This window comes from Stenella coeruleoalba, assembly GCF_951394435.1.
Source record: "Stenella coeruleoalba genome assembly, chromosome: 9".
In the NCBI taxonomy this organism is placed as follows: domain Eukaryota; kingdom Metazoa; phylum Chordata; class Mammalia; order Artiodactyla; family Delphinidae; genus Stenella; species Stenella coeruleoalba.
In genome coordinates, this window is record NC_137155.1 from 50,312,110 (window position 1) to 51,411,819 (window position 1,099,710).

The 1,099,710-nt window shown below is 39.1% G+C and overlaps 3 protein-coding genes and 1 pseudogene across 14 annotated transcripts; all 4 read right to left on the minus strand.

Moving 5' to 3' along the window:
• Positions 1-284,872: 284,872 nt before the first annotated feature.
• LOC307191548 (cytochrome b5-like) lies at positions 284,873-285,196 on the minus strand (annotated as a pseudogene). The gene has a single exon. The product of its transcript is annotated as a cytochrome b5-like (transcript).
• Positions 285,197-320,993: 35,797 nt separating this feature from the next.
• On the minus strand, positions 320,994-326,038 carry FZD1 (frizzled class receptor 1). The gene has a single exon (XM_079932303.1). It carries the CDS (start codon positions 325,640-325,642, stop codon positions 323,708-323,710), a length of 1,935 nt encoding a protein of 644 aa, XP_079788429.1. The 5' UTR covers positions 325,643-326,038; the 3' UTR covers positions 320,994-323,707.
• A 42,314-nt stretch (positions 326,039-368,352) lies between these two features.
• CDK14 (cyclin dependent kinase 14) lies at positions 368,353-960,019 on the minus strand. 10 transcript variants are annotated; one of them, XM_079931294.1, is made up of 16 exons: positions 959,845-960,019; positions 953,066-953,097; positions 816,484-816,729; positions 792,088-792,182; positions 759,011-759,090; positions 695,781-695,875; positions 666,998-667,060; positions 651,439-651,562; positions 598,171-598,260; positions 597,656-597,776; positions 564,109-564,202; positions 501,423-501,486; positions 483,083-483,131; positions 454,720-454,859; positions 449,152-449,295; positions 368,353-371,769 (listed from the first exon to the last, which is right to left on the minus strand). In XM_079931294.1, the coding sequence occupies exons 1-15, from the start codon at positions 959,933-959,935 to the stop codon at positions 449,180-449,182; spliced, it is 1,500 nt and encodes a 499-aa protein (XP_079787420.1). In that variant the 5' UTR covers positions 959,936-960,019; the 3' UTR covers positions 368,353-371,769; positions 449,152-449,179. The 10 variants fall into 10 exon arrangements, 9 of the variants coding, with proteins under 9 accessions (XP_079787420.1, XP_079787422.1, XP_079787416.1 ...); XM_079931296.1 differs by lacking the exon at positions 598,171-598,260; XM_079931290.1 differs by lacking the exons at positions 953,066-953,097; positions 959,845-960,019 and adding an exon at positions 930,815-934,018.
• Positions 960,020-985,731: 25,712 nt separating this feature from the next.
• On the minus strand, positions 985,732-1,091,888 carry CLDN12 (claudin 12). Of its 2 annotated transcripts, XR_013829690.1 has the most exons (6): positions 1,091,800-1,091,888; positions 1,090,030-1,090,116; positions 1,042,846-1,042,907; positions 1,040,980-1,041,045; positions 987,318-987,426; positions 985,732-985,846 (listed from the first exon to the last, which is right to left on the minus strand). XR_013829690.1 is itself a non-coding variant. In XM_079931299.1 (3 exons), exon 3 carries the CDS (start codon positions 1,084,532-1,084,534, stop codon positions 1,083,800-1,083,802), a length of 735 nt encoding a protein of 244 aa, XP_079787425.1. In that variant the 5' UTR covers positions 1,084,535-1,084,567; positions 1,090,030-1,090,116; positions 1,091,800-1,091,888; the 3' UTR covers positions 1,081,301-1,083,799. The 2 variants fall into 2 exon arrangements, 1 of the variants encoding a protein (XP_079787425.1); XM_079931299.1 differs by lacking the exons at positions 985,732-985,846; positions 987,318-987,426; positions 1,040,980-1,041,045; positions 1,042,846-1,042,907 and adding an exon at positions 1,081,301-1,084,567.
• Positions 1,091,889-1,099,710: the final 7,822 nt, after the last annotated feature.

Sequence of the window (1,099,710 nt, forward strand, 5' to 3'; positions counted from 1 at the left end):
GCTTGATCACCCAAAGGACACACCACAGGGATTAGTGTTTGAAAATGAACAACAGATGTTGGATGTCAACAGACAATATCCCAGTGGGTGAAGAGCATTTAGGGTGAGTGAAAGTAAAACACATTGTCAGGTGGTCTCTGGTACTTTGGGTAAATCTTTGATAAGGAATAAGTTTCTTGTGAAACTGTCAGCGATTCACTGGGGCAACCCAATGGTTTTTCTAATTAACAGGCTCCTAAATTAACATCAGAGGAAAATTAATTAGGCAGTGGTCATTTACAGAACATCTTCTGTATATGTCACTGTACTTTGACATAAACCCTTCCCTGAAGGGGAATATAACTGAGAATGATTCTATGATTAACAAATGTCTTTGAGCAAGTTGGCTGGGGTGGGGAGGAATCATTGCTCTTTTCAGCACTGGGACTGCCTCAAAAACATCTTCCCTGGCCATCATATTTATAAGGTGACTGTACCCTACCTTCTCAGTTATTCTTTATTCCATTACTGTGCTGTACTGTCTTCATAGTGTTTATCTGAAATTCTATGCATGAATTTGTTTCCTTGCTCATTGTCTGTCTCCCCCACCAGAATATAAACTCCATGAAATTAGGGATACCCAGTGCCTAAAATAGTGCCTGGCATGTGGTTGGAGCTTCAAAATGTACCCAGTGGTATTTCAGACAGAGTATTTAATTCTAGAACTTGAATAAAGAATAAATATAAGTCACTATGATAAACAGAGAAGATAGAAACCAGGGAGAAGAGAAGATGGAAGAGAGATGAATCACAAGTTGCATATCCTGCATGTTTCTTGACTTATGCATTGAGAAAGTACTAATTCTGGGTAGCTGAGTGCAGACAGCCTTTGGTCAATGTGGATGTCTTTGAGAAACTTGCATGAATAGACAGCACAGGGTGAAAGTGCTGTCTTTAATTCAGGTGAGACCACTGAGCATCAGTTATACCCATCAGTTCATCCTCTTCTCATTTTCTTCCCTCTCCTGCCCACCACTTCCGAACAAAAATACTGAAGATTATTTTTCTACTCTCAGAAACTCGAACACTCACAGTCCTTCCACAAGACTCGATCTATCCATTATCTAGTAAATACTCTTTGATTACATACTAAGTAGTGAGGCCTCCCAAAGTGAACAAGACATAATTTTAATTCCACATGGACTTATCATTAGTGACTAGCAGATCTCTAGCTGCCATTGTGATTGGTGAGAGCCCATGCTTACTGTTCTTCTTAGAGGATGGTGACCCCATTAGAATCCTCTGGTCTCTAGCTTTGTTCCTTTGCTATGGGGCATCAGTGGGAAAGGGGTAGATCTAGGAATTGAATGTTTACCTACTGTTTACTGAAAATAAGACAACAATTTAATAACTGTGTATCAAAAATGATTGCCATCTTAAGTTATTAACAAAATTATTATACAAAGCACTTCATTGAACTCTTTGTTTCTCTAATTTATTTAGTGAGCTGGTTTCTCTACTGCGAGGGATCAGTCTGGTCACCAGTCAGATTGAAGGTCTACTGTATGCTAGGCACTGTGGAAGCACAATGAGGTGACAGCACCCTTGTCCTCAAGGAGCTCACAGTCCAGTGGAGGAGTCAAACCAACCGTGACCACAAAATAATGTAAAAGGAACACAATTATGCATAAGGCCCAGAAGTAGCTCAGAAAAGGAGCAGTTAACTCTGAAGAATAAATAGAATAAAGAGCATGGGGAGGTGATCCAAGCCAAGGATGTCTACCTTTTTGAGAAGAGAAGCTACTCTAAATTTCTCCTGAGTCTTGAGTACACTGAGACATGAGTGGTGGAGGCATCACTCTGGCAGGATGGGTAGCAGGGCTAGTTGGCACAGGAGAGCTTGTGAGTTGGTTTTAAGTTTATTCTAAGTCCAAGTGTTGAGGCTGTGGAGGCCACCTTGCTTTAGCATTGAGACTTTGTTGGAAGATGAATCTAGCCTATATATGTATATATTTTTATTGGAGTATAATTGCTTTACAATGTTGTGTTAGTTTCTGCTGTACAACGAAGTGAATCAGCTATATGTATACATATATCCCCTCCCTCTTGGACCTCCCTCCCAGCCCTCACCCCATCCCACCCATCTAGGTCATCACAGATCACTGAGCTGAGCTCCCTGTGCTATACCTGCTAGCAGGTTCCCACTAGCTAGCTATTTTACACATGGTAGTGTATGTATGTCAATCCTAATCTCCCAATTCATCCCACCCTCCCCTTCCCCTCTGTGTCCATATGTCCATTCTCTACGTCTGAGTCTCTATTCCTGCCCTGCAAGTAGGTTAACCTGTACCATTTTTCTAGATTCCACATATATGCATTAATATATGATATTTAGCCTATATATTGTTTTTATAAAGGTAAATCTATTCCATTTGAAGAAATATTCCTTAATCTGAGACCGCCTAGTTTGGTGTTAAAAATGCTGTTTCTTTTGCAAAATGATAATAATGGAAGGTTGTCATTGTTGTTTTAATGCCTTTATTTGGCAGAGATGTACCCGGGATCAGGAAAGAAAGATGCAAAAAAGGGTCAGCAGAAAGGGCATAGAAGTCAGGAGCTCCTGGCAAAGTGAAAAGGTAGAAATGCAGAGGAAAGAGAGCAGCAACCATAATGATAGTTCTTTCAGTGTATGTTCCAGCAGGGAGATAGGTGGTAAGAAGATAAGAGGGGCTGGAGGGCCTGTAATCAGGTTGGGGAGGGGAGGTACAGCTTCTCACATTTGCCCTTTATAAGCCCTACCAAGGAGCTGCTTCTTTATCCTGTAATCAGATAGGTGTGGGTTTGAGTTCGAGTTCTTTTTCACTTACTAGCTTTCATAGGAGTGCTATTAGAGCTTAATAGTGATAACCCATATGAAGATTGCTTAGCAGAGTGTCTGAAACATAGCAGATGTTCAAAAAGTACTACTACTACTATAACGATGGCGACGATGACAACTGTTATTAGTAGGTAGTCTCATTAGTACTAAACACCATCACTACCAACCCCAAAGCAAGACCCACCATCAGTCAGCTTTGGGGCAAGATCAGAAGTAGCACCTGTGTGTTGGAGGATGGAGGAGTCCCAGGAAGTTACGGGGTTTGTAGGAGAGAAGAAAGGGTAATCCCAAGCATAAAAACAGAGAGGAAAAGGGAATCCTGCAGCTCCTCAGCCAGGGCTGTGGGTAGATTGGGCTTAAGTTAGAGAGGAAGAGAAACAAACAAAAAGCAGATGTCATAGGAAAATCACTGGAAAGATAAAGTAACTAGAATGACTAAGATATATCTTAAAAATCAATGTGTAAATTTATATTGCCAGATTCTAAACAGAATCTGTATGTCAAACAATTTTATGTTATAATTGTGACCTTCCCTTTGCTATGAAGATGTCATTGCCAGTTCTCAAGGGTTTGGCACACCATGGATTTAAATAAAATGTATAAATCTCTTTCTTCAATCTGGATTAACCAGTTTTTAAACATTTTAAACTAGCTTCTCTGTCTTGCAGTTTTGAAAATGATAACACAAAGATATTAGTAATGATAGTAATATGTAATTATCTTGCTATCATAATTTGATTTAAGAAGAGAGAAAGTGGAGAAAGTAATGAGCCTTCCATTAAAGAAGAGGGTGGTTAAGATAGGCTGCAGCTGGGTGTGTGTCCATGATCCCAGAATTCTAGAACCCAATAAATCATTCACTCACTTACCAAACATAGGGTGAGTACCGAGAAATACAGGTAAGAGTGAGTTGCAAAGCCTCTAAAGAGCTTACAGTCTGGTCAGTGAAGCATGTAAAAACAATTACAATATGATGTGGGAAATAGAGCCTCAAATAACATTCTATGGGAACCTAGACAAAATGCATAACCTGCATTAGGTGGTCTTTGAAGACTTCCAGAGGAAGAATGCAGGCTTAATCACTTGAACAGGAATTTTCAGAGGTTGAGGGTTGGAGGGGTGGGTGGGGAAGAATTTTTAGGGTAGAGAGCTGTCTGTAGAGAACCTTATACCTTCGGAGAACAAGCAGTTCAGTGCAGCTGGAACATAGGCTACCTATGGGGAAATGGCAGAAGATGTGGCTAGGTAGGAGCTAGATCATAAGTGGGTTTTTATGCCTCTGTAACAAATTTGGATTAATCCTATGAGTGGGGAAGCACTTTGACCAGATAACATTTTAGAAAATACTCTGGCACTGATGTGGAGAATAGATTGAAGCGTTTTGGGACTGAAGACAGAGACTCGAGGTGGGAGACTACTTCATGGCGCAGGTGGGGAGTCACAGGGCTTAAGCTGAGGCAGTGGTAGTGGGAGTGGAGAGGAAAGAGAGAAAGGATTTGAAATGTGTGTGGGTGGTGATAGTGGGTGATGGAGTGGAGAAGGGAATCAGATTATATTCTGGATTCTCTTAGGCACTAGGTAAATGGGGATGCCAATCACCAGTTTAGAGGCTACAGGCAGGTAAGTGTGAGGGGCCTTCTTTGAAACATACTCCATTCTCTGAATAAAGATCGATAAAGGGATTTATTGATCTTTATTCAGAGAATAAAAAATGCTCTCCTCATTTCTGCAAATTCAAGAGATATCCATTCTTCTAGGTCCAACACAAATTCCAACTTTTCCAGAAAGCCTTCTCAGATTCTCCACCAGCCAAAAGTAAACTGTTCAGTGGTTCACTCCTATAGCTCATTTATTCTGAGATGGAGTACAGGATTGTTTTTAAGAATGTGGGTTTTGGAGCTAGGTTGTGTGGGTTTAACTTTGCCTCTACCACATCTGAGTTGTGTGATCTAACCATTTCATTTTCTCACCTGTAAAAAGGAGTTAATGTTAGTACCTACCTTGCAAGCTTATTTGAGTATTAAATGAGTTCATACAGATAAAGCAATTCGAAGAGTGCCAGGCACACAGGAAGTGTTCAATAAATGCTGGCTGTTACTATCGTCCCTCTTCTGGTACTAAACCCTTCCTTCATTGTATTTTAATTACTTACGTGATTATTCCTGATGAGACTGTCACCTCTTTGGGGGTAGGAATCATCTTTTGAATTTCTTTCAGCACCAGTCAAAACGCCTTACACAAGAAATATTTATTGACCCATCAGTCTGTTCTGTACTGTTGCTTTTGACTACAGAGTTTTCTTGTTTAGGACAAGCAATACATTTCAACCAGTTTTTTTTTCTGGGGCTTGAAGCATCAGCCTAGTGTTTTAAATAATTTGAGAGTTTATCATTGATGGCTGAGACATGTTGTCATTCATATTTATGGTTTCCTTGCTGCTGAATATTTGGTCAGGAATGCAACCACCAATTATTTCATTTTTCTAGTGGGAAACATGATCTTCTTTATGACTCAGTTTCCAGGAATGCCGAAAACTGAGGACTATTTGTACTTTTCCAAAGAACATTAATGTACATTATCTCGGATCTCATAATTTCTTAGTTTTTCTCCCTACCTCACTGACACTAAGCTAAGAGAAGGACTTGCTATACAGTGGTCCACTCACACACAATAATTGTGTGGTCTAATAATTCTAGACCATATTTTCCCAATTTAATGGTGAGTATATATATATATCTGAGTCTGTATATCTGACCTGTAATTTTCTTTTTTTGTAGTGTCCTTGTCTGGTCTTAGTATCCGAGTAAGTAATACTGGTCTCATAAAATGAGTTTGGAAGTGTTCCTTCCTTTTCAGTTTTTTTGGAAGAGTTTGAGAAGGATTGGAAATAATTCTTTCAGTGTTTGATAAAATTCACCAGGGAAGCCATATGGTCCACAGCTTTTATTTGTTGGGAAAATTTTCATTACTGATTCAAAATCTCCTTGCTCATTATTTGTCTGTTCAGATTTTCTATTACTTCATGATTCAGTCTTCATAAGTTGTATGTTTCTAGGAATTTATCCATTTTTCTAGGTTATCTAATTTGTTGGTATATAATTGTTCATAGTAGTCTCTTATGATCCTTTGTATTTTTGAGGTATCAGTTGTAATGTCTCCTGTTTCATTTGTGATTTTTTTGTTTCTTTTAAAAAAAAATTTTTATGAGGGTATAGTTGATTTACAATGGTTTTAATTTTATGGAATATCTTTTTCTATCCATTTACTTTCAGCCTGTGAGTGTCAATAAAGAAAGCTTAAATGAATTTCTTGTAGGCAGCATATAGTTGGGTTTTTTTTTTTTTTTCTGTTCAGCCACTCTGTCTTTTAATTGGAGAATTTAACCATTTACATTTAGAATTATTACTGATAGGTAAGGATTTACTATTGAGATTTTGCTAATTACTTTCTGAATGTTTTGCAGTTCCTTTCTTCCTCTCTGTTGTCTTTCTTTGTGAATTCATGACTTTTGGTAGTGTTATGCTTTAATTCTTTTCTCTTTATCATTTGTGTTTCTATTATGTTTGTTTACTTTATGATTGCCATGAGGCTTTCATAATGCATTTTATATTTATAACAGCCTAGTTTAACCTGATAACTATTTAACTTCAATTGCATAAGAAAGTTCTACATATTTACTTGCCTGTCTCCTATTTCTTGTTGTTGCTCTCATAATTTATATCTTTTTATATTGTACATAAACTAACAAAATATTGCAACTATAGTTATTTTATCACTCTTACCTTTTAACCTGTGTACTACAGTTCAGAGTGATTTTCACACTACCACTGAAGTTGATCAAGGGCCACAACAGCAATGGGAAGAAGATAGTTACAAGGTGGGAGGTCAGAGCAGAGTTTCAGGTGGGTGCAGATAAGCTCAGAAGCAAGAATATCTTTATATCTTTAGGCGTTCCTACCATTTCTTTCCTCTGTATTCATTGTCAATTTTGTTTCTTTCCTGCTGTTCCTTCTTTCATTTTATTATTCCCTTATCTTATTTTCCACATATTTTTCCCTGTCTTCTTTCCTCTCAGTCATGCTCTGCCCAATACGAAAGCCCTTTCTCTCCCCTGTCTTCATCTTCCCTTTGACCAGTTCTGTCCTTGGTACTTTTCTTTCTTTTCCTCAGGCCCCTGGAGTGGGGAGGGATTTTCCACTTTTCAGTAGACATATGCCTGCAATTCTGGGGACCATTCTGAACTACCTTCATATCTCCCCCCAAATCCTGATCTAAAATTTCTGTTGACAGCCTCAGCCTCATTCTTGACTTTAGTGGCTGCTGTTAGCTTTCAGGTTTGGTTCATATCCGCCTTGTACAAATCTTAGAGTGTTCCCACTTGTTTCTATAGCTTTCACTAGCTAAATTGCTCTTGCTGTTCTCCACTTATAATAAATGCAACCAGTGACAATACCAGTTTGATTAACTCCAAAGAAGTGGTTCTCTACTTGATGATTTAGCCCACCAGGGGACATTTGGCATTATCTGGGGACGTTTGGCATTAGCTGGAGACATTTTTGGTTGTTATAATTGGGTAGCAGGGAGGGATACTGGCATCTAATGGGTAGAGGTCAAGGAGTCTGAAATATCCTAAGATGCACAGGATAGTCCACCTCAAAAAAGATTATCCAGTCTAATATGTCAAGAATACTGAGAATGAGAAAACTTGATCCAAAGGTATTTAACTTGGAACTTGCAGGTACAGTGAATATATAATCAATTAGGAAGAACAATGCAGCTGTCTTGAGGTGGCAAATGATAAATTTGCTTGCATTAATAACAACAGAAATAATTCTTTGTACACTACCTGGCTACTGATTTTTACTTATAATAATAATTATGTTCATTAGCTTTCCCATCCATCCCAACTACCCTATGAACATTGTATAGGAGATATTTTGAATATAAAGAAACTGAGGGATAGAGAATATCATGACTCTCCTTAGGACCCTGGCCAAACACAGCTTTATGGATTTTTATCCAAGACAAAAAACACAGGGCTGTTCATACCGCTTAACTAGATCTGTAATGGCAGAAAATAAGGGCAGAAACCAAAGCTTCTGTCACAAAGAAATGACTCTCCCAGTTCTCTATTTGGTATTTAAAAATAGGAGTGAAACGGCATAGCTTGAATCTGAGCTAATGCTTGCCGCTTTGTGAATACGCTTACAGTGCACTGCCTTCGAAACAAATTGGCCCTCGTCTACAAAGGTTTCATTTTTGCACTCTCACAAACTCATTTTTAATGGCTGGTGTGGCATCGGTTGTGCCCCTGAGCTGTAATGAAGCACTCTGCAAGTCACCACACATGTGTCAGAAATGAATCTCATGGAGAGGAAAATGCTGGAACGTTAATAGGTTTTCTTTTTTTTTCTTTTATATGCTGGTATCTTCATTTTTAAAACATCTTTATTGGAGTATTATTGCTTTACAATGGGGTGTTAGTTTCTGCTGCATAACAAAGTGAATCAGCTATACATATACATATATCTCAAATCTCCTCTCTCTTGCGTCTCCCTCCCACCCTCCCTATTCCACCCTTCTAGGTAGTCACAAAGCACTGAGCTGATCTCCCTGTGCTATGCGGCTGCTTCCCACTAGCTATCTACCTTACATTTGGTAGTGTATATAAGTCCATGCCACTCTCTCACTTCGTCCCAGCTTACCCTTCACCCTCCCTGTGTCCTCAAGCCTATTCTCTATGTCTGCATCTTTATTCCTGTCCTGCCCCTAGGTTCTTCAGAATCTTTTTTTTTTAGATTCCATATATATATGTGTTAGCATACGGTATTTGTTTTTCTCTCTCTGACTTACTTCACTCTATGTGACAGTCTCTAGGTCCACCCACCTCACTACAAATAACTCATTTTGTTTCTTTTATGGCTGAGTAATATTCCATTGTGTATATGTGCAACATCTTCTTTATCCATTCATCTGTTGATAGACACTTAGGTTGCTTCCTTGTCCTGGCTATTGTAAATAGAGCTGCAATGAACATTGTGGTACATGACTCTTTTTGAATTATGGTTTTCTCAGGGTATATGCCCAGTAGTGGGATTGCTGGGTTGTATGGTAGTTGTATTTTTAGTTTTTTGAGGAACCTCCATATAGTTCTCCATAGTGGCTGTATCAATTTATATTCCCACAAACAGTGCAAGAGGGTTCCCTTTTCTCCACTCTCTCTCCAGCATTTATTGTTTGTAGATTTTTTGATGATGGCCATTCTGACCACGGTGAGGTGAGACCTCATTGTAGTTTTGATTTGCATTGCTCTAATGATTAGTGATGTTGAACATCCTTTCATGTGTTTGGTGGCAATCTGTATATCTTCTTTGGAGAAATGTCTGTTCAGGTCTTCTGCCTATTTTTGGATTGGGTTGTTTGGTTTTTTTGGATATTGAGCTTCATAAGCTGCTTGTATATTTTCGAGATTAATCCTTTGTCAGTTGCTTCATTTGCAAATACTTTCTCCCATTCTGAGGATTGTCTTTTCGTCTTGTTTATGGTTTCCTTTGCTATGCAGAAGCTTTTAAGTTTCATTAGGTCCCATTTGTTTATTTTTGTTTTTATTTCCATTTTTCTAGGAGGTGGGTCAAAAAGGATCTTGCTGTGATTGATGTCATAGAGTGTTCTGCCTATGTTTTCCTATAAGAGTTTTATAGTGTCTGGCCTTACATTTCGGTCTCTAATCCATTTTGAGTTTATTTTTGTATATGGTGTTAGGGAGTGTTCTAATTTCATTCTTTTACATGTAGCTGTCCAGTTTTCCCAGCACTACTTATTGAAGAGGCTCTCTTTTCTCCATTGTATATTCTTGCCTCCTTTATCAAAGATAAGGTGACCATATGTGCATGGGTTTATCTCTGGGCTTTCTACGCTGTTCCATTGATCTATATTTCTGTTTTTGTGCCAGTACCATACTGTCTTGATTACTGTAGCTTTGAAGTATAGTCTGAAGTCAGGGAGCCTAATTCCTCCAACTCCATTTTTCTTTCTAAAGATTGCTTTGGCTTTTCGGAGTCTTTTGTGTTTCCATGCAAATTGTGAATTTTTTGGTTCCAGTTCTGTGAAAAATGCCAGTGGTAGTTTGATAGGGATTGCATTGAATCTGTAGATTGCTTTGGGTAGTACAGTCATTTTCACAATGTTGATTCTTCCAATCCAAGAACATGGTATGTCTCTCCATCTGTTTGTATCATCTTTAATTTCTTTCATCAGTGTTTTATAGTTTTCTGCATACAGGTCTTTTGTCTCCTTGTGTAGGCTTATTCCTAGGTATTTTATCCTTTTTGTTGCAATGGTCAATGGGAGTGTTTCCTTAATTTCTCTTTCATATTTTTCATCAATAGTGTATAGGAATGCAAGAGATTTCTGTGCATTAATTTTGTATCCTGCTACTTTACCAAATTCATTGATCAGCTCTAGTAGTTTTCTGGTGGCATCTTTAGGATTCTCTATGTATAGTATCATGTCATCTGCCAAACAGTGACAGCTTTATTTCTTCTTTTCTGATTTGGATTCCTTTTATTTCTTTTTTTTCTCTATTTGCTGTGGCTAAAACTTCCAAAACTATGTTGAATAATAGTGGTGAGAGTGGGAAACCTTGTTTTGTTCCTGATCTTAGTGGAAATGGTTTCAGTTTTTCCCCATTGAGAATGATGTTGGCTGTGGGTTTGTCATATATGGCCTTTATTATGTTGAGGAAAGTTCCCTCTATGCCTACTTTCTGGAGGTATTTTATCATAAACAGTGTTGAATTTTGTCGACAGCTTTTTCTGCATCTATTGAGATGATCATATGGTTTTTCTCCTTCAATTTGTTAATATGGTGTATCACATTGATTGGTTTGCATATATTGAAGAATCCTTGCATTTCTGGGATAAACCCCACTTGATGATGCTGTATGACCCTTTTAATGTGCTGTTGGATTCTGTTTGCTAGTATTTTGTTGAGGATTTTTGCATCTAAGTTTGTCAGTGATATTGGCCTGTAGTTTTCTTTTGTTTTTGGCATCTTTGTCTGGTTTTGGTATCAGGGTGATGGTGGTCCCATAGAATGAGTTTGGGAGTGTCCCTCCCTCTGCTATATTTTGGAAGACTTTGAGAAGGATAGGTGTTAGCTCTTCTCTAAATGTTTGATAGAATTCACCTGTGAAGCCATCTGGTCCTGGGCTTTTGTTTGTTGGATGATTTTTAATCACAATTTCAATTTCATTGCTTTTGATTGGTCTGTTTATATTTTCTATTTCTTCCTGGTTCAGTCTCAGAAGGTTGTGCTTTTCTAAGAATTTGTCCATTTCTTCCAGGTTGTCCATTTTATTGGCATATAGTCACTTGTAATAATCTCATGATCCTTTGTATTTCTGCAGTGTCAGTTGTTACTTCTCCTTTTTCATTTCTCATTCTATTGATTTGAGTCTTCTTGCTTTCTTTCTTGATGAGTCTGGCTAATGGTTTATCACTTTTGTTTATCTTCTCAAAGAACCAGCTTTTAGTTTTATTGATCTTTGCTGTTGATTCCTTTATTTCTTTTTCATTTATTTCTGATCTGATCTTTATGATTTCTTTCCTTCTGCTAACTTTTGGGTTTTTTTCCTTCTTTCTCTAATTGCTTTAGGTGTAAGTTTAGGTTGTTTTTTTTGAGATGCTTCTGGTTTCTCTAGGTAGGATTGTATTGCTATAATCCTCCCTCTTAGAACTGCTTTTGTTGCATCTCATAGGTTTTGGGTCATCATGGGTTGGGTTTTCATTGACATCTGTTTCTAGATATTTTTTGATTTCCTCTTCGATTTCTTCAGTAATCTCTAGGTTATTTAGTAGTATATTGTTTAGCCTCCATGTGTTTGTATTTTTTACAGATTTTTTTCCTACTACATAATTGATATGTAGTCTCATAACATTGTGGTCAGAAACGATACTTGATATGATTTAGTTTTCTTAAATTTACCAAGGCTTGATTTGTGACCCAAGATATGGTCTATCCTGGAGAATGTTCCATGAGCACTTAAGAAAAAAGTGTATTCTGTTGTTTTTTGATGGAATGTCATATAAGTATCAATTAAGTCCATCTTGTTTAATGTACCATTTAAAGCTTGTGTTTCCTTATTTTCATTGTGGTTGATCTGTCCATTGGTGAAAGTGGGGTGTTTAAGTCCCCTACTATGGTTGTGTTACTGTCTATTTCCCCTTTTATGGCTTTTAGCATTTGCCTTATATATTGAGGTGCTCCTATGTTGGGTGCATAAATATTTACAATTGTTATATCTTCTTCTTGGATTGATCCCTTGATCATTATGTAGTGTCTTTCTTTGTCTCTTGTAATAGTCTTTATTTTAAGTCTATTTTGTCTGATATGACAATTGCTACTCCAGCTTTCTTTTGATTTCCGTTGGCATGGAATATCTTTCTCCATCCCCTCACTTTCAGTCTGTATGTGTCCCTAGGTCTGAAGTAGGTCTCTTGTAGACGGCATATATACAGGTTTTGTTTTTGTATCCATTCAGCCAGTCTATGTCTTTTGGTGGGAGCATTTAATCCATTTATATAAGGTAGTTATTGATATGTATGTTCCTATTACCATTTTCTTAATTGTTTTGGGTTTGTTATTGCAGGTCTTTTCCTTCTCTTGTGTTTCCTGCCTAGAGAAGTTCCTTTAGCATTTGTTGTAATGCTGGTTTGGTGGTGCTGAATTCTGTTAGCTTTTGCTTGTCTGTAAAGGTTTTAATTTCTCTGTCGAATGTGAATGAGATCCTTGATGGGTAAAGTAATGTTGGTTGTAGGTTTTTCCCTTTCATCACTCTAAATATGTCCTGCTACTGCCTTCTAGCTTGCAGAGTTTCTGCTGAAAGATCAACTGTTAACCTTATGGGGATTCCCTTGTACGTTATTTGTTGTTTTTCCCTTGCTCCATTTAATATTTTTTCTTTGTATTTAATTTTTGATAGTTTGATTAATATGTGTCTTGGCGTGTTTCTCCTTGGATTTATCCTGTATGGGACTCTCTGCACTTCCTGGACTTGACTATTTCTTTTCCCATATTAGGGAAGTTTTCAACTGTAATTTCCTCATATATTTTCTCAGTCCCTTTCTTTTTCTCTTCTTCTTGTGGGACCCCTGTAATTTGAATGTTGGTGTGTTTAATGTTTTCCAAGAGGTCTCTGAGACGGTCCTCAATTCTTTTCATTCTTTTTTCTTTATTTTGCTCTGTGGTAGTTATTTCCACTATTTTATCTTGCATGTCACTTATCCATTCTTCTGCCTCAGTTATTATTCTGCTATTGAGTGCTTCTAGAGAATTTTTCATTTCATTTATTGTGTTGTTCATCATTGTTTTTTTGCTCTTTATTTCTTCTAGGTCCTTGTTAAACGTTTCTTGTATTTTCTCCATTCTATTTCCAAGATTTTGGATCATCTTTACTATCATTACTCTGAAGTCTTTTTCATGTATACTGCGTATTTCCTTTTCATTTGTTTCTTCTGGTGGGTCTTTTCCTTGCTCCTTCATCTGCTGTGTGTTTCTCTGTCTTCTCATTTTGCTTAACTTACTATGTTTGGGGTCTCCTTTTCGCAGGCTGCAGGTTCATAGTTCCCATTGTTTTTGGTGTCTGTTCCCTGTCGCTAAGGTTGGTTCAGTGTGTTGTGTAGGCTTCCTGGTCGAGCGAACTGGTGCCTGTGTTTTGGTGGATGAGGCTGGATCTTGTCTTTCTGGTGGGCAGGACCATGTCCGTTGGTTGGTTTGGGGGTGTCTGTGACCTTATTATGATTTTAGGCAGCCCCCTTGGTAATGGGTGGGGTTGTGTTCCTGTGTTGCTAGTTGTTTGGCATGGGGTGTCCAGCACTGTAGCTTGCTGGTCGTTGAGTGGAGCCGGGTCTTAGCGTTGAGACGGAGATTTCTGGGAGAGCCTTCGCTGTTTGATATTACGTGGAGCCAGGAAGTCTGGTGAACCAATGTCCTGAACTTGGCTCTCCCACCTTAGAGGCACAGGCCTGACACCCAGCTGGAGCACAGTGACCCTTTCAGACACATGACTCAGAAGAAAACAGAGAAAAGAAAGAAAGAAAGGAAGGAAGGAAGGAAAGGAGGAAGGGAGGGATGAAGAAGGGAAGGAAGGAAGAATCGTTATTAAAATAAAAAATAAATAGTAAAAATTTAAAAAATTTAAAAGTAATAAAAAAAAAGAAAAACAAAAGAAAGAAAGAAAGAAGAGAGCATCCAAACCAAAAAACAAATCCACCAATGATAACAAGCACTGAAAACTATACTAAAAAAACCAAAAAAACAAAAATGGAAAGACAGAACCCTAGGACAAATGGTAAAAGCAAAGCTATACAGAGAAAATCAGCCAAAGAAGCATACACATACGCATTCACAAAAAGAGAAAAAGGAAAAATAAAAAAAATCTATATATTAAAAAAAGGAAGAGAGCAACCAAATCAATAAACAAATCTACCAATGATAATACACTCTAAATACTAAACTAAGATAAACATAATTCTAGATACAAATTAGATGCAGAAAGCAACCCCCAAGTCTACAGTTGCTCCCAAAGTCCACCACCTCAATTTTGGGATGATTCACTGTCTATTCAGGTATTCCACAGATGCAGGGTACATCAAGTTGACTGTGGAGATTTAATCCCCTGCTCCTGAGGCTGCTGGGAGAGATTTCCCTTTCTCTTCTTTGTTCGCACAGCTCCTGGGGTTCAGCTTTGGATTTGGCCCTGCCTCTGCATATAAGTCGCCTGAGGGAGTCTGTTCTTTGCTTAGACAGGACGGGGTTAAAGGAGTGGCTAATTAGAGGGCTGTGGCTCACTCAGGCCGGGGGGAGGGAGGGGTACGGAATGAGGGGCGAGCCTGTGGCGGCAGAGGCCAGCATGACGTTGCAATAACCTGAGGCGTGCCATGTGTTCTCCCGGGGAAGTTGTCCCTGGATCACGGAACCCAGGCAGTGGTGGGCTGAACAGGCTCCCGGGAGGGGAGGTGTGGAGAGTGACCTGTGCTCGCACACAGGCTTCTTGGTGGCTGCAGCAGCAGCCTTAGCGTTTCATGCCCGTCTCTGGTGTCTGCGCTGATAGCCGCAGCTGGCACCCATCTCTGGAGCTCGTTTAAGTGGTGCTCTGAATACCCTCTCCTCGCGCACCGCGAAACAACGGTCTCTTGCCTCTTAGGTAGCTCCAGAGTTTTTCCCGGACTCCCTCCTGGCTAGCTGTGGTGCACTAACTCCTTCAGGCTGTGTTTACGCAGCCAACCCCAGTTCTCTCCCTGGGATCCGACCTCCGAAGCGAGCCTGAGCTCCCAGCCCCAACCCGTCCCGGCGGCTGAGCAGACAAGCCTCTCAGGTTGGTGAGTGCTGGTTGGCACCGATCCTCTGTGCGGGAATCTCTCCGCTTTGCCCTCCACACCCCTGTTGCTGCGCTCTCCTCCGTGGCTCCGAAGCTCCCCCCCCCCCACCCCCCACCCCTGTCTCCACCAGTGAAGGGGCTTCCTAGTGTGTGGAAGCTTTTCCTCCTTCACAGCTCCCTCCCAGAGGTGCAGGTCCCGTCCCTATTCTTTTGTGTTTTTCCTTTTTTTTGCCCTACCCACGTATGTGGGGAATTTCTTGCCTTTTAGGAAGTCTGAGGTCTTCTGCCAGCGTTCAATAGGTGTTTTGTAGGAGTTGTTCCACATGTAGATGTATTTCTGATGTATTTGTGGGGAGGAAAGTGATCTCTACGTCTTACTCGCCCACCATCTTGAAGGTCTCTCACGTTAATAGGTTTTAATCCTAGGTAAGGAAACCCAGTTTAGCCACTACCATGTGCTTTTAAAGTCTAAATGTCATGAAATTTTCAGCAGTTTCTCTTGCCTGCAAATCAGTTTTGGTCCAGAGACAGCCAAGTCGGGGTCAGAAGGGAAAAAATCTCAAATGCACATACTGCCCAGGAGTACACCTTGAGGAGTGTACAAGCATCATCTAGGCAAAACAAAGAAATACTTGATGGAACACAAGGGAAACTGGCTTCATAGGGCAGGAATCTGAAAAGCCTGTGAGTGCAGCAGACGTATTGCAATATATTTGATCCTGTCTTCAATATCTTGGGCAGAGAAGGGGTGCTGAAATCCTCTGTCATGTGGGTTTTCCCCTTAGGTTTTTATTTAAGCAGAAAAGCAGTGTTTTCATATTGCACTTTATTGTATTGAGACTAGCCAATTTACTGAGTGAGATTTAATTGCTAATCATCCAGTTTTAAACTTCATTTTGCGCAGTACCTTGACAGCTTTTGATAAGTGCTTAACCATTCAGAAAACAACAATCTGTGACTATTAAAGTAAAACAAATTGGTTTTACACTGGTGAGACTTTTTGTGTGTTTGGGAGTCTGGAGGCATATTTTGAATTTTCTTCCCGTAGCTGGTGTCTGACTATGAAATACAGAGATAGCCTCAAGGCCTTACCTTCATGCCCTTTGGGGACCATGGCTGCTGACCCCACTTTCATCATGCTTCTCAATGCTTAATGTGTTAATTGTTGTAAACAGAACCATGGGTGTGTTCCTCTTCTCTCTAATGGAGGGGAAAGTTTATACCTAGTCATAGCACAACAGGTTCAATTAAGCTAAATTATAGAAATGTGGAGGCCCTACAAAGAAATGTTAAAAATTAGCCACATTTTCAAGTTTGCATTTAGATGTCTTTGCAAAGCTTACTATGCACAAGGCATGGTTCCAAGGGCTTTATTACTTTATTTAATCCTTCTAAAACTTTACATAGGTACTGTTATCATACCTGTTTTAAATGAGGTAACTGAGGCACAGAGAGGTTAAGTAATTTGCCCAAGGTGTCACAACTCATAGGAGGCATATGTAGAATTTGAATCCAGACTGTCTCTGAGCCTTTTGGTGTGCCTAACCATTCTACTACACTTCTGAGAGAAAGTAGTATGAATATTTAATAGTGAATTGCATTAATTTTAGAGCTCCTCTGTGGTTCTTATTATCTAAGGCTATGAATAATTTGCAGCTACTCACAAAGCCTAATGGGTCAGAAAAATTTTGGTCCCACTCAAGTGCACTCCATGACACCCTAAAGATGCCCCCTTCTCCAGATTTAGCAGCCTGTATATAATGGTCCTACCAACATTTTAAACCAATATTTAAACCAAAGCTACAAATGATTCTCAGACCATAAGCAGAAATTCTGGAATATACTTGGGAGAGTCAGGAGAGAGAATAAAACAAAGCTCAATGTGTCCTTCCTAAGACCTACTATATTATAAACTTGGAACAGTTATCAGTAGTCCCAATGACTCTTTCTGATCTTGTGGCTTTGGAAAGCAGAAGAAATAGAGGAAGATATAATCCAGAAGGTCAAGGATAATGCTTTTCACACTTTAATGTGCTTATGAATCTCCCAGAGATCTTGTTAAAATGAAGATTCTTTTTTGTAGCTATGGGATATGTCCAGAAATTCTGAATTTCTGTTAAACGTCTAGGTATTGCTACTGGTCCGAGGGTCATATTTTGATGCAAGGATCTATAATCAACCAGCAGCATCACTGTCACCTGGAAGCTTGTTAGAAATGCAGATTCTTATGTTCTACTCCAAGCCCACTGAATCAGAATCTACATTTCAACAAAATCTCCAGGTGATTTATTTGCACTTTAATTGTTTGAGAAACATCAATCTAGAGTATTCTTCACATGATGAAGATGGACATAAATCATTAAACACACTTGCAAATGAATTGCTATGGTGGGAAGGAAAACTGATAATATAAAGTTCTCATTAGAAATTCCATTTAAGACTTAAATACCTCTTTTCTTTGTGACCACTTCAATAGCTGAAAAAGCACCTGGAATATACCACTCAAAGCTAATTTGCAAAAGTTTGTAGCATCTTTCATTTAAGAGGTGATATTCAACTCAAGTTGTTTCCTCTTTAGGATTAGGCTATAATCCAAACACTTGAACATTCAGAATTTAGAAGAATGACTGGAATTTCTTTAACTCTGGATGGCAGAGTCTCACATTCTGAGTCACCTGCAGAATGCTCTATGGGGCTGTCAGCCTGGATTGGGGATGGCCACCACCGTGCCTTATCCAGAGTTAGAGGCCAGTGAGCTTGCACTAGATACTGATCCTTCTCATACCTTCTCATTCCTCTGTGGAAGCAGAGGAGTGCAGGTCTGACCTCCTCCCTCAACATGAATGGTAGCTGCCCCAGGTGGCAGCTGTGGTGGGGCAGGTATTAGGAGGGGAAACCTAAGTTGGCTGGGGTGCCAGTGGCCAGGGAAGAGGGGGGACTGAGGACCCATCCTAGAGAGGTAGAGAGGTGGAGAGGTGGTGGGAGGTGGGACCAGGCCAAGGCTTCAAGCCCCCGCTAAGCATACTCCATTCCCGTCTCTCCCACTAACCAACTGGTGAGACCTCAGAAGAACTATTTATTGATACTTTCTCTGAGCCCTGGTATCTTCAGCCATAAAAAGGAGATAATAATAGTGAATCCTACTTCCTGGGGTTCTTGTGAGGATTGACTGAGCTACTGAGTGGAAGTCCTTATCACAGTGCCTGGCACGTAGTTATCACTCAACAGATGGCAGCTATTATTCAGGGAATAAAATTATTGTGTACTCATCTAATTATATGATCCAGTTATGTATTTATTAATTTGATTGGTAGCAATGATTATTTGATATAAATTGAAACATCCTATTTCCATAAAGGTCAATGGAATATATATACATATGTGATCCATAACAATTCTGTCATCAGACCCTCTTCTCCTTCTTAGAGGGTTTCCTGGATTCCACCTGGCCCACTGGAGGATTAAGTTTTCTTTCTTCCTGAAGGACTAGCAGCTCAGTTCTTCCCTGACATCAGCTTACTTTTGTGCTGAGCATATGTAGGCTTTCTTCCTCTTAGCACCCATATATTTTCTGAATCAATGATTTGCAAAGTAAAAAGGATCCCCTTAGGTAAACATTTGCTAGGTGGGGCCATCTTGCCCTGCTTTCTGAGCAGGGGCAAAGGCTCCCTTTAAGCCTAGTGTTGAGGAGAATGGTGGTCTCTCTATTTGATGCCTGCTACTTGCCCCTTCATCACATCAGTTATAGGGAGAGCGGAATTATCCCTGCTCAGATTTATGTGGGCCTTTCTTTGTGCTTGGGTCTGAAAACCAGCTCCAGGCTAATTGTATTCTTCTTATTGAATAGTTAATGAAGATCAGGGTCTGCTTGGCTCTGAATATAAGCCAACTTGAGTGTGAGTTGAATATCAAGGCCAATAGGCATTTTCTTCAAATAAACAGTGCTTTCAGATTAGTTAAAAACCAAACAAAAAAGCAACAACAACAAAAATAACCCGAACCACAAATGATTCAACTGTAAAAGAACACTCTCTTTAGGGACTTTGGGTCCCTGGTGGCATGCATCTGGATGTCTTTAGTGTTGGAGGACTTTTAATGCTAAGGGCTGAAAATCGTACACCCCAGCTCTCCCTGGTATCAATTTCCCTCATACTGATTTAGTGCCGGGCATCTTGGCATCTTTCTACCACTTCTAGCAGCTGAGCTTTGATCCCAGAAGGCTTTATTTAATGAAAACTTGGGGTTTATGCTATGAGAAAGCTGCCCCAGGAATTGAGGTTGTAGATATCCCGGTGCAGAAAACATGAAGACAACAGTCATGTGCTTGGTCCATCCAAGGGATGGGATGATGATATTAAGCCTCCACTAAAGTATTTGTTTTAAAGAGAAGAGGGAGCAGAAGCCCTCAAACGACTGTTGAAAGTTAAAAGAAGTTCTTGTTACTGAAAGATAAAGTGCTTACATGAAATATGTACAAAAGATGCCCTGGGAGAGGAAATCAGAGGGGAGGGAAGCCACATATTAGAATTTTGGTGAAGATTGGCTGTGTATTAGAGCCTGGTTACAGACAGTGATGGCCTTTGGGATGAGTTAAACTGGAGCATGTTTTTAAAATAAACTTTTTATTTTGGAACAACTTTGGATTTACAGAAAACTTGTAAAGATAGTACAGAGAGTTCCCATAGGCCCCACATTAGTTACCCCTATTAGTAACATCTTACATTACTTACACTACTATAGTACATTTGTTACAACTAATAAATGAATATTGAAGAATTATTATTAAGTAAAGTCCATACTTTATTCAGATTTCCTTTGTTTTTATCTAATGTCCTTTTTTTTTGTTGTTGTTCCAAGATCTCGTCCATATTACATTAGTCATCTTGTCTCCTAAGGCTCCTCTGGGTTGTGATAGTTCCCAAACTTTCCTGGCTTTTGATGACCTTGACAGTTTTGAGGAGTACTGGTCAGGTATTTAATCAAATTCCCCTCAGCTGGGAACATGAGATCTGTCTCATGCTTTCTCATGATTTGACTGGGATCATGTGTTTTTGGGAAGAAAACCACAGAGGTGAAGTGCCATTTTCATCATATCATTTCAAGGGTATATGCAATCCACATGACTTATCAGTTAATGTAACAAGACCATTTTCAATGGAAGACTGATTGAATTGGAGCCGGTATTGAGTGTCGGGAATTGACTATTTTACCCTGCAAAGGTGGTATATTTCAGTGGAAATTAAAAGGGACACATTAAAGAACCATCAATATTAATGAACCACACAAATACCCATCTAAAGATGATTTTTATAAGGAAAAAAATGTTAGTTTTGCTTCTCACAAAAAAGAAATTGTAAAAACAAGTGAACAAGGGGAAGAATGAAACATACTTGACCCCAGTTCCAGTTGCAAACTGAAAGCGTTCCAATTTCTCAAGCTAATTTTCCTTGAGATAGCCTTGCAAGGGAGCGGATGTCAAAACTGTAAGTCTGAAACTGAGACACTCTACCCATTCAGAAATGAATCATTAAAAAGAAAGATTTAGGAGTTTCTCAAGTAAGTTCTGATTGTTACAGGGTAAAGATCTTCAGGAACTAGCTGGATGGTGGTCTGATCCTCTGTGGATCACCTGTCCAGCAAGGTATTAATTTTTAAAAATAGAAATTATAAAAATATCACCACAAAATAAGCGCAATCATACATTTTTGTACTTTCAGTGTATAAATTGTTCATCTTATCTGTGTCAAGGACTTTGTGCAGTTTGTTACACTTTCAGGACCTCATGCCTTAGAAATTATGTCTTTGGTTACTTTAGTGAGACTAGACAATGTTTATCATGGTTGAGGCTCCAAAGTCATCCACTTGAGTAATTGATAGTAAGCATGAGGGACTAAAATGCATTCCTGCTAATGGCAGTAGACAACCTTTTGGGTTTTGAATGTCCCAGATAGGCATCCTCTGTTGGAGTGTTTGGGGGAAGAATCTGAAAGGAAGTATATTGATTTGCTAGGGCTGCCAGAACAAAGGTCCACAAACTGAGTGGCTTAAGCAACAGAAATTTATTTTCTCACATTCCTGGAGGTAAGAAGCCTGAGATTAAGGTGTAGGCGGGGTTGATTTCCTTCTGAGGCCTCTCTCCTTGGCTTGCAGATGGCCGTCTTCTCCCTCTGTCTTCACATGGTCTTCCTTCTGAGTATGTCTGTTTTCCAACATCCTCTTCTTAAAAGGAGACCAGTCATATTGGATTAGGGCCCACCCTAATGACCTCATTTAGCTTTAATTACCAATCTAAAGGCTGTATTTCCAAATACAGCCACATTCTGAGGTGCTGGGGGTTATGGTTTCAACCTATAAATTTTGGAGGGACACAGTTCAGCCCAAAACAGGAAAGGTAAAGGATTTGGTAAAGAAGGCACAACCTACCCTGCAGGGCTGGGTTTCCAGGAGTCTGGGTTGACTGACATTTGATGCTTACTTTTGGCTGGGCTGTTTGAGGGGATTATAACAATGGAGAAAAATGTGAAAGGGAACACTTCATGTGGGGGAGAAAACGTGCTGTGTAATACACTTTGTCAGGAGCCCATTTCCGGAAGTTACCTGTGGTGTTTGCACAGCCGTTCTGTCATTGTCCACACTGGCAGCCTGAAGGCTGATTTCCTGGTGAATTTTCACCTAATTCCCTTTGCGTTTGCCTTATAAGTGATAGTTTCATTCCTGTACTTTGAAAAATGCATCAGCCTTTATGCTGACTTATTAATTTACAATGAGAAATATAATCATCTAGTGGACTGGATACTCCAGCTCCCTGACCAGCATGTGCTTTCCCTACAGGCAGATCTAAGTGGGAAGCCAAATTATCGTCAGAGGGCGGCTTGGTGAGCATGGAATCAGGCCAGGGGAGTTAGTTATGAGATTTGGCATTCCTGTGCTTTTTATTCCTTAAGCCAAGCAGCACTGAGCAGCACAGACTCGCTGCCTGGGGCTGGCTACCTCTGCCCTTGCTGCTCCCTCTGACTTTGCATTGTCCCTGTGAGTGAACTCCTTGTAAAGCAGGACCCAGCTCAACCACCTCCTACTCTGAAAAGCTTTGATTTTCCCCAGGCAGAGATGGTTCCTCTTCTTCCTTATCCCCATAGCACTTTATGCTAAGTGTGTATTTTGCATCTTGTATTGTGGTTATTTACCCACCTCCCTCCTTACTGAGCTCCAAGACGTTGGGTCTTCGTTGTGGTGCACAGGCTTCTCATTGTGGTGGCTTCTCTTGTTGCAGAGCACAGGCTTTAGGCGTGCGGGCTTCGGTAGTTGTGGCGCGTGGGCTTAGCTGCTTTGCAGCATGTGGGATCTTCCCAGACCAGGGATCGAACCCGTGTCCCCTGCATTGGCAGGCGGATTCTTATCCACTACGCTACCAGGGAGGTCCTTAGGGCTTTATATATACTTTTGTTTTGCTCTATAGTTTTAAAACACTCTCCACTAAGCTGTTCATAAAGGCATGATCTTATGTTACACTAATAGCTGTGAGGTGAGATAGGCAAATGAAAAGATGCTTAGAGGTTAAATGACTTATCTACCTCTCAATTCATGCATTTTCTACCAAGCCTGTTTGTCTTTGGGACTGAATCTTGTCTCCCTTCTGCCCTCCCCATCTTTGCCCTATGGGCAAGGATGCCCATGCTTGTTGGGTCTTCCTTGTACAATTAAAAAAAAAAATGTTTATTTATTTATTTATTTATCTTTATCGGAGTATAATTGCTTTACAATGGTGTGTTAGTTTCTGCTGTATAACAAAGTGAGTCAGCTATACATATACATATATCCCCATATCTTCTCCCTCTTGCGTCTCCCTCCCACCGCCCCCATCCCACCCCTCTAGGTGGTCACAAAGCACCAAGCTGATCTCCTTGTGCTATGTGGCTGCTTATCACTAGCTATCTGTTTTACATTTGGTAGTCTATATATGTCCATGCTACTCTCTCAGGCCTTGTACGTTCTTAGTTTGCCTTTTTCTCTTCTCTTAGGATCCTGCAGCCTTCTCTCTCTTTTTTCTTGATCTAAAATCTTTACAATTAGAGAATTTAACAACTTTGGTAGATACACAATCAATACAAAAATCTGTGTGTTTCTATCTGTAACAACAAAGTTAGAAAACATAATTTTGAAAGGTTTCCATTTTCCATAGCAACTCTTTTTCTCTCTCAATCTCAATTTGACTGAGTCTCTCAACTCAATCAGTTTCTCTCTCTCCATATGTGTTTATGTATGTATGTGTGTGGTGTGTGTGTGTATGTATGTGTGTGTATGTATCATAGGCATATCTCTAATAAAAAATGATCATGATGCTTATGGAACAGATTACAAAATTTTATCAAATTATTGTACACACATAGAAATATGTATCTAAATCTCATAATGATATATAGGAAATTTTAATATCTTAAGATACTCTAAAATTTGTGACGCTGTTTTTAGTGAAAGTATTGTACAAGTATAGTATTAGAATAGATATAAACACAGAAATGTGAATAAGGAATTTTAATATATGATGATAATGGCATTTCAGATCAAAAAAGGATGGAATATTCTAAAAAATTGCACTGTGAGAATTATCAGTGGTGGAGTTGGGAATAACTCCATATATGACAGTTCCACATCTGTGCATTAAGCACAGATATGTAAAAAGAAACTTCTTGGCAGATGGACCTTTTGTTTTTATATTTCCAAAATTGTGATCAACGTTTTTTTTTTTTTTTTTAAATTGGAGTATAGTTGCTTTACAATGTTGTGTTAATTTCTGCTGTACAGCAAAGTGAATCAGCTATATGCATACATATATCCCGTCTCTTTTGGATTTCCTTCCCATTTAGGTCACCACAGAGCCCTGAGTAGAGTTCCCTGTGCTATACAGCAGGTTCTCATTAGTTATCTGTTTTGTGCATATTAGTGTATATATGTCAATCCCAATCTCCCAGTTCATCCCACTCCCCCGCTTCTCCCGCCTCGGTGTGCATACGTTTGTTCTCTATGTCTGTGTCTCTATTTCTGCCTTGCAAACAGGTTCATCTGTACCATTTTTCTAGATTCCACATATGTGTTAATATACAGTATTTTTTTTTCTCTTTCTGACTTACTTCACTCTGTATGACAGTCTCTAGGTCCATCCACATCTCTACAAATGATCCAATTTCGTTCCTTTTTATGGCTGAGTAATATTCCATTGTATACATGTACCACATCTTCTTTATCCATTCATCTGTCGGTGGACATTTAGGTTGTTTCCATGACCTGGCTATTGTAAATAGTGCTGCAATGAACACTGTGGTACATTACTCTTTTTGAATTATGGTTTTCTCAGGGTATATGCCCAGTAGTGGGATTGCTGGGTCATATGGTATTTCTATTTTTAGTTTTTTAAGGAACCTCCATACTGTTCTCCATAGTGGCTGTGTCAATTTACATTCCCACCAACAGTGCAAGAGGGTTCCCTTTTCTCCACACCCTCTCCAGCATATATTGTTTGTAGATGTTTTGATGATGGCCATTCTGACAGGTGTGAGGTGATACCTCATTGTAGTTTTGATTTGCATTTCTCTAATGATTAGTGATGTTGAGCATCTTTTCATATGCCTCTTGTCCATCTGTTTATCTTCTTTGGAGAAATGTCTGTTTAGGTCTTCTGCCCATTTTTTGATTGGGTTGTTTATTTTTTTGGTATTGAGCTGCATGAGCTGTTTGTATATTTTGGAGATTAATCCCTTGTCTGTTGCTTCATTTGCAAATATTTTCTCCCACTCTGAGGGTTGTCTTTTTGTCTTGTTTATGGTTTCCTTTGCTGTGCAAAAGCTTTGAAGTTTCATTAGGTCCCATTTTTTAATTTTTGTTTTTATTTTCATTACTCTAGGAGGTGGATCAAAAAACATCTTGCTGTGATATATGTCAAAGAGTGTTATTCCTTTGTTTTCCTCTAAGAGTTTCATAGTGTCCGGTCTTACATTTAGGTCTTTAATCCATTTTGAATTTATTTTTGTGTATGGTGTTAAGGAGTTTTCTAATTTCATTCTACATGTAGCTGTCCAGTTTCCCCATCACCATTTACTGAGGAGACTGTCTTTTCTCCATTGTATATTCTTGCCACCTTTGTCATAGATTAGTTGACCATAGGTGTGTGGGTTTATCTCTGGGCTTTCTATCCTGTTCCGTTGATCTATATTTCTGTTTTTGTGCCAGTACCATACTGTTTTGATTACTGTAGCTTTGTAGTATAGTCTGAAGTCAGGGAACCTGATTCCTCCAGCTCTCTTTTTCTTTCTCAAGATTGCTTTGGTGGGGCTTCCCTCGTGGCGCAGTGATTGAGAGTCCACCTGCCGATGCAGCGGACACAGGTTCGTGCCCCGGTCTGGGAAGTTCCCACATGCCGCAGAGTGGCTGGGCCTGTGAGCCATGGCTGCTGAGTCTGCGCGTCCGGAGCCTGTGCTCCACAATGGGAGAGGCCACAACAGCGAGAGGCCCACGTACCACACACAAAAAAAAGATTGCTTTGGCTATTCAGGGTCTTTTGTGTCTCCACACAACTTTTAAGACTTTTTATTCTAGTTCTGTGAAAAATTCCATTGGTAATTTGATAGAGATTACACTGAATCTGTAGATTGCTTTGGGTAGTATAGTCATTTTCACAATATTGAATGCATGGTGTTCTCCTTCCGAAGGAACCTTTTCATCCCTGTCTTACTGGGGAGAGTTCTGCTCTCCAAAACCCTTTTCTCCCCTCTTTTTAACAACCATAGCTTCCTCAAGCATCTCCCTTCCAATTTCCAGGTCAAACTCCCATTCCCTCAGAAACCTAGTCTTAAGGAAAGCAATGTGATTACGTTTAATTTACACTAAGATGTTAATAACTTCTGAGAGGTATTCCCATTTTAAGATTTTTGAGAGTGAATTCCTTATAGCATTCATGTGTCTGTATATATTCATATATATTCACACCAGTGTGTGTTTGTGTGTATGTCTGTTTGTGAGTGTTTGTGTTAAATATATGTTTGGTAAAATTTCCTGGGTCTTTAGAAGCTATTTCTTTCTTTACTTTTAAAAGAAATTTCTATAGCTTGCAGTCCAGATGCTACCATGAATGAGTCCTTCAAATGATCAGGAATTAGTCATTATAACCTTTGGGGAGACACAGCACTTCATGGATGAGTCATTAGTTCCAGGCCCAGAGAACAAGTCTGAAGGACCTTTTCATATCTTATAATTAAATACATTCTGCAGCTTGGAGATAAACATGCTGATCTGACAGTGAGTTAAGGAGGTTTATCAGCGTTTGTGCACCTGCAGCGTTACAGTAAAAGATATGACTTCATTAAAACTCACTGTGCTTGTGAGAACAATGAGGAATGGTTGTAGGTGTAAAAAAGAAGGACACTACTAGATGGCAGCTTTAAGCTCATCTTTGAAGGGGTGAACTCATTTTATCCAACATGTCCAACTGTGCAAACAGCAGCACCGAGTGAGCTGCAGTTAGCTGTACCAATACATAGGATTAGAACAGAGGCTGGGCCACATATAAATGATGCAAATGCTTAATATACTTGAATGCTATGAATACTGCACAGAGGGAAAATGAGAGCCCCAGAAGTGACAGAAGATATTTTGCTAACTGTCATGAAAGGAGATTGTATTTTCAGGGCCTTCTAGGAACATTTCTCTTGCCAGAGACTTTTTGCCTTTTGAGGCCAGTGTTTCCTAGGATGAAAAAACAATACAAAACATCAGTCTTTTAAAAAATCCATAGAGAGATAACAGGGGTTGCCACACTTACCATTGTTCTCTCATAGAATCTCAGAATGAGGAAACTGTATGTGCGTGTGTGTGTGTGTGTGTGTGTGTGTGTGTGTTGGAACTTCACCTGCAATAACATCTCAGGCTACAGAACAGGTAGGTGGGTTGAGACTGCAACAGGGACCCAGAGCCTAGGCTAGAAGACCCAGTTATGAAGGTACTAGAAAGTAGGTTGAAGGGAGCAGAAATAAGGTTCTAGAAGCCTTGGCAATAAATAGAAGGGTCCAAGAGCAAGACAGACCTTGACACTGTGCTGCCCTTGTCTGAGGATATGTTGGTGGGAATGGATTCTTTATGTGAGTAGTCTGAGCTGAGCATGGGGCAGATGGAAGGGAGAGTATAGTGGAGGGAACCCAGCAAATCCCAAACATCTGCAGACTCATCCTCAACCCTGCTGACACTGCCATAGAATCCAAAGAATGGAGGATTCCATAACACCTCCTTTCTTATTTCCCTAAGACCTCAAATTGCTAGTTATCTTTGAAACATCTCTGAGTAGTGCAGAATATATATAGGTTGATTTCTTTATTAGTATTAGTATTTCTTTATTAGTATTAGGAGCTGATTGTTGTGGATTTCTGCTCATGTACCAGGACCTTAACTGGTTGCATCTCTTTGAGAGGTGGTCTGAAAACATCACTCTTCCACATTTGATTTACACAGTCAGAAAAGCCTTTAATGCAATATATATAAGTGATCCTAGAAGACCAGGAGTGCTTCTGAAAATTTCACTGAAGTCTATAATTACACTTTTCCTTATTTCAGTCATGTTTCACAAAACATATATCATCTCATTGTCCTCTCGGTTGAACGTATGACAAGAACTGAAACAATCTTTTTAAAAATAAATTTATTTATTTTATTTATATTTATGTTTGGCTGCGTTGGGTCTTCATTGCTGCACGCGGGCTTTCTCTAGTTGTGGCGAGCGGGGGCTACTCTTCGTTGCGGTGCACGGGCTTCCCATTGCAGTGCCTTCTCTTGTTGTGGAGCACAGGCTCTACGTGCGCAGGCTTCAGTAGTTGTGGTACGTGGGCTCAATAGTTGTGGCTCGTGTGCTCTAGAGCACAGGCTCAGTAGTTGTGGCGCACAGGCTTAGTTGCTCCACGGCCTGTAGGATCTTCTGGGACCAGGGCTCGAACCCATGTCCCGTGCATTGGCAGGAGGATTCTTAACCACTGTGCCGCCAGGGAAGCCGTTTTTTCTTTTTTTTTTAAAACAATCTGCTTTTAAGGAAAGTTGACTAATTAAAACGTTAGCATGAGATAGAGTCAGAGATGAGGTAAAAGGTACAATTCCATGTTACCAACGACTACAGTGGTCTTTTTAGAAATATGGTTAAATTCTCTTGAGTAACATCATATATGCATAGTTGATGTCTCTAGATAACCTATAAACTCCTTTAAGAATGTTATTTGCTTCTTTTTACATCCCTTATCAACCTGACACAATACTCAGCATGGTATACAAATGTGAAACATACATAACTAACACAATACCAGCTCATGAATTTCTTAAATCATATCACACTTAGCTCCCTTGGCAATATATCCAAACTTGTCCATTTCATGCATCGCAGGCAATAGAGCTCAGGATTTATTGGCAGTTTGGTCAATAAGTTACTGCAGTTAATCTTCATTTAATGAATCATCAGCAAGGGAGATACACAGATGACAAATGTTCAATTTTCAGAAATCTCTTGCCCAATCTGTCTCTCTTCCTTCTGTCTTCCTAATTGTTGATTTAACGTATGAGCCCCTCCTCCCAGTTCTTCAGCCAGCACCCCTGGGAGTTCAGCCTTTTGAGGATGTTCTCATTAGAGTCAGTAATTCACCATGGCATATTATATAGTGCCCTGAATATCTATAAAGCTGTTCTTTCATGTTGTACATCCTGGGGTGCTCAAATAATTAATTTGACTAGCTATAAAGAACAATACCTTCTATTGTGAGTGGTATTAATGTATTATCCACAGAGGCACATGTATAGACGTGGCTGGGAGACAAGCTCTGCGGGAGAATTTCTCAAGAGGATTCTAAAGTTGGAGTCAGATAATTCTGTTCTTTGACCTATATGGGGACATAACATAAAGTGTAATTATGATTTGGAATAGTCAATTACCAATCTATCCAAATTCTTTCTTTGGGCATTTCTTTTTCTAATTTTTAAAAGTAAAAGAACTAGTTTGTTTGGTGTTATTAAAAACACTTGCTTGAAATAAAGCATTCCAAAGACATAATACCTAGGAGAAAATTCCAGTGTTCTGTCTTTCACATTGATTCAGAATTGTTCCAGTTTTAAAATAGCTATTTGTATGAAAGTTAAAGACTTTTAATTAATTCATATGAAGACTACTCATATCCCAATTTGGCTACTTAAAAAATGTAATAACAAAATGCACACTAACATTTTAATTATTGCCAAGTGAAAATACAGACTGGTTTAGTTTGTAGCAAATCAGTAATAATTTAGGTAAATTTAAGAGGTACCTTTTAAACTCCTGTGGAATAATTAAGAGTCAGGGATCCCAGATTCAAATTCCATCTCTGCCAATAACTAACTAGGTGGCTTTGAGTAAGTCACTTCAGTTAGCCTAGCCTCAGTTTCCTAAGGCCTATAAAATAGAGATTATTTCCTTCCAGCACTTGTGTTCTATATTTCTATTTATGACCATCACTTAGACCTCCAATGAATGAATCACTCACTCGATTGGAATAGAAAAATTCAATAGCTATCCTTTTTTTTCCTGGATAAATCCTTCTGGTAGGAGATACATGGAGCCAAGAGATGAATGAGTTATTGTCCAAATATATATATTTCCTTGCATGAGACAGTTCCCACGCTGAAATTTTTGCTTTAGAGGAAACTGGTTTAGGAAACCCAAGCCAGAAAGTAGATCTAATTTATTTCTAGGTCACAGTATGGAAACTTCTATTGGAAAGATGGGAACAGTTCTTTTATATTTTTCCAGCTTTATGGAGATATAATGGACATATAACATTGTTTAAGTTTAAGGTGTATGACCTGTTGATTTGATATACTTACATATTGCAAAATGATGACCACCATAGTGTTAGCTAACACCTCCATCACCTCACGTAATTACCACTTCTTTTTTGTGGAGAACATTTAAGATCTACTTTCTTAGCAACTTTCAAGTGTATAATACAGTATTATTAACTATAATCACCGTGCTCTTCATTAGATCCCCAGAGCATATTCATCTTATAACTGGAAGTTTGTACCCTTTGACCAGCATCTGCCCGTTTCCCCCCTACCCCAACCCTTGGCAACCACTTTTCTACTTCTATGAGTTTGACTTTTTTAGATTCCATGTATAAGTGAGATCATACAGTATTTATCTTTCTCTGCAGACTTATTTCACTTAGCAAAATGCCCTCAAGGCCCATCTATGTTGTTGCAAATGACAGGATTTCCTTCTTTCTCATGACTGAATAGTATTCCATTGTGTATATATATACCACATCTTTATTCATTTGTCCATTGATGGAGACATAGGTTGTTTACATACCTTGGCTATAGTGAATAAGTACGAATGCAGATGTCTTTCTGAGATCCTGTTTTCATTTCCTTTGGATATATACCCAGAAGAAAGATTGATCAATGGAAGTTCTATTTTTCACTTTTTGAGGAATCTCCATACTGCTTTTCATTGGCTATGCCAATTTACATTCTCACCAACAGTGCCCAAGAGTTCCTGGGAGCAATTCTTTTTTTTCTTTTTTTTAACATCTTTATTGGAGTATAATTGCTTTACAATGTTGTGTTAGTTTCTGCTGTATAACAAAATGAATCAGCTATATGTATACATATATCCCCATATCCCCTCCCTCTAGCGTCCCTCCCACCCTCCCTATCCCACCCCTCTAGGTTGTCACAAAGCACTGAGCTGATCTCCCTGTGCTATGCAGCTGTTTCCCACTAGCTATCTGTTTTACATTTGGTAGTGTACATATGTCAATGCTACTCCCTCACTTTGTCCCAGCTTACCCTTCCCTCTCCCCCTCCCCATGTCCTCAAGTCCATTCTCTACGTCTGGATCTTTATTCCTGTCCTGCCCATAGGTTCTTCAGAACCATTTTTTTTACATTCCATATATATGTGTTAGCTTACAGTATTTGTTTTTCTCTCTCTAACTTACTTCACTCTGTATGACAGACTCTAGGTCCATCCACCTCACTACAAGTAACTCAATTTCGTTTTTTTTTATGGCTGAGTAATATTCCATCGTATATATGTGCCACATCTTCTTTATCCATTCATCTGTCGATGGACACTTAGGTTGCTTCCATGTCCTGGCTTTTGTAAACAGTGCTGCAATGAACATTGTGATACATGACTATTTGAATTATGGTTTTCTCAGGGTATATGCCTAGTAGTGGGATTGCTGGGTCACATGGTATTTCTATTTTTAGTTTTTTAAGGAACCTCCATACTGTTCTCCACAGTGGCTGTATCAATTTACATTCCCACCAACAGTGCAAGAGGGTTCCCTTTTCTCCACACCCTCTCCAGCACTTATTGTTTGTAGATTTTTTGTTGATGGCCATTATAACCAGTGGGAGGTGATACCTCATTGTAGTTGTTTCTTTTTTTTTTTAAACATCTTTATTGGATTATAATTGCTTTACAATGTAGTTTTTTTTTTTTGCATTATGCGGGCCTCTCACTGTTGTAGCCTCTCCCATTGCAGAGCACAGGCTCCAGACGCGCAGGTTGTGGGCGCGCAGGCTCAGCGGCCCAGCTACTCCACATGTGGGATCCTCCCGGACCGGGGCACGAACCCGTGTCCCCTGCATCGGCAGGCGGACTCTCAACCACTGCGCCACCAGGGAAGCCACTACAATGTAGTTTTGATTTGCATTTCTCTAATGATTAGCAATGTTGAGCATCCTTTCATGTGTTTGTTGGCAATCTGTATATCTTCTTTGGAAAATGTCTATTTAGGTCTTCTGCCCATTTTTGGATTGGGTTGTTGTTTTGATATTGAGCTGCATGAGCTGCTTGTATATTTTGGAGATTGATCCTTTTTCAGTTGCTTCGTTTGCAAATGTTTTCTCCCATTCTGAGGATTGTCTTTTCGTCTTGTTTATGGTTTCCTTTGCTGTGCAGAAGCTTTTAAGTTTCATTAGGTCCCATTTGTTTATTTTTGTTTTTATTTCCATTTCTCTAGGAGGTGGGTCAAAAAGGATCTTGCTGTGATTTATGTCATAGAGTGTTCTGTCTATGTTTTCCTCAAAGGATTTTATAGTGTCTGGCCTTACATTTAGGTCTTTAGTCCATTTTGAGTTTATTTTTGTGTATGGTGTTAGGAAGTGTTCTAATTTCATTCTTTTACATGTAGCTGTCCAGTTTTCCCAGCACCACTTGTTGAAGAGGCTGTCTTTTCTCCATTTTATATTCTTGCCTCCTTTGTCAAAGATAAGGTGACCATATGTACATGGGTTTATCTCTGGGTTTTCTATCCTGTTCTTTTTATCTATATTTCTGTTTTTGTGCCAGTACCATACTGTCTTGATTATTGTAGCTTTGTAGTATAGTCTGAAGTCAGGGAGCCTGATTCTTCCAACTTCATTTTTCTTTCTCAAGACTGCTTTGCCTATTCGGGGTCTTTTATGTTTCCATACAAATTGTGAAATTTTGTGTTCTAGTTCTGTGAAAAATGCCATTGGTAGGTTGATAGGGATTGCATTGAATCTGTAGATTGCTTTAGGTAGTACAGTCATTTTCACAATGTTGATTCTTCCAATCCAAGAACATGGTATATCTCTCCATCTGTTGGTATCATCTTTAATTTCTTTCATCAGTGTCTTATACTTTTCTGCATGCAGGTCTTTTGTCTCCTTAGGCAGGTTTATTCCTAGGTATTTTATTCTTTTTGTTGCAATGGTCAATGGGAGTGTTTCCTTAATTTCTCTTTCAGACTTTTCCTGGGAGCAGTTCTTAAGTCAAAAGAACAGACCTGATATCACAGTAGCCACAGGCTTTAGCCACACATACTAGCAAGGCAGGCAGTAAACTGTTGGACAATAGATGTTGCTCCCGAGACCAAAGGCCTCAAAATACACTACACCTAATCACCTGAGGACACTTCCACCTGGTAACTCAAGCCACAGCCCTTTACCCCATCCTTGGATGCCATCTTGAATGAAAGCAAAGGACTGTAGGAATGAAAAACCTGGGACTCAGCTTTCTTTCCTGGAGAAACCAAGCACAACTTCAACCAGATTGGTCATTTATTTTTCTTTCCTGTCACCCAGCAGGTGACAAAGACCTATTTAGTTATAGACAAAATAAAAGAGATTGCATTTCTAAATTTTTTTGTACATCCAAGTGCATTAAATTTGTGTCCCTGCTGTGGCACAATAGATTATATAATGACTATATTTTATAGACTAAAACTTTCCTCCGGATTTAATATTGGAATCTTAAGTGAGGAAAGACAGTGCTTCTCACATATTTTATCAGATTTGTCACTAAAAGTCCTTTGTCTACAGTCATATCAGTCTGGGAACTATTCCTAAGAACCCAATTGGTACAACTTTTTGGAGTTAATAAAATTGTGTTCCCACTGGTTTCCATTGCTGTTTCGTGCACAATTCCCCACTGAGTATTTGATGAATTTCTACTCCTTGGGGGCCCCAGTTTTTTTGTGAGTATGCTTTGGATCCATACATCTTGTCACAGGGAGGAAGATGATTTCCTCTGATAATGTTCCCCTGGCACCTGAGGAGCTTATCACAGCCCTTTATTTGGCTGTTTCTGTTATGTTGGCATGGGTCCAGAACACTGGAAAAAGAAAAGGTTGTGCTTTTACAAGGAACATTTTATTCCCTCTTGGGAAAAGTGAACATGACTCAATGTCAGGAAAGGAAATTTTTCATACAGATAAAGAGAATGAACATCTGCCCACTTCTTTTAATAGTTAAAACACATTTAATGGTCCTTTTGTATTTTGTTTTCTTGAGGAGCTCAAATTATTTTAGAAAACCTGATTTCTTGAAACCAGACCTGCGCCAGTCTTTTTGTAAAGAGGGACTATTTTTCCCCCGGAAGAACTAGCTGGTGTGGAGGGCCAAGATGGTGAGGTCCAGTTGAGTGTTGATTGGTGGGAGGAAGGTTTGTGAAATAAAGATCCTGAGTTGGGATGCATGCTGAACTTTCTCCCTGTTGGGAAGCTGAAAGGGGGATGACAGTTATGAAAGGTTGATCAGGTAGGGCATCTGAACTTATTAATAGGTCTCAACCTACTGGATGGAAACCTTGTTAGAAAATAGTCACAAAAACCACATCCTGATCTGGAAGGTGATGGTATGGTACTGGAAGGGGTTGGGGAAAATCCAGTGTTCAGTTTACCTTTGTTTTTTGTTTTCATTCCTCATCTGAAAATCTTTATTCCTTAATAGAAATGTTAAGTCTAGAGTGTAAGGAATGTGTTTTACTTAAAAAAAATTTTTTTATATATATTTTTTAAACTCCTCAGAGTACCTAGCTTAGCTCCAAGTATGTGCTCAATAACAGTGTAGATGCTCTACAAATATTTTTTGAATTGATTGGTGTGTTGTCTAAAGATAGAGACTCATTGACTCCAATTCAGCAGTTCATATGGATTCCAAGGATACCTCTACCCACCAGATTAGGGGCAGTAGCATATTTTGCCATAACTTCTCCTCTATAATGAAAACACATGTTTGCCAGTGATCAAGGTAGAGAAAATTTTTTTGTCACTGTTTTCTCCAGACTCTAGTTTATTCTTAAGTCCATAATGAATGATGCTTCATGTTGCAGAGACTTGTCCTCCAAGATTCTTCTCCACATCTACCCTTCTTAGTGATTGAACTCCCAGTGTTTTTTACAGGATCCATACCATCCTGGAATACATACTATAATCCCCAGCCTCCCTTATGGTTAGATGTGGCCACATGATTCAGTCCTGGCCAATGCAATGTAAGTGGAAGTGCAACTTTTGAATATTGTCTTTAATGGGAGAGGGAAAACATTTCTGCCCTTCTTTCTTCCTTCTTGCTGCCTGGAATGTGTATGTAATGGCTGGAGCTCTGCAGCTGTCTTAGATCATGATCTTGGGAATGGAAGCCATGCATGCAGAACAACAAGGTAGAAGAGGCTGGACATCCTGACACCACAGGGCTTCTATATCATCTGTGGACCACCCACCTATGGACTCCTATATGACAGAGAAATACACAGCCACATTGTTTAACAGTTTTTTTTTTGTTTTTTTTTTTTTGGGTTCGCGGGCCTCTCACTATTGTGCCCTCTCCCGTTGTGGAGCACAGGCTCTGGACGCGCAGGCTCAGTGGCCATGGCTCACGGGCCTAGCTGCTCCGCGGCATGTGCGATCTTCCCGGACCGGGGCACGAACCTGCGTCCCCTGCATCGGCAGGTGGACTCTCAACCACTGCGCCACCAGGGAAGCCCAATAGTTTTTTTTTTTTTTCCAATAGTTTTATTTTTAATTTTAATTCTAGTTATAACTTAATTTTAACTAATATGATCCCCCAAGCCAGCTGCGTTTATTCAGTTATCAACCACAATTCTATTGTATAAAACAAGATGAACTTGCTTTATACAACAGATAACTTTCTAAACCTTTTTTTTTTTGGGTAAATTTGAAGATATTTAAAATATAATAATAAGGGTTATAGCTTAAAGAAACCATATAGGATATTATTTTATAAAGGATTTACATGTTTTTGTTGTTGCTGTTGTTACAAAAAGGTTCTATGTTCTAAATTCTGGAACAGAAAAAAGGAACATTAGTGGAACTACTAATGTTTGTAGTTTGGTTAATAGTATTGTACCAATGTTCTTTTCTTAGTTTTGATAATTGTGCTATGATTATGTTGAATGTTAACACCAGTGGAATCTAGTTAAAGGGTATATGGAAACTCAGTACTATCCTTTTTGTGTGAGAAAATATACATAACATACAATTTACCATTTAAATCATTTTTAAGTGTACAGTTCTGTGGTATTAAGTACATTCATAGTATTCTGCAGCCATCACCATTTTCCATCCCCAGAACTTTTTCATCTTCCCAGCTGCAGCTCTGCACCTATTAAGCACTAACTCTCCATTTCCCCCCAACCCCTCCGCCCCTGGGAACCACCATTTTACTTTCTGTGTCTATGAATTTGACTCCTCTAGATACCTCATAAAAGTAGAATCATACTGTATTTTTGACTGGCTTATTTCATTAGCATAATGTCTTTAACTTTCATCCATGTTGTAGCATGTATTAGAATTTCCTTTCTTTCTAAAGCAGAATATTAACCCAAGTTTTTGTGTTTTTGAGAAAGTTATGATTGCATTGTATTTAATTACATATAACTGCATTCTGTTTTTTCCACATGGTAGAATCTTTTCCCAGATTATTAATAATTTATCCTAAACTGATTTTAAATGGCTTTATAATATTCCATTGTATGTCAGCCATTTCTCACATTTTAATTTTTTATTTAACTCATTTCCCATTTCTCACTTTTATAACCAACACTCTGGAGAGATATTTTTCACATAATAATTTTGGGTCCATTCTGGATTATTTGTGAATTGCTTGTTCCATGTTCTTTATCCATTTATCTCTTAGGGTTCTAGTGTCTTTCTTAGTAATTTATATAATAAAGATATAAATCTTTTAAGTTAACAAAACAGATTTTCATCATTTGTGCATACATAATTATAGATATACTTATATTCTGAACCCAAAAGACAATTGTATTATAGTAAATCCAGTCCCTGGTCAGCTCAATGGAAAATTAATTTTGGCTTTATGTGTGTAGGATAAACCCTGTTAGTAAATAGACGGATTTTTTTTTACTTGGAAAAAAACTCCACACCAAATAGTTCATAATTTGAGAATCACAATTTTAGTGCTTTGGAAAATTTGTAATATATTACCGATTAGAATCACCCTTCTTAACCAAGACCAATTTTGTTTTTCAAGATGAAAATTTAGGGAAAATTAGAAATGGAAATTTTCTACTCTGGAGGCAATTATTCTGAAATCTTAAATATTATTGCAATTCAAGATGTTTCTATTTTCAGTTGAAAAGAGGAGTCTAAAGGAAAAGAAAAAAAAGCATAAAATTCTTTGTTCTTGAGCCTTTGAAACAATTTGTATTGAAAAAAAGTTTTTTAAAGATGTGTGCGCCACAAACAAACAAAATAAGGGATTTTTGAGTGGAATTGGATTTTTCAAAGGCAATGAAATATTCAAGAGTTAAAGCAACTGTTGACATTTCTCCAAATAGAGGCCAAGGAGAGTAATTGTGGAACTAATAATCTACATGTGAGGGTAAAAGGAAGAGGGACTAATTGGATGCTCCTTTGGAAAGCAGATTGCAACCACAGCTCCAGACTAGTGTATCCAGAGGGAACTCTAATTCCAGCGGCTGTAAGACACTTAACTCGATGAAGATTCTTTAGTCATCGTGGTGATCTTTTATTATGTTTGTATATTCAGGTTTCAATTGTGTGTACTGCTTTAATAATTTCTTATTGATATAGTATGTATAATTTTCCTTTCTTTTTCAAAGTAAAAAGCTCTAGGGAGAATTTTTCCCCCAATGTTAAAATTTTAACACCAGATCTGCTCAAGATGTAGTATCTGGATTTAAGTATGCCATCTTGGAGCTTCAAAAAGATGTTATAAACAATTTTAAAATATAGTAATAAAGTTGAAAAATGTACAATGAACAATTTTGTCAGCTTATGACACTAGTAGTAGTTCAGAAGAGACACAAGGAGAAAAATTTCTTTAATACAATAGACTTTTCAGCAGAAGACTTTTAGGACACCAGAGGTGGCTAGTCACCTAAAATAATATTAATAAAGCCCTTTAGAAGCAGATGCATAGATTAGATGCTTCAGCAAATCCTTTATATAAAATAATTAGAAATTTGAGATTTCCAAAATATATTCAATGACTTCCCCAGAAATATGTGTGTCTTCATGTCTCTTAAAAGTATGAATAAAACTTATTTTAGACTAATTTCAGAAATATGGAATGAAGTCACCTGAAATGATAAAAATTATATTATTTTTAAAACTTAGAATTTCTTGAGTAAACATAAGCCACAATAAATCAGTTCTTAGTCAATGCATTTGTTGGTCATTTAGTCAGTAAAATTTATGGAACATCTCTATATGAATGCTGTGCATAAGGAAAACCAACTAGTGGGGGAAGAGATAATTAAAAAATATATGGTCAATTAATTAATTAATTCATCCATTTATTATGTATTCCCTGTGATGGGTGCCAGGTATACAGAGGTTAGAAACAAAATAAAACAAAACCCACACCTGATTATGCTCCTCACAGAGCTTAAGGTATGATAAAGAGAGACATTAAACAAGTAAATAAACATATAATTTTGTGAATGAAAACAGCTGCTACTATGAGTGAGATTAGAAGGAGCTAAGTGAGACTGGGGACATGAAAAGCCTCTCTGAGAAAATGATATCTCAGCTGAAGCTTCAAAAATGTTAGGAGTAAGACATACAAAGTCAAGGGATGAATGATCTGAGCAAAGGGAGTAGCTTGTACTGAAGGCCCCGGGGAAAGAATGAATTTATCTGGTTTGAGAATCCTATGGCTGGTGCTTGGTGAGGAGGTGAGAATAATTGGAGCTGAGGCTGGAGATGGTGGGGTGGGCAGGGCCTTGGGAGGCCACATTATTGTCAGTGTAGGAAAGTCAGTGAAGAAGTTTCTAAAGAGGACTTTCATGACCTATACGTATGATTTTGAAAAGATCCTTCTGGCTGCTACTTAGCAGAAGAGGGGCCAGTGGAACTGGGAAGATCAGTAGGGAGGCTACCACAGAAAGTAAAGTGGGAGACGCTTAAATTAGGTATGAGCAGTGGGGAGAGAAAGACATGGATGGATCAGAGATGTGTTTTGGAGATAGACTTGACAGCACTAGGTATTGGGGTGGAAATCAGGGCAAGGGGTGTCAGAGATGACACAGTGACAGATGCATGCACAGGGCATTCTAGGATCACAGAGGAGGTACACCCAACCCAAATGGAAGTGGAGCACAGGGAGGTTCAGGAAAACGTTGCCTGAGCTGAGTCTTAGAGAACCAATCAGAGTTAGCCAGGTAAGGAGAGAAGGTGTGAGTGAGGTGGTAAATGTTCCAGGAAGAGGGGGCAGCTGGACAAGGGGAGGGAGGAGAGTTTCTGTGCATGGTGGCTCAGTGTGTGTACATAAGTGGTGTGGCTTTGTTGAATTATAAACTGTGACACAATTATAAACTGTGAGACTCATTTTAAGGTGTGAAGTGAGTCTGGAGAGGAGGCCAAAGAGATCTCAGAGGGCTTTGGAGGACACTTTAGAGTTTACATGCCACAGGAAGGCATTGAATGACTTTAAGCAGGAGAGAATTGAAGCCATTTTTGAGGAGATTGCAGTAAACCAGACTTGAATTGGGGGTAATGATGGCAAATGTGGACTGGAGCAGATATGCTCAAGAAATGTAAAGGTGAAGGTAAAATTGGCAAACCTTGGTGGCCCATCAGATGTGGCAGGTGGGGGAGAAAAAGGATTCAAGGTTGAAGCTGAGGTTTCTAGGTTGAGTGGCTGGATAGAGAACACAGGTCTGGAAACAGATTTTGGGTATATGCATGGGCGTGGGGAGGATGATGAATTCAGCATGTATGTGGTCAGCATAGTACTAGAAACCATATTGAATGCAAAGGTCAGGGAAAACTGGACAGCTACATGTAAAAGAATGAAATTAGAACACTCCCTAACAATAAGAGCTAACCATAAGAGCCAACATCATAAAACTCTTAGAGGAAAACATAGGAAGAACACTCTTTGACATAAATCACAGCAAGATCTTTTTTGACCCACCTCCTAGAGTAATGGAAATAAAAACAAAAATAACAAATGGGACCTAATGAAACTTAAAACCTTTTGCACAGCAAAGGAAACTATAAACAAGATGAAAAGACAACCCTCAGAATGGGAGAAAATATTTGCAAATGAGTCAACAAAGGATTCATCTCCAAAATATATAAAAAGCTCATGCAGCTCAATATTAAAAAAACAAACAACACAATCAAAAAATAGGCAGAAGTCCTAAATAGACATTTCTCCAAAGAAGACATACAGATGGCCAAGAGGCACATGAAAAGCTGCTCAACATCACTAATTATTAGAGAAATGCAAATCAATAATACAGTGAGGTATCACCTCACACTGGTCAGAATGGGCATTGTCAGAAAATCTACAAACAAAAAATGCTGGAGAGGCCATGGAGAAAAGGGAACCCCCTTGTGCTGTTGGTATGAATGTAAATTGATACAGCCACTATGGAGAACAGTATGGAGGTTCCTTAAAAAACTAAAAATAGAGCTACCATATGACCCAGCAATCCCACTACTGGGCATATACCCTGAGAAAACCATAATTCAAAAAGACACGTGCACCCCAATGTTCATTGCAGTATTATTTACAATAGCCAGGTCATGGAAACAACCTAAATGCCCATCGACAGACGAATGGATAAAGAAGATGTGATACATATATACAATGGAATATTACTCAGCCATAAAAAGGAACAAAATTGGGTCATTTGTAGAGACGTGGATGGACCTAGAGACTGTCGTACAGAGTGAAGTAAGTCAGAAAGAGAAAAGCAAATATTGTATATTAATGCATATATATGGAATCTAGAAAAATGGAACAGATGAACCAGTTTGCAGGGCAGAAATAGAGACACAGATGTAGAGAACAAACGTATGAACACCAAGGAGGGAAAGCGGCGGGGGGTGAGGTGGTGGTGCTGTGATGAATTGGGAGATTGAGATTGACATGTATACACTAATATGTATAAAATAGATCACTAATAAGAACCTGCTGTATAAAAAAATAAATAAAATTTAAAAATAAAGATTATAAGTTAAAAAAAAAAAGAGCTGAATAAGAAGAAAAAAAAGAAAGCAACCAAACGGTTTTTAAGTGTCTAATTTGTGCAACGTACTGTGAGTGCAGTGAGCAATAGGAATTTCCAATCTCATTTACAGATGAAGCACTGAGGTGCATAAAGACTTATATTCTCTAGGCCGAACGTCACTGTACACATACAGGTGTCACTGAGGTTATGAAGGAACTTGTGGTGATGGAGACGTTAAGATGCATACACAAACACATCACCTAGTAGGATTAAATGCTAAGTTATATGGTGATAACAGTGGGTGGTGAAGATACCCCAAAGTGTAAGAACAGACCATATGGGAGTATTTGGGAATTTGTATGGGAAATATGGTCCCACTGCTGAGAACCTTAGGGCCATTGCAAATGGCAAAGGTGGAGTTTCTGGCTTACATGTCAAGGCCATGTAGGGTTTTTAACCCCCTTCAGATGTGTTCTATCCATCAAGATGGGTAAACAAAATCAAGGAGTTTATTCTCAGTCCTTTTTACTTGTGTATGTTCCAGGCAAATAGTTAATTATGCATTTTCATTTGAGAGAAAACCCCATTCCTTTAGTATGCCCAGTCTGATTCTTTTAACAGTTTCCATCATTCTGTTCTCAATAATCTAACAGGTTTTTTTGGGGGGATGGAAACTGATCAGAGGATGACTGCATAGGAGAAATTATAACAGAGTTGCACAACACAATTCCCTGGGCTGGAAAAGTTCATAAAATACTGTCAAAGCTTAGTGATGATTTATACACAATGACTCCAAGCCACTGGCCGTGGGAAGAGATACTGCATAACTACTCTTTTTTTGGAGGGGGTTAACATCTTTATTGGAGTATAATTGCTTTACAAAGGTGTTAGTTTCTGCTGTATAACAAAGTGAATCCACTATACATATACATATATCCCCACATCTCCTCCCTCTTGCGTCTCCCTCCCACCCTCCCTATCCCACCCCTCTAGGTGGACACAAAGCACTGAGCTGATCTCCCTGTGCTATGCTGCTGCTTCCCACTAGCTATCTATTTTACATTTGGTAGTGTATATATGTCAGTGCCACTCTCTTACTTCGTCCCAGCTTACCCTTCCCCCTCCCCGTGTCCTCAAGCCCATTCTCTACATCTGCATCTTTATTCCTGTCCTGCCCCTAGGTTCATGAGAACCATTTTTTTTTAAGATTCCGTATATATGTGTTAGCATACGGTATTTGTTTTTCTCTTTCTGACTTACTTCACTCTGTATTACAGTCTCTAGGTCCATCCACCTGACTACAGATAACTCAATTTTCTTTCTTTTTATGGCCGAGTAATATTCCATTGTATATTATGTGCCACATCTTCTTTTTTTTTGTGGTACGCGGACCTCTCACTGTTGAGGCCTCTTCCGTTGTGGAGCACAGGCTCCGCACGCGCAGGCTCGGCGGCCATGGCTCACGGGCCTAGCTGCTCCGTGGCATGTGGGATCTTCCCAGACCGGGGCACGAACCCATGTCCCCTGCATCGGCAGGCGGACTCTCAACCACTGCGCCACCAGGGAAGCCCACACATCTTCTTTATCCATTCATCTGTCGATGGACACTTAGGTTGCCTCCATGTCCTGGCTATTGTAAATAGAGCTGCAATGAACATTGTGGTACATGACTCTTCTTGAATTATGGTTTTCTCAGGGTATATGTCCAGTAGTGGGATTGCTGGGTCGTATGTTAGTTCTATTTTTAGTTTTCTAAGGAACCTCCATACTGTTCTCCACAGTGGCTGTATCAATTTACATTCCCACCAACAGTGCAAGAGGGTTCCCTTTTCTCCACACCGTCTCCAGCATTTATTGTTTATAGATATTTTGATGATGGCCATTCTGACCGGTATGAGGTGATACCTCATTGTAGGTTTGATTTTCATTTCTCTAATGATTAGTGATGTGCACAACTACTCTTGATGGCATCTGACCCCAAAATGAAGGCGAGAGCTAATCTACTAGCATTTATACCAAATCTCATGAACAGAATCATTGCAGCTGACACTGGCTTGAAGTCCTCCACTGCCAATGATCTCATTTAGATGGAATACCTTGGCATCATAAGGACACTCAGCATCCAAATCATGGATCTTAGCATTTCATTTTAAACATAGCTTATAGTTTATCACTTCTGGAATGATTGATTGTACAAATAAGAATATTGGTAGTTCTGGCTTTTAAACACTAAGAGCTTAAATTAGAAGAGAATCTTTTGTAAGCTTTAAATTTTGACCTTCTTAAGTAAGTGTATTTCCAGTCTACACATTCTATAGAGATTGAGTAAAATTAAAGGCTGAAATGAAAACAGAACGTCCTCTAGAGTGAAGCCTACCTACTTACTTCCATGTATAATATTATGTTGATCTAGATGAATTTGCTGTTTCTATAGGTAAGAACAGTTTGATTAGCAGCAGTTTTATCTGGCTCAACCTAACAGTACTGAAATCATTGCAGATAAATGGCGGTCTACACTTTTCTTACCAGCTTTACAAAAAGCTCTTCCTCAACTTCCTTTGGCAGCCCCTTCTATTGTCTGGGAATTCTTTCATTCAGGAAGTTCTTACTATTGACCTAAATCCTTCTTGAATTAATTAGAGCCATTTTACTTCTCCTATCCAGAAAGCACATTGAAAAGGACAGCTTGTCATTGCTTATTTGAACCCCCTTCATCATTTTGAAGACTGTAATGAAATGTCCAGTCAGTCTCCTTTCTCCAACTTAAATAAAGTTCCACTAGCATTCCCTCAAGTACCTATTTCCTTTCAATTTTTAGGTACTGTTAGCAAGAAGAGACCAGGTACGTGAACTCTTAATGTTTTTAGGACTCAGCTTCTTTGTTTGCAAAATGAGGATATGAAAAAAAATCCAGTGTTTTTCCAACTGCTCTGAAGATCTTTCTTAGGGGATCCTGGGAAGGAGTATGGTTTAGTGTGTGTGTGTGTGTTGTGTAAGAGACAGAGGGAGAGAGAGAGAGAAGGCTCAGCTCTGCTTTACTCTCTCTGTACTTAAAAATTGTTTTAAAGTTACACATGCTAAGGTGTCCCCTTCTTCTCATCCCTCCCCCTTTCCACTCACCTTCACTTGAGTGTGTGTGCACACACACACACACACACACACTCTCTCTCTCTCTCTCTCTCTCACAAAAGAAAAATACAGACCAATCTGTTATAAATAGCATTTTAAAATCCTAAATAAATTATCAGGCAAAATCCAGGAGCATATTTAAAGAATAATATACTATGATCAATTTAAATATAAAAAATTCACCTGATTATAATTCATTAATATAGTATAATGTTTATTGATGAAAGGGGAAACTCTTATAATAATCTCCAAAGATGCTGAAAGTGAATTTCATAATTTTAACATTCATTCTAGGTCTTTTAAAGCTCTTAATTAAATAGGACTAGATGGACATCTCCTTAACCTGATATATATTTATATATCTCAACCAAGAAGCTTGCCATGTGACTAATGAGGAATCACTGGAAGCAGTCCCAGTAAAGTGAAGAACAAGACAAAAAGCCCAATTTTACTGTACTGTTATCTAACATAGGTCTGGAGGTACTAGTCAACAATTCTGTAAAAGAATATGTTTGGGAGGCTTGAGAAGATATAGATATTGCAACAGAGTAGAGAATATGGAAGCATCCACAGATATGGAAATCTGAAAAATGACAGGATGATATTGCGTATCAGCTGATAAAGAATGGATTATTCAATAAATGGTACCAGGTGAGGTTGCCAGATAAGATACAAGATACTTAGTTAAATTTGATTTTCAGATAAACAACAAATACTTTTCCAGTATGTGTGTCTAAAATATTGCAAAAGACATAATTCTACTCACGTGTTATTCATTTTTATCTGAAGTTCAAATAAAACTAGGTGTCCTATATTTTTATTTGCTAAACTCTGGCAACTCTAGTGCCAGGCTAATATGTTATTCATACAGACAAAAGTAAAAATGGTTTCCTGCCTCATTTTCTGCACAAAAATCAATTCTAAACAGATCAAGTTCTTAAATGTAAAAGGCAAAAACTTAAAATATAAGGGAAAAATTTCATGACCTCAGAATATGGAAGAATTTTCTAAATAGGACTCAAAATTATAAGCCCTTTTTTGGAGGAAAAGATTTATAAATAAATAAAAGTAAATATTACTACCTGAAAATGAAATACTCCTTTTTCTCAAAAAAAATTATTAAAAGATTCAAAAGACAAGCTATAAACTGAGAAGATTTTTTTGGTAATACTTATAACCAAAAAGAATTAATATTCAGAATATATGAAGAATTTCTACAAGTCAGAAAGATTTCAATGATAAAAAGACAACAAAAGGAAAAAAAGGCAGAAGACATGAAGAGTTGTTATTAAAAAGAGGAAGCACAAAAAGCCAATAACTGTGAAGATATGCTCAACATTATTAGTAATCAGGACAAGGTTAATCAGAGACACCATTCACACCATCAGATGGCAAACATTAAAAAAACAAACAATACAATGTTTTGACAAGGATGTAGAGTGATGGGAACATAAATACATGTCTGGTGGCGGTGTAAATTAGCACGATCACTTCAGAAAACATTAACAATACCTGGATTGTTGAATATGCACAAGACTCTACTTACAACAATTCCATCCCCACGTGCGTATATTCCAAAGAAACTCTTAAACATGTTCATCAATATATATATGCAAAAATGCTCAAGGCAGCCTTATTTGTAATAGGAAAAAAACAAAAACAAGAAGAAAATAAATCCAAATATCTATGAACAGTAGAAAGCATAAAGAAAGAATACTGTATAGCAGGGAAAAGGATCAACAGAAACTTTTCCTATTCTCTACGTCATGGATAAAAAGCAAGTCACCGAAGAATATATACAATACAACTCCATTTATATAAAATTCAAACTCAGGCAAAACAAAATTACATGCACAGTTACATATACACTAAACTGCAAGGGAATTGTTACTACTACAAAATTCAAGGCGGTGGTTACTTCTGGGAAGGACACACAGGAAACATCAAAGGAATTGGTATTTTATTCATTTGGGGAATAAGTATTTATTTTATTTTAAAATTATTACTATTCTTTAAACTCTGCCATGTATGTTATAATATTCTTTTGTGTGTGTAATACATTTTTAAATAAATTAATAGAAAGGGGTCAAATCACTATTTTATTTTCTAGAGAATATAACAGTATGCTTAGAAGATTCCACAGAATTTAAAAAAACAAAGAGTTCAATGAGGTTGGTAAAAATAAACATGCAGAAGATCAATTATTTTTACCTGTCACCCATTTAGAAAATATAACTTTAAACATATTCTATTCCCCATAGCCATAAAATCCTTAATTTTCCTAGCAATAAACTTGACAAGGAAAGTATAACACTTACACGAAGAAAACTGTAAGGGTTGGCTGAAGGATATAAATTTCTGAATGTATATAAAGAAATACTTTTGACTTTTAATAGAAGTCCTCTCTGAACGCTTTACTCACGTCTGTACTTCAAGCCTAATGGAGAGGATTGCCAATCCAGTTAGTTAGTGGGAATCAAATGTTTGGGCACTTTTAGCGGTAATTAAATGATTAGGTCACTTCCTGCCATGGAGCTTTGAAAGACCTGGAAAGTTGATTTTTGTCCATATTTGCAGTGAGAACATGAAGTGGCCCCAGTTCTTTCTTTTTTTTTTTTCATCAAGCTTGCCATTCTCTTTCTTTCATTGGACTCTTTCTCTCCCTCCTTAGCTGTCTTTATTTTACATACTACTTTTAGCAATGGGGCAAATGTGTTTTCCCTGGATCCTCTCTCTTTAGTGCTGATGGGTTTAGCATTGCATCCCACTGCAGTGCCGAGTTTGGTTCATGGAGTTTGTTATTCGTTGGTGGTGGGGGTGGAGAGTGGTGGGACAAGGATGAAGGGGACTGGTGCCGTGGCATAAGCAGAACAGATTCTTTGGTGGTGCTAGACCATTAACACTGATGTAGCTTAAAAAAGGACATCCTTATTTGGTCCAGATGAGCTATCAGAGATCTGAATATGGTGTAGGGCCAAAGTTTCAGCTAATAATAAAGTATTCTTTTTCCTTACTTTGTCTTCTTTGGGACCTTAAAGAGAAAAGGGTTGACTCTGCCAAGGTAGAATTTAATTCTGTTCCACCAGTATATCACATCATTTTCTAATAATATGATGCTTCTGAATAGGAAGATGCAGAACTATAAAGATGCTCCCCAAACTATAAATTTAATAAAATTTCAATAAGTACACCAACCAGTTATTCCTTTTAATCTTGAAAATTTGATCAAACTTTTTATACTGAAAAAAATGCAAAAGAATGTCCAGAAAACTGTAGAGGAAACAATAATAATAGTAAAATAATTACATTACAAGTTATCAGCACATACTCTACATCTATAGTAATTAAAACTGTGGTAATGGCCCAGCACATGTGTGTGGACATTTAAAATTAATTAGACATTTAAATGACAAATATCACTTATAATTAGATAAAAATTTGGGAGATATATAGGTAGATAACAAACACTATCATTGAAAATAAATAAATTTCAAGTAGTTTAAGGTTTTATTCATATAAACTGTATAAATTGCAGGACTGAAAGAGAGAATATTTTAATCTTGAAGCAGACATGATTTTCCTTAGCGTGTTGCCAAGATTTGAATATGTAAAGGGAAGGATGAATAGATTGGACTTAACACAAATTAAAAGCATATGAATGGGAAAAAAGGCCGTAAATAAAGGAGAGAGTCAAGAAATAAACTGGGAAATATATTTGTAAAAGGGAGGTTAATGCCCATAATATATTAAAGAGATTAAAGAAAAAAACAATAGAAAAGTGGATAAAGGTACTTTTACACAGGCAATTCACAGAAAAATAAGTTTTATACAGTTACACAGGCAATTCACAGAAAAAAAATTCAGATGGTCAATAAATATATTAAGAAATGCTCATCTACACTAATAATAAAATACGTACAAAATAAACTATTGAGATTCTATCATCTATCTATGTTATCTATGATCTATCTATTCATATCTATCTAACTTTGCATTTGATTGTTTTCTGCCTATCAGATTGGCAAACATTTAGAAAAATTTAGAAGACCAGGGCTGTTGAATATGGGCAAATCAGCCATTTCATACATGTTACTGGAACTTTCATTTGATACAATATTTTTGGAAGGTAATTCAGCAATCTGTGTCACAGATTTAAAATGTAGTGCCATATACCCTTTGGCTCAGCAATTCTCCTTCATAATTTATCTTTGTTGAAGATATTGTTCACTGCCTTCTTAGTAGCCACTTTCCACTCCCCTTTTCTTTCCCAAGAGTCTTCTCTTAAGACTCCGAATTTTCCAACAGGTTAAATCCTTCAATGAGTTCAGAGATGATGGGCTCTAGTCCCAAGACCCAGGAAATGAATCATGGTGGGTTTCAGCCAGTCGTGGTGACTCCGTTCGCTTTACCTGTGGTTGGTCTGGGGATGGGCATGCAGCACAGTTCTGAGCAAAGGGTCATTAGGGAGAGTCTGCTGGGGGACTTCCCTTCCAGGAGAAGGTTTTGGTCCTTGCTATTTCCTTCTTGCTGGGATGCTGGGATGCAGATGTGGTACCTGGAGAACATAAACAATAGCCGAGCACGGTGGAGTAGAAGGGTTGAAAGAACAATGCTAGCAATTGCTTACCTTTCAGTATTTTATTATGTGAGAAAATTCATTTTAACAATCATTCTTGGTATGGTTTTTTTTTGTTACTGCCAGCCAAATGCATTCATAATTTATGTAATCCTACAGAAATACCCAAGTGTCTAAAGATATATGTACAGAGATTCACAGATAAGGGTTATTTATAATAATGAAAAATTTGAAATATTTAAGTGTGCCTCAATAGGAGACCAATTAAATAAATGTTAGTATATTAAAAAGATTGAGTTACAGCTATATGTACTAACTTGGAAATGTGTCCACAATTTATTATTACAAATGAAAACTAAGCTGTAGAGAAGAACATTTAACATGGTCCCATTTGGGTTATATATATATATGCACACACACACAAACATGAAGGATATGAATGAAGAATATAAAATGTAACAAGCTGCTTTTTGTCATTTCTATCAAAGAAGACATTGAGCAGGATTAATGTATACTATGACAGATTTGGGTTGTCAGATATTCCCAAGTTTTAAAAATCATCAGAGACCCCTTGTATTATTTTTTCCCTATGGACTCTATATTTTGAAAAAAATTTCATATCAAAGAACTTACTTATTTCAATATTGATCTAAATTATTTTTTTTTCAGTTATATATATATTTCAGATTATTTTCCATTATAGGTTATTACAAGATATTGAATATAGTTCCCTGTGCCATATAGTAAATTCTTGTTGCTTATCTATTTCATTTTATTTTATTATTTTTTAAAAAATAAATTTATTTATTTATTTGGCTGCGTTGGGTCTTTGTTGCTGCGTGCGGGCTTTCTCTAGTTGCCGCGAGCTGGGGCTACTCATCGTTATGGTGCTCGGGCTTCTCATTGAGGCGACTTCTCTTGTTGCAGAGCATTGGCTCTAGGCGCACAGGCTTCAGTAGCTGTGGCATGTGAGCTCAGTAGTTGTGGCTCACAGGCTCTAGAGCTCAGGCTCAGTAGTTGTGGCGCACGGGCTTAGTTGCTCCATGGCATGTGGGATCTTCCCGGACCAGAGCTCCAACCTGTGTCCCCTGCTTTGGCGGGTGGATTCTTAACCACTGTGCCACCAGGGAGGTCCCTGCTTATCTATTTTATTCATAGTAGTTTGTATCTACTAATCCTATACTCCTAATTTATCCCTCCCCCCTTCCTTTCTCCTTTGATAACCATAAGTTTGTTTTCTATGTCTGTGAGTCTGTTTCTGTTTTGTATACAGATTCATTTATATTATTTTTTAAATTCCACATATAAGTGATATCATAAATATTTGTCTTTCTCTTTCTGACTTAGTATGATATTCTCTAGGTCCATCCATGTTGCTGCAAATGGCAATATTTCATTCTTTTTTTCTGGCTGAGTAATATTTCATTGTGTGTATGTGTGTGTGTGTGTGTGTGTGTGTGTGTGTGTGTGTGTGTGTCTGTGTGAGATACTATCACATCTTCTTAAACCATTCTTCTGTTGATGGGCACTTGAGTTGTTTCTATGTCTTGACTATTGTAATAGGGCTTCTTTGAACACTGGGGTGCATGTATCATTTTCAAATTAGAGTCTTTGTCTTTCCTGGATATATGGCCAGGAGTGGGAGTGCTGGATAATATGGTAGCTCCTATTTTTAGTTTTTTAAGGAACCTCCATACTGTTTTCCATAGTGGCTGTACCACTTTACATTCCTGCCAACAGTGTAGTAGGGTTCCCTTTTCTCCACACCCTCTACAGAATTTATTATTTGTAGACTGTTTGATAATGGCCATTCTGACTGGTGTGAGGTGATACCTCACCTAGTTTGGTTTGCATTTCTCCAATAATTAATTATGTTGAACATTTTTTCATGTGCCTGTTGGCCATCTATATGTCTTCTTTGGAGAAATGTCTGTTTAGGTCTTCTGACCATTTTTTGATTGAGATTTTTGTTTTTTTGATACTGAGTTGTATGAGTTTGTATATTTTGGATATTAACCCCTTGTTGGTTGCATCGTTTGCAAATATTTTCTCACATTCTGTAGGTTATCTTTTCGTTTTGTTTATGGTTTCCTTTGCTGTGCAAAAGCTAGTAAGTTTGATTAGGTCCCATTTGCTTACTTTTGTTTTTATTTCTTTTGCCTTGAGAGACTGAATCATTGATCCAAATTATAATCAATGATCTATATTCATCAAGATTTACAATGATATACTGTATAAATGTTTATCATGATTGAGTTGCTAAGAAGCACTAAAGAAAAGAAGCAATAACAACAGTTGTTGAACTTCTACTATGTGCCAAGCTTTGTGCTATTTGCTAAACATTAGGCTACCACATTTTCTCTTTTAATTTCCCAGCACCCCTTTAGCATTATCCCCACATGACAGATGAAAAAGCTGACGTTTATAAGTTCCCTTTGTACAGATAGGACAGCACAGGTTCTCTGATTCTAATACTCTTGATTTTTCTACTATACTGACTGCTAGTAACAAAATTAAGAATTGTCTAGGGTGGCTTCCCTGGTGGTGCAGTGGTTAAGAATCCGCCTGCCAATGCAGGGGACACGGGTTCTAGCCCTGGTCCAGGAAGATCGCACATGCTGTAGAGCAACTAAGCCCGTGCACCACAACTACTGAGCCTGTGCTCTAGAGCCCACAAACCACAACTACTGAGCTCACGTGCCAGAACTACTGAAGCCTGTGCACCCAGAGCCCGTGCTCCGCAACAACAGAAGCCACCACAATGAGAAGCCCGCGTACTGCAATGAGCAGCCCGTGCACTGCAATGAAGAGCAGCCCTGTTCGCCGCAACTAGCGCGCAGCAACTAAGACCCAGGACAGCCAAAAAAAAAAAAAAAGTGTCTAGAGATACTCAAGTGTGATTCACTTTAATTTGGCTGTCACTTTGTATTAGGTACAAGATCAATTACAAAATCAATATGGGTACTGATGTAGGTAGTTTCTATTGTGTCATTAACTGTCCAACTTTCTACTAATATATGATAATAATAATACAAATAATATGCTAATAATAGATATATTGATATAATTTCTGTCCAGTCAAAGACACTTGACATCTTAGTTAGCCTGTAGCTTTATCCTTGCTAAAGACATAATTTCTAAATTTCTCTTGGGCATCTAGAAATAATTTACAGATCCTCAATTGTATCACAGTGAAACTTCAAGTTTCTCATTGCCCCAGTGAGAGGCCAGGTGAGATATTAAAAGAACTTCCTGTGCATAAGTCACTGATTATTGAAATTCATTGGTAGGGGATGCTTTTAATACAAAAGAAGATGACTTATGTTATCAGCTCTCTGTGGTACAGTTCTGTGCCATGACACCGTCTTGTTAGAGAAATGCTTGTGCTATAATGGAGGACTTCTGGAAGACTTGGTTATATTGAACCTCTAACAGATCTGGTCCATATGGAATTCTGTATAAGAGATTAATGTTTTTTTAAGTTCTACTCTCTTGGAACTTAGAAAAATGTGCATGACTGGATTTTCTTACTGGAGATTCTGATTTAAGTCTGGGTTGAAGGGGGAAGGTGAGGCTGTGGATGTATTTGTAAATTTCCCCAAATGTTTCTCATGAGCTCCCTACTCTCTGTCAAGTGAGACTCACAAGGGAAGAGACGAATTATTCCCCTCATGCATTTGACAAATGCTTCTTATTTACATTCAGAGTCTTCAAAGACAGTCAACACATTGTCATTACTTCCTTTATAACCTTGATGCTAACCCCTTCCCTAGGCTCCAGGTCTATTATTACCAAATATCTTGTGCACATTCTGGTTTGAATATCTTGTGATCACTTAAAATGTCCAAAATTCATTGTAGATAGGATAGATTACATGAGTTTTCTATAAGAAAATTAGCGTGCCACGCTGTATTAGTTATCTCTTGCTGCATAACAAATTACTCCAAAACTTAGCAGTTTAAAACACAGAATTTCTGTAGGTTAGGAATCTGGATGCAACTTAGCTAGGTGTCTCTGCCTCAAGGTATCTCACAAGGCTGCAATCAAAGTTTTGACCAGAACACAAGTCTCACCTGAAGGCTTGACTGGAGGTGGTTCTACTTCCAGGTTCACTCCTGTAGTGGTTGGCAGAATTTTGATCCTCATGGATTGTTGGACTGAGACTTCCCCAGATCTTTGCCATGTGGGCCTCTCCACAGGGCAGCCTTGCAACATTGCAGTTGGCTTTCTTCAGAATAAGTGAGTGAGAGAGTAAGAAAGAGAGTCCAAGATGGAAGCCACAGTATTTTTGTAACCTAATATCAGAAGTTATAGCCCATCACTTTTGCTGTCTTCTGTTGGTTCGAAGTGAGCCACTAGGTCCAGCTGACACTCAGGGGGAGGGGATTACACAGGGCATGGATACTGGGAAGTGAGGATCACTAGGGTTCATCTGAGAGGCTGCCTACCACAGATGCTGAGGTATCCAGGTGAACTGGTGACACAGGCATGACTTGGAGTCCAAGTAGGTAAATAATTTGTAAGTGTTAGTTAAAAATCACATTCTCTGTTCATTTGTTAATGCTGGGATCCATATTTAGTTTTATAAGCTTTTTCCTGTTTTTAGTTTTGTTTTCAGATTTTGGTTCATGAATTTTATTTCTGTTTGTCAATAAGAAATGTAAGAGTGGAATGTTAATAAATTTCAGTTTTGTTTTGTCATGTCAAGAATTAAAAAATTTTTTAAATGAATTTGTTAAAATGGATGGATCGGGGACTTCTCTGGCAGTCCAGTGTTTAAGACTCCGCGCTTCCACTGCAGGGGGCGGGGGTTCGATCCCTGGTGTGGGAAATAAGATCCCGTATGCAGTGCAGCATGGGCAAAAAAAAAAAAAAAAAAAAAAGGATAGATTGAGCTGGACATTACAAGGTTCATGGGCATAGACTGGAACAAAGTCAGAAGCAGAAGGTTGTGGTCAAGGGTGGCAGGAGGGCATTAGGAAGATCAGAATAGTCAGAAGTTGAAATTTAGGGTTCAAAGCAGCTATGAGTAAACAGGTAGGTGTTAACATTCAGACCAACATCCTGAAAATCATGGATCAGACAAGCAGAACCACAGCACAGTAGAGCTGGAGTTTGACTTTGATTCCAGAACAGATAGGACAGAATTATGGGCAGCCATTGGATAGTGTGGACCAAGAAATACGAGCAGTTGTGATGGCAAATTATGTTGGTGCTACTGATTGTCACTGGAAGCTTTGTTCCTCACAGTGGGGAACTTTTAGAGCTCCAATATTCATTTTGTTCCCTCTTGAACCAAGTCCTCCTTCTCAGTGTCCCCGATTCTGCCAATGGCTCCCTAATTCTCCTTATGGCTTCCTCCCAAACTCTTTGGCTCCTCTCTTTCCTCTCATATCCAATTAGTCTCAGATAATTGTTCAGTGCAAAAATATGAAAGTAGCAGCTAGTAATCCGTGGAGCTCGGACAGGTTATTCAATCGTTCGTTCAATATACATCAATTTTGCCCCAATTTTGTGCTAAATGTCAGCTTCGATATGTGCTATATAACAGGGTAGCCACTAGCCCCATGTGGCTATTGAGCCACTGCAATGAGAAGCCCTCAGCAACTAGAGAAAGCCTGTGCACAGCCATGGAATGCAGCCAATAAATAAATAAATAAAATCTATTAAAAAAAAATCGTGTGCCTGAAATTTGAGCAAATTACCAGTAGATGGTGGCCTTGCAACTTTGTATCAGCTAGGACTTTTAGACCACTTTTTAAGACCATAAACTTTATGCTACCAAATACTGAATAACTATATGTTGAGTGGTTACAAAATCAAACTCACACTGTTCTCAGATGTGCATAATGTGTGTCCTTCTGGTGTCCACCATGAAATCTGTGGCTCATGAACACATACATGCTCCTTTCTTCTTATTTCCCATCTTGGGAGGACAAAGTGGTCCCTCTCTGCTTCCTTGGCCCCATCCAGATTCTTCATGAAGACCTTGCTGACCATGTGTCATATCCACCATCTAATCCCCAGGCTTGGGTAGTTCACTCTGCAAGTTCTGTGCAGGGTTCCTTACCTCTTACCATGGTGGGCCCCATGGCAGACTTTTTGGATCTCAACTCATGCATTTACCATCCTCTGTGGGAGCATATGGAATCTTCTGTGTTGTCCACCTGAGAGTTAGGGAGGTGACACTTTCCTTTGGTCAGACTCCTCCACTCTCTTTATACTGCTGGGCCTACTCCATGTTGGCCTAGAACACCCTGCTCAGTGGATTCCTACCAGGCAACCAAATGGGAAGCAGGGCAGGTGCACCTCTACTTTCAGCATTCCCCCAACACTCCAATTTAGGTAATGTCTGTTCTCCACAAGTCTCTGGGTCAAACAGTGGAGAAGTGACACCAGACTCCTATGTTCTACCTCCTGTTGCCTCTCCTGACTTTCTCCCTCTATCCCTTCCCACCTCTCCACCCCAAATCACTGTTCTTGCTCTATTCTTCTGCTGGATGGAAGGAGCCTTTGTGTCATTCCTCTGTTCCCTCTGAATTTTATTTCCTTTATGTCATGTGATCCTCCTTTACAACCCCAACGTCATATTTGAAACTTAAGACAGGTAGAGATGAGAAGATCAATTTACATCTGAGAGTAGCTAGTTCAGTAAAGATTTTAAAAAATAGTGTACATGAACCAAATGTATTTTCACATAACTTTCTAATGTGTGCTAGAAGCAGAAATGTCACTTTGAGTATTTTTTGGGGGGAGGGAAAGATAAGGATTTATGTCCAAAATAAGATTAAGTAGACTTTAAAATATCTTTTTAATATTCTCAGATGTGCGATAGCTTATATAAAAATCCCTTCTCTTGGTCAGTAGTATTTTGTAGCCTCTCCACTGCATGAGGTCACAGCTTGCCCAGAGAATCAAAAGTGTTCTTTTCGGTTTAGAAAAGTAGATATTCAGCTTATCTAAATTGGCTGTCTCTATCCGCTACAGATATAATTATAATAAGATCTCATTTTCTGCTTTTCCTAAGTTAAACCTAAAACCACAGGTCAAATATATGTCTACTTCTCCCTTATTCTTTGTTCCCAGAACTTTTCTTTTTCTACGAAAAGAATTCTGGAGCAGATATGAGATGTATTTGATGGTTCATGATCTCTTCTGTCAGACTCTGTTCTCTCTGATTCTGTTCTAGCTTATGAACACACAAAAACACGTCTGTCTGAATTTGGCTGACACCTTCCATGAAAAAAGAAGTCAGTTTTATCTCTCAGCATCTACTAAAGATATCAGGCAAATTTGGGGGGAAATCTTTCTTGTTTCTTATAACATTCAGATATATTTTAAATGAACAATTGTTTTCTATAGTTTAAATCAGTCTAGCACCAGTATCACAGACTGAAATGAGGCAATAGCTAATATTCAGACAGTATCTAGAATCTGGTGTGGTAAAAAGTGCTCTAGATTGAGAATCAGAAAAAAAAAAGTGCAGGTCTGCTATCATTGCATATATATTTTGGGGCAGCTTATTTAATTTTGCTGGGTACAAATTCCTCCTGCTGTAAAAGATGGAGTTACACTAACTTTTCTTCTAAGGTCTTCACTCTGATAAAAATCTGTGATTCTAATATCTAGAGGAGGAAAGTGACCACATAGACTGAAACAACAGGCAAGGAGACATTTCCATCAACTACCCCCACTTCTAACTATGCCCTTATATGTTTCCTGCCAAACCAACAAGGAATATGGACTGTCTGGCAGAGTCACCAGGACAAAGGATTAAAGGAAGAAAAAAGGATCCAGATGTTTCCACTTGGGGTAATTGAATTTTCAGACACATCTAATTCAGATGAGCTCTATCCGTGGGTGGACAACCGAGCCAAAGACATAAAAGTGAATCTTATAATTCAGCTGGGTTTTTGTGATACCACTTCCCATTCAGCACTCTAATCAATACTATCCCCTCACATGTCCGTGATGACATGGTAGGAGTCAAGGGGAAGGACAACCTTAATCAAAAAGCAGATTAAAATCTCCAGGCCCCCAGTGGTTTCACAGCAGTATTTATTGCATGCCCACTGAGTACAGAGTACTCTTTTAAGTGCTATGATGAAGGGGTACAAAAAGTAAGAATAATGGTACTCCAAAAAGTTCTCAATTTAGTTGAAGAAAACATGAGCACAATAAAAAAAAAAACCCACTTTACGACCTTTTAAAAACCTCATATAAATAGCAAGTGTTTTTATTTGCACATTAAATGTTTCCTTTAATCTTTCAAGGTTAGGCTCATATATATTTAATTAATTAAACCAAGATGAATGGGCCAACATTTGTATCCTGCTTGGAAATTTTGATCTTCGTCTACCAAGTCTTTTAAATTGTGTGGTAGATTTTTAGCTTAGGAAATAAATAAGATAAGAACCAGCAATAGATTGGGTAAACATGTAATTTATCATCCAAAACTTTGGGGATGAAAGGAACTTTTAAGAAATACACAAGTAGAGCAAACTGGGAATGTTTCGGGTAAACTAGGAAATATGGGTGCCCTTGCAGGAAAGAAAATAGCTATGTCTCAGGAGTTGACATGATTGGAATGAGCTTTACCTTGGGTCAGAATGTTGAGGCAAGAAGTGCAATGGAACTGCATAAACTGTCAGGCTGAATGCTTCAGCCAAGCCCTTTCTCAAGCCTGGAAAATTTGAGGTGCCTTCTGTCATCTATTTTTCCCCCAATTCATTGCTTTACATAAGTCCTTGCTTTATTATTTATTGAGCACCAGCTTTGAGGGCATGGAATGAATACTTAACTCCTGCTGGCTTGTAAAAATAAGACTTGAGTGTGACTGACAGTACTTAGATGTGTCACCAGGCATTGTGGGATAAATTGCCAAATAATTGTACAGACAATGAGTTACAGAGGGAGAGATCATGTTACGATGGGGAAGGAGGTAAGGCTTTAGGAAAAGATGTGGGATTCAAGTTGGGTCTTGAGGGATAAGGGGGAAATTGTAATTTATAGAGTGAGTGGCATATTGCGTTTATCATTTTCTTTTCCAACAAGCAAATGACAAACTATTAAATACAGAAACCAACAATAACAAAAAATCTGGAAACTTGTCTGGCAAACGTTACAAGCTCTGATATATATAAGGCATTTTATAAATCATTAAGAGAAGAATAAACACTTCTGTTGAAAAATGGACTAAAGACATGAAAGAACAATTAATAAAGGAAGAAATATGAATGACCAGTATACATTTGAAAATTTGTTCATTTATTGGTATGAAAAAATCTTGACAAAATGGTGGGAGTAGGTGGAGGGAATGGTCAGTCTTAGGACTGGTGGTAGGAAAGTATATGTTTGGACAATATTTTTAGAAAGTCAACTTAGCCATATTAATGAATAGGTATATATTCTTTATAACTGCCTTAGAATATTCTAAGCCAAAAAACCATTTTGACGATGCTACATAGGTGAAACAATAGGACCTTGACTGTACCCTGAAGGGGATTCCATCTTCCACCTTCCTCGTCAATACTCTTCCCTCTTCCTGAAATCAGAAAGTGTGATTTCAGAAATACCACTTTTCGAAATCTGTCCTAAGGAGATAATCATATAATTGCGCAAAGACATAAGTACATGCAAGGATGTTCAATATGGTGCCATTTATATTAATGTGAAAAATTAGAATCAATTAGTAATACATCAATAAGGTATTTAATCAATGAATTTGGTACATTCGTACAATAGAAAAATGTATAGTCACTGAGAAGGTTGATGTGCATTGATATTCATTAAGATATTTAAATGAGAAAAAATAGTTTGAAAATAATATGCTACAGTTGTCCCTCAGTATCCGCAGGAGATTGGTTCCAGGAGCCCCTGTGTGTAACCAAAATCCATAGATGCTCAAGTCCCTTATATAAAATGGCATAGTACAATGAATACAGTCAGTTTCCATATCCAGTGCGTTTTCCGTTCTCAGATTCAACCAACTATGGATGGAAATTTTGATCCACTGTTGGCTGAATCTGCGGATGGGAAATCCGTGGAGGGCCAACTGTGTAATAAGACCCCATTTATGTGTAGTATATCCATCTATATATGTTAGATATATTATCTATATATATTATATGTATAAATACATATAAAAGTATTGATATATGTATATATATCTCTATATATGTCTTAGATATATCTCTAAAGGATAATTATAGTGGTAGGGTTGGTTAGGTTTGTTTTCTTTTTTATAATTTCTATTATATCGTTTGAATTTTACTCAGTGAGAATGTGTTATCTTTATAAATTATATTAAAACAAAAGTACTTTGAGAAAAAAATCTTTTGTCAATTTGATAAGCAATGTCCATAAAAATAGGTACAGAAATACATTTATAAGGTTGTTTCTTGTAGAGATTCTCAATATAAGCTACTGGTGTTCCTCTAAGGCATATTTAGTGCAAAAAATTCTGAAAAAGGTCCATGTCTCTGCATGTCTGTCTTGATCCAAGGATCTTTTTTATAATACCTAAACATGACATTTAAGCCATTTCATCCAAATATTGTTTCTCTAACTGAACTTTTGAAAAGAAATATTGCATTGCAGTGAACTTGAGATTTTATTTTATGACAACTCCTTGGAGTGCATCTAGTCTATATAGTTTGTTACCCATGAAACCTTGTGTCTTAACCATTAATTCTAAGGATAGGATTAACATCCTTTTGTTGAAGCTAAGGAACTTATTAATGTTAGAAGAACATACGTAGATAGAAGACCATCCCACCTCCTCCCTTAACAGTCCTGAGCTTTTCTGCAGGAAATAGTTTTGAATTTTCTTCAGGGTACAGTCAGGGTCCTACTGTTTCACTTATGTAGTATCATCAAAATAGCTTTGGCTTAGAATTTTATGAGGCAGTTATAAACATATCTTCATTTTGGTCAAACCACCATAAACTCTCTGTGAAGTATACATGTAAAATAAATGCCTCTAAATTAGCAATGCTAATTCTGTATTTATCCTCGCTAATATACTGTATGGCAAGGTAGCTAAATGACAAAGTGTGTTGTATGGTATAGTTATTCACAAAGCAGAAGAAAAATCTTCCCAAAATAATAACATATTTTAGAATAATCAATTTGTCTGTAGCCCTATTTTCTGATGCTAAATATCTACAGGAAAAAGTTATCTCCTAAACCCATTCTTAAGATAGTAAAATATGTTGTTTGCATAAAAAAAGAAGTCTTGTCACAAATGGCAATGAATTTTAGAAAAATCTCTCTCACACCCACACCCACACCCACACCCCCCCCCCCCACACACGCACAAGATTCACAAGCTCTATCTACTTCAAATCTACAGAAAAAGGATCTCCAAGTGGTGAAGGCTGAGCGGACGTATTTTTAAAGCACTGCAGGCAGTTCTGATGGGCAGCCAGGTTGAGAATCATTCCTCTAACGGGCAAGGCATCTGGCCCCACTTTGTGTCCCTGGCAAATAAAAGGGGGGCCTTCCATTGCAGGACTTACAAACTGATAAGCAGTTGAAAGCATTGGGTTTGGAACCAACGACCTCTTGGAGCAAACTGTCCAAAAGACCTCCAGGGTTGAGGCTAATCATTTTGGGGTTTTGGTGAAAACTTTTGTCCAGGAAAATTTCTTGCTATTTTTTTTTTTTTTTTTATTATAAAAGTAACATGTTGGGCTTCCCTGGTGGTGCAGTGGTTAAGAATCTACCTGCCAATGCAGGGGACATGGGTTCAAGCCCTGGTCTGGGAAGATCCCACATGCCGCAGAGCAACTAAGCCCACGCACCACAACTACAGAGCCTGCGCTCTAGAGCCCGCGAGCCACAACTGCTGAGTCCGTGTGCTGCAACTACTGAAGCCCGTGCACGTAGAGCCCCTGCTCCGCAACAAGAGAAGCCACCGCAATGAGAAACCCGCGCACCGCAACAGAATCTAGACCCCGCTTGCCGCAACTAGAGAAAAGCAGGTGCGGCAACGAAGACCCAACACAGCCAAAAATAAAAAAAGTAAAATAGATAAATTAAAAGAAAGTAACACGTTTACTATAGAAATTTTGAAAATAAACTATAAAAGAACACGAAGGAGATAATAAAATCAGCTGTAATTCCATCAACCAGATATAACCACACATTGTCTATATCCTTTCAGATTCTTTGTATATGTAACTGGAAGAATGTTATACATACAATTTGTTAACTTGCTTTTTAAAATTAACAATATAGTAGAAGCATTTTCTCATGTTAATATTCTTGTATGAAATGATGTTCATTGGCTACAAAAATTTTTTCTCATAAGTATTGCTTTTGTATTTTTGGAAAAATTATTGCTTTTCTAATTTGGAAATTTTAGCTTTTCAATTTATGAGTCATAAAAAAATCTTGAAATGATCCTCCTTGAACATAAATCTTTATTCACATTTTGAGTACTTCCTTAGGAATCCAGAGGTGGGATTAGTGGGTTAAAAAAGAATATTCATAAGGCATTTTATACATATTGCTTGACTATCCTTAGGAAAGGATATACTAATTTTACATTTTGATCATAATTTACAATCCTTGAATCTTTACCAGTATTGAATATTTTATTATTTTTGCCTGGTCACGTCTTATATTTATTTTTCAATTAGGAGGTTTGCCTTTTCCTATTGATGTAAACTCTTTGTGTTTCACGTGTGTAGTGTAGAGCATATTTTTTTTCTACTTTATTTACTTAAAATTTTTCCTTATGGTGATTTTGGATGTACAAAAGTTTATAACTACTTTTTGAGAACAATTCACAATTCAAATATGTACTTACACAATAGGGTCAACATTAGAAAATCATCAATATGCCAAGAACGAGGCACTCCCATACCACATTACACCACCCCAAGCTACAAACCCAGTGATCTCTCTTGCCTAACAATATTTAGTTTAGCAAAAAGTCATTTACTTCTTGTTATGCATTTAAGTCAGTGTTTTATATCTCAAGGGATACTCAGATTTTTAAGCCCTGTGTCTAGTTAAGCACTTGTCTTGTTAAAGAAATTTTAGGCATCAAGTAATAGGGTAGAAGAGGTAAAATCAATCCTGCAACTATTTATTGAACGCCTAAAATATAAAAGTAACTAAGTTAACCAAGCATCAATCACCTACATGTGAAGACTGCTGTGTGAACATGCCACGCTACAAAAAAATATTTTAAAAAAATTATTGCTGAAAATGTACTTCTTATTTTATTTAGTTAATAATAAGAGTATAAAATAAGATGGTGTTAATGTAGAGCTGAGACTTGGAGATCAAATTACAGGCTCAGATTCTTCAGTGGGAGTTTAGTGTGACTGAGATTAAAATGCAGAATGACCCACTACAAATTCAATGCTTACCAAAAGAACTGGTATTTTTAAAAAGTTTCTGAACATTAAAAAAGACATAGGAGCCAAAATAAAATCAAAAGAAGTAAGCCAGAGAATTTTCCAAAATCTAAGTGAAGCATGGGTGTGGTTGAGTATGAATATAATTGCAGATTTAATGGAATTTTTGGTTTTATTTTCTATATTTCAGAGACTACATATTTGTTTGCAATATTTTATTACAGCATGAGGGTTTTATTTCATGTGGTTAATGGGGCTGTTTTTATTTTTTCAAAATTTCTATGTAGAAACATCTTTCCATGTAATCAAAGGTGCATACACATACACACGTATGTATATATAATTTATTTTTGAGTTAGATTCTTTAGTCAATATAGCTTGATTTATACTTGGGTTCTATAGTTAATATTCCCTGCATGTTAAGTCATTTCCTAAACACAGAATCTGAAGTTACAGATTTGCTTCCTTCCACCACAGGACATCATGGATTGTATATATTCATGACATTTCTTGTCTCTTTCTCCAAACTATTGGTTTTTATTTAAAGTCACTTGCATTTGATGGAGGACTCAAAGATGTGATCTAGAAGTTGGAAACTGAAATTGATGGAAACTGAAATGGGAATTTGGAGAGAAAGAAAAAATAAACAAGATAAATTTAGATACTGTGGAAAACCCATTTTGTCCTAGGAAAACAATGGAGAAAGAGGGCCCCTGTAATGCTGAGGAGAAATCAGGAGGTGAGAAGGTCAAGCACAATATTCACTTACCCACCAGGTGTCCAGAGTATGGCTTCCAAAGAGTGTGACTTTGACATATAAACACAGAGACTGAGATCGCTTTTTGGAGGGGACAATAAGACTTGGATAGGACTCATGTCTGACGTATGGCAGTGAAAGTGTACACTGTTAAAAAGAACCACATCTGATAGCAGCATTGGGCAAAGCACTCTGTGATTAGAAGATGTTATATATATAAAATTCCTACCTGAGAGTGGAACAAGGTAAAGAATGAAAGGTGAGAGAGACAGAAGGATTATTGTTGGAGATGCCATTATATCCAGCCTGGATTAATGAGTGATATGGATGATTATTTTTCTAATATCGACCTCCAAAAAAGCATAGGGACAAGATTTAGTAGATAAAGGAAAGTCAAATATTTACCTGTGAACTATTTGCTAATCATGTTCATCGTTCTATTTTTTTGTTTGTTTTTATCTCAACTACCTTTAACACTCCCTTATACAAACACCCTTTACTTCCTCACCCTTCTTGCCTGGATGTGTTTGTGTAAACACGCAGCCACTTTGACTGGAATCACTTAAAATCCATGACCACAAGTGTAGAAGGGGTATTCCATGCCCACTGTCAATACTCTTCCCTCTTCCCCAAATCAGAAAGTGTGAGTTTTTTTTGTAGCTTTGGTCTTAATTTCCAAGATTGTTTGGGCTATTCTGGGACTCTTGCATTTCAATATCAATTTTAGGGTCAGACATCAGTTGGGATTTTGATAGGCATTACATTAAATTTGCAGATCAGTTTGGGGAATATTGCAATCTCAACAATATTAAGTCTTCTGATCCATGACATGGGTTGTCTTTCCATTTATTTAGGTGTTCTTTCATTTCTTTCAACAGAATTTTGGAGTTTTCGGACTGTAAGTTTTGAATTCTACTGTTCAATTTATTCCTAAGTATTTTATTCTTTTTGATATTATTGTAAATTGAATTGTTTTCTTAATTTATTTTTGGATCGTTCACTGCAAGTAAATAAAAATACAATTGCTTTTGTATATTGATCTTGTATTCTACAAACTTGCTGAACTCGTTTATTAGTTCTAATAGTTTTTTTTAATGGTTTCCTTAGGATTTTCTATATACAACATTGTGTCATCTGCAAATAGAGATAGTTTAACTTCCTGCTTTTTAATCTGGATATGCTTTATTCCATTTTCTTGCCTAATTTCCCTGGCTAGAATTTCCAGTACAGTGTTGAATAGAAGTGGTTACAGCAGACATTCCCATTTTGTTCTGGATCTAAGCTGTTCTTTAAACATTTTGATGAAGTCGCAGCTCTCTGTGCTTTCAGGTGATTCAACTGCACTTTCATGAAATGCTCATTTAAGTCAGATGCAACAATATTCTAGATAAAGGATCTTTACCCTTATAGTTGGCATTGACATCCAAAATCCTCAGAACCAATGGTTGAACACAGCACCATTAAGAGATCAAGACTCAGGCTCTATTCACAAGAAGCTACAATAGACTCTAGACTATCATATCCTGTTCATGAAAGTCTAGATAGTGTCTCTAGAACATTTGAACCAATGAGTATATATTTATTTTCACTGATTTCATCAATTTCCACCAATTTCACCAATAAAACCCCATTAATAACATTCATTATGCTAATTAGCCAAAGATTTGGGGTTGGTTAGAAATAATGATAGCTGAAGCATTCATAGTGGTGACATCTGGAGAGTAGGTATTTTTAATATAATGTTATTCAAACATCCTGGAAGGTCAAATTCTCAATTAGGACAACTAACCTAGAGTGTAGTGTAAATTAATGCATGTTATAGCATACTCTGCATACATACAAATTCACACATGTTGTAGCATACTGTTGATGTGGAAATATTTAAAAACAGGTCACAGACACCATGACAATGTCAAATGGCATTTCTTACCTAGTGTGGCTGAAACAGAACTCATGATTCCTTATTAAAGATGCTTGTCCATGGAATTTTTCATCAAATTATGCCATCAACATCACCATCCATACACATGCTTAGGCCAAAAATCTAGGTATTAGCTTTGATATCTTGATTTCTCATCTTTTATAATTTATCCATTAGCAAGTCATTTTGATTCTGCCTCCAGCTCTTTTATACCCTAAAGCCATCTTCTTCTCTTCTCCACTGTCACTACCTTAGTCTAAACCACTATACTTACATTTATTTTAAAAAAATGAAGTGATGCAGCAAGGAGTCTAACGCAGGTTCCTAGTGATCGCTGCTCTTCTTTTCTGGATGTCTTTGAGCTAGCCTCCTAACAGGTGTTCTGGCTTTTTCTCTATTATCCCTTCTTCCCACTCCATCTGATACCACTCTTTAAAAAGCAGCCAGAGAGATCTTTTAAAAATGTAAATTAGATTATGTCATTTCCCTTATTGAAGCCATCCAGTGACTTCCAAACACACTTGGAATGAATCCCAGGCTCCTTACTCTGGATAGAAGTCTCCATGGTCTGGCTCCTGATTAGTTCTTTGACTTCATTTCAAACAATCTCCACCATATCCACTATGCTTCAGCCACACTAGCCAACTTTTTGGTTCCTGAAAATGACAAACATTCTTGCCTTGGGGCCTCTGCACTGGCTGTCTGGCTATGTCTCTGTCCAGACGACTCTTCCCCCGATCTTAGCAAGGCTGCCCATTTTTCGTCATTCAGATCTCAGCCCAAATATCAACTTCTCAGAGTAGCCTCCCTGACCATGCATTATAACTTGGATCCACCCTGTCATGCTGTATTACATCTGCCTGTTTTAAGTGTCTTTATTACACATGTTTAGGTACATGTGTCATCTCCTCCTAGCTAAGCCTCATTGACAGCTGAAATCTTGTTTATGTTGTGCACTTTTGAATCTCTATCATGGAGAACAGTTCTTGATGCCTAGAAGTGCTCAATAAATGTTTGTTGAATGAATGGATAAGTGAAAATTTAGAGTAGAGCCTGATATTTGGATAAAAGAACCATCAAAATTATTCTGCTTGGCTGGAATTTTTGGTATCAAATGTTATCTAAATAAATGAGTTATAATCTGGGGGCTCAACACTTCTTTGGGGAAAAAAATTAATTGTATGATATTTGTTGTAATAGGATATAATCAGGATCCACTTTAAAAACATTCTGTGATGGGACTTCCCTGGTGGCGCAGTAGTTAAGAGTCCGCCTGCCAATGCAGGGGACACGGGTTCAAGACCTGGTCTGGGAGGATCCCACATGCCGCAGAGCAACTAGGCCCGTTCACCACAACCACTGAGCCTGTGAGCCACAACTGCTGAGCCCGTGTGCCACAGCTACTGAGGCCCACATGCCTTGAGCCTGTGCTCTGCAGCAAGAGAAGCCACCGCAATGAGAAGCCCGTGCGCTGCAACGAAGAGTGGCCCCCGCTTGCTGCAACTAGAGAAAGCCCAAATGCAGCAGTGAAGACTCAACTCAGCCAAAAATGAAATAATTAATTTTTTAAAATTCCCTTAAAGAATTAAAAAGAAATTCTGTGAGTTATTTAATTTGTGCATCACTAAATGATTTATAAGCACTGAGTGGGAGTAAAAAGATGATGATCCTGGGGGTTAGTATGAGGAGGCTTCAGAGGGCACAGCTGTATAGATCTAGAAGTTTTTACAGAATTGCTGACATATCTCTCTATTTCTCTCTCTCTCTCTCTCTCTCTCTTTCTCTCTCTCTCTCTCTCTCTCACACACACACACACACACACACACACACACACACACACACACAAAGAGCAAAGAAGACAGAACCAGAGGCACCCAGGAACCATGGGTGAATTCTACCTGGAACAGGAGGCCTGCAGAAGATTGAGACCACAAAGGCTAAAATCAGCCCCAAAGGCTTATCATGGTAGTTGCCCACACCCCTGGGGGTTTAGAAAGTCCCAGGAAGGAGGAGAGTGAAAGAACTTTGGGAAAATGAAAACTCCTGAAAGGACTGTTTTAAGCTTGTAACTGTAAATAAAATTTCCCAGTGGATTGAGGAAATCCCAGATTCAAATTTCTGCTTTCAATTGGGAATGAGAGCTCTGAATTTAAAATCAAAAAGGTTAAACTGAGTTGAGATAGGGTGACCCACTGTTCCAGTTTGTCCTTGGATGTGGAACTTTCACTGCTAAAACCTGAAAAGTCTTCGGCAAACCAAGATGATTGGTCACTCTAGTTGTAGATATAAGAAAAGCGATGTTTTTGCATGCCCAAGTTTGTGACTATGAAATTCATACCCAGTGACATTAAAAAGGCCAATCCTGAACTCTTCAATCTCAGAGGATTCCCAAGTAAACACGGGAATGGACACTGATGCAGCCACCTACTTATCTTTTTTTTTTCTGAAAAATGTTGGAGAAGAACCAATTTTGAGAGTTGTCCTCCTTTTTTTTTTTTTATACTGCAGGTTCTTATTAGTCATCAATTTTATACACATCAGTGTATACATGTCAATCCCAATCGCCCAATTCAGCACACTACCGTCCCCACCCCACCGCGAATTTCCCCCCTTGATGTCCATACATTTGTTCTCTACATCTGTGTCTCAACTTCTGCCCTGCAGACTGGTTCATCTGTACCATTTTTCTAGGTTCCACATATATGTGTTAATATACGATATTTGTTTTTCTCTTTCTGACTTACTTCACTCTGTATGACAGTCTCTAGATCCATCCACGTCTCTGCAAATGAACCAATTTCGTTCCTTTTTATGGCTGAGTAATATTCCATTGTATATATGTGCCACATCTTCTTTTACCATTTGTCTGTCGATGGGCATTTAGGTTGCTTCCATGACCTGGCTATTGTAAATAGTGCTGCAATGAATATTGGGGTGCATGTGTCTTTTTGAATTATGGTTTTTTCTGGGTATATGCCCAGTCGTGGGATTGTTGGATCATATGGTAATTCTACTTTTAGTTTTTTAAGGAACCTCCATACTGTTCTCCATAGTGGCTGTATCAATTTACATTCCCACCAACAGTGCAAGAGGGTTCCCTTTTCTCCACACCCTCTCCAGCATTTGTCGTTTGTAGATTTTCTGATGATGCCCATTCTAACTGGTGTGAGGTGACACCTCATTGTAGTTTTAACTTGCATTTCTCTAATAATTAGTGATGTTGAGCAGCTTTTCCTGTGCTTCTTGGCCCTCTGTATGTCTTCTTTGGAGAAATGTCTATTTAGGTCTTCTGCCCAATTTTGGATTGGGTTGTTTGTTTCTTTAATATTGAGCTGTTTATATTTTTTGGAGGTTAATCCTTTGTCCGTTGATTTGTTTGCAAATATTTTCTCCCATTCTGAGGGTTGTCTTTTCGTCTTGTTTATGGTTTTCTTTGCTGTGCAAAAGCTTTGAAGTTTCATTAGGTCTCATTTGTTTATTTTTGTTTTTATTTCCATTACTCTAGGAGGTGGATCAAAAAAGATCTTGCTGTGATTTATGTCAAAGAGTGTTCTTCCTATGTTTTCCTCTAAGAGTTTTATGGTGTCTTGTCTTCATTTAGGTCTCGAATCCGTTTTGAGTTGATTTTTGTGTATGGTGTTAGGGAGTGTTCTAATTTCATTCTTTTACATGTAGCTGTCCAGTTTTCCCAGCACCACTTGTTGAAGAGACTGTCTTTTCTCCATTTTATATCTTTGCCTCCTATGTCATAGATTAGTTGACCATATGTGCCTGGGTTTATCTCTGGGCTTTCTATCTTGTTCCATTGATCTATGTTTCTGTTTTTGTGCCAGTACTATACTGTCTTGATTACTGTAGCTTTGTAGTGTAGTCTGAAGTCAGGGAGTCTGATTCCTCCAGCTCCGTTTTTTTCCCTCAAGACTGCTTTGGCTATTCGGGGTCTTTTGCGTCTCCATACAAATTTTAAGATGATTTGTTCTAGTTCCGTAAAAAATGCCATTGGTAATTTGCTAGGGATTGCATTGAATCTATAGATTGCTTTTGGTAGTATAGTCATTTTCACAATATTGTTTCTTTCAATCCAAGAACATGGTATATCTCTCCATCTGTTGTTATCATCTTTAATTTCTTTCATCAGTTTCTTATAATTTTCTGCATACAGGTCTTTTGTCTCCTTAGGTAGGTTTATTCCTAGATTTTTTATTCTTTTTGTTGCAATGGTAAATGGTAGTGTTTTCATAATTTCTCTTTCAGATTTTTCATCATTAATGTATAGGAATGCAAAAGATTTCTGTGCATTAATTTTGTATCCTGCAACTTTACCAAATTCATTGATTGGCTCTAGTAGTTTTCTGGTGGCAACTTTAGGATTCTCTATGTATAGTATCATGTCATTTGCAAACAGTGACAGTTTTACTTCTTCTTTTCCAATTTGTATTCCTTTATTTCTATTTCTTCTCTGATTGCCGTGGCTAGAACTTCCAAAACTATGTTGAATAATAGTGCTGAGGGTGGACATCCTTGTCTCGTTCCTGATCTTAGAAGAAATGCTTTCAGTTTTTCACCACTGAGAATGATGTTTGCTGTGGATTTGTCATATATGGCCTTTATTATGTTGAGGTAGGTGCCCTTTTTGCCCACTTTCTGGAGAGTTTTTATCATAAATGGGTGTTGAATTTTGTCAAAAGCTTTTTCTGCATCTAGTGAGATGATCATATGGTTTTTATTCTTCAATTTGTTAATATGGTGTATCACATTGATTGATTTGCATATATTGAAGAATCCTTGCATCCCAGGGATAAATCCCACTTGATCATGGTGTATGATCCTTTTAATGTGTTGCTGGATTCTGTTTGCTAGTATTTTGTTGAGGTTGTTTGCATCTATGTTCATCCGTGATATTGACCTGTAGTTTTCTTTTTTTATAGTATCTGTGTCTGGTTTTGGTATCTGGGTGATGGTGGCCTCATAGAATGAGTTTGGGAGTGTTCCTTTCTCTGCAATTTTTTGGAAGAGTTTGAGAAGGATGGATGTTAGCTTTTCTCTAAATGTTTGATAAAATTCACCAGTGAAGCCATCTGGTCATGGACTTTTGTTTGTTGGAAGATTTTTAATCACTGTTTCAATTTCATTACTTGTGATTGGTCTGTTCATATTTTCTGTTTCTTCTTGGTTCAGTCTTTGAAGCTTATACCTTTCTAAGAATTTGTCCATTTCTTCCGGGTTGTCCATTTTATTGGCATAGAGTTGCTTGTAGTAGTCTCAGGATGCGTTGTATTTCTGCGGTGTCTTTTGTAACTTCTCCTTTTTCATTTCTAATTTTATTGATTTGAGTTCTCTCCCTCTTTTTCTTGATGAGTCTGGCTAATGGTTTATCAATTTTGTTTATCTTCTCAAAGAACCAGCTTTTAGTTTTATTAATCTTTGCTATTCTTTTCTTTGTTTCTAGTTCATTAATTTCTGCTCTGATCTTTATGATTTCTTTCCTTCTGCAAACTTTGGGGTTTTTTTTGTTCTTCTTTCTCTAGTTCCTTTAGGTGTAAGGTTAGATTGTGTATTTGAGATTTTTCTTGTTTCTTGAGGTAGGCTAGTATAGCTATAAGCTTCCCTCTTAGAACTGCTTTTGCTGCATCCCATAGGTTTTGGATCGTCGTTTTTTCATTGTCATTTGTCTCCAGGTATTTTTTGATTTCCCCTTTGATTTCTTCAGTGATCTCTTGGTTATTTAGTAACGTATTGTTTTGCCTCCATGTGTTTGTGTTTTTTATGGTTTTTTTCCCTGTAATTCATTTCTAATCTCATAGCGTTGTGGTCAGAAAAGATGCTTGATATGATTTCAATTTTCTTAAATTTACTGAGGCTTGATTTGTGACCCAGGATGTGATCTATCTTGGAGAATGTTCCGTGTGCACTTGAGAAGAAAGTGTACTCTGCAGTTTTTGGATGCAATGTCCTATAAATATCAATTAAATCTATCTGGTCTATTGTGTCATTTAAAGCTTCTGTTTCCTCATTTATTTTCATTTTGGATGATCTGTCCATTGGTGTAAGTGAGGTGTTACAGTCCCTCACTATTATTGTGTTACTGTTGATTTCCTATTTTATAGCTGTTAGCAGTTGCCTTATGTATTGAGGTGCTCATATGTTGGGTGCATTTATATTTATAATTGTTATATCTTCTTCCTGGATTGATCCCTTGATCATTATGTAGTGTCCTTCCTTGTCTCTTGTAACATTTTTTATTTTAAAATCTAATTTATCTGATATGAGTATAGCTACTCCACCTTTCTTTTGATTTCCATTTGCATGGAATATCTTTTTCCATCCCCTAACTTTCAGTCTGTATGTGTCCCTAGGTCTGAAGTGGGTCTCTTGTAGATAGCATATACATGGGTCTTGTTTTTATATCCATTCAGCAAGCCTGTGTCTTTTGGTTGGAGCATTTAATCCATTCACATTTAAGGTATTTGTTGATATGTATGTTCCTATGACCATTTTCTTAATTGTTTTGGGTTTGTTTTTGTAGGTCCTTTTCTACTCTTGTGTTTCCCACTTACAGAAGTTCCTTTAGCATTTGTTGTAGAGTTGGTTTGGTGGTGCTGAATTCTCTTATGTTTTGCTTGTCTGTAATGCTTTTGATTTCTCCATCGAATGTGAATGAGATCCTTGCCGGCTAGAGTAATCTTGGTTGTAGGTTCTTCCCTTTCATAACTTTAAGTATATCATGCCACGCCCTTCTGGCTTGTAGAGTTTGGGCTGAGAAATCAGTTGTTAACCTTATAGGAGTTCCATTGTATGTTATTTGTCATTTTTCCCTTGATGCTTTCAATAATTTTTCTTTGTCTTTAATTTTTGCCAATTTGGTTACTATGTGTCTTGGCATGTTTCTCCTTGGGTTTATCCTGTATGGGGCTCGCTGCGCTTCCTGGACTTGGGTGGCTATTTCCTTTTCCATGTTAGGAAAGTTTTCGACTATAATCTCTTCAAATATTTTCTCAGGTCCTTTCTCTCTCTCTTCTCCTCTGCGAATGTTGGTGCATTTAATATTGTTCCAGAGGTCTCTTAGGCTGTCTTCATTTCGTTTCATTCTTTTTTCTTTAGTCCGTTCTGCATCAGTGAATTCCACCATTCTGTCTTCCAGGTCACTTCTCTGTTCTTCTGCCTCAGTTTTCTGCTATTGATTCCTTCTAGTGGAGTTTCCATTTCACTTATTGTATTTTTCATCTCTGTTTGTTTGGTCTTTAATTCTTCTAGGTCTTTATGAAACATTTCTTGCATCTTCTTGATCTTTGCCTGCATTCTTTTTCCAAGGTCCTGGATCATCTTCACTATCATTATTCTGAATTCGTTTTCTGGAAGGTTGCCTATCTCCACTTCATTTAGTTGTTTTTCTGGGGTTTTATCTTGTTCCTTCATCTGGTATATAGCCCTCTGCCTTTTCATCTTGTCTATCTTTCTGTGAATGTGGTTTTTGTTCCACAGGCTGCAGGATTGTAGTTCTTCTTGCTTCTGTTGTCTGCCCTCCAGTCTGTCCTCCACATTGGTGCTCAGGTGGGAAGCGCAGTACTCCTGACTGGCCTGTCAACAGCCACTAACCCCCACCTAACTTATCTTTAAGAAAGGCCTTCTTGCCCCAGCAGCTGGGAGTGATGTTGGTGGACAGCCTCAACTGTCACAGCCCCTACCTCTCCACCATAGGGTTTGCCTCAGCTGTGAAGACACCTTGACCAAGGTCAGGTCCCTTTCTATGGCTGCCCCATCTAGCTGCCCCCGATCCATGGAGGAGTATAAAGGCTGGCCATCTCAGGACAATGTCCCAGCTCAGGACAATACTGAAGGGCCATTCTAGCTCTAGAACTTCCCCAGGAAGTAGACTGCGGCTGTTGTTCAGTCTGTGTTGCAGCCCAACTTCTCCTTCTGCCCAGTCCCGCTTTCCTCCCCTCCTTTCCACAGATGTAAATGCCAAGGGCACTCCCTAATAAATATCCTGCATACTAATCTCTATCTCAGGAAGTTTGCTTCCTGGAGAACCCAACCTCAACTGAAACCGGTGCCCTTCTTCTGATTTGCTTTCAGTCTGTTGCCTGAGACCACCTGACAAGGATGTGTAGGTCATGGGAGACTCACTGGTTGGACTTGAGGAAAACTGGAGAACTTGTTTGCCCTAGGGTCTGTCCAAGGAACTTTCCTCTTTTATTCTGCAAGATTTTCAGGACGAGAAAATGTAACTCATAGTAGGCACATGATAAATTTATTAGATAAGTGAATGACCAGGTCAGGGTCAGCTTCATGGATGTATAACCTGTACAGTTGCACAGAGCCCCATCTTTCTCAGAAGTGCACCACAGTTGATTTAATGCTCTGCTATCAAGGTCTTGAAAGTCTTATAATTTTTTAACAAGAGACCCCCCATTTTCATTTTGCACTGGGCCCTACAAATTAGGTAGCTGGTCCTGGACCTGGGTCCCCCAAGAACTAGCTTATCCTCATTTCTGCTAGGATTCTCTCTCACTATAAGGGAGTGGCAGGAAAGCAGAGAGCAAACCAGCAGTCTTGTTAGAAGAGCTCTCAGGGTGGGCCTAGAACCACATTCCCAAATCTCATTCCTTGCAATCATGGCTCTTCAAGTTGTTTACACATGCTTGGAGGGCAAAGTGATCAATGGTCACATAAACTCAGGAAACAGCAACCTAAAACCCCGTCTGGAGATTTACAATGTTCATCAACACAGTAGAGGTTCTGGGAAGTCTCCCCAGTAAATAAGATACCTACTTAAGTTTGTTTAGTGCTTGAATAAACAACTGCATTTGTTCAGGGGAAGATTTTTTTCCTGAACCACCTCTTAACATTCTGGAACAATTTTCCTTTCACAATTATTTGGAAAGTGCTACCCCAGAAACTTGGGCTGAATTGGCCACACCTCCATTGTCCTGAATGTAAGGATCTAATAGCCTACCACAGACTTCTTCCCTGCACCTCTTTTGGAAGTGATGATCAGGAAGTCATTAGTTTGCTGTGGTATTTAGGAACTATAAGGGAGCTTGTACCACATACTTCAGATGTAGATAAGAAAAGAGATGTCCTAAAAGGTTAAATCGTTGTAGATACCTATGATAGTTAAGATTAAGTGCCAACTTGCCTAGGCTATGGTACCCAGTGGTTTGGTCAAATACCAGTCTAGATGTTGCTGTGAAGGTATTTTTTAGATGAGATTAACATTTAAATCTATAGACTTTGAGTAAAGTAGATCACCCTCCATAATGTGTATGGGCCATATCCAGTCAGTTGAAAGCCTGAAGAGTCAGAACTGAGTTTTCCTGAAGAAGAAGGAATTGTCCTCACGGTTGCAGCATGGAAACCCTGCCTGAATTTCCAGCCTGCTGTTCTGTAGAATTTGCACTCAAGACTGCAACCTCAACTCTTGCCAAAATTTCCAGCCTGCTGGCCTGCCGTACAAATTTTACACTTGACGGCCCTGATGATCACGAGACAATTCCTTACAAATCCCTCTCTCTCTCTCTCTCTCTCTCTCTCTCTCCTCTGTCTCCCCCCACCCCTTGTTGGTTCTGTTTCTCTGGAGAACCCTAACTAATACAATACCAATTCTGGGTATGTAGTATAAGATAGCCAGGCTAGGTATTCCCTTTACCCCTCCAGATTCACTCTCCACTTTCCTCCACCCTGTCTGTGACCATTCATGTGCATCAGTTGACTTCCTTGTCCTGTAGTTTCCAGTTGGGTTGGGTCAATGATGAGAGGTAGTGGCAGGAGGACAGAGTGCAGGAGGAGAGTGAAGTTAGGGTGTCTATTCTCTTGCCTTCCTCCCTGCCAGGCTACAGGTTAGCAGTGGTTGCGTTCCTTTACTGTCGATCTGTGGCCTCTCCAACAGCTCTAGCTCCAGCAATAGCTCCAGCCTCAGCTCTCACTGAGTTCCTGCCCACTCTCTCCTCTGGGTCTTTAGGTCTAGGTTGGTTAAGTCCATTGCTAGCACTTTCCCACCCCCCAGTCATGTGCCCCATCATCCCTTGTACTTTTCCCTTAATCCTGCCCATGGCTCTGTATACCATCCTCACTTTCCCTGTTTGAGTGTGCCATTTGTTTCCTGCCAGGACACTGGGTAATTCAAAACCCTTTTAATTCTTTTTACACATGAGGAAACTGAGGCCTAAGAGGCTTGGTAACTTCTCCAGGGCTGGAATTTAAGCCAAGGTGTCTGACTCCAGTGGTAATCCTCACAGCCTGTACACATCAATTCAATTACTGTTCACATTAATTACTCTCTGAATCACAGTTTCCCCATTTGCAAAACGAGGTCGGTAACAATAACTTCTTATAGGGTTCTAGCTAACACTCAATAAATATTAGCTATTGTTATTATTTGCAACCAAAAAGGACCTTGATGAGGATAGAAGTTCCCAATTTACAGGGTCTTGGTAAGGATGAATTGGCTAGCAGGTGTGTTGCACCAGCACAGGGCCTGGCACACACTAGCTACTTAATACATGCCATTAAACATTAGTCACATCTATTGTTCTTTTCCTATGCCACACTCTTTAGGAACATGATCTTGAATTCTATGTGAGCAAAATTTGAGTTGAGAGGCACTTTACATATATCGTCTCATGTAAATGTCATAACGAACTAAGAGATAAGTTATTCCAGTTTTACCAATGTGGAAGCTGAGGTCCAAGGAGTTAAATAACTTACCTAAGCTCACTACTACATCTGGTAGTGAAAGATCAAGGATTCCAACCCAGACATATCTGACTCCACATTTATTTGAGCCAAGGAAAACTTGTTAATAGAGCTAGTATTCAGCTGGTAAGCACTGGTGTGATAGGTCCCACTTTAAATATTGAATATTTCCCCATTGGGTGGTAAATGGCTGCTGCCTCAAGTCTCCTGAGTAGGACCTGCCCACCCATTCCCCCTCCGTCCCCACGACTCCTAGCTGCAAAGACAGGGCCTGCTCTGATGGGTCTGTGCCCACCCCTTATCAGTTTTTAATGTTCAGAATATCGCTCCTAGAAACAAATCCAGTAAATGAAACTCGATAATCATACACAAATCTTTTAGAAATCCAAGAAGGAGGATGACCTGAGTGTTTTTTTAGAGCATTGCAGGAAATTCTGATCATTTCTGTACCTCTGTCCTGTGGCTGATTTCCTTGGAGGGATAGGCCCCAGGGGGAGCTTTAGGGTGAATGTATGGAAGGGTGGCCTTGTCTGTCCCCATCGTCAAGAAAGCCCAGTTCTGTTTCTGGGCCGTCCCTGTTTCAGCCTTGATTGCACCTCTGTCCTGAGCCCCAAGTCCCTGTGGTCCTTTTAGAATAACCCAGAGAGGAAATAGGTGTACACACAGTGTGAGGCAGAGAGGGGAGGAGCCAGCTTTTTCCCCAGGCTTCTGCGTTTGAAGTCAGTCATGCTGGGCTTCCATGTTTTACCTTAAAGAGGGAGACTGGCAGCTTGCTAAGAGCCTGAAGGCTGCTCCTAACCTCTGTGTTGCTGAGCTAGTAGCTGGCAGCCCTTCATCGTCACCTACACAGTTGCACCATTACCCTGGGTGCCGTCCATGTCTGAAGAAGGCTGGGTTTGGGGGCTTTTCCTTGTTTAATGGCTGAGGGGGAGTTTGGAGATTTGTAGGAGAAAGTCTGCAGAATAGATAGTGAGTTAAGAAACTCAAAGTCAGGGTTCATGAGTTAGAGGGCTGGGGCTAGTGGAAGGAGGAGGAAGCTAAGGGAGTGTCAGTCATTGGGGGATTTGATGCCGAGGACAGTTTTCCTCTGTTTCCTTTCAGACCTTTCTGCAGTGTGTCAGGCTCTGCCCCTGCTGTGAGGATCTGCCAAGTCCAGCCCTTGCCCTTTATAAATCTCCTTTCTCTTTCTTTCTTTCAAAATGGACTTGCCCTGGATTAATAAAGATATTCTGGAGAGCTTCCTATCTCTGCCTGGCATTATGCTTTAATAATATTACTACTCCAAACTTTAATCTAAAGTAGAGAGGAATTGAAAAAAAAAAATCACAAAGAAAAAGCAAACCTCCATAATCAAAAGAGATAGGGTTAGGGGCAAAAGAAAGGACCAGATGACACCTGGGTGAAATGGTGGCATTTAATCAGGCATTAGGCAGGAAGTGGGTGAGGCAATACCGGAATAACAAGAACCAACTTGAACCCTCTAATGGAACCTTTGTCAGGGTTTTCAAATACTCCAGTGCCCTTTAAAACCATTTTCCCTTCTGTCCTTATGTTTTTGTCCAGGCCTATAGGGGAAAGTGAAATAATCGAAAGTGAAATGCTGGCTCTATTGACTTTTCTTTCAAAGGGAAAACAGTGTGCAAGTTTCATAGGAAACCCTCTTGCTGAGTGAATGGCCCTTGAGAACAGGACTGGCTACGTGATTTGCAGGGCCCAGCGCGAAATGGAAATGTGAGGCCTCTTGTTCAAAGTGTTAAAAAATTTTAAGGTGACAGGTGAACATGAAACCAAATGTGGGAACTTTCTGAGCTCAGAGGCCCTGTGTGACTACAGAGGTCATACTCCCAGAAGCTGGTCCGGCTTAGGAGTCTCTGAAGGTTTACATTATTCTCATTTTCTGACTTAATAATACTGCTTCCTCAATTTTCAAAGCATCAGGGTTGTGATGATTGTCTGTGTGTGTGTGTGTGTGTGTGTGTGTGTGTACTTCAATGCTATTTTTAGGCACTTAAGTTTATTTTCAAAATGGCTCTTTAAAACCTCAAACATTTCTAACTGGCAGTTGAGAATGTCTTAGATCTCAATCTGAGTAGGAAACACTGCTGCCTAGGGACCTACATGTTAGAGGGGTCAGCTCTCTTGTTCAGCTCAACTCAAATCTGAGGGGCCAAAGAGACATGCCTTCCCAGACAAGTGCCCAGGTGGCTAAGCCCCCAGAATTCCTTGTCCAGATGGCCCTGACCTGCTCCCAGGAATGGGCAGGCATCTTCCTCAGGTACTTCTTCCCAAGGGTGAACCTTACTACTAGTATTAGCACCCCCTGGCCTAAGATTTGGCCAAGTGACAGCTGTTTAGGGGTAAGGAAAGGGGGTACTATTGGCAGAACTTGGACATGTGGGCTGGTTTGGGATGTTCTTGCCTGTTTTTTGAGGCCCCTTGCTGTGCCAGAGGGAGTTGGAGGGAGGAAGGGCTAGGGATAGGTGTTTCCCTCCACACTGCTACATTCTACACAAGAATTCCAAGCACTCTGAGGATTCTAAATTATAACTTGGCTTTTTAGGCCATTATCGAAGGTATATTTGTCACGATAGCATCAAACATATTTAACAGTTTGCTAGCTTAATTTATAACTTATAAACATCTAGACTTACAGTTTATGGGCTTCCATTTCTGTTCTTGCCATGGGTTCTGCAAACATTAGGGGCAGATGTGAATGGCAGGCAGCAACGAAAGTGTATATCTCCGTAATGAAATTGAACACTAGCTTCCTCATAAACAGTTTTATAATTCAGTTACTCTAACTTTGCATATGTGTGTGTGTGTGATATTTATTTATACATTTTGACAAACACAGTTTCTGTTTTGATTAGTGGAATACAGCAGCTTTTTAGGATGTAATTATTAATTATACATTTACCACATCCAGTTTCAAGTACATTTCTCCTCCAAATGCTTCTTAATTTAGTAAGAATATTGTTTTTATCACAACACTGGACTCTGCTAAAATTTGTTATCTCTGTACCACAGAAGAAATAATTTTATCTTTAATGTTGATCTTTTTATGTGAGCCTATGATAGCATTCATGATAATGTCAGATATTTCTTATTGACAAAATGAATATTCAAAAGATATATTTTGATTTCATGAATTTAATAAAGAAAAACAAATCATTATTGGAACTAACTGATTTTCTCTCTGATGTATCTAGGGCACTGGAATAAAACTGGCCTCGTTCAACTGTTCGTGCAATTCTTCCAGCAATGGAGTTATCACTTCACTTTTCATGTGTCCAAAAGGAAACTTGGAACTGAAGTGGGCGAATTTAATGAAGAAGAACAAACATTTGAGGTAAGTGAAAAGTCATGCTTCAGTGAGAGATTTGTAAACACGTTTTCTGCAGGCGCACATGTTTGGATATAGTCTTAAAGTAACTTCTAACTTTTGGAATAGATGCTCATACTTCTTCCAAAGATTCGTGTCTTCTGGTTTTCATGTGGTCAGTGGTATCACTTAGCCCTCATGACAGATGGTAAACTGTGTTGATAAACATTCTTTGTAACATCTATATTCATCATCAACTTTCTTGTGAAATTGAATTTAGAGCTTAATTTTTTGCTGAACATGTGCTTTTGGCTTTTTGAGTTCTTGGCTGCTGAAAGAGTTTATTGCAAAATAAAACAGCATTACTAAATAATAGCTACTGCTATATGTATATAAATCATACGGTGAATCACAAGCCTGTGTAATGATCGTTTTCAGGCTGCTCTCTATAAGCTCTATGATAAGATGGCCCAGCCTCTAGTTCCCATTTATGTTTCCCACCTAACCAATGAAGGCTCACATTTCTACTGACCCTACCAACTGATGGCTCAGTGGCTATATGCATTTGGAAGGGTGTGGGTGTGGCATAGGCCACAGCACAACTGACTGGCCCAACTATGGCTTGTAGGGGCAGGGATATTCAGTCCTTCTCAACTGCCACCTAAACTGCAAGAAATTAGCTTCCTGAGCTCTCTCTTGCCTGAGGGCACTGCATTTACCAGCAGGTAATGTGTGTGCTGTCTTTGAAAGGAAGGAACTTGTTAAACTGAGTCTGGAAAAAATAGGGAAAAGAGAGATGGGTTATTGCTAGACATCTTTTAGACTTAATCATATGTTAAAGTAAAAAATCTGTTTATTGTGCATACATCTCCCACAGTACTAGCCAAGACCATGTCAGAAGCTGAAATACAAAGTAGAAGTCTACCAATGCAGCTATTAATAATTCTTTATTAAAAAATTAAAAATCTGAGGGAAATGTTAGGGCAGTTGGGACCCTTGGACAACAGGTGTAAACTGGGATTGTCCCGCTTACAGGAAAATAAAGAAGCTTCATTTTTCTTTGCCCCTTTGGGAATGGTGTTTGTAATTTTGCTACCTGGTATACTAGTGTGTCTGAGTTTTCGAGAGGTGTGGTTTCCTAGGTTTGAGTTCACTTAACTAATGGCAATCCATGAGCCCAGGATGCCAGCTTGATACCTGTGGCTGTGTGACCATCAGTCTATTTCTTTTGTCATTGAAAGTAATTCAAAAGCTGCCTGATTGGCTAGGCTGTCTTGGTCATTTAGTTATAAGGATAGAGCTGAGCAAGCCAGGGGACAAAAAGACCTAGCACATGCTATGTAGTTAATAAATATTTCAATAAAGGAGTCATTGTTGGAGGTGTTATTGAAAGCCACCAACTTCCTCGGGTCTGTTTTCCTTGTAACAGTAGTGATCTCAGAGGAGCTTCCATGGCTGTGTGTTTATAACTCATATAAACATATAGATATTTAATGGAAATCTAAATAAAAAATCAAAAAGTAATGTCAGTAGCTTCTTAAAAGTCATCATAAAATGACCTTACATCATGCAAAATGTCAATAAACAACTGCCCCATTAGAGCACCAGAATCACAAGATCTTGCAAGGAGGTTTACTGCAAGAAAAGAGAGACCACTTGTTTCAGAATCACTGGGTGAAGACGTGCCTATCACATTTTACTGTTCCTGGAATGCCTACTACAGCTTTTGCCTCTGCTTGACATGTCAAGCTATCTAGCTAAGTGCTGATATTCGATATTTTTTGATGTCCTAATCTGATGCTCATTCAATAGAAGACACTGCTGAATTTTGCAGACTTGCAGAAATGGAAATTCTAGTTGTTAATGCTGTTCTTACCTTGCTGCTTTGGTTCCAGGCTTTAAATTGATTTTTTTCTGGGCTTTTAATTAAGTAGATGAACAGGAACATAATGGGACAGTGGTTAACATTAGGATCAGTCTGAGGTTCTCTCAGCACTAACCACATCCTGCTTCAATTCTTTTTAATTTTTATTTTTCAGCACTGAGGAGAGTGGACATTACCGTATACATTTAGTCTCTCCCAAGAATGTCATAGAGGGACCAGATGTATTTTCTCAAAGGACATAGATACCTATATTAGACACGAGGAGAATTTTCTAGTTAGTCCCTAAGAGGTAGGGTGGCACTGTGTGTTCTGGAATTTTGTTGCTTAAATTCTGACAAAATAAAGTAACTTGTATTGCTATGAAAATAACACTGGGAGAAAAAAAAAATCACGTTAGCATAGGCTTTATCAAAGAGTGTTATATGGAAAGTGAGTCACGTGAGCTGCTCCAAGAAAAGAGGGCTCTGTGGCCAAGACCCACCTCACCTTGCTCTTGGAGGTTCCCAACATACGTTAACATAATAAAGAATTTGATTGATCCTGCAATGAAGAAACCATTCTTGGAGCTTTCTGAAGCTTTCTAGAGTTTATCATGAAGCCCTCATTCTGTGTTGCTTCCTGTAGAAACACTGTAATGGTGTCATATTTTTTCTTTAAGTCTGTTTTCTTGCATTCATTGGGCTAATGACTAACTTTCTACAGTCCCAAGACATTATTTCCTATTTATTTTATCTAAGCTAAATCTAGATGTATTTTCTTTCAGTTCTTCTCTGCCAATAGACGATGATAACCCCTCCAAATGCTCTTAGTGTTATGTGATCTTATAAAATCAGTGATTCTCTTTTTAGAGCTCATGAGTTTCTGTTATCCAGTGTCATTTCTTACCTTTCTTTGCTTCTTGATTTTCGAAGCTTTGTTATCTTCTCTTCCATAGTAGAACCATTGAAATTTAGCTCAGTTTGAAATTTGGTCAGTTTCTGTTTCTCTCATTCCCATTTCTCTTATCCCCAAATGTCACTTTGCTCTCAGATTTGATCAGTACAATAAACACTGATCTGTTTTACTTGGGTCTGTCATTCTGATAAAATGAAAACATCCCAGACTATGGATGTAATATTTTGACAGACTAATATTGACCTTATTCACATTTTCCCCCCCGAATAGTAGATTTACTACACTTTTTTTTTCCTGCAGTACAAGTCTGAATACCTACTGAAAGTGTAGAATCCAGGCCAGCAGTCTCAGTGGGGTATCTTTCTGCCCTGTTGTAGGAGTGAAAATCCGGATTCATTCAATTTATTCGAGAAAATGTGTGTGCCTTTGACATGCTAGGCATTAGGGTACAGTGACAGGGAGAATAGTACAGGCAGGCCCCTGCTTTCAGGAAACATAGATGCGAGTGTTGTCAGTGACTTCTGTTATAGTGTGTAATATAATTTTTTTTTTATTTTAAAAAAGCTGTCTTGATCCAGTTCTGAGGACCTGTCTGGAGGGCGGTGGTTCCTCTTTTTGAGCAGCTGATTAAGTCCACATCCCCAGTGACTTCCCTTTCGAACTCTTCCACTCCTGGCGTCTGTGCGCCAGCCTTAACTGCCCCAGGGCCAGGTACCAGACAACTAAAAACAGCCCCTAAATCCTGGAGCCTGTGAAATTATTCAAATCAGCCAATTCACAGGGAGCCTGCTAAACCTAGTTAACCCCAGCTTGCTTGTCACACATCAGCTGCCCCTGCCCCAGGGTGTAACCCTCAGTGTGGCTCTGCCTGGACGCCTTCTCTACTTTGGCAAATAACAAAAAGTTCTGCTTTTCATCTATCCAGATGTCAGTGGGTCGTGTCCTGCCACCAAAGAACTTTTAAATCTAGTAAAACCCAGCTGCAAGCAAAATTTTGGTTTTTCTTTTTTATTGTTATGAAAATTTCAAAGGACTTAAAATAGTACTAATTGGTGGTGAAAAAGAGGGGATAAGGATTTTAAGAGAAGGGAGGAATTAAAAAAAATTAAGTAACTTAGTTCCCTCACCAAGGACTTTAGCAGCTTAATACACCCCGTATATTCATCTGTTTATTGTGTGCTTATTGAGCAGTTGCTGTGGCCCTGGTAATATAATGCTCTAGGAGGTGTGCAAGAACAGAAAACGTGTACCCTTTTCTTGAGAAACCTACAGATTAATTAAGACATGACGTGCACCTAAAATGATTAGAGAGACAAAATCAAGTATGTAGTACTATAACTAAACCACCCCTAAGTCCAAAAAATGACAAAAAATACTAAAGAACCAGAGAAATAAATTTGCTTGCAATTTTCAATAATAGCTAACTTTAAAATAATTTTTAACTTTCCTAGTAAGTTGGCTGCAGAAATGTTTGCATTACTGCTCTTTTCCTCCATTCATTTTTTCCTGCTCTGAAACCCTTTCTCTGAGGGTCATAGGGCCTGGCAATCTCTAACCCTGCTTTGCAAATCTCGGATGGTTCAGAGTCACGTGGATTTTGAACTGAAGCTGGTAACGAGGTTCTCTCAAGGGATGGATTTTGGAGGACTGTGTTGGCAGTTCAGATCAGATGAAGCTATTTCTTTTAAAGCTTGGGTGTGTTTCAAAAAGGAAAATGGTTTCAGCCCAAATCCATTTGCAACACCAACCTTCCTCATTGGGGAATTGAATGCTTAGCTAGTTTATTTTTGATAGGCAGGCTTCTGTGTGTTTTAAATGATGGCTGACTGGCCTAGAAGCTGAGTTTCTCCAGAAGGCATTTGGCGGTGTTCCATGATCTTCAGTGGAACTCACACTTTTTTCCTGGAGGAGAAGGAGGAAACTGTAGTTGATTAAGGCTCTGCCGTTTCTCTAGACTCACTCCACTGACTTTCAACAATTCTTCCCACCAATACTTTCTTATTGAACATCTACCCTGTGTAAAGGAGAGTATGGTCTCAGCAAGGGATGCCAAGCACTCCAACAGAGAGCTGGGGCATGGACTCTATACAAGGCAGAATGTGGGCCTGGCCATAAAAGAGATATAAAGTGTTGTGTGCATGGAGTGAAAGAGTCACTTCAAACTGGGTGAATCAGGGAGAGCTCTACAGAGAGCATGACACTTGGAGATCAGGTTTGATCTGGCAACTAGAGAAGGAATCAGCAAACTGAAGCCTGTGGGCCAAATCTGTCCTCTCCTCCTGTTTTTATAAATAAAGGTGTATTGGAACTCAGTCATGTTCCCTTATTGATGTATCATCTGTGACTGCTTTCATGCAGCAACAGCTGAGCTGAGTAATTGGGACAGAGATTGTATAGCCCTTAAAGCCTAAGAAATTTACTGTCTACCTTCTTACAGAAAAAGTTTGTGACCCCTGGTTTAAAGTCAGTTGCTTGAGGGACTGGATATATGGCCTTGATATTTGGATTTGACATAGGCCAAAATATCTGATTTCATTTGACAGACATACTGGAAACAGAATGTTTCTGAGCCTTGGGAGTGTTTGTGTGTTTACGATGGCACTGACCTTCAGGACAGGGAGTGTGGTAGATGAGCTGCAGAAGAGAGGTGCTACAGGTTGGAAAAAAAATTCAGAAGTTCACGTTGTCACCTAAGTGAAAAATAATGAATGTGGATTAAGAGGATATCTGTGATGAAAGGGAGAGGGCTCAGAAAACCATTGTGAATAAAGCTCTAGAAGGGTGAACTAAAGGAAAGACAGAATTGAGGATGACTCCAGGGTCTTGAGCCTGGATGAATGGGGATGTCAATGATTCCTTCTCTGAAAACATATTGACCTGAACAGGACAAATTTTCCCTTCTTCCACCCTACTCCGATTAGGAGGAGGGATAAACCTGGAGTGGCCCCATCACTCCAGGGCAGCTGGTGTTGGGAGGAGAGGTAGTCAGAAGCTATTGTTACAGAGGAAACAAGACTCAAAGCCTTGCTTGTGGAAGAATATCTGGTCCTAGATAGGAAGTCAGCCTATGTTGTCTCTGAGAAAAAAAACACTCCATGAGTTGGAGGAGTATCCTTATATCTTAGGTCATCTTGCAGTATTGCCAGATAAAATATAAATTGCCTGGTTAAATTTAAATTTCAGATCAATGAGGAAAAATTTTCTTTGTATAAGTATGTCCCAAATATTACCCAGGACATATTTGTACTAAAAATGATTAGTTCTTGATCTGAAATTCAAATTTAACTAGGCATCAATTTCAGATCAACAATGAATAACTTCGTAATATATGTCCCAAGTATGGGATACATTTATACTAAAAAATTTTCTGTTGGTTGTCTAAAATTCTAATTTAATTGGGCTTTTTTTCCCCTAAATCTGACAACCCTACCTGTAAAGTAAATAGCCAAAGTTTTCACTTTGCGGGAGACTGAAAAAGAATTGGGGCACCAGTATTTGCTTTCCTTCAGAGGAGTAGAGTTGACTCCTTCAGCCGTTCTGGAGCCCACAGTGAGCAGAGGATAGCTCAGTGAACGTCAGGCCAGGGTGCTGGGCGCTAATTAAGAGGTCAGATAGAGGATGGACCAAGGGGTGTGGTCGCGTGAAGTTTCCAGTGGTGGTGGTTTGGACATCCAACTGGGGGACTGGAATAAGGGGTTGGAGTACAGAGGGTCTGGATTAGAGAGAGGGAGTGAATTCAAGACAGGGACAGATTCCTTAGAGGAGCCTCTTTTCAAAGACGCAATTTTGGAAGGAATTTTCTTGGGGTAGAACAAAGCAACAGCTCTGCTAGATAAAGGTCCCAGCTTCTCACACTTGCTCCAATGTGGAGATCTGCCTACTTCATACCTCTGAATCTTTGATACATTGGTTCAGTGACAGGATGGCCATATTCATCCCAGTTATCTTATAGAGCTATGTGATCATTAATTTTATGCATCAGCCTTACTAGGCTGTGGTATCCATTGGTTTGGTCAAGCACCAGTCTAGATGTTGCTGTGAAGGTATTTTTTAGATGAGGTTAACATTTAAATCTATAGACTTTGAGTAAAGAAGATCACCCTCCATAATGTGGGTAAACCTCATCCAATCAGCTGAAGGCCTTAGGAGAAAAGGCTGAGGTGACCAGAAGAGGAAGGAATTCTGTCTCCAGACTGCCTTCTAACTCAAGACTGTAACGTTGTCCCCTGCCGGAATTTCCAGCCTGATAGCCTGCCCCGAAGATTTTGGACGTGCTAGCCCCACAATTGGCATTAGCCAATTCCTTAAGATAAAATAAATCTCTTTTTCTGTGTCTCTCTTTGTCATGTATGTGTGTGTGTGTGTGTACACATACACACACACACACACACACACACACACACATTCTCTTGGTTCTGTTTCTCTGGAGAACCCTAATACAGGCAGGCAGGTGATCCTGAGCAGCACTGACCCCCATCCACGTCCTCAGATTCCTGCTGGGAGTTGAATCTTGTGGAGCCACTGCTGGTTTCTCCCAGATGCCTCTCCTCAACCCCAAGCCTGAGCAAGATAAGACCAAATTCCCTGGTTGCCCACACAGGTCATCAAGATGTGTTCTTTCAATCAGGGGAAGGCAGGATCTGCCATACCTGGGTTACACATCTCAAAGCCATCATGCATGGGAGTAGGGTTATTCCCCATAGCTGGATGGGTGCAGCCTTGGCCTTGGAATTTGGGGAGTGAGAATTGCCCTCTGACCTCAGGCATACCTGCAATACAGCAGCTGCAGAGTGTGCTGTTAAAATAGTGTGTGTCTAGGAAGACTGCTTCTCCGTATTTTTTTCCCTTCTTTATCCAGTCTCCTCACTGGAGAGATGATACAAACAAAGACATGCAGGTTTATATTAAAAATCTTTGGTGGATGGCGTATCTGTCTGCTCTCCTCCCAGCTCCCTAGCAACAGCTATGTCATTCTTTTATAAATCTTTTCATGGAAATTCTAGCTTTTCTATGTGAGTTTCTCTCTGTTTTTTGGTCTCTCAGTGTCTTTCCCTCTGCCTGTGTCTATTTCTCCTTCTCTCCTTTCCTCCCCTGCTTCTCGCTGTCTCTGTCTCTCTGCATGTTTCTTTCTCTCTGGTGTGATTTCCCACATTAGCCACTGTCCATTTCTTTGATTCCTTCTTGGCAACAAGAGTTACGGCACCATTATGCAGCAAGCAGTCCTGCTTCCCTGCTACCTTAAAATAATAATGTTTCATGGTGACAAATGGATATAGATAACAATGAAAGTAAAATGCTTAGCAGGCAGGGGTGCGACCGGGTCAGATTTCTCTGCCTGGCAAAAACAGAGGGTATCCTGAAAATCCCTAAAGAAAGGAATATATATGTGGGGATAGCTGGTGATGTTTGCCAGGTGGACACTGCTGCTGTTTTATTTTTAATTTAGCTCCTGTAAATTGTGAGAGTAAGTTCTCAAAGGCAGAATAATAGTTATTCTTAATTTACTAAGGTTTTGTCATTGTCCTAAGAAACTTAAAAAATATTAACAGATTTTAAAATCTGGTTTTACGTTTGCTATTGTTCTTTGATTTAAAAAAAAAAATCAAAGCAAAAAATAAGACAATTTGAATTAATGAAGGCATATAATCCTTTTTGTACCCCAGTAGCTGAAGTTTCTACATCGTGTCAGAAAAGGTCCAATTAAATTCAAAGAAAAAAGAAAAGAGAATGACTTTTTCTAGACCTCCTTTGCCTCTCTACCACTAAGAGGAGACAAAAATCCTAATACCCAAGAAATCTTCAACCAAAAGCTGTTTGCATGCACGTGTGTGTGTGTGTGTGTGTGTGTGTGTGTGTTTTGCACACCGCATGTGTGCCTTCCCCTGGGTACAGATGGCTACTCCAGCAGCAGCGCATGTCCAATGTGTATGATGTGTATGTCTGAAAGTTGGCTTGGTTGTGTGCATGGAAAGAAGAAAACAAGAGAGGGAGGTAAAAACCACACAAGCCTAAATCAAAAGCAACTGTCGTACTATGAGGAAAGCAGGCAGACCTTGCTTTGTGCACACGCCACTCTTTCTTTGCCGCCCAGACTGATCTTTGAAGTGAAATAAAGAAGCATGGCAAACTAACTGAAACATAGGTAGAAATAATAGATTTGGGTTTCAGAAAGAAAAAAAAATAACCTGGCATAGCTTGAAAGGCACTCATTTCATAACAACACATGTGCAAAGAATTACAGTAATTGCAGTGCACACATCGGTAACAGACAGAGTGAACAATGAATATTAAAAACACATTCCTAGAGCTGGCCCCGTGGCTTGGCAGGAGCGCACATCGTGGAGACCTACGCGGGAGTCAAAGGAAGGCTCTTGGCTTCCAGAGCTGTCAGGGCTTGGCAGGAACTGAGGAGGAAAGAGGAGGGAGGAAGGTGGCAGTGATTGTCCCCGTCACTGACTCCTGTCTCCCACTGACAGAGCCCTAGGGTGGCTTCAGGAGAGTTGCCTAGAGGAAGTCTGCCTTCAGCCTTTTGGGGCTCTGCTTCAGAGCTGAATTTGAGCCAGACTGAGAAGGAGGAGGGTTGGGGATAGAAAAACAAACACCAGAGAACAGACAGAAGGTAGTGCTGGGAACACCCAGACAGTGTCCCGGTCCTCTCTCTCAAGGCTCGCCTCCAGCAGGATCCAGCAGGATGGACTTCACTGCTGTGGAGACGCAAACTGGAAACGTGTTTTTCTTCTGTGGACTAAATACATTGATTTGCCTTTTTCCCTACAGTATTTGCTATGCGGTGACATTAAAGTCTGTAGGGGGGTGAATTCTCCTGGTGGTGTGTTCCAGAGCCTTCAAAGGCACATTAACCAAACATCCAAGGTACACAATGATCTTTTCACTGTGAATCCTTTCCCTCATCAGCAAAGACAAAAGCCCTTCTCTTAAGCACAGCTTTGGTTTCGAATGTTCAGATTTTGCCTCTTGCCGTTGGATCCTTGCAACATTGGCAATGAGACAGGCCAGGGGGTGAGAATCTCTAACCAGAGAGTTTGGTTCACACACTGGGAGCCAAGACCCGAGGATTCTTAACCTGTGGGCCATGAATATCCAAGGGGTTGATGAAGTAGAAATCAGGGAGATCCATACACTTGGATGGGAAAAGAATGACCTCTTTATTTTTGCTGATCTCTGAGAGTTAGTTAGCATACCTTTACATTACAAATGTAGGAGACAAACCATGATAGTACTAGTAATACGTATGACTTTGTCAACAGTAAAACTCATGGGTATTTTCATGTCATTTCACTGTTGTTTCAGATATCTCTAATTATTATTTATGCTCATCACTACTAGGAATTTTGGTAATTATTAGACCTGCCAGAAGATCTTGTTATTTTATGCACTAGTGAAGAAGCACATAGTATAATAAAATAATCTGGTAATTGTATTTTAGTATATTGGTTTCCCTTGACATGTTATATACTATATTTTATTCTTTTTAGAAAGATTATTCTGAGAGGCATCCACAGGCCACTTGGCCTCACTGTGGAGGGCTCCACGGCACACACAACATTTACCTGAAGAAGGATCCAGTCTCTAAAGCAGTCATGAGGAGCTGGGTGATTCCCAGCTTCACACAGTGATTCCTCAGTGGGCCGGCCTTAGGCCTGTCTCTATACACGAGGGAGAGAAGGGAAAGGCAAACATATGTTTCCAGACCCAAAACTGAGGACTTAACAAAGGAACTTCTTACTTGTCCACTCTTTAGATATTCTCAACAAACCTTAGCATTTGCAAGACAAAAATTCGCATTTTCTCTTCAGTGATTTGTGGCAGAGCTCCAAAATGATTTCATTAAAAAGAAAATCAAATAAACCCCTCAAACAACTTCTCCAGTTTCTCCAGATGTTGGCCAAGAGTATTTGCCATAGAATCACAGTTGATAGGGTAGAGAAAGGCTGACAAGGAACTAACTGTATTTGCCAGTTTCCAAACCAAGGGCGGAAGTAACAGCTATTAGAGTGCTAGTAAGAGAATCAGATGATACAAGACAACAGAGGGATGACATCTTTTAAATTAAGGAGTCAGCTAAGGGAGCTGACACCCATATATGTCACAGAGACAAATTAGAAAGTCCTTGCATTTCTACTTGTCCTTGTGGTAAAGGAGAGGAGTAGTTCAGAGTTGGAAGCAATGGTTTATTTGATTTATCAAAACCTGAAATCCTGCTGAACTCTGGTACCAGTGCAGAATCTAGCATTAGAAGGGATGCTGGGAGTAACAGACTTATTCACAATCCTCAAAAATATGAACCTCAGCATCTGACTTACAAGGGACAAAAATACTGTCCTAAAAGAAAATATGTAGAATATTAGCAATCTTCATAGATACTTTTTTTAACTTGGACAGAAATAATATTTTACTAGAGTTCTTGATACAGTCATTTAAGAAAGTCAGGAAATATAGAGAGAAAGATAGATATATAGATGATAAATAGATAATTTGGTAAGATCTAGATCTATTATGTATCAGACACTACATTTGTTTTTAAAATACATTTATCTATCTCATTTAATCTTTCAGCATTTCCATGAGATTTTATTAGCCCAAGTTTTTCACATGGGGGCAAGCTTAGAGGATGAAATAACTTGATTGAGGTCACAGAGCTAATCAATAGGATTTAAACACAGGTTTGTCTGACCCCAGAGCCACCATTCCCTTATTTCAAGTGGCTTCAATTATTTTAAAAATTGCTGTGATTGAATCCTTAAAACACAAGAAGCTGTTATAGAGCTGAAGGATCAAATTTCAAGTTAGAAACGTAAATGGCAACGTGATAACACGTTACATATTGATAAAAGAAACTTTACGATATCCAACAAAATTGTTTCTCATATGCAGAAAGTCAAATGGGCTTGTCCACCTATTTTAATCATTAACATTAATATATAATCATTTTGTATAAGTAAGTATAAAAGCACATACCTGGAATTTAAGAGCTCATTAAATATGTAGTAGTTGTCTGTATGTACCTGTTTTCAAAATGTGAAACGGTCATCTCTAATTTTTTTTTTTTTTTTTTTTTTGCTGTACGCGGGCCTCTCACTGCTATGGCCTCTTCCGCCGTGGAGCACAGGCTCCGGACGCGCGGGCTCAGCAGCCACGGCTCACGGGCCCAGCCGCTCCGCGGCACACGGGATCCTCCCGGACCGGGGCACGAACCCGTGTCCCCTGCATCGGCAGGCGGACTCTCAACCACTGCGCCACCAGGGAAGCCCTGTCATCTCTAATTATTATAAAATTTGGTGCATGAGACCAAATTTCATTGTGTTCAAAGTGTACTTCTGTGCCAATTGCCACCCCTTACCTACTGTATCTGCAGAGTACCCAGGGTTAGAGCTAAGGCCTTGATGACAGCTATCAATAATTAAGTATAAAGTAACAATAGGAAATATCAAGCTCATGCCAAGATATCCATCATGGAATTGCTGCTCTTCAGGATCCATATGCCTCCTCCCATTTTAAGTAAAGCCATGATGAGAGAATGAACATATTTTAGTCCTCCTTAAAATAATCCTTCTTCATCAAATCACAGCAAGGTATTGTAATCTACATGCTACAGACATTAGACACCACTTTGGAATTATCTCCAAGGCCTAGTCCAGCCCTAGCTTTCTCTGATTTTAGGAACTGAACAACTGCTAAGATAGAAAAGCCTCCAAGGGGGTCTTTACAAGGTCTTGTAGACGTCAGAACTTAAAGGGTCCTTGACTTGAGTTCCATTTTGTGAGACTACCCCTGAGATATTTCATGCTGCAGGAGTTATTCAGTCAGTATGAATAACTGGGGCAAGTTATAGGATTTCAAAGACTAAGTAAATAACCTACGATCAGAAAATTCAATTTGTTTGTGAGGTGGAGAAAGGCATCCTGCCATTAAGCAGTCAGATGGAAAACATGCAAACCACAGTCTGTGGAAGAGAAAAGAACATTAAAAGCCCTTGCCCAGAAGCATAGGCAAGTGCAGGAAATATACCCAGCAAAGTTAATGTGTCTATTGTAAATCTGGGAAGCGGGAGCCACAAGACTGATTGAGATTCCAAACTGTGTAATAACCAGAGACATCACTTGCAGGCCACTCCCTCTAATGGGGAGCGCTGGGGAGTCCAAGAGATTCACTCACGGGATGGGTTTGGAAAGAAGACTCTGGTCCGGTGCAAATGCTTTCTGGGTCAGGCACAGCCATGCAGCCAATTCCAGTGACTGGCAAAGGCACAATCTGATAGGGCCACCTCACTCAGTTAGGCAGAAAGATCAGATATCCCCTGGGAATAGAAGAAAAAGCTCATGATAAAGCACGTATTAATTATTGCTGCAAAAGATCTCAGATTTGCTATGAATAGGGTGATAGCAAAAATTATATTTGCATTAAGAATCACCTGTATATCCAAAAATGGATATTACCTAATGCAAAGACTATGCAAATACTGCCTTATTATTCTAGTGTGCCCTCTTTTCCACATCAAGGAGACTGTGGTGTGTGCAATCAGACCACATAATGCCGATATTGTTTTGGCATCTGTTGTAATATTGGGGTAGTGTCATCAGGGCCACTGCTAGTCCATTTGCCACCTTTGTGCAGATTTGAAAAAGAACTTTGCTTCTTCCAGGTGGATGCAGCCCCAAACGGAGCATACAGTTTGGCAAACAGAATGTGGGCTGGAGTTCTGTCTCTTTGTCACTCTCCTCTGGATGCCCTTAAGCAGTCCCAGGAGCAACATTCCCTCAAGCTCCAGAGGGTGGGTCCTGCTGGATCTTAGGTTCTGTTATACATTAGTGGGCACAGCTTATGCTGTTGGGGTCTGGCCACATCCCCTCAGTCACCTGCAGCTTCAGTGTTCAGCTTTGTGTATAAGCTAAGACTTCCTGCCTCAAGCTCCTGTTTCTCTCTGCCTGAGGGCTTTTTCTAGCTCCAGGAGCATGCTAGACGAGACAGGGGTTAATGCCCAGGAGCAGTCTTCAATCACAGAGGGGTGGAATGCAGTGGGTACATTCCCCAGGTCAAAGTGAGGTACATCTGCCCAGTGTCGCAGGGGGTCCTCAGCAGGATCAAACCCCAGTTGCCCAGAGTGGCCATTTGCTTATCAACACTCCCTTTGTTGACTTTCTTCCCTTCCTTGTTTCATTTCCTCACTCCCTCTCCATGTTTCCTAGGATTACCTTCTAAATTCTTGCACCCAAATTCTTGTCTCTGAGTCTGCTTTTGGGGGGAACCCATATTAAGACCCTTGGCTTCCTCACTGTAATTTTACCTCTTGGCTTGATGTACCTGCCAATGTTCGGAGCTTTCAATCTAATTTGACCAGCACGTGAAATTTTTCATGAATTGCAGTACTCTTTTACAAGTCAGATAACATTAAGAAAGGAACACGGACTTCCCTGGTGGCGCAGTGGTTAAGAATCTGCCTGCCAATGCAGGGGACACGGGTTTGAGACCTGGTCTGGGAAGATCCCACGTGCCGCGGAGCAACTAAGCCTGTGCACCACAGCTACTGAGCCTGCGCTCTAAAGCCCGCAAGCCACAACTACTGAGCCCACGAGCCACAACTGCTGAGCCCGCGTGCCACAACTACTGAAGCCCATGCGCCTAGAGCCTGTGCTCTGCAGCAAGAGAAGCCGCCACAATGAGAAACCCACACACAAAAACAAAGAGTAGCCCCCACTCACTGCAACTAGAGAAAGCCCGAACGTAGCAGTGAAGACCCAACACAGCCAAAAATAAATAAAATAAATAAATTTATATATATAAATAAAGGAACAAACCACAACATAAAGAGAGAAGAGGCAGAATGGTTGCCTGGAGAACTTACAATGAGAAAAGAGTTCCATAAGTGTCTTAAAGAAAATGTACTTAGAGGAAAAGCAAACCACATCTCCTGTCAGCAGTGGGGGATAAGGGGGAGGTGGAGAAAACTGAGTGACTGTGCTTATTAATATTTATGCAGTAGAGCACTGGCTTCAGATATAGTGCACCTGTCCTAGTCGTGAGATTGGGAGAACCAAATGAGGAAAGGGGCAAGAGTGCAGCAGCTTGCCGGAGACAGGCCAGAAAGAGAAGTAGATGGCTGTGGGGAAAGACACAGTGTGGAGCAGGTGCCACACATCCATCCATCAAGTTTTGAAGTTATCCCCATGTCTGGGGACTCAATGCAAGCATTTATGGAGCCTTACCTATATTTGTATATGCTAAGCACAATGCTGGGCACTGCTTCATGGGGGCCCAAGAAAGAACAGGACACAAACTCTGTCTGCAAGGAACTTGCAGACTAGTAGAAGACATAGGACATGCCAAGACATTTGGCGGGGACCAACACAGCCGACCACAGACATAGCTGCCTGCTAGACTCTAAGAATCTTAAGGACAGGACTGTATTTTTTCATATCTTTATATGGCCTGCAAGACAATGCCTTGAATACATTAGGTGCTCATAGATGGGTGGTGTTTATATAACCCAACAAAGAATCTTATTCTATAACACAAAATTCCATGAAAAGATAGAGAAGGCAGAAACCCATTGTGGCTGGGGGAATATGGGAGGGCTTCACTGAAGATGTGGCTTTGGAGCTAGCTGACAGTTCTGAAGTAAAATACACCCAAGTAAAATGGAACACTGAATTTTCCTTTGCTTGTGAACAGAGATCTGGGCTTAAGTTTGGAGGTAGGTCCATCCTTCCTTCATTCCTTGGTATCTAATGGATGCCTGTTCAACTTTGACTTTTTAATATTTTAAAAAAATGTTTTGCTGTTAAAACATTCTAAGTCAGAGCCTTTTCTTCTCTTGACATCAATGGAAGGATATTATTTTACTGCTTTGACTGCAGCTGAGGGACCACTGTTAATTTATTCTTCATTGTTGTTCAGGGATACACTTACAAACACAAGGATACATTTGAAGATGGGAAACAAAAAGATGGGAAAATGCACCCGATTTAGGAAAGCTGAGCCTCCCAAAAAGAAAACAGGAGGCTGGCAGGTAGATTTGTGTTTTAATTTGAGATCCTTCTCGTTCCCAGCTTGCAGTCACCTAACTCCTCCCACCCTCTCTCACTTTTCCTCTGCTGCGAATTAAAGCAATGCCCTCAGAAGGTTCTCCAAAGACAATAAGGGGAACAGCAAGGGTTTCTGTGGAAGACCTTGATTTTGGGAAACCCTCAGAGAAGCAGAGGTCCCTGCTGACCTAGCAGGATCAGCACCTGCCACATGGGTAAACTACCTTTTCATTAATTGGTGAACCACAAGAAACTGCCATTTCTGGGGGTCGACAAATGATTGAATTGCAGTAATTTTACATGGTTTGAACTAACAAACAGTTTTGTAGAAAAACTAACCCATCAACTAAGAAAATGAAAATGAGTAAGTAAATCTTGAAGCTCTTCTTTTCTCTTCTGATTTCAATTCTGGCATTGAAATCTGTCCACATAGCAGACATGAGCTGCACGAGAATTCTTAGTGGGTCTAATGAGGTCACCACAGGCAGAGTAGATTTGAATATCTCAGTCCGTAAACAGAGGTGGGCAAGAAACATCATGCCTGGTTGATGATCAATCTAACGGTCATGCCTCTCTTGACCCTTCCTGGTGGTTCTTCCAGAAAGCAGATCCAAGTTCCTGCCTCTCTGGGATCAGCCAGCTTCTCTGTCTCCTGCTCCCTTACTTCTAGACATGTAGAAACCTCTACATGTCTATTTTGGTGTCTTCTCAGGCTTCTCCAGCTCTGTTTCTACCCACAAACTCCCTTCTCTTCCCTTTACCTCTCCAGTGAAAGTATGTTCTAAACATTTAGGCTTTTGCTAAACATTTAGCCTTGGAGACTTTCTGCTTATTGATTATAAATTGAACTCCCCTTGGGCAGGGTAAAGGAGAGCCTACTTATATGGGCAGGGGTAGCAGGAGAAAAAAGTGGAGGAAGAAAGTAATTAATATCACAAATTCTTTAGCCACAAGGAGTTTATGGTACAGGAATCAGGGTTAGAAGTATATAAGAAGTTCTCCTTAATAACTTTGCCCAGGTCAGACTTTCATTCTCTTGATGCTTTAGAGTGCTTTAAGACCAAAACAAGAAGTTCTTGGGATAATTTGCCTCCAGGCCCTCTTCAGGAGAAGTGAATTAGCACGACCTGCACCCCATGAAGGACACAAGGCTGGTGTGGGTTTGTGAGATGGATGTGGGTTGGTTCCTATCTTGTCTGAACTGGTTCATGAAAAACAACCGTAATAAAAGCACAAGAATCATTTCTAGACATTTAGGATCGGAGCAGGATGGTCCAGAGGAACTTCCTCTCTGAGCCCTAAGGTACTCTTTATGTTTCTTTTGATTCTTAGAGCCATTCAGAATTTTTGTTTCAAGACTGCTTCAGGCTCTTTGCCTCCTGTTCACATGTGGGTGGCACTGCTTTCTGTTTAAATTTATTTTTTTACCTAACTTTCTGTTTGCCCAGTTACCCAGGTGATTGATTCGGCTATTTTAAAAGCCACTTTCAGAATACTTACCTTTCCCATGCACCCCTGACAGCAAATATTTCAAGCCTGAGTCAGAGAGCCACCGTCTTTGTGGAGGTCGCTGTGGCACGGGCTCATCTTCATTGGTATTCCCTCCTGCGTGAGATCCTGCCAAGGAAGTGTCCAAAGGGCTGAGCTAGGGAACGCACAACGCGTTTAGAAGTCGGGGATTCAGCCAGGCCTTCTGACAGTCTATGAAACTGGAATGATTTAGAGAAGAGTGAGCAACAGAAACTAAAAGCCTAGCTGACGTACACTGCTCCAGAGTTTTCTATCAATGTTGTTTTCTTTTTTTTTTTTAAACATCTTTATTGGAGTATAATTGCTTTACAGTGGTGTGTTAGTTTCCGCTGTATAACAAAGTGAATCAGCAATACGTATACATATAGCCCCATATCTCCTCCCTCTTGTGTCTCCCTCCCACCCTCCCTAACTCACCCCTCTAGGTGGTCACAAAGCACCGAGCTGTTCTCCCTGTGCTATGCGGCTGCTTCCCACTAGCTGTCTATTTTACATTTGGTAGTGTAACAATGTTGTTTTCTGACAACTTTGAAAAATAGACAAAAGGGCCACCCAAGAGGAATATGTATCAGTGAGAAAGATTTTGTGCCAGATAAGAAGTGAGAGATAGTGAAAATGGACTAAGGTATCCTGTGGAGTTCAGAAGCAATAAAACCTTTATGGATAAATCTTCATTTGGGGCTAAGAGCGTGAATGCTAAGGAAAAAAAAAAACAACCCTGCAGCTCACTGAGTTAGGACACGTTTTTTTCCTTAGTTCCTCAGTGTGTAAGATGAGGTGAGGAGATTCCTGGCTTGTTGTGAGGAAAAAAACTTCAGAGGGAGGGAGAGGGGGCAGGCCTAGGCTTGTTGGAGGGGCTGAGCTGTGAGCAGATGAAAAACTGAAACAGTTGCAATGATGAAATACTTCTAAGTGGCCTCAGAAGGACTTGGAATGCCACCGTGTGTGCACTATCTGACCATTTAATCTCTGTGTGTGAAAGAAGAACCCAACACACAAGTTTCTTCTTCCACTCTGTACAAGAGGCAGTAGAGGCTGAAAGACAGCAGTGAATGGTACCTTTGCCTCATGAGTGCGGAACTGAAAGGTGTTGAAAAACCAGAGGAAAATCTTTTTTTGCCATCTATTCAGTACGACAATTATACAGTTGTCAACCTTGAGGTCATAGATTTAGCAAGTTTTTCCACTTACAGGAAAAAAAAGTTACTTGGGGGGAATTTAACCTTTTAAACCAAGAGCTCTTAAGCAAATAGTTTTAATGGTCCTGGGAGTTCTGGGGCCAATTTCAGATCTTGAGCTCACTCGTTGTCCGAAAATGTAGTGGTCATCTTTGTTCTCCTCACTGGCTACCTCGGGGAGCACGTAATTCTTAGCAGTGCTTCACAGCAGAAGGGTTGGAGGGCTTCTTTCTGGGCTTAGGAAGGGACGATGAGGCTAGAGATCCACAACCCAGAGCAGAACACAGGTCTCTGCTTCAGTTCTTGCCGCTCTCCTCTCACTGTTAGAGTTTGGACAGTCTGACAGATAGTGCAGTTTTCCTGGGGAAGATCAGTTTCAGATATTGACAAAGTATCAAGGGAGTGAAATTGCTTACTATGGAAAGAGCATGACCCTATGAAGAAAGGAAATGAATAATTGAAAAAGAGAAATTTTTACAAGTGATATAAAACTAGATATAGATATGGCTGGACTGTAAGTGCATGCCTCAGAAAGGGCCACTGAAGGGTCAGTCTACCCCTCTCGTTCATGGCTAGATCCCTCCCCACACCCATCAACTCCCAGCCCTGGTACCCATGGTGACGGTGTGGCAAAATGAGAAGAGCCAGAATTTTGTAACCTGGGCATATAACCACAGTACATGCTTCATCACTAAATAATTTCATTTCCTTGGACAAATTGCTTAATCTTATCTGAACCTCAATTATCTTATCAGTGAAATGGGGATACTCACACTTCTAGCAAAGGTTGCCGTGAGACTCAACTACAAGAATAGAAAAAGAAGACCTTTGGCTACTGAAGAGCGTTGTGTATAAGTGTGAGTTCTACAGAAATCAAGATGTAAGGTCGGCATTCTGTAGAACATTGCTTCCCTGCATAGAAAGATCTGATTAACTACAAATGTAGAGAGATAAGTGATGACAGTTTTAAAAGCTGTTGAAATGTCTGTGGATTTTTACTCTTTCATGGGCCTTCTTCTGAGCATAGATACCTTTTAACTTTCTTGAGGAGGTACCATGTTGCGTATCGTCTACCACTTTTCCTTTAAGAGTTTCCAGACCCTTTTCTTATGTGCTGAATTTTTAAAAATTGAGATATAATTGACATATAAGACATATAACAGTATATTAGTTTCAGGTGTAGAACATAATGATTCAATATATGTATATGCTGCAAAATGATCACCACAAAAAGTGTGAGGATTTTACTTAGCAGCTCCCCTTAATCTTCCCAACCATTGAGATTTTATAATTACTTTCATTAGAGGTATGTTGTTGGGACCATGCAGGAAAAAAATGCTTGTTTTCCCTTGAGACCTGGCAGATTTTCATAAATCCCAAACCCTGTGTTTTTCAGATTTCAGACTCTGTCGGTCAATTTCATTAAAACAAAGAGACAGAAGGACAAAACACATCACGCTGGAACAATCTTGTCTTATGCTGAACTAAGCAGTGAGGCTTCTTTCTACCTTCACCTGCCCCACCATTTCAGATATATATGCCTTTACCCTTGGGTATGCCTTTACCCAAATTTGGGTCAGGGTTGGGGTGGAGAGAGTGGGTGCCAGAGGAAACATACATTTTATTTTATGTTCACACAAATCTCTTCAACTTTTTTTTACAGGCCTTTGAGCTCCCTAGGCAGGAGGAAATTTTGAATGAACTTAGCTTTTAGTGACCAGGAGTGGAGACATAAAAAGAGCTATTCAGTCTCTCTAGTTACAGAGATAAGTACAAAGGGTAACTGGCATTGTCTGTAGTAATAGCTGCTCTAAGTACTGACCATGATTTGAATCTCTCGATAACTGATTCTTGGGAGGCTGGAATATTTATCAACCATTATGAGAGGCTGTTTCTTGCTGATAAGATGCCTACAACTGATGAGGTCCACCTGAAAAAGCAGATGAAGCTAGGCTGGACTTATAGCCATTTGCAGTGAGAGCAAAAAATGTTCTCCTTAAGAACAGCATGAGACATTCATCAGCAAAACTATCAATCTGTCCCCTGGGGACAGCCTATGGAATCTTCACAAAACAGAGCTAGTGAACACCCTGACATATAAGGTGATTGGATGCTACACTCAGATTTCGCCAGCAAGTCACACTTTCACTGATTTGGAGACCAAGGGAGTAGGGGGTGAGATAAATGAGATGGAGGAGTTACTTGTCTGTGGATCTCATTTTTCAGAAAAACCTTACACTGAATTATAAGGTGCCAGATATGTGATTATCCTAGGCTTTAAAAAATGAAATCACCCAATTTATACAACTCAAGGGCCTTATTCTGGTTTATTACTACAGTGGAAGAAGTTGCAGTATAGGTAATATTAAAGTTAAAAACAAACAGCAGTAGAGCAGTCACCGGCACTTTATTTTCCCTCTCTGTGAAGTTTTGTAGCCGTATGTAACCTCAGTGCCAGCTTTTACATTTTTTATTAAAATACAAATTGCTTCTCTTATACTTAATATATATGACTTCAGTGACTTTTGAAATTAAATTTGTTTTTCTAGATTGATTCTATTTTGAAAAATAAAATCTAGGATGAGAGGCAGATATGCTGACCATATACATAGGGTGGTTGGGTGGCCTCTTCAGCCAACCTTTGGGTCATATTTCTTAATGTCTTTAATGGATCATCCTTCCTACCTTCTTGGTTGATTTTTCAAAAGCATATAGATTTGTTCTTAATTAGCAAAACAAAATTTCCCTCTTTCTAGGCTCAAACTATCTGCTGCCCAACATTTGCCTAAAGCCTGTTTATGAGAAATAATATTTGTGGAAGATTGCCTGGAAGATGTGCAGTTATTTTATTCCACTTGATATCCTAGATTTTTATCTCTGGATCAAACCAGATCATCAGAGAAATGGCTATTTGCATCTTACTGGATTTCCCCAGCCCTTGAGAAATCATTCTTAGAATTGTGGATCAGCATTAGAGCTTTGGTCTGCTTTGAAGAATTCTTTAACCAATAGCCCTGTGTAATTTGCTGCTGTAAGTAAGGCTGGCTGCGGTGGAAGTTGACGATATCTCCCGCCCCTCCCTTCAGTCCCACCTGAACCTCTACTCTGGGAGAAGAAGAACTCAATCCTCCAGGATGGGCAAAGTGTGTGTGTGCTGGGGATGGCATGTGTGTGGGGTGGGCAGGTGCAGGTGTGGGTATAAGTGTATGTCCTCAGCATCTGAATGTTCTACTTCATGAGCCTGTGTGGCTTGTCTGGCTTCCTTTCCAGCTTTGGTCATGAAGGCTCATAGCCACTCTTGTGGACTACTTTAGTAACTGCCCGTGACTGTCACTGATGTTTCCTCCATCTTGTTTCATCTTGTTCTTCTCATGGGCTGTATAGCGTGGCTGTTAAGAGCATAGACCCTGGAGCCACACAGTCTGGGTTTGAATCCTGCTCCACCAACTCTGGCTTAACTGAAATTAGGATATTAGGAATAATCCAGTACTCAGTTGCCACTCCTGGAGCCCTCTGTTCTTCTTTCCTGCTGTGAACGTTACCCCAGTGCCTCTCACGTCTTTGAAATGTTGGAGGGATTCATGACAAAAGTACTCAAAGTTCAAACACCAATTCTTGCTCTTCTGCCACTGTCCGGGCAGCGTGTGTATGAAGGGCCACAGGATGGGATGGGAACTTGCCTCTGACAGGTTGCTGCTGCATGCACAGCCTGAATCCCCTCCTTGGAGGCCTCACTCCCACTCCCCACAGGGAGGCTGTGCCTGGGAGAGGCACCAGCTCCAGGAGGCTTGGGCTTTGCTTCAGAAGCAGTAAAAACCAAAGAGAAAAACGATTCTCTTTCTCGACGTGCCTTGCTCTTGCCCAGTTCAGTGTCTTTCAGAACAGAAATTTCAGACACTAGATTCTCAGCTTGGGGCTTGCCTGAGAGCCCAGCCCTCACATTGGCACTAAACAGATAAAACATTAAGCACCAGTGTGCTCCCCAGATCATTAGTAGCAAGTCCACAGGCAATGAATTCAGCCCTAGGCTATCTGGGGCCTGTTGTTTTTATTTCCCACCCATAACACACACTTTTCAGTAATGAACTCTCCCTGCGCAAGATGAGGGATACACACTATGTCCCCAGAAGGTTTGGGATGGCTCATTTCTGCCAGAAGCTCTGGTCCTGGGTGCTGCAAACCCTCTGTCAGGAGCAGAGAGGAAGAAAAAACAATCACATAACTGTCTAGCCTTACTGACTGTCTGAATAAGAAAACTCTATTTCTTAAATCAAATTACTGATTTGAAACAGTTTGGAAGATTTAAAAAATCTGTAAAAATAGATCAAAAGTTAAATGGTACACCTTTTTCCCTTTCCATAATTATTTTAAATTGTATCATTAGTTGACTGACGTTATCTTGAACTCTTACACTAGCTCCAGGAGGCTGGTGGCTTTGGTCTCTTATCATTTCTGAGCTCCCAGTGGAGAAGCCAAGTCTCAGGAGAAATTAAGTGAGTTTCTGGAGGTCTCCTGATAAGTGAGGGGAGATAGATTTTGAAGGTGGTCTCAGCTGCTTGTTCTGGTATTGAAACTTCCAAGTTCCTGGTAGTCTAACCTTAATAGTCCCCTGAGAGAAAGATTAAGTGGGGAATAGCAATTCACTTTACAAAGGACTACCCAAGTATTTTTAGCAAAAGGGAGAGGCATATTTCCAGTTTAGACAAGGTATCAGCTAGGTGGATAAATTACATAGCCCAAAGTGTGTTGCTGAGTCGCAAGACTTTGGAATGGAGTAAATTCCACTCATTAAACTGTCAAAGAAACTTTGATGTACTTTTGTGATCACGTGGGGGGTTATATCAGAATTTTGCTGATTGCCCTTCGGAATATAAATATCATACAGTTGAAATAAAAGGTATTATTTGAAACTTGTTTCTCTGTTCTAGACTCATGAAGACAGCTACTAGTTATTTCCTGCCTGGCCATTACAAAGGCTGTATTGGTCTTTTAATTCAATGAATCATAGTAGGGGATTGTAGTGATTGTGTTTAAGAAATTATTTTCAAATACGTAAAACAGTAAGTTAGTGTGGAGTGAATTGACTATTTGATTTTTAAATCCAGAAGAATACTGCAAAAAAATAGAATGAGGACTGAGAATGGGGAGAGAAAATAATTCTCCTCTAATGTAATATATTGATAAATGCATTTGAGGATGAATATATTGTGGCTAAAAGCTATGGCACAGCCTCTTAACAAGATTATGAATGAATTTGTCTTTAGTGATTATCAGATAGGTATCAGGACTATTTCTGTTGTGACAGAAAACCCAACCCAAATTGTTTCAAGTCAAGAGGGAATTTATTCGCTGATGTACAACTAACCATTCCAGGTAAATTTGGTTTCAGGAAAGGCTTTACTTAGCAGAGACACCAGGACCCAGTCTCTCTATCTCTGGACTTGGCTCTGTCTCTGTTATGTGTTGGATTCATTCTTGGGCTTCATGGGATTTCAAGGTGGTTCTAGCAACTGTTTACTCTCATTATGCTCAAATTAAGGGCCAGAAGTTTCACTAAGAGTTTCACGGCACCTCCCATCTCTGATGCTTTTCCCTGAAACAATCCCTGCATCCAGCAGAACCTGTAGCTCTGATTGGTGGGGCCTGGGTCACATGACATCTATGGAGTTGGGTTAGTTCTGCCATTACTACTGTGGATTTAGAGGGGAGGAGAGTGGATAGTCAAAACAGAATGGCGAACTGATAAAGGAAAGAGAACAAATGGATGCCATAGGTCCAAAAGCCAGTGTCTACTGCACATAGCATAGTCATTAATGGTAGCTATTAAGGAAAAAATACATTACTACAAAATTTTAAAAATAGCATTAACAATGAAATAGTGCCCTAATGAATGGTTATTAGTCTTCTGTGTTAGACACATCCATGTATCTTTTTTGTATCATATATATGCTTCAGAGAAGATATATTAGCTAAAGACTATGACATTTAATTGTGGTTGAAGATCTAAAGTATTTCTAGAAGTTGTTACCAACAGGGTGCAAAGGGCTGTTATATTGAAAGTATAGCGGTGTGCTTCTTTACTCACTCTTACTTTTCCTGTCTTGAGCCGGGATATTTGCAGTGAGCAAAGTAACAGGAGCTGGATTAGGGGAGCCTTCTGGTAGCACTTAGGCTGGAAGATGATCATTCTTCCCACTTCAGCCTTTCGAGGGCATTTGTGGGAGTTGCACAAGTGAGCTACAAATCCCATGGCTCATGTCTTACTTGGATGTGTGTGAGAGCAATGGAAAAGGAGTCAGAGCAACATGCAGTTGACAAACTCTAAACACTGAGGCAGAAGTTCAGAACTTGCAAACCAAGGGAGAAACAACTTTCTGGACTTATCAGCATTGTGGCCAGAATGCAGTCAATCTATCATGAACCAGCATAGGTTTTTCGCAGCCCTGGTTTGTTTGCATTTGCTTTTTCTTCTGCCTGGAATACGTTTCCCCCATCTTTTCCCATGTTTCATACATGCTCATCCTTCAGTCCTAAACTGTTCAGAGAGAGCTTTCTGATCCCTCACTCTGCCCCATTTACTTAACATTCTGTTTATTTCCTTTACAGAACTTTTCTCAATTTGAAATTACTGGGTTTATTTACTTGTCTATTGCCTGTGTCTCCCCACTAGAATTATGCTTCTTGAAGGCAAGGGCCTCGTTTATATTACTTCTGATTCCCCAGCATCTAGAACTGTGCACACATAGAGGATCAATAAACATTTGTTGAGTTTAGGATGTAGAAAGAACAAAATCTGTTGGAGATGAAACAGCCCACTTTGCCAAATACAGACGATATTATGAATCATCACCACCTCTGGCAGGGGTTCTGAACATTTTTTGTGCAATGGACACTTCTAGCATTCTGGTGAAGCCTATGGACCCCTTCTAAGAATATTTTTAAATGCCTCGAAAATACATGGGGCTCTGGACTTCCCTGGTGGTGCAGTGGTTAAGAATCTGCCTGCCAATTCAGGGGACGTGGGTTCGAGCCCTGGTCCGGGAAGATCCCACATGCCGCAGACCAACTAAGCCTGTGCGCCACAACTACTGAGCCTGCATTCTAGAGCCCGTGAGCCAAAACTACTGAGCCCACATGCCACAACTACTGAAACCCCCTTGCCTAGAGCCTGTGCTCCACAACAAGCCACTGCAATGAGAAGCCTGTGTACTGCAATGAGTAGTCCCTGCTCACCACAACTAGAGAAAGCCCGTGTGCAGCAATGAAGACCCAATGCGGCCAAAAATAAATAGATAAAATAAATAAATTATAAAAAAAAATTAACCAAAACTTCAAAAAAAAATACATGGGGCTTTCAATTGAAATCAATTATTTAGGAACATAGTTACCAAAATATTTTAAAATTTATAAATAGTAATATATGTGCTTCTTTATTAATGTAAGAAGTAACAAGATTTAGTGATGCCTCTAATAACTAACATGATTTTAAAGTAATGATGAGAGGAAACAATATTTTGAGATATTTGTAACACCTATAATATGATATGAATATGTGTGTGATTTTTAACATGTTAGTAACAAGGCACAGGTATGCTAATACTATGGTAGCTTTTTGCCTACCAACATAATTGAAGCAAATGCTAAATTTCACTGGAGATTAACGAAAATGAAGATGTATTTTTTTTACCATCTAAATGTATGGACCCCCTGAATTCTACCTACAGACCTCTTAGGAGGAATGTAGACAAAAAGGTACAAACTTCCAGTTATAAAATAAATAAGTCATGAAGATATAATATACAGCATGATGACTCTAGTTAATAATACGGTATTGTGAACAGACCAATCACAAGCACTGAAATTGAAACTGTGATTAAAAATCTTCCAACAAACAACAGCCCAGGACCAGATGGTTTCACAGGCGAATTCCATCAAACATTTAGAGAAGAGCTAACACCTATCCTTCTCAAACTCTTCCAAAATATAGCAGAGGGAGGAACACTCCCAAACTCATTCTACAAGGCCACCATCACCCTGATACCAAAACCAGAAAAAGATGTCACAAAAAAAGAAAACTACAGACCAATATCACTGATGAACATAGACACAAAAATCCTCAACAAAATACTATCAAACAGAATCCAACAGCACATTAAAAGGATCATACACCATGATCAAGTGGGATTTATCCCTGGGATGCAAGAATTCTTCAATATACGCAAATCAATCAATGTGATACACCATATCAACAAATTGAAGAATAAAAACCATATGATCATCTCAATAGATGCAGAAAAAGCTTTTGAAAAAATTCAACACCCATTTATGATAAAAGCTCTCCAGAAAGTGGGCATAGAGGGAACCTACCTCAACATAATAAAGGCCATATATGACAAACCCACAGCCAACATCATTCTCAATGGGGAAAAACTGAAACCATTTCCACTAAGATCAGGAACAAGACAAGGTTGACCACTCTCACCACTATTATTCAACATAGTTTTGGAAGTCCTAACCATGGCAATCAAAGAAGAAAAAGAAATAAAAGGAATGCAAATTGGAAAAGAAGAAGTAAAACTGTCACTGTTTGCAGATGACATGATACTATACATAGAGAATCCTAAAGATGCCACCAGAAAACTACTAGAGCTAATCAATGAATTTGGTAAAGTTGCAGGATACAAAATTAATGCACAGAAATCTCTTGCATTCCTATATACTAATGATGAAAAATCTGAAAGTGAAATTATGGAAACACTCCCATTTGCTGTTACAACAGAAAGAAAAAATTACCTAGGAATAAACCTACCTAGGGAGACAAAAGACCTGTATGCAGAAAACTATAAGACACTGATGAAAGAAATTAAAGGTGCTACCAACAGATGGAGAGATATACCATGTTCTTGGATTGGAAGAATCAATATTGTGAAAATAACTATACTACCCAAAGCAATCTACAGATTCAATGCAATCCCTATCAAATTACCAATGGCATTTTTTACAGAACTAGAACAAAAATCTTAAAATTTGTATGGAGACACAAAAGACCCTGAATAGCTAAAGCAGTCTTGAGGGAAAAAAGCAGAGCTGGAGGAATCAGGCTCCCTGACTTCCGACTATACTACAAAGCTACAGTAATCAAGACAATATGGTACTGGCACAAAAACAGAAATGTAGTTCAATGGAACAAGATAGAAAGTCCAGAGATAAACCCACGCACCTATGGTCAACTAATCTATGACAAAGGAGGCAAGGATGTACAATGGAGAAAAGACAGTCTCTTCAATAAGTGGTGCTGGGAAAACTGGACAGGTACATATAAAACAATGAAATGAGAACACTTCCTAACACCATACACAAACATAAACTCAAAATGGATTCGAGACCTAAATGTAAGACCGGACAGTATAAAACTCTTAGAGGAAAACATAGGAAGAGCACTCTTTGACATAAGTCACAGCAAGATCTTCTTTGTTCCACCTCCTAGAGTAATGGAAATAAAAACAAAAATAAACAAATGGAACCTAATGAAACTTCAAAGCTTTTGCACAGCAAAGAAAACCATAAACAAGACAAAAAGATAACCCTCAGAATGGGAGAAAATATTTGCAAATGAATCAACGGACAAGGGATTAATCTCCAAAATATATAAACAGCTCTTGCAGCTCAATATTAAATAAACAAACAACCCAATCCAAAAATGGGCATTTCTCCAAAGAAGACATACAGATGGCCAAGAAGCACATGAAAAACTGCTCAATATCACTAATCATTAGAGAAATGCAAATCAAAACTACAATGAGCTATCACCTCACACCAGGTAGAATGGGCATCAGGAGAAAATCTACAGACAACAAATGCTGAAGAGGGTGTGGAGAAAAGGGAGCCCTCTTGCACTGTTGGTGGGAATGTAAATTGATACAGCCACTATGGAGAACAGTATGGAGGTTCCTTAAAAAACCAAAAATAGAGCTATCATATGACCCGGCAATCCCACTACTGGGCATATACCCTGCGAAAACCAAAATTCAAGAAGAGAAAACCATAATTCAGGAAGAGAAAATCATAATTCAAAAGACACATGCACCCCAATGTTTGTTGCAGCACTATTTATGATAGCCAGGTCATGGCAGCTACCTATATGCCCATTGACAGACGAATGGATAAAGAAGATGCGGTACATATATACAATGGAATATCACTGAGCCATAAAAGGGAATGAAATTGGATCATTTGTAGAGACAGGGATGGATGTAGAGACTGTCATACAGAGTGAAATAAGTCAGAAAGAGAAAAACAAATATCATATATTAACTCATATATGTGGAACCTAGAAAAATGGTACAGATGAATCCGTTTGCAGGGCAGAAATTGAGACACAGATGTAGAGAACAAACGTATGGACACCAAGGGGAGAAAGCGGCGGGGGGTGGTGGTGGTGGCGTGATGAATTGGGAGATTGGGATTGACATGTATACACTGATGTGTATAAAATGGATGACTAATAAGAACCTGCTGTTTAAAAAAAAAAAAAAAGAAAGAAATGTGTTTGAAGAGGTGCCTCTAATGTATGTAATGGGATGGATTAGTTTAGGGAAAGGCTGGAAGCAGAGATTTAATTGAGACGCGATGGTGCTAGCCCAGGCAAGTGGGGCGGTGGGGGGTGATGACAGTGGGTATGGAAAGGATGAGGTAGGTTTAAGAAGCACTGCCACAAAGGAGGAGAGATAGGCAGTAACTTCAGGCATGTGGCAGACTGATGTGGAAAAGTTTTTAGGTGTGCGGGATTTTTTTTTTTTTTTTTTTTTTTACTGTTACATTACACTTCCATGTGCCTGGGCATAAAGCTGACCTGCAGAGGCTCTGCAGTTAGCAGTTAGAAATACAGACAGAATTCTGACCCAACAGGATCTAAGAGGGAAATCCCCATATGGTACCTATAACTTGGGGCATTCAGGATCTGTGACAAGGGACATGGCACTGTGTGACACCAGTCAAGCAGCTGCACTTAACCCATCTGTATCATGGAGCTTGTAAACACATGAGCAAGAGAATCTAGAATCTTTCAATTCTACCCAAAGTCATCTGCTGCATTGACCAACTACATAATCTAGTCAGGAGTCACCTGCCATATACCTGAAGTATAACCTAAGTTATTTCTCTCCTGCACAAAACAGCCATTTATTAGTTTTCACACTTCAATCATCTTTTTACCACCTTCTCCTCCAGCCAAAATAAACCCCCAGCAAGGCAAGGCAACCCCCTTTGGAAGTACAGAAAAGTTGTAGGTGTCACAGAAGTCTGGGCTTTTCCTGTCTACCGTGCATGACTGCTGCCTAATCTGCTTAGGCAGCTCAGCGCTCACAGGTAAGTTAGATGTGACAGTGCCAACTGGATGGATTAGAGCGTTCAACGTCAGGTCACTCTTTTACTTGAAATTCTTTGTGAATATGGACAAGTCTGGAGCCACAGAAGCAGTGTAATCCTCCGCCCCGGGCTCTGCAGGCTGAGCCAGCTCTGTGGCTATCTGGCTCCCTCCTCCAGGCATCACTCACCGAGGCTTCTTAGTCCTGTCCGGAGGACACAGTAGCTTTTTGACTGTTGATAGGAAAGTCCAAGAGCAGAGAGCCCTGTACTGGGGGATGCTGGGGGCTATGAGCTGCTGTTCTGTGTATTCACCATCACTGCAGGGAGGGTAGCAGCTCCCTCCAGGTACCCTGTGAGGCAATCTGGAATCCTAGTTGCTAACAGAGCAGAATTCTGCATCTGATCGGTAACTTTCTAGCAAATGCCATAAGAACAGGACCTTAGACTATTCCCACTGCCACTTTCATAATCTAAAACATGCATAGCTGAAACACTTTTAAATAAAAGCTCTCTGCATAAAGGATCGAGAATTTGGATGGAGAGGCAGAGAATTATTTTGAGAGGGAGGGAGAGAGAGACAGAGAGACAGAGACAGACAGAGAAAATCAGATATGCATAGGAAAACAGAGGAACCAGATAGAGAAAGATTCTTCCTGGCTTTGCTGTTTTTGGTTCCAGAAATTTATGAATCTTTATTTCATCACTGCCCTGTATTCCAAAAGATAATCTTCTATCTTTATATTAACTCCCTCTTTTTTGTTTCCACTAGTTCAAGTAGGTTTCAGTTGTTAACAGTCCAAGGGTCTTAACAAATTATGGGTGTTTCTTATGATAGACCAAGCCTATTTTCACTAAAATATAATTATAACGGCCTTTTGCCAATTGTCAGGAAAATGTAAGTTAATGAATAATCTCCATCATTTTCTCTCATAAATTATTTCTCAAACCATTGGCACTTGTGACATCTTGCCTAGTTGTGAACACTAGCAGATGATAAAAATGAACAAGCTAAGAAATGTTAATAGGAAAACAGAGAAATAGTCCCTTGTGCCTAGCACACAGCGTGTTTTGCTAGACAGATGGTAATAATAATTTTATATTGTGTATTTCTATGTATATATATTTATATGTACATATAAAATGCATATCTATAACATAGTCTTATATATTCTGCTAGTTTAATTCTGTTAGAATTAAACAGAACAATAGAGATTTTGACACCTGAACAGTTTGGGAACCACTGCCTTAGTTTAACCTAAATCACCCCTCGTTTCTTCATTCTCACCTCTCCCAGGCACTGCAGGGCCCCAATCTGTCTCTCCTACCACTATTTTATTCCCTGCAGCCCAATTTCTAGCCCTGCACAAGGAGAGCATCCTCACAACCCACACTGTCTCTGCACATGCCCAGGGTGTCTGTTGTGTGTACAGCACAGAGGGCCAGAGCCTCCATGCATGATTAATTGGGAGAGGAGCTGTTCCTCCTAATGACCTTGTGGGTGGGAGGCCAGACTGTGAGTGCTGTAGTATAGATTTCTTAGAAGTTTGCTCAACCGTGGGTCAGTCTGTATGGAGAACACTTACTCATTAGATTGCTTCTTTGTCTGGTTTAGAGACAGTGTTTTTTAAGTTAGGCCTGTGGATGGGGCTGGGGTGTCTTATGAAATAGAGTAAAACTTTTCATGTCAATTAAACCTAGGGTTTATTTGTTAGATATTTTTGATAAAATGTTTATTGAACTTCCCATAAATGGTGTTCTGGTAATAAAAGATACTTTCTATGTTTGTGGAATTCAAGACTAAGTTGATTTTTATCTTGCTATTCATATATTTTAATGAAGAGTTAAATGCTAATTATTGAATCTCCCTTTTCATGAAGATCTCTGTTACTCATGTAGATAACTGGCAAGTTCAATATTAATGAAGCTTAGTTTTCCATAGATAAGGAAATCTGGCAATTATAACTCTATTTGCTAAAATTTCAAAAGAGCCAGTTTTCCCTTGGGAAGGTCATTTATTTATTCATTCTAATTTGACATTTAAAATGCTGTTGTTTATTGGATCTTCCTCACAGTCCTTGTGGCTTAGAAAATCATATTGCTGCAAATGGAGTCCCTCTCTTTCACTTAGTATTTTTAGGTAGAAAAATCTTTGCCTTTAAAATTATTTATTTTCCCCCAAGTTCTTCACTGCCTTAGTATATTTGAGAAGTTTACCTTTTTAGAGCTAATGTGTTAGACAGACATGAAACATTTTTATAATATCTTCTTACTAAATGTTAATTTCTAGCCATAAATTTATAGTGTATGTTATTTTGCTTTGAAGTTTTTTATTTTTCCCTCTGATTCCCTTCTCTTTTACCTCTACTTCTAGGCCTTTCTCTTGGTGAAACTGTTCTTCTCTCTAGTGGCTCCTCCATGTCTAAGGGTTCTCAGTAGTGATGGGAGAATGAGTGATAAGGATGGGGTCAATGGGCACCACGCAGGAAGGCATTTCAAAATAGTCAAGCCTATACCCAGCCTCAGATATTTCATTCACTTGGTCTGGGGTGATAAGCAACATGTGTATTTTAAAAATGCTCCCCAGGAGATTCTTATATACTCCCTGGTTTGGAGTCACTGCTTTAGTGTCTGCCTCTGTCATTGGTATATCTATCTAGTGTCTTTTTTCTTTCAGCTTTACAGTTACAACTCACAGAACTATTCATACGCAGACCTTATATAATTTGCATCCAGTATCTCCTAATTTCAATCCACTTTACATACCACATTCATGTCAATTTTCTTAAAAATTTTTTGTTTTCATTATGATTGCAAAGTAATATCTGGAATAAAATTTTCAAAACTCAGAAGTGTAAATTTGATACATAAAGTGGAAATGACTTATAATCATGTCCCCAGATCTAACCAGATCTAATCAGGAAAATAGAAAACACTATGGCTATTTAAAACAGAAGGAACTTAATGCAGGTACTTCATTATAGTAGCAACAGGAAGAGGATGAAAAGTTTACCAGGGCGCGTGAAGTAACTCAGTGATTGGTGACATCAGGAAGCTGCTAAGATCCCAAACTGGAGAGAGGAAGGGAGAGGCAGTGTCACTAGAACTTAGGGCCCAGGGTCACCTAGGGGGGTGGTAGAAAGAGATGCCAAGGAAGTTATCTAGCTGTTGCTGGGGAAGTCTAAGGAAAAGAAAGAGGGGGAGAAATACACTGGCTTCTCCTTTCCACCCACTCTTCAGTCTTATGTGCCAAATCTTGCCAATGGAATTAGCCCCACTATGATACAGAGCAGGGAAAAGGCCAAAAATGGGTCTGAGGGCAAAGAGGCATTGCCAGTATTCACAGTTTACTGCAAGATTGCTTATTTCAAAGTATGGCTATGATTACATGGCTACTCCATTAATTGATCTTTGGCTTTGCATTAATGCCCATGCCAAACCAAATTCCTAGACCCTCCAAAACATGATATTTTCCAATCTTTGTAGTCATCTCTTCTCTTCTTAAATATGCACCATGTTCATATGTTCACAACATCCTCTCTCTAAAAAGGCCTCCCTGACCCTGCCTCATTTACCTTATATTTTCTTTTAGCCTCACTTAAAGTCTTATCTCCCTCATGAAGTCTTTTCTGATCCCCAGAGCTCTTTGTGAATACTATTGATACTTTCACAGACCTATATTTATTGCTGTTCTCCCTCGTTTGGCATACTATGAAATCTATTTTGCCAGATTATTTGAGTTTTTAGGTATCTGTCCTATTTCTCCAATTAGATTTTAATGCTCTTGAAGGCAATAAATGTCCAGATAGCTTTTTGTATTCCCAGAACATAGATAGGTCAGGGCCCACAACATAGTGGATATTCAGTATGTGTACAATGTGGTTGATGCTGCTGTTCTGACTGAAAACTGTGATCACAAGAATTTTTGGAACAATTTGCTTTTCAAAGATAGAGAAACAATCATTGTACATCTCTATATAAAATTCTAATACATAAGTAGCCATATGGAAATTACAAATTTAAGTCAGTTTTGGGGGGTTATGTTAATCACAGATGAAATCAATCCAATGAAAGCTGTGACCCAGCCATACCAAAAGTTGACTCTAGGAGAAATCTGAACTATTAATACTTTATCTTACTGTATCATACCAGTACCATAAAGAGGAAAGAGAAGTAAAGAAAATAACTGTTACATCTGGTCTCCAAAATTTTGTTTTACATGATGTTCAGAATACAGTAAAAAATTATGACACGATGGAGGAAGGTGTGACCTATAATCAAGAGAAAACCTCACAAATACACAGATGACTCTGTTTTAAAAGTTGGTCAACAGGACTTCAAAAATATAAATGTATTAAAGAATTTGCAAGGAATATAGACATCAAGGATGACAGATGAAAACTATTTTAAAAGAAGCAAATGGAAATTCTTAAAGTGAAAAATTCAATATACAAAATAAAAAATTTATTGATTATGCTAATAGCAGTTAGGACACTACCTAACAAAGAATTTGTAAACTTCAAGACAGGTCAATAGAAATTTTAAAAAATATATTTATTTATTTATTTATTTTTGGCTGTGTCAGGTCTTAGTTGCGTCTCATGGGCTCTTCATCGAGGTGCATGGGCTCAGTAGTTGTGGTGTGTGGTCTTAGTTGCCCCCTGGCATGTGGGATCTTAGTTCCCCGACCAGGGATCAAACCTGTGTCCCCTGCATTGGAAGATAGATTCTTAACTGCTGGACCACCAGGGAAGAACCCCCGGTCAATAGAAATTATTCAAACTGAAATAGAGTAACAAGATTTAAAAACTGAACAAACATCAGTAACCTGTGAGAAAATATCAAGAGGTTTAATATACATATAATTGGAGTCCTGACTGATAAGGAAAATGGGACAGAAATATATATATATATAATATATTATTTATTTATTTGGCTGTGTCAGGTCTTAATTGCGGTGTGTGGGATTTTCGTCGCGGCGTCTGGGATCTTTAGTTGCGGCATGCGAACTCTTAGTTGCCGCATGTGGGAACTAGTTCCCTGCCCAGGGATCAAACCCGGGCTCCCTCCATTGGTAGTGTAGAGTCTTAGCCACTGGACCACAAGGGAAGTCCCTGGGACAGAAACATATTTGAATAAATACTTACTTGCTGAAAATTTTCCAAATAACAAAATACCATACACTGAGTGGCTTAAACAACAGAAATTTATTTCTCATGGTTCCGGAGGCTGGGAAGTCCAAGACTAAGGTGCCAATCAACTCAGTTTCTGATGAGAGTTTTCTTTCTGGCTTGAAGACTGCTGCCTTCTCACTTTGTCTTTACATGGACTGTCCTTGATGCGTGCACTCAGAGAGAGATCTCTCTCTTTCTTCCCCTTCTTATAAGGACACCAGTCCTATTGGATTGGGACCCTACCATTATGACCTCATTTAACCTTAATTACCCCCTAAAAGCCTCGTCTCAAAATACAATCACTTTGGGTTTTAGAGATTCAACATATGAATTTGAGGGGACACAATTTAGCCCATAACAGGTACATTCATCCAATGGAATACCACTGACAATAAAAAGGAAAGAATTACTGACTTTCATAGACATTAGGAGTGGAAGAAGCCAGATATTAAGTAGTACATACTTTTGATTCCATTTAGATAGTGACAGAAGTCAAAGAGTGGTTGACTGTGAGTGTGGGGGAGGTGGGTAGGACAGTTAACTGGTAAGGGGGCACTAGGGAAACTTCTGGGGTGATGGCACTGCTATGTCTTGATTGGGGTGATAGTTACAAGGTTGTATATATTTGTCAAAACACATTTTACACTTAAGATCTGTGCATTTCATTGCATGTAAGTTATAGCTTCACAAAGAGAAGGCAACTAAAACCAAAAAACTTTGTTAAGTTTATCTTAACAAAGAATGGCAATTTTCCCTGGTAATTTTGATGTACTCCTAGGTTAGGGAACACTATTCTATAGAGGTTTTTAAATTTTAAATCTTCTTACAAATGATGTAGGAGTTAGGGGATGTCAGATCAACACATATTTATTGTGTGCCTTCATATAATAGACTCTCCAATTCACAGATGCAGATGACAGGAAGGGACTTGTTCCAGGTCACATTACTAACCAATTAATTATGGGATGGGGACCATATTTCTAGCTTCCAAATTTAGACTATTTGGTATTAAAGAAAAAAATAGTATAGCACATCAAGTCAGTGTAAAGGGGTTCAAGGTGCTAGAGCTTGAAGGTGCTAGACCCTCCCAGAAGGACATCCTGAACTTACATTTGAGTCATGAGGTGCAATTAGGAACAGGCAGATTTTCTGTGGTGCTGAAAAAAGGCTTGCACTGACCACATAGAGAATTTGATCTCAGCAGGAAGAGTCTCCAGTACCCCTCTCAATCCTGTCACTCTGAGTATTTCTCTTAGACTTTCAAGTCTTTCCTTCCTTCCTTCCAGGGATGGGTGTTTCAAGCTTAACCTCTGAGGCACCAGGTCTACCATTAGTATTTTCCTTTCTAAGGCATTTCAATGGATACTTCACCATGCATCCTTGAATTCTCTGGGGGCAGGAAACATGGCTCACACATCTAACACAATAATGGGAGCTGAATGTTTGTGTAATCACTGTAGGTATTTAACAGCAAAGAAGAAACCAGCCTCATTTCCATCAGCGACAGCTTACAGTGTTATGCAAGCACTTTGACGCAGCTTCATGAACTTCAGAATTAAATCTGCGACCACATAAGAAAGAAGCTGATTTCTCATGGCCATTTTGTATCTTCAGAAAGGTTTTGGGAAATCTCTAAATTAAATGTAACTGTTGAGCACAGGCTGAACTTAAAACTCTCATCTGTTTTAAGTCATCCCCGCTTTCCCATACGCTGTGCACTCATACAGGGTCTGACTCCCAAGTGCTTCGGCTGAGGACATATGCTCTGTGTGAAAGGCCAAGGAACCCAAGGGGCTGAGATTACTTTACTGCCCGAATCACCACATTCCTTTTGTTTGAATTCACTCAGATGAAAACCACTGAGTGGTTGTAGAATGCCAGTGGGGTCCCATCAGGCCACAAAGGTGGGCGGAAAGAGCACAGCCCCACAAGGAATGTTGATATTATTATTCAGGAAGCAAAACAGGAAGATGGTAAGAAAAACAGATATTTCTCAACACCAATATGCCAAAAATTACCTACTTCAAAATGAGGGTGTATTTCACATCTCCCTTGAAGCCAAACCCTATGGTAATTATTTTATTATTTGTGTCTTGGCATGGACTGGCACTGCCTAACTGCAGACAGACCTTGTCACTCTTGTACGATCTTCAGGATCAATGCTTATTCTTTTTTTTTTTTATTTTTTATGAAGAGTAGCATTTTGTAGTGATTAAGAAAATGGACTTTGAATTTATTTTAATTAATTATTTTTGGCTGCGTTGGGTCTTCATTGCTGTGCGGGCTTTCTCTAGTTGCGGTGAACGGGGGCTACTCTTCGTTGCGGCGTGCAAGCTTCTCGTTGCAGTGGCTTCTCTTGCTGTGGAGCATGGGCTCTAGGCGCACGGGCTCTAGGCGCACAGGCTCAGTAGTTGTGGCTCACTGGTTCTAGAGCGTAGGCTCAGTAGTTGTGGCCCGCGGGCTTAGTTACTCCATGGCATGTGGGATCTTCCCAGACAAGGGCTCGAATCTGTGTCCCCTGCATTGGCAGGTGGATTCTTAACCACTGCACCACCAGGGAAGTCCCCAATGTCTTATTCTTTAACCTACAGTTTGACAATTGGCATTGATTATATAATGGTTGTACAGAATAGATTTTCTCTGCAGGACTAAAATCATACATATTTCGAAGGCTATGCAAAGTCTTTAGCTGATCAGAAGACAACAGAAAGGACTCCATTACGGGACTTCTAAAGTGTTGCTTTATCTCTCTACTTTCTAATATTATACTACTAAGCAGTGTTGTTAATCAGTATATCCCATTGTGATTAAAATAGAAGATAGTTAAGATCAGTCAGAAAATAATGCCTTCAGATTTTTGTTTCACTAGTTAGATGGTAGCAGTACCAAACCTAAGTCAGAAGCACGTGTTAGGAATGAGGCCTTCAACAGGTGCAGGTGTTAGGAGGCAGAGAGAAGAGTAGGTCCAGATCTAGAACTTAGGGCAGGGAAGGAAGACATGGCCAGGAGCTCCTAGCAGCACAGGAGGAGCTTGAGGGTGCAACAGGTGTCCTTGGAAAAGATGGAAGTAGGGAGTAAATTCCCAAAGCATAGTTCTTAGGTGCTGTTTTTTTTTTTGCGGTACGCGGGCCTCTCACTGTTGTGGCCTCTCCCGTTGCGGAGCCCAGGCTCCAGACGCACAGGCTCAGCGTCCATGGCTCACGGGCCCAGCCGCTCCACGGCATGTGGGATCTTCCCGGACTGGGGCACAAACCCGTGTCCCCTGCATCGGCAGGCAGACTCTCAACCACTGCACCACTAGGGAAGCCCTTAGGTGCTGTTTTAAATGTCTTGGGGCAGGTACTGCAGGCATTTCCAACTGAACTGACCTCCCTTGGTCTCAATACAATGTCTGGGTTAAGGATTAGTGAATTCCTAATACCCATCCCTTAACTGGGTTCTTATGACTGATCAGGCACCTAAAATCTATAGACACTGTTTTAAGCCATGCCTCAGTCAAACCATCTCAAAGTTTCTCTGGAGGTTCTTTATCAAAGACCTGACCTGGAGATGGAGGATTAGAGTAGTTACAGTGGTGATAAGTAGAAATCCGGGCCATCATCTTTTTCTACAAGAGCTGTCACTCCCAGGAAAGTCACAATTTCATTTCCTAATGAAATATAGCATTATGTTCCAAGGGCATTTTTAGTTCTCACTGCTCTGTATGCTGTACTATGGCAATGATTGCATAACTGTGAGGGGTCCTGGCCTGCACATTCCCATGTGGTTAATTGCAACAGCATGTGGTAGAAGTCTGTACTGAGTATGTAATCTGATGCCACTAGTGTGATGGTGTCAGGTGCATAAAATGCTCCAGATAGTTGGATTTTTTTTTCCTGCTACAGTGGGAGTTTGGAAACTTGCCCAATAGTTTTTCAGAGCAGGGGAAAATTCTCTTTTTGCCATTAAAGCCCTTCAGAATTCTTACAAATAAAAGCCCGTCTAATATGGGCCTGTATGAGAAGGTGCTTCTCTGAACCTGTGTCATGTGCTTTGTACTTCATGTAGGTAGGCAGAGGAGAAGGATGGAAGGAAAGTTGCCTAGGAGCCCCACACATGGGGGTGATGAGGACAGAAGTGTGACTGAGAGAAAAGAACAAGTAGAAGAGAGGAAAAGATAGTAGACCTCAAGAACAGAGAGGAGAGAGTAGCATAGAGAGAGACTTTGCGAGTAAAGGGGTAAGTGTGTTTCATTCACTTGAAATACATGCAAGAGATGTAAAAATCATCCAGCAAATATGAAGCTGCATGTCAGAAAAGTGATTCCTTATCAAATGCCTTATGTTAGACCAATTAAAAAAAAGATAGATATCATCATTACCAATGGGCAAGTCACATAACTTCTCTCAGTTTCAGTTTCCTCATATGCAAAATGGGGACACTAATAGTATCTACCTAATAGAATTATTGTGAGATTTCTAATAGATGATATATGTAAAGCACTTAACACAAAACCTGTCATAGAGGGAGAGCTCAGTATAGTTTAATGATGATGATGGTGTGGGTGATGAAGGTAATGGAAGACACTGAAGACAATGCCAAAAGGATCAAGCCAATAAATCTCATTTCAAACCAGTGAGATGCATTTAAATGAAGCAAGGGTTAATCAGATTTAAATATTACTGGTATACTTCCAGTGCCACGAAAGAGCTATATGGTAACTACAGCTTATGGCAGATTTTCTACCTCCCTTTCATTCCCACAATCCCCAAACACACGGACGAAGGAAATAAAAGCCAGGAGAAATGCTAGCACCTGTGTGTTTGGGATATATGGTTACAGTGTTGAGGAAATTTCAAGAAATCATCTTCTGTGTAGAATTGTATTTAAATATCCAAGACAGGTGAGAGTCTATCCTGTTCTTAAGGACTTCTAAAGGTGTGGCTTTTCTTAATAGTTGGGTTCATGGTCTAATTATCTAGATGTTTAACTTAAACACCATTTCAATCTGGTTCTGATCTCCCTGGCAATGTACAACAGCTGGAGTTCCATAAAATAACCCATGACCCATAGAGTTGGAAGATAGGAATAACATCCATATTATAACCTAGTTGCGCTAAACCAGACTTAGCACAGATTCCTAAAGGTGAGCTTAAGGTTAGGTGTCATCTGCCTTCAATCAGGGATGTTTGTGGGGAAAATGAGAAGTGTGTCATGCCACAATGCATTCCAGATGGCTGAAGAATCTCCAGGGAAGAGAAACAAGAATAATGCAAAGCAGGTGTAGTTCAAGGTGACTTATGTGGGCAGCTCTGGATTGGCCCATTCTGACAGCAAAAGGGCCAGAAAAGAGTGGAAGTTTCATAGTGGAAGTTCAATCTGGACAGTCTCTTTGGGACTCTTTTGGGGAACCTGCTCTGACCTGTGGTAGAACTGAATGTGAGACCTGTTGCTTCCATCAGCTCCTCCAGAGCCCTCTTTTGTAGGCCTTCCTCACCTCTGTGGATCTCCACTAGACTCTCCCAAGTGTCCCTATCCACCTCTTAAGTGGAGGAGAACAAATCTGAACTCCAGACTGTAATTAGAGTCTGACTCATGATGCTTGCAGCCCAAGGATGTCTCTTCAGGGGTTATATACCACTTGTCATATAACATGTGATTCCTGATAATCTATTCTAGGGCAGTCTTCCTCCTCCAAACAAACAAACAAAACAAGAGCACACTTTGCCTGACTCATATGTATGATACATTCCAACATGTGGATCTTTTCTGTTTAGTTAGTTGAATCTCTCAGTCTTTATGTTTTAGTTGTATAGTTTGTTTCGGGTTCTTAAACATATAACTTGTACCTGGCTAAGGAAACAGAGACCACATCTTTTATTTTTATTTCTCCATTGCCTTAAACAGTGCTAACACCACAGGTGAATGGCAAATGCTTTTTGCGCACGTGAATGAATAAGGCATGGAAAAAAAGCATCCATCTTTTTGCTAACACTGATTTTTATTTCAGACCCTAGACCTGGAGTTTTAATTCACCAGTATGATTACACACAGCTGCATGCAATACCCTTGGTTTTCCTGGTACCTTCTGCTACCTTCTGCTGGCTAAGTCATGCCCTGAGGGCCAAAAAACACAGAACAAAAGGAGCATTGGGAAAAGGGGGAAGGAGGTGTGGAAAGTGGACAGGAAGAGGTGTTTAAGGGAAATGGTGTACATTAGCAGATGTCACAGAGATTTATTTCTTTTTCTATGGGGATTTACTCTAGTGACCAAACTTTGCTTTCAGGATTGTTTCCAAAAAGCTCTTGGGGTATTTATCATTTGCTATGGGGACTTCTTTGTTGGCAAAACTTTCCTTTTTTTCAGACTTTTGATTCAGGTTTTAGACTTGAAATATTAAAAAGGAGCAATACCTTAACACTGTGGGGAGAGAGAAAGGTTAAAGCTTAGGGTGGAGGAGGGAGTTGTCAAAATAATTTTTGAGGTACCTTTCTCAAAACCATCGTTTCTCCCACTCGTCACTCCTGGAGCAGCCACATCAAGGGGATGAAAAGAATGAAGGCCTCAGACCCTCTGTGTGGTGGAGAAATGTGGGTGATGTGAGGTCTTGGCATATGTTTTAGGCCACATTTTGGAAGCAGTGCCCAGACAACAGGTCCTGTGTGTTCCTCAGGGAGCATCCTCAGTGGTAAAGCTCTGAGGGTTGTCAAGCAGCAGGGAAGCCCTTGTATGAACTATATTCCTAGGAAACAATAAATCCTTACTGATTAATTCCAGACCACCACTCCTATCCCAGTCAGAGATGTAAATTTTCCTCAAAAAATGTTTTTGAAGATGGGGAATGCTTGAAAGGGTTTAAAAGATGGGAGTCCTTTAAAAAAATTTTTGTTAGGTATCTATTTATAAATACAAATAACTAGTTTACAAATAACTATGCCATAAATGTGCTTTTGTGGCACTTTTGTTTGAGTACAATACATAGAAATATAGGCTAGTAATTATCATTAACCTTAGACTAATGGAAAATCAAGAGAGAAAAGGCGGTCATTGGGAAATGACTCAGGAGAGTCATTTCCATTTAGTAAAATTAAAGTCAGTAAATTAGTAAACATGTGCTTATAGAGATTTGTCAAGCAGTAACAGAAATCTGAATTTTCTCCTCCAATAAAAAGTATATTCATTTTGCTAAGGTACTGCTAGCTAGGTTTGCAAACAAACCCCACAATTTCATTGGCTTTCACAAGAAACATTTTTTTTTTTTTGCCCATACAGCAGTCCGTTGTGGATATTACTGGTTAACAGAGCAGAGTTGTGGAAGGCACAGTTGTTCCACTGTTATTCAGGGACTCTGGCTCAGCAGCTCTGCCATCTTCAGCACGTGCCTTCCAAGGACACCCTGGACAACAACGCAAGCCAATGGTTGGGGAAGGAGAGAGTGTAAAGGCACATTTGCTTCTGACACATAACACTTCTGCTCATGTTCCACTGATGAGCACTCATCACATGGCCCAAACCAAAAGGGTGTAGGGTTGAGAATGTAGTCCCTGGCCTGGCAGTCACTCTTGGCCAAAACTCTCTACCCTGCAAGGCGGAGCTTGATCCCACTGGAAGACAGACAACTTTTCCGTGAGAAGAATTAGGAATAGTGTTGAAATGGAGGAATCAATGAAGTCAAGTTTATGAAGCCATTTTAGAATTCTGGCTCTGCCACCCACAAGGTGGATGATTTAGTCTCTTCGATCAACAGTTTCCTCGTCTACAAAGTCAAGATCACAATAACAGCTCACAGAATTGCAGTGAGAACTAAATACAGCACTAAATGTGAAGGTCTTTGTAAACGAGAAAGGGCTGCCTAGTGCTCCTGCAGCTGTGGCTAAGCAGAGTTGATTTTTTAAAATTAGATTTACTATATATTTTTGAAGACTTACTATTCGTCACTGGCTAATTCAAGACAGAAGAAAACTATATGTTCCTTAAGCTTATATTTCTTAATTATTACACAAGAAAAGGATAGTGCATTTTAAAAAGTGTAATTTGTAAATTTGGGGTTAGGGTAATGGAAAGAAAGCCTGGATTCTAACTGTAACTCTGACCCTGGCCAGCTGACTGACCGCAGTCTGGTCACTTCATGTGTCTGGGCTCTCTTTGCCTCAGAGGCAAAAAGAGAGTGGTTAGCTAAGCGGTCCTTTCCTGATCGTGAATGAAATATTCGGAGGAAGAAACTCATCTAAATGATTCATCCACATTATCAGATTACGATCATGAGGAGGTCACTGGAGAAATAACACCAAACTTTTACAAATTCTCTCTCTTCTCTTGCTTTTACAGTTTTCTTCTTGAGCATATAATATGGGGCAAATAGTGTATAAAATATAGATATGACTGGGTAGATGTGATTTCAATGGCAAGTAAGCATGAAATTTTGACAAATAAATATCACTTCATAAGTTAGATATAATCATTTGGAAAGAAAGATTTAGACCAGACAGACATCTTAGGTGATTGAACTTATTTCCATGTTAAGAAATGAACATTCACACAGTTTAATTTCTTCTATAGACACTGAAAGAAAGCTTTGGGTTTGGAGGTTAAGTAACACTCATGGCAGTTTTCTAATCCTAGCAGACACTAAACTGTTGATGAGAATAGTGAACTGTGTCAACAATTAACAATTACTAGTGATGCTTTATTTTAGTTCCTGCTTTTCTAAACTATTAACTGTGACCATCTCATTACTTAAAATGTCTTTTATTCATTACATGCATAATCATTCTTATTAAACTAGCAGTATAGCCTAGGCTTAGTCTCATAATCTCTCTGACCCTCAGTTTCTTGATCTGTAAAATGGGGATAAATTTTTCTTTTGGAGTTATTGTACAATTGTATGAAAAAGCACAAGGTTTTTGTAAGGTTGTGCATGAGGGGCTTGAGGGAAGATCAGAAATCAGATGTGTTGATACCTATACTTGTGTTCATCTCTATTCCCATTAGAGTTGAGAGGAATAAGATTTACGTAAGAACTGAGTCTCATTTTTCTGTCTCTTAAAATCATTACATTTATTCAAAAAAGATTGGTGGCTCAGATGAACACTGGAAACTGCCTCACCTTTCTTCTCCTTGAAATCATGCCAGAAAAAGCCTCCAGCATACTCATCTCTAGTTTACCTTTTCTAAAGTTTCTTCCTCCCTGGATGAGGGGAGTGAGAACCATCACTTGTTAAAACACAGATGACTCCAAAAATTTCTGCACTTCAAAGTGAATCCTTTATTCACCTGAGTGTTTAACTGTGTCAATGTGCTCTCATTATCAGATTTAGTTGAATAATTCAACAAGGAAATGTGCCCAGTGCACACATTATACAGATGTGTTTGCCAAAGCTATCTTGGCTTGTGGGAAAGAGCAACCCTCTGATGCCCTGAGTTATTTAGAAAGGCCATCACAGATATCAACATAATGTGGAGGAGATAGATACCCATGGTAACATGTGAATATTGAGATTCGTCCCTACTTCATCCCATCATCTCATTGATAAGATGCTGCCCTTGTGCTGGAGTTATGTAAATGAACAGCTGGTTGTGAGGAAATTGTTGTACTTATCCTCCCACTGGATTGTATGTTATTCTGGGCCAACATAAAGCCTGTACGAGTGGCTGTACTCTAAGATGCAGTAGGAGGCCTTGCATATGTGAAGACCTTGCTAGGTTCCTGACCTGCTAGTAGAAACCAGTTGAAATATTTCTGACCTGATGGGAAGATGCAGATATATTTCCACTGCATCCACCCAAGTGTGGTTGCAAAACTATATGGTACAAACTATTTCTTTGCTAATTCATATGGAGACTTGATTAAACTGGAGAATCAGATATATAATTTGAATTAAATCTACTATGAACCATATAAAATACAGAACATGCAAGAATAATTTACTATAAGATTACTGTATTAGTCAGCTTTTTGCTGCAATAGTGCTATTTAATGAACAACTCCCCAAATCTCAGTTGACTTATAGCAACAAACATTGGTTTCTTGCTCAGAGGTCTGTGGATTGGGTTATGACTCAGCTGGATTTGGTTGGGGTGGGTTTGGCTGGACTTGGCACCAGGATGTGGATTAGATTTAGGTCTGTTCCATATGTGTCCTTATTCTGAGATTCAGAATGAAGAAACTGTGGTGCCCTGGGACAGTCTCTTCATGGTGGATTGCAAGAATGTGACAGGGCAAACCAAACCACACATACACGTTTAAAGTCTGGTTGAGTGTAGTGCACGTAAGTCCTCTCATGTTTCATTGGCCAAAGCAAGTCACCTGGCCAAACTCCAAGCTAGTGACATTGGGAAGTGTCTCTGCTAAAAATAGTCTCAGCTGAGCGGGGGAGAAAAAGAATGGTGGAAAAATAATTTACCACAGCTGGTTACTGTAAGCTGCTAGATGAAGTTCAGGCCAATAGGATCACAAAAAAAAATCAAATCAATCAGAATCAATTGGGTATTTTTTAAAATGTTAAGTCAAGGTATTTTTAATTCCCTTTAAATCATTATGCCATGTGATTTCCCTTCCATTGAATCAGCGGGTTTCAGTGCTTCAGGGCCTGAATATATGTCTTTTGAAACAAAGTCATTGCCCAGCCTCAAATTAGGCTTTTTGAGTCTGTAGTAAGGCAATAATTTTAAAGGTCAGGCTTATGTGGGAGAGAAAACAGATTTCAAATCCCAAAATTCCCTTTTACATATAAAAAACAGAGCTTAAGAATATGAATGTCAATGTTTATTGTAAGATGCAGATAGATGCTTATAAGACAAAAAGGAAGTTCCTGACTGCGTTGGAGGAAGTGACCAGCTCTAGGTCTTAGAGGTGGGAAGAGATCAAAGAAGGAGGGCAAACTAGCATTCGGGTGGGACCTGGCAGCCCCTCCCTGGTGGAGGGGAGGAGTTAGCATTTGCAGGTAGCCAGGGAAATTTTGAAAACAGTGAAACTTGTTCCCTGATGCACAACAGTATTATTTCAAGACCTTTGTAAGAAGCTTCGTGTTCAGCCTAGTACTAGAGCAAGAAATACAAGTTTCAGTAGTTTACCACATATGGCAGCCATGTTTGCTGATGACAGTGCAGTAAAATTAGAAATTAATTAATTAAAATAATTAGTACTCTGGAAAAATACTTCTAATAACTCCTGGGTTCAAGAAAATAAAAATTAAGCTGCAAAATATTTTGTAATATTTTGTACACAGCAGCAAAAATTTTATATAAAATCTTATGGGATGCAGCCAAAGAGAGTCAAGGGAAAATTTAAAGTGTTAAATATGATTTTATTTTAGAATATAAGAAATAATTAAAATAAATGGACTGTTTTAAACTTTAAAAAAAGAGAAGGAAGGAGTTAATAAAGATATGAGAAGATGTTAAGGAAACAGAAAACAAACAAATAGCAAAATAATCACAAAATAAGACCTCATTATTTGAAGATACTCATAGGCAAACACCAAAGATAGACATTGACAGGAATCAAAGGAAAACAGATACCCCAAACATTAAGATTAGTAACAAAAATGGAACATACACAGGGGAATAAAATATTATAAAAAGGAACACAAGTAAATGTGAATATCAGATGAAACACACTTTTTAAAAAAAGTGTAAATTACTAAAATTGGCCCAGTAGGATACTTGAATAGACCAAGACCAGAAAAGAAATCAAAATGGTAGTTATTGATCTGTCTCTGCAAAAGGCACGAAGGTGACTGCTGTCAACTCTGCAAACAATAGGTACAGTCAGTTCTTGTTATTGGTGGCAATTATGCTCTATAAAGTCATTATTAACACTGAATTAGTGAACTCTGAATTATTGCTCATAAGGGAAATATAGGGTTAGTCCTGTGAGCCTCTGGCCACAACATTTTCACCAACTGATCAATACATAACTTTGTTTTATGTATGTTTCTGTTTAAAAACATTTTATTTAATATATATTGTTGATTCATTAACATTGAACTCATGGCCAACGGCACAATAACTTATGCCTGAACAAAACTTATTTGAAACACAGATTTTTTCCATAAGGCATGTCATAGCCTTCTTCTGCTTAAGAACTTTAGACAACATGCCAGCATTATGCTTGGGGACCATTTTAAGCTGCAAAATCACCAACAAAAAGCAAAAAATGCAAAAGACATGGCACTAAGTAGGCCATGAAAAAGATACTTGATCACAGTAGGAGAGCTGAAACAAGAAGGCAGAGCATTGCCTTGTTTGACTTCTACTGGGAATGCACATGTGGGATGACTCAAAAATTTCACCTCTCTGCATTTGTCTACAAATGACCACAAAAGTGCTGCAAGTATTGATTTGGGGGCTACAAATCCATTTTAGCTGGTAGTCAAATTCACAAATACAGAATGCACAAATAATGAGGATCAACTGCAATTTCTAATATATCAGAAAAATACGAGGAATTAAGCCACTCAGCTTAATCCTGATACCAAATTAAGCTGAGGACCACACAAGAAAATAAAATTATAGGCCCATTCTGTTATAAACAAAGAATCCAAAATGTTATATAAAATATTAGCAAATTGAATCCAGCAGGAGATTAAAAGAAGATATTTAAGAATATTTTTACCTGAGGAATTCAAGGATGGTTCAAAACTAGAAAATAAATTGGTATATTACTTAACACTTCAAGGGAATAAAACAGTATTAACTCAATCATAGCAATAAAAGCATTTGGTAATAATTAACATTCAATCATGATGAAACATTTCCTACATATTTCTTAGCAAACCAGGGCTTACTGCAATACCTGGCTACCAGCCTGAAGATGAAGTTAACATAGGAGGATAACAAAGCAAAGAGACTTTCATTAAAGCAGAACTGGAACTTGACATGCTGTACCTGCTGCCACCCTATCTTGGAATGTCCCGGTATGTAAAACAATACAATCTTATGGTGTTTATGTTAATTTAGTCATACGTTTCAGTTACTTCTTGACTTATATGAAAAGCAAGACCTAAAACGGTTGATAACTTCAAATGATATGATTACCTACCAAAAAAGAAAAAAAAACAAGAATCTCACATCATAATTATTGGAACCAATAAGAAGGTTTAACAAAGTGGCCACATGGAGCAATGGCATCTAGTAATCAATAGCTTGATCATCATCATAAACTTGGAGTAGACAAAAATTTTAAAACTCATTACAAAAAGCAGTAACTATAAAGAAAAAATGATAAATTACACCATAAGCCACCATTAAAGAGTCCTCAGGGGGAGAAGCTGTTGGCAATACATACATCTGACAAAGGACTCATATCCAGGATGTTTAAAAAACTCCTATAAAGCAATAAAAAAAAGATAGAAAACACAAAAGAAAAATGATGAAAAGGCTTAAACAAGTATTTCACAAATGATATCCAAATGGTCTAGACACAATTGGAAAGGTCCCTGGCTTCATTAGTCATCAGAGAAGAGCAAAATTGAAGCCACGGTGTCATAATACTACACACTACTACAATAAATGACTAGAAAAGGGTACAGAATACCAAGTGTCAACAGGGGTATAGAACAACTGGAACTCTGGAATACTGATGGTTTATGTACTAAGTTAAACTGGAACTCTCATACACTGCTGATGGAACTATAAATTGGTTCAACTACTGTAGACATCTGTTTGGCAGTACCTTTTTTTCCCCATAAATTTATTTTATTTTTGGCTGCATTGGGTCTTTTGTTGCTGTGTGCGGGCTTTTCTCTAGCTGTGGCGAGCAGAGGCTACTCTTCGTTGCGGTGCACGGGCTTCTCATTGAGGTGGCTTCTCTTGTTGCAGAGCACGGGCTCTAGGCACGCAAGCTTCAGTAGTTGTGCCTCTTGGGCTCTAGAGCACAGGCTCAGTAGTTGTGGCACACGGGCTTAGTTGCTCCACGGCACGTGGGATCTTCCCGGACCAGGGCTCAAGCTCGTGTCCCCTGTGTTGGCAGGCGGATTCTTAACCACTGCACCACCAGGGAAACTCTGGCAGTACCTTTTAAATCTGTGACTAAGCTATTCCATTCCTAGGTGTGAAACCAACAAAAACGCATAAATAAGTTCAAATGTACAAGACATGTTGAAGAATGTTCATAGAAGTACTATTTGTAATAGCCCCAAACTACCCAATGCCCTTAAAAGTAGGGGGGACAACCAAATTGTGGTATATTAGCAAAAAAAAAAAAAAAAAATACTATTCAGCAATAAGAATGTATAAATGTCAACTATATACAATAAGGATGAATCTTGCAAACATAATGTGGGATGAAAGGAGCCAAACACAAAAGAGTTCATGCTGAGTCCGTTTATACAAAATTGAAAACGAGGTAAGATTGTTCCACGGTGTTAGAAGTTACGATAGCAGTTACTCTTCGGGTGGAGGCAGTGGTGGGAAGGGAGAACAAAGGAGGCATCTTTTCTCAACTTGGGTGCTGTACTGAGTTTGTGAAACTTTATTGAGACATATGCTTTTCTGCAGATAAAGTTTCTTCAATAACATCATTCTTCAAAAGACTACTGCAAAAAAACCCAAAACAGAACAAAAGTAAGATTTTCCTATTGTGATCAATAACCAGTTAGTAAATGCATTAGAAGAAAATACCCCATTCAAAATAGGAATAAATATACAATGCACCTAGTAAGAAGTTTTATAGACAGCTCTGGAAACAATAAAGAATTTTCTAGTAAGTAAGTAAGATATATACTATGTTCATAGATGAGAAAACTCCATGTAGTTCAATAGCTCAGTCATGCCTGCAAAAACTTAGCTGCAGGGTGGAAAACTCTTCTGTTGTTTCTGTTGATCCCCCCAGCATGGATACCTCTGAGATTAATGAGAGATTAGTGCCGGCTCTGAGACTCAGAACAGTTCAGATTGTTGAAGAGTCTCACGTTCAGTAGAGGGTTGAAAGAAGAGCAGGAAATATATCGGTATTACCTGGCATTCTACTTGATAAGAAATAAAGGGAAATTAAAACTCTGACTAGTGCCTGTGTTCTGGTATTGTGTAATTTCCATCTATAAAAAGGAATCAGTGTGTGTAGTCCAGAAAGGAGAAACAGGTCTAATTCTGGCATCTGCCAAAGATACTACAAGGTCCATACTCTGCTGGATATCAAGGAACACTATAAGCCAGTATGGAATTATCACAGGAATAGACAAATCCACCAGTGGAATAAAATAGAGAGTTAAGAAACAGACACAATGGCACCCAAAACTGTGCTAGAAGGACTGTTTACTTATTAATTTATCATCAGTTCAACATTCATAACTAAGGTACATTATTATTATATGTCAGGCACACTGTTTCTGTACTTGCTTTATCTCTGAATTCCAGTTTTAGAATAACAGATTTAACAGATGGAAAAATATTCTGAATACTATACTCCATCATATGCATTCAATTGATATTGAGTAAAATGTTTATTCTTGTCCCCAACACTATTTTTCCATATTCCATTGTTGGTTTATGTTACTTAAAAATGAAGAACAAAAAATTAATTAATATTACTTATGATTTCTAAGTAAGATAATAGAAGTCAGTCTTACTACGAAAACTGTCTTTTTTTTGGTAGTGGTAGAAACTGAAATGAGCAAATACTAATTGGTTGAGTATTAAAGAGCTGTGGGTCTGTAGAGGATAAAACACCAGCATCAGCCCATGGAGGGGGCCCTCTAATTTTGCTACTGGCCTTGTCAGCTGACATCACACTGGCAATGAGAGAAGAGCCTACACTGGCCTCATGGCTGGATCTTCCTCCCAGTGCCTATTTGGATTCCCAACTCTGCAGGGAATCATTAGAAACATGAATTAAAATTCATTGAGTCTAATAAACATCTAGGGCACTGGAATATGTTTGAGGAAATGTTTCTGACTCTGAAATTATACACAATCTGATGACAGTGGATGAAAACAAGCAAAAAAATTCAGTTGGGAAACTCTTTTTCTAACAGTGTACCTCATAGATATCCTCTGGACAGAGAAAGCCAGACCATTTTTGTCTTGATTTTCAGCAACTCATATCTAGGAGGAGGTCTGTAATTTCTCTCTAGGTAGCTCTGAGACATTACAAATTGTCATTTTTTTCTCCTTGAATTCATTATGCAGTGTCATTTTACTATTTGTCATAAATTAGATATAAATAGATATACAATTAACACACATAAGAAGTTCCTGCTTGTGGCCAGAGAGGACGGCATACTTCACATACAAAAATGGGGAAGGTCCATCACTTAGATAACTGTTGAGGAAAACTAGAAAAGTCAGTGTAGTGAGTAAGGGAAAAAGACGAGGTCCTTTTCTCTGAGAACAAAGCTAGTGAGAAACAGGATGCAGGGCTAAGAAATGTCAGGGGTCATGTGGAACTGGATTTCTTTTGAGAAATTTTGAATGTTTTACAAACATACATTAATCCTTACATTATTCGTGTGTTTTTTTAAATTTGGAATTTTAAAACAATTCTCCCACTGAATAGCATTTTATATTACAGAAAATAATGGAAAGAGTACTGTCAGTCTCCCTGTTTGTTCTGTGATGGGGCAGTGGAGTTCTCAAGCTTAATTCTTTCATAAAGACAATCCAATTTGGTACTAAGGTCAGAAATAAAGAAAAAAGAAGCCTCTTCTTGCTTTTCCATTGCCAGTTAAGTCCATATTTTATGATTTGATTCACATTTTATGACTTGAGTTTTCCTTACCAAATTTACACATGACTTTGAGATGATAAAAGTTTTCTCACATTAGAATAAAGACAAGGCTCCAGAGGAAAAAAATGTATTTGGATGTTTTATTCCCACAACATTTTTATCCTTGAAACTAATATAATGCAAAGCGGGATTTCCAACAATGTGAAACAAAGCAAGCACTACTGAGTTTTAAAGAGCCCCAGATTGTCGAAAAGGGGAAATTCCTTTCTTTCCCTCAGAGGATCAATCATCTTGAAATGCCTGCTCCAAATACTGGTAGCAGTGAAATAATCATTCACCTGAAATAGTGTTTCTTAATGCTAGGGTATGTTTACTTTCTCCTTGAAGCCAAAGTTATCCAACTGTAAATCACATCAAAGAGAAATCAGGGCAGTAGCTAAATATTCTGATTAAAAAATTCTTCAAAAGTCTACATCATGTAATAATTTTGTTGAAATTTGCCTGTAATATGCATGCAATATTTTGCTGGTTTTAAATAATCTCTATGTCCTTTTCTTCATCTGCTTGTTTCAGTGAATTTATGTTTTGAAGTATAGTAACTGAAGAAATAATCCTATCCAAAACCACATGTGCAATTATTTCCTCATAATAACTTTTTATTTTTCATTTGACTTTATATTTTATTAAATTTTAATTAAAATTTACTCAAGTAATACATATTCACTAGGGAAAATTAGAAAATACGGATAAACAGAAAGAAAAATAAACATAATATCAAAGGTGATCAACTAAAGATAATCATAATGGGTATTTTCTATGATCTGTTCAGATGCTTTTCTGCTTGTGTGAATATGTGTGTATGAGGTATTTTAATAGGATCCTTCTGTACACATCTACATTTTTCAGCTGGCCTTTTTCTTTTTAAACTTGATGTAATGTGAGCTCATCTTCCCATGTGAATATATATATACTTTTACATTTTAATGATTTCATTTTATCCTTCAGACTCCTTGGATTCATTTTCATTCAACTAGTATTTTCTTATTTCCTATGTAATTTCTTCTTTGACCCATTGGTTGTTCAAGAGTATGTTGTTTAATTTCCACATATTTGTGAGTGACAATTTTCCTTCTGTTAATGATTTCTGGTTTCATTCCATGTGGTCTGAAGAAGATACTTTGTATAATTTCAATCTTTTAAAATTTGTTGAGACCGATTTTGTGGCCTAATATATGGTCTACCATGGAAAATGTTCCAAGTGCACTTGAGAATAATGTGCATTCTACTGTTGTTGGGTGGAATGTTCTGTATGTGTGTCTTGGGTCTAGTTAGTTTTTGTATTATTCCAGTCCTCTATTTCCTTATTAATCTTCTGTCTAGTTGTTTTATCCGTTATTCAAAGTGGGGTATAATTGTCTCCAACTACTGGTATGGAACTTCTTATTTCTCCCTTCAAGTCTGTCAAGTTTTGCTTCATCTTGGGGCTCTGTTGTTATGTGTGTATGTGTTTATAATTTTTATATCTTCTTGATATATTGACCCTTTTGTCAATATATGATGTTCTTCTTTGTTTCTTATAATAATTTTGACCTAAAATCTATTTTACCAAATACTAATATAGAAGCCCCAGCTCTCTTTTGGTTATTATTTGCATGGAATATATTTTTTCCATCCTTTTACTTTCAACCTATTTGTGCCTTTGGATCTAAAGTGAGTGAGTCTCTTAAAGACGGGATAGTATCGTTGTAGAGTTGGATCATTTTTTTAAAAAAATTCATTCTGCCAATTTCTGTCTTTTAATTGGGCAACTTAATCTATTTGCATGTAAAGTAATTGATTCTTTGGGAATAAAGTCCTCTTTGTTTCCACCAGCACCAGGAATCCATACCAGGGATGTAGGCTGCTGTCCTTAAGACTGTCATTGTGCTAGAGAGAGTTGGGTGGGACAAAGGTAAGTTAAAACACCACAAAGTTCTCCTATTGGGTTTCAGAGGGTTTCTTGATTAAGCATTTGCTTGACTGCTGTAAATCTTTGATTATCTTCCATTGTTCTGACAAAGTTGATTCTGACATTTTTAGAAAGCGTTTTCAGTGTTTCTGTTGAGGGATGGGCCCTTGAAGTTTCCTACTCTGCCATTTTCACTGGCATTCTTTCCATTCTTTTTTTTTTTTTTTTGCGGTACGCGGGCCTCTCACTGTTGTGGCCTCTTCCGTCGCGGAGCACAGGCTCCGGACGCGCAGGCTCAGCGTCCATGGCTCACAGGCCCAGCCGCTCCGCGTCATGTGGGATCCTCCCGGACCGGGGCACGAACCCGTGTCCCCTGCATCGGCAGGCGGACTCTCAACCACTGCGCCACCAGGGAAGCCCTCCATTCTTTAAAAATATCATTTCCCATTACATTTTAACTCTAATTCATTTAACAAATATCACATTTATGGATATTTATGATGCTTTAAATTTGGGGCTATTATAAATAACACTATTATAGCCAGAATTTATAGAGATTATTTCCTCAGGATAATTCCTATATAAGGAATGATACATTTTAGGAATAAAAGGTTATGGATTTAGAGTTTTATTAGGTAGATGACAATTAACATTAGCAGAGAGGAAAAAGAAATCTCAGATCCCTCATAATTTCAGGAGTCAAATCTTATACCTTTTAGGATCTTATGATGAAGCATTTAAATGAATTAACATTTATTCAGTTGCACCTTGTTTTACTCTTCCACTAAAATAGCCCGTTTTCATATGTTAGTTGATGAATGTGAGCCAGGCCCTAGTGCCCTAGTGTTGGTTGAAGTTGTACACTAACCATGAAAGGCCCTGTTGTGCCTTAAAGGCAAGATAGAGGATAGAACCCAATTCCTTTGACATGGGGGCTATTTCCATCAGCTCCACATAATTTCTAATTTAAATGCGATTCCCTGCCATTCAGAGGCAAGTGGCCTGAATGACCAGATCATTCATCTGCAGAGCACCAACAGGATAAGCCATTCAAAAATCTAAAATGTTATAAGCTTAGGGTGAACTGTGTCTGTAAACAATTATACCTCTGAATAATTTGTTTTTAAGCTATTAATATAGTACGTGTAGTAAACCTGTAGTAGATATTCAATAAATTTAACAAACCCCTCTTTCTCTTGTAGCAACCCTCCCCTCAGTCCCTTCAACTCTCCTTCCTATTAACTATGATAAGCTCCATTCTAATTCTCTGTATAAAGCAAAGCCATTCTGTCATTCACATTTTATTCTATAATTAGTGACTGTAGTCATATAGTAGTCTATCTCTTTTTATTATATTGCAGCTATTTATATTTTATTCCTCTCTTCTTGTTCTTACCTGACAAAACCATCCACAAACATAATTTGAATTGGAAAACTTATTCTTTTGGCTGACTGTGCTTGTATTTTGACACTCAAGATCCATTAGATTCTTCTATTTTGTTACTTTAACATGACATATTTTATCTTTTAATTGATTTTAACAAGATAGAGAATATTTGTGACTAAGATGTCAAAGTGGAAGAAAAGTATAGTCCCCTCTTCTAAGTGTTGGGTGAGATCTGGGATTTTACAACCTATTTCTAGGATGTAAAATCTCCTTGAAGCCACTGGGAATTCTGCATATGGGGAGACTCAGATACACTGGGCAAATATTACCCAAGAGAGACTTTTCGCTGTTGCTATTACAGAGACTTTTTGCAAACCTGCAAAAGTCCTTCTACTCCAGGATGCAATGTAGTACTAACTCCAAAACGCTGAGGACCAAAGTATTTCAAGACCAATTTTTAAATTCCAGACAAGGGTTATAGTCTAGGATTTTTTAAAATGGGGTTAAAGCAGTAATCTTTTCCATTAATTTCCTGTTATTTTTTCCTTAAAGAGAATTGATATAGGCACAAATTCTGAAGTGGGAATAGGACATGGCCATCAGTTTAGTAAAGTTCTGACTAGCACTTGTTTGCATCCTTCCCTACACTTCTTTGACACTTGACCATTAGCATCAAGATCAAATTATTTTTTTCAAGAGCACTCTGTATGAGAAGCAACGGTTATGTCTCCCAAGAGAAAGAAGGCATCATTTACCAAAAAGCCAACACTCTATTCCTATTTATTCTTCCATTCATTATTTGTGAATTGCTCTATATACTTCAGAAACTGGGCTGCATGGTGATGGAAGAGGTGTGTGTTATTTTCAAAGAATGAATGTCATATCAGAATTTTAGGGTCAGCATACTGTTTCTGTTAGCTTCCATGGAAATATCCAAGGCTAAGTCTAAGCTCATAACCTGTTACACGTAAATTCAGTGAAAATAAACACACACAAATCTTGAATTCATTCAGATTGTACCCTGCATAACTGTTAAAACTTGTTTTAATTTTCTCTTTTCATCCAGTTATTTGGAAAACAGTTTTACTTCAGCTTCAGTCTGAAATGTGGAAGCAGACTGGCTTAGATGTGCTGATTGAGAGTGAAATCATCTTATTCATGTGTAAAAATCTCTCTTCTATTGGATCAGGTGTTCCAGCAAATAATTACTAAATGAAATATGTACTTACTGCTAATTTTTATGGATAACAATTAAGAAGGATTTACAGTTATCTTCCTTTTATTCTGCAGTTTCTGGCAGAGGTACCAAAATTTTCAAGGAGGGTCTGTACAATCACAGCTCAATCAGAAAAAGGAAGTACTTCAAGTCCTCCTGAGAAAGGGTTTCTTTCTGATCCAGGAAATTTCAAAATTTGGCTCTTTGCATTTGTACCAAAACATTACAGAGATTTTTGGAATCAGGTTGCTAAAACCTTGGGTGGCTCATGCATCTTCAATAGTAACATTAAGATTTACTGAATGGACTAGCCAGAAGCAGTGGAAAGAAGTTGCCCACAACTCTGTCCAGCAGTTTTGCAATGGACAAAATGTCAAGTTAGAAAAATTGTCAGCTATGAAGTTGCAGCATGCTTTTCCTCCACAAATAAAGCCCAGTGTGACATTTTATATAAGTTGCATTTCAAAAATAAGGAAATGGTATCTTTTATCTCTAACTAGGTTCTGGAATTAATTTGCTCTTTTTTTACTTGCAGCAATATATTTGTCCTCCAATGGCATATGTTTCATCAGGGCAACCATGTGGAAAACTCAGACACAAAGAAGTGTTTGTTTCTTGCAAGAGCAGTGTGAACAGAGCATTAATGTAATTTTGATGCCAGATAAAGTACTTTGTTATAGCAGAGAGCATAATAATGAAGAGACTTATAGCGAACCTGGTTTGTTGGTCTTTGGATTTCTCCCATGGTACAGTAGTAAAGTTGGCTCAACCATTTCAAACAGCTGAGTATACTGTGAATATTTCTTATTTTCCCCTCCCCCCTGCATGGAGTAGCCTATGGGAATTTCAGAAATTTAAAAAAATTTTATAAAGGATTTTGTCATGCAGACTTGGTCCAATAGGTGTGCAGCTGTTTATATTTTGAATGGTTTTTAAGTGTAGGTAAGATAACGCTCCACAATGAAGTTCATCAGCCTTTAGGATACAGGATAAATCTATTGAATAATTTATCGCAACACTAAAGAGAAGTTTTGCTTAGAAATGGGGATTTATGTGGTGATTCAGTTCTTATGGAAACAGTACAAGAAAATAAAGATGAGGATAGTAGCAATATTTTAATAGAAATGAGCTGGGTTAGAAAGGCTAATCCACACATATTTTAGGATTGTAAGAAAACAACTCTGGTGGAGAGGGAGGATTGTTGGATGTAAAATCAGGGGACTAGATTAGAATACCAATTCGGTTGAGCCACTTAGAGCAAGTGACAATGGTGGGGATAATAATGCTTAACCAAATTATCTCATATGACACTTGTGAGATGAGCAGTTAATGTACTAAGTAATACTAAAGTTCTTCGAAAATTAGAAATTACCCATCAGTTATTATTTCAGAGCAGGTTTAACAATAAGAGATGGACAGATGGACAGATCTTACCTAATCTAAAAAAAAAAAAAGACAAATGTATACCTCCAATAATACATACAATTTGGCATTCCACTAAAATGTAACTGGTAACTAAATCGAGATCTGTTTCCTGTGGTATCTTGGGTTTCCATATTAAGTGTCAGCTTTAATATATCTTTTTATGCAGCTTATGACATCACAACTTCATTGTAGGTCCCTGGCAAGGATGATTGAGAGTAATTGATAGGAGGCTCAAAACGTAAACTAAAGAAAAATCCGCATCTTTCTCTATACTCCCCTTGTGAAGTACACTCAGCTTCAGGGAAATGTGGGGATATTTTAATAGAATCTTCACTGTCAAGCTGCTTTCTGAGAACTGACTAGTTGTGTGCTGGACAGGATCAGACCCCTGGCCAACACAGACCTAAATGAAGGGATACACAAATGGAATGAGTTAAATAAAATTACTTTTTTTTTAATGTAATACTATTATTTTATAAGAAGATACTTCAGTTCAAAGCCTTTGTGATTCAAGACAGAATAATCATCAATCAACCAACAATGAATTAATCAAAATGTTGTCAAGTTGAGACCCTGGTGGGTCTATTTTTTTTTGCAGTACGCGGGCCTCTCACTGTTGTGGCCTCTCCCGTTGAGGAGCACAGGCTCCGGACGCGCAGGCCCAGCGGCCATGGCCCACGGGCCCAGCCGCTCCGCGGCATGTGGGATCTTCCCAGACCGGGGCACGAGCCCGCGTCCCCTGCATCGACAGGCGGACTCTCAACCACTGTGCCACCAGGGAAGCCCGGGTCTACTTTTATTAGGAAATGATTAATTTATGATCAGCTTATTAATGTTCATTTGTATTCAAAGAGAGTTTGTTGTCTATTAAATATAATGTCATGAAATCTTAGTTTCACTATGAATTTTCTTAAACTTCTACCTAGCTTCTGCTGACTTATCCTAAATCCCAAATAGTGGAATTCAAACGTCTCTTCATAATCTGCTGAACCTCAGAATATTGGAAATTTAATGCATCATCATGTTTTAGTCCTCCAAAAATTAGTCCTCCAGACTTTTTCTGCCCTTTCAGTTTAGAAAAAGAATTATTTAAGAACCAAGAGAAAGGTTTTGACAGTACTTTAGTCCAACAGGAAGTTCTGTAAATATCCAAAGAAACCTCATTGCTCAAATATTGCCAAATTTTTTTGCAGACCCAAGATATTGAGATAGTCATAATCAGCTCAATTTCCCCATCCTTTGGCATTCAGAGCTCTCACTGTGTAAAATAAAATGTAATAAAAATGAAAAAAATTAAACATAATCTTAAAAAGCAAGAAAAGAGAAATAGTGAATCATCCGCTGGGGTTGGAAAAGCTTAGTTGTTTATCTTGCTGAAACCTCTGTAATTTTTGATTTTCCTTGAATGGTTAGGCAGGGACAGTAGTATTGAAAGACCATTATGAGTCAAGGTTCTGGGTTCTATTTTTATTTCCATGTTCTTGCATCTAGTTGAATTTCCCCATTAACTAAATACTGAGATTTTGAGTATATTGTTAAGTAAATGTTTATATAGGCTTAAGATTCTTGGATTAAAGGTTCTATAAAGGAAAAGAATATTATTGCTGTTACTCATGAGAAATAGCTTTAGTGCTGATTTTGGCATGGTCTGGCAGCCTTCATGTTGGCTAGCAGAGAAAAGTCAACACAAATTCATCAAGCACATTCCCTGCACCAAGTACTAACAGCATAAGAGCTATCATGGTGGGAATTAAGAATACTTCCTTTAGAAACAGATAATTGAGTACAAACAGTCTTTCTCATGAAAATAATACAAATAATTTATCTACTCTTGATTAACTTCCTGGTAGGATGCTGGGCACTCAGTAGACTTGTTGATTGACTTACCCCCACTTCCATCTGGTTAATTTTATCCTTTATCCAACCCACCTGAAGCAAGCAGGGTAGATTATTCAAGATGAGCTTTTTTGTGTGTTTGTGTTAGCTATTATTTTTTTTTCTTTATTGGAGTATAATTGCTTTACAATGGTGTGTTAGTTTCTGCTTTACAACAAAATGAATCAGTTATATATACACATATGTTCCCATATCTCTTCCCTCTTGCATCTCCCTCCCTCCCACCCTCCCTGTCCCACTCCTCCAGGCTATCACAAAGCACGGAGCTGATCTCCCTGTGCTATGCGGCTGCTTCCCACTAGCTATCTATTTTACGTTTGGCAGTGTATATATATCCATGCCACTCTCTCACTTTCTCCCAGCTTACCTTTCCCTCTCCCGATATTCTCAAGTCCATTCTCTAGTAGGTCTGTGTCTTTATTCCCGTCTTACCCCTAGGTTCTTCATGACATTTTTTTTTTTCTTAAATTCCATATACATGTGTTAGCATACGGTATTTGTCTCTCTCTTTCTGACGTACTTCACTCTGTATGACAGACTCTAGGTCTATCCACCTCATTACAAATAGCTCAATTTCGTTTCTTTTTATGGCTGAGTAATATTCCATTGTATATATGTGCCACATCTTCTCTATCCATTCATCCAATGATGGACATTTCGGTTGTTTCCATCTCTGGGCTATTGTAAACACAGCTGCAATGAACATTTTGGTACATGAATCTTTTTGAATTATGGTTTTCTCAGGGTATATGCCCAGGAGTGGGATTGCTGAGTCATATGGTAGTACTATTTTTAGTTTTTTAAGGAAGCTCCATACTGTTCTCCACAGTGGCTGTATCAATTTACATTCCCACCAACAGTGCAAGAGGGTTCCCTTTTCTCCACACCCTCTCCAGCATTTATTGTTTCTAGATTTTTTGATGATGGCCATTCTGACTGGTGTGAGATGATATCTCATTGTAGTTTTGATTTGCATTTCTCTAATGATTAATGATGTTGAGCATTCTTTCATGTGTTTGTTGGCAGTCTGCATATCTTCTTTAGAGAAATGTCTATTTAGGTCTTCTGCCCATTTTTGGATTGGGTTGTTTGTTTTTTTGTTATTGAGCTGCTTATAAATTTTGGAGATTAATCCTTTGTTAGTTGCTTCATTTGCAAACATTTTCTCCCATTCTGAGGGTTGTCTTTTGGTCTTGTTTATGGTTTCCTTTGCTGTGCAAAAGGTTTTACGTTTCATTAGGTCCCATTTGTTTATTTTTGTTTTTATTTCCATTTCTCTAGGAGCTGGGTCAAAAAGGATCTTGCTGTGATTTATGTCATAGAGTGTCCTGCGTATGTTTTCCTCTAAGAGTTTGATAGTTTCTGGACTTACATTTAGGTCTTTAATCCATTTTGAGCTTATTTTTGTGTTTGGTGTTAGGGAGTGATCTAATCTCATACTTTTACATGTACCTATCCAGTTTTCCCAGCACCACTTATTGAAGAGGCTGTCCTTTCTCCACTGTACATTCCTGCCTCCTTTATCAAAGATAAGGTGACCATATGTGCGTGGGTTTATCTCTGGGCTTTCTATCCTGTTCCATTGATCTATCTTTCTGTTTTTGTGCCAGTACCATACTGTCTTGATTACTGTAGCTTTGTAGTATAGTCTGAAGTCAGAGAGCCTGATTCCTCCAGCTCCGTTTTTCATTCTCAAGATTGTTTTGGCTCTTCGGGGTCTTTTGTGTTTCCATACAAATTGTGAAATTTTGTGTTCTAGTTCTGTGAAAAATGCCAGTGGTAGTTTGATAGGGATTGCATTGAATCTGTAGATTGCTTTGCGTAGTAGAATCATTTTCACAATGTTGATTCTTCCAATCCAAGAACATGGTATATCTCTCCATCTATTTGTGTCATTTTTAATTTCTTTCATCAGTGTCTTATAATTTTCTGCATACAGGTCTTTTGTCTCCTTAGATAGGTTTATTCCTAGATATTTTATTCTTTTCGTTGCAATGGTAAATGGGAGTGTTTTCTTGATTTCACTTTCAGATTTTTCATCATTAGTGTATAGGAATGCCAGAGATTTCTGTGCATTAATTTTGCATCCTGCTACTTTACCAAATTCATTGATTAGCTCTAGTAGTTCTCTGGTAGCATTTTTAGGATTCTCTATGTATAGTATCATGTCATCTGCAAACAGTGACAGCTTTACTTCTTCTTCTCCGATTTGGATTCATTTTATTTCCTTTTCTTCTCTGATTGCTGTGGCTAAAACTTCCAAAACTATGTTGAATAAGAGTGGTGAGAGTGGGCAACCTTGTCTTGTTCCTGATCTTAATGGAAATTCTTTCAATTTTTCACCACTGAGGACGATGTTGGCTGTGGGTTTGTCATATATGGCTTTTATTATGTTGAGGAGAGTTCCCTCTATGCCTGCTTTCTGCAGGGTTTTTATCATAAATCAGTGTTGAATTTTGTCAAACGCTTTCTCTGCATCTATTGAGATGATCATATGGTTTTTCTCCTTCAATTTGTTAATATGGTCTGTCACATTGATTGATTTGCGTATATTGAAGAATCCTTGCATTCCTGGGATAAATCCCACTTGATCATGGTGTATGATCCTTTTAATGTGCTGTTGGATTCTGTTTGCTAGTATTTTGTTGAGGATTTTTGCATCTATGTTCATCAGTGATATTGGCCTGTAGTTCTCTTCCTTTGTGACATCCTTGTCTGGTTTTGGTATCAGGGTGATGGTGGCCTCGTAGAATGAGTTTGGGAGTGTTCCTCCCTCTGCTATATTTTGGAAGAGTTTGAGAAGGATAGGTGTTAGCTCTTCTCTAAATGTTTGATAGAATTCGCCCCATGAAGCCATCTGGTCCTGGGCTTTTGTTTGTTGGAAGATTTTTAATCACAGTTTCAATTTCAGTGCTTGTGATTGGTCTGTTCACATTTTCTATTTCTTCCTGATTCAGTGTTGGCAGGTTGTGCATTTCTAAGAATTTGTCCGCTTCTTCCAGGTTGTCCATTTTATTGGCATAGAGTAGCTTGTAATAATCTCTCATGATCTTTTGTATTTCTGCAGTGTCAGTTGTTACTTCTCCTTTTTCATTTCTAATTCTATTGATCTGAGTCTTCTCCCTTTTTTTCTTGATGTGTCTGGCTAATGGCTTATCACTTTTGTTTATCTTCTCAAAGAACCAGCTTTTAGTTTTATTGATCTTTGCTATCGTTTTCTTCATTTCTTTTTCATTTATTTCTGATCTGATCTTTATGATTTCTTTCCTTCTGCTAACTTTGGGGTTTTTTTGTTCTGCTTTCTCTAATTGCTTTAGGTGCACGGTTAGGTTGTTTATTCGAGATGTTTCCTGTTTCTTAAGGTAGGATTGTATTGCTATAGACTTCCCTCTTAGAACTGCTTTTGCTGCATCCCATAGATTTTGGGTCGTCGTGTCTCCATTGTCATTTGTTTCTAGGTATTTTTTGATTTCCTCTTTGATTTCTTCAGTGATCACTTCATTATTAAGCAGTGGATTGTTTCGCCTCCATGTGTTTGTATTTTTTACATATCTTTTCCTATAATTGATATCTAGTCTCATAGCATTGTGGTTGCAAAAGATACTTGATACAATTTCAATTTTCTTAAATTTACCAAGGCTTGATTTGTGACCCAAGATACGATCTATCCTGGAGAATGTTCCATGAGCACTAGAGAAAAATGTGTATTCTGTTGTTTTTGGATGGAATGTCCTATAAATATCAATTAAGTCCATCTTGTTTAATGTATCCTTTAAAGTTTGTGTTTCCTTATTTATTTTCATTTTGGATGATCTGTCCATTGGTGAAAGTGGGGTGTTAAAGTCCCCTACTATGAATGTGTTACTGTCGATTTCCCCTTTTATGGCTGTTAGTATTTGCCTTATGTATTGAGGTGCTCCTATGTTGGGTGCATAAATATTTACAATTGTTATATCTTCTTCTTGGATCGATCCCTTGATCATTATGTAGTGTTCTCCTTTATCTCTTCTAATAGCCTTTATTTTAAAGTCTATTTTGTCTGATATGAGAATCGCTACTCCAGCTTTCTTTTGGTTTCCATTTGCATGAAATATCATTTTCCATCCCCTTACTTTCAGTCTTTATGTGTTTCTAGGTCTGAAGTGGGTCTCTTGTAGACAGCAAATATATGGGTCTTGTTTTTGTATCCATTCAGCCAATCTGTGTCTTTTGGTGGGAGCATTTAGTCCATTTACATTTAAGGAAATTATCGACATGTATGTTCCTATTCCCATTTTCTAAATTGTTTTGGGTTCGTTATTGTAGGTCTTTTCCTTCTCTTGTGTTTCTTGCCTAGAGAAGTTCCTTTAGCAGTTGCTGTAGAGCTGGTTTGGTGGTGCTGAAGTGTCTCAGCTTTTGCTTGTCTGTAAAGGTTTTAATTTCTCCTTCAAATCTGAATGAGATCCTTGCTGGGTAGAGTAATCTTGGTTGCAGGTTTTTCTCCTTCATCACTTTAAATATGTCCTGCCAGTCCCTTCTGGCTTGCAGAGTTTCTGCTGAAAGATCAGCTGTTAACCTTATGGGGATTCCATTGTGTGCTATTTGTTGTGTTTCCCTTGCTTCCTTTAATATGTTTTCTTTGTATTTAATTTTTGACAGTTTGATTAATATGTGTCTTGGCATATTTCTCCTTGGATTTATCTTGTATGGGACCCTCTGTGCTTCCTGGACTTGATTAACTATTTCCTTTCCCATATTAGGGAAGTTTTCAACTATAATCTCTTCAAATATTGTCTCAGTCCCTTTCTTTTTCTCTTCTTCTTCTGGAACCCCTATAATTCGAATGTTGGTACGTTTAATGTTGTCCCAGAGGTCTCTGAGACTGTCCTCAGTTCTTTTCATTCTTTTTTCTTTATTCTGCTCTGCAGTAGTTATTTCCACTATTTTATCTTCCAGGTCACTTATCCGTTCTTCTGCCTCAGTTATTCTGCTATTGATCCCTTCTAGAATATTTTTAATTTCATTTATTGTGTTGTTCATAGTTGTTTCATCTTTAGTTCTTCTAGGTCCTTGTTAAATGTTTCTTGCATTTTCTCTATTCTATTTCCAAGATTTCATCTTTACTATCATTATTCTGAATTCTTTTTCAGGTAGACTGCCTATTTCCTCTTAATTTGTTAGGTCTGGTGGGTTTTTATCTTGCTCCTTCATCTGTGTTGTGTTTTTCTGTCTTCCCATTTTGCTTATCTTACTGTGTTTGGGGTCTCCTTTTCACAGGCTGCAGGTTCGTAGTTCCCGTTGTTTTTGGTGTCTGTCCCCAGTGGCTAAGGTTGGTTCAGTGGGTTGTGTAGGCTTCCTGGTGGAGGGGACTAGTGCCTGTGTTCTGGTGGATGAGGCTGGATCTTGTCTTTCTGGTGGGCAGGTCCACGTCTGGTGGTGTGTTTTGGGGTTTCTGTGGACTTATTATGATTTTAGGCAGGCTCTCTGCTAATGGGTGGGGTTGTATTCCTGTCTTGCTAGTTGTTTGGCATAGGATGTTCAGCACTGTAACTTGCTGGTCGTTGAGTGAAGCTGGGTGCTGGTGTTGAGATGGAGATCTCTGGGAGATTTTCGCCATTTGATATTATGTGGAGATGGGAGGTCGCTTGTGGACCAGTGTCCTGAATTTGGCTCTCCCACCTCAGAGTCACAGCACTGACTCCTGGCTGCAGCACCAAGAGCCTTTCGTCCATACGGCTTAGAATAAAAGGGAGAAAAAGTAGAAAGAATTAGTAGAAGAAGAAAGAAAGAAAGAAAGAAAGAAAGAAAGGAGGGAGGAAGGAAGGACGGAAAGAAGGAAAAAAAGAAAGAAGATAAAGTAAAATAAAATAAAGTAAGGTAAAATATAATAAAGTTATTAAAATTGAAAAAAATTATTAAGAGAAAAAAACCAAAAAACAGAACAAAACAAAAAAAAACGGACGGATAGAGCCCTAGGACAAATGGTGGAAGCAAAGCTATACAGACAAAATCTCACATAGAAGCATACACACACACACTCACAAAAAGAGGAAAAGGGGAAAAAATCATAAATCTTGCTCTCATAGTCCACCTCCTCAATTTGGCATAATTCGTTGTCTATTCATATATTCCACAGATGCAGGGTACATCAAGTTTATTGTGGAGCTTTAATCCGCTGCTTCTGAGGCTGCTGGGAGAGATTTCCCTTTCTCTTCTTTGTTCTCACAGCTCCCAGGGGCTCAGCTTTGGATTTGGCCCCGGCTCTGCGTGTAGGTCGCCTGAGGGCGTCTGTGCTTCGCTCAGACAGGACGGGGTTAAAGGAGGCGCTGATTCGGGGGCTCTGGCTCACTCAGGCCGGCGGAGGGAGGGGCACGGAGTGCGGGGCGGGCCTGCGACGTCAGAGGCCGGCGTGACGTTGCACCGGCCTGAGGCGCGCCGTGCGTTCTTCCGGGGGAGTTGTTCCTGGGTCCCGGGACCCTGGTAGTGGCGGGCTGCACAGGCTCCTCGGAAGGGGGGTGTGGAGAGTGACCTGTGCTCGCACACCGGCTACGTGGTGGCGGCAGCAGCAGCCTTAGCGTCTCATGGCTGTCTCTGCGGTCTGCGCTTTTAGCCGCGGCTCGCGCCCGTCTCTGGAGCTCCTTTAAGCAGCGTTCTTAATCCCCTCTCCTCGTGCACCAGGTACGTGGCGGGTTTCTTGCCTTTTGGGAGGTCTCAGGTCTTCTGCCAGCGTTCAGTAGGTGTTCTGTAGGAGTTGTTCCACGTGTAGATGTATTTCTGGTGTATATGAGGAGAAAGGTGATTTCCGCGTCTTACTCTTCCTCCATCTTCCCGGAAGCCTGTCTCAGGATGAGCTTTTATAAAAATTATTATTTCTTTCCTCTGAGTTCCACAGTCCCTGCCAGAGAAATTTACAGGGACTGGCCATATATCAACAAGCTACATGTTTTGAAACATTTTCAGAGAGGTGAGAGTGTAAGCATGGGTTATCAATTATAAAGTTAGAGTTTCTGTCACCCAAATTTTCAATTAAGATGCTTTCCGCTACAGGTTAACAGGAAAAGTCTGTTAAAGCGGTTTAAATAATTTATTACTTCCCAGAGACACAGTTTCTCAGGGCTTTATCTCCACTCTGACATCTCCCCTAGCTCTGCATTGCTTCCAGTTTGGGTTCATTCCCAAGGTGGACATCAAGATGGCTGCAGCATCTCTGAGCATCATCACATCCAGACATAACTCTGTCCACAGGACATAAAGACACCACATCTTCCTCGTGAATTTTTTTAGAAGTAAGGAAGTCTTTCCCGGAAACCCCAGCTCCTCTTAGCAGACCTTCCCTCCTAGATCATTGGCTAGGATCAAGTCACATTCCGTTTCTAAACCAAACACTGGCAAGGTGAATGGAATTAGCATGATTGGTAAACTAATTGGATAGGGAAGAATTTATATTGAGAGACTGCCACCATGATGCCTTTATCTGAGGAATATTTAGCTCAAATTCCTATAACATAAATCCCCTTAAGTATTCCATAATTTATCAATCCAGAATATACTCTAATTTGAGTATATTAAAGTTGTTAACTTTTTTTTAAATCAAGACATTAAAAGCATCTAATATTGAGTTTTTCTTCATAAAATCTGTGTTTTATGGATTCTACAAGAATGAATCTGAAGGACAGAACCAAGAAGTTGCATAAGGGTTCCCAGCTTTAAATGTCTTCACTATAGGCTCTGGGACTTCTCAACTGATGCTGTTTCTCAAATGCCAAGGCAAAGAAGAGGATAGGAAGGACAGGTGAAAATGATCATCCCCATTTTAACTAAGGCCTTTAACCCTTCTAAGCCACAAGCATTTTTATTAGTCAAACTAATTACATTAGGGTAATGGAAACAGCGTTGGACAGGGACCCGAGGAATGCCCAGTTTTGCTATTTACAGGTGTGGTCTCTGATAACCAAGGAACTTTTCCCTATTTGCTTAGGTAATAGCAGGGTCCAGGCTGAAGTCTCTTGTGCCCTTTTTAACTCTAAGAAAATATAATGTTAGTGTCCTTTAATTTCTGCTATCTCTCCTTGCAAATAAGGAGAGAAATTTCTTCAAAGCAGGTAACCCAAGAGAGAACAAATCCAACTGAACAGAACTGGGCCTGATCATTTCTGAGATAACTAAGTGCAGCCTTTCTAAATGATCCCATGACCAAAAGCATTATCATTGATAAGGTCCAGAAGAAATGCAATGCCTGGATCTCAAGTACCTTTATCAATATGTATGTGGGAGGGGAACAGAGGCAAAGGGAGCATCTTTTATGGGAAAACATAAACAGGTTAATATAGAAAACACTGCATTTTTTTTTAATAAATTTATTAATTAATTTATTTATTTTTGGCTGTGTTGGGTCTTCGTTTCTGTGCGAGGGCTTTCTCTAGTTGCAGCAAGTGGGGTCCACTCTTCATCGCGGTGCGCAGGCCTCTCACTGTCGCAGCCTCTCTTGTTGCGGAGCACAGGCTCCAGACGCGTAGGCTCAGTAGTTGTGGCTCACGGGCCTAGTTGCTCTGTGGCATGTGGGATCCTCCCAGACCAGGGCTCGAACCCGTGTCCCCTGCATTGGCAGGCATATTCTCAACCACTGCGCCACCAGGGAAGCCCAACACTGCATTTTTAAACATCCTTCAGTTTATGAAGCATTGCTATTTGGTCCTTTGATCTTCACCACAACCTGGTGCTGTAGAAAGAAAATATGTTGTAGTCTTCATACTGCAGGTGAAAAATATGGACGCAGAGAGCCCAGAGGTGTAAAGTAATACTGCCAGAACTAGCACCAAAGTGGATCTTTTCAATAGAGAAGTGTCTTTGGGGGATTCTACCTATTTTTTAGACCATTGACTTGCTCATATTTGTAAGATATTATATGTTTAAATTCTAGAACTGTTAGACAGTTTCTAATAAAGTTTTGATTGGTTGGGAATCTCATTTGTTCATTCAGTAAATACTTACTGAGTACCTATCGTGTGACATGCATGCTTCTCCATATTGAAGTATGTTCATTCATATCTCCTGGATCTTCTCTCTAGTTTGAAAAGCCTCTGGTTGGCCGAGATATTTTGATCTTGAGTTTAAATCTCTTCTTTGCATTTAGAGTTAAATGATTATTCTAACCGTTCTATTCTATGCCTTTAAAACAGGAAATAGATTGACTGAAGAGCTGAGAGCAAGGCATATGCCCCATTCCACACTTAATGCCTTCTTGGCAGGATACCTAGTGGGGCTTTTCACAAAACTACTGGCATAGTCAGAGAGAGAAACAGTTTGTTATTCTAAGATCTTTCAAGTTGCTACACCTATTTAGCTATAAAATTGCTGGGGCAGATGAATGCTGCTTTTTAAAGTTACTTTAAATACCACTACTCTTAACCTTTTAACATGTTATCAGTTTGGCTAAACAAATTCACCAGTTTGTTCCGTTATTATGAATCCATGCTCATGCCAGGCACTTAAATAGAAAAGGAACTTTCAGAAGGGTGATTTAACCCCTCTTGGTCCAAGAAAAAAAATACCCTGGTGGAGGCTAGAAACAAGTCCTGGCAAGTAACAGTAAAACCAATATTTTCTCCATAGACCATGATGATACTTGTAATTACTGTCACCTAAATCAAAATGATTAAAGTAAAATCATGTCTTTCCAGATGCTCAGCATACACTTCCTCCCAGTATATTAAAGTCACCATTAAGCATCTGAAATGCCTATAATTTGAACTACAGCTGCAAGAGAAGTCACTCAGTTATGAATTTGTTAGACCGTATGTTATTGCACAAGTGTGGGTTTTCTTTCATAAGACCCCTATTGCCCCCACTGGGATAATTTTTAAAAGAATGACTTTGACTTGTGCTCATAGCTACTCCATGACTAAGAGGTAGCAGGTTAAATAATAATAAAAAAGCTATTTTGGCAAATAACGCTTTTAAAAATAGAATTAGTCCTATGTTTCAGGTTTGAATTATGGAAAGAATCTACTGTTCATCATAGCCATCTCTCTCCCCTCCCCCCTCCACACACACACTCCACACACACACACACACCACTCACATCAATAGCGTCAAGATGTGGAGAGCTTGTCATAAATGATTTTAGAACAATTCTAAAACCACTGTTTAAGAAACAGTTTCTGCTTCTTCCCACAAATAGAACTATTTTCCAAATGAACAGATTTGTTTAATTATGACCTGGTTTCCCTCAAGTGTCCAAGCCTCTCTTCCAATGGAGAAATAGACAAATGGTGGTCAAACAACCAAAGAAATAAGGGAGAGGGCATCTGGATAATCCACAAAAAATAATCATTTTTTGAATTACCGAATTGGATTGAAATTTTGACTAGCTTCAAAACATTAAACTCATGAGTCTTCCTGGTGATTCACTGTGAATTAGCAGACAAGGTTCTTCTATAGGTGCCTCAATCATTTTAAGAGCCTAGATATGGAAGCAAATTGCCTCTTGGATAGGCCATCAAGAAAGAAACAGCGAGCTTCCTAGCCAGTTAGGTCTATTATATAAAATTGGAAATTTGAACTAGTACAAATTCAAAATGAATTCAAAGTTTAAAAAATTCAAGTATATTCTATTTTTTCTCAGAAGATGGTGTCTATAAATCAGATAATATATCTTTTACATCCATTTAGTCTGGGATAATGGTGAAGAAAGCTGGGACTGGCTACTGACTATTCTTCATGGAAGATGACTTCCATCTAATATTTTGGCAAACTCTATGTCACTTACATCTTTCTAGGCAGCTCTTCCAACATTTTCATAATTTCTAAGCCATGGTCCAGTTATCAATGATGCTATTCTTAGAGACCAGAGGCCAACTTCCATGGAGATAAAACTGCAGGCTTTTCCTTCAATAACTTTCTAAAGCTCTGATTATGAAAACAATACATATTAGAATTAGTTTAAAAGTTTCTGAAGAAAATGACAGTGCTTACACCCAACACCAGGGACAATTAAAATGACAATCTTTGGGCATGTAACCTGAACATCAGTACTTTTTGAACATCGGTACTTTTTAAAAGCTTCCCAAGTGATTCTACTGTGCAGCCAGGGTTGAGAACCTCTGATTTGGTCTACCCCATTACTTCACAGAAATGAATATGGGAGTTCAGAAATATAATTTACATACAGTAAATAATCTAGTTTCTATTACTACAGATTAGTTTTGCTTATCTATAGCTTCAAAGAAATGGAGGGGAAAAAAACAAACCCAGCATGTATTCTTTTTTTTGTCGTCTTTTGCTCAGCTAAATGTTTTTGAGATTCATCCCTGTTGTTGCTTGTATCAGTAGTTCTTCTTTTTTATTGTTACATAATATTCCATTGTATGCGTATAGCAAAATGTATACATACCCATTTATCTGTTGATGGATATTTAAGTTGTATTCTGTTGATGGATATTTAAGTTGTATTTCTTTCCTGGTTTCCTGGGTAACTACAGGGAATTGGGAAAGGTGATGATGCTGCGTTCAGTTCTGCATATGCTGAGTCTGAGAAAGGCTACCAAGTGGAATGTCTGAAAAAAAGCTGAAAATGTTGGTCTCACACTCCAGATTATGATTTAGGATCAGTCCTGGTGAAGCTCTGATCCAGACGATGGATTATTAAAATAAATCTAGGATTGGTGATAAAAGTTTGAGGGATTTATAGCAAGCTATAGGTCCAGAAGGGCTGCTAGGCCCCATGCTTTCCCCCATTTAGTAGTCAGGATCTTTAACCTGCATGTGGCATGGCCATCTGATGGTTCCAAGCCTCTTTAATCACTCTTTTCTGGGCTTTTGCTCTGAATGATTTTGACCTTCAACCCAGCTATCCTGGCCTATACCTAATTTTAACCCAAATATGGAAGAATCCCTTTGTGGTCTGACTGTGCTATCAATACAACTGAATAAAAACCCAAATACAATTCTAGGAGGCTTAGAAGAGTTATGTAGATGACTTCTGAAGGCATTCTTGAATGAGTGGCATGGGGTTTAAAGAGTGTATCACACAGCAAAATAACTGAAAATTTCTCTTTACCCATCTATCACTTCAAGGCCTCTGCATCAACACATTAGCTTCCTAAAAATCTCTTCTCTCTCCACCCCACCTCACAGTTTCTCAATAACAACTGCTACAGCTTATTCCTTGCTACTCTGGTCTCTATTTCTATAGGGATAGTATATATTTAACAACACACAGACATACACACACACACACACCACGAATCATTACTGACTTCAAAATCTCTTCCCAATGGGAGGATGAGAGGAAATAGATATGTATTAGGTATGTGTATGTTTAGTTGAAATGTAATTAAATATAGATTAGATGCCTGGTTAATGATATCTGGAGAAAGTAGGAATGCTGTGTGGAAATGAGAAGGCTTTGCAAGGTTTGGGAGAAGCAAGGCTGCCAGGAGTTGGCAGTGAAGGTGGGTGGGAGGAAGAAGGTCATGCCAAACAACATAGATGTGATGTTGGACAGAAAGATTCTCTAAGCACATCAAGGAAGAACTAACATATAATCCTGGAATGATAGAGCCCCATCTTTTTCTCTCTCATAGTGGATTGAGGGAGGAAATTCCTTCTTACTTGGTGAGTAGTCTCAGCCACAGCTGGCTCATGGTCCCTCTGTGGTGATTAATGGTGTGTGGGAATGTGGGTGTTTGGTGAGGTGGCCAGAGAATGCCCTACAAGGTGATTGGGAGACAATGACCCTTCCTGTCCCATGCACTCCTCTCCTGGCTAGTCTTCCCCAGACGAAACTCAAAGGCCAGCATTCAAAGAAGTACACACATTCCTTTTACAAAATGTCAGGAAGGTCCGCTCCTCTGGTGAGATGGGGCCGGGAGATGCTCTCCTCAGCTCCTTGCCTGGGTGGGCAAGTCAGGCTCTAGGGCCGGTAGAAATCCTCGTTTGAGGGTCCCACCGAGTTCCCTGGTCAGAGTGCTGCAGCTGAGCAGAGCAGCTGCTTGGGACTACTGCTTGGGCACTGCAGAAAGCCTTCTTGGAATTTGACACGTTATCACTTTGGGACCGTTGGCCAGCTGCTCCTGACTTGGCCACACGAAGGCTCAGACTGTCCCAGTCTCTGAACAAAAAATTTCACAATTTGTGTGGAAGCACAAAAGACCCCGAATAGCCAAAGCAATCTTGAGAAAGAAAAACGGAGCTGGAGGAATCAGGCTCCCTGACTTCATAGTATACTACAAAGCTACAGTAATCAAGACATTATTGTACTGGCCAAAAACCAGAAATATAGATCAATGGAACAGGATAGAAAGCCCAGAGATAAACCCACGCACATATGGCCACCTTATCTTTGATAAAGGAGGTAAGAATATACAATGGAGAAAAGACAGCCTCTTCAATAAGTGGTGCTTGGAAAACTGGACAGCTACATGTAAAAGAATGAAATCAGAACACTTCCTAACACCATATACAAAAATAAACTAAAAATGGATTAAAGACCTAAAAGTTAAGCCAGGCACTGTAAAACTCTTAGAGGAAAACTTAGGCAGAACACTCTATGACATAAATCACAGCAAGATCCTTTTTGACCCACCTCCTAGAGAAATGGAAATAAAAACAAAAATAAACAAATGGGACCTAATGAAACTTCAAAGCTTTTGCACAGCAAAGGAAACCACAAACAAGACAAAAAGACAGCCGTCAGAATGGGAGAAAATATTTGCAAATGAAGCAACAGACAAAGGATTAATCTCCAAAATATACAAGCAGCTCATGCAGCTCAATAAAAAAAAAAACAAAAAAAACCCAATCCAAAAATGGGCAGAAGACCTGAATAGACATTTCTCCAAAGAAGATACACAAATTGCCACCAAACACATGAAAGAATGCTCAACATCACTAATCATTAGATCAATGCAAATCAAAACTACAATGAGGTATCACCTCACACCAGTCAGAATGACCATCATCAAAAGGTCTATGAACAATAAATGCTGGAGAGACTGTGGAGAAAAGGGAACCCTCTTGCACTGTTGGTGGGAATGTAAATTGATACAGCCACTGTGGAGAACAGTATGGAGGTTCCTTAAAAAACTAAAAATAGAACTGCCTTACGACCCAGCAATCCCACTACTGGGCATATACCCTGAGAAAACCATAATTCAAAAAGAGTCAGGTACAGCAATGTTCATTGCAGCTCTATTTACAATAGCTAGGACATGGAAGCCACCTAAGCATCCATCGACAGATGAATGGATAAAGAAGATGTGGCACATATATACAATGGAATACTACTCAGCCATAAAAAGAAAGGAAATTGAGTTATTTGTAGTGAGGTGGATGGACCTAGAGACTGTGAAGTAAGTCAGAAAGAGAAAAACAAATACCGTATGCTAACACATATATATGGAATCTAAAAAAAAAATATATATATATATATATATATATATATATATATATATGGTTCTGAAGAACCTAAGGGCCGGACAGGAATAAAGACACAGTCGTGGAGAGTGGACTTGAGGACACAGGGAAGGGGAGGGGTGGGCTGGGATGAGGTGAGAGAGTGGCATGGACATACATACACTACCAAATGTTGAATGGATGGCTGGTGGGAAGCAGCTGCATAGCACCAGGAGATCAGCTCAGTGCTTTGTGTCCACCTAGAGGGTTGGGATAGGGAGGGTAGAAGGGAGACACAACAACAAGGAGATATGGGGTTATATATATATGTATAGGTGATTCACTTTGTTATAAAGCAGAAACCAACACACCATTGTAAAGCAGTTATACTCCAATAAAATGTTTTTAAAAAAGATGTGTCAGGAAGGTCTCACTGAGAATTATCACCTTGGAACACCAGATTTTCTATTTCCTGCCTACCACAGAAGGATGTGGAGGGTGCTAACAGACTCAGACCTTCAGACTGAAGATGTACTCCACATGGATTATCCCCCTTTTCCAACCCTCTTTTTCTCTCCCCAATTTCCTCTCCTGTCGTTCTATAGCTCCTTCTTCTAGACCCCCAGTCCAGTATCCACACCCACTCTTCAGGAATCTCTATTGCTCCTCACTGGAGTTTCCTCCCTTATGCTCTTTCCAGTGTTACGAACTGAAGCCTCTCAGGCTTTGCAGACTCGAGAGCGGATTTATGCTCTGGATTTATGTGTTGAAGAGACAGAAAGTACCTGTCTGATTCATTTTCCCTACCAGCGAGAATTGTGGCTGATTTCCTCTGGCCCTAAGAAGCAAGCATATTCATCAAAGCAAGCATTCATTTTCACTCACCACACCCCTCCAGGGCCCCCCCCCCCCACCAAAGACCTCACAGTCTAGTTTCATATGAAGAAAGCATATTTCATGGGAAACCGTAATGCTGACATCATCACACTAAGGAGCATTGGGCCCCCTCCATTATGAGAGTCACAACTTGTGTGTGAATGACTTCATTTATTATGAATGGTTATATCTGCAGTAAGTGGGTCTTACTCCAGTTAGATTCCTCTCTCATGAAGGAAATAGACCAGCATGCATGTGTTAGGTCTCAGTCCATATTGCAATAATAGTTGCCATTTGTTGATATGTGATTTACTTTGCACACTTAATCTTTTGTAATCCTCACAGTGACCCAGCATGGTTCATCTTATTAAAAATTTCATGAAGAAACTGGGGCTCAAAGAATTAGAGAATTGCCCAAGATCTCATAGAAGGTGAACATAGATGGAGCTGGTATTCCACATCTATCTGTCTGCCCATGATCTTATCACTGTGTTGTGCTACCTCTTAGCATGAGGTGAGCAGGGAGGAAACCAAAAGAAATATCACAGGATTCTGGACTTTTAAACCAGGTGCCCATGTGCTTCTTAATTTGTAAGGGGGAAAACTAAAGCAGAATTCTTCACTCTTTCTCCCTCCCTCCCTCCCTCCATCCCTTCCCTCTTCCTTCTCTTCATTATAGTAATCACAGAAGAATCAGAAATAATAGAGTGTAACACTGCCTCAAACCAATATCTGGGTAAAAAGCTATGAAAATATTCTGTTGTTTTATGATCCTATTTAGAGTGAACATTATTTTTATAGCTTTTTCCCTGAATACACATTAAGGTAATATTGAACTTTTGCTAAAAATTATGCCATACATCTGTGCTGACAGCTTGTTTCCTGAACACAAATCTTTATCTACAACTTTCAGCTTTCAATATTTTCGCCAAAGAAGTAAGTTAGGACATTAAAAACTCCAGAAAGAAACATAAAACAGATGGGACTAGATTTTGTGGGGAGTGATGGCCATATTGAATTTAATGGAAACCTAGTTAGAGGGAGGACTCAGAGGAAAATCCATGAAGCATACATAGGGAGGGCCCTGGCTTGGGATGGAATCTCAGCAATGCACAACAATTGGCTTACAGTTGTAGGTTGTCCTTGAAGTTGGGTGTTCTTTAAGATGGAGTAAGAGGCTGGTCGTAGGACCTTCCTATGATACAGGGCAAGTATTTTCAACTATTGGACAGTACTGATATTTTGTGAGTCTAGTGTTTATTCCTTTCACTTCCCATCCTGGGCAAGTGAAGAGCCTGGGGCTCTGACCTAGGATGAGGTCCCAAGATCCATGGCTAAGGCACTGGTTGTAGCTATGGTCCTGGAGCAAAGGAGAGGTAAATTTGGAGGGCTGGACTGGACTGGTCTCAGAGAGGAAGAGCCCACTAAAGTTTGAAGGATTAGCAAACGGCTTGGCCAAAGTAGAGGTTGCTGGTTCAGGAGGCTGAACTTGGAGGCAGTGCTTGGCAGATAGAGGGACTCTTTTCTGTAGTATGTACCCATAACCCAGAAGAAAGGTATAGGGGGAGTCTGCAATTAGTGCAGGGTGATACCGGCAGCAGCGTGCACCCTTAGACATATAACCAGTGAACACTTTTCGTCCCTGTTTGTTCAATCCCTCCCTCTCAACTGGACTATTCCCATCAATATTTAAATATTAAATACCCTCCAGCCTCTCCTATTTAATAATAAGAAAAGAAGCCCCATTTAATGTTGCTTTCCCTTTCATGTACTGGCCCTCCCTTTTCTCTTCACAATGAAATTTGTCAGAACTCTATATCCACTTTCTCCATTTCTTCACATTCCACAACTCCTCTAAAGACACATTTCATTTTGGCCTTTGTTCCATCTATCTAACAAAGAGCCATCTAACAAAATGGCTATCTCTACAGTTACCTGTGACCATCACATTGCTAAATCCAGCAGACAATTTCCAGTTCTCATCTTGTTTGATACTCAGCAGCATTAACCTCCACCCCTCCACCATTGATCGCTCCCTGCATCTTAAAACCCCCTCTCCCCTTGGCCTCCCCCCTCCCCCTTCCCCACTCTTCATGTTTTCCTTCTACCTCTCTGGCTGCTCTTATTCAGCCTCTTTGCCAGTTCTCCTCCTCCAACCATTGAATGTTGGAGCTTGTTAGAGCTCAGTTTCAGGCCGTCTTTTTTCACTTTACACTCTGTTGCCAGGCCACCTCATCCATTCCCATGACCTGAGTTACCAGTGCTGATGACATACCTCTCCTTTGAGCCCTAGACCGAATTCTAACTGCTTATGCAGCATCTTCCCTTGGATATAAGGACCTCAAACTCATTATCTGTAAGCCTGAATTCATTCTTTCCTTTCACATGTGTTTTTCTCCATTGTGATCTCTCTCAGTGAATGGCATGGCCATTCATCCTGTTGCTGAAAAGCTATGTAAAAATCATTCTTGAGGCTTCCTCTTTCCTCGCATCACATGACCAATTCATTAACAAGATAATAAAGACTTTTATGTCTTAAAAATATCCTAAATCCTTTTGTTTCCATTCTCCTTTATCTATACAGTCAACAGCCCAATCCAGACTAACATGATTTCTCACCATGGATCACTGCAATAGCACCCCAGCCTCACTTTTACTAATTCCTCCTCATCCAGTCTGCGTGTCTTTTCAAAAAACAATTCTGACCACATTCCTACCTTCCTGCTTTCGTGTGCGGTTAAAACTATTCAAAGTCCCTTCCTTCACTTTTGGGTTAAAGAGCAGTGTCCTAAACACACTCTATAAAGCCATGCATAATCTGGCCTCTACCTACCTTGCTCCTCTTCTGCCTTCACTCCTCTCTCTGTACTTTATCCTTCAGCATAGGGCATCTTTTTATTTCTTGATCCCTCCATATTCTGTCTTCCTCAAGGCCTTGACACATATTTTCCCCTTATCTTGGAACATTCTCCAATCATCCTCACTTGTCCACAGCAGATTGTTGCAGAAGACTAGTATGCTGGCCCACTCTCTGAGCTAAGCCTGTTGTGCTGAATGAACCCCAAGTAAACACACATGTCTTGAATAATGCTCATGCTGTTTTCATTCCTCAGATAAGTTAACAAACCAAACTTAAAAAAAATTAAAGCAACATAAAACTATAAAAAGTCCTAGGAGTTTATTAATTTCTCCATATTTAACAGATTATTGTAAAATTAACCACGATTTAAACTGTGTCATTTTTAACTAGGTAACTAGGAAGTTTCAAACAAGAACTAGCTGCATGGTGATATGAAACAATTCTATATTTTATAGCAACATTTGCAATGAACATGATTGGTATTGCTTTTACTTAGCATGCACTTTAAAATGATACTGACCAGAAGTAGATAAAACTAAACTCTCAGCCTCTGGCCCTCTTGATGCCAGACATGTTGAAATAATAGGTCTTGGTCCTGACAAAACGCTTGAAGCAGGCAAGGAGAGCGAGTTAATGAGATCCTGTAATCTGATCTCCAGCAGTCCTGGACAGCTGTTCTCAGAGCCCTAATGAACCTACACCTTTACAGATCACGGACTGGCAGAATCCGACCCTGGTGGGCACAGGCAAGCCCTGACACCGTGGAAATGGCTTTGCTGGTGTAAATAACAGGGATCTGTTATCATGAGATTACCTGTCTGTAAAATGCCTATTTATCTTCATTATGTTGCTTTTGTGGGGAGGAAGGAGGACGTGAGTGTTAGTGTGTAAGATGATGGAGTTAGGAGAGGAGAAATGCATCTCTGACCTAAGGTGAAACCTGCTTTAACACAGTGGGTTTATTCAACAGCCAGATGGAGTCCATGATGCTGATTCCCAGTGCTGAGCTCCCTTTAGTAGTATAAGCAAGTGTCTAGCAAAATAATGCAAGAATGAATTCATACCTGGGATTCCAACTTCATAGTTTGTGCAAGAAAATAAGATGGTAGTTTTCATCTGGTAGTTTCAATCTGATAATATTTTCATTCATTCATTCATTCATTCATCCATTCACCAAATAGTTGAGTGACTACATGACTGGCTGTGTGCTAGGCACAAGCTATTGTATGGTGAATAAAACAGACACTGTGGTACCCTGTTGGACATTTGAGTCCTTGGGGCACAGAGATGACAAAATAAACAATCAAATAAACATGTGATTAAAATGTTATAAATTCTACAAAGTGGAAGGAAAGGGTACTATGAGGGAGAAAAATAGGAAGAACCTACTTCAGAGAGAGAAAGGGAGATGATTTTTTAAATGATACGTGAAGAATAAAATGGAGCCAGCCATGCAAAGGAGATGCAGTGGGGATAGCTGATCAGTTTCATTTATCTTGATTTTAATATGAAATTTAAATATGAGGGGCAATACAATTATGAAATATTCTTTTAATCAAAATCAAACAATTCCAAAAGAAAAAAGTGACTCCTTTTTAGCTGTCTCCCTACAAAAATTCCATTCTTTTGTAGGAAGTGTGATTAACAGTCCTGGTGTGTTTTATTCTTACCCGATCATTCCCATCTATGAAAGAATACAAACAGTAAGGCTCTAGCTTTGGAAAGAATGAGCAGACTGACCCTAAAGTAACAAAGGCAGCATATTACTAACCTCAGAACATGTTTGCAATATCTTAGTATGCTTCCAATCGTATGATAATTTGCATCTGTGAATAATCAGGGGACATAAAGTTCTGTACAATCTACATTCCGATAATCACACTTCCAGATCTTTCAGAAACTTACTTGAAATAAAGTTTATAACTATATCTTTTTGACGATCACTAGAGCTAGTAAAAACTGTTTTACTGCTTGTTTTGGCAGCTCAAATCTCAGTTTTGGGTCATTCAAGTTGCCTTTGCTTTTGCTCACATTTGATTGATTTTGCAATAGTGGGGAATAAAGGAATAAAAAAAGCCCCTAAAGTGGATGAACAAGGCATATCACATTACTAAATGATAACAAATGATAACAAACAGATGACATTCAGAATATCTAATTGATAGCACTCAGTAGTTCACTAGATCAAAAATATACTTTAAACAGCCTGGATTCCTTTTAAAAGTTTAGTTTAAAAAAAGTCAATTACAGACTCATGGTATATCCTATGAGGAGAAATAAATCCAGATTTCTAAAATATTGACTGCTGAGCTAGCTCAGCTTCACGTGAAATTCGGGGTATCTCAGGACCACAGGTTATTTATTTCTTAACACAGCGTGCTGCATGCAGTGAGCCTGAATCATGAGGCGTTCTGGGCCTCGGGGGAAGCCAAACCACAGGGTGAGGAAAGTCGTGGTCCAGAGGCAGATGTCCTTGGCCTACCAAGAAAAAGTACCCAAAATGTTTGACTTATTTTTTAACTATTTAAAGAATAGTGAAATACAACACACGTGGAAAAGTGGTAAAATCTAAAGATGTGTTTAATAAGTGTCACCAGTGTAACCATGAACCAGGTCAAGAGACCAACCATTGCCGGTACCCCAGAAGCTCCCATGTGTTCCTCCCCAGTCCCAATCTTCTTCCTTCCTTCAAAGGTTAGCACTTTCCTGACTTTTATGGTCATCAACCCTTCACTTTTCTTAATACTTTTGCCATCTGATTATATACCTCTAAACGCTGGAATGTAATAATACCTGTTTTAAATTATGTATAAATGGATTCATAGTGTACGTGTTTTTTGTCTGGCTTCTGTCACTTGATATGATGCAGCTGTGTGTGGCTGAGATTCATTTATTTTCATTGCTGCATGATTTTCCATTATATGCTATACTGCAATTCATTTATCCCTCTGCTGTTGATAGGGATGTAGGTAGTTCTGCATTTTGGAAATAATGTTGCTATGGACATTCTTGTATACATTTCCTGGCACACCAGTATACAAGAGTACATACTTAGGGATGGGATTGCTGGGTCACATGTTATGCATATATTTAATGTAACTAGATAATTTCAAAGTAATTGTATCAATTTACACTCCCACAGGGAGTGTGTGTGAGAGTTGTCATTGCATCATATCATCAACTATATTTGCTATTGTCAGACTTTCATTTTTTGTGAATTTGATGGGAGTATAGTGTTAACAAGGTTAACTTCTATTATCTTTCTTAGGAATCATGTATAATATTAGCTAAATGTAATTTTTATACATAGAACAAATAAATTAAAAAAAATAATATAGAGAGAAGAGAAAAATACAGGTATTTTATTGACACCTGAGTGAACATTAGATTAAATAAGGCAGTGTGGCAATCAGCATATTTCTCTTGCAACTGAACCCATTATTCCAACCATATAATTTGGGGATAAAGCAAGAATAGAAATAGTATGCCTGACACCTTATAATTTGTGCCTATCTTAGTAAATATAGTTAAATTGATGATAAAATAAATAAATGAATGGTCCACCAAGACACGTTAAATGCAATCTCTACATTTATGTGGATTTGTTTCTTAACTCATTGTTTGTCATTGATCTGTTTATTCCTGTGATGATTCCACACTGTTTTAACCACTAGAGTTTTATGACTGTCTTGCTATCTAGTAGGGCATGACATTTGTCTTAGTTTCTGCTAAAATTAGAGCCATTTTCTCTTGGACAGTACTGCATTTTGATTGTTTTTAAAAACAGGGGGACTTCCCTGGTGGCGCAGTGGATAGGACTCCGGGCTCCCAATGCAGGGGGCCCAGGTTCAGTCCCTGGTTGGGGAACTGCATCCCACATGCATGACACAACTAAGAGTTAGCGTGCTGCAAATGGGGAGCCCACATGCCACAACTAGGGAGCCGGCAAGCTGCAACTAAGGAGCCCGCCTCCCACAACTAAGACCTGGCACAACCAAATAAATAAATATTTTTTAAAAAGCATAATGAGATAGAAATTATACACATTAAGACACAGACACTGATGAGAGAATTTCACTTTTTCTATCTTATCAAGTAGAATGTCAGGTGATACCTATATTTTACCAGTTCTGCCTCCAACTCTGCTGAATGGGAGATTCTTCTGTAGTCTGAATCTGACCCACTCTGGTCTCTAGAGCTGGCATTGCTCTCCCATAATGGGGTGGACCACAGAAGGGTGGTTCACAGATGCAACCAAGTTTCTGCAGGCATGACTGAGCTATTGAACTGCAGGGAGTTTTCTTACCTATGAACATTGTATATACATTTGTTTATTTACTCAAAAATTCTTGTTTCCAAATATGTCTTGAAAATTTCTTATAGATATGGTCTTAGGTGTAGGTGTTTTGTACTTTTTATGATATTGTAATGGGATCTTTTCTTCTATTACATATTTATTATTTCTGCTATGTAGGAAAGTTTTTGTTTTTTACTGCATCAATCTTTTGGGAGGGAGTTCATTGAAGAAAAACATACTGAATATTTGTGTTCTCTCCAAATTCGTATGTTGAAACCCCAATTCCCAGTGTAATGGTATTTGGAGGTGGGACCTTTGGGAGGTGATTAGGTCATGAGGGCAGAGCTCTCATGAATGGGATTAGTGACCCTATAAAAGGGACCCCAGAAATTTCCCTTGTCCCTTCTTCCATGAGAGGACACAGTGGAAAATGGCTGTTATGAAACAGAAAGCAGGTTCTCACCAGACACTTATCTGCTGGTGCCTTGATCTTGGACTTCACAGTCTCCAGACTGAGAAATAAGTGTTCGTTGTTTATAAGCCACCTAATCTATGGTATTTTTGTTACAGTAGCCTGAACAGACTTAGACATGTACATGTAGAAAAATGCTCAGTAAATTTTTAAAAACTCCCATCACCCCTTTAATCAACACCTAGATCAAAAACGGAAAACTTCCTTTTGTCACACACCTCCTAAGAGTAACTACTATCTTGACTTCTAATATCATAAAATAACTTTGCCTGTTTAGAACCTTAAAAATGGACTTATTTTGTACCTGACTTCTTGCATTTAATATTTATATTGTAAGTGGTTGCAGTAATAACTGCTGTGTAGTATTTTCTTTTCTTTTTTTTTAAAATTACTTTATTTTACTTATTTATTTTTGGCTGTGTTGGGTCTTCGTTGCTGTGTGCAGTCTTTCTCTAGTTGTGGCGAGCGGGGGCTACTCTTCGTTGTGGTGCGCGGGCTTCTCATTGCGGTGGCTTCTTTTGTTGCAGAGCACGGGCTCGAGGCACGCGGGCTTCAGTAGTTGTGGCTCACAGGCTCAGTAGTTGTGGCTCGTGGGCTCTAGAGTGCAGGCTTGGTAGTTGTGGCGCACAGGTTTAGTTGCTCCATGGCATGTGGGATCTTCCTGGACCAGGGCTCGATCCCGTGTACCCTGCATTGGCAAGCGGATTCTTAACCACTGTGCCACCAGGGAAGCCCTGTGTAGTATTTTCTTTTGTGGATTTACCACAATTTGTCCATTTTACAGTTGATAGGCATTTGAGTAGTCTGCAGTTTGAGGCTATTTCAAATAGTGCTGCTATGAAAATGTTTGTACATGTGAAATATGTATGCATTTTTGTTGGATATTTACCTAGGCATGGAATGTCTGGGTAATAAGGTATATTCAGCATCATATTAATAGATACTGCCAAGCTTATTTCCAGAGTGGATGAACCAGTTTACGTTCCCACTAGCAATGATTATGTTCCTTTTAAGTCAAACGGTAGAGCATGGCCCACATTACAGACCCCTGCTCCGGTTAGTGTAGATCGGGAGCACTGATGAGACCACTAGTGTAACACTGCTGGGTTTTGGTGGTGTTTCTCTCACCTCATATCCCAGGAAGTTGGGCAGCTATCTGCTCACCTAGCAAAGATACAGTGTTTCCCCCAGTGATATATGTGAAGGAAACTGTAGTCAGTGATTCTCTGCTCTCAAGTTAAAAAATTACTGTCCTAATCATGTCCTTGTACTGCATACCCCCTTTAGGCTATTTCAGTGCTTTGAGCAGAAGCTGGTCTGAATGCAAAAACTATTATGAAAATCTTTACAAATTTAGCACAATTTAGGCAGAAATTCTTCCAGATCTTTAGCAATCACAGGAAGGCAACCTGCCCATGGTTCTTCAGTTGATTTTCAATAGCTCTTCTTTATCTTTCAGGCTAGTATAAAAACATTGTCTTTTTAAAGTAACGATATCTTTGTTAAGGAAAGCTTTTCATTAAAGATACCACAGAGTTATTAAAGACTTCTGAGGGAATAATGGCTGATCGAGTGAAGCTACCCGTTAAAAACCCTATAAATTTTTTTTATCTAAAGGATTTCTCTCTTCAGTTGCCAAACTATGCAATCTACGTTGCCTTTATGAACAAGTGCCCTTAAGTTGGTGTCTACCTGCAGTACCATTGAAAATAAACAATTGTAGCGTTTCCACAGTGATATCATTAGAATTCTGTTCATTTTGAAGCCTTACACTATTTGTCACCTTTCCAAGCTACCAGGCAGACATACTCAAAACCCATTTTTGTGTGAGCACACTGTTACTCTCCGCTTGTCATGGATTTTTATTCCTTACTGTGATGCCTCTGTTTCTTCTTAGGGAAACTCAGCGCAGAGAGCCCAAACATGTGGGTCCTATTACAGACTACACTACCCAGTTGCCGCTATGCCTTGCTTTTCTTTTTTATAAAACAAAGGAAGACAAAGCCAGCCACTTGTACTAAGAGATTTAAATATCTGTTCCATCATCTTGTGATCTTGGATTTCCTCTCAACTAAGTTTCCAGGCAAGAGGCAGATAAGCCAATCAAACACATAGTGAATATTAGAATTCGCAAGCTGAATGATGATAAAGGGACGAGTCAGCCCTTGGGCTCTTACGGTGATGTCTCATGAAGCAAGCAGATCCCAGAATAATCATTAGAAGCAACCACAGGGAGAGATAATGGACTTGGACATTGTCCTGACACCACACATTCTGACCAAGGTTTACACATAGCATTTTTTATAAGCACTCTGTCATTGTGACATTTTGAGCAATGTATTGTTGGCATCTGGGTCATGGCAACAATCATGCACTTTGTTGGTTGGCCAAATAAAATTGCAACACTATGCAGTGGTTTTATTCCAAGCCTGTTAATTTGGGATAGGTGTTAGCCACATCCTCTTGAGCAACACAAACATGGGGCACCTAACAGCATCTTAAAGTCCAGCACAATGCTTGGCACATAGTGGAAACTTAACAAATGTTTATTGAATTAATGAATGACTGAGTAAACGAATGAAACAGTGAGTTTGATTTTCCCCCCAATGATCTTCTAGGCCTCCATTTGCTCTTGCAGGACTGACCTCTTATGTGAGGAAGGGAAGCTGAATTCAGAGTTCTCTGAGAGGTTTCCACTCTATTCCCCTAGCTGTTCAGTGCAGAAGAGCCCAACTCCCTTTCTGACTAAATGGGATCAGAGCCAACAGGATCCCACAGGGCTGGTCTGATGGAGGGAGCTCTTTCAGAACTGTGGGTATTCCAAAGTCAGGGAATTGAGTCAAGCTCACTCCCCTTGGAGTTGGGGTAGGGGAACCTCTGGATTATCTTTTAGTAATCCAAGAAGAAGAATCCGAATAGATGCCCCAAACCCAGGGTCAGGAAAGATGTGGGAAACCAGGGAAAAGATGAACAAAATCGGGATCAGGAAACCAAAGAGTGAAGAAAAAGGCAGGACTTGGTAGGTAAATGGCAGTCATGTACAATTACCTAGGCTCTCTGTGTGCCTGAGCAGTTTGGTATGGGAAGGGCTTCTGGGCCTGCCAGGGTAAGAACAGGGCAGATGGGTGACATGTCCTGGGACCCTGTATGTTCAGCACCTGGATTTTAGTAGCTTGAATCGTCACCCTGAGCTCTGTCTATAGCTCAGTGAATATGGACTTGGTGGGCTCCTAGGTCCAGTACCAAGACATGCAAAACAGCCTGCCCCTCATTTCTTCATGAAGGCTTAGGGGGAAGGACATGGGGTGAGTGTGAGTGGAGGGAAGAATGGAATGATATTTGTGCCTAATATCAAAGCACAGGCTTACAGTTTCAGATCTTTTTCAGCAAGCTTCAAGAATCAACATTTTTTTTTTTCAAGAGGAAAAAACAATGAAAATGAACTTTTCAGTGGTTTTCCTAAATTAATTCACTCCTTGGAAACTAATAACTCTGTCTCTGATTAATTCTTCTGACTAATTTACTATGGCTCAATTTATTCCATGCAAATCTGCTTGTCAAGCTACTATGAAGTCCAAGCAGAATATAACATATAATACGGCATTGGAGAGAGGGAAGGAATCCTAATTACTGTTTAGTAGAAGTGCTAATTACTCAGAAAATACTCATAATGCTCATAAGGAATCATCTTGTGGAAAAAGAAAAATCCCTCAAGAATTAGCTAGAAATATGCTGTCCTTTCACATATCTGTGGAAGAAAATCCGGCTTGAGACTTTCAAGAACTCAAGTGAAGGTGTTCCTTCCTTTTGTGTGCTTTGGGGCCTCTCCCTTCGGTCATCGGGGGCAGCACACCCAGCACTGACAGTGTCTCCAGCACCTCCAGGTGGCACCTTCCTCTGGGACCCTGGGATTTTGTGAGCCAGATGGTTGGGACTAACTCAGCATCTGTTTACCAGATCTCTCGAGGGGAGAAGTAGCTTCCAATTTCCATCATCTTCTGCCTTGCTCCTTATGGTACTACAGCCCAGTAAAAAAAATGAAACTGACTAACCATGTTTGGAATTCTCTAGACTTCTTCAAATGTGTGAACAGAATGAGAAACTCCATTTGTTTAACTAACATTCCCAACTACATCGTGCCTTGTTAATTTCCCCATTGATAATGCTACACTTGGCAGACACACCTTTAATTATGGTTGCTTTTTCCTTTCCCAGACCTGTTCTTCTTCTGCTTTTCTTTGTGTAAAGGGGTATGTACTGGCTTTGTGAAATCCCTGTAGCAAGTTGTGAATGATGTATGAAGTGAAAAGTCTTTACGCAAGGCACAGTAGGAATACAGAAAGTGCTGTGCATTCACTGCTGGGCTGAGTTTTTGACTGTGTAGTAGAGTCATAGATATCCTGCATTCATCCTACACTGCCTCAAAATCCCAGGAGCTCTCAACTGGGGGCAAGGGGCACCATCCTGCAGAAAAGCAGAGTGTTGAATTTATTGACCTCCAAAAGTCCTTTTTAGCACTGTGATTCTGCTTTCACTGCAGGTAGGGTTTTTTTCCCCTGTAATTTTAGCAAAGAAACAAGAATAGGAATCCACAGTCCAAGTCCAGAGTGTAGAAAATTAACCCATTCCCTGGCCTGTGATATGGGAAGGTTGGGGAAGGAGGTTGGCAATTGTCAACGCTCTGCTAGCTAATATCACTTGGAGAGGATATGTCTCTTCACCCCGGCTTGAGAGAGAATTTGTTATTCTAAGGAGCCAGGAGGAGAGCTAGCCTTCTGATTTATGTGGTGTTTTCCTTTTAAGGAATCAGAACTCTCTGAGGATTATCACAGTTTCTCTATGAGCTGAGTGTCACATTCGTGTATGATCTAAAATTCTACCATGTTTCAAAACTAGATGCCTAATCATCCAACAAATATCTTATACAATCAGTTAGACATTATCCAGTGTTAATTATGGACTCATGGATTAACTGATCCAGGTACAGCAAGGATGTGGGGCACACACCCACGGGAGAGGGCAGCTGAATAATTAGGCACTGGCTACTTACTGCTAATTGTGACCTCCTTGAAGAGGGACAGAGGGGGTTAACAGAGCAGCTCTGGCTGCGAGGAGTGGAAGCAGAAGGGACAGAGTCCTCCCACTCTGACTCATTTCTTTCCCCCAGCAGGAAGCCCTGGAACTTTAAGCCTTGAATCCTCTCTTCTGGGTGGGGATAGGAGAAGAACTAAGCAACTCTTTGTTTAAGCAGTACTCGGAGGCGAGCATGTTGTAGATCATGCTACTTCTTTTTTTTTTTGCGGTATGTGGGCCTCTCGCTGTTGTGGTCTCTCCCATTGCGGAGCACAGGCTCCAGACGCGCAGGCTCAGTGGCCATGGCTCATGGGCCCAGCCGCTCCGCGGCACGTGGGATCTTCCCGGACCGGGGCACGAACCCGTGTCCCCTGCATCGGCAGGTGGACTCTCAACCACTGCACCACCAGGGAATCCCCATGCTGCTTCTTAATGACACTTATGACAATGCCGAATAACTGAGTCATAATTCTAGTCTCATTTTTGTGCTTGATGTTTTGTTACCCTACCTCTCCTACCCAGATCTCACCGACGCAGTTCAATGAGAGTTGCCTACTTTACCTCTCTTGTCTCAGAGGATGAGAAATTGTTATCCAAGCTGATAGACCAACATTCAAACAGAATCCCTGACTTCCCGAATTTCACCTTTTTCCAGAATCCTCCGGCATTTATGGTTAGGTTTTAGGCATTCCATTCAAAGTCAGGCTATCTTTATTACGTGACTGAAGAAAGAACAAACCCGTGGCCTGCCAGTCTCAGCTTTCTACTTGAATTACCACATCCTGTTCCCTCATTCACCACATGGAGGGTAGCAAACCTAGAGGAGACCTATGAGGGAGCAAGAGGCCTCACAGAAAGCCAGGTTAAAGAAACGATGGGTCCTTTAATCCTGGAGAGAAGAAAGCAGAGACATAACAATGGTTTTCAAGGACAAGAAAAGAGAATCCAGAGAGAATGGGGAGCAGTTCTGTTGAAATCAGTCTGCAAAGAAGGAACGAGCTCAATGCACAACCAGGGAGATTTGTGTGAGAATCAATATAAATCATTCACCTAACTCTTACCAGCTCTTTGATATGGAGAGGTTTCATTTTGTTCCTTGCATCAGTTATTTCAGGGTGCTTAAAGTAACAGAAGATTCTGAAAAGGAGAGTACCTTGTAGAATAGTTGGGATAGAATCTTTTGAGGACTTTGCTCATTGTTGTCTGTGGATTAGAACAGAGAACAGCTATTACTTAAAGCGCCAAACAGTTTGGTGAGTCTGTTTTGGGAAAATCGGTATTCTATTCATGTGTGATTTTCTGTGTTGGGGTAAAATGTTACGACATTTCAAGTTCCCATCTCATAATGATTCTTGTCCCAGGCCATTTGCCCATACTTTCCTTCCAAATGAAACTTGGTGCCTGAATTTCTTTCATACGCCTCTGGAGTTCTATTTCCTATTTTCCCCTTCTATTTCTCTTGATGACTATTAGGTGCTCATTTATCCATCCTTTGCCTGCCAAAATTCCAGCCATCAAATGCATAAGCCAAAATGGTGAAAAGGAGGGGGTGGTAGTAGAGATGCCTGTCACTTAAGTTAAAACAATCCTTTTTAATTCCAAGGGGAAGAGCCAACCTCGGTCTCCTGTATGCCTAGGAATATATTTTCCCCCTGATTTTAAGTAGCCTGAAAATGACTGGTCCAAGGAATAAAATGAAACCTCTCTTTCTCAAAAGCAAGAGCCTTAAGCAAAGATGGTAACAAACCCTGACACAGGAAGCTTTGTCTGAACTCAAAATTCAACAGGGTTCTATCACACTCAGCACATTTTTTCAACAAAAATCTGAATTGGATTTTACAAAAATTGACTGTGGGCTCTGGGTTCATTAGGAGCATATTAAACCATTGAGATATAAAACAGTTTTCTCTCTAGTAGTAAAGATCAAACAAAATCCCAAATGCAAGTTTACTCCATCCTTTCACCAATAGATCATTTCCAATAACGTAGACAATGCGTGAGGAAGCACCCCATCCTTAGGAAGAGTTGTGTCTCAACGGCAGGGATAGATAGACCTGTCATACTGCCACTGCTTGGGCTCATCAGTGACAGCACAACACATTTCACATTTATTTCTAGCATGATTGTCAAAACATTCAACTTGGAAACCACGTGCTCCAAAGAGCGCTACGTGATGGAGGCACAACCTATCCATACCCTCAGTGGCGAGAGATGGCGCCAGTCCATGACATGGGAGATTGCTGAGCGCTCATCCAAGCTCCGAACCAGCCCTCAGTGATTTCTTACAGATATTTACTTTCGCACATGGCATATAGAACATTAAAAGGGTTTTGAAAAATCCCTCAGTTTTTCAACTTCTGAAGGATTATTAACTTCAAAGTCTGAAGAAATGTCGCCCTTTCTATCTTTGGAAATGCCAGGAGCCTTTGCATATCCCTACCACAGTACCAAGCAACCCCCAGCAGAGAATAACGATTACTGCCTCGGTGGCGAGAGGATGGCTTTTGATCTCTTAACATATTGGAAATTACTTAAAGGTAAGCCATCTGCTAGCTGAGGAACAAAAACAGATTACATCACACCCTGCTAGAAAGATTGTGTTAAATCCTGTATATCAAGGCTTTTAATAATTCTATATTAAGTCAGCTAATAGGATTAGGTACACATCTTCTTTAGGCTTATTTCCTCAACTATTAAAAAAAAAACTTTTTGTGTGTGTTTGACGACCTGCAAAATTCAAGAGTATTCCACTGTGAATAAAAAGGGTTCTTTCAAGAGGAAGCATTTCTTCAGATCACCACAGCTCTCCAAAGAGATGTACAGCAGAGGTGCCTTTCCAGAGCAGTTTGTAGGGGGAAGGGAAACCAGTGCACTTCTGTTGTTGCTAATATGATTTATTGCCTGTGCATTACAAACCTGCCTACAAGAACTTCATACCTGCATTGTTCTTCTTCAACAAGTCACAGGTGGGATCCAGGCAGGTGGGGACTGTGAATTTGCCTGGTTCCCTCAATAGTAGTAGTTAGTGGTGACCTTGGTTGACAGTTTACCATGAGGTTGGTGTGGCACAAGTATTGGGGGTGATAAAGGAATAAGCCTTGATTAATAAGAGCTTCGAGCATCTGCAAGACTGGACAGTGCCAGCCTTGAAAAAACTTGCATGCTAAAATTATACCATGCCCACGTCATACATACTGTCCTCCCCACCTGTGGTAAGCTCTAGGTCATAGGAATATTACAGTATATTCACTTGATTACATGTGGGGAATAAAAAGGGTCTTCTTTATTCTTCGCCCCTTCTTTCGCTAATTTGTTTAGTGTTATTCTACAATCCCAGAGCATTAAATATGCACATGATATAAATTAACCTCCACTTATTGCTTCTAAATCTTTTATAAGAGGTTCATTTACTCACTCGGGGATACTAAATGTTGAATAAAGTTTTAACAGTGATAACAACAAACACTATCTCTCAATGGTCCTTGAAGTAGTACTTGAAAACAAAAAAAAAGGTCTCAGGTCTTCTGAGATAAGGTAATTCTTATCTTGGTGACAATGAAGGGTTACAAATAATCATTGAGAGCCAAATAAAATACAGGATTAACATATTTAGAAACCAACATTATGTGTTTGCATATCGAAAGCACTTAAGAAGTGGGGTGGTTTTTTTTGAAGTGTAGTTGATTTACAATGTTGTGTTAATTTCTGGTGTATAGCAAAAAGGTTCAGTTATCAGAATTCTTTTCTGTTATAGGTTATTACAAGGTATTGAATATAGTTCCCTGGGCTATGCAATAGAACCTTGTAGTTTATTTTATATAAAGTAGTGGGTATCTGTTAATCTCAAACTACTAATTTATCCTTCCCCCCACCCTCTCCGCTTTGGTAACCATAAGTTTGTCTTCTATGTCTATGAGTCTGTTCCTGTTTTGTAAATAAGTTCACTTGTATCATATTTTTAGATTCTACATATAAGTTATATTCGATATTTGTCTTTCTCTGTCTGACTTACTTCACTTAGTATGATAATCTCTAGGTCCATGCATGTTGCTGCAAATGGCATTATTTCATTATTTTTAATGGCTGAGTAATATTCCATTGTATATATGTGCCACATCTTCTTTATCCATTCATCTGTTGATGGACACTTAGGTTGCTTCCATGTCTTGTCTATTGTAAATAGTGCTGCTATGAACGTTGGGGTGCATGTATCTTTTCGAACTAGGCTTTTCATCTTTTCTGGATATATGCCCAGGAGTGGGATTGCTGGATCATATGGTAGCTTTATTTTTAGCTTTTAAAGGAACCTCCACACTGCACCAATTTACATTCTCACCAACAGTGTAGGAGGGTTCCCTTTTCTCCACACCTTCTCCAGCATTTGTTATTTGTAGACTTTGATTTTGGCCATTCTGACTGCTGTGAGGTGATACCTCATTGTAGTTTTGATTTGCATTTCTTTAATAATTAGAGATGTGGAACATCTTTTCATGTGCCTGTTGGCCATCTGTATGTGTTCTTTGGAGAAATGTCTATTTAGGTCTTCTGCCTATTTTATGATTGGGTTGTTTGTTTTTATGAGCTGTATGAGCTGTTTGTATATTTTGGAAATTAAGCGTTTGCTGGTCACATCATTTGCAAATACTTTCTCCCATTCCGTAGATTGTCTTTTCATTTTGTTTATGGTTTCCTTTGCTGTGCAAAAGCTTCTAAGTTTGATTAGGTCCCATTTGTTTATTTTTGCTTTTATTTCTTTTGCCTTGGGACACTGACCTAATAACACATTGCTACGATTTATGTCAGAGAATGTTTTGCATATGTTCTCTTCTAGGAGCTTTATGGTGTCATGTCTTATATTTAAGTCTTTAAGCCATTTTGAGTTTATTTTTGTGTATGGTGTGAGGGAGTGTTCTAACTTCACTGATTTACATGCGGCTGTCCAACTTTCCCAGCACCACTTGCTGAAGAGACTGTCTTTTACATGACTTGATAGAGATTATGACCCTAACATAGTGAATCAATTTCTACTTTTTGTTGCTGTTATTATTGATTCAACCATGCTCTATGGCAGCAGCCTTAATCATATTTACTTACCACTCCAAAAATGTGCATTAATTCTACTCTGTAACACACCTTGTGGTAACATGAAGGATTTTATTAAAGTCTTCCCTTGCTAATCTAGATTTCTGGGAGTGAATCAGCAGCCACACTGTATAATGGAAACGGCAGAGAGGAGCATACACTGATTTAGTACCTCAGCCTTCGTTTTAGGCAAGTAACTTATTCCCTCTGAGCCTCAGTTTCCTCAAACAGAAAGTGATAATAATAATGCCTACCTTCCAGAGTTCTAGGTACAGCAATATATATATAAAAGAACCAGAATAAAGTAGAATATAGAACATAGTAGGCACTGAACAAATGGTAGTCACCATCATTAATAATAATGATTGATCATTTATAATGTTACATTCATAATAAAAATGATAAACATCATGCAGTTTTGTTTCCTATTAGATGTGTTACATAAGAAAGCTTAACATCCAGAGGCAACACCATAACAGAATCTGAGGTAGAGCACAAGTTTTTGCAGCCTCCTGCTGTCATCTGAGTCCCTATTGAGCAGATATAACGCTGGGGACAGAGGACTATCCATCAGATGCCATGTCAGCTAAAAGCTCGAGCTGCCGATTTTACCTCTGTTTGCATTGGATTGAGTCAGTCAGCCTTCAGCTTCCACAATGATAAACAGCCAGCAAACCAGTGAAGCTCTTATGACTCAGTCCCAAACAGCCTTATTAAAGGATCTTATCTATTTCAATACCTGCCAGTAGGTGTGGAATATTAGAATGTACACTCGGCATCTACTGCTGTCTTGAATTAGTGACCTTGGCTGGGAACTGACATATTTTTATATCAAAATAGTAGAAACCTTTCTTTTCTCTCTTTCCTGATGCATAACATTCTAAAAGACAGGAATGGCCTTCAGCTAATACAAATCAATTTCCACTCAGCTTCAGTCACCATTTAATTACTGTTGACTGCTTTAACTTTTCTCACTTCCTTTATGGATTATGTTTCTTTCTACTCCACAGCCATTTAATTTATTCAGTGACATAATCAAACTTAAAATGATTTGATGTTTCATATTTTTCTTCTTCTCTCATATTTTTATTATGTTGAATTTATTTAGAAGCAAATTATTTCCTGAAGGAGAAAAAATTTTAATGGGCTGACTTTTTACTTAGTCTCTATATTCACTTCTTAGATCTTTTTTTTAACATCTTTATTGGAGTATAATTGCTTTACAATGGTGTGTTAGTTTCTGCTGTACAAGAAAGTGAATCAGCTATACGTATACATATATCCCCATATCTCCTCCCTCTTGTGTCTCCCTCCCACCCTCCCTATCCCACCCTTCTAGGTGGTCACAAAGCACCGAGCTCATCTCCCTGTGCTATGCAGCTACTTCCCACTAGCTCTCTATTTTACATTTGGTAGTGTATATATGTCCATGACACTCTCTCACTTCGTCCCAGCTTATCCTTCCCCCTCCCCGTGTCCTCAAGTCCATTCTCTAATCTGCATCTTTATTCCTGTCCTGCCCCTAGCTTCTTCAGAACCATTTTTTTTTTTTAGATTCCATATATATGTGTTAGCATACAGTATTTTTTTTTCTCTTTCTAACTTACTTCACTTCTTAGATCTTGATTTGCTAAAAGAGCACTCTTTGATTTCTTCCATCACATGTTTCAGAATGATGGACCCCTGCCATTCCCTTTAACATTCCTACAATATTTACCTGTAGAGAAGTACGCTGTATGCTAATTTACATATTAAAAAGAAAAACTAAAACTTAAAGTGAAAGCCAGCCGCTGATAGTGCAAAGGGGGTTATCAGAATGATACAAGAGTGTGAATTGTCTTCTTTCTGAGTACTCATTTTTGTCGTCACTGACCTAGGCATGAAGGTATAGAGGAAGGACCTTGAGCTTTAGAGTTAGACACTTTCTGGGTCAAAACCTGGCTCTGCAACTCATAAGCTGTATGTCCTTTGGCAAAATCCTTGACTTATCTGAAACTGTCTCCCTCCCTGGAAAAGAGAAATAACTGTTCTACCTCTTAAGATCATCGTGATGATTAAATAAAATAAAATAAAATATGTAATGTGCCTGGCATATCCATTTTCTCCCAGCAAGTAAGTACATTTGAACCTACCAGCAGGACAGCAGCCTGAGCTTGGGTTCTCCTGAAAGGGGAACCTGAGGCAAAGGCTTCTGTACTATTCCTTTCCCAGCTTTCAGAGTGCTGGAGTGAGGGGCAAGAGGAGTGAATCAGGGAAGGAAGAAGGAGAGTCAATATAAGTACACATGATTAAGAGAGCTGCCACTAAGGTCCTCTTCCTGATCGTGGCTACACTCCTCCCTGGCTGTATTCTGTAGCAGCAGCTGTAGCTCCACATAGTAATTAGGTTGATGAGCACATACAATAACTCTCTTCTTTGTCTGCTGATGCACTGGCATTAAGAGTTACAACATGCTAGTTAAAGGTTCAAGTTTAATGGAACCCTTTCTGTGCACCTGGTAGAAAGACCCCTACCCCTTATCCACCCCACAGTGGAAACCAGAACCTTAAGTTTGTGGGGACTGAAATTACAAAATTTCACAAGTGAGTTGCTGCCCCTGCAATGTGAATGTGAGCTGCTTTTGATCCTTCCTTCTTATGGGCATTGAGAAGAACACATTCACCAGATCAATTGTCTCATAGCTGGTACCAGAGTCTCTTTTAATCCACTCACAGGAAAGATAACACATCTGGCATGGTAGATGTGACTGGGTTTAACACCTGGCTAAATTCATGGTAGTTTTACATTATCTGCCATGATCCCTCAGGATTTTTCAGGGCCAGACGGGTAAATTGAACAAAGGATATGATGGAAACCATCACATTTGTATCCTTCAAGTAAGTCTGACAGTGGCACCAAGCTCTGCAGTTCCTCCTGGGATGCAGCATTGCTTCAGATTTGTGGTCTTGGCCAGAGATGGAGGCAGTTTCTACTTGGCTCTTTGTACCATAATGGCCTTTGCATTACAGATCTGGAAACCAGTGTGAGGGTTCTAACAGCTGATAAATGTGTTTATCCTAATCATACACTCAGAGAATGAGAAATAACCTCAAGATGGGTCTGTGAGTACTGTGGACCCACTGTGAGACAATTTTGGGCCAAAACTTTATTATCATGGTTCTCAGATGAGCTTTTACTCTAACTGAATGTCCTTGATGGCATTTCAGGTCTTTTGGTTTCATTTCAGCCCCAACTGTTTATCTAACAGACTTTAAAAGGGCTAGGTTTTTCCCTTTCAACAGTGAACAGTTACTCTAACAAATGGCCACAGGTACATTTAGGGGACAAGTCAGAGGAAGATTTCCTGTATATACTTGTGGTGACATTGAAGGGTTCTTCCTCAAGAGATCCTGGCCTCCCGAACGATCATTGTACTCTGGGTCTGTGAACTGATTTAGATCTGGAAACTGGATGATAGGCTGTGATTTTTCTACCATGGTAGTTGGTGTTAGTATCCTCTTCACCAAACTTCAAGGCATGTCTCAACAGACAATTAGGACTGGCTCCCGGGGTTCTTTGTAGGATATTGAATTCCAGTCATGGATGGGTGCCCCACGTCAGTAAATTTTCCTCTATCCAGCCCCGTACCTGACCTCCTCACTCCAGTCCAGGACTCTCAAGCTCCATTTTCACCTGTGTAGCCCCTATTCTTGTCAGGCCATATTAGCAAATCTCTGCAATTCTTTTGGTGCGTATCCTCCAGGAGTAGTGCTTGGGCTGGGCTGAGACTTCACCTTGGTCAACAGTCTCGAGGCTATGAGGGATGCTGGGGCATATGTTAAGGAGAAGAATTATCATTTTATGAGGCACCTGCCTTAGGGGAAGTCCTTGAATAGTCTCCAGGCAGGCAGCCACTTCTGTCCTCTGGTAAGGGAGGGTTTAGGGAGAGCTCAAGATTCTCAGCCTGGTTCAGCCAGATAGTCCCATCTGCTCCTTTCCTGCCAAGGTACTAACTTTCATAGCGGAGATTTGTGAGGCTACATATTCACTCTGCCACCTTTACAGTCAGATCCTGGGTTTGATTTTCAGCATGGTCTTCCCTGTGTTTCCAGGAGATGACCATTTCCATTGAAGCTTCTGTAAAGGATTTCTGGCTTTTACAGACTGGCTTAAGTTGACACTTCGCTTCCTCGAGTCTGTTATTTTCTAAAGCTTCCACTGCAGCTAACAACAGTTGTCTCTATTCCACAATTTCTATCATCCACATTTTATCCATGCCTTAAACTACCATAGCCCGCTCATTTACCACCTGCATCTCAGCCCAGTTACCCACAGGTGAAAGTCTTAGTTATAATGTCACTACATGCCAGAGGTTGTCATCACCATATCTGCTACTAGCAATGCGGTCTTTTAAACTGATATCCAAAATACCCTCCTGAAGGGTTGCTTTCTGGAGCCACTCTGCTGTCGGTTGTTTTCGCCTTGGTTCACCAGAAAGTAGAGTTTGAACCAAAGTCTTACATCATACTATTTAATTAGGCAGTATAATTCAGGACGAGGAATATGGAGTATGAAGCAGAGAAGGATGGAGGAAAACACAAGAATGCTGATCAACCTGGCTGAGGCTAAGTTCAACTGATTGTTTCATGTTGAAAGACCATCCTCTGAGAAGCCATACAGCTGCTTCTCAGGACTGTTTCTCTAGGGGGACAAAGGGGAAATACATCAATTCATGGGCTCCTGTCACTCACTCACTGGTCAAATTTTCATCCCATGGGCGTGCTAAGTCCATCGCATTTCCAGGTTGTATTTACACGAGTGCCTGGAAGTGTCCTGTGGCATTCTGTATAGAGACCCTTTGGCAGCAGGTGCAAAATCAAGACATACAGTGCATCACTGTCAAGTTGAGCCTGGGATGAATTTTATCAGAAACTATGCAGAACTAGTCACCACAGCAGTGGCTGGAGTTAGAGACAGGTAAGGCAGGAAGAATTGGAAGTGATGCATGTCAGGTATCTGATATAAGGGTGTTTACATCTTCCTGAGGTAAGAAATCACTTAGCATTACAGAATCACCCTCCCTATTTGTGTCACTTCGAACAAATAAATAAAGAAAACAGCTAAAGAAAAAGTAATTAAAGGCTAAATCCCTATGGGCTCACTCAGTTTTTCCTCCAAAAAGAATCTGGTTATGGCGTATGTTATGTCTCATTTTATTCTCACATCAGGGCAGGTACTATTAGTCTTCTATGAAGAAAACTAAAGCTCAGAGAGGCTGTGTATTATAAAGTTAATATAGCAAGTAAGTCACAGATCTGGAGCCCATAATCTAATTTATTTACCCAGAAAGTGATTTTTTTCATATACCATGTAGCCAATTTATCTTTTCTCTCCCTCTAGAAATTCTCTTTCTCATGACTTTTGCCTTTGTAAATATGCTATTGTAAGACTTATTCATACATCAAAATGAGTCTAGAAGCTAAGCGTTTAAAATATCGATAAATTGGACTTGAAAACATTTTCTGTGGTGTTCTATCTTCAATTTTATCTTCCTCAGTTTGTTTGTGGTACTTGTTTATTTTCATGGTAGAAGAGACTTGAGTGGTGGTAACAAATAAGGATGGTCCAGACAAAATGTCAGCAGTACACCCACCATGTCTGTGTGACAGCAAGTCCTGTCCTGCTGTTTGTCTTCATTCTTATCCCTTCTGATAATTTCAGACATTACTCCAAAGTCTTCTTCAAGAAAAGGACCATGCGATCTATCCCTGTATTTTCCTCAGCCTCTAGGTACATGTAGAAGCTGCTCCATATAACTTCGTTGAAGGAGTAAATAGAAAGTCTCTCCCCAGGGTGTGGAGAAGAGGGAACCCTCTTGCACTGTTGGTGGGAATGTAAATTGGTACAGCCGTTATGGAGAACAGTATGGAGGTTCCTTAAAGAACTAAAAATAGAACTACCATATGACCCAGCAATCCCACTACTGGGCATATACTTGAGAAAACCATAATTCAAAAACAGTCATGTACCACAATGTTCATTGCAGCACTATTTACAATAGCCAGGTCATGGAAGCCACCGAAGTGTCCATCAACAGATGAATGGATAAAGAAGATGTGGCACATATATGCAATGGAACATTACTCAGCGCTAAAAAGAAATGAAATTGAGTTATTTGTAGTGGGGTAGATGGACCTAGAGTCTGTCATACAGAGTGAAGTAAGTCAGAAAGAGAAAAACAAATACCGTAGGCTAACACATATATATGGAATCTAAAAAAAAAAAAAAAAGGTTCTGAAGAACCTAGGGGCAGGGCAGGAATAAAGATGCAGATGTAGAGAATGGACTTGAGGACACGGGGAGGGGGAAGGGTAAGCTGGGACGAAGTGAGAGAGTGTCATGGACATATATACACTACCAAATGTAAAATAGATAGCTAGTGGGAAGCAGCAGCATAGCACAGGGAGATGAGCTCGGTGCTTTGTGACCACCTAGAGGGGTGGGATAGGGAGGGTGGGAGGGAGACACAAGAGGGAGGAGATATGGGGATATATGTACACGTATAGCTGATTCACTTTGTTATACAGCAGAAACTAACACACCATTGTAAAGCAATTATACTCCAATAAAGATGTTAAAAATAAATAAATAAAATGGATCCCTATTAAAAAAAAAAAAGTCCCTCCCCAAACACATAAAAGAGCATCCTCCCCTTCCCCCTCAGGGGTAAGGCTAGTTTGTAGGCCATATATTTTATAAAATGTCCTTTGCTAAAATGAAGCAATTTTCAAATGAGGAGAGTCCCCTCAGACATTAGGAAGGCAATTAGGGAGGACTTTGTACAGGATGATTATCATCAAATCCTCCTGTGGGTTTTATGACATCTAAAGCCTCTTTTCAAAATATTGAGTACACATGTGATGGTACTAGGCAGCCAAGAAAATATAAAGATTCACCTGTCTTTTTTCTAACAACCCTAATAGTTTTGTGGCAGCACTAAAAGCGTCCTCTGAAGGGAATATGTGATTTACCTCTGGGCTTGGGAATGTGAGACTAGTGTCATTAGCTATTTCTTCCCCGGCTGACTTATATCATTTCTTTGACATCCATCTCCTTTGTGGTTAATGAACCCCCAGGAGTGGGAGCTGTGAAACACACTTCCCAACAGTTAACCTCCACTGACCCTCCTGCCTCTACTACAGTAGTCAGTGCCAAGCAGGGGAATATAGGAGTCTTGACTTGTTCCTAAGGATTGAGTCACAATGAGACACTGGTTCACCAGAAACTTTGCGGCTCTTGTTTCCATTTTCTTGGTAGATATTTTCCAAGACTCCCCATCAGCAAAGGAGAACACTCAAAATTGGTGAGAACCAATCCAGTTTTCCTGATTTATTCTGAGTTTTTGAAACCCTCAGCATCAGTCCCAAACCAGTGCAAGGTGTACTAGTATAGGTGGGTGGTTAAAGTGATGGGATCTGGAGACTGACTGCCCGCGTTCAAATTCTTCTTCTGCCACCTACTGGTTGTGTGATGATGGGCTTATTACTTACCCTTTCCGGCTTAGTTTCCTTATCTATAAAATGCAGATAGAAGTAGGATGCACCTAGCAGGATCATTGTAAGAAATAAATACGTAGAGGAACACAGGTAAAACACTTAGCTCAGCATCTGACACATAGTAAGTGCTCAATTAACAGGAGCTATTACTATTAGTTCCTATAAACTGGAATAACTTCCCAGCGCCCTCAGTGACTGCATTTGAGAAATGATCCATAAGGAGCAGCTTCTCTGAAAACATTTGGTTGTGAGAAGAGCGCATTCCTAGAATTGCTTTGAATTTTTTCAGGTCTCATTTTCTTTTCCTCTTGTGAAAAAAAGAGGTCAACATTCCTTTAGACTTGTAGGTACTGCTCTGCACAAATCACAGAGGGCTTTTAGGTGAATAATCCTCCTTCATATTTCCTCAAAGGATCAGTCCTTCTTTTGGGTAAGACTCCAGCTAAGAGACCATATTCGGTTGGCCTACCCTCTCTTTATCTTGAATTGGTGTCATGTACAATCCAATCGCTAGGCTTTCACTGCAGTGTGAATTATTTTCTCAAAGAGGAGAGCAACAAGAGGACAGGGTCAGCACTGCTCAGCAGTGTCTATAGTAATAGTCCTCAGTAACACTGTTACTCAAGCAGCCTGTGCAAAGAGAATTCACCTCTTGAGCCAACCATTTCTTCCTTAGGGCTGCATCTCTCCTGGGGTCCACATCTATGATAATCAGACTCGTGACAATCTGGTATGTCTAAAACATATGCAAGTATAGATTTATATGTAAATGCTCATATAAAATACTTCTAGATATGTACATACACGTACAGTACCTATGCATATGCAATGTATGTGGCTTTCTATAGAGAGCGAAGCTTGGTCTTATATTTTGCTTGCTGCAAGTCCTTATCTATTCTTTGGTCTAGTAATTAAACAATTAAGTGTCATTTATGATAATTAAACATTAAACAAAATAATAAGTGGGCATTAACTCACTTGAGAAATATGTTCTATTTTAGAGCCAGCAAAACATGGTAGCCAAAGTCAGGAAAGCATTAGTGCTCGGCGCATGGCTCACTGTTAGCCTCCTTGCAGACAGACTACAAGTCACTAGAAATGGGAAAGGACCTACAATCAGTCTGAACCAGCAAGGCTCAATGGCTCTCTCTGGAATGTTATCACCACTCTGCTAGTTTCACTTATAAGTGGTTCAGGAGATACCAATTCCTGTGCCACTCTTGAGGATTAAGGGAAGGGTGTGTATTTGCGCATTTCTTCTACACACATTAAAAAGGCTTCTTCATTTACCTTAAACCGTGTCATGTGGAATATTAAGACTGCTGGGCTTAAATTAGAGGAAGGAGTATCCTTGTCTTCTCATCTGCTCGTCTTACCCTGAGCTTAAAGATACTTCATGAACCTCGGCTTTGGAACTTGAGGAATTCAGGGCTGCACTGGCCATATGGCTCCTGAGAGGAGAGGAAGTGAGGGGACTTGGAGTGGCTACACTTGAGCCCACCCCACCTGGCCGTTTCTTTCTCTGCTGTGCGCTGCCCCAGCCCTGCCTGCAGCTATGACTGTTCAGGGCTGGAAGCCTGCAGTGCAGGGCAGGAGAAGAATCGGCAGGATTGAAAACACCTCAGAAAGACCATGCCCCAGTTGGCCAGCTAGAAGGCAGAAATTTTCACATTTGTTACCTTAATGGATAAAGTCATTGAAAGTCTGAAGAGAAATTATAATATCTGGGGAGGGTGATTATCATACCATTAATAGTTGCTGCTGCTGCTGCTGTTGATGAATAGTTTTTCTTTGATTCAACCATTATTATTTACAATGAAATGTTTTATATATCACGGTTTGACTTTAAAGCAACTACTCTTAAGGGCTATACTATATTACCCATGTAACCTTATTATGTGCTGGTATATTAAATCTCTTAATGGTTATCTACAAGATCTTGAGGAAAAGGAACACAGGATGCTAAAGTTTTGCTAAGATAGATGATCTGGCAAGATGCAGAGTTTTAATAAAGGAGGTGGGGTGACATTCTTGAGAGGAACTGTTTAGAGAGGTAAGACACTGATCAGGTGCTACAGTGAGGGTGCCATTGGCCAGTCAGGGACGAAAAATGCTAAGTGGGTACTAGAGAAATAAGATATAAAGATGAAAAATCTCCATAGACCTAAGTCACCTGGATTGCAGCTTTGACTTCAACAAGTATTGAGGTTCAATCTGAAGCCCTATCCCGAGCCTGGTGGGGAAGAATAGCGCTGGGATGATAACTGTCTTTCTGTTAATTCTAGTAGTGTTAGTAATAGTAGATAGAATTGTTTTATAAAACAATTTTATAAATAAAGGCAAATATTTTAAGGGCACAAAGGCTCCCTCAAGGACATCTGCCATGTCACAGTCACAGGCAGCCACAGATAACTGGGGACTTTGTGTTACATCTCTTTGTTGTAGTTAGGGTATGAAAAGATCTTGAGGAAAACTTGGGACATGTCTTGGAAATGCAGAATTCTTAAACATGTTTTAGTCTCTAAAAACCATCATGCTTTCCATTGTTTGAGTAGAAACCATTGTTTCTACTCAAACCAAAAGTGTGGTGGGCGTCGGGCTCCTATAGTCCTGTGACTTTGTCGCTGACCAACATCAACATGAGCTGACAGAAATTGCCAGAGTCAAATATGGTGGGCCATGGACTGCTTGCCTATTAAATGCTATAAAACTTACCATCTTTGCCCTTTCCCTGTCGACAATAATAGGACCCGGAGCAGGAAGATGTCTTTCTTTCTCCAGTGTGAAACTGAACTCCGGAGGAAGGATCTCTCTTATCTGCATCCTCTAGAAAGATCTCAGAAATATGGCTGTGGTGGTAATATGGAGGAAACAGAGCAGAGGTGTTGGAGTCTGCAGGCAGCATGGAAATTCCTACTTGACCCATGACAGACTAAGGCAATTTTGTCTCAGATAACCGGGATTTTTAAAATACCTTTCTGGAGCCAAAACATACCACATGCCAAGTATGGACTCATAAGATTGGAATAGCCTCTCTCTCTCTCTTCTTTCTGTCTCTAAAGCTTGTATTATATAAGTGGATATAGCTGGACCTTTTGTTCTCCAACAAACAATTCCCATCAACATTCAGAAAAAATTTAAAGCTGACCAGTTGGACAAGGGAAGAGGAGAAGGGAAATTGATAATGGTAGAGATAAATGTGAAGAAAGACAAGCCCATCTATAAGTTCACAGTCTAGATCCCAGGTTAATAGACCCATTAGTGCTAAAAGAAGATCCCACTTCTTTTGAATGAAGTCCGATGAAGAGACTACTCAGTTGCTCCACTCTCAGATTAAATCCAAAGCAATTAAGACAGGTATTTGAAAATACTTCTTTTTTCAAAGCACTTATTTTTAATGTCCAACTGACATTTTTATTGTGATATAACATTCTGTGCTTCAAAATGACTTTGAGACATTAATGTTTGGCCTACTTGGTAGATTGCCAGTTTGGGGCAGGGCTGAAAGGATGGTGGCACTGTTTTCCTCTTTAATTGTATTCAACGTCAAGGATATCACATGGAGACAGTTATTTAATATGATTCCAGTCCCAACCATGGTGCAAGATTTCCCTTAGCAGAATCAAGTGGGAAGGCTATGGGGTAGTTCTCCAGGAGCCCTGGGCTGATAGCTGTTTCCAGATGGGCCTCAGTTTCTTTGTTTGTAAAATGAGACAGGAATAGCTTCCCTTTCCAACTCTGTTTTTCACCCCAGTTAACATCTTTAAAAACATGAAGTGTGTAAAAGTGATTATAGTATATTAGCCTGATTCTGTATGGCATCACTTCTTGAGACACTCAAAACAGAGTGTTTCTCATTCATTTTCTGCCAGGTCAAAAGACAGATAAGTCTAACCACATAACCCCAGTTCGAAGAGTGAAGGTGAGATTCAGAAAAATTTTCCACTAACAAAGAAATAAGAAAAGGAGGCAAAACCAAAATGCAACTCAGTGTTAGTCCTGAGCAAAACTGAATTTGGGAAAGTCCGTCTTTGGCCTCTATTCAAATCCCACTTCTACTTGTTCTTTGTTCTCCACAGAAAGGTTATTGTTCTCTGTTATAGCAGTAAGTTAAAAAAATTAAAAGTCCTCCCAGGGACATTGTATTTGACTAGAGTCTAGAAAATGAAAAAACCTTCATGCTCCAATGATGGAATCTGAGGGAAGAAATATATGTTGAACAGAGAGTCTGGCTTACTAACAACTACCACACTCTGGCTTCATGTTTCCATTTTTCTTCATGAATAAAATTTAAAGACACTGAATGGAAATAAACAAAATACGAAACTCTTCCCTCCCCTCCCTATAACAGCCTCCCAGTTGGCAGCTCTGTTTTCTCAGAAACCACCATAATAAAGAATGGATACCATGCCCAGGCTTTTCCAGCTCCTCATGGGCTTTCTGCCTCATCCCTCAAAATTCTCTCAAGATTTTCTGATTCCCTTTAACTTGCTGCTTCTCCAAGGAGAAGCTATGCCCAATGGTAACATAAGATATATCTGACCAGTGTAAATGTTGTTAACTTCATTAGTCTACTTCTAATTGCCTTTTCTATTTATGAAGGGAGCATCAAAGCTCTGGGAAATAAAACTACAGATAGTCCGACAATAGTAGCAGGATGGCATTTCAAAAGAAGGCATTAAAGGAAACTCACCAACAGTGATACTTTTTCCTAATGGTTCTGGGAGGATAATTAAGTTGTTTATCACCTTTGATGCTTATAACCCTAACATGGGTGTTCCCTGGAAACCAATTAAAAATACAGCTGATAAACAGTGTCTCTTAGCTCAACAAATTTACTAATAATTTCAACCCCATTTGGAAAAGAATCTTGTCGGGTCTTTTGACACCAAAAGGCAACTTTCACACTCATTTACACTTCAGCATCTGTAGTGATAAGCACACACAGGGTATTTACTCAGCCTCTCTTGATCTCAATAGAAGTGTCCTCCAGAAAGCTTCCCTTGGCCATTGAATGGTAAGTTTAGTTTCAAAGTATGAATTGTGCTCGGTAGCCTGGGCTTTCCTTTGAAAGGCAATGGACCAGGATCTCTCTGTTGATATCTTTGCCTAATTGTCAGGAAGTAATGGTACCTTGAATCTGTGGCCCTAACTTTGTACATTTCAGTGGGCATCAAGTTGATGATTTTTTTTTTACATCTTTATTGGAGTATAATTGCTTTACAGTGGTGTGTTAGTTTCTGCTTTATAACAAAGTGAATCAGTTATACGTATACATATGTTCCCATATCTCTTCCCTCTTGCGTCTCCCTCCTTCCCACCCTGCCTATCCCACCCCTCTAGGTGGTCACAGAGCACCGAGCTGATCTCCCTGTGCTATGCGGCTGCTTCCCACTATTTATTTATTTTACGTTTGGTAGTGTATATATGTCTATGCCACTCTCTCACTTTGTCACAGCTTACCCCTCCTCCTCCCCATATCCTCAAGTGCATTCTCTAGTAGGCCTGTGTCTTTATTCCTGTCTGACCCCTAGGTTCTTCATGACATTTTTTTTTTCTTAAATTCCATATATATGTGTTAGCATACGGTATTTGTCTCTCTCTTTCTGACTTACTTCACTCTGTATGACAGACTCTAGGTCTATCCACCTCATTACAAATAGCTCAATTTCGTTTCTTTTTATGGCTGAGTAATATTCCATTGTATATATGTGCCACATCTTCTTTATCCATTCATCTGATGATGAACACGTAGGTTGTTTCCATCTCCTGGCTATTGTACATAGAACTGCAATGAACATTTTGGTACACGAATCTTTTTGAATTATGGTTTTCTCAGGGTATATGCCCAGTAGTGGGATTGCTGGGTCATATGGTAGTTCTATTTGTAGTTTCTTAAGGAATCTCCATACTGTTCTCCATAGTGGCTGTACCAATTCACATTCCCACCAGCAGTGCAAGAGTGTTCCCTTTTCTCCACACCCTCTCCAGCATTTATTGTTTCTCGATTTTTTGATGATGGCCATTCTGACTGGTGTGAGATGATATCTCACTGTAGTTTTGATTTGCATTTCTCTAATGATTAATGATGTTGAGCATTCTTTCATGTGTTGGTTGGCAGTCTGTATATCTTCTTTGGAGAAATGTCTATTTAGGTCTTCTGCCCATTTTTGGATTGGGTTGTTTGTTTTTTTGTTATTGAGCTGCATGAGCTGCTAGTAAATTTTGGAGATTAATACTTGGTCAGTTGCTTCATTTGCAAATATTTTCTCCCATTCTGAGGGTTGTCTTTTCGTCTTGTTCATGGTTTCCTTTGCTGTGCAAAAACTTTGAAGTTTCATTAGGTCCCATTTGTTTATTTTTGTTTTTATTTCCATTTCTCTAGGAGGTGGGTCAAAAAGGATCTTGCTGTGATTTATGTCATAGAGTGTTCTGCCTATGTTTTGCCTGAAGAGTTTGATAGTTTCTGGCCTTACATTTAGGTCTTTAATCCATTTTGAGCTTATTTTTATGTATGGGGTTAGGGAGTGATCTAGTCTCATGCTTCTACATGTAGCTGTCCAGTTTTCCCAGCACCACTTATTGAAGAGGCTGTCCTTTCTCCACTGTACATTCGTGCCTCCTTTATCAAAGATAAGGTGACCATATATGCCTGGGTTTATCTCTGGGCTTTCTATCCTGTTCCATTGATCTATCTTTCTGTTTTTGTGCCAGTACCATAGTGTCTTGATTACTGTAGCTTTGCAGTATACTCTGAAGTCAGGAAGCCTGATTTATCCAGCTCCGTTTTTCGTTTTCAAGATTGCTTTGGCTATTCAGGGTCTTCTGTGTTTCCATACAAATTGTGAAATTTTTTGTTCTAGTTCTGTGAAAAATGCCAGTGGTAGTTTGATAGGGATTGCATTGAATCTGTAGATTGCTTTGCGTAGTAGAGTCATTTTCACAATGTTGATTCTTCCAATCCAAGAACATGGTGTATCTCTCCATCTATTTGTATCATCTTTAATTTCTTTCATCAGTGTCTTATAATTTTCTGCATACAGGTCTTTTGTCTCCTTAGGTAGGTTTATTCCTAGATATTTTATTCTTTTTGTTGCAATGGTAAATGGGAGTGTTTTCTTGATTTCACTTTCAGATTTTTCAGATTTTTCATCATTAGTGTATAGGAATGCCAGAGATTTCTGTGCATTAATTTTGCATCCTGCTACTTTACCAGATTCATTGTTTAGCTCTAGTAGTTTTCTGGTAGCATCTTTAGGATTCTCTGTGTATAGTATCATGTCATCTGGAAACAGTGACAGCTTTACTTCTTCTTTTCCAATTTGGATTCCTTTTATTTCCTTTTCTTCTCTGATTGCTGTGGCTAAAACTTCCGAAACTATGTTGAATAAGAGTGGCGAGGGTGGGCAACCTTGTCTTGTTCCTGATCTTAGTGGAAATTCTTTCACTTTTTCACCATTGAGGATGATGTTGGCTGTGGGTTTGTCATATATGGCCTTTATTATGTTGAGGAAAGTTCCCTCTATGCCTAGTTTCTGGAGGGTTTTTATCATATATGGGTGTTGAATTTTGTCGAAAGCTTTCTCTGCATCTATTGAGATGACCATATGGTTTTTCTCCTTCAATTTGTTAATATGGTGTATCACATTGATTGATTTGCATATATTGAAGAATCCTTGCATTCCTGGAATAAACCCCACTTGATCATGGTGTATGATCCTTTTAATGTGCTGTTGAATTCTGTTTGCTAGTATTTTGTTGAGGATTTTTGCATCTATGTTCATCAGTGATACTGGCCTGTAGTTTTCTTTCTTTGTGACATCCTTGTATGGTTTTGGTATCAGGGTGATGGTGGCCTCGTAGAATGAGTATGGGAGTGTTCCTCCCTCTGCTATATTTTGGAAGAGTTTGAGAAGGATAGGTGTTAGCTCTTCTCTAAGTGTTTTATAGAATTCGCCTGTGAAACCATCTGGTCCTGGGCTTTTGTTTGTTGGAAGATTTTTAATCACAGTTTCAATTTCAGTGCTTGTGATTGGTCTGTTCATATTTTCTATTTTTTCCTGATTCAGTCTTGGTATGTTGTGCATTTCTAAGAATTTGTCCATTTCTTCCAGGTTGTCCATTTTATTGGCATAGAGTAGCTTGTAGTAATCTCTCATGATCTTTTGTATTTCTGCAGTGTCAGTTGTTACTTCTCCTTTTTCATTTCTAATTCTATTGATCTGAGTCTTCTCCCTTTTTTTCTTGATGAGTCTGACTAATGGTTTATCAATTGTTTATCTTCTCAAAGAACCAGCTTTTAGTTTTATTGATGTTTGCTATCATTTCCTTCATTTCTTTTTCATTTATTTCTGACCTGATCTTTATGATTTCTTTCCTTCTGCTAACTTTGGGGTTTTTTTGTTCTTCTTTTTCTAATTGCTTTAGGTGCAAGGTTGGGTTGTTTATTTGAGAGGTTTCCTGTTTCTTAAGGTAGGATTGTATTGCTATAAACGTCCCTCTTAGAACTGCTTTTGCTGCATCCCATAGATTTTGGATCATCGTGTCTTCATTGTCATTTGTTTCTAGGTATTTTTTGATTTCCTCTTTGATTTCTTCAGTGATCACTTCGTTATTAAGCAGTGGATTGTTTAGCCTCCATGTGTTTGTATTTTTTACAGATCTTTTCCTGTAATTAATATCTAGTCTCATAGCGTTGTGGTCGGAAAAGATACTTGATACAATTTCAATTTTCTTAAATTTACCAAGGCTTGATTTGTGACCCAAGATACGATCTATCCTGGAGAATGTTCCATGAGCACTTGAGAAGAAGGTGTATTCTGTTGTTTTTGGATGGAATGTCCTATAAATATCAATGATGTCCATCTTGTTTAATGTATCATTTAAAGCCTGTGTTTCCTTATTTATTTTCATTTTGGATGATCTGTCCATTGGTGAAAGTGGGGTGTTAAAGGCCCTTACTATGAATGTGTTACTGTTGATTTCCCCTTTTATGGCTGTTAGTATTTGCCTTATGTATTGAGGTGCTCCTATGTTGGGTGCATAAATATTTACAATTGTTATATCTTCTTCTTGGATCAATCCCTTGATCATTATGTAGTGTCCTTCTTTGTCTCTTCTGATAGCCTTTATTTTAAAGTCTATTTTGTCTGATATGAGAATTGCTACTCCAGCTTTCTTTTGGTTTCCATTTGCATGGAACATCTTTTTCCATCCCCTTACTTTCAGTCTGTATGTGTCTCTAGGTCTGAAGTGGGTCTCTTGTAGACAGCATATATATGGGTCTTGTTTTTGTGTCCATTCAGCCAGTCTGTGTCTTTTGGTGGGAGCATTTAATTCATTTACATTAAGGTAATTATCGATATGTATATTCCTATTCCCATTTTCTTAATTGTTTTGGGTTTGTTATTATAGGTCTTTTCCTTCTCTTGTGTTTCTTGCCTAGAGAAGATCCTTTAGCATTTGTTGTGAAGCTGGTTTGGTGGTGCTGAACTGTCTCAGCTTTTGCTTGTCTGTAAAGGTTTTAATTTCTCCATCAAATCTGAATCAGATCCTTACTGGGTAGAGTAATCTTCGTTGTAGGTTTTTCTCCTTCATCACTTTAAATATGTCCTGCCAGTCCCTTCTGGCTTGCAGAGTTTGTGCTGAAAGATCAGCTGTTAACCTTATCGGGATTCCCTTGTGTGTTATTTGCTGTTTTTCCCTTGCTGCTTTTAATATGTTTTCTTTGTATTTAATTTTTGACAGTTTGATTAATATGTGTCTTGGCGTGTTTCTCCTTGGATTTATCCTGTATGGGACTCTCTGTGCTTCCTGGACTTGATTAACTATTTTCTTTCCCATATTAGGGAAATTTTCAACTATAATCTCTTCAAATATTTTCACAGTCCCTTTCTTTTTCTCTTCTTCTTCTGGAACCCCTATAATTCGAATGTTGGTGCATTTAATGTTGTCCCAGAGGTCTCTGAGGCTGTCCTCAGTTCTTTTCATTCTTTTTTCTTTATCTGCTCTGCAGTAGTTTTTTCCACTATTTTATCTTCCAGGTCACTTATCCGTTCTTCTGCCTCAGTTATTCTGCTGTTGATCCCTTCTAGACTATTTTTATTTTCATTTATTGTGTTGTTCATCATTGCTTGTTTCATCTTTAGTTCTTCTAGGTCCTTGTTAAATGTTTCTTGCATGTTCTTTATTCTATTTCCAAGATTTTGGATCATCTTTACTATCATTATTCTGAATTCTTTTTCAGGTAGACTGCCTATTTCCTCTTCATTTGTTAGGTCTGGTGGGTTTTTATCTTGCTCCTTCATCTGCTGTGTGTTTTTCTGTCTCCTCATTTTGCTTATCTTACTGTGTTTGGGGTCTCCTTTTCACAGGCTGCAGCTTCGTAGTTCCCATTGTTTTTGGTGTGTGTCCCCAGTGTGTAAGGTTGGTTCAGTGGGTTGTGTAGGCTTCCTGGTGGAGGGGACTAGTGCCTGTGTTCTGGTGGATGAGGCTGGATCTTGTCTTTCTGGTGGGCACATCCACATCTGGTGGTGTGTTTTGGGGTGTCTGTGGACTTACTATGATTTTAGGCAGCCTCTCTGCTAATGGGTGGGGTTGTGTACATGTCTTGCCAGTTGTTTGACATAGGGTGTCCAGCACTGCAGCTTGCTGGTCGTTGAGTGAAGCTGGGTGTTGGTGTTGAGATGGAGATCTCTGGGAGATTTTTGCCATTTGATATTACGTGGAGCTGGGAGGTCTTTTGTGGACCAGTGTCCTGAATTTGGCTCTCCCACCTCAGAGGCACAGTAGTGACTCCTGGCTGCAGCACCAAGAGCCTTTCATCCACACGGCTTAGAATAAAAGGGAGAAAAAGTAGAAAGAAAGAAAGAGGATAAAAGAAAATCAAATAAAGTAAGGTAAAAGAAAATAAAGTTATTAAAATAAAAAATAATTATTAAGAAAAAGAATTTTTTTTAAGTAAAAAAACAAAACAAAACAAAAAAACCGGACGGATAGACCCCTAGGACAAATGGTGAAAGCAAAGCTATACAGACAAAATCTCACACAGAAGCATACACATACACACTCACAAAAAGAGGAAAAGGGGAAAAAATAATACATCTTGCTCTCGGAGTCCACCTCCTCAATATGGGATGATTAGTTGTCTATTCAGGTATTCCACAGATGCAGGGTCCATCAAGTTGATTGTGGAGATTTAATCTGCTGCACCTGAGGCTGCTGGGAGAGATTTCCCTTTCTTTTCTTTGTTCGCACAGCTCCCAGGGGCTCAGCCTTGGATTTGGCCCCGCCTCTGCGTGTAGGTCGCCGGAGGGCGTCTGTTCTTCGCTCAGACAGGACGGGGTTAAAGGAGCCGCTGATTCGGGGGCTCCGGCTCACTGAGGCCGGGGAGAGGGAGGGGTACGGAGTGCGGGGCGAGCCTGCGGCGGCAGAGGCCGGTGTGACATTGCACCGGCCTGAGGCGCACCGTGCGTTCTCCCGGGGAAGTTGTCCCTGGATCCCGGGACCCTGGCAGTGGCGGGCTGCACAGGCTCCCCGGAAGCGGGGTGTGGAGAGTGACGTGTGCTCGCACACAGGTTTCTTGGTGGCGGCAGCAGCAGCCTTAGCGTCTCGTGCCCGTCTCTGGGGTCTGTGCTGTTAGCCGCGGCTCACGCCCGTCTCTGGAGCTCCTTTAAGCAGCACTGTTAATCCCCCTCCTACCGAAGCCCGAGCCTCAGCTCCCAGCCCCACCCGCCCCGGCGGGTGAGCAGACAAGCCTCTCAGGCTGGTGAGTGCTGGTCGGCCCCAAACCTCCGTGCGGGAATCTCTCCGCTTTGCCCTCCGCATCCCTGTTGCTGCGCTCTCCTCTGCTGCTCCGAAGCTTACCCCCTCCACCACCCGCAGTCTCCGCCCACGAAGGGGCTTCTAGCGTGTGGAAACCCTTTCCTCCTTCACGGCTCCCTCCCACTGGTGCAGGTCCCGTCCTGTTTGTCTCTGTTTTTTTTTTTTTTTCTTTTGCCCTACCCAGGTACGTGGGGAGTTTCTTGCCTTTTGGGAGGTCTGAGGTCTTCTGCCAGCGTTCAGTAAGTGTTCTGTAGGAGTTGTTCCACGTGTAAATGTATTTCTGATGTATCTGTGGGGCGGAAGATGATCTCCGCGTCTTACTCTTCCGCCATCTTACCCCTCCAAGTTGATGATGTTTAGTTTCTTCAAGGACTCATAGAAGCTGGAAAGGGTTCTTTGTGAAAATCTCAGATGGTAACAGGTGGCTTATGTGGCTGACTCAATAGAAGGTGGGCTCTCACTTGATAAGTTTGGTCAGGACCCACTTGTTTACGTATATACTGAGCAGTTGGTACACCACGCCCCCAACCCTGATCCAGTCCACATCCATTGACTATTTTTCTGGAAGCTATTGAATATTTATAGGAGGCCTTTTCAATCTGGTTGAAAAGCTCATTGACAAAGTTCCTGATTCTTATGCCTGAAGGCTCACTAGTTCTCTTGTGGGAATGTTTGCTGGTTGATTGGCGGATTGGTTTAACTTCTTTCATCTGCCTCAGCCTCATTCTGATCGCTCCTCCATGTCTTTAGAGCTATGGTAATTCTCAGGTCACTTTATTTCTCATCAGTTATTCACTCTTCACTTGGGGCAAGAGGTGTGACTTTAGATTCAGGCATTAACCTCCTAGCTCTACCCTTAAATAGCTTTATGGCTTTAGTCATTCCATGCTCCTTTCTGGACCCTTATTTCCTCATGTCCTTATTTGGAGGGAAAGAATTAGACCTGATGATGTTTGAAGGACCTTTCAGCCCTAAATTTTAGATGATGTTTTTGGCAGGTGGCAGATTTTCATATGAAACATTATTTCTTACTACTGCACTCTTTTAAGCGAGTTATTTTGTAATCACTTTCTCATCCAGCCCTCTTGAATGTATAGTTGCATTTAAGAAACTGATTCCTGGCCAGTGTTGCTGCTGTTGAGAGAATGGAGAAGAGAGTGGCATGTGATAAAACTGGAAAGAGAAGTTGGAGCCTTCTAAAAAACCAAGGAAGAATTTTTCACAGGTTGAAGAATCCCTGTGGCTGTAAATGTGGAAAACAAGTTAGGAAGAGGTTGGAGTCCTTGAATATAGCTCTTTTGGTTAAGAAGCCATTGCAATGGTCTAGCAAGAGTTAATTGTCCTTTGTATTAGGTGACCATGGAGATAAAGAGAAATGAATGGATCCAGGAGCTATTTGGGATGTGAGATTTACAGGAGTCAAGGATGACTGTTGTTGTCTGGCTTATGCCATTAGATGCACGGAGGTGTCATTCACCAAGATGTGGTACAAAAGAAGAGGACCAGGGCTTAGATAAGCAGAGGATGCATTAAATTCAGTCTTATATAATTGGGTTTGATACAACTTTGAGATATCCGGTGGAGATATCAAATAGGCATATAGGTCTGGAACTAAGAGGGGAGCTTTGGGCTGGATGTACAAATTTTGGAGTCATCAGCTAATGAACGGCCATTGAAGCCACACAGAGGTTACCTGGAGGAGAGAACATAGAGTGAAAAGAGAAGAGGGCCTAGGACTAAAGTCAAACTTTAATGGCCAGGTAGGGAAGGATACATTGGCAATGGAAGTGATTATGGAGGTAGAAGGAAAACCAGGAGGGTGTGGTGCCAGTGAAATAAGGGACTTACTTCGTGAAGCAGGAGTGGTCAATAACATCAACTCTTGTTGAGAGATTAGATGGGGGTAAAAAATGTCCATGTGATTTAAAAACATGGAATTAATCCGTGACCTTTGAGCTGCTTTGGTGGAATAATAAGAGTGGAGCCAGGCTGGAGTAGGAAGAAGAGGAACTGGGCTGAGGGACAATGAGTGTTAAGACCTGTTACAAAATCAGTTTCTGAAGTGGATGAGAGAGATGGGGGAGTAGATCTAGGGGGATTATGGGGTTGTGTGATAATTATTTTAAAAGAAGAGAGAGACTCAAGCGTACATTTATTCAACACATATCAGACACTTATCTTGTGCTAAGCCCTATGTTAGGCAAAAGAGACGCAGCAAAGAATTTAAAAACCCCTGTTCCAATGGAATCTGCATTCTAGTGAGAAGGTGAAGGGACAGAGACAATAAATAAACATATAAATACATAATAATCCCAGTGCTGATAGTGTATGAGGACAAAAAAAGTGAAGGAAGGTGATAGAAATTATCTGAAGTGGGGGAAATACTATTTTATACAATGAATGGTCAAGAAAGACCTCTCTGGTGTACGGTTGCCAGATTTCACAAAAAAAGATGAAGGATGCCCAGTCAACTTTGAATTTCAGGTAAACAACAAGTACTTCTCAGTATTAAGTATATCCAATGCAATATTGGGGACATACTTGTGCTAAAACATTATTTGTTGTTTACCCTGGATTTAATCTGGCAAGCCCACTCTGGTCAGATGACATTTTCCATGTTTAATGTCAGTGGAAACTCTCCTGCTAAAGAGACCAGTTGAATATAAAGGAGAGAAGGTAGGCTATACTCGAGAGTGGTCTGAAGCCCCTGAGAATCATTAAGGGATGGGATCCAAAGCCCAGGTGGAGGGGTTTACCCTAGACCGGGGAAGGAAGAGGGGATGCATGTGGATGGGCAATGGTTTGTAAGCATGGAGGGAGAAGAGGAAGGCTTCCTGTGTGATACCTTTGATGTTTCTCTGGGAGTGGGGTGGAAAGACAGGGGCTGAGAGGCGGAGGTGTGTGGCAGGGAGATGGGTTGGAGGTTGAAGAGAGGGGAGATATGAGAAGAGGAAGAGCATGAGTTGGCATGACAGGTTGAGAGCTCTTATGAATAAGGTTGATTATTCATAATCTCCATTACCCTTAATGGAGCACCCTGAAGGTGGGAGCAGAGAAGCTCAATCTACTCCCCCACTGACCCACGCTACCCCACCAGAGGCTCCTGTAGGGACTACTTGTAGGACTCACTCCCAGCATCTTTGCCCTGGGACTTCTACAGAGGATTGGACCCATTAAGCATTTAAGCTATTTTCCTTTAGATAGAAAAATTGCTGCCACTGTAAAAGCTACTTTAATAGCCCTACTTAGGAAAGGAGATGAAGTTGAAGATAACGTCAGAAGAGCCATTTATGAAGCATCTAATTTTGACACACAAACTCCATCTTCACAGCCTGAAGTAAACTGGAGATCTGGCAATTAACCAGCTAATTTGAAAAATATTGACAGCCAGTCTGCATAGATAACACATTGAACTTGACTTTTGGGTTTTTGGCTTTTGTCTCCGTTGTGTTTAGGTTTCTGCCTTTTACATGCTCCTTCAGTGTGGCATCTTTCCTTGTTTTAGTTGCACACAGTGCTTTTAAGAAAGAGACAAATGATTTTCAACAAGTTAAAACATATTTTATTTGCTGTTAACACTTTTCATGTCATAATCGTATTGTTGCCTTCTTAACAAGCATAATAATTGCTTTGCATTATTTCATTTATATGCAGAACATTTTTACAACATGTGTTTTCATGTTTCATAAACGCAAGGCTGAATACACAGCTCCTTTCCAGAGGGAGAGTAACTAAGGCGAGGGTAACCTTCTTTCCTGTGAAGATTAGCTCAGCAGGCCATTACGCAGTGCCCCTATCCGTGCAAATCAAGAGCTCAGCAGGCAGCAGCATTTAGTGACATGTCCCTTCTGCGTATGACCACTTGAGTGCACGTGAGATCAGCGGCCAGCAGGAGACATGTAAATGTTCACCAACAGTGAAAAGACAGATGTGAGGTGGGGGGTAGGGGGGGAGTTCTGTGCAAAGGGCCCCACTCTTCCCTCCCCCAGGGTGAGAGCAGCACTGAAAACCTTCAGAGGCACACTTCTAGTACCATCTCTGGATGAATTTAAATACAGAGAAGAGGCTATCTGGAATAACCAGTGACTTAGAACTAAAGAAAAAAGGGTCGGGGGAGGGAGAGATCAGGATGGGGAAATTTGATAGTCAAATATTTGATATTTGGTCTCCTTGGCTTCCTTGGGTCCTGTCCTCTGTGGACCTTTCCCTGGATACATTTTTACATGATGTAGAACTGAGTTTCCACCTATTATCTGTAACCATCTCATACAAATGCAGCTTTAGGCAGAAGTAAGTCTTCTGGAGTTTGTGGAGTGAGTGAGGGAGCAGAGGGAAATTTTCTCCAGGCCAGATGTTAGGAAATGTTGTCTTATATGTGAGAGAGAAAGACTGGTCCACTGTCAGCTTTCTGGGTGTTTCTATACAAAATCACTCTGGTTGATCAAAATCCTATGAGGAATTGCTGCCTGGTTGTGACTGGGATCTTTGTATCTTTCATAGAGTCAGAGAATTCAGATGTGAAAGAGACCTGAATAAGAACCTTCTCCAGTGTTCCTGAGATGGCGTACTGGACTACGCTGGTAGGTCGCAATCACTTGTGAACAAAGTGTCAAAGTTTTGCGCATCAGAAGGGATTAAAGATTATCCTTAGGTTAATAATTCCCTCACGTTCCCTCACTTGCATTCTGATGTGTTTTCTTGCCTGGGTGACAAAGTGAAGGTGCCACTTCCTATAGCTTGTGTGTATCTGTGACCGTGGGCTGTGCTTGTGAACAATATCTACTATGAAGATAAAGGTTGAGAATTCAGTCACCATTAGCATATGGCTGTCCCACATCCACAGGCCCCCTGGCAGGGTCTAGGTTCTGCTGCAGTGTTAGCAACACCCCTTCCAAGTACTTGGGGTTGTGGCCTCAGAGATCTAACAGGCAGCCTATGGTTTTGTACTTTTACCAGAGTGGTGGGTAGTAGCAGAGGCCAACTACCCTTGACCTCTGTCTTCCAGCCCTTGGACAAGAAAAAGGATTGCATTGGTTTGGGGAGGATTGTAAACCGTATATCCCAACCCTGTCTTTAGGAGAAGATCCCATTAAATGTCACCGCTTACCCTAAGACATGGGAGTAAAGCAAATTCTGCTGTATCATCTCTTGTGTTGCACAGACAAAATGAAGTGGAGAATGGTCCAATTAATTAGAGCATATGAAGAACTTGGAAAATTAAGGCCAAGACCCATATATTCCTCTTACTTCCCTCTTATAAAAACTTTACTGTTCCATTTTATTTTAAATTTGTAGATAGCATATCAGAGATAGAAAATTCAGCTTCCACTTTCTTAGTAAAAATTTCAGCTCTGTCCCTTGCCAGAAAGACCTGCTATTACTCCACTGCTATTTCAGGGACAATTTAAAATAAAGTAAAACAAACATAACACAGGCACATATACAAAACAAGAAACAAAAGCTCATATTTATTCTGTGTATCAGAGCACATCAATACATCTTTCTTTCACATACGTCACTTTATAGTTTCTAACATTCAATTCTGATTTACTTGCAAGAGTAACGTATGAGATTTAAATAATTTACTTTAGAATATAAGTTATCAGCTGAATAAGTAGAGGTTACTCATTGGATAAAAATGAATTTTCCCCTTTGAGAGTACCCATTAGATGTTGCCTTGTACATTCAGTTATCAACAGTTCTTTCTAAACCCATGCAATAAATCAATTTTCAAATGATGATGTTGACTGCATTACAGGAAGTGTATTACTTCTCTCTCTGTATATCTACCAAGTGTTAAATACATTGAGAGCTTAGAAGCTAAAACCAATATAGTTAGGTCATTTATATTTGATAAATAATGAAAATAATCCACTATATTTAGACCAAGTCTTACGGTTGACAAAGCACTTTATCATGTATTATCTTCCTTGGACTTTACGAAAGACCATAGAAAAAGGAATCGCTAAACAAATTATGTAACATCCAGGCAATGTAGTATTTTGCAACCATTAAAACAGTATCATGGGGACTTCCCTGGTGGTCCAGTGCGTAAGACTCCGAGCTCCCTATGCAGGGGGCCCGGGTTTCGATCCCTGGTTGGGGAACTAGATCCCGCATCCATGCCACAACTAAGAAGTTTGCAAGCCATAACTAAAGATCCCGCATGCCGCAACAAAGATCCTGTATGCTGCAACTAAGACCTGGCACAGCCTAAATAAATAAATATTAAAAAAAAAAAAAAACAGGACCATTAGGAACCAAGACGGCAGAGTAGAAGGACGTGCTCTCACTCCCTGTTGCGAGAACGCCAGAATCACAACTAGCTGCTGGACAGTCATCGACAGGAAGACACTGGAACTCACCAAAAAAGATACCCCACATCCAAAGACAAAGGAGAAGCCACAATGAGATGGTAGGAGGGGCGCACTCACAGTAAAATCAAATCCCATAACTGCTGAGTGGGTGACTCAGACTGGAGAACATTTATACCACAGAAGTCCACCCACTGGAGTGAAGGTTCTGAGCCCCACATCAGGTTCCCAACCTGGGGGTCTGGCAATGGGAGGAGGGATTCCTAGAGAATCAGACTTTGAAGGCTAGTGGGATTTGATTGCAGGATTTGGACAGGACTGGAGGAAACAGTGACTCCACTCTTGGAGGGCACACACAAAGTATTGTGCGCATCGGGACCCAGGGGAAGGAGCAGTGACCCGAGGGGAGACTGAACCAGACCTACCTGCTAGTGTTGGAGGGACTCCTGCAGAGGTGGGTGGTGGCTGTGGCTCACCGTGGGGACAAGGACACTGGCAGCAGAAGTTCTGGGAATTACTCCTTGGAGTGAGCCCTCCCAGAGTCTGCCATTAGACCCACAAAAGAGCCCAGGTAGGCTTCAGTGTTAGGTTGCCTCAGGCCAAACAACCAACAGAGAGGGAACCCAGCCCCACGCATCAGCAGTCAAGCGGATTAAAGTTTCACTGAGCTCTGCCCACCAGAGCAACAGTCTGCACTACCCACCACCAGTCCCTCCCATCAAGCCTCTTAGATGGCCTCATCCACCAGAGGGCAGAGAGCAGAAGCAAGAAGAACTACAATCCTGCAGCCTGTGGAACAAAAACCACATTCACAGAAACATAGACAAGATGAAAAGGTAGAGGGCTATGTACCAGATGAAGGAGCAAGATAAAACCCCAGAAAAACAACTAAATGAAATGTTGATAGGCAACCTTCCAGAAAAACAATTTGGAATAATGATAGTGAAGATGATCCAGGACCTCGGAAAAAGAATGGAGGCAAAGATCGAGAAGATGCAAGAAATGTTTAACAAAGACCTAGAAGAATTAAAGAACAAACAAGCAGAGATGAACAATACAATAACTGAAATGAAAACTACACTAGAAGGAATCAATAGCAGAATAACTGCGGCAGAAGAACGGATAAGTGACCTGGAAGACAGAATGTTGGAATTCACTGCTGCGGAACAGAATAAAGAAAAAAGAATGAAAAGAAATGAAGACAGCCTAAGAGACCTCTGGGATAACATTAAATGCAACAACATTCGCATTATAGGGGTCCCAGAAGGAGAAGACAGAGAGAGAAAGGACCTGAGAAAATATTTGAAGAGGTTATAGTCGAAAACTTCCCTAACATGGGAAAGGAAATAGCCACCCAAGTCCAGGAAGTGCAGAGAGTTCCATACAGGATAAACCCAAGGAGAAACACGCTGAGACACATAGTAATCAAACTGACAAAAATTAAAGACAAAGAAAAATTACTGAAAGCAGCAAGGGAAAAATGACAAATAATATACAAGGGAACTCCCATAAGGTTAACAGCTGATTTCTCAGCAGAAACTCTACAAACCAGAAGGCAGTGGCATGATATACTTAAAGTGATGAAAGGGAAGGACCTACAACCAAGATTACTCTACCCAGCAAGGATCTCATTCACATTCGATGGAGAAATCAAAAAAGCCTTACAGACAAGCAAAAGCTAAGAGAATTCAGCACCACCAAACCAGCTCTACAACAAGTGCTAAAGGAACTTCTCTAAGTGGGAAACACAAGAGAAGAAGAGGACTTACAAAAACAAACCCAAAACAATTAAGAAAATGGTCATAGGAACATACATATCGATAATTACCTAAAAAGTGAATGGATTAAATGCTCCAACCAAAAGACACAGGCTTGCTGAATGGATACAAAAACAAGACCCATCTATATGCTGTCTACAAGAGACCCACTTCAGATCTAGGGACACATACAGACTGAAAGTGAGGGGTTGGAAAAAGATATTCCATGCAAATGGAAATCGAAAGAAAGCTGGAGTAGCTATACTCATATCAGATAAAATAGACTTTAAAATAAAAAATGTTACAAGAGACAAGGAAAGACACTACATAATGATCAAGGGATCAATCCAAGATGAAGATATAACAATTATAAATATATATGCACCCAACATAGGAGCACCTTAATAAATAAGGCAACTGCTAATAGCTATAAAAGAGGAAATCAACAGTAACACAAAAATAGTGGGGGACTGTAACACCTCACTTACACCAATGGACAGATCATCCAAAATGAAAATAAATAAGAAGACAGAAGCTTTAAATGACACAATAGACCAGGTAGATTTATTTGATATTTACAGGACAGTCCATCCAAAAATGGCAAATTACACTTTTTTCTCAAGTGCGCACGGAACATTCTCCAGGATAGATCACATCTTGGGTCACAAATCAAGCCACAGTATATTTAAGAAAATTGAAATCATATCAAGCATCTTTTCTGACCACAATGCTTTGAGATTAGAAATGAATTACAGGGGAAAAAAACATAAAAAACACAAACACATGGAGGCTAAACAATACACTACTAAATAACCAAGAGATCACTGAAGAAATCAAAGAGAAAATCAAGAAATACCTAGAGATAGGGGCTTCCCTGGTGGCGCAGTGATTGAGAGTCTGCCTGCCGATGCAGGGGACACGGGCTCGTGCCCCGGTCTGGGAGGATCCCATGTGCCGCGGAGCGGCTGGGCCCGTGGGCCATGGTCACTGAGCCTGCACGTCCGGAGCCTGTGCTTCGCAATGCGAGAGGCCACAGCAGTGAGAGGCCCGCGTACCGCAAAAAAAAAAAAAAAAGAAAAAAGAAATACCTAGAGACGAATGACAATGAAAACAGGACGATCCAAAACCTATGGGATGCAAAAAAAGCAGTTCTAAGAGGGAAGTTTAAAGCTATACAAGCCTACCTCAAGAAACAAGAAAAATCACAAATTCACAATCTAACGTTACACCTAAAAGAACTAGAGAAAGAAGAACAAAGAAAACCCAAAGTTGGCAGAAGGAAAGAAATCATAAAGATCAGAGCAGAAAGAAAACAATAGCAAAGTTCAATAAAACTAAAAGCTGGTTCTTTGAGAAGATAAACAAAATTGATAAACCATTAGCCAGACTCATCAAGAAAAAGAGGGAGAGGACTCAAATCAATAAAATTAGAAATGAAAGAAGAGAAGTTACAACAGACACTGCAGAAATACAAAGCATTCTAAGAGACTACTACAAGCAACGCTATGCCAATAAAATGGACAACCTGGAAGAAATGGACAAGTTCTTAGAAAGGTATAACCTTTCAAGACTGAACCAGGAAGAAATAGAAAATATGAACAGACCAATCACAAGTAATGAAATTGAAACTGTGATTAAAAATCTTCCAACAAACAAAAGTCCAGGACCAGATGGCTTCACAGGTGAATTCTATCAAATGTTTAGAGAAGAGCTAACACCCATCCTTCTCAAACTCTTCCAAAAAGTTGCAGAGGAAGGAACACTCCCAAACTCATTCTATGAGGCCACCATCACCCTGATACCAACACCAGACAAAGATACTACAAAAAAAGAAAATTACAGACCAATATCACTGATGAATATAGACTCAAAAATCCTCAACAAAATACTAGCAAACAGAATCCAACAACACATTAAAAGGATCATACACCAAGATCAAGTGGAATTTATCCCAGGGATGCAAGGATTCTTCAATATACATAAATCAGTCAATGTGATAAACCATGTTAACAAATTGAAAAATAAAAACCATATGATCATCTCAATAGATGCAGAAAAAGCTTTTCACAAAATTCACACCCTTTTATGATAAAAACTCTCCAGAAACTAGGCATAGAGGGAACCTACCTCAACATAATAAAGGCCATATATGACAAACCCACAGCAACATTATTCTCAATGGTGAAAAACTGAAAGCATTTCCTCTAAGATCAGGAACAAGACAAGGGGGTCCCCTCTCACCACTATTATTCAACATAGTCTTGGAAGTCCTAGCCATGGCAATCAGAGAAGAAAAAGAAATAAAAGGAATACAAATTGGAAAAAAAGAAGTAAAACTGTCACTGTTTGCAGATGACATGATACTATACATAGAGAATCCTAAAGATGCCACCAGAAAACTACTAGAGCTAATCAATGAATTTGGTTAAGTTGCAGGATACAAAATTAATGCACAGAAATCTCTTGCATTCCTATACACTAGCAATGAAAGATCAGAAAGAGAAATTAAGGAAACAATTCCATTCACCATTGCAACAAAAAGAATAAAATACCTAGGAGTAAACCTACCTAAGGAGGTAAAAGACCTGTACTCAGAAAACTATAAGACACTGATGAAAGAAATTAAAGATGATACCAACAGATGGAGCGGTATACCATGTTCTTGGATTGGAAGAATGAACATTGTGAAAATGACTATACTTCCCAAAGCAATCTACACATTCAATGCAATCCCTATCAAATTACCAATGGCATTTTTTATAGAACTAGAACAAAAATCTTAAAATTTGTATGGAGACACAATAGACCTCGAATAGCCATAGCAGTCTTGAGGGAAAAAAACGGAGCAGGAGGAATCAGGCTCCCTGACTTCTGATTATACTACACAGCTACAGTAATCAAGACAATATGGTACTGGCACAAAAACAGAAACATAGATCGATGGAACAAGATAGAAAGCCCAGAGATAATCCCATGCACCTATGGTCAACTAATCTATGACAAAGGAGGCAAGGATATACAATGGAGAGAAGCCAGTCTCTTCAATGAGTGGTGCTGGGAAAACTGGACAGCTACGTGTAAAAGAATGAAATTAGAACACTCCCTAACACCATACACAAAAATAAACTCAAGATGGATTAGAGACCTAAATGTAATACCTGACACTATAAAACTCTTAGAGGAAAACGTAGGAAGAACACTCTTTGACATAAATCACACCAAGATCTTTTTTGATCCACCTCTTAGAGTAATGGAAGTAAAAACAAAAATAAACAAATGGGACCTAATGAAACTTCAAAGCTTTTGCACAGCAAAGGAAACCATAAACGAGATGAAAAGACAACCCTCAGAATGGGATAAAATATTTGCAAATGAATCAATGTACAAAGGATTAATCTCCAAAATATATAAACAGCTCATGCAACTTGATATTAAGGAAACAAACAACCCAGTCGAAAAATGGGCAGAAGACCTAAATAGACAATTCTCCAATGAAGACATACAGATGGCCAAGAAGCACATGAAAAGCTGGTCAGCATCACTAATTATTAGAGAAATGCAAATCAAAACTACAATGAGATATCATCTCACACCAGTTAGAATGGGCTTCATCAGAAAATCTACAAACAACAAATGCTGGAGAGGCTGTGGAGAAAAGGGAACCCTCTTGCACTGTTGGTGGGAATGTAAATTGATATAGCCACTATACAGAACAGTATGGAGGTTCCTTAAAAAACTAAAAATAGAATTACCATATGATCCAGCAATCCCACTACTGGGCATATACCCAGAGAAAACCATAATTCAAAAAGATGCATACACCCCAGTGTTCATTGAAGCACAGTTTAGAATAGCCAGGTCATGGAAGCAACCTAAATGCCCATTGACAGACGAATGGATAAAGAAGATGTGGTATATATATATACAATGAAATATTACTCAGCCATAAAAAGGAACGAAATTGGATCATTTGTAGAGACATGGATGGATCTAGAGACTGTCATACAGAGTGAAGTAAGTCGGAAAGAGAAAAACAAATATTGTATATTAACGCATATATGTGGAACCTAGAAAAATGATACAGATGAACTGGTTTACAGGGCAGAAATTGAGACACAGATGTAGAGAACAAACGTATGGACACCAAGGGGGGAAAGCGGCGGGGGGTGTGGGTGTGATGAATTGGGAGATTGTGATTGACATGTATACACTGATGTGTATAAAATTGATGACTAATAAGGACCTGCTGTATAAAAAAAAATAAAATTAAATTAAAAAAAAAACAAGATCAGTATGAAGTGGAATGATGCCTTATTGTTGAGTAAAGGAAAACGTTATAGAACAACATGTACAGCATGATTCCATTTTTTATTAAAAATTATAAAGTGTGACCCTTACATATATTTAATTAAATATTTATTATGTATTGGTATGAGCCTAGAAAAATATGCTTCCAGTTCTGGGATGGTATTAGAGGGGTAGAGAAGGAACACTACCACTCCTGTTTGTATCTACTTCAGAAAGCACAGTTAAATTATGAGTGATTTAACTATTTTACGTCTTTCTGCATTTTTCAAATGGAAAACTATAAAAAATAGTGTCTTCATTTTGAGGATGAAAAAGCAAGGCTTGGAGATTTTAAATGACTCTTGCAAAGCCATGCTGCTTACACCTAGAATCCAGGCCTGATTCTCTAGCAGCTGCTTTGGCCACAGTATGCCCAGAACAGAGCATTTGAAGTGTTGACTAGGTTGGCCAATATTCACAAGCTTCAAACTCTACTCTTTGATGTTCTTTCACCTTAAGACTTCTTGGTCTACAGCAACCGTGTTTTAGCCTAGTTAGCATATTAAAATATAAAATAAAAGCTGCTAACTGCCTGTATTTTCTTTCTGGGAAGAAGGCAGCCTACTTGAGTGTGTCCAGATGGAAATCCAGAAGTTTGTGTTCCTACCCGAGTTGTACATGTTGGGTGAACCACCAAACACTGTATCTCAGTTTCCTCACCTGTGAAAATATTGTGCTGACCTACTTGCTCGGGATAGCTGGGTGGGCTACTTCATGATTTAAAACTGCTTTGAAAATACAAAGCTTCATTGAAATTGTTTGTCAAGAGTTCCTCCTGTCTTAAAGCTTCCTTCCTTCTCATGCCCTTCTCTGGCATATAAGCCCTATAGGCTTGGTATTTTTCTAAACTAAAAGTCTACAGAATTAAGCAGTAATTTTCAAGTCAGAAATATGTCCTCTGGTATTTGGTTCAAATGAGAATGGAGTCATTCTGTCTCTTAAACCTGAATGCAAAATGTGCGTGTGTATGCGCGCGTGCACTTGTGTATTGAACAGAATCAAGCAGAAGCCCATTGGGCCTGGAGGTAGCTTGGGATGCTAGCATCATGTGGGCACTTCTCTGGCTTCACATGGCATTGTGAGGCTTCACATCACCTGGACAGTAAGAATTAGTAGCACAGCCTAAAGAGGGGAGGCAGAAAATGTTTTCTGTTCTTCTGTCTCCCCTTGTTCACCTTCCCTGCCTGTCTCATGATTGTACTCTGTGCCAGTCTATGGGGGAAGTGGAGGCAAAGTATCATAAAGCACAACAGCACTAAGAAGAAGAAAAAGAGGGAATTCCTTGGCAGTCCAGTACTTAGGACTCTGTGCTTTCACTGTCCAGGGCCCAGGTTCAATCCCTGGTCGGAGAACTAAGATCCCACAAGCCACATGTCATGGCCAAAAAAAAGAAAAAGAAAAAGAAAAAACGATCAGGGAAGGGAAGCTGAGGGTTTGCATGAGCTGCTTTCACCAATTAAAATATGTTGAGTGAAAGAAAAAGCCTCCACTGAGAGCAGAGTGCCTCTTCCACCCCACCTCCCACCCTGACAGGGTCAAGGGATGATGAGGAGATGCGGGTGGTCACATTATAGGTCCACCCCCATGGAACACTTTAAACACGGGTGTGGCATAGATCTGAGGAATGTCAACCTTCTGAGTTATAGCTGGAATCCCCTCAATTGCTCCCTCTTTCATATTTGAATATTTTCAAAATTTTCTCAGTGTTGATCTTGAGTTTTTGGTTAGTAAAAATGTCTTTCTCCAAGTATATTATAATTTCCTTGGGCCATAAACATCCTGTAACTCTCCCAATACCTACACCTGTGCTCTGTGTATAGCAGGCAATTCAGAATGATTAAAGAAAATAGTTCTACATGCTGTCCAGCGTGTGTCAACTGTTCTGCGATTCTGGGATGGTATCTCCAGACTCCTGCCAGCTTATTCCAGCAATGTGTATGGTTTTTGTTCAGGGGAGTTTCTTTGGTTAATGATCATCCCTAGCAGATTCATGAAGACCCCACAAAACCCATTTTAAGAAAAAGAGAACCAGTTCTTTTTCCTCTCCAACATGCTCTCAGATTCTTTTAAGTTGTGTTTTCTTAGATTTTTGAGGAAGAAAGGAATCTCCATGGTCTTCTCGCCCAGTCACTCACTGGGTTTCCAAAATCCCTCCCCAACTTCTCCGTGAGGTGGGCTCCCAGCCTCTGGTTGAAGCCTTCCAGAGACAGGCAGCTCTTTCCTTCTTTGAACAGCTCTGACAGAAAGGACTCTACTATGTTGCGTGGACACAAGTCCACCCTGGAGTTCTGCCTCCCATGACCTTGGAGAATAAGCCGGATTGCTCTTGAAGATGACTCTCACGGGTTTCTTCCATCTCAGAAGCCATCCTCAAGTCTTTTCTCCTCCTCGCTGAACAGTCTTGCTTCCTTCCAAAAGAGAGCTGCTTGGCTGCTGCCAGTGTCATGCCTTGTGGGACAGAGATGAAGCCCTCTGACTCCTGGAACCCAAGCAGCCCTGTTTGTGGAAGAAATGTGAGCATTCACACCTTCTTGCCTTTGCACTCGAGGAGCCCATGCCCAGTCCTCCCGCTGAGGGCGGACACTCAGGGCGTGTGCCCACCCTGCTTTCCTCCATCCGCATGTGCCCTGGGAGGCAGGCCAGTGCTTGCACCCTCTCTGAGGCCTGAGCAAGAGCGAGACTTCGTGTGATGACTGAGGATAACAACACTCATAGCCCAGCTTCTTGTTAACCACAGCCCCTACCTTAGGAGCTCATTGTTCAAAGTATAAGGAGAACCATGTTTTCCGCTAATGTAAGACCCAAGTTTAATCTAACTAGTTAGAATAATTACAGTGTTCCCGGGTATGGTGCCCCTCACGATGTGGGACCATCATGTTCTTTGTCACTGCAGATGCTCATAAATACAGCCGGAGGAAACAAACCAGGACTGAATAAAGCCAGGCTAGTGGGAGTTTTGTTTCTCATTTTGTTTTAAAGTTAGTCATAGAATTATGGCCTAGGGAGATTAAAGCACCTAACACATCACCGACTCCATTCCTTGACTAATGAAGGAGAAATAAGATAGTATATTCTGTTCGCTTTGGGTTCACGTGGTAAACGTTTTGATTTAGGATGGTTTGTGTAAAGCTAAGCTGGGCATATTCAAGTGTACCTTACATGAACTATCCTGTAATCTTTGATTCTGGGAGAAACATGTTCAGAATTATCCAGGGCTGGAGCTACCTAGAGCAGGAAATGAAAGTGCTAGCCTGTAACATTCAGTCAACCTGATTCCCCCAGTGTCTTCTCATTGGCCTCTCAGGCTTGATCACTCTCTGGGCCTGGCTGTGTTCCCTGGCAGCAAAGCCGGACAAGTAGTTAAAAAGTTTCCTACCTGCCCCATTTGGACACATTTGCACAAACTGGGTCTTCAGCTATAAGAACAAATGCCAACAAATGACCTCCAACATTCGCACAACAAATAAAACTCAAAAGTGTAGTATAAGGTCTTTTGCCTTTGGTACATTTTCTTCCCTCCCCCCTTCACCAGGCATTGTGCTAGGCACTGGGACTGCAGGATGAACAAGGTCTGGGCTCTGCCTTGTTCTCACAGTCGAGATGGGATGAAGAATCAGCTATGAAAATCCAGTGTGCTGACTGCTGGAACAGAGGGTGCTGAGGCACACTGGGGAGGGGAGGAGGGTCGAAGGGCTGGGGTGCTGAGGGTGGGATGGAAGGCTTTGAGGAGACCTGATCCTGAAACAAACTCTAAAGATGAGTAGGAGTCAGCCTGATGCTTGAAGTAAAGAGGGACATTAAGGGCAGAGTGAATAACATATACAAAGGCACTGCCAGAGAGGTAGGGGGAAAGTCAGGAAGGAGGGATGGCACAGGAAAGCTAAGATTAACAGTGTCACATGGCACAGGGTCAAGTAATGTCGGGACTGGACAGTATTTCCTGGCTACCAGGAGGCCCTGAGCCTCCGGACCCTGCCTGCAAACCTCTAGCAGTTGGAGCATCAATTGCATGGAAGTGCATAGAGTTGGGGGAGACCTTGGAGACCCTCAAGTCCAGCCTTCCTCGCATTGTGGGAACTTTCCTATGGCCTTCTGACTGGGGCCTTTCAATCTAAGCCTCATCACTTCCAGAGTCAGGGAGTCCCACCAAATCTCAAGGCCAAGCCAACTTCAGTGGTTAACAAGTTCTTATTTACACAGACAGTAGCTGGGGCCAGATATTTAAGAACAGATAACCTTGATTGTGTGTGCCTACCTTAACTTCAGAATGTGGCTTTCTCCGTCTGTTGGAACTGTTCTTTACTCATCTTGGGCTCATAGTACCTGATAGTTACAACAGCTACCATTTATTGAAACCTGTTATGTACCAGACACTACAACAGTGTCAGGCTCTATGTATGTTTTCTCATTTAATCTTCCCAGCAATCTTTTTGAGGTAGGTGTACAGATATGGTTCTTTGTTTTGGCAAACTACAGACACTGATTCAGCTAACTTATGCAAAAACATGACCTATTGGCAGAACATGGGGTAGCTCATAAAATTGAAGAAGCTGAAAAACCAGGCCCCAAGAAGGACAGCAGCCTGTTAGCTCAGGAAATTCTGGCATCAGGAACTGATGGACAGTCCCTTCATGATGTCATTTTCAGAAGGAATCAACTCCAACCATTTTCCATCCTTGGGTCACCCCACTCAGGTTTAAAATTCCAGGGAGGCAAAGTTTGATTGTCCAGGGATAGGCAGGCCACCATGTTTGACACGAGGACTCTACTTGACTTGGAGGAAATCAAGGTGATTTTCCTAGAGCAGGGAGAGCGAATTCTGAGTGGACGTAACAGCTGTCCATTAGCACAGGTGACATCATCCCTGTTTACAGACCAGGAAACTGCAACTCAGAGAGGCCAAGCACATCTCTCAGGGTTACACAGACAATAAATGGCATAGCCAGGGTTTCAACCTAGACTCTCCTGACTCCAAAGTCCAGGTACTTCCCATTCCTCCTTGCTGCCTGTTTGCCTGAACTGCATATGGATATTGATATTTAGAGTCAAGCTATGCCTGGTAGGTGGAAACTTTGCTGTCAGTCCTGTGTCTGGGTCAGTCTCCATTAGTTCCGATCCCAGTTCTTAGGGAATGGCTCCAGAAACATCTTTCTGTCCCCTCACATGAGCCTATTTTGCTGTGAGGAAGTAGCCATGCTCTGTTTGCCCTAGTAGGAGACAAGGGAATAGTAAAACACACCCCATCTCTCCAATGTCTCCAATGTTTTGCCCTTGGGAGCAACACACAATACTCCCTTCTCTACATGCTGACCTTCTAAATATTTGAAAAGAGCTATCTGTGCCACCCAGATCTTCTCTTCAAAAAGCTAAATATTCTCATTCCTTTAACGATTCCTCATACTGCTGTCCCATATGACAACATGGGGATAATTTCCATATGTTGGCTAATTCTCCAAAACTTACATCAGATGAGAATCTGGCCCTGTATGAAAAGAAACTCTTTCCACTTGCTTTCTCTTTCTGATTCATTAGATTTCATATAAACCTTTCTGATGACTACCTGCTGTTTTCTAATTCAGCTGCAACCCAATATGACTCACTAGGCAAAATTCTTATTTTTTAGTCTTCATTTATCATTTCCCACCAACCCAGGGCCCTGAAAAGCACCCTTCAGGAGCCATAGCCAATGGGCAATATATGTCCACTAAAAATGCCAAGTTTTGATTCTTTGCCATGTTCCAGTTTATATATGGTCATATGACTTTAAAATCAAGGTTTTTGTTCAATGTAAATAACTTTAAGTTTGAACAGCTGTAATCACATCCTCCAAAGAAAATGCCCTGGAACTTGGTTGAGGGTGTTGTATGCCAGATTCTCCTCCTAAAATCTCTTTAATTGTTCTTTACATTTTTCAAAAAGGAAAGTAGAGATTTGAAAATTGTTTTGAGGTTTTGAACATTTACAGGGCATTTCCTCATAAAGACATTAATTGCCCTGTTTCTGAAACAAAGTGTCTGATTATATAAATAGTCATGGAACCTCTAAATTTGAGTTGGAAGAAAGGGAAAAGAAGGAGAATTGCAAATGTAGGGAAAGAAGTTTAGGATTTTTCTGGTCTGAATCTTGTAGCTGGGCAGCTTGGAAGACTGGAGCTGGCACGTTGTAGAATTAAATAAATACCGAGGAGCTGGACTGAATGACTGCATCTCCTAGGCTCAGCATGTGACCAGCCCAGTGAAACATTCCCATCCTCTTGCTTTTCAGAACATGGTTCAAAATTCACCGTTTATGATCTGCACATCATAGAAAATGAACTGAACTCAAACAGTGACACTTATTGTCGGCTCTGCCATCAGTGAACTGTCTATCTTTGAACAAATTACTACCTGATTTTAAAGCCCCTTTCCATAAAACCATTGGTCAGTGAGCATCTCTTTAGAGAGATGATCTTTAAGGATGAGTCTGTGGTAAGAGGAAGGACCAGTTTCTATTGCTATATTGTGTTATTCCACCTGGAACAAAGGGAGAGAAAGTTCCTCCCAGCTCTCTGCTTCACTGGACTTAGTATATGCAGGCTGAAGAATGAATTGCTAAACAAAGCAGGTAGCTTCTGTGGTCACTGGTCATCAGGTTTATGGAATGTAGAAACTCACAAGTGGAAGCCTCATTAGGAATCATCTGGGCAAACCTTTGCCTGTCACAAAAATTGCCTCCACAGACCACTGAGCGGTGGCTAAGATGGTGGCTACTTCAGTACATCGGGGTAGGGCTTCTGCCACCTTCCAAAGCAGCTCATTCTGTTCTGAGATGCTTCTAAACGTTATACCCTTTCAGTATTGAACTGAAGTCCACCACCTCTTGATTAGGGTATGCTCTCTAGAGCCACAGAAAATAATACCTGCAGCGTTCCTGAGCTCTCCAATTTCTTTCAACTGCTCTTTATATCATTTAATTCCCAGACCACTTACCTCCTTGGTCACCTTTTTAGTGCACACTTCATTTTGTTGCAATCCCTTGTGCATAATTTGACTCTAATCCTCCTACTGTGTGAGCATCCTTAGACATGTAGAAGTCTAGAGTATAAGCTCTACGAGGGAAAAGGCTGTGTTTGTTTCACCAGCAACTAGTAGTGCCTGAAATGTAGGTACTCAAAAAATATTTTCTGAGTGAATGACTGACCTTTTCTTTAGTTGCCTTGTATAGAACTCTAAGGAATGTCGAAAGTCCGCTCTCCTAACAGGATGGGAAATTATGCCCTTTGTGTTTAATTTGAATAAAGAGAATGTCTCTTTCTCACAGGCAGAGCCAGGTTAGACTTGCTCGAAGGCCAGTAAGTTATGCTTTAAAATGTTAAACTACGTGGAAACATAATTACCAGAGAATAACTTAGACATTGGCAACTTTGGCTCAACATGTGTTGTACTGATGTTTTCCAGTACCTTTGTGATTCATACAATTTTCTAGGCTCTTGATTAACAAGAGAAAAATTTATAAATCAGCAAAAGAACCGTGGAATTTTGCCTTACTCAGTGTAAGTAATCACCTGAAATCTGCAGAAGTTCACCTCCGGCACCTGGCTACACAGCTGAATGAATAATTCGCTAATTACTTTGTTGTGCACCCCTCTAAGTGATTTTGGGGGTGAGTGGGTGTTTGAGGGACTCCAGTGGAGTAAAACACAGCTGTCGAATTTTTTAACATTCACTTGAAAAGCAAAGAACACAAAAAGCCCATGATTTCACCTCAACATTTCCAGCCTCCACAGACAGACTCTAGCTCGTCCTTCACCAATAGGAGACCCAGGTCTTCTCTCCACCATGGCCAAATGCGATCTATGACTTAACTCTCTGGGAAGTGCTGTTGATCAGCAGGCATCTCCCTTTCAGGACAAGAAAACGATCTACTAATGGGACTTATTGTCCTTCTTCCATAAGACCACTTCCAGTTTTAGTGAAATTGAGTTACTGTGAACATATTTTTCTGTGGTGCTGTCTCACAGTGAGCTCTGTGTGTGTGTGTGTTTGTGCGTGTGTGCGTGTATGTGTAGACATGTGTACCTTGTTTCGTTTTCTAATCTCACAAATAGCCAGGAGACTGCAGAGAGCATGACCAATCAGTCCTCCAATTCCTGGCAAGGAATTACAAACTGTAGGAAATCAGCTTTAAAAGCTTTTCTGGCCCCTCACATTATTATTAAGCTAAACCTAACAAGGATCTGAGTGGGGCAAAGGAGGCAGTATACTTTATGAGGAAACTAGCCTAAAACTATTTAAAGACATAGTATCTAAAAATTCTGTTGAAAAAGAGAGTTCTCGATACCTTCTTCTCTTCCTAAAGTTTGAAATAACCCTTAACGCCAATATAATGACAGCATTTATTTCTAATAACATCTTTTTTGTCAGCCCTCTCCAACCTCAACCTTGTATATCTCCTGCCACTAGAAACCACCTCTTTTAAACTAAAAAACAAACAAAAAAAAGACTGTAAAACAAAAAGAAAAGCAAAGACTCATGATCGTATGATTCTAGTTTTTAACAAAGATCAACAGTTTATTATAGAAAAATATAAATTAAATGACTAACAACAAAATCTGTTCTTTACTTGGTGATCCTGGGCTGACTTTTCCTGAGATGACTTCTCTTTGTTTTCACTGGGAAGCAATACCTATTGAGGGACAGGATTCTGTCTGTAAAAAAATGATTACAATTCACAGAGAAGATTAAATTTTCACCAACAAGCTTTTCATTTTTCTTAAACTTCCTAGACCAAAATCCCACTAGACTCTACGTCTGCAACTCCCACAGAAGGATTTCACTAAGGGCTTTGGCTCTCTTCCTTCCAATTCCTGCTCTTCCTAATGCTCTTGGTGGGAATTCTCACTCACTCTAGGGACTGGGAGTAGAAGGGCCTTCATATTGCGAAGTTCAAGGCTTCTATAAAAGAAGGTCAGACAGCATAACCACAACTGGGGTTAAATAAAGGCCCAGGGGAAAAGGCAAAATAATTCTGGGGCAAACTCCCAGGTTTTACTGAGGACTTGTTGATTTTAGTTTTCTTTTCTGCTTTTATTCAGATAAAAGGTTTCATGTAAGGTGTTTATATGTGACTTCTTACCTTTCAAGTGATTACTGAAAAGTATGCAGTGGGAAGACTTTAATCCCAAACTGTCTATCTCTCCAGCATCAGAGCTTACAATTTTTGGTACAGAGAGCAGAACATGCCATTGTAATGTTATTTACTTGTTTATAGGTCTGTCTCTCCTACTCAGCTGGAAACTTTATCGAAGGCAAGAACTCTGCCCTTTGTGTCTTTTTATCCCCAAAGCCTTGTTTAATGCCTGGTACATAGCCAATAAGTATTTGTTTAATTAATCCATGAAGGTAAATTGAAAGGATGCCATTGGCATTAATTGTTATTACTGGCAAGACCTTCTGTAGGCAGATAAATGGCCCCATGATGGCTCTGGTAACCACCCTGTCTTTTGAGACCCAGTGTTAAGCCCTTTTTCACTCTCCTTCCCAAGCATGGAGCCTGAGAAGGCTCAGTTTGATTTCCATATTCGGATCATGCTGAGTGCAGACCCCAGTTCTATAATCCATTTCTTTCTGAGGCTGTTGGCACCTGCGGAGTCAGGAAGTAACATCTGCTTCAGTGAGCTGATTACCAATGAGAAGAAAAGGGGTAAAGGCCAGCGTTAGGTGGGGTCTGGCTTAGCTTCAAAGCAGGCATAGGGCTTGTATCTTAATGAGAGCGTTTACATATTCAGGAAAGATACATCTGAAGGGCAAATTATCTGGTTCAAGACAAAGTGCATAATGAAATGTTGCTGATTAGATTGCTCTAAGTCAATGGCACACTGTCATGTAAAAGCTTCCCTCACAGTTCTCATTGCTTCACTCTAGTTGGGGCCCTGGTTGCCTCAATCCCGGATCACTACAGTGGTTCCTCATGTGATCTACCCTTGCTGGGTGTCTCTGCACCAAATCCTGTTCCATAAACTAGAATGTTAATAACCCTAAAATGCCATTTTCATTTGCTTAAAAGCCTGTTTTCCCCCGTTCCTGATATTCAAGTATTTCCACGAAGGTCTGGTCTTAAACCATATTTTCATTCTACCTTCTGATAGAGTTCCAAGCCAATGCTCCATCCCACCAGCCTGGTGCACTCACTCATAGAGAGTGTCCTGATTCCTTTCTGCTATGCTTGTTGGTCCTATTAGTCTACAAAGTCCTGTTTACATTGCTTCATGTCTCCAAATTCTGCCCACCTTTCCAAGTTCACTTCAAGCCTCATCTATTCCACAAAGTCTTCTGCCATCATTCTAGTCCTCAGCAACACTTCCTTCTCTGAACACCTATAGAGCAATGGGACATTGGAGAGGGATTCATGTGTACTATATTTTAAGGATCCTTGAATTCAAACATACTCAGTGGGATAGAGCATAGTTTCTTTGAAATCTCAATGTCAGCTCATAGATTGTCCAGTGTGGACAACTCCTGTGATGCAGAGACCAGAGACTCAGTCTAATGAGATAAAACCAATATGTCAGGATGGGATGCTCTTTCCACATCATCCCCTTTGTCCCTTCCCGTTGTTGTCACATTTAATCATAGAGTTATGTCTTGAGGATGAGTGGTATTAGCCAGAAAAAGTCTTGAGAGGACTCCACTCTGAAGAATCAGAAGATCCAGGTGAAAAGAATCTGCTATTTGAGTGGTGATAACTTGAAGTGGGACAAGCTGGTTTGAACATAGGGAGTGGTGGCATAATGAAGTTGAGCTCCCCAAGGAGAAATGGGTGAAGGAGGGAAACAGATGAAGGAGGGAATCCCAAGGGAAAGGGTATTTCCAGGCAGCCATGCAAGACAGACACAACACAGCAGAAGATGGCTTGATGAGCACAACAGCAATGACAACAAAAATCTGTCCTATCCTTTGGACTCTGTATGGATTTCTGGGCAACTATGAGTAAGACTGGATCATTTCTGGTGGTGGACTGATTATGTACCCATTTTCAGGAGATGTAGAAGATAAGAGCAGCAATACTCCAGCTTGTAAGAGACTAGATCTGCCACAGAGATTCTCCTGTGGAAAACGGGAGGAAGAGGTAGTGGTGATGGTGGTTGTGGAGATGAATAGAACATCGAGGGAAAATCTAGTTGATGGTTCATGCAGCCATAACAGAAGAGAAAGCCGTTTATCTAACGGCAGTCACATATATCTTGGTGGAAATGCCTAGAAGAAAATAACCTCTAAAGTGCTAGACTTAACATCTAATCCTTGCCACTTATTCCATGAGCACTCTTGGCACTTATAATGTTAGACCTTGTTTTTTAAGAATATGTTTTTCAAACATTTTTGATGTCTACCCATGCTAAAAAATATCTTACACAGGCTAATGTTTCACAGGGAAAAAAACCTAAACTTTACTAAGAATAAGTACAATGCATTTTGATATTTTCTAATCTGGTAAGGTCTTTTTAATTTTAAAAATGCTGGTCAAGGGCTTCCCTGGTGGCACAGAGGTTGAGAGTCCGCCTGCTGATGCAGGGGACTCGGGTTCGTGCCCCGGTCTGGGAAGATCCCACATGCCGCGGAGCGTCTGGGCCCGTGGCGTCCGGAGCCTGTGCTCTGCAACGGGAGAGGTCACAACAGTGAGAGGCCTGCGTACCGCAAAAAAAAAAAAAAAAAAAAAAAATGCTGGTCAAGACCTACTTAATTGACTTCATGACCCACTAACAAGAAAACTATGTCAGAGCAATTAAGCATGGCTGACTTCCAAGACCATAAGACAAGAGTGAAGAGAAACTCAGCAAACCTAGTTCCAAGTATATTCTAATGGATTGTCAGGGGTGCTATTGGTATAAAATTTAAAAGGCTTCTTATACCCCTTAAACTATATCCTTTATTGTTTAACCCTTAAGGCAAACTCCTTAGGAAACCACACAACGATGGAAGGACTGCTTTAGGGACATGGGGAATAACCTAGAATCTGAGAGTCTACATCTCATTCCACGGTGGTCCTTGGAGGGAGAAAAGATGTTCACAGCAGACCAAACCTCACTCTCTGAAGGCAGGACCATGTCCTTCTATCCCCTTCAGTACCCAATATGGTGCTTTTCATGAAGAAAGTACACAATAAAATGTTGGATCACACATTTTGAGACTAATAAATTCTAGAACAGTGGCTTTCAACTTTTGAAGGGTAGTCTTCCTTTTGATAAAAGTGCTCACATTTCTGACCATATACCCCCAGATTCTGATCCTAAACTTTCTCTAACTTAACCAGTCCATTGTTGATTACTTGAAAATTAGTAGAAGAGGAAATGAGCATTTGTGAAAAACCGTTAAGCTTCAAGCACATAGTGTAGTTAACCTCATTTAAATTGTTTAGCAATTTTATGAGATACATACTATTTCCCCCATTTTAGATGAAGCAATTGGAACCCCATGGGGTTAGGAGATTTGATCAAGAACTCAGAGCTAGGATGTTCCAGGACCAGGATTTGAACCCACACCTAGATAATTCTGAGGCCTACATTCTTCTCATGCCTTCAGAATAGGTCATACATGGAAGTCTGGCCTTTGGGGCCTTGGTGGAATGAATACTGATCTGGGTACGAGTGTTACCTCTCTTAAAACTCTCCTTGTGTCCTGGGCATATTGTTCAACCCTTCTGAGTCTTGGTTTTTCCATTTATAAAATGAGGATCATGCCCTCCTCATAGTAGAACCACTGTGAAGATTAAATGAGATGATGTATATGAATTGTAAATGGTGGATGATTGTATAAATATGAGGTGCCACTTAGTGCCTTGGCTTCCTATAAGGGGTGAGGGTAAATGTGATAACTTTTATAAATCACCTGGCATCCTGCCTGAAAAAATGATATATGCTCGATGAATTTTCCTTTCCTTTTCTTCTTCTTTAAGGTGTATATGACAAATCTACACTGAAATAATCCAATAAAACCATACGGGTAAATGCTAGACTGGCAAGATCCAGGGCAAACATGCCAAGTGGTCCTACCAGAAAGGCAGGGGCCGGAGCTTGAGAGCCCAAACTTAAAAGATAAACGCTCATGGATAGCTTCTACTTTGGAATCTTGTCTACAGATTACAGGAGTGGCAGCCAATTGGTGAAGGTTTAAATTCAGGTTGCCAAGCAGCAGTTTCAGAAGGGGCCTCTTTGCTTTTGGAAAATAAATAGAAAAACTGGCTCAAGCAGCATGTCCATCTCTCTCTGTCTTGGATAACCCTGGCATACATGTTAGCTTGAATGGGAAAGATCAAGGGAATAGGAGATAGTTTCGTTTTTATTCAATTAAGGGTCATTAATGATGCTTAACTGCTTTCCAGTATCAGTAGGTGTGATCAGATGGTCTCCAAGTTCTCTAGGTGCCTCAGCTCTCCCTCACTATCAGAGTATACTATAGTGCATTACAGATTTCACACCCAGACTCTCCTGGTTGCCTGAAAGTCAGAGGACCAAGGGAACAAAGACATGCTCTTCCAAATCCTCTTTCTTCTCCAGCATTTCTGCCATAGCTGCTGGATTTCCAAGCTAACCACTTCTAAGTCACATTCCTTTTTCCTGTCACTTCCTCTCAAGTTCATTTCATGGGCATCTTCCTCTATTTATGCACTTTGTCCCCCAGTTCAGAGGGAAGCTCTGCTTGAGAGTGTTGCTGAAGAGAATTCCTAGCCCTAACTCACAGGAAACAGAATAGAAGGAATTTTGCTCAAGTCACTGCCGAGGGCCAATTTCAAGATGAAGTATAGAGAATACTTTTCTGGTGTCAAAGGACTTGGAAACTCTGCCACTGAGAAGATCATGGGCAAGGCTAAGAAGATTTTAATATATCTGTCAGGGCTGTGAGAATCAATTGAGCTACTAGAAGTAAACATGCCTTGTGATATATAAAACATTTTACGAATTCAGGAGAGTTTTTGTGTCAGAGGCTAGAGAGCCCAGGACTCACCCCTCCCCTTTTCTATGTTCAGACTGACAAGGAATAAGTGTAAAGATAATAAACTAAAGAGAACCGAGTATAGACTTTGCAACTGGCAGAGAAAACACCCAACATTCCTCAAAATGCAGGCACTGGTAATATTTAAATATTAAAGAACACAGTTTGGACCTGAGGCCAACATGGAATCGTTCTAATACTCTCCTGAATCCAGGCCATAGGATTTATTTGACTGGCTGACTCAGACTGTGGAGCGGGCTCCAAATCTGCTTACACAATCAGCTGTGGACCTGGGAGTAGAAAGGAGCTGTGAGCTACAGTGCTGAGAGATTCTGCCCACCGCTATGACATGGGTTCTAACAAGTCAGCTCACTTTTCCTCCTATGGGGAGGAGGGAATTAGGTGAGTGAGGGAAGGTCCCCAACAATCCCCAAGGGAAGAGAGGGCAGAATGCCAATGGAAACATAGGAGGTGAGGTGGGGAATAAACATTCTCTTTTTCAACATTTCCTACAGGGGCCAATGGGATCATAAATCATACTTTCCCATATAAAGCAAAAAAAAAAAAAAATTAATTTAGGGAACTGACTTCCCTGTTGGCATTTTGGTCTTTCAGTTACCCTCCCTAGATTTGGTTCACTGTGATTAGTTGGGAACTGTATTGTAAGTCAAAGCACAAGGTCAGGATAAAGGGTGATAAAGATCAAGAAACTCTTAATGGGTGGATTAAAGGGAAGGGAAGAAGCATTTAGGTTGTTTTGATGAGTTATGTTTACCCAATATATTATATCCACTTTCAGAAACAAGATTCACTAAGAGCTGTTAAAAAGTCTTATTCTTAAAATTCATGTAGGAAAAATAATTTGTTATGGCCTTAAATTTAATAGCCATAACCCCTTTTCCCACTGAAACAATTGTTTTTGTAACACAGATTTTCTCAGGGGGACAATAACCATATTATAGAAGACAGACCATATTTTGTTCATCAGATATCTGCTATGTATCTGGCATGTGTTAGACACCATGAGGGATTTAGAATTAAACAAGACATGGTTTATGTTCTAAATAGCCAACAGGAGAGACAACGGAAAAATCAATAATAAAATAACAGGAGCTAAATGTATAGAGCTATAACTCAAATTGGAATGGGGTAAGTGCTCAGAGTGGGGTCCATAGTTATAGTAAGTAATAGGGTGATTACTAGCTTGGGGAGCAGGGACAGGAAGGACTTTGGGAAGGACAGAGAAACTCAGGAAGGACTTCAGGGAGGAGGTAGCACTTGAGCTGAGTCTTTAAAAGGTGGGTATTATTTAGACATATAAAGAGGATGGATAAGACATAATAGGCAAAGGGAGTAATGAGAGAGGCACTGGGTGGCGTGCAAAATTAGGAAAAGAGAGTAGTTCCCATTGACTAGATCATGGGGCTCATCAAGGGGCACATGAGAAATAGAAAGCTCAGTAGAGGCCACATAGACAACTATTCATGCCAAGCAAGGGATTTTAGACTCTGCTCTCCATTGGCAGTAGGGCTTTGTAACAAAGCCAGGAGCAAATTGCAGGATCTCTTGCATGTTTGGTATGTGTAAACCTTGGCTTTCCCTCCAAAGGTTTGGAGGTGGAGAGAAGCCCTTTGGGAGGCTGTCATAATTGTCCAGGCAGGAGTTATGTTTGCCTGAGCTAGGATGGTGGCTGTGAGAATTGCAAGTAGAGAATGAATGGGAAACATGCTACTCAGAAAGAACTGATGGGATTTGATACACTTGATGTCACCCCAGTAAATGCCATGACCCATTTACTTTAACAGAGATGCCCCTCAGCAATGTAATTTGTAAATCATTTTTATCAAGAATCAATATAAAATTATTTAGGTAAATACATGTTGGCTTCAACCCATTAATTTTCCAGCACTGTTTATTGTGCTGCCCCATTTTCTGAGTTAGGCGACACTTTAGAGAGCCACTTGCCCAGGAGTTTGACATCTGTTTCTCCAACTCCCAAGCTGTCCCTTTTTTATTTCTTTCACATATAGGCTGCCTGTACCATTTCCTTTGCCCAAAGGGTTCCATAGCTATAACATAGTTTGAAAATCACTAACTAATCCAAACTTCATAGATGAAGGAATGAACTGAAATTACATCACGATTTCTGGACTCCAGGTCAGATCGCAAAGAAATAGATAATAAATCCCCTTTCTATATTCTGAATTCTCAATTTCTCTTTCAGTGTTGTAACTCCCGCTGTGTCATTATTATTCTCTTTTTCATCCTGGCATAATATTAACATCAGAGCTGGTTATAGGTTTATCAGTATTCAGATGTGGGAAAATCAATCATTTACAAAAGGAATGCCAGCATCTAGATGGAGAGCCACAGAGCCACTACTGTGGAAAAGAAATAGAAATTCTTGCCTGCATGTTCTTTGTCTTGTTTAATTATTTGTGTGTGGTACCTTTTTACTCAAATAGCTAATATTCCATTAACAACTCACATTATAGATTCAGGTAATTATAAATTCCTATTTGTGGCTGGAAAGTTTGTTTTTTTTAAACAAAATAACTATAACCCACTAATCCTCATGGGAGGTTGTAGGCATAATCAAAAGATAATTTAGAAATCCAAAAATGGTATGAAGGGTCAAAGAGAAAAAAGCTAAGTAAAATGTATTATCCATTTTAATAAACTCATACTCCCTGAAGAAATCTGAAAAAAAAATGCTAATAATATTACACAAATTATTAAATTTCTAAAGAGGATTAATGGAATGCAGCTTTGGCAAAATTTAGCTGCATTCTTTTGGTAATGCCTTACATCTGTGATGACTTTATTGTGTGCTTTCTCCCCCTCTCCTCACACTGCACTAGGGCTTCTCAAAATCTAATGCGCACACAGCAGAGTATCTTGTCCAAATGCAGATTCTAATTCAGTAGGTCTAGATTGAGCCTTGGATTCAGGTGATGCTGCTGGTCCTGGGACTATACTTTAAATAACAAGTTTGTAAATACTTCACTGCCCTGACTCTATGGAGCCTGGTTACCTTCATAGGATTTCCTAGGTCCATGCCGCAAACAATTGTTTCTCAAACAGTGCTTCCTGAAATTCTAGGGCATAGTGGATATTTCTGAGGGGGTAAGGATAGGGTCCAGAAATAGATTCAACAAATATGGCTGGGACACTGTACCACTCTGCTACAGAAGTTTCATTTTTATGGGCTTGGCATACAGGTTTTGTTTGAAGAAAAAACTCCAATGCTTAAAAAGGAAAAAAAAAAAAAAAAAACAAGGCAGAAATAGAGACACAGATGTAGAGAACAAACATATGGACACCAAGGGGGGAAAGCAGGGGCGGGGAGGTGGTGGTGGTAGGATGAATTGGGAGATTGGGATTGACATATATACACTAATATGTATAAAATAGATAACTAATAATGAACCTGCTGTATAAAAAAATAAATAAAATTAAATTAAAAAAAACAAAAACAAAAAAACCTGGAAATGATGGTTCTAGACTTTTCCATCTTCTCTTCTCTTCAAGGAAAGCTGAGAATTTACAGTGTGCCAGGCCCATGCAAAGGGATTGCCCAAGGTCACACATTTGAGAAGCAGTGGAGGAGGCAGGGGGGATCCCAGAACTGTCTTATTTTATCTAAGCCTGGGCTATTGCACATGCATCATGCTTCCCTCCTGTCCTGCTTTTATGCTGTGCCTTAGCCTCAAGGGCTCTAGTGCTCTGCTTTCTCTGGTGAGACCTAAATATTATGAAAAACTATTCAGTATTTGGACATACAGAAGCAAGTCTCTGGTGCAAAACACAATAGACAGAGAAAATAAGAGCCCAAGAGATCTCAGAAGACCCTTAACTTTCCTTAGTTGGTTAGTGAGTACAAATGAGTAGTGTAACTCAGATTTGCAAATATAAAGGGGCTGAAAGAATTGAGTCAATTAGTGGCTGGCCCATCTGGACCAACAGAGACCAGAATGTATTTTGATAACTGGAAATGTTGTAGATGAGCAAAATGTGAAGGCATTTTGATTTTCAATTACTTATTATAATATTTATATCCTTTCTCATTAGTCTTCTCTCTTAATACTATTAAGTCGATATAGGCAAATAGAGATTACTGTCTCTTCCTGGGAATACTTTAGTGAAAAGTAGTACATTTAAAGACTAAAATTAAGCTGTCAATTCATTCCATTTCCTGGTACCCCAAAACTGGGGTTGTGGAGGCTTGGCCATTTGATATTACTGCCCACTAGTGTGAGTGGTGAGAATTGTAGGCATAACAAACTGCTAGATCAGGGATCAGCAAACTACAGTCTATGGCCCACAAGCTAAGAATGTTTTTTATATTTTTAAAGAGTTGTACAAAAAAATCAAAGAATGTGTGACAGAGACAGTATATGTCCTCGATAGCCTAAAGTATTTATTGTTTGTCTGTTTATAGAAAAAAGAATGCTGATTCCTGCTCCATTTGATGTGAAACAAAAACACACAAATCTCAGCAAGTAGGATTAGATGGGAGTTTCGTTAACCTTATATACTGCATCTACAAAAAACCTACAACTAACATCATACTTACTGGTGAAAGTCTGGATGTTTACCCTACCATCTAAGATCAGAAAAAAGCATGAATGTCCACACTCCCTGCTTCTATTCATCATTGTATCAGAAGTTCCTGTCAGTTAAATAAGGTAAGAAAAAAATTAAAGGCACCCAGGTTGTAAAACTGTCTTTATATATTATTCACAGATGACATTATAATCTAAATAGAAAATCCTATGGAATCTACCAAAAAACCACAACAAGTGAGTTTAGCACATTTACAATTCACATGTACATTACATTTACAATATATATATTACACACAAATAAAAGTTAATTGTAGGTCAATATATTAGCAACCTGGATATTTAATTAGCAAGTGGAAATTTAATTTTAACATTTTAAATAATATCAAAATGTGAAATACTTAGGGATCCACTTCAAAAATATAAAACATAGCAGAAGGAAATTCAAGAAGACCTAAATAAATGGAGAGATATATTGTGTTCATGAAACATAGGAATCAAAATTGTTAAAATGTCAGTTTTACCTAAATCAATGTATAGGTTCAGTGGAATCCAAACAAATTCCAGCAAGCTCTTTTGGACAACTTGATAAGCTGATTATGAATTTATATGGAAATGCAAAGGGCCTAGAATAGCCAAAACATTGTTTTAAAAGGACAAAGTTGGATAAATTATACTACCTGTATAGTAATATAATTATTAAAAACAAGCACACAAACAAACACCCATGAAGGCAAACCAGGGGAAGTCATGACCTTCACTGAGCTTTACAACTGTGAGGATAAATTGAAATATGTTTATTAGGTCTGATACTGCATTTTAAGACACACACTACAATCATAAAGATGGGTGATATGTCTAGATATAATACCATTTTAGAAACTATTGAAGTAACTAGTAGTATTAAGGAGACCCAATAACTATATTAAAAATATAAAGAGTCATCGTAAAAGGAGAGATACATGACTTATTCTGTGTAGCTTCAGAGGGAAGACCCTGAAGATAAAGGAGGCAGAGGTAGACTTGGGCTCCGAACAAGGGAGAACTTGCTAAAATGAAATGGGGCTGCTTTGTGGGGTGGTGAGTTCACTATGGCTGGAGGTTCAAGCAGATGCTGGAAACTACTTGTCATGTCTGATCTGTTGAAACTAGATCAGTGTTTCTCAAAGTGTAATCTGAGGTCTACCTTGCACAGAGAAGTTGTTAAAAATTTAGATTCTTGGGTCCCATCCCAGATCATAAATTTGAGTTTCTGGGGATGGGATCTGGGAATCTGCACTTTAACAACATCCGCAGATGATTTTTATGTTCATTAAATTTATAAAATGCTCTTTGAGATGACTGACAGGGATCCTTCTGAATTTTGTTCATTTTGTTGGGTCAATATGATAGTCTTCCTATAATTTGCAATTATTTCTGAGTCCCAAACAGCTTCATGGCAAATGAAACTTTGGGAAATGTTAAATAGTGGGATGACTCAATGTGTTGTCATGCATGTGATTATCATGGTAAAGCAAAAAGACTGCATACTGATTGCTGTCTCTAATGCCAGGATTTCAGCAATCTGTGGGACCAGCTGTAGCCCAACACGCAGAAAGAAACACCAAAGGAACGGCCTCACCACAAGAGACATTATGGCCATGACATAGACTGCCTTGGGCTGTTGACCCAGCTTATTTTCAAAGTCACAACTCCTGCTTAGAGAAGTGTGCAAAGGAGATCACCAAGTATAGTTCATGAACTTGGGGTTATATCCATAAAAAGAGTAACATTTAAAATTTTCAAGTTAAAAAAGAAACAGACAATTGCCACCTGAAATACAGTTTCAGGGCAGGAAGAAGCATACCATTTAGCTACATTACACATACAATTACACTCCCTGTAATTATTATTTAAACCATCTCTCCTCTCATCATTTCTGGGTATGCAACAGCCACAAAAAGGATAGGTGCTCTCCCACAAAAAATCGGGGACAACTTTGCCACTCAACTCAATTTTATATGCAGTTTAATTAGTAGATGTATACACATTTACCATTATTGCAACTCTGGATGAGTTGGTTCATTTTTTCATTATGATAAAATATTTTTATGTCTGGTAATATTCTGTCTTGAAGTCCACTTTGATATTAATATGGCTTACACATATTCTGCACATGGTATATTTTTTTTCATCCTTTAACTTTCAACTTGTGTCTTTATATTTAAAGTACCTCTCCTATAAATAGGATATAGTTGGGTCTTATTTGTTGTTGTTCTTCCCAGTCTGATAATCTCTGCCTTTTAATTGGAGTGTTTAATCCATTCACATTTCATCTAATTATTGATATAATTGGGTTTAAGTCTATTATCTTTCTAGTTATTTTTGCCTCTTCTGTTCTTTGTTTCCTTTTTCCTGTGTTATTTTTTGGATAATCAATGAATTTTTAGTATTTTATTCAATATTCTCCTCTGTTGGCTTTTTTTCCTATACTTTATATCTTTTCTTGGGAATTACAATATACATCCTTAACCTAGCACAGTCTATGTTGAATTAATATTGTACTACTTACAACAGTACAATTCCTTTTATACCCTGGCCCTTTTCTGTGCTATTGTTATCAAATATTTTACTGCTACATCTGTTATAACACTCCACGATAAATTGTTTATAGCTGACTTATAGAGATTTTTTTTAAAAGGGAAAGTAGTATTTTATGATTACCCACATATTTACCATTACTATTACTCATACTTTCTTCTTATAGATCTGAATTTCCAACTTATATCATTTCCCCTTTGAATAACTTTTAGCATTTTAGATTAAAAAGTTTTTTAATTTACACATTTAGAATCTTTAGCACTTTTTTGTAGTCAGTTCTGCAGGTGCAAATGTCCTCAGCTTTTATCTGCCTAAAAATGTCTTTATTTCACTTTAATTTTTAAAGATATTTCCCTAGATATAAAATTCTACATGATGAGTTTTAAAAGATGTCCTTCCATCATCTTCTGGCTTTCACTGCTTCTGAAGTTAGCAGTTATTGTAATCATTGTCCCCTATATTAAATGTGTCTTTCTCCCTGACTGTGCCAAGATTTTTTTCTTTATCTCTGGTTTTCAGCAGTTTGTCTATGATGTTCCAAGATATGGTTATCTTAGTGTTTATTGTGCTGGAGTTCTTAATATTTATCCACTGGGATTCATTCAACATCTTTGATCCATGGGATGCTAAATTTATTTTTTAATTAACTTTTAAAATATTGAACCATTAAAAGAATATTGAACCGTTATTTCTTGAAGTATTTTTTCTTTCTCTATTATTTCTCCTTCTGGAACTCAATTTACACCTGTATGAGGTCACCTGATACTGACATACATGTTCATTCTCTTCCCAATCTTTTTGGTCTCTGCATTTCAGTTTGGATAATTTCTATTGGTGTGCCTTTAAGTTTCATGATTTAAAAAATATTTTTTCTCTATAAGCTGTTAATTTTCATTTAAGATCTTTTAAAATGTCAGATAATGTATTTTTCAGTTTTAGGATTTCCATTTGGTTCCTTTTCAGTCTTTAATTCTCTCCTGAAATTCCCATGCCATAATTCCAATATCTGGGGCACTTATCAGTCTGTTTTTACTGATTGATTTTTCTCTTGGCTGTGTGTCCCAGTGATAGGTTGGAGAGACTCCGTATCCTGTAATCTTATCCTGAAGAGTGTCAAATTTTGTTCCAGCAAGCAGTCAAATTATTAACAGATCACCATAAACTTTTGTAGGCTTGGTTTTATGCTCTACTGGATCTATTTTCATTTTTCCTTAGTTTTAGAGTAAACCCATTAATTCTGTTATATGGTCTTTACTCTTAAGGTCTCTCTGGTGTTTTGATGGCAAGTCCAAAGAGTTTACCAAGCTCTTCTAACTTGTCAAGACTCAAACTGCAGTTTCCTCTGTGGTTCCAGCAGCAGCAATCTTTCCTCAGCTCTGTCAGCTGCCGAGATGTCATTTTCTCCTTGGGATATTTGGAATCCCACTTGTGCCTGTACTGCTCAGAAGCCAATTATGGTTTTGAACGGAGTTTATGTGCAGAGTCTAAGTCCCCTCCTTTACCATGGCTTCCTCCTTTCTGGGCTCCACACCCTCCATTTCCAACCATTCTATTTATCCCACACTCTTTCTTCTGACCCTTCAGGCAAAAAAGACAGTAGGGTTTTTTTTGCTTAAGCTCTAGCACCCTGTGTAGCGTGCAGCCTGGGAATCCCCTCAGAGGACAAACTCCCTTCTTTCATGGACCAAATGCTTCCCTGTTTCTGCCTACTTCTGGTCACTGTTCAGTGCCTTCCAACAGCTCTTTTTTATATTTTGTCTAGTATCTGCAGAAGCGTTAATCCAATAAAAAGCTATTCTTCCATTGCAGGAATTGAAACCCCAGTATGAGTTTGGATGTCAATTATCCTAATTCCTTCACAGTATTTTTCTAGGGACCATTTCCTACTGCTGGTTCAGGGATTACCACCTAATGGTTTATGAAACTGCTCCAAACTCCTTATAACTTTCAAACCAATTATTTTCTGCTATAAATGGCCAATCCAATTACAGGTTTATTACTTTAAGAATTTTCTCTTTTAACTTTAAAGGAATTTTTTTGTGTAACAAAACTCAGAGGATATGTCTAAAACAAAACTCAGAGGATATGTCTAAAACAAACCTCCAACAAACCCAATGTAACTATCTTTAGGCACAATAGCTCCTTCTTATTTATAATTTACCACTGATTTTTCTTTTTTTCCAAGAATATTCTCCTCCAGCTTCCTCCTCTACCTCTTCTTCTTCCCTATCTTCAAATTCTCAGATCGGACATTCCTCCTTTGAAAACTTCCCCGATCTTCTCCTCTTCCACAATAGCGTTGCCTAGTTTTATCATTGCAGTTTCCACATTGTTTTAATAAATGTAAATTTAAGGCTGTGCTGGCATCCCACAAGTTTTTCTAGGTAGTGATTTGTGGTCGTTCAGTTCTAAATATCTCATAAGTTCCATTATTATTTCTTCTCTTATTCATGAATATTTATAAGATGATTTTCATTTCCAAATATATGGGGTATTTTTTGGGGGGGGCGTTTTGTTGTTGATGTCTGATGTAATTGCATTGTAGAAAGAGAATGTGGTCAGTGTTCTCGATTCTTTGGTATTTCTTAGGACTTCTTTTGTGGTCAGTATTTTCAATGTGTACTTGAAAACAATGTGAATTCTCTATGTGAGGAATACAGGCTTCTTCTATACAGGTCTCCTTTAAGGCTGGCCAGTTACTTGTGTTGTTCAAAATGTTTATATCTTTATCAATTTTTACTGCTTATGATCAGTTTATGAAAGAGACATGCAAAAATATTTCCCATTAAGAGAGATTTGTCAAATTTATTTTCTAAGCCAGGACCCTGTTTTGCTCAGAACATACAGATTCAGCATTGCTATTGCTTCCCTGTGAACTGCTCTTCAATGATCATATCATGACTTTATTCCAAATGATGCTTCTTCTGCCTTAGTATTGCTTCTCTAGCAAAATTATTCTTTAACTGTTTTATCTTTTCTCATGCCTTTCAATCTTTAAGCATCATTATGTTTTAGGTACAACTCTTGTAAACAGCACATAATGGATTGTGTTTCTTAAAAATGATCTGATCTCTACTTTTGAACAAACCAGTTTAATCTGTCTACATTTCCTGAGATTACTAATATATCTAGACTTTTTCTACTATGTTTTGTTTTTTCTTAGCATATATATATATATATATATTTTCTTCCTGTTTCTTATTAGATCACTCTAGAATTCTTTAATCATTTCTTTTGCATGTTCTTTTTTTTTTTTTACATCTTTATTGGAGTATAATTGCTTTACAATGGTGTGTTAGTTTCTGCTTTACAACAAAATGAATCAGTTATATATATACATATGTTTCCATATCTCTTCCCTCTTGTGTCTCCCTCCCTCCCACCCTCCCTATCCCACCCCTCTAGGTGATCACAAAGCACCGAGCTGATCTCCCTGTGCTATGCAGCTGCTTCCCACTAGCTATCTACCTTACGTTTGGTAGTGTATATATGTCCATGCCTCTCTCTCACTTTGTCACAGCTTACCCTTCCCCCTCCCCATATCCTCAAGTCCATTCTCTAGTAGGTCTGTGTCTTTATTCCTGTCTTACCCCTAGGCTCTTCATGACATTTTTTTTTCTTAAATTCCATATATATGTGTTAGCATATGGTATTTGTCTCTCTCTTTCTGACTTCCTTCACTCTGTATGACAGACTCTAGGTCTATCCACCTCATTACAAATAGCTCAATTTCGTTTCTTTTTATGGCTGAGTAATATTCCATTGTATATATGTGCCACATCTTCTTTATCCATTTATCCGATGATGGACACTTAGGTTGTTTCCATCTCCGGGCTATTGTAAATAGAGCTGCAATGAACATTTTGGTACATGACTCTTTTTGAATTATGGTTTTCTCAGGGTATATGCCCAGTAGTGGGATTGCTGGGTCATACGGTAGTTCTATTTGTAGTGTTTTAAGGAACCTGCATACTGTTCTCCACAGTGGCTGTATCAATTTACATTCCCACCAACAGTGCAAGAGGGTTCCCTTTTCTCCACACCCTCTCCAGCATTTATTGTTTCTAGATTTTTTGATGATGGCCATTCTGACTGGTGTGAGATGATATCTCATTGTAGTTTTGATTTGCATTTCTCTAATTATTAGTGATGTTGAGCATTCTTTCATGTGTTTGTTGGCAGTCCGTATATCTTCTTTAGAGAAATGTCTATTTAGGTCTTCTGCCCATTTTTGGACTGGGTTTTTTGTTTTTTTGTTATTAAGCTGCATGAGGTCCTTATAAATTTTTGGAGATTAATCCTTTGCATGTTCTTGTTTTGAAATTACACATTTTCCCTTATTCTTTGAGCATTACTCTTAAATTTTAAAAGGCATACTTGCTGAAAGTCTAAATTAAGCCTATCTCTATCTTCCTCCTGAATAATACAATGAACTTGGAGTTTATAATTTCAGCCTCTCCCACTCCCTTGGTCCATGTCATTGTCATCTAGCATTTTAGTTTCTTGTTGTTTAAACAATGCCCTAATTGATTTTTTTAAGACAATGCTTCTTTAAATTTACAACCATGTTCACAATGTTTTTTTGCTCATGATTCCATCTTACATTTTTACTCTGCACTTAAAGTTCCTGTTTCTTGGATAATATTTATTGATAGTTATTTTGACAAGGGTCTAAAGTTGGTAAACTCTCTCAATCTTTGTTTTTTGTTTTTTTCCCAAAGTGCCTTTATTTCACCCCACACTTGAATAATAATCAAGCTTGATATATTATTCTAAGTTAATATTTATTTTTCCTCAGCATTTTAAAGATATTATTCTGTTATTCGGTGGCATCTATTATTGCTAATGGGGAGTCTATTGTCAACTTAATTTGAAGTTCTTATATAAATAATCACATATTATTTTATGTAGAGTTCATATTCCTTTATCCTACAAATCCCTGAAACGCTGCTTCTTAACCTTATTTTTGGAGAGGGTGGGTTTTTCAGAGTTCTGTGAGAATCTGATGACAGAAGTCACCCCCCACATTCCTCTCCATATAAAATCAGAATGTTCAGGAACCCCTTGAAGTCCATCTTTGAATCCTGTTGTGAATCTATGCTTAGAATCATCCTAAAACAAAAGGGTACATACTCAATAAACATGTTTGTTAAAATAATTAATTGATGGATGCAAGTCTGGATGGAGGTCTGGATGACTGAACCCAATGAATTCTGGGTAATCCTGGGTAAATGCCACTATTTCAGACATTTTTGTTTGTAACTCCTGTTAACGTTACTGAGAAGGATTATTTCTTATTCTGTTAACGCAATAAATTTGAATAGCAAATTTGAATAGCAAAATGGAACTGATACCACTTCTTGGAGATACATTTCTATTTAAAGTGATGATTTGAGTATTAATAATAATACCCTGTAGAAAAGACAGCAAATGTTTGCTTTTTAAAGTTTCTAAAACATTTCCTTATATATTCTTTTTTAATTCATTTCATCAGATAAACCTAGTGAGTCAGAATAAACCTAGTGAGTTAAGAATTGTTGCCTTCAATTTTTTGTAGCTGAGGAAAACAAAGCCATGAGAGGATTTGAGTGATTTGCTTAAAGTTACACAACCAGATAACTGGACTCAACTCAGATTTTCATTCTGTTCTCTCTGATTTCTCTTTGTCTGCTCCTCACTTCTCATCCTTCATTCCCCTAACATCAGAAGGGCCAGATATCTGTGTGAAGTATACATATACTGGCAGCATGGGCAGCCAGGTGAGAGGGAGGGCATCCCCAAGTCTCCAGAGTGGCCTTCAGACCTGAGCGGCCCTTGAGCACACGCTACGTGGACTAAAGAGAAAAGGAAGAAAGGCCTGGGGTGATTCACTAGGACCATGTCACATACTACAGAAGACGACAGAGTGGGTGATAAACATCCATGGAGTCTTCTCCTATCTACCAAATGACCTTGAACGTGACTGCTTCCTCCACCAGGCTTCTTTCTCCAACCCTATCCTTTCCTCACAAGGCCATATTTCTGGAACACTTTCCATTAGCCCTACCATTCACTCTTCTTCCTCACTCCACACCATCCTTTAAGCTTTAGCAAGCATCAGTTAGAATTCTTTACAACATTCATCCCAACTTCCATCTAGTGCCGGTGGGGGTGAAAACTGGCACAGCTGTTTGGGGAAACTGTTAGGCAGCATCTACTAAAGCTGAAGTTACACACACCATACAGCCCAGCAATTCTGCTCCTAGGTATAGACCCAGGTGCATGGATATGTTTACCAAGTGATGTACTCAATATTTATAGCAGCTTTATTCATAGTATCCCCAAACCAGAAACTATCCAAAGACCTATTAACAGTAGAATGATAAATTGTAGTGTTCACACAATGAGATACTATACAGCAATGAGAATTGAACAAATTGCAACAATATAGATAAATTTTACAAACATGGTATTATATGAAAGCAGCTAGGCACAAAACGGTATACGTTGTATGGTTTCATTTAAATTTAGTGCAAAACAGGTACAATTAATCTCTGTTGATAGAAGTGAGGATAGTACCCACCCTTGGAGGGAGTAGAAATTGGAAGGACAAAGGAGGCTTCTGTGGTCCTGGTGAAGTTCCATTTCTTGCTTTGGGGGCTGGTTACATGACAGTGCTCATTTGTAAACTGGACAGTTATGATATGTGCAAGTTTTCTCTATGTACCTTTTATATCCAGTAAGTTAAAATATTTATCCACATTGGACATTTAAATATACATGCCCAAGACTTAGATATACCACACAAATGTACGTACTAGTTATGTGCTTGTCCACTATGGATGAATTTGATTTAATCCATTCCCTTAAAAAAAGAATCAAAGTGAGTGACTAGCTGGACTAGTCACTCACTTTGCTGGGGCTTTTAACTTGCTCATTTCATGAGATATTATGTTAGTGGCCTCCCACCAAACCACACTGAGAACAGTAAAGGAACCATGTATATACAATAGCCAGCCCTGATGAAACAGCAATTACACATCAGCAGCTGTGTGCTTCTGTTCATGTTAGATAATTAGCCAGAAAATTGTTTGCATAATTATTTTTTGGAGCATTTGGTGATTTAACCGTTTAACTCTGAAGGCTTATCCAAAAGTCATTAAACCGTTTAAAGAAGTAGAGATCACAGTTGGTGCTGCTTCAGCAAACATAACAAAACCCAAATGGCTTCAGAATTCCATGGATCTCTTCTGTGTAACCGATCATTGCAGCTGGCAGGTCTGAGCTGGCTTTTGCTTTTTAAATTTTATTATTTTCTCTCTACTCTAAAGGACATGTGTGTCAACTCTTTTAAAAAGATATACAACCAAATGAGTTCTTGGACCTGCCACTGTTCTTTCTGATTAGATGAAAGTCTACATGAATCAATGCCCTGGTTATTAAATCCATGTGGCTCATTCCCTGTTTGTGAATAGGAAACACGGAGAAAGAGAAATTAAGAGAGGTTGCAAAAGGAGGCACAAATAGGAAGGAAAAATTGACTTTGGAGATTGGTTTGAAAAATGCTTTTGGCCCACCAAAAGTATAGCCAATATTATAACGTCACAACAACGACACTGCAGTTTAAGAGATGAAGCTTCAACAAGAAATATTTTCTATTTCTTTTTGTTTGTTTGTTTGGCTTAGCTGAAGGACTTGATTCTGTGTACCTGGCAAGATGCTGAATTAAGTCATTGATGGAGGAGGCATCTTACCTCATTATAACATTAAGCTTGGGGTCCAAATACTTGTATTCAGGTCCTAACTAGTTCTTCTTATAAGTATAACCTCTCAAAGCCTCAGTCCTTGCTTCCAAAATGGGAATACTAGAGGTATTTAGAGTTCAGATAGGAATCAAATTGCATATGCACACGTCTCAACTCTGCCCTTACCAGCTCTACGATCTTGGGCTTGTCATCATTTAACCTCTCTGCATTTCTGGCTAATTTTACCAGAGCCCTGTCTCATCTGGTGCTTGAGGATCAGATGAGTTAATGCATGTATGGGAACTACTTAGAGTTGCCAAGCACAGAATAAGCACTTAATAAGTGAATTCTATTGTTATTTTTACTTCTGACTGTTATTTGGGAGAATAAAATAACATTGTGTATATGAAAGTGCTACTAAAACTGTAAATCCTAGAGAAGATGATTCCCATAATCCTGTCACTTCCTAAGAATAACCCATTCATGATTCTCCAGGGAACAAGTCAGAAGAAATTCTAAATCAAAATTTACTAAGCAAAGTTCACGTTAGTGCTCCCTAGGGAAGGAAACCCAACTGCATAGCTGCCATCAATTAAGTCTTCTCAGAGAGCCCACTGCAGGCACAGCTCTTCTGAAAGATAGTGACTGAATAGTTAAGTCCAGGAAAAGAACGAAAGATGGGCAAATATTGCTCAAGAAACAGCGTCTGTCATTTTTAAAACTGCCCCTTGGGAGTCAGTGCTATTGGGTATTGGGTTTCTTTTTGGGGTGATGTAAATATTCTAAATTTGATTGTGGTTATAGTTGTGCAACTCTGCGAATATACTAATACCATCAAATTGTATAGTTTAAATGGGCAAACGGTATGGTATGTGAACTATATCTCAATTTTAAAAACTACCGGGGCTTCCCTGGTGGTGCAGTGGTTGAGAATCTGCCTGCTAATGCACGGGACAAGGGTTCGAGCCCTGGTCTGGGAAGATCCCACATGCCGCGGAGCAACTGGGCCCGTGAGCCACAACTACTGAGCCTGTGCGTCTGGAGCCTGTGCTCCGCAACAAGAGAGGCCACGATAGTGAGAGGCCCGTGCACAGCAGTGAAGAGTGGCCCCCGCTTGCCACAACTAGAGAAAGCCCTCGCACAGAAACGAAGACCCAACACAGCAAAAATAAATTAATTAATTAATAAACTCCTATCCCCAACATCTTCTAAAAAAAAACCCAAAAAACTACCTATTGTACTTCAATTCATATCATAGATTTCTTTTTTTTTTTTTTTTTTTTTTTTTTTGCGGTACGCGGGCCTCTCACTGCTGTGGCCTCTCCCACCGTGGAGCACAGGCTCCAGACACGCAGGCCCAGTGGCCATGGCTCACGGGCCCAGCTGCTCCGCGGCATGTGGGATTCTCCCGGACCGGGGCACGAACCCACGTCCCCTGCATCGGCAGGCGGACTCTCAACCACTGCGCCACCAGGGAAGCCCCATATCATGGATTTCTTAAAAAAGAAAGAAAGATAGGGGGAGGGGAGCAAGAAAGGGAAAAGAAAGAAAGAAAGAAAGAGAGAGAGAGAGATGGAGGGAGGGAGGAAGGAAGGAAGAAAGAAAGAAAGGAAGGAAGGAAGGAAAAAGGAAGGAAGAAAAAGAGAAAGAGAGAAAGAAGGAAAGAAAGAAAAAGAAGGGAGGGAGGAAGGGAGAGAGGAAAGAAAGAAAGGGAGCGAGAGAAGGAGGGAGGGGGAGGATGGAAGGATGGAAGGAAGGAAGGAAGGAAGCAAGCAAACATCTGGCTTCTTCTGGAGTGGGCTGTGGCTACCAAGGCTGGGCTCAGCAATTCCAGCACTGGCCGTCCAAGAGGCCATGGCAGGTGCTGCAGACTGTAGCACTTAAAATCTTCACTGGACCCTAGGTAGACAGAAAAGAATGACATTTTGTTTCTTTTTAATTTTTTCTCCATTTGTTTCAAAATAAGAAAGCAGGACCTGAAAGGAAAAGGCCAACCCCAAGTTTGTGTCCTGTGTGGGAGTAGAGGGGAAAGGACAGGGAGAACACACCTGGGACTGCGGTAGGAAGATCCCCAAATGGGACAAGGGCTCCTGAGGAGACCTGTTTGCCATGCTTAAGGTACAGCTTCTCTCAAGCTGTTTGCATTTGCATAGGGTCTTTTGAAGAATAAAGAGCCTGAGCTGTCACAGGGTGGTGGGGCCTTCTTCTTGCCCTTCTGAGGTCCCCCAGCTCACGTCACCACTCTAGTCTACCAGTTCAGACATGGGGCTCGGAGCTTAGGGCCCTGCCAGAGGCAAAAGCTAACAATTTCCAGTGTAAACAATAAGAAGCCATCATAAAGAGATCTTTTGTTGAAAAGACAAAAGCTCTGCAAAAAGCCCCCAAAACAAGCCACCAGACTGCAGTCTCACGCATGGGAGTAAGACAGGCATGGGAGATTCTCTGGAGGCTGGCAGGGGGCCAGTTTGTCCCAGCCCCAGCTTGGAGGACTGTTTGAAAGAGTTCTCTCCCAGGGGGAGTGGAAGGAATTGTTAAAAGACAAAGGGACCTTAGAGACACCAGAGAACTCAAGCCTGGTCTCTGGGCATCTGGGCTCTGTCATGGGACAGCCTCGTGTATCTCAAAGTGCACCCTTCTTATATATGCCTTTCTGGGGACATGAACTTTAATTAATAGTACAACTTTGTTATTTTTTTAGCCAAAAGTTACAAAAAGGGGAAAGCTCTAAATTAGTTTAAAGGATAAAACTAGTGAGTTAAAGTTTGAGGAGAAAGACAATGTTTAAATAGTCTCCAGGTATTTTCCTACAAGATTTTTATTAATTACAAAGAGAACAACAATCTCAAATTAGGACGGTAAAATAGGACAAATTGACATCAGGTGCTTCCTGGTATGACCCGTTGAGAAACAGCCATCATATCTCCAAGGATATTCCTGCCAAATGTACATAATCTGAAAATAGTTATGAGGAAACATCAGACAAATCCAAATTCAGGGGCATTCCACATAATAAATGGCCTATAGTCTTCAAAATTATCGAGGTCCTGAAAGACAAAGACAGAGGAAGAGTTCAAGATTAAAGGAGACTAAAGAGATGAAAGGCAATGTCTGATTCTGGATTGCACCCTTTTGTCATAGAGTCTATTGTTGTGACAACAGTGAAATTTGAATAAGGTCCAAGGATTAGATAATAGTGTTGTAGCACCGCTAATTTCTTGATTATAATAATTGTACCATGTTTATGTGGGAAAGTGCCCTTATTTTTAGGAAATAAATTGAATATTTAGGGGTAAAGAGGCTTCATATCTGTAACTTGTTCTCAAATGGTTTTAGAAAACAGTAATGATAATTATATATAATTAGAGAGATAATAATTAAAACAACTGTGCTATAAACGTTAACATTTGAGGAGTTTGTGTGAAGGGCATATAAGATCCCTTGCACTATTATTGCAACTCCTTTGTAAGTTTGAAATATTTCAGAATAAATACTTCTCAAATATCATTATATTTTCCAGGAGAAAAAAAATGAAATAAATCCTACATGGCCGATTGAACTGAGTTTTGTCTGTAGACCCCAAAAGGAGGATGCAGATTTGGATAAAGTACTTCTTACAGAGGCTCCACATACCACGCTGTATTCCTGTTGGAGTTTTGGAATTCCAGAGAAGTCTATTCTAGGAGGCTGCTCTGTGGGTTGCTAAACTCATCTCGTCCCCAAAGAGAGCCAAACTGTTTAATGATTAGGAGAATGTGAAACACTCCCTTGACACTCAACATTTGGAAATAATATCTAACGTGATGGAGAGGCTGGGGACCCTGTCCAGAAAAATCATTTCCCATCCTCCTTCTGTGGGAGACATTGAAGGGCTGTTGTTTTGGATTATTAAGATAATGCGATGCAGATGAGAACTTAAATTATAATGCTATAGAATCTTGAAATGTTTTCTCACTGTATCTCAGCTACCTCCTCCTCCTTCTTGTCCAACTTCCTTTTTATCTGTTTTATGTTTCTGAGTTCATTAGCTATCATCCCAAGACACTGTGGGAAGAACCTTAGGACTTTGTGATGCATCATTTGCCAAACACTTTTAGGAACTTCAGTATAACATTCCCCCTTCCCCAGCCCCACCCCGAGCTGCCCTTGCCCTCTGCAAGCTTTACTTTTAACTGGTGAAAAGAATAGAAGGGGAGAGGAGGGAAGAGACCTAACAAGTGATTTACACCAATATCTCATTTAATTTTCACACAGTCTTGGAAGGTAGGTAGAAACACCATTGACAGACGGAGACCAAGGCTCAGAGAGGTGAAAAAGAGGCTAAAGCCACACAAATTATAAGGAACAGAGCAGGGATTCAACAGCCAGGTTTGTTTAACCCTGAGGCCTGTGATGTTTTCCACCTCACCATTTAATACAAATGAAATCTGATTTGTTCATTTCTCTTTAAAAATAGCAGTTCTTCGAATTGTGGGAATGAGTATATATATATTTTTTAAAAGCGTAGAAAACACAGAAAAGCACAGTATGAAATCCATTTGGAAGTCAAGGCTAATTAAAAATAGCACCACAATTATCAGTATTAACAAACCCAATCTGATATTCAGTATCTTGGCTCTTTTAAGTAAATCAAGTTTCAGAAAAAAATACATTTTAGATAATTCAGGCTGGAACTCTCCTTTTTAGGTATGGGATCTCCTCCATTTGGCAGGGATATGAAAACATCCACTTTCTGAACTAAAAGAGAAGTTGGACTACATGATCTGAAACATTCCTCTTAAATCAAAGATTTGAGGGCCTGTGTTTCTGTAGATTTGTTTCTCCTGTGCTGCTAATCACTAACCTGCATTTCTGAACCGAACACTCAGTTCTTCTGTATCCAAGAAGGCAGTGATGGAAACTTGTACCCAGTGATGAAAGGAAATTTTAAATATGACACCAATCCATCAGTCCTTTCCAGATGTCTCGTCTAAACAACATACATAGTGCTTAAGAAAATGAGCTTCAGAGTCAGACAGTCCCAATCCTGGGATCCAGTTTGAGTTCTACTACTTTCTAGCTGTGGCACATTATTAAATCTCTCTAGGCCTCCTTCCCTCTTCCATAAAATGGAGGTAATTATAAAGAAAAATGGAAGATAATTCAAGGAGACAGTATATGTACGGGCTTTGTATAGTTTCTGACACATAGGAAATGCATAATGAATAGTTCCTATTATCAATAAATGCTGGGATTAATGTGGGTAGATAGCATCCCAGAGTGAAATAAGAGTAGGTTCTGGAGTAAGACAGGAACAGGTCACACTCTGGCATGGTTTTTGTACTTACAAGCTATGTGGTCTTGGGCAAGTAACAAACTCTATATGCTTCCGTTTCCTCAAATTTAAGATACGGTAATAGTGATTCAAATCCAGGTCTGTTTGACTCACAAGTTTATGCTCTCAGCTACTACACTGCAGTGGTGAAAACCACATCTGCAGGGTTGATATTCATATAGCACTGTAGCCATGCTCTTATTCACCATCAGCAGCAGCCGGTGGTCTAGGACGGTATTGAAAGGTGGAGCTAGGCCTGTCTGTAAAGGTGACTGGCGTTGAACAAACTGGTAGAGACATAGCAGTAGCATGGCCCTGGTAGCAGAGTATGACTGGCCATGTCACAACCACTCCAACTCAGATTCTCCATCCATTTAATGGAGAAAATGATGGAGGAGAGTTGTATCCTAGGTTGGTTTCTGTGTCTCCTCCCCTGAAGGAGAAATGACCGTGAAAAGCATAAGAGTCTCTTGTAGCCTTCGAATTCTCAAATTGAGTAACTAGTAAAGTTATTAGGAAACTAGGTTCTGATTTTAGGAAACCCTGGTTCTGAGCCACTTAACCTCTCCTACTGTGTTTTGTCATCTGCCAAATCGTGATAATACAACCTACATCCTCCACTCCTGGCAGGGACCACTTACTCCTCTGTATCCTGAATGCCTAGGACAGTGCCTGACCCTAGGATGAGGATGTTGGTCTGTGTTGGTTGAATGCTGAAGAAATGGGGAGGGGGAAGTCCCTGCCAATGCATTTGCCCTCTTACCATTAATCAAAAACAATGAGCAGAGGCCACTCACCAGCTCTATTCTTGCAGCTCCTCGCAGAGGAAAGCTCTTTGAGAGTGGAGAATGCCGAGGGTGTCCCCAGGTTCTTAGGTATAGAGGAAACTGACCTGCAAAGTTTAAAAATGATGTAAAAACCGAGCACCTCTGAATTGCCCATGAGAGAGCCAGTTTAGCCCCCCTCCAGTGCTCACCAGACTGGAATGTGATACCCAGGAGGGGGTGTTTAGCTGGACTGTGTAGGCAAAGTCCAGCCCCCTTAAGTGTTTCTCCATGCTGCCCACCAGCCACCCACTGGGGATATTTTTTAGCATCAGGGCAACTGTAGCCTCTGTTTTGTGTTTCCATGTCATATTTTCTCTTCCTCCCCAGTTCATATCATCATCACCATCACCCGTTGCCTTTAGTAAGGGCCCACCTGTGGGTGTTTGGCTGTCTGTGTACATCAGTGGATCAGCGCCACTCCCACTTTAACATGGTGGGAAACTGCTCCCCATGCGTCCCAGTCCCCAAATGTCTTCACCACTCATTTTTAGCTATTTACACACAGACACACACACACACACACACACACACACACACACACACACACCCACCCACCCACCCACCCACACACACACCCTCACTATTTTCAGCCAAGGGGTAGACAGCTAGTTAATAAGCAAATGTTACTAGAGATTGGGAGCACATTAAAGCCATTTCAGGCCAGATTCTCCTACCAATTCTCTGGGACTGGGGGATTCAGAAGCAGGTAGTTGGAGTATGTTTATGCCTGGGGGTGGAGGGTGGTTTGTCAGGGAGAAGGCTGAGACAAAGATCTGGAACAAGGAGCAGGCCTAGAATACACCACTGTGGGAGGATCGGGGGAAGGGGAACATCTTCAAAGTCATATTTCTTCTACCCGACCCGGCCCTCAGCTGCCCTCCAGATATTTGCAGTAGGATCCAGACAGTCATCCCCCAAATTGGACTCAAATAGAAAAGACACTGAAAATAAAGTCAATGTGAGTGACAGCATTTCTTGGGCAAAATCTCCCACACCAGATGAGAGGATATGTGTCCTCGTTAGCCAAGGCCAAACAGTTCTCAGAACTGCATGGACTCGAGGCTTGGGTGCTGCTGTGGAGGGACAGTTCTCAAGGTCTGAGCCCACCAGTGTATCTGCAACTCCGTGTATGACCTGGAGACAACCCGGAAGGAGGCGAAGCCCAACAGGGCGCCTTCTGCTGGCTGGACATCACACTCCCAATACCATGCAGTAGCATCAGGACTGGAAGGGTAGGGAAAAGCAAAATTGATGAGGAGAAAAATACGTTTCTCGTTGTAAGAAAAAAAGACTTTCTGTTGAAGTGCTCTTAGGATGTCAGCAATCTTGTTATCGATTTCCCGTGGCAGAGCTCTGGGTCATAATGCTTTCGTTTCTAATGTGGCTTCACAGTCCTCTCAGACCACCTTCATCTGGGTGGGTGGCAGTGCCATCTTAACCTTGATTTCCTAATGGCATATTTCCTCTTCTTGCTCTTGTATGAAATGACGGTTTTCTCTTTGGCTGGGTTTCCAAGGATCCAGAAATGCTGCTGTCTGACTTCTTGAACTAACGAGTTCACTGTTGGGACAGTACAAGTAAAGACGAGTGCTTGGGACATCTTGGCTTACTTTCGAAGGGCCGTGTTTATGCGAGTGCCTTAAACAGTGATCAGAGGAAGAGAGCAGAGAGTTATAACAGGAACTATGTGTAGTCACTGGGGTGGAGAGATGGGAAAAGCTTAACAGATCTCACTGAGGGGTCCCTAAACAACATAACTAAGCTTCAGATGCACGAAGCCACTTAAATAAATTGATGTTTTAAAGCCACTTAAATAAGTTGATGTTTTAAAGCCAAACAGAAGTGTTTGAATGAGGAGGTGCTGTACCTGACTTGCAGAAATGACTTTCAAGATCCCAAAGATGGGGAGGGTGGGAATTGCTCTTTTTAAGACTTTAGAAATTTTCATCTTGCTGTTCTTGTAAAGGGAAAACAAGTCTGTCCTTGGGAGAATTTGTAAGATAGGCTTCTCTTTAAAAAAATGCTCTGAAAACAGTTAAGTGCCACAAAACTTTCAAAGAACTAAGATCAACTTGGTGTTTGACAAAGCTAATATAAGAATGGTAATCAATCCCTTGGCAATGGAAATTTTAAATTTAAAATAAGCTTCAACAAAGCCTTTGAACCTTCAAACACTTTATCCTTAAGAAATTAATGGGTCACTGAAGAAGTCACATTTCCTTTTCTGTTTCTGTAATATATACTTCAATTACATTAATCAACAATGCAGCAAAATTACTGACATCAACCAACTTCCAAGTTGCATTTCCAAATGCTTCTTTTCTTCAGCAGAGATTTAGCATTTGAAGATAGCTAACTGAGGTTTATATAAGCATGAATAAATATTTGGTGAAGCTGGATTTTCCCATCCTGTTGTCACCCTTTGCTCACCCCAGAATGGTTTCCCATCCTTTTTTTCCTTCTGCTGTCATTTCGGTTGAGTATGATAAACTAGCTTGCTGAAGGAGATATTATGTTAAAACCTTCCTTCTGCACTGTGAAGTTGCTGAAGCACCCCTCAAATATGTCTCCTTTCAAAGCAAACTGGAATTTGTGAGTCATTTTGTTTTTCCCCAATGAAAACAACAGTGACAACAAAAACAAGTTTCATGACATTCATCTTTTTCAGATGTGATCTCCCTTGAAAATTAGATTTTGCTTTTACTGTATTTACCCGCAAATCTATCCCTAGTAGAGTTTTGGTTTCACTTAACTTGCCTCAGAGAAAGTGACTCCAAGGTCTCTGTTTTTTCCATTTTGGCTCGCTCTCTCTCTTTCAATCTCAGAAATGACAACCTTAACAATAAAATCCTCCAAATACTAATTTTACTAGTGTAGTATATACACTAGTGTGTACACACATACAAAAGAACTTTCATTGTCCATTTGGGTATTCACCTTTTTATTTGGGAGTGACCAATATCTGTCCAGTGGGAGGTCATGTCTCCTTTTTTGCCAATGGCCTATAAGAGAACTGATTCTGACACTGCATGCCACAAAGACGGCCAGTCTTGCTTTGGAGCTCTTTCAGCCCCTGTTGGACATTTCTGCATTTACCATCTCCTCTCTGCAAGGCATAGATACTGAGTCCATTTCACTAAGACCCTTGCCTTACCCATCATCTTAGAAAACAATCAGTAACTTTCCCCTCCCGAGGTGAACCAAGGATTTTGGATTTTAAGAGGGGAACCTCCTGAGAAAAAAAAAACAAATTAGTTTCTAAGGTGGAAATAGCTGCACAGGGCAGTGTAAGAGATTTTTTTAATAGGTCATGCAATAAAGTAGACCTTTGAGTCATATCAACTCAGCAGCTTAAACCCATACATTCACAAGGCTTAGCCTTTGTAAAAATAATTATGGGTTATCAACTATTGCAAAAGTCCCATTATTTAGAGTTCAATATTCTGCAAGAAAGTTCCATGTAATGAGAGATCTGATCCACGGTTGATACTTCAGTGGTTACTTTGTTTTCAAATCTTCTAGTTGCTAAAGGGGAAATCAGGACATTTGGTACCACACAAACAAATCATCTGTAAAAGTGGTTGGGTTTTTCACTTTCCACATAGATGTCTTAGTCAAACAGCTAGAGACATGGAAATTCAGCACTTAGCTGTCAAGGCTGACCTCTCAACAGTCTTATCTTGCTTCTCTTTGCTTTGCTGGAATCAAGAGACTTGAAACCCTTCCCTCTAGCTCCTGGGGAGTGAGAAGGGCTTTTCATGTGCCCTTTTCTTGCATGCCTTGAATATCACTTTTGTTGTTGCATATGTGTGAGTTTTGGTTACTTTCTTCTATTTAATAAGATTGACAATATATTGTAAATACACCAAGTTGGATGAGACCCTCTGCCCACACGCAATTACAGAGAGTGTTTGAGTCCAGATCTTTGCTTCGAACTGGAAGCTGGAATTCATTTATCCTACAACATCCTACAGAGGAAGGTTCAGACCATCCACAGCATTTGCCTATCAAGGAAGGAAACGCCAGACACTTAACTACTCTACTTGGCCTCAAGCAAAGCTCAACATTTCCACAGTCTCTGGGAAAATAAGATGTTACATGTTCTTAGCAGGAGCTGACAATTAAGCTGAGTGAACAATCCTGTGAGGTGGGGCAGTGGAGTTCTTGCTGCTTTAGCCACAGACCTCAGGTGCTGGGGTGAGTGTGAGGCCAAGGGCCAAATGCTTTCAACCACCAAGAAGCCGGGGATCCTCAAATCTACAACCCTGTGGTTTGCTATTCTGTTTATTATCATGGACACTGACCTGTTCCTTCCAACTATTTCCTCTGGCATGATAAGGATTTTGTGAGGTGCCAGGGGAGACATAATTTATTAGAATCAAGTAATGATTTGTAATATTTAAACTATTCCATTAAACCAGGAAGCAGGCCAGAAACTAACCTTTAAATACAGCCAAGGGAGAAAGTCAGCCCAGCAGCTTAAAATATATATCTTTTGCAGGAAGCATGAAGTGTATAATTAGCTGTAATCTCTGCAACTGCAGTCAGGAAGCTTTATATTTTGGCTGATAGGCAGTGTTATCTTCTGATGGCCTGGGAAACCAAATCCTGGGGTTGCATTGCTGGCTCCCGCATGGACCCTCGTGGGTGGTTTTTGGGGGAAACTGGGCAAAGGAGCAGAGGAAAGGAATGGGCAGGGTGGGACCATGATCCAGAGAAGTTACAGGGAAGGATCTGGGTGATAGCCACTTTGATTCTTCTGTAAGGAGACTCTGAATTTCGTGAATTATGTTTAAACATATTCTGATTTCCAGTGTGATCAGTTCCCAAAGACATTTTTAAGGCTTAATATACTGGCAAAAGCTATATCTGCCTTGGCTCCTGCTGGTAGTCATGGAGGAAGTTAAATGTGCTACTGTTAGAGGATCACTTTTATTTTCGGCTGTTTCAACGAGCATGGATTTTTTTTTTTTTTTTTCCAGTGGGCAAGTCTCAGTCTGGTAGAGGCATTAAAAATTAGTAAAGGTGGAAATGTTTTGAAACCTTTGATCTCTTCTGGAGGAAGCTGAGCAGAGGGGTGGGCAGTCCCTCGGGAAGGCTTGCTGTGTGAAAGCATATACACCAACAATGAGATACCTTCAGTACCTTCTATGGCCTTGAATTCTCCCCTCTAGTCAGGCACCAAAGGGGAAAAAAATCCAGCTGTCCTTTCTGACATTTGATCTAAATCTCTTAAAGTCTCAGGGGAGGCCATGGAGGCTCAGATAGGGGGGCAATAGAGCAAAAACAGTAAATAAATCTGATTTTTGTCCATTCCAGCCAAGGCTGATTTGGTTTGATGGGAAGTGGGTGCTCTTGCTTTTGTTTTTCTGGAGACTGTCAAATCCTGCCTCACCTTGCCCTCTGAACCACACCGACCAACTGATCATCCAGCCATTAGTTGAACAGAAATCTACCCTGTCCTTAACAAATGACAGTAATTGGCATTGAAAAAATTATATCTCCCAGTTATTTTTCAGGATTCTGCAGTATATTAAAACTCTTTTCTAATTATTTATAAAAACATTTTCTGCAGTCCATTTGGGAAAGAAGAGATGTGATTTTAAAGGATTTAATCTTTAAAAATAGTGTATGCTTAGGGTAGCACCAGAAAAGCCCAAATATCATTTCTCTCTTCTGCTTCCTGGGATGAGCTCCCTTTGATGGAGATCACGTTCAGATGTGTATTATACTGATATTCTCCAGATAATACATCCTGAATTACAAACTCAGGCATCTTCCAGGTACCGAGGAGGAGAGGATAAAGCAAGAAGGTGACCAAACACTCATTAGAAGAGAAGTGGAAAAGTAAGGGGGCATCTTTCCAGGGACCTCTATCACCAGCATTTATTCTGCAGCAGTCGCAGTATGCAAATAATTGCCTCCAAGCCCTGACTTGGTCAGATAAACGTGCTCTCTGCCTCGTAGACACAGCCTGAGACCAGTTCTCAAAGGCTTGCCCCGCTTCCCCAGCAGCTGTCCTTCTGTAATGCAACAGTTCTGTGCTGTCCTCCAGAGCAGAGCTGCATTGTCCTAGCTATGAATAAATCATTAACCCTATTTTATTAATAAGGCAAAGCTAACAATACTCCCAACCTGGCCCCGCACTTCCTCTCCAGCAGCGCCTCAGAAACAAGTGCCACCCGCTCTTCCTGTGCAGAGAAAAGCTGTAAGCCTCAAGGACGCAGCTTGCAGGACCTGGGGTGTAAAGCGCCAGCCAGCTGTTGGCAGATGAGCCCTAACTCTGAAGCCTCAGTGGTCTGCAACTGATGAGAGAGTCAGCTTTAAAGAGAGGCAGCTGCCCAGGGAACACCGCTTCCCTGTGACCGCGGGAGCGAGGCCGTGTCACCGGGAGAGAGTCTGGGTGACGAGGCAGAGCAAAAGAACAGCTTGCTTGGGGCTCATTTTTTAAAGAAGGAAATAACTGAGTTTTAAAAAGATTTTGCTTAGGATATCCTATATGACCTCAAATTTTACCCCCCACCCTGTCCTTGAAAACAGGTGGAAATAAATTATAAGCTTTGTTTTAAGAAACTTTATCAGTGTATGGAGTACTTTTCTATGTCATCAGTTCTATTATACTATTTGCTGACTTACATTTCTTATTGTACTAAGGCCTCTTTTGGGGGGGAAATAACGGAAGCCCAAATTAAAAACATTTAAGCCATAAAAAAGGGAGAAGTTGTTGACTAGGGGTAATGAAAACTTAAAGAGGTGGATGGACTTTAGGCATGGAGTCTAGGAGTTCAAGGAATGTCATCAGATTATTCCCTGTCTCTCCACAGCGTTTGTCTTCAGGCAGTTTTTCACATGGTGACTCCCATTGGGAGGCTGGTGAGAGTTTTGGACACTTGGTTGCCCTCTGGACTAGCTGAGGAGAGGATGCTACCGTGTAACATTTCCATGGGAACTTTGACAAGTAGCTCAATCTTAGGAACTTCTGGGCATCCCCAACCTGCTCTTCTCTGAGTCTCACTACTCAGCAAATAATAACCAACATCTACCCAGGGCTCCATATGAAATCTTGGAGCCATTCTTGATCCCTCTCTTTCCTTCACTCCCTACTTCAATCTACCAGCAAGTCCTATCAGCTTTATCTTCAAAACATATTTGAGTCCAACCACTTGTCACCATTTCCGTCACTACCACCCTTGTCTAAGCCACTAGCACCTCCTTTTGTGGAGCAGTAAGGAAGTCACAGGGGGATGACTTGTCTCCCTAGCAACACTCTTGCTCCCCTAAAATTCCTTTTTCATGCTTAGCTATAGTAATCATTTTCAAATGATCATAAGTGGGACTATGTCTCTATCTGCTTAAAATCTTCTCTATTTATTTTCTCACTGTTCTAAAGGCTAGGATTCTGGAATCAAAGTGTTGGCAAGGGTTGGTTCCTTCTAAAAGGTCTAAGGGAGAATTGTTCCATACCTCTCTTCTAGCTTCCTGAGGATGCCAGCAATCTTGGTGTTCCTTGGCTTATAGCTGCATCACTCCAATATCTGCCTCCATCATCCCATGGACTTCTTCCATGTGTCTCTATGTCCAAATCTCCCTCTTGTTGTAAGGATACCAGTCATTGGATTAGGGTCCACCCTAAGCCAGTATGACCTCATCTTAACTTGATTACATCTGCAATGACCCTGTTTCCAAATATGGTCACATTCAAAGGTACCAAGAGTTAAGACTTGAGTGTATCTTTTGGGGATACACAATTCAGCTCAGTACAGTATATCATCTGGTCTCTCCAAAACTCACATCTGTTCCGTGGGCAAAATGCATTCACCTCATGTAAATTGATACAACCACTATGGAGAACAGTATGGAGATTCCATAAAAAACTAAAAATAGAACAACCATATGACCCAGCAATCCCACTACTGGGCATATACCCTGAGAAAACCATAATTCAAGAATAGTCATGTACCACAATGTTCATTGCAGCTCTATTTACAATAGCCCAGAGATGGAAACAACCTAACTATCCATCATCGGATGAATGGATAAAGAAGATGTGGCACATATATACAATGGAATATTACTCAGCCTAAAAAGGAATGAAATTGAGTTATTTGTAGTGAGGTGGATGGACCTAGAGTCTGTCATACAGAGTGAAGTAAGTCAGAAAGGGTAAAAAAAAAAAAGGTTCCGAAGAACCTAGGGGTAGAGCAGGAATAAAGACGCAGACATAGAGAATGGACTTGAGGACACGGGGAAGGGGAAGGGGAAGCTGGGACGAAGTGAGAGAGTAACATTGACATATATACACTGCCAAATGTAAAATGCAGCTGCATCGCACCGGGAGATCAGCTCTGTGCTATGTGACCACCTAGAAGGGTGGGATAGGGAGGGTGGGAGGGAGACGCAAGAGGGAGGGGATAGGGGATACACATATGCATATAACTGATTCACTTTGTTATACAGCAGAAACTAACAGAACATTATAAAGCAATTATACTCCAATAAAGATGTTAAAAAAATGCATTCACCTCCTCCCACATCCTTAAAAGTCTCAACTTATTCCAGCATCAACTCTAAGTCCAAAATCTTGTCTAAATATAATTTGACTCCAAAAATCCCAAATCTCATCTCCTAAATCACCTTAAATCATGTAGGGTGAGACTCTGGGCATGGTCCATACTCAAGCAAAATTTCTCTCTATCTGTGGACCTGTGAAACCTAGAAAGCAAGTTATCTACTTCCACAGTACAATAATGAGACAGGCATATGATAAGCATTCCTATTCCAAAAGGTCACAGGTCCCAGACAAGCCTGAAACCCAGCAGGGCCAATACCATTAAGTTTCAAGGGCCAGAATCCTCCGTGGATGAATGCCCTGTCTGTTGGGCCAGCTGCCTTTGGGGACCTGAACCCTCAGGGGGTTGTAGGAGGGCCTGGCTCCCTTGGAAATGAGGGCAGCATGTACTGAAAAGAGAAAATGGAAAATATCATAAAACAAACTACTCGTTTTTACATGTTGCTGAGGATGAAACCCGAGGAGGGTCCCTTGGATTGACTTTAACCACATCCATAGTTGCAAACACTCTGGCAGTCCCAGAGCTGGCCCGGAAGCTAGGAGAAGGGAAAGGAGGAGAAAGTCCTGCAGCCAGTAAGTTGTTTATGCTTGAGATTAAGGGATAAGCAGGGCTGACTTCATGGGCGTGCAACCTGTACAGTTGCACAAGGCCCAACACTTAGAAGCGACCCACAATTGATTTAATGCTCTTCTGTCAACATCTTGAAGTTCTTAATATTTGAACCAGGGGACCCACATTTTAATTTTACACTGGGCCCCCAAAATTATGTAGCTGGTTCTGAGTATAATGACTGCCTACCACTTACTTAAGACAACTTTGTATATACATAAGATAAGACAAAAGCTGGAATCTCTATCAAATTATTGACACAGTTATTTCTGGGAAGAAGGTAATTTTAGGTTTTCTTCTTTTTGCTCATCTATATTTTTAATTTTTTATAATGAATATGCATTACTTACATAGAAAAAATGATTTTTTAAACTTTACAGATTATTGATTGGAAAAATTGCATAAATAAATTTCTTATGAAGTATCCTTTCCATCTTGAACTCAACTGGAATGAGTCCTAGAGGCCTTATTTTGCATGTAGAGTTTATTGGGAAGAGTCACCTGTGGGGAGGAAGCTGTGCCAGGCAAGAATGCTTCCCGTGGAAGCAGCAGAGAGATGGAGGGTCATAGAAGATGATGTCTACGAGATCCTTAAGCTGTCTCCCTGTAGTCTTCCCCGAAGAAAGGAAAGAGGAACATACCTCCAACACTCACAATCTGTTCTTTCATGAAGACCTAACTACTGATTTCTCTGTCCCTGATTTCAAATGTGCTGCAGAAGAAAACCACACAGTTCTCCACTGGGCCGCACTACACAGTTACAGGTCAACATCAGTTGGGCCCAGTGCTTCTCAGCATACCGTGTCCTTGATTTGGAACCATTTCCCATTTTCCACAGCATATGCCAAACTTAACTCTGCTCTTCTCATCCCTGAGTAAACACTCACTTTCCTAACTACCCCAAGAAAACAAAGGGCATTCAGTAAGAATTCCGCAGCCTTGCCCTGCAAGCTTTTCTTTGCGTTAAAGTGTCCCTCTCTCTGACTTCTACCACTTAACTTCTAAGTGATTAAGATCGTGTTTCTCTTTGTGTATAATAACATAATTAGAAACCCAAGATCACTCTCATCCAGTTCTTTGTCATGTAATATGTCTTTTAGGATTGAAGAAGATCCCTGTTCAAGCATGAGTATAACTTTCTGTGCTTTGGGGGTAACTGATGCTTATATGCTAGTTAACATGCTTTAATCTGTAAATTAGCTTTTTTCATCAGAGCTCACTTTCCTTATTTTTGTCCCTGATGTTACCTTGGGTATTTATGGTAACCAGTCTCCAAAGATAGCCCCCAATGAGCCACACCTCCCAGAATTCATAGTTTTGTGTAGTCCCTGACTTTTGAATCTAGGCTGGCCCTGTGATCCACTTCCATAGAATATGACATCAGTGACACAATGCTAGTCTGGGTCTAAACCTTCAAAAGAACTGGCAGCTTTTGCTTGTCCACTCTTGAGATTTAGATTTAAGAAGCTCATTTAAAGAAACCCAAGTTAGCTGCATAGAGAGACCATACTGAGATAGAAGGAAAGATGTCTCAGCCTTCCAGCCAACCCTGCCAATGCTTGAGATGAGTAGAGTCATCTTGAACGATCCAGCTCATACCACCTTCTCTTACCACGTGAAAGACTCTGAGAGAAGAATCCAGTTAACCCACTGGGGCTATTATAAGAGATAACAAATGGGACTTCCCTGGCGTACCAGTGGTTAAGACTCCATGCCTCCAATGCAGGGGGCATGGGTTCGATCCCTGGTCAGGGAACTAAGATCCCAAATGCCTCGTGACCAAAAAAAAAAAAAAAGAGAGAGAGAGAGATAATAAAATTATTGTTTTAAGCTCCTAAGTTTGAGATGGTTTGTTAAGCATTAGTAGATAACTAAGGCACTAACTCTCTTCACCAATCTTTTCCTAGTAGCTTCACAACACCAGCTCACCTCCACTGCCTAGTCTCTGCCAGGCAGCCGTAGGCAGTCAACATACTGAATAAATGAATTCCAAGTGGATGGAATTCCAAAGTGTATCTTTGCTTACACAGTTTGACGTTCCTTCCCCTCCTTTTAAAACCCAGCCTTGGGCTTCCATTCAAACATTTACCAATTATCTTATAATCTTGGCAGTTGTATTTTGCCTGACATTTCTGTGGACCTCATTTATATTAAAACTACTTCAATATGGAATTAGTATATATATATATATATATATATATATATATAGTACAGTATAGTGGTCTAAAACACAGAACGTTGTTTGAAATTAATGTGTTTTGATTGCTGTGAATGCCTCGTCTGATACTGAGGTAATTCATAAATGACATGTTGGAACCATTCTTCCAGGGTTTCAGGCTGTTCCATAAGTATATTATTTCTAGCAATGGGTTGCAGGCTTGTGAAAGTAATAGTCTACAATGCATGCCACAGGCAAATGCCAATTTGAAGGATTTAAAGAAAAGTATAACAAACCACCATATTTGTTAGCGTTTTGAGGTACCAAAACCTTTGTGAAATTTCAAAGACCATTCATTTCCTCAGGCCTATATACACCAATGCAGTCACATTATAAATTAGAACTCGCAGGCTCTTGCCTGTGGAAATATTTCCAAGGAATGTCTCGTAAGTCTCTAGTGAGGGTCTCACATCCACTCCAGTGAATGCTCCCACTTCTCTGCCGTCTTTCGCCACACATCTGACGGTACTGCCATAACCTCCCAGAACAGATGTTTCCCCCTCAGCTGAGGCACCAGAACCCTCCACATGCCAAACCATTTAGTGTTTCATTTTGTTTCACATTGTTAGGTAGACACATAGCTGTGCTCCTTGGGCACAAAGTTTTGCAAAATTTTCCTGAAACAAATATTCCAAATTTCCTCCCTGCTCCCTGCTTACCACACAATTCACATATAAACTCCTTGGGCTCAGAGAGGACTCGTCTTCATGGACACTAAGTGACAGACACCATTCTGCTCTCAGGACTACTCCCTTCCCTATAACCCTGAAGTTTTAGTACCAAGCCACACTTTTCTAGCTTCCTTTTCCTTTCAGAAGAAGCTTTCCCTCTTCTGGTAGAATCTTTGGCAGGCCTGCTCCACCAGCTTAGAAATGCCCAGCCAGTCTGAGTTGTAATCATGTCTGAACTTATATTCAAATTAGGTCTTCCACCACACACACACAAGAAGTTAATAATATCATGAGACTCTGTAGACCTGAAATGTAGGCATCGTTCACTGGCACTCCCCTAGTGGGGAATGCAAAAAACATGGAAGTGGGATGTCAGAGGCTATATGTATTCCTAACTCACTCACTCGCTCGCTCACTCACTCACTAGTTGGATAACTCAGGTAAGATAGTGAACCTCTCTCAGCCTCAGTGCCTAGGTAATTCCAGCAATATTAGCCCATAATTTTGCCTGATGAGAATGTGTGAGAACACCCATCCTGGAGAGGGATGTTGACTGTCTCACATCCATCTTAGTGAGGCTCCCTTCTCACTAAGCATAACACATGGCATGAGAATGCAGGGGGAGCAGGTGGACAGCCTAGGTCTCAGAAGGCAGGCATGGAGCCAGCGAAGCCACAAAATACAAGTGCAGAACAGAGAAACTTGGCTTTCTTTTGTAAAACAAGAGGCAGAAAAAAAAAGATGAGAAAGAGATATATCATTGAAACAAATCAAAGATAATTTTTCCTGAACTTCCTAATAGGCTAAGACAGGACATCTTTTTAGGATTAAGATGGAGGAAACTACTCCCTTGGATGGCATGAACTGAAGGTGTTCTCTCAAGACAAAGAGCAGCCCAGTTTGTCTCCCTAAGGCCAGAAGGCTCTGTATATTATAATAAAAATAGCAGCTAACCTAGGGAGCATTTACTATATGCCAGACACTGAGTTAAGCATTTTACACGTATTAGTTTATTAATCATAACATCAACCCCAGTATCACCCCCTGCTTGAGATAATCAAAAATATTACCAGGTATTGTCAAACTCTCCCCATGTTGAGAACCATTGTTTGGTACTAAAAATCCCTACCTAAAAGTCTGACAGTGGCTCCTATCACAACTCTTGACCAGCAGTTCCTGTTCCCAGATTCCTTGAGATTATACAGTTGGTTGTATGTAGGCATTAAACAAATTCATATTGGTATGATGCTTAGGAAAACTCCTTGCATATAGCAAACACTAATGTAAGTATTAGCTATTATTATTACTGTGTTTGTTATTGTCATCATGACAGGAAAGGTAGCAGAGTAGGGTAGAAGGGAGCCTGTATTGGACAATTGGAGATTTGGGGGATAATTATCCCCACTCTTGGATAATCAAAACCAGGACTGCAGTGTGGAAGGTGCAGCCATCAGTGACTAAGTCCATCAGCCAAGGCCAGCAGTAGAAGCTTTGCAAACACAGTCAAAACATGAATCTTGTCCAGGCAGAAAATAAAATCATGAAGAAAAAAGTAATTGCTTTCACTGAGTCTTTATTAAAAAGTCATTCTGAGTAAATGATCACTTTCCCATTCCTGCAAATAATCCTTTTCATTGGAGTCTTGGGTGTCTCCCACTTTGATGCAATCAAGCCATTGGACTTACTGAAGAACATGTCTCATGTCAAATAGGTCATGGCTTGAGGAAGAGAAAGGGTAGGTCTGCAGAGGAGTAAGAAGAGTAGACCAGGTTGATGTGTGAGGGACAAAACAGTAAAGAGAATCATCCTATCTTGTTGCCCAATTGCTCATAATGAGTCAACAAGTAGGCAGCCATCTTTAACTGGTGACAGTTAAATGGAAATGGTAAATCAGGGAGGCTGGAGTGCTGGCACACCTGTATGAAGTAAGCACTGGGACTCATTCCAGACACAACCACAAAGGGCTTTCAAGAGACACAGAGATGCTAAGGCACCCCCGAGATAGCTTGTGAAATGCTAGGTAAAATCCACCCTAAGCCTTCACTGCTAAAACTGAGACTGACAGGCAGGGTTCAATGGTATCAGCTACCTGAAAGCAAGAAATGTTAAAAATTTAGGGAATGTAAGAACACAGGACCTGAGAGAAGATTTTGCCATTTTCATTAAAAGCATCGTGTCAGCTTGGTAATGCTTACAGACTTAGAACAGCCACGCTGGGTTTCATAGGTCAGGGTTGTGAAGAAATCTATTCATTCGCTGAAACAACCACCTTTCTATATGTCCACTCAGCTTCTCTGTGGCTCAGTTTCTTCATCTGAAATAGCAGCTGTGTTGTACATGATTTTATCTTTTCACATAGAATATTTAATTCTCATAACACGTTGAGAGGTAGGTGTTATCATCTTTAATTAATAGATAAAATTGGGGCTCTGAGAGGTTGTTAGTCACTTCCCTAAAGTCACATAAACTGTCCTAAGTACACCAGGCTCTCTATTTCAAGTTCTATACTCTTTCTAGAATCCTACTGAAAACCAGAGATCAGCTCTCTGAGGCTTCTTTCAGCTCCAGAATTCCATGATTTTATAGGTTCTGTGTTTTTGAAAGCATGTCTGGTCCTTAATATTTTCCTTCCTTGATCCTGAAAGGGTTTAAATCATTGGAGGCAGATGACCCTCTCAAGCGGGGCTGTTTTTCCCTTTCCCCACCACTTCTTAATCCCTTTCTGTTCCAACCAGTTTAGAAGATCTGCAGATGGGACTGTTCCATTTAATGTTTAGATTGAGAGTCTTACCTCAGAAAAGAACCACAGAGCGTAAGTTAGCTTTGGGAAAGGATAATCCAGACAGCTGCTAACAAAAGTCACGGGTAACTAGGACAGTCTAGACCTTGTGGTCTTTTCTGGGTGAATGGGGAGTAGAGCAATCTGAATTTGCAAGTTCAATGAGATGATACTCCCTTACACCTGGGAAGAGGCCACCTCAATATCTTCCACATCCAGCGAGTCCTTCACATGGAAGTCAGATGTGCTCTGGAAATAACAAACCACGTCTCTTCTTGACTGAAACATTTTCATAGGGTTTCAGCAACTTTTAGGAAAATCCAAAATCCCAAGCACAGCCTCCAAGCTCCTCCAGAACCTTACCCCTTGTTCTTTATTTTCCAGCCCTGACTCTCTCAACATCCTTATATTCACATTGTGCTGGAATTCCTGCTCTTCTGACAAGTTGTTAGCTACTTGCTGTGGACTCCTCTCCATCATGTGAAATGCTCCCAGCCAGTAAGATCTAGACCAAAGCCATCTCCTCTATAAGCACCTCGAGTACTTGGCTCCTACTTTTGGTAAGATCAGCTACTTTGGATTATCATTCTATTTCTCTCCACCATGAGTTGTTTATTTTCTCGTCATGCTGCTGAGCTCACAACAGGTGCTCAGTAAATGTTGGAGTAAATGTGTAAGTGTTAAGTCATTGTTCATGACAAAACATGTCATGAGCGCAGTTGATATTTACACAGACTCCTCTCTTTTGAGTCATCTCAGCTGGTTCGGCTATGAATGTGTCTTGCCTTATCTAGTGTTGTACTGGGGGTAGCTGATTGATGCAATTTTAGAAGCTCTCCTACAGTGAAAACCAAGGCATCTTACTTTTCTTGCACACGGTGTGATACAGAGCACAGAATGGACACTAGAAGGTGAGTAAGAAATACATTTTACAACAGTGTATGAATTACATGTGTATCGTTACAAAGACTCTGGGCCATATTTTCTCTCGAATGGTGATTTCTATGATGGCAAGGAGTTATGAGGAATCCCACAAATTCTACTTCCACATGCAGCTCAAGGAAAAAGCATGTAGCTTTGGTGTCATGCTAACCTGAGATTGAATCCTTCTCCACCAAGTATTGATATTAGTACAACCTCAGTCAACTTAGTCAATGGAGCTGAATGATGCAACCTACCTTATAAGGCTGTGGCAGTGAATGATTTGACATAGAGAAAGTAATTAGCACAGTGCCTGGTGCATAGTAGCTGCTTAGCTCATTGTAGGATTTTTGTTTAAACCCCACCCTCCCTTCTTCATAAGAAAACAAGGCAGAATGAGAGACAAGGAAAATTATCCCTCTAAGATGCAGTTCAAAAAAGATCGTTTAGATAGGGAGAGGAGACAAAATTGTCTGCGGGTTCTGTTTTAGAACAGGACACGGGTTCTCAATTCAGGAAAAATGTATTTTTTTAAAGTCATGTAGCTTATCTTGAGGCACATTTTTTTGGGTTTGTAAACATTAAAAATTTTTACCTTTACATTAAAAGCCAAGATCAAACTATTTTCAGAGTACAGTGTTGGTTCCCTGAGTTATGCAGGGCTCTATGCTTAGTCTATGGCTCCATAAATATTAATGAAGGGTCTAGATACCAGATGCTAACGGCAGCGGTGCTGGGCTAGTTCTCATGCCTTATGCTTGCACCCAGAGGGGTTGGCTATGACTTCATGTTTAAAGAACTGAGCTTCATGATACGATATATCAGGAGATGTGATGTATGTCTTCCTGCTACTGAGCAATGAACTCTATACAAACTCACAGTCATACACACATACACATATTTAAATCAGTAAAAACCAAACTGGCTGGATTTATACAACTGTTTATTTTATGTCTGAGTTTCAGTTTTTCACTGGAACTACATTTTTTTGTCCTTAATCTGATTATTTTGCTGATGCCCAAAAAGCCTATGGTAGCTTTCTCTGTGAAAAGCAGCTACTTTCCCTAGTTTCCCCCATCTTACTCCAAGGTTTCTCATACTTTTCAGTCACCATAACTCCTTTCCCACTCCTCCCGCCATCCACACACGACACTCTCAGTTCACCTATCTTCTGTTTTTTCATCTGACTGTGGAAGTTTCTTTAACAGTGATCTAAGAACCTTTGTATCTGCATGTGTCTTCCTGGGATACGCCTTCATATACACACAGACCTGAATAGATGTGCTGCAGGCTGCTGGTCAAGGGGTTGGGTACCATTTTCACACTGAATGGGGATGAGCCGTGCTGTGCCTTCGTCTTGCATTCACGATAAATACACTGGCCATAGGAATCATCTAGCTGTTCGGTAATTGAAACTCCAAAGCAAATCCAACACATATGCCTGCCCACACACTACCCCAAATTCATCATGCCCACACAACATCATTAGCTTGAAATTGCAAAATTATTACTGAAAATCACAAAGGAACTTAAAGAAATTGTAAAACTTTACAATTTTACTTTTAGCAGCAAGTAATAACTAAAACCCAGGAACCGTAAAAAGGACAACTGATTTGACAAAATAATCATCTGACTATAGCCTGACTTTTCCTTCTAAAAGAGTCTTACATTGTCATTAGATATTTTTTCTGTATCACGAAAAGGCAGGAAATAAATATATAAACATCCTTTAAAGAAATCCACTGTGGGCTTCCCTGGTTGGTGCAGTGGTTGAGAGTCCGCCTGCCGATGCAGGGGACACGGGTTCGTGCCCCAGTCCAGGAAGATCCCACATGCCACGGAGCAGCTGGGCCCGTGAGCCATGGCCACTGAGCCTGCGCGTCTGGAAGCTGTGCTCCGCGACGGGAAAGGCCACAACAGTGAGAGGCCCGCGTACCGCAAAAAAAAAAAAAAAAAAGAAATCCACTGTGGATGCATCCATGGGATTTATCACTAATATGACTTTCTAGAAGACAATATGAGAACATATCCAAATTTCAAACATTCATAATCTTCAAATCGGCAATTCTAGAAATATATCTTAAAGATGTTATAAAAGTATACAAAGATGTATCCACAAGTACTTTTTAATAATGAAAAAAGAAACCGTATGATTAATACTAAGAAACCGTTTGAGAGAATGCTGCAGAACATAGTTATGGGCATGGGAATTTGAATATGATATGTTTCTAAATGAAAAAAGGAGGTTTTTGAAAGAACATATGTATGTTTGTTTGTGCTTGTGTGTATTTGTGTGTACACACGCATAGAAAAAATATCTAGAAAGATATTTTTCAGAGTATTAAAGGAGTTATTATTGGTGGTAAGGTAAAGGTTATTTTTACTTCTCTATACCTCTTTGCATTGTATATGCAAATTGTACATGCAAATTGTACTTTGCATTGTACATTCTCTGCTTTGCAAGAGAATAAAAGTAAAACTATTTAAATTTGGGGAGGGGAGAGGAAATACATAACATTAGGGGACATACCAATATTAATGCCAAACTGACATGGTTAAAGTCCATTATTAAAATGTATACCACAGAATCTTAGAAGCTAAGTACAGTTATTGAAAATCCCCTCTGTGCTCACCCAAGCCCAGATATGTGGTGAAGACTAGGGGAAACCATGACTGTAGAAAAGACTTGGAGCTTTCGCACACACAGCCTTGTCTCCTTAGTGATTTAATATTTGCCACCTCCCCCTACCTTCCCCAATACTCATGGACAGGCTGCTGGCGATTGACGGTCTCTCTATGGCCAGAAAGATAAGCTGAGCTGTCAGGGGAGTGGAAGTGACTGTGAAGAGGGGTATGTTCTGCGAGGCAGATGACATCCAGAAAAGCATGCCTATGGATGACATGCCTACCAAATCCAGAAGCGCACTTGCTCATTAGGACACGACCAGGCGAAACGTTCAATGTAGGTTATTTAGCATGCATCGCAAAAAGTGAAACAGGTGCAGAAAAAAAATCCAGCCTTTATTTTCTTCTTTCTTTTTCCTCTCTCTTTCTCTCTGCCTCCCTCGCTCTCTTCCTCCCTTCCTCTCCTTATCTCTCTCAAGTTTCAAACATGTCTTATAACCTGTCATATGGGCCAAGCCATCCCTGGAGAGAGACGTTAAACCATTCTGAGTGACAGCCTGTCATATTTAAATCTAAAAATTATAAGATAAATAAGTACTAGGGATGTAATGTACAATATGATAAATATAACTAACACTGCCATATGTTATATATGAAAATTGTTAAGAAAGTAAATCCTAAGAGTTCTCGTCACAAGGAAAAAGAATATTTTTTTCTATTTCTTTAATTTCGTATCTATATGAGATGATAGATGTTCACTAACTTATTGTGATAAACATTTCATGATGTATGTAGGTCAAATCATTATGTTGTATATGTTAAACTTATACAGTGCAGTATGTCAATTATATCTCAATAAAACTGAAAGATAGATGATAGATAGATAGATAGAGATAGATAGGTGTGAAAACAAACAAAAAAAGTTTCCCTTTCCCCCTTGCATCCTGGTCCTGAAGATGGAGTAAGTCCGTTTTGCACACTCTTGACCACGGGCTTGACCATCATCCAGTCCGTTTCTTGCAACACTTCTGCAAGCATCTCCAATCTGATGTGCTGCCTTATTTCCAACCTGCCTTGAGCTCAGACACTCCACCAGGGCATATGATGGGCCAGTTAAAGCTGTACCTCAAGCAGAGACAGAGCACGTAGATTTTGTTTAAAAGAATACATGGCAATCCATTCAAGAGGAAATGTTGTCATCCTGGTCAGGTCTGGATCAAATCTGTGTTGGAGAACATGAAAGGAGACCTGACTACAACACATCAACATGCTAATGTACCCTAGTCAGGTACACCGCTATTTCTTGCCATTTTCTTTTTTCTCATATGAAGGTTGCCATCATTTCACACACATTTTTCAGTGATAAAGGTAGTTCCGTTACTAACCGTCTGGTAGGGGTTGGGGAGCAAGCATTTCATAAGTGGGTTTCAACAACTTTGAATATACTTGCTCAGATCTCTCTCCATCCTAACTCTATCCTCTTTACATGACTTTCTTCTTTAAATATAAATATGATGTCTTTCTCTGTGACACACAAACACACAAGTTCTGCACAAATAGCCAGGGGATTGGAGATTCTGCTGCCCCATCCACAGTTGAATTTTAAAAATGGAATTAGGAAACTCAAACCATGATTCTCTCAAAGCAATTTGGAGATGCGCCATCACCAGACTGATGGGATGTAGGTGAAGCAACAACTCACTCTAAATGTTAGAAACCAGAAGTCGGGGAAAGAACCTGCAGCCCCAAGGCTCTGGAATTTCCATCACTCACTGATCCTGAGAAGTGCAGCCCACTCACTTTCAGACCTGGAACATGATGGCCAGTTCAAGGAGAGACCAAGGCTTGTAGTGCCTTTAAGTTTGTTGTGGCTGTTGTTTATGTGTTTTAAACGATATAGTTCCTAATAAGGTTATTTAGTGAAATGTTCATCTCCCTCTATGTTATTGCCATGTCACTCAGTGGTGAAAGGGAAACAACCAAATATGCAGTAACTAAATAGGCTGTTGGATTTTACAGACTTTCTCTCAGAAGGATTCTGTTACTTTCACCTCTCAGGTATGTTACAGTGTGTTTGAGAAAGAAAAAAGGGGTAAGAACAAATAGCAGTTACAACCAGCCAATCAAGCAATAGTAATTGGCAACATCATTCACAGATACTCACCTGCAGTGCTAAGCCATATAGAAATGAGTGAGATTAGTTCCATTTCAGTTACAATAACAACAGGAACCAGGCCCACATGTTTTTATCTTAGTGGAGACAGGGGACAGATGGCAAAGAAAGTCTAAATTCAATGATCAAACAGGAATAAAGCCCTCCTCCCCAAAATCAAAATGAGATAATTGCCAGGGGCGGCTTGTCTTGGGTTCTGAGAATTAGGAAGCAAATATATTTGCAGAAACAGCCATAGGGAAGCAAAACGAAAATAAATTGCTCCAGTTTGAGGCATTCTTTGACTCTTTTAGGCACTGGCTGTTTTTTACACAATCCTCAGAAGAATGGATGGTTCAGAAACAAAACAAAACAAAAGAGAACATGTAAGGGACCATATCTGCATGGCCCTGAGTGAAAAAATTCAGGCTTCCCAAACTTGTGTCTATGGTGTAATAAAGGTTTTAAAATCTACCTTGCTATATTTCTAGTTCTTTTTCTCTACAACTGGGTCAAAACACAAAGAACACCAAGTTGTAGTAGAATTTTCTAAATTAATACTACACTGGAAAATAGAAATCAATGTTGGGAACTAAAAAAAAAAAAGAATGTCTATTTAGCTTCTATGCCACCCTGAAAACAAGCAACCCTGAAGAGATCTGTTCACTTGGATCTTATCTGAGAATTTGCAATCTACCTTTCCTTACCTCTGCCAAGTTAGTCCCACCCCTTCCTTCTACTCCCACTTATGGGCCCTTTATAATTTCCTTCCTCCTTTACATCTAAATGCAGAAGTGAAGTGTGAAAAGCTGTTTAAGTACTTAACTTACTGAGAAAGGAAACTAGCTGGCCATTTTTCATATTCCATGATATTAAAATAATTCATCTGAGTTTGCACTAATGACAGTAAATCTCTCGTGTTGACAAGCGGTGGTCAATTATCCTTTCTACAGCCTTTTAAAGCCCAAGCACTAGGAAGTGTGTCAGTGTTGGAAACTCATGGCTTGCTCATTCAAACGAAGCAGCCAACCAGCCTGAGCAGCTCTCTCGACAGTGTACCACCAGGGTCCTTGCCGCCAAACAGTTCTCCTAGGGGCTTGCAAGTGCTGGGGCACTTCCGCTGGAATTTACATGTATGGGGGAAACGGTTTAAATAAAGTGGTGTGTTATTTATCCCCATAATGATGAGTTTAACAGCCACAATTAGGAAGGAAATTCTACAAGCCTGAACTCCAGTTACTTATTACTGCCACTGAAAGTCAATTAAAGTATCTAAATAATTACAGGGATTGTGATCCTCTGTCATCTGGTAAATCATACTAGAGGGAAGAGGCTCTTGGTTTGCTTTGAAAGTGTGTGATCTAGTCTCCATCATGTTGTCGGACAAGGGAGTGTGTGAGGAAGCTTGCCCCCCACATCTGTGGATCTGTTCACCTGGGAGAGCAACAGAAGTGTTCACTGGATTTCCATCCAACCTCAGCAGCTGAGCGAAGAAGCAAGAGTCATACAGGAGGTGGGTGGGAGGTGCCCACTTTGCCAGATAAGCCGCCCAAGGACATTGCTCTTCAACTCAGGAGCCTCTAGTGGCACCTTGTTCCTTCTGGAGCTCCCACTATTCCAGGTCCTTGTTCCTTTGCCCACTGCAAGGCCACCAGCTCCCTGACTACCTCCCAGTGCCTTCTTTAGTCATCCTGGTGAGCTCGCTGTCTCATAAACGTTATCATCATGATTTAAACGACTTCTGTACTTTTTCTCAGACTGTTACTTAAGATGCATTCCTTCCCTCTCTTCTGTCTATCAAAACCATCTTCACCCTTCAAGGCCCAGCCAGAGTCCTGACCTCTCCCTGATGTGGATCCAATACCAGACCTCTCCTTCTATGAGGTGCCTGTGGAATTCCAAATTTATTGCTCAGTGGTTCTCAGATTGTGAACACTAGCAGGGGCTACATCTTAAGTTTCCGCTTCTTGCCCAGCATCTGGGATACATTTACACCCCCAATGTGGTAACCTCCTGATCCTTGATTTCTGTGGTTGCTGTAGTTTAGTCTCATGTTTGGTGAAATGTCTTGATCAGACCTAGCTGGTATTCCTTCATTTAGTCACACCTTCCTTCCTTCAGCAGCATGTTTTGAATGGCTTACTTAGAGCAGGACACCAGAACCATGGTTTCTAAGTTTGAATCCAGTGCTTGCTCTGCAACCATAATGTCCTGATGGGAAACTGTTTGCTCACATCACCGTGCACAAATCAAGGAGTCTCTCAGTGCTCATCATTCCTTCACCGGCCAACACTTGCAGGGAAATCATCATAAAAGCAATGGAAATATAGAAAGAATGAGCTCCATCTCCCCTGTGGTTCCATACTGCTCTCCTCAGAGCATTCTCAGTCCAAGCCAGGAGACAAAGAGAAGAAAATATTTTTAAATGATCTTCCACATGACTTCAGGGCTAACACAGGGTTCAAGTGTGGTGCAAGGGATGGGCAAAACTCAGGTCAGCCAGCTATGCTAGGGTCAGCCAGACATTGGGGTCGACTGGCCATGCTTGGGTTGAATCAAGAACACCTTGCTGTTCTTCACATCCCAAGACAGATATTGGAATTTTAACTTTCCTTTTTGCAACCTCTTTATGTTTTGAAAATTCATTTCATCTTAGAGTGAGACTTCCCAGAAGATCTCTTTTCTCATTCTCCCCTTTCATGGCATGTCCTTTGGTAGCTCCTGTTCTGCACCTGTGGTGTTTAGACTTCATATTTCCACTAGCATTTGCCCCCAACATGTTGTTTTTGTAAAAAAAATATTCTGCATGAGTCCAAGGAAACTGACCAGGAAGAAACATGAAATTCAACTGATGGGAAAATCTACAAAATGTTTTCTTTAAAGCTTCTCACTATTTTCTGCAGGAAATATTGCCCATAACAAAGCAGTGAAAATAGAATTGAAAATGAAGCCAAGACTGACAAGTTCAACAACATTGGACCATATCAAAGGACTGCTGAAAACCCTTCAATGGCTCGAGCTCTCTGATAGTAGCTGGTGTATTACAGTGAAACTGTTGTACCTGCATCTAACACCCACACCACCAACATGTAGGGCCTAAGTTCAGTACAGGCCAGGACTGTGCTGTGTGTCTTGCTGGTGGCTAGCACGATGCCTGGTACACAGTATGCCCTCAGGAAATATTTGTACAGTGAATATTTGGTCACCATTTTCTTACATAAATACCATGTGTTAGGTGTGGAGGTTTTAAAATACTAAGATACACGGTTCTCATCTTTAAGAAGTTCAAACCCTGGCACTGGCATTCTCAAGCTTGAGTGAGCATCAGAATTGCTCAGGAAGCTCTAAAAGTACAGATTTCCAGGACTTACCCGCAGAAATTCTAATTCAGTAAGACTGGGTAGGGGCCCAGAATTCTTTACTTTTAATAAGCCTCCAGACACTGCTGATGATCAGCCAGATTGGGAACTCTTGGACTAGTGGGTGGTAATAAAAGCCTTGTTTTCACACCTCTTTTCCCAAATATGAAGTATTTTCATACCCCTCATCTCACTTGATTCTTACTCTCTGAGCGGGGTAGAAACCCTGCAGTTTATGAGTGAGGACATGAAGTGCTGAGAGGTCACATGGTTGGCGAAGTCAGAATCTGGATTTGAACCTAGGGTTTCCATCCACAAGCTCAGCACTGTTTCCTTCTCACTCATTCCCTCTTGAGAGTGATGACCCAGGTTAGCTCTGTTGGGTAAAGAGCAACAAACCACATGGGTCATCGTTAAATGGACAGCCAGTATATTCAGGTCTCTCTCCTAGGTTCTATGGGAAAGAAAGAGTGAGAGGAAAATATTGCCTTCTTCACCTGCTCCACCCCCCATCTTCCACCCTTCGCCTTGGAGAATCACATTGGGAAAAGAATTGATTATGGAGACAGGCTCTCTCAGTGATGCCTAGTAATGAAGGTTATTTCCTTATAGGTATGTTCTACCTAGAAAATAAATCAACTGAGAAAGTCCATCCTACTGGGTGGAATAAGCTTGGTTCACACTCCTCAAGGTCCCTTCACAGGGACCACATGATGAACTAGGCAGCAAACCAAATGCAATCCTTTACCTGAATGTGGCTCATGAACCCAGTCCTCTTGCTTCCCTCTGGTTTGTTACCTAGCCCACCTTGCTCACTCTTCTATCTGTCGTGTGGTTTAGATAAGTCATTAAAGGATTTATTTCACTATTATCATATAATCCAACATGACATTAACAGTGCATTTGACAGCAGATAGATGAAAATTCCAGGCCTTTCTGGATTAGTAACACAGCAAGTTTCATTTTGAAATGACAGGCTGTGAGAGAGCAGTGTCAGCAAAAGGTCCCTCCATTTTCCATGCAGGTATAGGACCTGAAGCTGTTCCCTGCCACATCCCTGACAAGAAAAGGCCAGGGGTTCAATAGTGTGGATGCTGAGCTATCCCATCATTCAAGGACGTGGACCCTTCAGGCTGTGTCTGAGAGTGAAACAAGCCTCTGTGAAGCATACAGAGGGCTTGTGCTGACCACAGAAAACAAGGGAATGGGTTTGGGGAGACAAATAACTAGAAAAATAAGCAGAAACAAATGATCTCCTTTAAATTCTGCTTGGAAGTGTTTCTGGGTGGAGGAGCTTCTCATGAAGGTCTTTTGGTTTCATCACTCAGAGACAACTTTCTTTCATGTGCTGGCACCAAGTATTACCTGAGGAAGTTTGGGAAGGGAGATAGAAAAGGAAAAGGCTGACAATTTGCCTAGCCATTTATCCGAGCATAGGTACTCAAGCAAAATAACCAATGGCCCTTATTTCCTTATACTCACAATGGGAAATTTACAACTCTGAAAGGGCAGTTTTGAAGAAGGCAGCATTCTGTGATGTTTCTTCCTTTAGCATCTCCTGGGTTGGGGTTTTCCAGCCTCAGCATACTAAAATCAGATCTCACTGGGTCGATTGAATTATACACACAAATATACAAATTCAGGACACCTTTTAAGTAATCAGTTTGAGACACTACGTGCTCGATGGGAACCCTTCTCCTTTTAAATTGAGTTTTACAGCCAATGGTATGTTTATTTTAACCACAAGATATGTGTCTACTGACTCTATTATTGCATAGCCCAGAGCAAGGTGCCACTAGGACACGATTTCATTCTAGCAGTGACAGCAAAGCTGGCTGGGGAACACAGCCTGAAGGGGGCTAGGATAACTGAGGAAGAAGAACGGATAAGTGACCTGGAAGATAAGAGAGTGGTAATACCACTCTGTGGTAATACCACAGAGAAGAATAAAGAAAAAGGAATGAAAAGAACTGAGGACAGCCTCAGAGACCTCTAGGATAATATTACAGACACCAACATTTGAATTATAGGGGTCTCAGAAGAAGAAGAGAAAAAGAAAGGGACTGAGAAAATATTTGAAGACATTATAGTTGAAAACTTCCCTAATATGGGAAAGGAAGTAGTCAAGTCCAGGAAGTGCACAGAGTCCCATACAGGATAAATCCAAGGAGAAACACCCCAAGACACATATTAATCAAACTATTAAAATTTTTAATAGTTCAATAAAAAGTTTAATATCAGTTAAATATCAAAAATTAAATGGGGCTTCCCTGGTGGCGCAGTGGTTGAGAGTCCGCCTGCCGATGCAGGGGACACGGGTTCGTGCCCCGGTCCGGGAAGATCCCACATGCCGCGGAGCAGCTGGGCCCGTGAGCCGTGGCCGCTGAGCCTGCGCGTCTGGAGCCTGTGCTCCGCAACGGAGAGACCACAACAGTGAGTGGCCCGTGTACCGCAAAAAAAAAATATATATATATATATATATTAAATGCATAGAAAAAATATTAAAAGCAGCAAGGGAAAAGCAACTAATAACATACAAGGGAATCCCCATAAGGTTAACAGCTGATCTTTCAGCAGAAACTATACAAGTCAGAAGGGAGTGGCAGGACATATTTTAAACGATGAAAAGGAAAAACCTACAACCAAGATTACTCTTGCCAGCAGGGATCTCATTCAGATTCGACAGAAAAATTAAAATCCTTATAGACAAGCAAAAACTAAGAAAATTCAGCACAACCAAACCAGCTTTACAACAAATGCTAAGGTAACTTCTCTAGGCAGGAAGCACAAGAGAAGGAAAAGACCAACAATAACAAACCTAAAACAATTAAGAAAATGGTAATAGGAGCATACATATCAGTAATTACCTTAAATGTAAATGGATTAAATGCTCCAACCAAAAGACATAGACTGGCTGAATGGATCCAAAAACAAGACCCATATATATGCTGTCTAGACCCACTTCAGACCTAGGGACACATACAGACTGAAAGTGAGGGGATGGAAAAAGATATTCCATGCAAATGGAAATCAAAAGAAAGCTGGAGTAGCAATTCTCGTATCAGACAAAATAGACTTTAAAATAAAGACTATTACAAGAGGCAAAGAAGTTCACTGCGTAATGATCAAGGGATCAATCCAAGAAGAAGGTAAAACAATTGTAAATATTTATGCACCCAACATAGGCATACCTCAATACATAAAGCAAATGCTAACAGCCATAAAATGGGAAATCAACAGTAACACAATCATAGTAGGGGACTGTAACACCCCACTTTCACCAATGGACAGATCATCCAAAATGAAAATAAATAAGGAAACACAAGCTTCAAATGATACATTAGACAAGGTGGACTTAATTGATATTTATAGAACATTCCATCCAGAAACAACAGAATACACGTTCTTCTCAAGTGCTCAAGGAGCATTCTCCAGGATAGATCATATCTTGAGTCACAAATCAAGCCTTGGTAAATTTAAGAAAATTTAAATCATATCAAGTATCTTTTCCAAAAAAAAAAAAAAAAGTATCTTTTCCGACCACAATGCTATGAGACTAGATATTAATTACCAGAAAAATCTGTAAAAAAACAAACACATGGAAGCTAAACAATACACTACTAAATAACCAAGAGATCACTAAAGAAATCAAAGAAGAAATCCAAAAATACCTAGAGAAAAATGACAATGAAAACAGAATGACCCAAAACCTATGGGATGGAGCAAAAGCAGTTCTAGGAGGGAAGTTTATAGCAATACAATCCTAACTCAAGAAACAACTCAAATAAAAAAGCTAACCTTACACCTAAAGCAATTAGAGAAAAGAAGAACAAAAAAAAAAAAAAACCCAAAGTTAGGAGAAGGAAAGAAATCATAAAGATAAGATCAGAAATAAATGAAAACAAAATGAAGGAAATGATAGCAAAGATCAGTAAAACTAAAAGCTTGTTCTTGGAGAAGATAAATAAAATTGGTAAACCATTAGCCAGACTCATCAAGAAAAAAAGGGAGAAGACTCAAATCAATAGAATTAGAAATGAAAAAGGAGAAGTAACAACTGACACTGCAGAAATACAAAGGATCATGAGAGATTAATACAACCAACCATATCCCAATAAAATGGACAACCTGGAAGAAACGGACAAATTCTTAGAAAAACACAACCACCCGAGACTGAACCAGGAACCAGTAGAAAATATAAACAGACCAATCACAAGCACTGAAATTTAAACTGTGATAAAAATCTTCCAACAAACAAAAGCCCAGGACAGATGGCTTCACTGGTGAATTCTATCAACATTTAGAGAAGAGGTAACCCCTATCCGTCTCAAACTCTTCCAAAATATAGCAGAGGGAGGAACACTCCCAAACTCATTTTATGAGGTCACCATCACCCTTATACCAAAACTGGACAAAGATGCCACGAAAAAAGAAAACTACAGACCAATATCACTGAACAACATAGATGCAAAAATCCTCAACAAAATACTAGCAAACAGGATTCAACAGCACATTAAAAGGATCAAACAGCATGATCAAGTGGGGTTTATCCCAGGAATGCAAGGATTCTTCAATATACGCAAATCAATCAATGTGATACACCATATTAACAAATTGGAGGAGAAAAATCATATGATCATCTCAATAGATGCAGAGAAACCTTTTGACAAAATTGAACACCCATTTATGATACTACTCCAGAAAGTAGGCATAGAGGGAACTTACCTCAATATAATAAAGGCCATATATGACAAACCCACAGCCAACATTTTTCTCAATGGTGAAAAACTTAAACCATTTCCACTACAATCAGGAACAAGACAAGGTTGCCCACTCTCACCACTATTACTCAACAGTTTTGGAAGTTTTAGCCACAGCAATCAGAGAAAAAAAAAGAAATAAAAGGAATCCAAATCAGAAAAGAAGAAGTAAAACTGTCACTGTTTGCAGATGACATGATACTATACATAGAGAATCCTGAAGATGCTACCAGAAAAGTACTACAACTAATCATTGAGTTTGGTAAAGTGGCAGTATACAAAATTAATGCACAAAAATCTCTGGCATTCCTATACACTAATGATGAAAAATCTGAAAGGGAAATTAAGGAAACACTCCTATTTACCACTGCAACAAAAAGAATAAAATACCTAGGAATAAACCTACATAAGGAGACAAAAGACCTGTATGCAGAAAACTATAAAACACTGATGGAAGAAGTTAAAGATGATACAAAACAGATGGAGAGATATACCATGTTCTTAGATTGGAAGAATCAACGTTGTGAAAATGACTATACTATGCAAAACAATCTACAGATTCAATGCAATCCCTATCAAACTACCACTGGCATTTTTCACAGAACTAGAACAAAAAGTTTCACAATTTGTATGGAAACACAAAATACTCTGAATAGCCAAAGCAATCTTGAGAAAGAAAAATGGAGCTGGAGGATTCAGGCTCCCTGATTTCAGAGTACACTACAAGGCTACAGTAATTAAGGCATTATGGTACTGGCACAAATACAAAAATATAGATCAATGGAACAGGATAGAAAGCCCAGAGATAAACCCACACACATATGGTCACCTTATCTTTGATAAAGGAGGCAAGAATATACAATGGAGAAAAGACAGTCTCTTCAATAAGTGGTGCTGGCAAAACTGGACAGCTACATGTAAAAGAATGAAATTAGAACACTTCCTAACACCATACACAAAAATAAACTCAAAATGGATTAAAGACCTAAATGTAAGGCCAGACACTATAAAACTCTTAGAGGAAAACATAGGCAGAACACTCTATGACATCAATCACAGCAAGATTCTTTTTGACCCACCTCCGAGAGAAACGGAAATAAAAATAAACAAATGGGACCTAATGAAACTTAAAAGCTTCTGCACAGCAAAGGAAAGCATAAACAAGATGAAAAGACAACTCTTGATTGGGAGAACATATTTGCAAATGAAGCAACTGACAAAGGATTAATCTCCAAAATTTACAAGCAGCTCACGCAGCTCAATATCAAAAAACAAACATCCCAATCCAAAAATGAGCAGAAGACCTAAATAGATATTTCTCCAAAGAAAATATACAGATTGCCAACAAACACATGAAAGGATGCTCAACATCACTAATCATTAGAGAAATGCAAATCATCTCACACCAGTCAGAATGGCCATCATCAAAACATCTACAAACAATAAATGCTGGAGAGGGTGTGGAGAAAAGGGAACCCTCTTACACTGTTGGTGGGAATGTAAATTGATACAGCCACTATGGAGAACAGTATGGAGGTTCCTTAAAAAACTAAAAGTAGAACTACCATATGACCCAGCAATCCCACTACTGGGCATATACCCTGAAAAAACCATAATTCAAAAAGAGTCATGTACCACAATGTTCATTGCAGCTCTATTTACAATAGCCAGGACATGGAAGCAACCAAAGTGTCCATCGACAGATGAATGGATAAAGAAGATGTGGCACATATATACAATGGAATATTACTCAGCCATAAAAGGAAATGAAATTGAGTTATTTGTAGTGAGGCGGATGGACCTAGAGTCTGTCATATGGAGTGAAGTAAGGCAGAAAGAGAAAAACAAATACCGTATGCTAACACATATTTATGGAATCTAAAAAAAAAAAAAAAGGTCATGAAGAACCTAGGTGCAAGACGGGAATAAAGACGCAGACCTACTAGCGAATGGACTTGAGGACACAGGGAGGGGAAAGGGTAAGCTAGGACAAAGGGAGAGAGTGGTAGTGTATTTTTGGAGATATATATACTACCAAGTGTAAAATAGATAGCTAGTGGGAAGCAGCCACATAGCACAGGGAGATGAGCTAGGTGCTTTTTGTCCACCTAGAGGGGTGGGATAAGGAGGGTGGGAGGGAGGGAGACTCAAGAGGGAGGAGATATGGGGATATATGTATATGTATTTCTGATTCATTTTGTTATACAGCAGAAACTAACACACCATCATAAAGCAATTATACTCCAATAAAGATGTTAAAAAATCAATGTTATTCTGTAATTCTACAAAATGAGTTAGTATTTCAGAACATGTCTGAAAATGACATTGTCCTCTTAAATGATATTCTACTGAGACAATTGTTTTTAAGGTTTCACTAATTTGGATCAAGAAAAATTAATTTTCTAATATTTAAATTATGACAGTTAACTAAAATGACCTTAGTATGTAGCCAGCATCTATTTTTATTAACATTATATTATTGTATATGTATTTTAAGTCTTGGTTCCTCCATGAAGAACTAACGTAGTAATGACAGTTTTAAATGTCAAAGGTAAAATGCCCTATTTCTTTATTGTTGAAAATAAAAAGACATGTCCCTGCATCAGGGTATTGGTCAAGCAACCTACTAGTCAAGTAAGAGTAGAAGTTTTTCAAAATATTGTTGCAACTTTTTGTTTGGGGGAATTAATTTGGGAGAATTTTTGAAAATAGTCTGAAATTATGTGGAACCAGGCCTGGTAGATAGAGTGGGTTATAAAACTTTGTAATAATATTTTGGTTGATTTGTAACTATAATGAAGAGACCAATTTTTCTTTTGGCTCAGAGACGACTCTACCAAAGAGAAATTTTGAAAATGTTTAGAGAAAGGGCAGTACCAGTGGAAGACATAATACATGTGTCCTCATGCATGACTGCCTTGAGGCGGCTCTCATTTGAACTTAAAGATTATGAGATGTTTGCTTACAAATCATCAGTTCAAGAACAGGATGGGAGAGGTTATGTTTATGTTTAAAAAATCTGATTATCAAAGGTAAGAAGTTTCATTTTTCAAGAAAATGAAAACACTTTTTTTTTTTGCAAACAATACCAGAGTGAAATTATTCTAAGATCACATCTTAGGCAAAGACTCCTAAGAACGCTTTTTATTTTCTAGATTAAAAAAAAAAAATCCTACACACCCAACATTCCTCTCTATGCCTAAGAAATTAATTTCTCACTACTTTGGGTGATAGCAGCGAAAGTCATTCTGGGGTTAATCAAAAATTTTAAGACAAGGGATATATGACATGGGAACACTGGTATATACAGGCCATGATTAACTAAGAAGTGTACATAAGTAACTAAGCTGTCCATTAAAAACTTAAAAAAAAAAGGCTGGAAACTTGGCAAAATCTGTGATTTAAAAGCAGTTGATGTTAGTTGTCTTCATTATTAATTTATCTGTTACGATGCATCAGAGAAATTCTCTCTGAATATATCTATTTTACAAGTTTATTGTGGATAAAATAGACCTAAATAAAGCTGCATATATTTAAGTATACAATTTAATGTTTGTTGGATGTAAACATCCATGAAATCATCACCACAATCAGTATTGTGAATACATCTATCACCCCCAAAAGTTTCCTCATGCCCCTCTGTAATTCGTCCCTCCCCAGACAACCACGAATTTGCTTTCTGTCACTATAGATTCTGTTACAAGATTTTATATAAATGGAGTTATTCCATATCTACTCTCTTTTGTCTGGCTTCTTTCACTCAGCCTAATTATTCTGAGATTCATCTGTGTTGTTGTATGTATCAGTATTTTATTCCTTTTTATTATTATTTATCCCTTTTTATTCTACTTATTCCAGATATTTCTATTTATTTATTTAATTTCCTTTTATGGATATACCAGAGTTTGTTTATCCATTTATCTGTTGATGCTCATTTGAGATGTTTACAGTTTTTATTCATAAAGCTGCTATGAACATTTATGTACAAATCTTTGTATAAACATATGATTTCTTTTCCCTTGAGTTGTAGTTAAGTGTACATTTAAATTTTTAAGAAACCGCCAGTTTTCCAAAGCAGTTGTACCCTTTCTCACTTCCACCAGCAGTGTATGAGATTTCTGGCTCCTTCTTATCCTCCCCAGTACTTGGTACAGTCAGCTTCTTTCAGTTTTAACCCTTCTAATGCGTGTGAAGTGATATCTCATTGTGGTTTTGGGTTTTTTTCTGCGGTACGCGGGCCTCTCACTGTTGTGGCCTCTCCCGTTGCGGAGCACAGGCTCCGGACGCGCAGGCTCAGCGGCCATGGCTCATGGGCCCAGCCGCTCCGCGGCATGTGGGATCTTCCCGGACCGGGGCACGAACCCGTGTCCCCTGCATCGGCAGGCGGACCCCCAACCACTGCGCCACGAGGGAAGCCCTCTCATTGTGGTTTTGATTTGCATTCCCCTGATGGATAATGATGTTGAACTTCTTTTCATGTTTTTATTTGGCATCAATATTTCTTCTTTAGTGAAGTGTCTGTTCAAATTTTACCAATTTTCACTAGGTTGCTTATCTTGTTAATTAGTCATGAGTTCTTTATATAGCTTAGACACAATTCCTTTGTCAGATATATATCTTGTAAATATTTTCTTCTAGGCTGTGGCTTTCATAACAATGCTGTTTGAAGAGCAAAACTTTTAACTTTTGATACAGTCTCATTTACTGATTTTTTTTCTTTCGGGGCTGTGCTTTCAGTGTCATGTTGTAAAGTCTTTACCAAATTCAAGGTCGCTAAGATTTTCTCCTATGTTTTCTTCTAGAAGTTTTATAGTTTTAGCTCTGACATTTAGGACTATGAGCCACGTTGAGTTAAATTTTATGTGTGATATCAGTTAAGAGTCAAGGTATATTTTATTGCATTTTTGCATAAGGCTACCCAGTTGTTCCATCACTTAACCTCAGTGGACTATGGTTTCCTCATTTGTAAAATGGGATTACATCTTCCATCTCGAAAGTTTGTTGTGGAAACTAAATAAAACAATACATATACAGTGCCTAGGACCTGATAGGCACTTAATAAATATAATTTCCTTCCTATACCCCTCCCAAAAAAAACTCTTAAAAAAAAACTATGGAATACTACTCACTGTGTATTAGAAAATGATTTATCACTTAGTACAAGATTTAAATAAAGATACGAGCAAAGAATTAATAGTCTCTTGAAAGTTTGGTGCTAGAAAGGTTTTCAAAGCTTATTTCATCCAACCCTGTCCTTTCAAGACGGAGAACATGAAACCTGAGGGCTGACATGATTCACCCAAGGTCATTCACCAAGATGGTGGCAAAGATGGGCTAGAACCCAACCCCTTAGCCCTCATCTCAACTCTTAATCATTACTTAATTGAAAGGTGGGCTACAAACAAATTTTTCAGAGTGAAAAATCACCACATACATTGAAATAGAACAGTTTTAAAAGAGACATATAGGACTTCTGTGGTGGCGCAGTGGTTGAGAGTCTGCCTGCCAATGCAGGGGACACAGGTTCGTGCCCCGGGTCCGGGAGGATCCTGCATGCCGCGGAGCGGCTGGGCCCGTGAGCCATGGCCGCTGATCCTGCGCGTCCAGAGCCTGTGCTCCGCAACAGGAGAGGCCACAACAGTGAGAGGCCAGTGTGAAACATATAGTAATTTCCTCACAAAATTATTACTAATTACATCTAATAGCCTGAAAGTGTTAACACACAATCTTCTATCCAACAAAATTGAATTCATTATAGGTGGCTATTAAAATATTTGGGAATAAGTGGAGTAGATTCACAACATTATTGAGAGTTTTTTTAATGAATAAAAAAGGAAAATATTTATATATTTGGCTATGTGAAAATTAAAAATTTTGCCTGACAGAAGACATCATAAATTAGAATTTTAAAAAATGAGACAAATTAGAAAAAAGTGGCAAACTATATTAAGAGCTTGATTGATACACTTAATATATGATGAACTGTCACGGATCCAGGGAAAACATGAAGACCCCAGCAGAATTTAGGCAAGGGGTACATACAAGTCCCAGATAAACACACATAACCATTAAGCAGAAGGAAAGAGTCTCAACCGACTAACATTTAAAGATCATATCTGAAAAAATGAGATACATATTTATGTCAGAGATTGCCAAAAATATGAAAAGAGTAATAATACCCCACACCTTGGTGAGGGTGTGGAAAAAGGGCCCCTTTCATGTATGCTGTTGCTGTGAGCCTAGTATTTACACAACTTTCTTGGAGGGCAATTTGGTAATTTCTATGAAAAATTCCATTAAATGATTGACCCAGAAATGCCATTGCCATGAATTTGTCTTATAAAAATACCTACCCAAGTGCCTAAAGATATTTTTATTAAGACATACATTGCAGGCTGGGTTGAAAATCAGAAACTGAGAAACCAACAAAATGTCCACTCACCAATGAATAGTGTAAAAATAAATAGAGGGATGATGCATTTGTATGGCATGCTCTGCTGTTCTCAGAAGAATGAAGTTGCTCTATATATACCACCTGGAAAAGCGTCAATGATGTCAATGACGCATTAAGTGAAAAAGCAAATTGTAAAGATGTGTAGGCTGATCCTACTTTGTAAAAGCGGGAAAGGGAGAAATAGGTATTTGAATATGCACGGAAGAAAGCTTTACTCGGACTCCTTAGTTAAAAGTGACAGAATGAGGAGGAACTAGCATAAGCCAGAAGGAATTGTTTGGCTCCCATCACTGGGAACCCACAGGTACAGTTGGCCCAAGAGGTGGCTGGATCTGGGGGCTCAGACAATGTTCTCATTGTCTCCCACTGATTCTGCCTCCCTCCATGTTTCGTCCTCATTCTTTTTCATCCTAGACAGCCTCCTACCTCATGCGGCTCAAAAATATGGCCACTGGTAATCTAACTTCAGAGTAAGAGAATTTCTTGCCACGTCCCGCAGGAACCACAGATAGGACTCTGACATTTCCGTCCCACTCCTGTTAGGGATCAAGCCTTTTCCTGAAGCAATGACTTGGGTCGAGGGGCCAGGGCTCATTCTCAGCGGCAGGTGAAGCTCCTGATTCCATCTCTGGGAGCAGTGGGAGCACAAGTGTGGGCTCAGACTGGGGGCCAATGGTTCCCCACAGGGAGGACTTCTACTAAACAACCAGTATCTACTACACACTGGATATCTTTAATAACAATAACATTAGGAAGTGGGTTATTATTGTAATTGAAAAATGCAAAGGTTGGGACTCCAGAAAATGGTATAAAAAACAAACAGCAAACCAGGAGTCGTATCTCACCTCTAATCAGCTGCCCTTTTCAAGATTTAAAAGAACAAAGACACACACACACAGAGGCACATTTTTCCATTATTTTGTCAAAATGTGGCATAGGTCTTTCTTGGCAACAAAGTAGTTAATTTCTTCTGGAAAGATACCGGGAAAGGAATTTTTACTGAAGAGGCTGATTCAACCTTTTCTGGGAGCAGAGACGCTTATATTTTGTGAGATAAGTGAAGGGAATATAGAGACCGGGGTGCGTGCTGAAGTGGCTCTGTGTGAGCTCATCCTGGAGCCCCTCAGGGCAGGAGGACTGGAGGGTAAGGCCAGCCCCAGGCTTTCTGACAGCTTCTGAACGGGCGGTAAATGCCCCCAGAATGGATCTTTCTCTCCAGAAAGCAGTCAGTGCACTCTGTCTGTCACACTTGCTGCTGACTGCCTTCTCCCCATCAGCCCCCACTGCCACCCCCCCAGCAGGTCCGTCAAAGAGAAACCAGGAATCAGGAATGCAAGACCTAACAGTTAAACCATTCACAAATCCTGCATTTGAGATAAATCAGATAGGAGCTATAATGAAGTTCCTGTATTTACTACCTTTGAATAAAAGATTTACTTTGCAAATTATAGGGTAAATAAGATTGCAGAGGAAAGGGGAAAGCTACTTTTCAAGCACCCTTCACTATTTCAGAAACATCCGTCAACAGGTAATCAACTGATAAGCCAGTGACTAATGATAAATCACTGGTGTGTATTCAATCAAGTATTTTTTTTAAATCCTCTTCTACTGGACACTATAGCCTGGTTCCTCATTTCTGTGTATATCCTCGAGTAATTAAACAAAGTGTAATTCAGAATGTTTTACTAATTCAGATTACTGGAAAGTTTTTATTGTAGGATAGTTAAGACTCAGATGTGACGTCTGATATCAGATGTGACGTCTGATATCAGGTGTGATTTCTGGCATAGTTATAGTGGTTAAGACTTTTGAGTCAGATCTGGTTCAAGTTCAGGTTCTATAATTTAATGCCATCTTGGGCAAGTTGCTTGCCTCTCTGAGCCTCAGTTCTCTCATCTATATAACTGGATAACCATACCCCTCTTATGAAATTGCTGTGAGGATTCAGTGAGAAGCTTAGCACATAGTAATCCATAAGTAAATATTAGCTTTAGTTTTTAATCTTTTTAGTCATGTATTGTGTTTTAAATGTAACTGACTCTCCTAGGTTCCCAAGACATTTCCTTTTTAAAGTTTTGATTTAGGGAGAACAGAATAGAGTGAGAACAAAACAGGGCTGGCTTTAAACACATGTTGGCCAAGGGCTCAGCTGTTCAGTACAATAGGTCATGTAGTATATGAAGGGAAAAAAGTCTATCATCTGAATCAATCTGTCAACTTTAGTTCATTGATTTTATAGGATTTGTGGATTCTTTCCTTAAGAGAGCAGCCTTCACCATTATGTTCTACCTTTCCATTAACAGACAGATGAACAAATAAACAAACAAACAGACAAGCAAAATTCTCCTCCACAGAGTTAGGCAGTATTTTTATCTATTCAGCCTTGGGAGAGTCCACCAGCACAGATGGTTCCCATTTCAATAACTAGTGTAGGGCACTTGCAGGCAGTGTTTACCCTCAGACAGCACTGAGTGATGAGCTAGGAAATTGTGAGGCAGGTCAAGCAACTCCGATCAAGTAAAGTGACAAATTGGGAAACAATATTTGGCACACTTGTAACAAGCAAAGGCTATAAAATACTAATATCAGAATGTAAAAATATAAAAGAGACTCTACCAATCAATCAGAAATGCCAAACAATCCAAAAGAAGAATGATACTAGGTTAGTCTCTGCCAAGTCACAAAAGAAATTCAAAAGGTTAAGAATTTATGAGAAGAAGCTGAGCCTCATCAGGAATCAGAGAAATTCAAATGAAACCAAGAGTGGCTCACCATTTTTGATTATCAGACTTGCAAAAGTTAAAAACAATGATAAATACCTAATGTTGAGGATTTCAAGGAATGGATATTCTCTTAAATTACATATTTTTTCTATTGCTGCAGTTACAAATTGCCACAAACTTAGTTGCTTAAAACAACACAAATTTATTACCTTATGTTGGTTAGAAGTCCAATAAGAGTCTCAGTGGGCTAAGATCAAGGTGTCAGACGGGGCTGCATTCCTTTCTGGCACCTCTGAGGAGGATCCATTTCCTTGCTTTTTCCAGCTTCTAGAGGAAACCAGCATACCTGGACTCCTTCTTCCATCTTTAAACACAGCAATGTTGCATTTTCTTTGATCATTCTTCTGCTGTAGTCACATCTCTCTGTGACCACAGCTGGGAAAGATTCTCTGCTTTTAAAGATTCATGTGATTAGGTTGGACCCAATCAGATAATCCAGGATAATCTCCCCATCTCAAGGTCTTTAATCTTAGTCACATCTACAAAGTCCCTTTTGCCAGATAAGGTAGCATATTCCCAGGTTCTCAGAATTAGGACGTGGACATCTTTGGGAGGGGGCATATTCTGCCTATCATATTAATGGTGATAGTCTAATCTATTTGAAGGAGAGTTTGGAAGTACAATCAGCCCTCAGTATTCACAGATTTCTGCATCTGTAAGTTCAACCAACCTCGAATTGAAAATATGCGGGAAAAAATTTTAATTTCAGAAAATCCAAAAAGCAAAATTTGACTTTGCCACACTGGCAACTATTTATATAGCATGTACATTGTATTTACAACTATATACATACCATTTACATTGTATTAGGTGTTATAAGTAAACTAGAGGTGATTTAAAGTATATGGGAGGATATGCCTATGTTATATTCAAATACTACACCATTTTTTATAAGGGTCTTGAGCATCCACAAATTTTGGTATCCTGATGGGTCCTGGAGCAAATCCCCCATGGATACTGAGGGACAACTGTGTATGCAAACCTACTAACGCAGAAATTTGACCTTTGATTATCTATCCTACAGAAAACTTGCACATTTGTATGGAAGTGTATGTCCAGAGATGTTCATTGCAGCATCATTTATGAAAGCAAGAGATTAAAACAAATGAAATACACCTCAAAAAAGGATTTTTAAGTAAATTATGTCTGTGTTAGCAGTTAAAAATACAAATACAGGCAGATCTCTATGTGCTGATATGAAAATATCCCCAGAACATATGCTTAAGTGAAAAAAAGAAAAGAAAAAAAAAAAACAAAACAAGTTGAAGATATACTAAAATAAACATTTAAATGGAACCTTATAGTTTAAGAATTTTTAAAATGTCTGGAAGGATCCTCACTAAATCTTTGAGAAGTAGAGTGAAATTGAGGATAGAGGATGGAGGGGATATTCACTTTATCTTTCTTGATAAGCAGATAGATGATAGATAGATAGATGATAGATGAACGATAGGGATATCTATATTTATCTCTGTAATGTTTGAATTTTCACAGGAGTGTATTCACATTTACTTGTATTTTTTAAAAATATTGTTTAAAATCAAAGTGCACTGGACTTTGGCTAAGTCATGAACATAGCTACAAGATGTACGCTACTCACAAGGCTTGAGTTCACTGGTCTGTAAATTTAGGGGGTTGAACACAAAGACTCTAAATTCCACCTCTAGATTTAATAAGTAGATATAGCAAAACATTTTAACTCAATTTAGTAGTATTTTGGTCATCTGGGAAAAGGAAAGCAATAATTACTTTATTGATTTTTAAAATCATGCCCTATGGGCTTCCCTGGTGGCGCAGTGGTTGAGAGTCCGCCTGTCGATGCAGGGGACACGGGTTCGTGCCCCGGTCCGGGAAGATCCCACATGCCGCGGAGCGGCTGGGCCCGTGAGCCATGGCCGCTGACCCTCCGCGTCTGGAGCCTGTGCTCCGCAACGGGGGAGGCCACAACAGTGAAAGGCCCGCGTACTGAAAAAAAAAAAATAAAAAATCATGCCCTAAATTTTCTGGAATGACCTTGACTTTAAACATTTAAAATTTTTGATTCTGTAAATATATTAGTACTTGTCAAATTATGTGACTAAATTTGGATTCAGACAATATTATCTCCACAGGTATTCTAGTACACTGCTAGTGGTAATGTAAATTGGTACGTTCTTTCTAAAAAGCAAATCACAATAGTCGAAAGCTTTAAAAAAGTTTGATCTTTGACCTAGTAATCCCACATGTAGACCTTTATTCTAAGAAAAAAAATTAAAAGCAATCTAAATGTCCAAAAATATAGAAATGGTTCAATAAATTAAGTTGTATGTGCAGGGGACATTATTATACAGCCATTGAAAATATCTCAAAGAAATATTAATAACCAGGGAAATTTACAATTAACTATTGAGTGAAAAAATATAGAGAGACATGTATATATATCCTGTCCACTATATAGGTTTTATTCATTGGGCCTAGAATAAAGATTGGAAGGGAATGTACCAAAATGGTAATGATGAGTGACTCTAGGTTGTGATATTTTAAATACTTCTAGGCAATTTTCAAGTATTACTTTTATAATCATTAAATAAAATTTATAATAATCTCTGTACTTATAAACTACAGTTAGCTCTTCAAATGAAAAATTTCACTAAGAGTTTATAGAAAAATCACTAATTCTCTTTACATTTGAAAAATCGTCTTCTTTCTTCCTTCTGCTTGTTTTGGGTTTACTCTTCTGTTTCTTGTTTCCTAAGGTGGAAGTTTAGCTATAGATTTGAGATCTTTCTTTCTAAATATAAGTCTTTAGAGCTATAAATTTTCTTCTAAGCACTGACTTAGCTGTATCCCATAGTTTTCAACATGATGTATACTTTATCAAAGTAGTTTCTACTTTCCCTTATGATTTCACCTTTGACCCATTGGTTTTTTAGGAGTGTGTTTTTAAAAATTTCCATATAATTGTGAATTTTCCAAATTTCCTCCTAATATTTTTTTCTAATTTAATTCCATTGCAGTCAGAGAATATACTTTGTATGATTTCAGTCCTCTTTAATGTACTGAGACTTGTTTATGGCTAACATGTGGTCTATCCTGGAGACTGTTCCATGTGACTTTGAGAAGAATGTGTATTTTGCTGCTGTTGATTGGAATGTTCTATATATGTCTGATAGGTCTAGTTAGTTGGTTTATAGTGTTGGTCAAGTCTTACATTTTCGTATTGACCCTCTGCCTATTCTGTCCTTCACTGGAAATGGGATGTTGAGGCCTCCCCAACTATGATTGCTGAATTGTCTATCTCCCTTCAGTTCTGTCCATTTTTGCTTATGTACTTTGGGTTCTGTTGTCAGATGCATATATGTTTATAATTGTTATGTCTTCCTGACAGATTGACCATAGATTGAAACTTTTATAATATTTTTTATGTCTGGTAACAGATTTTGTCTTAAAGTCTATTTTTTCTTTCTGATGTTAATATAGCCACTCCAGCTTTCTGTTGGTTATTGCTTGCATGGTGTAGTTTTTCCATCCAATCTGTTTGTATCCTTGAGTATAAAGTGTGTCTTCTGTAGGCACCAAGCAGTTGGATTATTTTTTTAAATCTGTTCTACTTCTAGCTTTTTTTTTTTCTTTTACATCTTCATTGGAGTATAATTGCTTTACAATGGTGTGTTAGTTTCTCCTTTATAACAAAGTGAATCAGCTATACATATACATATATCCCCATGTCTCCTCGTTCTTGTGTCTCCCTCCCAATCTCACCCCTCTAGGTGGTCACAAAGCACCGAGCTGATCTCCCTGTGCTTTGAAGCTGCTTCCCACTAGCTATCTATTTTACATTTGGTAGTGTATATATGTCCATGCCACTCTCTCACTTCGTCCCAGCTTACCCTTCCCACTCCCCATGTCCTCAAGTCCATTCTCTACATCTGCGTCTTTATTCCTGTCCTGCCCCTAGGTTCTTCAGAACCACTTTTTTCCCCTAGATTCCATATATATTTGTTAGCATACTGTATTTGTTTTTCTCTTTCTGACTTACTTCACCCCTACCTCTAGCTTTTAATTGACATGTTTAATCCATTTGTATTTAATGTAATTACTGACAAGGTAGGATTTAGAGTTGCCGTTTTCTATTTGTTTTCTATGTCTTATCTTTTTTATTCTTTGGCTGATCTGTCACTGCTTTCTTTTGTGTTAAATAGATATTTTTTAGTGTGCCATTGTTGTCTATTTTACTGTATTTTTGGAGTTAGTTTCTTAGTGGTTGTCCTGGGGATTACAATAAACATCTTAACTTAAAATAGTCTAGTTTAGATTAATACCAGACTAATTTTAATAGCATTAAAAACCTTGGTTCCAATACAGCTCCATTTCAGTTCTCAACCCTTCCTGTGTGAGAATAGCTTTTGGAGGGATATTCATTGTTTCCTTTCTGCTAGTAAGCACTGGTTATGTCTCACTTTAACTAATGGGTATGTCTTAAAGAATTCCTAATTTCTAGTTAGGGGTGAAATGAAGAGATAAAGTAACCATATTAGCCATGTAAGCAGAGAACATGGCACCTCTAGTTCACATAGGAGATTTTGAAGGAGGCATCCCCATTCACTGAGCTTTCTCAGTTTTCATTTGGCAGCTCATAACGTGATTTTATGTGCAACTGAAAAAATGTAAAACCATTTCCCACGTGCTTTAAAAAAACTATAATGCATTTTCAAATACAAAGGGCTATAGGGAGATTTCCTGACAAGCTTGAATAAAGGTAGGAATTTCAATTTTTTATGAGATTCTTTAAGCACTGAGTCTAAGGCAGCAGTAGCTCACTCTTGCTAGCTATGAACGCATTGTAACTCCCAAGCTGAAGAGAGGTAAATGAGCATTCCAGGGTCTGCAAAATGAAAAAAATACATTTGCAGTTCATGTGTCACAGAAACAATTATTCTTCAAGTTTTATCATCAGGAAGTGAGAAAGGCAAATCACCCTGTATATATACATTCACAAACATACATTTATATAATGTATAACACATCTCTTTGTATTGCAATGATATTTGGCCATGGCTTGTATACAGTAGTTTCCATATGGTCTTTCAAACCATGTGCATCAGTTCAACTCAAAATAGCTTGGTGTTGGTGTTAGGCAGATCTGAACTTGAGTCATGGTGTTGCCACTCACTCCCAGTGTGACTTGATACTTCATCTCTTAATCATTTAATCTCTTTATGACTCAGTTTCTTCAACCAAAAATATTGACTTAAATTTGGTACCCACCTCACAGAGCAACTGAGGTGATGAATCAATGTGATTAGCTATTGCTAATAATATAAGTATTAATTAAAAATAATAACAGAAACTATTTTGAGCACCTGCTACATGCAAACCAAGGTATTAGGGCCTAAAGACAAATGGTAGATGGAATATATTGAACCCATGTGATTCAAATATGCTTCAAGCTAAGTCTGAGAAACAAGAAATAATGACATACAGAATGCTGATATAAATCAAAGCAAATCTCAGTGGAATTTCTAGGAGAATTGGGGACAATAGGATTAAAGTAGAAATAGAATTGGCATTGGAATGTGTCTACTTAACGTCTTCAACATACTGATTAAAATAGCTCCTTTTTTTTTTGGCAAATCTTCACTGAATTTGTACTTTCTTCAATACCCTGAAGAAGTTCTATTAGTATTGATTGGTCTTTGAGTTCAATAATAGATTACCTTCATTTTTTACAACTTAAGGTTTTTTAAAAATTATATTTATAAATGTTTGTAAAGTAAATTATGATTTAAATGGTTCTGAATGAGTTTCATGCTTTCTAGTCATCACATTTTGTTCATTTCACTCCTTACTTAAAATATATTCCCATCTCTTATCTGTCAACTCAAATCCTATCCAGTCTTTCAGAATCATCACCAATACCACTTCTTTTCTGAACCTTTTTGACAAATCTGGGTTTTCATCTGGAGCATAGAGTTCAGCAAGGCTTTTAATTTTTTTTTCAGAGATGGAAAAGTGGCCATTTAAAAGTAGTTTTTGGTTTTATAGGAAAACTTTTTATTTTGATAAAGAATTCTAACATGCATTTTGATTATGCAAAAGTAAAGCCAAAACGCTACTCTGGAATGGGGACACTAGGGGCCATAAGTAGCCAAACTACTTTGCACAAAGATGTCAATATTTGACTTTACCATGGCAAGACTTACATCTTGTATAAATTAGCTTTTGCCACAATAATGGTGCATAACAAACAACCTCAAAACACAGTGACTGAAACAAAAGTTCTTTATTTTCACAGATCTGTGAGTCACCTGGGTTGGTTTTGCTTCACATTGCAGATCTGCAAATCTGGGTCTTTCCCTCATGTCTTTCATCCTCCTTGGTCCCATTGGGCTCTTCAGGACACATTCTTCTCATTGTGATGGCAAAGGCACAAGGGCGAAGCCCAACATAAATACTTTTCAAGCTAATTTTTGCATTGCAGCTGCTAACATCCTACAACCCAAAGCAAAACACATGTCCGAGTCAAAGTCAAGAGGCAGAGACTTTAGTAGGAGAGAATATAAAGCTATAAGGCAGAGGGTGTAGATACAAGAGGTGGTGAAGAATTGGATCCAATACTTCAATCTATCAGATATCTCCATAAAGATATCAATTGAAACTGAGTGAGGGATTTGGGATTTGGAGTTCCACTTGCTGGACCAGGGAAAGGAGAGCAGAAGATAAACAATCTTCACAATGCAAGAACAGGTGGGAATTAATGAGAGAGTTGGCTGTGACCATTTTGTGATACCCAAGTTCCTTGGCAGAGTCCCTTAAATGTTACTGCTTGATAGTAACTGGGTTGGGGAAATTAAGACAGGCCCATGAGCAAAGCAGAGTCAGGAACGTTGGATAGATGATCTAGTTTTGGAATGATTGTAGAATTCGTCTGCAATAAGATGCCTGGCCATGAAGACAAGCAACAATGAGAGAGAATTGTGGGAAATAAGAGTTTTCCTCCAGGGTTTTTAGAAATATTCAATGTGGGCAACCCAGCGAACACTAAACTTTCTGCTAATATGGGCGTATAGAGTCTGCTGTTTGAGATATCACAGTGGTATAATAACTGTGAAGCAAGACATGCCTAATTCAAGCAGCTTTACAAGTGATATTATTAATTATAACTTGTCTATTTTAGATTAGACTAAGTTTTAGTCACTTACTGGACCTCTTAGCCCAAACTCATTTATTTGGATGCAAAAGTAACATATCCCTGTAGGCTTAAGTCATATGTCTCATGATCACTTATATATCTCTTATCATTTACGCAGTCCATACATATGAAACCCAAGCTATATACAAGATAAACAGCTATGTAAAACAAAGTTTCTAATTTCAAATTATCAGTCCAAATAAAGTGATAACACTATAAGACAGAAGATACAAAGTCTATAGATATTTTGAAGAGACAGGCACTATTCAGTGAAAATCTTGACGTATAAAAGTTTAAAACAAACCTGATCGTAGTAAAAATCCCTTAATGTTTTTATTTTTCTATTTAAAAAATTTTTTTTTTTGTTCCAGGCTTATGTTTATTAAAATCTAAACAAAGGATTCCTCTGCAAGGTACTTTCCCATGTGATAGAGTCAGCTGCCTCACTGCCCCCCTACATTCGCTCTAACTTCCAGTGACAAAAAAGGCAGAGGGTGATACATGTCATTGATTATAAAAATCTATGCTCTGTAATTTAAACAAATTCCTTTCCAATGTGTTTAGTTATTTCTGAATAACTCCATGGCTCATCAGTCGGCTAGCAGGCCAATGGACAATCATAGCTAACTACAAAGTACTTCAAGTCTATAAATTCATCTCTCAAGTTTCAACATTTAAAGAAAAAAGCACTGGGCAGAGAATAATAAACAAATAAGGGATGACTGAACCAGTCCACTGAATCAGTCCACACCAAAGTTCTTCATGGCCCAACACGAGAGCTAAATTTCTTCAAAAATCAGATTCCAAATGTCCCACAATCTCTTTCAAATATGTGTTTTTACAAATTAGGGAATCAACATTTCTTTATAGGAGCATGTAAACAGTTTTCAGCTCTGAAGGAGGAGTCTGTAAAACCTGAGAAACTGTATAACTGAGAATCTCTTCAGAATGACATGTTTAAGCTGAGAGAAGGGACAGTGGTAATGTTCTCTCATGGTTCACAGGCTTTTGTTGATGTTGCTGGTGTTTTTAATCAAAGAAAAGATAGAGTATCTTTTCTAGGTCTTGCAGGCCACTTTCTCTTTCGATCATCTATATGATTGTTCAAGTAGAACAATTACTAGAAATCTTTAAGCTATTATTTCTGGGCCTTCCTTAATTTCCTTGGGAAAAAAAAAAAAAAAAAAAACGACACCGGAAACATGCAATACCTGATTATTCAATTAGATGAAGCAGCACAAGAAGAGATCCAAGGACGTCCCTGCTCACATCAGACAGACAACTTGGATCTGAAAGATTAACACATTAAATGACCGCCAAATAATCAGATTCCAAACATTAAAAACAATTACATATCAAATAGACAGCCAAACATGGTGGTATGTTTTAAAAGATTGTGCCCACAATAAGCAAATGACATAGTGGTGGAACATCAAAACAAAGCTGATGGATAAAAAGGCACACACTAAAAGTTCAGGAGTAGAAAGAATAGTTCTTTTTGGTTTGTTTTGTGTCTAATGTAGGAGGAAAGGAAAACAGGTGTGTTCAAATCATTTTCAGGTGAAGGGTTCAGTTGAAGCAGTTAACGGTGGCTTTCTTTCTCCCCGGACCAAAGCAGTCTTTTCTTTCACTGGCTTCTGAGAACATGTTTAGTGTTCCGATGTGTAGGAGTGATACATCAGGGCTATAACCAGTGCTGAGATAGCTAGGATCACCCAATTGGTCCACCAGCTGGAATTAGAATCCATAGTAGTAATAAGAGTTTCCGAAGACTTGGTTATCTCTGACCTGTCATCCAGATGCAGCTCCAGTGATAATTTTGGACAATTTTGGACAATTCTCAAGCATCTCAAAAATTTGCTCAAATCTTACACCTTGTAATGCAGGATCAGCCAGATGCTCTTGCTGTGGTTGTGTTTCTGGATCTCTTCCAGGCTGTAGTACTTCACGGCTTTGTAGGACTCCTCGGCCATTTGGGAGCACTGCGAGCCTCCGGCCCTAAAGGGAGCAGCGGAGCTGAGCCGGGCGGAGTACAGCCGGCGTCTCTGCGAACTTGTCCCGGGACATTCCCTGCGGCCCGGCTCCGTGCCTGGGCCCCCTTAATGTTTTTAAATGGACAATGACAATCAGTAAATAGCTGGCTCAGCATTCAAAATGTTAAGTACATAAGCCAAGCATACATCATCTAGATGTTAGAATCCACCGTGAGACTCCCAATGAAGAATATACCACAGAACCCCAAAGCAGTTAAATATGCCCATTCACTTATATATTTGTTCAAAAACTAATCACAGAGCTCTTACTATGTGCCAGACAAGCACGAAGGAAGTAACAGTGAACAAAGTAGACAAGGGCTCTGCCTTCTTTCCAGTTGGTTGAGAGAAAAGACAAAAAAATCAGCGAGCAAACAAATAAAATGAACAAATCCATTCTGGAAAAACCTAATTGCTACAAATAAATTAAAGAAGGGTGCTATGATGGAGCATGAAGCTACTTTCTATCAGGTTGTCAGGGAAGGCCTCTCTGAAAAGTACCCTTTGGACTGCGACCTAAATGGAGCTAATTGTGCAAAGATGATCTGGGGCAAAAGTACTACAGGCAGAGGGAATAGCAACTGCAAAGGGTCTTAACTGGGTGTGATGTTGGCAATAGGAAATATTAGCTCTTAACATTTCTTTCCTTTCACTTCTTGCTTAGTTTAATAAAATCAGTTTTTAATCACTCATAATACTGGAGAAAGTCAATGACTCTATTAGCCCAAGACTCATTATATTCATTAGTATTTTTAGATTTGTAGTAGATTTTGTAAACACTAGAAAAAGACGATGTTTGACATTTTGTAAATTTAATATATATATTTAAAAGTCCAAAATATATGAAGAATTCATACAACTCAATAGCAAGAAAACAATCAGATTGAAAAATGGGCAAAAGATCTGAATAGACATTTTTCCAAAGACATACAGCTGGCCATGAAAAGATGCTCTACATCACTACTCATCAGGGAAATGCAAATCAAAACCACAATGACATATCACCTAACACCTGTTAGAACAGCTATTATCAAAAAGACAAGAAATAACATGTGCTGTCAAGGATGTGGAGAAAAGAGAACCCTTGTGCACTGTTGAGGAGGATGTAAATTACTGCAGTCACTATGGAAAACAGTATGGCGATACCTCAAAAAATTAAAAATAGAACTACCATATGATCCAGCAATTCTCCTACTTCTGGGTATTTATCCAAAGAAAAGAAAAACACTAATTCAAGAAGATATATGTGCCCTCATGTTCATTGCAGAATTATTTACAATAGCTAAGATATGGAAACAACCTAAGCGTTCACTGACAAATTAATGGTTAAAGAAAATAATATTTATCTGTACACACACTATATATACACACATATACACAATGGAATGTTATTCAGCCATAAAAAAGAATGAAATCTTTCCATTTGTGCCAACATGGATGGACCTTGAGGGCATTATGCTAAGTGAAATAAGTCAGACAGAGAAAGACAAATACCATATGGTCTCACTTATATGTGGAATCTAAAAAAAAACTCAAAAACTGAACTCATAGACACAGAAAACAGATTGGTGGTTGCCGGAGGCCGGTGGTCGTAGTGGACTTGGGGGTGGGGGAGTAAAATGGGTGAAAGGGATCAAAAGCTACAAACTTCCAGTTATAAAATAAATAAGTCATGGCGATGTAACATACAGCATGGTGACTGTAGTTAATAATACTCTATTGCATATTTGAAAGTTGCCAAGAGTGTAAATCTTAAAAGTTCTCATCACAAGAAATTTTTTTTAACTATGTAAGGTAACTGATGCTAACTAGACTTATTGTGGTGATCATTTTGTAGTCTATGCAAGTATCGAATCATAACATTGTATACCTGAAATGAATACGTTATATGTCAATTATTGGACCTCAATTAAAAATTTTTAAATAGAATAAAACTGTAGCATGAAATGTTACCTCTGAAAAACTAGGGAAGCTGTCTCACTATTCCATCTTGTTTACTCTTGCGTTTCATAATTTTTCACTTCACACTCGGGCTAGCCAACATCACCTCTTCACCCAGGAAAAACAGCCCCAGCGGAACCTTCCCTCCTTCACTTTCTTTCCCTAAACTTGCTATTCAGAGCACCTTCTTGAAGACTCCCCGGTGCTGGGAAGAAGAGGATGGCAGGATGGTAAAGAAATTATTTGGAAATGCGGACTTACCCCACTGGTGAGGTTGACCTCAAGCCTCCTCGTCCAGCTCTGATAGGACCACAGGCCGCTAGAACAGCTTCGTTCAGGAGGTGTTCATCTTCCTTACAAAGTGGAAAATGGGCTACAGCTCAGTAGTTTTTACCCTGTTTGTGAGAGCTGAAAGATCTGCTCTGGAAAGCCACAAAGTAGACACTGTATTTCTAGTGTGAAAGGATTTCAATCTAAAATGGAACCAGAGGATATAAAAAGAAGAATCTCACGCATGTGCCCTCAGGAAAATGAAACTTAGGAATTGAGAGACTGATTTCTTGTGAATGCCTGACTGACAGAAAACCAGAACTTCTCTTCTGACCAAGGAACATCCGCCAAGCATCTCTCCCCATCCTCAAGCGAATGAACTTACCACTTGGACTCTGTCTGGACGCACCCTCTTTGCACTCCTCACTCACAGATAGAGGCCACCCCAAACCTTCCACAGACTCACCTGCAGCTTGTTGTCGTTGGCATTTCCTGAATTGCATTTCCTCTGCTATTGCCAAATAAATTTGATTTCTGGTTATTCGAACTTGCCTCCGTTTACCTCTTTATTTAGGTTGACTCTGGATAATAATAGTACCTTGCACAAAGTGAGCATTCTACAAATATTCATTAAAGTAATGAATGAATGAATGAATGATTACACAATTCTATAGATCAGTGAAGAAATGTTCAAATAAAACATAGGACAATAATAAATAACTTCAGAGTTTTCATTGTTGAAGATTTATTTTTGCAACCTAGGGGTATGGTCACACTAGTTTCTGTCTTATACCAGATTTCCTGGCTTCATCCCTCTATTTAGGGCCAGCTCCATTAAGCTGAAACAGGAAGTTTAAACTAAAACATGTTAAAAGAAAATCCATAGTACTTTAAAGAAAAGCCCTGTCTCTAGCAGGCAAACGTTTTAAGAATGTTAATTGGAACAAATTTTATATTGCAATCTTTTGTCACATTGTAAAATAATCCCTAAACAACTGCAGGGATTCTGTTGCTGAGAAGTCATTGCTGTTGGCAAAATTTAGGTGAAAAGAGAATAATTGTTGTGTTCTTTTGTTTAAGGGAATTGAATTGATTCTTGCATATGTAAAAAGATGACAGATTCTTAAAAATGTATGTACAGTTTAAAACTCAGTTATTTCCCAACTACAGTTGGCAAAATGGTAGCCTAAGGGATTAGTCAATTTATAATCAACCATTCTCATTCATGGATTCATTAACTATATAAGGAAAATGCATAGTCTTAATGTGTTAGACCCTAGTAAGTTTTGAAGACTTGATTTAATACCAGATCCTTTGATGCAATTCAATCGAGTTAAAATTCTACACCACTTTGCTCCTGCTCTCAAGAGCCGATTGTCCAATTTTCAGGAATTTTGTGAACCAGTTGTAAAAACACGCATTATTATTAACAAGATTTTAAAAACTTACAGTTAAATTAAACATAAAACAAAGGTGATAAATGCTCAAAACTCATCAGTTCCTAGTGATTTTACTGTTATTTGTGCTCTTGAGGTTATTTACATCTATTGTATATGTATGGCAGAAATATATGTAATGGGATGCTAATGAACAGCTTTTCTCAACTCCATGTTCAGTGATGTCACACTGAAAGTGGCCATGGTGGAAGTATTTATCCCATAGAAATGAGAGAATCAGGGCTTAAGTTATTGTTTTCTTGGTTGTCCAGACAGAGAAAGTGATAGAGAAAATAATAATGACGAGCAATAAGCTTAAAAGTGTGTCCAAGAAATACATTGGAGAGCCAATTGTTAGACCTTTACCAGAACACGCTGAAGCTAAGGATTAAGATTTCAGGTGCATTAACCTAGAAGTCCCATCCCATGTGTCAGGGTCCATTCTCTAACAGTGAAAGTCCTGACCTTGGGATAGAAGACCACACTTGGTTGGGAGTTTATATTCATTGGAGCTTGTCTGCTTTTACAATTAAGTCTTAATCCTGTTGCTCAGCTTTTTATACTGTTCCACTGCAAGAAATGGGAGATTCTTTATATGCTACCAAGGAGCCCCCTTGGCTTTCAAACTTGACTTTTAATTGCTGAATAATTGCCCTCAGCATTTAAAAAAAAAATCTTTTCCCGAGTGTTAATTGAGCTTAGCAATAATTACCACTCAATTCCAAAGTCCTTATAGATATGATTGCTCCCATACTTCTCAAATGCCTATACAATGTGCCAATTAATGCATTTATTTTTCACTAGTATACCATCCTGATTCACCATCAATAAAAGTTTTAACAATTGCACTGCTACCTAGTGTGAGAGACGTACCACATACCATCCATGTTGGAGTCCTCATTCCCTGTCGGTTGGCAGATAGTTTGCTTCCAAAATTCCATTTAAGCATCTGTCTTCTCAGTGCTACTCCTGACCCCATCTCAGGTGGGGTTCCCCAGAAAGCAGACTGTGAGACAGAGCTTAGCAGACAGCATGTCAAATAAAGAGTGTTCCTGAAATCCACACCTGTGGAAAGGAGTGGAAGGAAGCAGAACTGGGCAGAAGGTAAAGCGGAGCTCTGATATAGTCTCAAGGAAGGCTTCAGCCAACCCCATGGAAAGGTCTGGAACTTAGGTGGCCCTTCAGAGTTGTCCCAAGGCGGAGCATGACATCCAGGCCTTTATACCCCTGCACTGATCAATCTTTGAGGGTGGGAAGAAGAGGTGACCTCGTGCAATTTTCTAAGCTATAGTCAACCTCCCATGAGAGCTGTCTTTTGGCAGTAGTCTTCACTCCTGAAGACGAATCTGAGTGGCAAAGCACAGCACCTACCACAGTGCCTACTATGTGCCTGGCACTATTCTAGATGCTGGGGGTACGAACAATAAACAAATCAGTAAGAAAACATGTAGCATGGCAGATGGTGATGAGTGTTATAAGGAGAAATAAAGCAGAGTCACTCAGCTCCAGCCACACCACATCCATGATGTTCTTCAAACCCACTATGTGTGTTTCCATTCCAAAGACATTGCTCTTTCCTCTGCTTGGAATGTTCTTCCTTCCTACAACTTAAGACCTCTCTCCCTTTAGGTATTGGCTCAATGCTACCTTCTCAATAAACCGTTGTCTGACCATTCTATTGAAAATTGCAGTATTCCCCCAACATACACACATCTCAGCATTCTCTACCTTCCTTTCCTCATCTGTCAGTGTTCTCTGTTTTCCTGAAGAAACCTGTATTCTGCTCCCCTGGCTGCCTACTGCCCTTCTGAAGCCCAAGCATCCTTGGTGGGACCTTGGTAAAATATTTCTTTTCTTTTCCTTTATTTTTTCCCAAACAAGTACCATAGTACTGTTCAGGAATGAGAATGGCTACTCTGCTCGGTTCCCCTATCCCTCACTCCCGCCCATTTCCACCCCCGCCCCCTCCACTAAAGGATAGAGTAATTCTTCTCAACACTGAAAATCAACTGGAGAAAAAAATCTAATAGGAAACGGATTAAAGCAGATGAGGAGGAAAAGGTTTTAAATGGCTGCAGAGCAGTGTGCCCACACATGGCTGGTTTTCCATGAGCAGTTTTACTTCCCTTTTCTGCAGGAACCACCTTTCCTTTGCAAAATCCTTCCAGGTGGGTTGAGCCCTGTTTCTGAGTGCCCCTGAACTAATGCACATGCTTGTTTAGTGGTCGCCGCGCCTGTCCCCTTGACTGGATTCGAATGCCTTCATACTTGAAAAGGATCTCTTTAAATCTTTTCAATCTGTTTTCCCAACAGGTTTGTAGTAGCATGAGCTCGTGGGGTGGGGGAGAAGTTTAAGCAAACTTCGTACAGTTTGATTCTCACTGTAAGTTCAAAACCAACAAAATAGTTCAGATCTGAGCAAAAGGGAAATGCCATCCTTTCGATGTTGTACAGTAAGTGTGCATCACAATCTCGTCAGTCAGAAAAACACAGGCATTGCCAGCATGTAACCATATGTGTGGTCAGTTACAAGGGTTGGGTACTTGATGACTTTTCTAACACATCTATTTTCCTTCCATTTTACTTGCCACTTCCTTTTCATGACCAACCCTCCATCATGCCCATTCTAACCCACCACCCTGCATGGTCCAATTCACAAATTAAAGTGTTTCTGCCTGGAGTTATATATTCCACTGGATGACAGGGGTTCCCCGCTAGAGTTCATGTAGCTGAAATATCCAGATGGTTGTCATAATTCTTCACTTGACTTTTCAGTGTGCCTGGCTATTCTTTCTCATTTCATCCATCATCAAAACATTTTTGAAAGTCATCCTCTCCATAGAATGTAAAGGTGAAGCTTCAAGTAAGGTGTTCTACACCAGAGTTAAAAATTACACCTGAACTCAGAGAGCAAGTTTTTCAAAACAAATGTGGGCTGAAATAAGAAAATTAACATTTAAAATGTTTGCCTTTTCTATATGAGTAGGCTTATTAAAGTTTTGAACAAATATTTATCAAACACTTATTATGTGCCAGACATTTTTCTCAGCACTTAGCATATCTCAGTGAACAAAATGAAGCCCCTGACACCGTGAGAACTTACATTTCAGATGGGACTGCTGAGAATAAACACAAATGTAATAAATAAATAAATTACATAGCTTGTTAAGAAGCTTCCCATGTGATACAGGAAACTTTCCCATACATGATATGGGGGGAAAAATGAGAAAACATGGTAAAGAGGATCAGGAGAACAGGAGGTGTTGAAGGTGCAGTATAAAATTAGGGTGCTGGGGGGGCAGTCTTTATTGAGAAGGTGACATATGCATAAAGATTAGAAAGGTTTTTCAGGCAAAAGTCACAGCCACGGCAAAGGTCCTGAGGTGGGAGTTTGCTGGGCATGTTTGAGGAACAGCAAGGAGACCAGTGTGGCTGGAGGGGAGTGAATTTAGGGGAGAGAAGGAGAAAAAGAAGGCTCAGCTAGGGAACTGGGGTCAGAACACGTAGCACCCAGAAGACCATTGTAAGGACTCTGGCTTCCACTCTGACTGAACTGGGGAAGTCTTAGGAGATTCTGAGCAGAGACGTAATCTGATCAGATTTGGATATAAATCTGGCTGTTGTGCTGAGAATAGAAGGTGGAAGGTCTGAGGATGGAAACAGGGAAATAGGTTAAGAAGCTGGTAATGGTGGTACAGAACAAGGTGGTGGCAGAAGTGGAATTGAGAAATGGTCAAGTTCTGGATGTATGACAAAGGTAGAGGAAGAAATTTTCTGATGAATTGGATACAGGGTGTGAGAAAAATAAAAGTCAAGGATGCTGACAAAGTTGTGTCTGAGCCTCAGGAAGACTGCGTTGCCCTTAAGTGAGATGCGAACAGCTGCAGAGGATGCAAGGGCAGGGGCCATGTCAAGAGTTCAGTTTTGGGCATGTTCAGTTTGAGACAACAAAATGACAATATGTTGGGTAACTCTATGTGAGCCTGGAGATCAGGGAAGAGGTCTGGGATGAAGAGATGAATTTAGGAGTCCTAGGCATTTAAGTGGTATTTAAAGTCATGAGTTTAGATAAGATTACCAAGGAAGTAAGTGTAGGTGGAGAAGAAAAGAGGACCAAGAGCTGAGACACCAGGGATCTCAGTATTAAGAGATCAGGTAGGAAAGGAAAAACCAGTAAGTAAGACGGAGAAGAAACAACTAGTAAGGTAGGAGGAAATCCAAGAGAGTGTGGTATCCCAGAAGCCAAATGAAGAAAGGTTGAAAAAAGTGAGAAGTGAGAACTGACCATTGGATTTAGCAACAGGGAGGTCATTCATGATCTTGACAAGAGCAGTTTCAGTGAAGTAGTGGAAGGAGACAAAAATTTGATGAGAAAGGATTCAGGAGAGAATGGAAGGAGAAGAATCAGAAATGGCAAGTCAAGACATCCCTTTCAACAAATTTTGCTGCAAGTACCCAAAGAAATGAGATGATAGCTTATAAAATGAAGGTGGCAGAAGAACAGCATGTTTGTGTGCTACTGGAAATGATCCAGTAGAGAATCAACATCCTGATAACATAGGAGAGAGAAAGAACAACTGCTAAAGCAAGGAAGTGAGAAAGGATGGGATCTAGTGCACAGATGGAGGGGCTGGCTTTAGTTAAGAGCATGGATACCTCATCTTTGATAGCAGGTGGGACAGTAATGTATGAGGGGGCAGATGTGAGGGTGGAGATGTGATTGTAAGAGTTGATGGAAGTTCTTTTTTAATCTCTTCAGTTTTCTCAGTAAAGTAGGACACAATATCATCAGCTAAGATGATAAAGATGGGGGGAAAAGACATGGGTTTTGAAGAGAGAGATGATGTCACATAGGTGGTGAATAGTGAGCAAATGGACTAGAGAGGTATAGAATGGTTACTGTGAGCACTAAGGGTTCACCGAGTTTGTGCTTCTGAATTTGAAGTGAGACCAATCAGCACAGTCATGTTCTTCTCCAGCCATGATAAGTTACCCAGGTCCCTGTACAGCATAGGCAAAGAGTTGGATTTAAGCAGCATTATGGTTTCACCAAACAGACATGACAGAACAGGAGAGGGGCAAGGAATTTGAAGGTGTGCACAATGAGAGTGATTGTTGTGGATGGAATTCAGCTGGGTAAAGAGGAGTCTGGACATGAAAGGAGTAAGAGATGGTGAAAGGGTGTTAGAATTGGAGGTCCTGGGGTGGGGGTGGGGGTCAAAGAATTACAGTCAGAATACTAAAGGGGGAGATCCAAAAAGTCAAGAGATGTTGGTCAGGGTGGGATATATGATATTGAGAGAGTGAGAATGACATGCCCTTGCAGGGTCTGCCCATGGGAGTGGGTGACTGCAGGAGGGAGGGTACCACCACAAGGGAAAAAGGATCAGGGATCTGAGAACCCAAGACATTGGAAGGATCATTCATTGCAGTATTGAAATCATCAAGAAGGTAAAATCTCAAATGGCAAATTAATGTAAACAGAGTTGATATAACTGTGCAATGAAATATTATGCAATCATTAAAAACAAAATTTTTGAAGATATTTAAAGATATGAGGAAATGATAAAAGAATGCCAAGGGGGAAAATCTAAGGTATATAATTTTATATGCAGTACAATCTAATTACTTGAAAATATATCTTTACACATAGAGAAAAGACTAGAAGGAGATAAAATGTCAGTGGGGTTTATCTCGATGTGAAATTTAGTTTTTTCCTTGTATCATTTGTGATTTTTCTAAATTTCCTACAAAAAAGCCAAGAAAAAACATTTTAAAAAGAGAATAAACAAAAGAGAGTAACATTATAATTCCAGTGCATTAAACTTCCTGAGTAGTTTTCAAAAAAAAAAAAATTTAGTCATAGCTCCCAGATTTTGCACTGTCTTCTGGATGATAGTTTACATAGGTTATATGAAATGTGACACAATTTTGTGGTTAAAGTTTAAATTTTCTTTTATCTTCAGAGGATTTTTTTCATACAATAGATTTTTTTTAGTCAATTGGGACTCTAGGAATTTGCTTTTCTTCCAAAAGTTCTATAAATGGATGTTCACATTTGAAATGATCTTTCCTTCTAGATAGGACAATTATCTCTTACAGAGGATATAGGAACACATAGCTATATTTCTAAAGCTTTAAGCATCTAGATCTGGCGTGGAGAGCCAGAATGGCTATAACTTAGGTCACTTCTGTAGGGCTGCTGCCATTCAAAGCTAAGTTGGGAGAACAAGGCTTCTTGGGGGGGGGGGGCGGGTCTTTGTCCCTTGTGGTTAGGGATTTTTAAAGAGAATGCAGTTAATTTAAAATCTGTAATTAAGTAATTAACACCTACACACTCCTTCCCTACCAGGAACAAATAAATATCAGTGTTTGTGAACCTAGCGGTTGTCTTATGTTGTTTCACCTTTACTTCCAGCTTTTCCCAGAGAATTTTTTTCCTGACCTATTAAGGGTAACTACATGGGAAAAGAAAAAGACCTCCTTTTGACTCTCAGTAGAATAGATTTCTACCAGCCCTTATCTCGAACACCCTGTGTAGTCTCATGTTGACAATAGAGGAATAGGTTAGGGAAGATATTCTAAGAAAAGATTTAGGGTCGAACCATATGACATTTTGGAACACATTAATCTCACACTGACCCAGCCTGAGAAACAAATCCCATTTACCATTTTAAAGATTTATTTTATTTTTAACATGTAAGGTTAAAGAGGAAAACTTTTATTTTTACTTTAAAGCAATTTACAATACAGTTGACAGAAGAAAACTAAAAAGAAAGTACGACTGAACTTTAACCATCAAAATTTGTGTGTCTAATCTTCTCTGCAGAAAAGTCTCTGGGGGTAATTTTGAGAGGAAGAAAACATTTTCTGAAAGCTGAAAAATACTAGTTTTAAACATGAAATTTCAAAAGTCATGAGGCTCTAGCGTCACACTGCTATTTCCCTGGCTACTGCACCTTTTAAATCTTTGGCACCCTTGTCCAAAAACCTAGTGCCTGCAGCCTGGGAAGGAGATGAGGTTGCTCCTCCTGTAAAATATTGCCCGTATCTTGTTTTGTCTTTGTCTCTATCCCTAACCACAAAGTCAAGGCTAATGAAAAAGAAGACTCCTATTTCTACATCAAGTTTTTAGTCGACCTTCATTCAAAAATATAAGTTTGAGGTGTCTAGGCAACTTATAGCCCTTTTTATAATAATTCTGATTTTTAAAATTCCACTTTTATGGTAGTATAAGCAGCCTGAAAGGAGAAAAGACCTGAGGGATAATCGAGAGCCCAATCTTACAGACTAGGAAGGCACATGACTTACCCAGGGCCATGACGCTGGATAGGAACACATAAATGAAGACCCCCCAAATTAGGTTCTTTTGTGCGCATGTGTCTACAGTATAGATTCTCTGCATGAGCACACGCGTGCACACACACACACACACACACACACACACACACACCCCTTCGAAATCTTGAAATAGCTCTATTTTAAGGATTGAAAGAAGCAAAAACTAAAAACTTGGTTATAGTTACTGGTTCAACCATCTGCCCACTATAAACTGGAATAACTTCTTATTTAAATGGAACATTTCATTTGCATGAGTTTAGACACTTTGTATTCTGAACAATCGTAAACGTACAAATATTTCAAAATTATACAAGTCTAGAAACTTTCTTCAGTATATTAATGTTGACTTTTTCTGTTTCTTCCCATGCCAGTTTATGAAGTTTCTGTTGATTCTAAAGTAAGAACTTGGCTGTGTAGTCCAAAAGTACCAAGAACCTCTGGCCTGCATGATCTAAGATAAATGGAAGTTTGAGCAACTAACATGATTTTGACAAAAACATAATTTTTTGTTAAAAGAGCCCTGTAGGTATATAAAGAAGCTGTTTATGTTAAAGCTAAAATCAACAACAGTAATAGTAACAAATATTTACTAAATGCAAGACACTGTGCCTAGTATTTTACTTATATTTTCTCATTTAATACTTCCAAAAATCCCATGGAGAGAGCTACTGTTCTTATGCTCACTTTTAAAAAATGTATTTTATTGAGGTATAGTTGATTTACAATGTTGTATTAATTTCTGCTATACAGCAAAGTGATTCAGTTATACATTTATATATATATTATATACATTGTTTTTAATATTATTTTTCATTATGTTTATTACAGGATATTGAATATAATTCCCTGTGTTGTACAGTAGGACCGTTTTGTTTATCCATTCTACATATAATAGTTTGCATCTGCTAATATCATGTTCATTTTATAGATGGGGGAACTGGGAAAATTATGGAATTTGCCAAGATAACAAGCTAGTGAGTAGCAGAATTTGAGATTGGAACCAGGCAGTCTTAACCACTCCTTCAACCAGATAACATAGAACAGTTATTAGAAAATTGGAAAAGTATGCGTTTGTGTGAATTCAGTTCTCAGTAGAATGGTCTGTGTATTTGTTGGCCGATAGCATGATCAGCACCATATATGCTTTGGAAATGCTGCTTGCCAAGCATGGAAAAGTAAAATATTTGTCCTTGCTCTTCTGTTCCCAAGACAGATTTTATTAATTTCCACTAACATGTTAAGATAGTAATACTAAAAAAATGAAACATAATCAAACCATTAGGTTAAGAGTCTACACAGGCATGACCCACCAATTTTCTGAACTGATGGTAGAAATTAATGGGTCAATGGACTTTAACCACTGCATGAAAACAACCCAACATACCCTTGTAAATCATTGTTGAACTCATTACTCATTACAGATTGTACTTCTCATTTTCATGCCACATGTAAAATCTTGGCTAGATTTGCCTGACATTCAAACCGACTCGTCTCACTCTAGCATCACACTTTTCTGGTGTCAGCCCGCTGCAGGTGTTTCTCTATCACAGTGGATAATTACATCAAACAAAGACAAGAAAAATTCTAAAGCTGACAAAACCACACATCTGAAATCTGTATTTCCTACCTCTTGGGAAATTAAAATCTACAAGTGTAGGGGCTTCAGTGCCCATGTCTTGGGGCCATTCTAGGTTTATAAAGAAAAGATCTTTTCTTTGCAAGCCCACAGATTGCAGTAATACAGGAAATTAAGCTATATTTATAGACTGGACACCAGCACGCCAGCATGCTTTCTTAGCTCTCTGAATCTCCCAACAAAAACAAAAACACTAGCAATCAAAAGGGTGAGCAAGAAATGACAAGTGTTTTGACAGCTCTAGAATACTTTGAGGTATTTTTAGCATATTTCTGAGTCGTATTAGCTTAACCTGTAATAGAATATAAATGAGCCCATATGGCACAGATGTAATTATGTTCCATGCGAGAAATCCCTGTGGTAGGTTGGGGAGGGGGGCTGGGGGAGAAGAATACACCAGCCCCACCTCCCTCCCCACCCTCTCCCCCTCACCACGTGTGCCTTCTGGAGGGCATGATTTACACATCATTTGCATTGAGAAGAATATGAAGAAACACAATGCTAACAACACGGGACTAAAAAGGGCAAGCGAAAAATTGGGGATCCCTAGGGGTGCTGCTCTCTGTGACTGACATCCAGTTAGGAGCAGAGGCAACTTCCCCTCGGGATCGCAGTTGATGAAGCGATCTTTGATTATGTGGGCACAGCAATCATAAAGCGTAATTATTATTACTGCAAGAGAGTGGGCAACACATCTCTGGGGAAAGCCTCTGTCACAGACACTTTGCTGACGCATGCTGGAAGCAAATGTTCTCCCAAGGATCATTTTCATTCCAACCTGATATTTAGCTGAAGCGTCTTTGACTACCAGTCATGAAACATTAAATATAGATTAGAGCCAGAGAGATGTTGAAAGTTGAAATTCACCGGAGGTGCACACTTGTGTCCTTGAGAAACAACCCGAATGCCGTCCAGATGTTGCAGCAGCAAGGCAGAAAGGTCCCAAGCTGCAAGGAGGCCACAACAGAGGAGAGGGGGGATGTTTAGCATTCCACCAGGCTTCTGTTCGGTTTATTTGTACTACATTAATTTAGCAGAGAATCCTAACAGGCTGTTAGTGGTAGATGTTGCAAAGTGTTCACTGTCCGGAAAGAACGAAGAAATGCTTCTGTGCCAGGGAAGGGAGTAATTCAAAGCACGTAATTGATTTTCTACAGTTTCAAACTGTGATAAGACTAAGGCCTAGCAACAGAAACATGTGTTAGCATTTTTTGTCTGTGTTACTCAATGAATCCACAAAAAAGAGCACCCCCAAAACTCGTAGATGGTTAACCGGCTTTGAACATCTCACTAGATATTAACAGACACTTGCAGTGGAATTTGGAATAAAGTGGCCGGCTTTGGAACAGTTTGCAGAAGGGCAGCTGTGCGGTGCCAAGCAAAATCCATCCCCCAGGTGTGTGATGGGAACACCTCTTCCGTTTCCTCAATGAATTGCGAGAGAGAGCTGCGTTTGCACTTGAGGCTTTCCATGTGCCCCCCTTCACCCACTTTTGAGAACAGGAGTCAGAGGGAGACTCTGGCACAAGCTCGAAGCATGTAATTGGCATATTCAGGCAACACTCTTGCTTCCTAGCAGTCCTAGTAAACTAGAGATATGAAACCAGTCACCCAGAGGCAGGAAATGGAGTTAGAGGAGATGAGGAGGTGGGCGGCAGGCAAGGATAGGAAGTGAGACCCAGGAATTGCTTGCCAATGAGGGCTGACAAGTGCTGGCTTGGATGAACAAAGGATTTTTCATTCCACAGACCTTTAAAAATGGGAGGTACTGGTTAGCTCCTCGGGTCTTTCTTGGAAGCAAAGAGCTGAATTAGATGTCACGCTGACCCCCCCTTTCCAGCTCTAAGATTTTACCTTCCCTTCACAGGATTTCTGAATGTCTCTTCCACCAAAAAATAGGGAAAAACCAAAAGCTTTGTCTGAAGTTGCAACAGTCACTGGGGGTCTCTCATCATTGTGCTTCAGGGCCTAAGGTGATCATTAACGGTCAGCAAGGCAAGTGCCCCGAGGCACAAGAAAATGGAGAGGGGCAGAGCCAGCTCTTACCTTTTAAGCCTCCCTCCCCTAGCTCACGATGGAGGCCCCTTTTGCAAGGCCGATTCTTGTGTTTATACTGATGGCAGGAATAGATTTGTATCGAATAACTTTGAAGTCATGTTAAACAAATGTAATTCACCGTAAAGAGGGGGAACGCCAGTCCCTATGGATCTTTGTTCCATTTATATAAGAACCCTGGAAACTGGGCATAAAAGGAACCTCAGGAAATATTGCCATACTCTATCCAGTGGACAGCCCTTCCTATAACAGTTCTAGGGTGGGGGGTCGAAGGGTGGAATGGGAAATGTTTCACCAGAGAAGAGCCCCTTGAGTTGGATCTTAAACAGAAAAAGGATTTTCCTGGGTGAATGGGGCTGGGGGTGTCGGGTGCTGAATAGGGCATTCCTGTGGTTGGAATGGCACAGGCAGGAACAGAGGCTTGGAGATGTACATGGTCAGGGAACTGCAAATAGTCTGGTCTGGCTAGCAGGTATTAGTAAGATAGAGGTTAAAATGAGAAACTGGACAGACAGATAGTTGGTGGCCATCCTGAGGTGTCTCCTGCCACTGAAGTGTTCTGCACAGGGATGGAGAAAGGATTGCACAGAGGTTGTAAGATCAGTTAGATGGGATTACAGTGGTCCAGACGAGAGAGGACAAGTTCCTGAACTAGAGCGGTAACAGTGTGCGTGGAGAATAAAGAATGGGTAGGAGAGAGGTTAAGGCCACTGGACTCAGTGGCTTTAGAATGTGAGGGATGAGGGAAAGGAGGCATCTAGGATGATTTGCAGGAGGAGGGAGCAAATAATCTCCAAATCATTTGAATTACATCTCCAAATTGATTTGGGGGTTACTGGGGTAGCAGTTTTATGTTCTTGTGTTTTACTTTTATTTGATTTGGGGGAGGGGCTTGATTTGGAATTTCCTGGGTATCTCCTCAGTGGGTGGCAGAGGGAAGGCACATAGAGGAAGGGCTGGGAAGGGGGCATCTGTGCCGGGAGCCTCGGGATTGTGAACAGAGGAGAAAGGGTGTTTAGAGTCACTGATAGACCCTTTGGGGAAAGTAACATGACAAAGTTTATTAAAAGTCTTTAAAATTTTTGTGTCTTTTGACCCAACAAATTATACTTGTAGGAATCTATTTTAAGGAAATGACCCAAACTACTCAAATTCTCTGCAAATGTTCACCTCAGCATTATTATAATGGGAGAAATTCTAAATGATCAATAATCAAGGTATAGTTATATAGTTGCTTTAGAAATAGTAGTTGATACAGTTACACAAGAGAGCAAAATAAGAAGCATAAAAATTGGAAAGGAGGAGGCAAAATAGTCATTATTCACAAATGAGATGGATGTCTATGTAGAAAACTCCAAGAGAATCAACTAAAAACTACTATATATAACAGGAAAATTCAGTAAAATGTCAGGTTACAAGGTTTGTGAAAATGTTCACAGCTTTCTTACATACAATGTGCAATCAGTTGGAAAATATAATAGAATTTTTAAAAAACCCATTTGTCAAGGGGGCATAACATGACTGAATAAATGAAAAGATATATCCTAATTGAAATGAATTTAAGTAGCCTATTTAGGGAGAAAAAATGATTCAACAGCATAAGTCAGTTCTCCCTAAACCAATCTCTAAATTTCACAAGTTTCTGAATAAAGATGGGGTTTTTGTTGGTGCTGGTGTTTTTGGGGTGTGTTGTTTCGTTTTGCTTTTGAATAGGAAAAGTGATTCTAAAGTTCATGGGAAGGGAAGAAGTCATTCAACAATAGCCTGGATATTTTTTTTAATTAAAAAATTAACACTAGTCTTATCTGCCATAATATTACAGTAAATAAAACCCTTGTGCACTGGTAATTAAATACATGGCCAGATCAACAGAAGAGAATTAAGAGTGTAGAAATAGAACCAAATACACACTGGAATTTAGCATCTGATAATAGTCCAGCATTGGTCTGGTCTTAAATTCCAAGGAGATGATGGCAGACAAAATATTTCAAAATTCAGTGGATTTTGAGTAGTTATTTGCCTGTTGGGGAATATTATAATTTGGTTCCATTTTCACTGAAGTCAGGATGGGGAGTATATTTGTTTCAATACAATTGTTTTTACCAATTGATGTATGTAATTAAATATCTATATGTATTCCTCAAGTTTGTATTTGTATATAACCAGATACCCAGAGAGCAGTATATGTGTGACATTTTTGGGCACCCAGAGAAACAAAGCCCTTACATTATCATCTTTAGCAAAAGGTTTGATAGGTGAGGCATTTAAAACTTCTGGCTAAAATAAGGCTTGGGGATTATTAACGGATTTAATTTCTGCAAGCCAGCCCCATGATACATTACCATGGCTAGCTAAGCATTAACTGGATTTTCCATCCGTTTCCCGTATTGTTGGGCTCAACCTTAACTTGTCAGCTTGGGCAAATCCCTTAACCCCCGTAAGCCTCAGTTTCTTCCTCTGTCAAATCAAGGAGTTAGGAGAATTGATCCCTCCAGGCCCTTCTCACTCAAAGCTTCTGTTTTTCTGGGTATAGCAGCCATTGCCATACCCCGTTGCACTAAGCATTAAGTGAAACAAAAGGAGGAGTGTGTTTAGCTAAAAACTGTGTGGACATTTTAGGGAAAGTTGTTACCAGTTAGGAACAATGGTTTCCAAGCTTTTTTGAGCCTGCAATTCTGTGTTGTTTTTTCTTTAAGAACATTTGTCTCAATATTTGTAAATACACTTACTTATAAATTATACACATTTATTGCTATATATGTGTATGTATATTTATGTATATATGTGTTAAGGTATACTGTGGGGAGATATTATGTTCATTTAAACACATCCAAAAATATAAAACTAAAAATCCTAATATTTTCTTCCTTGTATATATCCTCTAGAACTGCTGGTTTAGAGAATAAAATTACTTTACACTTCAATTAGTATATTTAATAGAGAACAAGCTGGTAGAACCCAGAAGGTTTTTTCTATTTAATGGCAAAAAGAAAAAAATACTCAAAACAATTTTGTTTTTCAGCTTGCCAGATGCTACCAATTAATTTGTGGTTGAGAGGCAGCCAAGTATGGTTTAAAAATTATCTTTGAATCTGAAGTCAGAAAACCATGTTTTGAAGCCCCATCTCCGGGGACTTCTACCACTCTCCTTGCATTGTAATGCTTTGTGCCATAGTTTCTTCATGTATTAAATAGAGTTAATATTACATGCCCTACGTAGCTCACAGAGTTATTGTGACCAAATAGATTATATACATAATATATATAATATATACATTGCATTATACACATGTGAAGTATAAGAATTATTATTATCAAGTGCACAAATAGTATAAATTCCAACCCAACTTAACCTTCTACAACTGACCTGAGTCTTACATACATGTAACCTAACCAGAGAGTACCATGAACAGTATCCTTACGTTGAAAACCTCCTGAGAATAATGCTGACCTTCTCATCTTTGTAACATGATTTGTTCCCAGGTAGACAATAGATATTTTGGTAATAGGGGCCCCCTACCTGTTCTGCTCACATCCTGCTCCCCCAGCCCCTCAACCTTAGCCACCCAGTGGCTGTCGGCTTACCATGCTCCCCCTGGCAGGATGGGACTACCCCTTCCTGGACACTGTCCCATGCTCTGATGCTCTCTGTGCCGCATTATCAAATTTACCTGCCCTGTGGCCCCTTCTCTCAGAACTTTGCCATCTCCTCACCAAGAGAACAGCATCCCTGGGCAGATGATATCAATCCCGATTACTGATGATAGGTTAATACATCAGACTCAGAGTCAGTGGACTGGCAGCCCACATGCTCTCGTATACGGATTCAACTCCAGCTTTATTTGCATGTCTGGGAGCAGTAGGGAGCTAAGTCGCCACATCTCATCTCCCTCATAAAGGCAGTTGTTCAAGGAAATGGGCTGGGACAATGGCAGAAGACTGCATAGTTCTATCCGTACCGGCCCTATGGATGGAGGAAGAGTTCAATTTCCAACGCCGAAATTTTTTTAAAATTATAAAAGTCACTTGAAAAGACCTTAAGCCAAACAAGTACACTTTGCAGTGGAAACTTCTAGCTACATGTTAGAACTCACGAAAGAGAAAACGTCAACCTAGTTTAAAAAAAAAAGAAGTCAACTTTGTGAATTAGGAACAAAGTAAATTAGGATCCTGATCTCCTGGGCACTCTAAAGAAGTTTTCTACCATTAATGTCTTGACAGGACTGATGTGGGCCAGCTATGATCAGAAGCATTGTGTTTCTAAACTGGACGCCCATAAAAACATCCTTTTGGACCTTAAAAGACTACTCTCCCAAAGAGAAGACAAAGCAGAGAGTAAAATCAAATAGCGGAAGTGAGGCATATACCATGACTGCCGGGACAGTGTGACCATTCTAAGCAAGGTAGGCCACTTTGGGGTTGCCAGGGGGTGAAGAATAATTGACAGACAATAATTTTACAGACATAATTTTCTAGACTGTAATGTGGTGTCAGGAAGCGGGGTACTGGGGTCAACATAACAATGTAAGTATTATGCTTCTATCTTTGCCCTGTCACTCTTGTGAGACCTCATTCCCCTTACTTCATTTAGATGTGTGTTATATAATTTTATATATTTTTCTGATTTAAAAAAATACATGTTTAGGGTAAAACTACAAACATTACAAAACTAAAAGAGTGGAAGTGACAGTTCCTAGGAGGAACTACATGTGACTGTACATTGCAGTTTGTCCAGGATGGTCTTATTTTACATCTGTTGTCTTGGCATAATTAGCAACATACCCTTCATTCTCAAAGTCATCCCTGTTTGGATGACAAATTACCTGTTACCTATTCATACTCACACTCTAGACTTACGTATGTTAACTCTTTCAGTCCATTTTCAAAATTCACTCTCACCCAGGAATTTCAAGAGCTCTGAAAGGTGTCTCACATGTACTCAAGACCATGACCTTCACTGCTCTTGTAAGATGCCCACCATTTTCCTCTTCCTGAGATGTGCTTCTGAATCTTGCAGCATTCACAGAACTTCTATGAAACTTTCCTACAACCCCTCTGCTGCCCCATTGGCACTGGGCCACTTCCATTTAATGTCAAAACCAGTCAGTTCCACCTGCACTGATGCTGCTGTAACATGATAGCTCTAAGTGAACCAAATTGACAAGTGGCCAAAGAGCCAACCCTTTCAGCAACATGAAGTCGCAATGAACATCTCCAGTGCGTAGGGCACCCCCTTCATGGTAATGCTCTGTCAATGCAGTGGGGAAACGTGATACTAGTGTCTTTCACAGCTTTTAAATGAAAACAGCACTCTTAGTGTTCATTCTCGGGCTTCCTTCTTGGTAGGCTTTAGGGAGGATTAGATGGGGATCCATCCAAGGGCAGTACACTTATACGTCCCACTCCAAAAACTCTGGCACTAGTTTTCCACCAAGCTGGAGGATTTGACGCTCAGCCTAAGGTGAGCTGTTTTCCAGGAGGTGTCTTGGTTCTCATTAAAACAAAATCCCGATGGTGCCCTAGCTATGCAGTGTGATCTTATTTGCCACATGCAAGTATTTCTTAATCTATTTAAACCCTTGGTCCCCTTTCTCTTTACCTTTTTTCTCATTTGTTTCCCTCCCTGTCCCACCTTTTCTTGACAGTTTTCCAAGCCCTGTGGTTTTTTATTAGTGTAACGTTTGTTCATTTTGTTAATTCTCATACTTTTTATAATTTTTTTATGGTGGTGGAAGAAAGTATGGGGAAATATCTTTCTTGTCAAATGACATCTCTTTTCAACTGTAAAGTAATAGAGAACAGGATCATGTCATAGCACAGACTCAGCACCAAATGCATATGAATCCTTAATAATTGAGGTTCTGGTTCTGAAAACGCAACTGAGAATTTATAATAAATTCTTCATATTATTAACTTTTTAACAACATGAATATAGATGTCAAGATATTAAAAATATTGGGTTTGGGAAATAGCGATGTATTTTCTTTTTCATGACAACTGATAGCTGACCAAAGGGAAAGAGAGCAGACAAGAACAGTATTTTTGTCTCTTTAGCATCTGCTAACGGAAAGCTTACTTTTCATTAGGGCTGCTTTATGTTAAGAAGTAAATCATACCTGAAAAACTTCAGTTTGGGTAGTTTTCCACATTTTACATTTTTCTGCTTTGGTGTTCCAGAAGTTTGTCTCATCAGTTAGCTAAAACCCCTTGAATAGTACCTAAGATGCCCCAACTTTGAAATTCAGCATTGCAGCCTACAGTTGTATAGACATTTCAGGGCAACAAATATGCTTAAATTCCAAATTGACATTTTGTTTATTGATCAATTATTATATTCCATATTTTAGGAGGTTTTAAATTTTGCTGAATGTAAGTCATTATTTGATTAGCTTATGGCAACCGGAAATGCTGTTATTAGAGAAATAATCTGATCTGCCGATTGCTTTACCTTCCCTGAAATAATGTCTCTTGTTATTTTGAGATAGCATACCCCCTCTTGTTAGTGACTGATCCAGTGATGGAACCACACAAAAGAATATAGTATTTGTAAATATTATATAATTGATCTAAAGTAGATTTGATTCAAATAAAATTTTAGGCAGTGTGCTAAGCAATTGATATATTGAGTAAAATATAAATATTGAGACTGTAGACTGGTAAGGGATAGAGACAGTGATACAAACTATGATGTGAGATGTGATGAGCTGTATGTTAGTGAATGTACAGGATGCTATTGGAGTGCATAGCTGGGACACATAGAAAGTCTGTAGGCGTCAGGGAGATATTAGGCAGAGGACATATATATTAAATGATGACATATATATTAAATGATGACGTATTTTTCCAGAGCTATCTAAAGCTTTGGTGATGGGTGGAGGGAGAGAGGAATGTAGTTTTTTAGAATCTTGAATTAGAAGAATAAAAACTTCCCAATAAATAATTAGACATACTGGATATTTTTTTCTTTGGCACTAAATACACAATTGCATTAAAAAGGCTAATGCACATATTTCACATTATCCTCCCATACACAGATGACATCAAACTGGTTGATAGAGTAGATGTGACAGATGACAGAATTAAAACTGAGATTTTTCGTTTTGGTCTGGCAAGATAAAGTTATCTTTTCCTGCAGGAAACAAGATTACATTTATCAGGGATACAAATAAAGGCTTGCATTTAGATTAGAAAGTGAAAGCTGAGGAAAACCTGGTTTCCAGAGCTGATGGGTACTCTGTACGCCGAAGGGCTAAAATCTGGAAAACGTTTTTTTCATTCTGGGATCACTTCTAAAGAGGGACAGTGACAAACCAACGTGCATCCACGGCAGGGTGAGAAGTCAGGAGTGACTGACAAAATCAACCTGACACACCACCCTTTGCTGAGTACCTGCTTTGTGCCAGGCACTGGGGATGTGAAAATGAAGACACTTCCCTCCTGTGAAGCCCATCACTGTCCACCGGGGAAGACCAACACCGAAACGAATCACGTCCATAAAGGAAAATTAATTCTGTCTGGGGGTATTAAGGACCTACCAAGAAAAAAATCACATATGACTTTGGCCTTGAAGACTGCTGTTTGAATTTCCTCAGCGGAAAAGGAGGGCAGGACAAAGAGAGAGTGTAGATAAGGCCTTGCTGGGCAGAAGGAACTTAGAGGCAGGTGTTAGCTCTTCTGCCATCTGGAATAGTCAGCAACGGGAGGGACTGCATCAGGATTCAGCATCTCCTTGACATTGGAGGGCTCATGCCGAGAATAGATAATGACTCTATGGTAGTCAGTAATGGATTCTATCTTGTTTTTAACTGTATGAGCATTATGAATTTTACAGTTTATCACTTTACTCTGGCTCCTAGGAAGGTCAAAGACAAAAATTTAATCCTCCTCCGGTGAGTGTACAAAACCTTATAATACACCCATTGCATATTAAAAGTTTCTACTCACCCAATATAGTAAGTTCTATTATTGGATAGTAATGTTTTATATTTTTCTACATTTATGTTTTAATATACATTTTGATAAGCTATATGCATCATTTTATTAATAGAGTTATATATAAAGAAATAAGTAAGCTATGAACTAGTTCTAGAGTCACTTTCCTTTTTCAGTTTATTTTGAGGTATGAAAACTATCATGAACTTCCTTCCTTTTTTACCATTGAATCAATTTCAAAATATGGAAAGAGGCAAAATTGAGGTTGTATAACTTTGAGAAATACCAAAATCCACTGAACTTTATACTTTTTAAAAGGGTAAATTTTATGGTATGTGAATTACATCTCAATAGAAAAAGACTGGAAGAATTAGTTGGAGCAGGTGGAATGTGTAGGAGACAGATCAATTTTATTTTCCTGTAAAAGTCTTTAATCGATGATCACTTTAACCATCTCTATTTATTCAGGCACTTTCTGTTGTAAGTTTCTTTAAAAACCTCATAACCACATGTACCCTTGAAATGTATACAATTTGTTATTTGGAAAGGATGGCTGTTTAATGACGCTTTTTTTTCTTCTTAGTCATGAGCTGTCCCTTGAATCAAGTATTAAGACTATGTATAGGTAATTAATTAGATCTAATATTTATTTTTGAAATTTAATATCCATCTTAGACCACAAAAACATTTTAATAATAAAAATGTTCATCAAAAAATTTCCGGGGGCTTCCCTGGTGGCACAGTGGTTAAGCATCCGCCTGCCAATGCAGGGGACATGGGTTCAATTCCTGCTCCAGGAAGATCCCATATGCCACGGAGCAACTAAGCCCACAACTACTGAGCCCACGCACCACAACTACTGAAGCCCACACGCCTAGAGCCTGTGCTCCGCAACAAGAGAAACCATGACAATGAGAAGCCCGCGCACCGCAACAAAGAGTAGCCCCTGCTTGTCACAACTAGAGAAAAGTCCGGGCACAAACCCAGTGAGCCAAAAGAAAATATAAATAAATAAGTAAATAAAATTTAAATATTGTTTCCCATATTCCCTAGCTCGATGCTAACGTGGCATTCACCCTTCCTGGAGGAGGTATTTCTTCCCAGTATATTCCTAGCACAAAGGAAGAAGCTACTTGAAACTTTCCAAGCTCCAGTAAGTTCTATGGAGTAAAATTACTTCATTCTAAAATGAAGTGGCCGTCCTCTCCTCTGTAACTGTGATTATTCTTCCCTATGAAGCAAGTTCTTAACATGCTTAAGACAACATGAGTTTAGATATCTTAAGGGTTTTTTTTGGTCTTTCTTTAAGTCTTGTAAAATCAGTTGGAATATATTTTAGTCCTGTGTTACTCACATTTCCCAGTTACCTAGATTAATTGATGTGAACAACAATGGTGCTTTGAAGCACTTGAGTACAACAGTGCAAATGATCACATTTCTTAGTTAATGAATGAATTGCTCTTTCATAAGGCTTTGTTTATGGAAACGAATAGAGTATTACCTTGATTAGTGAATTCCCTGGAAAGGAAGGGCCTTCTAAGACGTCAGTTGTACTAAAAACCTAAACAAACAAAATGAGAACGGATGGGAAGCTGAGTTGCCTGAGAGACCTCCATGCTCAGCTTTTGCCAATGGCTGCCCTGCTGAAAGCGAAGAGGCCCAGCCTGGGGGGAACCAGAACCTTTTGAAATCCCTCCTCTGCCTGCCCATCAATCCTCCACCTGCTGCACTGTTTCCTTCTTTGTGTCGCTGTCAGATGCTGTATGTAAGCAAGAGAGAATCTATACACTTCTCCTTTCCTACCTCGTGATCAGTGAACTGATTGGACTCTGAGAGTCTTCTAACTATAAGGATACCTCTAAGTTAACCTCTAGTTATGGAATTAGAGCCCTATCCTCTTTTTTTTTTTTTTTTTTTTTGCGGTACGTGGGCCTCTCACTGTTGTGGCCTCTCCCATTGTGGAGCACGGGCTCCGGACGCGCAGGCTCAGCGGCCATGGCTCACGGGCCCAGCCGATCCGCAGCATGTGGGATCCTCCTGGACTGGGGCACGAACCCGTGTCCCCTGCATCGGCAGGTGGACTCTCCACCACTGCGCCACCAGGGAAGCCCGAGCCCTATCCTTTTTTAAAAACTTAAAAGAATTTTAGACCTGGCCTTGGCGAAGGGCCCATTGGGCACACCAGGCTGACACCTGGCTGTTCTTAATTTAGATCTTTAGGGATAAAGACAGGCAGGATAGGTCGACTCCCTACTGAGAGTTCTAAAAAGCTAGTTCTTATACTTTTCAGGCTCTGAGTCCAGTGAAGTTTCCACACTGTCTTTATAAAAGGAGGTTTGTAGATAGGAAGAAGGGCTAGGGGCTTGTCTTGAAGTTGTGTTTGCTAAACCCTTCATACAAGCTTGAGAAACATCAGTTGTCCCTATCAAAAACTGAGGAAAGGCTGGTGGACCAGAGAGAGGGTCCTACTGGCACTGCCACTTCTGTTTTTGTGGTGACCGGTTCCATCCAAGGTCCCACTGTCTCTACTTGGGTCTGCTATTGTGTTCCTTCTTTAAGCCATTTCTCTTCCTGGGCTGAGCACTATTGGTCCTTTACTCACTTCCTTAACTTTACCTAACCCAGTGTTTCAAAAAACGCCTCAAAAACCACCAGCGTCAGAAACACCGGAATGGAACTTTCTGAACCCCATCCTCGCCCCGGCAAACAGAATCAGAGTCTCTTAAAATGAGGCCAGAAATCCTCATACTTAATAAGCTCCTCAAGTGATTCTACTCTACACTCAATTTTAAGAATTCCTCGTAATCCATTGCCACCTCCGATAAATATATTTCGAGGGTCATATGTTTTTTTTTTAGTTAGCATTGAATGAGTTTTCACTATAACTTGCTTTATCTGAGATCTTCAAACACACCCTATACCTCCTATATAAATTCAACTTGACTCTAATGAAGCTGTATATTATTAAAAACATCTTTATTTATAGAACCATTACTGCATTCAAATGAGCTTTGGTCTGTTACTGAAAATTATCCCTACTTGGGAAAAAAAAGTTATAGAGAGGATGAATGGTGTAAATTTTAAAAGAGAATATATAATAGAGGTATTTGATGATAACTTTGTATATGCTAACTCATTACTGATTTCTAGAAATTCTCTCTATATAATCCCTGCAAATTCAGATGCTTGCAAATAATGCATATTTGGGGATAGCTGTGAACATTTGAAATCCTTCTTCTTAAATAAGTTGCTGAAAAAGGCATATTTTTTCAGACATATTTATATGGGAGGAAAATATGTACTTTTAGCATATATATATGTGTATATATATATATATGTGTATATATATATATATATATATATATATATATATATAGGAGGAAAATATGTACTTTTAGCCATAACAGTCTAGACAGAAAAAAAATCTTGCAGTTGGTTTCTAACATAGACTAAAAATTACATTTTAGAGAACATTTTTAAGGATGCATTTGTAATGCTAGAAAAATTTCTTCTCCAAAAATGTCAACATAACACTTTAAACTAGGACAGGCGTACTCATTACCTGAATTTGTATAAAATGCAACCCAGGCAATTGAGATTTTTCTTTTTCAACAAAGTGTTTAAAGATGATGAGAAAAAATTTTCTCTATGAACATGGTGATAACTTCATAAAGAATTAAAATCTATAGTCACAGCTAGAAATACAGATCGAATAAATCAGAGATGAGGTTAACTAGGTAAACTATTTCTCACATCCAGCCCTTCACCGAAGGGCAAAAATACAGTCACTTGACAGGTGTGTTTCTGATGGAAACCATAGAGTTATATCACTTGTAATTTAAAAAATAGTGGGATTATATTATTCTTCACTTGGAAGAAAATGTTCGACATTAGTCAATCACTGTCTCTTTCTGACCTATTTCTGGGACAGACACACACCATGAATCTAGAGAGAAATGTATTGAAAAGACATATAGGGTGGGTAGCAAAGAAGAGGATCTGTAGCAGAAAGAAGAAGAAAGATGACATCTGGAATATAAAGAAATCTGGTAGAGTTAGAGGATTAGGACCGATGTGCAGACCACTTAACAGAAAATGGGGTGAAGGGAGAGGGGAAATCAATGAGGAATTGACCGTTGACAGAAACATACTTTGAGAGAACAAAATGGAGAACAGAAGAAATTCAGGAAGCCAGTTTCTAAAAAATGGAATTGTAAAGAATGAGAATGTGATGGGAATACTTCTTAAAAAAAAAAAAAAAAAAGATCCTCCAGCTATTTCCAACAGCTAAACATAAATGTGGCAGGTAGAAAAATGATCCCCTCAAAATGTCCACGCTCTAATTCTTGGAGCACTGTCCTGCATTGATCTAATCATGTGTCCTTGAAAGCAGGGGACCCGTCCCAGCTGGAGAGAATCAGACAGTGAGAAAAAAAGACCTGATCCATGTTGCTGGTTTGAGTATGGGGTAAGGGGCCCAAGAGCCATGGGGAGCAGCCTCTAGAAGTGGAAAAGGCAGGAAAACCGATTTTCCCCTAGAGCCTACTGAAGGAAACATAGCCGTGCAAGACCTTGATTTTAGCCCAGTGACACCGATGTCATACTCTGACTTACGGAATTGTAAGACAGTAAATTTGTGTTTTTCAAGTTTGTGGTAATTTGTTACAGCAGCAATAGAAAAACTGATATACTAGATCCTCAGGCGTCACCAAGGCACCAAAATGGCTAGCTGCCTTCTATACAAGGAAATAAAGAAATGACCAATCAACTGCTTTGATATAAGCCCTCAACCCTGCTACACTTCAAGCATCAAAATATATTCAGTATGTTCCAATAGTATCAAAGGAGCATTTTCATAACACTATTGAACAAGCTCCCTTTGGCAATATAGTCAACAGGACAAACAAAGGACTCGCAATTCTTCAGTTAGTTATCAGTCTGTAGAAGAGTTTATTTCTGAAAGGAAATTATGATTCTCTTCCTGGTCATGATTTAGAGTAGCCTTGAAGAACTGCTGCCATGTTACCCAAGTGTACAACCTACCAGATAGGTCAGAATTGTTAGCAGCCATAAAGAAATTGAATTTGAAACAGTGTATCCCAAGGTGGGCATGAATGCATAGAAATGCACTTATGCTTTAAGAGCAATATCACTAATATACAGAACATTATTTGTGTCATTTAACCTTAAGATTGCCCACGAACTTAATCTTTATCTGAATAAGTCTTGTAAAACATCCTTAGCCTGAAAAGAGGATGCAGGAACAATATGGCATTAGTTTGCATTTTCAATTTCCATCAGCGATAATGGTGAGTTGGAGGAGGAGGAAGGGAAGGGGAGGGCATATGGGTGAGAAGAGCAAGGAGAGGAAGCAGGGTAGGGGAGAATGTTAGGTAGAAGAGGAAGAGAGAAAAGAAATATACAGTGAGGGGAGGAAGACGAAGATCTGTAGATGACTCTCTAGTGCTAAAAATGCCATTATATACTGTATTTCTTTAATCCTCCCAACAACCATATGAATTAGTAAAAAGTTGTTAGTATCACCATTTCAGATGAATGGATCTGAGGCTAAGAGCTCGTTGAGATTCAAACCACGTCTTGCAAATCCAAAATTCTTTCCAAGATGACATTAAACTTCTTTGCGTCCAAGTCCCTATTACCTTGAAATTGATTTTTTTTTTTGAAAAAGAGGAAGATGAAAGGTCATATTTCCAATCCAGGATTATGGCCCTATTTGAGAGATGTGTCCATTCAGCTAACACTTTACTGACTCCCATGAGAGCTAGCTCCAAGAAAGATTAGCTGACTTTGGTTTTCATTATATCCCTTTCTTTTTTCACCTCTTCCAGTGCCAAATGACCCCAATCTGTCTGCCTTCAGGACACAAAGCATCCCATCCCAAGCTGCTTCTCACATCTACCCCAGCTTCATTAATGAACAAATGGACAGTTCCTGAGGCACTTGTGTCACTCTGTGAGGGCTCTCAATTGAGTGTCTGCCTGTGAATTTGTCACATTTGGACCTAGAACATATTCTTAGCCCTCTTACACTTCTGACCTTGAAACACTCCTGGAGCAGAATTCTTGCCCCAGACCAGCCCTCTCAAACAAGACCCTCTTTCTCCTTATGAGGACGCAAGCCCAGTCAAATAGTGCAGTTGCTGCACTGCAGACTGGTTTATCCTAAATTTAACCAGAGTCTCATAAAAACTGGGAAAAATCCTATGTATGTCCGGGAGAACCCAAGTGTAGTGACAAAGCCAGAGGACAGGGGCTGGGAAAACTGCAGAAAGGCCCACATCACGTTGGGTCCCTTCAGTGACTGGAACATCCTTTTCCAAAAGTGGGGGAGGGGAGTAGTCAAAGCTGAGAAAGAGCCTTCAAGATGTCTCAGTCTCCTCCTTAATTAGCTCAATGTGAGTGATAATGAAAACCCCTCGCGTTTGTACAGAGCTTCACTGTTTACAAAAGGGTTTTCATGTCTATTATTTCATTAGTGTCTCCATTTGACTCATGAAATCTTGTGAGTCGGACTCACCCAAGGTACCTTAACGTGCTTAGCCCAGTCCAGACTGCAGCCCAGGTTTTCTGCCTTCCGGGTCTAGTTCTTCCTCTGTATCGTAACACCTTCAATGATGCAGGGACATGTGTAAAGAAAATGGAAATGTGGAATATGAAGTGTAACAGCATAGTGCTAACACTTGAAAGAGATTTTTTTCAATAAGCTTATTTAATGTAATTTACAGATTTTTTCCACTGAAATTATGATACTGTCTGTCCTTGTCTAGATTTAAGTAATGAAAGCAGATTTATTTTGTTGACTGTTATGGGCTGAATGTTTGCTTCCCCCCCAAATTCATATGTTGAAATCCTAATCCCCAATGTATAGGTATTTGGAGGTAGGGTCTCATACTTATGACTGAATCTGCTGGCACCTTGATCTTGGACTTCCCAGACCCCAGAACTATGAGAAATAAATGTCTGTTGTTTAAGCCACCCAGTCCATGGTATTTTTGTTATAGCAGCTCAAGCAGATGAAGACATTGACTACAATGCAATATCATCAGGCTATTCATCAATGTAAGACAAACTTTGCGGGTCAAAAGTAAAGTCCATGCTGTAGGCATGAGTAAATCCATATTTTTCTCAATCCTATTTTATAAATTTAATATGTTTCATTATTTAAAAATGTGTACTCACAATTTTAAATATTCCTTTAGAGCAGCGTTTCTCAACTCTGGCACTTTGAATAAGATAATTCTTTGTCAGGGGCTGTCCTGCGTGCATTGTGAAATGGTTTGTAGCCTCCCTGGCCTCTACTCACTAGATGCCTGTAGAAACCCACCCACCCCCAGTCATGACAACCAAAAATGTGTGCAGATATTGCCACATGTCTCCTGGGGCCAAAATTGCTCCCTATTGAGAACCAAGGCTTTAGAGTCTAATGTGTACGTATCTCCTGAAATAACTACTTTATCTGCCCATCTTTTTTATTTCTTTACCTCGAGTTTAATTAAAAGATAGCAAGAATAGTGTTTTGTTTCAACAACAAAGGCAGTGAAATTTTATGTGCATTTATAAGAAGATTGAGAGGAATGAATGAATCAGAAGGATGACAAGAAGGATGAAGTCAATATAAAAAGGGGTGGACCCTATGGAGAACAGTATGGAGGTGCCTTAGAAAACTACAAATAGAGCTACCATATGACCCAGCAATCCCACTACTGGGCATATACCCTACCCTGAGAAAACCATAATTCAAAGAGAGTCATGTACCACAATGTTCATTGCAGCTCTATTTACAATAGCCAGGACATGGAAGCAACCTACATGTCCATCGACAAATGAATGGATAAAGAAGATGTGGCACATGCATACAATGGAATATTACTCAGCCCTAAAAAGAAACGAAATTGAGTTATTTGTAGTGAGGTGGATGGACCTAGAGTCTTCCATACAGAGTGAAATAAGTCAGAAAGAGAAAAACAAATACCGTGTGCTAACACATCTATATGGAATCTAAAAAGAAAAAAAAAATGGTTCTGAAGAACCTAGGGGCAGGACAGGAATAAAGATGCAGAAGTAGAGAATGGACTTGAGGACACGGGAAAGGGGAAGGGTAAGCTGGGACAAAGTTAGAGTGGTAGTGTATATATGGACGTATATACACTACCAAATGTAAAATAGATAGCTAGTGGGAAGCAGCTGCATAGCACAGGGAGATCAGCTTGGTGCTTTGTGACTACCTAGAGGGGTGGGAATAGGGAGGATGGGAGGGAGATGCAAGAGGGAGGAGATATGGGAATATATATATATATGTATAGCGGATTCACTTCATTATAAAGCAGAAACTAACACACCATTGTAAAGCAATTATACTCCAATAAATATGTTTTAAAAAAAAGAAAAATATGTGGAATATATATACAAAGAAATATTATACAGTAATGAAAATGAACAAAGTATTGACAAATTCAACAGTATAGATGACTTTCAGAAACATAATATTGAGTAAAAGAAGCCAGATAAAAAAGAACACATACTACAAGATTCTATGTATATGATATTCCAGATAGGCAGAACTACTTGATGATATAAGGATAGAGACTGTCTTTGGAGAGGGTTAGTAGTGCTCAGGAAAGTACATGAGAAGGATACTGGTTATGTTCAATTTACTTATGTGGGTCATGTTTTTAAAATTGTGTTACTTTGTGAAATTTGATCAAATACACACTTTATATGAGTATACTTTTCTTTATATGTTTTACTTTACTAAAATGTACCTATAAGTGAAAAAGAAGTAAAATGGAGAAGTCATTGATTACAACAGAATTTATCCAATGATAAGATTTTGGAAATGAAATGGCCTAGAGCATCAGTTTTCAAAGTCTGAGACTGAGTCCAGAATCTGTATCTTTAACTAACTGGCTTCTGCTATAACTCAAATAGTAATATTTGATAAGTACTTGGAATTTGTAAATGGAAGTTTACTTTTTTTACAATAAAATTGTATAATCTTTTTAAAAAATAAATAAATTAATTAAAAGGGGTGGACCAATTCTAATTGAAGAGTTTCATGCAAATAGAAATGTGAATGCCATGGATTGCTTGGTCCACACCCTACATCCTACAAATCCCAATAATCACTGTAGAATTTTAAGTTTGTTTACTTCTTTTTCCTTCCTGTAGATACAACTTTTCATTTTGGGGAAAACATGCATGGTAAACCTACTTACCTCTGAGAAAAAGTATGACAATTAAGTGCTGATGTATAGTCATTAGGGATAAACCCTGCTTGAGTTTGTAATCTCATTACAGTGGACTGTTCTGACAGAGAAATAAAAGAGATCTAAACATAGGCAAAAACCTAACAGTTCCTTACAATCTGATAAACCTTAACATCAATTTAAAAAAATGCATTTTATTCCAAAGGAATACTTTTGAGAGTCTTCCATAAAAATAGCTACTTGACCTGGTTTCATAAGCAGCAAGAACAGGGCTCAGTGGCCACTTAGGTTCCTGTATCTATGCCTCATTTCTTCAGGAGGCAGAAGACAGAACGGCCAAGATATCAATGTGATTTATTCCATTATACCTTCATGTTGCACTCAGCTTCTGGTGATTGGTACTCACTGTCAAGATCAGTTACAGGGCTTCCCTGGTGGCGCAGTGGTTGAGAGTCTGCCTGCCGATGCAGGGGACACAGGTTCGTGCCCCGGGTCCGGGAAGATCCCACATGCCGCGGAGCGGCTGGGCCCGTGAGCCATGGCCACTGAGCCTGCGCGTCTGGAGCCTGTGCTCCGCAATGGGAAAGGCCACAACAGTGAGAGGCCCGCGTACCGCAAAAAAAAAAAAAAAAAAAAAAATCAGTTTTAAAGGGCTTGTTCACTGGCTTTTCATCTGGTAATGAACGAGATGAAAACTACAGTGGAATATTTTTAGTGCTGGACCAGTGACCACTACAAAAGCTTTTACTCTATCTTGGAAGCTCAATTTAATCCATGGAATAGGATGATTCATCATTCCAGTTTGCCCAGGACTTCCCTGGTTTTACACTGAAAATCCCACATCCCAAGGAACCCCTCAGTCCTGGACAAACCTAAACAGTGGGTTACCCTGTTTGAGTTATGAGTTTTTGACAGAATATTTATTGAAGTTAACTTTTAGGAAGTGTTTTCCAAGAGTTGGAAATATAAGGTCAAGAATAGTTTCTAAATCTACTTTTAAAGGAAAAAAAAATTCTGTTTTGTAACAATCAAGTAGCACTTGGCATTTGGAATATACATTTAACTAGCCTGTATGACTTCCAGGTATTTGCTGCTGCGTTTGTGAAGACGAGCATTTCCAAGGGCAAAAGAACAATCTTTTTCTGAGTGCTTCCTTTAAGCAAGGACACGCTGCCAACTTGAAAGGAAATAAAGGCCACACTTTGTCTATGGGGGGATCCTACAGTTATTCCCCTGCAAATTTAATTCAAACAGGTCTTGAGATCTGAAACATGGAGATATCCACAAATTAGAGGATACTCGGATTTTAAAAAGGAAAGAAAAGAAATCCAGGCCACAGAGAACTATCTCAAAGCAGCAATAGTGTTTCATTTTCATGTTAATCACTCTAGTCCTGAGAACATGTTTTGAAAGTCTATATTGTGAATAAAATTTCTTGAGATTGTCTCTATATGAAATATGCATACTACAAATTTTAAAACCTAAGTTATTGTTTTCCAGCAAGTCAATTTCATTAAAAAAATAGCATGCATGTATAACATGTGCAAATCAATGTTATTCTAATACTTCGCTTTTAGAATTATTAATTATACAAATATGCCATTCAACTAATGTATTAATGATTCCTTTAGAAAATGCAGCATTATTTTAATTTTATCACTCAAAAATATTTAAAGAGGTAAATATACCTCTTTAGAATATCACTATCTTAAAATAAAAGGATTTATTTAGAGAAGTTGCTATTGGAAAATGTTATTTTACTTTTTCAAACAATTTTAAGAATCTGCTTGACTTATAAAACTGATAACCTTCAGAACATTTATTATATGTTCATTGTAGGATGTACTTATAGATTATACTTAATCCTGTCCATTACATGAGAAAGATTTGTGATAAATCCTTTTACTTGATCCGTTGTTAGGGTCCCAAATCAACTTATAAACAAAAATCCCCAATGTAAGTGTTATTATATTTAAACAGGAAGTTGATTCTGTAATGGAGTAGAGACACTTGTCACTACAGATCACAATAAAACTTAAGAATATTAGTGTAGAGTCTGTCTTTATATCACCAGGTTACAAATAAGCTATTTTGTCACTATAGTTATGGTTTAACACATCCATTGTCAAAGGTATGACCGAAGTGAATAGAAATATTTAAGCCCCCAAAGTTTTAGGGAATTCTGAGTCATGAAGCTCAAGTAATGTTTCTCAAATTCTAGGGGCTCTTGGTATCTGCCAACAGTTCAAAAATATAGATATAAATCTTAGGAATCACCAAAATTAATTTTACCTTGTTTGGCACTTCCCTTGTAAGACCCCATTTCAAATGTAAGGGTCTTAAAAGTCTTGAATTTAAGGTGGTAGCACAATTCCTTTTTAGTAATGTAACTGGAGAACTCTTATATGTAGTCCACATCTTAGTTTGGCACCTACAGGTTAATCCTGCAAGACTTTGATGTTAGTATATTCCATGAAGTATTTTTTTTTTCTGTGAAGTATTTAATGACAATATTACAGTGTCCACCTCAAGATGTATGTAATAGTCACATTTTGATTATCTCTCAGGCTCCAGTTACACAGAACATTATAATCAGAAATGTATCAGAGACGTCCAGTGTCATGACACTGGTTTCAATTAATTGCATGTACATTGCGTAAAATCGTTTATAGCCAAAAGATGGATTATAAAGCAATAAAAGCAAGAGTAGCTGAAGTTGAACACAAACACACACACTGAAAATATGGCATCTTTAAAAAAAAAAATATGTACCAAGATCGAAACATGATACCAGGGAAAGTGATCTGAAGCCACCCAAGTCCTGAAATGGTTTGTGGTTTAGGCAATTTTTTTTTTAATTGGCCATCAACTCTTCACTGTCTTCTCCTTTCCTAGTTCAACGCTGGAGTTTGGGAATGATGCAACTACAGCGGAAGGCTTCAGTGCTCCGTGGAGACAAAAGAACCAAGACAGTTAACTCAGGCTAACAAGTGAGTGCCTCAGACTAACTGAAAAATCCGGTCCAGCTGTTTTGCATATGTTTGACACTAACTGGCTTTTAGATTAAAAATATGACTTTCTGCCCCCGCAGAAAGTTTAAGTAAAAAATGGCTTTTTTTTTTTTTTTTTTTTTAAAGAGCATCAGAAAGCTTTCATACTATGTATATATTTACTACAAAAGCTGAACCAAGCACACACACAGTAAGGGGGAAAATTGACTCCAATTGATAGCTGGTTTAAAAAAATAAAATAGGCAAACCAAATAATCTGAAAATAGGGTTTGTCGTGGAAACAGCATATTAATGGGACCATATTCCCAGTAGCTTTATGGTTTTTCAGGCAAGTCTTATTTTGCCATCACTGTTGAAAGAAACAAAAGAATACACTGGCTTTCTATATGCTACACAATTTAAAACAAGTTGTTTTGTAAAAACAAAGCCTGCTGGTGGCTTAAAAATGTCTTTTCAAATTACTTAAATCCAGCATTTTAAAACCTGTCTGCATCGAATTTTATAGTTACATCATTTTAAGGACACCCACAATAAGAATGCTTTGTATTTATTCTTAGAATAGAGACTAATAATCTTAAAAATTTTTTTCCAGAAACTATTTGTTGAATAATCTAGTGAGAAGACCTGTTTTAATTTAGCCTAAGAATTGCTATTTTTTGTGTGCCTACACAATAAAACCTTCTCCAATATCTACTATATTAGATTAATGTAACAAAGAAAAAAAGAACATAAAGTTGCACCTTGCTAATTAAAACTGAATGCTCTATTTTCAATTAGATTTAAGTTTTTCATTTGCCTTAAAATAAATAATGATGATGACTTATAAGACAACTGCCTTATAACCATGAAAGTAACTCTATTTTATTAAAGGTCTTCATTTTAGCCCCTTGTCATTTTATCACAAAATGTTTTCATGGGAAAATTTAATATAGATATTTTTAGTGTATAAAGGAATAAGAGACTTGTCTTCCAAAGGTTTTTGAGGTTTTCCATCTGGCATTCTCCTTTTCTCATAACCTTATTTCCATATTGTAAAATATATAAGTAAACTTTGTAATTTTATAAAAATTAGTATGTGTATACTTATGTGTATATTTTATAGAGAGATATAGACATATGTATATATACAGTCTACATATTATACACTTACATTAATTCTAACTAAGAGTAGACCAACCAGATAATTCCTCTAGGGAAGGTTCCTTGAACAATATAAAAATGGATCTTCAGAAGCAAACAACAAAACAGCCTTATACACCCAACTGCTGCTTAAAATGCTTATAAACACACAGGCAGTTAACCATTTATTGATTGCCTATTTATGGTTTTGGAATATCCAAGATTATGGAAAGTATAAGATAATACTTCATAAAAATCGTGACAAAGATGATGGTTGATGATTTAAAAATAAACCTCCATATTATAGAAAGTTACGTAAATTTACCCTTTAAAAGAAAAAAAGCTGTAATAAAATTAGAGTTCTCTTTTTAATAATCTTCTTTGAGTAAAGAAATAATTTGCAAACTTCTGTTCTATATTGTTACTGTCATGGAAACAGATCTTTCCTAGGGACTTCACAACATCAATCACTACAATGCAAGTCGGTTAATTCTTTGGAAGGACTGATCTGAAGGTTTAAAGATAGACTTTTTCGTTGAAATTCCTGAATTTATATACTGTGGGATTGGCCATAGACACTATAAAATGTAAAGGTAGTTCATAGCGCATACAGTTCCAGCTCTATTATTTTCAGGCACAAAGACCATATAATTTTGTACAAAACTTTGATTTTTTTATTTGTGAAATTAAAAATATGGTATTATATATATAAACTTCTATTCCTCTATAAATATAGATGATTTTGTGATAATGAACAGAATAAATGCATACCAAATTCAAAGACCATTGTCATTTTAGGGTATGACAGACATAGATAGATTTAGGTCCTAAGTACCGGCATTTTGATAAACTCTTAAAGTTTAAAACAATACATCAGGAGGATTGCTTTTCTCGTCTTTTTCACAGAGAACTAAAGTGAATATTTTTAAATGGCTTTGAAAGATTTACATTTGACACATTTCTGTAAATCCAAAAAGGAGCACACAGGATTTAGTGCAGCAGACCTGCACACATTCTCCCTTTAGCATGCATGCCCATATTTTGTTTATTTCAGGAGCTAATCCCATCAATTATTCCACCTCCTTTACCTCCTGGAATCTTACCAGGTTATTATTAGTGATGTGGATTGTTTCTCCCTCAGAATGTGTTGTTGAATAATAATCGTAGTAATATGTTGAAAGTGTACAAGTTTTACATTTTAAAGTTTCTGATATATGTCTAATTATTATTTGATTGAAAATAAGAAAGTAGCACTTCATTTTGAGGACGTCCATTACACTGAAATCTCCTTCAAGTTTTCATATTCAGTTTACCGTTTTGCTGTCCTGTTAAGGAAAGCAAAGATCAGCTCCTTAACAAAGCTTTCCAGGTGACCTAACATTTCCATTTTACAGAACGGTAAATCTTTATGCAGGCTGTCTCAATCCTAGAGGCACGTTGCCAGGCATCCGTATGCAATTAGAATTAACATTTTATAACTCCCATCTTCAGTCTCTCCCAACCCACACAAAGATTCATGCCTCTTCCCAAATCTCAGTAACCACATCTTTCCATGACGCTGGGCGAACCCATACCAGGTTTTAGACGCTGGAGAATGAAATGAGCTCATCCACCAAAAATTAGACTTAAGAAAAGTTTGGCATTGGTTATCCCACTCACCCTCTAACCAACTTAGGTGGAAGAAGGGAGTGTCTGGGCGTTTGAGGCCAGAGCGAGGGAGGCTGCAGCTGCCAGTGCCCACATCCGTGGGCCTCCTCGAAGCTAGGGGTAAGGTTCTGGACAGTGAAAATTTCAGCTTCGGATAGTCTAAGGGACAGGCCTTTGCAATCTGGCCCCGGACAAGGGCTGACTTGGGATGGGCGGGGTTCCACTCTCGGACTTGCAAGCTTTGTGGAGTTCTGTACCTTAAGAGCCCAGACCCCAGCAAGCATGGGGAGGGAGGGAGCAGACAGAGGAGCAGGAAAGTGATCCGGGCGGTGCAAACCCAAGCACTCCCCACCCCGCCTCAGGGAGGGGCGCGCCAGCACCAACAGAAGCAACGAGCAGTGAGCTCTGGTTTTCTCTCTGCGGTACTCTGCAAAGGGCAAGAAGAAAAAGTCTCAAATGGTTAAACCGCCCTAAATAATTACAATTTAAACCAAAAACAAAAAAGGAAAGTAAAAGAAAAACCCGTGAACGGTCGTCATTTAAATACAAATATACTTACAAAAATCTTACACAGGCTATTTACAATCATAAAAGCGTACAGTCCCGGTACCAGAGCAAGAGAGGTCTGTCCATCCTGCTCTGGCAGTTGGGCCCTCGAGTCCCTTTGCCCCCAGGGACAGAGCTTTTGCAGGAGCCTTGTTGTTAAAAGGAGCCCGCGAAAGTGAATGGCTACTGAGAAAGCTTCGAGTAGCCAGACTTGGCAAGGATTCCATAGGGCCAGCATTTTGGGGTGGCTGGGACCAGGCTGAGGGCTGGGAATGGGCTGAGTCCCCAGTCTCAGACGGTGGTCTCCCCCTGTTTGCTATTGGTGAGCCTAGTGTAGAACTTCCTCCAGGAGTTGAGGGTCTTGCCGGACCAGATCCAGAAGCCTGACGTGATGCCCACGATCAGCGTCATAAGATACTTGATCATGAAGACTGTGAAGTCAGGGCTCATGGGCGGGTGCGGCGGGGCGCCGCCCGCCTGGAGGTGGGGGCAGGGGATAGCATAGCTCTTGCAGCTCTGGGCCACCCAGCTGCGCTCCCACTGGTCCCGGAAGGCCTGCTCGTAGAAGTAGCAGGCAATGACGATAGTGGCTGGCACCGTGTAGAGCACGCTGAAGACGCCGATGCGCACCATGAGCTTCTCCAGCTTCTCGGTCTTGGTGCCGTCGTGTTTCATGATAGTGCGAATGCGGAAGAGGGACACGAAGCCGGCCAGTAGGAAGGACGTGCCGATGAACAGGTACACGAAGAGTGGCGCCAGCACGAAGCCGCGCAGTGCGTCCACGTTGTTGAGCCCCACGAAGCACACCCCGCTCAGCACATCGCCGTCCACCTGGCCCAGCGCCAGGATGGTGATGGTCTTAATGGCCGGCACGGCCCAGGCGGCCAGGTGAAAATACTGCGAGTTGGCCTCGATGGCCTCGTGGCCCCACTTCATGCCGGCCGCCAGGAACCAGGTGAGCGAAAGGATCACCCACCAGATGGAGCTGGCCATGCTGAAGAAGTAGAGCATCATGAAGAGGATGGTGCAGCCCTCCTTCTTGGTGCCCTGCGCCACTGTGCGCGCCCCGTCCTCCGCGAATTTGTCGTTACACACCACCCGGTCCTCCAGCAGGAAGCCGGCGATGTAGGCCACGGCCACTGCCGTGTAGCAGCCCGACAGGAAGATGATGGGCCGCTCCGGGTAGCTGAAGCGCCGCATGTCCACCAGGTACGTGAGCACCGTGAAGAGCGTGGAGGCGCAGCATAGCACTGACCAGATGCCGATCCAGGTGCGCGAGAAGCGCAGCTCCTCCGGCCCAAAATACATAAGCCCGTATACCTTGGTCGGCTCGCAGGGCGCGCCGCAGTCCTTCTCCCCCAGGAAGTGGTAGTTGAGGTAGGAGGGCACCTTGAGGGCGCGCGGGCACGAGAACTTGCCTCGTTCCGACGCGCCGGCGCCCCCCGCGAAGCCGCCCCCCCGGTACCCTCCGCCGCCGTGCTGTGGGTTGCTGGTCCAGAACTCAGGCAGCAGCGAGGGCGTCGGGGTGCCCTTGTCCGACGTGTTCTGGCCCACGCACAGCTCGCCAGCGCCGTGCACCGGGAACTTCTCGCACTTGAGCGTGTCAGGCCACTGGAAGCCGAACTTGTTCATGAGCGCCTCGCAGCCCTGGCGCGCGCGCTCGCACAAGGAGCGGCAAGGCGGCAGAGCCTGCTCCAGCACGGTGCACACGGGCGCGTACATGGAGCACAGGAAGAACTTGAGCTCCGCGGAGCACTGCACCTTCACTAGCGGGTAGAACTGGTGCACCTCGAGGCCCGCATCCTCCTGGTTCGTGTGGCCCAGCAGGTTGGGCATGATGGTCTGGTTGTACGCGATGTCCGTGCACAGCGGGATGGAGATGGGCTGGCAGTAGCCGTGGTCCGGTATGGAGATGCCCCGCTCGCCGTTGTACTGCTGCCCGCTCTGCTGCTGCTGAGGCGGCGGGGGCTGCTGCCCCGGCCCGGGCCCCTGGCCGGCCGCCTGCGCCCGGACCCCCAGCAGCAGCGGAGCCTCCAGCAGCCAAATCAGTAGTAGCACTCCGCGCGCCAAGCGCCCGGAGTCAACTCGGGGGGGACGGCGGCGGCTGCCCACGTCCCCGCTCCCCTCCGCCACCGGTCCAGTGCGGAGCGTCCCGGCACAAAGTTCCCAGCTTGCGCCGCTGGCGGCGGCGGCCCGAGACTTCTTAGGCGCCTCCTCCTCAGCCATACTTTCTCGGCTCCTTTCTTGGCGCCTCTCGGCTGGGGCTGGCTGTGGCGCGGCCGGCGGCTGCTTCCCCTGAGGCCGGGGTGATCTCCTCCCCGCCGGTGCCCTCCGTCGAGCCCGAGCAGTGCTCGGCCCTCTCCACCGGCTCCCGCTCTGCGTCCCGCAGCCGCCGCCGCCGCGGAAACTTGCGATTCATGAAGCGCGGGCTGCGGGGAGAGCCCGGGTGGCTCGGGCGCGCCGGGGTCGCGTCCCGCCTTCCTGGCCCTCGGCTAGCTGGCTCCCGGCTGGCGGCGCCGCGCTAGTGGCGGCGGCCGGGTAGAGCGCGCAACTCTCGGCAGCCCAGCAGCCTCGGCTCCCCCCTGCGCCTCCGCCTCCTCCTCCTCCGCCGCCGCCAGACCATTTGTGTCAATCCCTCAACTCGCTAGCTCTCCTCTCCCTCGCGCGCCCTCGGACCGGTTTCCAGGCGCCCCGCAGTCTGTCTTTCACCGGGAGGGAGGAGCCTTGAAACAGACGCGGAACTGGAGGCTCAGGGACCGTCGCCCAATCTCTGTACTGACTTGCCGGCGCAAAGGGCGCCAGCCGCGGTGTTCCCAGAGCGAAAGTCGGAGGCGGGCGGGTGAAGGAGGAGGCGGGAGAGGGAGGAAGTAGTATTGGTGCAGAGGCACCTCTCGGCACAAAGAGTGGGTTTGCTATGAAGCGGGACAGGCTTGGTTGCTTTTGCTTCTGCGGAAGAAAGGGCGAGGACAAGTAGGAGAATGGTCCCATATGCTGCTGGAGATAATGAATAGGAGTCGGCGGACCGCGCGATTTAGCTTTTCTTTTATCCATTTTTGTGTTTAAAAATTCTGCTCTTAGTGCTGGTTACAAACAGCAAACCAAGTGCTTCGATCAGAACAGATACCTTTGACTTAAGGAACGCAAGGCTTCCTTTGAGTTTATATCTGTCGAGGTTTTGCTTTAAATGTTACTCTCAAATCTAGAGCTCTCAGGCTGGGCTTGGCGGGCTTTGGACGCGCCATTTCCCCCAAGGAGAAGTTCACGGGATCGCTATCAAAGGAAGAAAAACAACAACCAAACACAAACTTTGATGGAATTTAAAAAGTAAAGTCAGATATGCAGTCCGCTATTACTATCTTTTCTGTGGTCGAACTCCTTTTTCTCCTCTTTATCAATCCAGAAACAGAAGCAAAGAGAAACTGCCCGTTAAATATTTAGAGAGAAAAACTTGAGAACCCGACGACCTCTCTGAGGGAGCAGAGGAAGCCCGCGCTGCCTGAGACCCCAGAGGTGGTTCGGGGCCGGAACTGCACCTGGGGGCAGCCTGGGCCCTGGGGGAGCTCCTGGGAGCCTTCCAAAGCCCGGAGACGCCCACGGACCTGTGGGAAATCCTGGGAGGGTCAGACCCGGGCCAGCTGGGTGCCACAGGCCGGGCTGCAGAGTGGTCTTCCACTCAGACGCAGAACTGCGGATGCCGGTTCACAAAACAAACAAAACAACACAATTCATCTCAGCCGACTTACATTCTTGTTGTTTTCGTGTAAGATTTTTTTAAAGTGATGCTTTGACTACGTGACTCAGTTTTATCAATAAAATGCCACTGTATTATTAATTCTACCTAGGATTGGTTGACCTATGATTAGACTCTCTTGGGATACTTTTCTACAGTTATTTTCTATCTTTTGTTTATCCATTCATTTGTTTAATAAATACTTACCAAGCTCATATTATGCTATAAGCACTGTTAGGTAGTAGAATACAAAGATAAGCAAGACATGGGCTGGCCTTACAGGAAGGCATAGTGCAGTGGGGCACAGAGATGTAGATCAGTTCTCTTGGTGCCCATCCCAAAGCTAAAGGAGCACTGGAAAGCAGCCAGCCAGTGGAAATGGGTAGGGAGGGTTCTGGTGGAGAAGTGGGTGGAAGGTGCAAAAGACAGGAGCTCTGAAGTGCTTAAATTGCTGCAGGGGGAGGGGGCTGGGTGTGGCTGAGATATTATGAGGAAGGCAGGAGAAAAATTTTAATCCATGCTAAAAAGTCTGGGTTAAATTATATAGACAACAGGGCGATGTTGAGGGTCACTTTTTCCCACATAAGCAGGGGGTGGCTGAACAATATTGTTATAATTTATATCTGTTTGGTATGGTAAACTCAACTAAAATGCAGCTTTTTTGGTCTTTTTTTAAAGAGCAATGCTCCTCAAACTGTGATCTCTGAACCAGCAGCAGCACCTGGGAACTTGTTAGAAATGCAGATTCTCCAGCCCCATCCATACCTACTGAGTCAGACATCCAGGTGAGTGTGATGCACTCAAAGTTTAAGGACCATTGCTCTAGAGAATAACTGTTGTATCCTTTTCTACACTGAGCACTATATTAATCATTTTGAGGTTAATTCTATCTTGAAATTGTCATATTAGTGGATACCAAATGGTATTTTATATTGGGCCTGATCATTTACTGTCTAATCAGTCTGGTCATCAGATCTACAAAATTGAATTGATCATCTAATTCCTGAGAATGAATCAGACCACCGAACTGCCTAAGGCCACAATGACTGAACATAGAGCCCTCATTCATAAATCATTTAAATCATGAAACAGGAAAGTCAACTGGAAGTAAAATTCTTCATTCTCACATAATTCATAGGATGGATTTTAAAAGACAATTCCAGCTGGATAATGTACCCACTAAAAAAAGTTCAGTTTATCAATATTCGCAGATACTCTCTTAAGAGCCCCAGAGTTTTTCAGAGCTTTGCAGTGGTTCAGCAGGTGGCTTCAGGATGACTGGGAAAAAGGGAAGCTGGGGCACAATGTCATTGGGAAGCTTAAACATTAGTCTACATGTACTACTTTAGGTGAGTGTCACTTGTCCTACATACTAAAAGGTCACTGTAAATTTCATCACCGTGCATGTTGGTGTCTCTAAAGATTGTGCAGTCATATCTTTACCTGTTGAAATGAAATGACATCTATTTGTTTCAGATACATATATTATCATTTTTCAAATATTCATGGATGTAGTAAATTCATAAAATTCATATTTGTTTTAAAGCATTTCTGGATTCCTATTTTTTTAAAGAAAATGCAACAGATATCATAATGTACAACAGGTATCATATGTGAATGAGTGTGTGTGTGTGTGTGTGTGTGTGTGTGTGTGTGTGTGTGTGTTGACAATAATTCATGAAAGATTTTGGTATTGAAAAGGAGGTTGGGAAGCACAGGTGCTCCCTGAGGTCCTTAGAGCACTCACCATTCATAACTATTCATTTTATCCTTCAGCATCCTGGCCCACAAGTCTCCCAGGGACACCTTTCTCTAGCCTCTCACCCTGATGCTCTTTCTTCTGCTGATAACGTCCCATGCTTAGAAACTTTACCATGTTTCTTCTGCCACTCCTCTTGTGTAAAGACTACTCTGTCTTGTGTTCCATTCTCTCAAGGTCATTCTTGGTGACTGGGCTCGGTGAAAAGTCAATTTATTCTAGTGTATTAATTACCAAGAAACATCCAGTGTATTAAGCATCCACCATCACCATCACTTCAGATGCTTCCTCTTCTCCCCCAAGGGGGTAGGGCACAGGGAGTTTAGCAGAATGCAGTTCTGTTCCCCAGAGTAGGTCTGTCCTGCTTCAAAAGTTGTTCTCTTGAAATACGTGAGCTTGTTTTATCTTCCACTGGACAGTGAAGTTTACTAGGGAGGAGGCTCAGAAGTGCAGTCAGAGCTAAAAAGAAAAAGAAAGTCATTTTTGCCAGATCATGGAACCAGAAGGAACCCAAAATATCATCTAAGGACTAGTTAATTTTCTCCAGTTTATAATTAAGAATGCTAGATCCAAAAATGTTAAAGGAAGAGATACAGGTTAAATGGCCTTGTTTGGCATGAATTTTGTTAAATGCTTATTTTAGTCCTTTCTATATTCTTTTGAGTAGCTATCGTTCTTTTTATTTTTTAAAAAAATCAGTTTTCTGTAGAAGTTTTCTCTCAATGGATTGTGTAAAAAATGACCTTGTCAAAAAAGTGTTTCCTGAGAGTTATTTTCCAAAGTTAAAAAAAAAAAAAAAAAACCTAGGTTGTCTTATCTATTTTTTATACCAATACGTTACTTCATTTATCAAACCTACGTGATACAGAGGAAGGTATTAAAATCAGGAACAGTTCAGGGTGGTAACCAATAAAAATTAGTGTTATGGAAGGTCTTTTGGGGAGATGATAATAGCAGTGGTAACAAAATGTAAGAAGGAAAATATGAGCAGCATATTTTGACATTAATCTAAAATATATTATTTTCTCATATATGGTAGAAGGGGTTGAGATCCACAGATAAAAATTACTAAGTAAGTATGAACTATTATGAACTTGGTAATAAAAATATTTTAATTAGGTAAAAGCTATAAGCATAACCCAATTCCTCCTTGATACTGATTCTTCAAGCATCAGTCAAGTTTTCTTATATCGAAGATCTTGTTTTATCAGCCCTTGCCCAAATCTTCTGAAGTTTCTCCAGACTGCTTATGTCAGGTTGAATATGGATAATTACCAGTTCCAATTACGTACAATTGGGTGCACATAGACTCGCCTGGAGTTAGGTGACTGTTCCAGGTGCAACCTGGCAGATCTAAGATAGTTTAAAACTCAACTTTATAAGGTTGGGCTCACACCTCTGTATCACTTTTGTATGTTAGGAATGGAAAGTGAGAACTTGGTTTACTATGCTTTGAGTGTCTGATGCTTATCTTTGAATTCCTAGTGAAGAGATATTGATTGGTTCAGGAGCTGGTAGTGATTAAGAAAGGCTGGGCTATGCTATTCCCACCTTCCTCGGAGGCATCACCTGAGGTCTGTTATATTGTCTTTGTAGAGACACTTTATCTAAGCTTTCAGCATAGATTTCTACTTCTTTCTTCTTGAATTTCTAACCCAGGAATTATGGCAGAAGCTAATTCTTAACTTACAAAACATCCGTATTCTTTTGCAAAAACTCTAAAACTAAATGTCTTTTCTTTCTTAATTTTTTTCTTCACTCTTACACAAATCTGTTCTTGACATTGGTGAGATTGTTCTTGGATTCATTTATACACAGAACCTCAATTCATAGGCGCTCTTTGAAAGGTCCATCTTTTGAGAACATATATTGCTTTCCCTAAAACAGCTTATCAAAGGAGACTATCAGTTTGACTATCCTGACTTTTATCTTACAGGGCACTTATAGCCGATTAATATTAAGATCCTAAACTAACTTAGCTTTTGTGAGTCAGCCGTAATTTGTTAGAATTTACATTTGAAACATGGTTAAGACTCAAAGGTTGAATATAGATGGGTATATTCAGTAGGTCTAGGTTCTTATCATGGATTACTTATACACAAATCTCACAGAACACATTTTAAAAAAATAGAAGTATGAAAGGGAGATCACCATCACTGAATTATCATCAATAAGGTAGGGTAGTTATTACCCCCAAATCTTCTTATAGTTCAAAGATTAAACTGTAAAAGAAGATTTTGCTAAATATATTACTTAAATCTTAGTTTAAAATACAAAGAGCTATCTCATGACTCTGCTTTAATGAGTTCTGTTGTCATTATGCAATTGGAAATAGTGTATACTATCTGGGAAAACTTCTGCAAAACATGTACACATTTGTATTCGATCTAAAATGCAGTCCTTCTCTGAGGCCCTGGGAAAGAAATATAGATGATCCCTTGTAAATTAAAATGTTATGTTTCTTAAAGAGGCCTCTCTGATTGGCTAAGATGTGGGGAGCATAGTTTGGAGTCATTTTGGTGCCGAAAGAGGTTTTTTAAGAGTTCAAGTAAAACTTCTGCCTCTGGAAGTGAGCATGTCTGCTCTCCCTTCTGGATGACTTGACATTTTGTGTGTGAGGGGGAGAGATAATATTATACATCTTTTAACATCATAGTCTGATCAAATTGTGGTTTTTTTTGTTTGTTTACTTGCTTCTTGCTTTAACCTGAAATCCTCTGGCTGAAGATACAACATGTAAGTCAATCCATGGTGTCTAAAGTATTAGTAAAAATGCTTCTTAAAATAACATCTTTGGAATTATGATTAAGAACAAATGGAACAGGCAACCAGACATTTTCATTGAGATCCGACATTTCTTTGGACAGAGTAAAGAAAAGCACTTGGCTATTTGTACTCTATTAGACATCTAAGGCGAAAGAGATCCTAATACTTGAAAAAAAGTGGAAAAAGAAAAAAAGATCATTTTCTTCCATGCACGTTGTCGTCATATCATGTACCTGACTTAATCTTCACAACAACGCTGATGCAGGTAGTTAGATGATGACTCGCAGTTCGGATGCAGAAATGGAGGCTAAGGTGTTGCCTTGCTCACCCAGCTGGCCATGGCGGGAACTAGAATTCAAATGCAGCTACTACATGCATTACCATGGCAGCACACCCAGGGAAACAAGATAGATCCCATAGCTTCTGTAACCTAATTAAGTTCATTAGAAAATCCAAAACTCTGCCAAGAATCTACCTCTAAGACAGTTATTTGGATGTTTTAGTATAAAGGATATCGAACACCACAGGTCACTGTCAGATGGCCACCCATGATAAAACCCGAGAAATAATGGTACATTTTAGATGGGGGAAGGTGTGTGTAAGGCGGCAGAAAAATAGATTCAAAATGTAGCTTTCCTGTGATCTGATCTGATCCATGGGTAGACCTTTAGGGGATATACTCGCCATTCTTACATCTATTTTGCATCAGAAGAAAAGCCCGGACACTGGGGTATTCTTTGTGCTCAGCAAAAGGCACTGTCATTTCTTTTATCATGGTGAGTTTTCTTGCTTTCCCGAGACTCAGTTTCCTCATTTATAAAATTAGGATGATAATCTAATGAATACCCATTAGATTGGGTATCTTGCTGGCTTTTGCATACTGTAATTCTGATCACAACAAAGAAGTATGCATGTTTATATTTAAAAGTCAGAGTATTAATCAATAGGCAGATGCATTTGGTAAAACTGCCTTAGCACATTGATTTTAGGAATCTCTGCATTATTGATCTGATAGGTTGGAATGCAATCGGGGTCCATTTAAACCAAGGGCTTTTCTTTTCAGCTTTCATTTTCCCTCAGTTCTCTCAAGAACAGAAGTAAGAGAAGTCCATGTTTACGTGGGCTCATGAGCTTCCCCTTGGGGCTCTGCAGTGTGTGGAGTTTGTATGTCATTCTGTTTGCTGCAGGCCCTTCAGATTAACACAGACTTAGCTTAGAAAGAAGAAAGTAAACTTTGCCATCATTAAAAACTGATAGATATTTGAAAATTATGCACACAGATCAAGGTTGGATCTGATGATTTTGATATGGTTAATTTTCCCTTTTACTCCATTGTTTCCCCCCAGATCCATTATTTTATGAATGTTCCATGTACTTATTGCTATATAACAAACCACCTCAAATTTAGTGGCATAAAATAATGGCCATTTTACATGTTCACGAGTCAGAATTATTATGTTCATGGAGTCAGAAATTTGGACAGGGACAGAGAGAATGACTTGTCTGCATGCCATGAGGTCTGGGAACTCAGCTGGGAGGACTCCAGCAGCTAGAGGTGACTCAGGCAGTTGAGGGCTGGAACAGTTGAAGCTGGAGGATCTGCTTTCAAAGCGCTTGGCCCCTAGGCAGGGACGCTGGACTCTGATGGGACCATCAGCCAGAGTGCTGACGTGGCCTCTCCAGCATGGAAGTCTTGGGGTAGTCAGACTGTACAGACTGTAGTCAGACTGTACTGGAACTGTTGTTCCAGCCAACAACACAGAAGCTGCATGTTCTTTCATGACTAGCTTTGGAAGCCACATAGGGTCACTTCCAACGTATTCTAGAGCCAAAGCAGTCACAAGCCTGATCAGATTCAAGTGGAGGAGACCTAGACACCACTTCAGTGGGAGCAGTGTCAAAGAATTTATAACAATTTTTAAAACTGCCACACTAAGAAATCTGAATTTATAAAATAATTTTATGTTATGAGGGTTAAAGATAGCTATAATAATAACATTTGCTGAGTGCTTACTCTGTGCTAGTTAATTCTCATATTCATTCTTTGAGGGATGTCCTATTATTATCTCCATTTCACAGAGGAGAAAAATGAGGCTTAGGGAGGATAAGGAACTGGCCACACCCTACTGAACAGGAGAATGGAGGTTGAACTGAGATTATCTGGCTATAGACTACAGGAGCTTCACCACTGGGCTATATCATTCCTTCTTAGCTAATTAGAGCAAAGCCCTTTAAGAACTGTTAAACAAAAAAAATAAAGCTATGGGCCCTCACCAAATATTAAGAAATGTTTTGCATACAATTGTTACTAAGACAATTGTTACTAAGATGTGGTGGTCTTGGACCAATAGCAATTGAACAAAATGTCTCACCTCTACATAGACACCTGTACATTGGCAGAGTATTTTCCTGGCAGGATTGGACAAGCTTAAACTGGTAGAGCTGGAAACTTCCCCAGGAAGAATGAGATGAGTCATGGAGTTTGAAGGTTACTGTATTGTGACTGCTGGGAAATCAGGCTTTTGTCTTTTACTCGTAGTTGGATATCATTACAAAGTTCAGAGATAGTTTTGCATCCAGAATTTGGCTGTTATCAAGACATATTCTGACACAAAGTTATTTCATCTTTCAGGGCAATTAGAAAGTTGATAGCTAAAGCACAGAGATACAAAGCTCCCGTTTTTGACTTCAGTTTTTACACATCAGACCAAGTAATCTGGCAGGTTCATGTCCTCCAAAAAATGTAAAATTGCAGAGAGACCCACCTCTGTAATGAATTAAAAATCTGTGTCCTGCAGGAACCCTGCTTCTTACTAGAATACCTCAGCATGCAGGTCAGACAGTGTAACCCTTGTGACACCAGCCTGGAAATGCTAAGAGCTTGGGGTGTAGTGAGCAACCCCAGAGTTCTGTGGCTTTAGAACCAATGTGGATACTGAAATTTCAACCCTGCCTGCCCTGTTTCCAGGGAATTGGTGTAGACTGGAAATGGGATCTCCTCTAGCCTTTCATTTCCATCCACCCCCAGCCACTCTCCCTGCTGCAAATGGCTGTCATGGCTTCTCTGTCCACACCCTGACCACCAGAGACTTCTGGCATTGTTCCTGCTGCAGAGCTGCCCTCCCACCAGTCAGTCTCTGATGGGACACACAGCCCTGCAGGGTCCACTGCTTCACAGAGCTACCGTCCTCCTCTCCTGCACTGCCCAAGTATAAAGAGATTTTTTTCGACTATGGTAAGAAAGAGCCTTCATCTAATCTTGGCATCCAAAGGTAAACAGGGTCTTTGTACTTGACTCTTTCTACCATCAGGTAATATAGGATGTTTTCCAAAACCTGAGCAATTCAACCAAGAGTCTCCACTCAAAGCATTTCTCACCAACATGGAATCCAAACCCACCATGGTCCCTTAACCCTCCCGCCCAACCATAGTAAAGTCTCATTCTTTCCCAGGCACTTCCCAAAGAGCTGCATCAGTCTTATATTTCCATTTATTCATTCATTCAGTAATTATTTATGGACCACTTACCATGTGCCAACTACTTCACTTGGTGTTCAAAATACAGCACCAAGCAAGGCAGGCATCCTCCTGTCTTCACAGAGCCTTCATTCTAGCACTGAAAAGGACACAAAACAAATACACCATTCATTATACATGCATACCTGAGTTCATTCCAGTTGGTATAAATTATTTTAAGTCTTTGGTTGGGAGTTATAGACAATTCTGGATAGTTTCAGGAAAGAACAGAATCCATGGGAAAGTCATAGACGTGTCTAACGGAATACAAGGAGGAGATAAACTAGTGCAAGAGTCAAATTAGCTCTACCTCTTTGGCAAGAGTTAATGGGTCTTCCTTCTGATGTGCTTCATTAATGTGACTTAATCAGCAAAGCTTCGAGTCTTTCAGTTCAAAAGGGAATGTCTTTGGTCCATCTTAAGGTTAGTGTCTGCTCCTGGACTAATGGATCAGAGCCAGGGAAGCTGGTCTTAGTGTACAGACACTGTTGAGGGGCACCCCTGAATAATGGGTTAAGACCCCAGAGAAGAGGTAAGGCAGCCTCTGCAAAATTATTTATACAACAGAAGTTGGAACGGCCCCAAGAGCATCTGACCTAATTTGGGGAAGGGGGTGGGTTCAAAGAAAATTTCATTGTGGATGACAAATATAATCCCATCACCGAAAGGATGAAGAGGATTTAGCTAAGGCAAAAGGAAAAGTGTGGGAAGGAGAGAGAGTGGGGCATAATGATAAACAGGAATGGTATCTGTAACTCAGAGGTAAGAAGGAGTAAGACACATCTGAGGACCCATGAGAAGGCTGGATTATAGCCAACAGCAAATCTGAACTGGTGGACTGGAGGTCTTATCTTCAGCCTCACATACCTTTGATCAGCCCTCCCAGGAAGCCAGTGGGACACCGGGTGGCCAGTAAGGGCACTGCTGAGTACCTGGACAGGGCATCGAGAGCAGTCTCTTTGCTACTGTTTAGTAATAGACCTAGTTGACACCTCTGATTTATGACTATCCTTGCCTTTCAGAAAAATACTCATCTTCTTTACAGTGTCAACTACAAATTGGCACTTGCCATGGGCAGTTGCCATCTACCTCTACAAGGTTAAGTCACGTGATTCTGCAGCTGCTGACCTTCAACACCCCCTGAAGGGAATTCAGGGTGGAGAGCAGGAATGAGGCACTCTGTGCTCTGGAAAAACTGGCAGAACAGGTCTTCAGATAGTTAGATATTTTTAGGAGCTGATTTTATGAGTGCAATTCTTGTATCTCCTCATATCTAGAAAAGCACTAAATTCCTTCATGGTGGCGTCTGCTCCTCGTGACTAGCAGAGACCTTCTGCAAAAATATGTGCTTGATTGCATGTACTCCCCCTTCACCAAAATCACATATATTCTGACCTTCCCCCCTACCTCTGTGGAGCAGTTTCTCAGAGCTATCTGAAATGCTGTCTCCCGGGATATAGTCCTCATTTTGCCCCAGATAAAACTTAACTCGCAACTCTCACATTGTGCATTTTTTTAGTCATCAACAGAAATATATTGGCTTTTTTTTTTAAAAAAAAGAAAAGATTAAAATTCACTTCACCTACTTTCTCTAGATTTTATAGATATGCTACCTGATCTTTGTATCTATAAAACAGACCTATATAAATTCTAGCTGAATTTTAAATAGTTCTTAAAGCAGCTCTTGAATTTTAAGAGTCTATAAAATTACTTTCCTATTAACCTAAGGCCAGAAATTGAGCTGTTTTGTTTTTTTGGAGAAATAATAACCCTAGGAGTTACATAAGATGATCTGACCAAGATTTATTAACACTTTAGGGAATAATTCCAAGTAGCTATTGTGATAACAGTGGTGATCTGAGCTGAGCAAATGTGGAAGTCTGTGGTGGATTAAAGTGAGCCACAGATTCCTTGCCGTTCCTCTCATTAAGAGATGGAGTCTATTTCCCCTCTCCTGAACCTGGGTTGGCCTGGAGAGTTGCTTTGACCAGTAGTGTAATGGAGGGGAAGCGCTACTGTGCTAGCTTCAGGCCTAAGCCTTCAAAAGGCAGGCAGTTTCTGCTTTGTGCTCTTGGAAGCCAGCTGCCATGCTGTCAGGAAGCTCCAGGACTACTGAATGGTGCGAGAGAACACAGACAGGTCCCAGAGGTCGAGATTCCAGCACCAGCCATGCTCCCAACTGAGTGCAGCTCCTGGTTGATCTAAGTTATACCCTGTGAGCTGGAGAACTGCCCAGCTCAACCCACAGAATTAATATATCATAAATTTTTGTGTTTTAAGCCATTCAGCTTTGGGGTGGTTTGTTACACAGCAATAGCCACTGAAGAGGTTCCATGTGGATTGCTTTTCCATTTTTTTGGGAGGTAGTGGATTTTTTTCTATGACTCTAATGTCATAGAAGCCAGCAAAGAGAGTGTGCCATGAAGAATGGAACAGCCTTAGAGGAACTGAAAAGACTTAAACCTCTTAGTGGTTAAAGGGAAGTATTCCAGGAAAGAGAGAAAGGCTGAGGTACACAGTAGGATGGGAATGTCAGGGAGAGATGTTTGTAATTGATGGAGTGAAATTCTCAAAAGGTGGTAAGGGAGGGGTTTCTAGCAGAAGAAGGGGTTGATTTAGCCTTGGGAGGGAGGAGGTCACCTCTTCCCATGAAAGTGGGACTAACTGGGGAAGAAAATCCAGGAAATCTTGAGGTGGCAGGGAGAAAAACTGAAGAAGCTAACATCAGAGGATGGGATCCCAGTCAAGCAGAGGTAAAGATCATATGCAGAGGAGGAGGGAAGCCAATGATTGCAATAATGACCTGTTTGGAAGAATACCAATAATAAATAAATAGTAAGTAGGCAGACTAAGTATGAAAAATCTTAAATCACAGGTGATGGTTCACTGCAATTGTTCTAGCAGTTAGAAGAGAAAAGTAAACATTTAATAGAGAAAGTAAAAGCTGGCAGATTTGACCTCCAGGGCCCAATGCCTTTCCCGTACGTAACTCATCCGAATGAATTGCCTTTTCATTCCTTCTTCAGTGGAACTAATCCTTAGCACAGTGTCCACAACCAGGGGAGAAGGGACACGTTCCTGCAACAAGGGAGATGGCTCTTCTGAGACCTAGAGATTCCCCTCACTCAGGAAGTGGGCAGCATCTGGGCAAATCAGCGGGTATGAGTCCCATGTTTGGTAGAAGTGGCCACATGGAAGCTCTTCTCTTTTTTGATGACCCTGGAAAGTCTATTTCATGTTCTCTCGAAAAAGGAGAAGGGAGCTGAACGTGGAAATCATTAAATCTTCTCAAGTGTCCTGTCTGCACCCCTGAGGAGGAATCACTCTTATTTAAGTGTGTGATTTTAGCAATGGTATCACCAGAAGTGTTAAGCTAAATATGAGATGAGATAATTTATAGGGTTTAGTAACACATGACACTGGATGTATTCTGCTTCTGTAGCTCATTAGCTGGGTGACTTTGGACAAGTTTATTTAATGATGCTGAGCCTCAGTTTTATCATCTGTAAAATGGTGGTTATGAAAATAGCTTCTCCGATTATCTCACTGGCTGTTGTGTAAGGATCAAATGAGATAATGAATATATAGGACACTTTGAAAGCACTCTCCAAATATAAGGTATATTGCATAAGTCACTTGTGAAAAATACCTTTGCTTACTGTAGAAACTCATCCGAATCCTGAGACAAACTAGTAGGAGAATTTTACTCTTCCTTCCCCAAAGCACAAATGAAGAAAGGATTTTTTAATACTTTCGGGCGATACCTTGTTGGACTCTGCATGGAACGGATTTGTGATTTGCTGAGCTTCTGAAACCTTCTTTTCCAGTCACTCTGCTAAAGTACCAGTGAGTCATCCACCTAGATTATAAGCGCAGTGGGGTTGGGGTCAGGATGATTGGCTACATGGGAAGATTCTTTCTGGAATAGGGTTAAGTGGATGACCACTGACATAGGAAAAAAGCCTTTGAGTGGCATGAGAAAGAAATAGTACATTTTCAGACAAATAACTATTATAAGTTTGATAGCTGCACAGTGTTCTGGTTTAAAGACATAAACTCAGGGACCAGATCATGTGCATTTGAATCTCAGCTCTGTCACTTACCAGCTGTGGGACCTTAGGCAAGTTGTCTAACTTCTTTGGGTTTCCTCCCTGTACAATGAGGAACATAATGGCGCCTCCTTCATGGGGTTATTGGGAGGAGTCAAGGAGTTAATATTTATAAAACACTTGGAACAATGCCGGCCACATGCAAGTGCTACATTAACAATTTATTAAATAAGTTATGGGGCAGATGGTATTTCGTACATCAGACTCCACTTAGACCTCTATGTTTGTTTGCTAATTAGATACACTGAATACAAATTTTAAAGAGCCTGTGTGTTTACAGACCTAAATGTAAATATTTTCAGAGACATCCCCTGTATTTGGTGTGAAACCTTTACACGAACACATTACAGAGACTTTCTTAAGACCTCAAACCAGGTTTGAGAACCGTGATTGCACATGTGCTCTCAGATTGGGCAATGTGTTTAACCTTCACGCCTCAGCTGCTCTCTCTGTAGTAATGCTATAAAAAATGCTTGCTTCACAAGGGTGTCATGAAGATGAAAATGAGATAATGTTTGTAAAACTCTTAGTGCTTGCCTGGAGAGGCGCCACCTAAATGCAGACTGTAATTATTAACATCATCTGATATCCTAATGGTGACTGGCTTAAGTGCCATTATCTTACTAAATGACTAAAGCCAATCTCAGAAATTACAGTGTTGGGTGGTTGGATAGTTAGGAACATAGCATCAGACAGCTTCCTGCATGAAGGCTGTCGAGAAGGCACCGCCGCTTTACTGTGTTAAAACTCACTAGCAGCGCTATCTGGATTCCCCTGGGGCAGACTCTGAGAGCTTCACCAGTTTGCAAATATGGCTCTCTCTGGGTTACCCTCTGTCATTCCTGAGTGGTCCCAAGTCCACAGGAATCTGGAGCGGGAAGATTTGGAGCGTGAGTTTCCTTCCTGAAATTCATTAGCCACGTGGGCTCACAAAGCTTTTTAGAGTGGTTTAAAATTTTGTGGAACCAGTGATATCAATCTTCTCCTGCCTGTTCCAGGTTTACATGAGATAGACAGATAGGTGACAAATGCTTATTGAGTAAATTAATAAAAACTGATAGAGCCGGAAAATCTTTCTGTAAAATTCCGCTATCCCTGGGGGGCAGAATATTCCAAAATGGGAGACATATAATTGGTAACAGGCAAGGTGATTTTAGGTGGTACACAGATGAATATTATATATATGTATATATGCACAAACACATATATAGACACATATACACTTCTACATGTGTGTCTGTATAAAAATTAAATACTAGGACATAAAACCTGTGCATTCATGGATATTATTGCTTTGCTTAGGCAAAGATAAAGTTGGTAATTGAAAAAGATGGTTGGTAGTAACTAAAAAAATCTATTTGACTTAAAGGAAAAAATTAGGTAATTAATAGTAATAGGAAATAATAATGCAGTTTTTATAGCAAAAATCATGACTAACGTTAAGGAAACTCCATCTTAGAAGAAAGATGAGAGAGCCCCTGTTCGTTTCAGATTTCTGAGTGCGGGATTTAGATCTCAGGGCAGAATCTAGAGAACAGTGATTTCTCTGGATTGATGGCCACTGTCTGCAAAGTCCTTTTACATGCTTTTGCTTATTTTCAGATCAGGCATAATTATTTCTGTTTCATAGACAAGGAAACAGACAGTGTCCTTGAAAAGTTGTGCAGGAGCAAGCTGGCAAGTGAATAAAAATCTGCACATGTTATAATACTGTTTAGGGAAAAGAATCATATGCTAAATGGTTTTTACAAAGTAGAAAACTAGTTACTAAAGCTAGCGGTCATTCATTTCACTCCTTGGAAACCGACACTGCTAATGGTGGTCCTGTTCTTCTGGGATCTTTCATGGATCATGTGCTGAGCGCTGTGCTAGAGCTGAGGCCTCAGTGGGCATTACCTGGTCTCTTACTTCAGGGGCTTAAATCTGGTCGTAGGTTACCCACTACTAGCCCAATTGGGCCTCCAGTTATGTTTTGCTTGAATAGTAGAGTGTTACAGTTTTTAAAAAATGTGGTGTTAGTATTTAAGAAGCTGGAGATTTTACATAAATATCTGGTGCCCGGCGTTGCTTAAAACCATGTGAAGATCTGGCAAGACCAGGTCTCGGGTTCTTGCTTAGTTGGCCTTGGGCAGGGACTCTGTGCTCTCTGGGTCAACATAGTCACTTGCTGGACTCACGTTTCTTTCCCTCCTTTACCTTGGAGAGCCCAGGTGCAAAGAGCGGTACAGACAAGTCAGCAATTCTTAACAAATGATCCCTCGCCAGGGAGCAGCAAAATGAGCACAGTGGACATTAGCCTAAAGTGTAAAAAACACAAGTTGGGAGAAATCAGCCATATTTTCATGGAACCTAAGGTTGAATATTAAAACAAATGATATATCATGGTGCCTGCAAAATATTTTTACTGCTTTGGCTGTTTCCAGAATTCTTCCACACAATTTGCCATTCACACCCCAACTTTGAGAAATAGACTAGGCGGGAATTATTATCCACATTTTATTGATTAGGAAATTGAATGTCTAAAATTGAAAGAAGTTTCCCAGAAACAGAACCTGAGACAGGGATTTGGGTGCTGTGATCTCTTAGCAAGTGCTCTTCAGGAAAATCCTGTGGGGGAAGGAGTGAAGCAGGAGAGGCAGGGAGGCGATGTGGTCTCAGATCCAGACCACCAGGACCTGCAACGTGGGGGAGGGCTCTGGAGATTTAACCACCCACAGAATTGTTCCTTCCTGGGTCTGCGGTGCCAGCATTTTGTACCACTTCCCAATCAGTCATTGGCTGTGACCTCCCCCCACCAACCTCCTGAGTGAGGTGGCTCCTCTTTTTAGCCCAGGACAACCTTCCCAGAAATGGGGGCACCTGTGAGCCTTCAGCAGCCAGCACTCAGAGCAGCAAGGGACCCCAGTAAACAGGATCTGGGAGGGGGTACCGCAACAGCATCTTTGAAAATACTGAACACGCAGAATCACAGTGAGTTCAACTAACAGCACTATCTACTCAGGCAGTGCACACACACACATACCATGCACAGTGTGTTTCAGAAAATACACCAGGGTTCCTTCCAAAACCGGAAAGTTCTCAGTCTACATTTTTTGAGAAATTGAGAGGAAATGGGTCCCACTTCTAAAAAATCCAGTTTCACAGCTTATTCTGTGTAAACTGTGGAAATGATTGAAAAATGAAGTCTTAGAGTTTATAAATCAATAGATTAAAATATACATATAGATATACATATACAGAATATATGCATATGGATATATAGTGTATGTATGGCTATAAATATAGCTATAAGATGTGATGGTTAATGTTTGGAAAAAATATCTTGCCACAGAATATGGAAAAGCTTTGTGTTCAAAGGGTTTAGAAAATAAATTATCCTTTGACAGAGCCTAGCCCCTTGGGATTTGTCATAAGAAGGAAGAAAGAATTTCCAAGAAATATCAGGTTGTCCTTCTGGCATATTCGTACTTTGTTCTGAAACAATTTGAGTCAGAAGCACGTTTCATCAAGTATAGAAGTTGTAGGTTTTGCTAAGTGTGAACAGAAGAGAAAAAAAATGAGATGCAGGGTTACATTTTTAACCTCTAAAATGTTTAGATAAAGATTTAATAGAATTCTCCTTATTAAAGGATGTGAATTATGTGTCCATCCTTCACAACTGATGGGACGTTGTCAATACCCACAACTGTGGCAAATCAGGGAGAAAATAAACTGGCAAAAGTCCGAGGTAAAATATATTTTATTTTATTATTTTTCTTCTCTGATTTTTTTCCATAACACCTTCAAGGTGCCATCCCAAAGCTATTATCATAACTGAATATTTTGCATAATGGAAAGCACAGGCACCTCAGATCTCCTTTTGCATGACAAATGCTTAATTAGAAAAATAATGGGATGGAAATGAAATTGGTATTTACTATGACTGGAACAGAGAATTGTCCTGGAGAAGAAAATTCAGTTTTAATTTACCAAAGGCAAAAAGAAAAACAGATTAAAAAAATAAGCAAGCAAGCAAGAAAAGAATCTTACATGATGGAAATAAATCAGAGACTAAAGGGCATGGCTTGTGCCTGTAGTTGGGATGGAATTCCTCTCTCTCTCTCTGTCTCTCTCTCTCTCTCACATCCACCACACACACACATACACACACATACACATACACATCACATCATAAAGGCCAACACAATTTTTTAAAATGTGATATTAAAGTCCTTTTTAATTGCTTGTGAAAAAAAGAATCAAGCCCTCTAAATGTTACATTTCCATCAGATTAGATAAAATATATACCAAATTAGTGTATCGTCTAATTCTGCACTGCATTAGCAACCTAATTATAACTGTGAAATAATTCAGTGTAAAACCATATGCTAAAATATGGTAATTGCTATTTTATGGTTTTTGAAGAACTAGTTGTATTTTCCTATGTCTGTTTGAGTTGTTGTTGCTGATTTGTTGCCTCCGGCTAGTGAGTCAGAGGCCATAGGATTCTACTTTACCACAGAATAGGAGAATTACATTAATTCCCCCCTTTGCATTTATTTGTAGATTTTCATTCTTTAACAGCAGTACATCTCGTCATACAAAAGAGGATAGGGTCCCACACAAGTTGGGTGCCTGAATCCTTTGTCCATCTCAGGCTTGATCTTGTGAAGCTATCTAAAAATGTGCATGGGATGTACATAGGTTCTCAAGATTCTTTTTTTGGGAACATGTACAAAAAGTAGAAAGCCTTGAGTTATTTGTTTGAATGCTGGGCCAGAGAATATTATGTGCATTTCCCTCCATTGCAGCTGATGTCATCAAGTTCACGCTACCGTTGTTTGTTCTGATTTTGTGTTTTTAAATTGTGATGTACTTCTTTAGAGCAGTTTAGATTCATTAAAAAATCGAGAGGGAAGTTCAGAGACTTCCCATCTAGCTCCTACACCACACAAGCGTAGCCTCCCCCATTATCAACATCACTCACCAGTTGGTACAGTTTTTAATAAGGGTGAAGCTACATGGATACATCACAATTACCCTGAGTCCACAGTTTACATTACAGTTCACTCTATGGGTTGGACAAATGTATAATGACATATATGCACCGTGATGATATCATACAGACTATTTTTACTGCCCTAAAAGCCCTCCGTGTTCTGCCTGTTCACTCCCTGACTCCACAACCACTGATTTTTTTCTTTTCTTACTGTCTCCACAGTTTTGCCTTTTCTGAATGTTAGATAGCTGAAGTCATACAGTAATTAGCCGTTTCAGATTGGCTTCTTTTACTTAGTAATATACGTTTGAGTTTCCTCCATGTCTTTTCATCCCTTGGTAACTCCTTTCTTTTTAACACTGAATACTGTTCTGTTGTCTGGATGTACTACAGTGTATTTATCCATTCACCTACTGGAGGGCATCTCGGTTGCTTCCAAGTTTTGGCATTTATGATTTAAGTTGCTATAAACATCCATGTACAGGTTGTTTTCTTTTTCAGTTTTTTACTCCTTCTAGGACAAGGACAAATTAAGACTGTCAGATGGGAGAAGCTATTCAAATTTTTAGCTATGAATTGTGTTGCCTTCAAAATGCTGCACAGTAGGTCCTCAACTCATTGGAATGTCTCAGCCATCTGTGTGTGTGTGTGTGTGCACACGTGCATGCGCACCCAGTTCAACTTGTCACCATTCCACCAGACTTGGCCCAACTTTTAATTGGGAAAAATGTGAAGAGAGGGCTCATCCCTGCCTCTATATCTAGGTAAATAGGAATTGGCACTGAGTTCCACTTCTTTCTCTTCTTGCTAAGGGGTCTGAGGTACACACACTGTTTGACATCTTTTTTTCCAGAGTCAAATCCAAGACAGAGGAAATGATACTATATATTAATCAAGGAGCATCTGCACTGTGACAACCGGATCACTCACACTTCATGCTTAATCAGAACATCCATCCAGCTTCTGTATCACCTTTGAATAAAGATAGCAACAAGACTGCAATGGTCAGGACCATGAGTTTTATTAAACAGGAAATTGGAAACTGTTCCAGTTCATTCATTCCTCCCGTCAACATTCCTTTGCTAGGTACCCATCCCGGTACTAGGCTCTGGGAGTTGAAAACAACATGAGATGCAGTGTAGGGTTGGGGAGGGTAAGGTAACTGCAGACAGATGTGAAGATACCAGGTCACAAGCAGCCCTAGAGCCTGAGCTATAGGTGCGATGTCAGAAGTAGGCATCCAGCAGATGGAGCTTTGTGGGAAAAGCAGTGGGAGGTCCCTTCTTTTCCATCCCTATTGTCAATGCCCAAATTCAGGCCAACATCACTTCTTACCAGGACTACTCACTGTGAGGGGCTTTTACCTGATCTCGGCCACCAGTTCTAGCTCCTTAAATCCACCCTCCTCACTGCTACCAGAAGTCTTCCCCAAATGCATATCAGACCATTTCCCAGCATTACTTACAACCCTTAAGCATCTTGCCCTCACCTTGCAGACCAAGGCCAAGCTCATCAGCAAGGGCCTCCATGAGCTGGCCATCCTGCTTCTGACCACGCTTCACCCCACACTCAGGTTCTGGCAAAGCAACCGCTTGTGTGCCTGTCACACTAGAGCACTTGGGATTCCCTCCTTCCACTCGGCCTGTGCTTAAGATCCTGGATTTTACTGTCACACGGCTCTGGGTCTGACTGTGGGCTCTGCTGCTTCCTAGCTCTGTGACCAGGTGTGAGAAATTTTGACCCATGAGCCTCAGTTTGTAAAGTGGGGATGATAATGGAATCTGCTTCATAGGACACTGCTGTGGGAATTAAATTAAATAATGAATGTATATCACATGTCAAGTTCCTAGTCCATAGTAAGTGTTCAACATACTTTACATTATTCCTACTATCTTTTTTTTAACTTTTAAGACAGTTAGGCTTAACCTTCTCCAGGAACTTTTTCCTATTCTGCCTCCGGTTTCACAGGCTGTATTAGACCCTTCTTTTACGGGGTCCTCATTACCCTGGGTGTAGCTCCTATTGCAGTGTACTATAATTATTGTCCTGCACCCAAATTATTGTTTCAGACCGTGAACCTCATAAGGGTAGGGACTGTCACTTCACAGTCATTCCCAGACCCACAGTGTTTGACATCGTGCCTAGTGCCAAGCGGTGCTTCGTTTGTATTTGCCCATCAAGAAGCCCTAAGGAGCCAACTGAGGCAAGAAGGAGCCAGTATGTGCTTTGCCAGGCAGAGCGATGCCTCTGTAGCCACAGCTGGGAATCCAGGCCAGGAGGTGGAGCCACAAAGGGTCAGGCACCCCGGTATGCATCCAGGAAGTGAAATGGCAGAATCCATCAAAAACGTCTGGGTAATGGGCTCAGGACCCGGGGGCAGGACGGTGGGCCCAAGGCTTCCTGACGCACATCCTTTCTGCTCCTATGGAGGGCGGTTGCTTGAATTCATCCTGGCTAGAGTTAGGAAGAGGGGCAGGAAGCAGGGCAATTTCTCACAACAGACACGGAAAAAAAGATATCCTGGAAAATCAGCAAAGCTTTCTCTACTTGATGACCATTTTCTTTCTTTCTTTTCTTTTTTGTTTTTTGTAAATAAGATTTTAGCTATAGTTTTTTTTTTTTTTTAATATATTTATTTATTTGGCTGTGCTGGGTCTTAGTTGCGGCACGCAGGATCTTCATTGCCATGTGTGAGATCTTCATTGCGGCATGAGAGCTCTTTTAGTTGTTTCATGCGGGGTCTAGTTCCCTGACCAGGGATCGAACCCGGGCCCCCTGCATTGGAGGCTTGGAGTCTTAACCACTAGACCACCAGGAAGTCCCCATTTTCTTTTTGTTATTAGAAATATTGTGGAAAGAAAGAAGGTCTTCTTTTTAGGGAAGTTCCATGTTTCCCACAGAGAAGGAACCATTTTGGTGATGTGTCCTGCATTATGGTTTTGTGGTTCCAGATTTTGACTCGAAAGGAAAAGAGTTCTGAGGTGGTCATGGACCTTTGCAGGTGCTCTGGTTTAGCCCTAACCACACAGAATAAGGCAGCCGGTTGAGAAAAGGAATGTGATGTCAGCAGAGACAAGCCTCCCTTCCACTTAGGGGTCATGATATATATGTGCATCTTTTCTGGGCAGGCTCGGTTTGGCCGTCTTTTTCTATGTGACCAACAGAAAACAGACAGACAGAAAAGCAGGAAGTTCTGAGAGCTGCTTTATGATTATTGTTACTAAGGAAACCAATTCTTTAGTATTCATGTGTTCGGCAGATTGTTGCTCTGAATCTCTGAGGCTGAGGCGATATCACAGAATAGCACGAGGGAGAAGAAGGGATGAAAACAGCCAATCAATATGGAAGCTCTTTAAGACTATGTTCCTAATTTAGCCATCATTCGTGATTACTAATGGCTTTAAAAATGAGATCACTGCTAGCGCCAAGTGATTTATATAGTGATCAGGAGTACGTTTTCCTGCTGCATTTGTATAATCATATTCCCATAGTATCCATGCACTGTAAATGCCTCTCTGAAGGGGACAAAGATCCTTGAAATCTCGTTCCATTTTGAGAAAATCATCTTTGTGTGAAAAGGGCATCTGAAATTTATCTCCATCTTTTGTCCCTATTGCAAAACGCCTTTCCCTTAGTATCTGAAGTTGGAGGTGGCAAGTGTATCGTTAATGAGCACAAAGGCAACATTTTCTCTAGCAGAGGATGAGAGCATTCACCATAGCTGAGCATCAGTTCCCAAATCTAAGAGAAGTCAATCCCACAGAAGTCACAGTCCCAAAAGGACACTCGTAATCCTGCGGGTGGGCCTGTGGGTGGCAAAAGCCTTCAGAATATTAAAGAGCCAAGTCAGGGAATATGGAACCCTGTATTGCTGATCAGATAGAGTGAAAGAGAAGAGCTAGAACTAGGGAGAGACAATCCACTTCAAATCCCTACTTGCTCCAGTCATCAGAATGATGATCAGTGAATTTTGCAGCTGAGACTGTGGCCAACTAGTAATTCTCATGATGCGAATCCGAGCAAGGGGATCGCTAAGAACTCTTTCTCTCATAGAGAAATAGTATAAACGGAAACATTTAAGTTCAACACAGAGTGTCCCGCCCCTTCTCTTTCACCTGCACTGCCGAGGGGAAAACACTGGGGATTCTAGGAGCGTCTCTTGGTTTGAGGATAAAAGTATCCATTAACTAGATCTCGTTAACCTCCCAGTGCAAGGTTATGTCACTGGCATCCTTTTCACATGTTCAATCACCATTAATTGAGCACCAGATTACTGCATTCAAAGCCCTCTGCTGGATGCGGTCAGAGATGTAAAAAGGAGTATGATGCAGCCTCATAACTCAAAGAACCCACAATCTCGTTGACGGTAATCAGAGTGAAAAGCATCAACCTGAGCTGATCACAATCCTCCTTAAGGATTTTAAAACTTCGTTATGTGTCGTGAGTTTCCCCGGCCCTGTGCAACTGCCCCCCTTCATCTCTGTGGGCTCCGCATCCCCTGTACTCCCACACCGGCTTCCTCAGTTCCCCGGCTCCTATCTCCTCCTCTCAAAGTTCAGAGCTCAATTCAAAAGTCACTCCCTCAAGGAAGTTTTCCTGATTCCCCAGGTCAGGCCCCCTGCCATATTTTCTTGCGTACCTCCTTTTGTTCCTTTCCTGCAGTAATTGCAGTTTGATTATGTATTTATGTGACTGTTTGATACTGTCTGCGCTTCTCTGTGTTAGACTCCAAGTTTAAGGGAGGCAGAGGCTGAGGCAGGGTGGGCTCATCACAGAGTCCTCAGGGCCCATCACAGAGCCTGGTATAGAGCTGGCTCTTGACAAATGTTTCTTAAGTAAATAAATTATTTAAATTTATGAACAGATGTGCACAATGAAGTAAGTTTGAAGATAAGAGAAACAAGATCCTGAGGCAGAGGGCCATTAAACGGTGTGGCTGGGGGCTGGTTGTTTCTCCCCCAAACATTTGCTATGTACACAGTGCCCTGCACATAGGATGCTTGTGGGATGAATGAAATGAATGAGTGAATGAATTGTGAGCTGGGAAAAGCCATCTCTCATTTTCTTTTCTTTGTTTGTTTGCTTACATGATTATATTTTACGTAAATAGCAATGTTCAAAAACACATTTTTGTGTATGCCACAAACATGTGGAAAGATAGTTAAAAAATAAATAACCCAGGATCTGGCTGAGTGACCCCTTTTGGCCGTTCCTGTAGTAAAGCAGAGGTTTATGGGCCAGAGTCTACTTTTGATGGAAATGGCAGAAAGGGGTCACTCAGCCAGATCGTGGGTTATGGACAACTTCAGTGTTCTAAGGAAGAACTCCTGGCTGCATTGGCTGTGAATGCTGACTTGAGAGGTTTCTGTTTCATATGTGCTTAGACCTGGAGCTACAGTTCATTTATTCATTTATTAGTTGACTCCTTCATTGATTCACTCAACACACGTTTCTTGAGTATCCACCATATGCTAGTTTCTGAACTATGGGTATCTACCTCTTACCAGGAAAAAAGATAGTTAAAGCCTCTCATGGTTTACTTGGGAAACTAGAGCTGTAAAAAGTTGATTCCACCCTAGCATGAGAGTTGAGAAACAGATGCCTTTAGCACTAGTACTTCCTCATCTGTAGCATCGATCAGACTCGTTTTTGCACTTTTAGTGGCTATGAGCTCCGCAAAGGCAAGCCTCATTTTATCTTATCCATCTTTGTACCTCCAGCAACTGGCACTATCCCTGGAACATAGTGGACCTTAGTAAATATTTAACTACTGACTAAGCGTAGCTAATGTTTATCATAGGAGCCAAGCCCTAAGTTCTGCATGTTAGAATGCAGTGCCTCATTTAATCCTCATAACACCACTAGGATGTACTTTCTATGATTATTTCCATTTTACACATGCGGAAACTGAGACATGGAGAAGCCTAGGAGCTTGACTAGGACACACAGCAAGCGAAGTGACAGAGCCAGTCTTCAACCTTGGTCTGTCTCACATATACCCACCATGGGCTCCTGCTTTTCTGTTAGGTTGGACCATATGAAATTGCTGATATTTGGTCCTTTTGACCTACAGAAATAGCAAACGTATAAGTAGATAAGTAGCATAAGCACTTATAACCTAATATAAGTAAGTAAAATAAAATAAAGGAAAGGTTATATATAAGGCACTGGGGAAGCAAAGCAGGGGAGGGGTCAGGGGTGGCTTCCTGGGGCCAGCCTTGCAGGATGGCCAGGGATGAATTGGCGTTTTAGGTGGAAGGAGGGGCACAGCATGGGTACTGACCCACCCCCTCACTCAACCCATCTTCCTCATGGGCTCACCATGCGCCAGGTCTCACGCAAAGAGGAAGCAGAGCATGGAGTCGTGCAGGGAGGACAGTTATAATAAAATGGGCGTATTTATTAGCTCTAGTAAAATGCCCTGAGAATACACAACAAAGGCCCAGATGTGAGAGAGACCAAGAACAGGAGGATAGTGGTTGAGACCCATGGGAGCAAAGCATACCAGCCTGGGGAGCAAGATGAGGGCAAGTGGATGCCATTAGGAAGGGCCCTGATGCCTGGCATGAACTGGACACAGAACGCAGGAGAAACCAGTGGAGGGTGTGTGCCAGAAGAGGGCTCCAGAACATTCCCTTGGCTACAGCATGGTGGAGTGTTTGGAGGGGGATGAATGGGAGGAAGGAAGCGCACTTAAAGCTCTTTGGGTGGGGCTTCCCTGGTGGCGCAGTGGTTGAGAGTCCTCCTGCCGATGCAGGGGACACGGGTTCGTGCCCCGGACTGGGAAGAACCCACATGCCGCGAGGCGGCTGGGCCCGTGAGCCATGGCTGCTGAGCCTGCGCGTCCGGAGCCTGTGCTCCGCAACAGGAGAGGCCACAACAGTGAGAGGCCCGCGTAGGGCAAAAAAAAAAAAAAAAAAAAAAAAAAAGCTCTTTGGGTGGAAATATTGAGAGCCTGAGGCTCAAAGAGGAAGCAGAAATACGGATGGTCAAGTCCAGTGAAGTTTAGAGCTGAGTAAACCCTGAGAATTATCAATTGCTCTAGGTAGTCTGTGAGACACAGGTGTTCTGATTCAATTGGTTTAAATCTCTAGAAAGGCTCCACTATCTTTCTACACAAAGGATTCTGCATGCCAGAGGGCTCTTTGTGCTAGCTCCTCTCCTTAAAATCCCTCTTTGGGTATGTTTAAATTCAGTTGGGGTTCTTGGCAGTTAGAGGTTGCTTGTTTTAACATTTATGTTCATGGAGGAAGAGGTTTTTTTTTTTTTTTTTTAATTTAATTAATTTATTTATTTTTGGCTGCGTTGGGTCTTCGTTGCTGCTCGCGGGCTTTCTCTAGTTGTGGTGAGCGGGGGCCACTCTTCATTGTGGTGCGCGGGCTTCTCACTGCGGTGGCTTCTCTTGTTGCGGAGCACGGGCTCTAGAGCGCAGTCTCAGTAGTTGTGGCACACGGGCTTAGTTGCTCCGCGACATGTGGGATCTTCCCGGATCAGGGCTAGAGCCCGTGTCCCCTGCATTGGCAGGTGGATTCTTAACGACTGCGCAACCAGGGAAGTCCCGGAGGAAGAGGTTTTAATCAAAGATTATGGAACTTCATCTCTTCTGAATCTAGATCTTTTTCTCACTCCCACATGCCTCCTTGAATAGTGTCAGGAATCTCTGCTCTGGCTTTTAATGTTTGCAGTATGATTTTTGAATTGACTGCCTCATGTTTCCTCTGTTCTATCTCCTGAGACAGACATGGGTCACTTTTGCTCCCCCACTGGCACTCAAAACAGCTGTCAACATCCCGGGCACCAGGAAATATCATGAAGCCCATTCAGAGTACTGACATAGCTCTGTAACTCTTCCTGACACGTCAAATGCAGTAAAAGCTATTAATAATCACAGAAGATATGCAGATTTGGATTTTTAAAATCAACCACAAAAAATGTTTTTACATAGAACAGACTAAATCCTAGCTATATCTAAAAAAGTGTTAATGTTATAAAGTATTTAGTGAAGCTCAAGCAACCAAAAGTTGTCACAGAACAGAAAAATGGGACATTAAAAAAATTAAGACAATTCAGCAAAAGGCCATATTCTGGTTAAGTGCAGGATCATAAATTCAAATACAATTTTTGAGATTCTCTGATCAAAAACAGGGCTGACCATCGGGCTTTCCCTTGCTATAATTAAGGCTGTCTGTTAGCCTGGCCACTCTGTATGATCACAGCCAAACCTTTTGGATAGAGGTGGCCAGGTGTAACAACCACATCTATTGCCCTGGGAGGCTGAGCAGAAAGGAAGCTGTAGAGTTGCTAATTGGTAAATTTCATTCCAGCCTCAGCATTCTGTTGCTGTTGTAATTCCCACAATCGCAGCCAACAAAATTCCCCCTAAAACAATGAAGCATCTTTATTTCCTGCAGGTGAATCCAAAAGGAGCCCTTCTGGGAAATAGTCACCTCTGATGTCCCATTTACCGCAGAGGGCAACAGAGCTGGGAATCCTCTAAGGAAGCAACAGTGGAGATTTATGTTACCATCTGTCTCTGGTAGATTTAAATGTTTATGTCTCCATAGCCATAGGGTTTGGGCAGCAATATTGTTGATACCCAAGAAGAAAAGATGTGATTAAAATTAAGGGACTAAGAGCGGGAAGTTTATCTGATCCAATATGATATTTTGTCAGCATAGCTTACTGCTTCTCTTTCTCTTTCTTTCTGCTCCACTGTTGACTTTTTTTCCCACTCATCTAGACAAAATCAATGATCTCGGTGATTTACCTTAGCTGAGTCTCTATCAAAACTTCCTAGAGTCCAAACAACACTTGTTAACTGTGGGAAAGAGAAAGTGAGCCAGGTGGTGTGGAATGAGCCCCCCCTGGAACAATAGAACCTCAGCGTTCAAAACAACATAAGGACGCCACTGAAAAACTTTGAATGAAAACTCCCCCTCTTAGCTCCCTCCAAAGCTTTATGGATTTCAGTCGTTTCTCTTCTGGTCCCAGTACAGTAATCTCTGGATTATTCAAAGATTTTTCACATTTTCTGTACAATTTCTTTTCATATAAATTATTCACTGCATAAAAAATGTATATGAAATCTCTCCTTTTTTTTCCTCTGGAGTAACTCACTCTCCCTAAGGATGTGAACAATAGGATTTGTGTTTGAGCACGTTGTTAAAAATAAGTCTTAAGCTTTAGGAAGGAATCACGTGTGACTCAGTTAGTTCTAAAAATAAATAAATAAAGCCTGGGGAGAGTAGGGGGCAGAGAGAGAATGACTTAGGGGAAAAAGAACAAGCAACTCATTTTCACGAGTTGCAAGACATGGTCTAAATATAGAAGCGGAGACTCTAGTCATCTCTGAGGGGTGAGCATCACTCCCTTGCACCACCCCCTACACTGAAATACACTTTCATTTGTCAGCCTGCAAAGAAAAATCTCTGCACCCCTAGAATTTCTCTACACTTGGAAAATTGATGGCACACCATCTTATAGCTATGGCCACAGAATCAAAACCTTGTAGGAAAGAGATTTTCTTGCCTTGAATGAGTGGGGTTGAAAACTTGAACATCTGTCCTAGAAGATGTTATTTTAGTCCCCTGCAAAACATTTAAAGCTAGACAAGTGTTTATTTGATTCTTTGGCATAGCAGGGTTTTAAAAAAATTAGTATTAAAAAACTACTTACTCAGGCTAAGTCAAATCCACGCATTAATAAGTCTTAGAGACTAGAGATGGAGGGCGTGCTGATTGTTGGCTACTTGAGGAGGGTTCTTTTTCCTTTGGGACAGTGGCTGCCTGGCTTGGGGACGGAGGAAACTAATGAGGGACAAAGAACAAAACTCCTCTGTATAACACATGGTTTCCTGTGAGGAAAGTGGGACGCCAGGCAGTTATCACCTCCAGATTCAAAAGCAAAGGTTTCCCAAGTGCTTAAGGGGGATAACACGCAGTTGGAGATATTTTTTTTTTTTTTACATCTTTATTGGGGTATACTTGCTTTACAATGGTGTGTTAGTTTCTGCTTTATAACAAAGTGAATCAGTTATACATATACATATGTTCCCGTATCTCTTCCCTCTTGTATCTCCCTCCCTCCCATCCTCCCTATCCCACCCTTCCAGGCGGTCACAAAGCACCGAGCTGATCTCCCTGTGCTATGCCACTGCTTCCCACTAGCTATCTACCTTACGTTTGGTAGTGTGTATATGTCCATGCCTCTCTCTCGCTTTGTCACAGCTTACCCTTCCCCCCCCCCATATCCTCAAGTCCATTCTCTAGTAGGTCTGTGTCTTTATTCCTGTCTTACCCCTAGTTCTTCATGACATTTTTTTTCCCTTAAATTCCATATATATGTGTTAGCATACGGTATTTGTCTCTCTCTTTCTGACTTACTTCACTCTGTATGACAGACTCTAGGTCTATCCACCTCATTACAAATAGCTCATTTCGTTTCTTTTTATGGCTGAGTAATATTCCATTGTATATATGTGCCACATCTTCTTTATCCATTCATCCGATGATGGACACTTAGGTTGTTTCCATCTCCGGGCTATTGTAAATAGAGCTGCAATGAACATTTTGGTACATGACTCTTTTTGAATTATGGATTTCTCAGGGTATATGCCCAGTAGTGGGATTGCTGGGTCATATGGTAGTTCTATTTGTAGTTTTTTAAGGAACCTCCATACTGTTCTCCACAGTGGCTGTATCAATTTACATTCCCACCAACAGTGCAAGAGGGTTCCCTTTTCTCCACACCCTCTCCAGCATTTATTGTTTCTAGATTTTTTGATGATGGCCATTCTGACTGGTGTGAGATGATATCTCATTGTAGTTTTGATTTGCATTTCTCTAATGATTAATGATGTTGAGCATTCTTTCATGTGTTTGTTGGCAGACTGTATATCTTCTTTGGAGAAATGTCTATTTAGGTCTTCTGCCCATCTTTGGATTGGGTTGTTTGGTTTTTTGTTATTGATCTGCATGAGCTGCTTATAAATTTTGGAGATTAATCCTTTGTCAGTTGCTTCATTTGCAAATATTTTCTCCCATTCTGAGGGTTGTCTTTTGGTCTTGTTTATGGTTTCCTTTGCTGTGCAAAACCTCTGAAGTTTCATTGGGTCCCATTTGTTTATTTTTGTTTTTATTTGCATTTCTCTAGGAGGTAGGTCAAAAAGGATCTTGCTGTGATTTATGTCATAGAGTGTCCTGCGTATGTTTTCCTCTAAGAGTTTGATAGTTTCTGGCCTTACATTTAGGTCTTTAATCCATTTTGAGCTTATTTTTGTGTATGGTGTTAGGGAGTGATCTAATCTCATACTTTTACATGTACCTGTCCAGTTTTCCCAGCACCACTTATTGAAAAGGCTGTCCTTTCTCCACTGTACATTCCTGCCTCCTTTATCAAAGATAAGGTGACCATATGTGTGTGGGTTTATCTCTGGGCTTTCTATCCTGTTCCATTGATCTATCTTTCTGTTTTTGTGCCAGTACCATACTGTCTTGATTACTGTAGCTTTGTAGTATAGTCTGAAGTCAGGGAGCCTCATTCCTCCAGCTCCTTTTTTTGTTCTCAAGATTGCTTTGGCTATTCGGGGCCTTTTGTGTTTCCATGCAAATTGTGAAATTTTGTGTTCTAGTTCTGTGAAAAATGCCAGTGGTAGTTTGATAGGGATTGCATTGAATCTGTAGATTGCTTTGGGTAGTAGAGTCATTTTCACAATGTTGATTCTTCCAATCCAAGAACGTGGTATATCTCTCCATCTATTTGTATCATCTTTAATTTCTTTCATCAGTGTCTTATAATTTTCTGCATACAGGTCTTTTGTCTCCTTAGGTAGGTTTATTCCTAGATATTTTATTCTTTTTGTTGCAATGGTAAATGGGAGCATTTTCTTGATTTCACTTTCAGATTTTTCATCATTAGTGTATAGGAATGCCAGAGATTTCTGTGCATTAATTTTGTATCCTGCTGCTTTACCAAATTCATTGATTAGCTCTAATAGTTTTCTGGTAGTAGCATCTTTAGAATTCTCTTTGTATAGTATCATGTCATCTGCAAACAGTGACAGCTTTACTTCTTCTTTTCCGATTTGGATTCCTTTTATTTCCTTTTCTTCTGTGATTCTGTGGCTAAAACTTCCAAAACTATGTTGAATAAGAGTGGTGTGAGAGTAGGCAACCTTGTCTTGTTCCTGATGTTAGTGGAAATGCTTTCATTTTTTCACCATTGAGGACGATGTTGGCTGTGGGTTTGTCATATATGGCCTTTATTATGTTGAGGAAAGTTCCCTCTATGCCTACTTTCTTCAGGGTTTTTATCATAGATGGGTGTTGAAAGCTTTCTCTGCATCTACTGAGATGATCATATGGTTTTTCTCCTTCAATTTGTTAATATGGTATATCACGTTGATTGATTTGTGTATATTGAAGAATCCTTGCACTCCTGGAATAAACCCCACTTGATCATGATGTATGATCCGTTAATGTGCTGTTGGATTCTGTTTGCTAGTATTTTGTTGAGGATTTTTGCATCTATGTTCATCAGTGATATTGGCCTGTAGTTTTCTTTCTTTGTGACATCCTTGTCTGGTTTTGGTATCAGGGTGATTGTGGCCTCGTAGAATGAGTTTGGGAGTGTTTCTCCCTCTGTTATATTCTGGAAGAGTTTGAGAAGGAGAGGTGTTAGCTCTTCTCTAAATGTTTGATAGAATTCGCCTGTGAAGCCATCTGGGCCTGGGCTTTTGTTTGTTGGAAGATTTTTAATCACAGTTTCACAGTGCTTGTGATTGTTCTGTTCATATTTTCTGTTTCTTCCTGATTCAGTGTTGGCAGGTTGTGCATTTCTAAGAATTTGTCCATTTCTTCCAGGTTGTCCATTTTATTGGCATAGAGTTGTTTGTAGTAATGTCTCACGATCTTTTGTATTTCTACAGTGTCAGTTGTTACTTCTTCTTTCTCATTTCTAATTCTATTGATTTGAGTCTTCTCCCTTTTTGATGAGTCTGGCTAATGGTTTATCATTTTTGTTTATCTTCTCAAAGAACCAGCTTTTAGTTTTATTGATCTTTGCTATCATTTCCTTCATTTCTTTTTCATTTATTTCTGATCTGATTTTTATGATTTCTTTCCTTCTGCTAACTTTGCAGTTTTTTTGGTTCTTCTTTTTCTAATTGCTTTAGGTGCAAGGTTAGGTTGTTTATTCGAGATGTTTCCTGTTTCTTAAGGTAGGATTGTATTGCTATAAACTTCCCTCTTAGAACTGCTTTTGCTGCATCCCATAGATTTTGGGTCGTCGTGTCTCCATTGTTATTTGTTTCTAGGTATTTTTTAATTTCCTCTTTGATTTCTTCAGTGATCACTTCGTTATTAAGCAGTGTATCGTTTAGTCTCCATGTGTTTGTATTTTTTACAGATCCTTTCCTGTAATTGATATCTAGTCTCATAGCATTGTGGTCGGAAAAGATACTTGATACAATTTCAATTTTCTTAAATTTACCAAGGCTTGATTTGTGACCCAAGTTATGATCTATCCTGGAGAATGTTCCATGAGCACTTGAGAAGAATGTGTATTCTGTTGTTTTTGGATGGAATGTCCTATAAATATCAATTAAGTCCATCTTGTTTAATGTATCATTTAAAGCTTGTGTTTCCTTATTTATTTTCATTTTGGATCATCTGTCCATTGGTGAAAGTGGGGTGTTAAAGTCCCCTACTATGAATGTGTTACTGTCGATTTCCCCTTTTATGGCTGTTAGTATTTGCCTTATGTATTGAGGTGCTCCTATGTTGGGTGCATAAATATTTACAATTGTTGTATCTTCTTGGATTGATCCCTTGATCATTATGTAGTGTCCTTCTTTGTCTCTTCTAATAGTCTTTATTTTAAAGTCTATTTTGTCTGATATGAGAATTGCTACTCCAGCTTTCTTTTGGTTTCCATTTGCATGAAATATCTTTTTCCATCCCCTTACTTTCAGTCTGTATGTGTCTCTAGGTCTGAAGTGGGTCTCTTGTAGACAGCATATATATGGGTCTTGTTTTTGTATCCATTCAGCCAGTCTGTGTCTTTTGGTGGGAGCATTTAGTCCATTTACATTTAAGGTAATTATCGATATGTATGTTCCTATTTCCATTTTCTTAATTCTTTTGGGTTCGTTATTGTAAGCCTTTTCCTTCTCTTGTGTTTCTTGCCTAGAGAAGTTCCTTTAGCAGTTCTTGTAAAGCTGGTTTGGTGGTGCTAAACTCTCAGCTTTTGCTTGTTTGTAAAGGTTTTAATTTCTCCATCAAATCTGAATGAGATCCTTGCTGGCTAGAGTAATCTTGGTTGCAGATTTTTCTCCATCACTTTAAATATGTCCTGCCAGTCCCTTCTGGCTTGCAGAGTTTCTGCTGAAAGATCAGCTGTTAACCTTATGGGGATTCCCTTGTGTGTTATTTGTTGTTTTTCCCTTGCTGCTTTTAATATGTTTTCTTTGTATTTAATATTTGACAGTTTAATATGTGTCTTGACATATTTCTCCTTGGATTTATCTTGTATGGGACCCTCTGTGCTTCCTGGACTTGATTAACTATTTCCTTTCCCATATTAGGGAAGTTTTCAACTATAATCTCTTCAAATATTTTCTCAGTCCCTTTCTTTTTCTCTTCTTCTGGAACCCCTATAATTCGAATGTTGGTGCATTTAATGTTGTCCCAGAGGTCTCTGAGACTGTCCTCAGTTCTTTTCATTCTTTTTTCTTTATTCTGCTCTGCAGTAGTTTTTTCCACTATTTTATCTTCCAGGTCACTTATCCGTTCTTCTTTCTCAGTTATTCTGCTATTGATCCTATCTAGAGTATTTTTAATGTCATTTATTGTGTTGTTCATCGTTGTTTGTTTCATCTTTAGTTCTTCTAGGTCCTTGTTAAATGTTTTTTGCATTTTGTCTATTCTATTTCCAAGATTCTGGATCATCTTTACTGTCATTATTCTGAATTCTTTTTCAGGTAGACTGCCTATTCCCTGTTCATTTGTTAGGTCTTGTGGGTTTTTATCTTGCTCTTTCAGCTGCTGTGTGTTTTTCTGTCTTCTCATTTTGCTTATCTTACTGTGTTTGGGGTCTCCTTTTTGCAGGCTGCAGGTTCGTAGTTCCCGTTGTTTTTGGTGTCTGTCCCCAGTGGCTAAGCAAGGTTGGTTCAGTGGGTTTTGTAGGCTTCCGGGTGGAGGGGACTAGTGCCTGTGTTCCTGTGGATGAGGCTGGATCTTGTCTTTCTGGTGGGCAGGTCCATGTCTGGTGGTGTGTTTTGGGGTGTCTGTGGCCTTATTATGATTTTAGGCCGCCTTTGTGCTAATGGGTGGGATTGTGTTCCTGTCTTGCTAGTTGTTTGGCATAGGGTGTCCAGCACTGTAGCTTGCTGGTCGTTGAGTGAAACTGGGTGCTGGTGTTGAGATGGAGATCTCTGGGAGATTTTTGCCGTTTGATATTATGTGGAGCTGGGAGGTCTGTTGTGGACCAGTGTCCTGAAGTTGGCTCTCCCACCTCAGAGGCACAGCACTGACTCCTGGCTGCAGCACCAAGAGCCTTTCATCCACACGGCTCAGAATAAAAGGGAGATAAAGTAGAAAGAAAGAATTAGTAGAAGTAGAAAGAAAGAAAGAGAGAAAGAAAGAAAAGAGGGAGGGAGGGAGGAAGGAAATAAAGAAAGAAGGAAGATAAAGTGAAATAAAATAAAGTAAGATAAAATATAATAAAGTTATTAAAATAAAAGAATTTTTAAGAGAAAAAAATTAAAAAAGAAAAACGGACGGATAGAACCCTACGACAAATGGTGGAAGCAAAGCTATACAGACAAAATCTCACACAGAAGCATACACATACACACTCACAAAAAGAGTAAATGGGGAAAAAAATCATAAATCTTCCTCTCGGAGTCCACCTCCTTAATTTGGGATGATTCGTTGTGTATTCATGTATTCCACAGATGCAGGGCACATCAAGTTGATTGTGGAGCGCTAATCCGCTGCACCTGAGGCTGCTGGGAGAGCTTTCCCTTTCTCTTCTTTGTTCTCACAGCTCCCAGGTGCTTAGTTTTGGATTTGGCCCCGCCTGTGCGTGTAGGTCGCCGGAGGGCGTCTGTTTTTCGCTCAGACAGGACGGGGTTAAAGGAGCCGCTGACTGGGGGCTCTGGCTCACTCAGGCCAGGGGGCGGGGAGGGAGGGTCACGTGGTGCGCGGGGCGAGCCTGCGAGGGAGGGGCACGGAGTGCGGGGCGGACCTGCCTCGGCAGAGGCCGGCGTGACGTTGCACCAGCGTGAGGCGCGCCGTGCGTTCTCCCGGGGAAGTTGTCCCTGGATCCCGGGACCCTGGCAGTTGAGGGCTGCACAGGCTCCCCGGAAGGGGGGTGTGGATAGTGACCTGTGCTCGCACAGAGGCCCCTTGGTGGCGGCAGCAGCAGCCTTAGCATCTCATGCCCGTCTCTGGGGTCCGCGCTTTTAGCCGCGGCTCGCGCCCGTCTCTGGAGCTCCTTTAAGCAGCGTTCTTAATCCCCTCTCCTCGCGCACCAGGAAACAAAGAGGGAAGAAAAAGTCTCTTACCTCTTCGGCAGGTCCAGACCTTTTTCCGGACTCCCTCCCGGCTAGCCGCGAGGCACCAAACCCCTGCAGGCTGTGTTCACGCCGCCAACCCCAGTCGTCTCCCGGCGCTCCACCGAAGCCCGAGCCTCAACTCCCAGTCCCGCCCGCCCCAGCGGGTGAGCAGACAAGCCTCTCGGCCTGGTGAGTGGTGGTCGGCACCGACCCTCTGTGCGGGAATCTCTCCGCTTTGCCCTCCGCACCCCTGTTGCTGTGCTCTCCTCCGCGGCTCCGAAGCTTTCCCCCTCCGCCACCCGCAGTCTCCGCCCGCGAAGGGGCTTCTAGTGTGTGGAAAGCTTTCCTCCTTCACAGCTCCCTCCCACTGGTGCAGGTCCCATCCCTATTCTTTTGTCTCTGTTTATTCTGTTTTCTTTTGCCCTACCCAGGTACGTGGGGGGTTTCTTGCCTTTTGGGAGGTCTGAGGTCTTCTGTCAGCGTTCAGTAGGTGTTCTGTAGGAGTTGTTCCACGTGTGGATGTATTTCTGGTGTATCTGTGGGGAGGAGGGTGATCTCCGCGTTTTACTCTTCCGCCATCTTCCCCAGTAATCGGAGATAATTTTTAAAAAGAGACCTAACTCCCAGAATTTCAAGAAGACTGCAGCCTTGGATTTTCTCCCATTGTACCAAACTCATCCAGATCAGTAAGCAAACGCATGCTAGGCCGGTGCCTGTAAGAGGTGCGGTGGTTTTAACACAAGGCTGCATATGATTTGAAACACCTCCCATCAATAGGCCTAATTCCCCTCCCTTTAAATATTGGGCTGGTCTTAGTGACTTGCTTCTAAGTAAGAGTAGGTAGCAGAAATGATTCTGTGTGGCTTTCGAGGCTAATTCATCAAAGGTGATACAGCTTCTACCTGGCTGTCTCTTTTGAGGTGTATTCCTTTGGAGCGTGGAAACCACCATGCCAGGGAAACCCCAGAGAGAGAGCATGTAGAGACAAACAGGAGATGCCTGTGGAGAGCCAGCAGTTCCGGCCGCCAGCCATTCAGGTCTTCCCAGCCCATGAGCCAGATACAGGAGCACAGGAGCCCTTGATTTGGCTCCAAGCCCAGCGACCGCCGAGATCTCGAGCCAGAACTACCCAAACAGGCTGATCCCGAATGCTGGATCCACAGAAACCAAGAAAGAGAACACAACTGAATACTGTTTTTAGGCTACCAGTTTGGGGGGTGATTTGTTTCACAATAGATAAGTAGAAATATTTTGGTACCTAGAAGTGAGCCACTGCCATAACAAAACTTAAAAACATGCAGCAGCGGTTCAGGGCCTGGGTAGAGGGTGGACATTGGAAGAGCTTTGAAGAGGCTGTTAGAGAGGAATTAAAGGAAAGCGAGGAAGGTGTGTTGGAAGCTGGAGGAAAGGATTCCCTGGTTATGAAATGGTAGAAAGTCTAGGAATACTTTCACCAGTGGTAACATGGAAAATAGAAAATGTACGTAATAAACTCATGATCCAGTAGGATTTCCAGGAAGAATGTTCAAGGCGACCTGATTCTTCCAGCTGCCCACAGGAAATACGAGAGGAAAAAGACGAGCTAAAGAAAGAATTGTTAACTATAAAAGAGCCAAGACTTTGGGTGTTCAAAAAATAAAACTATTCCTCAGTTTCATCTTCTCCAGATGGCAAATGCAGCTAAAATTAAAATATGTAATTTCTATCTAAAGATGAAGGTGAAGAACCCTTTAAGACCTCAGCCAGATTTGAGGTAGTGCTGCATAGATTCTTTCAGACCATCAAAAGTCCCTCGAAAGATATGAAAGGCATGCCTTTTAGATGTCTCCGTTAAACAGAAGTGCTTATAGAAATCTTAAGGGCACAGTCCTGCAGTAGCCTTAGAGGAAGTCTAAGGTAGAGAAAAGCTTATCTTGAGATTTGAGATAAGCTTTGGATGGATTCGATGTTTGTTTAATGGAGTGAATCCTAACAAGATTGATGAGAAACAAAATATTAAGGAGACTTGTACTAACAAAAACATTGTCAGCTCAGACTAAGAGGGACAGAGGGTATAAAATGAACAGAGGTTTTTGGAATCCCAAAATTCTATGGGAAAGAAGCAGACTGAGAAAACTACACAGCTATATATCTTGTGCCCAAGATAGCAAACAGAGGCCCCTTCCCTTCCCATCCCAGATCGTCTCTGCATTGTGGGGATATGGGAGACACATCCAAGCTCCGTTTCTACCCCATGCAAACAGCTGCCTCTTGCCTATTCTCTAGTGTGGGCTCAGAAGGTGGGGCATGACCCCAGGCTTCCCAACAAATCCTCTGCCCGACCAAGCGGAGCAGAGGGTAGAGGGAAGACTTGAGAGGGAGGAAAATAGACTGGTTAAGAGGTTATGCATCTAAACTTCCCTAGAGCGATCATCACCATGGATGACCGTCAGAATCACTTCAGGAGATTTTTAAAAGTACACATACCTGGGGCTTCCCTGGTGGCGCAGTGGTTGAGAGTCTGCCTGCCGATGCAGGGGAGACGGGTTCATGCCCCAGTCTGGGAAGATCCCACATGCCGCAGAGCGGCTGGGCCCGTGAGCCATGGCTGCTGAGCCTACGTGTCCAGAGCCTGTACTCCGCAACGGTAGAGGCCACAACAGTGAGTGGCCCGTGTACAGAAAAGAAAAAAAAAAAAAGTACACACACCTGGACTGCCACCCCTGTGGCTGCGATTCAGGAGAAATGTTCAGAAAGCTCCCCAGGTGATTTTGGTAGTCAGCCAAGTGTAGGAACTGCTTCAGTGAACTCCTTGAGGAGATCTTTTCCTCTGTGGTTTCCCTTTCTCCCATAGAGCCGGGCCATACCTTGTATATAATTGCATGTCATAGCATTTAGTATACGTGTAGTATATTCACATTGTTTGCAGGCTTCTAAACCCTTTCTTAGGATGGTAAACTTGTTTAATCTGTATTTATCCTTTAATCATTGATTTATCTAAAAAAACCCACTGTTAAACGTCTGTGCCTCGGTCACCATTTTCAGGCTTGAGGAGATAGAGATTGTAAAAAGGCCTGTATTGTTACGATTTCCAAAGTGATGTGGGAACATGGAAGAAGGAGAAACTGTTTTGAGGGGGAATTCTGGGATGTTTCGCAACAGAGGTAGTTTTGGAACAGGGCTTTAAAAGGATTACTGGGAACTTGTTTGCTCGAAAAATGGGAAAGGGCATTCCAATCAGATGGAACAGTGTGTGCAAAAGAACAGGGGCACGTAGAGGTCTGGGATATCCAGGGATCAATGGGAAGTTTAGGACTTGTGCGTGGAGAGGTACGGGATGAGCCTGGGGAGAAAGAGGTCAAGAAGCAATGCTGTGCTGGAAAACAGGCTCTCTTTCAAAAACAAAACAAAAAACAGCAACAAAAAACAAAACAAAACAAACCCCAAACCAAAACCAAAATCAAAACCACAAAGGAAAAAAAAAAACCCTGATATGTAGAGTTTGTCAATTTCTGTGGTGTAAATACTCCCATCTGATTTCAAGTTATTAACGATTTAAGAACTGGCTCACAAAATTCCTAGGTATACAGTTGGTTCTGGTGGCCTGGTATCAGCTAGTTCCAGCACATGACTAACAGGAGGCAGATCCTTTAATTCCAAGAGATGTGCTGAAACAATTTTTTGCCCTTCCCCTTACGATGTCTGTTTCCACAGGATCAGAGTAGAGTGGGCAGATGAAATGCCCCATGGACCTGAAAACTCACAGTGGCTAATTCTCAGCCTCCTATTGCCCACCGGCAGTGCCCTTAGACCCAGGCAAGAGGGAGCTCTGTTTTGGTTCCCATGTTTAAAGGGCCTGGCTCTGATCCTCGGCAGGCATAGCCCTCCTCCAGAGAATGAGGAATCCATGGTGCCATGCCCAACAGGAGCCAATCTCCCCCACTTCTATTCAGTCTCCAGATACCTGGGACCCTGGAATCCTCTCTGCAATTGGAGTCTTCCCCCAAAACCCCCTCCATAAGTATATGCAGCTGATACCCGCGGGCTGGCCAAGGAGGGGCTGTTTGCCACAGGTTCGGACAGAGTGTGGATGCGGAGGGCAGGGCGGGGTGCCCACACATATGTATGCTACACGCCGCCAAGTTTTGGTGAACTTAGAGGAGTCTGAGAGTTCTAAGTGCAACCCTGGCTTTTCTAGGTCATTATGAAGACATATTTGTCAAGGTAAAATAATAGAATTTATTTAACATTTTGTCAGCTGGATTTATAGTTTGAAATATTTAGCTATGTGGTACATGGGCTTCCATTTTGGCTCTGTCCTGGGCCTGGCAGCTCTCAGGGGTGGTCCTGGCCTAACCCCATTACCAGGGCGCATTCTAAGCCAAGGTAAGCAAACAACAGCCCCCGGGCAAATCCCTGCCCACTGCCCGTTTTTATACAGGCTGCGAGCTACAAATAGGTTTTACTTTTAAAATAGCTTTTAAAAATCAAGAGCAAAATATTTCATGACCTGTGAAAATTATGAAATTCAAGCTTCAGTGCCCCAGAAATTGTTTAATTGGAACACAGCCATGCTCATTCATTTATATATTGGGCATGGCTGCTTTCACACTCTGACAGTAGAGTGAGTCGTTTTGACAGAGACTGTATGGCTCAGAAAGCTGGATCTATTTACTGTCTGGCTCTTACAGCAAGTTTGCGTGCCTGCTCCCTGGAGGAGCAGACAGACAGGAGGAAGGCAAGAGGCTAGCAGTTCTCACGCGAGGTGCACGAGAGAAACACCTGTTGAGCTCCCAAACAGACCGGTGCCAGGGACCCACCCTCAGTATTTCTCGAAGGAATTGGTCTGGGGTGGAGGTGTTTTCAAAACTTCCCCATGATTCTAATGAGAGCCGGGGCTGCTAGCTGCTGGGCTAAGGGGATTGGATACCAGAGGGTTTGGATTTCCCCAATGTTGGGCAGAATAAGGGACTTTGTGCCTGCTTGCCCCAGGGATCCGCAAGGTACCCAGTTATTCGATTTGTTTGAAGATGGCGAGAGGGAAGAGAGTCATTGTTTCACACTGTAGTAGGATGTATAAGCTAAGTTGCATTTGAACCTAAATCCTTGAACCGCTGCTTCAAACATATGTCCCTGGATGTCCCCAGCATTGTCTGCATCTGTCAGGCAGGCACACCTTCGCCAGGACCCCCGCTGGGTCACTTCTCAGGATACACTCCAACTGGGAACCCTTACCCCATCTTTGCAGCATGCCCTCCGTAATTATTGGTGGTCTCACAGGGAAGGAGAAAAAAGACGACTCTATCAGAATCCCATTCTCCACCGGCACAGTCAGCACCATTGGCAGAGGCTGGCTCTGGGGCTGCAAGGCTGCTCCGAGCTATTATTGTGCCTGGCTCTCTCTCAGCATGACTCAACGCAGACAATATAGCACACCGAGAGCATGGGGGATGAACAGTAAATACGAAGCCTTGGATTTTTTTTTAATCTTGTCAGTTTTCTCCTGATTTGTGTCCTTTATCCTAGCCCCCTCTGCTGTATAAGCTTCTCAAAGCTAATGCCCATAACGCCACCACCCACTGGTAGCAGCAGGCTGCTGGGCCACGGCGGGGTCCTCATGGCGGAGCTTTACAATGCCCGCCATTCTTCAGCGACGGTACGCGTTAACCTAGTGGCACCGGGTTGCTCCGACACCTTCCCCTCTGGTTTCTCTTTCCTCTGGGGGCCAATGGCAAGGCTGGGAGTACCGCCCTCCTGACTCTAACTGCTTGCCTCTGCGAGCACACACCACATGCTCCAAGCTGGCAGAGCTGGAACAACGGCCCTGCTGAAAAAGAGCAAGGCGACCCTGGGCAATTATGGAGCTGAGAGTTGACTGTCATCTCTACTTCCACATTAAAAAAGTTAGGACTATTTCTTCAAGCTATTTCTTTGGCCTCTGGTAGATACCAGCCCTCCACCTCCTCTCTTTTCTCAAGAGCTAGTGGGATTAAATCAACCCAGGGATGCGGTCAAGCCCACCGCCGAGGCTGCTGGAAATGATGTCAGCAATGGGCATCTGTGCTACTGTCACTGAAGTGGGACGATGGCATACATTTTGCTCCCTTGAAACAGCTCCAAGGAACAAGTTATGCTTTTGACATCTTTCTAGTTCTAATCAGTTTCCAGGGTCACTTGTGGCTCCCATTTAAGAAATGTGCCTGTTATCTCTACCTTGGCTACCACGACGTCTGCCTCTACGCCATCTCCTATCTCAGAATCCACTGGTGGTGGCAGGGCTGTGTGGAAGTGCACGTGCCTTTGGCATAGGTGACTTGCTGCTTTAGGGGAGACAGCAGGGGCTGGTGGAGGCTGGAGATGCGGTGGCTCTCACGAGCTTTTGTGGAATGCAATATACATCAACTGAGAACACTTACATTCGGTTCTGTGAGTGTCAGCTTGTGAGGGCTTCCAAACTAGGAAATCACAGAGGTTATAGGAAAGGAGCAAGGGAAGGGAAACCTGAGGTGGGTGCTGCTGGGGTGAGGGTCTGTGCAGGGGGTCGTAGGTCTTCTTAACATGAGATATGAATTTTGATTTTTACCTTCAAGGAGAAACATTTTAAAATCACCAAATAGCATATCTAGAAGTTGATGACTGTATCTGGTATGAACTTTATTATCCATTGATGGGGCTTTATTTGGGGTTATGAAGCTGACAGATCCGACAAGAAGAGGTGATGATAGAAATGAAACTGGCCTCCCCAAGTGGCACTGTCCATCCCAGCGCGGCTCCCAGCAGTGCTGGGTCAGGTGCAGGCGCCCACTAGGCCGTGTTCAGGGAAATGTGCTCAGCTCCGAGAACACTAACGCTTCTGGCAGAATGTCAGCGTGCTCAGGCTTTGATTTGTGTTCAATGGAGGGTAACCTACTCACCTCATCTTAGTATATGTGCAAAAAAAAAAAAAAAAAGAGAGGAAGAGGCAATAAAAGATACTAGTAAGATTGTCATTAAACAAAACCAGATTGGCTCCAATGCACAGAACATGTGGTGAATGTCAGTAAGGACCTGGGGGAATTGTGAAGATCTTGGAGCTCACAAGATTTGTTTTGCACAACCTCTAGTCCTTTACCTGCATTCGGCATAGCAAATCAAGCAGAGGGAGGGTTTAACAAATTTCTGGAACATGCCAGCTAACTCACTCCTTCCCACATCCAAGAGCATTGTGTGTTTGGTCTCTTGTTTGCATTCTTTTTTTTTTTTTTTTTTTTTTTGCGGTATACGCGCTTCTCACTGTTGTGGCCTCTCCCTTTGCAGAGCAACAGGCTCCGGACGCGCAGGCTCAGCGGCCACGGCTCACGGGCCCAGCCGCTCCGCGGCATGTGGGGTCTTCCCGGACCAGGGCACGAACCCGTGTCCCCTGCATTGGCAGGCGGACTCTCAACCACTGCGCCACCAGGTAAGCCCCTCTTGTTTGCATTCTTTAAGAATGGTTGTGTCTAAGAGTTTTTAAGACAGTGTTTCTTTGATGGAGTGTATGGTGTTATTTGGTACCCACCAAGAAGATGTAACAAGAAAATGTACAGAGATTCTGCTATACTTTATTCCATATCATGTTACAAGAAAACGACAGTGACAGCTGACAAACCATTACGTCTTTCATAATACAGACAAATTACAATTGGTAACAAATATGCAACATGTATTATTCCATTCTCCTTACTATGTGTCATTTTGAAGTATAATAATTTTCTGAATAATGCTAGCTCATTTCTTAGGTACCAACCCCCTGTTAGAAAGTACACATCTCAGTGTATCATACAAAAAAAAGATAAAAGAAAAATTTTTTAAATCCACTCCCAACTAGAGAGAATGTAGATTTTGTATGTGCCTCTAAAATATGCTGCTGTAGGAAGGGAATGAGAATAGGAGATTGCTTATTTTATTTGAATTTTGTTTGGTTTGGTTTTTGGTGTATGAGAAAATTGCAAGGCAGTAACTTATATGGTTTCCTCTGCCTACAAGCTGGTAAGGGAGATAAGAGTTATATGCAATTATGCAGCATATTCCTATGTATAGGGGCAGGCAATAATCTACCCCAGTATGTACAGCCTAAACATCCTCTTATATAACAAAGATTACAAAACCAGTAATATTCACAGATGATTATCTTGTATAGACGCATTACCTAGGGTATTGATTACACTGGCTATCATGTACACACTGAGGAAAGGATACCAAGAGACCTTGCTTTCTCCACAAGCCTGGAGGCTCCTCTGGAAACTCTTCTCGTCACCCTTGGGAGGTAGAAATAGCTTCTCATCCTTGTGTCAGGGGACGGACAGCCACTCCCGCCTTATGCCCCCGTTTTTTTTATCTGAGCACTGCAAACATTTTTTTTTCATGTCCTATGTATCTTGTATTTATTTTTAAGTCAACCGAACTCTTCCTTTAAGAAAATGGACATGAAGTCCCAAGTTGCCTTTCAAAATACTATGTGTGCAGTGACGTCACACGGATGCAGCTACCATGCTAACGTGTTCTAACTATTCCAGCTGTTTGAATTCAAGCTACTCCTTCATATAAAAATAATCTCACAAAACATTCCAGTGCTTTCTCAATAGAATAGTAAATCTGTTCATGAACACAGTCTGTAGTGATTTTCATGGCTGTCCTCAGCGAGAGGAGGGAAAAAAAAAGAAGGTGTTCGCAAATGGGAGAGGAAAGAGAGAGACAAAGTAAACTTTGATGTTCTGCACCAATGGCAAGCATGGGGAACCTAAAACCTCCTAAATGAGACCCTTCTGAGACATATGTCTCTGTAATAAAACAGATTTACCCCCCCACTAAGAAGTATTACGTTTCATTTCCCAAGAGAAGCTGCCAATGACGGGGGCATATATCTCTGAATAACTCTAACATTTCTAATTGAAGTCTTTAAACATTAAATATTTTCAAAATTTCAAGTTAGAAAGCTTATTACATAGCAAGACTGAATCATCATCAGCCCTTGGTTTAAACTTCATTAAGTACAAAAGTTATGCCTCTCCCCCAAATGAATAATTCAAAATAAATCACAGGAAAGGCTGTTTTTTGATTGCACGTAAAGTTTTCTCTCCACATTTACTTTAAGAAATCCTAATGTAAATACATGTTAAATCAAAATACCTCTAAAGACTGCCAAAGAGTTGGAATGTATGAAAGGAGAATGGGAAGTATTTCTAGGTAGTGAACAGTAAGCATTCTGGCCTTGGATAACTTTTCCACTCTTTAAAATCAATCAGTAAATAATTCCTCGCTTAGCACTTAGAAGCTTACAATGAATACTACTTGGGACAAGATGGATTGTGACCTGACATCTATACTCACACGCCACTCCAGGGGAAGTACTGTTTTAATGTTTAGAAATTCTGGGTCCAATTTCCTAGGTATACTGGGTGACTATAGAAAAGCCTTTCCTTCACCTGACTCTCAGGGAAAGTTTTTGTCAAACTGGCTCATAATTCCTACTCTTGATCCTAGAAAGTGCGACACGTTTCAAGTTCTCAGCCTCTCCTCCTCTGTACTAGGAAATGTAAAACAATATACACGAAGGTATTTCCGTAAGAACTGGTGTCCTCAGGAGCTAGGTTTCATGCTCGAGATGAAGTTTCCTAGCTGCCCCAGTGTTATTTGGGGTCTGCAGTGAGGCCTGCCCCACCGGGAACAGACCTGCGCCAGGCAGCTCTCCCTCTGGATCAAAGCACGCGCATGCCTAATCCACCTTCCCCTCCACGTCACATACTCGCCTTCATCCTCCAAGGTCTCTCTCTCCTAAACAAGGGAAGCCGGGCCTTTCCTTTTTCCCTTTTCCATCTTTAAAGCAAGACTCCTGCCTTGTTTCTAAAACCTGCGTCCGAACAGTTATTCCTGGAGACTGCTTAAAGTTAGGGTACCCAATGATGCCTTCCAATTAGCCTGGAATGTTTAGAAAAATGTAGTTCAAAGGTGTTTTGGTGTAAATGAGCAAATTTCAAACTCCGGATAGCTTTGTAATTTGCTTTTTAAATGTTGAGTAGTAAAGACAGCATTCAGGGCTCATCTAGCAGATACAATTCTTTTGCACCCGTGCTTTAAACAAACATTCTGTTCCTCACTCTTTTCACCATTTAGAAAATACTCACAAAGCGTAACAAAGTGGATGGAAAAAAATAAGATGTTGACAAGACCCAGAAAGCATTTAAAAAGCTCCCTCAATTTCTAGAGGTTCAAAAGGAAGTGATTTATCCCTGTCTTTGTTCTTAATGCTTCATATTTGTTTCTTCACTTCCAACCTGCTCGGAGAACAGTCATGCTATGTGGCTTGAAAATGCTAAGCAGATTCTGATATCCTATATAAGTGTGCAGTTATTTCCAAGAAAAAAAACAGAACAAAAACACACATTTGCCAATGTCCTTAAAGAGACAAGTGGGGTCCCATGGCCAGGGACCAAGGTGTCAAGTCAGTCAGAGAACATGGGTGTTTTTTTAGCTATAGTTTTCCTTCCTGGTGGTTGCAAAATGTGCATTGCTCTCAAAGAAAACACACATTGTTTTATGCCACTATGTGGCTTTCAAGTACAGACATTACTGAAGAAGTGTGAACACTGAGTGTGTTGTCTTAATGTATTTAAGACATGGCTGGTGAAAGCATAAAAACCTTTACAGAGACGCCGTGGTGCAGAGGGAAATCAAAAAAAGCAAACACAAAAGACTGAGAAGAATACATGCCATGTATCAGTAAGCAAAACGTAATCTTCACATAGTCCTTGGAAATCACAAGGTATCCAAATGCGTGCAAGGTTTTAAATAAATTGCAGAGAAAACAGGTCTTGCCAGCTTCAATTTTCTTGTAAGTGAAATCCACCACAGGGAGTGAAAGGAGACTGATCCGTGATTCCCTTCGTATTATTGGCCACTTCATTAATGGTTTTTTTCCTTCCCAGAATGATGACAACTTAATCCTGGAAGGAGGAAAAGAGAAAATTGTTATATGTTAAAAACAAAACAACCAGAAAAACCTTACATCATTCATTTTTCCTAAATTACATGAGACATCAGAATTGGTCAGGCCAAAGTGAGCCTATCCATTCTTTCCACAGTGGCCTCGAGCACACATGTTGGAAGCAGAGCAGTCTCCTTAACCAAAACAGTCCTTATAATACGATAAACAAATGCTCTGATTGCATTTTCTACTGTTAAAATAATTTAACTCCATGAATTTAAATGGTCTAACCTCCTCTTGGATTATTTAGAGAAAAAGAAATTCAGCAAATTTCCTTCCCCAAATCATTAGCACTAATACTGGTCTTAATTAAATGCCTGTAGCATCATACAGACCATTAAAAGGATGTATCGTGTTCATTTTTATGAACATGAAATAGAAAAACGGATCACATACATGTTTTTAAAAAAATCCAGCTGTATATCATTCCACAGTGCCGATTATCAGACCTAGTTTCAGCAGAATGAAAATTGGCCCGCGTGACCTGAATTGCCAACCTCTTCCCAACATCCTGCATACAACTGTGCATTTCCGATGATGCCTGCTTAAATTCGGTAACTACTTCCATGTGAACGGTTCAAGAAGAAAGAAGGAATGTTCACTCTGCTTCTCTCTCCGTTTCTTTTTTGGCCCTTAAGCATTTTCATTGAGTTTCTAGGATGGGAAAATAATGTCTTGCCAGGAAGGGTGAAAAGAAACACTGTCAGGGTCAAGTCGCACAGCCCAGAGATTCGATCCATCAGCTCCACTGAATCCCAGAACCAACTCATTATCTCAGTTTAGAAGCTTGAGGTCACTGAGGCCTGGTCAGGCCTGCTTGTCCCCTTCCACACTGCCACACAGGCATCTTCTCTGGCAGACAGGGAACAGTGGTCTTTTGTCAAGACTTTGCAGTGCAGTTGCCCTACTGCTGCCCTTGAAGGCTAGGGTACCAAGCACATCACCCCTGAATGGCACTACCTTGACCAAGGGAGCAACAAGTTCCAATCTTACAGTTAAGAACCATTAAAACAGCATCCTCTCCACCCTCTAACTCATTTCCCCCACTTACTATGATGATTTTTGGAAGGCTAACCTTCCACCCTTTTTTAAAAAATTGAGGCTAAATTCATATAACACAAAATTAACCATTTTAAAGCATATAATTAACTGGCATTTAGTGCATTCACAGTGTTGTGCAACCATCACTTCTGTCTAATTCCAAAACATTTCTATCATCCCCAAAGGAGACCTTATATCCTTTATTTACATATCTTATATCCTTCATTCTCATTCTTCTCTTGCTCCAGGCTCCTTGGCAACAGTGAATCTGCTTTCTTGTCTCTGTGTATGAAATATCCATTCATGAGTTGATGTATATTTGGGTTATTTTCACCTTTTGGCTATTGTGAATAGTGCTGCTATGAACATTAATGTACAAATATTTGTCTGAGTACCTGTTTTTAATTCTTTTGGGTAACACTTGGTAGTGGAATTGCTGGGTCATATGGTGATTGTTTAATTTTCTGAGGAACTAGCAATCCATTTTCCACAGTGGCTGCACCATTTTATAATCCCCCCAGCAATATACAAATGTTCTAATTTCTCTACACCTTTGCAAACGTTTGTTATTTTCTGGTTTTTTGTTTTTGTTTTTTCTTGATCATAGATAGCCTAGTGGGTATGAACTGGTATGGCACTGTGATTTTGATTCACATTCCCCTAATAATTAGTGATGTTTGAGCTTGTTGGCCATTTGTATATTTTACTTGAAGAAATATCTATCCAAGTCCTTTGCCCAGTTTTAAATTGGATTGTCTGTTGTTGAGTTGTAGGAGTTTCTTTTAAAAATATATTTTGGATATTAATCCCTTGATTTGCAAATATTTACTCCCATTCTGTGGGCTGCCTTTTCACTGTATTGATAGTGTCCTTTGATGCACAATTTTAATTTTGATGACGTCCAATTTATCCATATTTTTCTTTTGTTTCTTGTGGGTTTTGTGTCACAAAGTTATGAAGATTTTCCCCTATTGTTTTCTTCTAAGAGATGCCAGCTTTTCCAGGAAGCCTGCCCACCCTGGCCAAACAGGAGTCAGGGTTTGTCCTGACATCTGCTTGCCTAGACACAGAGTTCCTACAGCCACGCCCGCATGAACTAGTCATTGCCTGGCTCTCCTCCACTCCACCACTTTAATCAGTAGGATGCAGACCTGGCACCCAAGCCTGACCTTTCTGAACTACAGACTTCATGTAGTCCCTGTGGTCTGAGGGCGTTTGCTGTGAGGGAGCATGTAGGGTGGCAGGTGATTATATTCTTGATTAATCTTGGTTTTGTTCGCCATTGTGTCTCTAGAGCATAGCCCAGACCTAGCTCAGGTAGTCAGTAGACAGTTGTGGAATGAACAGGAAGGGGAAAGGTAGAATCTGAGAACTTGGGAGTGGAGCATGTTCTCAGATGTTATTCCCTCCTGGCATGGTGACCAAGGGCAAATGCTGTGCCTATGCTCTTGCTGAAAGAGCACAGTGCTGGGAACAGAGGTGGCCATCCACAGATACACTACAGGCTGAGAAAGGTGGGTAAGATTAACACCTTCCTGTAGGTCAAACATTTTTGTTTTAACTCCATGACATTCTATTTGAAAAAACTGATTTGATTTTCAATATATCTGATTTTACGTAACCATATGTGCGCACCATCATCCATGGCATGTTACTCTCCTATTGGGTTGATTTAAGACTTTCTTTTAGTCATTCCTGGTGTTTGTCCTTGCCTTTGCGCTGATTCTTTGGGTGTAATCTCTAGGAGAATCATGTACCTACCCAGGGCATAAGCAGAGTTGGATAATAAAGGATAATACAAAATAACAGTAATCGATAATAAAAGGTGAACAGAGTGATTATGAGATGTCTATTACTTAGGTTTAGGTTCAGACATTTAATGAAAGGAGCCAATAATACGAAAAGAAGGGAGATGCGAGTGAGAGCTAGACCCTTTCCCATCTCTGTGAGCAACTGAGCCCAAACTGTGCCCACTACCCTGCCTAATATTGTTCACCGGCAGCATGGGATGTCCTTTCTTCCTCCTTGGGTGGCATCAGCATCTGTTTCAGTTTTCAAGGACTGCATATGAGGTAGGTGAGTTTACTGCTAGAAAAATTCTTTAAAATCTAAATGTAAGCATGCATTTGACAGGTGGGGATATAGGTGGAAGGAGAGGGCACACAACATTCATAGGGAAGCACAAGTATAATAGCAAAATCCTTCCTTACATTTAATTGATTATTAAAATGCACCACACACAATACAAATGAAACTGAATATAAATTATAAACTGTGTGCACGTCAACTCATGCCATTTATATCTTGCTTTCTGTTTTTACAATGTTCTTTCTCTAGAAATGAATGTTTTAAAGAAGAAATTGGATTTTTATTGATAAAATCCTTATTCAGAAATATCTACATAGAGCTTCTCAGCTATAAATATTAATTAATTGGATTGCTAGTACCCATAATGCAACTTTGTTCTGACCCATGTGCCCTATGAACTAGATATTTTTTGGATTCAATTTTCTTAAAACCAACTGTCAGCATCATGTGATGGAGGAGATGAAAAATGAAAATGAGCAGCCCCGCTGTGCAGGTGGGTGACCTGTGGGAGAGAGTCTGCCTGGTAGGATTTTTACACGAACCATCAGACACAGACCAATTGATTAGATCATCTCATACCCGCCACCAACTAGGCTCAAGAGACTAATTAGAGAGAGTACTGCCTGCGCAGGCACCCCATTGACACCTAATTTGCTCAGCCAAAGCCTTTGGGGAAAATGTATTATCTCTGCAGCTGCACTTCATGCATTTCTGATTTGAGGCATAAGCAAGGAGTGCTTCATCACTCTTTTGAGCAAACTGAATGTAGAAGCCCTTAAGTGCTAAATGCAAGCAAACAGACCCAAATTAAAAATGGGCCAGGCTCTTTCTAATTCCCTCTGTGCTCCCTGTTAAATCTCTATGTGTACACATACACACACACACCCTTACACATACACAAACACACGCAGTTTACACGCCAGTGGGACAACACAGCCCAGTACCCCAGCTCAGGGTGCTTCCATGTAATCAGATGGTCTCTCTTTTGCTGGCCTACATACCCACTCTCAGGTTTTGTGTTTACTTTTTACTTTTTTAACCCTGCTGCAGCACTGCCCCTCCACAAAGTATTCTTTTTTCTACAGGAAGACTCTGGCCCCCCCCCTTTTTTTTCTCTCTCTAAGCCTCACTGGAGAGAAGTGATTATTTTGCTTCCAAATTAAAACAACTGTAGGTTTTCTTTCATGGCCTAGATTGTGAACAGGATATTCACCAGGATGTATGTGAAGCTACACATAGGGTAGTGTTGGGTAATCCGCTCATTTCTGTTTGAGGGACTTCTGTGTAAACCTAACAGAAAGGGAAGCAATTTGATGTAAATAAAGCTACCGCCCAGTAGCAAAGACAGTATAGAATTATAAAATAGTTAACCTCTCTTCAAGAAAAACAATGTATATTATTTGACCACCTTTAGCTTTTATCTGTTTCTAACCTAGAATAAAATTAACTCCACATTTCCTTCTTTTCAAATGTGGACCCCAAAAGACCGGTATATAAGGAGGAATTTAAAGACAGGTGTATAATTAATCACATGCTTTAAGAAAAAAAGGAAATAAAAATGAAAAATCCAGACAATATGGAAAAACTAGAGTATCTCTGTGCCAAATCTAGTGGCTAGGGGGAATGAATTTCCTTAATGCTGGAAAAGGAAAAAAAAATAGGACCTGCTGCTATGGTGTGTTTTAGAGTGGACTTAATGATTTTATGCCTTTCCACTCCCATATTGGATGAATTATTTTACCCACGTGTTCTGGTAAATTACAATTCTGCTTTGTAATCTTCATGTTTATCTTATTCTTAAGAATTCGGTGAAGATTCTGGGGGCTCATTTTAGCTGTCTACTTTTGAAATCAGCATTCACAGTTGTCCTAAATTGGGCGTTCAGGTAGTCAGGATTCCAGTGGCCACTGGAGTGACTGTCTTTCTGAAGGTGTATAAAGAGTGGTTGCAGGGGAGATGTTTGAAAATAGTTAAAAAATCAGGGCCTTAACTAACACACATAACCGTTTACAGAATTTATTCTGAGTTGGTGAAAGAAAAAGTCCAGAAAGCTTCTTTTCCCCAAGTATCATATTAATAAGACTTCACTTAAAAGTATCCAGGAAAAAAGAACTACCAGACTGTGTGAGTTTGAGTTTGCTTAAAATACTAATCAATCTTCAGGCAGAATTTGCTACTGTAGAAAATTAAGTCCACATATAAAAGACTGCTAAACCCCAAGCACCTAGGCAACTACAAACCTCTCTGAAGTAAAAATATCATGTATATATACAAATATATACATATATGACACATGTACTCATTTGTATATATAATCAAATTTTATACTGTAGATTTGACATGAATGTTGGACTGAAAATGATACGTTTTAAACTTCATAATGATTTTCAAAAATCTGGGGACGGCTTTATTTCTTCATTTTTCTGTGAGTTTAATTATGTTATGATTTGGCTAGAAATATAGGTTTTCTTTGAGAACATCTGAAATCAGTGTTTTCCAGTTGTTCTGACATTGCATTGAAGCTCCTCGGGGGGTGGGGAGAAATGGGATGAAACAGAACGAAGTAGAAAATTAGTTAAACCTACTTCTGTTACTTATTTCTGATTTATGATAATCATGCTTCTCCCCCCCCAGAAGAGAATACTTTGAGACCAGCAAGAGAATATTAATTAAAATGAATGCAGAAATAGTCGGGCTTTGTTTTAAGCTTAACAGAAGGTCCATCACTCAAATAGCCCAAATCCTTTAAATTGAAAGCTGTTTGGTAACATCCATATGGGTGCACAATGCACTAATTGCAGCAACTCTGCACATTTTAAGCTTCTTGCCAAAGTGGTGATCATAATTAAAAATTTTTAGGCAAAGCTTTAAGTCTAACATTTCAAAACAAAGCATTTCTTATACAAGGAGACCAACTTAACATATCATTTTAATAATCATCGTTATCAACAAACATTTATTGAAATCCTCGTTAAAGACCAGGCATTATATGATGTATAATTAGCTGTGATTGAAAAGAATCCTCTATTTTAATGGTATGACTGTTTATTAAATCAGATTTATGTAAATATAAAACACTGGTCGTATTTTAATCCACATGTAGTTTAAAGGATGGCAAGCCTGGGAGTATGTCCTATCTCAATAAAGGCAAAAGTGTGCAGGGAAAGTACTGATCTAGGTCTTCTAAGAGCCACCAAGACATATTTTTTAATCTTTTAAAAAATCATATGTATATATATATTCAATCACACATATAATCACTTATATATAATCATACATAATATATAAAAATCACACATATCATATACACACATATAATCTAAGGTTTGAAATAGCTCATAGAAATAATTTTAATGACAAAGTTAAGAATAGGAAAGCCTTCACCAAAGTGGCTTATTTTTTTCAAGGATTTCTTATGTGAAGCTTTATTTGCTCAGCATACCTTTATAATTGACTGGTTCCCAAGTGGGTATAAGTTAATTAAATAGAATTCTGCCCTTTCACCTTCCTTATATATTACAGTCCTACTAAACTATATTTAAATAAACCAAAGTCATGTAACTCAGCAGTGTGTGCATTTTTTACAACTTAAAACACACACAAATCTCATAAAACCACTTCTAAGTATTTAGCAGTCAGAGAAACACGAGGGTTCATGTCTGACTTTAATTAAAAGATCTGAGAGCAGATGTGACTTCATTTTGGGTGGATTTTTTTCTTTCAAATTAAAAGTTGTCTACTATTACTGTCCAAAGTGTTGAAGCGCAAGAAAATTTCATGCTAAGGGTTTTGAATTCAATACATATGATCATCTACAACTTTAATCTGTCTCATGAACCATGAGACAGAAATTTGCAAAGCTAAGATTCAGCAGAAATTTGCAAAGCTAAGATGACTTTCTGTAGTGAAAACTAGATCACATATGATTGGTAAACAGAGAACAGCGTCAGCATAAACCAGAAGTCGTGTTGGTTCACATGAGAGAATTCATGCTAATGTTAGTTTTGAGCCACTAAGTCACAGCAGCCATGTGCATGAGACATAAGCACAGTCATGTGCAAGCTGAAGGGGTCTGCAGTACTGTACATGCTGCCCACTTACCTCACATATTTCATCTTGGCTTAGTTCGGCCACATGATGCTCTGTCTTGGAATTGTTTATTGTAAGGTTCTCCTAGAGCTCTGCACATTTTGCTGTTTCAGCCAAAATTCGGTAGCCTCAACCCTTCCACCAAACTTATTTCACCTGTAAACTGTGCTAGTATTTTTAGTAGTGTTTTTACTGCTCTTGTGGGTGCCATGTGCTACAGACTGAATGTTTATGTCCCCCCTCAAATTCATATGTTGAAAACTAAACCTAATGTGATGGTATTCTGAGGTGGAACCTTTGGGAGAAGATTAGTTCATAAGGGTGGAGCCCATGTGAATGGGATTAGTGCCCTTATATAAGAGACCCCAGAGAGGTCTCTTGCTCCTTCTTTCATGTTGAGGACACAGCAAGAAGAGGAAGAGGGTCCTCACTAGGCAGTAGATCTCCTGGTGCCTTGGTCTTGGACTTCCAAGCCTCAAGAACTGTGAGAAATAAATTTCTATTGTTTATAAGTCACCCCATCTACGGTATTCTGTTAGAGCAGCTCAAACATACTAAAATACTATGTTGAATACAATTTGAGTGGTCTGCCCCTTACTCTATTTCTTCCCATAAACTACAATTTTTACTGTGGTAGTTTGCCAAACACATGTAGGAACACATATGTCATATTATAGCAGAAACACTGATTCTTATGGGGCACAATTTAACACTGTCACAAAGTGACACATTGTGGACACTACCATAGCACATCGTTTCTACCAGGAAATGTCTGCTGACAGCGAGGAAGGTCCAACAAGGTCATGCTGAGGGATTCAAGACATTGGACACCCAGCTAAGCTCCCCACCAACTCTTTCCCGTGTAGCAGCTTCACAATATGAACAGCGCCAATGAACAACAAATCACTGAGGGCTGATTCATGGAAGTTAAGACTCTATCTGCGTGTAAAGTTATCTGAAATGTACTCCCCACAAAATCCTAATAGGCTATTTTAAAGTATTTTGATACTGGTTATCCCATCATAGCAAGTTGCTATATTTCTCTTATACCCAAGATAAGTACGAAAATATGGGATAGTTATGGAACACGTATCATTATGAGAAATAAATAGCAACCTTTTGTGCACATGTAGCATTTTCTCCTATCCCAAGTACATTTCATTTACCCTCTCATTTTTTTTTTTTTTTCTTGCGGTACACGGGCCTCTCACCACTGTGGCCTCTCCGTTGTGGAGCACAGGCTCCAGACGCGCAGGCTCAGCAGCCATGGCTCCGCGGCAGGTGGGATCTTCCCGGACCGGGGCACGAACCCGTGTCCCCTGCATCGGCAGGCGGACTCTCAACCACTGCGCCACCAGGGGCCACCAGGGAAGCCCTAGCCTCTCATTTAAAGAATGTGCCTGGGGGACTTCCCTGGAGGTCCAGTGGTTAAGAATCCGCTCTTCCACTGCAGAGGGCGTGGGTTCGATCCCTGGTTGGGGAACTAAGATCCCGCATGCTGAGAGGTGTGGCCAAAAAAACAAAATAAAATAAATAAATAATGTGCCTGAAAGACAGGACCATAACCTTAAGAGGAGAACAGATTTTATAAACCGGGCTTTTAAAGAAGTTATGATCCTTTCAGTCACTTGTTCAATGTCTGCTGGCATAGCAGCTGTGCGAGGTATATTCCAAGTGTAAGTACCCATAGCATTCACTACAGGAACCACACCTTTACAGCAACTGGGTTGGCCAACTGTCCCAGTTTGACTGAGGGGGTTTCCAGGGTGTGGGACTTTCAATTTTAAAACCTGGGTAAACCAAAAGGAGTTGGTCACCCTTACAGGAACAACAGGGTCGATATGCTGTTCTTTCCAAGTTGATTATAAAAACAGAGCTAGCCAGCTTGGCACTTTACTACATGAACTAAAATATGCTGACGTTCCAGTCTCAAATTGTGAGTCACAAAAGTAAGACAAAGGCTCACATCAGGAACGGCAAAAGAAGGCTTCCCTGGTGGCGCAGTGGTTAAGAATCTGCCTTCCAGTGCACGGGACACGGGTTCGAGCCCTGCGCTGGGAAGATCCCATATGCCGTGGAGCAACTAAGCCCATGTGCAACAGCTACTGAGCCTGCGCTCTAGAGCCCGCGAGCCACAACTACTGAGCCCGTGTGCCACAACTACTGAAGCCCATGCGCCTAGAGCCCGTGCTCCACAAGAGAAGCCACCGCAATGAGAAGCCCGTGCACCACAACGAAGAGTAGCCCCCGCTTGCCCCAACTAGAGAAAGCCCATGCGCAGCAACGAAGACCCAATGCAGCCAAAAATAAATAAATAGATAAATATTTAAAATAAATAAAATGACAAAAGATTTGTTGAAACGATGTTGAGATCTGAGCCTATAGCATTCTCTCCTCCCTCAAAGAATTTGTCACTGATCTTCCCAAATCTGTGCCTTAGGCTTTCCTCTGTAAGTGTTTTATTGACGCCATGGTGGATCACATTCTATTCTAATGAGGCTGCTGGATTCAAGACCATCAACTTGCTCCTCACTGCAGTTCTCAGTTGCACTTCCAATAAATCCATCTGTTTAAATTCACACGTGCCTGCGCACCGTGGCATGAGGGAGACGGCTAAGGCCACCACTCTCAAATGACAAGAGGTGCAAATATCCCCCGAATCTCTGTGCAAATGACACCCCACTCAATGAGCTGTGGCAGAGCCAAACTATCAGCTGGCTTGCCTATTTCAATCCAGGAAAACACTGAACATCTCTTTTTTAAGGAAAGCACAGCATTTAGCAGGGAAGAGGAGACTATTCCAAAGACTGTTAAAGCAAGGTCCCTCCCAGTGGTGGTCTGAAGCTAGCTTGAACTGGCTTGTGAGAGCCCGATGCTAAAATTTTCAGGAATTTTGCAAGCTGTTATTAAACACAGCCACCCTTGAAATTGGCAATGGAAGGAGGTATATTTACACCATGGGATACAGACAATTGACCAATCAGGGCTTTCCTGCTCTTTCTGGAGAGATGGCTGCTAAATATTTACCAGCGCACCACTGCCGTCCTCAGGAGCCTCAAGAGTTTGGAAGGGGACCACAGGACAACAGCAACCTCTAAGTCAAAATGGAGAATGGAAGTGTTATTCTAGAGGTACCAATGCAGTGAGGAAGAACTGGGCTTTGAAAGATAAATAAAAGTGCAATGTGTAGAAAGGAGGAAGGAGGGCATTCTCGAATAGCCTAGGGCTCTGGGAAGCAGTGAGTGGCCAGTGGGGCAGGCACATATTTGGAGGTCAGGAAACAAAGTGCAGGGGAAGCTGACAGGTAGGGGAGGCTGGTGGAGTGGAGGGCCTTACGTGCCCTGCTTAGGGTTTGGGGCTTTATTCTGTATGTAGTGAGGAGGTCTTCGAGGCTTTTAAGCAGGGGAGTCGCCAGGGCAATCCCCAACCAAGGGCAGTTGTGTGCTTTCCACACAGATGAAGTCACAGCTGCCTCTGTGAAATCTGTGGGTAAATAGTTGTTTTTTTCAGGATGACATCAAATGAGATAATGCAGCAGGTTCTTCGAATGTCTTGTGACTGCTCACAAAGCACCAGATTTTGCAGCACTTAATGTGGAAAGGTCTTATTCTGCCCGTGAGAAATATCTAGAGTGTCCTGGACTCAGGATGACACAGAAACTAAGCTTCTTCCCCAGGACTGCAATTTTCAAAACGTAGCCCGTGGGGAGAATTTGGACATTTTCATGCACCAGAAAGATGCCTTAGGTCCTTGATAAATTGCCTGTTCACTTGAGTCTCTATATTTGTCTACACATTTAAAAGGAAAAGGAAAAGAATATGCACTAACTCTGAGTTCTACTACTCTGCTGACCTTTATAAGTCAAACATGATTTACTGTTTTTGATTAGCACACAACCTCAGACAGGCTTTCAAATTGTGGCGTTTAGAATTCTAAAATACTGTCAAATCTTTTAAAGAGCAACTGCAATAAATTCGAAAACGTCATCACGGCACTCTTGTCTTGATTCACTGCGGGTGCATGCTGGGGACTTGGAGTTTCAGCTCCTTAAAAATGTGAAGCCTGTAATGTCCGATGAATAAGACATTCACATCAACACAATTGGTTTCCTCCTGGTATAAAACGATTAAAGTGCCAACAGCTCAGTGGTTTGGTGGCAGAGCAAAGAACAGTGGTTGCAAGCCTGGGGTCCATCTCTCACTTCCACTGGCAACAGAGCTGGAGAATGCAGTGACAGGAGCCAGCACACACCAGGCTCATGGGATTAAGGGATGCTTCACGCTTTTTTAACGTCCGTTTGTGGACGACTGAAACAAAAGCATGGAGTTAAGTGAATCGAGCTCTTACTGTGAGAGACAATGCAATACCCTGTCGCCTTGCCCCAAATCAGAATCCCACCCACAATGTGGTGAGTTGGGAACTGACATCTTCTCTTCCACACCTGTGAGTGGAAGCACATCCCAGAAAGATCTGATTTCCTCTTCACACAGATGCTAAAGAACAAAGTTATGTCTTGTCTGGGTTTATGCTGTTTGTTTTCCAGTCTGTTGGCATTAAAATTGCACCCTAAGCACCTATCACGTCTCATGATGCTCTGTTAAGTCCTTTTCAAAAGATCTGACTTTGAACACGGGGGTCATTAGAAAGAAAGAAAGAAGAAAACCCCAAAACAGATCTAGTGACTTAGTTGCTTCATTGTCATGGGGGGGAAAAATCACCAGTTTTGCTTGAAACATAATAATTAACTATAATGTATACTGCATGAAGTATACAAGTGTGAAAACAAAACAAAACAGCTCATCAGCTCCAATAAGCTGCTTGGTTTTGCTCCTTTTGCAACTCTTGGATTCAGTGGCTCGAATGAGCTGTCACCTACAATGAGCCGGGCCTGCGATGCTAAAATGGAAAAACTCTTTTGTTTTTTAATTAGTAACCTCCCAAGTTTTAGTGCCAGAGTTTATATGGTTCTCATGATCAATTATTAAGCACGTTGGTCCAAGCAGGATGTAAAACTACTCATGCCTGGATTAACATGGTAAAGTTAAATCTCATCTCGTTTAGTACTCTCTTATTAAGAAAAATTCTAACAGGTTGATTTTTAGAGACTGATATATGCCTGGTAAAATGTAAAGAAGAACACTGCACCTCTTTCTTTCACTCGCTGGGGTGTAGTGTGTTAAGCCTGTCTACATTACTAGAGATGGGTGATTCAGATAAGATGTATCTGAAGCAGACAGGTAGAGGAAAATTACTAAGATTCATGGTGTGCAATCAAGCAAAGAAATAGACTAGAAAATAATTGAAGGCAAGAAGAGCTTTGTGTTAGAACAAGCTCCAAATAAAACTATGCAAACCCTACCAAATCTGGGGAAAATATGCAATCATGGTCACTGTTCAGAGGGCTGTCTTGCTAAGCACACAGATACATCACAGTAATTCCTCTTGACCATAAATTCTCTGCACTTGAAATTTGAACATTTGTAGATTTACTTCTGTGTACTAAAGAATTACCTCTAAATTGAATCAATAAATATCAAAGTTATAAAATCAACTTCCATTCATTCCTTTCGATCCTTATTCTGTCTTCTGTATCATATACAGTTGTATGCACTCTAAATATTATGATTATATATTTTTCCAACATTTTATTAAACTTTTCAAGTATACAGTAAAACAAAAGAATTGTACAGCGAACATCCATATACCCGCTACAAAGATTCTACAATTAACATTTTGATGTGTTTGCTTTGTAACATAGCTATTCATCTGCCTATGCTTCTATTCATCCATTAATCAATCCTATTATTTTGATGCTTTTCAAACTAAGTTGCTGATATCAGTATACTTCACCCCTAAATATACATATTGTTAATTTGAGTGCAATATGTATTTATGGTGTTCAGGTAAATTTTACTTACAGTAAAATGTACACATTTTGCGTACATTATTTAATGTTTTTAATGGTACTGCATAGGAACTGTTGCATTGCTATGTAATGGAGAGATCAGTTTTAAGTCAGAATCTGAGATTATGATTTTTCTTACGAAAAAAATTTCTTTAATGTCCTCCCTATTTTTCTACTCTTACCAACTCCTCAGTGGACAAAACACTGATAAATACAACTGCCAACAAGAGAACAGACACAGAGCACTCAGATTATGATCATTCTTAAACCGAGTCACTGCCAAATCTGAGAACCAGATGAACACCAAGGAATCCTCTCCAGAAAACTCCATCTACACATATAACTACAGGCAGCTTTTTTCATACAATTTCAGTTGGCTCACAGATCTTCTGAATTCCATTCATAGACCCATGGACCGCAGGTCAAGAACCTCAGGATTGGAGAGTCAGAATGCTGAAGCATCAAGCAGCATTTCCATCATCTAGCCACAATTCTAGAGCATACTGCAGAGGAAATAACCTTCCCTGAAAGTTAAGTCCTTGAAGGTAATTCCTTTTGAACAAGGGACACAGACTATGGACACTCCTGTTAAGAGTGGTTAGAGGCTTATGTGATTTCCTACACCCTCCCTAGATGACAAGAATACAACCAACCAAACAAAAACAAAATAAAAATGTCACCTAGTCCATGCATCATGTTTCATCAAGAGAGGTAGAACCTAGCCCACTCTATTTGATGAAGGCAACAGCCAACAGGAGAAGCACAAATGGGCATTCTTTAGATCCCTAAGTAGGGATCTAAAGAGATGACCTTCAGAGTCTCTTCTCACAGCTTTGCCAATGATGCCGAACTCTTATCTTCCCTATTGAGGTAAAAACAATATCAGCCAAGATTTTGCAATTGTTCTTAATATGGCCACTCATATTTTCCCCCTCAGAAAGGGTCACAGACAACTCATTTGAGCAGCTGAGGAGGATTTATTATGCCTCTGGTCCCCGCAGCAACCTTCAAGGCAGCATTTCATCTTATGGATGAGAAAGCTGAAGCTCAGAAACATGTGTTGGAAAAGTACATCCCACTCCAACCCTCTGGACAAACCTTTGTCTCTCTTGTCAATACCAGTGTTTCTTCTTAACATCAGAAAACGAACTCATGGTCTTTTATATCTGCACTTCACAGGCTGATCTGGCTTCTATGGCCTCACTTTGGTTCTGTCATTTCAGAGTTGTGGCATTCCAGGACTTGGCCTGGAAGCTTGGCATTCTGATGATTCTTGCTCACTTTCATCTCTCTGGTTAAACCTTATTTACACTTGTACCCCGCTTATCTCAGGCACATGAATAACTTGTGCCTTCCTTGCCATTGCTAGGGGACAGCAACCTCTGGCTGCACGGTGTCTCTCTGTGACCTGCCTTGGTAGCACCGAGACCCCAAGGACTGCAAATCTTTAGGGGCCAGTTAAGAAGAGAAAAGGAAAATGTGGAGCCAGGGATGAATCACGATTCCTCAGTCTTATTCCAATCAGCACATGGTTGCCATAGCAACCACACCTAACCGTCCCTCTACCTTGCTCCTCCCACGGATCTGCGTGCTGGTTTGGGTGATCAAGGGAATCTGCACAGAATTGCTTCAGTTCTCTGATCCACATAATTTTACTTTTATACAGCTTAATTTTATAAAATTTATTCCTTTGAGCATAAGATAAAGAGACTAAGTTTCAAAAAAAAAAACAACACATTTTTTTGACCACGGTTTTCCACTGATTAAATGCAACAAGACCATTCCCCATTTCCTTTTTTGAAGCTTCGCATTTCCTCTTCCCTCATGCACCCTTCCCTCAGTGCACTCACACACACGAAAATACACACCCACACCGTCCGATGCCTGGTGGTGATATTTTTGAAGGAATATTCTGACCAGAGAAATTCTAAACATATAGATACGGGATCCTAACCCTCTTATAGATTTGTAACCCTTCTACAATTAAGCCAAAGTAGAGGAATTTTAGGAAAAACTGGACTTGGAATAATGAAATCTAAACTATTTCCACTTATGTTGACATGCCTTCCTTATACACAATAAGGGAGACTTCTTCCTTTACTTTAAAGCACCAAGAAAATAGGATGCTCTTCAGAGGTTCTGAGGGGATAGAAAGAAAACCTTGCTGTAACTGTTTCAGTGGCTTGTGAAGCCTGGTGGCCATGGTGTTGCCACCCCTGGATTGGGTAGTGATCTTCCATGATAAAGAGCCCCCAGGAGCTGTGCAAAGGCCAAAACAAGAACACAACGCTAACAGTGAGACCAGATAGTAGAGGCAATACCAGGAACTGAGCTCAAAGGTGGAGTGAAGTGGCTTTGAGGTCTTCTGTGTGAGGCAGGCATCCTACATCTAATGATATATGGAGGGGATTGAGGAAGAGTTCACCTAGGCTGCAGTTTGCAACCCTCTGCAGATCTAGAAGCGTGGGGCTCAGTCTCTAGTCACACGAGACCCAGCTTGCTTCACTTTGATGCTGTCCCTTCCCTCACTTTCTTTTCTTGTTGAATTCCTCACCCTATGTTCCTTTCCACCATGCCTGACTCCCACACAAGGCTCCCATTTTTGTCCCCAGACTTGTTTTCCTTCCTTGGAAATCTTTCTTGAATACCTTTGGGATCAAAGAAAATAACAAGGAATGACTTTTCACCCTTCCCTTGAAATGCTTTACATTATCTCTAATGTTTGCAAACATTAGTGGTCATTAGTGCTCTTCACTAAGTTCCAGCTCTCTGTCTTCTGGATCCTGGGTGGAATGCCCTTTACGTCTCCCTTGGAAGTTAGGCATGGCCATTCCACCTGCTCGGACCAATGAGATGTACATATCCATGTGGTTGCCTTAAGGGCCAGTATTCCTCTTGCCAGGTCTCTTCCCCCTGCCAAGGTGGCTGAGGAAGACTGTATAGAGATGCAGCCTCTGTTACCCTGCATCCCTGAGCAGAGCCTCTCATGACTCATATGGACAGACCGTGTCAACAAGAAATAAATGTTTGTTATATTAAGCCACAGCAAAACTTAGTCCATCCTGAATGACACAATGCTTATCATGTCTAGTTTGGATTACAAGTCTCTACTCTTCAAAACAATCCTAGTGAGGTAGTTGGGTTTGCCATTCCTTATTCCAATGAGGAAAATGAGGGGTAGAGAATACACATAATTTACTTAAGGACTCACAGCTAGTAAGTGGCAAAGCTGGAACCTGTACCAGATTTTATTACTCCAAATCCCATACTCTTTCTACTGTATTGTAACGGTAGTAACTCTTAAATGATGTGGGCAGGAGAGAAGACTCAATTCTGAAAAGCAATAGAACAGAATTTGATAAGGTAAAGAGAAGAATACCACAAGCCATACAAGAAAATCCATGCTTTTATATTAAAAAATGAATAGTAGTACGGGATACGTCTGTCAAGCTTTACAGTATTCTATTTTTGCTTGTATTTCTTCCTGCTAGCAATAGGAAAGTTGCCAGATACCTGGTGCAAAAATTGGAATTCTCATATGAATATCACTCTCAGGTTGGGTAACTTGAATTTCACATAATTTGAATCTGAGTAAAATTTAAGTAATGGTATTCTTTGAAATTATAAGCATGAAATGTTATGTATATCAAAAAGCATCTGGAAAGATAATATACCAGCTATTAATAGTGGCTACCTCTGGAAGGAGATCAAGATCTTCTGCAGGTTGGGAATTTTAAAGTTTTACTAGATATTCCTTTGTGTTACTTGAATACTTTCCAGTAAGAAAGTTTTATTATTGAAATTTAATTATTGGAATAAATAACTTACTATTTGTATAACGAACATACACACAATGTGATGCATAACTGCTGCATAACTGTGAGTTCGTGAGATGGTTAGTATTTGGCAACTGCAATGAAAAACTAAACTTGCTCAGCACTGTTTAAAGCCTCGCTAAATATACTTGTGTTTAAGAGAAAATTGTTCAGAAAAGGAAGGAAGAAGTAAAGTATATTTCCTGCTTCACATTCTATATCGAAATTGAATTATTTTGTTTTTTTGGGTAATATCTTTTCAATGCATTAATAAGTGAAATGATAAAGAGGAAACAGAGAGCTACGATATCTAAATAGAAAATAATCACGAATGTCAAATGTTGCTCAACCACTTTAACTACAAACACATAAGACACATGTATGAAGAAAAAATCAAATAGGTACACACTTTTAGGCACTAAAATTTGGTTATTACTAAATTAAAGATAAACCCTTCAAATTTAAAATGCTTTAATTTTATCCTCTTATTTACAGAAAGGAAACAAGGTTTGAATCTCTTATTTTCTTATTTCTAAATTGATCAACAATTATACAACATGTGGATAAACTTGTTCCACAGTCACATCTGATTTTAAGGTATGATATAATGTTGACAATAAGGCAATGGAATTACCTTCTTCATCCAATGGCTATTTTTTTTTACAATCATATTTTATACTGAGCACTGAGACAAAAGATTTGGACTTGGTAATTTTTATCTAAAATTTTAACTACAGATTTTGAAAATCTTACTCTAAACATAACAGCAGCATGTTTCTTATGATTATTTGTCTATCATCTGATTATCTTATATATATCTAAACTACCTATTTATCTATCTGCACACACACTACACCTTGGTCCTGAGCGTCTAGCTCTTAGCTGGTGAATTCAGAATCCAAGGGGAGAAACTGACAACTGATTACAACTCTATCCCCAGATAGATATTCCACTACCACGGAGGGCTCTGTTTCGTCTGGATAGTGGTTCCAATTGCTTAGTGTGGGAGGGGATAAACAATATATTCCCTCTACTACTTCTTTCCTCTCAATTCCATTGAGGGTTGATCAACACTTGCATTTTGTCTCACTGTTTGTTCATCAGTAATAAAGGGTATGAGTTAAAATACATGAGGAATGTTTAAGTGATATTCCTAAAAATATTTATTTAACTACTGGAAATCAAATTTCTTTTTTAAAAGAATTACAATGAATCACAGAATAAGTCTCAGCACTCAGGGATTACTCAATAGACACTGGTTCCCTCACTCTTCCTGATTTGAAAATTATTACCATCCTCAACAAATGAAAGTAATACTTCATAGTAAAAAGGAAGAAAATTACCAGATTAGTGGGGAAGGGAACATTACCTTGTTCAGAAATATGTTTGGAAGAAGTTACTGACCATCTGTCCTAAGAGATTTCCACGTACTCCCTGTGATACTTGCCCTCACTGAAGTATGGATGTAAACCTAATGCTGAAGTGGTTGTTTATTGATTCTCATGTGTTTTGACTACAATATGAAAAAGAGAGGGATGTCTTAATTGTGGCAAAGAGCTTACCAGAGTACTTAACTATATATACATATATTTTTTTTGACTTAATACATATATTTATTTATTTTTTTTTTTTTTTAGGCTTTTTATTGTCCAATCCCTGGCCTGAATTTTAATATCCCTTTTTTTTTAACATCTTTATTGGAGTATAATTGCTTTACAATGGTGTGTTAGTTTCTGCTTTACAACAAAATGAATCAGTTATATATATACATATGTTCCCATATCTCTTCCCGCTTGCGTCTCCCTCCCTCCCACCCTCCCTATCCCACCCCTCCAGGCGGTCACAAAGCACCGAGCTGATCTCCCTGTGCTACGCGGCTGCTTCCCACTAGCTAACTACCTTACGTTTGGTAGTGTATATATGTCCATGCCTCTTTATCGCTTTGTCACAGTTTACCCTTCCCCCTCCCCATAGCCTCAAGTCCATTCTCTAGTAAGTCTGTGTCTTTATTCCTGTTTCACCCCTAGGTTTTTCATGACATTTTTTTTTTTTAAATTCCATATATATGTGTTAGCATACGGTATTTGTCTCTCTCTTTCTGACTTACTTCACTCTGTATGACAGACTCTAGGTCTATCCACCTCATTACAAATAGCTCAATTTCGTCTCTTTTTATGGCTGAGTAATATTCCATTGTATATATGTGCCACATCTTCTTTATCCATTCATCCGATGATGGACACTTAGGTTGTTTCCATCTCTGGGCTATTGTAAATAGAGCTGCAATGAACATTTTGGTACATGACTCTTTTTGAATTATGGTTTTCTCAGGGTATATGCCCAGTAGTGGGATTGCTGGGTCATATGGTAGTTCTATTTGTAGCTTTTTAAGGAACCTCCATACTGTTCTCCACAGTGGCTGTATCAATTTACATTCCCACCAACAGTGTAAGAGGGTTCCCTTTTCTCCACACCCTCTCCAGCATTTATTGTTTCTAGAGTTTTTGATGATGGCCATTCTGACTGGTGTGAGATGATATCTCATTGTAGTTTTGATTTGCATTTCTCTAATGATTAATGATGTTGAGCATTCTTTCATGTGTTTGTTGGCAGTCTGTATATCTTCTTTGGAGAAATGTCTATTTAGGTCTTCTGCCCATTTTTGGATTGGGTTGTTTGTTTTTTTGTTATTAAGCTGCATGAGCTGCTTATAAATTTTGGAGATTAATCCTTTGTCAGTTGCTTCATTTGCAAATATTTTCTCCCATTCTGAGGGTTGTCTTTTGGTCTTCTTTATGGTTTCCTTTGCTGCGCAAAAGCTTTTAAAGTTTCATTAGGTCCCATTTGTTTACTTTTTTTTTTATTTCCATTTCTCTAGGAGGTGGGTCAAAAAGGACCTTGCTGTGATTTATGTCATAGAGTGTTCTGCCTATGTTTTCCTCTAAGAGTTTGATAGTTTCTGGCCTTACATTTAGGTCTTTAATCCATTTTGAGCTTATTTTTGTGTATGGTGTTAGGGAGTGATCTAATCTCATACTTTTACATGTACCTGTCCAGTTTTCCCAGCACCACTCACTGAATAGGCTGTCCTTTCTCCACTGTACATTTATATATACATATTTTTGTTTGTTTGTTTGTTTTTTGTGGTACGCGGGCCTCTCACTGTTGTGGCCTCTCCTGTTGCGGAGCACAGGCTCCGGACGCGCAGGCTCAGCGGCCATGGCTCACGGGCCCAGCTGCTCCGCGGCATGTGGGATCTTCCCGGACCGGGACACAAACCCGTGTCCCCTGCATCGGCAGATGGACTCTAAACCACTGCGCCACCAGGGAAGCCCAGATCTGGATTTTCGTATGAGGTAGGCACACCAGCTTTTGACTCTCAGGTTTCCCTTCCTCTGGTCTTGACTTGGCTCCCTTTGGACAACTTCCCTGGTCCCTCTAGACAAAATTGTCAGCCTGATTCCTCAGGTGGAATCAGCACTTTCCTCTTTGAACTTAACCAGCGCACTATACAACCCCTGAAGGAACCTTGATCATATCATATTATGTTGTTTCCTTACATATTTCCACCTTTAGACTTCTGGAGCTTCTCACAGAAAGAACCATATCATATTCTTAGGCACTTAGCGCTGTGCCTGGCATATATATAGCAGGTATACAGCACATCAGTATGGAGAAAATGAATAAATGAAACATGGAGACAGCATCCGATCTGAGTAGAGAAGTGGGACTTTGGGGGTAGATTCTAGTAGGATGGAGTCAGATTGTGAAAGGCCTTGAAATCTAAACAGAAGAGGCTAGACTTGTGGTGCAAAGAAATAAAGAGTCCCTTCAGATCTCTGAGAAGGGAAATGCCGTGATGAAAACAACATTTCGGACGACTTATTATATGTCACCATTCTGGGTGGAGGGGAACAAGGGGGAACTTGTAGTCACAGCAAGCACTCTATAAATGTTTGCTGTGTGATTGGCTGAGCCCAGAGGATCTCTTACAGGGACACAGGTGTGAGGTGAGAGAATGGAGAAAAGCACAGACATTCAAGATACGGTTCAAGGCAAAGATGGGCAGGCCCTGGAGGCCGATAGGAGATGCAGACGAAAGGAGAGCTAGAGCTCCAGTGAGCAGTGGGACCAAGGATGAGAAGAGAAAAGCTGGGAGGGGAAGCCAACTTGTACGGGGAGAAGAACTCAGCTTCGAATGTACTGCGTTGCAGTGGCTGTGACACAATCCTTGTGCTGTTCCAGTAAGTCCTCCCTCCCACTGTGCACCACACTTGCCCCGGGTTTAGCTTTCTGCCAACAAAAACAAAATTACTCATAAGATTAATGGAAACAATCTGCTGTTTCCTTGCCATAGAGAAGATTTTTCTTAATCACTTTATTTTTTGTCCTTTGAATCATATATCCTGTAGCTTGATTAAATCCCTTAGACGTCACCTAGGCATTAGAGGTTTGCAGCGTGAATCTCCGAGCTGGTGTTTACTTAATTCCTGGAAACAGATCTGCCTTGGAAAGCAGAACTTCAGCTATGGTAATGTGAGGGCATGCTTTCCCTCTCTAGTGCAAAATTTATTCCTCAATATATATTTTTTAAAGACAGCATCTAGTTAAATTCTTTATTCATTTAATTTATTTATTTTTGGCTGCACTGGGTCTTCATTGCTGCACGTGGGCTTTCTCTAGTTGGGGTGAGCGGGGGGCTACTCTTCGTTGTGGTTTGCAGGCTTCTCATTGTGGTGGCTTCTCTTGTTGCAGAGCATGGGCTCTAGGCACTCAGGCTTCAGTACTTGTGGCTCGTGGGCTCTAGAGAGCAGGCTCAGTAGTTGTGGCACAGGGGCTTAGTTGCTCTGCGGCATGTGGGATCTTCCAGGAACAGGGCTCAAACCCGTGTCCCCTGCATTGACAGGCGGATTCCTAACCACTGTGCCACCAGGGAGGCCCAATTCCTCAACATTTTCAAGGAAATGGAATCTGGTTAAAATGTCAGTAAAAACCAAGTCTCCGCAGTATGGTACTGGCACAAAAACAGAAATATAGATCAATGGAACAGGATAGAAAGCCCAGAGATAAAGCCACGCACATATGGTCACCTTACCTTTGATAAAGGAGGTAAGAATATACAGTGGAGAAAAGACAGCCTCTTCAATAAGTGGTGCTGGGAAAACTGGACAGCTACATGTAAAAGAATGAAATTAGAACACTCCCTAACACCATAAACAAAAATAAACTCAAAGGGGATTAAAGACCTAAATGTAAAGCCAGACATCATCAAACTCTTAGAGGAAAACATAGGCAGAACACTCTATGACATACATCACAGCAAGATCCTTTTTGACCCACCTCCTAGAGAAATGGAAATAAAAACAAAAATAAACAAATGGGACCTAATGAAACGTAAAAGCTTTTGCACAGCAAAGGAAACCATAAATAAGACAAAAAGACAACCCTCAGAATGGGAGAAAATATTTGCAAATGAAGCAACTGACAAAGGATTAATCTCCAAAATTTACAAGCAGCTCATGTAGCTCAATATCAAAAAACAAACAACCCAATCCAAGAATGGGCAGAACACCTAAATAGACATTTCTCCAAAGAAGATATACAGATTGCCAACAAACACATGAAAGAATGCTCAACATCATTAATCATTAGAGAAATGCAAATCAAAACTACAATGAGATATCATCTCACACCAGTCAGAATGGCCATCATCAAAAACTCTAGAAACAATAAATGCTGGAGAGGGTGTGGAGAAAAGGGAACCCTCTTACACTGTTGGTGGGAATGTAAATTGATACAGCCACTGTGGAGAACAGTATGGAGGTTCCTTCAAAAACTAAAAATAGAACTACCATACAACCAGCAATCCCACTACTGGGCATATACCCTGAGAAAACCATAAGTCAAAAAGAGTCATGTACCACAAAGTTCACTGCAGCTCTCCTTACAATAGCCAGGGCATGGAAGCAACCTAAGTGCCCATCAACAGATGAATGGATAAAGAAGATGGAATATATACAATGGAATATTACTCAGCCATAAAAAGAAACGAAGTTGAGTTATTTGTAGTGAGGTGGATGGACCTAGAGTCTGTCATACAGAGTGAAGTTAGAAAGAGAAAAACAAATACCGTATGCTAACACATATATATGGAATCTAAGGAAAAAAAAAAAAAAGGTCATGAAGAACCTAGGCACAAGACAGGAATAAAGACGCAGACCTACTAGAGAATGGACTTGAGAATATGGGGAGGGGGAAGGGTAAGCTGGGACAAAGTGAGAGAGTGGCATGGACATATATACACTACCAAATGTAAAATAGCTAGCTAGTGGGAAGCAGCCACATAGCACAGGGAGATCAGCTCAGTGCTTTGTGACCACCTAGAGGGGTGGGATAGGGAGGGTGGGAGGGAGGGAGATGCAAGAGGGAAGAGATACGGGGATATATGTATATGTGTAACTGATTCACTTTGTTATAAAGCAGAAACTAACACACCATTTTAAAGCAATTATACTCCAATAAAGGTGTTTAAAAAAAAACCCAAAAAACAAAAAACCAAGTCTCTGGATAATCTCTCAGTGTAAAGTTAGGTTTTCTAATATGAATCTCTTGTATTTGGATAGGTCTTTTCTTAAAAAGAAAAAAGTGCTTCGTTCTTTTTCTGTCAAATTGTCATTTAAAGGAGGCATGGCAGGTGGTACAATCCCCATTTGAAAGATATTTTCTGATATAACTGAGACATTAAGGAACTTTCCAGATGACCTAGCTTGTAAGGGCTGGAGCCAGGCCTCGATGGCAAGACAAAGTTCTCTCCACAAGCTCCCTCCCCCTAAACTCCTGAGGGCAAAATGTCAAAATACTTTTCCATCGTTGGAAAAGTTGAGAGAAATATGGGACAGAGGCTCCAGAAAATGGGGCACTAGACCATATATGTAGACCTTGACTCGCCCTCCTTCAGGCAGGTGAGTCTGGAGGCTACAGAGGTCAAGGCCTAAAGTGTATGCCGCATAAGAGCTTCATGGGATGGTTCACTTCTGTCTCCAATCTTTCCTGACTTGCCAGCAAGGTTGGAACCTGTTGCCAGAGAACACCTAATGGAAGTGGATCTGATGAGAGTGAGTGGATGGGTGGCTGGCCCTCTCTTCAGGTACGATTACCTCCGCTCTGACCTCCAAAAATGATCTTAAGGGATGCAGGTTTTCCTGTTTGTCTTAATAGTCTGTTGTCCTGTTCACAGCCCATAGCCTCACACCTAAAACCTAGAGTCACCCCAGGCCCAATGACAACAGCTTTATTACCAAAGGGATCTCCTCATTGTACAAGTTAAACTGCGCAAAAAGGCAGTTAAACTACCGCACAGTTCTACTTGATCAAGAAAGACAGACTGTTAACATTTTGCTTATAATTTTACTTCCTTTTTTTCATGCATATATGTGTATACTTCAGTTACTGAAATGGGATTGTACTATGCACAGCTGTTTTGCAACCTGCTGTTTTCACTTAGTGATAGGCATAGACCATACTTAAATATGTCATTAAATATTACTTTAATGACTATTTAATAGCCCTGGCATGGACTGCATTATTATTTAAACTTTTCATCAAAACTAGAAAGTAAACTCCTTGAAGGCAGGAATGATGTGCATTTGTGATGCATTTTGCATCCCAAGCATCTAGCAAAGATTCTTTCATGATAAATGTTGATGTTAACTCTGAGGTAATCATGTGGCTGTGCTTTTGGTATCTCAGCTGACAGGGGGAATCTGAAAACTGTGGATCCATTAAAAATGATCCTGTTACACATTTAACCCACTGTCCATGAGCTCCTGGTACGTGAGCGCAATAAAAAAATTCAAGGCTAGAAAGTTGTATGTTTAATGACAATGTTGGATGTCATTAATTTCTCAACTGTGTAATTCTAAATCCCAATAAGAACACTGAACTCTTGCCCCAGCTTCTTTCATGCTACATCAGCAGCAAGGACAGGAATTAATAAAGTTGGGAAAGAGTAGTCATATGCTTACTGAAGAAATCCAGTAAGTTCTGTACCCACTGGAGATTAGTGGGGCCCTTTGGCATAGGCCCAGCTACAGAGATGTGCAAAAGCCCTGGGTCCTTGGTGGCTACTGAGTAGCCTTTGGATAATACTTATTGTTTAGCATAATTAGGAGGAAAGTTATCTCGCCTACTTGTCTATTAGTAACACTAAAGTAAAATAATTGTAAAAAACATCCCTTTTAAAGGTATAGGGGATAAACATTCCATACATTTGCTCAGCGTTTCTAGGACTGGAATCCGATCAGTCTAACTGAATAGTCTTCAATGTTTTTTGCTTGACTACTCCATAAATGTTTTTGTTAAACTATGTACTTTTCTGCACATTTTAAAGCTGAAATAGGATATTTTGATCATAAATTTAATAGTAGCAAAGAATGTAATGTTTGGCTTATTGAAAATATTGACATTTTAAAATAAAGATTTTGTATCATTCTTTAAACTTGGTCCATTGTAATGTAAATATATTTGATCTCATCGTCCATTTTTAAAAGTACATGATTATTCTTTAACAGTTGGAAATTTTATATCATACTTTTTTCTCCTTTAGTACTTCCATCCCACTTCCCTAAATAGAATTATATCCTAATATAATACATTCTTATCATGGAATTTATTTATTGTTGTACAATACCCCATAGCATAAATATATACAGTAATTTAAATTTAAAAAATTTCCCAAGACAAATTGGTCAAAGTGCCAAAATACTACAAAATTGAAAATAAGTATTAAACATAAGACTAAACTTTTTATTGGAAATGCATCTCTTAATAAGGTAGATGAGGGTGGCCTCCCTTCTCCCCAAGTTAGTTGATATGTCCCTAGAAGCACAGCATTTATTATTAGAATGAGTCTGGGTGCTTTAATTAGAGGAGGCTTTCTGGGTACCTGAAGTGGGTCCATCGCTTTGTTTGTTACCTGGAGATCTGTACAGCTCACAACAATTCTACGCAGTAAGGTTGGGATGGATGAGAGGATGCTCTCTAAGCAGGGAGTGACTGATCAGATTGGTTTTTTGGAAAGAAAACTCTCTTGGCAGTAAGGAAGATGGATGGCGGTGAGGGACAGCATGGGGAGTAACTAGAGGCAGAGGAACAACTTAGGATGAGGGATAAAGAGGGTCTCAGCTAAGGCTAGAAGACAGTGTGGAGTGTCGAAGAGAGAATGGATTTTAAGATAATATTTAGGAGGGACTGACAGGTCTTGGTCATTCACTCAACATGTGGTTAAGAAACAGGGCACATCATGGAGGATGCTGAACTTTATAGTCTGGGCAACTGTGCTGCTGCTGATATAATTAATGGATAGGAAAGGGAATACAGAATCTTCCTTTGAAGACGGTTCTCACTGTTTCACTCATGTTTGTTTCTACACCACCTAACAGGTATTAATGAATACATGAATAAAACTATCAGTGCATTTGACCTCACTAATTCCAAGTTCTGTAAGATGGTACTTCTAGGCAGGTTTTAAATTTTGTTTTATGATAAAATTTGTGGACTACATATAACTGACCCTTAATAATAAAACAATAATCTAAAATCTAGTCCAGTTGTTGAAAATAATAGTACACATTAAAAAAACACCTAAATATATTTTTAGAAGACTAAGTATATCAAATGAGGCAGTTAAAATTAAGCAGTTTGGCCTAAAATTATACAATGTCAAGAAAGTTGATTCCATGTGTAACACTTTAAAAGAGACTATAGTTTAAAGTGGCATTCTAAAAAAAGATTTTATTAAAAAATGTGTTCTATTTACTTGTAGAAGCATCTTTTAGCTCATATAACAACAGTAGTCATGGTAAATAGAGAGGTAAGGCCTGCTTCAGTTGAAAAACCACTTTAAAAAACAAAAGACTTTTGGGCTTCCCTGGTGGCGCAGTGGCTGAGAGTCCGCCTGCCGATGCAGGGGACACGGGTTCGTGCCCTGGTCTGGGAAGATCCCACGTGCCACGGAGCGGCTAGGCCCGTGAGCCATGGCCGCTGAGCCTGCGCGTCCGGAGCCTGTGCTCCGCAACGGGAGAGGCCACAACAGTGAGAGGCCCGCATACCGCAAAAAAAACCGAAAAAACAAACAAAAAACTATCTTGCTATTTGGATGGTACCAAGGTGTCTAATATTGGAGTCTTTAAACTACGCTTAAAATATTATTTTAAGATTAGCAAGCCTGAAAACTTACAATGTATTTTATCTATTATGCATGCATACACACACACACAATTTATTTCTGCCATCATCAGAACTAAGGGGTCAGTTCTGACACAGTGGAATCACTTACGATACTGAAACAATAAAATACTTAAAAGCAAAATTTTTCTATGTAAAATTAAAACATAAGTATGTATTTTTTAAAGAGTCCCCAGTCCAGCACTTTGGGAAGAAATATGCCAAAATGAGCATTTATCATTATTTTTAGGCCGATGATGAAATTTGGACTCTGGTCCTTTCTGAATCTGTGAACTCAAAGGGAACAACTTATCATAGCACCACTATTTGACCTCTAAGGAACAGCTCATGTCATCACAGAGCAAAAGTGCTGGCGAACATTTATCTAGATGAAAGACCTCAAGCAGTTAACCTGCTCAGCAGAGGCAATGCAACCAGGCAACAGGATAATGACCTCTATCCAAATGTGGAAGGTACATCAGTTTAATACCCTGACAGCTTGACAAAAGATGATGGCAGCTCAGCAGGAAAACATTAGCCATGATAACACAGGGTACTGTATGTGAAGAGAATGAATTATAAAAGCACAATGCTATTTGGGCCGAGTAGGGATTTTTTTTTTTTTAAACCAACTTTATATTTAGGACAGTAGTCATGCCTAAAAGCTCCTTCCATTTCTTTCTACCTGAAGAATACCCTGATAAAAGTAAAAAGGCAGTGTGGATTAAACTGATAGCTTAAACACAAATCAAGTTTCCCAACAAACCCAGGAGATGCTGCACATCATTTCTGGCATGCTTGTTAATGTCTCAGAGTAGACAAACCTGGGCATTGATGAACTGGCTTAATCCATTTGAAAAAGATAGGTAACTCAAATATGTGTGGATGGGACCAGGCTCACTGTGTCTGTTGTTTTATTTTTAAAAGGAGAAGGTACTTGGTGCACTTTGGGATGACTTGGATCTTCAGCTGTAAAATTTCCCCACTGCAAATTCAGTTTAAAAAAAGCAATTTAATTTTAGAATAGTAGCATGATCATGCTTGTATGTTTATTCAAGGACCTTTACTCTGCGACAGGGTTTCAGCCTGTGAGGTTTTCTCTACACATGGCAGGCAGCTGTCAGAACCAGTGTGAAGGGTGAAAGGGCAGCCCGGCTGCTCTGTTAAATCACGGGGTTCCATCAACATCTCAGAATTCCTGCCGAGTAGGAGCTGGGAGACCACAGATTAGAGTACACTGGAGTGTGTATATTAGGTCACTCAGTGTCTATCAAAGCGATATCATGCCGGTGAGCCGTACAATAGATTTTACTGTGTTCTGTTCAAAGAAAATGTAAGGAAAGTGGACATGTGTGTAGCAGACCACAGCTGAACACTGAATTCTTCTTGTCTTTAAATGGATGGATTTATTATCCACAAGATGAATGAAGAATAGGGGCACAATCAATAGCTTTGGAAATCATGCAAAGCTGGTGGTTTTATTCAGTTCTTGGAAATGACTGTTGGGCAGATGGAAGATGAGGCAGATAGAGTCTCTGGCCCAGCACAGTCAAGGGGCTGAAATCAAGGCCCAGCACGACCCAGAACTAGGTTATGGTTGTGGCCCTGGACCATGAACTTGTTTTATGATCTTGGATGGTCACTTCACCTCGGTTATACAAAACTTCAGTGTCCTCTTTTGTAAATTTAAAATAATAAGACCTGTCTTGTCTACCTCCCCAAATGGGTCAACAAACAAAATTTCCTAGCTGAGAAAAGACTTTTAAAAAGTTGAAAGGAATGCAGCATGATGGTATAATATGTGGTATTTAAGAAATATTTAAGAAATGAAATGTAAGTTTTATTAATGGATATTTTTGGTCTACATATAAAAATAGAAAATACTCCTTCAATGCTTATTGTTCAATTTTTTTCTTTTTTTAATATATATATATTTAAAATTTTCTTTTCAACAGAGTAAAATGTATGTTCCCCAAGGAATCTTGCAGTCTTTAACAAGGTAATGGATATAATATGGTTAGCACCATGCCTGACGAGTAAAGTGAAATTTTAAAAAGCTTAAACATTTTGTTTAATATTTTACTTCTCAATTATGACTTCTGCAAGGTACTCCTTAACTGTAATAAGCATACCCCTGAATTTACACTAATAACAATAGCTGACACTAACAAAATATTTACTATGTGCCAGGCACGTTCTAACCGCTTTATAAGTTAATTTATTTAATTCACATGACCATATATAAAGTGGCCCCAATTATTAGTTTTTAGGCTCAATCACCATCTTACAAAAAATATCAGGCTCTGCATTATGATCTCCTTTTGAGATAAATCTATTTTCTAATCTTGTAAAATGTGAACAAGTCAACTACCTTCTGCAAAACAACATCATTTTATACCCTATGATATAGATACTACTCTTTCCAAATTTTTTTTTTTAGATGAAAATACTACACCCCAAGAAGTTAAGTGATTTCCAAAGCAACCAAGTATCAGACCCAGGATTCACACCCAAGTAGCCTGGCTCCTACCACACTGTACTTCCTCTTTGCATCAGAGGGGCCCAAAGACCTTGTTACTTGGGGGCAATGTCATGATGCCCACTTGGCCGATTTGGAATCCAAAACTGAGACACCAGGTTGAGACCTAATTAGTCACCCAGAAAATAACTCAAAATGCATCACTGCATTGAGACTGGGTTCACATTCGAGGCACAGCCCTGCTTACATTATAGCAATCGGCTGGGCAGTTAGTCATTTCAGTGTAAATGCAGCAATGGCTGCCAGGTCAAAAGTGCACTTCCCAGGTGAGGGAGGTGAAAAGATACCTAATGGCCTTCTGTCCACATTCATCCAGGTGAACTCCTAACATCTGCCACTCCGAATGCTGAGAAGATACTATGTAATAGGACAAATGTGGGGGGCTTTGTCTTTTCTGTTTTTAAATTAGAAATATTTTTCCTGTTTGGAAATAAGTCCTTGAAGAAAATCTTTAAAAGATGGTAAAGAAATTCTTAGACTGAATTCCATTTTGTTTGTTACTGGCTGACAAAAGACAGTGTGAAATACAAATAGGCATATACAGAGCTGCATATAACAGCTTTGTAGCTTTCCTTTCAATAAATTCAGAGATTGTCTTTGTATCCAGTGACCTTTTAGGGGGAATTTAAAATCAAACTCAAAAGACACAGTATAATTTGTCTATATGAAAGACCCAATTATAATTCTCAGCTTCATCTTTTATGGTTAGTTCTCAAAATTCAGCTTAGGTGGCAAGAAGTGAAAAATACTCCTCTTTTCTGAATAATATCCTCAAGTGAAGTAGGGATCTTGGTGCTTCCTTTCCAGCCCTTATAATGGATGCCTTCTCTGGTGATTCTTTAATGGGCTTCACTGGCAGGCCCAGGAGCACAGAGGCTGCCCACCGCTCTAAATTTTAATAACTGATCAATTCAGACGCAGACTGAGCTGTGTCGTTAAGACAGGTTAAAGAAACCAGTGAGTATACTTTATGAACAACAAAAACTGAAATCGAGATGCTTTTACAAACCCATTCACACCTACTCAGAGAACTTACAGATTGAAAGGGAAAATGCCAAATTGCTTAAGTGTGAAAACAGCCCAAATCATTACCTTCTAGGCTGGATCAGCATCTTACCAAAAAATATAAGGCTCTGTATTATGATCCTATTATGGGTTATATTCATTTTCTAATCTTGCAAAATGTGAACAATCCAACTGCCTTCTACCAAACAATTTCATTTCATAGATTTTGTCATCAGTAGGGCAGCTATGCACTGCTTTAAAAAAATTAAGAGGCATTTCCAGTTTAGCCTCTTTGCAAGGCCATCCTATTTATTTATAAATTTTATTAATTCTGAAGCCAGTCACTCCTCAATGGTGTATTTATGTTCAACTAGGTCAGGTCCGTTGGGATGATATTTGGTCTTTCAGAGCAGACACACAGAGCCTGTCTGGGCAGCAGGCTCAAGCTACCAAACACACTTCTGTTCCTAAGATTTGACTACATGAATTCGTTAGACTTTTGTGAAAAAAAAAATCTATCTATAAATCGAGATTTGCCTTTCATGAGTCTTTCTGCATGAGACGTTCTACACATAAGGCTGTCATTAACACGTGGCTTCCTTATTAGGCAAACAGGCTTGGCAAACAGTCCATTTGGGATGGCTTGTGGGGCTTGGTGTAGTTACCAGTAAAGGGTACCCACAAATACAAGTAGAGGGAAACACTGAAAACTGTTCTTTCACGTTACATTAGTTTGCTCAAAAAGTACGCACTTGCTGACCAAACCTACAAACCACAGATTTTCAAGCATGTTGCAATAGAATAAAATTTAGTATAGTAAAGACTTAGGTGAGATAAAAAAAAAAATCATGTTTATATTTCCCAAGAATGCTGTGATTAACTAACTTTGAGAATGATTCCTTAGAGAGAATTTAAAAAATAAAAACAATGCAGAGGCATTTGACATTTAAAATGTTCAAATGCACATTAGCATTCTCATTTCTCCTTTTAGAAAAGGGGATGCATGGCTTACTTGGAGAACTACCTGAGCCATCGCCAGTTGATGGGTGAAGATTACAAGCATCTAAGATGTACACTTTCTTGGTCTTCCTGTTCTCTGATTTTACTCAGTGGAATGTGATGAATGAACACCATTCCTGTTTGAAACTGTTATTAGCTGGAACTCAGTGATGCCTTATCACAGAATATTAGAGTTGAAAGGGCTTCTGGGGGCCCAAAACTCTATCATTATTTTACATAAAGGGAACCAGAGGCCTCGTAGAGATGAAGTGACATGCTCAAGGTCACAGCTAGTCAGTGACAAGGTTAGATTTACTCCCAAACCCATGTCTTTGGACTCCTAATACGGTGCTCATTCATCCTATCACCTAAATGTGATGAAAGACAGAGATAAATGACACTGATTCCTTACAGTTTCTATGTCAGCACATGATTATGAGATGTATGCTGTGGACCCTGAGTTTTCTGAGGTTAGAAGAAATGTGCAGCCATCTAAATGTCACAGGCCTGGAAGTAATCACAAGGAAGCCGAATGTTAGTTACTACTGTGCATGATGCTCGCAACATATCTGTGGTCGGTGGCAATGTATTATTAGAGCTCGGGTTTTTGTTGTGACTGTATGAACCAAGCCGCATAGGGAACGCAGAAGAGTGATCACAAAAATACCTTTCTTTCCCTACTGTCCCTCAAGCAGCAGGGATCAAATAACTGTTTCTCAGCTGTCTGTCTCTTAAACAAAAAATATCTCCTTCACTCTACATGTATCTGTGGCAAGTTGGTGTTTGCTTCCTTTTCTCTGTTCTGTTCTATTTTTTTAGACCCCAACCTTGGATCACCAGGGGATACTGGGACTAGAAAGGGCCTGACATGATGTTTTACAAATGTATCTTGGATTCCTTCAGTACATCACAGTTTGTGTTCAATAAAGGCAGGCAGTGTAGAGCAGGCAGGCAAAAAACATGGTCTGCAATTGGATATTAAGCTTGCAGAATCATTAGCTGCCAATCTGGATACCTGAAGGGCTTTCCACTCAAGAGTATGGCAGTTTCCATCTATATTTTGGGCGGCTGCTATGCTGCTATGCCAACACTGCAATGATGGTGTGTTTCATTCATTGGCAACACGGCCAAGTCTTTCTACATTTATCCAGGAAATCACAGAGCTAGATGAGGTGTGGAGGAGCCATCTTTAATCCACTCTTAACTGCACACACATTCCCCAATTCCTTTATATGAACTCTGACCTGGCCATTTACTGGCCGGATATGTTTTTTAATATTACTTTGCCCCAGTAGCCTCATGTAAAAAATGGGTATAGATAATAATAGTAGCTCTTTCTTATGGGTTGTTCTGAGGATTTCATGAGTAGTTATAAGTGCAAGACTTACATAGGATCTGGCATACCAGCACTATATAAATATTAGTTATTATAATTATTATTTCCATTCCACAAAGCTAAGACTTCCTCCTAGTTTTGGACCTCAGCTGGCTGTAATTACTTTTACATCAGTGAAGGAATGGCTTGTGAAACTAATGAACATCATATGGCTATACCATAATTGGTTCAACCATTCACCTATTATTCGATATTTAGTGAGTTTCCAAAGTTCTGCTATGCAGATAATGCTGTATGTCATCTGCCATTTCTAGAAATCTATCCTTACAGCTTCCCTGTGAGGTAGTGTTTAATATTGCCATTTCCCAAGTGGGGAAACAAAGACTTAGACAATATAAATACGATATGCTCACACAACTAGTTAAGTGTTATATGCAAGACCTAAGCCCATGATTTGGATCCCAAAGCCTGAATCTATTCCCTACACAATGGATACAATAACAACAAGTTTGTGCACCTAAAGTTGCAAACTCCATTTATCTAAAATTTTTCTTACAGTGTGGACCATCTAATTCTTCAACAATTCAGAATAACTGCCGTGTTATTTTCCCCTTGGGCCCAAACTCCTCAATTTAAAACCCTTCACCTGCTGTTAAAAATGGTTACACTGCAACCCCCCCAGCAGCTTCACAAAGCACTGCACTGGCTTCTAAAGGACCCGGACACATCCTTGCACCAATTCAGTCCAGACTGCCTGGGCCAGCAAGACACAGAGTGGACATGAAGAGCAATTTCAGGGGCCCAAGGAGACAACATAATTACATTTCAGCAGGAAGATCTTCTTTGCTGCTTTCACCTGCTACAGACTTATTGTACAACACATTTCATAAAATGTGACTAAACACCTTGTTGGTCAGGGGTGAAATTCCTGTCCTCACTACTGTGAGCACTGGGAATGAAGCACACAGGTGCTACTTTTAGGATGTCCACTTTCTTGGTCTTCCTGCTCTCTGATTTTACTCAGTGGAATCAGATGAACACCATTCCTGTCTGAAACTGTTATTTGCCACTGATGCCTTAACACAGAACACTAGAGTTGAAAGGCTTCTGCGGGCCCAAAACTCTATCACTATTCTACAGAAAGGGAACCAGAGGCCTCACAGAGATGAAGTGACATGCTCAAGGTCACAGCTAGCTGGTGACAAGGTTAAATTTACTCCCAAACCCACGTCTTTGGACTCCTAACATGGTGCTCATTTACCCTATCACCTTAAATGTGATGGAAGACAGGTAAATAACACCGATTCCTTACAGTTTGTGTCAGCACATGATTATGAGATGTATGTCCTCAACTCTGTATCTGTTGATACCGATAAATTTGTTTTTTGGAAGACAGAGATGATAACTGAGGGACAATGATGTAGGTATAATAAATGCACACCCTGTATGTACATTTCCTAGAGAAAGGGGTCTAGAGATGGCTTTGGCAACACCACCATCCCAGCTGAGGCTGTCCTCTCTGACTGCATGTCCCTTCTCTAAGGGACCTATGACCATAATAACAGCTAAAATTTATCGATCGCTTACTATGTGCCTAACACTATTCTAAGAACTTTATGTATATTGACTCCATTTAATCCTCCCAACAACCCTATGAGGTAGATACAATTATTATTATTATCATTATTTTCTCCATTTTATACATGAGGAACCAGAGGTGTAGAGAGGGTAAGTATCTTCTCCCAGTTAGAGTCAGTAAGTGGTAAGGCTGTGATTTGACCCTCTGATCCTGGGGCCTTTGCTCTTTGTCACTACCCTATGCCTATAGGTGTCCTTGGTCCTTGGCTCCCTTGCCCTCTGCCCTCCCAGCCCAGTTCACAGCAGTCCATTTGTCCCATTTGTCCTCAATGGGGACCTTCACAGGGCCACCCTCAAGCCTGTACTCCCCAGTCTCCTGCCTCCTACTTCTTCCCTCCCTTTCCAAAGTCTCTCTACCTGTTCCATGAAGCTTTCCCCAGGAATGCAGAGGTATCACTGAAACAACCACACACAAAAAAATCACTTCCCTTCAACACAAGGCTTAAATGATTACTAGAAATACACAGAGAAGAAATAGTTAATATAAAAATGAAAAAGTACTCATCAATACAAATACATATTTTTAGAGAAATCAGTGCTTAAGGAGACTGTTGCACCCAGTGCAATTTCTTGTACATATAAGAGGCGATAAATAAATACATATTGAGTGACTGAATGAATGAAGTTAACTTGGGACTATGGAATTTCAACAGAGGCTTTTGAAAACTGACACTTGGATGTTTTTGTTGGATTGCTTTAAGAAGATGCTCTTCTGCAAGAAAGACCATTTTGTCAGAATATGTACAATCTAATGTTGTCACGTGTTATAAAGTCCTCCGTTGAGGGTTTTCGAACAAGTCTGTTATGCTAATGCCACACGCCTACCAAAGAAGGCAGTGACTGTTCTCTTTCATGTGCCTCTTTCACAAGTTTTTTAAAAATAACAAACATTTGCGATACCAAGAGAAAAGTTAATCTTTCTTAAGTATCAAGGTTGGAGAAGGGAGAATAGCTAATTTGCTTTGTCGACTTCTGTGGAGATTTTATTACTTCAGTGTTTTATAAAAAAATGTACTTACATTTCATGTTGTCGTGCCATTTTATGAGCTGTTAATAGAAATTACTGACTCACAAATTGAAGGAAAAACTAAGACTAATATTTTATTTATTATGTTCTAGCCAAGTGCTGAACGCCAAGAAGAATTTAGCAGTATCTACAGCTTTGTTGTTTTAATATTCAGCTTAACTGTTTATTTTGTAATCACATCTTAGATTTAAAAAGCCATTTTAGGCTCATTTGGTTTTATTTATTAAATAGAAGTTGTCTTGCTCAAACTCTTTTGAAACAGTAAAGGTAAGGATTTATTAACAGGAGTATAATTAAAATAATGAAGAGGTTGAGTGACTCAATTGTAAAAGCATGATTTTGGTACCTTCACTCCATAGCTGTTTCAGGATTAGCCTATCACAGAAACAGCTTGTGCTGTTACCTAGAATCAAAATATAAACTCATTCCTCACTCAGCTCTGGTATTAAAGAAAAATGCACTGCTCTGAGCAAGAAACCTTGCATTTCAGGAACCTCACCAGTCAGGTTTTTCTCAGGAAATACGGTAACTTATACAGTGAATGTCTTGATTTCTAAAAGAAGTGAATTCAGTTTTTCAGTTTTACCTTCCACTCTTTCGAAGAAACCCACCCCTTAGCCACCTGCCTGTGCTGCCCTCAAAGCACACCCTGGCCATCCCACCACTGATCCTATGTCTGCAGCTCCTGGCTGAATCCTCTCTGTCCACCCATCCACTTTTTTTTTTTAACATCTTTATTGGAGTATAATTACTTTACTATGGTGTGTTAGTTTCTGCTGTATAATAAAGTGAATCAGCTATACATATACATATGTTCCCATATCTCTTCCCTCTTGCGTCTCTCTCCCACCCTCCCTATCCCACCCCTCTAGGTGGTCACAAAGCACCGAGCTGATCTCCCTGTGCTATGCAGCTGCTTCCCGCTAGCTATTTTCCATTTGGTAGTACAATAGCCTGGACTTACATATACCACCACCCACTTTTAACCCACAGTATCCATAATCCTGCCGACTCGTCCAGATCAAATTCCACCTCCATTATGAGCCTCCCAAGCCAGAAGCAGTGTTTGCCTGCTGAAAATATAGACACTGATTGTTCGTATGTCTTCATGTTACTTTTTTTGAATTGTCTTTCCGTGGTTTACGTGGGTCTCCATATCTCTGTCCCCAACTAGACTGTTAACTCCTGGAGACTGGGGATTCTGGAGACAGTCAATAATTTATTTTATCTTTTGTATCATATATACATTTATGAGTTGCCCTCAATCACATGACAAATGAACTGTGGCATAAGTGTATCATGCTTATGATAGGATTATGAAATAAAGAAGTGTGGGTATGTTATGTATGGCTTATAAAAGCAATTGCATTATTGTGTAGTGATACCTTCTACTCTGTAAAATCCATAGCATCTCCGTACCTAAGTGGAGTTGATAAATATAATAATGGAAATGAAAAAAGGAAATACCAAGAGTGGAATATAGTAAAAGGAGTTTGAAATAGACAAAGAAAATCTTTAAAAATATATACCGTGTATAGTGAAGATGTGATTACCTATAAACCTGGACAAATAAAATCAATAGATAATGAGAAGCTAAATGCAGGCTATAGGGTTCCATCACCTGTTAAACTAAACATTTTCATACAAGTATTTATAGGCCACAAGTTGATTATTTGGATTTATTCCCACTGCCTGTCATAGCACAACCTTTATATGTATAACACCCACATGGTGGCTGAGGACATTTCTGTCCTTTAAGTCTGGGTAGAACAGGTAGGGACCCTGCCAATTTCTCAAGCCATGGGAGTCCACAGCCTTCAAGATTTCTGAAAACTCCAGGGATGTGGGTGATACTTATGCTTTCAAGGCCCTGGGCTCTGGCACGCTCCCCACCTACTAGGACACACGCACTGAAATGCATGCTGAAACTCAGCTCGAGACAGATGCCCTTAGTGGAGTTTGTTGAACATTTGAGGAAGGCAGGGTCAAGAGCACATGGCCTTATACCAGCCAGATGGCTCCTTCCTCCTATTATCTTCTGCTTTTTTCCCTTTTCATTCTCTCTGTCCTGGATAAAGTCATTCAGATTTTCTAGAGGAAATCTTGGCCCCATCTCAGTTCCCCAACCTAAATGGATTTCATCTAAATGTAATCTCTATAATCATTATTTCTTCAGACAAAAGTAGTATCCTTCTTGAGACTAATTCTGATCCCAGCTGTTAAATACTGTAAAAATGTCTTCCCATTACACTCATGCATTAAACAAAAAAAAACAAAAAGCAAACAAAAAAACAGTACGTGGTCAAAAAACTGGAAACTAGAGGAAAGCCAGGAGCTCATCTGACCTACTGCTCTGCCTCTACAGCTCCCTCACTACCCGTGACTGAAGCTGCAAGCGTCCTATAAACACCACCATGGGCATATTCCACACTCCACAACAAGCTGCCCTGGGAAACTTCTGTTCCAGGCTGGCAACCCCAGTATCAATCCCACTGCCTGTCTCTGGATTCTTCCGTTTTTCCATAATACTCTGAATTCTGATGCACAGACTTATGCCCAGTTTTGTTTCCTTTTCTCTCTTCTTGAGACCATCATGATCTTCCACCCATGGGCCAGTTTCATTCTCTTTGCTCTCAGCACAGCCTCAGCTCACATCTGTCCAGACAGCAGGCTTGGGACAGTGCTTTAGATGATATGGAATTTGGATAGCTGGCCTATCGGTAATGGGTAATTAGATCTACTTAATAGTTCAGGTATCATTTCTGAATGTCCAAGTGTTCATGATCCTCATGATGCTAAGTTATTTATCTCTACAGAATGCTCTCTTTTTCACCACTGAGGCAACAGGCAGGAGGGTTAAGTAAGCGGACCACAGTGTTATCATGCTAAGTCCTTTAGTTAATAAACCAACCTATGGATATGAGCACCAGAAGTACCCCATTCCATACCTTCTAACCACCTTCATTTTTCTTGGCAAAACTGTCTCCACATTTCGTTTTTAATTAGAAAACACAGTATCCTATAGTTATGACACCAAGACAGCATTTTCTCTGTTTCCAGTTAAAGGAAATATAAAGATGCCAGAAAATATCTGCCCAAACTGTGCTGGTTTTCATTAGAAGGGTACTTTTAGAACCTAGTTACTACAATATCAAGTCCGTACTGTTCTAGCACAGAACTGAAGCACAGAATTGAAATAGGTGGGGTTTTTTGTTTTTTCTATCAACAGCACATCCCATTTGCTGGGTATTAAAGAAAATGTTCACAGATATTAAACGTTTTTCTCCTCCTTGGGAAAGGCACATCATTGAAAATGCAACGTAATTTCCATTCTCTTTTGGAGCCCTTGAAGTATAAGAGCATAATTTTCTGAGTTGCTTCAAGATAACCAGGACACTGAATGCTCCCTCCCCCTGCCCTGATCCCCCCGCTCCCCGCCCCATGACCTGACTACATCAGAACTGGAGAAAGATGTCAACCCTTTGGCCATCAGTTCTTTCCATCTGTCATGTCAGAAGGATCACTCATGCATACATCTGCCCTGGAATGGCCTCTCCTCCTTTTCCAAGGCAATGTTCATTATAATGTAACCTATCGTGGAAAGAACACATTACTTTGCAGACAAAACTACTCAGAGATTACAGAATATCTCATATTTCATTAACATGTAAATTGTGATCAATTCCATATCTCCAATGTAACAAGTCTGGAGTGCCATAGCCTAACTGGGTGTCAAAAACTTCTGTGTTTGGCAAATGGCTATCAAAAGAGAAAAAGAAAGTTTCCTGGGAGCTGTGTAACTCATAATGGCTTTGGAGAAGGATCGTAGCATCACAGATGTTAATTTAAGTACCAGACTAGATGCTTCTGTGGCCACGATGAACTCCAGAGTGGAGAGCCAGAGGTGTCTAATCAAGCATGCTCCTCGCGAGGTGGGACTCCACGCTGGATTACTTTTACATGACAGGGACAGTAGCCTCTACTTACTGTTTGTTCATGATGTGCCAGGAATCACAGGCATTAACGCCCATCTACCTGACCATTCTGCAAGGTCAGCATATGAGAGTATTGAGCACCTTCCAAATACTGGGCCAGTACTGGTCTAAGTGTCTTACATGGATCATCTCTGTCACTTCTCATCACAGCTCTGTGAGATGTGAATGTGATTAGTAGGCTATGCTTCCAAGGCCACAGAGTTAGTAAGTGTCAGAACTCAGATGGCTGACTCTGAAACCTGAACTCCTAATGGCCATGGCACAGTGCCCTGATGCTTCTCAGGTAACATGAGGCACTTGACATTGGTCCTCTCTCAACTAATTCTCCAACAGCTTTGTAGGATCAGTGTTACTATGCATACCTGGAAATGAAGAAAACAAGCCTCTGAGAGATTTAGGGACTTGCCCATGGACACAAAGCAAGAAATGACGCTACTGGGATTTGAACCTGGTCTGAGTGAATCTGAAGTACAAGCGAACCCACTGTGTGGCTTCTGACAGTGAGTCTCTTGCTTGTCACGAATAAAAGCTGATCATGGCCAGAGTTTAGGTGCTCATATCCCCAAATCCCACGGGACATGAGATCATTTTTAGTTAGACACTGCCTTTCATACTTACATCTTTTCTTCTTACAGAGAAAACATGAAACGTGTGATTCAGCAAGTTCCTGGATGAACCTTATCCTCCATCCTAATGTGGACTCAAATTCGAAACTCTCTTTCCACATGTTTCCCTGTTTGAAATGTTTTTGAGCACTTATGGTCCCTAAGTCACGAGGGTAGATATTAATCACTGGAGACATGTAATGCACAAAATATGGAGATAATAGCTGCTTAAAATAAAATATAGGTTGTCTCATCCAAATGAAGGCGATCCAAAAATGGCAAGTCAAACCACTAACATTTCCTTAAATGCTATTTGCATGTTCTCTCGTCTTGTCTACAGCTCTTTCGTGCGTCTGCTCAATGCTCCAAGTGCAGGTCGTGCCAAGAGGCTCGGCATAAACGGTTTCAAATGCACAGAATGTGATGGGAATCTCATTTGAAACCATATGGCCTTTCACAAATGCTCCAAATGGCCACTACTCAAAGGTACAAGATTTAAAAAATAATCCTGCCACCATTAAAAATATATGAATAAATAAATGATGGCAACAACTTCCTTTCCTCTACTGGATTCGTGGACAGGTTGGGGAGTATGAATTGCTTCTGCTCTGTGGCTGATTTTCAGTTCAGATAACTCATCTTTATTCATTTCCTTTCAGTCATGATAAGCCATATTGAGAGCAGCTGTGGGCAGGAGGAAAATAAAAAGGATCTCCTCACTCCCTCCTTCAAATCACTGTCAAACAGCCATTATAAAGAATCCATCTGGGCTCAGTGCTGTGCTGAGCACCCACGAAATAATAGAAAACAGGAGAAAAAACAGTTTAAGTTGACTCTAACAAAGAGATTTAAAAATTACCCAAACACATGTTTTCAGGCAAAATCAAACTCAGAAATGATTTAATGCAAAGTCAGGTAGACCAAGACTAAAGGAAAATTATACTTCAAATTAAATTCAAAACCCAAACAAAACAAAGTGTACTTTAATGCTGACGGGAAACACCAATCAAATGTCTTGTTACTAGGCAGGTAACTAGTAAGGAGTGGTCTGGTAGCCACATCTAGTAAGAGTTACGTATAAAGTTAAAAGGTGGTAAGTGAGTACCAATAAGCTAAGCCTTAAAATAGAAGAAGAATGAAATGATCATGAGAAAACAACTTGCACAAAGTGGAAAGAAATAAGAAATGTTCTTACATTAGTGATTGAGTTTTTATATCTGAAAAGTCTTTCCAGGTTTACAACAAAGCAAATGAATTGGGAATCAAAACTCAGTTTCGTTTCGTTTTTAAAAATTTTGGATGAATGATGAATATTTTTTGGATCAGGCTTGGTCTGAATTAGGAAGTAAATGCTTTTAGCATTTTACTTAAAATGATTTCATCTGTTTTAATATATAAACGCAATAGAAATCTTGTTTATAGATCATTCTACTATACTTCAATGACATAAAAATGGCTTCAGTTTCAAAGGGGAGACATGGCAAGTGATTACTGCATAAAATACTCAGTCTTGTTTATTTTATAGCATTTTTGTTCATGCCGTTTTAATGGTTACATGAACCAAATGCTTAGGCAACTGTGCCGAAGATGATTATGAATGAGAAACAAAGATATCTTAGAGGGCAAGCTGGAAGACTAACTGCTTTGCAAGTTTTCATGAAATGTAACTTGTAGGGTAAAAAAGAATTCTAAGTAGTGTTTGAAAATGACCAAGAACACATAGTGACTAAAACTCACAAAGAAAGTTTTAAGATGTTAGGAGAAAAACCAACAAAAAGACCATCATAGAACACACCAAGAAAATTCAAACTTTCCTACCTTCAATTTACTAACTAGAATTAGTAATGGTTTTTATTTCCTGTCAATCTCTGAACTCTCTGCCATTTTGACACTGATGAGTACCTGTTCCTTGGTGACAGTTACCCTTCTATGGCGTCCAAAATCTGATTCTCTGTCCACTCCTGCAATGCCATCTTTTCACTCTCCTTGGCTGGGCTGGTCTGTCTTCCTTCCTGCCCACTCTCTCTCTCCACTTACCTCCAGCAGTCCAAGATCCTAAGCTTTGCTCTCTCCTGGGGGCCCTCTCACGTATGTTGACAGGTCGCTTCTGATCATTCCCAAATCAACATATCCTTCCCTCAGTCTCCACACTGTAACTGACAGACACCAGCCTATGTCCCTCTCCCACTGTGTCAACTTCAGTATGGTCATAGCCACCTTACCACTGAGAGATCCACTCCTCCAGGCTTAAAAACTTTGACTCTTCAATTTTTTGAACTTTTTTCTCTCCTTTGGCCAATATAGCCATCAGTCATTGAGTCCTACTGATTTGTCTCTCTCTGTATTTTTCCTCTCAGTACAATGCAGGCTCTCATCACATCATACCTAAGTTATTACCATAATAACATTAACAACAGCTCAGTAATGTCAGCTATTATGTGCCAAGCATTGCTTTAATTGCTTTATATGAATTATCTCATTACACAGGAAGAAATCAAGGCACAGAAGTGAATTTATCTGACTGAGGTCACACAGCAAGCAGAACCAGGATATGAACCAAAGTTCTTCAGCGCTAGATTAAATTGCTCCTCAGAGAATCTCTCATCCAAGCCATGCTGCACACTACAGCCACTTTATTTTTCTAAAATAGTGTTTTAAATGTGACAGTATGTACTAGCAACCTCAATTACCCATACGTGTTGGCTCAAAATTTGAGTAAAAATTTCTGGAATTTTATCCTAAGAAAATAATTAGTAACATATGGAAAGATGTATATATAGGGATCTTCATTACAACATGATTTATAGTAGTTCAAAACTGGAGACAACTTTAATGTTCAATGGTTGACTACAGAGAACTGTGGCACATTCACATGAGGGACTATACACCGTTAACAGTGCCACTGCAGAAGAGTATTTGATGACATGGGAAAATGTTCAAGATTTACTAAGTGGGGGGTCGGGGGGAAGCAGATTATAAGTTATATAGAGCCATATAGAGTATGGATCCAATTTTGTTAAAAAAGGAAAAAGCCCAAACCCCAAACCAAAGCAAAACCAAAAAATCCAAAATATACCAAAATGTTAACCAAAATTGTTTCTAAGGTATTGGGACCCTAAGGGAGTTATTTTCATGCTTTTCCAAAATTTTATAATGAATATATGATACCTTGTTATCAGAGCCCCATCTTACGATAAACGTTATTTTAAAAATAATATTCAAATCCCACTATTTCTGTAGTATCGTTTCCCTGCTCAAGGACATGAAAATAAATACTTAATGTCTGTTACCCTAGGTTGAAAGTTTCTCTGCCTACAATTGAAGTTCCTTTGTCTAAGGCTTCTTGTTGGTTCTTCAGTCCCAACCTCTGAGTCCTTCTAGGAGACCATAGCCAAATTGATCTCTTCAGTATGCTTCTCTTACCCATCACCCACCAGCTAGCTCCGTGATGGGTAAGGCCGAGCCATAGCACTGCTCTATCACTCACACCTCACTGCTACAGGTGCATCAGTTCCTCCGTTGGATTCTTACAGTATAACTTGGATTTATTTAGAAACATTTGGTACTTCTTTCTAGTTTTACCATGTGTGGAAAATGACACTCAACCTGGCAGCCATACAGTTATTATAAAAAGTCATCATTACCATATACAAGCCAGGCCAGTGCTATTAATAACATTTCCCACATTTATGTGCTGCAGTTTTATTATTTACATGCTGGCCTTAGTTGCTCTTCAGTGTCTCCTACATCACATTGTTCACACTTGGGCTACAACACTTCCCACCTCAATTAAACAGATATATTTACATGTATGTTTCTCTTGCTCAATCGTCAGTTCCTTGAGCTCAGTAATAATATCTAAGTAAGCTTTACAGCTGTGGCACATAGCACATAGTAGTTACTCAATAAATATTTATTGGATGAATTACAGATTAGAGGAAATGGGTGAATCTGTATCTAAGTTGCTTGAGGAAAATCCAGGAAGCAACTTTCACATAACTGATGACCAGAATGCAACACCAAACACCAGAAATGATTAAAATCTCCATGAGTGATACTGTTAAAACTAAAAATATGTCCTATGCCCACTTAGCTTTGCCAGATATCTAAGAGATGCATAAAAGTTAACCTGAAAATGTACCCATCATATTAATTTCTTATATTACATGATTGTTACTACCTAGAGATTTAGTGATAAAATAGGTGAGGGGAGGAGGAAGAGAAAAGAAGAATTTTTACTGGTTGTGAAAATTCCCAAATGGTAACTCTAGTTGCTACTTTCCCCCCACTATATCCTTAATTACTGTTAAGTTGCTATGTATCTGCAGAAACCAAAAGATCATACCACGATTCACAAGACACAATGCTATATGAATAAGTGGTCTAGATGGGGAGCTATAATTTTCTTGTGGGGCTTTGGAGAAGCTGTAACCACATGAGGAAAGTCTGACTGGTTAATATAGCCAGTCAAACCATTGCTTGCATTTAAGAACACTGTAACCCCAAACACACAGACTTGGTTTTATATAATGCATGGGTATAACTCCAATGAGTCTGCACACTGCAAGGATTTTTCCATCTCATGTTGGCCCTAATTTCCATTTCTTTCGAGTACTTCACTCCTCTCTTTGAGCTCTATGGGTCCTAACATTACATCCTAAGTGGGCAAAACTGAGACTCCTCTTTCCATCTTAGCTACGACCATGAAATGTAGATATTTAGCTACCAGTGGATTCCGTCATCCAGCTAAACATGAACCTGAATCAAAGGGAGAATATGCAGAGAGAAAAGGGAAGCATTTTTCCTCTTCACCTGTGAATAATAAACAAAAGTACCCTTTTGGAACCCAATGGGTAACTCCAAGAGAGAAGCCATTCAAACCAGTTTTTATTTAGACTGTGGCAAAAGCATAGCAAACATTATTTAAAATACAACTCCTAAGAAACCAGAGAAATAAAAACCAGGAAATTAAAAAGGTATAGTTTAAAATGAAACCCTATCATAACATAACTCTAGAGTCAGGGAAACTCAGGTCCAGTCCCCCACTTTATAGACTAACCTCATTCCCTCAGGCTTTTCACAGGTGAACTTATGTTTTGCATGAATGAGAGCACGATGAGATCCATAGTTACCTGGATTTGAGTAACAACGAGCCACTGTGAGTATGGCCATTCTGTATGGAGAATATGATGTGCAGTGAATGGACTCTGGGATGAGGATGCTCCCCCTGGACCTGTTACTATGTTAGCAAATCAGACTCACTTTGGAACTGGGAATTTGAGTTCTGTCCCAAATTATCAGCCTGAAGATTGGGGTACGAGCAAGATGGGGGTGAGAATAAGGGCTGAACAGTATAGCAGAAGCAAATGGAGGAGTCTCCACAAGGGAACTCCAGTCTTAAGAACAAATTATGCTTCATGGGATATATGATCCTCAGGACATTCAGGCACTGAATAGGAAATATTAATAATGATACCTGTGTCCTTTAGTGGAGAGCTTTCCACATAAAATAAAAATACGTTATGTATTAATGAGGCAAAAAAATCAAGAAATATAACTCTTGTGTTCATTATAATAAAACCTAATTTGGATGAATGGCCTGAAAGACATATCTGAGTCAATATCTAAGCTGCAACACTCTTTAAATAGATACAATTGTATTATCTTTAAATAAACCAGAAGAGGGCTAAATTTGTCAAGTAGGGGTCTTTCATGGGCTCACCTGGACTTAGCATATTAACAGTAACTTTAACGTGCTTGAAAACAGTTTTCTTAATAGGATAAACACTGTCCTTTGTGTTCCTCTTCAGAACCTTTATTGCCTTAGCAAACTACTTTCCATAGATGGAGGAAAGGCCAAATTCACCAGGCCGTCTGCCTTACCAAAAATTATTATATACTAAAATTTAAATGTCTTAAAAGTTGTATAAATTTAGTAGTTCCATAAGTGTGTGTGTGCACACACAAACGCACCCACGTAACAAAACTAGCACCTTAGGCCTTTCTAGTTATCTTAGACCAACATGCAAAAAAATCACCAGCTGTCTGAAAAATAATATAAAAAGATTACATTATTTTGCTACAACAGCAAAAGTAAATGGAATGACAAGACTTCACCTAAATAGATAACTCATTAGCTGACCTAATATATTTTAATCTAAAAGGAGACTTGGAAAAGGGAAATACATTTTTTAAAATGCTTTAAACACAAACTGTCCCCTTGTAAACAACCAGCAATCAGGAGGTCTTACATCCCTGGCATTAGAGGGTTAAGACTCCACTAAATGTCTCTTCCACTTCCTCCCAACCAGAAGGTGTTGTAATTTTTTGGATTTATGAATTGGCCAGGCCAATCAGCATCTTGAACACAACAGACTCTGTCTAGATCTATACCTTACCTGCTGGGAAGAGACAAGTCCCCTCACACCTGGAACCCTGAAGCCCTTTAAGCTGCCTGCTCTGTAACCGTGGCAGCTGGGCCCTACACAGTTCTTCATCTCCTGCTACCAGGGCCTCACTAAATAAAGACTATAGTGCCTCGTTAACCAGCAACTGAGTGTGAAATCACTACATTGCAATTCCCTACTTCCTGAGTCAATCAAAATTTTTTTGCCCATTATAGATCTGGATGCATTGGGTCAATAAAGAGATGGGGAAAAATGGAGTTGAATAAAATGAATGTTTCAGGGCAATGGGAACACACTCAAATGACATATAGTGAAATTAGTTAGTGCATTCATATAAAACAGTTAAGAACTAGCTAACAAGAGACTTCTGTGGTGGCCCAGTGGTAAAGAAAACGCCTTACAATGCAGGGGATGAGGGTTTGATCCCTGGTCAGGGAACTAAGATCCCACATGCCACGGGGTCACTAAGCCCGCGCGCCACAACTACTGAGCTCGTGCGCCTCAACCTGAAAGCCTGCATGCTGCAAACTACAGAGCCCATGCGCTCTGGAGCCTGCACACCACAACTAGAGAGAGAAAACCCGCAGGTCACAACTAGAGAGAAGCCTGTGCACCACAACGAAGAGCCTGCGTGCTGCAACAAAAGATCCCGCACATCTCAACAAAGACCCGACGCAGACAACAATAAATAAAATAAATAAATAATAATTTTTAGAAAAGATCTAGCTAACAAAACCAAAACATGGTTCCTTAATGTCAACATGGTTACTTAATGTTGTTAATACTAAATGCCATCACTGTGCTTAGAACTTGCGCAGGATATATAATGGAGAAAAGTAAAGAGAGATACGCAGCCAAGAACAAGCTTTTGTCAGGTCTACAATTGCTAACAGATTAGAGTGTGTTTGACAAGGCACTGAGATTGTAACATACGTTGTTTTGAAGGAGTTTTAACATTTTATGCATTAGCTACATGCTGACCCAGAGGGCACAAGACCTTGAACCGTTAAGAACTATCGGAACGTCATATGCAATAATCAACAGGTCTTCTCGCCGCTTGGAATCCTGTGTGTGCATGTGCCCGAGGACTGAAGATGCAAGGAAGCTTGGCACAAGAGGAGGAAAGTCAAAAAGGAGTGAACACGAAGAAACAGGCTGTAATGTGTGCTGAACGCAGTGCTTTTTTCTTGAAGAAGCTCCCAATGCGAGGGGCATGTTCAAAAGAAGGTTTCAGAAGAGGGAAGGAATGTTTTGAAATAAAACTCTTTTCAACTTTTCATCCCACCTAAATAACATCTCTTATCTAGTACTACTTCTCTAGTTGCAGGGCTACTTACTCAATATCCTTTAATATCCCTTTCACTTATATTCTCGAAGATTCTTTTTCAAGAGTGCAAAATTGTTGTATGGCAAAAGTCAGAGTGTTGAAAGAATATTACTGTTAAAAATGAATTAGGACTATTGGGTCCATCCAGAGTACTTGAAAATCATTAGGCCATTAATACAGCGCAGTCTCCCTAAGAGTAAATTTTCATATATGGTGTGTTATGTCTTTATATAAAATTTCAACAACTTTTGCTGTTAGTCTGCAGACTCCTTATAGACAGCAGCTATATCTTGTCTCCCACAATGCCTGGCAAATAGCAAGAATTGAATAAACATTTGTTGACTTGTATTGCTATAAAGGAAATGGACAGCATAACATAATACTTCTAAGCAGGAATCCCACCAGCAGCCATGTTTACACTCCCCGCTTCATTGCTCCTCTGGGACTCCAGGGTGTCCCTGACCGACCGCAGTCCTCATGACTCTGGCCAGACTCAATGACTGTTGTCTGTCTTCCCCACAAGACTGCACCAGCACCAAGGCTTACTTGACATTGTAGTCTAAATATCCAGAACAGGACTGTACGTATAGGGGGCACTCTGCTTTCTACCCTAAGGCACCAAAGCTAATTATTACCTCACAAACTTCATATTCACCAAAGAAGCTGCCATCGTATCTTAGTAAAGGGACTGGAAATGCAGAATTCCTATATGAGTAAAATGTAATTATGTGCACATCACTATGTGATTTGCAAATTCTCTCTTAAAATGAATTATTTTGCATCATACAACTTAATTTTATCATTCACAAGTTATTCAGAACCTGGAGACAATTATTAGTTATATATGAACATATGTATACACATATATATCTGTAGACAGATAGACTGATATAGAAAATTTAACAGATACAGAAAATTTAACCCTTAGGTCTCTTTTTACTTCTTGACTGATTTCCTGATGGTGATTTTAATGTTAAACATGCTCATTTTAAGGTTAGACATAATTAGAAACGTAGATTAGAAGAATAAAGAATTCTATGAAGTATTATCATACCAAAAGAGAAATAATTTCAGAGTTGGCTGTTTTCCTGGATTATTTATCCATTATCCAGATCTTTAGGGGAAAAAAGAGAGTTCGGTTTGGAGCCTGAGACTCATAGCCTCACTTCATATATGGCAAGTTGGTAACATCTACAATAAAGTATAAGATATTTATCATATATGCAAACATAATCCATTAGGGGAAAGGCAACATGGTTTATATACAGAGGGGGCATGTCTCTCCAATCATTTTGAGTTATTTGACAGGGTAAATAAGCAGAGCACATAATTTATGTAAACTTTCAAAACTCTTTGACAAGGTTCCACATCAAAGACAGTTTATAAAAACGAAGTTAACATGGGATTGGGGAAAGTGTTTTCTCATGGAGAGAGGACTTGATTAAAGATGGGAAATAATAAGTAGAACCAACATTTTCCATCACACAAGTGTTAAAAGTAACTAGTGGGCTTCCCTGGTGGCGCAGTGGTTGAGAATCCGCCTGCCAATGCAGGGGACACAGGTTCGTGCCCCGGTCCGGGAAGATCCCACATGCAGCGGAGCGGCTGGGCCCGTGAGCCATGGCCGCTGAGCCTGCGCGTCTGGAGCCTGTTGCTCTGCAACAGGAGAGGCCACAACAGTGAGAGGCCCGCATACTGGAAAAAAAAAAAAAAAAAAAAAAAAAAAAAACTAGTAGCCAGCATCAGCTGCATTTTCTTTTTAATATTAAAAATTATCTTGAGAAGAGAGAGCACACTCAAAAAAAAAAAAAAGCTAATCTGCAGAATCCATTTTATCCTCTTTCAGGTGATAAAATGCTTAAAACCGTGGGAAAATCTGTGTGTGTGTGTGTGTGTGTGTGTCTATCTGTATGTGTGTGTGAGAGAGAGACAGACAGAGGCTGAGAAAGAGAGGTGCTGGTGGAGGTGGGCCTGTTGGGGGACCAGAAAAGTGATAAGTAAATGATGCTTTTTATACCAAACTGGCTTATCTGCACCTACCCAATATGCACCGGTTTGATTACTATGTCCCACAACATACTTGATTAAGAAAGTCCAGTGAAACTGAGGAAATAAAATATTCTAGGTATTATCTTGGAAAATGGAGGGAAAAAAATCTCAATATTATATATATACATATATGTATATATATGTGTGTGTGTGTGTGTGTGTGAGTGAGAGAGAGAGAGAGAGAGAGAGAGAGAGATCAAAGAAAAACAGGCAGACAGAAGACAACAGAAAAATGGAGGTTGTTCGGTTGTTCAGCTTGGAAAAACAGAAGTTGAGAGGAGCGACTGGAAAAGTTTATAAAATCACAAAGGACTCAAGTGGGGGTAGCTATTATACTCATTGTCTGAACAGTAAAGCCAGGTAAACCCCTTTGAAGTTTAAAAGGCTCTTTCAGGACACCTGATAGGAAGGGCTTAGATTCACACAACAGGTGGCTTTTCAAGAGAAAGCATCTAGTGAAAAACTGAAATAGGCTTAAGACTTTCGGGACATCCAGGGAGGCTAGATTCTTAACACGTTAATAAAGGAAATGAGGAGCTTCTTGTTGCATCCCCACCTTTTGAACTTTCCCTCCCCTACACCCATCACAGACAGGGGTTGAAAAGTAGCCAGCCTGGTGAGCCATTGCTTCCTTTCGCCTCTATTAACCAGAAAATGGAGCATGAATTATGAATGCTGCACTACCTATTGCTGTTGTCAACATTAACCACTAATGCCTCAATCTGTGGGGAAGAGGGGTAGAGGAGAGAAGGTACCAGCCAAACAATGGTACTATCTAAAGATGTAAACGATCTTTTCTGAGGTGATTAAAAAAATTTTTGGCTGACTTTAAAGACTGACTTTCTTACGTGCAGTGCGGCATAGAACATCTTGCAGGCTGCAGATCAATAAATTCCACCTAACTTTCAAGTCACGTTGGCGTGCAGACCCCGCTGGTTTATTAATTTAAATTTCAGCCCTCTAAAAAGATATGTCTAAAGAAATAAAGCACTATATAGATCGCAGTGAGATTGCTCAATCAGAACAGGTCTTCACATTTATTGGTTATTAACATCAGTGGGAAATCTTAAAACACTAAAGAGAAGAGGTCACCCCTCCTTCCGTCTCATTCAGTTAGTGTTTTTCTTAGGACCCATTCCTTTTTGTTTTTAAGAGTACTTGATATCTGAGCAGCAAAAACCTATGGCTTTCCTCAGGCAAGCTTCAGCAACTAGTTAATTAAGAATAAAAAGGGTGTAAACAAAAGGACAGTAACTCTATCTCAAATTCAATCTCCATGTTCGAAGGACTGTCTGCCGTGGTTGCTCCACTTGGCTTACGGGATCTTAGTTCCCTGACCAAGGATCAATCCCAGGCCCCGTGCAGTGGAAGCACAGAGTCCTAACTGTTGGACCACCAGGGAATTCCTCCCTTTCTTTCTCTTTTCCTTGCCCCTCTGTACCCAACACCTATTTAACTATAAGGATATAACCTGAAAGTCTGAGAGTAGAAATGAAAAGCTAGAAATAGCTTATGTTTTTTCTTTCAGTCATCTCTCCTGTGCTTCTTTTCTTATATTTGATACTGCACTTTGCTTTCAATTATACATTTTTAAAAGCCCTCAAATATGTGTCAGTGGATTATTCCTTTTGTGGACTTGTTCCAGGTAACAAGACATTCTGGAATTCCTGCTTCAAAATGGTTACCATTTTAAGAAGTATAAACTAATTTTACTATTAGGCTATGACAAAAATTACTGTGATAGTACAGCTGCATTTCAAACAATGCATCCTCAAACTAAATGATTTCTGAACTATCTGTGTCACTTCTCCCTTGTATTGACATAAATAAGGGAAAGCTGCCTGAATCTATGAAAACTGGTCAGAGACTAAAGCTGCAGCTGAATTCTACAATACCTACTGCATTTTTAATTCTGAAAGAAATATTTATGAAACAACAATACCATCTGAATATGGCCCATAATGATAGTATCTTAAGTATATGTTTTTTAAAACAAGTGCTTATGTGGAAATCTCACATGTTTTCAGACCAACTGTGTCTTCATGAAGTTTATACAGAATATTATCATTTTATTAATAACTGTGATATGTATTTTAAAAGCCAACTGAAACAATATGAAACTTATGCCACATTTTCATGTCGAGAATTTTAGATAAAAGACAGATTTATACTTTTTATTTCTGACTGCACTCAGTTTTAATCAAGGTTCCTGGAGCTTCTCACTAACAGTGAAATTGTATTTAAATAGGGCCTTTAGGGTGTCCGAGTTACAGATTAATTAACTCAACTTAGACAGGGTTTTGGGAGCACTGTAGTTCTTGCAGCTCTAATTTTATCTCCAGAGGTAGTCAAAGTTCCTCTAGACATTAGCAACTAAATACTTGCCTAGGCTTGGACTGACTGTGATTGAAACATCCAAAATAAAGCAGGCTTGTCAGAAATCAGAATAAGACCAGTGACAAGTGCAATGGGAGGGCCCATGACTTGTTTATATTTCTAGCACATTGTTGCATTGGGCTAGGAATGCAGCTTCCACTCAGCTGCGGGATGGTGGGGCTGCCTCAGTCTCCTGGTCTGCAAAATGGTGATAAGAACACGTAGAGGGTTGTTATGAGGACTAAATGAGAGTATTCATGTAAAGTGCTCAACACAATGCCTGGCACACAGTAACTCAATAAGTGAGATGTTGTCACTATTATTATTATATATCTGACTAATGTGCTTTATGGTATAGCAGAATTTTCTAGAAATAAAAAAGAGAAAAGGTTAAGGAAAAGATAAGTTTGTGGCTGTTCAGACATTATAGTGAATGATCTTCAGTTAGATTTTCTTTCCTGCTCCTCCCCAGGCACTCCTGTACCTACTCATCTACCCTGCTGTCAAGGTCATCACATTTCTTGTCTGGCTGCAAACATGCCCTGGACTCTCCAGCCTTTCTGTGCCTTTTGATGCCCCCTCTCTGGAAGCCTATTCTTGACTGTAAATATCCCACCTCGGCTTCAAGCTTTAGCTCAGATGCTATTTTCTCCATGAAGCATCCCCTGACTCAGTGAGGTCTGTCCCTCCTCTGTTTTGATTGCATTTTATTTATGCTTGTATAATAGTACTTTTCACATTTTACCTTGAGTTAATCATCTGTATCATATGTCATTTATTGCACTGTAAACTGCTTGACAAGACTGACCACTGTAATGGACTGAATATGTCACCTCAAAATTCATGCTGAAGCCCTCAGCCCCAGTGTGGTGGTATTTGGAGTTGGAGCCTTTGGGAGATAATTAGGTTTAGAAGAATTCACAGGGGTGGGGCCCCCATGATGGGATTCTTCTTATAAGAAGAGTCAGCGCTCTCCCTGCTCTCTCTCTGCCATGTGAGAACACAGTGAGAAGGTGGCTGTCTATAAGCCAGGAAGAGAGGAATCAAATCAGTCACTTAAACACACCCAGTCATGGTCTTTTGTTATGGGAGCCTGAGCTGACTAGTACAACCATGTCCTGATATCTCTCACAAATCCATCTGTGGGATTTGTTGGCACTTAATAAATGTTTGCCAGTTGTCTTCTCGTTCATCTTGGCTATTTATTTCCACAAATATCTTTCTTCCCTGGAAAACTGTTATATTCTTTTCATTTTGCTTCTGGTTCCCCAGAAACTATATGCAAACATAAACACATATAATAGTAAACCTGATTAATTGCTAAACAATTAGAAAAGATTCTAAGGCCCAATAAGGGCCAAGAAGGCAACAAGTGAATGAAGTGGGCTATGTTATTTACATAAAGAAATATGTTCTTGCCAATTCTTCTTGCAACAAAAGCCTCCTTCGGGCTATTTTTACATTTGTCATTTAGGACAGAGATACAGTTACAAGAAATATTTCACTTTTCTTTTCCCTCTGCCATAAGATAAACAACAGACAAAAGGTGAAGGTACATAGCAACTGCCGCTGAGCCTCAGAGGCAGGAGGGCAAGTTGTGAGTGGCAGGGGCTGTAGCAAATTTCAGAGCACAGCCTTTTCTAAAAAGGCAGCCTCTGCTCACCCCTGACCCATCACTGTGATTAGAGAATGATCAGAATGGCTCAATCATCCTTTTATTTTTTTAATGAGATGCAGAAAAATAGGGATTTTTATATAAGATCTGCATAGTTTTAAATGTTGACTCTTATCAAGATTTAAAACTACTGTTTTAGGCAAATACAATGTGTACGGGTAGTATCTATTAAAGGTTTCCAACTGACAGCCTCCACAAGTGCTTTGGAAAATCAGAGAAAGGCAATACAGTCGCAGCCTGGAAAGCGCTGGCTGGGCATCATGGAGAAGATGGTAACTGGGGTGCACCTCCAGCTTACTTCTGTCTTTCTTCTGACCTTTCTCTCTCTGCTGTCACTGCTGATCTTTACCCACAGCAGTTCAGGAACAGTGATCCAGCTTTGGAACATTTATGTGGATCTCATCAGAGTGTTATCGGGCTGGAGAAGACCAAATATTCAGTTCTGCTTTTGATTCCTCACTCCCTCTCTAATGATACAGCAACCTAGACTACAGGGCACTTCTTTGCAACCCCAGACTTGGCCTAGCCCTCCTCACCCATGGCTTACCCCTTCAGAGCTCTTCCAGGCCACCAGGGAAGGTGCCTTTTGGCCAATTCGTTAGTTCCGCAACGTGGAAGGCAATTTTAACTCTTCTCTGGCCTATCTCCTCCTGCTTCAACCACATGACTACATCACAGTACTGATTTCTTTGCAATGGTTTTCAACGACCCCTACTGGGACCACAAAACTTAAATAATTTTCCTTAAAGACTGCAGTCTCAAGGCCCAGGTGGCTGGTCCAAGTCAGAGATCTTCATCCCTACCCTCCACAGCTTCCCTGAGTTAAAGAGAGCTGCCTGTAGACCACAAGTGAAGACCACTGCTAACAGGACAGGTGTTAATGCAATGAATGACTAATAAAATGTTCACCAACATAAGGTCACATTTTTGGTGTGTATGCAAATAGGCAAAACAGAACTCATAATTAAACAAAAGAGCTTAACATTAGATCCCAATTTTCAGGACAGTCTGTGTCACCATAGAGATCCCCTCAACAGTGTCAAGGGCAGAAAAAAAGTGATTGCTAAACCTATTTCAACTTGCCAAAGGAAGTTCTATAAAACACCCCTTTAAGGAAGTCAGCTTTTTTTCTAATTTAGTCTTGTTTTCTTACCTTTTTTTTTTTTTTTTGCAGTACGCGGGCCTCTCACTGTTGTGGCCTCTCCTGTTGCGGAGCACAGGCTCTGGACGCGCAGGCTCCAGCGGCCATGGCTCACGGGCCCAGCCGCTCCGCTGGGGATCTTCCCAGACCAGGGCACGAGCCTGCATCCCCTGCATCGGCAGGCGGACTCTCAACCACTGTGCCACCAGGGAAGCCCTTGTTCTCTTACTACTGATTTCTATTAAAGAGACTGACTCTCCCCAGGATGCTCAGTTCTCTGAGGACCATGTGAGGGGGCTGCCACCTCCTCCTCCCTCGTGTCACCACTGCTCACTTCTGCCTTTCATCCCTCCCTAAAGAACTGGACAGGGAAAAGTGCAGGGAGAAGGACTTGCTGATTTTCCCTTTTTAAAATTATAAGGCTGCTTAAAGTCCATTCGGGTTTAGTGTTGTCCTGGTCATATGCTAAGTCTCAAAGTCTTCTATGGGATTAAGTAGGGAAACTGCATTTCAGCGTTAGAAAGACAGGAAAAAAAGAACATGGAAAACAACTGAGGGCTGGATGGCTTCCCAGACCGTCCTTCATACAGAAAACCAAAATAATTCCTGATCTGGTCCTGGCGACTATTGGACTTAGCTCTAAAAATCCCAAGAAGGGACCTGGGAAATCACTTATTCAAACTTCTTGCCGCTGCATCCTTTGTTTAAAAGATACCTTAGGTGGAAACATAAAGTATAAAGCAGATTAAAGTGGAGTTGCTTTGATGGGGAGAGTGATGGGCTTGGAGCCCTGCCCAGTGTTTCTCTCCCTCCCTCCCTTCCTCCACCTCTCAAGAGAAACCCTGAAGGGGATCCGAGGAGCAGTCACTGGCTTGCAAACTTGTTTTGGGCACAACTCACTGTCAAAACACATTTTATTAAATGACTCAGTATAGGGGCACTTGCACACACACCAACACACATGAGTCGCTGAAACAAAACTTGCATGAAATAATATTTATTCTTACTACATGTCATCATTTCTGACATATTTTTTTCTCATCTAGTCTATTCCATTTAAGAAATACTATTTTTCAGTCCACTAGATTGATGTCACCACCCATGTGGGCAGTTGAAAAACACTGCATTAAACGACTTCATCCTCAAAAGAATTCTAAAGATGAAGAAACTTTTGCTCACATCTGAATTTCCTCCCTCTCCAAGAAACTGATGGAGAAAAAGTATGGTAAGAAGTGGCAAGTGGAGACACTAAAATTTGGATGTCGGGCTGATTCACTTGATCTAAGAAGGGCAGATTCCCTTTTCAGGGAATTGGGAATGCTGACCAAGAGTGACGTCTGGTCTTTTTTCTTATGACAAATCAAGGGACAAGTCAACTTCGTTTCCACTGCATGGACCAGAGAAGCAGGGAAAGTCAGAATCAAGGCAAGTAAAAGATGGAGAAGGAGAGAGAGTGTGTTTGTACTTCAGTCCCTCCTATGGGCTTCTAGTTTATGCCCAAGGCCCAGTTTTATTTTTGTTCTTGGTTCCATAAGCATCTTGTATCCTTTTACTCTCCCATTTTATTAAAATGAAGAAAGAAAGGACAAGAAACGTAGCACAGCCTCTTGCCTTTTGAGACAGAGCACATTCTGTCTATGGAATATGTAAATAATTCTACTCTCTAAATAATTCTACTTCTTACCTATCAAAAAGAAAAAAAAAGAAATCTAGCACAGTCATGGCAATAAGTTTGAAAATAAGATGTCATTAATATACATAAAATCTGTTCATGCTACAAAAGTATCACTAACATAAGAAAAAAAAACCTCTTTAAAAGAACAGTACAGACAGTATTTTTGGTGGGTTTAAAGAAAGTGAAAGAGAATACAAATATATGCATTTACGGAAAGAATTCCCAATGTCTACTACTTTTCTACCCTTAGGATTGTCAACTCACTATGTCAATCCAGTGGCAGCCACAGGATTTAAAGGTTTTATTGAACTTTCTTCACTAACTTAAAAGATAAATCTCAAACGCCATCTATTTAAATGTGTGCCCCTTTTTACGTTGCATTTTAGCAAGAGGTTGTAAGAAATACACCTTACAAAAAAATCTGGCCATGGCAAACCTATAACAAGACTTCAAACATATGTACTTCTCCACACCAAATCACCAAATGGGCTTTTATAAGTTTCTTTCTCCAAAAATAAATAAGAGAAAGTAATAAAAAAAGATAAAGCCTTCATACAGAATTGCAGCAATTATATCCCCACAGCTACACTATAACCCAAAAGTTTGCAAAGGCTTTGATTATTGAACCATGGCTGAAGTGAATAATTTGCTTTTCACTAGGAAAACAAGCACATTCATTCTCACCACAATGGAGAGAGGCAGTTTTAATTAAACCTTATCAAAAGATGAATAAAGAATAAACTCAATACCCATTCCACAGAACTCTATTTTCATCTGTTTAGTTTAAGCTTGCCATGTTCATGCAATAATTATCCACTGTCCAAGGAACGCTGCAGTTGTGTTAATGTTGGTAAAGATTTAATTAGCTCAATTATCTGGAGAATATTGAATTGAGGCTCAGCACAGTACAAATTTCTTCAGGCTTTATACATACCTCTGATCAAAATACATGAAACTGAAATCTCAGTGTACAAAAGACTCTAACTTCAACAATTCTACTATTGAAACAGTTCCATACTTCATAATTTTATTACTCCAATTAAAAAAAAACCACAATATAAGTCTTTAGAAGTAGAACTCGTAAGTGAAGGCTTATCTTGGTGCAAGAGTGTATGTGTGTTTGTGCGCGCGCCTGTGCCCACACAGTGCATACAGTTAACTTCCTGAATGTGTAAATATGTTTTTAGAAAGTTAATTAAATTTTCCTTTTAGATAAATATTAACACCCAAAGTCCAGTCCTTTTGAAAAATTTTATCTTTTCAATGGAGTCTACATATATTATCTTTTTCTCGGAAAACGAGGCATTTAAAAAGCATTGAAAGCGCAATAACACAGACAACTGTTTCAATCTGTCAGACACCAGGGACAGACAGTAGGGTTCATTTCAGAGAACAGATTGGCCCCCAGCGGCCTGACCTTCCTGGTGGGAAAGAGAACATAGTGCTGTGCTTGACAAGCTCAGCAACAAAGAGGTATATTCAGGTCCCCCCAGTTCAGACACGCTTCTCACAGGGAAAAATGCAAAGCAGGAGAAAGAAATGCACCACTTCCAGCAAAGCAGAGTTTACTCAGATCAGAGACCAGCAACTCACCACAACAAAAAATAACGTATTTAGGAAAGTAGCAAGCACCATTTTATTCACTCATTTTTAACTTCAGAAAGCTCTTATCTGGCCATTGTCAATGTCTTAGCTTTCAACCTCACCTGTGATCCAAGCTCACTGGCATTATCACATCAATTGGAACTCCCAAATATGATTATCCTGATAAAGGTTTTCTTAATTACTCTACCCATTAAGACAGCACAAATTTTCTCTTAGAAGCTGGCTCATGCTAGTTTCAAAGTAAGCACGTCACAGGTTTTGCCTTTATTTTGAAACTCAGATGGATATTTCCTTGTCTTTTAGACCCTTAGATAAACAGACTTTTCATTACTCATTTTTATTTTGAATGTGTGCAGGGTCTTCTACGCAGGTCTCCAAGTGAGCCAAAAATCCAGCAAAAGGATCAACAACAATAAAAAAAAAATCCATAAAGCAATATCCTTAATTTAAAAAAAATCTGAAGCTAAATTCGTTGCTATGTGTAAATACACGTATGTTTCCTAATTTCTAAGGTCAAGTTTTATTGTATATCCTGCTTGATCAGCTACAAGCAATGTTTAGTTTGTATGTTTTCAATTATACATATAATGTGGTAAGATACCACATTTTTTGAAGCTTTAAGCTCCACATAGAAGACCATAAATTTAAAAGGCACTCACAACTGGCCACATTATCCTTATAAGCAAATACATTGCTAATTTTTAAAACTCCCATTCTGTGTTTTGAGTACATACTTTCCTGAACTATAAGGATTATGGGTATTTAACTACAAACCAACTAGTGAAGTTGAAATGAGCCCTGATTTCTGACCCATGAATACTGTGATGATTTAATATATAAGCAGGTATTACAGATACACACTCCTCACTACAGACGTGTAGACTATTAGAAAAACTTACGGTGAAGAGTAGACCATTGCATACTATCTAGTCCTTCTTGGGTTAGGAAAGAAGGCATCTTTTTGAAAACTGGACACAGACCATAATCATAAACTCATGTTGCCAGATAAAGGATAACGTTGGTTGGGTGGTGAGAAAACTTGCTCTGCTTAGTGGTCTAAATAACTTGTCTTAACGTTAAACACTTCAACCTCAGAACATTTTGTAAGGAAACAGGGCAAAAATGATGCATGGCAATCACAAACTGTATCTGCCACTTTTTTTTTCTTTGAACCAGCTTTTCTGGGAATTACATTAAGGCCTTCGTTGAGGTGGCAAAGAAAGACACAAGTACGGGTTGGTTTTACCTCATTTTTGCTAGTGTGCAAACGCTTTTATGGTGTGACTCACTCAGTGTGGCTCGAAAAGACACCCTTGGAACTTCAGAGTATTCTGTGCAAGAACAAAGGGTGCTTGGGTTCAGTCTGCAACACGAGTCATTTTTACCACACAAATTCCCTTCTTTTGTGCTGGCGAAGGGGGATACTTTGAGCCCTTTGGGTTTAGAAGATCTTCAAACAGACAATAGTGTGCAAACAACGCTCGAGAACATAACTTTACGAGAACAACCTCAAGGCTGAGACCAAGGCTTTGAGAAAGGCTCCTTCAGCAGATTTCCTTCTGCTCTTCACCCTGAACAAAGCCTGCCTGACAATACTGAAATCTCTTTCTTTCTTTGGATTAAACCCCCTTGGCAGGAAAAGTATGCAAATGCTATCTGTGGCTCCCCTGTCAAAGGCTACTCTCACCGGCTATCTTTTCTGTGTCTGGCTCTCCAGCAGACCATCTACCCCCTGACATGGAGTCCAGCCTTCCAATTCAACACCTTTCACTGCTCTGACAGTCAGCTCCCTGGGCCTGCCACTGCCTCTAAAAGGGGCTCATTTAGTCGTAATTAACGATTCCCTGCATATTTCCTAAGGTATGGTAATTGTGCTAAACGCCAACAAGTGAAGCATTCATTCTCCTTCTCATTTAAATCTTTTTTCCCCCTCAGCAGTCTCCCTCCCTCTGCCTTCTTTTTACCTCACACCACCACAAACCCCTCGCCACACACACACTTTTCTTTTTTCTATTCCTCTCTGGTAACATTTCAAGTAAAGAGATGGAATGAAGGTGGAAATTAGAAACTACAGGAAAACAGTTCAAAAAGCAAAGCTGACTAAATGGTGAAGGAGCGCATGAGAAGTCACAAAGAAACTGAAAGAGAGTTAAAAATGAAAGATTGTTTTTGTTGACACAAATATGTAAATATATGCAAATACATATATTTGAATATTATTTATGTAAAATGACCACATCATAAGCTGGTTTCAGGTCCCAAATATGTTGTGTACACACAAAATATAAAAATCTTACAAATTCATTTTTGGACACATACATTTTCTTCTCAAAATTGATTTTCACCCTGCGTTGCAAATAAAAGGTACAAATAAAAGGTAATGATTTTGTCTTTGTCGCACCAGCCTCTCTTCTTTATCTTTAAGTCGCAGACGAGAGAGAGAAGGTCAAAAATCTTAATTTCTGACCTCTTGCAAACATTTCAAGTCCTGGCAAGTGGGCAGTGGGCCAATGAGGACTGTATTATGTTCTTTCAGGCTGACCAAGGCTACCGTGATCAGGAGATGTTTTCTCTGCTACACCGGGGAATATCAGTTTAATGTATTTCCTTTGTCATTTCCCCTTACACATAAATTTTACACATACAAGAAGAATTAGTCTACTTTTTTCACATTATCACATGTATTTCTCCATGTTATTTGCCTTTATGACCATCATTTTTTTATCCTTGAATTTTATTTATTTATTTTTACACAGCAGGTTCGTATTAGTTATCTATTTTATACACATTAGTGTATATATGTCAATCCCAATCTCCCAATTCAGACCGCATAACATTCCATCCAGTTTGGTATACTTTAATCTACTTAGTAATTCCTTTTTAAAAATATTTAAGTGGTCTATTCTAAAAAACTTATGTTCAATCTGTCTTATTTTAGCTGTCTTAACATTTTTTCTTTGCCATTATCATCATCATCATCAAAAAAAGTTACTGAATTACTAAACATTAGGTGGTTTTAAGAACTTGGTTAGACTCACTTTAAGATCTTCAAATAATTAACAGTTTGTTTGGATTTCGGCAAAAATGGACATGAAAACTAGAGTTAACTCTTAAAGTTCATAAACATCAGTATGAATATATTCATGAAAACACTTTTGCACACCTACAGAGTGCTAAGCATATTACAAGTTAGACCATGATGATACTAAATTTTTTAAAATATTTATTCACTTATTTGGCTGCACTGGGTCTTAGCTGCAGCATGCAGGATCTTTTTAGTTGCAACATGTGGGATCTTTTTTTTTTTTCAGTTGCGGCATGCGGGATCTAGTTCCCTGACCAGGTATTGAACCCAGGTCCCCTGCACTGGGAGAGCAGAGTCTTAACCACTGGACCACCAGTGGTTAAGAATTTAGTCCCAAGATACTAAATTCTTAAACATTTCTTTCAACTTCAAAAATTGTCTTAAATTTTTATCCTTGGAAAATCTGTTATCTCATTCTTTAGTTTTTCCATTTCCCCTAAATGTTGTCAATGTGTCTTAATATATGGAATTTTACATATCCACAGAAGTTAAATTAAGGGGGTCATTATTCATTTTACAAGAAATATGCTAACAAAGAAGGCATATTCTTTCAAATAAAATAATGAATTTATGCATAATTTTTCAAGAAACACATTTATGTACATGTTGAAAAATGTATACTAAAGGAGCCATACCCATAATAGATTCACAGAATTTCAGGGCTGGAGAATGAATAGGTTTTCACCAAAGAGAAGGGTAACTGTTGGTACAATTTCTAATATTCTAATATTATGTTAATATAAGTATGAATGGAGTTTTACACATTTCTTTACTTGTTTTCAAGACATGATCTACATAATAAGAAGTTCAAAGAAAAGGAAAAATACCACGTCTTCTTTCAAGGTTATTATATGATCCCTAAAGGATCTACCAGCTTTAAGATATTTTGACTCTCCTATGTCTGACCAGGAAGTCATATATATCGCCCGCCCCCTGGGCAATCACATTAAAATCCAAACTCTTTAGCATGTCATTCCAGCCCTGTCACAATCTAGCTTCAAATCACTTTTCAGTCCCATCTCTTCTCACTCCACCATCCCCACATCTTTCAGCTTTATCAGACCCTTCCTTAGGATGCTGCACTTTGTGACATGGCTTTGCTCAAAGTGTTTCTCTAGTCCCTCCTTTTGTTCAACCTCTTTTTTCTTTTTTTTTTAAAGGGACATTTGGTTGGGTTGGGTCTTTGTTGCTGTGCACAGGCTTTCTCTGGTTGCAGTGAGTGGTGGCTACTCTTTGTTGCAGTGCGCAGGCTTCTCATTGTGGTGGCTTCTCTTGTTGCGGAGCACAGGCTCTAGGCACGCCGACTACAGTAGTTGTTGCACGCAGGCTCAGTAGGTGTGGCTCGCGGGCTCTAGAGCGCAGGCTCAGTAGTTGTGGCGCACAGGCTTAGTTGCTCTGCAGCATGTGGGATCTTCCTGGACCAGGGATCGAACCCGCGTCCCCTGCATTGGCAGGTGGATTCTTAACCACTGTGCCACCAGGGAAGTCCCCCAAACCTCTTCTTTTGTGAAATTTTCTCAAGCCCCTCTCGCAGAATTAATTTTTACCTTATTTGTCCTCCCATGTAGCTTTATGAAAATATACTGTAGCCTTTATCACCCTTCAATTTAAATGTTTGTATCTATGTCTCTCAATTGTGATTGTCTTAAAGCTAAAAAACAGTTTTATTTACTACTACTTAGAACAGCACCAAGATAATGGCTACTGAAAAAATACTTGTTGAAAGAACAGAAGATTATGTTATGGTGAGTAAGGCAGACATTCACTCCATTTAAAAATATTTAAGGGACATAAATTATGTGCAATACTAGGTGATGGAGACATAATTGGGAAATAAGGATAAATCAGTAAACAAATGCCTGTATTCTGAGACCTAGATGCTAATGGGTAAGATGGACAAATACCAGGGGTCTTCAATACAGAGGGGCTGAAACTCTAGCTTTGTTCTCAACATGTGTAAAATAGCCATACATTTATTTGTGGAATAAAGGTATGTGAAAATGTGCTCGACATTACTAATCATCAGGGAAATGCAAACCAAAATCACAATGAGACATCACTTCATACCTGTTAGAATGACTAGCATCAAAAAGAGATAACAGGGCCTTCCCTGGTGGTGCAGTGGTTAAGAATCTGCCTGCCAGTGCAGGGAACATGGGTTTGATCCCTGGTTCAGGAAGATCCCACATGCTGCAGAAGAACTAAGCCTGTCTGCCACAACTACTAAGCCTGCACTCCACAGCCCACAAGCCACGACTACTGAAGCCCGCATGCCTAGAGCCCGTGCTCCGCAACAACAGAAGCCATCGCAGTGAGAAGCCCGCGCACTGCAACGAAGAGTAGCCCTTGCTCGCCGCAAATAGAGGAAGCCTGCGCACAGCAACGAAGACCCAACATAGCCAAAAAATAGATAGATAAATAAATAAATTTATTTATTTAAAAAAAAAGAGTTAAAAAAATACAACCCTAATCTGACTTCTACTCATGCTGAGTAGTTACTTTCAATTCTGAACCCCATAATGCACTCAGATTTCCATGAGCTATCTCAAGGTAGTGGGCAGGGAGGGAAAAGACCTGAGTCCATTCTCCTGAAAGAAGTTGAACGTACACTGAGTCAGCACGCTGTACAGAAAGTCCTCCCGAGTCCTATAAACAAGCTATGTAAAACAGCCTGATGATTCAGTACTGTAGGATCAGAGCGTCACCATTAGGTAAGGTCAAACCTGATGCATATAAAAAAGGGAAAGTTACAGCCCCCCAAAGTAATATACAGCAAAACTCTTTTAAGAGTTAGCCTTCTAATCATCAAGGACACAGATTTAAATGGCACTCAACTGTAATTTTCAGATGACATCTGTGTGAACAAGAATTGGGATTTTATTCACTGTACTCCAGAAAAACTGAGATAGTCAATTAGACAGACAGAACGGGAATAACTCTGTTGAGCAAAACAAAAAAATTGCAATGAAGAGTAATTTATTCAAGGGGGAAAATGTTACCAGCAAAATTAGCATATTAGAGTTAATGCATGACACTATGGGTATAGAGCAGCAGCTCTCACACTTTTGGGTCTTAAGGACTCTTTATACACTTGAAAATTATAAAGGACACCCCCAGAGCGTTCGTTTATATGGATTACAGCTGTTGGTGTTTACCATATTTGATATTAAAATTGATAATTTAAAATATTTATTAATTCATTAAAAATAACCCAATGGCATGTTAACATAAAAGCACTATTTTAATAAAATAACCATATTTTCCAAACAGAATTAGCAAGAGGGGTGGCACTGCTTTACAATTATGCAAAACTTTTAAATATCTGGCTGAATAGCAGACAGATGGGTTCTCCTATCTGTTTCTGCATTCAGTCTGTTCTACGATATGTTATTATGGTTGATGCAACTGAAGAAAATACCGTCTCTCACAGATATGTAGTTGGAAAAGAAAGAAGTATTTTAATAGCCCTTTCAGATAATTGTGGATATATATTCTTTTATATTATAACAGAACTCAACAAGTGGTAGTTTCTTAAAGATTAGTTGCACTGGGAAATTAGAAACCGTATCCATGAATTCTTTGTACTCTGTTACTTTAAAATTTATTGGTTTATTTTGCACTTTCAGTGAGTATTTTACCCATGCAATGATTTTCTACAATCACGCACTGGTCATTTGGAAAGTATTGATTCAATGGGTTATACAGCTCTTTTGAACGTTGACACATTTCACTATACAATTTCAAAAAAATCACATTTGCTTATGTCACTACCCATCTCACTTGAAAAATATTTGGAAAGTTGTCAAGCCCACAGTGGCAAATAAAAGTTTTCTATGGTTTCCCCAAATTCTAATTTTCTACTGAAAGCTTTAATTTTATCTTAGGCAGCAAATGCTATTGGTTGTTTTCCTGGGGTGACAGACTCACTTTTTGTTCATTTTTAAGAAACGTCTGCCAAATACCCAAGTCTGAAAAACCATAACCGATAACCACTGTCAGTCATCCCTTAAAGACCATGTTTCAGGGAAAAACAGCCAGTTCCCCTTGCAACTCAAACACCTGCCCACAGCTTTCCCTTGAGAAATCCAGAGTAATTAGGTACACAGTGGAGATGGTTTATGTAAACTTCCCATTTAGTCACACTGAATATTAAAAAGACATTTACTCAAAGGGTGAGCTTTAATAAAATTAATAATCTTAACTGCTTCATCAAGAACATTATTAAGTGAAACTGTGTTTTAAAAACAATTACCATTGTGTGGCGGTAGAGAAAACAGTGCCTAGGACGACAGTTTGGTGCCACTGCCTTGATTCATGCTAAGGAGCCAGCGGTTTTACTTCCATTGCTTTTGCGCCATTAGTGCAAATGTCAACACAGTCCAAAAGGCAAAGACCAGTTTAATATTATTAAGGAAACAGTTTTGACCCCCATGGAACTTCTGGGGATCCCCAGGGTATATGGACCACACGTTGAGAACTACTGATAAAGAGGACAATTATAAGGATGCCATTTCTTTTCTTTGGAACTAGGGAACTTATCTAAGGGGAACCCATAAATCTGACTGTGAAACTTTCAACAACAAGGTCACTCAATCCATAGAGCTGTGGAAAGATTCAACAAAGGGAATGATAAATATAATGTCAGTATGTATCAGATATTATTTTAGTTGATGGAGAGGAGATTAACTGAGAAGAAGGCAAAATAGCGGAGAGTCTACAATGTCTGTGAATGCAGAGCTGACTATGGAAAGCCAAGGTGAGGGCAGAGCATGGAGGAAAGAGTGAGAAATGAGACCAGGTATGAACAAAGGCCACTAGTCACCTCCGGCTCTGCATGGCTGGACTCCTTCATCTGGCCCATCTTGACAGGTAAGGGCATCTTACTTCAAGCTTCTGAGACTGTGAAGTCCTTGGGAAGACAACTAGACCCAATCCTCTTATTAAAAATTTTATTGACAGTGTTTTCTTTCAAAATAGTTGACTTATTCATTTTTCGAATAAATCTGTCAGTTATTACCAAATTGAGTTACTGTGGAAGAATAAAACATCTTAACTTTAGATGAGCTATTTCAAAAGTCTTTCATAATTTTTTTTTAAAGGCCAGCTCCTGGACCACACAATAAAGCTCCCAAATAAGGGGATGAGTGGATTCACACTGATGTTTAAATTTTTAGATTTGACAAAAGTAATGCAGTATATCTTGACAGCTATATTCAGTAGCTTAATGCTAAGCTTCTCATGCTGAATACAGAACAGAATGAATTTTCCACCAGTGTTTCCACTAGGAGATTTTAGGATTCCTATTCACTTAAGACAGCAATCTGAGGCCGCTTGATAAAACAAGCACTGGTTATTTCATAACTGCCTCATAAAATGTCTCAGTATTTAAGAGAAAAGAAAACTCAAGACAAAAACATTTTGAAAATATATGTTGTAATCAAAATCTGGATGCTAAGTAAACATCCTTTAGTGTTCAGCCAGAAAGACTTGCAGCTGTGGCATCTGTGACTTAAAATAACAGAATAAAGATCTCCATGTAAAAGATAAATGATATCGTAAAAGTTTCTTATCAAAAGAAAATACATTTTCTGATGGAATTTATGTAGGAAAAAGCTTTACACTAAAGCCCATTTAATGCATTGTAAAAAATACTGAAACCTTTAAATTTGGAGTTTGGTTCGAGTACATGCTAGGCAATATTATTTTCTGTTTTGCCACTACATTCTCTTTTTACAAATTGCAGATTAATTCTTCCTGTAAGGACACTTTTTTATTTTAGTTTTGTTTGTAACTATGCTACTGTAAGTTGCTGACTTTATGATAAAATATCAAATTCTATCCAGATGAACTGACAACTAGGCTCCAGTTTCATTACTGGAGAGCTGCTCCTTTAAAAAAAAGATTAAAGTTTTCACATTGTACCAAAATATGATATAGTCATATTCTAAAATATACATGTATATTTTAACATGGATTCAATCTAAATCTCCCAAAGGGCAAACGCTCTCCTCTATAAATGAGATTTCATGAGAATCTGGAACCCTGGTTTGATTGTGTAGCCTAGCTAAGCACTGAAGATAAACACCAAGCCTGTTATAATTCAGTATGCAACTGAGCTAGTCTTCCACACCAGCAGAGGAAAAAGAAAAAAAAAAAATCCCGTTATTTTCTAAAGTTGCCCATCTCTATCCGTTTGTCGAGCTGCCACAATTGCCCAGATAAAACATTTGAGAGTATGTCAGCTTTAATTAATGTAACATGACCTGATCATTTCCACAGTTAAGAATAAAGAAGTTTGCATTCTTTAAATCCAAAGCGCAACCTGGAGATTATGCTAAATTGCTTCATTCATAGTCCACACTCCTCTGCTCGTGTCAGAAGGACAGCATTTGTCCCCTCTAGTGATAAACAAATTATACATGAAATCAATTCCACTTCACAATCATTTTCCCTATTGGGTATTATCTTTCCTTCTCTGCTCCCTCCAGTTAAGCCCGCATCCTGTAACTTGCTAATGAGCTGGGGGCTTTCTGTTCCAGGTGGCACCCCCTGCCTCGAAGTCATGACATTTCCCATTTCGAATGCTGCTGGCATTTTTCGACAGCTCCTGCTAACTAGCCTTTTTGACCTGCACTAAGAGGAACTCATCTGATCGAATCCTCTAACCTGCCAATCATTCCAGCAAATGATCTTCACAGTCACTCCCAAGGCAGGAATGGAAAAAAAAAAGGAAATGCGAGTGAGAGAATGAGGGAGTAGGCAAGCGGCTGCCTCTGCAGCTACCTAATGAGAATGCTTTAAGTCTCTGAGGCAGCGGAAACACTGAAAAACTGGTGGGAAAATTAGGACACAACTGAATGCCTGGCTCTGTAATTACTGACTTCTTTCCATCCTGAGATCATTTTGAGAGCAACACCTCTGAGATGTGCCAGTTTCTAAAGAACACACAAGCACACCCTACCTTATGTAGAGAAAATAGATTTATTTCTCCTGCCACTATCAATATGCAATTCTCATAATCCCACTCTGTCAAACAGCATCCTTTGCAGAATTAATTATGTGCTGTAAGCTTGTTAAGTGTGCATTTGTAAACTAGGGATGATTATCATGTTGGCCACAGTGAAGAAAGGACCTCTTTTTTTTTCCCCAGGCATATTTTAAATGTTGCCACCATTTAGGGGGTGTTGATTTTCACATGTTTACATAAAAACAAATAGGTATGGTGAAAGTTGGCATTGGGCTCAGGGAGGATTTAACACTGACAACATAGGATAATCTGGACATTCTTGATTTTAATGAAGGTAAAATAATTTTTGTTCCTTCCAGATTTTTCTTGCCTATGCACAATCAGTTTATTTAGTGGGTTCCCAGCCCACAGAATAACCCAATACTTTAGGAAAAAAGATCTACTACATGGACCTTTGGCAATGGATCACAATTCTAGATATCTTAACATGAAGTAGATTTGTTGACCAAGGAATGATACAATATAATTACATGTGATCATTACACCATTTATATAATAATGTAAAATAAATACTGTACATGATTTAATTGCACATGATAATCACACATCTTTCCCCATTTATAGTAATTAGGCCAATAGCCCCATTTACAGTAATTATTATATGTAATTGAGGGCATTTTACTAATTGCATTGAAAATGATAATCCAGAGCAATTAAAAATCCAAGGGCACTATACATAATGCAAACTACATTAAAAGAATGGTGGTAATTTAAAGGGAAAAAATTCAGCCAAGTATGGAATTTAAGTGTACAGTATTAGATTCCATGCTTGGCATGCCCGCTAATATTTTTTATGAGATCAATTTCTCAAACTTGTGTATTGTTTCTTTTCTAGATCTTGTACACTATTTCATCAGCTGGAGAAGTTATCCTTTGTTTAATCTGACATTATTCTAACAACTCTAGGACTGTTGAAAAATTATTCTATTTGGCTGTGTGAGTGTACAGTGTGTGTGTGTGTCTACGTGTGTGTGTGTGGGGTAGAGGAAACAGCTATCCTAAATTCCAAAGGAGACCCACTAAATTATTCATTTGCACAACCAATTTGATGTTCTTAAAAGCTTTATTCATTGAAGCATCTCAGAGTATTGCAAACATTTTGTTAAATATACTTGTAATAATTTAGCTAAAATGTTTAACTTTGTTAGACTTGAAATACATTCGGGTTGTGGTTTTCATCACATTTGCTATCTGTCTAGAATTTTAATGTGTCTAAGGACCGAATCCCTGGCTTTTGTCCCAGGGCCCCAGTGTCTATCTCTCCTCAATCCCACTCCCCTATTTCTACCCAGACAAAGCTTGTCTGTGAGGAGCATCTCAGGAGTGATGAGCATTTGTGGGACAATGGCAATAGTTTCAAGTTTTTGCCTTCTCTTCTCGACATTGTCATTTAGACATTGTCCTCTATGCATTCAAATGTCATCCCAGACCATCAGCCCACTTCAACTCAAACAGCCTCCTTTTATGCTCAGACACTTCTTAGAGTATCCGCAGACCACAAAGACTGTCTAGTGGGACTCAGCTGCTATCCTGGTATTAATAATACAATACAGTGCACTTAGGGCATAGACGATTCCCTCTGTATCCCAAATTCATAAGAATCAACATTAAATGAAAAGGAAAAATAGAGCACCTGAACTGATTATAGCTATATGTGATTGTTAACTTCATAATAGTTTGGCCAAGCATTCTAATAGATATCTTGCTAGTAGCCCTATCACATCTATGCCCACTACTTATAAGAAAGCTTCACTCGTGTTATGCTGCTGGCTAAATAGTCCCTAAGAAATTAATTTCGGTTTTAAAAAGACGGAAGATGCAAGTTGCAGTGCTATTCTCACCCCCTGCCCCCCACACCGGCCCATCATCCTCAGTTTGAAAGCTCATCTGACCTGGAAACATTGAATCTCAAAAACATAGCCGATTTTTGAGCATCTGTAGGCTGATGAACCAATTTGTGGAGCATCAAACAAGTTTCTTCTCTTTTAGCCGTTTTGCTTTTAAAAACTCTCAGAGAAGGGTAAAGGAAAAGCAAGGACAAAAACCCCTCTATTTTTAATGTAAAAAATATCACTCTGAATTCTTTGTTTTTAAGAAAAACACACTGAAATATTTAAAGGTAATGGAGCATCGTGTGAGGAAAAACTGTGTTATGTGCACACATTTGTGTGTCTGTGTGAGAAAGAGAGAGAGAGGGAGAAAGAATATGATAGAGCAAATGTAGTAAAATGCTAACATTTGGGGGAAGTGGATGTTGTTTATCAGCCATTCTTTGTACTACTCCTGCAACTTTTCTGTAAATCTGAAATTACGTCAATATAGAGAAAAGTAAATACTTTAAAAAATGCACTCTGGATGAATGAAGCATGATATATTAAACTTCCTTTTCATTCTGCTTTGTGACAACCCAGGACAGAATTAAGCAAATTAGATAGTAAAGGACTTAGTCTTTGGCGAACCCCTTCACAGGGCTGGTGGACGGGGTGTGGGGTACAGATCAGAGGAGACCCAAAGGAAGGGAAGGCCAGAGGGGCAGAGAAGGGACTGGGAGAAGAGTCAAACTTCCTTGGCCCATTATTTTGCTAAGTAGTGGATTTAGAGGACGTAATAGACTCTCTTGGGCAAAGGGGAAGCTAAGGAAAGGGGGGTGGAGAAACTAAACCACATTCCAGCCTTTTCTCAATCAAATGTTCACAAATGTAGTCTGCATGTGTATGGTTCGAAGCACTGTCAAGTTCCTGAATAATATATATTTCTTAATCTGCAGCAACGTAGAGGTAACGACAAAAACCAGGGATTCTTTAAATAAAACCTGCGAGGAACACTAAGGTTTGTTTCCCCCTCTGCCTGTTGTTATTTCCACAACTACTGCTGTCAACTACATGAGACAACAGAGATAATAAACAGAGATAAAACTGTAGTTTGATAGGAAAAAAATTTGCAGAGTCATGCAGAAAATAACAGTTCTAGCAGGAGAAAAATAATAAATCTTTCTGCTACTGAAAGAAAACTAGATCCAACACTTGAATTTCTTATACTGTGATAAGTACTAATGGGTGTTATCTCCTTTTGTGTCTACAGTTGAGAAGACGCAACATGGCTTAAAAAGACCGTTAGTCAAAAATAGCACACATTGAGGATGTTGTTACTCCATGAAAACTGGAGTTTCCCTCTATACTTGTCTGATTTTTCCCTTGGTAGTGTACAGGCCAAGCGAGTGCCTTCCATCTATACTGCTTGCTTTCCTAGAAGCTTCAGAGACTGCTAAGCCCAGAGCCCTCTTCTGAGGGGTTCCTTAAGGAAAGGTTGGCCACACAGTTCACAGCTCAGCTGACTGGACACACCCAACAGCCTTGCTCAAAGCCTTGTTCTCTCTCCATGATGATGGCTACACCAATCAGAGCTGCTCTGGACTGGAGGAGGGTCTGAATCTGAAGAAAAGAGCTTGGCTATAGACTGCCCCAGGAATAGAGGGACAAGAGAAGCAATGATAAGCAGGATTCATGAATAAGCAGAAACAAGTCAGCAAAAGCCACGAGATGAAGAGAAGATAAAAGTACTGTTAGTCAATGCAGGGACAGAAGAGGTCACAGCATGACGGAGAGCTAGAGGGCGCTGTTTCTCCAGGGGCAGGTACCAGAGTTGAGATGGCGGTTGAGTTTGACAGCAGACAAACCAAAGCTCCTGTGGATCCTGACGGCCATTCAGGATTTGTGAGGCCTGCCATGCAGCTTTAAGAAGTCTAAGGACTGTCCACCTGTTCTTCCTTACTTCCCTGAGCAATCTCAACACAGACCACCATCCCTGAGGAAACCGCACCATGTTTCCTTCCCCCGAAAGATCCCCATGCCCGCTTCCTCGTGATGGCTCCTGTCCCTGTGACACAGCGCTTTCTATGGCTCTCAGTCAACCGTCTCTGTCCCTCTCACTTTGCCACCTGCCTCTTTCCTCACTTGAGTGTCTCTCTTCCGCAAACGTTTTGAGCTTCTCTGAAGTGGCTATATTCTAGAACTGAAACATATTTTTACTGATTGAATTCAGTTCAATTTTCCTGATTCCTCAAAGGCAGGCAGGAGAAACGCTCTTCACCCGTGCTGTCCAGTAGAACGTTCTGTGATGCTGGAAAGGTCCTCGCTCTGCCCTGTCTCTATGGTGGCCACTAGTCATGGTGGGTAATGAGCACTTGAAACGTGTACTGCTACTGGGGGAACAAGGTTGTAATTTAGTTTAATTTTTTTTTTTTTTTTTTTTTTTTTTTTTTGCGGTACGCGGGTCTCTCACTGTTGTGGCCTCTCCCGTTGTGGAGCACAGGCTCCGGACGCGCAGGCTCAGCAGCCATGGCTCACAGGCCCAGCTGCTCCGCGGCATGTGGGATATTCCCGGACTGGGGCACGAACCCATGTCCCCTGCATCGGCAGGCAGACTCTCAACCACTGCGCCACCAGGGAAGCCCTAGTTTAATTTTAATTAATTAAAAATGAACTTAAAATAGCTACACGTGGCTAGTGGTTACCCTGTTGGACAGCACAACTTTATATTAATCTTCCTTAAAAAAAAGGGAAGGGAAAAGAAGGGATGGCTTTTCCTATTTTGTCTTTATCCAGTCCTAGCCCAAATAAGTTGATTATTTTACTTCATAAATGTACAATTCTTAAATAGTTACCGAACAGGTCATAATATGTGGTTCAAAGGTTACCTACATCAACATCCTTTGGGGTTCTTTAAAATGCGGAAGACCCCAGGACCCTGGATTTTTAAAAACTCACCAGGGGTTTTGGCACTGCCCCCCACTTCCCCAGGGTGTGTGAACACCTCTCTAATGAACGTTCAGTTAGCGATGCCAGAGAGTCTTAAGCACCAATGAATTATATTTTGCCTGGAGTTCGGTTTTTTAAAAAATCTTTCTCTTATTTAATTAAAATTCTTGAGCAATTTATGCATCCTACTGTTTACCTGGCAGCCTACTTTTAGGAAATTATTGCTTGATGACTGAGTCAGACAGAAAGAGTCTACCACATTTTTTTTTCATTTTCATATGATACTTAAATAACATTGATTAGCAAAGATAATATACTAGAAAGCAAGGAGAGGGTCACCAAAATATGCATGCAGTTAACTTCTTGCACTTGAACCAAATACAGTTTTTGCATGCACCAGACAGGTATTTCTATATTTATTATGAATTTAATAGGGTTTGAAGACCAATTGATTCATTAAAAAGAGATGTTCCATAATGAGCATATACCATTTCAGGAAAATTATAAAACATCTGTCTAAAAGATTAGAGGCCACTCTTATCCCCTGTATTCAGCAAAAGGAGAGCAGACAAGAGTGACTGTGCACTTCCTCTCTCAATTTAGAATAACTGGAAAATTAAGCTCAGCCTGGGGGTGTATTCAGTATCACTGTGCACAAATATAAGTGATACTAATGGATGTGATATTCAATATAGTTTCCGGTCTTTCCCTTAGGGAAAATTTGTATGCGTATTTAAGGCGCTCTCAGACTTTAGGAAAGTCCTATCCTTTAATGCTGATAAAAAGGGTGGGGACAATCTATGCAATCTGTAGTCTATTCATATCTTTAGAGGATAACAAACTGTAGGAAGCACAGCATCTTGATCATCCATTGGCTGCATTTTTAAACTTAGGTGCATGTGGTTTTCTTTTCGTTTCATTTGGTTACAAGACTCTGAAACCAAAATTGCTCTCTGTTGCAAAGAAAAATGCTTCTCATTAGCTTTTCCAGTAAGGCCAGTTTATGTAAATCCAGGATTATTAACTAAATAACTGAAGTGACCTTAGTATATTCAAGTTTAGAAACAATTTGGCATTGTGGTATAAGAGAAAACTTAGGACTTGAAACGCTCCTCTCTCCTCAGTCCTCTGTCATTTCAAAACCAGAAGTGATACAATGCATTTTCCACATTTACCTCTGTAACTCCCCAGAGAGAGGTGGCTAAAATGCTAGGTTACAGTCTTAGGCTCTCTGAGCCCTCAACCTCTTGCCCCTTCCTCTCCTTCCCAATCTCTCTGCTTTACAAAGAACTGGGGCATTTGAGGAAAATTTAAGATGCCTCAGCTTGTTCTAAACTGTTAATTAATTCATCAACAACAAAATCAAAATCTAGGGAATTACATATTTTCTTTATGAATACCCTTATTTATGTAGACTTTTTGTTTGTTTGTTTGTTTGTTTGCAGTACGCAGGCCTCTCATTGTTGTGGCCTCTCCTGTTGCGGAGCACAGGCTCTGGATGCGCAGGCTCAGCGGCCATGGCTCACGGGCCCAGCTGCTCCACGGCATGTGGGATCTTCCCGGACCGGGGCACGAACCCGTGTCCCCTGCATTGGCAGGCGGACTCTCAACCACTGCACCACCAGGGAAGCCCTATGTAGACTTTTGACTCTATAATGTCTACAATATAGACACTGGTATTCAGCTATTGATTAGAATCAGCTCCACTGTGCAGGATGTATTAGGCCAATATATAGGCTATGCTATTTCATCTCTAAGATGAACCCATTTGATTAAAAGAAAACCCTACAAAGGTGAAAAATTAAAATGATTTCCTTTTTTGCTGACTGACAGAAAACTCTTAAAATCCAGCTTCCATGCAGCTTTTCTAAGAAAAAGAAATTTAGATGTTTCCTCAATATAATGTTGAATCAAACTGAGGTATCTGGATTTTGAAGAAAACAACAAAGGCAGTAATAATATTAAAGCTTTAAAAGTTGATGTGAAAAAGACAAAATTCATAGAGAACATATTTCTAGTATTATTAGATAATTCTAGAGGAAGAGGTTCTAGATAATACCCTTGAATCTAGTTTTAAAAACATACTACAAAGAAAAAACATCTTTGTAAAGGCTTTTAAATACTGATGACTGTAGTTCCGAGCAGCTCTTTAAAATCTCTTTTCACTTAGCAGTTTTTCAGACCTTATGGGCAATGCTTCTATCCAGTGAGCATGATTTGATTTACACGGAAAAGCTGACCTGAAACACATTCTAGCCGTTTTGACTGGCCAGGCTCAGGTCAGAGAGATCTCAAAAGAGCAGAGAAGAAAGGGCACAGCCCTGCGATGGAAATTCAAGCTTGCTTGTGTGTATGTGTGTATGTGTGTATGAGGCAGCAGCACAAATAAGGTCCAATTTTTGTTTTGTTCTACTGAATTGGCTAAGGGATTTATAAAGTCAGGGGCTCTCATTATTGTAATGCAGGTCAAATACTCTCAATAGCATCTGCTGCAACCCTCATGAATTTAAACCATTCTCAGAACCAGGAGGTAACTGGTCAAAAACTCAGCCCCACTCTTTGTCTGACCAATTGAAGTGAGAGTACAAATGCTACTGGGTGAATAAAGTTGTGCTTCCGGGTAACTTTTTATCCAATAGGGAGAAATAACCAGAAGAATGAAGAATCTTACGTATGAAATAGCAAGTCTACTAGTAACACTTCCCGACTGGCATTTATACACCATCTTTTATCAATCTGGGAATCTTTTCTCCAATCATTCATAAATCACCACCATACTCCTGAGAGGTCAAAATTGACCTCCACATTGAGCATACACAAAAGCTAAGTCCAAATGTATTGACTAATCACCCACAAGACAATGTGGACATGTAATCTGCTGACAGTTCAGCCTGTTAACATTTCACATTAAGAGAGAGAGGAAGGAAGAGGAGCCCTTGCGATGCTGTCTGTATCTTTCAATTCACTGGAACATTTAATTCCTGAACAGCCACACAAGCAAGTAACAATATGGGCTCCAAATAAAAAGCCTTCCTCACAAAAAAGTTGGTTCTCTGTTTGCTTCAGAGTTATGTTGCATTAAATGAAAAGATACATATAGGCGTAAACTTCCAAAAAACCCAGACATTTCCAACTGGCACTAAAGACACAGCCTTTTCAGAAGTTGCCATCTTATGCTTTTTTCTGTAAAGCCTGTGTGATGACCGGGACAGGCCGACAGGCTCAGAGACTATCTCGTTTAGGTTCTGCTTTACATCTGCAGAATAGCAGAGGCCAAAGAATCGAATAGGAAAAAAATAAAATAAATGCTTCACCACAACAAGGTCTGTACTAGGGGCCACCCAGGAATCAGAAATGAGTGAAGTGGCCCAAATGGCCACTAAACTAAACTAGGGAGCCCATGTCCTTTCCAAAGGAGGCAGCCACAGTTCAGTTACATACACAAACTTCTGGCAGGAATGTGAGTTTAGTGTTGCCAAAGCTGCTGATTTCTCGAGAAAAGCCGGAAACCCAGACTTTGTGTAAAATCTCCTCATTTTAAAATGGGAGCAACCAAGGAAAAAAATTGTGTGGGCCACACAAAGCAGGTCTGTGGCTTAAATATCCTCCGAGGTTAACCATTTTCTAGCCTCTATGAAGGATGGGTGAGTAGTGAAATGATCTGCTTATGACTAAAATGGTTTGCTTATGACTACATAAATAAAGGACCATTGTGGTTAGACTCCAGCAAGTGCCTAAAAATACAGAAATGACTGACAGCACTCTGCCTCACTAGAATCTGTAATGAATGCCATAACAAACATAAGAGATTCATAAGATACTTAGGAAAAAATAAGTCTGAAATATTTCATTTGAAAGATTGACTCAATGTCTTTTCACAATTACTTTCCAAGTAAAGTAGGTCATCTTACCTGTGCTCTCTTGAGACTGCTGTGCGCATCAGTGCTTGCTATTTGATAGACTTTTGCCATAACTATTGTTTTTCCCAAAGGCCCGCATACTTTCTCCAGCTTCTGGTTGCAATCTTACATTTGGGACGGTAAAAATAGAAGACACTGTGGACAGAATGAAAAGTTTTCATTTACATATTTATAGGTGTATTTAGAATCTTTTCTTTCAAAATTGGAGGCTGAGATGCAATGCTGATGTCCCGCACATAAAACATCATGGTATGCGTTGGTCTTTGAAATGTCAAGTCGTCACAGCCACACACACACACACTCACACAGATTTACACACACATACGACAGGGTAGTCTGCCTTCCCCTCCAAGCCACAGCTCAGCTGATCTCTCATACTTCTCTGATCTAGAACAATAAGCCTGAATTTGGAAACAACATATTTTGCCCTTTCTTTGTGCATTCTTTCATTCATTCTTTGAAGAAATATTTATTGAGCCCCACACTGTTCTAGGTTTTCAGAATCCTGTAGTGTATCAATCAGAATGAAAAGAAATCCTGGTTTTTGTAGATTCCACTTAGGGGAGACAGATGATAAACACTCAGATGAATATATCAACTAGTTGTAAGTGTTCTGAAGAATAATAAAGCAGGAAGAGAAACAGGAAGTGCCGGGGTGGAAGCAGGTCAGTGAAGGCTTCCCAGGTAAAGGTACCTTTGAGCAGAGAGCCAAAAAGGTGAGAGGGCAAGTCATGCATATATCTAGAGCAAGAGCAAGCACGAACTGAAGAAAGAAGAAACAGCAAAGCCTCTCTAAGGAGCAAGAGAAGGAGCAGGCAAAACAGTTAGACGGCTATTGTAGAAACACAGGTGAAGGAAGATGGTGAGTGACATGGGGCAGTGATGGCAGTGGAGAAGTGATGATGGTCTATTGATCTATTTTGAAGGTAGCATCAACAGGGTCTACAGAAGAACCGGGTTTGGGTACGACAAAAGAAGAGGAGTCAAGGGTAACTTCCAACAACTGGAAGAATGACATTGCCCCTTATTAACGAGGTGAAGACTATAAAATGAGCAAGTCTAAGGGAAAAGATAAGGAACTCAGTTCTGGTAATATGAAGTTAGAAACGCCTACTAGACATCCAAATGGAGATGTTAAGTAGTCAGCTGGTATATGCAAGTCTGGAGTCAGGGAAGATGGGACTGGAGATTGAAATTTGGAAGCTGTCAGTGTACACAGATGATATCTAAATCATTAGATTAAATGAGATCATCTAGGCTCTAGGGAGCATATGTAGATAGGAAGATCTGAGGATTAAGCCCCAGGGCACTCTAAGAGTGAGAGGTCTGGCAGATGAGAAATCTGCAAAGGAGTATGAAAAGGAATGTTTAGGGAGGCAAAAGGAAAATGTCCTGTCCTGGAATCCAAGTGAAGGAAATGTTACTACGAGGAGACAGTGGTCAAGTGTGTTGAATTATGCTGATGGATCAAGATGAGGGCTGGGGAAAGACCAATGGATAGAGACTAAAACCAGCAGTTGTGGAATCTTGGGTATAAAAGCTCGGCTCAAAAGGATTCAAGAGAGAATGGAAGTCTAGAAACCAGAGCAGCAAATATGTTAGAACAGGGTGTGTTTTCTTTTTAAAAAGATGGCACGGAGCTCCATTAATGGCATAATGTTGCTTTAGGATAATATATAGGACATATATAGGAATAAGAAACCCTACCAACATTAGAGCTGAAAGGTCCTTAGGGATCACTGTGTCTCTATATGAGAAATTGGGAACCCACAGAAACTAAGGCACTTCTCCAAAGCTGCCCAGCTAGTTAACAGCGGAGCTGAAGCTGGAATCCAGGTGGTCTGATTCCCAGTTCAGTGCTCTTCACACTGCACCAATTTGTTGGCCTTCTTTCACTGCAGATCTGAGTTTTGTGAATTAGCAAATGAATGTAATAAAATCAAGGACTCTACGCTATGAAGTGTATTTTGTTCATTTACTTTGACAAGGGTGGTTCAGCTTCAATAATTTATGTAACTTGATAGTATACACAGGAGAATGCCCTTTGGTGTATTTGGGAAAAATAATGAATTTCTTCTAAATCAGCCCTCCATTTACTTCCCTGCAATTAAATCTTTGTGAAGAAGTGGGGCAAGGCTGTTCGGGTTTTGGGATAGAGGGAGAATGACAGGGTGCCACTAGAATTAGCCAGCTTTAACCGCCAGATCTCCAGGTAACTGTACCATAATTCTTGCTTGATGAATTTATAATTCCTGCTTCAGTGGCACACTAATACATTGCTTCTAAATTTTGGCATTTTGTAAACTGGTGAGGTTTTAAGGACTAGTACAATTAAGAAAGATATTATATTGTTATATGTTCTTCCAAAGCAAATAACAGTCTGGCATCAGCATACAACTTCATTTTTATAAGAATTCATGGAATGACTGCAGTGCTCTGTGTAACCAAGGTTCTAATAACACTTGATACTCTTCTCAAAAGGTCTGATATATTAAAGTAGCCAAGAAGACTGGAGCCCACTTTGAACTTACTTTTGTTACAATCTTCTCCTTTTACCTGGGTTTGCTTTCTGCTTGCATAAGATTTTCCCTTTGTGGACATTCTTTAAAAAAAAAAATGCCATGACCCATCTTTAAGAATGTGACTGCTATGGACTTAACTGTGTCCCTCCAAAATTCATATGCTGAAGCCTTAACCCCCCATGTGATAGTTTTTGGAGATGAGGCCTTTGGGTAGTATTTAGGGTTAGATGAAGTCATGAAGGTGAGGCCCTTAGGATGAAATTAGTGGCTTTATATGAAAAAAATGAGAGAGAGAGAGAGAGAGAGAGAGAGAGAGAGAGAAAGAGGGAGAGAGAGGTGTCACTGTTTCTCTCTCTCTGCCATGTGAAGATACAGGGAGGTGGCTGTCTCATCAGGAAACTTGATTTGCCGACACCTTGATCTTTGACTTCCCAGCCTTCAGAACTGTGAGAAATAAATGTTTGTTGTTTAAGCCCCGGTCTAAGTTATTTTGTTACTGCATCCTGAATAGACTATGTATTAATGTGAGGCTCCTAAAACTGATTAACAGAAACCATGACTTGGTTGATAAGACAACCCATTTATTGGTTCTGCAACACTTCTTTTCAGATGGATCTCTTTCCAAATCTCCTTGAAAAGGAAGCATATGAGGATACTGGCACTGCTGCTGCTGCTGCCATTTGCCAGGTGGTGAACTTTTACAAGACTCCACACTAATGTAAAATTTAATTTTAAGAATTTCAAGAACTTTTAAATATAGTTTGCAGAATATTAACCTAGATAACAGAGTCACCAAAACCAGTCATTTCACTTAAAAGAACTAGTTCCCAAAGTCTCCAAAGCCTAGGAATTCTTTGTTGTGTAAACATGTTTACAAGAACTACCATGTTGTTCGAAATGGAAATGACTGTGGTATTTAATACTGGGATTGTCCTTTCTTGCAACTGGATTTATGCTTCATAATGATTATCTACTAGACACAGAAATAGCATTTCTGTAACTCAAAATTGTTACCGGAGGCGTTCAGCAGAATCTTGCTTTAAAAATATAATGATTTTTCATCTTTATTCTCCCCCCTTCAAAAGGTTTCACTGCTCCTGATGTTTAACGTTATGCAAAGACGTGTTTCTGCCAATGAATATCGCCTTATGGTTATGCTTCTGCAAATAGCCTGCTGTGAGCTGATAAAGGGATTAATGCAGCCAAAATTCTTAATCTGTGAAATTACAAATTAAATTCTCATATTAAAAATACCACCCTGAGGTATTTTTTGTGGTTTTAATTCCCCTCTGGTGTTCTGCATACATTGTGCTTGTTAATGACAGGGACAAGGCTGTCTCCATTGGCAGCCTGCTGCCGAGTGATAATGTGTAGGCATTTACTTACTGATAGAAACTGGATTTAACCACTGGCTGATAAACTAAGTGCCAAGTGGGTAATAAGTCCATATTAACAGAAAAGTACTACTACAGAATTCAGAATTCATAGACCATCAAAATCCCGGCTTAAACTAAATCATCAAGTCAGATGGGATTGAGATGTCACCAAGGAGGAGTGATATCAAGTTGCAAGTTATACTGAATGGGAAAACAAGCCATATGTTTGAGTCTGACGAGCAATAAACTAATGAGTCCACTGGCATCATTTTTTTTTTTTTTTTCAGTATGGGAAGATGTGTTACCAATTCATTATTTTTCTATAGGGATTTCAACTTTAATTTTTTTTTTAATGGGGATAGTTGTAGTAATGGTCAGTGGGTAGACTTTCAGAAAGGAAGTAGTGCAGAATATGGGATAAATATGGGCTTGGAATATATGAAATACTGAAGAAGATTTCAAAGCATGGGGGAGTAGTGGGTTAATATATCTATAGTTACTTTAGAGTAAAAAAAAAAAAGTAATTAGAATTAAATATGAGGTATCAGAAAAGATTTAGTGTAGGAATACCCAAGAGTTGTTACTTGGGACTTAGTTCCAAAGTAAAAGGTTATTGTTGTCGAGGAGACTCCAATGCTATCATGGGTGGAAAAAGTCTAAGGGAATAAAGAAATAAATTTTATGTATGTCTATGGTAAGTGATGTGTACACAAGGATTAAAAATGATATATCCATCCATATATGCAGTATATTAATTTTTAAGGCAAAAAGAAAAGAGTATGAGGAGAAATATCTTTCACTGGCATTTGGAAAGAATGTATCACCATTGAACAAAAGTGTTCTTACTGCAGTAGTGTTTTGCAAAATTTCACAAGAATTTTGTTTCACACTTTGGAAGAAAGATGAGATCCTCCCAGTCATAAATCCTCCCCCAAATATTTAAAATGTAATTGAAAAAGGCTGTGTAAATATGAACACTTTTGTAAAAACAAAACAAAAACCCACCCAGGAATGTGTTTTGTTTTAAAAGATCCAGAGAAGAGCTCTGTATGAATACCAAGAGCATCTGTAGTTGAAATGAATTACATGTCTTCAGTTCTTACATGTCAATTCAGCGCATTAGCCAATTGCCAACTCTGTTCGTCAGCTCACTGCATAGCAGCCCTTTTTAAGGTTATTGTTACAACCAAGATTGTCTCTGAGAATCAAATAGAAATGAATCATTCCTACTCTGTGTACTGCAGCCAGCTAAAAAATACTATATGCATAAGGCACTAAATATGTAAATCATATTTTCCTTTTCCTTTATGACTGCTCATATCATTTTTTTGGACACACACATAATCAAATACAAAGACATGCAGCTGCTGACTGCAGAGCAGAGATAGCAAAAAAGGAATCCATTTTCTTCCTGTGTCTGGTAAGCTAGCAATTGAATGGCAGGATTCCACTAAATATATACACACACACTACCCCCCTCCCCCATTCTCTCTCGCTCTCTCTATACACACACGCGCGCGCGCGCGCAATGCATATACAAGCATACGTAATATTAGAGAGATGCACATATAAACATGTGGACCTCTCTACATGTGTATTACACATAGATGCTAAAATCATGTCCCTGCTTCGATTGGATGTTTTGAATTTGTCATACTCACTATCAGTCAGTTCCCATAGCCGTGGGGGCAGGTCACTAAAATACTCGTGGCTCAAGGCGGCCTGTGCTGACAGTCTGTTCTTTGGGGAACACTGTAGGAGTTTGGAGGCCAGATCCTCTGCATGATTCACATAGCTGAGCCTGAAAACACAAGCAAAAAAGACAGAAATCAGAACAAACAAGAAAATCCCCTAAGTAAGACATAAGGCTCACCTAATTTTTCAGTATTTATTTATTCCTGGCCAAGAAAACAAGTTGCCTGTTGAAAATAAAAAGCAGCAGAATTCACATTAGTTCCTAGAGTATCCGTTACTGTAAACCAGCTTTTACTCTCACTTTCCTCATTGATGTAACATATTTTACTATAAGCAAAGGATTGATATTTTCAGGATAGAATTAGGTCCCAAGGTAGAAAATTTCAGAAGATAATTTATCAAATAGTTGCCAGAATTTGTTCATAGAATATAGGTACTGCATACACATCTGGATACATTTACAGGAAAATTAATACAAAATAACCAGGAGAATTAAAATAAATCTACTATTAAATTCTCTAGTTACTAAAGTTACTTTTTCCTTTAAGAATTTACATTTTCTTACATTGAACAAAAAATTATTGGAATAAGTACTCTTTCAAATATTAATCATAATATTAACACGCAGGTTAACAAAGGGGATAGGCTTAAACCATATGGGACTGAATCAATTCAAGATGACCTTTAAAACGACAGCAGAGAGAAAATATGTGTCTCAAGATTACCAAAAAAGCAGAGGAGTAAAATCTTTCATGTGGTACTACTTTCAAATGGGTAGCAGACCACACTGTCCAGCCCAGCCTTGTTTTCCATGGAAACTCTACTTCACTGCTCAGGGCAATCAAACCCAAATAGTTAACATAAAAATGATAATTAAAGTCTTCCTAATAATGATTACCATTTATGAGTAGGTGAACATGTGTCAAGCGCTCTCCTAGGCGCTTTTCACACACTCTCCTATTTACTATTCGGACAAGATAACTCTGTTTCTGTCTAACAGCAGGGGGAGCGAAGTGGAAGTCAGAGAAGGTAATGGTTTGCTCAGTTAGCAGGTTGAGCAGATTCAAACCCACCCAGTGGTTTTGCATGTGCAAAGCTCTCAGGTCATTCCTAAAGGCTTTTACCCACAGATTCCTGAGTTTCTACAAGATGAAGTAAGTACAGTGACTCTTAAGCACCCAGAAGAATGTGAAGAAACGTTGCACCTGCTAGTGGGTATTCTTTCAAAAGCCTTGAAGCTACAAAACAAGCCATGAGCCAATAAACATCTTTTCTAGTGACCAACAATTCTCTCCCTTCCCCTCCTCAAGCTACTCTTTAGCATTGATTTAAAATTGTTATGGTGTGGGGGGAGGGGGATGGATTGGGAGTGAGGAAGAGGAAAGTAGGTCATGAATTTGGGCAGAGGAAGAAAAAGGGAGAAGAGCAAAGAAAAATATTACTCCAAAGATCCAATCTAAGAGACCTTCTCCCTAAATCTTCATAGGTGAAGGTCTCACCCATTGGTTCAGTGTCTGGCTGCTGTAATGCTGTTTTTTAAAAAACTGATCAGTATCTTGGTTTTAAATGTCTCTACCTGGCAAAGAGAAATTTGTCTACAGGAAACGGAGGCATTCTTAAAATTCTGTTTTCTTTTTTTTCTTCTTTCTTTCTTTTAATAGGGTCCAGGGCCATCCAAATTATTCCTTCCTCTTCCTAAGACTCTTTTGCTATTAAATTTTTTTCATTAATATGTTTCTAAATATCAAATGCAAAGTTTGAGATAAGTAGACTTCATGGCAAAAACTGCACTTATATTGAACATACAGTTTGTATGTAACCATGGTGAACACATTGGTATCCATTTTATACAGCTTTGATAAAACACAATGACAGTGCCAGCCAGACTGAGACTAGATCTAAGTTTTAGGTCTGACTCTGTTAAAGAGTGATGAACCACATTATGTCTGCAGTCCTTCCAGCTCCAACAAGCCGTAAGTCATCCTTGAAGCATGGTTTCACTATTTTGAAGAATTATAAATATTTAAAGTTGTATTTGTTTTTGCAGTTGATTGTTGATCACATTTAGATTTAACACATATAGACCTAAATATAAGGAATTACCAAGAAGACATTTCCCCTCCCCCAAACTGACTAAACTTGTTAATAAAGTCAATAAAATAATCAAATGCTTATTTGTGCTATCTGGTTTATACATAAACATCTGAATTATCACACAAAATTTTAATTTAGAAAGTTTGCTATATCTTGCGATGTATGGGGTTCTTTTGATTTAACCTGCTTGGTATTCATAGTGTTTCCTGAATTTGAGGTTTCATGTCTTTCATCAATTCTGGAAGAAGATCTCAGCCACTACTTTCCGAATATTGCCTTTGCTCAATTCTCTCTCTTCCGTCGTTTTATAACTCCAATGTAATACCATTTTATTAAATTTTCCATGTCTTCACTTGTTCTTTCATATTTTCCATCTGTTAGTCTCTCTGTTCTCCATTCTGAGTAATTACTTCAGAGCCATCTTCTAACTCAACTAACTCTCTAATCAGGTGCATCTAATATGCTGTTTTCCTTATTCATTTTGTTCTTATAAGTTCTTTTAAAATCTCTGACAAATTTTCATTTTCAACTTTAATGGTTTCCTATTTAAGTTTTTAATTTGATCTTTTATTTCTTTACAATATTTTAAATACAGTTTTGTTCTATGTCTGATAATTCCCAATAGCTGAAGTTCTGGGTGAGGTGGAGGAGTCCAGTTTTGTTGCTTTTGCTACTGACTCTCACTCACAATGACTTTTTCACGTTTTATAATTCTGGATTTTGGGCTCATGCTTGGCTTTGATAATCTGTGGGAGTCTTGAAGCACCTGGGTTGAGACTATGTTCTCTATAGCGATTTTCTTTTGCTTCTGCTAGGAGCGCTGGAGCTCTCTCAACACCTATGTACTCCAAATTCTTTCTGTTGGCTTCTGAGACCAAGTGAGTTATGTAAATTTAAACCTAAACTTGTAGAATTCTCAGGGGAGTCTTTTTCATCCCCATTCAGAGCCAAGGGCAACACAAACAATTGTCCTTGAAGTCTCTCTTTGCTGGAAGCAGATTTTTTTCTTTTTTTTCTTTTAGCCAGCCCATTACTGGCTGAAGTGCTTTGAGGGTCTTGACTCTCTGTGGGGAATCTCTACTCCTATACCCTCCTAACTTTCTCAGGCCCAAAGCCTTGATTCCCGACAGTCAAGCAGCTCCACGTTTCTGTTTTAGCAATACCTCGAGGGCAGCTGCAACTTCAGCACTTACTTATCATTCTGTTTTTTTCATTCTTGGCCCCTGGAAATTTCAGTTAATTTCTTCTTGGTTCAGCTATGCATATGCATTTGAACGGATATGCTTGTATTTTATCCAACATTTTAGGTGATTTTTAGCAGTAGCAGAAGAGACTGTTTTTCCCCCTACAGATAAATATTTATAATCTCTATAATCTAATTAGTTACTATAAAATCATCCACACTTACAGTTTTTAGGTCTTTCTCCCTGGAATAAGCACTAAATTGGTGTTGTTGTCTTGCCTCTTTTTTTTAAAACTAATTCTTTTAGGTTACCTCTATTAAGTCTCAAAAACTAGATAACTGAAGTTATTTCAGGCTAATGTTCCTTCCTTCACCACTTACTTTATAGATGACTCTCAAATGCATTATCCTAAGTGAAAGAAGCCAAAGGCTACACACTATATACTTTCATTTAGATGACATTCTGAAAAACGCAAAATTATAGAAACAGAAAAGTGATCAGTGATTGTCTGAGGCTGGGGGTGGGAGGGGTTAAGAAAGGGGTCCAGAGAATTTTTTCAAATGGCTCTACATCTTGATCAATAGGAATGGAGATGAGGCCATCTAGACATGTGAAAGGGCAGGGGGACTGGTCAAGGAAATTCAGCACAGGGAGCAGTCTGGAGAGATGGGGTGTTGCAGGTTTTTCACAAGGAACATTCAGACATCAGGGGTGGAGGCTGGCCCTCTGTGAGTGACTGTCACTGGGACTTCTGTGTCCCAGGGGAGCCTCAAGGGATGTCCCAGCAAATGAGGAGATGCAACTGCTAATGGTGAGGCTCTCCTATGGATTTCAGTGCTGGATGCCAGGTCACCGAGTGGGGGTTGGCCTCAGGTGGTCAGAACTGTGCCTGTCAGCTCACAGGGTGAGTTCAGCCAGCTCTACGTTCCTGGGGAAGGGTACGTGGGACAGAAACCTTCACGTTCATTCCATATTCATTGTTTTTTTGTGTGTGTGTGGTATGCGGGCCTCTAGCTGTTGTGGCCTCTCCCGTTGCGGAGCACAGGCTCTGGACGCGCAGGCTCAGTGGCCATGGCTCACGGGCCCAGCCGCTCTGCGGCATGTGGGATCTTCCTGGACCAGGGCACGAACCTGTGTCCCCTGCATCGGCAGGAGGACTCTCAACCACTGCGCCACCAGGGAAGCCCCATATTCATTGCTTTTAAAAGATGTTGTTTGCTGTTTGTGGAAACTCCCTGGGAAAAACCTTAAGGAATTTAAAAATTATAAATCTGTATGAAAATGAAGAGAAACAATCTCTACTGAATTCAGAGTATGTTTGTGGAGAGAATCTTATCAGTAACTTTCAAACAAATGCTTTTAATATAGTTGAAAATAATAGTATTCTGCTATTCTAATCATAACAAATTTCATCGTTTTCCTAGTCCTTATCTATGTAACACACACACACACACACACACACACACATACACTTTACCTGAGTTTTTTAAAAAAAAATATGAAAGAATGTAACATGAATAGCAAAAACAGCTTTAAACCATGACTATAGAGCAGGATATTTTCTTTATTCCTTGTGCAGGTCAGATTTTTGTACCTCAGAAATGAGGAAGATGGAACATATGGTCATTAAGGGTTGTCTAGCTCTAACATTACATGTCCTCTGATCTAGGAAGAACCTGAGTGTGAACTGGAGGCAGGGAGGGTGAGCAGAGCCACACTGGCCTGCCATCGCTCACCCAACACAGCTCCCCTCTCTGCCATCAAGGCAGTGATCCAACAGTACCTCTCACTTGTCTTCACTCAACCTGTCAACTAAATGCTTTAAAAGGTCACCTAAGTTTCTAAGCCATCTTGAAAATAAAGAGCAAAGCAAAGCCAAAGTCTGTTGCCACACTAAGGAAGACTGTCAACGTTGGGTAGAGAAAACTGAAAGTAGAGGATGAAAATGGTGGCACGAGAAAGAGGAAAAACTGGGCAATGGCAAGCCAAAAAGGGCATTTCCTATGAGGCACGGTTCCTGGTACAGAGTGGGGACATGGCATTTGATGAATGGCTGAATTTTTGATTGAGAACTGACTATATTAGTTTTTATACTTACAAGAGGTTTTACTTTACCTGCGACACATGAATTTAAAAGTAAACAATCATTTTGGGGTAAAAACATCTTAAGGTTAAATTCTGGTCCCTAAGGAACATCTTCAAAGTATACATGTCTCAGAGGATGACTTTTTTTTTTGAAGTGGGAAGGAAATTCATCCTTGTCTTTTTAAAGTTACTTTATAAACTGGGACTGCAAGGTTTTTTTGTTTGTTTTTTCACGTTGTAGTGCCAAAAGACTCCCTCTAAAACTGATGATACATCTGCTTGTAGAACTAAAACAAGTTACATTTTGTTCCTAAAAGTTGACTTGTAAATATGTCTATAAAAATCTTCGCTGCAATTTATTAATATTTTAGCTCATGAAAGCTGGACATAAAGGGTAGAGGTGTAGCAGGTTCAATCTACTTATTAAAGCATTCAATGGAGATACTGACTTCCATATAAAGGCTTAAAAGGAAATTAATAAAAACAACAAAACGTTCTAGAATACTCCTCACTTGCAATTTATGATGGGAAAAAACGACATACACTGTGGGCCTATGTCTGAAGCATAAGAGTGTGCTTTGTCTCACAGAGTTGGAAATAGAGCGACCTGGAGTGAAAGATGGGGAGGGTCTCTATATTCATGCTTTACTCACTGTCACACTCATCACAGAGCAAAGACAAATGGACTGGGTCCTTTTATTTGACAGTGCACATTTTGTCTCTGTGCCAAGGATGCCAACATGGGCACTGGCCACTGGGTTAGACAACAATTGATCTCTTGAAAATGATTTGTGAAGAAGTCCACCCACCAATAAAAACAAGTCTGACTGTTTCCTCAACTGTACCGACTAGAACTGTCAGATACAGCACTCTTGTATATATATATATGAAAAGCTAAATGTGCATTTAATCACCTTCTTGTCAAAGTTCTAACTTAGAGGGAAGACTGCAGTCATAAAACCACTCTGATTTTTCAAAAAGTGACTTATTTTTAAAAAACAGGCTTGAATTTATTCATTTTGCAAAGAGGGGCCAGTAATTGGTCAAGCAGAAGATGAAGGGAATCCCTGACACTGGAATAAACTCCTGGGGAAAATAAAGACTAATATAAGGAAAGATTTAGGTCTGTGCAGTGAATCTCAAGTCCAGGAGCTGGGCTGTGCAATGAAATGAGAGGCAAGACTCTTGGGTATGTTAATAATGAAGACAGAGTTGTTTTACACTGAGACTTTCTTTGTCAACACACTGCTGTTAAAAAAAAAAAATTGAGAGTCCTCCCCTCAAGGTAAACAGGTAACATTTTTATATTAGCTTCCAAAAATAGGTTGTGTTTTGTTGTGCACAGAAAATTGTTCAGTTCTCATTCATTTATTCTAGCTAAACTGTTTAATAACACAATCTCCCTGGAAGACACTCATTCCCATAACGGTCAGCTTACTTGATTGTTAAAATTCTATATCATAGTGCTACTTGTAGAGTGTTCTACAGTCTACAAAGTGTTTTCACACATATTATTTTATTTGATCCAGATAATCAAAGGGCCATACTTACAAAATGGAACATACAGAAATTTCTGACTCTTTAGTGCCGATTACATGTCATGCCAAAGATTTATTGTATGTATATATGTGTACATACATATAGAGATAGATTACACACACACACACACAAAGCCGTATGTTACTCAGTTTGTAAAGGGATTATTGGATTACTTTAAAGTTGTTTTTAAAGATACCTTACATGTTTCTGTATTTCTCTCTCTTCCTTTAATTCTGAACTCTATTGTTATAGAGACTATTCTTTCTATATTCTTTTTAACACCTCCAGTGCCCTATATTAAATAAAGACAACAGGGAGAGTCCAGCCTTAATGTGAACAAGATGAATAATCCCCAAAGCCAGTCATACTAATCTGCACTGCTGGGTCTTTCCTTCAGATCTAACCCTTACTCAACACATAGTTGCCCTTGCAGAAAACTCTATCTGGTGGAAAAGTACAGAAAGTGCTGTAGAGCCCTCAGCAGGGTGTAAATGAATTGAGCTTTTGAAAACGCTAGCACTGACACTCTTAAGAGTATTATAAACTGCCAAAAGGTGAGCAGAAAAAGGAAAACACTAAATTCTTGCTTTGGATTTCAGAGCTTAGCTAGATAAATTTCCTAGCTTTGATTTTATTTATTATAATTTTCTAGCTTTGATTTTATTTATTATAATTTTCTACCCTCCCCCCAAAAAAGACATGTCTTTGAATGTTTAAGTTCAGTCTGAAATCAAATGAAGAGTGGTCTGGCTTTTAAAAAATTGGCTAACTTATGCAATTATACTAGCCTTTTCCATGTGCTAATACGGAGCTATAGATTTTCATATTTACATCTCATAAATCTATAGATGCAGATATTATCATAAAATATTCACAAAGAAAAGCTAATATAAGTGAACTTCTTGTTATATTCTTTTCAACAAAAGCCCTGTGTATTTAAACTTATTTTCCACAAAGGTGGATCATGCTTGCATGCAACTTGCTTATAGGAAAGAAACAGTTAACTGTTTCACTACATTGTTTTTGCAGACTCCACTTTAACCTCCTTTTCAATTCTTCTCCAGTACCTAGTAGCAGTGATTTTTTTGAGTTGTAAAAATTGTGTTTTTTAGTAGCTTATATAAATCTAATCACTTATAATTCTACACAACTATATAATGTAATTAAAAAAAATTTCTCTAAGATTTGTTACAAGCTGCCAATCACTGACATTTTTTATATATAGGAATAGCACAAACCTATCAGGCATTATACCTATATTTTGGAAAAGGTTCCCAGATTTTGTTGACTAGTGATCATATGATTCTATATTTTTGTTTAGTATTTTACTTTAATAATGTGGTTAACAGCAGAAGAGGCAAAAATAATTACTTTTCAATCCTCTGACTGAAGGACATGGTAAAAAATGATGTATCTTATTTCAGTAAAATAAATAAATAAAATACAGAAATAACAATTAATCCTTGTAATCAGGATAAAACTTACAGAATATTTAAAACAAAATCAGTGTATAACATCTTCAAAACCCAAAGGATGTACATTCAACAGAATTGATTTCCAACTTCCCAGTTACTTTGTTAACTGTTATATCCGATCATAAACACTAGACCTTCCTAACGACATGACCTTCCCCCATATGGAATTCCATTGTTAACTAAAGGACATCAACAACTCATACTTTCTGACTTCTGGATACAGATCAGGATAAAATTAGTAGCCCTCTCCTCCACAGGACTGCTGTAAAGATTGACCTTTTCTTACCATAAGCTGTTTAAATCAATTAAAAGGATCATATAATTTCACAAGTTTTCAAAACATTTTTAGTAAATCAAGAGTGAAGCAGAGTAAACTGTTAATGAGTTTTCTACCCTTGTGATGTTTTTGATATTTATGTTATTTAGAGAAGAGTGATTATCCAATTTTCCTGAATTCAAAGTGGTTGATTATAGCACTGTTTCATCTGAAAAAGACAACACTCATTTTTTGATGATAAAAGATTGTGTCAAGAATTTAAATTAAAATCTTCATCTACCAAAAAAGAAATCAATCCACATTAAAGTTTAGCAATGGCTTATATTTTTACATTTAAGATGAATCACTTACAAATATTTAGTCCAATATGAAAAACATTTTCACTCTAAAAGACTCCTGCAAAGTAGTTTACCTTACTGGTGCATCAATATTAGGGTGACTTGGGTTAATGGAAAATGGTAACTTCACAGCCTTTCATGCCTCTGAAACCCTAGAGAAGTTACAAATCTCATCAACAGAGGCTGGTTTTGGAAGGTGATATCTGCTTCACCATAATGGAACGGGTGTGTCCTTTGACTGTAAACAATGCTAAGAATAGCTCCTGAAAGGTGTAATTTTGTGTGATATTATTTCACCAAAAGAGAAGAAAAAATATTCTTTAATTCTGAACAAAACCTCTTCAAAGTTTACCTCTTCAAAACCTCTCAATAAACCTTTCACTGAGAACTGAAAATATAACTTAGTAATGCAATAAATGCCCTAACAAATATATCAGATTTTTCACTTAATGCTTTTTACAGGCTTAAACAAAATGGACTAAAAGGAAATCACCTTTTACAGTCCGACTCCTACAGGAAGAATGCCTTGCTGTTATGCTTTTTAAAGAAGGCATGGTGAATTTATATCAACTTTGGCAAATCTTGAGGCATGATAAAAGGAAGAAAAATACCAGTGCAGTTAACATTCCACAGAACTCTTTCTTCACATGTTTATTTCCTTAGAGACTGGACATGATCCAAGATAACAAGAAAAATGTAAAAAGGAAAGTTTATTTTTTAAGGCAAACAACACACAGTTTAGCATCCTGAGCTGATATAGAAGGGAGAATGTTTCCTTACCCCTTAAAAATAAATAAATAAATAAAAGAATTGTTGTCTTGTAGGTTAAAGATATTAGATGGTTAGGATTGGAGAAAATCACCAAAACCAGTTCTCCCATTTAAATAAATATGAACGAAAATTCACTTAGATCAGAGCTTATGGGTTATTAAAGTTTGGTTCTGGGCAAATGAAAAATATATTTTCTGTGGACTACCATTTCAGCTTCTTTATCTTGTGACATTGCATCTGGAATTTGAAAATATGATTTCATTATGATACAAGAAGAACCGGTCTGTGTGTTTATGTGTAAAACAAGACTTGGATTAAGACTGAAGAGTTGGGTGTCCTCTACAAGGGCCTGATGATCTTTAGGAAGAAAAGTCAAATAGCTTTTAATACTTACTGCTCCTACAAAGGAGCCTCCTATCTTCCCCGTCACAGACTTTCTTGTAGGCTGCACACTGAACCAACTACCTGTTGAACTATCTGATTTCCCTTGATTATCACAAAGGACATGATCAGCCAGCAAATGACACCCTTGTTCTAAATACTATGAGAAGGTATACAAAGGAGATGAAGCATCTATTGAGGATTTACTGTGTGCTAGAGACTTTTCACAAGTCGTCTCCCTTATTCTGCATCCCCAGCTATGAGATGAACATCATTATCCCTCCTTATAGATGAGGGAACTGAGGCTCAGAGAGGAGAAGCCATACAGCCAGAGTCACACAGCAAATGAGGGTAGAGCATGTTATGTGCTTCAGATGTAGATGCTCTCTTCTCTGTATCATCGTTCTTAAAGCTCTGTTTATATCTTTTTTTTCCTCATTATAAAAGTATGACATGATCATTCTAGAGAATTTAGAAACATATAAGAGAAATCCTGAAACATATAAGAGAAAATAAAAACATCTCATAAGTCTATAATTCAGATAAATGATTTTTTTATCAACTCGATGTTTACTTCTATGTGTATAGGTCTGAGCAAACACATCATTTTATTTCTTTGTAATTTTTATCACGGTGTACATTTTTTCCACATAAAATTTCCTTTCAAAACCTGCATTTAAAAAGCTCTCTTTAAATTCCTAAAAGTCAAGCCCATATTGAGGTCATATTAGTTTCTGGGGTTCAGGAATCCTGAAACAGCTGAACTGGGTAGTTCTGGCTCAAGGTCTCTCACAGGGTTGCAGTCAAGGTGACGTCCAGGGCTACAGTCATTTGAAACTTGACTGGGCCTGGTGAATCCACTCCTAGGTGGCTCCCTCACATGGCTGTTGGCAGGAGACCTTAGTTCCTCACCATGGGGGCCTCTCCCAGATGGAGGAACTATTCACATGACATGGCAGCTAGCTTCCCCAGAGTCAGTGAACCAAGAAATAGGGAGACAGCTAAGATGGGAACCTCAATCTTTTAGAATCTAACCTTGGAAATAATGTGCCATCATTTCTGCCATATATTGGTCACCAAGACCAATCCTAGTAGAATGTGGGAGGGACTACCCAACGGTATGAAGACCAGAAGACAGGGACCACTGGGGGGCCATCTTGGAGGCTGCTAAACCATAATGATGATTATAGAAGAGATCTTGGTTTTTTTTTAAACTGTGGTAAAATATCTGTAACCTAAAATTTGCCATTTTAAGCATGTTCAAGTGTACAATTCAGTGGCATTAACAGCATTCACAATATTGTTCAACCATCACCAATATCCATTTCAAAATCCTTTCATAACCCCAAAAAGAAACTCTATACTAATTTAGCAACATATTTTTATTAAAATAATGTGACAATAATACTAAAGATAATTTTTGTAAAGTAGAAAAACAATCACCCAAAATTCTGTTACCCTAACACAACTATTTTTATCTCTTATATTACATTTCGATCACAGTTCACAGACAATTTTAGAGTTAATATGCTAGTATGCATAAAATTTTTTATTCTGCTTTTTTCAGAGAACATACGAAGCATTCCCTATGTTTTCAAAGTCTTCATAATACTGTCCTAACATTGTTGTGTAATATTCCACTGGGGTTCATGAACCATGATATACTAAATATTTCCCCATTCCCTTAATCTTGGTTAAGTTGGTGCCAAGTCTTTTTAAATAGTTTAATATACAACACAGTAATGAACATCTTTGGGCAACTAGGTTTTTACTCCATTGATTTGTTTTCTTGGGAGAAACACTAAAGAGTCAGATAACTAGGTCATAAACTTAATTCCCCAGGCTTCCTATATCGGAAGTAACATCGCAACTGTAGCCTACAAGGCCTTTCCTCACCCCCTTTGCCTCCAGTCTCCAATCTCATCTCCTCTCACTCTCCTTACACTCACTACACTCTTACCACCTTCATTCTTCAACACATATTTCTTGAGCACCTACTATGTGATGGGCTCTGTCATAGGTACAAAGGATATAAAGGTAAACAACATAGTCAAAGTCCCAGCCTTCATATGGCTTACAATTTTCCAATGCTATTCCTCTTTTTAAAAAGAAATCATACTGCCATGTCTTCATGTACTTATCACTCTCTGAGATTGCTTATTTTATTACTTGTTTATTTTCCTAGATACTCTAGAAGGTAAAGCCCGTGAGAATGGGAACCTCATCTGTGCATTCCCAAGCACCCAGAACTTTTAGATGATGCCAAATCATATTTCTTGAATGTGCCACAAATGAGTATCTTTACAGCTTTTAACGTTTCCATGAAGTTTTCTACATTGTTTATCAGTTTACAGTGCCATTAGCAGTAAATAAATGCATCCATTTCTCTATAACCTGACCAGCACTGGGGTTTAGGAAGGAGGAGGTTATGGATCTGGGGGAACGGGTGCTAACGAAGGGTTGTTCGATGGACAGCATAGAAAACATTGAAGCTATCTTTTGGCTTTTTAAAATATTGCATTAAAATGTAATTTATCTTGATTACTATGTTTTTTTTGGAGGGGGGCATCACCTTAAATTCTGAACCCAAGCTGAGTACCTTAGTTGCCTCATCCTAGCCTCAGTCCTTCTGTGAATAAAATGGCAAATGAGGGATATATTTACAGATTTGCTCTTGAGACTACAATATAATTGAGGACAGGGAAATAGACTTTCTAAAATAAGCTGAAATGTTACTATCAGAAAATGTAGAGAACTATCTGAGAGCTATTTTCAGGATTAAACGAGATAATGTGGACAGAGCATTTAGCATGGTAGAGGCACATCTATGTGTACCATGAGCAAGTGCAGCTGTTGATATTTATAATAAATATTACTGCTGCTGCTCTACCACTTCTATGCATGTAAAAAATTAAACTAACCCTACTAAATGCATAAAAGGAGTCTATTAAGACTATAATATTCTTTCCCAAATCAGAGTATATCCCTAAAACTCCTTTGGTAGGAAACACCTCATTGGGAGACTTACAACTAATGGAAAAAAGAGGAGAATCAAAGTTATGAGTAAATTTATACATAAAAGATCTCATAATTTTTAAATGCTCACTAAAATAAAACAACGAAGAGCACCTTAAGTAAAAATATTTTCAGTATTATGTTACATACCTTAAGATGGAAACGTTTTCCTGTTAGATAACATTGCAGGATCTGCCTCTTTGTAAATGTGTTTTGCTGTGTTACATACCAAGGCATACTGCCTTCTTTGCCAGTCTCCCCCTTACTGACTATATGTGTCCTCTTTCTAAATGCCCAACGTCTTCCTTGTTTTATGGCTCACCATATGGCCTGTCTTATATGTCTTGATTTCCTTCTGCCTAGCAGCCCTAGGGTGCTGACCTCAATTTCAGATTTATCAAGACAACATAGTGAAAACATTTCTGCTTCTCTACCATCCTCATTCTCCTTTCCTCTTCCCAACCCTACTGTTCAAATGATCTCCAAGTAGAGTGACTCACCAACATCTGAACCAGGGCCCTCAGAGCTGTAGAACATCAAGCTGACATGTACTAAAATACTGAGTAACTACAACGCGTGTTTGGAGAGGGATTACTGTAATTATTTACGTGGCCAGGGCTGATGCTAAGGTTAGTATGAAGAAAACATTTTTTTGGTGTGCTTGTTTTCATTTTGAGGTTCAAGACCTGGAAAATGATTTATCCTACTCTGTGATGTAACGTGTGCTACATATATGAGAGCCATCAGAGGAGAGATTTTTTAAATTTTTAGAAAAAATATTTCTATATTTCCATCCAAAGACAGCATTTCCTCCTACATTAGAATGCAATTTAAGGAGTGATTTTTTTAGTAATGAACCTGCAGAGTGAATTCCAACTTGAGAAGAGTTAAGAACTGGTACCTTACATTCTTCTCCTAGTTCCATGCTCTTGCCTTTTACCCTTCATTTTCTCTCTCTATACCTATATGAACCTGCACATGATTGCATCACTATTATCAAATAGTCTAAAGTGCTTCTGGAGGTTGCAAATGGCTGTTCTCAGCATAGTTACTAAATTAGAGAGACTTTAGTCTAATGACTTCCCTGCAGATAACTCACATGTCCATTAACAGGAAGCTGACCAAGTCTTAAAATGGCAGGGAACTGGCTTTGTGCACAGGAGTCCAGTCTTAAAGCTCATTACTAACAGAGTGTTGACAAGAACTTCATGATCCCTTCCTATTTTGCTCTCTTGTGCCCTGTGGTGTGGGGCTGCCTAGCCTTTTCCAAGAGGCTGGTCTCTTAAAGAATAATGTGGCTACCAATCATCCTTGCTTTCCTCTCTCATCATGTGAAGAGGTTGTGGATCTGGGGGCACGGGTGCTATAAAGACTGGTTTGATGGTGAGCATACAATACGCTGAGGCTGTCTTTATTGAAAGTGAGCACAGCTTTTGGGTTGCACATTCCTTTATTCTTGCCTTTAACTCTACATTTGCCTCTTTATAGAAAATGATTTAAAATGAAGGGTGCCATTCCATATCCATTTGGGCTTAGAGGTCCCCCAAATCGGCATAATTGCTGAGCTGTTTATCTTCTTGAGCACTAATTCTATCTTTTCAGCTGAAATAAAACTAAGGTAAAGGAACAGAATTAAAAAGCTGCATATTTATTATCATCTGGGGTCCAACTACTTATATGTGCCAGGTATATGGAGGGTGTTTTCAGTCATGTCTCTAACATGAGGTAGAAGCTAGTGGCATGACACAAACCATTAGAAAAAAAGTCTGCCATGTCTTAAAACCAACAATATCAGCATACTGTGGAAAACTAAAACATGCATTTGCTGATCATGTGTAAAAATATGGAAGCATTTAAAAAATGATTACTTGGGAACTTATAAGAAAATTTAAAAAGAATATTGAGGTCACTTTAGAGTGGATGGAACAAACATAGGCTTTCTTTGTAGTCAGTGTAAATAACTGTTGCATATGTATATGGGGGAACATTCCAATTTAAGAAATATGCTAACTTGTGCCAAGCTTGTATGCAGTTTGACACATTTTAGCACGTTCTCAAGTTTTATTTCTATATTTAGGAAAAACCAGATCTAGAGGTAACAGAGCTTAGATGGTAAAATGGCCAGTGCCCCCAGAATCAGTGCTGTCCAAATGCCATGCTTTGAAACTCCATTCTGGATACCCAGGAGAGATATGTTCAATATTCAACAAAATTGAAGAATTTGAAAATTGAAAATGTCTCAGATGTTCTCAGAGAGAGAAAATCCTTGGTCAGAGTCAGAGGATTTGGATTTAAGCCTATAGCTATATGAGAAAGAAATAAGCGAGAGAATAAAAGCCTGGGCAGTAGGTTTTTAGCTGCAAAATCTAATCCCCCTCACAATATATTCTGGTAAAACATTTGTTATAAACTGATCAGAAGTTATGCTCTATTCTGCACTGTTCAATTTGGCAGCCACAAACCACAGATGACTATTTAAATTTAAATTAATTAAAATTAAATAAGATAAAAATTCAGTTCCTCAATTGCACTAACCACAATTTTAAGTTACTCAATGGCCCCATATCGGACAGTGCAGATATAAAACATTCCTATCAATGCATAAAGATCTATTGGACAGTACTGCTCTATATCTTTCAAAGATCTGCTGCAGCTTCCAGAAATTCTAAAATTAAAGAAAAAGAACTGTGTAGTTTATACACTGGGAGAATTTATTCTTCAGATGAAGCATAGAGATTGGATTGAGAAAATCAGTGAATGTAGCTATAGAGAAGAGGGCTAGGTCAGGGATTACTCCAAAAGTTTGCCGGCTGGTAGGAGAAAGAGCCTAAAATCACGATGGGTGGAAGATGTCCCCGTGGAAATGTGTTTCACTTCCTTGGGAAAAATAAGAGACATTAGAATTCTTTCAGCATTACAACCTAAACGTTAGAGACATGTAGCTGAATTCTAAGAAAGGAGAGTAAAGCCTGATTTGACTGCCAAATAAAATTAGAACTGTGGGTACAATTTAACCTTCAGTCAAGGGTGACAAGAAATGAGAGATAAATAGAAAAATCCCATTTGTATTCATCTTTATAAATATAATGATGTGCTTAGTTCCATTTGGAGGCAAAGGCATGGAACCTGGTATAATCCTTAATTAAATAGCCTCCAAGGTAGCTGGGCCAATTCATAAAAATTGTTGGCCATCCAAGTAGATGCCCAAAATGGCAGATGGGGCAGCCAAACAAACCATGGGGCAGCACTGATTTTTCTACTTGAGATAGCTTACTTGCTTTGCTAAAGGGGAAAAAAAAAAAAAAAAAAAAAATCAGTTGGTTATCTCACATATGTTATGGAGATAAGTAGCTGGCCTCTAACCTTCCCCCCCACCCTGAACATGCTGCTCTCTAGAGGCCACATGAATATACACATATTGAAAGATAACGTATAAATAAGGTTCAGTTACATCCAAATTAATAGGATATGATGATCCTATTAATAAAGATATGGTGAAAAAGAGGGGAGGTGGTTGATTATATCTATTGTCTGAAAGGCTTTAGGATAAAGATGAGAAACAATAAACATTTATAAGCCTCTAGTAAGCTTTACCTCTTCAGCTGACATAAATATGAGAAATCATAAATAGTTCTGTAGTCCTATAATTGAATTTTCCTGGAGAAACTTAAAAGTATGTCAACAGTCATTTTTCCTTTGTTTCAACTAGGGAGGAGAGGGTGTGAAAGAAAGAGGAGGAAAAATGGTTGATGTGGTTTGACCGCTTTTACTAACATCTCCAAAGCTTATCAGTTTTGATCTGAAACAATATATTAAAACTTGGCCCTGAGTTGGAGAATAAAAGCCAATGAATTTAAGGAATATACATGATTTTGTCCCCGCTAAGAGTTTAATCTTTTAAACCTTGGCTGCAGTAAAGTGGTCAAAATCTGGCCTAAGAAATGAGAACTACCCTTAGTCTTTACTTCAAATCAATTCTTTCCCAACAGTCATGCCATAAACACACACACACAGTTGGTATGTTTATTGGTTTAGTCACTAAAGGATTTAGCTGGACAAACATCACAAAGATGATGGCTGATTTAATTGAATTTATGATCAAATGTTTTCCATTGCAGGAAGAGTGGGAAATCACTTATGGGGAATTTGAATAATTTAAGGGAAGTTCTCTATTTGGCATTATGTTTGTATATCAGGTCTTGAGGGATTAAATTCAGCTGAGGACTAGATGAGAATTCACATACAGATATACAAAGATGCGCTGTATAATAATGCAGTGAGGGCCAGAATATTGATCTCTTTGTGTTAATATTTCTATTCATTTATATCTCATTTATGGTCTGGGTAATAACATCCACACACATATACACTCACTATGAGACTTCAACTGTAAACCACCACTTGATTTTTCTAATATCCCCAAATGATCTAAAAATGCTCTTTTAGGTAAGACAAAAAATAACTGATTTGCAGGACTGTATATGTGTGTGTTTAAGGCATTTTAATGTATTTTGTTGTTTTTGTCAAAGACAAAATAAAATCTATTGTTAAAGTCACTCCCATGACGAATATAACATGGGAGTGACTTTAACAATACAAAGTAACATGGGACTTGTGCCTTAGGGTATGGACTTGGCTCAGTGCCTGAAAGAAAAAAGCAGTTTCCTTTGGTGTCCCCTACCCACCTGCTTGTCAGTGATGATATGTGAACCAGAGTAAGGCTATGCTCCCAGCCTTTATTCTCTGTGATTCTAGAGATAAGTCATCTACCTTCCCCATTTAGGAGCCATAACCAACAAGGATAATTACCTTTAGTATCACGAATGAAACCCTCGGGGTCAAGTGGACACCCAAGCTCTATGCACCTGGTTTAGGCTTACCCATCAGTTCAGGTACAGAGTTCGTGTACATGTATGGAAGAGGTCTAAAAGATGCTTTGAACTTGGTAACAGTGTTTGTCTAAGGGCTTCTTTCAATTTAATTAGGAAAACTGTCTAATAGATGTGTTTCAAGACTTAGGGTAAACCACACTTTTACATGAATTATGTACAATGCTATTTGCTAACACATCACTCTTAGGAAGGAACTGCTGGAAGAGGAATCTTGTTTCTACACATGAAATATTTTTTAAAAATCATCTGGTGACCGAGAAATTCAGCACATGCTCCTAGAAAGGTAGAAGGAATATTCCAGATGTTTGGGGGCCCTGTGTCACAGCGGTATTCATGTTCAAGGACAATTACTTATCTCAAAATGAATGAAATAGCTGGACTGGCAGGAGAGGGCAGGGCATGCCAAAAACCAGAAGGGGGATAAGCTAACATTCCTCACAATAATCCTGCCAAGGGTCTTAAAGACGGAAAATCTGGGCTCAGATTGGCTAGTGAGCTTCCTGAGTATTATATGGTTCAGTACTGGATCTGTGATTGGAACTTGGCCCCTATCATACCAAAGCTTATGTTACTTTCAGGTGTTTTCTTGCCATTTGTAGTAATAATGAGCTTTCTCGGGCATCTTTCCTCTTTTCTATTCTTTCTTGGTTTTTATCAACAATATTTATTGACCGTGTATTTTTACAGGGTCAGTAGGACCAGTGTCTATACAGCAGAAGTCAGATGCACTTGTCAACATGAATAGTTTATTAACTGTATCTTCACAATGAGTGGAAGTTGAGCCCCAGTTTTATAGAAAGTCTCCCCAAAGTATAAGGAGGACCCCCTGTCCCCACAAATGATTGGGCCCCTTATCCTATCCTAATTTTCATGAAAATCAACCAAGGTAAAGTGTGGAGTGGGTGACAATGGATACAAAAGATGACATTGTTGTTCAAATCATCTCTCTCCAGTGACGACTTATGCTTGTCTTAATTCTGAGGCTGACAATTCACCAGATTCATAAACATTTTCTTAATCAAAAGGAAATGATAAAAATAAATGTTGAGGAAAGGGATCTCACAGCCAGTGTTATTTTAATAAATAAAGAGCAGTAAAAATTTCTTCATTTCTGTTCATGCTTCAGTTTTTTTAAATGTGGAAAATTTCAATGTCTGGAAGCTGAAGAGTTAACATATGTACCCAAGGGGCCCATGAGAGGCTTATTTATGAAATGGAGCTCCTCTTGGTAGCATCTTGTATGTGGTGAAGGGGAAGCTGAGACTTTTAGTATTTTCTGAGCAGAGTTAGGGGAGATCAAGGGGGCCGGGAACAACAGCAAAGAGGTGAATTCTTCAGGGAGTTGAAAAAGGGTAGACAGCTGTGTGTCTAACTCCTAGCAGTTCCCCGCGAAACGAGAGAGAGAGAGAGAGAGAGAGAGAGAGAGAGAGAGAGAGAGAGAGAGAGAGAGAGAGAGAGAGAGAGAGAGAGAGAGAGAGAGAGAGAGGAGAGAGAGAGAGAGGGAGGGAGGGAGAGAGAGAGAGAGAGAGAGAGAGAGAACAGGAGAAGGAGAAAGGAATGGAGTCGCCTGAAATAGGCAGTGCCCCTCAAGAAGGAACACCATGGCTCTTGGAAGCGAGGGGGAGGGGAAGGCATGTCTGCTAGGTGTTCTCTGATACCTCCACTATTCCCTCCTCAGATTTATCTCTTACTGGGTCCTCCAGAGCTATTATCTTCTCAGAGTGTTTACAAATAAAAGACAGAGGTGAGAAGCAAACACATCAAGCAAGATCCCCAGACACTTGAGTGCAAAATGCAAGGACTCTTGAGCATAGAATTTCCAAAGCATCGGACACCCACACTTGTGTTACACTGTTGGGCACCTAAAATAAATGGATAGTTTACCTGTTGATCTACAGTTGTGCTGCCCAATTTGGTAGCCACCCACGGCGACTATTTACATTTAAATTAATTAAATTTAAATGAAATTTAAGATTCAGTTCCTAAGCCACATTTCTAGTGCTCAATAGCCACAGGGGGCTAGTGGCTGCTGCCCTGGGTGGTGAAGATACAGATTTTCATCAACAGAGAAGGTTCTGCTGGACAGCACTGATCTAGAGGGGACATAAATATCAGGCCAAACTTTTACCATCTCAGAGACTATGAGCTTTCCTGAGAATAATCTCTTTGTTTCTCTCTACAGAGGTGGAAAATGATTTCTTCCTCATACATAATTTTGAGCGTAGCTAATGTGAACCAGGCAACGTGGAACCATCAGAATCAGGGGCCTATGCTTGTCACCTGATGGGCCAGAGATCAGGCAAAACGGGCTGTGTCTGACCTGATGAGGGCTGGGTTCACCCCCTCTGCTCTGCCTCACCCCATGCCTCCTCACTGAGTAGGAAACCCCACTACAACTCGTGAAAAGCAGAATGGCCCCAAAGATGTCCTCTCACCCATCCCTGAAGCCTGTGAATATGTTACTTTCCAAGGCAAAAGGGACTTGGCAGATGTAATTAAGGTTACAGATCTTAAAATAGAAAGGTGAACTTGGATTATAGAATTTAGAAGCAGAGAACTTTCTCCTACTGGAGGCAGAAGAGATGGGGCAGAAGGGGAAGAGAGAGACTCGAAGGATGAGAAACACTTGTTGAACTGATGCTGCTTTAAAGACGGAGGTGGCAGGGTGATGTGGAATACACGTGCCCTTCAGGAGCTAGGGGAGGCTCTCAGCCGACAACCAGAAAGGAAACAGGACCTCAGCCCGACAGCCATAAGGAACTGAATTCTGCAAACTATCTGAATAAGCCTGTCAGCAGATTCCCCCAAGAGCCTCCAGACAGGGCCCAGGCTACCAATACCTTGATTTTGGCCTTGTCAGACCCAAATCAAAGAAACCAGCTAAGCCCATGTCGGCTCCTGCCCAATAGGAGATGATAAATTGTGGCAATTTGTTATGGCAGCCACAGAATACAAATGTACCATTTTATATTGTGGAGAAGCAGAGAACTTCCTCAGTTCACATATCTAGCATCTGTTCTGGGGAACAGTCTGAGAAAACCTAATTCTATCGTCCTTCTTTCAGGGAAACGAGCAGCCCAGCTGCTCCTGGAAACTCTGTGCCGCTTCAGAAACATGGTTGGGTTTTATCCCTTAATGAGCTGGATAGCAGAAGGAAGGTTTTAGCTGCACCAGAAGTGTGTACTTTTGGATGAGGAGTCCAACACATAATCTGAAAGGATGAAAAACAATGGCTGTTGCCAACTCCCAAGCCTGGCACGTACTGCCAATTAGTAAGCGAGAAGATGGATAGTTTCTGCCTATCAGAAGGGGAACAAAAAACTCATGCCTGAAAGATAGCAAACAGCATGGGGCCTGCCCTTGGCCATCACCAGGGGTTATTAATGTCAGCGAATTCTTTGCTACGAAAAGAAAAACATGGACAAGAAATCTGGCAATGACACAAAACGACAGAGCATAATTTCCTGGGGCAGTGGGAACTGTGTGGAATGGGCAACAGATCCCACTATCAGGGTCTGTGTGGGTGGCTGGCAGGCCTGTCATCTCCAGTACTTAGCTTGTCACAAACCTGCCTCTATCCCAATGGCACATTACCCAGCAATTACCTAGGACAGGCCCTAGTTGATGGTGTGGGTGGCCAGCCTGCTGCAAACACTGTTCCCCAGGAGAGAGGAAATAGGTTTGTACTCTAGCCCAGCAATGAATGACGTCAGGTCCCAGAAGAGATCTCCCGACCCAAAGTCACAGTGAGAACAAAATAAAGTCAGGTAATGATAAGCCCACTTGAAGATCAGGGTTTTTTAAATGATATTTCTTTCACAAGATTCACTCTGGGGCATGCTCTCCACGTTGTAATTCTCAATAGCACTAATCATTCGACCTCAGCAGGTTTCTTATTTCAAGCTCTAAAATGGAGACAATAATATCTGCCCTGACTACCTCCCAAGATTGGTATAAAGATATGAAGATGTGACAACATATGTGAATCCTATAGAGCAGAAGGCCATCCGATGGTTTACTACACCCCTGTCAAGCCAGGACTATGGATTAACAAGTATACGTCAGGCCTTTGACTAGGTACGTCTCGCGTGTTATCACATTTATGCTGTTGCTACTGTTAGTGATCAGGGTTAGAGCTCTGGCAGATTGTCCATCTCTCTCTTGGACAGCTTTCTCTTTGTCCTCCTGGCATCTGCCTCCAACCTGTGTCTCTGGACAGACCTTTATGCTGTCTTCTTTGACTCCCACCAAAGCCTGGAAAGCATCTCCTGTTTGAGGACCTCCTCTTTTTCCCCTTCAAGAATCCACTCTTCAATTTTCTAGAATTGCTCTCTGTTCAGTGGCAAGGGGTTTAATAGATCAGATAAACATCACACCTACCCAATGCTTTCAGTGACTGAACTAATGATTCATTCTTGTGAAACTGAATGATCCAAGAAATTGCTCTGAACTGCGACTTTTAAGCAGGCAGGTGAGACTTAGGGGCTTCCAAACAATACCCTGTGTGGGTGTCCAAGGTCAGGACAAGAGACTGGCTTGGATCTGATTGTCCAAGTGTTGAAAACTATATTTTCAGGGGTGTGGTAAGGAGCTACACCCCACGTAGCCTCCCAATGCTGAACTCAAGTCCCCAGAGCTGGGCAGTCGACAATTGCAGCTCCAGCTCATCCTCTGAGTGAAAAGAAAGGAATTCCAAAATGTCTGCTTTACTGTCTGCTTTAGAGCTTGTCACCCTCATAAATCCACCCCTAAAAAAGTGCATGGATGATGTAAAGAATAATTTCTTTGAAAATATGGTGAGAAGAAATCTTCAGGCACTAAATAAATTGAAACTGTTACTTTGAAGTAAACAGAATTATAACAAAAATGATCAACAATGAAAAAAACGTGAAACTGGAGAAAGAGGATTTAAAGATCTGGCTCAACTCAACGGCTCCTCCTAGCGTCAGTAACTGTACTTACCTTCCTCTAACATTTCTAAGCAACTGTAGAGAAACTGAAAGCTTGAACTTACTTTGCAATATATTATTACTTTACAAAATTTTTGATCAACTTAGAACAATAAGGCAGAGTAGGAAACAGGGCTTTTCTTTCTTGAGAAGGCACCTATTTAAATCTTAATGGAATGCAATCAGACATGACAAGAAAAATACAATAGAGAACCACCAATATTAGTATACAGAGTAAAATTTATGTTGTTTCTCTAAATATTATTTTAAATACATTATGCTTTATGCACATGTAGCATGACTTTCTAGCAAGTCATCTTTTTTAAAAATTAATTTATTTGTTTTTATTTTTGGCTGTGTTGGGTCTTCGTTGCTGCACATGGGTTTTCTCTAGTTGCGGCGAGCGGGCGCTACTCTTCTTTGCGGTGCGCGGGCTTCTCATTGCGGTGGTTTCTCTTGTTGGGGAACACGGGCTCTAGGCGCACAGCTTCAGTAGTTGTGGCACATGGGCTCAGTAGTTGTGGCTCGCGGGCTTAGTTACTGCACGGCATGTGGGATCTTTCTAGACCAGGGCTTGAACCCATGTTCCCTGCATTGGCAGGCAGATTCTCAACCACTGTGCCACCAGGGAAGCCCAAGTCATCTTTAAAATATGTTTTGGAAGTTAATCATCGAATTAGATAAAACATTCAAGGAAAGCTCAAGTACGCCAAGCTGGAAAACACTTCTAAAGCTCCTAAATTAAGGTTTGTGACCCTGCTGGTACCTTCCAATACATGCAGGCAAACGTCTTCTCTCTTTTTGCATTTCCATAAGGGTAGCCTCATTATAATGTCTCTGAATTTACTGCACATCTTAAAGTATCGTCTGTTTTTAATTCTTAGGAGCAATCCAGTTGGACTTGCTAACCAGAGGGCTTATAAGCAGAACTAGAGCACTGGGTGGAGGGGGCAGGACAAGCTGGCCTACACCTGTTCAAAGTCTACAGATGTGCTTTGCTTTATCAGCTATGACCTGTGTTTTCCAAATCTGTCTTCTGTGACTTGGTGGTTTATCCTTAGTTCTCTTTTTGCTACTTTCAAACCTCCAAAATTGTTCAGCTGCTAAAAAGTTCCAAAACAAGCAAATGCATTCCTGGAATCCTACCCTTAACTTTGCTGGAGAGCATACACTAAGGCTTCTTCTCCAGCCAAAATAATGAAAGATCTTTTAACTGGCTGAAATACTTGGTTGATTGCACATGCATGCCAATGTCAGACAACTATAAATAGAGAGATCAGGAAGAAAAATAGGGAGAGTCTTTATAACTCCAAGGAAATAAAATGGAATGTTTTGAAGGCCATCAGAAAGAACACATTTATAAAATTAAGATTTGTCTCCCTTTAGTCTAAAATCCTCTTCAAGCAGGAGAGAACCCACATGGATCATGCACTTCCAGTAAGAGGAAATAAAAGGACCTTCTTTTCTTTTTGAATATGTATTTATTATTCTCAATCCTATAATTAAGACTTCTTTATATTATCCTTTCGAGTTTAGATATCTGCTGGATCTTCTGATATTTTTCTCCTATCACTGCTTTGCTTCCCCAGAATACTAAAACATCCTTCAAAGGATAAAATTATGCCCCATGGTTACTGGTATAAATGAAGTCAGCAGGGAATTGCATGGGTGTTACTTAGGGCAGACTTGGTCCCAAAATAAACTGGGTCACTTGTTACAGCTGTTCAAAGAGACTTGAGGATTCATTTCGCAAGAAATTTTACTCTCGGGCTTCCCTGGCGGCACAGTGGTTAAGAATCAGCCTGCCAATGCAGGGGACACGGGTTCGAGCCCTGGTCGGGGAAGATGCCACATGCCGTGGAGCGACTAAGCCCATGCACCACGACTACTGAGCCTGCGCTCTAGAGCCCGCGAGCCACAACTACTGAAGCCCAAGCGCCTAGAGCCCATGCTCCGCAACAAGAGAAGCCACCGCAATGAGAAGCCCGCGCACCGCAATGAAGAGTAGCCCCCGATCGTCACAACTAGAGAAAGCCCGCGCGCAGCAACGAAGACCCAAAGCAGCCAAAAATAAATAAATAAAGTTATTAAAAAAAAAAAAAGAAATTTTACTCTCTTAGGCAGGTTCATCTATCCACTAGCTTCAACAGCTGTGTTAATACATATTTTTAACATTGTTACTTAATTTTGAACAGCAATTTACATGTGTATATTAACCTGCCCATCTTATATTAACCTATCTAAATTGAATTCAAATTAGTCCTTGCAAATTAGTTGCCTTTATTTTGAACCTATTACTGCTGTACAAGAGAATTTACCAATCACTTTGGTTTCGTAATTGTGCTGTTGACAAACAAATTAGTTAGCAGTAGGAAGAAAGCTAGCACTTGCTTAATAGTCTTTAAATGCAATTCTTCCGAATCTAGACCCCACTCTGAAGTGACAGTTGTTGAAATGTCAATGATGGTTACAAGGTCACAAGTCGGTCTGTAGGAAGAATCAATAATATAATTAATGTCTGAATTCTCACTTCTCCCTAAATTGCATTGGGTTAGAACTGGCTGGAGGCTATAGCTTCGCTTTAAGGGTTCAGTACAAAACAGATACTAGAAAGTCATATTTTTATAATATTTTTAGTGATGATTTTATTACTTAGCTTTTTCTGAAATAAATCCTTAAGGCAACAAAAGAATAAGACTTATGGGGACTTGAAAATAGCATGGTTCTAAACAAGTCATGTTTATAATTTTAAAACCTTACTTCAAGCTCAGCATTTAATATTTTCTCTAAAATATTTTTAAAGAAATCGAAGGGTGGGACTCTCTTAAATGACTTTGAATTAATTCTCGGGCTTTTAAAAAGCATATGTGATGGTAGAAATTAAAAGAAAGATATTAACTACAATTCTATCAATGGATTTAAAAGACTTTACATTAAAATGAAATATTTCCTTCAGTATTTTACCTTGTTTTTGGTAGAAAAAATATAAATCCTATGTTCATGGAAAATGCAAATAATAAATATCTCTGAAGTGATATCTTAAAGAGAAACCGTGTTCTTATTTTGTGAAAAATCATATTCTGAAGAACTATCTGCCCTCAAAAGTAAAAGCGTATTTACTGAACCTAGCGTCTTTTAAGAAAATTCAGAGATGGAGCACAATGCACACAGCTTTTAAAATTTCTAAAGCAGCAACACCAGAGGATCACACAGCCTGATTTTTGTCAATGAAGTTAACTACTTCTGTTGTGACACGAACAGTACCTCTCACAGAAAGGAAAGCATCAGGTCTTAGGTGGTCAGAATGAAGCAAAGCAACGCAAAGCTTGAATACTACTTCAGTTGTCTTTTTTTTTGGAAAGACATGAGATAACCTAGTTTCTCCTGATATAGAGTAATGTAAATGGACAAAAGCATCTTCTCTGAGAGGCATCCCACCAGTCACTTCCAATGGTTGAACAAGAAAGGCCATTCGTCTGGGCATACAGATGACAGGTGCTGAATACAAGTTGCGAAAATGAACAGCTGGAGTGGGCCAGGTGTAAATGCTGTTGGGGTCACATCCACAAGGGGACAGTGGATGAACTATCACTCAGCATCGTCTACAGACCTCCCCCTCCCCCATCCTGTCTTTTGTAGACTACTCTAAGTGGATAAAAATTGCCATTTATTTTTCTGGGTGATTTGGACATCATTCTAGTCCTGTCCCTCTGAAGGAAGGAAACAAGAGGGTTAGCTAAATTGGAGGCTATTCTCCACAAACGTCACTCTGCGTGGATTTGCCAGATTTTCCTGTTACTTCAGAGAAAGGGTTAGAGATTCAATGGCTTTGTCAAGAATTGTTTCATAAAGTGGTTAGTGGCACAAAACTTTTTGAGCAATTGTGAGAAATGTGTTTGATCATTTAACGAAGACAGGAACTGTTATATGTATATATTACCTGGTATATGAAAGCACTTAATTAAAATGTGTTACCACTGATCAGTGAAGTTAGGGTGAAGGAGGATAAAAGGGTGAGGAACACATAGAGAATGTTCCCTCCCAGCCGAGGGCATGCTTCCTGTGGGAGATTCTAGATATTAAGAACTGACCCTTCAAATGGAAAATACGAAGTCTTGTGTTAGACAAAAATAATTATACTGGTGTGTTCTTCTTAGTATGAATTTAATCAAAATAAACTGCCAAATCTTTCAAATAATCCATGGAAGATTTTAATGTATTCATTCCATGAGTTCCTCACAGTAAGCTATCTGCTGTTACCTACTGACAGCATTGATTAAAGGCATTTTTATTATCAAAAGTTTTTCTTAGGCTTCCCTGGTGGAGCAGTGGTTGAGAGTCCGCCTGCTGATGCAGGGGACACGGGTTCGTGCCCCGGTCCAGGAAGATCCCACATACCGCAGAGCGGCTATGCCCGTGAGCCACAGCCACGGAGCCTGTGCGTCCGGAGCCTGTGCTCCGCAACGGGAAAGGCCACAACAATGAGAGGACCGCGTACAGCCAAAAAAAAAAAAAAAAAAAGTTTTTCTTATTTGTTCCATAATTGATGGCATCTAAAATTAAACATGTCATAACGGTAAAAAGGGAGACAATAACACTAAATTCCCCATAGACAAAATTTTGTTATGACAAATTATAGTTTACTTAATCAAAGCAGATCTAGTTACCTTTTCTCTAATATAATGCTTGAAATGTGATACAGTCAGAGTGACTCAATTACTCTGCTTCCCAACTTTCAATGATTTACTAGCAGTTTGGCTTGCTATAAAAGACCTCTGAATAACTTGAGACACCCAGATCTTCAGATGTCATCAAATTTAGAAACCAATAAATAAAGCTATTTCAACAAGGTCAGATGAGAGATTAAATAAACAGAGTCCATGTATTCCAAGTGATACGTGTGCTTAGCTTCCCAATAAGGCTCACGGGAAAAATAGGTAAACTAAAAACATTTGAAAGATCAGTTTTATCTCGCTCAAAGGTTGTCACCAACATTATTTAGATTAGAAAGTCAGTTGATATATTGTACTTAAGAAATGTTATTTTGCTGATGCTAAAACATTTCTTGGAATCTAGTTAGAAGAAGAGTGAGCACAGTGAATTTCAGGATTAACAACTCTGGGAACCCAAATTCACAGAGTGTTGGCTCAGGTGGAACATGGGGGCTGGTACACAGTTAGGGCTTAATAACTGTTTAATGGTTAAACGAATGGATGAATAGACAACTGGGTGAACAAATGAAAGAATGTCATGACAAATTTATCAAGAGAGTTTTAAAAATTAAGAGAGAGAAAAAGAGAACGAGTATAAGCTGTATAAAAAAACTTACTTATTCCATGCTTGTCTGAGGTTTTTAGAGCTGTACAGGGTAAAGCGTTCTGAAATGAAAAAGAAAAATGATAAACAATCTTTGTTTCCAAAGTCTATATTGCCAGTATGTTAAAAAAAAAACTTTTAAAAAGCTACTGTTCGATTTAGCCATAGCTATGCTAGACATGCTATGTCTTCACCTTAGATTAAACAAAAGAGTAAAACACGAAGAGCTAAACATTTTAAACAATGAAGCATTGTTTTCTTTTGTCTAGGGTGATTTGTTTCATAATTTGGTTTCCTAGTAATTATTTCTTAGAATAACTAAGTTTTAAATGGGTTGAAAAAAGAAATGCAAATTCCAAATATGCAAACTGTAGGTAGATTTATAGAAGAATATTGCCACATTGGTCCAGTGAAACCTGCTGTTTTTTCTATGAAGACATCTCTGACCAAACACAGTAGTGCTGGTTCTCCTTGCTTATACTATATGGCATTTACACATACTCAAAGCCAAACCACCAACGTCCTATAGTGTATACTTACATTTACCATTGAACAATCTTTATATTTTTAAAATGAAAACACAACATGTTTGTTTTACCAAGTTAGACAATAAAGTGGCATAGAATATACATTAATAATCTCTTCTCCTGCTCCCCATTTTTCACTCCTGATGATATAGCAATTGTTAATGGCTTGGTATGTCTCTTTCCACATATTTATGTTTATAAATACAAATCTATCCATATATACAAATATATATATATGCTATTTTAATTTTTAAATGCATTGTACAATAAACATTCTCTGAAATTTTTTAGGCATCTAATAATATATAGTGAATAGTCCTTCGAATAAAATAATATGTAACAATTGTTTTAAATCTGTGTAATATTCCATAGGGTAGAAGTACATAAATTATTGGACCATTCTCCTACTGATGAAAATTTAGGTAGTTTCCAGCCCCTTTTTTTCTTAAAAGCAATTTTTCAATAAATAATCCTTGCACATCTATGTCTATATACTGATGCTTTCTTTTCTGTCAAATAGATTCCCCAATATAGAACTGCCTGGCAAATGGCATGCATATTTCACATTTTAATAGCTGCTGACAGATTACTTTTCATTTTCCCACCAGCAATAAAAAAATAATGTCTCTTTTATATTATGCATCCCTGGGATGCAAGGATGGTTCAATATATGCAAATCAATAAATGTGATACATTATGTTAACAGAATGAAAGATAAAAATCACATGATCATCTCAATAGATGCAGAAAAAACATTTGACAAAATTCAACATCCATTCATGATATAAACTCTCAATATTTTGGGTATAGATGGAACATACCTCAACACAATAAAGTCCATATATGACAAGCCCACAGCTAACATCATACTGGATGGTGAAAGGCAGAACTCTTAGTGGAAAAGACAAGGTGGCTACTCTCACCATTCCTGTTTAACACACTATTGGAAGTCCTAGTCAGAACAATCAAGCAAGAAATAAACAAAAAAACCCAAACCCCAACCAACCAAACAAACAAAAAAAAACACATCTTAATTGGAAATGAAAAAGTAAAACTGTTGCTGTTTGCAGACATGATTTTTTTATATATAGAAGATCTTAATAAAGACTCCACCAAAAACTTGTTAGACCTAATCAACAAATTCAGGGAAGTTGCAGGACATAAATTCAATATACAAAAATCGGTTGCATTTCTATATACTAATAATGATTAATCTGAAAAGGAAATAAACAATCCTATTTACAATACCATCAAAAAATATAAAATACCTAGGAATAAGTTCAGCAAAGTAGGTAAAAGATCTGTACACTGAAAACTGTAGACATTGATGAAAGAAATTGAAGAAGACACAAATAAGTGGAAAGATAGTCCATACTCATCACTGGAAGAATTAATACATTGGTAAAATGTTCATACTACCCAAAGGCATCTATAGATTTAACTCAATCCCTATCAAGATTCCAATGGCATTTATTTTTTTACAGAAACAGAAAAAAGCAATCATAAAATTCATATGGAACCACAAAAGACCCCGAATAGCCAAGGCAATAATAAGAAGAACGAAGTTGGAGGTATTACACTTCCTGATTTCAAACTGTATCACAAAGCTATAGTAATATACATACTATGGTACATATATATGCCAGTATGATACTGGCATAAAAACAGACACATAGACTAATGGAACAGAATTGAGAGCCCAGAAATAAACTCATGCATATATATGGTCAACGTTTGACAAGGGAACCAAAATACTCAGTGGAGAAAAGATAGACTCTTTAATAAACGGTGCTGGGAAAATAATGATACTCACATGCAAAAGAATGAAACTGGACCTCTATCACTCACAAAACCTGGAAGAGGATTAAAGACTTACGTAAGACCTGAAACCACAGAAGAAAACCAGGAAAAATCTCTTTGACTTTCGTCTTCATAATGATTTTATGGATACAACACACAAAACACAGGCAACAAAAGCAAAAATAAATAAGTGGAACTACATCAATCTAAAAAGCTTCTGCACAGCAAAAGAAACAATAAACAAAATGAACAGGCAAGGTACAGAATGGGAGAAAATATTTGCAAACCACATATCTGAAAAATAGCTAATATCTAAAATACAGAAGGGACTCATATAACTCATTAGCAAGAGAACAAATAATCCAATTAAAAAATGGGCAAAGGACCTGAAGAGACATTTTTCCAAGGAAGATATTCACATGTCCAAGTACATGAAAAGGTGCTTGATCTCACTAATCATCAGGGAAATGCAAATCAAAACCACAATAAGATATCATCTCACACCTGTTAGAATGGCTGTTATTGAAGGGATGAGATAACAAGTGCTTGTGAGAATGAGGAGAAAAGGGAACCCTTGGGCGCTGCTGGTGGGAACTTAAACTGGTACAGCCATTATGGAAAAGAGTATGGAGTTTTCTCAAAAAAAGTAAAACTAGAATTACCACATGACCCAGCAATTGGGTATATATCTGAAGGGAACTAAAGAGATTTCTGCACCCCTGTGTTCACTGCAGCATTATTTACAATAGCCAAGACATGGAAGCAACCTAAGTGTCCCCTGATGGATGAATGGATAAAGAAGATGTGGAGCATGTACACACCAGAATGTTACTCAGCCATAGAAAGGAAGGAAATTTTGCCACAACATGGATGGACCCTGAGGGCATTATGCTAAGAGAAATAAATCAGACAGAGAAAGACAGATACTGTATGGTCTCTCTTCTAGGTGGAATCTAAAGAATACTTAAACTCATAGAAGCAGAGGACAGGCAACAGAAGTGGTTGCCAGAGGTGGGGCACAGGGTTGGAGGTGGGGCAATAGGTGAAAGTAGTCAAAGGGTACAAACTGCCAGTTATAAGATGAATAAGTTCTGGGGATGTAATGTATACATCTGGGGATGTAACTATAGTTACATCTGGGGATGTAACTATAGTCACCGTGTAAGCACGGTGACTATAGTTAACAATACTGCACTGAATATTTGCAAGTTGCCAAGAGAGTAGATTTTAAAAGTTCTCACTCAAAAAAAAAAAAAAAAATTGAAACTATGTGAAGTAATGGATGTGTTAACTAAACTTATCGTGGCAATCATTTTGTAATATATACACATATAAAATCACTGTGCTGTACAACTTAGACTTACACAGTGCTTTATGTCAATTATAACTCAATAAAGCTGAGGGACAAGACAGTGTTCTAGCAAAATAAAACACGGAGGTATGATGTTGAGTGACTAGTGTGAGAGGGACACTTCAGGTTGGGTGATGAAGGAACATGAGTTGCAAATAAAAGTCAACCAACACAATAAACAAAGTTCCTACTGGAAATCTGGTTGGAGTTTCATTAAAATGTATATTTATCCGAAAAGGCTGATATAAAATCTTTGTACATAACAATATGTTGTGTCTTTCCATTTAGAAAGGATTTGTGTGTACATCCTCCAGTAAAATTAAATGATCTCCTTTTCATATTGATCTCATTTCTTCTTAATCATTTAATACTTAATAGGCTTAATTCTTCTTAGTATTAGTTGGTGCCTTTTGTTAGTGTTGTCTGCTTTGATTTATAAGCTTTTAAAGAAAAGAAAGTGATTTATATTGCTTTTGTTATGGTATGTTTCACGTATAAAAATACCATTAGATAAAAAGAACAAAAAGAAATTTAAGAACACACTCAGGTTCCTATCTCTAATTACAAAGTTTATTCAAAAGAAATCTCTGCAATGATTCATTCATTCAACTATTTACTGAGCAACTACTGTGAGCCAGGTACACCTCTTGGAGCTGAAGATACAGAGAAAGAACCAAACAGAAGACCTTCCTGCCTGTAGGGAGCTCTCATTCCAGTAGGGCATGTGCAGGGCTAGAGTGAGCCTGGATGATGGGGTGTCTGGAGCAGACAGACAGCCCAGGAGAGATGGGCAGAAGACCAGCTCACACAGACTTTGTGGCCTTTAAGATACGATTTAGAATTTTTTTTTTTAAGGATCACTCTGGCTTCTGTTTGGAGAGTATACTACCAGGGGAAATAGTGTACATTAGCTGAAGAGCAGGCCTGATTACAAATATCCATTGTTCTACAGCTACAGGCAAAAGTGCTCACCAACAATTATGTATTTATTTGTTTCAAAAGAATGCCTAACATTTGAATTTATTCTCTACTAGATTGCATTATATAAGACCCAACATAATTCAGTCAGTTGGTGTAGAACAGAAATGTAAAGGCATATTCTAGGTTTGAGAATTAACTAACAAAGAAAGGAGAAATGGGAAGAATAGTTTTTTATAGAGGTTTAAGAAATTATTTTTATCTAAAAGTCTGGTATAAAAAGCAAGATATATTTTAAAAATAATTACATCAAATGTCCTTGTAAAACAAATTTGATCTCCTTAACTTTGTACTCCCCACAAAGCAATTTTAATAATTTGCTATGATTTCAGGAAAGAACAAGAATTCCATTACAGATAAAATTAATACAATCTTGGATTTACAAGTAAATTATTATTCTTAGCAATTAATGACTGCACATAAATATGAGTTCTAAGAATTGCCTCTATTTAGAGCTTGACAGGATATGCTAATAGAAATTTTTTTTTTTCAGAAATACAATATGTCAGTTTTAGCTACGCATAAAAGAGCCAAAATTGATAGAGAAACATGCCATATGAAAATAGAAAAAATAAGGAAGAACAAAGTCTTCCTACCTTTACCTTCTGTCACTACTCACATAAACTCTTAATTCTTTTAGCAGATGTCACCTGGGCACCTGCTTGTATGCCAGGCACTGCACTGGGCGATGGGCACACAAAAATGAGGACGTCCCGGTTACAGTTCAGTGGCCCAGAAATGTAAATACAGAATTACCAACACAGGGTGAAAATGCTACAATGTGGATATGGACGCAGTCCCCTGGAAGCACAGAGGCAGAGCCACTAACCCCATCTGTTTTCTTTTCCAAATGAAGACAGGATAAACTCAAATATCTGAAGCTGGCTCCAGTAACACACAGGACCTGATCTCTTGTATACAACATCTTTCAGATCTTAACTGTCCAAGTACACAATTTCAAATGGAGCCATTTCTAACATTTTCTGCAATGAGCATGCGTAACGTTTATAATTAGATTTTTTAAATTCTATTTTTAAAACGATTTCCATCATGAGTAAAAGCAATGTTCCATTAGAATGTAAGCAACCTAATTTCACTAGGTAAGTTTTGGAAACAAAAAGGTGCTTAAATTAGTGCCCCAAAACAGTAACAGGTGTATTTAATAAAATAGTCAACTGTTTATGAATAATTTTAACAGATTATTCGAGTATTTGATTAGGAGTGTTTTATACTGTTCTCCTCCAGTTAGGTTTATTTTGTCACTATTTTAATTTCAGCTTTCTCTTTCCAATTATGTTTAAACTAGAAGTTTAGAATGCCGTGATTTAAAGCATAGACTAACTCACAGCATAACAGAAGGGCAATTAATTTAAACCTGCAGGCTGATTTTCCCCTTCTCCTCTTATTGCAGGGACACTGCAGAGGATGGTCACACACAGTGGGCGGCCAGGGAGGAGAGCTGGTAGAGAAGAAGAAATCACTAACTCTGTAACATGGTGGGGCAGGGGACAGAGGCTGGAAGGGTTTTGCTCAAACTGCCATGCTTATACACAGCAATTCGTTGAGATTCCACAGGAAAACACTGGAGAACAATGCTATATATTCTAAAGTTTCCTAGCTTAAAAGAGCTAAACCTGAAATGGCTTGAGGCAGTGTGAAAACAGATAAAACCTAAATTGGAATTTACTCATTTGCTTATATATATGTACTGTATACTCTAGGAAAGTAACTTTAATTTTTAATACCCTTATCCCCTTCTCACCAATGTTTTTTGGATCTTATAAGATACTGCTGTGTTTTTAACGTCAATAACAAGGAAACATATGAGTAAGTAGTCAAATCAAGCAATCAATTAAAACCCCCAAGTACTGGATTGGCCAAAAAGTTCGTTCGGGTTTTTCTGTAACATCTTACGGAAAAAAACAAACGAACTTCTTGCCTAACCCAATATGTTCAAAGGACTTGAAAGGCTAAAGCAGGATTTGTAAGAACACTTTTCTTTCTTTTTTTAGGGGGGAGGGGTGCATGGAAAGGAGGGGTGGCAACAGAGACAAGATCTTTAAAAGTCTCAAACTTGTAAAGCAACTATCATAAAAATTTTTTTAAAAGTCTCAAACTTTAGTACATCTTTTACAAATGGATTTAATAGCATCTGATTTTTAAATAATATCATGGAATAACTATAAGTCAATACAAAAATGAGTAATGTCCAAGGACTTCCCTGGTGGTGCAGTGGTTAAGAACCCGCCTGCCAATGCAGGGACGGGTTCCAGCCCTGGTCTGGGAAGATCCCACATGCCGTGGAGCAACTAAGCCCGTGAGCCACAACTACTGAGCCTAAGTGCCTCAGCTACTGAAGCCCATGCGCCTAGAGCTTCTCTTGTGCTTTGCAACAAGAAAAGCCACCACAGTGAGAAGCGCGTGCACTGCAGCGAAGAGTAGCCCCGGCTTGCCACAACTAGAGAAAGCCCACGCACAGCAACGAAGACCCAACACAGCCAAAAAATAAATTAAAAGAAAGAGTAATGTCCAAAATGCCACAGTAAATGTTTGATTATTTTATAATGAACACCTCTAAACTATATATTCAACTACTCACTATTTAAATTCTTTAGGATTATTTTGCATTTTAACAAATGCATTTACTCTTTTCTCCTGAGTTTGTAAGAAAGTAGTAATGACTTAAGTCAAGAGCTGTGACCAGACTATCATCTGGTGGAGGTGTTAAACCTGAAGCCTTTCTCAGGATTGCTTCAGTGGAGGGAAAAGAGTCCGGTCCTTTATGAGGATGAACAATAAACACAGTCACGAATCACTCTGGTGATGCTTCCAACAATCACTTTAGTTACTTGTTTATGTAACAGATAATAGCCTTCAATCTTTTAAGGTTAGAAGACATGAGCATTCATTCATTCTCTCACATTCTCTCTCATTCTACAAATATTTCTTGTGTGCCTGTTTGCCAGGCACTGTGGACCCAGCAGTGCACAAAACATACAAGGTCATCTGTAGCCTACAATGAATCATGGGATCCAATACTAAGGGGCCAGCAATGGAAGAAAATCTATTTACAAGTATTCACAAGAATTTTTATGCAAATGTGACTTTCTTATGGTTATAAGGAAAACCAAGCCAGCAGTCAACATTTCAGCTGATATTCTGACCAAGACATAGAAAAGGTGGATTTAAACCATCTATGGTTCTCAGACCAGAGTAAAGCAGAATTCATGCACAGTAGACGACAGTTTATCCCAAACAGAGAGGGCTAGACTTGTTCCAAAATATGGGGATTTTAGATATGTCAATTCCAAAAAAGCATAGGGATCCAAACAGGCATTTTAGAAATAAGATGTATGTCTGCACAACTGTAATTCACAGCTTTAAAACTCTTGCTGTCCCTCATATATATAACGGCTGTGATTTCACACAGCTCCAGCGTTACCAGCGAGAGGCTCTGACGTGACGTGCTAACATGTAACAGAATCTCACTGCCCTGTTGCTGTCACGCAGAGGGGTTTCCTTAAAATGCTGAGTAGCCATCTTCAGTCCTGAAAATAGGAGACTGCAGCATCCTGCCCTGCCCTGGCTGCAGCAAATCATCCTTCGATTACCAACGGTGTGTGTTTTAAAATGAGCAATCTCTGAGCAACTTCTAGAAACAAACGTCTACTCTGTACGTTAAACGTTCTTACTTCCTATGGCATTTGGTTTTTCCAACAGACATACAAATGGGTTTGTGAGCGCATATTCCCAGCTGAGGTCTTCAAACCAACCACACCTTTCTCAACCTAAAAGTCATGGAACACTTCTCTTTCGGTAAGATGTTTTTCTTTAGAGAAGTAAAGTTTAATCAGTTAGGCATTTATCACAGTCTAAAGTGTACTATTCACAAATGAGACTGAAGCTTTACGGCTCCCAGAAAAGAAAGGAGAAGAATGATTTTGTGTCTCACTCTCCATGCATCCTGACCCATCCCTCCATCCAAACTCTCCACAGGGAGAAAGAGATCAGGAAGACAGCACTCAGCACCTTCTAGGGGAAATGTGAGCAATCAGGTAGTCTGACCACTTCATTCTACAAATTCTACAAATTCTACTAATGACTAAGCTAAGGTTAGAAAGGTTGAGTTGACGAGCCCATGATCCAGGCTAGTGGCAGAGGCTGAATCAGGACTCTATTCCCGGTTTATCACTTGTTACCAAAAAGCTGGGTTACCCAAGCTCTTTGGTAACAGTTCTTTCAGTACCTTGAAAATGATCTGTATCTTCATTTATTCTGATTTCCACTCATAGGTTGAAATTCTAATTCTTTTCTTAGATATGATTGTAACCAAATCACACAAATTGGACACTATTACAAGGATTTTAATCCTCTTGGGGTGGGAGGGAGCATAATTACTGAAGAAGTGTTTGTTTGGTGACTGGCATTCTATATAAACTTTGGCGCGATGAGGTGTGGATAACTCCCAAACTGAATTTTTCAAAATTGCAAGAGTAGAAGTAATGAAACCAGTATACCTAAGGATTTTTTTGTTTTTGCTTTTGTTTTCAATAAAGCTGCAATCAGAAGAACTTCATTTCTCTTTGAAAATTTAATCTCACTACATTTTCTCTGGCATTTTCTGGACACTGTTAGTCTCCATCATTTGTGATGCCCTCTAGTGAAAATAAATGGGAAATTCTTCAAGCAGATACAGAGAAAGTCAGTACAGATAGTCCCTGCTTTGCACTGAAATGAATATCTACAATTTATAAAGATATCTCCCCCCATAGGTCTGCCCACTGGGGAAGAGCTGAATTATTATTTTACATTTTTCAGTAATTATCATGATTTTTGGCCATTTAAAATTTTTATTTTATAGCGTTGGCTATACGTATGACTTTTTGCATATCAAATCCTTGGTCGGTTATGGACCTGTTGGGAAAAACCTATGCCCCATGTCTATGGCATCACTGTTAACTGGTGTGAGAATAATTTCCCCTGAGCCAGGACTTGCTATTACAGACCATTCTCAGCCCAGAGCTGTGGGCAGAAATTACCAATCAAGAGGAGTTCACACTTGAGATGAAGCCCCTTACCATCTCTGAAATAGGTCTGTGACTTTTTGTAGACAGTAGGTCCCTTTGCAAACAAAACATCAATTTCCTCCCCCGCTCAAAAACCCTCCATTGATTCCTTTCGCACTTCAAATAAAATCCTAGCTCTTCACCTTGACTTTCAGTGACCCACCCCTGCTGCTCTGTCCGTGGTCAGCTTCTCCAGCCACACTGATTTGTAATTTGTCTACTATTTGTCTCCCCTCTAGCACGGAAGCCCCATAAGCAACGGGTTTATCTGCTTTGTTCACGACTGTGTCTTCAGCAACTACAATGCTGCCTGCCACCTAGCGAGTACTTATTAAGAATCTGAGCTCATGAGAGTATCTGGCGCATGGTTCCTGCTGCTTGAAACGTGGCCACTCAACTCCAGCATTTTCTCCCCTGCTCTCAGCCAGCAGTGACCCCCAGCATGATTGCCACAATCAGAAAGTATGAAAGTCAAGACAGCCTGACCTTCTTGTCACACTTAACGTTGTTTTAACTTCCTCTGCTCTATAAAGTTCACTTATTTTATAAATTTACTAATTAACTGGCTTTTTCACTATGTGACCGGAGTGGTATTTACTGGTAGGATGAAGAACGGCAGAGTTGAAGAAGGTGGTGGTTGATGCTTGGGGGAGAGAGCTCTAAATGTCCTGAGCCTTGGGACAGGCAGACCCATAGGTTTTTAGCAATAAAATCTGAGATAAGGGCCATATATTTGCAGATTAATTTTTCAAGTCGATTTTTATAACCATCACATAGTTACACCCTTGTACATTCAGATGTTACCCATGACCGTTACATTTGCTATCAATCGCTCAAAAAAAAAAAAAAAGACATATAAAAAGATTCTTGAGGTAAAGCATAAAGTGGGAAAGAAAACACCGGGCAGAGGACACAGTATAAATGGTACAAAATATTACTTTGTATGTTACATGCCCCTAACAGTTTAAAAGCACTTTTACACCAATTACACAGCCAGCTCAAATCTTCTTAAAAATAGGTAAAGTATAAGTATGTAAAAAGTAATGAAGAGGACGTAAAAATGGATTATCTCATTTAACGTCCATAGGAGTTCCATGAGCTGGAGGGAGCAGACGGGATGCTTCTGGAAGAGGAAGGAAGATGGCCCTGCATGTCCACAGGTGTCTCCTGACAGCAGGCGTGGTCTGTGCAGGGCAACATCATGGCACAAAACCACCCTCCTCTCAACCGCCCTGCACTGAATATCCCACCAAACAATTTCTACTGCTTCCGCAGTTTTTCCATCACCTTCTATCAGACTAGGGGAAGTCCAGAGTGTGAACAAAGGCTACAGGTTCAGATCTCCTCTGGTGTGCAAATCATGGAACTGGGCAATTCCCATAATATGTACCAAGGACTGTACATTTAAAACTAAACACCCACAGATGGTGTTTGGAGTGGACAATTTATTGGAAGCACAAGTTTCAAAGAAGATACCCATATTTAGCAGGTGGAGGGTGGGTTCTGGTACCTACAAGAAGATATATAGAGATCTTTTCCAAGATGCCACCAGGCAGGGCTGAGAAGAGGCTGACAATTCTCCCTCATCATACTCCTATGTTTGCAGACAGGGAAGCTCTCTTAAAGAGACTGGCAGGCATCCGTAAGAATGGCAGGCCAGGGACTGCAGGCCTGGGTTTGCGTTTGGGCTCCGCTACATACTGCAGATGTGGCCTTGGACAAGCCACACAATCTCTCCAAGCCTCAGTCTCCCAGTTTCCTTGTCCGTAAATTGGGATAACAGTATTAGGACAATAACATTATAATAACTCAGGAGTTATTCTAAATACCAACTGAGATAATATGTTGAAATGCTTTGTAAATAATAAAATACAGGGCTTCCCTGGTGGCGCAGTGGTTGGGAGCCCGCCTGCCGACGCAGGGGACACGGGTTCGTGTCCCGGTCCGGGAGGATCCCACATGCCGCGGAGCGGCTGGGCCCGTGAGCCATGGCCGCTGAGCCTGCGCGTCCGGAGCCTGTGCTCCGCAACGGGAGAGACCACAGCGGTGAGAGGCCCGCGTACAGCAAAAAAAAAAAAAATAAAAAAAATAAAATAAAATACAACATAAAACGTAAGGTGTTATCATCATGGTATTCTGTTTCTTTTTAATTAAAAAAATTTTTTTTTAAATTCTTTTGGCTGCGTTGGGTCTTTGTTGCTGTGCGTGGACTTTCTCTAGCTGCGGCAAGCGGGGGCTACTCTTAGTTGTGGTGTGTGGGCTTCTCATTGCAGTGGCTTCTCTTGTTGTGGAGCATGGGCTCTAGGGCACGTGGGCTTCAGCAGTTGTGGCACACGGGTTCAGTAGTTGTGGCTCGTGGGTTCAGTAGTTGTGGCTCACGGGCCCTAGAGCACAGGCTCAGTAGTTGTGGCGCATGGGCTTAGTTGCTCCGCAGCATGTGAGATCTTCCTGGACCAGGGCTCGAGCCCGTGTCCCCTGCATTGTCAGGTGGATTCTTAACCACTGTGCCACCAGGGAAGTCCCATCATGGTATTCTGAAAAAATTTACATCTTCCCTCTGGAATTAAGAAGTCTGAATCTACTTAGTTTGGGGGTCTCAGTTAGGCCTGTGAATAGCTGGAATTGAGGAGAAGTTTTTCACCTCATTACAGAGTCTGAGTACAACTACATCCATATTTATATGTTGCCTTCAAGATCAGTGTGTCTGTGAGCTTAGTTTGGGGCATAGAATGTTTAAAATACTCCCTTTTTGCAATTTGCCTCCAACGGCAAATTTGTTGCAAGAAATTCTGACTTTAACAAACTTTCCTTAATCAAACTGCTTTTTGGATTAGATACTTTCTCTTCAGAATAATATAATCACTTTAGAAATACTCTGTTCCCTTGCTTGATTTGGGAAAAATAGAATTATTTCAGTCTAAATTTCATTACTTTTAATTGCTTCCTGTCTAGCAACATTTTTCTCTCCCTGAATTTTACAGTGCCTTCCTTTTCTGAACTCCTGAGTAACAACTGGTCATTAAATAGTTGTTGAATGCCCCTTTTGTTGGAAGCATTTAAGAGATGAAAAAAGTTTCATACATGGACTCCACATGTTATTTCGGGGCCAAAGTATTTCATACAAAGTGATGTTTATGGGTCCATGTTTTACTAAGTACAGAGCTCAGATCCTTCCTACTTTTTTGCTACTTTCTTGATAGACTAATTGTCAGTAAACTGTTCATTAGAAGAAGGTCAACGAGAAATGGTAATACAGATGCAGTAGCATGATCATCCACGATTCATGCTGCAAAAAAAGGGCACTGAACTGAAACCCAGGGAGACCTCCTGGGATCTACTTTCATCTCTGACACTGACTTTGGGGAAGTCCTTTAACATCTGTGACCTCAGGTTCCTAGCCTTACAAAGAACTAAGCAGGGCTATATGCCCCCTGGAACTTCTTCCGGCTCTAATGTTCAATTTGCTTAAATAGTTACCGCACAACCGAAACACCGCTCTTACTCCCAGCTCAAGCAGCCCAACGGTTTTCCTTGACAGTAGGAAACTGCAAAATCTTCTCAGAATTCTCAGTCCCTCACCCTGATTCTACTAGTCTGGAGAACCTCAAATGCCTACCTATATTCTGCCCTGATCTGGGGCTACCACAATTCTACAAATCCCAAACAACCCCTCCAATACATACCCAAGATGTGTTTTTAAAAAATATTAAAGCTAAGTCTGTCTTATAACAAAGAATTCCAAGCACCACTTCACCAGAGGTGTATGAGCCATGTGGTCTCTGTTGACATAAAGTAGCCGAGGGCAAAGCAGGCAGGGCAAAGTGGTCCTGGGAGTCACACAGGGAAGGCTCTTCCCATCCCAGAAGGAAATGGAGCAGAGGGCATTACGCAAAAGCATCCCAGTAGTGAGTCATTATGAAACAAGTGAAAGGGAAAATGTAGTAATTTTGCAGTAGACTCTTACTTTTTGATAGAGAATGGGGTTTGGCCTGTGATGAATCTCATCGAAGGTGACAGAATTACTGAAGTGCTAAGAATACCACGGTGTCACCTTTCACCTCCGAGGCTGGCCCACAGCAAGCATCCTGAGGATAGAGATAGAAGGAGACACTCTAGTATGAGAGGTGGGGAGAAGGGGGAAAGAGGGGGAAGGAAAGACAGAGAGGGACTAGAGAGGGGGAGAGGGAGAGAGGGAGAGACCCCTAATTTTGAGACCATAAACCACAGAAACTGAGGGTGAGGAAAAAAGTGAGAAGGCAATCAGGTTCAAAGAAGACACAGACCCATTTCCCACTTCTTTTGAGAGAAATTTAAATAGAAGTAAATGATGGGGAAGTGGCAGCTCCCAAGGTTAGATTTCTTATTATATGTAACACACACGTGTGTGTGTACGTGCGCATGTGTGTGTTACACATATATTTATTTATTTTATGCAGCTGTGGCCTGTTCCAGCTGCCTGGTTGCTATGGGAATAAGCTGAAGTTAAGGAATTTTGTGTTAGCATAAATATAAGTGCAGAAGAGGACACATACAGGCTAAATTCTAAAGAATCAATCCCAGTTGTTATCTAGTTGTTCTTTTAAAATCTTAACAATTGTTCTAAGCCAACACAGAATTTTTTTCTCTTGAGGCAAAACAAGTTAAACAAGACTAGTAAGATATGAGAGGATTACTTTCAAAATTCCTTAAAAATTAGAAAGAGTCATTTTTTAAAATTCCAGAGAAGCAAAACTTGTTTATAGAAAAATGATACTTTCTCTAATATATAAAGAACCCCTAGAAATTAGTAAGAATATGACAAATGACACGTAACTCTACTGTAAATTGGCAAAAGATATTAGTTGCTCACAGAAAAGGAAATACAAGTGATCCTGAAACATATGAAAAGATGCTCAGCCTCGTCATAAAAGAAGCATGTAAATTTAAATTATATTAAGATTTTTTTTGTCACCTAACAGGCAAAATTGAAAAGTTTGGAGTGGAGAAGAAGCGTGGAGTGGAGAATCAGCGTCCTCATGTATTGCTGGTAACAGAGCCAACTGGTACCATCCTTTTGGACAACAATTTGACAGAAGTGTTCAAAAGTATAATTGTATACAGTTGACCCCTGAACAACACAGGAGGTAGGGGCGTTGACTCTTCTGCAGTCGAAAATCTGCCTATAATTTATAGTCTGTACTTGGTATCTGTGGTTCCACATCCCTGATTCAATCAACCGCCATGGAGTACTGTAGTGGGTATTAATGAAAAAAGTCCACGTATGATGGATCCATACAGCTCAACCCGTGCTGTTCAAGGGTCACTGTATACTTATTAATTCTTCAACCCTACTTCTGGTAATTTATCCTTCAGATATACTTGTACAGATGTGATGCGCCTATTTATGTGTGTGTATATGGGTTATAATATTTATAATGGCAAAAACACTGGAAACAACCCAAATGTCCATAAGTAGGAACAGGTTAAATCCATACAATGTAAAACAATGTGGCTGCAGGAAAAGAGGGAAGCCACACTGGCCTCCTCTATACAGTGACATGAGAGGACCTACAGGATGCATTAATGAGAAAAGCAAGACCCAAAATTGTTTTTAATATGGGAACTATGAAAATATATATTCATAATTTCTTATATTTACATAAAGGAAAGAAACATAACAGAAACTAATAAGTGGGGGCCTGTGGTTGGGGCAATCGTTCTGGGGAAGTAGGCAGGTGGCAGACAGGGTGGGGAGACTTAGTACTGTGCTCCTTTTTTATATGGTTTGATACTTTGAATTGCTTAAATTTATTATCTATTCAAAAATTGGACAAAGTATAATTTTTCCCATCTATCAATCACACTCCTTGGTATTTACCCAAAAGAGTTGAAACCCACTGCCAGTGATGTTTAGAGCATTTTTATCCATAAATGCCCAAACCTGGAACAATCAAGATGTCCTTCAGTACGTGAATGGATACATAAACAGTGGCGCATCCAGACAATGGAATATTATTCAGTGGTAAAAAGAAATGAGCTATCAAGCCATGAAAAGACCTGGAGGAACCTTAAATGCATATTAGTAAATGAAGGAAGCCAATCTGAAAAGGCAACATCCTTTTCAGATGATTCCAATTATATGACATTCTGGAAAAGGCAAAACTATGGAGACAGTAAAAAGATTAGTGGTTGCCAGGGCTTAGGGAAGAGGGAGGGATAAACAGGCAGAACACAGAGGATTTTTAGGGCAGTGATGCTACTCTGTGTGATACTGTAATGGTGGATAAATGTCATTATACTTTGTACAGACCATAGAATGTGCGACACCAAGAACGAATCCTAATGTAAACTATGGACTTTGGGTGATAATGATGTGTCAGCTTAAGTTCATCAAACTGTAACGAATGTACCACTCTGGTGGCGGATGTTGATAAGGGGGGAGGCTGCACATGTGTCAGGGCAGGGGATGTATGGGAAATCTCTGCACCTTCTGCTCAGTTTTGCTATGAACCTAAAACTGCTCTTAAAAAATGAAGTCTATCAAGCAAAGCAAAAAAAGTATGTCCTCATGGCTCAGACTTTCTTCTTTTCCCTCAGACTTTCTAAGGCACTCTTTGGGGGTAGAATAAGGAGGTGGAAAGTGGGGTGGGACAGGTGGACCCTGGCACTAATATTTCTCCTCTGGGAACGTGTATCTTCTTCCCCAGCACTCCCCTGATGGGTCTGCTTAAGTGCTGCATGAAAAGGCTCGTAGATTTGCTCCCTTTGCCTCAGTCTATTATCTTGTCTCTCCTTGACTCCTCTCAGGGCAACTCAGGAAGCATTTACCACATCTACTCTCATCCACAAGCACCAAGCACTGCCTGGAGTATCTTTTTTGCTAGTCAGCACCCATGCCTTACATTCATCTAAACACGTTATTCTTTTGGACCCCCATTACCTTTTATATGTTATGTGTCTGTGGTTGCACTTGTACATAATATTAATAACTTATATATATATATATATATATACACACCCTAATTTATATATGCCTGCCAGAAGAGTCACATAAATAATGTGTTTTAAACATTCAATAAAATTCAGAGCAGCAGACATTCATTGAACCAAAATACATACTAGTCACAGCCTCTGATCTCATGAAGTTCCCAATCTGTTAGTTCAATTTGCATTACATCATAGTACTTTCCAGACACATTTAAAAAATGCTTTTGTGTGTTGCTTATTAAGATAAATTCTATTCACACCAAAATAAACCAAATACTCCATGTTTTCTTCTCTAGAAACTTGGTGGGCCAAATGACTATCTTAATTGTTCCTTTCTGCATCAACTTTATTCATTTACACCCTTTTCACATGCTCCTCTGCTTTATTTCCCTAGGACTTAAGATTTTAGATATTAACATGAGGAAGTTAGGCTTCTTTATGAACCCACACCTGGAACGTTTATAAAGAGCTGTGTTCTCACTTAAAATCCATTAGTGAGAGCACTTAGAGGATGCTTCTTGTTTAGTTAAAAAAAAAGAAAAAGAAAAAAAATCCATCTTAAATTAAGTATCTATAGTCTTTCATAACATAGAAGTTATTTAGAATTTTCAGTAAAAGTGCAAAGGGTCCTTGGGGCAGCCAAAGAAAATAAAAGAATTCTCAGCACATGGTGTACTTTCAGAAGAAAAATATTAAGAGTAACAATAGTTTCTAAACCCAGTCATTCTTTGGGATTGATAACTTATTCCTGATGGTCCCCCAAAAGACAGGAAGGGGAGAAAAAGAATATACTTGGATCCTGTAACAGTAATTATTCATAGCTCTTTTCCCTCATAAAATAATGGACTATTAGATCTTCCATAAAATCCGTTTCAGTAATTTAATGGTAGGTCTGCATTTTATAATCCATGTTTTGTGAACAAGAAAAGAAGAAAAAACAAAAAGATTATTTTACAATAATTCATTCCACTAATTTTTATTAAATTCCAAACCTTTCATCCCTCCTATAAAAATTAAATAGCCCATTTTGAGATTCTTCTTCCATTAAGCATAATTATTAAAACTGAGAGTTTCTTGACTGCCACCTACTGGTAAGAAAAAAGTGACAACTTATTTTATATAAAAGTTCTGCATTTTCCCTCAGATTTTCTGGTTTAGGGGTTTAAATATTTAACATTAAAAAAGATGGAATGTTGAACATACAGAACATTTTATATGTTTAAACTCAAATTAATTGATCATGTATTACTAGAGTTTTAAAAAATAAATAAAAATATGATTTTTCCTTTTTACAATGTAATACTTTCCCTAGTATTATTACTAGAAGTCACACAGATGGATTATAGTAGCTTGATTTAAAGTTTGTCTTTATAGACATGGATGCTAGTCTAACTGATGATGAAATGAAAGGTTACTTCAAGATTAGCCAGTCAAATCAAACTAAGAACATAGGGTGGAAAACTCTCACGAGGGTTGTCATTCAGTCTATCTTTGCCAACAAATAAACTGTGAAAACCAAAGGACAACTCCAATAAGAGGTTGAATACACAATGGCAAAAGTAACCAGAATTTTCCCAGGTAATATATTAGCTCGAGGGGGAATATTTATATATTCACCCTTTTCATAGCAGAAGCACTTAGTCATTTGTAATTAGTGAAACATACCTGGCTTAAAATGTGGTAAAGAATGAACTCCAGGCCACGTGTCCTCATTTGGCGTTCCAAGAACCTAGTGGAGAGCAGGAAATTGTGGAAACAGACTTATTATTTCCAAAGCACTCAAGATTCTCCAGTGCAGAAAACAGTACACTGCATATGATGAAACTCTGGATTTTTTTCCCCATTATCGTGTGCCAGGGATTTTATTTCAGTAAAACAAACCCAGCTAAAGAGCCACCCAAGTTGAATGTCTCTTTTAACAAATGCAGCTGAATGCGGTAAGACAAGTTAAATCTGCTGCATTTTATCAACTCCAAACTTAGTAAGCAGGCTTACGACTCAAAGAATGAGCTGTCATCTTCATGGAACTGAATAAAGTATGTATGTGTCCCTCATGATTCTTTCATGAGCTTTTATCCTTCACTCTAGTATCAGACGTGTCATCATTTAACAGTTCTAAGAATTCTGTCATTTCTTCCCCCACATCCTCTGTCTGGGCATCAGAATGTTTCAAAGAAGCAGAACAGACAGCTTGGGATGCTCACATTCTTCACTGGCCATACTATTTGTTAGAGTTAACATCTCTAGTCACATGATATATAGTTTCCTCATCCCCAAATACTGTTCTCCCTACACTGTCTCTCTCTATCCATACTTCCAGCTTCTTTCCGCATCTACTTTTCTATCCCCACAATGTTTGATCTGGTCAAAGGCATTAAAAGGCAATTTCGATTCACGTATAACGAGCACACTTTATTCGAATTTTCAGTTCCATCATCTATTGCTATTATACTCAATGATCATGGTAAATCACTGATGGAGAACAGTGGAGATGAAAGGTTTAAGAGCCCAGATCATGGAGACAGACTCCTCTGATCCCCTACTTACTAGCCATGGGACTTCATCGAGCTTCAATTTCCTCCTTTGTAAACTAGGGATGATGATAACAGCACCTTTTTCATCTGTGTGAGAATACTACCTGGTATGCAGTAAGCACTATGTAAGGATCAGATACTATTCAAAGCACCCACAGAAAATGGGGTCAGGTCAAGGAGGTGCCGGCAATGGAGGAGAATCCAGCCCACCCACTTTTTCCATAGGGATTCCCTGATCTGGGGGTCAGTGCCAAATGCTGTAACTCAGACTACGATGGACCAATATGACAGTCAAATGAGTTAGAAAGGGGAAGAGATAAAGCCAGAAGCTGGCAAAGCTGGAGGAATGGCAGACATCATGGGGGGAAATGACACCTATTCACTCATCTCTGAGGATTAGCAGATACTACTAGGCAATAAGGAAATACAGAGCTCTGGCTCTTTATGCATAGACTTCCTAGCGGGTACAGGGCTGTGAAGGCAAGGCGGGGCACACATACAGCAAGTGACTCACTCACTGTTTCCTGCTCCTGCGAATCGGGGTTAATAAACACATGTATTACGTTCCTCACTGAGACACGGAATTCACTGAAACACTGGGTGTGAACACAGTGTTCAGGGGATCAGACAATACAGTTCTTGCAAGCACTAATTAACATTAACAGGCAGATGTACATAAACAAGGTCACACTATTGATGGGCTAGGTAGGGATGCAAGGCGATAGGTGAGAGAGGGCTCCAAGAGTTGTAAGATAGGAAAAGAGACAAAGACAAGCCTGATATAAACAACTGTGACAACAGTGTCTCTGCAAAAGGCATGTCCTCCTTTCTTTCCACTAATTCTGATCATTATTTCAAGAGAGGGAGACAGTCAGGTGTGCGGGCAGCACACAGCTCATCTGGGGGATGCTCCTCTTTTGAGCTCCCACTGAATTCTGCATGAAGGACAAAGGAATTTGACAGTATTAAACTTTAGCAACTAAAGGGAGAAACTCTCAGCTCAAAATCACATCTTGATCATGACAAATCCATCACATATGAAACAGACCCTCTAAGGTTTTATAAACAATGAAAAGTCCAGCCAGAACGTGAAACTTGTTCTCTCACTCCTAGTAAAAGTATGATTGATACCCTGACTGTACCTGTTTCTACAATGTTTATGTTAACAAAGCTTTTTCAAAGGCACTACCCTCATCCAGATCCAGTGTTCTGTTTCAAAGTAATTATCAAATACTACGGCCATCCCATAAAAATTACCTACAAAGAAAAAATACATCAGACTTTTTTTGAGTTATTATAGCATTGACTGATGAGATTCCACACCTCAAATTATTCTCCTGTCAACAACTCCTAGGCCATTTGCACAGGAAACAAAGTAGGCAAAGGAAAAGAAAAATTAGAAGTCAATGTTGCTTCCTGTAAAAGCCTTTTTGGGAAAGGCAATTTGAGTTAAATGTATGCTTAGAGAGGATAGGCTACTTGTGCACTAGGGAAAGTGGGTGTGTATTGCCTCTGATGTCAGATTTTCCTTTGTATTAATAACTAAGAAATTCCACTACCAAGATACTTTGAAGTTAGAAGGAAAAAGAGGTACTCTCTAAAAGTCAAAAATAATCTTTTGCAAAAAAAACCCCAAAAAACAAAAAAACAGTGCAGAAGATAATTACATCTCAACATGTAAAATGTGTGCCTCAACATTTAAAGTGTGGTCCCCATATCTGTAAATAAGCAGGCTTTTAATATCTGAGGTCACCCTCAGTCTTGAAACAACATGCTGTGATATGCAAAAAAGTCCTCTATGTGTTCATTTAAGCTGCTTCGCCTTAAACCTGTGCCCGTGGCTTGTATGTCTCCCTGTCCCTTTGCTGGTTCATCTCTGCACTCAGTTAACATTTACTGTGTTCATCACAGAAGACAGAAGGATGAGACTGGGCTCTGCCTTGAGGCGCTCGCTCCTACTCTGGTGAGACAGAGGAGTGGGACAGTGATGAGCTGCCTTCGACATAAGAAGAGCTCTCTCAGAAGTGTGAGGAGAAGGGGGCAAGAGCCCAAAGCAGGGTGTGCTTGAGGCTACCTGGGGTGGGGAAAAGCTGCCAAGGAGAGGATCTTTCAGTGGGAGACGGAACACAGAGTGATGGTTGGCCAAGTAAAGAAAGTGGGGGGGGGGCCCCCAAGGGGAGGGACAGCTGAGTATTCTGGTTATAAGGAAAGGCTATATTAAAATAATCTTGGGCTTCCCTGGTGGCGCAGTGGTTGAGAGTCTGCCTGCCGATGCAGGGGACACGGGTTCGTGCCCCGGTCCGGGAAGATCCCACGTGCCACGGAGCGGCTGGGCCCGTGAGCCATGGCCGCTGAGCCTGCGCGTCTGGAGCCTGTGCTCCGCAACGGGAGAGGCCACAGCAGAGAGACGCCCGCATACCGCAAAAAAAATAAAAATAAAATAAATGTAACAGTAAATTGTAAAGTGCCCTAAAGATGTAACTGTCACCGGCAGAGCCCATTAACAATTCCCAGGGAATAAAAATAGTATCTAGGTAATGAAATAAAGTCTAACCTTTTTTCTTCGCCTTGGCGCTTCGTCTAGTTTCACTTGCTCACCGGGAGCCACGGGCAGAGGCCTCACACCAGCCCTTCGGCCCAAAGTTCCTGGTGCAGAACCGCCCTGCCGACACCTCGGCTAGGGACCGTGCGCAGAAGCGCCGAGCATGGAATGACGCGATTCAAGATGGCGGTGGCGGGCTGTGTGCAGAGAGGCTGCACCCAGCACCGCGACGATCTGGAGCCTGAGCCGTGCAGCCCCGCCCACCCCTCGAGAGCTCCGCCTCCCCCCCCCCCCCCCGCTGCCCCACCCTATAAAGCAACCCTGCCCGCGGAGCTTATCCCTCGCCATTCTCCGATCAAAAGAGCTTTCCGGGCTTCCCTGGTGGCACGGTGGTTGGGAGTCTGCCTGCCGACGTAGGGGACACGAGTTCGTGCCCCAGTCTGGGAGGATCCCACATGCCACGGAGCGGCTGGGCCCGTGAGCCATGGACGCTGGGCCTGCGTGTCCAGAGCCTGTGCTCCGCAACGGGAGAGGCCACAACACTGAGAGGCCCGCGTACCGCAAAAACAAAAAACTCCATTGTTTAAGTTGTCATGATGCTCCTGACCCCATGCCTTCCCAAGGTGGTTTCCTCTTCTGGAATGCCCTGTCTCCACTGGCCAGGTTAACTCCTACCTCTGTTTCTAGCTTCATGGGTCACCTTTTCCTGAAAGACTTCCTGGACTCTGGTCCAAGTTACCTGCTATGATCTCTGTGTTCTTTGAGGGCTTTGTGCAGACTTCCATTATAGGACCACTCACTGCCTCATAAGCGTTAGATCACTCATCTGTCTCTCCACCGGACCATGGACCTCCAAGTAGAGACCATGACATTTATCTCTGGATCCCTAGCGCCTACCATGTGCCTGGTACCAAACATGCACACAGTAAATGTTGAATGAATGAAGGAACGAATGAATGGTGTGTCTGGGTAACAGCGCGAAGTTTCGTGGGCTTTATTGTTGGCTGGGTTATGGGATGGGAGGCTAGGGCCAGATACTGAATGCATGAAGACTGACTGCATTTTATCTCTCTTTCAAGTTGTCACAAACTGCAGGTCACATGACCCACTGGAGGACAGTAAATTTCATTTAGAGTGTTCAGATCAGCATTTTTCAAAAGATGAAATCCAAGAGAAGATGTCAGAGGGTAACAGACACAGTAAAGATGCATGTTGTTTTTATGAAGCAACATTTTATTCAACTTTTCTTCATGTTATATCTGTGCATGTATATATGTATGTGTGCATTGTGAGTCATGATGTAAAATGCATTTCTTACTGTTTAAGAGCCAGTCGATAGGGAACAAGAAAGCTGAAATCAAGAATGCACGTTCGGGAGCTGAGGGCAATGAGTTTAGTTCTGGGCCTATTAAATGTTAGAAATACCTGCAGGTCAAGACAAAGGGCCTTTAAAGGACAGATGGAAATACAGATATGGATCCTGGGAGAGGGATTTCACATCAAGAAAAACATTTAGCGTATATACATTTGTAGAAAGCAAATACCAAAACAGCAGCTCCAAAATGGTCTCCCTTCCCTATATTGACATGTATACAGTTCCCAAAGGGTGTCTCTGTGATTTCCTGAACTTTTAGCATCTGTTAAGAAAAACAAGGGGAGCCTGAACCAAGATGGCAGAGTAGAAGGACGTGATTTCATTCCCTCTTGTGAGAACACCAGAATCACAACTAGCTGCTGGAAATCACTGACAGGAAGACACTGGAACTCACCAAAAAAGATACCCCACATCCAAAGACAAAGGAGAAGCCTCAATGAGATGGTAGGAGGGGTGCAATCACAGCAAAATCAAATCCCATAACTGCTGGGTGGGTGATGCACAGACTGGAGAACACTTATACCACAGAAGTCCACCCACTAGTGTGAAGGTTCGGAGCCCTACATCAGGCTTCCCAACCTGGGGGTTCAGCAATGGGAGGAGGAATTTCAAGAGAATCAGACTTTGAAGGCTAGAGGGATTTGACTGCAGGACTTGGAAAGGACTGGGGGAAACAGAGACTCCACTCTTGAAGGCACACACAAAGCAGTGTGCGCATGGGACCCAGAGGTAGGAGCAGTGAACCCAGGGGAGACTGAACCAGACCTACCTGCTAGTGTTGGAGGGTCTTCTGCAGAGGCGGGGGGGGGGGTGGCTGTGGCTCACCATGGAGACAAGGACACTGGCAGCAGAAGTTCTGGGAAGTACTCCTTGGCGTGAGCCCTCCCAGAATCTGCCGTTAGCCCCACCAAAGAGCCCACAGGCCAAACAACCAACAGGGAGAGAACCCAGCCCCACTCATCAGCAGTCAAGCGGATTAAAGTTTTACTGAGCTCTGCCCACCAGAGCAACACCCAGCTCTACTTGCCACCAGTCCTTCCCATCAGGAAACCTGCACAAGCCTCTTAGATAGCCTAATCCACCAGAAGACAGACAGCAGAAGCAAGAAGAATTACAATCCTGCAGCCTGTGGAACAAAAACCACATTCACAGATAGATAGACAAGATGAAAAGGCAGAGGGCTATGTACCAGATGAAGGAACGAGATAAAACCCCAGAAAAACAACTAAATGAAATGGAGATAGGCAACCTTCCAGAAAAAGAATTCAGAATAATGATAATGAAGATGACCCAGGACCTCGGAAAAAGAACGGAGGCAAAGACCGAGAAGATTCAAGAAATGTTTAACAAAGACCTAGAAGAATTAAGGAACAAACAAACATAGATGAACAATATAATAACTGAAATGAAAACTACACTAGAAGGAATCAATAGCAGAATAACTGCGGCAGAAGAACGGATAAGTGACCTGGAAGACAGAATGGTGGAATTCACTGCTGCAGAACAGAATAAAGAAAAAAGAATGAAAAGAAATGAAGAGAGCCTAAGAGACCTTGGGGACAACATTAAACGCAACAACATTCGCATTATAGGGGTCCCAGAAGGTGAAGAAAGAGAGAAAGGACCAGAGAAAATATTTGAAGAGATTATAGTCAAAAACTTCCCTAACATGGGAAAGGAAATAGCCACTCAAGTCCAGGAAGCACAGCGGGTCCCATACAGGATAAACCCAAGGAGAAACATGCTGAGACACATAGTAATCAAACTGGCAAAAATTAAAGACAAAGAAAAATTATTGAAAGCAACAAGGGAAAAACGACAAATAACATACAAGGGAACTCCCATAAGGTTAACAGTTGATTTCTCAGCAGAAACTCTACAAGTCAGAAGGGAGTGGCATGATATACTTAAAATGATGAAAGGGAAGAACCTACAACCAAGATTACTTTACCAGGCAAGGATCTCATTCAGATTCGATGGAGAAATCAAAAGCTTTACAGACAAGCAAAAGCTAAGAGAATTCAGCACCACCAAACCAGCTCTACAGCAAATACTAAAGGAACTTCTCTAAGTGGGAAACACAAGAGAAGAAAAGGACTTACAAAAACAAACCCAAAACAATTAAGAAAATGGTCATAGGAACATACATATCGATAATTACCTAAAAAGTGAATGGATTAAATACTCCAACCAAAAGACACAGCCTTGCTGAACGGGATACAAAAACAAGACCCATATATATGCTGCCTACAAGAGACCTATTTCAGACCTAGGGACACATACAGACTGAAAGTGAGGGGATGGAAAAAGATATTCCATGCATATGGAAATCAAAAGAGAGCTGGAGTAGCAATACTCATATCAGATAAAATGGACTTTAAAAAAAAGAATGTTACAAGAGACAAGGAAGGACACTACATAATGATCAAGGGATCAATCCAAGAAGAAGATAAAACAATTACAAATATATATACACCCAACATAGGAGCACCTCAATACATAAGGCAACTGCTAACAGCTATAAAAGAGGAAATCAACGGTAACACAATAATAGTGGCAGACTTTAACACCTCACATACACCAATGGACAGATCATCCAAAATGAAAATAAATAAGGAAACAGAAGCTTTAAATGACACAATAGACCAAAAGATTTAATTGATATTTATAGGACATTCCATCCAAAAACAGCAGATTACACTTTCTTCTCAAGGGCGCACGGAACATTCTCCAGGATAGATCACATCTTAGGTCACAAATGAAGCCTCAGTAAATTTAAGAAAATTGAACTCATATCAAGCATCTTTTCTGACCGCAATGCTATGAATCAGAAATGAATTTGAGGAGAAAAAATGTAAAAAACACAAACACATGGTGCCTAAACACTACGTTACTGAATAACCAAGAGATCACTGAAGAAATCAAAGAGGAAACCAAAAAATACCTAGAGACAAATGACAATGAAAACATGACAATCCAAAACCTATGGGATGCAGCAAAAGCAGTTCTAAGAAGGAAGTTTATAGCTATAGAAGCCTACCTCAAGAAACAAGAAAAATCTCAAATAAATAATCTAATCTTACACCTAAAGGAACTAGAGAAAGAAGAACAAACAAAACCAAAAGTTAGTAGAAGGAAAGAAATCATAAAGATCCGAGCAGAAATAAATGAAATATAGAAACAAAGAAAACAATAGCAAAGAACAGTAAAACTAAAAGCTGGTTGTTTGAGAAGATAAACAAAATTGATAAACCATTAGCCAGACTCATCAAGAAAAAGAGGGAGAGGACTCAAATCAATAAAATTAGAAATGAAAAAGGAGAAGCTACAACAGACACTGCAGAAATGCAAAACATCCTAAGAGACTACTACAAGCAACTCTATGCCAATAAAATGGACAACCTGGAAGAAATGGAATTCTTAGAAAGGTATAACCCTCCAAGACTGAACCAGGAAGAAATAGAAAATATGAACAGACCCATCACAAGTAATGAAATTGAAACTGTGATTAAAAATCTTCCAAAAAACAAAGGTCAAGGATCAGATGGCTTCACAGGTGAATTGTATGAAACATTTAGAGAAGAGCTAACACCCATCCTTCTCAAACTCATCCAAAATCTTGCGGAGGAAGGAACACTCCCAAAGTCATTCTATGAGGCCACCATCACCCTGACACCAAAACCAGACAAAGATACTACAAAAAAAGAAAATTACAGACCAATATCACTGATGAATATAGACTCAAAAATCCTCAACAAAATACTAGCAAATGGAATACAACAACACATTAAAAGGACCATACACCATGATCAAGTGGGATTTAACCCAAGGATGCAAGGATTCTTCAGTATACACAATTCAATCAACGTGATACACCATATTAACAAATTGAAGAATAAAATCCATATGATTATCTCAATAGATGCAGAAAAAGCTTTTGACAAATTCAACACCCATTTATGATAAAAACTCTCCAGAAAGTGGGCATAGAGGGAACGTACCTCAACATAATAAAGGCCATATATGACAAACCCACAGCAAACATCATTCTCAAGGGTGAAAAACTGAAAGCATTTCCTCTAAGATCAGGAACAAGACAAGGACGTCCACTCTCACTACTATTATTCAACATAGTTTTGGAAGTCCTAGCCACAGCAATCAGAGAAGAAAAAGAAAGAAAAGGAATACAAATTGGAAAAGAAGAAGTAAAACTGTCACTGTTTGCAGATGACATGATACTATACTAGAGAATCCTAAAGATGCCACCAGAAAACTACTAGAGCTAATCAATGAATTTGGTAAAGTTGCAGGATACAAAATTAATGCACAGAAATCTCTTGCATTCCTATAAACTAATGATGAAATATCTGAAAGACAAATTAAGGAAACACTCCCATTTACCATTGCAACAAAAAGAATAAAGTACCTAGGAATAAACCTACCTAGGGAGACAAAAGACCTTTATGCAGAAAACTATAAGACATTGATGAAAGAAATTAAAGAGGATACCAACAGATGGAGAGATATACCATATTCTTGGATTGGAAGAATCAATATTGTGAAAATGACTATACTACTCAAAGCAATCCACAGATTCAGTGCAATCCCTATCAAATTACCAATGGCATTTTTTATGGAACTAGAACAAAAAATCTTAAAATTTGTATGGAGACACAAAAGACCCCGAATAGCCAAAGCAGTCTTGAGGGAAAAAAAAGGAGCTGGAGGAATCAGACTCCCTGACTTAAGACTATACTACAAAGCTACAGTAATCAATACAATATGGTACTGGCACAGAAACAGAAACATGTATCAACTGAACAAGATAGAAAGCCCAGAGGTAAACCCATGCACCTATGGTCAACTAATCTATGATAAACGAGGCAAGGATATGCAATGGAGAAAAGACAGTCTCTTCAATAAGTGGTCCTGGAAAAACTGGACAGCTACATGTAAAAGAATGAAATTAGGGCTTCCCTGGTGGCGCAGTTTTTAAGAGTCCACCTGCCGATGCAGGGGACACGGGTTCGTGCCCTCGTCCAGGAGGATCCTGCATGCCACAGAGTGGCTGGGCCCGTGAGCCATGGCCACTGAGCCTGCGCGTCCAGAGCCTGTGCTGCACAACGGGAGAGGCCACAGTGGTGAGAGGCCCGCGTACCGCAAAAAAAAAAAAGAATGACATTAGAACACTCCCTAACACCATACACAAAAATAAACTCAAAATGTATTAAAGACCTAAATGTAAGACCGGGCACTATAAACTCTTAGAGGAAGACATAGGAAGAACACTCTTTGACATAAATCACAGCAACATCTTTTTTGATCCATCTCCTAGAGTAATGGAAATAAAAACAAAAATAAACAAATGGGACTTAATGAAACTTAAAAGCTTTTGCACAGCAAAGGAAACCATAAAGAAGATGAAAAGACAACCTTCGGAATGGGAAAAAACATTTCCAAACGAATCAATGAACAAAGGATTAATCTCCAAAATATATAAACAGCTCATGCAGCTCAATATTAAAAAAACATATTACCCAATCCAAAAATGGGCAGAAGACCTAAATAGACATTTCTCCAAAGAAGATATACAGACTGCCAACAAACACATGAAAGAATGCTCAACATCACTAATTAGAGAAATGCAAATCAAAACTACAATGAGGTATCACGTCACACCAGTTAGAATGGGCTTCATCAGAAAATCTACAAGCAACAAATGCTGGAGAGGGTGTGGAGAAAAGGGAACCCTCTTGCACTGTTGGTGGGAATGTAAACTGATACAGCCACTATGGAGAACAGCATGGAGGTTCCTTAAAAAACTAAAAATAGAATTACCATATGACCCAGCAATCCCACTACTGGGCATATACCCAGAGAAAACCACAATTCCAAAAGACACATGCACCCCAATGTTCATTGCAGCACTATTTACAATAGGCAGGTCATGGAAGCAACCTAAATGCCCATCGACAGACGCATGGATAAAGAAGTTATGGTTTATATATACAATCGAATATTACTCAGTCATAAAAAGGAACGAAATTGGGTCATTTGTTGAGACGTGGATGGATCTACAGACTGTCATACAGAGTGAAGTAAATCAGAAAGAGAAAAACAAATATCGTATATTAACGCATATACATGGAACCTAGAAAAATGGTACAGACGAACCAGTTTTCAGGGCAGAAGTTGAGACACAGATGTAGAGGACAAACATATGGACACCAAGGGGGGAAGCGGCGGGGGGTGGTGGTGGTGGTGTGATGAATTGGGCGATTGGGATTGACATGTATATACTGATGTGTATAAAATGGATGACTAATAAGAACCTGCTGTATAAAAAAAAAAGTGATCAAATGTATTCTATTGGAAAGAAGCAAACATAGAGCATATTTACTGTCTAAAAAATATGTATATATATTTGATCTCTGAAAAAAAAATCAACAGAAATTAAAAATTCACCTTTGACCTTAATCAAAGCTAGATCCCTCTCCTGAGTTAATTACTAGTTTATTATGTAGCTTTTAAAGACATTTTCTAATGCATTCATATACTTCTGAATGTTGAAATATTAAATATTATTTTGTTTTATTGAGGTGGGTCTTTTCATATGTATGGATACTATATGTATTTCTGGAAATTGCTGAACACAGTTTTACTCTGTCTCAGGTTATATTTTAATCAATGCAACAAGTTGAAATATTATAAGGAACAATGCTTGGAATACCATATATTTTTCTTTTATTTTTTTAATTGAATTTTTTATATGTAAAAGTGATTCCCAAAGTCACTTAAAAATGTTAGTGCCAGTTTGTACTAGCTTTCTAGCGAACACCTGGGCAATTGCAAGCATTGATATCCAGACTCTGTAATTCTCAAAATTCTGGTTGCTTTGGGAATGTTCGGACTTTATTAAGTTGATGACAAGATAAACTGTTATTCACTGCATATTATTACACAGACATATTACTGACTTTATTACTCTATTATTAATAGTAGAATTGGCAGTTTTATAATAAATATTATAGGGATTCATGTTAAGTAATAAGAATTTTCTTCTCGAATCAAGATTTTTGAAGCAAATTATGATGTTATAGAGAGAAATTATGTAAATCATTATATACTACCTTAGAATATTAAGATGCTGAAAGGTGACTGTAAATAGTGTCGTAAATAAAACTGTTCACTTTGTTTCTCTAAAAAAAAATAAAAAGTGTACAGTGTGACCAAAAAAAAGAAAAAAAAAAGAAAAACAAGGGACTATCTCACCTTCTCAGTAGAGGTTTATACTATCTGACTCTGAGGAACTATAATTTAATGATCTCAAACTTACTCTTCTGGTCTTACCTATGTGCTCACAGGTACAGCATAAATCCCACCCATCATTTCAGCCCCTATGATGGGCAGAGGAAGATGCTGAGAAAAAGAGGGCCTCTCTGCTGAGACAGCAAATAACAGAAGAAAAGTGAATTCTAAACTTCCAGAGCTCAGAGTTCAAGAATTAGTGTCTGTCAGAAACATTGACTTGCCCTTCCAAATTATTAATAGTTCCACTAATTCTCACATTTGCTAGTCTTTGCTTTTGCACAGGCCCCAGGGCTGCTAAAAATGAGTCCCTGGGCTTTCCTTGAACAACGCCTGTGGTTGAAGTAGAACAAGGAATCCTAATAGCTTTCCTGCATCCAGAAGTCAGGGAGGTCTCTAACAGAGACTCTAGCGCAGGGGGATTCTGGCCTATCGAGTGTGGATAAACCCAGCTCACACACATCTATACTAATGAAATGATGGGGATGGAACGTGCTGGGTTCCCAGCTTGGAGTTTTCTGTTTTCTGAGCTGGGAGCTCTACTGTAGTGTTGATGATTTCAAAGTGACTTAGCAATGGCTCTAAGGAAATGGAGAACAACCAAGTAACTTCCATGATTTTGAAACTGACACTCTGAAAGTCCACACATACAACGTCTCTCAAATCATGATTGCTTCACAGCTGTACTACTTTAGGTTCTTGAAGATTTTTTTCTGGTTCCTCAGTGAGAAGTCCTATATGAAACTTGTGAAGAAGCTCAGCAGAACTCAGCTTGGATGTTACACACTCTGCTCTGGTGTAAACTTCAAAGATGAGCCAGGGAGAAAGCAGAACTTCCTAACTCTTACCCTGCTTGTGCGCCCTGTAGAAAAATAATTTATCAAGTGGGTGGAGCTGGAATTCAAAATCAGGTTGGTTTGATTGGAGAGACTACGTTCTTAAGTGCTGTGCTGTTATGCTCCCAGGAGGATCAGAGAATGTGGCTCAGATGGTGTTAAATGATTCACAGCCAACTAACCAGTCTCTAGAAGGAGATTCTAAGCATTAGGAGCAAGGCTTTTTTTTTTTTTTTTAATTCTCTCTCTCTAGTCCAACGCGTGCGCGCGCGTGCACACACGCACACAGACACACACACACACAGTGCCAATTCCAACCTCTCTGGCATTTTCATCAGGGACTGAAAGGAAGACATAGAAAAATATCTTACATTCTCAGGTGACACAAAATAGAAGTGATATGTAATATCTCTTCTATTAAAAAATATTTAATCAGGTAGGAACAACTGGCTGAACCTAACAGGGAAACCCAATAGCAATAAACATAAAGTCCAGTATTTAGGTTCTACTAATTAATTGTTCAAGATGCGAAGACCTGGAAGGCAACAATTTGTATAAAAAAAGATCCAAGGCTTTTAGCTGAGTACAAATTCCATGAGACCATCCAGTGGAAATGAAAGATGGGGGTGGGCTGACTTGAAGGTGGCCCCTTAATCCCTGACTCCTGGTGTTCATGCCCTTCCCCTTGAGCGTGGATGGGACCAGTGACTTGCTTCTCACCAACAGAATACAGACAAAGTGATGAGATGCCACTTCTGTGATTACATTGTGTGAGATGCTGACTCCCATTTTGCTAGGAGACTCTCTCCCTCGCTGGCTTTGAGGAAGCAAGCAGTCACATGAGGAGGGATGCAGGACATCGAACTCAAGGCGGCCTCAGCCAACAGCCAGCGGGGACCTGAGGCCCTCTGTCCAGCAGCCTGCCAGAAGCTGAATGTTGTCCACAACCACATGAGCATGGGAGCAAAGCCTTCCCCAGGAGACCCTCACATAAGACTGCAGGCCCAGCTGACACCTTGACTGGAGCCCTGGAAGACCCTGAAGCAGAGCACCCAGCTAAGCCAGGCCTGGACTCCTGACCCACAGCAATTGTGAGATGCTAAGTGTGCATTCAGTCACTAAGTTTGCGTTAATATTGTTATGCAGCAGTACACAACGAATACCAATTTCACCCTTGAATCATACTATACACTAGTCAGAGCCCATCTGGATTGTTGCACCAGCACCAGGTGCTACCTGTGAAGAGGAACAAAAATAAATAAGGGATGTACCCAGAAAGGTCAGGAAGTGGTGGACCCGTGTCCCATGAGGTGGACTGGAAATGTTCACCCTTGAGAAAGAAACAGTTTGGGACGTCATAGATCAAGTAACTGCAATGCTGAGGGGGGCTGGTTTACGCTGTGCTGAGGGCCAATGGGGTAAGATACTAGTGAAAGACAAAGAAGGGCATACTAATGACAAGAGCTGTATAAAATGGAGTAGACAGACTCATGAGGCTTCATCAGATGAAAGGCTGGGCTGCACCACATTTTGCATCCAGATATAATAAGAATCAACTTCTGTCTCCCTATACACAAGGGTCGTGTGCAGTGAAAGTCTGATGTAACACTATGACCAAGAGTTTGGGCCATAAGATGAGGTCATGCATTTACATCTACCTTCATTTGTATTTGGCCGTAATTATAACTTATGGGGCAGATAGGGAGAAATGAGTTGATAAGGAAAAGGGTATATATATGAAAGGGGGTAGAGAAGGTATGGATGAAAGCTTTCCTTCCCCATTTTCTATCCAAAGTATATATCAATGGCAGTTATTTTGCAGGGAACCAGCACAATCAATGGCTGATATCAGAATATTTTCTAGTAGCAAGGTAAGCAAAATATATGCATGTATATGGTGTGTGTGTATTATGTGTGTATGTCTGTGCATACACACACACACGTATATACAGTTCCTTTCCTCCATCACGCCTTAGGCCTTACCTAAAGTGCCACCGGATAAGGGGTTAGCGTGTTAGGACTTCATTTTTGGCAAAGGCCAACGACATACAAGTTGAATGTGCGATTAGAAAAGCTGCTTTAACATGCTGTGTGATTCTGGGTTAGAGCAGCATAACCTGCAGTGAGATTCTGCAGAGCAGGGAGCTTTACCTAGGACAGGCCAGCAGGAGGAGCCACTGGACCAAGAAAATGAAAAGCTGCTGGGGCTTCAGAAAGCTGCTTGACTATTTAATCAGCTGCTCAACTGAAGTTGCTGGATTGAAAAAGATGGTGTTTCCAAAATATCCTGCAGAGTTTTCAACATGACAAAGGTTTAGATGAGAAGGAACCCAAATACATAAAGGACAGCTCTTAAGCGTTTTATTTAAAGTGAGATCAGTTCACCAGCTAGAAGATAAAGGTCTGGCTGAGTGGTGCTTGGCTGCCAAGTGGGAAGCATTTGGGAAGCATGAAAAAAATACAGATAAAAAAGAATACTAAAGACTGGGACCCACCTCAAAGTTCTGATTTAATTGGTTCAAGGTGCAGGCTAGGTATGCGGAATTTTCCAAACCTCCCAGTGATTCTAATGTCACAGCAAGGGTTGGGCTCGCTGACTGGCCCCATCTAACTAGGCCATCTCTCAGAGGCCCTCAGTTTAGTTAGACGGTATATAGATTTTTTTTTTTTTTAAGTCTTCAGCCTGGGTCCAGAGGGCTACAAAAGATTTTCAGTAGATGAATGAACAAAACAAGCAGTTGGCTGTTACAGAAATTAGAGGATACCTAGAAACTATATTGGAAACTACTCCACGAAACGCTCTTAACTGGAAAATTCTGCAGTGAAAGCAGCTCATTTAAAATGTTTCCCTCCAACAAAATTTTCCTTCTTTTCCCTCTCCCTTTCCTCCTACCGTTTCTATTCCCTGTCTCTCTAAACACTGACTCCCTCATTGATTTCACTCGCATCTCAACGGCTTCTCTCTTCTTTTCACTGAGTGATGTTATTCTGACAGGGCTTCAGACTGCCAGCTCCCCGCTGTGGGAGCCACAGGGATGGAAATGTCCCTGCACGTTGTTCAGGAGCCTGAGGGTGGAGGCTGCTGAGGCTGGAGGGGGCGATGTTGCCAAGCAAATGCAGCAGAACTAGACTGGCTGCCTGAAGCAGTGGTATAAAAAGCAAAAAAAGAAGGACACCCAGGGAGAGGCACTTGGAGGTAGGAACACTAGATGCTGGATGGAACCTTGCTGTTCGAAGTGTGGTCCATAAACTAGCAGCATCAGTATCACCTACAGAAAGAAGCTCAGGGCCCACTCCCAACCTGATGAATCAGAATTTATAATTCAACACAAACCCTGGGTGATTCATACACATACTTAAGTTTCAGAAGCACTGCATTTAAAGAAGTCATTCTAACTGGATTTTTCAACCAAAAAAGAGCAAGCAGTAGGTGGGAAGTAATCACTACAGGTACACCTTCATTCAGAGTACCTGTGGAAGATTATTTGTTCAGATAGCATTTGGAAGAGAGGTGGGCATCTCATATCGGGAGCTAGTACAGATGACAATGATTTGCGTGGAGGACTGCCTCAGCGTTCTATAAGTCAGAGTTCGCCCACCAGCACCTGCTTTCCTGTCCTTACTTTTACAGTCTTATACCCCAGGTGTCTCTTACAGCAAGAGGCTTCAAATCATTTCTCAAAACTGGCAGGATGTGAATAATAATAATCATAAAAGAAATACTCCATTCATCCACTGATGTTCTTTACTTGGGCTGCAAACTTGAGGCCAATTAAAACTCGATGACAAATATATGTGTCATATATGACATATAACACATGCCCAGATTGATCGCCATCTTCTTTTTCTTGCATGAAAGTAGTTTTCCTATTTACTGAGCATTGACTCTGTGCAAGGCAGTGCACTGATCATTGGGAGACAGAAAAATGTGTAACTGTAACTTCTGCCCTCAAAAATGTAGTATTTTAAATATTCATTTTTATTACATTAAAATTAAAAAGGACAAAACTATTGAACTAATTCATAACATTATGAAACTTGGACATCCTTCAGAGTGTTTTAGAAAATTATATAATTTTCAAAAACATGTTAATGTGAATGTATTAGATTCCTGTGGATGCTGTAACAAATAACCCCAAACTAGGTGGCTTAAAACAACAGAAGTTTAATCCTTTTGAGAGTCTTAAGTCAGAAGTCAGAAATCAGATTCATTGGGTTGAAGTTACTGTCAGCAGGGTTAACCTCCCTCTGGAGGCTCTAGGGGAGAATCCCTTTCTTGCCCCTTCCAGCTTCTGGTGGCTAAAGGCATTTTTCACTCTCATTTCTGCCTCTGTCTTCATGCTGTCTTCTCCTCTTCTGCATCAAATCTCCTTCTGGCTCACTCTTATAAGGACACTGATGACTGCATTTAGGGTCCTCCTGGATAATCTCCCCATTTCAAGGTCCTTAACTTAATCCCATCTGCAAAAACTACCCATTTTCTAAATAAGGTATAATTACAGGTTCAGGGATTAAGGTCTAATGTCTTTCATGTTTGTTATTCAGCCTACTACAGAGTAAAATGACCATTTACAAAATATTATTTCTAAATGACACTCAAAGTGGATATTTTATACATATAAAACATGAAGGAAACAGAAAAAAACTGTGAAAGTAAGTCTACTTGCAGCAATAACTTCACATAAGCTGCCTGACAGTTTGTAATGTTACACCTATTATTTCATACGAGTTGTGATCAACACAGTAAAATAGGGCAATATTGGCTACTCTGCAGGTGAGAAAACCATACTGCAAAGCAAGGCACTTGCTTAGGTGCCCTTGAAGAGAGGAACAGAGCCAGGACACAACCCGGATTTGTGTCTGGTGCCCTTCCTACCTTGTCACTTGGATGCCAGAGCAATTAACAGGACTGTTAATTCCTCTCAGGTGACTCCTAAAACAACTTCCGTACGCAGGACCAGCAAAGACCGAAGCCCAGCGGTCAGCCAGGCCATCTCACTAGCTACGTGACCCCTCTCCCCACAGCAGGTGCTGCTATGCTTCTGCTGACCTACTGGATGTACTGAGATTGGTTGCAAAGTCAAGGAATGATTCTCTCACAGAGCTATTTACTAAGAAAACGGATATTGTCATTTATTCTTATTCGATTCTATCCGACAATAGTAATGGAAGTGCTTATCCCTCAAACCAAAAAGAAAAAAATAATGTATTATTTTTTTCTTTCTTTGGATGTAGTGTACAGAATTTTGTTTATATTAGCATAATAAGCACCCATGAGCTCACCACCCCAGACAAGAGCTAGATTATTTAAAAACAACAACGTCAAATCCTCAGGCCCCATACAATCACCCAGCATCTCCTGCTCCCCACCTGCCGTAAGCTCCATTCTGAACCATGTTCATTACTCTACCTTCCTTTTAAATATAATTTTATTGTCCTTATAAAGATTATAAAACATTTTAATTTTAATTATTTAAAAATTTCTATACAAGATATAGGGCTGTAGCTAATCTTTTGAGATTTTTTTCCCCACTTAACGTTATATTGCTAAGATTCATCCAAACTCTTGTGTGACTATTATGTGAATAGAATATTATTCATCCACTCTCTTATTGATAGACATTTGTGTTGTTATCAGTTTCTGCCCAGGATTCAGGAAGGAAAACTGCATTACGTACAAATGGCAAGTTGAAAGCTCAGCAGTGATCTCATTATCCTTTCACCACCATAAAATTCCATAATACAAAAATAAAACACTGGCACCTACAATGGAGTTGTGTTCCAACAGTTTGAGAACTGTTTGGGACTCACAATATATTTCCCCAAAGAAACAATTCTCTACATGGTGGTTAGTCCCCTGGCTGCTGCACAAAAGCCTGTTGAATTCATAACAAACCAAATAGCACTACGGAGCCAAACCACTCTGCACAACGGGGCTTCCGATAAAAATGCAGCCACCATGGAAATCACAACACTTCCTATGGAGGTGGCCAGGGAGCAGGACAGGGCTCCTGTCCCCAAGACTCACCAAGCTCTAGCGTGGGGCAGCAAGGCCAGCCCAGAGGAGGAAGACCAGGCTGGTCCGAGGCTTCCAGGCCCACGGAGAGGCTGGGATGGGGACTGAAACCAAGAGGAAGGGAGCTCTGACTTGGGAGGAGTGACAAGCACTCTAGCAGAAGAGGTGAGGGGTCGTCAAAAAGGGAATCGTGGGCTTCCCTGGTGGCGCAGTGGTTGAGAGTCCGCCTGCCAATGCAAGGAACACGGGTTCGTGCCCCGGTCCGGGAAGATCCCACGTGCCGCGGAGCGGCTGGGCCCGTGAGCCATGGCCGCTGAGCCTGCGCGTCCGGAGCCTGTGCTCCGCAACGGGACAGGCCACAACAGTGAGAGGCCCGCGTACCGCAAAAGAAAACCCAAAAAACAAAAAAAACGGGAATCGTTTTCTCTGTGTCTTTTGCACTGGTTAATGGGGGTGGTGGTGGGCAACACAACAGTAAGGTGGGGTCCAGAGGTTGCCCTCACGGTGTCTCCAGTGGGTGAAAAGGCTTGGCTTTTCTTTCTCCTCTTCACAACCTTTGTATCTCTTCTTTCACAGAGGCACCTACTTGCACTGAGGATGGGACTTCGGAGAGGCAGAACTGGGGGCGGGGCAGGGGGAGCTCCTGGAGGAGGTGGAGAAAACTGAAAGGAGGTGCCACCTCCGCTGTGTTATGTCTGCAGTGCTGGAGCGGTGGGGGAAGGAGAGCATTAGAGCCTCCCGAGCTGTAGCAGGAGCAAGGGCTGTGTCTGTATCGAGAATATGTAGGTCAGGTCCTGCCTATCAAAAGGAAATCCATACATTTACCTGTTCTAAAAAAAGAGGCTATTATTTTTAGATCTTTGAATGGGCTATGCAGGAATGTATGAGTTACAGCTAAACCTCTGGTTAAGTTTACTGGCAAAAAAAAGAGCCTGTTAAAAAATTTAGGTCAAGATAGTTCTATAGAATGTCCTACATATGCAGTATTTTATTATAGTTTTGGCAGCTGTGTATATACTATTCAGATATATACAGTTACAGTTTCAACAGATATGTATGTTATTACATATTATTCATAAAAAGTTATTGTGAACTTGTTATTGCCAAGGACCGACCGTGCTAGAAGTTAGGATGCAATTATGGAAAAGATAGTCCTTGATAAAGGTAATCTTCATGATAAACTCTAGGTCCTCCAGGGCCCCACGGGCCTGCTCCTTCCTGATCAAGAATAGATTCACTTCGTTATAAAGTAGAAACTAACACACACATACACAGACAAAACAATGATGTTGAAAAAGAACAGTAAAATAAAAGAGAAATTGTTCCTCAAAAAAAAAAAGAATAGATTCCCAATCCCAAAGCAACGTTCTCCTGGCAATTGATATGAAATACCACAGACTTTCTCCTACAAAAGGGGTTACTTATTCCTAACAGATTCAGTGGGTCAAGAACTGGTATTTAGAATACCAATGTTAAACTTTAGTATTCATAACCTAAAATCAGTAAATTACTTAGAGTTGACAATGAGGTATTCTATCAGGAAGTATGGCTGCCAATGAAGTCCTGACAACTCTGGATGCCCCTGACAACCACTGGCACATCAAGAGAGGTGGGATTCTGCAATTCTCTGGACAACGCTGAGCTAAAGGTTCATCAGTGTTACAATGACTTAGTTGTAAATTTTCAGTCGCTGTTATTCTTGATTTTAAATTCTAAACTGGTATTAATTTAGCTTCATTAGTACCAGATTATTGTGAGCTATCTTATTAACTTCACATTATATTTAACGCATTTCTGCATCAAGGACATACGTAGCCTATTATTTTCCAATAACTAGAAATTATGACAGTTGTGCATTATGGGTTATATATGAATCAGCCAAGAGACTAAGGCTAAAGCAGATACACCTAATTCTTCTTCACCCCTTAATCTGTGTTCTTCAAATACTCATTGCTATGGACTGAATCTTTGTGTCCCCCAAAACTCAGAGGTTGAAACCCTAACCCCCAATGTGATGGTATTTGGAGATTGAGTCTTTGGGAGATAATTAGAATTATATTAGGTCAGGAGGATGAGGGCTTCATGATGGGATTAAGGTCCTTATAAAAAGAGGAGGAGACAAAGGATCTCTCCATGCGCACACTCCAAGGAAGGCCATGTAAAGACATAAACAGGAAAAGGGCCCTCACCAAGACCTGACCATGCTGGCATCCTGATCTTGGACCTCCAGCCTCCAGAACTGAGAAGTAAACCTTTGTTGTGTAAGTCCCCCAGTCTATGGTATTCTGTCACAGCAGTCAGTAGTGACTAAGACACTGACATTTACTGTTTTCTCCACAGTTAAACAGGAAAGGATGGGGTTGGTAGGCCAAGAGTTTACAGGGGTCAGAGGGGTTGGGGGGAGGGGCTTCAGCACCTATGAATATGAAATGTGGTATAATGAATAAAAGCCCTAAACGGGGATCCATGATTTATACAAAGACATACAAATGGTGTGTGAAACAGGTTGAGTGATTTGCAACGGCCAAACAGCCAATGGTGATAGGTGTGGGGAGGGGAGACGGGATGGTCTCTGAACTCTAGAGATCTAATGGGCTCCCTCCCATTAAATTATACTGTAAAAATAATTTAAACACTCATGATGACCTCTGACCACAAATTTTATCCTCATGTGAAGGACAAAGCAGAGATTAAAGATACCCAGATAAATCAGGGGTTGGGCTAACAATGGTATCTCTTCCTCTCCTCCACCACGCTTCTCTAAGACCATCCTGTTTTGTTATTTCTTGAGAAGTTGTTTTCACTCTGGATGATCAACACATCATAAAATATTGCCATCATGGTTTATTATTTTCAGTAAAGGATAAAGTTTCCCCAAAGTTTGGGATCTCGATGTTGACATGTGTGGCCTCCTCACACAGGGGAAGCTGTCAGCAGCTGCTTTAGCTCTCCTCTCTCAAGAAGGCAGCTTCTCATCATTCCCTCTCCGCTGTGCCCCATCCTCCTGCTGACAGGTTACAGGGGACAAAGGACAGCCTTGCAAGACTGCCTGTCAACAAAAGGAGCAAAGGGCCAGTCCAAATAAAGCACAAAGCCTTCTAATGATCACAGTCACTAAAAAGGCAGGGAACTTAGTTCTTTCAAAGAGCTCACCTAGATTTTCTAATATTCAGCCACCTCTGTCTTTGTCTTATGATTAAAATAGGCTCACAGCGCAACAAGCTGAGGAACAGAGATTGAGGGTGGATAGGCATTTTTGAAAGATAAAAAGTGAGGATGTTGGCCAATGGCGCTGCTGCCTAAGAGTCCTAGGGACTCATTCTTTTAGTATAAGTGAAATTAAATTAAAAGCGGAAGGAAACACTCACTGCCGCTCTTATTTTCCTACGTTGCTTTAGAGACAGTGCACACGCCATTGGCTCAGAGTCTTACTTGCACAAGATTGTCCTCAGCACATGCGTTTTCAGACTACACTGTACTTTACAAACAGAGCCATTTGTGCCTTTCTTTCTCCTGCTAGCCTTGTCAAAAGAAGGCAGCAGCCGTATGATCAAGGTCATCTACAGTCCCTTAAAGCACCGGACTTGAATCCAAGTCAAATCACCATCATTTTCAGCACTTTCTCATTCCATGTACCATGCTTACATGAGTGCAATTTAATGAGACGTAAGTCATAAAACTCACTGTCCTCTACTAGCTTATTCACTGCCTAAGGCTTAAACTACCTCCTACTTGAACTGACAAGCTAGGTTTCCCCAAGATGCCTTTGAAAATATACTCTTCCATCTTTAGACAATCCCCTGGAAGAAACACATCTCTTCCTTAATTGGCTCTTCTGTCATTGATTTCATAATTAAAAGATCCAAACAGTGCCAAGCAATTCAGTTTTGTTATGGTGTATTCATAACATAAAACAGACTTTGATTCTCTTATTCACATGTACTATGAAAAGTTCTATTACTAGATTAGAAACAAACACTTTGAAAATACTCAGACTCAACCAAGACCTCGCTTATTTTAGATGATGCCAGGGGTGATACAGGTGGACAAACAAAATACCTCAAAACACATATTCCCAATTCTTAAGTTACTTTAAAATTATCCAACAGTATTTGCATTTGAGGCCAGGCTGGACTTTGTTTGAAGTAAGGGTAGGGTAGAAAACTCTTAGTTGGTTGAGTACAAGGAATGTTCATGGTTGTAGACTTCAGAGGGTATGAATGCAAGATGAGAGCATGAAGTATTCAGGGGCTGCTACTAGGAAGAGGTGTTTGGAGAGTGCCCGCTGAAGGCTGAGGGAAAGGAGGGTCTCTGTCCCATTGTCAAGTGCTCCTCTTGTGCAGGACATGTTGGAAATCACCTTATTTAATCCTCTCAACAAAGCCTCCACGTGGGTCATATTCCTCCATGTTACAGATGAGGAAACGGAGGCTTAGAGATACCGAGAGACTTGACTAAGGCCTCACCATGCAGACAGAAGAGGCAGGATTTAAAAGGGGTATCCGGATCCAAAGTCTACACTCCTTACTTAATATGACCCTGTTTCGAGGTTCTAGGCTCAGGCTGTATCCTTCCTTCTGGGATGAAACTGTCCACCCCCACTCAGTCATTCTTCTGGTTGGGAAGCCACCATCACATCCTGGAGGTGGCTCGGGGAATTATCGGGGGGCAATCCTAACAGGATGAGTGAACTCATTTCTTCCTTATCCTTGATAACCTCTGCGTGCTTTCTATTTTTCCCCATTTAGCTCTGAAAAAAGTATATAACCACGTCACATTCTACCAGACAATCCATCAAATGGAATTACCTTAACTAATCAGCTATACTGCTCAGTGATTAAGAGACTGTCTACCAGATCTGAGTTTAGGTCTTGGTGTACCATTTACTTACCAACCACATGGTCTTGGTAGGTACTAGGACCTCCAAAATCAGTCTATCTGTACTCAAATCTCTACTTAAATATTTTGAATGCTGTAACTTAACTTCTTTTATTCTAGTTAGTTAACTTCCCTGTGCCTCAGTTTCTTCTTTGGTAAAATGGTGATAACAAAGAGTACCTACCTCATTGGGTTCTTGGTAAGAAGACTAACTAAGGTAATCCATGTAAAGTCCTTAGAGTCCCATGTGACACACACTGGCACTCAGTGAATGTCAGGGGCCATCACTATCATCACCATTATCATTTATACGGGTTGATTAGCTTCTTTAAGACACACTTTCCTTTTACAGTTATGGGATAATAATAACACGATTTCACAGCATTGTGAGAGTTAGTGAGATAATGCATAAAAATGCTTACCATGTCACTTTGTGTAGCTAACAGTAATAGTGGTAGTATTAGTAGTGATGAAAATATTTATCTATTTCCTCACTGTCGGACTTTTCTATTCGGAAATCTTTGTGTCCTTGTGACTATTTAGCAACTCCAGGAAGTCTCGTTTCTAAGCCAAATAATATGAATATTTAACATTTTTTCTAACTTATTCTGTAGAATCATGCGTCAATTTATAATTCCATCAAGAGTACGAGAGTACATCTTGCCAAGAGTAGGATTATTTTGAAAAATCTTCCCTGAAGGATTATATATCTTGCTGAAGCTGTGGAAGTCAACATTATGTGGTGATCTCCACAATCACGACTAGGACCAAGAAAAATCAAATTGAAATTTTGTGTCACTATGATACAGAAAATCGATGATGGAGAAGCAGGAGCTACAAGGCCTTTGTTATGAAGACTGTACATCACACATGCTGATAAATGAACAAGCCTGATGAGAACATCATCTTCCCCTGTGTGAGAAGGTGGTGCTGTGATGTGAAAACTACACCCTCACGAAGTACACTGTGTCCTCAACAGGACAAGGAAATCAATAAAGAGCACAGCTCACATACTTGCAACAAAAAACCAGGGTTAGTACTTTTGAAGTATTCAGTTGTTTCATTAGATGAAAAATGTCTACTTCGAGGGCTTAAAATATCGACGCCCCAAAGAGTTCTTCCTTACTGCCACATGGCATCGGTCTTAGACGAGATCATGGTGAGAGGCTCCCAAGGCCACGGGAATAAGTTAAGGGGATGCAGCTTCTCACTGTGCAGGAAATAATTCTTCTTAAGAGGCCATATATCAGTCCAGAAGGAGCTGAGAAGCTTTTTAAAAGATACATCAGAAACAAACTAAAAGAGATTCATTCCGGTCATTTTCTTTTCCTCTTGAACACAAATGAAAACAAAAGTTGCTAATAAAAATATAATACACTCGCCCGTGTATCTTACAATAACTAGACACCCAATCTGCATTTATATAAATTTCAGTGGAGATCTCTTGTGACCTAAATTATGGTAACATGTTTGCCTCTGGAGTAGAAACCTGGTACTGTGGTCCTGGGGTAAGAGACATGTTTTTTACTGTTTACTATTTTGTACTGTTTGAATTTTTTAAAATTATGCATGTTTTAATTATTTTAAAGAAACTCATGGATAACTATGTAAATAAATAAATATATAAAATGTACTGGGACATTTGGCAACACCTGTAGACATTTTTGGTTGTCACACGTAGGGGTAGGGATTGCCACTGGCATTTAGAGACCAGGCCCACTGTTAAACATCCTACAATGCATAGGACCGTCTGCTAAGATGAAGAATATCCAGCTCAAAATGTTAACAGTGTTGCTGTTGAGAAAGCCTCTCTCTAAATGATGGGCCTTTACATAGAGAACATAAACACACAGAGTATGAATTCTACAAACAACTACTGAAGCTGCTTCTTGGCTCATCACTACTCCAGACAGAGGATATCATCCAAAGAGACAGGGAATGGGGCTGATCCTACAGGTGGCACACCTCCCCCATGCCCAAGCAGTTTCCTGCCTGACTGAGGAGGAACAGCTTCCATCAGTGGCTCTTAGCAGAGGAAGCATTAACAGCAAGATCGGGACCTTTCCTGTTGCCTCAAGACACCTTGGAGAGATGACCATAACGTCCTCTCCTCATGGGCCTGTGTGGGTGGAGAGGCAATTAGGGGGTGTCCTACTCCAATTATTCTTGTTTAAGCAAGTTTGGATAAAAGCCATTCACACTTTTACATTTTAAATATATCACTAGCACCTATATTCAATGATAATCCAGTGGCATCAACCAATGGTCTATTTGAGACTCATAGGCTTCAATTAACTTAGGGACAGTATGGTAACTAAAGGAGGAAAGTTTCTTACACAGCACTATTTGCTTAGAGGGACACTGGTCCCCAAAAAGATCCCTTGACAAGACAACCAAAAAACTTCAAATAGGCAATACTTAGGGAGGTTTCACTGATGGCAAAATAAAAGAGGAATGGATGACTCTTGCCTCCTTGAAACATATCGTTTATTTAGGTTCATTTCAACTTATCCTAATATTGTGCCTTCCCTCCCTCTCTCTCTCAGTAGATGTCCTATCCTTGCTCAGTTTTGCATTACAGTATATTGTAATAAGACCACATGTTTGAGCTGAAAGGGACCTTAAAAATCACCCAACAAAATCCTCACATTTTATAGATAACAAAAGTAGCTGACACGTATAGGGATTTTTATGTACCCAGCATTTTTTTCAGTGATTTACTTCTATTAATTCCTTTAGTCCTCAAAACTACTTGGTGAGTTAGATATTATTATTATCATTCCCATTTTACTGATGGGAAAATGAGACACAGAGAGGTTAAGTAACATGTTGTCAGAATTCTAAAATGACCTTCAGTTAGTCATGCCCTTGTATAACCCCCTCCCACTGAATGCTGAAGAAGCTATGACTTGCTTCTAGCTAATAGTATATGGCAATGGTGATAGGAGGGTCACTCCTATGATTATAAGACTCTGTCTTAGTAGACTCAGTAGACTGGAGAGAGATTCTCCCACTGGCCTTGAAGAAGCAAGCTGCCATGTTGTGAGAGGTACTACAAGACAGCCACACGGCAAGGAACTGGGGGGCCTCTAGGAGCCAAGAGAAGCCCCTGACTGACAGCAATAAAACAAGGACATCATCCCTACAACCATAAGGAACTGAATTCTGCCAATCACCACGTGAAATTGAAAAAAGATCCCAAGGTCCAGAAAGAAACGCAGTCTAGTCAACACCTAGACTGCAGCCTTGTGACACCTTGATCAGAGGATCCAGTTATGCTGTGTCTGGACTCTTGACTCACACAAGCTATGAGGCAAAAATACATATTGCTTTCAGACACTAAGTTTATTGGAATTTATTAGGAATCAATGGAAAAATAACAGCCATGTCCAAGATCACAAAGCAAGTCAAAGGAAGAGCAAGGATTCAAACCCTAGTGGTAAGGCTCCACTATCCATCCCCCTAACCACAAACACCAAACTGTTAACAGTGGCCATCTCTGGGGCAGGGGGCAGGGAGAGGTGAATTATTTTACTTTCCCTATTTAATTTTTCTTCATTGCACTTTTTACTCTCTGACCTATAACACACTCATGAACACATGCACAAATACACAATTTACTGTCTGTTTCTCTGATTAGAATATGAGACCCATGTGGGCAAGATTTCTGATTTTTTTGTTCACTGTTGTATTCCCATCACCTAGAACAATGCCCAGCACTAAGTATATGGCAGAATTATTTGTTGAATTCCGTGAATGAATGAAATCATTGAGAAGTTGAGGCTTAGAGACTTGCTCAAAGTCCCTCAATGGTTAGCAGCAAAGCCAGATGTGATCAATTGTGTTACTGATCTTGATTCCTCACCCCTTCCTATAACTGCACCCTCTGTCATGTGACTCTGCAGTTCCTCCATGGCACTCTAACTTGTCTGGTTAATGGGATGGAGCTGGAAGTGAAAGGGGCAGTTACCAACTTAGGAGGTAGCACCTGTTTCCATTCGCCCTTCACGCCCTTCTGCCATTGCCACAGAAAAGCACACCTTGATTAGCCCACTGGTCCAAGGAGGATAAAAAATATGCGGAGCAAACCTGGACTTCGATGAGCTGATCTTGGATCAGCCAACCTAACTAACCCATATGAGCATTTGAACAAGAATAATTGTTTTAAGCTGCTGAATTCTGAGGCAGTTTGTTATGCAGCATTATCATGGAACAGAAAGAGTTCTTTTGCACTTTTAGCCTACCTGAGGTCTTATTAATGTGGAATTTTACAGCATTGGCATTCTGGGGAAGAAAGCCCTAGCAGTAAAGGAAGACAAAATTGATGCTTTAATAGTCCTTTTGTTGGCTATAGGATACTTTGTAACCATTATGTTAAAAGCAGATTTTTAGGCTAGAACACATCAAAGATCATAATTCTACTAAAATAACAAAACCAATACATAAATGCACTTCTGAAATTAAGGCATTACAAAAAAAGTCGTTTTAGATTAAAGGGAGAGTGAAGGTGTGAATTGGAGCCAGGAGTTCAATAGCTAAGAAAGCCCAAGTCAATGTAGAGCTGACAATGGTTAATCATCCAGTTTCAAGATCTGAAAAGACTAAAAAGGGTTTGGATTTTTGTAGCCTGCAGTCTCTGTCTATACTTTAAAATATAGTATTATTGTCCATAATTTAGTCAAAATGGAAAATAGATCAAAGATAAGTCTATTTGGTGTAATTTTCCCTGGATAAGGGTGTAGAAGGAGTGTCAAAGCTTAATATTACAGACATAAAAGCAGAAGTACCAGGAAGCTGTTAGCTGGATGGAGCTGTCCTTTCACAGGGCTGAGCTAGCCCACGGGCGGTGATGCAGATGATAGGAGTGGAAGCAGGCTTAGCACCAGGCTGCTACATCTCTGCCAATAAGAACAGCCGAGTTATTCTTACTTATTGGGACCTACTCTATGCCAGGCTCCCTCTGCTAGAATATATATATCATATATATATAAGATATATATATATATCATATATATACGATCTTCAATCATCACAGTGATCCCAGCAAGTTAGGTACTCTTGTGTTCATGATACAGACAAGGCTCAGGAAGTGAAGTTCGCTGTAAGAGGGCAAACTGGTAGTAAGTGGAGGTGAGGAAAAAGAAAACAGAGCCCTGACCTCAAGGTCTAGATCCTTTCTGCACCATCACCTGCTCCTCAGGTTTCTAAATAAGGTGGCTTCCTTTCCTTTCTGTTTTTTCTTGCTTCTTTTGAGTTTATCCAGTTTGTATCTAGTCATCATTAATATCATGACTTATAGAATAAATTTACTCAGCAATACCACTGTCCCCATGCCTCTGTTCAGGAAACAGTGCCACATTTATTTGTCTATTGTTTGCCAGCACAACCCCTGGCTGATGCAAAGCCAATCTAATTTGATTTCATCCAAGCCCTGAAATTGGATGAAGCTGGTTAGCAGCACCATTCTTTACTTATGGAAATAATCTGGAAGGCTGGCTAGCTTCTGCACTCTGGTGGCCCTGTAATTCAAAATGCTCTGTTATCTTTCTGCACAGATTCACCTACTCACAGAACACAAGGAATAACAGAATACACCAGTGTTGGCCCTTCCTCCCAGAGCTCTTTGAATGCAGAGCCCTTCCAGAAGCACTGATACTCATCCATCATAGAGCATTGCCTATTTGCCCCACTTATGTCAAACACGAACACCCATTCAGGCAGATGAAGTCATCAATAACAGCAACACACACCCAAAGTCCAGCATTTGAGGGAACATCACCAAGCAGCCAGTACTGCTGAGCTGAAAGTTTCTATGAAAGCTCACCAGGAGATATCTTGTTTCAAAGGACTTGCCTCTCTAAAATCTTTATTTCTAACTTTCAACTGTAAAAAAAGTTATTATGGACGATCATATGCAAATAAACAAATAATAATAATAATTAACAGTATTGGACCATATTTGACAAAAAGTGAGTGTGCTAGCAGAGGCCCAGTCCTAAACCTTGCAGGAAACTACCATCTGGAAATGCTCCCTGCACGCCCTGGACATCATATTATGTCCATCTTATCAGCAGAACGTTCTCTTTTCCTTCCACTAACGGGCACTAAGAACTGTTTCATACTTTTCTTTTACATTATCTTGAAAATCTTTCCATATGAGAGAAAACAGTGGGGAATAAAATCTTAGGTCAATCTCTATTGAAAGTGAAATGTTTCTCACTAAGAAGCATTAACTTCAGAGAAAACAGACCTGTGTCCTTAAACAATTTTTGCTCATTACAAATGGATTCCAGCAGATAAAGTGAAGAAAAGAAACATCACAGGACCCACGAGTAGACAAACAAGAGCCCTGTAGGGATTCAGCCTGCCTTCCTTCTCGATATTGGGATTTTGCTTCTTATTTCCTTTTCCTCTTTTTCTCAACAGGAACAATAGTCATATTGACATCTGTGGGAAGCTTAAACAAAGGTCCCTTCTAGGTCACGGTCTGTGCCTCTACAGTACTGGTGCATATGGAGTTACTGTAGACAAGGCTTTGTTAGTTTTGTTTGAAAGTTTGACTGACGAATAAAAATTCATTCACACAGGGCTTCCCTGGTGGCGCAGTGGTTGAGAGTCCACCTGCCGACGCAGAGGACACGGGTTCGTGCCCCAGTCCGGGAAGATCCCACATGCCGCGGAGCGGCTGGGCCCGTGAGCCATGGCCGCTGAGCCTGCGTGTCTGGAGCCCGTGCTCTGCAATGGCAGAGCCCACAACAGTGAGAGGCCCGTGTACCGAAAAAAAAGAAAAAAAAAAAAAATTCATTCACATACATGCCCTCCCCACCCTCCACTCCTCCTATAGAATCCAGCCTCCAAAACCTTAAAACCTGCCATAAATGATGAATGTAAAAGGCATCTTACATATAGTACCACTGGATTTATCACAGCAAGGCCTGAGATAAACTATATGCTACTTAGATTTCAAACGCACCCTGCAATTCTGCTTCTGACCTAGACTGAAAATCTCCCCAGAAGTCCTTACTAAATATACATGATTGGAGCCTGGGTTGGGTGGGCTGAGGAGGAGCAGTAAAAATGCACAACTCACATTTCAGCAGAACTTGTTAGTCCAGATGGAGCCACAGACCACACACTGAACAATTAGAGTATAACCTATAAAGAGTACAAATTAACACGTATAAACTATCCACCCAGTTGACGGCACCAGGTATGCTAATGGCTTGATGGATTTTCATTAACGCTTGAGAGCATGTTTGGAATAGTCTTCCTTAAAATTCAGGGATATACCAAATTCAGTCCTCGAGGCCTGAAGGGCCAGCAGAAATCATGGTAAAATGAGAGGAATGTGTAGAGGGTGGCTGGTAGAAACATGCTGAGTATAATTTTCTTTTTTTGCGATACACAGGCCTCTCACTGTTGTGGCCTCTCCCGTTGTGGAGCACAGGCTCTGGACGTGCAGGCTCAGCGGCCATGGCTCACGGGCCCAGCCGCTCCGCGGCATGTGGAATCTTCCCGGACCGGGGCACGAACCTGTGTCCCCTGCATCGGCAGGCGGACTCCCAACCACTGCGCCACCAGGGAAGCCCTCAAGCATAATGTTTTTGCCAGCAGAGAAAACATGTCAGATTTCAAATATACCCAAATCAAAATTCACCAGGGCAGAGGCTCTAACCTGCAGGCACAGGTCTGTAGGTGGAGATTGGCTGGAGGGCTGCTTTTCCCATAGGCAGCTCTCTAGTTCCACATAGCACCATGCAGGGCAACAGTAGTAGGAATCTGTTTAGTAGTGGTTAGTATAAGAATTGCTCATGCTAGGTTGGTAATCCATTTCTGAAAAGTTCTGCATGAAATTCTGCATCCATTTCTGCATGAAAATGCTATTGAGAGCCTATTTCCCATTAATATAAGTGAGAGTGAGAGGAATTTTGACATGCTACATGTCAAAACCCCAACCCCCCAATTTCCCCAAATGTTATTACAACACTGGAGTCTACTAATACATGTCACCAACTATCATTTTAGGATACTTCCTGTAAAGGCAAACAAATGTTTTACAGATGCTCATATACATAGTCTTACCTATATTCCAGGAAGTAGAGTATGAAAAGCCAATACATGTTCTACTGGGATAAAACAAAATAAAACAAAACAAAATAAAAAAGCAACCCTGTTCATTGGGAACAGAAATGCTGCTGATGTATCTGTAATTATCGTGAGCAATGCTGGCTGCAGATGGCATATGGGATACAACCTGTGTGATCTGAATGGTGAGTAATGAGGAATTAGTGATGGAAGAGCATCCTGAGGCTGCAGACAGCATAGCCGTGAAGAATGTACAGAACATGGATAAGGGAGTAAAAATCAGGGAATGGCTGGAGGAAGGGGTGATGGTTGGAGAAAACAAGAGATAAGAATGAGCTTGGTAAATAAGGAGGTTCAATAAGGAGACCAACCATATTTGACGTAAAGGAACAATGGGCAAGTGAGCTTGAGTCAGATAAGAAGAGATTAAGGTGTCTGGACTTCACCTAATGCAGCAAGACAAGCAAAAGCACAAACAGACTAAGGCAAAGTCAAAGAACACATGAAGAGAACATTCTGTCAGATTGAGATAACACGCTAGAAGGAAAATTACTAAGCATATTAATAAATCTCAGTGACAGTGGAAAGAACTTTTTAAAACTTAGTTTCAAGGATGTTTTAATATGAATAAGAAACTCAAAGACTTTGAGAACTGAAAGGGGCTTTCACAGTTGTCCCAGTCAACAGTGAATCTTCATAAAGGGCTGGTCTGCATAGCCAGGCAAGTGGGCACTCGGGCGGTGGAACCTGAGCTAGGTTGTCCCCTCACACATTTGGGGGCACATACCATAATGGAATTGGATACCTATATCTCATATCAAACAAGCCTCTATTAGTAACAATAATGACCACTAACCTTTACTGGCAGCTAATCCGGTTTAATGACAGTTAACCACTGGCAAGTTTCTTTAAAATATTAGTTTGTTTAGTGCTCACAAAATCCCTATGCTTGGGTAGTCTACTGCCGTCTCTCCATCACATGTAACCTGGTGACAATATTCTAATAATGATGAGGAAAAAAATCACCATTGTTGTATGTGATGGCATATTTAATGCCATAGAGTTGGCAACAATTATTTTAAATCTTGGGGAAAAAGAAAAAACATGGGGTAGCCCATCATTCTAAACATGCATGTTTTGACTCCAAGAAAAGAAGGAGGAATTCACAAAGTAATTTCCACTTCTGTTCTGGATGACCTTTGTGTTTCAGTTTTCCCGTGTCTATAATAAAAGTCAGCATTGGATTATACTTAAACCGAAGGTGAAGTTTGGTAATAGAACCAGCAGAAAGACATGTTGTTTAATGCAATGTTTTAAAGTTCTAATATCTTGACAACTAACAAAAATGTCATCAGCTTAAACACTAAAAGAGTTTCTGTGAGATAATCTCAGTTATAGTTTCTGTAACTATAAAAGAAAATAAAATTAGGTCACCTACTTTCCAGTCCAATTTTCCAACTCTGAAGATCCAGTTCACTAGTCACACAGATTCATGCAGGGCTGGAAACACTCTCTAGCATTTTCAGCTGTGCAGAGCTGACCCCCTTCAGATTGAGTCTTAATTACATGTTACCTCAAATTAATCCTGTTACATAAAGTTTGTGATTATTATAGTCAGACACAAAGATTCTCCTATCTTAGAAGTGCCTTTTCTTACCTCAAGGTAAGTTAAGGAGAAGAAGCAAGAGTAAAAACCACAAAGATAATGAGACCGTGTGGTCTACAGAAAGATCTTCCCTTAAAAACACTGCTAAATTGATAGGATAGGAACCTAGGCTTTCACCAGACTGGAGTTATTTATGAAGAAAAGTTCAAATAGTCTCAATGCCAGAGGGACATTTTAAAAGAAAGAGGAAGAAAGGTCTCATGTCGGAAACAACCTGGTAGGTTCCTTTGACGATTTCTAGAATGTCTTTCCGTAAATCTTGACTCAGTTTCTGGGCTTATAAAATTTTGAGAGGCACAGGTAATAAAATACAAAGAAGTTCTAATAATTGGTAGAAGCAAGTGGACATAAGCAAAGAACAATCCACTGCCTGAAAGCAAAACTCAAAAGTAGGAGGACAATGAAAATAGATTAATTCAGCAGTAGCTGATGTCTCTCATAGAAGAACAAATCAGAAGGTCATAAGACCTCCCTGAGGGAGGCACTGGACAGGAAGCTGGGAAGAGGACAGGAAGGGAACAAAGAAGGTAGCAATGAATTTGAATTTTGTTTACTATGGAAATCTGAGCTTGTGTTTGGGACTTTTCTGGGGCTGGGATGACTTGATGCCTCTCCTGTTGGCTCTGATCAATCACGTTAGGCAATAAATTAAGTAGTTACATGCCCGTGTTATTTCTGCTATTTGGCAGTGCTGGAAGCAGGTAAAGTTCAGAGGCACTGGTGTCCTGAGTGACTGGCCAGGGCATGGTGCAGTCCAGGAGGGCCTGGTTCAGAAATGCTCTGGCATCTGACATTTTTTACTTACTGTCATACCCTTTCTACAAGTTACATTTTTTTTTTTTCACTTACACACCAGCCAGTTATTTCTATGTGGATCTATGTAAGTGACTATAGTCAGTCTTTGAAGAATATTTACTATGTACCAGCATGCTGAATGCTCGGGGGCATGAAGAAACAGTCACAACTTCCAGCCAAGATCAAGTAATAAAGGCTGAATAAAGAAAATATATGAAATAACGGCTCTCAAGTATTTAAATATCAGGCAATGAAGGACAGTGATTGCTGAGAAACAGGAAACAAACAAGGTGAAATCTACGACTGCTCTAATTGACTGTCTGGAGAAAATTTCTAGGTCATAATGTAGAGAAAGGAAAACCAGGGAGAGCTTAGTAACCTCTCACAGTTTAAAATATGCAGCTGGGAGTCCCGGGAAGCACAGGCTGCTAGAATTTGCAGAGCAGACTCTCAGAGAGGAGAAATTCGTACTAAGAGAAAACTCTAAAGATCTTAACTGATGACTCAGTTAATTAGTGATCAGTGCATAAAGTTAAGGAGAACTACCCAATGCTAGGGAAAGAACCACCCAGATGATTAGAGGGAACAATGCCCAGAGTTCACACTGGGAGAATAGTGCATATTCCCAATAGCCAGAGTGGAAAACCTCATAATTTATAAGGCACTAAGTTTAGAGTACTAAGAAGGATTGTTGACTTTCAGTAAAGTTTCAAAGGCAATTCAGTGGAGAACGGATAAACTTTTCTATAAATTGTGCTGGGACAACTGGATAGCTATATAAGGAACTTTGATCTATTCCTGGCACCACATACAACAAAAAATGAATCAGAGACCCACCTAAAGCTATAACTTCTAGAAGAAAACACAGAAAAATATCTTTGTGACCACAGGATAGATCAAGATTTCTTTGGACTTCATCAAAATTATGTACTTCTGCTCCTCAGAAGAAACGGTTAAGAAATATTTGCAAATCACACATTTGATAAAGTCCATATCTAGAATATATAAAGAACTCTGAAATCTCAATGATTGGGAAAAAAAGTAACCCAATAAAAAATGAACAGAAGATTTGAACAGACACTTTCTCAAAGAAGACATACGGATGGCATGAAAAAATGTCCAATATAGTCAGTCATTAGAAAAACACAAATTAAAACCACTGTGAGATATCATTACACTCCAACTAAAATGTCTAAAATTAAAGATGTGAAGCTGGAACTGTCATAAACTGCTGATAACAATGTAAAATGATATATCAACTTTTTAAAAAAAGATAAACATGCACTCACCATATGATCCAGGCTTTCCACTCCCAGGTACTAACACAAGGGAATAGATAACCTTTGCCAATACAAAGATTTATTCACAGCAGCTTAACTTGTAATAACCAGAAACAACAAAACTGGAAACAACCAAAATGTCAATCAACAGGTGAATGGAAAACAAAATGTGGTATATTCACACAATGGAATACCATTCAGCAATATAAAAGAATGAACTACCGACACTAACAACACAGAGGAATCTAAAAATAGTTATGCTCACTGAAAAAAACCAGACCCCCCTCACATATATTTCCACTTATATGAAATTTAATAACATGTAAACTTTTTGTCTGTAATGACAAAAAGCAGATCAGTGGTTGCTTGGAGATGGAGGGGTTAAAGAGAAAAGGGATGGAGGAATTACAAGGAGGTATAAAGAAACTTGCAGGGATGATGCATATGTTCACTATCTTGATTGTGGTGATGGTTTCATGTGTGTATACATATGGAAAAGCTTATCATATTGTATACTTTAAACGTAGTATATCAATTATCCCTCAAAAGCAATTAAAATTCTTTTAAAAGAGCCTCAAAAGGCGAAAATTTAGCATAAAGTGAAACTTTGCACTTTTGTTCTAGGGTAGTGTTTCTAAAACTTTAGTTCACTCAGTATCCTCCTAAAAAGACAAAATCCTCATGCCTTCCATAAATGTTATTTAACATTTCAGAAGTAATCAAGTATTCTAACAGGAACAAAGAATAGGTAACTGAACATGCTTTTCCAAACTGCAAATTCTCCTTCACTCACTTTGATATGATCCAGTCCCTTTGAGATTATAATTTTTAAGTTTTTGAGAAAAGAATTACTGCCAAATGGGCATTGGAAGATATAATGCAGATACAAGGAAGGGAGGAAGGGAGGGTGGGAGGGAAGGAGAAAATTAACAACTAACACCAAACACACAAGAAACTTTAAAGGATGACCTCAAATGTAGTTTCCATTTAAAAGTTTCGTTTTGGGCTTTATTCTAAACTTGAATCAAAAGCTGCAATGCTTGTTTAGGTAGCTGTTTGTTCATTTTTCCTCACCCGCCTGTCCTTCTCTCACCCTATATTACTCTGATTATCCCTCCAGCTACACTAAATTTACAATTTCAGTTGCTAGCTGGCTTCACCTTGAGGTGCAGAGCTTTGTGAAGTGTCAGACAACAAATTCCTGAGTGGAACTGTTGCAACTAATGCTGCTGCCACCAGCCCTGTTTTCTGGCCTTCTCCCTCCCCTGGCTCACATTCCCAGACTCTCTGTAAGGCTCTGCTGTGCCCAGAATGAGCAATTCTAGTTCAGTAGTAGGACATGTGGAGAAGCCTAGGTCTTTTCTGGGGAGGCCACCATCACCCTTACCTGAACTAACACACAACGACCACAAAGGCTGCAGCTATTGGAATATCTAACAAAAAGTCAGCTTTAAAGTGAAAACAAAATCAGAATGTAAAGTTGTATATATGAAAGAATTTCAACCATGAAAAATATTGACAGATGGATAAAAATTAGAAGGACACGTGTAAAAATGAAAATAAAGTAGTCGTTAGGGTTTTGTCCCCTCCTTCTTGTTTTCACTATCTTTACTGATGTTATACTGTCCTTATAGAGGAAAAAAATGGTTTATTGACAGCTGCTGGCTTGAAGGCTTTTTTCATTCTATCCAGCTGAAATGAATCTGAGGCTTCTATTCATCTGGGAAAAAAAGGAAAAATAACACATTTATTTTGCTCCTGTGGTGGGTGGTTATAGCTTGGATTTGCTTGACTGCCAATTACTGGTAACAGTTATCTGATTGTTATACATTTTATAAATGTGTCTAGCAGTGTTCTGTCTGGAAATGTATACCGTTTAGGAAAAAAAAAGCTATTATAACTTTATCTCCCATTCCACAGGATGAAGAAAACTGACCCTGCTTAATTTAGTCAGATGGCCGAGGCCTCACTACAAGCACGGTGTATGTTATAATAACTCCCAGGAAGGTCTGGTCTGAATATGGTCTCCAAGGAAGGATGCTACTGTGGCAATTATCTGAGATAGGAAATACGCTTTTGTTGGGTTTATTCAGAAGGGTGCAGAACATGCCGCTCCAAAACATGCCACTTTGGCACATGGATTATTTTTTGAGCTGTAGGCACTTGAAAAACAGCAAATGCAGGGGGAGGCTTTGTCTGAACTCATGGCCTAAAGACAGATCTTCTAAAAGGAACTCAACTGTCATAAATCCCTTCCCCGGAAAGAAGTTTCATCAACCAGGGGAGAGTGACTCTTATCACAGGAGGGGAGATTAGAAGTGGACACCAAACACTGACAAACTTTGTCACAAACTATCGTACCTCCCACCTACTCTTCTAAGGGCCCATTCATCTTTCCTAAAAATCATCCACTCTCCCCTAGGAGCCTTACATCTCCTCTCCCCTTCTCCTACTAAGAAGGTATTTAGGTCTGAATTCAAAGCCATATCAGGGAGTTATTCACTTTCCCCTGGTTATCTCCCCGTATACATGAGGTATATATGTTAATAAACTTTTCTTTTTCTCTTGTTAATCTGTCTTTTATTGCAGGGGTCTCAGCTTAGAACTCAGAAGGGTAGACAGAAAATTATTTTTCCTCCTGTACAATCCTATCTCAGAAAAGCAAATCATGGGCTGAACAATGACAAGTTGTTGACTCAAGTGCCAACCAGTCCCAGTGAAGGGAAGGGCAGCTTCTAGAGGGGGAATCAGTGATATCAGCATTAAAAGTGGGACAGGAGAGCACATGCACCGTTGCTAATGGAGTGCAAACTAGTTCAACATTTTTGGGGGATGGTTGGTCAAAATCTATAAAAATGTTCAAAGGACACTCAGCAGTCTTCTTCTAGGAATCGTTTCTGCAGAGCTAATGTCTGAGTGCATAAAATGCATAAAGCAGGTTCTTTCCCCCATGACAATAAAAAACTGGGAAGTTTCAGGACTGGTGAGATAAACGTGTATAAGCCACAGAGGATCATCATGCAGTGGTTAAAACAAAATGGAGCAAGTTGAAAACAATGTTTGTAACATGTTTTGGTGAAACACATCACTCACAAATTCATACTATTTATGTGAATGACTGCATAGGAACAGAAAAAAGAATGTACATGAAGTTTTTAATAAAACTTACCAGGGAGGGGATTATGATGCTGGAGAGAATTTTAACTTTTACATGTACATGCTTTCATAATATAGGAATCTGGAGTGCTTCATAATTTAATAAATCAAAAAAGATGACAAGATCAAATAAATTTAAAATAAATGCGACAGGAGACTGACAAAGAGAATAAATGGAAAAAAAGGGGATGGGATCAAATTAAGACAATGATTTTGGTAATACAGATGTTGGGAGTAAGACATTTCTATCAAGGAGAATATACAATGCTTTTTTCTGGAAAAAACGAGCACATGTTAAATGACTTTCTCTCTCCTCCCTAACCCCATCAACTAGCCAGCATCCAAGTTTCTGGATAAATGCAGTCTAATCGCAGACCATGGAATATTAAAGAACAATTAAAAGAGAGGACCTCTGGGGAAGGGGAGTTTCAACATTAAGTTATACTTTTAAGAACTAAAGAGCGCTATGGGGAGAAAAAAGTTCCAAGTTCCTTTCCACATTACAATAGGTAAGGTTATGCTAATTCTGAACATTACCAGCAGGCTGAGTTCCCAGCTGCCCTGCAGTCTAGTCTAGGGTGCTGCCAGTCTGCAGGGTCCAGCAGTGTCTGCCTACAGGGACAGCAGACACAACCTTGTTGCCTGGACCAGCCTGTAGCCATCACTGCCTCTAGGGCGGGACAAGGACAAGACTGGGTGTCTTCATGAACTGCCTCAGATCTTAAACCACAGCCGCCCACAGCACCATCTGCTTAGTGCCATGTGGACCCTAAAAGAAAAATCCGGTCTGGTCCTAAAAATACTATTTGCTTCACCAGGAACCATCTCCTAGGGCTCATGCCTCACGGGCCTCTGTTTTACATAACATTAACTAGGGATGCTAATTCTGTGTCAGAATGGTACAGTGGCCACACCCTGGAATGTGAAAATGTAAACTGTAAAATTCTGCCAAAATGTGCCATCTTCTCCAAGCGTAGCAAACGCAGTTTTATATGTTCTAAGGCTCGCTGACCACGAGTTATAACTGGACTGGAGTCATCATCTTGTTCTTCCTTTGACTCACAATGTGCAAGATGTTTTTCTCCTGTATTTAATAATAAAACTACCATTTAATAATAAAATTGGCATATGTATTAGCACATGTGACTTAGAAGGATATAAAATCCCTGAAATTGTTAATACGTACTCAGTACAGAAGTCAAGAACTGCTTCCTTTATCAACGTAATGCCACTCAGCTCCAAATGCACTTTCCATTGCCCACCTGTGATACTGGAATATTTCTCCCTTGCCAGCTGGCACAATGTAAATTTTGTCAGTAGATAGAGCTGGAGGGACCTCGGAGGAGGAAGGATCTTAGCGTGATTCAGTGGCACATGACCCCCAGACATATACCCTCTCTGCCACCTAATGGTGCTCACCTTCCAGCTTTCCAGCCCTAGCCAGAAGTTTCCTGCTTGCCCCTCAGAAACCAGGAGGGATCTCCTCCTCACAATGCCCTGCCCACCAGACTAGGCCCGCTGGCACCCTGGAGGGGGGCCTCCCAACTAGCTAGTCTTGGCTGGCAGTTCCATATAACCAACCTCTGTCCTATGGCCATGGACCAGCTCTGGCCTGGGGCAACCCAGTGGGCTTCTCCGCAATCCAATGGGTTGCAGACACACCTTTTCCAATGAGGTCTGAGCCCCAAACTTGGGGAAGGAGACCCTTTCCAAGTTTGTTCCTTTCTTGAGTTCTCTCCCTCAGTCTTAAAACATTCTTTAGAATTCTCTTTTCTACCCTTTTAAAAGCAAATCCCTTGTAAATAGTTAATAACTCTCTATATTAAACCACTCCTGCTCAAATTACAGTGTGGTTTGTGACTCCAGACTTGATCCTAATTGATAACTATCAATTGAAGAAGATAGCGACTTTAAACCTCAAGTTGCCTCAATGCTGTTTGTTAATTTCAGCATTCATTTCTCACTGGTGGTCTGGCACATCACTGACCAGGTTACTTCAGACCTTCTCTTGTGTTCTTTAGATTCCAATTCATTCAACTTACCAATAAATTACTAGTAGAAGATGACATCAATTAATATTCTTTAAGAAAAAGTGGGAGCTTCCTTCAGAATCCAAACTTTATAATCCCTGTACTGTCCTCCTATTGATTTTGCTCACATTCTTTTCCACTTAAAAGAAAAAGTTGAAATTGGCCCTCACCAATACCATACCCTCCAACTTGATATATAACATGCTTGTTTTGTATTCCAGATTTTATCAGTCAGGACCTTCCTTACAGTTAATTGCCCTATCTTTTCTTTCTCTCAACACATGAAACCTGGAGATCAATTTTGGAAGACTCCACAACAATATTGAGTCTACTAGTTGATGAACATAGTATATCTCTCTATGCAAATCTTTTAAAATTTCATTCAGTAGTATTTTATAATTTGCAGAATACAAATGTTGAACACATTTTATTGGATATAGGTATTTCATTATTTGGATGCTATTATAAATAGTATTTAAAATTTAAAAAATTTCAAATTGTTTGTTACTAGTACACAAAAATACAGTTGATTTTGTACATTGGTTTTTCTAGTAGCTTTTTGTAGCTTCCTTAGGGTTTTCTACATAGGTGATCATGTCTGTGAATAAGGAGAGTTTTACTTATTTCTAACCTTTATGGCATTTATTCCTCTCCCCTCCCCTCCTCTTCCCTTCTCGCCTCTCCTCCCCTCTCCTTTCCTTTTTGTCTTATGGAACTTGCCTCCAGTCACATGCTGAATAGGACTAGAAGGAGTGGATGACATACTTGCTTTGTTCTGAACCTTACAGTTAAAACACTGAGAATGTTACCGTTAAGTACAATAGTTTTTTGTAGATATCTATAATCAGGTTAAGGAGGTTTTCTTGTATTTCTAGTTTTCTGAGAGTTTTGACCATGAATGGGTGTGGAATTTTGACTAATTCTTTTTCTCCGTCTAGTATGATGACCTCACGGACCCACCAGCTTATACTATACATGAAAAAGAAAACCATATATTTTTCTCTAAGACATGCTATTTTTGCCTCTTTTGAAGCAGCCAAACTAACATGCTAACTAAAACACTTTCATTGCCATTTGAAAGTTGGAGGAGTATTGTCAAGGGTTGGGGGCAAGATAGAGGCCAGACGGAGACTACTGCATTGACCAGGTGAAACATAATGGTGACTTGGACTAGCATGGTAGAGAATCATGGATCAACTGAAGATCTATTTTAGAATAGAAGTAATAAAATTAGCTGATAAATTTGATGCATGGGATGAGGAAAGGGTAGAAATTAAGAATGACTTCTAGGGCTTCCCTGGTGGCACAGTGGTTGAGAATCTGCCTGCTAATGCAGGGGACACGGGTTCGAGCCCTGGTCTGGGAGGATCCCACATGCCACGGAGCAACTAGGCCCGTGAGCCACAACTACTGAGCCTGCGCTCCACAACAGGAGAGGCCGCGATAGTGAGAGGCCCGCGCACTGCGATGAAGAGTGGCCCCTGCTTGCCACAACTAGAGAAAGCCCTCGCACAGAAACGAAGACCCAACACAGCAAAAAATCAATAAATAAAATCCTACCCCCAAGATCTTCTTTAAAAAAAAAAAAAAAAGAATGACTTCTAAACTGCTGGCTTGAACCACTGGATCACGGATACTACCATTTACTGACATCGGAAAACTTGGGGAGGAAAAGATTTGAATGATTTTGCTTGTGATATGTCAAGAGCCATGATTTAGATGGATTATATCTGATTTTCTTATTAGTCATCCAAGTGCATGGATTGATCAGGAAACTGGACACAGGCTGGCACTCAGCGCTTACCACACAGTATCATACTATCTGTTTCCTTGTTTTTCTCCCTGGCCAGACTGTGAGTTCCTTGAAGGTGGGGACAATGTCTTACTTATTTTTACATCCTGGGTTCTAACACAGTACCTTTCATAAGGTTCACATTCAATAAATACTGGTTAAATTAGTCCATGAATCCTTTGCTTTAGTGAAAGGCAATTCATACTATGAGCTATACAAAAAATTGCTATGGGATTATAATACTTATCTATACTTCACACTGATCAAAATAATTAACTAAATAACTAAAGGAAATCAGAAGACAAGAACAAATATTTTAATGAAGGCAAGACACTTAAAACTATTGAGGCACAAAGGGACCCTTTATGACATTAATGTTAAAATGTATGAGAGATATTATACAACAAAAATAACTACAGTGGAGAAAACTGAAAATTTGTGGCGATACCATAAAGATCATCTAGTCCAGTAGTTCTCATACTATTGTTCCTTGGAGTTGTACAATTTCTTGGAGGCACACCAGGGCTATCTTGGGGACAGAGCAAGGAGGTCAAGCAGGTGGGATTTGGGATTTCAGGATTATAGGTGACATTTCACTTCAAAAAAGAAATTATTTTACTAAAAATTTTTTTGGAAAGTTATGAGTACTCTAGCCTCATTCCATAGGTGAAGAAACTGAATCCTACTTAAGCATGTCAAAATTCAAATAGAGACAGGACTAGAAGTTGGGTATTCCACGAACCAATCCAGAGATCGTGAGTTTTCATTCCAGAATTCATCTAAGAATATACTTGACATACTTTTATATTTACTATCTATCGCCTGGTACAGTCATAAGTTTCATAAATCTATTACTGATGGTTATATCACTTACACTGTGCTTAAACACAGTATAATGCAAAGAGAAAGAGCTTTGAGGACAACAGCTGGGTTTAAGCTCTGCTGGCTACAGTTACAGGAAAGACTTATGTGCGAGTTATTTTAATGGACGCAGTACGGAGCATTCAGGTCAACTAACTTTGTTGCTCAAACATTACTAGGAGGTGAATACGCAAATTACTGCAACATATCCTAACTTTCCCCCTGAGGTTTCAATGGAATTAATTAAATACTAATCAGAAGTAAAGGACAAAGCAACAGGACAAAAAGAAAATCTTTTTATATTTACATTTGAAAAAGGTATTACCTTTTCCAAGAAAGGAAAAAACAGAAAGCAAGGGTACTACTGAAGGTACCTTCATGTTTTGTTTTCATTATCACTATATTATTTCTCCAGCAGGTTATGCTGCAACACACTGTGGATAAAATCTCTTCATCTGCTTTCTTCTTTCTTTTCTGAGTGATTTTTTTTTATCTTATCTGAAACGACAGGCTGGTATTATCAAAGCTGTGTATCCTGAGAGTCAGTAGCAGGACTGCATTTCCTTTTTTCATTACTTTTGGCAGAACACACAGACCTTAGGGGTAAGCTATCAGTGCCGATATGTCTTCAAATTCTTACTAGGCTCCCTTAAGGGTAAAAGAAGGTAATTAATCTGTCATCTTAGACAGTGTACTGGTCCTTCACAATATTTAAAAGCCTATTTCTTAGGGATGAAATGTTATCATAAACAGATGAACCAGAACAAAAGAAAAGGAAACATTTTTAACCAAAAGCTGCTGAAGAGCATAAAGGTAAGTACTGAACTTTTAGGAATTCTAAGACTAAAAACCAAAACCAATAACAACAATAACAAACAAAAGCAATATTTTTGCCTGCTTATTTTTACTTGCTATTTCTGCATTTAGTTACATATTTCTGAAAACGAATCTGCCATATGACTACCTTGCTGCTGCCATAAACTTTATTCCAGTGAAGACCAAACAAATATGAATAAAAAGATTTAGAAACGCCTTGCTTTTTAAAATGCATAATCCTCTTAGTTACTATGTTGATGTCTTGAAGAGTTTCCTGAAGCTCACAGAAGCATTCTGAATCATTCCCTCTACAAGCTGCTCTTTTGAAGTTGTCAGTAAATGTGCAGATTCCCACTTAGAATATCTCCTTTTTTAGGGTTTTGGGGAAAAGCCTCTTAAAATGAGTTCTTATCTTTGTCTTTTTCTGCTTTCTAAAACTTGTCCTAAATATTGTCATAGGCAGCCCTGAAGCGTGAAAAATTATCAAAGAGCAGGCCTGGGGTATGTGGGAGGAAAAAAGTCAGGGTATCCTTCTTTGTCACTGGAGCAACACCTTAATGAACTACTTACACCAATGGGAATCTCAGCATCTTTTTCTGTACCTGCAGGGGTAGCCACGTCCTTCTAAGACTTTCTTGGATCCTATCCCACTGCAATAAACATAAGGCTTGGCTTGTCAGGCCTGGCTGACATCAGTGGAAACAATCTGGAAAAAGTGTGCACATCAGCAAGAAGGAAAGCACAGATGCTTTGGAGGCAGGCATGAGAAAGGACAGTAAAATATCGAGCAGTGAAATGGAAGTAGCCTATAGTGGACATATTTGTAGTTCTTTTTACTTTAATATAGGCTTTTGAACACTAAATTCAAATTATAGGCTAGATTCTTGACATTTGTCAAACTCATGGGCTGTAGGCCTACCAGTGGATGGTAAGTCAAAAGGCAAGAGGAAATGAGCGTTCTGTTGTGGTTCATTCAGTTCCCTAACTTTCTGAGCAAAGGAATAGCAAGCAGTTGGCTTATTTAAAAATCACAGCTTGCTTCCTGAAGCATTTTCATGAATAAAATCATCACTTTGGAAACTCCAAGACAAAGAAACACATATATCAGTACAGAAAATGAAACCATCGCATCGTATGCCTGAGTCATTATTTTTTCTCAAATTGGTATTAAAGAAATGCTAAAGTGGTGGTTGAGACAATAGTTTGCTAGTAAGTAATAATTCAATATTTGTAAGTCAGAAATATGTATGTTTTAACCAATAGGCCATTCTCTATCTTAAAGCTCAAAGGTAAAAGTTTCATTAATTGCTATTAATGTCACGGCATTTTGTGTGTTAGACAATATTCTGTAGCACCTCTTACCTTTTTTTTTTTAAAGTAATGTTGACACAGGTTTATTCAAATGAATGAATGCTCCCATTGTAACTAACTCATACCACCTTAAATACACAGGAAGAGGACTGATCACCAGCAATGTTCCCCAACCATACTCTCTACTCCCAAAGTACCGATTATAGGTTTTTTTTTAATGTTACTAAGAACTTTTATTTCCTTTTTAGCCTAAACACATATAGCTAGCTGATGTAAACTAGTAACAAACTGATTATAGGTTTTTAATGCCTCACCTTGACCTTGTTACTATCCTGCTAGCCACTCTACTTCAGGACCTGATACTTACTTATCTTTCCATCTCCCTGCTCCACCTACCACAGCTTCCATTAAATTGCCAGGAAATAAATATTTTTATTGCCTGTCTACTCTCTTCCACATAGTGGCTCATTGACAGAAAAAAAGGTATAATTCCTAGAAGGGGAATCTTACTATTGACTCAAAAGAGGTGAACAGATTTTGAGAACAGTATTCTGCTTTATTTTAAAATAAATTTATTTATTTATTTTGGGCTGCATTGGGTCTTTGTTGCTGCATGAGGGCTTTCTCTAGCTGCAGCAAGCAGGGGCTACTCTTCATTGTGGTATGCAGGCTTCTCATTGCGGTGGCTTCTCTTGTTGTAGAGCACGGGCTCTAGGTGCGCGAGCTTCAGTAGTTGTGACTCGCGGGCTCTAGAGCACAGACTCAGTAGTTGTGGTGCATGGGCTTAGTTGCTCTGTGGCATGTGGGATCTTCCTGGACCAGGGCTCAAACCCGTGTCCCCTGCATTGGCAGGCGGATGCTTAACCACTGCACCGCCAGGGAAGTCCCCAGTATTCTGCTTTGATTCATCTACAACATCTTTTTTTTTTCCTGATAGATTTTATTTTATGGAGCAGTTTCAGGTTCAAAGCAAAACTGAGCGGAAGGTACAGAGATTTCCCATATAATAGCATCTTTTATGATCTGCAAAAATTGAGCTTAATATTTGGAAAGATGAACAAATACTGTATTACATTTGTTAATATATATATATTTTTTGGCCAGATAGAAGGTTATAATTTCACTAAAGTTAATGCCTTTTCCATTTCACATCCAATTTGACATCATGGTATATCAGGAAGATCACAGTTACGAGAAGAGTCACTGTACATACTACTTGATTATTTGTCTAAAAACAATTTTCACTATAAGGAAGAAAATTAATAAGGAATGGGCAATCAAATTTAGTTCTCTTATGATTTTAGCTTCCTGATTTCCTCAGAGTGGTACTCCCAGTGCAAAGTACTAAAAAGAAGATTCAGTGAAAATTTTGTCAAACTTCTTCAAAATAGAAATTTACTGAAGCCCACTTCCGGGCATATAGTAGGCACTCACAACTGCTGAATGAATTGAATCACATTCCAAGAGTCAATAATCAGATTAAAATGTGCAGACATCACCATTTTGTGTGAGAGACAAACAGTATTTCCTTTTATTGGGAATAGGATGGGATCCAAAAATGAGCCTAATATTACTCTCCAAAAAAGGTTTTATTAACAACTTTCAGCTATTTACTTTTCACTTGGCAAACATGAAACATTTTTAATATTGAATTTTACTTAGAGCAAATTGATAGTAATTTGTTCTACTGAGCTTCAATAAAATGAACTCTGCATTTGAATGTTAAATATCTGCTGTGAGTGATTTACATATTATTAGAACAATGAACTGCAAAAGAAGAAATTAAAGGAAAATATGAACTCAGATCTATTTTAAAACAAACAAACAAATGAAGGAAGGGAAACTGCCTTTAATTTTAAAAGTGGTTCTTAATGTCATCTCCACAGAGTTCCCTCAAAAGATGCATTTTAACAAGAACACAGTGAAGTTTTAAAAATGCAATAGTTCTCTCATCATGAGTTTATTCCTGCAGCGTCAGGGAACACACTAATTCTTGATTTGCACAAAGTACTCCTTTCTTCCGCATCCCTACTCCCAAATCCTAAACTCTATCGGGGAATAGGAGCAAAAACAACTGCAAGGCAAGGTTGAAGTTGAAGGGAGACAGCAGAGAGGATCCGGTAAAGAAACCAAGAGGTCCAAAAGAAGGAGAGATAATTTGTAATTGGGAAAACAGAGAAAAATTCATTAGAGGGGAAAACATTTCTAATATTTAGAATGGGTTAGATTTAGACATTGGAGATTGGAGGAATTCCTGGCAGGTGTAAAGGCATAGAAGTTTGAGAGCACAGGATGTATCCTTCTACCAATTCTTGCATCTTTACAAAAGACTGGACAAGATGAAAGGCAAAGTATGACAAGACTGCCATTTGCTCTGGTCACAGAGAATAATATCCTCCCAAGCAGAGACTCAAGTTCACTGATAATTTTAATATGTAAAGTTATTCAAAACTAACAGAAGCCTAGTTTATATTAGACACAACACAAGAATAAAATTCATTGAATGGTACATTTAAAATAGACAATTCTCAAGATAATGCGGTAATATATACAACAAAACATTATTCAGCCATAAAAATGAATGAAATCTGGCCATTTGTGACAATCTTGGATCTTGAGGGCATTATACTAAGTGAAGTAAATCAGACAGAGAAAGACAAATATTGTATGATCTCACTTATATGTGGAATCTAAAAAACAAAACCACAAACCAAGCTCACAGACACAGAGAACAGATCGGTGGTTACCAGAAATGGAGGGGGGGGTGTAGTGGGGGAGGGATGGGCAAAATGGGTGAAGGGGGTCAAACTGTACAAACTTCTAGTTATATAATAAACTAGGGATATAAAATAAATAAATGGATAAAAAACAAAATAAAAGACAGTTCTCAACCCTTTTCCAGTACAACTAAACTCACAGATAAAGAGATTTTAGGAAGAATTAAAAAAAAAATGCCATAGTCTACACACTACCTGGAAAATGTATGCCTGTCATTTTCAAAAGAGGTGAGTGAAATAAAGAACAAATTCAGCTCCAAGGTCAGATAATCTGTTAACCTGACTTAGGAGAAAACCATTCTCTAGGGGACATGCTCCAATGACTTAGGTGTATTATTTTATGTGATAAATTTTAATCAACTAGCCATAGCTTTCTATCAAGATATAAAATAATGAGACATGAGATCGATTTAAAATAGAATGTTTTGAGGATGCTCTTTTTCCTTGAAGGGGGTTTTGCAGGAGATGATACAAGGTCAGGTTTTAAACGAATTCACACCTCACAAAAAGATTAACAGCCCGGACAGATTTATCCTTTTGGGTAAAGTCTTCTGAGGCATAAGAAAACATAGGCTGCAAAATGAGGGAGGAAACCAGAATGTTTATCAAGTAATCAGGCCAGATAAGAAGTTATAGCAGCTGGAATATGATGATTACATGTGATGATTACAGATATTTGCTTGTGTACACAATTCTAATAATAGTTACATAACATTATTAATATAAAGCCATGTGAAAGAAGCCGCGAAATATCCTCATTATAAGACATGCCGCTTGAGAATCATATCAAAAGTATCCCTGTAAGAAACACAGGACTTGGTTGGACTGAATTTCTATATTCTGGATAGTAAGCCCATACGACCTAGGTTTTTAGGTTGCCACATGAGGCCAGAAAATTTAAAACATGCATAACATTTCAAAGTATGACATGCATCTTTTAAAGTAAGAGTTTCTTCACCAGAAGGACTCATCAACCAGGGTCTGCTCGTTTGTCTGAACGCACAGAGTCCCATCCCTGGAAACCTGATTCTAAAGGCCCTGAGTGGGGCCTAAGAATGTGTATTCAAGAAATGATTCCCAACATGGAGACTTTGCTGTGATATTACTGAGACACTAAACCAATGCCAGCATTTGCCTACCCCAGATTTCTCATGACATGAGAAAAAATAAATTTTTATACTGTTTAAAAAATAAATTAAAAATATAAATAAAAATTAAAAAAAGAAATGATTCCCATGTCAACCTCCTGCACACTCATGGTTATGAATCAGAGCAAAAACAACCAAACAAACAACTACAAAACAAGAGTATTTTGGTGGAAGAGTCAGCAGACTTAGGATATAGTCTCAGTTCTGGCACTTACTGAACATATCTTCTTAGGCAAGTTCATATAATCTCTGAAGACAGTTTTCTCAGCTATAAAACAACAGGTATAGCACCTACTCTTTCTTGGTCCTGGGATCAAAGGAGATGTATTAGTTATCGATCGCTGTGGAACAAGTTACTCCAGAACTTAGTGCCTTTAAATAACAAACACTTACTATCTCCATACTTTCTGTTGGTAGGAATCCAGGTGTACCTTTGTTGGGTTGTTAGGCAGACATAAGCTGATCCCCACCCCATCCTGGACCAGGTCCTCTTTCTCTTCCCCGGCCCCACCCCTGCACACTGGTGATCAGAACACGCCCAGAGATCCTCCCTTTTTGTACTCAAGGACCGAAAAGTTTCCAGCCTTATCAGGACCAAACAAAATAAAACCCACCAGCACAGGTTGGCGCAGACGCACCAAGACCTAAAAGGTGACTCAAAGTAACCCAGGGTTCACTATGCTGTACTTGTAATAAATTAGCATTGTGGTTTTTGCCCCCCATCCCCAGTGGATTTCACTTTGGTGCTTGTGGGTAAGTGCCTGCACACTAGGAGAACAGTTATATAACCTAAAGCTGTCAATCAACTTGTCATTTAAATGATGCAGGACACAGGGAGGGACTTTCCACCACTCTGAAACACCAACCCGACCCTCACTGTGGGGCTGCTTCTGGTTTCCAGAGAGCTTGCTCTCCTTCTCTCTCTCAGAAGCACACTTTTGCTTTGCTTAATAAAACTCTTGCTACTTAAAACTGCTCTGTCTCTTGATTGAATTCTTTCCTTTGGGGGACAAGGACCAAGGAAATTGCCATTTTGGCGGTAACACCTTAACTGTGTGCCTCTGGCTCGGAGTCTCTCATAAGGCAGCAATTAAGGTGTTAACTATGGCTGTGGTCTCACATATAAAAAGTTCAACCAAGAGAGGGACCCACTTCCATGCTCACTCACACGGCTGTTGCCAAGTCTCAGGTCTTCAGCGGCTGCCGGCTAGAAACATCAGTTCCTTGACACAAAGGTCCCTCCACAGAACAACTTACAACATGGCAGCTGGCTTCTCTCAGAGTGAGCCAGTGAGACTGTAAGAGAGGGTGAGCAAGAAGGAAGTAGCAACCTTTCTGTAACTTAGTCGCGGAAGTAATATCCCAATCTCTTTTGTCACAGTCTGTTCATTAGAAGCAAGTCTTTAGGTCCAGCCCACACTCAAGGGGAGGGCATTACACAAGGGCATAAATACCAGCAGGTGGGGGTCACTGGGAGCCATCTTAGATGCTGTCTACCACAAGAGCTGACATGTGATGTTCTGAGCAATGAAAGACTTATATGTGGAAACACGTTCCAAATGAAAAAAAAATTAAGCTAGAATCTGAGTTATAGAAGTCTACTTTATGGATAACATTCTGAGAATTTGCTAAGAAGTGTCATCACCTCACTCACCTCACATGTGTCACACTATGGCAGTATTTCACCATTTTTTTTTCAGTCTGACACATCTGTGAACTTGTTAGTCAAAAAAGGAAGAAAAGGAGAGTGAGCAAATAAGGGACCTCATGACCCACCAATTAACACTCTGTGACAATTCACACTTTCATATTTATCATGGGAAGCAGTATGGTAATGGCTATAAAGAGTATGGGAAAAACAACAAAAATTTTAGAAGTTTGATAAAACTGTTTCCCAGACTGTTTTTTCCTACAAAGCTGTTTATCAGCTCAAAATGGTGATATGCCCTAATGGAACTGTATCAATACGTAATCAATGTGGCAGTTTTAAAACATGGCCCCAGCATTCTTGACGCTCTTTCCATCTAGAACTGGGGTCTATGTCCCTTCCTCTTGACTCTAGGTGAGGGTTTGTGACTGCTTTGGCTGACACAGTCACTGTATGAATTCTGAAGCTAAGTTAAGAGAAACCATGCAGCTTCTATCTGGTCCTCTTAGGACACCCACTCTTGAAACACAACACCATCCCATGAGGAAGCCCAAACTAGCCCACATGGAGAAAACTCACGTAGGGCCTCAAAGACTACGAAGAGAGAGATATTTGGCTAGTCCCCAACTGCTCCAGCTTCTGATTGCTTCTGCTCCAGCCACCATCTGTCTTCAACCATATATCTGCAACCATGTGAGAGACCCCCAAGTCCATAACTGCCTGGCCCATCCCTTACTGAATTCTTGACCCTAAAACTATGACAAATAATTTTAAAATATGACTGTTGTTGATTTAACCCAGAGTTTTAAGGTGGTTACATAACAAGAGATAACTGCAAAGGCCAGTAAGTAATCCCATACTGACAATAGGTTAAAACATTCTCAAAACATTTAAGACTGTTAGACTACAGATATGAACCACTGCCTCCAGAAAAGTCTTCGTAAAAACTATTACAATTGGGAAACATTTATAGCTAGGATGGATATGCCTAAAAGTAATCTTATGTTAATAGGAAAGTAAACTATTATACATCATAGAAATTGGAAACAAAGCATTTCTATTTCTATAATAAGGTCTCAGATCAACAGCTGATTAACAAATGTGGTCAGCAATGACCTCCTTCTCTTGTCATATCACATATCATAATACCATTTGGTATTACATCAGCTTTGCATATATTATCCATTTCCTTCAACATCTACCCCCGCAGATGCACATTACTGTCAGCCACATCCCCTCCCTTTCATTTAAGAATCATGCAGATCATGATAGCTTCAAATTCCTTTTTTTCTCCTCTACAACATTTATTTAAATCTTCCTCTCCTTCCTTTCTTCTTTCTTATCTTCGAGAAAATCTTTTCATTCACATTTTCAAGGCACCGTCTCTTCCACCCATCCACTCTTGCCTCCCAATACCTTGATCTGTCAAATATGCTTTCTTATATCTTTGGTGTCCTTTACCTTCCAAACATCCTGGGCTTCACTATTTAAAACAATATTTATGACACATAAAATTTATAAATCTTGACTTAAAAAATACCCTTAAGGTGACATCTAATCCTATGTACTCAGCCAATACTCAGATTGTCTATACTCAATGTTTTCATTTTTTCACTGCGCACTTACTCTTTAAACCCATTGTAACCTGACTTTAAATATCCAACCCTACTGGAACTATTCCCTCAGAAGTTACCACCTGTGGCCTTTTTTCAGCACCATCCTCCACTGACTTCACTGTACTATTTGGTGCAGTTGATAAAGCTTTCCTTTTTGAAATTCTTCTACTTTTGACTTAAAAAAAAAAGTGTTCTCTGGCTCCCCTTGAATTCTAGATATTCTTTCTCTGTTCTCTCCTCCAAAGTACTGTCTACCTTCCAAATCTGAAACATTTCCCACTTTCTTGTATCTACACCAACATTTCTGATGAACTAAATCAGGAAGCCCAAATCTCTTGCTGCAGCATAATTCCAACTTGCAACATGCACACAGGTGGACTTCAAACTCTCTTACTGATTTGCTCAATCTGATGTTTGAATATTAACCCATACAGGAATTTAATGCTTTACAAAAAGCAAGGACTTCTCATATAAGAAAATGCTTTCTATAAAGGAGGTCAAAGTAATAAGAGTATTAGAAATCTCTTTGATGCAGTGGGAAGAGTGATCCTTAATTTGACAAATTCAGGCCTGAGAACTCTGATTTTAATACTCTTATCATTAAGCACAAACAGGTTGCTATCCTCTCCACCTAAATGCTCTGAGCCCTAAATCTTCACGTCTTGTGGCTTGACTAACTTCACTCAATGCACAAGTATCAGGATCCTTGAGAGAGACTTCCCCAGTACGCCATATGTAAAGTGGCATTCCTCATGCAACACTCATGAGATACATTATATATTTATTTGCTCATTGTCTATCTTCCCTCACAGGAATATAGGTTCCACAAGAGCAGGGACTTTGTTTTGTGCAATGCTGTCTCCCCAGAACATGGAAGAGTATTGAGCCCATAGTAACCACATAATAAATATTTGCTGAAAAATGAATAACAACGAGAAAGTGAATGATTTAATGAAAATCTTCTCATTTTCCATTTACAGAAAGTTTGTAACACTATAAAGTGAATGTAAGAATCCTCAAGGTAAAAAAATATTTTTTCACCATGTGAGCCTATTCAAACCTGTAGGTAACAGCCAGCTAATCTTCAAATAAATGTTTCTTTGTAAAAAGTAATGTGACTACCTATTCTGTAGTGAAATATCCCTCTTTGTTTTCTTCTCAAGACAAATGACCTTACTGAAGTTTACTACAAAAATTTCGATAGCTTACTGGCACAGAACTTTCTTTATTAGAATACACACCTAATGTCTCCATATATGAATCACCCGATTTTTATTTCTCTAACATCTTCATTTTCACTGGCTCTGCATCATTTTTCTTCCTCCACTGGCTCTGCATCATTTTCTTCCTCAAACAAGCAGGGACCGTGTTTTTCATAGAACACTTGACCTGGGAAGACCCTAAGACAGCGTTAGTCCAGGGGTTTCGAACCTTTCTTTCAGCAGCGAGATCTATCTCACATACAAAATCTTGATGAAAGCAGAGCCAGGAGTGGAGGGGTCGGAGCTGGCCTCCCTTGAGGCTACACTCACCTTGACTCCAGCATCCCTGAGACACTGAGGAGGATCGTAAGCCTCCTTTGAAAATTCATGGATAGTCTAAATTTCCCTAATTAAACTGAGAGGCATGTTCTGTGTCGACCCCTCCATTTCTCCAGAAGGAAACCCTTCTCATCCTCTGGGCTAAAAGCATTAGCTGCAAAAGTACAGGATGTGTGCCACATACTATACAGGCAGTGGAGGCACACGCTGAGGGAGCACAGAAAGGAAGGGCCCTGACCCCAAATTCCTCACCCACCAGCTAACCAGACCTGAGCTGATCCACAACCTCCCTCGAGGGAGTGATTATTTTTCTCCTATTTTATCCTCACTTCTCTGTTGCCTGCCCTTACCTTGACCTTTGTGTAATTGTCCTGATTCTCTCCTACTTTACCTCCCTACCCCCATTCCACCCCCACAAACTATGAGCATCCCTAAAGCCTAGGCAGTGTTCCTCTGCTCCTCCCCCACTTTCTCATTATTTAAGAACCAGTACAGTTTAGGTCCCAACATTGTCTGCTTTGGGTCAACAATCCCTTGATCCTCATTTTTCTCCTAATTCTGTTCAGTAAGAGTTGTGTACTGGACGTCTCCACCTGGGGTCACCTGCTATCATATAAAGTCCAGACCCTGAGCTCTCTTCTTCCTCTCCCTCCACTGGCACTCCTTTTCTTTCTTTCTTTTCTTTCTTTCCTCTTTTTCTTTCTTTCTTCTTTCTTTCTTTCCTTTCTTTCTTTTTTTTGATAATTATGCCATCACTTCCATTAATTTTTATTGTATTTTTTTATTAATTTTATGGCTATGTTGGGTCTTCACTGCTGCGCACAGGCTTTCTCTAGTTGCTGTGAGCGGGGGCTACTCTTCATTGCAGAGCACGGGCTTCTCATTGCAGTGGCTTCTCTTGTTGCAGAGCATGGGCTCTAGGCACAGGGGCTCAGTAGTTGTGTCTCGTGGGCTCTAGAGCGCAGGCTCAGTAGTTGTGTCTTGTGGGCTCTAGAGCACAGGCTCAGTAGTTGTGGCACATGGGCTCAGTAGCTGTGGCTCAGGGGCTCTAGACTGCAGGCTCAGTAGTTGTGGTGCACAGGCTTAGTTGCTCCGTGGCATGTGGGATCTTCCCGGACCAGGGATCAAACCCATGTCCCCTGCACTGGCAGGCGGATTCTCAACCACTGCAGCACGAGGGAAGTCCCAGTGGCACTCCTTTTCAATGTCCCCATTATTTTCCATGACTTCATGGAGCACTTAGTTCCCCAAGCTTGAAACTCTGAAGTTATCTTTGACTCCTTTCTCTTCCAAATCATTTATGTACAAGATGTATTACAACAGTTTTGCAACAACATCCTCCTGACCTGACTGTCTGGAAGCTGTTCTAATGTAGCACAGCTAACAGTACATTTGAGGTGAGCAGGGACCGTGTCTGTTGGTTTTCCACTGCCTGTAGGCACAGAGCCTGGCACGGAATAGATCCCTAAAAATTCTTGTTGAAAGTATAACTGAATGGGATAAAATTTACTGTAGCATAAAAACCGTAAGCAAATTACCTAGTACTGTAATAGGGTAATGTGTTAGTACACTTGGGAACATTAATAAGATATTATAGCATAATTAAAATGATATTTTCAAGCACATATTAATGGCTTGGAAATTGCTCCCTATTATGCTTTTTTTTTGGCGGTACGTGGGCCTCTCACTGTTGTGGCCTCTCCCATCGCGGAGCACAGGCTCCGGACGCGCAGGCTCAGCAGCCATGGTTCACGGGCCCAGCCGCTCCGCGGCATGTGGGATCTTCACAGACCGGGGCACGAACCCGTGTCCCCTGCATCGGCAGGCAGACTCTCAACCACTGCGCCACCAGGGAAGCCCCTGCTCCCTATTAAATGTGAAAATAAAGAGAAGCTGAATACAAAACCCATAAATCTATTATTAACCCAATGGTGAAAATCTAGAAAAGAAAATACAAAAATATTTAACACTGGTTATCTCTAAATGGTGGTTTTAATTTCTTTTCATACGGCTTTAAAATTTTTCTAGCTGCCTTATTTTTTATAAGCTTAAGACTTGAAAAAGATTTGCCACCATGGAAATAACCAGGACTATTGATGAGATTTAAAAGAAACATGTATTAAAAGAGGCATTTATTTCAGGGTGGGTGGTATTATAATCCATCTCCCCGACTTTGTTTTTCTAAAATCAGCTTTAAAAAACATTGCTTAATATTTTCAGTATCCTTCACTCCAACATGTATTGCTTAGTTCTCTCCTTCTGTCAGCCTTTATATAGTTGAGTTTATCATTATATCATATTACATTGATTTTGCTGAAATGCCACTTTATTATTCTTTCGTTAAAAATTGTACTGTCTCCTTATTACTTATATAGACAAAATAAAATTAAAAGTCCTCAATCTATCAAAGTCCAAACTTCAACATCCTATCTCACCTTCCATGCATACAGGACAGACTCCTACTGTGCCTACTCCACTCCTGGACCGTTGCCTGATGTTCCCCATATCCTTTACTCCACTTCAAATCTTATACTTCCTTCCATGCTTAACAAAAATGTTCTTAGAAATTTCCTTTGAACACCCACAGCCCTTATGCATAATCCTGTAATATGCATTTTTAGAATTAAAAAAGGTTAGAGCCGCAAGACACTATTGAAATCATTTAGTTCAATTCCTCCCTTTACAGATGCAGAAACTACAATCCAATTAGAAAAGGTGGCTTGTTCAGGGAAAAAAAACAATCTAGGATTAGAATTCAATATTGAATGCTTAGAGTGTAGTATTTTAACGAATACAGGATCTACTATATTACTGGATCTCCCATCTGCTGATCAATTGCTCAGCAATTTTTCATGACTCCATTCCTAATGGTATGTCTTGCCTGCCTATCTTGATTGCCCTCATTTGCTCCAGGGCAGATACCCTGGCACAGAATTCCTTTCCATCTCCATTGTACCTAGTGTTGCAGAGAGAGTGCTGAAGAAGTATGGCGGACGTCCACCTCAAGCAACCCAATGATGGAAGTGAAGATACAAATCTGTGACAGCAATATTCCATCTTAACAATGTGGCTGCTACATCCAATTGGATGGTAATGACCATCAAAGAAGGTGGTGTCAACTTTCTTTTACATTCTATATGGCCGTTCTAGCCAATCATGAAACCTCAGGGTTATGGTTCGCATTAATATCCTGGAAAGAGAGCCAAGATGGGGAAACAAGGACTGGAACTGGGTCTACAGGTTACGTCTCGGCAGTCAGTTCAATTGTAAAACACAGAGGCTTAAGGAAGGATCTGACTCAAAAGCCAGGCTGAGTAGTAGATTTCAAAGTTGCCAGAGGCTCTTTTCACACACACACAAATACACACACACACTCTCTTTTAAACTCTGAATGACATATACACGGAAGAGAAACATTCTAACAACTGTACCAATCAAATAATGTACAATATGTTAACAAATAACTGGTGGATGAAACTCCATTGCAAACCAGAAGACCAGGAGACAGGGAAAAGTGAGCCTCTTGGGGTTAATCAACATTCAAAGGCAGGGAGAACTAGAACAGGCCCCCGGAACACAATCCTGCCAGCCCCTCTGTCGTGGCTGCTGTACTCTGGGGCCATGAGCCATACAAACCCAGAAGCGTCTGCCAAAGGTTTCAGACAGCTGTGCAAGCACTCTCTGCCATTTGTTCAGCTGTTCTGAAGTGGCAGAAGAATGCTCCCAGGGTTCCATCAAGTAGAGTTCTTTTTCAATTCAGAACAATATGATTAGAATATGATTAGAATATTAGTTCTGATTTTGTCACTCTGAATATATATATTTACCTGGGTGAATACATCTACTGCTTATTTTCGCAGCTAACAAAGGTGAATAGAAAACATCGTGACACATTAAAAAATGAGTAACGCTGAAGAAATGATATAAATCACTCTTTTACTGTAATAGCAGAGTTACTGCTTAGAGAAGTAGGTGCCCGTTCACCTGGCAATTCAAAATGTCTTGAATATAATTTGTCAAAATTCTATCACTTTCCTTCCTTTCTTGTATATGAGCATCACAATTTCAAGGAAAATGATTTAATGGTGAAATCTCAGACTGCAGTATAGCCACCTCACCTTACATAGAGCAACACAGTTACTATGTTGTGGAAGTGAATGCACTGGACTTGTTAAGAATGTGAACTGCTCCTTCCCACCAAAGGAAGGAAAAAGAAAAAACAAGAAAAAGAAAACCTTCAAAAGAAAGATATAAAGGCTCTAGTGACTGATCTTTGTTGCTTTTCACATAAAGACTCAGTGTGTAGGAGTTAATTATATTAGTTATCTTGGGTAACAAGCTTGAATTCTGTGCTTCAAAGTTATTAATCAACCACCTTTCTATATACAGTTCACAGGCAAATGAATGGACTTAATCCCTGTATTAAAACACAAAACAAAACGAACAATTCCATGTTTCGTGACTTTTCAAAGTTGATTATCTTCTTGGTATTGCTTTACAAGAGGCCAGATACACAACTGCTGCTTTAGAAAAGAGTCTCTGGCAGTTTACATGAGAAGCCCGTGAAAGTGGATTTAATCACATTTAAAAGTTATTCCTCTTCAGACCAGACATAAAAGGTCACCAAGAAAAAGCATTTTTTCCCAGTGATTCAACCACATTGGGTTAGTAAAATTTCTACTTCCAATGATCGCACAACTCCTGAGAGAGTCTGCTTGTTTAATGTGTCATATGGCTAACATTTGCAAATTTAAACAATTCAGGGGAGGAAATAAAATATTTAAGATGATAACATTTACTGTCAAAAGAAGTTTGCAGATTTCTCTCTCTCTTTTCTTTTTTGGTCATGTCTAATTCTTCAGGGTAAAATATAACATTATTTAATTCTAAAGCAGCAATTTTATATAGATGAGGATCTTTATCTCCTAATTACCAAAGGACATTTTACTTGTAAAAATCATTACACGTGTAAAATAAACTACAGTAAATGAAGGAGTTATTATCATAAATCATGATGCTTATCCGCATTTAAGCGTCTCTGTGGTCTAATAAGAGCAAACAGTAGCTTGGTGTATCAATATTCCCATAGACAATTTACAATGATGTATTTCTCTGATTTATTAAAAGCCTAGTCATGGCTCAAAGGTCTCTGAATACCCATAAAATTAGGAAATAATTGTCATAAAATTAAGAAATAATAACAAAATCTCCATACAAGAAGCAATTCAACAAGATAGTACCTATTGGAAATGACTTACATTATAAAAATAATATTGAAAATTATAACTTTGACTAAGCTATATCAATAAACTATGTTTTCATGAAACAAAATTTTTGGTACAACTGCTATAGAATATACCTCATTTATACAACCATTTCTTTTTCTTTTAAATTTACCCTGAAATAATGTGTATGTAGGGATATTTCTTTCTATATAATTTCGCTTTGAAGTTTTCTGATTTCAAATATAGTAAATTAATGATTTTAGCATAAAAAATAGGTAATTTGACAAGGTTATATAAGTATTGTTCAATAGCTATCACAGTGAATAGTTAAGTGGAATCTAAAGTTTAGGAAATTATTATCAGAATATAATTAAGTGGTATTATTATATTTAAGCTTTAAATAAATTAAAAAGCTAAATATTTAAAGATATGTTTTGGCATAAAGATCTATATGATGCAAAGTATAGCCCATTAAAATTCCCTCTCCTGTCATGTTTTTCACAATATGTGAACAAGTTTATTGTATTTTGGGGAAAATAACTGTGGAAAGTTACTTAAAATAGCTGAATGAAAATAAAGGCTTGATTAGAAAAAAGGAAAAGAGAAATATGTTTATGTTAAATTTATGCTAAGGGCCATGAAATATGAATAAAGAGATATTATTTTTTCTTAGCTGGGAAAGTTCATTTTATATCATTTCTTTGTAATATAATCTATAGGCTCAATACAATCTCAATGAAATCAGTAAGCGACTTTCTTGACAACAGAGAGAAGGAAGTGTTTCATGAGTTTAGATGGAGGGAATGAAGTATAAGAATGGTCAATAGACTTATGAAAATTAAACTGTATTCAATTCAGGACTTTCAATTCTAATAATTTTTCTTAACTAATAGGATAACTGTGCAAAGAATATTTCTGACAGCGCTTTATAATAGTTAAAGACTATAAACAATATCAGGCTGATTAAGCAAATAATTCTCATCCATACGATGAAATACTCATCACTAAGAATGATGATAAGTTTCTGGATTTATTTTCCAATGAAAGGTGTTAACTACCTATTGTTAAGTGAAAAAAGAAAGTTACAAAATAGTATACAAGATACAATTTAATTTTTTTAACATGTGTTGAAATGGAAGATATATACCAAAATACTAAAAGTAATTTTCTCTGGGTAGTAGGACAAAGGGGTTTTTCAACTTTTATACTTTTTGACATTGTGGGAATTTTCCATTATAAGGCTGCATTATTATAATCATAAGACATTATTTTAACACTCTGTGTGGGAATTTATGGATAATAATAATTAAGTAAAACTGAAAGGAAGTGGATACAGACAGCCTCTGAGAGAAGAAACCAATAAGATAAGACTTTGAAGAAAGTTTCTATAATATTAGAGACTCTGCTGTTTGTCCACCCACTGTGAATACACAGGGATGCCTGGGGTATAGGATACTGCATGGTGGAATCACGTGTGCTTTGATTTTCTAGTTTTCTTATTCCTTTTCTTATCATTTAATGCTGACATCAAGGTGAACACAGCAGTGATGGAGCCTCAATTCATATCACTATACCCTTCTGTGGTCCTTATACTTAATATGAAAGCTACATTTTAAGGGTGTACTTGCATAATCCAATAAGTGCATGTCTTCACAAGGTCCATTCTAAAATGTGCCCCAGTGATTTCACATGGGAGATTTATTTTTAAAAAGTATGATAATGTGGTTAACTGCTACAATGTATATAGTCTGACTCCTTTTAACAAAAAAATTAATTTGTCTAGCTCTTATTCCATGTTTTAAATAAGTTTATATGAATATTAGCTAGTGTGGAAGTTCCACTGAATGAAAATATCTGGTATAAAAATGATTTGATTAAAATAATAACAACACATCTATTGGGTATTTATTATGTGTCAGGCATAGTTCTAAAAGCACTTTATGTAATTAAGTTAATTATTCCTCAAAACAATCTATGAGGTAGATGTTATCATTATCCCTTATTTTACCCACAGGAAAACTAAAGTTCAGAGAACTAAGTCCCTTGCCCAAAGTGACCAGAGCAGGTGACAAAACCAGCTCATCTGGCTACAGAACAAATTTTATATTTATTTTTCACAGATTTACAAAATTTTTTTAATTTAAAATTTTAGAATAGTTTTAGATTTATAGAAAAGTTGTGAACAGTAATACAGACAGTTCCTATATACTCCTCACCAGTTTCCCTGATTGATGAAATCTTACATTACAGGGAACTTCCATCACACCTAAGGAGCACACACTGCTATGCTGATACTAACTAAACTGCACACTTCACTTGTATTTAACTCATTTTTCCCTAATGTTCTTCTTCTGTCTCAGGATTCCATGGAGGATACCACATTACATTATGCTGTCATGTCTCCCTAGCCTCCTCTGGGCTGTGACAGTTTTTCAGACTTTCCCTGTTTTTCATGACCTTGACAGCTTTGAAAAGTACTAGTCAGGTATTTTGTAAATGTCCCTCAGTTTGGGTTTGTGCGATGTGGCTTTCCAGATTAGGCTGGGGTTATGGTTTGCGGAGGAAGACTACAGAGGAGAAGTACCATTCTCAATACATTATACAAAGGGTACATACTACCAATGTGACTTATCTTTGATGATCTTAACCTTGAAGACCGGGCTAAAGTACCATTTGCCTGGTTTCTCCATTTTGAAGTTACTATCTTCCCTCCCCTTCTTTCCATGCTCTACTTTTTAGAAAAAAAGTTACCAATCAAAGCCCACATTTAAGTGGGTAGGAGTGGGAGGGAATAAGATACACCTACTTGAAGGGGGGATATCTAAATAAATTATTTGGAATTTTTGTCAGAGCCTTCGTTTTTAACCCACTCTTCTATATTGCCTCTGACATCCTACCCTTTCTTACCATTTTGGCATACTATTCATGTGCAGTAGTTTAAAAACACAATTCTTCACTAATTTCCTGCTTTTGCAAAGATCCAAAAATATGTTAGAATTAAATGTGACAACCAACAAATTTGTTTGAAATTATTTTCCACTACCACTGTAGGATTTGTCACTGAGGGATGCATTCAAGTCCAATTTTTTTCAGAAGTATTCTGTAAATAACTTACCAGAAATATTCGTTCAAGTTGATCCTGAATGTCTTTCATTCCTGGAAAAGCAGCAACTCCTTGGATCATTTCAACAAAGATGCAGCCGACTCCCCTAAAGAGAGAAGAAAGAACTGTTACTAAAACATCAATATACTCTGCTAAGAATACTAAATCTGGAATTAGAACATCTAATTAGAACATCTAAATCTGAAATTAGAACATCTACTCCTACAAAGGAGAAACAATGAACAAATAATATTCTAAATAAGTATAAAGGGCTGTGCCACATGTACCTAGATCCCTTAACTTTCCTTTCCCTTCTCTGTCTACTGCCCAGAAAGGACTCCAAGTAGATGCAACTACATAGGCTCAGAAAATGGTGCAAACCAATACAATATAAGCCTCACTGACTACGTTACTCACAGGATATGGCGAAGAAACTCCTTAGCTTGATATAGAAAGCCTCCATAGTCTTGTTCTAACATCCTTTTCCAACTCTATTTCACAAATTCACAATGTATTATCCGCTATAGCTGTCCAGGGCTCAAAGCTCTCTTTGCATCAAAATCATTTGGGGAACTTTTAAAAAATGCAAATGATCTGAACACAAACCCCAGAGACTCTGTTTCAGTCAGTTAGAGGCAACGCATTGACTCGGGCTTCTCAGGTGATTTAGGGCAGCTACACTGAGGATCTCTGAGCCATACTGATCTGTCCACAGGCCAAGCATAAACCTATACAACTTGGCTCAAGTTACTCTAATACTTAGAACTCCATTTTTCTTCATTTGTTTGCTCTTGACATGTAAATCCAACCCAACCTATATAATATAATTTAAATGTAATCTCTTCTACAAAGCCTTCCATGAACATTCTGCCAGACAGGACAGCTCCCTTTATGAGTTTATTTCTTAAGCTCTTATTCATTATCAGTCATCTACTATGGTCCAATTCTTCTGCCAGGCTCACAGTTCCTATCTGGTAAGGCAGTCGAGCATACCAGGAGACCTTGCCTCCCAGACCACAGAACCCAACAGGAACACCGAATCCACAGTACAGGCAGACAGCCAATCAGATACTTCTACTGAAAGTTTGGAGATAAAGTCACCTGGGACCAGGATGGAAAGAAATTAGCATATGTTGATGAAATAAGTCACATTAAAGGCAAAGAACTTGCAAGAATGGCCACCTTCCTGCAGATGAAGTTCCCTGAATTGACCTGGTTCCCACCTTCTTAAGGCCTGGATATTCTGATAAACCAGTGTTTTTGCTACATCTCTCTAACTTCTAGCAATTCTCTAGGATTTTTTTTTTAATGGTTCTACCTTTAATGGGTTTATGTTGCCTGAAAGGATACTAATAAAATCATCAACATATTGGGACACTTCATCAATTGCTGCACTCGTATTCAATTTAGAGTGAGCAGTCCCTTGTGTATTTATTTCAGATCCTCTAGAGGTTAAAGACAATGCCTTACTTCTCTATACCTGCCCCAGTTGTATGTAAACAATACTTTGAATTAAAGAAGTAATCCATTAGCAGAAATCTCTTCTCTATTACACCACATAATTTTTATCCAAATTAAACACCAATAGTATATACAGTGAAAATGACTGAAAACAAATGGTACTTTATATCATTAAAAAATTCCATTTAATAATGAATTAATTTCAAAGTCAGTATTCTAGGGAGATGAGTTTTTATTCTTATTTATTTTAACATCTTTATTGGAGTATAATTGCTTTACAAAGTTGTGTTAGTTTCTGCTGTATAACAAAGGAAATCAGCTACACATATACATATATCCCGATATACCCTCCTTCTTGGGTCTCCCTCCCACTCTTCCTACCCCACCCATCCAGGTGGTCACAAAGCACTGAGCTGATCTCCTTGTGCTATGTGGCTGCTTCCCACTAGCTACCTATTTTACACTTGACAGTGTATATATATCCATGCCACTCTCTCACTTGATCCCAGCTTACCCCTCCTCCCTCCCCGTGTCCTCAAGTCCATTCTCTATGTCTGCATCGTTATTCCTGTCCTGCCCCTAGGCTCTTCAGAACCATTTTTTTTTTTTTAGATTCTATATGTATGTGTTAGCATACGGTATTTGCTTTTCTCTTTCTGACTTACTTCATTCTGTAAGACAGTCTCTAGGTCCATCCACCTCACTACAAATAACTCAATTTCCTTTCTTTTTATGGCTGAGTAATATTCCATTGTATATACGGGCCACATTTTCTTTATCCATTCATCGGCCGATGGCCATTTAGGTTGCTTCCATTACCTGGCTACTGTAAACAGAGCTGCAATGAACACTGTGGTACATGACTCTTCTTGAAATACGGTTTTCTCAGGGTATATGCCCAGTAGTGGGATTGCTGGGTCATATGGTAGTTCTATTTTTAGTTTTTTAAGCAACCTCCATACAGTTCTTCATAGTGGCTGTATCAATTTACATTCCCACCAACAGTGCAAGAGGGTTCCATCTTCTCCACACCCTCCCAGCACTGTTTGTAGATTTTTTGAAGTTGGCCATTCTGACCAGTGTGAGGTGATACCTCATTGTAGTTTTGACTTGCATTTCTCTAATGATCAGTGATGTTGAGCATCTTTTCATGTGTTTGTTGGCAATCTGTATATCTTCTTTGGAGAAATGTCTATTTAGGTCTTCTGCCCATTTCTGGAGTGGGTTGTTGATTTTTTGATATTGAGTCGTATGAGCTGCTTGTAAATTTTGGAGATTAATCCTTTGTCAGTTGCTTCGCTTGCAAATATTTTCTCCCATTCAAAAGACAAAGAGCGTTGTCGTTTCGTCTTGTTTATGGTTTCCATTGCTGTTATAAAGCTTTTACGTTTCATGTGGTCCCATTTGTTTACTTATTTATTTATTTTATTATTTTTTTTGTGGTGTGCAGGCCTCTCACTGTTGTGGCCTTTCCCGTTGCAGAGCACAGGCTCCAAACGCGCAGGCTCAGCGGCCACGGCTCACGGGCCCAGTCGCTCCATGGCATGTGAGATCTTCCTGGACCGGGGCATGAACCCGTGTCCCCTGCATCGGCAGGCGGACTCTCAACCACTGCGCCACCAGGGAAGCCCCATTTTTTTTTTTATTTTAATTCCATTTCTCTAGGAGGTGGGTCGAAAAGGATCTTGCTGTGATTTATGTCATAGAGTGTCCTGCCTATGTTTTCCTCTAAGAGTTTTAGAGTGTCTGGACTTACATTTAGGTCATTAATCCATTTTGAGTTTATTTTTGTGTATGGTGTTAGGGAGTGCTCTAATTTCATTCTTTACATGTACTTGTCAAGTTTTCCCAGCACCACTTATGGAAGAGGCTGTCTTTTCTCCATTGTACATTCTTGCCTCCTTTATCAAAGATAAGGTGACCATATGTGCGTGGGTTTATCTCTGGGCTTTCTATCCTGTTCCATTGATCTATATTTCTGTTTTTGTGCCAGTACCATACTGTCCTGTTTACTGTAGCTCTGTAGTATAGTCTGAAGTCAGGGAGCCTGATTCCTCCAGCTCCGTTTTTCTTGCTCAAGATTCTTTTGGCTATTTGGTGTCTTTGTATTTCCATACAAATTGTGCAGTTTTTGTTCTAGTTCTGTGAAAAATGCCATTGGTAGTTAGATAGGGATTGCACTGAATCTGTAGATTGCTTTGGGAAGTAGAATCATTTTCACAATGTTGATTCTTCCAATCTAAGAACATGGTATATCTCTCCATCTGCTTGTATCATCTTTAATTTCTTTCATCAGTGTCTTATAGTTTTCTGCATATAGGTCTTTTGTCTCCTTAGGTAGGTTTATTACTAGGTTTTTTTGTTGTTGTTCCTGCAATGGTAAATGGGAGTGTTTCCTTAATTACTCTTTTCAGATTTTTCATCATTAGTGTATAAGAGATTTCTGTGCATTAATTTTGTATCCTGCTACTTTACCAAATTCATTGATTAGCTCTAGTAGTTTTCTGATAGCATCTTTAGGATTCTCTATGTATAGTATCATGTCATCTGCAAACAGTGACAGCTTTACTTCTTCTTTTCCGATTTGGATTCCTTTTATTTCCTTTTCTTCTCTGATTGCTGTGGCTAAAACTTCCAAAACTATGTTGAATAAGAGTGGTGAGAGTGGGCAACCTTGTCTTGTTCCTGATCTTAGTGGAAATGCTTTCATTTTTCACCATTGAGGACGATGTTGGCTGTGGGTTTGTCATATATGGCCTTTATTATGTTGAGGAAAGTTCCCTCTATGCCTACTTTCTGCAGGGTTTTTATCATAAATGGGTGTTGAATTTTGTCGAAATCTTTCTCTGCATCTATTGAGATGATCATATGGTTTTTCTCCTTCAATTTGTTAATATGGTGTATCACGTTGATTGATTTGCGTATATTGAAGAATCCTTGCATTCCTGGAATAAACCCCATTTGATCATGGTGTATGATCCGTATAATGTGCTGTTGGATTCTGTTTGCTAGTATTTTGTTGAGGATTATTGCATCTATGTTCATCAGTTATATTGGTCTGTAGTTTTCTTTTTTTGTGACATCTCTGCCTTTGGTATCAGGTTGATGGTGGCCTCGTAGAATGAGTTTGGGAGTGTTCCTTCCTCTGTTATATTCTGGAAGAGTTTGAGAACGATAGCTGTTAGCTCTTCTCTAAATGTTTGATAGAATTCGCTATGAAGCCATCTAGTCCTGGGATTTTGTTTTTTGGAAGATTTTTAATCACAGTCTCAATTTCAGTTCTTGTGATTGGTCTGTTTAAATTTTCTATTTCTTCCTGGTTCAGTCTCAGAAGGTTGGGCTTTTCTAAGAATTTGTCCATTTCTTCCAGGTTGTGCATTTTATTGGCATATAGTTGCTTGTAGCAATCCCCTATGATTCTTTGTATTTATGCAGGGTCAGTTGTAACTTCTCCTTTTTCATTTCTAATCTTATTAATTTGAGTCTTCTCCTTTTTTTTCTTTCTTGATGAGTCTGGCTAATGGTTTATGAATTTTGTTTATCTTCTGAAAGAACCAGCTTTTAGTTTCATTGATCTTTGCTATTGTTTCCGTAATTTCTTTTTCATTTATTTCTGATCTGATCTTTGATGATTTCTTTCCTTCTGCTAACTTTGGGGGTTTTTTTGTTCTTCTTTCTCTAAATGCTTTAGGTGTAAGTTTAGATTGTTTATTTGAGGTGTTTCTTGTTTCTTGAGGTACAACTGTATTGCTATAAACTTCCCTCTTAGAAATGCTTTTGCTGCATCCCATAGGTTTTGGGTCTTCGTGTTTTCATTGTCAATTGTTTCTAGGTATTTTTGGATTTCCTCTTTGATTTCTTCAGTGATCTTTTGGTTATTTAGTAGCATATTGTTTAGCCTCCATGTGTTTGCATTTTTCACAGTTTTTTTTCCTGTAATTGATATCTAGTCTCATAGTGTTGTGGTGGGAAAAGACACTTGATATGATTTCAATTTTCTCTAATTTTCCAGGCTCAAGTTGTGACCCAAGATATGATATAGCCTGGAGAATGGTCCATGAGCACTTGAGAAGAAAGTGTATTCTGTTGTTTTTGGACAGACTGCCCTATAAATATCAATTAAGGCTATCTTGTTTAATGCGTCATTTAGAGCTTGTGTTTCCTTATTTATTTTCATTGGTGTATTAAAGTCCCCTACCATGATTGTGTTACTGTCGTTTTCCCCTTTTGTGGCTGTTAGCATCTGCCTTATGTATTGAGGTGCTCCTATGTTGGTGAATAAATATTTACAATTATTATATCTTCTTCTTGGATTGATCCCTTGATTATTATGTACTGTTCTTCTCTCTTGTAATAGTCTTTGCTTTAAAGTCTATTTTGTCTGATATGAGAATTGCTACTCCAGCTTTCTTTTGATTTCCATTTGCATGGAATCTCTTTTTCCATCCCCTCACTTTCAGTCTGTATGTGTCCCTGGGTCTGAAGTGGGTCTCTTGTAGACAGCATATTTATGAGTCTTGTTTTTGTATCCATTCACCCAGTCTATGTCTTTTGATTGGGGCATTTAATCCATGTACATTTAAGGTAATTATCAATATGTATGTTCCTATTACCATTTTCTTAATTGTTTCGGGTTTGTTTTTGGAGGTCTTTTCCTTCTCTTGTGTTTCCTGCCTAGAGAAGTTCCTTTAGCATTTGTTGTAAAGCTGGTTTGGTGGCGCTGAATTCTCTTAACTTTTGCTTGTCTATAAAGGTTTTGATTGCTCCATCGAATATGAATGAGATCCTTGCTGGTAGAATAATCTTGGTTATAGGTTTTTCCCTTTCATCACTTTAAATATGTCCTGCCACTCCCTTCTGGCTTGCAGAGTTTCTGTTGAAAGATCAGCTGTTAACCTTATGGGGATTCCCTTGTATTTATTTGTTCCTTTTCCCTGCTGCTTTTAATATTTTTTCTTTGTATTTAATTTTTGATAGTTTGATCAATATGTGTCTTGGCGTGTTTCTCCTTGGATTTATCCTGTATGGGACTCTCTGTGCTTCCTGGACTTGCCTATTTCCTTTCTTATATTGGGGAAGTTTTCGACTATAATCTCTTCAAGTATTATCTCAGACCCTTTGTTTTTCTCTTCTTCTGGAACCCCTATAATTCAAATGTTGGTGTGTTTAATGTTGTCCCAGTGGACTCTGAGACTGTCCTCAATTCTTTTCATTTTTTTTCTTTATTCTGTCCTGCAGTAGTTTTTCCCACTATTTTATATTTCAGGTCACTTATCCGTTCTTCTACCTCAGTTTTTCTGCTATTGATTCCTTCTAGAGAATTTTTAATTTCATGTATTGTGTTGTTCATCATTGTTTGTTTGCTCGTTAGCTTTTCTAGGTCCTTGTTAAACATTTCTTCTATTTTCTCCATTCTACTTCCAAGATTTTGGATCCTCTTTACTATTATTACTCTGAATTCTTTTTCAGGTAGACTGTCTATTTCCTCTTCATTTGTTTGGTCTGGTGGGTTTTTACCTTGCTTCTTCATCTGCCACATATTTCTCTGTCTTCCCATTAACTTAACTTACTGTGTTTGGGGTCTCCTTTTCGCAGGCTACAGGTTTGTAGTTCCCATTGTTTTTGGTGTCTGTCCCCAGTGGGTCAGGTTGGTTCAGTGGGTTGTGTAGGTTTCCTGGTGGAGGGGACTGGTGCCTGTGTTCTGGTGGGTGGGGCTGGATCTTGTCTTTCTGGTGGGCAGGGCTGCACCTGGTGGTGTGTTTTGGGGTTTCTGTGAACTCATTATGATTTCAGGCAGCCTCTCTGCTAATGGGTGGGTCTGTGTTCCTGTCTTGCTAGTTGTTTGGCATGGAGCGTCCAGCACTGGAGCTTGCTGACCGTTGGGTGTAGCTGGGTCTTAGAGCTGAGACAGAGAGCTCTGGGAGAGCTTTCACCGATTGATGTCCTTAACTCTACTCTCCCATCTCAGAGGCTCAGGCCTGACACCAGGCTGGAGCACCAAGACCCTGTCAGCCACACGGCTCAGAAGAAAAGGGAGAAAAAAATAAAAAAATAAAAAGTAAAAACTAAATAAAATTTAAAAATTATTAAAATTTAAAAAATTCGAAAGTAATTTAAAAAAAGGAGAGAGCAACCAAAGCAATAAGCAAATCCTCCAACAATAACAAGCACTAAAAACTATACTAAGATAAACATAAAAATCAGAAACAAGTCAGTCACAGACAGCAAACCCCAAGCCTACAGTTGCTCCCAAAGTCTACCGCCTTAGTTTTGGGTTGATTCATTTTCTATTCAGGTATTCCACAGATGCAGGGTACATCAAGTTGATTGTGGAGATTTAATCCACTGCTCTTGAGGCTGCACGGAGAAATTTCCCTTTCTCTTCTTTGTTTGCACAGCTCCCGGGGTTCAGCTTTGGTTTTGGCCCCACCTGTGCATGTAGGGTGCCCTCAGGCTTATGTTCCTACCCAGACAGGATGAGGTTAAAGCAGCGGCTGATTAGGGGGCCCTGGCTCACTCACGCGGGGGTGGGGAGGGGTATGGTAGTTATAAGTGGAATGCAGGGCAAGACTGCCACAGCAGAGGTTGGTGTGACATTGCAACAGCTTGAGGCGCACCGTGAGTTCTCCCAGGGAAGTTGTCTCTGGATCAGGGGACCCTGGCAGTGGCGGGCTGCACAGGCTCCCGGGGGGCTGTGGATAGTGACCTGTGCTCGCACACAGGATTCTTGGTGGCTGCAGCAGCAGCATTAGCATTTCATGCCTGTCTGTGGTGTCCAAGCTGATAGCCGTGGCTCGCGCCCAGCTCTGGAGCTCAATAAGGCAGTGCTGTGCCTTCTGTGGGCAGACAGGGGAGGAATCCCCTCTCCTTGCACACCCTGAAACAATGGTCTCTTGACTCTTAGGCAATTCCAGAGTTTTTCCCGGACTCCCTCATGGCTAGCTGTGGCGCACTAGCCCCGTTCAGGCTGTGTTCATGCAGCCAACCCCAGTCCTCTCCCTGGGATCTGACCTCCGAAGCCCGAGCCGCAGCTCCTAGCCCCCACCCGCCCCACCGGGTGAGCAGACAAGCCTCTCAGACTGGTGAGTGCTGGTCAGCACTGATCCTCTGTGCAGGAATCTCTCCACTTTGCCCTCTGCAACTCTGTTGCTGCGCTCTCCTCCGTGGCTCCGAAGCTTCCCCCCTCTGCCACCCACAGTCTCCAACCGCGAAGGGGCTTCCTAGTGTGTGGAAACCTTTCCTCCTTCACAGCTCCCTCCCAGAGGTGCAGGTCCTAACCCTATGCTTTTGTCTCTGTTTTTTCTTTTTTCTTTTGCCCTACCCAGGTACGAGGGGATTTTCTTGCCTTTTCAGAAGTCTGAGGTCTTCTGCCAGTGTTCAGTAGGTGCTCTGTAGCAGTTGCTCCACATGTTTATGTATATTTGGTGTATTTGTGGGGAGGAAGGTGATCTCCACGTCTTATTCCTCCGCCATCTTGAAGGTCCCCCTTGGCAGATGAGTTTTAACACATTGTTTTCATCAAATTTGAAGGAGATTAAGAGCAAGAAGGTATACCAGGAAGATGTGGAACCCAACAAACACATCAAAAATATATATACATGTGGAGCAATTCTCACTGAAAACTAACTGAAAACTCGCAGAAAGACTTATACAACCCATAAGAGAGACAGATATGTAATCAGATAGGAAGGGAAGAGAAGCAGTCAGGTCGGGACCTGTGCTCTTGGGAGGGGACTCAGAAGAGGAGGGAGATCTTCCCTGGGGAGTGAGCTGTTAGAGCCACATATTGGGCCGCCAAGCCCTGAGTTCCAACAGTGGGAAGAAAGACTCCCCTCAGCTGGTTAGAAAACCAGTATGACTCACACAGGGGCTGTAAGAAACCTGGACTCCACTTGTGAAGTGTGAACACACACTTGCTTACTCACAAAACAAGGTGGAGAAAGCAAATTGAAACTACACCAGACTCTGGCCAGTTTCCCATGACCACTCTGGCATGCGACCCAGCTGAGCCAAGTGTTCATTCTGGCCCCACTTGCTTTGCAGTGCAGCTCCACACTAGGTGAGGGCTGCTACGGACAAGCAGAGTGAATTGTTGTGAAGGATGGAGCCAGCTCAGAGCCAGTCAGCTCAGATCCCAAATGGCACCTGAATGGGGTAACAGTGGCCACTTCTGGCACCTAAGGGGGCAATGCACCAGAAGCAGTTCAGTACTCTGCCACAACCCACATCCAGATCCACACAAAGAATCTAGCCAGCCCCTCTTGATCCAGCACTATGCCCTTCTGGGGCAAGGGTGCTAGTGCTGGAAGAGGGGAGAACACAGTCAGATGGAGTTGACCCAGCTCAGACCTGACCCTCACAACTTCTGCTCCAGCAGCTTGGGACCTGACCTTGCCCCCAGTAGACTGGAGTTTGCCACTAAGAATAGGGGAAGCCCCAGCTCACACCTAGCTCTTGCTCTAGCCACTCCATCTCTAGTCCCACTTCCTACCAAGGTGATAGCTGCCAGTACGCTCTGGGGAAAGAGAAGACTCATGTTTACATCAGATCCAGTTCTCCCACCAAAGCCAATGGGCACAGACAGACTATATAAGGATGCTTCCACATAAGGACACCCCTTCAAGATCACAATAGGTAATGGTTTCACCTAATTTCAAAGAGATGGAGAAAGATAAGTAAAATGAGAAGACAGTGGAATTTGTCTTAATTAAAAGAACAAGAGAAAACCCCTGAAGAAAACAATAATGAAACAGAAATAAATGATTTATCAGATAAATAGTTCAAAGATTAGTATAAGACTGCTAATAGAACTAGGGAAAAGAATAGATGAACACAGTGAGCATTTTAACAAGTAGAAAATATAAAAATAACCAGTCAGAAATGAAGAATACAATAACTGAAATGAAAAACACACTAGAAGGAAGTAACAGCAGACTAGGTGATACAGAAGAACACATAAGTGATCTGCAATATAGAATAATGGAAATAATCTAATCAGAACAGCAAAAAAAAATTTTTTTTCTTAAATGAGAATAGTTTAAGGGACCTCTGAGACGTCAAGCATACCAACATACACATTATAGGAGGACTAGAAGGAGTAGAGAGAGAGAGAAAAGGGCTGAAAATGTATTTGATGAAATTATGGCTGAAAAATTCCCAAACCTGAAGAAGGAAAACAGCTATCCAGGTACAGGAAGCACAGAGAATCACAAACAAGATGAACCCAAACAGACCCACACCAAGACATATCATAATTAAAATGGCAAAAGACAAAGAGGGAATTCTAAAGGCAGCAAGAGAAAAATAAAGAGTCCTATACAAGGGAACCCTCATAAGGTGATCAGGTGATTTTTCTGCAGAAACTTTGCAGGCCAAAAGGGAGTGGCATGATATATTTAAAGTGATGAAAGAGAAAAACCTGCAACTCTACCCAGCAAGATTACCATTCAGAATCAAAAGAGAGATTAAAAAAAAAATTCTCAGACAAGCAAAAACTAAAAGAGTTCATCAATACTAAAACTATCCAAAAAAAAGTTAAAGGGTCTTCTCTAAGTGGAAAATAAAAGGCTACGTCAACAAGTAAGTATCCAGGAAAGGAAAAATCCCAGTAGTAAAAGCAAATACTGTAAAGACTGGGGATCAACCACTTAAATAAGCTAGTAGGAAGATTAAAAGACAAAAATAATTGTAAAATCAAGTATAACTACAATAAACAGTAAAGGGATAAACATGAAGATGCAAATTATGACATCAAAAACACAAAATGTGAGGGAATGGGGTAAAAAGATGTAGATCTTTTGAAAGGTGTTTGAACTTAAATGACTACCAGTTAAAAACAAGTAGATAGGGACTTCTCTGGTGGTCCAGTGGTTAAGAATCCACCTGCCAATGCAGGGGACATGGGTTCGAGCCCTGGTCCGGGAAGATCCACATGCCATGGAGCAACTAAGCCCATGTGCCACAACTACTGAAGCCTGCATGCCTAGAGCCCGTACTACGCAACAAGAGAACTCACCACAATGAGAAGCCCATGCACCGCAACAAAGGTAGCTCCCGCTCGGTGCAACTAGATAAAGTCCGCGCACAGCAACAAAGACCCAACGCAGCCCAAAATTTTTAAAAAATAAATTATAAAAATAAATTAATTTAAAAAATAACATTTGCATTTCCATGGCAAGATCCTTTAAAAAAAAAAAGCAGATATAGTTATAGATCAACATATATGAACCCCATGGCAATCACAAACCAAAACCTACAATAGATACATGAAAAACAGAGAGAAAGGAACATAGGCATTCCACTAAAGAAAATCATCAAACTACCAGGAAGACACTAAAAGAAGAAAAAAAGAACAGAGAACTACATAAACAACCAAAAAAACAAGTAACAAAATGGCAATAAGTACATATCTATCAATAATCACTTTAAATGTCAATGGATTAAGTGTTTTGATCAAAAGACATAGAGTGGCTAACTGGATAAAAAAACAAGACCCATCTATATGCTGCTTCCAAGAGACTCACTTCAGAGCTAAAGACACACACAGACTGAAAGTAAGGGGATGGAAAAAGATATTTCATACAAATAGAAATGACAAGAAAGCAGGGGTAGTAATACTCATATGAGACAAAATAAACTTTAGCCTTTAACAAAGGCTAAAATGAAATACAAAGAAGGGCATTATATAATGATAAAAGGATCAATAAAAGAAGAGTTTATAACACTTGTTAATATATATGCACCTAATACAGGACCACCTAAATATATAAAGCAAATATTAACAGACATAAATGGAGAAATTGACAGTAATACAATATTAGTAGGGGACTTTTAGACCCCACTTACATCAATGGACAGATCATCATCTAGACAGAAAATCAATAAGGAAACAGTGGTCCTAAGTGACACATTAGACAAGTTGAACTTAATAGATATCTACAGGACATTACAACTGAAACCAGCAGAATACACATTATTTTCAAGTGCACATGGACTATTCTCCAAGATAGATCACATGCTAGGCCATAAAACAAGTCTCAACAAATTTAAGGGAATTATATAAAACACTTTTTCTGACTGCAGTATGAAACTAGAAATCAATAACAGGGAGAAAAGTGAAAAAAACACAAACACGTGGAGATTAAATAACATGCTACTAAAAACCAATGGGTCAATGAAGAAATCAAAGAGAAAATCAGAAAATACCTCAAGACAAATGAAAATAAAAACACAACTTTCCAAAATCTATGGGATGCAGTAAAAGCAGTTCTAAGAGGGAAGTTTATAGTGATACTGGTCTAACTCAAGAAATAAAAGAAAAATCTCAAATAAACCACCTAACCTACTATCTAAAGAATTAGAAAAGAAGAACATACAAAGCCTAGAGTCAGCAGAAGGAAGGAAATAATAAAGATCAGAGAGGAAATAAAATAGAAACACAACACACAATAGAGAAGATCAATGAAGCCAAGACCTGGTTTTTTGAAAAGATAAATAAAATTGATAAACCTTTAGAAAGGCTCATCAAGAAAAAAAGAGAGAGGATCCAAATAAGCAAAATAAGAAATAAAAGAGGAGAAATAACAACTGATATCACAGAGATACAAAAAAATAATAAGAGAATATTACAGTCATATGCCAACAAATTGGACAACATAGAAGAAATGAACAAATTTCTAGGAACATACAAGCTTCCAAGACTGAACCAAATAAAGAGAGAATCTGAACAGATCACTAGTAGTGAAAATGAATTTGTAATTAAAAAACAAAACAAAACAAACTCCCAGCAAACAAAACTCCAGGACTGGATAGCTTCACAGGAGAATTCTACCGAACATATAAAGAAGAGCTAATATATATTCTTCTCAAACTATTCCAAAAAATTGAAAAGGAGAAAAAAATAACAAAGCTCCCTGATATAAGACTATACTATAAAGCTACAGTAATCAAAGCAGCATGGTACTGGCACAAAAACAGTCACTAGATCAATGGAACTGAATAGAGAGTCCAGAAATAAACCCATGCACTTACAGTGGGGTCTTTTTTTTTTTTGTATTTTGAATCTTTATTAATGAGTGGTTAATGAGGAAAAATTCAGTTTTCTTTAAAAATATATTTAAAGATATCCTTCCTGACTAATATTAATACATTTGCATCTTCACCAGAATATCTATCACATGCTTTAATTTCACTGTTTTTGACCAAATTGACTGAAACCAAGGTTATTAAAGAACTGGAGCCTCAGTTTGAAATAATCTATGACAAAGGAGGCAAGAATATACAATAGAGAAAAAGACAGTCTCTTCAATAAGTGGACAGCTGCATGTAAAAGAAGGAAATTAGAACCGTATATGAAAACAAAAGAAAACACCTCAAAATGGTTTAAAGACCTAAATGTAAAACCTGAAACCATGAAACTCCTAGAAGGGAACATAAGCACAACACTCTTTAACATAAATTATAGCAATTTTTTTTGGATCAGACTTCTCAGGGAAAGTAAACAGAAATAAAAATAAACAAATGGGACCTAATTAAAGTTAAAAGCTTTTGCACAGCAAAGAAAATCAACAAAACAAAAAGGCAACTATGGAATGGGAGAAAATATTTGCAAATGGTATGACTGATATGGGGTTAATATCCAAAATACATAAACAGCTCATACAACTCAATATCAAAAAAACCCCAAACAACCTGGTTAAAAATTGGCAGAAGAGCTGAATAGACATTTTTCCAAAGAAGATATACAGATCACCAACAGGCACATGAAAAGATGTTCAACATCACTAATCATCAGAGAAATGCAAATCAAAACCACAATGAGATATCACCTCACACCTGTCAGAGTGCCTATTATTGAAAAGTCTACAAACAACAAATGTTGGTGAGGATGTGGAAAAAAGAGAACCTAGCGCACTGTTGGTGAAAATGTAAATTGGTGCAGTCACTATGGAAAACATTATGGAAGTTCCTCAAAACACTAAAAATAGAACTACCCTATGATCCAACAATTCCATTCCCAGGTATATATCTGAAGAAAACAAAAACTCTTATTGGAAAAGATACATGCACTCAATGTTTATAGCAGCATTATTTACAATAGCCAAGATATGGAAGCAACCTAAGTGTCCGTCAACAGATGAATGGATAAAAGGGATATATATATATTTCACAGTATGTATGTACACATACTATGAAATAACCATATAAAGAATGAAATTCTGCCATTTGCAACAACATGGATGGATCACTAAGCATAATGGGTATTATGCTTAGTGAAATAAGTCAGAGAAAAACAAATACCCTATGTTATCACTTACGTGTGGAATCTAAAAAATAAAGCAAATAAATGTATATAACAAAACAGAAACAGACTCACAGACACAGAGAACAAACTAGTGTTTTCCAGTGTGGAGAGGGAAGTGGGGGAGAGGCAGGATAATGGTATGGGATTAAGAGATACAAACTACAATGTATAAAATAAACTAGAAACAAAGATATATTGTACAACAAAGCGACATATAGCCATTATTTTGTAATGGAGTATAATATATAAAAATACTAAATCACTATGTTGTACATCTGTAGAACAATATTGTACATCAAGTACACTTTAGAAAATATATAAAAAATAATGATAGTAATAATAATAATAAAACGTTAAAAAGATTTGAGAGACAAGAACTATTTTATTTGTGTATTTATGTATGTATTTTATTTGTGTATTTATTTATTTTATTTGTGTATTAAAATGCAATGATATTCTTATAGATGTTGGGGCTTCAGACATCCAGTTAGATCTAAAATTTCAATTTGATGGGTTTTTACATTTTTTATACCAAGAATTCTTTTCTAAGACTACTGAGCTACATTTCTATTGTTTTATTATTTCAGTTTACATAAAATATCTTGAATCTTTAATAGCTACTGGCACCTTCCTTTTCTCTATTCAGAATATACCCTCTATTCTCCACCTATCGGCCTTAGTCTTTCCCACCACAAGCTGCAACTCTGAGTGTGAAGACCCTCAGCAGAACCCACATCCACCCCCATGGTGTATCTGCTAAGCTGGCTGGTGAGGTAACCTTTACACTGTCAGAACCACTTATGGAAATTCTTTTACCACTACTTGTCCTTGGTCCATAACATCTCCATAATATGATACTTAAAACAAAAGATAAATCTATGCTGCAATTCTACTCAGTTGGAATGAGATGATATAGCATTTCTACAGGCACTTATCTGCTTAGCTGGCTAAGGGATTTGGACTTTCATTTCTCATGGATGTTTCCTATGCTGTCATTTTTCAAAGATGCTTGAGGGTATACTAATGAAGCTGACAGAATTATATTTAAAGGATTTACAAAAAGAGATAGAAAGCACAAAAAATAAAAAAGTAGAAGTATAAAACATATCAACATCTTAACATAGCAGAATACTTTATTACTGGAGCTTCTTTATTGCTAAACAGCAATAAAAAGCCATTCAATTTAATATGGAGGGAGTATTGCCTGCTTTTCTTCCCCCCCCCCTTTTCTTTTGCTACCCTCCATTAACCCTGTGCTACCTCTCTCGATGGATTAAGTTGACTGCCCTGAGTGGTTTACTGAGAAAGAATTCATCCATGTAAGCTCTATACTTATGATATATAATTTTATTTCAGGAAATAAAATTTATGTATAAATAAAATAAATGTCTCCTTTAATTTGCTTCTATTGGGAATTTGAATCACTGTGTAATTATCAAGTGCTCAGACTAAATTTTTCAAGAAAAAGAACTGGTCACCAAAGCTTACAATTAAAGGTGTCACAGGATGCAGTGTGTCAAAAGTCTCATTTTAGGATTACTTACCAGGCAAGGTAATACATAAAACACCCACCCATGCTCACACATGTTTAATTCTTTTGAGCTCAAAATTTCCTAATTTAATTTATGCCACAGCTGTGTAAATATTTTTTTCATTATAATTCAAATCAAGATTTTAGGCAGAATTGATAACGCTTTGTCATTATGAGCAGAGACAGATAATTTTTTTAGTCCCGAAGGTCATACAATTTGGGAGTTCTCATTATGAATAAAAAATTAGGTACAAAAGTGAATTTAGGGTGAGAAAAAATAATAGAAACCATAAAGTTTTTAAGGCTAACGAATATGGCAATAATACATAACTTGGAAAAATAATATAACATACTTATGAACTATCTGACACACCTCCCTAATACTTTTCTTTTTACAGTTTTGGCTGTATAATGTTCAATTACCTATTCTATGATAATTCTATAATATATTTTTCTATAAAGAGAGCACAGAGATAATTTAGTCATTCCTCTAGCATAATGATAACTTTTATCTTTTCCTGATAGTATGGAAAAAGTGTGTGTGTGTTTTTTTTCTCCCATCTTCACTTATTATTGGTACAGTCATGTAAACGTTTAGGACTGTTGTCAATTTGGGCAAAACGTCTATCACGTGTCTCTCAAGTATGTATGCTATAAACACAATAATTCTAAAACATTCTACACAATTCCCACGATATTGGATAATGAGGTGATGGAGCCAGGAATGGGACCCGTGCAATCCAGGTAGAGAAAACAGGAGCCGATAACTGAGGAATATTGAGAGAGCCAAGTGCTAGTGTTATGGCTCTGCATGGAAAATGGAAGAAAAAGTTAAAAAGAGAGCCATAGACCATATTCTACTCTAAGAGGTTTGTGTCTTATTCCTAGGCTAGAAGTTCTCGATTTTTGTCAATATCCCAATATTCGTGGTGAATAAAGTTGGACATAACCGTGGAGAACCCAGTTGTTTTACTAGCTTTGAGGGCAGAAGCAATTACAACCACTAGTTGTAAAGCCACCAGAGTGACAGCTGAGCTTAGTGACCTGTTTCCAAAGAGTCAGGTGGGGGATGGAGAGTAACATTATAATGGAGGAACCAGAAAAACAGTACCTTAACCATGTGTTCAAGGTTAACATCATCAATGATAAGTCATGTTGATAGCATAGAGTCTTGACATGATGTGATGAGACTCATGTCACTTCACCTCTATGGTCTTCCTTCCCAAAACATGAGACAAACCCAAACTGAGGGACGTTCTACAAAATACCTGACTAATACACCTCAGAACTGTCAAGGTTAAGAAAAACAGGGAAGTCTGAGAAACTATCATAACCCAGAGGAGGCTAAGGACACATGGCAACTACATGTAATGTGGTATCCTAAACGGGATCCTAAAACAGGAAAAGGAAATTAGGAGAAACTAGTAAAATAAAAATAAAGTTTGATTAATAGTAATGTACCATTGTGGGTTTCTTAGTTGTGACAAATGTACCATAGTAATGTAAGATATTATCAATAGGGAAACCAGGTGAGGAGTATGTAGGAACTCCTGTCTTTGCAAGTTTTCTATAAATATAAAACTCCTCTAAAATTAAAAGTTTATTTTAAAAAAGGCGAAATGAAGGAAGGCAGCCATCTCCTTGGGACCATATATAGAATCAGTCATTTTAAGTGGAAGAGCCATGGCATTTTGAGTTTTCCCTATATGAGAAAAAAAGAACCTGTGTACATTTTTATAAACTTTTTCTTGGAATCAACACGAGCTGTCTAGAACTGCAGGCTAGAATGCGAAATGTCAAAGTTCGATCTTAAATAACTTGGGCAGCAAACTAATTAAAGATTAAGTAAGCTAGATATGAAGGTATTTGAAAACTGATGCACAAGCTCTATGGCAAAAGAATTCAAAATGAAAACATTTATCTAAACTACTAAATTTGGGGCAATGGTGAGGAGAGTGGAACGCAGAGAGAAAAAAAACAAATTCCCAAGGAGGGGGCAAGAACTTCTCTCCATCAGAGTAGGAAACATCAAGTTTAATGTCACTTCCTTGGGAAGGTTTCCTGATCAACCACTAGCTTAGGTCTCTTAACTCCATACTTCTCATATGACTTCCTCCAACTGTAATTTATTTACTTGTAAATATAATGGGCACTATCATCTTTCTCAGAACAAGAATTTGGTCTTTCACTTTTAAAGATACAGTTTAAATGAATCAGAGAGGTTTTTGCAATACAGCAGCCCTCCCAGACCTGAATCAAACAGAGTTGGTCACTACAGTCCCCAGCTCAGATGCAGTGTAATGCATCTGATTATTAAAGTCCTGTTGGGATGATATGGTGCAAGATAACTTTACATCTTTCAACTAAAATAGGTATTAATTAGATCCATTACCTCCCATATTCAAATAATACCTGCATTTGACACATGACATTGCAAGTGGAGTATACTCAATTTTCCCAAAAAACATTGTTACAAGATGCTAAATAACCCAATAAGCAATTAACCCACATGAAGAAGTACAAACAGAACCTAGAGGTTATTATTTATCTACTTGACATGAACCTTATTTTGGTCATCAAAAAATAAAACATTGCTCTCCTTCTTCCCTAAGTCTCAGGGCAACAGTTTGGTTGAACCTCAATAGATAATGCAGAAAGACTTTAATATTTTAAAATACGGTGCGATTAAAATCTCAAAAAGAAAAAAAAACCTCCTAAATTTTAGCTTCCAATTTCATCCATTTATTAGCAAAGGCTTGAGATTAGGATAGAGAGCTTTAGGCAGAGAGTAACAGTTTCACCCTCAAGTGGCAGCATTTAGCCACAGAGACCGGGAGGGATCACGACACAGCACAGCCCATGCACTGGAGAGGGTGCAGAGGGGACAGCGACCCACCCAGCTCACAGTATGACCATGAGGGAGACCAGCCCCATCTCCTGCAGACTTCTCTAATTGAAAGTTATGAGGCTTCAATCAAGTTATCATTTAGAGCCATTCAGAACCATCTGCACTGTCAAAACATTTGGAAAGAGGGCTGCAGATAAAGCCAGTGTCGGGCTGCATCTGACAAGAGGACAGCAGATGAACAGAACCATAACTCGCCACAAGTCAGTACTTTTGCCTTTCTCTTCTTCAGCACTATGATGGCACCAGAAATCTCCTCAAAGCCTATGTGTTCATTGAAAAAAGGCATCTGAAGTAGTGTTTCTCACCTTTTAATGTATACACCAATCACATGGGGATCTTGTCAGAATGCAGATTCTAGTCACCTAGGTCTGGGTTGAAGCCTGAGATCTTGCATTTTTAACAACCATCTCAGCAATGCCGATATTGCTGTTCAGAAGACCAGAAACTGAAGAGCAAGAATCTAAAGGAATCTAGGTTAAGTCTGTGTTGAAAGGAATTTTATAACTCAGATTAATTCTCTAAATATGTATTCAGGCTCCATCCAAGGGAACCACAAAGAAACAGAAGACTAATAAAATAAGTTAGATTAAATGCTAAACACAATCTGAATTTAACACATAGGGATGCAATACTAACTCAGAAAGGTTTCATGTTAATTAACCTAATAGGTAATTTTATTTAGCCATGCTTCACTGAAATACATCATTATGTAATTAAAGGTAGTGCAATTTGATGCACAAGGTGGCCATTTATTTATCTTTTCTCTGTTGGAATATATACATTTGTAAAATAGAACAAAGAGGGTTTTTTTCCCCTAGTTTAGCTTCTAAAAGATCAAAGTTTTTTAAAAAGTGGGTTTTTTTGTTAAACTTGTATGAAAATGTATTACACATAACAAACGTGATCTTTTCATTTTGGCATCTGCAGTATTTGGAAAGTGAAAGATTAAAAAATTACATTTCACATGTCCTTGGTAGCTACTGAAGGGACTGAACTGATTCAACTGTCACTCACCATTTACTGTGGTTAGTGCTTCATTAGGCACAGATAGGCACAATATATCTTAGTCAGATACGTCTATGGAGCACGCAGCTCTCAAGGAATGAAAACAAAACCAATCCAAACACTAGACTGTGGGTGAAAGCCCATCTCAGAGAACATTCAGTTCAAAACAATAAACTTTTTATATATGGCGATACGTTAACATTTATTTTTCAAACTATGAAACAGAATTGTATCTCTAAGAATTGTACTTACAAATGAGGCATGTCAGAACAAAACCTAAACAAAAGCAAAGAATGAAGTACAGGAACCTAACGTAGTTCCATAAAGCCAAGGCCCAGGGTGGCCCGCTGCTGACTGGAGAGGAGGGACCAGGCAGTGAGAGGGAGCCCCTTACCAGCATCCACATCTGAAATAACACTGACCAGAAAGATCTCGAAGCCTAACCACCTTAAAGTACCAACTGGCAACAATGCTCATTAAGTTACAATGATAACTCTTGCTCATACATTTTAATATGCAGACATCTATGTTGATATATTTTAGTGTATATATTTCAGTATACATATATTTTGGTACATATATATTTTAGTGTATGTGCATGTGTGTACATATATACTTTATATATATTTATGCATAAATATATAATATAAAAAATGTATACTTAAAATATGTATATATATGTGTGTGCGTGTGTGTGTGTGTGTGTATATATATATATATATATATATATATATATATATATATATATATTTTTTTTTTTTTAAATCACATTGCAAAGCTGTATTTTTGGTTTCTGGTGCAGTTACCTGAGCCAGAAATCCAGGAATCATCTGAAACCCTTGCCCTTCCCCTATCACTCTCATTCAATCGAGTTGTCACATCCTAACTATTCCTAAATATTTCTCCATTCTGGCTTCCAACCACTTTCCCCCACTCTCCATTTTTTCCTTTTTCTCTACCTGTTCTTAAACTCTGTCCCTCTTCCCTATCCACAAATATCAGCTGTTTCACCCCTTGGTGGGGTACTTTTGTCCATGGCCTGGCCAATGTGTCCTCAACTCTAGCTTTGTTAACTTTGAAAGATGGCTCTGACCAGTCAGGCCAACTAATTACCACTTGGTGACACCTTCCGTGACCACCCCCCCAACCTATCCTCAACTATCCACCAAGGATAAATTTATCACCTTCCCCTCTGAGCCACCACTGTACTGACTGTATATCTGTGTTACAGCTTATTACACTGTTTTTCCTTCTGATCTTGAAGGCATGGAAGGATCTTTCTCATCTTTATAAGCCCCAGGATCTAACCTGGCACCTGGTACAAAATAGGTGTTCAATAAATATCTTTCAAATAAAAGAATGAATGAATGAATGAATGAATTATACAAACTATTCTGAGGAGTGTACACAAGAAACTGAAGTAGAGAAAGGAATTTGATTTAGAACTAATATCATCATATAAAATTAAACACTAGAAAAAATCAGTTCAGTCATTACATCAAAATATCTAAACCCTAACTTCATTTATGTCACTCTGAAGGAATTCCAATAGTCTCCATGGAAACCTCTGGTTCAGCAGTACAATTTACTCGATTGTTAAAATTTAGAGATAGAGGGATTTTAGAGAGTGCCTAAGACAATGCCTTGATTTTTACATGTAAAGAAACCATATTACATGTTTAAATGTCAGCCCCAGAACCTGAAGCTGTGACTCAGAATCCTGGGCCAGTGAGCCTTCGTTATGCCATGCCGCCTCCCCAGTTAGAATGACGCGTCTTTATTTGATCAGTCTGGTCAGATTAAAAAAGAAGAAACGGATATGGCGAATTCGTTCTCATTCCTTGTGACACAAATGCTAACAAGGATAAAAATATCAAAAGAAAGTCTATAAAATTAAGGTTTGGGCAGAAAAAAACCAATAAAACTATCCCTAAAGACTGAAGTCTATCACCATTGATAGTGTACTGAAAGAAGGATGGGTGTTTAAAGATGCTTGAAAATTTAAAACAGACTTCCATAGATAATGAAAACCCCAGAGATAAAGTCTTAAAATAACAGCCGCACAGGACTTCCCTGGTGGTGCAGTGGTTAAGAATCCGCCTGCCAATGCAGGGGACACGGGTTCGATCCCTGGTCCAGGAAGATCCCACATGCCACGGAGCAACTAAGCCCGTGCACCACAACTACTGAGCCTGCAAACCACAACTACTGAGCCCATGCGCTGCAACTACTGAAGCCCGTATGCTCTAGAGCCCGTGCTCCTCAACAAGAGAAGCCACCACAATGAGAAGCCCACACACCACAAAGAAGAGTAGCCCCCACTTGCCATAACTAGAGAAAGCTCGTGCGCAGCAACGAACACCCAACGCAGCCAATAAATAAATAAATAAAAGTAACAGCCACATATTATATAGATACCTGGGAATATTCAGACAGGAACATCCAGAAACCATTAACAATTGATACAAAAATTTAAATAGGAAAGGCCCTTACTGAGGACTACAATAAGGAAAAAATATAAAACTCAACATATTGCATTGAATAGCCGAGAAATATTATTTCTTGCACTATGGAACAACAAAGGAAGAGAGAGGTTCCATTCGGTTAGTCATTTAAAATGCTACCACAGAAAGCACTTCTCCAAGGAATAACTGCAGACCAGGCAGGACAGGAAAAAACAAATTAATAAGCTTTGCACATCTTTAATTTCTGTTTATATGACAGCTGATGCAAAACAAGGAAGTCATATTATAAGATTCCTCCCTGCAAATTTATTAATCGTCCTGCAATAATGTGGGGAATTAGGAAAAAATCGTTTATGGGTAATTATCTTAAAGATCAGAGCAAATGACACATTCAAGCAATCTTTTTAGAGAAACATATCTAGCATATCACAAAGACAAATCACTGCTGAAATCATGTAAATTACTCTCCTGAAAGAAGAATTCTGAACTTCAGTTTACAGAGTGGTAAATTGATACATTTAGTTCCAGTCATCAAATGGCATAGCTGTACTTAGATGGTCTGTGGTTAAGAATGCTGGAATGAACACCACTAAGGTATACGACTAGATGGATGATACTTGACAGGGAAATGTTTGACACCCATCTGCTATGACAACCCTCTTAGATAACACATGGAAGACCTGAAGGCAAAAACCTTCCCACCGTAAATCCTCATTGTCCATTTTTTGGTGAAGTCTGTGGCCTTCTTGGAATATACTCAAGGGCTTGCCCTGGAATGTGGCTGTATAGATTAGACAATGCATACAGACTACAATGTGAATGACGCCCCCGGAGTTGTGTGATGCTGTAACACTAGTGGGTGCTGCTGAAGGACAGGGACCAGGTCTTTTTCACTCTTGAACCTCTGGACATTCTGTAGGGTGTTGTTGAATGAATGAATGAATGGCTGAACATAATCATGTTGTGTAAGGGAGATCTTAGTGGGAAGGGGGCTGGCCCTGAGTCTCTAGAGGTTCTTTTTCCCTCTGTGCCACCACCAACCAGCTAGTGTGAACAGCATAACCAAGAATCTTCAGATTTGGGAGGTCGGGGTATAAAATGGCCATAAAACCTAATAAAAGAAAATTATGAATTGATTTCACTGGGTTACTAAAATTCTGAAACAGTTTCTAAATTTAACATGTTAGGATTAAAAATAACAAACATGAAAATTTTTATAGTTGATATAATAAAGTTTTTCAATTTGTTGAGTCTACATTAGGCTATGAATATATTTATTCTGTCTTCAGAAGCAAACATGGTGAAAGCTAGCTGTCAAGGAAGAACCACTGAATTTTCAATGAGAAAGAATAGAAATGCCTTGCTAGGCTCTACAGAAAATGCAATTATGTATCTCATTCTTAGAATCTACTGTCTCACATGGAAATACAGAGAAATATAAATGCCATACCAAAGATGAACAATCCACATGTGTACAGGAAAACAGGAAGCTACTCAGATTCTGTCCTTAGTAATTACTAAGTGCCTGTCACAGACTATAATTAAGTTTTGTTTTATATTTTAATGGAATTTAAAGCAGGCTGTTTCTTGGCCACTGATAGGCTAGTTTAGTTAAGTTTGACTTTCTTTTTCAATTATTGTACTATTTCTTTTTTTGCCCAATGTCATCTTTACCAATAGGAATCTAAGGACATTCAATTTGAAGACCAAAACTGGAAAACAAGAAAAACCCCAAATATCTAAGTTTATTGATTACATAATATAGTATCTAAAACCAAGAAAGCTACTAGTATATTTAAGTTACATTAATTCATAGAGCAGAATACCAGTAAATGAAAATGTGATTCCTAATTAAAGTACATGCTAGATAATGCAGTGTCCTGAGGAATTAAATCACAAACGTCACAATAGCACAGAGGTCCCCACTTTCATCCTTCAATGAACAGTATGAAGTAGACACCCAAGTCCCTTTACCAACAATGTTTATATAAGCCCCTAGCTTCTCTCCAATCACACTGTCATTCAATCATATCTTCCCTGTGCATGCAAGATAACAATCTACTTTTTCACCTTCATTGGATTAGAAACTTCATATTGACTGGAACATTTGTTGAAAGAGTTTCACTGATTGCTTTTGCTTGTTTTAATAGTAAGCTCATGGTGGATTCACGCATTGCCATTGATCAGAGAACTACCTTCTGCAATCACTTCTTTCAATTCATGTAAAATTTTTATCTTTTAAAAAACTATCATTTCACATTCTATTCCTTTCCATCACTAGCTTATCAGAAAGTGCTCGGCTTTCTTTTCACATTTGTTTTCATAAATAAAGTTGTCATCACTACATTAACAGTTAAATGGTAAGGATTATAAATTTCCACAACCACACTAAGAAGCTGGCAGTCAAGATGCTCCTGCCTGCACCATGCTGTTGATTGGCTCCCACCCATCAGGACTTGCAACTCAAATCTGTGGCCAAGCAAAGTCACAATTTTCTCTAGGACAAGAACCTTAGCAGTCAACTGTCCATAAGTAAAGCCACGAATATTAAATTATCAACAAGAGTAGGACATTCGGTAAAATGTACACAAACTCCCCCTCCCTCCCAAAAGTGACTGAAGTGTCAGTTAAGGAATAACATTTTAAACAAGGATAAAATAGATAGATGAGGACACACAAGAAGATGAGAGAGAATTTTTTTCATAAGTTGTGGATGAAGGTGTAGCAATCTAGGCAGACCATAGGCAGCTACAACTTCTCAAGTTATAGACTGAGTATTTACCTACAACAACTTAGAAAAGGCACACAGCTTGGATACGTAAGTTCTAGAAAGTGTAAAGGTGAGTCTGACAACTGGAAATAGGGTGGAGGATTGAATGTTTGTACAAACCAATTGACCCATAGGCCTTCTCTGACCATCTCTCACCCCAACCCACCAGCAGGACACTGAGTGTTTATCCTCTGGAGAAATTAAATCCAAAAGTCCTCAAATTGAGGATAAAACGTGAGAGCAGAGTGAGGCACAGAGCTGAAAAAAGGGAAATTAAGTAAAAAATGTGTTTAATTGGTCTGTGTATCTAATTGGCACCAACAGAAAAAGATACAATCAAAGCTCATTATCAAGCAATTTCAGAATACCAGGGACAGATATAAGAAGCTAATACTTGCCAGGGAGAAAGTATGATGAGGCACACAAATGCTTGCAAATCTGAACGGAATCAGACTTTTCAGTAGCAATACTAGAAGCTCTAAAGAAAGTAAGCAATACATTCAAAATTCTGAGGGGAAAAAAAACCCTCATTATATACTCAACCAAAGTTTATCAATCATGTGTGGGAGCAGCATAAAGACATTTTGAGAAAACTAAGAGTTTGAAACTTGTATTTCTAACACATTCTTTCTTAGGAAACTAAAGGAGGAAGACAAGGAATCCAGGAAAAAAGGAATCTATAATCAGTAAAGGTCAGAAGGAAAATGAATCCAACCCAGAACAGACTCTGATGAATTTACTACTTACAGAGGTGTAACAGAACTAATAAGACATACTGAAACACTAAGAGGCTAGCAACAGCAGGAAGTCATTACTTGCCTTAGAATTAAAAGCCGGGAATTCCCTGGAGGTCCAGTGGATAGGACTCCATACTCTCACTGCCGAGGACCCAGGTTGCCATGTGGCACAGCCAAACCCACCCCCCCCACAAAAAAAACCTAAAAGCCATTATTGGCCCTAGGATCATAAAGGCCAAATGTTATGGAAATCTACTGACAGCTAGAGCCATGAAAAAGTGCTTCCGCACAGAAGCTGTCGTTAGCCATTCCGAGAAATACAGGTTAAAGCAGGGAAGAAGTAGGGATGAATATATTCAATCCTCATACTTTTCCATTGCCTGAACTCAATTGGGAACCAGTAGCCAAGGCAGCTTGGAGGATGTATTCCCTAGGGGTTAGTCATCCAGGACATAGGGCAGGGAAGAAGAGGGTAGAGAACAGATTTGGAGGGAAACAGAGAACAACTAGCTTAGGACCTACAACAACAGGAGAGGGGGGAAACGGAAGTCCTAAGATGACAGATGTTCAGCTGTGCTAAGGCAAGAAATCAGAGAGCCGAGAGAGGAAAGTTTCAAGGAAAAGGTTGAGGGAGGGAGATGTCAAGAAAATTAAATGGAATTGACAGATCTGCTGATGTGTTTGAGCATTTGGAAAATATTTTCCATATATAATCGACAGATCTTTTATGACTATAAATAACAGTAGGGACAAGGACAACTAAACTAATAAAAAGCAGAGACAATTATAAAGTCTAGGAAAAACCAAAGGTTATACAAGAAAGAATACATAATCATGAATACTACTTGACTTCACCATGAATAATATTAATATTTACATATTAATATTTCAAAATGTAATATAGATTCTATATTGGGAGAATGAGATGAAGGTGGAGTTGGGGGAAGGTTGATGTAAGAAAGTTAAATCTTTGTCTACTATACACCTACTTAGTAGCAATGTCTAAAATAGTAACTTAGAGATGGCAATATAAACAATTATTTAAGACATGTGGAGATAGATCCTAAAAGAGTTGAAAGTAGTAGTTACTTCTGAGAAATAGGATTAGAGGATGAGAATGAGTGAAGCAGGAGATTACTACTTTTGTTATTGTTACTACTGTGGCAGCTATTAGTAACTAGTTATATCTGAAATAGGTTTAATTATTAAAATTTTCTGATTTGGAAACTGAAGATAAGGATAGTTAAGCGATCTGATCAACTAAATTCACACAGATACGGAGTGGCAGAGCCTAATTTAGGCTTTCAACGTATTTTCTACGATAACATGGCCTCCTTTATACAGCAAACCACTGTTAGTTACCTTGATCAGAGAATCAATAGCTACATGAAAAAACACACAACTTGTAAAACATAAAAGGCACTAGTGAACATCCAATGCTCTCCAAACTTGGAGTACTAACATATATTTCCGAATTAAACGCACGTGCACACACACACACGCATAAGATGAGAACATCCTGGGCCAAAATTTCTAATTCTCCAGACATAGACAGTATGTGAATCTCCCTAAAACCAAATACAACAGCTTCTATTTCTTTGATATATTCTATAGCACCCTTGGATTGTATACTTTAATAGAAATACAAAATATTTAGCTTGGCTGGTTGATGTTCCAAAAGCTGAATAAGAACACTATTTTCAACATTTATGGAGTCATATATTTCTTAAAGAATTTCCGCATTTATCCATCTCTTGCAGCTATGAACCAGCGAGGCAGCTAAGTATACCAAGGGCTATCTTAGTATCATGAAACTTAGTCATTGTGATTGGCTATTTAAATATTATCCAGGGTTTCCCTGGTGGCGCAGTGGTTGAGAGTCCGCCTGCCGAAGCAGGGGACACGGGTTGGTGCCCCGGTCCGGGAAGATCCCACATGCCGCGGAGTGGCTGGGCCTGTGAGCCATGGCCACTGAGCCTGCACATCCGGAGTCTGTGCTCCGCAACGGGAGAGGCCACAACAGTGAGAGGCCCGCGTATCACAAAAAAAAAAAAAAAAATTATCCAAAAACCAGTTGTGGGTGACCAATTACTTTGCCAACTTTGATACAAATGGGGGGATTTTTATTTGTTTTAAAAATATTTAGTAGTGAAAACTACATATACAATGTCTCATTTTATATGTTATGATTCAGCCAGCCCATCATTAACAAGTGACCAAACACATCCATTGAAAACACACATACACTCTCTCTCACAAACACACACTGATAAACAACATGGGATGTAATAACCATAACCACGCTAAGCTTCTGATAGGATAAGAGAACAGGTTCCCTTCAGCATTCCAAAGCCATCACTAAATGCAGCACTGTGGCAGCCACTCCATAATGTCATAATAATCTAATATTAGAGAACTGTACTTTTGGAGACAATTTGTTATAAAGCAATGTAACAGAAGTTTTCCACAAGGAATAGTTTGTAGCCAGCACTCCTTCAGTGTGAATTGAGCACTCAAATGCATTGTCTCTTCTGACTACTAGTATTTAGCAAATTATTGCTCCAGTGCTTTATGAGTAAGAGGACCACACGTCACAGTTATATCCCTGTTTTACACCTATTGTCCTAGCAGAATTACTATTAACTCTAAAAAGTATCCTGGTATGGACAATATACTCTATGGTCATCGCAATTTTAAGGGACTTCAGTAGTGGGAGTGGCTCAGAAAGTACGGCTGCCACCAGGAGCTCAGCTTTTGTCCCCCAGACACCCTTCTGACTATCCCTGTTCTTTTGTCATGTTCCATTGCATTGTCAGTGGCTACACTGGCAAGTCATTTGGATCATGTATTATTTGAGCAGCTCTCAAGATCTCTTAAAGAGTTGTTACTTTTGAGAGTGACTAATCTGAATCCCCCTTGGTCTCATGACCTGATTAATTAGAAAATGTGTAAATAATGTTGATAGATGATTTTATGTAGCCCATGAACTCAAATTCTCAGTTTTTACTAGCATTCTTTTTTAAATGGACACATTCGTTTTAGCAGAAGCGGTAAATGAGTAATGGTTAGAAATTGTGAAAATACTTGCCAGTATAGATATTGGTCTCATGAAAATGTATTCAATCCAATGATTCATGTCTTAAGTTTATTTCAAAAAAACTCCACCCTGAATAAAATTATATAATATAGACTATTGATGTTAGGAGAGAAAGCAGTCTGCAAGGCTGTTGTGTGAGAGGGAAAGCCATCTACTTTGTTTGAAATATGCAAAGGATCCAACGTGACTCAGATCATAACCTAAATTCTCAAAGAAGTATTTTACTTACTTGTGTTTTGGAATCACTTTACTAGTAAAATAAAAAACAACTGCTTATAAATCATCTTAAGAGATTATGTAATATGTTATAAGGAGAAAGGGCTTTGGAGTAGGTTAGCTCTGAGTTTGAATGTCAGCTCTATTTACTAACTATGACCCTTACTCTCTTATTTAGTCTCCCTGGGTTTTGTTTTCTTTCACTGTATCATAGAACAGTAGGTAAGTAATTAAAATGCATAAGAGGACTTAGAATACAGTTTGTGTTCAGTAAAAGTATCTATTATTGTTACCATTATTACTATTGCTTAAGACAATTTATGGTTCTTTCTCTTAAAACACTGGTAAACAAGCCTGAGTCCTTAGGAAACTTTATGTTATTACATAAATTTCCTTGGTTCAGGAGAGATCATTAAGGATGATGGCAGAACTCTATATTGCCAGTATGTATGGTGATTAGGCTTATTTAATAAAATGAATGCTAAATGGCCTTATAATACTCAATAAATAGGCAATTTCTTTTCTGATATATGCAAAATCAATTTTGATGCAGACGTTTTTCTATATATCAAGATCGGTATGGAAATTTTTTTCTAACCACCCAGCTGCTACAATGTTAAATAAATTAATTTTAATCCTAAATCAGAAATGCTATAGAGAAAAGGGTGATTTAATATGCAATCTCATTACATTTGACAGGTTTATTTATAAATGATTTGCCCCACATTTTGACAAGCATAGTTAATATGTTAATTAGCTTTGAAAAAGATGATGAAAGGGAGAGACTGACATGCTATCATTCTTTACACACCATGTTGGGGAGCACTGGAACTGACACAAGGTGGTATCACTATATATTGTGCCCCCCCCAAAGCACCATGATGATGAGATATTTATTAGCTACAGATTAATTTAGTCACTATGCTAAAAATTAATCCCTTAAAATAATCCCAAGTGACCTTCTGCTTTAGAAAACAAATGCCATTCTAAACATATTTATGAGCTTCTATAAAGGAATATAAGGCTTATTTAAGAGCAATGACCTCGACAGCTAGAGCAGAACTCCTTGACAAGGGAGGAACTACACAGATAAGCTCCTTTTCACATTTGCACTTCTCTTAATGTGGTTTTCAGTACTTGGTAAGCCTTTTTGGTTTAGAAGCTTAAAGATGATGTCCTATGCCTTGACTTTCAAAGAGTTATAAAATCCAAGAATTAAGGGAAGCTATACATGACACAAAGTCCAATTTGATTCCTCTGCTTAAACCCTCCTTCACAGAGGCAGACAAAGGTGTCATAAAGCTATCTTTCTTGATGAGTTCTCAAATCACACACTATATTCATACATCACCACCATGCTGGAGACCTAGAGCAGTAAATCATAACAGGGAGAGCTCTGACTTCCATCACTTGCTGCCAATGTTAATGAATAAGTGTCTTCATTAATATTTTTATTGCCCGAAGCTATTTAAACAGAAAACTGGAAATTGTAACACTGTGTAGGGATCGTTAGTTTTTAGTTACTACCCCACTGCCCCAGGACGGTAAATGAACTGTAAAAATAGCCTGAAACCACTGCCACCTGCCCCCCTGCTACTGTCTATGGGTTAATATTTGTACTTCTCTTTGGTGCAGCTGAGCCATGACTAAATTATAGTCCCATTTCTAGATCTCTGAATACCCAGCATCAAGGTCACTAATTATGCAAAAATCATTGTCCTGTGAACTTTTCTCTAACTGGAAAAATACATACGTTTTACCTGACTTATAGGAAAGTAACAAAATGGCTTTTAGAAAATGGCTTGGAATGAAATCAGATTCAGAGTGACAGGCATAGCACAGACATAACTCAGATTTTAGGGCTTAGAAATGTAGAGCCAATAAGCATGGGAAACTGCTCCAACATAACACATTTACTATTTGCTTTTGGCAATGAATAATATTGGCAGCAGACAAAAGGGCATTTGGGGTCTATTAGTTTATATCAGTTTTCCTCCCTTCCACTTAAATAACCATCTTCTTCTTATGCTTCATTATGTCTCTGCTTAAAGCAAATTGGCAGAAAGCAACCAAGCCTTCTTCCTTAAGAGAATGGACACCAACAGGCACATACATGTCAAAGAAAGGTTGGGGGCAGGGCGAGTGGAGAGGCACAGACTGGAAGTCAAACATTATATATCACAAACAGACATATTAGCAAGTCCCAATCCATGCGGTTCTCTGTACTTTAAAGAGCACTTTCAAAGGTTTGGGAAAAATTAGCCACTAGTGTATAAAAAATAGCTTCTCCTCATTCTGAGGGTAGAGTCTTAACTGCACTGCCAAGCAACTAAGACAAAACTGGCTCCAAGCCACAAATATTTCCAAACTATGTTCTATTAGCAGAGTCCTTAACTGACCTCACTGAAAAACAATCTAGAATTTCCATTCTCAAAACGTAGAGAAAAACACTCTATAACTCATACAGATCTACACCACAGAAAAATAAATATATCCACGTGTACACAAAATGTTGCATATATTTTCAGTGGCTTTACAGATGCCCAAATCCCATTCCTAAGGGGTTGTTGGAATCTAAATTAAGTAAATCTACACTGTACCCTACATCACAAGGAACTTGATTATTTTCTCTCCATAAAATGTTCGGATCAGGGCTTCCCTGGTGGCACAGTGGTTAAGATTCCGCCTGCCAATGCAGGCAGAATGGGTTCAAGCCCTGGTCTGAGAAGATCCCACATGCCACAGAGCAACTAAGCCCATGCACCACAACTACTGAGCCTGTGCTCTAGAGCCCGTGAGTCACAACTACTGAGCCCACGTGCCACAGCTACTGAAGCCTACATGTCTAGAGCCTGTGCTCTGCAACAAGAGAAGCCACCGCAATGAGAAGCCTGCGCACCACAATGAAGAGTAGCCCCTGCTCGCTGCAACTAGAGAAAGTCCGCATTTAGCAACGAAGACCCAACGCAGACAAAAAGAAAGGAAGGAAGGAAGGAAGAGAGGGAGGGAGGGAGGAAGGGTGGGAAGGAGGGAGGGAGGGAGGGAGGGAGGAGGGAGGAGGGAGGAGGGAGGGAGGGAGGGAGGGAGGGAGGGAGGGAGGGAAGGAAGGAAGGAAGGAAGGAAGGAAGGAAGGAAGGAAGGAAGGAAGGAAGGAAGGAAGTTTGGATTAAAAATATCAGGGAAGAGGCCAAGCCTCATCACAGCCTAATTTACTAAAAGTCAAGATTATTTAGGGTAGAGCAGTGAAGTAAGTACAGGGCAAGAAGATAAATGACACATGCTGAAGCTTTATTGAGGTCATAAACATTATGTGAACATGTAGCTGAATTCTGTATGTAGGGCATCATCATTCATGGAAGATGATTCATGCTATCAAATAGCCATGTGCTATGTGAACTGTTTTACTCTGAACACAATTGTGAGTCTAGAAAAGGGATCTACCACTCATCGTAGTTTATCATTAATATTAATTACACATTAAACCTTGCCACTCTTTGGGCCTCCTATAATAGAATTTTAAGTTTTGCTAAACCACTGTGTAAAACTGTGACTCTATTGAAATTAAACTTACTCTGATATTTTTAAAAAGTAATCATTTAATTTCATTTTGGATAATTGGTACCAACAGTTTTCAGGGGTATATTGTACCGAATTTAGTACCTTACAGTCACAGCAAAATTTTCAGACCACTTATCTGATTTCCATTGTGAATTTAAACATGCTCCTACAACTTCCAACCTATGCTGCTGTTTGGAGATATACACTTCCTTGTTATAAAATAAATCTACAAACTAAGACCCTTAGGGAGAAAAATCACCAAACTGACAGCTAGAAAAATGTCTCTGCCCCTGTCCATCAAGAACCATTAGCAGACACCATCTGTAAGGGAGTCCCTGATTAGGGAACATTCCCAATTATGTTTTCAAAAACTCCAGTGGTATTGCCACACACAGGCCAACACTCCAGCACCATTAATCTTCATTCAGACTGTTAGGATGTTTGTCTAGGCTTGACCCAGACCAAGCACTATAGATAAATTAGCTAGAGTAAAGCTTCCATTTCTCACCACATGTCAAGGCAGGTGGAATATTCTGTCGAGCCCAGGAGGACATCTGGAGGTCTGTACCACAAGGTAACCACTTCATTGGAGTATGTGTGGCTAGGGACGGATTTTGCTCTTGCAAGACCTGTGGGTTACATGAAACATAAAGAAGTTTAATAGGCATTAATAAAACAAGGGAATTTAAATTTGAATGTTCACAGTTTTAAAAGGTCAAAGGTGATATTATAATACAGAATCACGAATGCAATGTCAAGGTTACTAGAAAGGTTGGGGAAAGCATTGTTGTGGTCTACCTGTTTCAAATACATGCTAATAACCAATAAATCATTTATATTTCCTAATATAGCACCAAGAATCTAAAAAAAAGTATCCCAGGAGAGTAAACAAACAATTCATAAACTATTTGATACTATGCAGAAGCTTGGAAATCTCCTGGACTTTCCAAAGAATGTCTCATGGTACTTTAGTTCTGAGAGTTACAAATAAGTGTGATATGGAAAAGTCCCAAGGTCAAATACCTTTGAGAAAAGATGGTTTAAAAAGTAAAACAGGTTTCCGTACTGTGAGACTTCTCAGTGCCCTTAATTTTTCTAATGTGTACGGTGAATCTGAAAGATAAGAATATGACTCTTTTCTCAAAGGGTTTTTCCAAAACTTCTTTTGGTTTTAGGGTTCTGTCAAACACTCACTAAGAAATGCTTATTCAGGAGGTTCACTTGAAAACCACATAAAAAATAATTATAAAGGAACAGTTAAATAAATCTGGTATGTGGAAATGATGAGAGACCATATAATAAATTAAATTGTTTTCTAAGAATGTTTAAAAATTGGGAAAGTGGTCACAATAAAATGTTAAGTGATAAATTACATGCAATTTGACCTCACAACCATAAATATTTATGCACTGAAAAAAGACTGGTGGAAAATATATTTGAATAACCTTAGTGGTTAGTTCTGGAATACAAGATTATCTGTTTGTTTTTTTTTGCGGTACACGGGCCTCTCACTGTTGTGGCCTCTCCCATTGCGGAGCACAGGCTCCGGACGCGCAGGCTCAGCGGCCATGGCTCACAGGCCCAGCCGCTCCGCGGCATGTGGGATCTTCCCGGACCGGGGCACGAACCCGTGTCCCCTGCATCGGCAGGCGGACTCTCAACCACTGCGCCACCAGGGAAGCCCTGGTTTTTTAATTTAATAAGTTTTTCTGAGTTTTTTCCAAGTTTTCTACAATTAATACATAATTAATTCCTTTAAAAAACACAAAATCTATAGATATTATTTTTTTAAGAGAAAAAATCTGTGATAGCTTTCTATCTGGGTATGTTCATTAATGACAAGTGTAAAGTATTATTTATCACTGTGATGCTCAAAGCGAATAAACATTTTTACAGTGAACCTACCATAACATATTTATTTTAATGTTTTGATTATTTAAATTTTTATGTAGTACTTAGGAACATAACTTTTCTCAGTTTATTAAACACGTGGTATTCCCTTTACTGTATTATATGTAAATGTTAAAATTAATAGAGCATCTGGTGAGAAGATGAATTTCTAATTAGTTCAACTATGGTTACAATAACTCAATTTTTCCTACCATGCAGTTTTTATAACAACACAATGGCATATTATAAATTGACTGTTTATAAGTATTCCATATTAAAATATACAGATTATACACACACAAACATACCTACACATGTACTGTCCCTAACTTTTCTGCACATGAATAGAATAACTATTTCTGATAACAGATTTCCATAATAACCTCTACTCCTTTTCTCTGCAAGGTTTTATCCTACCTCAAAGCAGGCAAAACTGAACAACAGATAAAACAGTCAGGGTGGTAAAGTGTTTCCAGAGTTTCGTAATCTCATCAAAAAGTTTAGTTCCTCAAATGAGCATGTTTCTATACAGACTAAAGAGCTAATAAGCACAAGTCCTGAAGTAGGTTCTGACTCGTTCCATATGCTGTTGTCAAGGCAAATGGGATGCCAAAAACATTCAGGCTGGATTCCCTTGGTTTTGCTAAGTCCCTGTTGACAAAAAGCTAGGCCAGAGGGATAGGAGAATTTAAGAATATGAGATTTTCTTTGACAGCTCAGAAGACCAGACTGGTTACAGAAAATTGTGATACCCCCACTATTTTTTATTTTTTTTGCGGTACGCGGACCTCTCACTGCTGTGGCCTCTCCCGTTGCGGAGCACAGGCTCCGGACGCGCAGGCTCAGCGGCCATGGCTCACGGGCCCAGCCGCTCCGTGGCACGTGGCATCTTCCCAGACCAGGGCACGAACCCGTGTCCCCTGCATCGGCAGGCAGACTCTCAACCACTGTGCCACCAGGGAAGCCCAGATACCCCCAGTTTTAAAGGGAGAACCAAACCTCAAAATTACCTAGAAATAGTATAAATCTAAATAATGATATGTGACTTCAGGTCAGTTATGCCCACTCTGAATATAAGTTTGTAAAACTGATTAAATATTTCTGAAAAATATAAACAGAAAAAGCTCTTCATCTACATTATTTTTCTCCATCTCATGTTTCAGTCAAGGACTGCCCAAACTCCATTCACATGGGTCACACAGCTTCCCAAATCAACAACGAAAATGAGTTTTCAATATCTAACTCTTCAATGTGTTAAGACAGTTTCTTAAAGTGGTTTGCATGTAAATGTGTCATATTAAAGCATGTTATTATATTTTTAAGATACATTCTTCTGTATCACTTGAGAAAAACTCTCATATCTCACTTTAATAGTCAATTAAAACATAATCTTGTAGAGAGTGTCCTGTATATTGTTAAACAAAAGGTTTTTACCCTAAAAGTATTTCTGTTCAGTTAAAAAGATAAATAAATGCCAAAACTTTTCAGGGAGGGAGCACATTATTAAAACAATGACTCAAAAGAAAAAAAAAGTACACCTCGAAGTAGAAATATACAACTGCATTTTTAAATAAATATATTTAGTAAAGATATTGCTATGTATTTATACAGTTCATGCATCAAAACACGCTCACTATGCAAAATTTATTAAACTGCATCCTCCGGCTGAAGGAAAACTGTAGGATAGGATTAATTAGCACAGCATGTGTGAAAGCTTTCTTTCTCCGTTCCTTGTCAGTTGCTATGGTTACACTACAGGAAGAAAGCTACAATACCTTCTAAAAAGGATGAAGTTCATGGGTTATTATCAAAACTTCTTATATTAATGTTCAGTTTGAATTAAGAGTCAAAAAGCAACGTGAAATGCTAACTAGATGACTATAGGTTATTTATACACTGCTGCTTTGGCTGAGTGTGTACATATGAAAGGGTGCATGTTCCTTAGGGCACCTAAAATGGCTTGCCTCACGATTCAGAGTATCCAACTTGAAGATGTTACCACTTCTAACTAAGGCAAGACCTTAAGAGTGGAGTAAAAAATCCTATCATTCAAGCCCTCTTGCCAATTATTCAAAGTTGGACAACCTTGATTCTAGCTAGCATAGTAGAATCTTAGATTTCCAGAAGAGTTAAGAAGCTTTACAGGTAAGCTCTTACCCAAGGAAAGAATTCCTTTTCATATCTCTATAAGATGGTCTAACTTCTGCTGCCACCCTGAGCCTGGTTCTACCCTCTGGTAGGGACACAAAGTAAATCATGTGACGGTTCTTCCAACATTTGCCTCCAGAAGCCCAGCCCTTTGGCGCCAACCAATGGAGATTCTTCAGTCTTTATCTTAAAAGTTCTCTCAGCTGCAATGGATACAGCTGACCACTCCCATTCTTTTAAATTTACTCCCTTGACTTCTCAGTTATGGAAGAGATAATAGGAGTGACTTGGTCTGCTTCTGGAATCTTCCTCTATCTGCCCCATAACTGCTGGACTTGTCTAGAGTTATATATTTAAACCAGTGCTTTCTAAATGTATACACTCTGTGGGTAACTGTGGCTAATGCTATGTTTTAACTGTCATCCCTAGGTGACTTCTCTTAAGATTTTATCTCCAGCTCATACTTGTCTGTGGGCTTCAGATCTGGGTCTACCCAATTCCTCACTAGACATAGGGATGAGGATGTCCTACAGGCACTAACCACAAGTTACAACCACTAACCACTGGACCCCAACCACAAGTCTCTATGGCCAATTGCACCGTTAATACAGGGAACATGCTGTGAGTCCAGGGTCAAATGCAATATACTAGTAAACTGTTTTAGGTTCCCCAAACAGTAAAAGTTATTTTAGCTGTACACTCATGTTCATTAGATTTCTATTCTATGCACATCTAATTATTCTTTCAAATTCTAATGCATCCTTTTTGCAGGCAGTAACATCGGTTGGAGACTTGAGTTATCCCTCTGACTCTATGGAGAAAATTGCTAAAACTAGCATTGGTGTCCAAGAATACTAATTCCCATGTCTTTGCTTTGACTAAGGAATTGAGGAAGAACTGGCAACACTGACTTGTTTCTTTTGAATTAAGTGGAATAATGGCAAAAGGTAGATGGACTTGCGAAAGCCAACTAAAATACAATATAAAGGAATATCTCTCACCACTTCAGTCTTTCCAGAGGATGTGCCACTGTTCTGTGCTTGTCAGTGGTTTTGTATTTTATATTAGAGCAACTCCCACACGTCTCTCTCACACCTTACCTCATTCCCCAAACTGAATGATCAGAAAAAGAGTGTCTTGCTCTTAATCGCAAAATCAATATTTCTAGGAAAGGGGCTCCTTTCTTCACAGCTTGATACCACACAGACATGACATACTTGGGTAACAGTTTACCATTAGGCTGTCAGGCTGAAAAGGGGAAGACTTCTCTGTTCTGTGAGCTAGTCCACGGAGTAAGGCTTTTATATTTCTTTCCCATTCCGCAGTCCTGAGAACTGGCCTGGAATTTATTTTAAATAGACATTTTTAATGGTGTCCTCTCCCTCCTAGAGGGTTTACATTAAGTATCTGATGATGTACTAAAGCTATTTTTAAAAATTCATTATTGCTGCTCTTACAGTGTATCAATGAACAACCATCAATCAAAACAAAACAAAAAAGCATTTTCTTCTGGTGTTGTCCAGAGTTTTGGCTTTAACCTTTTGTCTCTGCACTTGACAAGTTTTCCTGGAGGATCTGATTTACTCCCATGTGTTCAGTTACTATCTGTCTGCTGAAGATCCCAAATACGTATCTCTACTATCAATCTTCCCCTAAAACTTTAGATTTCTAAATAAAAAATGTCAACTTAGATCCTCCATATGTATCTTTAAGATTTTTATTGTCCCCAATTCTCCAACCATTACTACCCCCTCCAGTGTTTTATAACTCACCACTAAACATCACCATCCATCCATTCTCCAAAGCTGGAAGTCTTGTTTCGTTATAGGCTACTTTTGAAACAGGAGGGAAGGGGACAGGGCACAACCTTTAAAAGAATGACATAGCCAGAGGACACGACATAAACTGATTAGAACCAAGTAGGTCCAAGATGGCGGACTTCCACTAGACCTTGAGCCTCAGTATACGCTGATTGTAACACATCAGCAAGCTAAATGACAAACCCACAGGTGCCATGACAGTTCCAAGGCTGACTCTAAAAGTCAAAGAGTGGGTAGTGGCCCAGTTCCTGGAAATTCCCACCCCTTCCCCCAAATAGTTGGAATACTCCCCCCACTCATTAGCCTATGAAATTACCCACCCCAATAAAAACTGACAACCCCATACCCTGAGCCGCTCTCCCCTTCTGAGATGGACCATACTCTGTCTGTGAGGTGTGTTTCCCTCTAAATAAATCTACTTCCTACCTATCAACTTTGTCTCTCACTGACTTCTCTCTGCAATGAGAGATCAAGAACCTGAACTTCATTAAGTCCTGAGACCAGGTGTGTGATCTCAGTTGAAAGAGCGTGGGTTCAAGTCCCAATCTCAGTTGCACAGTTTCACTTTCACTTAAAAAATTTAAAAATTCAATGGATTTTACTTTATAATTGCTCTCTTTTCTTCCTTCTCCTTAGGTCCTCATCATCATCTCTTGCTAGAGTATTGCACTAGCCTCAGGTCTGTCCATGGCAAATAGTTATCAACTTCGAAAGACATCCTAGACAATAAATGACCTACATTTATTGAGATTAATTTTACTGAAAATTAAAGTTTAACTGGAACACTCTTCAGTGTGAATAATAAAAGACTTGAATGCCCAATCTTCCCCTATAAGCATCCTCCAAACCTCTTGCCCCATATCTGCCATAACAGAAAGCAGGAAATGTGAGCATTTTAGGGACAGGTCTTTGTTTTTTATACACTTAATATCACATGGTGTTGCTTAAAGTGGAAAAAAAATTTTGAGATAAGTTATAATCTCCTTTTCTTTCCTTTAAATGAAACATCTTTTTTTTTTTCTGTCCAGATTTCTACTTTAACAGAAGCTACTCTTTACAGAATACAAAAATCCCTTTAAAATGTTATGACTGGCATTTGTCAGAATCTTTCAACTGAATAAGAGTAACCTCTGAAAACAAACTCTAATTAAAATGAAATTAAGTCCAGAAGACATTAAAACATGTTAAGGCAACATTTTATTTTGTTCTGATTATATATATATATATATATATATATATATATATTTTTTTTTTTTTTTTTTGCGGTACGCGGGCCTCTCCCTGTTGTGGCCTCTCCCGCTGCGGAGCACAGCCTCCGGACGCGCAGGCTCAGCGGCCATGGCTCACGGGCCCAGCCGCTCCGCGGCATGTGGGATCTTCCCAGACCGGGGCACGAACCCGTGTCCCCTGCATCGGCAGGCGGACTCTCAACCACTGTGCCACCAGGGAAGCCCTGAATTTTTTAAGTTAATAAATTATGCCTAACTTCTGTCTATCCTCAAGGGCACTTCTTTTATATCTTTCATTTGAAATAACAGAAATGATCATAATATTTTAATAAAGACATTCTAAACAAGAAAGGAAATTTTCAAAGAATTAAATTTTTTATATAGAAAGACTTTATTTTCTATTTTGCACAGAAGATAAAAACAATATATTCCTCTGGGAAATACTGCTTTACATGAAATTAATAGAAGTGGTTGTAAGACCAATTAGTCAGAGTTCTTTGGCTGTCTACCATATAAGAAACATGCTTTTGCTACCAGAGCAGTAGTCTGCATATCAGAAGACTTGTGATAAGAAAAAAACGAAATGCCTGACAGTCGTTCTGACACTAACGAGTTAGTTGTGTCTCCTTGATTAAGTCACTTAAGCTCTCTTGCTTATGTGTACAATAAGGGGGCTGAGATCAGAGTCATCAAACTACGGCCTATGAGCTGGCTACCTGTCCTTGTAAATAAATTTTGCTGGAACACAGCTACGTCTGTTCTTTCACATACTGTCTATGGCTGCTCTTGTGCTCAGCAGCAGAGTTGAGTAAGTACAACATGTAAAGCTACAAAATTTAGTATCTGGCCTTTAAGAAAAAGTTTTTTGACCCATGGGCAGACTAAGGAAACTTTAAAGTCCATCTGGGTACTAAAACTCAGTGATCCTAAGAAAATATTACTAAGAACCTTGTTCATTAAATGTATGAAGGTCATATATGCTCAACTTCTTAAAAAGCCCTTTTAAGTAAGTAATTCCACCTCACTGATCCCATCACATCACATCTGCATTAGCAGAAAAATGCAAAATCATTTTCAAGAGCGTATACATGAATATATCATCATTTTCACAGTTCACTGGTTTACATTTAATTTTCTAGTTTCTGCTTCTCAGTTAATGAAACTCATAGTTATTATTCCAATGCTAGATGACAACACAATATAGAAAATGAATTTCATAACCTGACTAAATTGGCAATTTTGATGAATTTCCATATCCATGATGATTTGTTTCCAGTTTTTAAAAATTAAAGGTAAAACATACTAAATTCGTCATAAGAATCTAAGTTTTAAATCAAGACATAATACTCAGAACTTTTAGGCCATTTGCTTATAAATATGTATTTATATACCAAAAATATTATGAGCATGCATTTGTATATGTTAAAGAGAGATTATTTATTGAACTGTAACTATAATTAGGTCAAATAAACTAAGAATAATTACGATTTTATGCCAGAGGTATGCTTTGTGCTTAATATGAAAGAAGCCAATGTATAAAGATGAAATTATCATACATACATAACATTCGAAATAACAATCTATGCTCATTAATTTTTTTAGCTTTGAAGAAAAATAATAAATCAGAGTGAGTGTTCCTCTTGGAGACTTTATGAGAAAATCATTCCCATTTCCTTCCTAAACCACCTAAAATTTTGTAAAAAGGAGGGGGGACAATACCCTTACCTAGTCTTATCATAGGTAATATAAAAATATGAGAATCTGTGGATAATGTGCTCGTGATTATAATAGAGGCAAACTTGATGAGAAATTCTTGAGCAGTTACAATCTGTTGGGTATTCTGAGGGTTTTAAAGGTGTGATGTCATTTAATCATTGCAATAACCTAGAAGGTAATATAATTATTAGTATCCCAATTATACAGACAGGAAACTAATTTACCCCTTGGTCGACAGTAATAAGTGGCTATGCCCGGATGTGAATGCAGCCAGTGTCACCGCCTCCCCAGAAAGACTGGGCATCTGGGAACAAACATGCTCCTGGGCTCCAGATGGGCAGTGGCATAGACTGAGTGGGTCCAAAGCCCAGAGCGGTGACAGGTCAGTCTTGTGAGAGAGGGAGAGGGATGGGGTGAGGACAGGGGACAGAGGAAAGAGAAGTGGGGAGAAAACACAGCTGGTTTTACTGAAAGGAGGTTCCAAAAGAATAAGTAAACTCAAGAGAAAATGGCTGACGTTGTCTAGAGGGCCTCATCGAACAATCAGACAAAAAGCCCTCAAGGAAAAGAGAAGTTTGATAAGAGAAATGCTCAGGAACCTTCAAATTAGGGTTTGGTTGCTTAAATAAGAACAGTTCTTATCAGCTGCTTTGTTTGTCTGTTTTAAAGTGGAAGTTGGCAGAAAGCAGTAGCCCCAGAAACGGAGTAGTTAGCCAGAAGGCTACGGTAACTTGGAGAGTAACTGCTAGGAATTCGATTGTTGTTGGGGGGGATGCTCTTTATCGTACAGGACCCCAAAGGCTCATTGTTTTTTTCCAGAAACCTCAAACTTGGGTGTGGTTAAAGCTAATCTGAAGTATATGCTCTTCTGAGGTGTCCTTACTGAAGTGAATTTTTTAAATGTTCCATGAGATGACAATAGGCAACTATGCTCAAACTTGAACTAAGAGGTTTTTATGTTTTTATAAGGGTAAATGTCCAACTAAATCAGTTCAAATTAATGAGGGAATCATTGAGCCAATTCAAGGGAAAAAAAGGTTTAGGTCATGCTAAGTCATTATGATATTTTAAAAATTTTATGGTTGTTGCCCAATTTTTGTGAATTATTGTCTCCCATGCTTTTACTTTTCTTCTTTTCTCTTTTCATACTATTTGAACAGAGGTCAAGTTATAGTTTGGGGTCTCAACACTGTACTCAGTACAGGATTTCAGACATCATAATGAGAAGAAAATGTCTACTAAAAGACATGAACATTATTTTGATGATTTTTAAACTTTATTTGGATGATTTTAAAACATGTTTTATGACATCTGGTGACAATCTTGGTTGTCCTGATACTGGAGTTGGGCATTACTAACATATAAATAAACTTTAAATCTCCAAAAGGAGGTATACTGAGCATTTGGGGAATATTTTCAAAGATACATTAATTCCATGAAACAAATATATATCACAATCACTGCAGAGATGAGTCATATAGCTTTTGTGCTGGAAAGACTCTAAGACAGTCTGTCATCTATATTATCATTTTTTATAAGGAAGTTGAGGTCCACAGTTGTATCCATTCTGCCTCTACTGTTTCAAATCCATTCCCTTCTTTTTGTGCTCACTGCACTGTCATTTTAGGCCTTCATACTTATTCTTCTGGGTCTTGAATCTTAGAAAGAGCTCCTCACTGGTTTCCCAGCTGCCACGTTTGCCCTTCCTATTCCTTCTCCATAGTCTGAGGAAGAGACAGTTCCCTGTAGTGTATAAGAGCTTCTTCCTCTGTGTGCTCATGTGGGACCACCACTTACAAGCTGTGTGATTTGGGGCAAGTGATTAACCTAGCTGACTTTTAGTTGCTTCATGTGTGAAATGCATGTGGTAACTTTGCTGGATATTCTCTATTTGCCTCTCCTGATGCATTTTTTTTTTTTTTTTTGGCAGTACGCGGGCCTCTCATTGTTGTAGCCTCTCCCGTCGTGGAGCACAGGCTCTGGACGTGCAGGCTTAGCAGCCATGGCTCACAGGTCCAGCCGCTCCACAGCATGTGGGATCTTCCCGGACTGGGGCATGAACCCTTGTCCCCTGCATCGGCAGGTGGACTCTCAACCACTGAGCCACCAGGGAAGCCCTCCTGATGCAGCCTTGACTCTTCCTCCTTCCTGTTCTCTGCTGACCTTAATGAGCTTGTAATTACAGAGTTGTTGGTCCCCTGGCCTCAAGTGCAGTTTGGCCAGTGGGAGGCACAAGGACCAAAAATCAGAGGGAAGGAAAAAAGTGAGGTTGGTGTACATTTTTACCCTTGGCTCCTTCCCAGCTGGACAGGAAAATGGCTGTGGCTAAGTACTCCCTTGGAAGGCTACCACTCTTTCTTTCTTTTTTTTTTTTTTTTTGGCCACACTGTGCAGCAAGTGGGTGGGATCTTAGTTCCCTGACCAGGGATGGAACCCACGCCCCTGCAGTGGGAGCGCCGAGTCTTAGCCATTGGACTGCCAGGGAAGTCCCGGAAGGCTACCACTCTTGCTCAGTGGGTTCCAGAATCTATTTCTCTCATAATCCTGCAGAGCAGAATGGTAAAGGCTCCCCACTACTGCTAGCCTGGAGGGGTTTTACATCTTTAAACCTGCCCACAGTTTCATAAATAGTCCCTTCATCCAACTCTCCTCAATCACCCTGCTTGAGTTGCCCTTTGTTTTCTTCTAGGATCCCTGATACAATGACCACACCTGACTCCTAGGGCATTTGTGTGATTAAATGAGAAATGCATGGAAAGTGATGAATAGTGCACTTGGCCTATAATAACACAGTACATATTGGCTATTATCATTAACTAAAACACCAGCTGATCAGGTCACTCCTCTGCTATAGAGCTTAATGGAGCCTCTGGGCTTTATTCTGAAAGTCCAAACTCTGAGAAATAACTTCCCCTGCTATTATTACCCCAGCCTTTTTTCTTCCCCTTCCTTTCTATGCTGTTATAGAACAGAACATAGGCAACTGTTACCTGCCTATCAAATTACCTGTAATTATCTGATTCCATGTCAGTTTCTTTGCACAACATGGTCTCATTCCTTGGAATGCCTTACTCAGCTGATGGATTCCTACATGTCCTTCATACCTATACTATGGCCAAGTCCTCCAGAAGCTTCCCTGACTTGCCCTCCCTCCCTGGTCCAGGCAGTGAGCCTTCCTCTGTTCTCTGAATGACAGCAGCCCTGAGCGTGCATGGACATCCCAAGTCATTCATTTACATATCAGCCCCCCAGACCCCCCGCCCCACATAAGACCGTAGTTTCCCTGAAAGAGGACCATGCATCATTCACCTTGGTAGCTCCAGCTCCTGGCAGGGCGTCGGCCCACAGTGAGTCTATTGTTGGACTGACATAGAGAAGAGAACAGCACCTATCATGAGCCCCTGAGACAGTGTTCCCATAGCAGGTGGTACATGTTTGTCATCCTGGCCAACAGGGTGAATAACCAAACCAACCTCATCCAGAGCACCTCTACTTTTACCTGTGTTATAGCTTGGGACTTTGTGTCAGATTTCAACAGAAAAATCTGTTCCTGGGTTTAAAAATTTTAAAAACCTAATGCAAGTAAGATTACATTGCCTAAAAGCTCATGATTTTTTTTTTTTTTTTGCCACAGCATGCGGGATCATAGTTCTCCAATCACGGATCAAACCCGTGCCCCCTGCAGTGGAAGTGTGGAGTCTTAACCACTGTACCGCCAAGGGAAGTCCCCTGATTCTTTTTGTTTTTTTGGTAAGAAGTAAACTCAATATATATATATATATATATATATATATATATATATATATATATAGTGCTTTAATCTCTTTATGATGTTCATAAATATGTTAAATAAAAATATAATACCATACCATAAGGCTATTAATATACAAGCTACTGGTTCTTAATGTAAGTGATGAACTTATTTTCCTAACAAACTCCATGATGTCTCAAACTTTATCTAATGTGATATTTAAAATTTAGATGGGGATTTCCCTGGTGGTCCAGTGGTAAAGAATCCGCCTTACAATGCAGGAAACGCTGGTTCAATCCCTGGTCAGGGAATTAAGATCCCACATGCCGCAGGGCAACTAAGCCTGTGTGCCACAACTACTGAGCTTGTGCGTCTCAATTAGAGCCCGCATGCTGCAAACTACAGAGCCCATTCCCCCTGGAGCCTGCACACCACAACCAGAGAAGAGAAAACCCACACACCACAACTAGAGAGAAGCCCACGCACCACAAGGAAGAGCCTGTGCACCACAACAAAAAGATCCTGTGTGCCTCAACGAAGATCCCTTAGTGCTGCCACTAAGACCCAACGCAGCCAAATATAAATAAATAAATCTTAAAAAAAAATTTAGATGAATGAAACCTCAAGAATTAATCAATCTCTCCAAATTTTTATATCACATCTCATTCTCTATTCAACTCATTTGGCAGTAAGTACATAAAACTGTTTTATTCATCTGTTTATCTCTGTTTATCTCTCCATCTATATTATAAGCTCCCTATGAGCAATGATCATTTCTTATGATTGTCCCATTTCTTACCATCACGTCCCACCCCTTCTGCATCCCAATATAACAGTCTTTTGTAAAACATAGGACTTAGACAAGACTGTCTAAAGCACATTCAGACAGGAGATCAATTTGCATCTACTTACTGGAATCCCTGCCTATGAACTGACGTGCTTATATGTGTGAAACCAGCTTAGATTCCAAGTACAACAATAGCAGGTGTCTCTTATTCTGCATGGCACCTTAGCTGCCTCTCAAAGAGTTAACTTAAGCATAGAAAGAGGTGTGCCCAGACCTGAGAGTTTCTTATAAAAAACCTTGATGAGCAGAAGTACAAATACACTCATTTCAAAGCTTCCAGCTGTTTAGTTTTACTGACAGGAAGAGACCTGAATTTACCTTAGCTGCTGACTGTTCCTTTATTCTAAGAAAAGCAACTTAATAGCAATTTCTGTTATATAAATGTAAAGCAAGCCCCTACCCACTGTTCTGGGGCAGGCTGTGAAATTAACTTGCATCTGGATGCTTCAAACAGACCAAAGGGTTTAATATAAACTGGGTGCCTGTTTTGGCAGAGCTAATAGGTTTCTGCGGCTCTGTAGTATATTTGAGGGAGACGTTTGCTGCCTCAAGGAACACAAAGGCAATGTACCAATGCCTCTCCCAGTTCTTGATCAGAGGTTTTCAGGAACCCAAAGGACTGAAGAAAGGGTAGGTGGTGAGAGCTATTCTTCACCCTACAAAGCACAGGACCAATTAAGCCCAACTTAATAACATTTAAGTCTAAATCCTACCGAGATTACTGATATTGGACTGTTGGTTGTGTTTTGGTGTAAATATTAAGTGCTATGATTGTTTATTTGGGCTGCAGGTCAGAGCACCCAGTCCTGTGGCTAGGGGATGCAAGGGGGACCCCAAGATCTGAAATTAGACCTCTCAGGAGACTTAGATTCTCACAAGGAGGGAAATTCCTCTTTCTGAAGCCTTAGGGCCTGAATTCCAGGTAGCATCACTGGGGTACACTCACTTCGGGGAGAGGAAAGCCAGTCCTAGGCAGAGAGAGGGACGAGCAAGAGATAAACAGAGAGAACCCTCTCTCCAAAGCTAAGCAGGGGTCTCTAGGTTCTGAGCCAACCACTTTGAACAGAAGTGAGTAGTACCACTACCTTGCCCTTCCCCAAATTCTCCACTTTCATAACTGTTGTTGGAAATGATACCCTGATGGTGGCTGCATTGTAGCAGTCTAAGGGAAGGGCCTGTTTTGCCCTTGAGCAGATGGCAAAGGAGGCCAGAATGGCTGTGGGAGTGCCAGTCACCAGGGAGGAGCCAGCTGTGCCAGAGGCCATCATAAGAGGCACTTTTACATGGTGGCATTGAGAGGAAGAGCAGAGGGCAGGAACATGAGGCACTGGTTTCTGACACGACAGGACAAGACCTGGAGGGCATGGGCAAATAAGCAGGGCCCACAGTGAGGAGCTCTGATGACCTGTGGGCATCCCTGCAAAGGGAGCAAGCCATCAAAAAATCTTGGTGAAGTATTACAGGCAGAAGGCACAGCAAGTGCCCGCACTCTGAGGCAGGAGGGGGCCTGGCACATATGATGAGGAGGCCCTGTGTGGGGGCAGTACACCCAGCATGTGCTCTGGTGCACCCACGCTTCCTGAACCCTCTCCCCATGCCTCCTGTGCCACTTCCCACATGGAATTCTAATTCCAACCCATCCTCAAATTCTTCCCTGATCCCCAAGATCAGAAGTCATTCCACCCTGTTGTGTGGATTTCCACAAGATTCTGCTGCACTTCTGATCTGTCACCCAGCACTTTACCTTGAAGCATCAGTCACTGGAGAGTGATACTACCTTATTTAAGGCAGGGACCACGTCTGATTCTTGAAAGTCCCCAGGGCCAGCCTAGACAGGGCCCAGCCTAGACAGGATGAGTAATGTGTTCACCAAGCTGGCTGGCTGGACTGAACTTGGAAGTCACTGGGTGTGTTTCAGAAGTTTCAGAAAGTGATCAATGGCACCTTTAACCTGTATTTATACACAGAAAGACTTATGTGCATGGATACCTATTGTGACATTGTTTATAGCAAAAGACCAAAAATAACCACAAATTCCAGGAGGAAAATAGCTCAATAAATTATGGTACAGCTTCAAAATGCAGCCGATGAGGCCATTAAATCTGTATGTACTAATATGGAACCAACTATAATATACTGCTAAGGGAAAAGGCAAAATAAAGAACAGTGGGCATGATATATACTATTTGCATAAAAAGAAACATGCTTATACATGCGTATTATGTCTCTGAAAAGAAACATAAGAAACAGGCCAAGGTGACCTGTCTGTGGGGAAAGAAACAAGGAAACAGGAAGAAGAAGGATACAATTTTCTATACTCCCATTTTATAGTCTTGGAAATATCTATTACTGTTGTGCGCATGTTACCTACTCAACAAAAATACTTGTTTTTAAAAGAGAGAAAGAAAAGGGGTCATATAAGCCCTAACCCAGTCCTGTGCAGTCTTAGCACCCCCTCCCCCTTTTCCGCCTCCGTTGTAAGAATTCAGCGTATGTATTCTTTATACTTTATAGCGTGGGTCCTAAAATAGTCATGGTTTGTAAACAACAGGCTTTCCTGGTGCAGGGAACCTGATGGCTGGCAGCAGTGAGTTAATGACTGGGTAGAGCAGGCTGAAATAAACTATTATTTAAATATTCTCACCACTATAACCAAGTTGCCTTCTAAAGCCCTCGCTTGTCTGCATAATAACCAGTTTAGCTACTAAGAGGATAAGCTTGCATGAGGAATCTGGATCATCAGGCAGTTCTGAAGTTACAAACAAAAAATCTTCCTTGAAGGGAAACATGCTTTTGCAAGTATAATACTTAGAACAGAGTTCCCTCAGATGAAAGTGTCAAGACTGCCCAAGCAGTTAGGATTTTATTTTAAATTTTTACAATTCATACAATAAAGGCTTCATTTCTATATCCAATGTAACCACATGAAGGCATGATGCTCTAAATAACTAAGAACTAACGGAGGTAAGACTATCAGGTAGATTTTGAGAAGTTCGAACTCCGAATCAGCAGCCTGACAATCTATTTATCCTCACTTGTCAGCAAACATCACACATGCTGAACTTGAGAGGACCAAGAGTGTTCCCAGAAGACTGCCATGGTTTTAAAAGAGCTGTCAGCAATAAAATGTAAACTCATCTTGTGCTATACTAGACAACTGTCTTATCCTTTAAGAATTAAAGACAGAAACCTAACATCTGAAGCACATGTCCTTTTTAGAATCTGTTAAATATACTTTAAATATCCCCATCTTGTCAGTCCAAATAACTTGTTCTTCAAGGCATTTATCTTCACCAGTGAAGCTTTATTTGAAATCTTACAATGTAACTGAAGGCATTTTAAATTTAGAAACTTTCTTCAAACCAAATGTGAGTTCCGGAATCATGAATTCCTCTCTATTTTGCTATCCATTCTTTTATTGATCCTACTCATTCCTTCATTAAACAGTTCATTAAAGGAGCACAGAGGGGTAACTATACTTGAAATATATGTCTGGTGGTTAAGTAAAATTTAGTACATGTATGGATTGATTCATCTTTGAAATGACTGTATATTGAAATCCAAAAGTATTTCAAATCCAAAAGTATGAGACAATACCTCATGGCCACTAAATGACTCTAAATGTATTAACATGTCATTAAAGATGAGACTACATCAAATGTTATGAACAAATGCAGCATATATTTCTAAAAATAAATTTCAAGGGAATTAATCTTCAAAACAAAAAAAAAGCCCCATAGACTTTTGAAAAACATATCCTTTACACTATATCATTTTCTATAAACTTGTTCTTTTGTCTTAAAAAATGGCAACTTGGGTTTCCCTGGTGGCGCAGTGGTTGAGAGTCCGCCTGCCGATGCAGGGGACACGGGTTCATGCCCTGGTCCGGGAAGATCCCACATGCCGCAGAGTGGCTGGGCCCATGAGCCATGGCCGCTGAGCCTGCGTGTCCGGAGCCTGTGCTCCGCAACGGGAGAGGCCACAGCAGTGAGAGGCCAGCATACCACAAAAAAAAAAAAAAAAAAAAAAAAAAAAAGGCAACTTTACACATTTCTCACTTTTAAGTAAAAAGGTAAGCCATCTTTTGTAACACTTTTTTCCCAAAACACTTTTTCCTGTTAACATCCAGTTTTTGCAATGTTTCTATCATGAAGTCACAAATGACTATTTTCTATTACAAATTACTGACTTTACCTAGTTCCCATGATAAGCCCATTCTTCCTCAATGTGTGAATTAGCAAATTTGGGCTCGTTTTTTTTACAATATTACTAGGTTTTAACTTAAAAATGGTTTGGTAAAGACAACATAACATTATAAAGTTGGATTTCTTAGGAAAGAAAAGATACATATGACAAAGGCCATATGTTCAGAGGTTAAAACTCCAACATGTAGAAGTGCTCTAATCACAGCCCAGGTCTGTAGGTATGCTCAATTAGCCCAATTAGTGTTGGGCTAGTAACAATTAGTAACACAATTAGTGTTCTTCTTCCATGATAAGCTCTCAAACCCTCAGGATTTATTTAGTAAGACTCTTCAAATGGGTATGAAACACTCACAACACACAGGTAGATTAGTCATTAAAAAACAAACAAATAACTATGCCATTTAGAGCAGCAATATTACAAGAAAATACAACATGACATATGTCAACATTTGTAAAACTTTTGTAGGTTAGTGCCATGATTTAGAATCTACAATTTACGTTTCAGTTTTTGGTACTAATACTAATTTTAACTACTCTTTTTTTCATTAATTATTTGTTACTACACAAAAAGTTGGACATTAATTTATTCTAATTACACTTGGCAGGTTTTTGGAATAACACATATCTTGGACATTTTCAGAAATAATAACTTCTAAAAGACAAGTGTGCTAAATTAAAATGCTACAAATTATTTTATTAACTAATGTATTCCTTTGAAAATGTTTTTTACCAGCTCATTGGTTATATTAATAAGAAAAACTGAATTTCAAAAGGTCTAGAGCATGGGTTGGCAAATTACATCTCATGGACCAAATCTGGCCACACCCATTTGTTGAAATAGTGTCTGTAGCTGCTTTTTCACTAAAACAATAGATTTGTGTAGTTGTGACAGAGACTTCATGGCCAAAAATATTTATTATCTGTCCTTTTAAAGAAAGTTTGAGAGCCCTGGTCTAGAATATCTCATAAGATAGAAATTTTGTTTTCCGAGCAGTGTTCTATTATTTGGGGTCCCACTCTTCCAGGCTGACTAAGGTCTGAAAAAAATTTTAAAATAATAGTAAGAAAAATAATATTTACTTGACTGCTATAGCAAGGGGACTTTCTGAGGTGATGAAAGTGCTCTAAAACTTGATTGGGGGGGTGGTTTTACCATTATATACCTTTATCAAACTCATCAAATTGTAATTGGTAAATTTCATTTTACATAAAATACCGTGCAACAAACAAAGACACTAAAAGATAACATTTGAAGTAAATTCACCTCATTGTCATAGTTGGATAAAATATTAAAACTGAAAGGTATTAGAAGATCATAAAAAGGAAATCAGCTAATGATTTGATTTTGTGATTTCTGATAGGAATGTTTCTACAGTTTATGATATGAATTACTAAACACAAAACAATGTAGAATTATGAAAACTTATTCTTAACTATTATTTATAATGCCCTACACTTTGAATTATTAAAAATACTTTAATTTAGATGCCAGACTCAACATGAGTATTCATCCATGTACCAGAAAGTAGTTCAGGGAGTGGTAATTATTTTGTGATGAAGACTATTCTCTTCCTGAGGACACCCAAGCTAAAGTTTCAGAACTGAAGGGTTTAAAGAATTATTTAGCTTGAAATACACATTCGAAATTAAAATAATGACCATTTAACAAGACTGAACAAATCTATTATCTATTAAGAGAATCTAATGACTACGGTGAGCTCAAAGGAAAAAGAGAGAGAAAAAGCATTAATAATAGGAGACTATCCAGGTTATCTGCACAAAAGTTTTCATTAAAAATCTGAGTAGTATGCTTTATGTATATGGATGCATAAGGTAGCAAAGGACCTATTTGTGTTGGAATACAGTATTACTGAATTTCAATATAAAGCTTGTGACCATTTTAATGGAAAAACATTTGTCCATTTGTCTACTACATTTCTGATATGTCACATAAATCTCCACGTTACCAAAAACATCATTTTGGACAACTAATAAACTGGTGATTGTTGAGAAAATTCAACAAATTAATAAAATCATATGCCCTTAAAAAGCAATGTATGTGCCATTAAAAATTAAAGCAATTTACCTTTTTTAAGAAAAATATGTCATTATGTAAGTGTACAAGAAAAGCATTGAGTTATGTTAACAGGGGCTATATTATCGAAAAAGGATGTTAGATAATGTTTCTCTTCTTCTTTAAAGCAGTCCATAATGTCTATTTTAAAACAAAGAACATATATGACTTACAGCTATAAAAGTTAATACACAGGGGCTTCCCTGGTGGCGCAATGGTTGAGAATCCACCTGCCAGTGCAGGGGACACGGGTTCGATCCCTGATCCGGGAAGATCCCACATGCCGCGGAGCAGCTAAGCCCGTGCACCACAACTACTGAGCCTGTGCTCTAGAGCCCGCAAGCCACAACTACTGAAGCCCGCACGCCCAGAGCCCATGCTCCACAATTAGAGAGGCCACCGCAATGAGAAGCCCGCTCACTGCAACGAAGGGTAGCCCCGCTCTCCCCAACTAGAGAAAGCCTGCGCGCAGCAACGAAGACCCAATGCAGCCAAAAATAAATAAATAAAATAAATAAATTTATTTAAAAAAAAAGTTAATACACAAAATCAAAATACATGGGCTTCCCTGGTAGCACAATGGTTAAGCATCTGCCTACCAATGCAGGGGACACGGGTTTGAGCCCTGGTCCGGGAAGATCCCACATGCTGTGGAGCAACTAAGCGCGTGCACCACAACTACTGGGCCTGCGCTCTAGAGCCCGCAAGCCACAATTACTGTGCCCGCGCACCTAGAGCCCACGCTCCACAACAAGAGAAGCCACTGCAATGAGAAGCCCGCGCACTGCAAAGAAGAGCAGCCCCCACTCACTGCAACTACAGAAAACCCGCGCGCAGCAACGAAGACCCAACACAGCCAAAAATAAATATAATAAATAAATAAATTTATTTAAAAAAATCAAAATATAAAAAAATCTTGCTATGTTAGTGATTAAAAACAGAATCCATGCTGTCAGTGATATAATTGCTACTATGTGAAGATATGCATGCATGTCATCAAAGAATTGAAGGTATTTAGAAAATTTTAAAATAGCTACTGTGACTAGGTTTACAAGTTTATGATTTTAGATTTGTTTCCTTTGGCATTGTTACCTTATTCTCAATGTTCAGAACAACAAATATAGAGAGGGAAAGAGGGAAAGGATTGCGCATTCTCTTTTGGTGCAGTGTGAAGATTTGCCTTGAATTTACTTTTAAAAATGAGACTTTCTACAAGCATTAGAAGTTCTTTGTTCTTTTTCCTTATTTCCTAGTTACAGTCATTAGAATGATTACACTAAGAAAAGCAATAAAATCTCCACTCTAGATAAGGCTGGTAGTCAATTCTATATATGTTGGGTTTACATTTTCATGGGCAAAGCAGTTTACTTTGAAGTTGACAAAGGTATTTATAAGATAATGACCACAAACTGTACATAGATGATAAGAGAATAGAGTAAACCTACTTAGAAGAATAGTTGTTAAGGGACATTTAAAAATATTAAAACCGGGAATTTAAAGCTTAAAGATCATTAAATCCAGTCTTACTTTTTTTTTTTTTTTTAATTTTCAGAAAACAAAACTGCCTGTTTAAATGACTAGTCCAAGGTCAAACGTCTAGGTAGTAAAAATGTTGGAACAAGCGCTTGGACTTCTCACTCCTGCTACCATGCTCTTTTTATTAAATTTCACTGCTAAATGAGCAGAGCTGCCATCTCTGCCCAAGGGAGGGCTTCCAGAGAAGACACAGGTGTCGTAGTTTTTCACCCTCAGCCTTTGCTGTGGGCTTGGCTGCTACTCTTCTAGCCCAGAGGACTAGGAAACCAGACCAGGACTTACTCTCGCAGCTTGGGCCTCCCCAGATCTGTCAGGTGGCTCTGCGTGGCAAACTGAAGGTTGCAGGCAACTGGCTCATTGCCCTGCCACACTCCCAGGGGCCTATCTGTGCAGGGATGGGGCCTGGCCCAGGTCCTGGCTGACTGGCAGCAGGTTCTAGCTGACAGGAGCCAGAGAAACGAGTGTGCTGCAGCCCGGGAGGCCTCCGGGCCCTGGCACCAAGTGCCTTTCCAGATACATGTGACTGAAGGTGAAACTTGGAGACCAAAACTGGAGAGGGGGAAGTGGATGGAAACAAGTCTGCCTAGAACAGCCTGCAGGCTAAAGAAGAATAAAGCAAGTGGACCATCAGATCAGCAGCTGTTTCAGCACCATTTTGGAAAGCGGCCTGGGATAAATAAATAATAAAAAATATAACCAAAGAGTTGCCATTTGCTGCTGTTGCCACCACTTAATTGACATTTAATCCACTCTCTGACTTTGTTGCCCATATGTCCACCATCATCTCTGCCCGTGGCTAAACAGTCAAAGCTCTGTCCTTTGTCATGGTACTTGTAGAGGGACTGTAAATATTACCATTATATAAACCTACTTACCTTTACTTATATTGAACCCTGTCCCTGTTCTTGTCTCAGAAACCTCATAAAATCCTACTCATCCTTTGAAAAGACTTCTTTACGTTGTCCCCTCTAAGTCTCCCAAGCAAAAAGTGTGGCACCCTTTTCTGGCCTCCCATTCTGTATAGAGAAGTCACCTATTGGAAAATATTATAATTAGTGGCATAAATTGTCTATTTTCTCAGTAAGCTGCTTGAGAACAACCTACAGACCTATTGTTTACTTAACTTTCTAATCTTCTATTTTGGTTTCTGGAAAAAGTAGGCTTATGTGAGGATCAAGTAAGATACTACAAGCAGAGGGCTCACCCAGTGTCTGACACAAGCACCAATCAATAAGGCTTACTTATCATCACCATTTATCATCATCATCATCATCATCATCATCATCATCACCATCACCAATATCCTTTAAACATCTTTACACCCTAGCATAAGGCTTTACATGCTCAGTTCATTACTCTTTATGGAAAATCATATCAAACAGTATAGCCACCATGAAATAACTGGATAGTACTTTTTACATCAGCAGTGGTTGGCAGGCTCTAAGGTAGTTCCCCTGACCCCCTAACTCCTGGTTTTATGCACTTGTGGAATCTCCTCCCCTTGAGCATTGGTGAAACCTGTTACTTGTTCCAAAAAAAAAAAATGGAACATGGCATAGATAATGGCATATCATTTCTAATATTAGGTTTACATAAGACTATAACTTCTGTCTTGCTGTAGTCTCTCTTCATTGCCTTCTTGGTTTGCATGCTTTGGTGAAGCAAGTAGCCACAGTGGAGAGGTCCACACAGCAAGAAACTGAGGGTGGCCTCTGGCCTACAGCTAGCTTGGAACTAAGGCTCTCAGTCCTATAGGTGGCTAGCAACTGAATTCTGCCAACAACTATGTGAATTGGGTAGATCCTTTTCCAGTAGAACCTTCAGAAGACACTATGACTGCAGCCTCGTGAGAGGCCTTGGAGCAGAGGCACCTAGCTAAGCCATGCCCAGATTCTGAATCCACAGAAACAGTGTGATAATAAACTTGTGCAGCGTTAAGAAGCTTAGTTTGTGATAACTTGTTACACGGCAATAAGTTAACTAGGACGCCAACATTTCCCCAACGTACGCTCCATAAGTCAAAAATCTGTCCTTAATGAAATAAATCTTGGAGATATAATGTCAGACTTTAGTTTAACTGCAGCAAGGTCAAGGATCTTTAATCACTAGTTAATATATGCTGTGATTCCACTGGGTAGGGGGAAATGGGGAAAACACACACATGCAGCTCACCTGAAACTGATCTGACCAAGAAAAATTTTTGTAACTTAAAAAATTATTTTTCATTAATGAATGTTCAATGGACCACAATTTTTTAAAATGTCTTTTCAGGTTTACAGAAGCAGTTAAAGAAACAGCAATCAAAAGCTCTCTCTGCCTTTTTACTGCCTCAGTAAAAAGAAGGCAAGTGTACAAAGGGGACAAGAGCCATCAACTAATTGAGGAAATAATTGTCTGGCTCCTTCAAGAAATAATACAAGGATGAAAAAGTTTCACTTCCAATATTTCTATAGTCTTTTCTGGTCTTTTATCACTCTAAGTATACCAAGCATGATATTTTTATGAGCAAAACAAATTATACACCTGTGTTTCTCAATAAAACAATTCACAGCTATAAAGAAGACCAAACAGTAGTTCTCATTCTTTCTTTCCTCATGTTTCCCCATCACATCAGTGACGTACATCACCTGTTACCAGCATCCACGGTGTCTGTCAGTGAACTGACAGATTGAATGGGATAGGGCAGCTTGGAAAGAGGAAGGGAGGTGGTAGATGAAAGTCTAATGAGCACCTTGCTTGGTGTCGCATAAGTTAAAAAAAAAAAAGGTTTTGAGTTTTGTTTTTGTTTTTGAATGCCCTTCTGATTTCCAGAAATTTTATCTTTGGCAATGAAAGGGCAAGTAGGCAGATAACAGAATGTTTTACTGCCTTTAATGTTTGTGTTTTCAATTTATAGATGACCCTTTAGAGCCAGTGGGCAAAAGTGCTACAATTATTTTGGCATTCACTTAGTGATTCAAAGACAATTTCAAATTTTCATTAAAATTTCTCTTCTTCTCGGAGGGATACCAAAGAGTTTATTTATACCCATTCCCCTTGATAAGTGCTGGACAGCAAAATGTATTTATCTATAATTTTCAAATTTAGAAGATTACTGATCATAATAAGTCAGAACAACTTGAACACTCTTCACTTTGTTATTTAAAAGATATAAAAAGTCATATGATCTTACAAGATGATTTCAAGACAAATTATTTTCAAGCCTACAGACTCAACAGAAATGCCACTGTTACAATGTCAGTCATTCTGATACCCGAGTTAATATTACAAGCACAAATCAATATTCCCATATTAAAAAGGGGGTAAAGAGACTTGTACCGTCTACTTCACAGGGTTATAAGAATGAAATAAGAGTTATGAAATCACTTCATGAACTATAAAGCACTGCTATTATTATTATTAGAAATAACAGAGGTTTGAATCAATTTCATTTCCTAAGAGCATTCTAATGTCAAGTGCATCAGATAAAATGTTTCAATGATTCAACCACTAGAATGCTTCAAATTGTTGAATTTACTATAAAAAAATAAGAATGCTTTCAGATACTGGAGTCTGCAATGACTTCTACATCTTATAATAGGCAAAATAATCATCCTCTGCTTCAACACTGCACAGCACAAGTGCCCATACCCAAAGCATAGACATGTTACTCACAAAGAAGTTACAACAAGCAATTCTTAAAATTTAAGAAATGACTGAGTTTGTTGTCATGGCCAAGGCTGACAAAATGTAAGGTACTGACATTTTTATTGGAATGAAGGATACATGCTACAATGCAATTGATTTATGAATTTGCTAAGGAATCTGCAATCTACCATTATCATAAATCATTCATTTTGACAACCTACACATACTCCTTTTTGACAATTACAAGTATATTCCTTAATTTATGCATATTTCTAGTTGTCTATATTTCCTCTTGAGATTTTTAAAAGACTGATCAAATGAACTTTGACATCAAGGCTAATTTTCAAAAAAGCTGCCACAAAAGTCTTAGAAGACAAGTTATAATGGTCCCACACAGTTTTCTTCTCAACTAATTTCACTGTTTTACAGAGCAGAAAACCTCTGAAGATGCTTAATAGATCAAAATGCCATTTTTCTTTTAGATTTCTGCATTACCTAACAATGTAGAAGTAATTCCTGCAGTAAGATCATCTCCTAAGAGATTACCAACATTGACACTGGACAGAAGTAGTCTTCATTCTAGCAATTTCAAGGGTTCACTCATTCCTTTACTAAACTGTATGCTAAGGTGTAATTGTATTTTTCATAAGGACTGATTTTTCTTGTGGTTCATAAAATTTTCTCATCTCACAGGTCTCTCCTAATGATATATTTGACAGAAGCATTAAGATGTTGTTTATGAAGAGAAAATGTATAACACCAGTGAATTTTTGGTTGGTTAACCAAGTGTTCTACCTCTTAAAGGAATTAACATGAAGTATAATTTTATTCTCAAAGAATGACACTAGTGCTACAAATCTATCATAAAATTTTTTATCATAAGAATGATTCCCTTTTATTAAATTATCCTTAGTCCTTCTACCATGGAAGCTAAACATAATGGCACTGTGATAGAGATATTTTAAAATCTGAACTACAAACCACAGGAAGTTTTTAACTTTAGTTTGTAAATAATTATTTTTAAAATCTTACCTTAGCCGCTCATGCAGCTCAATATCAAAAAAACAAACAACCCAATCCAAAAATGGGCAGAAGACCTAAATAGACATTTCTCCAAAGCAGATATACAGATTGCCAACAAACACATGAAAGGATGCTCAACATCACTAACCATTAGAAAAATGCAAATCAAAACTACAGTGAGGTATCACCTCACACCAGTCAGAATGGCCATCATGAAAAAATCTACAAACAATAAATGCTGGAGAGGGTGTGGAAAAAAGGGAACCCTCTTGCACTGTTGGTGGGAATGTAAATTGATACAACCACTATGGAGAACAGTATGGAGGTTCCTTAAAAAACTAAAAATAGAACTACCATATCATCCAGCAATCCCATTACCGGGCATATACCCTGAGAAAACCATAATTCAAAAAGAGTCATGTTCACTGCAGCACTATTTACAATAGCCAGGACTTGGAAGCAACCTAGTGTCCATCGACAGATGAATGGATAAAGAAGATGTAGCAGGCTTCCCTGGTGGCGCAGGGGTTGAGTGTCCACCTGCCGATGCAGGGGACACGGGTTCATGCCCCGGTCTGGGAAGATCCCACATGCCGCGGAGCGACTGGGCCCGTGAGTCATGGCCGCTGAGCCTGCGCGTCCAGAGCCTGTGCTCCGTGACGGGAGAGGCCGCAGCAGTGAGAGGCCTGCGTACCACCAAAAAAAAAAAAAAAAAAAAAGCAGAAGATATAGCACATATATACAATGGAATACTCCTCAGCCATAAGAAGAAATGAAATTGAGTTATTTGTAGTGAGGTGGATGCACCTAGAGACTGTCATACAGAGTGAAGGAAGTCAGAAAGAGAAAAACAGATACCATATACTAACACATATATATGGAATCTAAAAAAAACAAAATTGGTTCTGAAGAACCTAGCTGGAGGACAGGAATAAAGACAAAGACGTAGATAATGGACTTGAGGACACAGGGAGGGAGAAGGGTAAGCTGGGATGAAGTGAGAGAGTGGCATGGACATATATACACTACCTAGTGTAAAATAGATAGCTACTGGGAAGCAGCCACATAGCACAGGGAGATCACCTCAGTGCTTTGTGATCACCTAGAGGGGTGGGATAGGGAGGGTGGGAGGGAGACGCAAGAGGGAGGAGATATGGGAATATATGGATGCGTATAGCTGATTCACTTTATTATACAGCAGAAACTAACATACCATTGTAAAGCAATTATACTCCAATAAAGATGTTAAAAAAAAAAAAAGAAACTTACCTTGCCCAGTAATTACACTTTAAAATAGACAAATGAGGGACTTCCCTAGTGGCACAGTGGTTAAGAATCCGCCTGCCAATGCAGGGGACACGGATTAGAGCCCTTGTCTGGGAATATTCCATATGCCTTGGAGCAACTAAGCCCGTGTGTCACAACTACTGAGCCTGTGTGCCACAATTACTGAAGCCCGCGTGCCTAGAGCCTGTGCTCCACAACAAGAGAAGCCACTGCAATGAGAAGCCCGCACACTGCAACGAAGAGTAGCTCCCGCTCGCCACAACTAGAGAAAGCCCGTGTATAGCAACAAAGACCCAATGTGGCCAAAAAAAACCACAAAACCTTGAAATAAATAAAATACACAAATGATAATATCCATAAAATATATGAGACTGATTTAAAAATCAGATCCTTTAAAAAAGATTACTAGCCCCCAGGGCATCTCTGTACAATGCAATAATTAACATTCAAAATGCTGACTGCAAAACGGTAAGGAAAGCTTAGAGTGGGATTGTAAGAACCATGTTGCCTTGATTTACCACTGTATACTGAGCCATGAGCACAGCTGTGGGTATATAGTAGGCACTCAGTAAAAACTTGCTGAATGAACTATTGAATAACAGCCCATATTATAACCTTGTTCAAGAAAGCATCTTATACATTTTAGGGAAATAAATCACATTAAAAATAAATAACATTTTGAACACTTAAACCCTAAACCCAACCTAAGTGTCCATCAGCAGATGAATGGATAAAGAAGCTGTGGTATATGTATACAATGGAACATTACTCAGCCATAAAAAAGAACGAAATTTTTCCATGTGCAGCAACATGTATGGACTCGGAGGGTATTATGCTAAGTGAATTAAGTCAGACAGAGAAAGACAAATACTATATGATATCACTTATGTGTGATATGTGAAATCTAAAAAATACAGCAAACTAGTGAATAAAACAAAAAAACAGACTCATAGGTACAGAAAACCAACTAGTGGTTACCAGTGGGTGGCGGGAAGGAGAGTGGGAGATACAAACTATTGGATGTAAGATAGGCTACAAAGACGTATTGTATCACATGGGGAATATAGCAAATATTTTGTAATAACTGTACATGGAATGTAACCTTTAAAAATTGTATTTTAAAAAATATATACAGAGAAAAAAAATTAAAAGCTTAAAAAAGTTTTTAAATTAAAAAACCCCCCTAAACTCTAAAGGTTAAAAATAAACATGACATTTATATGGACTGTCTATAAGCCAGATACTGCCCTTTAATAATTTGTAAGTATTAACTTATTTAATTCATTCTTCTTATAATTTTGTGAGGTGCCCAGTATTACCATCATCATCCTCGTTTTCAAACAGATAAATTAAGACAGAGAATTTCAGTAACTCACAATTTGTAAACAGCAGAGACAGGATTCAAACTCAGGCACCTGACTCCAGAATCTGCACTCTAACCATTCTGGGATATTTTACTTTATTTTGTTTTTTCGTGTGGTTGTATTTGCTTCCATATAAAAAGTTTTCTCTATCAGACTTAGTGTTTTACTTACTACTTCTGTTACAGCCCCACCTGCCCTGCAGTTGTGTACTGTTTCTTTCCAACCTTTGGAAAAGGTAAGATTTGAACAGAAGATTCCCCCCACTGGGAGGCATCAAGTGTATTTTTCAGCCACTACCCAGCACTGCTGTGTTGTTAAGGGGAACATTGTTAAAACCAATTCAGCCTTCATTTGCCCACAGGGCTTCTCAATGCTTTAATTTATCCCAGGAATGCAATGAAAGAGGGTGGTTCCTTCTAATTCATAAATTACCAAGGCTTTATTCCAATTTGTGTTTCCAACAAGGCTTCCTACAGGTCTACTGTGAGAAACATTCTTTATGTTGTTTCTTGCAGTTTCCTCAAGACACGTGTTCTAGTTCCAGTGTTTAGGACTGGGTGATCTCACTGTTCAGCTGACACAGGTCACCAGGCCAGCAGAGGCTATTTTGACCTGGACATTTGTTTAGCACTTCTACCTTCTCACATGTTTGGGCAACTAAGACCACCCATGCATGTGTTAAGTTATCAATAGTCTGTTGGAACTATACTAGAGCTGTAGAGACACCAGTGATAATAATATTAATAATAATTAAACACAACACTAAGTAACAGGCACAATGTTCACTTAATTTTCCATCTCTGGGCCAAAGTATATACATTTTTTAAATGAGAGGTTTGGACTAGATAATGTGAGGTTCCTTCAAAATCCAGAGAAAATCTAAAATAAAACATTCTGAAAATGTGAATGACAGGTTTTCCTTTTCTTTTATACAACTATAACAGATTTCAACTTTCTCCTCAGAGTTGTTACCTTTATTCTGAAAAACAATAAGAACAAAATTCTCCCAATGATATGACTCTATGAACAGCTAGATGATGACTTCAACAATATCATACTCTGCTTCCAATTCTTTGAGCAAAATCCTTGTATATCATATTTATTTTGTGTTGTTCTTGTAATCTTAATATTAGTGATTCTCATTAGATGCTCCCAACTTATTTTAAGTAGGTTGAGGGCTTACTGGTAACTTTTCAGAAACCATCATAAATATATTATCCTGAAATCGTCCAACTTTTCATGTGCCTCTCTTTACACCTCTGTGGTCCCATTCTATTGATGGGGGCACTTAATTGAGCCAACTCATTGACCCCTTTCACCCTCTGCTCTCCAATCTGTGACTTCCAGGCTGGTTCTAAGCACACTTTCCACATATAGGATGGGCTGGTCATTGTTTCACACAATAGATTTCTTTAGCTGACAACTCTACTCTAAAACTGGAATAAACACTTCAATCTGCCTTTGATATCAGTATCTTTCCAGATTAAAAATGAGAATGTCAAATAACTTGACAGATATTTAATAGAGTGATGCTCCATTTTTAAAGTTTGAATTTCTGCAAAAAGTTATATTTTAGATCTGTAAGCTTGATTACGCACATCAAGGTTATTTTATAGTATGTGATAAAATAAACATAGATTTTTTTAGACATGTATCTAAATTTCCTAAGCAGTACAGATCATTAGTTCTCAATTATATCTTATTTTTAAATTTTCTAGTACTTTATTTTTTCATTAAAATGAAAAAGTCTTAGCTTCCTATGTTTATCTACTGTCAAGGAAGAAACCATTCTAGGTGAAAAGGAAATGTTTTTTCCAAATATATATGCCTTTTACTGAATGTTCTTTTAAAAATTATTATTAAAGAACATATTTGTGACCACCCCAGGAAACTTTTGTCCAGCCCTCCCTGACTTCCAGTCACTACTCACCCCCAAGGGGAATCCCTGTCTTGATATCAAACAGTATTGATAAATAAAGAACAAAAAGAGACAAAACTTAAGTAGAATCATACAACATACACTCTTTTATATCTGGCTTCTTTCCTTTGTATCACTGTGCGTAGGTGTAAACTGTATATTGAAATTTTAAAATATTACTATGAATATGCACTATTTCAAAAGTAGTAAGCCAGCACATACAGCATTAAAAAAAAAAAAAACCTTAGAGAACAAAAGAGGAAAGCAAACTAATATTAAACGGACAGTATTAAAGTAAGAAAAAAATCAAAATCACAAATCTTTCAAGTATGTCCAACCTTCAGAATTTACAGTATATCTTAGATTTTCCACAGTAGACAGTAAGTTTTTCTTGCTTCCAGTAAAATTTTTAGAAAACATGTGCTTTAGACTACAATGTCTCACTGTCATCCATGACACTAGAGAAAATCAGCAGTATTGATGTATGTATCAGTCAAGTCTGGTTTTAGCTGCATTTTAAAATGCTTCTTGGAGGGCTTCTGGGAAGATGGCGGAAAAGTAAGATGCGGAGATCACCTTCCTCCCCACAGATACACCAGAAATACATCTACACGCGGAACAACTCCTACAGAACACCTACTGAACGCTGGCAGAAGACCTCAGACCTCCCAAAAGGCAAGAAACCCCCCACGTACCTGGGTAGGGCAAAAGAAAAAAGAATAAACAGAGACAAAAGAATAGGGAGGGGACCTGCACCAGTGGGAGGGAGCTGTGAAGGAGAAAACGTTTCCATACACTAGGAAGCCACTTCGCGGGCAGAGACTGCGGGTGGCGGAGGGGGAAGGCTTCGGTGCCACGGTAGAGAGCGCAGCCACAGGTGTGCGGAGGGCAAAGCGGAGACATTTCCGCACAGAGGTTCAGGGCCGACCGGCACTCACCACCCCGAGAGGCTTGTCTGCCTGCTCACCCGCCGGGGCGGGCAGGGCTGGGAGCTGAGGCTAGGGCTTCGGTCGGAGCGCAGGGAGAGGACTGGGGTTGGTGGCGTAAACACAGCCTGCAGGTGGTTAGTGCGCCACGGCTAGCCGGGAGGGAGTCCGGGGAAAAGTCTGGACCTACCGAAGAGGCAGGAGACTTTTTCTTACCTCTTTATTTCCTGGTGCACGAGGAGAGAGGATTGAGAGCACTGCTTAAAGGAGATCCAGAGACGGGCGCGAGCGGCGGCTAAAAGCGCGGACCCCAGAGACGGACATAAGACGCTAAGGCTGCTGCCGCCACCACAAAGAAGCCTGTGTGCGAGCACAGGTCACCATCCACACCCCGCTTCCGGAGAGCCTGTGTAGCCCGCCACTGCCAGGGTACCGGGATCCAGGGTCAACTCCACCAGAAGAACGAACGGCGCGCCTCAGGCTGGTGCAACGTCATGCCGGCATCTGACGCGCAGGCCCGCCCCGCACGCCGTGCCCCTCCCTCCTCCCCGGGCTGAGTGAGACAGAGCCCCCGAGTCAGCGGCTCCTTTAACCCCGTCCTGTCTGAGCGAAGAACACACGCCCTCCGGCAACCTACACGCAGAGGCGGGGCCAAATCCAAAGCCAAATCCAAAGCTGCGCCCCTGGGCGCTGTGAGAACAAAGGAGAGTAAGGGAAATCTCTCCCAGCAGCCTCAGAAGCAGCGGATTACAGCTCCACAATCAACTGGATATACCCTGCATCTGTAGAATACATGAACAGACAACCAATCATACCAAATTAAGGAGCCCTGTGGATGAAAGGCTCTTGGTGCAGCAGCCAGGTGTCAGTGCTGTGCCTCTGAGGAGGGAAGGCCAACTTCAGGACACTGGTCCACAAGAGACCTCCCAGCTCCACATAATATCAAACGGCAAATATCTCCCAGAGATCTCAATCTCAACACCAGCACCCAGCTTCACTCAACAACCAGCAAGCTACAGTGCTGGACATCCTATGCCAAACAACTAGCAAGACAGGAACACAACCCCACCCATTAGCAGAGAGGCTGCCTAAAATCATAATAAGTCCACAGACACCCCAAAACACACCACCGGACGTGGACCTGTGCACCAGAAAGACAAGATCCAGCCTCATCCACCAGAACACAGGCACTAGTACCCTCCACCAGGAAACCTACACAACCCACTGAACCAAACTTAGCCACTGGGTACAGCCACCAAAAACAACAGGAACTACGAACCTGCAGCCCTGCAGCGACAAAAAGGAGACCCCAAACACAGTAAGATAAGCAAAATGGGAAGACAGAAAAACACAACACAGATGAAGGAGCAAGATAAAAACCCACCAGACCTAACAAATGCAGGGGAAATAGGCAGTCTACCTGAAAAAGAATTCAGAATAATGATAGTAAAGATGATCCAAAATCTTGGAAATAGAATAGACAAAATGCAAGAAACATTTAACAAGGACCTAGAAGAACTAAAGACGAAAGAAACAACGATGAACAACACAATAAATGAAATGAAAAATACTCTAGATGGGATCAATAGCAGAATAACTGAGGCAGAAGAACGGATAAGTGCCCTGGAAGATAAAATAGTGGAAATAACTACTGCAGAGCAGAATAAAGAAAAAAGAATGAAAAGAACTGAAGACAGTCTCAGAGACCTCTGGGACAACATCAAACGCACCAACATTCGAATTATAGGGGTTCCAGAAGAAGAAGAGAAAAAGAAACGGACTGAGAAGATATTTGAAGAGATTATAGCTGAAAACTTCCCTAATATGGGAAAGGAAATAGTTAATCAAGTCCAGGAAACACAGAGAGTCCCATACAGGATAAATCCAGGGAGAAATATGCCAAAACACATATTAATCAAACTGTCAAAAATTAAATACAAAGAAAACATATTAAAAGCAGCAAGGGAAAAACAACAAATAACACACAAGGGAATCTCCATAAGGTTAACAGCTGATCTTTCAGCAGAAACTCTGCAAGCCAGAAGGGACTGGCTGGACATATTTAAAGTGATGAAGGAGATAAACCTGCAACCAAGATTACTCTACCCAGCAAGGATCTCATTCAGATTTGATGGAGAAATTAAAACCTTTACAGACAAGCAAAAGCTGAGACAGTTCAGCACCACCAAACCAGCTTTACAACAACTGCTAAAGGAACTTCTCTAGGCAAGAAACACGAGAAGGAAAAGACCTACAATAACGAACCCAAAACAATTAAGAAAATGGGAATAGGAAAATACATATCGATAATTACCTTAAATGTAAATGGACTAAATGCTCCCACCAAAAGACACAGATTGGCTGAACGGATACAAAAACAAGACCCATATATTTGCTGTCTACAAGAGACCCACTTCAGACCTAGAGACACATACAGACCGAAAGTGAGGGGATGGAAAAAGATATTTCATGCAAATGGAAACCAAAAGAAAGCTGGAGTAGCGATTCTCATATCAGACAAAATAGACTTTAAAATAAAGACTATTAGAGGAGACAAAGAAGAACACTACATAATGATCAAGGGATCGATCCAAGAAGAAGATATAACAATTGTAAATATTTATGCACCCAACATAGGAGCACCTCAATACATAAGGCAAATACTAACAGCCATAAAAGGGGAAATCAACAGTAACATATTCATAGTAGGGGACTTTAACACCCCACTTTCACCAATGGACAGATCATCCAAAATGAAAATAAAAAAGGTGACACAAGCTTTAAATGATACATTAAACAAGATAGACTTAATTGATATTTATAGGACATTCCATCCAAAAACAACAGAATACACATTTTTCTCAAGTGCTCATGGAACATTCTCCAGGATAGATCATATCTTGGGTCACAAATCAAGCCTTGGTAAATTTAAGAAAATTGAAATTGTATCAAGTGTCTTTTCTGACCACAACACTATGAGACTAGATATCAATTACAGGAAAAGATCTGTAAAAAATACAAACACATGGAGGCTAAACAATACACTACTTAATAACGAAGTGATCACTGAAGATATCAAAGAGGAAATCAAAAAATACCAAGAAACAAATGACGATGACACGATGACCGAAAATATATGGGATGCAGCAAAAGCAGTTCTAAGATGGAAGTTTATAGCAATACAATCCTACCTTAAGAAACAGGAAACATCTCAAATAAACAACCTAACCTTGCACCTAAAGCAATTAGAGAAAGAAGAACAAAAACACCCCAAAGTGAGCAGTAGGAAAGAAATCATAAAAATCAGATCAGAAATAAATGAAAAAGAAATTACGGAAACAATAGCAAAGACCAATGAAACTAAAAGCTGGTTCTTTCAGAAGATAAACAAAATTCATAAACCATTAGACAGACTCATCAAGAAAAAAAGGGAGAAGACTCAAATCAATAGAATTAGAAATGAGAAAGAAGGAGTAACAACTGACACTTCAGAAATACAAAAGATCATGAGAGATTACTACAAGCAACTCTATGCCAATAAGATGGACAACCTGGAAGAAATGGACAATTCTTAGAAATGCACAACCTGCCAAGACTGAATCAGGAAGAAACAGAAAATATGGACAGACCAATCACAAGCACTGAAATTGAAACTGTGATTAAAAATCTTCCAACAAACAAAAGCCCAGGACCAGATGGCTTCACAGGCGAATTCTATAAAACATTTACAGAAGAGCTAACACCTATCCTTCTCAAACTCTTCCAAAATATAGCAGAGGGAGGAACACTCCCAAACTCATTCTACGAGGCCACCATCACCCTGATACCAAAATCAGACAAGGATGTCACAAAGAAAGAAAACTACAGGCCAATATCACTGATGAACATAGATGCAAAAATCCTCAAAAAAATACTAGCAAACAGAATCCAACAGCACATTATATGGATCATACACCATGATCAAGTGGGGTTTATTCCAGGAATGCAAGGATTCTTCAATATACGCAAATCAATCAACGTGATACACCATATTAACAAATTGAAGGAGAAAAACCATATGATCATCTCAATAGATGCAGAGAAAACTTTCGACAAAATTCAACACCCATTTATGATAAAAACCCTGCAGAAAGTAGGCATAGAGGGAACTTTCCTCAGCATAATAAAGGCCATATATGACAAACCCACAGCCAACATCATCCTCAATGGTGAAAAACTGAAAGCATTTCCACTAAGATCAGGAACAAGACAAGGTTGCCCACTCTCACCACTCTTATTCAACATAGTTTTGGAAGTTTTAGCCACAGCAATCAGAGAAGAAAAGGAAATAAAAGGAATCCAAATCGGAAAAGGAGAAGTAAAGCTGTCACTGTTTGCAGATGACATGATACTATACATAGAGAATCCTAAAGATGCTATCAGAAAACTACTAGAGCTAATCAATGAATTTGGTAAAGTTGCAGGATACAAAATTAATGCACAGAAATCTCTGGCATTCCTATACACTAATGATGAAAAATCTGAAAGTGAAATCAAGAAAACACTCCCATTTACCACTGCAACAAAAAGAATAAAATATCTAGGAATAAACCTACCTAAGGAGACAAAAGACCTATATGCAGAAAATTATAAGACACTGATGAAAGAAATTAAAGATGATACAAATAGATGGAGAGATATACCATGTTCTTGGATTGGAAGAATCAACATTGTGAAAATGACTCTACTACTTAAAGCAGTCTACAGATTCAATGCAATCCCTATCAAACTACCACTGGCAATTTTCACAGAACTAGAACGAAAATTTTCACAATTTGTATGGAAACACAAAAGACCCCGAATAGCCAAAGCAATCTTGAGAACGAAAACGGAGCTGGAGGAATCAGGCTCCCTGACTTCAGACTATACTACAAAGCTACAGTAATCAAGACAGTATGGTACTGGCACAAAAACAGAAAGATAGATCAATGGAACAGAATAGAAAGCCCAGAGGTAAACCCACACACATATGGTCACCTTATCTTTGATAAAGGAGGCAGGAATGTACAGTGGAGAAAGGACAGCCTCTTCAATAAGTGGTGCTGGGAAAACTGGACAGGTACATGTAAACGTATGAGATTAGATCACTCCCTAACACCATACACAAAAATAAGCTCAAAATGGATTAAAGACCTAAATGTAAGGCCAGAAGCTATCAAACTCTTAGAGGAAAACATAGGCAGAACACTCTATGACATAAATCACAGCAAGATCCTTTTTGACCTGTCTCATAGAGAAATGGAAATAAAAACAAAAATAAACAAATGGGACCTAATGAAACTTCAAAGCTTTTGCAAAGCAAAGGAAACCATAAGCAAGACCAAAAGACAACCCTCAGAATGGGAGAAAATATTTGCAAATGAAGAAACTGACAAAGGATTAATCTCCAAAGTTTATAAGCAGCTCATGCAGCTCAATAACAAAAAACGAAACGACCCAATCCAAAAATGGGCAGAAGACCTAAACAGACATTTCTCCAAAGAAGATATACAGACTGCCAATAAACACATGAAAGAATGCTCAACGTCATTAATCATTAGAGAAATGCAAATCAAAACTGCAATGAGATATAATCTCACACCAGTCAGAACGGCCATCATCAAAATATCTAGAAACAATAAATGCTGGAGAGGGTGTGGAGAAAAGGGAACCCTCTTGCACTACTGGCGGGAATGTAAATTGATATAACCACTGTGGAGAACAGTATGGAGGTTCCTTAAAAAACTACAAATAGAACTACCATATGACCCAGCAATCCCATTACTGGGCATATACCCTGAGAAAACCATAATTCAAAAAGAGTCATGTACCAAAATGTTCATTGCAGCTCTATTTACAATAGCCAGGAGATGGAAACAACCTAAGTGTCCATCATTGGATGAATGGATAAAGAAGATGTGGCACATACATACAGTGGAATATTACTCAGCCATAAAAAGAAACGAAATTGAGCTATTTGTAATGAGGTGGATAGACCTAGAGTCTGTCATACAGAGTGAAGTAAGTTAGAAAGAGAAAGACAAATACCATATGCTAACACATATATATGGAATTTAAGAAAAAACTGTCATGAAGAATCTAGGGGTAAGCAGGAATAAAGACACAGACCTACTAGAGAATGGACTTGAGGATATGGGGAGGGGGAAGGGTAAGCTGTGACAAAGCGAGAGAGAGGCGTGGACATATATACACTACCAATCATAAGGTAGATAGCTAGTGGGAAGCAGCCACATAGCACAGGGAGATCAGCTCGGTGCTTTGTGACTGCCTGGAGGTGTGGGATAGGGAGGGTAGGAGGGAGGGAGACACAAGAGGGAAGAGATATGGGAACATATGTATATGTATAACTGATTCACTTTGTTATAAAGCAGAAACTAACACACCATTGTAAAGCAATTATACTCCAATAAAGATGTAAAAAATATTAAAAATAATGAGAAAAATAAAATAAAATAAAATGCTTCTTGAAAGGTAAAGAGCAGAAGATGAAGGAAGATCCATAAATAAGGGACATTAGTGAATTGCTGAACTCTAAGCAGTTCTACGCTTACCTAAAAGTTATGAAAACTCATGTTCAAGTGTAATCATAGTTGTCTTAAATAGCATGTGAGTGTTACATAATTCTAAGTTTCATTCCAGTGCTATTCTTGACAACATCACTTATAATTCTTCCACTCTGGTCATCATTGCCAGCACTTAGGTTTCCAGTCATCCCATATGCAGATTTTTAAAGGATATATTAGTGTATTTCAACTCATATCTGCATTACTTATCTGATTTGCTGCCTACAAGTTTGCCCTCATATTGTACAGAACAAAAAATATTTTGCATATTGAAATCTTTTTGCCCAGAAAGTTTCCATCAAGAGTAGAGAATGAGATGATCAGCCCTATTTGAAGCAGTCTGTTATGCATTTTAAGATGTCTCGTTACCTCACATGCATGATTTGGCTAAAAATGAACTAACGCTTTTGCATTTTCTCATTTACATGGAGTTTGAAGCTGCCATTCTTAGCAATCAACCCCTAACCACATTGCTTCAATCTGCTTTATGGTGACTGAACAGAGATTTCTCATACATAGAGTAGAATATGCTTATTAATTGCAGTTCATATGTTTCTTTCTTGTCACCATTTACAACTTAAAAAGAAACAACGGGGATATTTGTATAGCTGATTCAGTTTGTTATAAAGCAGAAACTAACACACCACTGTAAAGCAATTATACTCCAACAAAGATGTTAAAAAAAAAAGAAAGAAACATATAGCTAAGTTTTTTAGAAGATTTGCAGAGCAATGAAACTCTTCTGTATGACACAATAACAGCAAATATATTAATGGCATTATAATCTTTCAAAACCCATAGAATGTACAACATCAAGAGTGAACCCTGGGCTTTTCTGGTGGTACAGTGGTTAAGAATCCGCTTGCCAATGCAGGGGACACAGGTACGAGCCCTGGTCTGGGAAGGATCGTACATGTCGCAGAGCAAGTAAGCCCGTGCGCCACAACTACTGAGCCTGCGCTCTAGAGCCCGTGAGCCACAACTACTGAAGCCTGTGCACCTAGGGCCCATGCTCTGCAACAAGAGAAGCCACCGCAATGAGAAGCCCGTGCACCGCAATGAAGAGTAGCCCCCACTCACTGCAACTAGAGAAAGCCCGCGTGCAGCAACGAAGACCCAATGCAGCCAAAAAATAAAATAAAAAATTTTTAAAAAGAGTGAACCCTAATGTTAATCATGAACTTTGGCTGATACTGATGTGTTAATTCAGGTTCAGCAATTGTAATGAATGTACCACTCTAGTGGGGGATGTTGATAATGGAGGAGGCTATGCATGTGTGTGTACAGGGGATGTATAGAAATCCTCTGTACTTTGTTAAATTTACTGTGAATCTAAAACTGCTCTGAAAAATAAAGTCCATTTAGGCTTAAAGACTTAAATATAAGACATGACACCATAAAACTCTTAGAGGAGATCATAGGCAAAACATTCTCTGACATAAATCCACCGATGTTTTCTTATGTCAGTCACCCAAGGCAATAGAAATAAAAGCAAAAATAAAGAAATGGGACCTATTCAAACTTACAAGCTTTTGTACAGCAAAGGAAACCATAAACAAAACAAAAAGACAACCTACAGACGGGGAGAAAATATTTGTAAATGATGTGACTGACAAGGGGTTAATTTCCAAAATATACAAACAGCTCAAAACTCAACAACAAAAAAACAAAACAACCTAATGGAAAAATGGGCAGAAGAACTAAACAGACATTTCTCCAAAGAAGGCATACAGATGGTCAACAGGCACATGAAAAGTTGCTCAGCACTGCTAATTATTAGAGAAATGCAAATCAAAACTACAATGAGGTACCACCTCACACCAGTCAGAATGGCCATCATTAAAAACTCTACAACTAACAAATGCTGGAGAGGGTGTGCAGAAAAGGGAGCCCTCCTATGCTGTTGGTGGGAATGTAAGTTGCTGCAGCCACTGTGGAAAACAGTATGGACGTTCCTCAAAAAACTAAAAATAGAGTTGTCATAAGATCCAGCAATCCCACACCTGGGCATATATCCAGAGAAAACTATAATTGGAAAAGATAAGGGGAGACCTTCAAGATGGCGGAGGAGCAACATGTGGAGATCACCCTCCGCCCCACAAATACATCAGAAATATATCTACATGCGGAACAACTCCTATAGAACACCAACTAAACGCTGGCAGAAGACCTCAGACTTCCCAAAAGGCAAGAAACTCCCCACGTACCTGGGTAGGGCAAAAGAAAAAAGAAAAAACTGAGACAAAAAATAGGGACAGGACCAGCACCTCTGGGAGGGAGCTGTGAAGGAGAAAACGTTTCCACACACTAGGAAGCCCCCTCATTGGCGGAGACGGGGGGTGGGCAGGGGGGAAGCTTCAGAGCCATGGAGGAGAGCACAGCAACAGGGGTGCAGAGGGCAAAGCAGAGATTCCCGCACAAAGGATCACTGCCGATCAGCACGCCAGCCTGAGAGGCATGTCTGCCCACCTGGTTGGGTGGGTAGGGCTGGGACCTGAGGCTCGGGCTTTGGAGGTCAGATCCTAGGGAGGTGACTGGGGTTGGCTGCGTGATCACTGCCTGAAGGGGGCTAGTGCGCCACAGCTAGACGGGAGGGACTCTGGGAAAAAGTCTGGAGCTGCCGAAGAGGCAACAGACCATTGTTTCGGGATGCGCAAAGAGAGGGGATTCAGAGTACCGCCTAAACGAGCTCTGGAGATGGGCGCAAGCTCAGACACCAGAGACGGGCATGAAATGCTAAGGCTGCTGCTGCAGCCACCAAGAAGCCTGTGTGCAAGCACAGGTCACTATCCACACCTTCCCTCCTGGGAGCCTGTGCAACCCACCACTGCAAGGGTCCCATGATCCAGGGACAGCTTCCCCAGGAGAACACACCACGCGCTACAGGCTGCTGCAACGACACGCTGGCCTCTACCACTGCAGGATCACCCTGCATTCCATACCCCTCCCTCCCTCTGGCGTGAGAGAGCCAGAGCCCCATAATCAGCTGCTACTTTAACCCCGTCGTGTCTGGGAAAGGAACAGACGCCCTCAGGCGACCTACACGCAGAGGCGGGGCCGATCCAAAGCTGAACCCCAGGAGCTGTGCAAAGAAAGAAGAGAAAGGGAAATCTCTCCCAGCAGCCTCAGGTGCAGCAGATTAAATCTCCACAATCAACTTGATGTACCCTGCATCTGTGGAATACCTGAATAGATAACAAATCATCCCAAAATTGAGGCAGTGGAGCTTGGGACCAACTGCAGACTTGGGATTTGCTTTCTGCATCTAATTTGTTTCTGGTTTTAGGTTTATCTTCGTTTAGTATTTAGAGTTTATTATCATTGGTAGATTTCTTTATTGATTTAGTTACTCTCTTCCTTCTTTTTTAATATATATGTATATATATTTTTTTCCCTTTTCTCTTTTTGTGAGTGTGCATGTGTATAATTCTTTGTGTGATTCTGTCTGTATAGCTTTGCTTTTACCATTTTTCCTAGGGTTATTTCCAACCATCTTTTTTTCTCTTTTTTAATTACTTTTTAATTTATCTTTACTAATTTTTTATTTTTATTTAAATACCTTTATTTTCTTTATTCCTTCCTTTCCTTCTTTCCTTCTTTCTTTCCTTTCCCTCCCTCCCTCCCTCCATCCTTTCCTTCCTTCCTTCCTTCCTTCCTTTCTTTCTTTTTTTCTCCATTTGCTTCTGAGCCATGTAGCTGACAGTGTCTTGGTACTCCAGCCAGGTGTCAGGCCTGTGCCTTTGACATCGGAGATCTGAGTTCAGGACAGTGATCCACCAGAGACCTCCAGGCTCCATGTAATATCAAATGGCAAAAGCTCTCCCAGAGATCTCCATCTTAATGCTAAGACCCAGATCCACTCAACGACCAGCAATTTACAGAGCTGGACACCCTATGCCAAACAACTAGCAAGACAGGAACACAAAAACACCCATCAGCAGAGAGGCTTCCTAAAATCATAATAAGGTCACAGACACCCCAAAACACACACCGGACGCAGTCCTGCCCACCAGAAAGAAAAGATACAGCCTCATGCACCAGAACACAGGCACCAGTCCCCTCCACCAGGAAGCCTACATAACCCACTGAACCAACTTTAGCCACTGGGGGCAGACACCAAAAACAATGGGAACTATGAACCAACAGCCTGCGAAAAGGAAACCCCAGTAAAGTTAAGCAAAATGAGAACACAGAGAAACAGAGAGGAGATGAAGTAGCAGGTAAAAACCAACCAGACCAAACAAATGAAGAGGAAATCGGCAGTCTACCTGAAAAAGAATTCAGAGTAATCATAGTAAAGATGATCCATAATCATGGAAATAGAACAGAAAAGATACAAGAAATGTTTAACAAGGACCCAGAAGAACAAACGAGCAAACAATGATGAACAACACAAAAAATTAAATTAAAAATTCTGTAGAAGGAATCAATAGCAGAATAACTGAGGCAGAAGAAAGAATGAGTGATCTCGAATATAAAATAGTGGAAATAACTACTGCAGAGCAGAATAAAGGAAAAAGAATGAAAAGAATTGAGGACAGTCTCAGAGACCTCTGGGACATTAAACTCACCAACATTCGAATTATAGGGGTCCCAGAAGAAGAAGAGAAAAAGAAAGGGACTGACAAAATATTTGAGGAGATCATAGTTGAAAACTTCCCTAATATGAGAAAGGAAACAGTAAGTCAAGTCCAGGAAGCACAGACAGTGCCATACAGGATAAATCCAAGGAGAAACATGCCAAGACACATGTTAATCAAACTATCAAAAATTAAATACAAAGAAAAGGTATCAAAAGCAGCAAGGGAAAAACAACAAATAACACACAAGGGAATCCCCACAACAGGTGATCTTTCAGCAGAAACTCTGCAAGCCAGAAGGGAGTGGCAGGACATATTTAAAGTGATGAAAGGGAAAAACCTACAACCAAGATTACTCTACCCAGCAAGGATCTCATTCATATTCGATGGAGAATTTAAAAGCTTTACAGACAAGCAAAAGCTAACAGAATTCAGCACCACGAAACCAGCTTTACAACAAATGCTAAAGGAACTTCTCTAGGTAGGAAACACAAGAGAAAGAAAAGACCTCCAATAACAAGCCCAAAACAATTAAGAAAATGGTAATGGGAACATACATATTGATAATTACCTCAAATGTAAATGGATTAAATACTCCAAAGATATAGACTGGCTGATGAATACAAAAACAAGACCCGTATATATGCTGTGTACAAGAGACCCAATTCAGACCTAGGGACACATACAGACTGAAAGTGAGAGGATGAAAAAGATGTTCCATGCAAATGGAAATCAAAAGAAAGCTGCAGTAGCAATTCTCATATCAGACAAAACAGACTTTAAAACAAAGACTATTACAAGAGACAAAGAAGGACACTACATAATGATCAAGGGATCAATCCAAGAAGATATAACAATTGTAAATATTTATGCACCCAACATAGGAGCACCACAACAGATAAGGCAGATGCCAACAGCCACAAAAGGGGAAATCGACACTATCACAATCATAGTAGGGGACTTTAACACCCCACCTTCACCAATGGACAGATCATCCAAAAATGAAAATAAATAAGGAAACACAAGCTTTAAATGATACATTAAAGAATATGGACTTAAATGATATTGAAAGGACATTCCATGCAAAAACAACAGAATACACTTTCTTCTCAAGTGTTCATGGAACCTTCACCAGGATACACCATATCTTGAGTCACAAATCAAGCCTCGGTAAATATAAGAAAATTGAAATTGTATCAAGTGTCTTTTCGACCACAATGGTATGAGAGTACATATCATTTACAGGGAAAAAACCTGTAAAAAATACAAATACATGGAGGCTAAACAATACACTACTAAATAACCAAGAGATCACTGAAAAAATCAAAGTGGAAATCAAAAAATTCCTAGAGACAAACAACAATGAAAACACGACAACCCAAAACCTATGGGATGCAGCAAAAGCCGTTCTAAGAGGGAAGTTTATAGCAATACAAGCCTACATCAAGAAACAAGAAAATTCTAAAATAAACATCCTAAACTTACACCTAAAGCAATTAGAGAAAGAAGAACAAAAAAACCCCAAAGTTAGTAGAAGGAAAGAAATCATAAAGATCACATCAGAAATAAACGAAAAAGAAATGAAGGAAACAATAGCAATGATCAGTAAAACTAAAAGCTAGTTGTTTGAGAATATAAACAAAATTGATAAACCATTAGCCAGACTCATCAAGAAAAAACGGGAGAAGACTCAAATCACTAGAATAATAAATGAAAAAGGAGAAGTAACAACCGACACTGCAGAAATGGAAAGGATCATAAGAGATTACTACAAGCAACTCTATGCCAATTAAATGGACAACCTGGAAGAAATGGACAAATTCTTAGAAAAGCACAACCTTCTGACACTGAACCAGGAAAAAACAGAAAATATAAACAGACCAATCACAAGCACTGAAATTGAAACTGTGATTAAAAATCTTCACACAGGGCTTCCCTGGTGGCACAGTGGTTGAGAGTCGTCCTGCCAATGCAGGGGACATAGTTCGTGCCCCGATCTGGGAAGATCCCACATGCCGCGGAGCGGCTAGGCCAGTGAGCCATGGCCGCTAAGCCTGCGCGTCCAGAGCCTGTGCTCCGCAACAGGAGAGGCCACAACAGTGAGAGGCCCGTGTACCACAAAGAAAAAGTCTTCAAACAAACAAAAGCCCAGGAGCAGATGGCTTCACAGGCGAATTCTAACAAACATTTAGAGAAGAGCTAACACCTATCCTTCTCCAACTCTTCCAAAATATAGCAGAGGGAGGAAAACTCCCAAACTCATTCTACGAGGCCACCATCACCCTGATACCAAAACCAGACAAAGATGTCACAAAGAAAGAAAACTACAGGCCAATATCACTGATGAACATAGATGCTAAAATCCTCAACAAAATACTAGCAAACAGAATCCAACAGCACATTATACGGATCATACACCATGATCAAGTGGGGTTTATTCCAGGAATGCAAGGATTCTTCAATATATGCAAATCAATCAACGTGATACACCATATTAACAAATTGAAGGAGAAAAACCATATAATCGTCTCAATAGATGCAGAAAAAGCTTTCCACAAAATTCAACACCCATTAATGATAAAAACCCTGCAGAAAGTAGGCATAGAGGGAACTTACCTCAACATAATAAAGCCCACATATGACAAACCCACAGGCAACATTGTTCTCAATAGTGAAAAACTGAAAGCATTTCCACTAAGATCAGGAACAAGACAAGGTTGCCCACTCTCACCACTCTTATTCAACATAGTTTTGGAAGTTTTAGCCACAGCAATCAGAGAAGAAAAAGAAATAAAAGGAATCCAAATCGGAAAAGAAGAAGTGAAGCTGTCACTGTTTGCAGATGACATGATACCATACAAAGAGAATCCTAAAGATGCCACCAGAAAACTACGAGAGTTAATCAATGAATTTGGTAAAGTAGCAGGATACAAAATTAATGTACAGAAATCTCTTGCACTCCTGTACACTAGTGATGAAAAATCTGAAAGAGAAATTAAGGGAACACTCCCATTTACCATTGCAACAAAAAGAATAAAATACCTAGGAATAAACCTACCTAAGGAGACAAAAGACCTGTATGCTGAAAATTGTAAGACACTGATAAAGAAATTAAAGATGAAACAAACAGATGGAGAGATACACCATGTTCTTAGATTGGAAGAATCAACATTATGAAAATGACTATACTACCCAAAGCGATCTACAGATTCAATGCAATCCCTATCAAACTACCAATAGCATTTTTCACGGAAATAGGAGAAGAAAACTGCACAATTTGTATGGAAACATGAAAGACTCCAAATAGCCAAAGCAATCTTGAGAAAGAGAAACGGAGCGGGAAGAATCAGGCTCCCAGATTTCAGACTATACTACAAAGCTACAGTAATCAAGACAGTATGGTACTGGCACAAAAACAGAAATATAGATCAATGGAACAGGATAGAAAGCCCAGAAATAAACCCATGCACCTATGGTCACCTTATTTGTATTAAAGGAGGCAAGAATATACAATGGAGAAAAGACAGCCTCTTCAATAAGTGGTGCTGGGAAAACTGGACAGCTACATGTAAAAGAATGAAATTAGAACACTCCCTAACACCATACACAAAAATAAACTCAAAATTGATTAGAGACCTAAATGTAAGGCCAGACACTATAAAACTCTTAGAGGAAAACATAGAACACTCTATGACATAAATCACAGCAAGATCCTTCTTGACCCACCTCCTAGAGAAATGGAAATAAAAACAAAAATAAATAAATGGAACCTAATGAAACTTAAAACCTTTCGCACAGCGAAGGAAACCATAAATAAGATGAAAAGACAACTCTCAGAATGGGAGAAAATATTTGTAAATGAAGAAAGTGTCAAAGGATTAATCACCAAAATTTATAAGCAGCTTATGCAGCTCAATATTAAAAGAACAAACAATCCAATCTAAAAATGGGCAGAAGACCTTAATAGACATTTCTCCGAAGAAGACATACAGATGGCCAACAAACACATGAAAGAATGCTCAACATCACTAATCATTAGAAAAATGCAAATCAAAACTACAATGAGGTATCACCTAACACCAGTCAGAATGGCCATCACCAAAAAATCTACAAAGAATTAATTCTGGAGAGAGTGTGGAGAAAAGGGAAAACTCTTGCACTGTTGGTAGGACATACATTGATACAGCCACTATGGAGAACAGTATGGAGGTTCCTTAAAAAACTAAAAATAGAACTACCATATGACCCAGCAATCCCACTACTGGGCATATACCCTGAGAAAACCATAATTCAAAAAGAGTCATGTACCACAATGTTCATTGCAGCTTTATGTACAATAGCGAGGGCATGGAAGGCACCTAAGTGTTCACTGACAGATGAAGGATAAAGAAGATGTGGCATATACATACAATGGAATATTACTCAGCAATAAAAAGAAACGAAATTGAGTTATTTGTAGTGAGTTGGATTGACCTAAAGTCTGTCATACAGAGGGAAGGAAGTCAGAAAGAGAAAAACAAACACCGTATGCTAACATATATATGGAATTAAAAAAAAAAGGAAAAAAATGGTTCTAAAGAACCTAGGGGCAGGACAGGAATAAAGATGCAGATGTAGAGAATGGACTTGAGGACACGGGGAGGGAGAAGGGTAAGCTGGGATGATGTGAGAGAGTGGCATGAACTTATACATACTACAAATGTAAAATAGATAGCTAGTGGGAAGCAGCCGCATAGCACAGGGAGATCAGCTCGGTGCTTTGTGACCATCTAGAGGGGTTGGATCGGGAGAGTGGGAGCGAGATGCAAGACTGAGGAGATATGCGGATATATGGATATGTATAGCTGATTCACTTTGTTATAAAGCAGAAACTAACACACTGCTGTAAAGCAATTATACTCCAATAAAGATTTTTAAAAAAAAAGAAAGTATACATGCACCACAATGTTCATTGTAGCACTATTTACTGTAGCTAAGACGTGGAAACAACCTAAATGTCCACTGACAGAGGAATGGATAAAGAAGATATGGCACATATATACAATGGAATATGACTCAGCCATAAAAAGAATAGAATAATGCCATTTGCAGCAACGCAGATGCAACTAGAGATTATTATACTAAGTGAAGTAAATCAGGAAGAGAAAGACAAATATCATATGATATCACTTACATGTGAAATCTAAAATATTACACAAATGAACTTATCTACAAAACAAAAACAGACTCACAGATATAGAGAACAGACTTTTGGTTGCCAAGGAGGAGGGGGTTGGGGGATAGGTGGTCTGCGAGTTTGGGATTAGCAGATCCAAACTATTATATATAGAACGGATAAACAAGGTCCTACTGTAAAGCACAGGGAACTATATTCAATATCCTGTTTTAAACCATAATGGAAAAGAATATGAAAAAGAATGTATATATATGTATAACTGAATCACTTTGTGTACAGTAGAAATTAACACAACATTGTAAATCAACTATACTTCAATAAAATAAATTTTTAAAAAATAAAGTCCATTTAAATGGAGGAAAAGCACAGGTATGTTAACATACCTGGGAAAAGTTACATTATGATAACACAAAACAGAAAGAACGATATAATGAAATGTCATCAACATCCCTTTTGAATCCAAGAAAACTTCTGAATGGATGAGCGGGGATATTAAACAAGATTTAAATAATGACGCTAAGTGATATTTCATGATCCTAGAGAAGACAATTTGAAGTATCAACACTCCTTTTCAAAAGGGTTACTACATCTTTAAAATAATGAGTCATGGGGATTAACTTTAATTCACATGTTAATCAAATTATTTCTAACATGGAATGTTGATAATGTATTTGATACATTTTAAGACATGTACATTTTGATTTGGAATTTTAATGAATCCCAGAAAAATTAGGTAGAAAAACAGCCCTTTCTTTGGTTCATATTGTAGCACAAATTATTATAAAAATATTCTTCAGTTTTCAGAGCTTCATGAAAGCAACTGCCTAAACTTTGCATTAAAACTGCTTATGTTAAAATTCAAAGGACCTTTCTAAAAGTAGATTGATACCTCACGTTAGACAATAAAGATATTTTTGCTAATAGAAATTATATTCGAAACCAAATATACAGTAAAATTGAATCCTACCAGTCAAAGCATGGTTAGTTATATCTAACATTTAATTTATAACTATGGCTTCAATTGTGAATTTTATAGGCTAACGATAAAAAATAGTTAAAGGTTTGTAATTTGGGGACTAACAGGCTTTTATTCAGAGACTTTATATTTATCACACAGACAGACTCTACTCTGCATCTGAAAGCAGTTGGTTTCTTTCTGTTTTCTACTATTCCCTACATGAATTCTGAGAGACACATTACAAACAAACCCTGCACTCACCATGGCCTCTGCAGTTACATCTCTGGTGTGTTCTGCAAATTAATCTAAAATGTGATTTACAATAACTCCTTTTTCAAATTAAGACAAGGAACAGCCTGGAGGAGGAAACTACCAACATTAGGAAGGTAACATTTTAGACCTCTGGTGGGAAAGAGACCTGTGTAATTTTACTTGATTAAAACCACAGAGCTGTTTAACTTGGTTCCTACATTAGGAAAGCCAGTAAAATAAGCCAAGACCTTAAATGCTTACATTACAGAGTTTGCACTGTCTCTTTTTTTCAGGGGCAAATTTAACCCAGCTGTCTTTCCATGTAGCAAGGCCCTGACCCCTAAAAATAGCAGAAGAATGGCTGGAAAATGTGGGTGACACAATCATCAACATCTTGCAAGAACTGCAGAAAGCTGCAATTCTACAGACTCATCTATTTTGTTTTCATCTCATTTACATGGAAAAATACCTTTAAGTTTTCATACTATCATGCTGCAAATGAACATTAACTTCTTGGTGAGCTTATTTATGCATTTACTTGTCACACTACGATAATTTTCTTCTAATGTGATCTCAACACATATCATAAAAGTGTGGCTCTCATCTACTTGAATTTCTAGAAGCCAGAATAAAAAAATTAGACCATAGGAAGGGATGGTATAGCCTTGATTATGGATTCAATTGACTGATTTTTATCCAACAGTGAATATCTGATCATTAGAAAATAAGTTAATAATTTCAGAAATGTACAACATAAAAAAACAACTCTGAGAAGAATCTTAGAAAGTATCTGTTCAATGCACTTATTTTTTAGTTGAGGAGTATAAGCTCAGAGGGGATAAATGACTTCCTAAAAGTCATAAGCTAGTTATAGACAGAGCCAGGTCTCCTAATTCAAGGCTCAACACACTGATTTCAACAATAGTACAACCAGACAATCATTTAAGGTCTGCAGAGTAGGAACTTCAAATCTTATACAACTTTTCTACATGTTTACGTTCACTCAGTGATATTTATTTCTGCAGCTTTAGGCTATAAATATAATACCAAGCAGATATGTAGAGCCAATGTATAATAGCCTCAAAGCAATCCTGAGGCTCCAACACCATCTGAAGTCATCTAATTCCATCTGCACTCTTGACTATGCCAGGACAGGCCAGCACTGATGAAGAGAAAATTAATTTGTAAACTGTTGGTTTGCTAAAGCGAATCAAGCAGAAATTAGTAAATTCACTAGTAATTAGTAAATTAGTGGGTCTTAGCCTTTACATTAATACTCAATTTTGTTATGCATATTGTTTCTTCATTCAACCAATATTTACTGAGCATCTCCTATGATCTAAACATAGCACAGACAACAGTGAGCAAGACAGGACTTCCCTGGTGGCCCAGTGGCTGAGACTCTGCGCTCCCAATGCAGAGGGCCTGGGCTCCATCCCTGGTCAGGGAAATAGATCCCCCATGCATACTGCAACTAAAGATCCCTCATGCTGCAATGAAGATCCCGCATGCCACAACTAAGACCCAGCACAGCCAAATAAATAAATAAATATAAGAGTGAGCAAGACAGGCCATGTCCCTGCCCTCATGGAATTTACAATCAAGTAGCAGAAGCAGAAAATTAACCAATAAACAAATGACAAAATAATTTTAGCGTGCCATAAATGCTACTGAAGAAGTTGAACTGGGTGATCATGGTGGTAAAATTCTATTTTTGGAAAGGTGGTCTTTTTGCACAGGTAACATATGATCTATGATATGTGTGATGAGAAAGAGGCAGCCACGTGAGAAGCAGGAAGAACAGTATTCCAGGCAAAGGGAAAGGCTAAGTAAGAGGCTCTGATGTGGGAATGCGTTTGGCGTTTGGCTGTACTACAGTAGGCAAGGAGGAGCAAGGTAGTGAAGACATAGGCTGGGTAAGGGATTTGAAATAGTTTTTCCCAAAAATAATGTAAACACGAACCCTTTTTTAGAAATGAGTCTAAACACTACACAATTTTATTATCTTATTATATACAGGCGGGACAAACTTCTGCATTAGGAAAGCCATAGTGATTCTAAATCATGTGTAATTTACTTATTTTTACATGCATATAGAAAACAAGTCTCAGGTAAGTGCTTAAATATGATTTTGTTTACAAGGAAAAAAAAATAGTACAGCATTTTGACCACCTGGAATTCAGAACTGCATTCCGTTTAAACATGAATGGGTCTATGGATACATTATCATCTGGTTTACCTTGTCCAGCAGGTAAAATCTCCAAAGGACTAAGGCTGAAATCACTCATTACTACTGAATTAGTCAAATGACAAAATGTTCTTTAAATTATGTGATGCATTTTTTTGGTATTAGTGCAATCTATTTTCGTAGCACGAGTGTCATATTTGTCATATGTATAAAATACATAGAATGGTTAATAATTTCCTATAATTATTAATATATAAATATATACAATGAACAATAATTTACTGGAAGATTAGGCAGGTCTGTAAGGTAAAATATCTATGTATATAAATACAAAGATCCTGGGCCACCTGAAATTGAAGGATGTGGATCAAGCATCTGAATTCCAGTTTTGTGAGCAGCTACCGTCATATAATCAAGCCTGTGAGAATTTCTAACCCTCTCTGAAACTCACGTCTCTCTCAAAAGTATAGGTTACTATACATTACTAGGTTTAAGAGACAATGAAACAAGAATTTCTAAGCGTCTGGCACACAGAATAAACTCAATAAATTTTAGTGCTTCTCCCTCCCCCCATATATTTCCTCTAATAAAAACAGTAGCATCAAAGATACAGGAATTATACTCATACAGATTTCATTTGTACCTCTGAATCAAAATTTTATGATATTTTTCACATAAGAGATAGGGGTAGGACAAAGGAACTGCTGCTAAAGCTCTTTACACATCAAACCTGAATTAAGACCTAGTGTTTCTAATTGTTCTGCTGCCTGGAACCGTCCCATTTTGACTGTCTAGCTCCTCCATCTCAGACTGTGTTTCCTTCATCTCAGACAGAAACACGTGCCCAACCGCAGTAAATCACAGTTAATCGCATGTCTTAAATTAAAAGACAAAAATGATGCACAATTGGGAGAAATTGTCAGTTGGTGAATGAGTCTCCCTCATTACACTTCGTACACAGGATGCATGCCAAGTCTGTGTTCCAGGCAAGAAGATTCAGTCTATGACACTGAGGTACAACCTTTGTGCAGAGCAGTCTGGTCCAAAGAATCAAATGCTTTAAAACATGCAACGCTGTAATTGCAGCATATATGGAACATTCAATACAGGACTGTGCATAATCATGAACAATTAGAAGGAACCAAAATATTCACTGATGAGGGACTCAATAAAAAGACTAGGTCTTGGCTATTAAAGGAAAAATCTATGCTGTTACAAATGATTTTTTCATATTGAATAACAGGAGAAAATGTCCATGAAATATTCTTATGTGAAAACTGCTTACAAAACAATGTTTCTTTTTTTTTTTTTTCAGGATTATATAATTGATGGAAGAAGCAAGAAAAGAGAGAGAGAAGGAGGAGAAAGACACTGGGAAAATATACAACAAAAATGTTAACATTTGTTATCTCTGAATTGGTCATACTTTCTAAATTTTCTAATTTTCTAAAAAAATCTTTCTAAGTTGTTTAAAATTACGCTTGAATTTATCTCTGAATCTATCGCAAAATGTCAGTTTTAAAGATCCATAAGAATCTTTTAAGGTGAACTTACCTATTATAATAAAAACGTCATCGTAAAATTAAAAAATAATCCCCCAGTAAGCACTTAGATACAATTCTATTATTTCCTTGGTTATACAGACAAAATAAACTTTGTAAAAATGTATTCTATAAATACACAAGAAAACCATGTTCAGCAAAATTAAACGTTCAATACAATAATTTATTCCAACATATACCTTATATTAACATACTAGAAAAAAATCATTATAAATTCTTACTAATTTAATAGTAATACCGACAAACTATAAAATATGTTCACAGCAAACCCAACAGCCTTGAATTTGAGGAACTGAAAATCTTCTCTCTTCCACCCACCTACTCTCCCATTATTTTCTACACTGCAATAGAAAGACTTTACATCTAGCCACCTAGTATTATTCTGATGCTAAAACCTGACAGCAAACAACATATACACACACACAAATAAGATGAGAACAAATAAAGTTTTGCAGTATATCACCAATCATGCTAACTTTTGTTTCATTTCAATTTTAGAAGAAAAGAATATAAAAAACCCAAGAGTAGAGTCATTCCAAAGGTACTGATCAGTCTACTAACCTTGAAATAAGAAATAAACATTTCCTGCTCTCTTTTATTTCTCAGGGGCTGGGGTGGGAAAAGATAATCATATTTCGGTAAAAGCCCATATCTCAACCTCAGGCGTCTTTGTGTCCCAAGGGTAATATTTCCATTCCATTCTTAATGGAACAAATTTCTAATCAGAATATGTATTCAAAAATAATTGAGACAATGCAATGTCAACACATCATGCTGCCATCAGCGTTCCTGGTGCTGGGAATTGACTTGGCACACTCTGGTGTGACAGGGAGTCAGGGCAGTGCAGACACATCAGACATGATGATGAAGTGAGGGGAGCCAGCAAGGACAACACAACAGCTCTGCTCCTCTTTGGGTGCTTAAGTCAGTGTTGGATGAAAGCTTCTAAGCTGTAAGAGGCCAACCTTAAAACCTTTAAGGAAGGGATGACTTTTAATGGATCCAGGCCAGGACCTCAACTTTTAAATCAGCATCAGTGTCTACTTTTATAAAGTTATTGAGAATTTTTCAAACAACAGTCACTTTCAGAAAGGTTAACACTGCCCCTAGATTTTTAAATTATTAAAATCTCAGGACAACATACACTACTGAATATATTTTGTGATGCTCTGAAACAGTCCCAAGGTTTAAATCCAGGCTTCTTCAAGTTTGACAATATATTGGTAGTTGTTGAAGCCGGGTGATGGGTAATGGGGCTCCTTATCGTATCCTTCTATTTTTGCCTGTGCTTGACATTTTCATAATAGAAAATGGAAAAAATAGATTTCTTTCAATGTATTTTATATTCAAAATTTTACTGACTTTTCCTTTGGAAATATATGAGATCTGATTTGTGCTTATGATTATTTAATGCTTTAACAAGCAATGTGGATTTTTAAAAAATCTACCAAGCATGATGTTGATCATAAAAAAAATTTTTTTTTCACTCCTGAAAAAATGTTACCAGGATCTGGAATGATAGAAGAAGTGCACCTAAACAAATGCAGTGCCACCATCTGCCTGGCATTCTCACAGTGTGACAAAATAGACTGGTAATTAACTGCTTTCCTACCGAAATCTGCCAGCTTTAACTCCCCCGTGTCACTGATCAGAAGGTTCTGTGGTTTCAGGTCTCTGTGCAAAATATAACGCTGGTGGATGTAAGACAGCCCTCGCAGCAACTGAAATAAAAACAACTGAAAAAATAGGGAGACAAAAGTTAAAATCTGAACACAGACAAATGCCAGTTTCTACATACAGTCTGCCAAGTACTTGTGTTTAGTGAAAATGGGTACCCATCACTGAATTTCCTACCAAACTATTTAACCAGAATTTGCATAGGGTATGGAAATTCCTAATTCATTAAGAAGTAAATCTGAAAATTTCTAACAACCTATTATGTCAACCCAGAGTGATACTTCCTCAGCCAGAAAGATCTATAATCCAATCTGTGTTCTATAAATTAAGCACAATGTAAAGAATCATTTTTTAAATAATATTTTATTTCTTCAGGTCTAAATTGATGCTTGAGACAGAGGAAAAAAAATCTATCCAGAATATTATAAAAAGAAGCAGAATTTTTTACTAAGTTTATGTAAATGTGCATGTATTCAATTCCATAGAAATGACATAAACATGGTACCCGAGGATTCACCCATTAACATGCTTTAAGGAATGGAAAGATAAGAGGATTTCAAGTAATTAAAACAAAAACAGTCACATGGTCCAATTATTACTGGATTGTAATTATATTGCTTTTGCATATATGGCCATAGAGATTAGGCTGTTGCCTAAAGACAGACAGGTACCTTCACTAATTACAGAACAGATCCATCCTAAAGGGAAAGGAAACACAGAAAACAGAGAAATCAAGAATTCAAGAGCAATGGTTTTATAAGAAATAATTTTAAGAAGTGACTGATGGCCTTCCCTGTTTAGTTTCATATTGGATCCTATCAAACGTTCCCAGTTTTGATAACAAAAAATGTGAGTCACTAGGCTTTCCAATATTTATAAAAATGTTTATAAAAAAGAGACTATCTTTAAACAATTTACTTGCCAAAATAATTCTAATTGACATAGTTTTTAAAAATCAATCTCCTAAAACAAAAATAAAAACAAAAGGTTTTTTTTTTGCATGTGGGATCTTCCCTAACTAGGGCACAAACCCGTATCCCCTGCATCGGCAGGCGGACTCCCAACCACTGCGCCACCAGGGAAGCCCAAAACAAAAGGTTTTAAGTGCCATCAATACCGGAGTCTATGTAATCAGCTGGTAACAAAATGCAGTTTCAGGGAAATTTTAAATGAATTAGATGCCAAGTGTGGGCAGTATAAGGATTCCAGGATCTTCAAATGAAAAGACTGGCAACTCCCTGAGGGCCCTGGAAGCTAGCATTTCTGGAATATTTTCCAACTAACTAGGGGCTCTGAAAGCCAAGTAAATTTTTTAGAGAGTGGATACCTTGAAATAACAGTAGATGAATTCATTTCAAAATCTCTGTATGTGATAATATGCTGTGGAGCAGTGAAGGCCTCGGATCATTATTTCCAGAATCTAAGTACCAGAAACTAAAAACCTGTTCTGTGTTAGCCTGGATTAAATTACTGGCTCAAGAACCTCGGGAAGCAAATGTCTCCTGGACTCCTCTTTTCAATCCTTTCTGTGTAGCAGATGGAAAGACTTAACGCCATCACCAGCAGCTTCCAGCCTCGTTCCTCACTTCTAATACCCCCTGCATCCTGAAGCCGAAAGCTTACAATTTCTAAGAAAATCCATATCCCTTCAGTTTAGAAGGAAGAAAGGATGAGCAAATAAAGCCGCTTTGTGTTTTCAAAATCTTTTCATCAATCAATCAATCACAGAGGCAGACCACATAACAAACTTAATTTCAAAAATAAACTGATTTTGAAAAGAAAGTTTGCATTCTGCAAGGTGCCAGCAGAGACTTACCAGACTGCGATTATCTATTTAACCACAGCAACACATCTTAGTTGAACAAGCAATGACACAAAGTGTCAGCTGCCGTTCTATGCATCATAGAATACGAACTCATTTGATCTCTGTAATAATTTTAGTGGTGAAGGTACCACTATTAAATCTGTATTAGTGATGAGGAAACTGGGATCAGTTTAAGTGGCAGAGCCAGGACTCAAACCCAACAAGTTTGACTCCAAACTCCATGCCCTTAACCACTCTACTATAGGAATCTTGGCCAGAACATAAGTAGGGAGTGTTGATATAGAAGCTGCTTCCTCCAACTAACAGGATAAAGTCTGGGCATCTAACAGCATGGCCTTCGAGGCTGCTGCGCTGAGCCCTGATTCCAGCTGGGTGCCCAGGCATCATCACTCTACATTCCCTGACTCCAAGCAGTCTCACGCACGCCCATACGCAGAGCATACTGCTCTTCAGCCCTTTACCTTTGTTCTTACCTATTCTCTGACAGAAAAGCGCTGTCTCACCTTTGCCTGCTAATCTCCATGTATTTCTTAGGTCTCTCCTCAAAAACCACTCCTCCCTGGAGGCTTTCCTGACCCTAGGCCTTCCCTCTCCCTACAGGTCCGTGTGAGGGGTTCCTCCTCTGTGCTCCTGGGGCAGCCGCTACATCTGTCTATTGCAGTTATGGTATTACCCTATCTCCCTCAGACTGTGTGCCTTAACTACCTTCCTAACCTGGGTCCACAGCTGACACTCATATACCAGTAATGTGATGACTGAACAGAATTTAGGCACAGCTGGAGGAAGTAGATACAGAAATAACAGACGCCTGGAATGGGAGTCTCTAGAAGCTAAGGGTAGAAGTGGGTAGATCAAGCAGTCCCAAAGGGCTCTTCTTTTAATACCTTTACCAATTAGTGAAAATATATAATCCTCATGCTAATCCAGAAGCTATTCAAATAGGGTAGCGTATTAAAGAGGATTAAGAAAATCAGTGATAGGAAAGGATGCAACCACACACTCCAACTGAAGTTGTATACATGACAAACTAAGCCCCAAACAAGACAAGTAGAACCCCAAACATTAAGTTGGAGCCACAAACAAATTTTTAAATCTTTGATCAATGCACAAAGTCAGAACAAATCCCCACAGAATAAATTCATTCAGGATTTACTAAGTGCCAACCATGTGCCAGGTGCTGTCATGTAAGAGGGATGCAAAGATGAACAGGATATAAGATGTAGTCCCTGGACTCGAGGAACTCACAGCCCACTGGGTATGACAGACACATAAACAGACAACTACCACCTAAAGAGGTCTGCACTGTGACAGCAACGTGAACTGAGTGTACTGAAGGCACAGAGGAGGGAGGAAACTTGTCACTCTGAAAACAGAATTCATTACACATAAAATTTTAATAGGAAAACAAGCATTCACTAGATGCACAAGATGAAGTGATGCATTATATGACAAACCTCTTGCTGTTCTGAGGGAAAAAATTGAGGAGACCAAGCAAGCAGATCACTAAGAAGACAAATTAAGAAGAAATTTTTAAATAAATGAAAAGAAGACAATATATGAAATAGTAAAATGATCAATGCACCATCATAATAGTAATGGTGGCAAGGGGGCAACAGTATACTTCACTGAAACCATTAGTAAACTTGGTGTTTTAGAAATAACATTTTAATGTGTTTAACAGAAAATATACTGCTAGCTAGGGGTGGGAAGGCCACAAGGAATTAGCACTGAGTTTAATAGAATGTCCCATGGAATATTCTTTGGGAGTGTTTTGAGAAAGGCAAGTCTTGGGCATTTCTTCCTTTAGGCAAATAGGCAAGTATCTAACTTGCCCATGTAAATTTTTCAGAAAGCCACTTCACTTGGTTGTTGTATAAATCACCACATAACAAGCTATATTTGATCTCTGTGAAAACCAGAGGATACTATGAAAACAAGAAGGACCACCAAAGAGGGGGCCACATGCAGAGAAAGAGTAAAAATCAGCTTTGCTACTCGCTAATAAAACTTGGTGAACATCAATGCAATCTCGGGTACTGAGAAAAAAGGAAGGGAGAGTAATACTAATTGAAGGCTTACATTCATTTAAAGGCTGTTTTAAGTAATTTTACATATATTTTATAATCCTGTATTTTTCCTTTTCTTTTAAACAAATGAGAAAACTAAAGTTCTAAAAGCATGAGAAACTTAAAGTCATCCAACCATCACACAGCACTTGTGAACTTTCCACTACACTTCATTATCTTAAATGAGGTTGATGCTTACTAAACGCATGGCTGGATACAGTTATACACCCAATATAATCAAAGTGCTCTGATTAAGTGAACCCAAGTTTGTAAGCCTCAATTAGCATATTATGTAATGAGCATATGATTCCTGAATGTCTATTTTTGCTACTTAAAATCCTCTTAGAAATAAATAACATGGCAGAAGACAGCTTTATGTCCTGAAGCTGATAAACTAACATATTTTCATTTCTATCTTCTTATTTTTCTACCGTAGTAGCCATAAGGTCTTCATAAGAATACCTTGTCCCCTCAGGATATTCTATTCAACTTTATAAAAGGAGATATCTTCAAATCCTACAGTATGATCACTGAAGAGTTATACTCTAGTTCGAATATGTTCACTTTTTGCAATAAGAATCCCCATGGGAAAATGCCTTAAATAGCAACGATACGATGAACAGGGACACTTCTACCAGCAGCAGATCTATCTATAGCCACGTTGTCTTGCCATCCCCCGCAGAAAGCAGCTCATATTCTCAGGGCCATGGCATATACTTCTTGGGAATATCCTTTAATACTCCTTCTATTCCCTTCTGAAACTCTTTAGACTTTAAGTAGGTAAAGAATATGAAGATAAGGCTTTTTATCAAAACATTTAGAGCAAGCTGGTAAAAAGCACACACACACATCATTGGACTTAATATATTTGTTACTCAAAAGAATTATTGCCACTTGCAGTGAGCAACAAATTTTATACTCCTCCACCCCCGTCAAAGTCTAAAGATGTATGATCAGATGCTCTTTGTCTCAATGCTTACAGTCATGAGATTCCATGAATGGTCTGAAATCCAGGCATTATTTAATAAATGTGGTTCCATTTAATATGAGACTAAGCACAGTGAACATCTTGCAGATTTTCCAGGCTTGGGTCAACTATCTTCAAGGGATGTCCACGGTCTCTTAGGGCTTATTAGAGTGATTAGCAATGCAACCTATGCCTTATGGCACAGCAGCAATTCTTACAAAGAGAGTTAGTTAAGCTACTTTTCTGTCACCTGGGGACCAAGTTTAAATCTTTGTATCTTAGGTTTTTCACCTTAAAAATGAGATTGTCTCAGATGCCCTTAATATTCATTCATGCTGTAAAACTGTATCCTTTCATTTTATGAATAGCAGAAGTAGAAGGGACTCTACAAATTGAGCAGCTGTAATAACTGCCATTTACTAAATACCAGTAAATTAATCCTTCCAACACTTCTGCTAGGCAGATACTATTATCTTTATTTCAAAGATAGAGAAATAAAGGCTCAGAGAAACTAAATGAATTGGGAAAAGGGACCCACAGCAAGTGTAGTAGAGGTAGTAGAGACAGTTCCCATTTTTGTCTTGCTCTGACACCCACAATTTAAAATACTGCTACCCAAAAACCATGTATACTATTTGATTAAAGTAGTTACACATTGTGTGGATCCAAGGCTAGAAAATGTGACATTGGCAAATAAACCAAAGTTGTACATGGCTAATACATGCATCAAATAATATGCTCCATGTTTAGCACCACATCATTTAAAAATCCACAGGATGCACAAACATTAAATTACTCATGCATCAAACTTTCTAGAAATGAAAAATAATTAGAAAATTTGAGTCCTCAAAATATCTACTGAATGTAAAAATACATTAAAATATGCATCAGATAATGATTTTACTGCAATACTAGGTCTTCTTCAACTTTCAAAAGAATGATTCATTTCATTTAGTTGAGTTTCAAATTTGCAAATACCTAATGCAAATATCAAATCATAATTTGTAATACAATGTACATAATACATTCCCAAATAGTTTATATTTTACAAAACATCATTGCAATTTTATGTGTTGAATTTTTTCAAAAGAATACTAAGAAGGTTATATGGAGATATAAGGGAGATAGAAATAAAAGCCCAGATAGTAAAACATTATGGTATAATTTATTTGTCCCTTTGGACACACTTGACAGTATTAAGTGTGCTACTGGGATAGTGTAAGACACAAACATTCATGACAGGGCATCAGGTCATAGATGTGTCCTTTTTGCCCTGTACTACAGATAGATCTGGGTCTTAGAAAATCTGAGTAGTAAGGACAGTTTGTCTTGCCACGTTTTGCCCTTTTTGAGTTCTTTCATTTAACTTTCTGCTTCTTCATTCTACTCCCTCATAAGTCTTAGATATGGAACATGTTCCACCATTTCTAAATAATGTAACAAAAATTTAATTTTCAATCTCTATGTTATTTATACATTAATATTCTATTCTTAAAGATGATAACTTTCTGGAAGGGAATAACTCAAAAAATAAGAGTTTCAAATACTTGGGCAAACTCTTGGGAAAAAGCTCTTGCACGCTTTCTGTGATCCTTAAGTTGGCCTCCCATTCTGCCCTCTCCTCCTGCCTCAATACAATGGTGGATATCAACAAGGTGTTGCTCTAGGCACCGAGATGCCCACAGTGAGCAAGTTGACTGGAGCCATGGGAACCAGAACTGGGATACTTACAAGGAGTCAAGTGGGGATTGTAAAACAGATCTGTGTTTTGCCATGTTCCTTGAAAGAAGCACATTAGCTTCTTTAGTATGTTAATATATTATAATAATATGTAATATTATATAATAATATACAATATATTATAATACTTAGTATACTAATACTTAGTAGATTTCCAAGTTATTAGAGTTTGTATGTATGATGAAGAAAATGGGGAGGGCTGAGGATGAGAAACTTCCATTTAATAAACTTGGTCAGCAGCCTAAAACTAGTGTTAGAAATATTCCTTAGCTGAGTAGAAACAAGATGATCAAATTTAAGCTACTGGCTTTAATAGTTGCCCAACATAATTTTCCAAGAGAAAAACTGAAACACTTATTCCAAGGAATTCTAATAATATAATAATATTAAGTATACAACTGACCTTACTGATAGGCACTTTTTGGAACCAAAAAGAAATAGCATGAAATACAAATATTTGTTCAACTTCATTTGTGAATGTATGCAACACTCCCCCAACTACAGGCCATTCTTTTTACACACAATGAAAAGGAATAAATAGAATTTAAAATGGTTTTATTGCCTAAAGTAACACCTTAAACACTATCAACATGAACTGTCTTAATGTCAGTTGATAAGGCCAATGCAACTTTTTTTTTAAAATTGAGAGAGACAGATGCAGACTGAAAAACTGACAAAGGTGACGAATCTTGAGTGTAAGAGTCTTAGAGAAAGATCACTTCTGCAAGCTATACAATAGAGAAAAATATGTTTCATATGGAATGCAGTAAAGACTCTGAGTTTGATAGGTATGATCAATAAACCTCTCTCTCTCTCTGCATCTTCTTAGAGAGATCTCAAGTAACAGGGATTTATATATTAATGAGAAAATATCTATGAAATGTACTGGCTACTCACATGAAGGCTGAACTTGTCTAGGACTTTCAGAAAAATCCCTGGAAGCGTGTACATACTCTGTTACTCAGCTAATTTCCCCCCTGGGTCCTCATGTTTGTCTTGGAAAACATGCAAACAAAGGGGTCGAGTGCAAGATCCATCTTAAACGGGAGAGAGGCAAGGTGAATGGCTTGAAGCTTGAAACCCAGGAGGGTATCTGTCCTATTTCCACTGGATACCACCGCCCCTGCCCCACCAAGCTGGGTAATTCCATCTAACAAATAAAATATCACAGGGCATACTTCTAACGACTATCTGTATTTCATCAATCTTTGGGGTGATTTCTTTTCAATCTGGGTTTTAAAGCACCGCTAGGAAAGAGTGGGCTGTTCAGTTAGCTGCCTTGATTCCTTTGTCTGATTCAAATCATTAACAAGCACATCAGCAGATGATGCCAAGCATACAAAAGACATGTTCTAAACAACGGAACGCACGCCCCACATCTTAACCAGAAATTCACTACTCAGACCCTCTCTGAACATCCAACACAATATGAATTGACACATGAATTTCACCTTCTTTTACTGTTAATCCTTCACTGTCTAGATATGGAAAATCATTTTGTTATAACAAAAATAGGATGAAAAGGCTCAAAAGAAAACTGGACAGGTGCTGAGACTAGGTGTCAAATTTTTAAAACACTCTTGAATGGCTCCATGAAATAACCGTATTTCCCAAAATACAGAATAATGAAAGGTTCTATAATATTCACTGTAATGCATAGTAGGAAATCATTACCAGCTAAATGAGAGTTCTAACGCAAAATATGGAGAAAATCAGGTGTTATCTGATTTTCTATCTCAACATTAGAAGGTCTCATTCAGGAATCAATTCTCAGTGCCATCTGTATGAGACAGTCTTAATTTGGCATAACATTATTCTGACTGTAATACACCTGCTTGTTCTTGGAAAAATAGCAATTTTTCAACCTTAATAATCCTCATATCTTCTTAATTAATATAGATATTGAGATAAAAAATAAAACTCAGCTTTATGTCCAAAGAATTTCAGATACTTCAGAGAACAAGGCAGATAATTCAGAATTACTTTATTTTGGATTACAGTTCTTTAAAAAAAAAAAAAAAGACAAATGTTTTTACAAAAAAATCTTCTAGGAAAGTCATTAAGATGACATGGCAATGAAGATAATTACATAAAAACACAGGAAGACCCAATGTCATCATGGTAATAAGATTCAAGCACCTATATTTCTGGATATGAGCTGGAGACAGCATCAATTAATCTTTGTTTTCTTTAATGAACCTTAATTTTCAGTCTCTCATGCTTATCACTTTTTAAAGAACACATGAAAAGCTGAAGAGGGAATTTAGACTGTTATGGTCATTTTTTAAAAAACTGATCAATCTGTAAGTCACTGAGAATTATAAAATGAAGAACTCCAATACAAGTCTGCCTTCAACTCAGCTATGACAGTCAAAACCCAAGAAAATTCATAGTGAATGGTTTGTAAAGGGGGCAAAAATGAACTACCTTCTGCCCAAAATTCTAACCAGTTTCCTACATACCAATTATCATGTTCTAACAATTGGCTGTTATACCTTTAATCATCATAAATATTTACAACAAGGCCAATGTCCTCAGGCTTTCGATTCAGGCTTTAAATTGTCCTCTAAGTAATTAACTGCTAAAATTACCCATTTGTCTAAAACTGATATAATACAGACCATTAGTTAATAGTGAATATTTATTTCAGAAGGCCATACTGAGAACAGACACATTTTGTGGGCAATTAAAGTAGCAAAGTGATTACAGCAATTTCGTTAACATTGACAATTTTTCTTATGAGTTTATTCCAGTGCTTACAAGGAATATACAGCATGAAAGATAAAACTTTAACAGATGTTTTGCTGGGATTTAATACAAAATTACCATAGACTAGCCTCTGCTTTACTATGAAATCATGAGTTATGTACTCTTTCAATTGTTCTTTTCTTCCCCCTCATTCTTCAGTGATGCATCACCTTTGTAACACTTGCAAGTCTACCTGATTCACAGTAAAGAACAATCGCCTCAATTCTCAGATGCGTGGCAACCCACCTTTTCACAATAAACAAGTATATATGAAATCTAAACAGATATGTACATTTTTATAATCCAAGATGAATGTTTAAAATATTTCCATATACTGTCATGCTGCATAGTGATGAAACCAAAAGTCAAAACTGTCAAATCTAGAAGCAAAAGGACTTGATCGCTATGTTTTCCTTCTGTTCACCATAATAAATATTCAGTATTTATTACATTCCTATCCTTTAATGATCTATGAACTATTTAACCAAATGCAGAGCTTCAGAGTTATTACAAGAACATGCTCTTTTAAAGATAATTGCTTATCTCACCTGGTTTTCACATCTTACATTTATAGAGAACCATTACAAGGTCTTATTTTAGCTCAACTGTTGTTGTTTTTTGTTAATCAGCATCTAGCACAGCATTATGAACAGTTGTTAACTTAGTAAATATTATTCTTACGTTCTTCATTTTGCATTCATCGATTTAAGTGACAAGAAGTATCACCACATGAAAAAAAATGTTAATCCATCACACAGAAATACCCATGGGACATCTGTCACTATGTCATAGTCAGACTTCTTTGAGAATAATTTCACCTGCAGTGCAGATCCTAAATGTAACCCTGGAGGAGTGCACTGTCTCTAAGCAGACAAAACTGTGAAGAAAAGCCAGTGCATGATTAGCTGAGTGGCCTCCCATGGAAACCAACATGGTAATGAGGGCTGTTTGCTTTCATGCACTACAATTCAGATGCCAAAACACAGGCATTAACAAGATGCATTCTATTTTTTAACTTCCCATACCCTCAGAGAAGGTATAAAAATTATCTTCAACATGAAAATGATGAAAAATCTATGTGAATGAGTACATATAAAGTCAGGTAAACAGGCTAATTACTGTAATTTAATATATGAATCATGCAATGTAAGGAAAAGAACATTGGACAAAGAATCAAAATGCTCTTTGACAAGTTCTTAATCTCAATGATTCTGATCTTTATATAAAATGTGGCAGCTGAAATGGATGACTGCTTTAGGATGCTAATCCTGGAATGAGCCTGGCTATAGCAGAATCACTTAAAGAAGTGTTTTTCTAACTACATCAACATGTAATATTGATTACATATTACATTTTATAATATTACATATTGATCGTAATATTGTACTGTATTATAATCATGTAAATGTTATTTACAGCTGAGCCATTAAGTTTTATATGACTACTTTCTTCCCCTGCACAATAATTGTTTTTCCTGGTGTTAGTAACTATCTAGTTCTTTTGTTGGTTGGTTTGCTTGCCTTTGTTGAATTTTCTTTGTGGTTATCGCTAATTCGACACCAAATTCTTCTTCCATCTTATAAATCTGCTCAAACACATTTGGTATTCTATCTAACCCTTTCATCTTCTTAGAAATCTCTCCTGGAGACTTCTGACCTGCGCCAATCAGACTGACTGGTTACCCTTTCAGCTCGATGCACAGTTGTTATCCTGGGATTCTTTTCATCATTGTCTTGAGGATATCCATCTCTCTTTTGTGGTAGCCTCTACTACCTGGTTTCCTTTTCTTTTCTGCTTTGGTTTATTCCCTGAGTTATAGTGCAGTACATCTTCAAGTAGCTTCCTGAGAAAGGATGCAAGGTATGCAAACTTTTCGACTCCTTGAACACCTGAGAATAATTATCCTACTCTCACACTTCATTGATAGTTTGTATAGAATTGTAGATTGGAAACAATTTTACATTGGAATTTTCAAGTTGTTGTCCCACTTCCATCTCCATTCCAGTGCTGCTGTTGAAGTTTAACACCACTGTAATTCTTGATCTTTAGTAGTAAACCTGTTCCCTTTCAGTAGGATCTTTCTTTGAAATCAGTGTTCTGAAAATTTGCAACAATAAATGTTATCATTTATCTATTATCATTAAATGTTCTGGGCATTTAATGGACCCTCTTAATCTTGAAGTTCACATTCTTCACATCTGGAAAAAGTATAGTTTAATGTTTATTGCTTTAATGACTCCCTCCTCTCTATTTTCTCCAGTCATTCAGATGGTTGATCCCCTGGACTGGACTCTAAATTTTCTGATACCTTCTTTCTCATGTTTCAGATTTGTATTTTAAGCTCTATTTTCTGGCAAACTTCTCCAACTTTTTCTTCCATTTTTACTGTTGTTTTTAATTTCTGTCATCATATTTTGAATTTCCAAAGCTACTTCATGTCCACTAATTTCTCCTTTTTAAAAATAACATAGCATTGTGTTTTATAGATGTACTATTTTCTTTTACCTCTTGGAGAATATTATTGATAATTTTTTTGAAGTTTTCTTTCTTTCTTTCTCTGTGTAATCAATGCAAGCAACTTTGCTTCCTCTGAGTTACTTATTTGTCAATTGGGGTCTTCATTGTAGAATCACCTAGATTCTTTAGGTCTGTTCTCTTGGACTGATCAGATTCTCCACAAAGACGCTTACAACTTTCTACCTTGAGGCATGGGTCTGATACCTGTTTTCTGAAGCACCACAGTCCAGGCCCTGTCTCTCATATATATATATATTAAAGTTTTACAGATGACTCTGCTGTGGAGCCTAGTTTGAAGACCTCTTTGATGATGACCAAAGTTTCTTGCACTTAAATATTCCAAGCACTGAGACAATCCAGTACATTTTGGCAAAACCTCAAAAAGCCAAGACGTCAATAGGTATGGGGAAATGGAAACTTATATACCAACACCTATCACTGCCTTTCAGTTATTCAGAAAGGTATAAAAAGAGGTAAATCACATCATGCACTTTTGGAGGCAAAAATGTAGTAGAGTATCAATCTGTAACCATGTGAAACAATTTCTTAGTGAGAGTAGTTCCTGCTCCATATGACTAATATCTAGACTCAGTGTTGGCATCATATCTAATTTCGGTGACATTATTTATGCTAACTGCACATCTCATTCACCAGTGAGTTTCCACCACACCTTAGGAGGTATGAGCTCCTGCAGTAATAAACCTTGTTTAATGCCCCAGTACAACCTGAACTTGAAATAGGTAGCAAACACTAAGTATTTTAAGTACGAGGAATGATCGTAGGGTGAAAGAAAAGCTTGCAAAACTTGGGTAACAGCTGTTGAAACACAATTTCAAGGAGTGCAACCTAGTAACTGAAAACCAGTAACCTAGAAGCTCAATCTTTCCATGACCATTAAGAGATTAAGGAAAAATAAAATGTAACGGATGAAGCAGAATTTACAAAGGCTACAAAAATCACCAGTGATACTGGCAATGCTTTGTGGAATGAGCTCTCTTTATTTCACCAACAAACTTGCCCATAACTCATGACACACAGTGTTGGTAAAAGACCAAACAAGGATAATGGAAATCCAGTGATGCCATGGTCTTTTGAAAAGGCTCAGGCCAGCTCTTTAATCTTAATCCTGTCACTGAATTTAAAGTCTGGAAATCAAATTTAGCTCAGAGTAGCCTCTGATTTCCACTGAGGCTGGTAGGCCCTGGGCTTCCACTAGCTGGCCTCTCTACAGATTCCCCAGGCTAAAGTGGGAAAAGGGGGCGGGGAGGGGGGAAGGAACTTGGAGATTGGAGTTGACACATATACACTATTGATACTATGCATAAAATGGACAACTGATGAGAACATACTGTATAGCACAGGGAACTCTACTTAATGCACTGTGGTGACCTAAATGGGAAGGAAATCCAAAAAAAGGGGGATATATATATGTATGTATAGCTGATTTATTTTGCTGTACAATAGAAACTAACACAACATTGTAAAGCAACTATACTCCAATAAAAATTAATTTAAAAAATAGATAAATAAATAAAAATAAAGTGAGAAACAGGAATAAGGATGTACTGTACTGTTGATTGTGAACCCAATCAACCCTAAGAAGAGAACATTAAATGTATAAATGAGACAATTTGAGATTTTTTTTTTTTTTTTTTTTTTTTTTGCGGTGCGGTACGCGGGCCTCTCACCGCTGTGGCCTCTCCCGCTGCGGAGCACAGGCCCCGGACGCGCAGGCCCAGCGGCCATGGCTCACGGGCCCAGCCGCTCCGCGGCACGTGGGATCCTCCCGGACCGGGGCACGAACCCGCGCCCCCTGCATCAGCAGGCAGACGCTCAACCACTGCGCCACCAGGGAAGCCCCTGAGATGTTTTAATGTTAAAGAAAGAATTATGTATTAATTATAAAACTAATGTTTAAAGTTAAATTTGAACATGAACAAGATTAAAAAACAAATCTCTTCATCTGTTAAAATTTCTTGCCCAATCTAACCACTAAAAAACTACCTATGTCAATGGATACAGATTTTTAAGAAAAGTGAATAGTCAAACAATTTAAAAGAAATCTAAACAAAACAAAAAATCACAACAACAAAAAAGGAGATATATGAAAAAATCAACAAATACTGTAAGTACCATATTGACTCTATTACTTATTTTAAAAACAATGTTTTGTCAGATTTCCTACAAGTTCCTACATTTTAAAATTGTACAACATAGATGACCACCATAAAAACCCTCATTATTAATTTCATATTAAAAAGCACCTATAATTCATTAAAGAAAAAAACCAACCCAATAGAAAAATGAATATATAAGAACAGGTAACTTGTAATAGCGGAATTACAAGTGGTCAAGAGACATGAAAAGATGCTCAATGTCACTAGCAGTCAAGAAAATGTCAACATAAAAAATATTTCATTTTTATTCATCAGAATGGCAAAAATCTAAATGACTGGTTAGTCAATCCTAGGGAATGTAGAGAAAAACAGTCCTTCTGTAATTTACAACCTTGTGGGCAAAGGTTCCAGTTAAATTCATTAAAACCGACATCACGTCTCTAATTAATAAAGAAAACCCATTAACTAGATATTCAAAAGAAATGAGTATAAAGGTTTTATACTAATATCTACTCTAGAATCATTTTTAATAGGAACATTTTGGAAACAACCTCAAGATCCATGAATAAAGAACAGTTGCAAATTACGGTTTATTCATACTATGGAATAATATGCAGTTATTAGAAAGACTGAACTACATAGTCATGTATTGATTTTAAAGGATATCTATGACATATTCTAAGAGGAAAAAAACCTTATACTATATATATATATTATTTGTATAAAGCAAAATGAAATAAACACATGTAATACCATAGGTGCAAATATATCTCTCCTAGCAAAGGGAAAAGTACAGACGAAAAAATATGCCACATTGCAAGAAAGGTGCAGATAATGAATGGGATGAAATGGAGACAAATAATTTTACTTCAAATACATTTATAAGTTTAGCCTTCAGATAAACTTTGGTATCTTCTAACTCCCTAACATATGCCAAGAAAGAATCTCCTGTTTTAAGCTTGAAATTTTTGGACAATTTCCCAAGATGGTTGCTAGGTCAAATCTTAGAAAAACTTAGCTCTTTTTATACAAAGTAATCCAATTTCTGGTAAAAGAAATGAAAAAAAAAGCAGTAGGAAAAACCATTTTTATCTGTTTGTACAAACAAGTGAAAAATATGCACCATGAATTCACCACAACACTGTTTTGGATCATAATAGTACTTTATCTTGAAACCAATTGGTACTGCAGTATGGAGCTCCAAGCTAGAGCTACTGGAGATTCCCCTCTTCTGAAAACAGTGTTATGACAGGATTCCAGTGGATTTTACTCATTACTGGCAAATGTTTCTCCATGAAGAAAAAACAGGATAAGGTCTAAATAATAATACCACAGTGAAAATATTTAATGTCAAAGCATGGCTTCCAATGTCAAACCATAGCAATGACTATGGTTCACTTCAATATTACTTCTCTTTACACAATTTTTTTAAGTTATAGTAGAGAGATTAGATTTTCGCTCAAAACATGCACATGAAGAATGCTAACCCTTGACTTAAAAAGATCTTTTCCTACCTTCACATTATCTGGATGCAGCCCCCCAGGGTGCTTGTCCATGTACTGACATAAATCAGTATGCTAGAAGAAAAAGGGAAAAATGTATTAACATCCCTCTGGCTGTAACACAGTGAATCAATATTTTTTTACTTCAAAGTCATCATCACTTTCTGAACAAAGCAAATATAAGGGCAAGTGGGTGGATTTTTTAGTGTATGCAGTTGCATGCTCCTCCGCCCCCTGTTTTAACCACAATCGAATCATTATCTTTGCCTCTAGGTTCTGTCTTACATTAAACATATCTGTGTATTAGAAGGAATTCATATCCACAACTTTTTACTTTGTTAAATGCCTAATTTTCTCCTCATTGAACATACATCTCTTAAATGGAAAAAAAAAAAAACCCTACCTAAAAATACAAGCCTTAACTTAAAAAAACTAAAGCACATACACACACACAATTAACCAATCCAATTACAATTTCAATTATCTTGTATTTTCCAAGTGGAAACGCAGGTTATGATTATTTATGTTATATGAGATGAAAATACTACAAACAGATCATTACAGTAAAATTAATCATTGGTTTTATTTGAGTTTTTCATAACTATATTCACTAAAAAATAATTTTCAGATTCTCAGAACTCTTGAATATATTTGAGAAAATATTTATTTACAAAACTTTATAAAGATTTACTTTATAAATCAATACAAATACTTTCAAAATTATAAATTAAGACAAATACATCCAGATATAACTTAAAAGGAATATCCCTAGATAGCAACTTATGCTGTTATTCCTTCAAATATCCCAAGCTCAATTTGCACACAATTATATATTTTCTTTTTAATGCTTTTTCTGTTTATATTATGAGTTACATAAAACTTGGAAAAAAACACGTAGAGTTGCTATATAAATTTTTCTAATCTTATTGGAGGATACTGTAAGATTTGTGACATTGAAACATTTAATCATTCTGTAAAAGCCAATGATCATGATTATTCATGCCCCATTATCAGGCTTCAATTATTCAGGAATAATAAGTTTTTGATACCTTCAAGAACCTGTACCATGGCTATAGCCATGATGACAACAGTTCAGATTCCTTTACTGAGTTTTTATTGCATGCCAGGTGGTAACTCCCAAGGATACAAAGCAGAATTTAGCATTCATTCATTATTCATCACGTATTTCTTGAGTACTTATTATCTTCCAGGCACTACACTAATCACTAAAGGCATAGAATTCAATGAAATAGATGCTGGTGGAAAAAACCAGGCATGTCAGTAATTACAGTAGAGTATGTTGTATATTAAGAACAGTACTGGGTAATGTTTGAGGACATAGCAGTGGGGGAACTTATTGTGGTCTAAAGATTTCAGAAAGGCCTCCAGAAAGCATTACTTGTAAGTAACACCTGAATAGAGAATGAAAAAGGTCAGCCAATGGAAGAACAAAGGGAAAGAAGATGGGACAGAAGAAATGCTCTTAGATATATTTTGAGACAATATTGCCTTTATCTTGCACCACACCCAAGGTGTTTAGTTTCCAAATGAAAGTCAAGTTCCATGAGGACAGAAACTACATTTGATTTGGAAATTATTGTCTCTCTGGTCCAGTCAATGACAGCAAAGAAGAACTAAATAAATACAGGTGGAAACAGTTTTACATATAGTATAGCTCATTAAAAATGAGCCTAAAATATAATTATAATGGGTTCCATGGAGTTTTTCCTGACTATATAAAAGTTTTATTTCATGCATTTAATTAATTGAGGACTGATTTCTGGATCCCAAACTGCCACTTTGTAACTCCATACAATTAACCTCTCTGTCCTTTCAACTAAGGCTAACACCTTCCCTAGAGATTTCTGAAGAACATATAAAATAGTACATGAAGCACTGACATATATACACTACCAAATATAAAATGGATGGCTAGTGGGAAGCTCCTGCATAGCACAGGGAGATCAGATCGATGCTCTGTGATGACCTAGAGGGGTGGGATAGGGAGGGTGGGAGGGAGGCTCAAGAGGGAGGGCATATGGGGATATATGTATACATATAGCTGATTCACTTTGTGTGCTGTACAGCAGAAACTAACACAACATTGTAAAGCAATTATACTCCATAGATATTAAATAAATAAATAAAACTAAATAAAATAGTACATGAGAAAGCAGTTTTTAATCAATAGCATGATACACAAAAATAAGGTAGTATTTAAGATACTGCCCATTATACAATAAGACCCATGAGGGGAAGAACTGTAATTTGCTCATTGCTTCACACACAACAAATAAAGTGGTAAATAGAAAGTACACCCAATCATAACAATAATCATATAGCCACATGTTAAAATTCCTATTAAAAATATATATTTTCAGTTTACAAAACAAAATCAAACTCACACAAGCTAAATATACACAACAAAAAATAACACAAAACCTGAAAATAAAGAAATAATACATCATATTATATATTACACATTTACATTATTTACGTTTGAGGATATTTATACTGGTAAATATCAATAAAAAAGCAAAAAATCAGCATATCAATATTAGACATATTAGAATTCAAGGAAAAAGTACTAAACATTTATGCACCTAGCAACATGGCATATCACTGTGAAGCAAATATTGACCAAAATAAAAGAAGAAACTGAAAATTTCACAAAATCTTGAAGGGTTTAGCTTACCTCTTTCAAAAACCAACAAATGGAATTGACAAAAAAATAAGAATTCTATAAAGGATATGAGTAACAGTTAAAAAGCATGTTTAATTTTGTGCCCAATAAACTTACGCTACACATGCTTAAAGAAGTGGAATGGTGTTGGGGACAACTTTCACCATATTTTATACTTGACATAAACGTATTAAATGCCGATTGTGCATAAATAAATAAGAAAAGTCTCTGCTCGCATAGAGCTTACATTCTGTGGATTTTTACATACTTGTGCATTATTGTAATTTTTTTCCAAGATTAAAGTATTCAAGCTTTTTGTTTAAAAGTAAACAAACAAACAAATAAAAAACCCCACTAAACTATGAGGAAGGAAACATATCAGTAATGGGGAAAAAAGCTCCTGATGCTCATGGTACACATGACATCCTTCCGTGTATGTATGCATGCCCAATGACAGTGTAACATGAATTAAAGGAAGGAGGCCTCTCCAGAAATGAGATCTTGGGAAATTTAATAAAGATTTTTCCAAACCTTTTAAATTTTAAGATTCATATTTCCTTAGCTGTATAGCATGAAAATGTGTGTATGCATACACGCATGGCTATCTCTAGCTGTGTAGCCTTAGACAGGTTACACAACCTCTGTGTATCAGTATCTTCATCTATGTAATGAAGATAATCCTAGTATACCTACCTCATATGGATAGTGTGAAAATTAATAAGTAAATATCCATTACGGTTTTACTACACTGCCCAGTACATGGTAGATGCTACAGGTGATGATGATGATGATGATGATGATGATGATGATGATTTTCTGTAGTGTGTTTAGAGTAGGAAGGGATATTTGGGAGGACTGCAATTAAAAATGGAATGATAAATACCATCAGGAAACTGGAACTCTTAGAAGTAACATTTCATCCTTATATATGTGTTCTTCCTGTCTACATGCCCAGACATTCTCATTCAAACTCCACAGCTCTCTGCATACAACCTCTGAGACTACTTCTAGCAAACACACCATTAACCTCAGATTGCTCTGGGTGATTAGGGGCAAGAATCTGGAGAATCTCAAATGGAGGAAGAGACAAGAGGTAGTACAAGGTCTTATTTTTATACCCTAGCAAACTTCTGTTCTACCTGCATTAAAAACTGTTTCTTTTCCCTCTCTCTTTTTTAATACACAGTACTATGCCTGGAACTGCATTAGATGTGCCTAAATTACAAATTTCATCACATCTCTTCTTTCTTTTTAACTTATCTCCTTAGTTCAACTCATTGGCTTATGTGACCTTTATGATTTGCACTGGTCCCGAAATACAGAACTAAACTTAACAATAAATGCTGGGAGGTACTTCTCTGTCATTCCATTTTTTAAAGTCATCCTACGCATACAAGTTCTGAACAGAAGGCCCCTATGGCACATGATCAACAGATCACTATCCACTGATGAGACACAGATAATCTCAGGTCCATCTGACTTCATCTCTATTTCTTGTTCTAACACTAAAAGGAGTATCTTTAGACTAGGTGCCTGGTGACTATAGATCAAACCCAGTAACTCTTCCTCCTCCAATCTCTATCTTGGCTCTTGGCTAACATCGCTTCTTTCCCTCACTACATTACGCCTCACTTCATCTTCCTACACCCTCTTATTCACTCTATCTGTTCACTCTATCTTATTCACTGCTGCTGTTCTTCAGGGGAAGGCCTTCAGAAGCACTTGTGTCTGACAGGTTTATACCTGAATCCCTAAGAATACTTCATCAGTCTTCCGTGGAGTGCATGGTTTTAAACGAAGCCATCAAGTGTGGCTAGATTTGCAGACCAAGAGGAGTGACAGTAAAAAGGAGCTGTTAAGGTTCAGTCCCCACACTTGCATACATTTCTTTCAAAATCAAGTTCCTCCTTCCTCACTGTTGATTACCCATCAAGTAGCATTTATTTGAGAATTTACATAGGTGCAGGAGTGTTTCAAGGGGAAGGAATCTGAAGAACGTATCTGAAACCGTAACACCCTAAACATAAACATTCTCTGTAAAGGAGCCACATTTACAGCTTAGGTTTCTCCATGTTGATTTCATTACTCTGTGGCTGGATCAATTTAGAAGGCAGGAGACAGATCTCTCTTCGTAAAATGGCAGGATACAGAAAGACCACAAAATATCGAAAAGACTTCTTACTCATAAGCACTTTCACACAGTAGAATCTGTTAATTTCAATCATATGTAGACCTGAGAACTGCATGACTAACAGTACACAGCCATGAGTCTTAAAGAGAAAGACATAAAAGGAAATTACAAAGATAAATTATAGATATGATGACAATTTCGAAACAGGCCTGAGTGGAGAACAGCCCTTCAAAAGAGTACCAGGAAAGAAAGTCCAGCCAAAGAAAAAGATGAGAAACTAGCTGGACCATGACATTCACCTTTTCATATTTTCCACTCTCCATTCCTTACTCTTTTTGAAACTGACTTTGGGTGAGGGAAAAGAAGCAATATACTGCCACTGAAAGCCACTGGTAAAAAGGCTCTCTGAAGACCACAGAGTCAGAAAAGCTCTTGGACATGAAAGTTTACCCATATTCCTGGGCAGAAACAAGTATAAGTCAATTATTAAGTAGGCGTCATCATTTAGTATGTGCTTATGTTTCTTTTTAATCAATGTATCATCCATGAAGTGAGGTTTTCCAATTTTTGGCCCTTCAAATGATCAGACCTCTTACTCAAGAGATATCAAGTTCCTCAGAGAAATTATGCTTTTGTATTAGCACTGGTCTTCAGACTGGACTTTTCTCATTAAGCAGGAATCTAAATAGAGCCCCTTCCCTAAAACATGCATTTTTTCCAGTCTCTTATGCTAAGCATGGTGTCTACAATATTTGTCAGCTAATTTTGATGTTTTTCAGAAGCACTGACAAAATATGACATTGAAAATAGCACAGCCCTATTTTCCAGCATCTAGGCTAAAAATAAGGCTGTCTTTCCATGGGGATAACCATCAGAAATCCTCATTTTGCAGTTATGTTACACACAGCCTCCACATTCTTTACTTCTTTTCATTTAGTTTTCCATTTTGACAGCAAGAGAAGAGTCAGTATATTCAGGCTTAGTGTAATTTTTAAAACATTAAAAACAAAACTGCTTCGCAAGAATAAGAATATGGAAAGATTCCAGAAGATAATAAAACTAATTCTGAATTTCTTTCTTCTTAAGGAATAGGCTTATTTTATGAATAAATACCAAGCCTCGGCTATACTTTTATTTTGAAATTAATGAAAAGACTTATAAAACAAAAAACATTAAGTGAAAACACGTGATTTAAAAAAAAAAAGATGGGATATGTTAAGAACTAGTTGATAACATGTACAACTTGAAAGCATAAAAACATAGAGCCCGCCTTTTCCGGACTGACTTTGATTGTTTAAGGAGCTCCCTGGTCCTCATCTCAGTTTGATTACACTCCAATTTCTTCCTTATAATGAGTAAGTGACCCATTATAAAAAACCTTTAAATAGTACTCTGACTGGTAAGAGAGCAAATCAAGAAATCTGCAAATATCTAAAGGACAAGAGCAATTATTTCCACTCTTCAGTGGTACCACACGGGGTCCCAAAATTAATGGCAACGATGGCAACTTTCGTGTCTCCAAGGCAGCAAGTGTGGCAGACGCTTACTTGTTATGCTTAATCTACTACTGGCTAATGTCACCTTTATTACCATTGTCCCATGTCTGGGACACACCACATGCACTCTAACTAAAACCACACTTTAAGAATAGTTGCGCATTTTGGTAGAACTCACTATGGTTTTAGTTTTTAATCTGTTTCACCTGTAGCTCATTAAAGTTGTGTGATTCACTGGGGAATAGCTGCTGCTAGAGGCAACTGAAGAAAACTTATAGAAGTTGAGCCCTCCTTTCTTCTACAGCAGTCAATGCCATTTCCTCTGGCTACAATCTCTGTTTTAATCAGACTGCATTGCTGTAAGAATTAATACATCAAATTACTGAGCAGCTAGTTTCAAACTGCTTTTATACGAAGTCCACAGGCTTAAACCGACTTTGCATTTTTTTCCGTTAAGCTTTATAGTACTCATTTATTTATTCCCAAATCATAATTAATAAAATTTTAATGTTGTGAGTTCCAATACATAAGCACTGTTCATTAGTGAGAAAAAATGGAAAGAAATATTAATCAACTTCCCCTTTAAAACAAAACCATAGCCGTTCAAGATGCTTTATAGAGAAGGTTTGTACCCGCTATATACCACAGGGACCCACTTTTAAAACAGTGGTTAAAAAATAATTTATTTTAAAGTTTGTAAGTATTCTATTAAATGTTATTTAGGCTTTTTGCAAATGCACTGAAATCCCTTTTCTTTAATGACAAAAACAAGACATTCATGAACAAGTACAAACGTACTATCTCTTCCCTCAGAAATAAAAATTCTAACGATGATTACTGTGCCTTAAGTTGCATCATGGGACGTGGTATGACAATAGAGAAAATACGGTCTTCCAATCTGTTCCATATACCCAAAATCATGTTCTTAAATGGAATATTCTCAAATATTCTACTGTTCTTGTAAAGACTTATTTTATATATTCCAAAGCCTATTTCTAGGTTAGTTTATTTTCACCTGTTTTTACGCCACTTAGGAAATGTTTGAAATTCTGCCAGTAAACCACACACATATTTCCTGGGGAGGGCAAGGGTAGTTAACATACACAACAGTTAATACTATATAAAAATCCTCTCATAGTAATCACACTGCCTTGGCTTATTCCTAATTAAATTAGTCATTCTTTTTTTATCATGTAATGTATTTTTCTCCTTTTGGGACATAACAAACCTAAATGTGACTTAGTGATCCCATCATTCTAACTAATTGGTTTCAGCTGTCATTTCCGAATCTAAAATGCATGGGCAGCCTGGGGATGGTGACTGGAACAGGAAGCATTTCCAACCACATTCCCATTGTGTAAAACCAGCAACCTGAAAGATCTTTTCCATTAAAACAAAAAACTTACTATTTGGCTTCTGGCAATGACACTATGGGTAGAGAGATTGTATAGGTCTACCCAGGCGGTAAGACTGTCATGAGTCATTTTTCTCACATAAAGAGAATGCAGACATTTATTTTCCAGTAGTTCAAGTGTCTGAAGTAGTTTCAATATTGTAGGGGGTAATTCATAAACCAAACACATATCTATATCCATATATCTATGTCCATATCACTTCATAATACTTATAGGGGGGTATAAATGATAGTCCTTTTTTAAATTAAATAAATTGAAAGTATAGATTTGGGAAGTTTCAAAAATGGTGGAAATCTTCTAGAAGAAGAACACTGTGGTTCTACAGAACCAAATGCTATTACTGCATTAGAAGACTGTATAAACGTGCTCTCTTGAAACAGTGAAGGAAAGACTACTCAGCATGGTTTATATGCCCTCTGGCACACCATTCACAAGCCTAAAACATATAATAAATTTTAACAGAGTCAAATAGACACTTTAAAAAGATTTTCATGCTATTCTGAAGCCACGTTTAAAAGGAAAAATAAAAGGCCAATGGGTATAAAGAATGGAAAGCTCTGATCATCCAACATCCTCAAGAATTTGAAAAAGAAAAGGTTAACAAAGTGGGCCACAAAAAATTTTTTGGAGTCAAAGTATGAGATGGAAAAAAAAAAAAAAAGGAACTGGAATAGTTCTCAGGAATATATTAACTCTGAAAACCCTTCTGGAGCTGCCCTGCTGGAAATATGAGAGATCCTGAAATTATAAGGTAAAAGTAACATGAGTGAAAAGATTAGAAACAGAGGAAAAGAGGAGAGAGGGAGGAGAAACAGAGGGAGAGAAGACAGAGGAATCAAAGGTGGCTATCCTGGAATAACTTTTTCTGGCTACAAAGTAGAAAAGACAAGCCTTTTTTATAATCTAGGTTCTAAGGGTTAAGAGTAACACCCACCTAGGGACTGATCATACCAGATGTGTGTGTTTCAGAAAACTTTATGAAATATACTGTATAATGAGCTTCAGGTACATGTTTTTTTTTTTATTTTTTATCGCAGTATAGTTGATTTACAATGTTACATGTTATTCTTCATTTTAAAAATAGTAATTCTGGAACACATAATCACAAGGAAAACATTAAACAATTATAACTTGTTAACGTTGTCACCCTGTCTTTTTTTTTGGCATACCAACTGATATTCAAAATATATTTTCAAACTTATAGTGGGTAAAGTATTGCAAATGTATAAAGATGGATAAACAGTATTCACTATTCAAGAGCTTACTGATGACCAGGGGGGAAATAAGAACGATAACTCAATAATAGTCTCTCTCTTACCTTAAATGAAACATTTATAGCTTTGTTCCTATCATTTGACCAAGTAGTGACAACTTTAGGTGTTTTTTTTCCCCAAGGAAATACAGAAGGATGTATTAGAAGGAATGTTATTAAGATTTTACAATGCAAAATACCTTAGAGTTATTAAACATGGTTATGAATATCTGATTATTTATGGAACAAGAGCTGTGTGCTACAGACTCCAAAATGGGACAAATCAAAATCTCTTGAGCGGGCGAAATAGTTTGAAAGATAAGTTTATACCACAAATGTAAAGCTCATTTATAGCTTCAATTAAATCCCTGGCTGGTGGGAATACAAATAATTTAGAATGATAAAGCTTTCGGGGAAAGTCCTGACAAACAGTGAAGTATACGAAATGTATGTTTGTTATATATGATGAAAGAGACAACTTATATTGCTATTCCTGTGGCACACCTGCAGCATAAGTACATTACAAGGTAATGTACTTACATTTAGGTAAGATCTATTTTTTTCATTAAGTTAAATTATTTCAATATAGTACATAAAGGGGCAAAGATAGTTTAGGTTTCCTCAAACTCTGTGAGTAAAAGGATCACACCAACATTATTTTTTTTAATGCAAGTTTTTACCTACAGGGTCTAACGCTCTGAAGCATGAGAAATTGAAGAGTAGTGAAACGTATTGTTAAGGATCCACAAAAAATTGTAAAAGTTTTGTTTGAAGTAGTTCTTTTAATAGCAAAGAATAAAAAGACCTCAGATCACAGAGGGGGTTAAAAAAAAAAACCATGAATTCTTGTATTCTGAGTACCGCCAAAAGTTAAAATGAAGTAGAGATTCCAAAGTATCTTTTTTTTAGCATCTACAGTCAAAAGTCAAATTGCTGGCTTATCTGACCAAAAAAAAATTTACCAAAGAGTAAATCATCACTCTTTTTCTTTTCTTTCACTACTTGCTTTTGCTCAATCCATGTACAAAGGAAATGTGCTTAATTCCTTGCCATGCATGAGTATTAAATTAAAGATACCCTGGAAAAAGAACTGCTTTATTTTTCTTTCTCCATCATTAGACACTTGCAAACTTGCCAAGATAATAACTTTCCCAGGAGCTTGACATATTTGCCAGATATAGCTGATATTCTGAATATGAATTCTGAAACTTCAAGAAGTGAAGACCAACATTATTGCTCCTCATGATGTTTTAAACTTTTATACCAAAATCTAGTTATATATTCAGTGAATCAGAGCTAAAAATATCTTTTCATTTTCCTGACTGTACAATTTGCCATAAAAAGGTTACTAAAAAATATTTCAAGAGAAAGAATAAAGTCTCACTGAGTTTGTCTGGGATGAATTCAGGAAGTGCTTTCCTGATGCTGTGGTTGAAAATACCATTTGAAAGTCAGTCTTAGCAAAATTTAATAGAAGTTATTGGAGCTTAAATTTTAAATCAGTCACTAAAAAATTGTTAGAAAGTCATAGTGGAGAATTTTGGGCAAAACATTTCAATATTTACTTCAAAATAAATTAGTAGGCCTAGCACGTAATTATTATAATCAACATATAAAGTTGGTTGTAATAATTTGTATCAAGAAAAACATAGCAAACACCATTCTTGACATAGAAGGTGACCACATTTGTACTTGACCCTTGATGCTATGTATGATACAAAAACTTGTCGTAAGCAAGCTGATTTAGTGCCCTTATTGATAAAACATGTAGTTTTAAAATGTTAAAAAACCAGAATCAAGTGTTTAATATTTTAAAATAATCATTATTTAAAGTTGTTTTATTAAGAATTTTAAATTTATCCAAAATTTAAAATGATATCAAAGAAAAGCACGGGATTTTTATACTAATGCAAAGGGTGCATGAATTTTAAAATGTGGATAAACTTTGGTACATAACTACATTTACTGATTTGGAACAATGGTAGCATTAACTTCTGTAAGTTTTTAAAAAGGTTAAAAAACAGCATATGTACTACATAAGTATAGTGCACACATAAATATACATATATACATGCATACAACATGCATGTGAGTATGAATCATAAAAGGAGTCTTCAAAAGAAAAACACATGGTAGCACTGGCTTTCTCTAGAGTAGTTGGATACTAAGTAATCTGGGATATGTCCGTCAAGACAGGTCAACTTATGCTGCTGTGAAAACAAGTAACTCTTGTTCACAATTTATTGGCCAAAGCAATCCACAAGGCCATGCCCTAGTTTAATAGGGAAGGGAGGTATAATCTTCCTGCAGGGGTTGGGATCCAAATACCAGAAAACAGTAATACAGTCATCTACATTAAGCAAATTATACTCAATTTTTTTTTTTACTCTACAATAGTGAGAATGATAAATACATATACATATATATTTGCATTGAATTTTATTTTTAATACTTTTTTTTGATGTGGACCATTTTTTAAGTTGTTACTGAATTTGTTACAATATTGCTTCTGTTTTATGCTTTTTTTTTTTTGGTTTTTTGGCCCTGAGGCATGTGGGACCTTAGCTCCCTGACCAGGGATCGAACCCGCACCCCCTGCATTGGAAGGTGAAGTCTTAACCACCGGACTGCCAGGGAAGTCCCTTGCATTGAACTTTAAAAGAAACTTTTGTCAAGGATTTAATAACTTCAAAAAGGATGCTACAGTTTTATGAACTCAATTTATTTCTCATCCAAAGTTAACTTTTCTAGAAATTCTTGCTATACCAGGTTATCTTTTTCCCCTCTGAACTCTGAAAATCTTTTGATTTTCTGGTATATGTCTGATATATTTGGATATGTAAATCAGAACCCCATATTTTAACAGTAACTTCCCTAAAAGATAACAAATCCCTATTAAATTAAAGGGTTAAATTGCATTTTAAAATTAATCTTGGGCTTCCCTGGTGGCGCAGTGGTTAAGAATCCACCTGCCAATGCAGGGGACACAGGTTCGGGCCCTGGTCCTGGAAGATCGCACTTGCCTCAGAGCTACTAAGCCGGTCTGCCACAGCTACCGAGCCTGCGCTCTAGAGCCCGCGAGCCACAACTGCTGAAGCCCGCACACCTAGCCCATGCTCCACAACAAGAGAAGCCACCGCAATGAGAAGCCTGCACACTGCAATGAAGAGTAGCCCCCGCTCACCGCAACTAAAGAAAACTTGTGCACAGCAACGAAGACCCAATGCAGCCAAAAATAAATAAATAAATAAATAATTTAATTAACTTTAAAAAAAATAAAATTAATCTTTATGACACTATGCCATAGGTTGGGTTCTCCAGGTGGAGTTTGGGGCTACAGTATGCATATTATGTAAAAGGAATGAAATGTTTATTAGGTGAAAGGAATGAAAAGAAAGCAGGATTGGACAAAGGACGTGAAAATGTGATGCAGGCCAATAAAGCCTCGGCCAACCTAGCCCCAGATTTGCCCTGTGTTCACCAGAAATGTCCAGGCCTTTATACCTCCTCCTCACATAGTCACCAGATACAGGATGCCTGTGGAAAGTCACGACCTCATTCAAGATGGGTCCCTGAAGCTGAACCAGATCCCTATTTGCTGACGGAGATGCATTCTGGTGACCATATAGCTATGCTTGCTGTAGCTAGGCAGCAAGTTCTCCTTTAAAGAGGATATGGACCCCATATCTTTGTGTCTGTTATGCTCTGTAAGGGTGTTTTAATGAAAACCTTGAAAAATGACTCTACATTTATAGTACACACACACACACACACACACAATCATATCTGGTGCACCCACTTTATGGGAAAAAAATACCAATTTGGCAGAGATTTATAGAGTTCCTAGTGTAACTGTACTAAGAGACACACCAAATGAGAAATCAGCCCCTGCCCTCAGGAAACTAGCTGCCCATGCATCTTACACAGATGTCACAATGATAGAAAAATAATCAAGTTGTCCTGCTCACCCTTTGCAAGATACCACTCAGTTCACTGTATTTTTACTCAGGTAAAATCTGATTAAAAAAAAAAACAAAAAAAACTTTAATCCTCTCTTCTTTTCTTCTAATAAATATTCCGTTACTAATCATCCCTCCCCACACCTCTTCTCCCCAGCATTGCTGACTTTATGTCTTGTTGTTAGAATTAGATACTGTTCCCCAATACATATCCTAAAAATCCTAGCTAAAATACTCAACATTTTGGCTTTCCCTGCTGCTTCTAACTTCCCTATCCAAGTAGAAAGGGCAGAGAAATATAAAGAGGAGAAAAGGGAACCAATTCAATCTTCCAAATGTTCCTGATGATGGCTGAAATGAGATTCAAAGCTTTAAAACAAAGATCACATATTCAAGAAAAAAGGAAAAACCCAGAAGAAGGAAAATTCCTACTTAGCAAATAGCTGCCATGACAAATTTGTTTTTCAGCTTCTCAATTATGAAATAAAAACGAGGCATGAGCATCTGTTGGGGATTTATAACTGGACTCCTATCTGCCAGGGAAAAAGGAGTAAATTACTCAGTTGAAATTGGAGGTTAACTTAGAACGATAAAGTTCATATTTTCAAAAGGAAGTTTCTAATCATACACAGCAATCAAAAGCCTAATGAACCTGCAAAATAAGCAACCTATACATTCTTAATAATTATGTTTTAAAATCAGAATGCGTCACCATTTTTTATTCCATATACATACACTTACATCGTAAAAAGCTTCTTATTGGCTTTAAAATGCTCTCAAATGTATGAGTGTGTGTTTATACAGCCCATCAACATCCCACAATCATCATAACAAACTATAAGAAAAAACAAACAAAATGACTAACTGACCAATTAACAATCATAAATATTTTCCATCAAGACAGGACATCCTAATAAAGGCATGGTCACACTTTAGACACTGCTTGTGTGCCTAAAACTTTACCGATGGGATGATAATCTAATAACAGTTCATTCAAATATCTTCACTCCCACTAGCCTTGTCACATCTGATAAACTCTGATAATTGATAAATAGCAAAGATTTATATACTTCACAACCATTAAAGTAAAAAAATTATCTAGTTACACAGTGGTTTACACAATGACAAGCTCAAGCATTTGCTCATGTTTAAACTTATTAAGAATGGATGCAATTCCAAGGTAAAGATGGCAAACTGGACATATGTACCCATCCTGTACTCTCTTGAATCCCCACTCACCAAAATTTTAGAAGCTCCAAAACAGATGGTAGCAAGTTTAGCATACAAAATGCAAACAAACAACAAATGATTATTAAACTGGCAGCAGGGAAAGCCTAGAAGCAGCCTTATTTATATGACAGAACAACCAAAAGGCTCAGGGCTGACACCAGGAAGTGGGAATGACCAGAAGGTCTATATATAGAGGTCTAAAATATGAAAGCGTGACTGGAAGTCTTTTCAGTAGATATTTAATCCTTATATCCCTTATCCCCCTCTGCTTACATAGGTAACTGCCTCTACCAAACCCAAAGAGGGTAAAACAGAGAACTGGGAAACCCAACCAGTTAGGAACAGGGATACCATCCTGCAACAGGAGGATTAAGTGGATTTCCATCTCCCACTCTGCTTCCAGAAGATTGTCAACTAGGACTCTATCTTCTAGGCAGGAGTTTAGGAGAATTTTTACCAGGAATCTTACAGCACTGCAGGAAAGATGGATAGTGATATATCAAGGGTTTCTCAACAAAACGGCTTCATCAGTTCCTACAGTGAAATTCATGGTGAACCAGCTACCCAGCACACTTGGAGCACCCAATCAGGTTGTTACTGCACCACTTTTAAGTTATGGCCATACAACTAAGAATCACCAGTTATCACTCCACAGCCTCTAATATTAAAGACAGAGACCAAAACAAACCAGAAGAAAAAAAACTCAGTAGAAACAGAGAAAATACTATTAAAAAAGCTTCAAAAAAAGATCATTAATATTTTCAGTGAGTTAAGAAAATATATTGCAATCTTGAAACAAGAAAAGGATATTATAAAATGGAATATTCTGGGAACAAAAAGGTCTCTTAGAAATTAATAATATTAAAAATTTTAAATTTCAATAGAATAGGTGAAACACAAAGTTGAGAAAATGTCCCTTAATGATGAGCTAAAGGAAAAAATAATTAGAATATAAGAGAGAAAAGATAAGAAAATTAGAAGAGCAATCCAGGAGGTCCAACATTTACATAATAGAAGATCCAAAAAGAAAAGAAAAAGTGAAGGGAGGAACTCATAACAAAATAATTTAAGATACTTTCCTGGAACAGAAGGACATATGCACATTAAAAGAGCTTGACCTCATTAGTCACCAGTCAGGAGGGAAATACAAAACAAAATGACAGGAAGAAACTATTATACACCTCCTATCACCAAAAAGGCATACAATAACAAGTATTGGAGAGGGTGTGGAAAAATCGGAAACGCCACACACTGCTGGCTACATTGTAAAACGGTGCATGCAATTTGCAACATAGTTTAAGACAATCCCTCAAAAATTTAAAGATCGTCATCAGATGACTCAGCACTCTCATTCCTACATATATACTCAAAAGAATTGAAAACAGGGACTCGAAACAAATGACTATACACAAATGTTCATAGCAGCACTATTCACAGGAGCCAAAAGGCGAAAACAACTGAAATGTACATCAGCTGATGAATGGATAAACAAATGTGATATTATCTTGTTAACCAAGATTTCAGAAATCGAAATCTAATTGAAATAGGCTTTATTTGGGGTGTGTCAGACTACATGTAGGAGACACAAATTCAAGAAACACTTGAATTGTGTTCTGTAGCACTACAAAATGGAGGAAGCTTATAAAGGCAGAAATTGCAAGGCCACAGTTAGCTACCTAAATTGTTTGTCAAGAATTATAATTGGAACAGGCAAGAAGTAAGGGTGCTTGTTAAGCAAGGACCGGTTGGGGTCTGAAGTGGCTGCATAGCTACAAGGGGTGGGGACCTTGAGACTATATAAAGTTGCAGCTGAGGGATGTTGTTCTAAACACAGCTGGTGGTATCATAGGGTTTGATATAGTTCAGAGCAAATTCAAATGCTCAGTGGGGCAGAGATGTGTCTGAAACCAGAACCTCAATGACTGCCTGACACCCTTTTTGTATGCCTGATCTATGATTATGCCATTATAATTTCAATTTGTCATCAATCCACATACCATGGACAATTATTCAGCCACAAAAAAGAATGAAGTACTGATACAGGCTACAACATGAATGAACTTTAAAAGCATTATACTAAGTGAAAGAAACCTGCACAAAAAGTCACATATTAATGATTCCATTTAGATAAAATGTCCAGGCAAATCTATAGAGATATAAAGTATATTAGTGATTGCTAGCAGTTAGAAGGGTAAAGAATTCAGGGTGACTGCTAATGGATATGGGACTTCTGTTTAGGGTGATGAAATTTTCTAAAATTAGGTAGCAGTGATGGTTCCCAAACTCTGAGAATATACTAAAAACCACCGAATTATACACTTTAAAAGAGTGAATTTTGTTATGTGAATTGTTGTATTAAAAAAAAGAGAATGGAAAGACATGAGTTTCCAGATTGAAAAGGTGCACTGAATGAAAACAAAGCTACATCTTGGTCAACTCTTTGCTTCATCATGAAATTTCAAAACACTGGAAATAAAGAGAAGTATTTTAACAGAAACAGTGGAAACTAGACAACAATGGAGCAATTTCATTGAAATTCTAATGAAATTATTTCCAACCAAGAAACCTATATCTAGCCAAAATGTCAATCAAACATAAGTGCAGAATAAAGATATTTTCAGCAATGCAATGTCTCAAATAAAAAAATGTCCCACACACTCTTTCCTAGAAAGCTACTAGAAATTGTATTCACCCCAAAACAAAACAACATGAGATGGAGGAAAAAAGAGCTCCAGCCCAGTAGCGAGGGGAGGGGCACTGCAGGAAACCAGTGACAGGAGATGCACCAGGCAGAGGCTTGGGGAGGTCTTGAATTAATGGTAGAAATGAAAACTGGGCAATTATTAATTTCAGGGAAAACAAAAAAGCAATCACAGTATACTACATGCCTCAGCTATAAACAAGATTTATATTGACATAATAATGTAAATTTTGAATTTCTGATCTAATCAAAATTATAATATGCCTATATTGAGAGGATGGAAGGTTGGGAGGGTGGCAGGATAGGATGTTCACTTGTTTCAAAGCGGAAAAATTTTTTAAAAGACCACTAAATTCCCATTTTTCACTGTAGGAATCAATGGATGATGCCAAAAGGCGAATAATCAAGAAGTGGCAATAAAAGAAAGTCTTATTAAATATTCAGAGGAAAATCCGAAAGAATCAGTTAAAAGAGCTGAAAGTAAAAACTATTTTTCATAACAAACCACAGAATTAACTGACTCTTTGTATGCGTGTGATGTACAACTTGCATAAAAACAACAATCACAGCAACAAAATGAATGATTTAACCCTGGTGTGGGTTTAACTGCCCTTTACCAATGCATAAAGTGCATATTAAACTAAAATATTATGTGATATTAACTGAATGAATTTGAAATAAATAAATGTAAGAAATAATAATAATCATATGAAAGAAGACCATTCATTATAATGGTCATTATAATGATATGCCTTTATCAAATTACTGATTTTGAAAATTGGTGAGAAGTTACAGACACTCCATTTCGTATGATATATAATAATGTATACTTCGCTTAGAGATAAATCTGCTAATGATTTTTTTCTCCAATTACTTCATGGTCTATTCAAACATAATGTGAAGGTAATTGGAATTATTGATCATCTTCATCCTGAACTTGGGCACTTTCATCAGACGGCAACTGTAGTACTTTAGCTGGAACGTTTGTCCAATTTCTCCAAGCTGATCATTACTGTCAGTCTTATTAATGCATCGCTCTCCTGCTTCCACCTGCCCCCTGAAGTATGCACAGTTTTTTTAAGATTATTATTTCCTTAACTAAGGAAACTTGGAAATGATTTTTGTGAGGAAAAACAAACGATTAATACGCGAAATATGTTTTTTCCTTTCTGAAGGAATTCTCTTTTTTTACTACTGTTATCTTCCCTATGACTTCCTTCTACAAATGAAGTCTTTTTTTTCAGTCCATTCTTTTCAAATATCACAGATTATACCAGCTTCACCATTAAACGTCTATAGTTTAAATGATTAAATTTGAAATTAAAGTAAGAAAAATAATTTTTAAAGAAACCATAGGGGCATACTGTATTGTCATAAAAACAGTCTAATCTGTAGTGGAATGTACTCATAAACTGTGTGTCTTCGTAAATAAGCAGGCATTTACTATCACAACAGTTAAAGATCAGACACACTCCCATCTTAAATCATGTGGATTAAAATACTGAACTGTAATCAGGACTTCCGAATAAGGAATGGCAACCATATGAAATAAAACTAGAACACAGAGAAGATAGGTATGATGTAAACAGAAAAAAATACACTAAAATCTCAGCACCCAACAGGACAGTGAACAAACACAGTTTAAAGTGACTAAAGGAGACCATGACTCCCTATTAGATGAGAAAAAGCAATTAGGGAAAAGGATAGAAAAGAAGATAATTGACTTTGTCCTACCAATTAGAGAAATAAGACATTCATAACAGAGCACTGATTGAAAGCTGGCTTGTTTTCTTTTTCATTTCTTTAATTTCTCCTTATGGTTCAAAATTCTTTTATCTTTAGCTGCCTGCACGTTCTGTCATCCACAACGTTTACATCTGTTCACTTGCAGTACTTGGTTCTGCATGGCAACCCACCCCTTCAGAATATAAGATCATAGTATTACACTGCATAACTAGCTCTCCGTATATGAAACTAAAACATACTTGAAAGTCTTCCATAAAGAAAAGTCCATGAGTCAAATCCAGTTTTCCTACTGTTGTCACTAAAACACAAATATATTCCAGTCCATGACATGTGAAGATCTATGACAGCGACTTATAACTCAAATGGCACATGAAGATTATCTAGTCTAAGATCACAGTCCTCCACCAGATTTCAACCTTGTTAAAAGTAAGGGCTATATATTTGTATCCCTAGAGCTTAAGGATAGTCCCTGGCACAGAGAAGACAGTCCACATACGTTGGAGGAAAAAAAAAATGAATGAATTATTAAACGAATGACCGTAACAAGTTGTGTTTCTGCTTCCCAAAATTATGCCAAATGGGATGAGTTTAAATAACAGTGCAAAAACTTGGGCAGTCCTTTGCTATGTAAACTTGGAGCTATCCAGATTCACACTCGACACAGGAGATGATGCAGCTACTGGAAAGGGCATGCATGGAGTACTGAATATCTAAGCCTGAATTTCCTCATCTGCAGAATGGAGGCACCTTATAACCACTTCACGGTTTCAGTTGGCACTATATGACATAACATCTAAATGACATACTTCAATCCCTTGCATAAAGTACAGGTTAGGAACCCTCTCTACAATATTTCTGATGGAAATCCACTTATCCTCTACTGAATGTTCTTAGTGATAAGGTGTTCATTACACAAGGCACTGAATTTAATTTATGAGTAACACAAAACATTTGAACATTCTTCCCAGAATTAAACCAAAACTAGCCTCTCCAGAACTCTCACACTTGGCTTTCTTATCCTCTCTGGAATACTTATGTTACCTTTTCTCTACACTCTTCAGTATGGCTTCAATTCTCCTGAGTAAGTCTTCCTGGCACCTTTACTGGTTCCATGTTGTATCCGTTCACATGCCCTTCCAGGTGCACTCTCCTGTTTGCTTCAGCTCTTTGAGCCAAAGAAATTACTAGTCTTTCTCACATAAACTGTTTTTAAGTTAACTTTCCTCCACCCTGTTTATCCCTTTTTTTTTTGATGTGGACCATTTTTAAAGTCTTTATTGAATTTGTTACAATATTGCTTCTTTTTTTTTTTTATGTATCAGTTTTTTGGCCACAAGGCGTGTGGGATCTTAGCTCCCTGACCAGGGATCGAACCCACACCCCCTGCATTGGAAGGTGAAGTCTTTAACCACTGGACTGCCAGGGAAGTCCCTGCACCCTGTTTTTCTGTATTAGGTTGGGCTGCCTTTTTTTTAAACCAAATACACTGTTTTACTTAGCCCCACAGCAATTCACCTTGTAGGTTCTGCTCATCATTTCACCAGATCTTTTTTCACCCCTGATTCCATCACTCCAAGTGTTAATTATGACTCCCAGCGACAACACATACACAAATAGGTCAAGCACATCATCTCAATGTCTTCATCTGAGTCATTAATAAAAATATCAAATAGGACAAGGTCAAGGACAATGCCCTCCAGCATACAGCGATAGACTTTTCTCCATCCCAGTGTCGATTCATTAATCAATAGGCTTTGGGTGAAGTTGTTCAACCAGCAATAAACTGAAAGAATAATCTTCTAACAACTGAATTTCAATTTTATGTTGATAAGGATCTCATGAGAGTCCCTGCCGCAACCTTTGCTGAAATAAGAACTAACACTGTTTCTTATTAAAAGGGAATGATTAGGGCTTCCCTGGTGGCGCAGTGGTTGAGAGTCCGCCTGCCGATGCAGGCGACGCAGGTTCGTGCCCCGGTCCGCGAAGATCCCACATGCCGTGGAGCGGCTGGGCCCGTGAGCCATGGCCGCTGAGCGTGCACGTCCAGAGCCTGTGCTCCGCAATGGGAGAGGCCACAACACTGACAGGCCCGCGTACCGCACAAAAAAAAAAAAAAAAAAAAAAAAAAAAGGGATTGAATAGACTTGAATGTCTAAAAATCTTTTTTTGCATTTCACTAATGTTCTACAGTAAGCTTACATGTCTACAGATTCAGAGGTGTGTTCCCTACCACCTTTTAAAAACCAGCATTCCTTATATAACCTTCATTCTTGATGATTTCTCAAAGATTATATGCAATGGTTTTCTTTTCACATTCTAGATGTAATTTACCTGGAACTACATAATGAACTCATTGTAGTAGATGTTTATATGAGTGTGGGTTTTTTGGGGGGGGGGGGTTGGGAAGAGCAGGGAATTAAGGAAAGCATGTCCTATATCTGAAATTATTCCCTATTTTGGGAAAATCCCCTGCTTTATGAATTTTGATGGGAGGCAAGACCAAACCGTCATTACAAAAGTCAAAAGGCCAGACACTCACCTTCTCAGGGGCCTGTGCAGTCAAAACATGGGCATGGGACCTAGTGTCAGCTAACCAAACACAACCAACCCTCACTTAGCATTAGGAGCTAACAACCCAAAGAAGCAGGGAGAATGTCGACACCATTTTGACATCATCAGTGGAGGTAATAACATCCAGTCACACAGGGCAGCCACGCCAGTCAAGTAAGAGACAATATATCTGCAGCCAGCAGTCCTGGGGGCAGCAGGATGTGCAGTGGGCAGGTCCACGCATGATATTGGTTCTGGGTCTGGCTCTCCAGCCTCACACTGTTCCTGCCCATTTTTAAAGTCTTCTCAGCAGGTCTGTCAGCCACACGTTAACCTCTTGATAAACTTTTCAGATTAATTCAGCTAAAGAGGATGTCTGTTGCTTGAAATAGAGAACTCTGACTGGTACATTTTTCAGAGCAGCCAGCCACTTTAATTCCTTTGACACAACTAGGTGGTTTCTGACTATCCCATTGTCTGCGGTCTGCTCTACCCGTTATGGAGTAAGATTTGCTCTACATCTTCTGCTTGGAAGAGAATTGTTTTGAGAGAAAAAATAAAGACTACAAAATAGGAGCTAAAGATGGAATATAAATAGAAAAATAAAGAAAAAAAGGTTAAATATGAATTAAGTAGTTCTGCTTTCCCTAGGTTGTTCGCAATAAGTAGTAAAACTATTAAGAGTCTCTTGCCCTTCCTGCTTCAAATGTCACTCATTCACTCATATAAAACTTACTGGCTAAGCACCTACTATGTGCCAGACACTCTGCTAGGCATTGGAGAGGCAGCCTCTGCTCTTGTGAAACCTCAGTCTATCTAGCTCAGAGTCTCAGGTGAAATAGTTTTATCTGGTTTCATAAATAATCTCCTTTCTTACAGGTACTTCCTTCTCAGTATCCTCTGTTGGTGTTCCTCATCACTTTACAGTGCCTTAATGTTATGCTGAATGTTGAAGTGTCCCAGTGTTCAGTCCATGAAACTCTCTTCCATTTCTATGTCCATTTGCTCATACAGTGTTTTAATTATTGATTGCTGGACAAGAAACTAACCCAAAACTTCGTGGCTTGAAACAACCACCGTTATATTATCTCTGACAATTCTTGGGTCGAAAATTCAGAAAAGGCATAGCAGAGGACAATCCATCTTGGCTCCATGTGACATCTGTGAGACTGGAATCTGCCCCTTACCCCCACCCAAGAAGCCTTCTTCAGTCACATGTCTGGCACTAGCCTGGAGGGGCAAATGGCTTGGCTGGGGTCCTATGTCTCAGGCCTAACTAACTTCACACTGTCTTCTGGGTTCTCAGTTCTCCTCCATGTAATCCAGGGCCTCTCCCCATGGTCTCTCCAGCAGGACAACTGGAATTCTAACATGGCTGATCAGGATGCTCAAGAGTGCAAAACAGAAGCTGTCAGGACCGCAACTGGCAGAGCGTTCCTTCCACCATGCTCTTTTATTGGTTAGAGCAAGTCACAAGTCCAGCCTTAATTAAGGGGCAGGGACTACACAAGGGTGTGAATATCCAAAGGCATGGTTCATTTAGCGCCACCAAGGTAACAATGACCACACCTGGTGATCTCATCTAATCCCCTTGTTAAATATTATCTATGACCCAGACAACTTCCAAATCTCTACGTTGGACCTCTCTCCTAAATCCCAGACCCATATGTCTAACTGCCTTGTGACATCTTCACTTGCATATATAATAGGCATCTCAAAGTTAACCCCTTCAAGGCTGAGTTGCATCTTCCTGCAGTCTGCTTCATCTCTCCTCACAGTAGCTCCACTGTTACAGTTGTTTCAGCCAAAACAACTTGGGATCATCCCTGACTCTCCTTCATTTCTCAAATGCCACATCAAATGCTATCAGCTCAACCTTAGAAATACATCTAGAATCCAACCACTTCTCACAACCTCCACTGCTGACATCATCCCACGCTTAGACAGCTGTGACAGCCTCCTAACTGGTCTCTGTTTCAGAACTTGCCCATCTTCAATCTATTCTTGAGAAAGCAGCGAGAGAGATTCAATTAAAATATAAGCCAGATCAGATCATTTCTCTGTTCAGCATCCTTTAGTGGTTTCCCATCTCATTCTGAGCAAAAGAAAAGTTCATCAAAATAAAACTTTACAAGTCCCGACACAATCTGGACCCCATTGTGTCTTGGATTTTGTCTCCTCCTCCTGTCCTCCTTGCCTGCTCCATTCCAGCACAGAAGCCCCGCTGCTCCTCACATAAGTCTTCTGTCTGGAATGTTCTTGCCTTGAATATATGTCTTCCTGCTACACCTCCCTCAGATTGTTACCTAAACACCTTCTCAGCGAGGCCTTCCCTGATCACTGTCATTTAAAGTTGTACGTGCATGCACGTGTGCACATATATCATATCTCATAGGAAAGCAGAAAACTTTTCAATTGCCTCAGGATACTTTAATCTGGAAACCAGAATACTGATGGAGAGCTACAGTTTTTGAGAACAGATGTGGTATAAAATCATGCAAATTAAAGCATTCTTTGTAGATTTAGAAATCAAAATGTATGAGGCATAGAAACCAAATAATTAGGTAAATTGTGTGGCACGGTGAAAAGACAGAACATAACTTTCAGCTGCCAGTCCCATATCCAGCATCACACATACCTCAGGCCATCAAATAGAACTATGAAGATGGTTAACACCAGCAGGCTGCAGAGTGAAATGGAGTAATGAGGAATTTTAGGCACAGCAGACTTGGGCTAAAGTCTTATCTTTACCTTTTTAACTTAACCAAATGATTTAGTAAATCTTAATTTCTCTAAGCATTCTTTTTCCTCATCGAGTATAAAAAAACTGGATAACAAAAACACTTGCCTTATGTACTTCATAGGGCTAAAGATGGAATCTAATGGAATAGCATTTATGAGAGAGTGCTCTGTAGAATGTAAAACACTATAAAAACATATTATGTGAAAAAAAAGAAGAAAAATACCTTATGTGATTTTTGGTGATTCATAAATCCCTTCATATGACTTTTGGTGACACAGTTTTTTTTCATGTGGAATATAGATTTTTGTATTACATAACGGTGCACATTAGCTTGGAATATTTCACAGTAGAAGAAATAAAATTATTGCTCCAAATAATCATGATCAGTTATAAGTTTGTTGCTTTTCTTCTTGTATTTATATGTTATTAAATATGTAATTACATATTTAAATATGTAATGAAAAATGTAATGTATTATTAAATATGTAATGAAAAATGCTGCTATACACACTTTGCTCTCATGCCATTTAAAACAGAACAGAAGGGTTATGCACTTTAACTAATGTAATATATATTTACATAATCATGTTTACTATTAATATTCTTATTTCCACTTACAGAATCTGTTTTAGATATTTCAGCATGGTGTTAAGCAGGGTAATGTGGCACTTATTAGTCTTTGGCAAAAAATAAAAACTAAATTGCTTAACTTTTTGTTTAAGTAGAAAAAAATTTTGCTAGCATTTTCACATTTTTTATATTTCTCTTCCATGTCTCAAACCCAGGCAGGAAAAAAAGATGACTATAATAATATTTTAGACCATTATGAAACCACATACCTTTTCAAGCTAATAGAGCCACTGCTTGGATAAAGATACTCCTTCACATTTGACAACAACTGGAGAAAGGAAGTACCCAAAAGAGCACCCATCACGAGGGCCCGAAGGTTACACCAATGAGCCATGAGCAGCTTGGGGGCACATTTCCCAGTGTGTGTCAGCCTTGCAGCTTGCAGACCACTATATCTACACATTTGGAAAGTGTGTAAGAAACTACATTTCAGATGTTTCAGGAGTTTTACCCAGTACTTAAGAGATAGCCTACACAAACAATATCCTATTATACACTGAATCACTTTAATAGTGACCTCCAAAGTCATTTCCTCGAATATTCTTTCACATCAATAACTTCTCATCACTTATTTCATTATTCTGGCCCTCAGAAGGCTTTTATGTAATCTAAAATGTCATTCATGGCAATAATATAAAGCAGCCAGGCTCAGAGTTCTCTTTTAAAGCAAAAAAACAGAAATATATTTATACAGTGTATACACTATCATGAATAAGAATCTCTTACATTGTGGAACCCAAATTACATAGGTACCTCAAAAAATGCTTGAATACTTAATTAATTCTAACGTCCAAAGGAAAAATTCAATAGTACCTAATGTATCTTAAATTATGTTACTTTTCCTGCATATCTAGGGTTTTCATGAGTATGAGGTATGAATTTTCCTATACTGTTTAACATACTCAGTCCCCTCCCTCAAAAAATATGCTGTTAATTACATGGAACTACAAAATCAACATTTTTTAGAAAATAACTTTGACGTTAACAATTTTTAAATATGGCAATAACATCATTAAGTTTGGGAAACTGTAGATTAAAATGTTTGATACTGATTTTAGGGCTTGCTAAATAACAAGATTCTGTGTGTGTGTGTGTGTGTGTGTGTGTGTGTGTGTGTATTTAAGTAGATCCCAGTGAAATAAATGGGGCAACACTCTAACTTACAAGTTTCCTTTATGGAAACTTAAAACATTTCATAATTAAAATAAAATTTTAAGTGGCTGGGTTTTCAACCAGTCTACAAAACTTATTCAACCTATAGAGCAGTTTAACTGTATTTAGGATTTAAATACAGTTACATCTTAAGTGCAGAATAGGGAAGGTTGTGGAAAGAAAAAAGAAAGTTTCCTTCCCCCCTTCTGACCAAAAGCTCAACCTAAGTAAAGCTGAACATAAACAGGAGACACAATATTGCAATTAGGATTCAAAGTAAGATGAATCTGAGTCTATCTTTCATGCCACAAGACCCTAAAAAGCACTTCATCTCCCAAATCCTTAGGTTTGTCCTTTGTAGGGTGGTGACAGTCACAGATCCATAAGACTGTTGAGAACATCAAAAGTGAAAATGAATGCAAAACCCCCAGCACAGTGCCCAGCATAAAACTCAATACATTTTAGTTGTTGGTTTTTAGTATTGTGGTCATACTTGTCTTAAACATTATTTCAGCTCCCTTTCTGATCCCTCACTCATCATCTCAAATCCACAAGTGCCCTCCTGTTTCCTACCCTGTGCCCCTCCACTAGATCTGCTCTAATTCCCATGGCATGTCATGCTTTGAAACTTCTATCACCTTCCCACTGCTGTGAAACATGCAAGAAAAGAGTAGAATTTATTTCTGCTAGATATTGTGAGGAAAACAATCTGATTAAATTAATCCATTAAAGTATGTAAGAATCTTAATTTTCCTTGAGATATTGGCATATGTGGGGGAAAAAAAGGCAAGCAATGAAAAAGCAGTGTAAGAAAAGAGAAACTTTAGGAAATATTCAGGGAAGTTATTTTTGTACTGGGCAATAGCCACAGAGGCAGGTTAATACTGTCAGGGAGTCTACACCTTCCCCACTCTAACTGGGAAGACTCTGAAAGGAATTTCTACAGCATAGAGCTCCCCTGCTCCCGCCTCCCCAACTCTGATTTCAGAGACTCACTGGACCATTTTACTTAAAATAAGCCAAACAGGGGCTTCCCTGGTGGCGCAGTGGTTGAGAGTCCGCCTGCTGATGCAAGGGACACGGGTTCATGCCCCGGTCTGGGAAGATCCCACATGCCGCGGAGCGGCTGGGCCTGTGAACCGTGGCCGCTGAGCCTGCGCGTCCGCAGCCTGTGCTCTGCAACGGGAGAGGCCACAGCAGTGAGAGGCCCACGTACTGCAAAAAAAAAAAAAAAAAAAGCCAAACAAACAAGTGGTAGCAACAAAAAGCACTTCACTAGAGAGAGCAAAAGGATAGGAGATGAAGTAAATAGAAAAAGACAAAGGCGGGGATGAGAAAGGCAAAGAAATACTGGAAAAGTAAAGAAATAAAGGTGGAGTGGAGAAAGGAAGAAGAGGCAAGGCAGGGCAATCATAAGTCATGAATGACACCAGTGTGCCTCATTCTCTAAAAGAGAACAGGTTAAACTACCTGTTTAGCTCCCCCAGAGAAGTTAGGCATGAAATGCCCACAGAGTACTGCATATATGCACCCTATTTTGTGGTTTATTGAAGAGGACCTGGGATGTCTCCAGAAGAATTGGGACCAAGGGGAATTTCACTCACACAAAGAAGAATAATTTTAAAAGTCAGTCTTAATCAGTTGACAAATACTGCAGGACAGTGAATTTCTTTCCTTTTATGTGGTAACTTCCACAGAATATAAAATGATCAAATGACATCTGCTCTGATATGCACATTTTTAGCTTCATAAATATATTTAATTTTCTTTTAAGATTTGAAAGACACATTTTCACATTACTTTTGTTCATTTCTCTATCAATGTTACTGATTTTAGGGGCCAAACTAATTTTTCTTCCTCTCAATTTAATTAACCAGTTTCGAGGGAGGGAACAAGTATATTTTTGAAATCTCTTTTGTCATGTTTTGTGGAAAAGTTAGTCAAGTATACTAAGAGAAATCTGGATTTAACTGAAATATTGCAACTAGACATACTACAAAATACGAAACAAAAATTCCAATTCTAAATCAGCTGAATACATTATTGACCCCCATATCATCAGTTAAACAAAAGAAATTATATTTGCATTGATGTGTGAATCTGCATCCATTCTTGGTAGCATGTAATATATGCAACTGCTTGGCTCTAGCTGTCCTTGTGGCCACATTACCATATTATTCAAATGTATCTATCATTTATATGTAAATAGACAAGATGAATGGCTTCTTCATAAGACAACAATTTTCAAATGACAAACAGACATAGGCAGACATTAGCAAGATAAAAATGTTGTAAATATTCATTCTATTATATATTTTTAAGGAAAAATGGACACTATTTCAAATGTTTTAAAAAGTAGGGTGGTAATTACAAAATGGGATCTTAATACATTCACAATACCAACAGCTATTCTTCTCAATAAAGGTCTCTACCAATGTCATTTGTATCTTGTAAATTACATGTTCTCAGATCCATCTGTGAAAATTGGGATGTTAATTATCATGGTTACATTTCATGGTTCCACAGTTAAATGCTGAAGTGGTGCTACACAAATACCATATGTTTTTCTAAGAGAAACGGAGAAAGATTAATTATGAGTTCAAGTCTAAGTCTCAACACAATAAGATCATTACATTGTGTGCTACGCAAATTGGAAGTTTTAATTAATAGCTGAAATACTAATGGAGGGGAAAAACTATGCAGTCTAAATTGTAAGTATCAGGCTTTTCTCCCCAAAAATCATCCAAATAAGGATGCTTTTGAGAAACCAAGTTATAAATCCAAAGAAAAAAAATTTTTGTTGTCTGTGAACTTCCTTGATGGAGTGATCACCATCATGTTGTTTAATCCTATTTGATAAACCTAAAAATTACAGTGTATACTAGTAACACATAGGTTATAGACAATATACCTGATGAAAATTCAACTGAACATTTTTTCTGGATTTTTCTTTAAGATACATTATCATTCAAAATGATGCAAAATTACAAGTCTCGTGTACTCAGATAAAATACTCACTTCAGTATAGCTAACTAAGACAAAACTCTATGATAATACTATAAGAATTTTATTCATATTTATAAAACCTGAATTCTCATTTTACTTACCACATATTCAAACACAAGTGTCAGCGTCTCCTTGGTGTGGATGATGTCATGAAGCAGCACTATGTTAGCATGTTTCAGTCCTTTTAACAGAGAAGCTGTAAAATAAAGTGGACATAGAGACAATTTATCATGGGTAACAAGCAACTGATTTGTTTCATTATCATTTTGGTACATCATCAGATGAAATATACCTATTTTCCAAGCCAATAACAATTCAGAATCAAGGGCAGAGGAACAAGGTTTTCATTTAGATTAAGTTACCTCAAATTAATTCACCTGTTATTTGTTATTAATCTTTAGTTAGATTCCATTATGGTCAGAGAACATACTTGGTTTGATTTCAATTGTTTTAAATTTGGGTTTGTTTAGTTACCTAGCATATGGTTTATCTCCATATGTATGAAAGATATATTCTGTTGATATTGGATGGAGAGTTCTATAAGTGTCGATTAGAGCCTGTTGGTTGCTGGTATCATTGAATTCTTCTACAGTATGTATTTGCTGATTTTTCTGAATAGTGGTTCTATCAATGACTGAGAGAGGGACGTTGACACCCCCAACTGCAACTGGCAATCTGTCAATTTCTTATTTGAGTTCTGCCAGTTTTTGCTTTGTGTGCTTTGAAGCTCTGTAGTTTACTATATATACATTTAAGATTGTTATGTTTTCTTTGTGAATTGGCCCCTTTTACCAAGATAATAATGCATCTCTTTGTCCCTGGTAATTTTCTTTACTCTGAAGTGTTTTGTCTGATATTAACACAGCCACTCCAGCTTGACTCTGATTAGTGTTCATATGATATATCTTTTTATATTTTTTTTCTTTTGGCCTACACCAATGGCCATTCAGGTAGAATACTCAAAGAACAGAAGCTTCCTCTATCATTGTTAATTATTTTAGTAGCACCGTGTCTTCGATTTTGGTTTTTGGTATACAACCTGAAGAGAAAAAAGAAACACAAAACACATTTTTGTGTGTGTGTTCTGTCAGGAACTTGTAACTGCTCATTTATTCATCAAATATTTATTGAGAACCTAGTTAAAAGCACAGGTGGCCCTGGACAAACCTCGAACTCTTGATAATAATACTGCAAGACCACCTCTTTAAAAAGAGATTTATAACACAAAGCATGAACCCTGCTGTAAACTCTGGACTTTGGGTGATAATCACGTGTCAAGGTAGGATCATCGCTTGTAACAGATGTACCACTCTGATGACACATGTTGATAGTAGAGGAGGATTGGGGTGGAGGGTAGGGAAGGGAGTATATGAAAACTCTCTGTACTTTCCACTCCATTTTGCTGTGAACATTAAAACTGCTCTAAAAACTTAAGTCTATTTTAAAAAGTAAAAAGATATAGCTATGTTTTAACATACTCAAAGAAAAAGCAAGTTTAGATTGTTTAATATTTTACTGAAATAAAATGGTATTTTAGATATGGAATAATCATGTAAAGAGGCTATACTGGGCAGTCCCCAGAGAAGGCAGAGACAAAGCCTGTAGACTGTTACATTCTCATATGACCCCAATTAATGTGAGCTCCTGTTTTTAGAGTTATTATTGCTATGAATTTCCACTGTCTTCACCAGGTAAACCTATTTCAGGACAATATAATATATCTTTAATCCAAAGATGAACTTCAACAAACACTTAATTGATCCAGAGAAGGCCATTCAGACTGAGAATACTTGGTGTGGCTGGTTCCAACACCAGAAGACAACAAGAAGTGTGTTTCCTCTGAAACTGAATCAGCAGCATCAGCGTGTCGTCCAAAGCCAGAGAGGTCTAAGCTAACTATCATGGGGAGGCCCTCTCTTCCGCCTCACATATATCTGCCGTGGGCAAGTTAGTTTTACACACTAAAAACCTTATAGTAAAAATATCTACAAATTTATTTTATCTGAGCTTTGTAAATTAGCACTCATGAGAAAATAATTACTAAAAATAACAATAACAATAAAATCACAGCACACAAACTTCGAAGAAACAACCACTACATAGACGTACGATAGCGTTTAGTACCGTTAATTCCAATAATTTACAATCTTCCTTCTTTTAATTATTCAAATATTTAATATTTTCATTATTCAACCGTCAGCCTCAAACAAGTAAAGCTTTATTACATAGCTAATCCCCAGGCATTAATCATTAATCCGTTGGGGAACCAACTGCACATGTGCTCAAGTTTTAAAAGGGACACTTGGACCTACGCTAGTCTTCTGAGGCAGACTCATCCTCAAAGATCAAGATTGCAAACCACAACAGGGTATTTGGAAGTGATGGTCAGGTACAGTACTTCACACCTAGCCTGTGCACGAATATGCATAAATGAAATGAATAAAGGACCTAATGAATATTATGTTTATGAAAGGAACCTAGCTTTGTGAGGCAAGTTTTGGAAAGATATAGTATCTTTTGTAATCCTGTCTGATTTCATTTTTCAAGTTATCCCTTCAGTTTGTCAAATTCAGTGATGATACTTATCAGCAACAACTCCAAAAAGGTACTGAAGCTTACAATTCTTTGAATATCCCATCCCCAGAGAATCGTTTGTTGTTGCTTTTTTTTTTTTTTTTTTTTTACTTTTCTCCCATTGCTGCCTTTCCTCTCTTACCATTTAGACCTAAACTGTTTCTCAAAGTAACATCTTCACATCCATCATTTCCCATTGTGTTTTCCCTACAATTTCAGTAAAATCAATTCTCTGCCATTATTTATCCAGGGGAAAAAATACATCTTCCTGATGATGACCAATATTATAGCAAAAAAGTCATGTCATTTTTTACATCACATTTTGTGTGTGTGTGTGTGTGTGTGGTACGTGGGCCTCTCGCTGTTGTGGCCTCTCCCGTTGCGGAGCACAGGCTCCAGACGCGCAGGCTCGGCGGCCATGGCTCACGGGCCCAGCCGCTCCGCAGCATGTGGGATCTTCCCAGACCGGGTCACGAACCCGTGTCCCCTGCATCGGCAGGCGGACTCCCAACCACTGCGCCACCAGGGAAGCCCTACATTACATTTTTGACCATTTCTACATGAAGACTCAAAGCCTCCACATTTCGTTCTATTAACTCTCAATTATTACAGATTTTAGATTTCTAACTATATTTACATACACTGCTAAAACCACACTATCAGTCAAATAACTACCAAGAACTGTATTTGAAAATAAGCGCTTTTTCTTTTGAGATTAACATAACAAATTTGTATTTGGAAAAGGCTAAAGCCACTAATTTCAAAGCTGATGGCAGAAAAATGACATTGAAGGACAGAAAACCAACCACAATATCTACCAACATGAGGGTAGGTGACAGACCTGACTAACTTGGAGGCTGCCAAGGCAACAGCCGCTGCTCCAAGCCAGGTGCGAGATACTATCACTCCTGCTGTTACCAAGGCAAGTGAGTCTCCTCGGCTGCCAAGTCGGTCCAGCGATTAACACCTACAAGTCCTAGAGCCAGTATGTCTCCCTTTTCAAGACAAGCACTGTCAAAATACTACTCCATGTCATCCTAATAATATCTCAAATATACCACGTTATTTTCTCATCGTTTACATACAAAACAAATCCTGTAACACTGGCGTTAGTAATTCTAGCACGCTTCGTTTCCCCACAAGTTTTAAGCAAACATATGGCAAACATTTTAAATTCATTTCACCAGTGAGGCTTGAAAAGGTACAAACGTACACGACATAAAAGAATTGTAATTAACGGTGAGGGTAAAAATGCTAACAATAATTCTGGGGCTGTGATGTCGAAATACAGAAACAGAAAAACACTTGCTCATAAAGATAACTGCCTTTGACAAAGTCCCAGTAGGACAGGCGGACAAAGGGAGTCCTCCCTTAGTGCAGTAGCAGGATTCAGACACCCACTGTCTGAAGGCATATAGAAACCCTGATCTCCCACTTTCAGAATAAACATCCCAGGTTTCCACTCTGAGGTGGAAGAGTTAAATTTCTTCTAAATGCTAATCTCATCATGATTAAAATAAAACCCTTCTTTACTATTTCCAACAGTCTTGTAGGTCATTATTTGACATCCTACTACCAGGAAAGGAGAGATCACAAGTAATCACAACCCATCCTTGCTCACTCTCCCCTTAGCCTCTGGGAAGAACTAGTGCATTCACGTTTTCCTCTCATCATTTTTATGTTTTCTTTTTCAGTGGGGTAAAAGGGGCTGCTGAGGGGCTGCTACTTGATTTTTCTAGAAGACAAAGATTACTACCTATTAAACCCAAGAAGCCAACTGTATTTCAAGCTACAACCACAACAGACATAAACCTTTCCTTGAAGTCCACAGCTAGATAGCTCTAAGGCTGCTGAAATTCACTTTATACTAGAAATAATAGTATACTTTCTTTTTTAAATTGAAGTATAGTTAATTTACGATGTTGTGTTAGTTTCAAGTGTACAGTGAAGTGATTCAGTTATACATATATGTGTGTGTTATACATTCTTTTTCATATTCTTTTCCATTATAAGTTATTACAAGATATTGAGTATAGCTTCCTGTGCTATACAGTAGGTCCTTGTTGTTTATCTATCAATATAATATATAGTAGTGTGTATATGTTAATACCAAACTCCAAATGTATCTTTTTCCTTATTTCAATAAGTTCTACTTCTCACTTACTTGCTAGTGGATTCTGAATATTTTCATAGTGAAAATATTCTGAATGGGAAATACAAGGGTGAACAACAACAACAAAATACACAGAGAAAGACAAAAGTGCTTGTTTAACTGTGTCTGTGATGAGGAGGTGATCTAGACAGAGAAAGGCACTCGTGCCTGCCCTGAAAACTAATACGAAGCTCCAGGTTAACTTATGCATGGTTCCAGAAGGTATGTTGCCCACTGTGGCTACATACTAGGAGAAATGCTGTAGTTCTACACAGTTCTGGACCTTCCCCTAAATGAGATCTGACCTGATACACACACACACACACACACACACACACACACACACACACACACACAACCATAAACTAATAAATGAAAAGGTAAGAGAATCAGGTTAAAAAATGGAATTGTATCTTTGACTCCATTTTTACTTTTTATACTTTTACATACATACATACAAAAGAGTCAACTCTTTGTTATGGGGAAAGAGGTCACAGCTAATCCAAAACACAAGGTTAAAACACATGTGATGTCGAATAAACTTAACTTAGCTAAAATCACATGAAGGATTTAGAGACATGTTTTTTGTTCACCACATGCTATCCAAATGTGGAAAGATAATACAAAAGGTCAGGAATACTTTATACATATCACATAACTTGTTTTCTATCCACCACAAAGTCTACTGTTTTTACCTGCTCCGTAGCTGAGGTTTTCTATTTGAGGATGGACAGAACTTCAGTCCCACTGCATATCCCCCCTGCTCTGCTCCCCTCCTAATTTCCCCATCACAGACCTGAAAAGTGGTATTGGAATTACAGCCTCAGCCAGCCACTCTGCCATCACTCCCTGTGCATCCACCACTTGACTACTGGCAAAGAGCAGTCAGCTGGGGGCTATTTCCATGTTGCAGCCTCATAGGACCACACTGACAGCTTGCTAAATCACTCTGAGAACAGGTTCCTCTAACAGTATAGCTTAACCACGTGAAACTGCCAATATTTGACATCTTTGACCTAACTAACACAGAAATTTCGAGTGGTTCAACCTAATAGAGTTTACCCGGTTCAAAGCAATTTTAAATTCTTCACAAATGCATGGTTACTCTTCCCACTGTTAATATTCAATTATTATTCATTTAATTATTAATATTCAATTAATCAGCCAAGAATTGACTCTGAATAGAAAGAAAAAAAAAAAAGGAAGAATCTGTTCATCAAACTATGGTTATAGATGAGGGGAGGGATATAGAAACAATTTAATTTTTTATGAGTACCTTTCTATATCATTTGAATTGTTTATGATAAAGATATATTCCTTTTATAATAAAAGAGATACCTGGAAAAGTTCTTTATTAGAGTGGATTGGCTAAAGAGAACTGAAATAACACTATAAAAGGTACACTGATGTTTACACAATTAATGTGCAGCTACAATAATGAATCATTATAACTACAGTGTGATCCTTCACCACTAATTCCTCTTCATGAAGGTATTGGTGCAAATCCTTGCATTATAAGGGTCTATTTTCCTGTTCTGGAACGTGACACGCCCTGTGTCAGCCTCTAATTTGCACTCATGTCACACATTAATCAAAAATGTTGAAACTGGGGGTTTCCCTGGTGGCGCAGTGGTTGAGAGTCCGTCTGCCGATGCAGGGGACACGGGTTCGTGCCCCGGTCCGGGAAGATCCCACATGCCGCGGAGAGGCTGGGCCCGTGAGCCATGGCCGCTGAGCCTGCACGTCCGGAGCCTGTGCTCCGCAACGGGAGAGGCCACAACAGTGAGAGGCCCGCGTACCACAAAAAAAAAAAAAAAAAAAAATGTTGAAACCATTTCTCGTCTAAATGGTTACTTCCCCGCATTAAGATTAATTTACTCGTTGCAAAGATTCCTAGTTTTGTCTCCAATTACTCCCAGTTGAACCTGTAAATGAGCCACCAGCTGCCTTTCCGTGCTCTAGCTAATCTTGTTCCGATTTGACAGTGGAAAGATCCACACATATGTAGGCAGTACATGAATGCGAGATGTGGTTCTTCTCAAGTGTAAACATCTCACTAATAACTTCAGCAGAAACACATCTTGCCAAGCAACAGGGCTGGCGATAGTGGTAGTTATGCTCCATGGACTGTCTTTAGGCAGGAAAGAGACCATTTAGGCGCCGAGGGTTCCTGGAAGACTTGACAACACAAGAGTTTTTTTTTGTCTGGCTGTAAAAACTAGGCTGAAAAGCTGTTAGGCAATTTACTTTATTTGAACTATTTTACACTTTGTTACAGTGGGTTACATGTACAGTCAGTAAGAATACTACAAAGTACGCAATAATTAAAAAAAAAGATAATGTGGTTTGGCACCAAGCCCCTTATGTCTTCTGGTGAAGAAGAATAAACATTTGTATCATAATAGTTATCTCTGTTTGACTAGACTTAAACAACCTCTCCTTACATGAAACTATGTGAATAGCTATTATTGTATTCTTTTTCTTTTTAAAGACACCAATTGTACTTGAACATTTGTTACTTTTTTTTTTTTAATTAATTAATTTATTTATTTTTGGCTGTGTTGGGTCTTCATTTCTGTGCGAGGGCTTTCTCTAGTTGTGGTGAGCGGGGGCCACTTTCATCACGGTGTGTGGGCCTCTCACTGTTGCGGCCTCTCTTGTTGTGGAGCACAGGCCCCAGACGCCCAGGCTCAGTAGTTGTGGCTCACGCGCCTAGTTGCTCTGCGGCATGTGGGATCTTCCCGGACCAGGGCTCGAACCCGTGTCCCCTGCATTAGCAGGCAGATTCTCAACCACTGCGCCACCAGGGAAGCCCATATTCTTTTACAAAAATAAGATAAGTTGAAAATCAGAAAATATATTCCTTGCCATGGCTGCAAGTCCCAGTGCCTAAGGGCCTGACCTTGAGAGACACCAGTCAGTCACTATCAGGCTCCTCCACAGAGCAGGGCAATTTTGCAGACACAGGAGGTTCCACCCCCTCCACCTCACAGCCACAGCCACAGGCCCGCCACGAGGTGCTTCTCAAAGTGTGGTCCTTCAACCACCCACATCAAAGTCAACTGAGGCGCCTGATATCAATGCCAATGCATCACGTCCTATCCCAAACCTACCAAAGCCAAATCGATGGGGGTGGGGCCCAAGAATCATCCAACAAATACTTAATATCTCCCATGTGCCAATCACTAAGCACAGGAGAAACACAGACAACACTTTTGTTCCCATGAAACTTATATGCTGTATTTCCACAAAGCTTTCTATTCAATCCTTCCGTATTCTAAAGTTTAAAAATCACTGCTATGTTATGGTTTTGTTATATAGGAATGGGTAACATACTTACGGAGTGAGTGTGTGTGTCTGTTTATGCACTCAGTTACACTGCAATTTACTCACTGTTCCACAAGCAAATCAATAGAAACAACCATTCAATCAATCATTTCATTTACCTAGTATCTACTTCTGTCTGTCTCTGTCTCTGTGTGTGTCTCTCTCTCTCTCACACACACACATGCACACAGCCAGTGAGATAGATTCCACTGAAAAATATAAACTCTTGGGCTAGAAGACAGAATTCTTTATTCTGAAAATTTGATGGTATTTGATGTGTGCGTATTTTCTCCTGCATTTCAAAAACCCCCAAACTGTGAGCTCATATTTGCAACATGAATAAAATGTTAAGGTCATGGTAATAAGACCTTTTCAATCCCACAAAAATTTCTAATATCTGTGAAAGAGTAAAGTTTTATGTAAAATGTCTGCAATACATACTGCCTCAGAACCAGTGCTTTGATAAACAGATACAATCAGCAGGTCTAGAGATACTGTAAACAGATTATGAGCAAAGAAGGAAGAGAAGTGAAGACTAAAGAATGAATATGAATCTTGGTTGGGGTTAATTCCTACCCTTGAATATCCCCTGACTTGAAATTTCAAACATAATACCACTTCATTTGACTGAATAACAAAGTCAAAGCTATAAAAATGACAAATGAGAGCATAACTCAGTGGAAAGTGCACAGCCCCAGAGCACCATGTTTCTCACAGAATTAGTTCACCTTCAGGCAGTCACGTCACCTTCACTTCTACCTCCCCAGGACAGAACTGAGCCAGCTGTCCCTAGGCCTGGACGAAGCCTTGAATTCCTTCATGAGGCCTGTGATCCATGGTGGCCCAGGCGGGAACCCAAGTTCAACTCAGCAAAGTGAGCTCTGCCACTTCTGGGAAGGTCGCTAACACAACGAGTCCCAGATTGCTTCCCTCCCACCAGTGCATCCTCCTGCTCAACATCCGATGATGCTCAGCTGCTAATGACACAACATTTGGCCGGCTCTAGCACCACGTACATGTTCAGGAGTTTTACAAGATACTTAAAAAAAGCAATTAAGGATTCATTCAGGAATTGCCTTCCAACTGCATGGAGGCAGGACTGGCAAACGCCACCTCTGAGAGCTCTCACTGCTCTCTTGTTTCATATAACCTCAGCTATGGCAGCATTTGAAGGAGACTTTTCTATATTTGGAAATACAGGAAAACAAACATACCTATAAAAGGTAGAGTGACATCTTAAGTGTTCAGTATTCAGAATCCTATGATGATGATAATAAAACTGTTTATGCAAAATGGTATTTAATGAGTTTGGGGAGCAGTTCCCAAACTTTTCTGAAAATAAGAACCTTCTAAGTCTCTTCTACACTAGGGAAGTCACTTCAGTACAAAAATAGTAACTTTTAAAATTTTTATTAGTCTCATCTTTTTAAAGTCACTACTTGTCAGAAACTGGCAACATCTTAGAAGTATTAGATTTCATGCAATGTATCACAGTTGCTTAAGATAAAACACTAACCACTGTGATAACTATACAAGTCAAGTAAAAGACAAGTAAGTTGTACATGATATATTTTATGTTTCTAAATTAGCAAGGTAACTTCAGACTGTCACTATAGTTAAAAAAAAAAAAGCCATGCAAGAAAATGACAAAGGGAAAGAAAACTAGTACCATGGTGTCAAATTTTCTAGGAAATTTGTATCTCTGTCTCCACCACCACCAGCCAGAGGAACTCGGGGAAGGGATAATTTGGCCCTGCATTTATCAAGGTAGGCTCAACATTTGAGCCTCAAATGTTGTGACTGTGGAGGGTTTTTGTTAGTGTCTTTTCAAGGTGTACACTTGTGACTGGTACCAACAATAGCTCCTGCTCATACAACCTGCCTTTCCATACATGAAGGCAACTCCTGAGGACTATGGAGAACATCCACCCATGATTAGCGTGACTGCCATTTTCTCAAATGTATTTTACCTCCTTTGACCCATATTTCCCTTTTTAATAAAACTTCATCTTGTTTCATATACATCATACACAAGCACATACACACACATATATATAAAACCTTAGTGCATTAAAGACATCTCTGTTTAACTTAATACAGGGTGACTGAATCATCACGCACAATTCAAACAGTCCTCATAGAATTTCAAAGTGAGTGTCATCTTCAAAAGCATCTAAATCCAACCCTTCATTTGACAATTGAGGAAACTATAATAATACACAGAAGTGTGGTCATAGGATTCAAACCCTGGCCCCCTGACTCCTGATACAGGAGGATTCTGTTTCTGTCAAAGTAAGCATTATCCACTCTCATTGTCTTGGTTTCCTCCTCTTCATTCCTAGTGTTTTGCTGTGATTGTGGTTTCCCTTTATCTTTGTATCTTCCCAGGTGTTGGGGGCAGAAAAACCTGAAGCTAAGAAGACTAGAAGAACATCAGATATGACAGACATATCTGCACAACTCTTCACTTGTAGCAACACCACCTGGACTAAAGAGGTTTCAAAAGAGAGTAATAAGAAGAAAGCTGGGGGAGAAATGCTGTTGAACTTGGCTTTTTTAAATCGCCTTTATCTGATCAAGTCACTTCTCTTCTTGAAATCTTTCAATGGCTCCTTAACAGGACTGCCAAGGACCTGCGCAATAGGGCTCTTGATGGAGCTCCCCACGCCCCCAGCTGCTCCAACGCCCTCCACACTGTGAATTCCAGCTATGCAGCGCTTCCTAGAGATCTCCAATTCACCACTTCCTCTCAGACCTCTGGGATGTTGGCTCTTCTGCTCCCTCCCCCATAGCCTCTGAGCCTCACACATCCCTACCATGTCTTCAGATCTTAACTTAGCTATCACTTCCTTTGGAAGTCTCTGCTGACCCCAAGCTCAAGTTAGAAGTGTTTTCTATCAGTCCCTGAGCACCTTGAGTTGTCCTGTCCCAGTGTTATAATTACCTGATGACCTATCTCCACCTGTCTGTAACCCCCACTCACAATATGATTTGCTCTCAATCCTGCTGTGCTCATAGCACTCAATGCAGTGCTGAGTTTATAGAAGATGCCTATTAAGTGCAGCTTGAATAATGTATGCATGAACAAGAAAAATAAAATCCTTAAATGATCTTCCATAAGTCGCCGCCAGCAACGCAAGTTCTTAGGATTGCGCTCTGCTATGGATTGGTTATCTTTTTATAATGTGTTTAGTTCAGCCTGGATATGTGGATCAAAATAAATCCACTCTCAGTTTTGTAATAACTGACAAACACACTGAGGCTATATATTTCACTGAATTTAAAAAGAAGCAAAGAAACCTCTTACAGGGTGTTATTAGGAGTTTTCCCTTCATAAGCAGGCAAAATGCTATATACAATGCTATACGTAAAAAGGCATTTTATTTATTTCCACTCGTATTTCAGATTATGGAAAGATGGTACAAGATGTGTTTGAAACTGTAATTTATTTCTAAAAACTCATATTAGAAACTAAAATTACATCCTAACACTTTTACCCAGCGTGAGATAAGTTCATAAGCAATAAGGTGGTAGCAATGAGAAAAGGAAGAAGATGTTCTCAACCATACGTGGGTTTACAGCAGAGTCAAATCCAACCCACGGACTTGGTTTGTTTGGTCTGTGCAATGTCTTAGATATTTATGAAGTATTTAAAAATCGGAGGATTTCATATAAAATGCACAACTTTGGCTCTTCAGAAATAACAGATGTGGGTAAATGTTCTGTGTCTGGAGCTACACAACTGGCCCCTTACACAAGACATCACTATAATGGTTACCCATCCTCCTTTCTCCCCCAAAGTGATAGAGGCTCTTTCAGCCTGTTATTTGATGAGCCTCTACATTTGTGATCTCTGAATTAATATTTTGTGAGTAAAAATACAACATCACTTTGATTGCATGAGCTAAAGTACAATTATGAGGAAACTGGAAGCAGTCAATTCAAAGAGGGTTTTATGAGTCCCACAAACCAACAGAGTAAGAAAGGGGACTAGAAGGAGAACAAGAAGTTGTTACTACAGGAAAATCACAATTACTACCAAAGAAGAATAGACGGAAATGAAATTATATCCATTTCAAATTGTTCATCTCAAAGCTCCAATGAGACCCACTAGGTGGAATAGGAACCCCTTAAGGTTACCAGCACAGGACTTTCTTTTCACATCGTTTCAAACATAGATTCATTGACTGAAAGATCTAAACAGACTCTGGAGGACATTTAGTCCAACTGATGCACTTTTCTCAGGTAAAATTTTGTGGCCCAGAGAGACTGTCAAAAGCCATACAATTTGGTACATCACTTCCCCTCTCTAGCCCCTATTTCTCCAATTCATTCTCAGATACTGATAAAAAATGTCAGGTAGGCATTAAACGTCTGATATTTATATCCTAGGAAAATGAGAAATAAAGAAACAAAATGGACTTATTAAAGGTAGCAAGCTGGGCCAAGAGCCATATCTCTGATTCCCAAACCATTATGCCAGGCTTCTACCCATAAAACTGCAGAGATTAACGTCTGCCAGAACTACAGGCAATGCTCGTGATGGCCTGATAGCCCCTACCCACAACGCACAAACAAAAGGGCTGAATGGGGAGGGGGGCAATTATCAGGGAGGGAACCTAAAGCATGAATCTCAGAGCAAATTAAACCAAATAATATTTCATATTGACAAGGCTGTAAGGAAACAGATAGACTCATACTCTTTGAGGTCAGATGTTATAGGGGTGGGAAAGGAGATTGGTCAAAATCTATCAAAAGTTAAAATATTTCTCATGACAGGGAGCTTCAAGATGGCGGAAGAGTAAGACGCGGAGATCACCTTCCTCCCCACAAATATATCAGAAATACATCTACATGTGGAACAACTCCTACAGAAAACCTACTGAATGCTGGAAGAAGACCTCAGACCTCCCAAAAGGCAAGAAACTCCCCACGTACCTGGGTAGGGCAAAAGAAAAAAGAAAAAACAGAGACAAAAGAATAGGGATGGGACCTGAACCCGTGAGATGGAGCTGTGAAGGAGGAAAGGTTTCCACACACTAGAGGCCCCTTCGTGGGCAGAGACTGCGGGTGGCGGAGGCGGGAAGCTTCGGAGCCTCGGAGGAGAGCGCAGCAATGGGTGCGGAGGGCAAAGCGGAGAGATTCCCGCACGGAGGATCGGGGCGAACCAGCACTCACCAGCCCAAGAGGCTTGTCTGCTCACCTGCCGGGGCGGGCAGGGGCTGAGAGCTGAAGCTCGGGCTTCGGTCAGAGCGCAGGGAGAGGACTGGGGCTGGCGGAGTGAACACAGCCTGCAGGGGGTTAGTGCACCACGGCTAGCCGGGAGGGAGTCCAGGGAAAAGTCTGGACCTGCCGAAGAGATAAGACACTTTTTCTTGCCTCTTTGTTTCCTGGTGCGCAAGGAGAGGGGATTAACAGCGCCGCTGAAAGGAGCTCCAGAGACGGGCACGAGCCACAGCTATCAGCGTGGACCCCAGAGACAAGCATGGGACGCTAACGCTGCCGCCACCAAGAAGCCTGTGTGCGAGCACAGGTCACTATCCACATGTCCTTTCCCGGGAGCCTGTGCAGCCCGCCACTGCCAGGGTCCCGTGATCCAGGAACAACTTCCCCAGGAGAGCACACGGCGCGCCTCAGACTGGTGAAACGTCATGCTGGCCTCTGCTGCCGCAGGCTCGCCCTGCATCCGTACCCCTACCTCCCCCCGGGCCTGAGTGAGCCAGAGCCCCAGAATGAGCTACTCCTTTAACCCTGGCCTGTTTGAGCAAAGAACAGACGCCCTCAGGCGACCTACACACAGAGGCGGGTCCAGATCCAAACGTGAACCCCAAGAGCTGTACGAACAAAGAAGAGAAAGGGAAATCTCTCCCAGCAGCCTCAGAAGCAGCGGATTAAATCTCCACAATCAACTCGATGTACTGTGCATGTCTGGAATACCTGAATAAACAAGGAATCACCCCAAATTGAGGGGGTGGACTTTGGGAGCAACGATACATATTTTTTTTCCCCTTTTTCTCTTTCTATGAGTGTGTATGTGTATGTTTCTGTGTGTGATTTTGTCTGTATAGCTTTGCTTTTACCATTTGTCCTAGGGTTCTGTCTCTCCGTTTTTTTTTGTTTTGTTTTATTACTTAAAAATTATTTTCTTAATTATTTTTTATTTTAATAATTTTAATTTATTTTACTTTATTTTTATTTTATTTTATTTTCTTCTTTCTTTCTTGTTTTTCTCCCTTTTATTATGAGCCATGTGAAGGACAGGCTCTTGGTGCTCCAGCCAGGTGTCAGGGCTGTGGCATTGAGGTGAGAGAGCCAAGCTCAGGACACTAGTCCACAACAGACCTCCCAGCTCCATGTAATATCTAACGGCGACAATCTCCCAGAGATCTCCACCTCAACACCAAGACCCAGATTCACTCAACGACCAGTAAGCTACAGTGCAGGACACCCTAGGCCAAACAACTAGCAAGACATGAACACAACCCCATCAATTAGCACAGAGGCTGCCTAAAATCATAATAAGGCCACAGACACCCCAAAACACACCACCAGACGTGGACCTGCCCACCAGAAAGACAAGATCCAGCCTCATCCACCAGAACACAGGCACTAGTCCCTGCCACCAGGAAGCCTACACAATTCACTGAACCAACCTTAGCCACTGGGGACAGACACCAAAAACAAAGGGAACTACAAACCTGCAGCCTGCAAAAAGGAGACCCCAAACACAGTAAGATAAGCAAAATGAGAAGACAGAAAAACACACAGCAGATGAAGGAGCAAGATAAAAACCCACAAGACCTAACAAATGAAGAGGAAATAGGCAGTCTACCTGAAAAAGAATTCAGAATAATGAGAGTAAAGATGATCCAAAATCCTGGAAACAGAATGGAGAAAATACAAAAAACGTTTAACAAGGACCTAGAAGAAATGAAGAGCAAACAAACAGAGATGAACAACAAAATAAGTGAAATTAAAAATTCTTGGGCTTCCCTGGTGGCGCAGTGGTTGAGAGTGCGCCTGCCGATGCAGGGGACACAGGTTCGTGCCCCGGTCCGGGAGGATCCCACATGCCGCGGAGCGGCTGGGCCCGTGAGCCATGGTCGCTGAGCCTGTGCATCTGGAGCCTGTGCTCCACAATGGGAGAGGCCACAACAGTGAGATGCCCGCATACCGCAAAAAAATAAAAAAAATAAAAAAAAAAATTCTCTAGGAGGGATCAAGAGCACAATAACTGAGGCAGAAGAAGAGATAAGTGACCTGGAAGATAAAATACTGGAAATAACTACTGCAGAGCAGAATAAAGAAAAAAGAGTGAAAAGAATTGAGGACAGTATCAGAGACCTCTGAGACAATATTAAACGCACCAACATTCGAATTATAGGGGTCCCAGAAGAAGAAGAGAAAAAGAAAGGGACTGAGAAAATATTTGAAGAGCTTATACTTGAAAACTTCCCTAACATGGAAAAGGAAATAGTTAATCAAGTCCAGGAAGCACAGACAGTCCCATATAGGATAAATCCAAGGAGAAACACGCCAAGATACATATTAATCAAACAATCAAAAATGAAATACAAAAAACAAATATAAAAAGCAGCAAGGGAAAAAAAACAAGAAACACATAAGGGAATCCCCATAAGGTTAACAGCTGATCTTTCAGCAGAAACTCTGCAAGCTAGAAGGGAGTGGCAGGATATATTTAAAGTGATGAAAGAGAAAAACCTACAACCAAGATTACTCTACCCAGCAAGGATCTCATTCAGATTTGATGGAGAAATTAAAAGCTTTACAGACAAGCAAAAGCTAACAGAATTCAGCACCACCAAATCAGCTTTACAACAAATGCTAAAGGAACTTCACTAGGCAGGAAACACAAGAGAAGGAAAAGACCTACAATAATAAATCCCAAACAATAAGAAAATGGTAATAGGAACATACACATCAATAGGTACCTTAAATGTAAATCGATTAAATGCTCCAACCGAAAGACATAGACTGGCTGAATATATACAAAAACAAGACCCGTATATATTCTGTCCACAAGAGACCCACTTCAGACCTAGGGACACATACAGACTGAAAGTGAGAGGATGGAAAAAGATACTCCATGCAAATGGAAATCAAAAGAAAGATGGAGTAGCAATTCTCATATCAGACAAAATAGACTTTAAAACAAAGACTATTACAAGAGACAAAGAAGGACACCACATAATGATCAGGGGATCAATTCAAGAAGATATAACAATAGTAAATATTTATGCCCCGAGCATAGGAGCACCTCAATATATAAGGCAAATGCTAACAGCCATAAACTGGGAAATCGACAGTAACACAATCATAGTAGGGGACTTTAACACCCCACTTTCACTAATGGACAGATCATCCAAAATGAAAATAAATAAGGAAACACAAGCTTTAAATGATACATTAAACAAGATGGACTTAATTGATATTTATAGGACATTCCATCCAAAAACAACAGAATACACTTTCTTCTCAAGTGCTCATGGAACATTCTCCAGGGTCACAAATCAAGCCTTGGTAAATTTAAGAAAAGTGAAATCATATCAAGTATCTTTTCTGACCACAACGCTATGAGACTAGATATCAATTACAGGAAAAAATCTGTAAGAAATACAAACACATGGAGGCTAAACAACACACTACTTAATAACCAAGAGATCACTGAAGAAATCAAAGAGGAAATCAAAAAATACCTAGAAACAAATGTCAGTGAAAACACAACGACCCAAAACCTATGGGAGGCAGCAAAAGCAGTTCTACGAGGGAAGTTTATAGCTATACAAGCCTACTTTAAGACACAAGAAACATCTAAAATAAACAACCTAACCTTACACCTACAGCAATTAAAGAAAGAAGAACAAAAAAACCCCAAAGTTAGCAGAAGGAAAGAAATCACAAAGATCACATCAGAAATAAATGAAAAAGAAATGAAGGAAAAGATAGCAAAGATCAATAAAACTAAAAGCTGGTTCTTTGAGAAGATAAACAAAATTGGTAAACCATTAGCCAGACTTATCAAGAAAAAAAGGGAGAAGACTCAAATCAATAGAATTAATATGAAAAAGGAGAATTAACAACTGACACTGCAGAAATACAAAGGATCATGAGAGATTACTACAAGCAACTCTACGCCAATAAGATGGACAACCTGGAAGAAATGGACAAATTCTTAGAAACGTACAACCTTCCGAGACTGAACCAGGAAGAAACAGAAAATATGAACAGACCAATCACAAGCACTGAAATTGAAACTGTGATTAAAAATCTTCCAAAAAACAAAAGCCCAGGACCAGATGGCTTCACAGGCAAATTCTATCAAACATTTAGAGAAGAGCTAACACCTATCCTTCTCAAACTCTTCCAAAATATAGCAGAGGGAGGAACACTCCCAAACTCATTCTACGATGCCACCATCACTTTGATACCAAAATCAGACAAAGATGTCACAAAGAAAGAAAACTACAGGCCAACACTGATGAACATTGATGCAAAAATCCTCAACAAAGGATCTAACAAGCAGATCCAACAGCACATTAAAAGGAACATACACTATGATCAAGTGGGGTTTATCCCAGGAACGCGAGGATTCTTCAATATACGCAAATCAATCAACGTGATATACCGTATTAACAAACTGAAGGAGAAAAACCATATGATCATCTCAATAGATGCAAAGAAAGATTTCGACAAAATTCAACACCCATTTATGATAAAAACCCTACAGAAAGGAGGCATAGAGGGAACTTTCCTCAACAAAATAAAGGCCATATATGACAAACCCACAGCCAACATCGTCCTCAACGGTGAAAACCTGAAACCATTTCCACTAAGATCAGGAAAAAGAAAAGGTTGCCCACTCTCACCACTATTATTCAACATAGTTTTGGAAGTTTTAGCCACAGCAATCAGAGAAGAAAAGGAAATAAAAGGAATCCAAATCGGAAAAGAAAAAGTAAAGCTGTCACTGTTTGCAGATGACACGATACTATACATAGACAATCCTAAAAATGCTACCAGAAAACTACTACAGCTAATCAATGAATTTGGTAAAGTAGCAGGATACAAAATTAATGCACAGGAATCTCTTGCATTCCTATAGACTAATGATTAAAAACCTGAAAGTGAAACACTCCCGTTTACCATTGCAACAAAAAGAATAAAATATCTAGGAATAAACCTACCTAAGGGGACAAAAGACTGTATGCAGAAAACTATAAGACACAGATGAAAGAAATTAAAGATGATACAGACAGATGGAGAGACAGACCATGTTCTTGGATTGGAAGAAGCCGCATTGTGAAAATGACTCTACTACCCAAAGCAATCTACAGATTCAATGCAATCCCTATCAAACTACCACTGGCATTTTTTACAGAATTAGAAGAAAAAATTTCACAATTTGTATGGAAACACAAAAGACCCCGAAGAGTCAAAACAATCTTGAAAAAGAAAAACGGAGCTGGAGGAATCAGGCTCCCTGACTTTAGATTATGCTACAAAGCTACAGTAATCAAGACAGTATGGTACTGGCAAAAAAAACAGAAATATAGATCAATGGAACAGGATACAAAGCCCAGAGATAAAGCCACACACATATGGTCACCTTATGTTTGATAAAGGAGGCAAGAATCTACAGTGGAGAAAAGACAGCCTCTTCCATAAGTGGTGCTGGGAAAACTGGACAGCTACATGTAAAAGAATGAAATTAGAACACTCCCTAACACCATACACAAAAATAAACTCAAAATGGATTAAAGACCTAAATGTAAGGCCAGATACCATCAAACTCTTGGAGGAAAACATTGGCAGAACACTCTATGACATCAATCACAACAAAATCCTTTTTGACCCACCTCCTAGAGAAAAGGAAAAACATAAATAAACCAATGGGACCTAATGAAAGTTAAAAGCTTTTGCACAGCAAAGGAAACCATAAACAAGATGAACAGACAACCCTGAGAATGGGAGAAAATATTTGCAAATGAAGCAACTGACAAAGGATTAATTTCCAAAACATACAAGCAACTCATGCAGCTCAATATCAAAAAAACAAACAACCCAATCCAAAAATGGGCAGAAGACTTAAATAGACATTTCTCCAAAGCAGATATACAGATTGCCAACAAACACATGAAAGAATGCTCAATATCATTAATCATTAGAGAAATGCAAATCAAAACTACAATGAGAGAGCATCTCACACTGGTCAGAATGGGCATCATCAAAAAATCTACAAACAGTAAATGCTGGAGAGGGTGTGGGGAAAAGGGAACCCTCTTGCACTGTTGGTGGGAATGTAAATTGATACAGCCACTTTGGAGAACAGTATGGAGGTTCCCTAGAAAACCACAAATAGAACTACCATATGACCCAGCAATCCCACTACTGGGCATATACCCTGAGAAAACCATAATTCAGCAAGAGGCATGTACCAGAATGTTCATTGTAGCTCTATTTACAATAGCCAGGACATGGAAGCAACCTAAGTGTCCCTTGACAGATGAATGGATAAAGAAGATGTGGCACATATATACAATGGAATACTACTTAGCCATAAAAAGAAAAGAAATTGAGTTATTTGTAGTGAGGTGGATGGACCTAGATTCTGTCATACAGTGAAGTCAGTCAGAAAAAGAAAAACAAATACCATATGCTAACACATATATATGGAATCAAAAAAAGAAAAAAGAAAAGAAAATGGTCAGCGGAACCTAGGAGCAAGATGGGAATAAAGATGCAGACCTACTAGGGAACGGACTTGAGGATATGGGGAGGGGGAAGGGTAATCTGGGACAAAGTGAGAGAGTGGCATGGACATATGTACACTACCAAACGTAAAACAGATAGCTAGTGGGAAGCAGCCGCATAGCACAGGGAGATTAGCTCGGTGCTTTGTGACCACCTAGAGCGGTGGGATAGGGAGGGTGGGAGGGAGGGAGACGCAAGAGGGAAGAGATATGCGGACATATGTATATGTATAACTGATTCACTTTGTTATAAAGCAGAAACTAACACACCATTGTAAAGAATTATACTCCAATAAAGATGTTAAATATATATATTTCTCATAGCCCCTGAACCAACATCTCTCCCAGGAATTCACAGACACAGATGCAGAAATAAGGAAAGATACATTACCAGAAATGTTCTCTTCAATGTTCTTAATAAACAGTGAAAAACTTGATACCAGCCAAAGAGCCCATTCCTTGTGTTCTGGTTAAATAAAATATGGCACATTCATATAACAAACGAATTGCAGAGCCATTAAAATGAATGCAATAATTCTACTATAAGTAGTAATATTGAAATCCCTAAGATATATTTAGTGGGAAAAAAAAAATCAAGTTGAAAGTAGTCTGTATTTAAAAGGGGAGTGGAGGAGTGGATATACTCCACAAGCTATGTTACCTGTGCCAAATGGCACTGGGCTCAGTAGATGAAGTGTGGGCAGAATGGGAGTCTACTTTTCTCATGTATTTATTATTGTTTAATGTTTTTTATCTAGATATCTAGTATTTTATATTATAATTGTAGGTAATAAAAAATCATTTAAATATTTTTCAAAATCCTTTTGTTCTCTACTCTCTTCTTAGGTGGGCATCTCTTTAACAAACTACTTATTCATTCATTCAACTAACATTTAGTAAATGCCTGTGATGTGTCTGTGACTATCCAACCTTGGAAGTCATACTATGTGTAGGTTAGGTATGCAGTAGACAAGCATCCAAAACCAACTCCATATTGCTTGGTATGACGTGCCTAGAGAAAAGTTTTGATAAGTACAATTACTAGCTCTGCTTCTCAAAGTAAGATAAAGCAACCGAACCAAAAATAAATAAGTATCCTTGCCAGGCCCTTCCCCAGCCTTTCCCAAAAATTCTTTGATGGAGTCTTGGAAGGAAAGAAGGTAATGAGAAACTAGGTTCTGTTTGCCCTTCCTCCATTCATACACAACAGCTCTGAGGAAATGGACTAGCCAGAAAGCAAACTGCTCCTGACAAAGGGGAAGGGGAAGGAAGAGGTGGAAATGGCAAGAAATCAGTCTATATGTAAGTGGGGTCCCAAAGTGAGACTGCTGGGTACCATTTTGGTTATTCACGTGATGCTCATTTCTTTCCCAATGAATCACCTCATAAAAACCAAGGTAAGTGATGGGCCTACAACCAGGTGATGACTGATCAAACCCACAGCTAGCCACACCTATCCTCTGCCCAGATCACAGTCCTAACCTACCGTGGTGTGGGAGACTGGGCAACTGATGTGTTTGTATCTTTTCGCCTTTCCTGCTACTTCAATAAATGAACAGATTTCTTTTTCCCTTTTTAGCACCTGAGGTACTGCTCAGTTTGATGGAAATGTGCGGTAAGCTACCTTCGGCACACTGAGATGGCCTCCGGCCAACAGTCCTGGAACATTCTAGAGAATGTTCAGCAACAGCACAGACAGTGGCGTCTCCAAGAAGAATCTTACCTAGATCCTCACTTTAAGTAAAACTTCTACATGCAAGGGGATGAGAAGAAACACACAAGTTACCTTTACTACCACAGATCTGCATTAAGTGTCATGAAAGAGTAATAACTGAACAACTGAAATACTGAGGCAATGAAGAGGAAGGAGAGATAACTCCCAACTGGAGCAAAGTGTGGAATCTCATAAGATAGGTATCATACGGGTCACTCCAGAAGAGCCTATGGATGTGCTACGAGGAGATGGAACATTCTAAGCTCAAGGAACTTGAGCGTAGGGAAAGAACAAGACTCATAAATAAGGAAATAGTATATAGTTTATTTTGGCTGAAAAAGAAGATGTTTGAAGAAAAGTAATGGAGACAGGTTAGAGACAAAGGTTTGGGTCCTCACAGCTTTTGTATATTATTGTATACAAAAAAGGGGGGAGGGTGAAAGAGGACCTGCACTTCTAAAAGATTCAGAAATAGAATGAACTGCCATCTGAAAAGAGGGAATCCTTTCACATAAACTAACTTCTTGAATGTACTATTCTAGTGACAATTTGACAGAACAGCTGCTAATGGATAGAAACTAGATTACTAACTGCCATTCTAGCTCAGTGACATAACAGTGTCACCAAAGGGGAAAAGAATAATTCTCATTTTATTTTTTCAGAAAAATTCATATAGGTATCATATTAACTGAAATGAAAATGTACATGTCTAATAAAAGGTTAGCACTGAGTGGTGCTTGTTACTTGTCATATAAATAACATAACTTACTACAACAAGTCTTACGAGGTTTGTTGGGAATGTATTCAAATGAGTGGCACCAGAAAAGAAAGCTAGCAAAAACAATCTCCACTCGCCTACACATTGTACATTTGAAATTGGATGTATTATTTCCTGCTAGTTTTAAATTACCACTTCATTCTTGAAGAAAAATGGATTACAAAAGGAATTCAAAAAGGAGCCCACTCAATTTTTGGATGGAAATTTCCCCTAGAAAATAATGTTTCCATTTAATGCTTTTAAAAGATGAAGAATATAACGAAGCCTTAAGAATAAGTGGGATAAAAACACTGATGTCAAAAAATGTTTAACCAGATTTACTTAAAGTAATTTCTATCATTTAAATACCTTAAAATATAGAATACATGGCTTTAAGGCACAGAGATGTAATGCAATACTTGCTTATAAAATGTCACGTGAATTTATTCATTCACTCAATGAATGTTTGTTGAGTGACTACTACATGAGAGGCACTGGAGACACAGCAGTGAGCAAAAGACAAAATGAGCAAAACTTCTGCCTTCATGATGCTTGTATTCTGTCGGGGAGAGAAAACGAAGAGAATAAAGAACAAGAAAAAGGGGAAACGTGTAAAATATGTAGTTTGTTAGAGTGTGATAAGCGCTAAGGAGAAAATGAAAGGACCTTAAATGGCTCTGAGACTTTCTCAGCCATCATTTGTTGACTTCAGAGAGGGCTAAGATCACATGAACCATGATCTAGAGCTCAGAAATGAAAACTGGTCATCATTCCTAACATCTCTTTGCAAATTTGTGCAAATAGAATATAAACGTAGGCCAGAAAATAGAGCATTTCCTATCTAGAAGTTCTGAGAAGATAATCTGACTTCATCCTTCATTTACAAGGAGAGACCAAAACCCAGCACAGGAATTTAGAATCCTTGCCTCTTAACTTTAAGACCTGTACTCTTTTCACTATCTGTTCTAGATGAACACAATATGAGCTGAAAGGGAGCTTTCGGATGATTTAGACCAAGCTCTTCATTTTGTAGATTAAAACTTGAGATCCTGGGAAGTTAAATCCCTTGGCCAAAGTCAGGGTTTACTGAAAACACATTTCAAACTCACTTCTCCTAGCATCACCTCCTGACTATGCTTCCACAGGCCCACTCCCTCCAGGCTCCAGGATTAACTGCCTGTGCAATTAGCAATTAAAGTGCTTTTCTACTTTTTCAAAATCCTTCTGAATGAGCTTGCAGAGCCTGGCATTGCTCTGCTGCTCTGTTATATGCCAGTTGCGGAGGGTACTCCAAGGCTCAATGGGAATTTTTTTGAAAAACCCATTACATTTTTTTTCTTTCACTTTGTTTTTATTTTTTTTTTTAACATCTTTACTGGGGTATAATTGCTTTACAATGGTGTGTTAGTTTCTGCTGTATAACAAAGTGAATCAGCTATACATACACATATATCCCCATATCTCCTCCCTCTTGCATCTCCCTCCCACCCTCCCTATCCCACCCCTCTAGGTGGTCACAAAGCACTGAACTGATCTCTCTGTGCTATGCAGCTGCTTCCCACTAGCTATTTTAAATTTAGTAGTGTATATATGTCCATGCCACTCTCTCACTTTGTCCCAGCTTACCCTACCCCCTCCCCGTGTCCTCAAGTCTATTCTCTAGAAGGTCTGGGTCTTTATTCCTGTCCTGCCCCTAGGTTCTTCATGACCTTTTTCTTTTTTTTTTAGATTCCATATATATATGTTAACATACGGTATTTTTCTCTTTCTGACTTACTTCACTGTATGACAGACTCTAGGTCCATCCACCTCATTACAAATAACTCAATTTCATTTCTTTCTATGGCTGAGTAGTATTCCATTGTATATATGTGCCACATCTTCTTTATCCATTCATCTGTCGATGGACACTTAGGTTGCTTCCATGTCCTGGCTATTGTAAACAGAGCTGCAATGAACATTCTGGTACATGCCTCTTTCTGAATTATGGTTTTCTCAGGGTATATGCCCAGTAGTGGGATTGCTGGGTTGTATGGTAGTTCTATTTTTAGTTTTTTAAGGAACCTCCATACTGTTCTCTAGTGGCTGTATCAATTTACATTCCCACCAACAGTGCAAGAGGGAAAAACCCATTACATTTTAAACTACAAAACCACAATCATAACTTGGTAGCTCTTTGAAAAGAGAGTGGAAACTCTTACCTTTTCTTGACTAAAAGTTTTCAAGATGCCATAACAATAGAAGATTGATGATGGGATATAGTTCTGCAAAAATTACACTATCCTATACATGTCATAGTCAAAAACTTCATTACCTGAGGCAGAAATAATATAGGAGCCAAACAGATTTATTCCAGGCTATTGGGTCTTCCTATACCATGCCTTCACAAGGATTTTCCTCCCTCTGATCAGGAGGTGAGCTTTGACTTCCATACCGGAAAGTTCCTGACAGACTCTCCTGGCTCTCTCATGCACAGGGGACCTCTTCATCTCCAGGGAACTGGGCTTCTGCTTCAGGCAGCCTCCCCTACCATCTGAGTCCACACAGATCCCCTGTCACCATCCCAGCACTAAGGAGGTCAGAGTTTCAGTCACTTTCACATCCAGATGCTTTTCATTCAAGAATATATTTAGGGTCGAAGGGAAGATGGCGGAAGAGTAAGACGCGGAGATCACCTTCCTCTCCACAGATACACCAGAAATACATCTACACGTGGAACAACTCCTGCAGAACACCTACTGAAGGCTGGCAGAAGACCTCAGACCTCCCAAAAGGCAAGAAACTCCCCACGTACCTGGGTAGGGCAAAAGGAAAAAAGAATAAACAGAGACAAAAGAATAGGGACGGCACCTGCACCAGTGGGAGGGAGCTGTGAAGGAGGAAAAGTTTCCACACACTAGGAAGCCCCTTCGCGGGCGGAGACTGCGGGAGGCGGAGGGGGGAGCTTCGAAGCCGCGGAGGAGTGCACAGCAACGGGTGCGGAGGGCAAAGCGGGGAGATTCCCGCACAGAGGATCGGTGCCGACCGGCACTCACCAGCCCGAGAGGCTTGTTTGCTCACCCGCCGGGACGGGCGGGGCTGCGAGCTGAGGCTCTGAGGCTAGGGTTTCGGTTTCGGACGGAGCGCAGGGAGAGGACTGGGGTTGGCAGCTTGAACATAGCCTGAAGGGGTTAGTGCACCACAGCTAGCCGGGAGGGAGTCCGGGGAAAAGCCGGCACCTGCCGAAGAGGCAAGAGACTTTTTCTTCCCTCTTTGTTTCCTGGTGCGTGAGGAGAGGGGTTTAAGAACGCTGCTTAAAGGAACTCCAGAGACGGGCGCGAGCCGCGGCTAAAAGCGCGAACCCCAGTGACGGGCGCGAGCCGCGGCTGAAAGCGCGGACCCCAGAGACGGGCGCGAGCCGCGGTTGAAAGCGCGGACTCCAGAGACGGGCGCGAGCCGCGGCTGAAAGCGCGGACCCCAGAGACGGGCGCGAGCCGCGGCTGAGGGCGCGGACCCCAGAGACGGGCGCGAGCCGCGGCTGAGGGCGCGGACCCCAGAGACGGGCGCGAGCCGCGGCTAAGGGCGCTGACTCCAGAGACGGGCGCAAGCCGCGGCTGGAGGCGCGGACCCCAAGGCGGGCGGGAGACGTTGGGGCTACTGCTGCCGCCACCAAGGGGCCTGTGCGCGAGCGCAGGTCGCTCTCCACTCCCCTCTTCCGCGGAGCCTGTGCAGCCCGCCACTGCCGGGTTCCCGGGATCCGGAGTCGACTTCCCCGGGAGAGCGCACGGCGGGCCTCGGGCGGGTGCAGAGTCACGCCGGACTTTGCCGCCGCAGGCCCGCCCCGCATTCCGTGCCCCTCCCTCCCCGCCGCCGGCCTCCGTACGCCAGAACCCCCGAATCAGCGGCTCTTTTAACCCCGTCCTGTCTGAGCAAAAAACAGACGCCCTCCAGCGACCTACACGCAGAGGCAGGGCCAAATCCAAAGCTGAGCCCCTGGGAGCTGTGAGAACAAAGAAGAGAAAGGGAAATCTCTCCCAGCAGCCTCAGAAGCAGCGGATTAAAGCTCCACAATCAACTTGATGTACCCTGCATCTGTGGAATACCTGAATAGACAGCCAATCATCCCAAATTAAGGAGGTGGACTTTGGGAGCAAGATCTATGATTTTTCTCCCTATTCCTCTTTTTGTGAATGTGTATGTGTATGCTTCTGTGTGAGATCTTGTCTGTATAGTCTTGCTTCCACCATTTGTCCTAGGTTCTATCCGTCCATGGTTTTTTCTTAAAATTTTTTTTTTTTCTTAATAATCAATTTTAATTTTAAGAACGTTATTATACTTTACCTTCGTCCTTTCTTTCTTTCTTTCTTTCCTTCCTTCCTTCCCTCCTTTAGACAACGAATCATCCCAAATTGAGGAGGTGGTCTCTGACAGCAAGATTTATGATTTTTCCCCCTTTACCTCTTTTTGTGAGGGTGTATGTGTACGCTTCTGTGTAAGACTTTGTCTGTATAGCTTTGCTTCCAACATTTGTCCTAAGGTTCTATCCGTCCCTTTCTTTTTTTTTTTTTTTTTTTCTAATTAAGAATTTTTTAATTCAATAACTTTATTATACTCTATTCTATTTTTACTGTATCTTCTTTCTGTTTTCCCTTCTTTCCCTCCTCCCTTCCTTCCTCCCTCCCTCCTTTCGTTCCTTCTTGCCTTCTTTCCTTCCTTGCTTCTTTCTTTCTTCCTTCCTTCCTTCCCTCCTTCCTTCCCTCCTTTAGATAACGAATTATCCCAAATTGAGGAGGTGGTCTCTGACAACAAGATTTATGATTTTTCCCCCTTTACCTCTTTTTGTGAGGGTGTATGTGTACGCTTCTGTGTAAGACTTTGTCTGTACAGCTTTGCTTCCAACATTTGTCCTAAGGTTCTATCCGTCCTTTTTTTTTTTTTTTTTTTTTTTCTCTAATTAAGAATTTTTTAATTCAATAACTTTATTATACTCTATTTTATTTTTACTGTATCTTCTTTCTGTTTTCCCTTCTTTCCCTCCTTCCTTCCTTCCTCCCTCCCTCCTTTCGTTCCTTCTTGCCTTCTTTCCTTCCTTGCTTCTTTCTTTCTTCCTTCCTTCCTTCCTTCCCTCCTTCCTTCCCTCCTTTAGACAACGAATTATCCCAAATTGAGGAGGTGGTCTCTGACAGCAAGATTTATGACTTTTCCCCCTTTACCTCTTTTTGTGAGGGTGTATGTGTACGCTTCTGTGTAAGACTTTGTCTGTACAGCTTTGCTTCCAACATTTGTCCTAAGGTTCTATCCGTCCTTTTTTTTTTTTTTTTTTTTTTTCTAATTAAGAATTTTTTAATTCAATAACTTTATTATACTTTATTTTATTTTTACTGTATCTTCTTTCTTTTTGTTTTTACTTCTTTCCCTCCTTCCTTCCTCCCTCCCTCCCTCCCTCCTTTCGTTCCTTCTTGCCTTCTTTCCTTCTTTGCTTCTTTCTTTCTTTCTTCCTTCCTTCCTTCCTTCCTTCCCTCCTTCCTTCCCTCCTTTCCTTCTTTCTTTCCTCATACGTCTACTAATTCCCTCTACTTTTTCTCCCTTTTATTCTGAGCCGTGTGGATGAAAGGCTCTTGGTGCTCCAGCCAGGAGGCAGGGCTCTCCCTCTGAGGTAGGAGAGCCAACTTCAAGACACTGGTTCACAAGAGACCTCCCAGCTCCAGATAATATCAAACGGCGAAAATCTCCCAGAGACCTCCATCTTAACACCAGCACCCAGCTTCACTCAACGACCAGCAAGCCACAGTGCTGGACAACCTGTGCCAAACAACTAGCAAAACAGGAACACAACCCCACCCATTAGCAGAGAGGCTGCCTAAAATCATAATAAGGCCACAGACACCCCAAAACACACCACCAGACGTGAACCTGCCCACTAGAGAGACAAGATCCAGCCTCTTCCACCACAACACAGGCACTAGTCCCCCTCACCAGGAAGCCTACACAACCCACTGAACCAACCTTAGCCACTGGAGACAGACATCAAAAACAGGAGGAACTACGAACCTGCAGCCTACAAAAAGGAGACCCCAAACACAGTAAGATAAGCAAAATGAGAAAACAGAAAAACACACAGCAGATAAAGGAGCAAGATAAAAATGCACCAGACCTAACAAATGAAGAGGAAATAGGCAGTCTACCTGAAAAAGAATTCAGAATAATGATAGTAAGGTTGATCCGAAATCTTGGAGATAGAATGGACAATAGAATGGACAAAATGCAAGAATCAGTTAACAAGGACCTAGAAGAACTAAAGATGAAACAAGCAATGATGAACAACACAATAAATGAAATTAAAAATACTCTAGATGGGATCAATAGCAGAATAACTGAGGCAGAAGAACGGATAAGTGACCTGGAAGATAAAATAGTGGAAATAACTACTGCAGAGCAGAATAAAGAAAAAAGAATGAAAAGAACTGAGGACAGTCTCAGAGACCTCTGGGACAACATTAAACGCACCAACATTCGAATTATAGGGGTTCCAGAAGAAGAAGAGAAAAAGAAAGGGACTGAGAAAATATTTGAAGAGATTATAGTTGAAAACTTCCCTAATATGGGAAAGGAAATAGTTAATCAAGTCCAGGAAGCACAGAGAGTCCCATACAGGATAAATACAAGGAGAAATACGCCAAGACACATATTAATCAAACTGTCAAAAATTAAATACAAAGAAAGCATATTAAAAGCAGCAAGGGAAAAACAACAAATAACACATAAGGGAATCCCCATAAGGTTAACTGCTGATCTTTCAGCAGAAACCCTACAAGCCAGAAGGGAGTGGCAGGACATACTGAAAGTGATGAAGGAGAAAAACCTGCAACCAAGACTACTCTACCCAGCAAGGATCTCATTTAGATTTGATGGAGAAATAAAAACCTTTACAGACAAGCAAAAGCTGAGAGAGTTCAGCACCACCAAACCAGCTTTACAACAAATGCTAAAGGATCTTCTCTAGGCAAGAAACACAAGAGAAGGAAAAGACCTATAATAACGAACCCAAAACAATATAGAAAATGGGAATAGGAACATACATATCGATAATTACCTTAAATGTAAATGGACTAAATGCTCCCACCAAAAGACACAGATTAGCTGAATGGATACAAAAACAAGACCCTTACATATGCTGTCTACAAGAGACCCACTTCAGACCTAGAGACACATACAGACTAAAAGTAAGGGGATGGAAAAAGATATTCCATGCAAATGGAAACCAAAAGAAAGCTGGAGTAGCAATTCTCATATCAGACAAAATAGACTTTAAAATAAGGACTATTAAAAGAGACAAAGAAGGACACTACATAATGATCAAGGGATCGATCCAAGAAGAAGATATAACAATTGTAAATATTTATGCACCCAACATAGGAGCACCTCAATACATAAGGCAAATACTAACAGCCATAAAAGGGGAAATTGACAGTAACACATTCATAGTAGGGGACTTAAACACCCCACTTTCACCCATGGACAGATCATCCAAAATGAAAATAAATAAGGAAACACAAGCTTTAAATGATACATTAAACAAGATGGACTTAATTGATATTTATAGGACACTCCATCCAAAAACAACAGAATACACATTTTTCTCAAGTGCTCACGGAACATTCTCCAGGATAGATCATATCTTGGGTCACAAATCAAGCCTTGGCAAATTTAAGAAAATTGAAATTGTATCAAGTATCTTTTCTGACCACAACGCCATGAGACTAGATATCAATTACAGGAAAAGATCTGTAAAAAATACAAACACATGGAGGCTAAACAATACACTACTAAATAACCAAGATGTCACTGAAGAAATCAAAGAGGAAATCAAAAAATACCTAGAAACAAATGACAATGGAGACACAACGACCCAAAACCTGTGGGATGCAGCAAAAGCAGTTCTAAGGGGGAAGTTTATAGCAATACAAGCCCACCTTAAGAAGCAGGAGACATCTAGAATAAACAACCTAACCTTGCACCTCAAGCAATTAGAGAAAGAAGAACAAAAAAACCCCAAAGCTAGCAGAAGGAAAGAAATCATAAAAATCAGATCAGAAATAAATGAAAAAGAAATGAAGGAAACAATAGCAAAGATCAATGAAACTAAAAGCTGGTTCTTTGAGAAGATAAACAAAATAGATAAACCACTAGCCAGACTTATCAAGAAAAAAAGGGAGAAGACTCAAATCAATAGAATTAGAAATGAAAAAGGAGAGGTAACAACTGACACTGCAGAAATAAAAGAGATCATGAGAGATTACTACAAGCAACTCTATGCCAATAAAATGGACAATCTGGAAGAAATGGACAAATTCTTAGAAATGCACAACCTGCCAAGACTGAATCAGGAAGAAATAGAAAATATGAACAGACCAATCACAAGCACTGAAATTGAAACTGTGATTAAAAATCTTCCAACAAAGAAAAGCCCAGGACCAGATGGCTTCACAGGCGAATTCTATCAAACATTTAGAGAAGAGCTAACACCTATCCTTCTCAAACTCTTCCAAAATATAGCAGAGGGAGGAACACTCCCAAACTCATTCTACGAGGCCACCATCACCTTGATACCAAAACCAGGCAAGGATGTCACAAAGAAAGAAAACTACAGACCAATATCACTGATGAACATAGATGCAAAAATCCTCAACAAAATACTAGCAAACAGAATCCAACAGCACATTAAAAGGATCATACACCATGATCAGGTGGGGTTTGTTCCAGGAATGCAAGGATTCTTCAATATACGCAAATCTATCAATGTGATAAACCATATTAACAAACTGAAGGAGAAAAACCATATGATCATCTCAATAGATGCAGAGAAAGCTTTTGACAAAATTCAACACCCATTTATGATAAAAACCCTGCAGAAAGTAGGCATAGAGGGAACTTTCCTCAACATAATAAAGGCCATATACGACAAGCCCACAGCAAACATCATCCTCAATGGTGAAAAACTGAAAGCATTTCCACTAAGATCAGGAACAAGACAAGGGTGCCCACTCTCACCACTCTTATTCAACATAGTTTTGGAAGTTTTAGCCACAGCAATCAGAGAAGAGAAGGAAATAAAAGGAATACAAATCGGAAAAGAAGAAGTAAAGCTGTCACTGTTTGCAGATGACATGATCCTATACATAGAGAAGCCTAAAGATGCTACCAGAAAACTACTAGAGCTAATCAATGAATTTGGTAAAGTAGCAGGATACAAAATTAATGCACAGAAATCTCTGGCATTCCTATATACTAATGATGAAAAATCTGAAAGTGAAATCAAGAAAACACTCCCATTTACCATTGCAACAAAAAGAATAAAATATCTAGGAATAAACCTACCTAAGGAGACAAAAGACCTGTATGCAGAAAACTATAAGACACTGATGAAAGAAATTAAAGATGATACAAATAGATGGAGACATATACCATGTTCTTGGATTGGAAGAATCAACATTGTGAAAATGACTCTACTACCCAAAGCAATCTATAGATTCAATGCAATCCCTATCAAACTACCACTGGCATTTTTCACAGAACTAGAACAAAAAATTTCGCAATTTGTATGGAAACACAAAAGACCCCGAATAGCCAAAGCAATCTTGAGAACAAAAAAAGGAACTGGAGGAATCAGGCTCCCTGACTTCAGACTATACTACAAAGCTACAGTTATCAAGACAGTATGGTACTGGCACAAAAACAGAAAGATAGATCAATGGAACAGGATAGAAAGCCCAGAGATAAACCCATGCACATATGGACACCTTATCTTTGATAAAGGTGGCAGGAATGTACAGTGGAAAAAGGACAGCCTCTTCAATAAATGGTGCTGGGAAAACTGGACAGGTACATGTAAAAGAATGAAATTAGAACACTCCCTAACACCATACACAAAAATAAGCTCAAAATGGATTAAAGACCTAAATATAAGGCCAGAAACTATCAAACTATTAGAGGAAAACATAGGCAGAACACTCTATGACATAAATCACAGCAAGATTCTTTCTGACCCACCCCCTAGAGTAATGGAAATAAAAACAAAAATAAACAAATGGGACCTAATGAAACTTCAAAGCTTTTGCACAGCAAAGGAAACCATAAACAAGACCAAAAGACAACCCTCAGAATGGGAGAAAATATTTGCAAATGAAGCAACTGACAAAGGATTAATCTCCAAAATTTACAAGCAGCTCTTGCAGCTCAACAACAAAAAAACAAACAACCCAATCCAAAAATGGGCAGAAGACCTAAATAGACATTTCTCCAAAGAAGATATACAGACTGCCAACAAACACATGAAAGAATGCTCAACATCATTAATCATTAGAGAAATGCAAATCAAAACTACAATGAGATATCATCTCACACCAGTCAGAATGGCCATCATCAATAAATCTAGAAACAATAAATGCTGGAGAGGGTGTGGAGAAAAGGGAACCCTCTTGCACTGCTGGTGGGAATGTGAATTGGTTCAGCCACTATGGAGAACAGTATGGAGGTTCCTTAAAAAACTACAAATAGAACTACCATATGACCCAGCAATCCCACTACTGGGCATATACCCTGAGAAAACCGAAATTCAAAAAGAGTCATGTACCAAAATGTTCATCGCAGCTCTATTTACAATAGCCCGGAGATGGAAACAACCTAAGTGTCCATCATCAGATGAATGGATAAAGAAGATGTGGCACATATATACAATGGAATATTACTCAGCCATAAAAAGAAACGAAATTGAGCTATTTGTAATGAGGTGGATAGACCTAGAGTCTGTCATACACAGTGAAGTAAGTCAGAACGAAAAAGACAAATACAGTATGCTAACACATATATATGGAATTTAAGAAAAAAAAAAAAAATGTCATGAAGAACCTAGGGGTAAGGCAGGAATAAAGACGCAGACCTCCTAGAGAACGGACTTGAGGTTATGGGGAGGGGGAAGGGTGAGCTGTGATGGGGCGAGAGAGAGTCATGGACATATACACACTAACAAACGTAGTAAGGTAGATAGCTAGAGGGAAGCAGCCGCATGGCACGGGGATATTGGCTCGATGCTCTGTGACAGCCTGGAGGGGTGGGATAGGGAGGGTGGGAGGGAGGGAGACGCAAGAGGGAAGAGATATGGGAACATATGTATATGTATAACTGATTCACTTTGTTATAAAGCAGAAACTAACACACCATTGTAAAGTAATTATACCCCAATAAAGATGTTAATAAAAAAAAAAAAAAAAAAAAAAAGAATATATTTAGATATGCTGCTTTTCCTAACAAACGTCATGCTTAAAATTCAGAGTCATACAAATATCTCTCTATATAGCTCATATATATACATATACGAGATATAGCCAATCTACTCAGGTGGAGACAGTTAGTTCCTAGGGGCTTAAGAATGTCACCATCAATTAACTTTAGAGAATAAAATAATCGCATCATTCATCAATCTTCTGAGAAAGCTGCAAAATTAATCTCATAATATCAAGATAAATCACTACTTTTAAAATTGAAACTTGCATCTCTCTGTGTGACAAGTACATATGACTTACATTAAACTAAGAATGTACTTTTTAAAGGAAAAAAGGACTGAGACTAATGACCGCTGAGCTGAAATATTAGGGCTGAAAGAGAAATCGCATTATTTGGTGTCAACCTTTTGGTTTATATCAAATGCCTATGACCTCTAACCAAATATCAGCAGCTCCCATTCTTGATGAAGAAAATATATGTTTAAGGAGCTATTACAATTTGCCTCACCTACTTAAAACAAGCAAAATAAGTAATCAACAGCAGAACACGCCTTACAATACAATAATAATGCCTTGGTCCAATAAAACCAAGTGGGAAAATTACCATTGCTGCGAAAAATCTCTCCAATAAAAGCAACATTAGCGATAAGGCTGTTTGGTTTTCCTGTGAAAGTTCTGTGCTACGACCCAGCAATGTCACGACACTTCTTCCCTCAGATCCTCATCCAATGCAGACACTAACAGAAGGATTAACGGGTTTACAAGGTAGGGTTTCAGGTCCTAACTGTTATCTTCTGGTTAGCCACTTGTTAACTGTGATACCAGCTTTTATTAGAGAGTGCCAATTGTGTGTGTGTGTGTGTGTGCAAGTGCATGTACAGACACAAACAGATATGTGTGTTTAACTATCAGATTGTGTCTAACACAGTCTGATTCTTCTGAGTGAGAAACTTCTTTTTGTTCCAAAAGCCTTTTCTAGCAGCTACTGCTTTCTCTAATTCGTGTCACTTGTTTCTAACTCCCTTCCTTTCTGCCTTCATTTTCCTTAGCTGTGTTACCAAGTATTAGCTGGCCCTCCACTCTCAATTCCTTCTTTTGCACAGCTCACTATTAAGTGAGCATTTCCCTCCTTAAGCTGGCTTCTTTCAAACTCTTCACAGAGTCCCCTGGTTGCCTAGTGGTTAGGATTCTGGGCTTTCACTGCTGTGGGCTGGGTTTAATCCCTGGCCAGGGAACTGAGATACCACAAGTCCCGCAGCCAAAAAAAAAAGGAACCAGCAAACTCTTCACAAAGCCCTAACATTATTGCCAAAACATCAAGTGATTGTTTTGTAGGATCAAAATGGCATCTTGTAAGAAAATACATAATAAAAGGCGCTAAATTTGGCTAGTACACAACTACGAATTAGAACTATAATAAGTCAAAAGAACTAGGGTGGGATAGATCTGAATTTTAGGCTCTGGTCTCTGCTAGCTTATGACCTTGCTAAAGTTCTTCCTCATCTCTAACAGAGTATAATAATATCTATATCACAAGACTGCTACACAGGCTACCTGAAGACATGGGAAACACCTAGCACAGTACCCAGTATGGAGTGGGCACTCTGTAAAAATTAGTTTCCTCCTTCCTATAAGCAGGTGTCTGGAACTACCACAGGTATAAGAAGTACCCTCAACTAACCACAATCCAGCTTCTAATCCTTCCAGCTCCCTTCATTCCACTGAGAAAAGCTGACAGCATAATTTTCATTGTGTACAATGAAAATACCATTACCCCACCAGAAATTTCACATGTAAGTGCTACTGTGGGTGAAGTTCCGTAACAGAGGCAACTAAGCAACATGTTCGGTTACCAACAAAAATGTAACAAAATTCTATAATACTTTCATTTTTAAATAATGGACTTTATATTTTAGGTAGTTTTCGGTTTATAGAAAAATTGAGCAGAATGTTCAAAGGCTTCCTGTAGACCCCTTCTTCTCTCCCAACTTCCCACAATTTCTCCTATTATTAACATCTTGCATTAGTGGGCTACGTTTGTTACAACTGATGAACTACTATTGAGTATCATTATAAATTAAGGTCCATAGATCACATTCACTCTTTTGTTGCACATTCTGTGGGTTTTGACAAATGTGTCCACCATTACAGTATCACACAGAATAGTTTCACTACCCTAAAAATCCCCTGTGCCTTTAACTTTTAAAATAAGAATATGTTTTACTCTGGTTATGAAAGTAAAATATAGTCACTGCAAAAAAAATTTTTTTCAACAATTTCAGAAGGTAAAAAAGCAAAAAGATCCATCATAATCCCAGCTGGTATATAACCATAATTAAGTGCCTTTCCGCCTTTTTTTCCTATATGCCACCATATACGTATGTAGGGGGGGTGTGTGTGTGTGTGTGTGTGTGTGTGTGTGTGTGTGTGTGTGTGTGTGTGTGTGTGTGTGTACGTACTCTCTTGTATATTCTCTTTATTCACTGTAAGTTAAACAGACATAATGTCTATAAACAAGGAAAGGAAAATTCCTCAGAATTTCTACAGTCTTGGTTAAATCTCTCAAAGGAGACCAGCTGTAGTCCTTCAGTATATGAGAATCCATTTGTTAAGTGGCCTGACTCAGTCACAACTCTTCAGAGCTTCTGCACCGTCCTACCTTGATCTCAGGCCACAAATTTCCATGTTGTTTCCAATTCCCTAACCCACCAGCCCTACCTCAACAAAGCAAGGGATAAGACAGGCCACAGTTAAAAGACAAGGAGTTATTTCAAGTCCTGTCCTTCCTGCCTTCCTAAGTCTCAATATATCAAAAGGTGTTTATAATTAATTTTAGGAGAGTGCCCTGTTCTGGTTGTTCTGCTGGATACTTTTGGCAAATCACTATAAGGCTTTAAAGAAAACTAAAAGCCTTCTTATATTTTTATTTTTAAGGATCATAAACTTTCCAAACTTTACAGTTCAAGTGACAGGTAAGACTTGAGTTCCAATCATCCCTTCGTTCTTGAAAATCACTCTGCCAATCTACCCAGTGGGGATAACTGCACTCGCTATCTTTTTTACTCATTTAAAATAAAACAGGGCTTTGAAAGGAAGATAGGGAGGCGCTAGTCTAGAAGAGACAGGAGCAAAGAACATCTTAGCTTGAAAGACTGACAGCTTCCGGTGACAGTAACAAGGTAATAAGACAGTCAGTCCTTCTTAGCAGGAAAATAGATGTAGCCTGTCCTCTGAAACAAGTTATTTCTAGCCTCTCATCCATCTATCCCAAAGTTTAAATGACAGCTTAACTCTCACCCTTCATTCTTTTTATATCTTTCCAGATGTCTATAGTAGGTACACAATAAGTACTGGCTGCATTGAACTGAATGTCCCAGCAAGCAAACCTGTGTGTCAGTACAGAAAGGAGGGATGAAGAATCACCATAACGCTAGGACACAATTTCAAAAGGGGAAAAAATTCACTATCCACAAGCATTCAGGAACACATTTCACTTTGATTCTGAATGAAAACAGTGCATAGAACTCTACTGTCTATAATAAATTACATTTCAGTAAAACCAATGGTTTATGTTAGATACATAAAAGTAAGCATAGCATCCAGTGATGTTATTTGGAAGAAGTCTAAAAGATGACCAGAAAATACAAGTGTTTGTTTCTTACATGTAATACATAAGGTTTCTATCAGTACAAGACCTCTCTAAGACAACTGAGGCACAAATCTGCCATTCGTTTCTGAATCTTGAGACATACCTTGCAGCAAGTAGAGACCATTAAAGTACTGCGCTCTAAGGAAATGAACAGTTGGGGTGGGAGGAAATAAGCAAATGGGCTTCCCCGCTTATGACCTTTGTTACTAGAAAGCTATCTTGCTGTGGATTCCACCACATTGGAAGAGCAAGTTCATTATGACTAATGAACTTCGCCATAGGGAGGCAAGGGCATAAGCAGAGTGGGAAAAAGCACAGGGCTAGAACTCTGGAGGCTAAGCTATAGTCTCCATTCTATACTATTGGCTATGGAATCTCGGGTAAGTCAGTGCACCTCTGAGACTTGATTCATTTCCTCACTTCTTAATATGAATGGGTGGGACCAGAGCTCAACATTTTTTTCATCCAAACTTTCTGCCAAACTTTCTCACTTGACTGCCAGCACATCTGTCACAGCCAAGGGAATTCTGATCAGTGTATGTTCTGTAATTTATATTATGGAAACAGGCACACTACACAGTAAGTTCTATTAGTAGTACCACCAAAATACATCCAGACTCCATTCACTTTTCCCCTTCTCCACACTATCACCCTAATTTAAACTACCAACATTTAAATTTACCAATATTTAAACTTCCTGGTCTACTAAAAATACAAATGCAAAGTAGTCTCTTAAAACTTAAATCTGGTTATACCATTCCCCTGTAAACAAACAAACAAATCCTTCAATTTCTTCCCAATTACTCCAGTGGCTTCCCATTGCACTGATAATAAAGTCATAACTTTTTACACACAAGGTCCTACTTTACCTGACCTGTCCCTCTGCCTCATTCTCTACACTTTACCTCCAGCCTACTTGCTTTTCACTAATCTTCAAACAAATCAATCCATATTCAGACATATTCCTATTATTTTAACAAACTAAATCTATGTGATAAATCAAGGTTTTGTTCTCAGAGAACACCTATTAGCATCTTTGATTAATATATTTTTCCAAGTAATTTCTAGGAAGATACATTAATTATATATGCTAAGTAAGAGATACAAAGAAATATGACCTCTAATTGATTCCATCTCATTTTCAGATCACTTGCTTATAAAAGCCCTTACATTAAAGCTTCATAAAATCACTGATCTTTTTAACCATAAGGACAAACACCAACAACTAATAATTGATTTCATTACCACCGAGGGGTCTTTTAGTCACTGCCTGAACAGTTCATAATAAAGCAACTGGGTAAAACAGTCTCCACAGTTTTAAATTGTTGTTAAGATCATGGCAACTATTATACAATATCCAAAGTTCACATTCTTAAGGAATCTGAAAGGAGATGCAACTTAAATCTATAAAACATGTGGGGAGGGGTATTTATTTTCACAACAAAAACAGATTTAACTAAATGACTGGGTCTATTTCTAAGTCCTTCTTGAAAAATCTTACCGGCTTTGGGAGGGGCGGGGATATTAATACTTAAAAGTCTACTAAACAATATACATGCTTGGAAGCCAAACTAATGATTGACATACTAAACTAAATCTTGCTATACCAGTCAGACCATCTGGTACATTTCTACCCAAACTCTCTACCCCACCAATAAATCAAGGACACCCAAACCCATGCTGTCTTATCTAGACTTCCCTCCATTCACATCAATCAAATAAACAAAAAAATCAACTCCATTACATTGTTTAATTATGCCATTCATGTTCATTTTCATTTTCTAACTAGATACAAGCATCTTGAATGCCGAGATTATTCCTTAAAATTCTTGTTCTGTCCCCAGAACAGTGGTTTCAAACTTCAAAACTTTACAAATGAGATCCCTTGTTCATAAGCCTCCAAGATTCTGGTTCAGCATAGCTGGGGTGAGCCATGGAATCTGTGCAGAGCCATATTCCCATTTCCCCAAGGGATTCTGATGTGTGGGATGTTGGCGAATCAAAGCCACAGAGCCCTTACATTGCGCTCATATCATGGCCAGTTTCACAAATTTTAGAAATGAGGTGGTTTCCAATATCAGTCAACTAATAGTTGGGAGGGAATCCCATCTTTATAGAACATGAAGGAGATCTGAAACGGAAATAAGCCTGTGAAATGGTAAGTGGTAGAGCTGAAGCCATACCCAGGCCCAGTGATTGTGAGTCCCACAATCTCACTGCTCAGCTACTTCTCCAGAGAAAAGACAAGGGCAGTGTTCAGAGCTAAGCACTGACATGGTGGATGACAAGGTGAGGGTAGGAGGTGTGGGAAGCAGATGGCTAAGAGCACAAGAAGAGACTGTACAGGCACCACTGACAGCTCTAGAAAGTTCACCAAGTCCTAACCCATGCGACCTTTCTCATCTCCACTGACCACCCTAGGGATACTAGCCAGATACTAGCCCACTACTCTGAGTAACTTCCTCTAAAAGAACTTCTTCAAAGTCTTTTATATAAGCTCCTCTTCATGACCTACATTCTGAAGTGAAAGCATTTTTATCATACTTGATCTCAGGCCCATATCTGCTTAAGATAAAGTAGAGGAGAGTGCTTCATGCACTGTACAGCACTATTAAAACATACTTCGATACTTAGCAACACATTCTTTTTTTTTTCATCTGAGGTGCTATTTTAAAAATTCAAATTTATTTAAGGGATTTTCAGGTATATATTTTAAGCACTGTTATCTTTTTTAAAATACTAGGTATTTTACTATAAACTACTCCATATGTAAAGTGACTTTTAAAAAAAACTATAAATGGCAATGTCTAATGTACATTCCATGCTGAGGATGACAAGTTACTTTAGCAATTCTAAGTCCTCAAATAATTTCAAGTATTCCATTTTATTCTCAGCTTTGTGCTTACGCCACTAATTTTACTTCTGTTTTTTTTATTATTATTATTATTTTTTTTTTGCGGTACGCGGGCCTCTCACTGTTGCGGCCTCTCGCGTTGCGGAGCACAGGCTCCGGACGCACAGGCTCAGCGGCCATGGCTCACGGGCCCAGTCGCTCCGCGGCATGTGGGATCTTCCCGGACCGGGGCACGAACCCGTGTCCCCTGCATCGGCAGGTGGACTCTCAACCACTGCGCCACCAGGGAAGCCCTACTTCTGGTTTTATATAACATAAAACAGCACAAGAGGAAAATGAAATCAATCAGCTAAGGGCCCACTGACAAGTGTTTCAATTAGGCTCTCTTATGTGTAGCTTACAAAAGATTCCCTTCAGCCACTTCATCATTCGGGAGGGGTGCAAGCAGTAAGGGAGGTGGGGAGGAAGGTCAGTGTCAATAAGTAAGACATGGGGCTTCCCTGGTGGCGCAGTGGTTGAGAGTCCGCCTGCCAATGCAGGGGACACGGGTTCATGCCCTGGTCCAGGAAGATCCCACATGCCGCGGAGCGGCTGGGCCCGTGAGCCATGGCCGCTGAGCCTGCGCGTCCAGAGCCTGTGCTCCGCAACGGGAGAGGCCGCAACAGTGAGAGGCCCGCGTATGGCAAAAAAATAAATAAATAAAATAAGTAAGACATGGTCAAGGGAATCTAAGACCAGGAATTGAAATGCCTCACAGAGACTTGAACCCAAATCAGTCCATCATTCACTCAATAAATATTTATCTAGTGTTTGCTATGCGTCAAGCCCTGGGGATGCAGCTATAACTCAAGACAGGCATAGCCCTTACTTTTATTGGGCTTCCATTCTAATGAGAAAGTCATTCATTCATTCATTCAGTATGTTGTATTACAAGTGTTACTGAGCACTTACTTGTGCCAGGAACTATTCTAGGTGCTGGGGTTATAGTAATGAACTTGTAACAATAAATGAATAAATAGACAGGACAATGCCAATTGCTGGTGAGGACTATGAATAAAAATTAATCAGTAAGAGACCATAGTGACGGGGACTACGGTACAGTGCCAGTGCCAGGGGAGTGAGCAGGGATAGGGAGGTAGTTGAAATCAGAAAGGGTGATCAGATGGTCAGATGTACTCCCTGAATACGTCTCTGAGGAGGTAATTTTTGATGTGAGGGACATGTTAATATTACAGAGTAGAGAGTCGCAGGAAGAGGCACAGTTAAGTACAAAGGTCCTGTGGGAGAACCTCAGGTCAAGGAATAGCAAGGAGGCCAGTCTGGCTAAGGACACTTATTGGGCACGAGGCTGGAGAGAAGCCAGGATCTAGGACATATAGGTAAAGAATCTGGATTTCAGTCTATTATGATTAAAGCCATACGAGGGCTGATAGTGGTACCTATCTGATTTATGTTTTCAGATCAAGCCAACTGCTGTGTGGAAGACAGACGATGGACAGGAGTGGGGGTAACTGTGGAAGCAAAAACAAACAAACAAGAAAAAAAACCACTAAGAGGCTATTTAACAATAGAGCTCAAGCTAGATATAACGACAGCTGAGGTGGTGGTGAGAAGCTGTTAGATTCCAGATCTGATCTGCAAGTGGAGCCAAAAAAATTTATCAATGGACTAGATGTAGGAGGTGAGAGAAAGAGGCAAGTCAATCCTAATACCCTCATCTCAAAATTGTCCTTCACGATGAATCTTTTGTGAAAAGCCTTTAGTTGTATTTGAAATTCACCCTGCCACATTTATTTTTTTATTTTCATTTTTTATAAATTTATTTATTTGTTTGTTTATTTTTGGCTGAGTTGGGTCTTTGTTGCTGCACGCGGGCTTTCTCTTGTTGCGACGAGTGGCGTCTACTCTTCGTTGCGGTGCATGGGCTTCTCACTGCGGTGGCTTCTCTTGTTGCTGAGCACGGGCTCTAGGGCACATGGGCTTCAGTAGCTGTGGCACGCGGGTTCAGTAGCTGTGGCTCGCGGGCTCTAGAGCGCAGGCTCAGTGTTGTGGCACCACACGGGCTTAGTTGCTCCGCGGCATGTGGGATCTTCCCTGACCAGGGCTTGAACCCGTGTCCCCTGAATTGGCAGGTGGTTTCTTAACCACTGTGCCACCAGGGAAGCCCCCTGCGACTTTTAGAACAATACATTTACATGTAATATAAATGTCACACAAGACCTCAAATATCTGAACTCTAAAAGGATACTACTTTACCTTTCCTTACCATGATTCACGGTCACTGTTTTGTCAGTGAGTCATTCAATAAGCAGATAAGTATCTCAGTCAGACATAGCTGGAAACTCAGCATAGCTGTCATGAGCCAGATTCTAGTGTTGCGGCTTGAGACAGACAGGTATGAGAGATACAGAGAATTCAGTAGTAGTAGATCAAAACAGCTTTAAGAGTTCTGACCTAACCAGACAAGAAAAGTATGAAAAGAATATAAAATTCCACAACAAGCAGAAGAGATTAGCTGAAAGAAGTTAAGTGCCTCTGATTTGTAGGACTGCAGATTCAAATGAGGTAAAAGAATTATTTAAGAATAGAGACCTGGAATCCTCCAGGTGTGGTACTGACTATACAAAATTGTGTAGCATGTCCTCCAGTGGCTGGGGAGGAATATCCGTGACATCCATGCCCTCCACCAGGTCTCAGACCTCTGGCTGGTAAATTACTTAAGTCGCTTTATATAATGAACCTGCTCATCCTGGGATGACAATTCTAAATCACTTTGGGTGAGAAGAACTCCAGGAATGTTTAGTTTTAAATAGAGACACAGGACTTCCCTGGTGGCGCAGTGGTTAAGAATCCGCCTGCCAATGCAGGGGACATGGGTTTGACCCTGGTCCGGGAAGATCCCACATGCCGTGGAGCAACTAAGCCTGTGCGCCACAACTACTGAGCCTGCACTCTGGAGCCATGAGCCACAACTACTGAAGCCCGCGCTCCTAGAGCCCATGCTCCGCAACAAGAGAAGCCACTGCAGTGAGAAGCCTGCATACTGCAATGAAGAGTAGCCCCCGCTCGCCGCAACTAGAGAAAGCCCTCACGCAGCAAGGAAGACCCAATGCAGCCAAAAATTAATTAATTAATTTAAAAAATAAATAAATAGAGACACAATGATCAAATCGAACCCGTAGTATTAAAATCTCTGATGTTAAGTTTAGGAATCATTGTGTAATCATCTGGACAAAGTTCAATATTTAACTGATAAAATGTTTATTATGTTTAAGACAGTTTGATATATTAACAGACTATACTCGTAATTTCAAATTAATTTATTTTAAATTTGTGATTTTAAACTGAAAGGTGTAAGAGAATTTTACTAGGTTCTCCTTAGTATTGGAATTCTTAAGATTAACTTTATAAATTTTGTATTATTGGGTTTACGAGAATAGTTTAGGTACTTGGAGAAGTTCTGGTTATTAGATCAAGGCACTCGAATGCTTAAAAAGAACAAAATACATTAAATTTATACATGCAATTTAAAAGTGTTTATGGGAATTTAATTAACTAGGTCTGTAATTGGGACTGATTAAGGCTGTTTATTAGTACTCCTCTCGATTGTTTTGAATGGTAACCAAGCAGGAAAACATCCTTCCAGCTTCTCCCCGAAGCCCGCTTACCCACTGGCAGGAGAAAGGCTGGAGTTTGCAAACTTTGCTGGACTCATACTTTAAAGTGAACAATCTTCCCCCCTCCTAGCCTCCCACTCGCATAAGAATGGTGTGTTTATCTTGACTTTCATCTATATACTCGGTGTCTACTTGTTCTCTAGGTAAAAAGAACTGAAGTACCCAAAGGAGTTGAAAACTCATGTCTGCACAAAACCCTGCACAAGAATGCCTACAGCAACTTTATTCATAGTTGCCAAAAGTTGGAAGCAACTAAGATGTCCTTCAGTAGGTGAATGGTTAACTATATGTTATATCCATACAATGGAATATTATTTAGTGCTAAAAACAAATGAGCAATCAAGTCCTGAAAAGGCATAGAGGAAATTTAAATGCATATTAGTAAATGAAGGAAGCCAATCTGAAAAGGCTACATACACTATGGTTCCAACTATAGGACATTCTGGAAAAGGCAAAACTATAAGGACGGTAAAAGATCAGTTACTGCCAAGGGTTGGATGGGAGTGAAGGTAGTGAAGTGATTAACAGAGCACAGGGGATTTTCAAGGCAGTGAAACCATTCCGTAGAAGACTGTAATCATGGATACATGTCATTATGCATTTGTCAAAACCCATAAACCTGTACAACACAAAGTAAGGTCTAATGTAAGCTATGGACTTTAGTTAATAATGTTCATTTATCAATTTAACAAATTTTGTGCCACGGGAGAAGGGTGTATGGGAACTCTCTGTATTTTATGCTCAATTTTTTCTGTAGGCTTAAAACTATACTAAAAAAGCAAAGTATGTTAATTTTTAAAACACACGCAAAAAAGAAAAAACACATGCATAAGTAACTGAGTATTCCAAGTTTAGAGAAAAAGAAAATTTTAAAACAATAAAAAATTTACAAATTAAGCCTTTCTTTTTCTCTCTCTTTTCTTTCTTTTCTTTCTTTCTTTTCTTTCTTCTTTCTCTCTCTCTCTCTCCCCCCCTCCCCTTCCTTCCTTCTTTCCTCCCTCCCTCCCTTCTTTCTTTCTTTCTTTCTTTGACCTTCCCCAATTTTGCCTTCAAACTTCTCCACAGATATGGCCAGCAGTGCCAGGGATACTGAGCTCATAAAAAAAGAAATGAAGAAATCAGTCCTTCATTTAAGAATTTAATCAAATAAGTGGACAATGGCATACAAGGCTTTTTGGTTGCTAAATTATAGCATTTAAGAGCTTCCCCCTAAGTTCCTAGAACTTGAACTCAGACATTCACATACAGTTCACTCCAACAGCTGGAATTAATTGGCATCCTTGCTCAATTTCTCTGAAAGGAATTCTCCTAAGATAGCTATAATTGCAAAAGCAGTTTCTTGAAATTTCTATCCAGATGACTAATCAGGTCTTTAATTTAAAAAATAAAACTGCTAAGAGTTTTGACTAACAGAAACATAACTACCACACTCTGTGTGATCATTCTGATGTTAATTTACCCTTAAGGGGTCCTTTCCAAAATATAAGTAATAAAAGTTTTAAACAATGATAAATAAATTTATGATATAGAAATTTAGTCAAACAGAAGTAGTCCTATTAGCAAAAAAATCCATTAAAAATAATTCACACTTATTTCCCAAGTCCCTAATATTAAAATTCATCCTATGTGAAAAATTCTGTTAGTAAGAACTATATTTGCTACACTTTGTGTATCAAGCTATCTTTTTTTTTTAAAAAAGTCATCCCAAAAATTTTGATCTAAAAATAATCACTTCTAAGTTATCAGTTTTATACACGTCTCCACTACTTATACCACAGCAAGAAAGGCAAGGGCAACCAAAACAATAAGTATGAAATGTTTTCTAGCTCTGAAAAATTCCCTCTAAGAGTACTTGAATTTAATTTTTAGAAATAATTATATGGTTTTAGTGGTTTTCATAAGGCATTTTACTTAAAAGAGATGATTTTCAAATGACTAAAATGTTACCATTATCTCTCATTTATACAAAAATTTTCCTGGAGGGCCCTAGGGACCCATTACAAATCTCAATTGCTAAATTGGAGGCATCCTCCACTAAATTAGCAAGCTCCGGCCCAAATCAGATGCTCACTTACATATAAACACAACTGCAGACTCACAGATGACTACATTTCAGCCTGTGACTTGTAGTACAAAGTACAGAAGTAGTCTCTACCTCCTGGCTACACTGTGAAACTCACACTTAACAGCTAAGTACATAAACTTTAGTTGTGTACATAATCCTATTCTTTATGAAGAGACCTTAAGTGATTCAGATATTAATTTGGCCATGAATTGTGAACTGAAGCCAAAATTTCAACAGCATAGGCTATACAACCAAAGGTAACCTTTCATGATTTCCTGAGGAGAATATAATTGCTTGTTTGAGCCAAGAAGGGCATAAACTGCAAATCCACCAAAACAACTTAATCAGCAAATATTTGACATATTGCCAGCAAAGGGCAGTTCAATCCTTGTAGCCATTTGATGCAAAGCTATTACTGTCTATTTTTATTACGATTTTAAATTATTATTATTATTATTGGTATTATATCATCATCACCATATTATTATTATCACCACCATGTGTATTTCTTTACACTGTTAACAAACATAACTTCTTTTGTAGCACTTGACAATTCATAAACCCAGGAGAAGGTTACAGTAGTCACATAGGGCAAAACGGAAAAGTACAGTATTTCTTAACCCTTTTTAAAGATACTTTAAAGAAACTGATGCCCTGCTTTGCTGAGTAACTTGTCCAGGACTACTGAAAAGCTAACCAGTGGCAAGGGCTTGACACCAGTTCTTCTCACTCCACACCCACATCCTTTCCACGAAACCATGCTACCTTTTATTAGCTACTGTTCCACTGGGATTTAAAAGAGCAGAGGTAGAATTATTGAGAAGGTAGCTTCCCTCAGAGCAGTTGTTTCCAAAACAATTGTGGTACTATCCTCTACAAATACGTGTTCACTCTTAGGATGATGCAGACAGCTACAAGGGTTTTGGACACCTGTCCCACTCCCTCACTAACTGTGTGGCTCTGGGCAAGCTGCATCCCTTTTCCTGAAGCTTTGTTTTTTTCACCTATAAAATGGAGGTTATGGCAGTAGCTATACCTCACAGGGTAGTTGTGTGGATTCGATAACATATAAAGTAGGTAGTCAAGTGCCCAGCTCAGAGTCCGTGCAGAATTCCTAAAAGGGGAAGAGAATCACAGGGAAGGAACTCCAGGCTGCGCTGGCCCCAGTACAGTGAGAGAGACTGAACTGGGAGAAGAGGATAAGAAAAATGTTATTAATTCATATTGTACTAAAGCTCATCCACTAAGGAGCCACACAAACTCTGTGACTCTGAAACTTTCTTTCAGAAAATTTCATCCCTTGAGCTCAAATACAATCTTTCTGGCAAACTCCTTCCATCTCATCACCCTCAGTATTAATTTTTTTGGCTGTGCCACCTACAAAAATAATCAAGGAATAAAACAGCCACTCTCTGATCCTCTACTATGAGGCTAGCATTCTGCTGGATTCTGCCAAGAATACTAAAGAAATGAAATACTACGTGCCACCTTCCAAAATAATATAGCATTGAAGACAAGAGCAGCTCACACAAAGCTGCTGAAGAAATGTGGTAAAATACACAATGAAGTACAGAATTGTACAGTACTAACTATAAGCAGGACTAATAGATTGGGTATGAAAGAACAGAAGACTTGGAGGAAGGGACATGGCAGGTGGGGGGACAACAGAAGCCAAGGCCTGAAGGCCTGAGGGTGACAGTGGGCAGTGGAGGTTGTGGGCAGGGATCTCAAGGAGGCTACAGAGCAGGCTCTACACCGAGGATAATCCTTACTGCACTGGAGGGCAGGCAGGGGGTGGTGAGAAACCGAGTTCAGCAATAGGTATGGTAGGGCCAGATAATGGACGGCCCTTCATAGTCAGGCAGAGACATTGACCCTGATGAAGCAGACAGGAGGGAAGCACTTCAGGTTCCTACACAGGGAAGGGCAATGTTGAATGTGGTTGGAGCGAACCCCAGCCCTCCTCACTGCCAACACACCCATCTCTCAGCTACTGCTCCACCGCTGTGTACTTTAGTGGGAAGAGCCCTTGGCTGCAGGAACAGCCTCCCCCAGTTCATACCTCCTCTCAGGGGGTGACTTGCTCAGAACCAGGCACTTGGGGAGGCAGAAAGGGAGAGAATAACACATGGTTACAGGGAAAAGGAGAGCCATACAGGAGAGGAAATCAGAGACTGTGAAATGAGTCACATCAGGCACCTCTTGGTAGAGCTGAGGGTGTTGAAGGGTCTGGCCCTTTGCCTCCATTTGTGAGAGCTCTGAAGACCCATTCCAGCTCTGAAGCACTCTATAGGATCAGTTACACATTCATTGCAAGTGAACTTCTCTCTGTTCAACCTGCCTTCCTTACTTCCTTGCAGGTGAAAGTACCTGCACTTCCCATTAACCTGCATGCAGCCCTGCCGCTGAGCCTGTTTCCAGGGAACCTGACCTAAGACTGTGCTTAAAGAGGATGAATCCAACAGCAGAATGTAGAAGAAACTGAAAGGCTGGACCCATGAATCAGAGGAGCCCAGAATGAAAGTTATTTCAAGACCTTCACTACTTTATATCTGGATAGGAAAACAGTAAGGAAGATGGAAAAGTAGAGGATGAAAGTGGAAGTCATTTTGATGAAACTCTGCAAACATGGAGACCGATTACATATATGGAGAGAGAGGAGTCTAACGTAACATGACCCCGGCACAGATAAACGAATTTCTCTCAGTCAGTGAAAATAATGTTATGCCTGAACACAATGAGATAATTGGTCCTGGGGCATCCAAAACACTTTGGTTGAGTTGGGTTGAGTTGGGTTGAGTTGGAGAGAGTAGCAGCACATTCAATGAGTTATACTAGGTTGCCTGAATTTGGGGGCATGAATAGTCAAGGCTAGAGATGTGGTTTGGGAAATCGGCACAGAGAAGTGACAGCTGGTACCATAAGGGTCATGAACTCTCGTGAGGAAGTGAGGAGAGTCAAAACCATGGATTTCAGGATGCCCTCAGGAAGCACAAAGATAAGGCCTCTGCAGAGAAGAAAGGGGTCTTCAAGATGCCAGATTTAGCAGATAAAAATACAACAGAATGCCCAGTGAAATGCTGCAAGGGACACACAATTCTTCAGTGATAGCAGCAAACAGTGTCAAATAACAAAATAAGTGTTAAAGATGACCAAGAATTTGAAAAGGTCATGAGTTTTTGCTAAGTGTAACTCACTCGTAACCTTTAAGGGAAAACATTCTAGTTTTTATTTGAAAAATCCTATAAAAGATTTGATTCCTGTGTTTGAACAACCGTGTGCGCTTTCTTAGCATTTTGATTTCTGGTTAAATTATTCTTTTACCAAAATTGCTTCCAAGGGGGGAATTTCACTGCTCCTCAAGAGAAAGGACAAATGTTCAGCATTAGAAATCCTCCTCTTCCAACTGAGAGAAGGTTAACATTCCTCAAAAATCTGGCAGCTCTCAAAAGGCTGGTTTTCTACATTAATATATGCATTTTAAATGACCATTTAAAACCTTTAAAAAATGTCTTCTCTCTCTTCTCTAAAGACTACAAGTTGCTTCGAGTGATTCCATGAACTCAGGGGACCCACAGCAATTAAAAGGAAGACAGTTCCCTACATGTTTATGTCTATGTCTTTTTTTAAAAAATCACACTCACCAGGGAAATGAAAAACATGAATTGCACTTATTAAACAACATGAGTTACCTAAAATAAGCTTTAATTCCGAGGGATGTTTCGATGTGTATTTTCATGTGCACGTATACCGAAAGGGTTGTAGTCTGGAAATATTAGCATTGAAGAAAGCTTCCTAGATATCCTATGGGCCACATATGCATAACAAATCATTTCAGTTACTTACTTGCAAGCAAAGAAAAATAAACATTCTTCATAAGAAAAGTCTATAGGTTTGAAAACCTTAGCTCTTGACTGTCATCTCAAATTTGCTTTTGCATTATAGCCCATCTCTGAAATACAAAAAGGCCATGTACTGCCCTCCAATGACACATAAAGCTTCCACTAACAACTCCATGCAAAGACCAAGGCAATATATCACCATACTTAAGGATTTGCCTAGATGCTTTATGAAGCCCAAAAGCAATACACGGGTTTATCAAATCACTGAAATATTTCTCTGGTCATATTTTTGCTCCAAGTACAGCAATATGTATAATAACACAACAACAAATAAAGAAGTTGGGTAACAAATTATACGTCTATACACACACACACACAAAAAAACCTGTCCATTTGTTCTTTGTGGGTTTTAAGATTTTTCTTTACTCAGAACATTATAGATTGAAGAAGGTTTTACTTAAAGAAGGCAGGAACTTGTCAGCCAAGTATTTTCAATAATCTACTACTGAGGTAAAAATCTTCTGGAAACATAAGAAGTATCTGAAAGTATAGTTTTTCAAGCTGTAGTTAAGCTACCAGCGCTCTCTAATTCTGAAAACTTTCAAGCCTGCATTTGAAAACAAAATTGTATCATAAGCAGCTGTGTTTTCATGTTTTTCTATTTTCAGTTTGATTTAGCTCCCCTGATAGAGCAACATTTTAAAAATATTTTCTTTTGCACTAATTATTCCACGATGAGTAGTATCAATAAGTTCTGCAATATTAATCAACTTAAAATTAGCAGGATGTCTAGTATTTGGTTAATCTATGTTCCAACAGTTAATAGGTTATGGGTGAATCCTGCCAGGCAAATTTCGATTGTTTTCTAACACATTCATGATTCTGCTAGAGACGGCTGCATATGTTAGGCTAAGAAAGGAAGTTTGGAGCATTAATTGGGTACTGATCTATGGCTCTGGGCCAGCCAAGTACAAATCACTTAAAGGTTAAGTCTTAATCTCTCCGATCCTGCCTCTAGGAAGTGGTACATCCTCGTGTTAAGAGCTGTGCTGTAGGGTCAGATGCACATGCATTCGAATCCATCTGGTTATCAACTCTGTGGGTTTACAATCTGCTGGTTAGAATGGGTTGGTGGTGGCAGTTACTGGTTCCCTATAACACCATCAACCATCTGTAATATTCCAAATGTATTAATATAACAGGGGCAGAGGGAAAGAACTACTCCAGATGCACATCAACCCTGGAAGTCTCAGGGAAAGTAGAAATGTTTAACTGTTTCCCACAGGCTTACAATTATTTTAATACATTTAAAGGCACTTGGAGGGGTTTCCCTGGTGGCGCAGTGCTTAAGAATCCACCTGCCAATGCAGGGGACATGGGTTCGAGCCCTGGTCTGGGAAGATTCCATATGCCGCGGAGCAACTAAGCCTTTGTGCCACAACTACTGAGCCCGTGTGCCTGGAGCCCGTGGTCCACAACAGGAGAAGCCACCGCAGTGAGAGGACCGCGCACCGCAATGAAGAGTGGCCCCCGCGTGCCGCAACTAGAGAAAGCTGGTGCACAGCAACGAAGACCCAACGCAACAACAAAAAATAAATAAATTTAAAAAAAAAAAACAAGTTTAAAGGCACTTAGAAAGTCATGTAATAGACAACTGTTTATTAAATGCCTATTATGCATTTAGAATTTTTAAAATACTACCCAGGTCATCTTAAATAAACAAACCCAACAATCTGCTGCTCATCATGGAAACTGCCTCAAATCACCAGGAAAAAAAAAATGCCCCTCCAGAAAAATTAATCCTGGTCTTCAACAAGAAAATTTTATAATCGTAAGTACTTCTGTGAAACCAAGTTGTCATCATTAAAACTGACCCCTGCTGCTGGTTCCTGCCCATACTAGCCCTAAACTTCAGGACAGAAGGAAGAAGTATCAGCTCACAGACAACAGAACCACTGCCAATTTCTTGCTTATTATTTCCTTTAATTCTTTTTCTTGGGCCCTGTTCAAATTGTTACCACTTTTAAAAAGTGCTATTATCAATTCAATTCTTGTGAGTATACTCAGGGACTTGACTGAGATGGCATGTATCCAAAAATACCAATGTCCTACACTAAAATTTCCTTTAACTTTCTACTTCTAAACTTTTCCCACAATAAACTGTATGGTACATTTTCTCCACATATGGTATTAATCTGCTTTTTAAAAAATTAAAATAGGAATTATTTGATGGGTCTTCTGAAGAGTTCTACCACATTCCAAAATGTCAGAAGAAAATGAGAAATAGAGAAAAACCGAAATGATGTATCTTTTTGGCACTTCCCACTGAGATCAGTTATAATCTGTGGTGAGGGCTGCATTTTCAAGATGTGATTCACCGCCAGATCTCCAACCATCTTCTCTACAATGATGATTCAACATGACTTTCACTCCAGGCCTAGCTCTCCTGATCCTGGTAGTTCAAACTACCTACTGAACTCTCTAGGACTCAGTTTGTTCTTTTGTAAAATGAAGGAACCAGATGACATGGTCACTAAAATTCTTCTCAGCTCTAAAATCCTATGGTTTGGTGATTTCTAACTGGTATAAATGGCTATCACCTCAAGTTCAGCATATGTAACATCTATTCAACCCCTCTGACCATAAAACTGCAGCCACCTCTGGCTTCCTGTTTCTATAAATGGTTCTGTCAACCTCAAACTCACTCTAAGACACTCAAATTGTTCTTAGCTCCTTATTAATCCCCCTCAACTGGACACATTCTTCCTTTTCAGTGTCTTGTTCTAGCTCCCCTTTCTCAGGCTTCATGGCATTCTCTTGCAGATCCCTGGGTCTCTCGGTTTTTTCCTCACCAATTATCCCCGATGCGCCAGCCACATTAATGATTCAGGGTCAACAATGAAACACACAGTAACAAATATTACAGTAACAACAACAAAAAGTTAAGAAAAAAAAAAACCCAGAAGTTTCCAGAACAATATCCAAATTATCTTTTTAGTAGACTATCAAAGAACACAGGAACAGCTAGACTTTTCATAAGAAAACATTTAGGAACTACCTACACACCCCACTGTCAAGAGATTTACTTCCTCAATGGCTGTCAAACTGGTGATGGGATTGAGGTGGAGGGGAAGAAGTGATATTTACCTTAGTCAGCTACACTAGCGGGCATGCCTTTCTCTGTTCATTTCTCCTTACATGAATCCTACCTATCTGCTATGGTCTAAATGTTTGTACCTCCTCCACCCCTAACAAATTCATATTTTGTAGTCCTAATCCCCAAAGCCGATAGTACTAGTAGGTGAGGCCTTTGGGAGGTGGTTAGGTCATGAGGGTGTTGTTGCCCTCATGAATGGGATTAATGTTCTTTAATTTTTTTTTTAATTTTTTTAAAAATTTTTTGGCTGTGCCACATGGCACGCAGAATCTTAGTTCACCAAAGATCAAACCCGTGCCCCCGGCAGTAGAAGCCCAGAATCCTAACCACTGGACCGCCAGGGAATTGGGATTAATGTTCTTTAAAAAGAGCTTCCACAGAGCTCTCTAGCCAATTCCACCACATGCGGATACAGTGCAAAGTCTTGACCTGGAAGAGGGCCTTCACCCAACCATCCTGCCACCCTGATCTGGGACTTCCAGCCTCCAGAAATGTAAGCAATAAATTTCTGCTGTTTATGAGCTATGCAGTCTCTGTATTTTGTTATAGCGGCCCAAACCAACTACGACACTATAATTTAAGCTCAGCCCAAATCTCTTCCATGTCCACACCAGAGCTCTCTTTCTTTTTAATCCAGAAACCACTCTGGTCCTTTTCATTACTGTTTAAATTCCATTCAAACACTAACTGGACTCTTGGTTAGTTCCATTTTGGTGGCAGCAGAGAAAGAGCTGGGACATGACTAGTCAATGCTGGCTTCATACCACAACCCTCAGAATACAAAGGCCCCACAGGTTATCAATAGTTTACAACTGAACACAACTGAGCACATCATAAAGTATAATGCAGAAAGTGCTAAAAGATAAGTTTATAAAGGAGAAAACAACAACAACAAAAGCAGAGCAAGCAAAAAGAGCAGAAAAGGAAAAAGATTATTTCTGTGAAAGCCAAAAAAGTTTCAGGGAAAAGATAGGACTTAAATAAAGTCTTAGGGTTTCCCTGGTGGCGCAGTGGTTGAGAGTCCGCCTGCCGATGAGGGGGACACGGCTTCGTGCCCCGGTCTGGGAAGATCCCACATGCCACAGAGCGGCTGGGCCTGTGAGCCATGGCCGCTGAGCCTGCGCGTCCGGAGTCTGTGCTCCACAACGGGAGAGGCCACAACAGTGAGAGGCCCGCGTACCACAAAAAAAAAAAAAAAAAAAGGTCTTAAAAGATGGTCAGAGCAGAGTTGGGGAGGGATCAGGAGGACACAGGCTTGAAAAGGGTAAAGGACGTTCCTTCCTCCAATATATAGCTGCTCTGGCTGCTTCTCCACTATGGAGTCATAAAAGTTCAACCTGTCGATCGCCATTTACAATCAGCTTCTTGGCTGCATAAATTAATACAACGATTTTTTGCTTCTGTTGGGTTATTTTATCTCACTGAACAAATAGTGTGTTGTGATTAAAGCTATTTGTCAAAAACTGACAGCAATGACATGTGGCTTCAAAGGTTCTTTAGTACAGCTCTATAGGCTGTCTCTTTCCTTCTTCCATGTGCTTAGGGCAGCTCAGTTCAGCACACAGAGACAGCTCCTATCCCTCACCCTCTGCCTTCCCGGAATAATGAAACATCCAACATCACTGATGTCAACACTGTTAACTAGAAGACAATTTCTGGCACGTGAGTAATTTTTTTTTAAGTTCTGACGTAGAAGTGGCCCATGTTTCTTGTAATGACAGGACAGGCTGGGTAACACCAACAGGAGACCCTCAAAATCTTCCTTGTGACTGTCTGAACAACACCACTCAGGTACCACCTCTTCCATCATTAATTTAAAGGCTCTTTGACTTATCAGCAGTTTCCCTCTCACTCTTTCCCCTCTATAGACATTTATAATTAGATCCTATAATTCAACTGATAACGTGTTTATCTTTCTCCACTAATCAATTTTAAGATCTTTGAGAATAGGAGGTGTCAGTTTTTATATTCAACAAAATAAGTTTTATTTCTGATAGTAAAAATAACAGAGTTTAGAGAAGTTGGGATAAAGAGGAATAAAGATTTTCTAGATTTAACAATTTAATGATTAACTTATTATTAATTAATAATTAAAGATTTAATCATCACTAGTGTTATATTAATTTTCTTCTATTTTTTAGCTAAGTGTATAAATATACATTTCAATAGAATTAGGAAAACATTTATTTGAGGTATAATATAAACCATAAAAGATACCCACTGTACATATAAAATAAAATGACTTTTAGTAAATCTGTAGGGCTCTGCAGCCATTACCATATCTCAGATTTGTCCAGCCATAATCAAAATCCAGTACTGGAACAATTTTGTCTCACCAGACAGTGGTGACAGTTTGCAGTCAGTCCCCTCTTCCAAACCCAGCCCCAGGCAACCACTGATCTGCTGTCTTTATAGATTTGCCTTTTCTGGGAATTTTATGTATATACAACCAGGCTTATATAACTGAGCATAAATGTTTTCAAGGTTCAAACGTGTTTGTTTGGTTTTTTAAAAATATTTATTTATTTTTATTTTTGGCCACATCGGGTCTTAGTTTCGGCATGCAGGCTCTTCGTTGCGGTGCGCGGACTTCTCTCTAGTCGTGGCGTGGGCTCCAGAGTATGCAGGCTCAGTAGTTGCAGTGCACAGACTTAGTTGCCTCGCAGTATGTGGGATCTTAGTTTCCTGACCAGGGATGGAACCTGTGTCCCCTGCATTGGAAGGCGAAGTTTTAACCACTGGACCACCAGGGAAGTCCCTCAAGGTTCAAACATGTTGAAGCATATTGTCAGTACGTAGCTCCTTTTTATTGCTATATGAATGTTTGACATTTTGTGTATCAATTCAACAGTTGATGGACATTTAGGTTGTTTCTTGATTTTGCCAATTCTGCATAGTAACATTAGAAACATTCATGTGTACGTGTCTTTGCATGGAAGTGTTTTCCTTTCTCCTGGATAGATTTCTGGGAGTGAAAATGCTGGGTCATATGGTAATTTAATATTCCGCTTCTAAAAAAGCTGTCAAGGGCTTCCCTGGTGGCACAGTGGTTAAGAATCCGCCTGCCAATGCAGGGGACACGGGTTCGAGCCCTGGCCCGGGAAGATCCCACATGCTGCGAAGCAACTAAGCCCGTAAGCCACAACTACTGGGCCTGCACTCCAGAGCCTGCGAGCCACAACTTCTGAAGCCTGCACGCCTAGAGCCGGTGCTCTGCAACAAGAGAAGCCACCACAATGAGAAGCCTGCTCGCCGCAACTAGAGAAAGCCCACTCGCAGCAATGAAGACCAACACAGCCAAAAATAAAATAAATTTATTTTAAAAATAAAAAGCTGTCAACATGTTTTCCAAAGTGAGTATACCACTTGATATTCCCACTAGCAATGTATGAGGGTTCCAGTTACTCCACATTTTTGCAATATTTGGTATTATCTGTCTTTTCTATTACAGCCATTGGATTAGGTGTACAGTCACATCACACTGTGGTTTTAATTTTCATTTTGTTTATGACTAACAACTTTGAGCTTTATTTCATGGGCTAATCAGCCACTGGTATATCTTCTTTGGTGAAATATCTATTCAAATCATCCATTTAAAAAATTGGGGGGAGTTTTCTAATTATTGAGTTTTGGACCCCTATATATTTTATGTATTTTGGAGATAAATCTTTTATCAGATATATTATTTGGAAATATTTTCTCCCAATTTGTGGCTGATCTGAAAATGTCTTTAGCCTTCATTTTTGAAGGACAGTTTTGCTGGATACAGAATTTTTAGTTGACAGGCTTTTTGTCTTGTCTTTGAACATTTTAAATATGTCATTACATTGCTTTCTTGCCTCCACTGGTCTGGATGGGAGATTAGATCTTAAACATATTTTTTTCTCCTGCACGTAATGAGTTGCTTTACTCCTGTTGCTTTCAAGATTTTCTTTTTGTCTTTGTCTTCCAACAGTTGGACAATGATGGGTCTAGGTATGGGTCTCTTTATGTTTCTCCTAATTTTGGTTCATTTATCTTCTTGGATAACAGATTAATCATATTTTTCAATAACTTTAGTAAGTTTGGGCAATTATTTCTTCAAATATGTTTTTGCTCCTTTCTCTATCCTCTCTTTCTGGTACTGTCAAATTCCTTTCTAATATACATGACCTATCAATTTTTTTTAATGAATATTAAAAAGTCTCCTTGCGCTTCCCTGGTGGCGCAGTGGTTGAGAATCTGCCTGCCAATGCAGGGGACACGGGTTCGAGTCCTGGTCCAGGAAGATCCCACATGCCGCGGAGCAACTAAACCCGTGTGCCACAGCTACTCAGCCTGCGCTCTAGAGCCCGTGAGCCACAACTACTGAGCCGTGTGCCACAACTACTGAAGCCCGCGTACCTAGAACCCACACTCTGCAACAAGAGAAGCCACTGTAATGAGAAGCCCGCGCACCACAGGACGAGTAGCCCCTGCTCGTCACAACTAGAGAAAGCCCACGTGCAGCAACGAAGACTCGATGCAGCCAAAAATAAAATTTAAAAATAACAGATAAATAAATTTAAAAAAAAAAAAGAAAAAAAGTCTCCTTGTTTTCTGTCATCCTTCAAAGTTCCTTCAACATTCAGGAAATTTATCTTAAATTACAGCTCAAAGGTCAATAATACTAAATCCTGTCAGTGGTCATGACAGTGGTCATGAATTAATTACTGTTTAAAGTTTGCCATCTTTTGACTATTTCTAAGTCACTAGATAGAACATAGCTTAAGCAGCAAAACAGTATAACAGTTTCTCAAATACTGAGAAGTAACAAAGGTATACCAATGGATTGTATTTTTATAAAGCAACTGATAGTAGCTATGATAATTACTATCATGACAAGCAGTTGATATGTAGATTACGGATTCCCATCACTTTTTAAAAATTAGCCAAGAAATTTTGAAGGGAGGAAGGTATCACCTTTGAAACAAACTCTTTACTTAAAAGACCCCAGTTAAAACCCTAACTTAGCTGTTTCCTAGTAAACTGTGTAACACAGGATAATTTACTTATCTCTAGGCTTCAATTATCTCATCGGTAATATGGAGATACTAATATCTATATTTAACACAGGATTATTGTGGGAATTAAATGAGGTAGCATCTTTAAAATGTTATTAGCATGACAGGTACCAAAAAAGTCTATAAAGATTTTTAGCCAGTTATAAATGCCTTCAAATTAGAACTAGTTACATAGTTCTTCTAAATGTGTTTTAAATATAAATGTATCAGAGCTTAATTTATATTTCCAATAAAATACTTATGTTTTCAAATACAAGTTGGAAACTGTATTTCCAAATAAAATAAGACATAATATAAAATTTTTTACAAATTTAAAGCAGACAAGAAATGTTATTTCATTAAAAAAACTTTATCCTTTAAAATTAAAAACATGAAAAAGAAAATACATGATTTTTATAGTTTTTAAAGTCACATGATCTGAGAGCTTGGAAATTTTTTGTTGATATCAATTGGCAGACACCCATCAAATTACTCAGACTTACAAAGAATAACAATTTTGGCAACTTACATAAGCTTACTTACAATCAAAGTCTAGACTCATAGATTTTTATCTTCCACTTAAACACTTTTTGTCAATTGTTAAATGCTCTGAAGCAATTCATGTTAATTTTTTCAGTGACAGACATAAAGGGTTATTATTAGAAAGTTTAAAAGAAATATTCTAAGCACAGTAATGTGCATCACACTACAGCAGGTGTGGATGAGGAATACTGATGATACAATTATAGATCCTTTATCCAGGAAAAGATCCACGCTGGTACTATTATTTTAATCATGAAGATATAAGATCATATAGTCCAACCCCTCCATTTCCAAGAGAAAGAAACTAAAGACAAAATATGTTAAGTGACTTGCTCACCATCACATAGCTAGTTGCACAGCCTTCATCAAGACTCAGAATTTTGCTGTATGGTGCTTTCCCAACTTCACCTGTCTGCTTCTTAACAGCCGGAAAGTCTCTATATACAATTTTGATCGTACAGGCTTCTGTGTCAACAGTAATGCAGTATAGTAGAATAAAAAGTAAGGATTTGGAATTTATTCACTCATTCATTCACTTATTCATTCAACACATACTGAATGGCTAGCATGTGTCACCGTACTAGGTAGAAGACGCAAGCTGAACTCCATACCTACCACATAATTATTTGTGTGACTTTGGACAAAAATTTCTTTAGATCCCAGCTTCATAATTATTAACATGAAGATAGTAACATCAACCTTTCTCACAATGTTGAAAGATTGAATGAGATCATGTACTTGGAAGTGCCAAGTAAGGTCCCCAATTTATGTACAACTGGCCTATTATCTGTATTGCACACCATATGAACAATTGCCACATGAATGTCCAACCTCATACTTAACATGTTGAGATTGAACTTACTATCTTTCCCTTCCTGTAACTTTCTTGTATCCTAAGACATTTCATCTACTTCCTTTCAAACCTTTCTTGTATCTCCTGACTCTTTATCAGTACCATGAAAAACCATGATGATATCATATAAAGATTTTAAGTTAAAATAGAAAAGCTGGCCTCAGCATGGCTACTTAATTTCTCTAAGCTCCCATCAAAGACAGAACAAGTTTCAAAGCACGTGAACCTGAATTAAGCCATTAAGCACTCTAGCTCTATAAGATAAAATTCAAAGTCCATCTTTGGACATAAAGCTGGTAAGATTAGGGTTGCTTACAAGTGTTTCCACTTTAGGTGGAAATTATGTGTTAACATCTGAATTCCCAGGAAAGGTTAGAAGTGGCAAGCAGCCACTTGAAAGCTACTTTACTATGCACAGTGCTTTCCTACTTTGAAATCTTCCTTCTATTGACGTTTTGTGAATGAGGAAACTGACCAAGCAGCAGAAAAAAGGCAAACTCAAATTAAAGTGCTTCCTCTCAATTGAACAAGCCATGCCACTCCCCCATCAATGAAAAAATGTAAAAATGAATATATCCCAAGCATCTACCACCCTCATCCTAAATATTTCAAGTTCTACCACTAGGTACACAGAGGAGTTACTGTGCATGGATTTCTAGTATTAATAATAGCAAAAGAGAGTGAGCAACGGTGCTAGCTTTTGCTTCCACACATAAATAGCAGAAAAATAAGACTTATGAAAAGCAAGAGAGCAACAAATAACCAAAACTGCCCAGAGTTTCTTCTTCTTACTATATGGTCATTTATCTCCATTAAAAATCACTCGGAAGTCAGATTTTATTAGGAAAAACGTAAAATATTTTATTCAAAGGAAAATACAATGTCTTGTTGTGATCAGTTCCTTCAGGCCTCAACAATTCTTGTACCATTCATCTCCAGAGCATTCAGAACTCTGAGTTTAAAGACTCCTTGGGAAATCAAAACCATAATGCAGAGGTAGATGGTTCCCGATGGCACAAACCAACTCCTGTGTTCTGCAAGTAGGGTTACTGAGGCCCAACACCATTAGGTGATGTTACAGATTGAATTGTGTCTCCCAAAATGCATATGTTGAAGTCCTAACTCCACCACCTCAGGATATGATGGTATTTGAAATCGAATTTTTTTCAGAGGTAATTAAGTGAGGTCACTGGACCCTAATCCAATATGACTGGTGTCCTTATAAGAAAAGGAAATTTGGACAAAGGCACAGAGAGAAGATGATGTGAAGACACAGGGAAAAGACAGCCATCTATTCACCAAGAAAGGCTTGAAACAAATCCTTTCTTCATGGCCATCAGAAGGTGGGCCCTGACACCTTGACCTCGGACTTCTAGCCTCCGGAACCATGAGATGCTGTTTGAGCCACTCAGTCTGTGGTACTGTGTTATGGCAGCCCTAGCAAACTAGCATGGTGATGAAAAACAGTCAGGATCAAAACCCAGCTTTCCAGACTCTAATATGAGGCTTTCTAACTCACTACACTGTCTTGCAATTTAGCTCTCTGTTTTCACTCAAAGTTCTCTCCCATAAAAATCTTACCACTTGTTCAACTTGTTAAAGACCATGTTAATATATACTGTTCATGCTGGCCTCTTGTGAGCTACACTTCCACATCACAAAAAGACATTTTTGTATAGATGTCTCATGAACTCAAGCCCCAATGTGTAAAACCCCAATCAACTACTCCACAAAGTTAGTATGGACACTGTTTTATAATCTAAGAAAGTCTAGGTCCAAGATTCAAGTCCTTGGACAAGTCATCTAACCTCTCTGAGCCTCAATTCCATATTAGTAATACGAATTCACAAACAATATAAATTCTACACCCCCCAAAAAAGAACCTTCAAAAGGCTAATGTGAAGGTTAAATTGGATAATAGCCCTTTCAAACTGCAAAGTATTAAAAGCAATTCTCCATGCAATCAAAAACTATTTCTCTCTCTGGCACCATTGTTTTTACTCATTCAAACTCAAAACCATTGATATTTCCCTCTCAAATTGCCTATAACTAATAATTCACCTAGGTTTGGCATTTCTTTCTCAGCAACATCATTTTTTGTCACTGCTTTCTAATAAATCCTCATGATTTCAAATCTGCACTGCTCTGAATGACTGATTTATCAGCTTCTGGCTTCCTCCTTATCTAATCTATATCACATCCTAATATCAGATTTATCCTCCTAATACACTCAGCTCAAAAGTCTTCAGAGGCTCTCTAACCCACAGAACCAGGTCCCACCTACAGAGCCCTGCATTCTATGACAGGACCGCAGCCGGGGGGCCAGCTCCTAAGCTTATATCAAGGTTTACCATGTGCCCAAGGGCCTTGCCTCATACCCAGCCAGTATGAACAGACAGATCATCAAAAACTTTCATATAACCCTACTTGCTTCTTCCCTTGAGCTTCCCACTGATGGACCCAACTGTCAAAGCCGGATCCTCTAATATCATTAGGAACTTCCTCTTAACCTTGAATCTGGGAAGGCACCATTAACAAGGTTAGGCTGGTTAATTCTAGTGCACACCCCACATGCTAAGGAGCATGCCTGCTGCCCAGTATCATTTTCCTTCTGCTTCTCTCTTGGCCCAGCAACTCTTTGCCCCTCTCCTACTCTTTAACATTGAGGGTCTACCATAATCAAATTCACAGCTCAATGGGAACCCATTGCTCCATCTCAGCCAGTGGTTTCCAATCCCATCAGACCAAATACAAATATTTTATTCCTGGAATAAACCTCACTTGAGAGTGATATATTATCATTTTTATATATTACTGGATTCAAGAGGAAATGCCAGGTAGGCAGAAGGATGTGTGAGAATGGAAACAAAGACAGGGTCTTAGCTAAAGAGAGGCATGTGTAGGTCATCATGTTATAGCTGCTATTTAATTCATGAATAAAATCACATGGGAAAGAGTGCTGATTAGAGAAAAGAAGGCCCCTTCCCTGTCCTAAAACTCCATAATATTTAGAAAAGGAGACAACACAGAGAGAGAGAAAAGCTACCCACTTGGAAAATCTGGTGTTAGCTAAACAGGAATGATAGAAACTAAACTGAAGTGGTATGAAAAGGAGAATGAAAGGTGAGAAAGTGAAACAGAAAGTAGACTTCTTGGGAGTTCCCTGGTGGCCTAGTGGTTAGAATACCAGGCTTTCACTGCTGTGGTCCAGATTCAATCCCTGGTCAGGAAAACAAATCAGACCAGTGACAGATTACATTTAGTTCATCAATATCTTAACAATACTATTGAAGTAAATCTCTGTTATTTATCTTACTGTGGAGCAGCAGAAAAGTAACTGTGGTTCCTTCAATGCAAAAATAAACTGAAGTCTTATTTCAAGATTTGTACTTTTAACAATGTAGTAGAGGTGAAGTTATTAATACTAAAATTTCTGAAAGTGAACTGAAAAGATCCCACTAATAAAAGAAGGTATTTCATTCTCTTGAAGTAGAGAAACTATGCAGGAAGTAATAAAGCAAAAGATAGAGCAATTTCATCTCATAAAAATTTAAAATTTATATGTATCAAATAACTGTTAAAAAGACTTTTTAGAAAAATGACAGAATGGAAGAAAATATTACAACATACATGCTGCTGATATATAAAGAGCATCTATAAATCAGTAAGAAAAAACAATAGAAAATATATTAAAGAACAGGAACAAAAATCAAGAAAGAAGAAATACAAAAGACTAACAAGGTGGCATAATCCCCTCATTTTTAAGAACTTTCCTTAAAAGTCATGAATATAGAGTAACTCTAGATTAATATGTGCGTGGAGCTCTGCAAACAAAATCAGACGTGTAAGATTCCTCAGTTAGTGACAGTCTCACCATCAATGCACAGCAGTTTTTTTCTCCACACCTGAGTATATAGCAGGATAGTTTTATTTTATTTAACATGAATTGCTATGATCGTAAGAGGTACTGATTTTTAAATTTCAGTTTACACATTCCAATTAGAAATATAACTATGTAATTTAGAAACGCAGCATATTCAGAGGTGCATAATAGGTAAACACCTATGGGCATCATGCAAACACAAAAGCAAAGATAACAAGAGAAAATGCCTACCTTCCCTGATAGCTGTGAAAGGTGTACCTTCTTCTTCTTGCAGCCTGATCACCTTCAGGGCTACCAACTTTCCATTTACCCTGGAGAAACAAAACAAAAGATGAGAAGCAAATCCGTGAAAATATGTTCCCGTTATGGTTCTAATTGTCTTCCTTACAATTTATATTTTATGCATTTTTGCACTGAAAATGTCAGGACTCAATTATGCCACCACAACAAGATTAATTTCAGTAAGGCTGGGAATCCTGTATCATCATCATAAATAGTCACACTTTAAATATTCACATTTTAAATATTCGCACTTGCATAGTCCAAGATTTAACTGAAGTTTTCTGTGATTCACTCTATGTTCTTTCCAAAATGAAACTAGTGCTTAACAAAAACACCATGTTCGATCAATTATTCACAGATTAATTAAAACTCAAGTCGTCAAAATAACACTCTCCCTTTGTTTCTCCAATAGCGCCTCTGTTTCTTTTGCTGAAATGTCTTTATCTTCAGTCTTAAGTTGAAGTCATTCAATCCCCAAGGACGGAAACCTGACACTCAGTCTTCTTCCTTCTCTCTTCCCTCTTCTTTCTCTGTCTCTGTCTGTCTCTCTCTCAACATCACCCATTCCTCCCTTTTTCACTATTTTTTTTTTACTAGAGCCTCCTAAAATTACATTAGTCTGATTGTGTTTTATAATGCAGTATACCATCAAAATAAAAGTTAAGAATATTTTACTATTACAAAATTACACAAGACCTATCCAAAGCAGATGTTTCTTCTAGACACATTCCAAATGTGTATCAGCTCTAATTAAAAGTAAGATTACGCTAGGCAGATAACTTTTTATCCAATCTATTCTGTTAATAAAATAAAGACATGATTATCTATATTGGTCTTCTAGTTGCCTGCTCTACTTTCTACCTTGACTAGGCTTACCAACATACTTCCTTAATTAAAATAAGTAAAAGAAACACAAAGCATTTAATGAAAAGTAAATCTCCCCGCCAGTTCCCACCCTCTGAGGTCACCACTTACCTCAGAGAGGTAACTTAGCTTAACGTATATACTTAACACACACACAAATGGTAATATGGCATACAGGGTACAGTGTATATTATTTTTATCACTCGATATACTTTGGTGACTTCCTCATAAATTCATAGAAAATTGTCTCTTGCTTTTCAAAGACCACAGGGTGTTCCTTTGTATGAGTGTAGTATGCTTAATTTAACGCCAGTCCTCTACTGATAGGCATTTAGCAGGTTCCCAATTTTTGGCCATAAAACAATGATATAATAAATATTCTTGGCCATAATTTCATCCATGTAAAAATACATCTGTAAGACAAATTCCTAAAAGTAAAATGTGGATGGACCTAGAGTCTGTCATACAGAGTGAAGTAAGTCAGAAAGAGAAAAACAAATATCGTATGCTAACACATATATATGGAATCTAAAAACAAAAAAAAAAGGTCACAAAGAACCTAGGGGCAGGACAGGAATAAAGACGCAGACCTATTAGAGAATGGACTTGAGGACACGAGGAGGGGGAAGGGTAAGCTGGGACGAAGTGAGAGAGTAGCATGTACATATATACACTACCAAATATAAAACAGATAGCTAGTGGGAAGCAGCCGCATAGCACAGGGAGATCAGCTCAGTGCTTTGTGACCACCTAGAGGGGTGGGATAGGGACGGTGGGAGGGAGGGAGACACAAGAAGGAAGAGATATGGGGATATATGTATATGTATAGCTGATTCACTTTGTTATAAAGTAGAAACTAACACACCATTGTAAAGCAATTATACTCCAATAAAGATGTTGGGAAAAAAAAACAAAGTAGGGTGTGGACAGCCAAGAAAAAAAAAAATGTGTATCTCTAAATTCTAACTCTGATGACACTGAGAAATTATCCTACGTACAGGCTGTACCAATTTATACAACCTATAGAAGACAGGAGCTCCTGTTTCCCCTTTACCAGTATATACTATGTTATCAACCATTGATTTTGCCAATCTGATAGGTGAAAAATGGTTTCTTACTGTAATTTAAATTGCAACCAAAAATCTTTAGAGGCTATGGAATCAGCAAAGGAGAGCTCGTGTGGCCCAGAGAATCCAGTGCCTGAGTCTGAAATAAAGAATTTGAATGTCTCTTTGTAAAGAACTGCAACCAATTGGTCTGTTTTCGATAAAAAACAAACAAACAAAAAAAAACAACTGCCACAGGCACAAAGGTCAAGGGAATCATCACAGCCCAACCATCCTAGTGGCATCCCTCATCAAACGGATTGTTGAAATATATTATTGGTTACAGTAGTCAAAGGACATCCAGTTATAACGCTCCACAATGTGCCGTCTCCTCAAGGCTAGGAGTCATGTTTATTTTCCCTTGTGTCTCTCAGCTGGGAGGACAGGCCTGCCGCTTTTCTGCTCTGCAACTCTCCTCTCATGAGTACATCACCTTGATTTTCTTCTAATCCCGATTATGCTCTAGGTACCCAGGTGCAAGCAAAAAATTAATACTCACATGGGGTTCAACTGGTGAGTGTGACTTGTGCTGGCCATTTTGCCCTTTATGACTAAGGGAGGCCTCTGGCAGGGCTTGGGGCTGGGATGCAGTCAGTACTCACATCTGCACAGATTTTCTCAGCCCAGCTGAGCTCGTCACTGGCTCCCTGAGGAGGCAGGAACTGATTCCAGGAACTGCTTGGAATTTTGCCTTCATTTATCGATATTCTCCCCTCACCCATAAAAAACACATACAAACTTCTTCCCACAAAGCTTTTCCCTTTCCCTTGAGATCACTGGCTTGCATATACCGTGAACTGAATTCTAGAATACAGGAATTTGTGATTTTGGAAGGCTATCTGCTTAAAACACACTCTGAGACCATGAAACTATGAGTCCCCTGTAATACACTGAAAGGAGAAGAGCCTTTAATTGAACCAGCACTCATGCTTTAAATGCAACTAGAGAAGGAACACATTTAAGCAATCTCGTAGGCTAGTGTGCATTATTTTTGTGGCGAAAAAAATTTTGAACATATTTACTATGATAAACTGCATAAAAGAATAAGATCCAAGTTAATGGGATCCTGATTCTGAAGCACAACTCTCCGTGAGTTAAAACCTCCAACTATCAATTTCTTATAGTTACGATAATCACAGCAGTTAAAGGCATTTAGATTTTATGTATTACATCATATGAAACTAAAAAATTCCTTAAAATTTATACTAGATTATTAGCTCCAGGAGAATACAGAAAAGGAACTCTTTTTCTGTTTTGTTAACTGTTACATGCCCAATGCCTAAAACTGTCTGGCACAGAGTAGACTCTCAAAATACTTTTTTTTTTTTTTTTTTTGCGGTACGTGGGCCTCTCACTGTTGTGGCCTCTACCGTTGGCGGAGCACAGGCTCCGGACGCACAGGCTCAGTGGCCATGGCTCACGGGCCTAGCCGCTCCGTGGTATGTGGGATCTTCCCGGACCGGGGCACGAACCCGTGTACCCTGCATCGGCAAGCAGACTCTCAACCACTGCGCCACCAGGGAAGCCCTCAAAATACTTTATTGACTGAATATTAATAATGTTAATATACTGATATTTCTTTCCTCATACCTATAAGTATCTCAAGAATAAAGTATAAAATTATTATTTTCAATAATTTCAAAAATATAAAATTTATAAAAAGATTTCAATATCTTCTTTCATGTTTATTTGTTTTCTTTTTTCAAATTAAAGGTTCAGTCTCTTTGTTTTTGATGATGCATGAAGATATAGAAAGTTTTCATTTCCTTAAGATTTTAGAATTTATAGAATGCTTTGTTAATTAACCTTTTTCACCCAACAGACATGTTTCAGAACCCTCACTATCTTTAATAATCTGAGCCCAGACTAGTAACCAGTATTTCCCTCTTCTCCAACTGCTTCATTGGTTTCCCATTAAGAACCATATTGATTATCAAATAGCCTCTAACCTAAGAGTCATTGTGACTCTCTTTTCTTAATTAGTTTTTCTCTACATGTCTAGACACTCACCAACTACTGAATCCCTCAGTTATAAAGTCTAGAAAAAACATAAGTCACTGGCTCCACTTTTGGAAAAGGTACCTTTTGAAAAAATAACATTACACATTTTCTAATAGTCTACCTTTGGGGCATTTTTTTTTAACTTTAGTACCGACTGAAACACTTCAAATTCTAAGTGACGAACTCTAACAAAATGTCATTTTTTTAGAGATATCAAAAGAAGATACCTATTATTCTATGAAAAAATAAACATGGTATCTAATAATTACCTTGTATGGTTTAAACTATTTTATTAAGTATTCAAAACACATACTTCAAACATTGAAGTTCTTTAGAATAATTACAAAATTCAAATTGAATCAATAAATTAGAGCTGTTTACAGGAAAACACTGAAGATTTCTCTTTAACAGTTTTATTAATTAAATCAAAGGCTAATAAATAGAAGGTAATCAAGACTTGATTGGCAATGGAAACATTAATTCAGGTAAATAATATAGCAAAAAAAATGCTTTCAATTGTGTTAATATCACCACAGAACTTTCTATTGGAGATATTGCCAGGTTTGTGTCTAGTTATTCTAAGCTATCTAGGGAGCTGTTTTAATTTCAGAGATTCTTTACTCTTTTCTAATTCTTCCAACCACTGCCTTTCCCAGCGTGTCCTCACTGTGAAGCTCACTTCAGGCCCAAGGACAAGTGACACTGCTTTAGTCCGCATGTCACACAGGAACAGCTGTCAACTGCATCAGGAGGAAAAGCCAGGGGAACGTCCGAGCACAGAGCTATCCACGCACAGACATGGAGAGGCTGGCTGTCCTGGCAAAGCCACACTAGAGTGGATCCAGCTTTCAAACCGGTCCTAACCACAGATCCAAATCTCTGCCAACTTCAGAAATTCTGTCCACAAATCTATGTGCCCTAAGTTTGTAAATAATAAAATGATCTTGTGTGGATTACGCACGATCGAGAAGTTTTGAATAAGGAGCACAGCCTACTTATTTTTTCATGCATTTGTTACTTTAACATTTTGTGAACCCTATAAAGGAAAACTCGCCACTTAGGGTAAACTTGTCCGGCTCAAAAGACGATGCACAAAGAGAATTTCCTTACAGACAGTCCTCAAAGGAAAGCCTAAAGGTTTTCTATCACATTAGTTACCTCAAATTCATAAGATAACTTAGTACAATAAAACAAAATAACAAATATTATCTAGGTCATCTTTGAAAATAGTGTTCATGTGCTTACACCTAGAAGAAATTATGTGTAGAGGACATAAAGGAAATTAAGGCAATACACCTAAAAGAAATTTAATATACTCTGGTAAATTTAATATATTCTGCCTCTCTCTTCCATTATGATTTTGTCTCAAGAGAAACTGCTATGGAAAACAATACTGAGTACAGGGAGATACAATGGTTTTGTTTCCTTACTGTATTGGTTTAGAAGCAATACAAGGAAATGTAGTTACTACTGAGGGAGTGACAATGGCAAGGCGGAGTACGTCAAGGACAATATTTTGAGCTGAACTTATGAATTTTTGGCAAAGTCATTAAAAACATTTTAAAGGTTTTACCATTAGTGCTTCTTTTATTAATTCCCTCTTAGGACACTGTTGGAACGCTGACTATACTGTCTCACATACACACTTCAAAAATTAAAAACAACTAAATATTCATGGCCTTGCTATTTCCACCTAAATTCAATTTATATTCAGGTATAAATGAGAAATCATCTCAATACTATTTAACCTCTGATATTCTGAAATATTCTAAAAGTGTTATCTACAATACTTTATTCTGGAAAAGTAAATTTAGAATTTCAAGGTAATTTGTCAGTAATCACACCTCACCCTAATTTTTTTTTTTTTTTTGCGGTACGCGGGTCTCTCACTGTTGTGGCCTCTCCTGTTGTCGAGCACAGGCTCCGGACGCGCAGGCTCAGCGGCCATGGCTCACGGGCCCTGCCACTCCGCGGCATGTGGGATCTTCCCGGACCAGAGCACGAACCTGCGTCCCCTGCATTGGCAGGTGGACTCTCAACCACTACGCCACCAGGGAAGCCCTCACCCTAATCTTTATCAATATAATGCAGAGAGAAGAGGAAAAAGACTAATGCCATTTCTGTTAAATTAATTTCTTTAAAAAAAAATCCAAAGATTTATAAGAGAATAGCATAATGGCTACTTATTAGGATGTGATTAATAATGCAAAAAGTCTAATGATTTAATGTACTGAGAAAAAGGGTGTGCTCAACCAACAATTATTATGAGTTTGTACATTTGACAAAATATTGATAATGATGTTTTATTAAATGTAAAACCTCATAATACTTTGAAACATAAAATTAGAGCAATATATACTGTTCATGGGAGAAAATAAAATAATTACATTTCAATAATTTAAAACTTGTACCTTTCCAAAAATAAAATCTGTCAATAAAGGATTTGAGAGTCGTATTACCTTAAAAAGTAGAAGTAACCTCAGTGATCATTCAAGCTCCTGAACGGACAACAAAATCCTGACTGGCTGGATTGTCTTTGTCCTCCCACTCCCTGGAGCACAGTAGCTCCTCAAAAGACTTTGGTGGAACTCAACCCCTCTAAAATACCCAAATTACTTAGTCCTTTTTTATGCTGAGCCAAAATTTGCTTCCTGTAACTTCTACTCTCTGATTCCAGGTCTGAGTCCACCAAGACTAAACTAAATGCTCTTCCACAAGACAGCCCTGCCCTTAATTAAGTTTTAATATCCTGCCTCCTAGTCAACAAATACTAATTGAGAGACTGTGATTTTGTGCTTGGGATAAAGAATAAACAACCCAGACATGGTCCCTGCACTTAAGTCTCACCGAGGAGACAGGCGTAAAACATGTAACTACAAAGACGGCTGACATACACCAAAGGGAGACAGGAGGTGCTCGCTCTTCAAACGGGACAATTTAAGCATCACTAAACTAATACCTGTGATTGAAAGGAATTAAATAAGTAAGTTTATAATGAGACTTTAAAAGAAACTCATGAGTCACATTTGGAGAGTACTACGGAACCATCTCATTAGTTTAAAAACTGTTAAAGAGAATATGTCAAGCATTTACCTTCCCTTTTCATATACTTTCGCATACACTGTACCTCAGTGTAAACAGATAGTTCATAAGTGAAGTTTCTCTGCATAGATGCACTGCATGTAACAAATGAAGAGGGAATGACAGAATTTGAATATCACCATTAATGGTTGCTAAAGTCACAAAAAGAAGCTACCAGATATTATGTGCCCCCTGATGGAAGCATTCATCCCCCTCAATGGAATCAATCCAACTGGAATCTGACCACATCCAAATCTAACTACTTATTTCAAGGAGATAAGGGAACAAGTTAAATAACAGCATTGGGATATAATCAGAAAACTCCGGACTACAGGAAACCATAGAGAAATGAACCTGTTTCTTCAACAAATGAATTTCAAGAAAAAAAGGAGGGGAGAACCCATAGATTAAAAGAGAGAGATGAACTAATGGCAATTAATTGCAATGTATGGACCCGATTTTATCTTGATTCCAACAAAGTTTATTTTAACACTGACTATATACTTGATGATAAAGAAATCGTTAAATTTTTTACATGTGATAATGGCATTATGGTTCGGTGTTTTAAAATAGAGGCCTTATCTGTTAAAGAAAAAATTATAAAATGAAATAATATGATGTTTGGGGTTTGTTTCAAAATAATTGGAAGGAATGAATACAGATGAAACAAGATTAGACACAGGTTGTCAGTGTTGGAAACTGATGGGGGTTTATCAAAACTCCATAAGAAGTTCTTTAAAAATTAAAAAACATACCCAATACAAGTTGGGATAAATGCAATGAAGGAATATCACAGCATGCCATAAAAAAGATAAAGAATCTATTTTAATGATACTAATGAACTTATTTACAAAACAGAAATAGACTCACAGACACAGAAAACAAACTTATGGTTACCAAAGGGGAAGCGGGGGTGGACAGGGATAAATTAGGAGTTTGGCATTAACATATACACACTACTATGTATAAAATAGATAACCAACAAGGACCTACTGTATAACACAGGGAACTATATTCAATATCTTATAATAACCTATAATGGAAAAGAATCTGAAAAAGAATATATATACGTGTGTACAACTGAATATCTTTGCTGTACACCCGAAACATTGTAAGTCAACTATACTTCAATTAAAAAAAAAAAAGAAGAACCTATTTTAGATTAGACAGGGAAGGATTCTCTGAAAATGTGACATTTAAGCTGAAACAAGAAATATAGAAGAGTAAGCAAAGAACATTCCAGGCAGATGGAACAACCTGTACAAAAGCCCAGGGGCAGAGAACACAATGTGTTAAACAAAGCTATAAGAAAGAAAGAGTGGCTGGAGCTTGTTGGCCGGCAGGGGGTAGGAGAGGGGGACGTGCAGAGAGGGACAGGAGAGCCAGATCATGCAGGCCCTTAAGGGCCACAGAAAGGACTGATTTAAAAAAAAATCACCGGGAAATCTTAAGAAAGGGGATAATATGATTAAATTGTGTGTCTGCAGCTCCCTCACTATCGTGTAGAGAACAGCCTGAAGGAGCACAATAGTGGGAGCAGGGAGGGCGGTCAGGCAGCTACTACAGTGGTCCAGGGGAAAGATGGTGGTCACAAAGTACCAGGGTATTGGTAAGAGCAATGGGGAAAAGGAAAACAATATTCTGAAGACAGAATCAAGAGACTGTTAGGATAAACTGAATTGGGCATAGGGCAAGTGGTAAAGGATGACTCCAAACGTCCTGACTTTAGTTTCTGTGTGGATGGAGGCACGTGTACTGACTCAAGGGAAACTAAAGAAGAAGAGATTTAGACAGAGAATCAGGAGTCCTATTTGGGAGGATCTTAGTCTAGACAGAAGTTTAGGCTAGACATAAAAACTTGTGAGCCATTTGGAGGACTTCAAGGGAATCAATAACTTCAAGAGAGAGCCAATTTTCTGTTAAAGCAGAAGTAAACACTCAGAAGAAAGTCGAACACACGTAAGCATTTGTAAATCAGAAAACAGTATTCTAGATCTAGATCTAGACAACATAAAAAGAGCCTGAAGGACATGGGGACGGGCCAGAGTAGGAGATACAGTGCGAAATACGGGGGTGAGGTCTGAAAGATAATAAACCACCAGGGCGTTTTATACCATGCCTGTGGTAAACAGTGGTGTGAGGCAGAGGAGATTCCATCCTGACAGCCTCTGGAAGCAGGTAGAGTAGGGACTGCTGTTTTGGCTGCCCTCTGCAGGCACCAGGCAAGGCCTGGAGCTGGCACCTGCCTCTGTGGCTGCACAGAAACCAAGGTACAGGTTCTCACCCCTGACTACATTTTTAAATCAACTGGAAAGCTTTAAAACATAACCATGCCTGGCTCCACCCCTGATTTAGTTGGTGCAGTGTGGGGTCCTAGCATCCGTATTTTTTAAAAGCATCCTGGGTGACTGTAAAGTGTAACCAGGGTTGAGAACCACTGTGTTAAATAAGCCTTCAGGTTCCGACATCACGTGCTCGTTGTCTTTCTTCCTTTGTCTGGTCTCTCCAACACTGAAGTCTCCTTTTTCTCGGTAAACGTTCAAATTTTTTCAACTATTTTGAGCGCCCTCACAGTCCTAGTTGCAAGCCTTTGGTAAGTCGGGGCTGATTAACCCCTTGTGAAATGTGCTTGCCAAGGTGTACACACTACCAGATGTGGTCTGATAAGTGCTGAGTGGACTGGGAGACTACCCTGCCCCATTCCAGAAACTCAACTGGTACTCATTTGGCCTCAGCATGTATTCGCCTGTGATCAGCACAAAACACTATTAACTCATGGATCTTGCCAACAATTAAAACCCCTGAGTTTTCTTCATGGGCCCTGCAATCACACCATCTCTAACTTGCCCTAGGCCTAATAATTCACTTTTTAAACATAATTTCAGGAGTTTGATTTATTCCTAATAAGATTCCAACTTGTCAGCAGCAACCAACTGCTCAAACCTCTCCTGTCTAAATTCTAATCTTGTTTTTGACAAGCACTGGCTAACTATCCTTCTGTGTGTCCTTCTCTGAGGTAGCATAGAAACACTGAACAGGATGAGGTCCAGGGCAGTGCTCTTGGACACCACACTCTTGACACATACCCCATCCACCTTTGGGGGACGTGGCTTCATTGACTGTCTTCTCTTTCTCTCTCTTTTCCCCCCTCCCTCCTTCCCTTTTCACTTTCAAACTCTCTAATCCAGCCCTTCCTCTCCATGGCCCTCTGTCCCAAACCACTGCACTGACCTTCTGCCTCTACCATTGGACTGTGCTGGAAAATCTGCATCTGGCACACAGTTAGAGCTCCATGGTGAACAAATGAGTCAACCCTTTACTGTGTAATAGGTACTAAGAAACCCTACCACTCTTACCAACCTGTTTTAAATCCACCACCAGAAACAGCATATCACTCAACTGTCGATGACTCTCTTACCTACCACAACATAATCAGAACATTTACCCATGTTTGAAAAACAAGCAGATACCCAGCATCCACAGTGTTCCAGTCCACTAGCTTAACAATCTCATCAGAAAGAGGAATTAAGGTTATTTAGGTATGACATAATTTTTTTATGAACTCCTAGATCATTATTTTTCTTCCTATTTTGATTTACTCAGAAATAATCTGAGTGATAATCTGTCCTACAATTTTCCACTGGAGGAGGGGAAATGAGAAAGGCATGCAGGGAGGAAGCCACACCATTTCCATCTTCTTCTGTGAACATTTGGACATCTCAAGGCTGCTAATGTCTCTACAATTTTTCATAGTTCCTCAAAGATGACTAACAATTATGGGACAATCTCAACTCCCAATTTCTTTAAAAGTCTGTGAAACAGTCGTCTCAGGTCTTAAATCAGAACTCCTTAGAAAAACATAGTACTGTCAGACTTCCTAAGACATTTGATAATTTAATTCACTCCTATGTTTGCTTTGCACTTCAGTGCTTAAAGCAAACTCTCCTTGGTAGCAATGATGTAAGCAAAACAGAAGGTAATTTGTACTGGTTTCTACCCCAATAGCATCTTTTGTGTGTAAACTTCAACCTAAGCTTTTCCTGAGTTACTGATGCTTCCTCTCCTTCCCTCACTCAGCTGGATTGTACTGTGGTTATCTGGTCCTATATTTGTTTGCATTTGAGAGACTTTTATCATCCATGTTCATATATTAACCTTCCAGAGTTTTAGGGCAAGGGGTTGTACATGTGTCGGTATTCTTCTGGAATACCTCCAGTTACAAGGAACCATTCTGGGGAGAGCAAAAAGTCACATGCATACAGCCCTTGAGGAGATTACCAGCCAAAGAAGAAATAAGATAGTATCAAACAACTAAAATGCATAATAAACAAAGGTAAGTTTCTTTAAAAAAAAAAAAAAGATAAGCAAAGTTATCAAAGACAAAGAATGGAAGAATTGTTAACTTATCAAGAAAAGGCAGGAAGCATAGAAAAGATGCCCAGGACACCCATAGATGTAAAGGTGGTTGGTTATACTACCCCTAAAATTACTAGAAAAGAGCCGTATTTCTTTGATGAGATGGGAAGGTTTCATAAAAAGTAAGTAGGGCTTCCCTGCTGGCGCAGTGGTTGAGAGTCTGCCTGCCGATGCAGGGGACACGGGTTCGCACCCCGGTCCGAGAAGATCCCACATGCCGCGGAGCGGCTGGGCCCGTGAGCCATGGCCGCTGAGCCTGCGCATCCGAAGCCTGTGCTCCGCAACGGGAGAGGCCACAACAGTGAGAGGCCCGCGTACCACAAAAAAAAAAGTAAGTAAAATGTAGTTTATTATGAGAAGTTTTTAGAGATTGATTTTTCACACATAGTGAGATTTGAAGCTTCCTGTATTAGTTAGTTCTATAAGTTTTCAGCTGTAACATACAACAATTCATATCCCTAAACATACATCTCTATACACTCATATGCACTGAAAACTAGGAATTAAAGGATAGTGTGAAGGTAAAGAAAAAGAAGAAGTAGGAGAGTTTTTTTGTGTTGTTTTTCTCTAGTCCCGTTTTCAAGCACACTTGTGTGGGGAAACATATTACTGAGGTCTTTGGAAAGGCTGCATTTTATATTTCTAGAGAAATCAAATGTTCTACTTCTGAGGTCAAGTTGCCACTTCAAATAGATTTTTATCTTCAGTAGCTTTTTTTTCCCAAAGAAAATGCTTCAAACAAGCAGAAAAGAAATGGATATACTTCTTGATGATATTATCATTTTTCCCTATCTTGGATTACCTATTATCTTCTGGGTAATTCTTACATGCTATATCTTATACTACATCCAAAAATAAAAATAATTCACAATTCTCTGTTTTAAAAGTCTAACTACAGCACCACAATCACAGTGAGTCATTACATGAGCTGGGATTAAAGAAAAGAGGATGAAGTCCGATGCTCAACCTTACAGCATTTCAAGCTTCCTGGTTCAAAGGTATGTTTAAAGCATGATGTTCCCATTTCTCTAGCAGAGTTGAAAATGTTCCCCTTCCTCTAGTAGAGACATACATATTCAGCATCATGAGAGAGAGGTCAAGCTTCCACTCTCAGGAAAAAAGCATCTCCAAATAAGTTAATTGAGATGCACCAAAAAGCATGTCACTGATTCACCAAGAGACTTTGAAGAGTCCCCAAATACTCACTGCCAAGTAATGTTAACCACAGAGATCTTGCATTTTCCATTCAAACACAGCCTCACAAAATCAAGTGAAGTTTGGAACAGCAGGATAAAACAAAGCAGCCCAGGAGAGCCATTAAGGTAGGGGTATTCAGAGTTCAAACCATTCTCAACCCATTCTCCCATTCTAATAAAGATGCATGCGCGCGCGCATACACACACACACACACACCTCCAGTTTATGTTACAAACAGGACAGCAAGCTACCGTTTTCTTTTTTCATTTGGCTGCAATGGCCCATGAAGAATCAACAAAGAAAATTATTATAAATACACAGCAGCTTGGTTAAAGGACTAGGGGACTTATATCAAGTCATAAGGATTATGAGCGACTTTAATTTGCTCCAATTAAAATATATTACTTTCATAATTATAGAACATATGTCATTGTTAAATACCTTTTAAATGAAACATTAAGATAATATCAAGCAAAGCCAAATGTATCTAGTTTGATTTGTCTTTTATGACAAAAAGGACTGGAGAAAAATGCTATAGCATCATGAATTACCTAAAAGACTGTACTCCAAAAATAAAAGTGACACACTAAGGTGGACTGCTTTATATGCAAGCAGAGTGTCAAACTAAAAAATGATTCGATTAACTATAAAGTTGAAAACAATCGACCTACACATGTTGAAGAGCAGGGTTAACTCATATATAAGTAAAGAGCTGATTACATAAAGAAAGACCTTTATAAAAATCATATATAATTGGTATGATAAGATCCATGCTAGTATTACTTCCAAACCCTAGCAATAGAGCCAGAGTACAAATTAGTCAGTCTGATTTGGAGTAAGATGACTTTATACACAGCCAATAAGTTTAAGATCAAGACAGTTGTCTTTAATTCAAAACTAGCACTCATGTTAAATAGCCCTATTGTTAAAGCACCTATAGTGTGGCAGGCCTTCAACAAGGACTTTAGATCACTACAGCACCTCTGTGTGGTAGATACTATGGCTATCTCCACTTTACGAAGAATCTGAGGCACAGTTCTAAATCACACAGCTGGAAGCAGTAGATCCACAGTTTGGTACTAGGAGACTGGGCTTCACAGCCATACTCATAAATTCTCTGTGGAGTAGCAATAATTAAAGTGTGAACCACAGAAGAAAGGCGTGTGGTTCACACCCTCCTATTTCCCCTTCATTCAAAAGAGGCACTCTGCTTATACCAGACACTTGTGATCAAATTACTTACTCTCAAAGCAATGTCATTCTTCTCTGCGTTTTCTCATAATGTTTTATAAAACCCAAAATAAATCAATACATTTTAGAATGGCATTAATAAGTCTTACCCTAATTATAAAAGTAATGCATGCTTATGGCAGAATAGTTGGAAAATACAGAAAAAAAATTATTTTAAAGAAAGTTTTTTATTTTATTTATTTATTTATGGCTGCATTGGGTCTTTGTTGCTGTGCACGGGCTCTCTCTAGTTGCAGCGAACGGGGGCTACTCTTTGTTGCGGTGCACGGGTTTCTCATTGCACTGCCTTCTCTTGCTGCGGTGCACCGGCTCTAGGCGTGCGGGCTTCAGTAGTTGTAGCACACAGGCTCAGTAGCTGTGGCTTGTGGGCTCTAGAGCGCAGGCTCAGTAGTTGTGGCTCATGGGCTTAGTTGCTCTGCGGCATGTAGGATCTTCCCAGACCAGGGATCAAACCCATGTCCCCTGCCGTGGCAGGCGGATTCTTAACCACTGTGCCACCAGGGAAGTCCCAGAAAAATTTTTACATCAACAATAATCCTACTATTCAGTGATAAATTCTTCAACATATGTATGTATCTTCTAGACTTTTTTCCTATGTGTAGATTTTTATAAATGGTATCCTACCATATTTGGTCATCTACTTTTTTGTTATGGTTTAATAATATATCTTTTTACTGGATGGGCTGAGAAAAGAACCCAGGAAGCCTCAAGTTCAAACAAGCTCACACTTTCCTTTTAAGGAAACTGGCCCCAGGACTTCTTTATTTCATAAAATCTCATGACTCTTGTATTTTGATTTATTGGTGAAAGCAACCCTGCTAGCCAAGCAATAGAGGCCTGAATGTGGAGACAGTATATAGGGTTGACAGCCACAGGGGGGCAGAGGTGGGGTGGCCAGCAGGGCCTATGGGGCACAGGATCTCTGAGTCGCCCTGGCCGGAATTCAGTCTTCTGGGAGTGCTGCAACCCAGTGACAGGAAACAATCACTCAAATCATCTCCAGGATAGACACTCTAGCAGATTTTACTCTATGAACCCAGATATATAACCTCACACTCAGAAAAACTGAAACCCATGATAATCAAATGTATAGCTGAAGAAAGAACTTCATATGTCCTGCCTACAAATCTCTACTCCCAAGGGCCATATGACAAAGTATCTTCTCACACTTAAAGGGCCTGATGAGAGCATTCCTAAACATTTTCCCCAATCATTACATAGTTAACGTTTGTTAAGTATCTATTAATAGCACTGTAACAGGTGCTGAAGAATAAGTTATATACATACGATAATATGTTACATACATATGAGGTAAAGGAGATATCAAGCAAGGCAGTAGCTGAATTAGGAAAAAGAAGAAAAAAATATTCTGACATTTGTTAAAACAGTAAGATTTTATTCAAGACTATTGCAACAGTGGAGACAGATATAGGGCTCAACTCTGAATACCACAAGAACAAGTGGGGATTTATAGCCAAGTAGCAGGTTAGGGGATCATTGGTGGATGGAAAATTACTAAGAAGAGACATCACAGGTAGGGGATTCATGCTAAACTCACCTAACAAGATTCCTGCTGCATACAGGCCAGAGCCATCAGATATCAAGGACGGGGGGATTTTCTCTAAATTGACTTAGCAGGATTCTTGCTAAAACTGGGTTATGCAAGCCTGGCAAAGGACAGGGGTGGAGGGGTGGGGGTGAGGCAAAGTCAGGGCCTAGTCAAGAAGAGGGCTTAGAGGAGTATAACTGAAGTTTATTCAAAGAGAGTATCTTGTCAGAAGCCAGGAAAGTTTCATAATATGAGTGGGACTTGAAGATGGGATAGGATGTGGACATGTAGAAAGGGGAGGCAAGCTAGTTACACAGAGGGATCTATCATAAACAGAGGTGCAGAAGGGGTGGGGACAGGCACATTTAAAGTACAGAGAGTAGAAACTAGGGAAGCAGTAGGACATAAGGAAAGAAAAGTAGACTCGAGAGGGATTTTGATGCCAGGTCCACTACAAAATTGATCCAATAAAGTAATTAGATATTTGATCTTGTTAGACACCAATATTTTCATTACCTGCCTACATTTTTTTTAGGGTAGAGCTTTGAATGAAGCAAAAGCTAATATGTCAACAACGTTCTTTTGAAGCTAAACATACATTTTTATTTCTAATCAACAAAGGTAAATTAACTGAGCTTATAAGTCTACTAACTATAGCTCCATGATATAAGCAGATTAATGCAGACTATAAAGTGAATATATTTACAAATATAAATTAAAACACACTAAAAATTAATAAATTTCCAGGATTTACATATTATAGTTACATATACATATATAACTATAAAATATTTAGTGGCAAATCTTTACTGTAATGACAAAGAAAGCTGAATACACAATTTGTTAAATCCAATTATGCTACTTCCAGGGCTTTCCAAGCAATAACGTGTGTGTTTAACACATCAAACAGGACATTAGCATCCTTTTTTCTACAGAGCAATTTGTTTTGCTAGGTTTAGGGGTACAAAGTAAGGAAAACTGACAAGGTCTTAAAAGGCTATTCAGTCATGCTAAGGCTCGGCCACCAAATCTAGTTCCAAGAAATCTAATTTCTACTCAGTGAGACGACATAATTTAGCCATTTGGGGAGAAACCATGTTTCATGGCTTTAGTGGAGTCTGGCTTCAATAACTGCACGCATGAATGAAGTCAACTATCTCAAACAAGGACTAAACAAGTAACAGCTAGAGATAGGACAGATTACATCAGCTCTCCCTGATAGAACAATTTCTGGAACTACTAAGAAATCCCCAAACTCAGCTTTCCTAAACGTCTCTCCTTTGTGTTACCAATCTTCTCAGTCCTTATAGAAAGCCGCCTGAAATGATTTTCATTTAAGATCAAGGTGCGTGTTAAAGGGTAAAGTCCCTGACTTCAGGGGAAACATACACTCAAAAGCAATTAAATATTTGCTGGGTTTTCACCTAAAATGAGGGATGAATGCAACTGCCATGACTCTTTTCCAACTGAAGCAGATGGGAAATCATCAGTAGTCATCCAATTGAAGAACTCTTCCATAACAGCACCTTATTTACAAATCCTAGCCCAGAACATAAACGAGACTTTAGCTAGTGTAACATGTTACCTTAAAGTGAGTTTAAAAAATAGTATGTCTGTAAATTGGGTAAATTAAATACATACACCTAAATCTTTCTGTCAAAGAGCTGCAGATATTTGTTCACTTGTAACTATCATTTTCCTCTTTTCTAAGATTTATATTCTTTTCTTCTTTAAAAAAATAGAATGTAGCTATATAAAAAATGCAAGTAAAATGGACCCTAGAAAATTAATGTCCTGTGTCCATGGTAGATAAACAACTTGGTCTGGTTATAACCCACAGGATTGCCTTTCCTTTTTTCTTTGTTTTTAAATACTCAAATATTTAAAGAAAAAATTTTCTTCTTTTTAACCATGATCTTAAAAATCCAGACCGCTAATTAGTCAGCTGGACTCAGTTTATGAACTTCAGAAAGTGAGAGAACATAATTAATCATGTATCAGGTAAGCATTCAATCATTATGCTCATAGCTTACTCACTTTGACTGACTAAGGAGAAAATATGACCAAATTATATGAGACTTGAAAAAACAGGGAGATTTACTCATTTTGGATATATGGAATGACTCCAACTCTGAAGTACAGTAAGAAAGTGACAGATGAGAAATGGAGACATCCAAGTTTTCAGCGCAGCATGTTACTACTCAGGGGTATAAACTTACACCCATCTTTCAACCTGTCAACTCAACTTTCTCCAACTTTCAAAGACAATCTCTGCTACCTCTTTGTATTTTCTTTTTCATATATACACACATATATGAATATCTGTATATTCATATGCTATGTGAATATATATAATACAAAGGAAAGGTTTTGAAAAGTAGAAAGGGAAATAAAACTATGCAGGCTGATTAAGTAGCTACCGACATTGTCTCTACATAGAAATCTGGCCATGTCAGCTTCAATAATTGTATTTGTGATGAACCATCATCCACATAACCATACTTATTAGACAAAATAACCTTAACTGCAGTTGTTCTCTCCAGGTCTTATTAATTAAACAAGCCTTTTTTAACAGATGGGTCAACGGTAAATTACCTCAGGTCATGTCAACCATCACAAAAATCATTTAAAATTAATGAAGTCATCTGAAAGTTTGTGTGAGTAAATACATACAAACAATATAAAGGAACCTGCTTAGATACAAATCCATAAGGAAGTGACTAAATGTAAGAAAAAGGACCATGAAAATTTGACAAGACTTTCAAAGGACATAACAGGTAGAGAGAATCATTTACTCCTCTTAATTCAACGTTGAATGCTTAACTGCATTTAAAACTGGTGCCAGGAGTATACTTTGGATGGGGGCACAAGGGTACCGAGTTTTTGATTTACTCAAAAACCCATCTGAAAGCATTTTATTTTGTTAAGGTACAATTCTTACTATAATATTAGTTCCTCCATTATTTATGAGAAGGATCAAGGGGTTGTAAATGTACTGGCAGATCAGGAATTACGTTTGCCATATGAACAGAATAAAAGAAGTAGTAAGAGAAATGGGTACCATCAAATCTTGAGCTGAGGTCCGCAATGAAAAGGTAGCAATGGCAACAGTGTTGTTTCATTAGCTACGTAGGACCCTGGAAAGAATCTAAAAAAGAGTGGATATATATGTATGTATAAGTGATTCACTTTGCTGAAAGTAACACAACACTGTAAATCAACTATACTCCAATAAAAAATTTTTTTAATTAGCCAGACTCTTCAAGAAAAAAAGGGAGAAGACTCAAATCAACAGAATTAGAAATGAAAAAGGAGAAGTAACAACTGACACTGCAGATATACAAAAGATCATGAGAGATTACTACAAGCAACTCTATGCCAATAAAGTGGACAACCTGGAAGAAGTGGACAAATTCTTAGAAATGCACAACCTGCCAAAACTGAATCAGGAAGAAATAGAAAATATGAACAGACCAATCACAAACACTGAAATTGAAACTGTGATTAAAAATCTTCCAAAAAACAAAAGCCCAGGACCAGATGGCTTCACAGGCAATTTCTATCAAACATTTAGAGAAGAGCTAACACCTATCCTTCTCAAACTCTTCCAAAATATAGCAGAGGGAGGAAAACTCCCAAACTCATTCTATGAGGCCACCAACACCCTGATACCAAACCCAGACAAGGATGTCACAAAGAAAGAAAACTACAGGCCAATATCACTGATGAACATAGATGCAAAAATCCTCAAAAAAGTACTAGCAAACAGAATCCAACAGCACATTAAACTGATCATACACCATGATCAAGTGGGGTTTATTCCAGGAATGCAAGGATTCTTCAATATACGCAAATCAATCAATGTGATACACCACATTAACAAATTGAAGGAGAAAAACCGTATGATCAACTCAATAGATGCAGAGAAAGCTTTTGACAAAATTCAAGACCCATGTATGATAAAAACCCTGCAGAAAGTAGGCATAGAGGGAACTTTCCTAACATAATAAAGGCCATATATGACAAAGCCACAGCCAACATCGTCCTCAACGGTGAAAAACTGAAAGCATTTCCACTAAGATCAGGAACAAGACAAGGTTGCCCACTCTCACCACTCTTATTCAACACAGTTTTGGAAGTTTTAGCCACAGCAATCAGAGAAGAAAAGGAAATAAAAGGAATCCAAATCGGAAAAGAAGACGTAAAGCTGTCACTGTTTGCAGATGACATGATACTATACATAGAGAATCCTAAAGATGCTACCAGAAAACTACTAGAGCTAATCACTGAATTTGGTAAAGTAGCAGGATACAAAATTAATGCACAGAAATCTCTGGCATTCCTATACACTAATGATGAAAAATCTGAAAGTGAAATCAAGAAAACACTCCCATTTACCATTGCAACAAAAAGAATAAGATACTAGGAATAAACCTACCTAAGGAGAGAAAAGACCTGTATGCAGAAAATTATAAGACACTGATGAAAGAAATTAAAGATGATACAAATAGATGGAGAGATATATCATGTTCTTGGATTGGAAGAATCAACATTGTGAAAATGACTCTACTACCCAAAGCAATCTACAGATTCAATGCAATCCCTATCAAACTACCACTGGCATTTTTCACAGAACTAGAACAAAAAATCTCACAATTTGTATGGAAACACAAAAGACCCCGAATAGCCAAAGCAATATTGAGAACGAAAACGGAGCTGGAGGAATCAGGCTCCCTGACTTCAGAGTATACTACAAAGCTGCAGTAATCAAGACAGTATGGTGGCACAAAAACAGAAAGATAGATCAATGCAACAGGATAGAAAGCCCAGAGATAAACCCACGCACATATGGTCACCTTATCTTTGATCAAGGAGGCAAGAATGTACAGTGGAGAAAGGACAGCCTCTTCAATAAGTGGTGCTGGGAAAACTGGACAGCTACATGTAAAAGAATGAGGTTAGATCACTCCCTAACACCATACACAAAAATAAGCTCAAAATGGATTAAAGACCTAAATGTAAGGCCAGACTCTATCAAACTCTTAGAGGAAAACATAGGCAGAACACTCTATGACATAAATCACAGCAAGATCCTTTTTGACCCACCTGCTAGAGAAATGGAAATAAAAACAAAAATAAACAAACGGGACCTAATGAAACTTAGAAGACTTTTGCACAGCAAAGGAAACCATAAACAAGATCAAAAGACAACCCTCAGAATGGGAGAAAATATTTGCAAATGAAGCAACTGACAAAGGATTAATCTCCAAAATTTATAAGCAGCTCATGCAGCTCAATAACGAAAAAACTAACAACCCAATCCAAAAATGGGCAGAAGACCTAAACAGACATTTCTCCAAAGAAGATATACAGATTGCCAACAAACACATGAAAGAATGCTCAACATCATTAATCATTAGAGAAATGCAAATCAAAACTACAATGAGATATCATCTCACACCAGTTAGAATGGCCATCATCAAAAAATCTTGAAACAATAAATGCTGGAGAGGGTGTGGAGAAAAGGGAACCCTCTTGCACTGTTGGTGGGAATGTAAATTGATACAGCCACTGTGGAGAACAGTATGGAGGTTCCTTAAAAAACTACAAATAGAACTACCATATGACCCAGCAATCCCACTACTGGGCATATACCCTGAGAAAACCATAATTCAAAAAGAGTCATGTACCAAAATGTTCATTGCGGCTCTATTTACAATAGCCCGGAGATGGAAACAACCTAAGTGTCCATCATCGGATGAATGGATAAAGAAGATGTGGCACATATATACAGTGGAATATTACTCAGCCATAAAAAGAAACGAAATTGAGCTATTTGTAATGAGGTGGATAGATGTAGAGTCTGTCATACAGAGTGAAGTAAGTCAGAAAGAGAAAGACAAATACCATATGCTAACACATATATATGGAATTTAAGAAAAAAAATGTCATGAAAAACCTAGGGGTAAGACAGGTATAAAGACACAGACCTACTAGAGAATGGACTTGAGGATATGGGGAGGGGGAAGGGTAAGCTGGGACAAGGCGAGAGAGAGGCATGGACATTTATACATTACCAAACGTAAGGTAGATAGCTAGTGGGAAGCAGCCGCATAGCACAGGGAGATCAGCTCGGTGCTTTGTGACCGCCTGCAGGGGTGGGATAGGGAGGGTGGGAGGGAGGGAGACGCAAGAGGGAAGAGATATGGGAACATATGTATATGTATAACTGATTCACTTTGTTATAAAGCAGAAACTAACACACCATTATAAAGCAATTATACTCCAATAAAGATGTAAAAAAAAAAAGTAGCAATGGAATGGAAATCTTGTCCAAAATAAATTTATCCAATAGAAAAGGGAAGGGGAGCAATGAGTGTTCTATTTCATGCAGGTACCTCCTATATGGAAAGCCACAAATCACTTTGGTGAAATACGGGGAAAAATAACTATGATGTCACTGTGAAGTTGCTTAGAATAGTGGCGAATACCAATGATAAATAACTAAAGAGAAATTACAATACTGGCACAGAGGAAAGATATGAGAATCACAGGGAAAAAATGGCTCTGTACCCCTAGAGTTTATCATTAACAAAGGGGTAGAGTAAGCATAGATTTTAAGAAAGCAGATTTTAACATTTCCCCCCCCCCCCAAAAATAAAAGGAGATAAAAATTAAGAACTCAGCTCTGGAGTTGGACTGACTGTATCTAAATCCTGGCTCTGCCCCTTAGCTGTGTGATTGTGGGCAAGTTACTCAAACTTTATGGGCCTCAGTTTCTACATCTATAAAATGAGGGAAATAATCTCATCCCAAAGCTTTTCCAGAACTGGTAAAAGAAACAAAGGAAAAAGTAATAGGTGACATTCATTTAACACGTGAGACACGGTTCTAAGCGCTGCAAAGGTATTCGTTCATAAATACTCTTCACAGCTGTGTGAAACCAATTCCATTATCAGCCCTATTTTAATAGGTGAGAAAATTGAGCTTAACCTAGTGTTCAATAAATATCAGCTTTATTTCATGACCCTAATTACCAAGGGAAAGCACCAAGAGAGACAGAAGATTCACATAAATAGACGTTATTTTAAAATTACAACTAGTATCAATGAAGAAAAATTGGCCAAGAGGAGAAACCAATGTGTTACACAGAAAGTTTAATGGTGTGTTTGAAGTTTTAAAGAACACCAATAAAAAGAGAAGAGCTATTTAAGAAGGATAATGTTCTCTTAGGACTAAGTCCTAAATGAGATGAAGCTGGCAAGAAAAATGATTTCAGATTTATATATTATCAGAACAAGAAAGGGGGAGACCAATTATCAGGGACATATGAATAGAGATCAAGTGACAGAGAAAGGAGAGCTCCTCAAATTTCTTCATCCAGAATATATTTCAAGTGTTTTCTTAATCATTTTCTCTCTCCCTAAAAAGAGAGTAAAATCCGACTCCCTTGTTATAATCCATATACATACTCAATCCCCTCCCATTTAGTTTAAAGCCAAAACAACAAAAACACGTTTGCCCCTTCTTCTTGTTCTCCTTTCCTCCTCTGCCTCACTCCTCAAAAGAATAGCTTGCATTTCAGCCTCCATTTTTTCCCCTTTCTCTCTTGACCCAAAGCAATAAGGTCTCCAGCCCCACCAGCTCCCTGCACATACTTAAGAAAAACCTTCCTAATTGCAAATTTAATGGGTCCTTTTCAGGACTCATCTGATTTGTCTTTGCTGAATATCTGACACCATCATCTGCATTTTCAGCAACTCTCTTCCTTCCTTGGTGCTTGGCTGGTTTTCTTGTGCTCTCCCTAGGCAATCCCTCTCATACTATTTGGTTCTTCCTTTGTCCAACTCTGTTGGTGTTCTATTCTTTCATCTCTTCTATTTCACTCAGAGATGAGATATATTCTATTTTAATATAACCATTTTCCATGCTTTACTTTGGGCAGTGTCCCAGGTGCACTCAACTCTCCAGAGCTTAACATTGAAAGTTTCCCAGGACATAAAGTGGGGAAAAAAAAAGTGTCACTGTTTAACCCAGCCCATTGCCTTCTCATTAGGAATTCAGCTTCCTCTGGGATCCCCAACAGGCCTTGTTTGTAACATTTACTTAGTTTCCCAGTATCTCTTCTTTCTCCTAAGAGGTTTAATCAGACACACAACAAAAGCCATTGGTTCCTTTTCTGCTTCCTCAGGGGCTTTTTTGTCTGCCAGTACCTGTGCTGCGCGCTAAGCTGCTTCAGAATTCACTCTCTTGTCTCACCCATCAGGCCAACTAGGAATGACGTCTATCTTATTCTCAGTTGAGTTACAACAGGGCTTTCGACTGTTAACCAAAGTTCCTGGTGTTTACAATTTTCCCTGGCTCAGTCTGTGCTGGTGGATCTGTAGGATCATTGATTAAAATCTCTGAAAACAGAGATAGTTAAAAACACAGCAATCCCAAGGAGACCATTTTGAACTAGAGACAGAACTATCTTTTAAATTTTCAAATAATTTGTTTATACAGGGAAATATATGTTTCCTTGAACCACAGAAGGAAGGGAGCACATATTTGCTTGGAATCAAACATTAAGCATGAAAAATGTCTCATGCCTGAGATCTTTAAAATAATTTCCTGTCTATTTGTTGAGCTCAGATATTTTTCTGAATAAAAGCCACTGAGCATGTATTATCTTTCCAGTTGTTCAGATTTTAGTGACAAAGGAAGACATCACTCTCCAGTTCATTATGATGGGGCAACAAACAAGAGCCTGAAGTTAAACTTCGGAGGCAACCCAAGCATACTTAGGGAAAGAATCAGATCAAACCCCACTCCTTTTTTCCAAAGACTTCCTTTTTGATCCTGGCCTACCAGATCTCATATTCCTTAAAAAGCAGCCCAAATCGACAGTGTCTACAATCCAATTTTGCACTTGATTGCCCTATGCAATTTGGAGTCCTAAATTTTCAAATACATGCCATCTCTCCATTATTATAATTGCTCCTAATGGTATAGTATACTCCTTTTGTATGCATCAGTGCTAAATAGACTGCACGCATTTGACTAAAATTCATTGACACTACAACGCATTAGCTTTGGGCTCTAAAAGCTCCTGGTTTCACCCAAGCCCCGGCTTACTCATTAATTCATGTTTCAAATTTCCAGTATTTCTGCTACCTTGAGTTACTCTGAGCCTATCATTTATGTCATGAGTAGTAAGGGATCTGGTTAAGTCATCTGCATTTTAGACTGATCAGTTGCTATTTCACAAACTTCCTGAAGTCTAGTCTCCACACCTTGCTGTCCAAGAGCATGTGCTGTACCTAAAACTCATTAATTGGCCACGAAACTTTTTAAATTAATTGACAAATCTTCATTAGAGGTTCAATGATAATCACAAACGATTCAAAACATCTCCCAAACGTTCACTACAATTAATGCTTCTAAATACTCGATTGGTCTCCATAGTACAACACTTTAATCAAATTTTGTTTTTTGGCAAAATGTTTTAGCAAGTTCTAGAGGAATAAAAGCACTACATAAGGAAGCTGATCATACATTTTATCATCCAAATGGAGACACCGAATAGTAAAAACACTGAATTAGCAAAAAGGAGCGCTATTAATAATTACACAAAGACAACAAGCATAAACCAGGACTGTCCCAAGCAAACCATTACATAAGGTCCCTCTCTACACAAAGCACCTTACACCAAACTGGATCTTTATCCTTCTGGGGAATATTATGTAAAAGAGTGAGGTTAATCCAAGAAGTAGTCAATGAATATGTGGTCAGAAAAGATAAGTGAAAGAGCCCTGTGCAAAGGTAAGAGCAAAGATTTAATTCCCAACTAAAATGAAATCCAAACTGTATTGTGAGGTATTAAAACATGGCCCAAAGATTATTTGACATTCTTCACTAAGAGGTACAGTCTGTGTTCCCCTCCCCTTGAATCTGGTCTCTTCAAATACTTGATAAATAAAGTAGGTGAAAGTGACACTGTGCCAGTTCTGGGCACAGGCCTTAAAATATAGGCAGCTTCCACTTTCTGTACCTTGGGATCTTCCCAGACCGGGGCACGAATCCGTGTCGGCTGCATCGGTAGGCAGACTCTCAACCACTGCGTCATCAGGGAAGCCCTATCACTTTACTTTTAACCTAAGTCTTTATACTTAAGGTGGGTTTTTGGTAAACAACATATAGTTGGGTCTTGTTTTTTATCTACTTTGACAATATCTGTCTTTTAATTGGTGTATTTAGACCAATTATATTCTAAGTGATTTTCATATAAGTGTATTAATAGCTATGCTGTTTGTAAACTGTTTTCTATTCATTGTACGTCCTTTTCCTTCTTTTTCTGCCCCCTCTGATTGAGCATTTTATGTGATTCCATTTTATATCTTTTTAGTGAATCATATATGGATCCCTCATATCCCAGTCCAGCTGTGCAAAATGATACCACATGGAGCAAAAACAAGCTTTTCCTGTCCGGCCCTTTCCCAAGAGTAGGTTCATGAACAAAATAAATGATAGTAGCTTTTTTAACTCTCTAAGCTTTGGGGTGGTTCATCTTGCAGTAATAATGTAAGCAGAACATTCCTAAGACGGTCCTCAAGGCCTTGCCAACTTTTCAAAACTCAGTTCATACCGATCTCCCCTGAACTCCCAGTCACATGGGGCTCTCCAAGTCTGTAGAAAATACCAAGCTCTTCTTAGGGGTCTGGCCTGAAACACTCTTATCCGTGCTCTTTACCTGGTTGGTCACATCTCCTCCTTCAGATCTAAGTGTAAATGTCCCCTCATCAGCAAGGCTTCCACTGTCCATCCAACTAAGGTATACTCATTGCCCACCTCTCTCCCTCACATAAACATATATAACCCACCGCTCTCTTAGTTATTTTTCATAGCTCTCTTTTCCTCTTTGTAATTTAAAATTACAGATGTATCTGCTGACTCGAGTAATCTTTGCCTTCCCCACTAGATGACAGGTTCCATGGAAAGAGAAACTCAGTTTTGCCCACCATTACATATCCATTGCCTGGCCCAGTACACAGAACACAGTATGGGCTCAGTAAATGTCTCCGACGGAAAGAGCTCTTTTAAATGCGCAATGCCTCTCTGCATTGCTTGTTTAGACCAGGGCTTCTCAACTTTGGCACTACTGACACTTTGGACCAAACAATTCTTTGTTGCGGGAGACTGTCCTGTTCATTTGTACGATGTTTCACAACATCCCTGGCCTCTAGATGCCAGTAACACCACTACCGCTCCCTGAGTTATGAAACCAAAAATGTCTCCAGATAGCAGCAAATGTATCCTGGTTTAAAATAAAAGGATGACAGTAACAATGAACAACTCAGGAATGTGGGTTTGCTTTAAACTGAAACCAATCTTATCGTCATGTCCTTCCCCTAGTCCTCCTCAAAAACCACTTAAACTGAACTAAGTGGTTTAAGTGGGAGAGAGATTCTAGGAGCCCTGACATTATGATAATTGGAAATTTCTACACTAACTCTTTCAAAATATTCCTCCACTATCCAAGGAATGCCTCCATTTTCACCAGCTGGACTACAACTCTGAAGACAGGAAATATCACTGATTGTTTTGAGGGTCTCCCAATCAAATGATCAAAGACCCTGATAATAAAAATGGCTAACAGAGGCCAACATTAAAACACTGTCTAATACAAAAGTTATCCCTGTACAGTTTGGTCTAATAATTGAAATCATGGTTCTTGCTTAAACAATATACTCATTGTCACTTTTGTCAAAAAGATTAGGTATTGTTTGTTTATCTGCTGCAAGCTAAATGGAACCAGCTGTACCCATGAACCAGCTCCTAATGCCTTACATTCTTCCTGAAAAGGAAGTCAGGGCTGAATCTGCAATTTGAATAGGCTTTAAGGTTTTTGAAAATAAAATTAGCAGATGTTGGTGGGTGGGCTATTATCCTCCTTGGAGTAGGTAAGGATAAGAACTCTACTTTCATCTGTACACAAGGAGCACCAGATCTGAAAATCACATGACACAAAGTCCATTCATTTCATTAGGTTTTTTTTAAAAATCCAGTTTCTCTTGCACACTGTAATGCCATATTTTATGCATTAAATTACAAAGTTAACACTGATTGTATTATCATAGTATGATGCCATTTTCATATCCTGTGACTAATAGTGTGGTTACAGGCTTGATCTTTGAAGTGAGCTGTGATAATAAGCCTATGGACCCAAAGTCTAAAAGAAATCAGAGCAGACCTAATGAGAAACAGAGAGTGCAGCAGAGCCCGTAAAATGTAATCAGATTTGCCTCTCTTTTGTACAGAGTTCCTGTTTCTGGGTAGATAACCTCTCAGGATGCTGGAAGTCGGCATGACAGTCCAGGTGTCAACACTTAAGATTGAAACGTCAGTGAACCAGGAGTCCAGTGTTTTCCATCTGGGGATTTCTGACTTTCAGAATTCTTCAAACTCCTCCTGATAGTGTTTCAGTGGAGCTGACCTTCAGGGCCAGCAGTAAGAGCCACCTCTTTAATCTCACAGATTCTGAAAAGGTGGGTGACTGCTGCTGCCTTTCTTCTTGCTGCTGCTTGTTTTAATTAGCAGTATTTCTTCCTCCTATTTCTCAGGCGACTTTGAAGAGCTCTTTGAAATGTATTTAGTGTATTTCAGTCTTGGTTTGGCCTAGTCTCTCAATTTATGAGGTCGTTGAATTCAAGTTCAATGATTCAGCACACACTGGCAGAATGAAATGCTAAAAGAAGACTGGCATTTTCAATCACATAAATCTCGTGTTACATAAAGTGACCAAATTCCTCCATTGTTCTTATGGACCTGAGATAACAATTTACAGCTGGCACAGACCAGTTTGGGCCGGCTCCTCTGTTTAGCGGGCTCCCGCAGGAGTAAGGTTTTGGCATCTTCACCTCAACAGAAACTGAAGATAAGCAGGAAAAAATGACCAGAAATCAGGATCATCTGTGGGAAGACTTAGTCTGAGTAAGTCCAATACTCTAATTACAGAGACGGAACAAAGAGCAAACTTTTTCTTTCTGTAAATGACACTAGAAGCATGAGAAAGGCAAAAGCAAGCAGCTACAGCCTCACGATCCTTTACAGTAGGAAGGAAAAGAGAGGAGTCTGTCCCAGGCAAGAGTAAAGGTTTATAGATTCTCACCACTCGGGGAAGGGTGTGGAACCCGGGAGAACTGGGGGTTCAGGCATGGGGTCGGGGGGAACTCGGGTGCACTCCAACTGCAGATCCCAGTGCCCTGAGGAACACACAGGTCCCACCGTACTCCAAGGTTGGGAGTTGAGGTGGCTGGTGCTCATAGCTCTTATCTACAACAGCCAGGCATCCGTGGGTGCTCACATATAAACAACCCACCAACCTGTCCAAATTATACTGTCTAATGCCAATCCCACTTGAACACTCAAACATAACACTTTCGCTTTTATCAAAATTTGCACAATAATTCAAATAAATAATTAATTTTAGTTTAAGGCCCTCAGGCTTTAACAGATTTTGTGAAGAGTCTGGTGAAAATTTCATTATACGTGGTTAGAGGACCAAGTCCCAAAAGGGAACCCTCCCAAGGAGTCCTACAAATATACACAGTGATGAGGGAGGCTTGATTTAAAAGCACATTAGGCTGTGAATTCAGTCACCACTGGAGAGCACACATTTAAAATACTTTATTCAACCTCATCTTCTCTTCCTTCCTTTTGAAACCCCACAGCATTTTACCTGGGCCTTTCTTACTGCATTCTATCTTATATAGAATACACTACGTTCTAACTCAGAGTTCTTTACATATAGGGACCGTCTCCCGTCCAGACTGTTAAGTTTCCTGAGGGCAGAATCTGTATCTAAATTCCCTCTTTTTCACCTACAGCATAGAAGGGGCATAAAAACAACATAACAAACACTCGTCATTAATTAAATAAGCTAAAAAACTGTTAACCAGTCTCTTAATGTATTGATACAAATGTCCTTGGGAAACAGATGATTTCAAGGGGCTGAACTAAAGACATTTTTAAATGCCACGTTTTAAAATGTAGCATATTATACACTGCATGATTTTTTAAAATCCTAAATTAAATGCTACAGGGATTTAGAATAGAGAACATAACCAGGAAATCAAACTAGGATAAAGATTAGTAGCAAGAGTGATGATAAACTGCCTCCCTTCCCCAGACAGAAACACACACATGCACAAAGAAAGTATTAAGAAGCTGGAGAACACTGGTTTCAAAACAAAACAAAACAAATCTCTACTCAAATATAAAACCGTGGGAAGTTCAAAGCTTTTTTTTTTTAAATAGGAAAACTTATTTGTGAGTGTTGTATGTTGAAATGGTTGCAGTTAACCAGCCACATTCTTCAGAGGCAAGCTCATTACCAAGAGGGCTACACAGTACAGGAATCTCAGTCAACTTCTCCCCAACCTATGTATCCCTACAGGAATAAGAAACTCAAGAGAATTCAAGAGTAATAAAAAGTCTTTGTACTTCTTCTCAGGTTTCTAAACAATGGCTGACAGCAACAGTATCAAAGTCAACAATTACACAAATCTTTTGATGGGGGGATATCCTTTGCTCATATATTTGAACCATGAAATAAAAGACGACTTACATATATCATAAATGGAGAAGAAGAAGAATATTATCATGAACACAATGCCAAATTAGTGAGGTTTGAAATTAATGAGTGTTATAGATTGAACTGTATCCTCCAAAAAAGAAATGTTGAAGTTCTAACCCCTAAAACCTCAGAATGTGACCTTATTTGGAAATAGGGTCTTTATAGAAGTAATCAAGCTAAAGTGAGGTCATTACAGTGGGCCCTAATCCAAAATGACTAGTAGTCTTATAAAAAGGGGAAATTTGGATGTGGAGACAAACACACCAAGAGAGAGAACACCATGTGACCATAAAGGCAGACATCAGGGTGATGCATCTACGAGCCAGGAATGCCAAAGGTTGCCAGCACACTGCAGAAGCTAGGAGAGAGGCATGGAACAGATTCTCCCTTACAGGACCAACCCTCAGAAAGAAACCAACTCTGCCAATACCTTGATCTTAGATCTAGCCTCCAGAACTAAGGGATGATAAATTTCTGTTGTTTTAGCCACCCACTCTATGGTATTTGTTTTAGCAGTCCTAGCAAACGAATACAATGAGGTTTATTGCAAAATCCAAACTTGACACCTGTAATTCAATACACATGTATATAAAATGCTCACCAACTGAGTATCATGGGTATCTCTACAAATGCCATGCAGCTTTGTTGCAAGATAACGATAGCTGCTCTTGGGGTAGATGCTAAATATAACGTTTAAAGATGGAGGCAGGGATGCAGACAGCTATGGGAAAGTGGTGAGGCGTACTGGAACAGGGATCCTAACATTCAGTTGACTCTTTAAATTACATAGTGCTTTAGGAGACACACCAAATTCAGCTCTCTTAATGTTGCTAGATGGCACGTAACTGTTGTTCTTTGGCCTGACCTTGCCACCATAAAGCAAATAAGCACAAGCAGCCTGCCATCTCCTAAAGCAGGTGAGTGGTCAATGGCTTTCATCTCCAGCTGGAGGAAATTAAATAGTACATGTGACCAGCAAGATTTAAACTGCTTGAGAAATGCTGACAAGATACATTGAGACCTGATGGAGTGAAAAGTATTAACTGTCCAGAACTATCCTTCTCAAAGATTGCAGTCTTTCTTTTATTTGGGCATAATAAATGGAGAATGTTTCAACTATCTTTCAAGATTTTGTCATAAATCTTAAAGTTAAACATTTAATAGTTATTATCTTGCATCTGGAAATTAGCTGAGCATATCTCTGGTGGGAAGGCACTTCAAAATGACTGGTTTGTTTCCTTATAATGAAATAGTACGTTTGCTTCTGTTTGATCCACCATTAAAACAAATCAGAGCATCTGGGAGAACCATCTGGAATACTCAACAAGGACCAAGTCTTTCCAAGAAGGCCTTATCCTGTGGAAGCAGTATGTAAAATAGTTAGGAAAAGATGACCTCAAACCATAAAGACATGAGCCAAGACAAGTTCTGTCACTAATAACCTGTACTGACTTGGACAAGTGACTAAATTTCTCTAAGCACCAAGATGTCTGGTCCAGCAGAGATTATAATAATATAAAAATGGGACCTTTCTTATAGAGTATTGTGAAGAATAAATGAGACAATGAATACAACATATTTTACACAAAGTAATTGCTTAATCCAGTGTAGTTATCTTCACCTTATTAACATGAAAGGTTCAAGTAATTTTTACACAGTAGAGTACTATTTTTCCTTAGGACAAAATACAAAAACTTGGGACACCACCACTATTGAAATTAACTCAACCATTTATGCCATTACCATGACATTCCATAATGCTTAAGAGACACAGTGAAGTCATTAACAGCCCTCTAGATTTTTTTTTTCCTTCCCCATCATATTTTTCTTCTATTCAAATTTTTTAAAGGCTTTTTTTTGGGCAAATGTCTAAGAGTCAAAATTAATACTCAATTTTGATCTACAGCATTTCTGAATTTCCTTACTTACATATCTTCCTTTATCAGGAATATTGCTTCATCTTAACTTGAAAACTACGAACAAAGGTATAAGACTGCATTCCAGAAAAGCCAAAGAATACCTAAATAAGCACATAGTCAAAATTTCCAATTATGTGTTTAAAATGATCCTTCAGAGAATTGTCTTCTCTCTTTAATTACTTAGCTTAGTTAGTAATTCAATTACTGCTGAGTAATTAGTTAGAATTTCCTATCTTACACAATGACTTAAAAGGGAGACAATAACAAGGATAGTTTAGAAAAAAATTTCTCAACACTGCTTGGTACTGTTATTAAGGTAAAATGAGGCTTTTGTCTCCTGTAGTTATTTCAGGAAGAGTATTAAAAGTTTCTACAAGCTACATGCCACCAAATCTGTGCTCTTATTCAATATGGGAGAGGGAGGAGGCCTATCAGAAACATATAGGGGCAAGCTTTTTAAGAACCCAAATCTGTGCCCTGACCCTGAGAGAATGTGGGGGAAGAGGACAAAGGGGGGAAGAGTTGTTTCTCTGTGTGGAAATATATGCGGCATGACGCCAAAGGACACAGGAAGAAAGAGTTTGCAGTTTGTTTAATTAAGTGACTTCTGAAAGATGGAGTAAAAGCTCAAGTTAAAAAGATGTCAGGAATAATCAATACATTTGGCTTTGTCAAATCAGTAGTCTTATTCTTAAGCAAATGCTAAACCTCCATGAAAATTAATCACATCATTCACCTGGAAATGAATTCTCATTTGAGGGTTCCAATGAGAGAAAGAGAAAACAAAGTTGGAAGAGAGGAAGGACAGAAAAGATAAATTGGACAGGTCTGCAAAACTGTTTGCTCACGGAGAAAAGCAATTCTTTTACAACTGTTAAAACAATGACAACAACGATAACAACAAAAAACCTGAGGGAGGAAAATCTATTGTGTATTAAATAAAAATTATTTAAACATACTGTTACTTACTAGTAAGAGAACAGGTATATTTTACATGTGAAATATTCAAAAATTTATGAACTTACTTGCTTTTTCCTTTGTATACTGTAGCATAAGATCCTTCTCCTAGTTTTTCCAGTTTTTCATATGAGTCAGCTTTTCCAAATTTGGGACTTGTTGGCTAAAAATGAAGCAGAGGGTAAACAAAATAGATTGTATCAGACTAATTAACAATGAATAGGGGGTACAAGGGGAAGATGGCGGAAGAGTAAGACGCAGAGATCACCTTCCTCCCCACAGATACACCAGAAATACATCTACACTTGGAACAACTCCTACACAACACCTACTGAACGCTGGCAGAAGACCTCAGACCTCCCAAAAGGCAAGAAACTCCCCACGTACCTGGGCAGGGCAAAAGAAAGAACAGAGACAAAAGAATAGGGATGGGACCTGCACCAGTGGGAGGGAGCAGTGAAGGCCGAAAAGTTTCCACACACTAGGAAGCCCCTTCGCGGGCGGAGACTGCGGGTGGCGGAGGGGGAAAGCTTCGGAGCCGCGGAGGAGAGCACAGCAACAGGGGTGCGGAGGGCAAAGCGGAAAGATTCCCGCACAGAGGATCAATGCCGACCAGCACTCACCAGCCCGAGAGGCTTGTCTGCTCACCCGCTGGGGCGGGCGGGGCTGCGAGCTGAGGCTCCGGCTTTGTTCAGAGCGCAGGGAGAGGACTGGGTTTGGCGGCGTGAACACAGCCTGAAGGGGTTAGTGCACCACGGCTAGCCCGGAGGGAGTCCGGGAAAAGGTCTGGAGCCGCGGAAGAGGCAAGAGACTTTTTCTTCCTTCTTTGTTTCCTGGTGCGCGAGGAGACAGGATTGAGAGCGCTGCTTAAAGGAACTCCAGAGACAGGCGCGAGCCGCGGCTAAAAGCACGGACCCAGAGACGGGCGAGAGACATTAAGGCTGCTGCTGCCGCCAGCAAGGGGACTCTGTGCGAGCACAGGTCACTATCCACATCCCCCTTCCAGGGAGCGTGTGCAACCCGCCACTGCCAGGTTCCTGGGATCCAGGGACAACTTCCCCGGGAGAACGCACGGCGCGCCTCAGGTTGGTGCAACATCGCGCCGGCCTCTGACGCGCAGGCCCGCCCCGCACTCCGTGCCCCTCCCACCACCACCCCCACCCCTGGCCTGAGTGAGCCAGAGCCTCCTAATCAGCGGCTCCTTTAACCCCGTCCTGTCTGAGCGAAGAACAGACGCCCTCCAGCGACCTGAACGCAGAGGCGGGGCCCAATCCAAAGATGAGCCCCTGGGAGCTGTGCGAACAAAGAAGAGAAAGGGAAATCTCTCCCAGCAGCCTCAGAAGCAGCGGATTAAAGCTCCACAATCAACTTAATGTGCCCTGCATCTGTGGAATACCTGAATAGACAACGAATCATCCCAAACTGAGGTGGACTCCGAGAGCAAGATTAATTATTTTTTCTCCTTTTCCTATTTTTCGGAGTGTGTATGTGTATGCTTCTGTGTGAGATTTTGTCTGTATAGCTTTGCTTCCACCATTTGTCCTAGGGTTCTACCCGTCCGTTTTTTTTCTTAATAATTAATTTTAATAACTTTATTTTACTTTATCTTCTTTCTTTCTTTCCTTCCTTCCCTCCTTTAGACAACAAATCATCCCAAATTGAGGAGGGGGACTTTGAGAGCAAGATTTATGCTTTTTTCGCCTTTTCCTCTTTTTGTCAGTGTGTATGTGTATGCTTCTGTGTGAGATTTCGTCTGTATAGCTTTGCTTCCACCATTTGTCCAAAGATTCTATCCGTCCATTTTTTTTAAATTTTTTTCTTAATAATTATTTTTTAATTTAATAACTCTATTATATTTTACTTTATTTTACTTTATCTTCCTTCTTTCTTTCTTTTTTCCTTCCTTCCTGCCTTCCTCCCACTGTCACTCCCTCCCGTCCTCCTTTCTTTCTTTCCTTCTTCTTTCTTCCTTCCTTCCTTCCTTCTTTCTTTCTTTCTTTCTTCCTACTTCTACTAATTCTTTCTCTCTACTTTTTCTCCCTTTTATTCTGAGCCACGTGGATGACAGGCTCTTGGTGCTGCAGCCAGAAGTCAGTGCTGTGCCTCTGACGTGGGAGAGCCAACTTCAGGACACTGCTCCACAAGAAACCTCCCATTTCCACATAATATCAAACAGCAAAAATCTCCCAGAGATCTCCATCTGAACGCCAGAACCCAGCTTCACTCAACGACCAGCAAGCTACAGTGCTGGACACCCTATGTCAAACAACTAGCAAAACAGGAACACAACCCCACCCATTAGCAGAGAGGCTGCCTAAAATCATAATAAGTCCACAGACACCCCAAAACACACCACCAGACGTGGACCTGCCCACCAGAGAGACAAGATCCAGCCTCATCCACCAGAACACAGGCACTAGTCCCCTCCACCACAAAGCCTACACAACCCACTGAACCAACCTTAGCCACTAGGGACAGACACCAAAAACAAAGGGAACTAGGAACCTGCAGCCTGCAAAAAGGAGACCTCAAACACAGTAAGATAAGCAAAATGGGAAGACAGAAAAACACACCGCAGATGAAGGAGCAAGATAAAAACCCACCAGACCTAACAAATGAAGAGGAAATAGGGAGTCTACCTAAAAAAGAATTCAAAATAATGATAGTAAAGATGATCCAAAATCTTGGAAATAGAATAGACAAAATGCAAGAAACATTTAACAAGGACCTAGAAGAACTAAAGATGAAACAAACAGTAATGAACAACACAATAAATTAAATGAAAAATACTCTAGGTGGGATCAATAGCAGAATAACTGAGGCAGAAGAACGGATAAGTGACTTGGAAGATAAAATAGTGGAAATAATTACTGCACACCAGAATAAAGAAAAAAGAATGAAAAGAACTGAGGACAATCTCAGAGACCTCTGGTACAACATCAAACGCACCAACATTCGAATTATAGGGGTTCCAGAAGAAGAAGAGAAAAAGAAAGGGACTGAGACAATATTTGAAGAGATTATAGTTGAAAACTTGCCTAATATGGGAAAGGAAATAGTTAATCAAGTCCAGGAAGCACAGAAAGTCCCATACAGGATAAATCCAAGGAGAAATACGCCAAGACACATATTAATCAAACTGTCAAAAATTAAATACAAAGAAAGCATATTAAAAGTAGCAAGGGAAAAACAACAAATAACACACAAGGGAATCCCCATAGGGTTAACAGCTGATCTTTCAGCAGAAACTCTGCAAGCCATAAGGGAGTGGAAGGACATATTTAAATTAATGAAGGAGATAAACCTGCAACCAAGATTACTCTACCCAGCAAGGATTTCATTCAGATTTGATGGAGAAATTAAAACCTTTACAGACAAGCAAAAGCTGAGACAGTTCAGCACCACCAAACCAGCATTACAACAAATGCTAAAGGAACTTCTCTAGGCAAGAAACACAAGAGAAGGAAAAGACCTACAATAACGAACCCAAAACAAATTAAGAAAATGGGAAAAGGAACATACGTATTGATAATTACCTTAAATGTAAATGGACTAAATGCTCCCACCAAAAGACACAGACTGGCTGAATGGATACAAAAACAAGACCCATATATATGCTGTCTAAAAGAGACCCACTTCAGACCTAGAGACACATACTAACTGAAGGTAACGGGATGGAAAAAGATATTCCATGCAAATGGAAAACAAAAGAAAGCTAGAGTAGCGATTTTCATATCAGACAAAAATAGACTTTAAAATAAAGACTATTAGAAGAGACAAAGAAGGACACTACATAATGATCAAGGGATCGATCCAAGAAGAAGATATAACAATTGTAAATATTTATGCACCCAACATAGGAGCACCTCAATACATAAGGCAAATACTAACAGCCATAAAAGGGGAAATCGACAGTAACACATTCATAGTAGGGGACTTTAACACCCCACTTTCACCAATGGACAGATCATCCAAAATGAAAATAAATAAGGAAACACAAGCTTTAAATGCTACATTAAACAAGATGGATTTAATTGATATTTATAGGACATTCCATCCAAAAACAACAGAATACACAGTTTTCTCAAGTGCTCATGGAACATTCTCCAGGATAGATCATATCTTGGGTCACAAATCAAGCCTTGGTAAATTTAAGAAAATTGAAATTGTATCAAGTATCTTTTCCGCCCACAACGCTATGAGACTACATATCAATTACAGAAAAAGATATGTACAAAATACAAACACATGGAGGCTAAACAAAACACTACCTAATAACGAAGTGATCACTGAAGAAATCAAAGAGGAAATTAAAAAATACCTAGAAACAAATGACAATGGAGACATGACAACCCCAAACCTATGGGATGCAACAAAAACAGTTCTAAGAGAGAAGTTTATAGCAATACAAGCCCAACTTAAGAAACAGGAAACATCTCGAATAAACAACCTAACCTTGCACCTAAAGCAATTAGAGAAAGAAGAACAAAAAAACCCGCAAAGTTAGCAGAAGGGAAGAAATCATAAAAATCAGATCAGAAATAAATGAAAAAGAAATGAAGGAAACGATAGCAAAGATCAATAAAACTAAAAACTGGTTCTTTGAGAAGATAAACAAAATAGATAAACCACTGGCCAGACTCATCAAGAAAAAAAGGGAAAAAACTCAAATCAACAGAATTAGAAATGAAAAAGGAGAAGTAACAACTGACACTGCAGATATACAAAAGATCATGAGAGATTACTACAAGCAACTATATGCCAATAAAATGGACAACCTGGAAGAAGTGGACAAATTCTTAGAAATGCACAACCTGCCAAAACTGAATCAGGTAGAAATAGAAAATATGAACAGACCAATCAACAAGCACTGTAATTGAAACTGTGATTAAAAATCTTCCAAAAAACAAAAGCCCAGGACCAGATGGCTTCGCAGGCGAATTCTATCAAACATTTAGAGAAGAACTAACACCTATCCTTCTCAAACTCTTCCAAAATATAGCAGAGGGAGGAAAACTCCCAAATTCATTCTACGAGGTCACCATCACCTTGATACCAAACCCAGACAAGGATGTCACAAAGAAAGAAAACTACAGGCCAATATCACCAATGAACATAGATGCAAAAATCCTCAAAAAAGTACTAGCAAACAGAATACAACAGCACATTAAAAGGATCATACACCATGATCAAGTAGGGTTTATTCCGGGAATGCAAGGATTCTTCAATATACGCAAATCAATCAATGTGATACACCACATTAACAAATTGAAGGAGAAAAACCATATTATCATCTCAATAGATGCAGAGAAAACTTTTGACAAAATTCAACACCCATGTACGATAAAAACCCTGCAGAAAGTAGGCAGAGAGGGAACTTTTCTCAACACAATAAAGGCAATATATGACAAAGCCACAGCCAACATCGTCCTCAACGGTGAAAAACTGAAAGCATTTCCACTAAGATCAGGAACAAGACAAGGTTGCCCACTCTCACCACTCTTATTCAATATAGTTTTGGATGTTTTAGCCACAGCAATCAGAGAAGAAAAGGAAATAAAAGGAATCCAAATCGGAAAAGAAGAAGTACAGCTGTCACTGTTTGCAGATGACATGATACTATACATAGAGAATCCTAAAGATGCTACCAGAAAACTACTAGAGCTAATCACTGAATTTGGTAAAGTTGCAGGATACAAAATTAATGCACAGAAATCTCTGGCATTCCTATACACTAATGATGAAAAATCTGAAAGTGAAATCAAGAAAACACTCCCATTTACCATTGCAACAAAAAGAATAAGATACTAGGAATAAAGCTACCTAAGGAGACAAAAAGACCTGTATGCAGAAAATTATAAGACACTGATGAAAGAAATTAAAGGTGATACAAATAGATGGAGAGATATACCATGTTCTTGGATTGGAAGAATCAACATTGTGAAAATGACTCTACTACCCAAAGCAATCTACAGATTCAATGCAATCCCTATCAAACTACCACTGGCATTTTTTACAGAACTAGAACAAAAAATCTCACAATTTGTATGGATACACAAAAGACCCCGAATAGCCAAAGCAATCTTGAGAACGAAAAATGGAGCTGGAGGAATCAGGCTCCCTGACTTCAGACTATATTATAAAGCTACAGTAAGCAAGACAGTATGGTACTGGCACAAAAACAGAAAGATAGATCAATGGAACAGGATAGAAAGCCTAGAGATAAACCCACGCACATATGGTCACCTTATCTTTGATAAAGGAGGCAGGAATGTACAGTGGAGAAAGGACAGCCTCTTCAGTAAGTGGTGCTGGGAAAACTGGACAGCTACATGTAAAAGAATGAGGTTAGATCACTCCCTAACACCATACACAAAAATAAGCTCAAAATGGATTAAAGACCTAAATGTAAGGCCAGACTCTATCAAACTCTTAGAGGAAAACATAGGCAGAACACTCTATGACATAAATCACAGCAAGATCCTTTTTGACCCCCTCCTAGAGAAATGGAAATAAAAACAAAAATAAACAAATGGGACCTAATGAAACTTCAAAGCTTTTGCACAGCAAAGGAAACCATAAATAAGACGAAAAGACAACCCTCAGAATGGGAGACAATTATTTGCAAATGAAGCAACTGACAAAGGATTAATCTCCAAAATTTATAAGCAGCTCATGCAGTTCAATAACAAAAAAACAAACAACCCAATCCAAAAATGGGCAGAAGACCTAAACAGACATTTCTCCAAAGAAGATATACAGACTGCCAACAAACACATGAAAGAATGCTCAACATCATTAATTATTAGAGAAATGCAAATCAAAACTACAATGAGATATCATCTCACACCAGTTAGAATGGCCATCATCAAAAAATCTAGAAACAATAAATACTGGAGAGGGTGTGGAGAAAAGGGAACCCTCTTGCACTGCTGGTGGGAATGTGAATTGGTACAGCCACTATGGAGAACAGTATGGAGGTTCCTTCAAAAACTACAAATAGAACTACCATATGACGCAGCAATCCCACTACTGGGCATATACCCTGAGAAAACCATAATTTAAAAAGAGTCATGTACCAAAATGTTCATTGCAGCTCTATTTACAATAGCCCGGAGATGGAAACAACCTAAGTGTCCATCATCAGATGAATGCATAAAGAAGATGTGGCACATATATACAATGGAATATTACTCAGCCATAAAAAGAAACGAAATTGAGCTATTTGTAATGAGGTGGATAGACCTAGAGTCTGTCATACAGAGTGAAGTAAGTCAGAAAGAAAAAGACAAATACCGTATGCTAACACATATATATGGAATTTAAGAAAAAAAAATGTCATGACGAACCTAGGGGTAAGACAGGAATGAAGACACAGTCCTACTAGAGAACGGACTTGAGGATATGGGGAGGGGGAAGGGTGAGCTGTGACAAAGCGAGAGAGAGGCATGGACATATATACACTACCAAATGTAAGGTAGATAGCTAGTGGGAAGCAGCCGCATAGCACAGGGAGATCAGGTGGGTGCTTTGTGATCGCCTGGAGGGGTGGGAGGGAGGGAGACACAAGAGGGAAGAGATATGGGAACATATGTATATGTATAACTGACTCACTTTGTTATAAAGCAGAAACTAACACACCATTGTAAAGCAATTACACACCAATAAAGATGTTTAAAAAAAAACCCAAAAAACAATGAATAACCCAATTTTGCTGAAAATGTAGATTCTGTCAGTTTTTAAATAACTTTTTTCTGATACAAGAATGTTTATTTTTAAAAACAACATAATAAATATTCAGGGTACAAAACTCAGAAAATGCAAATGAACACAGTATAGAAGTTTAACTTTACCCATAATCTAATCACCAACAGGGAGCCACAATTAATATTTGATAGCTCTTCTTCTACTGCTATCTGTATACTGGTGATTGCTTTTTAACATAAATGGGACTACACTACAGATAGTGTTTTGTAACCTGCTATTTATTAACTCAATATATTATAAATATTTTCCATGTTATTATACAGTCTAAATTAGGGGCTGGAAACCAGCCACTACCGATGTTCATATATCCCATAAACTTAGAAAGGTTTTTATATTTTTTTAATGGGGGGATATCTAAAAAAGAATAAAATTTCATAGCATGTGAAAATTATATGAAAAACAAGTTTTAGTGTCCTGAAGTTTACTGGAACACAGTCACACTCATTCATTTACAACTTTCAAGCTACAACAAAATTATACTTGCAACAGAGATCATATAGCCAACAAAGCTGAAAATATTTACCTGACCCCTGTCGTAAATCATGACTATAAAATTCAGTCATACAAAGTTACTCCTCTGTTACCTTTTAGCAGTAATGCAAACAAATAATCAAAATATTCAGATAACACTAATTAATACAAAAGAAACTCTCTTATGCTTACATACACCAATCCTTAAGCTGCAACAAAATCCCTCTTCCTTAAGAAACTGTACATTCCATCATGACCACAGAAGTGCTAAGAGTGAGTGGTCTCATAACTCTTGCTGTGCTAAACTCCCATCCCAACGTTCACCAGAGAGCAAGAAAAAGGGAGTATTGTCCTCCATGAGGACAAATTGCCTATTATTTTAATGTCACTATAAAAAGATAATATCAAAGCATATTAAAAATGATAATTGTATAAGGAATTAATAACATTTTTAAAGGATTATGTAATCACAGTTATAACTATATTTATAAAAAGTTACTAATGCTTATGATGCTCCGTGAGAAACCAATTTTAGAAACTTAAGGAAAGAACTCCTTGCAGAAAGTTTATAGTACACTATTCTTGACCCTGAGCTCTTATACCACTTACGAAAAAACACAACATACTCACAATGCATCTGACTCCCATGGTTTATAAGGATTCTATTTGGCAAATTGAGCAATGCTGCTTACCTTCGTCCCCCCGCCCCCCGCCCAATGCCACATAGTGAATGAAAAGATATTTTTCAAAAATAATAAATTAGGAATAGGAATGTGAAACAAAAGAGTGTCAATATCTAACCAGATATTTAGAGGAATTCTAAAAGATAAAAAGTAATCAGAATGAAAACTTCAGAGAAAAGAATGGGGGAATTTAAAGCCCTAACATGTAGGGGAAGACTAGTACAGATAAAAGAAGCAGGAGTCTCTAGGTAAATATGAGACTTATCAACTCAGGAGAACACATGATGTCCTCCCAAGCAAACTGCAGGAACTTGTGAAGAGGAGACAGCAGAGAATGTAGGTATTCAGGCTAGAAGGGCAGAGCAAGGACTCAAGTAGCCAATACCAGAGAAAGGATGACATATCCCATCCCCAAACTACAATCCCTGCCTCTCTCACACAATCACTAGAGACAATTTACAGAAAACAGAATTAGCTGATAGAAATTCTAAAATACAAAAATGAGTACACAAGCAAAAATCACGAATCATTTCAGGAACACGAACAACTTGAAAGAAAAGTATAAAATTCAATGGACAAAGAGATAAACTCTCGCACCTATGGTCACCTAATCTATGACAAAAGAGGCAAAAATATACAATGGACAAAGACAGCCTCTTCAATGAGTGGTTCTGGGAAAACTGGACAGCTACATGTAAAAGAATGAAATTAGGACACTCCCTAACACCATTCACAAAAATAAACTCAAAATGGATTAAAGACCTAAATGTAAGACCAGACACTACAAGACTCTTAGAGGAAAAAGTAGGCAGAACACTTTTTGACATAAACCACAGCAACACCTTTTTTGACCAACCTCCGGGAGTAATGAAAATTAAAACAAAAATAAACAAATGGGACCTAATGAAACTTAAAAGCAAATAAACAAAAGCATATAAACAAAATTGATAAACCATTAGCCAGACTCATCAAGAAAAAAAGGGAGAAGACGCAAATCAATAGAATTAGAGGGGCTTCCCTGGTGGTGCAGTGGTTGAGAATCTGCCTGCTAATGCAGGGGACACGGGTTTGAGCCCTGGTCTGGGAAGATCCCACATGCCGCGGAGCAACTAGGCCCATGAGCCGCAACTACTGAGCCTGCACGTCTGGAGCCTGTGCTCCGTAACAAGAGAGGCCGTGATAGTGAGAGGCCCGCGCACTGCAATGAAGAGTGGCTCCTGCTTGCCACACCTAGAGAAAGCCCTCACACAGAAACGAAGACCAAACACAGCAAAAATAAAATAAATTAATTAATAGAATTAGAAATGAAAACAGAGAAGTAACAACTGACACTGCAGAAATACAAAGGATCATGAGAGATTAATACAAGCAACCATATCCAATAAAATGGACAACCTGGAAGAAATGGACAAATTCTTAGAAAAGCACAACCTTCCGAAACTGAACCAGGAAAAAATACAAAATATAAACAGACCAATCACAAGCACTAAAATTGAAACTGTGATTTAAAATCTTCAAACAAAAAAAGCCCAGGACCAGATGGCTTTACAGGCAAATTCTATCAAACACTTAGAGAAGAGCTTACACCTATCCTTCTCAAACACTTCCAAAATGTAGCTTTTGACAAAATTCAACACCCATTTATGATAAAAACCTTCCAGAAAGTAGGCATAGAGGTAACCTACCTCAACATAATAAAGGCCACATATGACACATCCACAGCCAACATCGTTCTCAATGGTGAAAAACTGAAACCATTTCCACTAAGATCAGGAACAAAACAAGGTTGCTCACTCTCACCACTATTATTCAACATAGTGTTGGAAGTTTTAGCCACAGCAGTCAGAGAAGAAAGGAAATAAAAGGAATCCAAATCAGAAAAGAAGAAGTAAAACTGTCACTGTTTGCAGATGACATGATACTATACATAGAGAATCCTAAAGATGCCACCAGAAAACTACGAGAGTTAATCAATGAATTTGGTAAAGTAGCAGGATACAAAATTAATGTACAGAAATCTCTTGCACTCCTGTACACTAGTGATGAAAAATCTGAAAGAGAAATTAAGGAAACACTCCCATTTACCATTGCAACAAAAAGAATAAAATACCTAGGAATAAACCTACCTAAGGAGACAAAAGACCTGTATGCAGAAAACTATAAGACACTGATAAAGAAATTAAAGATGATACAAACAGATGGAGAGATACACCATGTTTTTGCACTGGAAGAAGCAACACTGTGAAAATGACTATACTACCCAAAGCAATCTACACATTCAATGCAATCCCTATCAAACTACCAATGGCATTTTTCACAGAACTAGAACAAAAATTTTCACAATTTGTATGGAAACACAAAGGACCCCGAATAACCAAAGCAATCTTGAGAAAGCAAAACGGAGCTGGAGGAATCAGGCTCCCGGACTTCAGACTATACGACAAAGCTACAATAATCAAGACAGTATGCTACTGGCACAAAAACAGAAATATAGATCAATGGAACAGGATAGAAAGCCTAGAGATAAACCCACACAGATATGGTCACCTTATTTTTGATAACGGAGGCAAGAATATACAATGGAGAAAAGACAGCCTCTTCAATAAGTGGTGCTGGGAAAACTGGACAGCTACATGTAAAAGAATGAAATTAGAACACTCGCTAACACCATACACAAAAATAAACTCAAAATGGATTAAAGACCTAAATGTAAGGCCAGACACCATCAAACTCTTAGAGGAAAACATAGGCAGAACACTCTATGACATAAATCACAGCAAGATCCTTTTTGACCCACTTCCTAGAGAAATGGAAATAAAAACAAAAACAAACACATGGGACCTGATGAAACTTAAAAGGTTTTTCACAGCAAAGGAAACCATAAACAAGACGAAAAGACAACTCTCAGAATGGGAGAAAACATTTGCAAACGAAGCAACTGACAAAGGATTAAACTCCAAAATATACAAGCAGCTCATGCAGCTCAATATCAAAACAAGAAACAACCCAATCCAAAAATGGGCAGAAGACCTAAGTAGACATTTCTCCAAAGAAGATATACAGATTGCCAACAAACACATGAAAGGATGCTCAACATCACTAACAATTAGAGAAATGCAAATCAAAAATACAATGAGGTATCACCTCACACCGATCTGAATGGCCATCATCAAAAAATCTACAAACAAAAAATGTTGGAGAGGGTGTGGAGAAAAGGCAACCCTCTTGCACTGTTGGTGGGAATGTAAATTGATACAGCCACTATGGAAAACAGTATGGAGATTCCTTAAAAAACTAAAAATAGGGCTTCGCTGGTGGTGCAGTGGTTGAGAGTCCGCCTGCCAATGCAGGGGATACGGGTTCGTGCCCCAGTCCGGGAAGATCCCACATGCCGTGGAGCGGCTGGGCCCGTGAGCCATGGCCGCTGAGCCTGCGCATCCGGAGCCTGTGCTCCGCAACGGGAGAGGCCACAGCAGTGAGAGGCCCGGGTACCGCAAAAAAAAAAAAAAAACACTTAAAAAAACTAAAAATAGAACTACCATATCACGCAGCAATCCCACTACTGGGTATATACCCTAAGGAAACTATAATTCAAAAAGAGTCATGTGCCACAATGTTCTTTGCAGCTCTGTTTACAATAGCCAAGACATGGAAGCAACCTAAGTGTCCAACGACAGATGAATGGATAAAGAAGATGTGGCACATATATACAATGGAATATTACTCAGCCATAAAAAGAAATGAAATTGAGTTATTTGTAGTGAGTTGGATGGAGCTGGAGACTGTCATACAGAGTGAAGTCAAGTCAGAAAGAGTAAAACAACTACCATACACTAACACATATATATGGAATCTAAAAAAAGAAAAAAATGGTTCTGAAGAACCTCGGGGCAGGACAGGAATAAAAATGCAGACTTAGAGAATGGACTTGAGGACACGGGTAGGGGGAAGTGTAAGATGGGATGAAGTGAGACACATGGACACATGTGAGACGCATGGACACATATACACTACCAAATATAAACTAGATAGCTAATGGGAAGCAGCCGCATAGCACAGGGAGATCAGCTCAGTGCGTTGTGTCCACCTAGAGGGGTTGGATAGGGAGAGTGGGAGGGAGACACAAGAGGGAGGAGATATGGGGAGATATATATATATATGTATACGTGATTCACTTTGTTATACAGCAGAAACTAACACACCACTGTAAAGTAATTATACTCCAATAAAGATCTTTAAAAAATAAATAAATAAAGATATCAGGTATATCCTAACTCTAAAAAACAAAGGCCATGAAACTGGGTCATTTGTGAGACGTGGATGGACCTAGAGAGTGTCATACAGAGTGAAGTAAGTCAGAAAGAGAAAAGCAAATATTATATGATAACGCGTACATGTGGAATGTAGAAAAATGTTATAGATGATCTAAGTTGCAAAGCAAAGAGACAGAGACGTAGAGAACAAATGTATATGTATATGTAAATGTATATACCAAGGGGGGAAATGGTGGGGTGGGAGGCATTGGGAGGCTGGGATTGACACATATACATTATTGACACTATGTATAAAATGGACAACTGATGGAAACATGCTGTATAGCACAGGGAACTCACCTAGCACACTGTGGTAACCTAAATGGGAGGGAGGTCCAAAAGGGAGGGGATATCTTTATGTGTATGGCTGATTCATTTTGTTGTGCAGTGGAGTCTAACACAACATTGTAAAGCAACCATACTCTATTAAAAAAAAAAAAATTCAGGGACTTCCCTGGTGGCGCAGTCGTTAAGAATCTGCCTGCCGATGCAGGGGACTCAAGTCTGAGCCCTGGTCCGGGAGGACCCCACATGCCGCCGAGCAACTAAGCTCGTGAGCCACGACAACTGAGCATGTGCTCTAGAGCCCACGAGCCACAACTACCAAGCCCGTGCACCACAACTACTGAAGCCTGTGCGACTAGAGCCCATGCTCCACAACACGCAAAGCCACCACAATGAGAAGCCTGCACACAGCAACTAAGAGCAGCTCCTGCTCGCTGCAACTAGAGAAAGCCAGTGCGCAGCAATGAAGACCCAACGCAGCCAAAATTAATTAATTAATTAATTTTAAAATTCAATGGGCAAATGAGTTAAACCCTGGTAAGAGAGTTGACACTGCAAAAGTAATAATAACTTTGAATAAAAATAACCAGTGTTTTTTTTTTTTTTTGCGGTACGTGGGCCTCTCACTGTTGTGGCCTCTCCCATTGTGGAGCACAGGCTCCGGACGCGCAGGCTCAGCGGCCATGGCTCATGGGTCCAGCCGCTCCACGGCATGTGGGATCTTCCTGGACCGGGGCACAAACCCGTGTACCTTGCATTGGCAGGTGGACTCTCAACCACTGTGCCACCAGGGAAGCCCAATAGCCAGTATCTTAGAGACTTAAGAAGATATTACATCCTTTGAAAAGAAACAGAGATTTAGAGATTAAATATTTCATCAGCGAAATAAAACATGTATGGTCAGTGACTAAAAGAACGTACATAGCTGAAAAAGGAAAAAGTTCAATGGTTGAACAGAATTTTCCCAGAAAGCTCTAGGGAGAGGTTACATCTAAACAGAAAAAGTATTCAACAAGCATAATATTTTTATACACAACAATGGCTGAAAAAAAGACAACTAAGCAATACTTTTAAAATGAAAAGGGAAAATGGTTTTGGATTACTAATACTCAAGATAGTTCCTCATTTGGGATGGGAACGTTGCAGTTTTACCACCTACAGGAAGAAAATAGGTATAAAATTCCATTTTATCTCAATATAAGATATAGTTGGAGTGATGGGTGAAGTGCAGGAAGGCAAATAACAGTAGAAAAAGAGAATAAAAGCATGTTGGGATTTATTGGATTGTTAAGGACAGACTGCAGATACTGATTAACTCCACATTCATAAATTTTAGTGTATTTCTTAACACTTAAAAGGTAATTACTAGAATAAATATGATGTACAAATCCCAAACAAATTAAGGAAGGAAAGAATGGAAAAGTGCAAGGAAGAAGGGGGAAGATGGTAAGGGATGGGAGAGTTAGAGAAGGGGCATACTCAGTAAGAAAGCATATAAAGTAGAAAATCACAAAATAAGGAAGTTAAGTCCAAATATATCAATGCTTACAATAAATTTTAAAATTTCTCTATTAATATAAAGTTCTCAGATTGGAAAGACAAAGAACATCTAGCAATGCGCTATTGAGAAGAGACAAAAAAAAAATTAAGACAAAAGAGTAAATCTGAAAATAAAAGGGAAAATATAGCAAAAAAAGTATTTTTGCGAAATCACGCATTATAGCAATACTGATGGCAGAGAAGACAGAATTTACAAAACAGCAAATAGATTAAATTAGTACAGCCCATTAAAATCCACCAAGAAATTTAATAATCACAAACTAGTATGAGCCAAACAACATAGTTTTGTGGTGTATGAAACAAATGCTGGTAGCAATAAAATGAGAAATTGTCAAATCCACAGTGATAATGGGAGACAGGCATACATCACTCAGACATCAACAGAGCAAGCAAATGACCGATAAGTGAGATATATGGGCTTGAATAGTAGAATTAATATTTTAACCTAATACGTATATTAATATATATTCTTTTCAAGTACACATTAAACATTCACAAAAAATGGCCATAGATTAGGCCACCAAAAAAACCTCAATATTCAAAACTGAAGAAACATTTCAAGTTACTTTTTCTGAACACAATGCAATAAATTAAAAATTAAGAATAAAAGGAAAACTAAATAGTCTAGCCATATGGGTTAAAAAGAAAATCAAAATTGAAAATTCATAAATAAATATGTGGCACTGAGGACATGACATTTTAAGACCCATGGGATGCAGCTAAATCAATACATAAAATAAAATTTAAATAAATGTGCACATACTAGAAGAGAAGAAAGGTTGAAAGCATTATGATTTTAGACATTTAACTGCAGCTAGAAAAAGAACAACAAGGGACACTGTAGGAAGGAATTAATAGACAATGGACTACCTATTCTTTTCTTCAAGAAACTTGTGAAGTACCAACCATGTGTTGAGTTGAATCAAGTAAAACTTAATGGAAAACTACATTCAAAAGAGCCTGACTAGTCCTGTGTGGGTTACGTTCTCATGCATTTTTCATCACCAAGAAACAGCTTGTGAATGTCGCACTTTACCATCACCCTCCTGAGCCCAAGTTTTAAATAGAAATTTTTAAACCTATATTAAACTTCAGTATAAAATGATCTTCAATGGGGAAAATATTGTGTTCACAGTTCCATTCTAAATTATTTAAAATCATAATGAGAAGTCTGTATGTTTGCTTTTGTGCTCCTTTAAGAATAAATTCAATCTAAATTAAAGAAAAAAAGCAGCAGCAGAAAATGACCTGTTTAGTCTTATTAGAAGATAAACTGCTAATGCGTATTTACAGCAAGGACAAGACACAATCACACAAAATTGGTAATAGATTAGGAAGTTATTATTTTCTCTTCCTAGAAAGGCACAAATAATTTTCTAAAAATGATATATTTTACTCTTCGTAAACTGCCTTATATAAGCGTATGTAATCATTTTAAGACTTAGACCATACTAAAATTACTACCTGAAGAAACTGAATTGAGGAAATTAGAAAAGCAAGGATAATACTCTTTTTTAGAATATATCCCATTTATCCACTAGAAAAATAAAGAGATGCTAATGGCATCTAACTGAATGATTTGGAGGTATTAACTGCCATCGTTAAAGTACATCCTATTAACAATGTGATGGCAGAAAATTAATATTTTGTCTCATTTAGTGGAAAAACAGTCAATGTGATCTGCCTTTGAAACTGATATGTACACACTGTGGAAATATACTGTAAGTTACAGATCTGTAAAATAAGAAGAATCACACACATGTAATGCCTCTCTGAAAGTTATTCTAGTCAATGAAAGAATGGGTCTATGGAACAGGACATGTCTATGAGATAGTCTGCGCTTTAAGAGTTAGATTCTTGTAAAGTTCACCTCCTATTTTAAATACACAGAAATGTTCTGATCTGTAATTATTATGCATATAAATAAGGAAGCTAAATGCCAAGTGTTTAAAGAGGCCAATAATAAAATCCTTCCAATCAAATGACTAAGAATAATTCAGAAGGAGAGGTCCTATTTTGTTTGATAATTGAAGTGCAGGCCTTTGGTTTGCCTTTCTTTTTTCTTGCAACTTTATTAAATCATCACATTTAACTAAAGATGCTAGATCAAGCCAATAGGTAGTCAACCCTAACATTATCTTTGGCTCTTTGATGTCAGGTGCATGCATGGATGGGAAACAGATTTATGGAGCCACTATTCTCTGCTTACCACTTCCCTACTTAGACTGCAGGTTTGAGACAGCACTTTAGAGAAATGGAAATACAGAGGGCTAATCAGCAATTATTAACAGACACTAACTGCAAGAAGATGTAGAATTTAGTGAGATAATGTTAATACATTTTTTTTAACAGAATAAAGGTACAGAGAACTGTCAATTGTCTGGACCAGTGGAGGGGAACATTGGCATGGATAATGAAAAAGCCAAGATAATATTCCAGCTGAATGGTGTTTGTCACCCTGCCCTGAAGGAGATGCTCCTGGCGTGCTCCAATTCATTGTTTGTGCAATCAACAGAAACAACCAGCTAATATCAAGTGTTTACTGTGTTCCATGCTTTGAGTTTATCACTTTAAATACATCACCTAAGTTTAATCCCTATAACACCACCCTAAGGTTGGTTCTATTAGTGTTCCTATTTGAACATGAAGAATTTAAGACTGGAGAAGTAAAGTTACTCATCTAAGATCCTACAGCTAATGGCAGAGTTACAATTCAAGCCAAGTTGATTGGAATTGAGAACATATTTTCTTTACCACTACTACATTGGCAGACGCTTTCCATGGAGACCTAACTCCCACCCAAATGGAGGAGTTATTAAGTCATGCTTGTCTATCGTCCACTGAAACCCCACTCCTAGAAACAAGGATGGGGTTTTTTAGTCAATTTTTATAAACTGCATGAGTATACTTCAGTGTTCACTATAATGATACCATGATATGGTTACAAGAATGTCAACAGTTTTACACTGAATTCATTGAAAATTTACTTTAACCTTCATACATAACCCCTTACTTAAGATTGTTGATGACCCCCTGAATTGTAGGAAAACCACAAGTAAGAACCACTTCTCTATCACATTATACTAATAATTGTGAGAGTGGGTGTGAGGGTAAGGTGGGAAGGATTCAGTCAGAACTATCTGACCTCATCAAACAACAAGGATTTTTGAAGTCAAACCTTCCTGGGCTAATTTTTCTTCTGCCTTTGATCTTCACAACAGGCTCTATCATCCTGCATTTCTAACCCTTTTAGACACAGCCACACCGAGATAATTCATAGTTGATGGATAACTTGGTTACAAAATAGATCTAGATCTAGACAGAGGGAGAGACCCAACCACCACACATGCTAACAACCTGACAAGCGGCTAGTCCCCACAAGAAGGAAGCAATGCCAAAATGAGATCCCCAAGGATGAGCATCTGAGGACTGAAGCGGGCCTCTCATTTTCAAGTCCGCACCATCCTCCTCTCTCTCCAAATTGAGCCTGACTGTCATGGGATGCATTTTTTTTTGGTAAGGAAGATTTTTTTTTGGTAAGGAAGAGAGGTAAATTTGGAGAAATTTACAGAATGTATAGAGGACCTTAATCTAAACCTGAATTTCTGAAAATATGGTCTCTTGAAGCACAGCTCAATGAAATCCCTTCTAAATTGGGCCAGCAAGACAGGCGAGACTCTCCTACAGCACTGCCCATAGTTCTCGCTGTTGAAGGGCACAGCTGAGTCGGAGGAGATGGTAGGAAAAGGGGAGCAAAAGCCTGTCCTGTCAGTGACAGTGCTAATTATGACCCAGGGACTAGGCCCAGGAAGAGTAGGCACTCAAAAATCATCTGAAACAAATAGGATCTGTCAAACACCTCTTGAAATATACCAATTTAAATAAAATCACATTCTTTACATTCTGCCTGAATTTTGAAGTGCCACCGTCTGGACAAAATCAGGAAGTCCAGATGATTGTGATAGTCACTGAGGCCAAGGCACTCTTGATTCCTTGATTTGAGGCATGACTCCTCACATAGACACGACCAGTATGTGAACAGCAGAGAGATGTACACACAGTTGGGAAGATGTGATATTGTACAGTAGTTCCTACCACAGCATTCCAAGAAACAAGAGTGACTACCCTGAGTTCCTCACCAAAACAGGGGCCGGATTGCCACACTGCTACTCATCTTCTCCTTCCTTCTCAACTGTACTCTTGGAGCCTATTCAAGATAACTAATACTTTCAAAGAAATAACAATAAAATAAAGCTATAACATTAATCCTGGTTGCCCTTAGGTAAAGGGTTTCCTTTGATGCTTATCAGCCTTTAAAAAATCTTTAAAAATAACAAAACCTATGTCATAAAACTCTCATGCCACTGAGTATGAAATGATCAAACCCATACACTGCTGGACAGGATGTAAAATGGTGTTGCACAAGAAGTGTAACCACGTCCATTTTCAGCCCAATGAGGAATCGAAAGGAAAATAGTCTTTCCATGAAAAAGAGTATAATAAAATCCCCCCCTCCCCCGTCACTGCAATAGGGGAGAGAACAAAAAGGCAGTAGACAGAAAGGACTCAGAATAAAACAGAATACTGTAGCATCGTGCTAAAAGAGAAAAAGAAACTATTTCCAGCTTGATCAGGAAAGAGCAAAGACCTTTTTCCAGGGCATACTGAATGGAAGCAAAAGTTCCCAAAATGAAAAGAAGCAAAGCACTTTCCACACAAAATAATATAAGCGCCCTGATATACAAGACAGACATCCCAGATTGGATCAGAAAAGGGTAAACCCAATAAGAAACTCTCAGGAAAGAGGATCTAAAGGAAGTTAATATGATAGGAGAGAAACAGTGGACATTTCCAGTTCAACATGGTGGCTTGAATACAAGTATTTATCTCTCCCCCTTACCAATCTGTACTAAAATGACAGTACTAAGTTATAACTCAGAAGGGCAAATAAAATGAATAAGGAGAAGACTGAAGACAAGATACAAACAAAAATTTTGAGATGGGAAACAAATGGACAGGAGGTCACTGACAAGGATGATGACTAAAGGTAGAAACCAGTAAGAACTAAGTCAATTCATACTTCAGAATCCCAGAAACACTCAAGAATTGGAAGTTGAACTTTAAGGAGGGGCTAAAACCAAAATGATAAGTTAGAGTGGATTTAAGGAACAGGTCCTTTCCCCTAGACTCTCCCAGTCAGGTGTCTGCCTATCCCTGATCCCAGCAGAGGTTTATTCTCTGAAGAGGTTGAACTTGAGAGGCTCAGAATTAGGACATCAAGCATAATGAAAACCAGGATGAACAGTAAGACTGAACAAAAAAATGAAGCATAAAAAAGGCATTGAGCCCCATCTTGATCATCTCAGGAAACAAACTGCAGCTAGGCTTACCTATCCTCAAAACTAGATTGGTCCATCAGCTTTGGAGGAATGAAGGGACGTCTCCTGACAGCAATTTGGAGATCAACCAGTCCAGATTGGATCAGGACAATGGAGAACCACAAGGAAAATTTCAGGGGGAAGAAAAACTGACAGATTATCTGATTCTGATTTATTTCAGAGGAGTTTTCTAGTTTTATCAAATAGTTTGAGGCCTCAATTTGTGATTAAAATTCTATTAATTAACTGTATTAATTATGAACAAATGAAAAGAAGAGGCAATTATAACTAGGAAAATCAAAAATTTTTGCAAGGAAAGAAAGTTAATCATAGTACACTATGTGATCTCACTAAGAACAGTATTTACATCATCTTAAGATTGTAAATACTGTATACAAATTAAAGCCAAAAAGTAGGGTAAACATACTTGGGGATAGGAATAGAGCAGAGAAAATCCCATCTCGATGTGTTCCTTTGTACCCTGTAACTCAGGTAGTTACATCTAGAGACTTGTTCAGATTCAGGCTTAATTCTATTGGTGGTTATTGCATACTCCCATGAGGACATCATAACCTCTGATGTCCCTCTTTTGAGGATGTTAGCAGGTATTGATAATCTTTGCCTAGATGTATTAATTCTTCAGGGGTTGCCAAATGGTGATTCCTAAATCTATTATTCTTTCTTGATTTATTAGTGGGATTACTCCTAAAAGAGAAATTTCCCTTCATCAATGACTAGATTACCATGAGGTGAATTTCATATAGAAATCACTGAAAATAAATGCTTAGTTATTTGATTTATTTGCCAGTTTTCAACACTAATTCTTATTTGTTTTTATAATGGTATCTATTGGGTTTTGTATATTAATGTTATAACCTGCAATTTGGCTAACTTCTCTCACTGTTTGTAGTATTTCCACTGATTCTTTTTGTTTTTCTAGATATATCATCATAAATCTGCAATAACGATAATTTTGCCCCCCTCTAGCTTACTTTCATTATCTGTAGAGATGGTATGCTACTCGTTACTCTCTCTCTCTTTTTTTCATAGTTTTGTATGGGATTCAACCAATAATTTTTCTATTGGTTATTTTTCAGTAAAATGAATTTTTCAGTAATTTGAGAGGCATATGGCCAAGATAGCTTTTCTAGCTTTATGGAATGAAATTCTTTTCTCTGTTCCATGAATTGAAAAAGAAAAAAATGACAATCTCACACACACTGAGCTTTCCCCATTTGTTTCACTTCAACACTTCTTTCTGGACTTTCTCTTTCCCTTTTGCCTTACTGAACCTTCCCTGCACAGAAGTCTACTCCAGCACTTTCTACTCAGTGCAGGGCTTTGTCCTGAAAAGGTGCTTCAATCTGATGTTCTAGGGAAGTCACAGGAGGAAGACCAGCAGACACCCCATGGTCTCTGTGCACTCATGCACTCACAGGTGCCATCCAAGTCCCCACCCAGGTGCTGTTGCTGTCCTAAGAATGGCCCAATGAGCCACCAGTACGTACCTGATGGCAATTTTGGGGTTTCCTGGATCTGAGAGTAGGCCCTAGTCCCCTGGCCTTCCCTGAGCTTCCTCCCTCTCACTTTCTGATACCACATGGTTCTTAAAATTGTTCATGGTTTGTTCCCCTCACTCCTAGTTTGAGGTTCATGGAGAAACCTCGTCACCTATATTTGTTGTTGATGTTATCCATTGGTTTTGGTTTTACTGCACTAGTTGCTCTCTCTAATTATATGAAGGGGTTTCTAACCCTACGCCACTGCCATGCTCCCTGAGTCCTCTCCTATCTGACGTGTACACACTGCTATATTTAAAATGGATAACCAACAAGGACCTACTGTATAGCACAGGGAACTCTGCTCAATATTATCTGACAATCTAAATGGGAAAAGAATTTGAAAAAGAATAGATACATGTATATGTATAACTGAATCACTCTGCTGTACAACTGACACTGACACATTGTTAACAATCACCTATACTCCAGTATAAAATAAATGAATAAATACAGAGAGAAATACAGAACGCATCAGACAAGTCTCAGCTTTCTTTGACAAGTATTTTAATTAACTCCTTATTAAATATTAAAAATCCCACTGTTATTATTCATACTATGATGTACACACTGACTTGATGACCCCCAGTAGCAGTAAGAACACCCAGCACCCAGTCTTAGTTTCTAAATACCACTCTTCAATCAAAGGAGACAGGGATCTTTGGAGAAATGGCTGATTCGAGGTCTGGGGCTGGAAAAACACAGTGTAAGTCAAGAGCAACTTGTAGGACAAGAAAGTAAGAAAGTGTTCAAAAAACAAAGGGATGAAGACATCTCTAAAGGACACAGGGGCCAAGCTAAAAGAGCTCCCAGTGACCAAAGCAGGAACAATTTGAGTAACAAAAGAAATAATGTACCACTGGATAATAACTAGGATTGCAGGTACAATACAGGATAACTAGCTAAATTTGATTTTCATATAAACAGTGAATAATTTTTTAGTATAAGTATGCTTCGTTGCAATATCTCAAGTGCCAATTTCTATATATCACGTAGACTGACATATAATAATATTAAGATAACTATATAGTAAAATGTATGTAATTCTCTTTCCATTACAGAAGCTTAATTATTCTTCAATGATTCTTTTCATTTCTTCTAAATGATACTAAATCTAAAAGTTCTCCCAGGAGTTAGTGCTGTATCTGTGACCTAAATGGACACTACCTTGCAATCATAGACAAGATTACAGGGGCCAATTTGAGGAAAGCCAAGATAATCAATTCTCCTCATAAATGTTGCATTAACAAATTTATTTTCGATTCATTAACAAAAAAATGTGACACAAGATTTGTGAGGTATCATACACTTTAATTAAACTGAATTAAACTGTCAATATTCTCCTAGCAGCTGACATCTCTTGCTCTGTTTCGGCCCTCATGGAATTTAATATTTAAAATTTGTGAAATGGAATATGTTTCTTAGCAAGATGACAGAATCAAAATTCTCTTAGCTTTCTTCACTTACCCTTTAAACTCTTAGACCATCTATGTCAAGAAGTTCTTAAGTGTGGGTTAAATTAGAAAATTACTTAATTTCAAAAGATCATAAGTTTTTTTTTTTTACAATGTTAAATGCAGGCCAGTCTTGGAAATATGAGTTTCAGTAAAACTTCTACAGTCAAAAAGCAGCAATCACCTCAGAACTTTATACCTCCTTGGGTCCAAAGGCAAGACTTGCTTTGATATAGTTTGGGCGTAGAAAATTTCACTGTGATGAAAAGGATTTCTCTTTAAGATCAGTTTCAATGTCTAGCTCGTAATTTGTAGACTATTGACAATGAGAACAAACTGGAGTAAGACAAGTGAACACATTCTAACATGTGCCCTGGAATGAAATTCTTTGTGAATCTGCCAAATTCAAAACGACCCTTACTGCCCGCAAACACAGTGAAGTTCAAACATCCTCTCCAGGCGTTCAAAATAGCAAAGGATTTTTAATTATAAATTCCTCTAACTAGAAACAACTAGAAAGAAAATAATCTTTCCCAAAATAAGTTGAATCATTTCTCATTTGCTTGTTGGGTGCTTATGAATAAAGAGTCTGTATATAGTTGGCACTTGCGCGTGCCTGCGCTCTTTCTTCCAAAAACATTAAACCACCTAAGGAGACAATGCATAATAATGTACTGATAAAGCCACCTGCTGTCTTCCTGCACAGCATGCCGCTATTATAAGAGGGACACTTTTGGGCTTCCCTGGTGGCGCAGTGGTTGAGAGTCTGCCTGCCGATGCAGGGGACACGGGTTCGCGCCCCGATCCGGGAAGATCCCACGTGCTGCGGAGCGGCTGGGCCTGTGAGCCATGGCCGCTGAGCCTGCGCGTCCGGAGCCTGTGCTCCACAATGGGAGAGGCCACAGCAGTGAGAAGCCCGCGTACCGCAAAAAAAAAAAAAAAGAGGGACACTTTTTCTGTTCACCCACTGATAAGTGACCAAGACTGCACTTACCGAGCTGGGGCTGGAGTGCCGCCGAACTTTAGGAGACTCTTTGCCAGTGGAGGAGGCCTTAAAGTTAATGCAAGCATTGTTCTCAGAATGCACCCTCTTAACTTGATTAGTTGGTTTCTCAAATGGGTCAAAAGTGCTCTGTGTCCTCTGAACCCTGACTTTTTTATCCTCAGGAATTGTGTCCAGGGGTTTGATCACTGAGTCCATTCCCGGGCAGTTCCGTGTAGACATCTTTGTGACACATATCTGGGAAAAAAAAGAAATTAAACTCAACCTCTCCACTGAAACTTTAATATCACTAAACATGCTGATTTGTTATCCTAGAAAGCATGCCAATTTTGATTCCAGGAAATACCCCGAAAGGCCACAGTTTAAAAGCTACACTAGCTTAAACCTCAATATGAAAAATTCCTCAAAATCATTCTGCTTATACTCACTTAGGGCTGACACTAAAATTGCTATCCCTAAAACAGGAAGCTTAAGGTCTCTACTGCTAGCGCCCTAAGGTGGTTCTTGAACTCTGTCACATATTTTACCATCTGACTGCAACTGGGATTATTTCTGAATCATTAAAAGTTGGATAAGTTGCCTTAAAACAAACAAACAAACAAACAAAAACAGCTGAACTAAATCAGATGGGCATTTTAACTGATGCGCCACCATGGAAGCAGCTAACACAGCTAGAGAAAGTCATTATGTTCGTCAACACTTTAATGCTTGAATACATGTTTAAAATCTGTCCCAATCTTGATTTCATCTCCAAACTTGAATGGAGCATATGAAAAGGCTAAAAGGTAGAGATAGTAAAAGTTGAAAACAATGTTTATTCTTTTTTCTTTTTTTTAACATCTTTATTGGAGTATCATTGCTTTACAATGGTGTGCTAGTTTCTGCTGTATAACAAAGTGAATCAGCTATACATATACATATATCCCCACATCCCCTCCCTCTTGTGTCTCCCTCCCACCCTCCGTACCCCACCCCTCTAGGTGGTCACAAAGCACCGAGAGCTGATCTCCCTGTGCTACGCGGCTGCTTCCCACTAGCTATCGGTTTCACATTTGGTAGTGTATATATGTCCATGCCACTCTCTCACTTTATTTTGTTCATATTACTCCACTAAACCCCGATTTCCTTCTCAACTTCATTCATTCTCTTACTGCATAGTCTGCCCCCCTCTCTCATTTTATTTCAGTCTCTTTGACTTTTGCTCCTTGTTTTCCACTTTACGTTCTAACTCTTTCATTCTCCCTGTATTCTGGAGACTTTGTTTTTCTTTTTAAGTAATTTTATGGCCTCTAGCTTGCCTGTAAAGCTAGGTAACTTTATTATGCTGTTTAGAGAAAAGACAACTCTGAAAATGCTTTTAAAGTTTTTTTTTTCTTCTCGTGAAAAGTTTCCATATCCTTATTTAAGAAGGCAGGAAAACAGACAGTATCTAAGAAAACCCCATATTGTTAAAGTAAACATATGAAGTGTCTGAGTAATACGTATAAGATGATTCCATATCGGAAAGAAACATATGTGTATGGATAGATATAGATACAAATATACATACAGACATATAGATATTTGTATGTGTATGTATGAGCACATAGAAAGGTATAGAAGGAAACACACCAAAGTGTTAACATAAGATACCGCCAGATATGTAGAACTGAACGGATAAAGGGTAAGCTCACTTATTTTTTACATACCCCTATATTGTTTGAATTGTATAATTAACATGTCTGACAACGTAATTTTTGAAAATACTAAAGCGGGAAAGTATGTATAATAAATTAAGGTCTTTTAAGTTTTTGAAACAAACAAAAAAATTTTCATTAAATATTAAGCATCAACTCTGTCCTATGAGTGTGTCTCAACTACTAAGCATAGGTTGAACTTTAATTAAATCAAATAAGAAGGATATCATCACACCTTTTAGCATACCACAAAATTGCTGAAGATATCTTTAAAAGACTTAAGGCAGAGTCCTCTAGTCATGATCAAAAACTAACAATTTATCACAAGATTAGATGCACTGACGTGTTTCACTCAATTTTCACTCAAGAGTTCACGTGTTTCTCTTACAGATGTGAAAGCAAGAGGCAATAGATGTGATATGGATACGAAACCACCCACACCACTGAGACAACTGAATTATAACTATAAAATATAAACACATGAACCTGAGGAGTCAAAGAACCCTAAACACAAGAAATACAAAGAAAATAACATGTAGGCACATCAAAATCAAGTTGCTTAAAACCAGTGATAAAGAGAATATCTTAAAAGGGAGCCAGAGGGAAAAAAGTACTTTAAAAGATAAGACAGCAAATATTTGGAAACTAAACAACACAAAAGGGGAATTAGAAAGTATCTTGAACTAAATGAAAATAGTTAAACAGAATATGAAAATGGCAGATACAGCTTAAATAGTACTTTAGCTGTAGAAAAACTTATAATGGTAAATGCATATAGTGGAAAAAAATTCAAATCAATAAGATTACACCTTCAAATACTAGTAACTAGAAAAAGAAGGGAAATTAAAACCTAAAATAAGCAGAGAATTAAAATGATGAAAAAATATCATTATGGAAATAAATGAAATAGAAAATGAAAAACAATAAAGAAAATCAATGAAACTGAAAGCTAGTTTTCAGAGAAGATTAAAAAAAAAAGAAAGGATACTCCTCTAGCCAGACTGATAAGAGCAGAAAGGTAAAGAACTTATATTGCCAATAACAGATATGAGAGAGATGACATCACTACAGATTCCACAGGTATCATCAACAACTTTATGCCAATAGGTTCAGCAACTTAGATGAAGCAAATTCCGTGAAAGATGAAAACAACCCAAGCTCACTTGAGAATAAATAGATAAGTTGAATAGTCCTATGTCTACCTATGTCTATTAAGGAAATTAAAAGTGTAACCAAAAATGTTATCACAAAGAAAATGCCAGGGCCAGACAACATTACTGGTGAAGTAAACCAAACATTTAAGGGAAAAAAATAACATCAATTCCACAGAAATGCTTCCAAAATATTAAAGAGAAGGGGATACTTCCCCACTCACTATATGAAGCCAGCATCATTCCAACACCAAAACCAGACAAAAGCATTAGAAGAAAACTACAGATCAATTTCTCTCATGAATAAAGATGCAAAACTTATTGGCAATTTTTAAAATGTTGAATCCAATAATATATAAAAAGGATAATAAATAATGAAAAAGTAGTATTAATCCCAGGAACGCAGGGTTGGCTTAACACTCTAAAATGTGTAATTCACCATTTTAGTATACAATGTCAGGCAATCTCTAAAATGGCTCCCAGTGATAGCCACTTCCAGATAGTCACATTCTTACTTAGTACACAGATCTTGAGTTTGGGTTGTATTTGTTGACTTATATCCAATAAACAGAATATGGCAGAAATCATGGGCTATCACTTCTGAGAAAAGATTATAAAAAAACTGTGGTTTCTGCACTGGTACACTCTCAGTCCTATTCCCTTTCTCTTAGATCACTATCCCAAGGCAAAAGCCAACTGCCATGTTAGGAGGCAGCTCTGTGGAGAGGCACATTTATGGAAGGACTGAGGACTGCAAACAACCACAAGAGTTGAGCCTGCAAATGCAACCACAGCCCCAGCCTCCTGCTTGACTGGAACCTCATACAACACGCTGAGCCACAGGCACCCAGCTAAGGCGCCCTGGATTCTAAACCCACAGTAACTGTTAAACTGAATGCCTTTCTCCTAAGTACAGGAACAAATCAAGGATGTCCACTCTCATTATGTTGACTCAACACTGTATTACAAGTTCCAGACAATGCCACAAGGCAAGAAAAAAGAAAAAAAAAATCTACATTGGAAAGGAAGAAATAAAACCAACTTTATTCACAGAAGACATTATCATCTCCGTTGAAAATCCAATGAAATCTCCCCCCCCCAAAAAAAACACTAGAATTAGTAAGTTTATCAAGGGTACAAGATATAAGATCAATATACAAAATTCATTTGTATTTCCAGATACTAACAACAATCAGAAATTTAAATTTTAAAAACACAATTTACAACAGCTTCAAACAATTTAAAATATTTACTGATAAATCTGACAAAATATGTGCAATATTTGTACACAGAAACTATAAAGTATGGCTGAGAAAAAGAAAAAAAAAAACAAAGGAGCCAATCAGGGACTTCCCTGGTGGCTCAGTGGTTAAGAATCTGCCTGCCAACACAGGAGACACGGGTTTGAACCCTGGTCTGGGAAGATCCCACATGTCGCGGAGCAACTAAGCCAGTGTGCCACAACTACTGAGCCTGCGCTCCAGAGTCCAAGAGCCACAACTACTGAGAGAAGCCACCACAATGCAAAGTGCACACACTGCAATGAAGAGTAGCCCCCCTTGCTGCAACTGGAGAAAGCCTGTGCACAGCAATGAAGACTGAACACAGCCAAAATTAAATAAAATAAAAATAAATTTATTTTAAAAACCCAGCAATCTTGACACAAAAATAATAAACACATATATTCATAAAATGCTATCATAAAAGTATTTTTAAACTACAAGTTCATTGTGACAGGCAGAATTCTACAGTGACACCCAATGTCCAGCCTTTGAATAATCCCCTCCCCTTTGAGAGTGAATATGTTGAGATATCACATCATGATTCCATTATGTGATATGGCAAATGGGCGATTACCCTGGGTGGGCCTGACCTAATCAGGTGAGTTCTTTCTTTTTTTAAAAAAAAATTATTTATTTATTTATGGCTGTGTTGGCCTTTGTTTCTGTGCCCAGGCTTTCTCTAGTTGTGGCAAGTGGGGGTCACTCTTCATCGCGTTGCGCGGGCCTCTCACTGTCGCGGCCTCTCTTGTTGCAGAGCACAGCCTCCAGACGCGCAGGCTCAGTAATTGTGGCTCACAGGCCCAGTTGCTCTTAGGTATGTGGGATCCTCCCAGACCAGGGCTCGAACCCGTGTCCCCTGCATTGGCAGGCAGATTCTCAACCACTGCGCCACCAAGGAAGCCCCTTAGGTGAGTTCTTTAAAAGCAGAGCATTTTCTCTAGTTGGTCGCAGAAGAGAAAGTCAGAGGTGTGATCTGGCTAGCCTGGAAGAAAGCCAACATTTCATGCTGTGATCTTCCTATGGGGGCCACACGGCACAGAAATGGGGGGCAGGCTCTAAAGGCTGAGAATAGTCACTGGCTGACAACCCGCAGGAAAACGGGACCACTGTCCTACAACCACAAGAAAATGAGTTCTGCCAACAGCTACAAGTTCTGCTTGTAGGAGGATCTTGAGCCCCAGGTGAGACCAACACCTTGATTTCAGTCCAGTAAGACCTAGGGCTGAGAAACCAGGTATGCCGTGCCTAGCCTTTTAAACTACAGAAACTGTGAGATAATAAGCTACTAACTACATGGTCATGTGTTACACACCAATTGAAAACTAATACACTCACTTTACTGAAATTGCCTATAAGCACTCTGATATTTGAGCACAATGTTCTTAGGAACATGTTGCAGATACCACTTTCTGTATTTGATACACTGTATCAGATCCAGGATAGATAAGCAATGATTCCTAGGACTGCTATCAATAAATGACCATATACTGAGAGTTTTCTGCACGACATAACTCCATCAGCACTATAAAGCCCACGAACAAATTCTCCACATAATTAAATTTATACGCAATTTATGGTCTCCACTTCGCCTGGGTTTGTGCGAATAAAACCAGTATCAGGGACGAGGGGAAGATGGCGGAAGAGTAAGACGCGGAGATCACCTTCATCCCCACAGATACACCAGAAATACATCTACACGTGGAACAACTCCTACAGAACACCTACTGAACGCTGGCAGAAGACCTCAGACCTCCCGAAAGGCAAGAAACTCCCCCACGTACCTGGGTAGGGCAAAAGAAAAAACAGAGACAAAAGAATAGGGATGGGACCTGCACCAGTGGGAGGGAGCTGTGAAGGAAGAAGGGTTTCCACACACGGGCAGAGACTGCGGGTAGCGGAGGGGGGAAGCTTCGGAGCCACGGAGGAGAGCTCAGCAACAGGGGTGCGGAGGGCAAAGCGGAGAGATTCCCGCACAGAGGATCGGTGCCAACCAGCACTCACCAGCCCGAGAGGCTTCTCTGCTCACCCGCTGGGGCGGGCGGGTTTGCGAGCTGAGGCTCGGGCTTTGGTCGGAGCGCAGGGAGAGAATTGGGGTTGGCGGCGTGAACACAGCCTGAAGGGGTTAGTGCGCCACAGCTGGCCGGGAGGGAGTCCGGGGAAAAGTCTGGACCTGCCAAAGACGCCAGAGACTTTTTCTTACCTCTTTATTTCCTGGTGCGCGAGGAGAGGGGATTCAGAGCGCTGCTTAAAGGAGCTCCAGAGACGGGCGCAAGCTGCGGCTAAAAGCGCGGACCCCAGAGACGGGCATGAGACGCTAAGGCTGCTGCTGCCGCCACCAAGAAGCCTGTGTGCGAACACAAGTCACTATCCACACCCCTCTTCCGGGGAGCCTGTGCAGCCCGCCACTGCCAGGTTCCTGGGATGCAGGGACAACTTCCCCGGGAAAACGCACGGCGAGCCCCAGGCTGCTGCAACGTCACATCCGCCTCTGCCGCCGCAGGCCCGCCCCGCACGCCGTGCCCCTCCCTCCCCGGCCTGGGTGAGCCAGAGTCCCCGAATCAGCGGCTCCTTTAACCCCGTCCTGTCTGAGCGAAGAACAGACGCCCTCCGGAGACGTACACGCAGAGGCGGGGCCCAATCCAAAGCTGAGCCCCTGGGAGCTGTGAGAGCAAAGAAGAGAAAGGGAAATCTCTCCCAGCAGCCTCAGGTGCCGCGGATTAAAGCTCCACAATCAATTTGATGTACCCTGCATCTGTGGAATACATGAATAGAAAACGAATCATCCCAAATTGAGGAGGTGAACTTTAAGAGTAAGATTTATGATTTCTTCCCCTTTTCCCCTTTTTGTGAGTGTGTATGTGTATGCTTCTGTGTGAGATTTTGTCTGTATAGCTTTGCTTCCACCATTTGTCCTAGGGTTCTATCCATCCGTTTTTTTGTTTTAAGTTTTTTTCTTAATAATTAATTTTAATAACTTTATTTTACTTTATCTTCTTTCTTTCTTTCTTCCTTCCTCCCTTTCTTTCTTTCTTTTCTTCCCTTCCCTCCTTTAGACAACAAATCATCCCACATTGAGGAGGTGGACTTTAAGAGCAAGATTTATGATTTTTTTCCCCTTTTCCCCTTTTTGTCAGTGTGTATGTGTATGCGTCTGTGTGAGATTTTGTCTGTATTGCTCTGCTTCCACCATTTGTCCTAAGGTTCTATCCGTCTGGTTTTTTTAAAATTTTTTTTCTTAATAATTATTTTTTAATTTAATAACTTTATTATATTTTACTTTATCTTTTCGTTTTTCCTTCCTTCCCTCCCTCCCTTCCTTCCTTCCTCCCACCGTCCCTCCCTCCCTCCCTCCTTTCTTTCTTTCCTTCTTTCCTTCTTTTCTTCCTTCTTCCTTCCTTCCTTCCCTCCTTTCTTCCTTTCTTTCTTTCTTCCTACTTCTACTAATTCTTACTCTCTACTTTTTCTCCCTTTTATTCTGAGCTATGTGGATGAAAGGCTCTTGGTGCTGCAGCCAGGAGTCAGTGCTGTGCCTCTGAGGCGGGAGAGCCAACTTCAGCGCACTGGTCAACAAGAGACCTCCCAGCTCCACATAACATCAAACGGCGAAAATCTCCCAAAGATCTCCATCTCAACACCAGCACCCAGCTTCACTCAACGACCAGCAAGCTACAGTGCTGGACACCCTATGCCAAACAACTAGCAAAACAGGAACACAACCCCACCCATTAGCAGAGAGGCTGCCTAAAATCATAATAAGTCCACAGACACCCCAAAACACACCACCAGACGTGGACCTGCCCACCAGAGAGACAAGATCCAGCCTCATCCACCAGAACACAGGCACTAGTCCCCTCCACCACAAAGCCTACACAACCCACTGAACCAACCTTAGCCACTAGGGACAGACACCAAAAACAACGGGAACTAGGAACCTGCAGCCTGCAAAAAGGAGACCCCAAACACAATAAGATAAGCAAAATGAGAAGACAGAAATACACACCGCAGATGAAGGAGCAAGATAAAAACCCACCAGGCCTAACAAATGAAGAGGAAATAGGGAGTTACCTGAAAAAGAATTCAGAATAATGATAGTAAAGATGATCCAAAATCTTGGAAATAGAATAGACAAAATGCAAGAAACATTTAACAAGGACCTAGAAGAACTAAAGATGAAACAAACAGTAATGAATAACACAATAAATTAAATGAAAAATACTCTAGATGGGATCAATAGCAGAATAACTGAGGCAGAAGAACGGATAAGTGACCTGGAAGATAAAATAGTGGAAATAACTACTGCAGAGCAGAATAAAGATAAAAGAATGAAAAGAACTGAGGACAGTCACAGAGACCTCTGGGACAACATCAAACGCACCAACATTCGAATTATAGGGGTCCCAGAAGAAGAAGAGAGAAAGAGAGGGACTGCGAAGATATTTGAAGAGATTATAGTTGAAAACTTCCCTAATATGGGAAAGGAAATAGTTAATCAAGTCCAGGAAGCACAGAAAGTCCCATACAGGATAAATCCAAGGAGAAATACGCCAAGACACATATTAATCAAACTGTCAAAAATTAAATACAAAGAAAGCATACTAAAAGCAGCAAGGGAAAAACAACAAATAACACACAAGGGAATCTCCATAAGGTTAACAGCTGATCTTTCAGCAGAAACTCTGCAAGCCAGAAGGGAGTGGCAGGACATATTTAAAGTGATGAAGGAGATAAACCTGCAACCAAGATTACTCTACACAGCAAGGATCTCATTCAGATTTGATGGAGAAATTAAAACCTTTACAGACAAGCAAAACCTGAGAGAGTTCAGCACCACCAAACCAGCTTTACAACAACTGCTAAAGGAACTTCTCTAGGCAAGAAACACAAGAGAAGGAAAAGACATACAATAACGAACCCAAAACAATTAAGAAAATGGGAATAGGAACATACATATCGATAATTACCTTAAATGTAAATGGACTAAATGCTCCCACCAAAAGACACAGACTGGCTGAATGGATACAGAAACAAGACCCATATATTTGCTGTCTACAAGAGACCCACTTCAGACCTAGAGACACATACTAACTGAAAGTAAGGGGATGCAAAAAGATATTCCATGCAAATGGAAACCAAAAGAAAGATGGAGTAGCGATTTTCATATCAGACAAAATGGACTTTAAAATAAAGACTATTAGAAGAGACAAAGAAGGACACTACATAATGATCAAGGGATCGATCCAAGAAGAAGACATAACAATCGTAAATATTTATGCACCCAACATATGAGCACCTCAATATAAGGCAAATACTAACAGCCATAAAAGAGGAAATCAACAATAACACAATCATAGTAGGGGACTTTAACACCCCACTTTCACCAATGGACAGATCATCCAAAATGAAAATAAATAAGGAAACACAAGCTTTAAATGATACATTAAACAAGATGGACTTAATTGATATTTATAGGACACTCCATCCAAAAACAACAGAATACACATTTTTCTCAAGTGCTCATGGAACATTCTCCAGGATAGATCATATCTTGGGTCACAAATCAAGCCTTGGTAAATTTAAGAAAATTGAAATTGTATCAAGTATCTTTTCCGACCACAATGCTATGAGACTAGATATCAATTACAGGAAAGATATACAGACTGCCAACCAACACATGAAAGAATGCTCAATATCATTAATCATTAGAGAAATGCAAATCAAAACTACAATGAGATATCATCTCACACCAGTCAGAATGGCCATCATCAAAAAATCTAGAAACAATAAATACTGGAGAGGGTGTGGAGAAAAGGGAACACTCTTGCACTGCTGGTGGGAATGTGAATTGGTACAGCCACTATGGAGAACAGTATGGAGGTTCCTTCAAAAACTACAAATAGAACTACCATATGACCCAGCAATCCCACTACTGGGCATATACCCTGAGAAAACCATAATTCAAAAAGAGTCATGTACCAAAGTGTTCATTGCAGCTCTATTTACAATAGCCCGGAGATGGAAACAACCTAAGTGTCCATCATCGGATGAATGGATAAAGAAGATGTGGCACCTATATACAATGGAATATTACTCAGCCATAAAAAGAAACGAAATTGAGCTATTTGTAATGAGGTGGATAGACCTAGAGTCTGTCATACAGTGTGAAGTAAGTCAGAAAGAGAAAGACAAATACCGTATGCTAACACATATATGGAATTTAAGAAAAAAGAATGTCATGAAGAACCTAGGGGTAAGACAGGAATAAAGACACAGTCCTACTAGAGAATGGACTTGAGGATATGGGGAGGGGGAAGGGTGAGCTGTGACAAAGCGAGAGAGAGGCATGGACATATATACACTATCAAACGTAAGGTAGATAGCTAGTGGGAAGCAGCCGCATAGCACAGGGAGATCAGCTGGGTGCTTTGTGATCGCCTGGAGGGGTGGGATAGGGTGGGTGGGAGGGAGGGAGACGCAAGAGGGAAGAGATATGGGAACATATGTATATGTATAACTGATTCACTTTGTTATAAAGCAGAAACTAACACACCATTGTAAAGCAATTATACCCCAATAAAGATGTTAAAAAAAAAAAAAACAGTATCAGGCCTGCTTTATGTAGGCATCTTCATCCAGGAAAGTCATCTATACTTGAGTTTTCCACATACAGCAAAGTGACTGTTCTGGAAAAGTTTCAAGTTTCCAATATTTGGGACAAACAAACTTAAACATGATCTGGCCATCTCTGTTAACCACAAGCACAACAGAAAGCAGACTCCAGGCCCTTCATAAGGCTATGGGGAAGCAGCCTCACTGACCTCATGGGCTTGTCAGACCCTGAAGAGAAGAGGGAGGGCTTGGGTGTGGGGAAGAATCCAGACAAGATGAAGTAAGAATGGCACTCATTCCCCTTAGCTGCAATCTCTGGCATACTATAGAATAAAATTATTGAAGTGCACAGGGTACGTGAAGAGAAGAGTGAGCTGACTAGAGTCCTAGCAATGAAAGAGGGTTCTAGAAGACAGATTATACATTAATGCTACTCCCCAGTGCCCAGATCTTCATTTGAATCTTTCCATCAACCTGTCAGCAATCTAAATAAACATTTCCCCTCCCCAAATAGAATCTTTCTTCCTACAACAAGATGCTTGTGGTCAGTGCAGATACAATCTCATAATATAAGAAAACTAGAGGACAAAAGCATGTATGTCAAATTGGAAAAAAATCAGTAGGAACCCATAACCTCAAAAAGGCAGATTTTTTCAACCACCCAATAGTAGCCCTTTGATCCACTGCTAACTTTCATGTGTACCCCCAGTGCCTAGATTCTGGTCTATGTTCCAGTTCCCCACTATGAAAAAAGAGGAATCCTTGGAAGTAACCTGATTCCAGTTCACAGAGCAGGAAGCGCAAAACAGCTGTGAAATATCCAGCTGTTACCAGAAAACTAGGATCCTTTCAAAAATGTCAGTGACCGTGCTAGAAGGACAAAGGAATCTGGCTATAGGGATTCCTACTGGCCAAACTGTGATTACATATTTGAGCATCAAAAGGAAAATAAAATTATGGTTAAATGGAACAAGAGAGTTATTGAAAGACCCTGAGTTCATTATGATTTTGAGAAAGAAAAGTCAATATAAACGACAAATGGCAGTTATATGGAAGGATGAATATAACAGGATATATAGTTGGTTTTCACACATAGAACTGTGAGTAAGCCAAGTAGTGCCAGAAAAAGTAGGAATTGCACCAAGAATAGGAATGATTGCTCAAAGCTTGTGGAGAGGGGGTCTACACAGCACAAGTGTAGAAAGAACAGCAACACGGATGTTCCACTAACAGACCAGGTCAATATAACACAGTAATAAACAAAGGGTATGTGATGTTGCCTAAGCAACATTTTACAAAGAATACATTTAGTGGAGAGACACCAGATTGTAAAGAAAATTTATTGTGAAGTCAATGTGGAATGCATTTTTTGGAAATAAGTTAAATTTTAGTAACTAAGTGAAATTTAACCCTTAAATAGAAAATTCAACTTGACTGCTAACCAATGACTTAGATCTGAATCACTTTGGAAAAATCAACCAAGGCCCCAACAGTCTACAACTCAGATCCTGTAATCCCAGCTATTCGGAGAAGGCATTGTTTTACTTGTGGATTTGTAAAGATTACACAACTCCAAGAAGATTCAAAAATATTACTAGTGAAACCCCTGGAAGGAATCTACTAATTAGATCTATAACCCTAGGAAGGCATAAAAAGAAATATAGAAGTAATATGAAATTAATTAAACCCACAGTGTTGGTGTTTTAAAATAGGATGAGTGTAAGTGTAGTAATATTATGTGCAATAATCATATTTGTGCATGTTTTCTTTGTTTAAAGTATCTGAAATATGTTTAAATAATCAGTCACACTAAATTAGTATTTGAAATTAAGGGAATTTAGTTAAGTCAGTCATCCATGCTTAAGTAGACTGAGACAAATTGCTTTCCAAAATTACATTTATTAGCTACATATATTTTTAAGGATGTGGGCACTAGCTGTGGATGTTCCAGGCACAGAATACTCTTGGACATGACATTCACCATCAGCTTTCACTGTCCTTTACACATAGTTTGTTAGTGCCCTCTGCACAGGGCACAACAAGCCATAGACTTCCCCCTACACCAAGCCATGGACCAAGTCAGTCACAATAAATAGCTATAGTAGCAGTACTGCCTGAAAACCACAGACATTCCAGTATCAACGGGAAACAGGATATGTTTTCTCTATGATGGCATTTTTTCACACTTCCTTGATCCATTTAGAAACTGAAGTGACAAGATTTATAAAAGCAGGGATGTCTGATGGTACTTGAAAACCATCAGACATAAAAAGAAGAAATAAAAAGAAGAAATCATCACAAATACCAACATAAACTTCTGTTCCTTTATTTTTTCCAGTAAATTCAATAGAACCTAGAATTTCAAACATGGTTAGAGATGCACCCACACGTTTAGATGTTCATCTGAATCAATTATTTTGGTTCACTCATCATTAACAGGGGTCTGTACATTACCTGGCAGACTCAAAACTCAGTAAAAATTGTTAGCAATTCAAACAGTGTTGGAAGCTCCAAAAGTCACAGTTTGACCTACAATTTTAGCTTGGAGCTATGTAAAATCCAAACAACTGTCCCCCAAACTCACAGCAGTGGATTTGAACGAGCACAACTTAATTCAGTTAAGGTTGGCACTCATTTCCGGCAAATTCATTGGGGCTGAAAATTGTCCCTTTGAATCAACCATTTTCTGATGATTGGCATTTTACTGGGTTCAGAGTGTGATCTTCTGTACTTCTTCACTCCACCCTCTTCATGAAGGCAAACACCATAACAAGAATCGGTTTAAGTCATGATCTTTTGCCATTCATGAAAGGAATATCCATGACAGGCCAATGCAAAACTAAAACAGCAAAATTCTTGACACTGAAACAACCTCTTACAATTGTTTTCCCCTCATCTGTTACCTGATGAGGGCCTGACAAACAGTTTTCTCTTACTCAATATCTTCTCTCAAAATCTGTTCCCAATTAAAAAGCCACCATCTGTCATTTACAAGTTTGTGAACACTTAAATCAGAGCATTACCTCTCCCTGGATTATCTGAACTTGAAGCATTATAGCATTAAAAAGCTCCACCCCTTATAAAAGAAATTCAGCTTTCAGGGGTAAGTGGACAAGGTGTTTTGGTAGGAGCGGGGAATGAAGGGGGCGAGGGTAGGAGAAATTTCTAATGCCACTAGAATCATAACCCATGACAGCTGCCTTCACCTCTAACCTAAACCTGCAAGATCTAAAAGTACCTTGTCCTCTCTTTGGTTGTAGTCTTCTCTTTTCTCACCCGTGTGTGTGTGTCTGTGTGTGTACAGAGGTGGCAGTGTGAATAGCTAAAAGGAACAAAAAAATAGAACGTGTTGTCTATGTATATAAAGGGATGTATGCCTGAATGTACTTTTACTTATAGCTATGTTTTATCAGAACAAACATCTTGCCTAAAATCACCTTCAGAACATTAGCGAATATACGGGCAAGCCTGCGGCCCACATTATGTCAGAACTAAGTGACTCAGAACAAGTCACTACAACTCTCTGGGTCTCAGTCTTTTCATCTGTAAAATGACACAGCTGGAGTAAACAGCTCTTCAGGCCTTTCAAAGCTCAACTACTACAAACTCCAGGCAGCAGCTTACAGCTGGTAAATGATTTTAAATAGAGCAACTAGAGAGCTAAGACCAGACAGATAAATTCACTTCTTTGTGCTTCCTTTTACTTCCCCTTTGCCTTAGGATTTTAGGGTTTAGAGAGGAGGCAGTCAGGTTCACACCATAAACACCTCTCCTGAGAGCTCCAGCCTCTGCGGGTGTTCCTTAACTCTAAAATCCTGGCATTGTCTCTCAGTGATGGCATCCTGGGCCTTTTGACTGAGGGATTATTTGTGAGCAGCATGGGGTAGCAGTCACACTGTGGGACGCTGGCAACACTAGTTCTGTCTACTAAACACCAGTCATGCCCCTATGTCACTGTCACCGTCGCAACCAAAAAGCCCTAAGAACTACATCGTTTTTAGACTGTACCTCATAACCCGTCACTTAAATATACATTGTCTTATGTGCTTTCATATAAGCTACTGTGGAGTTTGTTTTGATGCGTTTGGTTTATCTGCTGGGGTGGGAGGAGGTCTTTGTCTTGCTCTGTTTCTCATGTATTTGTATTTCCACAACCAGACTGTAAACACCAGAGCACAGAAACCGCATCTTCCATTTCTTTCACGTTCCCAAAGCTCAAATGGCAGCACAAAACTGGGTGCTCTGGTAATATTTACTCAAAGATGGATTGTTTTCCTTATTATAAGCCTTCCCCTTTAACTAAACATGGGCCATTACAAAAATGAGTCCTAAGAAACTACGTAACGATGAGGCACCTTCTGAGCCGAGATCGTTTCCAGTCAACAAAAAGGCTTAACCAGCTGTTCCCACTTACCAGAATTCAATGTCCACTACTGGGATTTAATTTTAAAATGCTTATTTTTCTACTGACTGGTTTCTTTGGGGTCTGACCTAATTTCATTCAATCCTGAATCCATCAGCTAATGGACACAGTTGAATGGAGAACTCTTGAGGACATCACATTCCTTTATGCCGCTTCAGTGACTGTAGTTTTGTTACAACCTTACTGGGCTTCAGTGCTTATCACCAAGAGACTTGATCGTTGTTTTGCTGATTCTATTATGAAATATTTAGGTGGCCTTCCCAGGAGCTTGTACTTTAATATGCATTACTAAAATAATTTTATTTAGTTGCTTTCCCTTCTGTTACAGTGAGACACTTGATTTAGATATAAGAGATACAGTTTGCTTAAAGGCTGGCATAGATAGATGCATATATTTACTGACCTCTAGGTTCTTTATTTTACACTACTTCCACTAAAAAGTAGCCCATGGGCTTCCCTGGTGGCGCAGTGGTTCAGAGTCCGCCTGCCGATGCAGGGGACACGGGTTCGAGCCCCAGTCCGGGAAGATCCCACATGCCGCGGAGCGGCTGGGCCCGTGAGCCATGGCCGCTGAGCCTGCGCGTCCGGAGCCTGTGCTCCACGATGGGACAGGCCACAACAGTGAGAGGACCGCGTACAGAAAAAAAAAAAAAAAGTAACTAGCCCAAAAAGGTAAGGGAAGAAAGAAGATATGTGAAATTTTCTCACTCCCACTTGGCATCCATAATTATATGCTGATTAAAATTCCATGATTTCATAATGATAAATTTAACATGCAGTTTAATGAATACTCACAGTAAGGGTTGAAATGCCCTCTCTCTGTTGTTAGTTGTGGCCTATTTAGGTTTTTTGGAATGTAGTTATTTTGGGCGATCAGGATTTCATCAGGAATTCTTCTTTAACCCCTGACTGCCTTTGGACCAGCAGCACAGTCATCACCCAGGATCACAGCCCTCACCTCACCTCAGTCCTACTGAGTCAGAATCTGCATTTTAACAAGATCCCAGAGGATTTGTATGCACACTGAACTTTGACATGCAGTGCTCTAAACCATATAATAATAATAGGTTCTGCTACTACGGTCAAATAAAGAGTGGAGATTGTGAAAGAGGCAAAATTTGTTTGTCTCTGGGTACAACATGAGTGATAATCATTTCAACATTCCTTGGGTAGCATTTTTGCTCAAACTTCCCACAAAAGATCATGGTAATTTCAGATAATTCTTTAATATAATTTTGAACTCTGAAATAAAATTTTCCAATAAGCTACCCCCAATATATTCAGGAATTTTTAAAAAGGAATGGGATTGGAGTGTGTGAGGAGTAGAGAAAGAAGACTATACATAGGTTATAATAACATATGTAACATTACTTCCTGCATAGAAACTTTTATTTGTTTCTAATACAGAAGCATTGTTTTACCATGGACCACCATATCTATAAAAAAAAAAATGACCACAAAATTATTCTAAGGCGAAGTGAACCCAGAATTTTGCTTTACTCTTTATTTACCAGAGTTTATGTAGTAGCTTTGAAAAAAAAAAATTCAAAGGAAGTCACTTCAGGATCCAGAAATGAAATTTTAGAAGGAACTTACATGCATGAAGAGTGCCATGTACTGTAAAACAGGTCCTCCCTTGCCTGAGAGGCATAACTGAACATTTCCCACCCTGGTCTGGACAAGGACCCAAACCCCTACTCCCAAGCAGAAGGACAGGGCAATTCTGTGGAATTCTGGGCCTCTTTCAGTCACTGCTTCCACTAAAAACTTACTAAATATCCCCAAGAAGTCAAGGGGAAAAAGAAGACGATGTGTGAGTTTTCTCATTCTCACTTGACATCCATAATCATATGCTGGTTAAAATTTCATCATGGAAAAAAAGAAAGTCAGGAGTATAGCAGTCATATCATATGGCCCAATGAACATACTGGGAGGTGAAATATTAGAATCGACATCTACATTACTTCCCCCCCTCTCATTTAGAGCCAGAGGGCTCAGAAATGGGGCTCATGACACGAGAATCCCCACACACAGCACAGGAGTGGCTTTGTTGAGATTCCACAAAGCAAAAGCCTCTTCCAACTTACGAAATCCCCATAACTGCAATGGGGAACTGGAATCCCCATTCTCAACACAACAGAAGACTCGAGCTACAGAAAGTGGCTCACACTGCATGGCTAATTAGTTTCTTCATCAAGACAATATTCCCTTATAGCTCTTGCTCTAGAAAAGAACAAGTCTGTTCCTGCAAATAGGGACTTTTCCCCCTCTCTCATAGAATTTACAGTTTAAATATAGCTTTTCTTTTTATTAGGTTTTGTTTTGGGTCCTATCTGAGAAGGAGAAACCAGGGTGTTTTCAAAGGACCCCACACCATGCAGAGGTACACAATAACCTGGGAGGGGAGCTGACTAATATTAACTAGGGCAATTTTAAAACATCCACTGTGTCAGAGCACTAATAACCAATAAACAGATCAGGCTGAACTTAGATTCACAGATGTTTAAAATCAGTAACATGGTCCAGAATGCTTTCTGTACACATATGCTTAGCGTTTGAGGGCTTTTTTTTTTTTTAACATCATGAGGACAAGAGAAACTGTCATTTGTCTCAGAGGCTGTGCAAACAAGAGTCTCGGGTGCCTTCTGAATTCTGTTTTCTGTTCCTAGTTTCACTGCACCACCCACAGCTTCTTTGTACTAAAGTAGCCTAGTTCTTCCTTCATGTTTATGCCTTTCAAATATCTGTAGCTCACTGTTCTGTCCCTCATGTAAGATAAAGCATCCAGAAGGTAAAATAACATTAAAAATTGGAAACTTGTAAAGAAGACACTACTGGAGGTTCTGACTGATCCATTAAGACCTGAATTTCTTTCCCCTGGTAACCACATGAACAGCGTTTAAAAATAAAGATTGTAAATATTTTTAAATTCCTTCCCTGAAGGAGAAATAAAATTGTGTACTCTCTTCTTACTCTGAAACAGATGGTTATATAAATAAATACAACCTTTATCTCCTCACCTATATTAACCATCTTTTTAATAACATTTAACTGCATTATTAATGCTTGTAAAATAACTTAGTGATTAATGTCAAGAGTGATGTTAGAAAGTTTAAAAGTTTAATAGTTTTATTCTAATAAAATAAATCTAGATGCAAACCCCACCAAAGAATTCAGAAAAATATAGGGCACCACTCAATATAGGATTGACTTTTGAAGCTCTTAAAATTTTCAGAGAATCATATATGGGTCACTAACCACACAGAGCTTATGAAGAGAAACACAGGGAACAAAGAACGCGTGGGGAGAAAATGGAAGTATCTTTCAATGTAGCTTTAACAACTGGCCCATCTATTGTAAAGAGCTAAAATTTCAGTGATAATAAATTTGACAGAAATCCATTAATAATAAAGTCCTAACTGCTTCCATGAGGACTGGTTCTTTAAACCTTGCCTATGACTGAGAAAATTCAATAGTGAATCCTAACTGAGATATCCAAGGTGAACAGAGCAGAACAGTGGGATACACATACCCTGCTGTTTGTCTGCCACCTGAAAACAAACCCCAGTGCTTCCAGGAGCATTTTACAGTCATCTTTGTATCTTTAGCAAGATCTCATTTAGCTGTGGAATAAGCCACTGGGGCAAGCTTGTATCAGTTGGGCCGAAGAGGAAGTCTATAGAACATATAATCCTTCCCAAACCTGCCAGATGATAACTAGAATACTGGAGCATTCTTTCACACCCTCCTTTTATCCACTCAAACCCAATAACATTAAGAAATTGTCATATATGCTCCATAAACAAGCAAACTGGAGAAGAATCTTGGGCAAGATATAAGTTGATAGAAAAGAGAGATGGAAATTAAGGACTTCTAGATGACCATGACAATGATGATGATAGCTATTATTGAGCTCTTATTATATGAGTTACTATTAAAAATACTTTATAAGTAATTTCTCAATTAATCTCTACAACAACCCCATGAGGTATTATTATTGTCCCAATCTTACGGATGATTAAATTGAGGCACACAAGAGTTAAGTAACATGTCCAAGACCACAAGAGAATTCGCACAGGAAACGGGATTTATTCCAAGACTCTGACTACAAAGCCCAAGCTCTTGACCACCAGGCTGTCTTCCTTACATGTCCCCTGGGACTTACATACTGCGAGAAATAAGGAAAGCAGAGACCTGATCTGCAACACTTCTCTCATTCTTTCTTCTCCTGATGCAAAAGAAAAGCATTTTTAAAACTGAGCAAAATCACCGCTCTGTGTTTTAAGGTTTTCTGACCCATCCTCCCTGCCTGCTCACCACTTCCAGAATGTAAATTTCACATGCTTTTGACTAATCTGACTCTCAATCAGCCTCATATCAAAAGTCAAGCCTGAACATCAAAGTATTAGGGGGTGGGGCAAGGGCAGAAAGCAAAAAGATTTCTTTAGAAGGACAGGCTGACGGGGAAGATGGGAAGTCTCAGGCATTAGACACTGCCATGTTGAATCTTCCTCTTCTCATATATGTTTGTGTTTCCTGAATAGTATGTTAAAGGCGTGGATATAAACTGCTGATTGATCCCATCTAAGAATCATCAAATCAGTCAATGATAGATAGACAGCTCTAGGGCCTTAGCTTGGCTTTCTAAAAAGGATCTTCTATCAAAAAACCATCTGGATTTAAAAGCAGCAACAGGAAGAAATATGAGAAAGAGAATGCTATATTGATGAAGCCAGGCTTACCTCATCCAATGGAAATCTGCTTAAGACGGCATCAAGCTAATACCCTCTCTCACTCCCCTCTAAGTCAGAGGATACCTGGGATTTGGGGATTGAGTGTCCACTGAAAACAGCAGTGGGGAGTGACAGAATGCTTGCAGTGGGCGTCAGGAGACTGAGTGGAATCTCGCTCTCCAATTGGCCAAATGAAATGAAGATGAGCCAATCAGATAACACAATTGCTGAAAAACCTCCCAGTCCTAAGAGTCTCTGATTCTGCAAGAGGACTTCAACATGATCAGTCTTTGCTTATAAAGTTAGATAAAGTAAAAGACTAGAAGTAGAGTGGGTAAAGTGAATGTTAATGACAAAAGCTACAGTCCAGACTTCCATTGAATATTTCAGCTGATAGCTGCTTTCTATAAGCAAAGAATTGACATGAAAATCTAACTAGCCCATGCTCAATTACTAGCCCACGTAAACAATCCAAATGAATACATCCTTAGATCACTCCCTCAGTGCATTTCTATTCTTCATTCCTTGCCCTTCTCCCCCAGACTTTTATTTTTAGTATCTCTAAATTATCCGTATTTATTAGATGTCCATAGAGGTCCATATGGGAACTTGATTCAGTGAAATCATAAGGGGGGTGGGGAACTGCTGTCTTTTCCATATAAAAAAATCAAAGCATACATTAAAAAGGAATAAAATTCTGATACATGGTACAACATGGATGAACCTTGAAAACATGCTGAATGAAATAAACCAAACACAAAAGGACAAATACTGTATGATTCCACTTGATATGATATGAGATACCAAGAAGAGGCAAATTCTTAGACCCAGAAAGTAGACTGGAGAGATTACCAGGGGCTGGGGAGACGGAGAATGGGGAGTTATCATTTAATGGACACAGAATTTCTATTAGGGATGATGAAAAGTTCTGCAAGTGGGCAGCGATGATGGCAGCCAAACACTGTGAATGTACTTATGCCAATAAATTATATACCTAAAAATGGTTAAAATGGAAAATTTTGTGTTATGTATATTTTATACCACAATTTTTAAAATGGAAAAAATCTAAGCATATAGTGTCTGTTTCATAATTGCCCAAAATGAAAAAAACTTGCCTCCAAATTCTTCTTGAAATATTTTAAAAATAAGTAGATTGTAAGTTTTATGAGGGCAGGGACCAGCTCTGTTTTACTTACTGTTACACAGCAGTTACACTGTTACACAGTAGACTCTCCACAAATGTTTGTATAATAAATAAATGATTAAAAGAAAATAGAGGAAGGAGTCTCCTAAGGAGGAAAATATAAAACACATCAAATTTACTTATTCATGAGAAAGTATAATGGGGCATATTCCTGAGAAAAATACCAAAGCTACTATATCTAAGCTCCTTCGGGGAAGGGAGTGTATCTATTTCATCTATACTTCCTTCACAGCACATATTATGATGTCTTAGAGTAGATGAGTGATAAATGTTTGCACAATGAGGAATAAAAACCTAACTGTAAAATCAATGTCATATTAATGCTCTACTACCCCTTTTTTAAAATTACTTACTTTTTGCAAATGTACAACTCCTTTTATCACAGGGTGAAAAAAATAAACCTCACAGCTTATACAAAGTGAAGGTAAAAATATAAATAGCCAGAAACATCACTCTCAGAAAAAGAAACAGCAAACACACGGCACATCATCTTCTGAGTAGAAAAAAAGTTTGTTTTCTTAAGGAACAGTTGAAGTATAGAAAAGAATAGTTTATAGATCATCTTGATATTTTAGGAAATAGTAAATGGTCAAAATAAAAGAAAATTTGAACTCTCTTTGGAAGAAAATCCAAATATTCATTCCCTAAAATCAATGTCCAACCTTTACAATAAATAGTTGAGTGAATACAGAAAAATATTTAAGGCTCCTTCACTCCTCCAAAAAAATTCTAGTGAACCCAAACATTATCAATATTTCTCTCAATAAGCCTATCAAGTAATCAGGAGTTCTTTCTTAAAAATACTTATGTCACAAAATTATATACAACTGGCTTGTGGCCAACATGCCACATCAAGTTACTGATGCTTTTCTCAACTAATATTCACTAGCTACATCATTTACATTTTACACGAAGTACTCAGTTCTAGTATACATAAGAAGAATATTTTTAAAGCAAAAAAAGAAATCAAATGCTGACATCCTTAACATTCAGTACCTGTATAATAGATGGATCCTTATAAACTCACCAGGACCACGTAATGTAGTAGTCTCACTTTGAACAGTATTAAAACATGTCCTTCAACTTCAACCACCTCCAACCCCAACACAGTGTGCCCATTAACAAACGAAATAAGGAATTCACCCTCTGCAGATATCAAGGTTTACATTTCTGTCTCTCAACTGTTATCTTCTCCGCGAGCAGGTAAGCATCATTTTGGAGGAGGCTGTCTGCTGCCCCGGTCCTTCATGCATGCAGGAGTTCTCCATTAGCATACAAAACGCTAACAGTCCACTCTTTGAGTCAGCACTTCAAGCAGAACTGCATGAAGGATTATCACTTCTGTACATGAAAGCATAACCACTACAGGTGTAATGATGCAAAATACCAGCACACTGACCTCTGCCAGGCAGCACACACTTAAAGCAGGTGCCTTTCTGTGCCAGAAGGGAGGGGGCGGGAGAAGCAGGGAGGAAGCCCCAGATCCCTAATATATTAGAGATGTTTATTGCGCTCAGAGCCAGTCCAGCTAATTCATGGACATCAGTTTACCCAAATGAGAAAAGTCGTATCCCGTCCTTCACTGGCTTGACTCAGAGGGCATTCGGCCAAGCATAGCCAGGCAAAACAATCTGTCAGATCTCTTTAAGCTATAATAAATAAGACGGATCTCAGAAGAAATAAGATTCAGCTACGGCAAAGAAGCACAGTCGCAAACCTTTTCTTCATCTTATCGCTGCTACTGGTGTTTACAAACTACAGGCAGCAGCCTCGGGAACCTCAAGAGACTTCCGTGGGTAACCTCCTGTCAGATCTTTAGTTTAAATAGCCCCTTGATCAATCTGTGATGTTTTGGGCAGTTAAATAGAAGGGGGTGAGTAAAATGACATGCACAAAATGAATCCTTTTCAAGTTGTAAATGAGTGAGTCAGGATTCAGTCTTGCTGAGATGCTCCAAATTAAAACCCCTGCTCTCATTTTAAGCATGCTCGGTCTTACCGTTTTGCTGTTGTCTCTCTCAGGCTCGAATCACCTGGAACTCTTTAACATGTCTCTAGCAATGTGCTTGCACCAGACCAGGCCCATACAGCAACTGAATTCACATCTTTCTGCACTAGCAAGCTGAAATGGTACGGCCGTACTACAACCAAGAAAGGGGGAAGCAAAAGCAAAAAAAAAAAAAAAAAAAAAAAAAAAATTCACCCAGAAACCACCTACAGAAGCTAATCTCCATGGAATAAGACCAAATATGGTTCAGAAGAACACAAAGGACATGCTAACATTCAGTATCAATAGCTTTAAGAGTTCAATTTTTTCCCAAAAGAATCTTTTTTCTTTTTCTCCAAACACGATGGACTTGCCTCTGGAGTTCCCAGGAAGGCAGTGTAACCAGGCTCTGCAGCAACATTGCAGCCAAAGTAACCGTGCATATGCTGTCCAGGCAATTCACGACACACTGTCCCTTCAGAAAGATATTGATTTGTAATGCAGGGCTGCTTCAAAAGAATACAGAATGGGAGCCAAACAGCTAATGGTGATTGCATAGGAGGAAAAACATTTAATCAAGGGGATGCACCTCATCATGCTCAATTCAATTTTTTTAAAGCACTGGTGAAAGCCAGTAAGTGTCTTGAGTGACAACCCCATTAAACAGTAATCTGAGGTCCTATAGAAGGCCAAGTTTAGGATACCATCATTCGTGCTGCAAAGCCACTAAAATGGTTAATATGTCTATGTGCATAGATTTCTCATATGCAAATGGGGCATGATGAGAACTCTAAAATAACCATGCGCCAAATACGTGAGGTAAAAAAAAAAAAAATGCACAGGTGTAGCATTTACGGAACCAAAGTGATAAAATACATAGTTATGAGCCTGCAGAATTCTTGATGGAGTTAGAGCTCATATCACCCTCAAAAGTAAAATATCAACACAAACCAGAGCTCACAATCCTTAGACTAATTGTGTCAAGTCATACCACACGGTGCTGAGTGGCAAGGAAGGATGCCAAATTGCTACTCTCATAGCGGCCCCTACAGGAGAGTGGTTGATCTACAATTCATCCTTGCTTAAAGTTATCTCCTATCCTTAGAGAACAGAATCACAAAAGGGCACAAATTAGATTAAGACATAAGGATACAACTGAAAAATACATTAGGCAAGAAATCAAAAAAGTCATGCATGAAATATGACCTCATAGATATTCATTTAATTAAGAAATTAAGTACAAGAAGAGGTAACTACGGTGTCAAATATTCATTTAGCTCCCAGGACTAGGTGCACACTTATAATCAGAAATCTCAAGGAAAAGCGCTTTCCTTTCACATCGTAATTGGTTTATGGGAATCATCTCCCGCATCCCCTATTTCCAAACCATCTTCACTTTCATCCTTTTGAATGCCACTGGGAAGATGCTGAACTTTATTTTTTTCTGCAACACAAAAGCTCAGCCCTCAGTACTTGTTATATACATAAATATTAGGAGGATCTGCTGATGGTAGTAGTTCAAACAAATTCTGTGGACTCCTGTAGAGTGGAAATGGATGGGGAGCTTGAGAAATGTGTGAGAAGAATGTGTGGGGAAAAAACAGTGTTGACAAATGTATAGAATTATACAAGAAGTTTGACCATAGGACAGAAGTAAAGATAGAGGCTGACGGTGAAGCTGTGGGAAATAATCACTATGTTCATGTCTTAGAAGCTTTGCCACCTACTGCTATTAAGAATATCTTGGGCTTCCCTGGTGGCACAGTGGCTGAGAATCCGCCTGCCAATGCAGGGCATATGGGTTCGAGCCCTGGTCCGGAAAGATCCCACATGCCACGGAGCAACTAGGCCTGTGTGCCACAACTACTGAGCCTGTGCTCTAGAGCCCACGAGCCACAACTACTGAGGCTGAGTGCCACAACTACTGAAGCCCGTGCGCCTAGAGCCCGTGCTCCGCAACAAGAGAAGCCACCACAATGAGAAGCCCGCACACCACAATGAAGAGTAGCCGCCACTCGCTGAAACTAGAGGAAGCCCGTGCACGGCAACAAAGACCCAACGCAGCTGAAAATAAATTAATTAATTAATTAAAAAAGAAAAGAATATCTTTATTAGGGGACATTGAGATGTATATAAAACCACACCACAGAAGAACAATAGTAGAGATTAAAATAAGGGGTCCATCTTCAAAGAGAAGAGACAAAAAGTCTTTTGTAAAAACACCATCTCAGTGGATATAGAGAAGAAGATGGGAAAGAAACTGACAAAAATACTAGATACTAACATCTACTTCGGTCATTTTTGCAAGTAAACAAAATTTGGTCCCTTGAAATGCCTGCTTTTATAATTTTTTTTTAATTCTAAAAAGTATTATGCACTTCTCTGACATTTTAAATGGCTTATAATAAACAACATCTAATCTTCAATTGATGATGGAGCCAATTACGAATACCAGTGACAACCATGAGGGTCTAAAGGCGGGTATACAGGACCACTGTCTCCTAATCTCAATAACCAACATATGTGAGTTCCACCGCTTCACTGTGATGGTCCAGCCTCTCTTTGCCTTCAGTCTCTCCTTCTTATGGCTGTAAATGTGCCACTTCCTTCTAACACCACCACACCCTTCTCAGTCTTGCCACAGCTTCTTCAACCATCCCTGTCCTGGGCGTCCTAGATAAATAGACTGATTAGAAGACTGTGTGAATAAAGGTCTGAGTCAAATGGTGGGTTCAAAGCAGAACTAGCAACTTTCTCCTGAGTGGAGAAATACTAGCCTAGGCACCCAATGACCACGGCTTTACCATACAGGCTTTGTGGTACTTCTCATCTGTGCAGAAACCCTTTGTTTCCTATCATCCTACATGGAGCTATCTCAGACATATGAGGCTGCCAGATGTCTGACCTTCACAGACAGATGGGGCCAAAGAAAACTAAACCTGGAGAAAAAAGTACTTGGAAAAAGGGACAGAGAAGGGCTCTTTTTTTTTTAACTGAAAAAAGACAAGAAAACATTAAATAAGAAAACTTTTCAAAGGTTAGGAAAGGGGTAAGAGAAAAGGCTACTTTATACATATACATTTAATACAATAAGTCACCTACGTTATGAATTAATTTCATTAAATCTTTAAGTCTAAAGGAGGGAATATATTTTATTTTATTTTGGAAAGTGATAGAGAAAAGATTGAAATTTCCCCAAGAGGTTCAGTTTCAAATTATAATAGTTCCATGTAACCCTAGCAATTTCTTCTGATTGTAAACTTTTACAGTGAAATGTTTACATTATGATTGATTTTTAAATATTAATAATGTTCTAGTAAACCTAAACCCTAATTTTTTAATAAGCCCTAAAAATTTTGACTTAATTTTTCTCAGCTGGTGTCAGTCATTACTTATATTCCCATATATTCAGAGAAATGTTATTCACTTAAAATGCTTTCTCAAATGATGTGACTGACAAGGGATTAATCTCCAAAATATACAACAGCTCATACAACTCAGTATCAAAAAAAAAACCAAACAATCCAATCAAAAAATGGGCAGAAGATCTAAACAGGCATTTCTCCAAAGAAGACATATGGATGGCCAAAAGGCACATGAAAAGATGCTCAACATTGCTAATTATTAGAGAAATGCAAATCAAAACTACAATGAGGTATCACCTCACACCAGTCAAAATGGCCAACATCAAAGAGTCTACAAATAATAAATGTTGGAGGGGGTGCGGAGAAAAAGGAACCCTACTACATTGTTGGTGGGAATATAAATTGGTAGAGCCACTATAGAAAACAGTTTGGAGGTTCCTTAAAAAAACTAAAAACAGAGCTACCATATGATCCTGGAATCCCACTCCTGGGCATATATCCAGAGAAAAACATAATTTGAAAAGACACATGCACCCCAATGTTCACTACAGCACTATTTACAATAGCCAAGACATGGGAGCAACCTAAACGTCCATCAACAGATGAATGGATAAAGAAGATGTGATATACATACATATATATATATATATATATATATACATATATATATATACACACACACACACAATGGAATACTACTCAGCCATAAAAAGAATGAAATAATGCATTTGCAATAACACTGATGGACCTCAAGATGATCATACTAAGTGAAGTAAGCCAGACAAAGACAAATATCATATGATACTGCTTATGTGTGGAATCTGAAAAAAAAAATGATACAAGTGAACTTACATACAAAACAGAAATAGACCCACAGACATAGAAAACAAACTTATGGTTACCAAAGGGGAAGATGGGGAGGGATAAATTAGGAGTTTGGGATTAACATATATACACTATTATATATAAAATAGATAACCAACAAGGACCTACTGCATGTCACGGGGAACTATACTCAATATTTTGTAATAACCTATAAAGGAAAAGAATCTGAAAAAAATCGATATGTATGTATGTATAACTGAATCACTTTGCTGTACACCTGAAACTAACACAACATTGTATATCAACTATACTTCAATTAAAAAACAAATTTCTCAAAACACTGTGAAATTCTGGAGGAGTTTGAATTGCATGTTTAAAAGCCATTTCTTAACCACATACCAAAAACATCCACATGTCATTCATGGCATTTCATGGAAACTTTGGGATTTTCTTCTTAACACTACACAATTTTCAGTGTTTTCTAGATTCTGGAGGGAAAAAAATGAACTAATTTTATCAGTAAATATGAATAATTCTATCAACCAATATATTTGTTCCTGAGAAACGCTGCATTCTATTAAATTGCACCCTGAAAGCAAGGTAATTTACTGGGAAAATAAGACTGAGGGCAGACCATTCAAAACCCATGCATCCAGAGCACTAATTAAAAAAAAAAAAATCCTTACAAACACACCCACACAGGCCATATCCTCTTCATCTCTGCATTCCCTACAGGGCTGATATTAGGTCCTGCATACAATAGATGCACTATAAATGTTTCTTGGCTAGAGATAAATCCTGTGCTGATCCCTGTGAACTGCAGAAAACATGTCCAGGTGAAGAAAGTTCAGTTATGAACTTCACTCTAGGTTGGAAATTAAAAGTCCAAAAATAGAGAAGGGGAGCTTTAGATTGTGTTTGTTAAAAAGTGGCATGGAAGGTTGAGAATCATGACTCTAAGAACAGAAACAGATAGATGCAGGTTACAATAGTTAAAAGACAGGCCTTATTTTTGCCTATATTCCAAAAATCGGATATCTGTTCACAGTTCTGCTTCTATTCAAGGTTTCAGCCTAATTCTTTTTAGGGAACAATTTTCCTCCTTCCTGTATGTTGTGTTTCCTGGTTGTGTGTCCTGAATTACCCTGGGTAACAACCTGTTTGCATCTCAGTCTTTGCTTCTCCTTTTCCAATCCCTGTCACATAAGACTTGTATTTGCACTAAAACATATATTACATGGCTTCTACATACATACACATACACATTTATGTACTCAATAATTATTAAGGTGATATATAAAAAGCATGGGCATTTACATGGCCCACTATAGTTTTTTCTATTAACACACAAGCAGAAACATAACAGGATTTTGATGTGGTGTGAAATGGAGCAGAGGAACCCAGATGTAGAAGAGATTTTATTATGACCGCGTTCACAAAAGGACAGTATCAGAGAGTTCCAAACATGTACAACGTATATGTTCTGACAAATGTGAATTAAATTACAACATTTCAGAGGCCGACACAAAATCCTCAGGTAGCAGCAAGAAGAAAGGCAAAGGCACTGAGAAAAGATGTGAGGGTTTTCTCTCTTCATGATGCCAAGATTCCACTAAGGACAGAGACTACAAATCCATGATTATCTGAAGCTTCTTAAGGAGTTAAGTCTCTCTTTTTTTTTTTTTTTTAACTTCTCCAAGTTTTTTAGTTAACCATAAAAAGAAGAGAACAAGTTTTCTAGTTCAGGGTTATAAGTCAGCTTTATTATATTAGGGACTTTATCCCAGCTTTCTAAAATTTCACGTGGTTAGAAAATCAGAAAAATCCCAAAAGGAAGAAAATTTTCTTAAAAGAGCTTGCGAAATAGACATACAGAAATAACTTTAATGAATACTTTTTTTAAATTATGTTTTGCATTTTTAAATCTAGAAATACCCTACCACTGATCTAGTAAGTACTTTAAAATATTAAAACAAAAGGTATTCATTAAATAATTTGCTCCCTTTGTCTCATCTACACACTTAAGAAATAAAATGAAATAGGATGCTGGACCATGGGAAAGAATGGATAACAATGCTGTACATTCAACAATAAACACTCATGACAATGAAAAGAGAACCAACTGAAGAAACTCACAATTAAAATGAAAATATGTGCTCCTATGTAATCTAAATAACTTTCCTGCAGAAAATGTCTTAGTATTTGCCATTTCAAGCCAATACAGCTATAGTTTAGATAATTCTGAAACCACATGGACACCACTCTCAAAGAAGAGAAAGCAAACCAAAGTGATCATTTGTCTAAGGAAGAATCATCATGAGACCATATAACCAGTCCAATCTCACTGGTGCAACAGAGGATGAGGTTTGCTGCAAAAATGCATAAGTAACAGGGATATTAACAACTCTGAAAGGCTTTAACTTCCCCCTACACTCATTTTGTATCAGTAAAACAGTGACAACAGCAGCACGCAAATATTGGTTGAATCCTTTCTACTACTCCTAGTGAAATGTTTTTCTTGAGTGGTTATTAAAATAAGATAGGTTCCTATTTCTAAAAAGAAGTAGCACCAATTGTTCTGAATGGTCAGCACATCTTTTCTCTTTGCCTGGAATGACTCCTGCCCTGATGCCATCCACCACAGTCTAGGCAGGGCTGAGCCCTGTCTAGGAGCAGACAAGGGATCCAACGTAGGCCAGTCATTCCCTGGGACTTTTCCAACCAGAACTGCACCCCACCTCTGCACCCCTGATGGTGGCAAAACAGAGAAAACACCAGCTTAGAAGCAAGTGTCTCTAGCTCTGTAGAGAAACTGGACAGGGATCCTGAACTACCAAGTACTAAGAGTAAAGATGAGGATAAGAAAGACAGCACAGATAACATGGGATCCCTGGTCCTAGCCCTTGAGGACCAACTGCCTGGTTGCCTGACTTTCTAAAGCGTGGCTGTCAAGTTCCTATTTCTATTCTGTCACATTATCCTCCCAATAAATTCCATTTTTTTTTTAGTGACTTCAAGTTGATTTTCAGTTATTTGTAACCCAGAGTGCTAACGTTGGTACACGTGAAAATACATGGACAAAGGATGCAGAGCTACTGTGAAGCACTAATGTCAGAGCTAGAGCTAAGTAACAATAGATGTGTTGTTTTAAAATCTAAGAAAAGAGGATTTAAGGTTGATTTTGACTTATATGATGGCAGGAAAGGAGGGTTTAATAGTAGTTAAAGGTTTCACAAAGCTACCTCACAAACCTACTATATATAATATTCTATAAATTTTTACTAAATTATCATATATTAAAATTATTTATTTATTCTTATAATTTACAGGGGAATTTATATAACTGCCATAATCATGGAGCATTACCTATTAATCAGTTATCTGCACCTGTAGGATGCCTGAATGCTTGGACCAATTACTTTAATCTGGCATCCAAGTTGCTATGATAGCATGTATTCAAATTTTAGGCATAGCGCCTAGAGGGAAACAAACTGACTTGGCCTTGTAGACACCACTTATAAATTGATGGCACCCATAAGCAGCCAAGAAATGTCATAGGAATTACGAGAGGGAAATCAGTTTGTTACACCAACACTGGCTTTAAAGATTTCTGGCCATGAGGGAAAGAGGGTTATTAAAAATTAAAGAACTAACAGCGAGGGGATTTTGGAAAAAGCCACAAAAGTACACTAGGGACTGATGGAATATGTAAAGAAACTGCTAAGAAGACATAAAGTAAACTACATTTTCTGTATTTCATTACCAAAGGATTTTTTTTCATGTTCAGTTCATTTACCAACCATTTATTGAACTTGATATTAAGCATTATGGGGGATATCAAGATGAATGAGACACAACTGATACTCTCACAGATACTTACACAAATAAATACAATACAAGAAGTAATTGCCAAAGAAGAAGTAAAATACTATGGGAGTTCAGAATGAGAGAGACCTCAGAAAGAGGGAGGCCTCTGAATGATGGATCAAGCAAAACTGGAAGACTTTCATTTTAGATAATCAAATTCTGAATACTAGAGTCACAAAGAATTCAATAGGTAAGATGTTGGGGGGAAATGTATATCCAAAGACCAGCAAAGACCACTCGTAGCATAACAATTGTTATCGATATTTGGATGTAATTTGTTAATTTAACAAAGAACCTTTGTAATATTGTAGGAGCACAGCCTAGAAGAGTTGAACAATTTCCATGATTTGAACCCTCATGAACAATGGTTCTTTTCTACGCTCTGATGGAAGATTATTTGGATGGACTCCAGGGACTCCATGTACACTGCCTGCCCATACGGTTCAAAGATGTGTTTTTTCCTAGTTACCCTGGACACAGACAACCAAACTCTTTCTTCATATTGCTTAAGGAAAACTGAGCTTTGAGAATTGTTGCAACAGCAAGTCACAGGGAACTGAGAGATCATCTTTACTTATCATTCCTCTCTCCAATACTGATTCTAGTTTAGGGAAGGTGGGGTTTTACTCATTGATACACAAAGGCCAAATCGATCAACTTAGTTTTATCAATCCTCCCCTGAAGCACCTGATTCCCTCAATAGTCACTGTTTCTCCTAATCATTCAAGGAAGACTCAATCCATATAAAAGTTTTTAAAAAATAATAATTCAATTCATACTTCTTGACTGACCCCATCACAATTAGTTCCTTCTATGGGCACAGAGTAACTACGGCATCAGCAGGACCACCTGACTTTAAGGAACGACAACCAGGTGGCTATCCACCCCGGTTCAAATGTTTCCTCTCATATCAACCACAGGTCCTTTAATTCAGACCCCTGAGAGATAAAACAGGTTTAATAAGGTCAAAAGAGACAGCATCATAGATGAAACCATATAAACAGACACACTGAAGCATAATTTCAACATCAGCTGCAAAACAGCTACATGGAGAACATGAGCTCAAGAAGCAGACAAACCAGGTCTTGGGCAAGAAACTTAGGCAGATGATAATAGTTTGTATACTTTAGAGGGTGGTCGTGAGGCTAACTCGTGTACAAACTGCTTAGAATAGTGTCCAGTAAAACAAAGGCTTTTACAACCCAGTGATAAGGATAACGTATATTTAGAGGGACCAGGTACTAAGCCTTTAGGCATCACAGACAATCCTTTATCCTGGGGCTCCAACTCTGCCTGAGGTCTGGTACTGGTCTTGGTTCTCTTGGTTCAGATCAACCTGGGCATTTCATTCTGTATCAGCTGTGGGCTGTTAGGCTCCTTTGCTCATTCACTTCTTAGGTCCATCAGTTCCTATTGATTCTTCTCCAGTACTTCTATTTCTGTTGTGGCTTATACTGTGCTTTTGCACCATTCCATGAAATTCAACCACTTATTCAAACACTTTTTTTTAACAGCTATAGGTACTACCCTACAGCCTTTCTTGATACTTCCTTTGGCTAAAGTAAAAGGAGCTATGTATTTACAGTTCTTTATGCGTTTTATTGAGAATGTTTAGTTCATTCCCTACCTACCTATGTATCTATCTCTATCAATTTTCTTCTCTTTCTCACTATCTATCATATTTCTCCATTGTAACTACAAAGCTGCCTCTAAAGAATCAAATCAGAACAGAGAGCCCATGGTTACATACTGACACTTTCAACATAAAGTTTATTGAACAAGTGTCCTTGTCCCCATGGTGAGCCATAGCCACCCCCCACCTCTGCAGGAGCCCGTCCAACACTAGCAGCTGTGTGGCTAACAGGGTCTTAGTGCTCCAGTCTGGTGTCAGGCCTGAGCCTCTGAGGTGGGAGAGACAAGTTCAGGACACTGATCCACCAGAGACCTCCCAGGCCCACATAATATCAATTGGCAAGAGATCTCCCAGAGATCTCCATCTCAACGCTAAGACCCAGCTACACCCAACAGCCAGCAAGCTCCAGTGCTGGACACCCTATGCCAAACAACTAGCAAGACAGGAACACAACCCCACCCATTAGCAGAGAGGCTATCTAAAGTCATAATAACTTCACAGACACCCCAAAACACACAACCAGCTGAGGCCGTGCCCACCAGAAAGACAAGATCCACCCCACCTACCAGAACACAGGCACCAGTCCCCTCCACAAAGAAGCCTGCACAAGCCACTGAACCAACCTCACCCACTGGGTGCAGACATGCAGGAACTGCGAACATGCAGCCTGCAAAGAAGAGACAGCAAACACAGTATGTTAAGCAAAATGAGAAGACAGAGAAATATGCAGCAGATGAAGGAGCAATGTAAAACCCCACCAGGCCAAACAAATGAAGAGGAAATAGGCAGTCTACCTGAAAAAGAATTCAGAGTGATGATAGTAAAGTTCCAAACCTTGGAAATAGAATGGAGGAAATACAAGAAATGTTTAACAAGGACCTAGAAGAACTAAAGAGTGAACAAACACTGATGAACAACACAATAAATGAAATTACAAATTCTTTAGAAGGAATCAATAGCAGAATAACTGAGGCAGAAAAACGGATAAGTGACCTGGAAGATAAAAGAATGGAAATAACTACCGCAGAGCAGAATTAAGAAAAAAGAATGAAAAGAATTGAGGACAGTCTCAGAGACATCTGGGACAACATTAAACACACCAACATTCAAAGTACGGGGTCCCAGAAGAAGAAGAGAAAAAGAAAGTGTCTGAGAAAATATTTGAAGAGATTATATTCGAAAACTTCCCTAACATGGCAAAGGAACTACTCAATCAAGTCCAGGAAGCACAGAGAGCCCCATACAGGATAAATGCAGGGAAAAACATGCCAAGACACATATTGATCAACTATCAAAAAATAAATACAAGGAAAAAATATTAAAAGCAGCAAGAGAAAAGCAACAAATAACATACAAGGGAATCCCCATGAGGTTAACAACTGATCTTTCAGCAGAAACTCTGCAAGCCAGAAGGGAGTGGCAGCACATATTTAAAGTGATGAAAGGGAAAATTCTACAACCAAGATTACTCTACCCAGCAAGGATCTCATTCAGATTCGATGGAGAAATTAAAAACTTTACAGACAAGCAAAAGATAAGACAATTCAGCATCACTAAAGCACCTTTACAAAAAATGCAAAAGGAACTTCTCTAGGAAGGAAACACAAGAGAAGGAAAAGACCTACAATAACAAACCCAAAACAATTAAGAAAATGGTAATAGGAACATACATATCGATAACTACCTTAAATGTAAATGGAGTAAATGCTCTAGCCAAAAGACACAGGCTGGCTGAATGGATACAAAAACAAGACGCGTATATATGCTGTCTACAAGAGAACCACTTCAGACCTAGGGACACATACAGACTGAAAGTGAGGGGATGGAAAAAGATATTCCATGCAAATGGAAATCAAAAGAAACTGGAGTAGCAATTCTCATATCAGACAAAATAGACTTTAAAACAAAGACTATTACAAGAGACAAAGAAGGACACCACATAATGATCAGGGGATCAATTCAAGAAGAAGATATAACAATAGTAAATATTTATGCCCCAAACATAGGAGCACCTCAATACATAAGGCAAATGCTAACAGCCATAAACTGGGAAATAGACAGTAACACAATCATAGTAGGGGACTTTTAACACCCCACTTTCACCAATGGACAGATCATCCAAAATGAAAATAAATAAGGAAACACAAGCTTTCACGATACATTAAACAAGATGGACTTAATTGATATTTATAGGACATTCCATCCAAAAAAAACAGAATACAGTTTCTTCTCAAGGGTTCATGGAACATTCTCCAGGATAGATCATATCTTGGGTCACAAATCAAGCCTTGGCAAATTTAAGAAAATAGAAATCGTATCAAGTTATCTTTTCCAACTACAACACTATGAGACTAGATATCAATTACAGGAAAAAATCTGCAAAAATTACAAACACATGGACGCTAAACACTACACTACTAAATAAGCAACAGATCACTGAAGAAATCAAAGAAGAAATCAAAAAATACCTAGAAACAAAGGACAATGAAAACACAATGACCCAAAACCTAAGGGATGCAGCAAAAGCAGTTCTAAGAGGGAAGTTTAAAGCAATACGATCCTACCTCAAGAAACAAGAAACATCTCAAATAAAAAACCTAACCTTACACCTAAAGCAATTAGAGGAAGAAGAACAAAAAATCCCCAAAATTAGGAGGAGAGAAATCATAAAGATCAGATCAGAAATAAATGAAAAAGAAATGAAGAAAACAATATCAAAGATCAATAAAACTAAAAGCTGGTTCTTTGAGAAGATAAACAAAATAGATAAACCATTAGCCAGACTCATCAAGAAAAAAAGGGAGAAGACTCAAATCAATAGAATTAGAAATGAAAAAGGAGAACTAACAACTTACACTGCAGAAATACAAAGAATCATGAGAGATTAATACAAGCAACTATATCCCAATAAAATGGACAACCTGGAAGAAACGGACAAATTCTTAGAAAAGCACAACCTTCCAAAACTGAACCAGGAAGAAATCGAAAATATAAACAGACCAATCACAAGCACGGAAATTGAAACTGTGATTAAAAGTCTCCAGATGGTTTCACAGGTGAATTCTATCAAACTCCTTCTCAAACTCTTCCAAAATATAGCAGAGGGAGGAACACTGCCAAACTCATTCTACTAGGCCACCATCATCCTGATACCAAAAGCAGACAAAGATGTCACAAAAAAAGAAAACTACAGGCCAATATCACTGATGAACATAGATGCAAAAATTCTCAACAAAACCCTAGCAAACAGAATCCAACAGCACATTAAAAGGATTATACACCATGATCAAGTGGGGTTTATCTCAGGAATACAAGGATTCTTCAGTATACGCAAATCAATCAATGTGATAAACCATATTAACAAATTGAAGGAGAAAAAACATAGGATCATCTCAATAGATGCAGAAAAAACAAAATTCAACACCCATTTATGATAAAAACCATCCAGAAAGTAGGCATAGAGGGACCGTACCTCAACATAATAAAGGCCATATTTGACAAACTCACAGCCAACATCATCCTCAATGGTGAAAAACTGAAACCATTTCCACTAAGATCAAGAACAAAACAAGGTTGCCCACTCTCACCACTATTATTCAACATAGCTTTAGAAGTTTTAGCCACAGCCATCAGAGAAGAAAAGGAAATGAAAGGAATCCAAATCAGAAGAGAAGAAATAAAACCTGTCACTGTTTGCAGATTACATGATACTCTACATAGAGAATCCTAAAGATGCTACCAGAAAACTACTAGAGCTAATCACTGAATTTGGTAAAGTAGCAGGATACAAAATTAATGCACGGAAATCTCTTGCATTCCTATACACTAATGATGAAAAATCTGAAAGAGAAATTAAGGAAACACTCCCATTTACCACTGCAACAAAAAGAATAAAATACCTAGGAATAAACCTTCCTAGGGAGACAAAAGACCTATATGCAGAAAACTATAAGACATTGATAAAGAGATTAAAGATGATACAAACACATGGAGAGATATATCACATAATAGGACAGGAAGAATCAACACTGTGAAAATGATCATACTACCCAAAGCAATCTACAGACTCAGCGGAATCCCTATCGAACTACCAATGGCATTTTTCACAGAACTAGAACAAAAAATTTCACAATTTGTGTGGAAAGACAAAAGACCCCGAATAGCCAAAGCAATCTTGAGAAAGAAAAACGGAGCTGGAGGAATCAGGCTCCCAGACTTCCGACTATACTACAAAGCTACAGTAATCAAGACAGTATGGTACTGGCACAGAAACAGAAATATAGATCAATGGAACAGGATAGAAAGCCCAGAGATAAACCCATGCACATATGGTCACCTTATCTTTGATAAAGGAGGCAAGAATATACAATGGAGAAAAGAGTCTCTTCAATGAGTGGTTCTGAGAAAACTGGACAGCTACATGTAAAAGAATGAAATTAGAACACTCTCTAACTCTGTATACAAAAATAAACTCAAAATGGATTAAAGACCTAAATGTAAGGCCAGACGCTATAAAACTCTTAGAGAAAAACATAGGCAGAACACTCTATGACATAAATCCCAGCAAGATCCTTTTTGACCCACCTGCTAGAGAAATGGAAATAAAAACAAAAATAAACAAACGGGACCTAATGAAACTTAAAAGGCTTTTGCACAGCAAAGTAAACCGTAAACGAGATGAAAAGACAATCCTCAGAATGGGAGAAAATATTTGCAAAGGAAGCAACTGACAAAGGAGTAATCACCAAAATGTACAAGCAGCTCATGCAGCTCAACATTAAAAAAACGAACAACCCCATCCAAAAATGGGCAGAAAACCTAAACAGACATTTCTCCAAAGAAGATATACAGATTGCCAACAAACACATGAAAGAATGCTCAACATCACTAATCATTAGAGAAATGCAAATCAAAACTACAATGAGGTATCACCTCACACCAGTCAGAATGGCCATCATCAAAAAATCTACAAACGATAAATGCTGCAAAGGGTGTGGAGAAAAGGAAATCCTCTGACACTGTTGGTGGGAATGTAAATTGATACAGCCACTATGGAGAACAGTATGGAGGTTCCTTAAAAAGCTAAAAATAGAACTACCATATGACCCAGCAATGGGAATTCTCACTACTGGGAATATACCCTGAGAAAACTATAATTCAAAACCAGAAATGTACCACAATGTTCATTGCAGCACTATTTACAATAGCCAGGACATGGAAGCAACCTAAGTGTCCATCTACAGATGAATGGATAAAGAAGATGTGGCACATATATGCAATGGAATATAACTCAGCCATAAAAAGAAACGAAACTGAGTTATTTGTAGTGAGGCGGATGGACCTAGAGTCTGTCATACAGAGTGAAGTAAGTCAGAAAGAGAAAAACAAATACCGTATGCTAACATATATATATGGAATCTAAAAAAGAAAAGGTTCTGAAGAACGTAGCAGCAGGACAGGAATAAAGACTCAGAGGTAGAGGATGGACTTGAGAACATGGGGAGGGGGAAGGGTAAGCTGGGACCAAGTGAAGGAGTAGCACTGACATATATACACTACCAAATGTAAAATAGCTAGTGGGAAGCAGCTGCATGGCACAGGGAGATCAGCTCTGTGCTTTGTGACCACCTAGAGGGGTGGGATAGGGAGGGTGGGAGGGAGACACAATGCAGAGGGCATATGGGGATATATGTCTACGTATAGCTGATTCACTTTGTTGTACAGCAGAAACTAACACAACTTTGTAAAGCAATTATATCCAATAAAGACGTTAAAAATTAAATAAAATAAAGTTTATTGAACAAGTTAGAACACTAATGTAAGATTTTACCTTCGGGACACACAAGAGAAATTATGAAGCAGCGAATGCTAAAAGAGAACTTTACACTTACTAACAGGATAATCAGCCACGTGATGTATCCACAGCTGGCTGCTATCCAAAACTGGACAAGAGAAGATTTTAAAACAAACAAACAAAAAACCCCATCAAGAATCAATTTTGCCAGTAGCAACCAGGTAACTTTTCAAATAAACAGTACTAAATTGGAAGGTGCACATTTCAAAAAAAATTGGGGGTGTTTTAAGATAACTGATGCCAATCAGGAAGCAGGACGCTGTCTTCTGAGACTGTACTAAACAAAATGTTCCATCTGATCAAAGAAGGAATAAAATTCTGAGGCATCAGCTTTCAAAATATACACAAATAATTGCCTTTCTTATAAAAGTCTGGGAAATCATCCATGATAATATCTATGTAGAAGCAGAGTCTACCCACATGTGCTAAATCTCAGTCAGAGGAACCCACCACCATTCTGCTCTTTCTCACATTTGCGAAAGTATTTTCCTTCTATGCGCACTGAAGTAGCATAAGATAGTACAACTAAGAAACTGTATTTTAATAGTAAAATGGAGAGCTAGTGGGAAGCAGCCACATAGCACAGGGAGATCAGCTCAGTGGTTTGTGACCACCTAGAGGGGTGGGATAGGGAGGGTGGGAGGGAGGGGGACGCAAGAGGGAAGAGATATGGGAACATATGTATATGTATAGCTGATTCACTTTGTTATAAAGCAGAAACTAACACAGCATTGTAAAGCAATTATACTCCAATAAAGATGTAAATAAATAAATAAATAGTAGGTAAGAAATTTATAGGTAGAATTCAATATTGCGCTATCATTTCAATTAGCATGAAATTAAAATGAAAATATAAACACTAGTAAAAAGCAATTAGTGGTAGAACAGTATATGCAAGTACAGGTGAAAATACCAGCACCACAGCGATTCCAAAGAAGACCTCTTCTCCAAGAGATCCACCCCCCAACACTGAAAATGTGAGATAAGCGTATAAGTGTGGGGGCAATTAATTTTAACTAAAACTAATCCTTCCTATCAGAACAAATATCAAGTAGCATGTATCAGATAATTTTCTTCAAGTATTTAAGTACTTCTCAATTTTTTTTTTTTAACAATTGGCACATCCATCCAACACTTCTTTTTATTGGGAAAATGTTTGATTCTTTTAATCCATGTAGGTATTCTAAAAGAACTAGAATATTACTATAACTGCCACCAATTTTGTTTCAGACATAGAAGTCCTAAAATTTTTATTCTGAAATTACTTCTGGCTCACAGAAAATCTCACACAGGGCAGTTGAGCTTTATACCAGTTCAAAGATACCATCTGACATCTGAAAAGTTACAGAAGAAAGCCCTGAAATCTGATACTTTATTAAAGATTTTAACACCACAGAGAACGTAAAAAGCTCTCTCTCTTTCCATGACAATTTTTGTCATGTTTATAGGGACTGTAAATATTAAAGCTAAGGAGTGCTTCAGCTATGCATGTCTTCTTGTTGTTTAACAAAAGAAGAGGTGAGGGAAAGAAATTGTAATTATTCCCAAAGTTATCTTCTACCTTAAATCTCCCTTGATCTCTGAACCCCTCCCCCTTTCACTTCTCTGTTCCCTTTACACCAAAATTCCTCAAAAAGTGTAGTTAATCCTAATTGGCTCCACGGCCTCTTCTCACTGTCATTCTTTTTCTGTTTGTTTGTTTTTTAAATTGAGATATAATTGACATATGACATTTTATTAATTTTAGGTTTATAACAGAATGTGTGTGTGTGTGTGTGTGTGTGTGTGTGTGTGTGTGTGTATAAGGCAAAACAGTTACCACACATCAGTATTGGCAATGATTTTTGACACCGAAAGTAAATGCAGCAATCATTTCATTCTTAAACTTATTTTAATCAGGCCTCTGTCCTCTCACTCCACCAATGGTCAGCAACGGCCTCACTCTGCCAATTCCATGAGCACTTCCCTGGATCTCTCAGCAGCAACTGACACACCTGACCACCCCCCTCCATCCTTGGACTCTTCACTTAGGCTCCAAGGCTAGTTTTCTTCCTACCTCACTGGCTCTGCCTTCTCAGTCTCCTTTGCTAGAGGCTTCTCTTCCCAACTTCTAAAGATGGAGTTGTCCCAGGAATGGGACCTTGGACCTCTTTTCATCTCTGTCTAAACTCCTTCCTTAGGTGATTCAAAAGTCATGTCTCAAATGGTTTGAATGCCATCAATGCACTGAGGGTTCCCAAAGTTATACCTCCAGGCCCTACCTTTCCTTCATCCTCAGACTCATATATCCAACTATGTATCAATGCACTGACAATTCCTTACAGATATCTGATAAGAATCTCAAACTTGACAAGTCCAAAACCAAATTCCTGATTTCATACCTTCCCAACCCTGCTCCTCCCCCCCACCATTCTCCTTTAGGCTCTACCATTAACACACTCGATGATGTCTCTAGTCCAAACCTTGAGAATCCTTGATTGCTCTGTCCTATATCCTACATCCAATCCAATGGCCAGTTCTCTTGGGTCTACTTTCAGAACATATTACAAATCCAACCAGTTCACAGCACCTCCACTGCTTTCCTCCTAGTCCAAGCCACAACGTATCTCTGGATGATCACAACAGCTTCTTAGCTTGTATTTCTGCTGCTACTCTCCTACTCTTTCCCCTGCCCCAATCTACACACAGCAATCAGTTTTTGAAAATACCACTGCCTTGACGAAAACCTCAGTTTCTGACTTAGAATAAAATGCTACACTCTAACCATGACCAGCAAGGTGGTATCTTTCTCACCAGTCCCCTTGTTTTCCGCATCTATGCTCCTTCTTGTTTCTTAAGAACATTAAGCCCCTCTAGACCTGCACTCTTTTCCTCCAGATACTCCCAAAGTTTACTCCCTCCCTTCTTATGTATCTGCACTCAAACATCACCGCAGAAGCACCTTCCCTGACCATTTTACCAACACTCCCCTCCATGTTGCTCTTTCCCCTTGCCTTGCTTTCTTTGGTTTATATTCCTTGCACTTCTGCCTGACCATTATATTATAGGTGTTTATTATCTGCTTCTCATCCCCACTAAAGTAAAAGTTCCATGGTGACAGGGATTTCTCTATTTGCTCACTCTTAAATGTCCAGGGCCAAGAACAATGCCTGGCAAATAGTAGGTGCTCAAAAAATATTTGTTGAATGAATACATGAATGAATCATTTCTATACTCTTACTCATTTCTTACTGGGGTAGAGAATATATATTTCAATTATTTATTACTTTAATACATACAGTATAATGCCAAAAGGAGCCATTAAATATTTTCAAGTTACATTTTTAGAGCCTCATAATAATAGCAAGGGGATTTTTAGACAGAAAGAAGAGCATGGGTGCAACAAATAAGGTAGGAAATATTATAACATATTTATGGGAAGATAAGCAGTGCCCTACAGGAAATCTGGGGAAAGTTAGGGGAGAAGAAAGCAAGGTAGGTAAAAGATGAGGCTTGGAATAAGGCTGAAAGCAGACAAAGGGCAATCATGAAGGGTCTTATGTGCTGGCCTGAGTTTTGAGTGTTATCTTGTAGGCGATAGAGAGTCATTAAGCAGGGAAACAGCAATTAGAATTTCATCTGAAAAAAATTACTCTGGTCACATAGTTTATATGACCCATATAACCATGTCTGTTCTTAGTTGAGGTAGCAATTTTGCTGCTCGAGGTCTAAACAGAAATAAGACATGCCACGTAAGTCTTAAATAATTATTTAACCTCTTTTCATACCTAAAAGGTATTCATAGTTTCTTGATCACCAACCTTTAACGAATTTTCCTAATGAAACATTTTCTCAACACGTTCCTATTTGAATATTTTCAACTTTAAATCAATTAGCTCTCCAATTCAAGAACACTTACATGACAGTCTTTAATTAACGCACACAGAGCCTCATGTATACACAGTGAATCAGTTAACTTACAACACTAAATGTTAATAGTATATTGGGTATTCAACAAGAAAGCTCAGTTATGGCTTTTTTTAATTAGTGAAAAACTGGCATCTGATCATTCAGATAACAAAACAGTCTAAACTTTATCCAATACAAAACTCCAGACTAAAGTAAAAGAGGGCTTTCCTGGTGGCGCAGTGGTTGAGAGTCCTCCTGCTGATGCAGGGGACACGGGTTCGCGCCCCGGTCCGGGAAGATCCCACATGCCGCGGAGCGGCTGGGCCCGTGAGCCATGGCCGCTGACCCTGCGTGTCCGGAGCCTGTGCTCCGCAACGGGAGAGGCCATGACAGTGAGAGGCCCGTGTATTGCAAAATAAATAAATAAATAAAATAAATAAAGTAAAAGAGAGCTCAGTTGGTCTAGACAAAGGCATATAAAAAGTCCTGTTTTTTTTTAGATTAAAACAGCACCTTGATTTAAATGTTCAAGAAGTAAAAGAACTTTAATATTCAAGGAAGCAAAATAACTTAGCTAAATGAACAATGTACGGTATCAGAGCCAGCTTAAATACCTTTTCTCTGCTTAGTAAGCAGGTTTATGATTAATACCAAGTCAGAGAGGATCTAGAAAGGGAATCATTAGGAAGAATAAACAAAGACAGGACCCAAAGTCCATGAGCAAGTGGATATTCTCTCACTGGGACTTCTTCATGTGTGCCTAGGACATTCACTGAATTGAGTCTAGGGACAAAGAAGTAACACACCACAGTTACGCCGTAGTGCAGACTAGCTCAATGTCTGCCTTCCCCATCCACTTTCTTAATAAGCCTTTTCTGGAAGTTCCCAGCAATACAACCATGACTGTACGGCTCTGCATAGCTATTCATTACAAAGATTCAAATTACAGGAGAATGGGGAAACCCCTAAAGATGTCTGTCCCCAGCTGGGAACACTCACAGAGTAGGTGTTAATCTTGGCCCGTTTCCTCCAACTCTATGTGGGCATCACAGACGAGGGTCTATTCCAGGACTCACCACCAGTTTATATAACTTATACAACTTCTGTTCCATAAATATTTAAGTATGAAGGAGCGGCATAGACGTTTTTAATTTTAAAAATGACCTTTAGACATCAACCTTAATATTTACATTCCTCAGAAGTCATCACATTTTAAATACCTTTGGCAAGAGGACACAGAGCAACCATTGCAAAATGGAAAAAAGCAAATACGTACAAAATCTGAAATACTTCCTATAATAGCATGAAAAGGAAATCTGGCTTTTCACACACAGGCTAAATGAACTATTCTTTCCTTCACGTGCTTCACATTTTCATGAACCCTTTCCTAGTACACCCCACAAGCTGTAGAACCCTGCTGGCAAAATGCTTCTCTCTGGGGAGAATTTTTTTTTAACTTGATAGAAAAAAGGCCTTGAATTTAAAGCAGTTTTTCTTTCACATCATAACAGTGCAGTGACCTCTATGCAAAATATGATGAAAAATGCAACTCAGTGCTATTATATAAGGTAGAAAATGAAACTTGGGTTTGTGTCTACAAAGATATCAGATCTATAACTTTAGAGTTCACACAAGTGAAACAAAGAAAATATAAAATAATCAGAGATATATAGAAATGCTGGTGGAGTCAAAATAAGATAAAAATAACTAGTACATAAACTGTACGTGCTATAACATTCCAATAAAATTTCCAACCCACAGTAAATTCAAAAATTATTTAAATGAAAAGGGCATCAGACTGAGATTCAGAAAGAACAAGTCTAGTCTAATTTGTGAAATTCATGGCCAAGAGTCCATAAATGCTTACTGACTTGGCTAAAGAGCTGTATGACCATGAGCAGGGAGGAGGTATCAAGATCATTATCTCTCCTTCATAAGACTGGAAAACGTAGCAATGAGGAGTGCTCAGTGGTTGACTTTATGATCTAAAATGGAGCAAGGAAGCAGAACCCTTTGTCCCTTTCTCCAAGACTGTGAATGGCAGTCTGTAATAGCTGAAAATAACCACCTGGGGCTTAAACCTAAGGAGAGACTCTCCTCCTGCAACTATGAGAAAGATCACCTTTATCTTGAAGGCTATAAAAAACACTGAAAGGGATTTAGCAGTGAGGGGCAATGTCACATTTGAGTTTTAAAGTGATTACTAGCTAGAATTTTGAGGATGGATTTCAGAGGTACGGAGTGAGTCACTGAAGCCAGACAAGACATTACTGCAGCAGTATAGGTGACAGATGAAAACTAAGACTGAGGTGACAGGGGAGAAAAGAAATTTGAGAAACACTTGCAAATGAAATCAACAGGGTGAGTATGTGAAGGAGAGGGAGATGTTGCTGCTGATGATGACGATGATTGCAGCTAATACTATTATCACTAAAATGTACTGTGTTTCAATGTGTCAGTCATTGTACTAAATGCTTATTCATATTATCTCATTTAATCATATTGACATCCTAGGAGGTCTATACTATTATTCTCCCCATTTAACAGATGAGAAAAATGAAGCTTAGAGGGGTGGAGCAGCATGTCCAAGGTCACATTAAGTGGTGGAGCCAGGATTCAAGCCTGAGTCGGCTGATGCCAAAGCCTGCAGGCCAAATCGTTCCTTATACTCCAAACCTCCCAGGATTCTGAATTTGTGGGTAACTGGAAAGTATTATTTACCTAAACATACCTAGTTTTTATTGTAAAACACTTAATCTCATACTATTTTTCATATTCTGTTCTTTCCTATGAGTATCTTGATGGTGTGATCTTTCATGATCATGTTAGTCTCTCCTTAACACAGCACATAGTGGGCGCCATGCTGGCTTTAGAAACAAACAGGGGTATTCTGTAATTCTGTCTGAGCCCTGTGAACTTGTAGCTATAGCTGCTCTGGGATTAAATTGTGGAGAGTCTTCAATCCAACATACTCTTATCTTCTAACGCAGGAACCAGATAATCTGCATTCCCTCATTGCCTAGAATGCTTTTTAGTTTTTTCCAGGTTGATACAAGATCTGAGTAATCCTGATATTTACTGCAGCCCTACAAACGCGGGAAGGATCCACCATCATGCTATCAAAGTCTAATGCCTATGTGCACATATCAGGACCTCACAGAGAGAAAATAAAAATATTCCAAGTTGAAGGCATGAAAGTTTCTTTTATCACTTCTGAAAAATGTGCTCTTCAATCCATTCTCTCCTAGTCAGACAATGCGGATGGTTACAGAGAGAGTAGAGTGTAACCCTGTGCTAAAGGAACCCATTAGGTTTTGGTCAACAATAAATACCTTTGAGATATTTAAGGTGTCACACCTCCTGCCTTCTGTGTGGTTCATTGCCTATGGAGGGATAATAAAATCTGCCAGGTTACCACCAAACGAGATTTGGTTCTGTCTGCTTTTAAGATATCCAAAGGGTCTCAATAATTACTAAGAAGGAGTCCTGTCTCCATGAGTACTAGCTGAAATCACAGTAGAACTGCTGAGTAGTACCTGCTCTATACCCCTCCTACGTCCAGAGAAGTTTTATAGATATAAATAGTTTAGACAGGTTCCTGCTTCCCTTTTTCAGGATCATTAAATGTAAAGTTTGACATGGTTCTTTGTCATTTTTGTTGTACTAGCACCAAGACAGTCAATAGGCTTGGAGTTTTTTTGTTTTGCTTTGTTTTCTTTTGGTAGGCTTTTACTTTACTTGGAATCTTACGGCTACTCCACAACTTCTTTAATGAATATCATGGTTCAGATAAAGACTTGAAGGGGAGCTGTAACAGCTTTATGTGGACACAGAGTGATCATTCTGGTATGAGTTACTATTGTATTTCATAGTGGTCAAGACCATGGACTCGGGAACTAGACTGCCTGGGTTCACATCATGACTCTCATTTACCAGCTATGTGACTTCCAACAAGTTCCTTCACCTCTCTGAGATTTCCTAACCAGAAAATGGAGATAATAACAGTACCAACTTCAGACAACTGTTGTAAGAATTAAATTAGTTGATCTTTGTAAAGAACTTAGAATAATGCCTTGAACTTTGGTAACACTATATATGTATTTATTACATAAAATAAAAATAAAAATACCTCTGGCCAAATACTGAGCTTTCGCCAATGCACTATGCAGTGAGATGGAAAATCCAATAACAATGTGCTCAAAAGCTAATTAACCTTCAAATAAAATGTTTTACATCTATATATCATTATAAGAAATACACTCCAGCAAGGAAACTGCTCTTAAATAAATGCATTACTCCCTGTTTAGGAGAGGTATACAAAAATGTACTAAATCTACATAATGTATAGAAAACAAATATAAGGAGGATTTGGTCTATTTATTATTAGACTCCATATAAGTAGATAACCTCAGTTACCCTATTTGAGAAAACACAAATATAAAATAGTTCTTGTACAATTTCACTTGCCTACCTAAATTTAAGTCACATGACACCAAAGATTAAATTTATCTCTGAAAATTAACAGGGTCATAATTCATCACTGTGAACTTTCATGGAATAGTTCTGTCAAAAATAAAAATACACACAGATCAGACCTAGAAACTACAAAACCTGAATTCTTTTTATTTTACAATCTATTTTTAGTAATAGAAAAAATTATAGTGGTCACCAAAAAAATCACACTGCTATTTGTCAAAATCCCCACATCTCTAAAGTACACAAAGCAGGGAAAGAGAGGGAGCAATGGAAACAAAATGTGCCTGAGAGGCATACTCTATTATTCTTTGGCATTTTTTCCCTTTTTTTTTTGAAGATAGCCTGGGTAGAAGGAATGGTGATAACATACTTCAGACAACTAAAACTACAAAGGTTTCTTTAATTATACTAAATTCTGTTCACTATATATCGCTATCTTAAGGTTTCATGGAACTCTCAATTCTGTGTTTTGTTGCATCTTGAAGTTTCATACCCACTCACAGCACTATCCTTTAAAAGGAGCTTTTAAAGCATTCTGTACCCAGCTGTATTCCAGAAATGACTTTTAAGGTAGATAGTAAAATACTTAGAATATAGCAAGATAAAATGAAAATTTTAATAGCTGAGTAGGACATCTGATAAAACATGGCAGATTAACCACCCAGACCTTCTGTCTTCTCTCCCTCTCAAAATACATGCCAGTAAAGGAAGAGAAAGTATGTACACCCACCAGGACAAAGAGAAAGTCAGAAACATTCAAAAATGCCGGAGAAACAATTACAGGTTTGACAGAGCTTAGAAAGCTGCTGGTCAAGTGCCTGTCAGGGGGATACCAGTGAGATGTGAGCCAATTCACACACAAAACGCGGACAGGCCAGGTTAACCAAAGACAGAGTGAGGAGCAGAAGTGTAAGCAGGAGGGCTGGGTAAAGTCTCCCTATGGAGCACATGAAACCCCCAGGCCTCCACCCTTAGTCAGTGCAGCCAGCTTATTCTCTGGAGAAAATAACCTTTACAGGCTTGAAGATCAGAGTTATCATCAAGTGAGAGAGGATTGAGAATCAGCATTGAACAAAGAGGGACTGAGTGAAAATTTGCAAATGGAAAAACACTAGAACTCTCAGATCAACTCCCTTGATCTGCTTCAACACATAGGGCCCAACTTCCCCATCTAAGAGGTTAAAAGAGTCTCCTCTAGAAAAATTAAATCTTTCTAAGAAAAAACAGTCTTTACATACTGACATTTAAGAGTCCCCTGATGAAGTACCTTGCTTACCACTTCATCACCAGCCAAAATGATCTGCCAATAACCTGTACGCAAAAAGAGGGGCCCTAGTCATGTCAGGACTCACTCTTAAAAAACACCTGAGACTTCCCTGGTGGTGCAGTGGTTAAGAATCCGCCTGCCAAAGCAGGAGACATGAGTTCGGGCCCTGGTCCAGGGAGATCCCACATGCCGCGGAGCAACTAAGCCCGTGCACCACAACTACTGAGCCTGTGCTCTGGAGCCCACGAGCCACAACTACTGAAGCCCGTGCACCTAGAGCCCGTGCTCTGCAACAAGAGAAGCTACCGCAATGAGAAGCCGGCACCCTGCAACGAAGAGTAGACCCCACTCACCGAAACTAGAGAAAGCCCTCGTGCAGCAGCGAAGACCCAACACACCCATAAATAAATAAACAGATAAATAAATAATTTTATTTCTTTTAAAAAAAGGGAAAGAAATTATAGGGAATATTGAAGAGAGGTGATTAGCAAAGTAATAAAACCAAAATATTCCCAGAAGTCTCCAGATTCATCCCAGAACCAAATGTTATTATTAGTCTCCAGATTCAAAGAGCTCACCAAGTGTTCAGCAGAACAAATGAAACAAAAAGAGACCTATGATAAGGAAAATTACTATGAAATTGTACCATACCAGAAATAATAATATACAAAAGACTCCAAGAGTGTCCAAAGAAAAGAAAATGTAAAATACATATATACATATCTAATTAGCAATCACAATGGCAAAGACTTTTGAAAGTAAAAATGGAATCTGGAAGACAATATAGAACAATGATTTTTAAATTCTATAGGAAAAAATTACTTTCAACGTAGAATTCTATTTCCAGCCAAACTATCATTTAAGTGTGAGAACATAAATATAGGTAGCTTTAGCCATTTAAGGAACAAAAAATTAGCGTCCAATATTCCTTTCCTTAGGAAACTACTGATGGAGTGTTCTATCAAACAAGAAAGCACAAGGCATGGAATCTTATTCAGGCAATCCAACCTGACAGAGCCTGAAGGAAGTCCCAGAATAATGAATATTCTTCTGATCTAAGGGATGAGGCATCTAGCCTGGTGCAAGAAAAGTGGGAGCTATGAGACAGAGGTCCCCAAAAGCATTTAATCATTTAAAAGATTGCCATCACATTTGGTGGGAAAAAAGAAGGGTAGGGATTTAGAAAAGTAACCAAATGGGCAACAGAGTCTTAATTATTAACAAATTGAAACATGGAGTTGTACAAGAATGGCAACATATCACAGTCTACCATTGCACTGGATAGTAAATACTAATGTAGTCTTCATAATGAAAATATACACTAACTATTTAAGTAAGAATGGTGATATAAGCTGAAAATACTTGAGAAACAACATAAAAAGTGTTGAATTTAATTGTCTACATAGATTAAGAACTAGTAGAGGAAGACAGGAAGCTATAGATATATGGAATATACCTATACATGGAAAATAGGAAATTACTGTTTTTTCCACAGTCATCTAATATTTAGTATGTATGATTTCACACATTTTAATGCTCTGTGTACATGTGTTAGATTTTTTTTTTTAAGTAATCCTTAAAACTAAGTGGATGAGAGGGAGGGGGAAAATGGGAATTGTTCAACAGATGAGAGTTTCTGTTTTGCAATTTGAAAAAGTTCTAGAGATCCTTTGCACAGCAATGTGAATAGAGATAACACAACTGGACTGTACACTTAAAAAAAGTTATGATGGTAAGTTTTATGTTATGTGGTTTTTTACCACAATTAAAAACTAAAATTAAATTGAAAAATAAGTGCATGAGAAAATTAAGTCAAAGGAAAAGTATTTCACATTTTCTAGATGACAAATTTGACTAGGCTTTTTAGCAGCCATGATAAGTGACCTGATTTAGTGTCCATAAAGATTTTTTAAATAAAGACATAAAGCCATTATTTTCAAGAGAATTGTTAACTAAATCCTGATATAGGAAATTAAAAAAATTTGTGGCAAGGATTCCACCAAGATGATACTATATAATTAAAGAATCATACAAACGTAGCAATATGCCTCACTTACTTTAAAAGAATCTACTGGGAGTAAATAGATTTTTAATATATAATATCCATTTCAGAGAAATAAGAAGGTATTAAATGCCGAGTAACAGTTCCTGCAGACCCCCTCTATCCTTGGCCCCAGAGATGAGAATAGTCCTGGTGCCCAGCAGTCCTGGGGCAGGAGGCAGAGGGCAGGAAGGGCCCAGCACCTTCCCCAGCACAGGCTCCAGCAGGCAGCGTCTCATGCAGGCTCATCTGTGCACATCATTAGGCTACTGATGAGTTTAAGACTAAACTTGGCACATGAAAAGCTGTCGGCTCGTAAGGAGTATCAATGTACAATGTGCCAAAGCAGAGGTTGAATGAAAGTCAATGTCCAAAAACTGAAACTCTCTTTAAAAAGACTAATTTTCCTGAGTGGTTTATAAGCTAGTTGTGAATTAATATAAGAACAGAATTCCAAAAATATTTGAACAATTGTGGCATCATTTGGGGATAAACACACAGTTATCCAACGTAGATCATACTTGAAAGATAAGTCCGTGACAGATAAATATGCAGTGGAATGTTTGGGTATATTTGTCTAAAACCACACAAACAAAAACATACACTCTTGGCTTACAAAAAAAGGAAGTGTTGGAACAATGACATAAGGAAGCAAACCAGAAGAAATATGGCTTCCTAACTATCTGCAATCAAGTGAAGCTTTAAATCTTTAAAATAATTCCAAATATAAGATGCATATATTTCTCAAATTGGAGCATGCCATATCACACTTTATTTTTTAACACCTCTAAGTGTAACAACACATGTGCTATGGGATTATACACAGAAACCTGCACCTCTCCCATCAAACTCAACACATCTGACACTAAAATGCTGAGCCCCTGCCCCACAACAATCCTAAAACAGACTCCTCCAACAGTTTTCCAAAAGGTCCGTTAATAGTCATTCCATCGTTCAAGCTGTTCAGACCTAAAGCTTTGATAATTCTAATTTGATATCCAATCTGTTAGCAAATCCTGTTGACTCTACATCCAAAATCAAGACTCCAACCGCTTCTCAATATCTTCAGAGCAGCCAGCCTAGTTGGATGGTGATGTGATCCACCATCATTTTAACAGATTACTACAGGGGCCTCTCAACCAGGCTCCTGTTGCTCCCTACCGTCTTTTCTCAGAATAGCTCATGAAGTGATTCTTTTAAAACGGAAGCCAAATCACTTTACTCTGCTCAAAAACTTCCAATCGTTTTCCATTTCATTAAGAGTAAAAGTCAGTTTTACAATGGCCTACAAGGCTCTATACAATGTTGTTTATTTTTCTGATCTCATTCCTACTACTCTCCCCTTCGTTCATGCTGTTCCACCCACAGAGACCTCCCTGCTGTTTCCTCTACCTGAAATACTCTTCCCCCATGTACCCACATGGCTCCATCTCTCATGGCCTCCAAGTCTACGCTTAAAAGTCACATTTTCTGTTGAGGCCTTCTTCGACCATCCTAATTAAAATCACCACCTTTCCTATGTACTCCCCTGCTTTATTTCTCCCCATAGTACTTACGCCATCAGACAGACAAAGTTTACCTATGGATTTATTATCTGCCTCCCTTCACAATTCAGTTCCATGATGGCAGGGATTTTTGTCTGCTTTGTGCACTGCTGTACCCTCCTTGTTCAGCACTGAGATAAACATATACTAGATGTTCAATAAATATCTGTGAATGAAGTAATTTCTATCTGCAAATCACCAAACTGCATGTCAGTACATTTTAGAGGGTTATTTTAATATTTTCAAGTAATTATTACCATGAATAAAAATAAAATAGAAAAATCACAATACAGAGTACACTGAGGGGCTTCCCTGGTGGCGCAGTGGTTGAGAGTCCACCTGCTGATGCAGGAGACACGGGTTCGTGCCCTGGTCCGGGAAGATCCCACATGCCGTGGAGCGGCTGGGCCCGTGAGCCATGGCCGCTGAGCCTGCGCGTCCGGAGCCTGTGCTCCGCAACGGGAGAGGCCACAACAGTGAGAGGCCTGCGTACCGCAAAAAACAAAAAACAGAAAAACAGAGTACACTGAGGACTTAGAAATCTGAGTTGAGCATCAAGAGTATCATGGTCACCTTTATAATCAAACTTGCAGGTTTTTTCTGTTTTTGCTTTTATTTGCTTACTTTCTAAAGTAATCTTTGTCAAAATAAGCCCTTACAAGTGTAATTATTTTAATGCTTTTTTTTTAACATCTTTATTGGGGTATAATTGCTTTACAATGGTGTGTTAGTTTCTGCTTTATAACAAAGTGAATCAGTTATACATATACATATGTTCCCATATCTCTTCCCTCTTGCATCTCCCTCCCTCCCACCCTCCCTTAATGCATCTTTTTGATGCTCTTAAAATACGAAAATGCAAAAATAATTATTTACAACTGAGTGGAAAATTCTATACCGTTGCCATTATCGATTTTTTAATTCCATATTAATTTCATTTGAAAATAATGTATGTGATTGCTCCTAAGATGACACACAGCTAAAGGATTCTTTATTCTGTAGCTAGAGAACGCCATCTGGCTCAATGTGAGAGAAACCACACTATTATACTGAATATTGCCATAAGTACAGTATTTAGTGTTTCTAAAAGAATTTCCTTCTAAGATGAAATAAATTACATTGTGGTATTTTATTTAATTCATTAAATAAACACTTTCTAAATAACAATTACATAGATACGTAGCAAAAGAAGTTAATAATAATATTAATAATAACAATATTAGGTAGTTCTAAGCATTTTACATTAATTGCCATTCTTAATCTGTACAACAATCCTCTGAGGTAGGTAGGTACTACTGTTTTTCTCATTTTATAGATGAGGAAACTAGAGCACTGAAAAAATAAGCTACTTAATTGGAATCCTTGTAGAGCTAGAATTCAAATTGGAGCACACCATATCTGGAGCCAGGGAGTTTGGCTCCAGAGCCCACAGACTTAACTGTTACAGCATCTGCCTCTTCTAAGACAGCAAATACCAAGCAAACCCACCTTGCATGCCCTTCAGAGCATTAAAAATAGGCTGAGATCTACCTTAGAGGGTTTGTAGTCTAAAGATGTGGGCCTTCAATTTTGGTGACACATAGCTTTATCAAAAAGTAAGATGTGGGGCTTCCCTGGTGGTGCAGTGGTTGAGAGTCCGCCTACTGATGCAGGGGACGCGGGTTCACGCCCCGGTCCGGGAAGATCCTACATACTGCGGAGCAGCTGGGCCCATGGGCCGTGGCCACTGAGCCTGTGCGTCCGGAGCCTGTTTTCCGCAAAGGGAGAGGCCACAACAGTGAGAGGCCCGTGTACCGCAAAAAAAAAAAAAAAAAAGTAAGATGCTCAGAACAAATGATCAGATTCTTCTAACGCAGTTTCATATGTATCCATGAAAAAGTACATTAACTTCAGAAATTTTAAATAAAAACCAAAACTGTAGGTTCAAGCATCAAGAGAGCAGTTATACTACATAATCTCCTATAACAATCATGAATTCTAAAATTCTATAAAAATTTTCTTAAAGAAGACCAAAAGTTTCTCTTCTTTTTGGATCATCAAAAACTGACTTCCAAGTGATCTGCAATTTATTAGCAACCTTCAAATTCTTCCATCCGTTCAGCAAACAATGATAAGTGCCTAGAACTTACCTAGGGAGGAATCTGAAAATAAGTAAGACTACTTTATGTTTTCAAAGTAACTGAAGCAAATACCATAGGTTTTCAAATATTTTGAGATAAGACGCATTTCATGTCTTCAAAGTAATTGAAGCAAATTCTGTAGATTTTCAAAAATTCCCTAAGTTATGGAAACCAAGTTTCTGAACACTGAATACACAAAAGCAGTCTGTCCCCAACAACCATGAACTTGCTATGCTTTCACAAGGCAACTAAATGACTCTGGGTTAACAGTTCTCCCTCAGGGCCAGAATGCGAAGATCTGAATAGTAAAAATGCCTTCAGTCTATCTCCTCAAAGGAGACCAGGGACTCAAAGACCACAGGCCACTTAGCTAAACATTTTTATTTTAATTCCTGCGTACCCTCTTACTGTAATATAATCCCTTTCCTCCATTCTCTGTCATTTCTTGCTTAACAACCTAAACAGCTTCTCTACCCATGCCCAGCCTCCCTAAACACCCCTTCAGGCCATATATAAAACAATAAATGATCCTGATGACAACAGATAAAAATAAAGGTAGTGTTTAATCTGTACCAATACCAAAATTTTTAAAAATCATAAAGTTGAGATTAAATTAGTCATTAAAACCAGCACCATCATCTTCTATGGTTCCCCTAAGTATCCACAGGTCCCTTTTAAGAACTCTACAAGTCTCTTGCTAGCTTTTCAAGCACATTTAGGCATACTTGCTTCTCCTAGAGTGCCAGAATTCAACATGATTATATAAATGACTCCAATACTCATGTTAGCGTGAACAAAGAAAAACAAAGAGCGTTGCTCACCACACAGTTCTAGAAGGGTTAAGTTGTAACCCACTGCAGCTGCCCACTGGCAGTGCACCCTGAGAGGAATTCAGGATGAGAGGATGAGGCATCCTGTGCTTTGGATACACAGGCCCCATAAATAGTTAGATGTAGATCTCAGGAAGAATTTCAATGACCCCCAGATTCTTACATCTGCCCATGCATAGAAAAGCACTAACATCGGTAACTTGAGATATCTGTTCTTTATGATTAGCAGCAATTTTTTTTCTACCAAGATGTATGCCCAGCCATTTTGATGGGTGGGACAGAGGAAAGGAAAGAGGGAAAGGGGGGGGCGAGGGAAGGACTCTGCAAATTCACTATGGCATACAGGTTGATATAATAATATAATCACATTGTAAATATTGTTCCTACACATGAATGCTATTCTAAACTGTCTCTGAAGTCATCACTGACTCCACCAATGTAGGTATTTATGTCTGCAGTCTCAGAAATCCCGTGTTAGGGGCTTCCCTGGTGGCGCAGTGGTTGAGAGTCCGCCTGCTGATGCAGGGGACACAGGTTCGTGCCCCGGTCCGGGAAGATCCCACATGCTGTGGAGCGGCTGGGCCCGTGAGCCATGGCCGCTGAGCCTGCGCGTCCAGAGCCTTTGCTCCGCGACGGGAGAGGCCACAACAGTGAGAGGCCCACGTACCACAAAAAAAAAAAGAAGAAGAAGAAATCCCGTGTTAGGACACTCTTCCACTAGGTCACTATGTAGGACATTTTTTACTACATGATAATAAGACATTTTCAATATATCACGTTTACTTGCAATATATTGTATTCTCCAGTTTACTTCTGCAATAATCTGTTAGCAGTGGGGCTTTTTTTTTGACATCTTTATTGGAGTATAATTGCTTTACAATGGTGTGTTAGTTTCTGCTTTGTAACAAAGTGAATCAGTTATACATATGTTCCCAAATCTCTTCCCTCTTGCATCTCCCTCCCTCCCACCCTCCCTATCCCACCCCTCTAGGTGGTCACAAAGCACTGATCTCCCTGTGCTATGTGGCTGCTTCCCACTAACTATTTATTTTACGTTTGGCAGTGTATATATGTCTATGCCGCTGTCTCTCTTTGTCACAGCTTACCCTTCCCCCTCCCCATATCCTCAAGTCCATTCTCTAGTAGGTCTGTGTCTTTATTCCCATCCTACCCCTAGGTTCTTCATGACCTTTTTTTTTTTCTTAGATTCCATATACATGTGTTAGCATACACTATTTGTTTTTCTCTTTCTGACTTACTTCACTCTGTATGACAGACTCTAGGTCCATCCACCTCACTACAAATATCTCAATCTCGTTTCTTTTTATGGCTGAGTAATATTCCATTGTATATATGTGCCACATCTTCTTTATCCATTCATTCGATGATGGACACTTAGGTTGCTTCCATGTCCTGACTATTGTAAATAGAGCTGCAATGAACACTTTGGTACATGACTCTTTTTGAATTATGGTTTTCTCAGGGTATATGCCCAGTAGTGGGATCGCTGGGTCGTATGGTAGTTCTATTTTTAGTTTTTTAAGGAAACTCCATACTGTTCTCCATAGTGGCTGAACCAATTCACATTCCCACCAGCAGTGCAAGAGTGTTCCCTTTTCTCCACACCCTCTCCAGCATTTATTGTTTCTAGATTTTTTGATGATGGCCATTCTAGCAGTGGGTTTTTTATTAATGCTGTTCTTATCATTGCCATGAGTTATTCACTTGGTGCTTTAACACATACGATTGTTACGCCATTTCCATGTGCTATATAAACAATGAAAAACAATTTTTTTATTAAAACCAATTATTAAACAGATTTTAATTAAGTAATTTAATAGTAGTGACATATAGGGAAGGCTAATTATGACATAAGTGAAAAAGATTAAGTCTTTAGATTGTTAGGTTTTTTTTAATATGATCACAAGAGACATGCTATTTCCACTTATATGTCTATTTCTTATTTATTTTCTTAGATGTCATTACTGACTTCCATTAGAAATCTGTATTCACTGGTCTATTACTGATCCCAGGTGTCAAAACCAGATATTGGATGTCCACAGGAAATGTGTGAAGCAGTAATTGTATTCAGTTCATTTTAGATTCAGGAAAGGGCCATAGGAATGTGTTATACATGTGTATTCTGACTGTTCTGTGATTACCACAATCCAACCTGGATTTCGTGAACTTCCTTCCTAATACCTCCCTTGCGGCCTAAGCTTTTTAACTTTATACTTTGTTATTCTAATATTGTTGGTATTGATTCAGGTGACACTGAGAGAAAAGAAATCATAATTCTAAGTCATATTTCTCGGTTGTTAAATCTGGTGACTTAAATCAAGTGTTAATTGGCTGTCTTTTCTGTCCTTCAGCAGTTATTGCTTTAAGCTGCAGCAACTGTTCCTATTTGTTTTAGATCATCAGAAAAAGACCCCACCATTTCACAATTTTATTTATCAGAGTATCTCAGAAATTGCTTTTTTAAAGCAAGTTAAGTTTCTTTGTGACTAATAATGTCTTTCTCTTTCAAATTCCTTTGGAATAAGTTAATTAAATTTTAAAGGTAAAATGTTATGCTTAAATAACTGCCTAAATCCTTCTTTGGGGGTTGGGAGCGGGGAGCTGCTACCCAAAGGACCACGGGTAAAAAACCTTCCTGGCAATCAAGACACTCCAAAAATCTAGTACATGGCTTCCCCATCTCCCCATCCCATTACACATTTAGTTGTTAATATGCATCTAAATAGATCCATTCTTGCTCTGATACACCATTATTCCTTCTACTTTCAGTATCATCACCCCCAACTTTTCCCCTTGTCCAAAAAGCCCCCCTTTTCCACCTTCTAACGAAATCCTGCTCAACCTTCAGAACCCAATTTAAATCCCATCTCCTAAGTAAAGCCTTTTTTTTTTCCTCACAGTTCTTGGTTTAATTAGCCTCCCTCAACCCCAAAATTCACTATCGCACAGCTTCTTCTTACCCAGCCTGTCTTTGAAACCCTTAACAATGGATGACGGACTTCCCTGGTGGAGCAATGGTTAAGAATCCGCCTGCCAATGCACGGGACACGGGTTGGAGCCCTGGTCCAGGAAGATCCCACATGCCGCGGAGCAACTAAGCCCCATGTGCCACAACTACTAAGCCTGCGCTCTAGACCCCACAAGCCAAAACAGCTGAATCCGTGTGCCACAACTACTGAAGCTCGGGTGCCTAGAGCCTGTGCTCTGCAACAAGAGAAGCCACCCCAATGAGAAGTCCACGTACCACAAAAAAGACCCAAAGCAGCCAAAAATAAAGAAAGTTAAAAAAAAAAATGGGTGAGTAACATAACAGACCCATGTTGAAGATGATATCTTTGATCTAAAGGGAAAAAAAAAAAGGAACACATTCCACTGCTCTAGCCATCCCTTAAATCTTCCTATTTCTCATGTTTACATGGGGTTTGCAACCCACCCAGATCATGGATTGAGAAACACTGAAATCCATTTTTGAATAAATGATCCCTTCTGCCCTGATGTGGATGGTTTGATTCAGTTGCAAGTTAATGTTTCTAAATTGCATAAGTCACAGCTGCTGCTTTAAAAAAAAAAATTCATTCACAATTAGATCATGCATTCACTCGTGAGAGGCAATCATGAGGAATGGATTTTTAAGTCAGTCTTCCTTCCTTGTCTTTAGTTCACGAACAGTTTGGTATCTGGTTAGAGTTTTTCATTTTCTCTTCTTCATACAATATAGTGGAACTGCATTACTCACTTAAAATTCACTTTAAGCATGACAGAATGTTTAACACATGGAAGATTTTAATTGGAGACAAAATAATATTCCGCTAACTTTCTCAACAAATCTGTCTCAGGATTGATGGCTTTAGGAGCAATCTGAATTTATCATCTTTTCCACATCTTACTTTTAGAAAATAATAACAAATAATTTTATATCATCTTATGCACCCCATATAATAATTTTTTGGTTAATCCATTTAGTTGATAAGATTTACCGGTACTCATGAAGGGAGATGAGATACAAACAAGGGAACAAAACAGAGTCCTTCTCTTTTAATAAGATAATGTTGCCTTCAGCTTTTAACTAGGGCATTCTGCAGAGCACACTTGCTTACAGACCATCTCTTCCAAAAGCTTCTCGAAGAAATAAACAAAGCCAAATTATATAATTCATTTATCACAAGTTAATTCCCCAAATTCATTCACATTAAGAGATGGCTGACATTTTGATCAGTAAGTCAAAGACAACTGAAAATGGTAATGATCCAGGACACCTTTTCCCTGAATTAAACTGCTTTGCAGAAAGGTTCTTTGAAATCTTACCTAACTGGAAAGAGAAGGCAAAAGATTTATATAGGAGTAAGTGACTAAATATTTGGAAATTACCAAAAATCAACTAAAAGAAACTACTGGAAACAATAAGAAAATGCAGAGAGAAACCTGTCAAAAACTAAAAATCCTAATAACAGCAGTTAACATTTGTTGAGAACTACCATGTGCAAATTCCTTTTAAATATCATCTCATTTAAACTTTAAACAATTCTTATTAAGCAGTTACAACTATTAAAGATAAGAAAGTTGGAGCAAGTAACCCAAAGACACACACTATGCTCTACTGTTTATTAAAATTCATATGTAGACTAAAACAGCTTTCAACATTAAAACAGACAAAAAAGATAATTGAGTAAAAAGTAAAATCAAAGTATCAAGAAAAGGAAGCATAGACTATCAGGGAGTAAATATTAATAAAAAATCCATAGTACCTACTTGAGGAAAACTAGAAAATACAAATAAGAAACAGAGAAGAAAACAGATAGTTGGAAAGATAACTTAGTTTTGAACAGAAAGTTTTCAATACTTTTAATTCTTCCTAAGTTAATTTCCAAATTCAATGCCACACTAATCAAAATCTCAGTAGGAAATGTTTTCTATTTTGAAGAAAATATTCTAATGTTCACTTGAAGACTAAATGTATGATAAATGTATTATCATGCTTCGGTAATTAAAAGAGTGGTACTCACACAGGTAGAGAAAGACAAATCAATGTAATATCATCACCAAGATATAGGCCCAAGTATATATTGAAAATTAATTTATGATAATGGTGGCACTTCAAAGCAGGGGGGAAAAAATGGATTATTCAGTAAATGCTACTGAGGCAACTGAAAAGCAGTTTGAAAGAAAGGGAAAGATGAGTTCCCGCCTCAAACCTTATACTAAACTAAATTTCAGATAATTAAAAAATATAAATGTAAAAAATGAAATTATCAGAAGAAAATAAGAGTGAATATTATTCTCATATAGTATAGGGAAAACTTTATAAACATGATCCCAATACCAGAAACCATAATAGGAATGATAGATATGATTCCCTTAAAATGAAAAAAAAATTGTACATTAAAAACATTATAGGGCTTCCCTGGTGGCGCAGTGGTTGAGAGTCTGCCTGCCGATACAGGGGACGCAGGTTCGTGCCCCGGTCCGGGAGGATCCCGCATGCCACGGAGCGGCTGGGCCCGTGAGCCATGGTCGCTGAGCTTGCGCGTCCGGAGCCTGTGCTCCGCAATGGGAGAGGTCACAGCAGTGAGAGGCCCGCGTACCGCAAAAAAAAAAAAAAAAAAAAAAAATTATAAAAATTATATAGGACTTCCCTGGTGGTGCAATGGTTAAGAATCCTCCTGCCAATGCAGGGGACATGGGTTCGAGTCCTGGTCCAGGAAGATCCCACATGCCGCGGAGCAACTAAGCCCGTGCGCCACAACTACTGAGCCTGTGCTCTAGAGCCCGCGAGTCACAACTACTGAGCCCACGTGCCACAACTACTGAAGCCCGCGCACCTAGGGCCCGTTCTCCGCAACAAGAGAAACCACTGCAATGAGAAGCCCACGCATGCAACAAAGAGTAGCCCCGCTCGCTGCAACTAGAGAAAGCCCGCGTGCAGCAACAAAGACCCAACCCAGCCAAAAATAAATAAATAAAAAATAAATTTCAAAACAAAACTAAACTACATTAAAAAAACATATATATTTGAAGGCAAGATGACAAACTGTAAAAAATTATTCGCTATAGAAATATGGAAAGCAAAGATCGCTGTCCCTAGAAAAACAATTAGCTCTTAAAAGTACTAAGAAAAAGTATTACCCCAATGGAAAAATTGGCAAAGGTTAGGAACAGACTAGTCACACACACATACACACACATAAAAGCAAATGACCAATAAGCAGTTGAAAATAACTTCAACCTCAGCAGAAATCAAGGTAATACAAATAAAAACTAAATATTTTCATCACATCAATTTAGGCAAAGAAAAAGAAGATCCAGAAATTGCAATGGTATGAGGCTCCCATACAATTAACTTGGTACAATCTTTCTGGATAACAATTTGGGTATTTCCATTAAAATATAATTTCACGTTGACTTAAAAATTTTATTCTGAGAGATGAAACATATATAAACATATATGGATGCATATTTACAGCCTTGATTTTAATAGCAAGAAAAGCAAAAAGAATCTAATTGTCCACGATCAGGGAATTAGCTAAATAAATCATGATGCATCACAATTGTGATTTTAAAATGAAGTATTCATTGGCTTTAAAAAATACGCTTGGCATTTCTGACGAAAAAGCAGATCTCTAGCTATTATATACAATGAAAGTTATGCCCAAACAAGTAGGTGGGAGGATAATGGAGTAAAAAAGAAAAAAACAGAAGCAGAATTTAATGGATTTGAAAGGAAAAAGAAAAAAAAAAAATACAAGAAACACTAAGTACTAAACTTTGGGGAAGAAAAGTAGAAATAATAGATTAAATGGAGGAGACTGCAAGAATATAAATTGCCAGAATTAATCCAAGAGATGTAAAAAAGTTGGTATATAAGAAATTGTAAAGTCATCAAATATCTATCTTCCTAAAGGATACTTTGGGGGCAAGTGCTATTGAATCTTCATGGAACAGATAATCCCTTAGTCACTACCAGAGCCCTCATATCCAAACATGATAAAAGTAATGCAAATTTTTAAAACTCTAAACCAATCTCATTTATGAATATGAATACAAAATTCCTAAAAACACTGGCAAATCAAATTAAGGTGAAATAGGATGTACTTTACAGCTGTCCAACATTAGGTAATACATCAAAATAATATATTACACTAATAGGCCAAATCAGAAAAATCATAGGGCATCCAAAAGTGTAAAAACGGCATTTGGAAACTTTGAAGATAGTCCTGCTACTTCAAAAAATAATCAGTCACCTAGTAATAAAAAGAAACTTATTTAACATGATGAAAAGACGTATAAGAAAACAATAGCAAACATCCTACTTAAAGATGACAGCAGAACAAAGTTTAGTTGTGGGAACACTAGTTCCTTAGGAAAATTTTTAGAAGTTAAGGGTGGGGTAGGGAGAAATTTTATGGTTAAGGTCATTTTAAAAACTTGAGGTTTAATTCTAAAAAGTTTCTCAGAAACTTTAATATGCTCATGTGCGCAGTACATTATAAATTTTAAAAAGCAGGTATAGGACATAGATAATCTCATTTGTGTTACAGGACGTAGATGACCTCATTGGGTATATGTGTGTACGATTGGAATCTGAAATTAAACAGACTGTGTACTAGATAGACAGGTCTTAAAGAATCATAAACACAGTATGGTGGTTTTAAAATATGTCCCGCAATTCTTTGACATGCTTCCCTTCAAACAGTAGCTCCTAATTCCACTCCCCTTCAGCGTGGACCACACCAGAAAACAAGAAGCTGGTTGCTTATATGAGGGTTGAGGGGTAGGAACAGAATGGAAAGGATGCTAGAGGGGGTGGAACTTTTCTGAGTGTACCTTTTTGTGTAGTTTTGACTTTGGGAAGCACGTTAATGTTACTGACATTTGAAAAATAAAATTAACAAGGATGAGGAGGGAGGAGTAAAACTGAAAGCAAACCAGAACAAATCAACCCTAAGTCTATTTGAAATGAATAATATAAGCACACTACAAATATCAAAAAAGAAGGAAGAAGAGGAGGAGAAGGAGGAAGATTTATATAATTTATGATCACGGAATTCTTGGTTGGAGGGAGGGAAGCGGCAGAGAGCTGTAAACAACCCTAAACTCTTTTATTAGGAGTGATTTGTAGAGTTATAGCAAAACAATTCTGAAACTATTTCAGATACATTACAGATTTTAGCAAATTAGTAAGTACACTGAAGTCATTAGGAGCTAGGTTCTCACCATGGAAGAAGAGAGATACAAATAGGAAATGGGAGAAGACAAAGAAAAACTCCATGGGGATGGATTAGAATTGGGATTTGGTATGGACTCAGGATTTCTATATGTATGCTTGAAGAGGCTCCCATTGCTGATTCAGACAATTGGAGCACCAAAATAATTTTTAAAATAGGAATGAATTATGAACCATTGACGGAAAATGGAAATCTATGAGTTCACACCAATAATGAATGGATAAAGAAATAAAAGAGAAAAATAAAAGAAGGGTTCTTGCTTACATGAGAAGGTGAAGTATTGATGGGTCAGTATGGGGGAAAAATCATCATTTTGCAACCTCCACAGTAAAGGATAATCCATGAATGCTAAATCTAGGGGGGAGTATTTTGATAAGAAGAAATATATTTATATAGAACTAAAATGTCTTCCTACATATTGCCTATTAGTAGGAAGGGGAAAAGATAGTATACAGAAATCAGCTAACACCTTGACTGGATGATCAAAATTAACATCCAAAGTAAGGTGCAGATAGATATCACATGCCTCCAGGTGTGAGACCCTGAGGACACACCAGTTATGAAATATTCCAGCAGGGAACAGAACATGTAACCTGAATTTAAACAAGAGGAAACATCACACAGACCACAGACATAATGTGAGGGATATTCCATTGGGGGGGAAAAATGCCTATTATTAAAAATGTCATTGTCATAAAATATAGAAGTTGAAGAACTGTTCCAGATTAAAGGAGACTAAAAAGATATGGCAACTAAATGCAATGTGTGATTCTAGGCTTGGTTTTGAACTGGAGGGGAAAAATGCCATAAGAAGATGTTACTGGATCAACTGGCAAAATCAGAAAACAGACCGTAGATTAGATAAAAACTATTATATCAATGTTAAATATGCTGAAGTTGATAACTGCACTGGGGTGATGTAAGAGAATATCTTTATTCTTAGGAAATATACACTATCTTATATGTATCTTACTCTCAGATAGTTCAGAAAGAGAGAGACAGCGAGAGAGAGTGTGTGAGAGAGAGAGAAAGAGAGTGATTGTTGTGTGCATCTATATTTATCTATCCATCTATTTATAGACAGACAGGCAGGAGAAATAACAAAGCAAATGGTAAAGGCTATTTAAATATTCTTTGTACTATTCTTACAACTTTTCTATAAATTTAAATTATTTCCAAATAAAAAGTTTTAAAATGTATTTGTCTTGCTTCTACACATACAAGAAAAGCCTTCTTTTAGATATTTATACATTCTCCCTACAGGTTTAATATATTTTTTTAGGTTATTGCTGTTTTCTAGGTATTTTCTCACTAGATAGTGAAATGTAAACTTCAGTATTTGGGGGCTCTATATGAATTATTAAAAGCAACCAATGAATGAGATTCAAATACAAACTCAGGGCATAAAGAGACAGAGGTATATCAATGTGAAGCAATAATCTACCACTAGTGGATGCTGCTACTAAAGGTACAAAGCAAAAATGTTATTTAAAGTAGCAGTTCACCCAGAAAAAAAAGTATAATATATGCTTAAACATTTTACCTAACTTAAGTCTTATAAATACACATTCACCCAAGTATTTTTCAAAATAGAGTGAATTTTCTTTGAAGACGATCCAGAATTCAGTCTTTTTCCCCCCACATTAACCATAACCGTATAGCATCATCTACAAATTCCAGTATTGAGTTTCATAAGGGGAAGATTTAAAGACACTTGGGCAAAAGTCTTCTAAATTGGTACATTCTTTAGAGCTGTCTCTCCCACACCAGAGTCAACAGGGGGAAAAAAAAGTTTAGAACATGCCTGTGTCATATCTTTCCAACGTGTTTAATTTACTTTTCATAAAACAACCACACTCTATCTTTATGCACTTACATTTTACCAGTTTATTGTTACTCCTTTATATTGTATTATTACAAACACAAGGATGATTAGCAAAAATAAGCAGCTCGACCAATAAAAGCAGAGGGCATGGGCATCCTAGACGGTAGCTGAGCACTGCCAGTCAGAATGTTCTCAGAAGCAACAGACAGTATCTATCAGTCCCACGATACTACTAGGTAGAGTTCGGTTATGAGAGTGTCTGGTGAATATCCAACTGGACTCACCTCTACCAGGTAATTAAAATACTCGTCTCAAACAAGTGAACTAAGCACTTCATAAATAGCTCTTAGTTTGTCAGACGTGTACAGGGATTAAAGTGACATTTGATCAAGTTTATACACAAGTAGGTTCAATTTAAGACCCTCCCTGTTTTCTTTATAGACCAGCAATATGAGAGAGCAGAAATGTCTGGTGCTAGATAATATACAATAGTTTGAAATTCATACCCCAACTAGCCAAGTCTTAAAGTAGCTCGTTAAAAATAAATATACAAATCAAAAATGAATAACAAGAACATAGGACAAGAGGAGAGTTAAAACTCTGACCTTGATACTCTCTTACAAAACAAATCCAAGCACCCATACTTTTGACAGTACACTACTTCCAAATGCAGGAATTTACCTCTTTGCAGAATCCATAAAAGACGCTTTAATTTTCCAACAGGGTTTTCAGAAAACGTGTTACTTGCATACATGGTCATATTCTAAAGCATGCCCAGGCATGGCTGAAATCTGGTTGGCCCTACAAAGTTTCAAACCTTTAAAATTAAGTTATTTAGTCTTCTAATTTGGGATCACAATTGTATCTCCATTAGAAATGTGTCAATAAAATAATGATCACCGTCAGAGTAACTGGAGCTAACTTCTATCACACCCACCTCTTCTCCATCTTCAAGGACCCAAAGGAACAAAAGTGTCCAAACACTCCAGCAGCTGATCTGAAACACTACATATTATGCATATCTCATACATGATGACAACAAGACATGCAACTTAATGCACTGCCTTGTTATGAAGAGCCGACAGAGAGAATTTGATTAACTTACCCAACAGATTTCCATATAACATATAACAGGGCCTCCGAGAGCAAAACAAATAGAAACTCATTTTGTCTGACCCCAAGTCTCATCTGGTTGCTTCTATACTGTGATTTTAAATGTATTATTCTTGCTATATTTTATTTCTCCAACCAATGAAAAATTGGTGCTCTTCTGTCCACATTATTTCATGGATGGAGAATTTTAATTATATTAAATAATACTTGACAACCTAAGATAACATCGAAATAAACTATTTTTAAATCAGACATCAGAAAATATATCTAGGACTTCCTTGGAGGTGCAGTGGTTAAGAATCCGCCTGCCAGTTCAGGGGACATGGGTTTGAGCCCTGGTCCAGGAAGATCCCACATGCCGCGGAGCAACTAAGCCGGTACGCCACAACTACTGAGCCTGTACTCTAGAGCCCGCGAGCCACAACTACTGAGCCCGCGTGCCACAGCTACTGAAGTCCGTGAGCCTAGAGCCTGTGCTCCACAACAAGAGAAGCCAGCGCAATGAGAAGCCCACGCACAGCAACGAAGAGTAGCACCACAACGAAGAGTAGCCCTCGCTCGCCGCAACTAGAGAAAGCCCGCGCACAGCAACGAAGACCCAACACAGCCAAAAATAAAATAAATAAATAAATTTTTAAAAGAAAATGTAACTAACAATACAACAAAATTCCATTTCACCTCAAAGAGGTTGTCATAAAATCCACAGCTATAAACTGGTGTCCTTCTAATGTCATTAGTTGAGCTAATATTTCACAATATAAAGTCAGATGCTATGAGATTCCTATCTTAATATAGACACTCTATTTAGTCCTCAAATTTCTCTCTATATATGTATGTATATGTAGTGTATTTGTATACATACACACAAATATCTATATAATATACATAAACAAATATATATACAAATATATATAAACTAAACATATAAATAAAAATTATATTTTATATATATTTATATATATATAAAAGGGGAATACTAATGCTATAAACCCCTCATACTCAATTACACAGAATCATTTTTAATCACATCTAAAGCACTAGGAGAAAAATAATGAAGATAATGGCCTCTGAGAGCCACCACACATTACTGAGTTGTAGACATCCATCCTCACTATGAGGCAGCCTCTTTAATAGCCTGCGGTGACTATGAATCTATATGACAAAAGATCACTTTAAAGAGTCATTCTTAAAAATGACAGCTTCACAGCTGCATAATAGCACAGGGAAATCAGCTTGGTGCTTTGTGACCACCTAGAGGGGTGGGATAGGGAGGGTGGGAGGGAGACGCAAGAGGAAGGGGATCTGGGGATATATGTATACGTATAGCTGATTCACTTTGTTATAAAGCAGAAACTAACACACCATTGTAAAGCAATTATACTCCAATAAAGATGTTAAAAAAAAGAGAGCTTCAATGATTTATAAAACAAATCATATAACAGCTGCACTATGCCAACAAAAATGGGTTGACTTGTTAAAAAAGCAATAATAAAATAAAATATTTTTTAAAAACAACCTGCCTTCTCTCATCCAGTAAAACTACTGGGGTCACTTAATAGTATTTCTTGCATATCCACAACATACAGAGTATTTTAAGAGGTTAAAAAAATTAAATCAGTTGGATTTCTCACCATTCTTTGCAACATTACCTATAATTCTCTTTTAAAAGAAACTGCTTTGGATGAAGGTAGTCAAAAGATACAAACTTCCAGTTATAAGATTAAAAAAAAAGTACTAGGGATGTAATGCAGGGGACACGGGTTCGAGCCCTGGTCCACAAAGATCCCACATGCTGCGGAGCAACTAAGCCCGTGCACCACAACTACTGAGCCTGCGCTTTAGAGCCCGCAAGCCACAACTACTGAGCCCGCATGCCACAACTACTGAAGCTCGCGAGCCACAACTACTGAAGCCTGTGCGCCTAGAACCCACTCCACAACGAGAAGCCGCCGCAATGAGAAACCCGCACACTACAACGAAGAGTAACCCCCACTCGCCGCAACTAGAGAAAGCCCATGTGCAGCAACGAAGATCCAACAGTCAAAAATAAATAAATAAATAAACTTATTTTTTTTTAAAAAAGTAAATCTTAAGAATTCTCATCACAAGGAAAAAAACTTTTTTCTATTTCTTTAATTCTGTATCTATGTGAGATGATGGACATTCACTAAACTTACTGTGATAATCATTTCATAATGTATGTAAGTCAAATCATTACGCTGTACACCTTAAACTTATGCTGTGCTATATCTCAATTATATCTCAATAAAACTGGAAGAGAAAAAAAAGACAGAAACTGCTCTGGGGACTGGTGTTTCTAGAGGTCCTTGTAAGAAGTAAATGCTTAACAATTTGACAGGGCTTCCCTGGTGGCACAGTGGTTAGGAATCCGCCTGCTAATGCAGAGGACACAGCTTCGAGCCCTGGTCCAGGAAAATCCCACATGCCACGGAGCAACTAAGCCCATGCGCCATAACGACAAAGCCTGCGCTCTAGAGCCCATGAGCCACAACTACTGAGCCTGCATGCCACAACTACTGAAGCCTGTGTGCCTAAAGCCCGTGCTCAGCAACAAGAGAAGCTAAAACAGTGAGAAGCCTGTGCACCACAACAAAGAGCAGCCCCCGCTCACCACAGCTAGAGAAAGCTTGTGTGCAGCAACAAAGGCCCAACGTGGCCAAAATAAATAAATAAAATAAATTTATTTAAAAAAAAACAATTTGACAGAATACACATTTATTCAGTTTCGAATAACTTCCATTACAGGTTTTTAAAGAGACAATATATTACCTACCCTAATAAGTCATTAGTTTTATTATACAAAAAGAAGTACTTTGAGTAAATTATCAGAAAAATTTATCTAAAGTAACAAGCTTTAAAATGTTATGTCTAAATATGTAACTGAAATTATTTTGTTAATTCAAGTTGCTATCAGTTAATACATTTTAAGCTGATCACACAAAATATCTCTGAGCTACATTTAAGAACTGTTCCCAACTCTCCTTCAACTCTACAAAATACACTTCCTTTGGAGATAATTTAGGTGGATAATTATTCTCTTGCTCTTTTTATTTCAAATAAAGAAACCTGTGAGCTCCTTCGTAAGCCACTGATAAGGCTGTGTTTTGTATCCCCAGCACCTGGCACTTAATAGGTACTATCCAGTATATGTCTGATGAATGAATGAATGAATGAATGGATTGATGTACAATGAACCAATGATAATTTCTTCATTTATATAAAGATGCTCTTTATATAAATGCAATCCTCTGCTCTTGTGCAACCCTTCATCATTAAATCTCATACCTTTTAAAAGGGACAAAAGTAAATTTACACACTGTGGGCTCCTCAGAACATATCTGAATAACAAGTTATCCTCAAATGGAAGAGGTTAAAAAAACGACATTAAAAAGAGAAATTCATCCCACCCTTCAGTTCATTTCAGTAAACAATGCTGATATAAGATGAATATGCACGATCACCACTCTGAAGGCATCCGTAGTCCAGGGCAGGAGACATAAACAAATAATAATACTGATACATGCATGTGGCCACTGTACCCTCAGTTCCTGCTACTCCTCCTCTGCCCTAAAGCTTTGGGTCAGGTTAATCCATTCGTGTAGCACAACTGGTGTGACTGTGAAGGGTCTTGGCAACCGACACCCTGCTTTCAGCCCAAGCATTGGCCAAAAATGCCAGGCAAACCACTTCCACTCTCTCCTGTCTGCTATCCTTCTATTCAGCCTTGTTGAACCCACCAAGAGCCTGTCCTCCAACACTGTGGCTTTGCTTGATATTCTGAACGTAAGTGGCTTCCCTTAAAGCCCCTGCGTTATTGGCTTCTAACAGCACTGTTCTCCAAAAAGGGCTGCAGCTTTCCTCCACTTCACTCTTATAATCAGCTAATAACAGAAGACCAGAAGCTTTGCTCCTAATCATTCAAACTAAACGAATGTTTACAATCATTGCTGATTCACAGCCTTTCTGGCCCAACTGTTGACTCCGCCAAAGAGGCGCCTCCGTGGTCCAGCTGCTTGCCAGCCACACAGCTGGCACCACTGGGCATCTTCCTAACCCATTCCCCTGACAGCCTAAAACAACAACACGGCCTGGAGTGGGGCACTAATGCATCAACCACAGAGACCTGACATTTCCAACACTCGGCCCCATCTCCCCTTTCCATAAACAAAGTAATAAACTCCTCCTATTCACATGAAGAAAGAACAGCTTCCAAGCAGTTCTTACCTTATGTATTCTTCCCCCATCACCTCGAAAATGCCAAGTGATGTGATGTTTTCCTCCTTAGTGAATACATGGAGGAGACCTCAGTAAAGTGACTACCAGGTTAGATTCTGGAACCAAAACCATGATTTTATAAACCTTGCTCTATTTTCTTTAAATAAGCAGATAACAAACAGCCAACAACACAATGAGACAGTGTGAAAATGACTACAGGACTTGAACAACATAATCTGTCTGGAAAAAAGTATAAAATTAGTCTGAAATTGACTGTTACAAGCATCTTGAGTTTCACAGTAAGTTTTATAGGAACCCATAAATTTAGAGGGAAATTGGCAGGTAGGTGAATGACAGGAAATTATATTTCAGGGATCATTATTTGCAATTCTGACTGTTTAAACAAGATTGCAAACCACAGAGTTCACCAGCTTAGAGCACAATACTCTCTTAGTGGGTATTCATAATGTCAAATAGATCCAGAAAGGTCTTTTCTTATTTGCTTCCAAAAGAAACAGTGATGTACCAAATGTAGAAGTACATCCTAAAATGTCTGCTAAAATTTCAAAATGGTCTATGTCGAAGTAAATAGAAAAGAAATTGTAAACCTGTACCTGTACACATCATTACATCTTTTCATTCTTCAGTTAGAAATTATGAGCACATAAAAAACTTGATATATAACTGAATAAAAATTAGAAAGTTTGGCAAGGCTAATTTCCTTGCTTTTATTTGTGGCCCTGCCCTTTCCTACCCAAAAAACCTTGAAGGCATCCAGGCCTGGTCCTGGGGTTGCAGGTGCTAACCATGACCCCTGCCTCCCTCTACCCAGGCTCTTCTCCCTCCATGCTCCTTCAAAGACACCAGGGCCTTTGCACTAACTGCTCCCTCTGCCAGCGCCTTCCCCTGACATCCCTACCGCTCCTTCATGGCCTTCTGGCCATTTTTCCAAAGTCAGTATCTCAGGGACACCCTCCCTGACCACTCCATCAAAAAGGTAAGCACCCTCCCTAACCTCCTACCTCCCTTCCATGTTTTATTTTTTCTTCTCAGCAATTATTAATATCTAACATTCCACACAGATTATATATTTTGATTACTATGGCTCCTCCACTAAAATGTAAGCTCTGTGAGGGCAGGGATTTGTGCCTGATTTGCTCACTATTCTATTTCCAATGCCTAATGAGTGACAGGCATATAGCAGGTGCTCAATAGATATTTCTTGAATAAATGAACGAGTCTGCATAAAGATTGTCCTTAGATTGGTGTACCAGTTTGCCTTCTAGACAAGCTGTAAAGTTTGCTAACTCCACTTCACAGGACCTTTGCCTAGCCAAAAGTTCTTGATAGCCTCACCACTCACTCCTTCCTCTTCCAGTTTTCTTCTTCTTTCATGCAGTCATTGTTTTAGGTCTTATTGAAAATGAACTTTCATTGTAAGCAACCTGAAATTGTTGGTGAAAGAAAGCGGGATATAAAGAAATCAATAAATAGAAGAAAGATCATGGTTGGCATGGAAGGTTTTCTCTCTCTCTGTGCCTTTTTGCAATTTTTGAATCATTTTATAAAAGCTCACCAAGAGGTGGCTGATACGTAACTGATGTAGAAAACAGCTGATTTGTATATATGCTTACACATATAGAAAAGAGAATAAATTGCGTTGGTGCATTGAATCAGTTCTATTTCTGAGTGTAATTCAAGAAGGTGCTGATTAAAAGTGAAGCGTAAAAGACCTTTAACAGAGTTACAGCTGGGATAGTTAGGGAGTTTGGCTGGTTATTTTATAGAGCACGTCCCTTCCTATCAACTTCATGATACCCCCCACATTGGCTAGTGTTACTTTGCTAGCAATAGCTAAATTTATATTTCAAGAAAAAAGCTCTAAATAGTCTAGATCAACATTCACTTGGCATGGTGGGGGGGGAGCCTATATTCAGACCTTAAAAGCAAAGCATTCAAACAGATGAAAATAGTTAAAAGAAGTTTGAAAACAGAATGAATTAAGGCCAGCCTGGCCATACCAGATATCAGAATGTCTTATACGCCTACAATAAACAGCACAGTATTGGGACAAGAACATACAAGCAGATAAATTGAAAATAATATCTCAAGGGGGAAAAAAAACCCGACTATATATGTAAGAGGTTAATATATGGAAAAAGAAGGTTGAATGGACAGGATTCCAAGCTTTCTGATCCTCAAAGCCATCCCCAACCCCAAACCATCTCAATATTAATAAGATCTACATTGTTGATAAGTCAGTATGGTTTCCCCACCACAGCCAAAAACACCACATAATGAGAATGAACTATACTCAATAAATGGGGCTCCCTAAAATTGACTATTGCCTGGGGGGTGGGGGGATGGGGGAGATGAACCTATTTAAATCTTCTACACCATATATCAAAATAAATCCCAGATGGACAGGGCTGGGCTCTACCTTCAGACTGGGGTGGCATGCCCCATCCCGATGGGGAAGGATTGGTAAGAGAAGAGAAATGTCTGGGTTGGTTGCACAGCCAGATTGGGAGTGCAGGGAGGGGTCTCGGCCTGCCACAGGAGGTCTGGAGCTGCCAGTGTGCAGGGTAGGAGTGGGAGGTGCTTCCTCAGTGGAGGCAAGCGTGTCACTGTGGTTTCTACCCACCATTTGTAAAACTGCTTAGACAAAATGTTTTGGAAAAAGATCCTTGCACAAACCATAATTATGCATTTTATGATATTTTCTTAGCCCTCTGAGAAGAGAACCATCCCTTAAACAGCTAAATCTAAGGGTTTAAACGTGTTTTACCTTCCCATTTCCAAGTATAAATATGGAAGTAAATTAAGCTGCTGAGGTTAGTCGTTTCTCTTCTCACCTTGAACATGCCTTCATCTGCAGAAATTCATCTTTCATATTCTTCTAGAGGAATTTGTGGTCCCACCTTTCCGAACTGATTGGTTTTCTCTAGCTATGACTAGGCTCTCTCTACACTGATATGATTTGTTCAGGCTGAAACTACTAATCCAAACTCTGACAATCCCACCAAGTGATCCCCAGCCACCTCCATTAGCCAGAGGTCTCCCTCGTGATCCTACCCTGGTGGACCCATCACCCATTAACACACGACTGTGATTCAAAGGCTGTATTTTTCTTCTTGCTACACAGACAACTATATTCTTAAAAATACTGTTCCATCTTTGGAAGCAGCCCTTTCATGAGACTCATTCAAAATCTCCTCACAATTTTATATCCCCCTTAATTACGAACAATCGGCCATCTCACTATGGAACTAGGGCCCAATACAGCCAACTTCGTTAAATGCCCAAATGTCAAAGAGTGTTTCCATAACTAAACATTTATCCCAATGCAGAGTGATTGAACATTCTATAAAGGCAATAAGTGGCATGTATTTGGAGTAACAAACAAGCTGTTAATTCAGTTTATTAGATTCTTGGTATCTACATAAAAATAAGTCTTAACTTTGATATAAAGTTAGTGGATGCCAGAATACTTAAAAATACATCAGTTACAGTATTCCATCATTTTACTGGTACAATCAGTAGTAACCATGAAAGAAAAGTAAGGATGTGTTACGTAACAAATAAGGTCTGATATTTATAGTTTTGTGATTTATAAAAGATGGATTTGTGGTTATTCACATACAAATTATTCTCAGTGCAATGATGCATGTTGGAATAATTATCATACTGAAGTCAGAAGACTTCTGGAGAAAATCTTGTTAATAAGCACCATCTACTGTGTCTCTGGGCAATGAATTAATCAATTTTAAGAGTTTCTTCCAAATTCCATAGCTTTTAATATAACGAAATAAGCAATTTTCATAGCATCTATAAATAAGACAATAATTAATTGTTCTTTAAAAACTAACCCAGACTTCAAAATATCATTTGTGTAGTAAAAATATACTGAGAAAACTTATGCAAAAATTTGTATTAATTATAACCCTAGAACTAACATTTTAAACTCTAGTAAAATATATGATTTCAACACTAAAAAGTCACCTTTCCACATAAAGCTCCGCCTATTCTACTCCATTAATATCCAAGTTTTCTGTTCAATAGATGGATTAAAAAAACAAAAAAGCTTATCAAAATATAAATATAAAATAGCTCAGAAGAAAGGAGCAATAACAGAAGTTCATAGAAAAAAAATTTTAATTCTGTGCACCTGACAAGGTTTGGTAGTTTATGTGAATACGATTTATTTTATTTTGTTTCCCTAATAAAAAGGGGAAGGGTGGTATTAGAAAAACTAAAACACGTTGAGTGCTAAACAATAGTGATTATTATGATGGTAACAAAAAAGTAGAGAGCAAAAATATAAACTGTTTTATATTGTGGCAAAAAAACCAACAACATATTAAAAAAACAAAAACAGATTCTCATTCATTTTTGAAAAATTCAAGTTTGAATGTGACCACATCTGTGAAGTGCAGTCTTCACTGATCCTTCCAGGATGAAGCCATCAACCCTCTTCTTTCTCCAATAATGGCTTCCCACAATGCTATCTAACACACTGAAGTCTATCCATGTGTTCGTTTCCTCTACTTACTGCTCCTCCGTGCTCCTGGAGCATCACTAGCACAGAGCCAGCCCTAGCGTCTGACGGGAGAAGGTCCTATCCCTTAGGCAGAGTGATATGGTAAGAGTGTGAGAACCACTGTCTTGAAAGTGATGTGTCTGAAGGAACAAATTTAATAATTCCTTAAAAGGGAACCAGTTGAAAAGTTCCAGCTCCATAACTTGAACTAAAACCAGACTTCTGAATTTTTTATAACTCCTTAGAAGTAAATACACAATTTTCGTGTTATAAAAGGTCAACCAGAATTTAAACCATGGTAAGCTAAAATGCTTCTGACATCTTTGTTACAATAATTTCCCACTGACCTGTGTACTACATCTGTGTAAAAATAAAATGTATAAATAAACGCTTAGAGAAACATTATTCCTAATAGCCAAAAGGTGAAAACAACACAAACGTGCATCAACTGATGAATGGATAAACAAAATATGATATATCTAAACAATGAAATATTATTCAGCCATAAAAAGGAATAAAATACTGATGCCTGCTTCAACATGGAAGAATCTTGTAAACGTTAAGAAAGAGAGGCCAGAAATATATAAATGTGTCCGGAATAGGGAAATCCATACACAAAGAAAGTACATTAGTGATTGCTTAGGGTTGCAGGGTAGGGCAGGGAGAGCAATAGAGGGGTGATACGTAAAGCATACAAGGCTTCTTTCCGAGGTGATGCAACATTCTAAAATTGACTAGGGAAGTGGTTGCACAACTCTGTGAATATACTAAAAACCACTGAACTGTACACTTTAAACAGGTGAATTGTGTGGTATGTGAATTATATCTCAATAAAGCTATTACTTTAAAGAAAAGAATATAGGATTTTCTATATTCTTATACTCTATATTCTATATGCCTATATTCTTCTCCCCCAGCTTCACTCAGATTTCACCTCTCCCAGTCACCTTTCTATACTAGGCCCAAGTAATTCCAAAAGTTGTACTTTCCTCCCACTTCACTTACTCCCCAAAATAAACTACATTCGACGGTGAGTATAACTGACAGGCTATTCTATTTCCCAAGCTCTGGCAAATGGTTCCTGGACACCAAAGGGAACAGAGTAATTTGCAGCTAGCTTAAACGCAGTTGTCTTTTTGTGTCATCTTCAGTTTTAGACAGCAAACTTTTAGTGAATGTACGTCATGTTATTTCATTTTTCTTTTGACATACTACTAGTAAATGTGCCAAAGGAACTTCCTGTTTGTTAGGCTTAGAGCAAGTTTCATAACCACAATAGCGGCAAATTCACTAGAAACAATTCCATTGAGCAACAGGAAAGATATGAAAAAATAACCAGTGGTGTTAAATACCAAAGTCTGCTGGAGGAGAGGGAGGGAAGAGCATCATCACCCTTCCTCCCAAGATTCCATCAGTTGCCCCCTATTCAGCCACCCCAAATAACACACAAAATAAGAAATTATGGGCTTGCTGTCCAAATGAAACTTCAAGACTTGTCATCTTGACTGCTACACAAACAGATTTCCCCTTCCTTTCTTTGTTTTTTTAACATCTTTATTGGAGTATAATTGCTTTACAATGATGTGTTAGTTTCTGCTTTATAACAAAATGAATCAGCTATACATATACATATATCCCCATATCTCCTCCCTCTTGCATCTCCCTCCCACCCTCCCTATCCCACCCCTCTAGGTGGTCACAAAGCACCGAGCTGATCTCCCTGTGCTATACGGCTGCTTCCCACTAGCTATCTATTTTACATTTGGTAGTATATATAAGTCCATGCCACTCTCTCACAGATTTCCCCTTCTGAGCCTATTCTATGTAAAGATTTTGAGTGCCCACTAGAAAGGAGCAAATATTAGCATCAACTTTTCTTAAGAAAAAAAAAAATTCTAACTTTATTTTGTCTGCTTACATCTTAATAGTTTCATACTTACCTCTGATAATCTTATTCGAAGCTACAGTGAGTCTGTACAACCTTCTTATTACAGAAGTTGCAGAGGGGAGGAGACAGTGGCTCAGTAAAGAAGATCAAAAAAATCATCTCCCGAGAGTTAGAGAAAAAGAATATGTAACTTCTAATAATTGCTTGATCTCAAATTCAGTATGCTGGAAATCCTGAATGCTGGAAATAGGTGTGCTGAGAATCTGCACAAGGACCACAGCTTCCCGCCTGAATTAACAGACACAGGGAGCACCATCTGGATGAAAGGTGGCAGCCATCCAGCCATTCCAGCGGAGTCTGGGTACCAAACTCAGAATGATGAAAACATCCAGCTGGCAATCTGTGAAACAAAAGGCTCACCCACATAAAAACCTCCCCTATTCTTTACTCTTTTCCTCAAGAATTTTACTGCAAGCCCCACCAGCTTCTGTTCTTAAGGAAGTGATTCTTTCTTCAGAAGAAGCCTCCATAGGAGAAGATATGAAATAGAAGAAAGACTGCACTAAGAATAAAGAAACCAAGATTACAGTTCCTTCCCTGTTGTGTGACTTTGGATACATTCTATAGTCTATATGGGCTATAATTTTTTTCTCTGTGAAATGAATGAGTTGGACTGAATGATCTTAAGTCTACAGAGTTAGAACAACATAAAGCACAATACTACACTGGGCCTTTATCTCAAAAATACACTAAATAAACATAATTAGGTTCTGAAAACCTTAACGCCACTTCCCAAATCATGAATTTTCTAACTACCTGCTAGGTTAGTTCCCACCTTCTCTTCGTGGCTTTTAGAAAAGTGCCATGGTATGGCCCATGTGACGGTCAGTTCCATACCACTGATAGAGTGTAACAACGTGTCCTTCTTCGACAGCAAAATGGAAATGACTTCTTTAAGCCACAGTGGAAAAATCGGTTTTGTTATCTGTAGAAAGACTTAGTGAATGTCAATTCATTTTTCAACCCCAAGTCAGTAATTATTTTTTGAAGACTTTTTCCAGTTCCCTAACCCCTCCCTAATAGTTGTGCTGTTTGCCTATTTTATTCAGATGTCTAATCTTGCATTTGCCATATATTTATTTATTTGTCTCTCTGTTTCCCTTCTAGGTTGTCAAGTCCACGAAGGCACAAAGCATCTCATATATCTTGTGTCTTCAGCTTCTATCATTCTATCTGCGTCAGAACCACAACTCTTTCAGCTGCGAATCTAGAAAGGAATATACATGTATCTCATGTATTTGAAAGGTCCAGAAATAGTCTAAACTTCAGGCAAAGCTGGATTCTGCTGTTCAATGGATAGTTAAGATCCAATCTCTCAGCTCACCTTTCCTCATGTTGGTTTTATAAACAGACAGACACTGCTTTCTGGTGATAAGACATCAGAATTTCCAGGCTATACCAGTTAACTTTCCCACTAATTCCCCATATGTCTCTGACCCTTTTTGGGTCTGTATCCATCTCTGAACCAATCACGATGGCTCTAGAGATAAAATTCTCATTTGTCAAGTCAGTACAATTTGCCCACTCCTTGAGCAGGAGTATGTGTTGTAAGTTCAGCCTACAGACAGAGACTGTGGGAAGCGGACTCCACAAACCAAGTGCCATTTCCAAAAAAACAGAAAGAGTAGGCAAGTAAGGCAAAAACACCAGATGTCTATTACAATTTGGTTGTTTGCTTAATTAAATGCAATCCCATTTGTAATAAAGACTTTGTCCTCTCATATACTCTGATTATACTACTCCCTAGTACACAAACAGATTCTAATAAATTATGTCATGATTAGCTAAGGATGGAGGAGTTAGAATGGGGGATGGGGTCCACAAGTACATGCAGGCAGAGGGAAAGCAACTGTCTTTCTAGGTCACCCTGCAAGTTGAAACTAAAATTTTACTTTTAAAAGTGTGACCCCTTCCTTACATCATAAGTGAGCTTGAAATGTATCGAAGGCCTAACTAAATAAGAGCTAAAACTATAAAACTCTCAGAGAAAAACAGGCATAAATTTATATGACCTTGAATTAGACAATGGTTTCTTAGGTATAACACCAAAACCATAAGCAACAAAAAAATCGGTAAATTGGACTTGACCAAAATTTGAAATTTTTGCTATTCAAAGGACACCATCAAGAAAGTGAAAAGACAACTCGAAGAATGGGATTAAATACTTGCAACTAATATATCTGATCAGGGACTAGTATTTAGAATATATAAAGAACTCTTGCAATTCAATAATAAAAAGACAAACAACCCACTTAAAAGCTAGGGAAGGATTTGAATAGATATTTCTCCAAAGAAGAAATACAAATGGCCAATACCCAAATGAAAAGCTGCTTAATATTTGTCATTAGGGAAATATATAAAATCAAAACCACCATGAGATACCACTTTGCACCCACTAAGATGGCTAAAATCTAACAGACAGACAATAAATAACAGGTATTGGTGAGGATGTGGAGAAATTGGAACCCTCATAAGTTGCTGATGGTAATGTAAAATGTTGCCATCACTTTGAAAACAGTTTGGCAGCTCCTCAAAAAGTTATATATAGAGTTACCATATGACCCAGCAATTTCACCCTTAGGGATATACACAGAAGAAATGTAAACATATGTCAACACAAAAACTTGTACATGAATGTTCATAACGGCATGTCTCGTAATAACCAAAACATAGAAACATCCCAAGTGTCCACCAACTGGTGAATAGATAAACAAAATGTGACATATCCATACCATGGGACATTACTCAGCCATAGAAAAGAATAAAGTACCAATACATGCTACAGTGTGAAGAAACTTGGAAAACATTAAGCTAAATGAAAGAAGCCTGTCATAAAAGACTACATAATGACCAGAATAGGCAAAATCTAGAGACAGGAATTAGATTAGTGGGGGGAGGAGAAAATGGGGAGTGACTATTATGAGTATGGGTTTCTCTGGGGGGTGATAAAAAGGTGCTGGAATTAGGGGTGATGGTTGCATAGGTTTTTGAATATCCTACAAACCACTGAATTGGCCATTAAAAGACTGAATTTTATGTTATGTGCATTATATCTCAATATTTTTCAAAGTTTGAATATGGACTGGGTAATAGACATTACCAAGAAATTATTATAATTTTGATAAGTGCAACATTATTGCAGTAATGTAAGGCAATGCCCCCTTTTGTGAAGACGCACACTGAAACAGTGTAAGAGTGAAATGATATGATGTCTTAGATATGCTTTAGAACAGTTCAGCAAAAAAGGAGGGTAGACAATAAAGAAAAGAATGAAGCAAAATTTTAATAACTGTTGAATCTGGGTAATAAGTATATGAGAGTTTAACATACCCTCCTCTCTACTTTTGGGTGTGTGTGAAATTTTTCAAATAAAAAATTATTAGATGAGATTGTGATACAAATTTTCATTTCTTGTGGTTGGACTATGTGACAATTAGGCAAGCCATGACTTTAAAGGACCTGCACTAATAATGGTGTAAATATTGAAATACTGAAAGCAAGTTGGGAAATCCATTCAGAGAAATGGACAATACTTCCATTACTTTGAAGACATTCTTTCCTAAGATATTTCCTCTTATTAAGTAAAACCATGTTGTAAGGCAAGATTTTCCCCAAACTACCTTCCCAAATCAGACTTTCCTCAAGACTTCAACAGATGTTCTCAAACAAAAGTGTTCCATTGTCAAATAAGTTCGAGAAACAGTGAATCAAACAAAGCTAATGCATTTGCTACATTCCGAGTTGTTAATATGCTCACACGCACTGTGAGTCGTCCCAAAGGAGCTATAATATGCCTCATTTGGGAAACTCCTGTAAATCCATTTATTTATACAGCACATCTATTAAGCTTATGAAATACTTATGTTGCAACCCTGGCAGAGAGACAGAATCACTTCTAGTGCCTGATATAAATACAATTTTCTCTGTTTTTTTAAGATCCACTTGAACCAGAGTTTATGAAATGCTAGTTTAGAGATAAGAAAGTTTTTGCTTAAGAAAAGGTATTTGAGCTGAGTCTGGAAATCAGAGAAGCTGATCAGGCAACATTATATTCAAGACAAAGGGAATCACAAGAATAGGGATGCAAAAGCAAGAAGCATTTGGGAACTGAGAGTAGCCCCCTGTTACTGGGAAACAGGAATATACAAGGGCAAGAGGGCTGGCAGAAGATGAGGTTGAAGAGGCAGGCAGGGGCCAGGCTGGGAGGGACTTTGCTAGGCTACTGAGTTTAATGTGTGAGCAGTGGAAAGCCACTGAATGACTGAACAGAGGAGTGATGTGGTAAAACATGCAATTCCTTTCAGTGTCCCCAAATGTAGATGCACCCACCCTGAAGCATGATGATTTGCTCTGGATAAGTCACGTATCTGTATTAAAACTGATATGCCAAATGAAGTAATTCCCCAGTCCACATTGCCAATTATTCCAACTTCAGCCTAGGCACGATTCACTTACGCAATACTACTACTGTTCCAACTCATCCTACTATTGGCTGCAAATGCAAAAATTTTTTAATGTGTGATTCTCCTGTATTGCACACATGGAAAATACGTCTCCAAAAATCTCTCTTTTTTTCCTCTGATGCTTGGATTTCTAGAAAAAAGAGAAAGCTTCAAGGATATGCTGCAACTTGAAAGAATTTCCCCTCATTACTTAAAAGCTACTCTGCAATCATTTCCCAAGTTGCACTTTCAATTATCGACCCAGACTGCAGCTGAGGTTAAAAACGGTCCCCTTACTGCGTGGCTGGGGAATTGTTTTTTAACTGGTTTGTTTGCCATCCTGTGTGCTCTTAAAAATAATCATCATCATCATCATCATCACCATCATCATCAAAGTATTTAAAGATCTAGTGATTTAACATAAAGTCTGGATTTCGAGAGTTCCCTGATATTTTTATAGACCTGACAACACTGAGCTTGGATTTGTGTAGGATACAATCAGCTAGAGATGAACATAACAGCACCCCCTTAGATGAGCCTTCCAAACACACCAAGCACCCACCCACCCTGCACTTGGCACATTCACATTCATGCAGTACAGATTGTGCTGCCTGGTTTCATTTTTATTACATAGGTTTATACTGACTTACATTACATGCAAAAAAAATTAAGCAGTTTATCAAATTAAATACATAACATAGGATCATTAACAATAAAAACAATACCCACCAATTAAATGGAACAAGCAAATAGATTTTCCAGGCATCGGGTGAATGTAATTAGGTAAAATGCAGTAAGTAATTACTGCAGTTGAATCCTGACTTTGCCTAAGTAAAATATTTTTTTAACATCTTTATTGGAGTATAATTGCTTTTCAATGCTGTGTTAGTTTCTCCTTTATAACAAAGTGAATCAGCTATACATATACATATAGCCCCATATCTCCTCCCTCTTGCATCCCCCTCCCACCCTCCCTATCCTACCCTTCTATGTGGTCACAAAGCACCAAGCTGATCTCCCTGTGCTATGTGGCTGCTTCCCACTAGCTATCTATTTTACGTTTCGTAGTGTATTTATGTCCATGCCACTTTCCCCTTTTGTCCCAGCTTACTCTTCCCCCTCCCCATGCCCTCAAGTCCATTCTCTACATCTGCGTCTTTATTCCAGTCCTGTCCCTAGGTTCTGCAGAACCTTTTTTTTTTTTAGATTCCATATATATGTGTTACCATACAGTATTTGTTTTCCTCTTTCTGACTTCCTTCACTCTGTATGACAGTCTCTAGGTCCATCCACCTCACTACAAATAACTCAATTTCACTTCTTTTATGGCTGAGTAATATTCCATTGTATATATGTGCCACATCTTCTTTATCCATTCATCTGTCGATGGACACTTAGGTTGCTTCCATGTCCTGGCTATTGTAAATAGAGCTGCAATGAACACTGTGGTACATGACTCTCTGAATTATGGTTTTCTCAGGGTATATGCCCAGTAATGGGATTGCTGGGTCACATGGTAGTTCTATTTTTAGTTTTTTAAGGAACCTCCATACTGTTCTCCATAGTGGCTGTAACAATTTACATTCCCACCAACAGTACAAGAGGGTTCTCTTTTCTCCACACCCTCTCTAGCATTTACTGTTTGTAGAAGTTTTGATGATGGCCATTCTGACTGCTGTGAGGTGATACCTCACTGTAGTTTTGATTTGCATTTCTCTAATGATTAGTGATGTTGAGCATTCTTTCATGTGTTTGTTGGCAATCTGTATATCTTCTTTGGAGAAATGTCTATTTAGCTCTTCTGCCCATTTTTGGATGGGGTTGTTTGTTGTTTTGATATTGAGCTGCATGAGCTGCTTCTAAATTTTGGAGGATAATCCTTTGTCAGTTGCTTCATTTGCAAATATTTTCTCCCATTCTGAGGGTTGCCTTTTCGTCTTATGGTTTCCTTTGCTGTGCAAAAGCTTTTAAATTTCATATGGTTCCATTTGTTTATTTTTGTTTTTATTTCCATTTCTCTAGGAAGTGGGTCAAAAAGGATCTTGCTGTGATTGATGTCATAGAGTGTTCTTCCTATGTTTTCCTCTAAGAGTTTTAGAGTGTCTGGCCTTACATTTAGGTCTTTAATCCATTTTGAGTTTATTTTTGTGTATGGTGTTAGGGAGTGTTCTAATTTCATTCTTTTACATGTAGCTGTCCAGTTTTCCCAGCACCACTGATTGAAGAGGCTGTCTTTTCTCCACTGTATATTCTTGACTCCTTTATCAAAGATAAGGTGACCATATGTGAGTGGGTTTATCTCTGGGCTTTCTATCCTATTCCATTGATCTATATTTCTGTTTTTGTGCCAGTACCATACTGTCTTGATTACTGTAGCTTTGTAGTATAGTCTGAAGTCTAGGAGCCTGATTCCTCCAGCTCTATTTTTCTTTCTCAAGATTGCTTTGGCTATTCGAGGTCTTTTGTGTTTCCATACAAATTTTGAAATTTTTTGTTCTAGTTCTGTGAAAAATGCCATTGTTGGTTTGATAGGGATTGCATTGAATCTGTAGATTGCTTTGGGTAGTAGAGTCATTTTCACAATGTTGATCCTTCCAATCCAATAATACGGTATATCTCTCCAACTGTTTGTATCATCTTTAATTTGTTTCATCAGTGTCCTATTGTTTTCTGCATACAGGTCTTTTGTCTCCTTAGGTAGGTTTATTCCTAGGTATTTTATTCTTTTTGTCGCAATGATAAATGGGAGTGTTTCCTTAATTTCACTTTCAGATTTTTCATCATTAGTGTATAGGAATGCAAGAGATTTCTGTCCATTAATTTTGTATCCTGCTACTTTACCAAATTCATTGATTAGCTCTAGTAGTTTTCTGGTAGCATGTATAGGATTCTCTATGTATAGTATCATGTCATCTGCAAACAGTGACAGCTTTACTTCTTTGCTGATTTGGATTCCTTTTATTTCTTTTGCTTCTCTGATTGCTGTGGCTAAAACTTCCAAAACTGTGTTGAATAATTGTGGTGAGAGTGGACAACCTTGTCTTGTTCTTGATCTTAGTGCCTAAGTAAAATATGATTTCAGATTCTTTTTCCTCAAGTAAAAGATTTTAGGATTCCAAGATAGAGCTGAGCTGATCATCAACTGAGATTTACCAGAATTTTCCCCCAAGACTAGAGTTCCTTCAACTAGCTTTACTCTTCAGATCTTTACAATTTCTCTCAAGCACAGAGCAGACTCCATATTTCTTTGATCTTGCCATGGGTTACCAATCTGAACCATGTAGGTAATGTCTAATAAAAGATAAAGGCCATAAATCATTTATGATTGGTAAACTTTATCAAATGTGTTAAGTTCTGTTGGCTCTTCCTTTAGCTAACTCAGTCTTAATAGTCAATCCTCCTAACTGCTTTCAAAAAAGTGAAAGAAAACATTTTACACTGGATGTGTATATAGCTTTCATAATATCATCAAGCTGTGAAGAAACAGGGGAACTTGGAGAAATTATTTGCTCATGCTTTTTTGCCTTCAGGAGGGTAACTGTCTGTGATAATTCAGCATTATAATTATCAGATAAATCTAGCACAGAGTAAAGGCATCCAAAATTTCATCTAAATGTGGAGTTGGGGACTTCCCTGGTGGTGCAGTGGTTGAGAATCTGCCTGCCAATGCAGGGGACATGGGTTTGAGCCCTGGTGTGGGAAGATCCCATATGCCATGGAGCAACTAAGCCCGTGCGCCACAACTATTGAGCCTGCGCTCTAGAGCCCACAAGCCACAACTACTGCAGCACGCATACCTACAGCCCAAGCTCTGCAACAGGAGAAGCCACTGCAATGAGAAGCCTGCACACCATAATGAAGAGTAACCCCCATTCACCGCAACTAGAGAAAGCCCATACGCAGCAACGAAGACCCAACAATGAAGACCCAATGAAGCCATAAATAAATAAATAAATAAATTTATTAAATGTGGGGTTGTCCATTTTCTGATGGAAACAGAAGAGTCACCTGGTCTCTCCCTGTGGTCTTGTGTTTTATAGAAAGATGCTTTTTCCTTTCCCTTGATTTGCTTCACAGTGAAGCTCAAACACTCTGCTTCAAGGGGTTAAATTTGTTGTAGATGTCAGATGGCCACACAATAATGTCTAAAACCCTTCGGGTTCTGTGCCACATAAAGTTTACAGATAATTTATTACAGTCCTTGCAAAAGTAAACAATCACGGAGGGGAAATGTATTCGTCTTGACCTATTTTCACAGTCCATCACATCTTGAACGCTTTTTAAAAGTATTCATTAGTTTCAGTAGTAGTATAATTTAGCAACTTCTGCTGACTTTAACCCTTCCTTACCCATTACTTCATTTGAAAGCTACTTTTTTTCCTACTTTCCGCTAGATTGTAAACTCCTCAAGGGCTAAAACCAAGTTTGTGTCATTCGCTATTATATTCCCAGAATCCAGCATAGCACCTGCCATAGAATGCATAATAAATACTGAAGGAATGAATGTTCCTTAAATACTATTAACAATATAATTTTAAGCAACATTCAGAGAAAAAGATGCATTTAGAAAGTTTTTAAGCAAAATATGAGAAATAAAATGTAAAAATTTATTACAAAAAATATTTAGAAAATACTATATTTAAAAGCACTCCAGATTGAGAATGTACATACTTTCTCCACCGGCTTCAGACTCTGCAACTGTAAAAACCCAATAGTTTTTAGAAAGCAATTTCTATTCTGCAGAGAAAAGGTTCTATAAAGTGCAAGCATTACCAAGGAGCTCCTGAACCATGAAAATGACGGAAATTTGGTTTTGTTTTATTAAAGGTGACTAAAGGTTGCAATGAATTTTTAGAGAGACTTTCTGAATAGAAGACTATGGCCAAAAATCTTACACAGAAATTTTTCTATTAACAAGTCAGTGACTGAGAATATCTCTAGTTTCTTACACTAGAAAAACAGAGACAAAGAAACAATGGCTTCTCAGAGATCAGAAGCAGAAAGCACTAACATAGAGGTACTAAGATTAAAAATAGTGACTGAGAAAAAGAAAGCTGAAGAGGGCAGGTTCTCAATATGCTGGCAGAAGAAGAGCCACTCCCTCCTTACTTCGATGAACTTTTCCATCAACATCAACAGTTCCTTCCTGAGCAACTATTACACACTCAGTACTGAGGTGAGTGTGATGCAAAATAAGCACAAATCTTTTTTTTTGGCTGTGTTGGGTCTTCATTGCAGTGAGCGGGCTTCTCATTATGGTGGCTTCTCTTGTTGCTGAGCTCAGGCTCTAGGCTTGCAGGCTTCAGTAGTTGTGGCATGCAGGCTCAGTAGTTGTGGCACACGGGCTTAGTTGCTCTGCGGCATGTGGGATCTTCCCGGACCAAGGATCGAACCCATGTCCCCTGCACTGGAAAACAGATTCTTAACCACTGCGCCACCAGGGAAGTCACCAAAATAAGAACAAATCTTAATGCTCTTTCTCAGAGAGAGAAAGTGGATACACGACAAACTTTTTAAATAATTCAAGACAATATACATGAAGTGAAAGAAAGCGAGGCAGGTGTGTTATAGTTTATATGAAGAGAGATTTATGAAAGTTGGAGAGTAATGGGGAAAGGGGGACATCATAGAAGAAACAGAACTCCACCTGAGTGTATGTGTGTGTGTGTGTGTGTAGACATTCCACTCAATGCAAAGGGAACAAAAAGCACCTGCCACCTGTGTGCTAAGGCTGGTTTCACATCCACTTCCTCTAACCTTCACAACCTCATGAGCATATATCCCCTTAGCAGATGAACAAACTGAACAGGTGGCATGAGATGAATCAGTTTGCATGGCTAGAAAGTCAAGGAGCTCCGACTGAAATCTACAGTTATCTGGTGCCAAGGTCTCTCCCCTCCTCAACCTCCTAATACAAACAAAGTCTCAAGATGACTGTTTAAGCTTCTCTACAGATACTTCCTCTCTTACACATGGGTTTTAAAAAATTAAAAAGGGGGCTTCCCTGGTGGCGCAGTGGTTGAGAGTCCGCCTGCTGATGCAGGGGACACGGGTTCGTGCCCCGGTCCGGGAAGATCCCACATGCCGCCGAGCGGCTGGGCCCGTGAGCCATGGCCGCTGAGCCTGCGCGTCTGGAGCCTGTGCTCCGCAACGGGAGAGGCCACAACAGTGAGAGGCCCGCTTACCGCAAAAAAAAAAAAAATTAAAAGGAAACTTTCAACACATAATCCTATCAGCTCATGATTGCATAGCACCTACTCTGTGCCAAACGTTGTAGTAAGTACTTTACAAGTATTCACGCACAGCATCCTTTCCTCTGTATGAGGACGGAAATACGATTTTTCAGATTAGAAAACTGAAGCACAAAGAGGTTAACTAACCACCCGAGGTCACTCTTCTATTAAGTGACAGGGCCTTTTATAAGCATACTCCACACCATTCCCATAAAGTGTTCAAATGAGAATCACCTCAATTGCACATTGGGGTTCCATAAGTAACCCCTGGCAGGTCTCTGGCTTCTCCAAGGGCACCTGACCCAGGAGAGAAATGAGCAGGACTTGCGTCTCCCTGGCACAGCATGGCCTGAGTGCTGGTTGAGATTCTACCACCCATCAGTTCTGTCACTTTTGCACAGTTATTTAGCTTCTCAAGGTCTCAGCTTTGACACCTGTAAAATGAGGAGCTTGTGATAAATGATACCAGAATTCCTTCCAGTTCTAAACTTGTCTGTGGTTTAAATCAACCAGACTTTGCTTTATACCAACACTCCTAACTACCAAACATGTGAAAAAGAAAAAAGAAGGAAGGAAGGAAGGAGGGAAGGAAGGGAGGGAGGAATCAGGGCATAAACGGTGACCTAACTAGTGGATGAGTAAAGACAAATTCATAATAACCTATATGAACAAAATGTATCATCCTGGTTCCAATCACCCCAAAGTTAATAGAGTTATTTTTCTAATCTCTCTAAGTTAGAATCACAAACTTAAAGTATTCCTCAAAGTACCTAGAAAATTGGTTAAAATAAGGAGAACACAAACTTTTTGTCCCGAATGAAGTGACCTCATGGAGATAAGTGCCAACATTTCTTACTCCTTTGTGGAAATACAATTTTGTTTTTCTTTCCTGGAAGTGTTCTAAGACTCTTACCAGACACAGCTCTAGCAGATAGCATATTTAATCCTTGTGCAATGCAGGAGAGTGCTTTGCAGACTCCTAGGCCAGCTGTTGCAGCTGCTCGAGACCCCGCCTGGAGCAGCTGGAGGCAGGGCTGGCCTTGTATGAGAAACAGCAGCCTCTTACACAACCATCAATACATTTATAACCTCGCAGACCTTCGAGAAGGATCGATCCCAGCAACAACGGCTGTAGGAACACAAATCAGGCTTACAAGTGAAGAATGCTTAGTGAAGTCCTGGCACACAAGGGTTAGAATTCCTTTAAACCAGTCACCAGATGACTTACAGTGATAAGACATGTCATAATAACCTGGGTGATAACAGTGAGAGTTTGGGTTAATGCCAAACCAGACGCGGAAGGCACGTGGGTTATCTGAGTATTTGGAGTTCAAGACCTTGTCCAGTTAAAGGTCCAATTTCATCCATAAGACCAGGACACATTCCAAAGAACTTCTAACAACAGGTTCTAAGAACAAAACTAAGAGTCAAATTCAGCACTAGGTCCGTCTTTAGCAGCTGTGCAGCCTATGTTCTGCACAATTTCAGGGAGTGCACTTTACATAAACTATCTAATAAATATTGTCCCCTGGAGTTGTGTACTGCAGTGGCCCCGCTCAGCACACTTCTAAAATAGCAACAAAGCCAGAAAAAGAGCAGCAGCAGCCACGAGCACCTTTGGCCAACAGAAATTTTGCAAAATACATCGGTTCTTAATTTCACCTTAAGAAGACCTCAATAGGCAAATCTTGGCCTCTCGAGTTTTCACAGGATTCCGGTAGCAGACACAGAATTCAATTTATCTGTGTCTCAACATTCTATCATGAAAGGTTTCAGAATCCTTGGAAAATGACTCAATGACCAATGTATGTCCCGTCTCTAGGTGCCAAGTGCTATGGCTGAGGGCACCTCAGGCAGTGGCTTCACTCCATGGTTTTGCCAGTTTCCACTTCCTTAGACTCAGGAGCCACTGTTTTGCAGCTGGGCTGTAAAACAACATTCAAGAAACATGAGCATCGCCTCCTAATTGGTACCTTCACCAGAGACATAAGGGTAAAAGTTAGTGTGCATTTCCCCAGTGGGCCAAATAGTCCAATTTCAGTAAATCAATCCAACTAGGAGAAGGTCATCAGAACTTATGGAAAAGTCTAAACCACAGAACATGTTATAAGAAAAGTTATTACTTTTATGTTGTCTGAAGGGATTCAGCCTAGGTTTTTGAAAGTCCACTGAAGTAATTATAATTGTTAAATTGCAAACTAGAAAGAAAATATGCACCTGTCTGTATTGTATTGAAGATGTATATACATTACATATCAATATGTGTTACGTTACCTGCTAGTCTGAAAGATCTCTGACACCAGAAATTCTCTTATATCTCCCCACTGCACTTAGCACAGTGCTAGGAACACATTATAATAGTCAATACTTAATGAGTGTTTATCAGGCACGAAACTCGGATCTAAGCATTTTACGTTCAATCCTCACAGAAATGCTACAAGGTAAGCAACACTGTTGTTCCCACCTTACAGAACAAGAAACTGAGCCTCAGAGAGGTTAAGTAATTTGCCCAAGCCACAGAGCTAGACAATAGTAGAGCCATATTTGAATCCAGGGAGTCTGATGCTAGAATCTATGCTCTTAGTCATCACACTATTCTTTCTCAACATTCTACATACTCAATAAATGTTGCTGGAATGCTTATGTATGGGTCCTTCATTACAGAAGTACTTTAAACCATTATCTTCTCCTAAATAGGTTAAACATTCACTTTATGTCATTGATGCTATTAATTTCTTGGAAAATCCTATCTAAAGTTCAATCCTTACCCAATATTTCACAAAAATTTCCTAATTAGTGGAGTGCAAACTAATGATGTTGTGCTTTTACTGTAAAGAGTCAATTCAGTGTTCCTTCTGGTAAAAAAAAAAAAAATGTACCATTTTGGCGAGTGATGTTGATAATGAGAGAGGCTATGTGTGGATGGGGACAGGCGGAGTGGTTTGCGGGAAATCTCTGTAGCTTCCTCTCAATTTTATTGTAAACCTAAAACTGCTCTAAAAAGAGTCAATCCAAAAGATTTACAAACACACACTGTTCCCAGCTCCAGGATTCCATCCCCTCCAAGGACCCCAGACTGCTGAGCTCTTTCTGAACTACTGAAACTTTCCCACAGCCCTCCGTAACATTTGTGGAGCCTTTCTTCACTTCTGCTTTATATCATTATTTGCATAAGCTCCTTGAAGACAAGAACAACATATACAGGGACTTCCCTGGCGGTCCAGTTGTAAAGACTGCGAGCTTCCATTGCAGGTGGCACAGGTCCGATCCCTGGTCGGGGAACTAAAATCCCACATGCCACAAGGTGCAGCCAAAAAAAAAAAAAAGAACAACAACACATACACTTTTATGGTCTCCTTAACACCTAGCATACCAAAATATATAGTAGAAAATATGTGGATGAAACGGGAAATCGAAGCAATATCACAAGTGTGAAGATTCTTATCACAGGACTTTTGTTTTTAACCAACTGTACTGTAATGCAGGGCAATATTCTTGCAGGCCAGAGTACTTCATAACCTTATTTTAATAAGATTACTTCTGGCAACATTCACAGAGTTAAACTACGTGTATTTTTAAAGAGTAGTTTCAGACTTCTGTCATCCCAGCAAGAAATGTCTATTTACTGAACCAGAAAAAGCTATGTTGCTTTACAATTCTGCTGTTTCTTCCAGACAGATCAGCAGGGAGGCATGCAGTCCAACCCTTTAGGGTCTGAACATAATAATGCCTAGGAAATGCCATAAACTAACAGAGATTATCCCCAGCTATCGTTAATACTCAAAAGTGCAGAATCTTATTTCAACTGGTGTTCTACCAACAATCTGTAGACTGCAGTTGTCCATATTACATTAGGACCACACTTATATAAATACCAACATATATATATATATATATATATATATATATATATATATATATATACACACACACACACATATATATTTTCAAATGTTAAAAAAGACATAAGAAGGAAGACTGTCATGCATTTTTAAAAATCTCAAATGTATGTGCAGAAATCTGAAAGTAAGTATTAATTATTTTTATAAATGTTTTACCTGACACTAAAGGAGAATACGAGATACACTATTATTGTTGTCTTGAATCTAAGTCCACTGTAACCCTAATTCACTAGTGGATAGAAACCACAAGAAACAATAAAGAATCAAACACATTTATCAAAAAGGAACCAACCCTACCTCAGAAATGCTAAACACAGTTACCATATGATCCAGCAATTCCACTCTTAGGTATACACCCAAGCAAAATGAAACCATATGTCCCCACAAAAACTTGTACATGAACGCTTATAGCAGCATTATTCATAACTAAAAAGTGGTAACAACCGAATTCTCTACCAACTGATGAATGAATAAACAAAAGACATCATATCCATATAATGGAGTATTATTCGACCATAAAAAGGAACTAAGTACTGGTACTGACATACTTCAACAGGATGAACCTTGAAAACATGTTAAATGAAAGAAGCCAGTCACAAAGACCATATAGTGTTTGATTCCATTTATGTGAACTCTCTAGAATAGGGATATCTATAGAGATAGAAAGTAGATCCCTGGTTGCGAGGGGCTGGAGGGAGGGGAAGATGGGCAGTTTCTGCTAATAGGTACAGGGTTTCATTTTAGGGTGATGAAAATATTACAAAACTTCAATCCAATCATAAGAAAACAGCATACAAACCCAAATTGAGAGACTTCTACAAAATAACTGATGCTACAGTTTGAACCAAAATTAGATCCTCTGACAAAATAGAAAGAGCATGCCTGGTGCACTAGCTCTATGACTTCTGCCAATACTTATGCTCCCTGGGCCTTGCTTTCGTCACAGTAAAACAGGAGCTCACAGGGTTGTTATAAGTTGTGAAAAGTAAATACCCAGTGACATCTCCAGCACAAAGTAAACAGATGCTCAATAAATTTTTATTTTTGTTGTTGTTGTTAAGTATGCCACGACGTTAAGATAAATTAGAGACGAGCCTTTAGCAACCAAATGACTCACTTGAGCTGTGCTGTCCAATAGCCACTAGCCACATGTGGTTATTTAAATCTAAATTAATTGAAATAAAAAATTCAGTTCCTCAGTTCCAGGAGCCACTTTTCACGTGCTTAATAGTCACAAAAGTCTAGTAAGTACAGTAACAGCATAGATCCATAAAAATATCAAAAGATGAATTTCTGTAGATCTAGAATACGATTATCATCACTGCACTAGAGACCTGAAGACACTCCAATGAACACACGTTAAACCTAAAAATTAATAAACAAACAAACAAACTTTACATCCAGCTTTAAACTTTCACATTTAGCCTAAAACACTGTAAGCATCAACTACAAAAAGTTCTCTCAAGACAATGATAAGATGGAGGGAAAATTAAGTTAAGGAATGTTCACAGAAAATATTTGCAAAATATATTTCAAACTAGAAGAAATAATGATAAATCAAACTGCAACCAAAGTCTTTATCACAGTTGAATGGTCTGGGCTGTTAAATAAGCACTTTCCAAGTGTGTAAGTATGACAGTCTACTACTATTACAAAGTGAAAAGGAGAAGGAATAAAGTCAATGAGCAACAGCGATCTCTGAAATCAACTAAATGTTTGTGACACCAATTTCTCATACATAAATTACATTTTTTAGAAAATATTTTAAATACCTTTCTCGGCAACTATTTCCAATTCATTCTATCAGTTGATGTCAACATAAGGAGGCTTAAATCTCCAAGAGATGCTGTGTCATATTTTTAAATACAACAACAGTATTTAAAAATGCTTTAAAAACATGGGCTCATCAACCTTTATAATATCCCCAGGCAGCAGAGAGGCTTGGTACTCTTGACAACACAAAAAAGTTGAAGTGATTTCCCTGACATTATACCATTCAGACTTTGGTGATTCAAGATGGGAATTTATATGCTCTGGCTCAGCACCCACATACCCTGAACCAGAAGCTTTAAACAGACCACTAGAAACTCTAAGGGCATGAGCCAAAATCTCTGAAGAAAGACTAGTAAATTCCCAGTCATTTTCTATGAAACAAAAAATAGATACGATTTACAGACATAAAAATCTTGCTTATGATTTTTTTATTAATAATTGAAAGAAATTAAAAAGTCATTCCTCAATGTTTCTCACTTTTAGTATCACGCCAGATGCTTTGAACTACATGGAGAATCTGCAGACTGGAATGGTTCCCCTAAACAGGCAAAACCAGATCAAGAAGCTTAGTCTACTAGTACTCTTCAGAAACAGGAAGGAAAAACACCTGTCCACTTTAGATTATGGAAGATTCTGGGCACTGTGTATGATGCCTTTACGTTCAGATACCAAAATGATAATGAGTCCAAATTTTTGACGAAATGTTCAATAATAATTAAAATCTCTCCCACTGCAACTCAAATGCTCTCACATTCAAAATATATTACCCCTATGAAGGAACTAAATGGAGTCCTCAGAAGAAAAGGGTTGAGCATTTGGCTTTAAAGTGACTGCACTTTGCTTGCCTTATTCCAGCTGGAATACACCCAGTAATTATGCCTGGAAGTTGCAAGGCACTTTCCCCTGGGGAGCTTTAAGTGCTTTAAAAACATGGGCCAATCCACCTTTATAATATACCCGGCAGCAGCAGAAAGGCTTGGTACTCTCAAAAACACAAAAAAGCTCAAGTGATTTTTATGAAGTTACACCACTCAGAGTTAGGGGATTCGAGATGGGAATTTGTATGTTCTGCCTCAGCATTCAAATTCAATTCAAATACCCTAAACCAGAAGATTTAAACAGACCACTAGAAGCTCTGAAGGGTGTTTCAGAATGAGTCAAAGTCTCTGAAGAAAGGCTGGCAAATTCCCAGGACGTCAGACCCTTTGGCAGAATTATTGGTGGCCACAGGAAGTCTGGAAAGAATGGCTCTTTGCTTACTCAAAAGCAAGGGAGAGCCACATTAACATCCCAAAGATGTGTTCATACATCAGATACGCATTTTAATGTGTCTACTTTCCTCAGTTAGAAATAAAAGTCATCGGGTAAATTCCTCTTACAAAATTATAAAACAGGTAAGTATTTTATACTTGATTTATTATGTCAGATATTCAGTTTGTAGTTCCCCTGTAATTCTCAGGTCATACGTAAGCATGTGATTAATTAAGTGATTAATTAAGACTCAGTGTGTCTGGCAAAGAAGCCAGTATCTGCCCTTGGCTCTGACTAGTTCAAAGAAACCAATTTTCAGGATTACTGCCTGGACTTCACATCTGAGAACAGGTAGTATACTTCCTTTTCCTGTGTTATCTTTTGATGCTATGTCTTTGCCTTAGTGCTTGTTTAATCAGCCAAACCATTATAACAGGGTAAAAACTGAACGTTAGCAGAGGAATAATGGCATTTCTCCTGGCTGTTAAAAAAAAAAAAAAACACCTGATAGACCTTCCCAAACTCCACTTACATCTTAAATCCTGGGACACCAGTTCAAAACTTAGGTCCACACAAAAACCTACACACAAATGTTTACAACAGCTTTATTCATAGTTGCCAAAATTTGGAAGCAACCAAGATGTCTTTCAATAGGTAAATGGTTAAACAAACTGTGGTACATCCAGACAATGGAATATCATTCAGCGATAAAAATAAATGAGTTGTCAAGCCACACAAAGACATGGAGGAACCTTAAGTGCATATGGCTTAGTGAAAGAAACCCATCTAGAAAGGCTACATGCTGTATGATTCCAACTGCGTGACATTCTGGAAAAAGCAAAAGTACGGAGACAGTAAAAAGATCAGTGGTTGCCAGGGGTTCAGGGGAAGAGGAGAAGGAATGAATAGGTGGAGCACAGAGGATATTTAGGGCAGTGAAACTATTCTGTATGATGCTGTAACAGTGGATACATGTCATTATACATTTGTCAAAACCCATAAAACTGTACAACACAGTGTAAACTAATGGACTAATGTAAACTATGGACTTTAGTTAATGAGTTAATATTGGCTCATCAGTTGTAATAAATGTACCACACGAATGCAAGATGTTATTAGCAAAAGGGGAAATTGGAGAGAGAGGGGATATAAAAACTATTTTCTATAAACTTAACATTGCTCAAAAAAACAGTCTATTACTTTAAAAAAACAAAAACCAAAACCTGATAGACTTTCCCAAACTTCATATGCATCTTAAATCCAGGGACACAAGTAGATAATTTTATTTGATTGACAACTCTTATGGTGAACTTAGCTTTTTAGTGAATATGGTGAGTTCTAAAAACCAAACTTCCAGTTACTTTTTGAAAAAGATTTTGTCCCCTCCTTGATGTTCTTCTAGTAAACTTAATAAAGATGAGTTTTTCAAAATTCTGGGCAAGGGACAAAGCTAACATACAGGTAGAAAGAATAAGCGACCAGTTTGTGAATTGCTGGTGACATTTCACCTTCAGTAAAACAACTCATTTTATGTGCTAGATTGTCTCTTCGGTCACTCAGCTTCTCAAATCCATTACAAGTTTCTTTTCCATTATTATTAATTAAATTTTAACCTACACTATAAGTTCCCTGAGGGCAGGGGCCATGTCTTAGCTATTTCTTTTTTTTTTTTTTAATTTTTATTGGCGCATAGTTGCTTTACAATGTTGTGTTAGTTTCTCCGGTACAGCAAAGTGAATCAGCTATACGTGTACATATATCCCCTCTTTTTTTGGATTTCCTTCCAATTTAGGTCACCACAGAGAACTGAGAAGAGTTCCCTGTGCTATACAGTAGGTTCTCATTAGCTATCTATTTTATACATAGTAGTGTATCTATGTCAATCCCAATCTCCCAATTCATCCCACCCCCCTTCCCCCTTGTTATCCATATGTTTGTTCTCTACATCTGTGTCTCTATTTCTGCTTTTGTACCCCAATGTTCATTGCAGCACTATTTACAATAGCCAGGACATGGAAGCAACCTAAATGTCCATCAACAGAGGAATGGATAGAGAAGATGTGGTACATATATACAGTGGAATATTAGCCATTAAAAGGAACGAAATTATGCCATTTGCAGAGATGTGGATGGACCTGGAGACTGTCATACACAGTGAGGTAGTCAGAAAGAGAAAAACAAATATTGTATAATATCGCTTATATGTGGAATCTAGAAAAATGGTACAGATGAACTTACTTGCAAAGCTATTTCTTATCCTCAATGCTGAACATACTGAGAAAAGACAGAAGCAGGAAACCAGGAAGAAAGGAAGGGATGCTTTGCAAATATTTGCCCATACCAGTCTCAACAGGAAACATATCACACACACACTCAAACTGGGTATAATACATTCAAATTGAGTTTGATCAAGAGACAACTTTTAAAGTCAGGGCAGGGTTAGCGCTACGTTACCCACCCTGTGGGTAGGGAAGGGTCAAGGAGTGAGAGTGATTCCTGGAATTCAGAGAAAGAGAGAGAGAAAGACAAAGAGGGGAGGGAGGCAGGAAGCAGCGGAGGGAAAGAGAAGTATGGCGCCAACAGGCTGGGACCCAGTAGAGAAGAGCTGAAGGAATAAACACCCAATATCACTCTCGACCTGCCCTCAGATCTCCTGATTTCTTCCCACTGTTCGAATCTGTCTGGAAGCAGAAAGGCAAGGGTGTTCACTAGTGTAATCCAGGTCAGCCACCCAGGGCACAGAGCAGGATGGAAAGGATGGACCCAGAATCTAGGGGAGTAAACAGAAGATACCCAGCACATCTCAAAACACACATGCACAGGAGCATGACCCAAGTGCTCCCAACCTCCGCTTCTACCTATTATAGTCTTTAGACTCAGACCAATCTAGGGTTCAAATCCTAACTTCTGTCACTTTGTAGATGAGTATCTGTGGGCAAGTGATTTAACCTCTAAGACTCAGATTCACCACTTGCAAAACAGGACTCACTAGAGGAACTGCTTGAGGGTTATAAGGATTAAATGAGACAATAAAGAGTGCTTAGTGGCTGTGTACAGGAAGCACCGTTACTACACGTCCCACAACACACACTTAAGTACAGTTTCCAGCACATCATCTTCCACTTATTTTGGTCCCTTAGCTGTTTAATGTATGTGTTCTATCTCCCCGGGTACACAGCATAGTCTTTCAAGACAGGCAAAAGGGACTTCCCTGGTGGTCCAGTGGTTAAGAATGCAGGGGACGTGGGTTCGGGCTCTGGTCCGGGAAGATCCATGTGCCACGGAGCAGCTGGGCCCGTGCGCCACAACTACTGAGCCTGTGTTCTCGAGCCTGCGAGCCACAACTACTGAGCCCACGTGCCACAACTACTGAAGCCCACAGCCCGTGCTCCACAACAAGAGAAGCCACCGCAATGAGAAGCCCATGCACCACAACAAAGAGTAGCCCCCGCTCAGTGCAACTAGAGGAAGCCCATGCACAGCAACGAAGACCCAACGCAGCCAAAAATAAATAAATAAATAATAAAAATAAATTAATTATTAAAAAAAAGAAACAGGCAAGAGCTGGGTCATTTTACTCCTTTGCTACCCCCCAATGCACCTACCTGATATAGTGCTGTGTAAACAGGGCAACAAAATAAATATTTACTAAAGAAACACATAACCCCTCCAATAAAAGTAGAAAGGCTTAATTAATTTATTAACCTGCAGAACAGAAGTATCACTAATGAAATCACTTTCTGTCTCCTCTGGTCTATAAAGTGCTCACTTGATTCATAAGTGGATATACCTTTTCAGCATGTGCTTCAAATTTTAATATACACAAACTTGGCATCATTCCAATCGGGGATAATAAGAAAAAAAGGGGCCTGGAATTGGGAATAGAAACAGAAAACAAAGCAGACGGCAGAGCAGGAGTAACAGTCTTGGGAAAAATTAAGGAAGATGAGGGAAGATAAGTGCGGGTCCCACAGGTGCCCACTGGTGGGCAGCGTCTGCGAGGATGGAGGCCACTAAGAAGTGTGCAGAAAAGGCTCAAACAGCTGGTGCTCAGGCAAGACCTGTTAGAGCCAAGGCTATTCAGTGGATACACCTTTGTATTGGGACGGAAAGAGAAAAGTACTGGGGTTAAATAGATTAAACAAAACTACTCAGGCATCCCTGATAATCCCCATCTCTAAGACCACTATGGAAACAAGGAAGTAGGATCCCAGAGGCCTGCCCATGCGTGCAGATCCATAAAATGAAGTCAACAGCTATAAGCACTAAAAACCAGAAAAACACTAAACATCTGGACAAAGAACCAGATGAAGAAAAACAGCGGCCTCCAGCTCTGACCTTGCAAGCAAGAAAATAACTACAAACAGATCACAACAACTGTGAGGGAGGACATATCTAGCAACCCGAGTGACTGTTTCAGTCGGTGAGAATGCCGAAACATTAGGTATTTTAGAGGTCAGAGAGTTAATAGAAGAAATTACATGGGTATTGAAAGACTAAAAAAGTAAAAAGGGGACACAGAGATAACCATGATATTAGTCACTGCAAGAAGCAGCCACAACCTTAGCGCTGAAGAAACAAAAGGGAAGATGTGGGGTTACCAGGACCTGGGCGCTCAAAGGAGGGACTGATAACAGGTCTCAAAGCAGGGTGGGGAGAACAGGACACACACAGTATAACTGATACTTGGACCTTGGTTGGCGCCATGGCAGACTTGATGCCAAAAATTCTTCAATAAACTACAGACTAGAGCTGTAGCGACCACAGGAGAAACGCTGACAGGAGCTGAAAACAGCAAAGCCCTTTCTCCCCCTTGCTCCTACATTTCAGTCTTCTGCCAGTGCCTCCTACTGCCAGAAACCAACAGGAATCTAGCTGGCAAGGGAATCTGGGAGATGAATTTCGCAGAGCTCCAGCCCCAGCCTCACAAAAAAAGGCAGAAAATGGTGGGCTTGAAGCTGAAACCACAAATAAACAGCCGGCGCAGTTTGATATCCACATTTTCCCTATTAGGTTTCAAGTTCCTCGACTGAAAACTCTCCAATATTGGTTTTCCAGGAACCTAACCTTGAGAACCAGTGAATCTCATGAAGCTTTTCTGACTAACAATAAGTTGAAATACTTCACTAAAACTCCTTTCCTCTGTCCGGACTGTAAATATTTCCTATCTATTTGGGACAGAAATTTCATAGGATAGAGCATAAAGAAAGATTTATAATTGAGAACACTGGCCAAATACAACAATTTCTTCCAACACAGGAAAATTCTTCATAGACTCCTAGCATTTCCAAAATCTGTTTAAATGCATGTCTCCTAATTCTCCTACACAAAGAGTTGGCCTCTGTATTGGGATGAGATTTGGGGGCGCTGAGAGGAACGAGTGTATTTGCTTGGCAGGTTAGAGAGGTGTGAATCTTTGGGGCCCAGGAGGTGAGTAGTCACTCTCCGAGAAAGCTTCCAGTGACCCCAGTCTCCTAGAGCTCAGACTTGTGGAGGCCCCTGCCATACTAAATAGGGCTGACCTGTGTAACCACAAGGATATTACAGAAACAACCACGTGCGATTTCCGCCGGAAAGCTGTAGCTTCCATCTTGCTTTCTCTCTGATTACTCACTCTGGAAGAAGCCAGCCACCAGAATGTGAGAACCTTCTCTGGAGCTCTACGGAGACATTTATTTAAGTGGCAAGGAACTGAGGCTTTCTGCCAACAGCCATGGTACAAGCACACCCTCCAGGCCCAATCAAGCCTTCAGATGACTACAGTTCCAACAGCTTGACTACAACCTCTGAAACACCCAGAGCCAGCACCATCCAGCTAGGTTGATTGCAAATTCCTGACCCCCAGAAACTCTGTGAGATAACAGATGTTTATTGTTGTTTGAAGGCATTAAGATCAGAGGCAACCTATTATGGAGCAATAGATGACTAACATACTCTCAAAGAGCCCTCCTTGGGACTTCCCCGGTGGTGCAGTGGTTAAGAATCCACCTGCCAATGCAGGGGACACGGGTTCAAGCCCTGGTCTGGGAAGATCCCACATGCCACAGAGCGACTAAGCCCATGCGCCACAACTATTGAGCTCACGAGCCATAACTGCTGAGCTCACAAGCCTCAACTACTGAGCCCACATGCTGCAACTACTGAAGCCCATGTGCCTAGAGCCCGTGCTCCACAACAAGACAAGCCACCGCAATAAGAAGCCTGTGCACTGCAACGAAAAGTAGTCCCCACTCGCCACAACTAGAGAAAGCCCACATACAGCAATGAACACCCAATGCGGCCAAAAAATAAATAAAATTTAAAAAACAAAAGGATCCGCCTGCCAATGCAAGGGACACAGGTTCGACCCCTGGTCCAGGAAGATCCCACATGCCACAGAGCGACTAAGCTTGTGTGCCACAACTAGTGAGCCTGCAGTATAGAGCCCGCGAGCCACAACTACTGAGCCCGTGTGCTGCAACTACTGAAGCCCACGTGCCTATAGCCCATGCTCCGCAACAAGAGAAGCCACCTCAGTGAGAAGGCCGGGCACCGCAATGAAGGGTAGCCCTTGCTTGCTGAAACTAGAGAAAGCCTGCGCGCAGCAACGAAGACCCAACGCAACCAAATAATAATAATAATAATAAATAAATAAAAATTTTTAAAAGAAGAGCTCTCCTTAGTCATATTCTCTCATTCCTTAGTCAAGTGGACAAGATTCGTTTCACATGCATTGCTCCTGGTCCCCTGATTGGGCCTGAAAGCATCTTCTAGTTTCATTAATGTGGTTTTTAAAAAGTCCAGCTGCTCCCACCCTCTACACTAGTCTTTTAACATATCTTGAATTTTCTGTCAACTAAGCCAACAGAGGAATTAGATGACCATGAGGTTTTAAGCCCCTTTAATACTGGAAGCATTCAAGCAGATGATCAAAGGTTATAAAGTACTTCCTATACCAACTGGAAGGTGGGACTAGATGACCGGCAAGGTTTCTAATCACACTAAGAAGGTTCTAAGACACAAGTCTCTGGGTGTGCCCCCCAAAACTGTGCAGTAATTCTCATCAGAGATAACTAAGTATTGAAAGTAGCCTGGAGTTCACAGGAAAAAAAAAAAAAAAAGAATTAAAATGGCTTATAAACTTAAAAAGAAAAGATGCTCAGACTAACTAATAATTAAAGTAATGCAAATGTAAGAGAACTAGTAAAGCATTAATTTACATGTGCCAGATTGGAAAAATCTACACGTTTCAGAAAAGACATCAGGGCAAAGGGTAGAGAAACAGACATGGGGTGTGGGGGGTGAATCAGTGCAAGCTCTTTGAAAGGCAATTTGTGCAATATTAAAATTTTAATTCCCCTTAGCCTGAGTGACTCAGCACTTTCAGTTGAAATTATCTATTCTGTGTGTAAGGACAAAATCCTATAAATGACGTAAATGGTGACCAATTTTAAAAATGGGTAAATAAATTTTAGCGCAACTATGCAATGAATAGCATGCAACCTATCAACAGAATGAGTTGTATCTATATATGGGCTGATATGAAACATTTTCAAGATATATCATTAGAAAGAAAAATAAGATACGTCTTAGTATAAAACTTCTGCAAGGAGTTTTTAAAATGCTGTTCATATTTGCCACTAGGAAGGGGTACTAGGGACTTGGGAGAAGGAAACCTCTTTGCTGTATGCTCATTTGTTCTGCACGAGTACACTCTATTTTTAATTTTTTTAAAGTGGCAGGGGGAAGTTTAATGCAGAGAAAAAGAACAAAAGAAAAAAATACAGGGTTAAGTTATAGCTACTTTCCAAGTAATTTAAAATGCAGTCCATCAAAGTAGCCAGGGTCTGGCTTTGGGCTTAAGACACTCACATGCACATTCAACCGTTAAAAATCATCTCGGAGAAGAAAGGTCCTTCGCACTGTCAGTGTGCCTCTCACTAATTGGGGAATGAGAGCTCTCTAGCCATCATAATGCAAACCACTAACTCAATGACTGGAGGGATCCATGAGATGAACATCTTCCTGCCCTAAGCTTTGTAAATCATGAAATGTGATAAAATTGCCTTTCTTTGAATGTTTAGGCAAAGAATGGCAAGGTTAAAGAAATAAAAAGTAGTCAGCATTCATTTTACTGACTGGTGGGGGTCATCCAGAGCACACAACTGCTGTTAAAAAGCTGGCTGCCCCCCCACCCCACCCCACCGACTGCCTCTGCCCATAAATGTCAGCCGTGATTTTCTTCTCCATTGACCAAACCCTTCCTGAGACTAAGCGAGCACTTCCCAGATCAGTGATCTGCGTAAAAGAAGTCTAGTAAGTGGCGGTTAATTATTCTCAGGGTGTGTGACACAGAAGGGAAACTGCATTTAAAAAGAACATTCTTTTTCTCTTTGGGCCAATATGTTAAAGATGAGACCTTCGTGTCTTAGAATGGGCTTGTATTTGCTAACAGGTGAGGCACTTTTGTTCATCTCGTGACAAATAAATTGTAACTGTCTAAAAACATTCATTTAAATGTTATCAAAGATGACCTATGTTATGACCTATTTAAAAAAGAGGAAAATACCCAGAGTTTCCTAAAAACTTATTTAAGCAATGCTATCGTGAGACTAGACTGAACCCTCCCAAAAACAACTTTACCAAGGCCTTCACCCAGATGTTCAGATTCTTTTTCAATTCAAACCTGACAAATGTCTAGAATTTTAAAAACTCCTTTTGAGTTACAGAAAAAGAGGGGGGAAAGGTGTAGAACCAGTTTTAACCAGTCTCTCTGGAGATTTTTAATCATTTTAAGGTTTAAAGAAAAATCATTGTTTTAATAATTAGAAATAAGTTTTAGTTGTAGATGATAAACTGTCAACCAAGCATAGGCCCAAAGTTAGTTTCTGTAATCAAAACACTAATACCTGAACTGAAGACTTCTTTATCCAGAAGAGGCCAAGTGCCCAAAGTCGTAATAAGTAGAGAACCTTCCAACTATAATAATTTGTCAATATGTATATAAACATGTTAAAAAGGACACATGTAACCCCTAATCACCACATCTCTGTACAATGTAAATTCCATAAGATCGGGACCCTCATCCTTTCCTACAAAATGCCTAGCCCATGCGGGTGCTCACTAAAATCAAAGGAGCTCATTTTTATAAAGGTATCTACTTTCTTTTCTTAGAATTAGGATCTCGAAAGTTCACAACTATGTACCTTGTGAGTTTTGCCTAATCTTTATGCAAAAATAAAAGCTAAATTCAACTGAATTTTTCAAAGTAACATGAACTTTTAGTCTCATTATATGTTTAAATTCAGTAAGTTGTAATGTGTCCATGATCATCATTTAGGTACATTAGAAATTAAACAGGCCTTTGGTGACCACTGCAGGAATCTGATGACCACTCTGGGCTGCACTGCCCAAAGGGGTGCCCATAGAATGTTCCTCCACATTGAATCACTGGGGGTGCCCCTATGAAGTGATCTAAGAGACATGAGAGTAAGCTTAAAACCAGTTTCCTCACTGAAGAATTTCTCAGAAATCTGAACATTAAATGTGCATCCATCAAGCAGAGGAGGTAAGTTTCCCAAGATTTGAACAGGAAACACTTTGTAATCTATGTGTGGTTATTGTTGGGTCTTTTTTCCCCTTAACATATATAAATGAATTATAGAGCTGTTTCCTCAAATTGGACATAAGCTCAACAGGGATCCACAGATTCCCTTCCCAGCATTGAGACCTGAGACAAGTTATTTAGTCATCAGATTCCCCACCTGTAAAATGGAAATAAAGATATGACTTAACTCATACTTTGCTGTAAGGAAATCAAAAACTAAAATATATTAATCAATCAATAATTGTTTTGACTATTATCATCATTCCTGTTTTAGACTGCTTGGACTGCCATAAGAAAATACCAAGACTGGGTGGCCTAAACAACAGAAATTTATTGTCTCAGAGTTCTGGAGGCTGGAAAGTCCAAGACCAAGATCAGGCAGGGTTCAGTTTCTGGTGAGGGCTCCCTTCCTGGCTTGTACCTTCTCATTGTGTCCTCACATGGTAGAGAGAACAAGCTCTCTGGTGTCTCTATAAGGACACCAATCCTACAAGATCAAGGCCTACCCTTATGCCCTCATTTAACCTTAATTACTTCCATAAAAGCTCCATCTACAAATACAGTCACACTGGAGGTAAGGCTTCAATTTAGGAATTTAGGGAGGACACAATTCAATCCATAGCAATTCCCCTTCCATTTGATTTCTATTCTTTCACACCTTAGTATCTACTACATTGCTGAAAGAATAAAACTCTCAGGCTGTTGAGGCGTGAACAAGTTTGTCCCTTTACTGTTGCCACAGACCCATACAGAGTAAGGCTGTTGGTTTGACTCTCTGGGTCAAATAAATGAAGCCACTCAACCTTGAGAAGACAGAAGAAAAAAGAGAGAGAGAGAAAGTATCCCCTGGCTTCCTGACTCAACCATCAGAAGAATATCAGGCTGTACAGCAAAGTGATTCAGTTGTACATTAAATCAACTATACACCAATAAAATTAAAATAGTTTTTTAAAAAAAGAAGCATATCAGGCTGTTTATCATAAAGGGATCAGACATGGAAAGAGCTGGGTGTGGGAAACATGGGCTCCACATACATTTTACAACTCCTCTCATCACCTAGTGGGGAAACCACTTTCAGATACAAGATTTTGCTGCTGTTGTAGCTGCTGGATCAGCCAAATCCATAATTTTATGAATTAAGAAACTTCCATATGGTGCCCATCAAAACAAGTAATCATAATCCTATGTGATGAGAATGTAAAAATGAAAAGTAACTAAAATTAAAAGTCAAAAAACAGGCTAAAATAAAATGTTTGTCTTAAGCGTGACAATAACTAATATTAACATTTGAAAGGAATACAAAGAATGGAAGCATATTAAAAACAAAAACAACTGCATGTACTAATGAACAAATAGGAAACACCAAGGAGCCAACAACTCTTCAGCCAGAGGGAACCTCTGGGAACTCCTTGTCGGCACCACAGTGTTTGATGGCTGTGTCTATAATTCACACTCTCCTTAGGATGCCCTCCCTTTGCCCCTCATCCTTCCTCCAGGCAAAGACTGGTCCATCTTTCAAGCTGCACATATATATAACCTCGCTCCTATACTGGCCACATCCCCCAGGTTCCTCCTCAAACACCTTTTTATACTTTAATTGAAGCACGCATTTTACCTACTGTAATTAATTATCTCCTCATGAGATGTGGAATTTTTTTGAGTGCATGGGCTAAATAAGTCTTTCTCATCTTGTACCTCTAGTATCTGGCACAAGGCCTGACAGAGAGTGGCTATTCAGTAAATGTTCATTGAATAAATAAAAATGTCCATCTGGGACTTCCCAGGCAATCCAGTGGTAAAGGATCTACGCTTCCAATGCAGGGTTCAATCCCTGGTGGGGAACTAAGATCCCACATGCTGCGCCGTGTGGCCAAATAAATAAATAAATAGAAATAATTTTAGGGACCTCTCTGGTGGCGCAGTGGTTAAGAATCTGCCTGTCAATGCAGGGGACACAGGTTCAATCCCTGGTCTGGGAAGATACCACATGCCGCAGAGCAACTAAGCCCATGGGCCACAACTACTGAGCCCGTGGGCCACAACTACTGAAGCCTGTGTGCATAGAGCCCATGCTCCACAGCAGGAGAAGCCACCACAATGAGAGCCCATGCACTGCAATGAAGAGTAGCCCCTGCAACTAGAGAATAAATTTTTTTTTTTTAATAATTTCAAAAATAAAAATGCCCATCATTAATGAGGTAACCGCAGGAAACAAACCCAAGTTTAAAAACAATTTATTTAGTCAAAGAAATACGATTTAAAGCAACTTTGACTATGGTAGGGGACACTGTACTTAACAAAACAGTAAAATTTTATTTTAAATGTTAAAAATTGTTCAACCCTTCAGAAAAATAACATGGCACTACTTATTTAAAGTCTCAGCAATCTATTAATTCCTGAGAGTCAGCTAGAATTTTATCCAAGGAAAACAGCCAATAGGGAAAAAAAAAAAAAACTCGTACAGAAATTTTCATTATTTAAAATATCAAAATATGAGAAAATCCTTACATAGGAGGAGAATGAGCAAAGTATCCTTCATCAACTCAATGAAATATTATGCAACAAAAAAACTGATAATTTAAGATTGCAGAAATATGGGGCTTTTTCTTTTCAGTGTCTAAGGTTACATCTGGAACAGTTCACCACAAATTTATGTAAAGGATACAAAGTATGTCATTTCTGGCATACTGCAACCATTGACATTTTAAAAATAGAGCTATTACATTATTGTTTAAGCAGCTCTATTGAGTTATAATTCATATGCCATACAAATTACTAATTTAAAATATACAACTCCAAATACATTCACAAAGTTGTGCAAACATCAACATAATAAATTTTAGAACATTTTCATTGCCTCAAAAAGAAACCCCACACTCCCTAGCTGTCAGCCCCCAATCCTCCCATCACTCTCCTACCCAGCCCTAGGCAACCATTAATCTACTTCCTGTATCTACAGGTTTACCTATTTTGGAAATTTTGTATAAGTAGAAACATAAAATATGTAGTCCTTTGTGACTGGCTTCTTTCTTTTAGCCTAATGTTATCAAAGCTCATTCATGTTTTAGCATCTATCAGTACTTCACTTCTTTTTATTAACAAAAAAATCCCATTGTACAGGTATATCACTTTTTATTTATCCTATCAGTTGACGGACATTTGGATTGTTCTCATTTCTTAGTTATTATGAACAATGCTGCTGTGAACATTTGTATAGATGTTTGTGTGTGGACATGTTTTCATTTCTTTTGTGTATATACTGAGGAGTGGAATTACTGGACCATACCATAACTTTATGTTTAACAATTTGAGGAACTACAGACTGTTTTCAAAAGCAGCTGAATCACACGTCTTCGCCAACACTTGTAATTATCTGTAGTTTTTATTCTAGTCATCATAGTAGGTGTAAGGTGGACTCTCACTGCGATTTTTACTTGCAATTCTGATAGCTAATGATGTTGAGCATCTTTTTATATGTTTATTGATCATTTGTATATCTCCTTTGGAGAAATGTCTACTCAGATCCTTTGACAGTTTTTAATATGATTATTTGTCTTTTTATCATTGAGTTGTAATAGTTCTTTATATTTTCTGGATACCCACCCCTTATCAGACATATGATGTGCAAAAACTTTCTCCCATTCTGCGGGCTGCCTAAATATCATGGAGATTTCATTCCCACCATAATCCATATAAAACATACATGAATAAGGACTAGGAAATTTTACATCATACCCTTTGCTCTTTGAAACGATATTTCATTCCTCTTTTCCCTCAGAATTTCATACTAACATATTTATGCTTGAAAGTCTTATTTATTAATTCTCTATTGTAATTCTCTGCAACAAAGAGTTTCATACATACTTTAAAATTTTAAATGCCTTTGATCTCCTGTGACCACAAAACTCTAAGCTTTAATGTCTTTCTTCTGGACTCAGTTATAATTATTTTTATATTTTTTGTGTTTTTATTATAATTACTTATAATTATTGTATAATTATTAATAGGACACAGTAAGCATAATATTTACCATGATAAATACTTATTAAGTATAAGGAATAAATTTCATTGGTAATGCATCGCTTAATAAGGTGAATGGGATTGGGGAAAATTAAGAGGCATTAAGATTCACCTGACATCAAAACTATGAACTGGTCCTTTGTTTGATTATCAGGGCTTTGAAAATCTTAGATCAATATGCCAATAGTAAGATTAGAGACGGAGGAGAGTGTTTTTTGTAAAACAGAAGGCTATAGTAGAAGAAAAGGTGAGAAAGAAGATTCTGCATCATGCCCAGACCTTGGATGTGTTTTCAGGGAGAGGAGTTTCCCGAAATAATACATCAGAAGTTAAGGATCTGGAAAGAGAGTCCCTGGATAGTTTTATCCAGGCCTACATACCTCTTGGAAAGTCTTTTCGTAAGTGTACATGTTACCCAGTTGGGAGACAGCTGCATCAGAGGGTCTTGTGCTCCTTCGGATGATTATGCATAATAAATACTTACTATATCACACCAAGTCTCTCTTTGCTAACACCTCTTTCTATACAGGACAGAAGTGGTACCTTAGGTGGAGAACGCAGCTTACTTTCTCCAGTATTTCTTAATAAAATACGATGGGTCAAAGCAGTCAAGATAATTCAAATAATCAAGAAGGTTTATGTTAAGCAGTTGGTAAGAAAAGATCCAAATGCTGATTAATTTTATGTAATTTTCTTTTACTCTAAAGTTGGATGGCTTCAAATCAGTTGCTACACTAGACAGCAACATATAATAAGCCTAAAATAGCTACTTTTAAAATCAGGCTTAAGTTTGACAAGAGCTTATGAGTGGATTAATATTGCTTACACTCGTCTAAACGTCACTTTGACAAACTACATGTTTGTCTTGATGACATCTCCCCCAGGCATATGGCGCTTCCATTAACTCTGGTGTTATCTTTGCAGCAGGAGAATATGCCTAATTGTTTTCAGAATATTCATAAATTACAAGGCCTCTCGTTGGTCATGATTCATAATTGCTTATAATATTGAGGGGAAAGATCCCTACACAGATGCTATCCAGTGTGTGGGTTTTTATTTTTTAATTATTATTAATTTCAAAGAACAAACTGTTCTCTTTGAGGCAAACATTTAACAGTCATGATCCAAATTTTAGATGAAAATGTTACCTTATAAAGTGTAACACAAAAAAGATGTTAGGCTGAATTTTATCATGGCAACCTTGGGCAACTGAGAGAAACTGCAAATATGAAGTCAAAGAAGAATATAAATTCATGATATTCAAAACAATTCCATTCAAAAAGTATTTATTAGTAACTCTCCTTGCATAATACTCTATGATAAACATACGCAAGATAAACACACTTCAGCCCTTGATTATATCACCTAACTGGCAACATGAAATACACAAAGAATGTGAGGATTGTAAGGGGATGTGTGATCCAAATATTCATCCCCAAACTCAGGTCATCATAATGCAGAACTATCCTCTGGGGAACGGATGACTCATAAAATCAGTTCCACGGTCATATTCCTCCCCATCCACCTTTCCTGCAGCGACACAAAACTTCAAACAAATCAACTACAAATCTTGCCAAATAGACAATCTTTCATGAGATTAATTAAAGTAACTTTGGAAAACTGCTTGTCACTCAAAAGACCACAGAAAATAAGGATCTCGAGATCCTCTTTATAATTATCAAAGATTTTTAAATCTACACGTTTACAGATGCTTTAAAAGGGAATGAAATGACTATCAACTTTTTTTTTTTTTTTGGCCACACCACGCAGCTTGCAGGATCTTCGTTCCCCGACCAGGGATTGAACCCGGGGCCCTGCCAGTGGAAGCTCGGAGTCCTAACCAGTGGACTGCCAGGGAATTCCCATTATCAGATTTTTTAATCCCCTGGAAAAACATAAATAAATAAACAGGACCCTCTTTATGATTATACGTAAACAAAAGATAGCATATGTGTTATACAATTTCAGAAATGATTATTCCCAAAAAACTTATTTCTTTTTTTCCTAATTATTCGCACATTTTTTCTAATTAGTTGCAAACAAAAACTAGAATGAACTTAATCTTATGATTATCAGTTAACTTTCTAAAAGACCAAATCCCAATCAAGCCTTATGTGCATAGTAATCATGAAATGTTGTTCTTCATTGTAAGTGGATTCAGCTTCAGTAAAATTTTTCCAGTGCCAATCATCCTTGAGCCTCCTATATCTTTCTAGTTCCAATTAATGAGCAACATTCTAGCCAGATCTAAGCCTACTCGAATTATCTGTGCTTAAAGGGGTTTTCTGCTGCGGAACCTGCTGCCATCTTTCTCCAACTCAGTCCCAGGAGCCCTTCCTGGCACCAAGTGTATGCTGTGTACTCCTCCCCCACCAACTTTGGCCTTTGTGCCCAGTGGCCCACGCAACCCATCCACTGAGCAAGACACACAAGCCTCCCCAGACCATGAGTCTTCATGGATTCCCTTGTTAATCACTCTGGAGTAGACAAATGTATAACTGTCAAAAATTCTTACAACAGTGGACCCTGGTCTAAGAATCTTAAATTCTTCCTGGAAAGTTAAAACATATTCTACTTTTACTCACTTGACATGCTTGAACTTTAATTCATAAAACTACCCCCCTACCACCACTACCAGCACTCTCCACCCCTTCACACCTCAGCATTTTGCTAATCCCTTTCTCCAAGGTGGTCTGTCTTCCCAAACTAAAACCATAAGGAAAGCAAAACAGTGGGTCTCAGGTAGGCACTCTGCCTTTCTGAGGAGCTCCAGGCAAGAAGTCACCAAGTAAGCTAGGGCACTTTATCACATGTTCAGTCATTCACAAATCATTTACCACAACTTGTATGATGCACAGCATCTAGTGAATTCAGAGATGTTAAATGAGCAGCTTGGAGAAATAAGCCAAAGCCAGAATGTAAGAATCCTTGATTCCATGATGTTCCCATAAGAACAGGGATTTTTGACCCTACCAGACCACAGCCACATTTTGATAGCAACCTTTGGAAGCCATAGACACAGTACACACAGAGAAAGAGAGAAAACTGTAGTATAAAGGCAAATAAACAGGAGTAGTTTTTACCATCTTTCATATGTGTAAATTATGTGTATACATATTTTAAGATACAAATAGGCATGACTACACTAAATGATTTAATGATGTAAGATGCTTGCAACTATCTTTAATGAGTAAATTTGAATTTAAAAAGAGTAAAATTCATTCACCGGACTGTTCAACACTTTTTATTGGATATTTTAAAATAAAGGCAAAGTGTGTGTGTTGGGGGGGGTGTATTCATAATCATATATTGCCCGCAATGTGTACTGGTACAATTCAAATACCACAAGCAGTACTGCTACAGGTGAAGGAATTTGCCAAAATGGTGGACATGTCTTTGAAAAGTTACCAATAAATCAAAGCACAACTTTTGAAGTATTCAGCAGTTATATTTCTGAAAATTTCAGGATATATTAAAACTGGGTCAAAAAAAATTTTTTTATGTTAAATGGGGTTAGGTTTTTGGCTCAGATAATTATAGACAGATATTTCACCAACAGAAGCTCTGACTGGGCTATTCTAAGATTTTGCAGGATGCACAGGATAAGCTTTCGCTTGTTTAGTATTGTTCTGTATACTACAGAATGTCTAGCACCTCTGGTCCTCCACCCACCAAACACCAATAGCGCACTCCATTCTTTTGGACAACTGAAGTCAGTTCCCACCAATTTCCAAAACACTACTTGTGAAAGCAGTACCCCTCCCACTGAGACCCACTGAATAAAGCTGTTCAAAAAGTACTGGCTGGGGACTAACAGGCACCAGACCCAGTGAGAGGCACTAGGGACAAAGTGGTGAAAAAAACAGAGCTTAGAGCAAAGTGGAGAAAGTGACATTAAACAACATCCAAGGGCTTCCCTGGTGGCGCAGTGGTTAAGAATCCACCTGCCAATGCAGGGGACACGGGTTCGAGCCCTGGTCCAGGAAGATCCCACATGCCGCGGAGCAACTAAGCCCGTGCACCACAACTACTAAGCCTGTATTCTAGAGCCCATGAGACACAACTACTGAGCCCGTGTGCCACAACTGCTGAAGCCCACATGCCTAGAGTCCATGCTCCGCAACAAGAGAAGCCACCACAATGAGAAGCCCGTGCACCGCAACGAAGAGTAGCCCCTGCTCGCCACAGCTAGAGAAAGCCCGCGTGCAGCAATGAAGACCCAACGCAGCCAAAAATAAAATAATTAATTAAATAAATAAATTTATTTTTTTAAAAAACCCCAAGTAATTATGTCAATACAGAACATTCTAAGTACTATGAAAGAAAATTAATAAACTAATAGTTTAGATGGTGGGGTGGCATGTGACTTCAGAAGTTTGTGGATCAGTGGAAATATTCTATTAACTTGGAGACATAAATAGGGTTGTCAGCTTTTTGATTTTGTCATGAAAGATCATTTTTTAAAAAAAATAAGAACTACCATTTACAATCACCGTGGTAACAAGAAGGCAGGAAAATTATTTCTGAATTTTAAAAAGTGGATAAAACAAGAACACTTTTAGTGTACTGGAAAGCCTCACTCACTACATTATTATTTTTCTCTTTTTGTTGCAGGCTAATAAAAACTTATCAAAGATTGGCATTTTTGTGACCATAGCACAAAATCCTTGCTGCTCCAAGTGTGGTCTGTGGACCAGCAAAATCAGCATCGCCAGAACACTTTTGAGAAATGCAAAATCTCAGGCCCCACCTCAGACCTACAGCATCAAAATCTGTTAACAAGACCCCCAGGTGATTCACATCCACATTGAAGTTTGAGAAACACTGTCCTAGAATAGATAGTGACCCTCCAATGGCTGAAAATCAGCCATACCCATCTACATTGAAGATTCAAAAATGATCTTTAACACTCGAGAACCATTTTTCTCAAAGAAGGTAACTGAAGGATCCTGGAAAAACCAGGGCACAGGATGAAATATAAAGCAGATGAGCTGGCATCCTAAGGATCAAACATCTTTCACCTTTTAAACTTGATGATCTTGAAAAGTAGTGGGGGGCATGGTCAATCACAAACAATGGTCACAGCTTTGCACTAGACTTCAGGAGCGTGAAACAGAGTTCCCCAGCTTCCGTGCAAGATAGCGCATCCAGGGAGTGTGCTAAATGCTGAGTCTTGTTAGGGCTGCTAAGTCTTGCCATAAGACAAAGCAATTTTTATCACTAGCTGTCAACAAGTCAACCAACTGTTTAGGTAGGTTGACACCTACTACATTTTAATTCATGTTTTAGGATATTTTATCCCACAACTGGTTTTTCTAACAAAGAAAATCTCTCTAGATACGTGTTAATTACTGGCAAAGACATGAGGCACAGACTCATGCCTCTTTTCTCAGCCACTTGGTTGGGAAAATAATTGCCAGTACAGTGCAGCGCTTTTTCAAGACAAAAGGAAAGTTTAAGTATAGATCCCTGCTAACCAATAAGGCAGCTGCGAGTCACATATGGCTACTAACCACCTGAAATGTGGCTAGTCCAAACTGAAACATGCTGCAAGTGTAAAATACATACGTGGATTTTTAAAACTTGCTCCCCCAAAAAGTTAAATAACACAATAATAATTTTTATACTGATTACATGTCCAAATTATAATACTTTAATATATCGGGTTAAATAACATAAAATTAAAGTTACCTATTCCTTTTACAGTTTTAATGTGACTACTAAAAATTTTTCATTTTCTAGTAAATTTTAATGTGGCTTGTATTATAGTTCCACTGGATAGTACAGGTCTAGAAGCACATGAGATTTACACATGCATTGACCTTAAGTTTAAAGAAAGTATGGAGACAACTGCAGAAAACATGTATTTAGGAGGTAGTCAAATTTAAAAGGGGACAGAAAGTGTTCAGCAGATCTTTTTTATTTTAACAACTGCTGAGCAAGAAAGCCCTTTCTGAAATGGGGGGGGTCCCTGAATTTACATCCAAAGAAGAGAGAAATAAAAATAATATTTAATAAAAATAAAGTATTAATATTTAATAAAAATAGAGAAAGGGGAGGAGTTCATACAAACTGAAGCGCAATCCCAGTGATGATGAGTTCTCTCAGAGTCTAGGAATGCAGAGGAGTGGAAAAGATAAACAAATTCCACTGACAAGAGCCAATAATTTCCTGGCCTGAGCCACGCAAATCACTAAACTTTCCCAGCCCTACATGGGGAAGGTAAAACCACAATCTCAATACTTGAGTCAGATCAAGAAAGGTGCTACATGTGGAGCACAGCCAGGGGCTAACCATGTTGGTTTGCAGAGATGACACTATAAATGGAAGTGAACTCACACTTCTTCTTCCGTTGTACAAAGAAAAGCAGAAAAACTTCCATGAGCTTAAAAAGTAGATTAAAAACTTACTTTTTTTTAACACGAAGACCTTACATACCTGCGTTAAAACAGCATCCCCAACAACTGGAAAACGGTGCTGGTCGGTTAGTTCAGGGACGAGGCTACGAATATGAAACAAGCAAAGGAGCTGAAACCATCTCCAATCTGGGCAGATTCCTCTCATTCCTGTCTCGGGAACAATCCCATCACTTAGGAAATCTGGATCTCTGCCAACATACTGCCTGTGCAGTCGGCTGGGGGATGGGGGAGGAGGGTGGAAATGTCTGGGCAGCTGGCTTTTATCACAAAGCCTTCTCTCTTTGAAAGGCTTACAATGAATTTCCTAGACATGATATAACACAATATTTTAAGGGTTTAGTAGTACAAAAATATCACATTTAAAAAAAAATGTGTCCAAGGTGTAAGAGGCCAATAACGACATAAACAGAGTCTGATGCAAATTCCAGCGGTTTTTAAATTCCTTTCATTAGGCTTAACCTCAACACATCTATATGGGAGAAAAAGAAACTAATAAATTGAGAGCTTAATAGAGGCACCAAGTACTTCCCTACCTTATCCCACTTAAGAATGACTAACTTCTGACAGGAAATTTACTGTGAGCCATTCATGTATTGAAACTCATGTGAACCTAACAACCCTATGAGGTAGGTATTATTAGTATCCCCCTGTTTCAAGATACACGGAGAGGTTAAGTATCACACAACCAAGAGGTGTTGGAGCCTGGACAGGACTGCAGGCTTATGACGTCAGGCAGCTGGGCACCAGCACCCTGAATTCTCACCTAACACATGAAACTGCCTCACAGCCTTCACTCTCAGAGGAGGAGACTGAGGCTCAGAGAGATTAGGAGACGCCTGTTCATCGTAACAAAGGGACTGCATGGTGGAGCACGGACTCGAATCCATATCTAACGCTGAATTCTCATAAGCAGCTTCCTGTTTTCACCAAACCTTTGCCCCAGCTTGCAATACTGTCAGAAGTCATTTATCCCTATTCCTCAAGGGAGGGTTGCTAGCCAGGTCGTCTCCCTTCTCTTCTCTTAGCCAAACTGCCAATATTCCTACTACAGTATGAGCTTTTGGCCCTTGAGGCATCTGAAAAATACAAAATAGGATTTACGCTCTTCACAGCTATGTAAAATTAAGTATTCAGGTCTATAAATCTGTCATGGAATATGGAAAATCAAATGCATTTGTCTGAATGGAGAAATTAGTGGCTGATTCATATTATTTCTCATTAATATTAGAATATTCAGGAAATTAAGTACCATTTTGAAATCCACATTATTAAAGCTTTTAGGTCACACACCTTGCCTGATTTGATCCTAAATGCACTGTCCTCAAATCCTGACTTTCTTGGGTGAAGCAGAATAATGGGGTCAAGGTAGGAGGTCAGGAAACTTTGGTTCCAGACCCAGCTCCACTGTAAGAATAGAAAATTGTGGCTTGGGGCACAGCACTCAGCTTCTTGGAAGGCAATTTCCCCCTCTACAAAACAGGGATGAAAATATTTATCCACTACCTCACAGGGCTGTTGCAAGAACTGACTGAGATAACATGTGAAATTGTTCTGTGAACTCTGAAGCCCTGCAAAATCTGTTATGAATATGCAGTGACGCTCTTGCCTGACGTTAGCCAGCAGGAGAAGGGGCTTCAGGACCTCTGATGATGGCAAAGAGGGAGACAGCAGTCTGTCCCCCTAATCCCACATGCCCAATAACTCACCCTCCAGGTGAAATCATCACTGGATTTTCAGGGTCAGGAGCTGTGTTCTTAAACAACAGTGAGAGATAATAAGCAATGATTTAAATAAAAGGCTTGAGAACTCCTGGAAGGCACAATCACCACTGCAACTCTCATCCAAACAAGTCTCCAAGGGACGTCTGAGGATGCTCTAGGGGAGCTTTCATTGCTAAACCCTTTGATCAAGTGCAAGATGGGTGAAGATCTTAACCTTAAAATTACTCAAAAATGAATTGACATGCATAATGCTTAGGTGTCTTACTTTTTTTTTTTTAATCCACTGGAAAAAAAAACTTAAGAAAAACAAACCTAATACCTTAAAATCTAATGTTCAGAACACTTCAGATATTCCTTTTCAGATGTTTTTACTTTCCCTTCTTGTGTCACATTATCGACATGCCAGTATCCAAGTCTATTACCAAACCTGCCAAAGAGATGCATATATGGAGAATAGCCCTTTTTTAAAAAGGCGCGAAATAGCTAAAGATCTTCAAATTCAACTACAGTAACAGCTGCCCCTCTCTTAAAATAAACGATGCCTAATTATTGGTATTCATGTGGTCAGACTATACCCTCAGAAGACACAGAGCCACCCTTTCAGACAACAACAGAAATCCTTTTAAGCCATTTGACATCTTGCACAGTACAGTTTTAGACCTGCACATATGTCTCAGTTAAGGGCAGAAAATTCACATGATTACAAACCCTAGAAAAAAAAATGTTTAAGACAAAGAGGCCAAAATTTTGAAAATAAATACATAAAAGAAACAGAATTTTTAAAAATTATAGTACAAGGAAGCCAGTGCACTGACGAATGGCACATTACTACATTAATGATGGAAACTATGAATATTCATTGCACAATAGTCATAAATAGAATGAAGGGATACCAGAGACTGCAGATGGGGCAAAAACTCAGATAGCTTTTAAAAGAAAAAAAAGAAGAAGAAAGAAGGAAAGAAAACACATACAGCCTTAGACAATGCTATTTAAGTAAGGGTCCCTGGGTGGAAACTTTGATCTAAGATAAGATAGGACAGTAAGGAAGGAATTTCCTTTCAAAAAGGTAAATAAATAAACAGTATAAAATACCCAGAATGACAGGAAGAGCTTTCAGTAAAAACACACTCTGGGTAGTCTTTGCTTAGGATGTTTGGGATAATCACTACTAAGGTTAGTAAGTACTGCCACACCCCCTCACATCCCCAACTCCCCACTTAGAGAAGGAACAACCCCAGATAAAAATCCAACGCACTGATGTGCAATCCTGAATGTTTAATTTGTATGTATCTTGGGAATAAGGAGGAAAAACCAAAGATGCAAATAGAATTAACCCCAAAACACGTGCTCATGAATCACAGATTGTGTTTCTCCCATTAGAAGCTAGAGACTTCTGGGAAAAGTTACCACACTGGACAGACAGTTGTTCTAAAGGACAGTTTCAAGATATGGACAGAAACCCCATAAGCTCTAGATGAGCAAAAACACTACCACACAAATGGACAGTCGTTACCTGTTTTTAAAATATGTGCACAGATTATTCTAAATTGCTGTCTCCAAACTAACCATAGGGGCAAAAAGACATGGGTACTAAATTATTGAGAACACATAACATCTGGCCTGTACTGTTTAATTAGATGAGAAAGAATCCTTCCGGCAAATGCCACAGGATGGATGGGACTGGAGGAAGCACCTACTCTAAGTAGGAAAATCCATTTGTTTGCCGCACTTTCATTTTGTTTCTCAATTAGTCCCACAGCCAAGGGCTACCCTAATACACTCTTAGCATTCATTTGCAACTTCAGAGTCGCAGAATTCAAGTAAATGTAATTCAATCGTCATTTAAATGCAAGGAACTTTCAGCGTTCCTTTCAGAAGGCCAACGATCCAGCAGGTCCCTTCCAGCGGCTACTTTAGCCGTCGGGAAGGGGGCTGTCTAGGTCACCCACAGTTCTGCCACTTCACCAGCCCTGGAACCCTGGGCTGGTTTCTTAACTTCTCTAAACCTTAGTTTCCCCGTCTGTAAAAGTAGAAATACTAATGCCAGTTATGGGGAAGACTAAATAATGTGCACAAAGAAAAATCATTTAAGGGTTTATCATTTATTTTTTCAAGTCTCATCACCAATAAATGACTGGTGGGACTTCCCTGGCAGTCCAGTGGTTAAGACTCCATGCTTCCAAGGCAGGGGGCGTGAGTTTGATCCCTTGTCGGGGAACTAGGATCCCGCACGCCACACAGCGAGGCCAAAGGATTAAAAAAAAAAAAAAGTTTGAAAAACATTTTTTAAAAAATGATTGGTGGGCTTCCCTGGTGGCGCAGTGGTTGAGAGTCTGCCTGCCGACGCAGGAACATTTTTTAAAAAATGATTGGTGGGCTTCCCTGGTGGCGCAGTGGTTGAGAGTCTGCCTGCCGACGCAGGGGACACGGGTTCGTGCCCCGGTCCGGGAAGATCCCACATGCTGCGGAGTGGCTAGGCCCGTGAGCCATGACCACTGAGCCTGCGCGTCCGGAGCCTGTGCTCTGCAACAGGAGAGGCCACAACAGTGAGAGGCCCACGTACCACAAAAAAAAAAAAAAAAAAAAAAAAGATTGGTGAATTCTAAAAAAGAGAGGGAGAAAGAAAAAAGAAATGTTATGTCTGAATTATGGAAATAAATTCACCAAAAAGACCAAAAATATGTTCTGTTTATTCTTTCAAGCAACATTTATTCAGCACATACTAGGTGCAAAGCACTAAGCTGAACAAACGAGTATAGAGAGAGGAAGAAATGATCTCTGCCCCCAGGAACCAAACACCCCCGTTAAGGAAATAAAAGATGATTTTAAGGACGCGAATATCTGCTCAGACAACAGGTCCCAAGATCTTGATATGCAGTGCCTATGAGGGGATAACATACTGATGGGGGAAAAAAAAACACCAAAAAACAATTCCTCAACACATGGGCACAGGACACACAGATAGGGACAAGGGGTCTACCCCTGCCAAGACAATGAATAGGTTCCAGGAAAAATGTTGGTAACCAAGAAAGAAGAACCAAATAGACATCACCAGGAGAACCTACAGGGGAGGCATCGACCCAGAAGTGAGAAAGCACGGGATGATTTTCCTCCCTCTATATAAGAGGTAATTACCGTAGATCTTTCTGGCAACTCCTGTCGACAGATACACACTGTAGATGTGATGTATGTGAGCACTGTTTCCTACTAAAACATTAGTTAAGAATGCTCACAAATGGACTTCCCTGGTGGTGCAGTGGTTAAGAATCCGCCTGCCAATGCAGGGGACACAGGTTCGAGCCCTGGTCCGGGAAGATCCCACATGCCACAGAGCAACTAAGCCCGGGCACCACAACTACTGAGCCTGCGCTCTAGAGCCCACAAGCCACAACTACTGAAGCCCGTGTGCCACAACTACTGAGTCCACATGCCTAGAGCCCGTGCCCGCACGCAGCAACAAAGACCCAACTCAGCCAAAAATAAATTAATTAATTTAAAAAAATAATAATGCTCACAAATGCAGAGCCCCTGACTGTCTCCTAAAATCCCATCCACGCATGGAGCTGACAAACCCCACCAGTGGACATTCCTTTCCGCCAGATCCAGTCAATACAGGGTCATGGCAAGGCCACTGAGATGGGGGAGAAGGGGAGCAGTGGCAGGAGGAAGACTCAGCTTGGACTTCACAGTTTCCCCATCTTTAAAATGAGGAGGTTCCTAAAATTTGATCACTGGTGTTCCACGATCAAGTCAGCCATCGTGTGACCTACAGACGTGTGAGGGCTCACATGGAGAGAAGCATGACACAAATGTCACTGAGCATGAGGGACGCTGGCCCGCTATGTGCCAAATCTGTTATAGGGTTTACAAGCGTTATCTGATTAATCATAATAACATTGCCAGGTACATGATCCTTGATGTACAGATAAGGGAAAGGAAGTGCACAAAGATTGTCTGGAGGGTGGGAGTGGGGAACCCCAGCTGGACTACAGGAGAAGTGAGATCCCAAAGCTCCTGTTCTTGTGTTTTCCCGCTCTCCACCCAGCTTCAGAGAGAGCTCAGGGTGGAGATGTGCAGCTGCACAGCCCTGGAGGGCACACAGAGCAACAACCAGGACAGCCAGCACCAACCACTTGAAAATAAAAGGAATCTCGGGAAAAAAAAAAATACCCAACGCATCAACCATTGAATCAAAAGTTCCTGACACTCATCTCCAAACTGGTGCTCTTCGCTGATCCCCAAAACAGTGGTAGAGGTCCCACTAAAAGTTCATAAACATTTTTCAGGTTTCTAAAAATACCCTGCGCTAACGGCAACATCTTGCAGGACACACTTGTGGCTTTCATCACAGAAACATTTAACATACAGACTTTTAAGACCAAAGGAATGTCAAGAAGATAACGAATAGAAAGGCATCTCTCGATCTTTCAAAAATAAATGTAAGAATTCCTCAATACAACCTTCAACTCATTAAACATAATTGGCAGTTCTCTAACACAGAAGGCTTAAAGAACTCACCAACAAAAACTATGACATGTATCTGAGGACCCTCTGATTATTAAATATCTAGAGAAGTAGAAATAATCACTATCTTATGCTCATTAAATTTTTTAATTTGAAAAAACACTCATCTGAGACCTAATAAAAATGATAGCCTTCATTTAGAAAGTAACAAGCATCAAGAGGAAAAAAAAAATGATAAAATCATTCCGTGTAATACTGGAAAGTAAGAGCTAAAAGATATCATTTGCAGATGACATGATTATATACCAAGAAAACCCAAAGGAAACCTCTGAAAAACAGTGGAGCTAATACAGTTGAGTAAAATAACAAAATGCAAAATAAACATGTCAAAATCTACAGGAGCAAAGCAGAAACAAGAGAAATTCATTCTCATCCTTAGTTAGCAATTATTTTCTAAAAGATGTCTCAAAATAGCATTATTGACAAATACAAAAAGCAGGTCATAAAAATTTTTAAAACTACAATACTTTACGAAGAGATCTTTAGCTTTAAAAAAAAGGCTTAAACGATAATAAGAATATCCTATGTTCCGGGATGAAAAAAAAAAATGTAAACTTATGGAAAGGATATTTTTTAATAGCACTGAAAGAAAACTTTTTACTAAATGTACAACTTAAGTTTTTAAACTTCAATTTTTTTATATCATCTGTATTTTTTTAACTTTTTCATTAATGACCAGGTGTTGTTTTACAATGTAAAAATATAACAGTGTTAGAATTAATAACAATAAAAACACCAAAAGTTTTCAAATGCAATCTTTGAGTTTTGAGGCTGTATTTTAATCGAATTTCCAGTTTTCTTAAACCCCTAAATACGTGTCAATTGAGTTATTAGAAATCAGTTTAACAAGACTGAGCAGCAGGCACAAAGAAACAGGGAAGAACTAAGTTTCACTTCTTTCCCTTCCTTTAGTCTCAAGATAAATGTAATTTGAAGTTTCAAAAAAAAAGACAGGTGCTAAAACAAGGAGCAGCACATCATACTCGTCACTGGCCTCCGAGGTCACTAGTCACTAGTCACTAGTCACTCCACCTCCAGTGGAAGTGGAAACCAGTTAGAGGCTCTCACGTGAGTTAAATGGTCCCCAAGCAAACAGCAGGAAGGGCTGGCAAATACATTCATTTTAAAAGTAAATATTAACTTAATGAGCTTGCTGACCGGAAAACTGATACTGCTCTCCTGAGATTTTCACTTCCCTGCTCCTTCTCATCAAAAAAGAAATAAATACTAAGAAGGCACACATACTCCTATTTCTGAGCCCACTGACAAGCACCAGGGAAGAATCTAAAAATCACTCTTTATGTCTGTGTCCGCAAAACTTCCCATCTCGACTGGTTGTAAAAGCAGAAAGACAAAGTAAATCAGACAATATACATGCCACAACTAGTCCATGAAACGCAGTAGGGGGCATAAGGAAGTTCAGGTCTCTTTTTAGGGGCCATAATTCTGCTATCCCATTGCAGAACCAGGGCCAGTCATTATAAAGCATCTGTCTTGCTTGCCTGCCTGCCTCTTTGCCCTTCTTCTACCCTTACCTGCACCAGTCACGCACCAGAAAAGAATCATGTCTGTCACAGTGGAAGGATGGCACAGGCAGCCACAAAGGTCACTACATTGGCTGGACCCAGTGCATGGATTGTGAAAAAAGCTCAGGGCAAAAAAAGCCCAGTGGCTGGCAGCTAGACCATTTGCTTCAGAGAAGATGGAGATGACTGTCCCCACCAAGATCAAGCAGTTTCAGGATAAAAAGGAAAAATAAAAAAAAAGGAAGAAAAAGAAAACACAATGATATTGGAAGCATAAGGAAGAGGAGAAAGAAAGAAATGCTCTGTTTCTTTTCTCAGCACCCACCCTACCAATAAAATGGAATAAGAAGCATTCAATGTCTCTCTCCATGCCCACCTACTAGTTTTTTTTTTCTTACTAAGATATAACTATTGAAAAGATCTGCCTGTTTCCTCTATAGTTTTAACCTTCACAAACATTTCAGTTGTCACAATATGAAATAAAAATGAAGCTAGAGTCACTTCACATGCACGAGCTAATAATCCAAGCGTATACATAGCCGGGCCTTGAAGTAAAGAAATGAATTTCTCATCTGACACTTTCTGTTCAATATTAACTTTTTACCTTGTTTAAGGAAGGCAATGTACACCCATTGAAAGATGTCCTGACATTATGTTCTGAACATGCCACTTAAAACACATACTCTCATAATGCCTCCCAGCTCCAACCAACCTGTAGGCAGGCCAGTTGGTGATCCAGGGTACCTCATGCAACAGTTAACATTCCATAACCTTCACTGTGGGCAGTGCCCTAACGTCTAACTGGAAATTTGTATTAAACGACCAAGGATCAAGCTTGTATCTCAAAACAATTCCACCCAATCCCCATCCATATACAGATAAAAATGGCAATACAAGCACAGTTTTAACATAAGCATGAAACTGAAATCTAAAATGTAAAGAGTAATTGAGTGAAGAGACCTCCTTGATCTCACGCTAACCAACCACGTTCTCTTTGGCAACTTACTTAATCTGCCTGGATGGACCTCAGTTTCCTCTCTGTAAAATGAGTATAACTTGACTCAAAAATGACCTAGCTCCACTGAAGGAATCTTTTAGGTTCACTCACTCTTGTGCCTTATTAGGAAAACCATTCAACTGTTAGAATTATTACCAAACATCAGTTGCATCTTTGTAAGAACGCTGGGTCCTTTCTCCATCTACCCGCCATACACCACACCGTACCACCCGTGTATTGTTTCTCCCTTCTCCTGGGAAGCAGCCTAGTAAAATGCCAAGCACACACTGCAGTCAGAGTACCTAGGCTGGAATCGCGGATTAATGGGCTTTCTAGCTGAGGGGCTTTGAGCAAGTCACAACTTCAGTGAACCTCAATTTCCATATTATCCTTCTGTTGTTTTTCCTTTTTTCAGATGTTTCCCCCACGCAGAGGAAACATATGCTTTACAAAGCTGAGATCATACTTACGGTTGCTTTCACTTAACATTGTAATTATTATTTTTTGCTTTTTAATATTTTATAAATTTTCTGCAATGTGCATACTTACTTTTCTTAATAGCAAATATTTAAATTATTCAGTGAAAAATATGTAATTGTGACAAAAAGGGAAAATTCTGAACCAGAAAAAAAGTCCAGGGTGATGCCAATATGCTGTGTTGCCTGGAAAAAAAAATTCAAATGGAGAGAAATGTGTGTGTGTGTGTGTGTGTGTGTGTGTGTGTGCACGTGTGTGTGTGTGTATATAATAACATAATAAGTGAAAGAAAAGGAACACTGTAGATACTAAAAGTGAATCACCCAAAATTGTGGTCATCCAATGTCATTCACATGGGTTTTAAGATTTTTATTTTCTAATAACTGTAGAGAAAGTAATGTAAAGGCAGACTTGTGTATCTTGCAAAGTACATATTTATTTATTTTTTCCTTTTATGACCAAAGCACCTTTTTGTTGTACATGTAACACACCATCTAGATAAAGTAATGCAAACCTCTGGGGAAAGTTCTGAGCTAAATTAGGGCACCTGGGGACAGGCCATATGTTACCAAGCCTTCTGCACACCTGAACCCCAATATCTAATGACCCAAGGATGCTCATTTATAAAATTAAATAGTCTGCCTTTTAGGAGAAGAGAATCAAGCACTACAGAACGTTCTCCACCATGTTCATTTGAAGACAATATAAGGAGAGCTATAGAGCTGAAGAAGATTTAAAATAAATGAGCAACTATAACACAAAAGATGCTGTAATTCATGCCCTGAATGACTATTACTAACATACTATTTTATCTCATCAATCTTACCTCTTCTTTACCTATAATGTTTTTAATTAATGCAATTTCCATTAAAATTGAAAAACAATCATTACTCTTACTCATTTTTATCTGTTGTAGAATATTATCTACCTAGCCCCTTCTTTGTTAAACATTTCTTTATCACTGTCTGAGTTTTTCTTTTAGCTAAAATACCTAAAAAATAAATGTGATATTAAGAAATATACAATTGTAGAACTAGGACTATATTTTCGGAACCAAAAATCAGGATGCGTGATCTGAAATCAAGAGCTGTTCAAAAAAATTCAGACTGCATGTGATTGTACCAATATCCATCTTCAACTCACTTCTAATAGTTAGTAACAGATATGTTAGAAGAGTGGTCCTCAATCATTTTTATCATCAAACCCACTTGCAGGATATGACACACTGTCAAAAAATAACCTGTGCTAAGCTAACTGCAGGAGCAATATTCTTAAGGTGTGTGCTTTGGGGTAGGGGGAAGAACCCTGCACCAAAATCTTCATTCAGGGAGCATTTAGAAAACTTCCACCCTCCACACCATCACTGTTTTATAGAGCGGGTGCAATTCCCTATTTTGAAAATCGTTTAAAATAGAACAAATAATGCTCTGAGGTAACTAAGTTATGGCCATAGCCCAGCCTTAAGGCAAGGAACAGGCAAGAGGAACATACTTCATTTTGTTTCCACCAAGACATATGTCATGCGTGATCATTTCATACTTGGTACATCACCATGGACAAACTCTGGAATATGCCAAATTCCTGGTACTCTAACTGCAACTCAGCCCCTTTCTTTCCCACTCAAGAAAATATATCAAAACACAATTGAGAGACTGACATCAATCTGCTCTATATTTTTTTAAAGGAAATGATTTGCATACTTCAATATTTCAGCTGATGGAACACAGAGTTGTAACAATGTGTTTGACGCAGGCTAGGCTACACTGAATATGAAGATACCTTCTAGACATCACACTTTATAGACATCTCACATGAGGGTATCCATAGATTGAGAAAACACAATCAGCAGATTGAAAAACACATGGAATTGACGACTCCAAGAGACTTCCACGTTCTCGGTCCAATTCCAAGTCCCTTTCAATACTTAAAAGTCTGATTTGCCAGGCTGGAAAAAACTATCAGTGGAAAGTTAAATAAGTACTCTACCTGATACAATTTGGGCTGAGTATACAATTACGTGTTGAAGCAGTTTTTTCTACTTTAACTACATGGCCATGAAAGCCTTAAAGTTTTTCCCCACACATCCATTAGCATGCATATAAGATTTAATATCATGGAATTTAGAGTAGCTATTTAAAAGACGCAAGAAAAAACTATTAACCTCATTATTAAAAATTAAGCATATAATGTTGTGGTGCAAGACAGCGAAACACTGTAGTAAAGAGTACTGTCATACTTTCAGATCATAAAAAATACATATTTTTAAGAAAATCCCCAGGCTCATATGCTGGGAAGGAAGGAAGGAAGGAAGGGAGGGAGAGAGGGACGGAGGGAGGGAGGGAGGAGGGAGGAAGGGAAGAGGAGAGAGACAGGGGCAGGGAGAGGAGAAGAGGAGGAGACAGGGAAAGAAAGAGAGAGAGGAAGGAAGGAGGGAGGAAAAGAAAGAAGGGAGGAAGGCAGAAAAAAGTAAAAGAGAAAATAAAATTTAGAAACTAAATAAAGAATTGAAGAATAAGCAGAACCAACTTTATACATTGAAAATAAGATAGATTCAGAAGGAAAAAGTGAGTATTCCTTCAATTACTGTCTTTACATGGGAAGAGCTCCTTCAGGAAGCCTGACATTGATGCATTCTGGAGAAATCAAGCCTGCAAAATTAAGAGCATTTTGGTGGTTCCAATTTTTGGTAACTGTGCCTTTTGTAAATTTTATGACACAGAGAATAAGAAGAGTTAAGTGTGTTTTGGACTATAAAAAAATATTTAATAAATGTATCCCTCAGAGAAGGATCAGTTAGAAAGGAATGTCTGTCACAATGCCCTAAAGGTCATCACACTCCAGATCGAGTGGAGACCACGATTCCAGTCCTCAGAGAACCCTCACCCCCTGACTTAGCTGATTTCAATTATCATTATGGCTCCATGAAAAACGGGCCATCTCAAACACAACCAAGCAATTTAAGGATTTGAGGATTATGAATCAGTGGCTCAATTTCAGTCAGAAGGAAAATGGGTATAATGTGCTGCCTATAGCTGGATTCATTTTGTACCTGTTGAAGAAAATCCTAAGTACTTGGGTTACAGAGACTTCCTAAGCCAAAGGTCGGCTTTCTGCAAATGAATTCAAACATGCAAATGAAAGCACTGCCTAGAAGGGAACACCAGCCACCTTACAAGAGAGGCTTCCTACACCCTAATGGGCCTACTTGTCAGGATATGCACTGCCCACAAGAGAGACAGGACGCTACTCAATGCTTTCAACTTCTGTAACATTCTGTCTTTGGGGAATGAAGAATATAAATGTGACTAATTCTCCCAAATGTCATACATTTTGCATTTTGTGACAGGCACCTCCTCTCTGAATCTTTACAGCACTACCCAGACATTTTAGCCACTGTCTGGGACTAGATATAATTATGGTAATTATGTCTACCATAATTAGGGAGAGGGTAAATATGATCAAACATTTATAGAAAGGAAAAACTGAAGTGCAGAAAGTTTTAAGAATCAGAAAATTTCAACTAAATTTCCAAAGAGAGAATTAAGGAGGAAGTGAGGTTCTTTCTCAGCCATCCAAAATGTTGAATTTTAAATATAATGACTTACCAGATTACTGGCATGATCAGAGAACAGTCTGTTAATTTCTAGACCTCTCTCATGCGATGGGTTCATATCATCCAGGGTTGGCAAACATGACCATCGTAAGAGTAAAATAGAATATAAAGTAATGTAAAATCTTACTATAAAGAGAAAGTGAGATTGAACCTGTGCCCAGGCCCAACGCTGCAAGATGACAGGAGCTGGTCAACCTGCGAATGCCTGCGCGATGAAGTCTTGTGAGACTGACTAGACTGAGAGTCAGGTTCTGAGCATATGCAGAGACTAACATAAAACAGACATCAATACAGTTGTCCCTCAGTATCAGCATGGATGCTCAAGACCCTTATATAACATGGCATAGTATTTGCACATAACCTACACACATTTTTCCATATACTTCATATTTTTATACATCTTTATTGGAGTATAATTGCTTCACAATGCTGTGCTAGTTTCTGTTGTACAACAAAGTGAATCAGCCATATGCATACATATAGCCCCATATCCCCTCCCTCTTGAGCCTCCCACCCACCCTCCCTATCCCACCCCTCTGAGTCGTCACAAAGCACCAAGCTGATCTCCCTGTGCTACACTGCTGCTTCCCACTAGCTATCTATTTTACATTTGGTAGTGTATATATGTCAAAGCTGCTCTCACTTCCCCCCCAGCTTCCCCTTCCTTCCCCTTTAAATCATCTCTAGATTACTTATAATACCTAATACAATGTAAATGATATGTAAATAGTTGTAAATACAATGTAAATATTATGTAAATAGTTGTATATACAATGTAAATATTTTGTAAATACAACGGAAATGCTATATAAATAGTTGCCACCATCCAACAAATTCAAGTTTTGCTTTTTGGAACTTTCTGGAATTTTTTTTTCCAAATATTTTCAATCTAAGGTTGGTTGAATCCATGGACACAAAAGCCACGGATAGCGAGGGCTGACTGTAAATACCTGATGTACAAATCTCTGATTAGGTAAGGATAATGACAAGAAAGATGTTTTGGGAAGGTTGGAGTGGAGGACTGAGAGATGGAACAGCAAGACCAATTAAGAGGTTATTGGGATAAAACAGGTAAAAGCGATAAAGTTCTGAACTGAAGTGCTGGCAGCTGGAATGATGATAAAGGTGTTAAAATAAGAGATTACTGTTTGATAAGGGTAGAAAGGTAGGCGAGAGATGGATGATGAAAGGCCTTGAAAGCCAAGCTAGGAATTTAGACTTGAACCTGCAGTTGACAGGGAGTTGTTCTTTTTGTTGTTTTTTTTTTTAATTTTTATTGGAGTATAATTGCTTTACAATGTTGTGTTAGTTTCTGCTGTACAGCAAAGTGAATCAGCTATACGTATACATATATCCCCTCTTTTTTGGATTTCCTTCCCATTTAGGTCACCACACAGTAGAGCATTGAGTAGAGTTCCCTGACAGGGAGCTTTTAAAGTATTACGCAGGAGAATAGCACGATTTGTATTTCAGATCCGTCATTCTGTTGGAATAGGAGGCAAGCTGTAGGCAGGGACGCCAGTTAGAACACTACCGCAGTCCAGACAAGAGAGGCTGAATGTGCACTTCAGCAGTGGGAATGGGCATGACGGAGGGAACAAGAACTAAGCCAAAGCTTGGATGTGGGGCTTGGAGGAACATTTAGGATGGTATCAGGTTTTTGCCTTGAAAAATCATGTGGTTGTGAAAGCCAATCACTGAGATAGGAAAGAGAAAAGGTGCATGTTTAGAGAATATAGGAATTAGTAATACAGATGACCCTTGAACAACTCAGTGGTCAGGGATGCCAACCCTCCGTGCAAAAATTTGAGTATAACTTTACAGTCGGCCCTCTGTATCCACAGTTATGCATCCACAGATTCAACCAACTGAATTTGTTGAAAACAAATCCACGTATGAACCAATCTGCACAGTTCAAACCCATGTTGTTCAAGGGTCAACTGTACTTTATTTATTTATTTATTTATTTATTTTTGGTTGCACAGGGTCTTCGTTGCTGCACGCGGGCGTTCTCTAGCTGTGGCAAGCAGGGGCTACTCTTTGTTGCAGTGCGCAGGCTTCTCATTGCAGTGGCTTCTCTTCTTGCAGAGCATGGGCTCTAGGCATGCAGGCTTCAGCAGTTGTGGCACACGGGCTCAGTAGTTCTGGCTTGTGGGCTCTAGAGCGCAGACTCAGTAGTTGTGCCCCACGGGCTTAGTCGCTCCATGGCATGTGGGATCTTCCTGGACCAGGGCTCGAACCTGTGTCCCCTGCATTGGCAGGCAGATTGTTAACCACTGTGCTACCAGGGAAGTCCCAATGGTCAACTGTTTTTTGTATGCACTGAAATCAAGGTGACTATAAGATACAGAGGCAGAAACATCTAATGGGCAGCTAGATATCTGGGTTTGGAGTTCAGAACAGGAAGCTGAGCCATCCACACTGACGTGAGTATAATAACAGAGCAGCCAAAACCAAGGGACAAACTACTAAAGGAGAGCAAGAAAAAATGACCACAGAGCACAGGGGTTTCCATTACGATGGAAGAGACGGGGAAGACTTAACCACGCTCAGAGCCTCGGTTGAAATACCTGTAAAGGGGAAGAGACAGGAAACGTAGATAAGAAAGGAAAGAATCAATTACACAAGCTTCTGGAGTGGAAAGGAGGGAAAGGAATCAAGAGGATAGGAGGAGGAACCAGGCCAGCAGAGGAAAAGACACATCCTCCTCTCAGGGAAAAAAAAGAAGTATGATTAGAGCAAATAAGGTATATATGTAGGCAAGGAGCTGATGTGTAATATTATTGTGTTCTAAGGTGAAGGCTGTTATCAGTTGAATTGTAGCTACCAAAAATTCCTATGTTAAGTCTTAAGTTACCCCAGTACCTCTGAATGTGATCTTATTTGAGAACAGGATCACTGCAGATACAATTAGTTAAATTAAGATGAGGTCATACTGGAGTAGGGTAAGCCCCTAATTCAATATGATTGATGTCCTTATAAAAAGGGGAAATTTGGATACACAGACACTCACTGAGTGAAGATGATGTGAAAACACATGGAGAAGATAGCCATCTACAAGCTAAGGGAAGAGGCCTGAAATAGATCCTTTCCTCACAGCCCTCAGAAGGAACCAAACCTGCCAACACTTTGATTTCGGACTTCTGGTCTACAGAATTGTGAGAAAATAAATGTCTGTTGTTTAAGTCACCTAGTCTGTGGTATTTTTCTATGGCAACTCTAGCAAATTAATAGAGAGGAAAAGTCATCTAGTAAAGGAAGGAGGGGTGGAGGAGGGTAGCTTGAATGTTTGAGGGAAGTGGAAATGTTTCAGCAGGAAACAGCCCAGCCACACAGTGCAAGACTGTGCACAGTTGCCTCGGGTTCCAGCGAAGGCTGGAAATGATAAATTTATTTGCAGAGTGATTTCCTCAAGCAGCTTTTGGCAGCCACTGGGTAAAGAAGGAAAAGATGCCAGGTCAAAATCGAGACCTGGCAGAGTAGATTACAAGCAAAATACAAAGGGGTAAGGCCACTGAGGATACTGTCAAGGGAGTGATATACCATGAGTGAACAGAAAAGGAAATCAAGGAGGGAGGATGGGTTGTGGGACAGAAGAATGGGACAGGGCAGGCAGAGGAGGGGTCCTCTGGAAACTGAGAGCCAGCAAAGAAGAGATAGAGGGAGTATAACAGGAGCAAGAGGGCTAAGGAATGACTGTTACTGAGATTTAATATTTTAGATGAGCAAGTCAGGGAAGTCTGAAGCTGGAACACTGTATACAACAAATACATCATTCACAAGACACTGAGGCCTCCAGTGATGAAGACAGTTAGGGTGAGAAAAGACTGCAACGGCTTCCACCATCCTCAAAAGATGGAAAAGAATGACCAGGAATATCCCCAAATCATATTTGTACCTAACCCCTAGACTTTGGTTCTCATAAAAATCACTGCCGTATTTATCATCTTGGGTATTAGTTATCTCTTTATACAAAATAACAAAGAGGGACATGGACTAGAAACTGAGCTCAATGTACATTGCCCGCATCTATCTCCCAATCTGGGTTGGCTGAATCCGTGGATGTGTAACCCCAGATATAGAGGGACGACTGTAAAGTTCTGTGTGGATTTTTGACTGTGCGTGGGGTCAGTGCCCCTCACCTTCACATTGTTTAAGGGTAAACTTTATGCAGAGACTAAACAACATACTACTGAACAACCCCAATGGATCAATGAGAAAAGCAAAAGTGAAATAAAAAAAACACCTTGAGACAAACAGAAAAGAAAATACAACATATCAAAACTTACGTGATGCAGAAAAGGCAGTTATAAAAGAGAAGGTGGGGAGGGGTAAGGGTAAGCTGGGATGAAGTGAGAGAGTGGCATGGACTTATATATACTACTAAATGTAAAATAGATAGCTAGTGGGAAGCAGCCGCATAGCAGAGGGAGATCAGCTCGGTGCTTTGTGACCAGCTAGAGGGGTGGGATAGGGAGGGTGGGAGGGAGGGAGATGAAAGAGGGAAGAGATATGGGGATATATGTATATGTGTAGCTGATTCACTTTGTTATAAAGCAGAAACTAACACACCATTGTAAAGCAATTATACTCCAATAAAGATGTTAAAAAAAAACAAGGCAAGGATGGCCCTTTTCACCACTCTTATTCAACACAGTACTGAAAGTCCTAACCAGAGCAATTAGGCAAGAAAAAGAAATAAAAAGCATTAATTGGAAAGGAAGTAAAGCTTTCACTACTTGCAGATGACATAATGCTAGATATGGAAAACTCTAAAGACTCCACCAAAAAACTGTTAGAAGTAATAAATGAATTCAGTAATGTTGCAGGATACAAAATCAATGTCCAGAAATCTGCTGTTTCTATATACAAATAATGAACTATCAGAAAGAGAAATTAAGAAAACAATCCCATTTACAATTGCATCAAAAATTAAAAATATTGAGGAATAAATTTAACCAAGGAGGTGAAAAGACCTGTACACTGATAACTATAAGACACTGATGAAAGAAATAAATGGAAAGATATTCTATGCTCATGATTGGAAGAATTAATATGTTAAAATGTCCATATCACCCAAAGCAATCAATGGACTCAAATTCCATTGGCATTTCTCACAGAAATAGTATGAACAATTCTAAAATTTTTATGGAACCACAAAAGACCCTGAATAGCCAAAGTAATCTTGAGAAAGAAGAACAAAACTGGAGGTATCATGCCCCCTGATTTCAAACTGTATTACAAAGTTATAGTAATCAAAACAGTATGGCATAAAAAGAGACACATAGATCAATGGAACAGAACAGAGAGCTCAGAAATCAACCCACACATATATGGTCAATTAATGTACATCAAAGGAGCCAAGAATATACAGTGAGGAAAGGACAGTCTCTTCAATAAATAATGTTGGGAAAACTGAGCAACTACATGCAAAAGAATGAAACTGGACCCCAATCTTATACCATACACAAAAACTAACTCAAACTGATTAAAGACTTAATATAAGACCTGAAACCATAAAATTTCTAGATGAAAACACAGGCAGTAAGCTCCTTGACATTAGTCTTTACAGTAATTTTTGGATTTGACACCAAAAGGAATAAAAGCAAATATAAACAAGTGGGACTACATCAAACTAAATAGCTTCTGCACAGCAAAGGAAAACATCAACAAGGCAATTGGATTGTTGAATTTGCCATCAAAGGAAACCATCAACAAGGCAACTGGATTGCTGAAAGGAATTAAAAGGCAATCCACTGAATGAGAGAAAATATTCGCAAATTGTGTATCCAAAAGGGATCAGTATCCAAAATATATGAAGATCTTATACAACTTAATGGCAAAAATCAATCCTATTAAAAAATGTGCAGAGAATCTGAATAAACACTTTTCTAAAGAAGACATACAGATTACCAACAGATATAATGTAGAGCGTTGTGACTATAGTTAATAATACTGTTCTGCATATTTGAAAGCTGCTAAGAGAGTAGATCGTAAAAGTGCTCATCACAAGAAAAAAATTCTGTAACTATGTATAGTGACAGACATGAACTAGACTTATTGTGGTGATCATTTTGCAGTATATACAAATATCGAATCATTAACTGAAACTAATATAATGTATTATACTTTAATAAAGAAAGAAGGAAGGTAAGGAGAGAGAGAGGGAGGGAGGGAAGGAAAAGGAAAAATAAATAAATAGTTCTTTCAAACAGGTCCATAATTCTTTTTCTCCTCTGTTCAAAGTCAAACATTTACATACACCTAGAGAAATCCTCTACATGAGTCAGGAAATAGCAACTACACTCCCTCTCCAGGCACTCTGGAGAAAGCCACTCCTTGAGATAAGGGGCCCTCCAGCTCATAAATACTGAGTTAGGAGTTGCCACACCTCCATGCATATCTAAGAAGCTGACCCAGCCTCCAGATTCCAAGACTCAAATCTTAACTGGATTCCAATGGACTGTAAGGTCCTCCAACTCTGACAGGAAAAGTAGAAGACCAAGAAACGAATTCAAGAAAACATCTATCATTATAATCTGAAGATGATCACAGAAGAACTCAGTGACTTCCTGTTCATGTAATCACAGATCTAGTACTCATTTCTGATCTTGGTAAAATTGTAACTTTATGTTGATTGTTTTGTATGCTGCATTTAAAGACAGAAAGCAACTTGAAGATCATAGTTTTACTGATTGGTTTTACAAATGAGAAAACTGAGTCTTGGGTAAAGTAAATGACCTGCACAAACAGCTAGGAAGTGGCCAATGAGAATCCACATTGGCTGACCCTGGGATGAACACTCTCTCTTCATTTGCAACAGATATTCATTCATATTCAATAGATATTTATTGAATATTAACCATGTGCAAGACACGGAGGGACTACAAAGCAGAACGCAGGCAGTCATTCTCTCAAGGAATCTAAAAAATGGTGTGTTTTAGTCAATATTTTTTACAGTTTTAATATGCAAATCATCACATGAAGTCTTACATGGAATTTTAGGGGAATATCTGAAAGCAATTCTCCTCAGATCTAATACTTAACTTTGAACTAAATCTTTCCATCCTCCTTGCAGCCCTTCAACTACAGAAGGCAGATGTCACGGTAAGAGCATCAATAATGATGGCGAGGACAAACACAAGGACAATGACAAGACCAAATATAAGACATTTACTGTGTGCCAGTGACTATTCTGGTACCTTTATACATTTAGCTTATCTAATCCTCTCAGTAACCTCAGAAGGGAGGTATTATTACACCTCTATTTTTTATAAAAGGCCTGGGGAAAGGAAGTCGATTGCCCTTGAGAGGGTGGTTGAGTTGGGGTTCACACTCAAGCATGTCTTTACTAAGACTGTCTCTCAGGCTCCTGGCCCTGGGCCTTCCCTGATTAACTGAAAATCACCTGTCCCCCCGCCCCCGACCTCAGTGCCTTCACCTTTGAAATGCTGAAATCGGTCACATGATTTCCAGGGTCCCTTCCAGATGGAACATTCTGTGATTTACTGACTTAAGGTATCTAACAAATCTCTTTCCTTTAGCCGAGGAAGGAAAACACTTTATAAAAGCTAAGGATAATTTTGCCCCAAGTTACAAAATCCAGGCCTTCAGCTTTACAGAAGTTTGGGGGTAAGGGAGGGCAGGTAGTTACGGGTTTGACTCATACATTCTTAACTTCCATCTAGGTTCCAGCCGCAGGTGTTTTTGAAAGCTGATGTCACAGCCACGTGGCAGAATAACATACAATCATTAATGGTGGTGTTTAAACAAGACAAAAAGTTTTTTAAATTCCTAATAATGATTAGGAGTCATCTGTAAAAACATGCAAAAATGTATTATAGGTTAAAAGAAAAAAGTAGGATGTAATACATGGGCTATAGTTTGGGTGGGGGGGTTGATTTTGTTTGTTTTTTACATGAGGAAAGAGGCAAGAAGGACATTCAACAGTGGTTGTAATTGGATAATAGGATTTGGGAGTTTTTTTCTTTTCCTTTTCCTTATTTTTTTTAATGTAAACTTAAATTACCTACATAATTAAAGGGGAGACTTTTCCTTATGAAGAGAGAAAAGGTGCCCAAAATTCTCACATTGAATTCTTCTGAGAAGAAAGAAAATACTCTCCTAAAAACATCTCAGTAACACTGCAGAAATTCCAGAAATACAGGTTTAGAGGGGAACATCATTATTACCCACTACAGATGGGAAAGAAAAGACTCCTTTATTGCTTCAGGTCTAGAATCACTAAGTTTCACAGGATGTTTCAGGAATGCTGGCAGGGGAAGTTGCTTTGGAGTCCAGGGACACACAGCTTTGTAGAGCTGGACCCGGGGGAAAAAAGAACAGGTGCAGCAGACAAAGCAGCAGACCATGAGAGCCAAATGTCATGGGCCCCGTCCAGAAATCCCAGTCTGGAGCAGGTTCCCCCTCAGTGCTCTTGCCCTGCACCACAGCCAGCCACATGGCCAAGGGGACTTTCCATGAGCACAAATGTTCTTTCCTCTCTGAAGCACTGCAGCAGAGGGAGGACAGGTAGCGTATTTCATGGAATCTGCAACTGTTAAAACAAATCAAACCACAACCAAACTAATCTATGCTTTCATCAAGCTGCAGGATAAGCACATTGTGTAGATACATCTGTGTTCATACATAAACACTCAATATATATACATATATATAAATACGTGGCCCAGTTTACAACACAGATCAGTGACTGTGGCTTTGGATGGCGACAATCAAACACTTCACTCTACAGCACTCTTGAGAACATTCTGTAAACACATTATTCCTCTGGTGATTCCCACTGATACTACCAAAAACTCAGGAAAGAGTACAATTGAAAAATCACATTCAGAATGTTATTAATTACATAGGAACCCTCTGCCTTTCTTGAACAGGCTTTTTTGCTACTTTGTGGCAAGTAGATAAAGACAGATCTGATATACAAAGAATAGGAAAACTGGAACAGGAAAAGTCAGCTCCTCCTTTGGGAGTCTGACAGACAATATGTGGCGTCAACATCGTATCATACCCTAGTTCAGAGGAGGGCTGCAAGGGAGCCGTGGAGCCCAACTTGCCACAGCTCCAGACATGCCCTGAGTACACACATCACACTGGGCTTCACCAGCACTAACAACATCAAGAAAGCAACAAAACAAAGGCCTGCGGGTGCCTTTTGTTTATTAATTTCAAAAGACACATTTCTGTTGATTGATACCAAAATTCAATTTGAACAGTTATTTGAAACTGGAAAATAACATAATGTAACTAAATAAAGAGATGCCATGGCTTGTTTTTTGTTTTAGGGCATTTTTTTGTTTGTTTGTTTCTAAGTGCAAAGTTGGCACCTACTGACTTTACCTGGCCGTAATTAAATACTTCTAACATTAGATAAAGAAATTTAACCTACCTCATCAAAGGTGTTGTCGTCTTTCTTCAAAGCTATAAAATAAAAGGGGAAAGGAAACAGTTATTGTGAAACATCTCAAAGACACTAGGTATCTAAGTTCTAAAAAACAGAAAAAAAAAACCCAAAGCAATATGGTGTTTTCATTTCAAAAAGTAAAATCGTACCCCAACCTGAATAACAATGTTATGATACAAATGTGAAAACTGCAAATGAGAGAGAGAATTGCACAGCACGCATCTTTGTGAGACAATTTCATAAATATGTAAATGGAACTATCCTCCCAGCTGTGGAAAAGAAGTATGCATATCTTTCCTCTATTTCTTCTTTAGTAGGAAAATGTTTTAATGAAAGTATTAAAGAATCAAAAAGTAATCTTAAAAAAATTTCCCCTTAAACTTCTGGTGTTTGTTGGTCTATCATTAAGCATGGTGGCTGGACCTCCCAAACCAGTTGTCAGGAAGACATCCACTCTGCACAGTGCCCGGAATGAGATTTTCATACTGAGAGAAGTTTAAGTTTGATGACGAAAGATCAAGCGTGTAAAATAAGCACTGCAGAAACATAATTCAAACAGTTTCAACATGATAACTATTCTAACAAAGTATCACCAAAGGAAACAATACATGTGGAATATTTTATAGGTACTAGCAAATACTTAAAATTTATTTTAAATATTCATGACTTCAGAATTGAAATTTTATTACTCTAAAGAGAAAGAGAAGTATTTCATATATATAGTTGGCAAACACCTAGTTCCTTAAACCCTACAATTATTTAGAATGTTTCGGATTAAGGAGAATGCACAAAGGAGTGAATTTAGCTGAAAACACAAGTTGGAGAAATGTTTCAGAGGTACATAATTGTGCATAAGTGCTTACTGGTCTATACTGGATAGTTCTATTCAGGATAGAAGTGCTTGGGTAGCTCTTACTTGGAAAGCTATGCTCTGACCAAAGCAATGGAAAACAAATAGTTTGGGCAGTTGAGCTCTGAGAGAAGTCCTGTGCCTAAACTGAAGCCATCACAGCAAAGCTTATATTATACCGTCTAGCAATCTTGCAAAGGTTCTTTTCTCTGTGTCATACTATAAATTTGTCTTTTTAAAACATCAAGAAGTCTGTGGTTGTGGTGATGAGTTAAGGCAGTAAAGGGTAGGTCAAGAGAGATAAAATGTTTCTCAAAGTTTAATTTTTAGTCTTCCCCTTTTGCCTAAGAAACTGATCTTGTAATAATTTTCTCTACTTCCTTCATTAGTGAACCATTTCTTCCGAATGGAAAATAAAAAGACAGATCTTTGTCCCAGTTTCAAATGGTTTATCTTGCATCCAATTACTCACCCATATTACATAATGTATTTGACTTAATTTATATTAAATCTAAAATAACCTACTTTGGGGAATTCCCTGGTGGTCCAGTGTTTAAGATTTAAGACTCCATGCTTTCACTGCCAAGGGCACAGGTTCAATCCCTGGTGGAGGAACTAAGATCCCGCAAACTGCTTGGTGTGGCCAAATAAATAAATTAAATTAAATAACCTACTTGGATAGAAAGGTAGAAGATCCTAGGTGATTCTTAATGGTGACATTTTTAATTCACAATATAAAACTTCTAATCCAGAAGGCTTTCTTTAAATATCAGTCAACAATGTTACTAGACTATACCCCTCACTCTCTCAACCCAAGGCGTGTCCTTTAATTAACATACTGGACTAGTGATTCCTTCATAAAATATTAGTGACCTATGTAAATATAAACAAGTTGTTCCATCTAAAAAAAGAACAATTTTTTGGAATAAGAAATGATTAGCTCACTGATTTCAAATACAAAGTGAATTATTGTGCAGCCTCATACCTCACTCATTTAACAAAGATTAAGGTAAAACACATTACGTTGTTGCCATGCAAAGTGCAAAGCTACAGCAGCAAGCTTATCATTCACAGCACAGACGTTTAAATATATCTTCTTTACTTGGGACATGATAAAAGTTCTGGAGATTAAGCCATGGGTTTTCCTAAGCAAAGTAACCAGTAAGAACTACAGTTGATAACTTCTCTCAGGGAATTGCAAACAAGGAAGGAAGACCCTCAAATTGAGAGATTAGGAGAGTAGAAACTAGAATGTCTTTAACACCCAGACTGGACTATTTCTCTCTTGCCACCTAAGTCCTGCCAATTCCTCCAACATTCTGGATAAAGGGGTGGGATCTGTAGGTAGAAAGAAAAAGAGGAAATAGAAGGGTCATTGCAGGTGTATTTCCTAAGATATAAAGAGCAGGAAGCCAGATTATCTCCCCTGTACACTATTCTCAAGCCCAGGACACCAGAGGGGAGAATATTTTAAGACCAAGAAGTCTACCCTTTCATTGAACTCTTCATTGCTAGATTGACACCTCGCATAGTTTCTTTAAATATTGTATCCTTTCCCTGAACAGCAGTCAGTGGTAACAAAAAAGACCAATTAAAGATATCTTTGCCAAATATTTATCAGGTCATTGATGAATAAACTCTGACCTAGACAAGCACACAACATCTCATTATTGATTACATTCTCTGATTGTCATTAATTATTCATGTAAATACAAACCCACAATTGTCTTCAAGGATATCATGGAATAACAAGCATATTACATTTTTCTGAGTTAACAAAGGGGCATATATTAAGCCATCTAAGATAATCAGATATTCTATTCAGTCCTCTGCTCAGACATTGCTCCCGGCAGAAGTTTTTCCATGATCTCACCAAGACTAAAATGGTATCCCCTCCTATGTTCTTCAACAGCAAGTTATGCTAATCTTCATGGTAGAATGTGTCCATGCTCATTCATTGGCCTGTCTTCCCTTAAAGTCCTTGAGGACAGGGACCAGTAACAATGGTCACTGAATCTGAATGCCAGCACAATATCTAGCACATAGGAGGTACTCGATAATTACTGGCAGAATTAATGAGTTGCCCTTAAGGATAGCATCTTACCCTTTGAGATACACTAAAGTTTTGGCATATGAAAACCATGTACTATTCTCTCTTATGAAAGAATCATAAATTCCATTTCACAGTTTTCAAATTAAAATCTTTTGAAACTACATTGGGAGAGGATATGGTACAATAGTTAAATTTTGCCTCTGAACCTTTAACCTTACATTTTTCTTTTTGACAGAATGGATTTATCAGGTGACAGCTGGACTCTAAAATTACACTCTTACAGAACAAGGTAACAAACTCCCAAATTCAGTGTAACCACAGCCTCTTCCTTTTATTCAGTTATCTCACAAACTGCATCTTTCAAAGAAATGGTATACGTAGGGTTCATCTCGTATATCGCAGAGTATAAACTTCCTTTCTCTAGAAGATCATCCAACTAAGTGTGAAGAAATGCATTCAAATGAATATGAAGAAATGTCAGTTCGACCTTAATCTTACACGGGATATTACAGAAAGCCTTTCTCCTTCTAGGCAATCATTCAAAAATAAAAAAGAAACAATGAAAGAAAAGAGGAAATGAATTTTAATATAAATTTTTTAAACAATTTCCCATTTGTCTTTGTTTATGCTAACCTAAATTTTAAAAAAAAAGCATGAGACAACTATAGTAATTCCTAATAAGTGAACACACTGACACTATTTAGCAGAAAACCATAAATACTCACTCCTGAAATCAATGGATGACTTTGAAATTCAATTACACCCATCTTATAAAAGAACCATAGCTGTGTTATAGTCACTCCCTGGCAGATGTAGTAAATCAGAGTGCTATGGCTTGAAAGCCAATGTGTTTTTATAATATAGTAATCTCAGATCAGCTGCATTTGAGGTGGGCAGTGACAAAGTTGGCCTGAGTTTTCATGTGTGAGTAAATTAAACATTAGCATTGTCGCTTTTATATAGTTAGAATTATTATTAATCTTTTATAATAATGATTAATCCATAATTAATGAATATCATAGACTTTCAAAAATTGTCCTCATTTTCTATAGATGATCACTAATTTTTCATGGCTAAACAATGATACTGTATATTTTACCATTTAACAAACTACACTTCTGAATCATACTAAAAAAGCAAAATAAAGTCAGTATGTTTATTTCAAAAGCCGGAGTAGATTGGTTAAAGGGAATGAATATACTGAGATGTTGGATTACTCAGCAGGAATAAACCATTCACTCTTTGATCTCCTCATGAAGTACCAACGAAGAAATGAGGAAGATAGGAGATAAACAGAGAAATCAGAAGGAATAATAGCCTCCAATACTGATCTTCACCATGTGACAGATATTGCACTAGATATTTTATGTATTTTATCTGATCTAATCTTCACAACAACCTTAAGAAAACTGACAGATAAGGACTCTAGGATCTAAGGAAATTCTGCTAGTTGTTGCCCAAGGCACACAGCAGGCAAGGAAAATGGGATTCAAACCCAGATCAGCCTAACTCCAAAACCCATCCTGTTTTCAGGTTAGCCACACTGTAAAGTCAGTGGTCACTTCTCTTACTTCTCTTGCTTTCCACCTAGAAGATCCATACGTCAGCATGTTGTAATCACCAATAATGATAATAACACATTATGAACATCTATTGAGTCTTTATTCCATACAACACAGGACATCATATGCATTATTTCACTAAATGCCAATAACAAAACTGACTTGAAAAACTGAAGCTCAGAAGGTGAGGGACCTGTCCAAGGTCACTCCACTACAAGCGGCAACACCAGAAATCCTAGTCCATCTGACATACAGCCCACACCTTTAAATCCATGCACTACGTAATCCCACAGTAAAGCCTCAATTCAACAGCCTCCAGCATCTTAAAAATCCTTAAATAATCAGATTGATTGCATGCTTTTTGATTTTACAAATAAAACTTCAAAAAATAAATAGATAACAAAGACTTATTTTCTGTAATGCTACTCTAATGAATGTCTTGAGCTTGTTATACAATCATAATCATTTAAAACCTCTTTATCTCCTTTTACAGTATTCCGGAATGAGATTTGCTATTCGAATCATGACCCTCCATCAATACAAGAAATAATCAGTTATGATCACTTCACTGTACTGTTTCTGAAAGGGAGGAAGTAAAATCTACTAGAACTTAGAAGACGTTTTAACAAGAGTTGTAATCAAAAGGAGTTTCACATCACTAAATCTCTGTAAGCTAGAAAATCCAATTAACTATAATACCCCATTTGCCAGCATTGTAGTTAATCTAAATTTTACTGATTGTCCATCAAAACCTTGAAATTACCTAAACATAAGGAATTTTTATATTAATGTCCTTGGTTTCTTACTGAGATTCAATTGCAATGAATTATTTAACACAAAACTGGAAGAGTTCCAACAGAGTCATTAGCATTAGTAAATATACAGTTAATGCCTTATAGAACAGGGCTTAATGGACTCCAGAACCCGCCTCTGTGATAGTTTGGGTCAGGGACTGAAACATCCTCCTTAATAAAGCACAGCGACTCAACACCTTGCTTTCTCACACTCTTCTTAACTTCAAACTTCATTTGAATGCAGGGGCTCTTCATACACATCCCTAACTCCTAAGAGTAAAACTGCAAATATCCCATACACAAAATAAACAAAACCAGGGCTAAATATTGGTTTCACACCATACCTTTACAGTCATCTTGGGAAAGATTATGTATACCAATATGGAATTTTCAGTTTAAAAACAACAAAGAAAAGTAGGCTAAACATTTTTTTGACTTGAGGAAAGTTTGCATATTTCACGATGCACTTATACAATGATTTTTAAATGAATGGATGGAAGGAAAAGGACAATACTCATATGCACTCCAGGGTTTTATTTTAAGGAATTAAGCACCTTATGCTTAATTTCCATTAACACCTTCATTAACATGGATGACATGTTAAACAAGTGAAACAAAGGCTAGAGGCTCCTTAGGGACTCTGAGGGGTTATTTTGTACGATTTTCTTGCTGAAAGCAGTTACCTGTGTAAATGAAAGTTAAGATGTTAGAGAAGATAGCTACCGTCTTAAGGTTAAAAGGGGTTTTTATAGCCAACCCTAGAAATCTAACCACCCATTCCACGTGACACTGTTGTCACCCTGTTATAGTCCGTGACATGGATTTATTCTTAAATGTCCTAAACATTTCTCGGTCGGTTATCTGTCGGTCAATTGGTTGGCTGAGTTAAAGACAATAGCCTTGGTCTAGTAAATGGAAGAAGTTTGGGAGACTTATTCCTAAATGTTCAGACAAGTTCACGGCGCGAATTTCTCTGCAGCAATGGAAAGATTCAGAGGACTCGAGACTGAACGCCCAAATCTCGCTTTCGAGGACCCGAAGTACCGAACAAAAGGTCCCAAGGTATCTGTCCCACTTCTCTTTAGGTTGGATGTGTTAAACAATACCAAGGTACAAACTCAACATTTCACCAATTTCCAAAGCTAAATTATTGACCAAACACCCAATACCAAAGCCTGCGTGCAAAAAAATAGGTGACCCAGGCGGCCGCGCCGCCTGTCCCCGGCGTACGCGAAAGCAGGAGCGCTAGTGGCGAGGAGAGGGAACCCAAATTGTAGGCTTAAGACCATGCACAAATGAACCCTCAGGTCCTGAGGGAAAGAGGTGTCTCTCGTTTTTGTCGTCGCCCTCCCGCAGGTCCTGGGCACTGTTCCCTCCACCCTCCGCGCGCAACGCCCCCCACGCCAGTCCCGGGTGGCCGCTGCACCGCCAGTGCCAGAAGCGCGGGGCCGAGGGCGCGGGCATGGGGGCGCCGGGCCGGGTGCCCGGGACAGCACGCCACTCACCAATGCGGCTGAAACTATCCGACAAAGTTCTCCGCAACTTCTTCATCTTGCCGATCTTCTCGGGCGGCTGCGGCTCAATGAGGTCGCACATCTGGGCGACACGGGGCTCGACCAACTTCCCCAAACTGGTCCAGAGCGAGCGCAGACAACGGCGAGGACGCGCGGCGCGGCGAAGGCGGCGCCTCCTCCTCCTCCTCCTCCACCTCCTCCTCCTCCTCCACCTCCTCCTTCTCCGGCCGCGAGGCGACGCGCAGGGCTGGGGAGGCGAGCGGCGAGAGGCAGGCTGCACTCCGGCCTGGGCCGCAGCTGGACGAACGGGGGCGTTCTACGTGGTGCCGGGGGCGGCTGCGATAGCCGCCGCAGTGGTGGCCCAGCGCCGCGCCGCCGCCGCTGCCGCCGCCCGGCTCATTTTCCCTCCTTTGTAACCGAGAGAAGCGCGGCCGGCGGCCGGCTGTGGGGGTGGCGCGGGCGGAGGCGGGGCGGGGGCGGGCCGGGGACTAGGTGCGAGAGCTTGGGGTCGCCGAGGGCGCGGGGCGCGGGCGGGAAGAGTTTCGGGCGCTCGGGAGAAAGAGCCGCGGCGCGTAACCGCCAGCCGCCCCGCCCTCAACCCCCTCCCGCCGCCGCCGCCGCCGCCGCCCCGCCTCCCCCTAGGCCCCCGGGCGCGGGACCCCGGAGCGACCTCGGCCCCCCTCTCGGAGCCCGAGTCCTCTGCCACCGTCCCTGGCCTGCTCGCGACCCCGCGCTGCTCCCTCGGCTGCCAGCCCAGCCCGCGCGCTCGAGGACCCGGGCCCGCGGAGGGCCGCGAACGGGCAAGGCTGGGAGCGGGCCGCCACTGGGGACCCGGTTCTCGCGCTGTGGGGAGGCCCTGAAAGCAAAGGGGCTGAGCCTATGTCGTTCATCGTAGTGGTTTTCTCCCTGCTGCGATCGCGTGTGAAAAGAGCTTGTAATTGGGGGTGGGGGGTTGGCCGAGACCAATGCCTCCGGGTCAGGGGAGTGGAAAGGCCTCGGGGATGCGCTCAGGTTTGACGTTGACTTTTTGTTTTTCTTCAGTTTTGCCAAGGAAACTGAAGCGAAAGAGCTAAAGGGAAAGATGGGCCCGTTTCTTAGGAGAGTCAAGTGCAAAAGCAGAAGCGTCAACTGTAACTCCCCAAGGCAGGGCTAGTGCTCTGTTTCCTTCATCCCTCTGTCACACTGAGTGACGGACGGTAATGTAGCTGATTTCTGAAATGAATACCCAGTTCTATAGTAAATAGCAAACAGAAGCCCTTAGTCTATTTACCATTTTTAGAATATATTTCTAAACTGGAAGACTCAGAGGCATAAACATTCTGACCTCCTCGTCCCCTACCACAAAAAAGCAACTTTAAAAAGCGGGGCTGGGGGGAAGCTTTATAAAATCCCAGAACCTACAGTTCGGGCAGCAAACACACATCGTCTTCATTCGGCTAAAACACGATGCAGCAAGCCTCCAAAAGTCAGTCTCCCAGGGGAGAGAGAAGGAAGATGGGGGAAAGCCTGAATGTGTTGATTTGGGGCCAGCAAACTCCTTATGAATAGAAATGCAGTAATCTTGAGTCATCTGGCTGTGTAAGTAAAAAGAGCTTGTGAGCGTGTGACAATGTTGTTTGGTTTAAAGGAAGTTTTGGGGGGTTTATGTTTTATTAATAGATTTTTATCTGAAAACAAAAACTAGCCCCCTGCCTTCCTTAAATTGTGAGGTAGAACACTGATTTGTTCTGCTCTGCACTGAGCACATTATAGGGACTTGATAAATTGCAGCTGATTAAAGCCAGGAAGTCAAGCCAAGTGGGGGCAGAGGAGGGTGGGGAATTCCTCAAGAAAGTCCGTATGACTTAAAATGGATGTTGAGTCCTGGGGACTATAACTAGATATCACTGACAGCACCAAGCATGGCCTCAGAAAGGAAAAAGGTTGACTTTCACCACTTACTCAGGTTAGTTAGGGAGAAAGGTATCAGCTGCTTTGAATGAAAAGACAAAAGCAACCAGTCAAAATACTGATGGGCTCTACCTATCCATCAACAAAGATGAAGAAGTAGTCATTAACTGAATGAACTTTGACAACTATACATCTGTGGATATCCTATTAATCATATTATTCACTCTGATAATGGCTGTTTCATATATACGTGTGTGTATGTGAGAATATATATAATATATTCATATTCTGTTTTACCTTCCCAGTGTTTAGTATTATTGACCTTTTAAAAGATAAACTTCTGTTTGAATAAATTATGGTATATGCATACTATGGTACACAGGTAAACATTTTCAAAAATGAGATAGATCAATATGTATTTTGTAAATTTGTCTAGAGTAAGTGAAAAAAAATTTACCATTAACCCGTTTTCATATTTATAAGAAAAAATTAGACATGTATATGTTTCTATATGCTTAGAAATTTTCTGAAAAAGAAGAGAACAACAAACTGTAAGTGTGTACACCCAGAATACAGTAAGTCCCCTACATATGAACAAGTTCCATTCCGAGACCACATTTGTAGGTTCAATTTGTTCGTTAAGTCCAATGAACTTGGACTTGGAGGAAGAGGAGGTGAGAGATGGTAGAACTGAAGGATCGTTTGCAATAGGAGATGGAGGGCAAGATGCAATTTCACTCATGCCTGATGTTGACAGCACTGGTTTTCGTTCCTTGCTGGATTCAATTCTATCTACCAGAAAAAATGATCCAGTGATGTCTGGGTAGAAGCTCTTTTTCTTGTCATAGATGACGTGGTAGCACTGGATTGCATTCTGAAGAGCTGCTGCAACCTTCGTGTATCCTCCTATGTTCAGGTCATGTGCCTCAAGGACTAACAGTGCCTCCTCAAATAAAGAAAATCCCCTTGCCATTTCCTGCATCATGAATCTCTTTGGTTCTTCAGTTACTTCTTCCTCTTGTCTCTCTTTGTCCTTTCTCTGGGCCTCCAATTCCATCAGTAAGCTCCTCATGCTGCACAGCAAGGAGTTCAATGAAATCGTCCTCTTACAGATCTAGCTTGAAATAAAGATACTGTACTACTGTACTCTATACAGTACTGTATGGTAAAGTACACAAAAGCACAACCACTTGTAGAGGATGCACACACGGGACAATGTATGCCAGACACATGAACTAACTTATATAATTAGACATGAGAATACATGTTTGCATCTTTGAAAGTTCAGAACTTGAAGGTTCGTATGTAGGGGACTTACTGTAGAGAGACCATTTTCTTTGTACCTTTAAGTATAATTTGAATGTTTTATCCCCCCAAAATGCATTGTTTATAATAACACAAATAGTAATTTAAAACATAAACATAATATTTACTTCATTTTTACCTATCCCACTCCAAAAAAATTTCACCTAATTACAATGGTATACCTTGCAGGAGAAACAATTGTTAGTAATGGAGTGGTTAGTAAACCTTGGCAATTATGAATAACCAACTCCCAGCACATGCTTATCTGCTTCCTTTGTTGGTTATAAATCAAAATGGCTAATTTTGCAAGAAACTGTGATACAAAGAAGGAAATTTTTAACTGGATGCTTTTAATATATGTACACTTACGTTATAGGATTCAACTTTTTTTTTTTTTGGCCATGCCGCCCAGATTGTGGGATCTTAGTTCCCCAACCAGGGATAGAACCTGTGCCCCCTGCATTGGAAGCCCAGAGTCCTAACCACTGGACCACCAGAAAATTCCCAGATTCAACTCTTTATATGGTTATTCGTTTCACATTTGCCTTCATCTTAGATTGTAAGTTCCCTGAGGGCAAGAGCCCTAGATACAAAAGGTATAATGCCTGTTTCATAGTGGACGTAAATTAAATGTTTGTCAAATGATTAGAGAATATATTGCTGCCACTGAGAAGTAATGTGTTGTCCTCAGAAACAAAGATGACTATTCAGCATCTGTGTGGCATATGTATTTTCAGTGGGAGGATGGATCTGTGCCAGTTCTCCATCTGAACTTCTCATTCACAAGGTTATAGTTTTGGCTGGCCTGAATTAAAGGTGCAGTGTCTGCCTATAAACAGATAAGCTTACCGAGGGGCTGAACCCAGCATGGGTTGAACTGAATCGAATTCATCAATTAAAGCATGTGTGTGTGTTAATTAGGCCTAGAGTGATAGCAGCAGTGGCTGGAGACCCAGGACTCATGGGTTTTCGTCCCTACTCTATCACAAAGTGTTGTGTGGCCTTAGACAAATAAGTGATTTACCCACTTCCTTATCTGTAAAATGAGAGTCTTGAACTAGCTGACCTCTAGGGTTATCCATAGCGGCCAAATTCTACGTTGAATGGTGAAATTTCTACTCTCCCAGCTTAAACACTGGGATATATTAATGAGCAGTAATTAATACACAAATAAGAGAGACAAGGATCCAATGATAAAAATTATGAGAAATTTAAGATACATTATTTCTACTCATGTTATACATAAATTATGCTTTTCTTATGAATGGATCTTGTCCATATAAGAAAAATAGCAGGCTCATATGCTGGCAGTAAATTTTAAGGGAATGAATCCTAATCTAAATCAGATGAAATATAGAGGATTTGATTAGAATCTAAAGTACCAACAAAAGCAGAAGCAGATTTACTGACCTGAAATAGTATCAAAAGATATTATCAGAGAAAAGAAATCTATGAAAAAATGATGCCAAGGATGTGGGGACTAGAGTTGGGAAGTGAAGTTAAAGTGAAAGCATATGTTAATTAATGTAAAATTTTAGAATTTAGCCAGTGTAGATAGCTAAAGATTAAGACATATTGTTGACTGTAATTACTAAAGTGGTAGAAACTAACATAATTGAATATCCTCTTAGAACTCTAAACAGTTACCCCAGTTAATTATTTTAACACTTTATTTTTTTATTTTCTTTTACTAAATAGAAATCTAATTAGTTCAATTACTTAAATGCAAGCATTTACATTAGAAAACGAGTTCTCTTCAATCAAAATTATGTAACAAGAATTTAGCACTTTACAAAATTCTGTAATATGTCACATGACATACATAGCTATAACTTTTTATGTTGTAGCAACAGGTACTTACGTCAAGACTTCAGATTTTATTAAAGGACAATCTAAAACAATAGTAGAGTACAGATATAAGAAATGAAAAGGACCTCATGAATGGTAGTTAAAATAGATAACAGGACAAAAGCAAGGTAAAATATAATGCTCCAAGCGGCCTCTACATTTTGGTAAAAGATAGAACTATCTGAGAAAAATTATTTTTACTTTGAAGAAAGTTATAAAATTACATTAATTTAAAAACGTTAACAGATGCATGATGTATGCAACTTACTTTCAAACAGTTCAGAAAAAAACAGACATACGTAGAGTGGATAAGATCAATAGAGAAAGCATACAAAAATGATAAAGTCAACAGTACAAAATGTTAATAGGCAAATCTATGTAAAGGGTATATGTACGTTCTTTGTGCTATTCTTTTTTTTTTCTTATTAGTCATCAATTTAATACACATCAGTGAATACATGTCAATCTCACTCCCCCAATTCATCACACCACCACCACCACCACCCCCGCGGCTTTCCACCCTTGGTGTCCATACGTTTGTTCTCTACATCTGTGTCTCAATTTCTGCCCTGCAAACTGGTTCATCTGTAGCAATTTCTAGGTTCCACATATATGTGTTAATATACGATATTTGTTTTTCTCTTTCTGACTTACTTCACTCTGTATGACAGTCTCTGGATCCACGTCTCAACAAATGACCCAATTTCATTCCTTTTTATTGCTGAGTAATATTCCATTATATATATGTACCACAACTTCTTTATCCATTCATCTGTCAATGGGCATTTAGGTTGCTTCCATGACCTGGCTATTGTAAATAGTGCTGCAATGAACATTGGGGTGCATATATCTTTTTGAATTATGGTATTCTCTGGGTATGTGCCAAGTAGTGGGATTGCTGGTCATCTATGGTAATGGTAATTCTATTTTTAGATTTTTAAGGAACCTCCATACTGTTCTCCATAGTGGCTGTATCAATTTACATTCCCACCAACAGTGCAAGAGGATTCCCTTTTCTCCACACCCTCTCCAGCATTTGTTGCTTGTAGATTTTCTGATGATGCCCATTCTAACTGGTGTGAGGTGATACCTCATTGTAGTTTTCATTTGCATTTCTCTAATAATTAGTGATGTTGAGCAGCTTTTCATGTGCTTCTTGGCCATCTGTGTGTCTTCATTGGAGTAATGTCTATTTAGGTCTTCTGCCCAGTTTTGGATTGGGTTGTTTGTTTCTTTAATATTGAGATGCGTGAGCTGTTTATATATTTTGGAGATTAATCCTTTGCCCGTTGATTCATTTGCAAATATTTTCTCCCATTCTGAGGGTTGTCTTTTTGTCTTGTTTATGGTTTCCTTTGCTGTGCAAAAGCTTTCAAGTTTCATTAGGTCCCATTTGTTTATTTTTGGTTTTATTTCCATTACTCTAGGAGGTGGATCAAAAAAGATCTTGCTGTGATTTACGTCAAAGAGTCTTCTTCCTATGTCTTCCTCTAAGAGTTTTAGAGTGTCCAGCCTTACATTTAGGTCTGTAATCCATTTTGAGTTTATTTTTGTGTATGGTGTTAGGCAGTGTTCTAATTTCATTCTTTTACATGTAGCTGTCCAGTTTTCCCGGCACCACTTATTGAAGAGACTGTCTTTTCTGCATTGTATATCCTTGCCTCCTTTGTCATAGATTAGTTGACCATAGGTGCGTGGGTTTATCTCTAGGCTTTCTGTCTTGTTCCATTGATCTATGTTTCCGTGTTTGTGCCAGTACCATACTGTCTTGATTACTGTAGCTTTGTAGTATAGTCTGAGGTCAGGGAGTCTGATTTCTCCAGCTCCGTTTTTTTCCCTCAAGATGGCTTTGGCAATTTGGGGTCTTTTGTGTCTTCATACAAATTTTAAGATTTTTTGTCCTACTTCTGTAAAAAAAAGCCATTGGCAATTTGATAGGGATTGCATTGAATCTGTAGATTGCTTTGGGGAGTATAGTCATTTTCACAATATTAATTCTTCCAATCCAAGAACATTGTATATCTCTCCATCTGTTGGTATCATCTGTAATTTCATCAGTGCCTTATAGTTTTCTGCATACAGGTCTTTTGTCTCCCTAGGAAGGTTTATTCCTAGGTATTTTATTCTTTTTGTTGCAATGGTAAATGGGAGTGTTTCCTTAATTTCTCTTTCAGATGTTCCATCATTAGTGTATAGGAATGCAAGAGATTTCTGTGCATTGATTTTGTATCCTGCAACTTTACCAAATACATTGATTAGCTCTAGTAGTTTTCTGAAGGCATCTTTAGGATTCTCTATGTATAGTATCAAGTCATCTGCAAACAGTGACAGTTTTACTTCTTCTTTTCCAATTTGTATTTCTTTTTCTTCTCTGATTGCTGTGGCTAGGACTTCCAAAACTATGTTGAATAATACTGGTGAGAGTGGACATCTTTGTCTTGTTCCTTATCTTAGAGGAAATGCTTTCAGTTTTTCACCATTGAGAAAGATGTTTGCTGTGGATTTGTCGTATATGGCCTTTATTGTGTTGAGGTAGGTTCCCTCTATGCCCACTTTCTGGAGAGTTTTTATCATAAACCGTTGTTGAATTTTGTCAAAAGCTTTTTCTGCATCTATTGAGATGATCATATGGTTTTTCTCCTTCAATTTGTTAATATGGTGTGTCACATTCATTGATTTGCATATATTGAAGAATCCTTGCATCCCTGGGATAAATCCCACTTGATCATGGTGTATGATCCTTTTAATGTGTTGTTGGATTCTGTTTGCTAGTATATTGTTGAGGATTTTTTCATCTATATTCATCGGTGATATTGGTCTGTTATTTTCTTTTTTTGTAGTATCTTTGTCTGGTTTTGGTATCAGCGTGATGGTGGCCTCATAAAATGAGTTTGGGAGTGTTCCTTCCTCTGCAATTTTTTGTAAGAGTTTGAGAAGGATGGCTGTTAGCTCTTCTCTAAATGTTTGACAGAATTCACCTGTGAAGCCATCTGGTCCTGGACTTTTGTTTGTTGGAAGATTTTTAATCACAGTTTCAATTTCATTACTTGTGATGTGTGTTCATATTTTCTATTTCTTCCTGGTTCAGTCTTGGAAGGATATACCTTTCTAAAAATTTGTCGATTTCTTCCAGGTTGTCCATTTTATTGGCATAGAGTTGCTTGTAGTAGTCTCTTAGGATGCTTTGTATTTCTACGGTGTTTGTTATAACTTCTCCTTTTTCATTTCTAATTTTATTGATTTGAGTCCTCTACCTGTTTTTCTTGATGAGTCTGGCTAATGGTTTATCAATTTTGTTTATCTTCTCAAAGAAACAGCTTATAGTTTTATTGATCTTTGCTACTGTTTTCTTTGTCTCTATTTCATTTATTTCTGCTCTGATCTTTATGATTTCTTTCCTTCTGCTAACTTTGGGTTTTGTTTGTTCTTCTTTCTCTAGTACTTTAGGTGTAAGGTTAGATTGTTTATTTGAGATTTTTCTTGTTTCTTGAGGTAGGCTTCTATAGCTATAAACTTCCCTGTTAGAACTGCTTTTGCTGCATCGCATAGGTTTTGGATCATCGTGTTTTCATTGTCATTTTTCTCTAGGTATTTTTTGATTTCCTCTTTGATTTCTTCAGTGATCTCTTGGTTATTTAGTAACATATTGTTTAGCCTCCACGTGTTTGTGTTTTTTATGTTTTTTTCCCTGTAATTCATTTCTAATTTCATAGCGTTGTGGTCAGAAAAGATGCTTGATATGATTTCAAGTTTCTTAAATTTACTGAGGCTTGATTTGTGACCCAAGATGTGATCTAACCTGGAGAATGTTCCATGTGCACTTGAGAAGAAAGTGGAATCTGCTGTTTTGGGATGGAATGTCCTATAAATATCAATTAAATCTATTGGTCTATTGTGTCATTTAAAGTTTCTGTTTCCTTATTTATTTTCCTTTTGGATGATCTGTCCATTGGTGTATGTGAGGTGTTAAAGTCTGCCACTATTATTGTGTTACTGTTGATTTCCTCTTTTAGAGCTTCTAGCAGTTGCCTTATGTATTGAGGTGCTCATATGTTGGGTGCTATGTTATAGCTTCTTCTTGGATTGATCCCTTGATCATTATGTAGTGTCCTTCCTTGTCTCTTGTAACATTCTTTACTTTAAAGTCTATTTTATCTGGTATGAGTATGGCTACTCCAGCTTTCTTTTGATTTCCATTGGCATGGAATATCTTTTTCCATCCCCTCACTTTCAGTCTGTATGTGTCCCTAGGTCTGAAGTGGGTCTTTTGTAGACAGCATATATATGTGTCTTGTTTTTGTATCCATTCAGCAAGCCTGTGTCTTTTGGCTGGAGCATTTAATCCATTCACGTTTAAGGTAATTATCAATATGTATGTTCCTATTACCATTTTCTTAATTGTTTTGGGTTTGTTTTTGTAAGTCCTTTTCTTCTCTTGTGTTTCACACTTAGAGAAGTTCCTTTAGCATTTGTTGTAAAGCTAGTTTAGTGGTGCTGAATTCTCTTAGCTTTTGCTTGTCTGTAAAGCTTTTGATTTCTCCATCAAATCTGAATGAGATCCTTGCTGGGTAGAGTAATCTTGGTTGTAGGTTCTTCCCTTTCATCACTTTAAGTATATCATGCCACTCCCTTCTGGCTTGTAGAGTTTCTGCTGAGAAATCAGCTGTTAACCTTATGGGAGTTCCCTTGTATGTTATTTGTTGTTTTTCCCTTGCTGCTTTCAGTAATTTTTCTTTGTCTTTAATTTTTGCCAATTTGATGACTATGTGTCTCGGTGTGTTTCTCCTTGGGTTTATCCTGTATGGGACTCTCTGCACTTCCTGGACTTGGGTGGCTATTTCCTTTCCCATGTTAGGGAAGTTTTCGATTATAATCTCTTCAAATATTTTCTCTGGTCCTCTCTCTCTCTCTTCTCCTTCTGGGACCCCTATAATGCGAATGTTGTTGCATTTAATGTTGTTCCAGAGGTCTCTTATGCTGTCTTCATTTCTTTTCATTCTTTTCTCTTTATTCTATTCTGCAGCAGTGAATTCCACCTTTCTGTCTTCCAGGTCACTTATCTGTTCTTCTGCCTCAGTTATTCTGCTATTGATTCCTTCTAGTGTAGTTTTCATGTCAGTTATTGTATTGTTCATCTCTGTTTGTTTGTTCCTTAATTCTTCTAAGTCTTTTTTAAACATTTCTTGCATCTTTTCGATCTTTGCCTCCACTCTTTTCCGAGGTCCTGGATCATCTTCACTATCATTATTCTGAACTCTTTTTCTGGAAGGTTGCCTATCTCCACTTCATTTAGTTGTTTTTCTGGGGTTTTATCTTGTTCCTTCATCTGGTACATAGCCCTCTGCCTTTTCACCTTGTATATCTTTCTGTGAATGTGGTTTTTGTTCCACAGGCTGCAGGATTGTAGTTCTTCTTGCTTCTGCTGTCTTTCCTCTGGTGGATGAGTCTGTCTAAGAGGCTTGTGCAAGTTTCCTGACGGGAGGGACTGGTGGTGGGTAGAGCTGGATGTAGCTCTGGTGGGCAGAGCTCAGTAAAACTTTAATACGTTTGACTGCTGATGGGTGGGGCTGGGTACCCTCCCTGTTGGTTGTTTGGCCTGAAGCAACCCAACACTGGAGCCTCCCTGGGCTCTTTTGTGGGGCTAATGGCAGACTCTGGGAGGGTACATGCCAAGGAGTACTTCCCAGAACTTCTGCTGCCAGTGTCCTTGTCCCCCCCCCCTCCCGGTGAGCCACAGCCACACCCATCTCTGCAGGAGACCCTCCAACACTAGCAGGTAGGTCTGATTCAGTCTCCCCTGGGGTCATTGCTTCTTCCCCTGGGTCCTGATGCACACACTACTTTGTGTGTGCCCTCCAAGAGAGGAGTCTCTGTTTCCCCCAGTCCTGTCAAAGTCCTGCAGTCAAATCCTGCTAGCCTTCCAAGTCTGATTCTCTAGGAATTCCTCCTCCCATTGCTGGACCCCCAGGTTGGGAAGCCTGACGTGGGGCTCAGAACCTTCACTCCAGTGGGAGACTTCTCTGGTATAAGTGTTTTCCAGTCTGTGAGTATCCACCCAGCAGTTATGGGATTTGATTTTACTCTGATTGCACCCCTCCTACCATCTCATTGTGGCTTCTCCTTTGTCTTTGGATGTGGGGTATCTTTTTTGGTGAGTTCCAGTGTCTTCCTGTCGATGATTGTAGAGCAGCTAGTTGTGATTCTGGTCTTCTCTCAAGAGGGAGTGAGAGTATGTCCTTCTATTCCGCCATCTTGGTTCCAATCCTCACCCTAGTTAATTATTTTTAGGATCAAATACTATCCTTCTTTTTTGAACACATCCAGGAACTGAAATAGCACAAGGTTAGGTGACCTATACCAAGTTCCCAGTGAGTCATCAGTGAAACTGGTACATGGAATTCAAAACTCTTGTCACCAACTTTTATGTTCCAACTGTTGGATAACGTCCAGTCTTAAGGATTTCTTTTTGTTGTTGTTATTGTTGTTGTTTTGACAATGAGAAATTTAAAATCAAAAAGGGAGGCAAATGGAAGATTGGAGAAACCAGTGTATTCTCACAGGTAAATGGAGGCTCTCCCACTTCTTTCCTCCCTGTTCTATCAGCCATCTGTTGCCTAGTCACTCATAATTCAAATCCTTTTCACTTTTACAGAAATTACTCACTGCTGACACAAATCTCCAGGCTTGTTCAGGAATAAGGCCTGACTGTTTTATAGGTAATTCTATATTTTTTCATCATATATTTCAAGAGACCTTGGGATGTAAGTAAATTGACCTATACTTGCAAATGACTGTAGGAAGAACAAAGAAGTTGCAAACCCATCGAAACGGTGTCAAGTATAAATTAGCTCAGAATAGTTTTGAAGAAAATAGACTACCAAGGTCAAAGTGTGCATTGAAATACTGGTAAAATCCCCTCTCCTACTAAATCATACTTAAATATTACAATGGCCTATCATTCCTGTTTTTCATTTTGTATAATTTGTAAAAAAAATTTTATATGAGAAAACATCTACTACCATTTCAAACTAACATACAATTCACTCAGTTATCCCTTTGGTATTATTTGTGTGTGTGGAGAGATGTGTCATTACTAAAGGGTCCTCATTTATGATTGTCATCAATTTCAATGCATCATTTTGCACCCAGAAGAATTAAGATTCAGAGGCCAGTCCTGTAATTGAACTGTGGACATGGATGGAAAAGTGGTCAGAAGCTAATACTTCAGGGAAACCAAAACTTTTGGTCAGTCTAGACAAGTCCTGTTAGGAGCAATTAAATTCAGAAATGTAGCTTTTCTATCAAAAACGTCCTAGTCTTTCTTCCCAATGCCCTTGACAGTTCATCTGCATTCACACGCCTATTCTTTTTTTTTTTTTTAATTTATTTTTGGCTGCATTGCGTCTTCGTTGCTGCATGTGGGCTTTTTCTCTGGTTGCGGCGAGTGGGGGCTACTCTTCGTTGTGGTGCACACACTTATTGTGGTGGCTTCGCTTGTTGCGGAGCACGGGCTCTAGGCATGTGGGCTTCAGTAGTTGCAGCACGCGGGCTCAGTAGTTGTGGCTCACGGGGTCTAGAGCACAGGCTCAGTAGTTGTGGCTCACAGCTTAGTTGCTCCATGGCATGTGGGATCTTCCCGGACTAGGGATGGAACCCGTATCCCCTGCATTGGCAGGTAGATTCTCAACCACTGCGCCACCAGGGAAGCCCCACATGCCTGTTTTTTTTTAATTAATTAATTTTTTTTTTGGCTGCATTGGGTCTTCATTGCTGCACGCGGGCTTTCTCTAGTTATGGCGAGTGGGGGCTACTCTTCATTATGGTGCATGGGCTTCTCATTGCAGTGGCTTCTCTTGTTGCTGAGCACAGGCTCTAGACACGTGGGCTTCAGTAGTTGTGGCGCACAGGCTTAGTTGCTCCACGCCCACATGCTTATTCTAATCAAGTGCTTACAAGCCAGAAAATGTATCCATAGGATAACTATATTGATGATGTTGTTGGATATATCATGTTCCCTAGCTAAAATGGCTTACCATTTATAATTTTAAAATGTAACTAGAATAACTTGTGGCTTTATAATGGGCTACAAATTGATGATCTCATCTTATTTTAACCCATACTACTCCAAGAGACATTATCATTATCACTATGTTACACAAAGGAAATAGGCATAGACATGCCAAGAGACTATCCCCAAGAGGTTCCAGTTTTAGACTGAGACACACTTTGGTTACCAAAATCTTTTCTTCAATAAAGCATTTTTGTAGCACGATGTATGGCATTTTCTTTTTCTTTTGATATATTTTGGGTATAATTATTATTGTCCTTATTGTATAGAAAGGAACTATTCTGAAGCAGAGAGAGTGCAAGGAACTGGCCAAACTCAAACAGGTTTATGGATGGGTCAAAACTCCTAAACTCTAGCACTGTAATTTGCCTTTTTTTAACCTTATGGGAAGAAATTAGAAGTGTGCAATTAGAAGACGTACAACTGGGGCTTCCCCCGTGGTGCAGTGGTTAAGAATCCACCTGCCAATGCAGGGGACATGGATTCGAGCCCTGGTCCGGGAAGATCCCACATGCCGCGGAGCAACTAAGCCCGTGCAACAAAACTACTGAGCCTGCACTCTAGAGCCCGTGAGCCACAACTACTGAGCCCGCGTGCCACAACTACTGAAGCCGGCGTGCCCTAGAGCCCATGCTCTGCAACAAGAGAAGCCACCACAATGAGAAGCCCGTGCACCACAACGAAGACTAGCCCCCGCTCGTCGCAACCAGAGAAAAGCCCGAGCACAGCAACAGAGACCCAATGCAGCCAAAAATAAAATAAATAAAATTTTTTTAAAAGATGTACAATTGACTTTGAAAAAGAGGCTCCTTTCTACTCTAATTGGTGTTTGTAAATGGACTAAACATTCTAAAACTATCACTTGAACCACCGTGGCATGTGTCATAAATGGATTAGTGCATTTTTGCTCATAACTAATATTTAATCCAATATTCCTCACCTATGAAGATTAGTCATATCAAAATTAGTTGGTGTCTTAGTCTGTTCGGGCTGCTATAACAAAATACCATAGACTGGGTGGCTTATAAACAACAAAAATTAATTTCCAACAGTTCTGGAGGCTGGAAGGCCAAGGTCAGGGTGCCAGCATGGCTGAGTTCTGGTGAGAACCCTCTTCTGGGTTGGAGATTGCCGACTTCTCACTGTGTTCTCACATGGCATGGCAAAAGGGGTGAGGGAGCTCTTCAGGGCCTCTTTTATAAGGACACTAATCCCATTCATGACAGCTTCACTCTCACAACCAAATCATCTCTCAAAGACCCTTCAAATACTGTCACATTGGGAATTAGATTTCATTGTATAAATTTTGGGTGGCGGGAGCAGGGAGGAGACACAAATATTCAGTCTATAGCACTTGGGTAGCATTTTCAAAGAACCACTATAGAACACCTTAGGCAGGGACTGGAGGGACAGGAGGAGGAAGGGGTACATATGGATTGGAAAAGCCTCCAAGATGATTCTTGTACAACCCCCACCAAGTGAGAATCGCTGATTTTGTCCCTTAAATAGCAACATGATGATAGTTACTTGATGAAAGGCAGATATAGAGAACAACACAGAAATACCCGTGAAGCATAAAAGACAATAAGGTTGGAGACGTAACATCCTAGATGTGTTTCAAACAGTAAAAAAGAAAACAGTATTAGGAGCCAGAAGATACTAATTCTCAGTTCTAGAACTTTCTCTCATGCATTGTATAATATCACTAATCCTCTGCTTCCTAACTTATAAACCAGAGATAGACAATTATCCTGGTACAACCCACCTACAAATTTAAGAGATCATTACCTCCTTTTCCTAATCAAGACTATCTTGATTTCTTCTAATTGCAAACCAAGAAAACAGGGATAGGCCGATACAGTTGAACAGAAAGGATTAATTGAATCAGTTTCCAGTACTATCTCTGTTTTCTTATCATAAGCAAGTCCTTTCACTTGTCTTCATTTGTTTATTCATCAAATGCACATTGAGCACCTACTATGTCCTCGGCACTCTGCTAATGGCTGGATATACTGCAGTGAAAGAAGTGGAGCATGGTCACAACCCCTACCTCCACAGAGCTTACAGACTAGTGAGGAAAAATAAAAGGTGACCCATTTTAAAATAGGGGAAGGACTGAGTGGTATGGATACCCCACAGCAGGGAGATTTCACCCTAATATGAGGGTCAGAGACATCCACTCTGAGCAATCACACCTAAACTGAGACCTGAAAGATCCATAGAGGCAGTCGGGGGGCAAACAGGAGCTCCTGGCAGAGGTATCAGCACTTGTGGGGGCCAGATGGCAAAGGCAGAATGTGGTGCACTCAAGAAACTGAAAAGGTAGTCTGAATATAGAATGGACATGAGATAAGGTTGGTGAATTCGACAAGGGCCAAAAAGTAGACACTTCAATAATCATACAGTAAAGACTCTGTATGCTTTAATTCCTATTAGAAATGTCAGACAACACTCATGGGAGTTTCTGTTCCTCCTGAAAACCCACTAAAACAATAATGAATGGATTTTTTTAAAAGTAGAAGTCCCCAAGCACACAGATAATAAAAGAAGAAACAGCACCAACACAATTTTGGAAGCTGGAAAAATTATGGTTGAGTAGTAACTCACCTGTCCGTCCCAAGAAAGCTGAATCCTAAGCCAGCAGTTGGCAAGGCTGGGAGGCAACCTACTGAAAGTTTATAATTGACTGTCAAGACACCTAACCTTCTTTCTTCACTTTCTTCCCATACTTCTGACCAACAGATTGCCCTACAGTGAAACCCACAGTTCACAAGCCAACCATGTAAATTGAGCTTGCCCAAAGCTTTCTAGTGCCTCTCTTCTAGATATGGGCAGACAGTCAAGGATCTCTATAGACAGTTGATGGAATATTCTAATAAGAAAGACAGAGGCCAAAACAAACTAACATAGAAAAGCAACAAAGAAGAAATAAAGACTATGCAGGAGGAAAAAAATAACCTACTATTAATATCTTCAAAGATTCAAAAATAGTGAAATATTATAAGATATTGCAGTCATCAAACAAGAACCAGATGGTATTAGTGTTTTTAAAAGTAGCAGCCAGAGGGCAAAAATGAACTCTTGGATATTAAAAATATCACAGTATAAAAGAAAACTTCCAGTGAAGGTTTAAAATATAAAGTTGAGGAAATCTCCCAGGAAGTAAAACAAAACGATAGAAAGAGAAGAAAAGATAAAAGATGAAAAAGGTACAGACTAGTCCAGGAAGTACAATATCTGAAAGTTCTGGAAAGAAAGAACAGAGAAAATGAAGGGGGGAAACTATCAAAGAACGAATTCAAGAAAATTTCCTGCAATGAAAGGACATGACTTTCCAAATTAAAAGAGCCTATCGAGCTCCCAAGACAATGGATGTCTTGGAGCTACATTGAGACACATCACAAACCTACATTGAGACACATCATTATGAAATTGCAAACCCTGTGGACAAAGATAATATTCTAGAAACTTTCAGGAAAGAAAAACAGGATTCTAAAAAGAATCAGGTATCAGAATGGCTTCAGATTTCTCAACAGCTGCACCGGATGCTAGAAAATAGTAGAAGGAAATGATTTCTAATGTAGAGTTCCCCAGCCAAATTATTAATTAAGTGGGAGGGCAGAATATAGATTTTTTTCAGACGTGAAAGGTCAAAAATCTGACAGGTCCATTTCTCAGGGAGCTATGAGAGAATTTATTCAACTAAAATAAGAAAAGAGAAAATGGAATCCAGGGAATGGGATTCTGATACATGAGAAAGTCAGGGTGATGGTGTAGGGAAAATCTAAGACCACAGCTCCGAAGGAAGCCTAAAGATCAACCAATCTGCTGGACTGGAGCAGGGCAGATGCCCTGGAGAAAGATCACCAAGAAAATTACATGGATAGAATGACCGGCATTTAAAGAATGTTGAAGGAAGATTTCTTAAAACTGGGGGTGGGGCAATTTGGGAATGTATTGATGATAAGTATATATCAATACATAGATCAGTCTGCCCAGAGGTGAGCATGATCTCCCACTTAGGAATTTATTTGGATGTCCAGACACATGACACGATGCACCCACCCATGACTATAAATAAAGTATACTTAGTACTAATACTAAGCTAGGGGTTCCCAGCAGGGAAAGGGCTCATGCAGGAGTCTGATGAGAAAATGACAAAGGATGAGGGGTGATTTGGGGCTTTCACTGTGGTTAAAAGGTGGAGCCAGCATGGTGGGGAATTACCCTAACATGGGCTAAAGTCTGCCCTGTTTGAAATTCCCATCAGCTCTTAGAGGTAAAGGCCTACACAAGTCTTCTCATCTTGGCTGCCCAGATGTGGGAAGATAGGGAAGAGGGATGGAGGTTGAAAGCTTCCAATAGTCAAATATCAAAAATGGAGTTAAGCCTCTTTATTACAAAAACCAAGTTACGGGGGGGAAAAGTTATTAACTCAAAAAAAAAAGTTATAAAGAAAAAGTATTTGTAGCATAGTATTCTTTGGCTCAGATGTGAATAACATTTACAAAGTCATATCAGTGTAACTACTGAAGGCAACATAGTTAAGTCATGGCCATGTTGAGAAGATGAGGAATAAAAAGTGTTTATGTATGTGGTGGGTATCATAGGGTTTAGTGAAAATAAGCTAAATCTTCATCTTCTAGAGTGGAAGTCACTGAAATTTTTTTAAAATAGCAATGTAAACACGTTCTTTAGAGATACGGAGATAATCCCAAAAGAATCAGGTAAAATAGTTGATAGCGGTTGCCCCCGGGGAGGCTGAAGCACAAGAAATAGTGAACAGTGCTGTAGGAGAGGGTATGTTGGAGGAATGCTGTTTTGTTTGTTTGTAACAAGCCTGCCAGTATAACTTCTCAAACATATATAATTAAATTGCCCCCCCCCATTTGACTTTATCTTAAAGGCAATAGGGAGCTACCCATCACCTTGGAGCTCTAAGCAATGAGGCTCTGAGCATGATAGTGAGATCAGATTTGCATTTTATTAAGATTACTCTTGGGGCCTCCCTGGTGGCGCAGTGGTTAAGAATCCGCCTGCCAATGCAGGGGACATGGGTTCGAGCGCTGGTCTGGGAAGATCCCACATGCCCATGCACCACAACTACTGAGCCTGCGCTGAGCCCACGAGCCATAACTACTGAGCCCGTGTGCCACAACTACTGAAGTCCGTGCGCCTAGAGCCCGTGCTCCACAACAAGAGAAGCCACCGCAAGGAGAAGCCTGCGCACCACAACAAAGAGTAGCCCCTGCTCACCACAACCACAGAAAAGTCCACGCGCAGCAACGAAGACCCAACGCAGCCAAAAATAGAAAAAAGATTACTCTTGTTACTTTGTGGAGAAGTAGAGGAAGGAAAGAATGGACACAGTGGTGTCTATAAGGAAGCTTAGCTAGTCTAGCCTGGAATCTAGACAGGAAATTGGCCTGGACTCAGGTATGGCGACAGGGGTAGGTAGAAGTATGCAGATTGCGACTGATTGGATTGTGGGATGGAAGAGGGAGGACTCAAGACTGATACATACTGCATTTTCTGGTTTGAACAATGGGTGAGTGGGGAGCTGTTTATTAAAATAGGAAATTCAGAAGAGGAGCAGGTTTGGATGAAGTAGAATGATTTTAGTATTGGATATTCAATAGCTGAATGGCTATAAGGCCATTGCAGATACAGCCTGGAGCTCAGGAGAGAAAGCCAGGCTGGTGATGGAGATTTGGAATCAGCAGCATAGAAATGACAATTGAAGTCCTGGGAGTGGGTGAGATTGTTCAGGGAGTGGGCGTAGAGTAACCAGCATCAAAGACAGAGACTGAACTAATATAAACAAGGGAAGGGGAAGAGCAGTCAGCAAAGGGGAGTAAAAGGGAGTAGGCAGAGAGGCAGTAGAAAGTTCTGTGTACTACAGAAGTCAGGCAGGAGAATGTTCAACAGTATCCAAGGAGCCGAAAGGGAACACATACACTGCAGAGGCAAAGAGGAGGGACCGTTAGTAACCGTGACAAGAGCAGTGTCTGTGAAGCAGTGGGGCAGGTTGAAGAATACATGGGAGCCAAGGCACTCATTTTAATCACTGTTTAAAAGATAATAACAGGAAATTTTCTTGAGTGCTTTTTATGGGTGGGATACTGAATTAGGTACTTAACCTACTTTATCTCATTTAATTCTCAAAGCAACATCATCTCTACAAAATGGATGCTACTGTTGACAACCACATTTTTCAGATGAAGCACCTAAAGTTTAAAGAAGTTAAGTAGTTACTCAAAAGGACGGAGACAGTAAGCAGACAGGCTGGAATTTGATCTCAAAGAGTCTGACTCCAGATTGTACACTCCTAAACACTGCACTATACCCTCTAAATGATCTGCCAAAGATAACATTATCACTCATCTATTCAACACACCTGCTGTGTGCCAGGCACTATTCCAGGTGTTGGTGATCCAACAGTGTACAAGACAACGCTCCTGCCCTCATAGATCTTACTTTCTAGTGGAGGAGATAGATAGTAAACAAATTTTAAAATGCATGTGTACTTTCAGTGTTTAGTGTAATGAATACCAAGAGATCACTCTGGAGAGTGGCTAGAGAGGAGAGCTATTTTAGGTCACAGGCCTTCCTGAGATGACATTTTGGCAAAAACCTAAATGAATTCAGGGACTGAGGCAGGAGAAGAGGCATTCCAAGCTGAAGGAGGCGGAAGTACCACGATCCTGAGATGGGGGCGGGGACAGGGGGGCGCAGAATGAGTGAGGGGGAAATTGGTAGGTCAGATAGTTGGTAAGGAAGGTGGGGCTGCATCATGCTCAGCCTCAGAGATAAGAGTTTAGCTGTTGTTTTGGGAGTGATAAGAAGTCAGGAGGATTTTGAGCAGGATGACGACAAACTCTGACTCACATTATATTGATATTAGCTTGCAATAAAGCCCAGACTTTGGATTCTATGACCATCACCCTTTCCATATTCTCTAGAATTGAGATGCTATGTGGCTACTGAGCCCTTGAAATGTGACCAGTCCAAACTGAGATGTGCTCTAAATGTTAAATGCACACCAGATTTCAAAGACTTAGTACCAACAAAAGAATGGTATAGCTCTCATGGCCAAATTTTACATCCATTATATGTTGATACGATAACATTTTAGATATATTGGGTAAAATATAATATTCAAATTAATTTCACCTATTTCTTTTTACTTTTTTTAAAAAGATGTGGCTACTAGAAAATTTTTAATTACTATTTATGCGGCTCATATTTCTTTTGGATAGCACTGGTCTAGACAACTTCCCTTCTGCTTTCGGCTTCAGCATGTTATAAAGAAAATGACATAACTTGTGTAGGGCTCTTTGAGTTTTCTTAAGGAAACATATTATGTAACAACAAGACAAATTATCGAGGATGATAGTTGGCCAAAAAATGTACTGTTCTTTATAGGCCAAAGATAACGTTATTGACTTGATCGTGGTTTTGTGTTGTTTTTCCAACAGTGCTGATGAGTTTACACAAAGTCTTCTGTAATGTTTCTCTCCCTACCCATTCCACCCCCTCCTTGTGCTCTCTTACGACTGAAACAGCATGTTTTTGAAATACCTGGCCCAGGTTAAGAATGCAGTTCTCAGCCATGGAAATTTTTCCCTGTGTAAAGCATTCAGTCTTGTATAGGTCTGAACCTCAGCTTATTTAACATGGTATTCTAATTATCTGGTCTACTCAAGCAAGCAGATTCCAATTATCAGTGATTATATCTGTAATCATAGTTATAGAATACTTTGGCTCTTTTATATTTAATTCTAAATATGGTCAATTAGAATGTACTATTTAGGACTTCCCTGGTGGCGCAGTGATTAAGAATCCACCTGCCAATGCAGGGAACACGGGTTCGAGCCCTGGTCCAGGAAGATCCCACATGACGTGGAGCAACTAAGCCCGTGCACCACAACTACTGAGCCTGCGTTCTAGAGCCCACGAGCCACAAGTACTGAGGCTGCCTGCCACAACTACTGAAGCCCGCACACCTAGAGCCCGTGTTCCGTAGCAAGAGAAGCCACCACAATGAAGAGCAGCCCTTGCTCGCCACAACTAGAGCAAGCCCATGCACAGCAACAAAGACCCAACACAGCCAAAAATTAATTAATTATTTTTAAAAGGGGAAGGACACCTAATTAAGTCATCAAGATGAGAGATTACTAAAAATAATCTTGATGATATATTACCATATAATTTTTGGTATATAACTGAGAAGAATTCAAAGAACTGAGTCCCACTGCTATCACAAAACTCCATCAGGGACTTCCCTGGTGGTCTAGTAGTTAAGACTCTACACTCCCAATGCAGGGGGCCCGGATTCAATCCCTGATCAGGGAACTAGATCCCACATGCATGCCACAACTAAGGACCCCACAAGCTGCAACTAAAGATCCCACATCCCGCAACTAAAAGAAAACAGATCCTGCACGCAGCAACGAAGACCCTGCATGCCACAACTAAGACCCTGCACAGCCAAATAAATAAATAAATATTTTTTAAAAAAAACACTCCATCATTCTTATTTACTTATTTAGGTGAAGAGCTTCTCAGCACCTCTATTTGCCAAATCATACATTCAACATTGACACTAAATCCTGTATATTTATCCCTGGATACATGGGGGAGAAAGGCTTTACTCATGTCATTAAGATCTGCAATTCCAATACAATTTTACATTTTATGTTTAATAATTATTCATCAGTATTTGCAATATATTTATGATGTTTTGAGAAATTGTGCAGAATTTTCTAACACTCAGAACCTTATGATCACAGGAAATTTTAAATTATTTCCATATTTCTGTTGCATAGAAGTATGTTATTCATGAAATACTTTAAAGTATAAAATATATATTAGGAAATGGAATGGAAATACAATTTCAAGAAGAAAAACGAACAAAGAAGAACTTATTTTTGTGTATTTTAAAAGTATTATGGGGCATCAAATTGTTATAATATTTAGATTCTACTGGATAGATTCAAATAGAGATGTGACAGTTTATTTTTAAATGTCATTCATAATGTACTGGAATATATATATATATATATATATATATATATATATATATATGTAACCTAACATGATAAAAATTTTAGGCATCAACTTAAAAATGTGGTGAGGAATGTATTACTTCTTAAAATATTTTAGGAGTACTTGAATGAACATGTCTGGAGACAATGAAAGGAGAAAATTGTGTTAGACAAGAAAATGATGAAGGAAAGAACAGGCCAGCTGTTGAGACTGACTGCACAATGAAATAAGATGACAAAGGACCTGTCTACTCACATTTGCTTTTGTGTCCTTTATCAAAGAGAAAGATCTAACGAGAATGATTGAATGGACATTGTGAAAGAGGAAGAGAAGTTCAAGATGGAAAAAGAAATTGTAACAGTGTACCCATCTCTTTGGCAGCCGACAGAAGGTGGTGAGACTAGCAAGGATTTGAGTCCACCAGGACTGACTCAGAATTCTGACTCTGCCAGTATTAATGATGTGACCATGGCATGATGCTTAACCCACCTCAACTGTATAATGGGCATAAAGCGATTTACCCCATAGGGTTAAATTTCATAAATTTCAATGTAAAGTGCTTTGCATAGAGTCAAGCAGAGCCATACATAAATAGTGGCTATTTTAATTATTATGTAGCTGTGGGCCTTGGAGCAACTTATCCTACCTAAGTCTCACTTTCCTCCTCCATAACACAGGAATAATAACATCAGCCTTCTAGGATTACTATGAGGATTAAATTGATAATAAACCTGAGAGCACTTATAACACAAAGAAGGCATTCAATAAATATTAGTTCTTTCCGCACCCCTTCCTTCTGGCTTCCTATTGATTTAAACAATCCTATGGTACACCTGATGGGACGTGATGAAAAAGAGTCTAATTCCAAATACCTGTTTCTAGAATAGTACATTACTTTTATTGTGTCTACTAATAAAAAGACTAAAACTGAAATGATTCTCTTTCTTGTTAAGAGACCAGGGTCTCATATTACAAATGACTCTATCCTTGTGGATATGACCTTTCTGTTTTACTAGCAAATCTCATTAATGACAAAATTATTTTCCTGAAGTTGTGGAAGATAAATATACTGCTGATCTATGACCATGTAATCAATCCTCTCACAAAGAGGACCGCCTCACAAAGAAAAAATTCTTGCCAAGTGTTTCCTTTTCTCTCATGAGTGAAAGGACAAAGCATTTATTAATCTATGGGAATAAACACTGTTGATTAATGTGATTCACATATTTTGAATGGTACCAAGTATGCCCTCTCTTTGCAGCTTTGTGTACGAAACAAAGCCTGGTTTAAGATGAGCTAGGATGCCCGGGAGGGAGTTAGGGAACCAAGTTTCACTGAACAGGCAGGAAATATGTCTAAAGCCACTTCCTCCATTTTAATCTGTGGGATAATTTGGTTCTTTTCAGAAATAATCTGAATAGTTGCTGTCCCTGTTGAAGAGAGGGGTGTAATGACTCTGAATAGTAGTCCAAATGCATAGGACGGCCCTATATCAGCCAGGATCCCAGCAAGAAACAGATGGCACACTCCAAAGGAGTGAAAGAAGTATCGCTGAACCCGGATAATGGCTATGTGGGCATCTACTATACTAGTTTCTCTATATATGTCTATGTTTGAAATTGTCTACAGTAAAATATATGAAAACGGAGGCGTGTAAAAGAGGGACTGATGGGCCTTCCCTGGTGGCACAGTGGTTGAGAGTCCGCCTGCCGATGCAGGGGACACGGGTTCGTGTCCCATTCCGGGAAGATCCCACATGCCGCCGAGCGGCTGGGCCCGTGAGCCATGGCCGCTGCGCCTGCGCGTCCGGAGTCTGTGCTCCACAACGGGAGAGGCCACAACAGTGAGAGGCCCGCATACCACAAAAAAAAAAAAGAGGGAATGATGAAAGTGATTTACAAAGGTGTGGGCAGAGGTTAAAGGAAAACAAGGGAAGGCGATATCTCCCTCTTTTCCCTCCATACCCCTTCCCTCTCGCCCGCACCGGACTGGCAAGAGTGGCAGGTGCTACCAGCCGCAGGCTTGAAGGAGCAAGGGAGAGGGACCAGCTCTGGGCACCCAAGGAGACCTGTAGCTGTAGAAAAGGGCCACCATCAGGAATTGTGGCCTTGGGTGGAGGAACGCAGACACCGTTAACCAAGTACATAAATTTGTGAAGCCCAGTGCAAACTGAAAAATCAAGAAAAAAATGTAATTAAAGGTCCTGAAATATAAAACTTTAGCTTTTCTTCCACAGTCTTTCTTTCCCTCTCACTTGACTGGTCATGTTTTAAATTTTTTCCATTTAACACCATTTAAAGTAAAGAAAAGAATTAAAAGTTTAAATTATCAGCACAAACTTTACCACTTACATTGTGCAATGTCAGTTTTAAATGCAATATAAGAGCATTTAACTTGTATGCAGCAGAATCACCAAAATTATCCAATTCACATTTCAAAGTTCATACATAACATATGCATTTGTTTTCTTGCTGGAACAGCGGAAACACCCCTCAGAACTAACTCAACTATTCCATTTAACTTCTTTATACACACACATTGTACCAACCCTGTCTGCCTTTGGCTTACTAATGAGTAAAGAGGGACTGAAAGGAAAAGGAACTATGGATTGTCCTGTCCTCCCTTTCCTTCTATGGCATCATTTTTAGTGTAAGTGGTTGGCTAATATAGGGACGTAACATGAGTAAGAAAGGATATGATAGAGTTCCTTGGTTAGTTGGGTTTCTTAGCATGCCACAGCCTTTTGTTTGTTTGTTTGTTCTGGTTCAAGTGGAAGGAGAGGCATTTCGGGCTTAATCAGTCGCAGAGGTTCACCTTGACCTTGCTCTGAGTCTCAGTGAACTCCCAAGTGTCATGGATGCACAGGAATGCTATGCCCGTGGAGCACTGGAAATGCTGTATGCAAATGGGGCAATCAGAAATGGCATAACGTGTATCACGTGTATCTCCTCTTTAGTAATCAGACTTTACTAACGAAACACACATTCAGAGATAAAATTAAGAATTTCAAAATGGTGTCAGCAAAGCATTAAATCAAATGCAGGACCCCTCTGAGTATGGGGCCCTATTGACTGCAGAGGTCACACACCCATGAAAGCTGCCCTGCTGCCAACCCATGGTCAGGCAAGGAAGAAGCCAGGAGAATTAATGTTCTTTCCTTCAGTCCTCCCACCTCCTGCACCACTTACAATAGGTCTTCGTACATGTGAGATATAACAGAAAATATACATATATTGGTCTCTACCCCTAGTTCATGGTACAGAGCTCCTAAAACACTTGTAATTTCCTAAGTGATAAGAGCTTAGGAGCATCTTTTGTTCTAAAATTTGGTCTTTGACCCCAGTTCCTGACACCGATCTCCTAAATCCTTTGCAATTTCCTGGATGATAGCAATGTCCTTTGTTCTAAGAAGGTGACTCTTTTTTTTTTTAAAAACAACTCTGAATTTTTTTAAAATAAATTTATTTATTTATTTTTGGCTGCATTGGGTCTTCATTGCTGTGCGGGCCTTTCTCTAGTTGCGGTGAGCGGGGGCTACTCTTCATTGCGGTGCATGGGTTTCTCATTGTGATGGCTTCTCTTGTTGTGGAGCACGGGCTCTAGGTGCACGGGCTTCAGTAGTTGTGGCATGCAGGCTCAGTAGTTGTGGCTCGTGGGCTCTAGAGTGCAGGCTCAGTAGTTGTGGTGCACAGGCTTAGTTGCTCTGCGGCATGTGGGATCTTCCCGGACCACGGCTCAAACCCATGTCTCCAGCGTTGGCAGGAGGATTCTTAACCACTGCATCACCAGGGAAGGCCCTAATAAGTTGACTCTTGGTGGGCTCTTGGATGGGGCCTGGTCACCAGAAAGACCAAGCCATGATTAGAAGCTTGGAATTTTCAGCTCACCTCCCATTCTCTAGAGAGGGGAGAAGGGCTGGAAATGGAATTAATGGTCCATCATGCCTACATGATGGGGCCTCCATAAAAATCCCAAAATATGAGGTTCTAGAAAGCTTCTATTCTAAGTTGTTGAATACGTGGAGGTGCTGGGAGAGTGGAGCACTGGGAGAGGGCATGGAAGCTCCGTTCCCCTTCCCACATGCTTTGCCCTTCATATCTCTTCCATCTGGATGTTCATCTGTGTCCTTTATCATACCCTTTAATAAACTGGTAAACGTAAGTGTTTCCCTGAGTTCTGTGAGCTATTCGAGCAAATAATCGAATCTAAGGAGGTCACGGGAATCTCTGATTTGTAGCCAAGTTGAACACAAGTTGTGGGTAACCTGGGGACCTACTACTTGCGATTGGCATCTAAAGTGGTGGGGAGGGGGGCAGTCTTGTAGGACTGAGTCCTTATCCTGTGGCATCTGATGCCATCTCCAGGTAGATAGTGTCAGAATTGAGTTACACTGTAGGACACCTAGCTGGTGTCTCAGAAAACCCACATGTCTGGTGTCAGAAGCGTTGTGAGTGTGGCAGTAGTGTGAGAACAAAACAGATATGCAGGAGAAGTGTAGGTTTTGCCTACACAGTACACAATTAGCGCTTGGTAAAAGTGAGAAATTATTATTATGCAATGGCTCGAAATATAGCACTTATACACATTTGGGCAATATTAAAGTTGTAACATTTCTGCAACAGATGAAGACTATGATCCATTAGTTTTTACTATGTATAATTTTACAAAAACTATGATTATGAATGGGTGGATCTTTCCACGTTTAATCTCTAGCCAAAGATAAGTATTGTGAAGTTTTCATTAACAAAACACACTCACTTCTGAACTTTTCTCACCAAAAAGCAGAGGTACACCTTACCTTTTTATACCTTGCAGATAAATTGTCCTACTCCACCATCCCCAAACATTGAGGAAAGATTTTTTTCTCTTAACCTTGGTCAATTTATACACTAACATAAGGAGATTAGATGGAATACCAGATCCCACTGAGCAAGTAGCTAGGTGGGGCTCTTTTCTCTTTAAAGGCAACTTTAGATTAGAATCAAGTGTGAATAAAATAAACAGTTTAGAAAATGTTAGAGAGGTTTGGTCGTCAGTCTTTCTTACTTCTAGAGGTCAGGTTGAAATAAAATAGTAAGAGTCAGACTTTCTGCATTCCTGTGCATATCCAAGCAAGCCCATCACACAACCTCACTAATTTCCATGTCCTCATCCACAGAAGAATCATGTGGAAAGTGCTGCCCAGCCGCACTCCTAAGGTCCTTGTGAGGATTTTAAAAGATTTTTTGTTCGTTAAAAAAATCCTGAGAAACAAAAGCACTCTACAAATGCAAAAAAAAATTTATTCAAATAACTTTCTTCTTACCCAATTTCTTTTTTGCACATCATTCAACAGCAGGTAGACTGGCTTATCTGTCAGGAGCAACAGTCCTGAATTAATCCCATTCACGTCTTTGAAGTGTTCTTACCAGTATCTGTAAGAAAAAAATCATACTTGATTAACCAAATAGTGTTCTTTAATGTTCATGATAAATAAATGGTGTCTGGTCAATAACAGGTTCTCAATAAAAATTTGTTGAATGAATTCGGAAGTTCTATAACGTAAAACATTTGACATGATTTTACTCCCAAGGCTGTTAAAAGTCAAAACAATGGCTAAAACAATTTAGTTACTAGGGAGACCTAATTTTCATGTAGACAGTTGAATAATAACAAGAACCAGAGCCTTGCAGTAAACACTCTTCTTCTGGCCGACTTGATCACTGTGGTGACTGTCCAGCATGAATGTGTAATAGCAACACATTTATTTAGTATTTGTTTAAAAAAACAGTGAATGGTAAAAGTAAAAATCTGAAATGGTATCAAACTCTTAATTGAAACATATTACAGCATAACGTTGGCAAAAAAAATGCACGTGGATTTCATAAACTCTGTGAATAAGCAGGACATTTGTAATGTGAACAGTGGAAGAAGAAGGGAGAAAAGGGTCAAAGGAGTCATTATAGATTCAAAATATTGGTAAATTCTGTCTATAATTCATAAAGAAGGCTGAGAAAGGAAACAGGGATTCTTTGTGTTTTGTTTCTTTGGTTTTTTAACATCATATTAGCAGAGACTTTCTACCATCTGTCTTTCTTCAATATTTGTCTCAACATTTTGCTATTTGTTAGCATTTTTCTTTCTTTAAACAGTTTTATTGAGATACCATTCTCACATACCACATAATTCACCCATTTAGAGTGTACAGTCCAATGGTTTTTAGTATATTCACAAGATTGTACAACCACTACCACCATTTAATTCCAGAACATTTTCACCACCCCTAAAGAAGGCCCTACCTATTAGCAGTCACTCCCCATTTCCACCCCTTCCCCCAGGACAACCATTAGTTTACTCTCTTACCTCTATAAATTTGCCTATTCTGGACATTTCACACAGATGGAATCATACAATATGTGGTCTTTTGTGATTGGCTTCTTTCACTTAGATAATGTTTTCAAGGTTCATTCTGTTGCAGGATGTATCTGTGTTTCATTTCTCTTTGTTGCTGAGTAATATTCCATTGTGTGGAAATACCACATTTTATTAATTCTTTCATCAAGTGATAGACATTTGGGTTGTTTTCATTTTAAAGCTGTTTTGAATAATACTGCTGTGAACCTTCGTGTGCAAGTTTTTGGGAGTATACATCTAAGAGTGGAATGGCTGGGTCATATAGTAGCACGGTGCCAACTTTTTAAATCAACTTTTAAAAATTTGAGATACAATTCACATACCACAAAATCCACCATTTTAAAGTGTACACTTTACTGGGTTTTAGTATATACACAAGGCTATGCAACCATCATCAACATCTAATTCTAGAAAAATTTCACCACTGCAAATAATGTACACATTACCCTTGAATTAACATTGGATCAGTAAGCCTAGATGCCTCTGCTCTTTCTTTTGCCTTGGAAAAATGATTTAAAACACATTGTCATTTTTATTAAAATCAAAATTTCAAGTGGGTATTTGAAAAATAAGCACACTGACTTTCTAAAATAATGGGTTTATTGAGTTGTAATTCACATACCATAAAATTCATATGTCTAAAGTGTACAATTTAGTGGTTTATAGTACATTCACAAAGTTGTGCAATCATTACCACTGTCTAATTCCAGAACATTTTCATCGTGCCAGAAAGAAACCTTTTACCCACTACCAGTCATTCCCCATTCTCCCCTTCCTCTAGCCTCTGGCAACCACTAATTTACTCTCTGTCTCTGTAGATTTTCCTTATTCTGGACTATGTTTAACTTTCTGAAGTGTAAAAAAGAATTCTTATACCATTGTCCATTAACCACTTCTTTGAAGCATAAATCATTTGGCTACACACACGTGCATTCACACATACACACGCACACACACCTATTGTTTTTGTCACTACTGACATTTTCACACCTCCATCCCACTTTGTTGTACTCACAGGTGAGCTCAGCACCTGTTAAAATACCAAAGTGGGGAAAATACTAGCAGCATATGGCAAATTATTGGTATCCTCAATAGAGAGATTTACTCATCTCTGCAGTGACCATATAATTACAAACTAAAACAAGATAATTTTTCTTTTTTAATATATTTATTTATTTTTGGCTGTGTTGGGTCTTCGTTGCTGTGTGCGGGCTTTCTCCAGTTGTGGTGAGCGGGGGGCTACTCTTCGTTGCGGTGTGCAGGCTCCTCAGTGTGGTGGCTTCTCTTGTTGCGGAGCACGGGCTCTAGGCACACGGGCTTCAGTAGTTGTGGCATGTGTGCTCAGTAGTTGTGGTTCGTGGGCTCTAGAGTGCAGGCTCAGTAGCTGTGGTGCATGGGCTTAGTTGCTCCGCGGCACGTGGGATCTTCTGGGAGCAGGGCTCGAACCCATGTCTCCTGCATTGGCAGGCGGATTCTTAACCACTGCACCACCAGGGAAGTCCAAAACAAGATAATTTTTAAATCAAAAACACCTCTTCCAAAAGATAATCTAAACACTATAATACCCAGAATTGCTGAGGATGTAAACAAAGAGGCACTCTCATACACTGTCAATTGGAATTTAAAGTTTTATAACACTTCTCAAGCCCAATTTGGCCACATGTGTCAAAAACCTTTAACATATGTGTCTTTTTGACCCAGAAATTCCACTTTAAGGAATTTATTATTAGGAAATTATCTTAGGAACCCTTAAAGATGTGTGTGTGTGTGTGTGTGTGTGTGTGTGTGTGTGTGTAGGGTTGTTCATTATCTCATTGATATTTAAAATATCAGAAAACAGGAAAAAATTCTAAATATTTTGTAAGAGAAAGAGGTTAGTTACTTAGCTTACCAAAGAGCCATATGATCAATTACCAAGCTGCTGATAAAAATTATATTGAGGACCAGTGATGAACAGTGGATTTTAAATAAAAACCACATCATCATTTACATTAGCACCCCACAAAATGAAATACTTAGGTATAAATCTAACAAAATATGTACAAGAGCTATTTGAGAATAACTCCCAAACTCTAATGAATGAAATCAAATAAATGGAGAGATAGTCTGTGTTCCTGAATAGGAAGAGTCAGTATCATCAAGATGTCAGTTCTTCCCAACTTGATTTATAGATTCATTGCAATCCCAGTCAAAATCCCAACAAGTTCATGTGTGGATATTGGCAAACAGATTCTAAAGTTTATATGCAGAGGGAAAAGATACAGAATAGCCAACACAGTATTGAAGAACAAAGTTGGAGGACTAATACTATAGATTTCAAAACTTACTACAGTAAAGCTACAGTTATTAAGACTGTGTGAAATTGGCAAAAGAATAGACAAATAGATCAGCGGAACAGAATAGACAGTCCAGAAATAGACTCACATAAATATCGTCAACTGATCTTTGACAAAGAAGCAAAGGCAATACAATAGAGCAAAGACAGTCACTTCGACAAATGGTGCTGGAACAACTAGACATCCACACACAAAAAATGAATCAAGACATAGACTTTAGGCCCTTCACAAAAATTAATTCAAAATGGATCATAGACCTAAACATAAAATGCAAAATTATAGACTCCTATAAGATAACATAGGAGAAAACCTAGGTGGCTTTTTTGATACACAAAAGGCACAATCCATTACAGAAATAATTAATACTGGATTTTATTAAAATTAAAAACATTTGCTCTGTGAAAAATGATGTCAAGATAATGAGAAACAAGCCACAGACAAGAGAAAATATTTATGAAAGACACATCTGATAAAGAACTGTTATACAAAATATACAAAGAATTCTTAAAATACAACAATAAGAAAACAAACAACCCAGTTAAAAAATGGGCCGAAGAATTTAACAGACACCTTGCCAGAGAAGATATACAGATGGCAAATAAGCTATGAAAAGATGCTTCACATCATATGTCATTAGGGAAATGCAAATTAAAACAACAACGAGATAGCACTACACATCTATTTAGAGTGGCCAGAATGTGGAACACTTACAACACCAAATGCTGGCAAGAATGTGAAGCAACAGGAATACTCATTCATGCTGGTGGGAATGCAAAATGGTACAGCCACTTTGGAAGACAGTTTGGTGGTTTCTTACAGAAGTAAACCTACTCCTACTATATCATCCATCAATCATGCTCCTTGGTGTTTATCCAAAGGAGTTGAAAGTAAATGTCCATACAAAAACCTGCACATGGATGTTTATAGCAGCTTTACTTATAATTGCCCTAACTTGGAAGCTACCAAGATGTCCTTCAGCATGTGAATGGATAAATAAACTGTGGTACGTCCAGACAATCGAATAGTATTCTGCAATAAAAAGAAATGAGCTATCAAGCCACGAAAAGACATGGAGGAACCTTAAATGTATATTACTAAGTTAAAGAAATTAACCATATAAGTTAACTACTTATATTTGTTCTCTATGTAATATTGTATTTTAATTTTTAAAATATTATGCAACTTAGCAATAAATACTTTTATAGTTAAAAAATGCCACAAAAGTGGCAATGAATTTTTTTTAAACTCTGAAATATTACAAGATAAATAACATAAATCTTGTGAAAGAGGAAAGGCTTCATCTTTCACTTTGTCAAAAAGTAGTTGCTAAAAAGCAACCAGAGGTTTCAGGAGGGAAAAAAAGGAAAATATGTCCTTATGTACCCTTTTGCCATGGCATTGGCCTACAGGAAGAACTGAGGAAGACTGTCAGTCTTTTTAAAACGACGCAGCCCCCCCGGTAAAGACTATTCAAGCGATTTTATGTGTTCTCGGAGGAAGTCTTTGAACTAGGGATCCTTTCCTGAGAAAGTTCCTTTTTCAATCACCAAATAGAAAGGAACCCTTTCTGAAGATTGTCTTGGAGGATTAGATGTCTGTGGGGAGGGATGGATGGCTGGCTGGCTGGCTGGATGGATGAATTGATAGGTGGATGGATGGGCAGATGGACAAGTGGACAGATGGACAGATGGATGGATGGAGGGATGGACAGATGGACAGACACAGGGATAGATGGATGATGAATGGATGGGTGGATAGGTGGGTGGATGGGTGAATAGAAAGCATAGCTGTTGACTACATGAAAACATGGAATAGTCTCTAGAAATGTTACTCCCTTAAGAATTTACAGTTAATTACATAATTAAATCAACAAATAATTATTGAAAGCCAACTGCTGGACACTGCATTTGGCAAGGTCCCTGAAGTACATGTCCTTGACCTCATGAAGCATTCAAACTAGAGGCAGAGACAAAGAGCATGCAAATTAATACATCAATTATTAAAAATTATGAAAAGTACTTTCAAGAGAATTATCATTATCATCCTAATTTTTAATTCCATTAAATTAGAAACAAGTTAGAGGTGCCAATTCCTTCTTACAGGAGGAACATTGGCCACCACAGAGAGAGGGGGACCTAAGATCACATTTTAAAAATGTGAATATTGGCCAAGTTGCTTGACCTCTGGGCCAACTTTGCTGCTGCCAAAAAAAAAAAAAAAAAAGTGAGAAAGATAAATTTACTTCACATTTGTATTTGAAGATCAACTAAAAAAGTGCACTGCATATAAAATATATTGCATATATATCAACTCAGAAACATTTATTATAACTGAAATTTTAAAATATTTTTATTAAATATATCTCTTTTCACTTTGTATATCTATAATATCTAACTCTTGGAATTATTTTTAAAATACTGCTACCATACTTAAAAGTATTCGATCACTATTGTATTAAGCTGCCCTCTGGTGGCTTTTAATTCAGTATACATCTTTAACTACATTAGTATCTGATGTGAAGTATATGTAAGGTACTGTAGTTTGTTTAATACCATATTAATTCCTACTTTCTAAATGTACTTATTTGGCAGAGGCTTTGAAATTTTCATTTAATAAAAATAGACACTGGCTAATGTCTAGAACAGGGAAAAACAGTTAGAAAATTCATGAAGCAGAGTTTCTACATCCAGTGCAATGAATCATCACTTATTAGCATTGTTTCTCTTATTATCATTATAGTACAGGAGTGACTGATATGAGCCTCAATCATAAAGCACAGAATATAACAATCAAAAATGCCTGAAAACTAAAATACGTTTATTAAGTAATGGTCCCTCATACATACTAAAGGCTCTCGTATCACACAATACAGTTAACCTTGGCAATGAACGTATAGAATATTCTCATTAATGAATTGGCTAAATGTTTGTCACTGCCCCAAATAATTTTATAGAGCTGTCTTTTAACTTCCTGCCAAAGATAAACATGATGTACCTGTTGAAAAGATACTTTTGGTCAAACCAGTCTCTTGTCTTTTGATAATAAAATGGAAATTGTCAATCACTTTTGTTTTATTTTGTTGAACTTTCTCTAGTATAATGATTGTAATGTACAAAATGACCTTGATTACAAGAACAATATATTTAACCATAAGTGTTTGAAAGTTAGAGTATCATTCAAATTTTCCTATTATTATTCTTTTTAGATAAGGCAAGATCTATTTGGACAAAAATTATTTATCTTACATGTATACTCTTTAGATCAGGGAAAGGAGATCCACATTACATGAGATTAAACATTTTTTAAGTTCAGATGTTTATTTAGGTATTTGAGTACCTTCTGTGTGCCTAACCCTGCACTCTAGAAAAAATGTCCATTCCAGAATAGAAGCTCCAAATACATTTTAAGCTGTTGCAAGATCATGGGAATTAGCACTTGAGAGGAAAAGTGCTCCAATGGTTCAGGAAAGAATTGAGAGCTATATTAGCTGCAGGGGGGAATAAAAGCCTCTAGAGGAAATGGCACTTGAACTGGGCTGTGATAGATTGATGGGATTTTGGTGGCAAAGAATCAAATGTTGAACACATTTCAGATCAGAAAATAAAGATGAACAAAAAGATGTAAGGGGATCACATGTTGGTGAAAAACGTTGAGGGAACTGAGCTGAACATCAGTCATCTTTTAAAACAAATCTACACAGTGTTGTAGTTGAATACAGAAATAAATCTGCAGCTATGTTTAGCAAAATTCAGAAGATTCAAAGCAACAATAGTTTTAGCTAATTAGGTAACACACGTATGAACTGCTATTCGTCAGCACCATTGAGCAATTGACCATTATTAGTAGAATTAGTAGTATCTATGGATCAATGGTTATAACAGAGACTAAGTGCAATTCTTACGTTATTTTAAGCTGCTGAAGTTTTTCAGAACTGAGATGCCATTTAAACAGAGAAATGCACAGATCTTATGTGTACAATTTGGTCAGTTTTCACAAAACTGACACACAGGTTTCAGTTCTGACACCTGTGCTCATCCACACTCCCATCAAGATAAAGACTGTTCTATCACAGCAGAAAGTTCTCTCAGCTCATTCCCAGTTATCCCCATCACCACCACCCGCAAGCAACTGCTGTTCTGATTTCTGTAACCATAGATTAGTTTTGCCTGTTCTTGAACTTCATGTAAGTGAAATCATAAAGTATGTACTCTTCTCAGTCTGGATTCTTTTACTCAGCACAATGTTTGTGAGACTCATCCTTGTGGTTGTATCAGTAGTTAGTCCCTTTTTATTGCTGAGTTGCATTCCACTGTATGAATATATCACAGTTTATCTACTGTCCTCTTTATGGATACCTGAGCTGGTTCCAAGTTAAGGCTACCAGGAATAAAGCTGCTATGAACACTTACGTATAGGTCTTTGTGTAGTCATCTTTTCATTTCACTAGGGTACATATTTAGGAGTGGGATTGCTGAATTGTATGGTAAGTATATGTTTAACTTTATAAGAAACTGCCTAACAATTTCCCAGAGTGGTTATATCATTTTATACTTCCACTAGCAAAACATGAGGGTCTATAGAGTTTTTATTCTCTTTAGTTTCAGTCATTCTAGAGGGTGTACAGTATCTCATTGTGGTTTAAAATTGTATTTTTATAAGAACTTAATGATGTTGAGCATTTTTCAAGTGGCTATTGGCCATTTCTTGTCTTTTTTGTGAAATGACTGTTCAAACATTTTTAACTGTTTTTTTTCTTTAATATTTTTTATTTTATTTTTTGCTGCATAGGGTCTTAGTTGTGGCATGCGGGATCTTCTGTTGCGGCGCACAGGCTCCTTGCTACGCTGGGCGGGCTTCTCTCTAGTCGCGGCATGCAGGCTCCAGAGCACGTGGGCTCTGTAGTTGAGGCACACAGGCTCTCTAGTTGTGGCCCGCGTGCTCATTAGTTACAGTGTGCGGGCTTAGTTGCCCCGCGGCATGTGGGATCTTAGTTCCCTGACCAGGGATCAAACCCACAACCCCTGCATTGGAAGGAGCATTCTTAACCCCTGGACCACCAGGGGAGTCCTTTGACTATTTTTAAGATTGGATTTTTTAATATTCTTATCAAGTTGCAGGTATTCTTCATATATTTAGGGTGCAGGTGTTTGGTCAGACACGTGTTGTAAACGTTTTCTCCCAGCCTGTAGCTTATCTATTTGGTCTCTTAACATTGTCTTTTTGAAAATGTTTATTTGTATATTTATTTATTTATTTGCCATGCTGCATGGCTTGTGGGATCTTATTTCCCTCACCAGGGATCGAACCTGGGCCCACAGTAGTGAAAGCGCTGAGTTTTAACCACTGGACCAATGGGGAATTCCCTGCAAGTGTTTAATTTTGATGAAGTCCAATTTACCAATTTTTTTTTCCTTTTGTGGTCAGTGTTTCCTGTTTTCCTCAGGAAATCTTTGCCTACCCCAAGGTTGCAAAGATATTGTCCTATGATTTCTTCTAGAAGCTTTATCGTTTTAGATTTTATGTTTAGGTCTATAATCCATCTTGAATTAATTTTTGCGTATGGTGTGAGGTGAGTTGAGTTCCATTTTTCCCAACATGAATATCTAGTTGTTTCAGCACTGATGAAATGACTTTATTAAGTTTAATTTCTCTGAAATTATGTCAAGACACAGGAAACTTTTAAAAGATTACTGAAAAAAGGGAAATTAGGAGTAAAAAGGGCACTTGACTCATACTTGAGTCATTCTTTGAACTCATACAGAAAACATGCACAAATGACTGTTAATATTTTTAAAAATACAGCCACCACACATATGAATTTCTGACAGCTCTATTCCCTGAATGAACTAACAAAACTATTTTATATGGAAAGGGTGCTCAATCTGTAGGAGAATCCTGACTTGTTTGAAAATTTGCAGCATCTTTCTATTTCACTAAGTGCCTCTGAAGCCAGTTAAATATTTTGGAGGTGGGGAGGAACCTTGAGTGGACCTTTTGACCGTGCAAAAATAAAACCCAAATCTCTCTAAATAGAAGTGTTAAGGACTCCTAGGAGCTAGACGGCACACGATGACACACAATGGGCTGGGGCAGGCTTTAGACCAGGACAAGAGAAGAAAACTAGATTTTTCTCTCTCTTTGGTCCTCAGATGAGATGGGGGTTTGTGTTCTGGGTAGGTGGTAATTTGGAGGAGGCATAAACATGGGGTAGAAGGAAGGGGTCGAGGGTAGGGTAGGTGAGCAGCATTTTATCAACAAGTCAAGGAATAAAATCAAAGGTCAGAATCCCCCCTTGGGAAAGGTTTAGCTGTGAACCCCTGAATTACTCATTCCAGTGGCTGTTTTCCTGCATGTTTTTCCATTCCATAGACTCCCAAGTTCTTGGTAAAGTTATAGCTAGATCTTGCTTAGGGAAGTTAAGAGAGGGGCTGTGCTTCAGCTTGGAGTGAAATTGAAAGGGTAGAGGGCAGCAACCTCAAAAAAGTGACCTGTGAGAAGCTGAAAGAATAAACAGAAAAGCTTTGCAAGCAGAATATAAACCACAGAGAGAATACCAAGTGTTTGTTTTAGATGTAACATATTCCAACTTATATGAGGCACCATGTATTTATTGTGAGGATTTCTATGTTTTCAAGTAGAAAATTTAGATTTAGAGAAGGATTAATTAATGAAGCAAAGAGTAGGGTCACACACGATTTGACTCTTTTTTAAAAAAGCAGTTTGAAAGATGAAAGCTAAATGAAGGTATGAGTGTAATTCTACAGCACAAAAGTTATATTCATGGGGTCACCTTGGAATTGTCTGACTTACACGAAATCATCTAAATGAGTGCTTCTCAAATTTTAATGTTCATTCTGAAACGAATATACGTCAATTATACCTCAATAAATTAAAAAAAGAACTTTAATGTTCATACAAATAATCTGTGGATTCTGATTCAGAAGAACAAGGATGGGACCTAGGAGTCTATATCTTTAACAAGTCTAAAGCAGCGCTTCTTCAAGATCTGTGCCTAGACCAGCAGCATCAGTACCACTTGGGAACTGGTCAGAATCAAAATTCTCAGACCACACTTCAGAACTGCTGTCCTGACAACTCTTGAGGTGGGGCCCAGCAATCTGACCGAACAAGCCCTCCAGGTGATTCTGATGCACACTCAAGTTTGAAAGCCAATGCTCTAGAGCTGCACTGTCAGTCATATGTATAAATTCAAAACGTATAAAATTAAATAAAAGTAAAAATTCACTTCTTCAGCATCATTAGCCACATTTCAAATACTCAATAGCCACATGGGGTAATGGCTACCCTACTGGGCAAAGAAGACATAGAACATTTCCATCATTGTAAGAAGTTCTATGAGACACTGCTGCTCTAGAGTACTATGTATTTGCAATGCTGGCTTCACATGAGAATCACACAGTGGGATTTTTTTAAAGTACCATTTCTTGGGCCCACACCAGACCAACTGAGTCAGAATCTCTGGGAGTGAGATCTTAATCCTCAAAAATTCCTTCTGCACTTGCCCTAAGCTATGAAGATCACCAGCAGCAGAAGTGGGAATAGGAGGTTGGGTAGATAATCCCATCTACTGCAGTATCAAGGAATGAGAGATGGGTTTTTCTAAAATCCCACACTGGGACTTTGAATGTTTTACCTCCATAAACTTCCTTCCTATGAACAAAACAGAGACAGTATTTTCCTTCAGAGAGTTTATAATTCAGCTGGGAAGTCAGTCCTCAAGTAAACTATAAACAATACAGAGAAACAAGAGTTATGAAATGAGGTATACTATGTGCTTTAGGAACCCACAGCAGAGGAATCTAGGGGTCAGGAAGGGTCTTCCCAGACAAGGGACATTTAAGTTGAGTCCATAAGGATGAATAGGAATCTTTCAGAAGAATAGGAGGGGTGGAAAGTTTCCCAGGCAAAAACAACAATATGTCCAAAACCTCGAAAGCAAGAGGGACTCTATGGTGAGTTCAAGGAACTGAATGAAGTTCAGAATGACTGGAGTGTGTGGTAACACAGGAGATGGGATGCAGAGGTTGTTGGGGACCAGACATCACAGGGCTTTATAAATAAGGTGATCTTTTATCCCATTTTCTCAGACAGTCTCAGCTTACACACCTGTTCCTTCATAATTATTAACAGCACTCCCTTTCACTCTCCAAAGTGCCCCGTTTGGACGATAAATTAAATGGTCATATTTCCTACAGGTAAAACTTCAACTTTATCCTAATGGGAACATATTGACGAATTTTAGGCAGAGAATTGACATTGTTAAAGTGTTTTGAAACAATTCCTTTGGCTGCAGAGAGAACAATGAATTGAAGACCAGTTAGAAGGCTGTTACAATTATACAGGCAAGAGACGATAGTGTCCTGGAGTTGTGGCATTGTGCATGGAGAAAAGTGGACAGAACTGTGAACTACTAAGAAAAGAGGAAGATAACAACTGAGTGTATGGACAGATGGGAGTCAAGTTGACCACTTTTCTACCTTGGGCAGGGAGTAATATAATTTGCTATGACAGAAGAGGAAGAAGGAAGGAAAACATTTTTGAGAGAAATGAGGTGTGCTGAATGATTCAAAAATGTCAAGTAAAATGAGGTCTGAAAATTCACTGGCCACATTGATGAGAGAAGTTTTTCTGGATTTTATGGGGCTAATGACTACATTGCAATGGGATGAATAGGAGGTTAATGGAATGGAAGGGAAATGAAGGGAAGAAATTGAGTGGAGGTAACTCAAGAAGCTCGGCTTTAAAGAGCAGGGGAGGGCCTTCCCTGGTGGTGCAGTGTTTAAGAATCCGCCTGCCAACGCAGTGGACATGGGTTCGAGCCCTGGTCCGCGGAGCAACTAATCCCGTGCGCCACAACTACTGAGCCTGTGTTCTAGAGCTCGCGAACCACAACTCCTGAAGACCGCATGCCTAGAGTCCATGCTCCACAACAAGAGAAGCCACTGCAATGAGAAGCCCGTGCACTGCAACAAAGAGGAGCCCCCGCTCACCGCTAGAGGAAGCCTGCGCACAGCAACGAAGACCCAGCACAGCCAATAAATAAATAAATTTATTTTTAAAAAATAATTTTAAAAAAATTAAGAGGAGGGGAGAAATTTATCTGTGGGAAATTGAAATTGGAGGTTTCCTTTCTTTTAAATAGTTTTTCCATGTGTAATTGCTAATTAGAAGGATCAGATAGAGAAGATTTGAAGATGTGGAAAAGAGAAGCAAGAGAGAAGGATCCAGAGCATAAATGAAGGTTTATTAGTTATCTATTGCTACATAAGAACTTATCCCCAAATTTAGCAGCATAAAACAGTAAATATTTATTATCCCACAGTTCCTGTGTGTCAGAAACCAGGGCACAGCTTAACTGGCACTTCTGGCTCAAACTCTCTCATGAAGTTGCTGTCAGGCTATTTGCTGGGTCTGTGGTCTCATCTGATGACAACAATGGGGGAAGAGGAGGGAAGAGGATCTGCTTCTATATTTCCTCATGTATTACTGTCACCATTCAGCTTCTCACAGGCTGTTGGGCTAAGAGCCTCAGTTCCTTGTTGGCTGTCAGCCAGTGGCCTCCCTTAGTCCATGAACCTCTCCATAGGGCACCTCACAACATAGCAGCTGGCTTCCTTCAGGGTCAGTAAGTGAGAGAGGAAGAGGGAGCTAGAAAGTACCCAAGACAGAAGTCATAATATGTTTGTTAACCTAACCTCAGAAGTTACATTCCGTTACTTTCACTGTATTCTATTTTGGCGGAGAAGTCACCTATGTCCAACTTTCATTCAGGGGGAGGGAATTTCACAGGGTATGAATATCGTTAAGTGAGAGTCATTGGGAGCCATTTTATAGACTGCCTGCCACAGAGTAATAAAGTATCAACAGAAGAGGGAGACCTCTTCTCCGGTAATAGAAAGGGGAAAGAGTTGGATGTAGATTAGGGCAGTTTTGGATAATTGTAGTGAGAATGGACAGAGTACTTTTCAGATGGCTTCTATTTTCTATGCCAAGTAAGAGGCACCATTTTTTAAAATTTTTATTTATTTAGTTAGTTTTGGCAGCGTTTGGTCTTCTTTGCTGCGTGCGTGCTTTCTCTAGTTGCGGTGAGCGGAGGCTACTCTTCGTTGCGGTGCATGGGCTTCTCATTGCGTTGGCTTTTCTTGTTGCGGAGCATGGGCTGTAGGCACGCGGGCTTCCATAGTTGTGGCTCGTGGGCCTTAGAGCTCAGTCTCAGTAGTTGTGGCACACGGGCTTCATTGCTCTGCAGCATGTGGAAACTTCCCAGACCAGGGCTTGAACCCGTGTCCCCTGCACTGGCAGGCAGATTCTTAACCACTGTGCCACCAGGGAAGCCCCACACCATCTTTTTTTGAGAATTAAGAGGAAATTGTTGTTTTGATAGTAGAAAAGCTTTGAAACAACCACTGTTGGGTATAAGAGAAAGAAGTGAGCTGAGAAACAGAGGACTGACTGGGAATATTATGGGCCCAGCTGAAGTGCGGATCCACAAAATTATAGTAAAATCAATCTGCCCAGAAGGGTGATTTTTCTCCAGCAGCACTTAATAATAGGCAAGAGGAAGTTCTCCATGGCTACTTTCTGATGATTGTCCACTTTCCCTTAGGGTGACACGGAAAGCATGAAAAATTGCTGAGGTTGACACCAAAATTTATATAACCATAAAACTGAGCAAAATAGCTTCCAGTGTCAGAGTCTAAAAAAGGAAACTGTCACACAGAGTTTCATTTGCCACAAAATTCATGGAGAGTCAGGTTAGCACAAAATAGGCCAGGTTGCTAAGTTATTGGGTTAGCCAAAAAGTTCGTCGGGTTTTTCCATAACATCTTATGGAAAACCCCAATCTAACTTTTTGGCCAACCCAATATATGCCATAAAGTTGATTATCTGCCTTCACTGGAATTCATGCTTGCTAAAGATAGTTAAACCCATCGACCACAGGAGAGTGTTATAAGTCTTTCATTGCTTATTTTGGAAAAGATTTTTTTTTTAATGAAAAATCCCCAAAATGAATTCTTGAGAAACAGGTTCACCAGTTTACTCTGCCTTCTGAACAAAACCTAATTAAAGCTCTACTCTGATGCTTCTATTTCTTATATATAAAACTTGTCCTATTCTAAGAAGAATGAGAAACTTTCCCTAGACTGGAGGCCTGCCTAGTGTCTGGGAGGGGCTATCAACCTGTCACGGTTGGCCCTCTGCCAAGTGAGCTAATCACGTGTCAGCTGCCTTGCCGACACTTGGCCACTGCAGTGGAGGGAAGGCCCTGATAAAAACAGGCATATACAGCACCATCTCCCACCCTTGTGTGCATGTGTTGTTGGACCATGAAAGTGAAGATATTCAGGTTCCCTAGCCTGACTCCACTCAGCCTTGCCTCACCTATTTCTTTATATTCTAGTACCTAGGGAACAAAGGACGTCCAAAGAATAGAACATAAAAAGGCAACATGGGACTTCCCTGGTGGCGCAGTGGCTAAGAATCTGCCTGCCAATGCAGGGGACACAGGTTCGATCCCTGGTCCGGGAAGATCCCACATGCCGCGGAGCAACTAAGCCCGTGCACCACAACTACTGAGCCTGCGCTCTAGAGCCCATGAGCCACAACTACTGAGCCCATGTGCCACAACTAGTGAAGCCCGTGCGCCTAGAGCCTGTGCTCCGCAACAGGAGAAGCCACCGCGATGAAAAGCCCGTGTGCCTCATCAAAGAGTAGCCCCTGCTCGTGCAACTAGAGAAAGCCCACACGCAGCAATGAAGACTCAACACAGCCAAAAATAAATAAGTAAAATAAATATTTATATTAAAAAAAGCAACGTAAGGCAGGAGATAAACTTTTGCTACTCCAGAGACAGTTCAAAGCCAGAACACAAACATGTTGAGATGACAGGCGTTGGATTTCTCCATAGTTGAGATTTTCTCAGACAGGAGAGTCTGAACAGCAGAGAAACAAGGAAGTTTAGGGTTAGCCAATAAGCATGGTTGACACATTGACCGTGATAGGGTAGGACCTGGAGACCGGAGGGCCTGAGAGATGTGAAGAGGGCAGTATTGCCAATGAGTGGGTGGTGTTGATAAAGCAGACCAGAGGTGCCAAGGATGACTCAACCGCTGAGCTAGAAGGAGAAGCAGTTGTAGCCCTAAACTGGGCTTTGAATTCACTCCCTCTGGGAGGTTTACAGTGTTATCATGGTATAATGGCTTTTGCCCACTAACTGCTATGCATGACATGATTTATACAGGAGAATGCTTTCCAGATTCCAGTGTTTTTACAGAGATTTAGTCATCTCTCTTCTGTAGAGTGGCGACTCCTACCTAGATCTTGTGGGAGGAACAGAGCAGCCAAAACACGCCTGGGTAATCACTAGATATGACAACTGAGAGAGATTAAGTTATGTAACAGGTAAAAGTCCTTCCTGGTACAAGATTGCCCTTCAAGCAACAGATTCCTTCTAAATATCTTTTCCTTACTATTGAAGGGGAAATGCTCGCTGTAGAAAACTTAGGAAACTGATCCATCCACTTACCCATTCATTCAGTGAAAACACAGAGAGCCTTGGTGGCTTTGTTGGAGTCACAGGGATACAACAACAAATACGGCAGATAAGGTCCCTGCTTTCATGGGCCCTGCTTCCTAGTGAGGGAGACTGCTAATTAAAAAGCATATTTTAGTTAAGGAAAAAATGATCAGGGCAATGAGATGAAGAATGACTGCTGGGTGGGGTGGGGAGTGGAGACACAGCAGATGGGGTGCTCAGAAAAGGCCTCCTACAGGAGATGACAGTTGAACTGAGATCTGAATAACGAGAAGGGATCAGTCAGAACTGGGAGAAGGGCATGTTAAGTGAAAGTAATACTTGCCAAGCCCTTAAAATGGGAGAGATGTTAGCCAAGGCTAGGAACTGACCACAGCCCACTGGGGCTGGAGTTGAATGAGCCAAGCAAAGAGCTGTCGGAGATTCAGTTAGAGTAGTCGGCAAAAGCAGGACTGTGAAAGACCCTGCGGATAGTGGGAAGGATTAGCATTTTGTTCCAGGTGCAATGGAAAGTCAAGTTGGGATTTTAGTCAAGGAAGACACATGATTTTTCTACATTTTTAAAAGATGACTTTGGAGAAAGGAGGGGGGATAAATTAGGAGTTTGGGAGTAAAATATATATACTACCATATATAAAATAACCAACAAGGACCTATTTTTATATATGTAAATAAACTGAATAACTGTGCTGTACACCTGAAACTAACACAACATTTTAAATCAGCTATGCTTCAACAAAAATTTTTTTTAAAAAAGATGACTTTGGCTGCTTTGTGAACAATGAATAGGGAAGGTATAAGAAAGTATTAAAAAGAAAACAAAATCTATGAATATGTTTCCAGAATCATAATTCCAATGCACGTACAGTTTTTCTGTGTTTGTTTTTATGGGGCTTTGTTTGTTTTTTTGTTTTTGCTCCAGAAAGCTTTATTGTTTCCATTTGGTCCCTGGCTTGGGAAAGGGGCAGGTACAGTTTTGTGTCTACTTTTATCATTCTATATCATAAGGATATGACCATGTCATTAAAAGTGATATGAAATAATTTTTCAAGTGAATGCATGAAACTCTTGTCTGTGTCTTACCTTAATTTGTTTCACCAGTCCCCTATTGCTGGGAAATTAACTTATTTCCAATTTTGCCTGTTTTAACTATGGCAGCTATAGTGATATTTTTATTTAATCTTCGGCTACATTTTCCACCTCATTAGGACCCATTCCTATATGTGGAATGGGACTATAGGATCAAAAGATACGAGTGCTGGATTGTTCTATTTTCAACTTGGTGAAGCTGGGAACTACAGTGCCCAGAATTCCTTTCCCTGCACGCTTAGAGGTCCAGCTGGCCAAGAGAGGAACTCATGTGAGAGGAACTCACCAGGAGTGAGGCAGCAGCTTTGCTTACTCTTTGGAGGTCTCTGGTGTCAGAAGCTGAGCTGCCTGGTGGGCTCCAGGTTGTCCTCACTCTTCTCTTGGCATCCAGTCCTTTTTCCTGACTGCTGGCCCTGCTGATGGACAGTGGCCCTGGATTGGCTGCCCAATGCCCAGCTGCAGATCCCCAGAGTCAATGGCCTCCCAGAGACCTCCCAACGGATCTGAATCCCCTTTTGCATGCCCACAACAGTGTCTCAGATCTGCTCTCCCTTGTTCACTCACCCCAGTTCTTGAGGGTTGGTGTGTCGCTCTGACTCAAACCCCTGTCAGGGCTTCACTTCCCCAGCTCTCCCCACAGCTGTGTAAGGTCCATTCATATAATAAATCCCATACTCTGTAACACTCATAGTTCTGCTTGCCTCACTAGTACAATATATGAGTATTTTGATGGTTCTTGTGACACATCGCCAGATTGCTTTCCTGAAAACTCATGACCAGTTATACACCCACCAGAAGTTTATGAAAATGCTCATCTCATCACCTTCTCAACAGTATTGATATTTTCAATCACTTTCAATTTTATGGGGAAAAGTTGGTATCTAGTTTTAGTTTACTTCTCTTTGATCACTAATGACATTGACCTTTTTGTGTGTGTGATACTTTGATACTTTCCCTTTTCTTTCCTACTAGGGACAGTTACCATGTTTGTAAAGATTTTTGAAAAATTTGAGAAAACTTAGTAGCAACTTTATTTATACTTCTCCCCTTTTGTCCATTTTGTTGGCACTTCCTGCCTAAGTTTGTTCAGATTATAGACTATAGGTTATTGTTGTTGGTGGTGGTGGCAGTGGGGTGTATGTGTGTTTTAGTCTTATATCATAGCTCAGTATGGTCAATTTATAGATCAGTACAGAAAAATGAATCAGTTAGGGCTTTCAGATTAAAAACAATAGACATCAAATCTGCTGGAATTAAGGAAAATGGAATTATATGGGAACTCATGGAATTTATGCAAATCTTTAGAGGCCTAGGCCTAAGTTTAGTGATCAGAGTGCTAGTGAAGGAATGAGTAAATTCTACCAATGTCAGTTTCATTTTCACTCTGTTCTAGATTTAAATTCCCAGGAGTGAGCTTGAAATTGACCTAGCTTACACTGGAGCACTGGCCCCTAGTTCCATCTGGTTGTTGAGTGAAAGGATCTGGGTGAAAGAACATCCAAAGGCCCCTTTCTCATCCATAGTGGGAGGGAAGGCACTTGAATTTACCATTTTACCAAAAGTATTTCCAAAGCAGAGGGAGTAATTTCCCAAGGAAAACTGAAGTGTTTTTAAGAAGCACCCCAGTGCTTTCTGAATGTTGGGTGGCCAAAGTCCAAACACACATAAGCAAAATCTAGCAGTGTCGGGTGAATTTTCACTGACATTGATTATGTAGTGAACGCATTCTGGAATCTCATATTTCTTTTTAACTACAAGTAGTCTATGAACCATCATTTATAAACCTATCTTGGAAATATATAAGTGAATTTCCCTTTTAAATTTTTATAATATTATCTGAGCTTTATGGCTTTCAACAACCACTAGTAGATCAAGACTTTTGATTGGGACGTATTACCTGTATTTATCATCCCATATAGGAAAGCCTTATTGCTTAAAAAACTATACAGTCCTGGAGTAGCAATTTTTAATATGTGTGAAATCTTTTCCATGAGGATTATTTCCTTAGAAATATGTTTTACGAAAAAATAGAAGGGATTAACAGAAAGCCCTACCAACAACTTTCAGCATCTTTTATACATGCTTTTAAAAAAATATACATACCTTCTTTTGTGGTTATACAGTTAAAATACCAATATATATTATCAAGCAATTGTGGAGCTGACTTCTGTCCCATTTGCTTTTATGGCAATTACTCTCCAGTAAGAATAAGCAATAAGACCTAGTTTTCTGAATTGCTGGTTGAAAGCAAGTACTTGTTTGGCTGGTAAGTGGGCATTGTAAATAGGAAAGCCACTTTGAAAAAAACTAAAACATGAATTTATAAGCAATTTAGGATTAAAAAATAAGGAACAAGAAAGTTCTCCCATAATATAAGGGATTCGAATCAGAATCTAAAAAGCTCTGGGAACCCAGGCAACTTCCTTCTCAACTGCCCTCTCTGGTCTTGGGTCTCTGGTTTCCACTTTTCTGGACTTCTCTGACTTTTTCCATTTCTTTCTTTATAACAGCCTTTTCTGCTTCTGTACATAGTAGCCCTTTCTCACTTACTACACTATATAAAGTCATTGCCTGTGATTATAGTCTCTGTCTCCATTAACTGTCCTCTAATATTCATTTGCCCTTTTATCTACAGTAAATCATGTTTTAGCTAGGCCCATGACTACTTAGATACACACTACATTTTTCAACCTTCCTTGCAGCCACCTGTGGATTTATGACTCTCTTTTGACCAGAAATAATAAGTAAAAATTCTAGGTCAAACTCTTAAAAGGAATGTGCATTTCCCTTTCCACCTTCCCGTTGGTTGTGAGGTAGGGATGCTGAGAGCTAGAGAGGCTGACCTGTGCCCGGAGAGGAAGCTGGGTCAAGATGCACATCCTGTAGGCCTGGCTGTCTACCTCAGGGCTCCAACGTGGGAGAGAAATTTCCACGTCTTCTACTCTGGGGTCTCTCTGTCACAGAGGCTTACATAGCATTCTAGATAGTATACACCCTTCAAGATTTGAACCTCTGCAAGGGTGGGTGGCAGGACTTTTCTTTTTCATAGTTGTCCCCAATCTTTAGAACAGATCATATTTGGCACTCAAAAAATGTTGGTTAAATGTTGTTAGGAGCTGAATTGTGTCCTCCCAAAATTAGTGTGTTGAAGTCCTAACCCTCAAGTACTGCAGAATGTGACTGTGTTTGGAGACAAGGTGTTTAAAGAGATAAGTAAGGTTAAATGATGTCATTAGGGTGAGCCCTGATCCAAAATGACTGATGGTCCTTAGAAGAGGACATTTGGACACAGGCACAGAGGAAAGACCATATAAAGATACAAGAAGAAAACAGCCATCTACACCAGCTACAAGTCAAGGCGAGAAGCCTCAGAAGAAACCAACCCCACTGACACCTTGATTTCAGACTTCTAGCCTCCAGAATTGTGAGAAAATAAATTTCTGTTGTTTAAGCCATCCTGTCTGTGGTTCTTTGTTATGGTAGCCCCAGACAACTAATACAAATGTTTAAATGCTAGGGAAGTTTTTATAAAAGTTTTGTTTTGTTTTGTTTTGTGTTTTAATAAAAGAAGACCTGGGGGATTAATCAAGGTTAGAAAAAATAGGTAGATAGAAAATGTTTTTCTTCTTTTACTCAAGGATAACTTCAACGTGTGCTAGAATCACTTAAAGTAAAAAGAGACCATTAAAGCTAAAAGGCAAAGTTCAATATTTTCAAGTTTGCTGATGATTTGAGTCACTATGGACTTAGCAATTGACTAGAAATCTAATTACTGCTAAGAAATTCAGAGGAAAGATCGTTCTGTATTTTAAAATCCCCAAGAACATTGCAAATTGCACCACTCACATTACCCACAGTAAAAACAACTGCTTTAAATAGAAATTTCTTATGTAGCTGAAGAGCAAATTCTTATTCAAGCAACAGTAATAGCAGAATTTCAAGATGTGCTCAGACCAAAAAAAGTTACTCCTAAGATTTTCTTTAGAGCTTAATGAGCTAAAAATCTATGACTGCACTCAAGTTAGAAGACAAACTTTTATAAAGTATGGGTTTGTTAAGAACTTTCATTTAAAGTAGTAAAAACCTAAAGAGTAAACAAAAAACATATTTTACTCGAAAGTTACGGGGAGTCTCTCAGAACCAGTAGGCAGAAACCGAAGGTGGCCTCAGGTGAGAGTGGAACCAGGAACTGGATAGTAGTCAAGATCTTCGGCCATCACTCTTACTTTCTGTGTGTGCCTCTTTCTCTGGGCCCTCTTGGTCTCTCACTTCTGTTCCTTTATTCACTTTACTCCCACCCCTATCCTCTTCCTTTTCTCTTGCTCTCTGTGGCCAAAGGTGAAAGTGGTAGTGGTGAGGCATGTTATATAAATAGAGCAGACATACCTTCCATCTACAGGAGCAGGGGTAGTTGTTTCTTGGAGAACTGGGGATGAGTTGTTTTCAGGCTAATATATGTTATCATATTCACTTTAAAAAAATCCACTTGACTTCTCATCCTTGACATTTTCCTTGATTAGAAAAATCACACACTTTTGGTAGCTGAATATAAATACTTTTAAAAAATTCACATCATTGTCTTCCTATTTTCTTAATGAATTGTGATTTGAAACAAGATGAAAATGAGCCAGGCATTCTAAAAGATCTTGCTTACAAATTAAGAATTTTATCTTAAACCAAATAAGAGATTAAATAGAAGAAAAATGAATTTAGCTTGCATTTCTGTTACCCGATATCAAGAACAGAAGGTAGGAGAAGGCAGTCTACATTTATGATGCCTGTAGGCAAAACATGAGGAAAATACTATGTTTTGGAAAAAAAAAAGTGAAGTCCTATTTAGAGTTCACTGAGGAGTCTATATTTAGAACTTTTTCCCAAGGCAATTTCAATTGTATTTATGAGGTGGTTTCGTTTTGTTTTGATCATCTCAGTGTGTGTTTTAAGTGTCTTTTATGTAATGCTAAATATGAACTTTTGGACAGTTTCAAGAATTTAAAAGACTAAGTGGCACTGTATTTTTATAACGTCACTGAGAAGACTAATGAAATATCATACCAATTTGTTTACACTTTTCTTATGCTTCAAACAATAAAGGCATTTTACCTTTAAAAAAAACCACACACTTTATTAGGGCATGATTTTATAGGGAACATAGTGATTAGTCATTGAAGTTGATAAAGCTCTATTCTCATGTAGTGTTCCATATGACCTTAAGAAGTTAGTTTCTGGGGTTTAGAGTCTCTGCTAGGGGACTAGAATTCTGAGCTGAACCTTCTTAATCGGTACTAAAATCAGACAGGCCATTGGAGATGGGGAATGAGAAACAAAGCTCTTTGTACACATATATACATCTTAAATGTTGACACAAACAGAATAACCAGTTTTCAAAGTAGGAGTATTTCCTTCCCACATGTTTAGACTGTCCTTACTGAAGAAGCTGATGATGAAGAATTGATGCTTTCAAGAATACAGAGTTTGGGGCTTCCCTGGTGGAGCAGTGGTTGAGAGTCTGCCTGCCGATGCAGGGGACGTGGGTTCGTGCCCCGGTCCAGGAAGATCCCACATGCCGCAGAGCGGCTGGGTCCGTGAGCCATGGCCGCTGAGCCTGCGCGTCCGGAGCCTGTGCTCCGCAACGGGAGAGGCCACAGCAGTGAGAGGCCCGCGTACCGCAAAAAAAAAAAAAAAAAAAAAAAAAAGAATACAGAGTTCATTAAATTGTTTGAGTCTTTCTCTCACATTTATCACATTGTAGCGTATTTTCAATTGGCCCAACTGTTGGGTGTTATAAATTTAGCAATAATTTCATGAGTAGATTATTGTTTGGCAGTTTATAGCTCCTTCTCCTTGGAAACTAGGAGGATGCAGATATGAGGCAGGTTGCTACCTAGGTAAAATGGGGCTGACAAAGAAGAGAATTTACACTGACATAGGACCCCTCCCTACCAGGGTGCAGGGGAGGGAGATGGGGGAGCTAATCCACATCCTTAGGAAGCACAGCAGCCCAGACATGGGTCATTCACAGAATACCATCAAGAAGCCTATCAGACATGATTCTTTCAGTCAGCAAGTGACAGAAACCTCAGCCCAAATTGGCTTGAGCAAAACCCAAATGAATTAGCTCATAAAACTGGACAGTCCCAGGAGAGTGTTGGCTGTAGGTGTGGCTTATGTGGAAACTTACATGATATAACCATAACCCAGCTCTCTCTATCTCTTGGCTTGGCTTGGTTCTTCTCTGATGTGTTGGATTTATTCTAAGACAGGTCCTACCCTCATGGTTGTGAGATAGTTGTCTGAAGCAGTGCCATCCTTCAATCCAGATAAAAGGGATCCTCCTGTGGACCCTGTACTATAGGGAGTTCTTCTCTGGCTCTCCTTCAGCCATGCCCCTCCCCACAGGGCAAAGAGCCTCAGGAGCCAAAGGCACATACTCCCCCAGAACCCTCTCACATCCCTCTAGATCACACTCTGGATACCACAGACCAAAGGATTCCCTGCCCAAAATCTCCAAGCTAGTTCTCAGCCCTCAGTGGACCTCTCCTTTTAGCCCATCCCCCTGAAGGTGAACTAAACTGACAATCTGCATACCTTTGGGCCCAAGAGTGAGCTGTTTGCAGATGATGTGTATGGAATTTAGATGAGCAGGCTGCGGTGTTCATACATATCTTATGAGTCCCCTTTCGGCAGAGAATTGAGGCTGGAGTGAGAAGAGAAGGAGTTGGGCCAAAATGTGTGTGATCTCTTCATCCAGACACGTTCCAGAGCAGAAATCTGAAGAGTCTGAGAATTTGAACATTGCCTTCTGGGCCATTATGAAAGTATATTCGTCCAGGTAGGAGAAAAGAACAATTTGTATATAACATTGTGTTGGATTTTATAATTTTTACATTTTTAAGCATATGGTTCTATGCTTAGAACATAGGCCTCCATTTGTTTCCTTGCTCTGTGAGCTACAAATATTAGAGTCAAATCTGATTAGGTTACAACCTTACAGGTTTAAGTTTAACCAAAGAAGAGGGAACAACTATCCTACAACTTCCAGAGGAAGTCCTGACATTTTCTCTGCTTGGGTCATTTTAGGTCACATTCCCACCTTTGAACCAATCACTGTGGAAATAGGATATCTTGGGTCCCAAACTCCATCCCTAGGGCTTAGAACAAAGGCCCACCCAGTCTACTTGAACTAAAATGGGGGAAGGCTGAATCCCAAGCAAAAGTTGGAACTGTCGCTAGAAGGAAGAATGGGTGTTTAAGCTAGAAGGCCAGCCATGATCCTGGGAAATTTTATCTGGTTCTCAGTTGTAAGATATTGATGACTTGTTTTACAGAATGGCCTGGCAGGAATTGTTTGATCCTAGGAGGAGGGCCATCACTATTAGGTAAGGAAGGTGAGAAGGCAGACAGGGCAACTGAGGCAGACCCTGTACACATGGAGAAGCAGGAAGGGGAGAAAGAAAGCTCTAGATAAGGAGTGCCTAGGCATCCAAGGCACACCAGAGACTCTAGGTTTGTCAGAGCAGCCCAGGGATCCAGATCTGATACGATGAGTTAATTTTGAAAAGTTTGCAGATAGTCTAAGGAACCTATGATTGGACAGAAATGGGTGAAACTGTGCCTATGAGTAGAGGGCATCTGTGGAAAAGACAAAGGAAAGGAGATGAGGCAGGGAGGTGAAACCAGTCTGGCTTTCCCTAACATTACTTCCAGAGAGAAAACTGTTCAAAGAAAAGCTGGTCTCTTGAGTGTGATATTTGCAATATTAGAACCATTAAGACCAAAACAGAGTTTATACACTTTTTAAAAAAGCATTAGATGAGAATATTATTAGTTTTAAGATCTCCAAATCATGTTTATGTTTGCTCTGCCATAATTCATAAAGTTCTAAGCCCTTTATAAACAGGTGGTTTTTATTAATAATCAAATATATTCAATTTACTATCATTACATAGATGGGGAACTAAAGCACAACTTAATTTAAGCCACAAATTGCAGGATTTACTCCCAACCCCTTTCCTATCACTTGCTTTCTTTGCAGGGTTTCTAACGATGTTTCCATTTCTATTGGCTTAATTTTCTGGTTATAACATTTTAAATGTTGCATGAAATAAAAGCATCGTACCTCATATATTATAGGGACTCATCACATATATGATTTATATGGAAGAAAGTAAGATAGCCTTTACTAATGTCCTAATTCATATCATATTGACTCATAGAGATTTGAACCTAGAAAAATATTTGCCTTAACACAGGCATTTCAAATGCAGGTACTGGATAATGGGAACATCCCAAGATACCTGAAAATCAACCACTTCTTTGTCAACACATAAGAGTGGCTTTAGATGGGTGAAGACTAAACGACTTCCTTTTCTATCAATAACTGAGAAACATTAATAGTTGTTTGTGAAAACAGAAAAAATTCTATTGGGAGAAAATATTTACTTCTCAGGAACTCAAGGCCTGGGAGATCAGTTAACTTAAAACCCCATTTGATGCAAGAATCCTTTTTCCATTTTTATTGACTTGACAACAAATAAATTATTGCAAGGTCAGGCAATTCTGAAACATCATTAACAAAGAGCAAATGGCTATGAAACACTGGATGTAAGTTAACAGTCAGGTAGTAGCAGCAACACCACAGAAAGCAAAAGAGATAGACTGGTCCCGGAATGTTGGGAGTCCCAGTCTAGATTCTGCTACTCGGCACTTACTCAAGTTTCTTACCAATTATTTCTCACATTATATCAACACTGGGCACATATCAGCTTTTGATATTTGAAATGCCTGGAAATCTTTTAATAGCTTGGCCCTAGGCAACTTGTAAAACTTGTGTTCCTAGAAATTACACTGAAAATTATATTAGAACTCACTGATGTTTTCATTTTCCAGGTTATATATTTTCACCAGTAAGAAGTGTTCAGTAACTTCACTGCCATGGTTTATGGATTTCAAGAAGCATGGAATGATGATAGAGCTGAAGGGTCCCAGATGGATCAAATCAAAAAATCATCTTTCTCATTTTATAGTTGAGGAAACTCAGGCCTAGATCACTTGGCTGGTTAGTAGCAACCCCAAGGATGGGTAAATTAGTGGCTTAATGACACCACTTAAGGACCTAGGTAATTTCCAGTTTTCAGTTCTGCCTCCTTCAAGATATAACCTTTTTCCACATGCTTATCTCAGGATAGGAAAGTAGCTGAAGCAGCTCTGGGAATCACACCTAGATATAATATTACCCAACTAAAGATGAGGAAGCTGTCCTTCTTGTGTCTTGTTTAAGTGTAAGAAAGCCTTTCCTAGAGGCTTCTAACAGATTTCTCATTTCTGACTGGGTCACGTGTCCTTTCTAAAACAATGGCAAGTAAAATAAGAATGCCATAGAGCAATTAGGATTTACCTTCTGGGGCTGGAATAGGGCCAGCCTCTCACTAGGATGTGGCCACATGGAGGAGAGTGGCTATTTGAACAAAATCAGAGTCACGGTTTTAGCACATGTGTGTAGAGAAATAGATATTGAGTAGGCAACCAATAAAATCTTCTGTAATTAGGAGCCCAAAGCCTCAAGTAACAGCTAGAGATCACTGGAAATGATTTATTTTAGAACCTACAGAGCATTTCTTCTGCTGTCTCTTGCTCTACTGCACCTACATTTTCCCTCCTCTTTTCTGTCTGCCTTATCATCTTCTCCTTCCCTATCCTTTCCCTAAACTGGCTATGAACTAAAATTAGTCTACTCCACTTTGAGGGCCTACCGTATGCAAAGCTGCTTACTAATATAACAATCTTTGGGGAGTGTATATTAAAATGCTATAAGCCATATTTCTTAAGTCAGTTTAATTATTTTATCATGTTAATCAATTTCTAAACTAAATTGCTATTTAACGTCAAAGACTTGTTTCTTTTTCCTTTTTTTTTTTTTTTTTCTTAAACCGGGGTAATCAAACATCTTCCAAGAGAAAAGATTTACACTGAGTTGCTGCCACCAAAATACAGAAAAATCCACATCAATGCATGGAGTTTTTTCTTAAGTGTTCACTGTATCTCAAAAGGCTGATGAATATATTATTTTCTCTACTGGTCATTTCATCCTATGATCAGAATGACATTCTCCACTAGTGGGAGGTCTTTTGTTTCCTTAAAATCCTTTTTTATTACAGTTGATTTTCCCGAAGACCATATTGGTACCATTGTACTAACTGAGAAGGGGTCAGTTGCTTTGTGTTCCAAAATTTGCTATAAATATTGAAATGAATATTATTCTTTAGCTCTGAAGGAATCTAATGTAATCATCATGAATTATGATATAAATGTATAAGGGATGACTATAAAAGAATAAGGCCTGTTATTTTTATTTTTTGGCGGTACGCGGACCTCTCACCGTTGCGGCCCCTCCCGCTGCGGAGCACAGGCTCCGGACGCGCAGGCCCAGCGGCCATGGCCCACGGGCCCAGCCGCTCCGCGGCACGTGGGATCCTCCCGGACCGGGGCACGAACCCGCGTCCCCTGCATCGGCAGGCGTGCTCCCAACCACTGTGCCACCAGGGAAACCCGGCTTGTTATTTTTTAACATAACAAACCTTTGTTAAAGATAAGCCAGTTTGTTCACTGGGCAGAAAAGCATAGGAAAGCACCTAGATTTTTCAGGAAAGAAAAACCTATCTGAAGTCTCCACTGAAATATTTACTATTTTTGTGGCTTTTTACAAGGTGTTTCTAACTCTTAGTTTTCTTTTCTCTAAAGCAGAAAAATTAAAAACACAAATAGGGTCAGCCTATAATTTATTGTCCAACTGGGACACTTAGATATAATATTACCTAGATATAATATTCTGAGGGCATGTTGCCCTCAGAAATTCTTTCAGGTCCTTTGCAGGGAAGTTTTGGTTGAAGTTTAACATATACACAGAAAAGTGTACATATCATAAATGGATTTTCAAAAACTGAATAAATCTATGAAAACAATAACCAGATTTAAAATCTATAAAATTGGAGGGGAAGGAGGAGAGAAGGGCTGAGAGCCACGGTGAGAGGTGGCATTCCTGAATTGGTTGTATGGACGCCTCCCCTTGGGTCCTAGCCCAGCCGAAGCCCCCTGCCTCAGCGGGGAAGGTTCTTTCCCTGTTGGATTCCCACTGCCATCAAGGAAACCTAGGCTGAGATACTAACAGCACATGCCTGAGTCAATGGCCAGAGAATGGAGAAGCAGGAACTTGGTTGGCAAAGCAACTTCGCCTCCGGGGGCTCACAAGGAAGGAAGTTTAAAGCCATGTGGCTGACAGGGTCTTGGTGCTCCGGCCTGGTGTCAGGTCTGAGCCTCTGAGGTGGGAGACCTGAGTTCAGGACACTGGACCACCAGAGATCTCCTGGCCCCACATAATATCAATCGGCGAGAGCTCTCCCAAAGATCTCCATCTTAACACTAAGACCCAGCTCCACCCAATGGCCAGCAAGCTCCAGTGCTGGACAGCCTGTGCCAAATAACTAGGAAGACAGGAACACAACCCCACCCGCTAGCAGAGAGGCTGCCTAAAATCATACTAAGTTCAAAGATACCACAAAACACACCACCACAGGGTGTGGCTCTGCCCACCAGAAAGACAAGATCCAGCCCCACCCACCAGAACACAGGCACCAGTCCCTTCAACCAGGAAGCCTACACAAGCCACTAAACCAACCTCACCCACTGGGGGCAGACACCAAAAACAAAAGGAACTATGAACCTGCAACCTGCGAAAAGGAGACCCCAAATACAGTAAGTTAAAGAAAATGAGAAGACAGAGAAATATGCAACAGATGAAGGAGCAAGGTAAAAACTCACTAGACGAAACAAATGAAGGAGAAATAGGCAGTCTACCTGAAAAAGAACTTAGAGTAATGGTAGTAAAGATGATTCAAAATCTTGGAAATAACAATGGAAAAAATACAAGAAATGTTTAACAAGGACCTTGAAGAACTAAATGCAAACAAACAATGATGAACTACACAATAAATGAAATTAAAAATTCTCTAGAAGGAACCAATAGCAGAGTAACTGAGGCAGAAGAATGGATAAGTGACCTGGAAGATAAAAGAGTGGAAATAACTACCACAGAGCAGAATAACAAAAAAGAATGAAAAAATTGAGGACAGTCTCAGAGACCTCTGGGACAACATTAAACATGCCAATATTCAAATTACAGGGGTCACAGAAGAAGAAGAGAAAAAGAAAGTAGAGACGTAGAAGAAATGACTTGACTGACATAAAGAATGGACTTGAGGACATGAGAAGGGGGAAGGGTAAGCTGGGACAAAGTGAGAGAGCGGCATGGACTTATATATACTACCAAATGTAAAATAGCTAGCTAGTGGGAAGCAGCCGCATAACACAGGGAGATCAGCTCAGTGCTTTGTGACCACCTAAAGGGGTGGGATAGGGAGGGGGCGGTTAGGAGATGCAAGAGAGAAGGGATATGTGGATATATGTATATGTATAGCTGATTCACTTTGTTATAAAGCAGAAACTAACACACCATTGTGAAGCAATTATACTACAATAAATGTTAAAAAAAACAATCTAAGGAGAAGGTGAGAGGTGGTGTAAGTTATTTCATGCAAGAATTTTTCTTAGCTTAATGTGTGAATAAACATGTACTATCTAGGGGGCTTCCCTGGTGGTGCAGTGGTTGAGAGTTTGCCTGCCGATGCAGGGAGCACGGGTTCGTGCCCCGGTCCGGGAGGATCCCACGTGCCATGGAGCGGCTGGGCCCATGAGCCATGGCCGCTGGGCCTGCGCATCCGGAGCCTGTGCTCCGCAACAGGAGAGGCCACGGCAATGAGAGGCCCGCGTACCGCAAAAAAATAAAAATTAAAAAAAACATGTACTATCTAAAGAAAAAAAAAAAAGGAAAGCGTCTCAGAAAATATTTGAAGACATTATAGTCGAAAACTTCCCTAACATGGGAAAGGAAATAGTCAATCAAGTCCAGGAAGCACAGAGAGTACCATATAGGATAAATCCAAGGAGAAACACACCAAGACACATATTAATCAAACTATCAAAAATTAAACACAAAGAAAAAATATTAAAAGCAGCAAGGGAAAAGCAACAAATACCATACAAGGGAATCCCCATAAGGTTAACAGCTGATCTTTCGGCAGCAACTCTGCAAGCCAGAAGGGAGTGGCAGGACATATTTAAAGTGATAAAAGGTAAAAACCTACAACCAAGATTACTCTATCCAGCAAGGATCTCATTCAGATTTGACAAATTAAAATCTTTACAGACAAGCAAAAGTTAAGAGAACTCAACATCACCAAACCATCTTTACAGCAAATGCTAAAGGAACTTCTCTAGGCAGGAAACACAAGAGAAGGAAAAGACCTACAAAAACAAACCCAAAACAATTAAGAAAATGGTAATAGAAACATACATATCGATAATTACCTAAAATGTAAATAGATTAAATGCTCCAACCAAAAGACATAGCCTGGCTGAACGGATACAAAAACAAGACCCGTATATACGCTGTCTACAAGAGACCCACTTCAGATCTAGGGACACAAACAGACTGAAAGTGAGGGGATGGAAAAAGATATTCCATGCAAATGGAAATCAAAAGAGAGCTGGAGTAGCAATTTTCATGTCAGACAAAATAGACTTAAAATAAAGACTATTACAAGAGACAAAGAAGGACACTACATAATGATCAAGGGATCGATCCAAGAAGATATAACAATTGTAAATATTTATGCACCCAACATATGAGCACCTCAATACATAAGGCTAATGCTAACAGCCATAAAAGGGGAAATTGACAGTAACACAATCATAGTAGGGGACTTTAACACCCCACTTTCACCAATGGACAGATCAACCACAATGAAAATAAATAAGGAAACACAAGCTTTAAATGACATATTAAACAAGATGGACTTAATTGATATTTATAGGACATTCTATCCAAAAACAACAGAATACACTTTCTTCTCAAGTGCTCATGAAACATTCTCCAGGATAGATCATATCTTGGGTCACAAATCAAGCGCTGGTAAATTTAAGAAAACTGAAATTGTATCAAGTATCTTTTCCAACCACAATGCTATGAGACTAGATATCAATTACAGGAAAAAAAACTGTAAGAAATACAAACACATGGAGGCTAAACAATATGCTACTAAATAACCAAGAGGTCACGGAAGAAATCAAAGAGGAAATCAAAAAATACCTAGAAACAAATGACAATGAAAACATGATGACCCCAAACCTATGGGATGCAGCAAAAGAAGTTCTAAGAGGGAAGTTTATAGCAATACAATCCTACCTCAAGAAACAAGAAAAATCTCAAATAAACAATCTAACCTTATACCTAAAGCAATTAGAGAAAGAAGAACAAAAAGACCCCAAAGTTAGCAGAAGGAAAAAACTCATAAAGATCAGATCAGAAATAAATGAAACTTGAGGACATGGGGAGGGGGGAGGGTTAGCTGGGACAAAGTGAGAAAGTAGCATTAACATATATACACTACCAATGTAAAATAGATAGCTAGTGGGAAGCAGCTGCATAGCACAGGGATATAAGCTCGGTGCTTTGTGACGATCTATAGGGGTTGAATAGGGAGGGTGGGAAGGAGACACAAGATGGAGGGGATATGGGGATATATGTATACATACAGCTGATTCACTTTGTTATACAGCAGAAACTAACACAACATTAAGAAGCAATTATACTCCAATAAAGATGTTTAAATAAAAGAAATAAATGAAAAAGAAATGAAGGAAACAATAGCAAAGATCAATAAAACCAAAAGCTGGTTCTTTGAGAAGGTAAACAAAATTGATAAACCATTAGCCAGACACATCAAGAAAAAAAGGGAGAAGACTGAAATCAACAGAATTAGAAATGAAAAAGGAGAAGTAACAACTGACACGCAGAAATACAAAGGTTCATGAGAAATTACTACAAGTGACTATATGCCAATAAAATGGACAACCTGGAAGAAATGGACAAATTCTTAGAAAAGCACAGTCTTCCAAGACTGAACCAGGAAGAAACAGAAAATATAAACAGACCAATCACAAGCACTGAAATTGAAACTGTGATTAAAAATCTTCCAACAAACAAAAGTCCAGGACCAGATAGCTTCACAGGCAAATTTTATCAAACATTTAGAGAAGAGCTAACCCTTATCCTTCTCAAACTCTTCCAAAATATAGCAGAGGGAGGAACACTCCCAAACTCATTCTATGAGGCCACCGTCACCCTGATACCAAAAGCAGACAAAGATGTCACAAAAAAAGGAAACTACAGGCCAATATCACTGATGAACATAGATGCAAAAATCCTCAACAAAATATGAGCAAACAGAATCCAACAACACATAAAAAGGATCATACACCATGATCAAGTGGAATTAATCCCAGGGATGCAAGGATTCTTCAATATATGCAAATCAGTCAATGTGATACACCATATTAACAAATTGAAGGATAAAAACAATATGATAATCTCAATAGATGCAGAAAAAGCTTTCAACAAAATTCAACACCCATTTATGATAAAAACTCTCCTGAAGCAGGCATAGAGGGAACCTACCTCAACATAATAAAGGTCATATATGACAAACCCAACGCTAATATTATTCTCAATGGTGAAAAACTGAAACCATTTCCTCTAAGATCAGGAACAAGACAAGGTTGCCCACTCTCACCACTATTATTCAACATAGTTTTGGAAGTTTTAGCCACAGCAATCAGAGAAGAAAAAGAAATAAAAGGAATCCAAATCGGAAAAGAAGAAGTAAAGCTGTCACTGTTTGCAGATGACATGATACTATACATAGAGAATCCTAAAGATGCTACCAGAAAACTACTAGAGCTAATCACTGAATTTGGTAAAGTAGCAGGATACAAAATTAATGTACAGAAATCTCTTGCATTCCTATACACTAATGATGAAAAATCTGAAAGAGAAATTAAGGAAACACTCCCATCTACCACTGCAACAAAAAGAATAAAATACCTAGGAATAAACCTACCTAAGGAGACAAAAGACCTGTAGGCAGAAAACTATAAGACACTGATGAAAGAAATTAAAGAGTATACAAAAGTTTCCTACACATACACACAGATACAGTATGTATCAAGTAGTATACATAGTATATATGAAATAGTACAATACAGTAACTATCTCATAACACTGTACTTAAAATGGCTCACTTTCATAGGACATTGTAAATGGTTCCTCCTCCTAAAACAATTCTAGCCTTTCTTTTTCCCTTAGTGCAACAAATCAGAAAGTGTAATATTATAGAACGCTGAGGGCTCTTTTGGAGAAAGTTTGCCAGTCATCTTTGAGACAATTGGGAGAGAATGAAAGACACTTGATTATGCATTTTGTTTTTTCTCTTTGCAGTACGCGGGCCTCTCACTGTTGTGGCCTCTCCCTTTGCAGAGCACAGGCTCCGGACGTGCAGGCTCAGCAGCCATGGCTCACGGGCCCAGCCGCTCTGCGGCATGTGGGATCTTCCTGGACCGGGGCACGAACCCGTGTCCCCTGCATCGGCAGGCAGACTCTCAACCACTGCGCCACCAGGGAAGCCCTTGATTATGCATTTTGAACTATGGATGCTTTGTTTTTCTGCCCTCTTCTTTTAAAAAACAAAACAAATATTGGCTTTTTAAAAAAAATAATTTTTCCCCTTCTAGTTTTTTTTTTAATTGAGGTATAGTTGTTTTACAATGTTGTGTTAGTTTCATGTGTACAGCAAAGTGATTCAGTTATACATATCTATTCTTTTTCAGATTCTTTTCCATTATAGGTTATCATAAGATCCTGAATATAGTTTCCAGTGCTATACAGTATATCCTTGCTGTTTATCTATTTTATAATATATAGTAGTATCTGTTTTAAAAAATTTGATTTAACTCTCATTTCTCAACATAAAAGTTGATACAAGATTAGGAAAAAAAAACATTCCAGGTGTGAAAAGACTGAGACTAGCCACAGTCCTTATTTGTTGTGTTTGTTTTTTTATGAAAATCTTGGAAGAATTTTCAAGTAAGAAAAATCAAGTCAATAAGATTTCAGAATTTAAAAAAAGGGAGTTATATGCAACAAAATATCTTTATTATTGGCTAAAAATACATAAAATTAGAAAAAAATATTGGCAATTGCTAATGTTTATATATACTCCACTGATTTTTTTCTATTGTAATTATCTTTTCAAATGAAACAACCTCTGTCTGCAGGATAGAGCATGAAGTTTATCCAAGAGAACATGAAAACATCCTATTAGCTAGAATCTGTATCTACAGTAAAAGATGTCCAGGGGTATTGTGTCATAGTTTTATATGAAGTGTTGTTATTGCGATTATTCTGAATAACCTATAATGCTCTGTACAGAGTAGGGTCTCAAATGTTAGGATTAAACATTGGACACAAAATTATTCTTAAAAATGGAACCTGTTTCCCTAAGGTTTTAGTATTTGATTTCCAGATGACTAGAAGACTGCCTTTGTATAATCTTATGTGATTTGGGATTTTCACCGTGATGAACAAAGTAAACATTTGAGCTGGAAAGCAGTGGAAGTGTTTGAACCAACTAAAAGGATAATAAAAAGCATACTTAACTTTAAAACCAAGCATGGGTTTTTCTGGTTTACTGTGGTACAGTTGAAAAAGCATTTTCCTCCAGAATTGTTCAGTTTCACTGACAGGGATGCCTTTTCTAGCACAGTAACCTCTTTCTTGTATGATTTTAGACAAATTGAAAGAAAATTTCTGAGCTATTATCTCACAGAGAAGCAGCTTTTTTATGAGACAAAAGTTGTATCCTTCCAAGCCTACCTCCATGTCTTAAACCCATTATGATCTTGGACAATTCATTTTGCTGTGGCTGGCTTGTTTAAATTCCTTATCTAACTCAAAAGATCAATTTAGAAAATGAGAAAAACACCATTTTCTTTAATTTGTCACGATCACAAATACTTTAGGGTCAGAACTGAAATTAGGACTAGGTTTCCTAAATCTAAGACTTGATCTCCTCTTCCAAGCATACCACTCAATCTCATGAGGTAAGACATAGAGAAACTTCGATAATTAGTATGAAATTTCAGTTAGCAGCTTGTATTAAGTTGCTCATTTTTGATCCTTCTCCAGATCGTATCTTCCTAAGGTGAAAACCACCCAAAGTTCTGGTTAGAATGCAGACTCTCTCTGAATCCAGGCTCCTTTCCTCTTTTCTAAATTTACTTTGCTTCCTCTGTTCAAAGCTGACATTTCCTGAAGCCATCTTGATTCAGCATTATCTATACAACTCAAGAGTTTTCAGAAACTCAACAAAATCTAAGATGTGGGAATTCCCTAGTGGTCCAGTGGTTAGGACTCAGGCTTTCATTGCCATGGGCCCGGGGTTTGACCCCTGGTCAGGGAACTAAGATCCCGCAAGCCGAGCAGCACAGCCTAAAAAAATAAATAATTAATTTTTTAAAAAAACCACAAAGCTGCCTTCCCAGTAAGAACCAAACAGGATGGTACAAGGTGGAGAATAAGGCTTTTGTCCAGACTGATGCCAGATGAGTGAAAGAGCCTTAGGAAGAATTAATCAGATTCAGTTTTGAGTTATATGCTGTTTACTTTAAATCCCAAAATGGATATGAGCTCAGAAGTACAAATGAAAATCATATAAAACCTCAGTGCTTCAGGGGCTGCCAGTACTTCCAAATGTTTGCATTCTTTCAAAACAGTCACCATGGAAAATTCAAGGAGTTTTTCAACAACTGCTAAAATCTTTTTGAATTTTTCTTTTCAAATTGCTATCCTATCATAATCAATTTGGGCCCCTCCTTTTCCTCCCTGCCTTTTCATTTTTTCTCTCCCAAACACACAACAAGTTCTTTATAGCATATCCCTGACTTGGACCAAAAATGGATTATCTGAAACAATCAGTTACCTGTTCTCATCACATATGGCTCTGAATGCCTGTCTGCCATCTCTCAACCATCCATAAAAAATGAAGATGTATTTTATATGTTCTGCCGGTTTTTAAAGACATTTCAAAGGAATAGGTCCAAAGACATTTTAAGTAATATCAGCAGGAGTGAAATAAGTGAATAACTTCAAATGGTGAATATTCTCAAGGGAGAAAATTAATTTTGGTTTAGTGTTTGTTAAAAGATGAGTCAGATTAAATTATAGCTATACTTTATATATGTATACACACAAACTACGTGTGTGTGTGTGTACATAATCTTGAAATCTCTTGTGTAGTTTTAGAAGGAAAGTTAAAATTGAAAGACAGCAAGAGAAGAAAAATCAGCATGTAAAATGCCATGGGAGGAAACACCTGCTGGGAAAACATAAATGTAAAAAAGATCTGACAGGCTTCTTTCATAATTTCACCCAGTAAAGCAGTAATATTTAGTAATAAAAATGTGCGGAAAAGCAGTAACATTTCAATACTTGAACACATTTAAAGGCTCTGGTTCCATTGTCAACTTGTCAGGAATCTAAAAACCTTTAAGAAAACCTTCTGTTTTTCCAATAATCAATTTCAATATGCATTTTACTCCATTATTTTACTTGTTTTATTTGAATCAGTGAATTTTTAAGAATAAGTTTTAACTTTATAAACCTCAAATTTTGTCTTACTGATATGCTTGTAAAAACTGCATTTACACTTTATCTAGGTGTTTCATTTTGTTACATACTACTGAAAATCCAGTAATCATAAATGCACAACCTTTTATTCCTGAAGCACACACGCAGGGTCTCTTTAATAATTCAAAGTGCTTTCTATAATGATGAAGTCATACTGATGGACTCAGTAGGAAAATTCTAATACTATTAAGTATAACTTAAATAATTCACTGTAGAAACCAGGCATAATAGAGCAAGAAAAATAAATTCTAAGTGCTCAAAACATTTTGCTTTTTCTTACACCAATGTATATTTCTTAAATCACAGTGACAGCTCTCCTCTCTTTTGTTGGAGTACATGACAGCTATTCATATACTGGAGCAGGTGCAAAAGATAAATGCTTTCCTATTAAAGTCAAGAATGTCAGCATTCTGTGTGCAGTGATGGGCAGACCTCCATCATTTTTGCATAAGATGTCTCCTGGGAAAGCTATCACGAGACCATTACTACACTATCAACTTACTCTCATTTCAAATTATTCTTCTTCAAAGACAGCCAGCTGAGTTGCACTTTACTTTTTTAGATTTCCTGATAGGTGATGAAAGGAAAATGTCAAACAGAGCACAGAGAACAAGGTTATTCATAATTTCACTTAACACCAAACAACTCCAAAATCATTAATCCTATAAATATAGTATTGTTCATTTTGGAATTATGATATATTGATAATTATTCAATCTGACTATATAAAATAAGTGATTGATAAAAAAGTTTAAAAAAATAGTCAGTAAATTTTTTTTTTTTTTTTTTGCGGTACGCGGGCTTTTCACTGTTGTGGCCTCTCCCGTTGCGGAGCACAGGCTCCGGACGCGCAGGCTCAGAGGCCATGGCTCACGGGCCTAGCCGCTCCGCGGCATGTGGGATCTTTCCGGACCAGGGAACGAACCCGTGTTCCCTGCCTCGGCAGGCGGACCCTCAACCACTGCGCCACCAGGGAAGCCCGGTAAATAATTTTTGTAAATACAGAATTATGGCAAATTCTAAAATGAATTAATTAGGACCAGTAATGAAGAAATTAATTGAAACATTCTATTAAAATTAAAATAAAATAAATTAAATATGGCTTAATATTTTATTATTTCCTTTGGTATTTATTTATAAAAGCCCTCTTTTTTTAAAACTAGATTAAAAATATTTTAATTGTTTATTTTTGTTTCACAGAGATATCTTAAGTGTACACACATAAAACATTAACTTACATTTCTTAAGTGCTACATTTCCTAAATGTTACAGGTAAAGAAAAAAAAATGTAGGCTGATTCATTCAGTTATTCTTGTGCTCATTCTATAACTTAAAAACAAACAAACAAATAAACAAACAAAAAACTACTGTATAAATTGCAAAGGCCCAGGTCTTGAAGATCAACATTGAGCAAACAGGATTGGTTATAAACCTTATAGAGATTAACTTGTTATTTTAATAAACTGATAAATGCTATGATATAAGCAGTGTGGGTATTGGGGGGAAATACTACAAAAGTACCTCTCAGTCTAAGGAGGATCAGAAAACCTTCCTGGAGGAAATAACTGAGAACTAAGGAATAAGTAGAAGTAAAACTCCATGGTGTTGGGGAGGGAGTAAGGGGAAAGGATATTCTGATCAGAGGGAAGTAAATGTGTGGAAGATGAGAGCAAAAGACAACTTGACTGACAGAAGAAACTAAGTGAGGTTCAATGTGGCTAGAGCATAGAAAGAAGAGAGTAGGGTGATTTGAGGAGGCTGAGGGGAAAGAGACTAAATGACAAGTTAAGGAAAGAATAATGTTACTAGGGTTGATGTAATTTAGAGTTTCTCAACTTGGGCAATATTGAAATGTTGGAATTAAAAGTCCTCTTTTGGATGATTGAAAATCAAAAGCCATACTCAGGTTACATAACTAAAACATGGGGCTTCCCTGGTGGCGTAGTGGTTGAGAGTCCGCCTGCCGATGCAGGGGACACGGGTTTGCGCCCCGGTCTGGGAAGATCCCACATGCCGTCGAGCGGCTGGGCCCGTAAGCCATGGCCACTGAGCCTGCGTGTCTGGAACCTGTGCTGTGCAACAGGAGAGGCCACAGCAGTGAGAGGCCCGCATACCAGAAAAAACAAAACAAAACATGATTTGTTTTTCACAATTTAGTAGCGGTGACATGACATATAGAAGACAACACAGCCTATACTGAATTGTTTTGAACAAAGAAGCAAATTAGAATTTATCTTTGTGAAAGGAGAAAAAAAAGAAAACTCTCCCCAAAATATGAATTAATGAGATTTTAAAAGATTTGTGAAAATGCCCATATGTATTAACAAAAAATGAATATATTTTTAACATTCTGAAACTTAGCATGCTATTGAGATATGAATCCCTCTAATGAAAAAGATATATTTAAATCTGGCAAGTGTAATTTTATAAATACTCAATATATGTTATATGTGTATGTTATGTGATATGTATATATTATATATGTACATATAACAATGGAATATTATTCAGTCATGAGAAAGAAGGAAATCCTGCCATCTGTGATAACATGGATGAACCTGGAAGATATTATGCTACATAAAATAAGCCAGACAAAGACAAATACTGTCTTGTATTATCTCACTTATATGTTGAATCTTAAAAAAAAAGTCAAACTCATAGAAACAGAGAGTAGAATGGTGGTTACCAGAGGCTAGGGGTGGGGGGAGGTCCTCATCAAAGGATACAACCCTTCAGTCATAAGATGAATAAATTCTGTGGATATAACGTACAGTATGGTGACTATTTAATAATACTGTATTTTAACTTGAAATTTGCTAAAAGAGTAGTCTTAAGCATTCCCATCACACACACACACACACACACGCACATACACACATCACTATGTGAGGTGATGGATATATGAATTAACTTGATTATGGTAATCATTTCACAATATATATGCATATCAATCATCATGCTGTACTCTTTTATACAATTTTTTTTTTTTGGCCATCCCACCCAGCTTGTGGGATCTTAGTTCCCCAAAGAGATTGAACCTGGGCCCTCGGCAGTGAAAGCACAGAGTCCTAACCACTGGACCGCCAGGGAATTCCCTATATATGTAATTTTATTTGTCAATTATACCTCAGTAAAGCTGGGTTGAAGGGAATAAAGTGAGGACAAACACCGGGAAACAAGCTAAAGTGCAAAGAAAGAGACAGACAGGAACAAGCTTAGGCTTATTACTTCATGGGAAAAAAGACAGGACGTTCTCAGATTTTGGTGGAACAAAAGAGATTACTTATTTCGTCATTGCTGTTTCAGTTCTCTAATCAAAGTCAAATTTTCTGCCTAGCATAGAAATCAATCTTTGATCAAGTGTAAGGTCTGTCTTGCTGGAGTTACAGCCACCTCAACTTAAACAAATTTGGTTTTTCCTAGCTCAAGTTATTCCAGCCTTGATAGCATGGGAGAACACTTCTTTTTTGCTTTTTTTTTTTATGTGTCTTTCTTGGCAATTTTACATCTTTATTGGAGTATAATCGCTTTCCAATGTTGTGTTAGTTTCGGCTGTATAACAAAGTGAATCAGCTATATGTACACGTATATCCCCATATCCCCTACCTCTTGCGTCTCCCTCCCACCCTCCCTATCCCACCCCTCTAGGTCAAGCATGGGAGAACACTTCTAAATATATATAGAACCAAGTTCTATTCCCCCCATTGTGATAATCGATTATTTTCTTCACAATTTTTGGTATCACATCTCCCACCCCCAGTTTAACTGAAGCCATATTAGTTTTATATTAAAGTACTAAAAGTAACAAAAATATCAAATATAAGTTTATGCCTTCTTTTTCCAAATTTTTCCCAACAGGGAGAGGTTAAAAAAAAAAAAACTGGTGAAACATACTTATTAATGAATATATCAGATCATTACTGAATTTTAATGAAGAAATTATTTGGTATTGAAAGAAGCCTGGCATAATTTGGCTGTATTAAAAAACCCTCTAGTATTTTTCTTACATTGTTAATAATCATTACCTCTTTTATTTGAAACTATCTATAGCATTAAAAATATATTATCATTGATATATATTCATCAACACAGATTCTAATAATATTGATCATTACCTAAAATTTACTATTGTACGGAAGATTCTGAATAGTGGTGCATTTTTTTAATAATAAATGTAAACAGATAAGAGTATTTATTTATCGTCTGGTCATACTGATGAGAAAACAGCAACGTCAGACATAATCATGGGGTGTAGCCTCTAATCCTTCTGCCATATATAAATTTATATGTCAGGTGCTTGCACATTCTATTTTTATACCGCTTTATGTTCAAAGGGAAGAATATTAAGATTGTAAAGCTAGCTAGGAAGGAGATTATTCAAAAGTTTTTAAAAAATCTTTTAAACTAACCATAAAATCTTGTTTCAAGAGCTTTTTAACCCTTATAATCACAAATTACTGCACAAGTCACAATGTAAAAGTAATGAAATACTCTACAAAAACGTTCAATAGAATTTAAAATTTTAACTTAAGGGAATTTGGAAGTTCAGTCATTCTCAAAGAGACTGTAAGGATTATTAAAATCCTGAAGGAAATCTGAAAGAAAAAGGACACAGTCATTACTGGAAATGTAATACAGCATTAACTCTCAGGTTTCACGTTTAGACTAGAAAGCTTAAGTTCAAGGCCATTACACCAATCTTTATAGAAACGTAATGTTCTCCGACTCATGGTCCTTCCCTTGAAAAGCTGTGAGTGGGTAACCGTGATTATCAACTCAAATTAGTCACACACACTGGGGTAAATTGGAAATGAAAAGCTGCTACAATTACTCGAGCCAACATAAATGATTTATTTCCTTCTGCTGACATGAAAGGAAAAGAGTTGAATGCTCGTGAAGGATAGCATTTACCCACCCTGTACTAAGGTCAAAGAGCTCACTCAGCACAAATATTCCCAGAAAAGGTTCAACCTGGCAGAAAAGAAACCATCTATTCCAAAAGGTCACCACATCAGCTTAACTTTTCGTCTGCTGTGAGAAAAATCTGTCAAAGTCCATTACTGTAAGGCAGCAGCTGTTCTGTAGAATGATAGCCTCCAAAAGAGAATAGTTTCTCATATGCCCCCATGCAACTCCTCCACTTCACAGACTACTTGTCTTCTCCTACACCATTCTCCCTCACAACCCCATGGCTTTGCTCTTCCACCTCAGATGCCTACTCCAAAATATTTCTCTACATTTTACAGTCTTAAACCCAGCTGAAAATCCAACCCTCTCAGTCAAGTCTAATGCAACCCACACTGCTTTTAGCGGCATATAAATCTCTCCATAGTCTGACCCCTGCCTATGTATCCAGCTCAACCCTTGCTCACTCCAGCCACACTGAACTTCAGTTTCTCCAACACCCCAAGCTCTGGCTCACCTTGGAGCCTCCACCTGGTACTTCCTTCGCCTCACTCTGCTGCTGACTGACTCCTCATCATATTTGGGTCTTTGCTCAAACTCCACTCCCTCGATGCCTTTGTTATTTATCTCAAGTACGTTCCCTACCTTCCTTTCCCCCAATTTAAGTCCTTTTGTTTCTTTCCAGCAGTGTCACAATTTTTAAATTATTTTCCTTTGCTCCTCACTTCTTTTGTATTTATACTGGAATCATTATCTTTTTTTTCCCATTATTGAGATATAATTGACATATAACATAGTGTAAGTTTAAGGTATACAATGTGTTGATTTGATACACTTACATATTGCAAAATGATGATTACCATAGCATTAGTTAATACGTCCATCACCTCACATAATTATCATTTCTTTTTTTTTTTTTGGCGGAGGGGTAAGAACATTGCAGATCTACTCTCTTAGTAACTTTCCAGTATATAATATGGTCTTACTAGCTATAATCACCATACTGTACATGAGATCCTCAGAACTTATTCTCTTTTAACTGGAAGTTTGTACCCTTTGACCAACATCTCCCCTTTTCCCTGATGTTGTCTGTCTTGTTCACATTGTATCCCCAGTGCCTGGCACAAAGCAAAATGCAATAAATGCTTATTCAATCAAATCCACCCTACCCTGATCTTTTTCTAACTCCCTTTGCTCTTACTGGAATCAGAGCAAAATGAACTCATCATTTACTCAATTTTATCATTATTATTCAAATCAAAACATACACCCTACTATATGCCAGGAACTGTAAGCTGTTGCCAGAACAGTCATTATTTACTGAGTATTCATTACGTGTTAGGCACTATTATAAGTACTTTACATATGTTATCTCATCGTATCACCACAGCTATGTAAACAAGCAATTATTTTTATCCCTATTTTAAAGATGAGGAAGCTGAGACAGAAAGAGTTTAATATGTGCTCCAGATATCACAAACGATGATAGAGCCAAGATTCTGTACTCTATCCAATAAAACACCATTTCCACCTTAAGATAAGTACCAAGAGAGAGCGGAAAGGAAAGTGATCTGAAAAAAGACATAACAGTTGCTTAAGGGAGATCAGGAAAATGTGTTTGAAGGTGGCATTGAAGATGAGATTCGAAAAAAAAAAAAAAGTTAGCATTTTGACAAATGAATATCAGGAATTGGTACAAGAGCCCCTCACCAGAAAAATAAATAACAGTGAGAACAGAAATACAGGGAAAGAGACAGTAAGTGTGCAAAGGAGATAGTAATAGTAGAGTTACTATATGTTGTCATATCTCTTGAAAGTCCTTGCCTACATCATTGAGAATTTATCTGTGGCTGAAGAAGGAATGAAAATGAAATCAAGGTTTTGAAATATCAATTACTATGGACCTATTCTCTAAGTTATTAATTACCTCCTTTGTTCATTATCTATTTCTGGTGACTATTCTCTCAGCAACCGGATTTTAAGTTTTTTGATGGCAGATACCATGTCCCACACCTTCATCAGAGGGGTTATGAAAGCTGACTCTTGACTCTTCCTGTCAGTGGACAGGAAGAAAAGTCAGAGGAGACTAGGGACAGGCACTACACATAGCGATGTCAATGGTATAGTGATGAAATACTGCCCTTGCCCTCAAGGAGTTATATTCTGACACAGAGATGAAATGATTTGTGTAAATTCATATAATACAGTAGATATGTTAGAAGAAATACAAAGGGCTACAGCTCTAGGATTCTGCAAAGCAAAATTGTTTTTAAAATTAATTCCAATAGGTATTTAAATTACAATGGCATTTTCCAAAAGTGTTTATGGACAACTTTTTCAAGACTAAGAACAGTAAATTTCTATGATAATGAATACTTATAAAATAAAAGCTTCTCTGCAATAGTTATTTACATACAACAGTGAAGAGGCTCATCTAAAACTTTATTAATGTGGTTACTATGAATTCTCCTCAGTGAATAATCCAGCTCAGCATTGGCTTTTTATGTTCCCCGCCTGTGGCTTTCTATAATCAAAGTTCTTGACTGGAGAAATTTAAATAACTTTTTCCCTCTTTCTGTAACAAGCAATTACTTTCAATTCCTTCACATATTACCACCATACTCCCATTAGAACATTTATCTGAAGTCCCAAACAACTGAATACACACACACACACACACACACACACACACACACACACACACACACACACACACACACACACACTCCTAACCCTTTTATTAGGAACCAGCTGAGTTGAAGGTGTGTGGTGACTTTTCCTTATTTACCCTATTGAATGCACATAATTTTTCTTCATTCATTCACTCTAGAGTACCTGACATTCAGTCTCATTTTGCAAGCCTCATTGGAAAATTGTGCTACAAAATCATGAGGAGTCATTTGCCTTTTTTAAAAAGGTTGATGTGTATGATAAACTAGGCTCTGATGATCACAGAAACTTAGAGCTTTAAGAATACCTTAGGAAGCATCTAATCCAGAAAAGACCAACTTTGACACAGTATTCTCCACTCCCACCACAGAGGGTCAATATTGCTAATAGATTCTAATGTTCTTTCCCACTGAGCCTGGGCATTACTCAGATTTCTTCTCTACATGATGCTCCAGGCAACCTCTGTCCTGTAAGATAAATCATTTATTGCACATGACCCTTCTCATAGGATAGAAAATGCACTGTAGAAAGCTACAATCTATTTTCAGCTACCATTGTACCTAATATGCACCAAAGTGCTCCTTAGTACCCTGAAACATCCTAATTGTTTAAAGGCATTGTTGCAGTTTACAAAATAGATTATGTGTATGAGCAACTTTGCCTGTGCCACATATTTGGTGTTCCTGACCACCCCTGTCCTATACCTTAGCTCTGCTCTATTCTGACTTGATTACTCTGGGCCGCTGCTCCATCTTCTTGGGTGACACCATAACTTCTTTCCACACTCTAGATTAAGGCTATCCTGAAGGATCCTTTCTTGTCCTGCTGTTCTCTTGACATACTCCACAATTGCTCTCACCCACACCCATGGCTTCATGTAGACTCTTTCTTCATTTAGCTCTTCAGCTCAAATTTCCCCAGCTCCACACCCACAGTCCTAACTCTTGGTTGGAGTTTCTACATGCATGTCTTGCCATTACTACAAATTCAACATGAAAGCTTTATCCTTCTCACCAAAATGTCCTTGCCCTTCCTCCTGTTTTCCTTCTTTATCTTAACAGCATCATTGTCTTCCAATTACCCAAGTTGGAAGCCTTGAAATATCCTTCAGCTCCTCCTTTTGACACTCTACTTCTAAATCAAGAGGGTCTGTGAATTCTAATCTAAAATGTCATTCAAGGTTCCTCCCAATTTCATGCCACCATTCGCATTTGGGCTCTCGCCTGTGCCCACTTGAATGACTGGCACTCTCCTAACTTGTCTTCCTGCCTGAATCTCCCCTCTCTAAATCATCCACCCATCCCATTTCCCTGTCCCCACCCCAATAATACCATCGATATATTTCCTTACAAATAAATGATCGTTATTCCTCACCTTTGCTAAAAAGTGCCTCTACGTTTCTTCAAAATAAAGTCAATGTCTCCTTTTACTTTTAAAACAAAGCTCAAATTCCTAAGTGGGGATTTCAAGATTACCCACAAATAAGGACCAGGTACCTTTCTCATCACATAGCATCATGATTAAAAGCTCAGACCCTGGACCCAGATTGCTCAGCTTTAAGACACTAAGCAGGACTGCTGCACGCACTAGTGTAGGCTGAGGGGTCCTGAGTGAAGCATCTGGCTGAGGGTGAGGGGTGAGCTGGGGTAAAGTGTAGCCCATGCACCACTCACCAAGCTGTGTCTCAGCACAGGGCTGCTACAGGCTCAGAAGAAAGGACATCATCTTCTATTTCACATATAGGCACTATAAAGGCTCTATTTCCTTATCTATGAAGTACTAAGACTTTTCTCATGGGACTGTTGTGAGGACTCAATGAATTAAAGCCCTTAGAACAGTGCCAGGCACATGAGTACCCAGTAAGTATCAGCCATTAATCCTGCACCTTCCCTGTTCCTTATACTTTAAAGAAATAGTAGAATTTATTTACTATTTTACTCATGTATAACTGTGCTTATTCACCTTCACGACTTTCATTGCTCCTTCTGCTTCCTTTCTCCCAAACTCCCTCCCCTAACAGCTTTAATCTCTGTCTGTTGATAATTCTGACCACTCTTCAAACTCAGCTGAGCTGACATGACTGCTTCCATGAAGTCTTACTTGACCCCTATGAATATGAGTTATATAGACTTTAACTCAACACTTAGGCACATATGGACCCCTGTTGTGGAACTTACTATACTATATTTTGTACTACCTAAACATACTTATCTCAAGGCCTTCTCTTCCTTGAAAGATTTTAAGTGCCTAAAGGTAACCTGTAAGGTTCCTCTATATGTTCCCATAGTGCCTACAGACCTACAGTGACGTAACAGGCAATAATAGAACTGTTTACTGAGTACCTACTATATGCTAAGCACTATAAAAAATTACTTCTCACACAACTTTTATAGTACTGTTATTTCCCTTTCATATGGGGCGACTTAGTATATAAATAATTTGCTTAGCATTAAACAGTTCAAAAGTGGTAGGCAGAGATTAGAACCTAGGATCTTGCTGGTTCAGGGACTAGACTCCTACTTCATTGTAGTATCTTGCCTGGCTCCTTCCCTTGCCCAGGAGCTACCACATATTGACTGTATATTATATTCCAAGAGCTTTTCCTACATTTTTCCTCAACTTCCTTGCAAAGTGGTTATTATTACTCCTATATGCATGAGGAAATCAAGGCTCAGAGGTATTAAGCAATTTACCTGAGATCTTACAGTGAGTAAATTCCAGATGCATCTTATAAACCTGACCACAGAACTCCCCCATCTCCCAGAAAGCACTTGTCACATTTTAGGAGGAGTCCCTTGAGAAAAATGTTATTGCCTTCACTAATTTTTAAGAATTACTCACAGGGTCTCATTTATATGGTTCTATCTCATTTAGACACCATTCTGACAGAAACCATCACTATATACACTTATAAAAAAAAGTTATTCCTGCATTATATTTTATCAGTGTTTATCTTTGTATAACTATTAATCCTACCTATTATAAATAACTTGGCAAAAAATGCTTGTTCCCCAAAGAATTGGATGGAGGTTTACATAAAAATAACCTTGATATCAGAAAGACAAAAGTTACTGATATAAAATGATTGCTTAAATAAGTACTAGGTCAGGAATATGTTGAGAGATTCATATTTAATACTTGTCATTATTAATTTCACCAGATCATTAGGTTTTGTCTGGTATTTCTATTGCATTCAAGTTATTTGGAAGGTCAAGATAAAATATTAAACCTAATGAAACAAGTAGGCACTGATTTGAATACCAAAATGAATCTTGAACTAAATACCAAGCACAGAGAAAAGAGGGGAAAAAGGAAAGATGCAGGATCAGAGTTAACCGTAGATTTTTTTTTAATTTATATTTTATTTTTGGCTGCGTTGGGTCTTCATTGCTGTGCGCGGGCTTTCTCTAGTTGCGGCGAGCGGGGGCTACTCTTTGTTGTGGTGTGCGGGCTTCTCATTGCGGTGGCTTCTCTTGCTGTGGAGCAGAGCTCTAGGCTCACAGGCTTCAGTAGTTGTGGCATGCAGGCTCAGTAGTTGTGGCTTGTGGGCCCTAGAGCGCAGGCTCAGTAGGTGTGGTACACGGGTTTAGTTGCTCCACAGCATGTGGGATCTTCCTGGACCAGGGCTCAAACCCGTGTCCCCTGCACTGGCAGGTGATTCTTAACCACTGCGCCACCAGGGAAGGCCCTATCCATTAGATTTTTCAAAAATATAAGAATATAATTTTGAAAAGGGAAAAATGGGCAGGGGGGGATTTTACTGGAAATTAGTCTGATTTATTTTTGGGAAAACAATAATACCAAATTAATATGCAGCAACTACCAAGGTAATTAAAAGATCTTTAAAATAAAGATATTATTTAAAGTTACATGACTTGAATATCATTATTCAATTTTGCCAGGGCTCACTATTTGATTGGAAAAATCCTATTGGTTTTGAGGGAAGCAAAAAAAAAAGGACAAGTGAAAGTAGAAAAAAATTAATAGAACCAAGATCTTCCCAAGCAAAGAAATAACTCCAAAAGAGTATCCCTCATTATGAAAGCACTAGTTTCTAGAGCTCCCAGAGGATTCTGAGTAAAACTGGACATAATTGCAATGCATTATAAATGTGTAATTACCATTTAAATGGAGGGAGAAACTGGTGAGTGAAATGAGAAAAAGGCATTTTCTTACAGCCAACCAGAAGCTGGCATTTTGGGCAATGATCATCTAATCTACAGAGTCAGGTTAACAAAGCTATTGTCATTCTGCCACTCACCCTCAGCCTTTTAACTGTTTGTTCTCCTCTACCAGGAGGAAACAGAAGGTTAAGTCTGTCTCCACGATTTTCAGTCACAAATTTTCTCATTAGCCTCTGGCATGCTCAACAGATAACTCAACAGCATGTGTTTACCAAAAAACACAAGCAACATAAACGCGTCTCTTTAATTCTCCCTTTTTATTGTTTGGGCACCCAATTTGTAAGAGTAAATGAAATTTTGGAGTAAATTTCTATTGGTTGTACAGTCGTGACGATTAGGGTCATCTCATCTCACCTACAGTCCAATGAAGACTTTCCTTAATAACATCCCTGTTTGTGGATTTGGCCAGGCAGCAACTTGGATGTGGAAAATACTGCCTTACTCCAAAAAGGCAATGAACATCCTTTTCAAAGAAGTTTAAAATTTGTCATGTAGATTTCAAAACTCTGGAAAAGTATCAAAGGTGTTTTTATTGGACAGCTGCATAATAAATGATAAAGGGTAAAAGATTTGTCAAGAATCCACACCAATTTCCACACAAATTAAGTGGAAAGACCCCTGTCACATGTATATTTCAGAAGTCTAATCTATTCCTTTTGGATTACTGCTACATTTCTCATGAGATTAGTTACTTTTTATGATGTGTTTCTCAAAACCCCTTTGGATTTATCAGGATGGCATATGTTGGCTGGATTAATTGTTGCTTCCATCTCAAAAAACTCAGTATTTAGAAATAAGAATATAAATGTGAAGGATGAAAAAATTAGTGAAAGGCTGTGCATACTGTGATCAACCATGTGACAAAAGTGATGGGATTATTAGTTACATAATGGTTACTTTATTCTAGCTTTCCCTTTGTATCTTCTTTTGGATATTTTATTTGGAATCTTTTAAACACATTTGTTACAAGTCAGCATAACAAGATAGGCAAACACCAGTTAGCCATTCAATGGTCTTTTTCATCATCTAAACCAGGGTTCCACAAACTATGGCTCACAAACCAAATCTGGCCCTCTCATGTTTTTGTAAATAAAATTTTATTGGAACACAGTCACATACATTCGATTATGTATTGTCTATGGCTGATTTTACACGACAGGTGAGTAGACCAGAAGACCCCAAAAGCCTAAAACATTTACTATCTGGCGCTTTATAAGAAAGTTTGCCAATTCCTGACCGAAGCTGTTCCATCTCCTAGTGTTCTAGGAGAAGTTTTATTCTCTGGCAACAACCTTCTACTTCACCATTTTCTGTCCCATTACTATTTTTTTTTCTTTTTTTTTTTTTTTTTTTTTTTTTTTTTTCTGTCCCATTAGATCTGCTTTTTTCTACTTCTCCAAGACAACCATTTTTCAATTACCTTCTTTTCTTTATAAATCTACCATCTTCTGTTTGTATATTTTTCCCTTCTTGGTTACCATCACAATTAATTCTATTCCAAAATTTATTTAACCCAGAAATAAAGCCGGTCACATATGGCCCAATCTCTGCATAGGGTCAATCAAATAATAATAATAATTTCAACAACAATGGAAAGATATAATTGAAAGAAATATTAATGTTCACTTCGGTTGTAAAGAAAATGCTAAAGTGGAGAGGGAAGAGTGTGCTCTTAACGAGTAGTAGAACATTTCAAATCCTATCTTCCTAGCATCACTATTCTCAATATTCCCCCAAATGAATGACAGCTGCTGTGGTAGATGCCTGGACTTCCCTTTCCAGAAGAAGGCACTCATTCCTCAAGCTGCCAGGCTCTCTTTGATAATTGCCCTCAGTCAAAGGGAGCTGCTGCACTCAAAGTTAAGTCTCCTTTTGGAGAGCATCCCACATATAATGATAGTTGATATGAAGGTTTGGGCCCCTTTGCCTCAATTAGGGAGGCCATCTAGATTCCAGAACTCTCCATTAAATTTACTGAGGTCTCTGTTGTGACTATATGACAATTCAATTATTCCCCCTGCCCAAGTCTGCTTCTCTCTCTCTCCCTTATGTGTGTTATTCCTAAGAGCATTCTCCAATAAATTCTTGCAGGCAAAGCTCTGCCTTGGAGCCCACTTCCCAATTTAAGATAGGTCTCCCTTCAAATACTCTTTCCCTCATTCCATTCTCATCACTCAAACAAAGCCTTTCCTGAATCCCAGTCTTTCCAGCTCTTTATTGCTCTCTCCTCACAGCCCTGTTTCCTCAGAATCCTGGGTGAAAACTCTCAATAGAGTTCACTACCTTTTCTTTAAATATACTGATTAGATATGAACAAGAATAGAAAACTAGGTTCCATAATCTGTCCTAGTATATTTTTATGTCTTATTCTAAGATTTCAAAATATTGTTTTATAGAAGACAGTTTTGGGCTGGAATGTCAGGTCTATTTTTTTAAATGCTTCACTGTTTTATTTTTAACAGAATATGTAAGCAAAAAGCATTAAAAATTATAACTTTTACATTATGCATTTGAAAGTCTTTCTATGATTATTATATGGTCAACTGTATAGTAAAAGCTTTCCTGCAACATTTTCCCCCTGCAGTAGCATTTTATTCAAAATGAAATTCTCTGGTAAAAAAGTTGGACAGCAAGGCAGCATATGAAGACATAAATTTTTTAAATAAATACTAATATCATCAAGTTCTTCTTTGGTAAGTCTGCTCTAGAAGGAAGAGATGAAGGAAGTAAGGGAAAAGAAGACAGAAAGAAGAAAAAGAGAAAGAGAGGAAGAAAGACAGGACGGGGAGGGGAGGACAACCAAGATGAAACAAATCAAGAGGAAATCACTGTAAATTCATGAATTACTTTACATGGAGAACCTCTGAAGTTCTAGAATGATTATCTTTTCCAGAGAACAAATGTTTAACTTTCTGAAATTTCCAGCATTGGCACAAGTTAGAATAAACAACTCATCTTTATTATGCTTGAACTTAAAATTAAGAAAAAATGGAAACAAAAAGAATAATGTGAGGTGGGGAGAAGTTTAATACATTTTCCAGATATTAAAATAATTTATACATCCTCCATAATTAATTATGGTGTTAGGGAATGATTAGCCAGACAAACCAATGGCAGTGAATAGAATAAAAATATACTCAAATGTGTATGGAAATTTAATTTATGAAAAAAATTCCACCTCATCACTTGCGTAAAGATGGGCTTTTAAAATAAATTGTGCTTGATAGCCATTTGGAAAAAGATAAAATTGGAACTGAATCTCACACCATATATCATGCTTAATTCCTAATGGATCATAGAGCTACATGTTAAAAATGAAACTATTTTAGATTATTTTCATAGGATAAATTCCTAAAAGTGACATTATTGGGATTTAAAGAGTAAAAAAAGGTTCATGCTCTTGATTCATATTAGCAGACTAATTTTTAGAATTCTTTTTTTTTTTTTTTGCGGTATGTGGGCCTCTCAGTGTTGTGGCCTCTCCCGTTGCAGAGCACAGGCTCCGGACGCGCAGGCTCAGCGGCCATGGCTCACGGGCCCAGCCACTCTGCGGCATATGGGATCTTCCCGGACCGGGGCACGAACCCGTGTCCCCTGCTTCGGCAGGCGGACTCTCAACCACTGCGCCACCAGGGAAGCCCTAATTTTTAGAATTCTTATACTAATTTATACCCCCAAATGTATGACAGTTCCATTCTTATTCAAGTCTAGACAAGAATGTGTGTGATGTGTGTGTCCTATTTTTAAAATATTTAATAAAAGATGTGTGTGTGTGGTATAGCTTAAGCTTTAGGAGCCCTCATTTGCCCTAGGCCTTTTAAGGTTCTGGGAATATGTGTTATCAGAGTCAAACATTTTTGTAAAATTAACAAAAAGAAGATTTAAAAACAATTTTTACGAGGGTCTCAAAATTTCATAAGCTTCAGGTCCCACAACACATAAATCAACTCCTGACAATTTTATTAGTTTGAACTGTATGAAATTGTATGTCACAAATGGACAAATCTAGAAATTCATCTCATTCAACTAATACACATAATTTTGGTGACTCATAAGGGGAAAAAATCTCTAATAACAGAATTACCAGGTCAAAGAGTACCCAAAAAATGTTTTAATAGACACTGTCAGATTGCCTTTTTAAAAGTTTGTATAGATACCCAATCCCTCCAACTGCAAATAAATGCACACATTTCCCTCACAACAGTGGGTGTTAACCAGCGTGACTACATGTTCTCATTTGCGCAAACTCCTGGTTTATAACTTTTCTCCCAGAATAATTATTAATAGTACCCCCTTTTACTCTCAAAATGGTCCCAGTTTGGATGACAGATGGTCATCCTAGCGTCACTGATCTTTTAAACTCTAATTTCTCTCCTGGAGATCATTCTGGCCTCTAGGGGCCTGCAGGCTTCTGGGAGTTACCTGCATTCTCCTTCCTCTCGTTTCTTATTCACCTGCACTGACAACTTCAGGAGCCATACAATTATGGAGCATGCCTCTAGCTAGGGTCTTCCTTTCTGTGTAGGTGGATGTAGGAAGTGGCAATAAAAGTATGTCTGTGTGTTTACCCTGTTGAAAATCAAGCACCTGTGCGTGCACACAATATTCATATACACACGCGTGCACACATATACAAAGCCAAATTAGTCATTGTTTTCATACAAGTGACAGTCTCCAGCTGTTCACCATCAAACATGCCAGAGATACGGGCAAGAGGGTCCTAGCATTGGAGGAGGGGTTGGGCAGGTAACCTTCATATGCCTTCAAGGGCTGAGATTCTGTACTCCAGCAGTAACGATTAACATTTATTAAGAACTTACTGTCAGGGAAATTCTAAAAATTTTGCCCATAAAATCTCATTTTGTCTCTCAGAGCTACCCACTGATTTATTCACTATTACTGGAGAATATTAACAAATGAGTAAACTAAGACACAGACAGGTTAAGTTAGTTGTCCAATGTGACATACTTAGTAAATGAAGCCCAGATTTCAACTAAGGCAGCCCGACTGAGGAGCTGTTACAGCTCCATTTTCTGCTGCCTTCTATTACATGTGTCAGGCATTGAATATCAGTTTACATTTTACAGATTTATTTCCACTTCCTTTCTTAATGATTCTGATTACATTTCTGAAAAGTTACATAATAGGAGGGAGGGAAGTCATGCAGAAAATTCATGCAATATAATTTGAAAGCTTACCATTGAAGAAACTTCCTTCTTCTCTCTCTGGATGATCTAGCTTTTCAGTTATCTATTCATTATATACTATGAGAAGAGAGAATCAATTTACCTTTTCAAAGTCTTTCTAAGAAAAGTCAGTGATGACTTACCTAATTTTTAAAAAGTGCTTAACATAAAATATCTAGAAATAATCATATGATTTCTATTCTGATACTGCAATATTACTGCTATTTTAATATTTAGGGCTCAAATGACTTAAGGTATTATCAACTTGGGTATGAGTTTAACAAAGAGGAAAAGGGCAAATATTTGGTGGTGACCACAAGACTAGCTGTCTCTGCTGACAGAAAACCTGTGGATGCTCAATGATTCCCTAATCCCTTCAAATCATCTTCTGAATTCATTTTCTAGAGGAGTTTGGACCAAGGACCAAGAGGGGCGATATTACTATCACTCCAGGAAAATAACTCTGGGTGAGAGGCATCGTGGTCAAATGTGCATAGTGTATGACGTTTTTCAGGTTCCATATTTTCTTCTTCCACAAGTCAGAAGTCTGTTTATACTGTGTCTCGAATAAACACTCCTAAGACTACCACATGCAGTTAGGGTATCAGTAACCTCCCAATTTGTAAGTCTAAAGGACACTCATACATTCAGACCCTCTTTTCCTGATCTCTATGACACCACGCTTCCACTTTCCATCTTCTTCTCAATGCCTTTTGAAGAATCTTGTTTCCTTTATTCAACCTTTTAATATAGGCTATCCCTTGGGCTTGAGATTTTTCTCCTGGGTGGAAAATAATCCTGCTTTCTGAATTTGATCACATTTTATTCCCTACAATGAATCTAGTGTAACTAACTGCTCTCAATCTGTGAATAGATAACGGTTTCTATCTGAAATGAATAAATATCCAACCCTGTGCTCTCTTCAAAGCACTTCTCCTGGTTCACTTTGCTGTGGAATTGAACATGGAGGGAGACAAGTTGAAATGCCGCATCGTCCTCTGCAGCCCTCTGGTGTGATTTCAATCCTAGGAAGCAGCAATCACCCTGTACTTCAGCTCCTCTCCTCAAATAGCTTTTTGAAACAGTTCGTGATCCTGTTACCATCAAAACAATTTCTACGTAACAAGATCTAGAAGTTAGCAATGGAGTATGTACATGCTTGACAGTTCATCCTTGCCCCTACAAGGTTTACCCTGCTTCTCATTCAGATTTAGTATCATGTCCCAGAGGCCCAGAGCAGCACAATAATATGGATGTCCCCTGATGTTATTTCTAATGGAAATTATAAAGGACCTTGCAGTACCCTTTCATCAGTCAATACTTTATGGTTCAATTACCCAGGTGAACAAGGGGGCTATGGTTCTGACTTCAGTTGGGTTCCCAGGATCTAGGCCTGGGCAGAGGAGTGTGAGGACCTGCCCAGAGCTGTGCATGTTGAGCTGAAGGGAGCTAAGATCTGAGTTCTGGGTAAGCAGGAGCCTTGTAAGTACGGGAAGGTTTAAAGAATCAAGCTGAAAAGAGTGGAGATAGGGTCAGTCAACTAGGTAGGATGAATTGATTTGGGAAAAGTCTTCAAGGATTCCTTAAAGCAAACTGAAACTTTTGTTGAGTTGCTTTTGTGGAGTGGGAGTTGGGGTAACTGGGAAAGGTATTAATATCCAATTTAGGTTGGAAATTTTAAACTCTTCTCTATCAATATTATGGTTTTTACCCATCCTACACTAGCTATTGAAGTTATAAGAATGTGTTTTAGAAATGAAAACAGTGTTTCCTACTCATACTTTAATTTTGATGCCTGGGATAAGTAAGAGGAAGACTTACAGGTGTGAGTTACTGAAAGAGTCTGGGGCACCTCATCAAACAAATTATAATACTTGCCAGGAGCAGTCCCACGAGGAATGTAAAACATGTGTGGTCTTCCAGCAATATAGACTTGAGTTCTGTTCAAAAGGATGGTAAACTTAGAGTTAGTGAGGCTTATTTTCAGAATAAAGTTATAATTGGAATTATCTTATTAGATAGACTACATTTATGTAAACTTTCATTACCATTGCTTTATTACATTAAGTTCTCCTTTTATTTATCCACCAGGAGAATTAAAGTGTTTGATTAAGAATACAGTAATACAATTAAAATAAACGAAATATCATTTGAAATATCAGTAAGTTAGCAATAGAATTAACAATTACTTGTTTACTTCTCTGTGTCTTCTCTTAGTAGGATGTAAGCTCCACGAAAGCAAGGATTTATCTTTCTTGTTATAATTATGTCCCTAGTGACAACCACACTACTTAAGGCATAATAAATACTCAGTAAATATTTACTAAAATAGATGAGAGTCAAAGGAGGCAGTGAGTACACAAGCGGTTAAACATTTATGTTCTCTAACACTTGGAACTTTAAAAAGTGCTTTAACTTAAAATCATATCTGCTAAATAACAAGACTATTAGATCAGATGTAGTAATCAATCTTTTGATGCCCCATTAGTCATTCATTTTTTTTTTAATGAAAGATGGATGTTTCTGGAACCCAAGCAGCATCTTTGGATTATGAAATACAAGAAGCCCTTAATAAGACAAATTCCTCTAACAGAATGCAGTGCTCATGGAATTAACAAGGTCTAGGAGATCTCTAGAAGAAATCAAAAAGGAAGAGATAGCAGATGAATAGCAGAGCTAAACCAGAACTGAGGGCAGTTGTTGGCCCATATTTGCAGAGATTCTTCAGAGTTTTCCTTCTAAACTGCAGAAACTTCAGTGATGGATATTTGCTCAGGCCCCTATTCTCTTCTGGGAATAATTAGCCACTTTACTGATAAGCACTATGCAAAAAAGTGATAACACTTATAAGAGACCAGGATCCTGGGGTGGGTTGGGGGGAAATATATATATATATATATATATATAAAGCAACATGTTTGTCACAGACTCTTGCCACATACGTAATGTACCCTTACTGGTTCTTCCTTCTGGGTATATTTTTTTTCTAAGATGTAAAGAATAAGGAATTATCTTCCATCTTACTCTTTCTTTTATCTTTATATGTTAATAAGAAAAGGATATATGGTCTCATAGCCAGAAAAATACAAAGTCCTAGACAAAGAAGTGGTCTTAAGTAAGCAAACAGAACATTTGGCCAACACTTATCTTTTCATACAGGCACATTTTACTTACAGATGGGCCTATTAAAGTGCCTCTGCCTTATCTATGGATCTTTCTATCTTGTCTCTGGGTCCTTCTTGAAAAAGGTATACAATTTAAAGAAAGAAAATAATACTGTGTTGGCCTGAAGGAGAATGAAGAAAAACAAACTTCTCAACGTGTATGGACTATGAAAATATTTTCCATACCTCTGTGAACTCCTTTTGAAAAAGTTACTTGAGAATATACTCCAGCAAAAGGGAAAAAAAATGAATCCTAAAAAAAAGGAAGATATGGGATCCAAAAATTTCTTCTCAGTAGAGCAGTGAAAAGAAACTAATTTTTGTAAATTATAACAGGAAGTCACAGGACTTTTAAAAGAATATCTATAAGAAGACAATGAATATATTTTACCAAATACTAGATGAGTAATCACAGTGATAGGAATAAAGTGTCCTGTGTCCTTCTTGACAAGACATAATGGGGCTTCCCTGGTGGTGCAGTGGTTGAGAGTCCGCCTGCCGATGCAGGGGACACGGGCTCATGCCCTGGTCCGGGAAGAACCCACATGCCGCGGAGCGGCTGGGCCCGTGAGCCATGGCCGCTGAGCCTCCGCGTCTGGAGCCTGTGCTCCACAACAGGAGAGGCCACAACAGTGAGAGGCCCGTGTACCGCAAAAAAAAAAAAAAAAAAAAAAAGAAATAATGAAGGTAACTAAAACTCTAGGAAATGCAAAAGCTGTATAGGAAAGTCACAATGTAAACATGAAACAAGCTGAAATGTATCATGACTTTGAGAAATGGAGAGTAAGGAAAGAGACTCTATTTGATCTTAACACTAGGTAATTCCCTTTCAAGCAATGCAGGTTAGTAACGTAGAATTACCTTTCCTATTTTCACTTCAGTTGTTTCCTAAACAATATTCACATAATCATAATATGTTTTATTATTTTACTAGTTTAAGGCATTTTAGAGTCAAACTACAGAGTAAGCATTTCAAGATATAAATATAGTTACAGAACAGAATGTAAATATTATACACTTGACAATGTCAAATGAGTGCGAAAGCTTACAGAATTTAGGAGCTAGAGAGAGAAGAGGACAGGTAGAAGGAAACACAGGGTTCCAAATTTTCTTATCTTAAATAATGGGAGAAGTATTGATAGATAGAGAAACAGAGGGCTAAATGGATTACTCAAAGTCAAAAACATAACCAACAGAAGAAAGATTAGGCATCTTAAGAGCTAGTAATGAACAACAATAGTTACAATTCAAAAATAGCAAAATAGGGCTTCCCTGGTGGCGCAGTGGTTGAGAGTCCACCTGCATGGGTTCATGCCCCAGTCCAGGAAGATCCCACATGCCACGGAGTGGCTAGGCCTGTGAGCCATGGCCGCTGAGCCTGTGTGTCCGGAGCCTGTGCTCCGCAACGGGAAAGGCCACAACAGTGAGAGGCCTGCGTACCACAAAACAAAAAACAAAAAACAAAAAAAAACAAGCAAAATAATAATATCCCCTAACAGCAAAATAACAAAAAAATATGGATAGTGCAAGACAAATTTTTCAGCTTTCATGATGGGGAGTTGATAGATAACATGTAAAGTTAAGAAATCATGAAAAGGAGATAAAACCATATTGTTCAAACACATGGAGGTAGCCAAAAAAAGAAATACAAATAGAATCATATTAAAGGGATTCTTTTTGGAGAGGAGGTGTCAGAGGTGGAGTGGGGAGTGGGAAAAACAAACTTTTTTTTTTAATAAGGTAAGGAGTTTACTTTTTAAATATTTATTTATTTTTGGCTGTGTCAGGTCTTAGTTGAGGCACGTGGGATATGCAGCACGCGGGATCTTTTGTTGCGGCATGCAGGCTTCTCTCTAGTTGTGGCACGCAGGCTCAGTAGTTGTGGCATGCGGGCTCTCTAGTTGTGGCACACGGGCTCCAGAGCACGCAGGCGCAGGTTCTCTAGTTGTGGCATGCAGGCTTAGTTGTCCCACGGCATGTGGGATCCTAGTTCCCCAACCAGGGATTGAACCCATGTCCCCTGCATTGGAAGGTGGATTCTTAACCACTGGACCACCAGGAAAGTCCTGGAATAACCTTTTTATTTTATAATTTTCTGTACCTTTTGAAAATTTTTTCCTTATCATATGGATGCATATACTATTTTTATTACATAAAAAAGGTAAAACATTTACTGATTACTAGCTTAGCATTCTCTTCAATGATACTATCCTAAAGTGCATTCTTACTAAGGATAAAAGGAACATTCGTCTGCAGGTAATATTGATAGATGAAGCATTGACAAATGAACACTATAATCAATACTGCAATGAGTAGAAGCATCAGGAATCCAAACATGTCAACTGAAATGTATGAAAAGAAATATATTTTAAGCTAACAGAAGGTTAATAATTTCTCATAGTTTCATCGTTCCTAATATCATGCAGTCTGATTCTTAAATACAAATGCACTGGTCATTATTAAAAATGATACAGTAACATACATCATATGCTCCAATAAAACTACTCTTAATGCAATAATCACTAACATTTGAAAATAATCTGGGTTGCTAAAAAGAGGAAACATTTAATGTCCTTTATCTCCAGATAGGTAAACTATTAGGCCACAGGCTTATTTTTTCCTTTATTTTGTCTCTAGACTCATTCCAGGCAATATCTCAACAGAAAGAATAGATCTCTCAGGTTGCTGTTTCTATGAAGATAAAATAGTAGGTAGCAGGGGATGGTTTGTTGTTTGAGTTTCAGCAGTTCCTTATCAAAAAGGCAGCCAATGCTTGCTGGGAAAGCAGATTTCCAGCACACTTGTAAACTGTATCCCCTCTCAATACTATTTAACTTATCAGCCTGGTGTACCTGTAAAATGAAACTAGCAGGGCGGAAGATGAAGTAGGAGACTAGGGTTCCCCATTCATACTAAATACATGAAGTGTCACTTGCTATATATAGGTTCTTTGCTACAACTATGATTTAAATTTACCTGATGGTTTCTGAAGAAAACATGGATTTGTGAGCAAAATTTATATTTTTTCACTTCAATTTTTTAAAAAAACCAAAAATACAACATTACAGATATAAAATTAAAGATTCTTTAATGATTGCGATGAGTTCAGTCCCAGGGAGTCATTGTTCTGAATGTCAATTCTCAGTATTGAACACATTAGCTGAGGAAATATAAGTTATTAATAATGCTATTGGGCTCAATATGTCCTCAGGACTAGCTTACAAGAAACTCCTGGAGTTTCTAAAACAACTTAAGAACACAAACCTCCCTTTACTGGGTTATGGTTATTGTACATCAGAGTACTTTAGAGATGAAATTTAAAGTATTTAACAATTGGTATGGTAAGGCATCCACAAATCAGAATGAATGTTGACCTAGTTTGAACCAACACTGGCTGGAAACAATCAGTATCAGTCTGTATCAGAGGAAACACCAATGAACAGACTTGCTATATTTTAATAAAGCAAATATAATAATTTATAATTCTTCAATTGTAGCAAATCACTAGTTTGCAAATCAATTGTAAAAAGTACAGGGCTTCCCTGGTGGCGCAGTGGTTGAGAGTCTGCCTGCCGACGCAGGGGACATGGGTTTGTACCCCGGTCCGGGAAGATCCCACATGCTGCGGAGTGGCTAGGCCCGTGAGCCATGGCCGCTGAGCCTGCGCGTCCGGAGCCTGTGCTCCCCAACGGGAGAGGCCACAACAGTGAGAGGCCCGCATACCACAAAAAAAAAAAAAAAAAGTACATAAAATTCAAATAAGGACAACTCACCGTGACAGTTCAACCAAAATATAGAACTGAAATGACACCCGAAATATGGAAAACAAATTTTTTTGCAAGCCCTTTCTTCACTGCACCAAAAACACTGTATTTGGAAAGAAAAAAAATAAAAGCAGTGTCCAAGTATAATAACCACAATCCCAGTAAGTTTCTAGTACTAGTTCAATAAGTATTCAATATATAACAGCCATCATCATCATCATCATTATTTTATTATTATCATTTGTAGTTGATGCTGTTGGTGGTCTGCCGCTTTACCAGATCCACTTTACCAGGCCCATGCACACAAACCTAGCTGCAATGAGTGCTGACTGCCAACGGCTCAAGCTGCCCTTCTTCTTGCATTGTCCTTGTGGATAGGGACCATCTTGCCTGTGGTCAAGAATTGACCTCTGTCAGGAATTGACCAGTATATGGGGTTCCAAACAATGGACATCCTTGCCTCAAGGCAGGCACAACTCTGCTATGTAACTTTTTGCCCCAGGGCTGCCCATGGTTCAGGCCAGTGTAGGCTTTGGCTGAGATCACATCTTTGCTTGGCTCTTGTCCCTTAGTTTCTCTGGGTCCCGTACTCCTTCATAGAATTTTGCTGAACAGCAGTCACTCAAGAAATCACATGTACCTGAATCACTTTCTCAGGCTCTGTAGTTAGAGAACTAAATTTAAGACATTATTTCACAAAGTAGTAATAATGACTTCAGAAGATAGGGTGTTTTTTGTTGTTGTTGTTTGTTTTTTCCCTCTCTCTTTCTAACACTCTTTCCCATTCCCCTTGTCTGCAGCATTCACACTTAGGCCTCTGGGGATTCCTCTTCTGTTACATGTGGGCCTGGTGGTGCTCTCAACCAGCCTTGTTTTACCCCCTTTCCCCTTTTTGCTCACTGGTGGCCAGATGATCATGTGGAAATAGGAATATTGAATTCTAAGTCTCTTGCTGAAGCAAGCAAAAGCAAGGTACAATGGTGGTAACCACCGTGGAAGATAAGACTAGAACATGGAAGAGTAAAAAAAATGAGGACAGAGTGGTAAAAATGGCTGTCACTTACATAGGACCTACCACGTGACAGGCACCGTTCTGAGCCCTTTATATATATTAACTCATTTCATCTTCATGACAACCCTGTAAGCTAGGTACTGTTATATCCACTTTATAGAGGAGGATACTAAGGCACAGAGCAGTCAAATGACTCTCATAAGGTCACATACCTAGTAAATAGGGAAGCTTAGGTTCTAATGTAATCAATTTGGTTCTATGCTGGTAACCAATCCTATAAGACTGATCCCAGACCCCTCCCAATCACTTCTTGCTGTATATCCTGAGACCAGCAGGATACACATTCCATTGTAAAAAGTCACCCCTTAGACACTGCCTGAGAGCAAGAGATATATCACAGGCAAACTTTTGTTTCATGTTAACCAAGATCAGAGGTCAAATGAAGGCAAATTTAAGATTGAAGCCATTTTGGCTAAATGGATCCTGTCCTCTTAGACTATTGCTTAAAGACTGGAACTTCAAAGTCAAAGTCTACATTCAAGGATTACAGCCCAGAGACTTCAGGCCTTGGTTATTAGATCTCAGAGTTTTTAGGAATCAAGTTCATGCCATCTAGCAGGGTTTTAAGGGAGATGAAACGCCAGAAAAAACCTGAACCTGTCAGAGAAGAGTTTGTGGTCACTTAGTGCTAAGCTGATTCCCTGGCCGCGATAACCAGGTTCACAGCACATGAGCTCCTAAAGCAGTGCAGTCCCCAGAAGAGACATTCTTCCCTGTGCCTCTCTCTGATAGGAGCTCAGAGAACAACGGAAAAGGGAGCTCCTTCGCAGGTTAAGCCTGGGGCAGCCAGATTGGTGACCAATAACTCACTGCTTGGCCAGGGAAACTCAACAGAGCGTCTGCACACCACGTACATCTCTCTGACATTCCAAAGTTATAGCTGGGGGGCAATAACTGACAACGACTCTGGGTAAGTACAATTTTACTTGAGGGTTGGTTGCATTAATTAACAGGAGCATTTTTTTAAATGTAGGGATGGAGAAAATACTTCCTGAAAGCTCAAAGAGTGAAACACAGTAGCCTAAGGTAGTTTATTTTTTTACTCTCTGTCTGCCCAGATTGTGTCACCATCCTTCTTCCTATGGTAACCCACACCCTCTTACCTTTTCGGATCTCTTCCCCACCTTTATGTGGGTCTGCAGCTATCAGTCAGCTATGCTCCACCACTTTCCTCCTCCTGGAATCACCTGACCCAGGCAATGGCACTCAGAGTAGCCCATCCCTCTGGCTCAGTAACTAGTGCAGGACTGGACATAAGACCCAAATAGGGTCAATCAGAATCCTCTGTGGAATTGTATACAGGCATTGGGAGAGGTCTGCTGGGAGCCTGCCTCTTCCCCAGCTATATGGAAAATGTTCATTTGCCATAGAAGAAAATGAGGTCAATACCCAGAGTGAGGCAGAGCTGGGAGATGAAAAGAGAGAGAGGAAATGGGAATAACATCCTTTAAGACTCAGCTGTGCATGATGTCAAGGCCACACTGGACTTACCAGTTTTGTGAGTTAATAAATTCTCTTTTTTAATAAAGTAGTTTGAGTTGGGTGTCTGTCAGTTACCTCAAAAAAATTTGACCAATTCCTTTTATTTTTTTTAAGATTATTTTTTTATGTGCACCATTTTTGAAGTCCTTTGAATTTGAAGAATTTGTTACAGTATTGCTTCTGTTTTATGTTTTTTTTGCCTGGAGGCATGTGGGATCTTAGCTCCCCATCCAATGATCGAACCTGCACCCCCTGCACTTGAAGGTGAAGTCTTAACCACTGGACCGCCAAGAAAGTCCCTGACTAATTCCTTAATTAAGACTAAAAAGTCTTCAAAGAGAAGAACTTCAAATTAACCAGAGGAACAGTAGAATATATTCAACATCTCTAAATTAGTAATGCGTAATTTAAGACAAATTACATGAATTTTTTTCTTGTAGCTAAGGAAGATGACCCATATAAATACAAAGCCATGCTAACCTCAGACCCTTAAGAGAGTGACAAGTGAGAAGTCAGCTAACAGACTTTAGAATGATGGTTAATATCATTAAAATGAAAAAATGCAGAAGAGGGGAAGGTACATAGTAATGTTTAATGGTTTGTTAACATTGTATAAACTAAATGGTTTAATACTTATACTGGCCAAAAATATTAAATAAGTGTTATTGTGCAAAGAGGGATTTTAAAGTAGTGGACATAGAGAGCATAAAAAGAGCATTTACTAATTATGGGCAAATGCTAGATATAATGGAAGTTAGGTTACATTGATATATAAAGCATTGTTTTCTAGAGGTTGAAAATTTAACTGGCAGGTATAATATTTCCACTGTATAAAAAACAAATGTTTCTAAATGGAAGAGTATTAGAATTTCAAAAGGAGTGGAACAGATCATAAATGTAATAGGAGTTCATAGCGAAAGTACTCACTTCTAGTTGATTGGTTAAGATTTCTTTCAGAGAATAGGAAGAATTTGTCTGAGCTTTGAAGAAAAGGTAAAATCTGTGCAGGAAGGAAGGGCTTTAGACACAGAAGCTATAGTAGAATAAAGAACAGGTTTCCACTGCGGCAGGAGTGAAATCTGTCGTCATGAAATTTTGTGGAATTATTTGGAAAGGTAAACTTTTCTCAGATTGTGATGGGTTTTGAACCAGACTAAAGAGTGTGTTTTTTCTTTTCTTTTTTTTAAATTGAAGTATAATTTTTTCAAACAAAAAATTGTTTTGTTTTTGAAGTACAATTTTCTAGAAGCAAGTACATGTTTGCACTAAACTTTTCCTTTGTTTATTTCTAGATTCTCAAGGAACGGTTTGAAATGCAGAAATACTTCTTAATAACCACTATTAGTCATTCCTACTATCAAAAAATTGTGTAAAGCAAAGTTTGGCATATCTTTTAGACTACAACTGTAAACTGTGTGACTTTATAACATTCCCAAGACAATTTCCTCACATAAAAGTTAACTTACTTTATTATTTTCTGTGCACAATTGACAATTTTTCCATACAGTACATGCTGCAAAAAAATTAAGTACAAAAATATAAATACAAAGCCTATTTATTGCTCAACTTTATATAAAATGCGTTTCATTAAGTCATTACTGTTTCATGGCAAATGTATCCATACCCTGAGCATTTTCCTTTATTATTTTCATATGTCTAGACACTTTCTCATTGATACCATTTCTCACTAATCCTAACTCCTTACTTTCTCCTGTTACTCAGAAAAATATGAAATAGCATCATCCAACTTGGATTAGCCAAGTAAGTTCTAAAAATTAACTTTCCTCTCCTAAACTAACTCCCTGGTCCCAACCAGGCATCTAAAGCTACGCACCTGAATCAAACTGGGCTAATCCCACACCACACTCATTGATCCAGGGAGAAGCAATCTGAGCAAGTCAGCCCAATCAGAATCCTCCTTCCACGATTTACAGATTGGAACTTGAGGGTTAGGGGTAGTGCGGAGCCTCTGTCTCCAACTTTTCAAAAATTTAAACAGGATTGTCTTTATGTAGTTATAAAAGTGACACATGTTCAATATAAGAAATAAGTATACATAAAAAAATAAAAATCAGCTGAAATTCCACCATCCAGAGAAACTCTGATGCTTCATCTTACTTTAAACAAATTATTTCCATGATCTAAACTTGGATTTTGCCATCATTCCAAATGACTGCAACCATGAAATCTTAAATACCAATATTCTAGTCTCTGACTAGAATCTTCTCTCCTTTCCTCTCGTTTGCCTTTTGACATGACTCAGACCTTCACTCTTCTTGACCTTTCCATTGTTTTCCAGATCTGTTTGCCCCTCATGGCCTCATTCCCTTCTCTTTAGCCTGAACTTCATGTCAGTGAATGACCCAATCTGGGTCCATCTCAGAGATTTAGACTGAGTATTTGTATAACTAACCAGCAATCTTTCTTATAGTCTTTCTTGCTATTACTGAAGAACCAATGAGGGACAGCTGACCTACATGACAATGTGCTACATGAAGCAATAGTTTCTTTTCTTCTTTTACTCTGTTCCTGAAGAAAGAGGTACTAGCTATTTCCACAGCATTCTCAGGACCAGATTCTTCCTATACTCTCTTAAAGACCCAATTTTTTTGTGTATTTTTCTCTCCAGTCACTTCCTTCCTCTTGATTACATTTTCATAATTTCTGCAGCATCATTCTCTCCTAGTTCTCTTGGAACACCTCTGGCCATTCCTTTTTGAGTTTCCTGACTGGTTCCATTCCCTCTATCAATGTCTAAAATGTTGTTATTACATAAAATTCCATCCTTGTTCCTCTTCTCTTCTTCCATGAGGGATCACAATTTCAAATACCTAGAGATGCCAGGCGTCAATGTATATTATACCAGATATCAAAACAAAAACTTTCTTTTTGATTGGCAGTGCAAAGAATTAATTAATAATTTTAAAAAATAGAACAACTGAATCAGACAAGCTGATTCTAAAGTTTACCTGGAATTAAAATTTTTTGATGAACAGCTAAGAGAAAAATTTGGGGGGAAGATAACAAGATTTCATATATTACTATTCTCTATATTACATCCTTACATTTACTCTGTTGATTTCTGATATAGGCATGTAAAATGAGTCCATATGGCTTTTAATTTGTTAAATGTTCTTTCTATTTCTATCACCTTTGACTGCATCTATTTCAAAACTATGTTGTTAGGTGAACAAAGTTTCATAATATGTCATCTTCATGTATTGTGCTGTACATCAGTACAGAATATCGCTTATTCGTCTACTTAAAGATTTTTTTTTAAATTCGATGTTATCTAACATTAATATTGCTACACTTGCTTTATTTTTCATTAGCATTTGCAAGGTATATATTATTCCATCAATTTATTCTTTGTTGCTTTATTTCCTCTAGTCACACCCTGAAGTCACACCTGTTTCTGTTTCTATATGAGCAGTTCCTTAAAAATTTTTGAGAGATATATTTTATCTTCTTCTTTCTATCATTGCTTAATCAGGATCTACATTCTCTACCTATATAAGGATCCTAATATGCTTTAACTTTCTTCCTTTCCCTTCCCACACCATTCCCCAGGTAGGAATCATCTGGAATTTTAATTATTATTAAGTCCTTATCAATTATTATTAGACTGGTAATGTATTTAAATTGCTATTGACTTGTAATCAATCACTTATAAACGTTTTACTGGTTTCTTTGCTTACTAATCTTTCTTGAATCCCACATTTCCCCTTAGTTTATATTCGTTTGCTGAATAATATCCATGAGTACACCTTTCTCAGAAAGGGTCTGTGAGTGACAGAAATCACTCTGATTATATATAACATAGGGAACTTAGTACTGGGAATCAGGTATGCAGGTGATAGAAGAGACTGAGAAATCTACCAGGGGAAAGACAATGTAGCCCCACCTCCCCCCAGATATCAGCACACGCTAGGCTAGAGGGCAGAGGAAGGAGGCAGCTACCAGAGTCCAATACAATAAGTATATGTAGAGTCTGCATGACAAATATTCTTGGTGTGTTCACCGTTACAGAAATAAACAAATGGGTACTACAGAAATAAAGAGAAAACCTGGAAGCCTTGCCTCATGTTCAAATTACTTAGCCTTCATTTCCTTGGAGAAATCTGCCTTTTCATCTCATTCTGATATCTTGACTTTGACATATGTTTCACGGAATCTATTTCTCATTTGGTGGTTCTCTAGCTCAGCACTTGTGGGGAAATTTTCATCTGTTCCTTGAGTTCTGTTTTCTTCTAGGACAGATTAGTTGTTTTTCTGCATGGGAGTATATATATACTCAATTATTTATTCTGTTAGCTATGCAGTATTTGCATAGGTTCTATATTGTCTATTTTCATCTTACTAATGATGAGATAGTTCTGTTCAGACCTTCTATTTGTGTTGACACAGTAGAAGTGACATTTTGACCACCTTACCACTGTCCTTGAAATTTTTTTTCTGACAAACTACAGTTTTACTGTATTTTATGCTCTATTCACTTGGTTGTTCTCAGTATTTGACAAAGGGAGAGAACTCAGGTGAGTCTGTGCCAGACTTTGTTACAATATCTGGGCTCTACACTCTCTTCTGAGGTTTTATCATTTTCCACTGCCAAGGTTCACTCTAGCTAATTGGAGATATATCCCATTTCCATACAGGGAATATTTCTGGATTGTAGATCTGTCCCTAAATCTAGTTTGTAGCCCAGGAACTTGTGTTTCCATCAGAGTCAGATCCACTGTTCAGTTTCTCTGTTTTTCTTATTTCTCCTCCGAAACCATTTCTCTGTAGATCTTCAGAACAGGTGAAGAACAGGACACCCACTCAATTTGCATCTCTCTAGATCTGGGAGTACTAATGAAAATTCTTGGAATTTAGTGACAGTCATTTCTAAGGGTTGATGGTGGCATTTGGAGTGTTACCATGCTGTGCTATTCTATTTTGATCTAGAATCTTCTATGTCTTTCCTACCTTGCCACTTGCTTTTTAGGCCATACCCCTTTGTTTTCTGGTTGCTCCCAGTAAGAGAATTTCTCTACATTTTAGTATTTTTTAATGCATTCATTAGGTATTGGAAAAGAAGATTCTTAACCCAAAGTTCCAAGAGCAAACTACAACTTCTTGGGATATTGCTTACTAAGCTCTCAAATATAAATAAAACATCAGGGTTAAAAGCCTGGGGAATCAAAGCAACCCGCTTAGTAGGGGATCTCACTTGATGTGGGATCATTAACAAAGTCCTATGGGTTGCCTGTGGGAAAGGTCTATCACTCAGACCACCAGCAGGGATGTAGGTGGAGATCTCAGTGAAAGGTTAGAATCCCTTTCGCAGTTTTGGAAGTGAAAGAATCGTAATGTCTAAGAAACCATATCCTTATAAAATAAGAAGGTTGAGTGCAAGTTCAAAGGGGAAATTACCCCAGGCTAGGAAGCAAACACTCAGGGGAGGCCCAGGACAGGCTGACCAAGCTTTCCCTCCCAAAGGGAAGCTGTTTCCTCAGAAACACTGACTGGGTTCTTCAGCCCTAGAACTAAGCTAGCTAGAAGACCAGACTATGTTATCCATGATTCTTGATTTATTTTTGTTTACTCCCTTTTTGTTCTTCCTCAACATTTTAACAAGGTTTTTTGAAAAATTCTAGTATGACTCCAATTTGTTAGGGAACAAAGGGAGGGATTTGTTTCTATGTTTAGCCTGTTTTTAGGCACTTTTCCTGGGAAGAACATGGCAAGGGATGGTATGAGAACGTTGTTCCTCTTGAAGTATGTATGGGAATGACTGAGAGGTTAAATGAGAGAAAAATGTATGGGAAAGATAAAACCAAAGGAAACAAGCCAGATCTTTTGATTCAGCCTCTCCTTATCCTCCACCCTCTCAAAGGAGAGTCTCATTTCAGTGCAAAGCTAAGAGCTTTGGGTTTGGATTTAGGAAGGAAGACACTCACAGATACTATCTTTTTGACTCTGAAAACCAGAACGCGGTAATTATTCTGTCTTAGAGTCTTCATAAAAATGGCAGTCTTGGCTTTACAGGGCATTTTCCAAGTAGTCCAAATCCTGTCCTTATTCTATCTATACAATTCCAGTTTAGGATACCAAAGACATTATCTCCAGGTTCATGAATTTAACTCAGTACAACTTTTAATGTTTCAGAATTTCTTCAGTTGGGGAGGGGAACAAAAGAAAGTCCCCAAACCAAGTAATTATTTCTTAAGATAAGACCCAAATTAAGTACTTTATTAACTAAAACCGTACAACACTCAGAAAGACTAGCTATGGCCATTGAGTGGGGTCTGATTAGAACAAAACCCAACACCTTATTCACAGCACAAAGCTTTGGGCTATAGGTCATGCAAAACGAAAGGGGTGGGGAACATGCTTTCCACATTTAAAACTGTTTTAATCCACTTTTCACACTTCAGATAAAGCAAATGAATTTGAGTCCAATTTAATTGGATTTCACCAAAAACGTTAAGATCCTTTAAAAATGTCTTCCTGCCAACACCAAAAGGCAACTTTAGAGATGAAATCTCAGCCTGCCAGCGTGCCACAACCAGTAGGAAATACAACGGCGGCCGCACACCTGGGGCAGCAGCCTCTGGGCTCAGGATGGCTTACCGTCATCCATAGATTTTGGTCTGTGCTTGTTCTTGTGTCTGGAGACTTGGGAAAAACTATTCTCTGAGAAGCTGATAAACAGTTGGACGAGAAAGAGGGAGAAGAATACTGGCAGGAGGATTTGACTCCACAACTGCAGCCGGCACATGGCTCCTTGGCCCTGGGTTCCGCCGGTTGCCGGCCAGTGGGATTGCGGTGGGCACCAGGTACCGAGCTGGACCCGCGGACCCACTCATGGACTGTGACCTGTCCCAATCCCAGCCCCTTCTGAGGCAGCCCCTTCCGAGCCCTGGACCCCAGCATAATTCAAAGAATTTTAGTACCCCTCATGTTCCGGCCAGAACGCGAAATGTTTGTAATGCAACCCTGGTCCGCACTGGCCTCGGGCTCGCGAGGGCCCTGACCACTGCCTACAGTTTGTCCACTGGTCTGGATGGAGGTCTATTTCCCTCCAAAGCCCACAGCTTTTCCCTGCTTGGCCGTTGCTTTTGAAGAAGGCCTGGATTCTAATTTCCACCATTCAATAGCTGGAAAGCAGTAGCAGCTTTCTGGGCCGCTTTCCTCAGATGTAAGGGACCCTACCATCTACCACGCACCATGGGAGTTATTGTGCGATTGATAAGTGATGAGGTCCTGAAACTCACAACTCTCTCAATCCTTGATCTTGTCTTTGACTAGTATGTGGCCCTGTGGCATGCTCTAATGTAGTTTCCCAAAGTATGGTGTATTTTAAGTGGTACGCAGATGAGTATCTTTTATTTTCATAGTTATGAATTTAGTTTTAATGTGTATGGGGAAAAATATAACTAGTAGTTATAATGATATAATGGCAACAATATATGCTTTTCTTTTAAAGTAAATCTATGTAAAAATGTCAGGTTTCAGAAATATAAATAGTAGCATAATTTAAAGGGTAAGGCAAAATTGTGAAGGTGGTTCCAGAATGACTGAAATTTGAGCAACACTGCCTCATTGTGGAGGGGGTATGGTAGGGAGGAACAGGGCATAGAGGTTTGTCCTTGCCCGGGATCTATCTTGGTTTGTTTTTTAAGGCTGAATGATGGAGTTGTCCCACGGCACTCTTGACACATTGATCTAGACTGCACCCTGAGGACTATGGATCCAGTACTGACAATAAAGATGGTGAAGGGGAAGATGTACAGAGTCCCAGGCTGCCTTTTCCTTGCCTCTTTGTAATGCAGAGGATAGACAGAGCTATAATATGAAAAGTGCTCTTATAAACTGACAAAAGGACAAAAAGAAAAACAATGGTCATTTCAGAAGAAGAAACATGTTCCTGCTGATCCTTTTGGACACTGTATCAGACTGTCCCTGGAATCAAATTCTTCTATCATCTAAGTCAATAATTCCCCTTTTGCTTAAGCCAGTTTGAGTTACGTTTTCTGTCTCTTTGAGCATTCCTCAACAGCAACATATCAAGATTCCTCATAGGAGGACTTCCCTGGTGGTTAAGAATCTGCCTGCCAACGCAGGGGACACGGGTTTGAGCCCTGGTCCGGGAAGATCCCACATGCCACGGAGCAACTAAGCCCGTGTGCCACAACTACTGAGCCTGCGCTCTAGAGCCCACGAGCCACAACTACTGAAGCCCGCGCGCCACAACTACTGAAGCCTGCGCACCTAGAGCCCATGCTCCGCAACAAGAGAAGCCACCACAATGAGAAGCCCGTGCACCATAATGAAGAGTAGCCCCTGCTCGCTACAACCAGAGTAGAGCCTGCACACAGCAACATTTATTTAAAAAAAAAAAAAAAAAAGACCCCTCATAGGAAGGAAAAATGGTGATAACATATTTGTGATAATCGTTCTTAAGCGAAGTCCCTGTACTCCTTCCTGGTGCTGATGTAAATATCTGCAATGAGGAAAGGGAATATTTAAGTCTACAAATCCCGTGTATAAAGCTCAGTCTACCATAACAAAATACTAGACTGGTGGCCTAAACAACAGTTAATTTCTCACATTTCTGGAAGCTGGAAGTCCAAGCTCAAGGTGCCAGCAGGGTTTGTCTCTCCTGAGGCCCCTCTCCTTGGCTTGTACATGGCCACCTTCATACTGTGTCCTCATATGGCCTTTCCTCCCTGTGTGCACACACCTGGTGTCTATTCCTCTTCCCATAAGGACACCAGTCCTACTGGATTAGTGCCCCACCCTTACGACCTCATTTAACCTAACTTACCCCCTCAAAGGCCCTATCTCCAAATACAGTCACATTAGGATTAGGGCTTCAACATATGAATTCTGGGGGGCACATTCAGTCCCTAACAGTCAGGCATAGCACTTTTCCCTCATCACGAGATTCACTCTTTGTCCTTCAGAATTATTCCTGACAAAAAAATTCATTCCTTGTGCACATGCAAACTTTGTTGTTTTCTCTCTACTTTGCATTTTTTCCAAATCATCATCATTCTTGCCTTTATCAAAAGCAAATGTGTGCCTATTAAAATAGTTTTTTCAGTACTTTCACTGCTTTTGTGTTTATCGGGTAGAGAGTAAATGTTTGTAAAACATTTAAAAAATAGTAAAAAAAAAAAAAAACAACTCTTAGGGTTTGGTAACTAATTTCAACATGTGTTGCTGGGGGATTCCCCACACAACAATGCTCTGGACGACTGCTGGGTGTCCCTCAATTCAACTAAATTCTGATGCTGTCTACCCAGACGTAGCATTAGATTCTACAGGGTAAGGGTTTAGTCCCACACGACTGCACCCCTACCCCTGACACACTTCAGACACCAGCTGAAAGTCCACATTATCACCTAAGTTACTGACCAACCCGCTATAAACTCGAGGTTCCGACAACCTTCTCCTCAGGTTCAATTAATTTGCTAGAGTGGCTCACAGAATGCAGAGGAACATTTTACTTTCAAAATCACCAGTTTATTTTAAAGGGACACAACTCAGGAGCAGCCAGATGGGAGAGATGCATAGGGCAAGGTATGGGGAAAGGGTGAGGAGCTTCCATGTGCTCTCCAGGAGTACCACTCTCCTTGCATTTCCTTGTGTTCACCAACTAGGAAGATCTTCAAACCTAGTCCTTTTCCATTTTTATGGAGGCTTCATTACATAGGTGTGCTTGATTCAATCACCGGCCACGGGCAACTGATTGAACCTCCAGCCTCTCTCTTCAGATGGGGCGGGGGGGGGGGGGGGGGGGTGGGGGGGTGGGGGGGGGTAGGGGTAAGGGATGACTGGCAATCAGCCCCCATCCTTCGATGGGGGCTCCAAAAGTCACCTCATCAACATAACAAAAGACACCTTTATCACTGTCCTCACTTAGGAAATTTCAAGGGATTGACTGAAGTACAGTTGATTTCCAATAGTATGTTAGTTTCAGGGATACAGCATAGTGAGTATTTTTATAGATTATACTCCATTAAAACTTGAGTATTTTTATAGATTATACTCCATTAAAACTTATCATGAAATAATGGCTGTAGGAAATTCCAAGGGTTTTAGGAGCTCTGTGCCAGAAATGGGATGAAGACCAAATATGTACTTCTTATTATAAATCACAGTATCACAAGAGCCAACAGACTCAAGAACAATGCACAGCCCTAAAGGACTGACATGACTGCTAATGCCATCTGTTGGTGGCAACAGAAATGACATGTTTATAGTCTGGATAATAGCTTTGCTCAGATCTATCAAAGTGTATACACTGAACATTTGAAGGTAAAGGAACGTCTATATTATCTTTCTTGACCTTCTGTATTTTGTTCTGTGTTAATCAAGGGCCCAGGAAGGCTAACTGAAGGGAATTCAATGAAGGAGTAACGAAAACAAATAAAGGATGGTGGAGCACACTGGGACATCAAAGGGAAGTTATTACCAGAGAGGCTGATATCCAGAGAGAACTGAAGAGAAGCTACCTGACAGGAGCTGTGGCCATAAGGTAGAGAAAATACAGTTTGGCTGAGTAGTGAGAATAAATACCCTGACCCCTCTTTTCTCCTACTAGCTAGGCTCCCAGAGTCAAAGAGGTAAAGAAACTAAGGTAATGCAAACTATAGAGGTCAGGGCAGGGCAGAGAAGGGTGGAGAATGGATTTGGAAGGTTGGCTGGTGAATAATCCACAGCTTTCCTTCACAAAATAAATAGCCCTCTCCTCTGATATACATTTATACACAAATATGTATTTGCATATAAAATCACCTCGTATTATGGATACTCATTTTATGTGTTTGGCTCCCTATACTAAACCAAGGTTGAATTCTTACGTGTCTCATTCATGGCGTTAAGTATTCCATTATAGAAGGAACTCATAAATAAATGAGTGAATACTTATTGTCTGTCCCCATGGCTTAAAATTTTGCTGGGGGAAAAAAGGGCAAACGTACCCTATTTTATGTTATGTCTTAATGCCCAGTGAATTCCATCTGGCTCCTAAGTATAATAAGGACATCAATAACACAAACAGGGGCTTCCCTGGTGGTGCAGTGGTTAAGAATCCGCCTGCCAATGCAGGGGACGTGGGTTCGAGCCCTGGTCCGGGAAGATCCCACATGCCGTGGAGCGACTAAGCCTGTGCACCACAACTACTGAGCCTGCGCTCTAGAGCCTGCAAGCCACAACTACTGAGCCTGTGTGCCACAACTACTGAAGCCCGTGTGCCTAGAGCCTGTGCTCCACAACAAGAGAAGCCATTGCAATAAGAAGCCCATGCACTGCAACGAAGAGTAGCCCCTGCTCGCCACAACTAAAGAAAGTCCGCATTCAGCAATGAAGACCCAATGCAGCCAAATATAAATACATAAATTTATTTTTTTTAATTTTATTTATTTTTTTATACAGCAGGTTCTTATTAGTCATCCATTTTATACACATCAGTGTATACATGTCAATCCCAATCTCCCAATTCATCCCACCACCATCCCCACCCCCCCGCAGCTTTCCCCCCTTGGTGTCCATACGTTTGTTCTCTACATCTGTGTCTCCATTTCTGCCCTGCAAACTGGTTCATCTGTACCATTTTTCTAGGTTCCACATATATGCGTTAATATACTGTATCTGTTTTTCTCTTTCTGATTTACTTCACTCTGTATGACAGTCTGTAGATCCATCCACGTCTCAACAAATGACCCAATTTCATTCCTTTTTATAGCTGAGTAATATTCCATTGTATATATGTACTACAACTTCTTTATCCATTCGTCTGTCGATGGGCATTTAGGTTGCTTCCATGACCTGGCTATTGTAAATAGTGCTGCAATGAACACTGGGGTGCATGTGTCTTTTTGAATTATGGTTTTCTCCGGGTATATGCCCAGTAGTGGGATTGCTGGATCATATGGTAATTCTATTTTTAGCTTTTTAAGGAACCTCCATACTGTTCTCCGTAGTGGCTGTATCAACTTACATTCCCACCAACAGTGCAAGAGGGTTCCCTTTTCTCCACACCCTCTCCAGCATTTGTCGCTTGTACATTTTCTGAGGATGCCCATTCTAACTGGTGTGAGGTGATACCTCATTGTAGTTTTGATTTGCATTTCTCTAATAATTAGTGATGTTGAGCAGCTTTTCATGTGCTTCTTGGCCATTTGTATGTCTTCTTTAGAGAGATGTCTATTTAGGTCTTCTGCCCATTTTTGGATTGGGTTGTTTGTTTCTTTAATATTGAGCTGCATGAGCTGTTTATATATTTTGGAGATTAATCCTTTGTCCATTTGCAAATATTTTCTCCCATTCTGAGGGTTGTCTTTTCAATGTGTTTATGGTTTCCTTTGTTGTGCAAAAGCTTTGAAGTTTCATTAGGTCCCATTTAAATTTATAAAAATTTGTAAATTTATAAATTTATTAAAAAAAAGGATCAGTCATGGCTATATACTAGGAATTAAAAAAAAAAACACAAACAGGATAATTTTTCCTGACTGCTGGCTATAAGTGTACATGAGAAACAAATTCAAATAGCAGAATCTTAGAGATTTTCCACCAGAATTTAGCTTTTAAAAATTAAATTTGCAATATTTAAAAAAAAATAAGACCAGTTCACTTATCTTTGCTTTGCTTTTGGCTTTGGAAGTCCACACTTTTATTTTTTATTTGTTTAATTTAATTTTTTATTTTATATTGGAGTATAGTTGATTTACAATGCTGTGTTAGTTTCAGGTGTACAGCATAGTGATTCAGTTATACATATATCCAGTCTTTTTTCATATACTTTTCCCATATAGGTTATTAATGGAAGTGAATTGAGTTTATCTCCAATAGAAACACTGAAGTCAAAATTTATAGCATTTGAATGTTGTCTAACAGCTGAACTTTAATAACTAAACAGCCTGTTGAAGGCAAGCAGATGAAAAGTCCCCAGGATACTACAGATTAATTAGTGAGTACTGTCAAACCTGGTGTCTATGCCCCTTTCCCCCAAACACATAGAGAAATTATGTTTTGGTGACCAATGTTCTTTTGTTATTTTTATTTTTTATTTTATTTATTTATTTATTTTTACATCTTTTTTGGAGTATAATTGCTTTACTATGGTGTGTTAGTTTCTGCTTTACAACAAAATGAATCAGTTATATATATTCATATGTTGCCATATCTCTTCCCTCTTGCGTCTCCCTCCCTCCCACCCTCCCTATCCCACCCCTCCAGGCGGTCACAAAGCACCGAGCTGATCTCCCTGTGCTATGCGGCTGCTTCCCACTAGCTATCTACCTTACGTTTCGTAGTGTATATATGTCCATGCCTCTCTCTTGCTTTGTCACAGCTTACCCTTCCCCCTCCCCATATCCTCAAGTCCATTCTCTAGTAGGTCTGTGTCTTTATTCCTGTCTTAACCCTAGGTTCTTCATGACATTTTTTTTTCTTAAATTCCATATATATGTTAGCATAGGGTATTTGTCTTTCTCTTTAACGTCATATCGGACAACGTTTACAGCTCAGTGGTCCGCAGGTAAAATGGCCTGAACAAAAGAAGAATGGTGTTTTGGTGACCAATGTTCTTTTGTTCAGGCCATTTTACCTGCGGGCCACTGAGCTGTAAACGCTGTCCGATACGACGTTTAAGACAAACCCGCAACTGTACTCATCGCTTGCTGTCTAATTACTACAGTTGGCTTAATGACAGGGCTGCCATCAATATTTCAGTAGTATTGCAGTAATAGAGCAGATAGTTCTCCAAATGTCACATTCTTTTTTATGTGCTCAACCAGGGGAAAGAAAGCATGGTGGGGATTGATTTCTTGGTACTTTGTTGTTATAGAAAAAAGGAATGTTTATAATCTATTAGACATTTCTGAGGGCACGTATAACATGAAGAGGGCATTTCAAGGGAAAATGTACATTCTGATTGGTCATTGTTATTAAGTGCATTGTTCAGCAAATGTTCCGCGATATTGAGTTTCAGGCATCAGTTGAATTGTATTATGGTGAAATTTGTGATTAAGGTAAGCTAACTCAAAATGACAAGCCAAGGGCTTTTAAAACCCACATTTCAATGAAATCTGGCAGCACAAAAACAGCTGCTCTAAGTCTGCTCCTCTAATATTTCAAAGGAAGAATAGCAATGGATTTCTGATACCATATGTGCCAACTGCAGAAATTCTAGAACAGCCTGAGAGACCCTGGGTGAAAGGTCACACTCTGCCTTATACAGATGGCACATTTAATTATTAAAGAGCAATTTTAATCATTTAATCATTTCAAGCCCTGAAATGAAAGGTCTTCTCGGATACCTCGAAGCTTGTTGCAACCTAAACTCTGCTGTCATACTTCTATGGAACCAGTAAGAAGCATATGTGATTTCATATCCTAACTTGATTTACATTCTCATGTGAGTTGAATTTGTTTTGCAGGATCTAAAAGACATTTCTCAGAAAAAAAGAAAAAAAAAACTGAAGGTCATGTCTTTGGCAGAGAATTTACCTACCCCTAGCAGGAAAATTAAATCTAAATCCTTGCTTCAGACTTAAATCAGGCTCAGATTCCTCAGGAGGATGGCTGAATGGCCCCTTCTTTCAGCAGATTGTTTGCAGTTCTGCTGGAAATTTTTGCATCTAGCCTCGAAAAATTTTTCAGAAAAATCTCCTTAGCTTTTGTTCATATCGTTGCATATCTGGTATGCAATGTTCCGTCAATGTTAGGCCCTCCTCTCATCCTCTCACCAAATGCGTGCACGCACAGGTTTGCGTGCATACATTGGAATTTAAGGTTATGTGACTTGGCAAGAACCATGGAATAAAATCAAGGATAATTCCACCAATTGATAAAGGCAAAATGAAATGCAAATCTTAGAATTAGCATGTCCATTAGATAAAGAAAATGATACTAGCACTGAACCAATAATAATAGCAAATATTTATTGATTATTTATTATGTGTCAGGCACTGTCCTAAGCTCTTTACATGTTAAAACCATAACAGTTTGATGGAAAGGTGTTATAATTATCTCTATTTTACAAATGAGGAAACAGGCACAGATAGGTTAAGATGTCTATAAGGTCATATGGCTGGTAAGTGGTGGAGCCAGGATGCCAAACCAGGCCACTGAAATTTCAAAACCCATGAGTGTGTCAATACTCTCCAGTTAAAGCCCACCAGGAACACATCTGTAGTTGAACAAGTTGGGTTTATTTCTTATTACAGAGAGGGAGGATGCACAGTATGGGGAAACATGGGGTATCTCAGTGAGTGCGTGTTTAAAAGGACTTATTAAAGGATCTGGCCTTGGGAAGAGCTTAAGGAAGCAGGATTTTTCTCTGGATTGGATGCTATCAGGAAATGGGGGTAATTCTATGATTGGCTATCTTAATAAATCTTATGTAGAAAGGAGGAGATTAGAGAGCTGTAAGTGGTAAAGCAGCAGCAGTCACTCATATTAGCCAAGATAGGGGCACAGAAGGTCACCCAGAAAATAGGTAGAGGAGTCTGGATTTGAACCCAGGCAGTCCACTCTGGAGTCTCCACATTTACCTGCTCTACAGGCAAAGGCAACAGGAGCAGCAGCAGAAGCAAAACAGGGGTGATGGGAGAGAAGTTTTAGGAAGAACCTTGGCTATATCGTCAAGCCGAGTGTCAAAGTGGGAGACGAGCACCACAGAAGTCTCCTATGGTAGCTAACTGCTCTAACAATAGGCTGAAGTGTTTTGTTTTTTCTTAAGTCCCTTTAGGGTACCTCTTTGCTTTCCTGGAAGCCTTACAGTTCAGCCTAACCATAAGTACTCACCGAATGGGCTCTTCTCAGTTTTGAAAGCTCAGTCCCATTATTCATGTGCGTCATAAGGCTACTTCCTCTAAAAGGACTAAGGTCCATGCTGATGGCCTGATGTCCCCAGTGGACTTGATGGAGGCTCCCTTCCCAGCATCCTCAAGCCTATTTTCCACAGGAGTCATCTCCTTCTGGGGTCCTATATGCCTTTCCTGCAATTGCCAGGAGGTTCTGCCGGGAGACTGCTATATTAAGCTTTCATAAAAAGCAGACTAAGGAGGAATGAAATGGACATCTGTTGTGTGCTCCTGTACAGCGATTTTCCTCCTTTCTTGGGTAAGAAAACCCTGATTTCCCTTGGGAACTTCCCCAGTACGTGTAGTCCTGGAAGGACTTGGAAGTGAAGGTGACCTCCCTACTACCCTCCTTCGGCCACCAACACACATACCACCTGGCACAAGTCAGGCAAATCAGTCTCTCTTTTCCAGGGGTCTGGATCTTGAGTGGAGTGACACAGACAGGAATATGTGTAAAGCTGACACGTGGCAGTTATCTGCAGAGACTGTCCGTTCGTGCCTGTTACCCAGATCCCCAGAGCTGCCTTCATCCCTTTCCTTCCTGAAGCCTAACTGTTCAACATTTTCTTTGACTCTCTGAGCTACCTAGGATATTTCCAATAACTTTTTCCCTTAAGTTAGTCAGTTCCTATTGTTTGCATCCAAAGAATTCTAATGGACACACAGAGTTTATTAGACAATATTTTCTATTGAGTAAAGTTTGGGGGGAAATGTCCTTTAACAATGTCAGTTCAGGGCTTCCCTGGTGGTGCAGTGGTTAAGAATCTGCCTGCCAATGCAGAGGACACGGGTTCAAGCCCTGGTCCGGGAAGATCCCACATGCCGCAGAGCAACTAAGCCCGTGTGCTACAACTACTGGGCCTGCGCTCTAGAGCCCGCGAGCCACAAATACTGAGCCCGCGCACCACAACTACTGAAGCCCGCGAGCCTAGAGCCTGTGCTCCACAACAAGAGAAGCCACTACAGTGAAAAGCCCGCGCACCGCAACTAAGAGTAGCCCCCGCTCGCCACAACTAGAGAAAGCCCGTGCACAGCAGCGAAGACCCAACACAGCCAAAAATAAAATAAATTAAAAAACAATGTCAGTTCAAAATAATAAGGAAGGACATACAGTTAAATCTCTGGCTTCCAGTTCACATGGAAACCAGACTATGTTCTCCCAGGAGACTCTTGCTTTATTAAGACTACTGATCATTTTGCCCAGCACTGATAGGTGGTCAGAATAAACGGCCACAAAGATAATGAGTCTTTGACCTTGATTTTCATTATGTGACTATTTTTCTTCTCAATGGGAACAGATGATGTTGACTTCACAGCTCTTCTCCAACTTGTTTTTACTGACAAACAAAAAGAGAACAGCTTTGTTTCATTCTGTTTACAGAGAAATGTGATTAGGAGCTTCATAAATCTAAAGACGATTTCTCCACAAAGTCCACTGTTCTATAAAAATCACAGATATTAAGTGGGAAACTATGCTCTTCCTGAAATAAAAGTCACCCATTTGCTTCCAATTCTTTGGCCTTGTGGTGCTCCATTTGTAGTCACACCAAGGAATAAAGTCTTTGGGCAACACAGCAAGAAAAGAACATGGTTATAACTATACTTCTAGAAAGACATTTGGGATGGGGACTAGAAAGCACTTCCTGAATATCTGCATTGGAACATATGCTTGTAGATACTGGAGACTGATTTTATTTTAGAAATCAGATATCCTTAGGAGCTCTTTATTCTGCAAAACAGCAGGTCACACTGAGAAATATGATCATTCTAAAAATGCTTGCCTGTTCTTATTTTCAGATGATTGCCCACATGGAAAATCCAAGAGAATCTACAAGCTACGAGAATAAATGAGTTCAAAAAGTTTTCTTGATTCCAAATCAATAGTGTTCTCATATGCTAGTCATAACCAATTGGAAAATGTAATTGAAACGAAGGTCCCATCTACAATATCATAAAAGCTAAAGGTATAAATCTATCAGCTTCAAATATCAACATAATTCCCAAAGCAACACTGAATGTAAAAAATAAACTGCAGAATGGTAGATACAGGATATTTATATAAATGATAGTTTATCTTTTTATATAGATACAAAACATATTAAAAAATTTAAATGCTACAGTATTATATAAACATTTATGGATTAATGTAAAAATTTTAGGTTGCTGGTTACCTCTGAGCAGTGCAAGAAAAGAATGGGACGGGGGAAACATTCACTGGGACTTTATTACTTAAGAAAAAATCTGAAGCAAACATATGGTAAAATGATAAGGTGTGTTGTAGCTGGATGGTGAATATCATTATTATTTTCTTCAGGGGATCATCATTATTTACTATAACTTTATTTATATGTTATAAAAAATGTTTTTAAATGCCACTGTAATTGTAAGGAATAGGACAAAAATTTTTTTATTGTTCTCTTTTGCCAAGTGGAGAATCCAAGTATGAAGATGTGAATGGTTTTGTTTTCCTTAGGCACTTCACCAGCAATTTAGTCAGAGATGAAACATGCAACAAGTTGGAACCTACGTGACCAGAGTTGATGCTCTTTAGACAAATAACCTTCTAAAAATTCCCCTTATGGAGAAAATTATCTCTCCAGCTTTTTTAAAACAGAAGTGGTTTTCGTGGCCCTGGACTAGGGAGAAAAATGTCCTGAGTCCTGGTGCCAATTTTACCACTATTTGGTGACCTTGGAAAAGTTACTGTCTCTCATCCTCTGTTTCTTCTTTTGTACAATAAAATGCAGGTACTCCCTGGTTACCCTTCTCACAGGCTTGCTGTGCAGAATAAATGAGGTAATGCAAATGTGAGACTGTTTACTGTTGTAAAAATGTTAGAGCATCCTGTGTACACAGTTTTCATTGACTCTCAGACTGAATGTTATGAAAAGCCATGTAGTTAAGACGCTGGGGGAGTGCAAACACAATCACTTTTGGGGGAAAAAGAGTAAACTCTGCCTAATATCAAAGGCTCGATATCAGGGGAATGATAATATACAAAGAAGATTTAATCCTAAGGATTCTCTTTAGAAGAAAGTGTACAGAGATGTTATTTTAGTGCTTTTTTTCCTAAGTTACTGGAGGATATTATTTGAAAAATTTCATTCTTCTCTTATCAGACTGAGATGTTTGGTAGAAATTAAGATGATTTAGGTTATTTTTGTTGGGATAAAGGCTATCCTCTGGGAGTTACTTTAACTGGAAAGAGAATGTCAACTATTTTTAAATTTTTATCTACAGATGTAGAAAGGCAGTGGTTAAAAGCAAGTACTCAGTAGTTCCACTGTCTGGGTTTGAATCCAGACTCTGCCACTTGTAACTGATGCCAACTTATTAACCTCCTTCCCTCAGTCTCTTCCTAAGTAAAATGGAGATGATGACGGTACCTAACTTTAGGCTATTGGGGTTTTAGAGAAGGCAATCATACCTCTCCCAGGGGTGGACTAGGTTTTGTGGGGTCTGAAGTTTATATTTTTGAGGGATCTCTTTAAGAGAAAGAATATAAAATTATAAATACACAGTTATAGGGCCACAGAAGGAGCCCTGAAACTTAAGCTTTATTACCTCCATGGTATATCTACCTCTACCTTTCTCTACCCTCCAAGACAGGAACCAACTGAGAAAGTAGACACAGTTGGAGATCAAAATACAGCCAAACAATCCTTTATCTACAATTCAAAATTCGAAAAGTTCTAAAGACCAAAAGTGTTTTTGTAACTCATTTGACAATAAAATCTGATCTGACTTAATATGATATAGTCTTAATTTATCCAACTCTGTGTGAATATTCATACCTTTTATTGCAGAAATAACAATGTGTTTGACAATGAGGAGTTGTCCCAGAACCTATAAGTAAACCATATAACCTTTCTAAAATCTGAAAATTTCTCAAATTTGAGACCCACCTGGTCCCAGGAGTTTCAGATAAGGAATTGTGTACAGTGTCAGGCATATTACAGATAAAGCTGAATTGAGGAACACATTGGAACCCCAGGAGTACAGGGGCAGGGTTCTCCAGTGTGTACGGAGGGGCAGAGAACCCCCTGGACTAGGGAACAGGTCTCCCTGGGGAATGAGCTGCTGCTGCTTTTCCTTCTCTCAAACTTACCAACTCTCCCAAGCTCGTCCTGAGGAGGAAGGAGTTACATGAGGGGCACATTTGAGAAGCCCAAAGAGGCACTCCCAAAGGAAGAACCTGGAGAGTGGAGAAGAAACATGGCAAACAGGAAAAAATGTCCCCCACTGAGAATAGGGTTATTGTGAAGACGAAATAAAACCATGACTTAAAGAGCTTAGCCTTGTTCCTGACCCATAGGAAGCCTCAGTAGAAGCTGGGGGCACTGTTATTGTCATATATAAACCTCATGCACCGAGTAACTTCCCTTTGGCCTCACTCTCAGGATAGCTTGACCCTTCCCAACTCTGGTCTCTTTCTTGGAGGGTGAGGGAGCTATTTAGAACAGTTAGATCACCCTCAAAACAGTGACGGCTCTTAAGGGATAGATTTCATCTTGTGGTTTCATTTTTTTTCCTCCTTCTCTCATATTTTCTTTGTCCTGATTTCTTCATCCACTTATTTTATATTTTACTTTATCTGGTTACATTTTACTTATTTTTAAACTTTGTGTGGTTTTACTAATGACTTTAAATCCTTTCTGGAACAAGGCTGAGCATAATTATATATAGAATTTTAAAAGAATTCAAAGAACGTCAAAAGTATTTGCTACTTATTCCACATAAAGTATAGATGAAATCAGTCACGTACAGAGGAGAAATCCTAGGATTAAGAGGTCTTGCATGACTGAAATTTGGTGGAGGAAATAACCTTCATGTCAGATATTTTTGTATCCAATTATCTTCTGGCTCCATGAACCAGAAATTTCTCCTTTTAAAACTATTAAGGAGTATATCATCTTATTTTATAAGAAATGCCTGATGAATCAAACTTCTTAATGATAAAATAGGTTGTTGGAGTGGGGAAGAGAGAGTGGACAATGCTAGGCTTTTGGGTAAGTAAATCATAAGCTACACGAAATTACAGTTAATGTATCTTACAGAGATCTGTAAACAGGAATTAATCAACTCTAGTATATATATATTTTTTTACTTTTTATAATCACAAATATAATATGTGTCCACTGTAAAGTATTTGGGAAGTAGAAATTAGTACAAAAGAAAGCAATAAAAATTACCCAAATTCTTCAACTCTGAGATCACTGTTAACATTTTGGTGTATATCCACCCAGTCTTTTTTCTTTACACAGACATTCTTCTATTTTCTAAAGTGGGATCATGTTTTACTTATCATTTATAACTTGGTTTTCAGTTAACTACAGATCCTAAGATATCTTCCCATGTTACTATTACTTTAAAATAATTTTTATAACATACATAATACATGTTCATGGTGATATGTTCAAGTTGTAGAAAACTGTGCCATAGAGACAAAAGTAAAATTCTACTTATCTCACCAATATCTCATGTGCACTCCCTAGAAGTGTCCACTGCTAATAGCTGTATGTGTGCACATGTCTAAATGTGTGTACTATATATCCTTTCAGATATTTTCTGTGCCTTTGCAGGGAAATAATTTTTCTACATAAAAGGAAGCATATTATCAATATTATTCTACACTTTGCATATTTTTGACACCTTTTCTCATCAGTATGGATACCTACCTCAATATTAAGAGTTACATTTACCAATCTCCTTTACATTGTTCGGGGAAAACAAAGTTACCTACTTTACTAAAATACCACATAGATAAAAGACTAAATGTAAAAAACAAAAAACTATAAATAACATACATGAGTATGTTTCATAACTAAACGTACACAATTTTTAATTTTTATCCTCTGGGAGAGGAGACAGCCTTTTAAAATATGACATAAAACAAAAATTATAAAGGAAAAAACTGATATACCTGACTACATAAATATTAAACCTTTCCAAAGCAAAACAAACAAACAAAAAAATCACAAAGTATAAATAATAAATGACAAACTGGGAAAAATATTTTCAATGCAAATTACAGATAAATGACTAATTTCCTCAATGTGTGCTGGCACTTCACTGATAAAGAAAAAAAGGCCATACGAAATAAAAAACAAAAGAAAGAAAAAGGAAAAAGAGCCATAAAAAGATGAACTGCCCATTCATAAAGAAACAAAAATTAAAACAAAAATGAACTTTTGGTAATTGTCATTGTTGGTATGATGTGAAGAACTATGTATTCACAGTTACAGTAGGAGTATAAATTGGTGCAACCTTCTTTGGAGGGTGAATTGATAATATCAACATTCTAAATACACACATCCTTTCACTCAGGAATTCCATTCCTTTGTCTTTATCCCATATAATTAAGTATGTAAAAGGTGTGTATAAGAATATTTGTAATAGTGTGGTTTATATAGCAAGTTCTCACATTTAAATGAATTTAAGGAAAACATGTGAAACCATTTCTTAGAATTACTTAGAATAACCACTAGATGTCACAACTGTTCCACAAAAATAAAGCTATAGCCAAGGTAGATCAATCAAATTTGAAGGCTAGAAAGAACTTTCTATATATAGTCCTTCACTTTAAGATAATTGGTATGTATACATGCTACCCAGTGCAACTCTACCACAAGGAAAATTAATACATCACAAAGTACTTTGCAAAACAGAACATTTCACAAAGTGATCTTCAAATTACCTTTTTTTTTTTTTTTTTTTGGTACGCGGGCCTCTACTGCTGTGGCCTCTCCCGCTGCGGAGCACAGGCTCCGGAGGCACAGACCCAGAGCCACGGCTCACGGGCCCAGCCGCTCCGTGGCACGGGGGATCCTCGCGGACCGGGGCACGAACCCGCGCCCCCTGCATCGGCAGGCGGACTCCCAACCACTGCGCCACCAGGGAAGCCCCTTCCAATTATCTTTTTTAAAAATGTTTTTCTCATAAAGAAGTCTCAATGAATTTTAATATGTTTTTACAAAATTTTAGCCTAAAATGCACTAAAATGAGGTAGGCTTATATGATGTGATTTGGGAGCTTCCAGGAGGAACTCAGGCTTCAAAGAATCTCACCACAGACATGCATAATACCTTAAATTCCACCACTGAAGATTAATTTTGAGGAGTTTAAGATTTTCCAATCTTTAAAAGTGTTAACTGTAAAATACCTCTGGATGAGGTGACCCTTCAAGTACTATTGCTGAATAGTTTTAAAGATTCATTGGGTTTAAACAAGAACAAGGCCCACTGTGAAAGAACCATAAAAAGAGTGCCTAGAAAAAGAGATGGGGTGGGGTGACAGCACACTAGAAAGCAGTGGCTCTTAGCCTGGGCTCTGCATGTCCACTCTATTGTCCTTTAAGCTAAATACAACACAATTCAGTGTGATCTTACTTCTGAGAAATGTGAATACTTTGGGGAACCTATGACCCTAGATAACATTTGGCTTATCAAAATCTGTATTGTCACAGATATTTCCTAATGCTCTTATATCAAGCTGTATTATTTTATGTTGATCTAAAGAAAATAAGCACAAATATATTATGAAACAGATATAATTTGTTTCTGTACTCATAAACTAATAGCTAAAGCAAATATTGAAACCTAATCCACATTTAGTTCCAATTAAGAAGTTCCATATATAAGCAACTGCATGTAGACATAGGGCTAAATAAATGTTTGGCTTTAAAATAAGAATTCATCAAAGAAAGAAGCAGGAGATGCAAATTAAACAGGAAAGTGAATCAACAGTGTTAGGTGATAACTTTTACAAATAGTTGCTCATTAATTTAGTTTTGTATCAAATATAAAATACAATCATAGTAATGAAAAGGGCTAAGAAGATCTCATCTTGCCAAAACAAAATATGGAATATCAAACCTGAAGATGCAGCTGCTTTTTAAAAATCTTTCATTTGCAAGGAATTACATTAACAAAGTGATATGTGTAAGGATATTTAGCTATAGAAACCAGTCAGTTCCTAATACCTTCAGTCCATGGTGCTTTCTACAATTTTCAAAGCAGGTTTACATACTTTATGTGATTTTCTCCTATAGAATTACTTTTTTTGGATTGGTATAAAAAATACTAACAGCCTATTAACAATTTTCTCTATCCAATCTACGGGTCAAACTAAATTAAATATCTTTAACCTTAGGCACTTCAAAGAGAGGAAAATAAGTCTGCCTATTGAGTTTGTGGACAAATTTTTTAAAGCTACAGATGACATCAGCACCCAGGCCCCTAGCCACCTACCCCCCAGCTCAGAGTAGAACCCACTCACAGATCTGGCACGTGTCTCTTTCAGATGGACATAGTTTATAACTGATGAAATAGTAATACCTTTTCCTGGACCATGCCATGTTCCATTTTTCCTGTCCTAGAACTAAAGGGTAAGGGCTGCATCTTTATCCTAACATGATGGAAGAACAGTGTGGTAGCTCTATACTGTTCAAGGGACAGGTCTCTTTTTTCCCCTAATTTATTTTATGTCATATTATTGGAGAACTGTGCAAATACACACCCTTCTCTCTTATAGACCAGGGGTCTTCTAAGTGGGATGCACCCATGATGATCCACTAGGGCAGTGGTCCACAAATTCCAACCCAGCCAAGTCCAGCCTACCACTTTTCTTTTCTCAAAATGTTTTATTGAGGTTAAATACACATAACATAAAATTTACTATCTAAACCATGGTTAAGTGGACAGTGCAGTGGTATTAAATACATCCTAATGTTGTGCAAACGACACCAAGGGCTGAGTTATTTGTAGTGTCTCCTCCACCCACTCAAACTCCTGTCCATCAAAGCAGCGTCGACTTTTCACTGGGCCCCTTCCCCAAGTTAAGTAAGTTGTTTCTCATTCCCATATTTGCCCCTAAAATTGTAGTAAAAGCCCCAACATTAGGTAAGAGTGAGCAGAACTTAAAGAAAAATCCATTGCACCCTCACAACCACCTTTTAAAAGAAGTAAGGTGGGGCTTCCCTGGTGGCACAGTGGTTGAGAATCTGCCTGCCAATGCAGGGGACACGGGTTCGAGCCCTGGTCTGGGAAGATCCCACATGCCGTGGAGCAACTACGCCCAAGCACCACAACTAATGAGCCCGCGCTCTAGAGCCCACGAGCCACAACTACTGAGCCTGCACGTCTGGAGCCTGTGCTCCACAACAAGAGAGGCCGTGACAGTGACAGGCCCGCGCACCGCGATGAAGAGTGGCCCCCCGCTCGCCACAACTACAGAAAGTCCTCGCACAGAAACGAAGACCCAACACAGCCAAAAATAAATAAATAAATTTATAAAAAAAAAAAAAAGAAGTAAGGTGGATGTTACTGGTCTCAATGTACAGATGTAGAAACTGAGAAACAGAAGCAGAGATTTTCATATGCCTGCGCAAGGTTGCCCACTTAGTGAGACAAGACCTGGAACTACAGAGATCTCAGCGCTCCTGACTCCACATCCAATGCTCTCTGCTACATCCCACTGGAACAAATTAAGAATTTCAAGACAGCAACCAGACTATTAAACCAAGGGTAGCGCCCTGCTGAGCACAGGGCCTCACGTGACTGCACAGGTCCCATGAAGCCAGTCCTGCCCTCATGACACAATTCCTTCCAAAAGCACAGATCCAGCGGGAGCTGGAGGAGTGCAGGGGGGTGCTTCTTATATGTCCTTGGTATAATTTGTCTCTATGCCATAGTAAAAGCATTGCTAATTTCTCTTGGCAGTGAGAGTGACTTTGCTTCTAACAAAAAATTCAGAGGCATCTGTAGAAACAAAAACAAATATATAAACACAGAAAAAAAAGGCTGCCAGTCTCTTGATAAGTGACTGACAATAGCAGGCTTTCTAAGTAAAGATGATTTTTCTTTTTTCTTTGCCATTTTTCTCTTTGGAACATCTTAAACTTTGATTCCTTTACTTCCTTAACAATCACATACTTTTGTTCTCTGAATAAACTGAATTTCTGTTCATCACTCTTTCATGGTATCACTTCTAAAAGCAAGAATTTCACTTGAGCTGAACTATAGATAATTCTCATTTACCACAAGGTGTTAGGTCTTCCTTAATTCTTGCTCTGTTCCTTGTCAAAGCTAGTTTAATTCCACTGGCATTGCGGTTCCACCCGGGGAGGGGGGGGGAATTTACTAGTCTCTCCCTACTCCACTTTAGCATTAATGGCTTTCTCCACCTTAGTGCCTGACAAGTTGTACAGGCTGGGTGGGGAGAGAAGCAACCTAAAAAGAGTAGGGAAAGTTGGCTTCTGATGCTTTCCATTGCTGAGCCATCCACTGCCGCCCGCCATCCCCAACCCGGGTCTCATTTTCCCCTATGAATCTCTTTTATTCTCCAACCAAGGAGCTCAGTGTCCTTAGGCTCCTGCCCTCTGGGCATCCTAAGCCACCTAGATTGCCCCCTTTACAGGCCAAGTGTTAGGAAAGCAATCAGATTAACTTTACTGCACTGAAATATCAATACAATTCAGCTTCCCTCTCCCAACGCTTATCTCACAATTGCTGCCACAGGCTTTTATCTTGTTATTTGTTCTACCAAAGGGAGGTATTACTTGTCAACTCAACAGCCTAATGAGTCTCAGAATCAGCTATTTCCTCATCTACCTAGGAAACTATCAGTTTTATGTTCTTCCTGAAGGGCTGACCCCAGAAATAATTGGACAGTTAGATAAAAACAAATGATTTTTTTACAGGTATGGTTTAGTTGTTCCTGGTAACCAGAGAACAACATAACCACTATGTATATCAGATTGACTGTAAGTGCATTTTAACATCTATTCCAAACTCCATGAATGTTTATTCTTCAGTTTATTTCCCTGACAACAAAGGCAGTCACTTATAACCTTACCACAATTAAGAGAGAACTCTGCTCCCAACCTAAGCTCAGATCTTTCTCACCTCCCACCCCCAACATACACACTTCAGATTAGGCTCTTTTACCACATTTTGGCAAAAAATATTCAGCACTTTCCAAGGGAATCTGGGATCATGAGAGAGATTTTTTTCTGATATGGAGCAAGGAAATCTCACACTACCTCCTCATAGCATAGAAACAAATATTCCTCAAGATTGCCCCCCTGCATTTGCTTTATGCTCTTTGTATTAGTCATCTATTGCTGTATAACAAATTGCCCCCCAAACACAGCATCTTAAAACAACAATAAGCATTATTTCACACAGGGTGTGTGGGTCAGGAAGTTGGGGGCAGCTTGGCTGGGTGTTTCTGGCTTGGGATCCTTCAATCAGGTTGCAATCAACATGATGGCCAGGGCTGCAGTGATCTGAAATCTGCTTCCAACATGGCTTTCTTACATGGCTGGCAAATTGGTACTGGCTGTTGGTAGGAGGCCTTGGTTCTTCCTAAATTAGCCATAGGGCTGTGTATGTCCTCACAACATGGCAGCTGGCTTCCCCTCAGAGCAAGTGATCCAAGATAGAGAGGCAGAAGCTACAACATCTTTTATGACCTATAACCTCAGAAGTCACATACTATCATTTCTGCAAAATTTTATTGGTAACACATGTCAGCCCTGTTCAGTGTGGGATAGGACTGCATAAGGATATGAATACCAGGAAGCAGGGATCATTGGGGGCCATCTTAAAGGCTAGCTATCACATTCATCATGCCATACAGGAAAGAGAAATTCCTTGAATAAGCTATGTAACCAATCTAGAGGTCCCTGAGAAGGGATATTCCCTATTATTTATTCTTGAATTTGCATTGTTACACATTACACTTGTGAGATATTGTGTCAATAATTGCTAAAAGTCTGATCAGCTGTGGACACAGTGAAAAAAGTCTCTTTCTAGATAACTTGTGTGGCTGTGCTATGCCAGGCAGTTTGTTTTTCCTGGCTCTATATTCTTTGATGTACTCTTACCTGTTCTACTGCACAAGACCTACCACTCAGACTTAAAACAAGAGTTTAGACTCTGTTCTGAGAGGTAATTGCTGAATTATTTTAAGTAGAGGGGAGACTAGGTCATACTTGCATTCATTAGGTTCCTTCTGTTGTCTGTGTACAGGATGGGTTGGTGGTGGGGAGGGACATAGAGCAATACTGGAGGTAGAGAGACCCATTAAAAGTCTACTTCAGAGAGTCCCTTTATCACAGATAAGGTTTTACAGCTCTCAGCACTTGCTATAATTCCCAGTTTCCCAGGAGAGGAGGGCAGGGAGGGAGGGAGGGAGGGAGAGAGGAAAGAAAAAAAAAAAGGAAAAAAAACCCAAACTCTAACTTGTAGCATTTGCCAATTTCTGTGGCATCAATACTTCCACCATGGCCAATTTCAAACTACCAACATGATGTCATTGGGCGAGGAGTTGGGAAGAGATGTGCACAACTGGCCAGTACAACGGGGCTCCAGCATCCACTGCTACCTTCGAGCTGTTAAAGCAGAAGCAGCCAGGAGCAAGTTAGCAGGTCAAAACATGAGCCAAAGCCCTCGTTCACGTGGCTAGCAAAGGGAAAGACAGGCTTCCTAGGCGCCTGCTCACCCCAGAGGGGGACTGCCAGGACCCAGGGTCCCCACTATCTGCAGAAACCTCCTGGTGCTAAACTCCCCACCTGGACTGTCCAGAACACAGGATTAGCCTGAGAGTGAGGACAAGAAAAGGCACATGGGGAGAGAGGCAAAAATTATTTTTAAATTTAAATGAATTATCTGGATTTATTTACTAGAAGTACCCTTTCAAACTGTTAAAGAGTGAATCTTGGAGCGAGGCCACTATATATAAAGCAGTTGATGTATCAATAATGCCTTTTCTCTTAATGAGAAGCTGTTAACTTTTTTCTATAAAGCAAAACCCTGGAGACATGAATCTATATTTTTTTTCTATAGAGGATTTTAATGAACAAGGACCACTCAAAATCATGATTACTACATTCCTGCTAACAGGACCCAGTCATACTGGGTTTTTCATACAAAATAAGAAAAAATCTCTCTCCTCATTCACCATCTCATTTTCTTCGTCAAAATTTGCTGAAGGATTTGTTTCACGTAACAGTCTGGAAAGCTGGAATATTTCCAAACAAATTAAAACAAACCCAAATTTCCTGTTAATAGCAGATTTGGATATGACTATTAGGCAGGCTATAGTTGTGCTTTTTCTCTCTGAGTTCCACAGTCCTGCGGTGAGGTTTTAAAGGGCTCTGGCATGCTATGTCACTGACAGAGAACCTTCCTGGGCTGGAGGGTGGTGAGACACCCACCAGGGACAGGGAGAATGACCTTCTCCTAGAAAGGTTACTCCAGTGTGGGGGAGGGGAAAGAAGGGGAGATAGCCCTTAGGCTAACCTATCAGTATACTTCAGGACTGAAGATACTGCTAAGCAATGAAATGGCACAGCTAATTAAGATCCCATGAGTCCTGTGGTTCTGTCACTTTGATTTACATCTCTTCTGCAAGGACCTTTCCTTTTTTTTCCCAGAGAAACCTGACACGAGGTCTTCAAATTCTCTCCTAAAAGAGTTACTGTAGAAATATTTTAGAGACAACTTAGACTGTAAGGTTTTATGCTTTTCTATTAAAATGAAGAGGTGTGAGATCAGGAGAGGTAGAGAAGGAGGCAAAAAGTAAAAGTGGAACTGACAAACTGCACGTTTCCTCAAGATTAGTCTCAAGCTATGTACTTTTAATGGAAACACCACAAAAGCAATGATCTGACCTTCTTGTTGCATCATATTAGAAGGTGTATGGTGTTGGTTTGTTGTACTGGTGATAAATTTAATCACTTGGTTAAGGCTGCATCTGCCAAGTTTATCCACTAATAAAGTTACTACTTTTCCCTCCGAAATTAGTAATTTGTGGAGCAGTATTTTGAGACAACGTAAATATCCTCTTTCTCATCAAACTTTCATCACCTAGTTTCAATTCTATTGATGTTTTCCCAACTCCATCTATTTTTCCATATTTATTATTTGGTATTTTACTGTAAGAAACAACTTTTATTTCTTCCCATTTGTATCAGTAGGGATGCATGGATTTTTGCTTTATTCAATGGATTATAACCCATTACTATTATTTATTTTGATGCTCAGATTGTCCCAGATTTGGCCAGTGGGAACCTCTTTAAGCCGGCTTCTGTGCAATTGGGTAAATCCCCATCATTCTTTGACCGTTTTCTTTATGGAAGACGCTGGGCTAATCTTGTACTTTCCCTACCCCAGGAGTAGAATCAGTCCTTTCTCCAAGGAGCTCTGTGTAGGGCGTATTTTTAAAACACTGGTCTTGGATAGTGGTTGCAAGGCATCTATATTTCTCACTTCTGGTTGGTAAATCAGTCTCTTGTGAATTTGGTTAGCATGAAGAGTTTCTCTGGCATTTCAGCCACCCTCAGTGAGACTGTGCAACCAAGGGGCAGACTCCGGACTGTGGTACGTTAGTATAATCAGCTATGGGGATGGCCAGCTTGAAGAAGCTTTGGATTTCCAGTGCAACGTACGGCTCTGGCATCTAATGTCCCACCAGAGAGCCTTGGGTTCAGTGAGGAGTGCTTGTGAATGCTCTCACCAGGAGGCAGAAAACTAAGAGCTCATTCCAGGCTCCAGAAATTCTGAGGTGACTTACCTGTTAGGCCTGCTTTTCCTGTTAACCTCAGGTTCTGAAGAATAAGGAAAGATCTGCCACTTAACCATCTGAGAAATCCCAATCTCCAAGATCACAGATCGCTGAAACACTCCATTGATGAGGCAAGTCTGGCACATCTGACTTTATTTGGTGTTTTTTTTGTGGAATGTTGAAATAGTCCAGTAAACTCCTAAGACCACTCTTAGAAATGAAGGGTCCTGATGCTCCTGAGATAATAATGCCAAGTTTTCCAATTCTGTTCCAATTGCTATTCTACAGGGCTTTAAGTGGTGCTGTCTTTTTCAATTTGCACATATTTGAGAAACATTTCTCGAAATACTTCAACTTAAAGCACTGACGAAATGAGGATAGAAACAGAAACTTGTAAAAATACATCTTTTAATAAACATCAAGTACAGTGCAGTTTTATCGAGGTTTTACATTGCAGTTTACAGCAAACATATTATCTATTATAGTGTATATTTATTTACAAGTAAAGTAAGCTCAGGGTTTTGTTTTCTCCCATGGTTGGATAAACCAGATCTGGTGGATCATACTACATTTAAGGTTTTCCAAACTTCTGTAAAAGGCCTTTAACATTAAGAGACTTGTAACAACAAAAAAAGATATCCCGCATCACAATGATAGACTGATGAATGCTCAAAAGTTATTAAAAAGAACGATAAATACTTGATTTCCTTTGATGGCTTTGAAGAATAGCTCCTGATAGCAAATCTGAAATATTAACGACAATAAGGGAAACAACTGTTTCTTTTGCCAAGTGAATCTATAATAAATACTAATTAGAGGCTACAGATTATGAAAAGAATCCGAAAGATTCTTACAGGAAAAGTTTAACATTTTATATACATGATCCCATGGACTAAAAACTGTCTAGAATATTAATGGCTGAGTCTGCTTTTAACATTGTTTATAAAAAGAATGGTGGAACTCTTGACACTTTTGGACAACTTCAGTGAGAGAGGGGACAGAAATTAATTAGCAAAGGGGGAAATTAATATTAATCTCAAAATTCTACCTGCCGCTGTCTTGGAATGATCAAGACTCAGCTATATCTGAGAAGAATTAGAAGAACTGAAGGAAATCAGAAGCTATAGCTAAGAAAACCATAGTTTTGCGTGCTTTCAACTGATGGCATTTAAAAATTATACAACTGTATTTACTTGCTATATACATAAACTAGTGTTTGTAATTAGAAACAAAAGTACCATTTACATCCACAGAAGTACCAGAAGCATACTCAGATTTGCAAAAGAGGCACAATAATCTGTTAGCCATGCAACTAGCTGTCTGTGAATTTTGTAATGGGTAATAGAACAAAATCCCCATGAACATAGCACTAATGTGTAGCAAATTACATCAAATAAACAGCTCAAATTCGTAAGGGTAAACACCCAATATCCCTGAATTTCTAAGCATTCATCTCGGCGTTAACATGGTTTCCTCTAAATGTTACCCCATTAGAAGAGAGATTTTAAATATTCCTCCCTCTTTAATACATCGTCATACTTTCAGAGGTGAAAAGGGAACAATTTAATCTTTACCACTTTTGCCCATCCATTCTTATGAATCTGATATCACATTATTACAGTGTCTAGGCTAATGTAGGTGCTCTAAAGGATCTAACAAACTGAATTTCTGGGTTCTAAATATTGCTGGTATTGTACAATAAGCCTGTCTGCCAGAAAGCCATGTCTCTGGGTGAAATATATTCCTAGATCAATGACTGAGAAGTGAAGACCAGCTGTCACTGAAGTCAGACTGTTCCCTAATTGTCAGACAACAGTTTGATCTTCTCTATTAAATTAAAATTTCTTAGTAGATGGGACCAGATCTCATTCTTTGCATGTATCCTCTATAGCACCTAGTAAAGTGTTGGGCAAAGATATATCCGCAAGGAAATAATCAGTGATGGGGGCAGGAACTGAATCAAGGGTGAATGCAGTCATGGTGAAGTCATGCCTCACTTCACCCATCACCCAAAAGGCAGTCACCAGAATGAATCTCTGATGTTAATCACTGAAGAACAGATGCTTGTCCCCTACCACTGTCTAAAGGAGAACTAACCACTCGGGCCTCTTTATTTCTTTCTCTTAGTCACTAAGAGATTATACGTGGGCATGAGTACCACTTGGTGGATGATATCTGGGGAAAAGTTTTTCTGCCTCAGAGGAAGCACCAATCCATCGCATGGCACACTTTAATAATACAACTTATAGAACTATTAACTTTTAAAATTATGTTAAATGTTATCCATACTAATAGATATTTTCAATGTTAGGTTTATTCTCTCTGACATCACTTAAAATACATTTTATTTTTAAACACAGGCATGAGGTAGAAGATAAGAACTCACAAAAGAAAGTCATCTTCAAAATACCGAACTCTATTCAATACATTTTGCCCCGAGAAAGAAGTAAGAAAAGTTACAGCCTAAGCTGGTAGACTGGCTACTGTTAAAATATTACCCTTACCTGAAAAAAAATTTTTATTTCGAAATTGCCCTTTTTTCCCAATTTAAGGTATTATAGCAAAAGGACAAAACACATTCTGAAATACTCATAAGGATCGCTTATAAGAGCTTCTCTTAGCAATCATTTTTTACTATGTTGCTCTAAATCACCTCAATTGAGACACAGGTCCTTTCCACCGAAATAACTGATCAGATATCAACCTGGAGGTTAAAAATCCTTCTAGCATTAAGAAGATAAAAGGAATGATTCACATTTAAATATTGTACTTTTCATAAAAACTAGCAGCACTTCATCCTACTAAGACATACTAATTTGGCTTCACTGACTGTGATCAAAGGAAAATGTATATAGGTCCAAAATAGCTCCTTGCACAAGGGAAATGTGAGGCTACAAGTTTTCTTTAGCAACTATTTCCCCACTAGGTGCTGTGTGAAACTACCGGAATGTCGATTTCTATGGCAGAGAGGCGGGAGCGTGCTGAATAGGGCTGTGAATATGTATGCATACTGGGAGGATGGGAGTACAGCGGTTGCCAGAAAGGAGAAGGCAAAGATTTGCATGCACAGTACCAAATAAACAGTAGAAGGGAAGTCGTAAACAAGCCCCCAGCACTAGCAATAGTGACATACACTGCATAGTCAAACATAAAGACTGGCTCGAACTTCCTGTTCAGATGGATGTTATAAAAGATGACCCAGATGGATGGGGAGAGGCTCACAGTTCCCGCCAGGAAAAACAGCAGCCCGGCCACCAGATGGCAGCCGGCACTATTGACCAGACACTTGGCCAGTTTGATGTTGGGCACCGAGGACCTGAAGGCGGTGTTACACATTCCAATCAGGCAGAGCAGCAGGGCCCCCATTGCAATCAGGATGCTGAGGGGCAGGGCAAACTGGAGGACCCGCAGGTCCAGCTGGTCAACTGATGAGTACCAAGTAGTGTCGTACATCAGGCAGTCATTGCCCCCGTCGTACCGGGCACACTTCACCCACAGGCCTGTGTAAACAGTCAGGTTCTTCTCATTTCTGTTGAACGTGATCAGTCGTAATTTTCTCCAGTTGGGAAGCAGAGTCCCCGCAAAGAGGCCTGCTACCGAGGCGATTCCACACAGGAAGGAGAGGACCGTGGCTGCATGGACATCCCGACAGCCCATGGCAGGCAGGCTTGTGCAGTGCTGCCAGTCAGACTAGGGGGTGACACACAAGAGGACAAATCATGAGGGGACAATAGGAGAGCATGGTGCTGACTGGAAACACAACCAATGACATCAATGCAAACAGGGAAATTCTGTCCCTTGTCTCCCCTCCATGTACAATATGAATGTATATAAGCACACATGCATGTGACCTCAGAGCACAGCTGCACACACACACGATCGCTTACTACTGCCTGGGTCACACAGCAACTAAAGTCTTCACACATGAGTATTTTTCTACACAGTGAATCAGAGGAACAACCAAAAGAATTTCAGATTCTCTTAACGTCGCATCAGGAATTCTCTCAGTTGTCCAAAATCACTCATTCAACAACCACGTATCAAGCACTTTGATGTGTCAGACACTCAAATATATAGGGTCAAAGCACTCATCAACCGTCAACTACAAACAACACAAATTCGGCTTCAAATGCTCACGCAAATGTAAAATGAGACCAGCATAAAAGACAAAGGCATAGGGAAAGAAGCACTACAGGGCAGCAGAGTGGTTGAGGGCAGACTCTGAGCCAGACTGCTTGTTTTCCAATCCACAAGTACTCACTTACTAGCCAAGTGACCAAAGTCATCTTGGGTCAACAACAATACTTCTGTGTGCCTCATTTTCCTCATCTGTGAAATGGGAAAAGTAACTGTGCCTACCTCACAGGGTTTTCTAAGTATTCAATGAGTTAATATAATATCAAATGCTTAAAGTTACATCTGATGCCTTATAAGTGTGATGCAAGCGTTAACTACTTCTTAGCATTCAGTGATCAGCTCAGTGCCTGGCATCCTGGAGCAGTTCAAAGAACATCTGTTGAATAAACGTTAAATTTAAAAAAAGCAAACATCTCATTCCTATATACCAGGCATACCAGAAAATCACAAAACATAAATAGACTCCTCTCTAATGAGTTACTCAAACGAAAAAGAGAGAACAAAGGTCCCTGAAATTATTCTACTCATCTACTTCCTGACTGGTTCAAGATGACGGGCATGCATTTCAGGTTATTAAAATATTGGTTATTGGTTATTATACTAATATACTATGATTGGTTAGTCTACTATTACTGCTCATATAAAATGAACACAGAGATTTCTGAAGGAATGACAACCTATCTCTATTAATGCTATTATAAGGAAAAAGAAAAAAAGTAGCCAGGCCTTTCATCTCAAATTAAAAGGCTGTGTTCTTTTTCTGTATATGACAAATTATAAAAACCAGTATATTATTCAGCTTTACTTATTCAAGAGTTTGAAACTCACTCTCCAAACACCACTCAAATGTATTTTCTCTGCCTTCCATCATGCCTCCTATGAGACAACAGAACAGACTATTTTAATTTACTATATATTTAATGCAATCACATGAACTAGGAATAATTTTACTAGCAGAAAACATACACGTATGTGTACATACCTATACACACACACATATATATAAGTGTACAATATAAAAATCAGAGTTTAAGCACAAGTGACCATTTTTTAAAGTCCTCAAGTTAAGCATAACTAGTTCTAAGTTTCTCTGTTCTTAGTTTACTACTTGTTTATCATGTTGTCTTCTGTCAATATCACCAAAAGTAGTAATTGTTTAAGAAAATGTTATGGATGAAAATACTTCAAACAGAGGAATTATGGTCCTAATTTATTTTTTTCCTGCAAATTTTAAATGCTTAATTTTAGCAACCAACCGACCACCTTAGTCCAACAATGGAAACTCTGGTGCAAGTTTGAGGATGTTTACCCTGGAAAATGCACTACTGTTGTCAGTCTCTAGAATCCAGCTTCCTGTTGGTTTCTGCTCATTCGCCTGTCCCCCCAGTATACTGTAAGTAACCTGCACAGTGCCTGGCACAAGAGTCATTTTAGGAATATGTGTATAAATAAATACTGGGCCCCGACCCAAGGCCACAGCAACTCACAAAGGTAGGCTATTAATGACGTAGAACTGGACAAGGAAGTAGCCATTACTAAGCAACCATTCATTCAACAGGTATTTACTGAGTATCTAGCACATGCTTTACACTGTTAGGCCCTAGAGGGACACTGAGGCCATTAAGATCTGGACCTTGCCCCAGTGTGTTAACAGTCAGACTGAGGGAAAAAATATGCTGTTTTATAAGAACTCAAAATGCTGATAATGAAAGAGATGTCTGATTATTACATATCAAGTGATTATTGTTAGGTATTAAGCAAAGTGACCCAATAAGATACCTGTTCATAAAAATGTATCATTCAGTGTTAGAGAAAAACTGAGCAATGAAAGAGAATGAAGATTTAATCAATGTTGTGAAGACGTAAGGAAAAAGGTTCCCCCAGTTTCTTTCAAAGCTTCAGAACACCTTCACATAACCCATACAAAGTCCTAACCCAATCACAATTCCTTCCTGCTTTCAGAGGTAGGGGACAAATACTTGGAGTATCAATGTAATTGAGATTTCTTCAATCAAGCTGCCCTGTACCCCTAATTCCTACAACGCAAATGAAATGAGAAACAAGATCAGTATGAATGACTTTGTTATTGATAAATAATTTCTGTAGTTCTTAGCCTACAGACTATCAAATGACACTAATAAACAGAGGTGGGTCAATAGTCAGTATCTATTTCAGTATCAAGTATGTTCAAATTTATCCTGCATCAAATCAATACAAGTGTTATATCAGTCCCCTGAACTTGTGTCTGCTGAAGTATTCTTAGCTCAGATCCCAGAGACTAACGAACAGTCCTATTTTATTTTATTTTTTATTTATTTATTTTTTTTGCGGTACACGGGCCTCTCACTGTCGTGGCCTCTCCCGTTACGGAGCACAGGCTCCAGACGCACAGGCTCAGCGGCCACAGCTCACGGGCCTAGCCGCTCCATGGCATGTGGGATCTTCCCAGACCGGGGCACAAACCCGTGTCCCCTGCATCAACAGGCGGACTCTCAACCACTGTGCCACCAGGGAAGCCCAACAGTCCAGCAAGTATTCCATGGCATTTCTCAGAAAGGAAATACTATTAACCTCTATTTAACTAAATTTCAGTCTCAGTGCTGGAATTAATGTCCTTGCTCTTTGTAACTTTCTTTGGCTGCTGTACTTTTTATACCCTGCTCTTAACTCCACATATGTATGATTTGATGGTAAGTAGCATATCTCACTAGAGGGATGAAGTAACAATTTGATAGGGATAGTTGGGAAAAGGAATATGTTTAGTGATTTAAAACTGAAAGATAATGCTGACTCTTAGAGCTATACCAATTAATTTCGAATCTGGTATAATTTTTTCAAATGCAAATCTGATCATTTCACTACATTTCTTACCATTCAATAGCTTCCTATTGAATAGCTTCCTCAGAATAAAGTTTTAAATCTTTCCCATAGTTTCCAAAGTTTTAAATCCCACCATTTGGTTCCTGCCAGATTCTCAATCTCCTTATTGTGTCATTCTCCCACCTTACATATTACAGTCTATGTAGCCATACTACTTTTCCTTTAACTTCTCAAATTTTGTTTTTCAATTTGGCTAAGGGCTTTTTCTCATGCTGTTTTTCCTCCTAGAACTTTCTTAATCCCATCCTATTCTTTGCTTACCTAACTCGTACTCATCTTTCTGGTTTCCAGGGAGTCTGACCCTAAACCTCCTCTCTCTTCCCGCACCCTTCACCTTCCGCCTGCCCCTAGTTACACCTTCGTACTTTTTCTTTGGTAGCAGTGATTATACTTATATTCCCTGTTCAGTGTTTATCTTCCTCACCAGACTGTAAATTTCAGGACAGAGAGCCTTCTGTTTTTTTCACTGTGTCCAACACTGGCACATAGATGGCACTCAATTATTTGTTGAATGAATGAACAAACAAACAAATGGAAGGTCCATGTGAGTATGGTCAGGACACAGAAAGTTAAAAATTTGCTCTAGGATCAGTTCCACTTATTTCATTCATTCATACTCTGTGTGTTGAAGCCTTCAAACTGCTTCTAGAATGTGCCCCTGCTCTCCATTCTTTATTGGCCAAAGCCTCTCATTTTTAAAAATAAAGTTCATTTTCTTCCGCCAGAAACTTCCCAAGAAAGATGAGGCCATTCCCAGATATTTATATACAGTCTGTGCTTGTAGAAACACATATCTAAGTTTGGCAACACTGGTTAACTTCCACAGTGGTTAGAGATTCGATCAATTATGGCTCTGTTGATTCTCATGTTTTCAACTTAACAGGTATGTTACATACGGGATTTGCCCCTTGCCACTAAGACTGGTTCATATATCAAATTAATATTTGCTTATCAAAGTTAAACAATTTATTATATTTTTATTTCCTCTTTAAAATATTTTTCCCAATGAGGAAAAAAACATCTTTTTGCCATATGAAAACCCCTTATTAGCGACTGCAGCAAATGTGCAAGGCTAAGAACACAGTTTAACAATCTGAGGAGCACCCATGAACACTAGTTGAGCTGGGTTGTATATACAGATGTGTCAGCTTGCTGCTTCCATCTGGGAGGCAGCTTGGTATTGTAACCCAGGCAACCCCAAGACTCGTATGCCAGTCATAAACTACTATTTGCAAACTGGGAAAGTCACCTATGTCCTCTGCATCTTAAATTTCTCAAATGTCCCTCAAGGTAGCTGTGAGATCATAAATAGTAAAGCCCTTTGTAAAGCAGAATAGGGTCAGGAATTTAAGTCTGTAATGATTATTGGTAGGTTTATCTGAGAGCATTCTCTTTGAGAGTAGTTACTGACCAAATCAGACAAGAACTCTGTTCAAAACACCCACTTCACATTTGTCATCTAACTGTTCCACAATGACTTGCAGAGAAGTAGACGGATAAATTTTTGTACACAATTAAAGGTTATCAAAGATATTTCAAATAAAAATATTTTCAAAAGAATATCTTTCCTGTGGTTTGGAATAGAGTTCAAAGAAGTTTGGAGCAGGAATAGTGGCTAAGAGCTTAAAGAATTACCAGATCCACTATGATTATTATTATTATTATTTTTGGTACGCGGGCCTCTCACTGTTGTGGCCTCTCCCGTTGTGGAGCACAGGCTCCGGACGCGCAGGCTCAGCGGCCATGGCTCACGGGCCCAGCCGCTCTGCGGCATGTGGGATCTTCCCAGACTGGGGCACGAACCCGTGTCCCCTGCATCGGCAGGCGGACTCTCAACCACTGCGCCACCAGGGAAGCCCCAGATCCTTTATTGTATTGTTTCAGGAACAATTCTAAGGAACAGCTACGTAAGAATACATCTGTGATAGCAGCTACATTAATCCTTGGTAGTAACACTAGCAGTCCCTTCTACCGTAATTCTACCGTAACTTGGGTTTTCTTAGAAACTGTAGATCATCAACATAGCACTTGCAATGGAGGTCTGTCCTATAACTTTATTTTGTTAAACAAGAGAAAAAAGTGTCATCTGATATATAGTAGCAAAAGGAAGAGATATAATCAAGGAATGTACTTACTCTTTGAGGTACTTGATAGTTCTAAAACTTTAATCAACTTAGAAGAAATATATGCACATCTGAACACACAGCACAGATGATCTGGACCTAAAGAAATAGGAAAAGTACTTCAGATTAAAATGGTACTAGTTTAAAAACTCAATTTGAATTCACAGAGCATTAGGAGAAATAATTAGCAATCATCTGAAATCAATGAAATCTTAAACCAAAAAAGGTGGTCAATGAGTTAAAAAAAGGCAGTTTATTCTTAAATTCACACAATATCTATATGTGAGATACAGAAGAAAAAATTAACCCTCATTTTCTGATTCGAGAAGATAGGAAAAATGAGGATAAAAGTCACTTTACTAACCTGGAAATAGATGATCAATATTTAATGAATTTTTTAGATCCTTTCATGACTATAGTGAAAGAATGGAGGGCCAATGAAACACTGTGTGATTAGTTGTCTTGGCATAAAAGACATTCATGATGTTGTCTTTTTTTTTGTGGTACGTGGGCCTCTCACTGTTGTGGCCTCTCCTGTTGCGGAGCACAGGCTCCGGACGCGCAGGCTCAGCGGCCATGGCTCACAGGCCCAGCTGCTCCGCGGCATGTGGGATCTTCCCGGACCGGGGCACGAACCCGCATCCCCTGCATCGGCAGGCGGACTCTCAACCACTGCGCCACCAGGGAAGCCCCCATGATGTTTCTTTAATACCTTTAAAAAGGATACTGACAACAAAACTAGTCCAACCTGATTCGCACTGTGCCTACTAAGATTTGCATCTAGAATGTTTTTTTGAGTTTATAGCTCCACCAATAGCTCAACCCGCCATTTAAACGTTTCCATATATCTTTCTTAAGCATCAACAACTTCATCTTCAAATACTATTTACCTCAAATAGGAGGATGAGAAGGAAAACTTGTAAACACCTGAAAACTTCCTGGGTTAAGGCTGTATCACTAGCCCTACTACGCTCATTAAGTAGAATGATGTTCCCAACAGTCTGCACAGAAGTGATTTCAATCAGGGGGTTTTTTTGCTTTTGTTTTTGTTCTTCTCTTTTCCAGATGTATGTCTGGGTTGGTTTCAAGCACAACTGCTCAATCCAAAGTTAAGTGAAATCATTTTTACAATAGAAAACACACAACAGGATCTCTGAGCAATCATTTTTAAGTGGGGTCACCAAGTCTGGCTTTCTAATGTCATGACTAGCCTCTTGCAAAGCCTGTAACACAGAACTTGGGCTTCAGAGGAAAGCAAATCAAGCTTCCAGAGAAGCCTCCCCTCCCCCACACCCCCCTCTCACTCCCTTTGAGCTGTGTCCTCAGGAGCACCAGAGCGAGCAGAAAAAAAGAGAGAGAAAAAAAAAGAGCTTTCCAGGTTAGAACCAATGGAAAGAGACCGCAACAGTGACCATGAACGCTCTCAGAAAAACCCATCTCTGCAACACTGAGTGGGTTGAACAGTGAACAGGTCATCATTACACAACCAGCATGAGCTGGTGATTCAAAAATAGCAACCTGCGGCTCCACAACGCACACCCGGCCAGGCAAGTCCCAAGCCCCTGGCTGCCCCGACCAGACACCTAGACATTTTCATACTCCTGGGTCCAAAATAATTTTTTAGAGCTCTACCAAATACCTCCTCACTCAGTGTTCACGTCCGCAAATGTGGTCAGCATTTTTCAAGGCTAAATGACTCCCGTCGTTTAAGCAACCTTACACAAAATCCTCAGCTACTTATGCAAAAGACCCAGAAATTGGAACATTCTTGACCGGACCTACCTGTTTCTCACATCCAGAGCATTTTACTCGCCCACACTGAGGAAGCTCTTAGAGCGTCTACCTCTCCGCGTCCCAGGAAGTGCGTTCCCAGTGAGCCACACCGGAGGCTTCTGGGACTCGTAGTCAGGTTCCCTAAACCAGCATGTCCTGGATGACTGGGAGACTACAGTTCCCAAAATCCACTGGGCCGGCAGTCCCAGGCAATATCCTGGGACCACCTCCGGCCGTCTGCTCCGCTTCCCACCTCCACCATTCCTCTAGCACCTTCAGTTCCGTCCAGATTTGTGTTACAGGTCTAAAGAACAGTTAAAGGGAACAAAACTAAAAATAGTTTTGAGTTGGGTCCCCAAGTAAATATTTCCCACTAAATGATTTATTTACCACTTTCAGTGGGAAAGGGGGAGGGAGGGTCAGAGTGTTTTTTTGTTTTTATATCATTTTTTTTTCCACCTACTGTTTCTCAAGTAACTTTAATTCAAAACAATCAATATGCCATTGAGGCATATTTGGAGGTGGCCTTGCCCTGGGCAGATGCTGAAGTGTCATGATCACACATACACATAAATGGAGATAAAGTAAATGTAAATATTGATAATCGTTAAATCTAGAGAGAGTAAGTATACGGGTGTTCATTGTACTATTCAAATTCTCTGTACCTTCGAACATTTTCAAAATAAAAAGTTTGAGAGAAAGCATCATAGTTTTAAATGAAAGTAAAGGATGGCATCCATCCCTATCCCACTCTGCCGCTGTATGACCTTGGGCAAGTTAAATAACCTCTTTGTAGCTCAGGATGTCATCTGTATTAATAATGTATTTATATCAGAAACTATGGTGAGGATTAAATGAGTTACTATACATAGACAGTATACGTGTCTAACACACAATAAGGACTTTACATATTTGCTATTTCCATTTGACATTTTTGTGTTGCTCTAGTAACGGGACTATGTGTTAGTAATGAAAAAGGCTACTATCTCTGCACTGCTACCACTTTCTCATCTTCCATACTGCTTCAGAGGATGTAAGGTGATTTAAGGCCAGAAGCAATCCGATCCCAAAGCCAGACCTAGAGATGCAACAATGAGAAAGAGGGACAGCATTGGGTGGTAAAAGGATCTCTGGGTACAAAAAGGCTCTGGGCTCCAGGCCAGCTCTGGCAATAGCAGATGGGTGATGACGATATGACACAGGATTCTTTGCTCTGAACTTCAGTTCTCTAATCTATAAAACTGAATTGAATCAAATAACTGTGTACAAAATCATTTTATAATTTATTTCCCAGTCATTGATGACTACCTTGTTAGCAGACTTTAGCTGAGATGTATATGTAGTTGATAATATGTTTTTTTAAAGCTATAAAAGGAAGGGAAGACAACCCTATTTTTAGACTTATTGATCAAGTTCAGGTCTATGTTTAGCCTGCCTTTGGTATGGAAAAGATGAAGTGAAATACTTACATGCCCTAGTGGGACTAGAATGTTGGAATATCATTCTCAGAAGTACTTTAGGTAAGACTTTGAGCAATTAACAATCCTGGCTTCCAAGTTCACTGCAATACACCGTTCATCTCCAAAATTCTACGAAGATTCTCATTTATTCTATTAGTTTCCTATTGCTGCTTCAACAAATTACCACAAACTCAGTGGCTTATAAAACACCACAAATTCATTATCTTACAGTTCTGGAGGTCAGAAATCTGACAGGGTCTCCCTGGGCTAGAATCAAGGTATCAGCTGTGTTTTTTTCTGGAAGCAAGAGCTGTGTTTTTTTCTGGAAGCTCCAGGGAAATCTCCTTTTCCTTCTACTTCTCCAGTTCCTGAGGACACCTTCATTCCTTAGCTTGTGGCCCCCTTCCATCTTCAAACCCAGCAATACTGGTTGAGTCTTTCAACATCTAAATCATTTCACGAAACCTACATTCTTCTGCCTCCCTCTTGTAGCTTTTAAGAACCTTGTGATTAAAATTGACCCACCTGGACTACCCAGGATAATTTTTCTATTTTATGGTCATCTGACTTGCAACCTTAATTCTGTAGCAGAGCATTTTCAGATTCCAGAGAGGAGAAGGAGGACATCTTTAGGGGACTATTATTCTGCCTACTACAGTCACTAATAACCTCTTTCTGCTTGAATTCAAAGGCTTCTTTTTGGTCCTAATTCTCTTCCACCGGCTTCAGGTCCACATTACACAATTCAGACCACCTTTTTTCCCTAAACTTTTCTTTCTTGGATATGGAAACATCAACATTTCTACCTTTCTTCTAGTTTACCTGATTAATTCACTGTCCACCAGCTGCTTTCACTTCTTCACATAAAGATATTTTAACAGTTTCCTTATATTATCAATTAAAAAAATAATAGATAACACTGAATATATACCAAGCACTTTTTCATTTAATTACCATAACCTCATATTAATGACAAAGAAATTGAGATGCAGAAAGGTTAAATAATTTGCCCAAAGTCAAGAAGTGGTTAAGTGGTAGATCTTCCTAAAAGATGGCTGTCACTATTCAGAATTCTCCAGACTCAGGACAGTTTCCTATTTTTGGATTTCTGCCTCTAAGATCTTACTTAAATCTAACTGCTCATTGAAGCTATTCCTGAACTTGAAATGACCTCATACTATCCTCTTTGCTCACTCAAATCCTACCTACCTCCCCGCTGCTCTGAATATCTGTATCTTCACTAAACTACATAGTAAGCTACACAGTTCAACCTCAAATTGTAAATTAACTTGCACACACTGTTCCTTTTCCATGTTAGTCATATCTCACCATAGTATTTCTCCAACTCCATGACTGAAATTCAGCAAACTTAGGTTAATGAAAAAACCCATAAACTTGTTTTTAGACGAAACTGTCAAATAAAAGTAATAGATAACATTATAATTGGGAAGTTGGCAAGTATAGTTGGGAAGTAAATTTATACTATTAGTTGGGAAGTGTAGAAAGAAAAGAAGGGAAGCATTGTGGGTTGAATATGTCCCTCAAAAATTCATCTACTGAGGTCTTAACTCCCTCAGCATACATCAGGATATAACGTTATTTGGAGATAGGGTCTTTACAGAGGTAATCAAGTTAAAAAGAGGTCCTTAGTATTAGCCTTAATCCAATATGACTGGTTTCCCTAGGAAGAGGGGAAATCTGAAGACAACCTCGCACACAGAATGTCATGCAAAGATGAAGGCAGAAATTGGGGTGATGCTTCTATAGGCCAAGGAATGCCAAAGATTGCCAGCTAACCACTACATGCTAGGTGAATGGCATGGAAGATTCTCTTTCCACAGCTCTCTGAAGGAATTAACCCTGTTGGCACCTTTATCTCCAACTTCCAGCTTCTAGAACTGGAAGAGACAGAAGATTTCTGCTGTTTAAGTCCTCAGTTTGTGGTACTTTGTTATGGCAGCCTTAGCAAGCTAATACAGGAAATAAGGGAAGAAGGTTCTGGATAAATCAAGCAGTGAGATGTCACTTTAAAAATTGTTAGGCGAGCGAGCAAGGGCACCTGTTTCTTGTTTTCGGTTCCTCGTGCTGCATGCAGCACACAGAATGAGCTCCCCCCCCTTGCTTGAAAAAAAAAACTGTTAGGAATGTGTCGTCTACTATAACATAGCTAGGATGACAGCACTTGTTCCTGATCTTTAATAAAGTTACTAGTGAAGAGGGGAGGGAGCCGGAAGGGGACGGGACTGTACAACAGAATTGGCTTAAAGTACAATAACTGAAGGCTTTTTCCTGGAATCGCTTGCAGGTGTTTTAAATCTTTTGTCTTTTAACATGCCTATTACCCCTCCTCCCACCACCACTATTTTTTGTATGGATTTTTTTTTTAACATCTTTATTGGAGTATAATTGCTTTACAATGGTGTGTTAGTTTCTGCTTTATGGGAAGCCCATATACCCCATTTTTAAAGAGAAACCTGTATGTTAAACATTTGATGAACGTGTTACAAATTTGGGATTATGACATTGATGGTTCTTTTGTGAGTTTTCTGGTTCATATTTTTATAGGAAAGGCCATGTGTGCTCAGTATTGTTCTTACTATTTCTCTTGACCCTGGGAGTAGTACCAGTTCACAGAAAGATTTGTTTCTGAAGCTGAGGCTAAATTATTATGCAGTACTCTTATTTCCCTCCATTAGGATTTGGTTGACCAGGGGCTTTTATTTACTCTATCATTTAATCATGCTTCAAATCCATCCAAAGCCATAAGCTTTTACTCAATGTCTGCTCTTGATTTAAGATATTTTCAATCTCCCTCAATTTGTAGCACACCATAAACAAATAAAACTGAAGGTATGTTTTAGCTTTATAATCATATCCTTTTTCTTAATATAAGAATATTACACCATGGCCTTTCTAAAGCCTTTTATATAGAAATAATACCAATAACAATGTTTGACAACAAATCAGAAAATAAAGGCACTGTTCAGAAGATACTGACAATTTCAGAAAAATATATTGAAATATGTGCCATGAACAAAGGAAGCTCTTGTCCTTTGCTTTCAACTTTCAATGCACTCAGAGTTTACAAAATAAATAGGAAAAAACTGCCTTGCTATATTTGCTCCAGAATTAGCTGTAATATAAATTGCATATCCTGTTCTTCAACTTCCAAGTATTTCAAAGGAAAGGACATGATTCAGGTAACACCTATGCTTCACATAGCTTGGTATCTGGGTACCCCAAAAGATTTCATTTCTATTATGAACACATTAATAATATACACAAAGGAGATTACTTCCTTTGAAGTCTTCCAAATACCCAACAACTATTAATTAAGCAACTGTCTTACAATGAGAAACAGAAAAAAAATTTTTTAAATTAGGACACCCTAAAATTAGTGGTTATAGTCAGAAAAAGTAGTTGAAATTGCCGCTGGCTTCTCATCCAACTGAGGCAATGAGCCCATCTTTTACTCCTAAGTTATCCACAAGGAAATACTCCAACTTTCCAACATACATACTTTTCTTTCTCCTTTTCTCATTTCTATTACGTATTTGATTTTGCTTTTCCTTCAGCTGACTTGTGACACTCAAGCTAAAAAGCTAAAAAGAGTCCTCTGATACTTTCCCTGTACTTGCTACCTCCAATCACAAAACAGGAAATAAATAGAACACTTCCCTGAAATATCTCTTTAAGAAAAAAAAATAGATATTTTTCATTATTAAACTCTGCAGTAAAGATTGTAGCATGTTGTCTGCCAATATTTATCAACTATGTTTACCTCTTAATTCCCAAGGTATATAAACTTTTGTAAGGCAAATACTTTTTTGTAATTATAAAATATTTTAGATCACAAAAAGGTTAAAAAAAAACCCAAAACACTCATGTACCTACCATCCAACTTAACAATTTGGACTTCAAAATAAAGTTGCCATATTTTTGAAATTGTCTTTTGTATAAAGTTTACCAATTTATATTATTCCTCATTTTCATTTTCATTTTGTTTTTTAAGCTATAACTTGTAAGTATACTTCTATGCTGTTGCTTTGAAACTTTTTTTTCTTTTTTTTTTTTTTTTTGGCGGTACGCGGGCCTGTCACTGTTGTGGCCTCTCCCGTTGCGGAGCACAGGCTCCGGACGCGCAGGCTCAGTGGCCATGGCTCACGGGACCAGCCGCTCCGCAGCATGTGGGATCTTCCCGGACCAGGGCACGAACCCGTGTCCTCTGCATAGGCAGGCGGACTCTCAACCACTGCACCACCAGGGAAACCCTGAAACATTATTTTTAATGTACCTTAATGGTATTACAAATTTCTTGATGGAACTTAACTTTGTTAACTGAATATTTTATCTGAACTTTGCAAAAACCCTGTGAAACTACTTGGAAAATACATCACATCTTTGTGTACTTTTAGCAAGAAAAACAAATCTGTAGCTTTCATTAACTTTCTCTGACCTCTATCCTCACAAGGCAAATGAACACTGAGCTAAAAGAAAACATAACTTTACAGGAAAACTAACTGGATAAATCCTGAAATAAAACACCCTTGACCTAATTTTACCCATTATGAAAGCAGATTTCCCCCTTGATTATATAATACATGTTTACCACTTAAAAGAAAACATTTATTTTACAAAAAGGTCATTTCGCTATGATAAATAATATGGATATATATTACAAAAAGAACAATAGGTTTCTGAAATTTTTTTTTTCATAGGTGAAATCTTCAGAGCACAGATCCAACCTCACAGTTGGATACTTGACAGTGTCTGGTAGCATAAATTTGTAATTTATGATGGTAAATGACTCTGAAATAGCAAGCTCTGCAAGAATGACTGGGACTTGGTAAAAATTTGTTAAACACAGTGTATTGATACCCTGGCCATTCAGTACTATAACAATTAAGGATACAATTAAGGATTCAGTACTACAACAATACTTTTTAACAAAAAAGTATTAAGGACAAAATAAATGGCAGTTAAAATATTTATTTCAAAATAAATCTTTAAGTGTTTAAAATTTATTTTTTATAAAATAAAAAGGAATTCAGATTTTCTTCTTTCATTTGGAATAAAAATCAACTATCAGAAAAAGGTACATAGAGTACACTTTTGGTAAGAAGAAAATACAAATAATGGAACATTTTAGTGAGTTACATAAAATGTTTCAGTTAGTTGTGGAGTAGTAACCTGGGCAATACAGACACAACAAATAAGCTACAATTCCTCTTAGTCCTCAACACACATCTACTATCCTTTGCCACAGCAAAAAAATAAGATTATCATGTCAGAACTTCAGAAATTCACCTGATCAAACTGTCATCACACTGCTACTTGTTCATACTTAGGAAATAATAGAAGTGAAAAAGAGAAAAATGACACTCAAGTTATAAATGTAAAACATACCCAATATGAAACATGGTCACTATGATCAGTAAAGATGTTCAAATTCCAAATGCTTTCCTCACTCTTACTCCTTTGCTGTAAAGTGCTCTAATCCCCTGCAGCTTCTGATGTTGAACGTGAGATCCATGAGGGCAGCAGGTCCTGTCTATTCTCCTTAACACTGTACCTGCAGCGCCCCGCACCGTGCCTGGCACAGGGGAGACACTCAATAAAGAGCCGTGCAATGAAAAGAAACACAAGAAAAGCCAGTGATCTGGGGACTGGGATGGGAGGTGGGAGTGGGGAATAGAAAACAGAACAAATAAAAGTGAAATAACAATTGTAAGAAGTCACTCACATTGTCATATCAGAAGAAATTTAAGTAGAATGATAGTGCCATTTTTATTTAATACTTACAGCCACATGTTAAGGCTTCACTTAGCCTTAAATTCCAAGACAATTCCTGATAGTTTAAAAGTAGCACTGAAGAATAATTTTTAGAAGCTCATTAACTTGCTACTATTTTGTAAAAACCAAAAAACCTTGGAAAGTCTTATATAATGAACTCATTTAGGCAAAAAGATATATGCATTAAAAAATTCTGCAAGAACATGTGGTTTTCTCTGAGAACTGGAGAGCCTGATGCAGAAAGATGGGAACTTTTCTTTTTTACTTTATATGCTTTTGCAGTTTAAATTTTATTTTATTTTACAATTAACATGTATATTTTATAATAAAATGCATTAAGAGAAAATGTATAATATGTAAGTATTTTTGAAAGTCAGGCAGAAATTTAGAAATTATAATCTCCTGAGAATATACTGATGATGGATAATACTGTTTAATATTGTACTTCCTATTTATTCTCCTTACTAAAATATGAAAGTAGACAGTGAAACGACTAGGACACAATAAAATGAGACATACATCAGTGTGTCCAAAGCAAGAAAAAAACACTTATACTTGGGGCTTCCCTGGTGGCGCAGTGGTTGAAAGTCTGCCTGCTGATGCAGGGGACATGGGTTCGTGCCCAGGTCCGGGAAGATCCCACATGCCGCGGAGCAGCTGGGCCCGT

Coding starts and splice junctions, on each gene's coding strand:
- FZD1 (XM_079932303.1), bottom strand. CDS start 325,642: ATGGCTGAGGAGGAGGCGCCTAAGAAGTCTCGGGCCGCCGCCGCCAGC.
- CDK14 (XM_079931290.1), bottom strand. CDS start 930,940: ATGAGAGGAATCTGCCCAGATTGGAGATGGTTTCAGCTCCTTTGCTTG. Junction 598,261..651,438: donor GTTAAAGCTGGCAGATTTCG/GTAGGAAAGCAG, acceptor CTTATCTTTCAG/ATTCACCGTACACATTAGAA. Junction 454,860..483,082: donor CTCAGACAAGCATGGAATAA/GTAAGTTTTTTT, acceptor TTGTGTTTTCAG/GCTCAGCTATGTGAATCATG.
- CLDN12 (XM_079931299.1), bottom strand. CDS start 1,084,534: ATGGGCTGTCGGGATGTCCATGCAGCCACGGTCCTCTCCTTCCTGTGT.